General features: G+C 38.0%; 20 protein-coding genes and 3 long non-coding RNA genes across 85 annotated transcripts; 12 read left to right on the forward strand and 11 right to left on the reverse strand.

The window, feature by feature from the left end:
- The first annotated feature begins 3,305 nt into the window (after positions 1 to 3,305).
- Positions 3,306 to 13,965, forward strand: LOC148645671 (apoptosis regulator BAX). Of its 2 annotated transcripts, none has more exons than XM_088611330.1 (6): positions 3,306 to 3,720; positions 4,403 to 4,451; positions 4,842 to 5,003; positions 6,287 to 6,419; positions 6,824 to 6,928; positions 11,795 to 13,965. In XM_088611330.1, the coding sequence occupies exons 1-6, from the start codon at positions 3,654 to 3,656 to the stop codon at positions 11,846 to 11,848; spliced, it is 570 nt and encodes a 189-aa protein (XP_088467456.1). In that variant the 5' UTR covers positions 3,306 to 3,653; the 3' UTR covers positions 11,849 to 13,965. The 2 variants fall into 2 exon arrangements, with proteins under 2 accessions (XP_088467456.1, XP_088467455.1); XM_088611329.1 differs by lacking the exon at positions 11,795 to 13,965 and adding an exon at positions 7,435 to 9,435 and having other exon boundaries at positions 3,311 to 3,720.
- Positions 13,966 to 59,350: 45,385 nt separating this feature from the next.
- On the forward strand, positions 59,351 to 65,407 carry fgf3 (fibroblast growth factor 3). Its single transcript, XM_088611573.1, has 3 exons — positions 59,351 to 60,661; positions 62,755 to 62,858; positions 63,968 to 65,407. Exons 1-3 carry the CDS (start codon positions 60,385 to 60,387, stop codon positions 64,334 to 64,336), a joined length of 750 nt encoding a protein of 249 aa, XP_088467699.1. The 5' UTR covers positions 59,351 to 60,384; the 3' UTR covers positions 64,337 to 65,407.
- A 9,751-nt stretch (positions 65,408 to 75,158) lies between these two features.
- Positions 75,159 to 81,531, forward strand: fgf4 (fibroblast growth factor 4). The gene is made up of 3 exons (XM_088611570.1): positions 75,159 to 75,739; positions 77,347 to 77,450; positions 78,868 to 81,531. Exons 1-3 carry the CDS (start codon positions 75,433 to 75,435, stop codon positions 79,042 to 79,044), a joined length of 588 nt encoding a protein of 195 aa, XP_088467696.1. The 5' UTR covers positions 75,159 to 75,432; the 3' UTR covers positions 79,045 to 81,531.
- A 15,414-nt stretch (positions 81,532 to 96,945) lies between these two features.
- fgf19 (fibroblast growth factor 19) lies at positions 96,946 to 102,322 on the forward strand. The gene is made up of 3 exons (XM_088611320.1): positions 96,946 to 98,183; positions 98,976 to 99,079; positions 100,755 to 102,322. Exons 1-3 carry the CDS (start codon positions 97,958 to 97,960, stop codon positions 101,076 to 101,078), a joined length of 654 nt encoding a protein of 217 aa, XP_088467446.1. The 5' UTR covers positions 96,946 to 97,957; the 3' UTR covers positions 101,079 to 102,322.
- Positions 102,323 to 103,483: 1,161 nt separating this feature from the next.
- Positions 103,484 to 106,405, forward strand: lto1 (LTO1 maturation factor of ABCE1). Its single transcript, XM_088611321.1, has 5 exons — positions 103,484 to 103,712; positions 103,989 to 104,094; positions 104,599 to 104,669; positions 104,763 to 104,880; positions 105,053 to 106,405. The coding sequence occupies exons 1-5, from the start codon at positions 103,657 to 103,659 to the stop codon at positions 105,122 to 105,124; spliced, it is 423 nt and encodes a 140-aa protein (XP_088467447.1). The 5' UTR covers positions 103,484 to 103,656; the 3' UTR covers positions 105,125 to 106,405.
- Positions 106,406 to 116,695: 10,290 nt separating this feature from the next.
- On the reverse strand, positions 116,696 to 128,122 carry ccnd1 (cyclin D1). The gene is made up of 5 exons (XM_088611126.1): positions 127,608 to 128,122; positions 126,037 to 126,252; positions 125,345 to 125,504; positions 122,373 to 122,521; positions 116,696 to 119,558 (listed from the first exon to the last, which is right to left on the reverse strand). Exons 1-5 carry the CDS (start codon positions 127,803 to 127,805, stop codon positions 119,403 to 119,405), a joined length of 879 nt encoding a protein of 292 aa, XP_088467252.1. The 5' UTR covers positions 127,806 to 128,122; the 3' UTR covers positions 116,696 to 119,402.
- Positions 128,123 to 209,894: 81,772 nt separating this feature from the next.
- On the forward strand, positions 209,895 to 218,333 carry LOC148645677 (uncharacterized). The gene is made up of 4 exons (XR_015928153.1): positions 209,895 to 210,032; positions 212,451 to 212,532; positions 213,115 to 217,975; positions 218,099 to 218,333. It is a non-coding gene; the product is annotated as an uncharacterized LOC148645677 (long non-coding RNA).
- A 74,907-nt stretch (positions 218,334 to 293,240) lies between these two features.
- On the reverse strand, positions 293,241 to 296,360 carry LOC148645678 (uncharacterized). Its single transcript, XR_015928187.1, has 2 exons — positions 296,233 to 296,360; positions 293,241 to 295,243 (listed from the first exon to the last, which is right to left on the reverse strand). It is a non-coding gene; the product is annotated as an uncharacterized LOC148645678 (long non-coding RNA).
- Positions 296,361 to 316,558: 20,198 nt separating this feature from the next.
- Positions 316,559 to 335,462, reverse strand: tpcn2 (two pore segment channel 2). Its single transcript, XM_088610937.1, has 25 exons — positions 334,890 to 335,462; positions 330,987 to 331,042; positions 330,649 to 330,725; positions 330,212 to 330,389; positions 329,589 to 329,705; positions 328,581 to 328,687; positions 328,376 to 328,448; positions 327,674 to 327,773; positions 327,062 to 327,127; positions 326,429 to 326,493; positions 326,043 to 326,146; positions 325,072 to 325,153; positions 324,847 to 324,933; positions 324,504 to 324,623; positions 324,233 to 324,292; positions 323,599 to 323,727; positions 323,088 to 323,137; positions 322,296 to 322,395; positions 321,506 to 321,577; positions 321,203 to 321,276; positions 320,357 to 320,462; positions 319,440 to 319,522; positions 318,553 to 318,634; positions 318,326 to 318,417; positions 316,559 to 318,096 (listed from the first exon to the last, which is right to left on the reverse strand). The coding sequence occupies exons 1-25, from the start codon at positions 335,038 to 335,040 to the stop codon at positions 318,021 to 318,023; spliced, it is 2,307 nt and encodes a 768-aa protein (XP_088467063.1). The 5' UTR covers positions 335,041 to 335,462; the 3' UTR covers positions 316,559 to 318,020.
- A 2,140-nt stretch (positions 335,463 to 337,602) lies between these two features.
- Positions 337,603 to 354,106, reverse strand: nadsyn1 (NAD synthetase 1). The gene is made up of 21 exons (XM_088610938.1): positions 353,842 to 354,106; positions 353,456 to 353,516; positions 352,557 to 352,673; positions 352,395 to 352,448; positions 352,030 to 352,119; positions 351,577 to 351,628; positions 350,802 to 350,890; positions 350,260 to 350,377; positions 348,887 to 349,018; positions 347,633 to 347,704; positions 346,880 to 347,004; positions 346,386 to 346,434; positions 345,395 to 345,497; positions 344,122 to 344,290; positions 343,441 to 343,576; positions 342,539 to 342,645; positions 341,818 to 341,949; positions 341,054 to 341,123; positions 340,484 to 340,612; positions 338,939 to 339,115; positions 337,603 to 338,683 (listed from the first exon to the last, which is right to left on the reverse strand). The coding sequence occupies exons 1-21, from the start codon at positions 353,924 to 353,926 to the stop codon at positions 338,621 to 338,623; spliced, it is 2,130 nt and encodes a 709-aa protein (XP_088467064.1). The 5' UTR covers positions 353,927 to 354,106; the 3' UTR covers positions 337,603 to 338,620.
- A 1,744-nt stretch (positions 354,107 to 355,850) lies between these two features.
- dhcr7 (7-dehydrocholesterol reductase) lies at positions 355,851 to 364,442 on the forward strand. Of its 2 annotated transcripts, none has more exons than XM_088612021.1 (8): positions 355,851 to 356,008; positions 359,870 to 359,982; positions 360,889 to 361,111; positions 361,511 to 361,601; positions 362,276 to 362,489; positions 362,749 to 362,953; positions 363,525 to 363,656; positions 363,907 to 364,442. In XM_088612021.1, the coding sequence occupies exons 2-8, from the start codon at positions 359,876 to 359,878 to the stop codon at positions 364,369 to 364,371; spliced, it is 1,437 nt and encodes a 478-aa protein (XP_088468147.1). In that variant the 5' UTR covers positions 355,851 to 356,008; positions 359,870 to 359,875; the 3' UTR covers positions 364,372 to 364,442. The 2 variants fall into 2 exon arrangements, with proteins under 2 accessions (XP_088468147.1, XP_088468146.1); XM_088612020.1 differs by lacking the exon at positions 355,851 to 356,008 and adding an exon at positions 356,454 to 356,573.
- Positions 364,443 to 368,645: 4,203 nt separating this feature from the next.
- On the reverse strand, positions 368,646 to 639,828 carry large2 (LARGE xylosyl- and glucuronyltransferase 2). Of its 17 annotated transcripts, XM_088612011.1 has the most exons (20): positions 639,610 to 639,827; positions 595,000 to 595,114; positions 427,745 to 427,830; positions 414,319 to 414,467; positions 413,929 to 414,025; positions 411,211 to 411,242; positions 391,484 to 391,664; positions 385,502 to 385,779; positions 381,488 to 381,570; positions 380,669 to 380,792; positions 378,643 to 378,814; positions 378,425 to 378,529; positions 377,937 to 378,049; positions 377,067 to 377,192; positions 376,384 to 376,539; positions 376,088 to 376,251; positions 375,582 to 375,860; positions 374,756 to 374,902; positions 372,647 to 372,842; positions 368,646 to 372,322 (listed from the first exon to the last, which is right to left on the reverse strand). In XM_088612011.1, exons 7-20 carry the CDS (start codon positions 391,581 to 391,583, stop codon positions 372,125 to 372,127), a joined length of 2,241 nt encoding a protein of 746 aa, XP_088468137.1. In that variant the 5' UTR covers positions 391,584 to 391,664; positions 411,211 to 411,242; positions 413,929 to 414,025; positions 414,319 to 414,467; positions 427,745 to 427,830; positions 595,000 to 595,114; positions 639,610 to 639,827; the 3' UTR covers positions 368,646 to 372,124. The 17 variants fall into 17 exon arrangements, with proteins under 17 accessions (XP_088468137.1, XP_088468139.1, XP_088468136.1 ...); XM_088612013.1 differs by lacking the exons at positions 411,211 to 411,242; positions 414,319 to 414,467 and adding an exon at positions 406,664 to 406,693; XM_088612010.1 differs by lacking the exon at positions 414,319 to 414,467.
- A 2,696-nt stretch (positions 639,829 to 642,524) lies between these two features.
- On the forward strand, positions 642,525 to 652,286 carry pex16 (peroxisomal biogenesis factor 16). The gene is made up of 11 exons (XM_088610976.1): positions 642,525 to 642,756; positions 643,380 to 643,415; positions 644,034 to 644,110; positions 645,173 to 645,306; positions 646,247 to 646,347; positions 646,918 to 646,992; positions 647,856 to 648,005; positions 648,442 to 648,514; positions 648,762 to 648,881; positions 649,279 to 649,343; positions 650,773 to 652,286. Exons 1-11 carry the CDS (start codon positions 642,630 to 642,632, stop codon positions 650,829 to 650,831), a joined length of 1,017 nt encoding a protein of 338 aa, XP_088467102.1. The 5' UTR covers positions 642,525 to 642,629; the 3' UTR covers positions 650,832 to 652,286.
- LOC148645684 (uncharacterized) lies at positions 645,026 to 650,479 on the reverse strand. 2 transcript variants are annotated; one of them, XR_015928056.1, is made up of 5 exons: positions 650,221 to 650,479; positions 648,407 to 648,457; positions 647,816 to 647,894; positions 645,941 to 645,988; positions 645,026 to 645,253 (listed from the first exon to the last, which is right to left on the reverse strand). It is a non-coding gene; the product is annotated as an uncharacterized LOC148645684 (long non-coding RNA). The 2 variants fall into 2 exon arrangements; XR_015928057.1 differs by lacking the exon at positions 645,941 to 645,988 and having other exon boundaries at positions 650,221 to 650,478.
- Positions 652,287 to 652,751: 465 nt separating the features above from the next.
- LOC148645685 (uncharacterized) lies at positions 652,752 to 660,096 on the forward strand. 2 transcript variants are annotated; one of them, XM_088610974.1, is made up of 9 exons: positions 652,752 to 652,886; positions 654,212 to 654,912; positions 655,534 to 655,641; positions 655,881 to 656,077; positions 656,473 to 656,672; positions 657,022 to 657,080; positions 657,922 to 658,089; positions 658,800 to 659,021; positions 659,277 to 660,096. In XM_088610974.1, exons 2-9 carry the CDS (start codon positions 654,219 to 654,221, stop codon positions 659,417 to 659,419), a joined length of 1,791 nt encoding a protein of 596 aa, XP_088467100.1. In that variant the 5' UTR covers positions 652,752 to 652,886; positions 654,212 to 654,218; the 3' UTR covers positions 659,420 to 660,096. The 2 variants fall into 2 exon arrangements, with proteins under 2 accessions (XP_088467100.1, XP_088467101.1); XM_088610975.1 differs by lacking the exon at positions 652,752 to 652,886 and adding an exon at positions 653,157 to 653,356.
- A 1,808-nt stretch (positions 660,097 to 661,904) lies between these two features.
- arfgap2 (ARF GTPase activating protein 2) lies at positions 661,905 to 671,072 on the reverse strand. Of its 2 annotated transcripts, XM_088611209.1 has the most exons (17): positions 670,921 to 671,072; positions 669,273 to 669,391; positions 668,974 to 669,046; positions 668,631 to 668,762; positions 668,302 to 668,382; positions 667,948 to 668,056; positions 667,773 to 667,829; positions 667,438 to 667,482; positions 666,601 to 666,653; positions 666,218 to 666,354; positions 665,549 to 665,680; positions 665,239 to 665,364; positions 664,892 to 665,041; positions 664,492 to 664,618; positions 663,396 to 663,489; positions 663,145 to 663,266; positions 661,905 to 662,907 (listed from the first exon to the last, which is right to left on the reverse strand). In XM_088611209.1, the coding sequence occupies exons 1-17, from the start codon at positions 670,990 to 670,992 to the stop codon at positions 662,887 to 662,889; spliced, it is 1,650 nt and encodes a 549-aa protein (XP_088467335.1). In that variant the 5' UTR covers positions 670,993 to 671,072; the 3' UTR covers positions 661,905 to 662,886. The 2 variants fall into 2 exon arrangements, with proteins under 2 accessions (XP_088467335.1, XP_088467336.1); XM_088611210.1 differs by lacking the exon at positions 667,438 to 667,482.
- A 2,491-nt stretch (positions 671,073 to 673,563) lies between these two features.
- On the reverse strand, positions 673,564 to 699,196 carry pacsin3 (protein kinase C and casein kinase substrate in neurons 3). Of its 12 annotated transcripts, none has more exons than XM_088611297.1 (12): positions 699,050 to 699,196; positions 691,289 to 691,384; positions 685,575 to 685,675; positions 684,802 to 684,958; positions 683,813 to 684,048; positions 683,076 to 683,231; positions 682,373 to 682,548; positions 680,822 to 680,942; positions 680,093 to 680,223; positions 679,074 to 679,127; positions 677,652 to 677,812; positions 673,564 to 675,203 (listed from the first exon to the last, which is right to left on the reverse strand). In XM_088611297.1, the coding sequence occupies exons 3-12, from the start codon at positions 685,626 to 685,628 to the stop codon at positions 675,088 to 675,090; spliced, it is 1,362 nt and encodes a 453-aa protein (XP_088467423.1). In that variant the 5' UTR covers positions 685,629 to 685,675; positions 691,289 to 691,384; positions 699,050 to 699,196; the 3' UTR covers positions 673,564 to 675,087. The 12 variants fall into 12 exon arrangements, with proteins under 12 accessions (XP_088467423.1, XP_088467428.1, XP_088467433.1 ...); XM_088611302.1 differs by lacking the exon at positions 699,050 to 699,196 and adding an exon at positions 698,870 to 699,014 and having other exon boundaries at positions 691,289 to 691,365; XM_088611307.1 differs by lacking the exon at positions 699,050 to 699,196 and adding an exon at positions 698,870 to 699,008 and having other exon boundaries at positions 677,725 to 677,812.
- Positions 699,197 to 699,330: 134 nt separating this feature from the next.
- On the forward strand, positions 699,331 to 710,636 carry ddb2 (damage-specific DNA binding protein 2). 5 transcript variants are annotated; one of them, XM_088611293.1, is made up of 11 exons: positions 699,331 to 699,754; positions 701,681 to 701,852; positions 702,491 to 702,618; positions 702,945 to 703,136; positions 705,431 to 705,597; positions 706,353 to 706,452; positions 707,050 to 707,227; positions 707,612 to 707,757; positions 708,394 to 708,549; positions 708,965 to 709,010; positions 709,261 to 710,636. In XM_088611293.1, exons 2-11 carry the CDS (start codon positions 701,702 to 701,704, stop codon positions 709,536 to 709,538), a joined length of 1,542 nt encoding a protein of 513 aa, XP_088467419.1. In that variant the 5' UTR covers positions 699,331 to 699,754; positions 701,681 to 701,701; the 3' UTR covers positions 709,539 to 710,636. The 5 variants fall into 5 exon arrangements, with proteins under 5 accessions (XP_088467419.1, XP_088467418.1, XP_088467420.1 ...); XM_088611292.1 differs by lacking the exon at positions 699,331 to 699,754 and adding an exon at positions 700,913 to 701,171; XM_088611294.1 differs by lacking the exon at positions 699,331 to 699,754 and adding an exon at positions 701,200 to 701,217.
- Positions 710,637 to 711,157: 521 nt separating this feature from the next.
- acp2 (acid phosphatase 2, lysosomal) lies at positions 711,158 to 724,446 on the reverse strand. Its single transcript, XM_088611309.1, has 11 exons — positions 724,158 to 724,446; positions 719,466 to 719,561; positions 718,820 to 718,906; positions 717,479 to 717,631; positions 716,965 to 717,063; positions 716,772 to 716,861; positions 716,077 to 716,209; positions 714,941 to 715,026; positions 714,323 to 714,429; positions 714,024 to 714,199; positions 711,158 to 713,393 (listed from the first exon to the last, which is right to left on the reverse strand). Exons 1-11 carry the CDS (start codon positions 724,281 to 724,283, stop codon positions 713,257 to 713,259), a joined length of 1,290 nt encoding a protein of 429 aa, XP_088467435.1. The 5' UTR covers positions 724,284 to 724,446; the 3' UTR covers positions 711,158 to 713,256.
- A 1,335-nt stretch (positions 724,447 to 725,781) lies between these two features.
- On the forward strand, positions 725,782 to 830,836 carry ambra1a (autophagy and beclin 1 regulator 1a). Of its 5 annotated transcripts, none has more exons than XM_088611287.1 (19): positions 725,782 to 726,414; positions 732,471 to 732,681; positions 733,270 to 733,328; positions 734,170 to 734,353; positions 735,380 to 735,552; positions 736,691 to 736,757; positions 736,956 to 738,505; positions 750,209 to 750,295; positions 754,948 to 755,124; positions 762,350 to 762,430; positions 762,584 to 762,684; positions 783,537 to 783,647; positions 792,337 to 792,525; positions 795,219 to 795,373; positions 802,959 to 803,098; positions 811,542 to 811,640; positions 812,444 to 812,631; positions 820,167 to 820,295; positions 824,249 to 830,836. In XM_088611287.1, the coding sequence occupies exons 2-19, from the start codon at positions 732,547 to 732,549 to the stop codon at positions 824,821 to 824,823; spliced, it is 4,200 nt and encodes a 1,399-aa protein (XP_088467413.1). In that variant the 5' UTR covers positions 725,782 to 726,414; positions 732,471 to 732,546; the 3' UTR covers positions 824,824 to 830,836. The 5 variants fall into 5 exon arrangements, with proteins under 5 accessions (XP_088467413.1, XP_088467414.1, XP_088467415.1 ...); XM_088611288.1 differs by lacking the exon at positions 725,782 to 726,414 and adding an exon at positions 726,500 to 726,950 and having other exon boundaries at positions 732,469 to 732,681; positions 824,252 to 830,836; XM_088611286.1 differs by lacking the exon at positions 725,782 to 726,414 and adding an exon at positions 726,503 to 726,954.
- A 45,251-nt stretch (positions 830,837 to 876,087) lies between these two features.
- On the forward strand, positions 876,088 to 902,926 carry chrm4a (cholinergic receptor, muscarinic 4a). Of its 2 annotated transcripts, none has more exons than XM_088611450.1 (2): positions 876,088 to 876,483; positions 899,053 to 902,926. In XM_088611450.1, the coding sequence occupies exons 1-2, from the start codon at positions 876,429 to 876,431 to the stop codon at positions 900,528 to 900,530; spliced, it is 1,533 nt and encodes a 510-aa protein (XP_088467576.1). In that variant the 5' UTR covers positions 876,088 to 876,428; the 3' UTR covers positions 900,531 to 902,926. The 2 variants fall into 2 exon arrangements, with proteins under 2 accessions (XP_088467576.1, XP_088467577.1); XM_088611451.1 differs by lacking the exon at positions 876,088 to 876,483 and adding an exon at positions 877,215 to 877,322.
- A 4,205-nt stretch (positions 902,927 to 907,131) lies between these two features.
- On the reverse strand, positions 907,132 to 921,907 carry mdka (midkine a). 2 transcript variants are annotated; one of them, XM_088611150.1, is made up of 5 exons: positions 921,749 to 921,907; positions 909,860 to 909,942; positions 909,256 to 909,420; positions 908,834 to 908,995; positions 907,132 to 908,038 (listed from the first exon to the last, which is right to left on the reverse strand). In XM_088611150.1, the coding sequence occupies exons 2-5, from the start codon at positions 909,939 to 909,941 to the stop codon at positions 908,010 to 908,012; spliced, it is 438 nt and encodes a 145-aa protein (XP_088467276.1). In that variant the 5' UTR covers position 909,942; positions 921,749 to 921,907; the 3' UTR covers positions 907,132 to 908,009. The 2 variants fall into 2 exon arrangements, with proteins under 2 accessions (XP_088467276.1, XP_088467277.1); XM_088611151.1 differs by having other exon boundaries at positions 921,754 to 921,899.
- Positions 921,908 to 935,787: 13,880 nt separating this feature from the next.
- Positions 935,788 to 1,115,118, reverse strand: dgkza (diacylglycerol kinase, zeta a). Of its 21 annotated transcripts, none has more exons than XM_088611514.1 (39): positions 1,114,802 to 1,115,118; positions 1,114,082 to 1,114,405; positions 1,045,550 to 1,045,648; positions 1,014,907 to 1,015,015; positions 1,012,677 to 1,012,772; positions 1,010,842 to 1,010,919; positions 1,010,659 to 1,010,733; positions 1,008,886 to 1,008,942; positions 1,008,128 to 1,008,226; positions 1,007,579 to 1,007,647; positions 1,006,959 to 1,007,030; positions 1,006,281 to 1,006,397; positions 1,005,591 to 1,005,662; positions 1,003,564 to 1,003,659; positions 1,002,836 to 1,002,918; positions 1,001,648 to 1,001,708; positions 999,182 to 999,295; positions 998,631 to 998,771; positions 995,855 to 995,933; positions 995,291 to 995,346; positions 995,104 to 995,166; positions 994,380 to 994,453; positions 993,965 to 994,076; positions 993,295 to 993,494; positions 989,346 to 989,446; positions 984,107 to 984,186; positions 983,361 to 983,405; positions 981,873 to 981,942; positions 974,209 to 974,249; positions 973,798 to 973,997; positions 970,315 to 970,413; positions 966,334 to 966,447; positions 963,350 to 963,418; positions 952,428 to 952,462; positions 951,439 to 951,488; positions 950,238 to 950,358; positions 948,750 to 948,786; positions 948,149 to 948,248; positions 935,788 to 939,400 (listed from the first exon to the last, which is right to left on the reverse strand). In XM_088611514.1, the coding sequence occupies exons 2-39, from the start codon at positions 1,114,375 to 1,114,377 to the stop codon at positions 939,284 to 939,286; spliced, it is 3,597 nt and encodes a 1,198-aa protein (XP_088467640.1). In that variant the 5' UTR covers positions 1,114,378 to 1,114,405; positions 1,114,802 to 1,115,118; the 3' UTR covers positions 935,788 to 939,283. The 21 variants fall into 21 exon arrangements, with proteins under 21 accessions (XP_088467640.1, XP_088467639.1, XP_088467638.1 ...); XM_088611513.1 differs by having other exon boundaries at positions 1,114,082 to 1,114,389; positions 1,114,624 to 1,115,118; XM_088611512.1 differs by having other exon boundaries at positions 1,114,624 to 1,115,118.
- Positions 1,115,119 to 1,125,869: the final 10,751 nt, after the last annotated feature.

Below are 1,125,869 nucleotides of genomic sequence, written 5' to 3' on the forward strand. Positions count from 1 at the left end.
TTTCAGCAGATCTCTTTCATCATTTCATGGCTCCCTTTTCAACTTCATTTTAAAATAGAATAGCTTATTAAATTAAAATATACAACATTTTTGCCACTAAGGCAATGGCAGAAATTTTCTGAACTTAAAGTGTATTTATGCAGGGGAGACACAATCTTACAGTACATATAAACTGGTATATGGCACATCTAATGATTTGTTAATCATTAACAAATATTTGAGTTAGCAAGAACTCAATGAGCTCTTGACATGTGCACAAGACTCTTAACCCTAATCTCCCTATAGGCTAATATAATTTAATGGAGTAATGCAGGCAAACTCCTTGAGGGACCAACATATTCCTTATAGAACACTTAAAAAAGTTCAAGTTAGGCCAAGTTTAATCTAAACTATAATGTCTTACAAAGCACAACCAACACTTGATAATATCTGTCAGACCACTAGTATCATCAGGAAATGCATTTCTCTTCTGATCACATTGACTGACAAAATCAAGATATTCGTCTTTGAAATATATGTACCTAGTGAAGACATGATTTTCTAACGTGTAATTTTTTGTTCTGTTGAAGTTTCTACATTAAAAAAACATCTATAGATGTAAAATACATAGGTGTTTCCACAGTAAGGGGCATTTCTTTCTTCCTTATTTCACTGCATATTGGCATATTGACCAGGAGAGGACCCTTTGTTTGCTAGCAGCTAATTGATCTAAGAATCTCATTCTGTCATTTCTTGAACATACAGTAGCTTAATTATCAGCATTAACAACATCGGTTTCTCAACCAGCCAACCACAAAATGGCAAAAAAAAAAGAAATATGCAAGTTGAGATTCTGGTTTGCTTCATTGATATACTGTATATATATATTTTCTAAACAATACTAAAAATTGTCTAAGTCTAAGTATGAAAATGCAAACAGGCAATCTAGGGCAACTACTGAAAAGACTAGCATTCACACACTAGGGCTAAAAGACATTGAGCACAACCAATAAATGGAAGTTCTTAACAGAATATCAACCCAACCCTAATCAAATTAATCAAACCCAACTATTTTAAATCACAATCATTACTGACTTTTGCTATATACTGTATATAAAACTCTTGCACTCTTTTCCTGTTCATTCTATACCTTGACTGTGCTTCAAACAACAAGCAGGAACGCTAAAACAAGACAAAACAAGAAAAAAAAACGGCACTTTTTCTTTTGCATTCACATTCATTGCATTCTTTAATTCATTTAGGTGTAGACTTGTTGTAGACTGTGCTCCAAACAACAAGTAGGAAAGCAGAAATAACGACAGAACAAAAGAGAAAAATGCGCTGCTTGTTTTGCATTCGCCTTCCACATTTGCCTGGATTTTTATACCAGCAGAACATCGAAAACAATGGAACAAAAGAGAAATGATGCTACTTGTCTTGTGTTTGCCTCACGCATTATTCAGTTTTCCAGTACATGGACTGTGCTTCATAGCATTTTTAGACCAAACGACTTCTTCTTTCCTTCATTTTCTTTAGTTTAGTCGGGACTCTATCTTCTGCCTCTGCTCCCTGGTGTCCAACACGACCCCAGATTTCTCCCTTTGGGCCCTTGTGGCTTCTGATGTCATCTCCTGGGGTCCTACCCCTGACACAATCAGCAGGCACCCACAGCTTTTCATGTCTGCCTTCTCCTTTATTATAAGGTCCATATCTCCAAGTTTCTGCATTGGTTGTTTTGGTTCTTCACTTTTTTCTTTTGGGGTTTGAGTGGCCCCAGATTCCTTGCTCAACCTTGTTCAGCCACGCTGCTCTTGATGCCAATTCCTCAACGCCCTGGTCTGTCCGGCGTCCTATCTCTTTACTTAATCAGCAGGCATCCTACAGCTTTTCATGTCTGCTTCCCTTTTTATCGCAACATCTGCATTTCCATACAGTGCCTGTACATCCCTTCATTCTCTTTCTGTATGGATTGCTTTGGGGGTCACTTGCTTATTTTGGGGGGCTCAAGCCTTCTTGTTCTTTGGCCAGAAGGCAACCAAAGTGGGTTGAGCCAACCCTTAGTGTACTTAAATACTCAAACAATCGCAAAGCATCTAATTCTTGGATGTCATTATAACAGGAAAACATCAGACAAGCCAGTCAAACCAGCTATTTTAAATTACAATCATTACCACCTTTTGTTATATATATATATGTGGATTTTAATAATCAAATAATGGGATTGTATAAATATATACTATAAAATTACGCTAGAGACAACCCACAACAGATATTTTCCAATTTATAGCGTTTTATGTTAAGTGTACAGGTCACGTAAAATGACTTGTTATATAATTAAAAAAATAAAAGTAAATGGCAGTTATAATCAAATGAAATGAGTCATTCTGTGTTCTTGTGTTGTTTTCCATCTGTGTGGAAAATCACTAAATTATACACGTTTATAAGTACAGTTCAGAGACGTTTTCAGTGCCTAATAAAAGGCTGTAGAATGCGTCTACGCTATTTAAATAAAATATAAAATAGTATAAAAACGCTAAAAATACAAATGGATCTGCTGAAAATGCTGTACCTTATCTGTGCGCTTTTAACAGTATCGTAGAACCAAATTGGAATCGGTATGACAACCGACAAAGCAGGAAAAAAACGTCCTTTTTGTTAGGATTATCTAAGATGTTCAGGTTTACCTAAAGTTATTTTAGAGACCTGATCTGTGTGTTAAATACTTCTCAAGAAATATTGTTCTTTATTCTATTAAACGTGTTCAAAGACTAATAATTTTCCAAAGAAAGCAGAAATGGTATTTCGGCGCCATCTACTGTTTTGCAGAAAATGTATTGAAGCACTGATTTAATTGACCACCATTCAAACCGAATTGCCTTTTTCAAGATTATATTAATTCGATATCTAAGTGCTTTTCTGATTAAGCAATTATCTTCGTATGCCATGGATATACATTCCGAATATTTTAAAACAATCACATGTATATACATCCATTTGCATTAACACGTTCAGTAACATTTGCAGACAAGAACAAAAAAATGCCAATTTTGTATGAAATCAAACACTCGCTATTTTTAATTTAAACAGAAAAGTACTGCTTTCACAACATTGTTTTCCAGGATTGTTACTAAGTAACAGAATGCGTAAAAACATCCTGAAAAGTCTATTGTTTTAGGATGTTTACTGTAGACTCCAACTGCTAGATTGTGTTCACTACCAAACACAAACATATATCCAGTCAGATTAGTATCAGTGGATCTATGAACTTTGAAACTTATGACTTTATATTTCAAGGGAATACCTGATCGTGAAACGCATACCAAGACACGTTTCCTGCAATACTTGCGGGACGCATTTCCGTAACCTGTTTTTACTGTGCCATCAGCGAACTGGAGAAGGCTTTGTTTCACTTTCATTGAGATTTCTTCTGCTTTTCCTTTTAAATTACTCTTCATCAGCATTTTATCGTTCGGATAGCACTTACACATTATTTTAATAACTTTGAACATAAAACAGTTACAAACTTTTTAACACGATGCCCTTCGTACACAGCTGAAACATACAAACTGTCTTAAGGCGTCTCATTCGGAAGTCCAATCCAGGAAGGAATTTTTTATTCAACCGTAAAGGTTGCGGGGTTTATTAATTTATTACCTTTTTCACTAAGACAGTCGATGGCAGATTCCACCGGAAGCAACCAGGGTAACGAGATAGAGGAAAACGGAGCAGTTGGTGGTGAAGGTAAAAAAAAAACGTATTTAGAAATGTCATTTGGATTTTGCAAATGGATTGTCGTGTAGCAAATATTGAGCAGAGCTGCTATAAATTGTGGCATACCTATTACAGTTCTCCCAAAAGCACTTCACACCACTACATTTCGAAATATTTGAGTTAGACATTTTATTTGTGTTTATCAGTGTGACTGTTAAATGGATATTTAAGTAACGCAACTACATTAGTTTTAGTATTTGTGCTAAAATCAGCTGTTTACCTGACTGGTAACCTAGGAACATATTGTTTTAAAAAATACCTTGACATAACTTATATGTACAGTCATCAAAACCTTTTTTGCTTGAAACCTTCTTACACGTGACTCCACCTTAATTATTAACTGACATAAACGTGGTACTTTTAATCTACTAATTACTACATTCTGACAGACACACCTACTGTAATCCATGCAAATATGGCGGGTAGGGCTAGTTACAACAATTCTGAGAATGTAGGTCAGGCTTAGGTACAGCAATTATGAAAAACACCACGAGTTCCAGGTACAGCAATTATGAAAAACAAAAAGCTTTCGCCTTGGTACAGCAATTATGAAAAACAGTGTAAAGTGCAGTCTGAATCTCAATAAACAAAATTGCATACACAAAACTTGTGTCTAAAATGTTCTAAAAGGTGAGTCTTGTTATTGTTTCAGATACTGTTGATGATGTAATCATTGAACAAGGAGCTGTTGTTTTTCGAGGGTAAGTAGTGTTGCTATACATATTATCAGTAAGAGATTAACTGTATAAACAACTTCACAGGACTGGATTACAATTTAATGACTTGAATGCAGCTAACTGTTCATGTGTAAATAACCAGTAACAAGTGGAAACTTAGATTGGCATCATCTGTAGCCCAGAAAATAACTGGCACATAAAATATGGACAGTGAAACTGCAAGAAAGGCTATGCAACATGCTCTATACTAGCATAGCTACAGTATGCCCTGTTGTTTCAAAACATAATTCATGCAATTGTATCATATCACTTTGATGTCTATTGTGATGGATGAGAAGTATGGATGAGATACTGCACTTTGCCATTATAAAGGGAATCTGGATTAACTGGTCTTGTTTGTTGTTCCATTTTTAGATATGTTGTAGAGGCAGCTCGTGTGGATAACCAAGAATTTGTCCTTGCTCCGGAGGATTTAGGAGGGAGACCAAATGAAGGACAGGACCGTCAAGTGAAAGACATTGTAAGAAATTTAATTGAAATAGCTGATGAGCTGAATAGAAATGCTGAACTGGAAAGGTGAGTTTCTTCAGAAGCCTGCATTTTATTTTTGTGGTGTTTCCCTAATGCTCGGGTGTCTGGATTATTTTAAAGTGTTGCTTTCAAATTAGCTTAAGAGAAACACTACTTCCTTATAAGAGCTTGTAATAAAATATAATTTAGAATTATATTTAAAAATCACCTTTTGCTTATTGAAGTACAGTAGGGCCTCAACATTCACTAAGGGTTTGATGCAGAGAACTATCATGAATAGCCAAAATTGTTGCAAATATTACAAATTTGCATATAACAGTGTGTACCCCTATGCCAAAGCATAATGTATTACAGTATACAGTATGTAATATATGGTAAAAAATGTACTGTACATAACCCTCCCTTATATGATAATAAAAGTACTAATGCATTGGCTATAAGTAAATTAAAATAACATTAAGCAAGTAAAAGAAACAAACGTACATTATCTTACATTTATTTTAACAGTCATCAGTTAAGATAATTGACATGAATCCCTCCTCTTTATCCAGAGGATGCCTGCACTTTCTCTCTCTCTTTGCCTCAGTATTTAGCATTCCCCACTGTAATGAAAAGGACAATAAAACCATCAGTGAACCTGTTAAGCTGTCTCCAGCCTGTCATTCCCCATGCCACGAACACAGAACCGGGAGCGTTCGTTACAGCTAAAACATGTTGAGATGCGAATGCTGGGTAGTGGGCATTTGGTACCCACTCACTAACTGGATTTGTCTCCTGATCCTAGTCTGTTGCACCACTAATTTGCAAATTGCGGTTAACAACCTTCAAGTTGGTTACTGCCCATTCCGCCCTTCTTCCATACAAGACCCTGTCAGCCAGACTGAATCACGAATGTCAAATTCTTAGATATCAAGGCTCTATTGTAATATCTGTTTCTGTGCACCTCTTCTAATTTCATATAATAATATAATAGTTTACTTCTACGCTCTGAAGTGATAACTTGATAATTACACAATTCAGACTGTAAAAGGAGACAATTATCACTCATAAAAACGTTCTAATCATTCGTGTCAGTGACACAGAGATGCCAGAACAATTAAACATTAACTGTAAAACTTTCCTTTAGTTTTGACATATAAAAATCTTTATTTACACTTCTTGTATTATTTGTCCGTCATTTTCTTACAGATTAAACTAGTCAGACTGTCTCATATGGTTACTGAAACCTTATTATTTAGTATTTCCATTAGTCAATGGAATGTTTTTGCTTTGAAGAAAATGTATCAAGACTTTTTCTGATGTGCTCTGTAATGTTGTCTGTCTAACAGTCTTATCAGCAGGGTTGAGTTTGACTCGGCAGAGAGTTTGTTTCTCACTGTGGCAAGGAAGATTTTTGAAGACGGTATTAACTGGGGACGAGTGGTGGCTCTTTTTCACTTGGCTTACAAACTTATAATCAAGGTAATGACTTCAATGGGCATTTTTATCTGCAGTAGAAAAGAAAAAAAAATCATCACACCTAAATACATTACATACTGTATGTATTCTTTCAGGCACTGCAGTTCAGGTTTGGAATGAATCTTGGATAATGCAGAGAACGAAGCTATTTTCTAGCTAAGAATAAGGGGAAAATAAATTCTTGGAATTGCTCAAGTTTAGCATGTGTAAACTTGCATGTATGTGTAAAGGCTTGAGGATGTTTAAAGTCCTTATCCAAGTGTCATAAAGGAAAGGAAACATTGTGTACAGTTGTGGAACTTGAGGTGTTTTTGCAAATATTAGTGAAGATGACTCAGAATTAATCACATAATAATACCCTGGTTTCATGAGCCATAATTCTTTCATTCTTCCCCCAATCTCAAAAGGCAATCACAAGAGACCGCAATGAGATTATTCAAACGATCATTGGCTGGGTATTAAATTTCATTAGAGAACACGTCTCGCGCTGGATCAGAGAGCATGGAGGATGGGTAAGTAAGAAATTGGTGCATTTCCTTATATGCCCACCCACATGGACACCAACACAGAGACTATTTGCCCATATGGATGGCAGAATGTCCGGAAGCTCATTAAGACTGTGGGGATGCTATTGGTTTACAACGCAGACGTGATTATTAAAAGGAAGGAATCTTTTGCCAACTTCAAAGTGTCTTGGGTATGAAGTACACTGTGGTCAGTTACAATTAAAATTGAAATGCCTGCAAAGGAGTCTTACTAAAACATATGGTAGAAGCCCCACAGGTTAATGTTACAAATAGTGTAGTCTATATTTATATATAAAGGAGTAAAAGTAAACATTATTATTATTTATTTATTATTGAACATATGATGGACTAATGAAACTCACTGTAGGATGTTTTATGTTTAATTAATGTTACGATTTCACCTACAGAGTTTTTCATTACATTTGTAGTGCTCCTGTTCCACAGCCAATAATCCATTGTAATTATTTTTACTGAATCATCTTTTATTCCAGGAGGGTGTCTGGAATTATTCCCAGAATCTGAGGTGGCAGAATGTGGCTATATTTGCTGCTGCAGTTCTCACAGGTGCCTTGGCATACTGGAAGATGTCCAGCTGATTTTTAGAAAAGAGACCTGAGTGGAAAAAGGTTATATTTCATGTAATTAAAGAACCATGAATACTGACAGCTAGGAGAGAACAGAGACAAATCTGATCAAAGGAACTATTTAGGAATTTGTTGTCATATTGTGAAATGGTAACTCTCAGGAATTAACAACCTGTGGAATGTTTTTTTTTAATAACTTAAATTGGACTATCTTCATAGAAGCTGGAACTGGCAGACAGTTTGAATTTTTTGGTTAATCTGAAGTTTTGATCTTGTTGTCTATTATGATGGGACACCTTATTAAGCTCATTTGTAAAGCTTTTAAATATAATCTTCAACCTTTACAGTGTAGGAAATATATTGTGGTCATATATAAGGCTTCTGTATTAATAGAGAAATGGAATGTGTGTATTTTGAGGTGTTTACAGTTTGGTCCTTCATATTATTTATTTTATTGTAAAGTTAACAGTTTAACTAATGGAATCAAATGTATTTTTACAGCTTTTACAATTTTTTATTTAGTCGTTTGTCTTATTGTCTTAGCAAGGTTGGTTTTGGTTAAATTACTACAGTAACTATGCTTATAATGTTTAATGAAAACTAGAACACATTCTGAGCCTGATGAAAATAGGCATTTTTCACTTTTTCCTTCTTTACTGGAATTAAGGTCAGCCTCAGGAGTACAAAATGCATACTGTATTCAATAATGTTAAATAGAATCTGATGCTGCTCTCTAAGTAGAAACACTTTTATGCTGCATTATATAATATGTAAGAATGCTATTGCAAATCCATATTAACAAGTCTCAGATTATTTATCTCCTAGGGTCTGGAACTGGATTTTTAGTAATAAATAATGAAAAGCTCTGTGATTTAGATTGTCCTAAGAAACTTTTAAACGATTCTGGTATTTCCTGTTTTTTCATTAAAATATAAAAAAAATCTCATTAGATGTTCCCATAGAGTTTAAGTGCAGCGTTTTTTGTAAGGGTGTGTAAGAAACAGCAGCCTCCCTGACCGTATGCTTTGCAATTCCCACCTCCTCTAGTTCTGTTGGTTTCCAACAGTGTATTGAGCTACCGTTTTCTTTTAAAACGGAGCCCACAGCACGCTGGGTGCTCCTGAACTGTGGTGTTTGCGCAGTTAAACAAATATTACAGTCAATTTGTTTCCTTCTATGTGTGTATTAAACAGCTGAGATGCAGACATACCCCTCCCCCACCCGCAGTTACACTCCAAGCATCTTCTCCTGCACTCCAAGCACAGTCAGTATTGAATTCTGTCACAGCCCCTAGTTTGATCTACCGCTACTCCTCCACATCTGCTCATTAACAATGAAGCTAGGAAACAATTGGGGGCTGTTACAGATTCTTTACTATAACACCAAATTACTGTTTCCTTCTTTAATTGGAAACACACTTCACACATTAGTTAGTAAACCGTCTGATGCCCCAGTGGCTTCCTCATCCTCTCAAGCCACAAGAAAGAAGTTTCATGTGCAGCAACAAACCATCAGGGAAGTAATTTATTTCTAGTCTCTCTATTATCACATGGTTGAGTACATAAATACAAACACATGGTTTTGGATTCTAAATATCTAGAACATCTAGAAGCTGCATTTGTATTTAAAAAACAGCAAAAACAATTGAGGAGCTGGGAAGTGTGGAGTTTCTGAAAAGGTTTATGTATTACTTAATAAAACAAAATAATTTTTGAACTGCGATAGGTGTGGAAAGGTTTTATGTTTGTGCATGTATCTTTACATGGGATACCAGAGCAGTGATGTTGTTCAATATCAAGGTTACGTAATGGGTCTTGGACTTAGAGCTGATGTTTACCTCATTCTTCTTTTACATTATAAAGGATGTTTTTACACCTGTTATTTACATAAAATTCTGTATTAAATACATTTTCTTTTGTTGTGATCATTATTATGTTGAGGATGAAGAAATGTGCTCTGGGCTATGATTCAGGTATTCATATTATTATCTGTAGTATATAACATTAAGCTGGGGTACTACCCTAGCCCCTTTGTTTTTAATCCTTTTCTGTCAATTGTATCTGTATTGCAAATTTGAAGTTCTACTGGCCCAAGTTCTCTCCTTCTGCCGTTTTAGGTGAAATGCTGTTATGCACGCTACCCACCACTAGATGTAGCACAGCACATACAAAAGTATTATTTCAGAATTTGTAAGGCTTTCTTTTCTCCATCGCGCTTTCCGTAAGATTTTTGTTAGTCTAAGACCCTGCATATATTTGGATTTATCTTTCCTTTTCCTAATTCACTTAAAGACAGGGGTATTTTTAATGTCTAATGAAATTCTTGACAAATAAACCGCATTTTGTTTCAGCTCCACCCCAAGCGATCCGCTGTGGCACGCTGATGTCCTCCAGATGCTGAGGTTAGAGTGCATGGAGGAAGTGAAGAAGCAGCTTTTCCTCTGCGCTCTTTTCCTTCCAGTTAGCTGAAAGCAATCACCAGCACAGAGATTTGGCATGTGCTTCATTACTGATTTGGCACTTAATACCATGGCCTTCTGTCAAATACATACAGCAGACCATCCATCATTTTTCACCCACAATAAATTAAAATGGCAAGGCGCAGTACATCGGAAAGAGTAACAGATGTTTGGAGCATGCTCCTAAGCTGTGTTTTCGAAGCTGATTTGTTTAGTCTCTTCAAGAAACGTCTAGCTGTAATTTGGGGATCAATAAGTTTCTAGTAACCAAATGTGCATAGATGGTTGAATGGTCTTACCTATCTCACTTTCAAAAGTATCAGTGTTATTCTAAGAAGAAAATACAGCCTAGTGGTATTTTTTTCCCTATCATAACATAGTCTAGCTAAGGTACTTAGGTGTCCTGAGAATAATTAATAAGTCTGAGATGAAAAAATAGATACTATACCTTTTGACACATAGACATGAATTAGCGGACTTTTTGACAGTACTTGGGTACAGAATGCCTTGATGTTTTTTTTTTATTTCCATAATGTACAGCAGTTGTAAGTTTTAGTTTAGAACTTTAGTTTATCTTTTCACATTCTGAAACTCCGTTTGGGAATGGGCACAATTCCTCGTGACCTACATTTATTTCCTTTTGAGAAGCAGTTTGATCGCATTTTACAGAAGGGTAAGTTACAGCATGGCGCAGTGCTTCTGTTTTGCTCTGCCTTTAAAGCCGAAAGCTAAAATAATGTTTCCTGATAATGAAAAGTGGTGTTTTCAAATAATATCACCTTTGTATTTTTTTTAGTTTTTAATAAAGGAGAACCATCTAACAGTTTAGCTTGGTTAACCCGATTGCTTAAGAGAGTTTAAATCCCACTTGTTTGTGGAGTTGAAAAAAAAGAAAAATCAATATTTTCATGCCTCCTGGACGTGACTTTGTACCCTATTTTATAGGTCATCCCCCCTTTTCCAGTTACGTGGGTATTATTTCCTCTCTTTATTAGCACAGCTGTGTGAATTTTGCTGAATACGTGATCTGCAGCCTTGGAGTGATGACAGCAGAACCGCCGGCAAAAGAAGCATCACAATATATTACAGAACCGAGCGAAATGAGGGATATAGGTTGATGTGGCCTTGGACACACAGAATGATCAAGTACTTCAGCTTGGTTTAAATTCCTAATCTTAAAACACATCTGACATTTTAAAGTTCCGAGTTTAAGACATATACAAATGTAATATTAAAAAAATATCATTTTTTTTCTTTATTTTAATATAGTTTTTGGAAATCAAAAACAAAACGTGGAATTTTTAGAACTTAGACAACATCGCCTACTCGGCCACTGAAGACGTGTTCTGTCTTTATGATGACAGAGAACTGAGAAATATAGTGTACAGGAATGATACACGTACTCCCCTCCAGCTGTGAGGCAGACCCTTCTCTTTAGCTGCGTGCCACACCAACACAGAACAATGATCACATCCTTTCCATAACCTTCCCAATTATGTGGTTTGAACCTCAGTGGACTTGTGTGGTCCATGCTGTGCCACACCCTGAGAACATTTGAAATTAGCCCACCTTCTCTGGTTATTTTCTGTGCAATATCCTAATTCCTGTGCATTATGTAAATGTACCAAAAGCGAACTTGAGCACCAACAGAAATACATTTCCATTCACAGATGGCCATGGTTTTGCAGCCTCTTTGAAAACCTCTTCAAAACCTCTTGTTACATTTTTTACTTTCAAAAAACAAAATTTGTGTAAACAAAATGTGTGTGTGAAAGTAAACCAGCTCCCTTCGTTTCCTTTCTATAACAGATTTCATCGAGAACTTCAGGTCCCGTCCATCAAGTGTTGAGAATGTCGTTCTGACCATCTGCTGAATAAATAACCTCCCTTCGGAACCCACAAGAGCCAGACTAAAGCTCGCTGGGGCTGCTCACACTCCAGCTCAAGAAGATGTGTACAAATTGCTCCTGACACTCTGTCATCGATGACTGTTGCATGGTCTCTGCCTCTTCTGGGTACACAGGACACTTTCATGTACTAGCCTGCTAAAGATAGCACCCGATTAGGAGGTGCTAGATCTTGTTTCGGCCTTGTCAGATCAGTGATGACAGGCTGTGGTGGGGGTTCTCTGTGGCCTAGCAGGGCAGGAGAGACCCCCAGCCGTTTCTGTCCAAGACTGTCGGTGGCAGCCCACAGCAACCTCCTGTGACAGATAAAGCTACACCCCCAGCTCAACACCGAGCACATCTTATGGGGCCTTATCAGTTCCAGCACTTTCACAGTGAGAGTCTCCCTTCGGTAGTCTAAATATTTAACTTCTGCTGCTAGTCATCATTCTGCATGTGGCATTCCACTTGGCCACATGCAGACTATGTGGACTTGTTTTCATATTTCCACTGGCACTTTGTCTCCAGGCTATTCTGCTCCTACACAGTCCTGTTTCAAGCAAAATGGGATGCATCTGTGTTTTACAGGGGCTAGCCAAGGGAAAGAAATGAACAGATACCTCTTCCTCTTCAGGATTTGAAAACATCCTTTGTTAATACTTTGTTCACTTGAAGAAAGGATCTGCTCAGTAACAGTGCTATTATAATAGAATTGAATCTGAATGAATAAATTATTGAACCAAGTAAAAAATTAAACAGATGTTTAAAAGCTCTGTTAAATTTTACTGTTGTTCCTTAAAGGAATAAGCTACCATGTGCTAGCTTCTAGAGATTAATTGGCAGTTCTTGGATACATGAAACAGAATGTGACATGCATACAGTATTTCTGTAGTGACGTTAACACGAGTTGCTCTTTGTAAAGGCAGGATCTAATGTTCTTGGACACTGTCTACGTCATAGAGCTTGTGGAACCTGCAGTTGGTCTTCAGAACTACAGGAACTAAACTGGAGACTGACATTACAACCTTGATGTGCTCCAGCAAGCTGACAGCATCAGGAGATGATTCGTGTTATGACATCAAACAGACCCAAAAAAGCAACAAACACCAGCAGGAGAACGGGGGACAGTGACGAAAGCAAGCCTTCAAATCCACTTTCTCCTCGTTTCCTAAACACTGACGAACAGGAGCAGTCAATTACATAAACTGCACAAGCAAGCTGGCCTTGGAGTCCCAGTCTCCTGAAGCTGCGTGTGCAGCACATAATACTACAAAACACGGACAAAAGCTAGCAATAGCAGCACACTTAAATGGAGAGCATCTGTCTAAGTAAAGTCATCCTTTTTTTAGAAAAAAGAGTATCTTCAAAGACTACAAAAACCCTCTTCAGTGCCTTTCCTATTTAAAGAAGGGATTAAAATACCTCATTTACTTCATCCCTTGACTCAATTCACATCCCTTGTACTTATTAGACCACCCTTCTGCTTTTGGCCTGAACCAAAAAATGCAGGCAATTTTTTAAAGCTTTCCAGGCATAATTTGACTGATGTCTTACAGATGACTTCTTCAGTGTTGTTGTTTTTTTTCAGTGGCCTTCCATGATAGGCTGCAGATTTCTAATCAGATTGTGGTTTTTGAATGGGTGGCAGCCTGAGTATTTTTTTTTTCTTTAAATTATTGTCTGGCCATTTTGGCACTATAGTGTGATCATTACCATGTTGGAACAACTATTATTGTTAAAAATCTTATTATAGTTTTATAATTCACTTATCAAGTATTTTTATATAGAAAACTGAGAATTCACAGAATGTTCGGAATTCATGGAAAGCCCTTTCCACACAATTGTGCATGCATGGAAACAGTAAAATATAAGTTATTTTATGCTGTGAGCTAGGAGTGAGCTGTAGCTCCCTAATTTGTCAGAATAGAATAATTATGATTTTGACAGCTGCTCCATTTTGTTTTGGGTAAGAGTGGGCATTGAGTTCGGACTCCGCTATGGATTGGGTTACTGTTCTGGGAGATGAAATCATTGTTTTTCTGTCTGTTACCATGGGAAAGCACGACTATTCAAACATTAAAGTGGCTACCCTCAGCCTGCAATAAATGCATGAAAGTGTCTGGAACTTTACCACTTTAGTGCATGCACTAACAGGGGTATCCCGCTGTCCTGGGCAGAGACAACACTACCATATGAACGGCGACCCTTCTAAAGTGAGGCATAGCTTGATGAGTGATACTTTGGGTGATCTGTACCCACTGTCTTTCACTTTCATGTTCAGTAGGAAAACTGTATTCCTCTCATATGTTCTTCTGTGTTTTTTGGAGTGGCAATGGAGGTTGGGGCTTCCCTGTTCTCTTGAGAAAACACTGAGATGTCGCGGGCCTGCAGGATTTTTCCTTACTATGGAAGTCAAACAAGGTGCATCTTAGGAGTTTTTTGCAACCTATACTTTATTTTACTTTGTAAGCGCTTTATAAAAATCCAGCTTTAATACCTTAGTGGAACTATGGGCATTTTATATTGGTTCAGGAGTTAACTAACACTAATCTGAATTTTAAGGTATTTATTTCCCTGCATCACGCTGAGGCTTGTTTGCATCGACATACAGGTGCTTTACATTGCATAATATAGTGATATACTATATAAAACATACTATATTTTAAGATATGCAGTGCTATGTATTATATATTCTGTATACACTATAGTGTAGTGTAGTGATATACTATATTAAATATATAATACGGTACATAATTTATTGCACCACACGTCTACAGAACGTGAAAAATAATACAGAAAGATTGATTGGAAGACAATTCAAGATGCCTGTACTTGATAATTATGCAGAGAAACCCTGCTCAAGAGTAAACCCAACTGCTCAAATCAAAACCTTGACCCCACTTGTAGTTGACTACGTCTAATATTTGATGGCAGGTTTCATGATTAGGCAGAACAAAGATTGTTTTGTTTGCCACTGGCAAACAAAAAAAAACAGTTATCATGTGCTGAATGTAATTTGTAACTGACAACCATTGTCTGATGTAGCATGGCTTTAAAACTCATAACAGCAAAGCCACAAAACTAATAGCAGTCACTTACAGAAAACCAAGAATATGTGCGTGTGTTGTCAATGACATTTATGTTGAGTATTTTCAAACTCAATTGTTTTATCCAAAATAAGTACAGAAAGATTAGCTCATTTTCATTCTATAAAACAGAAACTTTTCCTGTGTACATAAGCTTAAATTTATGACTTAAAAAAAACATTTGAAAAACAATTTCTAGATAATGTCTTGTGTGACAGGCCTTTAGGCACAGAGAGCATATTACCTAAAATTATTGTTGATGCAATGAATCTTGATGCAGAACTAATATTCTAACTTGCACCAAATACATTGAGAGGCTGGTGTCAAGATATACATCAGCTAACACAGTAATCAAATTACTGTAGATCACTTTCAGTTCAGATCCCACAACAGGCACATCAATACCATACAACTATCTTGCTTATACAGTATATGTTTAAAAACACTGTACATTTTTCAAAAATCCATCTCAGACCTCTTTTCAGTCATTCCGAAGTGCCTGGTTTCCTTTCTTTATTATAAATATACTTTTTTGGAGCTAACCCCAAAAGTGGACTTTTCTTCCACTTAGTTTTAAGTTTTGATGAGTAATAACTAACACTTGTGAGTCATTGCACCTACAGTTTTCCTTTACGTTCTTATGACATATAGCAGGACAGATACACTTTGATGATCTGTGCAGTGACCTATAGAAAATGGTGGCAGGCTGACTTAGGCATCCGCTCATAATTTAATACAGACCCCCCTGGGCAAAAGGCCATACTTTTTTTTGCTGAAATCAATTTTTTCTCCATGTCAGTGGCTGAAAGTGAAGTGTGAAAGCTTGAAATCATGTATATTCGTTCTTTTCAGTGCCCTTTGCCCTTAGGTAAATTCTGCTTCTATTGATAAGAATGGTACCGAAGTGATTCATTGCTGGCATTTTAAAATATCAGTGACCAGATGTTCATTCTGCTAAATGCTTCTCAAAACACTTGCTCTTGATGACACCTTTGTAACACCCTTTGTGCATGATTCAAAATAACTCTTTGCTGTTGTTTCCAATGTTTATAACATTTAGAAGCTCTCAAAATATGTTATTTTAATGCTAATTAATTTACATAGTTCTTTGCATGAATGCTAAGGTGTAACACAGGATGAAAAGCAAATACTGAATTTTCCAAATATATGTACATTCCACTTCAAAACTGTAAAATGAAAGATGTATAAATCTTGACAGTCTGTTAGTGTAAGAGGTTGGTTTTCCAAGTGCTGCAACATGTTGCAAAACAGTGAGAATTGTAAGTATATATACGTATTTTTAATTATTACAAGATTCTATGAGACACATAAAAAGTAGCGGTGTTTGTTAAGCCTTCTTTTTTCCAGCAGTAAAGTGGGTTTGGTTACTAGCTAAGCACATCACACATTAACACCAGTCCATAACATCCAATTGTCAAACCACTGGGCACTGAAGAGTTGAGTGAGACAACAAGACGGACAGCAGTGGATTGGACTGGCAGTGAAAATCAAATCAGAGAAAAAGAAAATCAAGTAAATCTTTTGATATCTTTGTCTTGTGTAAATTCCCCTGTTTTTTTTGCATGTATGAACAGGTGTCACGTTTTCAGTTTTATTATCACAGTAGACAGAAAATCTTCCATGCAATCTGTTTATGATCAGAGCATGGAATGGAATCGAGGAGAGTGGTTGAGTACCAGGAGCACATGGGGTGACAATGGATGGGCTGGATGGTACCTGCTGCACCTCCAAGGTGATTGAGTGGCTCAGTAGGTGCCACCCAGTATTCCAAACCTATTCCAGTTCCTCCAAAACCCATTCCAATCATACAACCTCACCCTGACCATGGCCCAATGGTCTAATTGCAACCACATCAGCTGAAGCACATCGGTCTGAGAATGAAACCTTTATAAGCAAAGGTTTACTCTGGTATATCAAAATAAATGCAGAATGAAGGGTCATGAATTACAATCCTAGACAGAAAGAGAAAAATACTGTGCAAAAGTATTACCGTAAACTTCCACATGGATTGCCATGCTGTTTACTATAGACACAACAAAATACTTTAGGGTAGTGATTTTAGTTGTGTTTTTCAGACTTTTAGAGGGGTAATTACTCTGTTAAATTCCAGTCATCCTTTCTGATTACAAAGTTGATATTCTTCTTTTTAGTGTTAAGTGTTTAGTGAAAAACAGACTGAGTAAAAAAAACTGAACACCAAACAGGTTGCACAAAATAGATCTCAAATAAAAAAAGATGTTGAGAGTCAACATATTCAGAACCATTTCTGAGCTGATACTGTATCTAACAGCTGTTTTGTAGTGTTCAACAGCAAGAAACATCATCACAGGTGAATGACACTGTTTTGATAATTTAAATAAACAGATTAACAGTGTGCAATCCTTCAAGGTTATCAAAGATTAATGCCTTTATAAATCAGTTACCTTTCACTGAATAAGCTGGCAAATGACTTCCACACCTGTGTAAACTGCTGTATTGATTATGTCACAGTGTCTCTACCATGGGTACAATAACTTAAAAAAGAACTCTTATAAAATGTTCAACATAAAATAGGAGCAGAATACAAAAAATAGTGTATAGTCAATGCAGTATTTCAATCTAAGTAGGAATTGTATATAAGTTTATGCAGTATTTCAATCTAAATCCTATTATATTTCTCCTCTGATAATTTAATTTACTTCCTGGATATTATTGGATGTATTATGTTTTGAGATTTTTTTTAGATTAATACCACCCATTCTATCTTTTTCAGAGAAAGAAAAATTGTCAACACAGACTTCTCAAAACTTGAAGAAGGATGACAGTTCAGCATACCCTAGCATCTGTCTTTGATGTCCTTTCATATAGCAAGGAGTCCATTCTGCACTGTGCTCCTCTATGCAGCTGCACAGTTTCTCCCTCAACGTCTTTTGTATCATTGGATTATTAAACCAGAGGCAACAAACACCAACAAAAAAACTCAATATCACAGACTCATGCCGAAAACTTTCACCCATGTAAGACATTATCAAGGATGATCAGATGTCAAAGTTTACCTCTTTTTGTGGGCTTCTAAGGACACATTGATGGAAGAAAAAAAGTTGCAGGAAAAAGATTCTTAAGTTTAAGGTGATGAGCTTCTCTGTTGCTTTAAAGTACATTTGAGGACAGGTAGCCAGTGGGTTCTGACTCATAATACTACTATCTTTAGTGCACAATCACTGATTATGTCTGCTCACCTCACAGCAGACCATTGAAGGTGGAGGCTATCAGTCTGGAACCATTTTTCCTAATTGTGGCATAAAAAAAGAAGTTTCATTCAATGGTATTATTCCTACAGTTATATGAGCCAATAAAGCAAGATGGGGGTATATAAGGGCAGCATGGTTGTACAGTGGTCAGCATTACTGCCTTGCAGTGCTAGGGCCCTGGATTCAATTCCAGACCTGGCGTGCTATCTGTTCTCCCTGTGTTTGTGAGGGTTTCTACTGGGTGCTTCAGTTTCCTCTCATAGTCCCAAACCCTATTGTGGTGCTTATCTGTGTGTCTGCCCTGTGACGGACTAGTACCCTGTCCAGGGTGTACCCTGCCTTGTGCCTGTTGCTTGCTGGAATAGGCTCTGGCTCCCCCATTGCCCTGAATTGGAAGAAGGGGTTAGAAAATGGGATTTGTATATAAAAATACCAAAAGTAATAACTTTTACTTTAACACTCCACAAGAATATTCCTAGTTTTGCATGCAAGAGATGAGAATATTAATATTCTGTTGTCTAGTTTGCATCTCATTCCTGCAGTAAAAGACAGCCATAAAGTTTATTTTTAGAAAGATGTAGGAGTTGATGGACAAAGAATTATTGCGACCTTTTCTAATGCTTGATGTAATACTATAGTATTATCAAACGTCCAAGAACTACTATTTGAAACATTTACGGAAATAACCATTGATGCTTCCCATTTTAAAGTTTACCTCACTTTTTGAAGGACTTCATAAATTAAACTAGCTTATGAAGAATGTTTATCAAATAGATAATGAATGACATCATTGATTTTGGTTATAATCTGATATATATGTCAATATACTATAGAATTCTTTATGATAAAGTTTTAAAAAGTCCATTACCATTCTTTGTTTTTTTTCCCATTACCCGAGTCTTTAAATTGGGAAGAGAGTTTAAATCACTAGATGGCAGCATTTTCCCTTTACTTTGCTGTTGTGGTGTTTGCTGCTTGGACATGCAACATTTGGACGCGTTCTGGAATAACTGGGAGATGTATAAATGAGTATTCATATGTTTTGAGGGCTATAGATGTCTATAGATGGCCACTATATATATACACGTTACACATAACCTGCTTATAAAATCAGGAATTACTTCTATAGTTTAATCAGATCATTAGCAATCTTTTTTTAACAGCTGGGGTGGGTGGATGTAATTGTGTGTTTGCATTTCTTGATATCTAAGAATAGAAAACATTTGTAAGGGTATGTTTTTATGTGATTCCTAGTTGAGACGGCTACTTAATTTGTGGTTTATGTCTAGATTTAAATGTTTCCATATGTTGATTTTCTTCTTCGAGGGGGTTAACTAGAATATGTGTGAGGGACAAGAACCACAATGTACAGTTTCTCTGTTGGAACAATAACATTTTATGCACATCACGGAGGTTTGTAACATTTCAGTGAAGGTAAAAAAAAACCCAATAGTGTCCTAACAAATAATGAATAAGTATGTTATATGTGGCCTGCATTAAGTCTAAGTGATCTGCACAAGACACAGTGGTTTAGAACACAAAAACACTAACACTGACATGACACTTCCAATATTCTGTTTTTCATTGTTTATATGACCCCCACCTATGTTCTTAACACTTTGTTGCCTTTGGAAAAAGAGTCGATTTCTGTTTGGTATGATGTCCCCTCAAACATTTTGTAATATCCGTGGAAGTTTATACAGTAGAAGCCTTGTTTATGGCTTAAATTAATGCTAATCAGCTCATCTTACTGCTATTGCGTACCAGAAAGATCAGATTATTTTGGAAATTACATGTCTTGTCGCCACTATCCCACAGCACCAACAACAGGAGTAGTCGAACTGACGGAGGACTGGTGCGGTCATCAATAATAAAACTATATTCTTACAAATGACTCCAAGCCACAAGATGTGCTATTGTATGTTGAAGAAAATCTGTCTAAAATCAAACTGCTGAACTCTGGCAATATTCATCTAGTACTGTCCCTTAAGGTGTCCCAGTATAGTCAACTAATGGACCAGCAGTTTCTGGACTATTGTAAGTTCCCTAACCTGCTTTTGAGAGCCTACAAGTACTAGAATTGAGCATTTATGTGATTTAACCTAGGAAGAACCAAGGAGACCCTGTTTGTGTGCCTACTTCAAAATGGAAATCAAATTTGCTGGAAACTCACTCTGTTGTCCAGTATAAGAGTTGCTTACCAGCAGCAGTGCTTTGGAACAATTGCTGTAATTTGCTGATTATTTCATTTTGATCTTCAGTCCTAACTGAATCTAATTCAGAATTGACATTTTTCATCCATGTTTGGCCATCCAGGTTACAACTTCACTGGCTCAGTTTCTTTAACTGCCAACTCCTCTTTAGTCCTACACAACCTAAATTAGTAAATTAGTAAACACCAGTTTTATCTGTGGTTTTCAAATCACGCAGTTATGGCACTGGTATTCTGGGGCTCTTTTTACAGAATGTCAAGGACAGCAAGACATACGTAAAATCTTTACAATCCATAGAATCCAGAACGACAGATGACAACTTTTTGTGATCTGCCCCAGATAGTATGAAGAAACGTATGTTATGCATGCAATTGATTATTATTTGGTTATTATTTAGCAGAGTTGCTTTAAATTAAACAGTTTACCTTGTAAATAACATTTATGTGCTCAATATTGTAAACCGAGGTTTATAAAAAAAAAGTATTCCAATGAAAAGAGGACATGCAATGAGTGTACATGCATAATCAACTCAAACATCATAATCATAGGTTTAGCTTTAAATGAGCATGTTTTCATTACTGTTATTTTTTCTGTACATCTTTCTTAAACCTCTATACATATCACATACATATTAATATCTAAATATTACAAAGCTTTACATATCCCTAATATACTTCTGATTTTGATTTTTAGCAGTAGACACTAAATAAATGATACCTTTTATTCCATTCATCCATTTTCTAACTGTTTTAACCAGGACAGGGTTGTGAGGGAGACAGAGCCAATCCCAGCAAGCAATGGGCATAAGGCAGAATATCAAAAAACGTATATCAATGAATTTATATGCAGCTTGATATATCAAGATAATGTATTTCAAACACATTGAAATTTCCATAATATACTCAAATCAAATGTTTAGTTAGAAATAATAATAAAATCACCAAGTACCAAAAGAATGATTACTCTTGTTTTGAAAATAATAAAATTAAAGAAAAAAATGTTAGTCCAGAAATCTTGTTGGTTTTTGTTTTTTGCACTCTTCTAACATCCTCATTAAATTAATTAAACAAGCTGCAAAATTGCATTATTTCCACTGAATTCTTTTGCTTGGACACGCTGAAAATAATACAATAATAAAGAAAAAACATTCTTTGGCTGGACAGATTTTCTATGGCCACTCCAAATTCCTTTCTGTCAGCAAGGGTCTTTTAAGTACCTTCGAGAGTTCATTCGCCATAGACCTACAGCAATGAAAAAAAGGTTTTATTTAAGAAAACGATTTACGGTGGTTATTCTAGTCAAATTATCAGCACTGAGGAATCCTTCAACTCAGATGTCCTATAAGAGTGAACCTTTAACCCAGTGCGTGCCTGTATTCCCACATGAGCAGTTGCAGTGTAGAAGCCAAGGTTTAAAAATAGGAATTGCATGTGTGGATATAATGGTGAAATTGAAAGGCTGACAAATGTATGATTAGAATTATGAATTATTTCATAACTTCTGAATTCCACTGTAATCTCACAACATACACATTAATCATGGTAAGAAATTGCTGTGCACGAGACATTTTCCACTGGTTCTGTACTGTTCCCGTAAGGTTTTATAGTATTGAAGCTTTTTGTATTTCTGTACATAGGGAGTTAATGCTTGTCTTGTGTGATTTGTAATCCGCTATTATTGCCCTCCTGCCTTCCTCTACTCTACTCAGGATTGAATGGAAGAGAGGAAGCTAAGGTAACCACTAGCCGGCTTGTGGCCAGTGCCTTTCAAAGCTGTCTCCTGGTTTCTAGCCAGCTGTGCAGTTAGTGTTAAAGGATTTGTGATAATTTTCTTACAAACCCCGTCTTCCTCTCTAGCGGCAAAGTACTAACGCTGAGACCAAGAAAAATGACCCCCTGCCTTATGCTGCTGAGATGGAGGGAATGTTAGGGTTACATGGTGGTCTTGTCCAAAAACATTTACATCTTCTAGCTAGAACTTCAGAGTTAATGTGCTTCTAAAGTGTCCCATGTTCTAATGTTTTGAGATGACATAGCTTTAAAGGAAGGATACACTTGTGAAAGGGATAAAATTCTGTTTTTATTAAGTGGAAGAAAGTACACCCCCTTTGTAAAAAAAAAGCCTTACACAAAAAAAATAGAATTATACTTTCAAAACATTTACAACAAAACACGTATTCTACACAGTTGATTCATTTTTTTAATAAAGTAATTATCAGAAATATTTTCCTGTATATCATAGGGAAAATATTTTTAATAATTACAGTTCAACAAAATTATGGCAAATGTTATGAGAAATGTTCCTCATTTAAAATCTATGGCACATGGTTGAAACAAAAAGGCAAGATTAATTACTTTGCTCAACAAGGCCTAGAATCACATCCCACATTGTGTCTTAGACACTGAAGCAAATCTGGATTTTCAGATTACATGAAAAGGTAAAAGTGTTCTTAATGCAGTTATGACCTTTCGTGCTCCCAAAGTCCAAACTTAAATTACAAAGAGCATCCCAAACAAACAGAACTTTTTTTCACACATTTAATCCTGGTATTCTGTTACAAGACAAAATATGTTCTTCCCCAAAAGATTAGGGCTGATTTCTGATACAGGCGAAGAGATCAGTGTCGACATTTGGTTGTGATGCAGATGGACAAGAGATCTCTGGATTGATAGGGAAAAGGCACAGGGCTTTTCTTCTAAAGAAAGGTGCATGCTGTTTCACAAGCAAGTGGTTTCCCATGAACATGACGCCAAAGTAGTTACAAGGTGTTTTGTGCTGCAGTCTTTCAATAATGCTGTTTGTCTTTGTGTTGCTGCACTGAAATGGTCCTGTCAAATCATTTGCTGGATCAAAGGCTTGTTGTTTATTCTGAGCTCAAAAGTTCTCTGTGACTGAGGCTCCTGTCCTCACATTCACTCTCTGTGAACCAACCATAAAATAATTAACTCCAGCATCATCTGCTTTGCTTTGTTTCGCTTTACAATGCTGTGTCACCTTGCTGAAGGCTCCATTACCTTCGCTGGAAGTAGAAGCTTTGTCGTGCAGCAGGTAACACCAGATATGTCCCTTCCGCGGCTAATTTGATGCCCCTTAATTTGAAAAAATACATGACCTTTCTTTTAGAAAGCAATGGGAGAGGCACAATCTCCTATGTACTGTATACAGTATATCAAAGTATTTTTAGATGGACAGTTTATTTATAAAATTCTCCTACAGTTAAATATGCAGCTCGGGGAAAGTTTTTTTTTTTGATAGAGTTAATATTTGAACTGTGTCTTGGAAATCAAAAATCTCATTGATCCACACACAATTACCTTCTTTAAATTGTGCCGGAAAATGTTTGAAATGAAGAGATTAATACGACACGCTTAAAGAATACATACATTTCTGTTAACCTTCCAATTGCACCATAGTGGGCTCCTATCTGCCCATCACATATTTTTAGTCCTTTTCTGGTATGCTTGCTTTGAGATCTCTATTCACAAGATGCCTTTCAGGTTTTCTGGATTGCCTCGAATTAATTTAAAAGTGTTCTTCACGCCAAGTATAAGCAGAGAGAAAGCACTGACAACCTGTACATTAAACTCACAGCAAAACACACACATTACACAAAGAAGCACACCTTGCACAATTGTTTGAAGCCTGAGAATAAAAGTGCTGGATTTTTGTGATAGGAATATTAATGCAGAGATGAGACAAATAACCTATCCCAAAAGTAAAAAATAGGGAAAGTGAACAAAAACAGGCTTGTATTCTCTTCAGTAAAACATTGATCAAAAGAATATTCTCAAAAGTTAGCCTTCTAAGACAATGTTAGAATTTCTCTTTTATACAGTGCACTAAACTACCTGATAGCTATGCTTCTTCACTTAACAATATGTCAGAGCATCCTCATGGCATATTAACTCAGATGTACAAAACTCAATGACAGCCTTTGTGAAGTGTCTGTAAATATGGGGCATCCAATCTTCTAAGGAAGTAACTGAGGAAAAAATGATAACACTTTTATTAAATTTTTACATAGACTAAAATGATCATACATATATTTATGAAGAAAGGTATAATCAAACCCTTTGTCAGATGATTTATGGTCTCCTCTAACAGCTTACTTATCTGTGACTGACAACACTCCATGGTTCAATGCTATAGTGTAAGCAGTGGTGATAGATTGGATTGTGTCCACCAGATACGTTTATCTTTAAGCTTTCTAACTGTTGGGCTGACCTGTTGGCATCAAAAAGGTGCTGTTGCCTCCAGTCCCTATGACTAAATACCAGGAGGTCATGACCTTCACAAGATACTAGTAAGCTAAGCAGAATCACAGACCTAACCCCCCCCGAATTCTCCCCCATCCCCCAGCAACAAAGACAAGAGTAGGGGTGCTAGAAAAATGGTGTGAAAAAAAGAAGAAATGAATCATGTTAAATGCAAAACAGTCAATGGCTTTTTGACTCCTGACATGCTTTGTAGAGTATATGGACTGTGACTTTTAGGCCCTGTTTTGCACAAAAGCGATGCTCTTTGAAAAACCTGAAATTGACAGCTTCTTCTCTCTCTGTGTGGTGCAAACTCTCGTCCTAGGCACTCATATCACTGGGGCATGACGGCAAGAAGAGAGGTTACACTTTGGAAACACACAGTGTCCTCAGCCTTTCTTTTTTGTTCCCTGTACAGTCCAGTGTTCTTGCTTAGCGCAGAAAAACAATAAAGGTGCTAGCGGTAGATTGGTTGCACCCGAATCGAATAGCAAACTGCCGCTGATGCAGAACTAATCTGCAGAGAGGTCTTCCTGTGTGATAAGCAACCCCTTCCCCCCCCCAACTCCCCAGCCCAGAATCCTAATCTTTGATGGGAAATAAAAAAAAAGTAACCAGCGTTTAGCAATGCTTGATTTTTTTCACATTAGTTTGAAGGCTCCCCTTTGGGGTGTTCCTACTTATTTGATGTGGCAGCAATTAGCGAAGGGACTTTTGTGCTCCAAGAAGACGAAACAGCCCACTTCAATAATCACGTTTATGCTTTGAATAGAAACAAAAAGCTGAAACAACAGATAACATGGTTACATCAAACAGCAAACTAGTTGCGCTTGCAACTATTATGGCTTTCTTTTCTTTTATGCAAGCAAAGTGTTACTTTTCCCATGAGAAAGCTTCTTTCGCAGAGTGACATCATAGGATGCTCTGTGCCCACCTCCAGACTAAGTACTCAATTTATGTGGGTACCTACACCGTTTCAGTCTGCTGCTTTCATCTCAGACACATTTTCTTTCTGCTTTAATGTCCCATTGATAAATAACAGCAATTAGGATTCTTAAAAAGAGCATCTCTGTCCATCTGGCCCGTATGCTGTGTTTATTCTTAATAACACAAGTGCACAAGGTACAAGATTAAAGAGGTGCTGTTCTCCTTGTTCCACGACACACATACGTCCCTATCTCACACCCAACTTCGTGAAACATTGTACTATCAGCCATTAGTGCATTTAAGAGATTACTTTCATGTGCACTTAAGGTCAGTTCAGGTTCATGAAGTACCAATTCCAACACACAAATGCTCATCTGAACTGTTAGTTCCATCTCTGAAGAAGGAGTTGGAAAATGTGTTAAAAGTTTATTTTGAATTAACAAAAGTTGCTTTGCTTATGAAGCCTAAAAAAATAAATAAAATGCTAGATATGGAATTCATACAAAATAATAGAAAATATTGCAATTTGTGAAGAAATGCTGGAAGCTTTTTGTATGGTTTAAGAAAGAGCAATTGTATGCTTCCAAAGAGGAAAAAGGTTGAAAATTTCCCTGATTACAAAATGTTAACTACATTCTACTGTGAATCCATAATTATGTTTTTTTCTGGGATTTAGAAGATGTTTCTTGAATGGTAATATGAAAACCATCACATATAAGTAATGATCTAAGAAACATTTCTTCAGGAAGTAAACTATTTTGTTTTCACTTTAATTAAAACAGTAATTCTAAGGGTTCACTTTATTTCCTCTTTTCACAATTGTAATGGAGCTGCTCAATACTGATACCGATTTGTCAATAACCCTATTAATGTATTAGTTTTGGAATGGAACAGTGCTATTTTGACAATGCCCGCTACAGAGAAACAGTAAGAGAAAGAGAAGAGTAAGTAGCCATTCTCATACAGCACTTTAGGGTCTGTTTCTTGATTATTACACCTTTCACTAAAATTAAGATAAAGAGCTGATGGAGCAATATTCAATATTATAAATATGTAGGACAGTCACTGTGTAGCCTTGCCTGCAATATATTAAACACTGTAGGATCCTATGACAATGATACACTAGACAGGTACTGTATGAACTACTTGAGGGTTGCAGTAGCAGAAAGCAGCTGAGTTTGGGACCTTTTCAAATGTACTATGTAGGCTCAACTGTTTGTACAGAGTGGTATTAAGGCTAAATAAGAGATGCAACTACATTTTGTGGTGGGCTGGAACGAGGGATTCTAAATTTGTGATATATTAAAAAGTAAGTGGTTTTGCCTCTAATGTAATGTATCCTGCAAACAATTCAAAACATAAGGCAGAATTCCTGAATAAACCCATGGCTTCACAAATGAGTTTAACTTTGACCCAGGGTTACATTTCAGGAAATTTTTCATTTCTTATTCTCATAGTAAAGCTCAATCTCACCAATTTTAAGATAAAATATTTAAAAAACTGGGTTATCAGAGCATTTGCATATGGAAAACTAACTACACATTACTAATGCCGGGATATTTTTGGGGGAATCCCTTAAGAACATAAAAAGTTATAAGTGAGAGGAGGCCATTTGAGTCATCTAGTTTATTAGTTGCTAGGTGATCTGAGTATTTCATCCAGCTGGTTCTTGCCAGAAAGCCAGAACATCAGGTTAAATATATGGGTTGGGAGTTTGTCCTAGACTTCGGCCTTCTCTTGTCAATTTTAAATGCACTTACTTCTGCAGAACTCCAATGGGTAGGCGTTGTCAGTGCATTTTAGACTTTTGAACTCTTCAATCATTCCTCTTCATTATCTTCTCTGTTCAAGACCAAAAAGGTGAAGTTCTTTTAGCCTGTCAGTGTAGGACATTCCCTTTACTCAGGGAACACATTTTGCTCACTCTTGCCTGGACAGATATCAGATCAGCAATATCAGTTTTGTGATGTGGTGTCCAGATATGTACACAAAATTCTGATTAGTAGATTATACACTCCACTATTAGTAGATGTATCTCCACTAAATACTTCACTCAAATTTGAGCATTTATCTGTACTCTGTTTTCTATTTGCTAGTTCTAAATTCAACGTGTACACAGCACAGGGCAAATGTATCAACACAAAATTAAAACTGTGACACTCAAATATGTTGGTACAGCATGAAAATAATATGGTTCGTTTAATTAAAATAACTTAACATAACTTTGTGGCTTCTCTCCTTCATAAGAACTCTGATCCTGTTACTTAGAGGTTTCCATAAGCAATATAATTAGTGCCCAAGAGTGCTGTTTAAAAATGTTATATTTCCCTGCACTACATGTCTTATTACTGAATTTGACTTTGAATGTACCTCATGAAAATATGGATGCTAACTAGGTGAAATTGTTAACGATTTAAACTAAATTCCATTTTTGTTTAAAAACTTTTTTTCTTTGCCTATCTCTCCTCATTTTTTATAGTTTTGCTTTTTTGTTACATTTTGCAATGCGTTCCTTGTTCTTCTTCTAGATAAATGAATAGACTTTAAAATTAAGCTTATTTTGGGTGGGACTTCTATTTTTATTCTTTTAGGGCTAGAAAAAGACAGTTTTTGCAGCTTCCTTGAAAGAAAATTTGCATTAGCAGGTGCATATTGAGGTGTTTAGTTCTCTTTGGATGTCAAGATTACAGTGAAAGAATAATGTTACAATAACGTTAAAAGCTTGAAAACCACCACAAAATATGAGAAAGTGGGTTTTAACATTTTAAGTGATTGTTTCTTGTTCTGTCACAACAATCTTTTTTCCCCACAATTATGGTGCTTTGCAAGAAACAGTAATTTTAAGAGAACCACAAGTTATTCAACCCCAGTAAAGGCACTTTAACAGAATTGTGCACAACACTTTGAAAACTTGGTTTCTCGTGTTGCTTCTTTCATGATGGTAGAAACATCTTTCACATTAAATTTACTTTTCCTCCTCTGGCAGACACCTATACAAAATGACTTCCAATTGCAATTACAGTAATATTTCTGTTTAAGTGTTCTTTCCATGATAACACCTACTGGATTACTGAAATAAAAATGTATACATCAAACTTTATATAACATTTCGGCATGGTTATCAATTATTTTCCACAATTATTCCATGCCATCAGACTTCCAAACAAACTTACTACTATCTTAACCAAAATATAGTCTTATACTTCTTTAAATCGTGTCTTCCTCAACACTACATGACTATAAAACAGAATTAATACAGGTAAATATTTTTTTCCTCTTTCATGCATTACTGCCAGATACACTTTGTATTTGACATTTCTCTAACTGCAATGTCCTTCAAAGCCCTTTTCTGTTCTTTCTGGCTTTAACATTTCTTTCTTTTTCTATATTAAAAGATATGCTTTCTTAAAAACTGCTCTTGCTAACATTATCGTTTTTAGTCGCTCAAGGCCTTGAATACTAATTTAACTAAGTAAATCTTTTTAGCGAGACAAAACACCTGGATTTTTTTTTTTTGCTCAATATCAACTCCATAAAATAGCTAGTCTTCAAATGTCTTGGGGAAATAGCATGTCAGTGAAAACTTTCCAAGGTGATCAATAAAGAATTCGGCATTGTCGTTTTACAATGCAGAGATTTGAGGACAACCCCTGCCTTTCCTGGGGACAAATCTGACACATCCATTGACAGAGAACCCAGTAGGTGCTTTCTTCAGTATCGTTTAAGACAGCAATTCGCCACCTCATTATCAACTTGATTGATGTGGGCAGTTTTTGAGTGTCTGTCACACTGTAATTGTTAGACTTCTCTCCCTCGCGAGACTGATGCACTTCTAGGGAGGAACCCATGTGCATGACAAAGTATTTGTGTTTGGAAAGAAAACCTGTTTTTCTTTCCCAGTTCTATTCTCTCTGTCTAAAAAGGACAGCTACAAGAGTAGTAGAGCACAGTATATGAAAAGGCACCAGTCTCTTTTGACAGTGAATAAAAGTATTACAGAACTGCTCTAAAAGTATTCATAGCTTGAGTTGAAGAGACAAAGCTTAAAATCTTTTGTTTCTCATTAAGAAAATCTGATGGTTGCCTACAAGTAACACCATTTGAAAATTTGCTGAATATCGTTACATACTTTTATGTAAAGACATGTACACATTTTTTCAAAGCATTAAAACTTATTAATATAATGTTTCTATTTTAGGGGAAAATAATAATGTTAATACTTGTAGAATGAGTTCACTATTTATTCTAGTCATTTTCATTTTCTTTTGTGATGGTATTGGACTGTATGAATGTCCCACGAGAGAGACTAAAATAGCCAAATGTTTTAGTAACTGGAACGGAGAAGACTCCAAGGAGACCAGATCAAAGTATTCAAAATCCTCGAAGGCACTGACAAAGTCAACTCGATGCATTTCTTAGGAATAAGCAGAGGAACAGGAACCAAGGACACAAGTGGAAACTTGGAAATGCTTTCAAAATTATGAGCAGAAGGCAACCTTTTATTTTAATGGTTGTGGAAATCTGGAACAAACTACACTGCCTTGTTGTTGGAGGTGATACATTTGTTCCTTTCAAGATGTGTTTGGATAACATAATTGGGTCAATGGTCAATTAGCTACTAATTACCAAACGGTCTAGATGGAATGACTGGACTCCTTTGGTTTGTACATTTTTAATTGATTATGATGACAAAGACTTTGGCCAGGTTTGAATCATGAATACAAGTTCAGGCATTTTATTTTTATAATAGTTATTATGGTGTCCTTTCTCTAGTGCTTAATAAATGTTCAAACCTGCTTAGTGTTTTTAAAGGCTGACTCTACATTTACAAATGCTACATCAATTGTCTCGTTTTTCTGGTGATATGCTTGGAATTTACGAAGGTTTGACTCCCCATTCCTGACCTCCACTGTCTTCATTCAGAGTGCATTTCTCCTTTGTCTTTACTGCTGTCGTAGTGTCTAAATGATCCAGATGGTCACAGTCTACTGCAGCCTTTAGCCTCACGCATTCATTTAACAGAGATGAGTTTGATTTGCACTAATCATAATCAATACTATTTTTCTTCCCTAAAGGCTTGCTACTGCACCTTTTTACAATCTTAGGAGTTTCCATGAACAACTTCTGCTCTGCTATGCAAACGTGCTTTACAGAAGACGGTTCTTCATCCAATACTGCCCCTGCAGCACACAAAAAAGAGAAACTGGGGAATGAAAGTACTTCCAATCAGACTTCATTGAAGTCAAATAAATTTAATGATTCCAAAAGGACTTAAGTGATTTTTGATAAACCAGTGTTTTGGATTCAGCAAGGGTTAGTTACCCATCTTAAGCACTATGGGTTCTACTTTTGAGCGCTCAACCCAATTTTCAAAACGTTGTCTAGAGGGAAAGTCAGACAGATTAAAGGAGATATTCCTTGAAGAAAGGAAACTGCAAAGGGACTTGATACAAATAATCGAAACCCTGAACTATGCTTACCAACATTGACTTTCGGACCACTAGTGAAAGAAGGCCCTGTGGACACAAGTGCAAATTAAATCAACATGCATTCAGTGCTGAGAACAGCTGGGAAGGCTTCACACAAAATGTTGAGAGAGTCTAGCAAAAGCTCTCTTGTTGATTTGTGGACTCATTGTTTGTAACCTTTATGATAATCTTATATAGCTATTCTTTGATTTAAGCTGCTGTAATTCTGCAGGGTAATTAGAGTTTAAAAAACTGTCAGAATACTTTCATATATCGCTTTCAAGATTGTGAATACCACAAATTAATTATCCATTTAGTTAGACATCATTTTAGTTATCATCTTACCCTACCATATAGTGTATTCTGCTCAGTCATGCTTTGAATCTGGTCTAAAACAAATTTAGAAGAATACTTCCGTTAAGAATGTTTCCATCCAGTGAAGCCAGGTTCCACAGTGCACATGCAGAAGTGAAAGGCAGGAAACAAAAAGAATTGTGGGAAATGGAAGGTTCATCACTGGATAGTGTGGGCCATGTGGCACAGTGGTATATGTGTTCGCTAAGTAGTAGGTAATTTGCCATTTCTGGTTATGCCATTGTCCTGTCATATAATTCAGAAAGAACTAACTCAGGTACTTGCAAACGGAGCCCAGAGAAGTGAGAAAAATATTCTAAAATGGAGCTTTGTCTTGAGGACAGAAGAATAACAAAATTCAATGTCCAGATAAAAATTAGATTTGTGCACAAAATCATCCAACTCACTTCCTCCTCCCCAAAGAAAAACATCAGATATGCACACATTGATTTTTCAAATGATTTTTTTCTCATAGAAATGCTTTTAGTTTTTGCCTTATTTGCTAGTACAGAACAAATACAACTTGAAATACTATCATTTGAATTGATGTGATTGTCTTGGTAAACGGAAAATATAATCTCAGGCCTTGCAAGAAGGTCTCACTTTACATATTTATACCTTTAACATCAAGTATACCATATCATTTCTCATGGCCTTCATTTGTTCTCTTCAATTACTATACTATATAAGACTATGATGTCAATCAATGCCTGAAATTCCTTATGTCTCTCTGAAGAGTAGTTTCTTCTAAATAGTGCATCATCTATGGTGTCTTGTGGCACATGATCATATGGCACTGAGGCTTGGGCCCATATGTGCACAGTGTGCATGTATTAAAAAGAAAAGCCATTGAGGAAGTGGTGTGCAGATAGAATTTCAGCAACATATGTTTCACACAAGACAGCCCCTGGAATACCTTTCTTCTGCTGATATCTTGTACTGCAAGCCATGCTCATATAAGATTTGAATTTTGATTTGTGTATTAACAGATTTGAACATTAGAAGACCCGAGGATATTGTCATACAGAATAAAAAAAACAGACAACTGTTACTAATTACTTGCAATTGTCCCAGGCTGAACACCAACAAAGACATGAAAGAGTGTGGAACAGGGCCCCTTGGAAAACTGAACTATGCATCCATGTGACAGCTTCTCAAATTATGTGTGACAATGCCAAGTTCCAACAAGTGCACTCATCAAGAAATACATCAGTGTGAGGATATTTCATAGGCTCCTCAGATCAAAGGTTGCATATAACTTGTTCTATCAATATACCATATCCCCTTCACTAAGCATTTAAAACATAACCAGTGCAAAATTTTAGCCTTCAGGGTTCAGTTTTATGGTAAATGCTCTGTGGATTTTTTAACACTGCTTATTAATAATTTAAGAGACAAAAACATTGCACTCACAATCTAACACTTTTCAACACAAAACAAAATCAAATCTTATGTACTTGACAATACGGGTACCAAGCTTGAGAAAAATCTCAGGAAAATGTTTGTTTACCACCGGAATCATAAAAGGAAACATTGGTGCATTTACTGTATATGTGAAAAAGTACCAGAGTTGCTGATCTTATTTCAATGAGCCTTTGCTGTCAATTTAATAATTTTAGAAATAAGTAATGTTTTAACTACAATAAACCACTATTTCCATAAATTATTTTCTCCCTCTCCGTTCCTTCATACGTGTGTATGTATATAAAATCATAACTCCCATTAATCATGTTATTATCAAAGTAATTACAGTTGATCTCCTGTTAGAGTGGGTTATCGTAGAAAAACCTGAGTGACATGCAGAACATCTTCAGAGCTCCCTAAATCTCCTCAAGTGAGTGTAAGATTATTTACTATACTGTCTAATATTGCTTAAATAGTCCCCCAACCCATTCTACCAAGACAATGAAACTTCACAAAATGGCATCAGATTACAGGCAGTCACATACATTTAAACTACCGCTGAATGGCAGGTATAGGGCTACCTTTGAATATAGATAAAAGGAGATGAAAACTTTGGCTAAAGGCCAAGAGGACACCCTCATTTTCCTCTGGCAGCAGTGCATGAAAATGGGAAGCTATGTGAGGAATCTACCACTTTGTATCTCTTGTTCTTTCCATTGAAAAAGAAAGCCCTTCAGGAGGCTGACAGCTGAGTGCCACAGTTACTCTCCCATGCAATCGCGGGGTGAGACTCATCTTGTACGACAAGACTGATGACAGGGCGAGGGCCGAAGGAACGATGTCCACCCAGTTCAGGCCTCATCGATGCAAGCTGGAGGAATCTGCTGATCAATTAGTGAAACACGAGAAAAGCCATTTCAACTGTCCCACAGTACACAGGGGGCAGGGTGGAGGGGAGTATTCAGGACTTGCGCTGCACTCACTTAACCCCTTCCACTTTTATCCGCAGTCAGTGCATGGATACTCCTCGTAAACAGACCAGAAAGGTGGAAACTAGACAGCCCAACAGTCTAAGGAAAGACAAATACCTGGACAATCAGAAGTATCAAATATAAACATATATTCAAAATCATTAATAGCAAAAGACAAAGAATTTACAGTCTTTTAAAAATCAATACAGGCCAGGAAAAGGAGATGATATATGGTAAATGTGTTACTTGAAACACATTGGCTACACTTTGTTTTATTTATAGACTTGCAAGATTCTGTAGCACAAGACCTTTTTTAATTTAAATTACCCACATTAATTGCACCTTCAAGAAATGTCATAAACCACAGAGGAGCGTGTTTTTAAACTCAGGCACAGAAACTCATGCCTTCATCGACTGCGTGCCCGAGAGATTCTCAGAGCCACTACCCGTGTCTGTACAGCAGATCCAGTTTTCAGTATGCATTCCCAGGCATGGCTGTTTAGAATTGCTTGGTGTTCACTCGCTGCTAAAACTGTAGACCAACAACATCAAAAACAAGCCGCAAATTGCAATGTGATACTAAGTGCTTCCCTGTAAATGGCCCCTTTCCACTGAAGTTTCACCAAGAAAAAGTGAGCTTCCCTTTCCTTCACTTCTCTGAGGTGCACTGCTGGCTCAAATACTTCCTGATGATTCATGTACAAAGAATGATTTAGACCTGACAAAGAATCCCCTTTCGTCTTGTAAATAAATTCTGCACAGTGTTTTACAAACGTATTTAAGGGAAGGAATCGAATAATTCCTTTTAAAAGCTTGTACTGTAGGTTTGAAAAAAAATAAATGAGGGAATAAAGTAAAATCTGCACCACTAAAAGTTCATTTAAATTCCATTAAAATTGTTTACACTGGGTGAAGTATGAAACACAAAATGCTTTAAAGTTATGGTAATTTTTTGCAAGTTCTATAACGTACTTTTTTTGAGGAAATACAGTAGTATTGTATTTTCTGCTATGCATTGTAGTGAGAGAATTCCCTGCTTCCATCTTGCTCTGTTAAAAAAAAAAACTTTAATTGCATGTACCATTGCCAGACACATTTCTGGATCACAGCGTATTGCCTGAGGAATTGGCTGTTTTCAAATTGTCAAGTAGTTTCTGGGTTTTGGCAGATCCCCAGCTCAAATGTGGCATAGCGAAGATCTAAGCCAGCCTAGAGACCAACCAAGCCTCAAGCAAGACAGTTATTGTTTTCACAGAAGATGACAACGATCAGGCTTGGGGAAAAAAAAAAGGTTGTTCTCAAGCTTGTGAAAATGTTTTAATTGCATGCCTGGAAACAAGTTCGACTTAAGTGGTATTTGAGTTAAAAAAACAAATTGACGCATGTAGTCTTTTGTTTAGAAAAATCCTCATGGAAAAAAAAGCTGTAAAGTTGTAAAGCTACCTTGCACTTTGCTAATGACATGAAACTTGAGTATAACATCACAGTAAATACCTATTCCATAAAAACAAAACAATACCAATATAAGCAGTCTCAATGTTGAACAAATAGAAATTTTGTGATTTAACTTTGGCATTTAAATACATATTTTGAAAAGACATTGCTGTAGACTGTTAAGGAGGAGTAAGAAAATGATGGCAGTACAAATCTCTTAACTACACTTTGTTTTACAACTATCACTCCTTAAGTCCCAGAGGTAGTATCTTCTAAAAAGAACAAGAGGGGGATGTCTGAATACATGTTCAATCTTCTGCTTCAGTTTTAAACCTCCCTGCAAAGTTCTAACTGGATGGTTTACTGTGTGCTGAGCACTGCATTGTGTATTAAAAGACAAACATTTCATATGTGATCTGTTGAAGGTATAGCAGTAGCATGGCATCTGTGAAAGTGGTAGCACAAAGATTTCAGACAAGCTCTTGACAAGAAGTCTGAAAAAGCAGAATTAAGTGTATGCCACCAAAAGGTGTCACTGCACTTTTATCTGTTTTATTTAGGAAGATAGCATGGTTAACCAGTGGAAAATGGAGCACTTCCAGTGTTTGTGTCTTTGTTCTTTTGTGTCTTTGTCCACTTATCTGGGGATATTTATACAAAGATCTTTAAGCCCTTGCTTTCAAAGAGCCATGTCCTATTGCTTGGATGCAAAAGGTAAACCTTCACAGGAGAATTTGTCCAAGGCACTAGAAAACCTTTTTGTTTGAGGAATGCTTTTGTAGTCTGAAGCACACAAGACACCGGCTCTCTGTCCTGACTTGCAATATTATGAGATGGAAGCATCCTTAAAACGAAGTAGCTTATTGACTTGGGAGGTTTCTGACATGGACTAAACAAATACAAATGACTCTTGACAAGACACAATAAATATGTGCAAAGATCTGTGTGGTCAAACTCAGTTGTACATGAGATCATGACTTATTCAGAGGGCATTTACAGTTTACTCAGTGTCAGTCAAAGAAAGAACTATTCCGTTTTGCAGCTATTTGAGGTAACCGGAGGGAATTATGCATCTCTTTTAATTAGTCACTTCTGGAGGATGTCTTATGTCAATATTTAGACATTTCCCATATAACAACATAAAAAAGCACAAAAAAGGAAATGATTTCGATGGTAGGGGAGCAATGCAGAGGTCATCTATGACATGTGCAAGTAGTAATCAAACAAATTAAGAAGAAACTCTTATCACAGACAATAGCTATCAATAATTACAGTTTACAGAGACAAATTAATATATCAATTCTTTACCATTCAATATTCATACATAGACTAATAGCTTCCAATTGATTTTCCCCTCTAATGTGCCATTGTAATGCACTAGTATTAAACGGAGCACTTTAATTCTGCTGTACTGTAGGCCATACCACACTGCATTAGGGAACTCAAACTGTCACTTGATTGCATCATACATTGCAGCTGTAATGGAAGGGATAATGATGTTATCTTATGTATTACACATGTTTAATTTTGTATCTAGTGAGAGCTCTCCTAGCTATTTCTCTTTAAAAATTAGACTTTTTCAAACTGTTATAGGAGTAAACGAGGAGGGCAGGAGAGCGAGTGACTGTCAACTCTCGTCCACATCATTCCACCAGCATCTTCCATTTTCACCAAGGAGAGCAATGAATGGGGTCCTTCTGCTTTAATTGGCAGAAGAAATGTGAGCAAAACTAATGACTACAATGTAAAACACAGACAGCAAACAGCTCAGCAAAACCACTAGACAAACAAAAAGGTTTCACGTTTGGCTTTTAGTCATATACAGTAGCCCCTGGTGCCACATTTCTAATGTTTCAAAAACCCTAAACCAAAAGTCACTGTTTATTTACTGTCTAAGATGACTACCAGAATCAGGCATTACAAATCTGAATGCAGTTTGCCTGTTGTAATGAGGACGTTCTTCTAAGTGTTTAGTCAAGACTCTGCACCAGGATGTTGCAGTTCTGGAGCAGGCTGTGTGATTTAGTGTCAAGCAGCTGCCAGGGAGATTCCGCCATAAGTTTGCTGGCGCATATCCAGGCGGAGTCAGTAGTTGTTTTATATTTCATTACACAGTAACTGAATACAGCAAAGCCCACCACTTATCCCGTCTGGGCTAAAGCGTTATTCAGCTAAAGCAGCCCAAATTAACGTTGACATCTCAAATCCAAACACACACCAAAACCTGGAAGAAACACACATAAAATAATGGAGTACACTAATGGGCTTGAGATAAGATGAGCGCTGCACTAGGTCACAGTAGTGGAACATGTGGGATACTAACGTCCAATTTTGTTGGTTTATTAAGTAAAGTTGTTGACGGGCTCTTAGCACCTTAAAAACAATTTCACTTTACCAAGTCACCAGCTGAAACCCAGACAACTTTACTTGAGGCATACTATTGAATCTGATAGAAGCCATTGTTCTGATGCAATATCTGATATATAGCCGGAGTTGATATGGGATAACATGTCCTTAAAAAAGGAAGAAACAAATATACATCAATATCAAAAACACTGTATAAACAAAAGTGGAAATGAAAAATTAATAAAAATCCCCCCTTGTCTTGCGAAGTTTATTGAAGTAAAATTTTCTAGTTTAGTTTCCTCTAATGGAGAAAATGAAAGTATTCTGCTTCAGGCTACTTGTTCTTATAAGAACATTAGAAAGACAGGCAGTGGGTCAAGAACGTTCTTAATTCTTATTAATGAGTCTATGACTACCTTAAAAGAACATGAAATGTCAAATTGTATTATAAGGGTATCTGAATAAAAAACTGCTGTTTTATCCCCACCTGAAATGCACAATAGAGCAGAGCAAACTCAGCAAGTCAGAAATGTGCAAGCATGATGCAGCGTTCATTCAAATCATTCACTGGCGAAAGAAATCTGTTTTGGATTAAACATTTTGTTTACAATTCATTCACAAGCATCAATAAAGTAGCATTTAACATGACATACAAAACCATGAACTTATGTTCTTACCTGGAACATGTCCTTCAACAGTATATGCCTGTTGTTAGAAGAGAATTTCCTCATATATTGCCAAGAAAAGATCTACCTCTGCATGAACCTAACCACATGCAGTATTTAAAAGCTATTTAAAAATGAGCATGAATCTGTCAGTCTTTGCAAGCATGATTGTGTTCCATGTTTTACAATTAATTGCAGATTTAAGGCTTAGAAACATTTAAGAAACAAAACAAATCTCAACTCAGTCTCCATAAAGCATGACAACTTCAGGCACTGATCCAGCAGACTCCCCAGATTCTTGTTGACATTCTCAGAATACGCGGTGAATTATTCCAATTCTGTTTATGCTCATTTCTAGTGCCAAACATTTCTGGAATCCAGATCACTGCAAAAATAAAATGCTATACACTTCAACCACAGTATGCAAGCACAAGGCAAGAGCAGGGAGACAGACACACTGTGATGTGATGTGCCGTTTCCTTTAAAAACACAGCCTTAGCCAATGTTCTTAACTCCAAACTACTGAGGGTATTCCAGACTCTAAACCTTTTTAAGCAGAGACTTTAAGATGCATTTACTAAAATATTAGGTAAAGTGTAGCTCCAAAAAAAAATGTCATGAAGATTTATTGATTTATTAAATAATTACACAATAAGTTGTGTTTTCTTCAAAGACTTACTATTTTCTTTGCAGTAATCACTGGTTTACACTTTTATTGGAGAATATAGAATTATTTTAATTTTATGCAACTGACAACATATTGACTTTTCTTCTGCTGTAGTTGAATGCTTTCTTTGTTGTTATTTATGTATTACCATGTAATTTCCTAAGATGCCCTGGATATGGGTATCTGCTAAGCAAATAATATGAATAGATTTCAACAATATATATTGCAAATACAAGAAATACTTCTTAACCCATGCATTCGCCATAAAATAACGGCAACAAAATGTGCATTAGGGCTAAACAACTTTCAAAGGCTGGCATAATTAAAGACAAAAACATGTCTGTGATACGTGGTAAATCAAGCAGATGAAACCAGTTTTCTGCCTTTTTTAGTCGATAAATAGCCCTTACAGTGTCATGTAGGGCTGGAGTGCTAAGTAAGTGCATTTACAGATTGTGAGTGATGATGATGTATGCTGTAGTTAAGCCTGGCATGTGAATTAACACTGTCTGAGCTTTGAGTGATCTTAATTGCAAGGAGTAGGAGGAGGATACTATACATAACAATTAGTAAAGTGCTTTCCTATGGGTGAAGCTGCTTCCTTTGGTTATAGTGAGGTAGTGTTTACTGCATTCTTAGCTGATGAAGAGGAGACATATGCAAAAAGGAAGCTGGTGGCAAAATTGGATACCTTTTATATTAAAAGGGTTAATGTTGGCATCTGGGCCCATTTAGATGTGTAATTAGCCTTTCTGAAATGGACCATTTAATCTATAGGAACATGTAGAGGCTAATTTAATTTAGATTTGTTGCTTTTTTTGTTCTGCAATAATAATTATAGAAATAAAATTCAAATAGTTCATTCATTCAGTCTATAGTAATAGTACAGGAAATATAGCCTGTTAAATGATTCATTGTGGGTTCTTAAACACACAAATCAAGGATGACCTGTTCTATGTAACCACTGATTTAAAGTAATAGTCTAGTTTGTTTGAGAAGAAAAGGTCTGTCTAAAGGTCACTTATTTGCAGAGTGTGCTTATAATCTTCATTCATTGTTTCCAACAATAAACTCGTGTGGGCTTTGATGTCTATGTTAATGGTTAGCATTCTCCTGAAGACTGACCTTAATATTTCAAATAATTCCCTATGCTGCACAAATGTCGATCAACCTTGTGTTGTAACCCAGTGTTACCAATGGGGTCACAACACTTCAATGCTATTACAGAATGTGAATGAAAAAAGATCTGAACGCATAAAAAATGCATTACAAAAAAACAGGCGGCATAACCGTTCTCCAAGGATTATTAAAATGATCAGTATTGAGTTACAATAGTAGATCCACATTGCTCATTGTTTAGGAGAACATTTAGGAGAATCAGTTATGTAAAGGACTGTAAGTGTAATCTTTATCATTTTAAGATGAAGCTTTATTCCAAAATTTCAGAAATTGAAAAACTGGAAAATTCACTCACCTTTTGTGGTCCCAGAAAATCCAATCTAAACTTGAAACAAAATTACTGAGGTTTGTGTCATATGTAAAGTAGTGCATTTTTGAAAGAATTTAATGAGTTCTAAACTACTGACTCACAATTTAACTGTTTACAGGCATCTGGTGTCTGCCATGACTCACACAGTTCAGACCCGTTCTAAAACTTTGGTTCCTCTTACTTGCAATTCTACTTGTTTTCTGAAGACAGAGTGCAACATTTTTTTATTACCCATTTATTCCAATATCACTAGCTCTATCTTTCTTTACACCCTTTCTATGTGAATGATATCAGCAGTCGTTCATTAATATTTCATTATTAAAGTTTAATATCTGAGGTTCCTAAAGGTCATGTTTTCATGTAAAAATCGTAGCTCATTTTGCATGCTATTCATGATTATATATTTTTAGGAAATAAGGAAAAACATATGGACTGAAGAGACTAAATAGCTTCAGTGTTATTTCAGATAATCTGTGGATGACCATGATACACTTGTGTAATTTTGACTAAGAACTGAATTACTTTACTAGTAACAGAGTTTACTAGGCACAGGCGATGAGGTGATTTTTATGTGATTTAAGCTGCTGAATATAAAGCCTGGTGTAATTCAAGAAAGCAAAACAAGTAAAGGAACCAATATGCTCTGATTTTCAAGAATACAATGCCTTCATGCCAGGCTACAGTATGTTGATGGTTGGAGCACACTAATGTCTTCATAACCATCTGCTATCAGTGGTGTTAATAGCCCTTATTGTCCAACTTTTAGATAGATATTACAATCAAATACAATCTAAAAAGTTATAGACCATGATCTGGGAGACCACTAAACCCTGACACCTTGCCAAGATCACATATTCCATCTTTGTGATAGTTTTCGCACTGTTTCACTGCATTATTAACACCAGGGTGCAACAATCTCAGTGGTTCAGCTGTGAAGAGGCAGCTAAAAAGTTGTCATTTGCAAGCTGGTTGATCACATAGGGGCCCAGGGCTCAGCAATACTCTGATGGTGCGAGCAACACCTTAGCTGGACTTGCCAGCAGACCTCGCTAACGATGTATCAGGGTTTTGTCAAGACCACCATGATGGACATCAGTCAGTAATTGAAGTGCAGAGTTACCGAGTGATGTGCTATTTGTTTACAACAGAGCTGTTGATGGGGAGGTCCAAGTGTGATGTTCTGGGCAAGAGGGTGTAGCTGCAACAGAACTCAACTCACTAGAATTAAAGGGAAACTGCAACTCTGTTATTATATTTAGGGGTTAGAAAGAATCAGCATTGATGAGGGCATTTCAGTGTCAAAGCAGCAAAACTATCAGTGAGGTGAAGCGGCTCTATTACCTTGTAAACCAGCAGGCTTGTGAATACATCTCTTTAAATCCGATATAAATATTGTTCTCGATTTCAAGAATGTTTGGCCAACAATTACTACTTACTTGTTAACTTTGCATGCAGATCACGCTGGAGCAATTCTGTGGTGAAACGTCTGCTGCACAACCTGTACTTATTCACCAGTACATCGCATTACATTAGTCATTACAGTGACCAGTGAGCATGAAGGGCTGCCTCACGTCCCACTTCATGGGAACTCTCACTCTCGTCGGTGGTGAGACCAGGGGGTTTGCCACAACTTTCATAATTTTGCATTTAATAGAAAAATATTTACAAATTTCCAATAAAGTCAATGAATGTATGCTGTTACTGAGATTTAATAACTGGACTGCAAAACTAGGAATGCAGTTCCCTTATAAAATGGCAACCTGACAGGGACTACATTGGTGAAGTCCTGGGACATCACCTGTTGCCGTTCCTGAAGTGACAGCATTACGGCAGGACACATGCACATCCACATGCTACTCATGTAGCAATGACTTCCTTGCGATAAAAGAATGCGACAAGTATGCTGTGGATGTCCTGCTCACTAGACTTGGTCCCATAAATGTTCAATTTGTGGAAGAGGTGTTAGCAGGGCCAGCGGGAGGGTGCTCACCCTGTGATCTGTGTGGGTCTTAATACCCCAGTATAATGACGGTGACACTATGCTGTAAACAGGTGCCGTCCTTTGGATGAGACGTTAAACCCAGATCCTGACTCTCTGTGGTCATTAAAAATCCCAGGGCGTTTCTTGAAAAGAGTAGGGGTGTAACCCCGGTGTCCTGGCCAGATTTCCCCCTGGCTTTTACCAGTCATGGCCTCCTAATAATCCTCATCTCTGAACTGGCTTTATCAGTCCATTCTCCTCCTCACTGATAGCTGATGGGTGGTGAGCATTCTGGTGCACTATGGCTGCCATCATCAAGGTGGGGCAGAACATTGGTGGAGGTGGAGGGGAGTCCCCATTACCTGTAAAGCACTTTGAGTGGAGTGTCCAGAAAAGCGTTATATAAGTGTAAGTAATCATCATCATTATTCAATGGGGTTGACATGTAGCATGCAGCTAAGGCTCAGAGATCAATCACCAGGCACATGGTTGTCCAGACTCTACAAGAGGACTAGAACCAAGTACTGCAACAGTATCTGCAATGCAAACCTGGTGCAAAGCAAGTGTCACAGATGTAAATCTTGTATTGCTTCCAGCAGTGGCTCCGCTTAATACTAGCCTATGATTTACACATTAAACCCCCTGCTGATCAATCCCATTGATGACAAATGTTAATCAGCATAATGAATGCAGCCATGTCATGTCTGTTCAAAAAATGTGCACCAGCTGCAGAAAAATATATATAATTTTCCTGATATTCACTTTGTGAAATTGCTGCATTTAAAGAAAACGTTTCATTTAATATATCTGTAAAAAAATACCAAACATTAAATAGTTATAGTGTATTGTAAATCACCATGTATATTTTTTTCATTATACTGTTCTTCCATGAGGATTAGAAAAATTCTATATGATTAAAAGATACAGATATAAGAACACTTCCAAATTCATAAGAAAGTAGGGCTTTGGTTTATTTTGCCTTTGTTTTGTAGGAACACCCACTATAGAGGAGACGCATGTCATAATCTCTTCTTGTATGCCTAAATCAAAATAATAACACCTGTTATAAGCCTCAATGCTTAAATGTAAGAATAATACACATAAAAATGGTCTAGAACAAGGGAGAGGACATACTATTATTGTCTTCTATAGATGAAAGAGACCAGCATGTTGCTTTCTTCTTTTCATAAAACAAAAATCAGTCTAAGAAGACTATAAAGAGACAACACTTTTGTAGATTTGTTCAGGAGCCACACCTGTTGTTTACAGTGATTATTTGCCCTCCTATACATAGAAAGAAAACAACATAAAAAACGTACTTCAAACAGTTGGTACTGGATACTGCACAGGCTAAACTGCAAAGTTCTTTTAGCTTTGATAGTTGAAGAGTGCACATTGCCCTTGCACAAATTAGAAGACAAACTTAATCCCATCTTGAATAACCATTCTTCATGCAGCTCATTGGAACATGTAGCTAATGGCTATTTCAGCCCTGAACACAGAGGAACCCAGCAGATTTACTAGGGTTTACATGAACCAATCTGACCTCAGCAGTAAAGAATAACTTCTTGGTCTATCATGGATGGAAGGATCAAATCTGATTTTAACAGTCACCATGGGAAACAGTTTACATGATCCAGCAGTAGATGTGTGGGCACAAATTCAATATACACTTAAGGACTGTTTAAAGATAATATATCCACACTTTTGAAAGCTGTTAACTGTACCTGTGAACTCCAGTTTTCAATAAAAATAAAAACTTGAAAATACAGCTCAATGCCCACACTACAATAATAATCTCGAATTATGCTCACGGTTTTTCAGAACTCTGATACAGATAAGAATACACTGTCATGCTACTTGTTTCAAACTTCAGCAAGCGCATTTTAAAACTGTAGGGAACACCACATCAAAACCTCTCCAAAGCTGTAATTCTAAACATTGGTGAGTTACAAAGGATAAAAAGATTTACCAAACATTAAAAGATTAGCACTTGTCAAGATGGCACCGCTGAGTGTCAGATTAATTCATACATGTGAAGTGTGTGGTGTTTTCCAGGTTAAATGGGCGGGAAACTAGATTTCTAGATTAGAATCAAGGGAACCATGAAAAGTGTCTCCTCTAACACCTGAGTAGAAGATAAAGAGAATTACTGAAGTAAAGGTAGATAAATAAGGTTCAGTTCAAGGGACAGCACTTCCTGGATACTTCTTTTCACAGCTGGATTGAGGTTTACACCAACAGGTGGATTTCTATTAATTCAGGAGAGTAAGATGAAGCACTGAACAAGTACACCACAAGCCACCACTGGCAAGCTTTTCAAGAATGAGGCTGAACCTCCAATGATTGCTTTTCTTTTCCAAACACCAAGGAGAACAACATTGTGAACATGTTTATTGTTGTTAATACCCATTTTTCAGATCTCACCTTTGCCACCTCATATTTACGTCTAGCACTTCATATGATTTAACAATATTTTCAAAATCCATGTCATTTTTGCAAACATACTCAATGAAACATGGTGATAAAAAGACCAGACCCTTGAATGGTCATAGAGTGAACACATGCCTTTGCGTGTTTTAGTGCAAACATACAAGTAGATTTGTTTTAGCACAAAAAGTTTAAGGAGGCTCCGCTTGTCAATGATTATTTTGACTCTTACTGACATTTTTGGACCCTCAACTGTTTCAAAAAAAAAAAAAGAAGGTGCTTGGGGTGGAGACATGAGAGTCCGTATGTTTTGTACAAACTCATTTGGAAAACATGCAGTGGTTCTCTCTGAGTAAAGGTATCTGAAAATCCCCCTCAGGGAGGGAATTAATTTGTACACTGCACACTCTGTCACACTTTGAAACAGGAATCAGTCTGGCATGGTGGGCACCTGCAGGCATGGCCTTTCAGAACTCTTGTACAGAGTTACCTCATCCCTCCTAACTCTCGCCCCAGCAAACTACAGCACAGGAAGAGTCAGGAAGGTACGATAAAACTAAAGGACTCACGGTGACGTCCAACCGAGAGTGTATGCTTCTCAGTGAAGCAGGTTACATCTAGGTTATGTGTGTCAAAATTCTATGTGGCTATTTGGCTTTTGTTCTAGCTCTTTGATTTTTTTTTAACCTTAGCTTTCCTTTTTGTTCTGTCGCAACCATGTCAGCCCTTGATGTCCTCCCCATCAACTTTTTTTTTTTATATTCCTTTTTCATCTAGCGATACCTGCTCAGAGCTCTTTAAAAAGGCGAGAGGGAGGGGATTTAGTGTTGTCACATAAAACCTGTGTTTCTCAGTTTTCAAATATCTTATTGAGCCTCTCATAGCTTTGATATTTTAAGTAGGTATCACAACAAAAGGACAACAAATGGCTGAAAAGGTAATGCAGTATATTAAGGCTGTTAATGGCTTCAATTCTCTTGAGTGGCTCTGCCCGAAAGGAGAGCTCTGTCCCTAGGGTCCTATTTAATTTCTGTGGGAGGGCTCACCTGCTCAGTCCCAGTTATTTGGATCTTTTTTTAGCAGTATATTGCGAGTTTTATTGTTTGTGCAAAAGGACGGTCCATGTCCTGTACTTCATTCTCGCAGATTATTTTGGGAAAACATGATTTACATATCATCCTCCTGACCCCAAGCAGTGATAGGTCAACTGTGGGTGAATCCCTGTGACTGAAATCATCCCTCTTCTACAATACACAGCAGAGGTCTCTCTCTCTGTCACTCTGCACCGAAAGTCCTTTGAGATCCGCAACCATCCCCCTTAGGCACAGCAGTGACATTGTCTCTGGACGTTTTTATGTAGCTGTATATCTTTATCAGTATGCAAAAGAAAAGAGAACTCATTATCATTATGATCTAAAGACAAACAGATATGATCAGTTAATCTGATAGAAGACCAGAATGAGTTTATTGTTTTAACCCCTCACAGTGCTATGTGCATTTCATTGAGTTTGTGAAAGTCCTCCTGGAGATCATATATCCTTCAAACTGTCAATTACAATTAGTATGGAACTGATTGATTTATGGATATTTTCCTTGTTAGTAAAAAGCAATTTCATGTTGTTTCAGTAATACACTACTTAGAAATACAAAAGACAAATGGTTCTTACAAGATTTACACAAGGGAAGTTACTTACTTTTCTGGTGCATCAGTCTGTAATTTCAATTATACAGCCTTGGGTTCATTTTTTAGCAGTACTTTTCTATCCAGGTCTTGATATGCAGTGATTCGGTTTTCTTTTCAGCAGCTAATACCAACTAGCAAAAGCTAACAATATGATTTAATACAGAATGATTCAGGGTTAATTGAAACCACTTTAAAAGTTAACAGGGCACTTGAGGATCACCCAAAAAAAAAAGTGAATGTGAAAAATCTAAAAATGGGTCCTGCTTTCTCTGCTTTTCTGAGAACACATTTATGCTCTCCAGTCTTTTGGTTATAATTGCAAAACTTTATAGAATGTATCAACACCTCCCTCTACTGATACATTGTCAATCTCAGGTAATTCATAGTTTAAATATATAAACATCTTGCTCATCACCCAGATCATAATGCTGGATACATTCACTAAGCTTTAGCTGCAGGGCAATCTTTGTGTGTTGTGCATGCTTAATATTTCCATTAATAATACCTTTCTCCTTTCCATAATAAATATCATGAGGGGAAGAAAAAAAAAGAAAAGGAAATTGGACAGCCAGTGCACAAGAAGAAATTAATTAGATTTAACACCATTCATGAATTGGATTCACTTGGCATGGCGTTCTACAACTGGATTTGATTTTAACGATTTATTCTGCACATTACAGCTGTTTGTGTATAGGTTAATTATGTGTCCTGTCTTTTGCATGCAGAACATTAGTGCCAAATTAGTGCCACTCAGTAGAGTGCACATTATAAGCAGTCAACCATAGACAACCACATTTTGCTAAAGCATTTTATCTACTGAAATTCTGCATTCTAGGTTGGTAATCTGAAGGTTATGTCTGAAGTTTTCTGTCTCAACAGCAATGATTATTAGAGTCATATGTAACTTATTCTGAAATACTATGAAATACCAAAGACATTGGTGCTGTTTTATCAGACTTCCATTCAGCATTTAAGCATTTGAGATGCTATTCCTCTTAATATTTTAAACTATAAAAATCCTATAGAGAATGTTTTCTTTTTCCTTTTGGGGCATGCCAGGCATAACAACATTATACTTCCTCATGGGCAGTAGAAAGGGATTAGGTACACATGGCTCATTGAGCAAATCTCTGCTTTTCATTAGTCCTTTTTCAAAATGATCTCTGCAGTAAATAAAGTCTGAGAAAAGCTTTGCAAATTGTGACAATATTTTCCTGGTCTCAAAAAACACAAGTCATAAACAAATCTGGATTTGTTTTTCTTTTCTATTCTTTTTCCAAAATTGTGCAGGATGTACTTAAGTGAATGTTGTTTTCTTCAAGACGAGCAAAGTAAATGCATAAACAAATGTTTTAATACTGTCTCTTTGATCAATAGCCCTTCTGTAAGTGAAAAATAAACAGTACAGATGTAGCCTCACCTGGATTACAACATATTCCAGATTTTCAATCATTTAAAAGGTTGTATTATAAATAAAGCACTGATACACTGTTACATACCAATGCTATAAATACAAAAGGAACTGTACATTGGGCCATGATGTAGAACAGGGCTCATACCAGAGACAGACTTTTTGATAGTTTTAAACCTGGGCAATGGTTTTGAATAGACCGCAGAAAATAATTGAGAGAATTTTCACTAGTGTGCAAACGATAACTGTGAAGAAAATAATATTCTGTTAGCAAAGATAATATTCAAGGTCTAATTACAAGGATAAAAGACTATATTTAGAAAAAACAACAATACTTAACCTTTCACCTTCACAATAGTCTATTTCTGATGCTCTGTTCCCTGTGTTCTATTTGCACATAGACCAGCGGAATGCGTATAAACTATTACCCGAAGGCATAACAAGTGTGGTTTTGTTCAGTCCCGAAGGATAATAGTTTTTATTTCTCTTTCCGTCCTTTCCTTACTCAGTTTTTTTTATTTTTTGGTCTGTGATCCGTCCAAAAAGTCTGAACAAAGTCTGACCAGGTTTTAAACTATCAAGACGTCTGTGCCTGGTATGTGCCCTGTTCTAAACCTCCCAATGTACATCACTTCCATTTTTTGTTATCCATCACATCGATATATAGCAATGTTACTTTATTTCTATTATAAACCTTAAATGACTCAAAAGATGGAATATAATATAAAGTAATTCAGGTGCAGCTCTCTTTTCTGGCTCAAGAGCGATAACAGTGATTGGTGGTAACATGAAGATGTTCATGCAAATTCCCACTTTGTTTTCTGAAAGCAAATTTAATTCAGAAACAAACAAATAAATTATAAGATGAGCGATCAGACAGATTTGGACTGTATTTAATTAATTATAAGTGTTGCATGTGACAAGTATCTAGGGAAGACTGCTGTAAACATTTGCATTGCTGTGGTTTTCATTACACATATATTAACACGGTTTCCTACTGACAGCTGCAGGATCCTAACTCTACCATGCATTTCACATGCGTCATGCTTCACACTTGTTTTAACTTGTTTTCTTAAATACTTTAAACTGTCAAACAAACTGAAACTAAAAATCACAAGAACCCCTACTGCAAAACACAGAGGGAAACCGATTTACATAAGAAACATCCTGAAAGCAGAAAACAGTTCTTTTATAATGAATCAGATTTTGCCTTAAAATGTTTTGCCCAATTGGGGGAATACAGTTTTTTGGTTACCTTGCCATTAGGAATGTGCATATTCTAATGTTACCACCCAGTTTGTTAAAAGTGCGATAGACTTCTCGATCCGATAGAATATGCCCTTTTGTGTCCACTCTACATCAGACTGCATAATAGGAATTTTTCCATCTGTAACCAGAGAGCTTAGCACTGTGATGTTCTGAGCCTCTGGCCTATAGCCTTACAGTCTGCAGCTCCAAAACACCTGTTCACAGTCTGACAGACAAACAATCATGTCATTATTCATCACTGAATTGGCTGTCTAAATCTCCTGGTCCTAAAGCCCTAACCACCATAAAAAGCCTACAAGAAACTTTTTGCACATATTATCTGAAAAACAATTAGCATGAATTTTAGAGTGCATGCTCACTAAATGGTTTCTGCAGCTGCAACAGGAAGGCATTATTTTTAAAAAAAGTGTTAAAACACACAAGATAAAATATTTTAATAAGAATAAACACAAAACTGCTTGTGGTAACTATGAATCGGCATGAGGGAATACAAGCAAAATCTTTGAGGTTTCTCCAAAAACTAAACATCATCATAAACAAAACATGGTATTTTGACAAGCAATGACAAATAATGAAACAACAATAATAAAAATTATTAATAGATTGCTAGATGCACAGATATGTACATATTGATGGATTGATAATGATTAAGCAATGATACAACAGACCTGGGCAATGCTAATTTGTTATGAAGTACTTCATAAGACAAATGTGTAAAAATGTGGAGTTCCAGTACAGATTTTAAAATTCACCAAGTACCTGCCTTTAACAATTTCTGACATATTTGGCATTGTAACAACAACATCATTTAATTAAAAGAAAAGTGGAAGGTGAAGTTCTAAATGAAAACAAGAATTGAAACCCACAGCACCAAAACATGTTCACTGATCTGCTGCTGTTTAACTATTTCAGTTACATAGGATGGTCTGCCTAAAAACATTAAAATCCAATGAACAAAATTCAACAAAGTTAAAACAAGCCCGAATAAAAATGTATTTTCACATTTTAACATGAGATTTTAGCTACTGTACAATTGCTAAAAATCAGTTTTATTAGTAGGTTTGATGTATGTGCAAATCATGTCTTGAACGTAGGTTTTCAAGTTATCACCTAGTAATTCCAAACCTTTTTTCTCCTAATCCAAAGAGTACAAGATCAAATCTTTTGTAAACACCAATTTCCTCTTTTAAACATTGTTAATCCTAATCTGACTTCAAAGAGAAACAACAAAATTTATCTTCTACTGCATTTTACCCCAGGCTATTTTTTTCTTTTGCTGTTTAATACATAGATACCTTATAATTTCATTTCTCTGAAACACTTTTGTGCTCTGTTGTTTTGAGCTTTTCTGTGTTTTTGCACTATTATTTAAATATGTTAGGCCATTCTAAGAGTAAAATAATACTGCTGATCTTTGTTTTATTCAGGTGAATAGATGGAAAAAGCAAAAAAAAAATGGAACAGTTTGGTTCTGTCTAAGCAAAGACAGTACTTATATATCTTTCACATCATACTTCTGGCCTCTTTAGCATCTTCAGCTCAGTTCGATCTTATGAAGATATCCAGAAGAATGCTCTTCAAAGGGTCTTTTCCATGTCAAATCACACAATGAAACAATCCACACCTAAAGTATGTTAGCATGGAGACGTGATGTTATGGTTATGATAACAGTTCAATGCATATATCTTCATATTGTGTAAGTAAGGTATCAACCATGTGCATTTCTGTAACATACACATACCTAAAGGGAATCACCATTCTGTAAATTGCTGTAATATTTTGAGCTAGTATACTATCGAACTGAAGGTTTTGGATGCTGTTACAGTATTTTTTGTTTTAGCTGTAGTATTCATGGTAAGATTCCTTGAAGAATTTATTAAAATGTATTATTTACGCTATACGAAACCATTTTGTCAGTATGCCTTAATGTTTATAATCATGCATTATCCTGTTGTCAAAAAGACAATGTGTCATTAGCGTGCAATGGCAGTTCACTTCATGAAAATGAAAATTGACAGACCGTATAAGAACGAGTAGAAAACAATAAGCACAGTGCTATTAAAGAAAAACTGCAATGCCATCTTTAGAGTCAGAATGGATCGACATTGATGAGTGAATTTTAAACCGCAACGAAAGCAAAATGCACACAGTGTAAAGCCTCCAATTTATATCACAAAAAAGGCGAAATTTCCAGGTGTGCGCAGCGCCATATTCAGAGACTCAGAACGAGGCAACAAAGCTTCTGGTGACATGAAGTAGCCTTATTACATTGTAAACAAACAGGCCTGTGAATACATCTTTGAATCCAATAGAAATATTGCTCTCGACTTGGACAACAGCTCTCAACCTTGAAAACAAACATGTTAACTCTGCATGCGAATCATGTTTGTATGGGTTTCCTCCTTGCACTCCAGTATCCTCCAACAGTCCATAATGGTAGGTTAATTCACTTCTGGGAAAGTTAGCTCTGCTATGGGTGTGTGCATGTTAGTGTCTGTGTGGTTTGCGTGTACCCTGCAATGGACTGGTGTCCTGTCCAGGGTGTACCCTGATTTTGCCTGTTGGGCTAGGCAACCTCATTACTCTGGATTTAAAGAAGAGGTTAGAAAATTGATAGATGGACAAAGATATCAAAGAATTGCAGTGGTCTAAAAGGTTCCTGTGAATTCCTCTATCTGGTAAGGCATGTGAAAAAAAGATTTTTTTATCTATTGTTGTAAGATTTTTCTGCTCAATGAACAAGTTTCTTTTGCTATTTGTGATTTATTCCAAACTATCATAATTTAATGTGGTTACATTCCAGAGTTGATGCATGAAAACAGGTATAATTGTCTTTCACATATTATCCCTTGAAAATAATATCAAACAGAACAAATACATGATCTTCAAGTAATTAGGAATAGACTCACTGTATTTAATAATATAAATAATAAAATATACAACCGGTAACAAACAACATTCATGTTCTCCATTATCCACAATAGCCAATCCATTTTAAACTCTTGACAATTGTTTATTTGAAAGGAAAACAGTGGTTGCCAGAAAGACAATATAACAAATCTTTTAAAAAAATCAACAGCACCTCCCCCCCCAGGAATGCGAGAACATATTGAATTTCTTTTTTCAACACCAATGGCAAAAGACAAAAAATGCAAGGCTGTCAAATATAATTATGTCATAATAAATTGTACTTAGAAATGTATCTGTGCAGCTCTTGTTTAAGGTGAGAGGCTTAGTAAATCAAAGATTCAAAAGATTCATTACAAAATCACTGACTGATTCTAAAAGCAGACGTGCAGATATATTCTGCTAGAAAGGCATTCCTTATATCCAGGTAACCTATTATTTTAAGGTTTTTTGTGCTAAAATAATCTGTCAAATGACAGAAAACATAAAAGCAACACCTGACCCAGTGTGAGTTTCTCCTTACATTATCAAACAGCCAGAAATACCCCCTATAGTATTTCAGTTATCTCACCTGTAAAAAGAATTTCTTACACAATATTTGTCCATAATTGATCATGCTAAGCACTCCTTGTGTATGCTAATGTAAAATATTGTGTGAGGAAAGAAATCATTTGACATTTAACAGAAGTGTATCTGATTCAAGTATCTGTATCTAGCTTTAGCCAAGAAGCTATTTTCACAATGGTGTGCAATGGTTTTCCTAAAAAATTGGTCATATTCCTGCCACTTTTTAACAGATTGCTTTGAATAACTTTAAAAGAATTTCAGTAATTTGGAAACTTATTCAGCCCAATACATATAAAACATTGGACACAAGAAGATGTTTTATCATAAAAAAGTTGTCATAAATTTGTGTTCTATTATTAACACTCCAGAATACCGCCTTCTTTATTAACAATTGTGCTATTATACTTTGAGATATAACTTAATCTGTATTAGCCCTAGTATTGTTATGTAAGTAGAATTAAGGATGTTTACTGTAACAAGAAACTCAAAACAATCTTTTTCAGCACCCATTTTTTAATGTTTATTATGAAATAATAATGGGGATGTACAGTACTGCTGTACTCTATTTTGTATTTTTTGTAAGTTTATAATAAGATGGAGTTAGTGGCTTTCAATTAATACAATTGATTGCTTTATAATATATCTGTAAACACACTGCATTACTCTGTCCTTTGGTTGTGCTAAAGACTATGAATAAAATGTTTGGCATTAACATAGCTTAGTGTTGTCACTTTAAAGACCCCTGAAAGATAACAGCAAACACTGCTAAAGTGATAAGTGCCTTTAGAAAAGACATCTGTCAACAGCGCAAATTACAAACTAGTAGCAGGAATGTATCTGACACCAGTGGCTGAACAATATGTTGCTTGGTTGCACAGAGGTGTGAGTGGAGTCAAAACTCAGGCCAAGTCCTGATTCACCCCTGTGAGAAGCTCACAATGTGAAGAAGATTGAATGAATTACCCAGTATGCCTGGAAATTTAGAAATAACTGAAATCATACCACACCTCGTGAATATTATTCTGGTTTCTCCTCTGTGTCTAGCCGAGTCACGGTCTTATCTCCGCTATAAGCCCTTAACAACTGTTGTGTGACCCCAAGTGCTGGCAGACATGTTCTCTCTCCCAGACGTATTTTACTTTCCAGTGGTCACAGAAGCTCGGACTTCTTTGTTAGCGTGTTTTTTTATACAATAATGATGGGTGGCTATCTATCACACATGAATACTTCTTCCATTATGTTAATCTTTCAAAAAAAAAATTTAACATTAGGCAATCCATTATTTGGTGAATGAATTGAATTTCACAACAAACTTTATTATCAGTAAACGTACCCCACTAATAAACACTTGTATCAAGAAAGAGTGATAATAGAATATTCCAATAGAAACACAAGAGCTAATTTTTGTGTGTTTAATGAAAAGGAACAAAAGGCAGATTAACATTTACTTTTCTCTTACCTAATTAAAATTACGAAACAACACCTACATTGAAATCATAAAAAACTGTTTCCCTCACACTTTGCCTGGTGTAACTTTCCCGGCAGTATATTCAAAGGAGAACAATGAAGACTATCTCTCTGTCTTGTCTGTCCATCTTTCTAATTATAAATAATTATCTTTCTTATTGAAATGCTCCCATTGACTTTCTGCCACTTTGTTAATGGCTTTATATTAAAGGGAAATTAGGTAACATTCAGTTTCAAATGAGTGGTGACAGCAGCTGACCACCACTGTATAGTGCTCTTTGACAAGACACCCATTTGTTTTGGTCTTGTCATTATGGGCTGGTCCAAATACACACTGAGATCAAGAGGACTAAGGGAGATCACAAATGTTAGGCAGTAGACCTTATTTACCCTGCAGTCACCAAAGACACAATGTGTACCAACACAAGACATGAAGTGAAGTATTTTATTTAAATAGAAAAGAAACATGATTAATAGCAATGTTTGTCCTACAAGCCTTTTCATCCCTATATAGCTGTTCTGAGATTTTTCAAATGTCATTGCCACGACTTCATTTTTCCATGTGCTGGGAATATTTAGCCAGCGATAATTCACCTCAGTGAGAGCGAAACTGGACTTTGAAACAAGGCCCCTTTTTCAGTCTGAAACATTTTGAATTTGTTACATGTTTGGCACTGTTTTAAACACGTGAGTTATTAACCGCCATTTAAATAAATCCACTCGCTGTGAGTTTCTCTTTTTTCGCCAATCCCATACTTACCCCTGTACTGGGGGTTCACTGTGTGACAGTCACTGATGGCTTATACTGTTACAGGCCATCACAATCATTTTACTGTTGGAGCACAGGGTATTCTAATGCCTTCTGAAAGGTATTTGAAACCTGAAGGCAGGAATCAAAGGGATCTGAAGGTATAAGAAAGCCTATCCAATTTCAAGTGAGAAAGGACCTTCCTTTCATAGTATAGTTTGAAGTGCTGCTTTCTAATCAACCACTACACTGATATATAACTTCACTTACAAAGGTGCAACTAAAATGTCAGCTCATACCTTACTTTTAGTATCCATCCATGCATGATTTAGCTTTAGTGCCAAAATGCTAATTCCAATTGAAAAGGTATAGATTTTCTTTGCTCTGAATGAAAGGAATTCCTTATAAATCTCAAGTGATGAATTGAAGTGTAGTGTCTTGTAGCACTAAAATGATTTATTAGTGCAAAATAGTGATATAACCTTCTACTTGCTTTTTAATGTGATATAAGTCCATGATCATAGGAGAGTGTCACCTAAATAATTATTGCTGACAGAATTTAAGCACAATGCATTTAATTCAGCTGTTAGACAAGCTAAAAATGGCTACCAACATTTTCAAAACTATCTCTAGTTCAGCAGTGAAAAATATGCTCAGGAGCTAAATGTGAACCTTGATTGAGAAATGGTCATTGAATGAGGTCTGGTCGTGACTAAGTGAATAATAAAGAGCAATGCCATCTGCAAAAAAAATAGCTAGGTTCTTAAATGCTCCAGCATGCTACAAATGTTCTTAGCTAGATTACAAACTACACACAAAAAGGAGCATTCCGTTGAAATATCATGTAAAAAAACAGAGAAAACCCTTGTCAGCCACCTGTTATCAAACCTGGGAAGTTCATATCCATGAATATCCCATATCCAATAAGTGAATTGTAATGGTAGACACAAATTTGAAGATAATTGAGAAGGTTTTTAGTTTGATGTTCATCGATACTTTCAGAAGATATGCTTATATGGTTGAGATTGTGTCAACATAAAACATTAAATACATGGAACAGTTTCTGACATGGTGTATGTTCTGTGAAGATTTAGGATTGTGTGTTTGAAAGACTGGTTGAAGTAAGCACCTGTTCTGTGTGGGGGTTTAGTTCAGAGGTCACTGAAGACTAATTCACTGTAAACCCATTTAAAATCATGTAAACAAGACATAGAATAAAGCTAAGAATTAATTACAATTGAATTAGTTAAATACGTGTGCTACAGTCATATACCTCTATGCAAAAAATGTAACGCATTGAAATAAATACACAACAAATATACTTCTACAACATCAGTATAAATTTTAATTTGTATTACATTAAAGAATTCGGCAAACCAGAAGAAAGTATGTTTGATTAAATGTGTAAACTTTACAGTCTAAAAGAACAAAATTATTCTCATCTTTAATCATTAATATATGGTTTTCATTCAAATTCTGAAGCTTCGAAATATTCCTTGCGGAAAGAATGTTCAGTCCTTTTAGTCGAATCAAACAATTTAATTCCATTAAGCTCTCCCTTTCTTCTCAAAACAGCCAAAATAATTAGCGAATGAATTAATACGTTCAAAGCAACATTTATGGAGAGCATGAGGTAAATAAAATGGTTAATCTCACTAAACTGACCTGTTGAAATGGTGAACGGGAATGAAATGGTTGCCAATTTGTTTGCAATGCGGTCGAACTGTACGGGAGATCTTTTTGCCTTGACAGGCAGGTGAGATCAAAGAGCGAGGGGACAAAAGGCGCTCAGCAGCGATTTGTCAGGGGACGAAAGGCAGTCCTGTCTGGGAAAGTGGCTGCAGCCCCGGCCGGGCCCTCAGATCACTGGCACACTAAAGAAATCGTGGCATGAGAAAAAGTACAGCAAAAAAGGTTCAAAGGTCAGTTTGATTTGGTTTGGATTATTGGTGCCTCCTTCCTTGGACAAAAGAGCCAAGAAAAAGAACCGATGGCTAATAACCTTTGTAATCTTGGAAAAGGAACTTTTGTACGCATAATTTGGAATGTATCTACAATTAAAAGGTAGTTTAATAACATTTTTTCTCTCGCATACAGTATCGTAAGAAAACCGAGTAAAGGACCGTTCAAATTCTCTAAACTCACAATGGTCTACAATGTGGTTAATATTACAAAAGAATAATTCCATTTTATGATAAAGTATAACCCCATAATGCCATATTAAAAGGGACTTTAAGTGAAATTCTCAAATCGTGGTTTTCTTTGACCGTCAACGACCATGGAAAAGATGGTATCGGTTTTTGTCTGTGATCAACTATTTCATTTTATTCCGTACTAGCCCCTCTTGAACTGCACCAGCCAAAGATTTTTATCACTCTGTTCACATCATTGAGAACGAACATCTAATGGTTTCCTAAAATATCCCTTCTGTTAGACTCGAAGATGTTTGATGTTTGAACAAGTAATGACTTTTTAATTGAAGAGGGTGGCGATTTTTCTATTGACACACCACTCCCACCTCCTTGGAATTTATTGCTTTTACAAATTGAAACTTCCTTTTTCCCCCATTCACCTAGAAAAAAAATCGTAAATCATTCACGCTTGCAAAGAAGCCAGTCAGCCATCATATAGATTACAGTAGCCCATGTGAAAATAGCGAATACATTTCTGTAGTCCCTGCTAAAGCGAGTCCCTGCTGAATGAGTAAGGCCAATTTGAACAATAATTTACTACAGGTATAGAACAATATTTAGACTTGTACTGGTGTGATCCAATTACATGGAAACGGACATTAGAAATAATGTAGCGTCTACAATATATTCTTCTAAATCGAAGCAGCACGTCTTCGAGGAAGCACAAAAAAAAAACAGGTAAATGTGTTTTACTACTAATAAACTAAAGAAAATGCTCACCAACCAATCCATGATAGAATTGATAAAAAGCACGGTACTGTCGAGTGTGAAAGGATGGAAAAGATGGCGCAGACCAAAACTATATAAAATTGTGATGTAGTATACTCTTAGTTACATATAAACACTAAAGTACGTAAAAGTTTCTTTTTTTTCAGAATCATTTCAAGATATACTGAATTAATGCCATTGGATTGAAAAGGCCCCTGCCATTCGACAATGAAGGGAGAGAACAAAATCCGACTACTCTCTGATTATTACTTTGAGGTTTTGTGGGCGGCTGAAGACCGTAATTAAAAATACTTCCAGAAAGAAACAGCAGACCACATCTGAAGTCCCACCCTCTGTAAGAATCAAACCACATCAAAAAAAGTCTCCTTCGAAAAAAAATGGTCACCAGAAAACGTATAATATACATCACTCGGTTAATGTTTAACTGTGTTGATGTCCGACCTGCAAAAAGTCTGGTGTCTTCAGTAAATAGCGCCAGACATCGGTTTTAGTCACCTTTCTTTTTTCCGGTAAATTCTGTGACACACAATACATGACTGGTGTATTGGGAGGAGAAGACAAATTAATGGTGCATTCCCGAGAGGTTTTGAAGCATAGCTTTAAGAGCATGTACTGGTGTAATGCCAAAGGGGAGAGAGATTTGTAGATGATGGTGCTAATTATGAAAATGGTAACCATAACGCGACCAATATGGAAACAATTTAAGCAAAAGTCATTTGCGTGTTACTCTTCCGCCCACGGGCTGCACATATCCAGAGCTTTAATATTAAGAAGGGATAGTCTAGCTCTGAATCCATAATATATTATATAGTGCAATGTGAACTAGTCTATATTGCACATTGGGGATCCTACTTCAGGAAAATACATGTTTGGAGTCAGATGAGCTGCTTCTAGGAATAAAATTGTGCTAAACTTATCAGATGGAAATCAGCTGTGAAGATACAGTAACTCTTGTTACGACACTCTGGCAAGAGGTCCTATTGTGAGGCTTTTATCGCAATCGTCTTCATTCTGTTTTTTCAATAACGCCCAGAAGATGGAATATACTCTTCAGATTTTTTTTGTTTCTGAAATAGCAAGGATAAGACGAATCCAAGTGGGTACCGCTCTGTAAACTCCTCGCCAGACTGCCAGTCAAACAAAGAAAGGTCTTGATCGGTCGATACCCTTCGGTTACTTTGCGGCCAGTAAAAGCATCTTTTTTCCTCTTTTTTTCCGTGTCTTTAATGTGTAAGAAAATCTGTCAGACTGATACTCTGCTCTGGAATGCCAAATTTCTTTAGAATGTCTCTGTAAAAGGACACGGCTAAGAAGAAGCACCGCGTCAAGACTAATTACTCAGGACTTAAAAAAAGTGATTGACTGTCCTAACATTGATAAATTATTCTCTATTGCGAGAATGAATTAATTTATAGACGGGTAAGAAAAATGGTTGTGAAATTTCACAGTACTCGAAAGACGTCTACGACTGAAATATGAAATAGTGATTATATGGCTAAATGAAAGCTGCAAGCTTTAATATTAAGAACCCGGTTGCCTGTATTATTTTAACTTTCTGCTTTTGATACTTGTAAAGTGAAATTCAATTTAAAATACAATTGCATTCAAATATATATTTAGCAGTTACGCGTTGCACAACTGTTGTAAGCCACACGTTATGCATGACAAGGAGGTTCAGATCTTTTAGAAGATGTTTTGCAAAAGGCAAAGTACGGTAGATAAATATAAATGTTAGACTATGGGTAACTAGCTTTTTATCTACAAATATGTCGATACCCCCTTTGTAAAATCTTGTAGTTTGAAAGAAAAAAAACATTACGTTCCCAATTGAAATGCTTTCAAAAAAGAACAGTATGAATGAACAACAAATCTTTTATTATGCAGCTGTTTTGAATGAGCGCTCTTACAAGCCACATGTGTAAGTTGCTTCATTTTAGCATCATTCAACCTAGTTGGCACGTATTGTGAATTTGGATTGATAGTAGCAGACCCCAGGGAATGTTCACCCGAAGCCCACAGTGTATAATTTTCGAATGTATAATTGGCCTTTTGGATCTTTCAAAAGAAGAGCTCAGAAGAAGCTTTGCCCTCAGATGGCTTGCTCTTTGTGATGCGGTTTTCCGTAGTAAGCCACTGTGTGTAATTTTATCCACACTGCACTCTCATGCCTCACACAAGACTGATACCTTGCCTCCCTTCTCCTTTGTATCAATTGGTCGGAGTTCAGGCTATTGTTGCTGGAAGGTTCTTTTATTTCTATGTACTGTCGATCAACGAAATCTCACGATAGCCTCCTTGTGAAATTCGGTGCCTTTTTCGCAGAGGCAGTCTATTTGGAGAGCAAAGAGGACTCATGATCACCACCCAGTCTAATCCAAGCTGTTGTGACCGTGGTGGTCCTAATCAATGACTACTGGTTTACTAGATCATTACAGATAAAAAGAAGAGATCGGGACAGATAAAGCTGGCAATGCGTCGTGGGCTGGATCAGTGCGCTTCGCCACTAAGACAGCGGCAAGCAGGACTTCTTTAATGGGACCCCATGTATCGTTTTTTTCTATTCTAGCAAGAAGACTAATATTTTCGGCCATGCCACAATGGTTATAATTCTGATTTTGTTGTTGCTGAGTTTCTTGGATCCCAGTAAGCAGGAATCTTTGTCCCCAAGGCTGGCCAGAACTCCGAGGACTCCTTGCGCCAAGGGCCGGTTGTGTGACCCAAGGCACCGTAGAGATGCTGGGGGACGCGGCGGAGTATATGAGCACCTCGGGGGAGCACCAAGACGCAGAAAGCTCTACTGTGCCACGAAGTATCATCTGCAAATACACCCCAACGGGAAAATAGACGGCTCTCTCGAAGAGAACAACCCATTTAGTAAGTGGATATTTATAAGTAACTGTTTTAACGCGTGCACGATATTACATTGACATTAAGTTGTGGTACTTATTTAAAATCGGAATATCATATGACTTGTTTTTATCAGTTTGTGACGCAGATTTTGGGGGTTTTAGTCTGTTTTTGAGCTGTCTGTTGATTTAGAGGTCTTACTGTTATCTACATAATTGCCATGCTTTGCGCATCAGTTTAACTGCAGTTGACCTATTTATGATACAAATGTCTGTCTAGCAGGCTGAACTTTTTGCTTTAACTTTATATTCAACTGCAAAATATTTATTTCAATTCTATAGCTCTGCACTCCAATAAATTAACAGCTGTTTGGAGTGTTAAATATAATTTATGCATTTTAATCCATACAATTTTCTCAGATAATAGTAAATCACTTGGACAATAAAATAGGCTTTTAATCACTACAGAGCATGTTTAGCCCTTACAGTATCTTCCAGAAATTAAACTAGTTTAACGTCATTAATAATGAGTGATATTTAAGCGTTTAAACATTAATAAGCGTTAAATATTTATGCACAAATCAAGCCATAATCTTGCAGCGCCGACTGGCTTTGTCATTGAAGTGACTGGTTAAGAATAGCAAAGCATGCCTGTTTTAATAATAACTTCAGAAGGGTAAAGTGGTTCAGCAACAATAGGTGACTCCACTGAACTGTCACTCTTGTTAGACAACCTCTGCAGTATTTGCAGGATTTATCCCAGCACGCGTCACTTCCCTTAAAAGCACGATGACAGAAAGCAGAGATAAAATAGGATACAGATTAAAAAAAAAACACCAAAAAGCCCACCTTGTGGCCCCTTTTTGTGTTCGTGAAGGAGTGCATATGGTGGTTATATTCCAGTCCACTTTTATTTTTAAATCAGTTTTTTTTTCTCCTTTAAGGTTGTTGCACTAATCAAAGATGGCATTGTAATGAAGTTTCCCAATAGGTTATTCCAAATGCTACACAACAGAGAAAACAGTGATTTGGTGAAAAAGAAACAGTTTTCAGAGGATAATCCACCATTTGATGTTTATACCCCATTTAAAAAAGTAAAACGATCGATCCTTGAATTTCTGACCTCTTTTTTTACCATTTGCAGATACAAATGCGACATATCTAAAATACTGTGATTTTAAGGACGACGGTTTTGTTAAAATGTAGGTTTGTAAATTGCTATTAAAAAGTCAAACGAATAATATGGACATCTACACGTTCTTTCTGTATTCTGTAAGGACCTGCTGGAAGTCTTTCCACAATGTCCATAATGAAGGGCGTGTTCAAACAATATGTATGGAAAATCAACACGTTCGAGTTTAGTAATAAGTCTGAGCTAAAAATTAACATTGAAACTATCATGTCTCTGATTTTCAAGTTAATGCTGTTGACTTTAATTACTGAAATGCTTTTAAAAATTAAAGCATATATATACACACACACACACTTCATGATATAAAAGGACTTCGCTGAATTTCATCTGTCTGGACAAAAAAAAACAGGTCTGCCATCATGAAAGGATTTAAACTTTTTTACAGGATTAACCAAACCTGTAGTTCAATGTCATTCAACGTTTCTTTGGATTTATGTTAAATCTCATTGACCTCTGTCAGGGTTTAATCCAACTCGTACTTCGAGGTCTCAATAAATCGTCGGAGACTTGATTCTTTGTAAAAGTCAAACGGGCACTTTTCCTAATTGCTTACGCATTGCTTATTCATTGAAGCAGTTAGTCGCAGCTGTAGTTTTCCAGTGGCCAGCCTACAGAGGGGTGAAAACATACACTGCAATAATGACACCTACGTATATGTGGCTACTACTAATATTAAAAGGGTCTCAAACAGGTTACAATTCTAGATTTGTTTTTAGCTTCAACTGATTGTGTACCACGCTTAAATTAATAGTTTTAAACGTTCCTTTAAGATCTCAAGGAGTAAACTGGCTTTTCAAAAATATGGTCCCATTTACATTTAATACGCTTTTGTTGATGTACAGTATACAGTAACCATTTCCCACTTAAAGTGTCTGCATTGATATTCCATTCACTGAATTAATACAATGTTTTGACCTGTTTGTCTTCAGGCATATTAGAGATCACAGCCGTTGATGTCGGAGTGGTGGCTATAAAGGGTCTATTTTCTGGTAGATATCTGGCCATGAACAAAAAAGGACGCCTTTATGCCTCGGTAAGTTACATCACATTTAAAAAGGAAAGCCTCAGATTAAAAGCACTGGGAGTTCGTGAGCTACAAGCAAGCTATTTTTCCCATGGGCTGAGGAAGTGAAAAATAGTTTTGTCCATCATAATAAAAGAATGCAAATTACACTAATTTGCAAGATTTCAGCACATAAGGTCTGTGATACATCTTGTTTTTTCAAGACAGAAAATGAGATCAGATTTCCAGCAGGGTTCTTTAAAGCTGTCATTATCAGTTGTAAGTAGGCCAAGAACTCAAAATACTAAATGTCTAACTAAAACTTTTAGTTTCTTTTAGTCCCATATGTATGTTCCACTAATTTGTCTTTTAAAAAAATTGTATTTATTACTACAGAAGAAAACAGGTGTTTGATTATAAAAAAGCCAGTTGGCAGAAAAAATGTTATATATAGTCTGTAAATTGACCTTCATCCTACTGAATTAAGCCATTAAGATTTATTTAGAACCAAAAACTTTGTAATAAAACATTTCAATAGGATTTAAGTTATACCAGATCAAAGACCAATGAGAGAGAGGCTGAGGGAAAGGTTTTGATAAAATGCTTCTCCTAAGTGTAAGCTACAACGACTACTATTAATCTCAGACATATTTCTGACAACCTTATCATAAATTTCATAGCTGTTTATGCCACTCCTTAATTCTCTTTGGAAGTATTTGTCATACTTGAAAACAGTTTTTTCATGAAAATAAAAGTAGAAACATTGTGGACAAGTCATAACAGAAACTGGGCTCTTAATGAAAATGTCATGTATTAGGTTTAGTTTGGTTGTTAATATTTCAATACACAGCTGAATTTGCTACTTACTCATTTGAAACAGAAATCCAATGGTATTTACGGGTCTGATACACAAAGTGAGAAATTGTATTCAAATGAGCTTCAAATCCTGTCAGTTCAGTAAGTATAATATGGAATTAGGGTCAGTATACCTAGAAAATATGCAAGCTAGAAAAGAGTTTATCGCTTTTTTTAACTTAAAGATCATAAATCACAGGACTTCAACCATCCATGCTTTCATAGCATTCATTTGTGACAGAAAAGTAAAATATTAAAATGTGCATACGTTATTTGTTCCTCAGGAGGTGTATAACCAAGACTGCGAGTTTGTGGAAAGAATCCATGAGTTGGGCTACAACACCTATGCATCTCGACACTACCGAACTGCACCACAGCTGTCAGAGGGCAAGCGCAGGGCCAGCGCAGAGAGACTCTGGTACGTGTCTATCAATGGGAAAGGGAGACCCAGAAGAGGCTTCAAAACCCGTAGAACGGAGAAGGCGTCGCTTTTTCTCCCTCGAGTGTTGGCAAACAAGGACCATGAACTGGTGCGGTTATTCCACTCGAATGTCAGATACAGGGAGAGTCTTCTGAGGCCAGACAGCCAGAACGAGCGAAGACGCCGCCGGCACAGAGTCCCCGTTTTTCAAGTCGCCGAATCTCTAGATTGAAGCTGCACTCCCGTAGCAGGATGTTGTAGGTAAAATACATCTCACAGACTTTCTAGAAGGTGCATGAGTGTGGTTTAGAACAAAAACAACCTGAAGTACAGCATAAAAACCATATACCTTCCATTGGGAAGCACTGGTTGAAATCACATAGACTAATGATGAAGGTGTTTCACATGAATGGAAGGAAAAAAAAATCATTTCAACACTTTGGATGTACATTGTATAGATAAGTTAACGTGACCAAAATCAACACTGCTGGACATTTTTCCTACTTTTCATCACATTAAAACCAGTTATTTGCAGATTTTATCTGTACTATATTTGCTAAAAATGTCAAATAACTAATGTATATAAGTGTACAGTAGTATTCTATATTCTTGTTTCAGTTAAGATCAGGTTCATTTGTATAAATAGTCCTTTTTAGAGTCTTACATAGACTTTTTTGCATCTGAAAAACTGCAGTAACTCATATAAAGTTAAATAAAGTCATCAAAAAGATGGGGCATAGTAAAGCACTTTTTTCTGATTTCTGAACAAAATTAGGAACAACAGCGATCAGAAAGTAACATATATTACTCCTAAGATGTGATAGTCTACTGTCTTAAAACTGCAGAAAGGTGACTTGCTATATTACTAATGTTATTCATATTTATTTAGTTCAATTACTCCTTAAATTATTGATGGAAGATCCTTATTCCACTTAACATTGTTCTTGAACTTCACACTGCTTTCAAAGAGACCAAGTCCTTCAATTTCACAAGGTGACCTCACAAATTTAAACTGTTAAAGGTACTTGTTTTTCCACCACTAACTGAAGTCTGCCAAGGGCTCCTATGAGCATGTAAAGTACATCTTTGACATGCTGTGCCAACCTCTTCATGATGATTCAAATTCTCAGCACATTCTTAAATGCCTTCCAGATTTTGAGAACCCTTTAAATTACCTGATAAACTTTCCCCAAAGATAGATATTGGGATGAGATTAGAAAATTAAAAAGGGATTTTTTTTAAATGCTTTTAAAAAACTGTGTAAAAAGGTTAAGTTATTTCGTAAAGTGTCACCAATAAATGAAATCATAATATGCAAGCTGTCTCTCATTATTGAATTGGGATGGATGACCTTTGGTCTTCACAATTTTGCTAGGCCATGGTTTTGTCTTTCCATGTCTATTTTGTAGCACACATTTTTCTTGAAAACAAAAACATAAGAATTTCTTTGTTTCTCTGTGTGACGGTTATTAATTTCTAAAAAGTAAGAGTGGAGAAAACAGCACCCTCAGTGAATCTGATCCATCCTTCTCCGGGTAAAACCGGTATTATTGTAGGGTTGCTGAGTTACTGCTGTGAAATGAAGCTTCTCTCTTGGGCCCATGAGTGCATTCTCTTTGTATCTACTGTACACCGTTTCAGGTGACATCACTCTTTTTAGAGAGAAGAGTAGTTTGGAATTTTGTCCCTAAAAAAACTTCAAGACCTCTAGTTTATTTTGGTTCTCCAAGGCAATGTCAACATCAAGTTTGCAACTTTGTCAGATAGCAGCTATACCAACAACAAGGCCAGAGACGGGGTTGCAATGTGGAGAAAAAAAATTATTTTATACTTCTGATATCTGAAGGCTTGAGGGATCATAGGTGATAATAGCAATATCTCTAGGGAAATGTGGAAAGGCATGTTCCATGTTCTTCTATGGAGACAGACTTAGCCTAAAATGCAGTAAAAATGATTGTCCCTTCAAAAACAATCTCAAAGTAGGTCTGAAGTATTCCCAAACTGTTGAATAAAGTGGAAAATGTTTTTTAAAAATTATAAACCTTGCAAGAGATTGCAATTTTGTCTTAAAGCATTTCAAACAGGCTATGTATTTCTTCTAGGTCTGAAGTTAAATCGTTCATGCTGGTACTAGTTCTCTCATGTCTTGGGAGAGAAAAATGACTATTAATTGATTTATTAAGGATGCCTCCATTATGTACAAGACAAAAAAAAGTGAGCTACACTTCTTTACATTCAACAGTACGTGACGTTTTATCAGAAACAAAACGTTCAGAATAAGTAAAAGAAAGACTTCTCATCTTTGTTGTCTTTTTATGACTATTCAATACATTTACCTGAAGCCCATCACAGACTTCAGAGGAACCTACAGATTTTAGGTGTAGGACACAGAAACCATAATCCCAGAATAAATGTATTGATTATCTAAGGCTATAATGTGTCACTGCCCAGCTAGCGCTTAGTAGCAGACCAATTGTTTACTGTAAATTGATTTAAATATGTACTTAATGCAATCCATAATGTATTAAAAACCAAACGCATGATATGTCGGTTTTCCCTTAATATCTATTTGCTTAGAAGAAGTTCCATGCCTGAAAATCCAGTCACCACTGCATACATCCATTCTTAGGTTTATTGTATTGTTTTGTTATGCGGGTTATTTTTCTATGTATTAATATGAAGATAGATCGTCGTTCATTTATTGTCATCAGGGTATAACCCTGATGCTTGTAAATATATTTCATGTTTGTCGTTGGCACAGCAACTAGTAGAAATTAACGTCATATGGACTTGTCTTCCTTGAGTCTTTACCACCGACACTGTCCAAGATAAAAGATTGTCAGTAAGAGATAATGGACATGGAACATACACCTCATTTTGAATGTGGCTTTTCTGGCTTACGGTCTAACGTTCAGAATGAGCTAAAGTAACTCGGGGGAATTAAGACAAATTATGCAAAGTGCGTTTAACAATGACGTAAACCAATAACCACTTAAGATGTGCTTCATGTATTTATTAATAAATAACATGTATTCTTTAAAGCAAGACCGATATCACATACTACAAAATATATCATAAAGATGCGCAAGGCAAATTACAATCGGTATTCGAAAAGCGCTTTACGAAGGCTTTTCAGATTCAAAAGATTCCGAATTTGTCATCGTTTACTCAATTACTAAACACACAAGCGCACACGTGTACCTCAAGAACAATGGATGGCGTGTGTAGACTGTGGATTTATATTATAAATTTCCACCTCGATTTTTGACGCTAACTAGAATATCGACATTGACACATGACGCCCTTATTAGTTCAGTTGCATTGAACAGGTAAACAGAAGCACCGAGGTTAGAGTTCTGGGTCCTGATCAAGCACTTTGTGTTGACCTACAGCACAATGACGTGTGCGCAACCATGTCGAGGGGTCAGAAATGCTCATTAGCAGAGTTGTGAAACATTACCTCCCACCACAGCACAGCCACCCCTCTGAAGTCCAAGCAAGCTATCTTTTCTCATGACAACCTGCTGCTGAAAGCATCAGATTCCTAGTGGAAAGAGTCGAAAAGAAAACTGTACAAGAGAAGTCTGGTAAGCCCTTCCAAACTAAAGGCCTCAGCAAGCCCATGTCTCCTGTTCACTTGTAGACAGTGCACCCTAGGGGCAGGAAGTCAGGAGCATTTATTTCTAATTTCTGCGTTTGCCGATGTATAATACACAGAACTTGATAAACAAAACGAAACACGAGTGTGTGCCGGTGCCGATTTTTGATGCTCCAGATATGTTAACTTAAAATTCCCATTTCCACTTCTGCTGTAGCAAAAACAAAACATTGGGTCTCTTCCACAAAGACCAGGTTTAAAACAATGTTCTTTCAGGAGAAACATCAACAAAGACCATCTACAAAAGTCTTGTGGAACCTATACACATCCTGCAAGTTACTCACTCTAACAAAAACAAAATAAAATATAAAGTTTCATTATGTCTGCCTGTGGTTATTAAAGTGTTTTGACTGCCTTTGTGCTTTTAATATTTTTGACTACGTTCTCAACAGCTGTGCCAGTGTTGTCTTTTTATTGCGCTTTGGCTGTTTAAGTGTGCATTCTGCAGCTAGACTGTATTAGATGGTATTGTCTCTCCTCATATCCTGTACACTTGACTTGGCCTTGACTGAAGCTGTCAAGCTAACACACAGTACTAAACTAAAACAATAAACAACAACAGCGGGAGTACAGTCAAGACATGGCTACACTGCACTGATGAACCCTAGTCATGATTTAACTGGTCTGTATTTAATAAATGTTTTGACTACTTTCAGACTATCCAAAAACATTAAAATCACCTCGTCCAGTTCAAATTTTCTGGCAAGACCCTGTACATGCACATGAAGCATATGACTTGAATGCCCTTTTTGTCCATGGACAAGTATGTTATCAGAGGCCAAGATGAGACCTTATGCACAACTCCAGGGTATTAATGAAAGATTGTCTAATTAAAGCTACTGCTATTCAGCTTCTCTCCATGCAGTCTCCCAGGCTTTTAGTGGCAAGCTCTCATTCCGTCCTAATTGGTGTAGTCAAGAATTCCCCCTGTACAAAACCTCTCCCCATACTGGAAACTCTTTGTCCAGTCTGTCATGGCAGTTTTATAATCTAGGGTCTGTCTCCATGAGTACACACAGAAAATAAAATGATGGTTTTAGGTCTTGACTTTTAAAACAAGCTAATGTGTGTTTGGTTTTGAAACGTTAAGACAATTAAAACTAATCTTATCTGATTCCTTCATACAATGTCTATACCCAATAAAATGTAAGCTGAAGCATACATTGTTTTATAGCATCAAAATATTGGTTAAGAAAATAATGAGAATGCATAAAACTACGAGCAATGTGGATCCTTGAGAAAAAAAAATCTTTCCAGAGTATCTGAAAATCTCAGATCAGTAGTTTATAGTTTTTACTACAGCTAATATAATTTGGGTATTTAAATCCATTACGTCAAACTACATTTGATCTTTAGGGTTTATGACAAAGACGATTCAGTTTTATATAGAATAATTATACAGGTCTCTGAATGTCCTATAGAGGGCAACCTGTGAAATCTGATGATCTCGCAGGTGCATGGCAGAAGGACCCGAAAAGCAGCCGAGATTCAATAGCTGACATCGTTTATACTGCCTTTCTGCACAGCAATCCTACCACGCTGTACCTGGTACTGATTTTTACTTTTATAAAGCAAATTTGTTGTGTTTTTCTTTCGCCCTTGAAATTTTATTTAATTTCCCCTATGTTGCCCGTGATAATTCCCGTCACGAGAATTACACAATAATTCACTACGCATGTCTTATGATAAAGAGTAACGTTAGTCTTAAAAACCTCGACACTACTCAAGCCTAATTAAAGTTTTGGAGAGTTGAGCCTGTCAGTTAAATGAATGGTCTTGAGGCATCATAGACAGTTGCTGATTGCTTTCCAACTCATCTTATTTTGAGTGTGTGAGGAGTGAAGTTCAGACAATGGTAAGTATCCTCATTATGCTGTCTAATAATGACTTACTACGCTATTATGCACTGATTTGAATCAGCATGAGCCGACCAATGGTAAATACCGCACAGGCGGCAGTGTGAAGTAATCAAGGTTCTAGACTATCTAGGACATAACTAGAAAGTTATAGGTCCGAAACGCTGGTTGAAGACGGCTTTTCTACTCTTAATCGAAGTACTTAAAGAAAAATGCTTTAGTAAAACACCCCAGCTGTACGAATATAAGTATCTTTTAATAAAAGCGTAACCCCGATAATTCGGTATTTTTCTTAAACACAGTACTTGCACTTGACTTCAAAGAGTTGTAATTAAAAATCAAAATGATCTTTATGAATAAGCGAATAACCAAAATTCAGGGTAATGTCACTGGGTTCAGTAAACGACTGTTAAAATACCTGTTTAAAATAAATTTACAACACCTATGCAAACGTGTGTGATCACACACTTATCTTATTAAGTGTTATAGGTTTAGGAAGAGTCATTCTTGAAAGTAATCTATTTTAGGGTTACCTGATTCTTCGTCATTTGAAGTAATAATCAGAATAGGGAAGTGTAGGAAACCGATTGCAAAACTCTAGGACATTTACAAATGATAAATGATATTGATGAAAATAAACATCGCAGGATTATTCCCAAAATACATTTATTCGACAGAAAAAAATTTACAGCACCATGGATAGCGGACTAGGGGGATTAAGCCAGATTCAAAATAACTTCAATTGGAATAAGACTCCGATTACCCGCGAGTGGTAGGGAATGAAAACGAGGGTAAATTTCAATTGAATATCAAGCTCTACAGATTTTCAATTCCAGGAAAATAGTCGTATTGTACTTAAGAGGGAAAAAGAGATAGTTAAGACTTATAGGGTGTTGGCTTTATTGGCAGATTGTGATTCAGAATACTATTAAAGTAGTATTTAAATTGGTAACCATAATCTCCCGGAGATCCAGATAGTTTCTTATCGATATTGTGGAGAAAGCACTAGTAAAAAACGCTTTGGATGTACTTCAAAGATTTAACATTTTCAAGTCGTGTGCTACATTAACGTCCACGGCCTATAATGAACGTGATGAAACGAACGAAAAAAATAGTTCGTTTAAAAAACCTGAATAAATTGATTGAAAAGGTTAACATTTTACAACATTTATTACCAAGGATAAATGGTTAATCATTCGTTAGGTTTAAAAATAATTTTAATGAAAAAGTAAAACTTACCACAATTAAAAAAAAAAAACGTTTAATATAGTATCACAACCCAGGGCGTTCACGTCACCTCAAATTGTATTATAATTCAAAACGAAAATGTATGATTTGGCATTTTGTGATGTTTTATAGCAATAAATACGCCTTAAAACACCAGGAAACGAAAATATGGTTACATACAACCATACTAAAATTAATCATTTACACAACGAATCGTTATCATAGTTAACTTCATATAGTCAAGAAATCAATAAAAAACGAATTAAACAACAAGATGGTTAATTTGTAAGTATACCCTTTTATAAACATTGAGTTCCTTCCTAACTACGTATTTGTTTACATTTTTCACTTTAATATACCGGTTCATGTTCACAGAATAAAATCCATATTTTACAGACTCCCTGCAATTTCTACTACATTATCGTCTTGCATTGTTTTCTAGCCCACTACCACAAAGTTTCCCATTGAAGAATTTGTTAGCATAAAAACTCATCGTTATTTTGAACGTCAAGCATAGAACTACATAAAATAGTGTCGCCATCGTTAGTGATTACACTGAGCTGCATACATTTCTCACTTTTCGCGAAATAGTACGTCCAGAAAAAAAAAAACATTCCACCATTTTAATTTTTACAAAACACCTTCAGATGCAGGTATTTTATTACTTTGTATTTAATCCAAACCTGTCGTCCACTTGAATGATTGACAGTACCATTAGCTCCGCTAAATTGAAATCAAAATATACCGATTACACATACTAGCATTTTATGTATAGAAATACTGTAAAACATTGAGACTGCAATATCCTTATTTTGGATTGATCAAGGTTTATGTATGTGTAATAGGCCACCAACACCACCAATATCTTATCAGTGATTGCATTCAGCTATCTTATTGTTGTTTTGATTTTGAAATATCTATTTCGAAATGTTTCTGTATTATGTATGCAACGTCATTTTCTTTTGTCAGAAGTCGAGAATAATAGATTGTTCACAATTAGAAATATAAAGTATTTACTATTATTCAAATTGATATATTAATTATCAACTACCAAAAAGCGCACCGTATGAAAAAATCCAAATGAAAAACCATGCTTTTAAGCCAACAGTAACTTCGCGTACTTATGTTTCCAATATGTGGTCTTCTACCATTGACATGTTGTTCGGTTGGTGTTTTTCCACTGATAAGGAGATGTTATAAGAAATATTTAAATATTGTCTGCTATCAAATAAATTACCTCATAGTGAGTTGTGTCTTCAGAAACAGACAAGGATTCACATGGTTATGAGTAATTAAAATGAACAGATAAATGGACAGTCTTGTGTCACCTATGCTACCAATGCAAACTAACTGTCAAAATATTTTGAGACCTATCCCTTGGATTGGGTTATTGGATGATCCCTATTGTAACCAGCTACTCTGATCTTCTTTGGTCTTTGCAACATTTGTCATCAGAACACTGAGCGTTACAATAGGAGGTTTTGATCTGCGCTAACACTTACAACTAGATACAAGCAGAGGTCTACCACGAGGAACACACAGAGATCAAATACACCGACAAAAAAAAAAGACATGGCTTGTGTGCCGATGTCTCGTCAGCTCGCAGCACTTAGTGAACCATCGGACCCTATCATCTAGGGGTCGCCCAGCTACAGCTCAAGTTATTCGGGGTACTGTTTCTAGATCTGACGACATTCTTTGCCCCCATCTGCACCGTGCTAAAAAGAAGTGGGTTTATATAGAGAACCAACCAGACGTGAACGTGAGAAAACGTTTTCATGCGAATCTTCCGCTCAGTGACTAACTTTTCTTTCTAATAATTGCGTATCTGTGTTTGCTTGGGGGTAGTTAGATTGATAGGCTATATGAAAACTTTTTCAAACTGAGCATTATTTGAGAATAGGATAGCCCATAAGTGACAGATCAAAGAAATGCAGTTGCATATGTGACCGTAGATTGAATAGGGTTTATATCCAGAATCAGTTAATGACATTGTATTTAGAATATGCACACCACCAGAGTGCTTTCATTTAAAAGATACATGTTGTTATACGGGAAGAACAAGAGGATTATTTGGATGCACTCGTCAATCATTTACTATACAAGTTCTGCCTTCGAGACGCTTCCAAAACTACATGTTTGAACTGAAATTCCATAATTAAAATGGTTCGACAGTGAGTCGAAGAAATCGTGAGTCAACAGTTGGCTTGGCTTTTCTTACTCACATTTTGGTTATTATAATCCTTATATATATATATGGGTTTTCCAAAAACTCTGTCTCGACAGAATACGGATTTGAATTCCAAGGTTAGCTAAAATTACCAATGTTTGCTGGTGAATCACTTTTGCAATTATAGAATGACTCCACGCAAGAATTCTTTACAAGACCACCCTCTTGAGACACCTCCTTGAGATTGTGACCATTGCACTAAGACAGGAGATAAACTTGTTTTTTCGTAATACATGTTTGAATATAAGAATAAGGTTACAAACAAGATGAAGCCATTCAGCCTGTTTGGTAGCAGTTAGCTGATCCAAGGATCGTATCATGCCGATCCTTGAAAAAGGCCAGAGCGTCAACAGCATGGCTGAGCAGCTTGTCCCATACTCCTACTACCTTTGGTGTAAAGAAGTGCCACCTGTTCTCAGTTTGACATGCACTGCGATATGGTTTCTACTTGTACCTTCTGTTTTGAAGAAATCCGACGGGTTGACTTTGAGGATATTGAATACTTAGACCAGGTCCCTTCGTAGTCTTCTCTGTTCAAGAGAAACGTAATATTAAACTAGGAATGCTTTGAAAATTGGTACATTGTAAGTGCGCTCCATACCAGAAATTGCCCCCCAATACGATAAACTGACAACTTGTCTCTTAACACGTGCATTTCCAAAAGGCTAGAGCCAGCAGTCCTTTCACTGAATTCCTAGATATTCTGCACAAGGTCAAAAGCCACACCATTATCTCTTCCTAGCAGGCATCTTACTAATAATGAGCAGGTGCCAAAATCACCGTAAGCAACACCCTGGCATGTATTTAATTGTTAAAATAACAGACAATAAGCGGTTTGTGGGCGAATCGTGCTTTTTCTATATGCAAGTATAACATACTTCCTTTGATATAGGTCTGGTAATTCTCTCTTTCACGAGTTAAACAGATCTGCCTTGCTGCGCTGAAACAATATTATTATATTCGATTACACGTCTTTCAGGAAGGTCAGTAGTTTTCGCACCTAAGTGAGCTTTAACTTTGCCTGAGGCCATTCTGTTTTACGTTGCATCCTATACCAGATCAGCGGGGGCTCTGCACGACTGGAACCGGCCAAAACTACCTCAAGCTATAGAGACCCTGAGTCATGGTCAGACACCACTTCATGCGTTACTCCAATAGTTCTTACCGATGATCTAGTGACGCACACGCACCACAAGCGCAAACTCACTCCGCAGCAATGATTAAAAGTGAATATGTACTCGCTGTAAAATCATAACAGTTATATAAAAGACTTATTTACGGGTTTACTCCTCATGGAACAAAATACAATGGTAAAAAAAATTGAAATTCAGCTTTAAGGCTTTAATGTTTTCGTATCGCGGTTTAACAGGATACTTTCAACACCTTTGCTAATCGGTTTTGTTGGCAACACAAAGTGCTAAATATTAATCACAGCTGAGTTGCTTAGAAGTGTACCAGTGAGAATGTTGATCACTACGGACATGCACTTATCATGCTTTTAAAAGTTTTATTTCCCATTCACATTGTTCTGTGCTGGTCAACGTTTTTTTATCTTTGTCTAAAAGTAGCTTTTACAATACTTAGAAAATGACTTTTGTTTTTTCCTGTTATTGTTCATTTATAGAACTGTCTCCTGTACGACATTTCAGACTGTTAGCTTTGTAATTTCCTATTTTACATCCTCCCATACATAAATTATTTTATTTTTGGCTTATAATGAAGGAAGTTTTATACAAAGAAAACTCTATACTATGTTGCCAGGGCACTTCTGTAATCTAAATTCCACAGACTTTGACAAAGTCTGACTTTGTGTTGAACGCTGACATTAATTTCACGCACAATCCAGTATACATTAGCATTTGCAAGCGAATGTTTGTTTTTTATCTGATCAAGTTAAAACTTGTCATTTGCTCCAAGTTTTTCCCTTACCACTGTCACTAAATCGTATGAGCATACACTGAAAGAATCTACTCTTAGGAGCATCCGTGGGTGACGATCGTGTTAAAGTGAATTGAAAGCTTCAGTAGGTGGCGTGATGTAATCGAAGCAGATATAAATATCGTCAGTGAGGGGAACGGCGGCATGGCTGAGCTGTGCTGGTGTAGCCGATCAACACTTCGTAACTTCTCTTGAGTCAAAACCAACTTGGGATCAAGTTCGAATAAACTTCCAGAGAATCAACTTCCATTTAGAAAGCAGACTCCATGCAGCATCAAATGGAAAGTCGCAGCTTCGTTTGGAAGTGAGCGTTTGCGTTCACTTTTTTTTTCTTTTTTTTCCCCTTTGACCTAAGAATACATCGGAGAGAGAAGCAGAGGTATTTTTAGTGCATTTGACTCCTTCAAACACGTGTGCCCATGTTGATCAGGATGACCATTCAATCAGCCTTATTGCCTATCTTGGTCTTAGGACTGGTGTCTAGTTTGGTGCGCTGCGCTCCCTTTCCTAACCGGCAGAACGGCACCCTGGAGCGCCACTGGGAGACCCTTTTCTCTCGCTCCTTGGCTCGAATCCCCGGGGAAAGACGGGAGATCAATCGGGACAGTGACTACCTTATGGGCATCAAAAGGCTGCGGCGTCTTTACTGCAACGTGGGCATCGGGTTTCATATTCAAGTCTTGCCCGATGGAAAGATAACTGGAGTGCACAACGAAAATCGATATAGTAAGTAACTTTTATTTCATACGGACTTGCTAGGTGACTTATGTCAGCCCTACCAATATAAAATTGTCCCGCAGCTGGCATTATGCTCCTTGTAAAAAGACGTCATCAAATACAGCCGACACCAAAGAAAGTCTAGCGGATATAATATGTATATATTACATATACTGACAATAGAGGGAGATACGAATACACTTGTCTGTACTTTTATTTGACATTTGCTGCGAGCTACCAAGGGCTGCGTTGTTTACTACGTAAATTACCACTTCTATATCAAATCTTCCTAAAACTCGGATCTTTAACTTTAAACATCAGAACACAAAGTAAATCAAGTATTTTCCGTGTTCCCTACGTTTCGGCGTGACAAGCTGTCACGCATGTGTAGTTCAAGGTTCAGTTAGTTAATCCATTATATATATCGTAGCCTAATTGCCGACAATTACAGGATGTACGATCTGAGGACATGTTATTAAAGGGCGTGAGGTCCCGATAAATGCACCGGGCCTATTAGGCTTCCTTTTTGAGTAAGATGAATGGATTCTTTAGTATTTCACGAATTAGCTGCGGGACACAGTTTTAATGCGTTGAGGTGTAGCTTTAGTGGACTTGTGTACGGCCTCGAAGACGGTGCTAATCATCCGCTTGCTTGAGCAATTTGAGCGGCTTCTTTTTTGAATAAAAAATGCTCAGAGCAATATTTTCTGATGTCAGAAAGAATCAGGTGTTCATGCATGCCAACATCTGGAGGCTCACAGAAACATTTAAAGGTTTTTCGCAACAGGTTTTCTGTAATAACTAACCTGGTATTCACAAACCATGTCAATGTCTAATGCCAGTCCTAAAGTTAGGAACGACAGAAGAGCATCTGTTACGGAGGGCGTTAACCCTTTGGCCCCACACGTCTAATTAATATCCTTCCCCGACAAAAGAATATTTGGGGAAGCATGCTGACATCTCGGAAAAAAAAACATAACTGAGATGGTTCACGGGAGCATCCGTACTAAAACAGATTCCATGCAGCTTAATAAAAGAAGAACCATAAAATACTGTCGCTCCCATGTCGTGGCTGTTTTGTGATATGACTTTTCTGAGCGACAAGGAGTATTGCTTTCGGATTTAAAAGAATGTAGTGGACCGTCAAGCACATTGCTTGACGATAAAATAAGAGAAATACGACAAGATCAGTTTGATTTATTAAACTAGTGACTGGAATTTAGGCAAACAGGTTTTGTTCTATTAAAAAGCTATTTTTTTGTTATTTTGACGTACGTTAAACAGATAACACAAAACGCCAGAAAAGATGCTTGATTCAAATGTAGCCTACAGACACTGTCTTATCGCATTATGCAAGTCTCTCGCTATGATACCTGGCACAGTAGTATCAAGGCAAGGGATAACACCCGAAACAACTGAGGTAGTAGCCTTTGTCCCGTGACTTTAAGACACTTTTTACGACGACTAACATCACCCCTGACTAGTTATAAATGACCTATCTCTGAAGTATAAACACATACAGAACTTTACACATTAAATAGTAAGATAGTCTTCTAAACAGTTCCCCTCAGATAAGATAGATAAACATTACACTCTGATTGTTCTATCAATTTCAGGTCTTCTTGAAATTTCCCCTGTGGAAAGAGGTGTTGTGACACTCTTTGGCGTTCGAAGTGGTCTATTTGTGGCCATGAATAGCAAAGGGAAGCTGTATGGATCTGTAAGTACAACAAAAAGATTTATGGGTGACTTCCGCTGTAGATGTCTTATCAGTGCCTGATGACAAATTCTCCTGTACTTGAGTTGTGCTATCCCCTTAGAAAGCCCCTCTGCATCACATTGTTAAGAGCAGCCACTGCATGCTTCTAGTTCTTTGCCTTGTTTTCATTGTAAGGCGGATAAACCAAGGAACGGCAGTGCAGTAGATCATTTGGCCTGCACATTCCATTCTTTGCATTGCCAGCCAGCACATGTACCTACTGTCTTCCACCGTGTAAAGCTAAATTGACCAACTTGGACCACCCAGACTGCGTGGCCAGGTCATAAACACTGGACCTTCAGTTGTTCCCCCAGGTATTTACAAATGTCCCTTCGTTACAGGCAGTTACAATGACAATGAATAAAAAGTCATTGCAGGATACAAATCCGGAATATAAATGCAAGTTGCTATACTGCTTTTCATCTCAAAAGGATGCCCAAAGCACTTTACCTATCAGAGGGGACTTACTTCATCCACCAGTGAAGTGTAGCTCCCCACTTGGGTGATGGGGCGTAAACTATTTTGATCCAGCCGCTTCACAGCTGATCAGACTGCAGACTGAACCTCCCACAACCCAGTGTCCCCTATCAGCGTGCAGGGACATGGGTGTGGAAACTAGTCCAGAAGGAATAGTGCCACCTACTGCTCTACCAAGAGTACTCAATCAATAGCAGCAAAACTTCAATCTTGCTCGAGCATATTCTGAAATAAAAAAACGAAGGGACAATGGTACTTGAATTAGCAGGAGTATTCTAATGTTATATAGTATATTCCTGTACACGTTGTATCCCATCTCTCTCATTGTATTTAACCTGTGCATCCTGGTGTCTATGAGTGTTCATCTGTTCTATGTACTCCCAGTACCACAAAGACTGTTAACATGTAGTCAGAGATTGCATGCAGTTTGTGAAAATCTGTCTTTCACAAATGGAGGGAGGGAATGTTTTGATGCTGTTCAAAAACTTGGGAAGTACTAGGAATAGACAATGAGTTAATAAACTCAACAATGCATAGGCTACCCCAATAACCAACCTATCAGTCCGCTGTAAAAATATATTCTTTTTGCAGCAAAGAGGCCTGAGGAAATAAGGCTGTTAAAAGATATTGATATGTTTTATTGAAAATGCTATGATGAGATAAGAACTCAACAATGATGAACATTACCATAAAAACGGGTTGCTAAGGTATTACTACTCTTTCTATTTGTATTAATTCCAATTCTTATTACTGGTATTAATATTAAACTTCATCTTGAACATGGTAGCTTTTTTAATCAACACAGGAAGGATAAAATGATCAGCTTTTCACCTTTGTAAATGATGCACTGTAAACAAATACTTGGTGTTAACTCTCTATTTCTTCCCCCTCTTTGTTTTAGAGTCATTTCAACGACGAGTGCAAGTTTAAGGAACAGCTCCTTGCTAATAACTACAATGCTTATGAGTCCGGAGCATATCCAGGAATGTATATAGCACTGAGCAAAAACGGCAAAACAAAAAAAGGAAACCGAGTTTCTCCAATAATGACAGTAACACATTTTTTGCCCAGAATCTGAGTGATCCAGCATGATTGGATTGGGGGCACAAAACGATGCACTTTTAAATGGTAACGTTTTATGCAAGAGTAGGTGTATCATATTTTATTTAAGTATGTATATATTGTGGGAAAAAATATTTATAATTCTCATGAATTTTATATATTTCTGAGAAACACCTTCAAATCACGGGACAAACAAAAATAAAACTACTGGTTTATTTAACGTTTTTATTTATTTTCACTGGTGTGCTGCTATAATGTGTTTGGATAAGTGAAATTCCTTTATTTACAATGAGTTTTCTTTTGCACTGTTTATAAATGCGATTGTAAAGTGACAGTATAGAAGTTTTGTTTTCTTTTTGAAAGAAAGGCGTCTTAAGTCTTAGGCCTTAGTCGTAACTTGTGAAAATGTATCAATCCTGATAGTGTGGCAAGCTGAAGCAATCGTACAATATCTGACCTCCTTTGTGCAGTGTTGGTATTTAATTGAAACAGTATCGGTTTACTTCTGGTACAGAAAGTGCAGTGTTGAAGTCCTACCCCACAAATCTGTTTTTAGCTCCGCTAGGGCTGAACTTTGAACTTTTCTGCAGTCAATCTTTGTCAGATCTATAAGGCATCGGATAGTGAGGCATCTTCTCACCATTATGTAAGCTGAGAGTTTTAAAGTTACAACGCAGATAAATGAGCAAATTTGCACAGTAAGTGTTCAATTAATTTGTTATAACCTAAATTTAGTTTTTCCCTCCAGATTTTTCGTGTTTCAATCCCCTGTCTGCAGCAATGAAGAAGGATAAACGGTGCTGAAGGATAAAGGCCTTTATCAGTTTTGGTTATTGCTTGTGTGTAGCGAGCGCCAGTATTATTTTAGACGAAGCTTCAGAAATATATCTAATGAAAGAAAAATCAAAGTTGCAAGAAACAAACGAATTCCCACCGAGAATATCGAATACACGTTTCCGCGCAGTATTTTGGAGGAGAAACACGCTGCTTTTTTCCATTCCCGTTTTTTTTGCTTTTTGTTCTACCTCATAACACTCGCAAACAATGTCTCCTTACAAATACTGCTTGAGAGGAAGTTATAACACGCATCTACCATACACTGTTCAGTTAATTTCTTCTAAATAACAGATCTTTATACACTGTCCTTCTATATGCAGCCAAAAGTATCCAGGCGTCCATTGCGTCCTAGTTGAGCCTTGTCACGTTTGAGCTATCTTTACCCTGTGATTTACTTTTAGTAAGGATAATCATGGTGAAAATATTTGCAGACAGCTGTTAGACTGCACTATATGGTCATCCAGTAACCCTATATTTTTTTCTTTATATATTTTGCAAATATAACTCATGGTAGCCATAGAAAAAACAGACAAGTTACTTTACGGTTTGAACTCGGAAAATTGAAAAAAAAAAAAGCTCTCTGGGATATGCTAGTCACCATCTGTTCCAGGAAAGAAGACAAGAGAATGAAAACACTGGCACTGCTATGAAGTAAACCAATATATGTTAGCATGTTGGAATCACTACCGTTAACCCTTCCAAAATACAGGGACTTTGAAGTACATATTTAACATTCCTTTTACCCACTGTTCTCAGCTGCACAAACTGTAACTCTGTAATAAGTGCTGAAAATACACAGTATATCATCAGCAAACAGCGCATGCATCAGGACCAGACTTCTACTTCTTTATCTGTGTTTGCAATTAGCAGCATAATAAGTGTGAGGTGCATTGTTCTCAGTAATTATTCAATGTTTTGTACTGTTATTGCTTTCATTTTTGTATTGCAAGTTCATGTATCCTTCCCACCTGAATGCATAAAGTAACAGTTTAAATATGAAAACATACTGCAGGTAAAATGATAAAGATCAAGTGTAAATTGAAAGTTATTATATCCAGTGGCTGTTCACTTCTTTAAACTTTATTTCCACTGTAGCAGTCATTGCTTACAAAAGGCAATATCTTCCTATTTCAGATTAACCAGTATGTAGAGGCAAATTCCAAGCCATCATTTGACTTTTATGCAACTAAAACAATAATAATTTAATGATTAAATCAGTTAACATTATTGCATATTTACTTAATGAGGAAATATTATCTCCATTATAAAGCGAAAAAGACAAAATTGTTGTAAAATAAAATGGGAAAGTGTCCAAGACCTAGAAATAGTTTAGCTTTTAGTTGCAAGGTCTATAACTTCATTGATTATGTGAGTGAAGTTAATAGACCTCACTAATTTTCTAGCATTGCTCATGCATATTTTTGGTAACAAAACCCTCTTTTAAAGTCATACAGTCTTTGTTTATGCATTCAGGTGCAGGCTTCATAGCAATAGGAGATGGTAGAAAGACTGAATACTGTGTTCATGTGGTATGTATTTAATGTGTATACATTTACCAAAATTTGTCTGTAGTTTTATACAGGTCTGTTTAATATTGTGGTGTATGTGCTGTGCACATTTTAAAAATAACTCAGAAGAAGTAAATAAACCATGTTCTGTAAAACTATCCCTAGTGCTACTGAGTTATTACAAGATTGATATATTAAAACAAAACAATTTACACAGATCACTTGGTATTTTCTGATTGTGTCTTCCAATCTGGAGGAAAGTGATATATTCAAAATAATGGGTATACGTTGAATTTTCACCACTGATAACCACTTTCATTCCTTCTTTAGTTTAGTACACATTTAGCAGAATTTTGCAGATTACTACAAATATGACTTATGAAACTCCAAACTTAAGTACTTCAAGTTGTGAGAACAATTCATTATGGTTTTTACTCTATTATAATCTAATGAGACAAATTCTGAATGCCACACACAAGAGAAAACAACCTGTGGGGTGAGCTTTTTTGTAATGATGACTAATAAGGATATAGTTCAGACTTAAATCTTTGTGACACAAACGTTGTCACACAAACTAATAGGATTGCCAAATCTTTATAGACCGTCTATGCCGGTATAAGTACTCTCTGTCTCATGTCTAAGTGAAAATACTTTTGGCAACATAGCATTTCATTGTTTGCTCATTGTTTGCTGCAGGCAATTTTGATCTAACTGATTAACCTGTAATTCATGTATTTGCCATCAAAATGAATATGAAGTATCTGGAACAATATATTGATCAATGTAACTTATAGTGACCTACACTTTCCTGTATTAATATTACATGCGAGAAAAAAAAAAACATCAGCAAAGCCAGGTGTAAAGATGGCTACAAACACCCAAAGTTGCAAAAGTTCAAGTTGCTCTTTAGTGGTGAAGCAGTGAAAATCCCTTTTGTAAATTGGTTATGTAAAGTAGGTCAAACGCAGTTAAATTGCTTCTGTGATATTGCTGACAAAGTGTGAATTAGGTACATAGCAATAGTAAATAAAAGTCTGATGCTATGGGAGGAAACTGGGCAAACTTGTTTGAAATATTTACTTCAGAGTGACTTTTTGTGTTTACAACACCAGCCATCTCTATGGATTAGATCTGCAAAAGTTAGTTATCCAATTAGTTAAGACTTCATTTGCAAGGAAGGTAGTGACAAATACTTTAGCCTTTTAAGTGCCGTGCTAAGCAAAGCTACAGTTTTGAATTTCACAGGACCCCAAAAGAACAAAGAGAATAGTAACATCTGATTAAACCACATTTTTTTGCATTAGGGATATCTTCCATAAACTTCCTTTTGATGTTTTCTTTTATTTATTAGTGGATTCTTTTATTAATCACATTCAGAGAAAAAGAATAAACATTTGCTTGTAGGAACCTAACCAGAAAGTATGACTCAGACGTTTCTGAAGCAGATACTTGTAAAAGTTACTAGATATTTCACATGTCTAGACTACTCTCGCATCTTTGTTTCTCTTACCCATTTTGAGGAGCGTCTTACTCCCTTCCTTCTGGATCTATCCCAGAGGAAAACAAACTAACAAAGTAAAACGGTCAAAGAGAATAAGAAGAAAGGTTCATAAAACCATAAAAAGTTGAAAGTCAGAATCTGCTTCTTTCTTGCTTTAATGCATATATATGAAATCAATTTCAGATACATCCATAGCATAATACCCTTGTGTGTTTATATGAAAATATTTTAAAAAGTTTACCAATACTGGTAACTTGGAAATCTTTATTCACTTCTGGTGTTATTAGGTTACATTAAATAGACTCACCTGACCCCCTGCATATTCTGAACTGGCCTTTCAAGATCTGAAATATACAAAGACTTCAAGGAACTAGACAACTCAGGAAATTGTCAACTATGCATTTGTTAACATAAAGGGTATTGGTAGTGATTGCCTTTAGTACAAAGGTGTCATAGGTAAACAAGTATCACAGCAGGAAAAGATGCTAGATTTCACACATGATTTGTTCTCCACTCACTTAACTGTGTCAAAGCAGAGCAAGCATTCGATACTCAACACCTTCTACTAACAGATGCACCGGCACTTGTGAATATGCATCTAAATACAGCATGTCAGTTTTAGAAGGACAATTCTATGTCACAAGACATTCCCCCATTTCTTTTAGTGAGGAACTCAGGTGTAAAATGAAGGTGGACAGGAAGGTTCATAACCCCACTTTATCTAGTCTCGATCAACTAACCATGACTAAACCCAACAAGCGTAATAGGATAACATTTGATGCAAGGAAGGATAACACTGGATTCCTTTACAGATACATCAACTGGAAACTCATCAGAAATAAATTAGTGTCCTGTTGTTTTCCCATTTGGAAAGATAAAGCAGTACAATAAAAATAAGAGCCAGCTATGTGAGAACTGAACCAAAACACAAAAACATCCATCCAACTGCTTCATCCAGTTCAGGGTCACAGGAGACCCGGAGCCTGTCCCGGCAAGCAACAGGTAAAAGCAGGTTGCATCCTGTATTGGTCATCAGTCTATTGCAGGGCACAGACATGCACATACTCACAACAGGGCCAATTTTCTCAGAAGCAAATAAACCTACTGTACCTGTACGCCTTTGGACTGTGGAAGGAGAACAAGACCACCATGCAGAAACCAATGTGAACAAGGGGGAAACATAGAATCTCCACAAAGCCAACACGCATGGGATTGAACCCAGGCCCTCAGCATTGGGAGGCAAAACTACTAACTACTGTGCCACCTCAACGCAAAGAAAACAGTATAAATTCCTTTTCATACAATGATTGTTATTATAGTCTTACAGGTTAATTTTTACTGTTTTTTTAATTATTTTTCCAAAATCTGCATTCTATTACTTTGAAATCTCAGGACTTTAAAAAAGAAGCAAAGATACAGAAAACAGCACAGCTGCAAACATATAGCCTATTACCTTTGAAATGCATGCATTTTAATTTGCATTCCCCAGCTTAAACTGTGAAGCCAATTTAAGTATTCACGGCTTCATAGTGGAAACACAACACTCCATGGTCACTGCACCTAAACTATTATGCTTTGGATTACAGATTTTGGTTCTTTATCCCATCTGCAAACAGACACGCTCACTAAGACATTAACACTAATGAGACAAGATCTATACTGGAAGCAGATCACTGCAGGACAAGGCTTATCCATGGACTGGCTAGCCTAAAGAAACAAAGACAAGCCTAAAATACCATTTATTCACCACAGACAGAGGCACAATTGGTAGCACTTCACGTTTCTTTAAATTCCCCTCAATGATAATTTAACTTTCAATTGAATTAAATTACAATGCTGTTCTTGAGTTTGATTCTCAACACAGGTTTCAAACGTTTATCGTTTATCGAGTGAAAAATGGCAGAAAAAAAGATTAACTTGGTTTTGAACAAGCAGCTGTTTTGTGAAAATACATTTGATGTAACGGCATAATCTTTTTGGAATACAATAATTAAGATAACACGTTAATCATGCTCATGTGATAACATTTAAACTTATTAATAAAGGTGTATTGTAGAAAGACTGAATCTGTGCAGAAAGACAAAAGCAATAAATTTGCCTAATGTGCCACCTGTTGCCGTGTCAAATACAGCAAAATTGTTGTTACACGATACCGGAGTCTGTAGAACTGAAAAACAAATGTTTTGAATTGAATGCAGTGGCATTCACGCTAGATTGGGGTCTACACGATCTGTATCCGTAAAAGCCCACCATGAACACTACTCGCACTTCATTAGAAACTGTGAATCAGATTATAAAGAAAAACAACGTGTCAAACGGAGCTGCGCGCCCCAAAGCATGCTGCATATGAACGAGCACAGCTGAAGACCGTGCGATAAGTAAACTTCAGACATGGGCTAATAACAGGAAACTGTTTGCATCCGGAAAAAGGGAAACTCCTTTTATAATTCTAATGCGTACGTTTAGCGAGTTCAGGACACGCATGTCTCGTTACCTCCATGGATAGCAACACGTTTGAATACGACCCGCGGAATGCCGCCGCTGCTTTGCATGCTTGGCGACTCGCTTTGCTTCTCAGTCTCCCTCTCCAGGCAGATCGTGTAACACAGACGGATCCAGCTTTTGTGTGGTTTACCTTTGTCGCAACAAACAGCAGGGCAAGATGTGCCAGTACCCCTGTAATGTGTTTTTAGAGAGAAGCCAGGTGCTCAGGAGCTCACGCTTTAAATAATAATATTCTGAGTAGTGTAATTTGCGAAGTCCTATTTCGACATTACAAGCTTGATAATGATGACTTACTATATAATTAATATTGCTATAAATTAATTGTGAGAGGAGTTACAACTTTGGCTATTCAATTTTATTTTGCAGAATACAAGATTGTTTTACAACCCTAAATGCTAAAAGGTTACCTGAGAAAAATGGCTTTTTCAACTGTTGTGATGGTGTATCATAAGATCTGGTCATGTTATGGTATTAACATGGTTTATGGTGTAAATCTGTTGTTTTAAACACCCATTAATGAGAATGTCTGCAGTTATAGTCATCTTAAATCACTGTTGAGTTTGTACTTATACACATACTTATACTTTGGTTTCATATTCCTTGTGACCTGTATTTTAATGGTTTACACCTTTTTAGAAGTGCCCATTATCTAGAAATACCAGAAAGTGCATCAAAGCCTGAAATGTCTGTTATGTTAAAAAACAACAGAATTAAGAGGGACAACAGTCCCAACACCATAATACAGAAGGCAAGCGACTGCAGTCACTATCAATACACAATGGATAGATTTGCATGTTTGAGGATACAGCTGCAGGTGAACTAAATCACCCAAGAGTACAATTACATTTTAAATATATAGTTCAAAACCTTATTAGTTTAAGTAGGAAAGATTTCCAAAATCATTTATACATTAAGAGCATTTTTGGAAATGTGTTTTTTGGAAATGGTAGATCAATTTACAATACATACTCCAAGATGCCTTTTGCTCTATATGTCCAATATCTTGAGGTTTAAAGCTAAAAATTACATTCAGCACTAAATTACCCATGGAGTTATGACTTGGAAGGATCTTACATATTAACAATTTTGTATAGCCCTTTTCTTCCAAAAAGATCCCAATGCTCTTCACATTTAGATGGGAACCCACTCATCCACCATCCACAGTGCCACTACATAGGAAAGTACATGAATACGTGATTAATTACTTCACTAACTGAAATACAGAGAAACTTAAGGTAGTTTACAGTATGTAAAGCCAAAGTCCAATTTAGCCCAGGGTTAATATCCACCCACTTACGATCAGTACCTTCGATCTTTAATGACCCATTAAGGCTGGGACCTCAGTATGTCTCATCTGAAGGATGAAATCTTCTACAGCATAGTGTCTGTGATTGGCATACTGGGGCATCAGTATGGAAAGTCCAGTCCAGAGTGAAGTGCACCACCTACTGGTTCACCAGTACTATTTATAACAACAACCCATTTCATACTTAGAGGTTTCCCATTCCAGTACTATCCAGGCCCAGTTTTGCTGAGCTCCTGAAGTCTGACAGGTTCAGGCGACAAGGTAGTGACAAAGCTGTAATCCATTAACACAGAATCGAAACTTTGCAGGGTCCTGAAGAAATGTTTCCTCAGTCGTCCAGAAATGTTCAACATCCTATATTTGTTACACTGGAAGTGCTGTAAGAGGTAGTCAAGCAGGAGACGATGTAACAGTCACAGGCTGTTAATGCAGGCACGAGATGGCTGAATGACCACCATCTTGTGTTATGGAAGATCTTGTTTAAATAAGTAAACAAATAAAAACACAAATTGAAATAAATATGTAAATAAAGTATGAATGACATATGTGGGCAAAATAGCTGACTTTAGGTAAGCAGCAAAGAAAATCTCATTGTTTACAATTTCCTTAAAGTTATTGCTAATGGTTACATGCAATGTGAAAATATACATTCATGAAATGAAAGCATAAATTGCAAGAAACTACAAGGCTAAAATGTGGCTAGCATACAACTAGGCACAATTTCAAAAACTAAAGCAAATTAAGTTTATTCCAGTTATTTCTTGCCATTTGACATCTATTTCTGATCACTCACTATAGAACAAAGTGAATTGAATACATTGTTTCAGAAAAATAATTTATACGTTCTAAATATATACTAGATCTTCAGTAGTTTGTTTGCCTTTAATCACCTTTTAAGCAAATAATGGATAGCTTTCCTTTAAAGTTCATAAATGCCAAAAACAAAACAGTCCAATTAAGCACTTAAAATATTGACCAGCCTCCTCTTCTCTTAACAATATAGTATTATAATCCATCTGTGTGTTCTTTTACAGCTGTAGTGGCAAGTTCAGCTAAAATACAGTGAACCAGGGCAAGTAGAGACAAGCACATTTTTCTGATCCAAAAGAAGAGCGAGACAAAAGGTATATTTAGATGTGTTGTTTGTCCTCTTGATCCTTTGCAGAGCCAGCTGTGAAGGGTGCAAAGCACTGTTTATTAAGAGAACGCACCCTTCCAGATGTTCCACTATAAAGACAAGGAACATCAAAAGAGTTGAAATATAAACCTTTACCTGGACACGGGCATCATAGATTTCAAAAGAGGAAGTGATCTGGACTTTCACCCTGTAATCATTTGTCTGGAAGCTTGTTTAAAAAAAAACAACAAGAGGAAAAAGTCAGAAAAGACTAGGTCAAAGACACTTTCTACAGGTCTTCTAGTCACTTCGTACACCATTTTAAATGTACATGCTTCTGGTAATGCCCCAGCTTATCTTGGCCAGACAAACAATGCTACCAGAACAGGCATATTTTATCTCAATACAAATTAAATGATAACTTTTTGAGAGTCCTTGTAAGAACAATCAAAATGCAATTGTTTGGAGATCACTTCTTGTTTCTAACCATTTCCTTTTGACCCCTGGATGTATTAGCAGTACATTCAACCTCCTTTGACTTGCCTCTAGGGGTTTTATTCTAAACGAAGTTTACAGACTGAAGGAATCAGTAACTTCCTCTTAAAACTATCTTATCTCGCAGCTTAGCTCAGAACTCTGTGGTCAATTTGCTCTATAAATACACAACTGATTTATGCTTTGGTTTAGAAAATGAAAAGGAGGGCTTCCTAATGACTCAACTGGTATAGACACTTGCCCAAGCACAGAACGTACTCTGTGATCACAGGTTCGAGTCTGGGTTATTTCACTACCTGATATGACCAGGAATATGCCAAATTGTGGCGCACAATTGAATGAGTCACTCTTGGCGATCCCAGAGGCCTCCCAGGTGCTAGCAGTGCTGTAGGCGAGAGGCACTCATCTTCTCTTCCTCCAAGTGGGAGGCATTACCTGTGACAGATCATGCCCATCTCAAAGTTAAGCAGCAGAAGAGTTTGCATAGATGTTCTCATTCCCCCTTCTATGAAGTTGCAAACAACTGCAGATGTGAGTCTTGATGTGAGGAACAGTCAACTCTTCCAAATTGGATAAGTATAGCAACAAGTAACTGGTGATTGTTTTAAAGGAAAAAGTAAATGAGTGTGAGCAACTTGAATTTCCACACAAAGAACGGTGCTGCCTGTCTTTACTGATGGAAAAATATGCTTTGATTAACTAACCTTCTGCCATTAAAGCGGGGTTCACAACAATAAAATTACTAATAAGGACAAGTGCTTTGTCACACCTTCAATATTTACATCTAACAGCCAGTGATATAAGCAGTTTACAGTGGCTAAAATGAGACTTCTGTTGTGGAAAGGTCAGACGTTTTCCGTTGCATTCCTCTGACATGTTTGCTGATTTGCCAATCTGACTTATCAAAAGTCTTCATTCTTCTGAGCTGGCATGCATACAAGCGAGGGATTGCTGCATAATACGTTCTCATAGCCTGAAATAGATATTTGAGCTAAAACAACTTTCCCAACTCACTTGAGCTGTGTCAATGAAATTATTAAAAATTATGAAGCAGAAGGCCTCGTCTGGCTTCTTGTAAGCATAGAAACATCTGTTGAGTCAGTTGTTTTAGGGGGGTGTTAGTACAGCTTAAAATGTTTTGTTTCACTTAGAAGACCAGAAATCTCCTTAGCAGAACAAATAAATACGCAGTTTCAAGAAAATAGCCACGATATCCATCCTACAATGATTTCAGAACTATAGGAAGATTCACGCACAAGATAAAAAGATACATAAAAAAATACTTTGATGTTTGTATTTAGATACACGTTAACACATTATTTTGGAACCATTGATTTATCTACCATAATGAGCTCACCATTAATATTTAGCATTTTAAAATCATCATCATCATCAAAGCCATCTGCTTCCAAATATACAGAAATCCCTATAGAAACAAATCGTTCAATAGTATGAAGTAGTTCAGGTGGGTAGCTGCATTAGCATGCGTAGGCTGCAAAGGAACAAGTAAGAGGTTTATTCCATGCTGAAAAAGAGAAGAAAGAAAACAACGTTCCGGCCGTGGAGCCTTCTTCAGGTGTTTCAAACACTTGAAGACAATGGCCGAAACACTGTGTTTTCTTTCTCTTTTCAGCATGGAATAAACCTCTTACTTGATCCATGCAATAGTATGCATAGCTTTGCATATCGCCCTTGAGATATACAGCATGTACTACAAATTTACCCAGAAATAGACTTCATCATTAGTCTTCCAACCTCAAGAGTAAAAAACATCTACTGTACTAATGGTTTCAGTGCTTAATGTGTTTAACATCTTTAACATGTGAACATACCAATGCAGCTGAAGTTAGGCACCTGCACATGACAGCACCTGGCACATTCACAGAGTGCACTAAAATCAGCTATTGAGGATGCAAACACAAACGGTGCATTAAGCACATAAAAGCAAACATTATTCAAAGTGCTGTTGTAGTCTTCATGCTGAAACCTGGCATAAAGTGAAGATGTTATTGGATAAAGAGCTACCAGGTTCGCATCAAAGGGTGCATAGCTGGAGGGGGAAACTTCATGTTTAATTATCAAAGGTGTTAGGATTGTTCCACCCACTGGGTGAAGATGTATCAAATCTGATCTGCAAGTTAAGCATAAGAAAATGTCTCCTTTCATTAAAGAACTTCTTAATCACACTGATTCTTGTATTTGATATGCTGTCCAAAACGCAGCAACATGAAACAAGGATTTGTACTACTTCCAGATTTGGTCAATTTATTGACATTTTAGGGTTATCACTGTCCCCCAACCAAACATTGTTTACAATTTGTATTCTGGAGTCATTAACAATAAATCATCACTTCCTTAAGTTTAGATTTTTCTTTGAAGAACTGAACTGCTAAAGGGGATTTTCAGCTAAAAAAAACGTCACGTGAACTTATTAACTTGCAGAAGCATAACCCTCTTAGTTATTCAAATTATCTGAGAAAGTTAATGCTTTAGGCTAATAATGTTCATAAATCATGGTGTTTAAGAATTGCTCTTGAAAAGTAGCATACACATATACTGCAAATGCAATTCATGAAAAAACAAAATCAATTTTACTTCTGAATAACTTTAATATTTCATAAATTAGCCTGTGCATATAATTATCTGGAAGTGTAATATACAATTCTCATACCTGCACAAATTCCTATTGTTTTTTCATATTTTTATCTGAATGTTTGAATGAAGACTTAAAAACCTATGCTATCACTATTAAAGCTAATCAGGCTGACTCTGAAATACAGAGAGTACAGTGTATTTGAGAGCACAATGAAGGTTACACTGGCAGGGACTAAAAGAGAAAGTTAATGACATACAATTGACGCACGCACCCTTTTTTATTTAGGACTGTAAGAGCAGAGCACAGACAAGAACATGATGGTGGATGAGGAATCACGTCTCAGCCACCAGCAGTTAACTATCGTTAGGCCAGCAGTGTTTCAAACCAAAAGTAGCTCAGCTGAGTCCATGCAGGACTGCTAGTTTTCTGCCAATAGTATGTACCACATGTACCATCTAACGGTGTAACAAGTGGCACCATCTGAATACCAGCATGAAGCTTCCATGACCTTCTACCAATACCAGCTTTATCTCTACTAAGATGGCAAGTCACTCAAATCATTATCACCCTAAAAGTACCATAATAAATCCTTACAAATACAAATGAATATAATGAAGAACATTCTTGATGTATAGTATTCCTAAAGGAGATCCTTTGCAAGGAGATGTCTGGTGAGCTGTAGTACTATTTCCACTAGAGGGCAGTAGGAAAGGGCAGTAAAGGGATTTCCCCGCACTGAAAGACGTTTTGGAGTCCTGCCAGTTTACCTACTACAATTTTGCAAGACTACAAAATACAGACCTTACTAAATAACTATTTAATAAAGGCCACAAGCCGAATCGAAGCTGAAAATGAAACCGTATTTTTGTACAACAACTTCCCACAGGTGTCAAAGTTACTTGAAACAACTTCTCTTGATACAATTTAGTGCCAAAAGGTTATGACGCAGCTCAGAGCAGATAACCAGACCTGGAAAGCAGGACAAGTCTCTCTAGGATTAATTTCAGTCATTACACTTACATATTTTTTGGAACAATCAGGTAGGGATGCAAGAACATTTCGGAATCAATGTATTATAAGAGATACTCTCGGGGGGGGGGAAAAATGACTCATTCCCCTCCCCCACTTTCGCTGCACAGTAAAGCTTCACTAATAAAGGTTTATTTAAAGCAGGTGTCTGTTTCTTGCATAATGTGCACCTAATTGCTGTGGGACATTTCTTCCTGCATAATAAACCATTGACATTCAAAACTTGCTTTATGAAATATGTCATGTATGCAGAGCATTGGAATACCTTTTCTAAAAAAAGAAAGTAAACCTGATGGGTTAACTTTCATCATTGATTTACAGGTTCACCACACTCGAGTAGTAAGATATTAGATTACCCTTATGCTGGCCTCAGGAATCCACCTTTATACTGCCTCCCAATGCAGAGCCACACAGCAGTTACCCTCATCAGATGTAATGCTGGCCTCATGCACTGCTCCAAGCTTGTTCCAATTGCTCCTCTACTTACCTGGAAGGTTATAAACAGCAGCATCTGCAGACTAGATTCCATTTCCATCGGCAAATGGGAAACCAAGATGGTTCCCTTCAACTCACATTTGGAATCCCAGAAGGAACTCTAAAGTGTCCTTTAAGAGTAGATACAATCCGTACCACAACATGTATTTTACCAGAAGTCCAGAGGCAAACAAAATAGACAGGACAGGATGGGAGGGAGGGGGAGGGGAGTTCAAGCCGCTTCTCTGAAGGTGTACTAATATAGTCCCTTTGTTAAAAGTATACTGCAGGTCAGTGTTCTTCTCTTTCTAGGAAATCTAGCAAATGTACCTTGCCTTGTGTGTGACTTAAGGGGGTCTAAGTCCTTTTTTTTTTTACCTTCACCACACAGCACATTTTCCTCTTTATAACTACATCACCTTTACTAAATGGTAAATACCACCAATGCCAAATAAAATACACAGATTATTAAAGTTAGACTTTGCTTTCTCATTTTTCTAGTTTGATTTCACCATCCTACATGTCTGCTTAAAACACCCCAGATAAGAAAGCACTCCAGATTGCAACACCTGTGGAAGTTTATTTTGGCAAATGAAATCTGTCATTCCACAAAGGGAGTAACAAGATCACAGTTTGAACAGATTCTTCACCGGAAAGTGTCTACTACACAGACTTCGGTAATTTTGTAAGTTATTAATTCATGTGCAATGAAGCAAACAAATTAAAAAGGAACTATGGCTTGCATCATACTCATAACATTGCAGGGAAAAGTATCAACAATCCTCTGATTAAGTAGTATTTGAAATTTTAAGCTTAATATTTTTCAAGATTTATAGGACATAATATTGATGTCTGTATATTCTTATCACACCAACCCTCCTGTATTCACAAATGTCAAAAATATATCATTGACGAGCATAATTTAATATAAATCACATGCACAAAAAGCAAAATAACCTCTACTTGTTCCTAAATGAATTGGTAAAAACGAAGTATGTCAATACTATTGTCAGTGCCCATAAAGTCCAAAGAAAACTGTGTATATTGGAACAGCAGTATATCCCCATACTGTAAAGCTTTCCTAGGAAAATAGTGATGAATAGAGCTTTTATTATGTTTCAAAAGGCAACTTCATCATCAGTGCTAGTAGCACAATGTCCAATATGAGATGGCTATCTGTTCAGGAATGCATGATATTAATGAGACAAAATTAGGACTGAGAATTAAACAGCATTTTTCTCTTACCCTATTCCTGTTGAACATTTCAACTTTTTAAAACACAAAAACTGATAGGGGGAGGAGCTGAATATCTTCCTGATTATTTCATAATTAAGCTGCTCCTATCCAGAAACTGTCACCCTTACCTTACACAGGCAAATGAGCTGTAAGAGTGTATTACATAAGCTTCCCTCCCACTAATAAGGCAAGAACAATGTTGAGTATACAATAAATCTATACAAAGTGAAATTTCTCAGAGAAGGCATAACAGACCAGCTCTAAAGGGTGGCTGAATGCAGCCATTACACATGTTGCAGTAGGAGGAATAGGGTCACTTGTTAAGAATGCTTCTGGGCTCTCAACCCTTACAAAAGAACAAAATTATACATTATTGTGAGATCAAGATGACCACAATATTGTTACCACAGAGGTCAATATGAAATCAGTTGAACCACTTCCTAGAAGATTTTGGAAAAACTGGAGAACACAAAGACTCATTCATGGCAATGTGAGATCACTGTGGCAAATTTTAAAATACTGACTCAGTGACAAATTTTTAAAACTATTTTATTCAGTAATGCACAAAGATATGAAACATTTATTACAGTGGGTCATTATTACAAAATGTCCTGTGATTAAACTTCATTTACACCAGACGTTAAGGGAAATTTGACTTCATACCTGACATCAAAGCATTCAGTAACAGGCAACTCTACAAAGGGTTCCTTGATATCAGTTGGCCAGTGATCACTTTCCTCATTTTACATGAGTTGTATAACTCGTGTGTATGCTTAAATCAAACAAGTCATAGAAATGTATACAGGCAACTCATCCCGATTCTGCAAACCATCAGAATTAAGCACGAATCCTCATTTCTTTTATATCCATTCAATTTCAAACTTGCTACAAATGGAAAAAAATAATGCTTGCAGTTCTGGATACAGAAACAAATGTAATGCCTGCCTAAACACAAAAGTCTGGTGTTATCTGCACCTATGACACCTGCAGTACAAGCTTCGGTTTTGCAAGGCAAACGTGAACCTACTGCACTCAAATCTATTCAGGGTCTCTGTGTGTAACATAGGACCTTTGCATTATTTTACAGTTTTGTTAAAACCTCCAAAATGTGCAGCATTTTTTGTGTTTTCTAGAAAACAGTTCATGCAGCATAAAGCTGTGCTGATAAGAAGCACATTTGCCCTTTCTGTACAGAGGTCATCTTAATAATCCAAAAGCAATTGCCCACCCACCACGTGCTGGGGTGCTACTTATTTCTTTAAATAAAGATCTCTTCCAAGAGGATAATGGATTTAATGATCAGCATAATACCAGCGGCCATTGGTTTTCAATCCTCGTCCTGTGGGACCCCTCGTCTCTGCTGCTTTTAGTTACAACTGGACCCTTAATCACTGGTGCTAATTGGTGCCTGTAACTGATCTGCACACTTGTTTCCTTGATCTAAACTTAACCCTTGGTTTTAAAATTACATTATTTCCAATAACTTCGGCACATAGAACCTCATGCAGTCTCTTCAACTTGGCTATTAAGAATTTGCTTATTTATTTTAGACTAAACCATTCTTAATAGACGGCCAAAGGCTATACGCTGATGAACAGAAAGGTGGGAATCGCGCTGTATCAGACGCGACAATCAGACAAACAGTGCACCTGAGTCCCCCTGACCAGGGCTGAGAGCCAATGCTACAGGCTGGGCCTAGCCTTTACTTGCCATTAACATCAAAGAATAACAGGCCTCAGCCCTCAAAGGGTGTGTATACTTCATAACTGAATAGGCATGGATCCACTCACTGGCAACCCGCCGTATTTTAAACCTTTTACATATCTTGAGCAATCTTCTTGATACTAAAAGAAAAGACCCAGGATGAAAAAAAAGCACATTCCAAACAATCACAAATTGCCTAACTAATAGTGGCTTTTGCATTTGCTTCAGGTTGATAACTCCCGAGTGGGCCTGTGGTATTGTGGGTGGCAGTTCAAGCGAGGTTTGTTCTGGATCCCAGCCTTTAATTTGGATATTAATTACACGTCCATTGGAGATCTCAATCTTTATTTGTATGTTGCACAGGATGCCTTCTTAACACTGAGATTTAAACAAATGTGAAAAAACTAAGACGGCCTTAGTAAAACGTGTGATTTTTTTTTTTTTTTTTTTTTTTTTACAAGAAACACAGCAACAGTAAATAACATGCCCGCAGTGCGTGGGAAAGAATTTGGAGTCCCCGGTCCAGGAGGCTATTTTTCGGGTGACGACAATGAAGAGCAACTGCTGATTCATTTTGGAGTTCATTTGTAAAATGCTTCTTCGACATTAAAATATGAATGGCTAGAAAAGCAAGTTCATTTTACTTTGCGAGGGGGCTGGAGAGAAGCAAATGAAAAATGTCACCACCACCACCAACAAAAAAAACCTCATTGTATTTCATGACCTTAAAACACTTATTTGCCATTTACCTCTTGCGACTATGGTAACAGAGTTGAAATGTCCGTCAGCGAATGTCAGTCAGTGTTGGTTTTCTGTTCCCATGGGTACCTTTTAAAAGACTGATATTTAAAATGCTTTATCTAATTGGAATCCTTGTGGGTGTATTGTCTTCTGTGTGCATTTGATGTCTGACCAGTGTTACAAGCCTTCAACATTTTTTCTGCCTTGTCAGGTTAGTTTATTTCCATTAGTGGACGACTGATTGCTACAGAGACCTTTCTTGACCCCATACGAGAGCCTTACCACAAACAACCACATAACAGGTCTTAGGCAGCAAACTAGGGGGAGTGGAAAAGAATCAACTACCTAACGCATATTGTCTAGTTGCTTTGTATTGTAATAATATTTATTAAGTGAATTAATTACTATGCAGATAAGACATATTGAACTACACCTGTAACGGATTTATAATGATCTAAGATGTATATGGACAGCAATCTTCAATGAAGAGTGATGTCAACAAAACATGAATGTTACACAATCCTAGCTGTATCATGACCTTGATCAGTTATTTCTCGTCTTATTAGCATACAAGTTGTGACAAAAACATTCATCTACATATCCCGTAGATCTTCAAATTCAAGAAAGGCAATAAATTAAAACCGTTTATAAGAAATAGAAAAAAAAATCAACGTCATGTACGCTTAATATGGTATGTGTTTAAGACCGCTTGTTCTGTGCGAACATCCGTCAATGTACTAAACTACGTAAAGTTCTTTAATCTTTCGTGTTGCCCGCTGTAAAAGGTTTATGCATTGAAAAAAAAAGTTTCCTCGTGAAATTTAGGTCTTTCCTATACATTTCCAACTATTTTTTGGCGAACAGTGCCATCTGGTGACACGAATTCCTCCGAGTATTTCCTCCTAGGAAACCACATTAACGACAATATATCATTTGCCACCTCGTTAATTTTAGCAGCTACACAGGCTGCTTATCATTACTTACCCATTGCACAGCATTACGTTATGAGACTATACTTGATACAATGTGGTGAAGATGGATTCGATGTGACAAACTAGCTGAATGCTTTGATGTTGCAAACTCAATTTGTAGTAACGGTCACCCCGCTATATTGTATTTTTTAAGATGGCAAATGTAACAGTCTCTTTAGTCTTGAAATCAAAATCTTCTTGTTCTTTTAGTAAATTTATCCGACTGATTTGGATGAATGGTGAGAGCATAACTATTGAACTTGTTAATATAATGATCAAATGTTGGGTGTAACAATTCATACAGAGTTTGGCGCGATTTTTAATTCATAAGAAAGTTTATCCAGTTAGATCACCCGCTTAAGCAAAGGCTATATTCTGAACTACGTAAATCATTCAAATCACATTTTTTTTCTATAATAAAACCAAAACGTAGATTGTGCAATATCAAAACGTCAAGAGAACCTCTGGTTATCTTTTAACATACTACCTTTTCATTTTCTTCCAAAAGATACTGCAAATAAGATTTAATCAACCACACGCGATATTTATGCAAACCAAGTCATACCAATATGAATAAAATTAAATCAGCCATTTCACAATCGGGAATCTAAAAATCGCGAAGTATATCTTATACACTACTCTTAATAGTTCTTTTTTTAGCCTACGATATACGTCTTAAACCTTTAATACACTTGGTTTCCGTAGAATGATTGTTTTGCCGTTTAAATAACGGCGCTAGAATAAGCTTATCGATTGGACTGATAAGGAGTACCTTTAAAAAGGCAGGATATCTGGCTCGTCTCTATATACTACATCTCAGCCTGAGGGGACGACGGATCACTTAGTTGACCTCTAAAGACCGCGTCGGTTTGGCTTGGCTTCGTTTTACATTCCAAGGAAACCTTCAGTATGTTGCACAGTGTCTGCATCGCCGTTTCCTTGACAAACCTTTTATTTTTTGTTATAGGACACGGTTTACCTCTGCCCGATTCGGGCCCACACTATATTAACGGATGGGGAGATCCCGTGAGACTCAGACATTTGTACACCGCTAGTAGATACGGGCCGCTCAGTTATCATTTGCAAATAAACGAGGACGGAAGAGTGGACGGGACCATTTCTCAAAACTCAAAGAGTAAGTAGATATTTTTGGGAACCGTGCTCAAGTTTTCGGCCGTATGTAGTAGTGGTAGCCGAGTTACTCGAGGTGTACAACTGATATTAGATCAAAGGTGCACAAGAAAACCTTGCAATTATAAGACCGTTTTCTAATGCGTGTATTTGAATAGTCAACGGCAAAATTTCGGATGTGCAGTACTCGTACGCCCGTCTAAAAGTCATACAGAACTAACCATATATATATATACACAGTATATATATATACACATACGCACACACTTTAAAATTGCCTGTTTGAACCGAGTTATTTCATTTTTACCTCGGACCAGATGCCCAAAATGCAACACGTACGCTTTTCTTAATGTCGGAATTTAGTCGACCCTGACAGGGAATTTGTCATTTAAGCCCCAAAGGGGGGCGGGGTAAATATCTTGTAAAAATTCAGCTCTTTCGGCTTAGAGGTGACAAAGTGGGGAAATAAGGGAATTGGGAGATGTTTAAATCAACAGTAGCGCGTAACACCTGAGCTCAACCACAATGATTTATGGTCATGCAGGGTTGCATACTACTGGCGCGTGAAGGAATGCGTACAGTATGTATTTTTAGATTAAAATACGAAGGTATATTAGGTGAAAGGGATACCTGGATTACTAAAATGCATCATGCCGTTTTCATTGTAGAAGAATGCTTTGAAGGACTCAGGTCTTTAAAGTTTCCAGTTTACGTGGATCCTAAACAAACTGCAGTTTGCATGATAATTAAGAAACGCAGAAACCGGAAACTAAATGCACCTTTTCTTTTGTTCTAGGTCTAGTAGAAATACGAGCTGTTGATACGGGATTTGTGGTGATTAAAGGAGTTACGTCCTCAAGGTATCTCTGCATGGAAGACAGTGGGAAACTGTACGGATCGGTAAGTTACTTGGTTTACCATAATGCAATTATCACAGTGCTTTAAAACCATATAGAAGCGATTTTGCACAACTAGAGAATAAGCCAGGTTTTAAACTTTTTAAAAGATAATACATGTAAATGTTCTATTTCCATAGCCTTATCTACATACATTTAAACTTAAATCATTTTGAATATCATGTATACTGATACACAGTTGAAGATGCTTTATCGATAGATTTGCCATTTTGAAAAACGCCAACCTTTATCATTCGAGTCATCTTGCATTAAGAATGACAGCTCCTTGTAAGGCGATTTTACTGGCATTTGACGTTTGCTTCTCGCTTCACATTTGAATATTAAAGCTCTTTGGAAAGAGCTTCTTCAGTTAAAAATTAAAATATTTCTATGTATTGGCACGTGTAGAAAAGTAAATTATGTAGGAAACGAGGTTTTATCTCAATGCTAGACCAGTTTGACCATTTCACCTGTTGACCAAAAGTTTGTTCCTCTCCTAGCTGAAGCCAAAAACAAAAGGTAATTGTCTCTGAAAACAGATTTAACATAAATAACACACCTACAGACTTTACATAAATCTTAAGAATGTGCAATAAACAGTACCTAAAACACAATCCAATTATAAGCCATCTCAGTGCACTTAAAGGGGTCATTCCCAATATTTCTAACAGGAAACTGAAGGAACTTCTTTTGTAATGGAATGTACATTTTTTTAAGTGTATGGAGCACTGCATTCTTCCACTTCTGCACAAGTTCTTTATAGCTTAAATATACCTACCTCATTGTTTAAATGCTCTTTCTGAAAATGGATTGGTTAACAGTTCTATACAATTATTCGGCTTTGTTCACACAAATAACCCCTGAAGTCCATCCAGTATATGGAACGCTGTAAGTATGCTGGCATACTCTACATTAGTTCAGGTGGGTAGCACGCCTAGGCTGCAAAGGAACAAGTAATAGGTTTATTCCATTCTGAAAAGAGAAGAATGGAAACAATGTTTCGGCTGTGGAGCCTTCTTCTCCTCACACCTGAAGAAGGCTCCATGGTGGAAACGTTGCGTTTTCTCACTTCTCTTTTCAGCATGGAATAAACCTATTACTTGATACTCTACATTACATGCATATGACATTTAAAATATCCTTATCTCAGATATTCAGTATTTCCACAAACCTTCAAACAAGGGAAAATTTTAACAGAACGCCGGTTATTGATACCATACATTGTATGCAATTTGAGTGTGTGCTAAATTAAGGGGATGGCTGAAAAAAAGCAATTTGCCCTCTGTAGCTGAATAACCTTTGACCAACTGTGGGACATGCAAAGGTTTTACTTCACAAACAAAAGAAACCGCAATAGTAACCCTGGTAAATGAGTGCCTTTTTAGGCTTTGAAATATTCTTATGGGGGGGGGGGGGGGGGGGGAAACTCAGGTAAAATGTGAGAAGCTCTCTCAAACCCAAAGCTTAATTTTCTGCATTTCAATTACTAATAAGCACAAAAGCAGAACTTTATGGGTTACTTTAGCCAGTATTTGAATTTGCATTATATTGGATAGGTCTGGGCTCAAATAGGCCAATTGCATGAAGAACATTTATGTAATATTGGGCGAGTCTCAAACGATGCTTCATAATATTCATCTTGTACATTTTTACTCTCATATCTTTGTTTCTCTCAAAAGCACACGTACTTAAAAGAGGATTGTTCCTTCATTGAACGCGTCCTCCCAGATGGATATAACATATACATTTCTGAGAAGCACAAGACCGTGGTGAGCTTAAGCAGTGCCAAGCAAAGACTCCAAGCAGAAGATGGAGGATTTCCTCCCTTGTCTCAGTTCCTACCAATGGTTAGTACCATTCCTACAGAGCCAGTGGGCATTGACATGGAAGACTTTGGAGAGTCCACTGGTCTTGAGCAAGGATTAACTGAAACGGACAGCATGAACCCTTTTGGGAGTGCATCGACAATCTACATGCAGAGTCCCAGTTTCCATAAACGCTAAACATCTTTTGTGACCAGGAAAACCAGAAAAAGAGGCACGATTGAATTCCAGAATGTGCTTCTGGAGGAAAATGGACTGACCTACAGCTAAAGACTATTTGCTATTTGCTTGCCATTTTTAAAGACTAAGATAAATGACTTGTTTACAAAGGCAAAAATCCTGCAGTGATCTTGAAGACATGCGTTTAGAAGATACTTTGCCACAAGAGGGAACCGAGAACTGTTTTCCGGAACAATATGCATGTCTGCGCTTTGAGCTCTTACTGTGCCACTCCTTATTTCCAGAGACTTAGATGAACATAAAATGGTGTTATTCTAAGGAAAAGCAGCAAGGCAACTGGTATTGAGCACTTATTTGTGCTTTTTTTTTTAATTTAACTTATTTAAAATGTCAGTGTTTGTTGTATTTATGAACAAAAGATACACTTCCAGTGCACCGATGTAAACTACAATATAGAGAACATACATTTTGCATTTTTATAATTTTTTAAAATTGTTTTGTATGCATGTGGAAACTATTACATTTCTATTTTTACAGAAGGGTCACTGATCTGGAGAAACGCCAAAGCTAATTATAACCCTAACCATTAAAACTTCATTGAACAACCATAAGAAAGGACTCAAAATGAGTCCATTGAATGCATCTAGTTTGGCTAGTAGAAGTTAATTGATAAGGATCCCATCCAGCCATTTATTGAAAAAAGCCAGGGACAATTTCTTGAACATGGGTGGGTATCTAAAAGTTTACTACAAACTGTGTAAAAAAAGGTGCTTCCTGTTCTCCATTTTAAATGCACTTCTATAATTTCCTCTGAGCCAAAAAAGAAGCCGTGAAGTTATTTGATCACTACATAATTCATTTGTCTTTTACATTAAAATGCTTTTGGATTAACTTTCTTTGTAAAGTAGTCTTACACAAAAGGGCAAGATTCTTGCAGCTTTAACTATTTAAAGCTTTCTGTTTTTATCAGTTTTAGCTCCAAGACAGTTCTGCTCAGTAACCATTATAGTTTTAATAAGAATTATAGGAGAATAAGTAGAGGATTTTCTGAAAGGATCACATCAATTGAACCAAGGTACTAAGATACAGAGCTCTGAATTAATTTGTTAACTTATTGTTTTACTTTTTAGCAATTACCGTGTAATCTGCTATGCGACTGGAAAGGAGATGATCAAAATGATCAGCTGTGGTTAATTTAATATTCTCTGTACTATAAATGCATGGTATCTTGAAATAAAAAAGACTTTTTTACGCGTCAGCTATGCCCTTAAGTTTTTTTTCTGCTGCTACTAGACGTTTGTTTTTAGAAATAACAATATAGTTACAAATACTCCAACAGGCTGCTTCTATCTTAGGTTACAGGAACAGCTAACAAGCGTAAACCGATACCAGAGCATTTGGCAAAGGACACTTTGTTCCTCATAGTTCCTATAGGATTAATGACGGTCTGTTTTCTTAGTATCGGCTTTCATCGGTAAAATCACATTCCCCCCCAAGTCAACTCACATCAAGTTTATAGACTGGCCCATTAAATATAATGTTTGTGCATGGAGATTTTTTTAATCCGTCATTTATGTTCTGCAACAAAACCCCTCTGCCTTGGTAATTCGTTTTGTGCTACATATAACCTTCATTGAAAATCCAATGGCGCCCTCTCACGACATAAGAGAAAATCGCACGACAATTCTTGACATAAGGGCAGTGAAAGTGAACAAACTCACTTGATCAAACGGGAGGTTTGCGGTAGTAAAAATAAATATTGCTATATAAAATAGATTTGGATATTCATTAGAATACTGTCTTGCTTTTTAAATGATTGACACAATCCCTTTTGGGGTTCATGCTGTTGAAGCGCACAAGCTGAGGACTTTTGCAGCGTCTAATCGAAGAAGGAATGAATGGAAACGCCAAAAAAAAAATCAAATAGCCGACATGAATTTTCAGTAAAGTAATACTTCACAACCTCGCTTTAGTCTGCTTTCTACCCATATGCTCCTTTCAAAAGGAGAGGGTCAAGCGGCACCCTGCGCTGGGGTGAGAACGACTCCCTCGCAGAGTTCTTGGGTCCCGGGTTCAATTCCATTCACGAACACCTTCTGCATGGAGTGTCCCTTCGCCCCCAGAGACGCGGGTTCTATCCAGGAGCACCGCTTCCCTGCCGATGTCCAGGTTAATTGGCGTATCTAAATTGTCCCCTCGTATGCGTCCACTCCAGGTTGTCGAACCACCCCGGGCACCCGGACCTGCCTTGTTGAGCTCCGCCACCCTTAAGGATAAAGAAGTTCCTGAAAATGGATGGAATGTATGAACGCAATATGCGTCACAGAGAAAACATAAGGGGGTTTATGGTTTCTCTCTACCCATTAAGCAGCGCAAGTTTAAGGAAGCACGGTCTCTTTAAATCCTGCTCAAGCATGTTTACCCAGAATGCACAACCAACAGGAAGACGCGTTTCACACATGGACTGGAGTTTGTTTTTGCAGTTTCAGGCACTAATATTGTAGAAGGCAACTCTGGTGTTCAGTGCAATTGAATTATACGTACAATAAAGTATTTAGTCGATTGGGTGTTCTATAAAATGGCTTCCGATGCAGGCGATAATTTGTTTGACAGTATTTTGATGGCTGATAACAGGTGACGTTATTTTACTACCTCTATTTCGAGAATGAACGGATTTCGTTTTTCAGAAAAAAAAGCACATAACTTTACACTATTTACAAGAGTTACCATTGTTTGTCATCACCGCAACCGAATGGGTTAAAAGGGAAAGGAAGACGATGTTCACTCACCGATGTTTGTCCGGGCGGGTGTCTTGCTTGTTGTGGTCCCAGAGTCTTTGAGCTTGATCAGAAATATTTTAACCAATTATACTTTAGGAGTCTCTGCATTTAGTTATTCGTTCCTTTGCAGATTCCATAACGAGGGGTATCAGGAGGGCTTTGAGGAAGGTGTGCGTGTGGGACTGGCCGAAGGAAGGTCCCATGGAGCTGCACACGGAGCTAAGGTTGCAACTGAGGCAAGGATGCGTCTCCAAGTTCCTATTAACAAGTTCGGCTTCAGCGGAGCAAAGCTGAGCACCTGTTAGTTATTCTAGACTGGAAGGTCTGCCACATGTCATCAGCGACGCCTTTAAGAACAAGCTGGTTTGTAGCTTTCCCGTAAGCGTAACTGTTATTTTGCAGTGTATCCCATTAAAGAGCGCATGAACTAGAACTTGTTCATCTAGGTAGAACATGAGACATCTTATCAGGGTGTCTAGACGCTGTCTAGATCTCTTTATAGCGACAGACCCTGATGAGCTGTGGGAAATTGCATTGGGCCCAGTTAAGGCAATCATGAGCTGGTGTTGGTCATTAAGAGCTGAACTGAAACTCAGCAGGGACTCGGGTCCTGTGCTCCCCATGATGTAGAATTTGAAGTTTTACATCTAATTGAAATGCAGCCTACGTGAAGGTTGTAATGTTATGTCTTGGAAAAGTAGTATTTTATACATTTGTATGTACTCATTTCCCCCCCCCAGGTTTCATTTTACTATGGGTTTGCACTGACGTGGAAGTGTCTTCTTCAGAACAGCACAGATGCAAGAGCTAGGTATGGCTGGTGCAATACAATAAAGAGCTATTAAGGAGTATGTGTAGAGTCATGTTTTCCCTGGTGTAACTGTAGAAGCTGAATATTTTTCAGTAAAAGGCTGAAGACTGTGGAGTCTTTAATTGGATTGATTCAGCGTTTTCCTCATGATGATCCTTCATATGAAAATCTCCAAGAGGACATGGAGAGGGTGCGGGCCAAGTTTCGCCAGGTACAGCATCTAATCTTCTCCATCCCCCCCCCCCCCACCCCCCTTACATTATGTAGTGATTAAAATGAGATGTAGCTCTTATTCGTAATCGGGTTATTTTAGAATCACCTTATTTGTGGAAGTGAGCAACAGCTTGAAACCACAGAATGAAACGGTTCTGTTTGTTTTGCAGACTTGCTCTCTTCTGAATGTTCCTGTGGACTTCAGGGATTACGTGAATGGATCACATGGACTATCTTTCTGATGGAGAGCACCACGTGATATAACTCTGGATCCTGAGCTCCTGGGAGCTTTTTCGGGGAGCAGTGGAAAGAGCATGGCAGAAGACTCTGAGAGTGCTGAAGGAGAAGTGCCATTGGGGAATGTCGCAGAAGACATGGCCTCTGCTGTGAAGTCTGTCAGACCTGGATGTGCGGGTGTGATTCTCTTGTTGGAGACGCCTCGCTCTCCACCTCCATCACCAAGAAAATCTCTGATCTCGAAGCCGGCAGATTTCCCTGGACCCTAAGTCTTCTCCAAATATGCTACAGAAGACTGAAGGTGCCATACAAAAATATAAATACATGTTTGGACCACTCTACTTCAAACATACGGCATTGCCATTGTTTGAAAAGACGAGTAAGAAAATTCAAGAATTACTGCAGTAAAGTTTGTTTTTTTATGGCTTTTCATACTGTTTAAAATATTTTTTAAAAAATCAAAGTTAGTAGTGAAACCACACCTTATTTGTTGTGTATAGAGCAGGTTGCACATGTGGTAGTGGAAATTGCAGTGTAAATGTTCTTGTTTTCCAGGATTTGTAACTAATCTTTTTAATGCCTGTGTATATCAATTAACAGCCTTCATACCAATGTACAGTATTTACATTGAGTAGAGGTACAGGAGACATGTTAGATTGTTACTTTTATTAACACTAAATAATAATAGTCAGTCTCAAATTCAGTTCCTTTTTTATTAAAGATTTTATTAGTTTGGATAATTTGATTTGCTGTGTTATATTTAGAAAATTCAAGCATTGATTTGTGTTATGTCATGTAATATATCAGTAATGTGGAGTTTGTCTCAACATTTTTCTTTTACATTTTCAATTTTCATTGTAATTTTTTAAAAAAAACTTTTAAAAGTATCGGATCTTCTGCATTTAGGCATTTTCGAAATCAAATTCAATGCTGCCCTCATGTGGTTGATAGAAATAATTGCAGCTCACTCAAAAGAATGGCTGTCATCTTGTGGAGAGATTCGAAACTGCAAGCAGGAGTGTTTTCATCCACATTGTTGAAACTGCAACATGTTAAATAATGTTTTCATGTGTGTAAGGCTATATGTCAGCATTGCTCATTGGGGTGTTTCCCACTCATGAACAGAAAATAATTACATTCAAGTAAAATGTTGCTTTTGTGAAGAATTTCCGAAACTTCTGTAAATACGAAATGGAAATCATGTTTTATATTTCATCTTATCTTTGAAATGCATGTTGTTCTCAGACTCCTTACTGGTGATATTAAAATTTGATGATCAACTCTGACCTGCTTTGACTTAGTTGTGTGACCTGAAACCAAGAAGCCATGAATATCTCTTGTTCAGATCTGGCCTTGGTTTTCGACTGGTGTCCCTCGTGAACCTCAGGCTGCAGACCCAAATGGTCAGTGGGGGAACGTCTCTGATTTTGTTGTGGAATTCGACAGGCTAGTCCAAATAAGTTCCACACCATGCAGCCAGGGAAGCCAGCCTGTTCTGTGTTTGTTTTGGCCATTGAGGCCAATCAACAGGACCCGGCTGGGAAGGCCAAAGAGGAAAAAAACATTGATTTGACCTGAAGGTGGGTTACTTCAAAGGGATGCCGGGGAGATCTGTGTTTAGAAAGCCGAGAAAATAGATAAATCTCTGATTGTGATGGTGGATCGTCACTTTTTGAACGAGGGCTGAAATGGAACAAAAGGGAAAACAAGATTGTAAATGTGCGAGGAAAATGAGCAGGTAAATTGATTTTTCTTTGAGAAAAAAGGAAAAGGGAAAAGACTTAACATATACAACAACAAAAAAACAGCGAATGGATACTGAATCGCAAGCAGATCGATGACCCTTTTAAACCTATTTGCCTGTTTACTTTTGTTTGATGTGTGATGTTTATCAGTAGCCTTCTGTAGTTTTGTTTTTCTATTTCCCCATGCGCTGGAATCACCCAAACCTTAGTCTTTCGCAAGCATTCATTTATTTTTCATTTCTGAGAAAAGATGAATTCTGATCCTTTTCACTTCTGGGCTGCAGTGCTGGCACAGACCTGACGTTTGAGGATTGTGACTCTTTATTCTTTGCATTAAACATGCATAGGACTTCAATCCCAGCCATATACATACAGTGAACATTTTTCTTCTCCAGTCTTAACAATCAGACTCCTCTAATGATCTGTTTCTGTAACCTGGTGCTTGTGGACTGTTCTTTTTGAAGTGAGTTCTTTGCCAAACTTTTTTTTAAAACTGTTTTATCCCCTTATTAGTTTTAAAAATGTTTAGAAAGTATGGAGAAACTCTGATTTAGTTGCACTGTCACCAAGACATACAGTACCGTGGTGTGCTGGTCCTCAAATTGTTGTTTGTTGTTTGTTCTCCTTTACCCATCTCAAAGAGTCTTACTAGGTTGACAGTTGATGATGCAATAAAGAGTGTTAATGAGGAATCGGTTTAATTGTGTACACTTTCAGATACCTGCTCATTCAAACATCACACAATAGTGAGGGGTGTTCTGTATCCTAAAACCTGCTATGAAGATATCATTAATTCCATACATCCATTATCAGCAAGCTGCTTATCCTTGGTGAAGGTCATGACAACCCAGAGCTTGTCCCAGAAACACAGGGCACATATGCACACACTGCCACAATTTAGAGATGGCAATGAATCTAGCCAGTATGAATTTGAAAGGTGGGAGGAAACCAGAGCATCTGGAGAAGACCCACGTAAACACTGGGAGATCAATGTGAATGCCACACAGAAGGCATCCTAGTCCGGAATTGAATCCTGGACCCAAGAGCAGTGTGGCAGCAGTGTATAACCACATGCCACCATGCCACCCTTGAATGATAATTTCTACCCACCAAGTTGTCTTGGTAAAGCAAGGCTGAAATTTGTAAAAAAATAAATATTTTCAACAAAATGGGTCAATGAAAGGCTTTGATTAGGTTCAGTAATTATAGTGTCAGTGGAAAGACATCCAGATGTCTCAGTGCTCCGTAAGGACAAGGACTGAGGAGCCCTGATCTACTCTGTACACACCAGTGTCAGTGAAGGACAAGCCAATAGGTGGCAATCAGGTTATTCTTTTCAGGCCTAGGGGCTGACTAGTCGGAGTTAACTGGAGTTAAATCATCACAAGGCGCTAAGTGCTCCAACAGGCAGAGAGGCACTTTCTCCTTTGTGTTTCTGCCTCAGCAGCCTGCCTTTCACTCTAATAAACATATCAAAATTCAGATGAACAAAACAGAGGGGGCCTGACAGATGGCGTATGCAATGTACAGCAGCTGAGGTATGGGGATCGGCACTTTCTGAGAGCGACAGATAAAACCACACACTTCACAGAAGGGGCAGAGCAAGGGGAATCTGGAGCCCCGTCAGCGTGCTGCCTACCTGCCTGTTTCGGCACCGGTGTATATCCATTACACGAGGTCTGAGTAGCCCGGTGGAGGGAAGGAACGAAATCACAAAATTGTAAGAATTGCCGGCACTGCTAAAAAAAAAGTGGAAATTCCTAAAAATATGATGCTTTAAAAACAATTGAACACATTTGTGAAAAATACCAGAAAGACTGAGGTCTGAAGTACAGTATGAAAGTGTTTTCAGCAAGCCCTGTTACGCTAGTGTTAACCCCTTAAATATAGATCTCAAGACTCTGGTTTTGTTGCCACAGTGTCATGTAAAATGGGCTGGAGCAGCTTTGCCACTGTGTTTTCTCCACACTGTATTAGTGTTCACGTTATAGAGAAAGTGATAATGCTCTGTTTCTATGGCATGGTGCTACAACAGGTAATGTCCCTTTTGTCTTGGCAAATGTCATCTCAAACTCTCTATGACCAGCACTCCCACCCTTCCTTCACTCATCCACCAATTGACTACTTGACAGGATCTTGACTTACAGAGAATATCATCATCCCCAAGGGATCTGCCCCAGTCTTCCAATGTATGTCTGCGCAAGTAAAGCTTTCCTTCGTAAATGATTTCTACTTTGTTCAGGTCTGGTTAAGGAAATGTTTCTAAACCTGTTACATTTTTTCTTGTTCCCTTTATTGTATCTGACAGCTGGAAGATCACTACTTGTGTCACAGTGTATCTGAGGGAATTTCATCAGATTGCAGGATCAAGTGCATCTCCTGTTTGGGCAAATCCCTTTCCCCCTTCTTTCTTTTTCTTTTTCCTTGACAAAGACTCCTAAACACAGAAATATTTTGTGAAATCTTGTGATCTTTGATTTCAGTTCTAAAAGCAGATTCAATTATTTTCTAATAATTGAAAAGGGGGGTTAATATGAGCTCGAATCATGAATTTGACAGGAACCCAGTCAATCCATCAATTCTTCTGTTCTCTAAGGGCTTTATTCAATTCAGGGTCACGAGGGAAAGGGAGCCCACCGTGGAAAGCAGTGGGCACCAGACAGGGTACACCCTGGATGGGCCACCTGTCTATTGCAGGAAACACAGAGACACCAGACACACACACACACTCATATGAATTGGCTACATTACTCTGCTCTCCTCCCCACTGATAGCTGATGTGTGGTGAGCGTTCTGGCGCACTATGGCTGCCGTCGCATCATCCAGGTGGATGCTGCACATTGGTGGTGGTGGAGGGGAGACCCCATTACCTGTAAAGCGCTTTGAGTGGAGTGTCCAGAAAAGCGCTATATAAGTGTAAGCAATTATTGTTATAATTATTATACCCAGACCATTTTTTTCAGAAGCCAGTTGTCTTTGGACTAAGGAAGGAAACTGGAGCACCTGAAGGAAATAAACCCAAACTCAGAAAGAACATATAATAATAATAATAATAATAATAATAATAATAATTGCTTACACTTATATAGCGCTTTTCTGGACACTCCACTCAAAGCGCTTTACAGGTAATGGGGACCCCTCCACCACCACCAAATATAAACTCCATGAAGACAGCACCCCAGGAAGTAAACGTAGGACCTCAGTACTGCGAGGCAGCACTGCTAGCCACTGTGCCACCATTCCACTCGGCCTAGTAAATATAAAATAAAATGTGTACAGAACAGCTTATCAAAATTACTTTTTATTCAGACTTAATATAAATTTGCTCCAGGAAACACAGACTTAATTTCTGAATTCCTTTTGCTTGTATTATATTTTTTTTGGAATAACAGAAGCAAATAACATGCTGGTTAACAAATATTACAACACAGTGACTATATCTGACTCCAAATCAACAAAGTTTCTATATAAAAAACTAAAGAAAAACCCTCTCAGTCCAACGTTTTTCATCTAGAGAGAAAATAGGAGAGGTACTGTGCTTGCCACATTCTATATAGAGGGCTCAAAGTTTAGAAGGAACATAAATAAAGTACTTCCGCATTATGGTTTAAGATAAAAATCTAGTGGGCCGGCATGCAGTGTCTGTGTCAATAGGGAACAATTCACTTGTTATGAATCACAGTAAACAGTTAGGAAGTTCACTGTGGGACAGTTAGAGATTTTCAATGCGGCTCAGAAATGAGGTAGTTAAACCTTTTCCTCTTCTTTTTTTCATTTCTTCGAATGTTTTCTCTTATTCCGATGGTCAACATTACAGTCCTGTCAGTGGCTGTCCACCTCTCGTGGTCAGCAGACCCCCCTCCCTACGCGCACTACCACCAAAAAACACTACCCCTCTCCCTCCCGACACCTCTCATATTCGCACACCTTTTCGCACTGCAGCCAGAAAATCAGTGGCATTTGGGGACTGCTTCCTTTCTTCGTTTACTTTTAGGAGGCTCGGGGATTTTTTCTGTCTGTTTCACAAAGGAGGAAAACGATCCAAAGGGTAGAACATTCTGTAACTAATTCAAAACGCCGTTGGAAAGGAGAAGGAGAGGGAGGAAGGGGGTGGGAGGGGAGAGCAGGGAGTTTCTTAGGTTTCTTTTCAGCTCTGGTTTGTAAATGCAGAGGAATTTCAGAAGCAGGTGGCTGGTGGTGGCATAAAAAATGACAAATGTTACAGAAGGAGCCTGAGTTACACCCCAAAGTGCGCCACTGAAAAGAGAAACAGTTGCTTCCTCTGAAGTGGGCTGGTTGGCACTGATTAATCGGAGTTTGCTTTTTCAGGAAACAAATAAACCCCCAAAACATTAACAAGAGACATAAAACAATATGCTAATGTGAGATGCAGCCCACTTAAAAGAGCCTGGCATTGAATACCAGCCCAAAAGGTTTACTGATATTTTTTTATCTTATTCATACAGCAGGATGGAGCCGGGCACTTTCACAGTAATAATAGCCGTAATCGATTAGTTCTCCTCTGGAAGAAAATACAGAACACAGAAGCTGTGTTCCAATTCCACCTTAATTCCACTTTTCCCCAAAGACATCTAAAAATTAATGCGACTTCTTTCAAATTCTTTACCTATGAAAAAAAAAGTTTGACAATGTTACACTTTCCATAAATCTTTTTACATAAAAAAGGGGAAAATAGTTAAAGGTCTCTCATCCAGCAGCCTTAGTAACAAAACCCTTTTAAGCAATGTTCTCCTACAAAACTAAGTTTCTGTGCTTGCTAAGTCTCAGTAGAACTTCCTCTATTTTTTCCAGTTCAAATATACAAAGCATGAGACACTATCACATGCTTAGAAGGCATACTGGGTTTAAGCTTATTATTTTTTTGGTATTTCATAATACTCTGAATACATTAAAACTGGCCTTTGCCTTGACAGTCTGAATAAACCAAAAGCATTAAGATTAGAGATTGGAGTTTCAATTGTTAACTTCAGCAGCGGTTTAGTAATTTAGTTATTTATTTCTATTTTCATTGCTAGATCTTTTACATTTTGGTTGGGTCACACCAGACAATGAAGTGGGAGAAGTTGTATGGACTACATATTGTTCTCACTTTAAATTTAAAGACAGCATATGAATGATATGAAATAAGTGTCTGAGCTACAGAAGTCCTATTGATGTACAGCTTACTAAGGTGTTTAATCTGTATTTCTCTGTACACAAATTTACTCTTCTTTACTCTTTTTTACCAATGAAGTCTGACATAAGTTATGCTCTTCTGCAAGAGAATACTCTCATGCTTCAGAAAGAAAGTGTGGGATACAGACTGCCTGAAAAGTTGAAATAATTAAAATCGAATTTCAATGATCCAAAGAAGAGGTCAAAATATTTCATGTTTATTTTTTTTAACAGTATAAAAAGGACATATCTAAAAACATTTTCATGTCTTGGCATTAGCAATCTGCAGTCTTTATTTAAGTGCAAATACGGTAGATTTTATTAGGAAATGTTGTGTGAGATCACGTGTATGAAATGTACTGGGAGGACTTTGGAAGAACAGGTTTAAGAGTGACTTAAGCAGATGATCATGAAGCAGATGTTCCAAAACATCAGTCTTTGCAGGGCTACTTTCTGTTTCTTAAACATAGGCTACTAGCCAGTATTATATTCAATCTATATTCATTTTGTCAACCTCAATCACAGTTCACCATTCTCTCAATCTGTTCATCATGTCAGTTCACTTTTTTTTGTTTCTCCTTAACCATTTGCACGAGTGACTTCTCTCTCTGTGGTGTTTCTTTCAGCACCACTTTCATTAGTTGTGTCTTGATTATTAGGATCAATGGATCCTTTCAACAAGCGTCTAGGCTCCACCAAAGGTGGGAGGTTTTCTCTTAAACACAGCTCTCAATGCTTAACATCCCTTTTCAAGGTGTCTTCCAGGATGAGCAAGTCTTACTGGAGCCTCTTCACTCTCTTTAGTATGAACACACGTCATCACAGAGAGACTCCGTAATTGAATTGTTTTTTAACATTTATATAGCATACATATTATCTGCCACAAGTATGTTTGCAATAGTTCAGGTCAGGTCTTTGCTTATTTAGTAGTGATAAGTAAAGGGTCAATTTACAACTACTAGAAAAAGGAAATAAATACAGGAAATATATGTTACACCATATTATAGTTTAATGGAGGGTATGTTTGGAGCACCTGGGGCTTAGATTACCTAGTAACAATCTGTATTGCTGTGCCAGAGAAGGTCAGAACTTGTGATACAGTACCTTCCCCCAAGGTTTTATTTAATAAAGAAACTTATTTTGTTCCAAAGCAAGAGCTTCAGAATAACTTCATAAACGTCTTTAATTAAAAATGAAGTATTTGGCATCCACCAGGAATCTGTTTAAAGAATTTATTATTAACCTTTTGATTTTATTAACTTTTGTGCATCAATAGAACTATAAGTGCATTTGTGCACTAATAGAACTATAAGTATGGAGTATGGGGTTTTCAGCTGGAGCAGGGGTGCCATACTTGGTTTCTGGAAGGCCTAGAGTCTTCCATGTTTTTGCTTCCATGTACTCAATTAACCAAATTATTTTCACACTTGGACATGTACAGTATAGAGAAACTAATAGGAAAAAGGAGTGGCTGTGCAATTGGCCAGCTAATGGAGAAAAGAGCTGTCTTGGGGAAAAATTGAAATGAGACAAAATAGTGTCCATTTACTAAAGTGGTCCAGTGCAAAAAATTGAAAAGAAAAAAAAAACAGATTGTAGCCGAATGTGTTACCTCTTTTAAAACAAATAGTTTCACATGAGGTTTTTAAGAAAATCCAAGCTGTGCAATAGTACATAGGACAGGTAAGATTACTCTTACAACTGTGTTTATAGAGAGGAAGGCCTGCTACAACATGAGTGCCGGGTTAAATACCATAAGCTCTGCCCCTAACTCCACGTGATGGACAGGTAAACTCATTTGAACCAGAGCTGAGTCAGTGTCACTCTGTAACCCAACACAAAATGATGGCACAGACAGGAAATAAGAAACAACAAAAAAAGAAATGGGGGTTTATTGTTAATCCGCAATAACAAAAGGTAATACATACGGACGGGCTTTCAAACTATATGGTTGAGGGCCAAACCCAAGGCAGCTTTAAGAAATAACCATTTCGGTTTCACTTGGCTACTAAACCTCCAAAGGAACAAGAAAGACCAATGGCTTCCTTATGATTGCAGACTGTTCTTATGTTCTTTAAAATAATGAACACAGATACATCCAATAAGAAGAAAAAGAATATCCTTTTTGCTCTGATATGATGGATGAACATGGAAATGTGATATTAATGTTTGAATTTAGGTATGAAAACCTTCATATATGCAACAATAAATTAATATCTTTGAGGGTCTGCATGTTGCAGGAAGCGGGTAAAGACTAGGAGTTAAAAAAGTGTGTAGTGTCATGTCCACACCTTTCTACAGCAGAGACGTAAACAGATCATCTATGGATCCGAGAGCTAGGCTGGAACAAAAACCACAAGGTGTTACAGGAACTGAGTCTGCCACCTCTGGTCTGGACCTGTCATGCCACAGCAACTACTGCAGCTGGTCAGGTGCATGTGGGCTTGTAACAATAAAGTGACATCTAGCCCTTGCAGTGCTATTTGGGCTCTTGGAGTGAGATAAGCCTGATAATATGCTGCCGAGAGTGTCATCATCTCTCCTGGGTTAGTACAAGAGTTCTAGTCAAAATCCAGCTTCATGAGGGTTTGGCACATTTAAAAAAAATGGAATGCATAAAGTGAAAACAGTAATGAGTAATGAGTAATGACTTAGTTAAAAAAAGGGGACAAGCTAGAAGTTTATTTCACTTAAAATGTAACGTTCAGCGGTATTTCCACCTCAATTATTGCAGACGAGTAGGTCAAGAATTATTGGTTTAATCAGCCTAAATTAAGATCATGACCAAAACAGAAAACACGTTGCCATCCTCTGCATCGAACTTCAGCAGGGAAAATTCAGTCAAATGAACTCAGATGCTGTGCAAAGGATGGTTCTGCAGTCTAAAACAGGGCTGCAAAATATCAAGTGATCCGTTTAAAAATAAAAGGTAAGTAGGACCTGGAGCAGAGAGGTACAGACTGCCCAAAAGTGGTGTGAGTCAGCAGTGCTTTACTTTTTATTCTTCCTCAGTTCTGGCTTCTATTGTCCACTGTTTGTCCAGCTCACGTTTAGTGGACTGTGGGAACGGATTAGAGTTTCATGCTTTTTTACAGAAACCCCTGATCAAAGGCATTCCTTGCATAACAAAACAGTGTATACTGTGTCACACACACAGACACCCCTGCACCCACACAGACTTGCATTCACACAGCCAGCCTAAATGCCCCCACTGAAGGACTGTATGTGTGGAAAAATAATTCAATGGAGGAACTGTATTTCCTCTAGAAGAAATTGATTTCAAAATCATCACATTAAATATCAAGTGGGATTAGGAGCATCAACGTATTTTAACACTGACAATGCTGGTTATTGTACAGGTCTTATCTGAATCCTATGACAAAAGATGATTCTTCTTCCTTCACTTGGAAAATTCCTCTTATGCAATACTCATTCCACTTTGTACAGTAATGGAGTATTATTCTAGTTTTCTTAAAAGTGTTACACTTGCACAAAAACGGTGTCTCATTTAGTGGCACAACTTTAGTACATTTGTTTTACAGTAAATGATAAAGTTTGTATAAACTCTATTCCTGACATATTCTTGGTAATAAATCATTTTTTTAATGAGTTAAAATACCACTCTTGATTTCAGCCAAGTCATTTTTGTGGCACGCAGTATTCAGCAAAAAATCTCATTTCCCAGTTTGAAGCATATGAAACCCCGACAGAACGTTTATCAACTTCTTTGAATTAAAATGCACGTAACATATAGAAATACACAAGACAGTAGTTTTTTTTTTGAAAGTTTTGCCTTTAATTCTATTTTACTTTGTTGTTTAAAACAAATCTATTACAGGTCTGGTAGTGAAGAATGTGCATTTCAGACCAGTGACTGTAGAAAAAAGCAGAAGATTTAAAAGTCATCTCTGTAATTTCACGGCTCCTCTGTCAACCTTTGGCCTCCAGAATAAACACTGTCTCAGAACAAAACACAGAGGATCCAGGAATTATAGTCATGCTGCCTTCAACTGCAACAAAAGAAATGACAATAGATATTTTGTGTGTGTGTGACTGCTAGCTCTCCGATTCGGCACCCTCAGCATTTTCAGGTTAAAGACCGAAACTTGGACACCCACAAAGGGCTTAAAGTCTTGCATGACATTTCTATTTCTCATTTGGTTAGATAAACTACCCCATACTGTCCTCAGAAAAAAAAAATGGAAAATGCAGGATATCAAAAAGACTATGCCATCTTCAGAATGTGAAACCTTCAGTTTTCCACCGAACACAGGGTTCAAATAAACAAGAGATGCCACCATAACATTTCTTTTTTTTTGAGGTAACAAACATTCCTGATATTGGACAGAAAACAAACATCCAGTCCTCATGGGTCCTGTGTTTGCCAGTAGCTTTGCAAATTGCTTCTAGCTGTATAAAGAAACACTTCACCTTCCCGACTCCTTCTGCGCTCTCAAAACAATTATGTATAGCAGCATAACATATTGCTAGTTGGACTCCTACAGGCCAGACAACATTCTCTGACCCACAATGCTTATTTGAAGTTGGAAGAAAAGAACGAGGAAAGCCTTTGTAGCTTGTATAAAAATCCTCTCCGCTTACAGCTACATTGTTCTAAAAATAAGACTGGAGACCCATGAAAAGACAATATGGAAATTCCATCTCAAAAAATAGTTTAATTCTTCTAATAAAATAGGTAGAAAACCTGTGATCTCAAATCATATCTACTTAAAATTTATTGTGCAGTAAATACACGCGATTAAAAAATGCAGAGTCTCTGGCCACTCATGCTGAAGACATCAGATACATTTTAATCAACACTGTGTTAAATTACTACCAGTAAACACACTATGGCTTTATAAAGTAGACATGACAATTACAAACGTCCATCATATCTGCTTTAAAATTTGTACAAAAGCTTTATAAATATATAAAATTGGGCCATTAATGGCCTAATAGGGGGAATACAGTCTCTTTTAATGAAACAGCTTAAAACTCAAAGAGTTATATAATCAGGTTCGATATGGCACCAGTTCATTTAATGCTATCTACTTGCACACTGCAGGACCCATTTGGATAATGATAAATGCATTTTGATTTGCAGTTTACAACAGAGCTATTAGGCACTGAATAATAAAAACCTGTAAAAACCTGGACTAATCACAATAAATCTTGACTGCAGCATGAGGTATTATGGAACAGGAACCTTTGTCTTTTTTTTCTTTTTTTCATTTTTTTTGGAATAGCGCAGAAATCACATTAAGTAAAAACTGATCACATAAAAAACTACAAAAACAAACAAGATGTCAATAATATCATAATTTTCTATGAGAAAATTAAAAACTATTACATGGCAGTATATTGACATTGTAATAAAAATGATCCACAAAATAGCAGCAAACACTTAAGATAAGAGAAAAAAAGCATCGTTTTTTTGTCTATATTTTTTTTTAAGTTTTCATACTTTTGCTGGGAATTTTTCCATAGCATAGCAGCTCAATAAAAAAGGAGTGTCGACTCCGTTTTAGTTTTTCTCATTGTACAATCAACACCTTAGATCGGCAGTTATTCACTTACATCATACCATCTCATTTCCCTCATACAGACACTTCAATTGTTTCCTCCAGCTTCTTCCTCCACTTCTTTCTAGAAATACATCTCCATGTTGTGCAAATCTTCTACTAGCCTCTAAATTTATGTCAAATGTTGGGAAACACATAGGAACGATACTTTTTTCTTTCTTTTTCAAGTACACCAATTCTACCACTGTTTTAACTATGGTGTTTCTTCTTGTACATCAACATCATAAGTAGGGCCTACAGACTTGTGGGCTGAGCTTTTGCCTTGAACAGATAGTGACAAACACCAGTTTGTTAGCAATCATGCACTTTAGCAGGTTTAAATATTCTTAAAAGACTAAGCAATTATTTCATAATCCATACTGGCCTCAAGAAATAATATTTTTGCAATAAATAGTCCTTAATTTTAATATAGCTATAAATTAGATTTTTAGTGTTTAAAATGTTTCAGATGCAGACAAAGCAATACACAATACAATGTTAACTTATCTCTTCAGGTGTTCATATAATGTACACCTTATAGACCCTACTTAAGAGGATGGCATCATACTTACACCAGCATCATTTTTTACTGGGAAAAATAAAAAGCCGTGACATCAGCACTATAGTTAGGCAAAAAATCACCAAAACACCACGTTGAAGAAATCCTTTCCTTTTCAAATAACACCATAGTTAAACAGACTTGTTATGCATTGCAGAGACAAGCCTTCCAATATTCCTAAACCATTCCATTTTGTCATAATGTCCCACATGGTTTTCCTAAGAGTCAGTAATCTGTAATTGACTGAAAGTGCTTTTAAATGGAATGGTTTTAGAAAACAAATAAGACAGAATAATCATAAAACTACTGTGGATTGCACTAGGGGCTTGACAAGGATTTTAGTTAAATCAGCTTATTAATACACAGCTAACTGCAGAAATGTTTAAGTTGCTGATGACAAAAAATAGCTCTTCTGCCCATCTGCATACCCACAAATATATTCATGAGCAGTTAGTTGGACTTAATCGGGCAGTATTAAGGGATGCACTTCAGAAGCCAAAAGCTCAGGCAATCCACAGACTTCTAAAGAATAACATATTATAATGTATGCTAAAACAAAATACACTATAGGGTTACATTAACCATTTAAAAGGAGAAGAGGATAAGCTCTAAAGAACTGATTTTTTTTAAAAAGAAGACGAGACAAAATTATAATAAAGTGACTAAAGGTGAAAGCAAGCAGACACAGAGATGCCTAGACTGCAATGAAGCTAAATCTGTAAGGAAATTATAAATTGTACTATCTAAATAAACAAGAAAACAAAACAAAAAACCTCTTCTACTTTAAAAATGGTTTCTCACACTTTAAACAAAATGAAACTGGACACCTCTCCTGGAGACAATTCCATTTTTATACCTACTTGTTTGTATAAGATTGTAGGCACACTTTCTTGTATACAAACTAGTTGATTATTGTCTTGTATAAATGTCTATTTTTTGTGGCATAACCTTGTAAGTTACGCATATACTACTTTTTTTTTTCTTTTTTTATAAAGAAAGTTTTATTTTTTTTAGTATTTTGGAAATTTTCAGAGTTTTCTGTATTTTTCTGCCACAGGCTGAAGGGAAGAAAAGGTGGAGATATTCAAAAGAATCGAAGCATTGATCCCTTCTTTTGCATTCGTCATCCTGAAGATATTTTGCCGTGTTACTTTTTTTTGTGTGTGTAGGGATGGTAGGCCAACATGTCCTTCCCGAAAGCCTCTTTGTCATGTTGCCATGGCAAACTCCATGGATAGTCCAGTCAAATGTTCACATCTCGCACATCCGTTGGTGTGCAAGAGAGGTCCACTTCTTCCTCCACAGTCTTTGTTTCTGAAGAGATGCTGTGCTGCTGTGCCTGTCGCAGGCTTGTCTCAAGAAGCATTTCAATCTGCTCCTGGCAGGCCCTCAAACAATCCTTTTAGGAAAAGAAAGGGTAGGGGGGACATATCAGTATCAATGCATTTACATAACATATCCAATTTTTTAGAAACTAACTTTATAATTCCAGCATGTATTTCTAACATTAGCAGGTTCCCTAATTTTCACATTATATATAGCTGTATTTCAGACTCAAACAGAAAAGACCCTTATTTAGATGATTTAATGAAGAGTTAATATTTCTTTCTTTCTTTATACTTTGGGGTTGTTTGGTATGTGACCATTTTACAACTTAAGTTTCTTAACTAATTCTTTGACAAACAAAATCATACACCTGTGGCATTTAGGGCTTGATGACCTCTAAGGGTTGGGCAAGCAGATTAAATAATCCTCCGATCATGTCATTGTGTGTGTAGAGGGAGAAAGAGCCTGTTTTTTCTTTCTATAAAGATGCCTTGCTCAATCCCAGCAAGAATGTCGCTAACCCTTATGAAAAAGAACTGGTGAAAACATCAGCTGTTGTCATTTAGAAGCAAAAAAGTAAAAAAGGGCAAAACTTGTCATATCTAAGATAAATCACATACCATGTAGCTGAACAATGAGATCTGCCTGATGCCTGTTTAACAAATGCTACACACAAAAGAGCACCCATTCCAACTTATTGGACAACTTCTACATCTTAAAAATAAACACCATTGGCTGTCATGTGTACAGTCATTTCCTTGCAAAGGAAGACACTTTTTTTCCATTCACAACCACTCTCTTTGACCTCCGTCAGGTCTCTGTCCAGGCAGAGGAGTAATCACTGTTGCATGTAAACTTGCCATCAAAGTTGTTAGCATCCACATGACTGAGAATGAATATTGTTTCCCTAAGAAAGTCTCTGGCCTGCTGCTTGCTTTGTTCACCCCCTTCAAGTCTGCTACTATTCACAAGCATCATATAAGATCTCCCTTTTGCTCCCTTTTGCTTTTGCATTTAAGAAAACCAAGCTGTGTGTGACTGCACTAGACCTCTCCCACCCCGTCTCAGAGTTAACACTGGTTTTTCTATACCGTCCAATCACATTGGCCTTAGTGAATGAGGAATGAGGAATGAGGAATATCTAATATCTAATATCTAATTCCCCCTTTTCAGAGTGATCTGGCATATCTTCTAGAGTATGATAGATTTGACAAATAACCTTCTTGCAAAAATGACAGCCTATGTTAATTTGTTGTTCTAGAAATTGGGAAGCACTTCTTTTAACCGGCTGTTGTCCCGAAGTAACAATGAGATTTACTCATTCACTTTCAGCTATTAGTTTTACTTTAATTTCCTTTTGAGAGAGGTCTGCAGTCAGCTTATCTTATTGTAAATTGTGCTTCCGGTTCATATCCACTTACTACTGTCATCGTTTAAGTTTTCCAACTAAGGAAAAAGTTCCTAATCCTTTTCCTCAAAATCCAGGACTGGCTGCATGCTGCCCACTTAAAAGTCCCTCAATAAACTCCACTCTTTCCTTCGATTTCTTTTGGCTGTTTTCTGCTGAGCAGGAACATCCTAAACAATGGAGCATATTGTGGGGTGTCCCCTCAAGTAGGAGGGCAGAGGATTAGTCTCAAGACAATAAACCATGAGGAGATAGAAACTCAATCTGGGCAAGAGATTTCCTGGCCTGAAACAATGAAAGGTAAAGCAATTCCCTGTTTAGGGTCAGAAGGATGGATCCATTCAAATGTGGAGTATTGCCCAAGGGCCCTGATTGTAATTATTTGGCTTTTAATTGCCTCAGATCAAAGAGAAAACAGGAAATTGGAGCTCTGCTAGGGTATTAAAAAGTTATCATCAAGAACCACATAATTTTATGCATACACCCTTACTTTCTTTATGACCAAAAAAATAAAATATTTGTATTTAAAATGTAATTTGGGCAAAAAAAATGATTTAACCTGAGAGTGACTGTTTAAGATTTAGAAAGAATATCTCCACAATGTGCAACTAACAGGACATATGCTACACTTGAAAGCAGTTACTGCTACTACAGTAAAAAAGAACATTAACAACAATACAACCAATAAAAGAACCCAAGCACAGAACTGCATTTTATGGGACTGACCTATACAAGCATTCCTGCAATTTATCTCTTTCAAAGTGATCTTTCCATTGCACACCTCTCATTACCAAACCATTATTCTAAGACGGCTACTTCGCAGACCCACTGTCTTCAGTGCTGACAGACTTTGATGAACAAGCAGTCACCATATCACATCGGGGTAAATTGGATTCGTTCTGGGAGGTTTTTTTCAGACCTCACAAGAACCGGCCCTTTCAGTGAAAGACAAAGGCAATCACATCTCTTGACTTTACAGATCATTGTAACACGGATCATTGAATTTAAGCCTCTGCTTGAAGCTCTCTTCCTGCTCCATTGATTCACAGGGTGTTTACTGCTAGCTACCTGCTGATACACACCTCCTGTTATTTATCAGGAATAAAGGGATCTTCACTGTGTCAGCCACACAACTGACTAACCGCAGCACCCTCTTATCTTACATGGGGTATTCACTGGCAGCAGGAATGTGGGTCTGACACATACAAAAATTCTAACTGGATAAATAAAACACAATGAATAAAAGGTTTATAGCACTATGTAATATAATTAACTCCATAAGAAGTGGGAGTTTGGGCCTAAGGTTAAAGATACAAGTCTGTCACATTTCTATAAACCTATTTCTGTTTTTTCCACAGGAAACCTTTTTTACCAGGTAATTGACTGCAGTCTGTCCTACAGCAGCAGGCTCCCACAATAGCATGCTGTTCAGGTTTCTGTGCTAGCGTGCAATATTTCTCATCTCAGTTCTTCACGTACCGGATCGCTCTTGATGACTTGCGATAGGAAGTCTGTGAGGTTCTGAGACGATAGCATCATGTCCAGACTCTTGAGGTGAAGACCCTGAACTGCCGCCGCCACACTTCCAGCTGCGACCATCGAGGGTGGATTGGCAATAAATTTGACATCTGAAGCAGAGAGGGGAAAATGCACATTTTTTAATTTGTATGCTCAGGCTCGCAGACATCATCTTGCGTGCTTAAATGCTTGTTCTGTTTTAATGGAGAGGCTGTTGCGTCTCGCCATTCCAATTCTGTTTTAATAATAACCTGATTGACTGTGCTGGATAATATGAGGAATCAAACATCTGACGTTAACACAAAACCGGGGGGGGGGGGGATAATGTTAATAACCAGGTCCTGCTCATTGGCAAATCTGTAAACTGATAACTTTGCGAGCAGACGTAGGGAGCGCCTGAGGGTTGGGGGCGTGGCGCGAGCTCATATTATGTGGCATCACAAAATAATGGTGAGGCCTCAAGAACTGTCCAATGAGCAACAACAACATTTTGATGGGAACCCATGCTGACAAGTGGCAGGATGTCCTGCCAGCTTGCTGTGCTGTAGGCCTCACACAGCCTTGTTTCACCACCAAGCCTTGTTCTTTTGACTATTTCTTACAAACATCTATCATGTGAAAGGCAGGCCAGCAGGTGTCAACCAGATCAAATGAGCAAAACAGTTTCCTGGGCTGAACGCAACAGAACGAAATTAATCACATTTCCAAAGCAATTCACCCTCAAGGTGCTTATTCTTATGTACTCACAAATCAGTATCTGTCTTTTGGTTTGGTTGGGTTTGTGTATAAGACATTGACCACTTCCTTTTTTACGTGCTGAAGTGATAATACCTCCTAAGCAAGGCTTTCTCATACGCCAGACTATTTGTTGCTCAGATCCACCTCAGACAAGCGACTTGGCCCGTCTATTGTCAAAAACCAACAAGGATTTATTTACAGCACTGGCCATTAATTTCAGCATATTAATTAGGGGGCCCTTGAGTCTGTAATTGGATGCCCCCTCTCTCTCTAAGTAAAAGAGTGTGGCATCATTGTCAGCTTCCATTGCCTCATCTTGCACCATTGAGAGCCCAGAAACAAGGACACTGCGGTGAGATGAATTGAACCTGACACAGGCACAAAGAAAAGGAGGCCCCCATTCATTTATGCTCATATCCCCACTAACCTATCCTAGACTCCATCCAAAGGGGAATAAACAACTTCAGCTCTGTTGAAAAAAAGCTGGAATGCCAGCCACCCTGAAGGGGAGACAAAGCAAGCAGCCCCGCTCTTAAAAAGAACGAAAGGAAAAAAAAAAGTGCAAGGCGAGTCACCTCTTTTCCTTTCTAAATGGAGCAGTTCCATCCATCTCTGCAGGAGCTAGGGGCTACGACTGAAAATATTTCATTGAGGCAAATCAAAATGACTTCTGTGAAGTGTTCCAAAGAATGGGATGCAACAGGTTTCAACTAGCTGCATACCTTAGCCAAAGCTTACTCAACACAAAGCAAATACAGGAACTGCCACATGTATCTTTTTTTCCATTCTGTAATATTATGTGTCTTAATTTGCTTGCCTTGCAATGTACACAAGCATGATTAAAAGCTCCAGAACCCATTTTCACCTTTCTGGCCTTTCTTCAAGTACCATGTTTTCTTGGGTGCCATTCGTCATCTTACTTCCCTAAAAATAAACTTTCTTCTTCAGACAACCACAGCATAGACCTGATATGCCCAGACACACTCGTTTAACTAAATTAAGTGCTAAAACCCAAACAACGCCACAAAACAACTAGTTTCCCCTTGACCTGCCACTGCATAAAAGAGCTTCCTTAGCACAAATTCCCAACTTCTAAAAAGACTATCCAAGAGTTAACAAAGACAAATGTTGCTTAACATCATCTTGAAAGTAATTCTTCCTGTTTTTAAAAGTAAATCTACAATTCACCTTGCCTCCACCCTGCTGAGACAGGTTTTATCAAGTGGAAATTATAAGGTGTAGCTTCGTATGTTTAACTGTTGTGTCTTCCTCTGGGGTAGTTGCTCAGTGTGCATTCCCAATGTGGGATTCAAGATCAAATTTACGTTTTAACATTCACTTTTACTTCAATATTTGGTTTTGATATCCAAATAAAACACTGCACATTACTTAATCCTATACATATGCATTCTCTTATCTTCCAGATAAAACACACACTGGCAGGGTAAGAAACTGACACAAAATGTAGAATGCCTCAGTTGCTCACTTTCCTCACTGTAAAACAAATATCCTACAAGTTTTTCTGGATGGAATTTTTGAATATGTTTCGTCCTCGAACATTACAGACCCAAACTCTGCTCTGATTCAGATCCTTAAGACTTGGATACACAAGCAATACATGGTATAAATAACAAATGTTGTGAAACCTTGACTATCACATGGGTCAATAAATCCAGTGTTTGGTTAATCTCTAATGACAAGCCTTGTGCTGTGCTAAATAGTGCACATTAACAGAAAAATGTACAGGGGCACTCCTTTACAGAAAAACAGTGTAGGAGTACACGTTTGGAACTGTAGGTTAATTCCTTACATAAATGACTTATGGTTGAAAGCTTTTACACAGATAATACGAACTGTGGAATATACACAATTTTCTTTTAAGTTGCACCACACCACGTGCTCTCACAGTTCCGTATAGGCACAGTTACCATGCCACAGCTCCAAAACCAAGCCCAGACCAGCTGAACTAAATCAACGTACAGTACAAAGTGAAAGCTTAATGTAAAATAGACATCATCTGTGGGTTAACGAATGGGAAATATATTAAAACACTTTTTGCCAATGCTTAAGTTACCCATACCAAAAACATACTGCAATATTCCTGCACCACTGCACATGCGGTTTATCAGATATGTGGATATTTCACGTTATGATGACATTTCCAGTGTGGATAGCTCGCAGTTCCCCGTGCGTACCTGTTGCACAAAGAGCCACAAAAGTCTGCGCGTGTTTGCGAAGAATTTGCTTGGTGTCCATGTGGATGGGCAGTTTGGAAAGGAAATGTTCAATGAAATCATGAGGCGTCACTGAAGCAAGATCCCATTTCAGCTTATTTAACACCAGTAGTTCCATTTGCTGTGGAAAAGAACATAAAATGAAATCAATTTAAAGTAATGGCCTGCGAATTTCCACCAAGAAACGCGTTGATGTCCAGCACGCATTAGCGTGAGAAGGTTATTCTGGCACTTCACAGCTCTAAATTGGAATACTTTTTGCTCAGAGATGTTCGTCACGGGCTTCTTTCTACCGCAAGAGGGAGCTCTTGCCACACGTATTACCAGCGGAAAAGAAATTGTTAAAATTAAGTATCAGAATCTTAAAGTATTCTCATACAGTACTGATTTAAGACATAATTGATGGTTTATTAATATATGTGAAAATATACCTGCGATTTTTTAAAGAAGACGCTGTATGATATCATAGATCTATACGTAATACAACCAATGTCGAACATTTATCACAACTGTAAGTCAGTGACATTAAAAAATCGATAACATTCTGCAAGAATGCATTACAAATGATATGCATTACAGGTTTTAAAAAAGCAGCGTTACTATTTCCTTATTAAATCTCTAAGAGGAAAATAAGTGTGTTGATTTTAAATTACCAATAACTCGCTGGGTCTGATAGAATTGTCGGTGTAAATGCACAATTTCTCTGCAGTTAGCGGAATGGTTTCCTTCATTTTTGAAGCCAAAAACATACACGTAGCTCCCAGTAATTGTAATCTGGTTTTCTTAGTGGGTTCCACCGACAAAAATCTGTCCAGATAATTCATAGCCAAAGGAAACACCTCCTCTTCGCATTTCTGCTCTTCGCAGACCTGAAATCAAATAGAAAATAAAATAAGAAACAACACACAAATGCTTTAAAATGCTGTGTGTCTGAATCCATACACTGTTTTAACAAAATCAAAATATGAAAACTTTTGACATTTACATTTTCAAACGGAAAACTGTTGCTTTCTGCAAGCTAGCCTATGCCCACTGTATATAATAGCTATAAATCAGTTTTATTCTTTTCTAAACATGTATTAAGTTATACATTTGGCAAAACCAAAACAATTTTATTGAACAGTACGGAAATTATCATTAGTTTTTGTTCCTTTTTTGCAGACGTTTTTTTCCAAGACACAAAGGTGGCGTCCCAAGCGACGTACCCTAAGAATTTTGTAGTTCGTCATCTTTTCAAAAAATATTTAAAAATATTTTAAAATTATTACAGAGCATAAAAACGGCATGGTAATGACCTGCAACGTGTACTTTATCAGTTGGTATCGATAATTTACGATGTTTAGCGCAAATTATAAGCAAAAAGAACTAAAATTATAGCACATCGCGTTTCTGGAATGAGCATGCGACATTTCGGTATCGTCATGACGCGCAATTTCAAAAATTAATAAAAAATAGAAATAATTGGAAAATGTAAATATTAAAACTATGTAAATGTTGCAAATTTAGTCTTCTTTTCGACTGCTACATTTTTGGAACGACTTCTAATATAACTACAGGTATTTTTTAACGTAATTTAGCAACAGCCTTTCCAAATACTGCTGCTGAAGCATGGTTGTATAGCTCTGTAAAAACTTTTAACAAAGAAACGTACCCTTTTAATATTCAAATCACCATTAAATTATACGAATAGCTTAAGTAACTGTATTTTGTTATATTCATGACATTTTCTTCAATCATCTGATTATTATAGAAATTTTAATATATTAAATACTTTACCGCACGAGAACAAAGATGGCGCATATTACTGGCACGAGTTGCACTGCATACGTGTACATTGATATTAATTTAAAATAAATTAAAATAAAATAATTTAGAAAGCTCCTAGGGTTAAAGAATAAACGAAAGTTTAATACCACAATACCCGTGTTGTACTACAAATAAAAGTATTGATAAAATCACCTCCGTATGTGAAAGAAGCCAGAAAAAAAGAAAAAATAAAAAAACATTGCAACAAAGTGGTGAACAAATAGCACAACGATATACAAAACAATTATGCAGACATACAATAGTAGGTGGAGGAAAAACGTGAACTGGATTAAATTTCTATTTTATATAATTCCTCATTTGCAGTGCATTTGATTAGGTCCAAAGGGCAGAGCAAAAAGTCAGGACAGAAAGCTTGCAGAATATAAACATACAGATTTATTTCTTTTTTCACACAAACCTCAAGCATCCATGTGGCAACAATTTTCCTCATATAAGGCACAATTTCTTTCTGAACACATTTGAAGTAGTTTGCAGAAGGAAGATAGTTCTCTTCAGCTTTTAGCATTGTCTGTAGCACTCTGTCATTAAGGAGGTTGACATCTTGGTAAGCTCTCCTGATGGTCTCTACTTCACAACACAGCAGCTGGTGTTCCATGTCTCTGCACTTTTTTAAGCTTTGGACTTTCGAAGGATTCAGACGGAGCGCTGAGCAAGTTTCTTGGATGCTGTTTCGCTGTTGCTGTTGCTGCTGCTGCTGCTGCTGCTGCTCAAGCCCTCTGGCGGCTCCAAAACTTCGCAGTCCTCAACAGAACTCCCCTTTAGTTCTGTACTAAGCAATGACGTTACTGTTGTTAAGGAAAGATCAAAGCCACTCCGAGCATGAGAGAGAAAGAGGCCTCAGAGAGGAGAGTAAGTCTTAAAGAGCTATCCCATATAAGTTCGTAGTCCTTCCCATCGCTGAGCTTTGCTTAGGTATGGAAATGGGGAGGTCCTTTTTCATGGTGGCGGCGCTGAGAGTGTATTGCAGGGGGGTCCAGAGGAGGGAGGCGGGGGTACATCGGATTGGGGTAGCTGTGTGTGAGGAGGGGGGAGATGGATAATAGACACATTCACGAAATTGTCCTTCAGGAGAATTTTTTTATTTTCATTACAGTCCCCATACCACTTTCATTTCCTTTTTTTTATAGAACACAAAACACAGGCAAATACGAGAAACAGGGGAGGTGTAAATCTACAACTGTGTGCACTATTATTATCTTAAAACTTGTATTCTGCACTATTATAATTGTAGTGCAGATAAAACTATTTAGTATATTTAGTATACAATAGCAAATATTGAGGCATATTTAGATGGCTAGCCGTTGAATGTTGCCTTTATTCTAAAAATGAATGACTCTTGCTTTCTTTGTACCACGTTCTTCAACCATTTTCCGTATATTTGAGACAATGCAAAGTGAACCATTATTAACAAAGTAATAACTTTTTTAACTGTTTAACTATATCTCTTATACATAGGCCTATTAATATACAGTTGGCAGATGGATTTAATCCGGCATTTCCTTTGGTCACGACGGAGTAATGGCTCAGGAATATGTCTTTTTAAAGCGGCATGTACTGTCTTTATAAAAAGTGCAGATCTACCTCCTTTCTGCGTGTGGCAATATTGGATAAACGAACTCGCCAACTTGAAAAAACTTGGCAGTAATTTCGGAGGAACATCCCCAACTCCTTCCCTTCACAATGGGAGGACACTGAAATTAGCTTAAACCAATGGGGGAGTGTTCTGTTACCAGGCAGAAACTGAAGCAGGAACTCCAGCGTTTCTTGTGGTGCAGTTGTTAGGGAAGGTTTAAAAACTTTCACACATTATCAAAAGTGGAAAGTTTCCGGTGGCGATGTCAAATGTAAACGTGTACTTATGTTATCGGCTCGTAACTACACGTTTGTATAAATTTGGCACAGATGCTATTGTACTGTTTTTAAGCAATGCAACATTTTAAAGCATTTAAGTGCGTTTTTAAAGACATAGCCTTACACTGGTTAGAGAATTAATCTAGGCAAAATTATTTTTACTTGTAGACCCGAAGCCACGTGGTCTCAATGAAAAGCATGTTACATATTCTCTACATTTGAAGATACATTGTGTTTTGCAAAGGAATATCTCAGGTGATGTTTGAGTTACTTGCATTGCCCCATTTAAGATGAGTAGAAATTAGTTTAATATTGCGTTGTCGCATGTAAGGTATGTAAGGTAACGTTTGCCACGCACAATTTACACAGATGTAATACAATATTACCATTTCTTAAATACAAAATACCACAACACATATTTAAATTGATAAATTATCTTTACACATCTACAATAAATTAAAATAATAACCTAAATACCTGCATAAATTGCATTATTTGCTCAAATGTGGTCTGTAATGCAGTACAAGTCTTAAAGTATTTGAACAAAAAATGAACTCTTCAATCACATGCACGTAAAATGCTAAGTCATAATCCAATCGTTTTTAAATTGGTATAACTCTAGATTACTGAAATGAAACACTATTGATTTCAGATGTACCAGAAAAGATCCTTCTGAAGACCAGGACTTTGGGATGGCCCAGTGAAACTTAGAAAAACTAAAAAGGTCCTGCGAGTATTAATTCCTTCATGTATCTCGAAAGCAGAAAATCACTTTGTAATTTGTATAAAACCTTCAAGTATCTCTTGAATACTAAAATACAGTATTGTGAGTGCATCTGCTTACAAAGGAATAATAAATATATGCAGATTACGTAGGTATCTTTAAATATTGCACGCTGTCACTTTAAAGTAGCCCACTGTCGCTTGAACATAAATGAAGTCTACATTCCTGGCATTCCAATCTGTACCCATGTTAACAAGCCCACATGGGTTTTCTTTTGCCGTAAAATATGTAAAATACACGCATTTTAAAAGTTGACAACATCTAAGAAGGAAATGCATCTACAGTGAGTAATTACAGTTTTTGGAATGTTCCAATATTTGAAATTATTTAAACGTTTATTTGAAAATCTGATAATTTGATTATAGATTGTATTTGTGGAGAATGCATAAAAAGCAAACAATATATTTCTTTGATTCCGAAAATAGTTTTGCAGTTCAAAATGGTAATTAAGATAAATTATGGAGCACAGTATGAAGGGTTGCATCCAGGTTTTGAGTATTTGGTTTATTTTTTTAACATCAGGCAGCACAATTAAAACAAACTGCAAACAATACTGTCACAAGGTAAGAGTCCACAAGACGTTTGAGGTTACAAGGCAGATGTATTTTGAAAATGTTTTTTAAAGCTGATTTAAAAAATACTACAGATTACGCTTTGAAACCACTTTTCAAGTTAATTATTTTGTAAAATATTTCTCATTCTATCTTCATTGTAAGTTTACTAACTTATTTATTATCATAAAACGCACATGCTCATGCATTCTTTTTATAAAACATTCTATTTTATTCACTACGGTAAATGGACAGGAAATAAAACCGAAGTTGGGAAGTATTTAAAGGTGCAGTGCATTCAAAGCGCACTTTGATCACCCTGGGAAGGCTAAATCATGGGATAATGAGAGTTTATAATGTAGTCCTCACAGTCTCCTAGTCTCACTAACACAGTACTATGAAACTTATGAAAAGTTTTATTTGAATAACTCAGTACACAATTCAATCAATGAAATACAATATGGAAAGCTGGAAAACATTAAAAGTCCTCATTCCAAACGTGCATTTTAGTAATGGAAATTAAACCTAAACTCTTCTTAACGTGTCCTATAAAAATATTTATATTTTGTATTATACTATACAGTCATTGAAGTAGGTAGAGTAATGGCTTAACCAATCACATTTTTTTAAAAGTCGCCACAAGTTGTGATAACTTACATTCTAAAGTTTAAAAATAGTACTAAACCATATGCTGTAATTTAATAATCCAAAAATGTGAATTTATTTATATTTTAAAAGATGTACTTATGTAATTGAGATCACATACTCATGTATGAAAGTACAAGCCAACTAGTGTGTGTTAGCACTGTGGGAGCATGTGTAATTTATTAATGTTTGAGTGCAAAGTTACCAGGTAAAGATTTGTTTTTTATAAAAAATTCCTCTTCAAACAATTATTACATGGTTTTGGAATTGGTGGCATCCTCTCTAGATTTGTTTTTAGTTTTAGTTTAAAAGATTTTGCGAGAATGGTTTTGTTGAAGGTTAACTCTGTTCACAGTTTGTCACATGCTTTTCTTTCATAGTGAAACTGAAGGCAAACCACAATGCTTTTGAATGCTAAACTGGTGAGCTTTTGTAAATGTACGATTTATTTTTCTATTTTAAATGCAATGTATGCTACATTCTGTATATGTTTAATATTCTAATTACAATGAAAAGCCCAAGTTACATTTTATTGCCACACATATTTCAGATGTTTCACTGTGCATTTTGTGGTTACCAATACAATTATCTAAGGTGGGAAATTCATGTAATTATATTATACCTGTGTGTTTTTCATTCCATAAAAAGGTGCATGTTGATCTATCCTCAGGGACAAAAGAAGTGAAAGTAAAAATCTCATGTAAGTTGCTGGAAATTCAAGGTGTTTTTTGATGGTAATTTTGTGTAAACTTTTGGAGATGTTGGAGAATGGTAAGATACATCAAATTTCCTGTTGGCATACTGCTAATTTTTTTAAATAAATTCCTTGTAGTATCCCTCAGTGGTATATTAGAAGGGAAAAAAACTGGAAGGTTCATTTTATCTTTCCAGACTTGGTCAACAAATTCAAGTACAATCTAGAATTTGACGATTATTAAATGTCCTATATAACCTTAAAGTGGTTATACGCTTAGAAATAATATTATATAAAGGTTCCTAGAAATGTACTGTTATAAAACATACATTTGAGAATTAACTGAAATAAAAAAGTGGAGAATAGTGTTCAAAATTCCTCTGAACAGATTTTCTCTGGCATGTATTCAGTAAATAATATGGAAAATAATATTTGCACTTGCTGCATTTTGAGAAAAAACAGAACTACAAAAAGTTCTACAGAGAGTACAACTGCAGTTTTTGCAGTTTTAATGAATTTATGAAAATTCATTAAAACGGCTAAAAAATCCTTTATTATCTATTAATATGTTGCTTTGTGGGCGACACAGTAGAGCAGTGGTTAGCGTTTCTGCCTTGCAACACTGGGGCTCTGGGTTCTATATGTGAGCTGCTTTCTTTGGGAGTTTGTAGGTTTTCGAAGACTTTGCATGGGTTTCCTCGGTGCACAGTCTGAAGACATACTGGCAGGTCAGTTGTCTTCTGGGAAAACTGGCCATTAGATAAAGCAGTTATAAAATGGGTGAATGTTTGCTTTGTGTATGAAAGCAGTATGACGTAGGGAGGTTCTGCAGACCAAATGTCTGCTAAGAACTAAGAGGTAGTCAGGCTTGGGCAACAAGAAAGGTGACTTGGGAGTTTTATGAAGTTTGTGCAAAGCAAATTAAACAAATATTTGTTTTTTAAATATTGTATAATTGTATTCTTATGGCTCCAGTAGCGCAAGCAATAATAATTATAATCTTTGTGTTCCTTTTTAATGCTCTATCCTTATTCTTTCTTTGATTTAGTATCATAGATTCCATTTTACAACACAGAGTTTCGTTTTCTCATAAATTGATTGTTATCAGGAAAAAGACCTGTAGTTAATATATGACAATATCGGATGCTGTTCATTTTTAAGGTGACAAGTCATTTCTTAAGGCATTCTTAGTCACTTAGATGTATATCATAGGACAGCACAAGGGGACTGCTGAGAAAGGGCTCCTAGCATGTGTCGAGTCATAAAAATCCATGAAAGGCCCTACAGATGACTCTGACAGAATGTGAGCACTTTGGCCATGTTAACTGTTTGGCCTCAGGGTCTTCCTCAAGTTGGAAAGCTAGGTGAGGCCCAACAGTGAATATGCGTCTGAGATAGGATGGTTTTGCAAGTGGCCCCATAGGGCAAACACCATGGTGGAGGTGGTAGGGGGAAAGAATAAGAACAAAGACAACAGACAAAAGGTCGGACGCATTCTGAGCTTAAATTGTTTTTTAAATTGGTCCAGCTCCACTGCTCCACCTCCTCAATACCACAGCGTTAAATAATTAGCCACCATCTAATAATACACTGATCATTCTAATTAGTGTAATACCTAAATAATTTGATGTTCTAATCATGACTAAGTTCCTTGAAAAAAAAAACAGAAGCGAGACATTTAACGATTGTAATTTTAGAAGAATAGCTGTTGGTACACTTGATTAGGAACCACCTCATAATCCAGGAGAGAATGGGTTTAAAAATGCTTAAAACATGGCCAATAATGGTATCTTTTAAGCACCAAGGAAAGGAATTGCATTTTCTCTCTGTTCATTTAAGCTGCATTCATTAAACACCCCCGGAATCTCACATTGCATGTATTTGCTGTGTCGTTTTTCTGCATTATACGTACCTGCTATTCCGCAGCAGAGTTTTTCATTCTTATTTAAAATAAGATAAGAACCTACAATTATATGCAGATCTTTTGAGATTCACCTTGTTGTGCATATCTGAGAAAAGCTACAATGACTGCTAAAAAGACCACAAAATATTTGTGACTTGTTCTACCAAGTTCTTTTCTGATTCAGTGTGGTGTCTGGAAATCAGAAGGTGTGGACTTGTGCTTTTATAAGCCAAGCCTCAAAGTAGGCTCCATCAAGATACTAGAAATATGGAGTAGGAGGAGTGGTGTGGGATTCAGAAATGTAGTTTTCCCATGGGCTGAAAGCCCTGCTCCTCCCCAGTGTTTGGCAGTCACAGGTATGCTGTAAATGTGTGTTCTTACTGTCAGGAGTTTATAAATGTCTTTTCTTAATCTTAGGTTACCGGAGTGTCCAAAACAAATAATTGTTTAACTACAGGAACTGCAGTAAAGATCCCCCCCACCCCAACACCCACACTCCCGAAATACACACAATTTCATTGTTTGCAAGCTGATGAATTTTGAGTCTGTGGTTTCTGTTGTCACTGTGCATCCAGCTGGGTGTGACTTGTTGTCACTTTTGAGTTCATTTTACAAGCCCCTTCATCTTAACATCTATATACATACAGGAGTGCAAACACACTCAGGTATTGCTGCTCTGCCTATACTGTAGGCCCTGAGAAACATATTAATATACTATAGCACAGCTCAGAACATACATATTATACAACTCAATATATTGTAGTTACTCTGTAATGGCCAGGTCAGTACTGAGAATGGTGATCTCGAAGGAAAACCAGATTACTGGTGTAATTGATGTTGGGGGGGGGGATTGATGCTGTAATTGATGTTGAAGAACACTAATATGTCTTCTTCTTCCTTCTGGAGCAGTGTATGACTGCTGATTTTTAAAGATCACACAGCACTGCTTGAATTGGGGTGTTAATCCCTGTATTGCACTAGATGGACCAAATGGCCACCTCTTGTTTGTCACCTTCTCTGAATTCCACTTTGGGATTTCATTTGCATAATGAGTTTATCATTGATTTAATTTTCTTGTTTCACAGACTGATATGCTATGTAGAGGAGGTGCATAATTGATACACCACATCACCCAGTAGGAACTGCACTTCGGTAGGAGATACTTTGTGATGAAAAGCACAAAGAAATATACAAATTTTCACTTGAAGTCTAGAAACCTATAAAATGTACTCTTATATAGCTGTATTGTTATGCAGCATGTTAGAATGTGAATTTCTAAGAATTGGATACTTATTTTCTATGCAGGTGTCTTTATTTAGGAGTGTTTAGAAAGTTTTATGTTTAGTGCAATTGCAAAAGGAAATAACAGTATGACTGCAAGTGCATGAATGCTAGCATAGAGAGTGCAATATAAGTTGCACACAAAAACTAATACATAAATAAATATCATAACACTTACCAACAAACACATGTGGATGCAAAGCAGCAAGATATGCACCCATTGGTACATTTTCCCTGTTTCCAGTCAATAACCAGTCAATAACTGCAACAAGTTAATTACATTACCCAATTCGGAATTAACATTGTCCATCCATTTGAAGAATGTCTGGTCTCTTCGTATAGACAGTAAGATCTGATCTGTACTGGAGCACATATTAAGCAGTGTAGATTGCAATTTAGTCCCATAGCTTTGATTATAGAAATTGTGATTGCAAAATCATGGAAGGCACAGCATGCCCATTCTCCCATTTTCTATCATCATAAAGTCTGTTCTTATATTGGAGTGACATATTCTAACACATATTTTCAATGAGGATGAAATGTGATACCTTCAATGAGGATGGTCTTTACTCATTCCAGGAATTGCAGTTGCAATACTAGCTGCCGGATTACTCTTTTTGCTCCAGTCTGCAATGTGTGCCCGTGGTCTCTCCGGGGGGGTTAGATTGTCTGTGCACCAAGTGTTTGACCTCAGGAGCAAAAAGAGGTGATGAGAAATATTATGTTCTGTTGTTGTATACTCTTTGCAAAATCCATCATTTAAAACATTCAGTCAAAAAAAAAAATGAAGTGTTCAATCTTTATAATATATTTCAATGTAATTGCTATGTACTGTATACATTTGGGGTCCACATTTAAAGTGGTTTAAAGTGAAAAGGGGTTTCTCAGTCAGAAAATGTTGAGACAGTGTTGAAATGAGGCAGAGGAGAGACAAGGGTGAAAATTTAACCAAACAGTCCCATGCCATTCAATGATTTCAGAGTCTATTTGTATATACATTCTAGGCTTTTATTACTGAAGAGAGGAGGGGTTGAATCACATGACCCACACCAAGTGGCTTTGATCTGATGGCAATGAACTTGACCGTCTCTAAAATGTTTAACTATATAAATGTGCTGTAGTTCTAATGTAACTAGAATGGCAGTTGTAGAAGTTTTAAAGGAAACCCTTAAGATAGAGGAGGAGAATAAAATTGTGTACTTGTTACAATTCTGATAGTGGTTACAATTCTTATAGTACACACCTGGCTTAGCCAAGAATGTACATGCAGTACAACTGAATATGCAATACTAATAGCACACGTTAAATCTTAAATATGAAATTTTCCCTTGAGTAATAACTCTCCTTGGGCTTTTTAACATGAGCATAAAATAAGTGGGTATTGTTTCAAGTACATTTTTCCATGTTGACTGCTCGCAGTGACTAACTTTGATGTTTACAAAGCCTCAACCTATTTTTCAGCTGTGATGTGAAAGGTTTTCAAAACATCTGTCCTGCCAGCGACAGCAAACTCAGTTTTAATTGAAGTGGAACGTTGGATTGGTACAGGGCTCCACAGGTGTCTGGTGTCTGAAGTGGAACTGGACTTTAGATTGAACCCAAAATAAAGTTTCTCAGCACTCTGACCAATCTCTTCATTGTCCTCATTGGGCATGTCCTGACCCAGAACATCTTTGAAAATAAATTTCGGTCTTAAAAATAGCCAAAGCTTTGACATGACAATAAATCAAACTTAAAATGGAAAACCAACTGCATAGGGAGTGGTAAAATACCATGTAACAGGAATCAAAGATTAATGGCCCACTTCTGCAGTCTATTGACTACAACACAGTGACCTCCAGCTGTTAATCATCAAGCTGGTCTATAGCCTATACTTGAAATAATCCTAAACCAAAGATCTGATTCAAAGTAGGAATTTAGCATCTCTCATATTCCATATCAAAGGTCCAACATAAAAAAAAACTTGCTATCAAAGGACAAACATAGATTACAACAAAGATGAATCAGAAAATAATTGTCTGGATAGCACTTTCTGTTTCGATTTTTATATTAAATGAACACATACAATTTTGAATAATCTGTTCTATAAAACAAATTAGTTATGTTAGAAATATATAACTGATGTTCAGTATGGTTAATTTACCTTGTATTCTTAGTTTAAACTGGCTTCACGTTAAATTTCATGTTCAATATTATAATAAACAATATATTAATTGAGGTAGTGGATGTGCTTTTATAAGCAAAATACGAGAGATCCCCATAAAAAAAAAACGAATTCCATGTAATTTCCTAGAACAATGTTTAGGTTAATGAGGGACAAAACATTTGCATTATATACATTCTACCTCTTTACATTTATCAGTTATTTATTGCAAGAGTTAAATTCTGTGTTCTCACAATAGAGAGAATAAAGCAGAAAGTTTTGAAATGCATGCTATTAGTTATTTGATGCCCTTTTAGACACTAACAAAAAAAGATTTTGTTGGTCGAAAAGATGAGTATATAAAAGCATGGGCAATATATTCATCTGCCACCATTTCTTTTAGCCTCACATTTTTTGTTTTATTTATTTGAGTCCCTTCAATGCAATTAATTGCTGAAGGTATGTTGGGTTTGGTTTTGCCATCTCTCACATACCTTTTAGCATCTAGATTCCAACTGATCTCTCTGCCTGATTTGCTTTCTCTTTATTGTTTCATCCTGGAATTTCTCTCACAGTCTCTCTTTTCCTTTGATTCAAGCTCTTCTTTCCAAAGAATCTTTTATTTTCTAATGATGATGAAGATGAATTTGGTGCCAAGGGAAGAAAAATACATTCCTCTTGCCCTCACAGGAGGTCTGCAATCAATATGTTAAAAGCCTTTATGGGGAGATAAATTGAGATGAAACGACAAACTTTTGTTTTTGGTGTTTGTACTGCGTACTCTCTTTTGAAAACAGAAATGCATCTGTTTTCTCAACGTTTTTAACTCTCCCGTATCTCCGGTTTCATGAGATTTTTGGCTGATATATTGCTTTTTCTTGGATGCACTTTCAGACACCTTTAGCAGCTCTGAGTAGATTAGAAGGATGTTATTTTTCAAATGATTTTTCTTGTCCTGACCCCTTTTGAGAAACCAGGATACATCTTATAAGTTTGTGTGAGGAAGTCCCAGAAGACTTGACTTAAAACAACTGCAACCTTAGGGATGGGTTCAAGAAATGAGCAAAAAATTGCAAGCAAAGAAAAAATTATTTAATTTGCTTAAAGACTTAACCATTTTCCCACGTTGACGTTATTCCTGGATAGGCAATAGTATAAGTGTAATGAACTGTACTCTAATGAATATATCTCACTGTACTCTAATGAATATATCTCAATAATCTAAAGTCATAAACTAGACTTTTCATAAAGAAATTCTCTTATCTCGTGTTCTAAAGACTTAATGAAAAGACACGTATCAGACACATTTTTTACGTACAGTGTTGAGATTACCTTTGTAAACAAATAATACATTCGTAAATTATTTATTGTAAAATAATTTTAGAAATTACAATCTCTTATCTTGATACACTTGTTTAACTGAAAGTAGTCTTTTCTTAAATAACCAAAAATGGTTTATGTTTAGCAATTCGGTGTTTTCATGCATGAAGTTGGAAAGATCTACCAAGAAAAGCCTGGAAATCATTCAGACTGAATCCCATGTGGAAGTCACAAAACACCAATCCTGGGGCATCACAAACCTTTAAAATACAATTTTGTTAAAAAAATTACAGGTCTTGTCTTTTTTATTGTCCCATTCAGTTTCTCCAGGATGCGTACAATCCACATTAATCTTCACCCATCCTCCATTTCTTTTTAAAATGCGGTTGTTGTTTTCTATATGAGAAAAAATATTTTTAAGGTGAACAATACAATTAGTATTTTTTCATTCATATATTTGTAGTTACCAATGAAGTTTAGATGTACTCTATAATCTGTGTTTCATTAATCATTATTATGTATATAAGGAGCTCTTTACATTTTTATGAATCTCCCTTCTTTTGTGTAATTGGCTTGAATATTGTTTTTAACCTTTAAATCTTATGGTTAAGTACCCTGAAGAGTTACAACATTCAAGGCAGCATGCAGTATCCTCACTCAAGAGAATGCTCCTGTAGGAAGCGGATCTCACCTGAAAGATGTTTCTGCAGGGGGACTTTTTAATGCACCACTGAAAACATAAGCTCATTTCAAATTGAAGAGAACAGATTAAGAACTGTATATACAAAATAATCTCCAGTGTTGTTTATGTGGGATCACAGGTTCAGGGCTGGAAAGGGGGATACAGCAGGATCAATCATGCTTCATTTTTAGGAGATGAGTTTGTGACAGACAAAAAGTCGCCCATGTAATCTTTTCCCTGAGGCATTCTGGATTTCCAGAAGATTTGTAGGATTATAATTAACAGCATCCAAGACTTCCCTTGTCTTGACTTGCAAAAGCGAAAGCAATTTCCATTATCATTAAAAAATGCACACAAAAAATTAACAGAGCATAAGGTTCAAACCAAATTTTTATAAACAGCTTTGATCCATTAATTGTCCAAAACCCTATACCTATATGCAGAAAAGGAGAGTTCAGAAACTTTGAAATGCTCAGTGGTACAAAGTGCCCCAATCTAAAAACATTTTAGATCTAATTATACAAAATAAAAAGCACACCACATGTGTTAGGAGAAAAAACTGTTAAACAGAAGATGAAATTGATTTTATTTTCTAAACAAGAGCATCCTTTAAGTATTAGAATAATCTAACAGGATCTATGCAGTGTATACAGTATATTCCTGGAGATATTGATGACTGAGGTTGTTTTATGTTTTAATTTGTACTAAGTTTTGTACTAAGAAAATATTGCAGTGTGCTAGAGCATGACAGAGATTCAGCACTGGAATAATTGTGTTTGTGTGTGTTCTTTTGGTATAGTGAAGGGGACATCTTCTTAAATATCCATTGGAAAACACCAGGGCAATTGTGTTGTTTCCCTGCCCCCAGCTAACTTGCAGCTTCCTGGGAATGTATGCTGAGATAGATCAGAAAGCAAGGAAAAAAATAAATGACTTTTCAGACAAAGTATTGGGAACCTTTAGGGAACGGAGTCAAAGACAGCTCTTTAGACAAACTAATTTATTTCGCAAGAAGGTCTTAAGAAACCTGCACTTCCAGATTTTAACCCTTCAGGTCCTAAAGCAATACCTCAGGAAGTCAAAGAAAACTTTTTCAAACTGAAAATTCTCTATCAGAACAGTGCACCATTACCGAATTCTTCTTGGATAACTGGGGAGAGACAGCTCCTCACAAAGGGGTATTTAGATAGGAAGAAACGTGTACAGGAAGTTGCTGTATCATCTTCCTCAAAGACCCTGACGATATCTGATATAGCCTGGATCAAATATATGAAATGAAACTTCCTCAGTTCAGATGAATGTCTCTTATTACCCTGCCCATTGACTAGAAAGTCCGTTGCAAATCAGAGGGATCTGACATACACCTGCAAAAGCAAAGTGGCAGCCAGTGTGAGACCTTTAGAATTTACCATGTATGACAGGAAGTCATTTATTGATGTGTAAATTGCTCATCATAAAGCTGTAGTGTGGCTCCTGACCACCTCTAGTCTATTTGATAATTGTAATATAATATTTAAAAGAGAATGCAATGTTAAGTCCCATTCATTGTGGCAGATCAGGAAAATATATTAAGGAATGCACATTCAGCCGGCTTAGGAATTTTCTCCTCTTTACAAAAGCTCCAATAAAGGAATTACTAATCCTTTATTTTGGGCAAAGGAAACTTCAGCTTTCATTGAGCGGTGACATAAGTTTTCTGTCAATGTGGTTTCATATTTTTAGAATACACACACAGCACACTATAGTTAATAGCGTAATTATAATCTGAATTGCACAGTATAAGGCTATGTGCATAATTATGAAGACATGGTGTTCCAAAACCCTAAAGTGAATGTGCAAATTGGTTAGCTGTGAAATTTTAAGTACTGATATAATTTAATTAGGTATTGTATGCAAATGTGCCTGCGTTTTGTAGAGTGCCATCTTATCCCCTTACCTAATACACACCAGTACTGTGAGTTTTAAATCGCTGTTCTAAATGAAAGGACTATATTCAACACATCCTTTTTAATATTTTAATGTTATAACATAAGTGTTAATGGTCTTTAAAATCACATTACAAGCAATGTGACTGAACTTGCTAAAACAGAAAGGTAAAGAATCAAATGAGACAGTTTGGCAATAGATTAACAAAAAGTAAATATTTTGTTAAATACTCTTCAATGTTAAAATTAACAGTGTGAAAAGCCCACACTTGTTATTTGTTTCTGCTATTTTCCTATCATTTGTAGTTTCTTTGCTTTCTGGTAAACTTGCGGAAGCCAGTTACATCCCCATCAACCCCTGCGCTGTTTGCCATGGAAACCAATTAACAAGAGACATGGATCACCTGCAGACGGTTTACGTCCACGCCCGTTCCAGGTGGTTTCTCTAGACACGTACACGGATCTGATAGAGCTCGGGGCCCTGTCATTAAGTTCCGATTCTGAGACCGTTGAGTTTTGCTCCTGAGTTTCCTTAGCTCTTTCCCTAGCTGTGTTTGTTTGGCATACTAACCCCTGCTCGCCTTCTACCTCGTCTCTCTGATCATCCTTCAGCTTTGTTTTTCTGCAGTGTTTATCCCAGCTTGGACCCCGACGTGCTCTGACCTTGTCTCCCAGCATTCCCGTTAGTGCTTTGGGTTCTGTTTAGCTTGCTCTCACTGGCTTTGAGCCCCTCCTGCTCCGTTCCCCTGTGTGCATACTGCCTGCACAGCCCGATCTTCATGTGCACTCAACTCTCCACAGCTCTCCTCTGTGTGCACTGCCTATGGGTTTCCCTGACTCAGTTGCCTCTCACCCTGCACTTGGGTTTTCTCCACTCTTCAAGATCGGCTGTTATTCACATCTCAGTAGTGCGACATTCGCAGAATACGACACATGCTAACTGATTAAACTAGTTCATATTAAAACACTTCAGTAAGGGCCAACATCTGAGCTGCAGTATGCCCTTTGTAGTCATCAATAAATTAGCACAGGTATTTTAAGCAAGAATATGTTGCCAGAAAGGAACTAAACAGTAAATGAGCAAAAGCTGGTTAATCTGTTTAGGAATGTTGTTTATAATATTTGCTTAAAAAACAATATAAAAAAAACAGCTAAGTGTGTTGCAGAGCAGATCCTTGGCGTGTAGCTTTTCAACAGCCATCATAAAAAACCAAATAGATCTGAGTCTGTTAAGGAGAAGCAGGACAAGAAAAGTACAGGTTTAACTTGCTCATCTTTAAGTGCAAGACAATAGCTATATGCTGAATTCCTTGAGGATTTACAATATGTTTTAAAGAACCTGTTAAGGCTAGTAGAAGAAAGGGAGAATAACGATTTCAACACACTCACACTGTGGACAATCTTAGATGCTACATTTACCAAAAAATATATATCATCAAACCTTACTATAATTATATGCTGTAAATAAAATGACTGACATATGTTTACCTTTAAATCCTACCTGTTCTGTTTAAGTTACTCTCTTTACAGCACAACCCACATAGGTTGCTTTTTTAACGTGCTATTCAAATATAATATGAAATGTTTCAGTGGAAATGCTTTTGACATTTTTAGAGTGTATAAAAAAAAACAGAAGAAGCTATAAAAATAATGGGGAAAAATGGGATTCAGAGTGAATAATCACTGAAAATGATTGACAGTGGTAAATCTAAATTATCTACTACTAAATTATCTGTTTTGTGCAATTGTTAATTAATTTCTAAAGATGATCACTACTTGTAAACTAAACTGAATTGTGACTAATGAAACTGGACTTTCGCTGGTTAAACTGAGAATTCATATTCATCTATTTTTTTTCCATGATAAAGCTGATGGACTACTGATGCACTTCTAAAAAATTATTAAAACCATTTGAGGGTGGACAGCAAATGATGACATCACTCCCTCGTTTAAAAGGAAATTAACATTTTGCTACAACTTTGCTTTAAATGCTGCATAAAAAACAATTACTTTTGCCTTCCTGTGCTATACAGTTGACTATGACTATGTGCAACAGTGTGACGGCGTATTACTTCAACTTGTTTAGTGTGTTTTCCTATTGTGTTGCAGCTGCATCTTTTTTCCATAATTACCCCCACTCTTTTCTCCAAGAGGGACGTGCTGATGCTCAGTCTATCTCTGGCTTTGATGTCCTGAATCCTCTTCATATCCTGGATATAAAGTCAATGTTTAAAAGCAGAAGGGCTTCCAAAAGAGACACATAGTCTGGGCTTTTTTCTTTAACCTAGGAAAAAGAGGAGAAAAGGTTTCCCACTGAAAGAAACCCCTTTTCAGCCCAGGGTGGCTCCACAATAGCCCCTGAAAAGATGGATAGAGCAATTGTCCTGTTTAGTGATCCACAAATGGAAAAGGAGGGGGTCCACTGTGTTGGGGATGCCTACACTGAGCCTGACCTGACATTGGAGGTGTAAGACAATGAAAGGCCAAGGGGACTAACGAGAGGAAAACCGCAGACAATTGGTGCCTCAGCGAGAGCACAGCTCCTGCCACGCCAGCTATGGAGCGGCAACATTAAGTGCTTTAGACACATGAAGGCCAAGTGAAGTGGAAAGAACGTGAAGTTTCCTCCCTGTAGCAGCTAGTGTGGCCTACTGGCTTGAAAATTTACTTAGGCCTCACAGAGAGGTCAAAGTGACAGTAGACACTCCGACTGAATCTAAAATAAAGATGATTTGATTTGACAAAAAAAGAAAAAAAAAGTTTTAAAAACATTTAATGAATAGCTCCTGTGTTTAACTGATTGATAAGCTGCCCTTTCCTCTCCTCATCCAGCTTGCCACTGTTCTTGCGTTGGAGAATGTTGTTTATGTTGTCAGTCAGAAAAGGCACCATGGGAAATTAGAACATTTGAAGCCAATAAGAAAAGAATTATGCGGTCATCAATCTTATTTCCTGGACACTCGTGTCTAAATGGTATCTAGACTGGGCCACATTTGTAAATACGTGTTTCACTTGATAGATTTAAAGCACTTTTTTTCTTTAAAAAAATAAGAGGTTTTCGTGAAGTTTTCAAATTTGCAGAATTGAAATAAAAAAAGAGTAAATTAGTAGAAGATCTTAGTGGTTATAAAAACACTAGATAAATTAATGAACAAAGAAGTAAATGGAAAAAAATGGGTGCATATTTAGAAATTTAGAAATGGGGAAAAAAGTTGAAACACACACTATTATCCTGTATTAAACAATTATCCTGTTATAAACTGATGATAATTGTCCTAATAAAAGACGATAATTAGAACAAAAGTGCTGCCTTGTTAAAATGAGCACACATACCCCCGAGCCTCCCACCCACTATAGCAGAATTGTCTGATTTTCCCCACAGAACCCCTTTCTTTCTGGCATATATATTGGCTACTTTACCATCAGCACCAAGCTCTGCACCATTCACAAGGCCAAGCTTCTTGATGATGAAGGGTTGTGCCTGTATCAGCTTTTGACGGTTGACTTTTTACAGTAGTATTATGTGCAATTTAAATATGACAGTGTTCTCTGTTTACAGTACCTACAAACGTACCCAAATATAAATTAAGGGAAGTATGAGGCAAAGACAACTGTCATTGAGGCATGTACACTTTGGTACCAGCACTTCAGAACTTATCTCCATTTATTTTTAAGCAGTAATATGCAACTGTAGAGACCATAAGAAACTCATACTAAATTGTCCAAATTATCGTTTATGGCCCAGCCATAGCAAATAATACTTTTTGTTGTTGTAAACTTGTTCTAAGGGCAGTTGTAAAGAGAAAGTGTGTGGCCAAGTAACAGTGACAGCGGTGCTAGGAAAAACAATCATAGGATTTGTTTAATAAAGTAGAACTGGAAGGCCTACACATTTTTGATAATGTGTATTACACAGATTCTTTTTGCAGGGAATAATTTGATAAGTCCCTGTAAGTTAAGGGATCCCACAGTTTTTCTCATGCATCATTAAATAGGTTATACACTTGAAATGGTAAAATAGTACCAGCTTGCTGGAGATGTATGAATTCCCTTGTAATGTGATGAGATTCCTGTGCTGTAGTGGGGCACCTGAGCACACTAATGTAGTTCAGCTACAGTATAGCATAAAAAGGCTAACAACAAATGAAAAAATGAGGAACAAATCATTTACACAAAAAAATGTTGTCACTGCAATTGCAATATAGTGACAATCTAACAATATTATGCTATGTAGCACAATAAGATGTCTTCGTCAGTTGTTTTTACTGACAGCCAAGAATAAATTAGGAAATTAACAGTGAGTTATTGTGTCACAACTCATGCAGAGTCTTCAAGCACAATTTACACTTCACTCAGTCTTTTTTGATTGCTGAAAGTACTGAGAGATGGCTCCCCATTTGCTTGTGAATGTCCTCTTAACTCCCTTTCTCTCTTATCTTGTTTCACACAAAGGGGGAGACTGGTCAGTGCTGCTTCATGTGTGGCTGTTGTCAGACAGAGTCTCTCTTGTTATCACCTGCTCAAGCCCCGGTCTAGCCTAGTCCAAATGTGTTTTTCCTTTAAGGCGACAATAGTTAACAGTGGGTTATTTGAACTCAGTTTATGGACACAAATCATTTGCATTCACTTATGGTAAAGGCTTCCACTTATCTTTCGTACTGTCTTAATTTACAACTCACACATTTGTCACTAGAAAAAAGACTTCCAGGAATGCAAAAAAATGTCTCTTTTGTTGATGGATTAGGGTATCACTAAGTAATTTCCTCCATACAATTCCAAAATGTTCTATTTAAACTTTCTGCAGTTATCAACACAACTCATTTATTTTCTTACAGACATACCACTGTCTGGTGCTTCCCTGAGTTTTTACATAGTAGCATGGTAAAATGTTTGCATATTTGTTATACTCAGTTGGAAAGCTGGAAAAGTGTTCATAGTCCTTAGAACAACTGTCATGAAGAAACCTGGCAGAGATGGAGAGTCAAAGGGTCATATGAAATACAGACTTCTTTCTTTGCAATTCATTTAGACTCCTAAGGTAAATTTTGCTGTTTTGATCAGGAAATGCAATCTAATAATGGAGCCATAGGCAAGAAGGAGCACATTCTTTGTGGCTTTTTGACCTCTCATGGTAACATAGTACTCACATGACACGTTCCAGATTTTTATTTGCATAACTTTGCATGTTTTCCATAATTTCAACATGTTAATGCAGTGTGTTGAAGATACATTTGTCCTTTAAAACTATAAATGCATGGGGTCTCAAAAAGTACACCCTTCATTTAGCCCTTAGTGCAGAAATGTACCTGTCATACTCTGCAACTATACTTTGTGACTCAAATCTGTATTATAGAGCCTTAATTTGCCTAGTGTATCAGTAGGCAAGTTTGTTTTCTGTTTCATGTCACTGTTTTACTGGTTTATATAAGGAAGATTTAACAATATCAGCCTTTATAACATTTTTTTATGGAAAAAAAACAACAAAAACCTCTTATGACTCATACTTCTACTAGGTGAATTTCTATTTATATGTAGGTCCAGTAAAAAAACTCTTTCATATCTACAGGCAGTGTTTCCCTATATACCTGCATGTATACAGTACATGCATTGAAGTACACATGTAAAAATATGACCTACCATCATTTCCTGTTTAATCAGTTATGTCTGTTACTCCGATTCTTTTTGTTGTTCCTGTGGTTTGTGTCCAGGCTATTCCATATGGAATAGATTTGGATCAATGGTAAAGGAAAACATGGGAGAAACCACATCGCCCTGTTCTGTGCCTCTATGCCTAGTCCTATCATTCGAGTAACTTGGCCAATGTGTGTCACTTCTGTGAGAGGGTGAGGTAATCACACAAAGAGTTTGGACACCATTGCCTTTTTCCAATAACTCCACCGATAATTACAACGCCATAAACAAAAATGTTTCAGATCCTCTTTTGTTCTCAGTTTACAATGGAATAAACAGAAAGCAGTACACTTCTTTAGTTCTTGAGAAATAGCTCTTCAAGCTCAAACATGTTGTGTGTATGGTGCAGGATGCCATGTGCACATTGTTTGCATTAAACAGGAGAGAAACCCTTCGGCATTAAAGTAACGACCTAAAACACACAGGCAGCTATGCACCTGAGAAAATACATTCAAGACATGTAGGTTGTAGGTTGCAGGGTGGAAAATAAATTATTTTTACAAAAAACAAAGCGTACCTTGAAATCCCACAAAAGAAAAAAAAGGTCATATAAGAAATCCTTCAATGTCATAATTGGACAAATAATCAAATTAGCAAATCAAACCTGTGCAATCTCAACACACTACTGTTATAAAGTTGAATAAAGCAGTCTATTTTTGCCAAAAGCACAATGCCATAAGAAAATTTTAACTTAACATCTATGACACTTTGAACAATCATGCAAGTGTTATAATGCAGTAAATGTAATGAGTGATGAAGCCATTGAAGATGTACAGAAACGATTTTATTGTTATCACAATCGTTATATCACCACAACAGTGTGAATTTTGCCATCATTCTTTCCTGGTCTGATCTTGGGAACAGCACATTCATGTAAATATTGGGGGTTGGGGGGGGGGGGGGGGGGGAGATAAACCTACATAATAACCCAGCAGACAGCGCACATTTTCACTATGAACTCTTTTATCGAACATAATGGGGCATGAAAAGTTGATCTCTCATTCAGCTTTAGCATCGGTCAGGCACAGACTTGAATCAGACACATGAAATTCCAACAGAGTTTTAAAATCTTAAATGACACAGTCTGCGTTCTGATGCTATTGAGATCATTCCATCCTGGCTCATCCCTTCAATGTCTTTGGCATATCAGAACCACATCGGACGGACTCATTATTTTGTGGACCCCCTGCCTGTGGCCCCCCTCTTTTCTAGTTGCAGCATGGTTATCACAAATTTTAATGCCAATTTTCACACGAACAACAGCAAAATGATCGACGTAATTCTCTCTATGTTATGCATAATCTGCTCTCCATACATAACCTATAATTTCTCTGCTTTGTTGTTAATATTTACATTCCAGTTTTGTAAGGTAATAAAAAAAGTGTTTATCCATTTTAAAGTAGATGAGATTTTTTTGGAGGCTGTCTAAGAATGTAATTATTTTTCAAAGGTATATAGAGGGGGGTAAAAGTGAATGAATTAAAAAAAAACACAGTAAAATGAATTTACAAAAAACGATGTTATCAGAAATCATTCTCAAACGAGTCAAAAACAGACATTGCATTCAATCAATATGAGATGTTTCAATTATTCCTAGGTTTTTTGTTTATGAAGCCATTTATTTTAAATTCCTTTTACACAACGATATGAATTTCGCAACTATCACACAATTAAAATTCCAGTTTCTTTGATTGTCAACCACTGAGGAATTCCCAAAGTAAAACTTTTGCGGCATCTCGGTGAACAATCTCAGGAGCCCACCACAGATTTTTCATGTGGTGCAATTTCGTAACAAATCTGTTTTTTCTTCTGTTCACCCAGATCATGAAATTGGGAACAAGAATATTCAAGAAAGTTTTTTTGAAGAGCGTGGAACATTTTATTCTTCACATGTCAAGTTGCATGGCTAGGGGAAAGGAGGAGGTTCCACTGGTATTAAATCCTTATAAATATTAATAATGCCAGCAAAGGGTCAGGGAATGTGACCTTTAGTTGAAATTCGAACAAACCTTCTCCTACCAGCTTACAATACACCAGAGTTCAAAGTGATCCGACGCTGCACTCCAGCACATTTCTTACCCACGGAAACTTTACTCCTGTTTACTGTAAAAGACATGATTCCCAGGCCTCCTACATGTCCACCTGCTAAACGAATACTTTACCATGGACACCCAGTCTTAACTAAACGACATCTACACCTATATGCATATGTGCATATATATAAACGTAATATGCAGATAATATTAAAAATATTAACTTTTATTCTGGAATCACCAAACACAATACCATTGTACATATCAAGTCAAAAAAGTAAGGCACAATATTTGCTAATCTGCCTCATGAAAATTATTATTTGCTGGTCATAAGGCCAGCTAATCTTGTCCTACGTTTTCTTACACCAGCACCTTTCCCTTGCACAATGTATTTCCAATTGAGAAATATCCGTCAGCCTGTCTGGGTGAATCTTGAATTGACCTCTGTATTTTTGTTTGTTTCAAAGCACCCAAAACCTGCATTCATAGCAACCTTACTGGCCATTCCAGTACAGCTCCTGAGCTCAGGTATGAAGAAAGAAAAGCAGGGAACAATGGCCCTTGGATTCCTTTATCTGGAGACACCCATGAATTTTTGTCTTGTTAACTTGCATTCCTTGCTTTTAACATTTAAGGGCAAAAATCCCAACGAAATGGCATGCAAGGGTATCGCCTATATTGATGCATCTTATGAACATAAGATACAGACCACACGAGTAAGACAGAAGACACAGAGGAGCAGTCTAAAATGGTCTTGGCATTTTCATGTACATGTACTGGTTTGACAGCTAGAGCACGTGCAGCACCTCCAGCAATCACATTTAAATGTTGCCACTCCCTCTACAAAAGAGAAATCTGGGAGTCAACAATTAGAAACATTTGAGGTAGTCAAAAGAGCTAGTTGGGTAGCTGGTGGCTCATTACTATTTGTCTTTAATCATTTCCTTCTGCAACATTTCTAATCTATTTTACACAAATGGCTATTTAAAAGTACAGAGGAATTTTGGCTGAAGAGTATCTGAAATAATTCTCTTTTTCCTTAATCATAAGTGATAATATAGCATTATATGATCACAGCTAGCTGAGGCACTACATCTGCTTTTGCCTAATAATCTTGAGCTAACTGAAAACACACCATAAAAGGAAATATTTAATTCCAAGGAAGTAATAAATTAATTAATACTTTTCTTTCCAAATGGCATAGTTAAGGCCTTTTCTGTCTTTTTCTATGTGTACAAATTCTTAAATTAAATATTATTTTGATTTAGAAATGAAAACAAAATGGACTTTCTTAATTTTGGACTTGTAACTGTAAAGGTTTTAGTATGTTATTAAATATAACTACAAGCCAAAACTATATTTTCTGTTACCCTTAACCTCTACAAAGATAATTTGAATGTTGAAATCAACTGAACATCAATAAGCTTTGACACATCAGTTGAATAGGGCCAATAATAAATACAGGTACAGACACATAAGAGTGTGTTTTGGTTAATTTAAATTTTTAGTCAGTATCAAGATGAAGGTACAGAATTTAGAATTGAATGAATTGTGTTACCACAGACATCTCTTTCCCCAATCCTTGAAATCCCCAATTCACGTTGTCTTATAGGTTACCTTGAATCATTGAATTTTAAAGACTAGGGACACTTAAGTCATTGATTAAGTAAGTGAAATTGAAATTGACAATTTATTGGCTTTAACACCTGGTTGATCAGGCTTCTTCAGGAGCAGGTTTGGAGATTCTTTTATTACAAGAAACTAATCAAATTAGAAGACATTGTATATTTGAAATTCACTTGCATAATTTGGATTTATGTTATGTGAGCCATTCAGTTTTTTTAACTTAGTTCTCTGGAACTAAAATAATTCAAAAGGTAAACTGTGAATCTGTAATCTGGTATAATACCACTACTATGTATGAACAGTGTTATTGGATCTTTAATGATCCAGTAGTCAGGATATCAGTTCCATGTTCCAACTGAGGAATAGCACCTTCTATTAAAACATTGTCTGGGGAACTATGGGTGCATACAAGGCATTGAATTGGGACTTCTCAGGGAAGAGTGCACAAACTTGAGTTTACTTTGAGGTTGCACTGGTTAGCTGGTGAGAGCTGACAAGATAAAGCTAAGTGTTGGATATGCTGCCATATTATACAGTGCAAGTATGTCACTGGAATCTTCATAAGAAGCAGCTCAGCTTGTGCTGAATGTCATGTAGAAACATTCTACAAAACGCTCTGTGTGTAAATGGATGAATATGTATGTTACCCATATATTTAATCTTCTTATTTATAGTACATATTTTCTTTGAGCCTATACTTTTGTTTTTGCAGATATATAGGTAAACTAAACTGAATGTGCTTTTACAGCCGCCAGATTCTGTTCACTGATTCTCTTAAATAACACTTCCACACTTATACACTAAATCTCAAACATCATAGACTTATTTTATGGACAGGTTTGTGAGAGGAAATGCTCCTGACAAGGCATCATTTATCTCCAAATGTGTGGTATCCTGAAGCTCACACCCAGATCAAGCAGAAGACACCACATTTAAAGTGTTATCTGCGTATTTACTGGCATGTTCTTTTTAGTAACAAAATGCTGTATAAAATAACACAATGTTAGAAGAAATTAACTGTAAAAAAAAGCTTATGAATGTGTCTGCACTAATAAAATCAATTGCCTTTGTTTTTATAATAGAAGGGCTATGTGGCTCAGGACTTCTAAAATCCAAGAACCCAGCCAGGAAAGTGTGACTGCAAATCCTTTTTTCTGACAGACACTGTACAGTTCTGACTGTGCAATCTGACGTCATGGTACATAAAGAGTACCAACATGATATTGAGACCACATTTAGGCTATAGAAGCTTCTTCAGGTATGTCTTTTATACACCAGGTTTTCCTCCCCTTTTCTCATTTCCATTTTTTAAGTTTATTACCACATACTCTAAACCTATTCTCATATTAAAACTTTTAAACACGAATAGTCTATTTAAAAGAGCATTTATTCTGCAGGCAATCACCATGACTTGAGTAAAAAGCAGAAAGCATCTCAACTTTCTTTATTGTTATCTTTGGATTTACATTTTTATTAAAAGGATTATCCATTTAGGAGTAGTATTACAATACAACAGAATTCTTGAAGTTCTGTAATTGGTCATAAATTATCCAAAACTTGTATTGCTTATACTGTATATATATATATGTTTAAAGGTCTTTGAGCATCACAATTCCATCATCTGCAGTTAAGAGGCAAACATTTCAAAGTAGGTCATTAAATGTTTCATAAGGGATATCTTTTTCCATATAATTTTTCAGTACTGTGACTGTGGGTCATAAAACATTATTTTACCAAGTGTTAGTAAGAAACAGAAGAAAGGTTACAAATGAGATGACATACTCATCCAACTGGTTCTAGGAAGAGGTCAGGGTTTCAGCTTTAAGAACAGCTGGATAGCTTGTTCCAGACTCCCACAACCCTTTGTGTAAAAAGATCTCTCCTGTTCTCTGAAATGCACTTCCCCTTAGTTTCCATATCTGTCATCTGGTTCATATTTTACCGTTGTTCACTTATTACTTATTATTCACTGCTGGTTGTTTTTTCGTCTGAAGAATTCTTTAATCATTGCATAGCTACCAAGTGCAGATATGCTGCAAGCAGTTTAAGTCCGTATTTTGCCTACAATGATGCATGAGGAAAAAAAAACAAAAATAAATCTATGTTTATTGAAAAAACATTGCCTCTCTACTGAGGTGAATTTAACAAACCAGACTCCTGAAGTGTGGGTCATGAAATTGCCCCTCACCCATTACTAGTAAATTATCAAAGCACCCACATGGCACAGTGTTCACACACTCATGCTTTCAATTAAGAAATTATACCCAGTGAAGCAGGCATTATCCTCCAGCAGCCGTAGTTGACTGGATTGATATTTAAGTGCCCTGAGCTGAAGCATAGTTCTGTTTCCCCTTGACCTCAAAATATACAAAAGTGCAATTATCCCCCCCCAAAAACCCTCCTGTGTCTTTTAGCTGAAATACGGTTTGGACCTGAAAGGTGCAGCGTTGATTTCAGTTCTTGCCTTCCAGTTAACTGCCCTTTCTGTGTACAGACCAAGCTAGCGCTGACTGAAGCGTGAGAGTGTTCCTTGCCAAATGTCAAGCCAGAGACATGAAAAAAAACACCATACCTATTTCTGTTAAAGTGCATGCCACACACAGTGGCACTTCCAGACTTGATCCAAGCTAGCACAGGAACAGAAAACACAGTGGCAAAAGGGCTTCACAGCATCTCGTTACAGAGAATACTCGTGGGATTTCAGACTGCTGCTACTTAACGGTGCAATTCCAGTGTTAGATGAATAAGTGAACACTGGCAACCTTTTTTCAAAACTTAATGCAGTTTACAATTTAATTACTAAAGCGCCCTCTCTCTGAATATTTCAGACTCCCACAAACCCTGTTCTCATTCCTAGTCTGTCTAAGCAGTATGAATCCATTTAACCCATATTCCAAGGGCTAGTTTCCAAACCTCAGAGGGATCTGCAATGTGTTAAAAAATGCATGACATCATAGAAATGGCAATAAAAACTTTCAAAACATATTTTTTTTTTAAAAAAGAACATACGTACTGTCTCTTGTTTCTATGGGAACAAATCTGTTATTTTTGGATCCAACGATCAATCTTATGATATCACTGACTGCCATTTTGAAATATGAAATCTTTAAAGTCAGGAATGTCAATTTTTTTGGAGACATGACCCCCCAGATACTCCACAATGCTCAATATTTCTTGAATGTCTGATTGCTTTTTAATGGGGAAAGGATCTATGTTATCTGCCTGCTTGTCTATGCTGGAAAAAGAAGGTTTCACAGTCTTGCAGTTCAACTCTTTAGAGTAGTTTAAGATTATGTTTTGCATGGTTTATACTTAAGTCTTACAGTGAAACTTTTAATTATTATTTTATACAAGCATTCTTGTAATGTGTATTCATGCTACGATCTTCTCTAAATTGGTAGTGAAACATTTGAGGGCAGATTGTAGTACTTCACCTGCAAACAAATTGTGTTTGGACTAAAATGTTACAGTGACTGTAATAAGCTGTGGTCTAGAGTAAGGTTACTTAAATTAATACCAGGATGTCTCCTCGTAGTGCTAAGAAAGAATTTTTACGCTATTAGATCTATGAATTATTTTGAGAGATGTTTGAATTATATTAATTTGCATTTCAACATAAAAGAATGATTAGGTTCATTTATCCTTGTAGCACATCTACTACTGTATATTGTGACTTAAACAAAGCACACTAGTACTGTATACAATACTGAATAATTAAAACATTCCTTAAGGGTTTAGCCTAAAAGTCATTTTTAATTACTAAAAGGTCAGTTTTAAAAGTTTAAGAGCTCTGCTTTTTAATAGTAAAGCTTAATCGTCATTCAGTAGAAGGTCCTAGCCAGTTCCCAACCAGTTTCTCACGATTATTTTTTACAAACTAATTGTTTGTCCCTCACAGATGTATTAGGGATTTGCATCATGTGAACACACAATATCCATCACATTCATTTTTGTGTGTGTGTGTAGTACAGACTCCATGTAACCATGGCAATGGAACTCCATCAAACAAGGAAATCTTCTTCCCAGCGAACTACAGCTCCAGGAATGCTTAGTCAATAGATATAACCTGTACCTATGATTTAATGCCACTGCTGTATAAGCTGTATAGGGTTTTTATTTTTGTGATGGTTGCAATGCTTTGAATTCATGCCAAGCCGTAACCACGTGGACTGGCATCATTTCAACCAACTTGCCAAAACTCAATTAGTCTCATTGACAGCGTGGTTGGTTCCAAGCTCTGCTTCTTGTTATACTAATTAAATCATTCTAATTACCAGTTCTGAAATAAAACACAGGGAGAACACCAACACTGGTAGGGGTTCCTGTCACTCTGCACGTGTCTCTCCATGAAACCTGCCGCTGGTTTGTAGACTTGGACAATCTTTCTGTTATTTAGGTTTTGCTGATTTAAATTAGTCATTTTTCTAGCTAAAAGAACTACCAAATGCAATTAGCCATAACGGACACCAAGTAAAACGTGCAAATATTGAAATTTACAGTATGAGGTGATACATTTTTGACCTAACTGAACCAGTAAAAAGGTTTGTAGGAAGCCTGAACATTTTCTACTAAAGTTCCCTTATAATACTTCAAAAAGCCTTTTTAAATATTCTCAAAATTCTTAAATGTCACATTTCCAGCGCTTCCTCTTTCTGATGAAACATATTAGTGGTCATCTGTGCAGGATGTGTGAATCTAGCTTTAAGGATTATTCACCATGTGGCTTTTCTAGCCTGACAACATGTGTGGCAGAGAAAATACTGGCCAAAGTGCTTTTAAAAGGTCACGTCACCTATTCTGCGACAGATCAGGTAAATCCCTCAGAACCACCCTATAGATATATTTTTGTCCCATTCTGATGAAATCCATGGTCACACCTTACTGTGTCCTCCCTCCTTTAAGTTCTTAAAAGGTTCCAAACTTTAAAAGAATGAAGTAAACTGTGACATATGCTGTCTCTGTGTTTAAAATGTATATGTGTCCAATTTAAATAGCTACATTTTAAAATAAATTATCCATGCTGTATGATATTTGGGTTGGATGCCAGAGCGTGCCTGGACTTATGAAATTATATGTTTTGTGGAACATTTTAAATTTTATTTAATGTTTAACATACTCCAGTTTTTGCATCACAAATAATGATTTTAGGATTTCTGAATGGGTCAGGTCTATATTTCCTTTATACTTCTTATTTCGGAAAATGGTTTCAGCTTAAATGATTTTTTAAATGAAAAAAAGAATATAAGATGGAAAAAAATAAAAATATCAGCTAGGTTTGACTGTCAGATATCATTAAAATATTAAACTAAAATTGTCATTGTTCCTTCCTGTGAAAAATAGCATTGATTTCTAATATCTGTCTCCTAGAAATGTCACCTCTAAAATGTGTGCGTGGACATAATTTTCTCAGCAGATGTGATAATCAGGATAATTGGGGAGCTCCATTTTTCCTATTGATTCTGTTCGATCTGTGTTTGTCTGGGATGTTTTGCTGTACTCTGAATTGGCAGATAAGTCAAGCAAGAAGTAAAACAGGAAGTAATCTGGAGGGGTTCTTATTTTAATAAGGGGGAGGTAATAAGTTTCCAGGTGCTTCCATGGATACAGGAACACAGGACCTTGGATCCAGAGGTAACTACCCCGACCATCCTGGAAGCCATAACCAGACTACTGTGAGCTCTGCGTGGGCTTGACCTGCCAGGTTTCCCTCTCATCAGCAAGGATCTCCAGGTGCCTGTTGCCTACTCCCTATCATTACTCCTGGACTGCCAGGATGCCCTTCTCCAGAGTGAGCATCCCTTTGATGGTTGTCTGTCATGTCCGACGATGATGGTTGTACTTGTGCAGCTCATTTGTTGTGGACTCGAAGGTGACTGTAGGGTCCGCGTCTTGAGCAGCATGAACGTTCACAATGTTGGCAGGGGAATTGTCCTGGCTCTGCTGGTGGAGCTGTTGCTATGGCTTTCCTTCTCTCGCGGGCAGCCATCAGGTATGCACGACACCTCTCCTCGAAGTTATTGTGGTGAGCCAGCCAGTTTGGTCTTGTGCGCTCCGCTCCAATTGCTTGGGAGCAAGCCCAGCGTGTACGATGTTGGCTTTCACACAGTCTTTGAATCTCTTATGAGGCTTGCCATGGTTTCTCCTGCTCAGGAACAGCACGCCATACAATACTATACAACTACTATAGTATTTTTTTCTGAAGGAGGGTAAAGGGTTGCTCTGGGAAACCTTCCTTCAAAATACTATAGTAATTAGCCAATTTTCTATAAAGAAGGTCTTGTTGGTGCCTTTCAACAATTGAAAGCAATATATTTTACAATTGCCTTTCAATTTTGAACACATATACGGAACAGGATTGATTGCTGTTCTGCATGCAGAAGCATCATGAGGAACAATTTTATGTCAGCACCAAGTGTAATTTCCTATTAAATCTAAACACAAATCCCTTCCAAACCCAGGTCTGTGCAGGTTGTTATCCATCATCTCGAACAACTATTTAAAGAGGCCTCTTATCTTTTGTTTAGCAATTCTGCTACCCCCAAGAAAAAATAAACACCCAGCCACTTGTGGGTAATTCCCCAGATGAAAGGAAATGTTGTATGAAGGATGCAATACTCTGGCAGTGGGCGACCCTACTATAGTCAGACTGAGTGTGGCAACAACAAGATGAAAGCTCCAACCCCACGTTTTTCTTCTTATTTTTTAATGCCTGTCTGCTGAAAGATTACTCTCAGAAGGAAGTAAGAATGTGAAACAGATACAGTAAACCTCCTCAAACTGGGGGAGCTAACTGTGGCAAACGTAATAGCGCTGTTGTATCATCTCCATCCAAAACTGTGGGTGCTCTCAAGCTTTTCCACAAATATTTTATGGCGTGCTTTCAAAGATTTCCTTAAAGCGAATCCCAGGGACTGTTTTGGCATGCTTTGTACCACATCAGTGAAGGAAAAGGGTGCATGGTGTAGGCAAGCCTCTTATCCTGCTGCCTATCGTGTATAAAAATGTTTGCATCTTTAACCTCTCGTTGCAATTTATCTAATAGACATTTTGGAAGCAAAGTAAATAAACAAAACTAAACACAAAAAGGTAACCAACTCACCCACGAGGAACCAGACTAGTTAGCATCGTGGCTGAGATGGCTAATTTCAAATTTGATCTTAGTGGCAGCAAGCAGGGGTAGCTAAAAAGTCATGGAAGAAAACGTGGCCTGTTATTAACAAATTTCAACAGTACCTCCCAAATAACTACCTCAACTGAGACTACTGTGCTGCAAACACTACAGTTCTCATGACATATTACTTGCCTGAGAAGGGGAATCAGTTACACTAGTCTGCATAATACCTGACTGCTGTCCTCACATTTATTGTTTATATTGTGGTCCTAACAGATCAAAATAATTGATGGCATTTTAATCCTGTATCTGCTATTATTTAACAGAAGGTCAAATTCTAGCCTGACTCTTTCCACTCTCCTATACATAAATACCCGCTGGCTGCTCACATCTCTCACATCTTTTTTAGTTCTCCTCCCTCCACCCAAGCTTGTAGCAGCTCCCTGGTTCATTCCTCATTAATGAGAGGCGCAAAGACTGATCTTTGGCCACCAGTGTCATTTTCTCAGCCTGTTGACTTAACAACAAAGTATTAAGAATGCTATCCCTTTCTGTTTGTCAGCTCATTTTATTGTTATTAGAATTTGAGCAAACTACTGAACTACCTTTATTCTACATTAACAAGATTGTAGGTTTGGCTTTCAAATTTTCTCTGAAATTACAATTAAACTTTACACCAGTGAATATCATGGACAGGACACACTGCTAAATTGTTTTTAGTTCTGTTTAAATGTCACGTCCACAAGCTGTATTTCCATGTGTCAATTAAGCCATGGTCATCACAGATTAGTATGGCAGTAATGATAGAAAAAGGAAATTCTGACACACAAAGAAAGTTCAGATAGAAAATAGGGCAAATAACATATGCTTATGATGTCATTTGCAACATTTACAAAGCACAGCATTTTCAAAGGGAAATACTGTCAAACATACTGCCTGTGCAATGTTCCAGGCAACGCATATTATGGATATATTATGCATATTAAAAGGCTTTTCATTTAGGGAAACAAATTAAATCAAACATTTTCAAAAGCATTGCTTATTAAGTTAGCGCTCTTAAAGAAGAAGCCTTTTCATATAGGAAAAGTACCTTAAGAAACTCAGACTGGACTTAAGAAGTGTTAAAATTAAACTCCCTTTAACAACTCCTAATGTTTAGTGTTTACCATTCTAGAAAGGAACCTTTTACTGGTTATTTATTTTAGGTCTTAAATAGGTGACACAACATGTTTTCTTTTTTAAGTTGAATTGCTTAAAAACGTTTTGCTGAGGAGCACACTGAGTTGTAAAAAAAAACTAGGAGTAAATTCAAATTTCTTAGTGGTTTAGTCTCTGCGTAAATGTGCTGCTTTACAAAATTACATTTCCGATTAAAACATTTTGCTTTAGTGGTGGGAAGGCTGTCGTCACTCCAAAGATACTGCTGCTGAATGTGTATTTCTGGCAGCCGTAAAATAAAACCTGGGAATAATCAGTTGCTACACTGTTTTCTTTCACTCTTTCCTTGTACCGTTAAGCACCTCAGGCTTGAGAAAGGGCTGTTGGAAAGGTGACTGTGGGAAAAGAACAGCACCTTACCTAAATAATGAAACATCAGAGTTTGCAGGTTTGTCTGATGCCATACGGAAGGGTGCTACAGAATGCATTGTTTGCAGCAGAAAGCACAATGCTTATTGAATTCAAAACAGGTGTAGTATGGAATTCTTAACTTAAAATTCATTTAAATTTAAAAATTAACTTATAAGTGCTGAGTTTTGTTTTCTGGAAATAAGTAGGCATTTATCAAATGATACATATATCAAAATTATTGAACCCATCCTATGGCCAGGAAAAATTAAGTACAGCTTTATGTCAATACTGACTGTAAAATGAGATTGTTCAAGGTTGAGACTAATTTGGTCTGTAGAACATTTGCTTCCCACTACAAGCTTTTGTACAGAAAATAAATATGAAGGAAATTGTTTCAGAACCTACATAATTAAATAGGCTTTGCTGTATTGCTATATTCCTTAACTTTATCTACCTTTTCTTAACCTGATTTAAAAAGCAGAGCTCAGAAATAATTGAGAAAATTAAACTCATCTCCTCTGCTCTTTGTTTGTAACCTGACATAGAGGAAGTACTTGATACATGGGCACAAGCCCAGCCTCTTTAAAGGGTTCCTTGATGTCACATGATTTCACTGAATGGTCATATGACTTTGAAAAGTAAACAAGATCTCTTTTTTTCTTGCTTATATATAATATAAATCAAAATACTTCTAAACCAATATACAACCTGTTTCATGGATACTTCTTTCACTGGTTTAATAAAAATAAGTTTGTTAATAAAAAGTACTAACTGGTGCTTGTAAACCTCAAAACAAACAAAACAAAAACATCCAAATATCCCAATTTACAGATAAAATATAAATTATTGTCAGTAAAGGGAAGTTTGATAATAAAAAGAAACACCAGTACAATTTATTGCAACCTATAACCTACAGTCCTCTGTTGCCTTTTTAAAAATATGCTTTCCAAGTTCTACAGTGAACCTAATTTTCTAAGGGAGAAGATATTTTGGTTGAGGACAGAGGAGCTTGAAATAGTTTCAAGGCTGTGGGTTAGCTTGTTCTCTAGGGATTCATCTGTAGATGCTGGCACAAACATACATGCCTTCTTGATTCTAATTGTTCTTGTGCTTTTTCCCATATAAATAACTGGCCAGTGATACCTGCGCAGATTTTTTTCTGCTCACAATATTACTATATATATTGGAATCATACACATTTTTTTAAATTAAAAAGGCAATACTTTTATTTTATTTATTTATTTTATATTCAGTAGTTCCTATAAAAGGCAAGCATCCTATTCATGGAGACTGCATGCTGAATATTTTATTTAAATGTTACCTAATTAATGTTAAGGACAACAAATGTCATATCCCTGACTTATAGTTGTTATACAAGAGTTGTTACATAGTAATTGCGGTGCACATACTGTACACAGAAAAACATCCACAGCAATCTGTTACTCACAGAGTCTTATTCTGAAACTATCAAAATGACAGTGGTCTCATTTAGGCTTCCTTTACACATGCTTTAAAAAAATAAACTTCAGCCTTTTAAACAGACACAGAACAGACGGTTCCGAGTGAATAGCACAAGCTATTTCTAGTAATAGTTCTCACCAAACTGATTTCCTACACATGCTACGCAAGCACTAAGACTTGGACCAGCAAAATGAAGTGACTCGAATGCTGCTCTTCTGAATACACCCATCTCTTTCTAACTTGCAAAGCCTGCTGCTGCATTAAAACGAGGTTGATAGTAATAACTTTTTCCACAGAAAGCTCCCCCCCACCCCCCCTTATTATTTGTTTCTGGTAACGTTTCAATAGTAACAGCTAGACAGCAGAAAATGCCTGTGGCTGCCTCACTTCCTCCCTTGGTGCCTATAACTCATCACTGATTGGTTGTGCCGCCTTTCATCTGCGCTGAGCCCCTGATCAGCACTGCTTGTTTTCAGGGGGATGTGTTCTGGGTCCAGCGGTGTACCCACTCCGGGGGCCAGCCATGCTGCTCTGCTCCTCCTCCGTCTTGGCAGTCGAGCAGCTGACATCACACTGAGGCTGGAGAAGCCTGGGAAAAGATGGGGAAGCAGCTGCTGCTCTTCCAGAACCCAATTTCTTTTACAGATAGCAGTTATTTTTAAATGTACCCTGCTTCCCCCTACATGGCGAAATAAGACTTCGGCTGGCTCTGTACTGTTTGCTGTGAAAGATAAAAAGTGATCAAACTGGAAAAATATTCCCTTCCAGCCTTCCCATGAAAAGATCCTGAGTTAACAATCAGAACTGGGAACTTTCATGGGTTAGTTAAGTGCAGAAAAAGAGATTTATGAAGCTGCAGTTCAAGTATTTTGTAGCAAAAAAGTGATAATAATAAATGTTTAGAACACTTTCTCTTAATTCTGTTTTCATTATATGATTGATACCCTTGCTCTCTTCCTTTGCCTTATTTCATTAATTCTGTCTTTGAGAAACGAGTACAATATGGAAAGAGTTCCACTAGTTTCAGCCCAGTCCCTGGTGTAAATACGCGCATAGAAAAAAAATGCCACAGCTGTGAGATGTTCAGGGCTGGAGTGTGAACAATGGAAGATCTTTTCTGGCTAGAATTCAGGTGAACCAGGAAAAGGATGAAATGGGATTCTCCTCCTGTCCACCTCTGCCAGATTCCTGACAGTATAATCGGAGTTTTTATTACCACTGCTGCTACAGCGAGCACAGGACTGGAAAAAACAACAAAGAGAAGGTATCGCATTAGACAACAGATTACGCAAAATATCTCTTAATCGTTAGAACTGCTAGCCAACAGGGAATTCATTACATTTTACTGGCTTCCTCAAATTGACCATTTAGTTTCACAGTTATATTGTATGAAGGACAAAATATGCTTTGTATTTAACTGTCTATTAGGGAAGAATTGTCAATTGGTAATAATTTAACTTTTGTGTTGTAACTCCTTTCTTGTACCTTTTTATCAAGGATCATCATAGTCATATTCATATTCTGTATTTGCAGGATTGCTTTTGTACTTTCTGTAGGTAAAGGGCAGTGTACTTCATTGTTTTGTGTCACAACACGGTAATTACATGCTATTCTGTAGTTATTACTCTACAAATGGGGACTGCCTTCCAATAAGGAAGGCAGTGCATGACGAAGCAGTCAAGAGCAAAATGAAATAGATGTATTTGCATTTACACTGTAAAGTCTTTAAAATGAAGAAACTATTAAGCAAGGTTAAGAAATGCACAGCTTTTGTGGGAACATAATGCAGTTTATGCAATTCTGTCAATATAAAATACTTATTCTTGTTATTTAGATAAGTATTCTAAAGGTGTTACAAGATGTGACTTTGACAGGCACTCACTTGACTCACAAAGTAAAGGTACTTATTTGATAAGTAAGTTTAATCTTATAATCCAGACATGGTTCTAGCCTAGGCTACTTCATGAAGAGGGAACTGCAGTCCCAATTTCTCAGACCAGTTATTAAATCTCAGTAGCAAAATTAATTCATTGATGGTATAGAAGAAATGTACAAATTTCAAATTAAGCACAAAATCATAAACTTTGTGTGAAAGTACAGTAAGTAGCTCTATTGTCACAAACCCCTGGTCTCGCTATGAGTGAAAGCAAGAGTTCGCGCAAATTTCAACAGGAAGCAGCCCTTCCTGCTCACTAGTCACTGTAATGACTAATGTGATGTACGAGCAATTTAAGCGCAGGTTGTGCAGCAGACATTTCACTGTAGAAATGTTCCAGTGTGATCTGCATGCAGAGTTATCAAGTAAGTAGTTTTTGTCAGCAAAATGATATTGAAATCAAGAGCAATATTTCTATTGGATTAAAGGAGACGTATTCACAAGCCTGTTTGTTTACAATGTAATAGGGCTGCTTACACATCACAGGATTTTCTGTTTCCTCGTTTTGAATCTCAGAATATGGCGCTACACAAACCTGGACATTTAGTCTGTTTTGTAATATAAATTGGAGGTTTTACAAATTACTATGTACATTTTATTTTTATTGTGGTTTGAAATGCACTCATCACAGCTGATTCTTTGTAACTCCAAAATATAAAAACAGCATTGCAGTTCCTCTTTAACCATCTTTGAAATGGTTTCCAACATTCTGGAGCAAAATGGGTCAAGTTCCTTTAGGACTGACTTTACCTTGTGTTTGGGTGGGCCATAATGTTTGTGATTAAACATTTAATATGTATTGTGATTATTATTGACTGTGTTCATCGGAATATTATTGACTCTGCTTTATACAGTAATATCCCTTCTCAACCGCAAGGGTTACTTTCCTGAACACCCTCACAGTAGGTACATTTAAAATTGGTAAACATAAGATCTAATGGGAGAAATAGGGTAAGGGGAACATATTAAAATGCATTAAATATTTTTTCACCTATAATAAAGTAAAACAATATCATCAGAGTAAAGAAAAACTATATATATATACTAATATTCTGAGAATAGTTGTTAAGTGAGTATCTGAAATAATTCTTACCTACTTTGCTGTGGTGATGCCCATGTAGATCGGATCACAAGACATCTACCTTAAGTGATTCCGCTGTTCCAGTTCTTACACTTCTTACACTCACTAGCTTCCTCTCTTTTCTTTATTGTAAGAATTGTAGATTCATTTATACGAAGCAACTGACCAACAGCACAATTACCTAGACTCCCGAGACTCTTCTCTCTTTCTCATATGCTTTGGAGACATTGTAATTCATTGATTTATTTATTATTTAACTAATAACGCTTATTTAGGAAATCACAATCACTAACATGTCTTTGCACAAACAAATATCAACAACCATCAAAGCCCAACGCAATAATATACACTAACGTGCACAGATCACTTTACGATTGTGAGAGAAATTGCGGACATGTCTCCTCGCAGAGGAGGTTGACCTGGGAAAGAACGGGCTCAGACTGCATGGTTGCTCAATCTCTCCACCTCTCATGCAAACATCTCTGGCACCAACATTTATTGCAATTAACAGATGCCTCCCGAACCCATGGATATTCAGAGCTTGGACATCATGCAGGGTAAAAATGGTATACAGAAAATTCTGTGAGGACTCAAAACCGTGTAAGGTAAATTTGTACATAGTAACGAATTACTGTATTGGTGTATACTGTATAAGACACCCTTTTTAAGAGAAAGAAAAAGATTCTAGCTTTGTGCTTTATACTTCAAAAGGTGCTGCCTTGGTACAGAAGCAACTGGTTTTTCATTGTGATCAGACAAATTTCCATTCCTGATTTCCTCACAGAAAAAAACCAACACATTCTGTTCTAAACTCCAATTTAGCCTGGTGATCTTTTTAAGTGTTTTATGTAGCAGCTAAAGTTAAACCAACCATACAGAGATTTGGGCTAATAGTCCTCAATGATAATTAACTTGTAATACATTTCTGGTTGTGACTGTAAAGAGAAACTCTAACTGTATTTCTCGATTCTTTATTTTGCTCTGTAGGCAATGAGGGACAATCAAATTGGAATCGTTATGTTCTAAACCATATGCATTGTCTGCATAGCTAAAAGAATCCAGGCTCTGTCAGCCTCAAGTTCATTACACAACCCATTGCTAATAGGATAAATGGCCAAAACAGGAACCAAGCCTAATACAACACTACAGCTGTGAGCCAGTGCACAGACCCATCTGCTATCAACAGGTTTTGCAACAGTAATCTGCAATGGTTACAGATTTTATTAATTGTTACATAATAGTATAATACGGTAGACTGTTCCTAATCCCAAGCCATTGATTTTCATTATTTATTTTTTTGGCAGTATTAACATAACACGTCTTGGTGGATTTTCTCCCAATGCAGCATGTGATACGAATAAAACATTCAGAATGTGGCTCCATTCTGTGAATGAACTGCTTTATGTTTATCAATGGCTTCCAATGCAAAAACAATTCAGCATAAAAATACTAAACTATCCTTACATCTGTATTGTGCTTACAAATATAAGCACATCACCTGGCAGACAAAAATAAATAATAACGACATAGGAGTTTGCAATTTACTTTTTATACTGATTTTCTTCAGTGTGCAATAGTTTTCATCACAGATTGGGAATTTGAATTAAGGCAGGTCATTTCATGATAAAACTTATCATAGACCACTAGAAATGATATTCAATCTCTTATTCTTCATCAAATCAGGCAACATTTGATATAAAACACAAAGTGTAGACTGTTTTAGTAGCAAGAGCATCCGTTCACAGTAGATATTTAAATATTATTGTTATGAGAACTCATACATACAATTTGTTTTATTTTCACCCACTACAACACCCCCTAAGTTTTTGCAGTGTGGTGCAGAAGAAAAGTTCTAGTTCTTAAATTCAGGATGCTCTGTGAACAACCTATTCTTAAGCAATCTAAATCATCATTACACAATATTAACAGTGGAACCTCTGGAGGTAATATTAAAACATTGACTTTCTGAATTCCAGAAAAGAATTGAAGGACAAGATTTTTTTTTCTCAAATGTTTTATTCTGAGAGAAAGGGAAAGTAGTTATGATTTATTTAATGAATCATCCTTTTCTCAACCAAAGGAATTGCTCATTTGGAAATTTGAAAGAATTTTAATTTATATATTAATAATATCAATATATTTGAAAAAAAAAGATTTTACCTCTGCTTGGATAATATTATGGTTTGTTAAGCTATTGAAACGAGTTACATGCTTCAGGATTTAATCCACTAAATGTTTTGCTAATGATCTTGAAATTATTCAACGGTTTCATAGTTTTGTCTTGCCTACAAACAAACTTTCTAATTGTGGGTCTCAACAGTTCTTTAAATGTAATTCTGTTGTACCTTGTTTGTTTGAATTATTAATGCAATGAAAAAACATGCCCGAACTCCACCCTGTCCCTATCAGTGTTGGGCTCGTCGGAGAAGCAGTGTTTAACAGTTAAGCACCCCAAATGGCATGGGTGATTTGCCTGTGCTACAAATCATTCAGAAGCTCATCAGCCTAAAGGGGAAAAAAGAAAATGTAAAGTGGACTGAAGCAGTCATAGCCATTAGTCAACATAAGAAGACTCCTTTCCCCTCTGCAACACTTCTGTCCAGGTTGGCCTGGCTATTGTTGTATGTTTCACAGAGCTTTCGGTTAGTGCTATGTGCCCTTTGACCCTTTCCCCTTTGAGCCTGTGAGAACTGTTTATAGTCCCGATGCCTCTGAACAGCTATTTTCTTTATAGTGTTCTTTCCCACTAAAAATGGTAAAAGAAGAGAGTGGTAATTCTTTACCCAGTTTTACCTCCAAGGATTTCTATGTTTCTTTTACAAAGAAAGGCTTCAAAAAACAAAACAACAAAAAGCACAAATGGTCAAAGGTAGATTATTAATTGGGTAAAAACAAAACTGAATCAGTTACCTGTATAAGATTGTAAGGCAGTACAAAATTATTCTACTTCATTTTCAGCGTGGACACAAACATATTATTTTCTTATAAGGATAAATTTGACAAAACACAGCTACATGAACATTAGTGCATTGTGTTTTTCAAAAGGATATTGGATTACTTCTGCAGAAAAATATTTTTTCTTAATAACATTTATTTATATAAACAGATAAATCCATCGAGTCAGCAAAGCACTTATTTGATAGGACCCTTTACTGTATAAAGTATTTCTGTATATGATTTTCTCACACTGTAGGTGTGACAATTAGTGCATGTGAAGAAAAGATTAATTAACTGTTCCAATCACCAAAGGAAATATAAACTGCCTGAATTTAAACTTTTTTAACTTTAAAGAGATCACAAGCTGAAAATACAATTACCATCATGTTTTCAAAGGAGGAAGCTACTATCATGAATATCTTATGGGGGACCTGAGTGATTCAACCAATACATTTGCTAATTTTGAAAGCAGTTGACCTCTATAATCCAGACAACATTGGTTCAAGGGTTGACTGTCTCCAGGATTCCACAAATGATAGGGCCCCAGATTTAGGTAGCTTGAATACTCATAGTTTTCCATACAAGAGTGATTCTTTGGGCTTCCCCAGGACTGGTGCAGTGTTGTCTATAAGAGCCAAATCAGTATTCCAGCTGTGGATACTCGGGGACACGTCGCGTGAAAAATGACAAAGTGAAGTGTGCATTACTGAGAAGTCTTCATCTTAGCATGAAGGTCGCCACAGTAAGGCTGAGCTGATTGAAGCTGGCACTTTCAAATTGGGGCATATGAAGAGAATGTAACTAGTTATTTCAAATGAAAGTAAGTATGTTCATGAATATTCATGTTCTTCAGGCTTAACTGCAGAAACGGATGTTAGAGGAAGCCATGTGGTCTTAAAAAGACTGGAAGAATGTTACAGTGCAGGACATCTGAAGGTCCCTACTTGTGTCTGGCAACAGTTCACCTAGATTTGCATGTAGGGTTCATGAAGATTATGTAATTCAATCTATTTGACTCTTACATGAAGTAATGCTTACAGTATATGACCCATGTACTAACTCTTCGTTTAGGATTTTCACACAATGGTTGTTCTCACTGGGCAGTGGAGTCCTTACATTCTCCTCACATTCCTGCAGCCTACACTACATAGACAAACAATAAAGGGCCTTCTTCGCTTGCCTCTGCCTTGGTTTCTGTGAACAGGCCTCTGTTGACAACAGCCTATGCTCTCACTCTTGAAGAATTTAAAAAATTAAACATTATATGGCAGCGATAAATGTAGAGGAACTTTCAAATTATGCTGTTTTCCAAACTGTGGTTCGGCAGGATTTTTAAATGTCACACAGCCATAAAAACATAAAATAATAAGGAAAGAACTAAAGAGAAGCTTGTGCTACAATAAATATGAAGTGAATTATTTAGTATTGGATTTTAATTACAGTATTGCATCTGAAGATGAGTAAAAAATGCATCTTGAGTTACATTAGTACAAGTCAGTCAGGATATTTAGCTAAACTTTTCCACAGATATCTTTGCATCCAATGTAAATAGTTCTTCACCTGAAAGTTTAAGTTGGATGTTAGCAGAGGAATTTTGCATTCCAAAAGAATCTAGGTCTTAAATTCAGGATGCTCTGTGAACTGATAAGAAATGTAAAAACAGATATGACACTTCTGTAATTTTAATTTATAGTATTTATTTATCAAGAGGTTTGACCATTTCACAGGATATGGATAAAGGAATGGATATTTATTAGGCATGCATGTCTAAATAGTGGAACTGCATTCAAGAAAGTTAAAAAGAAGGGTTGAGAATTTACTACATTAATTTGTGAGAAACTGCTTTGTGTTGTGTTATAGATAAGCTTTTTTCATAAATGTCTGTATTTGATAGGTAAAAACAATGAGACTGTTAGAGGCTCTTAAATGAGAGTCTTATCCTGATCATTTATTTTTTTTAAAGTAAGCAATTCTGTTTCACTCTTTGAACTCACGTGATGATAAAAATGAATAGTGGAATCACCCTCCAGTGACTTGATGCATTAAAAAAAACTCTATCATTACGTGCAGAAAGGAAATGTTTAAAAATAACTCCATTCATGCAAGTCATGGGGTACTGTCAAGTATTGCCCTGCTGTTGGTCAGCCAGTTAAGGGCCTTGTGCCAGTATTCAAGGGATGAGGGTGGCGCAGGTACAGTAAAGAGTGAAACAAGGGAACTTCTAAAGAACCTACGTCATGGCTCAAAGGAGCTGAAAAATGACAATCAGAGGAAGGTGAAAGATCTTGTCCCACTGCTTCCTTTTTCAAGTTATCGTTTATTCAGATGGCGCAGAGGCAATTTAGGTTAAACAGATAAAAACGCAGGAATGTTACTAGCAGCCGATATCCTCCATAAAACAAGTCATTAGCAATCCCTTCAAAATTTCTAAGATGAAGCTCAGCTGCATAGGTGAGGGAATTTAATAATAATAAATAACTTGTTGGTGCTGACAAACCCCTGGTTGATGTGTATCAGTTGTTTTACTTTCCTTGGTCTTGAGGTTCCGCAAATAGGGCCTTGTTGTTATGTAACCAAGATGCCTTTCCCTGACCGTTCCTGGAAACCATATACATTCCTTAATAAATGATTTGTATCACAGCCAAGGTCTTTAAGTACTTTTCTTTTTTAAGGCACGGGTGGCCAAATTTCTATTGAAATAAAGGGTTGCTTCTTGGCTCAACTTACCTTTCACTGTGAAGCATCATAGTTATTCACTCCATTAAATGTGTAATCACTTGGGTATGGTAACAAGTTCTTTATAAGGGCAAACAAAGACAAACAACAGGTTTCCAGCTCTTTAAATATGCTTCTGATAGACTGAAGTTTTGGACGTTTGCAGGCTAATTGAAAGAGGTGTCTAGAAAGGAATCCAGAGCTGAAATCATTTACTTTACAAATTAAAGTTACAATGTTCTGTCTGTCGTGGAGCAGATTCCTTCAAATTTCAATATCTAGTAGTTACGGTTCAAAATTCATGACATATCAGAATTGGTTGTTTCATAGTTCTGCAATGCCAAGGGAGTTGCTTTGGAGAGATCATATTCAGACTGCTTTTTGAGTTTGAGCTTATTATCACAGTGGAAGTATTTCAGTGCCACCCAATCAATGCCATCTCTTCAAACTATTTCAAACGGCTTTCTTGATGATAACGTATCTTTCTTATGATAACCCTAAAATGGTTTATTCAATCAGGTGTCATTAACGAAAGTCAGAATTTCAATATAGTCTCTGGTTTCAAAATTGTATGTCTTTCCTTGGCTAATAAATGTAGTTCTATAGTGCCTTCCTTCCCACAAACAAAAAATCAGAGGTGAATAGAGATGATTCACTCATGCATGAGTTTGAACTCTCCACATGGTCAAGGGTAACGGCTCTTTTAAGAGGTATTGGAAACAGTTTCTCTCCCTGGACAGGAGTCTGCATAGTTCATTAAACAGAATTTTCCTAATTCAGAATATTTTCTGTTACTTTTGTCAGATTATATTTGAGTGGGGAATGCCTGACAATATTTCTCAGTTTTTTAACATCATCTGCAGATGTGCAGACTCCTCTAAACCTTGTATGATGTAGATGTGCATATTTAAATTTTCATTTTATGTTTTAGTAATGCAACAATGGATATGCACTTATCATATACAATGGATATTTACAATGTCTGATTTATTCTTCAGGTTTCAGATTCAGGATTGACTTTTTCAAATTATTTAATCGCATTCTTACTTTCAATTAAAATAAAAAAGACAAAAGTAAAATATTTTCGCAGACAATTAGATCCAAGTTGTATTTTTGTCTTTGCTGTAAAGGTCACTGTTAGCTGACAGCTTGATATTTCTCTGTAGAAATGTAATGTGGTATACAATACATATTAATTGTCATTATAATGGAGAAACTGCCTTTCTGTTTTGCTTTTCAAAACTTGTTAATCCTATTCCAAACACAACATTCAATGTCTTAATTTCCTATTCTTTCTGTGTTAAATTGCTCTGAGAGTTAAAAACATTTTGGTCCATTCACATCAGTTAAAGCTGCACCCCATTCCTCCCTTTTGCTTATTCAAATCCTGAAAAAAGGGAATGGTACTGTCATGGGATTCCTTATGTTTGCAATATGTTGTGTATTGCGATTGCAAAGAATCCAGAGCTTTTTCAAATGCTGGAAACAATTTAATTCATTCGTTCATTTCCCTCAGGATAATCGTAGACAAACTGATTAAGGTGGGGTAGCACTATTAAAGTCATATTCGATGTTCCAATCCACTGTGATGAGTAACTATTTTGTACAAAACTTAATGTGCAAAATCTGGGCCTAAAATCTCTTAAATGAAACTGTTAATTATTTTAATAATCACAATTTGTTTGACGAAAACCCACATAAATAGTGCAGCTGAGAGTTTTCTCACAGGCATTGCCTACTCCACCTTTAGGACTAATAAATGACCCAAAAATCGACAAAACATCTTATTGGCATCGATCAGCTCTGTTCAATTCTGGTCACATGCAGACTTAAAATCTATATTAGGCTTTGGCTTTTTGTAATAATATGGCTAAAATGGAGTTTAATTATTGCATCGACTGCAATCCATTAATACACATCATGCCATGCCAGAAAGTAAAGCATCTTACTGCAGTCTCTCCCACTAATCAGGTGAATTGAGGCTTGTATCTGGCGCCTAGACAGAAATGCTATTGATTTTATAATTGCTGTGAACTATAAGGCTAATATAGTGTGATAAAGCTTGCAATTGAAGCAAAGCTAATGGGGTTGTTGACATCTTACAGTACAGAAGCACTGTTAGCACATTTTTATATTTTTAAACTAAAAGACCAATGCCTTGTTTTGAACCTTGGGGATGGAGTTAGAAGAAGAAATTAATATGTGAGTCACATATCAAAGACATGATATATTGGATCTGCGATTACTAGGAGGCTACAGATACTGTACATGGCAGTCTCCTTTATATGGCTGTATTTTAATGAAAAAAAAATGGTTTCCCGTCCAAATGGAATCCAGAATTAGTCTGATTCATACAATCAGTGTAGAAGGATCACTGCGAATATCATCCCCCCAAGACGTTTGAACAGGAAGCTAAATAACAAAAGGGTCTTCACTTCACTTCGCTGGAAATCACATTACTGCCCCTGAATTACAGCAGTTTATGCCTTCCCACGCTACTACGGATAGGGAACAGCAATGCAACTTTGCTGAAGTTGTTTTTCTTCCAGAATATTAAAAGACCCCCCCCCCCAAAAAAAAAAAATCAGTAAGAGCAAACTGTAACCCCTTGTTTAGATCTCCGATCCTTTCACTGGCATGTTAGAAATTCTGAATTAATGTGTTATGCCTTTTTATATACATATGCACAATATTGGGAAGCAACAAGCGAGAAGAGTTTTAGAACTAGTAGCACTTGATGTTTTTTAATGCCTCTCAATATAATATATAGAGTATATATAGAGTAAATACAATTTTCAGTAATGAAGAGCTGATCCTGGTCATACAAAACTGACCATTATAGTATGTGGAACCAGGAGCTGCTGTGATTGATCTTTTATTTTCTAAAATATGGAGAAGGACGCATGCTGAGAAAAGTCTTTGATCCACCATGTGAACTCAAACCCTGTTTTTTGAAAAACTGTATAAGTCCATGAAACAAAAAAATGGTTTGAAGAAATGGAAGTATGTTTGGTTGACTAATTGGATTTTTAATTATTTGAGCACAGGCTCTAGATGATTTGAACAGGACTGTCCGATAAACATTTTTCACATTGTTTAATAACAAGAATGACATTTTCACTAACTTTTTATTTCAGTTTTCTATTCTTGCAGATTATCTTCAGATACATACAGCAGGTTCATTCAATAAACTCAGTGTTGCTTGCACAGTTTCCCAAGAAACATCTTATAAACAATCATATCCAAATCAGCTCTTAGCTCATGCCTGCCAAATTTTATTTCTTCAAATATACTCAAAACAAGATAGGGATGCCTGGATCATTTGAATAAAAAAAACTTACCACTGCTAACTTTATACAGTCAGACTTCTCAGAAAAAAAAATGAAATAAAATCTGCTTAGCTAACCATCTATTTGCATTCAGCTTTAAGATATAAAAAGATTTTTTTTCCCTGCTGATTCTAACAACCGGTTTCTGTTCCTTGTAAGAATCATATAATTAAATAGTATTTTGTGAGGGAAAGTTCATCTCAGTCTGTTTCTGATAAAGTTTTAGATAGAATCACTGTTTCAAGCTCTAGACAAAAAATGGACATTTAAAAATTGTGCTTCAGGAGCAGTGTAAGAAGATCATAAAACCAAAATGACAAAAAGGGTATTTTTGCCTCTAGGTAACTGTGCTTTTAACTTAAAATAATTGTTCTGAATTTTAGCCAAACCTGTTCTTTAACATATTGCCTAAAATCTCAGTTTCTTTAAAAAATAAAATAAAAATTCATGTCAGGTCTTAACTAACATCAACAGACATTTCAAGCTATGCAACTGACACATATGGTATGTATTGAACATTAAGTCTTAATACAACCTTGAAACATAGTATTGACATTGAATGCTTAACAATGTGATTACATGGCTTAACTCACTGAGACAATGTAATGACAGCTAATTCAAGTTCAGACACTGTGTGTTCATGCAATAGGTTGGTGTATGCCATTTGTAGACTTTGATCACCCAGGCTTTCAGGTTTGACTAAATGAATTGTGATCTGTAAGAGACTTAAAACATATAACTTTGATTTATTGAAATTGTTGCATGTTAAATAGTACAATTGATGGATTACACAGATCCTTGAATTAGGTACTTACAGATTTAGAAAATAAAAACAGATATAATTTATTATAAAAACTGAAGTATATTTTATAATGCAGCCGACATGTCGCATGATATTTCAGTGAAAAATGAAGTCATCTGGTAAAAAAAATGATGCTTCACATCCATGCAGACAATTAAAAAAAGTGTTAAATGATTTGACTTTCATTTTCATTTTACTTTTAAAATCTATTTTTTTCTTATGAAAGGTCTAGATTTATCTAGACTTTAAACATAAAGAGGTGTCTCTTTTAAGTAAACATTTGAAGCTCATATTTTTCATAATTTGTAATTAAGAAATGCAATGGTTTATTTGTGTGTGTCCTTATAAAATTGTAGATGCTTTATAAAATTGGTTGAATATGGGAATTGTGTTTATTTTTGCCCAAAGCCTATATATTCTAATACACTATATGCATTAACTTTAGAGTAAAGATCAGGATAAAAAGAATATGATTTCAACAATAATGCAAAGATAAAATATTTGCTAGTGCCCACTAATAAGTTTACCTCATCATATTTCTATTTTTGCCTTATAAATTCATGCTGTAGCACAAATGAAGCCTGTCAATATTGTTATATAGTAATCACCTCCATATGTCCTATATCGCTAATTACGTCTAAAGGCGCAGTTGAGAGCCCTAGATTAGTGGCATAGCCTGAGGATTTAAGCCTCACATCAATAAATGTGATCAGCCATCTTTTCTGATCAATCTCTGCAGTCTGCATTGGCGTTTTTTGCTTAGCCTCTTGACCTAGTTTTTAACAATAGACAAGGGTCCAAATTTAGGGCATATTGTGACTGGACCAGGACATTTTAGGTGCAGTAACATGTCAGAACCAATCACAAGGCAAGGCCCATGCCTGCCCTGCATTCAGTATTGGGGAAGGCATTTGTCGTCACTTCAGAGTCTAACAACAGAATCTGACAGGTGGATGCCCATAGTTTATGTAACAATGTCAGACATGGGAAGTTAATGAGTATGGGGTGAAGGAAGGGTGACACTCTGAGAAGACGGCCCCATTTTTTATTAGGGTTGGGGCTGAAATGGGGGCTTTGTACATTTAGAGACATAATGAGACGTTCCAATTACATCGGGAAAATATTGATCAACTTAAAGCTTGATTGTGTCCATGCAGTCTAGTATACCATAAATGCCTTCCTAATCTTCTTTGAATTAGCATAACATGTATGTCTTTGGAGCTCCAAGAACAATGCATTGTTATTTCGTGCTTCAGAAATGGGTGACTGACCTCTATACCATGGCATAAAAGACCTTGTTTCTGTTCCATGTGCAGTGTGTTTGAATAAAGAGGCTGATACAACAGTCTCATATAAGATTCGAAGATACAAAATAAGTTAGAAAATAATATAATAATATTTCTCCATTCTGGAATAAGACAGGACTTTCTATCGTTCAATTACTTTGTTTTTAATTGTTCGTTCCTGACTATATTTTGACGTTTTTCTCCAAGAATACATTTCACTTAACATTTAAATTAAAATTTGCCTGCTACAGTTCTTATGTTCTAGTTTTATTACCTTAGTCTATATGTTTTGCATAAACATAAATTCTTTATTACAGATATAAAAAATAAAATTGATTTAATTAGGTAAATGTATACCTTTTACTCCCACTCTCCCCCTTCATGTCCCTCCTACTTTACATGATAGCACACATTTTCAGTTCGCAATAAAACATCTTACTGTAAATATATTCCCTGAAAGGAACATTTGTCAATTGTTTCTTCATTTGGATAAGCAAAACCCCTCCTGATCTTATAGGATCTTTATATTGTCTTCTTTTACACCATCTGGAGATATTTGCTGATAATTATAATACAAAGGAGCAGAGCTTGTGAAATCCTCTGGCTGCACTGTTTACAACTTCAAACTGTTTTTAAGTCTTTAAATGCAGTTTTTTATTGAAACTTTCCAGGACAAAACTCCCTGCTGGTTGCAGAACAGACATGTTCTAAGGGTAAATTAAGTCTGCTTTCAATTTGAAATATTTTTACAAATTGTTCACCAGTAAGTGGCCACATGTCAAGAACCTTTGATATAATATATGCCTTATATAAGCTCACATACCTTTTTTGCAGAGACCCAAAAAAGCAACGATGAAATAACCTGTAGTTTGTATTAAAACTACTCGAAGCCGCTGCATCTATATCAACACGTCAGTGGGAAACTCATAAAATGCGTTATTTGAACAGAGCTTAAATTGTCCTCGAGCAAATGAGCTCGGGGACATTTCCGCACTTTATGGGCCTTGTTTTGAATACCCTCCCTTGCTCCGGGTATTATCATGTTCAAACCCTCAATTTTAAGTCGTACCATTTGACAGTTCCAATGTCCACAAGCAGCTGTTTCATTCATACTGTAAGTGTTCAGAAAAGAAAGGAAGTCATTGCAGCATATTTTGGATGACTTCCTTACAAACAATTGTGCTTAATTCAAGGTCTTGTCCTGTGTAAAGCCATCCAGCTTTCCTTTCTGTTTGTGCCAAGCTCAAGTGAATATTAAAGCCAGAGTCTGGAGACAAAACTTGAGTTCAAATTCCCCCCCAACTTTTTAAGGGTGACCTTCATTTCTGCTCTCTACGCCACCCACAGTGGACCCAGTAGACCACCATAAATAGCCTTGGATCGGCTGCTTTCTCAGAGGCCCCAGAATAGCCTCAGCCCTTCCAATCCCATCGCAAGATAAGAGGTTGGCTCCATTCACACAGGCAGCATTAAATGTTAGATTGTGTTATTATTATAAAGATGAACAGTCTCAGCTATACAGCAGAGTGCATTAATCATTTATATACCAAGAGGCATTAAAAACACAACAAATGCTGTTAGTTCCAATACTTAATGCTTGGCACTAATACAGTCCTGCACCGCTGTTAAGAAAGTATTTTCCTAGACCTGCTGACAACTAATATACATCTGTATGTATTCTTTTATACCTAATGTGTATCGTTACGTACTACATCTGTAAGAGGTTGGACATATATAGTATGGATTCAGTGAAGGCTAAAGTTAGATTTATCACTGAATGCAACATTAAATGTTAAGAAATTATCTCTGCATAACATTAAACATGACAACTACCACATGGATACTTAGAAGACTACGCCCATCATAGAACAGGCACATTGCCGCAACGGTTTCTTGTAAAACAAATCCTTTGTATTATGTAGGAAGCCTTCACTTCCTTACGGTTTATGTGGGTCCTAATACTGTAAAAAAAGGCGCTGTCCTTCAGATGAGACGTAAAACCAAGGTCCTGACTCTCTGTTGTCATTAAAAATCCTAGGGCGTTTCCCGAAAAGAGTAGGGGTGTAACCCTGGGTGTCCTGGACAGATTTCTCATTGGCCTTTATCATGGCCTCCTAATAATCCCCATCTATGAATTGGCTTAATTACTCTGCTCTCCTCCCCACTGATAGCTGATGTGTGGGGAGCGTTCTGGCGCACTATGGCTGCCGTCGCATCAACCAGGTGGGGCTGCACATTGGTAGTGGTGGAGGGGATCCCCATTACCTGTAAAGCGCTTTGAGGGGAGTGTCAAGAAAAAGGCTACAAAAGTGCAAACAATTATTAATTAATTATTATTACTTTTATAAGTCCTTTGTCTTAAGATTTAATTTCTGTGTAATAGAGTAGATATAAAAGATAAATGATTTTTCAGCAATGCTTCTATAAGTACTAAAACAACAGCTTTGTCATATATGGTTTCCACATGTACTGTGGAACCTTGAGCAAACTCCACCCCTCCCACAGTTTCACCCCTGAGATATGTATACTATGCAATGCTCTGTTCCTGCTTCCTTTTCATTGACTTTGACTTGGTTCTGTTGCTTTGGTCAATGAAAGAAAAATACCCCTTCCTCAAGCAAAACAAAGTTTTAAATGGATCAACAAATTGGATCAAAGAACAAATGATTTAGAACATGGTTACTTTAATAATAACGTTGTTTTCTAACTTGAATAATACACACCTATTTGTTAGAACCACAATCTTCTGCAAGCTGGTTCAATCTTCTGCACTGTCACCAGAGTAATGCCATCATCATAGCCCGTAATTTTGAAGCTTCAGAAGTAATGGTGATCTATTTTAATGTTTTAAAATCAAGGCTTATTTAAAGAATTTAGTAGTCATTTTTTACATATATGCACAGCTTATGGACATTATTAGAATAATATGCTCAATATAAAATAATATAAATGCTCTTTAAACCACTTCTGTAAAATAAGTAGTGATTCATTATGTTAATTAGTGAAAGTTATAATAAATATAGACAAAACATATAGGTCTAGTTTTAGAATTTAGAGTATAGATGAGAAACATGTAAAAATCTTATTATTCATACTTTAATACATACCTGCTAATTACCACTCCTGTTTTTACATGCACATGCTTTCTTCAGTAAATACAAAAGAACACAGTGCTCTAGAGCTGGCTGCTGTTTTGAGACACTCTTACAAGTAATGGAAATCCGATGGTAGTAACTAATAATTAAAGATTATAGTTCATACCTGCCCTGGAAGAATTCTGCAAAATAACAATATAAATGCCAACATATAACAAGATTGAAATATATTGAAAAATCTGACGGTTCTCAAAGGCTCAACATCTGGATGAATCAAAGTACCTTTTAAAATATCAACTGCATGACTAAATAAAGGTCAGTGTATGAAAACTCAGAAGAAAGGCATGAAAACAAGACAAGTATGGTATTATTCTATAAAAGATTCCACTACAGACCAAAGACATAACTGTTATATACAGTATGTATTTAAAAGAATTTATTCAAGATTCCTGATTCCGTGCTTTGATTCCAGGTTTTGGCCAGGAGAATGTAGACTTGAGACCTATGTACTACCAGATTACTGCAAGGCTTTTTATGTTATATCCATTGTTGAATAATGAATAAAAATCACTTGATTAGTCCTTCTGAACACTGATTAATATCCTGCTACAGATACCTTTATTGCTTATTAAAAGCCTATTTTGTCTACTACAAAAAAAGGCATTCCAAAGAGCTTAATCAGTGGTCTTTTTTGTCTGTTTTCATCAAATCCACATTTAGTTGGAGCTTATACTGTTGTACATACAGTATAGTAGGGGGGTGAAAAGCTACACTGTTCTGTGTAATGCGCACACATGTTAAATTAACTTCAATGAAGACTGGAGACGAATGTTGATGTTTTGAAATAAGGGATGTACTTTAACAAAGAATCGTGCCATTTTGTTTAGCTCATATCAAACTACCATCTGAAAGGAAATGAAGCTTCTTTTTGATGAGGAAATCCCAAAATACAATCCTCTTTTTTCATTTTTAAATTTAAGATATTGGTCCTGTTGAGGAAATGATTTGCTGTAACTTGGCCATCATATTGTCAGGCTTCTCCTTCACTTTATCTCTTATCAACAGGAAACTGCTTCAGAACTCCTGTATCTGTTTTTGGCTAAATACAGAAGGGGACAATGACTCACTCTTGGGCACCAATACAACTTTTTATTAGGAGAGCAAAACAAACTGCCAAAGTCACCATTAGTGCTTCAGCTAATAAATTTGTGGACATCCCCAGGATTTCCAGGGGTGTGCCTCAAAATCACCAGGCAAAATGAAAGTCCCTCAAAAATAGAAAGACAATAATAAACATTAAACGAAAACAGAGATACCACGGACAGGATGAAAATGTTGGATTATGCAGAAAATATTTCCTGCTTCCATTATGACTAAAGCACCAAAAAATGCAAAATGATAGAAATAAAGTGTGCTGGCAATGCATGACTCAGGAAATCTCTGCAATGTGGTAGTTTTTTTCTATTTTTTAGCTACAGCAACAGCAGAGAAAGCCTTTACTTGAAGATGTAGCCAGAGATCTGGCTATGGACTTCCCAGGCAGGAGGTTACAGAGGATATGACTCTCTCAACAGAAACGAAAAAGGGAAAATACATCAGTGCTTGACAAATGCATGTGAGGCTCATATGACACAAAAGGTGCTCATTAAATATACTGCGCTTGTTCAGTTTCAGCTGGAACTTACATTTATAATCCTCACAATAAAGACGGTTCCTAGCACAATGTTTAGGAAATCATGTAATTAGGATATAATCTCCTAAATTAGATTTATATAATGCATTGCACTCGATTGTGAAGAGTATAAGTAATGCTACAGATTTTAAAATTGCTAAATGAAACAACAAATACACTGGATGGGCCTTCCATTCATTTGTAACCTCTCCTATGATCTGAAATAATTGTTCAATTTTGATTTACATAGAGTGTTATAGAATTGATAGATTATAGATTATCCCATTATAGGAATTATAGGATTCTCATAGATGATTTTTTTCCCCCAGAAGTTTTGCTAATAATAACAACAGAACAAGGTGACGTGCCATCTAAAACATTAACATTTACCTTATTTTAGAGAGAATTGCCCACCAGGTTTGCAAGGCAGCCAGCTTTTAGTAGTTCAGCCTTTTGTTTGTATCCAAAATACTCCGAAATCAAATTCTGCAGCTTTTTATATGGTAGGTTTTGGCAACATGCTGCAACAAATCCTCCATCCAGCAAAGTGACCTCTAATGCTGATTACAGAGAAGGGAAAAACGCCAAGAGTTACTGGAGACTTTCTCGAAAGAGCAGTTGAGCTGGACCCAAAGCCAGACATTCTTTGCCACTATACTTCTGTGTGGGTGGGTGGCTGACATGAAAAGATGGTGGAAAAGAAACATATAGAAAAAAGCAGGGCCTTAAGGATGGAACACATCAAATTTTATGCACATTTCCTTTCAACCTTCAACCAGGTTACGCTGGTGGCCATAAAATCTGACAAGGTCTTTGGGGGCATTTACCAGTTTTGGGGATATAAGCCAAATGCTGAACTCAATTTTCTCACAATGTTTTTAGAGTTGAAATGCTATCAGCAGAACAAATGCCCCTTTCATTGAGCTGAAGGAAATGTAAATTCCTTTAAAGACCCGAAGATTAAATTATGTTCGTCTGTGTGTGTGTGTGTGAGAGAGAAAGACTGCAGACAGAGTCTGTTTTAGAAGTCAGAAGGCCCCCTTTAAACCAGAGTAAAGTTCAATTAATTTGTCAGGGAACTGCAAACAGATGATTTCAATCAGCAGGAAAAATGACTTCATCGCATAAGAAAAAAAAAATAACTACAACAAGGGTTGAGTTTGGATTTCCAGAGAGGCTGTAGAAATACAGAAGCTCATCAGTTCTGTTTTCTTATAAAGTAAAAACAGCACTTCTGCATTGGACAACCAGAATTAGGACCCCAAGGATGAATTTTAAAAAACATTCTAAACTGCAGAGGAAGGCATGCGAGGAAGTGATAACCTTAACACTACCCCACATCCTGTTCGTTCAGTCAGACAGTGCCTTTCTGGTTTTTCATGAATGGTCATGCACTGTGGTCTTCTTATTGGCTCAGTAGCTAGCTAAGCCACCCAATCAGAGGAAAAGACAATGCCCACAAAGTTTGTGTGAGGTAACTGTCTCTGCCCTGAGTTATGTAGCTCTCAATAGTTAACTGAAGAGCTCTCCTCTAACATAGCTGACTGGCTTTCGTTCCAGATGTATTTTTTTTTTTTTTTTTTTACAGTAGATCATTTGTGGCATAATTGTGTCATTCTGGAGAAAACCTGCAGTTGACTGCAGCAACCCATAGGCCTGTCCTCTCCAGTTATAGGTTCCCTGTTAGAATCTTATGACAGGAAAAGCAGTTAAATAGCCATAAATTCCATTCTTTGCATGTGGTCGGTACTCAGGTTTCATTCACTAAAACGGCACAGCCATCATGTTCCTCAGGCCTGCAGCTGGGAGCCTGGGAGGAAGACAGGGGTTTAGCTCCCAACCCATTGAGGAGTCTGAGCAACCGTCGCCAAGAAAACAATGAGACACCATTGAAGATTTGTATTCTTTTACTCTGGGATAAGCAGCTGCTGGTAAAGCATGGTTTAGCAATAAGGACCACCTCCCTGTAGTTAAGTACAGGGAACGATTTCACTGCTTTCTTGTCAGGAAGTAAGTTACAAGATTCAGTAGTTAATTGTAATATAGCATGGGAGAGCTAAGAAAATAGATAAGTGCACAACAAAGACAGGCAAACCCTTTCATTTTAAAGTAAAACAAAAATCTAAATTATCAATAAAGCTAGCTTCACACTTCCAATACCATTAGAGTCTCATGTTCTCTTTTTTTACCTGCATTTTTTACATTGTGTACATCATGAAGATGAAGTTCAAATAATAGCAAAGACTGTACATGTAAGTTGAAATCGTAAAGCTGGACTTTTATAAACTCTATTCATAATATCAAGAACAAGCTGAGTATGAATTTTGTAGCTCTTCATAGTTTTTTTCTACGATGAGATTCATTCCTGCTTCAGGTGTATGAATGTACAGTGCACACAAGGATGTAGCAAGTGCTCTCAAACATTAAAATATACTGGCAGACTAATAAAAGGCAGTCAAAATTGACCTACAGTGTGACTGCAAGTTAGATGGTTTAGTCATCAGCAAACAGGCACATAAAACAGGGGCCACAGAGGCAGTACTCAGCCTCCATTCACTGTGGAGAGCTAATAAAAAACATAAAGCAGTGTGCCTTCATCTTGGAGAGAAACACATGTCTTAGAGCTGTATGACAGTCAGAAGAAAACAATCTTGTGGACACCAATCTGCACGTGTTTTGTTAGCAACGAGTAATGTATTTTTTTATGTGGTTGGTGCTTGCTTCTGTTTCTCCCCCTCCTTTAAAAGGATATCAGAAACGGTGGTGTTCCCGTTGAACAGGCTACATAAAGTCTTAAATGAACAACTAGAGGTCCTGGACTAGTAGTCCATGCTGAAACGAAAAACGTCATAGCAAGGTTTTGGCAGTGGAGAACTTCTTCAGGCTTGTGGTTCAGAGGGCTTGACAGCTGAAATGCTGTCTCTTTTCTTTTTTTATTCTTTTCACTTTGCAGAGTGGTATGAATGTCTCCTTGTTCCTTTGTATTTTGCTGCTGATGTATTTTCCTATTCAAATTTATTATAAAATCTTATACAGTATTCCTCAGTCTTGCTAACAGTTTTTGTGCACAGTGGATGATTTTGACAGTACGTTGAAAAGACCACAGCTTGTGAAGAATTTTAGCAGACGCAAGAACAAAAGGGATGAGTTTACGGAAAACATTTAACATGGTAACCTGTATGACTCCTTAATCCTCACACATGTAAAAATTTAGCTCCAGAGATCTTAGTGTGAACAGTGACAGATTCACAGGTATCTCTGATGTGTGTGATTATTAACACACCAGCATGACTCTATTAAGCTCTACAGTAACTCTAATATCACCACAGACCAACACAAATTCCCATTAAAAATATGGAGCAATATAGTGAAAGTTTAATCGTGATGGTGTATAACAGAACTATTTTCTATAGAATTTGGTTTACTCTCTTCAAAAATCAATACTGCTGATGACAGTACAAAAAATAAGAATGATACATGGCTTCATATTTTCAAAACCTGCTTCATGTCCCAACTTTGGCAGTCAGCATATTTTTCAACACAGCAAAGCGTCACTTTTTAAAATTAATTCAGTGGTTTTGTGCAACTGCCTTTTCTGCAACTTCCGTAATATTCGCAAGTCACTCAGCCTTGACATTCTGAAACAACTAGTGGAAAAGACACAAGCAGGTCTAAAGAAAGAAAATGACTGAAAGGGAAGTTTGTGGACAGGTATAAAGCATATTAGAAACCATGCATAATGATATTAGAAGTTTCCTTCTGTTTTCTACCACCTCAAATGAGGACCCACCTTTTTAAAAGAACTGCAATACCTAGAATTTGCTTATCACTACAATTGTACAGGGAGTGTAGAAAGCCCTGGTCCCTTCTGATAAAGTTTTTTTTTCCAATTTGTTTTGTGCTTCTCTGTAAATGTTCCATTATAGTGAGTTGGCCCATATTAAGGGCTAATTGCTTTATAACATCTTATCTCTGCCTTTTCCTGCTGGTAACTGTGTTACCCATGTCAAAATGGGAATATCAAATTAAGGGAAACAAGACATGAGATGTTAAACAAGCAAACCAATAAAAACACAAATATGAAGCTGTAAAGTTGATAAACTTGAGAAACTGGATATAGACTAATGTACAAAAGAGTATAGGGGCCTCCTTGAGCTTCCAGTTGCAATGCAGAATATTCACTTATTTTCCCAGGGAAAGTGGAGAATGAAAAAGAAAGAAAACTAACATACTGAAGCTTACAGAAAGTGCAGGACATGACATTGAGATTGTAGGTAAAACAGAATGAAGCAAATTGCCTTTAAACAACAGAATGTGTATCTAGAGCATTTGTTCAAAATTAAAACATTTGCATGTTGTCACATAAGGATCCGTTCAACTTGCTGTAGCTCTTTGCTGGATCTTTACCAGCATCATGAGACATAGGTAAATTTCCAGTCCAAAAGACCATCATGCTAGACTTAAAGAGCTTGTAACTAAAACTGGGTTTAACAAATATCTATTGATTTTATAGCATTCTCGACTGTTACATCAAGCTTGCCATTTCCAAAAGGAAAACCTGTCGCTATTCACCCACAGAAACCATCTAAAAGGATATGTCCTCACCTCAGTTTAACTCGATTTTTGTTCTCACTCTTCAACTTGTGTCAACATGTGAATGCCTGCGCTCATTTCTGTCTCATTCTGGACAATTTAGTCATGTGTAAAGGATGACACTTTTTCTTTTTTGGGAAATTTAACAAATGCAGTAGTATTTTTATTTTTGATTACTAAAATATTACTATCCCCAATAACTTTGTCATTGTCCAATTTCATACGTTACTAATAGAGTATGTACCTATTCAAGTAACTCCGCCTCCAGCATCTTATTCTGCAATCACTGGTTACTGCATTACGTTTTTTTTATTATTAGTTGAGTAATAATAAGTGAAGTAAACAAATATCATTTTAAAGGTATTTTAACACGTGTCTGAGCCACACAGCACTTGGTGGAAAAAAAAGTTCTGAAAAAACACTCTGTTGCTACAACATACAGTTCTGCATACTGTAAGAATCAAAAACATTAACACAACATTTGCAGTTATTTATTGCTGCCTTGTTAAAAATAAACCATAAGGATATGCTAAAGGGTGGGCTATGTAGTGCACATGAAGGCCTCGAGCTATCTGTTCAATTAATTAGCATCACTGGTGTTCCATTGGTATTTTTGAACCAAGTATAGACAAGAGTCTTCAGTAAATGTTATAGTAGGGGGTCTAAATTGGGTCTGCTGACTGAGTATTACAGTGATGTTATGATCTTGGGAAGATAGTGTTGCCTACAAACACAACAACCACAAAGCTACACCTGTAACAAAAAGTGCTTCCTGATTAGCTCATGTGTAACTTTAATAAACTCTCATAAAAGTTTTCTGTTGTTGTTGCTTTTTACGAGGCACCTGCATCTAATTTCCTGATGAAAATTATAGCATGAGAACGGAGCATGCTATTCACTTTATTCATCATTTTTAAGGTATCATTTCTGCATATACTCCAGTGAGCTAACCCACGCTTGTGCTACTGGTACGTCATAGCGTCAAATCACAAATCAGTGATTTTGCCAAAGGTCTTTGAAGATGTGACGTTGGTCTTTTCTTATCTTAAGAGCATAATTAAAAAAGGAATTGATTCACTTTTTTTTACAGAAGTCCTTTCCACAAAGGTCTTGCCTCTAAAGAATAACATATAAAAGTTCTCTGAATGTCAAAATATTTATATTTCTTATGAACTAACTTTATGGCTTTTGAAACAAAAATGTGTTCTGGTTCTGAAGAGCTGTGGGGTATCCTATTGCAAACTAATCGTTTTCCGATTAAATCTCTAAACCAAATAGTTTATCTTGTGCAATGTAACAATTGCAGCATATCCGCATCTCCTGTGAAATGTTGAAAACTGGATACAATTTCTCAAGTTCTTCTGGATTCTGAAATGTTTTGCCAGTATGTGCAATGTAGGCAAATGTAAGCAAAAGAGTACCGCTATATGTATGGAGTGTGCATCATCAACAGCACCTGCACTTAAATACTCCTTTAAAACCTAATTCTTGGTTTCTCTGTACATATTCTCAGGGCAGTTAATTACAGTTTAAAGCAATATACTTTATTAATATGCTATGTCTAATAAATCCCATATACTTATGTTTTATTTAAAATATATGACACCTTGAGTCAAACTGTTTAGCTGGTTCACGAGACTTTAACAGCCATTGACTGAAAATGCATAGATTGCTTTATTCATCCACAACTGCTTTTCTCTCTCTCTTCCTAAAGAAAACAAAATGATATGTGTTTCAGTCCTCCAGCTGTATATGTTTGTTAAAATGTATATGTACTGAGCACGGAAACTTGCAAATATTTCGGATGGGGTTTTCCCCACCTCATCCCTCCTTCCAGAAGGAAAGACTTCCAGAAGCTCTGACATGGGGATTTTCACAGCTATTACTGCATGGAAGTATGGAGAAACCTCTTAAGTGGGAAACCATATGAGTGTAGATCACATTGAAGAAAACATGCTTGAATAGTTTGTGGATTTTTAATAGACTAGATCTGGAGAGAGAAATTATATGACATTTTGTTCTGGAGCAAAATAAAAATTGTTTTGTTTTGTTAATATACCAATCTAATTGAAGTACTTCCATATTCTAATGGTATTACGTACGTAATTGCATGAAAATTAGTCAACAATTAATTAGATTAATGATATTATATCATCACATTGTTCCCTTTTTTTTCTTCCAGGGTCACCATGAATAAAAGAAATACTGTGTCAAATAAAATTGCATGGACCAATAAAACTAAGGAACACAATTTAAGCCTCAATATCTTTTTAACCAAGACTCATTAACAACACATATGTTCGTTACAGATTAAAGCAATATATTTTATTAATATTTTATGTTTGATAAATCTCATATACGTATATTTTATGCAAGATATATGGCACCTTGAGTAAAACTGTTTAGCTGGGTTGGGAAAGTTCATGGGACTTTAGCAGCCATTGACTGACAGTGCATAGATTGCATTTTTCATTCACAACTGCTTGCATTTCTTTAGGTTGAGAAAACGATGCAGTCAGATTTTTTTCTTTTTTCTCTCTCTCTCTTTCTAAAGAAAACAAAATGTAATCCTGTGAAAAGCCCTGCCTTTCCAAGCATCCCCCAGTCTTCCAAGCCAAGCTGTTTGCATGATTTCAGCAGTTCATTAGGGATGAATACCTCCCTTTAGTCAGAGAGGGAACAGAGATCGGATAAAAGATGAAGGGGACTGAGGAGAGACACAACATGAATGGAGATGGCCAAGTGGGTGGCTTATCAAATTCCAGGGATGCCAAAGAAAGCATGAGAGAAATCAGTTAATCTATGGTGGAATCACATTGTTTATGGTACTGGAACTTGTTTGTTTAAGTATTTGTTGTAATCAGCTGGGAGGGAGAGGATTGCATATACATATTTGTGAGCTTGATCCCTAGTTTAATGACTCTGTAGAGAATGCTTCAGCTTCTAAGTGAATTGGAATTCAGAATTACAATAATTGGAATTATTAAAATGCACATCACTTCTAAAAAAGAGCTTCTGGCTAAAATGCACATACAAAGGCCTTGTTCTCATTATTGCACAGAAACAGTCTTGTATTGGCTTCTGCATTATCATAGGGACCTCTATTGTTCTTTAAAAAAAACATTTTGCTTGAGAAAGAAATGAATGTGTATAGCTCATTCTATCAGAGAAGATGCTTTCCAATTTTTGTTATGTGACGCGTAAGGGCACTGAGGATGATTTTCAATAAACCTAAATGTGCTGCACAATTCATCCAATCAACAAATGAGATTGATTTTTTTTCCTTGACTCTTATCTCGTTTTGACTTTGTCACATGTTATCACACCCGTCGCTAAGTCAGCCAGTGCAGCAGTTCTGGATTTCACAGTGCAAGCCACTGTCTTCAAGGTGGCAATATCTACCATTGTCAACTCATGTCAAAAGTACACATGGTATGTTCTGTTTACATTTTACAAGTACCGAACTATAGCTGTATGAAAGGGGACCAGCATTGCTGAGGTTATCCCCGTAATGCTTCAAATTCCACTCCTTGAGAGGGGAGCCATGTGCTCTCTTGTCTGCTAAACGCCATGGAAACCAAGATAGGCTCTGGCCTGGTGAGCCGATGTGGCTCTGATATAGAAATTTCTATATACTACAAAATTATATTTTTTCACACAGCTTACAAACTTGACGGACATCTGTTTCAACATGTTCACTGAATGAAGAGGTTGCTTCCTGTGCATAAAAAGAATTTAAAATACATAAAATTATGAAAAGATTCACCGCCCTCTCTATACAGTGTTTTTCTTTCAGTTATATATAACAAAGTTTCAGAAGGCATGAGAACAAAGTTCGTGTCTTTCTTCCCCTTAACTGCCTTACATTTGCTTTAGTTCAATTCTGAATTTTTATGGCCATTTGCCAGAGAACGTACAAATAAAGACTCAGCTTCAAAGAACGTAATGCAAATTCCCTCCTGTGTTAGACTGATTCCTTGGACAAACTGTTGCTACTTTTTTACATATGTCATGCTTTTCCTCTGTTTTCAGTTATTCAAATGTTAGTAACGGATGCTGACCATTATGCTGGCAAGAATACATAGTTCTTCTAAAATGTTTTGCCATATGTCATATGGATATGAACATTAACATAATCAGTGACTTATTAAAACATCTGAATAGACGAAGACACAGTGCAACCGTTTTAATGGCAAAGATTTGTAACTTAGGGTTGAAATGTAATAATGTCAGCTAAATAGACAACAATTCTCATTGTTATATGTTATTCATCTTACCAAAAAGTCTGTAGGGATGTTGTATAATTTCAATAATATTATAGGAACGACTACTTAAAATAGTGATATTTACAAGAATAAACCCTACCTGTTTAAATTTCAAGGATCTGAATGCCCCCCCTATTACAGGTCTAACAGAGTGTATTTCATGTTTGGAGAGACCCATCCACTCAGAATACTTCATATTTTGAGGTCTTGTACTCCCCCCAGTCACGAATACTGTACTTTTGTTATTATTGCTGAAATAATGCCTTCCATCTGTTAAAATGCTAAGAGTCCAATGGATATTGCAGGGTTGAGGGAGGTGCTTTGGCATCAAGCGGATAGTGCAGACTTAATAAATTGTGGGAGGTTTTCATTCATCTCCTTAGGTACCACAGCTTCCCAGCCACACGAGGAGGAGCTAGAATAAACAGTTCACAGTTAACCTAGTAACCCTGGACCCCTAAAGTGAATCTCAAGAAACAAGACCCCCTGCAGCAGTGATAATGCTTGAAGCTTACATTTCATTGGCCACCTATTGAAACACAAACAGTTCATTTTAACGTACTTTTCAATGACCAGGGGAATGGCTTTGAAATGTGTAGAGTAAACTCATTTGGATTAGAAGGTAGAATATAAGGGACAAACCATCTGCTTATCTGGCCATAGATGCAATTTGTGTATGTATGGACATTTGGGGTTTTTTCCTGTAAACACAATTTTAAAACAGACCCAAACTGTTGACCTAAGAATTAGATGACAGAGCTGGGTCTTTTCCCCTTTACAAATGTAATTTAGGAAAAGTAACTGGGCAATTTGAACACTTAATTGAAACAGCTTTGTCTTTTTAGGAGTGTTGTTTACTTTGAACTTTAAGTACAAAGCACAGTACTGAGTCTTTGCGAACCACACTCTAAGAACAGTCGTTAAGGTTCTCTTGGATGTGCAAAGGACTGACAGGGTTGAGAAGTTTCAGTTTTCTTGAAACTGGGCATCTAGTAGTCTATCATTGTTTAAATTGAATTAAAAACAGAATATTTTTTTTCAATAAAAAACTGAAAAGTCATGATCTTTCAATGCTTTTAAACGGATGTGATTTATATATATATATCCCTTTGCATTTCCATGACTGCCTTGGAATGGCCCTATGTGCTGGGTCAGGCTCAGGCTCACTGTTGCCATCTAAATTAAATTTGAATTTGAATTCAATGCCACTAGAATCCTGAAAAAATGTCTCCATTCTTAATTAAAAAGGTCAAAACTTATACTTACTTCTACATCGGATGACAAACAGAAATGTATTCAAATCAACAGTATTTTATCACTAATGATATTCAGAAAAATTATACAAGCTAATACCAGACCAGAAATCACCCTGTTTTTCTTTTTCTCTTTATGTCATACTCAGAAGGTTAGCATTAGGACTGCATAGCCTTTTCACATCTGCTGTGAGGGCTTGATGCCTCCTCTGTAATGCTTTTCAAAGCACTAAGCTTATTGAGTAAACCTCTGCTGCAATATCAGCTTTTGAAATCCAAAACCATGTGGAATAAATATCCTCCAGGATCTGGTAGGTAGGTAATCAATGTCAGCCTGCTTCCTGAAGTGTAGGTATCAGAGGTGAATGCAGGGAACATGTCACCCTTAGATAGATGCTCTGAGGTTATCAGCAGTGTCCCCAGTACAAAGAATGATATCACTACCATGGGTAGCAGGACTTGAGCAACATTTGCACAGGTCAGTAAACCATGAGGATGTGGGGATGCACGATAAGATCTTTTACATTTTTCAGTACAAAGTCTGTTGATTATTTTTTTAATTCTTTGCACTATGGCCATTAGTTGCTGGAAACAGTTTAAGACCTCTACTACTGTCAAGTAGGAGGGCCATTATTTTTTGACAGTTAACCTCAGAAGTCTATTTTAATCTAACATAGTATTTTCACACTTTGTATTCTGAACATACCATGTCTTTGCCACGCTTTCATATGTTTTGTGTGCTGCGTTATAATATCTCAGGAGACATGGTCAAGCTTTTATCTCATCTGTGATCTGCATTTGCTGTGATGCACAAGCTGCAGTATAGTTTGATAAGAGTTTTTTTTTATATAGAAGAGAATACTGAAAGAAGGAATTCTGGAGAAAACAGTTTGACATTCTTGTCCCTCAGTTGTCTAACAAGTAGCGTTTGCAGGGGAGTATGCAGTGAAGGAGGCCTCAGGGTGCAACTGTTCCTGCATTCAACTGTTGTGCCCCTGTGGGTACCCCCTTATTTTACATGTGTGGCTTTGTGGTCTATGGTAAGAACAGGGTGAGCACAAATCATATACACATGCAGCAATAAAGGGAGCATGCTTTGATTGTGCTGAGTGGAATCAGATCACGGGTCACTCCTGCCTTTTTCCTAACTTGCTCTATACACAGATCCTTTCAGTTCTATTTTAGTAAGTAACATTTTTGTTAACTTGTGGAAAGCCAGAATAAATTTCTGACTTAGTTTTCCTTTGAGGAAGAAAAGAAAGATTTATTAAAGTGACATGTTCATGGCTACAAAGCAAAATGTACTTAGTAGGCTACTCTGAATTTACATTGGTTTTCTGTGAGTTTGTAATGTTCTTTAAGGCAAGCTCAAGTATTATTCGTAATTTGACCCAATTGGGAAATAAACCCTGACTCTTCTGAAACCAGTAAGACAATCATTTTGTGGAAAGACTTAAGTGTAAATAAATAGATTCTCTCCTGCAACCACAAGGCATACAGCAACATGCTAAACCTGCATATGTTGGCGCACACACAAGCATTTCAGCAGAATAAATTGTTTTGAAATGCACTCCAACAGCAGTGTAGGAACTAGTTTCTTCTTAGTGAAAGTTTTCCACCGCTTTTGTTTAGTTGAATTCAGAAACTGCCCTGGGAAGGGAATGTCTGCAAAAAATGTAGTTTTTCCATGCTTGGACACTAATGCCATTGATCCTGGCCTGTACAGTGCCTCCTTCTGCAGAGGGTTCCCACAGTTACCCTTTGCTATTCCCCACTGTGTGAGCAGATTTAGCATTTTGTCAAAGCCACGTCTCCCTGAACTATTTTTATTGGTCCTGAGGCACTCTTTCCCTCATTTTCATTGAATCAAAGCCTAAGAAGGTGGACGCAAAGCCAATGAAATCCTATTTTCTGGTATGATTCTTTACGTTTCAAAAAGAAAGCATATTTGTTAGCGGAAAGCTACTCCACAAGAGCTGAAGTAGTGCAACTTATAAGCACCTGTAACTAACAACTAGCTCTTTAAACCTTTGCCTTGTTGTCATTAAAGCCATCCACCTCAGTTATTTGCTGTATGGAATAAAATTTTAAAATGATCCGCAGTTTTTTTTTGTCAGCATTACCTTTCAAATGTATATCAAACTTTATGGTTTGATTTGGGATTTTTCCTGATTTTCCTGATTTTCATATCAAAAACACAAAGAAACATTGAGTACTTAGTTTGCCTCTATGCCATTTTCCAGGTACTAGCAATCCCATTTGATAAAAAGGGTAAGCTACTGAATACAATATCAGAGCACTTAACGAAAGCACTTAAGCCTGTTTCTCATTTAACACTTTCTTTATGTCTTAAAGATTAGTTATCATCTTATCTGTTGCCAAAGGAAATTGAAAATCCCAGCCTTTTTGTTTAACTTTAAGATTGACAAATGTGGTGTTTTGTTTTCCTTGAGGTAAATAACATAGAATTATTTGCATCTTAAAGTATGGATTTAGAAGTGGATTTCTTTGCAAATGGCTTAAGAACCTTAGTTTAACTTGGAATGATGCTGACTGCTACAGTGCTTGATCTTTCTTATTCAGTGCAGACCCTATTAAAGTACACCTCTAATATCTAGGCAATCTATTTTTATAGTATCCTGCTTCTAATTTCATAATTATCCCTTTGAACAGACATATACATTTAATTTTCAGGAAATTATAGAACACCAATTACTCTAAACATAACAAACCTGGAGTGTTTACAGAAAAATAAAGAAAAAAAATCTGGGCTTTCTGTCTGAAAACGTTTCTTACTCTTTAAATGTTTTATATTAATTATTCTTTCTTTTACTTTAATTATTATTACCCACAGCTGAGTAAAGTTCTGTCCAACTTTACTTGCCAGTGGCAGTACTTTACTTTAGATTGAATTCCTCTGCTGGTCTTTTGTGATTGGACTTTTAAATGAGCCCCTGTTGTCCATGTTTCATTCCATGCTTAGATGTTATCCAGTAATACAGACAATGGCAGACTGGTTTAAATCCAGGGTGTAATCAGGTTTGGCTTATCTAAACTAGGCAAATATTTGAAATGTCTAACCATGTGGTCAAGTCATTCTGTGGGATCACCCCCCAACAGGACTATTATCCCATGGGACTGCTTTTGCAGAAACAAATCTGGGATTTGCTGGAAGTACATATAATTTAGTGTAAAATGTCTTGTGTGCTGCCTCTACAGTAGCAATAGAATTGATGTTCAAAATGGGAGGGAGGATCAAAAGACAGAGGCAGGAGTTTCACAATAGCATTAACGTACTGAAAGCACTGAGAATTCCTTTAGATGTTGAGGGAGTCGGTTAAACAGTAACTTACCTGGGCTTTGGCCCAGCTGTTAAGGATTCCTAACTCAAAACTTTTCTTTTCAAATCCATTTAACATGCTCTCTAATGCATCTTTTATTATTATGTTGGGCTTTCAAAATAAAGAGATGCTTAAGAATACCGCTACCAAAAAGTCCAAGACTGTGCTCAACTAACTGCAGGGAACTGAAGATACAAAATTAATAACTGCATATATAGCTGTGATGAAGGATGTATGTGAGGTTGAAATATTAGATTTTAAAATATGTTACAGAGTTTATCCACAGTGTTATTTTCTTTGCTTAAGAATGCAGTTTAATAATGAAAGTAGGAACATTTGATGATGAAGTTGATTCTCCAGCACCGAATTATTTGAAATAAGAAACAGTATCTCTCACTTTTAAGAGAAAGGTCCTGCAGTTTTGACCCATGAAAGCAGAATATTTCACTAATATATACCATGAACACAGTTTTGCAAATAACTTTCCTTGCGTCATTTATAACTTAGCGTCATTTGTTGCTCGTTTGATCAAAGTTAGATTTGTTTCTGTGATATTGACTGATACAGGATTCCTAGGTGGTAGTATATGCTACCTCGTAGAAAATAACTAATACAAAATGTTTTGTTTCTTCTTATGTAGTCAAATACTTAACTTACAAATAAAAAATTCTATTCAACTCATAAACAGTATAGACAGTAGTTAGGAAATGACATTTGGTTGTATGTTGTTCAGAAGTACATAATTTAAAGTTACTAAAACTCCGGAAGTGTAGAGTCAGCAAACACAAACTAAACATTTGACAAGGGGACATGTCATTCATTTGTATTTGTTCAAAAATTGTTTTTAAATGTATTGGTTGATTCACATTTTTTAAACTACTTTATAGATTCTCGTCAGAGGATTTCAAATGACAATGCTGGTGTTTGACAAAGTTTGACAAAAGGTTTCTAAAATGTAATAATCTTCTACCATGACTACGTAGCTTAGACCAGTTACATACAGTATTCCCAAGAGACACCTGAAGAAGGCTCCACGGCCGAAACGTTGTGTTTTCTTTCTTCTTTTTTTCAGCATGGAATAAATCTATTACTTGTTCATAATGTTTTTATATCAATCACTGTTACATCACCAGTGGAAAACGAAATAAGTTGGAATTGGCATTTTAGAACTGTCACCCAACACAAAATTTTGCATTAACACTATTCAACATTCTCTCCACAACCTTCTTCTTTAAAATTTTCACCAATCCCCATTTCTATGTGGTATCTTCCTCTTCATTGTGACACGGCATTATTGAAACAAAGGCAAGGCTGTCTGGCATAGTGCAGAATTCAGTTAACTCTCATTATACAGAGAACATGTTCTCATAATCACTCTTTACTCAGTCCCACATTGCAGCAATCATAGCCCACAAGCCAAAGGGTTAAGGCGCCACAGCCTAATACTTTCCAGTGCCTGAGAGCTTCATTAAAGCATTCCCCGGTAACAGTGTAATGATATATCAAACAAAATCCATTTCAAGGTAAAATGAGTGCGGCTGATGTCTCGCACAGCTCCTGAGGCCGAGGCAAAGCCTAGGCCCCTAGATTGCAGCCAGCCAGCTCTGGAGCAGATTAAATATCATCCCAGGTCAGGTTCTCATGGTCTGGGCACAAGAGCCAGCATTCCTCCAATTATTCAAGGCTGGGGAGTGTGCATCCCGCCTGCCATGAGCTGTGACACGGCATGATTAGATTGAACTCAGGAGGCTGCTATACAGGAGATAGCCTGCTGTTTGAAGGTGCAGTGTTCCCATTCATAAAGCACTTGCTGCTTTCAGTAACTGATATACACAGGGAGGATGAGGCTGTCATTTATGGCTGCTTTAACATGCTTTGACCATGGCCATGCTAAATGTTTTCCATGCTCTAACCTACTTTGACCACATTATGACTGGGCTTCTCTTCAATATTTCCAGGCACTGCGCTGTGCTCTGCATCTGTAACGCTGCATCAGACTGAATGCAATTGGGTGCTTACTTCATTAAAAATCATCTCAATTGAGATGATGTCAAAGATAAATCCCAGCTGATTGTGTGACCTTGAAATATGTATAGGTATTATATGTATACTGCATGTCTTATTCTGTTTAAAAAAAGGAGATGTTAGACATCTACAAAATATGCTATTCATTTTTTATATTTTCTGATTACAAATATACAATATGCCTGCTTTCCTAAATACTTCTAAATAAATTCTTAATTGTATCAAATTCGCTCCCTGACAAACTGCTCATGTATTATTTGGCAAAAAAATTATTCACCAACTGCAAAGATTCTGTGGGGGATATAACGTTTTCTGTTAGCCATTCAGGGAGACCCTGCAACTCCCCTGTCATCAAGCAATGTCTGTCTGGGAAGAATAGATACTCTTTTGGCTAGACTGGCAAACCCCCTACTGTCATGCATCCCAGGATTAAAGGAACATCTAGGAATGTTGAATGTTTTCTTGCTCCTTAAGGAATGTTCGCAAAGGGTCAATGACAGGGAATATGGCCCTGTTTCACCACTGGCATAATCATGTTATACACTTGTCTCTGGTGAATGAGGGGTGCTTCTGTCTTGTGAGGGAGGTCAGCAGATTCTCCTGGGCACAAAAATGTCTGTGGGTTACACGGTCCCTCATCATTCAATGAACTTTGTAGTTCGGTTTTTAAGAATAAGAACCATTTAGGTCCAAAAGGAAGTTAGCAGTGAACACTGTTCAGATCTTTAGAAATCCCAGGGAAGGTCCCAGTGCAGGAAGAAAGGAATAATAAAAATATGGCCCAAAACTATAAATTGACACGCCTACCTACTTTAAAATAATTTATATAGGATTAGTCACCTCCCACATCATAAGAAACAGAAAACATAACTCAGCTTCTAAGTTAGCTTATTCTGACCTAGATGAAGCCTTCTACAGAGGAAATTGTTTTTGATTATATTTATGCTCCCTGCCAAACTAAACTACCTGAATATTTTTTAGCATTGCTATATTCAGATGTTATTTTATTCAGAAATATTATATATTTATTTATTTATTAACTTATGCAGGCATAGGTAGTTTTGTCTCATAAATGTAGAGATGTAAATGTAGAGACAAAAGATGAGCAATGCCCACCTTGAGATGCAAAAGTACAGTACCAAACATAAAAAATGACATAAAAGTGAATCTCATTCATGAATTCAGCATTGTGGCAAACACTACTTTGTAAATTAAAACCAGTTTACAAGAAAAATAAGAAGCAAAAAAAAAACGTCTAGCAGGGTGTCACTCATAACAAACAATTATTAAACAGAGATATGGACATTGACCAAAACAACATATTTGTAGCTTTTTATCTTTTATCTTTAATTCCTCTGATTTATACTGAAAAACTCTTCTACTGTAAGAAATAGAGTGGAGATTTGGTGAGGTGCAGAAACATGAAAACATAAAAGCTTATCTTAAATTAAGAATATTACTTTTGATTATTTAGCTGCTTTCCTTTTAATTGATCCTGAGCATTGCAAATTCCACTGACATTGTTTTTTTTTTGTTTAGGTAAAGCCAAGCAGACTGTGCATCAGTAGTCCTGTTTATATAAATATTATTAATATGTCATTTTTAACGGACTGTTAGCATTCATAATAATCATCATGCCCTCTTTGGTTAAATACCTTTGCTATTTTACCAGTATGCAAGTCTAAAAATTTGAGACCCTGAAATGCTCTGTTTGTAAAGCCAAATAATGAATTCTCCACCTTTACGAAAAGCTATGTTGCACCTTTGGAAACAACCCCAAAATCTTATGGGTTTCCATCTCTAGGAATTAAAACCATACATCTATCATGATCAAAGTTGTGCCTTGAGTGAAGACGTGCATTAAAAAGACTTTCTTCCATTTTTTTACAAGGGTCTCTGCTTTCAGTCCTCAGGCTAAAGTACCTAAAGATGACCCCCCCCAATACCCCCTACCCCCTCCATAAATTCCAAACTCAAAGGTTTTCAGTTATCAAGAGGAAGTTTCCAATTGCTGTCTCACATGTGGGAAAATATGTAAGCTACTGAGAGGACCTTTTGTGTAGGCCCTTAATGACAGCAATTTGAGTGCAAAGGTCCCAGAATGCAGTGTGTCACCGACACTAAGCAGGCACGTATGTGGCATTTTATGAAGCTTCTCCTTCAGCCGTTTGCTACACTACAGCTGTAAAATGAAATAAATCACTACCCCTGCCCTCCGCAGGAACAGATTTTTTTTTAGCAAAGGGGACCTGTTTTCAAAACGGCAGCAAGCCACCAAGAATGGCCGAAAAAATAGAGCTTCCCCCAACATGGGATGTCATTATTTCATGGCCTTGCTTGTCTTGCCAATCTGAGCTCAGACATTGTTATTTTAACCCCACTGCTGCAGAGGGGGCAAAACAAGGCAATAAAGAACCCCAGCCGTAATGCAAATAAAACCCTTGGTGTGGGCTCTCACTGTTGGAGCAACCAAATCACCTTTAAATAACATGAAGTAAAAATTCATGTTATTGAATACATTTCAATAACATGAAAGTGGAGCCTTCCACACCTGAAGAAGGCTCCACGGCCGAAACGTTGTTTTCTTTCTTCTTTTTTTCAGCATGGAATAAACCTATTACTTGTTCCTTTGCACCCTACGCATGCTGACGCAGCTACCCACCTGAACTATGGAGTCAAAATGGTGCACAAGTCATTCACCTGCGTATTTTCATACCCATTTTAATCCCCCAAGAAAACTGCCTGTAAATTCCTCAACACAAAAGTTGATTTGTTTTGTTCCCTGATTAGCTGGGGAAGAAAAGGCTAAAGCTGTTTTTGAAGCACGTCTGTACTGTTCATCCCTTCGAATCTGAGGTTAAATTGAAATTCCAGGAATACATTATCTAAGTCTAAGTTCTCAGCCTGTGTTTTAATCATTATCTTTGACAGAATGATGTGATATGCCGACTGGCTTAAAAAATGATCTTTATTATTTATTTCTTTGTGCATACTTTATATAACGAGCAAAAAAACCCTTGCTTCCTTGATAATGAATGTGTAACTATCCTTGTAACGATAAACTGTTTTGCCTGGATTCTGATTAACTCAACCCCATGTACAGTATGTAAAGTAAATGAAAAAGCAAACTTAACAAATTATGATTGTTAATAATAAGTGTAATTAATATAATAAATAAATAAAAAAACTATTTATTTCTGTAAGAGTAAGTAAGGTATGTGCAGCAGACAGGGTAAAACAAATATGTAAAAAAAGTTTTACTCAGAACACATTCCACTAATAAGAATAAAAAATGGAGTTCCGGATCCCCACCGTAGGTTCTAAAAATGAAGCTCATTTAGTTTTCATCTCAAAAGGACTCTGCCTGATTTGGGATTCCTGTGCTTACAATGCTGGTAAAAGTGCCTTTGCTCTTAGAAAAACAGGTCCCCAAGCCCTTGTTTTTTCAGAGACACCCAACTCTGCTTAGAAGGTGATTTCGTTGACATTTAGCCCCCTTCACACAATGACAAAAGGATGCTGCCTTCTTTTGAAGCCCTGAAAGCACAATGCTCTCTGGTCAGCACCCTCCACACTGGGGCTGCCCCATTCACCATTAGGAAAATCTTCCCACAGTCACAGCAGTCCGGACTCCTCAACCTTAGGATGAAAAAAAGTCAAACTGCACCTACCTAACCCTGTTCTCTGGACTGTGACCCCAACTTTCATGGTAATTCCCATACAAACAGCCGGTACATGCACTGTCCTAACAACGCTTTGTCTTGGTGTCTAGGGTCGCCATTACATTCCCTGTGACTGGCAGACCAGTGCTCAGAATTTTTTCCCTTCCGTGATATAATGATGTATTACCTATATAGTCTAGAAATCACTGGGAATTGGAAAGCGGAATTTGATCTAAGTACCTGTTTTTTCCCCCCAAACCTATATGCTTTATACTAGGTATTTTGTTTAAACCATGTACATTAAGATTCTCCTTAAAACAACAACAAAAAAACTTCAATACACAATATACTACAACAGTCTTCTCATATCTGACTTCAAGCCACTTTCGTTAATCATGATAACGGAAAACATAGACTTTTCAACTCTTTCTCAACATGATAAAAAATTAGGTGAAGAACCAATTAAAAATATAAAGGATTGATGTTTATTATTTTAATTTAAATGACATCAACTTGACATTTCATTAATGCAATCTAAAATAATTTTCTAGCATTTAACGTGACATTATTCAATCAAAGAACATTCACCAGGGCATGTACTTTAATGAGCAACGGCATGTGAAACCCTTGAAAAAAATATTCAGATTCTCCGCTCTTAGCATTTCTCTCTCCCATGGTCACAGAGAGAGGAGTCCTAGCTGTTTATGCTATTGATTACCTCAATTCCACCACTGTGAAAGGAACGGCCCAGTGATTTAAGTGAAAGAGGCAATTCTCATTCAGGCTGAGGATCACTCAATCTCCACAAACCTAATTCTTTGGCCTTTTTAGAGCAGGCATTCTGATTAGTGTCACTTCAGGAAGGCTTTGTGATGTATACTAGATTCTCCGAGGAGCCCACCTCACCTGTAATCATTACCATATGTAAAAATTTTATTCATAAGGCCATTCTCAGTTCCCATTAAATAAGAATAAGGGGGTCTTTGCGCAATGTAAAAAATACAAGTTTCCATTAACAACTCCTGTGAAAACTTAAACTGCTGGAATTTTTAAGTGGTTAAGCAATCTTCACAGTGCATTGTTTCTGTTCTGTTACCTTATGGTTCCAACCTATTGTCTATGCAACTTTAAACAAATGTTTCTTGATATCTGGAAGGTGTGAACATGCTTATATTTATTCAAGCAAAATGCGAAATCCAGTTTTAACCTTTCAGATCAAGTTGTGTTCTGTTAGACTTCTACAGCATCTGATTATTATCTCTGAAGTGCTTTGGTTTTATATGTTAAATAAAACAGAATCAAAATCCAATTTGGTTGGACAAGGTAATAACCCATTGCTTTTTGTTACGGAAACAAAAGTGTTCTTTAACTAATAGGTCCCAACATTAAAAGGTTTTTGTTCACCTGCAGTGGTAACTGTTAGTCTTACTTGCTCCTGCCATAGAACCACAGTTGCCTTTATCCCTCCTGTGTAGTCTACTCAGTGCGGTGAGGTGTGTGGCAAATCCTCAGTACTCACTGAGGGAAGCAGTTTGTGGCTCAGTAGGGGTCACTCTTTCCCTTTTACTAAAGGTCAGACAGTGCCCCAGCATTGTGTTAGGGGGCTCCATAATACAAAGGTGTACTCTTATTGAAGCAGACAATATCTGAGTCGAATCTAGGGTCTTTAAAGTCCTTGCGTTATCCTTCAAAGAAAGGCAACATCCTGGCCTGGTTCCAATGCACACTTCCAATCCTCTAGTCTGGGTTCTCCTATCTGGTAAGAATCGAAACAAAATACTTTCTCTCACTTGGTCACTGCTGGAAATACGAATAAGAAGGAGTGACAATTCAAATTTGCAAAGGAGTCCTTTTGAAGGAAAGTCCCAATTCTGTTATATTTTTTCCTTAAAGAGAGAATTGGCCTAGGTGGGGCAATGTCCAATTGAGTCCTCTTGCCAAGTTCTGAATTGTAAAGAGAAAACCTACTTAAAGGTTTCCAGTGTTTCTGTATGATCTACAGACTGCAGCACTGTTAGGTGCCAGAGTGTGACAGCTGAGTTTATTAAGAGTAGCACTATCTAAAAATATTGTATTTCATCACAATTTGTCTGTTTTACACAAATGTTTGTATTTGAAACAAAATGCTGCCTAATCCACCTTACTCCCAACGCAGTTGTTACGCGTTATGGAATATACGAACAGGCCTCAACCAATGTAACCAGTTATCACTTGTTTTACGAATCAGTGAATGGGTGAATAAACGGCTTCACTCACCCTCAGTGAGAGACGTGCCAATGTTAAGGGAGGATTTCTCTGAGTCACCGTTGCATGGTAACAGAAACCTAGGCTTGTTCTCAGGAATGACAGGGAAACTGAAAACAAGTCAATTTTTTTTTCTAAATATTTTGTAATCTAATTAATCACTTGGGCAAAAGGAACTAGCTTCCAAAAAAAAACGGAGTTCAGGGTAAGGACGAGAGTTTGATTAGTTGAGACAGAGAGAAAAAAAAACAGCTTTCTGGGAATTCAGAAAATCACCTACAGAATTGATTATCAATTTCAATGAATAAATGTAATGTAATAAATGTATTCACTGAGTGATGCTGTGAATTTTAATCATAGTTCTGGAGTCCTGGGCACCACACATGTGAACAAAGTTATCACTGCATCTATACACGATGCTTATTTGTATTTATACAGTCAAACAAATAATAATTTTCTATTATATTGATAAATGCTTTGTTAGCTTGCTTCCTATGTGTTGATGAAAGGAAAGAGATAATATCAATGATAGTTGGTCATTATTGAGTATTAGACCTCATTCCTTATGCATTAATCAATTTTCTTGCTGCTGTATCCAATACAGGGTCGTGGGAGAGCCGGAGTTTATCCTGGCAAGCACTGGGTGCAAGGCAAGAAACACCCTATTGGAGCACCATACACCATACTTCCCAGTATGGCTTTGAACTGTAGGAGGAAACTAGAGTACCCAAAGGAAACCCACAATCATGGGGAGAGGAACATACAAGCTCCAAGCACATAATTTCTAGATGGCTGAAAAAAACGGTGACATTTTCATAAGGTTCTGCAATTTACAGAGAAAACCAAGGGGAGAACAAACGTGTTCTGGGTGTGTTTGAAATTAATAGTGCTTTAGAATCAGTATGTGCCTCATTAATGATAATGGCAAATAAATGTTTGACATTTCTAGTGCTCACATACTTCTCTCAGAGGGAGTTTCATTGTGTTATGTGGAGAAAGGATTTGGAGATGATAGTATAACTTACCAAAAGGCCCTGAAACACCTGATTTATAGCCAGAAATTCTTGTTACTCATGCAGGTCAGGTTTCCAATAGAACTATACAAATCTGACTTTGAAACATTACTTGATGTGCCGACACACAGGAAAAACAATGCCCCAGAAGTTAGAACTTAATGACGGTTAAATTAAAAGTTAGAATAATGATTCTTTTAATGCGCTTTTTCTTTTTTTTAACCTAGTGTTTCCCATTTAATATCAACTTCAAGGCCAAGGACTTCAGTAAGATATTCTACCACGAGGATTTTCCAAATCTGAGGCTAGTGAACCTGTTGTGCGTAAAGTGGATTCATTTCCATGGATAAACCCTGTTGGGTTTCATGTTTTGATCAAATGCTCATTTCTTCCCCACAGCTGTTCTTTATAAATCAGGGGCAATGTCTTGCACAGACCAAAATGGACCAGAGAAGATTCTGAATAAGATGGTGGGGAGCACCTCAAAGTTAATAGTAATGCCTGATTTCCAAGGAAAAGGGTGATAATACCGTAACATTGGCATGGAGAGTATATAGTTTCACTGCCCTGGATTTGTGAACAGCCGCAGAAGGTAACAGAGAGAGCTGGGAAGGCTAATCCCATCGAGGCCGGAGAGCAAAATCTCCCAATTTGTGATCCCTGGGAAGTGGTCAGTTGATCAGACTGAATTTTTTCCAGAACTTGTGACAGCTGGAGAGAATTATCTGAGCGATGTACATTCCAGAGCGCCGCAATCATAAGGTTGGTTTGGAAATGCTGATTGCTGCAGTATTCCCTTCTAGAGCCCAAAACTGCTCCCTTCATTACTATGTGCCCTAGTCAATTAATTTATAGCTTGGCAGTGGAGGTACAGGGGGTGTAAACAAAAACGGTAAGCTCCAGTAATTAAGTGGATGAATGTGAAACTGTATTTATTTAAATTTAATTGGATTACATTACTTTTGCATTCAACTCCTTAGCTGCAAATATGATTAAAAGCATTATTTTAAAAGCTGAGAACTTATTCTAGTATGGATTTCATTATCCACATTTAGTTTAAAATAAAATGTATAGCTAATCCATTATATGTAAAGTGGGAAAACGTCCTAGCAGCCAGCCGCCAGCCAGCCTCAGTGACATCTGCCAGAGAGATAGTAACAGGGCAATAAAAAGAAGTCTCACTTTCCAAATCAGTCAGAGCTGGCATCAATAAAATTAACATAGAAAGTGCTGTCCCAGTGGATTGTTAGCACTCCACAGTTAGCCCTCTTTTCAAAAGAAGACTGTCTCCCCTCCTAGTCTCAGCGTCTTCCCCCCTCTATGAAGGGCGACCATGGGTTTTTGTAAATTAATATACATGCTAGCATCTTGGGGACTGCATGAGGCCTCAATCATTGCCCATTGTACCTCCTCTTCCGAGCTCACTCTACAGAGCAAGGCCTCATCTTCACAACAATGCCCTTAAAAGCCTCAGTGCCACTCCAAGGCCTCCTACATGAAAGGGGGGCCTTAGTTTGGGGATGTGTTTTAAAGAAGGGGATGGGGTGCATTGGCAGGAGGCCACTAGTAGCTATTCATGCAGAAACAGGCAATGGAAGAAAAAAAACTATGCCTGAAGTAAGTCACTTTCAGGGGTGGCAATGCCCTAGGAAGAAAGACCACATAACATGGATGGTTGCTGCTAGGAAACTAAATTGAGAGGCATGCTGCTGACGGGGCCCCCAGGCCCAAAAACATCAATGGGCTCATCCGATCCCCATTAGGGGTCTGAAATGATAGAGATATACATGAGAAAAAGCCTATAAGAAGGAAGAAAGAAAAAAGTAAAAAGTAAAACGGAGCCACACCACCCAATGGAGCAATAGCACTTGTTGAACGGAGGGCCTATTAAATGGAACCAAGTTTTTCAGATTAGTCTGTGGAGGAATCAGGGCAAGAGTACTTTAAATGGGGACTTTGGTAATCTCAAAAGCGGTTCGCTTCTCTCCTACAGCCCAATTACAACATATTTGTATCCCGAGTTAGTAAAGCTGACCATGCATTCGTATCAGAAGACTTTGTCTAATGTTATTATGACTAGGCACTACCTTACAGCCTGTTATACAATATATATCTTTCTCCCAAAATGTATTATATGTATTTGTATAAACATCTTATTTATAAACGCATACAGTACAATTTATTTCTTTGTTTTACTACTCTGTACCATAATACATTACAACCTATTTCACTCACTGGAAGTACTTCAGAGAATGAGAAAGAATAACTCACCATTTGTCACACCCTATAAAAACCCAAATTCGTGGTAGACGCATTACTGTTCCACTTCTTTAACAAGAATCAGAAGAGGATGGAGTGAGTATCCCGATGACAATCTAAGGACATAATGTCATGTCCGAGTACTGGAAAAGCTTATTTTCCAAACGATCTCCAGGAGGAGTAAGACTTGAACAATGACCACTAACATCCCACATAATTTTATAAGGTGAAAAACTCACTGCAGAACAATTCCAGTTGTGGTTTTCCTCGAATGCCATGTGGTTTAAATGGAATGATATTAGCTAATGAGTTACTCACAGTAAGATACACACAGTTCCTTCAAATTATGTTCCGCAAAACATCAGCCTTTATCCTAAGATGCAATGCAATTGATTAAAAAAACATCACTTGATTCAAAGCCTTTTTTATTTCTCCTTTATTTGTTTTCTATGTATACCTTATTATGGTTTGTTTAGGTGCATTTTAATATTGCATTAGGAAAATTCTCATTTTTGATTTTGGTTTAGAGTATAGAGCGATTGCTTTACACAAGACAGAACTGGCACAAGTAATGTACACAACCATGTCAACATCATTTTTTCAGGAAACTTTAAATAAACAGGCAATGACATGCGTCTTTTCTCAAGACCTAGGAGGAAGAGAAGAGTACGCACACGTAGGAAAGAAAAATAAATGAAAATGTTTTGTCTGCATTTATTCTGTCTTCAAATTTACTTGATCATTTTTTACTTTTACTTCTATTCCATTCTTTAGCCTTTACTTTAGGCCCCCCTGTGAGACGTGTGAACAGTTTGCAGACCTCTCAGGAACTCAAAGGATAATTCTCTGCAGAAATAGGAAGATCTGCATACAGAGGGCTAAGAAATACCCTTCCCATTGTCATTGATCTAGGGCCTGCAACTCTTTTGGTCAAACGGGTCAAGACTCTTGACCCCTACATTCAGGATTTTTGAAAACGTGGCCTAGACTGACCAGGCCTACCACCAAATTTCAATGTCAAGGACACCTACAGGCTGTTCAGCCCAGCCCTGTTGCTTATAGTTTATTCTTTGTTCTAAAATTTAGAAAAAAACCCACAAGACTTGATTTTTTAATATTTTAAAGGTGAATAACGTTTTGTGACACATACACAAAAAAGATACAACTGTTTCTAATACTTAAGCAAAATAACTTTTTTACGTCCCTTGACGATCAGGTCTCAAAGGCGTATTTATGAATAGCTAGGGTGATCTTGTCGGGTTTCAGAAGCTTAGCAAGGCTGGGACTGGTCAGCACTGGGATGGGTGACCTCTAAATCCAGAAAACCAGATTGCCGCTATGATAGGTGGTACCATTCCCTCTAGACCTGAATTTCCAAACCAGTGCTCCAGTAAAGACAGGGGAGACACTGCAATAGGATATTCCTTCCTTCAGATGAGATGTGAAACCAAGGTCATGACTAATTGCTCTTTAAAGATCCCACAGCATTGTTTTACAAAAGTAGAGGTTTTAACCTGATGTCCTGACTACATTCCACTTTGTTCGTTCTGGCCTCCCTAAACTTCTTATTCCTCCACCTGCTTTGCTTTTGGCTTCTGGCAAAGAATGGCTGCAGTGCTACCCCCAGGAGAGGCTGCACTTCATTGATGGGTAAAGTGAGTCCCGTCCTAGCTGTAAAGTTGCTTTAGGATTCCTAGGGAATATATCAGGGAGTATATAAATACAACAAATATTTATTAATTTGTATTATTGTATATTTACACCATATTTGTCAGGAACACCTTTTGGGAAAACAACTAGCTGTACAAATACAAGGTGAATGAATAACAGTCTTTGTCCAAATTAAGCTAAGTAACATTACATAAACAGGAATGGTCACAATATGTAATCCATTTTGAAGTGAGAATTAAGTGAATGATTTCTGAAAAGTGCTTCTACTTGACAGGTCCTCTGGGGTGTGTCAGAGCGTTGAAGCCCCAGTTCTGCACATCTGAAGATATTTTGGATTAGCAGAGAGCATTAGAACTGAGAAGAAGAAGCCACAATTCTGTGTTGCTGGCAGACTGAGAGCTTCGTGTCAAAACATCTTTTCTCTAGCCAGGTTGTTTATAATAATAAATCCTTTTTTGTTGGCCAATGAATTTAAAATGAATGAAATTTAACCAAAAGCAGGGCAAAAGAGTAAATTAAAAACACTGCACTGCTTATTGGAATGTTGAAGATGGATGTCTGAGAGTCCTGGAAGGCCTTAGAAATAAGGATTGTACTTTTCAGACAAGACAACCATAATGCAATTCCAGGGATAAATCTAAATATTGGTCTAGACGGACCAATGTAACAAATTTTATGTTTCATGCTCACTCAACACACTCAAGCAAAGCAGCTAACCTGACAAAATCCACGATACATGCATTTATTTTCATTTGTTTAAGTACTTTTAACTTTAGAACATTAAATCAGGCATTCCTGCATCATTTCTACTTATACTTGCAATGCAGCATTTCTCTGATGTCTATTACATTAGATTACAGAGTATACAGTGTGTACATTTTGTAAAACTTATTTGTACTAATTTGCCAGTTATACATTTTTAATACCTTAAGCATGTATTACTGCTAAAAGGCAATAATTACCTACTAATACTTATACTTTTACTGTCTATGATGTGTACTACAGTGGTGATATTTTGTGTTTAAATCCAGTAACTTTAGCCTATACCTAATTACAAACGTATATTATGTTAATGTAATAAGAAGGAATAAATCAAAAATTGATGTGTAGTGGATCTTTGTAAAATTAATACAGTGGTGTGTATTATGTGTTATTTTGCCAAGGGGAATGTGCAATGAATGTTGTATGTTTCCAATGATTTATTCTTATCTAAGTGACGGTATACAGAAAAACAGCTTGGGTAAATTCACACCAGGACACTATTCCTTTGTCATTTAATTGTGTGCAATAGCATACTCCCAATCAGGATGTTTCTCAAGATGTATAAGATCTAATATATCTTTACCACCATGATCACCAAACCCCTGACTTCTGTCCCCTTTCTGTCTTTTTTTAATCTTTTGCTCTCACTCTACTGTCTGTCTCCCAGTCTCAACCTATTCTTAAATTCCTTTTCACACAGCCCCATCCCTTCTGAGCCCTTGCTCCTGTGCAGAGCTATGCAGAGAAGTTGCCACAGTCTCTTCAATGGCTAATCCCCTAACACTGGGAGCACATTGTACAAAGCAGCTAATGTAAGGAAGAGCTAAGGAATGCTGGGGCCTAGAGAGAGTGAGGGAGAGAGGGAGACTTAAAGAATGAGAGGGGGGTAGCAGAAAGGGAAGGGAAAAAGGAACTGAGAAGAGAAAGAAGTCAAACCCACAAATAAGGATGGATGAAAAAAGGGATTAGGCGACAATATCCGACTGCATTGAGGGGTCAGGAGAATTAAGGCTCAGAGCAGCTTGCTCAGTGTGCGGGGGGATAAAAGGGGCCCTCCTATGAATGGGCACAGTTCAAGTGCAGACGCTTCGGGTAGCCTGCTCCCGAATGCTGTAGAGAGCCAGGCTTCACTTTCATGTACGAACGCGCATTGTTGGAGAGCTTCATAGAAACGTGCATTAGTAACAGGCCACAGGCAGAATACCCTTGTTCCACTGAGATTATTGTGAGGAGGGGGGGGGGGGGTGGGAGTTGGGGGTGGGGGGTTCATGGGTCTCTGTTCTCCAATTGATTCCACAGGCTGTCCCCTAACAAGGCTCTGGCATCATAAGGTCACAGATACAGCTGCAAATGCTGCTAACAAAAAAGCATTAGTAAATTAGCTCTGTATTGTCTTTCTGGACCATACATCTAATGAGGGATGTGGGGAGATTCGATGTCCTGTCCTGCTCCAGCTTCCACATCCAGTTCTGAAAGGAAAAACTGCCCCTAACTTGTTTTGTATTTCTGCGCGTGAACAAAACAAATGTAAATTTATTGAGGCTGAATTTTTCTTCTTTTATGGGAGTGTGTGTGGGTGCTTTGCTCAATGTCTTTTGTATGTTTTCCCCTCTTGTTAACATACAACAGGGCTATTCTACACTTTCCAAAAACTCTTCTTTTGTCGTTCAACAAAATTCTTATGTACTGTATGTGCTTCTGGGTGGTAAACCAAGCGAAGATTCTCCACTCAAAAATATTTTTTTCCCCAAATAAATTTCACCACTTACAGTTTAGGAGAGATTAGTATAATTGCTCAAGGACAACTTCAAAAAGAATGAAAATCTAACTAATCAGGCCAAAACAGTAATATAGTTACTGTACATTGAAAGGCGCAAAAAAGACAAAACACTATTTACGGTACTTGCAGGACAGTTAACAATCTTCATCCAATGATCAATTTTGATGTTCTGTAAATTCTTTAATCACTAATCATGTGCTCATTTTATTTGGAAAATATTATTTTATAATACACAATGTTTATTCGACATATGTTCCAATATCGCTTCTTTTGCTAATGCATTTTCTAACATTTCTAAATCACAGGAATAAGTAAACATGGCATCACCCAACTTGCTCATTAAAGAAAGCAGTAACCCCAATGGTCTGTCTATGTTCCTCTTTGGCTTGATTGTAATGTGCTCACTTCTCTACCTGATCTGCTGTACGGTGGGCTTTCTAGTGCAGAATGATTACTACGCATCAGCCAGATAGGTGCTGTACTTCTTTGGTGTATGAAGCGAGCCCCTCAGATCATTCGGGATGAAAAGTGTTGTACAAATGCAAACCATTACTATTATTAATAAAATCTTTATATAGAAAATAAAACAAAACTAAGCTCAATGGAAGCCATCCAAGTTCCACTGCACTAGAATAGCAGCTCGTAAACGGGTAGAAAACAAAACATTCAAAGAATCACCAGGAATTTATTTAAAATGATTAGATATACACTTTCTAGTGGCAGTTCAGCCATGATGCAAATGCTATGAATATACCTGTGCAGTCTGGGCTACCTTCCCAGTCTCTGGGCTGATTTTATTTCATAATGCAAATGATTTCTCAGGAAAAGACCTGATTTGCACATTAACACATTCCTATTTTGTCACATGCGTGTACCATGTGTGTCCTACTGGTTCATTTACATCCCCACAAAACAGGACCATTGTGTCTTACTTAACATATTTGATGCTTATGTGTAACGTAAACCTAATGAACAATGATGACGATGACTATGATTTTGATGGTTATTATTGCTGTACAGTACTGCTTTTCAGATTCTGAATCTTCTTAATGTGCCTGACAAAAGGAACTAAGCAAAACACAATAATTACTGAAGACATTGGTAGACATACAGCCATCAAGTCGGCTTTGAACCAACTGAAACATAATCAGTGTAATTTCCAAATGAATTTCAGACTCGTATCTCGGCATCAGTATGGCTTTCATTAAATATATGTTATGAATGGCTGAACTTGATAAGCATTCAGGATGAATCAACTAAAATACCTGATGTGTATAAGTCTTTCCATACTGTCGTTGGAAAGAAAAGAAATTCCAAACCTCCCTGTCAAGAAGAATCACTCTAAACAGTCGCTCTGTTTGCTGAAACAACAGAGAAAACTGCAAAAGACATTCTCTGCAGTTTTGCCGCACTTTTTCTGATCTAACCTTAAAACATTTGGACTTCAGAGCTTTTTAAGTGGTGCATATCCTTTGTTGAGCACTGGGAGTTGCCTTCTTGACCTGTGGATGCACATAAGTGAGTTGAGAAACCCTGCCTGCTAAGTCAAAAACAGTATCATTTGTTGGACAAGAACAGCCTTCCTTCCTCAAAACACTGCCGAGTTCACAGACAAAGGAATTGCTAAATATAACCCCTTCCCAGAGTGCAAAGCCCATCCTTAAAGACACTTCCACAAAAGGAAGATATGACTTTCTGTTTTTATAATACACTCCGTCAGGATAAACAACAGTAGGGCCGGCGCGTTTGTCACCAAGGCAAGCTTTATAGAGGATGCTGAGACTCCTTGAAGCGGGGGTCTATTTGAATTTTACAGCCTTGTGAAAAAAAGGTCAGTGTTAATTCTATTCCATGTCATACTGTTAATTTCTGTGGCATGGAGGCTGATTGGGTGCTAAATTAAGCTAAATAGTCTTAATAGTAACACTTTTTGTCTTTTGAAACTACAAAGTCTTTCTATTGTTTAATGTGTCAGACATTGTACAGGAACAGAAATGAAAACTTCTGATTTTAATTTAACAATAATGTAAAACACACAACCAAAATAATACCACCATGTCCCCAGTATTGTCCACAGTAAATGAAGCATTTGCTTTATACAGCTGTTCAGATGATACCTTGAGCATTTAAAGAAAATATTGTGAGCCATGACTACAGTATATGTTAATATGGAATTAAATGTTAATAAAATCAATATTTAAAAGAGCACAATCTGTTGACATATCCCCATATTTCCCCATTGGACTGACTTTTTTTGTCGTTCTTCAAGTCATAGGCTTAGTTTTGTTATTTGAGCCTCTGTAGCTCATTTAAGTCATTCAATTTCCTGGCACTTTGAATTTCATTTTTTAAATCTTTTTAATTATAAACAATTGCTTCTGATCATTTGTTGTATCACAAATCATTGAGCGTGTTAAAAGGTGAGGTAGCCCCCTGGCAAACTACTGAATTCTCTTGTGGCAGGAGGCCCTGCCTTTTGGCATAGTGTAATTTTCTGCTGTCTGTGGAGGTGCTGTGTGACACAGAGTTGGGGGATCCTGAGAGACCTGACAGATCCTGGTTAAATTCCACCATATTTTGTTATTTTAGCTTTCATTAAAAAGTGTTAAACATCCTTCACCACATGGCCATTTTAAAAATTTAAAGATTTTATTTGCAATGTCACTTCTTTCTGATCTACATCTATCACTTCATGCTATGCTAATCTAAAAGTACTGCTTTTACTGCTGTCTGGAGAAGCAAGTTTGCAATCTTGACAGTTCGTCCAAACATTCTATAAAGCTAGCAAATGTACATTTGTACTGTTAAACAAAGTGATAAAAATTACCAAATGTAAAGCCAAACCCACCCAAGTCTGTACTTGGTAGGATACTGATTTCTAGATTGCTTGTACTCTAAAATTACTAGCAGATTACTTTCTCTCCTGAGAGGTAAACCCTCAGCAATCAAGAAAGTAAAATAAATAGACTCAACTTTTCTTTGTTTGTTTACGGATACTAGGCCCTTAAATTTGAATCCCAGTTCTATGTACTTGACTGCGTGCGTACCTGTTACTGCAATGAACACGTGCACCGTGTTGTGGCATGCTGCAATGAAGCCATCAAACCAAACAAAAACAACCTTTTGGAATATGCATGGTTGTGTTTAAAAAATATTTCTTTCACTCTTTTATAAACCTGTTTTACTAGCTCTAACGGAAAGGTATATGATTGCAAGACACATAGCACAAAATAAATAGAGGATTGTTTTGGTACACAAACAAAGCCCTTCCCAGAGACTGTGATGTGTATAAGGAAACCTTAGTAAAATATTATACCTTCAAAACATGAATAATGCAAATCAGCAGGGATCATATCCAAGTCTGAGAATTTATTGATGCCAAAAAACAAATTGATGGACTTACAAATATTTATGCAAATGTCTTATTGTGAAATGAGTGCAAGGGAGTTGATGTCGATTCCATAAAGACCAACATTCAGAACTGAAGGTGTAAGTAACAGCTTCTGAAACATACATGGAGCATAAAAAGAAAGCCATTACTATCAAATGTGAACCTTGTTAAAACGTGTAAAGACTATCAGGCTTTACTTAAGGGCTGGGAAGCCAGAATTAACTCAGTTCACTTATTTTCTGTTTCCGTTGGGAGGACAGAAACTTCAGGCAATCATATGCCATCACAATTATCATATATGTCTGCCTCAAAAGGCCTCTGATTATGAAATGTTATTTGGCTTTCACCTTCTTATCGGTGCACAAAACAGGTTATTTTCGACTGATGTTTTGGCACACCACATCACCATTTCATTCATGAATCTGAAGAAGTAATTAAGAATTATAAGTGTCCAAGGAGTAAGGACCTTGATCTCATCTCATGCGTTCTACTGCAATGTTTTCCCTTTTCCCCATACAGGGGCATGTAATAATCCCACTTCTATGTGTGGCCTTTTCATATAATCTAATATGAATGGCGAAGAACAATATACAGTACATATTTCTGATTTCACACACACATTACTGAATTGCATTGAGACCAAAAAAAGACTTGCATTGTGGGTCAACCCATGAAATAGTTTAGCGGTTCAATTACTCTAATGGGACCACTGCAACAAAAATGGGGCTTGTCACTTTATTTGTTTATTCTGTGCACAAAACGTTCTTGAAAAGACTGTTTTAAAGCGCTGAAACACATGGCAGCTTTTTAAGGGCCTTTTTATGAATGGCTTACTCAAAGGCAATGTTGTGCCCCTAGGAAATGCTGTGTGGTGCCACAAGTATATCCAGAAGAATCCAATATCATCACGTGGTGGAGGTTCATCACATAAAGGCCAAAGGTTAGAATTCTTTTTCCTGTTCACACAATTTAAAATAGAACATGATTTCATCTGTTTGGAAGGATTAGCCCATCAATTCACACTGACAGGCTACACAATCAGGTCCTTTCATTACATTTTTATTGCAGAGGGTTCTCAAAGAGTTAACTGCAGTTCCTTTCTTATGACAAATTAATAGATTTATTTTTGTGATTTTAATGTAATGGTTTTCTTGCCTCCCTTCTTTCTGGCTGTATATTTTTATATTTGATTAATTTACTGCACCTACAGTATCATATTTAAACATTTCACCACACAATATGAGTGACACTTTTAAGGATTGGAGAGGCTATTATGAATTCCATGTCTTTAATGTTCAGTTCTTTTTTAAAACTGCTTTCTTCTTTCGTAGACACAACAGCCTCAAATGGCTGGTTAAATTGACCGATTTTCTTGGTTGGGAACAATGCAGATCAATATGGATTTTGTGCTAAGGCTGTTCAACTGAGGCAGGGAAATGTTTGTACGCTATTTAGTGGGGAAACTTCATGTGGTTGAGGGTCTTTTAAAATGGGTCTCTACAAACAAGAGTTTCTTTTACAGCCGCTTTCCACACATTGTTGCCCTGTGGCTGAACAGATGGAGAGAAAAACATAGCCTACCCAGGCAGAGGAAGGAGGTCTCTGTGGCAGCTCCCCACGTGAACCACTCAAACTGTAGGAGGGAATATCACTCATGATCTGCCCAGTCTTCATCAGCGCGCTCAGTATTAGAGGATATTGCTGCAATCAGCCTGTCAGCCACATCCCCTTGGTAAACTGCTGAGGAAAACTAACCTTAACAACTTATTTATAGACCAGTTTGTTGGTGAGATGACTGCAACCACTTTCCCTTGGTCTATTCACCTGTTTTCCTCAGAAACGAAAGCTTACATTAACGGCAACTGCCTTCCTGAGACAATTCTGGACTTTGTTTTGTGTTTTCTTTAACTTTCACAACTCAGAAATACTTTCAGCTGTAGCATGCAACAGTTCTGGATGTGAGCAGTTCTTGTAACATTACCTTAGATCCTTAAAAAGGTGCCACAACCGAAATGATTCCTCTTGTAATGAAGTAGCATTGGATAATCAAAGGTGCTGACATATCTCTAAATCTCGGTGACCAATTAATTCTGACAATACCTCCTTAAAAGAAACAACATTTGCTAGAGAGGAACCTCTGCCAAAGTCTAAACCATCACTTCCAGCTTTTACAGATGCTATGATAGAGCTGTTTACATTTATTTTCCAACAGGAAGCTTTTGAATGTAAGGGGTGCAACAGCACTTACAATAAATACTGTGGGAGAGTGACTCAACCTCGACAAAAATCCAATTCTATTACTCTATTCTGAGAGTTTGTCAGACTAGGAAAATCTAGATATGGATTCCCAATATGTCTTCTTGTCTAGGGATATAGTATATACAGAACTAGAAACATGAAAGCAAACTCTCCATTTTGTAATGCTACTGCCATGATATATGGAACATAACCTTAATATAATCAGGACTACATACTGTAGGTGACCTCCCAGTTAAACGCATACACATACAAAAAAACACTGTATTTCAAAATCCAGCAACAGGGGTGCCCTTACATGTTCATAATCCTTTACAATCACCACATGTTCTTTCCATTTTCAGATTCCTCCCCACATCAGTAAAATCTGTAATTTTGCAATCCAAGGCCTTTGGAATCAGCAAAGAGATCAAATCTGTTCATTCATTGTGCAGTTCCATTATGATCAGAGTGAGGCATTCAGAAAAATAAGATGAAGAACAATCCTTTACAATGCTGTATTCACCAGAAGTCTCATTAGGGTGTTTCCTTAAAAGATTATGACACCATTTGTCATCTCCTTTCCTTAAGGTTTGCTAAATCTCACTGTCTGCTGCACAGTAACCACAAAACATTGCCTGGGTGTATATTTTTGCTGACAGTATTCTTTACATACAGATTAACCTAAGTTTGCTTCCACATATTATATCATAAAAAGTGTTAAAAATTAAAAAAAGGATATAGAAAAATACAGCAGAAAATGCAATGCATATTGCAAACCTTTTTTAACACATTTTAGAAATTAAATATTACTGTTTGCACAGTATGTAAAGTCTCACAAGTGTTTATGACATTTTGAATTTTTACTTGATTTAATAGTTTCAGGAAACTTCTACCTATTTAAAAAAAAAGATTTGTCCAATCTTCTTCTTCTCTTACAATAATCAGCCCCACTGTTGCAAAGGTTTTTGGGATGAGGCAGACATCTCTCATATGATCTCATTTACTTTTCTTGCAACCCATTTAGACAAAACTAGCAACACTGTTGCCCCCTGTGAAGTCTGACACAATTGCACACAATAACCTCTATAACTGGCACAAGGACAGTGTTCAACAAACTCAGAAGATATTGTATTCACCAGTAAGTACAAAATTGACTACAAATATTTATTGTGCTTAATAATAATAGTGGATATCCTTGTTTCAGTTAGAGGATGCTAGTTTTCACATCCGCAACCGTATAATTGTAATAACTGTAAAAAAGGGGTAATTGTCCAGGATCTCAAAGAAACATCTGCCCAGAAGTGTCATTGTTTTTCTCTTGCTGATGCTCTGAGGCATGGGTGTCAGCTCTAAACTTTCTGTTAGTCCCAGACCTGCCTCACAGCAAATTAGCAGCAGTACATTGTAGAACACACATTATCTTATGTAACCTCCCTCCCCTATCTCCAGATTATATGTAGATGGCTAAAGAGCTGAAGTGTGCTGATTTTGATCAGTCTTTCTGCCAGAGAAGGACCTCTGACACGCAATATCAAGGACACCTAGAATTAAATTAGTTGCTTTTCTGTAAAGGATAAGTCATTGCTAATTATAATGAAGCAGGGTCCAATGTTAGAATGAAAGGAGGAACATGTTTTCATCTAAATTAAATTTGGCAAAATATCTTGAAGTCAAGCTTAGATATTTCCAGAATAATTTCCTAGTATGATACATATTGGGTTCGTATTGAGAGGTGATGAAAAAATCTGAAATGCCTCTAAATATGAACCTGGGACTTTTTGTAGCTTTATAGGACGAATCCTAAACCTTGAATGATTTAAAATACTATAAGAATGACCATAAAACTTACATCATCTAGCTGTGTTGTACACATGGTGACTATTGTAGTGATGCTTAACTGTGAACCTGTAACATTTCAACCCCTTATATACTGTAGATTTATTAACAATGCACAGCAGTTAAAATATTGATATAGATCACTGCAATGTTATTGTGAAATCACTTTATTGCATTTCACTGTGCTGCTGTGTTTTTAAACACTTTATACATGAAAGAATGCCAGGATGCCAAAACATAAGGATATAAAACAATTCACAAAATACACATTTTCCAGAAATAAAACCTGTCCCAGGGATCACCCCCCCTTTCCCAGAACCATACTGTGCATTTACCCCAGTGTGCCACAAATCAACAAGGAACTGCTGCAAATTGCAAATCATGTCTTAATACAAGCACTGGGGAACATGCAGCTGAAATCATGGCTTTCAATGGCACACACACTGGCCAATAGTAGACCTAACATGCTGTCCCACACAGCTTGGAAAATGGAAACATCTGCCTAGATAAGTTACACTTCCTTATCACAGTACAGCTTGCACACTTAAAGTTACATTTTCATTTATTAGTCACTGATGACTAAATGATCCACCTACGTGTCAATTAGGAATGAAAATCAAAAATTGTATAATTCTTAAGTATTGTGCACCTGTGGGAAATCTTATTGAAAAACTGTGCCACACCATTACTTTGATGTATGCAGTGCCTTTGTGGACTTTTATGAAGCTCTCCTGTGTCTGGTGTGAGTCACAGCTCCTTGGCATTATTGTGGATTTGTCGGTCTTGGCCTGGAAATGTGAAAATAGCAGGACCACTTAGAAGGTACTTAGCAAGATATGAGGCAATGCCCATTATAACAGCACACCCTGCCTTATAACTTCCCAGTTCCCTTTTCAATATGGATTATTGCTGCTTTTTTAATACTTTGAAAAACACATGTCCTGTAAAGTTTACTTGGCATCATGCAGTATGGCTAATCCTGCGTTGGCATTCAGTGAAAAATCATGCAGTTAATAGCAAGTAGGGCATCCACTTGATCCTGAAATCCTGAAAACAAGATATTGTTTTATGAAGCTAGTCTTGAAGAATTTGCTGCATGATACCTGTATATATCCACTGGTTTCCAGGTTTTTAACTGTGAAGCATATCAAAAGGGTGCTGCTTAAAAAAAGAAAACAAAAGAATGCTGTGAAGTGACACAGGAAAAAGTGAAACCTAATGGAATTAGCTGAGAATGACATGAATTAGTTCAGACCTAAGGTGAATTGTATGATTGACTCCTCTCATCTCTAAGCTCTTTAGGCATCTCAAGCGTTTGCATTCTCAGACTGATACACACCCATCCAGCTGTGCACCCTTGGACTCATCCGTACTTAAAAATCACCTTTCCTCTGCATTGCTTTTTGCACTTAACCACTGACCACTGCAGGTTTCTCCATTGATTTTATAGGGCTTTTACAACACCACAGGCACATTGTAAGGTCTTACAATGTGAGGACTGCCTGAGTGCAAACCACTAACAGGACCTGTTTCTCCATCTCCCTTAGGCAATGGAGAGACAAGACTTTTTTATTCTCTTATTCTATCTTCTTATCCCTTCTTGAAAAAATAAAAATGAAACCTTTTCACTTCTGGCACACAAGACTATACCACCTATTAGAGAATTAACTTATTGAGAATTAAATTATCAGGCTATTAGCTGTAAGTGATTCCGACAAACATAACAATAAAATATGATAAAAGATTAATAAAGGTCAATAAAAAATAGGTAAAAGGGGTTGAAGCCTTATTGCATTCTTTTTGAAATAGTATTGTTAATGTCAGATTTTTTAACAATTGACGGCATCAAGAGTTTTTTTCCAATCATGCAGGAGGCAAAAGGACTATACTGTATGTTCATGCAACCTTTGACCTTAAGACTTCAGTTTAGACTTCAAGACTTCCTTTTACTCGAATCTGTCATTGATTCTTAATGAAAGAGGCATGTAACTCAAAGGTGCCCAATCTCCCAGCTCATCACAAAACAACTTTGCCAAGGGGTTTTGCACAATTGCACATGTATACACCTGTACCGATCACCACTGCTGATTCCACACGTAAAAACTGCTGGTCCGTGTTTTCTGCTAAATTCTTGCACATTGTCAGATGTAGATTGTATCATTCCCAAAGATGCATCCTTCCGTTTTGCAATAACCTCTCCCCCTCGAGAAAAGAAAAGAAACTCTAAACACCACTTGTCTAATGTCACTCAAACTTGACAACGTTTTGTAATGTATCCTAAGAAAAAAGAAAAGAAACTAACCCTACCCGTTGAAATGGGAGGACTCAGCAGATCTTACTGAGATACAGCTTTACATCATTTAGAAATCTGCAAAGGCTACCAGCACATGGGCTAGCTTCTTCTCAAGACTGTGTTATACAATTCACCTTAGACAGAAGACACCTGTATTTTAAGGAGGGGGGGGAACTGAGGAGTCTTTTGCACCCAGTTTCTTTTTATAAAAGAGATTTCAAGTGAATTTCTCTCTTTCCTTGATTTTCTCACACGCTTGGAATTTGTAAACCATTTGTTTCGCAAGCACTACCGTGGAAATTCTTGAGAGTGGCTGCAAAATCTAATATTTCTGTTAATGAACATCTGTTAATGCCTAAGGGAGGGGGGTGCATTGATAAGACTGCACTTTGGTGTGCTTTAACAACCCCCCCCCACTAACACCACACCTCCCAACTCTCCCATCTAAACTTTTATATTGGTCTGTTTTTGCTGTTAACATAAAAAAAAACTTCTGGGAGTTGATGAGACTTGCGTGGGTGTAGTTTGGTATGAGCAAAAATGACTCTCATGTGAATGTACACCTACAGTGCTTTTGAGATCAGGTAACCTTCATGCAGTAAAGGGTGCGTCTCTTTACTCATTATGATTTGTTAATATAAACAGGGATTTGATTAAGGTCAGGTTCTCAGCTAAACAAACGGGAAATGGTTTACTTCAGGTTTCTCTTCATACCTTTGTGTTCTATTTATCTTCCCTGGAATAATAACATTTGTTCGATTGTTCTCAGTTTTCTTTTCCTCCTTGTAAAAGAAAGAAAATCCATGCTGCCCTCTTGTTTTTATAAACATTTTTTCCCTCTCTTTTCTGCCGCTCTTTTGAATTATACTCCTGTGCTATTGTAAGAGTTGTGAATCTCTTACAAATGAACTCACGTCAAGTGTATTCTATGGTTCTCTCACACAAGGAACTCCATTTAAAAGAGATTTTTTTGTTGTCAATGACAACTGCTGACGGAAAGTGTTTCTTTCTTATCTCTGTCTTTGGAAAGTAGTTTGGATTTATAACTGTATAGTTACCATTTTCATTGTCTACTACACTTGTCATATTCAGTATAAGATGTATAAATGTTTGCATGAACCTTGAAGTATCACTTTCATAGAAACTAAAATAGAATTTAAGTGTATTATACTAATGACTTTGTGTTTAAAATTCTCTATTTCAAACATAAAATTTACATCCATTTCCATATGGGATTAATAAAGTATTATCTATCTAAAAAACACTCAAGTTATTAAGCATATATAAATATATTAATTTAGTGTGTCTGTGCTTATGAATAAGGCTTTTCTATCCTTTGCATGTGAAGAGGACGAACAATTTTCTTATCTCAGGGGTTGTGTTTTCAAAGAGATCATATGAAACTGTAGAGGTTTCAATTTTAATCATTTTGAATTCAATCTCTTTGTTTCTATCAGTTTGCTATAAGTTAAAGATTATTTTTAATGTAAAGGGCGTGGATCTTATCTTAACAACCTTTCGCAATGAAGAAACATTAACTCATTAAACCCTCTTTCCTGGTGTATTGAAAAAGTCCAGTGATTACAACAGGGGAAGTTTAACAACAACTCACAATTAATCTGAGTTCTACAACACCTTGTCCAAGTGTATTCCAAACCCCTCACAGTTGACAAATAGCACAGATCTCATTACTGGGTACTTCAGTTCCTGAAGTTACAATTCTGGAAACTTGTGGCAGCATGCACTAAAGAAGATTTCACTTCTTTCCCCTCTGCTTGTAATTTGTATTCTACATCAAGGAGTGTGCATCAGAAAAGAGCACATAGCAGACCTGACCCAGAAGAGCGAGACTGTTGGTCAATGAGCACTGACTAATCTTATCATCCAGCCAGATGTTAATGTTGAGCAGATGTTGACAAACTACTGACCCCAAGAGGACACAACTTATTGCAACTTAACACCACATGACTTCCTATGGCTTCAGAGGGCCGCTGCCCATGAACAGTCGTTGTGGTGCAGTGTGGATAATTAGAGCCAGTCTGTCAATCAAACCGTTGGCCTACTGTTTACAAGAATAGACATCACATGATGAGCAACTGAATTATGATGATGATGAGGAATGTGCTGATGTTTACATGTTTACAGTTTGTGTTTTGTGTGTTTAACCAACAGATCTTATTGCTTTCAAATACAAGAAGAGGTTTTATTTTGTGTGTTTTGTTTTACTTTCCTGTTTGAGCTTGTTCATTTGCCATCCACCTAAAAAGTCAAGCATTTCATTTTTTATATATATATAATAAAATATCAAATAAAAATTAGACAAAGATGGTACATGTGTATTCTATTACAGTATATTCACGTCAGGTAGGCATCCTAGTCAGAAACTTTTCAGATAATGAAAGAAAATTAAGATAATTAATTGCCCGTTAAACAGGTTATCAAAAAAGAATGAACTGATCTGATAGATTTTAGAAATTTTAATTTTCAGTCAGAGACAGACTCATGCTAAACTACAGTGTTTTTATTTTATATTAAGGAGGTCGAGCCCTTTTTCAATGTCTGTAAGAACTCTGTAAGTAACATATCATGGTAAAGCAGGAATATGTCAGGTGAATTATGACACAAGCCATAGGGAACATTGTAAATTAAATTAAGGAATGTTGTAAGTGTGGTAAAAATAGAGGTAAGCTGCACAAATGTGCACATTTTACTGTGGTAAACTTTCTCTAAGGAATCTTCTATTTATTCTATCTTCTACTTTTTTCCCCAAATCTCCTAATTTGTTCTAAAAGTAACTGGAATAAAGATTATGTCACTGATATGGTACAAAATGCAATAAATTGATTAAATGCAATAAATGAAGTACATCTCATCTCGTATTTCATTAAAACGTTCCTAAGAATGTATATGCAATTGTGTAAGTTAAATTAAGTATTGATAGGTAAACATGCTTTTTTTTTTTAAAAAGACAATTATTTCATTTTTTGTCCATGTCTGTTGTTCTGTTTAGGTTTCCTGATTCCTACTGCAACTGTTATTTTACTTTTGTTAACACCGTGAATAAAAGAATCAATCATGAATTGATGTCTCTTGCGGTATTAAAGCCTGCAGTAGCTCTACTGAAACATGGCATTTACACAAACTGCACTTTCCTGCAAAAGAAACATGTGGATAGATGGCTTTAAGTGGCTGAGAAAAAAATGTGTAGGTGTCTGGAATCCAGGGTGGAGACCACAAAAGAAAACATGCACTACTTTGGGCCAGCAGAGTTTGCCTTAAACTATAATAGGGTAAAGATGAAAAACACATTGTCATTCTCATAAATCCTTTACAGGGGTATTAAAAGTAACCTTCAAAGGGTAGCCAAGCATCGAAAGTGGTCACATCAGTGGTCTGGTGGCTCATTTTCTAATTCTGCTTTTAATGCATTTAACCAGTTAAATTTCTAAAAAAAAAGTTTTTTTTAAAAAAAATACAGAAGAATGGAAAGAAATGGCAAGCAAAAAAATTGGCATCTTCTGTTCAGCATATCCACAGTCCCAAGTCACAAATGCGTGGCAAGTCCACAGTGTCTGTACCTACAGACACAGCAGGTAACAGTATATACAAAAGCACAATAAATATAGCTTTGAATCTATAAATTTGGAGCACTTGATTTCTAGATAACTCTAGGTTCAAAATGAAGTATGTTTTATGTCTGTAATTATAGCAGAATTAAAGAAGCTGTAGAAAATATTTAATATGCAAGTTTATATAAAATTGAGATGTTTCCAGATGCAACTTTTGACATTAGACATATTTAACTGGCCTAATTTATTTCTTACTAGGGATTTTGAACATGAAGAAGTTGAGTTTCAGCTCATGTAACTAATTTATAAATGATTTTCAGACCGGAAATTCAAGGAGCACAATTCCTTACAGCTAGAAGTCACTGTACAGTATGTCAAATTAGTGAAATTACTTTCATGTCTAATTTGGGGGCTTATGGGCGTTACTGAGTTACACCTACTCCGACTCTGTCCTTTTCCTCATTATATAGTTAATAGCATTTAAAATACTGTATGTAAAAGCCAGACAAAACTGAATACAGCTAAAAGATCAAGCAGAAGTTAATTCTACACTGAAAAGTAGTAGGAAAGAAGAAAAAGCTTTGTCTGTTGAGCCTTTTTTAGATGCATGTTACACACCTGGAAAAAAACAGTCCCTTGTCAAATTTTAAAAAATTTCCTCATCCTCCCTACAAACAAATTACCTGTAAAACATAATGTGATGTATGACTTTTACAAGCTAGGAGGCTGTACATTAGCAAATAAAAGAGTTTAAATTTTACATTTTGTTTCCCTAACATCACAGTAGCCTAATACAAAATACTGCAGCTCAAACATTTAAAAAACCAAGAGTGGTAATTATCCCACTTCTAAATATGTACAGAAAATATGGCCTGCTGTGTACTAGAATCCTTGAATGTATTTGAAATGTTATAACACAACAATAACATGCATTTTTCTTTTTCTTTGTTTTTTAATAAAATACCTTGAGACAATGTGTCAAGAAATGGGATACACAAACAAGTATTGTTATTCATAATAATAGGTGTATTAACCAATATAGAGATTCCATTTTTCTCTTTAACACTCTCTGCCTTTTTTAAAAATACTTTGGCCCTGCTAGCCCACAAGAGTTCTGGCACAGCTGCGCTTTTCTAGACTGGCCACATTCACAAGAGATTTGGCTCAGACTCTCCACAAGGAGCCTGAGGAATTTCTGTCACTTCCTTCAGGGGGTTCTGGGCTTACTGTGTGAGAATAAGTCTTCCACTTAGTACTACGAACAGATGACTTGACCATTTAATTAAGTGTCCCAAGTAGGGCCACTTTGACAAAGGTCCTAACCTTTTGTAATTGTGGAATGTATTAAACTACTTTAATTTCTACATCAATGGAGGTTTTTTTTTCTTATTTTTCTTTATTTTCTACTTGCTCTAGAGATCTTTGTTGCCTGCAGTGATAATGTATTGATTCTTATCAAGCTCATTTTTTTTCCCAAATCTTGAAAACAAACTCCTTATCTTCATTCCTCACATACTTATGTAATTGTAACCTATCAAAAAACCAAATGCAATTTCACTCCTCACTCTCTCACCTTTATCTGGTGAGACCCCGCTTAAACACAATCCTTTTATTCAGATTCTCCTGCAGTAAACACACAAATACTCCACCTGCTGCAGCACGGTTATTTCTTCCCAGGGGGCCCATCAGTGTCATTTGGAGGTGAAAGGTCTACAACATTCATAATTACTATCGTGATCTATGACCTGATGTGTGGAAGATATGATCGTGCACCTGACTACGTCTCAAAATAGTCAGGTACAACATCACATTTGGGTTTCAAGCACCTTTCTTTTGGATGTTTTCTGCACAGAACAGCTGAAGGAAGTGTCACCTTGGGGCACAGGCAAACAGAAGTCGCTGGGCACTGTTCTGCAAGTCCCCTTTACAAGTCAGTGTGTGTGTTATTTGTTTCTGCACATTGTTAAGGCTTGAATGCATTACGTAAGAGCTCCACACTGATGGCATGTGAGCTGTGAATTACTGCGGCAGATGGCAAAGGCTCATTCAGCTAAGCACAGTGCCAACATTCCAGGTCAGATGCCCCCAGCTCTTAAACAAAGGCACCAGGAAGTTGAATGAATGTTCTTCCAGAGCAGCTCTGTGCTGCATGCTGAGGGCTCCTTCACAATCGGAGCTATCAATCACTGCTACTTGTTGATATCTGACCATGATGCAGTTGCCTGCTTTAGCTGAAGTGAGTCTTCCACTCATCCCTTTTGTTTAGGGGAGCCTGTTTCGAGGTTTGTGAGTGCAATGGTGTTTATGAGTGTGAAAACACAGTAGCAATACCTCTTTTATCTTTTGATGAAAATATAATCCATTCTGGATAGAAAACATCACAGGTCTTTGTCCAGTTGTAAAAAGTACCTAGCGCATTAGGTAATCATAGCATTTGAATCTCCCACATCACTTCCTCCAACCTAACAGTAGGTGAGTTGATTACTGCCTTTGTTATGTTAGATGCACTCCGCAGTAATTGAATTTCATCACCATTAAATTATACATTTTACTATTTTAACTCATATTTTCAAGCATGTGCTACACTCCCAATTTTAAAGTCATCCAAGTCTTATCTTTTCTGGTTTGCTTTTTGATCCAAAAACATAGATGTAGTTTATTTTTCCAGTGTGGATTTTATCACCCAGGATAGAAGCCTGCCTGTGCAAGTGTGGTATTTACTGCAACCTGTGTAAACTAAGACATATCAGAACAGCTTTCAAAATATTAGAACTATTTGAATGTGGGAGTAACGTATGTTTGAGAAACATTACTTTCTTTGAGGGAAGACTGTGTAGAGCTTTCTTGAATTCCATTTTCTTGCAAGCCTTTAAGAAGTGAAATTTAAAAGAGGAAAAAAATATTGTTGACAACTTTCATAACACCGTTTCATAGCTAATTAACGTAGCGCATCACTGGCCCAAAGACAGAACTACAATGCTCACTTCCTTTATGTTTCTGACTTTGTACAGTTTAAAAAGAGGTAGGGGTTCTCCATACTTAAACCTCAAATCCAACTCCAGTATGATGATCATATAGTGACTTATCTGGCGACTTTTCAGCAAAAGGCTAACGGGTATGATTTACATAGCCAATGTTAAACAACTGAACTGTACTATATACTGCTACAACAAAGATACTTGATGTTTAAAACTTCATGCAGGAAGGTACAGCAACTTATTTATTCTAGTGAAGTTGCTCTGGAAATTAAAGAAAATTAAATGGCCAAGTGATGGCTATGCACAGGAACAGTTAAAAAATTGAAGATGAATATTTTGCGGTAACACTTGGAACAAAATGAACATGTATAAGACAAATTATGGGCTAGGTCCTTTTAAGTGAATACATACTTGTTTCTCTCGTCTGTGTTACAACTTAATTTTTCAATATAAATTTATAATAAGAAAGTGTGGGATGTCTGTGTTCTGCAATGTGTACCTGTAGTGCACCTTGGAGGGTGAGGTTGTCTACACTCCCAGTACCTTATCAGTTGGATTTCATAAACAAAACACATGAATTGTCTTATTAAAGTTTTTTGTTAGAAGTTTCATGCAAAACCTGCAGCAGCAATCACTTTTTGAACTAGGGATAGAAATGTTTCCTGAAACAATAACGTTCAGCACCTAAATATCCTTATCATCAGAGAATTCACTTCAAATGGAAAGTTGACCTCACAGATGCTGTTGTACAACGCTTGCCCTTAGTCCCTTGGGTACCGTCTGTCCATTTCTACAAGGTTTAGAAGTGTCCAGATGTGGATACATTTTGGAAACTTGTTTCCTCTTTGTTGTCCACTGCTGTCAACAAGGATATTCCCTGCTCATACCTGGTGTTCCTGTTAAATGATAACTCTAGTTATCATTTAACTCTCAATACAGCAGAAATAGATGCTGTAATAGAAGATAGATTAGAAATAGAAGCCTGGAGAAGATGAAGAAAGGGGGGAGAGGGAAAGTGCAATCAGTCAAACCAGCTGTTTCAAAGTAATGAGTTTTGGAAACCTAGGAGAAAAAAAATGCTTTGTGCTATAAACTTCAGTGAACTATTGTTTTAGCACTGTAGGCCTGTGAGTAAGGGGAGAGCAAACCAACTGTACTTTAACTGTGAAACGCATCCCTATGTTATTTATGTTTTGCTGAAGAACAGAATAGCATAATTAAAGACTCCCAAGGGCTGTGGGCATAGACTAGGCTCTTAATGCTTCTGAGTTAAGTTACAGTCATCTTAATGGGTATCTCTTAATGGGTATATTTTAAAAAAAAACAATTACAACTGCTAATGGACCATCAAAGCTTTAAAGTCTAATTTCACTATTGTACTGATAAGGCCTTAGTATTTCATATTAGTATTTTAATTCTAATTAGTCTAAAATTCTATGCATACATAATCTAACTTATAATGATTAAATTGTGCATAATTGCTACATAAATTATGTACACAATTGCTTTTCACAGGGTGATTCATTCCTTGCAAATGAAAAGCCCTTAGAGCCCTGCTTCCTGAGGAAGGCTGCTCGTACACTGAATGGATTATCTACACATGAAAATTTGCTTCAAAATCACTTCAGTTTCTGAATGAAGTGGTGAAGCAACACTGAAGAAAAAAAAGAAAAAGACCAACAAATTGCATGGCCACAAGGGCTCTTCTTTACATTGAAGAGATGACATAACAGGTTGCTTCCCTTTGGTTTCACAAACCCCAATTGATTTAGTTCGAGAGACCCTTCTTTGGCTTTGCTGTTTATGAACTGAGGCCGAGAGAGAATGCCTTTAAACCACGATAAAAGGGGCTCTTATGTGGTTCACACCAGAACAGAGAGCATCAGAATCCTCTTGGAGCATCCCAAACTGCAGGGCTCCATCACTATCCAGTTCTCTTGTTTAAATATGTGGTATTCTAGCCCTCAATGAATACATTTGTGAGCTATTCATAAAGATATATCAATTTTGTTTAAAACCCCCAGAACTAAAAATGAGTTAAGAATTTTAAGTCTGTTGGATTAGATCAAAGAATGATTTTATCAAATGAAGCCAAAACACATCACTGACCACACTGCTTTTGTTCGAATGAATTTTCATTCAGAAACTACAGCTGAAGAGGAGAAAATGCAGCAAACAGGTCTTTTAGTGGGTCAGTAGGACTAAACAAAGTTTTGCCTTGACTGGCATATTCCTCATGTAGACAGTGAAGGTTAGTTTGCAGTCTGCCAGTGATGAGGACTTTCACTACTTTGAAAGGAGAACGTCCTTCTGAAATGCACTTCTGCTCACTGAGCTGCTGTGGTTCCATTCCCATAAGTCCAAGCTGCAACCCCAATGCCTCCCTTATCTGCCTATTCATCAGTCAAACAACAGTGGACACACTGCCTTCCTTTCATCTTACAAGTTTCTTCCAGTTATTAATACAAAGAGGAAATCCCATGACTGTGCCTCATGGGCCACAACTGACCTGACAAATCCTGCTGATACACACACTGCCAATTTCTCCAAGTGCAGCTGTCTGCCTGTACAAAGCCTAGCCTGTTAGATAAGGAAGTGCCAGCTGGATCGAATGCCCCCCTAACACCAACCAACCCCTCCCCCATTACCACATGCCAAGCTTTGTGCCAAGTGGGCAGCTGTCGGCATGGGTGGCAGCGAGAGGGAGAGAGAGAAAGCGGGGGACACTCTGGCCACTCTTCAAGCGAACAAGTCTAAGTTTTCTGCACTTTTGTCCAAAAGACTTTGTTTGAGCAAAAACAATTGTATAAAATTGTAAGAATCTTGGACAGGACCATGCATGGGACATAACACCTCAATGTGCAAGCTACAACCATAACTGCTGCTCACATGATTTTGTAGAACTTGCCACACACTAAAAGTCCCTTTTCTGTGTGGACCTTAACTGGTGAGTTGTGGCATGCAGTAACACATCTAACCAATTATCATACATTATATGCAATTAATGCCAAAAACTCCTTGAAGGTCCTTAGTGATTTACACATTATAGTGGTAACATACAAAAATAAAAACATCAGAAAAAAACTGTGAGTGTATTGACAGTTTTTTATATATATATAGTACATTATGCTATTTCTCATAACACCTTTCGTTTTTTCAGTGGGTGTTTTATTTCCACAACTTCCCTTAAGAAAGTTCATCTATCAACAGCACATCCAGAGAAAATGTCTTCTGAATCAGGATCAATTTGTACATGCTGCTACATTGATCGTATGAAGTACTAATGAGCAAGAGAGACACATTAACTGCCGAATGGAAGAATGTGAATTCAAATGTAAAAAGTATCTTCTCATTAATGTTATTCATACTGATAACAACATGCATTTTGAGGTGAATTTCCTTCCTGACTTTTTCACTTTCACAAAGAAAATCATGCTACCTTAACCTTTTCTAGCTTATATATCAGGATCAATTTTAAATGCAGTATTAATTTGTGTAATTTATACGATTACAAATGTAAGTGATAAGCTCATCAGGCTTTAAATACCCATAGTATCTTTTTCCAGTTAAACTTTTGATTGTGGTTGCTTTTTACAAAAGCTGCTGACGTGTGTTTTTTCTCTCTTGTGATTTGCCATCGGCTCTATTTGATAGTGTACATAAATTAAGAGTAATGCTGTATTTTTAGGGGTTACCCTTTATAAGTGCGTAACAAACCTAGTTAACATTGACATAGTATTAAGTAGTGATAAACGACAACTTCAGTTAAAAATCATGGAATTCTTTATTAGTAAAGGTCACTTACTACCTGGTTGTAAACACAGTCATTAATATTATCTTCGTGTATTATATGTTGTAAGGCTTTTGCAACTCTTATACCAAAGTGTTTCCAGTTTAATAAAAAAGTTACTTCTGATTTGGACATCCAATCAGCTAAGGGAAAGCTGCCAGCTGTTCTCTGTAGCCCGGTAGCATCAGGCATTTGGGTTGGACACTCAGGCAGCTGTGTAGGCCAGTGGCACCAGGCTAAGGGGTAAGCTGGCATCATTTCTTCGACCACTGTCTCAGCTGTGGCAACTTCTTGGGTGGCAAATGTCAAGACCCAAGCAGGAGGTAAAATGTTTTAAATGCAGATGCAAACTCCCAGTAACCATATGGTGGAGAGAGCTAACTGTTCTGCAGATGTTGCAGGGGATAAATGAAGTCCCTCTTCTCCTGCGTGAAGCACAACTGGCAAAAGGCAGCATTTGTGTAAGACATACCCTGTTATTAAACATTTGTCCCTTTAACTTAAAATCCCTGCAAGTGGCATGGGTAATAACTTGACTACATTACACATGAAACAGCTGAAAGCATTTTTGAAATCAAATTAGTTCCTAAATGCAAACCCCACCTTCTTAACCAAGGACACCCAGCACAACAAGCAAGATGACCTTTGACCTTTAATCTTATCCATTTTCCAGAAATGGGCCACTTATTACCTGCAGCACAGTAAAAGATTAATTGCACATTCAATTCTGAAGTTGTAAAATGTTTTGATTTTGCTTTCACTTCTAAAAAACAAACAAATCAAATGTGTTCTTTTAGAATAAAGAATGTGTTTTTTACATCTAGGGAAATTTAGGGAAAAAATGGTTGAAGACTATTTTTAGGAATAACTATAGTACCTTTTTTTGCACTGTATTTAAAGATGATACCAGTGTGTTACAAGAACCAGATTTTTATTGTGCAGTTGAACAGTTTCCAGGTATTATGGAGTGAAATTGCTATTAGACTTTCTAAATTTATGCTGAATGATATCTACTCTTGGTCTGGATGTGGGGATGGAATGTATTCGTACAGAGGCATATACAATATCTTGTTTTATCATTTCTTTCCACAACTATTACATTGTTTACTGACCAATTTACAGGTCAAAGGAGATTGGGACACATCAAAGGTGCCATATTAAATGGGTACGGACAGACGCAAAGCGCTTAAATCAAAAATGGCAGAAACAAGCCTGTGGATCTTAGTGCCAATGGGATCAACCACCAAGATCTTTTAAAAAACTGTAATTTCTTATTTAATGGGAAGTTAAAAGCCAGTTACCATGCCACCAGGCTGAATTAAAAAGTTCTGCTTTTTAAGTGTTGACTCCCACATTAGACAGATGGTAAAAGGCAACAAACGGACAAAATCTTATCTTTAAAATGGCCTGATCTGGAGCTGATAAGATGCATTTGATTGGGATGTGCTGGGCAATCAGCTCCAGTGGTAATTTCATGTGGCACTTCCAATTAGTGTTCCATTGCTTTAAGCTAGCATAGTCCTTTTACAGAGCATCGGCTTTTATTTGCATTCCTTGTGCGTTCTTTATTTGCAACAAAGCAAAGGAACAATTCTACATGAAACCACTGTGCTTTATTCATGGCTTGCTGTAAAATCTAATTGCTTTGCAAAAGCTGTAATTAAAAAAGATTTCATCGTCTTGAAATCCCTGCACATCCTGTAAACAATTGTTAATAAAATTAAAATAGAAAGGAAGGTGTTTTGCATTTCAACAGCTTTCATTTCAAGCCACTATTTTGGCTTTTTCAAGAAATTAAAACAGTAATGATTTTCTTTTAGGGAAAAAAAAACTGCAGTTGAAAGGCATGATTGTTCGAGAATTTGATAATATCACACTTAATGGTTTACTTTTATACAGATTTATTTTTAATATATTTTGAATAAATAAATAGAAAACATTCACAAGATATTATCAGTAGCAAACATACCATTAACAAAACTATTTAAACCCTTTAGTTCTTTTCAGCCCACCACCCACACTGTGAAAACAAATGAGAAAAAGCATACTATATACAGTAGACTTAGTTTTAACCAAGAATATCGTTAGTAAACCAAACATTCACTCACCAATAAACAGGTGGCAACTAGAAACCACGGCAATACTAATCAGGAATTTTATTCATCTGTACTCTAAATAAAAATCAATATCTCAGTTATTGAATGGTAGAAAAGGATACTTGTAACTCAATGCTAAACTGTAAAGTATTCAATGGGCTCCAGAGTTACTCAAAAGGAGTTTCTCAAACTGAAGAGGCGCTCATTCAGAGCTCCGGGTGTGCCTGATAAGTCAAGTTAGGCAATGTGAGCAGTGGAACACAGCCAGTGACCACTGGGCCTGGGTTAGCATGAGCTGGCCCTGGTATCCAAGGCTTACTGTGCTAAAAGAAGTCCAGTTCCCTGACACGTGCCTATGAGCTTATGGTGCTATCCATGAGAGCCACATTAGTTCCAATAGAGGCCAGCTGAATGAGGATTGTAAAGATCGTGGCGCAAATAGTCGGTTATACATATGGCTTATGGCTCTGACAGGACATGCTTTGGAGAAAGGTGTGAACAGTCCTCACTCTCCCTGTGATGTTGTGTGGTCTATAGTGAAAAAAACCCCAGTGAGCTGGCAAGCAACAAGGCCAAATTTGGAGGTGTAAAATAAAAACAGGTAAGTACAGTAAATGTGACAATATACTGTGCACTGTATCACTTCCTCTACAAATGCACCAAAAGTATGAGTTTACACCCACAATTTATGATCATAGCAAAACTGTCATCATGCTCCAGATTAAAGGATTAAAAATCTTTTGAACTCAGGTGCCAAATGCATCTCTTAAAATGGCTTTAATTATTTCAAACAGAATTAGGTTAGAAGGGAATAATTTCTAATCCCAGAAATCGAAAAAAGCACACTCCATGGAATCCTGCTTCAACCACAATCACAAAATACTTAGGCGTGTTCTAATACTGTATATTCAGGTTATCCGAAATACGTCTTTGAATATTTCAAATCCATTTTCTAATTCTCCAGTGCCTATGAAATTGGCTACATGTGTGAGAGCAAACTTTTACACATTACCAGTAAGTGAAATAAAAATGGATTCTATAGTAACCTGCTTACTTTATTTCTATCTGGCATTTCAGCATTTAGATTTTTTTACTCATTATTACTGATCCATTACACTAAATAAATGCCAATTAAACTTAATTTAACATTTTGTTGAATAAGAATATCACATTCACAATGAAGTAACTTGCAATTAATATTTCTTTTGTCCAGATATATAACTAAATATTTCTGGTGGGGAGTACTGTTTTAAAAGACAAACTGAATTCTTAAAATAGCATCATTCGCTGCAGGTGTAGGGGCCATACCCCCAGTTTGCATATATTTGCATATATTTGCTTACATTTGCATGTTACCCTCTGGCAGTCTTGCTATCACATAACTGTTTTGGCACATAAAAGTACCTGGTAGTTGCGTGGTAATCAGTGTTTCATAAAAGGCCAAACTCAAAAAGAGTTTTTTTTTTAACTTCAGCTGTCTGTAGAGGAATTAAATGAGATTACATTCATGGTTTGTCATTAAGATTAACAAAACGTCTGAAGGAGTTTGAGATCACAAAATATTATTTTGTCAGTTAAAACACTTGTATTTAGTTACATACCTAGGTGGAAAATTAAACAGGAATATGATTCATGCTTTTTTACCACTCCAGAGATAAAAGGTTTGTTTTATTTCATTTTGCTTATGTGCAAACTGTAATCACTGTGTTCATTCTCATCACAGCACATAGGTAAGGCCTGCCCTCTGATGTTCTTTATCAAATTTAAACTTCTTAAAAGCTGTCGTTTACAAAGCAAGATTACTCAAAAACTCATTTCTAGTTCTATTCATAAGTAATCTCGGTATTGTGAAGCTTGTTGTGGCTTCATACCAGTATATTAAACTGTTCTAAAAGAAAATTGAGAAATGGATGTTATATAAGGTTAGGAGGTGCCTGACATAGGTATTTCCATATTATTTCAGATAACATTTAAATGACATCTCCTATATAAATAAACACAAACTGTTTTCAGGACATTTAAAACCACTCACAGTAAACCAAAGGGTCATATTTTAAAAACATTTTAGCCGTATTTTTATCTTTTTGATAAAGTACCGTATGTTTATAGCACAGAATAGGATCTACATTATCAAGATTTTTTACATTTTCTGCTGGTCTATGTTGACCAGTTTATAACCAGTATCCTTTTATAGCCAGCTATAATACATGTTTTTAAAGCAAGTATGGCCTTTAAAAACATTATTGACAAGCCTCTTAACAATACATGAATAATGAACTTAAACAAATCTGCAATAAAAAAACAACAAGGACTATTGTTTTTTTTTATTTGTCTCAGTGCTGTGCAGCTTTTAAAAAAGTGCTATTAAAGATCACTGAAGTATAGTTCATCAGCCATGTATAGGGTATGGCTTGACAACACACTGGTATGGTCATCATACTTCCATAAATAAAGAACTCCAAAAAATCCTTCCTTAAATATCACGAGTTCATTCCTCCTGAACAAAGTTCATTCTGCTGGCAAAATGCACAATCCAAAGGCATCTATGTATCTTATTGTAATTTTAATGGATTTGTCATCTTATTGAGGTGATTTTCTGCATATACTCAAATCTGTGTCATGGGAAACATTCTACAGTCTTAGAGGCTCTGGAATTTACTTCATTTTAATTTAAAAAGATTCTTTAAACGGATGGAATTTTTTTCTTAATAAATTAAATTTGTTGTAACGAAGTCCAGCTACTCTGACCTATTTAGCAATTTAAAGCTATTTGGGGAATGTCACATTTTTGAAGTATTTTCATCAGCTGCCCCAAAAGGTCTTTTTAATATTTCCTTTGAAATCTGAAAGACTCAGCCATCCCTGCCCATACAATCCAGCCCTGAAGATAAATTTGCTATACATCCTATTCCACATTAGTAAACTTTCAAAAGTTTCACAAGTCACACCTTTAGAACATGAAATGTGATACATGGGAATAAACCAGACAGCTGACGAGGGGAATTTACTTGTTAAAAATAGGTCCAACTGATTTTTATCTAAAACAGTGAACTTTAAAGGGGATTGAAGCACATTTAGCTTGCAGTATTTGTTAATTTATATACTCTGTAGCTCTTTTTAGTTTCAGCTGTAATCATAAAAGTAAAAATACTCTAAACATCAGAAGGTATTACTCTGAGCACTCATATGGCTCCGCTGAGTCTCTGTCAATCAAAATGGTAATTACAATTAAAAGTCATTTAATGCAAACACATGGCTCATTCATTACAGTACAGTAGAGCAAGAATAGTTCTTGTGTATAAGTAAATAATTGAAGTTTATTAAGCAGTTCTAATTTAATACAAACATAAACTTCAACAATGCAGTGCTTTACCTGCACAAATACTGTGTTTCAGTATTACAGATAAGTCATTCCACAATCTTATGTTATTGGATGACAAGATGATATTATTTCTGATCCAGTATTTGATTACATTTCTCTATAGAATTATTTTAGGATAGAAAAAAATATGATTTCGTTTTTTAGAACTGCTTATATCCCCGCATTTAGTATGAAGAAATAGTGATAAAGTATGCAGCATATAGAAGAACATATGACTTAATGATTTAATGGAAATTAACTCCCACATACTGTATCGCAGCCTTTCAGCCGCCTGCTCAGGTGGAGTCACTTTGACCTTTCTCAGTGGAGTTGGAAAGCTGAAAGCTCGGTTACAAATGGCTATTAGTGAGTTTAGTGTTGCATTCTTCAGAACATATACTGAGAGAAATGGAGATAAACACAACAGTTCAGGGAGGAAATTGAGATAGAACAAAGAGCATGATTGGACACGAGAATCAGGATGCCAGGGGTAAGGTTTTGCAAATTTAGAGAAAACACCTAACCTCTTGAAAAACTATTTACAGAAAACCCTTTGATTTAAAGGCTATGTTTATTACCTTTTTTTGTTAAAAAGTGCTATATTTTTGTCCCATGATCTCTATTGTCTCTGGACCCTTGCAGCCAGTCCCTAGCTCACTCCTCGCAATAGAGGTGGGGTCCAGGCAGCCTCATCCTCACAGCCAGGCTGTCACTGCCCCGGCTAGACCAGTCACGCCAAATACGCGCTACAGAATGCGTCCCTCTGCCTATTGAAATCTAGAATTCATTTCCCTTTATCTGAAACCATTAGGATCTTACTAAACTATAGAAGAGCCAAATAGCTATTTGTTCAAATTACAGTACATTTACAGTTTCACAATTATTACATTTAAACATTTCATGTAAAAATAATTCCATGTCATCCCTAGGGCTATTTCTGTATAATGATCACTGTAAAACTGAAATTTAGCAGTATTGATTTCTAACAATTTTTAAAAGGGCATTCATTGTGCACATATCTCCTTAAAAAAAAAAAACTATAGTTGAGGCTTGGAACCAGTCACGTAGGTTAATATCTATCTGGATTTACTATATAACTATATAACCTTTTCAACCCATATAATTTTAGAGGTTTCAAAACCCTTTCAGAAAACAAGCAAATAAGCAAATGTCATGTTTGTCCCAGAAACCTCACAAAGAGGAACTTGAGATCACAGTCTTCAAATCGGTATAGTCTATCTTTAATTCAAGAATTAGTGCTTTTAAGGTATATGGTATATAAGGTATATACTGTATATCTCAAAATGACATTTTGTTTTCTAATCTTATATCTGGTAAGTAATAAAACATAGATTAAATATACTATATATATAGTTTCTTTACAGAATATAAGGATGTTCTGATCGCAGAAGGTAACCCTGTGATGTAATGGGTACAGTGGATGAACCATTTACATGTAACATTGCAAATTGTTAAAGATTGTTCAAACAGTTAGCATTTAATTAAGTTACACTTAAATAAGGCAAGCATATTTTGAAACTGAGCAACCACTAACCATCATAAAACTTTCTTAGTTCCCAATCCTTCCCAATTCCCATATGAAAAATATGAGATAAAAAAAGTGATTATAAACATAGCATATAACTGCGCTTAAGAGCTTACTGCATGGCTATAGTAAATTATAGGGTTTTGTTGAGGTTGTGTCATGTTGTCGTCATCCTCTGAAGAAAGAAAAGATTTACTATAAAAAATTCTTGGGATTTTTATAACTGAAGTAAAAGGAAATCCAGTTTTTATTTTGTTCTGTTTTGAGATGATAAACTGCTACCCAGGACAGTAAAACTGAAGTGTACCTCTCAATTTGGGACAGATAGTGGTTTCTATACATTTTGATCCTACTTTCCATTTATCACACCAAATAAATGCCTGCTGCAATTTACCAATTAAATATGAATCATCTAAAAAAATATGTTATTAATGGTTTACAAGGACCACTTTTACTGCATGTCTTAATTTAAAGAAAATGTAATAATCTGGAAACCATCAGAAATTCCTAGACAGGAATATATAATTTCCTTTCCTAATCTCTCTTAATATAGGCCTCTTTACACTATTGTTTGGAAAATGTTACATTCCAAAAGCATCGAGTAAAACTGCCTAGCAATTTGTCATTGTAAACTTTGTTGTCATCAAAAGGATTTCATTTGCAATAATAATAAAACAATTGCACGTCTTCTCAAATCTCAAATGCTAAAATTGTATGTTTTCAAAAATAAAATGGAGCATAACAGTTAAAAGGATTTAGATTCTTATTCACATATATCAGAAACAATGCATATGCTGTAATTTGACTGGTTTTGCACACAAACCATTTGTTTACAGATTCATATTTAAAATGCTTCATACATTTCAAGTTTAAAAACAACAGAGTAAGCCCAGACCTTTAAGGTTCTCCTCTGAACTTGTGAAAAATGAACGGGGAAGGTTCTCATTCAGAAAGTTGAATCGGTGGAAACTTGTGGCAAAATTGTGGTAGCTTTCATTTTCGGGTTAGCTTCCCTCTTTTAGTCAGTTTTGTCAATGTATCTATCTTTTGTTCCTGTTTAGTGGTTCATGTGATTTCCGATTCAGGCATTACAGCAGCAGGATATTTTTGTAGCATTGTATCTATGCTTTGTAAACCACCTGCCTCAACTGTATTGTTATCCAGTTTTAAAAACGAGGCCATTTACAGTAACAGAAGTAAAATTCCATGACCTTTGATAACTTTACAGTATACTCTATACTTTAGTATACAGTATATTATCAGGAGGTGAGATACAGTAGATGCTGTCTAAATAAATAATAATGTGATGAAAAGAGTCAGTGATAGCTTGAACTCTATTTTTGATTATATACTGTATAGTCTAGAATGAAAAGTCTGTTGGGTCGTTATTGTTATTTTACATAGTGACACAGAATTTCTTCACAATGCTTTACAATAAAACTCAAATCAAAACCATCAGAAATACAATTTCTGTACATTAAATTCAACTGGAAGCCATCACAGAAAAGCATGTTTTAGGTCAGTACTGACTGACTTGCAAGAGCTAATATGGTTTGGGAGATTGTTTCACAGTCTTTAAACAACAGAACAGAAAGCATGGTCACCGAAGGTTACTTTTTTAGAACCTAAAAAGCACAATGTGCGAGGAGCACAAATTACACATAGGTATAGAGGGAAATAGTTCACAGATGGAATCAGGAGTCAAAACATGTAATCAGTACAGTAAAATAGGTGAGAGAAATTTTATTAATTGTTATTTTAGATTGGAGTATCTGAGTCCTGAGAGTACTACAGCTAAGAACACTTCCTACATACACCAGCAACTACAGTATGTAACAGCCTCTGCATAGGACTGGGAGAGACATGAACAGATATGTGCAATGTTATGAAAATAAAAAGGACACCTTCACAACATTGTTAAATATTTAAATATCTCCTCTAAGAATCAAATTCAATTCCCTTTATGAAAGCTGCTATTAGCATAATTTTCACTTAGAGATGTACTGATGTCAAATGCCAGGATAATTATAGTGTCTTTGCCAATGGCCAAATCAATGCATTCAATCAACAGCCACTCCGCTTCTGGCTCAACTTTCCTTAAAATTAAAATAAGAGGGAGATACTGGACAGTAATGTAGGTATTAGATCTGCTTTAACAGATTGAGTCTAGGGACTGAGGATTACAACACTACAAATGCTGAGCAATCAAAGCTTTTGGAAAGCAGTGTCAAAGCCACTGACTGAGTTTTAAGCCAGATGAAACTAGAACCGTCTGGGTTATTAGGCACAGATACTAAATAAAAAATATAATGGATACCCACTTAGTGCACATATGGATGTTTAGCTAATTATCCCCTTGTAAAATATCAGAAAGATCAGCAAGTGGAAAATAGTCCCCAACAACACTATTGTAAAAATAATACATTTGGAGCCAAAAGAGGAAAATAGCTGCATTGCACATATAATTTACAGTATATTGACCTTTTTTTTACAAAAGAAAGTAAAGCTAATAAGTACTGTAACTACAGAATAGTACCAAGTATTAGCGAGTAAATCATTTTTAAATCAAAAGTGGTATTCTGTGTGTGAATGTTAATCAATTTGAAAATGTGTTCAATACCATTAATTCTTTGCATAGGGGTATTTTCACAGAAGCCCCACCTTGCTTAAATTCTGCACAACAGAGGGACAGGGAAACACACTTAAAAATAGTCAGATTTTTGAGGCTACATCCCTGTCAGTACAGATCAATAAGTTAATTTTGTCTGAATTTACCAATCTTCTCAGATCTTTACTCTTGAAAAACTGAATTAAATAAGAACATGAATTTTTAAAAACATTAAATGTTACAAATGAGCTCTAATAATGTATTATGACTATTTTACCTAATTGATCTCATCCAGCCATTACCTGAAAGAAGGCAGGATAACAGTTTCCTCCTGATCTCCATTTTTCACTAGGAATAACACCACCCAACAATTAAGGGTAGTGAAAGGATTACAGAGTGTTTAGTGAAAATGTGGCTTAACCTGCCTGGCAGAGGGCTGACCTCCTGGCCATGCAGAGTGAGGAGTGACCACGCAGAAGTTGAGATGGGGTGGAGGTGGGATACAGAGAGACATAAGTGAGGGAGAGATGGGAATCACGTACAGTATTTATAGTGTATAGGAGAAGAAGTGATGTCAGGAATGATTGCTAATTACTGAGAGCCAAGTCTGATTGGCTGTTGTCATCTCTCCTGCACTTTCATTACAAACACCATTACATGCATTCCCCCTTAACTTCCACTGGTATGTTCTAATTCCTGCTTCAGTGTTCATTCTGAAAGAGTCCATAGGATTGACGGTACCTTTGAGCATTTTGAAAACTTGAAAAGTTGAATCAGGAACCCTGGTTGTTTTCTTCGATCAAGACTAAAAAGACTGTGTTCTTTTAGCCTGTCCATGTTGGACATCCCATTAAACCCAGTAATGTACTTGTTTTCAATGCAGCAAGTCTTTTTTGCAACATGGTGACAAAATGCACGCAATGCCTTAAACACAGTCTTACTCTTACTGTATTATACAATTTTCACAAAACATATCTTGATGTGAACTATACATTTCTAACTACACATCCTAACATTTGTTTGTCTTTTATATTGTTTCCCCACATTGTCTGGAAAGTGTTCATGTTGTGTGAACATAAACACCTAAGTCATTCTTTCCCCAAGCTCACCACTTGAAATATTCCTCCAGCAGGGTAACAACAGTGTAGTTAAAGATGTTTTTTATGTTAGATCATTTTTTTAATACTCTCTGTAACCACTTCATCTTACTAAGCTACTGCATGCCTGCCCTGCAAGGGAATCAAATAACGACTTCAGGATAGCATGTCAGTGGCATCGTGAATGGTTCTTATGGATTCTTATTCAGATAAGGCCATAGGAGGATAATCCAGTTTATGATCCAATTTTTACAAAGAGATACACTGTGTTTCGTGGAAATGATTGGCAGCTTTAATAACTTCTCACATTGCAATAAAAAACATGACTTCATTTGTTCTCTTGTCTGTGCGAACTCGGAGCTATCTGTCTAGCAGGATTCTGTCAATGCCTGAAGAACTTCTGCTAACAGCAGTTCTCACTGATTCAGCTAGATTGCCAATCCTGTCGGCCTGGGAACCGAGAGATCTCTTTCACAGATGTTTGTCATCCAAAGGAAACTTTTTTTTTACTGGAGTTTTACTGTAACTTGTTTCATCAGGTCACTCTATTTAGCTTGTAAGACTTCAAACAATTATTGAAAACATTCATAGTTCGAAGATGAAACCAAAATGAAATTTCTGCCCTGGGCAATGCCTGACATAATAAAACTGCTGGATGCATCAGGAACTGTTCAATTGCTTTTTTTGTAATGAGTCATGGTGCATCTGTATGCCTTTCATACACAGTGAAGGACATTTCTTCATCTTATCCAAGACATTTAATCTGAGTTTATTCATTTTTTTTACAGGATATAAGCATGTTATAGCATGTAAATGGAGGTTCCATATTGACTTCAAATTAAAAGTTATTCAGCTATAGTATTATGTCAGCTGTTGCAATGAAAGCAACAAATTTTCCTCATGACTGCACTAGTGCACGCTAAGGATCAGTGGTTTAACATGATCACGTGTTCATTCCAAAAGACTTTAATGAGAAATCTGAATTGCCAGCTCTTGAGATCCTATGACAAGCTTCCAGGAACAGTAACAGCAAGCCAATAGGCAGTGATGGCACTGCAGCACACTCTAATCTTGCAAAATACAGCAGATTGCAAGACTGCAGGCAGGCCGACAGCTGTGCTCGTATTGCATTCCTGGAAGCAAAGGCAGTATTAAAGTTAAGCCAGAATAATTTCTCCTAGTAAATGTCTTTCTGTGCGCCACACCACATGGGCTAACAATGTCATGGCTGCCCAAGGAAAAGGAGAAAGAAGAAAAGCTTTCGAGATGGGACATGTTTTGAGAAACTGATCTAGTCAAATGGACATCTGGTGTAATTTGGGGTTATATACCCAGGCTTCTTTATAACTGGAAGTCAAAAATCTATAGACTTTGTACATACTGCCCTTTCTCTGGACATGTTTCCCCACTTTCCTATCTTTCGATCTAACACTGTTCTCTGTAAATTGTATTATAAGAGTCGACACCCTGTTTACTTTCTAACTTTGAAACCCACAAACATCCTGAAATGCCACTGCACTGCTTCAGCCCATGACTGAAGCATATCAAATACCAACCCGATTACTCAGAAGTCAATGAATGAATGGTTTATTTTTTAAAACTCTCTGTTCATTATATATTCTCCAGTAATATGTATCACCATCCCAGATTCACTGTAGACCATAGCAGGGGCTTTACACTATGTATCATGAGTCACGACAGAATAAATCTTTTAAAATGGTGTTGAATTTCAAACCGTTTTTAAAGCTATAACATGGAGATGGGCATATCCTCTTCCTAAGAAGTTCTGTAGTGCTGTTTTCTTTCAGCTTATTTTTTTATTTGGGAAGTCTGTACTTTGGGATATTTGAGCGATGTCATTTATCTACAATCGGAGTAAAGAGTGTATTACTTGTGTACTTGTGATAATCTACACATTTGAAATATTATTTAGGTGTACGCATTTTTTACACATTCATGTTTGGGAAAATTCATTTACATTTTTCTGACTGCAGTTCTTCTGTCTTCAAAGATGAGATCATTGTATAGATAAAATGTTAAATATTTTATGATAATGTTGGAAAGAAAATAGGAATGGGGAGCTAGGAATACCTCCTCTGATTATACTGTGTTTTTTTTCCTTCACATTGTGATTTGTGGGTGTTGGTCTTCAATTAAGTTCAATCAAGAGTTCAGAAACAGGTCTATTATAGATACTATAACAAACAAGGCAATCATTATTTACCCATTTAAAAAGCAGGTTTTCCATCATAGGTGTCTTTATTCTTTTGTCTGTCAATATACAATATACCCTCTGAATCTGGCAGTGAAAAGATATGTTTTTATAAGGTACAGAAAGTGCATTTATGTGTGGAAATGCAAAATCCAGGAATTTCTGAAATGAAGATCTAATAAAACAAACTTGAAAGAAAAACATTGTCTGGAGTTCTCAACCAGACCAATCTCTGAAACCATTTCTGAAAAAAAAACAGCTCTGGTTGAACCTTTAGTTCAGACATCATTGGTTTCAGAATGAACAGTGAAACATGAACCAGAGGGCACGAGTAGAAACTATGTGGAAGTGCAATTTCCACATTCAAAGACCAAGAATGGGAGGCACTTCTTTCCCCAGCGCATTATGGGAGTAGAAAGCTACCCAGCCATGTTATTGAAGCTGATATCCTGGAATCTTTCAAGAAATGGCTGATTATTGATCCTTGGATCAATTAACTACTAGCGTTTTTGGTCACTGTAGCGGGACCTGACTCCTGGAAGGTACTGAGAGTGGCTGGGATTTCTCAAACAGCAGGAAACAACTGGCCAAGTCCCCCAAAGGCTTGGGAGAGGGAGGAGACACCTTCTTTTTTAAATATAATCAACCCATCTACCAGGAGCTTGCACAACCTTCATTTGCTGTGAATTATAATGAGTAAAGATAGCAGGGAGAATCTGAAACATAGCAAATAGGGCCTTTACCAAGAGTCAGGGGAAGTCAATTATCCTCTTTATGTCAGCTTCAATGATACAGAATGAATAAAATATTTCAATGGTCTGCAACGTTGCAACATTGCTATGCCTTTTGTGAAGAGTTTTTGAGTAGAGATCTCTGGTGGAAACCGCAATGCAGTCAAACGTAACATAGAGTATTACTGTTCCAACAGAGGTACTTTGACATAATGTGTAAGGAACATTATGGGGTGTCCTGGCCAAGCAAATAGTTAAAGGTTCTGAGAATGATTACATTTCATATACCACAACTGTGTTTCATTTCGTCATTACTGCTGTATGAAAGATATGATTGTTGTGCCCTCAGTGAGAAGTGTCTTTCCAGGAAGGAGACCACACATGTATGGTAGCTGCCTTCATTAGAAATTCCTTTACTATAATGCATTATTGTATACATCCACCATACAATAAGGTATAACCAGTAAATAGAGCAGGCGGTTGTCACACTTGTTCTAGTTCCATATGTTTGGGATTATAAAGAAATCAGAAATACTAGAGACTGATTGGATGGTACAGTTCACAGTTCTTTCTTAAAATGTCCGAAGATTATGTTTGGTGACATATAATGTTGTAATGTACAGTTTGTTTTTCATATCAGTATTATCTTCAGACCCAATAGCTTCTTTCCTTCACAACATCGTTTTTTAATTTATGTCTACTGCCTAATACACATCACAGGAAATGTTTTGTAAACAAAATTTCCGTTTCTTTTTGATAGAATGAACGATTTCAAATCTTTCTTTGGTGGTTTTGGCTGGCATTCATTCTTTTCAATCAGTAATATTTATTTTGGGAGGTTGTTTGTTGTTTTTGATCAAACTCTCTTCAAAATGAAATCAACATGCCGTTACCTAATGTGAGATCAAACTCTAGAAAATGAAGGAAATCCATTAACTTGTTGGGAAAATACGTCCTCCACTACAGCTAATCCCTACTACAATTACAATCAGATTTAATCCGGGTACCAAGAATAAACTTCTAGTAGCCTGTAGCAATTAAACTATTACTATTTAACCCATAGAGTTCCTTATCCTAGAACAGCTTTGCAAGGTTTTTTGAGTCAATTGAGTGTTTCAATCACAAGTTGTTAAGGAAAAAATGCCTGATGAACAACCCATGGCCTTTTTTACACAATTAGGACAACTTCCGGATACTTCAGTTTGGGCTAATTTTGACCCCAAAGTCAATGGGTTAAAGGTTACTTCTTGAAGGTCAGCTCTTAATTAGCGGTAAATGTTAGATTTAAGCTATCTATGGCACAGACCAGTGATCCTAGCTTTGAATAAAGGTTTACAAAAGAAGGAGAAAACAAAAAATAAACAGCAGAAGTGGAGCAGAATACAACCGTACTTTGAATGCAACTCCATGAGCCTTTTTTTTTTCTTTTGCCTGAAGCTACAGATGTCATGAAACAATTACAGCAGCGTGAGACTTCAAAGGTAAACTGAGAGCTTCAGATTTATTTTTCAATCAAGCGCAGGGATATTTTCTCAATGAAACTCCTGTCAGGCTTCCTGGTTTTTGACCTCCCCCCCCCCACCATACTGACACTCTGACCGTTCCCTAACCTTCAGCTGAAAATATTTCTTGCATACTGACTCATGGTGAAAGCAAGACACTTTCTACTTCACTATGTCTTTTTCTTTGACAGAACTCTTCCTTCACTCACCAATGTTGTTTAATAGCAATATTGTTAATTGATTTCTTTAAAATAAACATGAATTATTTAGCGTGTCAAATAATTAAAAATAATAGCTAGTATTTAGATATTTCAATCAACTTGCATAAAAGGCAACGTCACTAAATTAGATACCATTAATATGATATGCTGCAATATGTCAGCAAATGATTGTCTCATAAGTGACCAATTATGATTTAATCATTTAATTACTGAATTAATGTATTTAAAAAATACATCTGCATTCAAGAAGACATACATACATCATAGACATTACAGCTTAATACCCTTTTCATCAAAGCTTTTCAATTTAGCAATGTCCTGTTAACAACAAAATGGGTTCAAAGACTTTGCTTGAAGTTTGGATCTTGAAAGACTCTTTGAGTCAATGAGATTGGGCAAACTAATAGAACAAAACGATAACTCACTGAGCAAATAAACCTACTTTTCTTCAGCAGAACAATAACACCTTGTAAAGTGCTTTGTCAAAGTATTAATTTGCCTATGCAAACATAGGAAGATAAACATAATAGAAATGTGTCAGTGAAAACAGTTCTTGACGTTATAATTTGAATGTCATTTTTGATTCTACTTTAGTTTTCGGTCATTTCTGAGAAAATAATGGAGTTCAGGCAATACTCCTAAAATGAAGAAACATCTGCTAGTAAGGAGGTAGGTTAAATCCCAAAATTTAAATGTTTAATTGAAGCACACCTGCAGGTTGGGAGCTCATAACTCTTTATTATGAGAATACACTGAGAAATGAAAATGGAACATCCTGTAAATTCAATACAGAAAAGTATTGAATATTAGCAGGAGTATATTAGCAGAAAGGTATAAATAATTTTCTCATGAGCTGTAGCAGCCTCATGTACTTTAGTATTACAATGGATTTGTTGCATAATGGAGTGTTATTTAATGAATTCTGTAGAATTTGTTTGAATTAATACTGGGATTCATACAATGGCTTGTTTAATGAAGGTCTTCTAACTTTTACCATACATTATGAAAGCGAAAGCAAACTTTAGGTTTGCCAAGCCCAGCAGTAACAATCTACTGTACTTGAATGGTGCTATTCATGAAGATGGTGATTGAGTTACACATTTATAGAAGTTATATAAAGATTATGCATTGTGCATTTATTGCAACAAATCTTAGTTGGTAGTGTTCCTAGGAAGGTGTTCTTTGTGTTATAACGCAAGATGACTATGTGACTATGCAGTAATGTCACCTTTATTCAGTGTGGGACTATGGAACAGAAGCAATTAGAGCCAGCTCTGTATCTCTGCCAAATTGTAGCAACACCCATCCCTGATAGCTAATAGATAGACTTCCCTCTTATGTTCAAAAGAATGTTTGGGGCATTGCCAGATGTGATAGCCTGCTCAGTTATTGGGAAGTAAGTGACACAGTAAGAATGAAACTGAGTCATGCAGCTTCAGTGGTCACTGGAACAGTATCTCCTCTAACATATGTGGTGAGAGAGGAAACAGCAAAACCACAAGCGCTTTTGTGTTTGTTTGAGCTGTTTGAGTTTTGAGAAAACCACAACCTCCTCTACAAACTCCACAGCTCATTGGAATTTGTGTATGGAGGGATAGCCTCCCTGTATATACAGGAGCACAAACAACAGACGGCCATGCTGTAGTACAGTGACAGTACCAGGCATAGTTGTCAGAGGACCACCCCTATAGTACATTGCCAGTTGCATGAGCTTGCTGTATTGAGGGAAGCCATTTGAAAAGGTGAACCAGATGTTGCCAGGTTTTGTAGAACAAGACACACTTCTATCCACTAAATGCTTGTCCAAAGGCCTCTGCTTCTTATAACCAGCAATGAAGGAAATTTAGTCTTGTGCGACTGGAAAATCTGAAATTACTTTTAAGCCTGTGTGACACACTGCAACCAATTCAGGGCCAATTAAGAAACTTGAACACATCAAAATTGATTTGCTGGGGCTCCAGAGTGATTCAATCACTAAGCACATTGAGCCCAGGCATTGCAATTTTGAGACTGGATCATTCCACTTCCCAGCTGTGACCAGGATTGCCCTGATCGGGGAAGCATTGCATATATTTGGCCAGGACTCCCTTGGCTTTCTGGCAAACAATGAATCCTCTGACCTGCTGAGCGCCTGCAATCTTTCAGTGACATCAGTCAGAGATGTAAAGAAGCAACTGGCGATTCCACATTTGAGGTTATAGCATGTAAAACTTAAAAAGTAGGACTTAAAGAAAGAAAAAAAAATCACATTTCTTACTTACAATTCCAACTTTTTGTACAGCATACTTCAAAAGGAAATCTGTGCTCTGTAAACTGGGTGCAATCTTCCAAATACTTTTAGCATTTTTTTATTACTATTATCTTAGGTATAATTAATGTTGGAATCAGATTTCTCACCATTATTTATTTTGCGTTCCCTGAAGGTGAGTTCACAAATATAGCTACTGAGTAACTTTAGGCTGAACCACAACATGAAGACAGGCCATCTGCAATGTAAACAAGCAGCATTATTAATGTTAACACCATTGCCAGTGGATGAGATAAGGTCTTGGTTGAGTTTTTCATTAGCTATTTAACAGGAAGAAAACAATTAAAATCCCCTATACATTACTGACAGACACAATAAATCCAGCTAAACTATTCACAACTCATATATCAGGAGCATGCCACTGGGTGTCTCTACTGTATGCTTATTGATATTACAAGGGATTATTTGTTAAAAACATACATGCGTATTGTACTGAAGTTACTTTTCACATGACTGAAAAAAGTAAATTAGTCTTAATTTTAGTTATTTTCAGAGGGTTTCCACCAATACCAAGACACATCTTAAAGTGTGTTTTTTTTTTTCCATTACGAAAAGGCATATTGACAGCTATTTAACAGGGGTACTGCGTCTTGCTTCATTTTTTTCAGTTGGGCTACTTTAAATTTTAAGTAGCTTTCACTGCAGATTTAATCCAGCATTGTCAAGCCATTTTTGGGTGCATTTTTCCATTTTTGCAGAGAGGGGACAAACGCATAATTTTAAAAAAGATGAGGACTTTTTCTCTTATAGTGTTAACACATATACTCATTGACATGTGCTTCTTTCATACATTGTACAAGGTAAAAATGAAACACTGACAGTGGTAATTTCCCTTTGCTTCTGCGAGCCAACATGCAAACCTGAGCACTGAAGAAATGTCCAGATCATTCTCCAGATAGGCCGAAGAGGGATGCAAACAAATGAAACAAGTGCTGGAGAGTACTGACCAGGTAATTGTTTTCAGGTGACAATATCTTTTTTTTAAAAAAAAATCTTCATGATTGAAAGGTGCTTTGCTAATGGAAATTTTTCTGTTTAGAATTTGTGCACCATGTCTGGGTATGTTACGTAATGCGTAATGGAGAAAACCCACAACAGCATGTTTCAGTCACGGGAGGAGAAAATGTATACAATGGAAGTAGGTGGAGGTTAAAAGAAAAAAAAAACAGGCCTCAGTGAAGGAAGACACTCATTTTATATAAACGATTATCGCATTGCTTCAGTGGTTTGTGCTGGAGTAAACCTTAGCAGGCTAATGCTTGAAAACACTCAGCCAGATTCAAAGACAAAATTTCTACTGAGTTTAAGTCATCTAAACTGAGAAATGTTAGTTTTAGGGCTTTAACTATGAGCACTGGATTTCATCCAGATGGGACATGTTAGCAATGAAACAAATAAGTAGGCTGGATACGAAGATAATATAACACAAACAAAATGCAACACTAAGCAGTGTATGTGAGGAGCCCTTTAAAGAAAAGGCTGAAGCTCCCAATTTCACAACAAAACAAGCAGAAAAACAACAAAGCCAATGGACCAAATTATAAACTATTCCTTCTATTTAATTTTCTTTCATCTGAAGTGTTTTCTTGAAAACAATACAGCTAAAGTACAGCTCTTTCCTTTAAAGAAAATGATGCAACGCTTGTCACGTGTAGTCAAATTATCTGAATAACAACATGCACATATCATATCACCATTAACAGTAACTTGTGTTGTAGGATCTGTGTTGGGTTTAGAGTGTGAAAGGATGGTATATAAGTAGGTTAGCACCTAATTAAACTTAAAGTGCTTTTTCAGGTCAATAATAACCTTACAATTTTTATTAAGTGCAGATCCAAAATGCAAATTAATGTAGTACCAATAAAGTCCTCAAAAGTTTGATTTTAGAATGTCCTTTTGTATAATAATGAATTCCACAAGCACTTTTTGATGTCTTATTTAAGGACTACTGTATTACGTTCAGATACTCTATCTTCTTTCCTTTCCTCTTACAATCTGTATGCATCTATGTGCCTTAGATTAGTCCCCTGAGTGTGCAGAATACTGCCTGAATACTGAAACAGGCAGACAGCACATGGCTTTGCAGGAAGTTTATGTATGAGCATTACACAGCCTAGTGTGTGGGCCCAGAATCCTTTGTTACCGATTCCTGTCCCATGAGAACTCTAGAGAACTCTAACCAGACGAGAAAGAAAGGACAGACAAGATCAGACTCAAAGAATACCTGCAGAGAAAATAAAACTATGCTCTTGACAAGCAACCAAACTGTTCTCACACCAAACACATTTAAATTGATTAAAAATAGGTTTATTGTTATTCTAAAGCAGCAGAATCTTCATAATATACAATGAATATTTTGAAATAATTCAGATATCTGTTAGTAATGTGGTGGGGAGTGGTTGTGGGTTTCGGGAGTAGGTAAAACAAAATGAAAACATGCATTTTGTGTTTTATAAGTTGTATGATACCCTCATACCCCAGGGTTTTAAAAAAATAAACCTTTTAAATAAAGCAAATAAATAAAGATAGTCTTCCTATATGCTGTTAACAGTGAGCTTTCACTCGTTTTTAAAATAAAAATATTTACTGCTCATAAAAATTAGGATTTGCAACAGTTTGTTTTTTTTTTCAGAACGGCGATTCAGTTCATTTTTTGTAAATCCTGAGAGAATAACTAAAAACAACTTTCTAAATAACTAAAAATAATTTACATGATGTTTGTAAAAGGGTGAGCCATAGGTTCCTATTGATATAGTTAAATGTAACATTTATTCCTCATTTCATTTCCTGTAACCAATTTATCCTGGGAGGGTGGCAGTGTGCCAGTGTCTATTACAGCAGGCGCAGGGCACAAGGCGGAGCAACACCCTGGGTGGGATGCCAGTCCTTTGCAGGGCAAACTGCTCTGTTAAAACTGCCCAGTGCAGGGAAACTGTAATGCCCAAAGAAAACCTATGTGAACACTGGAAAAGAATTCAAACTCCACACCTTCAGTCAGATTTAGACCAAGGACCCTGTAGCTATGACATTACTATTTTTCCATCCCACTAGATTTTACAGAATCGTTAATAGAGTAGTAATAACATGTCCCTTCACATCTGTATATGCAGGTAGGTGTAATATCACATGGTATATATGTCTAAGAATGCAGAAAAAAACATACATATTCAAATTTTATTGGAATATATTTATTGGACGGTTGTTTGACTCTTAATTCTGTAAAGGTCTAAATCAGTCGTTAGCTGGATATGAATGCTACAGAGTTAAATTGAGATGAGACCGTCTTTTCTTATTGATTGGAGTTCCAGTGAAATATATACTTGTCTCTTGAAATATGACCTAATTTCTTGTTTTTCTTCCTTCAACTAACATAAATTGCAGTCACAATTCATAGAAGATCTGTCGTTTTGCAGTGCTAATTACCAGACCCAAGGAATGTTTACAGTTTTTGGAAATTGTGAGATCCTTTCTTTTTTTTATCTAAGGATGCCTCTCCTCCTCTTACTTAATCTAATGTTGCATCCTTTTCCTCCTTGCTTAGTGGAGGAGCTGGACCACATGCGCCACCCAGAGGAACTAAGGAGTAGTGCAGCTGATTGACCAGCTGAAGGGACTCTGCAATGCTTCATTCTAACAGGAAAAAAAAAACTGTTTTATCTTTTGGGGTTTTGTTTGTTTACATCACATTTTTTTTAACTTTGATTTCACAGCTGCTGTTTTTGTAAAGAACAGATTACCCAGTAAAACCTTTCTTGTTTGCTTACTGAAAAAATGAGATACAAAAGATTTGCCTATAATTTCCTGCTAAATTAAAGGCTATACTCTTTTTACTGTTAATTTATCTATTTTAATCTACATGATGGTGGAACACTACTCTCTTTAAACAACATAACAAACAATGTAATTAGGAGATACATACAAATGTTTAAGTTGCTTGATGGCATGCTTCTCTTCTGCCATGCAGACATGCTGTATTCGTTGTGTGGTTTTCACTAATTCCACTACTCTGCTGATATCCCATAAAATCACCCTGTTTGATTTTCCATACGTACTCTACAGATTATGGAAAGCAGTGATCGGTGCAGAAAGAAAGGGAACAATTAGAAATGTAAGTACCAGGAAGTTAAATAAATACAATCAATTATGGCTGCCTTTTGTATATGAAGAGCAGCCTAAAAGCAAACAAATGAAAAAGCTTTGTCAACTGTGAAGAAGAATACATATTGTTTTCAGCAGACTGGATATAATATGATGTATTTCCCAATAATCTCATGTTCGTAAAAATGCAGTTAAAGGTATTCCTGAAAAATCATGGTCATGAGATTTTCCATACACTACAAGGTTGTTCTAGTTCAGGAGATGGAGCGGAGAGGGCATTTCATCTATATGACACTCATTAAAACAGATTGCACAAATTAAGAGCCCAGATAAATCCATTTAACTATTATGTGTGCCAGAAGTACAAAGTGCCAAAACTCTTGTTAACTTATCTCTCTCTTTACTTCTTGACAACAAACAGCCATGAGACTCTTTGAAGTGCAGCTAGCTTGAAAGGAAACTGATCCTACACATTACTCAGGAATCCTCATAATGCAACTACTGTACATCTAATCAGTAATCGTTTAAATATACACATTTAAAAACAACAATTGTCACGTAGGTTGTGACTTAATTCCACTCCTTCTTGTAATGTTAGTTTTTAGTATCTTTGAACAACTTTTACTGAGTGCTACAGGGTATTTGTACAGTAATATTAGCAGTACTACACTGTAATTGTACAACACATAATGCAGAAATAATAAATAATATAAATATGTGGCTCTCATTTTATCACTTCAAAAAATACAGTTTTATTTTACTTTCCGCATAAAATGTTTACTTGGGTTGTTTAGTTTTGTCTGTTTTATCATCCATATAAAATGTATGGAAACAAATGCACAACACAACTTCTCTTTCAACACTGACAACTATCTACCCATTTTTTTAAATGAGTCTTTTAAAAGGTTTCCTATTCATAACAAAACCAAACATAACACAACCAAACATAATTGCAAACAACACCATAGAGCACCAAAACGTTTATGTTTCAAGTCTTTTTCATCATGATTACTTACAGTCATGATTACTTAGAGCCAACATAACTGGCACCAAGCTTACCTGAAAATCCTAAACATAGACATAACACAGGTCAAGAAATAAGAGATCCAAAGGCCAAAAACAAAGAGTTAACATTACTGATGGATTCAGAACTCAGAATATAACTAATACAATATGTGGTGTGATATTGTGCAAAGCAAATTAATTATATTCAGCACATCCTCAGCACAAATGTGTTGTAACTGTACATTCAGCACAGTTCCTGTCCAACAGCCTCCAGCCTTTCAAATGAACTTCTCTTTTCAGGTTTTTAGGGAAGTACTGACAAAGACACTGGTCCCTACATTTTCAGTAAGACAAACATTAGTCTCTTGTGTCATCCATCTTTAATTCTTTCTTCCTTCTATCCATTTATATGGATGTCAATGGAATCTTTGTTATCTCTACAGTATAATGTATAATTACCTTCACTTGTACAGATTGCTTGCTTTGTTTATAATATGATTTTATGAGTGTTACTCAGTTCTTATTATTTTATAGAAAGTCAGGTGAAAAACTCAATTTTCCAAAGAGTCATAATAAAAAAGCATTTCAAACAAGCGTTTACTAAATGTAGAATCTATCTCTGTGAAATTGAAACCACTGTTACAAAGTCACACATGTGTGTTGTTTAATAATAAGAGAAAAGTGTTGTACTCCCTGTTTTTTTAAGAAGTGTGTGCTATGTACATATTTGTTTAGAAGTTAAATACATAAACATATTAGTACAGGACTACAACATTCAAAATGTGACAAAGCCACAGCCTTTCAGTCATTCACTGCCAAAGTGTTAATAGAGTAGGAAGTTAATATTAATTCTGCCTGATGATTTGTTCTATTTCAATATCAAATTCACCTGTCCATGATGAAAAAGCAAGCTGCTTATGCCTGGTAAGGCGGTGGAAACCAAAAGCCCATCCCAGTTGGAGAGGCTGGGCAACACCCTGGGTGGGACTGTTAAGACAACAATTAACTTGATCAGCATGTCTTTGGGAGCTGGGGGGGAACTAAAACACTATAATAAACAATAAGCTAAAACACTAGACAAACAAAACACCAGAAACTAAAACAACAATAATGAGAAAACCCATCGATAGAGAGGAAACATACAAACTCAACAAGGCACCCCACTCCAGAATTGCACCCAGTGCACAAGAGCTGTGAAAGCTTTGGTTATTTAATCTGAACTGAGGTTAAAGGGTAAGTATAACATTGCCTTCCTCCAACTTAAAGGCAGAACAAGACAGAAAAGCAAAGGCCAGACTTTTACAGTGACCTATGTAGTGACGTCTGGTTACATAGGAGGCGATTTCAAAACTTGCGAAGTTTTGTTTGGTCCTTGTTTTAAATAGTGAAGTATGAACAACACCCCAAAACATGTGAGACAAGCAATGCCACAACCACTTATTTCACAGAGCAGGCAGTTTCTTTAAAATGTTGTAAGAGAATAACTCACTTCATGTCAGATAATAGAAGCAAAAAAAAAGTTTTTAATTTGAAAATGCATTTGTACTCACTTTTAAAATTAGTGAATACAATATGCTTGAGGAGTCTACTGTGTGCAAAATCCTTAATTTCTTATGTTTTTATACTGAACGTTTCGATAGAAATTCATTAGTATTTATTAGAATGGGCAGTAAAGAGTCACAAGTCACGAATTCCAACTTACACACTAATATTAATTCTGTTAGTCTTAGCAATATACTTATAAGGGAAATTATGTTTTCAGAAAACTAGTCTAGCTACCCAGCCCAGAAATGTTTTACTTATGTTATGATTATATCAGAATCAATCATCAGTCATGATCAGAAATGAGTTCTGAATGTGTGCTAACACTTTTCACATGAATAGTTTTCAAATAGATCCATGCAGAACTCATACAATATTTCTCTGCTTGCATGAACAGCAGACAATGCAAGGGGCCTGTCCACTGTTAGTAAAAGAGATGCCAAGGAAGCAGACAGTTTTCTGCTATTGTTATACTATTTCCAACTGCTCTTGAGATGTAGTCATTTGCATATTTAGAAGTAATTTGTGAATTCATTAAGACAGAGCACCAATTCATGAAAAACAGTACACACAAATCAGGGTACGCAATGAGGAACCAGAACTGCAAATAATGATTTGTTTATTTAGATAACCATAATGTCTTAAGTGTAATTCAATGCTTATTACACCTTTATTACACAAGTATAAAAGTAAAGTGCTAAATATTTAACTTTGTCTTTGTGAATAACATATACCAATTATCAAAATAAACAAACATGGATTTGCATCTTAGAACCTGAGATTCCTGTCTTACAAAGTCTAAGGGCCTGCCTGATGTTTGAAGAAAAAGTCCGCAGCTGAAATTTCAAGAGCTTAGAAAGACAGAAAGAAAAGAAAGCTTAAGAAAAAGGTGGCAGCATATCCGCTCAAATGAATTCAACAAATGGGAAAGGCCAATAAAGAAATGCGAACAATAACAACTACTATTTAAAGAGTGAAAACCTGAACACAAATTTCTATGGATCACCATAAACAGACAGTTTCCACACAGAATATTGTTACAGTGAACAGAAGTCGTGTTGATTTACTTCTTACTGCTGCCTGCCATAATGAAACAAAGTCTTTCCTGTTGGAGGTTGAGTAAGTGGAAAGGGAGGGGAGAGGGTGACATATCACTGGCCCATGACGTGATTATGGTATGTTTGTACTACCGGATTTGCTTGCCATTCAGGCTGTCACCCAGCAGCAGCTGCTGGAATGGGGGCCTATCAAAGTTTTCCACATTGCCATCAAGGAGATGAATGGGTCAGAAGGGTGCTGGTGGTGTGTGTTTCAGCACAGTCCTTGCCACACCCTCGCAGCCCAGCAAAAGCTCTGTGGTCACAGCATGCATAAGGGAGGTGAAGTTTGCACTTACCCCAGTTGGCCTACCATGTGGCTACAAAAACAGGGTGGACAGGCAAACGAATGAGGAATGTTAGAGCTCCTTGCACCTTTGTTTTAAAGCCTGTTGCTCATGTTTTTGTCTAGGTGTCGGTTTTCACCAGCATGTAAGTTCTACAGTACCACTTTCACTTTCTGTGCCATTTTTAATGGCTCTGTTTACTGTCAAATATAAACATTAATATAATGAGGAGCTTTTCATGAATCTACAGATTATCCACGCAGGTGCCTTTCAGTTCAGTTTGTTGTTTTTTGTGTTTATCTTTTGTCTGATTGAATGTCTGGAAAAAACTTTCCCTTCCTGTTCCTCCAGATTGCAGTGCACTTCTTGTTTTTCTCCAAAAAATAGTCAATCTGAGAAACAGAAACTCTTTTTAACCAGATTACTTGAGATTAAGGCAATGTAAAATGTTTCCATAGTTTGTAAGAGTGAATAAAAATTAACAATTATGTACTACAAAAAAGAAGGTCCTATGGTTTCAATCATGTTATGTCTTTAGTCCTGTGAACTGGCTATGTTAACAAGAAAACACAAGAACAAGATCAAGATCAAGATCAAGAACAATAATTCCATACAATTATACCGGACACAACATTTCAGATGTGGAGCCTTCTTCAGGTGTGACACATTTCTTTAGGTTCACACACCTGAAGAAGGCTCCACAGCTGTAGCGTTGTGGGTTTTTTTTTCTTTTCAGCATGTAATAAACATTTACCTGTTCCTTTGCAGCCTACATGTGCAGACACAGCTACCTAATTGAACTTCTTATACTGGATAATCCACTGAGGGCTTTACAGGTAATGCATCAGAACACAAACCACACATCAGCTATCAGTAGGAAGGAGAACAGCGTTGTGAAGCCAATTCATAGATGCTGGTTATTAAGAGGCCATGACTGGTGAAGGCCATGGGTGGAATTTGGCCATAACACTGGGGTTAATACCACTACTCTTTTCGAGAACTGCCCTGAGATTTTGAGAACAGAGAGTCAGGATCTTAGTTTTTATGTCTCATCCAAAGGACAGACAGTGTCCCCATCACTATACTGGGGCATTAGGACCCACAATGACAGCAGGGTGAGCACCCCCCATCAACACCTCTTCCAGCAGCAACCTTGGCTTTCCCAAGAGGTCTCCCATCCATGTGCTGGCCAGGCTCACACATGCTGAGCTTCAGTTGGTTAAAGTTGAGTTGCAAGGTGATTTATACAGTAGCTTAACTGGCTGTGTGTCAGCCAGTAAGAGCTGCTCCATACTACAAATTGCTACTATGCTGTGGGAACTGCAAGACTCACAGTCAGAAAAACTAAGGATATAAAGTCAAATGGAGATTCTTAAATGAAATAAAAACTGTCAATAAGGAAGAGTTTTATTATAAGAGACAGTGAGATGGTGTAAAGGGAGAACAACTGTGTATGATAATTGCCTACACTCACTGCTCTATTTATAATAATTCCTTAATTACTCTTTATGTTTCATGTCCACCATAATTTCTACTCTGCCATTTAAAACAATAAGTACAATTATAACATAGCAGCAAGTGGGTTGAATACTAAAAATACATTTTACAAGAATAAATGTTATGCTTCATTCTTATTTCAACATTTCTAAACATACTTGTTTTGACAACTACTGTGCACAAGGACAATAATTAGTAAGCTTTAAAGTGGAATTATCCTGAAATTAATGATAAAGAAGGTTAAAAGACCTCATACCCCTGGTATGTGCTTTCATCATTGTTGGTAGAATACTGTATTCACTAACTTAATGGTTCAGACTGTTGAGCCAGATGTGGTTGCACTTTTAATGCAATGCAAGTTAATGTATTTTTGAAAGGTGGAGTACGCATTCATTTAGCAAAAATGTATTTTCTTACGCAATTATGCATGTGGTATGAGATAGAAAGATATGCTTTGATTACATGTTTCTCAGAGAATTGATAAACTTTAAATGACACTAATGGTTTCAACTGGGGCCTATCCTTAGACCTGGGAATTAGTAAATCACTGAAAAATGGCTAACAGACAAGCACACAACATGTAAACCCTTCACTTCTGCACTGCTTCTCAAGCTTACATGAGTAGATATTGGTCTACATGTTCACAAAAACTTGAATTCTAAAGACTTCCAGCTGGCCACCAATCAGAAATTCCAATTCCAGTGCCTGATAATAAAGCCAGTGGGAAACACAGGTGCTGTCCACTGATTGGAATTTTGCGATCTGAGGGTGGGTTGATTTGATTTGAGCTAAAGGCTATCTGCTTTGCTATCTGCTCTTGTGAGGTACAGAAGACAGAGGAAGTGGTGAAGCATTATGGGACTTATTAATTGCATGAAGACAAGCCAAGCTAAACTCAAATAAAATTGTCATTTTCCATTAGCAGTGTATTAAGTGTTTTTCACTTAGCAGTGTATTATAATGATGGCATCATTATAGTAAACCAGTACCATAGTAAAGGAATACTGTTCACATAAGAAAATAAGAAAGGTTAAAATAACCAGACAAAGCCATTTAGCTTGTTTGGTTGCTTGGTTGTGATGTGGATGATTTTCAAATACTGTAATAGTTTAAAGGTTATGAAGTGTATCACCCCCATAATACAATTATTTTGAAACACTCAATTTTTCAATAAGAAGGTTCTTTTTTTTCTTTTATTGTTTTTAATATATTAAAACTGAAAACGCATAGCACTTTTTCGTGTTTGTCTTTGCAAAATGGACCTGAAGCTAAAAAAAACATTTTAACTATCAAAAAAGTACAAATCAATAGAAAACCACAAAGTGAGAAAATGAAAGTAAAAATTACGTGTTCAGAATACTTTCATTCTCAGCCCACCTCTTTCCCCCTTATCCCACCTCAATCTGAATCATGACATGATTTCTCCTGCTTCCAGGCCAAAACAGGAAACCCCCTGCTGCAGCCTGTGTATTTCAAAGGAATGAAAAGAGCTGTTACTCTTCTTTATCAAGGTAACCTCAATGAAATACGGAATTTAAACAAATATTGATATTGGTCTACGTATGAATTCTGCAGTTTGCCTGTCTTAGCATTCCATTCTGTTTGAACAGTATGGCTCCAGCTGTATTCAGAAGAGGTCAGGTGACATTTGCATAAATATTTGTGAATGAATGAGCTGCACTTTGATATTGCACAATGTGCCGACCTAATCATCCATTCATGCATTCCTGTTTCTCAAAAACAAGACCCTGGAGCACATTGCTCCCTCTCTCCCTCTGTGCCAATTTCAACAACAAAAATAAAAAAATGATGTGTCCACACTCTGAATGTGGCAACATGGGCATTGTGCTCTGAACACCTGCCTAGTGCTGTTTAAAACAACAACTCAATCTAACGAATGTTAGAACTTTGGTATGTGTGGTGTACACAATGACTGCACTACAGAATTAAGCCTGGCTTTGGAAAACTTTTCTTATTTTTCTCCATGATCCGAACACCCAGACCAAATTTTAAAAGGATACATGAGATAAAAACAATCAAATTGTACAGTATCTGAATTCCAGGACCACCTCATTTGAGAACGATGATACTGAAAGTTCACCGCTGTCCGTTGAAAATCGTGTTAAAATTGCTGCTGAAAGTTTACACTGGCAATCTATAAAGACTGGCTGCAGTAGTGCTTCCATGAAGCAAATCATTCCAACTCTCAGTGACCTTTCCACATTTAAACTTTGACCCGGAAGGCCAATATTAACTCTCTTCCAATTGTCTGGGCCCCCTGACTTCCCCACCATGTTTCGTGAGAACATTCCTGGGGAGTTGCCATGTAAGACTGAGTCTGAAAGTTGACCTCGGATACATCCTGGGTCCCTTGATCTCTGCTCCTTGCGTTAAGGGTTACTGCTGCATTTCAAGCAACAGCCCACCCAGCCTGTCAATTTTGTCACCTCCCCCTGTCTCCTCAGCTCCTCCACTTAACACAAAACACCTGCAGGCATTCGTGGCTGGCAGTATGCGCACAAGCATTTCCTGGCTTCAGGCAAGTTTCTCCACGTAGAGCTGGCTGGTCGATCCCCCTTTTTCCCTACTCCTAACAGGAGTATAAATTCCTATTATTTCCAAGAGCAAATATTCCTGATTCTGTGAACATAATTATATTGCTTTAGTACACAAATTAATGTATTTATATATATATCACCATTTAGCTATGTTATGCTTCTGCAGTTCTGAAACTGATATTCAATAAATCTTTTTAAAGGATTTAAAATCTTTTCAACGCATGGTACGTGATACATTTTGTTGCTATCATGTTAAAAATTGTTCAACATCTTCAAAAGTTCAGCAAGAATATGTAATTTTTTTTTTCTGCTTCATTTAATTAAATGTCCATTTATTTGTGTAAATTATCCTATTTGGCATGAATCCTGTCAAGTTTTTAACTATTTTTCAAATTTATGGTCAAGTGGTATAAAACATCACAAGCGCCATCACACTGTAAACTTTGCACCAGTTGAACAGCTATACCTTATCTGTTTATCTAATCATCTATTGCTTCCGGCAGGTGGAGTTGCTTAACTAAAGGTTATTGTCTTTATTATCACACAGATATGGTATTTTCAAAGAATATACAGATGCAGAGTCAAACATACACTGTGACAACCTCAGTGTACAAAAGGCAGCTGGCAAAAGCTTTGTGTGGGTGGAAGAAAGTCAATCAAACTTATCTTGGCAAAGGAATGTTATGTAGCATGCACAACTTGAGACGGTTCCTAATCAATTTCCAATTTTTACATTTTTCAAACAACAGACAGTGCAACAACAAAGTAGACAGTAGGTCCCTAGACACTGTTGCCAACAATGGATCCCATTTTTAAAAAGGATAAACAATTGTAAGTCTGTAGCAAGCAAATGTGGAGCTGGTCTTGGCTGCAAAGTAATGCTTTGAGTAAAGAAAATAAAAATATCAGGGGAATAGGTGAAGTAATACAACAAATAATAACACATCTTCAGCACTCCAGCAGAATTTTTGTCTATGCGTCCTTCTCAGTCTCTTCCTCTGCCCGAAATCTGAAAGTCCCAATGACATTTCCCACAGGGTCAAAGTCACACAAAAGAGCCGTGCTGTTTGCTCATTCTATTCAATCTTTGCCCCATACATTACAGAAGTACACTTCATCTACTGCGTACATTACATTGTTGACTGTATTATCCGCCTGTGCAAGATCTGTTGACTGTTATTTTAAATCAGAATATTCATATAATGATCAACAAGTCAGGTTTTTAATTAAACTTGACAGTTTCCAAAGCATCCTTTGTCTATCACCATCTATATGGTTTCCAAGTCTTCCAAAAAACCATGCACATCTTAAATCTGGGTTTTCTCATTTCTCATTGTTAGATTACATTTTTTTGGTTAAATTCTATATGTTACATGAATTGGTTAGTAAGTCAAATATATGTACTATACCTCATAATTACACAAATATGTATTGCGTGCAGAAGTAATCAGGGACTGACCAGAATGAAAACTTTTTCCAGTAATCCTTAAGAGAAGGCAATGTGAACATTTACTTAATGAGAGGCAACTAAGTTGCCATATTGGTGATCTGTTTACAAATGTTTTCACACTTATCAAAAGACTGTCTTTATATTTAAAGAGGTGTTGTCACCAGTTAAGATATGGGTAACCTAACAGGACAGAGGCCTATCGCTTGAGGCAACAGGTGTGTTTCACAGGATTAGTTTGCTTCATTAACCTTTCAGCAGAGCCATCAACCCAAATAAAGAAACCAAGAACAATAGCGTACACCTTTGCAAGACATGCAAGAAAAAATCACTTAACCTACAGGCATATTAACTGAAGTCCAGGTCAGCTACAGCTGGTTTTCATAATTGATGTTTATCTTTCTTTTTAATAAGTGAGCCATTTAGTCTTATTAAAAGCATTTTAAAGATGCTTGCCATGTTACCAGCACTAAACAACAAGTGCTTTCTTTTTGTTAGCATGCTATAATTATAAAATGAAATGCCCTAAATTGCTTTTGGAATAGAATACATTGCAATATTTTTATAGATCTTGTCAGAAGATTGAAAGCTTAAAATACTAGATATGCGGAGCTTGCAAGCAACCATGAAAGGCTGAGATAGGAGGAATTCTGTCTGACTGCTACCAAAGACCCCAAATTTAATCCAAGCTTCAGATAATGGCAGCACTTTAAAGTGAAATGCTTTTTTAATATATATATGTGGCTATAGCAAATATGCATGTAATTACAGCCTTATTGCATAGTGGGTAAAATGTGCTCAGTTTGTAAAATCGTACATGTGTATAACACAAAATCCTAAGAGGAAACCCTCTTAATTTGTGAACATTTTGTGAAACTCTGTGGTTACACATAGATAGATACCTGTAGATAAATTATAACAGATCGTTAAGTAATAATTTATTAGTTCATTAAATGGCTATATATCTCAAGTTGTATTATCTTATATAGTTTACCATTTTCATCTCATTTTAAGTAAATCCCTGTTAATCAGTAAGGAATCACTAAATTGATCTAGGCAAAATAATTTACCTGGATCACAAGCATGCTCAGCCCTCTCTCTGTCTCATAATAAATAGGAAATACTGAACTTATTTACTGTATATCCATGTATTCACTTATATCTAATATGTAGGACATCTTTTTCCCAAAGCCTTTTATCAATTTTCTCAAATTTTGTGAAGGTGTCATCTTTAAAGACAGTATTTTGATGTCCCGTCTTATCCCTCTTTTCTTGACTGTTCAACTATTAAGATGAAAAGAAACGGAATGACACAAGTCACTTTCCCCACTACAGGCCGCTCTGGTCATTGCTTTGGCTGGATAATTAATTATAATAATTGTTTACACTTATATAGCGTTTTTCTGGACACTCCACTCAAAGCGCTTTACAGGTAATGGGGATCCCCTCCACCACCACCAGTGTGCAGCCCCACCTGGATGATGCAACGGCAGCCACAGTGTGCCAGAACGCTCACCACACATCAGCTCTCAGTGGGAATGAGAGCAGATTAATGAAGCCAATTCATAGAGTGGGATTATTAGGAGGCCATGATTGGTAAGGGCCAATGGGAAATTTGGCCAGGACGCCGGGGTTACACCCCTACTCTTTTCGAGAAATGCCCTGGGAGTTTTAATGACCACAGAGAGTAAGGACCTCGGTTTTACGTCTCATCCAAAGGACGGCGCCTGTTTACAGTATAGTGTCCCCATCACTATACTGGGGCATTAGGACCCACATGGACTGCAGGGTGAGCGCACCCTGCTGGCCTCGTTAAACACCTCTTCCAGCAGCAGCAGCAACCTTAGTTTTTCCCAGGAGGTCTCTCATCCAGGTACTGACTAGGCACACACCTGCTGAGCTTCAGTGGGCTGCCAGTTGTGAGTTGCAGGGTGATATGGCTGCTGGATACTCACAGCTTGGGCCCTTCTTGGCTCAGTTATTTGTTAGGGTAAAAACCACACATACAGGTGTTCTAGTGTAGAAGAGGCTTTACAGACCCTTTGTATCACCAGCACCTAAAGAACAAGGTAAAAGTGTTAAATGACTTCAATTAAACCAATGATACAATTGGTGGCAGAGATGGAATGTGCTAAGAGTCTGGATAAAATGAAAACTTGAACCTTAGCCATGCAGTTCTGCTGAACATTCTCATATTAGGCCTTTTCCTTTGTAACTAGAGTAATAAAATGATTAACACTCATTTGTCATTTGTATTACTTTTATGAGCAGCAACATGTGTAAGCTCTGTGGCTAAGGATCTGTGCCTGTGGCTGGAAGGTTGCCGGTTCAAATCCCACAGCCAGCAGCAGAATCCTACTCCATTGGGCTCCTGAGCAAGGCCCTTAACCCCAACTGCTCCAGGGACGCTGTACAATGGCTGACCCTGCACTCTGACTCCAAGCTCTCTCCCTGTCGGTGTGTCTCACGGAGAGCAAGCTGGGGTATGCAAAAAAACAAATTCATAATGCAAGACATTGTATATGGCCAATAAAGTGATCTTATCTTATACATAAAATTATGGTAAATTGGAAGCATTCTCTAATTCTGAGTATTTACTTCATGCTACCATTCAATCAGAGGACAGGGGCATTACAACAGTCTACTTTCACTAGCAGGAGAAAACAACTATGCACTCTTTTAATACCCTCCTATCATTTTCCCAATCGTGCCACACCAATCCAAAATATTCATACCTACGAAATTCTGGACAGCTGCTAAAGACATGACAAAACCTTGAAAACAAGATCGAGGTTCCTGTATTACTCCTCCTTGCTCTTGTAAATCAATTACAATTTACAGCCTAGTGGCACATGTGCAGTTAATCATTGTACCAAAGTGACCTCTAAATGCATAAAAAATCTTCAAAGGCATTTGGAGATAACTTAATCTTAACAGTGGACATTTATCTGAGACAGACTGGTAGTTTCGCTTGCAAAAGTTATCAGGCGCGGAGAATGGCGGGTTATATACCTGGCAAAATCAGAGTGTCAAATCTTCTTAGAGTAATACTGAAACAAAAAGTATGATATGATTGCCAAATAGATGGTTCTCTGTAGCTGCACAGCATGGTGTTCCACATTTATTCTTACATCCTTTAAAAAGAAAATTCCTCACACTCTATCACCATTTCAAGGGGTCACTGGGTAGTTAAATGTGTTACATGTCACATGTTTGAAATCCCTTGTGAAAACTTCAACTTAGAGTCAGTATTCAAAGACCATCCAAAATGAACTATACACAAAACGTCAAAAAACCAAAATAATTTGCATCATTATGCATGTGGCTGTTAATACCTTATCTATGTGATCATTTATTCTCATAAGAATGCTTTCCCAGGTACAACCACATTTTAATGAGACAAAGGAAGGTTGAGATCACTAATTCTATTGTCTTGCACTATTACTAGTTAATTGATTTGTACCCTTGTATAGCATTGTTCATCCAAAGGACCGCAATGCACTTTACATACATCAGAGCTTTCACTTCATTCACCACTGAAGTGCAGCACCCACCTGGGAGAATAGGAGCCCCACAACACAGATAAACATGTGAAGAACTGAAAAACTGCTTCACCCATTCACTTGTGCCAGGCCAAAATGGATTTTAGACTGGGTTCAGAGGTTAACACCTCTTCTCTTATAAACAGATGTGATTTGTAATGCCACGTAGTCAGGATTACGGTTTAATGTCTCTTCTGAGACAGCACGGTGATCCCAGTCAACATATTGGGGTATTATTTTAGAAACTGAGATCCAGAGGGAAGAGTAATGCCAACTTGTCTACCAGCACCACTTACAGCAACACCCTGATTTTATTAGAGGTCTCCCATCCTGTCAGACTCAGCCTTGTTCAGCTTACAAGATCTGATAAGGTCAATCTGCAAGACAGTTAACACTGCTGTCAAACTGTGACAGAGATATGAACAAGGATAATGCTGCAGAATAAACTTCCTGGATTTACACTTAGTTTTATTCTTTACTTTGGCAAATCTTCCTTACGGCACAAATGCAGTACGAGATGGGAGAAACAGCATGTTGAAATTCCTGATCAATAGAACCATATGCTATGAGATATAACCATATGCTTTTTTTACCCATTTTAGTCACATCGTAAACTCTTTTACTTAACCACTAGTGGTAGACTAACCATAGGACACTATTGCTTGTAATCTTGGTTTACAAACCATGATTAGCCATTAAATTATTTTTTTTCACAGCATAATTTTTATTATTATATTCTGCAAAAAATGAAATGAGAACCCACAATAGTTCAGATCTATGAAATACCTTATTTTCAAATGCCTTTGTACTGTTTGCACCAAATCTAAAAAAAGCACAGTTTAATACCTAACCTTGAAGGATTGTTTAGAAAGTATGATTCATTTGGACTATCAATAACACATTAACACTTTCCTTTATGAGTCATGCAGGAATTCAAACAATGGAACACAAAGCACTTTCTGAATAGATGATTTGTCATTTCTGCTCAAAATGTTTCTGAAACTTAAATAGCTTCTGTTTGTTTCAACCCCTGAGAAATCACCAACTCTCAAGACTTGTTTTCACACTAGTGTGTTCACAGTGTATATTTAGGTTAGTGATATTCTCACAAAACACCAGCACCGCTTTGTAAAAAAACTGAACTTAGGTTACTTCCCATGAACTGTGCCATCGAACAGTTCATATTTACACAGAATTGAATTCATGCATCAGAATACGGTGTGCACTAGTAATCAAAGCTTGCAAAGAACTACTGTTCCAAGATGTGAGGTTTATTAAAAGCTTAATTTATTCTAACTCAAGTGGATAGTTTTCAAAACACTGGGGGACATCATTTCCTGATCAAAGAGGAATTGTTGTACATGCACATTGAAACCCACTGCCTCGGCTCTAACTCGCTGAGTTTTGAAGAGCACATGAATCAGCAGGTTTTTAAACTGTAGCCACTTATGTGCTACTGCTGGTGTGAACAGCAAGACTGTGACCACATTAGTCTCTTGAAGCATGGCATTAACAAAAACTCTAAAACTAAAAAGTACTTGGTTTTACCGGGCAAAAAATCATACATATACATACACACAATATAGATAGAGCAGCAATATCAGAAAAGGAAAATTAACTCAAGAGACAACCAGTGAAAGGAAATCATGTCAGATGTTACTTGGCCGCAAACAGAATGTTGTTATAGGAATAGAATAAAAATTTCCTTTATGTCAGTGGCAGGACTAGTAATATTAGCATTGCACTGAAACACCACCTTTCTCTGAAAAGATAATAAGCCAAACATAAGTCTAAATGTGCAAAAAGCACATAGCTAACAAACAGATCACATTCTGTATATTCTTTAAAGGCATTTTGCGACAATGTCTGAAGTCTGTTTTTTTTAAAACAAGAGATGAGCCATTGACTGATTACTCCTGCGTAGTATATTGTATTCTGACATCAGAAATGTTGCCAGAAGCATCACCTGACATAATAATTTGTCTATCTTTTCCCATGGGGAAAAAAAAAAAGTTGGGCATTCTGCTGGATGAAAAGCTGGGTGCCAGAATGTTGAAAAAATAAATAAAGAAATAAATGAAACGAGCACTGAGGGCTGCGCGGAAACAGTGTGGTTAAAGTACATATCACTCCCATGGGACTGCAGAAAGCGAAAGCTTTGCCCTTGTTTGTTCAGCGAGGAATTCACTGAGCAGGTGAGAAAGAAGTGGTGTGGTGATGTGTAAAGGCTGGGAATAAAATAAAATTAAGAAAGAAGCAGCGAAGAAATTCTTGTGGTCAATGATTAAAAGACCATTGATCGCTGTGGTTTATGGTCCTCACAAAGGCAAAGTCTGTCAACAGAGAAGCCAAATGTACAGTAAGTGGGAAGAAGTGAAGGGAGCTGCTATTCTGTTTCTTGTTGATTTATTTTAGGTTAAAATGAATCTGCCTGTCCCTTAATATCAGTTTAAAAAAACATCAAGTCTATCCATGTCTTTATGGATCAGATTCTGCATATGGTTTGAAAATTAACATTTTGAATAGGTAGACAAGCAGCTGACTAATGGGCAAAGTTGAAATCCATTTGAATCAAGGACATTCCAACTGGATACATTCAAGCAAAACAAAAAAATCTTCCCGTTAAAACTTTTCTATATATTCATTTTTTAATGTTGAGTCTATCCCAATATCCGCCAGCTAAAATGATTTACTTATTAACATGAAGAAACAGTCTGGAATGATGTTTACGCTAACATTTTTAGTAGTTAACTTTTACTTCTAGTTGCTACCATTGTTTCTTGCTAACACTGCTAACATTGTTTAACGCCAATGTCAGTGAGCCAGAAAATACAGGCTAAAGATATTGATTGTACCAATTTTTCCATTTTTGTCAAAATCAGTTTTGACTCTAGGTTCCAAAAACTCTCCAGTTTAAACAAATTAATGTACATGTAAGTCATCAGACATTTGTATTGTTTCTGCCACGATAGTTTTGTTGTGTGTAATACTTTATTTTCTACATAAGACAACAAAATTAATTTGATAAAAAAATATTAAGTTACTAAGAAACAAACTAAGATTTTGGGGGGAACACACAATGTTAATTGGATCAGGTTTGGTCCTAACAATGTTTCAGGAGATTAACAGGGTTTTGAAAAAGTTGTACTTTTCTCACCTATTCTATTAGTTACACTATTTAACACTTTTCTAAATGTTACAGAAATCACATATTTTCAGATGATACTTTAGGATTTAGGCACCTCAGTACTGTTCTGTACTATCTTCCCACTCCTTAAGCTGCTACCATCGTTTGTCTGACTCCAGTCTACTTTATGTCCCCAAGCTTGTCTAAATACTATAGGTGACAGGGCCTTCTCTTGCTATGACCTAAAGCTCAAGAATTCTATCTCCAAGGATCAGAGAGTCACCTTCCCTGAGTGCTCTCAAATCCAGACTCAAAATGTCTGTCTGCTCCTTGCATTCTAAACCCTTGTTTTTAATTGAGATAATTTTGTAACCTCTTCCACTAAACTTTTTTTCTCTTGCTGTAAAGAAATTGAAGAACTTACTTTTAAAGGTTCTATATAAAATAAAGTGTATTATAACATTTAAAGAAACACTGAAGTATACAAAAAAAACTAATGAAAGGTACTTTTGAAAATAAAAAAAGTCAGTTTCAACACTTTAGAGCAGAGACAATGCAGGAGAAGCAGTGCTTTCCATGTTTTCTTCCACTGAGATAAAAACATCTCATAAAGCACGGAAAAGGCTGTTTTCAGATAAAATACGTATTTGAATATGTTGATCAACTAGATTAACAGACCTATCTGACACTTCTTGATCAACCTTATCAACAGTTCTTCGCATCATATCTGTCAGACCAATCTATTGGCTGTAAGAGTTGTCTACCTGGCAGTTAAAACCAGCTGAACTGGGAGACAGAGATCCCAGGCTGCAACAAAAAGATAAAAGCCTTATCCATATGTACAGTGTACCTCCTACAGAGAAAGTATGTATCAGGGAGCTAACAGACACAGCCACATGGGAGGGCCCAACAACTGTTTTTAAAAAATGTCAGAACAGAGAGCTGCGTCAGCATACAAGCTGCAAAGAAACAAGTATAATTTAATTGCTTCACATAAAATAAAAACCATGCAATGTTTGAACCGCACAACTGGCAATTACTCCCATTTGTGTAAAGTGTTTCTTTAAGAGCAACTTATGTTGTGCTTTCAAAATTCACAGTTCCTGCAGAACCTAAACACAAACACAAATATGCTTATCTTTTATTTGGACATGGTTGTTTTTTTTTCTTTTGCTTTGTAGCTTGCATTGTATTTTTAGGTACCCTTCTTCCAGAGAAGGTTGGTCTTTTTCAAATTCATTTTACAAGGAAACACTACTGTGGAAGTGTTGTCTCTCTCTCTCTCATCAGAAATAGTAGCACAAGTTAAGTTTTTTTTATTCCATAGTTTAGACATGGGAAACATTAAAAAAACATTTCTGAAATTAGCTCAGCAATATACAGTACATTATATATTATATAAATAACTGGCTAACACAAAACGGCATTATGAAAAGTGAGTATACATGAGAAATACTCAAATTCTATTTTTTGCTAAAGGCCTATCAATGCTCTTCATGTCCAAAACTGAGCTTTTATTTTTAAGATACATCAGTTTCATACTTCATGCTTTACGCTAAGTGATTCTGGCTACAAAATGTGTTATATTGCATCCGCAGATGGTTTTAGAGCAAAGAGCCTTGTCTTCTTATAAAGAGGAATAAGGCCACCAGATGTTTCTCCAAAAGGCCTGTTCTGACACCAGCAGAGACTGCATTAACAGCTCACCATTGAAAGCTATAAGTTCTCATCTCAAGAGAAATGGTCTCATCCCGATGCCTGTATATTTTTATTCTTAATATCCAAAGTCTTTTTGTCCCACACATAAAGCCACAAACCACTGATGTCTCCATTGTAATTGTTTGAACTTCCATGCCACTAAGCCCTAGGACATCTCAGTGAAAAGAATGCATTAAGATCTTACACCAGCCAAATAGCATTAGTAAGTGAACTAAAACCACAGCACCAGTACTTGCAAGTGGGGCGGTTGGAATTGAAGTGCATGCCGAAACACAAAAACCTGCCATGTTGCTTCATTATAGGCAGGTGTTTGGAGTTATCTGGGTTCAATGGGTCTCCAGAGGAAACAGAAAAAAGATAAGCTCTTGGTGAGAAGTGAAATATTGGGAATAAATAGAGAGTAAATCTCCTGTTTTATCAGCTACTGGCCATGCCCTTTCTTATTCAGCGTATGTAGCTTTTGCTGACAAGACACTGGATTAAATATTGACTGTGGAGTTACTGTAAAAAACAGACACTCCTGTTTCTATAAGGAGTGTTGTTACTAGCACACAAGCAAAATTCCCTGTAGCATTTTTTTTGCTAACTTAAGGATTGAACTCCCAGAATGTTTTTGAAAAATATCTTGCTTCTGCTTGTTTACTTAACACTTGTGTTTGAAAGTAAACAAATACTCTAAAAGTGTTATGAAAACCTATAAAGTAAAACTCTTATGACAAAAGGCTTCACTTTCAGTCTTATGTTTTCTTAAACTGGAATTTCAGTTCTGGAATGCAAAAGGATTCCTTTTTATTGTTTTTAAGATTTGCTTATGCATAGGTACGGTAGGTTGCAAGTAAATAATTAGAGATAATTAGAGATATTTACTAGTACAGCCAAAAAGTGTTGCTTCTGGAGAGAATTATACCTCAGCACGAATCAGAAGATATAACAATATTGTTTATTAGAAAAAGTCCACTTGGCTGAGGATATGCTCAGTAGCTACTGAATTGAGCAAGATCACACATGCTTGACATGACTGCTCTTAACGTGCACTGATCTTTCCGATACAGTTTTCTTTTGGTAGATGCTGAGAATCGATAAGCATCTGATGAAGAATCACCAGACTACTATTGTACTAAAGGCTCATTTTTACTTTATGGTATTGTCTTTGTGCATCCTAAACATTTTAAAATACAGAACCATGGAAATATCTTACTCCCACGTAGAAACACACACAATACCAACAACAATTTCAAATAAGAACTGAATTTAAGAGGGCAGAGATAGCATTCCTGAGGTGATATTCCATAAACAAAAAAACACTTCTTGCCATACAGGTTTGAGGAGGTTGTATGCCAAATACCAGCAATGCATTCATTCTGTGGTGAGGAAAGGTTATCATGAGCTTTTGGCAATAAAAACGAAATTCCTAATACCATGCAACGCCTACCACCCAATGCATTTCAGAATCTCTAAAAAGCAATTACTAAGCACGCTAAGTTTTGAGAGAGGCAATCACGCTGCTTAACTAGAAAGCTACAACATTCTGAAGTACTTTGATATATATTTTTAAAATTTCTTATAAGAATACAAAAGAGGAATAGCTTATCGAGAACAATTCTAGACTTAGGGTTTCTTAATAAGGAAAACACCTGAACTTACATAGTCTTCAGAAAATATTATAGAATGGTTTGTCCAATAGAGACCAAGGAACGGACCAACACACTGCATGTCTTGTGAATATAAAGGGATTGTAAAATACTACTGGACCAGAACATTTTCTCAGTGCGTGTGCTAAGCACTGGTGGGTGTACAGTATGTACTTCTGTTACTGAGCACACCTAGCTAATGAGTTCAGCTCAGACAGCCTCAAATTTTCACAGGTAGTTTTTGGAGTATTCAAAAATAACAAGAAGAAGTGTAATCTAGCCCACAAAAAGTTACAGACCCACTACACACATCTTGTGAGGAGCTGCTTCACCTTCTGTTGACTGTAGATGTAGAGCAGATTCTACATCCACACAGACATCCCTCAACATGTAGTGGAATTGGTGCTACAATGGGGTGCAGCTGTAATCACTGTGGAACAAGGTCTGACCTGGTAATAGGAGTGTTCATAAACTATTTAGAAGGGTGATATATTTTTCTTGGTACACATACATAATATGTAAATGTATGAATTTACGTTGAAGATGTCTTGTGCATCTATTAATGTGTTTTGTCTTTAAATAAGACTGCAAGAAATAAAATTAAACTGCGAAAGAATTTATAAACAGAAGTCATAGCATTTTAAATTATAAGTTATGAAAGAAAACCAAATTATAAAGAGTAGCTTGTATTTTTACACTCAATGCAAAGATGCAGTCAAAAGACTCTTAAATGTTTCACTTTCTCTATGTGCAGCTTTGAGGAATGGATGGGCTTCCTCTGCTCTCTTTGAATGTGTTTCCTGTAAAATCGGGGTTTGGAAACAGTGTCTGATCTCATCACCTCTGGAATTTTCCTTTTTTCGACCATTTCAAGTTTCAAAGGCAGCTGAGGGAAAGTGCTCATCTGAGCTAAACTCTATTGTTTCCATTGTACAATAAAGGATGTTGCATAATAAAATAATTTCTATATTTTTATTTATGTATCTAGTTTCAAAGCTGTTGTTCAATTCAAGGTAAAACTTTACACGCACAACTAATATATTAAACAATGACACATTGTATAACTGATCCCACGATTATCACACACAGTAAGTATAAATGCAATATATAAAGCTTTTACTTTCTCTGTACTGTAAATTGACTTGTATTAATGTATTTAGTCTCATACTGTATATGCTACTTTACAAAAAACATCTTTTTTCTTAGTTACATGATACGCCAGAGCTACAAAACTGAATCTTTACAAAACAGTAAAGATTCAGAAATTTTATGTGGCAAATAATGAACGCCATTCAAAAATAGTGACATGATAAAATATTTTTTAAATATTAACTACTGTAGAAACACCATCAGAAATGAATATTGCTAAAACATTTTCTTACCCTCCAATGCAGATAAATGGTTAAATAAAACCAATATTTACTGTATTATTCTTGGTTAGAATACTGCTTTATAGAAATGTAAGTTCTATTTACTTTTGACACAATATATTCATCCTGTGAAAGACTAAAAAATATGTAGCACAGACAAAAATGCAGCTTCTGGAAATAATTGTGCATTTCAAGCCTCAACATATGCTTATTATTCAAATCCTTTATTTTTAAACACCAGCCTATTCAGGCTTACAGCAATATGGTGTTGTTAACAACACTGCACATATTAAGGTTTTATTAATGGTGTGTCCTGTGTAGAGTTTGCATGGATTTCATTCTGCATTCTTTTCCATCTCAGCTCAGCTTCCTGTCACTTGCTGGCAATGTTAACTGTGTTAACTCTGTGTTCACCCCGTAACTACCACCCTGTCTTACACTGTGGCTTGCCATGGACCTCAAGAAGAAGAAGAAGAAGCGGAAGAAGAATAATGAGAATAAAAAATAAACAATGAGCAATGAGAACAGATTTCAGAATTACAGTTATACTTAGGGTTTTGAATATAGTAGGAAAGCAAAGGGGAAGATACAGAAACCAGTTAAGTAAAAGCCCTTCTAAAGAAGAAGGTTTTGATTCTTGATTTGAAATAGCTGAGGGAACGCAGCTCTCTGAAAGGGATAGAATTCCAGAGCCTTGGGGCTCAGCAGGAGAAGACCCAGTTGGCCGTTGAGTGTAGCTGGGCTTGGGGGACAGGCAGGAGACCAGAATTATATGAGCGAAGGTTGTAAGGTGGAAAGTAGGAGGTAGTAACTCAGACAGGTACTGAGGTGCCATGCCACATAGAGTCTTTCAGGTGAGCATGAGGATTTTGAAGTTGACACGAAACCTGATATGAAGCCAGTGCAAGGACTCCAGGACAGGAGTAATGTGATCACTTACACTAGATCTGTTCAGGATTTTGGCTGCTGAATTTTCAACATACTCTAGTTTGTCTAGTTTGTTCAGTGTGTAGAGTATTATAGTAATTATATTGTTTAGATTGTAATAGTTACAGGTCATAAACAAATGGATGACCCTGCATAGAAATCACCGTTCCAGGTTACCCAGGTCCCTATCCCCTCTCCTGTTGCACCACCTACATTTTCTAACAAGGCTGAGAAAGCATTTCAATATTTCACTTACTCAAAATGTTTGTCAATTACATCAAATTTCATTGCTGTTTTGTACAGCACCTACCACCTGTTACACAGAGACCACCAAAGGAACTTCATACGGGACTAAAAACAGGTTCAAAGTCACTTCCAGAGATGAAAGAGGAGATTTAAATCTACTGTGACATCCATTCCCCCAGAGAGGTGATGTGCTGAAATACAACTTAATGCCTGTGAAATCAGCTCAGCTGTCAGAAACACTCCACCATATCGCATATTAGAGCCGCTGAAGGGTAGTGGCCAAGAAGACTGCAGGGTCAGTAACTTCACTTCAAACTTGAACTGAAAGAGAAATACGAGTTACCACTTGTCTCCTCTCTTCCCTTAGAAAGTGAATGAGCCCTTCTCTTGTTCTCACTTAATCTCAAATCCAGATGGATACAAACAATTTATTCAAGTCGAGGTGAAAAAGAATGGCAGTGGGTTGAAGTGCTGAGATCACACAGGAAATACTGTTTTTAAACAGGTTCACAACAAAGAGTGACGTCCTCACTGAAGCCTGTTTTCATTACAAGCCAGTGCCATCTGCAAGACACTGAAGTGCATTGTTTTTGCTGTTTTAAGTCAAAATCATTGAACGTTTTGCTGTTTTTGCAAGTGCAATGGGAGTAGATTATTCTTTTGGATTTAGAGAAAACAAAATCAGACCTATAGTACAGTATATGCATCCCTCTGTTGTTTTAATTCATTTTGCCATATATTCTGTGCAAATTACACACTTTTGAAAGAGATCAACCAAATATTCATATTATTTATACAGAAAATATTATTTACTGTATTTATAATGAAAGCATGGGAGTTTTAGTTCAGATTGTAGACTAAATCTTTTTTACCATGAAGAAGCCTGGGCTATTTACTTAGTTGAATCCATAGCTTTTTAAAGCTGTGTACTAACCAAACAGCTAACACTTTATGTACTATAAAAACATGACAGATGGTCAGTGATCTTCCGGAAGGAAGTGTTTAATTTATATTTAATTATGACTATAAATTAAGCGTCACACAAAATACACATTGTGGGCTATCTTAAACACTTTGTTAATAGAGGAAGTTTACTTTTGTGTCCGCCTAATGTATACAAAAGAAGAGTCTTAGACGTCTGTTTGCTCTTGTGCAGCAGTTAGTCTGTTTTGTTATAGATCTTTGTGTATTGAAGAGATGAAATGACAGTATTAACATTCACAAAATGAAAGCTCATGTGAAACCTTACTTTTAGAATGCTTTTCTTCCAAATCACAAATTGTCAACTTTCTTCAGGTCTTTGTCCATCTTCACTCATATAAAAATACAAAACCAAAGCACACTATAAAATTAAAATCACAAAATATCTCATAATATATTGAGAAGAAAGCTTATGATGATATGTTAGCTCCTGCACAAAAACACTAGGGTACTTGACTGTTTTGTTGCGGAGACTTTAGTGATGAATTAATCTGTTGTAATTGTAACTGAAGTATTTGCAGCAGCTATGACCTGCAAAACTGCTCTTTATTAACTTTAGACAACAATCACCCTGCAAAAAATTAAATTAATTGTTATAGTTAGTAATTAAATTTACCAGGCCAAGTTTAATACCAGCCATATTTGACAGTAACGATATATATAAATTTAGCAAATACTAAAAAGGGTATTCTTTCTCAGTGACAGGACATGTTGAAAAAATCCAACATGCAGTTGTAACCCTCCCCCAGACATGAATGTAGCTCAAATGTCTCAAACAACACCAAACAGACAGATATTCATGAACAATGGTTATCTGTTGGTGGCAAACCCAGTCTTCAAATAAGGGCTGTCAAAATAATTAGAACTTGGTTTAACAGGAACAATTCTTTGTCTCCACAGCCCATCTGAGTGGTGACAGGAACTGTACTTCCAACTGCAGAAAAGGATCTTGGAAGACCCAAGAACCATCATGCTAGAGAACATAGTTTATTGTTGATGTGACGATGTGAAATGGAACTATGAATTATTTTTAAAAAGTCTTTTAACTCCCTGATGTGCAGACAGAAAGGGGAAAGTACAGTTGTTTTTCTTCAGTATATGATTAGCATAAAGGCCAGAATAACTTCACTTGTGGAAGAAGGAAATCATTCCTGAAAGGATGAAGTTTGCCTCACTGTCTTAGAGACCTCAGCAAAATGTAGCCAGTAATAGATATCTGACAACAGAATTCATATTTTGATTTTTTATACATTTGTACAGCTACAGGTATATATGTTTTGGCTCAGGTACTTATGAGTTGCTTTGAACTTGCATGGATTTATAACAGTAAATACAAAACAAGTTTAATTTATGTGGTTTGTTTTTTCATGTGGTTACTATAGGGAATTACATTTTCTACGTATGTGTGTAAACACTTTTCTATTTTTCTTAAACTTTGTATAATGCTTCAACCCTGTTGCGAGAGGAATGGGAATTTTAATGAACATCACATAGGGGCTTAAGGAAGACAGAATAACACAGAAAGCTTTAAAGAAAAGAACTGATGTCTCTGTACCCCCATGAACATGACAAGCTGATAAAGCATCCCTGCTTCCACAATCAAAATGAATCTGGATGATACTGGGATCTTGTCAGCACCAGCCTACTGCTTACCTTATCATACATTCTTTATGTAACAGGACCCTTAAAAGGCCTATATTACACTGACCTCTTTGTTTCACAATAATATTGCACTACAGCCAGAATAAAGTATTTTAATACACCTTAAAAGTTCTTACACTCCAGTTTTTAATATTTGAAATAAAATCTTTATGACTTTTTTTAAACAGACATTGAACAAACGCATCTGAAAAAAACAAATTTGCAAGCAAATACAAGTTAGAACAGCATGCTCACTGCATAATAAGAAAAGTGTTTAAGAGGATACAAATACACATGTAGCTAAAAACGATAATCTTCATTTTTATCACTATTATCATCATATCATGGTTGCAATAAAGTCTAATTAAAGTGATGGGTTCTGAATAGCGATTTTCCTACTGGAGCTTGGAGTCCTCACTAATTGAATATCTCAATAGAGTTTTCGGCTTCAGACTCTCCAAGTGCAAGATGTGCGCGTGTCTCTTATTAACGGTATATCAGCTATCGTTGCATCTGTTCCTCTGAGGCAGTTTTGGATGATTTTAGCACAATCTCTGTAAAAATCTGTCCATTCTCCTTGTAAAGGCTTTGGCCACTCTTGCGTTTGTAGCACCTTCATGATTCCCCATCTGTTGCTCTTACTGTGGCACACTCAGCTTTGCCACCTACTGTGCCAAAACTTCATGAACATTCACCGACTCCAGCTTTGATTTGCTTTGTCGATGCTAACTGTACGGTGAGCTGACATTTGTTCTGACATAAAAGAGGTCCTTGTAACTTCACTTGAGCATTTAGGCAGCTCATTTGTTCTTGTGCATGCTGCTTGTTTACTAATACTTGAGTGTGGCATCCACCCATTGCACTTGACATTAAAGGGTAGCTCTTTGTCTTACCATTGTGATAGCTTTCTACAAAGCCTGTTCTTCAAGAATGGGCCCTGTGGCAGACAGTTCAAAGACTGAAAGTGGTTTAGACAAAGCCGTCTGACCAGATGACAGATAATTTGCAGTTATTAAATTTATTTTAGACAGCAATCACCAACTGTGTAAAACATTTTGGAAGAGACGCTCTGTCTTTCAGTTGTATGTAGGTAATGAACCATCTAAAACTAAAAAAAAGAAGAGTACCGTAGGTGAAGACGGTCAAATTTTGTAAAGGTGGGCAAAGAGTTTTAGAGCTTGAAAGCAGGATAATGATTAATCTTTTATAAAAGCAAACAAAAACATTGCGAAATGGAAAACAGAAATTTGCTTCTTTGATAACACCACCTACAAGTGTAATCCTTAGTAAACTCGCAAGGAATACATCACTCTTAAATTGTGCACTGTCATAACACAGCACAACATAAACAATGCAGCAATAAATTAATACTGATTTCTAAAAACATAACTAAATAACATGGAATCAAGAATACTTGAAAATCTTAGATTAATTTTCTTTTTAACCCATTCTCTGCCCAATCAAGTGCTTGAGTCATTTGCCACATGGTGTTCTTTTTTTGACTTGGGTAAACTTCATATCTTTTTCTCAAGAACATTAAAACAGCTGCTGTCTGCAATGACAACAAAAGGCTTGCTGAAACAATCCAGAACTTTTATCAGGTTGTCTAATTGTACTGAACTTCAACTCCCACGAGAGCCTGGAGTTATCTGTCTCTTGAGCACAAGGATCGTCGCCATAGCGAACCACAGACAGGGTTGAAAAGTCACATCTGGGCCTAGAGGCCTGTTGAATGGAGAGGGTGTAACCCCAATAGGAATAAAACTCAGACACATATCCCTGTGGATATCTCTCAAACTGTTTTCTGGCAAACATCGTGTTCTTGTTTTTCCATGGGGAATGAATAATGTATTTTTCACTCCAAAGGTTCATTGGTCTATCTTTCTAAAATTCATATGGATTAATGCAACATTGCTTCTCCCCATCACCAGCTCAATAAATTCACCTTGCTAATTTTCTTTAGGTCTTCCATAAAACCTTTTATAAAGGAATAAGCACTTGTTTTAAAATTGTAAATACAAATTACTAGCAAATATGTGACTGCAGCTTAGCCTGTTAAAAGGCTATATCTTTGATATAGAGAAGATTTTTCATGTGCATTCAATTTATTTTCAATCAAAGATAGATCAACAATTTTCTAACAGGCTACAGTTACACATATGTACAGGAATAAAGGCCTCATGTGATGTATTATTATAAACAATGAGATTTTATGCTTTCAGCTTTTGCCAATGTTATTTGTCTTGTCTTTTCTACATTATTCTTGTTAAGGAACTCAATATGACTTGGGTGAACCTTTTCTTGAAAACACAAAGTTAATCACAATTGGACATATTCAACAGGATTACAAGGTTGTTTCACAACAAATTGTTCAGTGAAGCTTCATTTACAGTTTATGTGATTGCTTCTTAAAAAATGTAGATGAGAAGAGCTTCATCACATTATTAAATTACAACATAAACAACTTTATCAGCATGTAGCATTGATTAGGATTTGACCAAACTACTGAAGTGAACTTGTTGACATGCATTCATCATAAACCTATCACTTTCTCATGTCCTTATCCTCTTTAATGTTTTACCAAGTGCACGAGTCACAACTAGGGATTTACAAACTCAAACACAATTGCCATTGAGGTATTTGTATCTTCCCACAATATTCATTTTGAAATTGGAAATCCTTGTGGATTTCTCATTGACATTTTGAAAACACACTAAGCTCACAGCCTGATGCTTTTTTCAAAGACAATGGTTTCTGTCTTACAAAGAACCGATGAAGAAAATGATTTAAAGACGAATTTTAACTTAGGAGAGACCACATGTGCACTAGAAAGAATAAACAGCCAACAGCAGTCTTTCACTTGGATGGTCATTCATTGTTCAAGCTGCCAAATAACTCAAAAACACTATTCTCTGGTTGGAGTATCAAAGCACTAAAAACTTTGGAAACAGTTTATACAGTGTCCTCAGGAGCTGTGATAATGGATTGTGATGTCACTGAAGTACTAGGATCCCCTCTTTTAGTAAAACAAAATGTAAAATTCTTCCTGCAACATCCATCTCGTCTAGTTCAGATACCCAGCCTTTATTGGAACAAACAGTCCCAAGGGAAGACATTCTTCTTTATTTTTAACAGATTGGGGGACAGATGAGTTCATTGTATTTTGGAGGTATATTTCCATATGAACGAAATCATTCCCCCCCAACTTCTATATTTGATTTAACTATTTCTCAATTGGAGACACGTGTGTATGTATAAAATAGCAACGGGTGGCCACCTCAGACAATTCTTGTGAGTCCTGTGGGACTTTGAAGGCTGGAGCAAAACTATTACAACAAAAGCAGCTGACGTACAATCTGCCCTCCCCCCACCTCCTTTCTTTTTCCTTTAAACTGAACTTTATTTTTGTACAGCTGTGGGCTAGGCGGGGAAGAACTAACTAATGAATGTTTCATATATGAAGAGAACAAGGTCGTAATGTTGGAAATAATGGCCTCTATTGAAATCTGTTTTAACAGGCCACTGGTTTGGAGTGAGCCGAGTGCAGAGTTGTGGAGCAAGGCCAGTGACCCCCACTGCTGTCTGTCATATCTGTTGAAAAGCAGACTTGTCAAATATGGCATGAAGGTCAAGGAGGATAGGCAGGGAGGTCCTCATCAGCCAAGAGACTACGGTCGCAAGGCAAAGCTGTTCATAATTTTCTACTTTGCCGGTGTCTACTCTGTTGTAATAAAGGCCCTTGTCCACTATGAGAAACAATAGAGGAGCAAAACAACATGCTCGGCGTCTTTGTTTTTTAAATCATTATGAACCACAAAATGAGAAAAAAAAGTACTGTAAGACCCCTATGGGGAATGCAAATCAGTTCTAACCCAGTTTTCTACACTCAGATTCTAACTGGATGAGTCAATTTGTGATATAGTAAGGCTACCGGTTTTTATAGTCTGTTTTCCAGCCATGCATTTTATTTACAACATTAATTATTTTAAAGTGATCTCTGCATCCTCATTCCAATGCTGGATTAACTTTAAACCATTTATAAGCGTTGAGTCTTAGAGTTTGATATTAATTGTTCCATTTAAAACAAATTACAGCAGCAATACCACTTCGTAATCTGATCTCATTAGACCTTAAAAGCTAAGCAAGACTGGTCAGTACTGGGATTGAAGTAATCTAAGAATAAAGATGCTTCTCAAATACTGTAGGTATTTGTGAACCAGTATGTGGTACTCTTTCTTTTGGGCCAGAATTCAGAGCAATTGCCCCAGTATAGAGACCAGGGAAACTGTACTGTAGCTAATGCTGTTCTTTGGATTAGACATTAAAATAATCTCTTGACTGCTTGATCTTTAAAGTCCCATGACACTGTTCTTAAGGGGTAAAGGTGTTAATCTTGGTGTCCTAACTTAATTCCACTATGGACTTCCTAAAGTCCCCCTTGTCCCATGTCTCATGTCTCCACCTGCTGTGATTTGCAGTGGGGCTGCTGGTTCAGAATGGCACTAGTGTAACACGTAAACACATTTCTTATAATTATTTCAGCATTTGACAACTTGATATGTCACATCATGTACGACATAAGGGAGCATTAACTTAGTCCTGAGATAACAGTGTCTATGTTTTAACCAGCTTTTTCATGGACATTTAAAAATGTTCATCATTACAATGTAACATAGATTATATAGGTTTTCACTTGATTTCCCGGGTTTTTCACCTGCACTGTTTCTTGTTACAATCTCAAGTAAATTCACTACTTCTCAGAAACGGGTAACCAGGTGTATTTGTATTTGTATCTAGTGTGTTTATATATAAACTAGAGCTTTTGGTGTCTTCATTTTCAATCATGTGACACCCCCATAAATGTGTTTTTAGCCATATTGTGAGGTTTAATTAAAACCACACAAACCTGTGTATGGATAATACAGCAGGTAGTTCCACATTATTTGTAATTAGAACATAGCTCACCGGTGGCATTGATCATTGGCAAATTGCTTAGTCTACCCGCTGAATATCACATGTGCAGTATTTGATTATTTGTATAGAGAGTATCTGAAAACAGAGCAGATTTTAACAATTTTCTCTTAACCCCTTTATAATTTTTGAAATAGATTTCAACTAGTAAAATACAATTTTTACTTTCAGAGGAAGTGAGCTAGCTAATTTTCTTTGATTTGTTATTTTTCTATTTGTTTAGGTTATTTTAAGGCATTTGAAAGACATTACAATTGCCTCCTCTCATAGGTGTTATAGCCAGCCTTTGTATAATGTAAGCTGATTAATGTTGATGGATTCTTAGTCAAATTGTCAACATCAGCCACTTCTTAACAATAGATCTCTTTAAGGATAAAAAACATGAAAAAGCAATTATTTACTTGTGTATTGTTGGAACATGGATATCTCTAAATGAATGAAGCATTACTATAGCCAAAGAAATACAGTGTGCAAACCAAGACTGCTTCTAACAGAAATCAAAACTGTAAGAGCAATTTTGAATAAAACACCACTTTTTAAATATTTGTGATGGAACACTAAGGAAATCTCTTAGCAGTAGACAATGTCTCTAAAACAAAAAGACAACAGAAAAGGAAGGGATGGATTAAAACTAGTTATATGGAAGTTTACACCTTCATAGTCTTCAATCAAGGCTTTATCCAAGTGCATTCAGTGACAGAATTAAAATTAGTTAAAAAAAGAAATGAAATCCATTAGCACTGCTCCAGAGAATGGCCTAGAACAAACTGGTAAGAATGTGATATAAAGAAGTTGAGTTCACAATCTGCTGTGCCATTATTGAATAGTCAAGTCAGGTCTGGCAACAGCCAACAGTATGCAAGGAGTTAATGCTGGCAGGCTTCTGTCCAGACGGACAGTTAGCTGGGGTCACCCCCTTTGCTACTGTCACATCACTGAGTCTCTGCACTGTAATGGGCCTGAACAAAGTGACAGAGACTCATCAGAGACCATTGTCTGGATGCACTGTCCTTTGAACAAAAGCAGCACCTGCCAGATCACTGCCCTCCCTCAATAAATTTAACAACAGTCCCTGCACTTTCATGCCACGCGCCTGGCACAAGGCACCCGTTGTTAATTTTAACCCACCCCCTCACAGTCATTCCCTTGGGGGCTGTGGCACACCCCAGGTCACATTCGAGAGGCGCAGCAGAGGATGGTTTTACATCTGTTCTAGTGCATACGCGCCAAAAGAGAGAGTCCAAGTCCCCTAATAACTTGCACGTAGGAGAGGAACAAACCAACCCCATTGTTAGAAGCTGAGCTATATGACAGTACGCATTGTTCAGAGGGCAATCTGCCACCAATGCACTCTTGTGTCTGTTTTCTTTGTCAGAAAAAGAATTGTCACTGTTTCACTTTTTGGGGTGTGCAGGTGTCATTTCAGGGATTCTCTGCCAAGACATACAGCATCAAAGAGAAAGACATATGGTCTGAACAGTGACATCTTACAGTAGAACAGAAACAGTAATGGCAGAACACTTTAGTAAAACTCTTGTCATTGGTTAGGTTTCAAAATAGACTTGAGCCACGTACACAAATAAAGCTTTTCAAAACCACTGATCAAGGTGTGTTATAGATTTTTATCAAACTACTGAAAATACCTGGAGCAATGCTGTTTTCTAGTACTGGCATGTGAATATGTCCATCATATTGTCCGTCATGTTTAATTCATATTAAAAAGTCTCTTTCAAGCTGTAAGTAGCTCATAGAAAGTTTTAAAGGAAAGGACAACTCTTATAACAATTAATGTGCTGAAATTGTTGCTTTGTAAGCCAATAAGTGCATAAACCTTTGACCCACCTGGGATTTGAGCCAACAGCTAGCACTCCACACTAGCCATGTCCACCACACTGATTTTTGAAAAAAATACGCAACTGTTTAGGTGTATTCTGCATTGTATTTGTCCTTTAGAATTTCAGAATATACTGCAGGTACCAATTTGCCATCTCAAACCTTAAAGACCTTTCAATATTGTAGTTATTATTCCTAACAGCAGCTGAAAGAAAGGTCTGTAAAGTAATGATACTCCAACTGGTTCCTAAATGTATCAAGAATGTATAAAATGTATCAAGGGCTGTTTGCATCAAGAAATAGCTTTGCATTCAAAAAATAAAAAGCTGTTTGTATTTTAAAACAAAGTACAGACAAGGGGGAAAGCTCAAACTGGGTTGATGCAATCAGTAGAGTACCACAGGGATCTGTATTAATAGCACCTTATACCAGTTGCACACCACTGATTACACTGATTATATTGATCACACCTCAATATTTTAGCAATATAAGTTGCTAAACAAATGATTCCAAAACAAAACACTGTAGAAGCTGCAGAGGAAATTCAATAGACAGAAATCAAGACTGGACAAACACCTGACAGATGACATTTCATACAGATAAGTGCAAGGTTTTGCATACTGGTAGGAGAAATATGAACTATAAATGGAAAATGGAAACACTGAGCCTGACGGAGCTACTTATGAAATGTTGACATCATTTTCTAGACAATGTGAGGAAGCAATGCAGAAAAGAATGTTAGGTGTATAGTGTAAGGTATGGAATTTAAACTCAGAGATGTTATGTGAAAATTGTACAATGGACAAGGAAGAGCTAATTTAAAGAATTATGTGCACATTACTTCTCCTCACATTACAAAAAAAGATATTGCTACACTGAAATCAGTCCAGATAACAGTGGCCAGACATGGACTAGAAGAAGAGAACCTTTTAGGTCTTGAACAGAGACTAAGAGGGGCCCGATTCAAGTCCTGACAAAGTCCACCTCAGCCACAGATGTCATGAGACAGCGGCAAGTTTAAGTTCAGGCAGCAGCTCTTTGCAACGAACCTCAGTGGTGGTCAGCCAGTAGCTCACAGAGCCCGGGAACTCCTAACCACAGCAAACCAATGGCATAGTGCACATTAGAGCCAGCAATCCCTGTCTAGCCCTTAACCTGAATTCACCCTAGTCTGACTGGAGGCTTTTTAAGAAAAATCAACCATCCATTTTCAGTGCACTTTTCTCAAAGAGCATTATAATTTTTAAATTCAAATAACATAAGATATTGAAAGTGAATCCTTAAACAGATCTTCCCATTTTCAGTATCGGCATCATAAAACCGTTGAAAAAAAAACCTCCCCTTTAGTACCTTAGCTCTTTAGTGTTCATTTGCTTAAGAAAATGATTAATAAAAGATGTGAAAAAAGCCAGAGGAAACAGCAAGGTTCATTTGTAAATGAGTGCCACCTCATGGTAACTCTGGAAAGTGGCTTGTTGAAGCATGACTGGGGGTCACAAAAAAACTGCCTGCTCTTAAAAGAGTGATAGTTAATACTAATAAGTGAAATAAAGACTTTTATATTATAGTAGACTAATCGTCAGAGAACAACGGCAGAATCTGCTTTTTAAAAGAGATTTGGTCTGTTTTATTTTAGGTGAAAAATGAATTCTTAGTCATTCAGAAGGTTTCCTTAATGTTTTTTTTTGTCTAAAGTTAGATCATTAGGAAAGTATGACATTTTGTTTCATAATGTTTTATATCGATGCCGTTATGATTTCAAGACTAACTGCAAGGCATATTGAACAGCATGCAAAGACTAGAAACAGGTGTCTTTTTCATTACTCTTTTAACTGCTCCTGAAAGCATCTGTCTTTTTTTTCACTAGAGTCAGACAGTCCTTTAATGCAATAAATGAAATGGGGAAACCATGTTTAATACCATCCAACACAGTACAGTTACAATTCTAATAAAAGACTGTAGACTTAAGAGACCAAACAATTAAGTAATCCTAATCCAACTGGACAGGCAATCAGTTTACCATTGCTGATGGACACAATACAGTGTGATTACTTATTCAGAAAATGCAAGCATCTAAATATATGTGCAAAAACAGGATTTAAAATACGAATAGACTCCAGAGGTCTCCAAGTGGTCTATTTGCACAAGTATGTGATCAGCCCCTAGTTTTGTGAGCCAGCCCTGAATTCCATGTGTTTAATGAATAGCTAGGAGTGTGGGGGAACAGAGAGCTCAGACAGATACAGTGGTGCTAAGCCATTAATACCATTAAAGGTCAGCAATAAGAATTGAAAGTAGGCCCTATATTTACCAGTAATGAAGTAATGTGCCAGTTTCCTTTTGTTCCCTATTTAAAAAGAGAAGCAGCACCTTTCATCACTTGAGGTCTAGAAAGAGGCCTAATAAGGAAGGCTGTGGAAGAAAAAGAAATTATGGATGCATTAGGTCCCTGAATCCATTGCATGTATTGTCCATCTTGCAACAAGGAGTCAAAGAACATAGTTTTTCTTTAATCATGGGCTGAGTTTTGCAAACTAATGAACCAAAGCCAAAGACAGCAGTTCAGGTAATTCTAAATGAGAAGGAAAGGATTGTTATTTAAGCCTGTCACCCTAGGGCACTCCCAAGTTACATAATAGAGCTGAAGTGACAGTTAAGGATTCCAAGCTGCTGCCTAAGGCACTCAATTAGGGTGCGGAGCTCAGTGCTTTATTGAGTTAAAAGATGTTCTATGTTTAATCATATTCTTTTACTAATTGTTTTCATGGTTATCGCTAAATAATAATATTGTCAGGAAAAGAAATATACGTTTTTGTCTCAATCATACACCAACATGTTTCAGGACTGGCTAAGCTACTTCTTTATCGTTTCTATTTTTGCTAATGTAGAATCATAAATCCCTGTCATTAAAATGACAGGTTCATCAGCAGGTTTGTTCCTGCCTTACCTTAAAAATAAAGGCTATACAGAACTGTGATGAGGTCTTTTGGTCTTAAGCAGATTGCACAGATTAAAACATTTTCCTTGGACATTAAATTGTGCCTTTTGTGGACAATAACACACTGTGATTGGTGTTCTGACTCATGTTGGAGTGATTGCTTGGCATGCTTGGGATTTACGTGAAATTTAGAGCCAGAGGTTCTATGTGATCTCTGAGCCTCAAAAAAAAAAACCAACTGACTTTCCCAATTCAGAACTGTAGTCAGCTGACAAATGGAATTCACCACAACGAAGAAGATAAAGGCAAGGAAAACGCCAAGCAGCCTTTTAGTGTAAATGATTATTTTCATACAAAGACCAGCACACAGGGATATGGTCCCCAGTTCTCTTGGAGGAAGGGCCTTTAAACTTAAATTAATCTATTTTCTTTTTTAAGGGGTGGTTTTCTTGTGCTTTTTTGTAAAAGAATGATAAAAATCAAACATACATTTTGCAATGATGTGTGAACAATTTAGGGGTCACAGTTTTGTTAAGAAAACATCAGGGGAAGTTTCGGAGGGAGGAAGGAGGAGGGTGGTAGGTCATTTGCAGCTATAATTATTTCCTCTCTCTCTTCCTCTGTTCTGTGTGCCTGAATGCCGGAGCAGAATTCAGTCTCCTCTCCCAATAGAACTACCAGCAATGTACTTCAGTTCAAGTATGCTGGAGGTTACAGACCAACCTTTCTCTGCCAACAATCTTATAAGACCAATGTTTTCTGCTCTCCATCCATCTGGGGGAAAGGGTCATTCAGTTCTAGCTGCGATGATAGTGCTGATCGAGACTCGCCAGACTGGCAAGAGGTTGCAATCACAGGATACTAAAAATAAGCCATTATACTGGTATGATGAAGGAATGCTTGCAACAATACAGTGTATTGTGCAATCAAATTTGTTCACCTGAAATGAAAGGTAATCACATTACACAAGTTAACTCCCATGAAACTTAGATCTTGGACGGAATAATATTTTAAATTGTGCTAGTCTCATTACAGCATGCTTAATTAAATAATACAATGTTCCACCGTTACAAAAGCACTGCCATTTAGTGATTTAACTTCAATTTACAGGGAAAAAGAAAAACTAAAATCAACATTTCTTTCCTAAACATAACTTCACAATGGGCCTCATAGATTGACCTCACTGGCTCTTTGTGGAATGGATTTTTTTTTTTTTTTTTAAGTAAGGAATTCCCTTTCACAAGTTTTATCTAAATTCAATAGGTAAATTACAAGGAGAAAATTGTGATCCCGTTGGATCCACCTACATGCATACTTTAGTTTTAAAACCCATTTAAATTGGTAATACATTCAAAATATTGAATAGTATATCGATTCGTGTTAAGTGACTCCACTGGATGCAGTATATCAAGTTCACTTAATTCAACACACACATGAATGGATGTCTGAAGATCTAAGAATCAGTATGCTGTAGCTATTTCTGCAGCACTGCTGAAAAGGACGTGTGGACTGTAGGGCAAGTACAAAAATGAGAAACCCTTTTCAAGTGCACAGAACACCCAGACTCACAACGTAACATTTACAGCAATCTTGTAAAAGAGGCTTTTCACCCTGAGTGTGTTCTTCATTCCAGAAGAAGGGCATTTCCCAGGAGCACACAGAACAGAAACATAAACAAACCCCCCTTTCCCTGTTCCGGTTCCTGAACAGGAATGCTAAGCACTTCCCTGCTCTGTGTCACTGATACCTGCTGCCCCATGGGGTCATTATTGGGGTCCCAGGCTCTTAACTGCAGGCTAGGTCTGCCAAAGATTTATTGCTCCTTCCTTTTCTTCCGTCTCTTATACTTCATTAGCGTTTAACAGGCTTTCTGAAATACGTTGAATGTCAGTAGTGCATCATTACACATTATTGCAGAGACTGTTAGAAGCTCAATTAATACAGCACACAACATACACTGTAGTTTTTGCATCTATTTTGCTTCAAGATGTGCAGAGCTCTAGATAAACACTCTGTTGTAATACTAAATAATACTCCACGGCCGAAACGTTGTGTTCTCTTTCTTCTTTTTTTCAGCATGGAATAAACCTATTACTTGTTCCTTTGCAGCCTACGCATGCTGACGCAGCTACCCACCTGAACTACCACTGCAGAATATTATGAGGTGTCTAAATATATCCAATCTCTGGAGAAATAATTATTTATTTCATTACACAATTCGTATATTATAAAGCATTACCAATATACTGTATATAATATAGACATTACTGATAAACATATCTTATATCTTACCCTGAATAAACATAAACGCCTAGCTTACAATATAAAAGCATCATGTATTCCAATACTTAGAAACACAGTACAATCCACAGTGCAATGGCATAACAGATAGGACCACACACACGCTCCTCCTGAAGCTCATTGGAATCACAACCATTAAAGACGTTGCTGTAAAGAGCATAATAAAATAAGAAAGGTTACAAACGAGAGGGGGCCACTCAGTCCGTCTAGCCTATTTGGTAGTTAGTAGTTAATTGATCCAAGGAGTAGTGAAGTGGCTATACTTGAAGCAAAGACACCAGTTGGATCTTGAAAGAAAGTGTGATGAGATCTTGGAACACTTATATTATAAGGACATTTACTGCTATCTACTGTAGTGAAGTCTGTGTGTGCATTGCCTGAAAACGATTATTCACTACTGCTGCACTATAACACCAAACATTACCCTGAAGACAATTCTCAAACAAAACACAATAACAAAAAAGGGGTTAAACCAATTCTCCTTCTACTAGGCATGAGTAAAATCACCACCTAAAACAAAACTCATTAAACGTTGCAATAAACACAATTTTAATGCCATTGTGTTCTGCATTGATCTAACTATAAGATAGCATAAGAAAAGAAATGCTTCAAGGTGCTAAAACAGACTGGCTTTTAATTGGATGTCACCTTGGACACTCATTGTTGACCAATAAAAGCACAAAAACAATCCTAAAATTCCTAAAAAACTTTTTTTTTTGCAGATTAGCAATGACGACCTGACCAAAGGAAAGGGGGAAATGAGACCTGGTTTATATTTGGTCCTTGCCATAAGAATCTTACTACTACTGGTGGTCCCATTAGGGCCCATTAGTTTTATTGTCGTTTTTAAAAGCTTTGGCATCCTGGCCGACCCAAGGATTAACCTTGACTCAGACAGTCACCTCAGCAACAAGGCCTCCTTTAAGCTCAGCTGGAGATGTTCTCTGTGTCCAGAAGGCACATCTATAGCCACACTTTTCTAACTCCTGAAGATTACTGGTCAAGTCCATTGCCCTTGCGAAATAAAAGTGGTTTATATAAATGTTCTATCAGTCACAAAAACAGCGAAAAAAAAAAAATCTTCAAAAGACAACAGCAGGAACTTCTACCACTGTCTACAACACAAATGTGTACTCTGAGTAGAATTTTAGGTTTATTATTGGTAAATTCATACATGTGCTCGAGGTAAAAAACAGTTTCTTATGCTAATGACAATATGACAATGTATATTTGCATGTGAAAAATTGACAGGAGGGTGTACCAGTGCACAAATTCAACTCCTTAATTCAGCCTTTAATACAGTGCAGCCTCACAATTTGGGTTGAAATACTTTCCTACGCTTCAACTTGTATCATCAACTTGTTATGTAGAAGATTCGTTTTCTGACAGATCACAAAATGTACTTATCAATGGGTTGGCATCTGACCCTGTTTGTACTTTGACTGGTTCACCAGAAAGCTGCGTTCTTTCTCCTCTCCTTTTCATCTTATATACTGAAGACTGTTGGAGCAACTATGAAAACCATTGTATCATCACGTATGACGATGACAGTGTATTAGTCTGTCTTCTCTCAGACCCTGGACCAATTCGTCAACTGATATTTCTTTAGATGAATGTTGTGGAAAAAAAAGATGATGATTGCTGATTAAAAAGGCAAAGCAATACTGTTCCCATAACAGTCAGTGGTGAGCCTATTGGTATAGTTCACAGTTACAAAAATCTGGGCACTGCGTTTGATCACAAACTTAAGAACACTGATGTCATTGTGAAGAAATCCCAGAAACGCTTATATGGTTTGCGAAAACTGATGTCCTTTGGTTCCAAAAAAGAACTCAGCTCTAAAATCACTGGTGTGCCTTTACATCTCCTGGCACTGATATGTCCAGCAGATCCTGACGATGGCCTTTGCCCCTCACCGAAGGCCCATCTCATATCCATCTTCAGTCTTTTGAAGTTTTTACTTCAGGAAGATGTTTTCACTATCCAATCAATCAATCATTCAAAGTTTATTAATCAAATACACAACAATACAACATGCGGCAGTAGTTGCTGGCAATGAAATGTCTTTTCTACGAGCACACCGGGGGGGATAAAAATCACAAAATTAAAGTTACAAAATAAGGTTACATAATAATAGAGCAATAGAAATTGAATAAGATAAACTCTAAACGTGTCCAGTGCATGTGGGTAGCAGCAATACATTATGTCCAAGCAGTGCAGTATGCCGAATACAATGAAAACTGTATGTCCATGTAGCCATTATGGGTGTTTCACTGAAGGAACTGCAGCTTGGCTATTTAGCAGTCTTATTGCCTGGAGGTAGAAGCTGTTCCATAATCTGTTGGACTTGGACCGAATGCTTCGATACTGTTTACCAGACGGTAGGAGAGAAAACAGTTTGTGACTGGGATAACTGGGGTCCTTGAGAATGGACCTGGCTTTATTAAGACATCTAGATGAGTAGATAACCTGGATGTTTGGTAGCTCACAGCTGGTAATGAGCTGCTCTGACTTCACCACCCTCTGCAGTACTTTGCGATCCCGGGCGGAGCAGTTCCCACACCAGGCAGTGATGCAAGGAGTCAGTAAACTCTGAAAAGTGCACCTGTAGAAGTTGGCTTGGATATGTGATGGCATGCCGAACGTCTTTAGCCTGTGGAGAAAGAATAGGCACTGCCTTGCTGTTTTGACCACGATGTTGGTGTGGTGGGTCCAGGTTAACTCCCAGGAACTTAAAACTGCTGACCCACCCCACTGAAGTCCCATTGATATAACTAGGTGTGTGACCTCCTCCCTGATGTTTGCTATAATCCACGATCATCTCCTTAGTCTTACTAATGTTCAGAGAAAGGTTGTTCTCTTGGCACCATGCTGCCAGAGTTTTAACCTCCACCCTGTATGCAGACTCTTCACCATCCGTGAGAGTAAGGGTAGGGGATATGTTGGTGCCCACCCTCACCACCTTCGTTCTGTCAAGCAGTCCAGGATCCAGTTAGAAATGGAGGTGTTCAGTCCCAAGTCCTGGAGCTTGATGACAAGCTTTGAGGGCATTATGGTTTTGAATTCGGAGCTTTAATCAACAAACAGCATTCTCACATATGTTCCTTTCTTATCGAGGTGTGAGAGGTTCAGTATGGAGGGCAGTGGCCCTAGGCCCTAGCATCCTCTGTTGACCTGATCTGGTGATGCGAAAATTGCAGTGGGTCTATGGGTCTAGGGTGTCAGGCACAGTCCACAGTGCAAGACGAATAGAAGGAAACATAGCTTTGTTCCAGGACCATCAGGGTCGCAAATAATGACTGTAAAAAAGCTTTATCAATATGATTTATAAGGGACAGAGCCCCCTCTGCAAATATATGTGCATTTTAATACTTTCTTAAATATCTAATGAATCCATTATTATTTTATTTTTCAGTATAGCACAGAGCCCTTAAAATGCACATGCACTTTGTTACTTTATTAATAATTTATGGACATTTTGCTGTTTTTGTTCATTTTGTTCTTTAGAAAAGTTGTGATACCATGTGTTTTTACATGTTTTGCTTAGAAGATGTTGTATGCACCGTTTGCTGGAAATGGTCCTTTGGGGGACTTTTGAATTGAACTGAATTTCTTCTGGTACAATCTACTCAGTGTCTAGCAAAAACCAGCACATTCCATAGAATACCTGAATTATGACTCCAGTCAAAGAGCAAGCTACCAATCCTTCTGCTATTTCCCCTTTCTACAACCACTTGTTTCAGCCATTAGTATTGAAGTCACTCCTAATCTGACCCCAGAGGGGATCATCTTTCAGGAGACACAACAATATTCATTCGACAGCCTCCTTCTTTCCCCATTTCTAATTGCTTTTGTTATCCAAACACATACTATCAATTTCCATGCTGCCTTCTGCATTAGCCTGTTGATTTAACACCATTTAAAGAAATTAGTTATAAAAATACAATGGTTTTGCTTTCTAAATATGTCTGACACCATAATACTGTATCACAGTACATAGTATCTGCCTGTAGAGTAATTATTGGATACATTATCTCAGTATCTGGTGTTTTCTTGATTATATACTGTACTTCATTATCTGCATATGTTTTTGAAAATCACATTATGAATTGTATTATGGTGATGTTATAGTAGTACAGAGAAGAAGTAATGGTTAGGATTGAATATGTTTGGGCTCATTCATTTGAAGGCTTCTGCAATATCATGGGAATGCTGAGGTGCTGGCAGTGATTATGATATTACTCTCAGGAAATAACTAGCAGATAATATTGAGACTGCATGAGGAACTTGGAAAGTTCAGATTTAGCACCACAGGGATCTCAGCAGCTCATCTTTGAGGAAGCTGGAAGGAAAGGATCCACCATACAGGATAACATCTTCAGAGGGGAAAATACAGAGGTGTGCACTACAGATTGGTGAAGGTACAGATTGAAAAGTGCAGGTACGGGCAGCTGAAGAAAGCAGCTCACATTTTTATAGACCAGGATTTATACACCTGGTGATTTAAAATCCCAGAGACCTATTTTTCGTTTTGTCTGTATTATTGTTTTAATAAATAGTTTTTATATTTCTTATATCTTGTTTGTATGTTACATTTAGAATTACCTTCAGCTCTTAGAGACAATGTATTACCCATACTGACCACACAGAAAAGCATAAAAAGCCCTTCTACAGTATGTATTCAGTGGATAGAATACCAAGTTTTATGTTTAAATGAGATCTATTTGAGAGATTTTTTTTAAATATAAAAAGATGTCATTGTTACTTCTATACAGTGTAACTTTTTCTTATCTTCATAGCCATCCTTTAACAAAAAGAGTGATTGACAACAATAATACCGGTCTCACATTGGAATTCCCAGATTAGAATGTTTCACTGGCCATTACCATTCCACAGGAGGCTGTGAACCCTGCAGACAGCCCGTTCTCCCACCATTGTCCCTTGTCTGTAGAGGTGGAGGGCTCTATAAACATCAAATGTGAAGCTTAACTGACACCCACATTCTTTCATGTTCATCTACTCCTTTCACAGGCCACTGACATACCAGACACAAAGGTAGACATGGGAAAAGCTTCTGTTAGCAAAAGCAATTCAGACTAGGGACAGCACACTCTAAGCTGAATGTAAAATGTAACAGAATGTATCTATAAGTATTTCAGCAAATGAGGGGATATATATATATGCAGTTTTATAAAGCTTTCTCTAGCATAATATTTATTTTTATGTCACTGTATTTACAGGCTATGTGACATGTTTGCTTGGTATCTGTTGTATAACTGAAGCAAAAGTGTGAATACAGAAGTACTGGAGAAACCTTTTCTTTTCTAAGAGACAACCTGAGCGTTTGGCTATTCAAAAGAAGTATTAAGGAATTAAAGCTCCAAACTGCAATCAAACAAGACCCGCTTCACTCATTCTTGTCCATTTTTTCAAGTGATATACCTAAAGCCTCACATATCAGACCCGTGACTTGTGCTTTTTGAAGTTGCCGCATTGAACTCCATAGTTCTCATGCATTTAATGCATCTTTCCAAAAACTGCAAAAGCTGTGAGGGGAAAGAAGAAAAAAAATGAGAAAAGCTGCAAGGTGGACTTAAAAAACCCCAACAATTTCAAGCATAAAAAATCAGTTGTGAGAAACACCACATCCTTGATTCCATACAGTCAGAAATAAAAAGTTATTAGAGTAACTTCCCCCCAACAAAGTCTCATACTTTGAGTATTTTAACTCCTAAGAGCTCCGTTTTTCCTGCACATCTCCAGATACTAATTACAGCTGTTGCACAAACATATCCGTCACCCCCTACATAAACAAAAAGACTTTTGCCAGTGGCTGAAGGGTGAAGGGAAGGTCTTTTTCAGAGATGGAAAAAGGAAAACACAATGAATACTGACACCAGGAGTAATGGATGTCTCCTTTACATAGCCGGATCTTGTTTATAAATAAACTGGGCAGGGTCCCGCACTTCATTAGATGAATTGCTTCCATTTTCTTTTTTTAACTTCAGTGCTGATATTTCTCCATACTCCCAATTTTATATTACAAACAGTACATTGACCAGCCTCCAGTGAGTCCACTGCAAGGGATTTTTGAACAAATTTGAATAACAGAACCAAAGGAGTACATACTGCTCTTACACATGAACAAAAGAATACAATCATGACCATAGAATTAGAAACCCTAAGACCATGACGTGGACAAAAATTGACAATTGTAGGATAAGGGCTGTAAGTTGTCTAAATTAAACAATGTGTTCTACGTAATAACCCCTTCACATAAATCTGAAATAGAAATTAAATCAACACCTCAGTTACAGTAAGACCCCTCTTAACCCATTTTTATTACTTCATACAATTCTTAAGTATGCTCAAGTACATTGTGAAAGTCACATTTAACTTTTATCCTGATTTACAAGAATTTCACAAATGGTCTCTGGGGATCAAATGCATTCAAGCAAATAATGCGGTCACACACATATGACACAAATAGTAATGAGACCATCATTCATTCCTAAGTGTTTTATTATACACTTTTTATCATGATTCCAGAAAACAAAAATTATTTATATATAATATAAAAAATATAAATTTACTATAAGATTACACAACAAGTAAGAGCAAATTTTAATGTTCTACCATTATCATTTATAGTACTTTATCAGCTATTTTTGATGGAAGTGTTTATTTTTAAAAATAATTTTTAAAAATGAGTTGCATGTCCACATCAATAACAAAAGAGAACTTTATTTGTATTATGAGTGGGAAATGTCCTTAAAATCTGTTGGGGTGCATCTGTACCTTAAAGGTCAGGACCTGGGTATTTTCACGTGGATTTCTTATAGCAGTATACAGCATTCTGTGCCTTAACAGAAGCTGCATTTAAATTTGGTCTTTTACTTGTGACTCCTTCCCTGTATCCATTGAACACACTGGAAGAACACGCTGTTCTGGTCATCCTAGGGTCTCACAATAACAAACTGTGGGATCTGCCCTGAGGGTAGATCTGCCAGAGAGACTAAATTGATTTACAATAAAGGTGGTTTGTGACCATTCTTAAAAAATGTTTTCTACAATATTAATGACCAAATGCAGAGAAGTTAAATAATCTCTGGTACAACTAAATGCAAAGAAACGAAGATTTGGAAATTTAAGATAGTGTTTTTCCTCTTGAAGGTAAGTTAACTTAGAACCTCTGCTCAGGTAGCCAGGAACACTATAAGGACTGAACTCTCTGAGAATTGCACACTGAGCCAGAACAGGGAAATGAAGAGAGTAATCAAACTTTAGAAAGGTTGGGAGACATCTAAACTTCCAAAGCCATCAACAAAGACAAGTAATTACATTACAGACCAGACAGTTTGGTGTGCAGAGACATAAATCCCTACTGAAACCACTAGAAGCAATGGACAAAAGACCACACATTCAACAATTATGTGTTCGTCTGTTATCACAAAATAACTTGATGATGTTAACGGCAATCCATGTAACTTCGCCATGAACACAAAGAATTAAAAATATCCAAGTAAAGGGTAATTTCCGAAAGCAGTCAGAAGATATATAAAGAAACATTACAGCTAGTATTATTTCAGGAAGTATTCATCTTGATTTCATCATGAAGCAAGGTTGCACATTCAGCTGTTTCCTTCCACAAGCACCAGTGGTTGTTAAAAACAGAGCAAAACTAGTTATTTCAACCCTCTGCAAGTCATGTTACAAAATACATTCAATACCAGGACGCCAGTCCTGAAATATCAAACAATATGGCTATTACCTATCATTTTTTGTTTTTGGGAGGCCCTTTTGTTAACTTATAAGAAATAAAGGCAGTGAAGCAAGACCAGAGAATGGATCGTGTTAAAATAATTATGACTACCACAACCATTAAGACACCCGTGAACATATTTAATTCGAGAGCAATGCAGCAATGTGGGATTAAAGTAGGGTTCTCCTCCAAAGTCCTAATTATGAAATAAGGCCTTTTCTCTTTCTTTTCTGCTCACAGAGTCTGCTGGTGTAGTGTAACCCAGTAATTCTCTTAGAATTCCAGGCGATGTGACCTCACTAGCATGTGATTCTGGCGATACAGCTGACAGATCTGGGCTATGTACTGTACTATTGACATGAGGAGCTCCATGTGCTGTTCACAGAGAGCTCACCCACTCTCACTCTTCCATTAACAATGACAGCTTTGTCGAAGAGACTTCAGAAGCAACAAAGTCCATAAACCCTGCCCCAGTTTGTGAAGTGTGCCTCTCGCCTTTTTTATTCTTTCTTCTTCTTTTTCTTCTCCAACATTGACGTAATCCCAAAACATCCACAGGAGCAGCTGCTCAGCGAAACTAGCAACTCTTTTTTCTTTCCCTTTTTTTAGAAGCACGCAAAGCAGTTTGCAGGGAGGAAAAGACAATTGAGGGCTTTCTTTCCACCAATTAGCTATCACTTCAAATCTTCTCTGCCGTCCACCATAGCCGATTTGGAGAAGCCTCAATTCCTAAATTAAGAGAAGACTAACAAGGCAAAAATGATTGGATTTTGCTTCTATCTTTTAGGCAAACAACTTGCATGAATCACCCTTGATAACATTTCAAATTCCATTTGCTTGAATCATATTTGTGATGAACTGTATACAGGGTTATTTTTTTAATAGACTCATTACAATACAACATTACATTATTTACATATATCCCTGATTCTCTCCTAAACATAAAATTAGTGTTTGCATACATTCACTATTGCCCTTATTATAGAGCTTGAATTAGATTACAAGCTTGAAGAAAATATATTGAGTCCTTGATGACACTGTCATTAGAATTGTAATTACTATCTGCAATGTTATTTAGCTGCTGTGTAATTTAAGCTACCATCTAGAAACATATGATCATAATAATCATAGTACATATGATTAAATACCTGATTTCTGTCACTGAGTAATGCTTTGAGCTTGCTGTAACTAAACAATGTTGAAATCCAGACAGACACAATATCCAATCCACCCATGTTCAGTCTTCGTTTTAACCTTAAGAGCGGGGTAACAAGTTGAAGCCTCACATTGCAGGCACAGGGCACAGGTTTGGGACTATGCCCCAGAAGGGGGACACATTTAATTCATTTCTTTATACGCTCAAAGTAGTTCTAGAACAATGTACTTAAACTTAAAATTCAGTAAGTTTGCAGACAGCATACAACCCCCCCAAAAAAAAACATAGAGTTTGTGTTTAGGTTTAAACAGATTCAGTAAAAAAAAATAACTCAGGAAAAAACATGGTTGTTACAAGGAGCTCATGTACATTACAATGGACCATATATTTAATATATATGATCCATACTTTTTCAATTTTCAAGGCGAAACTTAAAAGCACTATACAGTAATCAACCACAGCTTGTAAGAGATACGTGACAGTAAACTACCTCTGTGGTTCTGATTATTTTGTACAATACCCTACTCTTTTTGATATGTATTCACTGTGTATGAATTACAAGTAAGAAAAACACTCACCTCCCAATGAACTACACAGTTCAGCCGTAGCTGCTGTTTGGAAAAATCTGGGCAGGAATGGTTTTCTGCCAGGTTTTGGCAACTCAGCTTTGACTTAATCTCTATCCTTATCTTTACGAAAATGGCAGATTAGGTTTACGTTTACCTCTAAAAGCCTGTGCAAAAAAGACCTTGACGTGACTTTTTTGATAGGCATTTAAATGAAGTTAAAGAAAAACGCACCTTGTTCTTATCAATCTCTTTTAACTCTCCATTCCCCTTGGCTTTGACATTGCCATTCTGAACTGTTTTGTCCCCTTTATAATGGCGTTGACATTCAAAATCTTTAAATGTCTTCTATTTCTTATTAGAATTAGCTGATAATATTATAAATGTAATGCCTCTGGAGCTTAAACGTATTAGTATATACAGTATCACATCACCTCATTTATTTATTGATTTATTAGCGGAGACAGCTTATTCCTGTCAAGGGTTAAAACAACCCAAAAAGCACAAGGTGTGAGGCAGACTCCAGCTGTGAGCCAACAGTGTAAACTGCCACAATAATGCATCACTCCTAAATCACTTCTGTAACACAAATAGTGTAGCAGTGAAATCAATTGTTATTGTTATCATAAAATATCACAAAAAAGTATCTTTCCAGCAGAACATCACTTCATGTGTGGAGCCTTTTTGGTAAATATACTATAAATGACAGCATTTCCTAGTACACAGTCAGTATGTCTACTCTTTCATTCAGTTTGATGAACCAGCATTTTACCTGTTTTGACCACTTTTGTCTGAACAAGATGTTTTGATCTGGAGATGAAGTGCCTATTTACATACCTAAGAGTACTCTTAAGTTTTGCACCTTTAGATCTGATTATTAAGACTTGTTTTCCCAATTCTTTTAAGTTCTGCCAATGGCCCTCAGCTAGTATTAAGGACTCCATTGTGCTCCACAGTTCTACCCCTGGCAGTAGTGCTAGACTGTTTAGCTAGATTGTCATTTTTTTCCCTTAGTATTAACAACCAGCTTTGTTCTATAATATCTCTTTGGCGTAAACTTAAACCTAGAGGATACATGGCTAACAGTTCTTGTAAGTGCCTTCAAGAAAAACGAACAACTCTTGGCTCAGCACTGACTGGAGGAAAGGGACATTCCTCATGGACAGCACTGCAAACCTGGAAGCAACTGGTAGATTGCAGGGCTCATCGAGTTTGCCAAAAGCTATTTTCACCAGCAGCTTGAACCCACAAGTCCTGGATCAGAGAGCTCAACCTTGAAGCCACAAACCCACTTTGTTTTAGTCTTGATAACTGGAATACGGTCCATGCTGATGTACTGTATGCCAACTTGTTCTGAACAAGTGGCATGTACAGTATGTGTATTCAGAACTCAGATGCTCAGATATTAACTAAAACTAAAATTTAGGAGTATAACTCTCCTGTTTTAACTTCCTCGCACTGGTTTCCTCTTCCATTTCTGAATTGAAGAAACCGCTGCTCACCTTTAAGGACCTGAATGGTTTGCTTCCCCACTACAGCAGTAAAGGATCTCTCTATGTACCTTATACACCTTACACTCTTTGGATTCTGTTCTGTTTTGGTTTCTAAATCTAGGCTCCTGATTTTTGGAGACCATTCTCCAAGGCTCTGTAATTATCTCCCAGTCTTGTAGTCTTTTGATCCTGGAAGTCAGCACTTTTAAATCTGGTAAAAGTTACTTTAACACAGTAGTTGTAATTCTGCTTAGGTTATTGTATTAAACTGTGTATTCATTTTTAAAAGCACCTTGAAATGATGTGTCATGAAAGGTGCAATATAAAACAATAATTATTGTGCAAAATATAACAAACACAAAATAGAAGTGGTTTTGTATTCGGCACTTCAAACGCATGTAATTTTCTAGCTCCACATTTACACTAAAGGTGTCTCAAAATTACTGAAGACAGAAATGAGTTCAGCCCTGTGCTGGTATGTCTCCTGAAATTGCAGGTAACCACCAACTGATGTGCTGTGTAGACAGAATGAAAAGAGCCCCTGCAGGCTTCTTTCTGCTATCAGCGAAATTTCTCTGGGGTCTCGTATCGACTTGAGAGGAGCCCTTTCTTTTTCCCTGCTTACCCTTCAATTTTCAGATTTGTTAGTGAGAGTGTACCTTCCACTCTTCCTGTCCTCATAGGCTGCTGGATGCCCCTACTTGTACCCATGTTGCTCTGCCAGGATGTTTTTCTCAGTTTGCCGCTTATAACTGGCAAATTCAACAGATGAAAGTGGTTCGACTGACTGTATAACAAAAAATTAACAAGACCACCCTGTTCCCCCTCCTTTACATACACATAACCCCAGCAGGTGCCCATAAGGAGAAGCTCTCACTGTTTTATACTGTAATTATTCAAAACCTGGGAATGCACGGAATCCCTTTAATTAGGTGCACAGGCTAATAAATTATGAGAAATGTGCTCTGAACACCTTTACGGCAAGATTCCTGGGATGTGAACAATGCCTTTTAATATGCATCCAAGATTCCAACTTAAAGACTGGAGAGCCTTCCTGATCACAGCTTGTAAATGACACTATTGGATAACATTTTAGTTTATTAAGCAGCCTTGCTGTTCATGAGCTTGGTTAATGTGATGTGCAGGAAATCAGTCATCTTGTATTTGGTTTGATAGTCGAGATATTAGGTGTAGCTAAAAACATTCTATTCATATAAAGAAAGTCAGTAAAAAAGTAAAGGTATTGCTTTATAATAATGTTGTCACCTTTAACCAATGTCCCTTGACAAAATTGTCATAAAAACAACCTGTGTTTAGGAGATGAATCAGGCAATGGAAGTAAGTTCACCTGAAACTAGTATCTAGACAGCAATAATCACAATTACAGAACAAGGTTCATCATTGTACACATACATCAAAGTCCATCTTTATGGCTAGTATCAGATGTTTTAAAGTTATCAATAAAAAAAAAAATTCACAGCCATACTTCAACTCCTTCATTCTGCTGAGGGTATTCAACAGCAGATATTTGTAGTTTTCATAGAAAAGGGTTTCTATTTTTTACCGCCATGCACAATTTGAACATATTATCTGTGGCACACTACCAATCTAACACTTGCAAAAGAGACTAGCAGGTACTGCAAGGGTTAATGGTGTCACAAAAAGCCTCCTGAGGGAAAGTTAAATGCAGGTCATGTTCAGTTCTAGTGCTTGTGTCCAGTTTAGAAGTGTATAGCCCAGCTCCAGATTAAACTGTTTATAAGACGGAGCTCTTCCATTGAGCTCACAGTAAGGGTGTGAAACATTGCATTGCAGTGAAGAGACAGAGTTAAGGGCTCAAATGTGTCATGACAGCAGAGCTGCAAGAAAGCCCGAGAGCACTATGACCCTGATCTGAACAGATCTCACAAGTCAAGCATGCTCAGGCCCTATCTGTGCCGAAGATGGGAGATCTCCAAAAGAAAATCACATTGCTATGCAGCATGCGGCACTCTTCCCTCCGGATCAGAATTTCCAGTTTGGTCACAAGGGACTCTCCACTGTAGGAGGCATCATCTTTCGTACGAGATGTCAGCTCAAATTCCTGACCACTTGGATATTAAAAATCCATTGTTCATAAGACTAGGGGTGTCATCCCCAGTGTCCTTTGTGAAAGCCACCCTGGGCATGCACTTTCTGGACTAATGGAAATTCCCACTACTGTGTCACTTCTCCCCACTAAGGGTACAGAGCAGACTTACTGCTGCACATTATTGGGTGAGCTGACTTCCCTCCTATATGTAAAGTGCTTTGGGATCCTTGGATGATGCTTTACTAATATAAGCTGTTATTACTTTTATTACACCTCTGTAAAGACTAAAACCTGTAGCAACTACAAGTTTATTTTTAACTGCTAAAGGAAGAGCTATTTAATTTACTTAACACCTCAGAATCCGACAGGCTAACACTTAAAGATAAGGAACAAGCTATGAATGAGAAACAACATGAATGAGAAATTTCCAGTTTGGTCACAAGGGACTCTCCACTGTAGGAGGCATCATCTTTCGTACGAGATGTCAGCTCAAATTCCTGACCACTTGGATATTAAAAATCCATTGTTCATAAGACTAGGGGTGTCATCCCCAGTGTCCTTTGTGAAAGCCACCCTGGGCATGCACTTTCTGGACTAATGGAAATTCCCACTACTGTGTCACTTCTCCCCACTAAGGGTACAGAGCAGACTTACTGCTGCACATTATTGGGTGAGCTGACTTCCCTCCTATATGTAAAGTGCTTTGGGATCCTTGGATGATGCTTTACTAATATAAGCTGTTATTACTTTTATTACACCTCTGTAAAGACTAAAACCTGTAGCAACTACAAGTTTATTTTTAACTGCTAAAGGAAGAGCTATTTAATTTACTTAACACCTCAGAATCCGACAGGCTCTTTCATCAGGAATCAGCACTTCTCACAAATGCCAGCGTATCACCACAGCACTATTAATGAAGTGCGCAGCTATGGGGAAACCTTGTAATTAGTAATGTAGAGTATATTATGTCTACTAAGTTCTCATAAACGAAACAGTGGTTTTAAGAATTCGTCTTCGTGTTCTGACCTGCTGGATTATCACTCAGTCATCTTTCCCACACCTCACAGTCTTTTACATTCTTCCCCCAGAGTGTGGGTAAAGTGAGGAAGCCAAACACTTTTCTTTCTGGTTCTGCAGAATCACGTTCCTGCTTGGAAGGCAGTGACAACTGCAGTAGCACACTAATTGAGGTTGCAGACATTAGGAAGCATTTTCAGGAATTCAAATGCAGAGAATGAAAGATTCCCACTGGTGCTGATAGTGGGGTTGTCAGCTGAGGCTGACCTGGGATGGTATAGCTTCTAGCCCTACTAGTGAGAAAAATGTCTGCTATTCCACTGTTCTGCCCTGCTACCCCCTCCTAAACATCCAGATGCAAAGTAGACATGACTGATACCACCTCCTGCAGCATTTCTGTGTACTGAATGTCAGCTCATAATGTAGCGCTGGAAAAATCTTATTTTCAGCAAAGACATGCTAGCATTTTAAAGTTGCAAGCTTTTGAAATAAAAATAAGTTAACAGAAAACTTAAAACTGCTGGTTGTGAAATGGATGCTAAACACAGCAAAAAGGTCAAATAAAAACTGTGAAATCTGACAAGAGAAATGACCTACAGAGGTACTGCAACAAAATGAGTGAGCTATGTAAAATCACCCCCTTTCTGCATCTATATATATGCAAATACATTCTATACCTATATTTACTCAGTGTGTGTATGTATAAAATCTACACAGCTACTGGCTCATGCTTCTCACAGAGAGTTTTGCAAATTTAACTTACAACAGTTTTTTAAAAAGGCTAAATCAATTGCTCTTGACTGTAAGAGCACAGCATATTTCAAGGCTAACCCACATCATTTCATAACATATGTACTGTATGTGAACTAAGATTGTTTTTTCAAAACACTGATCTTGTAAAGTATAAGCAATGCAGAGTAACTGGGAACTGGAGAAAGCCATTCTCTGAAGAGACTTTTAGCCTGGCAAATCCTGAAAAGAAACAGAGGAAAATCTCCATAGTAGCAGTGGCACACGCAGAATGGGTACATTTCCAAACCAAGTAGCCAAAGAACAGGACCTGGAAAGCAGAAACATTTCACGGATTGAGTGGCTTACTTAATTCTACACCCTGTTTGGAGCTCATGTTTGGAACTGATGCAATACAGATATCCAGAGAACAATGTGAATATGTCCAACTTTATACATGCATCAGAGGCAATTTCATGTGCAGCCTACCATTATCAATAAATAAGGCATTCTGAGGAAAGGACTATCTGAATGATATTTCTTCCAGCAGTTGTTATTGGTAAACCTTACTAAATATTTCCTTAATATTCATTCCTGTTATCGTTGACATCAAACATTTAAGCTTTACATATAAAATATCAGATACACATAAATTGAAACAAAGTACATATTTTTACAGGAAAAGTTTGATTTAATTAACAATTTGCAAGCACCACTGGATCTTACAATGTGTTACTGCTCTAAAGTATTAACCGTTGCTATATAGTAAGGAAAACTTTAATTTTAACACTTAAAGATAAGGAACAAGCTATGAATGAGAAACAACACTGACTGACTAAAGAAAAGAGTTAAAAGAAAAGAGATTCTAGGCTGAGCTGTCTTGATTAACTATGCTACCCAGGAACTGACAGTGAAACATTGTGGGCTATTTTTTTCACTCGGATCATCAATATTCAGATATACTTTGTCATAAGCATTCAAATTGGGGACAGCATACAAATCTGAATCAGGTTCCCATAATTCCTAGGAGACTGGACCACACACACAGAGGACCATATATACATCATTGTCTAGGTCTGGCTTATCTTTACAAACGAGACAATGTGATTACAATTGACATCCAACACAAAAGAAGGGTGTGAAGTCATTATGCACCCTTCATAATTAAGTCCCTTGTATTATTTCAGATACACTTCACCCTCATTATAAAGTGTTCCATCATAGTGCAAGCTCTTACATTGCTACTATATCTTTGTTGCAAACAACAAAAGCTCATATTGAAAAATAAAGCCACACACTTTGATCAAATTGTGCATCCTTGGCTCCTAAGGACAATGAGTGATAAATGCAGAACAGGGAGTATTTTCTTCTTAGAAATGTAAGGACTGTAGGACTGCATCTATCTTGGCATATATGAGTTGTTTATGGCATATGACATAAATAATATTAAAAATTATTAAAACCTTCATTTCCATTGGAATGTTTACACTTCTGTAGCATTTGTTTGTAATTTTTACACGATCATCATCTGACCAATTTAAAATATTTGTTAATAATTTAAAATGTAGAATTTGTTTCTGTACAAAAAAACTCATTTCAATTAGACAAGCAGTGATGGAGATTAAATAATTTAATTTCTGCAATGTTTAGTCAAGAATTGATCATCAGTGTAAAGTGCAAAACCAAAATGAACATAGGAGAAAGAAGAGTAAGAAGAGGTATACTGTAAGCATTGGGTCAAAATGGTCATTCTTTGGGGTTAATGGGCCAAGGCCATTCAAACACAATATAGGAAATAATGAACTACCGCCTTTGTAGCTATTTCTTATGGAGATTTTTTGCTACCGATGAACAATGAGCCAGTTTCTTTCAGATTCCAGTGTGTGTGGGGAAATTCTTCCAAGACATAACCATGAGGATTTAGTTGGAGTTTCACGTTTATGTCTTCTTAGAGAGATTAGTGCCTGACCAATATATGACAATCACATCCTTTCATCAAACAGTTATTTGCCACACAGTTTCAATGTAGGTGATGTACATATACTTCTGTTTAGCAACAGTTGAAACTGTGATATCACACTGACAAATGATATCACATGGACAAAACGCTCCTTGAACAAAACTTTAATCTGTAAATGCAAACACTTTCCCATTTCTTAAAAAAAAGAGAATAAAATGTTCCTCTTGGCAGCTCTTAGAATGTTATACCTGGTTTGTTCTCCGATATCTGCCTCAAAGCAGTCATGTTATACTCATGCTAAAGTCCTTTCCTAAAAGAAAAATGAATAAAGCAAAGCCAGAGCCTACATAATGCCCTACTGTAGGCGTCCAACCTTCACAATGTACATTTATACTAATCTAATGAGATTTACAGTACACTTCGTCTGTTTCCTAAGACTCTAAAATAACCAATTGAGCTGTGCACACAAGACGATTCATTTAAAAGGAGAAAAAAAAAGAAGACGAAAAATCTGCATTCGAGCAACGTAACGGCCAAGCGGGGCTAAGATTCTGGTGGAGAGATGGGAAGAGGCAGAAATAGCTGGCGCCACCAGCTGCCGAGCCTAACATGTCTGATAAAGATTTACGGCCAGAGAGGGGGATGCAGTCCGAGGGCCCGTTGGAGCTGTGAATATGGAGCTGTTCAGAGCAGATTTCATGCCTGGCTGATCAGAGGCTGTCAGGCCAGGCCTCACGACAGCTGCAAGGCTCACTGGCTCAGAAATACAAAGGCAGCATAGCACAGCACACAAGAATAGCTGACAGGTTGTTGTTAACGATGGCAACTGTGTGAGGTATGTGTGTTGGGGTGCTAAATACTGGCAGTGTTAATCAGGCGGACAAAAAAATGCCCTTTCTTCCCCGATGGCCGTGTGTGTGCTTTATTTGCCTGAGATGGTTTTTTTTCTTGCTTTGCCTTTTCATTTCCTCAGCATCATTTACTTTCCCCTTTTTTTCTGAAGGTTTTCCCTTTTGTTTTCCCACAGAAAGATTTCCTAGAACTCTACCCCCCCCCCCCCCGCCCCCCAAAAAGCTGAGCCCAAAAGCTGACCCTTGGGACATTTGGAAATTAGCACGGGCGAGGGGTTTACAAGTACTGTACGTTACAAAAGTCTAAGTACACTTGTACTTTCAGGCTTGCTTGTACTTTTAAGAAAGACCTTCTTTCAAAGCCACTGTACACAAAGAGGTGACATGGTCTGAATATTTTAAGTCACCCAAACCCTGACCCTTCCCTGTTCTTGTCACAGCTATAAATTCAAATAATGCTTTAGAAGTACTGCTTGGAGGGGCCTGAAGAGATGTTAGACACACAGAGATCCTCACCATCCCACTGTCAAACTTGCACTGCAGTGACATCAATTGTCCAGCAGGAGGAAAAAAAACCAAGTGACCCCAATCTAGTTAATCTAACAGTTACCCTAAATCACCTATAAGATTAGGGACACTTATAAATCAACAGAACTGTCTTCTTTTTTCTGTCGGTATTATTGATTCCCATTCTATCTGTCCTCATTGATTTGTTGTATTGGACTGTGCTTTTTAAACATATTTCACCCAAGGCAAAATAAAGTCTGAACTGAATGATCTATTACGCAAGTATCTTGTTCAATTAAGGAAACTCAGGATCTAAAGAGCTGAAGGGTATTCTAATATGTAGTTGAAAATCACTTAATTACCCAATTTAACAATCAGGTTACAGTTAAACTGATCAAGGTCTTAGTCTTAGTTCCAGAAGTTTTATTTGTCACATTTAAAGACATGTCAGCGCACTAGGTCTTCCCAGAAGCAGTGTTAGAAATCCCAAACTCAAACACATTTTTGCATTTACACAAACACCCATGGTACAATTGTAAAGTGTCGCCTATGACTCTTTAATAGGTCTAGGGCACTGAAAATCACTCCTGGTTCTGGTCTTGAGGGCAGCTTGTCACTCCACTCTAAACTCTTAATGACATGATATGAATCAATTGTTCACTAAATTGGTCTATAGTACTAATGTTGCCAAGTCTTTACTCATTGTCACCTGTAAAACTGGTGCCCTCTAAGAACACAAGTGACTATCAGTGATAGGGAAACAGAAGATAAAGTGGTTTTAGTGTTTCATTTTTTTCAGAAACCTGATATTTTTATACTGTACATACAGTCATTGTTTTGTGTTAATGCATGCAAAACTTGTTTTCTGCTAGCTATGTGTTACTGTTGTACATTATCCAATGTAAGATCAGCAAACGTGATATGCTTATCATTAATTTAGCTTAGAGTGAGGATAATTCCTGCAATGCACCCTTTAATTACCTAAATTAGTTTTGGTGGGATTAAATGTAACAAAATCAGCTAAAGAGACAAACAAACTGCCTGTTTGTGACAGAATGTGTTCTCTTATGGTCCTGCATTTAAGCATTTCAGCTGGTCTTCTTGGTTGTCCTTACAACAGTTTATGCAGCAGTGATTTACCATTAAATAAAGAATGCTAATGGTATTCATGAACATTATCAATTCTCACAATTTCAATGCAGAACATGTATCTCAATGATATCATTAACAATGTGTTCCTATCAGTCAGGTCAGGATATACATTCCCTGACTCCATTGCATCATAAAAGCCTCTGAGCACAACCAATCAAATTTCTAACACATTTTAATGTGTCTCACAATGATAAAGATGATCTACACTTCTCATGACTACAGTTTAAAATTCCCAAAGAAATCAAACATGGGTCAGGTGTTTCCTGGAGTTTACATTTTTTTAACAAAATGTTACAAATCTGAAACCTGTAAATGGAATTGGAATGGCTTTCCCTGTTGCTTTTAATCTTCTTTGAAATAATACTACTACTAATAATACCCCAAATCTTGCTTTGGACAAAACTGTCTGCTGTGAAATTCACTGCAATAGTAATTGAACTTTATGATTTATTTTTATTTTTAGATTCTGTAACATCTGCAAATAACACTTTTACAGGTTACCTAACCATCCAAAAAGACATCACAAGTAGCAAAAATCACGAGGGATTTCCTTGCACTATACATAGATCTCACATATGTAGTGTATGGTCAATTTTCAATGCGTATGTAACGTATGTGACATGTCAACACTGTAATAATGAGCACTTTCCTCTGTTTGATTAGCTCAACTGCTGTAATATTTTGGTTGTTAATACGGTATTTGTGAAGTTACTTTTATACTCATAAGTTGCAGATATTTAACAGGCAGTCCTTTGAGGGCAATTCTCTTTGGGACTAGCTTTAATCAAACTGTCTGCACTCGAGGGGCATTAACTGCTGAAGATGACAGGTTAATGATTTACCTTAAATGGTCCATAATCCTGATTATCTTGACTCTTATGATTTTGATTTCCCATTCTTATTTATGTTACACTTGGTGAATATCACTTCAAAAGTGTCTCACACCTTGAAAGGGGAAAGATGTTGTGCAATGGTTTTCAGGGATTAGCAGTACTTGATTTTCCTAAAGTTCCAGTTTAGATGTTTGGTTGTAGGAACCGTCACGAGTTTTCTGGAGTGCTTTACGGAGAAAGGAAATTTCCCAAGTTCCCAGCAAACAATGATTAGCAGTGCATGTTAATAATGTCTCAAGGTTACACATAAAAGCATGTGAGCTTGTCCAATGTACATAAATTACTATTTCTTCACCCTTTCCCCACATTTGTCTGCATTATTATTATTAAATGGAGCTTCCATGTTCAGGGTGCCTAACTTTATAAACTGTTATTGACCACTAGTTAAAGCCTGTAAATCATGAGCTTTGAGTACAGAAATGGGAAGAGTGAACTACATTCAAGAAAACAGTATTTGAAAATGGTCTGCGCTTAATGCTTGCATACATTAAATTTGAATGATTAAACATTTCAGTTGGTATCAAAGCAGAAAAATATAGATGTACAAGACTGATATGTAATTATTGCCTCAAACAAACCAAATTACATATATAGCCTGTTATGCTTATTACCATTTTCTGCATCACAGCAGGGTCTCAAACTGTCTTTGATTGCTTAAACATTTAAGTACCCTAAGAAGACTGCAATGAATAAAGACCTTATGACAGAAAATAGCATAGCCTACTTTCAAACAGTAAGGTTATAAATTAACTGTGAGGCCAACATTCTGCAAAAAAGATGTCAATTTGATTAAAAGGGTTGATTTTACTTTTGTGCCCATTTTCAGCTTATTCCCAACCAAATCTCTAAAATGATTTACCAAATTGTTCTAATACTCACCCCTGTAATTTTGCATTGTGCTTCTCCTTCTCCATTGACAGTTGAACTGTTGAACTTGATACCATTCTCACAGAACGGCTATTTTTAAAACTAATGCAAATAACAAATCTCTGTAGTCCAGTTTCATTGTAAAGACATTGTGGATTCAGCAATGTTTGCAGAAAGCCTAGTTTAGAAAACAAAGCTTAGAAGTCTCCCAGGCTATTTGTCCTTCAACACTGCACATTTCAATTCAATTTCAGTTGAATAAAATCAAAATCCTTGGGAGATTACCTTGGACAGCAAGCAAGATTGCCCTAAGGTAGCCCAATGGGTCTTCTTGTCTACCTGTGTGCTGTGCATTTTAGGTTCTCTGAGATACTTAGGAGACAGAGCAACTAACGGCACCTGTGAAAGGTGCTCTACAAAAAAAGTTTCAGAAAAATCTTTCTCTCTCCTGGTTGTTTTCACAGGCCCCAATTTCTAGGGTCCTAGTCCTAATACTGATTGTCCCATCTTAAATTAACAGGTAGTCCAAGAGTGCTGACCATGGCTTGTGAAATGACTGCATAGTGTGTTAATACTTCTGACCAGGTTTTAATTAAGACATCCAAAAGTCAGTGATAATCATGTACACACTCAATGTTTGAAATGACTGTGTTAGCTACTGGCCTTTTCTGACAACTGTTTCAAGATCATACCTTCACAATTTGCTTAAAAATCGCCGTGGGCCTACAATCTGGAGAGCTATACATACTGTATATTTGTTTTGGGCAGGATCTATTTTATTTGACCTGTTGAAATAAATAAAACCGTTCAATTAGTTTTAGCTGTGTAACTAACATTGGCATTGAAAAAGGCACTAGGGCTGGGATTATAAACAATTATGATTGAGGCCTATTGGCTGGCCATATATGCACAGACCAGAAAGAAGCAGCAGTCCCACCCCTTGCTATAAGGAAAGCTGTGTTAGCATACCTGTCTACTTATCGAAACCTGGAGACCTGGGTCACGTTGGAGGATAAGAAGTTAGTTATGGGCACGACTGTCTCTGTGGAAAGGGGAGCCTTGGGGGGGTTAGTGTTTTAATACTTTCAAATACTTTTGTGAAAAATTGTTTGGGTACGGACAATAAAAGTAGCTTGGCATAAAGATTTTCAGTTTCACCCAAGTACTAAATACAGACCTCAGCCTTTGCCCTGGAGAAAAACTCCCTTACCTCGAGTCTAATTATGTAGCTCTAAAGCATTAGACTTTGAGGCGTAAGAACAGAAAACCAAAAAGTTAGACCAGTCTGGCCCCAAAGAGAAGTAGACAGAGTCAGTCAGTTTCACATACTGTACAGCACATCTCAGCAAAATGCACTTTTATTTCATCAAAGATAAAAACCACAATGTAGGAAGTGTTCAAACTAGAACTAAAATTCCCTGGATTAAAGAGAAGGGAAAGGTACACGTGCTATCTGTAATATTGTCCATTTTTTATTTTCACAGAACTTACAAGAATGTTAATTAAGTACCCAAAGCAGAAGGCAAGTAAGGATATCTTTTCAAAAGACCATGATTCAGGCATACAACTGGTCATTAAAACCCTCAACAAAGGGGCCTTTCGCTGACAGTGAGGACACAGCATGCAAGATGTTTAGATTTGTGAGAGTCCACAGCGCTTTTTCTAAGGGAGAAATTTTCAAGTCAACTTTAAAGCTGCCATGTGATTTTCGCGCTCTTCATGTGAATGAACCAAAGAGAATGAATGACTCTCAGAAATATCCAGTGACATTTTCATTACATAGCCTGAGACAATTTTCAGGGAAGGAGGAAAAAAAAATACTATATATTTATATCATGTGAATTTACAGCAGGACTAGCAGAAGTCATGTGATAAGTAAAATATGCTGGATTACCTCCAGAACTGAAAGGTTATAAAAAAAAACAGGTAACAGTGTTACTCTGGCCAAGACTGGCTACATTGTCCTGGTGCTGTGGGAAACTCAACATACTTCCTTCAAAAGCGATTACTAGGAAATTTAAGATCCCATATCAGTGACCCCTCTCACTTTCGTTGCATGAGCAGAAATATGTAAATCTACTTTTTGCCCTAGAAGATGACATGGCTCTCCTTCATTGCCAAAGTATTTAGAGAGATGAACATCAGTTAAAAAAAGGCCAGTTGGTGAAAAATGTTTTTTTTTTAAATAGAAGATAAGCAAGGTTAATAATATTATCTCAGGCACAGGCCTATTTCAAACTGTACTTTGACCATCCCCAGATCAATCGATTCAAATAAAATGTGGATTTTTAACAGGATACAAACTAAGGTGGATAAACAAGATAAGACCTGCCTTTTGAAGTAAGCGACCTGCAAAGCGTGGGTGAGCAGGTGATGTTTTGTTGTCGGAAATTAAGCTTTGTGACTGTGAACTAACTTCTATCAGGGCGGTATAGAACGAGAAATCCAAGGTTGTGTTTTTACCTTTGGGGACGCAATGCAATAAATAAAACTTTCCAATACGAAGACGATTTAATGAATCTCCACTTCACGCAAAATCTCAGCTCCAGGGGTCGTATGTCAGTGTGCAAACAAGCAATTGTTTATACGCATCGTTTTGCACATTTTGTCTTTGGGGTCGGCTCCTTCAATAATTTAAATGCGTTTACTTAATTTAATCATATCAGCAAGCCTAGGTTTAAGTTTTACAAAACCTACTTTCCCTACTATGTTTGTGAATCTCATCGTTTACACCTGATCCTTTTAAACCAAAAACAAAACATTCATTTTTAACCCTCAGTGATTGCAATTCACCTACCTATTCAGGTCTCGGAAACTGAAATACACGTGGTGGGTAAAATAAAGAAAAGAACGAAAGAATCTTCCACCTGTCGCTCCAGGAACATTCTACTGCCACCTAGTGGAGTTCCATATTTTCTTCAGACACGTACTCCCAGTGCCAGGCAAGGGACTAATCTTTCTCTTTCAGCTAATTACAGAGAGCTGGAGACAGCTGCTGGAAGTTCCTGAAATACCAATATTGACCTGAACCCTTTGAAAAACTCACTTCACCTCTCCCCCCCCTCTCTCTCTCTCTAGCGCCAGTTCTTTCTTTCTTTCATTCCACCTATATGCTAATCATGTACTTTCTGATTCATTAATCTAGGAGGATGCAGTGATAGCTTTAAACTTTATTAGGGTTTCCTACCACAAAACACTTATTGTACTTTGGCCGCAAGTTAATTTTTACTGGAAACAGGCTGGTTTAGAGGGCATTTGTTAAAGATCCTTTTTTTCACCCTCTTCCTAAGTACTTTGAACCACTGGTATTCCAAAAAACTTGTTGACAATAGACTTGAGATGATCGAGGTCTCTCTGAGCTAGCATACTAAATACTCTTTATGCATTGGTTCTAGTGTAAGTCTATGAAAATATATAATAAATGCAGAGAGGCAATCTGAATTGTTTTAAATTTAGAGGTACAAACTAAAGCCCTGTTTTAATACAGCTGTTGACAGAATAGGTTTTTCAGCTCTTTCAACAACATTTAGACTACAATGCAGATCTTAGACTATGTTTTCATCATACAGTGAACTTCACACAGTATCTTAGTATTAAAAGGTATTTTTTGAGGCACCATATACAAATCTACACTGATCATGCAAAAACACAGACAAAATAAATCAAATGTTACATTAGAGTATGTAAAATGATTAATCTTCTCATTTGTTTTGTTTTTGCCCAACACCAAGAGTACTTTTTCCCACTTAATCACTTAAAATTAATAAACTTATTCCAATTATTCTTAATTAATTAAAGAAAACATTTTAATCAATAACTGGAATTAAGTTATATATATTAAATAGATATTAAAACATTAAAAACGATTTCATAAGCATTTCAGCTAATTTGTTTTGCAAATATTTTGTCACTTTTAAGCTACAGAAAAGGCTTGGTTTCCAGCACCTGTAAAAAAAAAAAAAAAGCTGGTTGTCCACTAACATATCAGTATAAGACTAAAGTTCACAACAGCTGCCGTTGAACAAAGTACTGGAGATGTAAGTGGAAAAACTAGACTGTGGTCAGAAAATAAGTCTCCTGAACTTTATGATCCTGCTTATCTCTGCAACTTACAGGATAGAAAACTAAACTGGGGAAAAACAGAACAAACGGCCTTAGGAGGTTAGAAAAGCCCACCTGGCGGACAGGTGTTGAGGAAGCCACATGCCTGGGTTATGGATTAACAGCTCGTATCAGACACTCAGGGCTGCTGCACACACCTTTACAACAAGGCACAGGCAGGGCAGGAGACAGGTGCAATTTCTGTGCTGAGGCAGCCAAAGAGCTCTGATTGAATTACTCTGCAAAGAAAGAGTGGGTTTAGGTAGGAAACTTAATTATAGCAAGTATGGCAGGTAGCTCCTAGCACAAGGTGGTGGATCGAAGGCAACAAACCACCATTCTTCACAGCCTCCTGTTAGCTACTTTGATCTGAAGCTGTATTGTGTGGATTCTACACCTTTTTTTCCCTGGGTACAAAAAAGATCTCCTCCCCTCACGAAAGTAAGCAATAATTGTTTTTTGGGTTCTTTTCAGTCAGGTCCTTTAATTATCTGGGCTGCAGGAAATCAAATCCTTACATTTTCAGGTGAAACCTAAGAGCCAGTCAGGTATGGTTTCAAGAAAAAAAAAAGACTGGATGCCTTAAATGAAGCACCCACCTTCAGTGTGAACACAAGGATATGGAATACATGGACGGAGATCACTACTCTTGAGCCAGACGATTGAGTTATTGAATTTTATGACCATTGAAGAAAGCAAAATGACCAAGAAGGAGTGGAGTTCAAGTGAAATTGTTTTTGTTCAGTTTATGAACAAAAGTTTTATGAGCCCCGGAGAAAAACATGAAAAAACAATACATTATTTTGGGAGAGGAGAGATCTTCCTCTTTGTGTCATCATGAATGCATACATTTGCAAGCCTTGATTAGTTTAGTCTCTTCTCACAGATTCCCAGTTCTGGTGGCTGTAAATTCAGGTTACAAGCATGTGTTGCTTGGGTTTTTGCAAAGCACTGCGACTATGCCCCTTGTCTAGGTTACTAAACCAGATCACTTTTGGAGTGATGTAGGTAGCTTTAATGAATCATTCTGGATTAAATTAAAGTCTGTGTGTAACTGTTTTGCCTGAGAATGAAGGTTTTCAATAAACATCTAACATTTAAATTGTTCCTAACAGAAAACAGTGAATTATTTGCATATGTACATTCCAATAACTTTTTGGTAAGTAAACGTGAAAAACAGTGTGTGATGAACTTTGAAAGCCATTGAAAAAATGTCCAGCCTGTCAGCTGTTCAGCAATATGCCCTTTATAATGACACTGAATACACACACCTTAAACAGATATCCTGGCAGCTGGCCTTTAAACTGGAAAACACCTATCGGAACAATTAATGATAACACGCTATTCAACTGGACTGGTCAAAGACGCTGAACAGCTGCTGTCCTGCCTTGGCAAATCACAGTTACAGCAAAGCAGGCAGGTTACAGCAAGACCCACTTCTCCTCAGAAACAGCCATGTCCTGGTATTTCGGTGGTTGATGGCCTTTGGCAGACCTGGATTTCAGTAAGAGCCTTTGCTCCTAACTGAAAGGTCAGCAAACAAGATGGCCATCAACTAACAGTCAGTAGTCAAAACAAAAGAATGTTTAAAACTTTGCAGCAGGCTGTAAAGATCTTCCATTATTTCAAAGTGGCAATGGACTGAGACATGTTTTGTTCTTCTTTAATTGTTATGTATTAAATATGAGGATGTTTATTTTTTGCATCTGTTGTGAAAAACCTATGAAATTACAGGTATTACAAGTATTGCAACTTCTGCCTCCAAATATGTTTTTAAATACTCAAGAGTAGTAGAATAAGTAGCTCAATTTTTCCTCAGGTAGAAAGAAGTAGCTATAATTTCCAATTAACAAATGTAAGATACATGACCATTTATACAGTATGTATATATACAGGTATATCTTGTGAGTTGAGTTTCTTAAACCACCAAGGCAAATAGATTTGGAAGCTACTGTACATTGAGAATAAATACATAGGACAAAGAAACACCTCTGTGTTCATTGTTCACAGATAAATACATTTTGTTATATATATTTAAAAGTGCAATCCTACAAACAAAGGGTGCCAGTGCTTATAAATGCCACTTAATTTTAAAGGATATTGTGAAGAAAACAATGTTAATTTGCATCTTTCAAATAAATTATTGCTCCACAGTGGATTTGGTCTCTATGGGATACAAAATTGGAATTTGAACACCTTGGATACTCTTCATGAAGCACCGGTGCATTCTTTTTGTTGTTGCCATGTGTCTTCCGCAAAACTTACAGTATTAAATCATTTTAAAAATGACATGCAGAATGCCACCCTAAAAAAGACTTACAGCCAGCGAAATTGTTACATATTTTACAAGACAAATTACACACCTTCAACGTGTACTCTGCCTTTTTTATGGCCAATAGTCACTTTTTAGGTGTTCCTATGATTCTTTTTTCTTTTATTATCTATAAACCTCTGAACTATTTTTTTTAGTTAATAAGCTATATTACTTGAGTATTACAATACTCAATTCTGCACTCTAAAGTTTCAAAAAGGGACAAAGATGTCACTTAAGCTCCTGGAATCAAAATTAATGATGTTTCTTATAAATTTCTCAAATCTAAAAAATAACAGAACAAATATCATATGGGGCAGAGAGTTTTTTTTTAAGTTCTACGCTATGAGGGCTTTGTTATCTCACCTGTTGTTGCTGCCATCATTTTGTTCTTTTCCATACCTGTGCTGGAGATCATCAGTAAAATATAGTGTCTTTGTTTTATCAATTATAATCAGTTTACCTTTGACAAGAGATACCCAACAGCATTCAGCCCAATAGCAAGGTCTGTTTACCCAGTCTGTTGTCATCAAACAGAACAAAACCAATTCACTCTGCTGCTGGGTTAATGACTGTATATTACTCAAAGCTTTAAACATCAGCATACCCTTGTAGATGTACAAAACTAGTATATTTTACAAAATATCAGAATACCATTCAGAATAGGGTCTCAATTAACAATAATTATCATTCTTTTTGCTCAGACCTTTACTGAAATGGGAGGGCCAGAGGTGCAGGAAGGTAGACAATGATAATTAAGCTTAATAGGCTTTGAGTGTTGAGATAACTAACACCAAATTCTTTGCATACACAGGTGTTTGATGAATGCACATCACTGCCTTGCTGGGTTAAAAATGAAAAGGCAAACAAACAAAAATATAACTTTTCTTTCAAGTCTGACCCTTAGAGGACAGCCTGTTTGTCCAGCCAATTTTAAGTAAACAAGACCTGCAAAGGAAAAGTTTTTATTTACCAGTTGACTGACTCAATAACCTAATGACAGCTTTGCTCTTTACCAAAACTAGTTTAAGATAAGCCCCCACTTGCTCAATTCAGGATGGGCTTCACAAACATCGGTATAGCCAAATTACCACATTACAGTGATCCATGCTTGGAGATTCAAATACATAATTTATAAGGTTAGTTGCACGTGTCACGTTCTTTTCCATTTTTTTTTTTGCTGTTGTTCTGGTAGATGATTAAGTCTCATGGTGTACATTTTTGTTAAGCAAATGGAATTTTTCGGGTTATGAAAGGTTCAAACAACGTCCTTCTTCAATTATCTGCAATTCATAAGTCACATGCATGTGATTGTTGAGTGTCTTCTACAGCAACAGAAGGCGTGCCATTTTGCAGGCTGACATCTCCAGATCTGTCACTCAAAACGCAAATGTAAAAAAATCATAATGGTGCCCACACTGCAATTTGCACTGCAATATTAATCTCTGGCAGAAATAACCGTTTTAACTTCAAAGATTGTTTTGGATTGATTTAAGTGATTTATGACTCTATTTTTCTAAATCAAGAACAAACTATTAGACAGCTATTATCAAACTTTTTAAATAAGGTAATAAACGTCTCTTCAACTATCAGCACTGGTATGGAAATAAGGAATTAAATGACTCAAACTAAAACATTAATAGCATTTACCAAATTCAATAACAGGTAGTAGATCAGGACTTCTCAATCCTGATCTTGGTAATCCCAATATCCACTTTTTTGTTCCAACAGAGGTACCTGTTCCTTACTAAAAAGTTTTAATTGAACTAATAATTTGCTTAATCATGTGTTTGTCACCACTTTGCTAAAGTTGCTATAAAGTTGTAGATTTTAAGCTACACTTAAAGCTTTAAGGTACACAAGCAATATAATAGTTTGATTAAATCAAGTTGTTAGCTCATTTAAATGCTTAATTAAGTATAAGAGCACTCAGCAGGAAGATCAACAGATGCTGGGGTCAGCAGAACCAGGAAAGAGAAGACTTGAAACACATAATCACATCAGATTTCAGTACAGCAGCACATTCCTTAAACCAAGAGTCTCCAATCCAGTTTTTCTAAATGGATGATATTTTAAAGATCACCTGACATTTTAAAGATCAGGAACACCTATGAAACTGGTCAATTAAGCAAAAAAGGTTTCAATGAAGAGAACACTAATCCTTAACGGCTGAAGACAAGTCTGATCTTTGGTCCACATAATCTTTTACTGATCATCGAATTAAGATTTTTACTGACCTCAGTTCAAGTTCCAGGCCAATAGAAAGGCTATCTATAAAATCTGCTGGACTGGTGCTTACTAGATTCAGCGTTGGAGACCCCTGCTTTAAAGAAATGTATTGAATTGTTTTTGGACATTTTGGTATAAAAAGGGTGCTGGACAGTAGTCATGGGGGCCAAGCTGTTTATTCAAATCAGAACTGAGAATTGTGGAATACCATCCACCATTAAAACAAAAAAGGTAAAAACAACATTTTTAAGAATACATACCGCTGTATCGGACTCCTTTGTCTCATCAACACAAATATTAGTAGGTTGTTTACCACCTGAACAGACAGTGGCTTTTCCCTTTACATTTATCTGGCTATTTACCTGAGCACTCTTTCACTTCAAAGCATTTTACACTGATGTTCATCCCAAGCAATTTCTAATCATCTGTCAAACCAAACCCATACCAAGGACTTCTTTAGTAAGTAAAACTAAAACAACAACTGTATTACAATTCACATTGAAATACTATTTACATAATTATTAATAATTAATAAAATATGCTGAACTGGCATATTAACACAATGTGCCTCAATTCAGTAATTACGTACTAAATTGATAAAGGTAGTGGTCACAGTCGTAGAGGTACAAGGACAAGAATTCCGTACAAATATTTGCAAACAAGCCTGTAAAACAGCACTTTGTCCTTGTTAAGATTTCAAATAATTCAGACACAGAGGCATACAATAATGTGAAATAAAATAGAGAGCAACACCCTCCTTACTGAACACAGAGGTGTTCGGAAAGTTTAAAACATTGCATAATTTTGTACATTGGAAGAAAAAGACTTCTGAATACTAGTCTTATAATATAAATACATATACAAACTCTCCCAGAATCTGGTTCAGATGTAATGGCAGCTCATTCAGATACTGGTATTCTTTTGTAACTTAAAACTAAATGCACCCGCCTTTAAAGGTGCTGTGATTCTTATCGCACCCTTAACGCTTGAAGGTGAAACACACAGGACCCTCTGCAGATTCTTTAAATGCTCCAAAGCTTCAGGAATTTGCTTCACTTACTAGTGTATCACTGCCAAACTCTCAACTTAAGAATGTAACTATGAGAAAGCAGAAGCTTCAAGGTCATGTTTTCAAAGGCTGTTGCCCCTTCATTCACAGACAGGCATGATTATTAAAGGAGTGCACGTTTCCCCCTCTTCTGGCCATTACAAGTATGTACTGTTAGCAATAGATCCCCCTGGTCCCCATTCATAAATAAGGCAAACTTTGTAAGTTTGGAGTGCAATGTAACTTTCTTCTCTAGTATGAGAGTAAAAGGAAAGTAAACTTGAATATGTCCACTACCTTCCACCTATCTACTGATCAGTAATGAGCCTGTGGCCCTGCAGCCCAGTAGATACGGAAAACCGCCACAGGAGTTTTCTAAGAACCCCAAAAGGGCAAAAATGGTTCCTTTGATTTTGTTCTTAACTGTGAACAGCAGCTTACTCAAGGGACATCATCTTCCTTTACGTGACTCCTTCCAGAACATGAAATGTTAACGCTCGGTAAAAGGCGCCAAACAGGCTGAAATTTGCCCAATCCTCTCTGAAAGCCACGAATTGTCTCCAGCGTTGCATCACATGAGATGGAGATGAGGATGCTGATGAAGTCTGGACACAAGTTCCTCCTCTGTAGGCTCCTGTATGTGTTCTCTAAAAAGAGATGTGAACAGGAAACACATCAGATGTGATGAACTCTCCTCACTTGTAACCAAAATAATATCTGGATTGACCATTTGTACAGACTTATTTGTCAAACACTCTTAGAAAGCAATTTCTAAGAAACAAATTGAAGAGCAGTGGTACAGTAGCTAATGAACTCGTAAAAGTAAGCAGTTGTATTTGTATAAACAAAGTGGGTCATTCAAGAACAGTAGCTCACCTGAACATTAGCTGCACAGTTGTCTCATATCCAGTCTGCTCAACTTCAGCAATGGAACACTGGTGACTTCTGTCCCACTTGTAAATGAAATTCTGTTTTGTGTTGGAAGAAAACAGCATTTATTTAATGAGTAACATATTTCAGAAACAATACACCAATCTCAGATAGATATTGAGATTGGGCGGGGGGATTTGCTGTCAAGTAGCGATTACAGAAAGAGGTCTTACCTCCAAAATCAACGCCACAAACAGGTTCACCCACATGACAGAGGAAGTCAACCACCAAGCTACAAAGTACAATTTGGACCACCTGGGCAAATAAAAACACCACTTCATTAAAACACTGTAACACTGTCATACAAGCTCTTTGCTACACAACCACAGAGCTGCATTGGTATGAACTATAAGACTGCTTTCACGGTAATCACTGTTGCTAAAATACAATAACAGAGCCACAGAAATCCCCTTCATAAGGAAAATGAGAAGCTAGTCACTGAGACAGATTAAACTGATACTGATTCTGAAAAGACTTCATGCGGGCATGAAGAGGCATAATAATTAAGGGAGTTAACTTTAAAGATGTAGTCATGATAAGGCATTCATTCTTGCCTTCTGCCATAAGACTGTACAACGCATCCACCTTGCGTCTTGGCAGAGGCAACATCGACAGTGACCTGTTTCTGGACTGAACGCTTCTACACATCTACTGCTACATCTGTTCTCTTTCTTTTTCTTTTTCCCGTTTACAACCATTTTTTGTGCAATATATGCCAGGGACCTGTGCAATACATTTATATTTATATCTATATTTTCATCTATATTTATATTCATATGTGTGATACGATTTTTCTGTGTACTGTTCTGTTCTAGTTTGTTCTTGTGTGTCCAGACTGTGAGTGACTCTTGTATTGTATGTATTGTACTATTATTTATTATATAATTCGTTACACTGTTGCTGTGTTGTGTGTGTTATGCTGCTGTTGCACTGAAATTTCCCTCACGGGATCAATAAAGTATCTATCTATCTATGATACAAAGAACAAGCAAGTAAATGACTCTTGCAATGTCTGCAAGAAAACTGCACTGTTCATGACAGGAGAACGGTGGGGACTTACGGGGAAGAGTATCGGGCATAGACTTCCATGAAGACCTGCCAGTTGTTCACCACCATGATGTTATATAAAAGCACCAGAGTGGCCTGAACAAAAAAGGGCAGACAAAATAAAGACACAAATGTCACTGTTCGCTCAAGTATACTTCTGCTTACATAAACATGTTTGAATAAAAGCACAAAAAGCAAGAAAAAACTGCTGTCTGTGGAAAACCCTGCTGAGTGGAAACAATGCCTTGTGATGTGCAACACTGTGGATTGTGGATGTATTTTTTTTCTTCAGAACTTCAGAACATGTAAATAGTTTTGCTGCTTTGACACTTTTTTAACCCAAGGTTATGGAATATCCAGACTGGAAAACTCTTACATCTCACCTTTTTCGGCAGCTTTTTCTATACGCTTTTGAATCTGAATCTGAAAACTACTTATGAAGGGATATGGTACTGTGTGTCATTAAATGCGTTTAAAATGGAACTCAACTAAAACAAATATCGTATTGAATTATGAATAGTTGTGTGGGTGTGCTCTTTTTTCTTCTTTAGAATAAAAGCACAATTCTTTTGGGGCAAAGCCACTGAAACCCTGTTTTGTTTATTTAACAATCTTCATTTAAAAGAGCTTTCATAATTCATTAATATAGACCTGAAAATAGGCATATTAAAAGCTAAGATTAGGCATACCATCATGTGTATGTACATACTGTAGTAAGTGGAGGCTGAAGTATACAATTGTCACAGATATTCAAACATTCATCAGTATATCTCACAAAAAAATGTTTGTTCTTACTGTGGTCTAATAAAAAAACCCTTGAGCAGATTGTCTAAAGCAGTCATTATTGTGCAGGTACCTTACATGACATCCAGTGTGAAAAGTGGTAATATAAAGGATTGTACTACATCATTAAGAAACATCAATACTCACAGCAAAGTCATCAAAGTTATTTGGCCAGTACCCCAGTTGTTCATAAGTCCCGCATAGTTCTGTATAGTTAACAGAGCTGTTTAAAACCTTAGCATCAGTGATCACACTAGAAAAAAAAAAAGTTGATTACTTCACCCTTCCGAAATACTCATTTAGAAGCAAAACATTATGACATATGTCTGGAACCAGCTGTTCTCATTAGTTTCAGAATTTGCATTTTACATTTAAGGGTTGAATGTCCTGATGTCCTGAAAGCCCATGATAGTTCAGTACAGGTTTCCAAGTTTATCTGGACAGCCATCTGGAGAGATTATACTCAGTGCCTACTCTTCTCTTAAATACAATCATTTTCAAGGGCTTTTTTAATCTAAGCATGGCCTCGGCAAGCCACTGATGTAACCATAAATTTCAAGACAAGGACGTAACATCTATTTTAACACAGAATGTAAAAGGGCATATGTACTGCAGGGATATTTTAAAAACTCAATCTCTAATGTATTTAATAATGTCCAGCTGTTCACAAATGTAACAGATTCTCTCAGCCGGTTTAACTGGTCAATGTCAGAGTCAACAACAGGTGTAATGCCTCCTTTCTTAACAAAGAAACCAAATTCCACATACTGGCTACCTTTTAATATCTTCACAATATTATTTTTGCAAAACATAGAACTGGCTCAAATATAAAGCAGAGCGGGTGTTGGTCATCTATGACTGAAAGGAAGGTAGATAAATTAACATTCAAATGTCTTTGCAAGGAATTCCACAGTGACCTTTACATTTCTGTCTGACATACATGAATTACAGAGATGTAATGGCAGTACTGCCACAATGAGATACAAGTCTTACCTCATATTCCCAGGGACTGTAATAGCACCTTGGAACATAATTAGGCCAAAGACGGCAAACACATAGTACACCACCTTCAAAAAAATTCAAATATAATCATTATTAGTCATAGTACAATTCAAAAAACATTTTTGTAATATTAAAAAGTATAATTAGTCAGTCATTTACCTTATGAATCAGATATCCCACCCTAGACTGTCATTTTTAAAAGTCTGAGAGTGCATTGTGAAATTGTCTATACAGTTAGGATTTCTCTCTCTTCATATTGCAGAGGTAATATGGCCTGAAATAACAATCACTCACCACTAAGATGCCAGCAAATGCCCTCAGATTCTTCACAAGGTCAAACAGCGTGCTTGCTACAAGGGTCATTAGCTACAGAGAAGCAGAAACAAATACTTATTACATATGCACATACATACTGTAGTTATAAGCAGACAAAACAAAATACTTTTGCTATTTGAATATGTATCCCAGACAGCAAACTAACACTCTGCACCTGCATAAATTGTTATGTGCAAAGGAACAAGTGTGTAGAAGTAAAGGTTAATTCCCCACTGAAAAGTAGAAAGAAGAATATTTTAGCTGTAGAGTCTTCTCCTCTCAGACCATATATATTTTTTTACTTTTCAGAATTAACCTTTACTTGTTCCTTTGCCACCAAAACAGGCCAACACAGCTGTTAGTTCAAACCTCCAGAATATTATATGCTCCCTCACAAGTAACAAAGGCCATTAGAAATCTCATCAATGACCAAAAACCCCAGGTAAGGTAAGCATCAGCTGAAGAGCAAATACTTGCAGTGACTAGAATTTCCCACAAGAGGGAGGCAGAGACAATAAATGATAAAAGCAGTCAAGCAAGCTGTTGAGCAGATGAGAAGTGTCCTCTACAGAACAGAGCAGAAAAAGAAGGCTGCAGGTCTGATTCTCTCTTGCAATGCCCCATGGACATAGACACATTTCCCCCACTATGCTGCATTCTATTAACGAGCAAGAGAACAAAGTGCCTAAATGGTTTAGTACAGACAAAAGAAAAAGATTTGCCATATAAGCTAGAAATCAAGACACATCTGCATATTGAATCTGGAGACCTTGATGTTTGGGATGACACGCAGGAACCGGAAGACAATCAGCATGTTCGCCAAACGCACCATCTCCCACAATGAGAGGAAGCCGCGCATGGCTGGATTCCTGCAGGAGAAGAGCGGAAAGGTTCAAGCTTGTTGATCCCAAAGCCTCTCAGACTACAAAGTGAACTAATCTAAGCACAGTTGATTCCTCAAAGAAGGGAGAAAATCATCAGTAAAGAAACCGTAAACTCCAGGTGTCTTTATCACTCCCTTATTAACTTAGTGGTATTTGAAAATCCCATCAGCCTGTACACAAATGTTTTGGAAGATGGCATACAATGGCATTATAATAACAGCTGTTGCCGTAAACTACATATAAGAAGTATTTTGCATTCTTTTCTGCTCATGTCATACTGATTCTCATCTGGTTGAGAAAAATAACATTTGCACTCCTTAGCAACGCTACTCTTGCAGTCATTGGTGAGCACAGCTACTGTACTTTGTGTAAACAAGGAATTAGAAACCAGCAGTCACTGAATGAGGAAGCATGCCAGGATCTCAGTGTGTTGTCATTCTCTGCTGCAACAATAACCTGCTTTTTACAGCACTGCAACTTTGTAAGATTAAATGCTGTAATCTACATGACAAACAGCATGGCGCTCTCTTCTTAGTCAGGTCTTATTTTGCTGCGTGATGGTCCATTTTAAGATAAATTCCAACATGTGAATTGATTTTGCAGAACAGAGTTGTGCTGATGTGCTTTACACAGACGAAGCACAAAGCTTAAGATTTCAGTTTAAAGATAGCACTTACCACTTAGGATGTGGAAGTCTGTATGTAACAAAAATGGAAATCTGGAGAGCCTTTCACATAGACAAAGAAAACAAAAACAAATGTTTATCAGTAAAACATCCTTGCAATGAATACAAAAGCCTTCTTCTTTACCCACAGCCAGCTCTCCTGCAAAGCTACAGCAGTTTTAGAATGTCATTCTAGATTCCAATAATATGGAAAACACAGGTTTTTTTTTTGACTGTATTCAATAACGTTTCATGATATTAATTTATTTAACTGATTTATCTGCTGAGAATTTCTCAGATACTGCTTCTATAGCTGCAATATGTAAACACAAAAATATTAAGTTCAGTGACCCACTCCCCAAATGCTGAGTTAACTTAATTGAATTAATAACTCCATTTTTTGTCTTTAAATTCCCATTGTGTCCAAGTTTTGATTCACTGCAGAGATTAGACTGTAGAATCAACAAAGCTTTCAACTATTAACACAATGCAAATAAGTTAAAAAACAATGTGGACATACTTACCAGGAGGGACAGAGTCAAAAGACCATCAAATATATTACTGTGGTAGGATAAGTAGCCTTTCCACCCAAAGGCAAATATCTTCAGAACCATTTCAAGCAGGTAATATACAATGAAGACACAATTCATAGCCTTTGAAAAGAAAAAAATGGAAGGTGTTTTAAAAATTTGTAGGCTGATCTTACTTTTCAAAATGGGCAGTTTTACATTCAGTTTCAGAGAAACCCATTTGTGAAGTGAAAAAATTACTTGAGCCTCCAAAGACGAAGAAGCAGACATCTAAAATGTGACTTCAAAGTGAGTGAAACTTTATTCAAGTAGTGCATTAACTGTCAAGAACCACAGCTACACAGAAGGTTCTATGCACGTTCAAGGAAGTCAAACATTTACGGAAGAATTCTTAAGAAGGGTATAGGGATATTACATTTATATATCCTTACAAACATAAAGACATGTATGAACCACAAAAATGGAATGATGTTTAGTTTTCTGAATCAATGTTAAAATAAAACCAAAAAACAAACCTACTGAAAATAACTTTCTCAACCAGGGCAAAAACAGAATTGTGCCTTTACAGGCCAACAAAAAAAATCTTTGTATTAATTTAAGTTTTGCAATGGAAGACAGTGTTCCTTACCCCCAGAAGGTAATCGTCTCGTTCTGAAAGGGCTTTATCCGAGTCGATCACCAGAATAGTCTACATGACAAAGGTGCAATACAATTACTTTCACACATCCAAATTCCAGTTAGACGCAGACTAGCATTTCATTTACATTAAAAATAAATTAAACTTGAAGTCTCTCAATATTTCAAATCAAACTGACGTAAGCCATTGCAAAAATGGAAATCTAAAACATGTTTTAGGATACATTTGCACTGTTTGCATTGCACCTTGCCTGCATACTTACACAAATACACACAACGTTGGCAAGGGCAACTAGGTTTCCCAACAGACTGAAGCAGTAATGGCTGAAGATGGACTGCAGCTTCTGAAGAATAGGGTAGCTGTATCCTGGTATGGGAGGGTGCTGGAAAAACAAAAGCCAAGCATGCTTACTAAGTTACTTCATTACCATCATGGTTCACTCATTCAACCTCGTCATGCTCTCACACAAAACTTTCTAGATATGTAACTCCAGAAATATGATACTCAAAAGTTTAGGCTGGGCAACAGAGCTCCAGAAAATATCAGAAAACAGACCATGTCAGGCACTTTCAAATTAGGCATAACTGTACTCTTACACTGCATACCTCTTTGATCTGGTCCTTATCAAGCTCATCAAACAGCTTTTGAAATTCCTCAGCTGGGATAAATCCATCAGGAAACTGCTGAATTCTCTGGAAAAAAAGACCGTCAAACTATTAAGTCATTCACCTTGAAAACAAATATCTTCACATACAAAGAGCTACCTATAATAATCAGATTTTCAACTTGACACAAGACAGGACGACTAATTAATGAACATCTTTGCTCACCCAGATGATGGCCTTTCTGCAGTAGGTCTTCATCTGTACCCTTCTGACAACCTGCAGCACCAACTCAGACGGGATGGTTTCACTTGAGGAACACAACAAAACCAAACCATAAGAGAGGCCAGGTCATGAACAAATACACTCAGACACACTGCTGTGCTAATGTCTTAGCATTTTGCATTGTTCTATTCCATAAGTTTAATTTCTTATACAAATTTCTGTGGTGTTCATTTACTAATATTGTAGCCATTTTGCTTTAAGAAAACAGATCCTGACAGATTTGTATTTGGTTACTTTTAACTTTATGGAATGTAGAAAGAAACAAGTTATTGAGGAAGACCTGTCAATTTGTTGATTTGATATGAGTGTTAAATGTAATGCTTTAATGGCAACAATACTTCATTTCAGGCACTTGTGTATCTTTGGTCTTGAGTTAGTGTGTTCACGTTTTTGAAGATTTTCACCAAAGTCGATTAAAGACTGCTAAATGACTAGACTGACTTCTTCTCACCCAAACTAAGCTTTGAGTAAACTGTTGTTGCTTATTATATGTATTGTTTCATATCCCCAAGCTTCATGTAAGATGTGTCAGAAGACTTAAGACTATTCAACAGTGAATATATGTACAACATCTTCAGAAACCTGTTTCTACAAAAATGATTGTACAATTTTTGCAAATTATTCAGGACTAAAAGAAAAATTAATGCTGCGCCTTCTAAGCATGATATAAATGTGTGGATCAAATTGTGATAATATATTGCAACAAACTAAGGTTTATAATACCCCTGGAAACAGAAAGAACAGCTTACAAAATTCCAAAAAAAGACACTGAAACTAGCCACTGGGAGTCTCTATTGGGATTCTGAAAAATTAAGGTGAGACTTTACAACTTCCAGTGCTTCACAACTGGGAAGTCTAGTGTAAGCTTAGCATGGTAGTACTGTAGGTGTTGGAGATGTGGAGACTTGTCTTACACATGTTGAGTGCTGCCAGCCTTCGACTGCCGCTGGCAGCACAAGACTTCAAATGCCGCCCTGATACCCAAGCGCCTCCTCAAGATGGATGTTTGAATGGAGATCTTCAAAGAAAAACAGACAACCATGAGACACAAGAGCACATCCCTAGCAGAGGGGGCACCCTGGGTTCACAAAATCACAGATGCTGCCGGGTCTGTCAAAGTTCCCATGAGATCTGGCAAACCTTCCTGGTGTGTTTTGCACCTTATTAAGCCTTTTTAATCATGAAGAAAAACCCAGTCTTGTATGGTCTGTTCCAGGATATTCAAAGCCAATGAGTTCAATATGAAACAGACTAATCTGTCTGGAAAGCAAACAATTACTTTACAAAAGCAGAAACTCACCATTAAGTATCCCCTGAACTGGTTGTATATGATGGCTGTCAGCAGGTTCATCAAGAAATACGTCCCTAAAAGAAAATGGGAAGGAGTCAATGAAAAATAATCTCCATTATATACAGTACATGCAGTACAGAACGTCAGATACTGTAACAATCTATCAAAGTACATATGAATCAGGTACTCCGTTTCAACAGTATCAACAGTTTTAGTGGTAACAAAAATCTCTAGTTTTGAAAGCTACGGTATTGACAGCAGTGCTACTGCTTTGTACTTAATCTTGTCACAATCCAGAAGCTAAGTAAGGCTGGGACCAATGTCTCAGCATGGTGACCAGAGACAGTCTTTCGAATAAGGCAATCTGTCTTACTTAAAGGCTTCTTCATTAATTCCAATGGTTTAATAATTTTGCACTTTTCTGTGTGATCTGCTGCACACAGTGCAGTGAATGCTGCACTCCAGTAGTGAATTAAGTGGCTCCTCCCTGTATGTGAACTGTTGTGGGATCCTTTCAGGATGAAAATCACAATACAAATGCAAGCAATTGTTATTAATTTTGACAAATACAGCTAGGCTATCTAATGTAAAATGCCACTGGTTTAAGAGTCTGCCCTGTAGATTTAGATTATCCACACTCACCAAAGCCACAGAAGAGAATGAAGAAAATAGAATATCCTCTATTCACTGAATAGGCTGGGATCATCACTGTTGACAGAAAGAAGCCATAAATAAAAATCTGTGTTACCCTACAAAGTTCTACAACGAGCTATGGACACACTTCCAAGACATCACAACTCTCAGCAACACTACAGGACATGTCAGAAACCACCATTAGGAATGGATTAAGAGCCAGGTCAAATTTATATCTTCCTTAGATTCTTGCACATTCAATGCTGATACTATTAACAGCTTTCCGTATGTGAAGCTCTGTGTCCACTGCAGAGTTATATAATCTGTACACGGAAAAAAAGTCTGTACACTATTCCTCATTCCAAAATGTAACATTTCCACAAAATATGACATAGTCTGAAACATTGTTTGATTACACATTACAGATAGTAGGTTATAGCACAAACATTCATGTCAAGCCTTAATATTGTTGTGTTTTTGTCTTACTTATTGGTTGCACATTGCTGAAATATAGGAATAGCCTGTGGCACTGATATAACTAAATGAAAATCTTAATCAGTTAAGAGCCTGATTTTTCCACCCAGCCTGAAACGATAACAGACCTCAAGAGAACAAACTCACCATCAGGGTTGTTTGCAGTGGTCAGAAGTACAAGCAAAGATGTGAGGGACTGTGGCAGGTTTCTGAAATAAGACTCCCATTCACCATTATGATTTGGATCCTGGACAAAAGAAAAAAGGATGCTTCAAAACCTCATTTAGTTATTTTAAATCAACAATGCAATACATTTCCCAGTTGGTGTTGCTATGACATTAATGGGACATGCATCCCTCCCAATGTGAAACCCCCCGCCCCCAAACAACATGTGAACAAAACCTATAAGTCACCAATAATACTTACTTACTTAGTAAGTTGCTACTTTTTAGGGAACTGTTTGAAGTTATTTAACATTTTAAAATGCTCTTTTAATAGTCTCTTAGACTGACACAGCATTGCCCATTTCTCTACCACAGCACTAAATAGACACCAGTGGTAAAACTATCTCTGACAACGAAGAATACTAAAGAAAGCTTGTTATATGGTTTAGCGATAAAGTAATGAAACAATATGATGAGTTATAAAGGCATATGCACTTCAAGAGCAGTTAGACCTTGATTGGAAAACCAATGCAAATAGTTCTAATGCAGACTGCACATTAGAAGGACTGAATTTCTAAGGCCAACAAACTTCTTCATTAAAGAAAACATCAACATTCTCTCCATGTCACCTTCATTAGTTAGTCCACAACAAGACTGTCGTTCAAGACCAAAATCCCAAGCTCACCTTTCCCCTGGCGAAAAGCAGCATCCCAAACATGGTGAAGAGACACAAGTGGAGGCCTAGGAGAAGAAAAACACTGGAAAAAGAGAATGAAGAGACTGTTTAAATAAATTAAAAAATATTAATATAACTCCACTTTCCCTAACAATAGAGAGCTAATATAGAGCTAAGAAAGCACAACTAGAATTCTCTGAAATATGAAAATTACCTTGCTATTTCTGGCAGGGTTCTCCTGATGCACTTTAAGGTTTTCTTCATGAGAGATGAGTTTTGGAGAAGAAAGAATGGACGAAGGACTCTTCTCAGTCTTAACGTCTGCAATATAAACAATAACACAATCTTTAAAAAAGATGCCTATGGAAACTGGATTTATACGTTTTCATACAGGTTCATATTCTAAAGACATGGAGCAATATGGAAGTAAGAAACTGTCTGTTGCAGAAAACTAATGGCAATTTCTTACACTTAAATAGCACTTTTTTCATTCTAAAGTACCTCAGAGCCGTTTATTTACAGGAGAGGACTATCCTCATTCACCACTGAAGTATAACACCCACCTGGGTGATGTCTAACAGCCAACAGCCCCACTATACAGCAGATGAGGTGGAGAGTACTTCACCGATTGAATAAAAGGTCAATTTTAGGAAGGCCAGATTGCACAAGGCCTGACTGGAAAACAGCCAGGGCACTGGGGAACTGCAGTACTCTTATGAACAATGCAATGAGATCTTTAACAAACTAGTAGTCAGGATTGCAGTAAATGATTTATTGAAAGGACAGTATCTCCAGCAGCACAGTGTCCCCAGTCACCATTCTTGGGCATTGGTTTAGAAATTTTGGACCAAAAGAGTGCCACCCTACTGGTGGCACCTACAGTACCACCTCTTGCAGCAGCAACCTGATTTGCTTGGATTTCTCCCATCCAAATACTGCCAAGATACTAATTAAAACAAGGGAAGTTAAACTGCATGTATGAATTCCCTGGTGACTTTTGTAATTGACTCTTGTCAATTACAGCTATCACAACAGGTACAGTATGTGCGTTGCTGAGGTTGAAAGGCACGTTCTGTTGAAACAAATTACACTCCTGAGTAATGACTATGTTTGATTGAGAGGAATCAAATTTAGTTATAAAAAAAATAATCTCATCACCTAAAACGGAATCTGAATTATGTTAACATCGAATATAAAGAGGTTGGAAAAAAGCTGTTCTCACCTCATCACAACAGAAACAGATTGATACCGTCCAATCCACAACAGACATAGAAATGACCAATATGTATGCAATCAGCCACTTGTTCTTCTGAAACTCTTCCCATCCGATCAAATAACTCTGGAAAACAGCAAAGAGCAATACAATAATTATTTTCATAAGAAAACTATTTCAACACTCCTTTGTCCTCTAAAGTTGAACCATCACTATTGAGAAGACGGCAAGCTTAAAATTTCTAAAAAATATATTTTACAGCAGTTCTGGTAGATTTTCAATCTGTCTTCAAGATGATACACAGTATCGGGAATGACCCAGCAAGGTTTATCAACAGTTTCAAAAGGTCTGGAAGAAATTCTGTTTTTAACGTATTTAGAAATGTTTAGGAAAACAATACTTTACTATACAAATGACCTGCCTATGTGGTATATTGTTTCACATCTGTAGAAACTAATGATTGTAAAGAGGAACTATAAAAAAACGGTGAAGCCTACCACTCCAGGCCCGGTCACCCCTGCCTCATGTGTTTCAAAAACCTTTAAGACCGTACTGTTCCCTTGTTCTATGGAAAATGGTTCCCCCGTTACCTTCATTATTTCTATAGGAAACAATTCCCTGTAACTGGTTACCTTCACAGTTAGGTCCACCATAAAGATGACAAAGCAGACCATCTCTATGCCCTCAGTCAACCCACAAGGAGGCTCCCAGGCTGGCTGTTTGTAGCGCAGGTCTGACGTTACTGTCAGCGACGAAGGCTTCTCGATAAAAGCCAGAGCCAAAATGACTGTAATAGTAGCACCTAGCCCCCTGTGTGCAGAATATATATTTTATTAAAACTTTTTTTTTTATATACAGGTCAACAGGAAAAACAAATTAAAATCAATCCATTTGTAAAAATCAGAAGCAAAGGCAGCCCAGATGAGTGCGATAAACCCATAACCCTCAGGAGCAGGAACCCACCAGCAAATTGTATACAAGAATAAAACAGTTGTGAGAATGATGGCATCTCAGTCAAGTGTGGGAAAGCCTTCACCCCAAAAGCCAATGAACACTCGATGACTCTTACCATTGGCAGACCTTGGAGTAGTACCATCTGTAAAGCCTCAGTGATCCGGAATCCACTCTGTGATTAATCGATCGGTACTGCAAAGCAAAAAGTAGACTAAAATCTATGTACAAAAGTCACCACTCTTGAAAGTTACTTCCATTACTCAGTGCAATCCATACACAATGCTCTTAAACAATGGCCAGATATCAATTTTGACTGCACAAGGAGACAAATCAATCAACGGCACTCTGAAAAAATCAAACAAACTACTTAAAAATGGAAGACTGGTCCTTACCGATTGAGTTATTAAAAAAAATTGCATGGTTTCTTCCAATTTAGAAAATAAAATAACTCACCTGTATAGCATCTTCAATGAACACAATTGCTTGTTGGACATACAGGTCTTCATCACCTTTGAATTTTAAATGAAAATCTTAGTTACCAATCATGAGAATGTTTTAAAACGTGAAAGATAAAAAACAGAAGGATATGTTTTTACATACTGTACATTCGGTAATCTCTATGCTAATTCTGGACTGCAAAGATTTGAAATCAGCTACATACCAGGGTATTCTTTCGGCTCTTATTGCATTTTAAAATCTTTGAACTACCCTTCTTTTTATGTTCTAAAAGCATCTACACAGAATTACTGTACACTTGACAGGTCAGTACTTAAGCAATAGCAGCCTTCAAGTGAAATTAGGCCTGGATTAGTTTCAAATTGTTATTGTCGGCAGCCTGGCAAAGCGTATTTTCATGAACTGAACTGTTGTTCCTATAATCTCACAGTTGCTTGTGTAAATGCTGCTGATGAAATGAGAAAAAAAACTTTTAAATGGTTGCATTAAACTAGAATCTGCAGGCTTGTTTACAATTCTTTCTTCAGTAATTTTAAGAGCACTCTTACAATCCAATTTTTTAGTTGAGTATTTATATAAAATCTAATAACGGAAGACCCCTAAGACACTCAGAAAGGAAGCATTTTATCTCACCAAAATATAGGTGCTAGAAATGTAAATGATTACTTTACACTCTCTGCTTTATGCAAGACTAACTCAATAACCCAAAGAAATGTGAGGTATGTAGGGTATAATGGATTCAACGTAGAACGTACTGATAATTTTAGTTTTATACAGAGTCTTTCATTAGAGATTACAAGTGCATTTCCATGTTAATAAAACTGTTCTCAATAAGGAACCTGAAATTACATCACTTCCAAAATAGGAAATCGACACAGTCCTGCTTTCTAAACTATAGCAGCTTTTTATTAAATCTTGATCTGTTGCTGATACAATTTAAGCAGTAATCTCTGTGTGTAGTGTTTATTAATGACCCATTACACCTGGCAAACACTGAGTGAAAACCAGTATTTAAAAAATAATCCCCAGAACACCACAGAAGCAGAAGTGGAGAGAGATTAGGAAAATAAGTCATGTCTTCAGTAAATTTACTATTCACTCACAAATATCACAAATATTAAGCAATAAGCTAATGACAGACATCAGACTGATTTTATATTAAAAGTGGGAGGAAGGTCTTGTTGAAAGCTTTTTAGAAAATTATGACAAGTCTTGCCATCATTTGTCCATTGTAGAACATGTGACTGTAAAAAACCTGTTCTCCTGTTTTCACCAGATGCGTTAATTGTAGTGCTTACTTAGAAATGTACACACCACCCACTTACAGTATATTACTACAGCCAATGAAACATACAGACTTTTTATTCCATGGAGCAGCCTACACTGATAAGGAATCTGTATGTATAAATACAATTTATCACATGATGCTTCCACGAGAGTTACCTTATTTGATTCATATTTTTTCTAGCATAATAAGCTGATGATGATTGGTGTACCATGATAACTGTATTTAAAACTATAGGTTAGTCTTACTTAAACACTGATGACACAAAACGGGATTTGACAAGTATAAATCTGTATTTGATAAAGATTTAATTGTCAATTTCAATCAGGCATCTGAAAAAAATAGCATCTCTGACGAATACAAAGGAAGGAACAGAGTAATATTAAATCGTTTTGAGAGACAATAAACTATTTCGCCCATTTGCGTCACAGTTGAATGTAAATATTAAATATTGAAAAGACTGCTTATGTACGTTCTGCAAAACATGCTTTAATATAAAAATCGATGGCACAGCGTCCGAACACTGATTAAAATGAATAGAACTGTCCAGATGTTAGTTACTTCCCTATTTACTGGCAAGGTCTGAACTAAGTGTATGCAGAGGAAGGAACACTCGGGCCTTTTCCCTGAATATATTCCCTGCAACGATGACACATTCCTGTTTACACCACAAAACTCTTCCCTCCTAGTAACCACCACATTACAAAAAACAATGCACCGCAGTTCTCCGTGAAGACCTGTCTCAGTATCTGAGAGAGACGTCTAATAATCACCCTCGCCACGCCAGTAGAATCTTTCTAAATTACTATAATTAGACATTCAGCATTCTTAAACAGCCCAATTCCCCGTTTCGTTAAGTGTACTTATAAGATCACTTTACTGCTCTCATGAAAATTAATTAATTCAATTAATTAAAATACTAGATCAAATATCTGGTAGTCTTTTCTTCTACAAGATTGTTATGCTTTATCCTGCGTTGTGACATCCCGTATTTGAACTTTTCAATGGCTAAATGCAGAAAATATTTTCTCTGTGTTGCCTCGTGCAGTAGAAAGAGTTAAGTGTCCAAGTCATTGAGATACTGGAATTTCTACGATCTAAATTAAAATTGGGATATAACTACAAGCAGCCCTGTACTACCCTCTTAATTCAAACAGATATGTGAATTTGAGTTCATGCACTTAATGCAACTAGACTCTCTGCAGCATTTAATGAGGTCCCCTCTTTAGTTTTATGCAGTAATATCCCGTTTATTGGTCGTGTTCGATTATAAATAAAAAATAACTTTCTCAAGCCTTTTAGCTACATAGTGGAAGATGCTTCAGTCGGAATCCACATTTATCGCGTGAGCAGCAATGAGAACTGTGCTGTTTAAGCACCACAGCTGCCTCTCACTTTATCAAACGTCTTACCGCAACAGACTAATACATTCAACACTACTGTCACAGGAAACAAGAGTTTTTGTGGTAGGTCATTATTTCCATTTGAGAGGCTGACCTTGCATTTTCCACTGCTTCGAATATGCAACTTCAGTGACTGGCAAGTATGCCTTTGCGACCACTTGTGTACCGGTCGGACTGTTAACACATCTTCATTCTCTTACGATGTAACTCTTAATCCGGCTCATAGGGGACTTGCAAAGTATTGTACATTATCTGCGCTGTTCTCCTCGTGATTCTGACTGAAAATGTCACATCCTTTTTAACTTTTCCACATTCCTGAACGTCCCTCCAAATATTCTTGAAATGCACAAAACTTTTTTTAAAGTAATGACAAATCTAGCGAACTAATACAGAGCTCAGGGGTTTCCTGATAAATGGCGTGTCAGCACCTTTTTGATCAGTGACAACGATTCTATAAACCTCTCCATCCCAACCCTAGGTGGGAAAAGGTCTTTGTACTCACGTTTAATTGTGTGTTTTGCTTTCGGCCTCCCTCTTTAAGATAGAGAATCAATTTCTGAAAGAAGATATTTGATAAAGCAGTGGACTAGTCCATACCTGCTCAGTTTCCGCCTCAATGGACCGAACACAAATTATTCCAGGTTTAGCTCAAGATAAGTAAAACGCCAATTACTTTCAGTTAACAACTCCAGATCGCGTTTATGTTAAGGAGAGAAATGACAGAACGCACAAGAAAAATGCAACAAATCATCAGTTATTATATTCTCCTGTACTGCGCACCTTATCTAAAACGAGAGGAAAATGTATCCATCTGGTCGGTAATGATTACAATTGGCGCCTATTAGTTGCCGACTGTATAATTTTTACCACTATAAAACACACTGTACCGAGTGTCAGACCGGTTTACGGCAAGAAAAATGAAGCAACGATTTAAAACTGAACGACGTTTTCCGAAATGATCGCGTACTGTTCTTTTTTTATGTGTAACTGAAATACACTGTAGCGACGATGACAACTTATTATCCGAATTACTGCACTTGCTGTCAGAGTGCGACAGTCGTAGTTAGAGAAGAGGTATCGCAGCGGCCCTTGGGTTGAATTGTATGACACAGGTATGTCAATAAAGCACCGTAACCATCTGAACACTTGTAAATTCGCTCCGCTTACAGGTGCATTTGGTGTTAAGATAGTTGTCAAGGTAAAGAAACTTACCTCCTTCTATGGAGCAAGAGTTTTCGAGGACGGAATAGGAAAGCTTTCTCGGTTTTGCGGTGGTCCCATAGTATCCGCTGTCACGGCGAGACCCCGAACTGCCTTCAAAACCACTGCTCACGCTTCGAGGAAGCAATGGATCGGTCTCCATTCATTCAGCTCTACCAGCAATCCCAGTCAGAGAATCCAGTGAAAACTCAGCTTGTATTTCACACCGCTCCGAAGTTGTTTTTAACAGCTCTTTATGATTGAGAATGTCAGTATCTCTGAAGTGCCCAGTCCCGAGATTATTTTTGTGTTGGAAAACACGAACCTTTTCTGCTAGCTGCACTTCGGTCTAAATTACACACACACAAAAAAACAAATCCCCGAGTTACTTTAAATTGAATGCCGCAGCTAAACAAAGTGCAGGGACTTTGGTTTTCCTGAAGTTTACTCCTCCCATAACCTCTTTCGGAAAAGTACTTTGGCACTGAAATTCAGCCACTGGCTACTTGCATGTGAGAGAACGGTGCACTGCGGAACTTCTCGCTTTCTTCGAGTCGGATGTGTCGTTTCGAAAGGCAAAGCTCTGCTCCAGCTGCTTTAAAACAACTGCATTTCCCAGCAAGCCGGCCCGGGGGCGTGACCGGGCGCTCGGGCGCATGAAGCTCTGCACAAAGTGCGTATTCCTGCGCTTTCATTAATTCATGATTGAGTAGGGAATATCAGCACCGACTGTATTTAGATTACATCAGTCTGTTGATTGGGCCGCCTAGATAATCAAAAAATACGATCTTAAAAAGTAAATCAATGTCTTGCTTCAACAAAGTAGCTTGCTGGGAAACAATGTGATCGTTTTCGTAAACTATCTATAATATTTAGTTTGCGTTTTCAAAACAAACAAGAGAAGAAACTAAGGATTAAACAATCTTTTGTCAATATGTGTAGAGAAGCAGCCATGGTTACTTTTGTTTAGTCAAATGAACAAGAACAAGCACTGCACGTTCAACGCTTAAATTAGTTTAAGGTTAGGTAAGGTCATTTCTACTGCTGTCGAAATCGAGATCTTGATGAGTGTGTTTCTAAAGATATAACAGCCATATCTAAACCAGAACAAGGTCTCTAATGCAAAAACTGCCGGGGAACACAAGTAAAGGCTGGCGGTTGAACCTGTAAAATACAACAGATCTGACATGTTTGTTCGGATAGATTTCCATTGTTATACAAGATGAGATTTAAACGTCACACGGGATTCTTGAATGCTTTATTATAATTCAATTTTACAAAACGATCGTGTATTTAAAGTGCCGCTTGCCTGCAGCCGGAAGAGTGGGGAACGTATTTGGCCGTGACCCACTCACTTGAGCTTAAGACTTTTCAATTAATGTAGCTATTTCACAAGCTGTGCAAGTAAGCGTGGTTAACCTTTCAGAGCTAAATCCACTTCCGGAGCTATTTCACACCACCGTGAGTGTACAAACCTTTGACAGCTCATTTCACACCTACATCTGTTAATGAACTGGGTAACCTTGCAGACCCAGACGCCGGTAAAATAACAGCAGAATATTGGCTGAAGTCGCTTGATTCTGCAGCCCCTCAGGGTACAATAAATATGAAAGTATAATGAGAAGAAACCAACCTTATACCACCCAGATATAGAACAATATTACAGAACAACGAGTATACAGCATATACAAGGATAACAGGATTTGGATTGAATTAAATCAACCCGGAGTCGGCTAACATGCTAGATTTCATTAGATGTTTGATAGAATTAAGGAAACATCACACATTTCCTTATCCAGGGAAGGGGCAATTTTTCAAAAAATGTTTTTTTGTACATTTAAACCATTTTTAGATAAAGGGGTTCACTTTTAAGAAAAGACTGAAAGAAAATGAATTTCTTCCAAAAGATTTTTACAGCTATACATACCTGTTTTTTGTTGTGTGCAGCACGTAAAGCTTTATTTAAAGTCCTTGTCAAGTATTTGCCATTTTTACATATCTTTTCCAAAGGATCTGCAAATGTGTAATGACTGACTAGCGAGGAATTGGAACAACTGCTTCAATGGGATTTTCCTTCTGAAAACCCAGGCGTGACAATGACCTTGCGTTAATTTTCTAGTTAATTCCTACATTCTGTTCGTTTGTGGGAGTATACTGTTCCTCGATGTTTAGAATTGAAATGCCCTGACTTTTAAAATGAGTTTTATTAACATTAACAGATTGCTTTACTGTTACAATGGGAACAATGAATAAAATAATATTTTAAGGTTTCTCCTAAGTTCAAGTACTCAATGCAAGGAAAAAGCAGAGGTTCATTCTATGCTGAAAAAAGTTTAAGAATCCACAGTAGAAAGCCACTGTGTATTTCACTCTACTTTGGAATGAACCTTTTCCTGTTCCTTTGGCACTTATCCCCCCTCTCCCCATCTTTGATTAAGGTTGCTTGTAATTAGTTAAATATAGCATTTACCAGAAAATATAGACACTGTCCGTATACAGCTCTACAAAAATGTATAATCCCTGCATGTCAGCAAAAAGGTAGTTTGCCATTCATGTTGGAGCTCCGATTGTTCATTGTACTTACAGCATGCGCTACAATAATGTTAGAGGTTTCACTCCGGAGGCAAAACAAGTTTATACATTTGTAAAACAAATGCAAGAGAGTCCTAGGCATTGCATTCAAGGTCCTTGAATGACATAATAAACAAGAATATGGGTCATTGGGTTTTGCTTTTCAGACAAGTGTAATTCAACTGCAGCACATGTTCTAATAGGCAATAAATCTCTTGGAGCATTGCATCTAGTAATCCACAAATTAAATAACTTCAGAAAGTACTTGAAATTTACAGAATTGTCTTTAACAAATACATTCAATGAACAAGGACAATGCATACGAAAGCAAGTTATAATTCTTTGAATTGTGCACCAACCTTTTCAAGAAATAAGTTTCATTATTTTTTCTTTAGAACCCATCACTGAAAAGTTTTGTCTAGAATACAGTTTCTTATTATGACATGTTAAAAACAAATTCCAGTGTGCTTCTCTCTAATCAGTGCACTGTAGATTACATTTGGATTGCAACTAAAATGCCTATCAATTTGTGCTAATTGGTAAACAAAGATACCATTACTCATTTTGAACACATCCATTCCTTTCATCACAAAATGATAAATCTCTCACACTGACACGGATTGATTCTGCGTGACGATACCTGATACAGATTTTTTAAAGTACTTAAACCTTTCATCATTATTTGTTTGATCATTCAATGTGCACAATACAGTTTACCACTGCCTGATTGTATTACATTTACAACAAAAAATCTAATCGCAGAAATGTGACAAGGCTATCAGAAGAAAGGTAACAGCACAAAATAACATTATAGAATGCAACAAAATGAACTGAAACAACTTTCTTTAAAATGTATGTAACAGATATTTAACATTATTTTTGTTAGTTTTGTCTTGTAAACTATGCATGTTTTGGCCCTACTCTGCATGAAAACTACAAGTAAAAATGGATTCATTGGTAAGGTAAGTGATTAATATGTGAAGTAATCAGTTAAGCTGGTTATTTGCATGAGATAAGAACTGTTCCACAGCATGTAGACACTTTTCTCGCCTTTGCCTCCATAACAGGACAAAGACTAATCTCACAAGGGCAGTATTGTACCTGAGATATAGCTTTATTGTGAAGGAAGGAAATCAAAACTCTTCTTAACCAAGAGTGAACTGCAGCTTCACTCAGGAAACTCTGCTCAAGGCATCATGAAAATGGGTGTCATCTTCAGTTTCGATTTTAGATACCTGTGGGAAAAAATGCCACACTGCATTTATTTCAAAAAAGTTAGCATGATTAGTTCATGATACACAGAAACTGATTTCACACCATTAGGGACTCAAGTGCTTTTAGGTGATTGTTTTTAAAAGGCACTATATAAAATAAGGATTGTTATTTATTATTATAAATTAATGATTATGTTTGAGGTATTTTGCCTTACCAGAGCACTACTTGCCCAGTGTGACTCAGTTCTTCAGCAGGAGGTGTTGTGAAGTACTTACCTGGTCATCTATACACCGGAATTGCCAAGGCCAGTCTGCGTTGTACAAGAAGGGTCTCAGATCAAAACGATTATCATCGGGACTGTAGTTTTCAGCATGGTAGGCCGGAGTCACAGTGGTCATTTTGTGCCTGTTTACTGAATGCATCCTAAAGAAGTGTTTCACCTTTGCAGCCACCTAAAATTAGGAAAATGTACTTGAGGCACTTAAGATTCAGTGCAATGAACAATTTAACAGAAGATTACCACTTGCATTTCATGTTTCCAGAATGTCATTCGGATGTTTGCACACAATAAACAGGTAACTAGGAAGGCTAACCGGAGCAGAGAAGTGTGCATATTACGAGGACAAGGAATGGTAACTCCTTCTGGATAGCAGTTAATATTTGAGTCTATGAAAAGAGGTACAATTGCCAATATTTCAATGCAGATGCAATGTCAGGTCATTACAGTACCCAAGTCAGAGACCTTTACTTAACACAACAATTACTATTGATCAGAGACCAACCGATTCATCGAGTACATTCATTCTCAAACCAACCCACACACAAGATTAACAAATACTTATGACCTAATCTGAAAATAAATAAAAATCAGTAACTTCAAAATATTTAAATTCTTATTTAAATCTGTTGGAATGTAAATAGCACAAACCATCCAAAAAACGAACATCTTTTTATTCCCTGTTCCAAATAAATTAATCTGATCTATTTACTTATTAATTAATTAAATGCCCATATACCAAAAAAGTAAAGATTTCATGCTGGGTTTCACAAAAAATGGCATTTTCAGTTTTTGCTTAAGCATTCAGAATAGTTTACAAATGTTTCTTAAATTATAAAAATTGCAATGAAGTAAGATTCATTATCTTGGCATTTCAATTGGTAGACAAGATTTGATAAGATTGTACTGAAAACCCACAGATCAAATTGTGTTCCTACATTCTTACAGTTACTACATTCTACCTTTAGTTTTCGGTTTCATAGACTGAAACTAAATTGTCAAGATCAGTGATTCAACAATTTGAAGAAATATTTTCATAGTACGGATCATGAAAATAATTGGACAGACGATACTTTTAACAAATTAGTTCTAATTTGAGTTTTAATGTATTCTACATCTAATATTTTATACTGAAGTATGTTCATGTGTTGCTACATTTTCACGAAATAGTGATCAAATCAGAACAATCATGACATCTTTCTTTCATGACAATCTTTCTTGTTTGATTCTTCATAAGGTAATCTTTTTGCAGTCCTCCATGTTTTGAAACGTGCCAAACAAATTAAAAGATTTAGTAAAAGCTGAGTTTAATACTCATTCAAAAAGACTTTTCTCTGATCAAAAGGGGGGTGGTGGTTAACTAAAATAACCCTCTTAACGTATCTTCTAATAATACACTTCTTTAAAAATAAGATTAGTGATAAATATATTAAACAGAAATGCAAACTGTGTCTTTGTTCTGAGACTTCTAAAGGAAAAACCAGTCCCAACCAGACGGAAACTGTTTTAGTTGTGAAAACACATTAGAATGGAAATGACAGACCTGTGCAGGTGAGCAGATCTCTCTCCATGTGTGAATAAGTTTACAGAACATGCTGTATGGTCCACACTTTGCAATCTTTCTCAGACTTCCAAATACTGACAGCTCAGAATAGGTCATCCCCATGTCAGACTTTGGGAGGAAAAAAATAATTTCTCACAACCAGTAAATGTTTCCCAATCAATCTTAAAAGTATTGATCTCCTTCTGATATTGTAATTATCTTAATGTTAAGTCCTATCTGTTAAGAAAGTATTTGAATATCTGTATCTTCCTATATATATTTACATACAAATACATATAGATTTAATGACACATTTCAGGAACTGTATGAAAAATGTGTTTCTTAAAATGAATTTTCCAAAACCGAATCCAACAATAAATGTTATTTTTTAACATAAAAATGTTCAGCATGATAGAATACATGCTGGACAAAAGGGAAGCATGGCAAAGCAGCATCTAAGATTGAAAATTATTTGTTAAAAATACATGAGTGATTTATTTCAATGATTAGTGTTTCGATTGTTAATTAATGCTAATTAACCTAGCCAGCAGAACCTGTTTTTGGGGTTACCTCATCAGTTTGCAAAATCTGACCATCTGACAAAGGCTCCAGTTCTGCTGTGGAAGGAGCTGATATGATACTATAAAAAACAAACAAGTACAGAGAGGAATGAAGGGGCTGAGAAACAATCAGGCTTTCATATTACTTTCATAGTACTTAAGAAAAACTCACTAGTGCCTGCTCGATACTCACTGTAACCAAGACGTTTTCCTATAAGTTTTCATACCTTATATCTTTAAATAACACTTTAAATTTCCCTTCACAAATGTAAAATAATAGTGAGCAGACTTCACAACATTTTGACTATTGTCAACATGATAGATGCCTGCTCTTACAACTGAACAAACCAAAAAAAGTTAAGGCAAAACGAACAAGAAACAACCAAAGCTATTTTTTTGCTGAAACACCTTTGTTTTTCCCTTTTAATCAATAAAAACTAATAGAATTTTTTGTCTGTTCTGTTATGAGAGTGAACATTCACAATATTGATAATCTTGAAAACAGTATGCTTGTTTCCTGTTACTGAAATACTGTATGCTCCTGCTACTGTAAATAAACAGTGAAAAGGGATTGAGTGAATGGACTGGAAAAGCAAGCTGTTTGTTGTTGTTTCACAATATTTTACAGTATTAATCAGTATAAAATCTATTTTTTAAATTCAACATCTGGTGGATATAATTAAAAAAAAAACCTGGAGTAAAATTATTCACAAATGTAAAGAAATACCTGTTTCTACTTTATTACAGCTTTAAAAAAGCCGTTACAAGACTCACCTGCGCAGTGCAGTGAGCTGGAATTTCTCAGTACAGTACTGAATAAAGCTTTTCAGATCTGCCTTGCTGATGCCACCAATAGGGTTAATGTCGGCACTAGAGCAGTCATACTTGGTCAAATATCCTGTCAGGCTATAAACAGCAAGATAACAGAAAGGAGAGGGTAGGTTACAGTCCAGAATACAGCGATTCAATGTTTCTTAAGCATGCAATTTTTTATTAGGTAAACAGGTACATAGATCTCATGCAGGAACATGTTAGTTCCATCTTAGTTTTTATACAATGCTTTACTCCATTACTAATATTTTACCTAATCCTGACATTTTCTAGTATACTTTATTTCCAATTTATCCCAGCCCTCAAATATCTTTCATTATCATACTTCAAACAAGTTCAGCATCTTCACGGGTCTAACTGCAAGCAAAAACTGTTTTGTATTTTATGAGGCTAGGTGGGAACTGAGATAACCTTAATTCTCGTTTGGCTGTGTTTATTTTCTGTTGTTCTTACAGAAGGACGTCTGACTTGATTACAGAAACCTGAAACTGTGATAGCACGGTCAGATGTTATTTGCCTGTCTTGAGAAAGCATGTACTGTACTTCGACCCTCCCTTTCACCCATTCCACATTGGTGTGAGCTGTTCTGGACATTTCTTGTTTTGTATTTGCTGCTCTGTCTGTAAGATCACATAAAATGTTCACGCTGTCCTCTCACACTCACCACTCATCCACATTGGCTGACCCCAACACCAAGAGCCCACCTGGCTTGCCCTGTGACCACAGACTTAGCTGAGCAAAAAGGTATGCCAAGACCATCCTTACCCGGGCCTGAAAATAATTATAATGAACCACAAGAACATAAGAAAGGTTACTAACGAGTATGTTCTGCCCATACAGTATATTGCATTTGACAATTAGCAGCTAATGAATCCAAGGATCTCTCATCCAGCCATTTTTCTTCAAAGAAGTCAGGGTGTCAGCTTCAACAACACTCCTACAACCCTGTGCAATTCTAGATTTTAAACACATTTCCACATCATTTTCACTTGGATCCTCTGGTTTACATTTCCCTGGTCATTCTTAAGCAGTTCCCTGGGTGGACCTTGTCAATATCTTTTTGAGGATTTTAAACACTTGTATCAGCCAAGGAGAAAATACACTTTCAGCAGTGTTTATGCAAGGTATTCATTTGTAGAATTTTATAAAACTTTTATCTTCATTTTAAAATTTCTTCCCAATGTAACTGTGTGGGCCCTCATTTCAGATAGTTTCTATAGAGGTAGCTGGTAGCTTATATAAAAAAAAAGGAGTGACAACTTAGTAGTATCTTGATATAATCAGATACAATTGTTTTTCACATTACAGTAGGAAACCTGACATGACCTGTTCTCTTATTCTTCTTTGTTTACATCTTCTTTACACTGCACTGGCATCATAACATGCAGTCAATGAGTTCATAGTTTCTCTAGAGATAATTCTTTAACAAAGCAATTCTAAGATTTTACTGAGCAGTGCAGATGGAAAATAATTACAATGTATTCATTTGTAATTGATTTGGAAAAAGATATCCCTGTACAGAAAGTTTATTTTGCAGTAAATAAGCACCAAACTGCATGATTTTACCTGCACATTCTGAAGAGCCAGGTTTTCCCTTGTACTTCCTCCATTTGCACGGAACTGTGGCCACTTTCCTGTTACCATGGAAAAGATTCCCATCAAGGCCTTCACTGCTGTGTCAATGTTAAGGTTTATGTGGTAGCTGAAAAAAATAAATGATCAAAGATTTAGCCATCACACTATCCATCTTCCTCTTGCTGAAGACCTAAAGTGGAGAAAGAACTTTTAGAAGTAGGAAGTGTTTTGCCCTTCACAAATACAGACACAGACAACATGGTCACGTTAAAGTAGGGAGCTGTGTCAGCATCCGTAGGCTGCAAAGGAACCAGTAAAGGTTTATTCCATGATGAAAACAGAAATGAAGATACACAACGTTTCAGGTGTGGAGCCTTCTTCGGGTGTGAAAAAGGCTCACTCGAAAAAGGTTGTACCCCAAGAAGGCTCCACAGCCGAAACGATTCTGTTTCTTTTCTATTTTCAGCGTGGAACAAACCTTTGCATGGTCACGTTCACATAGGCCAAGCTCTGTGTATAAAAAGTGTAAAAAATAACATTCTTTCAGCCTAGATCAGGAGCTGCTGGACATCATCTGCAAAAATGGAAAGGATTCATTTCTTCCCCGAAGTTTTAACGATAACACTATCATAGAAGAGAAACATAATTCCAGGCTTAGATCAGCAATCCTACCTGCCTATTTGTGCAGCCAGCTCCTTGGCCCTGTTGTAGGTGTCCTGAGAGGAGTTCTCACTTGCCATGTAGCAGGTAGTGAAAATCCGGCCGCACAGTTCCTTGGGGTCCTGGGGTGTATATGAGAGGTCATTCACTATCCTCTGGACATCCTCAAGCACCTGGGAATCTGGACCAAAGGGAGGCATGGGAAATTAGCATCTAAGAATGGAAATTATTTGCTTCACCTTAACATTGTGGTACTCCTTGAAGAAGAAGAAAAAAAGATAATGGCCCTTATTGTCATGGTGTGCAAGCTGCCTGCCCCAGTAGAATTTAAGAATTAAATCTGCAAATCTGTTTGCACTTTGCCCATAGGGAAACCCAGAACCATGATCTCTTATGTAACACAATAAAAAACAGACATAAACCTTGGATAGAAAAGACAAAATTAACTTGGTCACTGCATGAGCAGGGTTGCTTCTGGTCAGTTTCAAATGGTTTCATTATTACATCTATATTGTTTAGTAATAAAAACACAGAGTAATAAAGTAACAACACCTGACCTGCAGCATGTATCGTGTTGTTTTCTTACAAGACATTTAAAATGGTCCTGTTATTCATTAAGTGATTCCTCTCCAGTTGTTTCTAAAACCAGACTGACTTTCTAAAAGATTTTTATTTGGGGGTTTGAGCTATTTATGCAGGGCTGACAGAAAGGAAGTTAACTACTATGACAAGCTGTTTGATAAGTTTTAATCTTTTTGTTCCTAAAATATTACAGACTGAAGCATGACCACTTTATTAAGATTAAAGTAAATTTAATCTCTAAATGTATTGACAATAAGGTCTACGTTAATCCCGTTCTCCTGATGAAGTGTTTAGATTCCTTCTCCCTCTGCAGGACAGGCTGTGGGGTTTTAGGTTATAATGCCATTTTGTACGGCTATGTTTTATGGCTATTGCTGTTAGATATATCTTAAAAAAACACAGGCATAAGCATTTTAAGTGCATAACATGCTATTGTACTCTAATCTGTAGGATTTCCCCTTACAGCTCACGCAGACTTAAATGTTTAATCTCAAGCTAACAAGCAGCCCGAAAGAACTGTGCTATTTCTAGAGGTTTCAGGAGCTGAGGAGAATTTAAAATGAAGATTCTTGTTGCAGTACAATACTGAACATGAGACAGCACAGTCTTTCTGTCCGCAGCCAGGACATGAAGCCCACAGGTCTGCATTTCCAATGACACATTTTTTTCCAGTTTTCAATATAAGGTACTCCTGGATACTAACTTCCATTTTTGACAGCCAGGCAGACTTGGTGGCACATGGAATACACGATACAAGCAGTGGCTGAGCTGTCAATTCCTCCACTGAGAGGTAAGAGGAACCCAGCCTGGAAAAGAAACATTCAGAGGGGGTTTATTAGTATAGACCAGCATACAACCGCTCATTATAAAATGCATGAAGTGGGGTTGAACTTTAAAGCTTAAAGGACACCAGGCTCTCTTTGGTTCTCCAAACCAAAGCGATCTCCTGGGTACTGGATCTGAAAGAATTTCATCTTTGGCCCATATCAAACCCCCAGTGGCCTTCCACCAAAGGAAAACAATACTTGACCTACAGTTCATTATCTAAAATTAACTGCTTTTGTATGGCGCTTTTTATCCCATATGATCCCAAATGTTTTATGCATGTGGAGACACAGTTCATCCACCACTAGTGTGCAGCATCCACATGTCTGAAGCCTGACATTAGGCGGAGTGGTGGCTCTGTGGCTCAGGATCTGCGCCTGTGGCTGGAAGGTTGCCGGTTCATATCCCACAGCTGGCAGACGAATCATACTCCGTTGGGCCCCTGAGCAAGGCCCTTAACACCAACTGCTGCAGGGGTGCCATATACAGTAAGTGGTTGACCCTGCGCTCTGACCCAAGCTTCTCTCTGTCTGTGTGTCTCATGGAGAGCAAGTTGGGGTATGCAAAAAAGACAAATTCCTAATGCAAGAAATTGCATATGGCTAATAAAGTAATTTTATCTTATACATCTGAGCTCTACTATACAAGATTACACAGAGAGTAGGAATTCACCAACTGAATTAAGGGGGAACTTTATGGAGGCCAGACTCTACAAACCCAGAGTGGAATTTAGCTAGGAAAACAGACAGGTCTAAACTCTAGATTATGAAATAATCTTTTCTGAAGGACTCGATGTGGCCCTGTAAATAATACCCACACTGGCTATGAGGGTTTCTAGCACAAGAAATCTACAAGGGCATCAGTCTTACCTGGCCGCTTCGTCTCAGATAGTCCCATAACCAGCAAGCTGGTCCCAGACTTGGTAGCCATCGTAATGACAGATAAAAACAAACAAAACAGATTGTTTATTCACATTTCAAAACCTTCAATTAATATAAGGAAGGTGTGAAACAATTGCTATGACAGCATAAACCTGCAAAGACACCTTTACTGTATCTTTAGAGGAGCAGCTGATAGCTTCTGCAGCTTCTTGAAAAAAAGTCATATATATAGTCATGTGTGTTATGAGTGTTGGTCTGTCATTTTAAGTTCCCCTTTTCCACTGTTACATGCACATCCGGCACAAACAGCTGCAGAAAAAGCTTCCTTAAATTAATTACTTCACAGGGTGTCAAATCAGTGAGGCTCAACCATGAATAATTCTGTGAACAAGTGAGATATGCAACACAGATACACAATTTTGTCCTATCTGTACTGATTCAGTACTGACGAGTAAGTGTTGCTTTTTTATGGCACTACTTACCTGATCTCTTCTTCTGGAGTATGGAACTGCCACTGAATTGACTCATATGATGGGAGATACATATCACTGCTGTCAGACAACGCAAAATCCACCTTTACTCTATAATATGGTTTGGAATCATTATCCTAAAAAAAGAAAAATACCTGTAGTCTACATGCATGTCATATACAGTAGTTTAACTTTTGAGTATCAGATTCTAATACAAACCTTTTATATCAACTATCTGTATAGCTTAATAGAACCACATTCCATGCATTTAAAGAATTTGTTTAATGCGTTATGATGTTTTGAGAGACAATGCATGAAGCATAAAATGCTGTGCATATGAAGTGACATTCAGACATCACTATGTCCCAAGTAAAAACATTCAGAAAAAACAGAAAGCCTCTTTATGAACACAGCCTTATGCCCCACTGCATGATACATTCCTAAAATCCCCAGAGATTGCCTATGACTTTATAATAACATTCAAAGTCCTTCATGACCATTCTTTCAAGAGCAATAAGAAGCACATAAGTATTCTAACATGTAAAATAAACAATGCTTATCAAACATTATAATCTGTCATGTTAACTAATCCTAATACTAACCCTAAAATATATAATAACATGCACCTTGACAAATGTTATGAATACGTCTGTTATGTCGTTTGGAACAACAGTCATAAATAATTACAATTATGTGAAGATGTTACACAGGCTACAATAAAGCCACCATCAAATAAAGTATCATCCCAAAACAGGAAGATAATACCAAGAAGGACTGGCAAGCTTCCCCTCGATAGTTTCTGACGTCTTCCAGGTCCAGAGTGGCACTTACAACTTCCTACAGGGTAGAAAATAAAAGGACTGATTAGTTTTCATCATTTTATTTTTTTATTTAAAAGTCTTTATTAGTCAATTTTTCATTTATTGACAAAACAGGTCTATGTTAAGGTAAGTAAGTACTTGTATGGTTTAGAACTCCAAATTAGATTATTTAACCTATTAACCTTTACATGTGCTTCAGTTCTGGAAACGAATTGACAGTGACTTAAAGATATTAGGATGCCTCACAGAACTTTTTTTTAGTTTTAATGTTTCTTTTAATGCCATAATTTGCCAAGTATACTGTTACACGTGATTTATAATGACCCCAGAAGTGTCTATTCTGAAGTACAGAATCATGCAATTTTGCAACTGAAAAATTGCAGCGGAAAATAAACAACAACACTCCTGCTGTGCCGTGTCAGTGACTGAACATTGGGAGTGAGGTTGTGGAATAGCATCCCCTTCCTTCAGTTCTTCCTGGTCATCCAACACCTCCAGATAACATAGTTGAATTTGGACTGCGTCCATTTTCTTAAAGATTCTGCCAGTTAAGGGTCACGGTGCTGTCGAAGCCTATCCCAGCAAGCAATGGGCACATGGCGAGATACACCCTGGACAGGACTCTAGTCCATCACAGGGCAGACACACAGACACAAACACGCACACATTTTCCATCACGGTATGTTTCTGGACTGTGGGAGGAAACTGGAGCACCCGGAAGAAACCTATACAAACACAGGGAGAGCATATTTCACATATTTCACCTCAGGTCTGGAAGTGAATCGAGGGACCCAGCACTGTGAGGAGGCAATACTAACAAGTGTGCCAGCATTTTGGAGTTTTATTCACTAAATCATTTGATTGTCTGATATCTCTAATCATCTTTGCTGAAGAAAACTGTGGGTCTACATAGCCTGGTCCTGTCTTTTAAGCAACTAAAATTTGTTGTTAACAATCTCTCTTATCTCAAACCCATCATAAAGAGCCATCCAGAATCAAGCAAGATGTTCCTGTGTTTTGTACGTCAGTTTGTCAAGACATTACATTTCATTACACTGCCTTCAGTGTTAACATCTACTGATTCATAACTGACATGGAAAAAAAATCACTAAATACATTTCACTGCTTAAACAACAAGAACCTGTAATTTCTGTAAGTGTAATTATATTAATAACATATTTCAATCTTAAGTACTTACTACATCCTCCAAGGAGAACTGGGTTCCTTGGACTATAATGTTTCCATTAATAGCGATCATTGCACAACCATCATAGTACAGGCGGTCCCCATCGCAGCCTTTCTGATTGGCCAGAATATAGATCCCACCAGCCTACAGACAAGCAAAGGACAGTCAGACTTCCAACATGCAAGATCTTCTGCTCAAAGCTAATATTCCAACCTGAAATTAAACTACCACTATACAAAATGGGATACGAGCAGTTTTTGATTTACATGACTGATGTGTTCCTGAAAGATGCAATGTAACACAAAAACATGGTCATTGAAAACTAATTTTTTGTGTTCCAGCCTCACCCCCAGAGTGCTACAAGCTAAAAAAAATACACATTTATTAATGTAAGATGGTTATATAGTTGTACTAGAAGTCATTTTTTTAATTGCATAGTAATGTTTCAGATTCATATAAAATGTGAAGGGAAGCCTGTAGTTAGTGGTGGGTGGTGATTGCTGTGGACAATGCATGAATCATGCACCCACAGACAATTTAGTTAAAACACACATGATTTTTGCTGTTATTTTCGGGTACTTTTATTCTCAAAGAGTCTTTTAAATGGCACCTTAAGAAACTCATAACATTACAAATCTAATTTTTACTTATATTAGTTTTATTTTTTTTAAGTATAATTTGTTACATAATTGTATTTATGGCTGTCGAATTAAGGTTGGCAATTGTTTTAGATTGTTTACAAATGTATAGCACTGAATATTGTTTTGATTTTCCTCACACAGTAGCTTATTTAGTTTTAGGGTTTTATTGATGTTGAAGTTTTCTCTGATATAAACAGAAGGTACAGCCAAAGACAAAGAGACTTCATGGATTTAGCAAGAACGAGATGATAGGAAATGAACACAAAGACTGAAAAAATCACCAAGCTGTCTGTGTCATCCCTGTAAGCATGTTATAAACACAGCTCATTTGGTCTCAAACACTGTCAATTTGTTTGTTGCTGGTTATTTCGAAGTGTGTTAGAGTGAAAACTAAGTTAAGAAGTTTTACACATTCCTGAGGCACAATAAACCAACACCACACAAATTAAGAAGATTTACATCTCTCCGACTGTCTGAAAACAGCTGAAGTCTTGTCCAGTCCTGGTCCAGAACTACATAGATCTATACAGAATGAACCATATTTGGAATTTGAGTATTTTAAATTAAGTTCAAAGTATTTCGCTTTTTTTCTTGGTTTTTGTCACATTTTCCTTTGTCAAAGCACTCAAGAGTTTTCCACTGCATTAGAAAATGTCCAAAACTCCATGGTACTCTGAAACTCTCATTTTAAAAGGTAAAACTCAATGTGCACTCTGAGCTGCTATAGCAGTATTCATCACTTACCTTTGCTGTAGCAGATTTCACAAGATTAACTCGATGGTAAGCTTTCCTGAGCTCATGATGACTTCCTGAGGAATTGGTAAAGATCTCCACCCCATCCTGACCCATGTCGATGTGGGGACTATAAAACCATATACAATGGTTCCATAATCACATTGATATTAACAATCTGAATGAAAAGCTCAAAGATTTCTTTCCAACTTCAAGAATGTAGCTAAGACTAGATTCTTATACACCAAGACAATAACAATGGCCTCAGGCTTTCTGTATATTAAAATACATCCATCTATCTTCTATCCACTTTATCCAATATAGGGTCATGAAGGAGCTCAAGTCTGTCCTGGCAAGAAATAGGTACAAGGCAGGGTACACCCTGGACAGGATGCCAGTCCATCACATACACAGATGCAAAAACACACACTCACAACAGGGCCAATTCTTATTGAAATATCTGTATATTGTAATTTCGTTTAAACCCTTGAATAAAAAAAGGGATAAAAGACCTAAAAATAAGAAAAAAGGTTTCTCCCACAAACACTATTTACCTTCTGGAGCTCCAAAGCTCAGCACAGATTTCACTGCCTAGACAAGTCTCTTTTGTGACCAAGATTCCATCACCAAATGGCACTGTTTCCTAGCAAAAAATATATTCAAGATATAGTGAGGACTGTAAGTAGAACTATTTCACATATCTTTGCAATATCTATCTACAGATATTGCAGAGATACGTTTATTCGTGCTATGTACTAGTATTCCTGGTTTATATTTGTTGTTGTAGGTTTCACAAGATCCTACAATCCAGCAGTTCTAAGATTAGCAGGTACACTAAGTATTTTTAAAGGCTTTTATCAAGTTCTTGTGGCTGTTAGACTTTGTAAGCAAGGGCTGTTTGAAACCATGTATTCATCTGGCCTTCGCATTCCAGCGAAATGCAACATCTTAAAATATAATTTTTAGTTGGTAGAACCCCCAGTGAAATTGGCTTTTTGAGCCACTATAGATTTTATAAGCCATAATTTATTGCTTATAAATGAGCACAAGGTCCTAAGATATTCCATACCTTGTAGAGAATTTTCACTGCATTCACATACATTTAATATACTTTGATAGATGTAAATGGAAGTTACAGTAACCTTTAAAAATTTTTCTCCCCTATTGGAGCAATTGTACAGTAGTTTGCAGCTTTTAACTGAGTGTCTTATTCTCACCTGTGTGTATGGATTTAATTCCTGATCTCTCATTTGTTACTTTGCACTGAAGCTGTCACTCCGCATTAAGAGAAGAATCTGAGACACAGTCTGTGGATAATGATCCTCTTACCTGTCCTGTCACTTCCTGTATCATTTCAGGAAGAACAAATTCCTCCACATGCCTGAAGAAAGCCAAAAAATAATAAAACCTACATGCCCAATTCCCTACCATGTGCCCATTGTCCATATAAGTCGCTTTAACAGTCTGCTTGCTGTGGTCAAAGGCCTAAATGTTTAAAACATACTTCTGTAGCCTTACATGCAGTACTTTGTGCCACAAAATATCTGAAACATCAACAAAACAGGATAGAAGTTAAAGTAGTTCTGTCATGTACAAAGAGGCAAATCAGATAATCTTTCAACTGCAATAATTTATTAATCTCCTGATAAAATGTTTTTCTTTCAGGTTGCTGTTATATAGACTGAACTTTTTCTTTAACTACAGAGTACCTCCAACCTGCGCAAACATTAGGGTAATATAAAACTTGAGCAGAATACATGCAACAGTCTCTCTCTCCCTCACCTTGTTTTTTTCCAGGGTGAAAACCAGCGGAATTCCCTGTAATTTCCACCATTTGCAAGTAACATTTTGGGACGAATCAGTAATATTTTTCTGGAATGAAAAATGAAAGGGTTCATTTTGAATAAAAAGCTACAGATTATGCTGTTCCTAGACATTTCAAGGTGCGGATATTACATATTTGAAAATATGGTAAAAATGGTAATTATACTCAAATTTATAAAGGCTCACAATACCTTCTATATATTAATTTTATCTTGATTGCAATGAAAGTGATATTGCTCATATTAAAGACCATCAATTTTACAACAGCATCTCCAATTTAATTTCCAATAAATCTACACCATACCAGAAACATACTCACTTACTTGTTGAGAAATATTACCCTGCAGTTGTATCGGATGCTGCGATGCATGATAGGCCTTAGATTGAAAGGGGAAACACGTAAGTACACTGTATACCCTTGGCAGAGTTAAATACACTTTGTTAAGGTTCTTCTGTTTGATGTTGTGAAAGTCAATCTCACTTACATGCCCACATCACAGATGATGCCCTGCGTTATTGGCGACTCCAGCAGCTTTGTCAACACTTGAAAACAGTGAAGAATTGTATCCGACTCGAAGAAATGGTCATAGCAGCCGTAACCACTGTCGGGGAGAAAGAACTCAGTGGAACTCAGTTACGTCTTTCTGTCTCACGGTGAAGAAATACGGTGCAGCTCCATTTGAGATTTTTTACAATGGCCCACAAATTAATTTGTGTGACAGCTATGGAGGACGTTCAGGAAATTGAAAGGTTTGGGGGTTGATGTGGCTTAAACCTGGACTACTCAAGACTAATATATACAATGGAGAGACGTGATGTAAACATACATTGCAAAGACAAACACTGACCCATCTTTGCCACTGTGTTAGTTACCCACAGACAGTTGCACTATTTAGCCAACACAACAAACCCCACAGTGTTCTTGTGTGTTGACAGGGAAAAAATCTGATTTGGCTCTGGCTTCTTATTTCAAATATATGATACAATAGTATTTTATTGTCTGAGTTCTTAGAAATTTGTTTTGCTTCCAAGCATCCCATATTTACACAAAGAGAGAGGCTTACAAAAACATGCAAACAGTACAAATAACCATTATATTAAAAACAAACAACACTACATAACCAACATTAACCCATACATACTGTAGTAACTTCAACAAAAATCCACGCAGGTTACCAGAACTTTTAAATTTACTTTCCCATATTCACTCTGACCCCCCTATAATTGCACAATACTCCTGCATTTCTGCACGTAACTACTAATTGCACTTGCCCAAGACTCTTTTATTGTGAAATCGCTTACTGAGTAGTTTGAATCTGTAATAAAGGTACCCCAAGATACATAATCAGACATTTTTAATTTTCAGGTAACAGTACATACACACCATATCTCCAGTTCGGGTCCCAGTCTGTATTTCGCTCCTTTAGACTGAGCTATTTCGATACCTGTATATGGGAAAGATGTATGAGGCGGGGCGGTAGGATTCACGAATGCCATAAACTACATATTTGCATGGGCCAAATCTAGTAAAGGAAGAATATTCAGGTTATACTACTTCTACTTTCTGTATTTAATAAAACAATTACGCTGTGTATGGGTGCATAATATTATTACTCTCGGAACAGTGACATTTTTCAATATGCTGCAGGAAGATCTAACATCCATGCATAAGAACAATAATAAACAATAAGTATCCCTTATTTTTTCTGCAATGTGAAATGTACAGTATGTGGGATATTCCTCACGGAGAACAAATTATGTTTTACTTACTTATCAAAATCCTTTCAAAGTTCCCGTCAAAGTCTAACGCCCATTGATTCAAACTGCATGTAGCTAACGTAACTTTTCGCCCCATTGAGAACTGGCTGTAAATGCGGGTTACTCGACAAATGAAAAGAGTCTCCTCTCTGATCCCGTTTGCAACTTCCAAATCTGCTTTTACTGCCGTGAAGCTTCTGTCTAAATCCGGGTGCCTCGACTTCACGTTCCGGTGAAGTTTTAAAGGAACAGGTCACCTTTGCACAATGCTAGAATGGAAATATATCGATGCAGCTGTGCTTAAGAAATCATTAGTTTTTAATGATATGTTGTTTGTACTTCAGCCTGCCCTAAGAGGACAAGCTTAAACAGGAAAGCGTTCCTGGGTGTGACGTTACATCCAAACAATTAAGCCAATTTTGGTAAAGTTCAGGAAAAATAGTTAGGGGTTTTAATGAAAGGTTATAGCCAAAAGCATGCTATCGATACTTTAAATGTTCACAAATGAACTGTAAGTCTGTAAGATGGCTCTGTACTTGAGCTCCAATCAAAATTGAAAAACCTTGGGGTTATATTCGATTCTGGCTTAACATTCGACCCACATGTACAGCATACTGTCAAAACATCTTTTTTTCACCTTAGAAATATCGCAAGACTACGCCCTATGCTATCATTAACTGTGGCTGAAAAGCTGATCAACATATTTGTATTCTCTCGAATTGACTACTGCAATGCTCTGCTCCCTGGGGTATCTAAATCTACTCTGAACAAGCTGCAGTATGTCCAAAATTCAGCAGCCAGAATCCTGACCAGATCTAGTGCAAGTGTTCACATTACTCCTATCCTGGATTCCTTGCACTGGCTTCCGGTCAAATTCCGCGTAGACTTTAAAATCCTCATGCTCACCTACAAGGCTTTACATGGCTTGGCACCTCAATACCTGTCTGAACTTTTATCGCCCTACTCCCCACCTCGCAACCTCCGCTCTTCAAATTCTGCCCTCCTTACTGTCCCCCAAGCCCGTCTACATTGTATGGGCGACAGGGCCTTCTCCTGCTATGCCCCCAAGCTCTGGAACTCCTTGCCCAAGGATATTAGAGAGTCACCTTCTCTAAACTCCTTCAAATCCAGACTCAAAACCCTCCTTTTCAGAAAAGCCTTTACTTAACTGGTTCCATTCTTCACCCCTCTGCTCTTCTTAATACCATCTTCCACGGTCTCCTCTATTGTTATTGTTGTATTGTTGTAATTATAATTGTGTCCTGTCTTGTGAAATTTTCTTATTTATTGTTGTAGTCTTCTTATTTATTGTTATTGTCATCCTGTAAAGCGCTTTGAGAAGCCACCTTTAAAGGCGCTATATAAAATAAAGTTTATTATTATTATTATTATTATTAACCAGCTTTACAGTAACAGACCAATTCATTCACACCTTTTTAAGTAACATCTCGAACGACTTTGAAAATCTCGTCTTTCAAATAGGTTTACAGAGTAGTAAAGAAACTGTTTTTAACCTTAGGCAAACGCTTAGTTGAAAAATAACTACTACTCATATATTGTTTTCTCAAATATAAGAAGAAAATGTAGTTAAAAATATTACTGTGAGTAGCAATTTTAGCTATGCTTCCTCACTGCTAGTATATTGAGTTAAGGGTGCATGTCATTTAAATGTTTCCAGTTGATCAATGTCTTTACAATGCTAAACGTTTTTTTTTTGCAATGCACAACTCGGCAATAGAACATAAGTCATAAATCACTCTTGCTAGGCAGATTTGTTTTTTCTTCCTTCAGACTCCTTCCCGTTCAAGGCTCGATTGTTGTGAACCCAGCTGTTTATTTGTTTTATGGCCAGTGAAAATAATATATTGGATTTCATACATAACTATTCACAAGCAGAAAGGTAAATAGGACATTGAAACACGTGCCGCTTGCTAGCCCTCTGATCAGACGCTGGTGGTTTGAGCTCGTCTGTCCAATGTGTGAGAAGAAGAGACAGCATGCTCAGCCGGGCTTGAAAGACAATTGGTCCGATCTTCCTAGCTTCTTGCAATATGCATGAGGTAGGAGGGACAGAGGTGCTTGTTAATATGCGTGGTCCTCTTTTGTAAGAGGTTAGCTAACATCTGGAGGTAAAATATTTGAAGACGGTATCCTTTAAGTGTAGAGGAAGAATAAAAAGGTTAGTAAAAATAAAAAATTCCCGTTATGTTTATCGTCACATCGATTTCTACAGACGTGTTTGTATGGAATGATGGAGCATTGGCCGAGGTTTTTAAATCGCATTCATAATATTCGACCACCCTCACAGATGTTATCAGTAGGTTGTTTGTCTTTCAACAAATGTTGCAACTTTGACTTTTTGTTTTGCTGTTGCAGAAATGTTATTTTGCAGATAGCTCGATCCGTCAATCCGGTGTGTAGATCGTCAAAACGTGTGTGCATTCTGAATTCAATTGGATTTGTTACACAGTAATCTAATGAAGAATAGTGGGGTGGTGAATGAATTACGTTTTTCACTATTTTCCAAGATACTGTGCTTTGATTGTTTCCATTCGTTAGGTTTTTCAGCTTTATTCCTAGTACTGTTAAATAAAAACGCGAGTAAAAGTGCGAACTATAAATGAAAACGTTAGCTTAAAATGACATTCATAGTGACTGTCCCTTTAAGGGACAGTGAAAGGCCGTGGCTTTGTGCATTTCCTACAAACATTCACAACACCCCCATTTCTAGCGGCCATTTAAAGGTAAGAAACATCACTAACCACTACCTCACACTAGCTTGCGGCTCATGTACGATTACCTTCGCAAATATGAAAGAACTCTACCTGCATTGGGGTACTGCGTTTGTTTGTTTGTTTTTAGAAAATGTGTTTATTTTTATGAACGTCTTTAAAAAATTACTACTGTATAGATTCAGATTAACTATGTATACAATCATTGAAAGCATCGAGGAAGTAAGCTTGAGCCTCCAAATGTTAAATGTTTCATCAACAATACTTGGTCTTTCCTCCTGGATCCACAAAGCCTTCAAGGTGTCTGCCGTGGGCTTTGTATACCAAGTACTTTAAGTTTTGTACTGTGCGTCGTTATCAAAAGTATATACAGTTAGATGTCATTAGGATTAATAAAAACAGTCCAAAATACAACCCGAACTGTTGAAGCTAGGTGTTTCCGTCCCCAAACCAAAACTACTTATTCTTTGTTCTTTTTTGGTCTGTTTTGAAACTAAAAATGCTCACAAACTGCATGTCTTTTAATCTTCAAAAATGTTCAAGCAATATTCCTAGACTTCAGTGTTTGCAGTGCTTGTGACACCATTGGGAAAACTTCTCTCGCTGAGAACAGTTATGCAAGGGACTAGCTCAGCATATCATGGGCTAGTAACTATGCCTTTTATTACCTGAGTCCATTCAGGGTTGTGTGTGTAGGGGGTGTGGTGACAACCCTGAGCTTTTGAAATATTTAGTAGCAAGGATTGTGGCAGCTCCTTCTTCCTTCAACTTATCATTGCTGTGAAAACTGACTAACATGTAGTCTGCAGAAATGAGAGCATTCCGTCAAAGTGCAGATGTGTTGTTGCAAAAAGGAAAGAAAACTGAAAGGTGTGGTCTACTTTAAGACTTGTTTTATCATTAGAAATCTGCATTGTTCTAATGATACACTTTGTTTTATAATTTCAAATTGAATTTGAAAATACCATGTCATGTAATTATTATTATCATCATCACCTTCCCAGGCCTGTTCACAAGTACATACTGTACAAGCGGAAATTGTCTGCTTATGTCTTGTGGTGTTATAATGTCCCGAGACATTGATAACAGAGGAAGAGTTGGTGGTTCTCTTTTAGTGTGCAGTCTTCAGCTACAGAAAGTCCACAATCTGAGAAGTGCTTAGCCCTCAGAAATAAGTTGATGGTAGTGGTAGTAGTAGATAGCCAGCAGCCATATCACTCTGCAACTCACAGCTGGCAGCCCACTGAAGCTAAGCAGGTGTGAGCCTGGTCAGTACCTGGATGAGAGACCTCCTGGGAAAAACTAAGGTTGCTGCTGGAAGAGGTGTTAGTGGGCCAGTCTGTGTGGGTCCTAATGCCCCAGTATAGTGACAGGGACAGGGACACTATACTGTGAACAGGTGCCATCCTTCGGGTAAGGCGTAAAACTGAGGTCCTGACTCTCTGTGGTCATTAAAAATCCCCCAAAAATCTCGAAAAGAGTAGGGGTGGAACCCCTGCATCCTTGCCAAATTTCTCATTGGCCCTTACCAATCATGGCCTCCTAATAATCCCCATCTCTGAACTGGCTTCATCACTGTTCTCCTCCCCACTGAGAGCTGATGTGTGGTGAGCGTTCTGGCGCACTATGGCTGCCGTCGTATCATCCAGGTGGGGCTGCACATTGGTGGTGGTGGAGGGGATCCCCATTACCTGTAAAGCGCTTTGAGTGGAGTGTCCAGAAAAGCGCTATATAAGTGTAAGCAATTATTATTATTATCATTATCATTATCATCTTATCGCCATTACAGTATAATCAAACATACTCTTCCTTTGCAGTCTCTATTGACATTTTTGCATAATATCTTGCGCCTTACAAATGGACTTTGGCTATTACGTGCTCTCCTGTATTATGCCTGTGTACTGTATTAGCCTTAGGACGAGGTGTGGTGAAATAGCAAAAGAAAGGAAGAAGAGGTCTTGATAAAGCTGGTGCAGCGGTTCAGGAAAATCAGCTGTTGTCGGCTGTTTGTGGATGGGGTCACGGTCACCTCTCTCTGTTTAAAAAATATCTTGTCCAGAAAATCTGTCATTACAAATTAAAATCAGTTGAAACTGTATGTATGATTGAAAGCCGTTGTTAAATGTAAGTAACATAAACTTGCCTTTTCAAAGATCTTTCTGTAGTCGTAGCTGTTGTTTGAAAGAGATATTATTGTTTCTTTTATAGCAGTCTTGACAATATGAATGACCTTTTCCAAAATTTCCCTGAAATAAAAGAACAGTTTGTATGTAGTTCTGAAACACGTACCATATTTTGTGCAACCCAAAGTACATAATTCCCAGAGGCACTTTTAATGGTCTTTCAGCTTGTTTTTCTGTGTTCTTGGATGGCCTCCAAATGGGTTAACATGACTAAACACTTTCAAGCTCCGATCTTTCCCAAGGTGTTCTACTGTACCTTTTCTCTTCTACTCTTTGGCCTTCTTATTGCAGTTCAAGAATTTTTTTCTGAAAAAAAATACTATTATGCTTTGTTCAAGTGGTTTTTTAAGATGTGTTTTTTTCTGGGGTGGCTTTTTAATGTATCTGTTTGATTCCATTTAATAGAAAATCATTTAAGGGTATAATTCCTTGTACAAGTCTTGCGTAGTCATTGTGATCAGATAGCTAAAAAAATGCTTGGTCAGTTTTATTGTAAAGATTATGGATTTTGGCCTTGTACTCTGCAAAATATGAGCCTTTATCAGTAATCTGAAATTCTCAGCGCTTGCTGTGTACTCTGGTTTACCAGCAGTCTTTCAGTTCTGTGATTCATGTTTGAAACTAATTTCCACAGCTGTATTTCTGAAAAAAAGAGTAAAGTATATCTAACTTCAAGCTGTACTATAAAAGTAAAATACAAACTTCCAGGGAAAGTGACCGGATTTTTTTAGATAAATTTTTTTATTTATTGACTCTTTTATATAAATACAGCATGTCAGGTCCTGACCCAATGCATATAAATTGAATGTTTTTTGTGTGTGTGTGAACACACTAAAAATAAGCTGTGCATCAGGTGAGGTATCGGACTGGGATTTTTTCCTTTTTGCATGTTATATTACATTTTAATTACAAAAGAATTTAAACTCTCCTGACGTGAGTGCTTGTGATGTTACCTGTGCTTGTTATTTGCAAGGGTAGTAATGTAATTTAGTAGCGAGAAAACATGAAGTATGCAAAACTGTTTCATTGTGATTCTTCCAAGAGTTTTGCTGCACACATAAATTGCTATTTTACATGTGGTATTTTCCTCTGGCACTTAAAATGTCCTCCTCTGGGTTCTTTCAGGGGGTCATGGCTACCCCTCAGCCGTCAACAACCACTAAAAAACGGAATAAGAGTTCTGCAAATGGAGTGAGTTCCAGTGAAAAAGGAAAACTAGGACAATGGGGCAGAGCATGGTAAGTAAACGGGTGCAACATAAACCTTTTTCCAATGGATGTCATTGATCTATTTTGTCATTTACGTGCCCTTTTTTTAAATTTAATAGCAGGCTTTCTTAAATATTCTTCATTTCCATTTCTGCTGAGTGCAGTGCTGCGACACTACCAGTCTTCAGAGGAGATTGCAGTTCCTGTTAAGGACTGCCATTTGCAAAGTATTGCACAGTAATGCAGTTTTTCCTAAAGTGCACTTTATTTGCAATAGCATTTCACTTGCAAACGGATTGACAGTAATGGGGGGAGGGGTCTTGTGTCTCAAGGCATTCCCGAAAACAGTCAATGAATAATTTAAAGTTTGTTCAGGTGTAAAGATTTCAACTCTAGTAGTTGAATGTTTTTTTGGGTTAGAGCCTTCATTCTGTCTTAAGCCTTTTATGGCACAGCGGCTTACGTTTTTGTTATTGCAAAGAAAATAATTTATCCTTTTCCATTCATCTGAATGAAGTTTGCATGCACCTGTATTGTTATTCAGTGACAGATGTGTGTACAACTACTGCTGTCTAAGAACACCACTCACCCTTGCGTGCTTTTCAATGATAAACGCAGTAATGTGCGTCTAAGAAAATGATTTGCAATTTTGTTTTAGTAGAACAATGTTGCATAGCATTTTACATCTGTAACTCTAGATTCAGAATCTCCATAAGTAACCATTTTTTATAACTATAGTATTAACTGCCACAAATGTTTGTTCGACTAGTAGCGCATAAAACCATGAAATCATCATGAAACCTGTCATGCCTGTTTGTAAATGAACAGGTGCCATTATTCTGTCTGCAATGGCAATAATAGGAAAACCACAAGCCATGTCTGATACTTCGAATAATGGGATTTCTGTTTTATTTTGCTCTGCCTTGTCTTCTACAGGGAAGTGGACTGGTTTTCCTTGGTCAGCGTCATTCTGTTGCTGTGTTTGGCCCCCTTCATTGTGTTTTATTTTGTAATGGCCTGTGACCAGTACCAGTGCTCTGTGACGGCACCGGTTCTGGATTTGTACAGTGGGAAGTCCACCCTCATTGATATTTGGAACCGAGCTCCTTCCTTCAGATGGTCAGCTGCAAAGATCTACGCCATCTGGGTTTCTTTCCAGGTCAGCAAAACAGTAGCCTACACAGTAAAGTAGTTACCTAAATGCTAATAGGAATTGATTTGTTTTCTTTTAGTGGTATTTAATTTTTAGTTTTGTCGCATGGTGATTGGTCCCCTGTTTACTATATGAGGGATAAGGTGCACCCTTTTAAATACAGTTTTGCTTTATATGCATTTGAGTACAAAATATATTGCGGGATTTATTATATATTATAATGAGGGAAAATGCCTACAAGTCATTCACAATATTGTCATCGTATTACAGTACAGTGTGATTTCTCGCTGTATATAACTATTGCAGTCACTGTTGATGTACACACCTGTTAGGGGTCTGTGTTTATGGTGTTACAAATGGAAGTAACTGCTCTTTGCTAACAGAACACGCCTGTGTCTGTTTCAGATTGTGCTCTACATGTGTGTCCCCGATGTGTGTCACAAGTTCCTGCCAGGATATGTGGGCGGAGTCCAAGATGGCGCACACACACCAGCAGGTACAGTTTCTGTTCGGGTGGAAACGCACACAGAACACAGAGCCGACGTGTTCAAGCACGATTATTTAGAGAACCAAGGCAAGCTGTAGCATAGCACATGTCCACCTTTTGCAGTGCAAAATTTAATATTGTGAATCAACAGATTGAATAACTTAGTGAACACTTTGCAAAGTGTGTAGTTCATTCATGTTCATCTTATGAACAGTGGGTTATTGTTGTTGTATAGTAAAAGTCTTCTAAATCTTACCTTAAAAGTATGACATAAAACATATGTAGTTAATTTCTTGTCTGCAGGCGAATGATAATATTCTAATAATAGAAGTAGCAGGATCTGTTCAACTGTATATTTCATCAATTAAAATAATTACCTCTGGGTAGGGGCAACATTTAGAAACTAGTTACATGGTTCAGTGTAGAAAGCAATTATATGTCATGCTTACATTAATTTGGGTTGTACTATATGTTATCCCTGACCACATAATATACACAAATGTTTAAGATGTTCTCAAAAACGTACAACTTGAGTGAGAGTAGTCAAAGAACAGGGATTTTATTTTGTTTCTCCATGTGTTCCCTTCAGCAACCAAAAAGTGAGAATATATAGATGTTATTGCCAGTCAAAAAAAGTATTGTATTTTTAAACAACCTGTTCTGTATTTTGTTTTTCCATGCAGGCATTGTAAATAAATATGAGATCAACGGACTGCAGTCCTGGATTATAACTCACATCCTGTGGTTTGCAAATGCTTATTACTTCAAGTGGTTTTCTCCTACTATCATTTTTGATAACTGGATTCCTTTGCTTTGGTGCACCAATATTCTGGGTTATGCGGTGTCCACATTTGCATTTGTAAAGGCATACCTCTTCCCCACCAATAAAAAAGACTGGTATGTATTCCTAAACTCCTCTACATATTTGTGGTTCTCTGTGTTGCAGATTTACCCTGCATAATTGGAATTCTTGAATATAGCTGTTTGTGTAAATTATTGGCCTCAAGGTGGATGACAAAAGCTCCTTTTTACCAAGCTGTAAAAATTTGCAACTAAAACCATAGTTGTTAACCTCACTATAATGTTCTGAACATAATGAGTATTCTTTGTGGTAATAGTGTTCATTACACTCATTAATCTCATTTTTATGTTGCAGCAAATTCACTGGCAATTTCTTCTATGACTACATGATGGGAATAGAGTTCAATCCCCGGATTGGGAAGTGGTTTGATTTCAAACTCTTCTTCAATGGACGCCCAGGAATCATAGCCTGGACCCTCATCAACCTCTCTTATGCTGCCAAACAGCAGGAGCTCTACGGACAGGTGACCAACTCGATGATCTTGGTCAATGTTCTCCAGGTAAGAAGGATCTGTATTTAAAACTGAGCGTCGTATTATGCTATATCAGACCAACAGTTTTGTAAAACTCTTGCATTTCAAATACAACACCATTCTGATACTGTAGCGCTTTTTAAGTTTAATGGTTTATTTAAAAGACATTCCTTCCGTTAGTGTCTTGGTAACTATCGATTTAGTAAGATCTTGAGATGAAACAATAGTCTTGGACAGGGCCTAACTCTGCTGATCTGGGCAAAGTAATGATAGAAATTGAAAAAAAATTGAAATTGGAAAAAAAAGACACTACCTTTTGGTTTTATTACAGTGCTGTGTTTAAGGAAATTGTAGTTATTACACATATGGCTGGGGTGGTTACTTACAGTATGTTGCACTTCAGACAACTCAAAGGTGATACAATATAAGTTCCCATGCCTCCTTAAGCTATCGGTAGTACTCTCGTGGGATGTCAGACATGTACACTTGCTACTTGCAAAGCCACGGCACAGTTTTTAAATGTGCATTACATTTATCATGTGAAAGTTTGGTGACAAATTTAAAAGAGGTCCATTCTTGAGTTTTGTTGGCATTTCAGGCGATCTATGTCTTGGATTTTTTCTGGAATGAAGCTTGGTACCTGAAGACCATCGATATTTGCCATGACCATTTTGGCTGGTACCTCGGATGGGGAGATTGTGTGTGGCTGCCGTTCCTGTATACACTCCAGGTTTGTTCCAATTCCCCATGTATTCACAGCATCCAGTTCATTATGGGGCCATACCCTGTGGGGGAAATAAGAAAGAGAGGAGGTTTGTATGTAAAACAGAATTGCATCTGTTCCTGCCTGATTAGGTAAAGGGCAAATTAAACATGCTAAAAGGAGGATGGAAATAGATGGGACTGCAAGGTCCATATAAGCTTTTCCTGTTCACAAAAGCTTTACATGTTCATTTGACTGACCTTTGTCTCATCCTCAGGGTCTGTACTTGGTGTACCATCCAGTCCAGCTGTCGACTGCAAACTCCGTGGGCGTGCTCTTCTTGGGCCTGGTGGGTTACTACGTCTTCAGGATGACGAACCACCAGAAAGACTTGTTCCGCCGCACGGACGGCAACTGTATAATCTGGGGCAAGAAGCCGGCCTACATCCAGTGCTCCTACAACTCCGTGGACGGCAGCAGGCACCAGAGCAAGCTGATGATTTCGGGCTTCTGGGGGGTGGCTCGGCATTTCAACTACACGGGCGATCTCATGGGCTCCCTGTCCTACTGCTTGGCCTGCGGGTTCGGCCACCTCCTGCCTTACTTCTACATCATTTACATGACGATCCTGCTGGTCCACCGCTGCATCCGGGACGAGCACCGCTGCTCTAGCAAGTACGGCAAGGACTGGAAGCGGTACACGGACTCGGTGCCCTACCGGCTTCTACCTGGAATTTTCTAGAATGTTGAAATGTTTTATACCCAGTGTGTTTTATTGCCGAAACAACACCTAAAATATATACTTGGATAAGCTTTTTTTCCCCCTGTGTTTGTGTGCAAATTCTGGGGGGGGGTCAGAAAGCCAAATGGTGGGGTTGGGTGAGGATGAACCAAGTCATAATTTATCTGTCTCTGGCAAATCTGCCAGACGAAAGGAAAACTACATTTCAAACCCTTCTGCCATTTAATTATTTCAATCCTTTCCCTGTGGTTTGTACAGTGAAACAGCAAGCACCTTTTAGGCTATTTTTAGCATACCTGAAAAGATATTTCAGAAGCAGTTAAACTGTTTAAAACATTCACAGGAGAGCATCTAAATGCATACATTTACATAACACAGGATGTGATAATTACCACATGGGTTCATCTAATTTTATATTTTAAAAGTAAGTGAGTTGCAGTACTTCATACATATGTACTAGTGGAACCTCAGTACATTGATTTGTTAAATTTCAGATGAGTCCACACTTGCGCTGTTGATTTTTTAAAAATAAAACATTATTTTCTGGTAAAAAGATTACCATCAGCAGTTTGCTCCAAGAACAAAACAATGGCAGCAGGTGAAACTGGAATCGTACGTTTAATAGAATATCTACGTGTGCTTTCACACTCAGTTTAGACAGAACACCTGCCAGAAAAAAAATCCTGTATCACGCTAGTCTTTTCAAATTATCAGGATCCCTTAGTAAACAGGGGAGACAGCCACTGAGGAACTGTGATTAAGGATTAGATATATTAATACTATATATAATATCAGATAAAATGTTGTACTGAAGTGGTATACTATGATGCTTGCTTTGAAAGCACAGTACAAAAGTAAGGATTATAATTTCAGGAGAGGAGCCTGACAGAGTTGATAACATAGTGGCCTCTACCCATCTGTAACCTTCCTTATGGGAATCGTGTGTCCAAGGAACTTGACAGGAATGTTTTCCAAAATGAGGGAACTGGCAAATGAAGGAGTTGATGGGATGGCATCCTTTCTTCCTCTCCCTGACCTGCTCAAAATGGTGGTAGATAAGGGCCTCCTAAGTGTTCAACTCCTAAGACACTCACCTGAGCTCAGGCTGAGCTCCAGCACCCAGCCATTGCAGGTTCAAGCCAGGTCATGGTCCCCTCCCTAGCTGATGGCAACCAGGATTTCCCAAGCTGTGCTGCTGAGCACTTGGTGGAATTAGTCACTCGGCGCTCTCATCTCTTGGGAGCTGATCATTTTTACACCTGGGCTTTCAAATACAAACAAGACAGGCAATGCACAACGTCCTTAATCATGTCCAACGACATTGACTCCAGCTATACTTACTTTTTTGTAAAAAATGAAGCACTCATCTCTCATTCATATTATTTTATCTATTAAATTAAACCCAATGAAAAGAAATATTTGCAAGTGGGCATTGGGCTCATCTTCACTTCTGCAACTACTTAAACTTTCAGTAGCAGATGAACTCTTAATGCAATGGATAGCAGTTAAAAAAAAAGATCATATGGGTTAAGTTTTCTCATACATTACCTGCAAGGCAAAAGTGGGACAAAATATGTCTTGACAGCACAGCACTCAAGCTTGTCAATCACCGGTAGTGTAGCAGCTGGGAGAGCTGCTTCAAAATGAAATATTTCCTGCTGGTAATTTACAGTTATTTGTGATATCGGACATGCAACAATTAATCAAAGACATTGTCTAGCAATGTGGTAGACTGAAGCTTCTATTTATTTCTCACACAGCGAATCATATACCTCTCAGAAGTGACACATGTAGCAGAATTACCACTGGAGCCATTTATCACCTCAACCGTTATTTCAATAACAGAATCCATCATCTCTGGGCTCAGTGAACCAGCAGTACAGAACAAAATGTTTTAAAATTTTACACTACGCCGGTTAGGAATTGTAGTTTCATAAATAGCTGCTATGCCTTGTATTACATATAGTAGCGCCTTTATTCATATAACCAATGCAAAACTAGGCGCTCACTTTTTTTCTGTTTTTAAACTGGAGCCGGTCCAATTATGCCTGTTGACTGAGCTAATAATCCAATCAATAATCATATTACCTTTACTGTATGTAGCAGGTGTAACAACGGCAACAAAACCAAAAGTTCATGCGCAATCTAAATTTACATTCCTTTTCAGTGAATTGCACCTATTTTTAGGGGGGAAATTAGGGATAGTAATCTGCACAGCTAGTTATCCTAAACCAAAGCCTTGACCAGCAGACACCCTGATTATAATTGTTGTGCATCACAAGGCTTTCAACAGAGCCTTGCACACTGTGGTTGAGCTGCAATCAGACATGAAGTAGCAAGTATGTCAGCATAACTGTTTTTTTAAAAGGGCTTTCATTAGAGCATGCACTAAATAATCTAATGTGTGCATGGATTCAGACAGTTGCTCCTCCGTGTAGAAACGCATTCATGCTGTTTGCAAAGACTGCGACGCTGTGAGGTTAGTGCACCTGCACCCCAGGTTTTTACACAGTAGAAATGGGGGGCCCTGCCCTACAAGGCCCTTGCCCCCGCCAGGCTAAGCTCAGTGTGGTGTACAGAGACAGCAGTTTCTGCTGGACAGCCTGTTCACTCCAGAAGAAAGACGGGCCCCGAGTACAGTTCAACTACCATATCTGAATCATAGTGTAAATGAATGAAGCGCTTAATTTAAACCATACCGTGACACTAATATAGAAATGTTACAGTTTATATACATGTTTTTTCCTGAGCTAATGCAATCCAAAAAACTAAACTTTGCTTTTTAAACTGGGTACCGATAAATATTTAATTTCTGTAATTGCATTACATAACGTCAAAATGAATGTCATCAAGTGGAAAAGATTACAAAAAGGACTTCATTGTACTTAAGCAACCCTAACAGCATGCCCCATTTATTTATCTATCTTATATTTAAAATCTTTTGTGTTCTAACAGAACCGCACACAGCTGATGAGATGCAATCTGGTAGCCCATACAAATCATATTTTTGATCAAAGAAGAGAACATTATCCAGACCTTAAAGATGTTATTTCAAACCTTAAGAGATGAACAAGTTGTCAGGTCTTCTTGTCAAGAAATCAATGAGAGTTAATGATCATATCTTTAAACAACTTTAACTTATTCCTTGTTTTAAAATAATATTTATTGTATCTTTTCGAGTTATTATTAGGTTAAAATCTTGAACTTAGAAAAATTACAGTGGACCTCCAGCTAAATAAAACAAATCTGTAAATGCTGTGCTATTTAAACTGCCCCTTTGTACACAGACAAGGTAAACACATAAGTTTCTTATTACCCTGGTGAAGAATTAATTTCCACTGTTTGTTTTACAGTATGAAACCTCATTCTTCCTAGCGGCACCTCACAATACTTTATAGTGAAATGCAGCATCTATAAAAATAACAACTTCACTTTGAAAAGGTAATTAGATTTTGTCATGCAGCATTATTTTCACAAAGGTGTTCAACAAAATGAACACTGCTTATTTAAACTAATGCCATACTTGCTAGAATCGTTGTATCTTAAATGATATTTCAAAAGAGTAATAAATCTCATTCTATCCCAGGATATGAGACTTTAAGCAGTAGCTTTCTGATAATGTCAGATGTGATTAGAATGCACAGAGAGTAACAGAGCCTGAGAAAAGCAATGTGTACTCCTGTGCACTGCATGAAAGGCTGTTTAGCCAGAAATTATTTCTGAGCAGGCACAATCAAGGCTGTAGTGGTGAAAATTTAAACACCCACGCTACAACAACGATACACTTTGTGAACATTGTTGGTTTTTTTTTTGTTTTTAGTAATCTTTTTGTGTTGAAAACTAATCAAACAAGTAATAAAAAAGATTTTGCAGATTGGTAATGTCCATTTAATTGTTTTATTCTAAAACTTTTGTACTATCGTATCTAAAGAGGATCAGGGGACTGTAAAACCAACACATGCATTAAATAGTTCAGGGGCTAAAGCAATGATACTGATACTGATACTAATTTCAAATGCCTGATGTCCTACAGCAGTAGCGCACATTTCAGTGCCCTCTGATGTGCAATAGGACATGACTGGTTGCACATTTGGGGTAACTTGTGTGACAGCCAAAATCTCTATAATCTTAATAGCACTTTTTATGCGTTTATTATCCTCTGTTGGAAACTATCATAGATCACATTCAGAAGCAGTGACACAGTTTTGCTCATTAAAAATAGAAGACGTATTCACAGCAAAGCCATTGTTATGATGAAAAAAAGAAAAGACGCCTTTATATGAAAGGGCAAGTTTATTTAAAGCACTTTTTTTCCCCTGTATAGAAAAATAAGTTTGTTTTAACTCAACAATAATAAATAGAGAACCTGCCATTTCTCAGGCTCCCACAGTACAGTAGTACAATCAATACCCAGTTTCACAATACAGCAAAGGCACTCGCATCACCGAACTCAGCACACTGGCAGGAAAGGAGAATTAGACAACCCAGAGGTACACAAGTCACACTGTAGTCACGAGGTGGTGGTAATATTTATACACCATCTTACTGGCCTCACCCAAGACAACATGACAAGCGACTAACGCCTCTACCTCCCTCCAGTGCTTTATCCTCCTTTTTTGATGGTATTTTCAGGAGTAACACTGCTTCATGACCAGAATTGATCCTTTGCCATTGGCTACAAAACAATGGTCCCAGTGATAATGGCATGTGTGGAGAGAGGGGGATCTATTCAGGTTGCCAACCCTCCAGGATTATCCCGGAGTTCTGGAATTAGAGAGTAATCCCTAGGTCTGGGCTGGGCGCAATCCATAAGCAAAATCATGTGACCAGAACCCCAGAGAGGGAAGTAACTGTCGGGCGGACAATCACCTCCTTCCAAGAAATCACTCTACTTAGACACAAGAGGGACCCTCTCCAGGACCTCACTTTCGCACCCTCCCCACAAACCTTCCAGACCAGCTGCTGGCTCAGCTGGCAACCCCAGGCAATGACGTCAATCATAATACCCTTTTCTTGGCGCGAACTCCGTTTCAGCTGTTTTGAGTCGTAAAATGTAAAAATTCACACAGCCTGTTTATTTTTGTCTAAAAGACAAATTCCATGCCTAATATAACTGAGCTCAGAAACTCACCACATCAGACCTGGACATACTTCCACTGACCAATTGATTCCCAGGATATTGCAGACCTTTTACATGTTGTATGGGAGGCGTGACATTTGTGCACATTTCTGTTGATAATGTTACACCAATGTATCTATATTTTCCTGCCTTCATTAACAGGCTGACGATTTACATGGCATCTTCACCTTTTTCCTACATTTGTTTTCCTCTCAGGTGCTAATTGACAACTACTATGTATATTTCTTTAGTTAACTAGATATCAGGTGCTTTTACAAGGTAAAACACAAAGGTGTAACACTGGTACTCTGGGGATTTGTCAAAGTATCTTGGGAACACATCATAGTTCTGAAAACAAAGTATGTGTGTTATGGACGGATATGCAACTGCAACAGTTTTTCCTTTTAGCATCTAGCAGGTACAATACACATATACTGTGGTTTTAACTTTAGTATATCAAAAATATTACTTTAAAAATTAATCTGGTCCTTGGCTGCATACACAAAATGGAGACAATCAACAAACATGCAGTGCAAAGTTTTCAGCAGCCTTTGATATCTATTCCAACAGCTTAAACCACTCTACGGATAATTAATTGGCATGAATGTGTTTAGCTATTAAGCTCCCTTTTTTGCTAAGAAAGGGATATTTTAGTTGCTTTAAGGCTAAATATCAATTTTGGGAGAATTGGATGTCTACTACCAATAAGCTCTAACCAATACACTTATGACAGGGGATCAGAAGGTCGTTTTGGTCCAAGGTATAATCAGTTTCATGCAATGAAGGTCTACATTTGTAATGCATTTTGTCTCTAAGGAAAAAGGAGAAATTAATGCTCTTCTTTTCTATGCATCTGGTAATGCAAATAATATGAACACCTCTGCTGCTAGTGATTGATTCCACGTGCATCGTAAGTACCCATTTGGTGACTTATGTAATCTGGAATTTCAGCTGATTTAATTGTAAACTAAAGCTTGAACTAAATAAATTGTTATCAAACTATGATTGCTGTGATTTATAGGGGATATCACAGTGCAATAATTATTGACTTAATTTAGCCCTGAAGGTGCTGTACAGGTACCTACATGTTAGTGTCTTTGAATGCAGCCTATCATCTGGAAGCAACACAAATTCGACTAGCTGTGCTGTATGTTTTAAAGGCAGTAATGAATATAAATTAAAAATAAAAAGCTGTAGTAATAAAAAAAAATTCTCAATTTTTTTTTGCATGGGTTAGCTTTCATCTGAGCTTTTAGTCAAATTGGATACCAAAAGCTAAAGTAATAGATACATATAATTCTCCGAAGCTTCTGGCCCACGAATATAGTGTTTAGTAACTACATCATGCCAAATTCCATTCTAAGCAATGCGTTTCGTTCTGATTGTGAATTTGCTAATCCTTCATCAGTTACTTGATGAATAAAGGTTTGTATTACATTTTAAAATGTATGTGTTGTGCTGTACCTCTACTATTTTATGTGTATTTTTATATTTTAATTACATTACTGGCTCAATGGCTAATAGTGCAAATCATTCAAATGGTTTTAAGAAGTTCCTGTGAAAGGAAAGAATCCTTCTAATATGGTGGCATCAGATGAGTCAAATATAAATCAAAGCAATTCAGTTGTTCTCAGATTTAACATGAAAGGGGTGCTGAGAGCATTCTAAGCCATTTTGGACTCTTCCTGTACAAACACGAACCCTTGATTACATTTTCTTTGAAAGAACAGAATAGAGGAATAAAAAAGTTATGCAATCATTATTTAACAGTAATTAAAAAGGTGTACATCATTATTTTATGAATCATTTACATCTAATAACAAAATAGCTTAAATAATTTAAATATCAAGAAAAATAATAATAAGGCTAAATATGTTTTGTTTTTTTTTCCAGTGATTACTCTTATGTATCCTGCTCTAGAAGAGCAACTCATCAATTGTTGGAAACAGATCCACAGCAGGTCAAGAAAATGCTTACAGGAGTTGGCTGTCTTCACACATCTCTTACCCCAATTTCCTATTAGCACTTTTCATTTCACAGCTTTTCATCTGCTTTTAGGTGCCAGTAGAAAACTTGAAATCTTTGCTGCCCAGCAATACCCCCAGACAGACGGACTTGCCTTATTCATTTGCCCTTGTTGGGGGAAAAAAAAAAGATCCTGATTGTCAAAAAAAAAACTTTTCTCCACCCCCTCCCCCCCACCCCAGATTCCTTAAAGTTAAGGATCTCTTTAAAAATCCAGCCTTTTTGTCGGCACATGTGTGCTGTCATTGGAAAGTTTGGTCACGGACTCCAGGTTGTCCCCGTTCTGTAGTGTCTGTTCCTCTTGTGTGCTGTGAATGTAGTTTGGGACGCAGCAGAGAAGGTGGAAGGACACTCCCCCATTTCCTGTCGGCTCTGCAGCTGTATTTCGTGGTGGTTTAGACTAAGCATCCTGGGACAGAGTTTCTATTTTTCTGAGCCTGTCATAATTATCTGTATCTTTCTTCAAGGGCAGTAGTAGCATCCCAACTCCTAGAGATTACACGGTATAATTCTGAGGCAGTTTTGAACCTGCACCAGCTAAGCTGTCCCCTCAGCTGATATCAGCGTCAGGCAGGTGACAGGCCAGCAGACCGTCTAGTGAAGTTTGCTTTACAGGTTCCTCTCTGCAGTGAGGTATTTCAGAGCCGCTGATCCATACTTGCGGGAGAGGTCCTGGTGAAACTCATCCTTCAGTGTTGTCAAGCAGTTGCGGTAGCTGGAGCTCGATCTGAATTTGGAGATATCAAAGCTGGGTGCATGAGGCATGTGAATCATAAAGGCATTGGGCAGCACCACCAGATCATACTCCTGGAGGGAAACACAAAGGATACGAAGCATTTCTATTTACAGCTGTTTGCTAAATCCAAAACTTTCTGCACCTGTGATTCAGTTCTTTGAAGAGTTGAAAATAAGTATCTTAAAGCTGAGCCTACTAGGGTTACAATTCAGAATAATCATTTCTTATTATTATATAATGAGATTGTATATTATATTATTACAATGATTATTCAATAAAAGAATGAAAATCCAAGCCAGTTTGTAAAGTAACTCTTGGTTTTATGGCTGGTTCCACTAAGAACGAAGCTTACAGTAAAAATGTTAATGAGAAAAAACATCTTCCATTTCTATTACCTGTGCATCGAGCTCCATGATGTGGGACACTTTGTTCCAACCAAAGCCGACAAACCTCTGATCGTACTCAGGGCAGTCCCGTCTCACGACGACATAAGGCTCAAAATCGGATTCCCACTCCACCTTGTAGGGCATGGTCGCTGTTCTCCACTTGGCGTAGTTGGTAGGGGCATGGCCCTTGGTCCACACATGGTACCTTGCGGACACAACACCAGCATTACTTTTTTTTTTCATTTAGCACCTAAAATGCGCAGCTGCGAATAAAGCTGTGAGCTGCCCGGGGCAAAACAGCAGAGGATGAAAAAAAAGTGTCACTAAGGGCTATGAAACCATATATAACCATCATCTATAAAACATATAATACATAACCAAGGGAGACCACAGATGGTCTTTGTAAAACCAATCTCAGGACACCAGTATTAAAGATCTGACCTAGAATTATAGCCTCTGCCAGACCATCCTGGGTAATGATTCAGCCTTATAGCCTTGGTACTGTATGTCGATTTCTTCATAAAACATTGTGTGAAGACTTTGCCATCCCATATCAGAAATGCCCCCGATTTGATTTTGAATTGACAGGAAATACTTTTTGTGATTTACAAATGTATTTTCTGCATGTGAGTGTGTTTGACATAGACTCCTTGATGATCTCCTGTTCTCCATCAACTTTTTTAACCCAACAGGTAATTTAGATGGACCATTCTTTCTGTACTGATTGTGGATTGACCTTGAACATTAACATTGAAAGGCTCTGATATTTTGTATTGTAAGATGCATTCAGAACTACTGTACATAATTCTTACAAAATCTGTTGGGATTACATGTCATTGCATATGATTTTATTATATGTATGTTATAATTTTAGTCAACATAATTCCCCAATTGAAGGAAGAACATGATGTGAACAGCAACATTAGCTATTAGTTGGTCCTGGGTTCAATTCGGGTGCATTTTGCTGTTTTTCATGTTTAAATGTACCTTGATGTTTATGTTACTTTTGCATATGCATTGCTAATGGCTACATTAAAAAAAACTAAATCAAAGCTCCCAAAAAGTCATAAGGAATACATAATAGCATGTAAGGATCTTTAAACTAAAAAAGTAAGGTACAGTATTGAACAGGGTTGGAGTCGTATTTAAAAATGATCTGCAATTTTAGCAGAGAATATATATATATATATATACATACTACTGTTTATTTACAATACACAATGCCTGCATGAAGAAGATATTTAATGTTTTCTTAAAATATGTTGGTTTATTTGGGCAATTAATATATTAGCTGCATTATATTAGCTGTTTACAACCACTTTTGTGCAATATATGCCAGGGACCTGTGCAATACATTTATATTTATATTTATATCTATGGTTACATCTATATTTATATTAATACGTGTGATACGATTTTCTGTGTACTGTTCTGTTCTAGTTTCCTCTTGTGTGTCTGGACTGTGAGTAACTCTTGTATTGTATTGTATGTATTGTACTATTATTATATAATTCGTTACACTGTGGCTGTGTTGTGTGTGTTAAGCTGCTGTTGCACTGCAATTTCCCTCACGGGATCAATAAAGTATCTATCTATTCTCCTGGAGCTTTCTGTGAAGGGCAATTAGATTGTGAGAACTTTGTCCAGCAGGTGGCAGTCATGTCTAAAAATCTGCAGATAAATGCATTAGACTAGAGGGGTTTTCTGTGCACCTCTACAGAATGTCCTGCCATTTCACTTAGTGTTCGAATTCAGACATCAAAATGACTGTGTTCATCACCTGTAGCATTGAAACTGATGATGTGTGTCTGTGCAGCACTACAGTAGACAGTTACCACCAATGTAATGTATATTTCCCATTTTAAGATGAGCGAAATGCAAACAACAATAATGCATGACAGCAAAAGAGAAAAATGTATTAGACTGAGAATTTCAACATCTGACAGATTACAGAGTTTATTCGTAATGACAGAGATAACTTGTCCTTGTGCAAAGAAATTACTGCACTTGAATTTTAGACTCAGTCATCGTTCTGCCTATTCGCTGTACGGAGGCACAGTGCTCTGGAGTGAGACAGATGGAGGTGATTGACAGCGATTTGAAATCTCCAGCTCGTACCTGAACGTGTAGAGTGTCCCCATGTCCAGCATGGAGAGGAGCTCTGCTTTGGATTTGGGGAAGGACAGGCGATACCGTAGTGTTTCAAACGCTGGGACCACCAGCGCTTTCTTCACATGAGCCATGTCCAGCTGGATGATGGATTTTCTGTAAGAAGGGCATCGGTGTCACGCCTACATCCTGCCTTTTCTAACCACAAAACTGCATTAAAATAAGTCTGCCCAGACACTCTAGCAATGAATGCAAACGAAGGTTGATTTAGAGTATGTAAAAAATGCGAAGGCAACAGCGTCTTTCTGGGAACAAAAAGGCTGGTGAATTTTAAAGGTTTTTCCCCTTCAGAGATTTTGAAAAAACAAAAGTTATTCAACAGGAATTATAAGTCTACCTTGTCTGTAAAATCAGTGAGAACACTGAACAGAACAATGCCATTATCACTGGTTGATAATGAAATCGCTGGAGCAAGACTTATCGCTCACTCATGGTTTTAAGGGCAGCCTAGTAAATTCAAGGACACTGATATACAACACACAGATTGAGGTGTCCTGGTAACCTTGATCCCTGGGAACTGCTAAAGATTAAGCTACACGAGTATACACTAAACAAAAATGTAACAGCTCACTGATATTCACCTTCATGCCTAAAAATATATTTTCGTTTTTGACGTTTGTTCTTTAGGTTGATCATTTCTTAGATGCCTGATTCTACCAGCTTTAACTTGCTTAGTTATTGATAAATTTGCACTTTTAAAGTTTGGGTTGGCTAAGTGAGAATGATACAACTGCCACGCAGACCCCAGCTTGGCAAAGAATGTAAATCACTTCACCTGAGGTAATCGTAGAGCCCGTACATTGGCAAAAAGTCAACGTCTGCCAGAAAGACGTAAGGGGTGTTGGCGTGATGGAGAGCGATGTTCCTCAGGAGGTTGACGGGGTAGAACTGGCCTTCTTTGTAGACAATGTGATATCCGACATTTTTGCGGTTCTTCAGCACCTCAGAGGCCTGGGCGTAACGCAAGAACTGCTGGGCCTCCGCATCAGACATATACAGAGCAAGGCTGATGGGTCCTTCCCAGTGCTTGCAGATGGCCTCCAGCATCTGTAATCTAAGACAAGGAGGGGAAATAAAAAAAAACAATGGTCGCACAAGACAGATCATGGTGAGGAAAGAGACTGAGCCCATAATACAACATAGAATCTCTTAATTCTTAATTGTATTGTCCTTTTCTCCACTGAAATGTTAAACACTGTTCGGGAATACTTTCCAGTAAAGGAAGGCTTTGGTTCTCTCAAGCTCTGAAGGCAGGTGAATACACTGGCAGCCAGCCCCTACCTGTCCATCGAAAGCTGAGCCACAAGCGTGATATCAGTCTCATCCTGCGTGGCCATGTACTCGTACTGCAGGAAGTAAAGATGAATCCGGTGAACCATGATTCGCTCCCGGCGAAAATCGTAACACTGGTCATCCTCATCCAGCTCCTCCAGAGCTGCCTGTAACTGGAGCACAGGAGAGTCCTGAAACAAGCTGGGAGTCGATGCCTATCTTCAGCACGGTACACGAGAAGTAAGGCGCAGAACCATGTATTTCACACATGTACGCAGCCTCTCGAGAGTGTGGTTGGTACTCACACGAATGCTCTCTGTGCTCGGCTGACTTGGGCAGCCAAATAGTTCCCTTCGCAAGAGATTGCCGTCATACTCCAGGAAGGTCAGGTACAGGTTGCGGAAGAACTCCACGTGCTTGTTCTTCACTCTCAGCTTCTTAGGAGAATTCCAGTGGATGACCTGACAAAGAGAATTAAATCATCACAGTCGGCAGCAGGGCATTTTGCACACTTTACAGGAAAGCGAGTCCCTATGTACCTGCCAAATTGTGCTGTCCTAAGTGGACAGATTGATGTCTGGGATGTTTTTTCCTGTGTGTTTAACTTGTGGTCAGAATTAGGATTAACAAAGTTGGTTACGCTAAGTACAGATCTGTTGATTTTCAAGACCCACATTGCACAGTCATTGCACTCACATTTCTCAGTTTTCTCACGTAGCGATGCTGTTTAATGAAGGGGTTATTTAATAATGTATGAGCTCAAAGAAGATCCGGGGGAAAAAACATATAGATTTGAAAAACAAACGACCTAAAATAAGATGGAGATGTTGAACGAGTGCTTAATGAATGGACGATGTTTTTTTTCTAAGCTATGGATGTTTTTGCACAACTCTACTGTCTTAATAACAAAAATTTCCAAGACAAATTAGAGATATTCCTCTGGGACATTTGAACCAAACATCGAACACTGGGACCATTAATTGCTCACCTTGAGGTCAGACACCTCAGTGTAACACTGCTCAGAGCGTGTGTGATCCGACAGTTGCACGTTCCAGAAACAAGGAAGCTGGTGAATAAGGACTGGGTTCTGCTTTATAACAGCATTGAAAATGTCCTGCAGATAATACAGGGAACACATGTTATGCATATATGTGACAACACTTACTTGCGATGCATAAAACAGGAGCCACAAGCTTGCTCCTGCCTTTTTCCTAATTAGGAAACATTGGAAGTTGTAAGGCATCACATAAATATTTCAGGATGCTAATTTAAGAAATCCGAAAACAGTTTCTGTCTAGAGCTTGAAACATTTACATTTTCTTCGCCTTTTTTAAAAAAAAAACAAAGTATAATAAAAAGCACCTTATATATTGGGCTCTTTCTGTACTATACAGCAGTCATTGAACTGGATAAAACAGTTTTGTGTGAAATGCACATTTGATGAAGAGGTTTTCAGAACAATTAGTCACAATGCACATGACAAATTGGCTTAAGTACATTTTAGATGTACTTTATCACTTTACAGATGAAGGTGCCTAAGGTTTGGTTTTCTTTAAACAACATTGCAGTTACTGAAAAAGGCTTCAAGATTTCAAGAGATACAGTAGGCAAACTGTAAGCCTCTCTCTGCTGAGGGCCCTCCCTCTCTGTGTCTCCTCCTCTTGCTTCTTCTTACCCTCTGTCCCAATACCAGTCCAGCCCCATCAATCTGCAATTTGGTAATCCAGACCAAACCAATTATTCATGCACGACCATGTTTTAGTCTAACATCAAGGAGAACCTTTGGAGTATGTGAATTCCAGCATTGTTAACTTTAACTACTGCAAAAATCAATAGCTGTGAAGGGTGTGTCATTGACCTGATCTGCCAGCGAGGTAGAGAGCATGCTCATCAGCTCCCGCTCGGCCGTCAGCCTCCACATCTGCTCCCAGCCTATCCTGCGCAGCCTCTCCAACAGCAGGAGGATGACACCTGAGGCGCAGAAGAGAAACACAGGCCTTCCTCTGAGCAATGCAAAGTTCGATTGGGAATAGCAGGCTGGCTAACAAAGATCTACCAGTTACAGGTCCTAAGTTCACTGCTACTGAAATAAAAAGAAAGACAAAAACGAAATTGCTTAGCCAGCCAGCAATGTGGGCAATGTCTCTCTGTTGCTGGTGCCCTCCAATTCAAGTTCAACCCTTCTCTGACTTACCACAGGGCAAACAGGGATTAGATCCACAACTCTTCCCCATTATTACTAACTTTGACTTACTGTGCAGCAGTCTGACTGATTCGTGTCATGACATTGATTAAGCCCTTTATGTAGATCTGAATTGTCTGATGATGCGTGGATTATGTGCTGACCTGTGTTGAAGCCTCGTCCCAGTGCTGGCCAAGGTTTATGATTCTTCCAAAGGTTTCCCAGGTACCAGTCACTCTGGTTTTCTACCAGGCCAATAGCCTGTTTATCTGAAATCACAATGATGTAAGCAGTATGGCAGCCATCCTCCAATCATCTTCATCTACAAACTGATGAGCACCCTGGTAATAGAATGGGGTAAGTGCATATGAGACGTGAGTACCTGTGAATTTCCTAAAGATAGCCCACAACTCTGCGATATCGGTGGCAAAGGTGATGTCAGTATCCAAGACGATGACCTTGGTGAGGTCAGAGGGGAGCGCTTTGGTCAAAGTCAGTTTCATCAGACCGTATATTCCTGAGTAGTGCTTGTTAGGAATCCAAGCTACTTCTGACTGCAAAACAAAACAGGAGCCAAAGGGATTAATTCTAATACTTTTTTCTTTTTTCCGAACTGGCAGAACAAGTGAGAAATAAAAACCCTTTTAACCCTGAAGTCTAGTGTGACACTACCATAAGGCATTAAAAACACAAGTCAGTATATAACCAACAGCTTTTTTATGTATTTGTAATTCTTCTCAATATATAACTCATTGTTTTTCAAGAAAAACTCAATTCACAGGCTTCTAGGTCAAATATAAACTTTAGAAGGTCTAAAATATTTATTACAAAATAAATATTATATTTATAATGAACAAATATAAAATATTCTGTGCTACTCTGAAAGAAGGGCTGCACTATAATTATAATAAAAACAAAGTGAAGTTTTGTTTTGTTTTTTAAATTGTAAAGCAAAACAATTAACATCTACAATTTGTATTCCAGCTGGATATGCTGGAGATGCTCTCCAGAAAACACAACAAATTTGTTCCACAAAAACAAACTTGAATTTTCAGACTGTCCTTCATAACAATAACACTTTTCAACAAGTGACACTTGTGACACAAAGGCTTAGCAGAGGAGCAGGGAAAAAACAGAAGTGATTTGGTCTTTCATTTTTATTCATTATTGAATTAATAATTATTTAATTGTGGTGTGTGTCTAAGGCAGCAAGTAATTGCTTCTTTGATATACTGATGCACAACAAAAACACAACAGCTTTGATATTTCCATCAGCTATTCACTTGTGAATGTTACTTATATTTTAAGAAATAATCAGGTAGGTTTGTTGATTAGTTCAGTTATATTGTTCCTTGGTATATCAAAATCCTTAAAATGTCATAAATAGTCCAGATTCTCATTTTTTTGTGCATGTGTTGGGATAAAATTGCCCATACGAGTTGATTGAGAATTTACATAAATATTGCCAATCAGGTTAAAGTTATGCAAGATTGCTGAAAGATACTTCAACAACCAATAGATGGGCTCAGAGAAACCTTCTCATCCTGGAGTGCAAGAGTCAACACACCAAACCAGGAAGGTCACAACACAAGACATTCCATTAAGATATAACGTGGGCTATGTAGAATGATTTGCTCATTACCTTCATGAGCAGTCCAGGAGAATCATTATTAGCTAAGAGACCAGATGGTCATCCTCTGTAGGCCAGAGAACATCTGAGGTGGTAGAGGGAATGTGATGACAGTGTTTAACTCACCAATGAATGTCATTTTGTCCTGGAGATAACATGACATAAGTCAACATCAAGTATATGGAAATTTCAAGGTGAGTGCTATGCCAAATGTTATGGTGGTCAAATCAACTGGTGGGGTGAAGAAGGTAGGAAGGCACTTTATCTCTCAGCAATAAATTGATGAAGGGGTCATTGGGTCGACACCTTTTCTGTTACTGCAGGTAGGTCTGGAAGTGTTCCACAAGGCCAATGGCACAGCCTCTGAAAAAAGGTCTCACCATGGCCAGTGTCTTCTTTGGCATGAGCTCAACAATATGCCTTTTACCAGTACCACCAAGACATCTGTTACCTGGTCAATCTTTAGCTTTAGCTTTGCCAGCAGGCTGCACAGAAACACTTTCCAAGGCTGATTGGGTCTGTTTCACTCTGTTTCACACTTGCAGGATTGTGTTAATGCTCTGAGCCGCACCCAATACTAATTTTGGCATGATGTGACAGTGTGTCATGTGTCTCTATTATTGTTCAGATTTGAAGTTTTTTATTTACTATCTATATTTAAAGTAAGTGATTATGTCCATTAGACCTCAATATTATGTTTCTCTTGTACATCAGTATAGATCCTGGTGAATGAGCTCACCAGACATTCTAAAGAGAATCTAACAATTGAAAACTTTACCTTCAATTCATCTGCATCATAGAAGCTGACCTGTACCGAAGGCACCATCCACGACTGAAACAGGGAGCTCAGAATCTGATGAGCCACTGCATCGGTGATGAAATGGAAATGGAGTGGGTTTTTCCTGTGGTGGAGGAAGGCAGCAAGGTCAGAATGCATAAGCTAGGCAAGGATGTAAGGGGATTTACACCTTTTCAATAATTGCTCAAATGTGATTATACTTCTTTCAGAACACACGGATAAAAACATACATCTCTTGAATTAAATGTTTTTGAAAAACTAATAATTAAACTGTAAAAATTACTTAATTTTTCTTTGATGTTGGCATTTCAATTTTATCCATAGGTTCAAGCATTTTTAACTTTCAATTTAATGTGAATAGAGAGACAGACAGACAAAGATCGATACACTTTCTCTAGAGGTTTATTTGGAAAGCTGCCACAGAAGATTCATTCTGCCAGTCAGCTGTCCCCACCTCCAAGCTCTTTTGGCTTAGTCAGCAAGCTCTGATTCCCTGCCATTCACTCTGAGCACAATGCCTAAGTATCCACAGAGCACTATGAATATAAATGACACGCTGACCTGATGTGAGTCAGGATTCCTGGAGTAATTTCACTCACCATGAGTGCTTCCTACTGCCTTCTACAGATTACTGGGAACAAAAAGGACATTTTAGGAAGGGTGTATGCATGTTGTCAGGAAAGGTGTTGGAGACAGAAGTAGGTGACCTAGCTCAGTGTACTCCTTGGATACTTGGACCAGCCTATATCTGGGCATTCATCTCTTTAGTCTGTCAGCTGCACAAATGGACTCTCTTACCTGTGAAACAGAATGGACTTCACCAGGGTAACCACATCACGGCTGGCGTTGTGACCAGCACACACGCAAGCAACGTGGATAAGCTGAAAAACAAAAGACGAGAGGAGAAAACATGTCATTGGATGATACCAGAAATGTGCTCCTAAGTGATTTGGTTGTGGGAAAAAGACCAACCTTTCTGATTTTGTCTGGAAAGAAAAAGATGCCTGCTAAGATTTACAGTGTGCTTTCTCAAAGTGTCAAAAGGTAAACTGAAAATTAAGATTATTTCAAAAATGTGTGCTGTTTCAAATCTTGTTTTTCAGACTACAGCAGACATTTTATATAGAAGTTAGGTACTGATAAGGACTGACTCTTGTCCAGTCAAGAACTGGGCACATGCAGAATATAAAAACAACTATGATTTCTTGTGACTACATGGAACATATTGAGTTGAGTTGATGTGAATAGTGGGGTACCCCAGGGATCTGTACTAGGACCACTGCTCTTGCCAGTTCATATCAATAATTTAGATTCTAGTATAGTTAGTAAATCAGTCAAGCTTGTCACCTCTCTTTACCAAATTAGAAGAATTAAAAACCAAAAACACTGCAAGAGCAACAAATGAAATTCAGAAAGCTTTAGCTACAATTCAAGACTGAGTGCACAACTGGCAGATGATTTATAAAGAAGGCGGATAAACAGTGTTGCATGTGGGTAGCAAAAATAAACTAACATGGGAAACACTGAGCTAGAAGAGGCTACTTCTAACACATCATTTAATTACTCCAGACATTGTAGGGAAGCAATTAAAAGGCAAAAACATGTGAGGTCATACAGTTACAATTGTAGATTTTGCACTCAAAAGGCTTAATTTAGAATATTGTGGACAATATCAGTCACCATGTTATAGAAAAAATATAGATATTTCTTCATGCAGATAAATAATTTAAGATATCATTTGTTACAAGGCAGAGAGTCCTAGATTAATGTCAGGTTTTGGCATGATGACATGCTGTACATATGAAGAATTTAACCTAATCTTGACACAGAGAAGAGAATTGAACCAAGACCTAAACCTTGAGCTTTGGACACCAGATGTGACCAAATTTGCAAAGTAGGAACCAATTTGAATGCATTGGTTTGTATCATTTGCATAAGATTTAAATCACAACAAAGCAATAATTACTAAACCACAACAAACCTAATATTATAATTCCAGTAATACCAACAACTCTTTCTCTCTCTAATAATCATATACTGGTATTCTTCTAAATGGCTTTTGTTCCCAAATGAAATGTAAAAGCTACTTATTAATCTTAATGTCTAGGGGAACAGATGTTCCACAAAACCTCATTTGATAAGAAAAAATTACAAAGAGAATAAACATTGAGTGTTTTAAACATTTTTAATTGAGTAGAAATACTAATTGTTATCAAAACGAAGACTTCAATTATAATGTATCACATCATTTGCATACTATCACTAGACTGTACTTATTTCTACTATGGAAAATTATACATTAATCATAATTAAACTTCTCTGACTGTTTAACAGCTATAATGAAATAAGCTCCTGTTTAATACATTGCATTTTACTTCCACTAGATGGAACTCGAAGGAACTCAAGGAATTCAGAGATGAAACTCAAACGAGCAGTAAGAAACCAACAAGTGATTACTCAACAAAGTATTCTCATAATAAAGAAAGCTGACACCCAAAGAAACATAATTCACATTTACTTTCGTGCTGAGTGATGAGTAATGCTCTTGGCCAAATAATAAAATCTAGTTTTTTATAATAGCTGTATAGGTATAGAAATGGAAAAGGCAAAAAAAAACTAACGCTAATATGTGAAGTTGAAAGCATTAAAAAAAGAAGAATGGTGACAAAGAAACTTCTCCAGGTTGTTTCCTGAAAGATCAGCATCGGTAATTAGTTTACTTGACAGAGTCAATGTCTAAATACGGATACGTCACTACATACTATAGGAAATGACCTTGCACAGCAAAAAGGCAGCATTTACTGGGTACACTAACAGACAAACATTAATATGAGACTAGGACTAAAGACTATGATGAAAACGTTCTATAAACGTTATTATTAAATAGCCTTTAAGAGGACCTTGCAGAAAATAGCCAGAGACATGTAACAAAAAATGAATGTGTAGCTGGACATTCATATTTGATTGAGAAATGAATTATTAAGTTTTCAGTCAGGTTTTCTATGAGTGTAAATCTTGTCTCCCTCACTGATTTTGACGTCCAATCATATTAACATTCCCAGAAATCAACCCCAAGGAAGCCAAGAGCAAAAGTGTGTGTTATGCAAGAAGCACTTCTCTTTGGGGAGTGGAGAGGGAGCGAGAACAGGATATCTAGCAAAATATATAAAGAGAGACTGCATCAAGGGGATAGAGAAAGTGTTCAGAGGAAATGTAGGTAAAGAGAGGCAGACGGAAAAGCAACCATCACATGTTCTATTAATCCCTGGCGTCTAAGAACCAGCCTGCTGGTCCATTCACTGCATTCCCCAATCAACAATTTCTCCATTTAATAGACATTTTTGCATTTGAGGTGAATGCCTTATTCTAGATTAATAGCACCAGCACTGTACAGTTACACATATAAATTAGTTAATCCATTACAACAGTATCCTGGTCCTGGTTTACCACACTGTCTGCTGGAGTTTTTTTCCAAGTGGGCCTTTAATCACCAGCAGTAATTGAGGCCTGTAGCTGATCTGTTTGCTGGTTTAGAGTTTTTTCTCAACTCAGTCCTTGGTTTAAAAAAATACCCTAGTTACATCTTTGGCGTACAGACCTGTCTGTAGTTACTCCTCAGCTTGGTATTTATTCTCCTTTATTTCTGACTGAACAGCTCTTAATAGACGATCAACAGAATAAACACAGTCAGATATTATACTGTACTATAACTGCCAAACAGTGAGGCTGTGTTTTTCTTCTGCTTACATCCAGTCTGTTATTGTTACTGTTCAGCTCACACACCTGAATGAGGGCAGTCCTCAAACTCATCAATTAGCAGAGGGGTCAAACCAGTTATAAAACTCATTCAACTTTTTTTTAAGAGCTGAAAGCAAATTTTAAAAAGACCTCGGATAGCAAATTGAAACAAATTAGGCAATGATTAAGAATTAGGCCAGACCAAAAACCACTGCACTCCAGCAACTTAATTACCACTAGCTAGAATGAATAACTGTCTGACTCGTATAAAGGGCTCCATCAAAAAAGGAATTCAGTGTGTTCACGAACAATTACACATAGCATGAGATAAAGCAGCGAATAAGCTGTTTCAAATGCAAGGTTCCACTATTTAAGCCTGTAATTGTATATGCTGGTAGACACGAAAATAAGCAATAATTACATGTAATGTATGCTTATAAAAACAGATGCAAAAATACTTCTAATATTTTTAAGGTTGTAGAGCCAACAGCCATATCACCCTGGAACTCAGAACTGGCATCCCACTTGAAGCTAAGCAGGAGTGAGCCTGGTCAGTAGCTGGATGGGAGACCTGGGAAAAACTAAGGTTGCTGCTGAAAGAGGAGGTAGTAGGGCCAGCAGAGGGTGCTCACCCTGCAGTTTGTATGTGCCCTAATGCCTCAGTATAGTGATGGGGACACTATACTGTAAAAAAGGCACTGTCCTTCAGATGAGACATAAAACTAAGGTCCTGACTCACTGTGGTCATTAAAAATAGAAGGGCGTTTCTCAAAAAGAGTAGGGGTACCACCCTGGCATCCTGGCCAAATCTCTCATTGGCCCTTACCAATGATGGCCTCCTAATAATCCCCATCTATGTATTGGCTTCATCACTCTGCTCTCCTCCCCACTGAGAGCTGGTGTGTGATGAGTCTACTGGCACACTATGGCTGCCATCTCATCATGCAGGTGGATGCTGCACATTGGTGGTGGTGGAGGAGATCCCCATTACCTGTAAAGCGCTTTGAGTGGAGTGTCCAGAAAAGCGCTACATAAGTGTAAGGAATTATTATTACGCCATGTCGGTTGACGTACCTCGCACTTTTCCACCATGGGTGGTCTGACGCAATCAGTGTGGTTCCCCTTGTCCTCTGCAGTGTTCTCCCCGTCCTCTGCTCCTGTGTCGGCAGATGCCACCCACTGCTGGTTGCCATAGTTCCCATCCTGGCTGGGGCCCTGCGACTGGCCAAGCTGCAGGCGCAGTTGGCGGTTCTCCTCCTCCACCTCTCTGACCCGAGACTCCAGGACGTCCCGCTCCAGGTAGTGCTCTGACTGGTCACCGAAACACGGGGACACCAGCAAGGACCGTCCATCTGTGGTAGCAGAGAGTGAACGGAGCTTCAAACCCAGCTACAGAAACATCAATCTCGTTCCACGGACAAGCAATCTGCTGAACGCAAAGTGACAGGTGAAGAACAATCTTAACCATGGGCGTGGTTATCTTTTTAAAGAAGGACCTCATTTGCCCCGCTGGTGGCCTACAGGAAAGGGAACGGCATCTACTTACAAATGCTGGAGATGCACTCACTTTCGACTTACAGCAGCTGTTAGAAAGTATTAGGCTTCTGAGCCCCGAGCCAATTTAAAGACATGCGGAATGTTCTCATAGCATTGCAAGCTCACAAAGCGGGTCTGGAGATGCGCAGCTCCCGTAATTGTGAAACATGCAAACGTACCTTCACGTGATCCCCCTCACTGGAGGACAGAAAGTACAAAACGTTCGAAAGAAAAACCCAAACAGAGGTTAAGTAAAAGGTGAGCAAACTTCAGTCAGAACAACCTGATTTCAAGGCACAACTCTAGAGTACTCTTTCACACACTGTATATACAGTACCACAGGCATAGCTCCTGCAGTAAGTGCCTGCCACATTGGGTTTATATGAAACATTTTAAAGACTAAAGCATGGGAGCTCAAATGTAACTGTTTTTTTAACTAAAACAGTCAATTAAACAGTTAATCTAATTAAGTTTCCAGTTAGCCATATATAGTATATATATATAGAGGTCTTTTACAGTTGACTATTCAAAACAATTGCAACATGACAGAGAAAGTTACCTATAAAACACTCGGGTACTATTCTAAGTGTGGAGCATATTAAATAATTAGGTCAGCTATATAAGAGTTTGCCTGGAACAAAAAAACAGAAGACACCTCTAGGAACTGTACTTGAGAACCCTGGGCTAGGCTAAACCATCCGACAGCCCTCCTGATCTATTTTTAGTCTTTCTTTTTGATTTTGTTCTTATGAAATGTTACTGGCTCAGATTTAACAGATCTTGTATCCCCCTGTGAACCCCTATTTTTTACCCCACATCTTATAACAGAAAAGTAATCCAATGTACAACCTAAATGACAGTTACAAATAACTAGACAAAAAATTATATTTTTGAAAACGTAGTCTTATAATAAAGCACAACAAGCAGAAAGAAATACAATATTTTACATCCTTTAGCTTACTAACTTCTAGTTAATACTAATGTATGCTTTATTGTCCTGTGAGAAACCATTAATCACCAAAAGGAAGAAATCTTGTGTGTGAAATCTTGGAAAAGGATAGAATAACAAATGCATTTCCAGCATGTCTAGTTTGTGTTTGACTGCTTATGGAAAGTGGTTCTGTTTTTAAAATATAATAGGCCTGTCAGCTAGCAAAACACGAAATGCATCTCCCCACGAGACCTGACCAAGTCTGAGCATTAACTACACTCTCAGCTCCTCTATTGAGACCTCCCTTTTAATAAAATAGTGCAGGGAAACATTTTCATCATTAATTTTTCATTTGCATTTTAAGTAGTCCTAAAGGATTAGGAAGACTTGCACAAAGGACTGAAGCCCTCACTGCATCTCTCCCCAGACAACAGTGATGAAATGCGAAGCTAAAGGGAAGAGATCATAGAGCAGCACAATCCCAGTGTCTGTGATGAGAGCCAGGTGCAGCTACTCCAGCTACATTCAGCACTTAAAAAAGCTCAACAGCAGAACATCTGACCTCCCATGACCTGAAAGTGACTGTACCTTTACTACTGTCTGGATTACAATCATATTTAATTGCCTCTGAGACACAGATGGTTTTAACAAAAAATTGTTAAGCTTTCCCATAGACAAACTTCTTGTGTTAGTGTTTGCCTGCATGGCTACCAAAGAACCATCCCTGCAAGTTTACTACTTTAAGTATTGCAAGTTAACTACTTTACGACTGCAATTAATACCTGAGAGATACACATGATACACATGTAGGACAATGAGCTTGGAACAGATTCTGTCATATTTTTGTCACAATGTACAAAATAATCTCTTTCAAGTTTCAGTTCTTACTCCAATTTGAACAAAATGTCATAGATGATAGTAACATCACAAATTGTGCTTGAAAAAGCTTTTTCTATAGAATTAACTTCTCACCCCTTCCAGGCTGCTGCCCCTGATTGCCTTTCATACATTACCTTGCTCCTTAACAGCTCTCTGCTCTTGCACTACTTTCCCTCCGTTTTTAAACCAACCTGCATTACACCACTTTCTCTCTCAAACCTGTGAGCCGGTTCTGTACCTCAGCTGTAGACTTTAATCTTGTAGCACTCGCTGCTCGACACTCTCCAGCCTGGCTTTCACTCAGCACATTCTACAGAAACCACTCTCCTCTCTTAGTGTCTCCCTTCTCTCGGCTGCTGTGGCCTCCCCCCTAACCCACCTTAATCCTTTTTAATGTCTCTGTCGCCTTTGACACTGTGGATCATTTTACTTTCTCATTACCATGTGTAATGCAGACATTTCTGGCACTGCTCACACCTGTAAATTCTACAACCTCAATGACTACACAAACCAGGTTTCCTGGCAAGGCTCAGTCTTCAACAGTGGTGTTCCCCAAGGTTCAGACTTGGGTCCTCTTCTTTTCTCTCCCTCGACCCACTATGTGGACCTCCTAATTTCTTCCCAAGACTATGTAGATGGTTTTTCTGTGACTCATGTGCAAATATTTCTTGCTTTTCTTCCCACTGACACCCGTGTCTCTTCCCATACCTGTCTGACTGACTCACAGCCATTTTAATCCTAATCCTCCCCAAGTATGACCCCACTTCTTCCCTTCCTCTGCTTCCCCTCTGTAGGGCTCTGTAGGCCTCTTTTCATCTTGACTCCACCACTTACTTTACTCCTCCCTCTGACAAGAACCCTCAGTGTCACTCTTCACCCCTCCCACTCTCATTCCGAATCTATTTTTCTTTTGCACCCTCCAGCCACGAGGACTGATTGCAGAATCTGCTGCTTCCCGTATAACATTATTAGAATCTTTTAAGTGAAGTGTGACACATTATCCAATCCCTTTCTGTTATATGATGTTTTTTTGTGATCGTAGAGAGATAGCCTGTGCGATGGAGAGCCCTCAATATTTCATTTTTAAATCATCGAGTTAAACCACTTTCACATAATCTGGGGAAAGATGATACCCTTTCAGTGCTCCTGACCCGACTGCATCTCTACTGGTAGTCTACAACAGTTTTCTGAAATAGGAGAGCACTTTTACTGTGTCCTGTATTTGACTGATCGCAAAATTGTATTAATCTTTTTTTTCCAATTTCTTAAATTATCATTAGCAGATGTCCCTTCCCAAAATTCAAAATGTTCCCTTCCCAACCTACTGAGCCATGTGGCTAAAATTTCTTATTGCCATTTTTTTTAGCTTTATTAGTATCTATCCATTACAACACATTTTTTTTAACAATTTAAAATGTTATAAAAAATGGCTGAACACATCTTTTTAAGTTGTTCATTACCACTCTTAGTTCTGGGTAATACAGTACTTTCATATTCAGTATATACTTCTTGTCCTAAATAATTTTGAAACAAATTAATCAACATATTTATTACAAATCTGTCTTTATATGATTCCTACTTTACCCAGCTCATATTTCTTCATTTAATGCTTTATGCATTAATGATTTTTTATCATTACAAGGCAATATGCCTCTGGAAATCTCCAAATAACCTTTCAGTTCATTAATTCTAACCTCTGCTCATTTAAGAACCCTATGTGTCAGGGAGGGCGGCGAGTTAAATTTCAAATAAGCAAACTAGGACTCTTTTTTGAATTACCTCCGCAATAACTCGTGGTTGATCAGTCAAGGAAAAAACTTTGATTTCGCTATTAAGCAAGAACAGCTGTAGCCGAACAACACTATTATTTATGTGGCCCATTTTTTGCAGTTGCTTTAGAGTTATTCAGAAATGCTCGGCAGGTTCTCAGTATGTTGTGTTGTCATTTGGGATTAGTTGGCTTTTAGGCAAAAATCTTCCAGCTCTATAGGGCTGGACAAGGGAGGTCTGGTGTTCCATTACGTGAAGGTCAAGTAAAATTTCCTGCTGTAATTTCTTCACTCCTACTGCTTTATTGGGAACTCTACTGTTATAAAACCTAGCTGGATACTTTTAAAGGCAAGCCTATTATTTCTGTTCTATTTGACAATGAAACAAATTAAAGGGCAGTCCTCCACAAATGAGTTATGACATAGAAAAGACCTTGTTGTACAGATTGTCAGAAAGAGATGCTTTTTTCAAGAAAGTTACAATGTGATCTGTAGGAAATACCGTTTAAAAATGATAACCTTGAAACAAGGTTACATGCTAATATCGAATGTCAACTGTCTATCTCATGATACAATGACCACAATGAGGAATTCCAAAAAGGGCACCAAGAAAAAAAAAATCTGAAAATTAATTAAAGTTAAAAAATGTTGACAAATTAATTATTGCGTTGTATAATTATTCATTCAGAAAGAGCTCTTCAAGAAAACCTATTTTTTAGACACAATTGTGAAATCTAAATAATAACACTATCTTCTGTTTTTACAGGATGGTCACACATCAGCCTTCAAGGGATAAGAACAGCAATATGTACACTCTAGTAGATGTACTTTTTAATAATGAACAAACATAGGAATGGCTTCACCATATGAAAATGGCTTTACAGAGCACATGGAACAATTGAAGCAGGACACATTTTTAACTGTATTATGATTTATTCATCTTTGTCAATGTTTCTGAGCATAAAAATGTCCTGATGGAGGCATTCTTGCACTAAATGTTGACAGATTCTATAAATCATAATGGAGTCGAGAGGGCACATCCTGATTTTTTAATTATTTCTAATAAACTTCCACTGCACAGAACCTCATTAACCTTGGGTATGCATTCGCTTTTTCTCCTTACTGAGTGCACGGAATCCATCGTAATCTCAAGGGGAACTGCAGCGTTATTTTTATATTTCGGGGTCGGCATTGATGAGTGCATTTCAAACCACAATAAAAATAAAATGTACACAGTAACTTTGAAGTTACTTTAAAATTGAAGTAAAACCTTCAATTTACACAACAAAATAGACAAAATTTCCAGGTATGTGCAGTACGATATTATTATTATTATTATTATTATTATTATTAATAATAATAATAATAATAATAATAATTGCTTACACTTATATAGCGCTTTTCTGTAGCGATTCAGAACAAGGTAACAAAACTTTCGGTGACATGAAGCAGCCAAATTACATTGTAAACATTTACGCTTGTGAATGATGTGCATCTCTTTTAATCCAATAGAAATATTGCTCTTGACTTCAATGCAGTTTTGGCGATAAAAGGAACTTAACTTGGAATTTATAGTGGAACTTATCTGCATGCTAACCATGTTGGAAACTTTCTGAGGTGAAATGTCTGCAGCACAACCTACAACCACATTACATAGTTATTACATTGACTAGTGAGTAGGAAGGGCTGCATCACATCACAACAGGTGTGAACTCTTACTCTCGCCCGTGGGGAGACCAGTGGTTTGCGACAAAATAACGACTATGCAGTACTTTCACAAAGTTCACAATTTTTTTCTTTGTAAAATCTTACTATAGCATCAATGAATTTATTTTCTTACAGAGATTTAATAACTGGTCTAAGAAACTGAGACTGCAGTTCCCCTTTAACACTAGCAATAATTCCCAGGAGTTTTAAGAAGAGACTGTGAATTAAACTCACTTTCCAAATTGCCCACCAAGAGGTAGAGCCATGTCAGCAGGAGCACAAATGCCACAGATGCAACCAAAAGCTTCAGCTTCCCACGGCAAGGGCAGGGCATTGTGGGAAGACACGGGTTCAAAGGTCGGAAAAGTTCAGGTGGGGTTCAGTCCCACGCCGGCTAGCTGCAGCATCCTATCATCTGTGAAAAAAGAAAGCAGAACTGGCTTAGAGTCTTACACTGGACCTTTCTTTAATTTCCTGCAACCAAAAAAATTTACAAGACACACCATTATGCCGGAGAAGGCTTACCTTTTGCAGATTTGATTACACTTGTACAGTAAGTTTAAATAGATCACTCCATTTTTACTTTTTACTTGCAGCAAGGTTTTTTTTATCAGGAAGCAGATATATTTATTTATAGTTTTTTTTTATAGATTAATTAATCCCACCTGGGTTTAATTAGATCAATTCTACAGGATGCAGGGCTAAATGAAAATAATAATACTTGCTGTAAATATTAAAATGGGGTCACTGGTTTCTGCTACACATAAATCGGAGTAGAATAAAAGGAATTCGTCATGACAGACAGCCTTAAAAACCGTAGAAGAACTAAATGCTATAGAGCCATTACCAATTACTATAGTCAGAACTGCCTAATTAATATCTTCCACAAGTGCTCCTAAATCCTTAAAATTGGAATACAGAACAAAATAGCATAAATTGCAATTGTCGTATTGGAAATCATTTTCTTTTTACAATAAATCCACCCAACTGTAGAAGACAACGCATCTATTATCCAGTACAGTACCACTGTCTAGAAGAAAGGATGACACAGAAATTCATTTTATCCATTAAAAAGAGCAGCACTTTCCCTGGAAACATGGGAAAGTTCATCCATATGGTTCTGTGACTTGAGCCCATTTGATATATAAATATATCCCCATTTGTTCATGTCCCTGCAACTATACAACACACTTGCTAGCAAGGAATTTAAATGATGTTTTTGTTTCTACTGCTGTACCTTGGGCAACCGCAGCTCCTTCAACACAGGCTATGTATAGAGTCACCATTCATCAAATAACTTGTGGATACAATATGATTCTGCTATTTTCCAGTATTTGCTAATGAATAGTTTCACATACCAAGTCTAACAGATTCTGTTTAATTTCACACAAATGTAAATATCAGTAAAATGGAATAGTTTCACATTTGAATCACTTTTGTGGTTCAGTAGAAGCTGGTAATTAAATTCATCCATTTAAAATGCTGTCACAGTTCTGGAACAAGATTTGTTTCTTCATGTTAATGTAGATGGAAAATAAGACTTCACTAAACAAAAGTAGATAAGAAATCCACTCATGATCATCTTATAAACAAAATGACAATTTACAGCTGCTTGATTAAAAGTCTGGAAAATGTTCTTACGACAGAACACATTATTTTCTTCGCAGCCAGCTTCTTATGGAGCCTAGTGATGCAAAAACATTGTGGCAACTATTCTCAGGAGCAGAGAACACGCTAGTCAGAAATGAATCAAGAAATTCATTGTTTCCCCGAGGTCTGCTTGTTTGCTTGTTGGTTTGAAAATGCCATTCAAGATAACGGGGACAGTTTAAAGAAGCTGATGGCACGCTGGCCAGCTCTGAGAATGAAGTGTGAATTAAAAGGTAACACTCTGTATTTAATGCTCTGGCACTAAACCCTATTTTATGCCACAGCGCCTGGAGAAGGGGAGGCACAGCCCGCGACGAAAGCACCAGACCTCTGAGTGAATACAAAGAAGCCGCGCCGGTCCCCTCCAACGCCGTCCCAATAACTTTCTGTCTCGTCTCATTTCTCTTGCTTTCTCAAACAATTAAAGAAGTCAATTCCAGCAGGCCGGTGGTAAATTGGCAGAAAAACGTGTCGTGATTGTGTTTACTCTTCGGATCTCCCTGCTCTCTCCATCGCACCTAATAGGGGATTGCAAAGTCCTGCTCCCTCTTTGCTCTAGCAAGTCACATCTGATTTACAGCGACGAGGCGAGCAGAGAGCAGGCAATTAGGATATGTCATTTACCATCATGTAGCGGTCTGCCTGCCTTCCCTGCTTTCAACTCATTTCTCCACTTGCAGGAAGACAGCTTTCTCCAGTACCAGGGTCTCTGTGTCATAAACACTTAACATTTCTTTTATTTGGGATAAAGTAAAGGGGAAAGGGAAAAAGACTTAAGTCTGCATACTGCATACTCCCCCTGGATTCCTCCACCAATCCACCTGCCCCCACGCCTTGCTTTCCAACACCTACAAGCCACCCAGATAGCTTTCTCACATCGAAAGACAGCTGCACCTCCACTGTTCTGCTTCACCAGGATCTAGGCATAACGATTTTGAGTCCCCATCCACAGAAAAGGGTGTGTGAGGAATAGATGTCTTATTGCTACAGAACACATGTATAGGCTATCACTCATCACATTTCCTCCATCCTCTTAAAACCCCCTTCCCCATTCACACACACACCTCCTCCTCTTGTTCCCGATTAAAGTCTTGTTGGTGATGCGGTTCATGTCGCACTATCATTGGCATTCCCCCTTTGTAGAACAGTTAAACGATTTCTCTTCAGCCCTGAGAGAGATTAGCATTTAACCCAGACTCCATAAATTGAAGTGCACAATATAAATGATGCCCTCATGAGGCAGCCTGCCCTGATATTTAGGGAATGTTGAGGCCCACAAGCTAAAAGATGGTATAAAAATGAGTGATTTTGTATTCTGGTTTAGAATTTTCCCCAGCTACTTATATGTTACCAGGTGATTTGCTGTGACTTGCCTTTCTGGCACATATTGCTGTAACTATAATTGCTCTAAGGCTGCCATTGGCAGCCCAACAGCTTTCTTATCGCTTTTTTAACCCTTACTGTTATCAGGCAGCTTGAAACTGAACAGAATTAGTGAGGCAACAGTTTTAAAAAGCATTTGTTAATTTAGGATGATACACCATGATAATTATTCTACTCAATTGAACTCAAGGAGTATCAATGCTGATAAGTGTTTAGAGAATGGAGGGTCATGTTCGCTGTTGTTCTTTCCCAAAGTGGAAATTATATTTCAACATAATATCAGTTCAGTTCAGAAACCAGGGTGACTGGTATCCTTAGCGATCCTTCCATCCTTCCTGAGACAGTGAGTTGTAAAAAATAGAGGGGAGCTGTACTCCAATGATGGACTGGACTGACCTGGTCACCCCCTGTAATGCCTTCCAGTCAGACAATGAGTTGCTGCCAAACCACACTATAATACCACACGTAAGCACACTCTCAATAATGCACCTGTGAAATGTGGTAAGGACAGTTGAAGATAGACCAAATATTTTGAACTGTCTGAGGAGGTAAAGGCAGGAGGTTGTGCCTCCTTTGTAGCTCCAGTTACATGCTGGGACCACATTAAATCATTAGTGATGAAGGTACCCAGGAACTTGAAGCTGCTAATATTGAGATAGACACCACTTAGCACATTGATACTGAAGCAGCTGCACTGCACTGCAGAATCAAAGCAAAAGTGTCCCAGTGCAGTCAGATTTGAGAGTACAAAAGCAAGCTGAGAGCCACTTATCCATAGCCACAGATGGCAAAAAAATTAACAAGGCCCTACCACAGGGAATAAAGATTAACCCCCAAACCCATCTACACAAGCAAAGATCTGCCTGCAACAGCTACACTACCGATCACAGGTTCCAAACCTGCATGGGGATTAAGTGGGCTTACTGCCATCTTACTCCATCACTGGAGTGTAAGTGGTTATTATAGATCTTTGAGAGCTTATGTCACTTGCTGAGGAACAGCAGTGATACAGCCTCCAGTGCCCAGACTCAATTCCACTCAACATCTCCTGTAAGTCGAAGGTGGTGGAGCTAATAAATGCATCACCCCCTTTATCTCTGGAGGTCTGGTCTCTAAACCAGCTGAAAAGAAATAAGGCATGGCAGTCGGCTGCAAGACCTGGGAGTGCTGTGAAGGGTGAACAGGAATGGTGCCGATGCGCTATCGCGGCACACAGCCTGGAGAGGAGTGCAGCTTTACCTCTCCTGGGAGACTGAAACCTTTGGATTAGCAAAGGCACTTGAGTTCAGCTGCGCAAAGCCACATTGGCCAATACCACGTTCAATACAAAACACAACATCCTGCCTGCCGCAGTGGCCTGTAACACAACATTGCTGAAAGAAGTAAAGAGTTGCTTTACTGAAGGCAAGAAGATACTGTATGTGCAGAGTTCCCGAGGCAGCCGATACCCTTTGAGGCATACCCGCCTGCAGAAATGCTTTCTTTTCCTTCATTCTTCTAGCATACAAAGGTTATAATCTAAGAGACTTATCAGCAAGAAACCCTGGTATATAGGAAGGTCACCTACTGTTGAAATCCATACACAAAACTCGGAAAACAAACTTGGGAGCTGCCAAAAACACTGCATAGCAAATGCAAATTGTGAGGCCGACTGAACATCAGGTTATATTACTGCATAAGCGTCAGGTGTTCGACTCCAGAGATGTCTTGATGGGAATCCTGCTAAACACCGTCATCTGTATTTCCATTACTTCATTGTATTTTTTTTCCACCTTTCGTCAGAACAAAAGAAATAATTGTATATCGAGCCACTTTCGTTATCTGCGTGTCAGTAGTGTATAGAGCTATTCACCTCTAGCCCAAACTATGGTGACTACAAGTCAATTCTATTCAATGATTGCACCTGTGATAAATAGGTTTCAGGACATTTGCTAATTTACAAATGTGCGCGGCTAGCCCTTGGCAATTATGAACACATTAGAGGGCAGCTCCACAGATCCTATCAATTTCTTTTCTGACAAGCTTTGAATTTGTATATGATTACAGTTGGGTGTTTAATATTCTTTACCTAAAATGCATTGTCAAATATTTCAAAATCTACACTGCAGGGACATATTCCCCCATTCATTATTTGCAACAATTTTCTTACTGTGCACATCAAGTACTTGATACAGGTTTGCACTGAATGTTCTTTGCTCTAAACTGGTATTCCAAAAAGAACTTAAGTTTTGTCAACTTTGATTTGTGGTAAAATGTCCTTTTCATTTTGAAATGCCATTTTAATACAAACTGCAGCTTTATAATACTACAGTCCTGCAGCTAAACAAAAGGGAATCGTATTCCACTGGCAGATATAAAATTCACCATGTGGATATACCTTGAATAACCATAAATGGAACAAAAGACCGATAAGCAACAGCAGTCTCTCTCATTTTTCCTTACTATACTATGAAAACCCAGAAAAATTCGTATTATCTTGGTTCATTTTTTTCCCCACATGCTGCGTTTACAGATAAACAAATTTCAAAAGCTCCGGTGTGGTTGAAAAACCAAAAGCCTGCTGGCTTAGTATGAGTTCATTTTGGGTTTCCTGAGTCCTAGAACCTACATAAAAATCACTTCTTTGCTTGTTAAAACTCTTAGATTGTTTGAAGGTACACAGCTATTTTTTAGAACCTGGACTTTTGGATTTGAAAAAAATTAAAGAAAAAAAAAGGTTATGATTTCATTAATGCCTCTCCAAGGCAATAAAGAACAGCAGAAGATCTTCATTCACCATGAACTAATGTCAAGGTATTAAATATATTTCAGGGTCACAAATGTGAAAAGGAGAAGCAATTGGATTTACATCAGGCCTGGAGAACAGCAGGTTAATTTACTGTTGAAACTAAGGAAGGATGGGCCTGGTCAGAGCAGGAAAGGAACATCTCGATGGAAATTCAGGATGTTGTTGTAAGTGGTAGACCAGCTGGTGTCATTGTCACTGTTCCTGGTGGACCAAACTTTTCACATCAATGTGTCAGTTCCAAATACTCTTGGTCATTAAACATCCTGTGGTGTTTTTTTTTACCTTACGAGTAGGGCTGCTTACCCCAGCTAAATTCCAATTTGAATTTGAATAAATCAGCAGCCCCTAGACTGACGCCATAACTTAAGAGGTAAAGTAGTTCTGACTACTCGACCTGGTCTCCTTCGCAGGAGGGCTGCTCGCACAGAATGGGTGGTGTGTGTTACCCAGGTACATGCTGCAACTCAACAGTGGATCAAGTGACTGCACTGACATATGTGAAATGATTTCTGCACCTTTACCCTTTGCAACAGTCAAGTAATTGTCACAAACTGACCTTCAGCACCAAGACATTATGTTTTGAGAGTAGTAAAATGATTTCTACACCCATCGGGTATATTTACTCTATTCTCCTCTAGACTTATACGATTACAACAAGAGAAAATTACACATGTGGACTGACGAAAGAGATGAACAATAACTTCAAACTCCCCAGAGGATGATGGAGGAGACTATACAGTATCTTGGACTAAGATCATTGTGAGTAAGGTATCGAGGAGATGGGCTGACAGTGACAAAGAATACAGAACTAGCAGAGCCAGAAGAAAGGTTAAGCAGCCAAGATTTTAATGAAAAAGCCCTCAAGCTCTGAGGTCCTTCCGCTGAACTTGATTATTTCCCTTTACTCCTGTTCTGTAATTCTGCAATGTAGCCTTAAATCTCACCACAGGATACTTTTATAGTTTACCTGAGCAACAGTTTTCACTCAAGATTCTTTCCTTAGTTAGCACAGCCTCTCAGATGTGCAGTTCATTTGCTGAATATTAACTTATCCAATAACCCCTGAAGTCCCTTATTTGCAACATATATGATGCAAGACTGATTTTTTTTATCCCTTAAGAATAACTTGGTCCATCAGCATCTGCATGATGTGTTAACATGCATTGTGACTTTTTTTTATGAACTGCAAAAGAATAGGGAAATTATCTAAGAAAGAAAGTCTTAGAAGCATCCCATTATAATTCAGAACATTTTTTCTATTTACCGAAATTCAACATATCATTTTAAGTGCTGTGAAAGCAGTTTGGTTTCATAATTACACTTCTTTTCCATTCACTGTTGTTAAGTTTGAGAAAGATATTAAACTGGTAGCCTAAAACCACTTACATGTAATGAAGCTGTGACAATAAAGCAAAGCAATGTGAATGAATCATTGCAGTATTTTGAGCCTTAGTCACATTTAAAACTGAAACACTCTGGATACTTGATTTGATCCATTTAAACTGTGTGACCAACCAGTGACACAACACTGTCTATAGTGGTGGATGTTTATGAAAGTGTGATCAGTAACACAACTTTACTACTTTAAAAAATGATTCACTAAATTATTCCCATCACAAAGAGACCAACAAATATTAAAAGCCCTGGGTATTTTGTTACACTGATTATTGTATGTAATTTTATCCAGGTTATGCTGTTGTACCTTGTACCTTGAGTGAAGTACTACACCCCCAATTCCTCCAGTCCACCAATATGTATGGATGGAGGGCAGGAATGTCTGGGGATAGGCTCTGTGATTAACTGGTGTTCCAATGGGAGAGTTGAGTGATCTCTGATCCCTTAATGTCATGGAAACTCAGATAAGCTCTGGACCCATGAACTGTTGTGGCTCCGAAACAGAAATTGCATACCTACATTTCTAATTAAAAACTTGCATTCATACACTGTACCTTCAGCTAGAAACTAACAGCATGTATTTCTAACAAAGGCTGTGCAGCATAAGCAATTTAAAAGTATACAATTAGCAAATTAGAGCTTATCAATTAATAAAAACAGGAAAACTGTAATTATTATAATAATTCATCTATAAGTACATGGAAGTCATATTTTGTTTCTGCACCTTTCAGGACTTGGCAATACATGCATGGAAAGGATGCAGCTTAAGACCTTTGAAAATACTTTTCAATAGATTTGTTTTAAGAGACAGCAATGTGAAGTCTACACTAACAGAGCAAAGTAATAGAACGAAACCTGAAACAGGCTGTGGACAAAGAACCATAACTACACTCTATCTTTGGAAAAAATATTGAAACATATATAGATCTAAATGCTATTGCCAAAGGCTACCACTTAATTTGCCACCTAAGATCATTATATATGACCCACGGCAATCCTTTCTTCTCACTCTGAAGAATCTTAACATCAGTCCTGAGTATAGTTTCCAAAGAACAAAAAAATCTTCTAATAGCTTCTCAGAGGTTCCAAAAACATCCCTCATGCCTCTTTTTAAAGCCCTGCCTTCTCACATTAGCAGGTCTGAAGTCAATCACAACGCACCGAACAGAAGGTTAATCTCCTGCTTCGCCAAATGGTTCTGCGATTGTCACGTTCTATCACATTCTGAGGTGGTTTTCGAATCCTGACAGAAGGTGACCTGTTACAAAACCACTTTCACATAATTAGCAAGGAACCAGCTCATTTGCTTCATGAGGTAATAAATATAATAAAGAATTATAACACACTTTCCAAATCTGTGTTTGCTGTTACGGTTGGAGCTCCTTTGGTCTTAATTTCCACTTTGTCACATGTAACGCGTTGTCACTGGTACCCTTGCCTGGCTGTGCTTACTTTGACCTGTTTTTCATTTAGACTGATCTGAGAAAGGAGACCCTTTCAGCCGTCTTCTCTAGGTGTATCAGTATCAGAATTTGCATTCTCTGCGTCACGCCAGTTGCCAAGGGTAATAATAACTGAAAAAACATAACTTTTATCTTCATTTGAGATGAACAAGGTACAGAAACCATCTCTGCTCTGGCATACTTTCACTCAAACATTTGGCCAGCAGTACACTGTCCTGGGTGATTTATTATTGAAGGTGTTATGCAGTAAAATTGCCTTATCTCAGAGAGCTGGGGGTCATTCACTCAGACAGAAGCTTATTAACATTACAAAGCACTTTACACATAGGGACAAATCCAAAGTACATTATGGAAACAATGAGTTAAGGTTATATTCACATCAGCTAACTTCCTTCAGTAGCACCCATGTTAACGCTACAACTGGCACCTGGGGAGTCTTTATCCATCTCTGAAAAACAGTTAATATGGGGGGGAAAAAGCTATGTCTCTGCTACCTCAGCAAGTCTTGACTTTTAATGTGAGATCCTATACGGCTGCAGAGACACTACAGGATCGGCTCTGTCAAAACATTTTCATCTCTTGCCAATGAGAGGACATTTTCACTGCCATTATTTATACGTCCACAATGTGTAAAGCTCATGCAAGTGGAGGTTTTGCCTCCACACTCTTTAGGGGGCTGATAAAAATGGTTAAAGAATTTATCAGGGGGACAGAAAAATAAATGCTCAATCTGAAACCAGCAATACATCATTTCTCCATAAGGAGTAATAAATCTGAGCATTCTAATATACCAAGGTTCTATAAAAATACTGGATTATTGCAAAGCCAGGCAGTATCCTAAAAATGGCTCCTTCCAAAAGAAGAATAAAAGCCTTAACAGCTTTTATAGCTGAAACATTTTCTTTCTGCTTCTTGTGTCTGTGGGAGGTGGGTATAAACTGATATTGGAATACCTGGCTCAAGTTGGCTATTTTAATGAAGCACAAGGCTTCATACAATTCTGTCTTCTACTGGATTTATGTTTTACTACTAACGCTCTAACAGTGCTATGATTAAAAATTGTAATCCACAGCCATGCTTTCACAATTTTATTAAGCCACTCAGTAGTCTACCAATCATCTTGCTACCACTGCAGAGCCTGGAATGTCCAAACGTTTATCTCCAGCAAAGTAATTTACAATTATGAACACAAACATGAGGATTGTAAGCTGTATTTTATTTAACAAACAATTCTATATTGCTGGGGATGGATTTTTCTTGCAATCTATAGGGCTATTATCAACACATGGCTCTGTATTAATCACCCCCATGGGAGGTGGGGGAACACTAATTGGTTAAGGGTCCTGACTGTGCTAGTTATTGCAGTTTTCACACTGTCTGTATGTTCAACTTAATATTCAACGACTCTGTGTACTCTAATTTCTAAGCCCAAGCCTCCACTCAAATACTATATAATTATATTACTTTTGAAAGTCTGACATTGTGGTAAACCTTCACTGTGTCATTTTGTAGCAATTTGTGCAAGAATAAACACTATTCTGTAATTATCTAGGTAGCATAATTACAAATCGGCAAAGGAAAAGTATTTCATATTTTCCAATTTTCTAGTCTGCTTTAAGATCTGTCTCAATTTTACTTTTCAAAAAGCTTTAAAATGCAGTAATATTTCACTCCCAATTATAGTATTTTACTTGTTACTATACAGTTAGTTTTATATTGACGTAGTGTGACAACTGTTCATCATATTACCCATTGTAGAAACTTCAATGCAAAAAGTCTCTATTATCCTTAAAATTATCAGGTTAAATGCTGTCAATACTATCTGAAAAATCAACTGTATAAACATAGGTCTACACTTTCAAATTGATGTACTAACTCACATAGGTCTAAGAAAGTAAAATACATCTAAACTTAATACAGACTGGGTTTCCACTTCCCAAAGACATACTGGCCCAATGAATTGGGTGTCTCTCCACGCTTGTGTGTGCCCTGAGAGGGCCTCCTGCTTGTGGCAAAGACAAAAGAGCAGGGTGTAGATACTAATTTGTAAATCGACGGGTTTTGAGCACCTGTGTACTGGGACCTATATACCAGGTCTACAGCCAATTTGAGGCAAGTTCAACTACTACTGCTCTCCACCCTCTCCTTATACCACTGACTGTGATAATAGGGTTTATTCCCCCCGTGTGGAAGATACCATTGTGTTCCGCACAGTGGGGCTGTAGGACCACTGCAACAACACAAATTCGAAGATGATTGCCTCTAAAACCAAAAAGATGGCCATCAATTTCAGAAACAACCCTCAGACTACCCCATTCAAACACGCATCAGGGGTGAATCAGTGAAGATGCTAGATAAATTGATGCTAGGACTGCAGCTTAAATTTTGAGGTTGATTCGATTTTCAAAAAAGGGCAACAGCATCTATTCTTCTTGTGGAAGCTTAAACATTCTAAGGTTGGTCATTCATTGTTGATCACGTTCTATCAGTCTTTTATTGAATCTGCTTTAACTTTTATCTTGAATTGGTGGTTTGGAAGTATTGTCAAACTTGTTTAATTAATTCCAAATACTCCCCTCGGAACACAGAGATTTCCCAATTTAAAAACGAATAGGATTAAGTTCTTATTTATACCTGTGGCTATAACCTTACTGAACAAATTATCCTTTTGTGTATGTACATGTGCATTGTTTGTTTGGGAGTTTTCTTTTTATTGTTTGTTGCTGTAAAACAAATTGCTCCTTAAGAATAATAAAGACTCACTCTCTATCGCTTTTTCATAGTCCCATCTTGTGTCCCATTCTCTTGGGATTGCCTTGAACCTGAACAGGCATAAGTGGGTTATGGAAGGCTGGAAGTCTAATATGTGCCAAATCACAGGATATTCTGATTGATTAACTACAAGCAACCAAGTCAGCACGATGGAACATCCCCTTACATCCCCTTGTGTTCTTGTGATTAAAAACTGTGCTCTTACTGTAGGTAATGATGACACCCACTCCTCCACATAATAAACAGAAAAACAGACAAAAAAGCCAAATGAAAGGTAGAGATTTGAGACATACTGTATGGAGCCATACGTAAATGGTCAAATATTCAGAGGACATTATTTTCTCCTTCTCCTGGGTCACTGTAACTTAGATGTGAGCTCATTTCCCCTGCTCAAATAAATATGGTATTGATCCCAGGAGATAAGAAATAAGGCCAGGCACAAAAAGCACTGCAAGAAGAGATAAAAAAAACAGCAGTCACCACGTAACATTAAGCATGACAGCTCTTTAGTCTTAAAAGTGGGTAAGTCAATTACCTCCAAGGAACAGACTTTCTTCAAGGAAAGAAAGAAAAGAAAGATAAGCTGAGAAGCCTTCTCTTTCAAACTATCGGCATGGCCCCAGCTTGGGTTTCATGAAAGGAAATGAAGTAAAGTGAAATGTAATCAATGTTTGAGGAATCTATCTGGAATAGTCTGATAGTCTGATACACAAAGTGTGTGTGTGTGTGGGTGGGGGGGGGGTGCTGGGTTATTTCAAAGATCTTACCTTGTTGCAAATACGTTAATCAGAAAAGAAGATTCTGCTGATTAAAAATAATCAGCCTTACACTTTCTCTATTAGTAGAGACTCTGATAAGCTGGGCTGAGATAATGAACTCTTCCCTCATCAGAAACCTTAAAAATCTTTAATCCCCCACTCTCCCCCTCTACTTTGCACAGCTGGAGACTGTATGGACAGGAACAGTTGATAATGAGAGGTGTTTTGTTGTCTCAGAGATTTTATTTGAAAAGATTTGTAGTTTATTTGAATGCCGATGAAGGAACATTGAATGCATTTCGCAAGAAGTGCTCTTAGAAAATCTATGTGATCATAGTGGTTGTGTTTATAATAGAACTGTCTTTTGACAGCAAATTTTTTTGTATTTTCTGAGTTTAATGTTGCATTACGAAAATTTGATCAATATGAGACTGTAAGGAATAAAACTGTGTTTGAAGATGTTGGATTACAGCACTGGCGAGATCTGTCAGTTATGAATATGTGATGTTCATGTGATAAAAGAACAAATCAATGCATCTGTAATATACCATTATGTAAAATTGTCAGTTGTGTCACAAAACTGAAATTATTTTATTGAAGAAAAAGTATTGTATTTGGGGAAAAAAGTATACAAGTCAGTTTGATGATTCCATGCATACTCAAGATGATAGATTAATGTGATAAAAGACAGACAACCTTTTCTCTCTACTGAGCGCTGCGGGACAGAAAAATGCTAGATTGAACTGACAGTAGGCTAAACACAACTATAGGCTCTCGCCACATTAACAAAAGCCATTTTGGCTGCTAACTTTTCTATACATGCATGCTGCGTACCAGTATTGATGACATAGGAAGAGGTAGTTAGATAAGTGAATTAAGCAAACAGGACTGAATCATTAGGGGAATTCTAAAAGTCTTGATAAAATAACAACCTTACAAATTAATCTACTTTAAAAGCTTCAATGTGCAATCAAGTTCAGAAGAAAATGGAAAGAACTGAATCTTCAGACCAAATGGAGAGTTACCACAGAAATGTTAGCAGTATAATTAAGGATTTAAGTTAAATTAAATTTAGTAGCATGTTTATGAAACATATAGTAGCATGTTTAAACTCAAAACTACACATATAATTGTGGCATTGCTTCAAAATGTTGTATTTCTACAGTACAGATAAACTCATCAGCATTTGTTTATTCTTTAAAGGAGAACTGAATTGCTTAGCTTTGATTTTTAAGTCACCCGGAAGTTCACAGCGACAAGGTCCACTTCCAAGCCTTATCCTAGATGCACCACTGCACTAATCTTCAAATCACTAAAAGCTCTCTCTCTCTCCTTTATCTTTTTTTTTTCACAGAATTTTGGTGTCCTTTCAACTACAAAAACTGGGTTAATCTACTTCCACTAGATTGTACTCCACTATACATCTGTCCATCTTCCAAATCCTTTACCCCCAAAACTTTCTGTACACGTTTAAATGGAGAAAAGCCATTTTTTAACATTAAACTATTTTTAGGTATATGTTTCCATTGTTTCATAAGATACCTTCCCTAGGCAAATCCTTAACATAATCACAAATGACATCATTACATGTTACTGTCCTCCTTCACTTAATATAAACTTGTAGAAGAAAAAAACAAAAGGAAACCAGAAGACCGGATTTATTTTGCTTAAAAAGTAAATTCACTGCTGTTTAGTCTAATAAAGATTTAAAACTTTACCTTCTACAACCATATGAAGTCATACAAGACAACATTTCTACTTTGTAATTATCATGATAAAGATTAAAACTAAGAGATTAATTTATGTTAGAAATTGTGTCCAAAATGGGCTCTTTAACGCAGCTTCACTGTGACCACATATAAAGTAAAAAATGACAGTTTCCCTTCTATCCTTATCTACCTGTGGTGTGAAGTGATTATAGGACTTCTCACTAAATCAGAGGTGTTCAAAATCACATATCTCCTTATCAGCCCTGACCATGAATCACAAGTGCATGCTTTCTCCCCTCTGTGAACAGCAGCTAGGTACAAGGTCTTCTTTAATTCTTTTAACAAGGTCACTACTGGGTAAAAAGAAATAATGAGAGGATTGCAATTCTCGACACGACTGGCAAGTGGGTTAACAGATTAAAATTGGGGCCTCTTTACCAGTCACAGGCAGATGGTACTGCTGACAGAAAACTAAGAAGGGCAGAGTGGATATCACATAGTACACTGGTCTAGCATCTCCATTTTTATTTTGTGTACTGTCATTTCTGGTCCAATCTGGCCCAAAACATTACTTTTGTACTGGAATAACGCATATGCCTTTGTGGTCAATTTTTGGTGAAAGTGCAGAATGTTTTAGGAAATTTTAGCTTAAAATAAAGATACATCAAAACTGTACAGAGCTGGAGGTGCTGAAGAATTAAATGCCCCACATGTAAATACTCCCAAACAGGATTTTTTCAAAAAAGATTGGCCCATGGAAGATAACGTTTTTCTACATTTCTAAGTTTTCCATATTTTGGAACTAGATGGGAACTGGTCTTTATGTGAGCGTCATTAGGAATGCTGACATGACTAGCTAACACTGCATTCCTAACTTTCTCCCTATACATGCTGTGGCTCAGTGACCTTGTTTCAGAAAACAAGGACTTTCCCAAGTCAACATGAACCCTCAATGAACACAAAAAACATATTTGATTAAGAGTGAAGTCAAGTGAGTGTAAATGTGATGTATGGGACAATACATTGAGTAACTCCTTTCTTGTTTTTAAAATCCTGAGCACAAAAAGGTCCCTGATCAAGTTTAATTTACTTAGCCAACACTTTTGGTTTTGGCTTCGCTTAATGACAGCATTCTTCCCATTACTGTGCATTTCAAGAAGGGGATCTAGCAAAAGCAGCCTCTTATTGAGAAAGAGTATAATTTATGATATCTCACAAATATGTGAAAACCAAAAGCACATACATGATCGGAAAAGCTGAAAGAGCATAAAGTATCAATTCTGAACTTTAAGTAAAGCAGAACACGCAGCAAAACAATGAAACAATTTTCTGCTGTTATCTATGGTATCTTGGAAACTGCATTTTCACCCTGTTCTGTTTATTAACTGTAATTTGGGAAAGAAAGCAACAAGATTATTGACTTACCCCGCAATCTTGCGGGCGAGGTAGTTTGCGGTTTATGAGAGTTGTAATATTAACTGTAACAGAGGCATAACCTTTCGAAACAGGCCGGTGCTTCTTCTTGTCTACACGAATGTATCCCAGAGAGAAAAAGAGAAAATCAATTTGTTGCATGCAATGTTATAAACCACAGCCACAACAGTGTCTGAGGAACTCGGGTATAGAAGCAATTTCTCAGGAGCCACCCATTCTAGGGAAAGTAGTTACATGAGATTGCATGAGAGTCCCCCTGGCAGAAGTCGCTTCCCACTCACTTTGATTATCTCACAGAACAAGAAAGTGCAAACTCTTCAGGAATCCCGCTGAAACCATCATGTCCAAGTTCTCCTGGTATAAATGCTACTCCATTAAAGTCATCACAGTCAACTAGCTTACTCTCAAAGCAGCTTAACCCCCTGGTGCCTCATCACTTGTCCCTCCGCCAAACCAGGGTTTTAGTAATATGAAAGTAGTTTTTTTAAGATGAGACAGGTTTCTACTTTATTACTTTACAATGGCCAGAAACACCATCCTGTTCTTTTCAACTAGATATATGACTTCACAGCTCTGCCACAATCCCCTGGGTGTGAAGCTATATGTTTCGTTACAGGTAAACACATTACTACTCCGCCAAGAGTTTTGATGGAAATCCTACTATGGAATGCCAACAAATGAACTCCCCCATTCCTCTGCATACCAGCCAGATTAGTGGCTCTATGTTTTCAGCAACAAAGTTGTACTAAAGTGTTTCATTGCTGGGACAGCAAAGCAGTGTGGCTGGTGCTGCCACATATTGTAGATCAGGGTCCTGGGTTCAATGCTGTTCTCAGGCACCTGGATGGGCAGAGTTGCCCCGTGTTTGCCATGGTATCAAGTTTTTATGTTTCCCTCCACCTCCGCGAGGCATGTTAGTGATGCCTGATGTCTGAAACTGTCCCTTCCTTTGTAGTCCTAAGAAGGACTGACTTCCTGCCTTGTGTCATCAGTCCCACCTTGCACTCTGGAGATGGGATCCATCTTTCTACTGCCCTCACCAGAAATTATTCTTGTACATACAGTAATTGCTCCTATTTGAGCAGCTGAAGGCACAAACGATCATCCTATGCTGTTTTCAAACATCTAAGCAGATTTATGTGTGTTTATAATCCCAGTGAATATGATAATTCAACATGACCAGTACAAGTTAACAAATGCTGGAGTACATAAATGCTTCTCCCTCATTCTTTTCTCACATCACACCACTTATGTGTTTATGTGAGGAACAGTCCATCCCTCCACAATTCTCTGGTTTATTCAGTCCTTTTTCATTACTATTTGCCAGAACAATTTACAGTGAAGGCCCTGAAGTCAGGCAATATAATATCCATGAACCCCGAAAAAAACAAAGCAAAGAAAACGGACAACATTAGTTGTATGTGAAATACCATCTGCAGAGTTAATAACTGTTCATCACTCATGCCTCAGGCACAACCAGATATGTATTGAAGAATAAGGATGACAATCTGTGAACTTTGTATATTACGGAAACAAATATAAACTTTATATTGCTCTATTTGGGCCAGCCATATCTGATATACTGATGTGAAGTACTGCATATATATGAAAGTGCCTGCTGTTTTTTTTCATAGATGCAGTGCCCTAGTAGGATATATGATCTGAATCTGGAATCAAGCTTCTTTCACAGGCACACCTCTCTACACCCACTTCCTGGGTCCTCTCATCTTTCCCCACATTTTTTGGGATCACTTTCTGCTGCTAAGGCTCAAAACTTCCTCTTTCTTCTCCTCTGATACTCAGACCTCTTCTCGCATCTAACTTACCTACCTCAAATTTATTTGGATGACACTTGAATCCAAAACAAATGACATTTGCACCCATTTATTTGTGGCTGTAAAGTTTACTAGAACAATTCAAGGGAAGTATCTTTCTCAACATTACAACAGCAGGGTTTCCTTTGGATTTGTACCCCAAACCAGTTATGAGAACCCTCTGCTCTGTGTTGCTGCCCTAATGTGCATCTTACTGTACATCTCATCTATCTCTACCTAAGCGTAATATCATTTCTGTAAACTAAAATCTTGCAAAAGCTCTTCTTCTTCCATTCCACTATTTTCTCCTTTTCTTCTCTGGCACATTCCTGTCATTTCTTGAGCAACAGTTTGCAACAGTTACAGAATCTGCTCCTTTTGTCTCAATTACTTCACACAACTGCTAGTCTAAGCCCTGAAGCTGCCCTGTCTGGAGCACTGTTACTCTCTCTAGGCCCATCTCCATCAACTCATTCAGGGCTATGCAGGCTCAAACAAGATACGAACTGAATCCTGGCCAATGGCACTGGATGCAACTGCCAAATGGGTCAGAAAAATGAACTTGGGGGGCCAGACCCAGCCCTATGTTTGAGACCACTGCCCTAGAGTTGGTCTACTGCTGCCTCAATAACTCTGCTCCCATCTTCAGTCTCTTGTCTTGCCCTTCCTGCCCTCTCCAATCTTCCCCTTCTGACAGACATCCTGCACCCCTGCTCTCTTCCCCCATTGTCAGAGTTTGCTCATACTCCTCCCTTGCTCCTTAGTAGTGCTGGATTGAACTACCCACAGAAATCAGAACTCCTCAGTCCCTGCACCCCTTTTGGTGCCTGCTCCAAACTGACTCATCTGTTTAAACACCAACCATGGTCTCTGAGCTCCCAGCTGCATTCTCCCCTGCATCCTGGGCTCTCAGGTTGGTTCGGTTTGCCTGTTGATCCTGCTTAGTGTAGACATGGAGTTCAGGACACCAGGCTGCCTTTGCTGCTGTCTAGTTTCCATGTCGTCTGTGTGTTGCTTAGTTTTGCCTGGCAGAGCACTTGCCCTGCTCTTCCGGCTTGTGCTGGCCTTATTTGTAATACTTGATTGTTACTGTAAATTCCATATGTGTATTGTACAAGGACAAAAAAAGTCATATTCCCAGGATAAGGGTATCTGCTAAGAAAACAAATAATCTTAAAAAGAGGTCTTGGAGTATGCTGCTCCTTATCTATCAGTTTGGAGCGGTATGCATTTTTGTTATTCCATTAAGAAACCCTGTATCATGACTGATGTTGTTTCCAAGCCCTGTAGAGCACAGTTAATCGAGTTGATTTCTTTTTGCGTTGAAGCTGACAACCTGCAGACCTCACAGACTGCAGCTCCTCATTATACCACAGAAAACCTGAGGGAAAAGATACCCAGTGTGTTCTTCATATGCAGCGTTGTTCAACTCTGTGAAATTATCAAATGATATTGAACCATGGTTAAAGAAGGAATGCTAGAATATGACCTGTATTGGTGAACAGCATTATTGGAATCGAAATCTGCCTTTGTAATTCTCAGTGGCAGCCAAAATACAGGCCAGGGCATCAAATTAAAGGGTGGAAATAAGAATATGCTTTAGCTATAATAACGAGGCCTCTGAAGAACCCTATTACCACAAATTACATTGATTAAGGAGAGAGAAATAGAACATTTAAAACCTTAGGGCATCAGTTTACTGCAGCATCATCCAAGACAGGAAAGGAAGTAAAGTGAATGACTAAAAACATAAAGGGTTCTTGAAGCCCTTTTATACACAAAGGATTTCCAGGGTCGTTACCAAACAGCTGTGACTTGATGTTGATGAAAATTCCCTGGGATCCTTCGAGACAGATGAACACGATGCTTGTATTATTTACACTACCCGACAAAGAAGAGATGGACAGAGCAATTCTATCGTTTGTAACTCTTCTGATTTGTGCTCTACCCTGGCACAAAGGGAGACTGAACACTGTTCAGACAGCCAGTGAAGGGACATCACCATGAGATAAACAAGTAGAGGTCAAAGAAAGGAGAAGAAAACACAAGAATTTGGCTGTGGAGACTTCTTTGGGTGAGCTAATGTTTTTTTTTTCAGATGTAACAGGCTTCTTATACAACATGGACATTGTTTCTCCCCCTTTAACTTGTGACCAGTATCACTCCGTTTCCTGCATGTCATAGTATCAGTTTGTTTTATGCCATAACACGCTGTCTGCTTTCAGAGACAAACCTTTATCAGACAGATTTCAAACCCCTATTCACAGATGCTCCTTATTTACATACACTACTTAGAATTCATACTTTACCCTGGAATTAAACCAGGACTCCATCATGTTTCGTTTGATTTTCTTTGGTGACTAAGAAAGCACTGTCCTATCTATTGTATTGTAAATTGGTCATGAATCACGATGTATTTTGAAATGGGATTTGTACTGTTATGGACTTTATTTTTTTGTAATTAATGCAAAGTGCTTTGTTATTTAGCCTTTTGTTAGCTCCATTTTGGCTGTACAGTGTTAGGCAGAATTAAATAATTAATAATAACCACTGTCTTTACAGATTGTGCCCCTCACACATCCTTTATTACAAACCAGAGCCCTGAGTTTACCCATTACCAGTTTCACAGATACCTGTTCTCATCTGCCAACGGAAATTGCTTTTTTTTTTGTATAGGCAACTTCATCGGCACTTATCAGCAATGTGCAATACGACTTAAATCTTCCTGTGGAATCTTGATGACCATGAATCACTGAAAAGTAATCTGAATTCACAGAATTCACAATTTCTCCTACCCCTGTCACTTCTGGTCAAGGCCCACAGTTTCCTGGATAAATAGGAAACAGCAGTTAAGGTATTTAGCCAAATGGTACATTCTTGGAGCTGCTCTTTCCCCTCGGGTAATAATTTAATCTGGTTTTCTCTCTTATGTAGGTGTAGATACCAGAGACAATGTAAAAGCTTTAAAGAGGATGGCCCTTGGAGCCGTCTCTCAGCCAAAAGGTCTGTATCGCCTACCAACTATGGAAGTGCAGTGAGCCTTACTATCCTCACCTACACTTAGATTAAAAAAAGCCATTAACGGCACTGGTCTTTGCTCCTGGAAACTTTCCACTTGCTCATTATCCATTGACATTTGTCATGTCTGTTAAACTATTTATGGATATTTATAGACAGGACATATTAGCAACAGAGGAACAACATCTGAGCGAGAAGACAGTTATCTCAGTCAGTTTGTGCAGTTGTAATTATTTCCTCCCTAATCATACTTTTTTTTAGGGAAGGGTGCCGCAAACTAATGGTGTAATTATGATTTAATGCTGTCAATAAAGGAGAAGAAGAAGAGAAAACTTGTGCCCCCCTCCCCCCTGCTCCAAAATAAGATGTATTCCCACAGAAATAGGCTGGTAATACAGTTGGCTTTACTTTATTTATATTGAATGACTTTCTTAATAGGCCATTATTTTCTGCCCCATGACCTTCCCCATGACAAAATGAATTTGATGTGTCCTTTAAAGCCAGGTCTGACAAGTTTAAATTTAAATCTTAAAATCCGACACCTTCTGCATCTCCTTAACCTGAGAAATTCACATTCTCTGTAGAAATATAGCTACGGTATATGAGCTACTTAGATCAATACTTTCCAATGTATCCTGCATATTTATTTCCAGCAGCTGAGAGGATCCAGCATAATTGCCACAGATACTGCCTCTCCTTTATGGCTGCAATATCATTGCCAACGCATTTTTTAAACAAAACCTTCTTTCTCAAACAGTATTAATTTGTCATTAGGACCTTTTTTTCCTATATAGTATATTCATGTTTTACAGGAATTGGTTTAGCTACAGCCATCAAAATCTAATTAAAAAAAGAAAGCAAACAAAGCCTAATTAATGAACCTAAAGGCTGCACTCAGTAATTCAAGCAGGCTTTCAGTATAAACAGAAAAGCAAAAACAGGCTGTCACATGTAGCACAATACATAGAAAACCCAATCCCATTGGAAACAGATCAGAAAACAACATTGTCCTAGTTTAAAATGGATTAAGGAAGACAATTTAGGTTTGTACGATTTATAGGTTCCATCTTATCCTGCCTTTCATGCCAAAGGTCTTAGTGACCTTATATATGACCACCAGTATTTTTTAGTTCTTTAGTTCTGCTGTTTCTATCCTTCACAAAAAAAGGTTACATTCTATTTGATTGGTGTACTGTAGCGACCTTATAAAATTGTACTGGCAGACTCAGATTCAAAGATGTTGCTCAGGACACTACCTGCATTATAGGAAACCAATGCGTTTGCATCATAAATATACTTCTTTATAAACATCTTATTCCCTTAGGTATGATGAACAGAATGACTTAAAAAATGGTGCAGTGGACCTCACGACTTTCTATTGGAAAAACGGAATCAATAATATCCATGAAAGCAAGGTTTTTGGGAATATCTTAATGCGATCGATTAATGGCTCATTAAACTGCCATAAAAAAATTCTCAGGCCTAATGTACAAAGCAGCATTTCATATCTGCTCAGATTGTAAATGTTGGTACTGCATTTGCCTTTGACACACTTTCCTTCTAATTATTAGATTATTTCTGATTGCTCTTTTTTTATCATCACCAGAGACATTCAATTAAAACTCAAATCGAACAAAGAACCTCAAGGACACTTTGATGTAGGACTACAAAATACAAAAAAATACCCAAGATGATCCAATTCTTAGTTTCTATTACTAAGTATAGTAGTATTTGATGTGGTTCAGTTTTGGGACTTCAGCTGTTACAACAACAAAACCCATGCCCACCGAGGAATTCAGAAATAGAAGTAGTTTAAAACAAAAAAATCTGAATTTTAACTAATTTTACACTAAATCTACAAGCTGTTCGAACATATCTATAGCTAAAACAATTCAAAGAAAAATAGTTTACCACATCTCTACTTACAGGTAAATATTACATCAGATGCTATTAGCTGATTACTGAATATTTTTCTTGAATAATAGATAAGATACTTTAAACACAACTGATCTATTGATATTTACAGTTTCAGGATGCTGGAGTTCATAAGGTATGACCCTCCCGTCAACCAAAACAGACAAATTGAGTTGATACTGTAATCGGAGTGCATTCCTCAGTATTGGAAACATAGAAAAATATGCATGTTGGTACACGAGGGACTCAGAAGCCTACCTCCGCAGAGTGTGTGTTAAGTACAGGTCTACCAGGAACCAAATCCGTACAATTCGCCCAGAAATTACAAGTGCAATCTAAGTGCACTTCTCGCAGAAATGCGATTCACACTGTTAGGGAATCGATACATTGATCTCAATCAAACCATAGTGGACTGGTCATTAAATATGCTGTTTTAAACACCAGAAAGCCCTTCCCAGTTTTCTTGATTAACCCCAACACATGCTCCGTTTAAACTGGTGGGTGAAAGCCTGTCGGTGCCGAACACATTTGAACATTGACGGTAAGCTGAGATTCTGCGCCAGGACTCTGACCTCTCATACCTGTCTGTTTCCTGTGAGAAGCACCAGCTCTTCCCTCCCACTCTTCTGGCTGCAGGTTAACTTCAAAGGGCACTCTGCTCTCCCCCAGATTACTTCACTGTTACAGAACAAAAAACAGACAGCTCAGTGCCTCGTGCCTCCCTTCTTTTAATCTCTTTCCTTGTTTTTGTTCTTTCTTTAGTTTTCGTAAGCTTTTCAACGACAAGGCAACTTGCAGTTTCATAACCTTTCGCTTCAAAAGGTTCCGCTTATTCACTTCAGCAATGACTTTGCCTCCACTGACAAGAAACTTCAAACTCCCTCTGTAAACACAATGGGTGAACGAGCACACACACACTCACTCACACACACACCCCTTGGAGACTCAGATTTCAGGATTTTTTTTTTTACCTCCTTCTCAGGAGTAGTTTCTATTTGGTGTCTTCAGATTAGAGACCGTGAGGTGGGGTGAGGGTAGGGAAACTTGCAAATGATTACCCATCCATGACAAAAGAAAGGAGACAAACTCTGAGCAGGTCTGGAATGCAGGATCTTAAAGTCTTCACACAGAGAGAAAAGAGAGGGGAAAAAAGGTTGTCTTCATTACTGTACTGTGTGACCCCAATGGAAATGATTAACAGTGAAGCATAGTGACAGAATAGAATTAATGAAGGTTATCTGGTATGGAACAATTGAGTACTTACTCCTAAGTAAGAAAGAGAGAAAATAATTGCTAACATGGAATTATGCATATATTTTATCTAATGTCAATGTTCCAATTAAACAGGTCATTTGAATTCCCTTTCTGTGGTATGTTACAAGAATTATAATGAACAAGTATCAAAAAACAAAACTCACATTTTTGTCAAAATTCATAGACACTTGCACAATGTTTGCTGAGACAATGTGGTAAGCACTGCAAGACCTAGATGCAGGGCTGATGCTATTTTTCTTAAATAGAACCATCTGTCCGCTGCGTAAACGTGGAGTCTTGCCTATAAAATCCTTCTCTAGCTGTAATTTCACTTGTATGAGGCATTCATAAACTGTATATTCTTCACAAACACCACCTTCAAAGCTGAGAATGGGAAAGCTACAGTAAGAGTTTAAATGAAATCAGCAACACCTGAGGCCGGTTTGAGAAAAAAGCTATTAAAGTGAAGAAAACTAAGTAAAAAATGCCTTTGAATCTGACTTGCAAAATAAACATTCAATTACACTTTCACCTGTGCCCTTCATATACTAAATTATCCACATAACATATAGAACAATACTTCATTTGAATCTGAGCAAATTGTGATTAAATAAAAAACCTAAATACCCATAGACAATATTGATTATTAAGGGTACTCATCAGATGTAATTTTGCTTTCTGATCTGAAGTTCAAGGTGGCATTGACAGGTTAATTTCCAAATGATCATAATCAAAACACAAACCACACTGCATTCCTCCACAGTACAGCATTCGAAGTAAATAAGTGATAGTTGTAGGATCTGGAGTTACCGTAGCAACCCACCTGTTATTTTCACCTTTACAGTACCTTCCTACATTCCAGAGGCCCACTTAGATTCCTGTAAACATTCCGAGGCTGCATTCTGAACTCCTGACAGGGGCTGCCTTCCAAGTCAAAGGTAGAGCATCCTCTCCCAGCCAGTAGCTCTCAGAGGTTAGGGATACATAATGTTTTGCAACACTAGTAAAGTAAACATCATCTTCTGGCTCACTGCTTTTCTGTTATGAAATGATTTATATCGAAGCACAGCCTACATCATTGTGCTACAGACCAAAAATGTATTACAGGATCGTTCTTACCCTACCTGTATTGTAGTAACGAATCAGTACAGAATCAGGCCTGATCCTAGACTTTTTAAAAAAATGTATTCCACGTGTTCCTCTATACCTCTTTTGTCTTTCATCTTTTTCACTTAAGTAGTGATTAATATGAGCAAATATCTGCACCACTGCTGTGATAATTGATTCTTTCATGGGATTAATTTCCAGCATTTTTTTCAGATTTTTTCCATCAATCATGTTTTAACACTCCACTTGAAAGAAGGGAATATTCAACTTGAATATTAGCATCTGTAAGTGGTGGTGCTACTGCCGACTAAAGAACACAGTGGGGGGTTCCTGTAATGCAGTCAGGCAAACCGATCCCTACTGACATTCTATCCACACACCACAGGAGCAGCTCTAAATTCACACCATTGACTTGGTTATTATCTGCAGCTTCTCATAGCCAGAACCTAAACTAGTTAATGCACAAGTACAGTATCCTCTTCGCACTGAAAGCTGTTGTATCCTAGGAAGGCAAGTCCTGGAAGACATTTAGATTTTTTTGTTTTAACTCACCCATACACAAAGTATAGCATTGCAAGAATTAGGGCTAAAATTATTAGAAACTCATTTTCACTTGAGTCCCTGGGTACTTACTGCATAGTTCAAAGGTCATAATATCCCTTCTCTCCCTTCTCCTTGTAATGCTTTCTAACAGAAGAGACCATTTTGTTCTGCACATCATATGAGTTTGGAAGGGTTGTAAGAAAGACCAAATGGTCCCACAGATGACAAAGTTCAAAGCTAGAACACTGTGGCACAAGATAATACTGCAGGACGTCCACTGAACGGTACTGTTTCCCTGCCTTAAAAATGCAGAATATTCGGAAGAAATAGATTAACACAGGAATGGCAAAATGCCTGCTATGCTCGAAAAAATTTGTTTCTCTTAACTGCCAAATTATCCTGAAGGGAAAAAAACCCATTAACCTGTTTCACAGACACTGTAAATATTGTTTTCTTCTCCTAACACCTTTTTTTCTTTTTCATCTTGAAAGTTTAATCAACTCACATTTTATTAAACTTCTGATATGACTGTATAATTGTAATTAAGGAGACTGGGGATTTTGACAATGAATGTCTGAGAACAGGTGAGTGCAATCTTCCTGATTAAAGGGCTATCGAACCATTTAATGATAGCATAAGGCGTTTTCCCCCAGCAGTTTATGGTTCAGGAGGCTGCATTAAAAAATAAATAAATTCAATTGACAAGCAAGCAGGTTATGAATTATCAGGAGGGCTCAGATGTGGATGGGGATGACTGGCCAGGTACTGCATCATCTTGTAAGTTAATGTAGGCGTGTTCACTCAAACAGCTTTCGCTCAATTACAAGTCTAATAATGCTAACCCAGAGCTCAGAACAGTCTGTCATCAGGAATAACAAAAAATGGGTTTAATAATGAAAATGTAACAGGGGTAAAAACATCAATACTGACAGGAAACACCTTCCAAACCCAGCTAGACTGGTGCTGATATTGTATACCATCACCAGCCTTAATCCAGAGGTATGCCGATGTAAAAACCAACAAACAAGTCATGGGTTGAGTAAAGCACTAGGTGGAGGTGTAGGTTACCTCCAGGAAATTTGAAAAGATTTAAGATTATCATTAATCTGGAACAAAAGCAATATGAAAAATAACAATTAATATTAAGAAAATTGATTCTCTTTACAATTGAAAGTATTAACCTCTAATGGTTACTATTTGCTGTAGATTACTATTTACTGTTATGTATAGATAAATGCAACAGGTGCATATAACAATATTAATTCTTCACATAATTATTACTCGGATGACTCACTGCAGTGAAAGAGTGGCAGCTTGTACTTTTGGCTGGATGGTTTGGTCTTTCATGTGATCTCCCAACATGGACACATTTCCATCTGTAGCAGGCAGGGTCAAATGTAATTTACTGGAAGACACAGCCTTGCTTTCATAAAGCAAGCAGATTTTTCTTGTTTTCTGCACTGATAAGAGGCTTAAGCACACTTGACCTGCTTCTGAAGCCCATAATTTATAGCCCTTACTTCATTATTCAAGTAGGAAACAGATGTCCTGTCTGATAGTGGACGTTCCCCAGGACTGGAGCCCCATTAGTGCACCTGCTACGGTTCACATTCAGCTATAGGTCCTCAAACTTCATTCACATCAACCCGCTGCTTTTCGTCAGAAGTGACTTCCTGTAACTACTGCCACTGCAGAGACACCCAGGAGATTGCTTTGGTGGACATCAGGAATTGTGTAGCCTCAGAGCAGGGGTAAAAGCTGGCTTTACAGACACTTTATATCAAATACAGAAATGTCTGCTTTTTTCTGACACTGTAATTAACTGTACAGTAATTAACATGCCTCTGGTAGATGATATGGTATGATGCATGACCACTTGGCATTACATTTTAGGATTATGTAGGTTTGGGAATCCATTTTTAAAGGTGCTATATACAAATTATTTATTTAAACTGTAGGTGATAGGCATTCAAGCAAATGCATGTATTAAGATTAAGATCTGTTTAATAGATACAAAGCAAAGTACAGATAATGGACAAAGGCTCTGACTGAAGTGATGTAATTAGCAGAGGGATCTATATTAGACTGTAGACTGTATTAGACTGTTAGTCCTGTTTTAAATCAACGATCTAGATTCTAGCATAGTTAGTAAACTAGTCTCAGATCACAGTTTAAAGATGATACAAACATTAAAATGATTGCTGCAAAAGACATTCAAATATTTCAACAGAATTCAAGATCTAAATCAAGGGAAACATCTCACTGATTTAATTTAATGTAGACAGACTGTATACAGTATGAAGGGTTACAGGCAAGTAAACATTGTATCTAGATGTACAGTTATAAGTTTAGAATTTAAGTAAATGGATGTAACATTAAATTATTCAATATACTATTAAAGGCTCACTTTAATACTGTGAATACTGTGTACAATTCTGGTTAACAAAAAATTTAATGCAGCTCTGTTCTTTAGAATCTTTCCAGGGATGTGTTATCAGGTACATTCCCAGACTCAAAGGAATGTGTTACTGTAACAAGCTAAAAGAACTAAATCGTTTTAGTCTCGAACAGAGAATACTGTGATGGCACCCGGTTCAATTAGTCCAGATCTTCAAATGCATTGACAAAGCTAACCCTCCAGGCACACTCAGAATCCTCAGTGAAACACAATTAAAACTGAGAAAAGAGACCCTTCTTTACTCAAAATGTTTGTGGGAGTCACGTTTTTCCAGCCATGTTGAAGACAATGCTGTTTCACCTTTCAAGATGGCTTGATGAGATCCTTAGATCAGTTAGCTACTAGAACCCCAAAAAACAAGCTGGGCTAAATAGCTCCCTCTCTTTCACAAACTTTAACAATTACAGTATTAGTGTTAGTACATCCTAGCTGAGTTTTAAGCCAGGTTATGCTAACATTCAATACCACTTTCTAAAAAAAACACTAGCCTTTCAACTTGTTGATCTTTCCATGGGCAAACAAAATAACTAATAATTAACAGCTGACATCATTAGCTATCATAGACCAATTGTTTTTTCACTCTTTTTCTTTTTAAACTAATATAAAGTGTTCATATGACAAAATTTGCAGTACATTGCCCGTTCAAAACTAAATTATGATGAAGCTGCTGATCCAAATCACAGAAGAATACGAATCTGGGGCCTCTGTAGTCTAACACATGGGCACTGCCACTATAACACAAGACCCATCCCACTCTGGGGGCTTTGGAAATATGCTTAAGGCTGTTGTTATCACAAAATGTATGCAGAAGCAAGGCCAAGTAGTTTAAGGGGACTCTGCTGTGAATGATTTCCTACAGATGGTGGCTGATGAAGCCAGAAGAGAAAGCTCAGGGGAATCAAAGCATCAATGCAGCACATATACCTGTAGACAGACTAGAACCACCACCTCACAAGACAAGACTTCATTCCCAAACATATAATTTAAAAACAAGTAATGTAGGTCTTACAAAATTTACAGAAATTGTCCTTATTCAGGATCTAATTATAAAGGTGTTAACCCAGGTGATTTTGTGTTTCCATATAAATCCCAAGTAGGCAAATCTTACAAATAACTTCCAATTTTTTAATTCACACTATGAGAACTTTCTCAATTTTTTCTATAAGTCATTTGTAATTTCAAATTCCAACCTGGAGAATAAATTAAGCAGTACTGGCAAGAACAAAAGAGTACTTTTCCCAAATAGAGTCTTTTTCTGAAATTCACCTTTTCAGGCTCCCCATCTGTGGTATCTAATGAACACCCTGTCTAACCTGCTACCTACATCATTACCGCTGCTTCAAATCTACTTTCTATAATATAACATTTTTCTGACCAATAATTTTGACTATTTCTTTTTTTTTGGTTTACTTCTCTTACACTGCTTATTTTAACATACAAATGACGTTGTGGCCCAATTCGTGGAGGTAAGGGCTTGGATCTGATTACCTGACTGTTCCAGTTACCCACAAATCATTGTATGACATAAGATTTTACGTTTCCAGTTGTGACCCCCTGATCGTGTACTTTATTTCAAGTCTGAAACATGTCTTTATATACAGTACATACTGTACGCTTGAATCAAATCTCCACTCAATTTCCTTCATCCTAGACTAAAGAGATTTAGCACCTCTAATGTATCCATATACAACAATCTTCTGAGACCAGGAGTCAGCCTTGTTGCTCTCTGAAATCTTTTCTGAAACTCCTTGTAATATCCTTTTTCTAATAATGTGGGGGAAAAAACAGAACACTATATTCTAAATGAGGTGTTACAGATGTGTTGCAAAGCTGAACTTTCCTGCCCAAGTTCCCCTGAATTTTAAATTCTACTTTTTTTTGCTATGTACTCAAGCATTTGGTTTGTTTTTTATGGCTTTTCTACACTTTCTTAATGAGGACATAGAAGGACCTGCACAAACACTCTGATCCCTTTCATGCATAGATTCCAGCAGCTCAGAATTACCCATGCAATATGTATAATGCATGATGTGATTTCCCATTAGTATCACTTTCCACTTATCAATATTACATTTAATTTGCCAAGCATTTGCCCAATCCAGGATTTTTTTCTTAGTCTTTTGGCAAATCCCTTGCCAATGTTTCTGCTTGCTGCTACCCCTATTTATGTATCATCTGCTGTTTGAACTAATTTGCTAACTGAATCAGGCATCCAAAGCATTGATATAGATTAGAAAGAGCAACAAGCCTAAATTGAATCATTTCTCCAATATATGGTTGTCCCTCTGGTTCAAGTACAACCCATCCTGCTTTATCTAAATCCATTTCTCATCTTGTCCTGTATTTATTAAAATCGGTTACTGTGAAACAATAATTTAACTAATAATAATTAGTCCTTAGATTTATAGAGCACCTTTCATCACCAAGGATCTCACTTTACCTACTTCATACTGAATACTGAAAGGCAGTCCCCATCTGAGAGGTGCACAGCCTCTATTATGAGTCAACACCCCTACTGTATCTTTGTACTTAGTACACGAGATTAGTTACTTATGAAACTATGATCATTTCATTGCACAAACAGTGGTTGTTTTGTTTGTAGCCTAGTACAAAGGAATATGTTAAATATATATTAATATGTTTTACTGAAGTGTTTCACTTTGAAGGATTGCATGCTGTCACACTTTATGTTTTCAAATCTGATCCCATTAAGGCATCTAGTTTAAGTCACTTTTCTTACCAGCCTGTTTCCTGCACTGCCCTTAACAAAGCGTTATTCATCTACTGTATGCAAGTAAAAAAGGAGAAATTACAATGTTAAATTAAGCTGCAAATGCTTGAGCCATGCAGTTTGATGTGGGATTTAAGAATAAATAAATTAGGTAGGAGTCACTCACTTCACCCCAGTAAACCCAAATAGATAAAATATTTATTGCAAGGTGTACATTTTTACTATGTGCATCTTGAGTTTGTTTACTGCTTCAGAATGTACAAGGAACCTCATAACTGTAAACATAAGTACTTTAAGTAAATGCTTAATGAAATGTTTTTTTTTTAGTTTTTAAGGAATGGAACATCATTAAGAATGCGAAAGGTCACACAAGACTGCAAGACTCAGAGCAAATTGGATTCTGACTTTGAGGATGCATTAGTTCATCCACAAGACTGCACTAGTCAGATCCTGTATATCAACTGAGCAATGCGTGGCTATCGGGGGGGGGGGGGGGGGGGGATTGGGTGACTCAACGTGTTAATGCCCCAGACTCTCTGGCATTCTTGAGGTCGTTCGGCTTCAAATCAGGCACAAGTCAGAAATGAAATGAGTTTGGTATCAGCAAAGCTTTAACCAACATCTGTACAGAAACACAAATCTTTAGCAACGTTCACAGCTCAGAACAACTTTCAAATGTAGGAGGGCTTAGAGCGTGTCCCAGCACTGCAAAGCAAATAATGGAAGTATCTGGAATGACTAATAAGGGGACGCATACTGCTCCCTTCTGTAACAGAAAAGAAAAAAAAAACATTTGAAAAATGCTTGAAGCTCTCATTTTTGGCACTGAAAGACTGGTTAAGGTTATCAGGAAGCTGGGCTTTATTCCCAAAGGAGGTAACGTGGGAAAGATTTTTATTAAAAGCTTCAAGCAACATTTTATAGGGGAATCAATGGGACTGCTAGATTCCATGAAACCCAAAATTCTCTTTTTCTTGTCTGCCTTTTGCTTCACTTTATTAGAAACCCATCCTGAAATTTGTTGTCAGAGAGAAATCAAAATTGAATTTCTCTATTAGAAAGTGGAGCACGATAGGCTGTATAAAATGGTCCTGCAGATTTGAATCCATGGCGATGTTTTAAGATCATTCAGACATTGCTGGCTGCCAGGAATTTTAAACCCCCTGTAGTCGATATCCTTAGTTGTATCAAGAGAGGGACCAACCTGACATAGGCTTTAAATTTTTCACATATTTATGCCAAAGGTGGGGACATTGGACTAACATTAAGATAAGCATATTTCTGTAGTTCATATATATCATCAAAGCAGTCACAACAGTGAAAAGAAATCTTTTCTATGAAATGGCAGACTTCCCCAAATGTGTGCAGAACATTTAAATACCACCTAGGGGATAATACCACACATCAGAAATGGAACCACGTGAACATGCGAGAGCCTGAATCCCCTATTTAAAATCTAATCATCCTTTCCCAACTCTATATTGTTTTTACTATTTTCATAATACATAGATTGCTACAAAGTTGCCACAGACTTAAAGTGATCTTTTTTTCCACATTGAATATACAGTAGTACATGGTTTAGTACAGCTTGTCTAAATGTTTTTCTTAAACAATCTTAAAGAATCCTACTGAAATCACTCTTTTGATTCTTGAATACTAATCTGTTTAAATTTAATCTGAAATCTGATGGCCTAATTCACAGCATGTTGCTATTCTAAAAATAAAAAAATGCTTCTTGCTTTACACTGTTATATTACATATTAGAAACAGAGGAATTCACATTTAAAAATATGCCTGTTGAGTTGATATGATGCTAACAAAGATTAGTTTTCTATGTGTTTACATTAAATTTGACCAAACAAATAAGGCAAAATAAAGAACTGTATTGGAGGAAAAAAAACATTTTAGTGCTATCTTTCTTACTATACCTTGGAGTAGGGGTTAGGGCTCACGACATGAGGCTGGAGGGCCATGTGTTCAAATTCTGGATGGGACACTGTGCCTTTGAGTAATAACTTCACTCAAAAATTACTTTTGTTGATGTCCTACAAAGGTATTCACCAGTTCATTATTGTGAATGAGAATTCAGTCACAATTGATGTATTTGGCTGAACACAAGTTCAAATCTATAAAGGTGTGCTGTATTTATTCTATGGGAAATTTCTGGGGGGTCAAACTAGTCTGCTTCAATCTTCTAAAAGGGGAAATTAACATAAGGACTCTTCTTGAATCAGTGTCAATTCAGTAGTGTCGCGGTACTACCTCACTTACAAAGGTTTTTATAATACAAAGCAGTGAGGCAACAGGGAGCCTGTGGAATCTATTCAGCTCACCCACATAGCTATACCACCAAGAGTTAATAGTTCAGTAATAGTGCTTGTCCTATGTGCCAAACATCAGCTTCATAAAGAAATAACACAAGTTTCTTTTTTTATATACAGTATGTGGTAATTGCTGTCCAAGTGAAATTGCATGTTTAGAAAATTAAAGAAAGGCTTTTAAAACTGCACGTCACACATGTACATATTGTTTCACTTTATCATGTTCAGCATATGCTCTACAGTTAGACAATTTTTAGGAATTATATGAATAAACCTGTGGATGGACTATGATTGGTGTTAATTCTCATTCGAAAGGGAATTAAGTCCTCATGAAAGGGATGCATTATAACCTGCTTCAATGGCAAACCCCTGCTATTTTGTTAAATGGGTAAAAAGAAAACTCACACTCACACAAAAATGGATGGTTTAATGGGATTTAGAATTCCATTTAGAATGGTTTCATTTGAGTCTTCACAAGAATCATACACAACTCTGCTGCAAGCAAGTGAAAATGACAAATATTAACTTCATTTAACGTAAAAAGAATATGTGCCAAATGGAGTTAATAAGGGGAGTTACATTATTTTTGAATAATGTAAAATAAAATTGTTTACAAAAACGTATAAATATAAGGACCATATAACAGTGGATAACAGCTATATTCAGAGTATATTCATGTATACTCTTTACTCAGGCAAACCAGCATAAAACCTTGAATTCTGAATTTGCTTCTAATTTTTCTTTTCAAAATAAATCCTCTGTGTTCTGTTCTGGGTTGAATGAACATCCCATTAAAAGCTGAGATCTGCACATTTCTGTATAATCTAATATGTGCTAATATACATTGATAATATCTGATGTAAGAATAAACATAATGAAATACAGTAATGCATTTCACTTAACACAAGGCTTGTAATTAACAAAACCAACACAGTCTTTTCGAAACAAATTCAATTGCAGTGCATCATGCCTCCCATTACCTGATGCCACCATCTTCAACTACTCTTCTAATGTAGCTATTTTTTTCCTAAGGCTACGTAAACTCATTCTTTCTGTGTATATTATGTATATCTCAAGAATAGATATAACTAAAATTACTGCAACCAGTCATTATACTGTAGCTGAGCTGCTTGTTTTGCACAAAGACAAAATAAGGTCAGGTGAGTAGAAAAGGGAATTAATACAGATTTTCCCTCTTTCCCAACAGTAGCATGTTGTCTAGTCCTCAAGACACAAATTCGTGGATCTGTAGGTTTGATTTCGAGAACCATCCTTAGAACAGGGGATATGCTAATGTGGCGGAGGACAGACAATCCTTACTACTGGGAAAAAAAACTTTGGGGAGTTTCTCCCACATTACTATAATAAGCTTTCAGTGACATACTGTAGGTTTCTGTGATTTCCTCCCAGTTAAGCCAACAAGTCTGAGTCCCTGCAGAATTTCTGCAGGAATTTTTCTTAATATTTCCAATTTGTTTTTTTCATTTCCATGACAATTAATTTTAAATCCTACTTAAGCAGAAGGAAAATAATGCATATTTAACGGTCAACTATGTTTGTGCAACATGACAACCTGTGTCTTGAAATAAGAATAGGTTCTGTTCTCTGGAGAATGAGATACACAGCAGTTGGATATTTCCGCAGGGGATTTGAATTATTTGTATTTACTGAATTCAGGGACACACGGGCATATAATTATATATGGCTAACAGATTCCTGCAAATGCATGTTATATTTTCCAGTTGCACTGGACTCTTGCCTGCAGACAGTTTGAAATTCAAATGACACATAGAAATTGTCTGAGGTCATGGTAGAGGTCTTGTTAGTTTTATTACAAATACTACTCTCTGTCATGGTTAAAATACATATTATTCACTGTCATTTACGTGTGACATATTTTTTGTGGCTTCATAATTTGTCTATATATATGTACATATGTCAGCGTAATGCAAACAAGTCTTTAGCCTGTAGGGGGATATAAAGTATTAAAGAGGATAATTATGTTTTTTCATCGCACGCAGTATTGTGGGAAATTTTCAAACAATATCTTAAACACTGTACACTAAAGCATTAAAAGGCAGAGCAGAAAACGTGATCTGTAATCGTAAGAATTAAATCATAAATAATAGTGAAAAGCTGAAATATTAAGACAATTTCTTATAGTCAGAGCACTGTTTACTATTCAATTTTGCATTCAAGGAATGTCTGTGGTACCATTTAAAGTAAATTCCTACAGGCTACGGAATTTCAAATCCTGAGTTAAGGGAAAGCTTGGATTTTATAAAAAGAACTTTATATTGATTTCCCCCCTGCAATGAGTATAAATGAATATATAACTGAATGATGATCCTACCAGTTCCTTCAGGCTCTTTTCTGTTAATATTTTAAACACAGGCTGTTGCAGAACGGCACTCACAGTTTTCAACTGAATCCTGTATTCTTGTCTGAGTATGACAGCTAAGCTTGTGATTCCCTCAAAGTAGTTAGGTTTCCTGTTGGAAAAGGGGCATAAGTCGCATTGTTCATGAGCTACACTCTTAGATTAGGCTGTATTTGAAAATGAGAAATGTGGTTGGTCGGTTAACATTGGTCTAATCCTCATGGAAGGAATGATCGGTTATGTAAACACAGACAAAAAATCTTCTTAATAGAAGGTCAGTAAGCAGGGCAGAGGTGATGGCAAAGGTGACCCCAGTTCCCCACAGTTATTCTGATTCTAGAATAACTAACATTGACTTTGGAATGCAAAGCTTTACCCCAGTGAGTTTAATTTATCTTCTATTGTGTTTCTTGTCAAGGACATTCAGTGCAGCCCCCAACAGGCATGTTGTACAGCTTCCTTCCCATTGAACTAAAACACCTTGAACAATGGCAGACAGACCTGTCAGAACACATTGATTAAAAACCAAACACTTTTATCCATTTCTTAACTGTAGCTTCTTCCATAAATGTTGGTGAGACCAGAAAATTGTTCTTTGCACTCTGTCATTCCCGGTTTTAAAAATGCACACTTTAAAAACTGGCTAAACTGGAGAACTCCAGAGATTTAATGTGTTCCATGAATAGGGAACCACCATTAACGTAATCATGGAACTAACATATGAGGTAAACACAGTGTGGGACACAGTGAAGTGTCAGAACGTAGCAACATGGTTAGGCAGTAAGTAATTGTTAGGGTTATGGACTCATAACTACAACTGGTACAAGTGTACGGTGCTTTGGATAAAAACATCAACCAAATGAATTAGTAATTCAGAACACCTCTTTTTATACCTGGAATATCCCAGGAGTGCCCCAGCAGACAGAACACTCCCACTTTGCTACTACAGATCCAATCATCCATTCCTTAGCAGTTTCAGATAATGCTAGGATCTCCACAAATCTAGAGGACATCAGAAGGACACAGGGGTGGTGATATTCTTTGCCGTTATACTAACATTAAATGGATAACGTGGCAACAGGTTCCTGTGATTGCCTGAAAGCAGCAGCTGATAATTAGAGTGCTGACATCCACTGGAAAACTTTAATATTCAAAAGTGAAAGGAGCATGAAACGATGTGCATGGGGAAGGGAAAGTACAATATATTCAAGAGCACAGACCTCTGAAGAATTTCAGGGCCTCCATATACAGTAAATGGAGACTACAGTAAGAGGATTAACTATAATAGGATGTTCAAAACCCAGACTCACACCGATAATAATGTGCAACTAAAGAGTTTAAATTGATTACCAGGGGGCTAGAGTCTCTGCATGCGTACATTAGTGTACTGTATGTGTGTGAGTGAAAATGTCTCAGACACACTAACTACATCATGGAGAATTCAGTTCCAATTTAGAGTGAGTCTAAGAAGGGATGAAACCACAAGCTGGCAAAGGAACAACATACGTACCCTAAGGGAAGACACTTGTCAGAACCAATCTTAACGGAACGTACATACTGTATATCCCTTCATGAAAAAAAAAACAATTTTACAGTTACTTACTAGACCCTTCCCTGAAATCCGTCTATAAACACGCCAGCCAGATCCACAGCTAAGCAGATCCTGTTATTTCTTGCTCACCCTTCTGCCTATCCAAGAAAGGGGGAAAAAATCGAAAATCATTTCAGCACAGTCAACAGGACATGTTTTTACATAACAAAAAGGTGCATGTTATCTAACATTTGGTTCACATCTCCCCTGGGCCTGGAAAAAAAACAGCAAATGAGTTTGCTAAACTATTCTCTCTCTGCCATCACTGACTGCAGATACAGTTTCATGTTATGACAATCAATGCTTTGTGAACTGCGAATTCCAAAAAAGGTCAGGCTCATTGGCTGTAGCCTTGCACAAAGCAAAACACTGGCTATGCTGTTGTGGTCCGAGAAGAACATTTATTCTTTCAGCACTGTCTGGGTAAGACTGTCAATTATAAAATGTTTTGTTTTCACTCTGTACTTACAGCACATCCTTTGATGCATCTAAAGTCTAAAACATACTTTATCTGCCTCAAGGGATGTTTGTATCTCTAATTTAATTCTGATAACAAAGTACCTATTGTTTGAAGACGTTATACTAGCCAGGAATGTAATCCCTTGGCGATAAACAGGCTTAAACAGTTTGTATTTGTTTTTTTTTTCCAGTGATAATGGCACATTGTTATGAGCAAAATTCCATTGCCTGAGGTTCTTAGATTATCTAGATTAAAACAAATTAATGTATATATATATAAAAAAGAAATTCAGGCTTTTTTAATGAATAAAGCACAATACATTATCTTGCAAGCAAAGGCTGCTTAAAACAATAAAAAGAGATGGTTTATATTATTGTGGAAAACAACTGACATCCAACAGAACTGTTCAGGATACAATTAAAGTGTTTATATAAAAAATATAAAATAAGTGGAATAAAAGGAAAAACATTGGGGTCATGTCAAATACAATTTAAGTACATCGAAAGTGCTCTTGCACTGAGGTAAACACTTAGTATGATGCTTTTATGTTATTTACTGTTGTTAATTGAAACTCTAAAGAATGCATCATCTACAGTATGAACATAAATACAGTCGTCCAGAACTGTGTGTTTAGATATTTAGCGCAACACAGAAGATTTCAAGGCAAACGTTCAGCTTTTGAGCTCAGCTGGTAATTAAAAATGACCTTTTGAGAAAGTCATCAGAGGGTAAAATGCAATTAAAAACAAAAGTGAGGAATTATAAATGGTTACTAGGAATCGATACCAATGCCATTAGGTGTATAACAGGCCTTTCTGAAACCCATTATCAACTGCAAGTCTTTGCAGCTGTAACATTATTCCCTTTCGAAACTTGACTAGTGCAAAGAAAGCAAGCCTTGTCGCACAAAACACTCAAATTATTATTATATTCTAAATATACTAAATCAATTCAGTAACTGAGGAACTTTGAAATGACACAGCAGTAACTTGAATACTGGGAACCAGAAGAATACAATTTAAAAAGAGCCGCATGAACTTCTCCCAGTACAACTCTGTGACAAAAGGGCACAAACAGCAGGAAGAAAGGTTTTGTTGAAGCTTTTTAACACAAAAAGATGACTTTTAAAGGAACTGTGCACTGAGCTATTAAGTCAAAGCTGGTCAATCAATCTGCAGTTCCACAGAGTGTTTTACAAGCCAGTCCAACAAAGGACATCTAATAATGCCTTTCAGACTCTCGTGTAAGTACTCTCTGATTACAAAGGGAAGATTGTAGTGAAACCAGTCTCCTAAGAGAAAATATACCTCTTTATTGCATAAATATATTTAAGAATGAACATGTATGGATTTCAGAAAAATAGAACACAGGGATAATGTATACAGTCTCCACACAAGAGTTCTGAATGCAGCAAAGCAGCAACCAGTATATCATTTTTTTTTCGATCAAGAACACACACATGTGCATTCTAATGAAATTTGATGCTAAAATGTTTTACCTTTAAATGAATCAAACAAGCTCCATTATTTGCAAATTATTAAAAATCATTAAATGGAACATGAATGCAGGGGAAAGTCTAAAAATAACCGCAAACACATACAACACATACAAACACAATACTCTACACAAGGAACACTAACGGTAATATTGTGATATTTTGTTGTTCTGTGTTTATTATACTACTGTATATATATATATGTTACCTTAGATAAAGAAGTCTACTAAACAACTTTTACTTAGATTATAATGCATTTTGTGACTTATTCTATATGGAAAACATAAGACATACTGTAAGACAAAAAGCCCTCTCAAAAGCACTTTCTCTTCGAAAGCACTTTTGATATCACTCTTGAATGTGTTCTGGGTCTCAGGAGACAGTGAGTGCGCCCTCCCTCCATTGTGGAAGACGTGTGGGGAAAGGTGACAGCTTCCTGAGTGTGGTGGCCCAGAGGTGTTCCGGCTCTAGAGCAGGGGTTCCCAATCCTGGTGTTTGGGGACCCCCACCCCTACTGGTTCGTAAAACAACCGAGAACTCAGACAACTGAGTTTCCTGAATACAAAAAAAAAACTTGTTAAGCACTCTGCTGGTTCTATCAAGGACTTTAAGTACAGAGCTCAGCTGCTCAGGGGATAGAGATCACCTTCTCTAGGAGGACAAGAGCTTAACAAGACTTCCAACACCGAGATTTGCAGCAAGGAAAGAACAATATGATAGGCATGGCCTGCAATAGTAGGCTAAGAATAGTTATAAATAAACTGTTTCCACCTTAGAAAATCAGCATGCAATTGTAGCTCCTTAGCTTGTGTAAAATCTTATAAATAAAAAATCCAGACATTATGAGTCAAGACTTTGAAAGTGTCACCACTTAGTATGAGTACTAGATCTGGCTCATTCAGGTAAGTCTGAAAAGTACAGCGTTTTGCCTGTTTTGTCAATGGTTCTTCATATTCTGAATATGGAACAAAGCAACATACAAATGTTTGCAAACAGCAAATTTCCATTAGTAGTTTACAGCATCATACAGCTTTGATAGCAGCATTCCAAATTGTATCTGTCCACTTGCCTGCATTAATATAAGAGAACCCTTGCCTATGAAAGTCACAAAAATCTTTTACTTAACTTCTTGAACCAAGAGAGCCCATTTTAAGTCAAGTGCCAGAATGCAAAAGAAAGAGCCCAGTCATAAAGGCATGAAGTTTGAAGTGCAGTAGTTGGCAGCCACATCATGTATCCTTGCTCTCAATGGCATCTTGAGGAAAGTTAATTAAATAGGCCTTCTCTGGATCTAATCACAACACACCACAAGACAGATCTGATTCTGGGTGGTGAGAGATTTGTAGTGCTATAGGACAGCACTGAGTGGATGCACAACACAACCATGTTCTTCCGAGACAGTTTAATCACGTTTTAATGAAGCTAAGCTGAACAACTTTTGGTCGATGCAGCCTTGATTTGAAAGGCTGACTTGGCTGATCTCAAATACCTCAACCCTTAACTGTTTCACAGAGGTTGTCTCATAAGCCACAGCCAGCTTCCTCTCCTCTATTCAGACACAACACTGATGAATGGCAGAATCAAAGAGGGCAGACACAGGCATCAGACAGCAATACAGAAGAACTTCATTAGGAAGATTCCTCAAGGATGAGATAAGTAGAACCAAGATGTTACATGCAGACAAAATCCAAGGAAGCAATAGAATGATTCACAGCTGAAAATATTCTTAATCTGAAATTGAAAAACACTATTTTGTCAGTTAGTTATGAATACATTACAAGACTAATGACAATATATGGTTTATATGGCTCAGATAGCACTGTCAGCAATGTCCAAATACATTGAATAGATTCAATGACCAGTTGTTAACTGAACTCTGCCACCTGCAATTCTGCTCAAGAACGTTTCTTAGCTACTGACATCGACTACTGCCAATACTAAACCTAAAAGTGAAATATATGGTAAGTGTGTGTGATGAAGAAAATTTAGAAGGAGACATAAAAAGCTTACAAACAGTAGCACTGTCTGAAGTAGAATAATTACATTATTCGATAAAGAAGTCTCTCTCTTCTCAAGACTTGCTACAGTAATGGAGACTCTGGAATAAATTTTCAGCTTCACTGAGCTTTTCTGCGGTACCCATTACTATTGCTCAGGTTCTTTTCTGCTCTTAGTAATGTCCTTTTTAACATTAAAACATCCCTGAGAGATGAAAAGTCCTCATGTGGTGTTTCGTCTCTCAATGCTGCCGGCCTAGGAAACTATGTGCTTCCCAGCAGGTATTTGACCTTCCAGCCATCTTTCCTACAAATCGCTAAAGCAGTATAGCACTAAAGACTAGTGAGGTAGTGGAAATCATACTATTAGACTGACCTGTCTTCAAATACAACAGAAAGCATTTAACAGAAGGCTCAAAACATGAAGGAGAGGTCATGATGTATCAAGTCCTGAGAGACATTTCCAATTAACAATAGTAGGAAAACAGAATTATATAAATAGCTCCATAGGGGAAGTTAAAGCAGGCCTGAAATACAATTAAAAGCCGATCATTATTCAAAGAGCCTCATTAAAATGTTGTGAGGGTTATGTGTAACACTTCCTTTTTTAATAGTCTAATGGCAAAGAGTCCTGTACTGGTTTCAAAACATTGACGGTCCTTTTTGTGCTATGTGCGATTAAACTAAATATAATAAAAATGAGAAAAGCATTTTAAAATGCAGGTTCTTCTTTGTCATACCATTATGTAATTATCATTAATATCTATGTCACAAACATTCGCTCCAAAAAAGGGGCATCATTGTAAAATCATACTTTAATGAATACTTGCCTGCAATTAAAATTAGGAAAGAACATTACACATGCCTTCATTTGATCAGGAGATCACACAAAATTGCACACACAGACGTTACTTATTTTCATCAGGATCTGAGTCTTCATGTAGGACAATCTTACATACCAGAGTCTTGCAGTATTGTTATGGATCTCTTCAAATACCAATGCCATGGAGTTTTGCCTCAATTCTGTACATTTAGTCAGCTACCAGAGCATTTCAACGACAACAGTTTTCCTTTTCTGAGGTGCTCATAAATGACTTATTAGTAAACTGATTATGTTTCAAATTTATGGAAATGTTATTTAACTTTGAAAAAGGAAAGGATGATAACGTCAGGCAGTATGAATACAGTTTGTTAGGAAACTGCAGTGTAAATTTAAAAGCCCAGCTTTCAAATCACAGTGGTTTCCAAACCAATAAGGCATCATTTAAATTGAGGGCAGAAATATTACAAACAGGAAAAAAAACTCCACGCGTTTTACAAATGCACATACTGTTGGGAATGTATATATCCCCCAAGCATCTGAAATCAGAGGCAAAAACCAATATAACTGTTTGTTGGTTTCATTGCTTTATTGTGGTATGTATTTACTTTAAACCATTTATGACTAATATGTTTATATTCATATACAGTATTTAATAGATTCATATATTTATATTTCAGATTTGCACTTCACAAGTTGTTTTAAATTGTAAATTGTGCAGTAATTTCTAATCTAGAAACTGCAAATGAAATGTAAAAGATTTAGATAGAATTCAAGACTAGACAAGCAGAAAGATTGATTTTAATGTAAAACTTTCAGAGTGTTACATGCATGTTACAGTATCAAAGTATGCATACATAATGCATTTTCCAAACAGAACTAGAGGAAACGCCTTATGAAATCAACTTAGGTTGAAACAATATCCCTTACGTACTACATACAACACAAGTAAAAAGTAAAAAGAATGAGAAATACCATAGCAAATTGACCAAACAACATCACTATTAAAACTAAACTAGGTTTTAAAAACTAAAGCAACATAAGATTTACATCTTTAAACTTGAAAATGTGCTGTTACAGAGTGTCTAATGGACCCAGGTAATTTCAAAGAGTTCCAGATGTAGTGCTGCACACAAGAATGTCGTTTCCCATTGTATGGAGTCTAGTCTTTAGCAGGGCAAGTCAGCTTGAATCAGCAGATCTCCCATTAAGTGTTCTACTACACTTAGGCAATACGTGTTTAAGACAACCTGGCACTAGAACATTAAGTGCCTTGATTGTGTGCAGAAAAAAAAAAGTTTAATCTAAATTTGGCACGTAGGGAGTGCACTTGGCATAGGTGCCAAGCAGCCATATCACCCTGCAACTCACAACTGGCAACCCACTGAAGCTAAGCAGGTGTGAGCCTGGTCAGCACCTGGATGGAAGACCTCCTGGGAAAAACTAAGGTTGCTGCTGGAAGAGGTGTTAGTGGGGCCAGCAGGGGGCGCTCACCCTGCGGTCCATGTGGGTCCTAATGCCCCAGTATAGTGACGGGGACACTATACCGTAAACAGGCGCCGTCCTTCGGATGAGACGTAAAACCAAGGTCCTGACTCTGTGGTCGTTAAAAATCCCAGGGCTTTTCTCGAAAAGAGTAGGGGTGTAACCCCGGCGTCTTGGCCAAATTTCCCATTGGCCTTTATCAATCATGGCCTCCTAATAATCCCCATCTATGAATTGGCTATATTACTCTGCTCTCCTCCCCACTGATAGCTGATGTGTGGTGAGCGTTCTGGCGCACTATGGTTGCCGTCACATCATCCAGGCGGATGCTGCACATTGGTGGTGGTTGAGGGGAGTCCCCATTACCTGTAAAGCGCTTTGAGTGGAATGTCCAGAAAAGCGCTATATAAGTGTAAGCAATTATTATTATTATTATAGGACAGTATTTCGTAACAGTGACTTCTGTTTCTATGTCACTGCAGTCATATTTGAGAGGACACAAATGAATAATACATATTTGGTCTTTGCTACTAATATGTACGCTATAAGAACTTTACTACCACACTACTTTACTGTAGTAGTTTATGGCAATGGAACTTACTGGGGAGCTGTCAAAATGTTAATGTCAAAATCTTTTTACTCCTGCTCATTACAATACCATATAAAAATAAGAAAATATTACATTTTCCCCTTACCTAAAATAAAAATCTTCAAGTTGTATGACAACTCTAATGCTTATTTAATTATCCTATAAAGTAGCTCAGGTATTCAGCTCCAGGTTTGTTACAGTAAGTATTTGCTTTTTGTTTGAAGCTATCCGATACCCTGTGAGAACAAAATGTATAAACAATATACATTGCACCCAAAACAGTTGTTTGTGAAGATCACATTGCATGAGCACACATGTAGAGCTGTCACAATACCCACAATCACATATATTTACATTTTCTCTGTGGTAATGATATCTGCATGAATTAGAGCAGTTTGTATTGAAAAGACAGGACAGGTATATAAACCTTTGTCTCCAGGCATACTGACATTATCAGCAATAACAGCAAAAATACGCGGCAACGCTCACGAGGGTGGTAAACAGGTAAGTGCTATAATATCACGTACCCTTGAGAGACAAGGAACCGAGGTGCTCAAAGCAATCAACAAAATGCTGCTGAATATTTGGCACACTGCCACTATTCAGAGATTTGCATTTTTAATACATTATGGGTGGTGGGGTGAAAATTCCAAAATATTGTATTCCATTATTGTACATTCCTGGCATGTAGATGTGCTCACCATAAGAGAATACTGTCCTGTCACAATTTCTAGACACAATACTCCTTTTTCCCTGTTGGAAATGAGTAGGTGATGTGCATGTTTAATCGTCATCTATGAAATAAAGCGAGAGCGATATTAAGTTGAGGTAACCAGTAAATGGAAAAGTTTGAAGATACTGTAGTTATTAATTCACTGTTAACCTGTGAACCCAGTGCTAGACTTACAGGTTTGGTGAACGGTTGACCCTGTATGATTGTGTCACCACATCAAAATAAAACTCCTTCCCTTCTTCTTAACATGGCAAACAGCCTGTTTCTGGCTTTTATCAATCTCCATTCTCAAGTACTTTCTTTCCACCCTGCAGGTAAATTACATCTCGGCCCAATAGCTAAATTAGATCTGCGCCCAACAGCTCCATTATCCATTACCTACTCCATTAAAAAAGATATATTCAGTAATAACTGCTGGTTAGAGTAAATTATTGTACCTGCCTTCCTGGAACCAGCAGCCATAATGGGAAGAGATAGAGAGATTATGGAGTTTTATTGCTGCTGTTTCAAAGATGCAGCCGCCCTCTTAACATTACTAAAGAGCCCAGAAGCAATAAAAGAAATGATAAACAGACTCCATATTGAAAGAGTTTTCAGTCGATGCTTGGAGAATACAGTAACCAGACACTTCCCCAATTCAAGCAACTATGCTCCTGCTTTAAAAAAGCTTCCCAATTTAGAATACAGCTCTGCAGAGGTCAGATAAGAACTATACTGGTGCTAAATGTATCTTGACTGTCTTGCCCATGGAAAATCTCCAGGTTATACTACCTTAGCACATTCCAGATTCAACCTTGAGTGAAGATGGTACAATGCGAATATAAAAATAAGCAAACACTTTGGAATAACAGTCCATTCGCATGCAGCTTGCAAATTGCTCTCAATAAAGACCACGAAGAAGTAAACAGAAAATATGAAACATCTGGACTGCCAAATAAAATTAAGAAAATGAAATTCCTGGAATACCAATTGCAAGCAAGGGATACACACATAGAACGCACAGCAGTAACAAAAATGGCCCAGTGAGCTGAAGTGAACTGCAGGTAACTGGATCAGTAAAGTTCCAAAGTATGTGTTTTCCAAAGAATTTTGGCATGCTATTACTTATTCTACAAAGTAATATTAATTCAGGTGGATTTGGGGAAAAAAAACACACTGGCATTAGACTGCATTTCATAATTATATTGAAAACACAACATACACAAGACGTGTAAGTATACAGCCTGATAAGATAATAAACTTCAGCAGGTGAGGCACTAAAGTGCTGGAAAATTACAGTGGCAAAAATGTGAAAGAATTACGAGGGAAAAACTGTCTCAATTTCATTTCTAGTTTTTCAGGTAAATCTTCTGTGACACATTAAAAGAATCCTCTAGTCTTTCATGCACAGCCAATTTTTCAGAGAACAGTCTAATACAGTCTATAGGAATAGTCAAGATTCTATTGTTCTAATTACACTGGATCTATAAAGCTCCTTGAAGAAGGCATATTCTAACCCAGCACTAATTTTGTCTGAGGTACAGACGGAAAAATAACAGCACTGTACAATGTTTCCTTGTTAAGCCCAATACTGATTCTTTTTTTATCCCACCCACAAGATGAGTATTTAACAGACTGCAAGAACAACTACTATGCAATCTCGAAAAAATTCTGCTTTTGAAATAAAAAGTGGGCTCTTTCACCAATGAGATAAAAGGCTGTTTCTATTCTCAGGCCCCATTGGGAAGTCATACCCTGATAGAGGACTCACAAAGTCAGTTGGAATTTTTCATTCTCTCTGATCCCTCCAAACAAAATACAACCATTTCCCAGAACGTCTTTATAAAATTCCAAATAAATCCTAAATTAATTCCATTAAAAAATGGAAACTCCTGAAGGCAGAAGCTAACCCTTCTTAGAAACCTTTAACTCTATACTGAAATATACTTGATGAGTCACTCATATGCAATGCTTGCCCTTAAAGTAGAGAGAAACCAGAAAAAAGAGTTCACAGTAGGTTTTTTTTGTTGGTTCAAACTCTAATGGCTATACAATCATATCAATTGTAACCGGAAAGCTTGTGGACTACTTAATATTACAGTCTCCAAGCCACAGATCCCAATACTATAAAAATCTTCAAAGAATGTGAACCTCCAGGAGCACTGGCTTAACACTGATTTGCCATAGTAGGAGATTCTAACTAAAAACTGTAACCTGAAAAATTTAAGGAAAAAGGTATCCCATTTACTTAAGATTGCATACCGTGTAGCTAATCGTGTTAGATCTGCTCAGCTCAGCAAGAATAATGGAATCACATTGTAACTGCAAAGGTTGTTATTTTAATGCCATGAATGCATTTCAATAAAGGAAATAAGATCAATGCTTATGAGTCAGTCTTAGTCATAGTCTGTGTAGTCTTTTTATAGGTGCTTCAGTCATATAAATCTGTTTATGCTTTCATATATTTTGGGGGAAATGGTAACTTTTATGTTAAAATATTGAGCACCTCTGTATATACCCTAGTAAAATATTCAAACTTTTTCAAAGCTCAGGTTGTCAGTATGAAGGGTGATGGATTATTTTCCTTAGTCAGCATCATCATTGCAGTCTTGCGTCCCTTTCTTGTGAAACTCAGCGAGCACATTTTCTTTTATGCTGTCATGCCTCTATTTCCCATCCCACAGTGTTCAAAAAGGTTTTAAAACCGTAATGTAGAATGGGGAAAAATATTGCAGGAGCTAAATGGAGGGAAACAAAGAGACAAACACATACTCAGTTCCAGTTCTCAGTGTCTATGAGCTCAGGATGAAGACAGCACCATTATTTCCACAAAGTTCAGAGGTGAACCTTTATGCTGATAAAAAAAAGGTGCGCAGAAGAAAAAACTGCTGGATAAGACCTGAAAGGATTAACAAAAACAAGAACAAGACGTGGCATCAGAATGACGAATATGGTACATACTGTATAACTGAATCACACTCACACCGGGGAGTTAAACACGAATTCAGCTTCTTTGATGTTGCTTGTGTGATTCTAACATACTTATTATTTTTTCTGCTCATCAAGTAGCAGTCAGAATCTTGGTGGGTTGAAAATATTTTTTTGGGGGGGCTGGTTGGTGTGCGCATTTCAATTCTCACGTCTGTAGGAATAAGACCTCTTCAAGATCTGGAGAACTGTATTTAGAGTGGTCACAGGCTGCACCAGATACAGCAGGGTACAGGCTGCGGCACCACAAGGCCCTCAATCACCCAAGCGGAGTTTAATGTCTTTTTATTTATTTACATTAACTTCTGGCAGGCATGCTGCTGAGTTAAGCTGGCTCTAGAGATGTGCTCTGAGCCTCACTGCCCTGCAGCCCTGCAACCTCCTCTCACAAAACTACAGAATTACACACAAGCTTCCTTCCAAAACCATTAATTCCACACCCTGTCTGTTTTCCCCTTTCCTCAAGTTTCTTCTTTAATTTGAATTCCAAAGAACAGCAGGAGAGCTAAGTACTGCAAAGGCCATTAGGACCAGAGCAAGAACACAATGTTTCTCCTGAGAGACACCTGTGTTTGCTGTGTTGATAGTGGAGTGTCCTGATAGGACATGGAAATTACATGCAGTGGGTGAAGCACAGCTTCAAGAGGGGCCTGACCCAGGATCCTAGAGCCATAACAATCAAACAGTACAGGATATCACCCACATCTGGTATACAAATCAGTGCAACGTCTACAGCAGGCACAGAGAGGAGATTTTTATATGGAAAGGGTATTTAATCTCATAGAAGGAAGACCCATTTAGAGTATAACTGTATGCTACATGCCTCCCCTGAAACAAATAGTAAGCAAACACTGAATGGACATCACCGACACAGACGACCGTCACATTAATGAGAGCTGAAATCCAACACACACTACACATCAGCAGACAGAAGACAGTACTCCAGGAAATGACTAAGCCTTCATGAAAGTAATGACAAGTTGTATGTTTCAATTTAAACAGAACATACATAGAATCGTGTATGTTAAATTAGTTGAATTTCTTGCTGATTGGAAACCGAATGCGTGACCTTTAGCATTAAAGAGAAATTAAATAATTAAAAGACAACCATACATATCTGGAAAGTCTTTTGAATTTGGTGCTTTGTGAAACAAAGTTTCAACCATGTGACATCAACATTCCCATCCCCCATTCTAAATTTACTATTCTTCTTTCCGATGCTCCATGGAAAAACACTCAGAGCCTCATTAGAACAAAGACCTGCAATCAGCCCATTGTCATTATGAAAACCACCCTACATTATTCCCTTAATAAGAAAAGAAAGTAGAGGAAGGAGTATTTCATATTGTATATATACTGTTATCTTTTCCAACTGCACTGTACTCTACCCCCAGAGACACGACGCATTTTAAATTTTAAAGTAATCCAGAACTGTTTTAGCTTTAAACTTTAATTGACTTAATCATGTGTTTGCACATCACCTACAGTGCAAAGAAACCACAGCTTATCTGATTCGATTATCGTTCAGTGCCTCGAAATCACATCCCTAAACAAGTCATCCTGAAACTTCATCCATTCCATCACATGGTTTAGTGTCATAAGGGCTTAACTAAGGATTTATTTCGCTTAGAAGGAATTAAATCTAAAATAGCAGATTTACATTTCTCGTTCCTGCTGAACTAGCTCTGTTTGACTTGCATCAGAATTAATCTGAATTGTAGTGGAATCTAATATTATACTTACCTGGGTAGTATGATATTGTCACAGCCTTCTCTTGAAATCTACAGATTTTAGGATATGGCTTTATGGCACAAGAATGCTATTGCTGATGGCTATTCACGCTATTAATTCAGCTTTTGGGAAAGTATACAAAGTTATGGTTTAGCAATCCAGTTTGCAGATGACTGTTTTACTATCATTTAGAGAGTAAATTATATTATGTGCTACTGTTAATCATTTCTTGGGCCTGTTACATAAAATGGTGCTTATGTCTCTGTATTTTAGGTTATCAATGTTTTCCAGATAAGTGGTTTAGACAGTGTTCTGTGAATACTTCTTGATTTTACAGCTCTAAATTTTGCATCAGTTGAAGCTGAATAGCTCTACTCTGGACTAGAATTAGTGCTGCAGTGTGATGTCACATTCATGTACTGGTTAAATTATTAATGCCTATTAACCTTCATTGTTCACCGGCTCCCCAGTTACTGCATCTAGACTTATTACCCCTCAGAAGTTCATGTGCTGTGTAATATCCATCACTGGTGCTTAATTTAATATATTAGTGTATTACCATGTCAGCAGGTATTTTCATTTGTCAAATAAATCTCTTTGAACTCTCAATAAACTAACCGTAACACATTTTCCTTAAATGCGTTATTGCTTGTCTTTTATTTTTGCAAATACATTTGACAACGTGTGAGTGTAAGAAAAATGAAAATCAATTGATGACTCTAGTCACAACCAGAAAAAATAAAAACAATCAAGTTTGATAATTTACAGCCCAACATTTACTGCTGAATGCCCATTAAACGGTTGTAATCAAAAGAGATGCATGCTGGAATCTATGAAAAATAAAAGTCAATATGGAGTCATATGGAGATGTGAGGGTTTCAGTCCAAGGCATAACAGTAACACATGGACAATCTTGTTTAACAAAAGAACTGACGTTGTTAATTAAAATTTTCCTCTTAAAAAGCTGGGCCTCTTTGCTCTGAATTCTAAAGTATTTAAATTTATCATTGTGTAGCCATTTGAAATCAGTGACACAAGGTCTATGGTAGCATGGTTTTAATTATGATAAAGAAAGAAGCTTCTTTCAAAGCCATTCTTGCATTGATTAATACATTTGCTTTAAAAGTGACACCTTGCCTGATTAGTCAATGGTCATTACGTTTCATGCTTGCTGCTTATGGAGACACAGAATTACTGCTGCTGCATCAAAGGGATTAAATCATGACAAAACGAAGAAACACAACAATAATAAAAAGCCCCAGGGAAAAGTCTGTACCTAAACGGCAGCACACGAGAAGCATAAAAGAGTCTCATAGCAGGGCCAACCTCAATTAAAAAAGGTCATTGCTTACTGTGGCAGTTTACCATTGACAAACAGAAACTCCCAAGCTACCAGGGTCAGGTCTCCTTCCAAAGCAAATCAGGGCTTTTTCTTTTTCTCTGTACACATAAATTACACAACAGTAAGCAAGACAACACAATAATGCATCTCACTGTCAGTCTTCTTCTCTTATCAAATTTACAGTGCAGCATATACAGTACAATTAAGATCCTGAAAGATACAATAGAACAATGAGAACTTTAAGAAATGACTTACAGTAGGCTTGCGTTATAAATGATACTATTAATTGTTTTTAATGTAAGTACTCCAGGCAAGTGCTTTTGGAGAAACAGTTTATTATAAGAAATATCTAAACAACACATGAACATTAGACCCAATATCCAATCATCAACAATCAACAGGTACTATAAAAATTGGAAGTCTACAAGAATAACAGCAGCTCTGAAATAGGTAAATCAGTCCTGCAATCTGGCTCGTACAGTAAAACTCATTTTTGTATTAGAACTTTTGTTAGAATATTGCAATATTTACAAATGAAAGGAGGTCATTTGGCCTATTCAGCTCATTTTGCTTTTGATAGCTAATTGATTCAAGGATCTCTATCAGCCATTTAACCAAAAGTAAGAGATTCTCTTTTCTGTACTACACTGTTCCTCATAGTTTTTGGAAGCGATCACAATGCCTCCCTCACTAAAAGCTTCTTCAAATACACATAGTATTGTCAAAAGCAGAAGAAACTAATAGAAACTAATGAAACACACAGATCTGAGCAGGAGCAAATGGGACACATATTTGCCAGTATTGCTGGTTCTTACATCCACGTTCCATACACAAGTGACCATCGTTTGCCAACTTTCCAGAAGTGTTGTTCACATTTGACATTTCTATAACCTCTGGATATAGTTACTATAAACTATACTAGAATTACTATGAAACAACCTGAATCACTAATGAAATGCCAAAATGACAAAAATATAAAAGATAACTTAATTGGCTATAAACACCAGAGGAAAAGGGGTACTCTAAGGTTGAAATATAGCACACATACATTTTTAACGCAGAGTAATCTTTACTGTCCTCCCATGATCAATTATGTGCTTCCTCATTTAGACAATACTACGGTTAAGAAGCACACAATTTGTATTTTGATGGGAAACCCTTCAAAATTCCCTTTTTTGAAAGCAAAATAATTTGAATGATATGCAGTCAAGCAGCTAAAGTATGTAGAAACTGTACTGAGATGGGTCACCACCCATTAAAAACCAAACAGCACAGCAGTAAAACATGAGACAAAGATCAAGCGACTCTCCATCTCACCTGTGAAAGCAGACGCAAGCCTGAAGTTTGATCTGTAGTTCCCTTGAAGGAAAGCACCACGTAGTTCCAGATTCACCAACAATGTCAAACCAAATGGAAAAAGGTAACGGGCATTTCAATGTAATTCCCAAGTCACCCAGAAAGAAAACACCAGGTGCAAGCCATTACACAGACCAGGGGTAACAAACAACTACCAAGCCCCAAAACTGACTTTTTTATGTTTCTGGCTTACCCCCTGCTTCCACACTGTCCTAGTACGGTAATCACAACGTTGAAAGCAACAAAATGATCCTGGATGAACAAAATAAATGCGCCTTTGAGAAAAGGAGAAAGGCTGAGCAAAATTCCAGTGACCGGGGTCCCATGGGCAAACTGGCAGAGCCGCACTGGCTGTGAGGTAGACCAGGGAGCTGGCTCAGCAAACTGGGTGACACAAGGGCAAGCAGATCAAGACGTTGAAGCCCTTCAGGCAGGTGTGAGATGAGGGATAAAGGAACTGTGACAGCTGCCTTTACAGCGTCCACAGCTACAGAACAGACTGGCCCCTGGTTAAAACTGTCTGCAAGTCATAGCAGCATCTGCAAGGCATAGCAGCAATTATAGGGTTGTCACCTCCCCCCTGTGGCTCAACACTACCCCCCACCACCAGCACCAACCAACACCCCCTCCCCCAGTCATTCTCTTCCTGATAGTTCTCAGCAAACTGAGATGGAAGACTACCTCAAGTGTCACCAAACAAAGCTGCAGACTCCCATGAGCACCCTGCTCAGATAACAGGGACAGCTTCACAGGTGATAGTGATCAATTTTATTAACTTTATTTTAATCAGAACTGGTGCATGTAAATCTTCATATCTAGCATATCTTCAGATGGCTAAAATTGACTTTGGGTTTGGAACCTGGTGGGATTTTAGTCCGCCTTTCAAGATAGAAAATATCCAAATAATGAATGACCAATTAATCAAATGGAAATCAGTCACTTTCAATATTTTTTTTAATTCTTGCAACATACTGCATTGCAGAAGGGAATAAAGGTTTTCCTAATATACCCCGCTAGAAATGGCGTTCAATCCTACTGTATCTCTAATTTTCCATCTTCATGGTAATAAGAGATGTATTAAGAGATTTGTATCTTGATAAATCTGCACTCTTTTGGAAATACAACATGGGACAAACTCACAGAGTGATGTCTGTTTGGACACAGTGTTTCTGCAATGGCACTGCTGCGAAATGTGCAAAGCATTAAAGTGTGAAAGGAATTACATCGTTCGTAATCATATTAACCACCACAAAAATACATTTATCTGGAAATTGTTATGCTTGCCATTTGTATAATAACCCATCAAAAAGTAATACTTTTTTTTGTTATAATGGCAGCTTTGAATTATTCATTCAGAATATTTTGTGCCGGTGCATTTTTTATGCAGAACAAGGTTATAAGAAACAGGACACAGCATACATCAACAGTGCACCGAAGCTAAATCCTGACATGAAAACTGTGATCCAATCAAAACAAATACACAGGACTACAAAAGCTAGAATTTGCCACACACATCACTGAAATAATGCACTTGGAATTCATGTTTTTGTTACCGAGGATTCCCAGAACAGATCCATTATATGAGTAATTCAGATCTACAAATCACAGGAATCTATTGGAAAGCAAAGTGCATCATAAAACAAAGTGAGACAACTAGAAAAATGGCTTGCCTGCATAACAATTAATACAGTCAAGATTTTCTTGAGCCAATCTACATTAGCGCATCATACAAAAATGAGGATAGTATGCTTGTGCTGAAAATCAGGCACCTTGTGATGAAAATCAGGCACTCCTGCCCCTAGCCGTGAGACACTCATCTCCTCTCCATCTGGAACATCCAGCTCCTCCCTCCACCAAGTCAAGTCCTCAGCTGACACTTGATTTTTTCAGGCCCAGTCAGACGGCATTGTACTCAAATAATCAGACACAGCAGCTCACAGAAAGCCAGAGCACCCCTGATTCTTAACTAGTGTTGCACAAAGAAAGAAAACGAGAAGGGAAAAGGTAACTGTAGGATCTGGCTCCTCCCTCCCCTCCCTCTCTAAAAACGACATGTTTGTTGGCAGCTGTTAAAAGTGAGTTATTCATCATCACCTCCCTTGGAGTGGCAGTACTATGCATCTATGCAAAGGGGGAGTGAGAGAGAGTGGGAACTTTAAAGTAGGATGATTACCACCACAGAGCCATGCTTGTCCTTCTATTTTCATGCATGTAGCAAATATTACAACTGCATCCTGGGTGATATTTAGTGTCTTCCCCGACTTTCTGATATACTGCCACTGTGTTTGCCATCTATACCCATCGGATCAATCAATGCAGTATGACTCCTTAGGTGGGAAACATCCATTTATACTTTATAAAAGCAAGGAGGGTGTAAAAAGTCATGTCTTGAAGGGGGAGGTAAAATAGGAACAGCCATTTGCCTACAAATACATTTAATAGGGTTTTCAAATGCTTTTTAAAAATGTAGGCACTTGCTTATCTATGCAATGTGGTAAGATGACGTTTGGAACTTATATACTTGTCTAGTTACAGTATCTTGAATATTAAAGCAATTAATACTTTAAAAAGTTCTAAACTGTACACGTGTACATGTCAGATTCATCTCACAAAGACTGTAGACAGAACGTTCAACAGACCTTTCTTCAATTTTAAATGTATATATTCGTTTTATTAAAGGAATCCAGCATGTTCTATTCCCCAATGATGTTAAACTTTCTTACAGCATATAAAGTGAGAGAGAGCAAAGTCGCCTGCACAGCTTATATCACAAAGGCTGAATAAATCGTCCGAGTTGAAGCTTGACCTGGCCCTTACTTTCGATTTGAAACTAACCCCACCATTAATTTAGACAAACAGAAGGTGAAGCACAAACCAGGTTAGAATTAGGTTAGCAAATATTTTGCTAGGCTGCTCATTCAACAGGATTTCTTAACAGAAGAGAAGTATTTTGTTAACTTTTCTCCACAAGCATCAGCATGTATACTTCTAATTATGTCATATTTTGATGACCCTCGTCTCCCCCCTTCTCTTACAGGGAGCAGTAGGAAGGCAGGAGCCACAGGCGTCCTTGCCCAAGGCTTTTCTTGAGTACTGCATCATCATATCCCATTAGACTTAGTGAGGAAAGACGTGCACAAATTTTAGAAAGACAACTGGCAAGCTGAGAAGAGCACCGAAAATTCCTTTACCGTAACCTGCCCACAAAGCTTATGCGTTCTCTGGTGAATCTTAACGAGTACTGGGCCTCAATTACTCCACTGGTGCCAGTTAATTCCAGGTGCACCAGCTTCTTAAATGAAGCAAGCAGCCGTTGCAAGAGACTGGTTTCTGCTCACAGAAATACAAAACTGTATTTGGTACTGTGAAAGTGAGAAAAACCTTCCTGGATAAATCTCTCAAGGAGGGACAGAAATTATACCCATGGTGCTGGATCTGAACTTTCTGGAACGATAACAACCAAAGCAGTGCAGTAAGGAGACATCTTACACCACCTGGCATCCGATACAACCTTCTTCATGCAAAACTGAAATACAGCTAGTGCCCTAATTGGAATATCAAGTCCTGCTGCTTCTCCATCAAAAAAAATAATAATAAAGGAGAAGGCTGATGTGTCACAGGTGGAGTAGACAGTTTCACATGACTTTCATGAAAACAGACTTTCAGTGGCCTTTTGCCTTGCCTGCTGTGTCTACCCAAGCAAACGTTGTGTACTGCATTTACTGTCAAGGTGTGCGCCACACTGATTAAAAACGGCAACAATCACGCAGACACTCGCTTTAACTCGGGTTCAGGCTTCCTAAATGCAACCTTTGATTGAATGTGTCACTGGAACTGCAGGTGACCCGCCCTACTGTGGCCAAAGAAGTTCATGGGATCAAACTCTGTTGTGACTTAACCCAAAGAGACACAGCACCCAGAAGTGGCACAACATGGTGTGAGCGTGGGCGCTGAGCTGTCAGAGGTGCCGACCTTCAAACAAGAGGTCCTCCGAGTCCTAAGGTTATTTAGAGAGCCAGAGGATGCAGCTCCTGAATCAATTTGCAGCAAGCTCTTTAGATACAGAGGCTGTGAACTCACGTTTGCTTTTAGAGAAAAAGGATTACAGAAGCATTTTAAATTGCTATAGAGGCCTGTATTAATGGCACAGCCTTCAGAATGGCTGTTTATAATTCAGTATGATCCTCACAGGATGTAATTTTCAATTCAATTTTACTGACACCTTATTGGGACTAAGGACCTAATTTACTTTATAATAATAGGATTGGTTTTTACTAAAACAAATTAAATATTGCCAGCATTAATATGTAAATCCAGTTATTAGTGCACAATTATATTTAAGTCTAAGGTTACCTTAATAGGAGATTTATATATTAATGTGGAAAGTGTTAACTTTGTGTATTAATAAAAATAGCCTTTCCTACAGCCCACCCACACACCCTCCAACACTCTCAGTTCATTGAGGTAGGCACCAAAGGACAGGATTAGATGACCTAATGTGTGAGAGAGTGTTCAAGCAGATGGAAGTGGTAAAAGAAGCAGATGGCAGTTTATCTTCAGCTGCAAAGTGGCATCAAATTACTTGCTCAGAAAGTTTAATCTAATCTCAGTAAAACAAAAACATTAGGAAAAATGAAGTTGCATCACAGTGTCCTTTAATGCCCTTTCATGTTATGAATACAGGGAATATACAATCCATCACTTTCTGACCAACCTTTCTGTCTCACCTCAGTGGTGTTACTTTGACCCAGAACTACCCTAAATGTTCACTCAGCATGGAATGAGAGTGAAGAAACTTCTGTTCTTTTGATTGAGTAGTTGTAAGCAGCTGCTTTACTTTGTGGATTTTATTTATGAATCACAGAGCTCAATCTTGGATGTATTGCACGTTAGCTGACGACATCACACATTCTGAGGTTGGTAACTTAGGCCAATGGTTCCAATCCCTGGACATTTTTGCAAATTTGCTTTAATGTCTTAAAAAGTCCAAAGGGATTTGTAATTGTTAAATCTCTACCAATTTCTGAGTTTCAGAACTGCCCTCATTCATATGTGTTGCCTGAAACGTAGTCAAATGGACCTCAGCAGAAGGTAAAAATGCTCAGTGAGGGTATGTCAGATACCGAGTCTTTCCAACATGTTTCTGATCATCAACAACTGATCAACTAATAAGAGCTGTACATACTCAGAAAATAAGCAAGTTGAGGAGAGGCTGAGTTCTGTGTGCTGAAGTAAGACACAGTTCCCTGAGCTACGGTATTTTGGACTGGCTGAGGAAACATAAATAAAAGACTTAACAAGCACAAGGAACAATTACTCTATAAGTCATCAATTAGCCCTGGAAATTTTGAGCTCAGCTGGAAAGAAAACCAACAGACACTACGTTCTTTCAGGATCAGGGTTTTGAACCACAGATTTACACTGGACTGGCAACCTGTCATTGCTTAGTGGTTCTCTGTGGTCTGTAGCTGATCCAGCTGTGGTGTAGTGCAGTGGTTCTCTGTGGTCTGTAGCTGATCCAGCTGTGGTGTAGTGCAGTGGTTCTCTGTGGTCTGTAGCTGATCCAGCTGTGGTGTAGTGGTCCATTGCAAAAGTCAAAAGTATGGCTTTATCTTCATTTACTTTTCCCCACCGACAGAACAGAAAATGACAGAATACAAGATCAGCTGCCATTTCAATAATGAGCTTCTGTGGATAATACTTTTGAAGCTTTTCAATTATTAGTGCATTTTTGATCATTATGGCTAGTTTTAAAATGGAATGCTGCTCCCTTAATCATTTTGCTTGTGAGTAACACTTGTTACAAATTAAATAAAAAATTTAAGCCCCATGCCATATCTCTGATAAAGTGAAATACAATGCTGATCACTGCATCATTTTCTTCATGTTTACTCAATGATGCTATAGCAGTTCACTTTGTTTTAGTCAATTCCCCAAATACTTTGACTTCATGTACCTTAGACTGCTTTACTGTTTCTACAGTTTAATATACAGCTTATGTAGACTGCACATTACACAGAGATGTTTTACAACACATAATTAATACATACATGCAATCTATAAATTATATAGTCTGCACTTCAACACACAGACCAACAAAAATATTACGTTCCATTACTGAGACCTATTAATTTTGAAAAAATTAACGAACATGCTTATTAAGTCATTCACAGCTTCTACATTGTTTTATAGTTCACAACAAAATCTTTAAAAATTGTGAAAAACAGCACGTTCTGATTTAAAAGTCACAATAAAAATGTAAGTTCAGCTTGCATATGTGCGCCTATCAGGAATATTTTGCTTCACACTCCATCTGTCAAGTGGATCAGCACGCATTTATTACAGAAGACCACTATATCCCATGCTAATTCTATCCTGCATTTCTACAATATGTATAAAGATAACAGCAAACACATGAAAGGCAACTAATGACAGCTTGCCAATACATACTTTCAGTTTATTTCCATGAGCAACAAAAACTAAACTAAACTAAACAGTTTCTCTATTTTCAGACTTCCTTTTAGTGGCTCACTCTTACTGTAATAAAAAAAAAAACACGCTAAATGCCATCATTTACATAAAATATTTTTGTAACTTGTTTTAAAAAAGTGCTTGACTGTGAACCACTATTGTTTTAATATTCTAAGTGCAAATATGTTTTATACATAAATGAAAAAGTGGAAGCAATGTTTGAGTGTACAAGATCAATTTCAATTCCTTATGTTAAAGCTAAACAAAATTAAAATTCTAATTTGAGATAAGCAATGCATATGTAAAGGGCTTTTTGTTATGCACAGCAGATGTTATGACGTAAAAAGATGACACTGGAGTTCAGAAAGCAAGATCCTAACATTGAGATGCATGGTGCCATACAAGCAGTTAGTGATGTTCTTTGGTGCAGCAGGTATAGATTGGTGAAGGGTTTGCTGCTTTTTCCAAATCAAAACCTCAAAGGCTAAACACTATTATCAGAAAGCAGGCAGGATTCAATGACAACTGACTTTCTGGCATAATTTTCAATACATAATCAGTGCTTCACAATGCCTCATCCTCTTACACGGACATAACACACAGCCCAATCTAAATACTAAGAAATATTGACACTACTCAAGTCAGATTGAAAGCTCTGAAAAAGAAAAGGACTTCTACTTTAAAGGTGCCAGAACTGTTAATTTAGAAGGACATGGAGTCTGCTATTACATGGCCATTTAATTGTACAGGTCTTTGCTATGAACTGACCATAGGAATTACTTGTCATCTGGGCCTGTGTTTCGAACATGTCATTACAGCTTTCTTCTGGCACAACCAGATTTCAGGTGGTACTGTACAACCAGAGGCACTCCAGGAAAACAGAACTCTTTCAGGAACAGCCAAGTTATTTTGTTGGGTGAGAGTGTAGAAGGGTGATGCAATTGTTACACAAAAATGTAAGGAATGTAAGGAAGTAAGTATCAGGCAAATTCCTCAATTTTCCATGTTGTACTTGAAATTCTTCGTGCGAGGAAACAAAACAGAAGTGTCTTTCAGCACTCATTTTGCTTTCCTTGGGTGTTTCCCTGCTACCATTCTAAGCATCACCCAAGTAATCACCTGCACATAATGCTCCAAACCTACACATTTTATTGGAATCAAAGGCAAAATTCACCAAAATGCTAAATGCACTCCTGCCTGGATAGATATAAACAGATATTCAAACACAACACAATAAAACATACTGTAGCAGTGGCATTTTCAAGAACTCTTTTAAATAATGTCAGAAACTGCACAGAAAATGAAGTATAGGCAACTTAAGCAGGTTTTTGCTCCACTGCATATCAATAAAGGAAGGGGTGTCCCAGTTGTCACAAATAAAGCCAAACTACAGTACGGTCAATATTATTCTAACTTGGCTCAATTCCCTTTCCAAAGCTAATCCTCAGATCAGGCCTTCATTTACCTTGATTTCTCTGTTTCCCAGGTTACCACTGTACAAGAAAACCTATTCTCAGGTTAAATAAAAGAATTGACTGACTGGTTTATTTTAGGAATGGAAGAGGAAGCAAAACAAAACAGCCACGGTAGACAGTATTGTGAATAGGACTTTCTGACATTAATCACTGCTCTTAAACAAACCTTTTGTATCTTTAATGTGTTCTGTCTGGACAAGATGCCAGGAAGGTTTGAAAAGAAAAACATTTTAAAAACAACCGTGGCTATTCTTACACCACAGAATTTCTTTATGTGAATCAAAACCAAACTGAAATCAATTTAATATTTATAAGATGTGTACTACAATGCTATGTGGCACAATTCTAGTATTTTGAGATTTCCTTTGAAAAGAAGAGTGTGGGAGGGATTAAGCAATGTTATTTCCTCTGAACAGTGTACTGAATCAAATTAGCATTTTAATTACATTTAGTTTAACAGCGAACTTAAGGGGATGAGGAGGTGTGAAGATATCATCCATCTGAAAAATCTCTTTCAACATCTGTTTTGGATCGCAGACTACTTCAGAAGCTCAAAACTTTCCAGGTTTCGGTCTTTCTTTTTGGATGAAGGACAAGGAATTGCAATGTGACAGGAAATTCAAAGTGAGGAGAGGACCTGATTCAACCCTGTGGCTTCAATTTGTCAGACACCAGCAGGAGCAATAGAAAGAATCTTTGAATGAAGGAAAGTATTTTTAATTTGCACATTATTTTGCACTTTGATCTTAAAATCTATCCTTCCTGGATAAACAAGGATTAAAAACAGCTAATTATTGTAGGTTTCAGAATATTTATATTGCTTGGTTGAAAAGGATGGGATGAAGAGGTTTAAAAACAAAGATAGTACATATAGAACAAAAGTATATGTACTGTATATAAGGAAGTTTACAAATAGGAGGCCCTTTTGGCCTTTCAAGCCCATTTGATTGTTGGAGTTGTTTAAAAGAAAGTCCCACGATTATGCTTAATACTATATTTACTTAGAAATGCCACTTTAAATTTACTTTAATGAAATTACTTTAATTTCAGTATGTCACTTTTATTCAAAATCAACCCATGCATCAGAAATAATCCAAAATCTGTCTGGAATCACATTTCACCTGCCTCGCCTGAACAAAGAGTTGTTATTTTTATGTAAGTTATTCAAGCCCGTTCCTGGATTTGGATTAAGATCAAATGGTAGAAAGTCAGTCTGAAAGTCTGGAACGCAGTTCTCCTCATCCTGTTTTTCCAGTTTAATTTAGTTTTATTTTCTTTTTGCAATATAGTTGTTGTACCAAATAATTTCAAAATGCAAATCTGAACTATACTGTGGGACTGTGTTGGAGACAGGGATAGACTGCAAAGGAGTTTTTCACCTTTGAAAGTAAAACTGATTTTGCTGAGAATTATTAGTATTTTATGCAGCAAGATATCTCATTTAACATACATCTGTTTTGGTTGTTTGGGCCTCCTCTCATTTGTAATTGTTCTTATGTTTGTACTTGGGGAGAGTTTTTTTGAAGTTGTATTTTGGACATTTCTGTATGTAGAGACATATAACTGTGCACACATGGTGAGATGTTTTCTGTACTTTGTGAGGCAATGGATGAGAAACACTGAAAACTCGGGCTCCTTGTAAAATTATCAACTATGGATAAACAGCTATCAACAATTATTAACAATGGACATTCATGACATTGCATAAGAGCCAGTCGAGCTTTATTAAGAAATAAATTAGCCACATATTAAGACAATTAGACAGATCCAAAAAGATATCACCCACAAGCTATTGTACAACTAATTACAGTAACAGCGAGTCATATAATACATTCTGTTCTCTCTAGTATAGTTCTATAGTAATACAGTATAGTATAGTTTGCTCTATAATATATATAGTCTTATCAGCTCTCCTAAAATGCTAGCATTAAAATAATGAATAACACAGAGAGAAAGTTGTGTTTCCCCATTCAAAAGTGACAACCTAATTTCAAGAAGAAATGGATCTTAGGTCTTTTGTATAGATTGGATTGCAAACAACAGCTGGATTTTACAATTACTACAACATGTTTTTTACTATTAGACAGATCTGAAATTTTTTATGCTCTATCCTAAATGAATTTCCTGCAAGTACTTTACAGTATGTGCATCATCTGGATACACTGCTGTACATGCAGAGTACACTGTCTTATATACAGGATATTGACAGTACAATTTAAATGAAACACCCTAAAAGAAACAAATGCATAGAATGTTTATGATTTTAAAAACCTAAAGATGAGTAGGAGAGTTCTGGATTTACTGTAGTTGGTAATAATGAAAAGGTACGTGCCTGAAATGAAAAAATGAAGACACTGTATAGAAAAATAATAATGTATTTAATATTGACAATTGCCGTGTTGAGAGAATACAAGAGGCTTCAAAATAAAAGAAGACTTTATTAAAATTTCCTCACATATAAAATAAACAAGCTGTAATTAATCAATTGGATATTTCTGATGCTTCAGCTTTCATCATGAATCAAAGTACTGTTGATGATACTCAAGAGAAAAGAAACCAAAAGTGCATTTACCAGATAATCCATTACAATGAACTGTACAAGAAAAAAACACATTGCAGATGATCCCCTCTGCTTGCGTGGCACTTGACATGTGCTGCCTCTGTACTAATGTTCTCCTGTACACAGCTTTTAACCTTACAAGCAGACATTAAAGTGCCAACAGGTCAATTGATTGAGGACACCATCAGCTTCATGGGAGCCTTGGCAGCCTAAGAAATAATTATATACTTATATGAGTAAATCATCCATAAAGCCTTATGTTGTCAGGAGAGCTGACAGACTGAGGGAAGTTCTGAGCCTGACAGCTGGTCCACTCCAGCTCTGAAAGTCTGTCCTTCCCATATGGATACAAACGCACAGTAACACATGCATCTCCCATGCTAAAACAGGTTTTTCAGGCATAGAATTAAGATATCACAAATACTTAATCATGTCCAGGAGATGGGAAAAGAAACAGCCACAGTCAAGAGACATGTTGCATATTTTGCTTTTATTTCCAGAATCTGCTACTGTATATTCTACTGCAGTCAGATCTGGACAGACTAAACACAGCACTTCACCTTTTGTTTCAGACCCTGTGATTAAAAAAAAAGTGCTCTGAAGCAGATATATTAGAATACTTCAATTCAGAATAGACAGCCCTTGACAGTTAGTCATCTGCTAAGTGGGTCAGAAAAACTACTTCCACCAGTTTGCCAATCAATTACTGTACACTGTGCTTCACTCTTATTCTTGCAAGCATAATAAAATGTGATCTGGTTTCATGACCAACCACAGCAGGAGAAATAGCAGATTAAGCAAAGCCAAGGACGGCAGCACAAGTTGGCTGGCGCACTGTTTTCCATGCTTACCAGACCCTGTCTTAAAAAATTGCTTTACTAGTTGCCGATATGGGAATACCAGAACAACCCTGTTAATTAAACCCTACTACATATATTTATTCCAACTACTTCTTGATTTCTCGCTTGCTAAAAAATTAATTGATTCCTCGAATATTTAGAACAAGCCAGGAGCTAAATCCTTGAGCAATATTTCAGAGAAAATGTTGCTTCTTTTAGTCTATATCATAAAAGTTAGGAATTCAAGAAAATTCCTTTAAATTCTGTTAACTTTCTCACACCCTTGGTTTTATTAAATAAATATTTCACATTACAGAAAAAAAAAAAATTTAATCGCCAAGGAAATGACTTTGGGTTTTCTGTAGAAAGCTATTGTTCTGATTAGCATATTAACATTATTTTTATCCTAATTCACCATGTTGAAAAAGATCACCTTATCATAATGCTAATGGACTAAATTCTGACTCTATTACACTTGTTAACAACTGGCTTTAAATCCAACAAGCTTAATAGAAGAAATGAAGCACTACTCACCCTGCAGAGAAGTGATGTCAACTCATAGCTCTTAGTCACTCATTCTATCTTCCTTATGTTCTAGAATTACACTGTGAGCAGTGCTTTACAAACCTGAGTATGAAGTTATGACTTTTCTTTTAGCAGAACTAGATCAGATTTCACTTGGTTTTACAGCTGAGAATATTTCTCAAGCTGAACTCCTTTTATTTTAGTTTGTGTTGGGGTCTTGTCACATTTGGTTTATATCATAAAAGCCTCAGATGCTTCTGTATTTCTCTGGTGATTAGAGATTGGAATGTATGTCCTAAGAGTCACATAGTGCCTGTGCCCTATCAGACCACTGCTTCATCCATGGTGAAGTAAAAGACACCCAAAATGGTTTATAAATACAGTATGTGCATATCTAAAAAGGAAAATACTAGAACTTTCAAAGCAATTCTAGACGTTTTACTCTGTTCAGATTACAATACGAAGTAACAACAGAAAAATGCAAAAATCCACTCTTTAATATTTAAAAATGATTGTTAAAGATTTTTTTGTTTTAATGAAAAAGCTTGTTGTCTATCAGCGTTAAACAACCAAAGCAATTTTTCAATATACAAAGCAAACTCTGCAATCTTTGCCTTCATTAAATTAAATGAGTTAGTAACTAAGTCAATAGATTCATATATTGTCGGGTTTGAAGAAAACCTACTGAGCATCAGAAGAAACATCACTTTTAGGTACAGACTGTCTTTAGATAATTTTTAGATATTGAATAAATGTTTTTTGTCTATTTTGTATAATAATTTATCAGATCGTAAGTACAGTAACTTTGTTGCATTAGCACTAAATCAACACATTAGTATGAGAGGCGCTTATGAACAGGTAATGAGGTGATTTAATTAATCAAACGTAGTGAAAATTAAGAAAGTACGCTACAGAAAGCAACCAATATGCATCACTTATCAAAAGATCAATGACTTCATGCCATAAGCACGTTGGAGTAGTGCCTCAGGTGGACTCACCATAAGTGGAGTCAAGTTCGCTATAGCATTAAATCAAGGCTTTGTATATACTGCTCTGATGGACATCAGAAAGTGTAATTCAGACAGGCAGAATGATGTGCTAATTGTTGTGCAGTAATACACCCGTCAATAAAAAAAGTAGTGATGGTAGCCAGACTGCATGGCTATTTAATTCATCAAATCCTAGGACCTCACTAGTTGTGTTTCCTGCAGGTTCAACCTGAAACCTAATAATCTAACATTCCTCCTGCTGCTGCTTGAGTAATAATGGATTTCTTGAGAAGTAAAAGTGAAAAAGACCAACATGAACATTTCACCTCCACTCACACAGTGCAAAATATTTTATTCACAAGGTAACCCAGCTGAGGGCATAAATACTGAAAGTGTAATTTAAATTTAATTAGAGTGTTGGAGAAAGCAAACCTTCTGTGATTTCATAGACTTTTGACTTCCTGCGATCCCTGAGGGTCAAGCCTAAAAAGTGCCGAACTGGTATGTACGTTTCACTGCCGAAAGCTACAGAAAGGGTCAAGCCTTATCAACAATTACCCTCCTCAGCAGACATATTGTAGCTGACATTTTCATTTTTATTCTTCAGCAAGACTCCCTGAAATGTTGAAAATATGTTTGCCAGGAAGCCAAACTGGACTCAACTACAAAATCACAGTCACACTCCAAAGGGAACCTGACTGAAATCAGTGACCTCAAGCTAAACAGATTCCAAGTAGATACAGTGTTTGGCGAGAAACAAAAATTCAGAAAGGTATATTCAAGCATAGATTGAATCATTGCCATTACTAACACCACCCAGCAACAACCTATGTTTAGTGATTGTAAAATTATAAACTACCACTGGATCATACCATTAAAGCTTTCCTGTTGTTTGCATACAATTGCTCACTTTAAATGTATTTTTTAATTTGTCATGTCATCAATCTAACCAGATTTACTCAATGGCACTTAGATAAACTATATGTTGATTTACATCATAAAATGCAGCAGGTGGGAAAGTTCAAGGTAGCACACTGGGTAGGGTAGACCAAGGTCCTAACCTCTGTTCAGACTGCAGCTTCCTTTAAAACGCATTTTGAATTTAGTGCCTTTATTATGGCATGCATGCCTCATCCCTGGAGACAGTATATTTACACTGACTTGTCCTCTAGAGACACATCTTTCTGCAGTCCTTTATCTCTCTCTTTTTGCAACAGTTCCTTCAGTTCTCAATAGGAATATGCTGTACCACAGAACCACGAACAATAAAATGTCTATGAAAAAATGGATTCAGTAGGATTTTTTATGTTTTAAATCACAAAATGTTATGGATATGGATATTGTTAGAACATACCAGTAGATCCCTTTCAAAAGGATGATTTAATCCAGCCCTCTTTGATGTTTTAACTACAACAGTGTAAACCAGCATAAGCCTAACCTATTGAAACAAAGAGATGTTTTCACCTTGTGCCCTTTCCTCCTCCCATAAAATACGACAACACATAGTTCTTTACGAGAAGCGAGGATTCTCTGGATACTGTACCATACCCAGAGCAGTGGTCAATAAAAAAGAAAAATGTAGGCTATATAAATAATAAATATACAAGCAATTTCACAGACCAGAGCATTCCCCACATCTGGTATCCGACAAAAATGAATAACGGAAGAGATCAATTGAGAAACATTTAAAAAAAAAAGAAAATGAGAAGCTGATATTTTTAAAGAATGTAACCGGATTTCTTAAGAAGGTAATCGAGCAGAAATTATGTTAAAATGTTCATTAATGTTAAAAGGCCAGGTCTTCTTCATATGCTCATTGTTAAACTTCACCGGTTTGTTGTTATGATGTATTTTTAATCATAAAGGAATAGAGGTTTACACAGTCGATAATTCAGCATGTCCTGTGGATGGCAAGTCTGCTTCCTCTCTACACCACACTACCTAATTGATTTAGAGAAAAAAAGGCAACAGAAGACGCCTCAGCACTATTCAGTGGGCTGTCAGACATTAGACTTACACAAATCAACATAGAAAGAAAAAGAAGTACTCGGCAATGAACATTTATAATGACACATCTTAATAGCTACTAGGTATGATGAATCTTTTCACGTGCATTGCAAAAACACCAGAAAACAAGGCAATTTTCCACATCTGCAAGTTGACTTCTTTGAGCTGTGCATCGCTGATTTGATTGTCATCCTGCAGTGGTAGCCCAGTTTCCAGAACAATTTACTACTGTTCTGAGTAGTAATACTGAGTAATACTGTTAATTATGTATGATACAATCTTAAAACATAAGGAAGAAAACAGTCACTGAGAAAAATAAAAAGCTTATTTTATTATGCCGCATAAGCTAGCAGTTTCCAATGAGAAAATAAAACTAGAAAAAATCATCTTTAAAAAAAATTGCCTTTTTCATAACAGAAATTTAAGAGAGGAAAACTTTAATGATATTAATTGCTTTTTAACTAGAGAATAGAACTTGAGGAAAATTACATTTATCTTCAAATTATTTGAGCTTCAGCACAAACAAATGATAGAAACAGGGGTGTTATGACTGCTGTCAGTAGAGGTTATCTATGTTCATAAGAGTTTTTTTTATTTTACCCATAATTGCACTGATAAAATCTTATACTGTACTTTTACAGGACAGCTCAGTCCCCAGAAATGACGTCTGAGTACTCAAATTAAAATGTAACAGCATGCTTCTAAAATGCACTCAATTAGCAACCTTGTAGACAATGGTGAAAAACGATTGCATTTAAGTTAACAAAGCACACTGTATAACCATTTAAAGGACTCAGAAAAATAATATATTTCCTGTCCTCCGTACTTAATGTGCTCTGTACAATCTGTTCATTTCCCCTTGCTGGATAAGTCTGCTCCAGGCTCAATATGTCAGATTAATCTCCTAGGCAATGCAGGCAAAACACTTACTTGCCCTTATTGATTGGGACTTGTTCTAGGAAGACAGGGCTCTTACAGAAACAGTGTTTGGAAACTAATTTGGTTTGTACGCACATTGGTCTCAAAAGAACATTTTACTAAAGAGTAAATGCAACAGGAAATATTACAAAGTGAAAGAATTAAAAAAAAGATTTCACTGCAGGGTTAAAACAAAGAATGGTCAAGTGTACCCTTGAAAAGGCCTCTTCCATTGTGTGGAGCAGCTGAGAAAAGTGTACTTTAAGGTTGAGAAACATTTGTCGCTATAAGATACTCAAAGTGGTTCCAGCCTGCCCAGTAACACTCTTTAAAGGAGTCGCTACAATTATTTCACATTCTCATGTCTCACAAACAATCACCATACTGCTAAACTAGAACACAAAGTACATTATCTGATTCTACCATCACTTGACATATCAGATAATCCACTTCCGATTTATGATTAATTTATTAACTGATTTGTATGGAGACAGTACAGGATTCATGGTATTCTTTAGCGTAGCATGTTGACACAAATTTCAGCAAAATATAAAAGAGGTAACATCCACCCTCCAAAAATCCTAACCATCCCCATTCAATCGCTTAGGTCTTAAATTAGACCAATAGGACATCTGTATGTGGGTATATGCACTATTACAGTCACAGTAACCGATGCCCAGCTTTTAAACGGCAGGGTTTGAACCTCTGAACTACAAGTACTCACAGGGCCTATTCCATGCTGAAAAGAGAAGAAAAGAAACAACATTTCAGCTGTGGAGCCTCCACACCCGAAGAAGGCTCCACAGCCGAAACGTTGTGTTTTTTTTTCCCTCTTCAGCATGAAATAAACCTTTACTTGCTCCTTTGCAGCCTACACATGCTGACACAGCTACCTACTTGAACTACCCACAGGGCCTAGTTTACTTATAACAATACTCAAGGGAACTGGAGAGGCAGTTTATAGCATTTATAGACATTGGTTGATGCGACTGTTCTCGCTTACTTAGTAAAAATAGTTCTGTATCTGTATCATCTGATCAATTGTTCTGGAGTTTTCCTGAACCACACCCATCATTTACTGTACATGTAATGAAGAAATCTGACAGGCGGACTTTCAGTTTGAGTGGTAATGCTGTCTACAGTGTCCTCCAAGGGTGCTTAACGAACAACAATGGAAACCAAGAGGTCTGAAGAAATTCTACAAGGAGGAATGTTCAGACATTTCCTTCTGAAGTGTCAGAACATCACAGAGCACCATAACTACAGTATATGGTCAGTGTCATGCTATGCCATATGAGGATTTACAGAATATGAATTACAGGGTTGTGAATAAATGTGACCCTATTGTTTTCTGGACTTATTATTTTGACAAATGTGACTTGCTCTGTGCCTCCTATTATGGTTAGTATTATTAGATTTTTTGAAACACGTTATCCAGTATCTAGCCTATTCTACTGTACAATGTTTTTTTGTTTCTATTTCATGCAAGGTATGAATAAATCTGCAGGGCTCTGTCTATGTACTGTAACACAAGAACCAACAGGAGGGACAGAAGTGGATTAAAGCACAGTGGGTTCTTGGGTGTCACATCTGTGTGCCATGTGTTTACTATTCTGCTCCAAGCACTATGCCACGCATTGGGACAATACTCATGATTAAGCCTCTTCAAGGCACAGTGAAAATATATGGATTAGGTCCCCTGAAGCACACTGCCCTTTATCTGAACCTCATACTAACAAATGGAATGAGGCGCCATTTCAAGGAAAGGCTGGAGGGGTAGAGCACCGCTACTTTAAAATTAAAGACTGAGCGGGAAGATTGTTTTATTCATAGGGTACCCGACTCCCTGCCACATCACCTCTACACCAAAGAACAGAAGGACAGCATTAACATAGTGGATCCAATGAATAACTGGGCAAACAGCTATAATGAAACTTGCTGCAGACTCATTTCTTTTACATATGACCAGTGCATCTACAAGCTTTTGAGTAAGGTGATGGTTCACAAGTTCAATTGCATATTTAAACCTTTTGTAAAACATCTTGAATGACTCATTTATTTCAATATATGTACATATCGCACATTGAAGTATAAAGTGGGCTAATTTCACATCTTTTTCTAACAATATCATGTCCTTTGGTCAGTGAACAAATACCTAGTACTGTATGTAGAACTGATTACTGTTCATCCAGAAATTGCTACATGCTCACAGTGCTTGCTCATGATTAATTGGTGGAATGGCAAATGTGTTAATCTCAACCCCGCTGAATGATGAACTGGACTAAATGGTTTAGCGCATTTACATATTATGTCATTACAGCTCAATATGGTTAGTAGGAACCCTTTTTCCCCACATTTTTTCCACTTTAATCTTTGAACACCACAGGAGTGTTCACACGAATCATAATTTAACACCAGAAGCTACTGAAGAGTTGTGCACTTTAACTATTCCAGGAATATGTCAAATAACAGTCCATAAATTATCACTTTGAATGCAGTATCAACGTCAGCAGGTGTAGCACCTTCCAAACAGCCAATTTGAAGAGGTATTCATTTATTTTTCAGGCATTGGAATTTTTTAAATTGGTTTGGAAAATTGAGAATATACAGTATAACATTTTCTTCTAAAATGCTACAATCCCCTCCCACCCCTGTTCCTGAAAAGAAACAAAGTATAAACCGTGCCTGTTCCCAGTGAAGAATCCACTGCATTCCAAAAATATCATGTGCCCAAACATTTATGACTATTTTGGTATTTCGATTCAAAGAACCAGAGGTATAAATCAACTGAGGGAATGAAGATGAGAAAAAAATCACATTAAATATCTCCTGTCAAGTAACAGATTGCAAACCTAATTAAAAATATATTTCTTTTTATATTAATATTTCAATATATTGAAATTCTTCAATTATGTTCATCATAAGATATGAGTCATACAAATACTGTTGCTGTTAAGTAGGAACAGACATTTAAAAATATTCAGGATCACAACAACAGTGACAATGATCAGATTCTGACTGAGCAATCTTTTAAATCTAAGCTTTGGAATAACTAACACATTAACATAAGGCACAATAATCCATAAAATGATATACAGGTTTCATATCTATATTAACGTAGTTCCTAGTCTTTATCAACCACCAAAACTTATTTTGAACATTTTATTTCAAGCATGTATACAAATATTCCAAGAAATAAACTATTTTTATACCTACCTGTCTTGATTTTTTTTTATTTGAAATGTGCTAATGGAAGTGATAATTTATTTTCTGCTGGCTTTAAACATCACTTGGTTGTTTTTTTTTTTAATGCCAGCACTGGGAATGTTAAGTCCAGAAACCCATTTACATTTTTCTAACCGATTGCTCTTTCTTACATGTTGAGCATGCCACTCAAGTGACATTAACATAAAATTACTATATATACACACATATAAAGTACATGAATATTCGCAAAGCACATAAGCAATAAGAATGTTTTCTCTTTCAGCACTTCGCTCCAGAATGCCTATCTATTATGCAAAACAGCAGCTTTGTGTCTTCCCAATGAGCACATCTCTGAAACAAGTACATAAATAAGACGTGCTGTTAACTTGGGAATAAACAAGGCAAATATTTACTTACAGTTGAATCAGATATGTAAAAAGCAGAACAGCCTGCAGAAAATAACTTTTTTCTGCCTTAAAGCAGAAAGGTGTGTGATGACTGCAGATTAAAATAAACTGCTTAAATCTGTGGTGTTGAGACATTTTCCATGCTGTTGAAACTTTCACAAACATTACATTATAAAAAAACTATAAAAAAATTAATGATGCCAACATATAGAACACGTCAATACATTTCAGTTTTGCTGTTCAGCTCTTCTGTTAATAATCTCATGACAAAGCAAAACATAATAAACCCAGTGTTATGTCCCCAGTATGGCTCAGGCTAGGCTATATGAGCCAGAGTTTAATGGACGGAAATACACGCACGACTATGTGTAGGATGACGGACAAAGTTAGAAAGTAAAAGGAACACAGGGGTAAGTAAACAAAAAAAACAACTATCTACACTCTTCTACAACCCAATTACCTGCTAAACCTGTCTCCCGAGAAAAGTTTGGCAGAGCCAAAGAAAAGTCTTCCGCAAGCTATCTTTCTACTCTACACTAAACTAAGATTTAACAGAAAATAAAAAAAAACACAGGTGCCACAACAATTCTCTTCCACTTCTCTTCAGACACCCTCTCAGGACGTCCCATACCAGCATTTAAAACCGGACCGCTCTCTCCAACCAGTCCAAAGAGAGACTTAATTTAGGGATGAATGGGAGGGGAGTAAAAAAAACAGAATGTAACACACCCAGATTCTGTGATATAAACATAATGGTACATGACGAAAGACGAAAAAACTATTAAGATTGGTATTTATTTATATTGGTAAGAACTTACCAATATGAATTCACATGGGAGGTAAAGTAATGATCACGATTTAGATTCTGGTACAGTGAGTAAACTTGCTAAGACTGCAGATTACAGTAAAACAGGATAAGCAAACACTATAGAAGGTGCAAAGTAAATTTCCAAACTTGGCAAACACCTGACCGATTACTTTAAATGCATATACAGTAGTTACTGAGTGCTGTTCCATGTAGACAGTAAAAACAATCAATACAAAATAGGAAACACTGATCTCAAAGAAGCTATTTATGAAACAGACTAAAATTTTGTGTTAGCTCATCATTTTCATTTCTATACAATGAAAAGGCAAACAGAATGTTGGGATACACCTTGACTGTCACCTGAAATAAGAAAGATACTGCTGTTTTGGAATCAGTCCAGATTCTGGCAATCAGGTCCTGTACATCATCACCCATAAAGCAATGACAGGGGCCCTGATTCAAGTATCCAAATCTTCAAAAGCACCGAGAAGGTCAACTCATCAAGCCTTTTCGGAATTTGCACTGAAGCACAAATGGAAAGGACAGGGAAGTGTATTTGAAACTGACAACAGCAGGCGCTGTATTGCACAGAGGGGTCTGGAAGTCTGGCGTTCCAAGAAACGCCAAGATGAAATCCTCAGTTCCGTTAGTGACTAGCAACTAACCAATCTAGCGGAATCCGAATGCCTTCCTCTCATTTGTAACCACTGGTAAGTCTGGAAAGGTAAGGATCAATACTGAATCTCAAGCTCCCTCATCTATTCCTCCCCTTCCCCCCCCCAATCACTGCATTTTTATTGACTAACCTTGACAGTGGATCTGACCATGACACTAGGACATTTCCACATTCCCCCATTAAGTCAGCCCAAATTAAAATCACCATCCGGTCAGACCTACTCACCCCTCTGCAGCCAGGCCCACGTACCCTCGTTGGAGGACGACTGAATGGCTCCCAGAGCAAGTGCCCAGTGAAAAACACACACCAGCAAAACCAGCACTGTATGTTGACAGCTCCTTCCAAACCCTCTCATAATTCCCAGAATTATAATACAGTTGTAATAATAATTGTTGCTCACTGAAAAATAATCACTAAAATGTGTTTGAAAAATTAGAATTTACTTTACTTTAATATTAAATGTACTTTTATCCGTACAGAGATAAAAGCGTGTAATTTCTCCAGAGTTATACCTCTGATAGCTGGTATGGACAGATATTTCTCAATTTTGTGTTTCAGGTAATGTACCCTACAGACCCAAGGACAGCTGCTATTAATTGCTTTGGAAAGATATTTAATTTGGAAGGTTTAAGGTTAAAATACCAAAGGGAAATTTTCAGAAAGCAGAAGTAACCTTGAATCTGCTGTGGATGTTACATCGTGAAGTGTTTGTTTATAGTATTTGTATTAGGCAATGTGATAGGTGAAAATTCAAATGAAGTTTTAAAATTTCCTTGACGGATAAATATGTATGAGACAGGTAAAACCCAGCCAGGTGATACTCCGTATCATGGGTCTGTGGTTATATGAGAAGGCCCTGGCTTTCTTCTCATGGTGAGTATGGGGAGTAACCAGCAGGAAGTTCGGGGTGCTAATGCTCTTCAGTGCTCCCCAGACTCAGGTCTCTCTCCACTATCACTTACACGACGTGCAAAATGATAGCCCTCAGAATCCTGAAGCAACATGTGATGTCATGAGGAAAGCATGCAAACTCCTTTTAAGCATGTACCATAAACCCATATTCAAGCAAGTGCTGTGATATGTACAAACTCAAATGCACACATTTACAGTATTTATCAGAAGCATCATTTGTTGATCCACTGGTGGTTGAGGACTTCCCAACACTCCACCTACTGTATGGTAAGACAATAAGGAAGGATGCAAATGAAGCAACCAGAATTGCACCCAAAGGACACGAGTGAAAACTAAGGGGGTGTGAATTTAAAGGTGAAATCAGAAGGCATGTTTTTACACAAAGGATTCAAGGAGTCTAGAACAAGCTGCACAGTCATGCTGATGAAGCTGATGAAGATGGAAAAGATTCTCAGATCATCTGGCACCTAACAACCAAATGAGCTGGATTGTCTGACACACTACATTTGCTAGGAGGCCATTCTTCTTATTTGAAAACAACTACCGTAAGTGTATGTAATGGTCTGTGGAAAATGTAGTCTACTGTAGATTTAAATGAAAAAAAAAAACATTTTTCTAATCAACCACAGGAAAAAAAAAAACATTAAAAAAACTTTTAAGTCTCACTTTGCACTCCCACACAGGCTAGAGGGTGGAGGGAGATGGCTCAACTCTGCAATTAAAAATAAATGAATGTCATTAATACTCTGGCATTGGAATTCTCTTTGCTTTAGTAAGAGTGACATAACATGTGCTGTGATCCATTCACTGTAAGAGAACTCTGTATGTTAGAGTGTAAATCTCCCCTACTGTTAACAGAACTAATGATAGGCTAAGTGCTGCATCTCACTCACCTACTTCAACCACCACTGAAACCCCCCTTTGCATTAATCCTCTTAAAGGAATATTCAGTGCAGAACACCGCTAACTTTGATCTTATTAACAAATTTCACATCAAAGTTAAAATTTTATACAGTTTCATGTGCCTTTACAAGTAATTAGGGATTACTGGCGGATGGATTTTAAAAATTAACACATCAGCTTACCAACTGCTGTTTTGTTCCAGAAAATGAGCAGGTACTGTTGTACATCTCAGGTTGGGATTTAAAGCAGTAAGTCACAGCATCTGTGCTCCTCTTTCTAGTCAACTTTGAGATGCATGCCATTAGATAAGCCATAGAGAAAACTCAAAATCTTAATCGTAGCAGCACACAGAAAAATTCATTCTATAACCCGTCTGGAACTCAGAACCACAGACTATATTGTGCCAATCCCCAGAACGCAATTCAGGAGGTCTTATTTCTTAAATAACATAAGAAAATATCCAAAATTAAAAATGATTTCAAATCCCTTATCTGGGAAAGAGTCCACTTGTGTTGAGTTAACGAATGCTGCAAAATAACAAAACGCTAAGGCAGCAAGGAAATCTACATTTGTAACAGCAGTCCTTGCTGTTTTATTAATAAACACGCTTGTCAGCTCTCACCTAAACAACCGTTTTATTTTCCTAGAGCTGCATTTGTCAAAGTATCCATTGAATACAGTGGGGCTATCCATTATTCATTTCCTTCTCAAGTGCAACTAATAGAATTTATTTTAAGTCACCTGTGCAGAAAGATGGAATAATTCTAAAAATCTGCGAGCGGCATAATCGCTCTGAGGATCAGAATGATGCAAGTGAGGCTTCAATGACAGCCAATCAATACTACTGTGATACAAATCAAAATTAATGAGCTGGAAGCAGAGTTCTACTAATGACCACAAGAATGGCTATCAGAATCTAACATGTCAGTGAAGGCTTAGACACAATCATTAATGCTACAGTAAAGGAGGGTTAACAGTAGCTGGTTGCTCTACCATTTATTCATGCTCACCTATGTCCCCTGAGTGCTACAAAGCAGACGCTGACTAGAATATCTACGTTGAGCCTTGAAGACTCAGAAAGGAACAAACTTCAGTTTCTGTTTTCTGATCAGTGGGTAATCCAGGAAAAAAAATAATAAAGTTAATAAATGCATAATGTACTGCACAGATAATTCTCTGGACGAAATACCGAATTAGAGAAGCATCATTTTGAAACCTAAAAAGCATACATAGCTTCTAAGCAATTAATATTAAAAGACTGTATATGCTAATATGAAATATGAATCCAATTGCAGTGTATATGTGAGCAAAGTACTTCGGAGACTTTCCAAAGAAATGTAAACTAATGTGTCTTTTAATAAGCATGACCTTTGATGTTGATTTTAATTTTGCCCCAGCAAAACTCAATGTGTTCTTCTTTGTGAGCCATTTAGTTTTCTGCCATCAATATCAGATTTTCATAGTTTGTAAAGAGAGTGGGATAAGATGTTTGTACATTCTTGCAGTTTCTTATATCAGTTAATAAAGAGAGCCACAGTCACACATCTCTGTAAGAAGGTGATATAATGACCTGGTAAGAATTTTACCAGGTTCAAATCCTGGTTGACACAATGTTTCATTATATGTGAACCTGTTTAAACCTTTGGTGATATACTATTGTTTAAACCCCAGCCCTAACCAATATACCAAAAAACCAGCTTGGATGGAAACATGAACCATGATAATTAAATTGTATGGTGAGGGCTATCGCGAATATCTATGTGTGAAGAAGTCATGAGAAAACAGTGTGATTATGGTGATTGTTCACATATATTTATTGATGTACTGTATGTGGTACCAAGTAATATTCCTTTGTCTTCTCTGAAAATCCAATAAACCAACTGAACATAAGAAGATATTGTGATAATGTTACCTGGGTATACAAAGACAGCTCAGTCTTTGATCTCCCTTGTTGAGGAGGTAAGAAAGTCTGTACAATATACGCTTTTTAGTCTGTCAAACAAATTGCTTATTATCAGGGGACCAGAGAGAGACCAGCCTGGCTTACATTGGTTAAATGCAGAAACCTGGAAGGAAGGACTCAGAGGTCTCAAAATTCTAGGTTTACCATTAATTTGGACCATTAGAGAATGACAAAGAAATAAAAAACTTGGAGAAGGGTTTACAAATTTATATATGTGGGAATATAGTAATTGTATTCTTTAAACACAATATGTGTTTCCTGTATAGAATATTTAATACCAGCAATTGCTTACTGATGTCTGTTTCAGAAAATGATCCTTCTTGTACAGTACATCCTAATGATATGAAGTAATTTTACAGTTTACTGTAACTGTACTGGAAACAAGGCATGAGATATAGAATGCATCTCTCTAAGTTAGTCCTTTTCAAAAGATCAAAGTCCTGTAGAGAAAATAAATACTTATTTCTTGGGGTTTAATCAGGGACAGTGAAATATAGGAAAGGGTCTGTACAAATGTGACAAAATCTATTTTAAAAGAGAAAGCAGAACAAACCACATCATAAGCAAAACACATGACCTTGTATTATCATAATTATCCTCATTTAATTACCATAATTAAAAAATAAAAACTCTTGAATCAGCGCAGTTACTACTTATTAATAAAAAAAATCAATCTACAATCTCTCTACAATGTTAAAACCTGGAACAAACTACAGAACAGGAAACAAAAATAACAGAGCATCATTAGCAAATGTAATCAATGTTTTCAAAACCACTTTAGGAACAGTAAGATAAACAAGAAGAGGCAATTGGCCTCATCTTGTTCTTTCAGGCTTCTAGAAGCTTATTGATCCAAGAAGCTCATCAAAACACTTCAGCAAAGAGCCTAGTGACTCACAAACCACATGGTGTGCCACTTTGCTCCATGTATTCACAAATCGGCATAAAACAAGTGCATTCTAATTAAGCTGTCGAGTTTAAATTTACTCAGTTCCCTTTTCAGGTCTCATTGATGTTTCATAGTTCCTACTAGAAACTGAAAACATATTTGGAGGTTTTTACTTTGCTACAATGAAGCTATTACTACAACAACAAATAATAATAAAGCTTTTTAACTTTGAACAGCTTCTAACTTTCATCATTTATAGCACCCAAGCTGAGAACACAGTTCAAATGTCTGTTGTCTCGTTGAGATGCTTTTCACACAATGTCAACACTTTACATTGTACTGTATATGCATCTCCTCTCTACAGTATATATCCTATTTATCCCTATCGCCAACAGCTACAAAACATTGGCTTCTCTCATAATTCATCTGACAGCGCTAAATATGAGTAATATCAGTTATAATTCACGGCTGGCTTAAGAAATCACCAAACAGAGGTGGAAGAGAAGATGACATAAGGTATTAATCACGTATAGCCCTGCTATAATATATAGCTTTACAGACATGGTGAGGATAGGGTATGATTAAATGAACTTTTTAAAAATGTTATTGCTCATTATGGGTTTACAAAGACAGACAGAAAAATAAGCACATTGAGCCAATCAACCAATCCTGTAGCATCCTGGAGAAACCCGGGGTTAAAATTATGAGCCTGAATTTTCTATTCATAATGCTGTATATACAAATCTATCTGTTCCTTTCCAGAACAAAAGTACAAAGCTAAAAATGTTTCTTTTCAAGGCTTAAATGAGAGGGCTGGTAACTTAAATCTACCTTTCTAAAAAAATGTTTGACAAAATTGCACCTCAGAAGTAATGATCTTTTCATATCTGGCCTGGAGTGCCTTTACTTCACTCCCTGGAGGGAAAAAAAAAGCATTTGCAACAGATCAGCTCTGGTGAACCAAATGGTTCCCTCTCAGTCCCCCGTTTTTTATTGATATAGACTGCATACAAATCAGTCTAATTACACAGGCTAATGAGCAGCACGGCATAGAACAATCATTTTTAATTCCTCGACCTCTCAGCAGTAAATAAAACAGGGCATTTAAACCATACAAAACAGTGTTTTAAGTGGACAGAAGATACACTCCATAGAGGTAGTTAGAAAAAAAAAACAGTATTAGCTGATTTTCTTTTCCTCACACTGAATACAACCCTGATGCTTCTACTTCAACCCCAAGCTCCTAAATATTCTGTACACTACATTTGAATCCATTTTAAAGCAATGATTTCTACCCCGTTCTTCACATTATCCTTTAAATCCCTAGCTCCCAAAAATGCCATTCACAACCCATGATTCCATTATAAAGTAGGAGTTGCTAACGAGTTTTAAACAAGTCTTATAAGAATGGAAAAGTCTACGAATTAGAAGAAACAACACATTTTATCTGGAAAAAAGATGGAAATTTAAAAAAAGAATAACTCAGTAGTAGGTAGCCTAATCAATAGTGTAAAACGGATCTCAAGGGCACCATCAAAAGCCATATTCATACCAGTACAATGCAAATGTAAGAAACAGGCTTCTAGCATTAACAGCAAGACTGTTAAGGTTTACAGCTGAGATGTTGCTTTATTCTATTTAATTAAACGTCTCCACATTAGGCATGTTAACTTTCATATGCCGTTTTTTTGCTACCAGGTAAATATTGAAAATTATACTTGCATTTCTAATTTACAGTATGTGGATTCAGAAAAGATGAGGCTTGCTTAATTAAATCATAGGAGTATATCACACAAGCAACAGCAGTACTTGAAACAAACAGTGCATGTGACATGATCTATTTAGATTTTCAGAAGGCTTTTGAGAAAGTTCCTGGTGAAAGATTAACTCTTGGGTTGCAGGTAGTAGGCACTGAAGCAAATGTTTGGATGGAAAACCAGTTAAATGGACGGAAAACAGAGAATACAGTTAAGGGGTGAGTTCTCCAATTAGGGTGATGTAATTAGGGGAGCACCACAGGGATTTATTCAAGGAACATGCTTGATAAATAACATTTAATTTAACATTTAACAAGTACAGAGAGTTACATGAAATCAGAGCTTGTAGAATCTGTAGGTACTGTATCTGCATTAACACGTAATGTTCGTCTTCTCTAGTCAAGTATTTCTCAATATTTTTTGTAATCCCTAAGGTCCTCCTCCTTTGAGAACAGCTTAGGATACTGTAAATCCACAATGATTCACAGCAAGAATACAATTTAATTGTTTATTTTATTTATGTCTATGGGACCAGTCAGTATTGCTTCTAGAACTAGAATATTTTGTACAATTTCAGTCAAGTTACTAAAAAGATATTACTGTTCTGCAATCAGTCAGAATCAGAAGAACGGCCAGGTATATTGCTGGTCTCAAAGGAAATCCTACTCTAAATGGCTTAGGGAACTGAATCTTCTTCCACCTTGAGCAAAAAAAAGAATATGATTGAAATATTAAATTATTAATATCATAAATTTATATTATGTAGAATTTTAATTGTGTAGAAATATTCTCAAAGGCATGGCAGAATAAGATGCAACTTATTCAACAGTTGGATTTCTGCCTCTACATAGTGTTTCCTGTATACAACTAGAGTACTGTTGCAGGACTTTTAAATCACAATATAAAAAATATCCATAGATCTAAGCCATTTTTGATACCGTTCCTATGTGACCTCTGTTGTATTATCGTCAAAATTTTGTGGTGGCCCTTCAAGGACTTGATAGCACCTCCTACCTTGACTTCTAAACTCCTTTTAACTGCAAGCAGTATCTTTGGGATCAGCATCTTGTAAGAAAAATATAATCAATCACTAAATTTAACTGCTTAATTTGAAAAAAGCCCAAGCCTTTGCACTGTACTACACACAAACGCAATATATAAAATGTGGGCATAAGATGTTCCTTTGGTTTCTGGGCCTTTTCTGTATAGACTACACAAAGTTACAGTCAGTGTGCTGTCCTTCTTGTAACTAAAGACAAAAGCAGACAAGGCTGTGCACAATCTCCAAGCAGAGATTAATATCTAAAATTACTGGAGCCCCTTGGTGGAGGCTGTACCACACTCTCCACTTGTACAGTACTACTGAGTTTCTCCAGGTGCTGTTCAATCGTGAGGGTTAGGTTTGCTCCTGCAAGACTGCGCTTCCACTCAGGAAGAGGCTGCACAGAACAACTGCTTGTATTTGCATATATTTAAATTCCTTGTAACCACTCCAGGTGCCTGGAGGTCTGGAAGCTACAGTACCTCTCCCTTTATCACGGTGTCTAAGTGATGTCATAATGTATCATGAACACACTCCAGCATGAGCTCTGAAAATAGATGGCATGTATGATTTCTAATTAAATAGATTAATTAGAATAAATTTACATAATAATGGTAATTACAGATAGGCTTGGACAAAGAAGGATCAACTTATCATGCATCCCATTCCACAACAAAACAAAGTTTCACCCATGTGATTTATTAAAAAATAATATAGACATGTAATGCCCTTATTTTGAAGTACGTGTAGCTAAATAGCTAGCAGGCTACCTAAATCTTTCCCAGCTGGGCAGGTTGAACTCAGTCATCACCTGGAAATGAATGATCTCAGACTTGGTGAACCATCGCAACCTAACACAAGTGAATGTGAAACATCCCCTTGCTGCTTATCTATACCAGGCACAGATACAAAAGAAAAACTGAGATTGCCTTGCTATATTTGATTTACTCGGTGAACACAGCAATGCTTGGAACCTGAAGGCTAGAATCCCCTCTCTCCAAGTGACACAAGAAAGGTGTCACTTTCCCTAATTGACTTTTACTCAGTACTTTTACTCACACTTACTCAGTACAGGTAGGTACAGTGTAACGTTCTGCTTAGTGAACACCAGGCTCCTCATAGGTTGTAAGGACAGCCATGACCGGTTCTGTGTTTTCAGTAGGAGAAAGAAAAACAAAGAAAACTTGAAGAAAGTTGTCATAAACACAGCAATAACTCCAGCTCAAGTTTAAGATAAAAACCAAAAATAACAGGAGGCTGTGGTGGCAATAAGTACTCTTAAGTACTCTTGCTCTTTTTCAATGACACAGATAGTTCATTTCACTCACTTTAAAATTAGTACATGATCTTACTTAAGTAATGCCATCCAACTGCACTAAACTGTCAAAAACTGAATGTACATTACAGAAAGAAATTGCCCTGAGGATATAGATGGATCTGATGAAGAGTCAGCTTGTGAAATCTCCAGAGAAATGAAGGCCATCCACAATGACTCAGATTGGATAGTTAAGTATGTTTCTGAGTCCCGGTGTAATTTGTGCGCATCAAAGGGAAACATCAATGTGGATACTCATGATTTTGCCTTTTATCAGCTGATCTGTATCCATAAAATTGGATCAAATCTGGCCTTTTATGTCCCTTCCAACTATACCACCTCTAATTGGGAAATGTGACATACGTCTAAAGGTGAAGCCAAGGTTCAGGGAGCCCACAAAGCATTGCATTCTCTTTAATCATCTCACCAGACAAGAAAGATTTGATTAATATCTCAAGATTACAAATATAAAAAACAAATTCCTTTGGCCAAAACTTTCACTCGAGAAAAAGCTTGAATCAATATTTTATCCATTTTGCTGTTAGCATTTTTCCCCACTCTCAGGTTAAGCTTCAGCTCACCAAGGACTTCGCAGTTACTGCAATATGATTTAACTAATGTTGCTGGTTCTCCAAATTTATCACAAATAGCTGGATGCTGTTTTGATTTTCAGATTTTGTTGAATTCTGAAAATACATTTAAGTCACATCTTTAAATGTCCAGCTTCTTTAGCATAATATTGAAAAAACTGACACTAGTTTTATGAAAAAATTACAGGAGATAATAGAATTAGACAAGAGCAATACTATTTTGCTTTTAATCAAATACTTTTTATCACTGCTCTTATTTGCATGCAAGTTTCAAATTACTCAGATTGAAAACTCAAATTTTTACAACAAGCTGCAATAATCTGTCAAATGAAACAAAAAGTAAGACCAGCATATCAGCAAAACCTAAACATCCGAGACTTTGCAGCATCAAGGTATATTTTCTTGAATGGCTTCAAATGTCTATTTGACATTCAAATGTCTACAGGGCTATTCTCAAAACTATATATGAGCAATCTGCCAAGCATGAAACAAATATGGACATTTCTGGCTGCCTGACAGCCAGATATTGTCAATCATTTTAGGCAGGACACTTTACTTTCACCTGGGTCAGTTTTGTGCAGGGAAGGATCAGATACACATTTTTAAATTGTGCAATTATCTTAAAGCTAACTGAACACATTTGGCAGGTTTATACTGGATTAATTGGGAGCTAGAGAAACTCTCTATATATAAAACTCTAGAATATATATTATATTAAATATATAAAATTCAACAAGAAATTCAGCTTTGTTTAAGTTAATACAACCTTAATTACCTGCCAGGCTTTCAGACTTACAGGACTGGACTGAAGCACATACTGTACTGTATGTAGATACAAGAATATGCCAGCTTTTTAATTGACTCAGTCATCATGACTGTTTGCCTGAAAATATATAGATACGAGATGCTCAAGTTATAGATAAGTTTAATTTAAATTCTTTTTTAAAGTTGTTTTACTCATAAATTTATTCATTTTAATCTTTAAATGCAACAGAAAGTAGCTCACTTAACAATGCAGAGCCATAAAGTCCATGTCATTAAAAACTCCAAAATGCTACCATACTGTAACACCACAACATACAGTTTTCACAGCCTGATTTTATTGAACTTCACTGGTACAGAATATGTCTTATAAGAACCATATTGTTCATTACACTTGCAGCGTATTGTTAATGTGTTTCTAAATGCATTTGGAATAATTTTGTCAAACTTAAATCCTCTTTCAAACTCAAACTATTTGAGCTGATCTTCAAAGAACAGACAAAACTACTTTTGCTATTTGTTCTGACAATATTAAGCCTGATTACTATTTGTTCCATCATTAGGATACATCAAACTGTCTCTGATTAGGTTTTAATTGCTGTGCTGTCTTTTTAAAGTCCTTTCAAAATGCACGAGTGATCCTCAGACTGAACACCAAATAAAAATTCAATGAGGCCGCTCAGTTAAAAATCAATTCATTTTCAGATAAATAATGGGATTAGTGCTGTAAATTGCCTCGCAGATTTCTAACTTTGCTAATTGAAAGGAAAGAGCCACTCCATCTTGGACGATAAAATAAATAAGACTGCAATATGTTGCTGGTCAGTAGCTATGTTTTATATCTTGTATGAAATCTTGCAGATATACAGTAGATCAGTGCCAAAATAAAAAGGAAGCTTCTGTACTTTTACAGAAAGATAAAGTAGCCAGATAGTACAGGGCTAAGTGCACTTCAGTGTGTCAGCCTATTGCATGACTCTACCTGGAGGCAGGTTACAGGAAAAGCTTTAATGTCAGAAGATAGCATTCTCATAATCTTTCAATGCAAACAAGGTAAATGGATGGCACATTTTGAAGTATGTAATGACTGCAGCTCTCAGTACTGACAGCAGTGGTTAGGATGAAAACAAACACCGCTGGTACTTTATCATTCAGAAAAGGCACTAGGAAACCCTAAGACAGCTAAAGGATGAACAACAGTTCTATTATAATAAACCAAATGGGAGTGGAAAACAGGATTTAAAGGAAAAGATCTGTAGCCATCTGTCACTAGTGACAATTACTGTATCTGTCACTATCTGCTCCAAACTTCCTGATGCTTCTGATTCATGCAAGCATTTTCTGCTCTTTCCTGAAAGTGGACAGAGAGTGGGAAAGGACCAGGTAATAATATAGGTATAAGGTATAAAAATTATTATTATTAATGTGGAAAGCACCCTGACAGGCCAACTGTGAAACTAGGATGTTTTGGTAAGAGTCAAAGTTTTCAAACTGATTGTTTCTGATAAAGTGTTTTTGTGTTTAGCTGCTCAGCTGTTATTAGGGAAAGACATCTATTTAGAAGCTCAAGGATGAGCTTAGGTTTTGAACATCAATATTGTTTTCCTTCTCCCTTTTAAAAATACACTGTTTGTTTTATTATTAGCTATTGCATCTGTCTGTCTGTTTTCCCTGTGATCATCATATGAAAAGATCTTAAGTATTAATACACCTTACACCTGGGCTTGCCATATTACCCTAAAACAGTAAATACTTTTTGCTATTTTGGAAAAAACACTCAAATTTAGAGGGCTTAAGTCAGGGCTTAAATCAGAATGTGGGAATCGATAAAACCTTGGTCAATTTACTTCTACCGGCCCAAACAGTGATCACTTGAAACTATACATGAGATGTACAGTGAGTACAACCATTGTCTCCCAAAGCTGTAGTGGGCATCTGCTCCCCTAAGGTTTTCTAATGAGAATTTAAGGTAAAAAGTGACTTCAGTGAAAGCAGGTGATTATTATCTAGTCCCACAACTGCCTGAACTGCCGGAGGAGACCTATACACTCCCTCTCTTTCTAGGGCCAAGATAAAATGAAGATATTGCAACCCACGTAGAGTGAAGACCCCAAGTATTTCATTTCCAGAAAAGGAGGAAGACTCTGAACCACAGAAATCTGCCATATGTGTAAAACTGGGAAGAGTTCCTTTTTATTTCACTTAAGAAAATGGATATCACCATAGAAAATATGAATATAAACTACCACACCCAGGCAGGTATACAGTATATAACCAGATTTTGAGGAAAAGTTAATAAAATGCGAAGAAGAGCTCATTATCATTGTTGCCGGGCAGCAGCAAACTTACCATCTAGCAATATCTGTGTGGGGGAAGATAATAAAAAGAGAATGCCAGAAAGGCTAGTCTTCACATGTTGCCTTGACATGAAAAAAAGCTTGTCATTATAGATTTGTCTCCTGGTAGTAACTCATGGAAAGAAAAAAGGATAGAGGCTGAGCAATTAATAGAAAGCAATTTCCCCACATTGTCAACTATACCTTAATGATCAACTACAGAGAGGAAAGTCTGTGTTAGAATGGACTAAAATTTCAGAGGTGCATGTCATGCTTTGTTCAGAAATGCTATCAGATGGCCATCGAAATTCACCTGCTTCCTTGAACAGCACATGATCCACTAATGATCGAAACAGCACTGTATACTTAGGGAAATAAAGCATGACATCACCACAATAAAATGGATGCTCTCCATGAAGACAAGAGGCACCAACGGCTTGTGCAAACTAGCTTTTCCTTTTTTTCCTTGTACAAATTGGGACACATTCTTGGTAGCAGACTATAACAGATGGTTGCTCAAAATTCCACAAAAAAGGTACACTGTTGACATAAATGTGCAATTTATGTAATTATGCTGTAGGTTTGGTATGTCTAACTCTAATTTCAGGACAAGCATCTATCTGATAATGGGTAGATGAAGCTTTGTAACTACACAATTTTACATTCCCTACAAATTTCCTTCCTGTTTTAAATCAGATATATCTAATACATTATGAAAACATGCAGAGCACTTCAATTACTGTGCTTCAGTAGCAATGCAAGCACTGCTGTTGGAAGATTACAGCTGTTAAAACATGTTTTGTCTCCATAGTTCTTACATTTTCTTATGGAATGAAGAATTAAGAAATAATTACTCTAATGGTACACAAAAGCATTTTAATAGTACAAGTTGATGCATGAGTAATTTTAAAACCAAATGACTCTTCTGAAGACTATTTTTAATGTTCAAAGTTACTTCATACAGTACAATGACCAAGTTTGTTTTAGATAAGATCCCTTTCCACTACAAATAAACAGATTCATAATCTTAATTGTAAAAAATCACTGAATATTCTTGTGTCCGTGTATTAATTTTATTTACTACTTTTGGGAAAACCTACTGTATAAGCAAATTGTAATCTGCTAGTATTTAATTATTCTTTTCTTTGAATCCTCAGATACCCTCAAGTGATGTAGTACTTAACTTCCTTTCCAGTTCAGCTCTGAAGAAATGCAGATCCCATCAAGTGGTTTCTCCTTTTTGATGGATGATTCTGTACAGTAAACACCACCAGGAGCACTGCCTAAGCAATCACTGTGGATTACCAAAAACGGCACAAAAGATGTGAAGCACAGAGGGAAATCTTTTGAAAGATGTACACTAGCAGCAGATAACTGTGTCTCTGTAGCAATGATTGTCTATAATATTATGGGTGAATTGGGTATATACAGGCAATAAACAAGTAATTTAGAAATCACTCTTCTTTTGATACACCACAGAGGAGAAACTCATGTGGAATCATTAACGTTGCTGTTGTACATTAACAAGCAGTGTTCCACTAGGATAACAATGGAAATTAAACTTGGTAAGGGAGCACCTTTGAAGTGATATCCTTAAACAAATAAGAAAAGACCCGCTGATCCTTGTTGAATCAAAACGGAACACTTTCAAAGCATCCATTCACTAGCAGTTCTTGCACAGCTGCAAAATAGGAGCACTAAACATGAAACTAAACCTGTGCATTTCAGACAACAGTTCATTGAATGGTCATAATAATAACATCAAGACATATGATTACCACTGAGCATTATAATTTATTGAACACTTTTCAATATCCCACAGATGTATTGAGACTTTCTGAAATATACTGGTTAATTTGCATTATAGCTTCACAGCTTTTAGATCTGTGCAGGAAATGATAGAATGATGTAATCCAATCCAAATACACTTCAACACAAGTCAAGACTCAATGCCTGGTAACACTGTACCAAGTATATTGTGTTATCTGTGTTACCTGGAGCCTCAGATCCCCAATTACTACATGACAGCTACAAATAAAAAATGTTTTGTTTCTTCCCAGCCCCTGCCCTGTAGCGAATGTTCGTAATAAGCCCATTTACTGTTCTCCTAAACCTTTGTCTCTTTAATAGTCCTCTGCTGCCGTGGCTCAGAAACTGGCAGGCATACACCAATGGAAGTGTTACCATGGCTGTGACAGGTGGAGTGGTAGCCGAGGAAACCATGAATTCTGTGAATCAGGCGCTCTTGGGAGCTATAGAGTACAACGGCGCACGCAAAACACAGAATTAGCCACAGATCAGATGAGCGAGTAGGCTGGTGCTTGACCATTAAATTAGGTTCCCCATCAAGCCTAACAGTAACTTTCCAAAGTGTTTGCAAACCCAGGAAGGGTACTCATTACACAGCCATTTTCTGCTCGGTCAGGCTGGGAGCTGTAGCTGAATTAAACATTCACTTCATACATGGTGGCCTATAACCCTGCTTGCATTCACAATTAAGTCTGAAGGCCTACTGAACATATCCACAGAGGATAAGACAAGAAAACCTTCAGGTGTCAAAGATAGACAAATGTAGGAAAGGTTAATGATTTTTTTTTTATTTCACATTTAAGCAAACAGCACATGAATCGTAGACAAAATGAAACCTCCATTTGCTTGGGCTTTTCCTATTCTGTTGGAGGTCTCAGCAGTACTTATATCCTGTGGTGCTACCTGGAAAAGTAGATACTAAGGACTGACCCTTAACACACATCTCCTAGCAACAGTAACTGTAGCGACAAACCTATCAGTATGCTCTGACAGTTGTAATGCATAATGACAGAGGCCAGGAGAGGGCTATTGCTGCCATGAAAACATTAAAGATCTGTCACTTGCAATCCTTAGGTATCAGGGAGACACACATGAACAGATTTTCTTCAGCCCTATGCAAAATGATGTATTTATGAAAGAGTTTAAATACTCAGGCCCAATGGAACAGCACAAATATTTTAAAAAATCACATAGAAAATAAACAGACACAATCAACGATCAATGAATTGGTTGTTTGACTTGTGCGGATTTCTGGCACACAACTTGAACATGACACTCTTCTCAAAATGAAAACCCACCCTGACCATTAACACAATCCTTGCAGTGTTAATGCATAGACCTAACCAGCCTTTGGGCAGACTGCTGTGGTAAGTTCGGCCACTCTTCCTGTCAAGCTGTAACCTGCTGGAAAAGGCCAGCTGGTCACAGTTGTCTCCTGTTGATTGCACGGGTCCTGCAGAGGTTCCTTTCAAAAACATAAGGGGAAATAAATAGCCGAGGCAAGAGCTCTTTCCTGTGTTGTTCGAAGTTGTGCCTTTGTAAACCCAGCAGCACTGCATGGTCTTGTGCTGTCCTGTTGGAAAATCAACACTTCCAGACTGGCTTGTAGCAATGGAAAAGCGGCGGGGTCAAGGACTTCGCCAATGCATGGCTGAGCAGAGAGGTTCGCCTCAAATCAGCACAAAGGCACTAATGAACTAAAGGAGATTCCTCTGGACATCACCACACTTCCACTGCTCTGCTGTTTGGATTCAACTCTGCAGTAGTCAAACTAATGCTCCCCATAACATGACCGTACACATCTGTCAAGTGTGTCTAGCATTTATCAAAACACTCCACTCTTCTCTGCCATTAACTCAGATGTTCTTTGGTGCAAAAAAAGACAGTAATTTCTATCTCAAAACTCTCTATGTCACTACGGAATGGTCTCCAAGCATGCAAATCAGTCATTCTACTGATGCACAGCTGATTTCTCTCCGTCTTACTACTGCAATATATATGCTGTAGTAAGACGGTTTAAGTGAATGAAATCAAAGTGTCATAGGAAGGTATGGTGACCCTCTTTCCTTCAGGATGTGACCTGTTCTTCAAAGAACTGAATTCCTGGCTGCTCTGGGATTTGTTTGATAAGACATGGAGTAAAGCATCTCATTCTCAGAAAATGTCTCTCGACATGCTGTTTTCAATAAAGCAGATGGCAGCCAGGCTTTGCATTTTGGTACACACAACAAGGAGGAACAATACCACTGAAACAAACAGCAAACCAATTTAGTCATTATTTAAAATGTAAAAAAATATATATGCAAAATGTACCCAAGACTCAAGGATCCATTCATTTAAGATGGCTTTTTTGTATCAGTATACAGTATATATATATTTTTTTCTATATATAAATTATATAAATTTTCATGGACAAGCATATTACATAACTGCAAAATGCACAAATGTATTGCAGGTACACAATTATTTCAAATGGTGTAGGCAAGTAGGTTTTCCTCAGGGGTGATGTAAATGCTAAGGTCTACATCTCTTTCCTTTAGAGCAGGTGTAAATCCTCAATTAGAAATACCTCTCAAAGTGTCGGTGAGGGGTTCCTTCAAGAACCTTTTCAAGACCACAGTCCACAGTGCAGCCACAGAGCTTAGCCAATGAGCCCAAGCTCAAAGCCCAAGGTTGTTTTCCATGTAGCAGTATTCTTTTTACCTTAAAATTCCTGGATTCATTTGTCAAGCCTCCTTGAGCTGCGTTTTCCTTGGAAGCAGAGTATTCCTACCAATAAGCGTTGTGCAGTAACATCCTCACAAAGTGAACTGCTGACAACTTCTTTTTGCTTGCTCTAACTGAGACTCCTGAACTTCCCTCCATTTCCTTTGGGATGCAAGGCCTTTCTTTCTTTTCCCTCTGTTCAATTGCCCTTCTTCAAAACTATATGCAACATTGGATTTTGTATGACATTATCATGCTTTTTTTGGAGATGCAGTTTTATGAAATTATATTCTAAAGTAAATTACAAAAGCCTCTATAAATATATTTTAGAAATTCCTTTATTAAAAAGTAGATATGCAAACCATCAATACAACTGTCAATGTTATAGACACAACAAAATTAACCTGTTTATCTGAAATGCAAATTTCACACTACATCTGAAAAGTGGGAGGACTTGAATTGAACTCCAGATGATGTTTTTCTATGTGTTATTATTGTATGTTACTCAGGTTCAAAATTTGAATTTATTTCCAAAGTCCTTGAACCAGCAAGAGATACCTTGTATCTTGTTTAAGTAGTATTGTTACCTTGTGGAAGAGGAGGCCTTAGATACAGGAGTATTTGGAGTAAATCCAATGGAAAATCCAAAGGTGAGAGGAAAGAATCACATGGTGTTTACAGTGTTTTGAATACTGGCCCTGACAAACCCCAAGTTCAAACTCCAACACTCTATCTGAATGCTATAAATCGCCTCAAGCATAAAACGATTGCATCCAGGTCTTTTTTGAAGTAAAAATCTCCATGGTAACCTTTCCCCTAAGTTTCTGCATGCAAGGCTTTTAAATAATGGCTTACAAGACCTCTGTAGCATGCCTGAGAAAATGGCCATGAACTTCACTGAAATTGGACAAATACACTACCTTTTGTTATAAGTGCTTCTTAAGAACATATGAGAATATGAGAGTTACAAACAAGAAGAAGCCATGTGACGCATCTTGCCCATGTGGTAATTAGTAGAATCTCATCCAGACATTTTAGAGATTTTATAGTAAAAAAATGAGGATATCAGCTTCAGCAACATGGCAGGGTAGTTTGTTCCGTACTCCAACAACCCTTTGCTTTTCATTTTCAGTTTTAAATACACTTCCATGTAGATAATATGTGTGCCCCCTTGTCTGTGTTCACACCCTTACACAAACAGGACCTCTCCATTCACACTAGTTTCTGCTCCAGGAAGCACCTTCCTACTCTAAGACAAAACGTCAGCTGTAATATACGCATTTTACTTTTGAAAATTTTGAAAAGTTGCTGTTTGGCAACAGTTCTAGGCACTACTTTACCACCAGACATTGCATTTGTACTTAAGAAAACACATCACATCTACATTATAGTCCTTTGTGTAAAGCCCTGTTATTTTCCAGCTCTGCAGCCCTGTTATTTAAAGCTGTGCTTTGTTTTCTCAGCCTGTTCTAGAATTCATATCTATAATGCAATACCTGTAAAACTAAAGATCCTGAGTAAATTATTTATAAAAACTCAAAGGCATTTTGTATTACCAACAATCTGACACTAATGTTGTTATATAGGATGTTTAAAGGCTTTACTAGCCTTTTCTGAAGCTTTTAACCTTCAGTAACCTTTAACATGTCACATAACATGGTTTTGTTTTGTATCATTTAGGACATTCAAGTACACTTGAATCTACAACACTTAATTTGGATGACACACAGTAGGTGTTCTGTACCACCAGCCCCACTTCACAGCAAATCAGATAGAGAAGTAAGAAACTGTTTCACCAGTTGTAATAAGGGGTGAATTTAGAAAGGACAAACTGCACCAGCCTGAAGTGGCATTTAGCCACTGTTTCTCAGCACCATGTCTTGTTTTAACGCCTCATTCACAGGACAGCACCTCCATCCCAGTCATCATACTGTACATGGCGCAGGTGTAGAAATTCTGGATCCAAGGGAAGAATGCTGCCTACTGGTCTACTGGAAGTAGCAACGTGATTTTCATTTGAGATCTCTTTCCAATACTGACTAGGCCTGGCCTTGCTTAGCTTTCGAGTTAAGGCTACAATGCAGCTGTCCACATCTAAATACTGTAGCAAATGAAGAAATGAAGGTACAGAACATGGAGGGAACGGATTAGCCTTGAGGATTTTGAATAGATTTTCTGACTTGCATCTGAGAGAATCACAGTTTTCAAAGATGCAACTGGGCTCAGGAATTTGCTTATTACAGTGAACTGACAGCCAAAAAACAGCGTATGTTCCCAACTGGCATGCTCAGTTTATTCCAGCTGGACTGGTTTGAAGTTTCCTTTCTCCAGGCTGTGAAGCAAAGAATACAAGTCATCTATAACTATGCTTTCCATCCACAGAGATCGAGTCTCGAGTAGGAGTGTGTAGGTGAAATTATTTCTCTTTTCCAATTAACTATGAATGAATATAAAATTATTAGGAAGGATTTCTATTGCAAAAGCTGTTTCCAATTATCACTCTTATGAGGAAAAACAATATATTCTCACTTTTTTTGCACTCATTCTATTTTGTTAAAATAATTTAAACCATCACACTGCAAAGTATGCTCAAATAGATTACAAAGGTTTTGGGCTTCTCATTTAACCAATAGATTCCATCCTTCTCTTTTGTGTGCCGACATTGGGAGGACTACTTGGATTTAGAAACAATTACAATTCTTTCATAACTGGTTGCCAAATCATTATCAAAAGGGAGGCTGTTGTACCTTTGTTTGTAAAAAAAAAAAGAGCTAACTTTAAAAGTATATCAGCATAAATTATATACTGTAACTGAAAACATTTGTTTTTAAAAAATGCGAAACTTTGTTGAGTAGCCAGTCATCCTATATAGACAATTCACCACCTAACCCAGCAGGCATAGGATGCAATGAGATACAGTGTCCTTGCTAGACATCTATCACAGGGCACATGCATTGCCCTGTGAACAATATACATACAGTATATACTCTAAAAGGAACACCTATTGCAATATAACTTAAAAAGCTTGTCCTAATTTCACTTTTACAACTATTTGGACATGACGTACTGTCCTCCAAAGACCTACATGCAGCTATGCTGCATGTTGGAACACTATGTATCCAGGTACATTGTTATCTTCTTGACAGCTAGTTTCTAGTCAAGCCTTCTTGCCTCCTACAACAGAACAATTTTCAATAGGCTGAACAGCTGTTTTTGAATGTGAACTACAACACAGTAGCTCCTCATATTTCAATGTACACAAGAAGTGCAAGTCATTATGGGCACAGTAAGATGTCTTACCCATTAGCCACTGCCACAGATGTGCTGTTTATGAAAGACAATTTAAAATCTGAAAAAAATATCTACATTCAATTCTGCTCTGTCATGGAAAAGGCAGAGATCAATCTTGGATTTTGCGGGACATATGCACAGTATATGAATAAAGCTGAGAATTCTAGAATTTAAGCTATAGTTTTTTTGTCTGTGTTCTTCAAAAATGTTCAACAACCAACTTTCCGAAACAAATAATTAACACTTTAATCACTTTCTTTCATGAATTGGCGTAGAATTAATTTTACTTGGTCTAAACAAGCAGATTTGTCCACAACATGGACGTTTTCAGAATTTACAGATAAAAAAAAAAAAATCTAAGCTCATTTATCTAATTGTTTCCAAAATTATTTAAAATAAACTATATATTTAGAATTCAAGATGTGTTCTTTGTAGATTTTCTACTTTCAAAGAACATTTAGTCCATATAGCGCATCTACAAAAAACAACTCGGGTGTACTGTATATTTAACCATCCTCATACTGTACGTGAGCAAAAAACCCCCCGTAAAACTAAACCTTGCATGTTAAAGATAACCTTGTTCCAGCTGTGAAAGAATGCAAAACCACTGGTGTGTTAACTGAATAACAGCCCTCTTCCAATTAACTTTGGCAAATGAAACGATCAGTGTGCACTAAACAAGATCCACAGTAGATGATGCCTTTGATGCACACAGCACATCTGTAGAGTGCCATCGCTTAAGACCACAAGCCATTAAAATGCTTGAAGCATTGAACCAGAAAAGAAAGGGAGCTGCCACTTTGCATTCACAAGAGACAGTCTAATCAAATTACTTCAGATAAACTCATGTGCAATACGTCGACTAAGATCTGTGTGCCAGTTGGTAAATGAGTGTACCTGTTAGCAAACAGACTGAATGCAATGCCAGTAAGTTTCTTATTCAGATGGGCAAGACTGATTAGATCAATAGAACACTGTCAGAACCAGGCCTGAGAGAACAAGGCTAGCTTGAGAAACATTTGGAAAGTGTCTTCAAATAGCCTGAATGAAAGATATGTGGCACCCAAATGCTTATCGAATGCACACGCTTGATTTATAGCTTGTAACAAACAGGAATGTCGTTTCAGACATATCAAGGAATTTAATTTTGAAACCCATTTCTTTGCAAAGAAATAGAAGGAAAACCACTGGTTTGCTTATCTGCATAACCGAAAAGAAGAAACAAAATGACAGAAGAAAATGAAGGTTAAGACATTTGTAATGGTTGTTTAAAGTTCTACTGGGCTCCAGAAAACTGCATCTCTGGAAGTTAAATTTTAGTCAAAAGAATGGCTGAATGCATTTTTTTTTTCAAATTAAAAAAATACACAGCAATGCCCTTGGTCTATGATCCACTGAAAGAAATTGAATGGTACAACTGGAGAACAGATGAGAGATCTATGGTATGACACCTGACTGACAGCCCTGCTTAGAAATACTGAGTAAGAAGAGATGTGTTTTTAATATATTGTGGGCCTTTGAGTTTGCTCCGGAATATATTAAATATGTATGTGTATAGTACACATTATTTTACACTGAAGTGCTATCACAGCATGACATTTTCAATTGCAGACAACACTGTGAATAGGCCAATTGTTTTTAAAAGTAGGGGATCTTAATAACATTATGTCAGGAAAGGAAATAAAAAAGGAATCTTTTTTTAAATTAGGTTATTTTATTTAAACACCATACATTTTATTTTACACTCGTACAGAACAATGAAGAGTACTGATTTGATAACAGCAATTTCCTAAATAAATGCTTTATGGGAAGATGACAATGTAGATTTTCACTGAGCTCTTGTTTTCCGGTGCTCTTAAAAGGCAATTCAGAACAAAAGATGCCCTTAAAATATGATACGCGATGATAACAAGTGGTAGGTTTTGCAATGTGAAGAATGCAATGTGTCTACTTGTTTACACAAGATTTACCAACACAGGAGGAAAACATCAGTGTTAAAAACAGTTAATAGATAAAGGATTACTCTTTTTGATTATTCTTTTTTAGGTAAGACGCTCTGGAAAATAAATTCTACATTACATCGAAAATACCATAGAGCCAATGTTGCATTTCTCCATCAAAAATGAATTATACAGGGCCGTCTATTATATGTTTCATTCTATAAATGCATGTAAATATATAAAAAAAATCAGCAAATTAAGGATAACTCATTAGTGTTGTTTTTTACTTTTTTGTATTTTTCAGTTTGAGACCACTTGTATAATAACACAGTGATTTTAAACTACATCAAACCCGCAAACTATCACGCAATAAACAGGGTATTATTTATCTGATTATTCTGTATTTAAATCAACTACAGTATTAAGTCTTCACTTTAGGAACATTTTAAGACCTTTGCAATTACTTCTCTACTTTATCTCCAACTGTTTGTTTGTTCCCATAAGATTCCCTGAAGCAACAACAGGACCACCGCCACCAGAAGAAAAAATCTTTCACGTCAGCTGCTTGTGTGAAGAATGAGAGCTGACTGCACAGATGAGACCTTGCAACTGTGTGACCCATGCTCAATGTGAGCTGGCATCGCAGTTGCAAATCATTGTCTTTGATCATGAATCAGTTCTCATTAGGACAGAAAAAGCACTCCAGCCACCCAAGGTTCGCTCTGCTCTTCAAGAGGCTCAACAAGAAGAGCAGCACGCTGAGGCAATAGCACTTAGCCCTGGTTTAATTGTCTCCATTTCCCGCGAGGGATTTGGATGTTCTGCAAGACCAGAAGGGAAAAAAAGAAGAAAAAGAAAACATGTAAAAACCAGCTGGTGACTAAGAGTAATTTGGAGAAAGTGATGGACCATAGCTCACCAGCTTTGTCTCATATAATTAAATGGAAGGTTTTGATCTTCAGAAAAGAGGAGAAGAATGAGAAGCCTTTCTACTGGCCAAGTGGGTGAGAGCATGATCAATGAACTTGCACTTCCAAGCCATCCCTAATGCGGCCAGCTCATATATCATCCACTTGTACGTCTGATACCGGCCAACCCACTACGACAGGATTTATATCCAAGTGTTGCCCTTCTCTAACACGCTTCTGTGAGCAAGCAAGGAGATCATCGCTTATCTCCAAAAGCTATTTTTACACCCACCCCCACCCCCAGCTAGCACTCTTGAAATTGCAACTCTTCCCACTCCAGACGAAACATTTGTCATGCTCATCCACAGAAAACAAAGCACTTCATTGCATTATCTACATATTTCTGAGCTAACAAACACATTATTCTTTCAGGTTGGATAGTGGCAGCTCTAGGGCAGGGGTGGATAACTTTGGCAGTTCCATTCCATTGCAAGACTTCACTGCAGCTCATCCTTAATTATCAAAGTAATCTTCGGCACCTGGGTCAATTAAGCAGTTAAGAGTCAATTCAGGACTTAATTAGAAGGTTTAAAGTTCTGTAGGGGCATGGAAGTACTGAGGCTGAACACCACTGTCCTGGGGGAAAAAAATCACTGCAGAATTTGTTTTCCATAGATTTAAAACAGAAGAACTTGCAGTTCTTTTTTTAGAAAAATAACTAGGTCAGAGAAATGTTTGTAGCAATTTTAGATTACCTAATAATTTATAACTGAGAGGAATATTTCCATATGTTGTGCTTAGAAAAATGTGTCCACATGTCACTTTCGATTTCTTGCATTGGTATTTGTTTTCCCTGTATACCCACATGCTTATTAACCTCCCTGTTAGACTGCGTTTCTAGCACTTACCAAGACACCCGATGAAAGAATCATTCCTTTGGACTAGATGGTTTCTCTTACTGAAATAATAAGCAAACAGATGAAAGTTCGTTTTTTATGGCAGGCTGTTAAATAACACATCTTGCGGAGCCAAAACAACTCCACCCACTTACAACTTCAGAGGAAAAATAAAGGTGTTCTGAAGGGTAAAGTCATATGAACTCTTACTATTATAAAGATCATTTTGTGCGGATTTTTGCAGTGCTGGAAACAACTTGGCTGCCTTCAAAAAAGTCAGGATTTTTTTAACACAAGAACTAAAAGAAAACTGTTGACAGTAAAAATAACAAGTGTTTTATTTCTCAAATTGTTGTAGATCAGTGGAGCTTGACTTCATATCTGTATAGGGAGCTTGGCAACAGTACTCTAAAGGAATACACTGCACAATAGAGCTGCTGCTTAAGAATCCTTTGGAATTATAAAGTTATATCTGAATGCTTAACTTAACACCTGACAATGGTTTAATTTTACTTTCTTACTCCTTGAGGTGTATCATTAACAATAAGCTGCCTATTTACCACTTGCCCAAATTTACCACAGGCAGACAGAAGGAAAAAGTTAGAAACACTTAAGGAAAAGGGCAAGCGATAAGACTGCTTAATAGACATTGATTGAGGACGGAGTTTAAACAAGAATGGTAGCAAGAATTAGTCTATGAGTAGTATATCTTTACTTTTTCAAAACTGGCTGCAGAGAAGAACAATAAATAATTGTATATTCCTTCAGGAGCACTGCTACTCTGATAGAACGCCATACGTTTACTGTATATACCATCAACCATCAAGAAGCTCTGCATTTAGTCATCCTATTTTTGTACAGTAGTTACTAATGCCATGTTCCCCTGAGCTTCATCAATGACTCATGTGATCATGGATCCTTAGTTAGCATGCTGTGAAAACATTGCACCAAGGTTTTAGAGAAAAACATTCTGTGCATTTCAAACTGGACACCAACTGACAGATTCTAGTCTGTGTATGTAACAACACATCAAGAAAAAGAAGGAAAGAAGGTGACTTTGGTGCAAGTCAACAAATTTTATTCTTTTGATTAGAAAAATATAGCTTGTTTTTTACAATGTTACACTGGCATATGAGTACTAGCATGATTAATTTCAAGCACATTTTCCAGGAGTACTTGGAAATACAGTGCCCTATAGATTGATTCATACCCCCCAATGGAATTATATACAAGAAAGATGTTGGGAATGGATAAAATGTATTGTTTATTCACAAAAACTAAAAGTTACATAGGTTTGAACTGATCATGGAAAGTTTTCACAGATACAAAAGGAAAAATGTTGGAATTGCCTGAAAGATTTTCCTAAAGCAAGTTGACTTTTTTAAGCTCTCAAAGAGAACAGCCAGAAATTGAATCAGAAATTGAATTTATGGGATAAACTAACTCATTGTGATAACTCTGCACTGTTTGTTTTTTATTGCATTAATCAGCAGAGTTTTGCCCTTTTCCTCACCCAGGTGTCCCTATTCCCTAAGTGGAAATGGTGTTAAATCAAATTAAATGTGGACACTAATTAATTGTATATGTGCAGCACTTTTAATAAAGCTGCATGTTTTGTTTTATATAACCAGTATCTTTAATTTAGTAAATGATTTGAAGAATCAATTGCATATATTTCTATGAAAATAATTAGGGTAACTGATTGATTAGTTCGAATGTAACATACAGAAAACCAGAAGACCACAATTCCACCAGGAACTAAGCTTGAGATTCTAGCTCTAGAGTGAGTTAGACTGTCAACACAGTTCAAAGGTCACAACGTGTTACAAGAATATATGACACAGGTGACATTTAGGAGAGTAATTATCCCTCCAGTTTTTCACAGCTTGTGAATTTATCTTCTGTCATTTTAGTGCATATTAATATGCTTCCAGATGCCTTAATTTATTACATTTTAATGCCATTTTTGGTGTAAATATATACACTCAGCAGCAGTTCCTCTGAAAACTATGAATGACACATTTGGGAGTGAAATATAATGTGTTTTCTGTTGGTGCAATGCTGCTGGCTTATGAACTGACTTCATAATCAATAACACTCACAACATGTATTTCATTAGTAAGTTGCTGGTATCGTTATTTATTGCTCAGACTCCAATTTTCAGAGAGTTCTTGAGTTCATTTTCCTGCCTCCTAAACCAATGCAAATACTCAATCTGGACTCAAATGTTGACAGTGATTAATGGAACAGCAGAACACAAATGAGCCTACTGTAGGTAGTCTACAACTTCAGAAGAGATTGAATAAAGAAAAAAAGGTTAATTATGTTTTTTTCTTTGAAAAGTACAATTTCACTTACTTACAATGTTCCTCAGCTTCTAGCATGCACCATGCACAGCATCTTATTTTAGAAAAAAGAGTACTTAAAAACCTGCCTTTGTATTTCACGGGCCTTGTGCAACATTTTCAAATTGTAATTATATCTTTCCAATTTAGATCTTTTGTTAATAATGGATATAAAATTTCATGCAAGTGTTTTATACCACTGGAAAACTATAAAGTTTGTCTGTTGTCTATTTAAAGCAATCCTCAGACTGTTCTGAAATAATGAAATCCATTTAGAATGGCTCTCCAAAAGAGGATGTCTTTTAAAAGTAATACTGAAAAAAACAGGGCTACAATGTCTGGATTTTACATCTTTCTTGCCCTGCTGTAAATAAATGAGGCAACAAAGTTCTCATACGTCAGACTACATCTGCTTCAGTGAGTCTTTGTCCCGTCATCATCTCTGCTAAATGTGACAACAAGCAGACGCCAAAGCTAACAGTAACAGAGTTAAGTTCATAACTTTTTTGGTGATAAAATTGCAATATTGGCTTGGTTTCCAGTTTCGTTCAATTGCTGTGGGTATAAATCAAGGAAAGTGCAGAGCTTTAGAAAGGTCAAAATGCTCCAGGAATGTGATTTAAATCAGATATCTTGGCAGTTGTTATTGTCCCATCGTGCAGTGACCAAGATGGGGGTGGAACCTTTGGTATTGCCTTTACCTCCTGCTATTTATACTTAATGCAAGGGCTCTCTTGCATCAATTTTTGTACTATTTCTACCACAGCAGAAATCAGTCGTAATCTGGAGTGCTTCTCCCTTATTGAATTTCTGCTTGTTTTCTGTTCAAAACTTTCCTATCTCTTCAGGAGCCATGGTGAAAACATTGAATAAGACTCCCCCCTTTACTAGCATTCCTTTGCATGTAGTCTTAATTACTATGCTTTTATTAATGCACAAATTAGAAAGCCTAATGCTGAAATCTGTGCCAAGCCTAACCAGAGTATTCTCAAGAAACGCAAGTTACTAACAGTGCACACAGCTAACGCTTTGTGGTTTCTTGGTTATATAAGAAACCAGAAATGTTTCAAATAAAGGCGTATCGCTGTTCATTGTAAAAGTGTAGCCAGATTATCTTGTATTTATGGCTGCAATCGATTCATCTGATAGTGTCAGCAGCGCAATGAAGAGTGCAATATTACAACACACACAGACACCATTATTAGGCTCCCCAGCTTGGAACACAACAGGAGCACAGCCAATGGTTTTAGCATTTCTAATTGCTAGATATGAGATGCTGGCTGCCAAAGTGAACACTAATGAGAAGAGATTTTATGGAAGGTCATGGAGAAAGTGCCTGAATACTGACCCTCCCAGTTCCCCTGAGGTCAGTAGCTCACATGCATCTGCTGTTAACATTCATTGTGAGGATCTGACGAATCAGAGGGGCCTGACTTGTACAGGTTAGACCTTTCACTTTCTTCTCAATCAGGACATATGACATGATTTGTTGGGGGCAAAACTGATATATAAATAGATGAAGATCCTGACAGACAAGTTTTTTTTGCAGTATAATTCCAGTAATAATAATACATTATCCTGCAGCCAATAGAATACAAGCCAGAACCCTCAGTGGAATGTGAATAATTAGCAAGCCATGTGCCAAATCTATTTCTCATTCTTGGAAAACTGCTAACATGAGGTGAGGCATAATTTATTATTATGCTGTTTGCTCTTCAAGCCTGCCTGCTCCCTTCCCTTTTTATGGTCTAGTTTTAACAATAAATAGCAAAACTAACACTCTCTCAAGCAGTAGCAGGTTATCCATAACTTTAAAGACATTTAATCACATCTAACAGTAAGCTTGAAAAGGCAAATATGTCTACTTAACAAATGTTTTTTGGCTTCAAGTAATAATAAAGTGAGAATAAAAATTCTCAAAAATAACACTCAGGCACATGATGTAATTAAAGATTTTTCACAGCATTTTTCATTCCATAAAGGAAACGAAACACTTCCCCAACTATTAAGGTCTGCTTTTCAGCTACAATCATCAGCTTACCAAAAAGGCATCTCTATGTAAGTAGGAAGTGTTCAAAATTTGATATCAAGAGAAAATACAAATATTTCATGATCTCTTTGACGTTTTTCATCATTATAGTTTTTTATATTTTTTTAACACAGCGGCAATGCATTCAGAATAGGAACTGCAACATAGGTAAACTACCTCCAACACACACAGAACAACTGTTAAAAGAGGAGCCAGACTCAACACTAAGGGAGTTCACACTTTTTTTTTCCTAACAGATATATTCCTCCACTGCTCTGTGCTAAGTTCCAAAATAAGATTGACATCCTCAGTGATAAGTCAAACCAGTTTTGAGTTCTGAAACCCTTTCATGAGTCAGAAAAGTACTAAATATGCAGCCTGCTAGAACACATCTCATGAGGTCACATGCAGCAATACACGGAACGACTTGTAAAAAACCCTCCCAAGATATAGTGAATGTTATTTCATATATAAGTAAAAACAGGATTTTGATCATTCCGTCACACAAGCTAACCTACATCTGGAGGATTTTTTTGGAAGGTTCAGCAGATTACATTTTTACATCTAGAAAATACAGAGAATATTTTTGTGCTGAAGCAAAGTGCCTAAAAATAGACACCTTTAACCATCTTTAAAGACCATTTTCAAGAACCTATCACAACAGGAAAAAGAAGATAGGCTCTTTTATCATCACAAAGAGGCTGCCAAAAATCTATCGGATCTTTCATCATCATTTCTAGCAATCTTTATTTAAAGGGATCATCCAAGAAGAGCAAATAGGATATAACAATTCAAGCTTTGCTTTATTTATATATACATCTGGAGAAGTTAGTTTCACAAAATTCATCTTACCTTAATACACATTAAGACACACTATACAGTTTTGTGTAATTTCATTCATTAAAATGCCTGTATATTATACAGCACATACTTATTACGGAAACCTAAAATGTCACGAACTACAGAATATACACTGTAGCCATACATGTAAGAAAAAAAACGAAGAAAACATTGAAACATGACTCATCCTAAACACCAATCCTGTCCATACACACAGCCCTGCTCCTTCACTCACTTCAGTGGAAAACATACTTTAAAGAATCAAATATTAGTCTGAAATGACTAAGCAACCTCATACAAGCAAGGAGAATGCATCAACAATGGTAAAATTCGACTTTTGACAAGTTTTCCATGATTGAAATTTGATGCTGAATTTTATTCTTCGTGAGCATGGTTCATGGCTTACAATAGGCTAAGAGTCAGGAATACCCCATACATTTTGGCTTTATTGCTTAATATACCTGTGCATTAAATGCCAAATGCAAGAATCTGAATCATATTTTCGTTTTCCTTCCATTTATTGCTTTTAGGGCTATTTTTGTTCAATGCAGTGCATACACCCATATGTGTATGAAAAAAAAAGTGAAGATAGGAGTGAAACATTACTTTTCCCCAATTCCAATCCTACCCAAAAACACAGCCATGCTATCAAAATTTGTCTACGTTATGTGGAATCCTAACCCTAACCCTAGCTCGGCATTTTGCATAGGTTAGGGTTAAGGCTTTGATCAAAGAGTTTACACAATCCTTCACTCATTTCAGTAGAAAATATACTTTAAATAATCAGACATTAGTCTGAAATGACTAAGCAACCTCATACAAGCAAGGAGAATGCATTAACAATGGTAAAATTCTACTTTTGACAAGTTTTCCATGATTGAAATTTGATGCTGAATTTTATTCTCCGTGAGCATGGTTCATGGCTTACAATAGGCTAAGAGTCAGGAATACCCCATACATTTTGGCTTTATTGCTTAATATACCTGTGCATTAAATGCCAAATGCAAGAATCTGAATCATATTTTCGTTTTCCTTCCATTTCTTGCTTTTAGGGCTATTTTTGGTCAATGCAGTGAATACACCCATATATGCATGAAAAAAAAAGTGAAGATAGGAGTGAAACATTACTTTTCCCCAATTCCAATCCTGCCCAAAAACACAGCCATGCTATCAAAATTTGTCTACGTTATGTGGAATCCTAACCCTAACCCTAGCTCGGCATTTTGCATAGGTTAGGCTTAAGACTTTGATCAAAGAGTTTACACAATCCTTCACTCATTTCAGTAGAAAATATACTTTAAAGAATCAAATATTAGTCTGAAATGACTAAGCAACTTCATACAAGCAAGGAGAATGCATCAACAATGGTAAAATTCTACTTTTGACAAGTTTTCCATGATTGAAATTTGATGCTGAATTTTATTCTTCGTGAGCATGGCTCATGGCTTACATTAAGCTAAGAGTAAGGAATACACCATACATTTTGGCTTTATTGCTTAATATACCTGTGCATTAAATGCCAAATGCAAGAATCTGAATCATATATTCGTTTTCCTTCCATTTATTGCTTTTAAGGCTATTTCTGGTCAATGCAGTGCATATACTCATATATGCATGAAAAAAAAAGTGAAGATAGGAGTGAAACATTACTTTTCCCCAATTCCAATCCTGCCCAAAAACACAGCCATGCTATCAAAATTTGTCTGCGTTATGTGGAATCCTAACCCTAACCCTAGCTCGGCATTTTGCATAGGTTAGGGTTAAGGCTTTGATCAAAGAGTTTACACAATCCTTCACTCATTTCAGTAGAAAATATACTTTAAAGAATCAAATATAGGTCTGAAATGACTAAGCAACCTCATACAAGCAAGGAGAATGCATTAACAATGGTAAAATTCTACTTTTGACAAGTTTTCTATGATTGAAATTTGATGCTGAATTTTATTCTCTGTGAGCATGGTTCATGGCTTACAATAGGCTAAGAGTCAGGAATACCCCATACATTTTGGCTTTATTGCTTAATATACCTGTGCATTAAATGCCAAATGCAAGAATCTGAATCATATTTTCATTTTCCTTCCATTTATTGGTTTTAGGGCTACTTTTGGTCAATGCAGTGCATACACCCATATATGCAAGAAAAAAAAAGTGAAGATAGGAGTGAAACATTACTTTTCCCCAATTCCAATCCTGCCCAAAAACACAGCTATGCTATCAAAATTTGTCTGTGTTATGTGGAATCCTAACCCTAACCCTAGCTCGGCATTTTGCATAGGTTAGGGTTAAGACTTTGATCAAAGAGTTTACACAATCCTTCACTCATTTCAGTAGAAAATATACTTTAAAGAATCAAATATTAGTCTGAAATGACTAAGCAACCTCATACAAGCAAGGAGAATGCATCAACAATGGTAAAATTCTACTTTTGACAAGTTTTCCGTTATTGAAATTTGATGCTGAATTTTATTCTTCGTGAGCATGGTTCATGGCTTACATTAAGCTAAGAGTAAGGAATACCCCATACATTTTGGCTTTCTTGCTTAATATACCTGTGCATTAAATGCCAAATGCAAGAATCTGAATCATATATTCGTTTTCCTTCCATTTATTGCTTTTAGGGCTATTTCTGGTCAATGCAGTGCATTCACTCATATATGCATGAAAAAAAAAGTGAAGATAGGAGTGAAACATTACTTTTCCCCAATTCCAATCCTGCCCAAAAACACAGCCATGCTATCAAAATTTGTCTGCGTTATGTGGAATCCTAACCCTAACCCTAGCTCGGCATTATGCATAGGTTAGGGTTAAGGCTTTGATCAAAGAGTTTACACAATCCTTCACTCATTTCAGTAGAAAATATACTTTAAAGAATCAAATATTAGTCTGAAATGACTAAGCAACCTCATACAAGCAAGGAGAATGCATCAACAATGGTAAAATTCTACTTTTGACAAGTTTTCCGTTATTGAAATTTGATGCTGAATTTTATTCTTCGTGAGCATGGCTCATGGCTTACATTAAGCTAAGAGTAAAGAATAACCCATACATTTTGGCTTTATTGCTTAATATACCAGTGCATTAAATGCCAAATGCAAGAATCTGAATCATATATTCGTTTTCCTTCCATTTATTGCTTTTAGGGCTATTTCTGGTCAATGCAGTGCATACACTCATATATGCATGAAAAAAAAAGTGAAGATAGGAGTGAAACATTACTTTTCCCCAATTCCAATCCTGCCCAAAAACACAGCCATGCTATCAAAATTTGTCTGCGTTATGTGGAATCCTAACCCTAACCCTAGCTCGGCATTTTGCATAGGTTAGGGTTAAGGCTTTGATCAAAGAGTTTACACAATCCTTCACTCATTTCAGTAGAAAATATACTTTAAAGAATCAAATATAGGTCTGAAATGACTAAGCAACCTCATACAAGCAAGGAGAATGCATTAACAATGGTAAAATTCTACTTTTGACAAGTTTTCCATGATTGAAATTTGATGCTGAATTTTATTCTCCGTGAGCATGGTTCATGGCTTACAATAGGCTAAGAGTCAGGAATACCCCATACATTTTGGCTTTATTGCTTAATATACCTGTGCCTTAAATGCCAAATGCAAGAACCTGAATCATATTTTCATTTTCCTTCCATTTATTGGTTTTAGGGCTACATTTGGTCAATGCAGAACATACACCCATATATGCAAGAAAAAAAAAGTGAAGATAGGAGTGAAACTACTTTTCCCCAATTCCAATCCTGCCCAAAAACACAGCCATGCTATCAAAATTTGTCTGCGTTATGTGGAATCCTAACCCTAACCCTAGCTCGGCATTTTGCATAGGTTAGGCTTAAGACTTTGATCAAAGAGTTTACACAATCCTTCACTCATTTCAGTAGAAAATATACTTTAAAGAATCAAATATTAGTCTGAAATGACTAAGCAACTTCATACAAGCAAGGAGAATGCATCAACAATGGTAAAATTCTACTTTTGACAAGTTTTCCGTTATTGAAATTTGATGCTGAATTTTATTCTTCGTGAGCATGGTTCATGGCTTACATTAAGCTAAGAGTAAGGAATACTCCATACATTTTGGCTTTATTGCTTAATATACCTGTGCATTAAATGCCAAATGCAAGAATCTGAATCATATATTCGTTTTCCTTCCATTTATTACTTTTAGGGCTATTTCTGGTCAATCCAGTGCATACACTCATATATGCATGAAAAAAAAAGTGAAGATAGGAGTGAAACATTACTTTTCCCCAATTCCAATCCTGCCCAAAAACACAGCCATGCTATCAAAATTTGTCTGCGTTATGTGGAATCCTAACCCTAACCCTAGCTCGGCATTTTGCATAGGTTAGGGTTAAGGCTTTGATCAAAGAGTTTACACAATCCTTCACTCATTTCAGTAGAAAATATACTTTAAAGAATCAAATATTAGTCTGAAATGACTAAGCAACCTCATACAAGCAAGGAGAATGCATCAACAATAGTAAAATTCTACTTTTGACAAGTTTTCCATTATTGAAATTTGATGCTGAATTTTATTCTCCGTGAGCATGGTTCATGGCTTACAATAGGCTAAGAGTCAGGAATACCCCATACATTTTGGCTTTATTGCTTAACATACCTGTGCATTAAATGCCAAATGCAAGTATCTGAATCATATTTTCGTTTTCCTTCCATTTATTGCTTTTAGGGCTATTTTTAGGTCAATGCAGTGCATACACCCATATATGCATGAAAAAAAATGTGAAGATAGGAGTGAAACATTACTTTTCCCCAATTCCAATCCTGCCCAAAAACACACCCATGCTTTCAAAATTTGTCTACGTTATGTGGAATCCTAACCCTAACCCTAGCTCGGCATTTTGCATAGGTTAGGGTTAAGGCTTTGATCAAAGAGTTTACACAATCCTTCACTCATTTCAGTAGAAAATATACTTTAAAGAATCAAATATTAGTCTGAAATGACTAAGCAACCTCATACAAGCAAGGAGAATGCATCAACAATAGTAAAATTCTACTTTTGACAAGTTTTCCATTATTGAAATTTGATGCTGAATTTTATTCTCCGTGAGCATGGTTCATGGCTTACAATAGGCTAAGAGTCAGGAATACCCCATACATTTTGGCTTTATTGCTTAACATACCTGTGCATTAAATGCCAAATGCAAGTATCTGAATCATATATTCGTTTTCCTTCCATTTATTGCTTTTAAGGCTATTTCTGGTCAATGCAGTGCATACACTCATATATGCATGAAAAAAAAAGTGAAGATAGGAGTGAAACATTACTTTTCCCCAATTCCAATCCTGCCCAAAAACACAGCCATGCTATCAAAATTTGTCTGCGTTATGTGGAATCCTAACCCTAACCCTAGCTCGGCATTTTGCATAGGTTAGGGTTAAGGCTTTGATCAAAGAGTTTACACAATCCTTCACTCATTTCAGTAGAAAATATACTTTAAAGAATCAAATATAGGTCTGAAATGACTAAGCAACCTCATACAAGCAAGGAGAATGCATTAACAATGGTAAAATTCTACTTTTGACAAGTTTTCTATGATTGAAATTTGATGCTGAATTTTATTCTCTGTGAGCATGGTTCATGGCTTACAATAGGCTAAGAGTCAGGAATACCCCATACATTTTGGCTTTATTGCTTAATATACCTGTGCATTAAATGCCAAATGCAAGAATCTGAATCATATTTTCATTTTCCTTCCATTTATTGGTTTTAGGGCTACTTTTGGTCAATGCAGTGCATACACCCATATATGCAAGAAAAAAAAAGTGAAGATAGGAGTGAAACATTACTTTTCCCCAATTCCAATCCTGCCCAAAAACACAGCTATGCTATCAAAATTTGTCTGTGTTATGTGGAATCCTAACCCTAGCTCGGCATTTTGCATAGGTTAGGGTTAAGGCTATGATCAAAGAGTTTACACAATCCTTCAATCATTTCAGTAGAAAATATACTTTAAAGAATCAAATATTAGTCTGAAATGACTAAGCAACCTCATACAAGCAAGGAGAATACATCAACAATAGTAAAATTCTACTTTTGACAAGTTTTCCATTATTGAAATTTGATGCTGAATTTTATTCTTCGTGAGCATGGTTCATGGCTTACAATAGGCTAAGAGTCAGGAATACCCCATACATTTTGGCTTTATTGCTTAATATACCTGTGCATTAAATGCCAAATGCAAGAATCTGAATCATATTTTCATTTTCCTTCCATTTATTGCTTTTAGGGCTATTTCTGGTCAATGCAGTGCATTCACTCATATATGCATGAAAAAAAAAGTGAAGATAGGAGTGAAACATTACTTTTCCCCAATTCCAATCCTGCCCAAAAACACAGCCATGCTATCAAAATTTGTCTGCGTTATGTGGAATCCTAACCCTAACCCTAGCTCGGCATTTTGCATAGGTTAGGGTTAAGGCTTTGATCAAAGAGTTTACACAATCCTTCACTCATTTCAGTAGAAAATATACTTTAAAGAATCAAATATAGGTCTGAAATGACTAAGCAACCTCATACAAGCAAGGAGAATGCATTAACAATGGTAAAATTCTACTTTTGACAAGTTTTCCATGATTGAAATTTGATGCTGAATTTTATTCTCCGTGAGCATGGTTCATGGCTTACAATAGGCTAAGAGTCAGGATTACCCCATACATTTTGGCTTTATTGCTTAATATACCTGTGCATTAAATGCCAAATGCAAGAATCTGAATCATATTTTCATTTTCCTTCCATTTATTGCTTTTAGGGCTATTTCTGGTCAATGCAGTGCATACACTCATATATGCATGAAAATAAAAGTGAAGATAGGAGTGAAACATTACTTTTCCCCAATTCCAATCCTGCCCAAAAACACAGCCATGCTATCAAAATTTGTCTACGTTATGTGGAATCCTAACCCTAACCCTAGCTCGGCATTTTGCATAGGTTAGGGTTAAGGCTTTGATCAAAGAGTTTACACAATCCTTCACTCATTTCAGTAGAAAATATACTTTAAAGAATCAAATATAGGTCTGAAATGACTAAGCAACCTCATACAAGCAAGGAGAATGCATCAACAATAGTAAAATTCTACTTTTGACAAGTTTTCCATTATTGAAATTTGATGCTGAATTTTATTCTCCGTGAGCATGGTTCATGGCTTACAATAGGCTAAGAGTCAGGAATACCCCATACATTTTGGCTTTATTGCTTAATATACCTGTGCATTAAATGCCAAATGCAAGAATCTGAATCATATTTTAATTTTCCTTCCATTTATTGGTTTTAGGGCTATTTTTAGGTCAATGTAGTGCATTCACTCATATATGCATGAAAAAAAATGTGAAGATAGGAGTGAAACATTACTTTTCCCCAATTCCAATCCTGCCCAAAAACACAGCCATGCTATCAAAATTTGTCTGCGTTATGTGGAATCCTAACCCTAACCCTAGCTCGGCATTTTGCATAGGTTAGGGTTAAGACTTTGATCAAAGAGTTTACACAATCCTTCACTCATTTCAGTAGAAAATATACTTTAAAGAATCAAATATTAGTCTGAAATGACTAAGCAACCTCATACAAGCAAGGAGAATGCATCAACAATAGTAAAATTCTACTTTTGACAAGTTTGCCATTATTGAAATTTGATGCTCAATTTTATTCTCCGTGAGCATGGTTCATGGCTTACAATAGGCTAAGAGTCAGGAATACCCCATACATTTTGGCTTTATTGCTTAATATACCTGTGCATTAAATGCCAAATGCAAGAATCTGAATCATATTTTCATTTTCCTTCCATTTATTGCTTTTAGGGCTACTTTTGGTCAATGCAGTGCATACACCCATATATGCAAGAAAAAAAAAGTGAAGATAGGAGTGAAACATTACTTTTCCCCAATTCCAATCCTGCCCAAAAACACAGCCATGCTATCAAAATTTGTCTGCGTTATGTGGAATCCTAACCCTAACCCTAGCTCGGCATTTTGCATAGGTTAGGGTTAAGGCTTTGATCAAAGAGTTTACACAATCCTTCACTCATTTCAGTAGAAAATATACTTTAAAGAATCAAATATTAGTCTGAAATGACTAAGCAACCTCATACAAGCAAGGAGAATGCATCAGCAATGGTAAAATTCTACTTTTGACAAGTTTTCCATTATTGAAATTTGATGCTGAATTTTATTCTCCGTGAGCATGGTTCATGGCTTACAATAGGCTAAGAGTCAGGAATACCCCATACATTTTGGCTTTATTGCTTAATATACCTGTGCATTAAATGCCAAATGCAAGAATCTGAATCATATTTTCATTTTCCTTCCATTTATTGCTTTTAGGGCTATTTCTGGTCAATGCAGTGAATACACCCATATATGCATGAAAAAAAAAGTGAAGATAGGAGTGAAACATTACTTTTCCCCAATTCCAATCCTGCCCAAAAACACAGCCATGCTATCAAAATTTGTCTACGTTATGTGGAATCCTAACCCTAACCCAAGCTCGGCATTATGCATAGGTTAGGGTTAAGGCTTTGATCAAAGTGTTTACACAATCCTTCACTCATTTCAGTAGAAAATATACTTTAAAGAATCAAATATTAGTCTGAAATGACTAAGCAACCTCATACAAGCAAGGAGAATGCATCAACAATGGTAAAATTCTACTTTTGACAAGTTTTCCGTTATTGAAATTTGATGCTGAATTTTATTCTTCGTGAGCATGGCTCATGGCTTACATTAAGCTAAGAGTAAAGAATAACCCATACATTTTGGTTTTATTGCTTAATATACCAGTGCATTAAATGACAAATGCAAGAATCTGAATCATATATTCATTTTCCTTCCATTTATTGCTTTTAGGGCTATTTCTGGTCAATGCAGTGCATACACTCATATATGCATGAAAAAAAAAGTGAAGATAGGAGTGAAACATTACTTTTCCCCAATTCCAATCCTGCCCAAAAACACAGCCATGCTATCAAAATTTGTCTGCGTTATGTGGAATCCTAACCCTAACCCTAGCTCGGCATTTTGCATAGGTTAGGGTTAAGACTTTGATCAAAGAGTTTACACAATCCTTCACTCATTTCAGTAGAAAATATACTTTAAAGAATCAAATATTAGTCTGAAATGACTAAGCAACCTCATACAAGCAAGGAGAATGCATCAACAATAGTACAATTCTACTTTTGACAAGTTTGCCATTATTGAAATTTGATGCTCAATTTTATTCTCCGTGAGCATGGTTCATGGCTTACAATAGGCTAAGAGTCAGGAATACCCCATACATTTTGGCTTTATTGCTTAATATACCTGTGCATTAAATGCCAAATGCAAGAATCTGAATCATATTTTCATTTTCCTTCCATTTATTGCTTTTAGGGCTACTTCTGGTCAATGCAGTGCATACACTCATATATGCATGAAAAAAAAAGTGAAGATAGGAGTGAAACATTACTTTTCCCCAATTCCAATCCTGCCCAAAAACACAGCCATGCTATCAAAATTTGTCTGCGTTATGTGGAATCCTAACCCTAACCCTAGCTCGGCATTTTGCATAGGTTAGGGTTAAGACTTTGATCAAAGAGTTTACACAATCCTTCACTCATTTCAGTAGAAAATATACTTTAAAGAATCAAATATTAGTCTGAAATGACTAAGCAACCTCATACAAGCAAGGAGAATGCATCAGCAATGGTAAAATTCTACTTTTGACAAGTTTTCCATTATTGAAATTTGATGCTGAATTTTATTCTCCGTGAGCATGGTTCATGGCTTACAATAGGCTAAGAGTCAGGAATACCCCATACATTTTGGCTTTATTGCTTAATATACCTGTGCATTAAATGCCAAATGCAAGAATCTGAATCACATTTTCATTTTCCTTCCATTTATTGCTTTTAGGGCTATTTCTGGTCAATGCAGTGCATACACTCATATATGCATGAAAATAAAAGTGAAGATAGGAGTGAAACATTACTTTTCCCCAATTCCAATCCTGCCCAAAAACACAGCCATGCTATCAAAATTTGTCTACGTTATGTGGAATCCTAACCCTAACCCTAGCTCGGCATTATGCATAGGTTAGGGTTAAGGCTTTGATCAAAGAGTTTACACAATCCTTCACTCATTTCAGTAGAAAATATACTTTAAAGAATCAAATATTAGTCTGAAATGACTAAGCAACCTCATACAAGCAAGGAGAATGCATCAACAATGGTAAAATTCTACTTTTGACAAGTTTTCCGTTATTGAAATTTGATGCTGAATTTTATTCTTCGTGAGCATGGCTCATGGCTTACATTAAGCTAAGAGTAAAGAATAACCCATACATTTTGGCTTTATTGCTTAATATACCAGTGCATTAAATGCCAAATGCAAGAATCTGAATCATATATTCGTTTTCCTTCCATTTATTGCTTTTAGGGCTATTTCTGGTCAATGGAGTGCATGCACTCATATATGCATGAAAAAAAAAGTGAAGATAGGAGTGAAACATTACTTTTCCCCAATTCCAATCCTGCCCAAAAACACAGCCATGCTTTCAAAATTTGTCTACGTTATGTGGAATCCTAACCCTAACCCTAGCTCGGCATTTTGCATAGGTTAGGGTTAAGGCTTTGATCAAAGAGTTTACACAATCCTTCACTCATTTCAGTAGAAAATATACTTTAAAGAATCAAATATTAGTCTGAAATGACTAAGCAACCTCATACAAGCAAGGAGAATGCATCAACAATGGTAAAATTCTACTTTTGACAAGTTTTCCATGATTGAAATTTGATGCTGAATTTTATTCTTCGTGAGCATGGCTCATGGCTTACATTAAGCTAAGAGTAAGGAATACCCCATACATTTTGGCTTTATTGCTTAATATACCTGTGCATTAAATGCCAAATGCAAGAATCTGAATCATATATTCGTTTTCCTTCCATTTATTGCTTTTAAGGCTATTTCTGGTCAATGCAGTGCATACACTCATATCTGCATGAAAAAAAAAGTGAAGATAGGAGTGAAACATTACTTTTCCCCAATTCCAATCCTGCCCAAAAACACAGCCATGCTATCAAAATTTGTCTGCGTTATGTGGAATCCTAACCCTAACCCTAGCTCGAAATTTTGCATAGGTTAGGGTTAAGGCTTTGATCAAAGAGTTTACACAATCCTTCACTCATTTCAGTAGAAAATATACTTTAAAGAATCAAATATAGGTCTGAAATGACTAAGCAACCTCATACAAGCAAGGAGAATGCATTAACAATGGTAAAATTCTACTTTTGACAAGTTTTCCATGATTGCAATTTGATGCTGAATTTTATTCTCCGTGAGCATGGTTCATGGCTTACAATAGGCTAAGAGTCAGGAATACCCCATACATTTTGGCTTTATTGCTAAATATACCTGTGCATTAAATGCCAAATGCAAGAATCTGAATCATATATTCGTTTTCCTTCAATTTATTGCTTTTAGGGCTATTTCTGGTCAATGCAGTGCATTCACTCATATATGCATGAAAAAAAAGTGAAGATAGGAGTGAAACATTACTTTTCCCCAATTCCAATCCTGCCCAAAAAATCAGCCATGCTATCAAAATTTGTCTGCGTTATGTGGAATCCTAACCCTAACCCTAGCTCGGCATTATGCATAGGTTAGGGTTAAGGCTTTGATCAAAGAGTTTACACAATCCTTCACTCATTTCAGTAGAAAATATACTTTAAAGAATCAAATATAGGTCTGAAATGACTAAGCAACCTCATACAAGCAAGGAGAATGCATTAACAATGGTAAAATTCTACTTTTGACAAGTTTTCCATGATTGAAATTTGATGCTGAATTTTATTCTCCGTGAGCATGGTTCATGGCTTACAATAGGCTAAGAGTCAGGAATACCCCATACATTTTGGCTTTATTGCTTAATATACCTCTGCATTAAATGCCAAATGCAAGAATCTGAATCATATTTTCATTTTCCTTCCATTTATTGGTTTTAGGGCTACTTTTGGTCAATGCAGTGCATACACCCATATATGCAAGAAAAAAAAAGTGAAGATAGGAGTGAAACATTACTTTTCCCCAATTCCAATCCTGCCCAAAAACACAGCCATGCTATCAAAATTTGTCTACGTTATGTGGAATCCTAACCCTAACCCTAGCTCGGCATTTTGCATAGGTTAGGGTTAAGGCTTTGATCAAAGAGTTTACACAATCCTTCACTCATTTCAGTAGAAAATATACTTTAAATAATCAGATATTAGTCTGAAATGACTAAGCAACCTCATACAAGCAAGGAGAATGCATTAACAATGGTAAAATTCTACTTTTGACAAGTTTTCCATTATTGAAATTGGATGCTGAATTTTATTCTCCGTGAGCATGGTTCATGGCTTACAATAGGCTAAGAGTCAGGAATACCCCATACATTTTGGCTTTATTGCTTAATATACCTGTGCATTAAATGCCAAATGCAAGAATCTGAATCATATATTCGTTTTCCTTCCATTTATTGCTTTTAGGGCTATTTCTGGTCAATCCAGTGCATACACTCATATATGCATGAAAAAAAAAGTGAAGATAGGAGTGAAACATTACTTTTCCCCAATTCCAATCCTGCCCAAAAACACAGCCATGCTTTCAAAATTTGTCTACGTTATGTGGAATCCTAACCCTAACCCTAGCTCGGCATTTTGCATAGGTTAGGGTTAAGGCTTTGATCAAAGAGTTTACACAATCCTTCACTCATTTCAGTAGAAAATATACTTTAAAGAATCAAATATTAGTCTGAAATGACTAAGCAACCTCATACAAGCAAGGAGAATGCATCAACAATGGTAAAATTCTACTTTTGACAAGTTTTCCATGATTGAAATTTGATGCTGAATTTTATTCTTCGTGAGCATGGCTCATGGCTTACATTAAGCTAAGAGTAAGGAATACCCCATACATTTTGGCTTTATTGCTTAATATACCTGTGCATTAAATGCCAAATGCAAGAATCTGAATCATATATTCGTTTTCCTTCCATTTATTGCTTTTAGGGCTACTTTTGGTCAATGCAGTGCATACACCCATATATGCAAGAAAAAAAAAGTGAAGATAGGAGTGAAACATTACTTTTCCCCAATTCCAATCCTGCCCAAAAACACAGCCATGCTATCAAAATTTGTCTGCGTTATGTGGAATACTAACCCTAACCCTAGCTCGGCATTTTGCATAGGTTAGGGTTAAGACTTTGATCAAAGAGTTTACGCAATCCTTCACTCATTTCAGTAGAACATATACTTTAAAGAATCAAATATTAGTCTGAAATGACTAAGCAACCTCATACAAGCAAGGAGAATGCATCAACAATGGTAAAATTCTACTTTTGACAAGTTTTCCATTATTGAAATTTGATGCTGAATTTTATTCTCCGTGAGCATGGTTCTTGGCTTACAATAGGCTAAGAGTCAGGAATACCCCATACATTTTGGCTTTATTGCTTAATATGCCTGTGCATTAAATGCCAAATGCAAGAATCTGAATCATATTTTTATTTTCCTTCCATTTATTGCTTTTAGGCCTACTTTTGGTCAATGCAGTGCATACACCCATATATGCAAGAAAAAAAAAGTGAAGATAGGAGTGAAACATTACTTTTCCCCAATTCCAATCCTGCCCAAAAACACAGCCATGCTATCAAAATTTGTCTCCGTTATGTGGAATCCTAACCCTAACCCTAGCTCGGCATTTTGCATAGGTTAGGGTTAAGGCTTTGATCAAAGAGTTTACGCAATCCTTCACTCATTTCAGTAGAACATATACTTTAAAGAATCAAATATTAGTCTGAAATGACTAAGCAACCTCATACAAGCAAGGAGAATGCATCAACAATGGTAAAATTCTACTTTTGACAAGTTTTCCATTATTGAAATTTGATGCTGAATTTTATTCTCCGTGAGCATGGTTCTTGGCTTACAATAGGCTAAGAGTCAGGAATACCCCATACATTTTGGCTTTATTGCTTAATATACCTGTGCATTAAATGCCAAATGCAAGAATCTGAATCATATTTTCGTTTTCCTTCCATTTATTGCTTTTAGGCCTACTTTTGGTCAATGAAGTGCATACACCCATATATGCAAGAAAAAAAAAAGTGAAGATAGGAGTCAAACATTACTTTTCCCCAATTCCAATCCTGCCCCAAAACACAGCCATGCTATCAAAATGTGTCTACGTTATGTGGAATCCTAACCCTAACCCTAGCTCGGCATTTTTCATAGGTTAGGGTTAAGGCTTTGATCAAAGAGTTTACACAATCCTTCACCCATTTCAGTAGAAAATAGACTTTAAAGAATCAAATATTAGTCTGAAATGACTAAGCAACCTCATACAAGCAAGGAGAATGCATCAACAATAGTAAAATTCTACTTTTGACAAGTTTTCCATTATTGAAATTTGATGCTGAATTTTATTCTCCGTGAGCATGGTTCATGGCTTACAATAGGCTAAGAGTCAGGAATACCCCATACATTTTGGCTTTATTGCTTAATATACCTGTGCATTAAATGCCAAATGCAAGAATCTGAATCATATTTTCGTTTTCCTTCCATTTATTGCTTTTAGGGCTATTTTTGGTCAATGCAGTGCATACACCCATATGTGTATGAAAAAAAAAGTGAAGATAGGAGTGAAACATTACTTTTCCCCAATTCCAATCCTGCCCAAAAACACAGCCATGCTATCAAAATTTGTCTACGTTATGTGGAATCCTAACCCTAACCCTAGCTCGGCATTATGCATTGGTTAGGGTTAAGGCTTTGATCAAAGAGTTTACACAATCCTTCACTCATTTCAGTAGAAAATATACTTTAAAGAATCAAATATTAGTCTGAAATGACTAAGCAACCTCATACAAGCAAGGAGAATGCATTAACAATGGTAAAATTCTACTTTTGACAAGTTTTCCATGATTGAAATTTGATGCTGAATTTTATTCTCCGTGAGCATGGTTCATGGCTTACAATAGGCTAAGAGTTAGGAATACCCCATACATTTTGGCTTTATTGCTTAATATGCCTGTGCATTAAATGCCAAATGCAAGAATCTGAATCATATTTTCGTTTTCCTTCCATTTATTGCTTTTAGGGCTACTTTTAGTCAATGCAGTGCATACACCCATATATGCATGAAAAAAAAAGTGAAGATAGGAGTGAAACATTACTTTTCCCCAATTCCAATCCTGCCCAAAAACACAGCCATGCTATCAAAATTTGTCTGCGTTATGTGGAATCCTAACCCTAACCCTAGATCGGCATATTGCATAAGTTAGGGTTAAGGCTTTGATCAAAGAGTTTACACAATCCTTCACTCATTTCAGTAGAAAATAGACTTTAAAGAATCAAATATTAGTCTGAAATGACTAAGCAACCTCATACAAGCAAGGAGAATGCATCAACAATGGTAAAATTCTACTTTTGACAAGTTTTCTGTTATTGAAATTTGATGCTGAAATGTATTCCCTGTGAGCATGGTTCATGGCTTACAATAGGCTAAGAGTAAGGAATACCCCATACATTTTGGCTTTATTGCTTAATATACCTGTGCATTAAATGCCAAATGCAAGAATCTGAATCATATTTTCATTTTCCTTCCATTTATTGCTTTTAGGTCTACTTTTGGTCAATGCAGTGCATACACCCATATATGCAAGAAAAAAAAAGTGAAGATAAAAGTGAAACATTACTTTTCCCCAATTCCAATCCTGCCCAAAAACACAGCCATGCTATCAAAATGTGTCTACGTTATGTGGAATCCTAACCCTAACCCTAGCTCGGCATTTTTCATAGGTTAGGGTTAAGGCTTTGATCAAAGAGTTTACACAATCCTTCACCCATTTCAGTAGAAAATAGACTTTAAAGAATCAAATATTAGTCTGAAATGACTAAGCAACCTCATACAAGCAAGGAGAATGCATCAACAATAGTAAAATTCTACTTTTGACAAGTTTTCCATGATTGAAATTTGATGCTGAATTTTATTCTCCGTGAGCATGGTTCATGGCTTACAATAGGCTAAGAGTCAGGAATACCCCATACATTTTGGCTTTATTGCTTAATATGCCTGTGCATTAAATGCCAAATGCAAGAATCTGAATCATATTTTCGTTTTCCTTCCATTTATTGCTTTTAGGGCTACTTTTAGTCAATGCAGTGCATACACCCATATGTGCATGAAAAAAAAAGTGAAGATAGGAGTGAAACATTACTTTTCCCCAATTCCAATCCTGCCCAAAAACACAGCCATGCTATCAAAATTTGTCTGCGTTATGTGGAATCCTAACCCTAACCCTAGCTCGGCATATTGCATAAGTTAGGGTTAAGGCTTTGATCAAAGAGTTTACACAATCCTTCACTCATTTCAGTAGAAAATAGACTTTAAAGAATCAAATATTAGTCTGAAATGACTAAGCAACCTCATACAAGCAAGGAGAATGCATCAACAATGGTAAAATTCTACTTTTGACAAGTTTTCTGTTATTGAAATTTGATGCTGAAATGTATTCCCTGTGAGCATGGTTCATGGCTTACAATAGGCTAAGAGTAAGGAATACCCCATACATTTTGGCTTTATTGCTTAATATACCTGTGCATTAAATGCCAAATGCAAGAATCTGAATCATATTTTCATTTTCCTTCCATTTATTGCTTTTAGGTCTACTTTTGGTCAATGCAGTGCATACACCCATATATGCAAGAAAAAAAAAGTGAAGATAAAAGTGAAACATTACTTTTCCCCAATTCCAATCCTGCCCAAAAACACAGCCATGCTATCAAAATGTGTCTACGTTATGTGGAATCCTAACCCTAACCCTAGCTCGGCATTTTTCATAGGTTAGGGTTAAGGCTTTGATCAAAGAGTTTACACAATCCTTCACCCATTTCAGTAGAAAATAGACTTTAAAGAATCAAATATTAGTCTGAAATGACTAAGCAACCTCATACAAGCAAGGAGAATGCATCAACAATAGTAAAATTCTACTTTTGACAAGTTTTCCATTATTGAAATTTGATGCTGAATTTTATTCTCCGTGAGCATGGTTCATGGCTTACAATAGGCTAAGAGTCAGGAATACCCCATACATTTTGGCTTTATTGCTTAATATACCTGTGCATTAAATGCCAAATGCAAGAATCTGAATCATATTTTCGTTTTCCTTCCATTTATTGCTTTTAGGGCTATTTTTGGTCAATGCAGTGCATACACCCATATGTGTATGAAAAAAAAAGTGAAGATAGGAGTGAAACATTACTTTTCCCCAATTCCAATCCTGCCCAAAAACACAGCCATGCTATCAAAATTTGTCTACGTTATGTGGAATCCTAACCCTAACCCTAGCTCGGCATTATGCATTGGTTAGGGTTAAGGCTTTGATCAAAGAGTTTACACAATCCTTCACTCATTTCAGTAGAAAATATACTTTAAAGAATCAAATATTAGTCTGAAATGACTAAGCAACCTCATACAAGCAAGGAGAATGCATTAACAATGGTAAAATTCTACTTTTGACAAGTTTTCCATGATTGAAATTTGATGCTGAATTTTATTCTCCGTGAGCATGGTTCATGGCTTACAATAGGCTAAGAGTTAGGAATACCCCATACATTTTGGCTTTATTGCTTAATATGCCTGTGCATTAAATGCCAAATGCAAGAATCTGAATCATATTTTCGTTTTCCTTCCATTTATTGCTTTTAGGGCTACTTTTAGTCAATGCAGTGCATACACCCATATATGCATGAAAAAAAAAGTGAAGATAGGAGTGAAACATTACTTTTCCCCAATTCCAATCCTGCCCAAAAACACAGCCATGCTATCAAAATTTGTCTGCGTTATGTGGAATCCTAACCCTAACCCTAGCTCGGCATATTGCATAAGTTAGGGTTAAGGCTTTGATCAAAGAGTTTACACAATCCTTCACTCATTTCAGTAGAAAATAGACTTTAAAGAATCAAATATTAGTCTGAAATGACTAAGCAACCTCATACAAGCAAGGAGAATGCATCAACAATGGTAAAATTCTACTTTTGACAAGTTTTCCATTATTGAAATTTGATGCTGAATTTTATTCTCCGTGAGCATGGTTCATGGCTTACAATAGGCTAAGAGTCAGGAATACCCATACATTTTGGCTTTATTGCTTAATATACCTGTGCATTAAATGCCAAATGCAAGAATCTGAATCATATTTTCATTTTCCTTCCATTTATTGCTTTTAGGGCTACTTTTGGTCAATGCACTGCGTACACCCATATATGCAAGAAAAAAAAAGTGAAGATAGGAGTGAAACATTACTTTTCCCCAATTCCAATCCTACCCAAAAACACAGCCATGCTATCAAAATGTGTCTACGTTATGTGGAATCCTAACCCTAACCCTAGCTCGGCATTATGCATAGGTTAGGGTTAAGGCTTTGATCAAAGTGTTTACACAATCCTTCACTCATTTCAGTAGAAAATATACTTGAAATAATCTGATATTAGTCTGAAATGACTAAGCAACCTCATACAAGCAAGGAGAATGCATTAACAATGGTAAAATTCTACTTTTGACAAGTTTTCCGTTATTGAAATTTGATGCTGAATTTTATTCTTCGTGAGCATGGTTCATGGCTTACATTTAGCTAAGAGTAAGGAATACCCCATACATTTTGGCTTTATTGCTTAATATACCTGTGCATTAAATGCCAAATGCAAGAATCTGAATCATATTTTCGTTTTCCTTCCATTTATTGCTTTTAGGGCTACTTTTGGTCAATGCAGTGCACACACCCGTATATGCAAGAAAAAAAAAGAGAAGATAGGAGTGAAACATTACTTTTCCCCAATTCCAATCCTGCCCAAAAACACAGCCAAGCTATCAAAATTTGTCTGCGTTATGTGGAATCCTAACCCTAACCCTAGCTCGGCATATTGCATAAGTTAGGGTTAAGGCTTTGATCAAAGAGTTTACACAATCCTTCACTCATTTCAGTAGAAAATAGACTTTAAAGAATCAAAAATTAGTCTGAAATGACTAAGCAACCTCATACAAGCAAGGAGAATGCATCAACAATGGTAAAATTCTACTTTTGACAAGTTTTCTGTTATTGAAATTTGATGATGAATTTTATTCTCCGTGAGCATGGTTCATGGCTTACAATAGGCTAAGAGTCAGGAATACCCCATACATTTTGGCTTTATTGCTTAATATACCTGTGCATTAAATGCCAAATGCAAGAATCTGAATCATATTTTCGTTTTCCTTCCATTTATTGCTTTTAGGCCTACTTTTGGTCAATGCAGTGCATACACCCATATATGCAAGAAAAAAAAAGTGAAGATAGGAGTGAAACATTACTTTTCCCCAATTCCAATCCTGCCCAAAAACACAGCCATGCTATCAAAATTTGTCTGCGTTATGTGGAATCCTAACCCTAACCCTAGCTCGGCATTTTGCATAGGTTAGGGTTAAGGCTTTGATCAAAGAGTTTACGCTATCCTTCACTCATTTCAGTAGAAAATAGACTTTAAAGAATCAAATATTAGTCTGAAATGACTAAGCAACCTCATACAAGCAAGGAGAATGCATCAACAATAGTAAAATTCTACTTTTGACAAGTTTTCCATTATTGAAATTTGATGCTGAATTTTATTCTCCGTGAGCATGGTTCATGGCTTACAATAGGCTAAGAGTCAGGAATACCCCATACATTTTGGCTTTATTGCTTAATATACCTGTGCATTAAATGCCAAATGCAAGAATCTGAATCATATTTTCGTTTTCCTTCCATTTATTGCTTTTAGGGCTATTATTGGTCAATGCAGTGCATACACCCATATATATATGAAAAAAAAAGTGAAGATAGGAGTGAAACATTACTTTTCCCCAATTCCAATCCTGCCCAAAAACACAGCCATGCTATCAAAATTTGTCTGCGTTACGTGGAATCCTAACCCTAACCCTAGCTCGGCATTTTGCATAGGTTAGGGTTAAGGCTTTGATCAAAGAGTTTACACAATCCTTCACTCATTTCAGTAGAAAATATACTTTAAAGAATCAAATATTAGTCTGAAATGACTAAGCAACCTCATACAAGCAAGGAGAATGCATTAACAATGGTAGAAATTTACTTTTGACAAGATTTCCATTATTGAAATTTGATGCTGAATTTTATTCTCCGTGAGCATGGTTCTTGGCTTACAATGGGCTAAGAGTCAGGAATACCCCATACATTTTGGCTTTATTGCTTAATATACCTGTGCATTAAATGCCAAATGCAAGAATCTGAATCATATATTCGTTTTCCTTCCATTTATTGCTTTTAGGCCTACTTTTGGTCAATGAAGTGCATACACCCATATATGCAAGAAAAAAAAGTGAAGATAGGAGTGAAACATTACTTTTCCCCAATTCCAATCCTGCCCAAAAACACAGCCATGCTATCAAAATGTGTCTACGTTATGTGGAATCCTAACCCTAACCCTAGCTCGGCATTTTGCATAGGTTAGGGTTAAGGCTTTGATCAAAGAGTTTACACAATCCTTCACTCATTTCAGTAGAAAATAGACTTTAAAGAATCAAATATTAGTCTGAAATGACTAAGCAACCTCATACAAGCAAGGAGAATGCATCAACAATGGTAAAATTCTACTTTTGACAAGTTTTCTGTTATTGAAATTTGATGCTGAAATGTATTCCCTGTGAGCATGGTTCATGGCTTACAATAGGCTAAGAGTCAGGAATACCCCATACATTTTGGCTTTATTGCTTAATATACCTGTGCATTAAATGCCAAATGCAAGAATCTGAATCATATTTTCGTTTTCCTTCCATTTATTGCTTTTAGGGCTACGTTTGGTCAATGCAGTGCATACACCCATATATGCAAGAAAAAAAAGTGAAGATAAGAGTGAAACATTACTTTTCCCCAATTCCAATCCTGCCCAAAAACACAGCCATGCTATCAAAATTTGTCTGCGTTATGTGGAATCCTAACCCTAACCCTAGCTCGGCATTTTGCATAGGTTAGGGTTAAGGCTTTGATCAAAGAGTTTACACAATCCTTCACTCATTTCAGTAGAAAATAGACTTTAAAGAATCAAATATTAGTCTGAAATGACTAAGCAACCTCATACAAGCAAGGAGAATGCATCAACAATGGTAAAATTCTACTTTTGACAAGTTTTCCATTATTGAAATTTGATGCTGAATTTTATTCTCCGTGAGCATGGTTCATGGCTTACAATAGGCTAAGAGTCAGGAATACCCCATACATTTTGGCTTTATTGCTTAATATACCTGTGCATTAAATGCCAAATGCAAGAATCTGAATCATATTTTCATTTTCCTTCCATTTATTGCTTTTAGGGCTACTTTTGGTCAATGCACTGCGTACACCCATATATGCAAGAAAAAAAAAGTGAAGATAGGAGTGAAACATTACTTTTCCCCAATTCCAATCCTGCCCAAAAACACAGCCATGCTATCAAAATTTGTCTACGTTATGTGGAATCCTAACCCTAACCCTAGCTCGGCATTTTGCATAGGTTAGGGTTAAGGCTTTGATCAAAGAGTTTACACAATCCTTCACTCATTTCAGTAGAAAATAGACTTTAAAGAATCAAATATTAGTCTGAAATGACTAAGCAACCTCATACAAGCAAGGAGAATGCATCAACAATGGTAAAATTCTACTTTTGACAAGTTTTCCATTATTGAAATTTGATGCTGAATTTTATTCTCCGTGAGCATGGTTCATGGCTTACAATAGGCTAAGAGTCAGGAATACCCCATACATTTTGGCTTTATTGCTTAATATACCTGTGCATTAAATGCCAAATGCAAGAATCTGAATCATATTTTCATTTTCCTTCCATTTATTGCTTTTAGGGCTACTTTTGGTCAATGCAGTGCATACACTCATGTATGCTAGAAAAAAAAAGTGAAGATAGGAGTGAAACATTACTTTTCCCCAATTCCAATCCTGCCCAAAAACACAGCCATGCTATCAATATTTGTCTGCGTTATGTGGAATCCTAACCCTAACCCTAGCTCGGCATATTGCATAAGTTAGGGTTAAGGCTTTGATCAAAGAGTTTACACAATCCTTCACTCATTTCAGTAGAAAATAGACTTTAAAGAATCAAATATTAGTCTGAAATGACTAAGCAACCTCATACAAGCAAGGAGAATGCATCAACAATGGTAAAATTCTACTTTTGACAAGTTTTCTGTTATTGAAATTTGATGCTGAAATGTATGAATTTTATTCTCCGTGAGCATGGTTCATGGCTTACAATAGGCTAAGAGTCAGGAATACCCCATACATTTTGGCTTTATTGGTTAATATACCTGTGCATTAAATGCCAAATGCAAGAATCTGAATCATATTTTCGTTTTCCTTCCATTTATTGCTTTCAGGCCTACTTTTGGTCAATGAAGTGCATACACCCATATATGCAAGAAAAAAAAAGTGAAGATAGGAGTGAAACATTACTTTTCATCAATTCCAATCCTGCCCCAAAACACAGCCATGCTATCAAAATGTGTCTACGTTATGTGGAATCCTAACCCTAACCCTAGCTCGGCATTTTTCATAGGTTAGGGTTAAGGCTTTGATCAAAGAGGTTACACAATCCTTCACTCATTTCAGTAGAAAATATACTTTAAAGAATCAAATATTAAACTGAAATGGCTAAGCAACCTCATACAAGCAAGGAGAATGCATCAATGTTGGTAAAATTCTACTTTTCACAAGTTTTCCATTATTGAAATTTGATGCTGAATTTTATTCTCCGTGAGCATGGTTCATGGCTTACAATAGGCTAAGAGTCAGGAATACCCCATACATTTTGGCTTTATTGCTTAATATACCTGTGCATTAAATGCCAAATGCAAGAATCTGAATCATATTTTCGTTTTCCTTCCATTTATTGCTTTTAGGGCTACTTTTGGTCAATGCAGTGCATACACCCATATATGCAAGAAAAAAAAAGTGAAGATAGGAGTGAAACATTACTTTTCCCCAATTCCAATCCTGCCCAAAAACACAGCCATGCTATCAAAATTTGTCTGCGTTATGTGGAATCCTAACCCTAACCCTAGCTCAGCATTTTGCATAGGTTAGGGTTAAGGCTTTGATCAAAGAGTTTACACAATCCTTCACTCATTTCAGTAGAAAATAGACTTTAAAGAATCAAATATTAGTCTGAAATGACTAAGCAACCTCATACAAGCAAGGAGAATGCATCAACAATGGTAAAATTCTACTTTTGACAAGTTTTCCATTATTGAAATTTGATGCTGAATTTTATTCTCCGTGAGCATGGTTCATGGCTTACAATAGGCTAAGAGTCAGGAATACCCCATACATTTTGGCTTTATTGCTTAATATACCTGTGCATTAAATGCCAAATGCAAGAATCTGAATCATATTTTCATTTTCCTTCCATTTATTGCTTTTAGGGCTACTTTTGGTCAATGCACTGCGTACACCCATATATGCAAGAAAAAAAAAGTGAAGATAGGAGTGAAACATTACTTTTCCCCAATTCCAATCCTGCCCAAAAACACAGCCATGCTATCAAAATTTGTCTACGTTATGTGGAATCCTAACCCTAACCCTAGCTCGGCATTTTGCATAGGTTAGGGTTAAGGCTTTGATCAAAGAGTTTACACAATCCTTCACTCATTTCAGTAGAAAATAGACTTTAAAGAATCAAATATTAGTCTGAAATGACTAAGCAACCTCATACAAGCAAGGAGAATGCATCAACAATGGTAAAATTCTACTTTTGACAAGTTTTCCATTATTGAAATTTGATGCTGAATTTTATTCTCCGTGAGCATGGTTCATGGCTTACAATAGGCTAAGAGTCAGGAATACCCCATACATTTTGGCTTTATTGCTTAATATACCTGTGCATTAAATGCCAAATGCAAGAATCTGAATCATATTTTCATTTTCCTTCCATTTATTGCTTTTAGGGCTACTTTTGGTCAATGCAGTGCATACACTCATATATGCTAGAAAAAAAAAGTGAAGATAGGAGTGAAACATTACTTTTCCCCAATTCCAATCCTGCCCAAAAACACAGCCATGCTATCAATATTTGTCTGAGTTATGTGGAATCCTAACCCTAACCCTAGCTCGGCATATTGCATAAGTTAGGGTTAAGGCTTTGATCAAAGAGTTTACACAATCCTTCACTCATTTCAGTAGAAAATAGACTTTAAAGAATCAAATATTAGTCTGAAATGACTAAGCAACCTCATACAAGCAAGGAGAATGCATCAACAATGGTAAAATTCTACTTTTGACAAGTTTTCTGTTATTGAAATTTGATGATGAATTTTATTCTCCGTGAGCATGGTTCATGGCTTACAATAGGCTAAGAGTCAGGAATACCCCATACATTTTGGCTTTATTGCTTAATATACCTGTGCATTAAATGCCAAATGCAAGAATCTGAATCATATTTTCATTTTCCTTCCATTTATTGCTTTTAGGTCTACTTTTGGTCAATGCAGTGCATACACCCATATATGCAAGAAAAAAAAAGTGAAGATAGGAGTGAAACATTACTTTTCCCCAATTCCAATCCTGCCCAAAAACACAGCCATGCTATCAAAATTTGTCTGCGTTATGTGGAATCCTAACCCTAACCCTAGCTCGGCATTTTGCATAGGTTAGGGTTAAGGCTTTGATCAAAGAGTTTACACAATCCTTCACTCATTTCAGTAGAAAATAGACTTTAAAGAATCAAATATTAGTCTGAAATGACTAAGCAACCTCATACAAGCAAGGAGAATTCATCAACAATGGTAAAATTCTACTTTTGACAAGTTTTCCATTATTGAAATTTGATGCCGAATTTTATTCTCCGTGAGCATGGTTCATGGCTTACAATAGGCTAAGAGTCAGGAATACCCCATACATTTTGGCTTTATTGCTTAATATACCTGTGCATTAAATGCCAAATGCAAGAATCTGAATCATATTTTCGTTTTCCTTCCATTTATTGCTTTTAGGCCTACTTTTGGTCAATGCAGTGCATACACCCATATATGCATGAAAAAAAAGAGAAGATAGGAGTGAAACATTACTTTTCCCCAATTCCAATCCTGCCCAAAAACACAGCCATGCTATCAAAATTTGTCTGTGTTATGTGGAATCCTAACCCTAACCCTAGCTCGGCATTTTGCATAGGTTAGGGTTAAGGCTTTGATCAAAGAGTTTACACAATCCTTCACTCATTTCAGTAGAAAATATACTTTAAAGAATCAAATATTAAACTGAAATGGCTAAGCAACCTCATACAAGCAAGGAGAATGCATCAATGTTGGTAAAATTCTACTTTTGACAAGTTTTCCATTATTGAAATTTGATGCTGAATTTTATTCTCCGTGAGCATGGTTCATGGCTTACAATAGGCTAAGAGTCAGGAATACCCCATACATTTTGGCTTTATTGCTTAATATACCTGTGCATTAAATGCCAAATGCAAGAATCTGAATCATATTTTCGTTTTCCTTCCATTTATTGCTTTTAGGGCTACGTTTGGTCAATGCAGTGCATACACCCATATATGCAAGAAAAAAAAGTGAAGATAGGAGTGAAACATTACTTTTCCCCAATTCCAATCCTGCCCAAAAACACAGCCATGCTATCAAAATTTGTCTGCGTTATGTGGAATCCTAACCCTAACCCTAGCTCGGCATTTTGCATAGGTTAGGGTTAAGGCTTTGATCAAAGAGTTTACACAATCCTTCACTCATTTCAGTAGAAAATAGACTTTAAAGAATCAAATATTAGTCTGAAATGACTAAGCAACCTCATACAAGCAAGGAGAATGCATCAACAATGGTAAAATTCTACTTTTGACAAGTTTTCCATTATTGAAATTTGATGCTGAATTTTATTCTCCGTGAGCATGGTTCATGGCTTACAATAGGCTAAGAGTCAGGAATACCCCATACATTTTGGCTTTATTGCTTAATATACCTGTGCATTAAATGCCAAATGCAAGAATCTGAATCATATTTTCATTTTCCTTCCATTTATTGCTTTTAGGGCTACTTTTGGTCAATTCAGTGCATACACTCATATATGCTAGAAAAAAAAAGTGAAGATAGGAGTGAAACATTACTTTTCCCCAATTCCAATCCTGCCCAAAAACACAGCCATGCTATCAATATTTGTCTGCGTTATGTGGAATCCTAACCCTAACCCTAGCTCGGCATATTGCATAAGTTAGGGTTAAGGCTTTGATCAAAGAGTTTACACAATCCTTCACTCATTTCAGTAGAAAATAGACTTTAAAGAATCAAATATTAGTCTGAAATGACTAAGCAACCTCATACAAGCAAGGAGAATGCATCAACAATGGTAAAATTCTACTTTTGACAAGTTTTCTGTTATTGAAATTTGATGATGAATTTTATTCTCCGTGAGCATGGTTCATGGCTTACAATAGGCTAAGAGTCAGGAATACCCCATACATTTTGGCTTTATTGGTTAATATACCTGTGCATTAAATGCCAAATGCAAGAATCTGAATCATATTTTCGTTTTCCTTCCATTTATTGCTTTCGGGCCTACTTTTGGTCAATGAAGTGCATACACCCATATATGCAAGAAAAAAAAAGTGAAGATAGGAGTGAAACATTACTTTTCATCAATTCCAATCCTGCCCCAAAACACAGCCATGCTATCAAAATGTGTCTACGTTATGTGGAATCCTAACCCTAACCCTAGCTCGGCATTTTTCATAGGTTAGGGTTAAGGCTTTGATCAAAGAGGTTACACAATCCTTCACTCATTTCAGTAGAAAATAGACTTTAAAGAATCAAATATTAGTCTGAAATGACTAAGCAACCTCATACAAGCAAGGAGAATGCATCAACAATAGTAAAATTCTACTTTTGACAAGTTTTCCATTATTGAAATTTGATGCTGAATTTTATTCTCCGTGAGCATGGTTCATGGCTTACAATAGGCTAAGAGTCAGGAATACCCCATACATTTTGGCTTTATTGCTTAATATACCTGTGCATTAAATGCCAAATGCAAGAATCTGAATCATATTTTCATTTTCCTTACATTTATTGCTTTAAGGGCTTCTTTTGGTCAATGCAGTGCATACACCCATATATGCATGAAAAAAAAAGTGAAGATAGGAGTGAAACATTACTTTTCCCCAATTCCAATCCTGCCCAAAAACACAGCCATGCTATCAAAATGTGTCTGCGTCATGTGGAATCCTAACCCTAACCCTAGCTCGGCATTTTGCATAGGTTAGGGTTAAGGCTTTGATCAAAGAGTTTACACAATCCTTCACTCATTTCAGTAGAAAATATACTTTAAAGAATCAAATATTAAACTGAAATGGCTAAGCAACCTCATACAAGCAAGGAGAATGCATCAATGTTGGTAAAATTCTACTTTTCACAAGTTTTCCATTATTGAAATTTGATGCTGAATTTTATTCTCCGTGAGCATGGTTCATGGCTTACAATAGGCTAAGAGTCAGGAATACCCCATACATTTTGGCTTTATTGCTTAATATACCTGTGCATTAAATGCCAAATGCAAGAATCTGAATCATATTTTCGTTTTCCTTCCATTTATTGCTTTTAGGGCTACTTTTGGTCAATGCAGTGCATACACCCATATATGCAAGAAAAAAAAAGTGAAGATAGGAGTGAAACATTACTTTTCCCCAATTCCAATCCTGCCCAAAAACACAGCCATGCTATCAAAATTTGTCTGCGTTATGTGGAATCCTAACCCTAACCCTAGCTCTGCATTTTTCATAGGTTAGGGTTAAGGCTTTGATCAAAGAGTTTACACAATCCTTCACTCATTTCAGTAGAAAATAGACTTTAAAGAATCAAATATTAGTCTGAAATGACTAAGCAACCTCATACAAGCAAGGAGAATGCATCAACAATGGTAAAATTCTACTTTTGACAAGTTTTCCATTATTGAAATTTGATGCTGAATTTTATTCTCCGTGAGCATGGTTCATGGCTTACAATAGGCTAAGAGTCAGGAATACCCCATACATTTTGGCTTTATTGCTTAATATACCTGTGCATTAAATGCCAAATGCAAGAATCTGAATCATATTTTCATTTTCCTTCCATTTATTGCTTTTAGGGCTACTTTTGGTCAATGCACTGCGTACACCCATATATGCAAGAAAAAAGTGAAGATAGGAGTGAAACATTACTTTTCCCCAATTCCAATCCTGCCCAAAAACACAGCCATGCTATCAAAATTTGTCTACGTTATGTGGAATCCTAACCCTAACCCTAGCTCGGCATTTTGCATAGGTTAGGGTTAAGGCTTTGATCAAAGAGTTTACACAATCCTTCACTCATTTCAGTAGAAAATAGACTTTAAAGAATCAAATATTAGTCTGAAATGACTAAGCAACCTCATACAAGCAAGGAGAATGCATCAACAATGGTAAAATTCTACTTTTGACAAGTTTTCCATTATTGAAATTTGATGCTGAATTTTATTCTCCGTGAGCATGGTTCATGGCTTACAATAGGCTAAGAGTCAGGAATACCCCATACATTTTGGCTTTATTGCTTAATATACCTGTGCATTAAATGCCAAATGCAAGAATCTGAATCATATTTTCATTTTCCTTCCATTTATTGCTTTTAGGGCTACTTTTGGTCAATGCAGTGCATACACTCATATATGCTAGAAAAAAAAAGTGAAGATAGGAGTGAAACATTACTTTTCCCCAATTCCAATCCTGCCCAAAAACACAGCCATGCTATCAATATTTGTCTGCGTTATGTGGAATCCTAACCCTAACCCTAGCTCGGCATATTGCATAAGTTAGGGTTAAGGCTTTGATCAAAGAGTTTACACAATCCTTCACTCATTTCAGTAGAAAATAGACTTTAAAGAATCAAATATTAGTCTGAAATGACTAAGCAACCTCATACAAGCAAGGAGAATGCATCAACAATGGTAAAATTCTACTTTTGACAAGTTTTCTGTTATTGAAATTTGATGATGAATTTTATTCTCCGTGAGCATGGTTCATGGCTTACAATAGGCTAAGAGTCAGGAATACCCCATACATTTTGGCTTTATTGGTTAATATACCTGTGCATTAAATGCCAAATGCAAGAATCTGAATCATATTTTCGTTTTCCTTCCATTTATTGCTTTCAGGCCTACTTTTGGTCAATGAAGTGCATACACCCATATATGCAAGAAAAAAAAAGTGAAGATAGGAGTGAAACATTACTTTTCCTCAATTCCAATCCTGCCCCAAAACACAGCCATATTATCAAAATGTGTCTACGTTATGTGGAATCCTAACCCTAACCCTAGCTCGGCATTTTTCATAGGTTAGGGTTAAGGCTTTGATCAAAGAGTTTACACAATCCTTCACTCATTTCAGTAGAAAATATACTTTAAAGAATCAAATATTAGTCTGAAATGACTAAGCAACCTCATACAAGCAAGGAGAATGCATCAACAATAGTAAAATTCTACTTTTGACAAGTTTTCCATTATTGAAATTTGATGCTGAATTTTATTCTCCGTGAGCATGGTTCATGGCTTACAATAGGCTAAGAGTCAGGAATACCCCATACATTTTGGCTTTATTGCTTAATATACCTGTGCATTAAATGCCAAATGCAAGAATCTGAATCATATTTTCGTTTTCCTTACATTTATTGCTTTAAGGGCTTCTTTTGGTCAATGCAGTGCATACACCCATATATGCATGAAAAAAAAAGTGAAGATAGGAGTGAAACATTACTTTTCCCCAATTCCAATCCTGCCCAAAAACACAGCCATGCTATCAAAATTTGTCTGCGTTATGTGGAATCCTAACCCTAACCCTAGCTCGGCATTTTGCATAGGTTAGGGTTAAGGCTTTGATCAAAGAGTTTACACAATCCTTCACTCATTTCAGTAGAAAATAGACTTTAAAGAATCAAATATTAGTCTGAAATGACTAAGCAACCTCATACAAGCAAGGAGAATGCATCAACAATGGTAAAATTCTACTTTTGACAAGTTTTCTGTTATTGAAATTTGATGATGAATTTTATTCTCCGTGAGCATGGTTCATGGCTTACAATAGGCTAAGAGTCAGGAATACCCCATACATTTTGGCTTTATTGGTTAATATACCTGTGCATTAAATGCCAAATGCAAGAATCTGAATCATATTTTCGTTTTCCTTCCATTTATTGCTTTCAGGCCTACTTTTGGTCAATGAAGTGCATACACCCATATATGCAAGAAAAAAAAAGTGAAGATAGGAGTGAAACATTACTTTTCATCAATTCCAATCCTGCCCCAAAACACAGCCATGCTATCAAAATGTGTCTACGTTATGTGGAATCCTAACCCTAACCCTAGCTCGGCATTTTTCATAGGTTAGGGTTAAGGCTTTGATCAAAGAGGTTACACAATCCTTCACTCATTTCAGTAGAAAATAGACTTTAAAGAATCAAATATTAGTCTGAAATGACTAAGCAACCTCATACAAGCAAGGAGAATGCATCAACAATAGTAAAATTCTACTTTTGACAAGTTTTCCATTATTGAAATTTGATGCTGAATTTTATTCTCCGTGAGCATGGTTCATGGCTTACAATAGGCTAAGAGTCAGGAATACCCCATACATTTTGGCTTTATTGCTTAATATACCTGTGCATTAAATGCCAAATGCAAGAATCTGAATCATATTTTCATTTTCCTTACATTTATTGCTTTAAGGGCTTCTATTGGTCAATGCAGTGCATACACCCATATATGCATGAAAAAAAAAGTGAAGATAGGAGTGAAACATTACTTTTCCCCAATTCCAATCCTGCCCAAAAACACAGCCATGCTATCAAAATGTGTCTGCGTCATGTGGAATCCTAACCCTAACCCTAGCTCGGCATTTTGCATAGGTTAGGGTTAAGGCTTTGATCAAAGAGTTTACACAATCCTTCACTCATTTCAGTAGAAAATATACTTTAAAGAATCAAATATTAAACTGAAATGGCTAAGCAACCTCATACAAGCAAGGAGAATGCATCAATGTTGGTAAAATTCTACTTTTCACAAGTTTTCCATTATTGAAATTTGATGCTGAATTTTATTCTCCGTGAGCATGGTTCATGGCTTACAATAGGCTAAGAGTCAGGAATACCCCATACATTTTGGCTTTATTGCTTAATATACCTGTGCATTAAATGCCAAATGCAAGAATCTGAATCATATTTTCGTTTTCCTTCCATTTATTGCTTTTAGGGCTACTTTTGGTCAATGCAGTGCATACACCCATATATGCAAGAAAAAAAAAGTGAAGATAGGAGTGAAACATTACTTTTCCCCAATTCCAATCCTGCCCAAAAACATAGCCATGCTATCAAAATTTGTCTGCGTTATGTGGAATCCTAACCCTAACCCTAGCTCTGCATTTTTCATAGGTTAGGGTTAAGGCTTTGATCAAAGAGTTTACACAATCCTTCACTCATTTCAGTAGAAAATAGACTTTAAAGAATCAAATATTAGTCTGAAATGACTAAGCAACCTCATACAAGCAAGGAGAATGCATCAACAATGGTAAAATTCTACTTTTGACAAGTTTTCCATTATTGAAATTTGATGCTGAATTTTATTCTCCGTGAGCATGGTTCATGGCTTACAATAGGCTAAGAGTCAGGAATACCCCATACATTTTGGCTTTATTGCTTAATATACCTGTGCATTAAATGCCAAATGCAAGAATCTGAATCATATTTTCATTTTCCTTCCATTTATTGCTTTTAGGGCTACTTTTGGTCAATGCACTGCGTACACCCATATATGCAAGAAAAAAGTGAAGATAGGAGTGAAACATTACTTTTCCCCAATTCCAATCCTGCCCAAAAACACAGCCATGCTATCAAAATTTGTCTACGTTATGTGGAATCCTAACCCTAACCCTAGCTCGGCATTTTGCATAGGTTAGGGTTAAGGCTTTGATCAAAGAGTTTACACAATCCTTCACTCATTTCAGTAGAAAATAGACTTTAAAGAATCAAATATTAGTCTGAAATGACTAAGCAACCTCATACAAGCAAGGAGAATGCATCAACAATGGTAAAATTCTACTTTTGACAAGTTTTCCATTATTGAAATTTGATGCTGAATTTTATTCTCCGTGAGCATGGTTCATGGCTTACAATAGGCTAAGAGTCAGGAATACCCCATACATTTTGGCTTTATTGCTTAATATACCTGTGCATTAAATGCCAAATGCAAGAATCTGAATCACATTTTCATTTTCCTTCCATTTATTGCTTTTAGGGCTACTTTTGGTCAATGCAGTGCATACACTCATATATGCTAGAAAAAAAAAGTGAAGATAGGAGTGAAACATTACTTTTCCCCAATTCCAATCCTGCCCAAAAACACAGCCATGCTATCAATATTTGTCTGCGTTATGTGGAATCCTAACCCTAACCCTAGCTCGGCATATTGCATAAGTTAGGGTTAAGGCTTTGATCAAAGAGTTTACACAATCCTTCACTCATTTCAGTAGAAAATAGACTTTAAAGAATCAAATATTAGTCTGAAATGACTAAGCAACCTCATACAAGCAAGGAGAATGCATCAACAATGGTAAAATTCTACTTTTGACAAGTTTTCCATTATTGAAATTTGATGCTGAATTTTATTCTCCGTGAGCATGGTTCATGGCTTACAATAGGCTAAGAGTCAGGAATACCCCATACATTTTGGCTTTATTGCTTAATATACCTGTGCATTAAATGCCAAATGCAAGAATCTGAATCATATTTTCATTTTCCTTCCATTTATTGCTTTTAGGGCTACTTTTGGTCAATGCAGTGCATACACTCATATATGCTAGAAAAAAAAAGTGAAGATAGGAGTGAAACATTACTTTTCCCCAATTCCAATCCTGCCCAAAAACACAGCCATGCTATCAATATTTGTCTGCGTTATGTGGAATCCTAACCCTAACCCTAGCTCGGCATATTGCATAAGTTAGGGTTAAGGCTTTGATCAAAGAGTTTACACAATCCTTCACTCATTTCAGTAGAAAATAGACTTTAAAGAATCAAATATTAGTCTGAAATGACTAAGCAACCTCATACAAGCAAGGAGAATGCATCAACAATGGTAAAATTCTACTTTTGACAAGTTTTCTGTTATTGAAATTTGATGATGAATTTTATTCTCCGTGAGCATGGTTCATGGCTTACAATAGGCTAAGAGTCAGGAATACCCCATACATTTTGGCTTTATTGGTTAATATACCTGTGCATTAAATGCCAAATGCAAGAATCTGAATCATATTTTCGTTTTCCTTCCATTTATTGCTTTCAGGCCTACTTTTGGTCAATGAAGTGCATACACCCATATATGCAAGAAAAAAAAAGTGAAGATAGGAGTGAAACATTACTTTTCCTCAATTCCAATCCTGCCCCAAAACACAGCCATATTATCAAAATGTGTCTACGTTATGTGGAATCCTAACCCTAACCCTAGCTCGGCATTTTTCATAGGTTAGGGTTAAGGCTTTGATCAAAGAGTTTACACAATCCTTCACTCATTTCAGTAGAAAATATACTTTAAAGAATCAAATATTAGTCTGAAATGACTAAGCAACCTCATACAAGCAAGGAGAATGCATCAACAATAGTAAAATTCTACTTTTGACAAGTTTTCCATTATTGAAATTTGATGCTGAATTTTATTCTCCGTGAGCATGGTTCATGGCTTACAATAGGCTAAGAGTCAGGAATACCCCATACATTTTGGCTTTATTGCTTAATATACCTGTGCATTAAATGCCAAATGCAAGAATCTGAATCATATTTTCATTTTCCTTACATTTATTGCTTTAAGGGCTTCTTTTGGTCAATGCAGTGCATACACCCATATATGCATGAAAAAAAAAGTGAAGATAGGAGTGAAACATTACTTTTCCCCAATTCCAATCCTGCCCAAAAACACAGCCATGCTATCAAAATTTGTCTGCGTTATGTGGAATCCTAACCCTAACCCTAGCTCGGCATATTGCATAGGTTAGGGTTAAGGCTTTGATCAAAGAGTTTACACAATCCTTCACTCATTTCAGTAGAAAATATACTTTAAAGAATCAAATATTAAACTGAAATGGCTAAGCAACCTCATACAAGCAAGGAGAATGCATCAATGTTGGTAAAATTCTACTTTTGACAAGTTTTCTGTTATTGAAATTTGATGATGAATTTTATTCTCCGTGAGCATGGTTCATGGCTTACAATAGGCTAAGAGTCAGGAATACCCCATACATTTTGGCTTTATTGGTTAATATACCTGTGCATTAAATGCCAAATGCAAGAATCTGAATCATATTTTCGTTTTCCTTCCATTTATTGCTTTCAGGCCTACTTTTGGTCAATGAAGTGCATACACCCATATATGCAAGAAAAAAAAAGTGAAGATAGGAGTGAAACATTACTTTTCCTCAATTCCAATCCTGCCCCAAAACACAGCCATGCTATCAAAATGTGTCTACGTTATGTGGAATCCTAACCCTAACCCTAGCTCTGCATTTTTCATAGGTTAGGGTTAAGGCTTTGATCAAAGAGTTTACACAATCCTTCACTCATTTCAGTAGAAAATATACTTTAAAGAATCAAATATTAGTCTGAAATGACTAAGCAACCTCATACAAGCAAGGAGAATGCATCAACAATGGTAAAATTCTACTTTTGACAAGTTTTCCATTATTGAAATTTGATGCTGAATTTTATTCTCCGTGAGCATGGTTCATGGCTTACAATAGGCTAAGAGTCAGGAATACCCCATACATTTTGGCTTTATTGCTTAATATACCTCTGCATTAAATGCCAAATGCAAGAATCTGAATCATATTTTCGTTTTCCTTCCATTTATTGCTTTTAGGCCTACTTTTGGTCAATGCAGTGCATACACCCATATATGCAAGAAAAAAAAAGTGAAGATAGGAGTGAAACATTACTTTTCCCCAATTCCAATCCTGCCCAAAAACACAGCCATGGTATCAAAATTTGTCTGCATTATGTGGAATCCTAACCCTAACCCTAGCTCGGCATTTTGCATAGGTTAGGGTTAAGGCTTTGATCAAAGAGTTTACACAATCCTTCACTCATTTCAGCAGAAAATATACTTTAAAGAATCAAATATTAGTCTGAAATGACTAAGCAACCTCATACAAGCAAGGAGAATGCATCAACAATGGTAAAATTCTACTTTTGACAAGTTTTCCATTATTGAAATTTGATGCTGAATTTTATTCTCCGTGAGCATGGTTCATGGCTTACAATAGGCTAAGAGTCAGGAATACCCCATACATTTTGGCTTTATTGCTTAATATACCTGTGCATTAAATGCCAAATGCAAGAATCTGAATCATATTTTCGTTTTCCTTCCATTTATTGCTTTTAGGGCTACTTTTGGTCAATGCAGTGCATACACCCATATATGCTAGAAAAAAAAAGTTAAGATAGGAGTGAAACATTACTTTTCCCCAATTCCAATCCTGCCCAAAAACACAGCCATGCTATCAAAATTTTTCTACGTTATGTGGAATCCTAACCCTAACCCTAGCTCGGCATTTTGCATAGGTTAGGGTTAAGGCTTTGATCAAAGAGTTTACACAATCCTTCACTCATTTCAGTAGAAAATAGACTTTAAAGAATCAAATATTAGTCTGAAATGACTAAGCAACCTCATACAAGCAAGGAGAATGCATCAACAATGGTAAAATTCTACTTTTGACAAGTTTTCCATTATTGAAATTTGATGCTGAATTTTATTCTCCGTGAGCATGGTTCATGGCTTACAATAGGCTAAGAGTCAGGAATACCCCATACATTTTGGCTTTATTGCTTAATATACCTGTGCATTAAATGCCAAATGCAAGAATCTGAATCATATTTTCGTTTTCCTTCCATTTATTGCTTTTAGGGCTACTTTTGGTCAATGCAGTGCATACACCCATATATGCTAGAAAAAAAAAGTTAAGATAGGAGTGAAACATTACTTTTCCCCAATTCCAATCCTGCCCAAAAACACAGCCATGCTATCAAAATTTGTCTACGTTATGTGGAATCCTAACCCTAACCCTAGCTCGGCATTTTGCATAGGTTAGGGTTAAGGCTTTGATCAAAGAGTTTACACAATCCTTCACTCATTTCAGTAGAAAATAGACTTTAAAGAATCAAATATTAGTCTGAAATGACTAAGCAACCTCATACAAGCAAGGAGAATGCATCAACAATGGTAAAATTCTACTTTTGACAAGTTTTCCATTATTGAAATTTGATGCTGAATTTTATTCTCCGTGAGCATGGTTCATGGCTTACAATAGGCTAAGAGTCAGGAATACCCCATACATTTAGGCTTTATTGCTTAATATACCTGTGCATTAAATGCCAAATGCAAGAATCTGAATCATATTTTCATTTTCCTTCCATTTATTGCTTTTAGGGCTACTTTTGGTCAATGCACTGCGTACACCCATATATGCAAGAAAAAAAAAGTGAAGATAGGAGTGAAACATTACTTTTCCCCAATTCCAATCCTGCCCAAAAACACAGCCATGCTATCAAAATTTGTCTACGTTATGTGGAATCCTAACCCTAACCCTAGCTCGGCATTTTGCATAGGTTAGGGTTAAGGCTTTGATCAAAGAGTTTACACAATCCTTCACTCATTTCAGTAGAAAATAGACTTTAAAGAATCAAATATTAGTCTGAAATGACTAAGGAACTTCATACAAGCAAGGAGAATGCATCAACAATGGTAAAATTCTACTTTTGACAAGTTTTCCATTATTGAAATTTGATGCTGAATTTTATTCTCCGTGAGCATGGTTCATGGCTTACAATAGGCTAAGAGTCAGGAATACCCCATACATTTTGGCTTTATTGCTTAATATACCTGTGCATTAAATGCCAAATGCAAGAATCTGAATCACATTTTCATTTTCCTTCCATTTATTGCTTTTAGGGCTACTTTTGGTCAATGCAGTGCATACACTCATATATGCTAGAAAAAAAAAGTGAAGATAGGAGTGAAACATTACTTTTCCCCAATTCCAATCCTGCCCAAAAACACAGCCATGCTATCAATATTTGTCTGCGTTATGTGGAATCCTAACCCTAACCCTAGCTCGGCATATTGCATAAGTTAGGGTTAAGGCTTTGATCAAAGAGTTTACACAATCCTTCACTCATTTCAGTAGAAAATAGACTTTAAAGAATCAAATATTAGTCTGAAATGACTAAGCAACCTCATACAAGCAAGGAGAATGCATCAACAATGGTAAAATTCTACTTTTGACAAGTTTTCTGTTATTGAAATTTGATGATGAATTTTATTCTCCGTGAGCATGGTTCATGGCTTACAATAGGCTAAGAGTCAGGAATACCCCATACATTTTGGCTTTATTGGTTAATATACCTGTGCATTAAATGCCAAATGCAAGAATCTGAATCATATTTTCGTTTTCCTTCCATTTATTGCTTTCAGGCCTACTTTTGGTCAATGAAGTGCATACACCCATATATGCAAGAAAAAAAAAGTGAAGATAGGAGTGAAACATTACTTTTCCTCAATTCCAATCCTGCCCCAAAACACAGCCATGCTATCAAAATGTGTCTACGTTAAGTGGAATCCTAACCCTAACCCTAGCTCTGCATTTTTCATAGGTTAGGGTTAAGGCTTTGATCAAAGAGTTTACACAATCCTTCACTCATTTCAGTAGAAAATATACTTTAAAGAATCAAATATTAGTCTGAAATGACTAAACAACCTCATACAAGCAAGGAGAATGCATCAACAATGGTAAAATTCTACTTTTGACAAGTTTTCCATTATTGAAATTTGATGCTGAATTTTATTCTCCGTGAGCATGGTTCATGGCTTACAATAGGCTAAGAGTCAGGAATACCCCATACATTTTGGCTTTATTGCTTAATATACCTGTGCATTAAATGCCAAATGCAAGAATCTGAATCATATTTTCATTTTCCTTCCATTTATTGCTTTTAGGGCTACTTTTGGTCAATGCAGTGCATACACTCATATATGCTAGAAAAAAAAAGTGAAGATAGGAGTGAAACATTACTTTTCCCCAATTCCAATCCTGCCCAAAAACACAGCCATGCTATCAATATTTGTCTGCGTTATGTGGAATCCTAACCCTAACCCTAGCTCGGCATATTGCATAAGTTAGGGTTAAGGCTTTGATCAAAGAGTTTACACAATCCTTCACTCATTTCAGTAGAAAATAGACTTTAAAGAATCAAATATTAGTCTGAAATGACTAAGCAACCTCATACAAGCAAGGAGAATGCATCAACAATGGTAAAATTCTACTTTTGACAAGTTTTCTGTTATTGAAATTTGATGATGAATTTTATTCTCCGTGAGCATGGTTCATGGCTTACAATAGGCTAAGAGTCAGGAATACCCCATACATTTTGGCTTTATTGGTTAATATACCTGTGCATTAAATGCCAAATGCAAGAATCTGAATCATATTTTCGTTTTCCTTCCATTTATTGCTTTCAGGCCTACTTTTGGTCAATGAAGTGCATACACCCATATATGCAAGAAAAAAAAAGTGAAGATAGGAGTGAAACATTACTTTTCCTCAATTCCAATCCTGCCCCAAAACACAGCCATGCTATCAAAATGTGTCTACGTTATGTGGAATCCTAACCCTAACCCTAGCTCTGCATTTTTCATAGGTTAGGGTTAAGGCTTTGATCAAAGAGTTTACACAATCCTTCACTCATTTCAGTAGAAAATATACTTTAAAGAATCAAATATTAAACTGAAATGGCTAAGCAACCTCATACAAGCAAGGAGAATGCATCAATGTTGGTAAAATTCTACTTTTCACAAGTTTTCCATTATTGAAATTTGATGCTGAATTGTATTCTCCGTGAGCATGGTTCATGGCTTACAATAGGCTAAGAGTCAGGAATACCCCATACATTTTGGCTTTATTGCTTAATATACCTGTGCATTAAATGCCAAATGCAAGAATCTGAATCATATTTTCGTTTTCCTTCCATTTATTGCTTTTAGGGCTACTTTTGGTCAATGCAGTGCATACACCCATATATGCAAGAAAAAAAAAGTGAAGATAGGAGTGAAACATTACTTTTCCCCAATTCCAATCCTGCCCAAAAACACAGCCATGCTATCAAAATTTGTCTGCGTTATGTGGAATCCTAACCCTAACCCTAGCTCTGCATTTTTCATAGGTTAGGGTTAAGGCTTTGATCAAAGAGTTTACACAATCCTTCACTCATTTCAGTAGAAAATATACTTTAAAGAATCAAATATTAAACTGAAATGGCTAAGCAACCTCATACAAGCAAGGAGAATGCATCAATGTTGGTAAAATTCTACTTTTGACAAGTTTTCCATTATTGAAATTTGATGCTGAATTTTATTCTCCGTGAGCATGGTTCATGGCTTACAATAGGCTAAGAGTCAGGAATACCCCATACATTTTGGCTTTATTGCTTAATATACCTGTGCATTAAATGCCAAATGCAAGAATCTGAATCATATTTTCGTTTTCCTTCCATTTATTGCTTTTAGGGCTACTTTTGGTCAATGCAGTGCATACACCCATATATGCAAGAAAAAAAAAGTGAAGATAGGAGTGAAACATTACTTTTCCCCAATTCCAATCCTGCCCAAAAACACAGCCATGGTATCAAAATTTGTCTGCATTATGTGGAATCCTAACCCTAACCCTAGCTCGGCATTTTGCATAGGTTAGGGTTAAGGCTTTGATCAAAGAGTTTACACAATCCTTCACTCATTTCAGCAGAAAATAGACTTTAAAGAATCAAATATTAGTCTGAAATGACTAAGCAACCTCATACAAGCAAGGAGAATGCATCAACAATGGTAAAATTCTACTTTTGACAAGTTTTCCATTATTGAAATTTGATGCTGAATTTTATTCTCCGTGAGCATGGTTCATGGCTTACAATAGGCTAAGAGTCAGGAATACCCCATACATTTTGGCTTTATTGCTTAATATACCTGTGCATTAAATGCCAAATGCAAGAATCTGAATCATATTTTCGTTTTCCTTCCATTTATTGCTTTTAGGGCTACTTTTGGTCAATGCAGTGCATACACCCATATATGCTAGAAAAAAAAAGTTAAGATAGGAGTGAAACATTACTTTTCCCCAATTCCAATCCTGCCCAAAAACACAGCCATGCTATCAAAATTTGTCTACGTTATGTGGAATCCTAACCCTAACCCTAGCTCGGCATCTTGCATAGGTTAGGGTTAAGGCTTTGATCAAAGAGTTTACACAATCCTTCACTCATTTCAGTAGAAAATAGACTTTAAAGAATCAAATATTAGTCTGAAATGACTAAGCAACCTCATACAAGCAAGGAGAATGCATCAACAATGGTAAAATTCTACTTTTGACAAGTTTTCCATTATTGAAATTTGATGCTGAATTTTATTCTCCGTGAGCATGGTTCATGGCTTACAATAGGCTAAGAGTCAGGAATACCCCATACATTTTGGCTTTATTGCTTAATATACCTGTGCATTAAATGCCAAATGCAAGAATCTGAATCATATTTTCATTTTCCTTCCATTTATTGCTTTTAGGGCTACTTTTGGTCAATGCAGTGCATACACTCATATATGCTAGAAAAAAAAAGTGAAGATAGGAGTGAAACATTACTTTTCCCCAATTCCAATCCTGCCCAAAAACACAGCCATGCTATCAATATTTGTCTGCGTTATGTGGAATCCTAACCCTAACGCTAGCTCGGCATATTGCATAAGTTAGGGTTAAGGCTTTGATCAAAGAGTTTACACAATCCTTCACTCATTTCAGTAGAAAATAGACTTTAAAGAATCAAATATTAGTCTGAAATGACTAAGCAACCTCATACAAGCAAGGAGAATGCATCAACAATGGTAAAATTCTACTTTTGACAAGTTTTCTGTTATTGAAATTTGATGATGAATTTTATTCTCCGTGAGCATGGTTCATGGCTTACAATAGGCTAAGAGTCAGGAATACCCCATACATTTTGGCTTTATTGGTTAATATACCTGTGCATTAAATGCCAAATGCAAGAATCTGAATCATATTTTCGTTTTCCTTCCATTTATTGCTTTCAGGCCTACTTTTGGTCAATGAAGTGCATACACCCATATATGCAAGAAAAAAAAAGTGAAGATAGGAGTGAAACATTACTTTTCCTCAATTCCAATCCTGCCCCAAAACACAGCCATGCTATCAAAATGTGTCTACGTTATGTGGAATCCTAACCCTAACCCTAGCTCTGCATTTTTCATAGGTTAGGGTTAAGGCTTTGATCAAAGAGTTTACACAATCCTTCACTCATTTCAGCAGAAAATATACTTTAAAGAATCAAATATTAAACTGAAATGGCTAAGCAACCTCATACAAGCAAGGAGAATGCATCAATGTTGGTAAAATTCTACTTTTGACAAGTTTTCCATTATTGAAATTTGATGCTGAATTTTATTCTCCGTGAGCATGGTTCATGGCTTACAATAGGCTAAGAGTCAGGAATACCCCATACATTTTGGCTTTATTGCTTAATATACCTGTGCATTAAATGCCAAATGCAAGAATCTGAATCATATTTTCGTTTTCCTTCCATTTATTGCTTTTAGGCCTACTTTTGGTCAATGCAGTGCATACACCCATATATGCAAGAAAAAAAAAGTGAAGATAGGAGTGAAACACTACTTTTCCCCAATTCCAATCCTGCCCAAAAACACAGCCATGCTATCAATATTTGTCTGCGTTATGTGGAATCCTAACCCTAACCCTAGCTCGGCATATTGCATAAGTTAGGGTTAAGGCTTTGATCAAAGAGTTTACACAATCCTTCACTCATTTCAGTAGAAAATAGACTTTAAAGAATCAAATATTAGTCTGAAATGACTAAGCAACCTCATACAAGCAAGGAGAATGCATCAACAATGGTAAAATTCTACTTTTGACAAGTTTTCCATTATTGAAATTTGATGCTGAATTTTATTCTCCGTGAGCATGGTTCACGGCTTACAATAGGCTAAGAGTCAGGAATACCCCATATATTTTGGCTTTATTGCTTAATATACCTGTGCATTAAATGCCAAATGCAAGAATCTGAATCATATTTTCATTTTCCTTCCATTTATTGCTTTTAGGGCTACTTTTGGTCAATGCAGTGCATACACTCATATATGCAAGAAAAAAAAAGTGAAGATAGGAGTGAAACATTACTTTTCCCCAATTCCAATCCTGCCCAAAAACACAGCCATGCTATCAATATTTGTCTGCGTTATGTGGAATCCTAACCCTAACCCTAGCTCGGCATATTGCATAAGTTAGGGTTAAGTCTTTGATCAAAGAGTTTACACAATCCTTCACTCATTTCAGTAGAAAATAGACTTTAAAGAATCAAATATTAGTCTGAAATGACTAAGCAACCTCATACAAGCAAGGAGAATGCATCAACAATGGTAAAATTCTACTTTTGACAAGTTTTCTGTTATTGAAATTTGATGATGAATTTTATTCTCCGTGAGCATGGTTCATGGCTTACAATAGGCTAAGAGTCAGGAATACCCCATACATTTTGGCTTTATTGGTTAATATACCTGTGCATTAAATGCCAAATGCAAGAATCTGAATCATATTTTCGTTTTCCTTCCATTTATTGCTTTTAGGGCTACTTTTGGTCAATGCAGTGCATACACCCATATATGCTAAAAAAAAAAAAGTGAAGATAGGAGTGAAACATTACTTTTCCCCAATTCCAATCCTGCCCAAAAACACAGCCATGCTATCAAAATTTGTCTGCGTTATGTGGAATCCTAACCCTAACCCTAGCTCGGCATTTTGCATAGGTTAGGGTTAAGGCTTTGATCAAAGCGTTTACACAATCCTTCACTCATTTCAGTAGAAAATAGACTTTAAAGAATCAAATATTAGTCTGAAATGACTAAGCAACCTCATACAAGCAAGGAGAATGCATCAACAATGGTAAAATTCTACTTTTGACAAGTTTTCTGTTATTGAAATTTGATGATGAATTTTATTCTCCGTGAGCATGGTTCATGGCTTACAATAGGCTAAGAGTCAGGAATACCCCATACATTTTGGCTTTATTGGTTAATATACCTGTGCATTAAATGCCAAATGCAAGAATCTGAATCATATTTTCGTTTTCCTTCCATTTATTGCTTTTAGGGCTACTTTTGGTCAATGCAGTGCATACACCCATATATGCTAAAAAAAAAAAAGTGAAGATAGGAGTGAAACATTACTTTTCCCCAATTCCAATCCTGCCCAAAAACACAGCCATGCTATCAAAATTTGTCTGCGTTATGTGGAATCCTAACCCTAACCCTAGCTCGGCATTTTGCATAGGTTAGGGTTAAGGCTTTGATCAAAGCGTTTACACAATCCCTCACTCATTTCAGTAGAAAATATACTTTAAAGAATCAAATATTAGTCTGAAATGACTAAGCAACCTCATACAAGCAAGGAGAATGCATTAACAATGGTAAAATTCTACTTTTGACAAGTTTTCCATTATTGAAATTTGATGCTGAATTTTATTCTCCGTGAGCATGGTTCATGGCTTACAATAGGCTAAGAGTCAGGAATACCCCATACATTTTGGCTTTATTGCTTAATATACCTGTGCATTAAATGCCAAATGCAAGAATCTGAATCATATTTTCGTTTTCCTTCCATTTATTGCTTTTAGGGCTACTTTTGGTCAATGCAGTGCATACACCCATATATGCAAGAAAAAAAAAGTGAAGATAGGAGTGAAACATTACTTTTCCCCAATTCCAATCCTGCCCAAAAACACAGCCATGGTATCAAAATTTGTCTGCATTATGTGGAATCCTAACCCTAACCCTAGCTCGGCATTTTGCATAGGTTAGGGTTAAGGCTTTGATCAAAGAGTTTACACAATCCTTCACTCATTTCAGCAGAAAATATACTTTAAAGAATCAAATATTAGTCTGAAATGACTAAGCAACCTCATACAAGCAAGGAGAATGCATCAACAATGGTAAAATTCTACTTTTGACAAGTTTTCCATTATTGAAATTTGATGCTGAATTTTAGTCTCCGTGAGCATGGTTCATGGCTTACAATAGGCTAAGAGTCAGGAATACCCCATACATTTTGGCTTTATTGCTTAATATACCTGTGCATTAAATGCCAAATGCAAGAATCTGAATCATATTTTCGTTTTCCTTCCATTTATTGCTTTTAGGCCTACTTTTGGTCAATGCAGTGCATACACCCATATATGCAAGAAAAAAAAAGTGAAGATAGGAGTGAAACATTACTTTTCCCCAATTCCAATCCTGCCCAAAAACACAGCCATGGTATCAAAATTTGTCTGCATTATGTGGAATCCTAACCCTAACCCTAGCTCGGCATCTTGCATAGGTTAGGGTTAAGGCTTTGATCAAAGAGTTTACACAATCCTTCACTCATTTCAGCAGAAAATATACTTTAAAGAATCAAATATTAGTCTGAAATGACTAAGCAACCTCATACAAGCAAGGAGAATGCATCAACAATGGTAAAATTCTACTTTTGACAAGTTTTCCATTATTGAAATTTGATGCTGAATTTTATTCTCCGTGAGCATGGTTCATGGCTTACAATAGGCTAAGAGTCAGGAATACCCCATACATTTTGGCTTTATTGCTTAATATACCTGTGCATTAAATGCCAAATGCAAGAATCTGAATCATATTTTCGTTTTCCTTCCATTTATTGCTTTTAGGGCTACTTTTGGTCAATGCAGTGCATACACCCATATATGCTAGAAAAAAAAAGTTAAGATAGGAGTGAAACATTACTTTTCCCCAATTCCAATCCTGCCCAAAAACACAGCCATGCTATCAAAATTTGTCTACGTTATGTGGAATCCTAACCCTAACCCTAGCTCGGCATTTTGCATAGGTTAGGGTTAAGGCTTTGATCAAAGAGTTTACACAATCCTTCACTCATTTCAGTAGAAAATAGACTTTAAAGAATCAAATATTAGTCTGAAATGACTAAGCAACCTCATACAAGCAAGGAGAATGCATCAACAATGGTAAAATTCTACTTTTGACAAGTTTTCCATTATTGAAATTTGATGCTGAATTTTATTCTCCGTGAGCATGGTTCATGGCTTACAATAGGCTAAGAGTCAGGAATACCCCATACATTTTGGCTTTATTGCTTAATATACCTGTGCATTAAATGCCAAATGCAAGAATCTGAATCATATTTTCGTTTTCCTTCCATTTATTGCTTTTAGGGCTACTTTTGGTCAATGCAGTGCATACACCCATATATGCTAGAAAAAAAAAGTGAAGATAGGAGTGAAACATTACTTTTCCCCAATTCCAATCCTGCCCAAAAACACAGCCATGCTATCAATATTTGTCTGCGTTATGTGGAATCCTAACCCTAACCCTAGCTCGGCATATTGCATAAGTTAGGGTTAAGGCTTTGATCAAAGAGTTTACACAATCCTTCACTCATTTCAGTAGAAAATAGACTTTAAAGAATCAAATATTAGTCTGAAATGACTAAGCAACCTCATACAAGCAAGGAGAATGCATCAACAATGGTAAAATTCTACTTTTGACAAGTTTTCCATTATTGAAATTTGATGCTGAATTTTATTCTCCGTGAGCATGGTTCATGGCTTACAATAGGCTAAGAGTCAGGAATACCCCATACATTTTGGCTTTATTGCTTAATATACCTGTGCATTAAATGCCAAATGCAAGAATCTGAATCATATTTTCATTTTCCTTCCATTTATTGCTTTTAGGGCTACTTTTGGTCAATGCAGTGCATACACCCATATGTGTATGAAAAAAAAAGTGAAGATAGGAGTGAAACATTACTTTTCCCCAATTCCAATCCTGCCCAAAAACACAGCCATGCTATCAAAATTTGTCTACGTTATGTGGAATCCTAACCCTAACCCTAGCTCGGCATTTTGCATAGGTTAGGGTTAAGGCTTTGATCAAAGAGTTTACACAATCCTTCACTCATTTCAGTAGAAAATAGACTTTAATGAATCAAATATTAGTCTGAAATGACTAAGCAACCTCATACAAGCAAGGAGAATGCATCAACAATGGTAAAATTCTACTTTTGACAAGTTTTCCATTATTGAAATTTGATGCTGAATTTTATTCTCCGTGAGCATGGTTCATGGCTTACAATAGGCTAAGAGTCAGGAATACCCCATACATTTTGGCTTTATTGCTTAATATACCTGTGCATTAAATGCCAAATGCAAGAATCTGAATCACATTTTCATTTTCCTTCCATTTATTGCTTTTAGGGCTACTTTTGGTCAATGCACTGCGTACACCCATATATGCAAGAAAAAAAAAGTGAAGATAGGAGTGAAACATTACTTTTCCCCAATTCCAATCCTGCCCAAAAACACAGCCATGGTATCAAAATTTGTCTGCGTTATGTGGAATCCTAACCCTAACCCTAGCTCGGCATTTTGCATAGGTTAGGGTTAAGGCTTTGATCAAAGAGTTTACACAATCCTTCACTCATTTCAGTAGAAAATAGACTTTAAAGAATCAAATATTAGTCTGAAATGACTAAGCAACCTCATACAAGCAAGGAGAATGCATCAACAATGGTAAAATTCTACTTTTGACAAGTTTTCCATTATTGAAATTTGATGCTGAATTTTATTCTCCGTGAGCATGGTTCATGGCTTACAATAGGCTAAGAGTCAGGAATACCCCATACATTTTGGCTTAATTGCTTAATATACCTGTGCATTAAATGCCAAATGCAAGAATCTGAATCATATTTTCATTTTCCTTCCATTTATTGCTTTTAGGGCTACTTTTGGTCAATGCACTGCGTACACCCATATATGCAAGAAAAAAAAAGTGAAGATAGGAGTGAAACATTACTTTTCCCCAATTCCAATCCTGCCCAAAAACACAGCCATGCTATCAAAATTTGTCTACGTTATGTGGAATCCTAACCCTAACCCTAGCTCGGCATTTTGCATAGGTTAGGGTTAAGGATTTGATCAAAGAGTTTACACAATCCTTCACTCATTTCAGTAGAAAATAGACTTTAAAGAATCAAATATTAGTCTGAAATGACTAAGCAACCTCATACAAGCAAGGAGAATGCATCAACAATGGTAAAATTCTACTTTTGACAAGTTTTCCATTATTGAAATTTGATGCTGAATTTTATTCTCCGTGAGCATGGTTCATGGCTTACAATAGGCTAAGAGTCAGGAATACCCCATACATTTTGGCTTTATTGCTTAATATACCTGTGCATTAAATGCCAAATGCAAGAATCTGAATCACATTTTCATTTTCCTTCCATTTATTGCTTTTAGGGCTACTTTTGGTCAATGCAGTGCATACACTCATATATGCTAGAAAAAAAAAGTGAAGATAGGAGTGAAACATTACTTTTCCCCAATTCCAATCCTGCCCAAAAACACAGCCATGCTATCAAAATTTGTCTACGTTATGTGGAATCCTAACCCTAACCCTAGCTCGGCATTTTGCATAGGTTAGGGTTAAGGCTTTGATCAAAGAGTTTACACAATCCTTCACTCATTTCAGTAGAAAATAGACTTTAAAGAATCAAATATTAGTCTGAAATGACTAAGCAACCTCATACAAGCAAGGAGAATGCATCAACAATGGTAAAATTCTACTTTTGACAAGTTTTCCATTATTGAAATTTGATGCTGAATTTTATTCTCCGTGAGCATGGTTCATGGCTTACAATAGGCTAAGAGTCAGGAATACCCCATACATTTTGGCTTTATTGCTTAATATACCTGTGCATTAAATGCCAAATGCAAGAATCTGAATCATATTTTCGTTTTCCTTCCATTTATTGCTTTTAGGGCTACTTTTGGTCAATGCAGTGCATACACCCATATATGCTAGAAAAAAAAAGTGAAGATAGGAGTGAAACATTACTTTTCCCCAATTCCAATCCTGCCCAAAAACACAGCCATGCTATCAATATTTGTCTGCGTTATGTGGAATCCTAACCCTAACCCTAGCTCGGCATATTGCATAAGTTAGGGTTAAGGCTTTGATCAAAGAGTTTACACAATCCTTCACTCATTTCAGTAGAAAATAGACTTTAAAGAATCAAATATTAGTCTGAAATGACTAAGCAACCTCATACAAGCAAGGAGAATGCATCAACAATGGTAAAATTCTACTTTTGACAAGTTTTCCATTATTGAAATTTGATGCTGAATTTTATTCTCCGTGAGCATGGTTCATGGCTTACAATAGGCTAAGAGTCAGGAATACCCCATACATTTTGGCTTTATTGCTTAATATACCTGTGCATTAAATGCCAAATGCAAGAATCTGAATCATATTTTCGTTTTCCTTCCATTTATTGCTTTTAGGGCTACTTTTGGTCAATGCAGTGCATACACTCATATATGCTAGAAAAAAAAAGTGAAGATAGGAGTGAAACATTACTTTTCCCCAATTCCAATCCTGCCCAAAAACACAGCCATGCTATCAATATTTGTCTGCGTTATGTGGAATCCTAACCCTAACCCTAGCTCGGCATATTGCATAAGTTAGGGTTAAGGCTTTGATCAAAGAGTTTACACAATCCTTCACTCATTTCAGTAGAAAATAGACTTTAAAGAATCAAATATTAGTCTGAAATGACTAAGCAACCTCATACAAGCAAGGAGAATGCATCAACAATGGTAAAATTCTACTTTTGACAAGTTTTCCATTATTGAAATTTGATGCTGAATTTTATTCTCCGTGAGCATGGTTCATGGCTTACAATAGGCTAAGAGTCAGGAATACCCCATACATTTTGGCTTTATTGCTTAATATACCTGTGCATTAAATGCCAAATGCAAGAATCTGAATCATATTTTCATTTTCCTTCCATTTATTGCTTTAAGGGCTTCTTTTGGTCAATGCAGTGCATACACCCATATATGCAAGAAAAAAAAAGTGAAGATAGGAGTGAAACATTACTTTTCCCCAATTCCAATCCTGCCCAAAAACACAGCCATGCTATCAAAATTTGTCTGCGTTATGTGGAATCCTAACCCTAACCCTAGCTCGGCATTTTGCATAGGTTAGGGTTAAGGCTTTGATCAAAGCGTTTACACAATCCTTCACTCATTTCAGTAGAAAATAGACTTTAAAGAATCAAATATTAGTCTGAAATGACTAAGCAACCTCATACAAGCAAGGAGAATGCATCAACAATGGTAAAATTCTACTTTTGACAAGTTTTCTGTTATTGAAATTTGATGATGAATTTTATTCTCCGTGAGCATGGTTCATGGCTTACAATAGGCTAAGAGTCAGGAATACCCCATACATTTTGGCTTTATTGCTTAATATACCTGTGCATTAAATGCCAAATGCAAGAATCTGAATCATATTTTCGTTTTCCTTCCATTTATTGCTTTTAGGGCTACTTTTGGTCAATGCAGTGCATACACCCATATATGCTAGAAAAAAAAAGTTAAGATAGGAGTGAAACATTACTTTTCCCCAATTCCAATCCTGCCCAAAAACACAGCCATGCTATCAAAATTTGTCTACGTTATGTGGAATCCTAACCCTAACCCTAGCTCGGCATTTTGCATAGGTTAGGGTTAAGGCTTTGATCAAAGAGTTTACACAATCCTTCACTCATTTCAGTAGAAAATAGACTTTAAAGAATCAAATATTAGTCTGAAATGACTAAGCAACCTCATACAAGCAAGGAGAATGCATCAACAATGGTAAAATTCTACTTTTGACAAGTTTTCCATTATTGAAATTTGATGCTGAATTTTATTCTCCGTGAGCATGGTTCATGGCTTACAATAGGCTAAGAGTCAGGAATACCCCATACATTTTGGCTTTATTGCTTAATATACCTGTGCATTAAATGCCAAATGCAAGAATCTGAATCATATTTTCGTTTTCCTTCCATTTATTGCTTTTAGGGCTACTTTTGGTCAATGCAGTGCATACACCCATATATGCTAGAAAAAAAAAGTGAAGATAGGAGTGAAACATTACTTTTCCCCAATTCCAATCCTGCCCAAAAACACAGCCATGCTATCAATATTTGTCTGCGTTATGTGGAATCCTAACCCTAACCCTAGCTCGGCATATTGCATAAGTTAGGGTTAAGGCTTTGATCAAAGAGTTTACACAATCCTTCACTCATTTCAGTAGAAAATAGACTTTAAAGAATCAAATATTAGTCTGAAATGACTAAGCAACCTCATACAAGCAAGGAGAATGCATCAACAATGGTAAAATTCTACTTTTGACAAGTTTTCCATTATTGAAATTTGATGCTGAATTTTATTCTCCGTGAGCATGGTTCATGGCTTACAATAGGCTAAGAGTCAGGAATACCCCATACATTTTGGCTTTATTGCTTAATATACCTGTGCATTAAATGCCAAATGCAAGAATCTGAATCATATTTTCATTTTCCTTCCATTTATTGCTTTTAGGGCTACTTTTGGTCAATGCAGTGCATACACCCATATGTGTATGAAAAAAAAAGTGAAGATAGGAGTGAAACATTACTTTTCCCCAATTCCAATCCTGCCCAAAAACACAGCCATGCTATCAAAATTTGTCTACGTTATGTGGAATCCTAACCCTAACCCTAGCTCGGCATTTTGCATAGGTTAGGGTTAAGGCTTTGATCAAAGAGTTTACACAATCCTTCACTCATTTCAGTAGAAAATAGACTTTAAAGAATCAAATATTAGTCTGAAATGACTAAGCAACCTCATACAAGCAAGGAGAATGCATCAACAATGGTAAAATTCTACTTTTGACAAGTTTTCCATTATTGAAATTTGATGCTGAATTTTATTCTCCGTGAGCATGGTTCATGGCTTACAATAGGCTAAGAGTCAGGAATACCCCATACATTTTGGCTTTATTGCTTAATATACCTGTGCATTAAATGCCAAATGCAAGAATCTGAATCACATTTTCATTTTCCTTCCATTTATTGCTTTTAGGGCTACTTTTGGTCAATGCACTGCGTACACCCATATATGCAAGAAAAAAAAAGTGAAGATAGGAGTGAAACATTACTTTTCCCCAATTCCAATCCTGCCCAAAAACACAGCCATGGTATCAAAATTTGTCTGCGTTATGTGGAATCCTAACCCTAACCCTAGCTCGGCATTTTGCATAGGTTAGGGTTAAGGCTTTGATCAAAGAGTTTACACAATCCTTCACTCATTTCAGTAGAAAATAGACTTTAAAGAATCAAATATTAGTCTGAAATGACTAAGCAACCTCATACAAGCAAGGAGAATGCATCAACAATGGTAAAATTCTACTTTTGACAAGTTTTCCATTATTGAAATTTGATGCTGAATTTTATTCTCCGTGAGCATGGTTCATGGCTTACAATAGGCTAAGAGTCAGGAATACCCCATACATTTTGGCTTAATTGCTTAATATACCTGTGCATTAAATGCCAAATGCAAGAATCTGAATCATATTTTCATTTTCCTTCCATTTATTGCTTTTAGGGCTACTTTTGGTCAATGCACTGCGTACACCCATATATGCAAGAAAAAAAAAGTGAAGATAGGAGTGAAACATTACTTTTCCCCAATTCCAATCCTGCCCAAAAACACAGCCATGCTATCAAAATTTGTCTACGTTATGTGGAATCCTAACCCTAACCCTAGCTCGGCATTTTGCATAGGTTAGGGTTAAGGATTTGATCAAAGAGTTTACACAATCCTTCACTCATTTCAGTAGAAAATAGACTTTAAAGAATCAAATATTAGTCTGAAATGACTAAGCAACCTCATACAAGCAAGGAGAATGCATCAACAATGGTAAAATTCTACTTTTGACAAGTTTTCCATTATTGAAATTTGATGCTGAATTTTATTCTCCGTGAGCATGGTTCATGGCTTACAATAGGCTAAGAGTCAGGAATACCCCATACATTTTGGCTTTATTGCTTAATATACCTGTGCATTAAATGCCAAATGCAAGAATCTGAATCACATTTTCATTTTCCTTCCATTTATTGCTTTTAGGGCTACTTTTGGTCAATGCAGTGCATACACTCATATATGCTAGAAAAAAAAAGTGAAGATAGGAGTGAAACATTACTTTTCCCCAATTCCAATCCTGCCCAAAAACACAGCCATGCTATCAAAATTTGTCTACGTTATGTGGAATCCTAACCCTAACCCTAGCTCGGCATTTTGCATAGGTTAGGGTTAAGGCTTTGATCAAAGAGTTTACACAATCCTTCACTCATTTCAGTAGAAAATAGACTTTAAAGAATCAAATATTAGTCTGAAATGACTAAGCAACCTCATACAAGCAAGGAGAATGCATCAACAATGGTAAAATTCTACTTTTGACAAGTTTTCCATTATTGAAATTTGATGCTGAATTTTATTCTCCGTGAGCATGGTTCATGGCTTACAATAGGCTAAGAGTCAGGAATACCCCATACATTTTGGCTTTATTGCTTAATATACCTGTGCATTAAATGCCAAATGCAAGAATCTGAATCATATTTTCGTTTTCCTTCCATTTATTGCTTTTAGGGCTACTTTTGGTCAATGCAGTGCATACACCCATATATGCTAGAAAAAAAAAGTGAAGATAGGAGTGAAACATTACTTTTCCCCAATTCCAATCCTGCCCAAAAACACAGCCATGCTATCAATATTTGTCTGCGTTATGTGGAATCCTAACCCTAACCCTAGCTCGGCATATTGCATAAGTTAGGGTTAAGGCTTTGATCAAAGAGTTTACACAATCCTTCACTCATTTCAGTAGAAAATAGACTTTAAAGAATCAAATATTAGTCTGAAATGACTAAGCAACCTCATACAAGCAAGGAGAATGCATCAACAATGGTAAAATTCTACTTTTGACAAGTTTTCCATTATTGAAATTTGATGCTGAATTTTATTCTCCGTGAGCATGGTTCATGGCTTACAATAGGCTAAGAGTCAGGAATACCCCATACATTTTGGCTTTATTGCTTAATATACCTGTGCATTAAATGCCAAATGCAAGAATCTGAATCATATTTTCGTTTTCCTTCCATTTATTGCTTTTAGGGCTACTTTTGGTCAATGCAGTGCATACACTCATATATGCTAGAAAAAAAAAGTGAAGATAGGAGTGAAACATTACTTTTCCCCAATTCCAATCCTGCCCAAAAACACAGCCATGCTATCAATATTTGTCTGCGTTATGTGGAATCCTAACCCTAACCCTAGCTCGGCATATTGCATAAGTTAGGGTTAAGGCTTTGATCAAAGAGTTTACACAATCCTTCACTCATTTCAGTAGAAAATAGACTTTAAAGAATCAAATATTAGTCTGAAATGACTAAGCAACCTCATACAAGCAAGGAGAATGCATCAACAATGGTAAAATTCTACTTTTGACAAGTTTTCCATTATTGAAATTTGATGCTGAATTTTATTCTCCGTGAGCATGGTTCATGGCTTACAATAGGCTAAGAGTCAGGAATACCCCATACATTTTGGCTTTATTGCTTAATATACCTGTGCATTAAATGCCAAATGCAAGAATCTGAATCATATTTTCATTTTCCTTCCATTTATTGCTTTAAGGGCTTCTTTTGGTCAATGCAGTGCATACACCCATATATGCAAGAAAAAAAAAGTGAAGATAGGAGTGAAACATTACTTTTCCCCAATTCCAATCCTGCCCAAAAACACAGCCATGCTATCAAAATTTGTCTGCGTTATGTGGAATCCTAACCCTAACCCTAGCTCGGCATTTTGCATAGGTTAGGGTTAAGGCTTTGATCAAAGCGTTTACACAATCCTTCACTCATTTCAGTAGAAAATAGACTTTAAAGAATCAAATATTAGTCTGAAATGACTAAGCAACCTCATACAAGCAAGGAGAATGCATCAACAATGGTAAAATTCTACTTTTGACAAGTTTTCTGTTATTGAAATTTGATGATGAATTTTATTCTCCGTGAGCATGGTTCATGGCTTACAATAGGCTAAGAGTCAGGAATACCCCATACATTTTGGCTTTATTGGTTAATATACCTGTGCATTAAATGCCAAATGCAAGAATCTGAATCATATTTTCGTTTTCCTTCCATTTATTGCTTTTAGGGCTACTTTTGGTCAATGCAGTGCATACACCCATATATGCTAAAAAAAAAAAGTGAAGATAGGAGTGAAACATTACTTTTCCCCAATTCCAATCCTGCCCAAAAACACAGCCATGCTATCAAAATTTGTCTGCGTTATGTGGAATCCTAACCCTAACCCTAGCTCGGCATTTTGCATAGGTTAGGGTTAAGGCTTTGATCAAAGCGTTTACACAATCCTTCACTCATTTCAGTAGAAAATATACTTTAAAGAATCAAATATTAGTCTGAAATGACTAAGCAACCTCATACAAGCAAGGAGAATGCATCAATGTTGGTAAAATTCTACTTTTCACAAGTTTTCCATTATTGAAATTTGATGCTGAATTTTATTTTCCGTGAGCATGGTTCATGGCTTACAATAGGCTAAGAGTCAGGAATACCCCATACATTTTGGCTTTATTGCTTAATATACCTGTGCATTAAATGCCAAATGCAAGAATCTGAATCATATTTTCGTTTTCCTTTCATTTATTGCTTTCAGGCCTACTTTTGGTCAATGAAGTGCATACACCCATATATGCAAGAAAAAAAAAGTTAAGATAGGAGTGAAACATTACTTTTCCCCAATTCCAATCCTGCCCAAAAACACAGCCATGCTATCAAAATTTGTCTACGTTATGTGGAATCCTAACCCTAACCCTAGCTCGGCATTTTGCATAGGTTAGGGTTAAGGCTTTGATCAAAGAGTTTACACAATCCTTCACTCATTTCAGTAGAAAATAGACTTTAAAGAATCAAATATTAGTCTGAAATGACTAAGCAACCTCATACAAGCAAGGAGAATGCATCAACAATGGTAAAATTCTACTTTTGACAAGTTTTCCATTATTGAAATTTGATGCTGAATTTTATTCTCCGTGAGCATGGTTCATGGCTTACAATAGGCTAAGAGTCAGGAATACCCCATACATTTTGGCTTTATTGCTTAATATACCTGTGCATTAAATGCCAAATGCAAGAATCTGAATCACATTTTCATTTTCCTTCCATTTATTGCTTTTAGGGCTACTTTTGGTCAATGCACTGCGTACACCCATATATGCAAGAAAAAAAAAGTGAAGATAGGAGTGAAACATTACTTTTCCCCAATTCCAATCCTGCCCAAAAACACAGCCATGCTATCAAAATTTGTCTGCGTTATGTGGAATCCTAACCCTAACCCTAGCTCGGCATTTTGCATAGGTTAGGGTTAAGGCTTTGATCAAAGAGTTTACACAATCCTTCACTCATTTCAGTAGAAAATAGACTTTAAAGAATCAAATATTAGTCTGAAATGACTAAGCAACCTCATACAAGCAAGGAGAATGCATCAACAATGGTAAAATTCTACTTTTGACAAGTTTTCCATTATTGAAATTTGATGCTGAATTTTATTCTCCGTGAGCATGGTTCATGGCTTACAATAGGCTAAGAGTCAGGAATACCCCATACATTTTGGCTTAATTGCTTAATATACCTGTGCATTAAATGCCAAATGCAAGAATCTGAATCATATTTTCATTTTCCTTCCATTTATTGCTTTTAGGGCTACTTTTGGTCAATGCACTGCGTACACCCATATATGCAAGAAAAAAAAAGTGAAGATAGGAGTGAAACATTACTTTTCCCCAATTCCAATCCTGCCCAAAAACACAGCCATGCTATCAAAATTTGTCTACGTTATGTGGAATCCTAACCCTAACCCTAGCTCGGCATTTTGCATAGGTTAGGGTTAAGGATTTGATCAAAGAGTTTACACAATCCTTCACTCATTTCAGTAGAAAATAGACTTTAAAGAATCAAATATTAGTCTGAAATGACTAAGCAACCTCATACAAGCAAGGAGAATGCATCAACAATGGTAAAATTCTACTTTTGACAAGTTTTCCATTATTGAAATTTGATGCTGAATTTTATTCTCCGTGAGCATGGTTCATGGCTTACAATAGGCTAAGAGTCAGGAATACCCCATACATTTTGGCTTTATTGCTTAATATACCTGTGCATTAAATGCCAAATGCAAGAATCTGAATCACATTTTCATTTTCCTTCCATTTATTGCTTTTAGGGCTACTTTTGGTCAATGCAGTGCATACACTCATATATGCTAGAAAAAAAAAGTGAAGATAGGAGTGAAACATTACTTTTCCCCAATTCCAATCCTGCCCAAAAACACAGCCATGCTATCAAAATTTGTCTACGTTATGTGGAATCCTAACCCTAACCCTAGCTCGGCATTTTGCATAGGTTAGGGTTAAGGCTTTGATCAAAGAGTTTACACAATCCTTCACTCATTTCAGTAGAAAATAGACTTTAAAGAATCAAATATTAGTCTGAAATGACTAAGCAACCTCATACAAGCAAGGAGAATGCATCAACAATGGTAAAATTCTACTTTTGACAAGTTTTCCATTATTGAAATTTGATGCTGAATTTTATTCTCCGTGAGCATGGTTCATGGCTTACAATAGGCTAAGAGTCAGGAATACCCCATACATTTTGGCTTTATTGCTTAATATACCTGTGCATTAAATGCCAAATGCAAGAATCTGAATCATATTTTCGTTTTCCTTCCATTTATTGCTTTTAGGGCTACTTTTGGTCAATGCAGTGCATACACCCATATATGCTAGAAAAAAAAAGTGAAGATAGGAGTGAAACATTACTTTTCCCCAATTCCAATCCTGCCCAAAAACACAGCCATGCTATCAATATTTGTCTGCGTTATGTGGAATCCTAACCCTAACCCTAGCTCGGCATATTGCATAAGTTAGGGTTAAGGCTTTGATCAAAGAGTTTACACAATCCTTCACTCATTTCAGTAGAAAATAGACTTTAAAGAATCAAATATTAGTCTGAAATGACTAAGCAACCTCATACAAGCAAGGAGAATGCATCAACAATGGTAAAATTCTACTTTTGACAAGTTTTCCATTATTGAAATTTGATGCTGAATTTTATTCTCCGTGAGCATGGTTCATGGCTTACAATAGGCTAAGAGTCAGGAATACCCCATACATTTTGGCTTTATTGCTTAATATACCTGTGCATTAAATGCCAAATGCAAGAATCTGAATCATATTTTCGTTTTCCTTCCATTTATTGCTTTTAGGGCTACTTTTGGTCAATGCAGTGCATACACTCATATATGCTAGAAAAAAAAAGTGAAGATAGGAGTGAAACATTACTTTTCCCCAATTCCAATCCTGCCCAAAAACACAGCCATGCTATCAATATTTGTCTGCGTTATGTGGAATCCTAACCCTAACCCTAGCTCGGCATATTGCATAAGTTAGGGTTAAGGCTTTGATCAAAGAGTTTACACAATCCTTCACTCATTTCAGTAGAAAATAGACTTTAAAGAATCAAATATTAGTCTGAAATGACTAAGCAACCTCATACAAGCAAGGAGAATGCATCAACAATGGTAAAATTCTACTTTTGACAAGTTTTCCATTATTGAAATTTGATGCTGAATTTTATTCTCCGTGAGCATGGTTCATGGCTTACAATAGGCTAAGAGTCAGGAATACCCCATACATTTTGGCTTTATTGCTTAATATACCTGTGCATTAAATGCCAAATGCAAGAATCTGAATCATATTTTCATTTTCCTTCCATTTATTGCTTTAAGGGCTTCTTTTGGTCAATGCAGTGCATACACCCATATATGCAAGAAAAAAAAAGTGAAGATAGGAGTGAAACATTACTTTTCCCCAATTCCAATCCTGCCCAAAAACACAGCCATGCTATCAAAATTTGTCTGCGTTATGTGGAATCCTAACCCTAACCCTAGCTCGGCATTTTGCATAGGTTAGGGTTAAGGCTTTGATCAAAGCGTTTACACAATCCTTCACTCATTTCAGTAGAAAATAGACTTTAAAGAATCAAATATTAGTCTGAAATGACTAAGCAACCTCATACAAGCAAGGAGAATGCATCAACAATGGTAAAATTCTACTTTTGACAAGTTTTCTGTTATTGAAATTTGATGATGAATTTTATTCTCCGTGAGCATGGTTCATGGCTTACAATAGGCTAAGAGTCAGGAATACCCCATACATTTTGGCTTTATTGGTTAATATACCTGTGCATTAAATGCCAAATGCAAGAATCTGAATCATATTTTCGTTTTCCTTCCATTTATTGCTTTTAGGGCTACTTTTGGTCAATGCAGTGCATACACCCATATATGCTAAAAAAAAAAAGTGAAGATAGGAGTGAAACATTACTTTTCCCCAATTCCAATCCTGCCCAAAAACACAGCCATGCTATCAAAATTTGTCTGCGTTATGTGGAATCCTAACCCTAACCCTAGCTCGGCATTTTGCATAGGTTAGGGTTAAGGCTTTGATCAAAGCGTTTACACAATCCTTCACTCATTTCAGTAGAAAATATACTTTAAAGAATCAAATATTAGTCTGAAATGACTAAGCAACCTCATACAAGCAAGGAGAATGCATTAACAATGGTAAAATTCTACTTTTGACAAGTTTTCCATTATTGAAATTTGATGCTGAATTTTATTCTCCGTGAGCATGGTTCATGGCTTACAATAGGCTAAGAGTCAGGAATACCCCATACATTTTGGCTTTATTGCTTAATATACCTGTGCATTAAATGCCAAATGCAAGAATCTGAATCATATTTTCGTTTTCCTTCCATTTATTGCTTTTAGGGCTACTTTTGGTCAATGCAGTGCATACACCCATATATGCAAGAAAAAAAAAGTGAAGATAGGAGTGAAACATTACTTTTCCCCAATTCCAATCCTGCCCAAAAACACAGCCATGGTATCAAAATTTGTCTGCATTATGTGGAATCCTAACCCTAACCCTAGCTCGGCATTTTGCATAGGTTAGGGTTAAGGCTTTAATCAAAGAGTTTACACAATCCTTCACTCATTTCAGTAGAAAATATACTTTAAAGAATCAAATATTAGTCTGAAATGACTAAGCAACCTCATACAAGCAAGGAGAATGCATCAATGTTGGTAAAATTCTACTTTTCACAAGTTTTCCATTATTGAAATTTGATGCTGAATTTTATTTTCCGTGAGCATGGTTCATGGCTTACAATAGGCTAAGAGTCAGGAATACCCCATACATTTTGGCTTTATTGCTTAATATACCTGTGCATTAAATGCCAAATGCAAGAATCTGAATCATATTTTCGTTTTCCTTTCATTTATTGCTTTCAGGCCTACTTTTGGTCAATGAAGTGCATACACCCATATATGCAAGAAAAAAAAAGTGAAGATAGGAGTGAAACATTACTTTTCCCCAATTCCAATCCTGCCCAAAAACACAGCCATGCTATCAAAATTTGTCTACGTTATGTGGAATCCTAACCCTAACCCTAGCTCGGCATTTTGCATAGGTTAGGGTTAAGGCTTTGATCAAAGAGTTTACACAATCCTTCACTCATTTCAGTAGAAAATAGACTTTAAAGAATCAAATATTAGTCTGAAATGACTAAGCAACCTCATACAAGCAAGGAGAATGCATCAACAATGGTAAAATTCTACTTTTGACAAGTTTTCCATTATTGAAATTTGATGCTGAATTTTATTCTCCGTGAGCATGGTTCATGGCTTACAATAGGCTAAGAGTCAGGAATACCCCATACATTTTGGCTTTATTGCTTAATATACCTGTGCATTAAATGCCAAATGCAAGAATCTGAATCATATTTTCATTTTCCTTCCATTTATTGCTTTTAGGGCTACTTTTGGTCAATGCACTGCGTACACCCATATATGCAAGAAAAAAAAAGTCAAGATAGGAGTGAAACATTACTTTTCCCCAATTCCAATCCTGCCCAAAAACACAGCCATGCTATCAAAATTTGTCTACGTTATGTGGAATCCTAACCCTAACCCTAGCTCGGCATTTTGCATAGGTTAGGGTTAAGGCTTTGATCAAAGAGTTTACACAATCCTTCACTCATTTCAGTAGAAAATAGACTTTAAAGAATCAAATATTAGTCTGAAATGACTAAGCAACCTCATACAAGCAAGGAGAATGCATCAACAATGGTAAAATTCTACTTTTGACAAGTTTTCCATTATTGAAATTTGATGCTGAATTTTATTCTCCGTGAGCATGGTTCATGGCTTACAATAGGCTAAGAGTCAGGAATACCCCATACATTTTGGCTTTATTGCTTAATATACCTGTGCATTAAATGCCAAATGCAAGAATCTGAATCACATTTTCATTTTCCTTCCATTTATTGCTTTTAGGGCTACTTTTGGTCAATGCAGTGCATACACTCATATATGCAAGAAAAAAAAAGTGAAGATAGGAGTGAAACATTACTTTTCCCCAATTCCAATCCTGCCCAAAAACACAGCCATGCTATCAATATTTGTCTGCGTTATGTGGAATCCTAACCCTAACCCTAGCTCGGCATATTGCATAAGTTAGGGTTAAGTCTTTGATCAAAGAGTTTACACAATCCTTCACTCATTTCAGTAGAAAATAGACTTTAAAGAATCAAATATTAGTCTGAAATGACTAAGCAACCTCATACAAGCAAGGAGAATGCATCAACAATGGTAAAATTCTACTGTTGACAAGTTTTCTGTTATTGAAATTTGATGATGAATTTTATTCTCCGTGAGCATGGTTCATGGCTTACAATAGGCTAAGAGTCAGGAATACCCCATACATTTTGGCTTTATTGGTTAATATACCTGTGCATTAAATGCCAAATGCAAGAATCTGAATCATATTTTCGTTTTCCTTCCATTTATTGCTTTTAGGGCTACTTTTGGTCAATGCAGTGCATACACCCATATATGCTAAAAAAAAAAAAGTGAAGATAGGAGTGAAACATTACTTTTCCCCAATTCCAATCCTGCCCAAAAACACAGCCATGCTATCAAAATTTGTCTGCGTTATGTGGAATCCTAACCCTAACCCTAGCTCGGCATTTTGCATAGGTTAGGGTTAAGGCTTTGATCAAAGCGTTTACACAATCCTTCACTCATTTCAGTAGAAAATATACTTTAAAGAATCAAATATTAGTCTGAAATGACTAAGCAACCTCATACAAGCAAGGAGAATGCATTAACAATGGTAAAATTCTACTTTTGACAAGTTTTCCATTATTGAAATTTGATGCTGAATTTTATTCTCCGTGAGCATGGTTCATGGCTTACAATAGGCTAAGAGTCAGGAATACCCCATACATTTTGGCTTTATTGCTTAATATACCTGTGCATTAAATGCCAAATGCAAGAATCTGAATCATATTTTCGTTTTCCTTCCATTTATTGCTTTTAGGGCTACTTTTGGTCAATGCAGTGCATACACCCATATATGCAAGAAAAAAAAAGTGAAGATAGGAGTGAAACATTACTTTTCCCCAATTCCAATCCTGCCCAAAAACACAGCCATGGTATCAAAATTTGTCTGCATTATGTGGAATCCTAACCCTAACCCTAGCTCGGCATTTTGCATAGGTTAGGGTTAAGGCTTTGATCAAAGAGTTTACACAATCCTTCACTCATTTCAGCAGAAAATATACTTTAAAGAATCAAAAATTAGTCTGAAATGACTAAGCAACCTCATACAAGCAAGGAGAATGCATCAACAATGGTAAAATTCTACTTTTGACAAGTTTTCCATTATTGAAATTTGATGCTGAATTTTATTCTCCGTGAGCATGGTTCATGGCTTACAATAGGCTAAGAGTCAGGAATACCCCATACATTTTGGCTTTATTGCTTAATATACCTGTGCATTAAATGCCAAATGCAAGAATCTGAATCATATTTTCGTTTTCCTTCCATTTATTGCTTTTAGGCCTACTTTTGGTCAATGCAGTGCATACACCCATATATGCAAGAAAAAAAAAGTTAAGATAGGAGTGAAACATTACTTTTCCCCAATTCCAATCCTGCCCAAAAACACAGCCATGCTATCAAAATTTGTCTACGTTATGTGGAATCCTAACCCTAACCCTAGCTCGGCATCTTGCATAGGTTAGGGTTAAGGCTTTGATCAAAGAGTTTACACAATCCTTCACTCATTTCAGCAGAAAATATACTTTAAAGAATCAAATATTAGTCTGAAATGACTAAGCAACCTCATACAAGCAAGGAGAATGCATCAACAATGGTAAAATTCTACTTTTGACAAGTTTTCCATTATTGAAATTTGATGCTGAATTTTATTCTCCGTGAGCATGGTTCATGGCTTACAATAGGCTAAGAGTCAGGAATACCCCATACATTTTGGCTTTATTGCTTAATATACCTGTGCATTAAATGCCAAATGCAAGAATCTGAATCATATTTTCGTTTTCCTTCCATTTATTGCTTTTAGGGCTACTTTTGGTCAATGCAGTGCATACACCCATATATGCTAGAAAAAAAAAGTGAAGATAGGAGTGAAACATTACTTTTCCCCAATTCCAATCCTGCCCAAAAACACAGCCATGCTATCAATATTTGTCTGCGTTATGTGGAATCCTAACCCTAACCCTAGCTCGGCATATTGCATAAGTTAGGGTTAAGGCTTTGATCAAAGAGTTTACACAATCCTTCACTCATTTCAGTAGAAAATAGACTTTAAAGAATCAAATATTAGTCTGAAATGACTAAGCAACCTCATACAAGCAAGGAGAATGCATCAACAATGGTAAAATTCTACTTTTGACAAGTTTTCCATTATTGAAATTTGATGCTGAATTTTATTCTCCGTGAGCATGGTTCATGGCTTACAATAGGCTAAGAGTCAGGAATACCCCATACATTTTGGCTTTATTGCTTAATATACCTGTGCATTAAATGCCAAATGCAAGAATCTGAATCACATTTTCATTTTCCTTCCATTTATTGCTTTTAGGGCTACTTTTGGTCAATGCAGTGCATACACTCATATATGCTAGAAAATAAAAGTGAAGATAGGAGTGAAACATTACTTTTCCCCAATTCCAATCCTGCCCAAAAACACAGCCATGCTATCAATATTTGTCTGCGTTATGTGGAATCCTAACCCTAACCCTAGCTCGGCATATTGCATAAGTTAGGGTTAAGGCTTTGATCAAAGAGTTTACACAATCCTTCACTCATTTCAGTAGAAAATAGACTTTAAAGAATCAAATATTAGTCTGAAATGACTAAGCAACCTCATACAAGCAAGGAGAATGCATCAACAATGGTAAAATTCTACTTTTGACAAGTTTTCTGTTATTGAAATTTGATGATGAATTTTATTCTCCGTGAGCATGGTTCATGGCTTACAATAGGCTAAGAGTCAGGAATACCCCATACATTTTGGCTTTATTGGTTAATATACCTGTGCATTAAATGCCAAATGCAAGAATCTGAATCATATTTTCGTTTTCCTTCCATTTATTGCTTTCAGGCCTACTTTTGGTCAATGAAGTGCATACACCCATATATGCAAGAAAAAAAAAGTGAAGATAGGAGTGAAACATTACTTTTCCTCAATTCCAATCCTGCCCCAAAACACAGCCATGCTATCAAAATGTGTCTACGTTATGTGGAATCCAAACCCTAACCCTAGCTCGGCATTTTTCATAGGTTAGGGTTAAGGCTTTGATCAAAGAGTTTACACAATCCTTCACTCATTTCAGTAGAAAATATACTTTAAAGAATCAAATATTAGTCTGAAATGACTAAGCAACCTCATACAAGCAAGGAGAATGCATCAACAATGGTAAAATTCTACTTTTGACAAGTTTTCCATTATTGAAATTTGATGCTGAATTTTATTCTCCGTGAGCATGGTTCATGGCTTACAATAGGCTAAGAGTCAGGAATACCCCATACATTTTGGCTTTATTGCTTAATATACCTGTGCATTAAATGCCAAATGCAAGAATCTGAATCATATTTTCGTTTTCCTTCCATTTATTGCTTTTAGGGCTACTTTTGGTCAATGCACTGCGTACACCCATATATGCAAGAAAAAAAAAGTGAAGATAGGAGTGAAACATTACTTTTCCTCAATTCCAATCCTGCCCCAAAACACAGCCATGCTATCAAAATGTGTCTACGTTATGTGGAATCCTAACCCTAACCCTAGCTCTGCATTTTTCATAGGTTAGGGTTAAGTCTTTGATCAAAGAGTTTACACAATCCTTCACTCATTTCAGTAGAAAATAGACTTTAAAGAATCAAATATTAAACTGAAATGGCTAAGCAACCTCATACAAGCAAGGAGAATGCATCAATGTTGGTAAAATTCTACTTTTCACAAGTTTTCCATTATTGAAATTTGATGCTGAATTTTATTCTCCGTGAGCATGGTTCATGGCTTACAATAGGCTAAGAGTCAGGAATACCCCATACATTTTGGCTTTATTGCTTAATATACCTGTGCATTAAATGCCAAATGCAAGAATCTGAATCATATTTTCGTTTTCCTTCCATTTATTGCTTTTAGGGCTACTTTTGGTCAATGCAGTGCATACACCCATATATGCTAGAAAAAAAAAGTTAAGATAGGAGTGAAACATTACTTTTCCCCAATTCCAATCCTGCCCAAAAACACAGCCATGCTATCAAAATTTGTCTACGTTATGTGGAATCCTAACCCTAACCCTAGCTCCGCATTTTGCATAGGTTAGGGTTAAGGCTTTGATCAAAGAGTTTACACAATCCTTCACTCATTTCAGTAGAAAATAGACTTTAAAGAATCAAATATTAGTCTGAAATGACTAAGCAACCTCATACAAGCAAGGAGAATGCATCAACAATGGTAAAATTCTACTTTTGACAAGTTTTCCATTATTGAAATTTGATGCTGAATTTTATTCTCCGTGAGCATGGTTCATGGCTTACAATAGGCTAAGAGTCAGGAATACCCCATACATTTTGGCTTTATTGCTTAATATACCTGTGCATTAAATGCCAAATGCAAGAATCTGAATCATATTTTCGTTTTCCTTTCATTTATTGCTTTCAGGCCTACTTTTGGTCAATGAAGTGCATACACCCATATATGCAAGAAAAAAAAAGTGAAGATAGGAGTGAAACATTACTTTTCCCCAATTCCAATCCTGCCCAAAAACACAGCCATGCTATCAAAATTTGTCTACGTTATGTGGAATCCTAACCCTAACCCTAGCTCGGCATTTTGCATAGGTTAGGGTTAAGGCTTTGATCAAAGAGTTTACACAATCCTTCACTCATTTCAGTAGAAAATAGACTTTAAAGAATCAAATATTAGTCTGAAATGACTAAGCAACCTCATACAAGCAAGGAGAATGCATCAACAATGGTAAAATTCTACTTTTGACAAGTTTTCCATTATTGAAATTTGATGCTGAATTTTATTCTCCGTGAGCATGGTTCATGGCTTACAATAGGCTAAGAGTCAGGAATACCCCATACATTTTGGCTTTATTGCTTAATATACCTGTGCATTAAATGCCAAATGCAAGAACCTGAATCATATTTTCATTTTCCTTCCATTTATTGCTTTTAGGGCTACTTTTGGTCAATGCAGTGCATACACTCATGTATGCTAGAAAAAAAAAGTGAAGATAGGAGTGAAACATTACTTTTCCCCAATTCCAATCCTGCCCAAAAACACAGCCATGCTATCAATATTTGTCTGCGTTATGTGGAATCCTAACCCTAACCCTAGCTCGGCATATTGCATAAGTTAGGGTTAAGGCTTTGATCAAAGAGTTTACACAATCCTTCACTCATTTCAGTAGAAAATAGACTTTAAAGAATCAAATATTAGTCTGAAATGACTAAGCAACCTCATACAAGCAAGGAGAATGCATCAACAATGGTAAAATTCTACTTTTGACAAGTTTTCTGTTATTGAAATTTGATGCTGAAATGTATTCCCTGTGAGCATGGTTCATGGCTTACAATAGGCTAAGAGTCAGGAATACCCCATACATTTTGGCTTTATTGCTTAATATACCTGTGCATTAAATGCCAAATGCAAGAATCTGAATCATATTTTCATTTTCCTTCCATTTATTGCGTTTAGGTCTACTTTTGGTCAATGCAGTGCATACACCCATATATGCAAGAAAAAAAAAGTGAAGATAGGAGTGAAACATTACTTTTCCCCAATTCCAATCCTGCCCAAAAACACAGCCATGCTATCAAAATTTGTCTGCGTTATGTGGAATCCTAACCCTAACCCTAGCTCGGCATTTTGCATAGGTTAGGGTTAAGGCTTTGATCAAAGAGTTTACACAATCCTTCACTCATTTCAGTAGAAAATAGACTTTAAAGAATCAAATATTAGTCTGAAATGACTAAGCAACCTCTTACAAGCAAGGAGAATTCAACAACAATGGTAAAATTCTTCTTTTGACAAGTTTTCCATTATTGAAATTTGATGCTGAATTTTATTCTCCATGAGCATGGTTCATGGCTTACAATAGGCTAAGAGTCAGGAATACCCCATACATTTTGGCTTTATTGCTTAATATACCTGTGCATTAAATGCCAAATGCAAGAATCTGAATCATATTTTCGTTTTCCTTCCATTTATTGCTTTTAGGCCTACTTTTGGTCAATGCAGTGCATACACCCATATATGCATGAAAAAAAAGAGAAGATAGGAGTGAAACATTACTTTTCCCCAATTCCAATCCTGCCCCAAAACACAGCCATGCTATCAAAATTTGTCTGCGTTATGTGGAATCCTAACCCTAACCCTAGCTCGGCATTTTGCATAGGTTAGGGTTAAGGCTTTGATCAAAGAGTTTACACAATCCTTCACTCATTTCAGTAGAAAATATACTTTAAAGAATCAAATATTAGTCTGAAATGACTAAGCAACCTCATACAAGCAAGGAGAATGCATCAACAATGGTAAAATTCTACTTTTGACAAGTTTTCCATTATTGAAATTTGATGCTGAATTTTATTCTCCGTGAGCATGGTTCATGGCTTACAATAGGCTAAGAGTCAGGAATACCCCATACATTTTGGCTTTATTGCTTAATATACCTGTGCATTAAATGCCAAATGCAAGAATCTGAATCAGATTTTCATTTTCCTTCCATTTATTGCTTTTAGGGCTACTTTTGGTCAATGCAGTGCATACACTCATATATGCTAGAAAAAAAAAGTGAAGATAGGAGTGAAACATTACTTTTCCCCAATTCCAATCCTGCCCAAAAACACAGCCATGCTATCAATATTTGTCTGCGTTATGTGGAATCCTAACCCTAACCCTAGCTCGGCATATTGCATAAGTTAGGGTTAAGGCTTTGATCAAAGAGTTTACACAATCCTTCACTCATTTCAGTAGAAAATAGACTTTAAAGAATCAAATATTAGTCTGAAATGACTAAGCAACCTCATACAAGCAAGGAGAATGCATCAGCAATGGTAAAATTCTACTTTTGACAAGTTTTCTGTTATTGAAATTTGATGATGAATTTTATTCTCCGTGAGCATGGTTCATGGCTTACAATAGGCTAAGAGTCAGGAATACCCCATACATTTTGGCTTTATTGGTTAATATACCTGTGCATTAAATGCCAAATGCAAGAATCTGAATCATATTTTCGTTTTCCTTCCATTTATTGCTTTCAGGCCTACTTTTGGTCAATGAAGTGCATACACCCATATATGCAAGAAAAAAAAAGTGAAGATAGGAGTGAAACATTACTTTTCCTCAATTCCAATCCTGCCCCAAAACACAGCCATGCTATCAAAATGTGTCTACGTTATGTGGAATCCTAACCCTAACCCTAGCTCGGCATTTTTCATAGGTTAGGGTTAAGGCTTTGATCAAAGAGTTTACACAATCCTTCACTCATTTCAGTAGAAAATATACTTTAAAGAATCAAATATTAGTCTGAAATGACTAAGCAACCTCATACAAGCAAGGAGAATGCATCAACAATGGTAAAATTCTACTTTTGACAAGTTTTCCATTATTGAAATTTGATGCTGAATTTTATTCTCCGTGAGCATGGTTCATGGCTTACAATAGGCTAAGAGTCAGGAATACCCCATACATTTTGGCTTTATTGCTTAATATACCTGTGCATTAAATGCCAAATGCAAGAATCTGAATCATATTTTCGTTTTCCTTCCATTTATTGCTTTTAGGGCTACTTTTGGTCAATGCACTGCGTACACCCATATATGCAAGAAAAAAAAAGTGAAGATAGGAGTGAAACATTACTTTTCCCCAATTCCAATCCTGCCCAAAAACACAGCCATGCTATCAATATTTGTCTGCGTTATGTGGAATCCTAACCCTAACCCTAGCTCGGCATATTGCATAAGTTAGGGTTAAGTCTTTGATCAAAGAGTTTACACAATCCTTCACTCATTTCAGTAGAAAATAGACTTTAAAGAATCAAATATTAGTCTGAAATGACTAAGCAACCTCATACAAGCAAGGAGAATGCATCAACAATGGTAAAATTCTACTTTTGACAAGTTTTCCATTATTGAAATTTGATGCTGAATTTTATTCTCCGTGAGCATGGTTCATGGCTTACAATAGGCTAAGAGTCAGGAATACCCCATACATTTTGGCTTTATTGCTTAATATACCTGTGCATTAAATGCCAAATGCAAGAACCTGAATCATATTTTCATTTTCCTTCCATTTATTGCTTTTAGGGCTACTTTTGGTCAATGCAGTGCATACACTCATGTATGCTAGAAAAAAAAAGTGAAGATAGGAGTGAAACATTACTTTTCCCCAATTCCAATCCTGCCCAAAAACACAGCCATGCTATCAATATTTGTCTGCGTTATGTGGAATCCTAACCCTAACCCTAGCTCGGCATATTGCATAAGTTAGGGTTAAGGCTTTGATCAAAGAGTTTACACAATCCTTCACTCATTTCAGTAGAAAATAGACTTTAAAGAATCAAATATTAGTCTGAAATGACTAAGCAACCTCATACAAGCAAGGAGAATGCATCAACAATGGTAAAATTCTACTTTTGACAAGTTTTCTGTTATTGAAATTTGATGCTGAAATGTATTCCCTGTGAGCATGGTTCATGGCTTACAATAGGCTAAGAGTCAGGAATACCCCATACATTTTGGCTTTATTGCTTAATATACCTGTGCATTAAATGCCAAATGCAAGAATCTGAATCATATTTTCATTTTCCTTCCATTTATTGCGTTTAGGTCTACTTTTGGTCAATGCAGTGCATACACCCATATATGCAAGAAAAAAAAAGTGAAGATAGGAGTGAAACATTACTTTTCCCCAATTCCAATCCTGCCCAAAAACACAGCCATGCTATCAAAATTTGTCTGCGTTATGTGGAATCCTAACCCTAACCCTAGCTCGGCATTTTGCATAGGTTAGGGTTAAGGCTTTGATCAAAGAGTTTACACAATCCTTCACTCATTTCAGTAGAAAATAGACTTTAAAGAATCAAATATTAGTCTGAAATGACTAAGCAACCTCTTACAAGCAAGGAGAATTCAACAACAATGGTAAAATTCTTCTTTTGACAAGTTTTCCATTATTGAAATTTGATGCTGAATTTTATTCTCCATGAGCATGGTTCATGGCTTACAATAGGCTAAGAGTCAGGAATACCCCATACATTTTGGCTTTATTGCTTAATATACCTGTGCATTAAATGCCAAATGCAAGAATCTGAATCATATTTTCGTTTTCCTTCCATTTATTGCTTTTAGGCCTACTTTTGGTCAATGCAGTGCATACACCCATATATGCATGAAAAAAAAGAGAAGATAGGAGTGAAACATTACTTTTCCCCAATTCCAATCCTGCCCCAAAACACAGCCATGCTATCAAAATTTGTCTGCGTTATGTGGAATCCTAACCCTAACCCTAGCTCGGCATTTTGCATAGGTTAGGGTTAAGGCTTTGATCAAAGAGTTTACACAATCCTTCACTCATTTCAGTAGAAAATATACTTTAAAGAATCAAATATTAGTCTGAAATGACTAAGCAACCTCATACAAGCAAGGAGAATGCATCAACAATGGTAAAATTCTACTTTTGACAAGTTTTCCATTATTGAAATTTGATGCTGAATTTTATTCTCCGTGAGCATGGTTCATGGCTTACAATAGGCTAAGAGTCAGGAATACCCCATACATTTTGGCTTTATTGCTTAATATACCTGTGCATTAAATGCCAAATGCAAGAATCTGAATCAGATTTTCATTTTCCTTCCATTTATTGCTTTTAGGGCTACTTTTGGTCAATGCAGTGCATACACTCATATATGCTAGAAAAAAAAAGTGAAGATAGGAGTGAAACATTACTTTTCCCCAATTCCAATCCTGCCCAAAAACACAGCCATGCTATCAATATTTGTCTGCGTTATGTGGAATCCTAACCCTAACCCTAGCTCGGCATATTGCATAAGTTAGGGTTAAGGCTTTGATCAAAGAGTTTACACAATCCTTCACTCATTTCAGTAGAAAATAGACTTTAAAGAATCAAATATTAGTCTGAAATGACTAAGCAACCTCATACAAGCAAGGAGAATGCATCAGCAATGGTAAAATTCTACTTTTGACAAGTTTTCTGTTATTGAAATTTGATGATGAATTTTATTCTCCGTGAGCATGGTTCATGGCTTACAATAGGCTAAGAGTCAGGAATACCCCATACATTTTGGCTTTATTGGTTAATATACCTGTGCATTAAATGCCAAATGCAAGAATCTGAATCATATTTTCGTTTTCCTTCCATTTATTGCTTTCAGGCCTACTTTTGGTCAATGAAGTGCATACACCCATATATGCAAGAAAAAAAAAGTGAAGATAGGAGTGAAACATTACTTTTCCTCAATTCCAATCCTGCCCCAAAACACAGCCATGCTATCAAAATGTGTCTACGTTATGTGGAATCCTAACCCTAACCCTAGCTCGGCATTTTTCATAGGTTAGGGTTAAGGCTTTGATCAAAGAGTTTACACAATCCTTCACTCATTTCAGTAGAAAATATACTTTAAAGAATCAAATATTAGTCTGAAATGACTAAGCAACCTCATACAAGCAAGGAGAATGCATCAACAATGGTAAAATTCTACTTTTGACAAGTTTTCCATTATTGAAATTTGATGCTGAATTTTATTCTCCGTGAGCATGGTTCATGGCTTACAATAGGCTAAGAGTCAGGAATACCCCATACATTTTGGCTTTATTGCTTAATATACCTGTGCATTAAATGCCAAATGCAAGAATCTGAATCATATTTTCGTTTTCCTTCCATTTATTGCTTTTAGGGCTACTTTTGGTCAATGCACTGCGTACACCCATATATGCAAGAAAAAAAAAGTGAAGATAGGAGTGAAACATTACTTTTCCCCAATTCCAATCCTGCCCAAAAACACAGCCATGCTATCAATATTTGTCTGCGTTATGTGGAATCCTAACCCTAACCCTAGCTCGGCATATTGCATAAGTTAGGGTTAAGGCTTTGATCAAAGAGTTTACACAATCCTTCACTCATTTCAGTAGAAAATAGACTTTAAAGAATCAAATATTAGTCTGAAATGACTAAGCAACCTCATACAAGCAAGGAGAATGCATCAACAATGGTAAAATTCTACTTTTGACAAGTTTTCTGTTATTGAAATTTGATGATGAATTTTATTCTCCGTGAGCATGGTTCATGGCTTACAATAGGCTAAGAGTCAGGAATACCCCATACATTTTGGCTTTATTGCTTAATATACCTGTGCATTAAATGCCAAATGCAAGAATCTGAATCATATTTTCGTTTTCCTTCCATTTATTGCTTTCAGGCCTACTTTTGGTCAATGAAGTGCATACACCCATATATGCAAGAAAAAAAAAGTGAAGATAGGAGTGAAACATTACTTTTCCTCAATTCCAATCCTGCCCCAAAACACAGCCATGCTATCAAAATGTGTCTACGTTATGTGGAATCCTAACCCTAACCCTAGCTCTGCATTTTTCATAGGTTAGGGTTAAGGCTTTGATCAAAGAGTTTACACAATCCTTCACTCATTTCAGTAGAAAATATACTTTAAAGAATCAAATATTAAACTGAAATGGCTAAGCAACCTCATACAAGCAAGGAGAATGCATCAATGTTGGTAAAATTCTACTTTTGACAAGTTTTCCATTATTGAAATTTGATGCTGAATTTTATTCTCCGTGAGCATGGTTCATGGCTTACAATAGGCTAAGAGTCAGGAATACCCCATACATTTTGGCTTTATTGCTTAATATACCTGTGCATTAAATGCCAAATGCAAGAATCTGAATCATATTTTCGTTTTCCTTCCATTTATTGCTTTTAGGGCTACTTTTGGTCAATGCAGTGCATACACCCATATATGCAAGAAAAAAAAAGTGAAGATAGGAGTGAAACATTACTTTTCCCCAATTCCAATCCTGCCCAAAAACACAGCCATGCTATCAAAATTTGTCTGCGTTATGTGGAATCCTAACCCTAACCCTAGCTCGGCATTTTGCATAGGTTAGGGTTAAGTCTTTGATCAAAGAGTTTACACAATCCTTCACTCATTTCAGTAGAAAATAGACTTTAAAGAATCAAATATTAGTCTGAAATGACTAAGCAACCTCATACAAGCAAGGAGAATGCATCAACAATGGTAAAATTCTACTTTTGACAAGTTTTCCATTATTGAAATTTGATGCTGAATTTTATTCTCCGTGAGCATGGTTCATGGCTTACAATAGGCTAAGAGTCAGGAATACCCCATACATTTTGGCTTTATTGCTTAATATACCTGTGCATTAAATGCCAAATGCAAGAATCTGAATCATATTTTCGTTTTCCTTCCATTTATTGCTTTTAGGGCTACTTTTGGTCAATGCAGTGCATACACCCATATATGCTAGAAAAAAAAAGTTAAGATAGGAGTGAAACATTACTTTTCCCCAATTCCAATCCTGCCCAAAAACACAGCCATGCTATCAAAATTTGTCTACGTTATGTGGAATCCTAACCCTAACCCTAGCTCGGCATTTTGCATAGGTTAGGGTTAAGGCTTTGATCAAAGAGTTTACACAATCCTTCACTCATTTCAGCAGAAAATAGACTTTAAAGAATCAAATATTAGTCTGAAATGACTAAGCAACCTCATACAAGCAAGGAGAATGCATCAACAATGGTAAAATTCTACTTTTGACAAGTTTTCCATTATTGAAATTTGATGCTGAATTTTATTCTCCGTGAGCATGGTTCATGGCTTACAATAGGCTAAGAGTCAGGAATACCCCATACATTTTGGCTTTATTGCTTAATATACCTGTGCATTAAATGCCAAATGCAAGAACCTGAATCATATTTTCATTTTCCTTCCATTTATTGCTTTTAGGGCTACTTTTGGTCAATGCAGTGCATACACTCATGTATGCAAGAAAAAAAAAGTGAAGATAGGAGTGAAACATTACTTTTCCCCAATTCCAATCCTGCCCAAAAACACAGCCATGCTATCAATATTTGTCTGCGTTATGTGGAATCCTAACCCTAACCCTAGCTCGGCATATTGCATAAGTTAGGGTTAAGGCTTTGATCAAAGAGTTTACACAATCCTTCACTCATTTCAGTAGAAAATAGACTTTAAAGAATCAAATATTAGTCTGAAATGACTAAGCAACCTCATACAAGCAAGGAGAATGCATCAACAATGGTAAAATTCTACTTTTGACAAGTTTTCTGTTATTGAAATTTGATGATGAATTTTATTCTCCGTGAGCATGGTTCATGGCTTACAATAGGCTAAGAGTCAGGAATACCCCATACATTTTGGCTTTATTGGTTAATATACCTGTGCATTAAATGCCAAATGCAAGAATCTGAATCATATTTTCGTTTTCCTTCCATTTATTGCTTTCAGGCCTACTTTTGGTCAATGAAGTGCATACACCCATATATGCAAGAAAAAAAAAGTGAAGATAGGAGTGAAACATTACTTTTCCTCAATTCCAATCCTGCCCCAAAACACAGCCATGCTATCAAAATGTGTCTACGTTATGTGGAATCCTAACCCTAACCCTAGCTCGGCATTTTTCATAGGTTAGGGTTAAGGCTTTGATCAAAGAGTTTACACAATCCTTCACTCATTTCAGTAGAAAATATACTTTAAAGAATCAAATATTAGTCTGAAATGACTAAGCAACCTCATACAAGCAAGGAGAATGCATCAACAATGGTAAAATTCTACTTTTGACAAGTTTTCCATTATTGAAATTTGATGCTGAATTTTATTCTCCGTGAGCATGGTTCATGGCTTACAATAGGCTAAGAGTCAGGAATACCCCATACATTTTGGCTTTATTGCTTAATATACCTGTGCATTAAATGCCAAATGCAAGAATCTGAATCACATTTTCATTTTCCTTCCATTTATTGCTTTTAGGGCTACTTTTGGTCAATGCAGTGCATACACTCATATATGCTAGAAAAAAAAAGTGAAGATAGGAGTGAAACATTACTTTTCCCCAATTCCAATCCTGCCCAAAAACACAGCCATGCTATCAAAATTTGTCTACGTTATGTGGAATCCTAACCCTAACCCTAGCTCGGCATTTTGCATAGGTTAGGGTTAAGGCTTTGATCAAAGAGTTTACACAATCCTTCACTCATTTCAGTAGAAAATAGACTTTAAAGAATCAAATATTAGTCTGAAATGACTAAGCAACCTCATACAAGCAAGGAGAATGCATCAACAATGGTAAAATTCTACTTTTGACAAGTTTTCCATTATTGAAATTTGATGCTGAATTTTATTCTCCGTGAGCATGGTTCATGGCTTACAATAGGCTAAGAGTAATGAATACCCCATACATTTTGGCTTTATTGCTTAATATACCTGTGCATTAAATGCCAAATGCAAGAATCTGAATCATATTTTCGTCTTCCTTCCATTTATTGCTTTTAGGGCTACTTTTGGTCAATGCAGTGCATACACCCATATATGCAAGAAAAAAAAAGTGAAGATAGGAGTGAAACTTTACTTTTCCCCAATTCCAATCCTGCCCAAAAACACAGCCATGCTATCAAAATTTGTCTGCGTTATGTGGAATCCTAACCCTAACCCTAGCTCGGCATTTTGCATAGGTTAGGGTTAAGGCTTTGATCAAAGAGTTCACACAATCCTTCACTCATTTCAGTAGAAAATAGACTTTAAAGAATCAAATATTAGTCTGAAATGACTAAGCAACCTCATACAACCAAAGAGAATGCAAGAACCATGGTAAAATTCTACATTTTACAAGTGATCTGTAATTGGAAATTTATGCCGAACTGTATTCTCAATGAGCATGGTTCCAAGCTTACTGTAATAAAGCAGAAAGGTGTTATGCGACTCTGTGTAGTTTCATGCAAATAGATCTTCATTCTTTTGCATATCCACGTAGGTTAACTTGAACATATAGCACAAATGCTTATAACATGTATATTAAAACTTGGCCCTAAGGGCTGTGACAGTGCAACAGATTGCTCAGAGGTTAACCCCACCAAACACAGGCTTGGGTTGGAAAGATATCAATTTGCCAAAGCCAATATAATGCCTAATCCTTCTTAGTAATCACCATGCCCGTCCCTTCTGGTTGAGTAGTACACTGGCCAAGACTCAAAATGCAAGGTCTGACCTGCTTGTCACATTTCTCTTATTCTATATATGACCTGTAGCAAGGAGGGACTTTTCTCCAGACATCAGGATTTGCCCAGGGTTTTCAGAAGGCTTTATATACCAAGTGCTCAGTCATTACCCAATGCTGTCCGCATTCAGTCCAACTTTGGATGGAGCATGCATCCAGTGAATTATTTAAGGGGATGAGCAGGGGATGTGGTGGGAGGTGTTGCCATGCTTCTGAGCCTTTGTATTAATAAGGCCACACTTTCAGTTGTCATCCCCAATTCTATTCCCAGATTAACTGTAATATTGGTAGCTGGATTTATATTATATTTACGCAGAAACTGACTTCACAGAGGCTGCAACTGTCTTCTTAGTTTTATATATTTCAGACCCTAAGAGCAAGAGGGCAGTGTGATGACATAATTGAGACATGTTTTTAAATTAGTTTTGCAAGTAGCCACTGATTAAACTGGGCTATTTGAAGTGGATACATCATCTCCAAGCAACCCAAGCCCCACTGTACCCACCCTACCAATTCAAGCTGAACAGAAATTAAGCAGGAAAATGTTAATTGAGGAATTGATTTTTGGTTATTTCTTGATCTTGAATCCCAAAGGTAAAAGATCCTAATGTGTTTTGCATACAGGTAAGGCAGCAATTCCATTCAACACTGAGGTACTGTGGTTGTCACGGTTCCGTGCGGGCTTTTGCCCTCCGCTGCGCCACAACACCTGTTTTGTCCTGCAACACCTGGGGCGCGAACCCTGGTCTCTGGCGTAATGCAACAGGGAGCCAGCCGCATGAGCTAAAGAAGACCTCCCCCAGCCTAGGCACCTGAGGTCCCTGCTATGCGCAGGGAGGAGCGATGATGTCACCGTGTCCAAACTAGCTCCGCTACAGTACCCAATTAGTTAAACTAAGGTTGAAACTTTTCATCTAACTGATCCAACTCACAGCACCTCTTACAGCAGAATGTCCCTTGTCACCATGTTGGTACACTGGATTGAAAAATTTGGTCCAGAAAGAAAAACACCACCTGACAATAAAACAACAGCAACTTAATTTGCTTTAGGAGTCTCCCATCCCAGTACTCACCAGGCACAGCCTTGCCTAACTTCTGAGACCTGATGAGATCCAACTACAAGCTGCATATACTGTACCTGCATATGCCTAACAGAATAAGAAACAAAGTACCAGTACATCACAATTCAATTAATAAACAATCTCTAAGCCAAAGTTCTGAAAACAACTCACAACTGAAAGACAAGAAGTTGGGATAGCAGCAGCATTCAGCAACAGAAAGTGATGATGTAAATACTTCCCCAAGTGTCTCCAAAAGAAGAGCTAATAGACAATTGAATAGCCTGTGATATTGATCAGAGTTGATCTCGCAATAACAGAAGGAATTTTTTGCTACAAATGCATGCTACCACAAGTTAGGTACAGTATATACATAAAATTAAAGTCTTTATAGTACATCAAAGAAGGGAAGTACATCAAACCAGAATGGTTAGTAGCCGCAGAAGGGAAAAATGACTGTGCATTCACAAAATTCCCTAAACAGGTCAGTACAATTTAAAACCAGAAGGAATAATTGCACCTGTATAGCCTCTTATAACCCACAGAGACATCTATATGCAACTGCTAAAAGACTAGCTCTGCATGCATGTCCCCAAGAAAATAAATAATACCACAATTATTTCTGAGGGGGTTATTCAATAATAAAGCACAGTGTAAGAGAAGGAAAAGTCAATTCTATCTTGGTTTTACTGGAACTGAACTTGCAATGGGTATTCATGGCCTGGAGTAATGTGACAAAAGCTTGAAAGCAAGTAGGTTTTTGAGAAAGGCTCATATCTCAGGAGGGACACCTGTTTACGATGCAGGCAAACTGAAACATTCTTCTGATAAATCCAGATGGTGTACAGTATGTGAACTGGTAATAAATAAATCTCTGGACAGAATTCTATATCAATCGCAACATTTTGACAGTATTGGATTTTACTTGCCTAAATATATTGCACTTTTTAAACCAAAGGATCCAAAAGTATTTTAGAGTAGGGAGGGGTCCCACGTCATCCATCTCTGAAGTGCAGAACCCATTTGGGTGAAACATGGCACCATTATGCAAGAGCAGCCCCATCAGACAGCAGATCAGATGGATCGGAAGTGAGAAATCGTTCCACCAGTTCAATTAAGGTGACATTTCTTGAGGCCAGACTGTGAGAGCCCAGAAATGAATTTCACCAGGATTAATATTCCTGCACTTCCGAACAGGGCCACAAGATCCTTAATGACCGAATTGTCAGCGATTTTAACATCTGAAGCCAGCTTCTAAAGTATAGTGTTCCCACTCATCTTTGAAGGGCATTGGTTTGATTATTCCAATATGAAGAGCACCACCTACTGGTCTACCTACACACCCCATAACAGCAACAGCAACCTGGAGCTCAAGGCAAACAGACTTCCCAATCCAGTACTATCCAGACCCAGTCTTGCTGAGCTTCCGAGATCAAACAAGATCAGGACAAAAAGGGTTGTGCACAAGGCAAAGCTGCATATTAACTAAACTAGGATTAACCTTCATCTGTATAGGAAGAATACACTGGAAAAACAATAATTTTAATTTCTGTCATACAGTACAGACATAAGTTTTGTGCTGACACTCATGAAAGCAGTCCCACTGATGATACACTGTATATTGAGTTTTCCCATCTAAAACTGTTGTCAGGAAAATATTGCTTCTTAGCTTTATTTAATACAGGTGGGTAGCTGCATCAGCACGCGTAGCCTGCAAAGGAACAAGTAATAGGTTTATTCCATGCTGAAAAAAAGAAGAAAGAAAACAATGTTTCAGCTGTGGAGCCTTCTTCAGATGTGAGCCTCACACCTGAAGAAGGCTCCACGGCCAAAACGTTGTGCTTTCTCTCTTCTTTTTTTTAGCATGGAATAAACCTATTACTTGTTCCTTTATTTAATACAGTCCACTTTGTAATAACAATAATAAATAATAATCATAATGAGATTTTCCATTACCAGACAGCCAGAATTTTCATTTCATTCTCTGCCTGTAACTGCTGACCTTCTCCCTCCAATGTCTTTAAACCATTTTCCTTAAACTGCAACTTTTGGTGTTGCCAAGCAACAGCCCATAATAGTGGCTTTTGAAATCTCCAAGTCAAGCACTAGTTACTTTTGACACCTCTACAGCATCACAGAAAAGTACCATGGCCTGAGAAGATTCCTTTCTTTGTACGGTATAAAATATACAACTATTTATATCTTCATTAAGGGCTATATAACAATATAATATAATAACAAGTTTGTACATATCTATTATACATTTAAAATATTTCACCTTAAAAATATTGAACTGATATTGAATTGATATGTTGAATGAATGCTTGGAAATCAGACAGATTTCTGACCAAAAATATTATCATCTGCATTTTCCATAGACTGTATTTCATTATTATTGTTACGTTATTCTAATAAAAGCATGAAAGTAATTCTGTAGACTGAATTTCAAGTGTTATTTTTATTTAATTTGTCAAAGACATTTCAAAAAGACACTTTTGCAAACTTCTTCTGAACTTGTAATTTTTATAAGATGCAAAGGCATCTTAAGCTAACAATAACACTTTACAGACTATAAAGTAATGTATGTTGGATTTTAGCATTTGACAATTTAAACTAAATTGAAGTACAGGATAATGGTCAGAACATTCAAGCATTTAGATTTACGCTACAAACATACAGTACAGTAGTTTACCCAGCTTATTGCTTTTTAATTAACTTTTCTGACAATCGGATTTTGATTTTCATAACCATTTAAAAAGTTTTTAAATTAGATAATGATTCTATAAAAACCTTTTCAGGGTAGTTTCTGTAGAAGAGAAATATCCACTTCAAGACATGAAAGCAGCCACTACAATTCGTAGACCTTAATAGTACAACAAAAAAGAACCGTTAAATCTTTAAGAGGAGGGCAGATGACTGTTTAAAGGGATTTTAAATGAGATTTACTCTCACAATCTAGCCCACAAACCCAGTCGTAAATCAAAATGCTTCCCTGGGACCCTGCTGTATTTGCACTGCAAAATCCATTATTCTATCACATAACATGAGGGACACAAGTAAAACATCCCTGAAGCTTCCAATCACACCAAAGAATCCAATCACTTCAAAAGTTCTTAAACCACATTATGTTTGATTAAGTGAAGTGAACAACACAGGAGAATCACAGGCTATCTGCGTGAGAACCAATGAGTTTTCATTGGATATTTCATTGGAAACCAGAGCACCAAAAGGAAACCCAGACAAACACGGAGAGAACCTACAAACTCCATGCAGGTAACACCCCAGGAATTGAACCCAGAGCCCCAGCTCTGCGAAGCAGCAATACTGACTACTGCACCACTGTGCTGCCCCAATATGAAACTTCTGCGGGGTCACTGCCATTCAGTGTAAGTATGTTTAAGATTATTGTCCAACCTGTCCCACAGGAGACTATCATGGTTGCCTTCTTGTAATTTGTTTTACACCTATGTAGAGGAACAAATAAAAGCCTTCAACAAAAATTCAATTTGGAACACTACTTTGTTGGGTGACAGTTCTGTGATTCAACAAACAGAAGCAGCCAAGTTGTTCTCATCAGTGGTTCGAAAACTACTGATGGTTAAAAATAAATGTCACTCTTTAACAGAGCTGCATAACTTACGGATAGGCTTGCAACAAAACCAGCAAGTCACAGGCACTTTGAAATGCAAATATAACTAAGGTTGGTGATCAGCTTTCAGCAATTTGCTTTCGTCGACAGTTTTTCTGACACTAAGAGGTATTGACCATCTTAGAAACTGATGACGTTTCATAGAAAGTGTCCACAATTTAAAGTGTTTGGACGGCAGCCGAATGCCTCTCTGCTATATTCAAAACAGCATGGCACTCTTTTGTGATGTGACAAATTTGAGGAACGAGCTAAAAACTCCCAGATAAGATAAAGCCTCCATCTTCCCAAGGTCTTCTATCAAAAAAAGTACTCAATGAATAATTGGCACAACTACAATGCACTTCCTAGAATTTACAACATTAAAAAGCTGAAAACACAAAATCAAGGAACAACTTTTGTTTTCTTTCACTGGCCAAGTTCAGGACAATATGATTGCACCTTTTTTAACTGAAGATAGTTTAATTATTTAACAGCCAACGCTTCTTGTATTATTCTGCATCTTTCTAGGTAAATTTCTCAATAATTTATCACCTCTGAATCATTAAAGAAAAACTCTGTCAGGTTAAAGAACAGAAAGCTCAGTCTGCTGACAAGGTATTTTCTAACATTCCTACAGGACCTTTCAAGAACAAGCTGAAGTCCCCTTATTAATCAGTTAGTTTCAGCTAGATAAGCATCACAACCAGAATGCTTCCTTCATCTGAGTGCCAGTAGCTTATTCATCTAAGTATCTCTTTACTCAGAACAGCAAAAAGATAAACAAGTCAGTATCAATTTATTTGTATTTAGAAATTGTGTCCACTTATCCTACAATCAAGATCATGGTGTGCTTTCCTGATCTACAGCCTATCAAATGTTAAAAATCTCTCAAACTCATAATTTATATAATGTTCTTTTTTTCCTTCCGTCTTGCATCCTACCCTTCTCCTTTTACTGCACAGAAAATCCAGAAGCAATGCACCTCAATTACAAAAGATGTAAAACCAGAAGAATGCTTCTGGTACTACAGGATCCAGCAAAGACTGCAGAAACAGCCCTCCTGATCCCCAATACCTGCAAACTAAATGAAAGAGCGCCAGGTGACTACACAGTACAGAGCGTTCACTCTTTCAATACTGCTAAAGAACTCGCATAGATGAGTGCAAATTGATTACAGTCTGTATTCTTTTTTGTCAGAGAGCAGCACCTTCGAAAAACTCCAAAGTAATTAAATTCCTCCAATAACACGATCTTGCTCAGTCTAATCAAAAGTCAATAAGTGGCATGGCTGTTAAATAACAATGAACACAAGCAAAAAAAAGACAGTTCTATTTTTATTAAGCAATTAAGTACACTGATAAATTCTTTATAGGGAAAGTAATGATTTAAGTCAATTTACATTGATCGCTTCTCAAGTGCAGAGTCCGTGCATTCGCATCCCCCCACCCCCAAGAAAAACAACACAAGCGCTGCAAGTTGCAGTTGTTCATTTGTGACTTATTTTCCCAGTTCCACAGACCAGTTCCATCTCTCATGCTTGAATCGAAATGATAACTTTGAAGCAGACTGTTCACCAACAGTCCATTTCTGTTTTAAACTGTTAGAGGGTGAAGGGAAATCACAGATTACTATTTCACGGTTGTAAAATTCTGCCTCCTGTGGGATTTGGAGGGGGGTGTTTTTTCACAATCTTAAAGCTATAATAGGCCCCACCTGATGCAGCTATTTGTACTGCTCAAATCACTAGCAATAGTAGGGTGAACTTTTAGGTCCATAATCCAGTGCACGTACATAATGCAGTGAGTTTTCTACAGAATCATGATTTAAGAAGAATTAAGGAGCAAAACAGTGTGTTTTCTGGTTGTAAACAGGTAGTAGTGCACCAGATGGTGAATGAATGAAAAATGTGCAGAAAAACAAGCACTAGCAAATGCTGTTACATTTCCTTATCAACCATTTCACAGAAAGAAGAAGATTGAGGCATTAAAGAAACGTCTCAAAAAGTAATAATTTTTAAATATTTTGATTACAGCCGAAGAAGGCTCCACTGCTGAAACGTTGTGTTTCTTTTCTTCTCTTTTCAGACTGGAATAAACCTTTATGTGTTCCTTTACAGCCTAGCCAGTGATAGACTAGTGTTAGGGCTTTGCTTTATGTATAGTCAGTGCTGAGCTGGAGTCAACAGTGTTGGGGTGTGGTGAGAGTTACTGTTGAAATAAAGTGGGCTTTTACAACTGTTTTATGTCAGGATTAGGATTGGAGAAATACTATAATTGGGTAAAAGTGGGGGTTGGAATTAGGGTTGAGATAGGTTCAGAGTCAAGACGATATGCTTATTGTTAAAGCTGAAGTTAGTATGAGGTTTAATCTTGGGACTAGGAAAAAATAAAAGTTAGAATTAACAACTTGAAGTTAGACATGGATTATTTTTGTTACAATGAACTCAGTGCAAGCTCTGCTCTTTTACCAGCCTTCCTAAACATAAATACTCAATAATACTGTGCACCATGGCAAAACTACAGTAAGGTGTAGAAGAGTACAATGAAATCATAGTTAAGTATAAAAAGGTATGCAAAGCACATTACAAACCATGAAGTACACACATGGTATAAACCTTGTAAACCATAGGATAGCTGTGCAAATAACCATGCAAATCAGTACTATAGATTTTCACTAAGTAAGACCAACTGTACTGCCTTCATTCTGGTTGAACATGGTCAGGGATCTATGATGTTCTAGTTTTGTCATTTAGAAGACAAATGATGTGCTACAGATGTTGTTACAGTCCAGTGAATTAATTTAGTAACATGAGACTTGCACAATATTAATGCAGGAGAAATGTGGATATCCCTGTAAATATACCAAAACAGACCTATACTGTGAAAACACCACTTGCAAAAGGTTTCATACTTTTAAGATTTTGTATTAAATGTGTGGCAAAATATTACTTCAAGAACGGCAACAACACAAACTGGACTACGTAGCAACAGACAAAATTTCAGTCTTTCATATTGATTATGGTGGCAATGATTTGTGCCTTGATCACACCAGTTAAGCTGACCCACATAAAAGTAATGATTATGACAGCCCGATGATAGATTATTTAATTATCCTTTAGAAAAGAAATTAAGCATGCAGCTTATGAAAAAGAGGTCAGAGAGAGCATTTATATCGAGGGAGCTGACTCTTGTAGATCTGAAACACAAGCACACTTGTCAAAGACAATATTTAACATGTTTCCCCACAAGAGTAATCTACATTTTCTACCAAACAGTCTTTCACTTTCCTGAAAAACATTAATCAAGCTGACTTTTAATTTGTTAGGCTGGTTTGTGGTTGCCGCAGGTATCACATGACTTAGAAAGGGTAACAAATGTACTGCTGCCGCCCAGGACGCAAGAAATAAATGCAATGGAAGAGTTTTTGATGGAAGAAAACAAAAAAGAAAACCCATACTAAGTGTAAATATTCTTTCAAAGCACTGAAGACACTACTAAAGGAATCACTGAACTTTTTAGTCATGTACTGTACAGTACATCTCAACAACTCAATTCTGTTTGCATGCGGAGCAAATATAAACCAGATAAAGTCTATTTGCTCTCTATTTGTTTCTGCCAAACAGAGGAGACAATCCCGATTTGGAAGGTTTGGATTTGTCATTCCTGATTTTATATACTGTACTTCCAATCAATACGATAAAACTAAAAAATCTAAATGAACTCAAAAGTCATTGCCTGTCATGAAATTAAATCATCCAGTTTTTAATGTACCTGTATTTACTAATTCTAGGATAAAGAGAATTAAATAACAGCGTAACGTTACTCAGAACAGGGTTTTTTGTGCATAGATAGACTGCATGATAAGCAACTAAGGAGACAGGCACAGCCCATCTCATGTCTCATGAGATTTTAGTTTTGTACATGGGTAAACTGTGATGGTAACACATTGTCAGAATAAGCACAGTCAGCTTCATTTGCATTAGCATTAAACCAAATTCATCTGAAATAAAATCCTTTTCCAGGCTATCAGACTTTGGAGATGAATCATCGCCTTTCCTGAGGTATCATTCTGACAGCAGCAAGGTGGTGCAGTGCATTTACACATTAACATTCACTCAGCAATTACTGTTAGCTGGTAAAACATGAACTTTAGGTTCATAAATGTATCAACAATCTGGCCCAAACACCTTAAATCCCTTGGTTCTTTTCAACCCAATTGGTGTTTTCTTTTTCACTAATTCAACTCCTCTTCAGAAATTTGCGCAGGAGACAAAACCACTCTTTCAAGCATAAAAAAGCAATTAAGTACCAGATCACGGCCACCCTTGCTTCAAACAAGCACCACTCTAGCGTGGATTGTATTTACATTTGCTTTTAAAAAAATGAGATATGCACAGCTCTCCAAAACACCAAGAGAACATACTGTAACATACCAGGATTCAGTCTTTAACACTTGAATACTGGGCCAAATGCACTCTTTACTTCTTGTCAGTTTACTGAAGACAGGCATCAGGGTTCAGCATGTGTTTGTAAGAAAAGTCTTCAATAACCAAAGGCTAGATCAGACAAATTCAGGTATATTAAAAGACCAGCAAGCTGTTTTTGCTTAAAGAAAACAACACACTCAGCAAGCTTGTTGGCTCCAGCATAGTCCAGAATAGAACCTTAATTTCAAATACTGTAGCAGCTGGAGATGCCAAACCTTATGATTGGCATTAATTTGTTTAGTTTAGAATTTCCACTGCTAGCAAATAACACTTTTTCATACTTTTTGGAATTTTTTTAGAGCTCATCAATGTTTCCCATGTCAACAATATAAAAAATCCCAATGCCGTTAGTAAGCTTTGTGCAATGTTCAATGTTAATGTTATGTGTAGTCTGAGTCAGCAATAGAAATAACAGCAGTACAAATTTATGCCATCAAGAATAAATGCTAATTTACCTTTTGCATGCCTCTTTATTTAGTTATGTACTGTACATTTTCCAGTCATACTTTCTTACATCTTAGTGCTGGATGCAAAATAATTGTAAACTCTGTACAAAGCTGTCTGAGACTCACTGCACATTACCAAATCCAGAGCTCTGTTGTCTTCTATAGTAAAATAATATACTGTAGATGTTCCACTCATACTTTCTTACATGAACTGCAGATGTTGCACTCATACTTTCTTTCATCTTACTTCTAGATGCAAAATAATTGAAGACACTGTATAAATCTGTCTGAGACTCACTGCACTTTAGCAAAACCCAGAGCCCTGTTCTCTTATAAAAAAAAAATGTAGATGTTGCACTCATACTTTCTTGCATCTTACTGCTGGGTGCAAAATAATTGAAGACTCTGTATAACGCTGTCTGAGACTCACTTCACATTAACCAAACCTCTTATTTTCTTTCTCTTATGAAACAGACACCCTCATAACATCCTCTCAGTGTGTGACATGAACATATGGTCCATAATGCCTTTTCCATTTATGAGAAGTCTGTTCCCTGTATGTTCTTGTTGTCAACAAACCATTAATGTAAAATCAGCTATCTGACCATGTTGCAGACATTCACATCACTTTATTCCAAAAAGGACAAATGACACATGCTGGAGCCCATGAAAAGCAACTATTGCTCGCCGCTGTATGGTACTGTAAATGGAGCAGGCCAGGCACGTGGTTGACATTTCGGCACTGTTGCAGGTCAGTATGTGGACGAAGATGGAAGGTTGAGGGATTAACTCTCTGACTGATGGAAAAGAGAACAAGGGAAAGAAATGCAGAGAGAGTAGCTTCCCAGCCAGGAGAGAAGAGGTTTTAAAAGTGACCGGAGAAGAAAGACCCTGCGACCCATTAATAAAAGTGCTTAGACTGCAAGAGCCACTGACAGCAGGTTCTTGACATAGGCTCAGACGGCAGCTTTGACAGGCAGGGGCTTTAGTGACACACAGGATGAATGCATAGAGCATTAGACCTACAATATTGCCAGTCTCCGAGTCACATGTTTATTGAGGTTTCGTGAAAACCTCGAAAAACAATTAAGTAAAGAATTAATTCTCTGAAGGTGTATTACCATTAGCATAACAGCAAACGGGGGGAGATCTGTGCAAAGTCATTCATATCTTAGCAGGCTTTTTCATTTTTTACTTTTGAGCAAGTGCAAAATATCCCATGAGTGGAAAAAAAAAATCAAAGGTGAGATATACAGCTGACTTGAAAAGATAGCTGACTTTATGTATTGTCTGTAGATGAAACACTAGGCTTTAAGAAAACCCTGTACTCTAAATACTTAATTATTTTTTGTTCTAATACAGGCATAACAATATGCTAAGTATCCCATGTGGATGGCAGAGATGCAAGACCCATTGTGTCTATGGTGACTGCACCGCGCGTTTGATTTAGACATTATGGACTTGTGTTTTTCTACAGATAAGCAGGGATTCCACAGCAGGATGGCTGCACGTCTTCTTCTCCGCTCTTGTGAAAGTAAAGCTGCCCGCGATTGCCATAACATGAAACCTTCATTAAGTGAGAACACAGATTCCAGCGTCAGATCTTATGCTAAATCATTCCTTATTGATCTTCAGAGCTGGGTCTTTGACTTTTGAAATTTACATTTTCTACGAGCTCTGGCCCTCATCGCTGGCTTATGCCTTCTGTGTCTCCAGCGCTGCTTGATCACTATACCACCTGGGGCGTATACAGGCAGACAGGTTGACATTTCCCTGCACAGGATGGTAATAACATGTCATAAATCACCCGCCAAAGGTTCCATGTTTGTTAGCCCCCCAAGATCAAAGCATGAATGTTCCAGTAAAGTAAAACCCTTTGTAAAAATGCAGTTTAAAAACTCATGGTTTTTAACATGATCCGAGTTGAAAAGCCTTCTATTAAAACAAAAAATGGGCACCACACACAGTATTTTAATTCCTCATACTATGTAATTTAGTCTTCAGCTTTCCTCATAATAAAGCTAATATTTCAGTGTAACAATTCTTTGTAATGGATACCAAACATCCATGACTGCAGCAACTCGGAGCTTAGCCTGGAATCGTAGTGCAAAAGTTGGGACTGCACTCCACACAGGATGTGTTCAACTCCAGAGTGCATACAAATACATAGGGACAATTCACAGATCTTTATAATAACATGGTTAAAAAAATGTTAACAATATTGTAAATGCATCGTTAAGGGATTCTGAAAATGGAATAAGCATAACAACATTCATTTTCATTTTATCCAGCTCTATCCAAATTTTTATTTATATCCTGAATGTGACATGGCAGCATTCCATTCACCACTTTATGAATCATAGCAGGACTCTGCTATTCCCAGGTTAAACTCAGAGACAGCTTTCTGACTAAAGACACCATCAGCAGAACCCCGAATTCTCGACAGCACACTGCCGTCTTCCATTTCAAGTGTGTATTTCAGCTATTGACAGAAGCAGGAGAAACAAACCAAGCCTCAGACCACGTCCTGCCCTGAATCAATCTAGCGCTCCTCTGTCTTCGCTGACATTTCTTAGTTCCTTCGTCTTGGAGACTTTTCAGGTGTCTGTGACACAGCCGTGCATTGACAGAACCTGTTATAGTGCTGTCCTCCAGATAAACAGACTTCTAGGCCAGTGCTCTTCATCTGAAAGGCTTTAAAACATACAGCCAGAAAAAAAAAATCAGAGAGCAGTTCAAAATCTTCTGCAAATTCATGCACTCAGAAGCATTTTCAGAGCTGACACATGCATTTATGAATGATAGAACATCAGCCATTACCTTGTAGCTTTCAAATATACAAATCTGATCATGTAATCCTTCAGGTGAAATAGGTTATCATAATTCCCCCCCGACTATAAAGGTAGTTTGCCTGACTCTTGAAGTATGCACCAACATGCACTGAACTCAACTGATTGATTGATATTCCATAAAACTGCATACACTTTTAAATTAGCTCGTCTAGAATTAAGGAAACAATCTTATCGGTTAAATAATTATTTAATGACCTAATGACATTTAATAATTTAATGACAAGGACAGCAAACTGACACATTTTTTCATGAAATATAGATTGGACTACGTAAATATCTTGCAAAAAATATTTGCAAAGGATTTTTTACATTACATGTTGCTTCCTTTCAAATGTTATTTGTGCTGCTGCTGAAGGAAATACAAGGGGTTAATGTTTGTAAAACGCCTATCTTTTCTTCAGATTAAAAAAAAAAAAACATTTTAGACAGAGATGACTGCAATTCTAAGGTTGCTGTGAATTCAGGCCACCTTATTCCAATCATGAAAAGGTCAGCTTACCTTAAGATCCTGCAAAGAGTTCTGGAGTTATGCTCTTAAGGGTACACATATTCTGTACAGTAAAGAGCTGGATTCAACAGAACTAACCATGTAAATAAAGTGGTGTACAGTATGTCTTCTATTTAAACAAAAGTATTTTCATGTCTTAATTTAATGTACCTTTAATCTTACCCAAACTATTAACAGTTCTAAGAGCTCATTATAAAAACCCTTGCCTTATTAACAAAACAAAAACAAATGACTTCAGGGGAAAAAAAAAAAAAACATCTACTCCCTTAGGAATATTCCACAGAATAAAAATCAATCACGGGGAATTACAGAGAGCAGATAAGTAATTGATAAACTAAAAATCCAATATATTCATTAACTACAATGCTGTAACTTGTATATGCTGAATAGGAAGCAAAAAAAATCCATTTGTGAGTTTTCGTAGAACATTCCTACCGAGAAAGTGTCAAACGGGTTATGACGGTGCACTGAACCGTTCGACGAGCAGATAACAGCTTCCGTCAATCAGCCATTTTTACTGCATTACCATGTCTCTCAGGTACCTCTCCTTTTTATACTGCAGATGCCCCTTAATGTTCTTGCTTAAATCCACTGGACCAAGTCCCCACTGAAAAGAATGCAGCCACACATTCAGAAATAAAACAATAATAAATCTGATTTTGCAGTATGAAACATTTCTTTTAAGTGCTTTTCTGAATGCAATGCAGGAAGAGCAATGTTTATAGTACACAGATAATTAACCTATTCTCTGGATTGCCACAACTGTTACTCAATATCCAGTACATTCAATATACTCTCTTGTCTATCTTCCAAGTGTCAGTGATGTCCATTTAAGCAACCTATTTTGTACCTTACAATTAAAATTAACACAAACTGCAGCCTTTGCGGCAGTTTAACATTCTATCGGGTCATTCAATCAAGTATTGAATGTTAACTGCAAAGGTACCTGATGTTACTGTCAATGTAAACCTGATGTTACTGTCAATGTAAACCATTAAATAAATCTACTGCAATAGTCAAAGATAATTGTACTGAACATACACAGTCAAAAAGAATCATTTAAACACATTTAAGACTGAAAACCAAGGCTAAAAAAAATGATAATTTTATGTAACTTACTGCTCACACTCCTGTCAATGCATTACTTGTTTGGTCCAGAGATAATAGCAAACAAGCTTCCAGGTCTGCTCTGTCAATGGAGAGCTATAGTGGGGCTCGCCTTCTTTGTCAACCACAAGTACTCAATGAGCAATGTATAGAGACTAGGCTTTCCTGCATGTGGAGGATTTTTTAAATACAAAATTCACCCCGTGAGCTCATCCGAGCATGGTGAAGCCTAAATGGGTAACAACAAAACTATTTTCAGTTTATGATCCAAAGCTGTCCAGCAGCTGCTCTAAATAGAGTGAGCTACTAACAGCTAGAATTAACAGTGCTGATATAATTCTGTCAAGAGTGACGCCATGTGTGGTCTGCTTATTTTACCACATCATTCTCCCCTGCTTTCAAACCTTCAAACAGCTGATATAAAGACTGGTCTCCATTAGGAATCAAACTACAGACCAGCAATAGAGCAGTAGGGCTCAGGCCATATCTGATTTCCCGACATCTTCAGCCACTGCTCTACAGCTCAGCATTCCAGATTATAGTCTGTTGGCAGCAAAGCACAGTGAGTTCTTTTCCGGTTTAAGATTTTTTCTCCTTGAGTAATTTCATATTGTGCCTTTCTTTGAAAAGACACCTTACACTACACCAACAATGAAGCTAAAATCTATTGTGAACCACGACGTTCTGAATTTCTCCCAATCGATGTGATACACATTCTGGATGGACGCTTTCCTGACCTCAGTTAGTCCTGTCAATCACCGAAATTCTCACATTATCTTCCGTTAGGATCACAGTTTGAGTGACAGAGTTCACTCACCTCAGAAATCAATATACTGTAAGTCAGTTGAAGTGGTATACTGTATGTAGCCCTCAAGTTGATGAAATTAGTACTGCACTAAAGAATGCTCCAAGCTAAACTTCAGTCACCACGATACCTGAATTTAACTATTTAACAAACTGATCTGGTCAAACACAAATTAAAATGAGGAGTAATAACTAAAAATGATTGAACAGATACCTATTTTAATTTATGTAATATGTTTTAAAGCTACTACTTAAGACCCAAACCTAAAAAGGCAATACAAGTATCATTTAGCTAGAGAGGATCACTACTGTAACAGGTACATTTAACCAATAAAGGCAGCCTACCTTCAACTTAAAAAAAATACAATTTCGCAAAGACATTTTAGCAATCTAATAATTCAATTGTCTTGGATTTGTAATGTCTCAGATATTTTTATTAAAGAACTTACTTTTGGACATTTCAGAACTTTTTTTTAACTTGTTTTTATCAGAGCATAACTTATAGCTCCTGTATAAAGATATCTTGTATTTTACTAATCTCATTTTATAAGTAGATACTGAAATGTTCTGTTTTTATACATATATGTCATAAATGTGGTTACAATTGAGAGGAGGCTCAGCTGGAGATTCAGTACATCTAGACCAGTTAGAAATTAATCTCATCCAACTGCTCTTTCAAGTTGCCAGGGTATCAGCTTCAACAACATGCAAAAATCCAGCCTCACACAGTAATAAATCCTGAATAATATTCTCTTCTGGATCATCTATGAGGAACTAAATGAATCCCCAATGACGTTCAACACACTGCTGAAAATTATCTTAACAGCCAGATCATATTCTGTGCTCTGAATGATTGGGACAACGGATGAATGCTTGCAACTTTTATTTACTAATGCCTTACACCATATGTCATGGCTGACAAGCTTTTAACAACAGCTAAATCTTGAAGCCACACGTGTTCCTGAGCACAATAAGTTTTTCAAGAGGAAGTAGAATTTTGTCCAAAACGTTCATGCTATGAAGGGCTAATTTTGGACATTTTGAAGTGATTCAGTCTCAGACCTTGTTTAGCTATAACAGAACTTCTTGTTGTGGTGTGTTTTTAGAGAAAAACGTGGGTTTTGTGTTAGAGACCATTTTGTGTCAGATCTATGAGTTTACCAAAGCATTCATTAGGAACACCTTTTCCTGATAGCTACAGTAGATGCATCCTATGCTGTCTTATACCATGCATGATAGTGAGGTGATGAAAAAACACTTGCTACTTATTCCTTTAACAATATTCTGTATAATGCAATCATCGCTTAGTAACAATTACTGGACATACTAGGAAGATTCTCCATAACTTTATTATTAATTAATTGTGCTTCATCACAATCCTCTAATCACCTGCAGCTAAGACATTTCCAGAAATCACACTGGGATTCCACATGACCTTGTTATTCAACAATGCAAACACATTAAACAACAGTGTCAATCTAAATTATATCTCCATGATAAACAAGCTACAAGACATATCAACTGGAAAGACATTAGCTTTATTAAAAGGCAAACCATGCTTAAATTATCTACAAAACACAATTGTAAAACTCAGTGTTTTGACTTTATCTGACACATTTACATCAGAACTAAAAAGAAACTTTCAAAGCCATAATTATCTGCTATAAAATCTTAATGGGCTAACCATTTTTTGCACAGAATTTCAAAAATGTTTAATTACCTTAACACTTAGGAGGCATTTTGTTTTAAGTTAAATGGACAACAACTACATTATCTGATGTCAAGAACTCATACATGAATTCAGTCTTATATTTAAAAAAAGCCTGTTTACTATGCCTGAGTATTATCTGCACTAACAACAGTGACATACTGTACATGAGCTACATTAGCATGAGATTCATTTGCTTGTTTAATTTTGCTGCTTAATGTAGCAACATATTGTTAATGCAATTGTTGCTAATTTGTTGCTTAATTTTCTTGCGCTTGCTTTCATACCCATGTTAAGTAAGTGAAGCATTTCTGCTTGCTCATAACCTTAAATACCATGCAACCAGCAACATGATTCATGTGATATTAATCAGATTAAAAGCCCTTTCATAATGCTTTAGCAAGAATGACAACTTGTAAGTAAGCCTGAAGAACTGCTTTACTTATGTTTAACATCTTATACATATACATAGTTATCAGCAAATAATGTTTTAACTGACTGGGTAGCAAATGGGGGAGTGCAGGAGTCATACATAATGTCCCAGTAGCATTTCCTTTAACCAGAGATTATTGGGATTTCAGTCCTTGCCAATGTGCTTCCTGTGTCTATTTGGTAGAAGAATTGTGAAGAACGGTTTGAAAGTCCTTTACAAAAGAGACAAAACACTGTTTACACAAAGCATAGCAGGAGTATGGAACAATCTTTTTTTCAGAAAATGGTTGGGTGACATTGGAACACTCCTAGCAATGAAATGAGCTCGATAGCCTGAATGACCTCCTCTCTTAACAAACCTTGTGTTCAATTCAAAATATACACACACGCTTCTGAAGAAAGTATCAGGGAATAATTTCAAGGCGCAAAGCAGCCTACACACTAGAAAATATGGTCCATATGGTATGGAGCGTATTTTCCCTCATATTTGATAGCATATGGGAGTTGAGAGAATAAAAATAAAAAGCGAGTCAATTATTGTTTCAGTTTCTCTACATATGGCACATACTTTGTTTTTGTTTTTAAATAAATACTTGTTTCAACAGATATTGGAAGCTTCAGATATAGTGTACTTCCAGAACATACACTAGATATGCACTTAATAAAAAGGATATATAATACTAATATTTGTATTTTAAAATCATTTTAGCATGTACTATAAAGATTCAACCTGAAAAAAAAAATGATGCATCAGATCTGCAGCTTGAAAGCGTCGTCTCTTGGGTAAAAGAAACGATATCAGCCTAAAAGTGAGATGTTGCTTCAAAATGTCAGTGTCACAGAATTCCTTCAAAGGATGACATACCCTGGCACACTGGAAATGAGCACAAGATGCTGTACGAGATGAAAAATGAATCCGAGAATGTCAATCACATATCCCCGAGACACAGTGTGATGAATGAGAATCAGTGCGAGAAAGTATTTATGGGGTGGGCTTGTTGTAAAAGTAATATATATTTTCATTACAAAGTCAAAGGAAATATAGTGAAACATGGTGGAATGACTTTGCACAACTTCAGGCACTTCAAACCTTAGGTGATGGGAATTTCCAAAGGGACCTCACTCTTCTGCTCTGTTCCTGCCTTGCTCAGTATACCACGCAAACTCCATGCTGGAATCCTCATTTTATGCTCTCAGAGATAACTTAGACTTTTCTAGTTATGAAATCTTTGGAAGTAAAACTCTGAACCTTTGTCTTTTTTATTTATGAATTAAGACAAAGTAAATTCACTGTAGACCTACATGGGTATTTTTCCTTCTATTGTGTTGCTGAGAATTACTTAAGAAATATGAACAAAATGAATATTATGATGATATCTTGTATATCCTCTCTTTAAAAAAGAACCAGCGGTCAGTCTATGCTTTGGAACCGTGACTTTCTGAAATGTGTACAGGCAATCTGAACATGAAGACCAGTTTAGGCTTCTGTGCTAATGCAAAAGGTAACCAGATATACAGTTTATTTAATGGTTTGTACAGCAGATCCTTTTACCAGAGGATTTTTCTTATTATATTCCTTTACTTTGGGGCTGGGAAACAATTGCTGATGGAGTCATGTTCCAGCAATATTGTAGTATTTCTAGAAGACTCCCAGTGGGTCACGGGAAAACGTGAGAGTCAAGGCAGAGGAATTACCTCCTCTCAATGACATCTCAGAGCAAGTGTCAGGCCACGAGGTGACCGTTTGCAGTTATATGTAAACTAGGAAGGATCACCTTTAAAAGAGCATAGCAATAAATCTAAATGAACTGTTTCCCATTTGTCAAACAACTTCCTCACGGAAACTATACATGGAATCACTTTCAGAAAGAAATACCAAATCCCTCCCCAAAACAAAACATACTGTGAATCCAGAAGTGCATTCAGAATGAGAATGGGCAGCACTTCTTCACCCAAAGGGCCGCAGGTGTCTAGATCGAGCATGCCTTTGAAGATGAAGATGGCTTCTTTCAAGAAATAACTGGATACCATCCTCAGCTCAGTTACTACAATCAATAGAACCACTTTCTTCTAAATACAAAATATGTAAAGAAAGTTTCTGGTGTCAGCAGTAATGAGCACTACAGCAGCACTGGTGCGAGTGTTGCTAAGTTTTTGGAGAGAAGTTATTCCACTAAGCATAACTCCCTGACTTTTTGAAAATAAACCAAACTTACCCCTGTAAAATATTGCAGGTCCTTCTGTAAGATCCAGCTGTTCAGGCTGCTTGACAGTTCTGCAGCTCTGTGGATCCAGAAGCAGCAGCCGGGAGTGTCACAAGCACCAATGGAGTAGGCTATATTGGCAACTGTTCTCCATAGATAGCAGTGTACTGCACGTTGTGCACATGGAAAATATCAGAACTGAGATGCCACTCATTCTTTATAGCATGAGGCAAGAACATTCTTTTTCACGGCTGGGAAGAACCATTTGGACGTCTTTCAGTATCAAATAAGCAATGCGGAGTTTCTTCTTGCACATAAATGACGGATTGTTTGATTGCTACACCTCCATATTTGCCCATGATTATTTGTGACCGGAAAATGTATGCCACTGAGACAAACATTTGAGGATTTTAGAGTTTTTACTTGTGAACTACAGTACAGTCAGATCAAAGAAAGAGGGAAAAAAAAGACATGCAGCTTTAAATTTAAATAACTTCTATGTGGTGCAGGCAGTAAAAGTAATCATTTTGAGCTCCGATTGGTCTTTTCTGTCCTCAAGTAGCCAGTTTAAGACTGGAATTCCTCAAGCAATGGGGCAAAAGTGGCAAGATGTCCATAGGCCTTAGAAGACTTAGCTGATGAGCATTTAAGTCTTTATCAGTGTTTGAGAATGAACAGTGAAACACAAACCATGCTGTTGAAGCTGATATACGGTACTGGCTTCTTTTAATAAAAGTCAGCACGGGAGTCATGAATCACTTACTGTAGCTGCTATCTACCAAATGGGCTAAATGGACAAAAAGGTTACAAACAAGAGAAGGCAATTGTTTCCATTCTGTTGTTAAAATGGTTTGAAACAGGTTCAGTACTTGCTGGCATTGGGGTTGGAGACTAGTCTTTCTCAGGCAGGTTCCCTCCCAGGTTTTTCACATGTGTACTGCCCCACTCCCACCACCCAGTCTTACTGATCCGGGTCCTTACAGCATTGCAATGGGTGCAACTGTACCCCAGATTTCAATCAGTCTCCGGTAGCTCAAAGCACCTGACTCGCACATTAAACTAACCGCCACACTTAAGAGCCAGTCCTTTTGCTGCTTTAAGGTGTATTTTTACTGTGGGAAATATGAGCACTCTTGGGAGTCCTGTTTAGTGACGCCACCATCTCATATTTAACAGTGTTACTTGTAAGAGGTGCTTCACTTTTCTATTCAAAGCTGCGCTGTGAACATTGTTTTGGAGGAAAATGCGCATAGACCTTATCCTTCCATGCTGGTATGAAGGCTGCAGTGCTAAAGCAGTGAAGATTAAATCACCGGGGAATACAAAAAGAGACAGCAGGCAATTTCATTTCAATAATACAAAACCGAATCTTGCCGTCTCTGAAAAACTAAGATTAACCTTTCTGATTTTGAAGAATCGGTAAAAAGTTTATCATACTGTAAGTACTGTATAAAGTTAACTAACAACATGTGGTCATGAAGAGCTCACCTGGTGACTGAACAAGTGCCTTCCCGACAGAAACATTCTTTGAAAAAGAGGAGATTGTTTCAAATCCAGGTTACTCCATCTGGTCATACGCCAAAACACCCAAGCTTCCCGTTTTTGAAAGCCTAAATCTCTGAAGCCCTCTCACCTGCCTTCCCCACCCCCTGATACTTTTTTCTGAGTTTTCATTTTTCCAGAATATTTCACTGATATTCTGGAATGCTTTTTTACACATTTATTACGTTGACATAGAAAAGCCACTCATACTACCCAAGAATGTATAGTTATCTACCACATCTGTACCTGATCTTACATGAAGCATATTTTAAACAAATAATAGACTCCATACAGCATTTTGGATATCAATAAGGTCAATGAATAAAGTAACATTTAAAAAAATATATCAAGCAGACATGGTAAGAAAAGTCACGCTAAAGTTAAAATTGTCAATTAGTTCTGTGTATTTTTTTCACTGGAAGCCTGGCTGCACTGACCAAGCTCTCATGAATATAATCTTTTCAGGTGAACGAGAAATCCTTTGCATAGAAAAAGTATAAATCCAAGCAGACTAATTCATTTTTTCCCTCTTCTCTAAGACCCAGAGTTCATCAGAGGATTAGGTGCACGAGTGAAAAGAGCATTGTCCAGTACTAGACCCAGCCATTGTGACAAGAAAGATGGATGGGGAAAAAGAAAGACACACTCTTTTAACCAACAATGGTAACGCCTTCTCATTCACAGCGGCATTTATTTGCGGATTATAAGAGCATCAAGACAACCGCCTGAGACCAGATGAAGCAAAAAAACAAAACACAGTAATTAAAATGTTATGCCGTGTCAGCAAAAACACGAGGATCCAAAAAAATTACAGGGTTTAAAAACCTCAGGTGCAATTAAAGAATATGGACTCGGATGTTAGCAGAAACGATGATGGAGAGGCACATTAGAGGGGAAGTCTGATGTAATTTTTCCTATTTGTAGCTTAATGAAACGCATCCTACTGTGTCCCACAGGAACTACTAAAGGGATGTGGAAACATCATAAACCCATGAGGTACACAGCACACAGATGAAAAGAGAAAAGCTGACCTGTGCAATATACCCCAGGTGCTTTAGGACTCCAGGAAATTGGGTTTCTAAAAGGCAGTTTTCTTTTTTCCTGCAGAAAAACTGCACTGTTGCAAATATGCTGTGGGCTGTAATCATATTTTATACCCAGGAACAACACCTGCAATGGCTCTTACCTTAAAATACTACTATGGGAAAATATATGTATCAACTAAGGCACGACCTAGATGTCATTTTAAGTGCAAATTCGGGAACAACCGAATTTACAAAGACATAAAACCTCTTTCAAGATGCAAGTCCAATTTGTTACTTAAAATTCACCAGATACATCAATTGGTACGAATGCTGAGAATTTTCCCCAATTTAAAAAAATTACATCAAAATGTCTGGATGTAACTTCTGATCATTGTTTTGTAATCAGTACCCATGGTGCACTGAAGAGTGCTTAGAAAAGACGTCTATATTGCACATAAGCAACTACAGGATTCTGGAAAGGAAGACTTTGTGCTAATTTGGAACAGTTCTTGGTTTCATTTAACAGTTTACAGACACATCATCACAGGTTCAGACCGAGCATAATAAGGGTTGCCACGGCAATGCTGACGACAGTGCAGACACAATTACAGATATGTTTTAACTGTAGAAAAAAATCAGAGAGCTGTACAAAAATAATGTAGATACTTTAGTCATTTACCTTAAAACATATAGGTAACAATTTAGCATGTGTGTCTTCCATTCTGGATACCGCTTGCCTTTAATCTTCTGTTAAATCAAAAACAAACTTATCTTGCTGATATCAAAGGAAATTTTCTAAAACAATAATTTACTACTTTAAATATTAAATTCAAATTTCTTGGTTACACAAAATGGAAACTCACTTTTTGTTACGCAAACTGAATGAAAAATGCTGATGGAAACGTATTGAATGCGTCTTACTGCTTATATATGTAGTTTTCAAAGCTGCAAGACTTCTTATCTGCCAACATGGGTATGATTCAGCTGGATACCTGAAAAATAAATACCTGTAAAATCCTCTTTACAACAAGCTGCTTATTTTCTACTTCGCAGACTGACTATTGGTACATGCACCTAATTCTAAAACGTCCAACCACTCTTACAATACAAAAATCACACGTGCAGGCACCAACTAAAAATGAAACATGAGCTAAAAAAAATAATCAGGAAAGGTCTTATTACAGTGCATATTGATGAACTAGGACAACTCATTGAAATAAAAATTAATTAAACTATCTGGTTTCCCAATCAAGGAGTGCACAAGCCGAAAATGGAGACTTCTATACTGTATGTTGGAGCAAGTTATCACTACCCATAATGTACAGTTAATCCTTGTGATCTGACTGCCAGCCAGGAAAAAGGCAGACTTATCTTATTTCTTTTTTGATATAATTTCCTCTTACACGAGAGACAAGGTTTTAGCTTAGTCTAAAATGAAAAGTTTTTTTTTTTTAGCTGAATACAATCCAAACACATTTTATTAAAAAAAATAGGTAAATGTTTAGAATAAGAACATCAGGTGTATGTACTGAATCCGTATGTGACGCATTTTACAAACAGCAGGAAACTAATTTGAGTTCTCGGATATGAAACCGGCTATGCCTAAATCTCAAAGGAATACAATTCTGAACACAGTTTTGAAATTCATGTAGTGCCTCTGGTAAACAGTTCATAGCTCTTGGCTGCCTTGCAAGACGGATATTCAAGCAAGCAAGCTTTATAAATTTCACATTGGAAACGCACAGAGAGGCAGAAAGGTTCCCAGAGTTTGGGATGTCTACATCTCGCCTAGTTATAGTACTACAGGAAATAAGATGAGAGGCTGCTGCTTTCAGTTACCGTCTCCCAAAGTGCAGCTGATTAACTGAGGGGTCCCTTCACACAGCGTGGTAACAGCAACACCCCTAAAATGTGCAAGGAAGACGAAGCCTGGGTGGAGCCAGCTGAAGTACCTATCTTCCTTGCAGGTAAGAAGGAATTACCTGAAGGATTATTTGAGGAAGCTTTAAACGGACATTCAAAATATAAAAAGAAAAGGAGGCGCTTCATCAAATCCCTTAAAAGTTCATTAAAAAGTGTTCAGTTGAACGGCTGGGGACAGGGTCCTGCTTGGCTATGAAAATAATACAGTGCAATAATACAGATCTGAACTGGCTCAAAGGGAGAGTAAAGCCATGCAACCATGCATGAATCCATCTCATCCATATCAGAAGTGAAATTCATAAAGTTACCACACCTGTTTTCAGCGCTTACAAGTTGAGATCGATATAGTATATAGTTTAGTCATTGCAATACATACATGCGTTTAAATTGCATTCAAGAAGCATTTGTTGTGCCACTTTACCTACTTGTGTTCCTCTTGCTTCTCTTTTCTGGAGCTTAAAGGCACCTAGACCTTGTACCCTACAATGCAAGTGGCTTACAGATGTTCTTGTTAAGATAGCTTTAGTAATCCAACGAGATACTGCAATCAAATGTTGTTGTTGTTTTTTTTATTTAAATCTTTTCAAAGTGTGACACTCATGTCAAAATAGTAGTTACCCAGCAGTCAAAACATTCTGTCTGGATGTTCCTGGCTTTATACTTTATCATCAGGACATTTAGAGTTTTATTGATTGGAGGTTTTGCCAGTTAAGAACCAAATGGACTTAAGTGTAATAACACAGAGAGCACAGACCAGCTGGCCAGTTATTCAGAACATTAAAGCACCAAGATACGTTCATATGTTCAGAGTCCTGCTCCAAAACTCATGCAAATGTGTGTTTGTTTTGTTTCGTTCTTCATTTTCTTTTTTATGGAGCTAACACAGAACTGAATACAAATGCACTTAATAGTCCAGATGTATCTTTAAGCTTCACAGGTCTGCTTCTGCATTAACAATTACAAAGACTGGACTAATTGCTGCACAAAATAAATGGGAAACATTAGCTTCACTGTAAGATCTTGAATTTAATGTCTTTATAATATGTCTTGATGTTGGATATATTTATTCATTTTTCATGTACCATTATTCTGTAGAGGAGCGAGGTACTAGCTAGCTGGCAGAACACATAGCTCACACCAAGTTTTACATTGTGTTTGCTTGTTAATTAAGAGCTTTTGGCCATTAGGAGTACTAAAGCTGTTAGCATCTCTTTACATATTCCTTTGCTTCAATTCCTTATGCTGAGTTTAATGGTTCAGCTGAAACACATTAGACAAATGCGCTAAAGACCCAATAGGACAGTTGCCATAACACGGGATAAATTACAAGCATTTGGCTAATTATATGCCAGCCAGCAATTTCCACTTTAACCTTTATCCTTCACTATAAAGCTTGAGCAAGGATTCATTTGCATGGCGATTTTACAAATCTGCCATGATATTGTCTTCCTTCCTTCTTGGCACGTTTTCACAATTTCGAATCCCCCCTCACCTTTGTTTACGGCAGATACGACTTTGTCACGTGATGCTATTTAGCAGAGGGCGACATTATGAACTTTTACACTTTTTACAAATTGGAAGCAAAGCTACAGTTCACCATGGTTATTGATAAATCGCTAATTAAGTGCTCACTGAGTCAAAATAAATCTTGCTGTATGTTTGTCCTGTTTTGTTGACTGAATTTATGATTTCCCCAAAGCACATCCCAATAATTACAAAGTTAATTGAACTGACTCCTTAATTAATGCGTAGAACAAGAGTTTAGCAGGGGTACAGGCACAAAGCTAATGTGTTGAGAAAAACAAATCTCTGAATGTTTCTCTATACCACTTTTGTTTCTGCTTCTCTGGATGCATAAAACAGTCTACTAGCAAAGGTATTACAGCACTTTAGCCCACTTTTGTAGCTGGTAGGATCACACAAAAAAAAACACACACAGTAAGGGGTGGCTTTCAAATATCCTCTTCCTGCAAATTTGCTGACATTTTCCTGTTAAAATGTGACACTAATTACAAGTAAAAGATGAGAAAAGAAGAGCCTGAGGATTAATCTTAAGCAGCCTTGATCTGTAACTTATTTCATTTAAGCTTAGATATTTTCCACCTGTGCACATACTTACTACACAATCACTTTATCTGCTACTTGGTATTCAAATATATTGAAATACTACAGCTAAATGCAGAAGTACAAGAAACTACAACAGCACGTTTTGTTTTTTTAACATGATCTCTGTATACGTTTAAAGGCAGTTTACTTTTATGGCAAAAGACACTTTGACAGGTAAATAGCATGCTGAGACACATCAAGTAACACTAAGCAATTTGTCCAAAACCACTAGGACAGAAACGGGGAAAAAAAGCATCCAGTCACCATGTGAGTTCAGATGAGGTACAAATGAGCAAACCATCTTGTGAAACACAAAAAAATTCCTTTATGACGTCTACGTTTTGAATGTCTCTCTGAATCAGTTTGGCTCAGTCACAACTGATCTAAAATGCTTATTAAATATGTCAGTCGAAATGAAAAATGAAGGGTGTATTTTGATAGAAAAGGAGAACACCTACCCCAAACAAACAACACCACAAAGTCTGAGAGCTCAGGGTACAATCGCCATTCCGATGAAGAGTTCAACCTCGCTCTCCCCAGGAGCTGCTTGGGAAAGGAGGGGAAGCTTCTTCGCTGCAAAAGAGAGTTATATTCGGGTTAAAATAAATGCATTAACATATTAACTTGTTCCCTGGAAGGAAAGACGTAAAGATAAATGCTGATGGAAGCAAAATTGTTCCTGGGATGGGATTCATAAACAACCCGCCAGATGAAATGCTTTCTTTAAACTTCAAACACAGCATCTTTTTTTTTCTTTAGCACATACTGATGCTATCATATTCAATGGTTTGGGGGATATTTACGAATGTTTCTCACTGCAAATATGTGGAATTCAAGGAAAGGGGATTTTGCAGGACACTGGACGGGAACATTGTGTGTGTTTACAGCCAGACAGGCAGTGAAAATACAGGTCAATTCATGCATTACTAAAAATATACTCACTCCATTTACAGATTTGATAAAAGATAAAAAGTCACAACTGATAATTAGCTCTGACAGACCTCTGCAGTTTAATGGGCCTTGTCGTATAATGAGACAAGCAAGTGTTGAGGTTTAAACCTAAGAGGCTTCCATTTGTATTGTGTCTTTTTTTAACGCATTGCATTTCACTACAAGTGCATTTACAGTATCCAGCGACATGAACATTGTGCATACCCTATCTAGTTTCTAAACTATTTATCACTAGTCAAGAGTCACTTGCCTCCAGATAATTTATTAGTTCTTATTACAGAACATATTAAAAAAAGATATACTGTATGTAATAACAGCATTGGGTCAACTCACCATATCATGAAAAAACGCTCATGCTCAGCTTATTCTGCATGGCAATGCAATGATCTGCCTACAGTACGTGTCATTTCTTGTGGCTCATTTAAGGGTATTGTTCCGATAGCTAATGGACAGTATTTTTCTTTTCCAGACAGAAACGTTAGTTATATTGACCCTTGTGCAGTCTAGTTCATCTTTCTCCAATATTGGCCATGCGACCAACCATGAAATCTCTATGAAATATTTTTTGAAATAGTTTTGGTGTTAAAACGCTGTGAGCTAGTACCAGGAACTCCTAAATATCTGAAATCACACTTCAATTCAAAAGAATTGAACAGATATCACAGAATAATAAGTAATTTGCAAGAAACGGGTTTCTTGTGAAAATATACGTTTTTGCTCAAACAAGTAGTCTTAAGTCTACTGTTGCATCCCATTACAGAACTAAAAATAAAAGCAAAGTTGCAAAAGTAGCAGAAGAAATCATCGTGCTTTGTCAAATGGTATGGCAATACTAATGCCCTGTTTGCTGGAGTTTTTAAGGCTATACCAAACAAAATGCAACACACAGCAGCTAGAATCTTAAAACACTAGTATTGTGCTCATTTTATTCCTATTCAAGCATCTCTTCACTTGCTTCCGTCCAAAATTCACTTTAAAAGCCTACTTATGACTTTCTTTACTTATGATTAAGGCTTTGGATGGCTTGCCCCCCTCCCTCACGTCATACACTTAGCCAACAATTTCCCCAGTCAGAATCTTCAAAGCTTTGATGCAGGTCTTCTGTCCTTTCTGTGTTTACCTTTCTGCATCCAAACATTGGAAGATACTTCCAGATTCTAGTAGGGAACCTGACTCAATGGATGTTTTGTTTTTTAATCTCACCTGAAAATTCATCAAGTTTTTATTCCTACTTCTACTTTTTCTTTTTGTTTCCAGGTGCCATGCACAATGCTTTGGGATGTCCTCATGAAAGGTGTTGTATTTAAATAAAAATGGCCATGATGATTTTCTCTTAAATTAGTTAGCCAGCAGAAGTGTGGACTAGTAGCACGTCATATAGAATGGTTTGCAAGTTCAGATCCCAGGGAGGACAATATTGTTTTACCCTTAAGCAAGGCACTTCACTCGGATTGCTTCAGTCAAATGCTCAGCTGCATTTGAGTGACTAAATGAATCTAAATGAACCTGCTTTGAATAAAACCAGAACACAAATTAATAATAATTCATTCAAACACAGTGCAACAATCCAGCTGCTTGGTGGTACTAACAGCCAATTGGGAGTTAGATGGGAGAACCCACTTGCTGGGCGATAGGCAGCTGAGACCCAGGAAACTACGGGCAAGCATGCTGCAGGACTACAGTGCAATGCTGCACACAGGCAGAGGTTCAAAAAGCTTCAGGTGGGGATGGTGGTGTAGCAGGCATAGGGGGAAACCAGGACAGTTGGTTAGGCAAGCATGAAGTCATAGCACTAGAGAAAGGTTCAGGACTCCGGCAATCTGGGTTGTAGACAGGGAACACGTAAAGAGAGCCAAGAGGAGATCTAGAAATCATTGTCGAGAGAGCAGAGCACAGGGGACACAGCTAAAGAACACACTAGAGACTCAGAGTCCAAGGTGTATAACGGAGCCCAGAGAAGAACCTGAGCAGCCCTTAAAAAAACAAAAGCAGGCAAGGTGGTAACTGCCTCCAGGTGATCCAGGCCTCCTGTTAGCTACTGTCCAAGGTAACCTGTGCTTAGTGACAGGTGGGTGGAGCTGCCACACCAACGCTGGTGCGCTCCGCAGAGCAGCCGCAGGAATGAGCATGAAACACAGAAGCCGAAACTGGGAAATAAGATGGAATGAGGGTGCATTATCAGCAATCTTTTTTTTAATCTTAAAAGGTCTCTTGCTCAACAGCAGATCTAACAGAAGTAAAAAAAAGCAATTGAAATAATATTCCCCAAATTAACAGACAAGCATAAAATATTGTACATATCAGCACTGTCATATATTAAAATCTATATTTATAAAAGCAAAAACTTCAAGTGTTCATAATCTCAGGTGAATAGTCTAAACGGGCTCAGAAGCTCCGGACAGCAGTTTTTTATGGAATATACAGTAATCGTAACAGAAAACATTTATGACTATGTTTTAGCATCATTCCAAGGATAAAGGCTGTCATAAAAATGCTCAGGTTTAAGAACATTACACTACTTTCATTAATAAATTTAACTCTTAAGCTTAATTTTATCCAGGACAGTCCCTTCATTATGCTTTTAAAATAAATGCAACTACTTTTTTAACTGGAATATTACATATGAACCTCAGAAAGGGGAAAACTAAGTATTTAATGCAGGCCTTTTAGAGAAGTAATTCCTACAGTTATTTGTGGTTGATTCTGCTGCTGTTGTGTGGCTCTGCTTTTGACTGAGAGAAACTGAATTTCATATTTTTCAGCATCTCCTTGACTGTTTCACAGAAGGTACATGGGCTGGGGGATAATGAGCAGATCCTAAGCTTTGCCAGACCACCTCGCAAACTTGAATAATTGTTCCAGAAACAGAGGAGATCCTCTGGCTACGACAGGAGCTCTTTCTGATGTTGCAGCATACAGTCTGGCTTTTGAGAAGAGCAGAATAAGGCCAGTCAGTGATGTCTGTGGCTGATACCAGAAGAAGGGGGAAGGGAGTTGAATTCCAACTGTGAATCTTCCCAGGTGAATCTGTCTCCGTGTGCAGTCTGCTACCATATTCATGTAAACTGTGAATACAGGACTTTCTTGTGAACTGTACACATTTATTTTACACATAGCTTTCACTCAGTAAGAAACTCCTAAAATATGAAGACTTGTTTATTTTTCTTTCTGGTTTTCTTTCCTTGATAAAGCCATCTGTAAGACCAGGTAGCACAGCTGTGAAGATGATGTGCCAAGGAACTTCATGAATGCTGGTTACTAAATGCCAATCGGTTTACACGATAAGAGCCCTGAATAGTGGCAGAGTTCATCCATTGGATTTTACATAAGTAAACGTCTTAACTCTGCACACCTACAGTGCTGCCTATAACCACAGCAGGAGGCTTAACTTAAAGAACTGTAATGATTTTGATTTAGAAAAAGTTTTCGCACATACTGTAATTTGTCTTGCATTTTACTCCTTAGAGAGAGAGAAACAATAATGTTATTGCACAGGAGAACCAAATAACACAGATGGTATAAAGTAATGGCTCATTTGACAATTGGTTTATTTCTTTCTTCTGTTTCAAATTTTGAATTTTGATGTGGGTAATTTTTTTTAAAAAGAGACACATAAAATGTTCACTGGCATTTAATTTATCTGTCAAGTTAATTCGAGGCTTTTTTATTCATCCATCTGTCAAAAAGCAATCAGTGAACTTATTTGTTTAGTACACAACAACAATAAATTCTTGGATTGTTTTTGTATAATGCACAGCTAACAAATAACACAACTCTATTAAAATAACATTCCCTCAGGTGCTGTATTTTTTAATTTTATGGTAACATCTAAAAATGCTACTACTATTAATAATCCAAATATTGTCACAAGGTTAACGTGTTATCTCTTGCCAAAGGCTTAACTTACTATTCATTTTTTATGGAAAAATGATAAAAAATGTTGTCTATTAAAGAAAAAAAATAAAAAATGTATAACTGTTTATCCTGACAGTTTTTAAAAACACATGAATAAAATCAAACAAACAAAATTAATAAAGAGATACTGTACTGTATGATCATAACCTAAAGCTGTGTTTCTGTCTTGTAGGGTATATAGTATAACTCTCATAGCCTATCACAGTTATAAATATGCAAAAAGCATACACTTGCTATCATACTTGAAATTAAGATTAAAAGCTTCTCTTTTCTCTGCTGCAAAACCTTCAAATCACCAAACATGTTAATTATTTATACACTATACTGTAATTCCTTCAAAAATAAATACCCCAAAGTATTAAATTCACCTTCATTTTCATTATATGTTGAGATATGAGATCACCCTGTGGTCTGTGTGGGTCCTAATGCCCCAGTATAGTGATGGGGACACTATACTGTAAACAGGCGCCGTCCTTCGGATGAGACGTAAAACCGAGGTCCTGACTCTCTGTGGTCATTAAAAATCCCAGGGCGTTTCTCGAAAACTTCCCATTGGCCCTTACCAATCATGGCCTCCTAATAATCCCCCTCTATGAATTGGCTACATTACTCTGTTCTCCTCCCCACTGATAGCTGATGTGTGGTGAGCGTTTTGGCACACTATGGCTGCCGTCGCATCATCCAGGTGGATGCTGCACATTGGTGGTGGTGGAGGGGAGTCCCCATTACCTGTAAAGCGCTTTGAGTGGAGTGTCCAGAAAAGCGCTATATAAGTGTAAGGAATTATTATTATTATTATTATTATTATTATTATTATTATTATTATTATTATATGCAGAATCCCACCTTCTGAGATAAGACTCATTTTCCTTTTTGAGGATTCAAAATAAAATGATTTTTTTCTAATAAAGTAATTCAGTTTCTAAAAAAAAAATGGTGAGCCACACTGTTTAGGCATGATGTGGTTTAAGGCAGGTTCAGAGATAAAATGAGAAAATCCTTTGTTTAAGCTGATAAATGAAATAATGTCCTCTCAAATAGCTTCCCCTCTAACAGCTTTTAGTGTGCACTACTTTTAATGCCATCACTCAGCAAAATCACAGTTGACACCCATGAGTGTTACTACCAAGATGGTAATAATGGTCATCAAAGGTATTTCGGCACTTCAGAATTTTAAAACCCTCCACTTGGAAGAGCCCTTTTTCAGGCTCCTTTTCCGGAGATTGGGGGCTCTTAGATAGGAGTGAAGAGTGCTGGATGTTTCAAGTGTCGTGCTGTGGAGACAGTGCCACACGTTATGCTAACTCTGCACAACTCCCTGTACAATACCTCCAAGCCAAATCTCTGCAAAACACTGAACTGTCACTCAGCTGTACTGCAATAGGAAATTAAAAAAAAAGTAATGAAACAAAGAATACAAAGTCACTCGAAGCAACATATCGGATGGTGAGGGGATTCACATGAGTGGTGAAACCATTAACATGAAATGCAACTTGGGAAACATAAGTACTGTGGAAATCATACTTCTATTAAATAGCATTTTGTTAATAGCTTTTACTACCTAATGAAAATGATAAGGTTATTCACTATTTACAGCTTACATACCATACGTACAGACATGAAAAATAGAATATAAGATTTAAATGTAACCTTTCTGTAAGATGTCATTAGCACATAATTTTGCTAAGAAGGTTGCTTTTCTTCTCTCTGCCTCTTTTAAAGTCAATGCAGAGAATAACCATAAAAACATAATTTAAAAACACCTCCTCAAAGTAGAAAGAAACAGTCACTTAAGCAAATATATTTGGCAAAAATGATCAGTTCACCCCATTTTATTATTAGCCATCTGTTGTGCATAAAATGCTAATAGGTTTCTCAGAGGGACAGAGGATAGAGAATTAGTTTAAAATGGAGTCCATTTGAAGTGCACCATTAAACTCTTGTTTTTACCCCATTAGAAACTGTGTTTCATTAATACTACAGGCTATAATCATTTCAGTGTTTATTAAAGCCAGCAAAGGAAGGAGGATATTGGAAGTGTCTATCCATCAGTGCATGACAGACCCTCATTTCACCAAACAGATTTCATAGGATAACACTTTAAAATGGAGTAAATTGGTTGTCACTCTGAACTCAAATGGGCAAATGGATGACTTTGGTTTGAACGACGTCTGCGACTGACCACAGTGTAGCTGTGGTTTACAATACCAGACACTCTATTTGGAAATCAGATTTAAAAGACAAAGGATGGAGGAACAGCACTCAGTACAGTGTAAGGGATGAAGGGTTAACCTACTCTCTTAAGTTCTATTTTTGAACCACCACTCACCTAGAAAAAATACTATACAAGGCTAGATCCCAGGAGAATACATTTCTTTATTTAAATTTCTTTCAGCACTGTTATCTAGTTTGATGACTTAGAAAGACTGAGCAGCCTAATCCATGAGACTCAAACTACCCAAAGTACCTGGAGGGCTTAGTGTCTTAGTGCCTCCTGGTTTTTGGTCCAACATGAGCAGGCAAAAAACTTAATGATCTTATTAACTGGACAGCTTATTAGCTTACTTAAGGCTGGCTTATAGGCTTGAGGTTTTTTCCCCCCCACAAGAAAACATACAAAACATACTAATGCAAAAAGCAATTATGTACATATTTTGTACCAGCTTTAAGTGGCTTTCTGTCCCCTGTTCTGTTCAATATCCTATTTCCATCATCCACGCATCCCTTCCTTAACTGATCCCAAAATTAATGGCCCTGGAGTGCTTCAGAGGAAGTTTCCAGTAATAGTATTTCTAAGAGAGTGCACCATTTCCAAAAATTGACTTTTAAATGTGATTTTGAGCCAGAGTTATTGGAGATGCATTCTCCTTTTAACAGCTAGTACCCTGCAGATGAAACATTACACCATTTCATGAAACAGCTCAAGGTTAACAATATACTTCAATAAAAAAAACTTTACCCAAAATCCAGAAACATTAACTTTCAATTCTGGGATGCACACAAGACAAGCAGTTAAACACATCGCCAAGAAACATATATGCGTTTTCTAGAAGGTTGATTTTTCTCTTGAGATTATAAATACTCTTAGCCTTTCCGAAATAATACAATTTGTGAAACTATTAAAACAACTTACTCACTCATTCTATACAGTAAAAACCTCCATTCATCTCCAGGGATTCTTAAAACAATGAGCTGAGGTAAATTAAGCATGTAAATGTCTGCTTTCATCTCTCCAAAATTTCCCTAAGGCCACTTTCCTTAGGCAATTTCATTGCTAATTAATGCTGAAGCTCCAAACTGGACAACTTGTCGTATTTTCTAAGCGGTGATTTGGATTTATCAGAATGCACACGTGCACAACTATGCGCCCCCATGATAAAAATGAGATGTGTCAGTCCATTCATTGGTGTTTGCAAAACAGAAAGCTATGTTGATGTTTAATTGAGCTGGACACTTGGTATCTGAGAGGGGACTACTGGGACAGTGGAGGAGTCAGAACACAGGATTGTAATCCCACTGCAAGTACAAAACTGGGACTCGGGCAACAACACATCTGATACCGACATCAGACTTTAAATTACTAATCCCACCTGGAAATGTAGCAGGACTTGGGTGGAAAAAACCTGCCAGTTCTACTTAAAGCTGATAATTTTATTATAACATCCTCACAGTCTGTATTCTAAAGCTGGACTGCATGAATTCCCCACAAAATACTTTAGTATTTTACTAACAAGCAATCCAATATATATAATAATGTAAAGTACAATAATAACGTGTGAAGAAATGTCTTTGATTACAATACGTGGGTCAAGCTCAAAAATAATTTGCCATCTAAACATTTGGTTAGAATTTCTTGGAACTGCCTTCATTAAGAACATTATGGAAGTGGGATTAGGTGTTGGCTTTCAAATAAATGTGATGATCAATAGTTGTTAATGTGGTTCTCTGTGGAACTGATCATCCAATTGTCTTGAAACTCACAGGGTGCACAGATGGAATCATGAGCACATGAACAGCACTGGAAGGAGGGGGGAATATTGCCACTTACATACAGTGAATAGTTACAGATCGATTGTTCTCAGAGGTGATTGTATACATACGACATGAGACATGAGAAGAGGGTTTCTGGCTTGCTGACATGACCCCATGCATCTGGAGTGTAGTAAAAGCATTCCTGTTTTTTATGTCTTTTGCTGGTGTTTTCAATTTAGAAAACAAACCCTGCTGTTACGACAAAGCCTGTAATTGCATACTGTATATAATGTAGAAATATCCAGAATCTAAAGGATTCCATACCTAACATACTGTACAGTGTATTGAGCTGCGCTCCAGTTAAGTATAACATCATGAAACAAAGAAAGATTCTCAAACTCAGGGCATGGTTAACTTCGGGAAAACAATTACTGTCTCATTATTTCTCTAAAACGTTTTTTTATCAATTTAAAAAGAACAGACTACAGCTGTCAATAAATCTATGGATTGACTAGATTACAATCTCATTCACTGTCAGGATTTAGATATTTATCCAGCACAAAAAAACGAATGTGTGCCACCAGTGACACATACACAAATTCCATGGAGATCAGCCTCCAAATAACAGCATTAAAAGGCTTTATAATGAAAAACCTAAAAGAGTGAATAATCTGCTACAAAATACACAAACATTACGTGTGGAAGAAATGGGTTCTGACTCAGCTGATTAATTAACCTTCTTTGTCACCCTGTTCAAGAGAATTGATTCTTTCTGGACCCAAACCTAACATTTAGCCCACTTCTGATAACAACTACTCTATATGGAAAAAGAGTCGACACTTCATCATAATTCCATGGAGAGGACTAATTAAGATTTTTAAATGTCAGATTAAAAATAAACCCAACAAGACTGAAGAGATCTTGCAGGATAAATGCAGACCCCCTTGCCCATATTTCAAGCACTGAATAAAACTCTAATCTGTATACTGTATTTTCATACAGTATCAGAATGGGGAAAAGTAAAGCACCAGCACTGTCGATGTATCATTCTGCACCTAAAAACTATAAAACTAATTCAGCATCAGGAGATCTAAGCAGTTGCATCTGAGCATCTGGTCCGCACAGAACCAAATTTGTGAAGGACATGCCGTTGCAGTTAAAATCCAACAAAACTGATGCATGTTAAAGAGATATAGTATACGAGACATACAGTATAGACATCAGTTTCTTTTTTAAATGTTTTATGGTTATTAAACAAAGATACAGGCCTATTGGATTATTTTTTAATATAATAAAATATAATGTGCTTCTAAAAAGTATAAATGCAGCAATTTCATTTTCAAAAAAATAATTCCTATTTAGACCTACAGCATTAGTGGCCAAGCTGATATATTCTTAAGAACTACATTGATCAGCTCTTGGAATGTTAAAGGCAGGAGCAATGTCAAGTTGCAAGATTAAGAAAAGTGACTTTTTCATTTCACGCAGAACTGAAGCATACAGTGTGAAGTAAATCAGACCACATGCATCTGTGTGATTGGTAAGAGGCAAAAAAAACAAATACTACATACAATAAAAATGAAATCTATATTGCGCTGAAGAGGCAGGCTGTCTCTGAATGTGATGGTTTTTCACCAGGCAGTAACAACAGCCAGATTGAGCACCGCTCAATACACATTCTTTTAAATTAATTTCACACTTTTGCGTTGCCTGACAACACACTCTGTCAGCAGCGTAACAATCCCAAAGTCCCACACACACAGCACATACAGATCATGCTTCGGGAATAATTTTTGTGTTTCTTTTTTGGTAAGGCTTTTCTCGGCGTGCACATAATGCTTATCTTATCAAACAACAGCAAACGTATACAATACGTTCTTGCCCGATAAAAAGAGAGAAAAAGTTACCTACAAATCACAGTGGTCAGCATCTTGATGCCAGCCTCCTCGCATTAAAAAGGGTTTGGATAATGATTTCTGCAAGTCGTCACTGTGAAACCAGCAGCTTTTCTTTTTGGTCGTAAGCAGTTTTTCTGGTCCCACATCATAGCTCACTGCCCACAGCAGTTTGCGTTACAACATCATACTGTACCTCAGTAACAAGTTATTTCTGTCGAGAGAGTAAATCTTGCAGTGCATGATTAACTGAAGCACTATAAAAAACCTGCCCGTAGCGCTACAGCCTGCAAGGTCCTTGTAATCAAAAGTTACTAAAACTATAACAAGAAATCCAATTCAAACAACAGCACAACGTGGCCATGGCACAGTCAGTCTACTTCATTAACTGAAAGAGAAGAGCAAACTAAGCAATGTCAGTCTCTGCCTTCGTGTTATTTAAAATGGACTTTATCTACATCCCAATCAATGGGAATCTACCTTCAGCATACAGAAATAACCCGCACACATTCCTGTATTCATAAGCCATTCTTGCTCAAGGACAACCATTTGTCATTAGTAGTCAGAATGGATATGCAAACACAATCGCAGCACATTCAAGATCTAAGACATTTAGACAGAAAGGGACACCAAAGTCCTCTGCATTGAACACTGCAACACATGGATATTGAACCTGTAAGGAAAAATAAAGGAAGCAAAAAAGTCATTTTAAGGAGTGCCCTGAAAGGTATCGATGAAAACAATTTTGCAGCGCACGATCTCTGTTTCAGATGGAAGAGAGAATTTACCCTCCACAAAAACTTGAATTTTAAAATGCAGATTCACTCAAAACAAACCTATTGATGCACCTTGAACTACATCTGGACTTGCCTAAAAGAAAGCTGTAGCAAGGGCATGTTTAACCAATGTAATCCATGCAGCCAGAATCCGGTTTGTCACAACTCCAGAGCCACACACCCCAAACAAGCACAAAATCCATAGTACCTACAGACCAGCTTGCAGGTGCAGAACATTCAGGTGTTCTTCTAGACACCAAGAGGATTTCATCAGAATAACTGGCTCACTGCACTCTGTGCAAGTCATAAAATGTGAACCTTTTCTTATCTTTTAATTGATTTTGCAGAAGAAGATAAAGAGATTGAAGATTGTTTTGATTATCTCGGTGCATGCTGAAAACAAGAATGGAGAGAGTGCAGCAACCAACATTACTCATACTAATCAAAACGCCTTCATTTGAAAAAGATCCGTCCATGACCCTAGACAATGGAAATAATGTACTGACACTGCAATGAGAGTGTGGAGAAAAGCACTACAAAGCAGATAACATAAGGATGGGGATGTGACCGGTTTCTATTGAGCCATCACTGACCTTTCTGAAATACATTACTGAAAAACTACAGAGGCACATACAGTATAAACCACTTTTATATAATTTATATAAGCATTAAATACAAAACAAATTCTGTAGATTCTCACAGACATTTGTTCTATTTGTAGTCCATCTAATTTTATATAGTGTACTAACAATTCATATAAATGATACAATTTGGAACGGATTTCTTCGAAAAAGACACACAAATCAAAGGATCGCTTTCCTTCTTTGCTGTAATCTGCCTTGAGTTGAAACTGCAGCAGAACTCTAGAGGAAATAAAACGGGCTCGAAAAGACATCTTGTGTCTTTATTTCAGTCAAGAACATGCTGGCAGGGAGTGCGTTAACAAAGCTATTTTCTTTTTTTCTTGGTTTTATGAAAGCTACAAAATAAGAAATGGCTTCCGATTAAGAACACATTTAGTCAATGTTAAAATATGGGGCTACCTAGCCCAAGGGTATCAATTTGTGAATAGCTTCCAGACAAACAAGTGAAACAACCAAGCACAAAGCACAAGCTTTCAATTCTTTTTTCCCTGAAAACCCTAATTTATGTCAACCAATGAGCTAAAAGGCAGTGCCATTCCTACAGCAGCTATAGCTTTTCATTTTACAGCTAAACTGGGATTCTCCTAGGAAAACGTAAAAGCTCTCTGTTCTGATTTTTTTTTTTCACATACAGGCCCCAGAATGGTTCATTCATTCAGTTTTTCCTCCACTATGACCGGACTATTTCATGATGCATTTTTTCTGTGAATTCTTTGAAGTCTTCATAACTTCTGTTGAGCTCTTTCACACTTGAATACCCAACACGTTGGGTTCCAGATGAGTTAGAGCAAAATAAAAGGGCTGACCCAGGGTGTTCATTGTTTTCACACTACACAAGCACACTTGTTTATCAGTGCTTCACTACGTGTAAACCGTTGTTCTGCAATTACTATGAGAACAAAGAGAGGTGCCTAGAGTAATTCTGTGCTGACTGGGTGCATCACCTGGAGCGTCAGTGCTTGTTGGCAATTAATGAACCTTAATTAAATGAAATAAATGAATATCTGCCACTCTTTGAGAAGATAGCTGTCACGTTCCTAACTGCTCTCTGCCTGTGGGTGCAGAAACAATCTGTTCTTGCTGACAATGCAATGGCGGCGGTTATTTAAATGGCAAACATGAATACAGGAAGTGCCTTAAGAATCTGTCAGAGCTGTTTGCCACAGATATGCAAAAACCCAGACGAATTAAATCCACCCTACTCCAGATTCTTACATTTTACTATTGCCACCAATTAAATACTCCCTGGAGCTCACAATTAAAGGATCCTGCACATTACGCATTTTTAGGCTTACCAAAGAATGACCTGTGTCCAAATTAAAACCCTTGAATTTTCAAACTCCAAAAAAGAAATCTTTGATGTTTCAAAGGTGATTAAAAACAAGTGTTACACTGGCAAACGTGTTATGAGAACTGTTAAGTGGTGGTACAACTTCGGAGGTAATCCATTTACAAAGAAAAGATTACATATTTTTCTCTGGCAGCCAAAAACAGCTATGTCAGAAGAATTGATTTGTTCGTGGTGAGCTGTCCTACTGTTTGCTCGAAGTGTCTTTCATGTTAAAAATTGTATGTGTTCAATCACAATTGTTCTCCAAAATGAAATGGCACTCCGCAGCAAATCTCAACACAGCTGACCTCGCAGGGCAGTCTTTTTGCAGGGCACAGACTGCTGGATTACTGTAGAATAGAGTGGGGAAAAAAACCCCCAAACCCCACACAGCATTCCTTTAAGCAAGTATGACTGACATTTTGGTGAGCGTGGCTCAAACTTACGAGCTGAGTAAAAAATGTCTCACCTTACATCCTCAATGATCATGCTTCTAACCAGGGGAGTTGACAGGAAACTGAGAAAAGCATTTTAACATGAAAGTATCTATGATAATCAAACAACTGGTACAACTGGACAGCATATCTCTTCATTAGGGCTGCTCTCGATCTTAATTCCAAAAGCTTTATCAAATATTCCACTTCTTTTGCACATTTAAAATAGAGCTTCTGGGATATTCGTCTGTAAACATTAGGTATGTCTATGATTCAGAACCAACACGTTAGAGATGCTTCATGAAACCATTTGGATTATTTGAACAGGAGGTGTTGTGAATAACACTGAGGTGCTTCAAATCAGAAATCATATAGTCAGAGAAAAAAAATCTTCGCTTGATTGTAATTTAGAATACATGACTGCTACTATGCAAAAAAATGCATAGTAAATGCAAATTCCCCTTAGTCCATCTCCACCAGGAATAATGAATTTGCACAATCAAACAATTGTTTCATGCAGTACTGTGTTATTTTAATTGGAATTATTGAATATGGTACATTTGGTATTAGGAAATGTCTAAGCCTCCAACAAGCACCCATTTGAAAAAGCAGCCTTAATGTTCACCTTGCTATTGAGGGCCTCATTATGCTAAGTAGTTCTGTTGTATTTGTTGCCCAAGGAGAAAACAGGGGGAGGGGTTTGCCTAATCTAAACAGCTGAAGACTAACATAATAATGTGTGGAAAATCCAAAATATATTTTTGAATCAAAAAAGGCCAAATTTTGTTCTGGTCTTCTAGCGAAAAACTAGAACGCAGTAATTTCTCACTATAAAAACACCTCAAATTATTTTGAAGAATGCATTGGTTTTAAATCCACTGCTTTCTGTGAGAATACAAAAAGTGAACAATGGCAAAAAAAAAAAAATAAAAACATTGCAGTTTAAATGCTTAAATTAAAAACCACGAGAGCTCATTATGATGTTATTATTTCTGTGTGTAGAAACCAGCCCCTTGGGGATGTAACATATGTGTCCTTAACCATTTATATTTGAGCACCATGTCATTTGCAGCTTATAATAAAAAGCATGCATTTTATGAAATAATATTAGAAGCAGTATTTTCATTATCCCTGATTAAAAATGATTATGTGTTTTTTTTTTTCAAAATGCCACACTGCCCCAAACTGAACCCGCAGAGATTCTTACAGAACTGGTTCAAATTTAATCAGGATCCTTGAGATAGTTCTGGGAGTGTAATGTAACACACTTCTTTTTCAGCATGCTCTGATCACTGAATCACAAGTGGCGTTTCACATATTATATTAATAGACATCCCCAAAGCTGATGCCTTTCTCGTTCTGGTTTAGTGGTCTCAGGACATCTCTGAATTAGAAATAACCATCTTTGGAAAGGAGCAATAATACTGAACATTATTAAACAAATCATAAATCTCATCAGATCAAGTGTTGCTTGTACGTGACTGGAAACAGAACATTCCTCATACCACATGCTTTTCAACCCCCGCAGAGTATCTGCACTTCAGGAGGGCATTACATCATGCTTACAGAATTGCTATCCCATAGTACACCTGGTACACAAAAACGAGAAAAAAAAACCACGCCCATCCATCCACCTTCTAACCATTTTATCCAATTCAGGGTTGGGGGGGAGCCTATCCCAGCAAGCAATGGGCACAAGACAGGAAACACCCTGGACGGGATGCCAGTCCATCACAGAGCAGACACACTCACACCATTTTCCCAGAAGCCCATTAACCTACCAGTATGTCACATAGCAACCATAAATTCAACTCTTCAAATGGGAAAACAAAAACCTCCCTTTATTATTTTTTAATTACAGCCATTAATAGTGCACAGCAGCATAGTCTAGTGCGTAAGCTCCTGGTCTCATAACTGATGTGATGTGGGTTCGAGTTCCCGCTGCAGACACTGTATATTGTACAGAGCTGCTGTATATTGCTCTGCAGTGCCTTGCTCTCATGTTGTCTCCATAATTTCATTTTTCATAAGACGAATTTTGCAGCTTTCATGGGGCTGATACCATTTAAAAACAAATTTATTTCCTGGTTGCTCCAGTCCACCCAGCTGTATTGCTCCTGGGAACATACTGGGTGACCCCTGTGATAGAATAGCATCCCATCCAATGGGGGAATCAGGTGCTCTTTTGTCCACTTAATGCTACAGGACAAACTTGGGCCCAAAGAGCCACTGTGACTCAGGTAAGGACTTTACTATTACTGGTTTAGATGGATCAGCCTGCATAGCTCTTAAGACAAGAACTGATCCCACATTCTAGAAAGAAGCAGGTAGAAATTATGATTGCCCTGGTGGCGATGGTACTCATGATAGGATCTTCTGAGCCCAGAACTGTACAAAAGGCCCAGTTTGGCAGTAGTACCTGCCACATCACTGTCAATTAGTCAATTTAACCTCCAACAAATGCTGGGAACCATTCATATAGCTGGGTAGCCTGGAGAAATCAAAGTACAGCATCTCACTCAACCAAAGCACTGTCTGCATTGAGCAGAAGCTTCTGGAAGCGGCTCCTAAGCACCCCAACACTCCTGCCCCCACATACTGCTAGTACATGCTCAGCACAAAACAACATCAAGATGTTATCTAAATCTCGCCCCGAGAAGGAAGAATATTTAAGCAAATTTCATTAGAGTACTCAGTCCGTGTCATTTTCACAGTACAGACAATCCCCGAGTTACAAACATTGGTACACACAAATAAAGCTCCATAAGAAATTCTTATTTGGAGAATCCGGGCATACGAATGCCACCCCGCACCTGATAACAATTTGGCGCTCTGAGGAACTGGTGGCTGCACAGTGAAAGATGTAGACATAGTGTAGTGGTACTGTACATGCGTAGAGCACATACATGCTACTCAGCGGCTCGGCTGCTGCCTTCAGAGTGGAAACACTCCGTGTTCCTTCCATTTGAGCAAAGCCATTAGCTCTCTACCATCCTTGAAAGCTCCCAGTAGTGCCCTTCAGAATCTCCACAAAAGTCTACATCTACCCTCTAATCAAATCTGATTTTCCCTCAAGAAACTCAGCTTCCAATAAGCAAGGCAGCACAAGTATACAAGGGAAAGAAAAAACAACATCCATTTTTACTGCTCTTCGGTTTTGTTTAATGGCTAGTGTTACAACAGTATCACCTTCTACTATTTCGCATTGCAAATGTACATTTCAGCTGCAGAAAGGCGTAAATGGGCTTTTCTGGGCAAGCCTGGGAATCTGACAACCATTTCTAACAACGTTCCTAGGAGAAAATGTGTTCCAAGTTCTGAGCGACTGACTTTCAAACAAACGTTTGCAATACAACCCGTTTGGAAGCTGGAGACGTCCTGCACCATATATTTTACTCTGCAGTACCTTGCACTACAAAAACATTCGAGCACGTCGTCTCCATAATTTCATTTTTCAGAAGAGAAATTTTGCGGCTTTCATGCGGCTGATACTGTTTACAAATGTCATTATTGATTTACGGGAAAGAACCCCCACAAACCCCCAAAGTCAACACAAATGAAAGCATTGAAAACAAATTACATCCTCCCCAGATACCCAGTGTTTTCACATGGAAATTATTTTTTAAAAATTCATGTTTAAGAAAACAGCAAAGCTTGTTTTTATTATGCTAATTAACACCATGAATAAATTGATTTCTGAGCTCCAACGGAAGATTTTCATTTTTCTCTAAACGGAATTAATGCAGCGCAGGCTGTCAACTGTCTCCCTTGCTAGAACGGCCTCGGACTGAATTTTTTTTTTCAGTCTATTATTCTAAAGCCCAGCAATGCTAAGAGACCTGGCTTTTCACAGACAGATCCCCTATACGAATCAGCACTTTTAACACGGAACGATGTAGAATTTCAGTACAGAGAAAATATCCAAAGTCATAACCCAGGTTTGGAAATCGCCCAAATTCCGTCAGAAATGGGTGTTGTGCGGCCAAGGAAAGACCCTTGTGAATCTTTTATTTTGTTCTTGCTTTTAGTGGGCTGCTACACTTCCAGTAGGTAAAACAATATCCAGCAAAATCTTCTAAATTATACCACAGCATAAAGCATCCGGCTGCACCCAGTGCAAACCTATCTACCTGGGCCACCGAGATATGTCTTTCAGAAGCAAGCAACCAGGGACCTCTTGTCTGCTGACACCACTCTCAGCTTTTGGCATCCACACTGTTCCACAGCACTCAAACGCCTGGGCAGCACTGGCTGCAGACGCTGTTGACGTTTCTGTTTTAAAAACAAATCCCCCTAGCTCATTCTACCAGATTTCCCCCCCCCCCAATTAACAGCCGACTGCATGGGCTCCTCCAGCGTGCCACGGGTGCAAAGATGTACTAGGAGTTCACGTCCTAATTCTCTGGTTTTAGAGAGGAGCTAAAGTGACTCTTTGACATTAACAATTCAGGTCCCTTGGTAGTTTATGTTAGAGCCTCAAGACAGATAAAAACAGATACCTACGGTGTATAAAAATATTCAAAAAGGTCCTTGTATCCCTGTTTCAATATATAAAGGTTTTTTTTTTAATAGATTTTTATTCCTAGCTCAATTCTGTTATATGGGTAATAAGTAACTATCCAACCAGGGGTGGAGCGGTGGCTCTGCGTCTGGGGCTAGAAGGTTGCTGGTTCAAATCCCGGGGCCGGCAGAGGAATCCTGCTCCATTGGGCCCCTGAGCAAGGCCCTTAACCCCAGCTGCTCCAAGGGAACCATATAAATGGCTGACAGTGTGCTCTGATCCCCAGCTTCTCTCTCCCCGTCTGCGTGTCTGTGCGTCTCATGGAGAGCAAGCTGGGGTATGAGAAAAGATGGATTCCTAATGCAAGGAATTCTATATGGCTAATAAAGTGACCTATTAAAACTCACTCCAGGTGTGGGTCACAGCAATCCATAGCCTACCCTGGAAACAGGATGCCAGATGTAAGGCTCTCATACACATGCACTGTCTCATACACATGCACACAGAGGAAACGACAACATGGGGAGAATAAGCAAAGGGAGTTGAGGCAGAATGACTCTCCACCAATAACTAAGGAGTTCAAAATCAATTTCCATGAAGGACGTGAAAAGGCTAACATTTTCAAAACTTCATTCAGTGCAAAAATGATAAGTTCACAGAATGCCCTGTTCAGCGCTTTTCCTTTATTGCAGTTCACTGAGGTTTTGAACCAGAGACAAGCTTATGAAGCAGTGACAAAGCAAAGGGTCTCACTTGTGCAATACCATGTAAAAAGGCTTTACACAGACTTAAAAAGACATTTCTAACGGCCTCAGCCTAATGTAGCTATAAACAGATAATAGATATCTCTTGAAAACTCCATTATATCATTTTCTCATGATGTCTTCTGCATTGCTGAAAAGAATAATCATTTCAAGTCTCTACTAATGAGAAAATCAGTCTCTTTGTAGTATTGATTTTCACCATCATTGACAGGCTTTTATTTAGAAAACGTAGCCTTAAGTGATAAGTTTCCAGTACAATGGTTGAAAGAATTATAAGTGATACACTATTCAATTTAAAGTTGAATAAAAGTAAAAAACAGCAACAAACATTCCAGAGGGATAAACAAGTTTCCACTATCCATTGTGGGGTACATTATCACTGTCAAATTTTAATGTAGTGTTGTAGCACAAAACGGCTTCTAACAAATTCTAACTAAATGAAAATATATGTTACAACATCTACTGACAATAATATAATGAGTAAACATGGGAAATGGTCCTCATCAATAAGCCTAAAATGTCCAGCTACTTGGATAGGAGCTAAGCTAAGTACCTAAAGCCTATTGACATTAAGCAAAAGTGAATCAAACCAATTGTTAATATAGCCTGCTCACGTTTCCAAACATTTGCCTTGTTCTCAGCAGACAGCGCTGCATGTACAGTATACTGCACTGCAAATATTTTATAGATTCAGTTTGAATAGACATTAGCAACAGGTCACAGCCATCATTTGGACACAAAGGAACTTAGAAATGAAAAGAAAGAAAGGCAACTTGCTTCCGAGTTTCTCCGATGTCTCCCTGTCCAGAGAACTTTTGTTACAAAAATGGAAAGACACACTCATATGCTCATTGACCAAAATATGAGAGCTACCTCAACAAAGTAGCAGGAGGGGGTCTCCCCGAGCACCAGAACAACTTGAAGTGTCCACAGGGACATGAAACATTGGCAGCTTAATTCTACACCATCCTCTGAGCGGAACTGCCTTCAGCTGAGTTTGTGATGAAGGTAATGAGGTGTGGGATTGAACTGGGTGTTCCATCACTCTCATTGGTTTGCAAAAAGATTGAGATCTGGGGGTCATTCTGGGCAGGAAAAGTGATGGAAGCCTGTCTCCTACTCTGCAGGCCCTTATAGGAGTGCCTCTGGGATTCTGTTCATTAGACTTGGGGTTTCCAATATTGTGGCCAGTGACTAATGTATCATTTCAAAGAAAATACCAAAACAGTTAAAGCGAAACTCCATAATCTAGCAACCACTTTGATATAATTTATCCTTGTTTCAATTGACACTACACAATACCCTGACCACAAGCAAACTATGACAAATGGTCTGTTGTGAGACTTTAAATCAAAAGTGCCTCAGGATTCAGGGTTTTTTAAATAAATTTACAGAATTATGCCTATGGGATACAGCAAGCATAATCTCATTTATTGTCTTTCAGTAGGACAGCTTTAATAACTGCAGAAGACAAATGCATGGCTATCAATTATTTAAAAGCAAAAAAAGAAACAAACAAAAAATTAAAACGAAGATGTAAAGGTACTTTAGGGAGAAAGTACACTTAAATTTAGTTTCTCTTCCAGCTGCCCTCAACTCTGGTCCATGGCAAAGTTAAAAAAACAGAAGTCGGAAATGAGACAGAACACGAACAAAGTATAGATGAAACCCCAAGGAGGTTAGCAATGAAAAAACAATCAGCACAATTTCCATAATACTGAATAATATACAGTAGTGCTGAATCTAATATTATCCATCTAGCCACAAACCACTTCCATCTGAAAGCATTACCCCTTAGCTCAATGGATTGCAAATTCACTACCTAACCTCCCCCCCCTACACACACAACCATCTACATTTTTTTTGAAGTTTAAGACTGCTGAAAGCATTTACTGTCATAACTAATTATACTGGGAGACTCACTGCCTTTTATTCTCCTGCCTTTCTACATTCACATTCGATTCCTAAGTGGCTCATCTGGTAAAAGCCTACGCTCAGAGTGCAGGATGTTCCCTATTGCCTGGAGAACGCTGGGTCCATTCTGGGCGGCGCCACTTCCTGCCGCTGGACAGGAACTCCCAGAGAATGGCGCACATCTGGGCCGGGACAGAAGGAGCAGCTTGCTACAGAATCCTGAGCTCGCCACCCTCTGGTTACCCCCTCAGCTGGTAGGCCCGGCGAGGTTGCGACGTCCTCCGTTCGAGCGCCGTCACGGCTCCATCTGACACACGGGCAACGCCAGCAGTGCAAAAAGAAGGATGTGTTGCCTTACAGGCTAAGCCTTGTGATCCAGACATTGATGGCTTGAGCCCGGCACTACTTATTTACCAGCTGTGACTGGTATTGCCCAAACAGCGGCTCACGCTGAGCTCGACATCAGCAGGGGCAGGAAGTCTCGCTACGCGGCGATTCCTGGGATCTGCCTTGCGCTCATGTCAAGCGGCAGTCAGCAAGAGCTGTGCAGCTCCACCAACCAGCATCAATTCTCCTGTGGTGCTTGAAGTATTGTCAAATGAAAAACGCCGAACGGCTCCAACAGGTGGGCATGACTGAGAAGTGTCCTTATTCTCCCCTTGTGAGACGGGACAGTAATCATAAAGTCAGGCTTTACAGTGAGAAATGTAATGGTGAATCCAAACAAATTTAAAAATAGAAATCTATGTGTTTTAATGCATTGTGATGCTGTTCATATCAAAGGGTGCGTGTATGTTGCCCGCATTACTGCTAGGCTGGTTCTGGGGATGTAATGGACAGATGGGGAGACATTCTGAATTGGTAGGGATCAAGGGCAATTAATAATCAATAAATCTGATTTTCAAACGAATAAAACAGTAAAAAACGTGAAAGTTTTATAAATATAACATGGAAGCAAAGCTTGCTGTAAAAAGACTCTAGGGTGGCACAGTCTTTGAATCTTTCAAACTGGCATCATGCAGCTTCGCACAGTGCAGGCAGACAACTCTTCGCATTCTTCCTGTTACTGCCTCATTTCTCTTCTCTGAGACAACATTTCATTATCTCAATGAAACCAGTCCCACCTACTGCAGCTGCACTGTCACTGTTCAAACAATCACACGGGGAAGCTTCAAAATACCCCTTCATCTGGCACAGGCTTCAGAAAATATCCCATTCAATATTGAAGATGAAGTCTCTCCTGTTTCAAGAATGTATATGCTGGGTTAAAAATGCAAAATTACTCTGAAAACATAAATTCAGACCTTTGTTTTTAGAAAAAAAGCTTCAAAGACTCTAGTCAGCTGCCTTGCAAATAAAGTACTTTTGGTCAATCAAAAATGAACTTATTTTTATTCTTGATTTTAGATAGTTATTTCCCCAAATTGAACATCACAGAAAGAAGCTCATTCTCTTTTGTTTTTTGTGACATCATGCCACCAGATATAACGGTCTGGGTCAGCAAACATTATGAATAAACATTTGCAAAACAGCCATGTTCAAAAGAGATTTGGATTAACGAGTTTTTTTTATAAAGGAGAACTCATAGCTGCATGCTTGTGCAATAACAGCAGTACTGTGCCCTGGTAACTACTGTTGCACCCCCAATAAAACAATTTTGTTTCCTGAAACCACAACAACAAAACTCATCCATAAAAACTATTTTAAATGCACTAAGAATATATTTCACATGGAATACTACAAGTATGTTTGGACTGGGTTTTGAAGAACCTGTAACCTTATTATTCCTGCAAGCATAAATTTATTGTGAAGATGGTCACTCTTATGATCATATACATGTCCTAAAATCCTAGCAACTAAATTTCAGTGAACCTAATATAAAACTGCTGGGGTGGGGGGGGCTCTCTCCTAGTTTCATGCATCCAAACTCTCTGTCTTCATCTCATGAACTTGAATGATGCAAATTTCCTCTTTGAAATTGTGATAAACCTTCTGCTACATAACATTTTGAATTTCCATCAGGGTCTTGCATACACTGCAGCTCTGTCATACAGCTCATAGGTCTGGCAACCTGTTCACATTAATAATTAACAAAAGGCCAGAGTAGCAACAATATTCTTCCTTCCATTATCAGAGAGCCACTTATTCCTGGCAACAGCCATGACAAACTGGACAAAAAGAATCCTGTAGTTCACATTTCATAATGTGGACAGAAGCATTATATACAAAATAGAGGAAATTGGTTCTTTTGTCACATCATCTTCACAGAATCCAAGTCTCAAAAGTCAACAGCTGTGTACAACAAAAGCATTTTTATACCATCTTGCAAGTAAATGCTTCTCTCCCCACATATAGGCCCTCTTGCTCAACAACGTAAAAAAAATGTACATACCTCACAGGGCCGAAGACCTACAGTAGTCTGAATCAAAGCTCTGACCCACCCATGAATTACAAACTCCAAGCATGTTATTCGATAGCTACTTTCTGGTTCCCAGCAGTTTCATGTACTGTACTTACCCAATGGAAAGCAGCCAAGCGACTATTTGTGATCGAGTATTTGTGATCGCTAAGCAAGTTAAAGTTCTGATTTACGTCCGCCCTAATGTGAGGTTATTTGTAATCATTAAATCCCCGACAACAAATCAAAAGCAGAAGGCACACAAAGCATGAAAGATCTGTTAATATATTTCAAACTTTAAAGCTCAACCAGCTAAAACAACAAATATACACACAGTTTGCAGATATATGTACATTACCTATACCTCCGTTTCCCTGCTTACAAGTCCTGCTTAACAAGTGCACGTTTGAGAATGAAGAAGGATAGCAAAGACGGAAACAACTGCCTCTGGATTGTTGTATGAGATTGTCAACGGCACCTGCGCTCTTGCACATAGCTTCTTTGATTCAACAATTAATTCCCTTACTGGTTAAAAAATTCCCATAGCAAAATTGGATTTCACAGACTAGTGATGAAAACTTACAAATCACAATGAACTTTTCTACAATGTGGTCAGTACTCCTTTAAAACTAACACATCTAATTTACTGTGCACATTTTTAGCCATACCTAGAGTTACTGTCAGGGGGAGCTATGCAAATGATGGTATAGAAGCTGCTAGCTGAATTTAACTGGTTTCTATATTTACCAGTCCATCCATCACCACAGTGAAGTCTCATGTTTTCCTACAATCTCTGCTCCTTATTATCTGATATGCGCTCTCTTTATTGGATTTGTTCAGGCTTCATAAAAAAAGCCCCATTTAATACACTCCACATCTGAACTCTGAAATATCCCACCAACAATTACTATACATTAACACGACATATTTGTCCCAGTTTCCAGTTAGATAGCTAAGTACTTTCTGACCCTTAACCTCTAGAAATTGGGTTCTAATTCATCCGAGACCAGCTGATCTCTGGGCAGATACAATCAGACAGACTTGGTTTAGTTCCTGTGGTGACTGGATGTAATCTAAAAACCTCCTGTCCACATGAGTATCAGGACCTGTGCAGGGCAAGGTTTTAAGACTTAAAGACATCTAAGAAGCCTGATGCATGTATAGTCTTATTCTTCTTAAGGTTTTGCCATTCCATTTTTTTTTTTACAAGTGATAAAAATCAGTTGATTGATGCTTCTATTTGAAAACTCTCAAGATAAGGAATTGTGAAAGCTCATTTTATATTGATGAAAATAAATGTCCTTGTAAACACCAGACAAAACACCATTCCATTTAAGAATCAAATCTTGCAGAATAAATCACACCGGACGCTGTGCAACACAGACCAGGACAGGACCAGGCTATGCAGTCTGTGTTGATCAATTTGTACAAACAAGAAGTACTCAAAAAGTCTTTGGCAAAAAGACAGTTTGCCATTAGGAGAGCAGATATTTGTCAGTGTCAGCAAATAACTGATGAGCCCCGTCAAGATCTAGTTTCTGATGAAAGCTCTATTGTCAAAGACGGCAAAAGTTTGGCTAAAGGTCTGTAGTAAGATGACAAAACCATGGATGTTTGCCCGTTATACCTTCCTTCATGTAGGGGCAGCAACATTAGTTTTTTTTTTATGGTACAGGTATGTTAGCCTTGTGCCCAACCTCCAACATGGAGGACCTGGCACCCGACATGGGACACAAACCCACTACCCTGAGATTAGAGTCTCATGCTCAACCAACAGAGCTAGTCGGGGCCACACTGACAAAACCACGGTCTTACTTAATTGTTAATACTTGCTAATGGGGATGTGTAATTAAAAGAACATTTTGCAATGCTCTTTTGCAAAGAGAAATTGTACACTTTTATTAACTCATCTGAGATGCAATATTCTATAGAACACAACTAAAGACCAAGGATAAAGATGAAGCACTTTCAAAATGCATTAAACAGTGAACTACATTTCTAACACTCCACTCTACCCCCCACTGAAATCACTAATTGTTAATCAGCTATAGTTTATAGCTATATCCCTCAGGCTAACTTGGACAGGGAGAGGGTCATGCATGCCTTCCTCCAAAAGCTATGCCTGTCAGGTGACTGGGGAAGCTATGCGACTTTCACTGGCAACACTGTAGGACAGCAGGTGGAACAGCTTTGAATAATGCAGGCCCACCCAAACCATTCTCACTGCTCTATTTCCACAGTGCTGTGGTTCATCTCAGATGTAGCCCAGGCTTGCATAAGTCCATTGGAACCACAGGCCTCAACCAGTACTCTAAAGGTCTTACTGTGCAAGTCATTTGGAAGCCCCAGAACATAGTATGAATGTGACACAGATCTGCCATCTAGGCTGCCACTTTCTGAATAAAAAAAGAATGTGATTTTTATTTCAGAAATGCAAATGAGGGTGCTTATTATAATAATGACTTAATCAGAAATTACTTGGTCTTCCATACTTGATGTACTTAATTCTATGATGAGCATTGAAAAAATGATCACATATAACTGAAAGAAATACACAAAGTTACAACCAGGAACATGGACACATTTCTGTATAAGAAGTATACATTTTATTGAACAGACATGACGTAAGCAAATTCATTAGGGGGTTAGCATTTGTCATCAACAGGCAATCTCCTGGGAATGCTACAAGCCTGTGACTACAGTATGTGGCAACCTTTGGAAGCAATACGTTTGTGGCTCCAGCTCTTCACCAGCTTCCAGATCCTGTCATGCAGGATTTTGTCCAAATCCTCTCATGAAACCTGAAGAAAAAGTTTTGCTTGTTTCTCAGCCCTAGATACCAGACATTATCCTATAAAGGTTCAATGCAGCTCGCATTTGGAGAGCAAAGCAACCATTGCATAGCTGATTTTCTCTTATCACAACACAAGGCAGCTGTTATACAGGCAGCATGAGAATCTGCACGGCTGTGCTGGAATGCTGTCATGTCAGGATGGGCACACAGGAAGGCCAGCAAATCAAGTCCCAGAACTTGACCAATGTGTCGGCATGCAGCCAGGCTCCGTCACTTAATACAAGAGATGTTCTGTAGTGATGAAATGCTCCTAGTCAAAACATCACACTTGGAGCTCCCCATCGATCTTGGCCAGATGTTGCCACTCTCTCTCAGATCATGGCCTAACAGTGACAGATTGAATTTGGCTGCAAAGTCTTGCCTGGTTAGAAAATGCTGACTGTGAACATCGCAGTTGGTAAGAAACAGTGCACTGACTTATTCTACCCTCGAATACACCAATGGCATGAATTTGTTGTACATTTGAAAACTAGGGCATACTATTGGGCTTGGCATTTAACAGGTTAAATGATCGTCTTCTCCCAATCAATAGCTTCATAAATGAGGCAATTTGGAGCTTATGCAACAGTCAAAGTCACTTAAGTGCATCACAGTCAAAAACGAAAGATCAATAAATCACAATGACACCACAAACATGTAATCAATCTCCCAAAATACGAAGTGTATACTTTAATTTTTAAAAACACAAAAGGATAAATAGAGCATTAGGATTTTCATGCTCAATTGAGTAAGAGGTTTTTCAGGTGCTCCAGGAAAGTTGATTAAGTCAGGACAAGCCCATTCTCAATCAGGGTTTAAAAACAATTCTAACAGGAGAACAAGATATGGCCCTTTTTATCATTGTTCACTCTGCTCCATTTTATCCAACGTAGAATGCTGGAGATAAAATGATTACCACAGAAAAACTGTTAAAAAGGTAGCAGACAGTGTTAAATCCAATAAGAAATGGAATCATATTACACACATGAATTAACTTAGAATGGATGATGGAAGGTTTATCTTACCAGGTAACTCTTGTGAAGGGGGATGGGTTAATTTTAAATGACCCCAAGAAATACCTTCATAGACCCTCACCAGCTGCCAAGAACGATGTGTGTGTTGTCATGTTTGTCAGATTTGATTAATAGACAATATAAACGTATATACAAATAAGATTGCCACTCATGTGAACATCTGCAGTCTATGATGCCTATCAAGTTTTTAAAATGTCAATTTTTAGAAGGCCTTTCTAGATAATTCCTGTAAATTACCACACGGGTAGCAAACTAACATTCCTGCATTACTAGAATAAAAATATTGAAATACGAGAAAACCTCCTTTAGGCATCTAGGAGGGGGTAATAATACTCATTACGAATTAAAAGTGTGCTTAACATCAAGCTGTTAATGCTTTAATATACACATTTCATGTAATAATACACTGCTCGTGCACCAAAATTATACTATACAATCTGAATTACACTGTGGTAGATAATTTGGTGAATTAACACATTACAGTACAGAATCAAATGCTGCTTCAGAGTCATTTTATAAAATGTAATAAATAAATGTGCAGTGAGTCTAGCAGTCTCTTTTTTTCCCCGCTTTGCTGCTTCTGACATTACAGTGCATGTGCATTTTGCTGTATGTGACAGAACAAGCAGCAGAAAAAAAAAGGCAAAGAAAAAACAGTAACTGTTAAGGCACTACTTTCAGTGGCAAATACCACTTTTATTAATATTCAGACCAAATGTCGCAGAAGGCCTCTTGCTCAACCAAATTTAAACTTGGAGCTCACCATATTGAGGTCAGCTGGAGAACAGTGATGCTGCCATACTGACAAGGGTGGCCTCACTGCTTCAGGCTCCTGATGCACTCTGACGCTCAAGAGCCTGATGCAATTTGCACAGACATGTCAAGGGGAAAAAAAAAAGTAACCGAAAGAAAAAAAAATGCATGTGGTGTTTGCACTTTAGAAAATATGAACACTGTGCCCTAACTTGCACAATGTTTTTCAAGTCAAACTGCATTGCATCAGAGCAGGCTTTAGGTGTGTGGTGAGACACCACCACTGGAGCTAAGACAGGGGAATTTCAAAATGTTATATTTGTTAGATTCTGATGCTGCATAAGCTTCCATCAAATAATCCCCAGACTCAACATCAAACAATCATCATAGTGCAGTGATGTGCTCAGGTTCCTGTACTTTTTCTGAGGTTCCTCTAGGTACAGCCTGACTCACTTCTAAATTATCTGTCAGATTTTTTATGTTTTATTTTCCCCCCCAACAATCACTGATACGTTTAGTGCTTATGTTTGCCTTTGCTAATCCACCATGGAGCACCCATGATCAATGGCTGTCATCCATCTCCATCTAATCGGATCCTGGATTCCAACAAGGGATTAACCAATCCCTTGTCTTTTTTTCCCCAACCCAGGACAAGTAAGCCAGGTTTGTCACCTCACAGCAGCAGGTGCCTCCTGGATAAAAACATATCTTTAAAAAAAAAAAAACACTTTCCTCCTTCCCTGGCCTGTGGAAGTGCCAAGGACACAAACAACTGTGGACTCCTATCAAAGGATCTGCTACAAACCACCACAACCAGGATCAGAACAACTGCCTTCAAGACATAACTAAAAATTACATACAAACCCTCTAGCCTAAAGCGGTCCTTCGACAGACTACTGGGATAAAAGAAAACAAAGCCCGATTCAAGAGAGCAAAATTAAGGGACTGAAATAATAACCTCTACTGCAAACAATCAAAAAAGATAAAAAACTGGTCACGATTCCACCGTGCTCAATAATCTTCCTATCAGTGGGGTGAATATCCCATCTGTTAAGATACAAGATGCTCACAGAAGAGGTCAGCACACCCCAGTTGTACAATTTGTGCTTATAATGGCAAAACATGCCATGGGGAATAAACATAATGCTGTTCCACCTTTCCATTTTGACACATCAAATGCTGATTATAGCATCTATTTTAACAGCATCAAAACTGGGATGGATATAAATGCATTATTCTGTGGGCACAATTTCTTTTATGCAAAAAGAGACATTGTCACCTCAACCCCCCAGGGAAAAAAATAATTAGTGGCACTTATTTTATTGAGAAATTTCAGGTGTACTATTTCACTATAAAATGCTAATTGGCAAAGGACCCCTGATCCCATACTTCCCTTTCCAGGTGCAAAGGCAGCTGCATTCTCAGGTAAACACACTGTCCCTCATCAATTTACTTCTCCCATACTGTTTAACTCACAGCTGTGTTAGGCAAACTAATTAGTGCCACTTGGTTAGAACAGAAGAGAACCAAGACTTGGATGTCTCAAGTAAACATTTTTTAGATCTGTCAAACACAAATGGAAGATTTTGTTTAGGAGATTTAAAAAAATCATTTTTAAGTGTCCTCCCTGCAGTCGATTAAAAAAAAAATATCTGACATGTCCTGCAAGTGCACTGTGCCTGAGCTTTCGAACCCGAGAGGTAATTAGTTTCTCATTCCCATGAAGGTGATATTTCCAGGGCAGTGCAGAGCCTTCCAGAGACTGCCCACTTCTGTCAAGCAAACAGCAATGACCATAATTAAACGCAACTGAAGCTGGACAGATAACAGCCCTACATAATAATTACAGATTTTTTTATTATTACGGTTATTAGAATCCAAATAATTGGACGCAAATGTTATTTTAACAGCTATAAGTCTCACAGCCCGACCGGCAGTGATCATTCTTACCTGTAAGTTCAAGCACCTCAGTGGCTGAGTCTTTTTCCCCACAGTGTCAGGACCTGTGGCAGAAAAGACCTTTTTTTTTAGTTGCAGCAGAGCCCGTTGAATGATTTATAATTTCAGGTCGGATACAAACGTTCATCTCCAGTCAGAGACTCTTGTGTGTTGGAACAGCTCCTCTGCCCATCAATCAGGCAGGGTGCCTGGGGCATTGAGCAGATCATTCTTATTATATTGTTAACTGAAGGATTCCAACTCCTCCGAGCAGATGAGATATAAATGGGCACAGCAAGGGAGAAGATCCACAGTTCATTGCAGATCCTACACTTTGATATTTATGGACTTTCAAATATTACCAATTCATTGTACAATACGAACCTGGAAATAAAATTACCCAATTATACTGCACTTCAAGATTTGTTTTACTTAACCAGCACACTGTGCATTTGGATAGCTATATTATATCCAGATTTTGCAAGAGAATGGTTAAGGCTCAACAAGACCCAACTGCAGTAGTTACTGCTTTCCTCAAGATACCTACAGTTTGGCTTCTGTTTTATATTCAATCTAAAAAATGTGCACAGAATACCTGTATTAATAGTTTTTTAAAAACCTGCATTAATGATAAACCAAATTGTGTTTCTCTTGGGTTCAAATAATTTTGCTTAGTTTAAAGACATCAACATGGGTTTTTTAAAATAAGTTATTTCAGTTTTCTGCCCTAAACTCTTTGTTTATTCAGTCAATAGAAAAATCCATAATGCTTTGACAAAAGTGATTCTTATGTGGAGAGAATCATTTCCCCCACGTTTTAACTCGGTAATAGGTGCACTTGCATTACAACAATAAGCATGCTTGAAGTCCCATAAGAATGATTTATGGAGAAAAGCTTTTTTCTGCCTGAGCTCCAAGTCACAAACACTAACACAACCCTGTTTTTATGAACATAAATTAAATTGGGAAGTAAAAAGAAAAAGCATGTTTCAGCCACCCAAGACAAATATGTTAATATGTCTTTCCAGTTACCTGCTTTTCTAAATTGCAGTACCTGCACCGAAAAATGCCTGTGACACATTCGTTCATTTTTAAATGAAGAGATAAAAAGAGGTTTTCAGAACAGTCCTCATGTCCTCATTCCTCCAAAGGGGCTCTGCTGTCCTTTTAAATTAAATCTTGCATGTTATTACTTCTTCTTCTCCCCTCAATGATTTCATAAATGTAAATTTTAACCGTTAATACTTTAATCTCCTACTTTGAGCGCGAAAGTGACTGAACACAATGATTTCCTGTGCTTTGACAGTGACAATGAAAGTAATCTCTTACTGCATTCTTATTTGGAGGTGAAGTATTTGAGTTAATAAAGCACACAGGCAGCGAGCAGGCCAGGTGAAGAAGAGGATGTCAACAGACGAAAGATGTGATTAAAGGCCAGGAATAAAATGCTTGGATTGGCGCAGTTATGTGGACACATTTAAACCCTGATTAGGATCTGAGAGAACAGTAATCATCTGTTAGATTTCCAGGATCTTTTACTCCCCCTTCAGTAAAACCTCTGGGTCTTCTCTCAAGGTTCCTTCTGGAAAGGAGCTACAGTGCCCTAGCTGAAGGGGTGACAGAGGAGATGTCAAGCCATTCATTCTGGAAGTTACAATAAAACCACCTGAAGAAACGCCAGCGTAATTGAAATGCTGCAAGCTATTAAAAAAGGAGCTCAACACACACACAAAGGCTTAAAGTTGTCTGAAAGCTTTGCTGAGCTGCTTGCTGGCTGATCCCAGGGGAAAGACACTTGGTGCAAGAAAGACTAAGACACAATGCTGTGCCATCTGTACTGCAGATACCATATAGTGACATGTCAGCTGCTGCAGATACAATTGCAAATCATCTTTACTGCAGACACATTATTACTGTTCCACATATTACAGCCTTTCGCCTTTTGAAAAACATTATGGGCACTACCTTTTCCATTGAAAGTTCACATTCTGGATACTTAAGTGGGAAATGTAGGCTGAACACACATACCACCTTTACAGGAAAAATGTAGTTCATTGTATGCTATTGGATACCAAGAGACAATACAGCCCTCTTTGAATCAATCAGGAACACAACTGAAGGCCCCCCAAGGAATATTCCCTTAGTGTGTTGACTGCAGTCTATCTGCCTTTTTGAGAACATATGGCACAAAAAATTTATAGATGTAAAAACAAATTTAAAACGCTCCCCCAGGGTATTTGAAATACAAATAAATCTTTAATAAGTCCTCCACATTCAGTGCAATAGATTACAAATAAATAAGAAATGTACCATTGCCAGTTGTTGACAATACTGGAGAAATAGACTGCCTATGCATTTAAACTAAAGTCCATCCTCCCTAAAAGACCCTTCAGGTGGGTTTCCGATTTAGGGGTGTTCAGTTATTATCCCACAGACGGTGGCTGCACACCATTACTTTCTCAGCCAAGCACACACAAATATTCGGACCTGCAGTTCCTCACTATTCATTAAGAATTACTATTGCAACAGCACAATCATTAATAAGGTAAAACCAACCTGTTTCATGGCAGATCAGGCCTTAAGACTGGTTACAAGCCTGCAAATGAGTCATAGAATAAATTAATCATGAAGCAGTGTTAGAATGTTTCTAGTTCTTTGAGGAAGATTCAGATGGAATTGAATCCACAGAACACGGCGGAAAATCAGAAATTTCACAGTGTAAACCATTACATTGGAGCCAATGAGTGCTGGGTATTATACAACCTAAGCTACAAGACACACATTTGCATTTTCCACCGCCAAGCACAACATGGACTACAGGCAGACAGTCTTCGACATCGTGGCCTAAATGTGTTAAATCTATTGTCCCATGTAGTCTCAAAATATTCTAAATTGTTTACAATTTTTGGAAATGTTCTGCTCATTCTTAAGTACTATTCTATAGCTGCAGATGAGCACTCAATAAAGCCAGCAGTGAATGGTAAATCAGCACTCTGAGATACAGATTTGGCTTTAACCTTGGCTGAGGGAGTACCTCTTGAATTCCTGCAAAGACAACCATGGCGCAGAGGAAAGGAAATGAAATCAATGCTGGAAATGGGTATTCATTTCCCGTACTTAGTCATGTGTGGTCGAGGGTTAAGCATAGTTCTGCGATCTTAAACGCCAGTTCAAGTACATGTTTGTGTCAACATCAGCGCACATTAGAACTACAAACCTCAATGACTTAACAAAACAAGAATAAAAGCCTATGGACACCATTTTCTGGAAATCCTATGCAGTTTTCAATGATAACAGAAAAAAGCCAATGTCTACCACCAAGTCCAAGATCAGATTAATTGTTCTTCTGAGTACTTTCATGTCAGGCAATGTGGTATACATATAAAACTGCTTGTAAGAAGCCAGAGGAAACAGTCAGGTGAACTCCACAGAAGATTAAAAAAAAAAAAAACATCAATGAGTAATTACTCCTCTTCATTCATTATTAAAAACAGCATCTCTCCAGATGTATGGGGCTCTAGACCTCACCGTTTACTCCTGGGAGTCTGTAATAGAATCACAAAGCTTCTGCTGCCGTCTTCTTAGTTCATTTTTCCCTTAAACTCCTGTGGTATCTCCTCTTTCTGATACAAGTTTTCTTTTACACTGGTCTTTCAGTTTGTCCGGCTCTTGATGACATGTCCGAGTACAGAGTGGGAGTATTTGAAGCTCTTACAGTGGATCCATCCAACATCTTAAGAGGAGAATGCTTGCTTACACCAGCTTCTGTGAAAGTCTTGCATCACCTGATATACTGTATGTAGTCTTTGCACGGTTCTATATTTCAAATCTCAGTATTGCATTTTGTTCACTAAATTATTAACATGCTACTAGAAACACCAACACAACAGTATTTGCCCACAGTGAAAACCAGGCTATACAATTCTAATACAGAAGTAAATGATAAAGAGAAAATGCATTGGCGACGTCAGGGAAAGTATTTTTCCAATTTTCTGAAGTATTTGATTTTCCATTTTTTGTAATAAATTGTTCACAATCCACAAACTCATTTTCATGCTGTTTTCAAAAGACTCCGTTTTGTTTTATTTTGGGAACTTTATTCCAACCTTGTTAACGAAAAGATTTTTATCCTTCAGCTGGAGGACTTCCCTATAATGACACTCATATTCTCAAGCGGGGTTCATTGGCTGAGATAAATCTCGCACTGGGCAAAAAAATAAATAAAAATGAAAATTCAACAGTAAACAACTACCGCATTGATGAATAGGATGTGAAGAACACTGCATATATTACAGAATAATTGCAAGAACGCACTCCAGGAATGAATCCATTTAAAATTGCAATTATAAAGTTATCTTGAAAGGCTGGAATTCTAACAATTAAATGTAAATAATGAAAGGGGAGCTCTCATATATTGACTAAGGACAGAAAAGGTTATTGTCATCGATCCAAGTGAGAATAGTATGAACTATTCATTGAGAATCATTTCACTTTGATACACACTGCCGAGAGCATTTGATTCATTCCCTGCCACTGCAAATGGCCCGGTCCTGCCCTGCTTTCCAGATAGGCCACTTTTTCAACAGCAGAGCAGTAGATTTACTATCCATTCACCCGTTATTAGAATACAGCTTATTCCTGGCAAGAGTGGCCACAGCCAGGAGCAAATTTCTGAAACACAGGGAGCACATCCTGTGTTCCATCAAGAAACCGGCTTTGTGACTTGAAGACATTCGTCTCATACCCTGTTCAAAATAACATCGAAGTAATAAGAGGATTGGATTCTTCCTTTTTTTTTTTAATATTAACCACGACTACAGAAGAACTGCTTTGTGCAGCAAAGAGAAGGGGCGTGCATATTTGCCTTCTTTCACCTCATATGGTCAGCTATAGTAAATAAACGTTTCTCTCCCTCACATTAAACCATTCAGGGGCTTTCAAGAGACTCAACCAGCCCGGCTCCCTGGAATTCCAGTAAGGACAGAGGGATTCATTAGCTACTGAGCAACCAAATGGCCAAGATGGACTTAATGGCCTCCTCTTGTTTGTAAAACTCCTAATGTTCTTAATTTTCTTCCCTTTTGTATGAATTGGCATTACATTTGGAATTCTCCAGTTTGTGGGTGTTGTTCCCATACTGATCAAGAGCTACAATATCCTAGGTTGGGGTCTATGAAAAACATCCTCCCCTTCCTTAAGTATGACTTAAAATATCATCAATGCTTGTTGATTTATTAAATTTTATTCATCCTAGCCCCCGTAGAACCTCAAAATCAGTAAATATTAAAACTTCTCAATACTGATAGAAGTCTTTCTATAACATGGGCTATGTTATTGACATCTTCAAATGAAAAAGCTCTGTATAAATATTTAGCATTTACAGTTTATCATTTATACCCTATTATCACATAAACAGCTTCTGCTTTTACAGTTTTCCCCCCAACCATTGCAGTACTCATAGAAATTCTTTACATTATCTTTTGCCTCTGTGGCAATATTATTTTTGGTCTTTCTTCTGGAAAGTGCGCATGAATAAATGTTCCCAAGGACAAAGAAAAAAACTAAAACTAAAAGCTCCATGCAGAGTGGTGAACTACAGGAGCACTGCACAGATAGATACTTCTGCCATTTCATCTGCCCCAACTATCTGTCTGATACAGCTAATAGTCTTAATCAGGGGACAGTCATACAGCAGTAGGATTGAACAAGTTTGGGCATTTCTCGATTTTCTTGTTGCAATGTAGGCAACACGAATTGACTGTTTCAAAAGAAGTCATGATAACAGAAAAATGAGATTTACCAAATGTCCTTCAGGTATTACAATATTTAGAATTCAGCTGCAGTAGTATTGCTGGCTTTCCAACACATCAGCTACTGAAGGATGGGGTTGGACTTTTTATACATTTATTGTGAACTGCATGAAGCAAAATTAGAAGCAAAAAAACATTAACATCCAGTTCATACTTTATCTTCAAATTAATATTGCATAACTGAAGAACATTGTTAAACTACCACAGTGTACTTTCAGTCCAAAGCAAAATGTTATGGTTTGCATTACAGGTACAGCACAAAATGTGTGGATAAGCCTTATAAAAATTGCTTTCATGATGCGTTTTCATCCACAGGAAATAATGCAGTTTAACTACATTGGATAAACACTGCAAGTTGCTATTGTGTGGGATAATTACCTGTAGTTAAATTTTCATGTTTTAAATTTATAGCTCTGCAGAACAATACAATTATCAACTAATTTTCAGTAGCAACCCTCAGTAATTTCAACTCTACAACCACAGCTGGCAACTAAATTAGTTAAAAAGATTGATACATTTTACATTCTACATATAATTGTGCACCAGTTCTTACAGCCTACAGCCCAGTAGGGCACTAATTTCACATTTCTACTTGGCAACCAATGAATGCATACCGTCAATCATCAATCAGTAGAAAAACTTTACAACATTAAAGTAAAAATAATTTTTACTTTATTTATTATTTATAAATATTATAATATTTTCTTTAGAAAAAATGCGCTCTAGATTCAATGATTTGCATGCTCTAGCACTTGAAAAATTCCATTTGTTTAAAACTCTTCTATATGGTTTGGTTATATCTGGTGGTTTAAGACAAGGCTAGATGCCAGCTCCATAACAAATTACAGCTTCTGTTCTTTTACAGTGTTGCACCAATTGAGTGCCTATAAAGCAATATATATATATATAAAATTTAATAATGCTGTTGTAACTTAAATATTCACAAATGTGAATGTTTATTACTGGAAGCTGTCCCATGGTAAGCACAGAGATTAAATGATGATGAAAGACAGAATTTAGGGAGTCTCGAAAAAACTCGCAAAAGAAAAGAGAAAGTGGGGACTGACACTTGAACTGTGGGTAAACAGTAAATATATATGATATAGAGGTTTCATGCATACGTTACAGGGTAAGCAAGCAGTTCACTACCTGAAGCAAGACATTAATTGCTGGAAAAGTGTGATGGATCATGAAGTAATTAAATTGAAATTCATTAAAATAAAAGCAGTTTTAGTTCCATCGATCCCAGTTATGGACTGGTATCCTGTTCAGGGTGTAGCCCCACTTTGTTCTGGCTACACCTGGAACCTGGGATAAGCTGCAGGCAGCCACAAGCCTCACACAGAGCAAGAGGTTTTCTGATAACGCATGGATGGACAGACCTTTCCAGCAATGTTCTAGTATTTCCGCTGGTATTATTGACATGGGCAGACAGCAGTGATTTCCTTTATGCTGCCGGTCTTCCATTGCAAGAGAATTCAAGGCCATCAGACTGCACTGAATCGCAAGTGTACTGAGAGTCATCAAAAACGCATCAAACGCAATTGCTTTTAAACTCAACTGTCATGTTTTTAAATGCCTCTTGGTATTTATATGCATGCGTGTAGAAATATATAATAAACACACCTTACATGTTCACAAACATACTGCAGTAGCAGGGATCTTTACATTGAAAGCAATCACTACATATAATTGAATTAAATCAATGTTCCAGAAACAAAAACACCATCAGTTTTTTTTCCTAGACCATAACCAATAAACAAGTACTAACAGATCATGTACTCACAAGATGTAACAGTTGTTTCCAAAGGGATTTTATTGTGTGTATGTGCCCAGTGCCTGGCTGGACAAGAGTCAGTCCTTTTCAGGACTTTGGATTTTGAGATCCCACAAAAGGCATGTCTAAAGTCTGCAATGGTGATGCTTATTTGGAATATTGGCAGTGAGGCTTGACCCAGGTGTTTGAAACAGACAGATATTACAAATGAGCTCACACCGTCTCAACAGCAAGTTTGGCTACTGCACGGTACATGTTAAATCCAATGCAGTTAGTATGTAGACTTTAAAAGAGACTACTGCGTAGTTATAGAGTGCTTAATACTTCAAGTCCAGGAAACAAGAGTTGTATAATTGTTCCTTTTCTAGAGATTGTAAACAGTAAAACAGTAAAGCATAAAAAAATAGATGAGCACAGCCAAAATAAAACCAGAATCAATGAAAGAATTGGATGGTCAATATTTTAGCAGTTTTCTCACCCTTGGTATATAGCAATCAGTATTTTGAGCAATATATAAATCATTAAGAATACTGCCCATCAACACACAGCCTAAGGCACCATTGGTGTCAAATGTATTTTTTAAACAAAAAAAATTTTTTTATTGGATGATTAAAGTTTAAACTATTCTTTCAGCCCTATGAAAACATTCTGTATCTATTCCACCCCCTGTCTAAAATGAAATTCTTTTAAAAAAAAAGTTTCCAAAACTACAAGAAAAAAATGAATGCTTGAAGAAAAAAAACTTCATATTTGAATAGAAAATGCAACAGTTCCAATAGGAACAGCACACAACATGACCCAGCGAAACGTCAAGCTTCAAGAGCAAAACAAAAGATGTACCTGATTTTGAAAAGCATTATTAGAATTACTTTCACTTTTGAAAGTGAATTTCATTTTTTGTGCTTACAAATGCATTAAGATCATTGGTAAAATATTGACTCACATCAGCCAAAAGCTCACTGAAAAGCCAGAAACATTCACCTCCGTTTTCATCTAAATACTGACTGAACTGCAACATTTTCAATATTTAACTAGAGCTGCCTCCATACAATGCTGTGCTTTAAAATTTTAATTCAGTACTAAGGGAGACAAGTCAGACAAATTCATGTATAATTATTTTTTGCAGCATAAAACAATACTGATTCGATCTCTTACAATGTCCGTGCAATCAGTTGAACAACGCAGGAAGGAGACTTGGAATATCTTAGCCTTCTTACGTCATCTTTAAAGTAGTGGCATCAATGTGACCTTTCAGGACAAATGTCATAGCACACAGACTAGAGCTGTACATGTTCTGTGTCGCCACTTTCACAAGCTTTTTACAGAATAGGCAACAGTTGTTAAGCAACAAAAAAGTGATTTTAAGACAAGTAGCACATCTAGGTATCTTAATATACATCCGAGAAGTGATTCAGGGAGAACTCTACATTCAATGCATCAGGGATATCACAGGCAGAAAAAGTCCACTTACTTGCATGGAGAAAAATAAAATTGCACTTCCTCTAATCATAAAAATCAATCATTCTTGAGAGAATACCCCTTGTGGATCGCCTAAGGGACAAGGATATCATAAAAATGTTTGGTTCAATCTACATTACTATCCCTCAGCTTTAAATCAGGCCTTAATGTTTCAGAATCGGGCATACAATAGATAAAGTGCCCTGCCAAACTACATAACAAAACAGTTTTTAAATGTTAAAGGAAACACTCAAATGTGATTTCTTTTTAATGTTCAGCATTATTATTTCCACATCACACTACTGTGGTTAATTATTTATATTCGAGTAACAACAAAAAAACGTTTAATGAGCACACTACATGGAAATATCCGTCTGAAAACAAGTTCAGTTCCATTCTACCTGTATGATGAATCAGAAGCCTTTTTTATAGGTTCTCCCTTTGTAACAAATAATCCACATACAAGAGGGGATACAATTTTCTAAAAATTCTTATTAAATGTGATTTATTAAAATCTTTAAGAAATGAAAATAGCCAAATATATTGTGTTGAGGAATGAAATTCATTTTTCACTCAAATTGCTTGTAATGTTAATGAATTGTACAGTTCACTTAGAAATGGTCAGTACTGTGTCCACATATAAGCTGCACATCATTATGCTAATCCAAACAGATGAAGTGCCCATACCCTCAGAGGAAAAGCAAGACCTCTGTACAGTCTGATAAGTGATTTCGCCCTGACAAGCTCAGCTCTGTTAGATCCATTAAGACCACCTTTAACCATTGTTCAGTGAATCCATTTTTCCCCATTTAATTTAATCATTTTTCCTCTTGTCCTTACTGTACTTTTCTCTCCATTGTCAACTTTTCTACCCTTAATTTGGTAGTTGCTGAAACAATAGCCTGATGTTTGGACACACACTACAGCATATTGTGGTTGCAAGAAAATCTTGGTTAGCCTGAAAACAGCACTGCCAGTACACAGTCTAACTTGTTTGCCTAAAACAAATCAGAATTACAACTTAAATCTGAAGATTTATAACATTGTGTCAATTTACTACACATTTATTTGGAAGATCTTTAAATCGAATTCCACTCATTTTCAGTTCACTACCCTCTTAGCATTCCAAAAAAAAACCTGCTACTGTAAAAAAAAAAAGAGAGAGAGAGCCCCTAGAGGTCACTGGAGAGCCGAGACACAAAGCTTATGTGCCTTGGACCGCTTTTACCTTAAGAACGGCAGAATTCCCAAGAACATGATTCAGAGCCGTCCGTTCAACACAAAATGCATAATATAACAGATGGAATGACTCAACACCACTCCGTTACAACAATATAGAAACTGCAACTAAATAATACAGCAAGGTCTTTAGGAATGAAAGACAAAAAACAGAGTGTGACACAAAAAAGGTAGCAATGATCACAGTATTCCTCCTAAAGCAGAAACACTGGGAATTATATGACAAAGATAACATTTTAAATCCAGCACTTTTACCACAAAGATAATAAAGTAAATAGAAATTCTGCCATTTCACCTTAACCTCACGTACTACATCATCTATATTTTTCCAGCATACGATTCAGGTTTCATTTCAGTTTGGCACTGAATTTTGAGAACAGCATTTTCACAGCACCAGAGCATCTTACCTTGTGCAGATTATCTTTAGTCAAATGAACATTCTATCAGGTCCTCTCAGGTAGATAGTGTTGACTTGAATATGTCTGCATGACAAAGTGTTGAACATTCAGACCACAAAAAGACAACTTTGATCCATCCTTTCCTATGTCACCCTTAATGCTGCATTACCCAAGCCCTGTTACATCCCTTTCGCCATATTCTGCTAGATTAGGCTGTTTGTGATGGACAAAAGCAAATTAACCCAATTTATTATATAATGAAGCTCCGGCAAATATGTTTCTTTCTTGACAAATCCTGGCTGCTCAAACATACACTTGATGAAGTGTGCAGTTGTTTAATTTTTATTAAAGGACCTAATTCAATCTACAGGAATTAAACAGAGAGTATCATCCATATTTTTTTCTATACATGTTTCATGCACTTATTATTTCTATTTGTTAAAAGTAAAATACTACCCATTTTCAGCTAGAGTGATGCTTATTGTAATTCTTATAACGGCTATGCCCCAGATCCTTTTGTGTAAGATGTTGTTAGACAAAGTAATGACACTGATTTGCAGGTGTCCTTTGTACTTATTCAGACATTTGACATGAGGAAGAAGAATTCCCGGAGATTCAAACAGCTCATTGTAATCACATGATAAGTGTATGCTAGGTATAAAAACAGACACAGACCAAAGGGACTACATCACAAAAAGGAGGATGATGACAGCTGACAGACTTTGCAAGCAAGGCAAGTAGCTGGCCTGTTATATTGGTATTATCTAGTCCAATTAAGTGAACAATAACCGCTCTATGATGTGGTGGTTTGCGTCGCTCACATTACTGGGGCCCTGGGGTCAATTCCAGACCTGGGGTGATGTGTGTGTGGAGTTTGCATGTTCTCCTCGTGTTCACATAGGTTTCCTCTGGGTGCTCCGGTATCCTCCCACAGTCGAAGGACATAATAGTAGGTTAATTGGCTCCTAGGAAAATTGACCCTGGTGTGAGTGCGTCTGTGTGTGCCCTGTGAAGGACTAGTGTCCCGCCCAGGGTGTATCCTGGTTGGATGAAAAACATCTATATGTTCTGCTGTATATGAACATTCGAGGTGCAGGCATTTTGTGCTGTAAAGAGGAGTGTCGAAACAGAAATGTAATTATCTCAGACTACAATGGCAAAAAGACACAAAGCCCACTCTTCACCCCCACACAATGCCAATAAACATTTAACACAGACAACCTCCTTGCGTCATTTTGTAACTGTCATCTACAGTGCCGAGCAAGAGCATGTTCATTTTTTCCCCCCCATTGTCCTTGATTAAAATAAGATTGTGTACTGTCAATCAGTTCAACTGTGTGAGCCTTTGAAGAAATGCAAACATTTGGGCAAAATCTTTGCTTGAATGAGTATTTCCTTCTCTTTCAGGGTACAACTTTGCTGCCTTGTTTTAGATCAAAATGCACACATTATCTCTGACCCCAATTTCAAACTCTGCAAAAGAGAGACCAATAAATTCTAAGCAATTCTCAGAGAGTGGGAAAGGAGATCATGATTTAAATAACTTATGTTGGATACAAAATCAATTTAAAATGGTATATTAACTTTTTTCTTTTAAATTTCTAACACCCAAAGAGAATATTAACCTCTCTTTGACTGTCTTGATTTTATTATCCATCATTTACTCATTGACATCTGTCAAATTGATAGAGCATTGCTTGACAGAAAGCAGAGCTGCTCCTGTACCTGAAAAACGTCACTTTACAGGTAGTGGAAATTTTGTTGCCCAGGGCAACCAGACTCTGTGCTTTAACGTTTAAAAAGGTTTTATTCATTTCAGAGCTAACAACAGACCGATTATGAAATAACTTAAGGGAAGCATTGGAGGAGCAATTATCGCCCCACAGGACAGCACAAATGGACTGGAAAAAAAGCTTTCAGTTACCTGCAAATTCTTCTCAAACTAAATCCAAATTCATTAATTTAGGCTTTTATCAGGTTTAATCGTTAAAACTCTGAGATGGGTGGAACTAGATCAAGTACATCCTAGAATATTCCCACAGCTACAACACGCAGTGCTCCACTGCTGCTTCAAAAACAGTACATCACAAATTCATTGCTTGTATGGCAACGCATTTACAATCACAAATCAACTGAGCAGAGAAATCCGAATTCAGCACAACCATGATTTTTGCGAAAACCCAGGAGGGAGCAAAATAAGATTTTCTATCTACTCAGACAGATCTGAAGATTTCTTCATCTGTCCCCAGAAACGTAGACATTAATTTAAACCCCGACTGTCAGTATTATTTAACCGTCTACCTACAACAGAGTTGCTTTTTTCACCCATCTCTGTTGATATTTAAAAGTGGAACCTCCACTACACAAGCATGACTTTTAAATTAAAAGGAACTTTGAGAGTATTACGAGGAAACATTCTGTAAACTGAAACTGTAAAGCTTCACTTTGGAAAATAGGCGAGACGTGATGCTGGTATAAAATTGTACCACGGATAACAGCTTTATTCTTCCAAAGGAAAGTTGTCTGAACACCTACATTGTTGGCTCAAACAGACGACGGGGGTAAATTTAAAATTCGACAGTACTTTACTATATAAGGAGAGGCAGCCAGACAACAGAGAGACGAGAACGCCTGCCAGGAAAGGGTCCAAGACTGATGTGTAATCGGCAGGCCATCACTGTAACCTCTAAGTCTTATTCTAAATAAATTGAGTTGGATTGTAAATGGATCATACAATACAACTCATTTAAAAACAGTACATTAACTATACATCAATACTTCGAAACCGTTTCTAAAACAAACATTTTCCATCCTTATTTAAAATAAACTCCAGACGGCGCAATTATTTTAAGTTAAACACGCCGGCTTAATTATGCTGTGCATGATTTTTCTTCCAGTTGAAATCCTAAACTAAAACAGGGAGTGTCATTTTCTACATATAACAACCAGGTTGCCGTGTCTAAAAAGAATGGGTCTATACTTAAAATGCTCTTGCTCACGATTCAGACAGACATGTTCTTCTAATGACTTAGAGTGAAATCCGTTGCTTTTACTAAATTGATTTTTCAGGTATGCAATTAACACCAATGGATTTATTTAAAATGGGTCAAAGGGCATTTCACTGTAAACGTGTACCATGAGATTTCTGTTTGATGCAACGGTGCAGCAATAAATTAACCCGTGTCTCGCAGCAGCCTAATTGTACAAAGTCGAATTTGCACAAACAACACGTACTGTACATGGAGCAGTTTTAATAAGTTAAACCATTCAGGAGAACCCAGATTTTATCGACACTTAATCGCAGAAGGCAGCTGCATCGAGATTTGAATTAATTTGGAGCGAGATAAGCAAAAGCTACTGCATGTGCCCGATAAATCACACTCAGTACCACAGGTGCAGCGGGTTTGATAAGAGAGAGCCCGACCTCCTAACACCAGTCCGAGATGCGCTGCTTTATGATACTCTAAGCAGTCAGGCAGTTATTCTAAGATATTACAGTACGCGGAAATGTTACAAAAGCACGTCATTCCTAGAGCAACCCTAATGTTTCCGTTCAGATAAACAATGCTACAATGTGTTAATAGCAATATCAATATTTTGATGCACCTCACATTGTCACAAAACATCTGTACAGAAGTAGAAGTCGCGCTCAGGATACTTCCTTATCTTGCCGAATCGTAACTCTCAGTCTACAAACTAAAGATGTGTTTATCATGAATTAATTTCTTCTTCGGCGAGTATGCCCCTTGGAAAAGTCATTTAAATGTACTACAATGTTAGTCTTTCTCGTGCGGGAGGCACAAATCTATGTAGTTCCTGTGTCTTTAAGCATGGAAAACGGCACGGCTATTATTTTAAAATGGTCTAAAATAAAGGGCTACATGCTAGCGTTGTCTCTGTACAGCATCGTTTGCGAAACCGTGCTTCCTAACTAAAACGTTCATACATTTTTTTAATTTGACTTTATACAAAAAACAGAGGGCAATGCTTCATTCTCTATACAAGTTTTATTTCTGATGTGTCCTACAACTAACTGGTGCTAAAGACGTTCAGTTGCGGTAACTAAAATAAAGGGATAAACGAAACAAAAAGTTTAACAATGAACAGTACCCCCCTTAAAACACTCACAGACACTTATTGACACTTTCCATGCATTCCCAATGAAATCTCCACAAGCAGGTAGAAATATACTGCTAGCACAGTAACGGGGTACCTAAATTTGCAGCTACTTCAAATAGAAGCTTTTTTTATCTAGCAAACCCCAGTCGTCGAGTCTAGCTTCAGTATTGACCTAAACGCACAAGTTTGCGGTTACTTTACACAGGTTCACGTACCTTAAGTCCCTTGCCTGGAGCGCATCGGCATTTCCAAGCGATCCTCCAAAATTCCAAGAAAAGCCCGTTTAAAAATTCCCGATTTAAATACCTTGCTTTCTTGCAAGAGTGCTTTCAGTTCTCCACTCAATCTGTTCTGCAATTGATTCAACGAACCTGCTTTATTCTGCGCCCATCGATTCCACCGGTTATCGACGCACTTGTGTGGGCAAACAGCAGCTGTTGCCTGCTCACACTCTCAGCCAATGGCTTCGGGAGCGTTTGGAAATGCTCTTAAATCTAAAAAAAATCGAAGCAAATCTGCGTGTTCGCTACAACCCCTAGTGTTTGTTAAATCCATCGGGCAGTAAAAATAACAACAACTCGTGAGTACAGAAACCTCTGTAATATCCACTTTACAGTTGATGTTATTCCAACAGCCCTTAGCACAAATTCACAATTCGCATCTCTGAACAAGTAGTGTCCTAATTAACTGATTTACTTTGCAAAGTACATTTTTCTTATTATATATACAACTAACACAGATTCACATGGTAGCAAATTTTCAGGCTGGCATATTCTACCTGAATACACAATATTCCATCTGTGTATCTGAGAGACATCTAAATGTCACCCTAATGGATATTAAAGCTTAGGAAATTGCTGAGTTTGACACTGAAAACAAACAAATCAGAATTAAGCTACCCGGAGGCTGTTTAACATTGGGGGCGGGAGGAATCAATTAATAACTTAATCAACTTTAAAAAGGCAATTGTTGTGAGACGCAGGGAAGTGGATTGAATGCAAAACAAAAGTTATAATGTTGTTTTTTCTGGAAAACAATACGAAACATAAAACAAATAAGTAAAAACAGCTATGTAGCTATATCATTGAAGTCGTTGTACTCTGTAACCAGATCTCATCAGCTATGAGAGGGTACTCAAGACTGTCTGCTCAGTACTGGGATGGAAGACCTCTACTGGAAACCAGGTTACTGCTGTAAGTGGTGTGAAGACAGGCAGGTAGTGTCATTCACTCTGACCACAATTTCCACCCAATGCCTCAGTATAGTGGCTGGGTACACTATCCTGTACCGAGGGCCTTCCTTCTGATTAGACATTAAATCAAGGCCCTGATTATCAGGTCATTAAAGATCCCACGGCCCTGTTCTTTAGAGTCCTGGCAAAATGCCACTGTTGCACTTTGCTTGTGTAATCTGTCAATTCCCCCCTTCCTTACACTGGTGAAATAGTTTCTCACCTCTCCAGCTTCTCCAGGTTGCGCAGTGGAGCTGCTGGCACAGAACGGTTCCCTTGTGTCACCCAGGCAGTGGCTGCACTTCAGCAGAGGATGAAGTGGGTTCCCTCAATACGAGAAATTACCTTCATATTATTCTTAAAAATCTACAGTGTCAATGGGCTGTTTTCACAGTTTTGGTTCTCTATAAACAAGCAGTTATCACCAATGAAGAAGTGGCTAGACAGTGTTGTCAAACTAGACCTTGTGCTTAACCCAGTGCATCAGTTTTGCATAAGTATATACTATGGAAAAATATTCCATTGAGTCTGGAAAGGGAAGAAAATCAGGGAGCAATTCTCAGAATGAATCCAGAAATATTCAGATTCTTTAGGATTCAGGCAGGCATTGTTGAACACTAAGGCATAGATGAGTTTTTTTTTCTTTCGAGTATAAAATTATTCAGAGATGCAATGCTGTTTTATGTTTAAATCTCAGTAGATATCAAAACATGACCCCTGCAGTCGTAGCTGTATATTGTAAAACTGCAAAGTAATTGGAACAGGCTAGCAAAACCTAAACTGCTTATCCAGCAATCTGATCATCTTAAAAATGCTTGCCGATTGTCCTAAAATATACAGAAATGCGAGATCTATAATTTAGGATTTATAAAAGCAGATTTCGGAAGATCATCTGAAAAATCGTTTCTAAAAATGACATCTCTGCAAATAGTTAAGAGAGCTCCTGGGGTTACCAGTCTTAAATCTGATATCAGAACAAATCCTGTTTGGCAACCACTGAATATCAGTAAGACGAGAAAGGAAATTTCGGTAAAAATGCCTTTGTAGCACATGATTCTTCATAATGACCCTGATGCCTGCGGTGCTTGAGGCGGACATTTAAAAATAGCGACAGCTGCCATCGTGAATACTGGATGGTTTACGTTTTAGTAAGGGATCCTTCAAACATAACATAGGAAATCACTCATTCTTTTTTGAATAATACCTCTTGTTTTGACCTCCACACTACAGTGCAGGCTTCTAGTCTGAGCTTTTTGTAGCGGTGTAAAACGTTTCAGTCCTGGATGGTAATATGACACCTGTACTTACTGTATGTCTTAAAATACAAAGAAATAAATCGACTGTAACGTTGGTTAGCATTGTTTCATATAATGTTTCAGACAGATCAATACTTGTTGTGAACTCCGGCAATAAAATTTAGTAACCTTTACAATGTTTCTGAATGAAAACAGACATATAGTTCGTTCCTAAGTGGAAAGGGGCAATAATTAGTTTTGGAACAGGTAAAACAAAATAAAAATCAATCTATTAAATAAATTGTGCTTAAAGAATCATAATGGGAATGACTTTTCTCTGTGTAGAAAAGCCTTATACTCCTCACTTCATCGTAATGGATGAACTAACGGAGGATTTGCTGTCATGCAGTTGTGCGTTTAATAACGTTTTAATAATGTAAAAATTAAATACAATATAATTTAAATATTTTAATCATAGATTTAAAAAAAACTTTAAAAACCGACCTTGTGTTTAAACTTTTAGGTACATGTCAGGAAGGATAACATTTAAAGCGACCCTTCGAACAGAACTGTTTTTCATAAATGTGAATTGGATCAATAAGGGATTGACGAAAACTGAACAACCTGTCTCTTTAAAGGAATAAAGCGCACGGGAAGAAGAGAGCGGTTTGGCCCGGAAATAAACCTTGAACGCGGAAGTGTCATCTTTGTCGGTGGGTTGCAGTGTTTTGTTTTGAAATCTTCTGGAGAAAGTGACAGAACCGATACCATGTCGACACCGTACAAGGAAAAACTAGTCCGGCTTTTTCAGCAGTACCAGGACTACGTTACCAAGAACCCAGCAGCCACGGCCCAGCTGGAGAGCGGAGTAAGAACACTGTCTTACCTCATCGCAGGTAAGTATCAACTGCAACCGAAACCTCTTTTTTGAGAAAAAATGCAAGATGGAAAAAATACTGTATTGCGGTTTTTCTGGTACTTTAGTGGGGTTTATTTAATTATTAATTATGCCTTGACACAGAGCTTCTTTTTAATGTTGTAGCTCATTGAGTCACGTTGAGTTAAGACATTGCACCTGATAGTGATAAACTGACCTTTCTGTTAATCTATGCAGCAGAATGCCTTTAACGAACATTTTGTACTGCTATCTAGTTTTCTAAACTGTTTAACGTCATTGCAACCTTGGCAGCGCTGGGTGTCAACTGATTTTCTGAAATCAGGAAATGAAGTGTGTTCTTGCTTTCTTAAAATCATTTTAAAGACCATGCCCAATGAAGCCCAGCGCAGGTAGCTTGATTGAAGTACTTCTTTATCACTACTACAAGTCACGATACTCGGTTCTCGCTCTTGTGACACAAGCAAGCCAGTGAGTGTGCTGATCAGTGGGTAGAAGTTAACGCTTTCTGAACTCCTTGGGTGCCCAGAACCATGCAAGGCACTATGTTAAAAACAAAATCTGTGCATTAATTAAATGCGTTCACGTTGAACCTCTCACTTCAATCCAATTCTTGTTTTTCAGGCCGGTTTGCAGATTCTCATGAGCTCTCGGAACTGGGTAAGCGTGACAAGAGAAAAAGATGTATTGGTTCCTGCACAGATACGTTTCTGAAGCAACGTGTTTAAGGGCAAAATGGTATAAATGTTGTACTGAAGACACCTGACTGTTAGTTACTGATGTTGGGAAATAGGTATTATCTGTTGTTTTATGCTCATTGTAAAATCTGACGTCCAAATCTGGCCACAGTTATTCTCACGTCTTGTACATACAGGTATGTGGTTTCTTATTCTTTAATGAGTGTGAACACGGTTCATAAATACTTTGTAATACATAAATACCAGTGGGTTTGCATTGTTAAATGAGCTTCTTGTGTGCCTACAAGTTGTGTATGACATCAGTAGGACAACAGTACTTTGCTATAAGCATAAAAAATACTCTACACAATTCCAGCAGTATTAAAAATTGAACAGGGCTGAAAATGAGCTGAGTAAATTCTGTGTAAAATTGGTTGTGTTGGTGGTATTGTTCCATTCTTTTCCAAGATGTGAAGGAGATTGTTTTAAATGTATGCATGTAGCTAGTTTCAGAATCATTTTCAGTTTATCACATCTTGTCATTTGCTGTGAGGTTGTTTTGAAAGGATGTCTGGTAAAAGCCTTGTTTTTGACCCTACAGTGTACTCCGCCTCTAACCTGCTAGTGCTGCTGAATGATGGAATACTTCGTAAGGGCCTTACTCGAACTCTTCCCGTGGTGAGTATATTACTTTTGAAATTTGATTGCATTACCAAATCTTATTCCCAGGACCTTTTACCTGTAACAGTAATTAATAAATATTAGCAATATACTGTAATGATTTATGTGCATACGGTATATGTAGTTCACACGTCCAAATATGTATCTCCTGTATCTGCTCTGCTGCAGAAATCACTTACTGACACAAACTGCAGTAACACTTTACTGAATGTCATGAATATTCTAGCTCATAAGTTACATAAGCTACACACTACTTAAAGGTTAGCTGTCTTTCACACCCACATAATGTAGCTTGCACTTTCAGAGACTCAGTTGAAATATTCAGATGATAGAGTCTAGTGTTGTAACAGGCTGTCCAAAACAATCACTGGACAGAGCTGGACAGCGATACCCAACTCAGCGTCATTTATAAAAAAAGGCAGTAAAGGTCAGTTCCCAGGTAAGACATTGGACACTCTTCACAAGAGACATGAGGAATTCTTGTATAAGATTACGCTAGATGGGAAAAATGTGATGTGACTTTCCCGCAGTGACTAAAGGAAAACGCCTACCTTTTTCTTCCTCAACTGATCTTGCGTGACTTTCCTAACCAAACAACACTGCCCCCTTGTTTCTATTTGCGGTATCACTTATTTGGACTCGACCTGTTTTCTGCAGTGTCGAGTTATATGAGATTTTTAGCTGAGAACTACGATATATGCAAGGAAATGAACCCGACTTAAGAATTCCATTGTACTACTATTAGCAGAACAGTTTTTTTTTTCAATTGTCATTTCTTTAAGGGAATGTGTACCTTTTCCCCGGGCTGTTTTATTGCCATACACTGTTGTTTCATGAACATGTGAGATAAAGGTTCTTCTTGGAATGAAATGGGTTACAGATGTTGTAGATAATGTGATGTGAAGTTAATAGTTATTCTCATATTGATCTTTATTTTTTGTCAACCATTGGCAACAAACTGCCCATTTGGTTCCTTTACTAAGGGAATGGTGCAGTTCTCCTACACAAGCACGCTGTGTTTTCAGACGGAGTCCGCTGACCGTCTGTGCTCTGTTCCAGTCTCTCTCCCAGCAGAGGCTCCTCACCTGGCTGACAGTTCTGGAGTATGTGGAGGTCTTTACAGAGATGGGAGCTGCCAAGCTGTGGGGAGAAGGCGGACGCTGGGCTGTTATTGTTCTCATACAGATCGCTAAGTAATGTTTACTCAAAATAACCTATATTTCTAGCATCATCATCCCTAGACGCATAGCTACATTAATTTATAGTTACAAGATGGATGTGGAAAGCAAATTTGTATTGCTTAATATTGGCCTGTTGGGAGTAAATCGTTGTTAATTGTGAGTCGTCTCGGTGTCAGTTTCCACTAGCAAAGCAGGTACATGAGAATTCTTTACCAGAAACTAAACTCCTTATTGAAACTATCGCATGAAATCTGTTTGGACTTTTTTTCAAAGAAGCAGCACTGTAACTAGGCCATTTTGATTCAGCGTGTAGAGTAGAGCCACTTTTAAGCACAAGCAGAACTCAGCAGTGAAAAACAAAGCGTGGAACATTAATCTCCACTCCCACCCGAGCCCCTCAGAAACAAGATCTCACGCTTCCATCACTCCTGGTTGGGAGGACAGAAAATACAAAAGGCAAAAGGAGTATTCAGAGCCCATGGAGCATATATTGAAAATAAATTTAAATTGCTTTTCAGGAGTATATCTTCTCATTTTGCTGCACCCTTTACTGCAGTTTTGGCTTTTTAACAAAGACCGAGACAGGAAACCAGCCTTACGTGACTGACCACTTGCCGCCAAAGCCCTGTGACATTGTTTGGTTTACCTCCACAGGTGCATTCCTGATGGTTCTCTTTTTAGTCTTTTTCGGGACCTTGAATATTAAAGAAAATCGTAGCTGTAAATCAGAACATTTTTTCTAGAAGTTTACTTGTTGAGTTAGTTAATCAGACAGCCACTCTCTGGGTATTTGTGAATGTTGTGCTAGTGTAATAGCCATTAAGCAATCCTTGTGAATTCTAACCAAGTTCTCTAAGGTGTCAGAGCTTTGCCAAGCTGATTTCTGAAAAATGTATACAGTAGATTGTAGTGACACTAGGTCACAGGAGTATGTCTCCCTTTCTCCCCTCAGGGCGATCCTGCGAATTCTGCTTCTTTTTTGGTACAAGTCAGGAATACAGACGTCTCCTCCAATCATTCCTCTGGACAGGGAGACGCAACTGTGTAACAGAGGTCCGAAAGTATTCTGCAGTGGAGAGTAACACTGACACTGTAGTCTGTATTAAGCATTTCCATCAAGTTAGTCAAGCAGAATACTATTCGTTAATTTGTATTCTGTTTTGGGTAAGACCATAGGAAAAAATAAAAAAATGGAACATTTTAAATACGTGGTAGAGGACTGAATCTCTTTTAGATTTCTGCAGGTCTCTGTTTTGTGAAGTATAATTTTAAGTAAGGCATTCTAAAGGATATGTTTTCTTTCATATATTTAGTATAGAGTTGTGCAGCACCCAGATTTTCTAAGATGACATGATCTGTTGTAAAACTTATTTCCAGTAATGTAAATCTTAATTCTAGAGGGACAAGCTAGGAGCTGTTAGAGATTATTAACACTGCATTATACAGTAATGAGGAACTTCTTGCCTCACAACTTTTGAGGCCAGTTTTCCATTGGTAGTTTTTGCATTGTGATAGTTATTTTTTATGGTCACTTTTGTAGCCAGACACCTCATATTTAAAGTGGTTTCATGTTTTGTAATTAAGATTATATGGCTAATTTATTTTACTCGTTTCTTTCTGCAGAAAATGAATGCACGCAGGTGGACTCCTCATTTGTTGGCCAGCGATCTGGAAGGATCATGAGGTCATTGAGTAGCAGTAAGCATTGCTGCTATTTTCTCTAGTGCTATATGGGCATTTTTTCATAACCTACCATTGTCTTATATGAATAATTTCAAAATGAAAGTTTCTGTAAAGCTTTAGCTGTCTATTCAGTACTCTTGATAAATGGGCATGCATATTGCTTGAATAGCATTTATACTATCAACACAAACGTACAGTAGTGGAACTGACAAAGGATTTTTCCTCTAGTCCTTATGAGTAATCTTAATGAGCAACACCTTTATATGATGATTAACTATATTTAAATGAGCTTTTTAAGCATGGTGGCACATTAAAAATATAAAGTTTCAGGTAGTCCTGCAAATGATCCTGCTAGCTATCATTTTACAAATTAAGTGTCAGTTTGTGAAGTCTTCATTTTAACTTGAACATTTCAGTGTGGGTAGAGAAATTTGCCATTATTTTTAATTGTCTGTCTGAATCCAGTGGGTGCAGAAATCATTCTTTTTCCTAATTATGTTGGTTTGCCTCAATCTGTTTATCTGCGAGTCTCTGGGATAGGCAGCTCCAGAGCTCGAGGATTAGAGTCCTGCAGGTTTTACTGGTATTTTTTGATTAGCAAAGAATTAAGAGATAAAAACAATTTATGATTTGACTAATTCGATTTCTTAATCAAATAACGAGTGCACGCTCTCAGGCCTAGGGGACTTGAGTTGCCAGTCTGTGATCTGTGTAAACCAGAATTTTCTGTCTTCCAGAACATTCAGCAGTTTGTAGTTGTTGCATTGCAAACTCAGGGGTTTGCTTCTGTTACAGGATATTCTAGTAACACAGTAGCCAGCAGCTCAGGATTGAGTACCTGCGACCTTCATGGTATGACTGCTGTTCTCGTGTTCCAGCCCCATGTTTCCAGTCCAGACTCTGGGGAGCTCCTCGGCCTGAGGACAGACGAGGGAGGCCAGAAGATGAATTAAATCGCATCCCGACTCCACTGGGCCTGCAGGAGACTATAGCCGAGACCCTGTACATCACACGTCCGCTTGTCCACTGTATCCTACTCCCTGAAACCTACAGTACATTAATTTAGGTCTCTTTGCCACCTCCACGTTCAGTGTAAATTATTCTATCTTATACAGTATGTGAAAATGAGCAGACCCATTTCCTAAATAGTCCCATGAATTAGAACATGTTGCTTTACAAAATATTCATTTTTTCTTTAATTTTCTATTTATTGCTTGTGTGGAATATTAAAGCTGTTGTTAAATTAAGACAAACATTCTCTTGAGTTTTAGTTTTTCAAGATTTGAAAGCTCCGGTGGTCTGCTTTCATATACACAACATTATCAAAACTACAGGGGGGCCATCGTGTTGTCACAGTTTTGCACACTGCTTCATGTATTGCATATCCTTCACCTGCATTCCTAGTGCTTGCAGATAACAGTGTCCATACCTCAGGCATTCCCTCCTTAACTCCTCTTCCTGTAGTACTGTGCCTGGGAATCTGTGGAACAAGGTCATGGAAACCATGGCTCATTTCTGGGATTCTGGACATAACAAGGTAAAAGTGCTCCAGAAAGACTGACTAAAGCTGAATCGCGTATGATACAATTTCAGACATAAATAGGACACGGATGCATTTTACTTCATTTTGGATTGTACCATAGGAATTTTTTCCATGCAAGTCCTGAAACATTATTTAGGAAAATGTTGTATTTTGTATCATTAAATGCCTAGGAGATGGATCTTTGTATTTTTTGTGTTGATTCATGTATCTGCATCTGCATGTTTCATTTTGACTTCTCCAGTTTCGGTTTAATGAACGACATGAAGTCACTGAATCGCCGAGAACAGACTGAGATGAGGCGCAGAGCCTTCTTCCTCCTTTACTACCTGCTGCGATCCCCCTTCTACGACCGATATTCAGAGTAAGAGCTGTTAATCAAATTCAGGGAACAGAGTGTGGTTTTCTTGGGTCAAGAACTGAAGATTAATTGAGCGACACAGCGGCTACAATGATGGCAAATTCAATAATGAGGTTTATGGAAAGTAGCTAGAATTGGCATATAATTGGAGCTCTGTGTTCCGTGAAGAAAGGGGCACTCTTTTTAGCAGTTCATTGTCTCCCTCTTCAAACGACTGGAGAAAAAACATATTTTTGTAAAGTTTAAAAAAAAAAACATTTTTTGTAATAACAGAACTGCATGCTTAATTTTGGGAACTAAGGGAAATCTGCCGACTTGCAAAAACACACAGCCCCAAACTTTCACAAGTTCAAAATCTTGAAAATGCTAATCCATGCAATTTTTTATTTTTTGCTTTTAGGACAAAAATCTTGTTTTTGCTCCGATTATTAGCTGACTATGTGCCAGGTGTTGGATTAGTTGCACGTAAGTATAATGATCTTTTGAGTGCCAGAGTTACGTGTTTTTTTTTAAACTTGGAGCCCTCAATTATTTTTCATTGCATACTCTCAACGTGACTTGGCTTTACACCTATAACACCTTTCCTGCACAGGGAAATTGTGCCCCTACACCTGTGCTCCTAGAACAGCAGTTTCTTGGAATTATTAACTTTTTTAATTTAGAATTGCTCATCCTTTTTATTAAAACCGGTCCAATTATAGTGAATCTCAGATTGCGGTTCTCGTGTCTGTGCGTGACTGCAGACAGGGAAAACAAGGAAGGGGAAGTGAAAAAGGAGTAAGCAGACTCCTCAGAGCTTGCCCACCTTCAGGCCTCTGACCTTGCAGTGAGTCACAGGCACCACAACCGAGGAACCGGAGGTTCAGCGGTGATTGGAGGAGAAAAGCGTTTTCTTTATCAACTGCATCACAGGCCTGCAAGCCTGTGTCAAGCCTGCAGGTGTCACTCAGTGTCAGGGCCGACTCATGAGCACTGCCGCTTGGCTAATCCCAGTCCCAGCTGATGACGTAACCCGGCTCGAAGCCATGATCATAGAGCTCGGCCAAGAAGCCTTACTGGCTCAGCCGCTAAGGAGTCCTGAGTCACTTACTTTTTGACATGTCACAGGCATGTCTGGCATATGGCGCCTCTCTTGCTGAGCTTGCATGTATTGCAGAGCGGCATTGAAAATTGCAGGAGTGTTGTTACTGGTGAAAGCCAAAAGGGCCCTGGCTGTATTAGCACTGACCGGACCCCTTGTGTGATGTGTTTCCGTTTGGATGATACTAAATTCATTATACACAAAAATGTCTCCTGCTAGACAGTTTCAGGTTATGAATTAAAATCGCTAATATAGACATACTGGTAGGTAAATTGGCCTCTGGGAAAACTGGCATCCCATCCAGAGAATATCCTGCCTTTCCCCCATTGCTTCCTGGGATAGGCTCTGGCTCCCCCATGACCCTGCATTGGATAAAGCAGATAGAAAATGGATATTTTGTATTATTTAATATTAGTGTAATTTGTGCTCTGTTTATTTGTGTAGTATTTAGCACTGCCTAAACACAGTCTATCTAATATAGCATTATTCTGGTGTGCTAACTAGACTAGATACGTCTTACAACATTTTTGTTTATTTTGGTAAATCGGCTTTAACAGGATTTGAACATGATTTAAATTCACGTCAACCTTAAAATGTAAGTTACTTTGTGATAAAGTGTTAGTTTTGCTTATTAAAATGCATCTAGAAAAAAGAATCTTGCCCGTGAAGGTCTGTAGATTAATCTGATAGGAGTGGAGAAATAATTGGATGGTACTGGCTTCATTCCTGCCAAGAAACATTGGGGAAAAAATACATGTCAAAATGCTTTTTCAAAACTTAAGACATTGTTTTTCTCATTTCTGGCTTTCACAGGTCCCCTGATGGAATATTTACCTGTTTGGCAGAAGGTTTATTTTTACAACTGGGGATGAAATCCTTGCTGTGGGGACTTTCAGGAACCACATTTTAAATGCTGGGGCTATGCAGGAGAACTGGGAGCGAGTGGAACTGAGCGCACTGGAACTCAGTAAATTAGTGCCAGTCTTAAAAAAAAAAATCATCACAAGATCTGATGAGGACATCTGTTGTTAATGAATGTAAAATAAGCTGTGGAAACATTTTTCTGTTTTTAATTCTTTATAAGGAATTTACTTTTTCAAAACAGTTTTGTTTTTCTTTTTTGGGATAATTGTTATATTGTTTTTGTTAAATCTGTTTGTTTTTAATTCATCTTTCAAACTCTTAAAAACGTGTGAAGTGTGAATTACCTTATTTTATGGGATGTTTATTAAGAAGAGTCCTTAGATCCTCCATGACAGCTTGTCTGAACCTTTACCTTTCTGTTCATTTCTAACCAGCTACACATGAAACCCATCTGCAGTATCCTCTCTTTTGGTTTTCCCCCTTATAGAGATCTGTGGTTGGCCTTCAAAGTAACTTTTGTAAAAGAACATTTAACATGGACACTGTACCCTTAAAATTTGGGGGGTTTCTCATAAATGTTATTTACATAAACTATATTTGCATACAGTTAAAAATGCAATCATTGAGTAAAAGATCAAACACTCAATTTTTCTCACAAGAATAACTAGATGAGCTGGCATTACTTTAGATGAAAAGAATTTAGGATCCATTACATTTAATATTGGGTGTTGCATCCTCTTTGTTTTAATGCCAGTTAATGTAGTGGTCATTTGTGTAATCCATGGTTGTATTATTGCGAATTAAATATGTCATGTATTGGAAGTGTGCTATTAAGAATTCCAATTTCTATCTGGAAAAGTCATTTCTAAGGGGATATTTCTATGGTGTTTTTAGGGCTAATAAGTGCCAGCTGGAAATGTATAGAAATTGCATTATTTTTCACTGTGTGAAAAGTATGTAATTGCTTTTGTTAATGCCAATTACAGAGAATAAAAAAAATGTATACATAAGAGTTATATGGAAAGTTCAAAGTGGGTTGCTTGGCAATTAGCACTGCATCCTAGATCTTGGGTCCTGGGTTCGATTGTGGCTGGGACGCTTCCTGTGTGAACTTTGCATGTTCTCCAGTGGATGCTCCAGTTTCCACCTAGGGCCCAAAGACTTTGTGGGAAGGCTGCCTGGTGGCTCTTAATTCTCCCTGTGAGTTTGCCTCTATGTCCTGGAATGGGCTGGTGTCCGACTCCCACTTTGTTCCTTATGCTTCTGGGATAGGCTACTGGCTGCGGTCACCGACACTGGAAAGAATCGGCATTCTGATGATGTTTGAAAGGAAGTTAAGTTTTTATTATTATTCTGGAAGCCTGCAGGGATCTGCAAGTACCAGAATCTGGGGGGGGGGGGGGGGAGAAGTAATTTATATACACTCTTGGGATGCTTTCAATAAATCTCTCTTAAGAACAAGAGTAATGGTTTGCATCGTTTTTCTCCCATATTGTTTTAGGAACCTGGACTTTATGAACCTGGAATTTCTCAAAAGCAGTACCGCTTGAAGTAGCTGGTGGTCCTCAGAACAACAACCCATGACTAAGATGAATACCATTTTACCAAAGCTGTAAATCATTTTGCAATTTAGTTCAATGCACGGTATGTTGGAGATTAATATTTTCTCTCTCCAACAACAAACAAGAGCTTGATATCCTACTAATACGTCTCATTTTGCAACAAAAGCCTAAAGTTTGCCTTCTGTGATTAATCTTTTTCTACATCCTTAAAGGTGGGTGACCTAGTAAGTAGTACAGTAAGTAGCATTTCTTCTTTGCTTAATTTCAGCACTGGGTACTTGAATAATTTCTGAACAGTTGTTACCTGCAACTGTATTTAAGTATGTTTTAAGCATCAATTGTGTCACGTCCGATATAACGCACACGGTGAGCTCCTAGTTGCGCAGATGAGCTGTAGCTCACTATGGGTAAGGAAGCGCAGGACCCTGAGCTGCTTGGGGAAACTGGAAAAAAAAAGCTGCAAAACAATACGGATTTGCTGACAACGAAGTGGGCTTAAAAGTAGGTACCCGAATAGGAAAAAAAACAGCACTTAAATGAAAACTTTCTATCAAGTTAGATAGTGGAAAAGAAAAGCAGGAGCGCCCGATTTGTTAAAAACAAGGGTGTGTGCGAGCTGTGAATTTTGATGCATGCAGTGTTTTGTTGGGTGCACTATAATGATAAGCCTATTGGATTTGGTCATGTCCTTCATGGAGCTCAACTTCCTCCAGCGAAAAGCTAGGTTGTATCAGTGAAAAGACAGACGGTTAAAATAATAACAATGTGCGTAAAATGCTATATATTTTCGAGTTTTTGTGGCACTAGATATTGAGTGAATAAATTGACTGCGCACATGCTTGTACAGTATGTAATGGGAAAAACAGGAGAAGATGAGGCAGCCATATTTTACTAAAAAAGGACGCATGAATACAGGAAAAGAATAAGTATTTCTTACTGGTGTTTACAGTATAGGCTCTGTACTCGGTATGGTGAGTATCACTATTTAAACGTCGCATCTATACGTAACCACTACCACGCATGAGACGACATTCCGAAGAACAGTACTGTGTTATTTACAATCCTTAAATTTTAAATTTAAACGTGGTCGTGTGCTTGATTTAATTATAGTGCAGCTCCAGTCCGTCATGACTGACGTCTTAACTTTTCTTCCAGACACAACTTTGAATACCTTAATATGATTTATTATATATTACTGTAGCAAAAGCATTTAAATGTCACGCTTTCTTCATTAAATTAAAAATGAGAAGAAAAGCTTTATTGTTTTACAAGTTTTAATTTAAAAGTCGGGCAGCGATTAGTGACGCAGAAATTAAGAACTTAGTACAAAACAAATACGTGCGTACTAAGCGCTGTCTTATAAATTACTTTAATAGACATTTTCGTCAACTTTACAAAGATGAAATGTTTGGTGGCCTTAGGTAATTGCTAACTGCATATCTTTGACCTCTATAATTTCTAAAATTTAAAAAAAATAGAAGGCATGCTGTTTACGTGGGTGAAGCTTCAGCGCCAGGCGTTGTTTCGTTTCTCAGAGTAAGGAAAACGAGAGCAAACGTAACCTCTTTACATAAGCCAGTTTTAAAAACCAAATTAAAATGGTTAAAACTACTACTTCTTCATACATAATCTGTATCAGCAGATCAATTCCAGTTTTATTCTTGCTGCGGTACATTTCACTATGTACTTCTAACCTGTAAAAACGAAACCCAGTTAATATTTAAACTGCAAAGTAGCCAAATTTAAGTTTTTCGCCTTAATTGCATAACCTTAATGATGCGTTTTCTTTAGATAACAGATTTTTTCCCCACGTTTTATTTTCCCAGAATTAAGATGGCTGATGATTACTATGAAGCGGGGGAAGAAACCCAGTACCGTTACCTGGTGCAGCCTGACGGCGAGGAAAGAGAAAGGTACTGCAGACGCCACTATGTGAGCCCCTTCCTGGTACTGTCCCGCAAGCAGATCTTCATGATCTCCTGTGGGGTCTTGGCGCTGCTGCTTGCCGCGGGGTACCTGGCCTACCTGGCGGAAACCCCGCGTTATCCCGCCGCGCAGGTGCGCACGGAGTGCGGCGCGGTGCGCGGCCATCGCGGTAAAGCGGGTTTCGCGTTCAAGGGGATCCCCTATGCAGCCCCCCCAGTCGGGGCGCAGAGGTGGCGACCCCCTGCTGACCTGAAGAAGTCCGGTTCCTGCTGGGAAGGCGTGTATGACGCCACACGGTTCCGGGATGTTTGTGTCCAGGTGCAGCCCATGGATGACAAAGGTGCGGTGACGGGCAGCGAGGACTGTCTGTATTTAAACGTTTGGACGCCCACACTCATCAGAGACGCCAAGCTACCTGTGATGTTCTGGATTCACGGGGGGTATCTCCACACATTGAGTGGCTCAGAGGAGGGCTACAGGCCCTCAGAGGAGTTGGCTACGCAGTATGGCGCCGTGTTTGTCAGTCTCAACTACCGCCTCAATGCCTTTGGGTTTCTCGCTCTTGAGCTCCTCAGACAAGGTTCTCCAACCAACACGTCTGGTGAGTCCCCAAGGCTTCCTCTGTCTTGTCGTCTGTGGGGGGGGGGGGGGGGGTGATTCATTTTTCTCTCTTAAGTATTTGTTTTATACAGGGGCGGTTTGAGTTAAACTCAAGTCCACAGTGTCCACAGGGAATGTAGAGAAAATATCAGAGAAATGTATTTACTAATAAGATTGCATTGAATATTCTAGGTGTTGGCGAATCCTTCATGTAAGCTGGAAGAATTAGTGGACTGATGAAACAGCCTAACATCTGATCTGTTAAAAAAGATCAATTAACCTTGACCTCATAAAACAGAGATCAGTGTAGTTTTGCTTGAATTTGGATCACAGATCACTCAGCCTAAACATGCGCTTGACTCTGAAAGATCGTTTTATGCTCCTCGGAATGGATTAATTATAGTGAATACCTCCTTTTTTAGAATATGAAAATAATGTGTTTATTTTCATTTCATTTTTTATCTTCATTTCATAATCTGTGTTTATCTTCATTTTTTTGGTGGTTTTATGACTTCATTCTGTTAGCTTAAGTTTACCATTCTAATAAAGCAAAGTAGCCATTTTGATAAGTGGTATTTGTAGATTTGTAACTCACAGAAAGTTCTCTTTGTTTTAATTTAAGGTAACTATGGTTTCATGGACCAAATTGCAGCACTGCAGTGGGTTCAGAGGAATATTCATGTCTTCGGAGGTGACCCAGAAAAAGTAACCATATTTGGACAAAGCTCAGGCACGTACAGATTTGTTTTAATGGCTGGGCGTTTATTCCTATAAACATCACAGATCTGTTTATGTATTTTTTAGGATATGATGTGATTCATTGGTTGTTTTAGATGTAACCTTAAGATAGTCAAACAGGAATGAACTTGTTCAAGGACTGGATGAGTTTCACTTTCTTTTATTACAAAAGAGAGAAAGAAGGGTATTCCTGAGCTGCACTGTAGTTAACAGCTGAATCGATTTTAACAGGCGGCACTTCGGTTTGGACGTTGATGATGTCACCTCTGGCAAATGGTCTTTTTCACAGAGCCATTGACATGAGTGGCTCTTACATTTACAACAAGTCAGTGGAGGAGGCTGAGAGAGACAACCTGATCTTTCTGAGAAAAACCGGGTGTCAGGACATCAAATGCCTGCAATCGCTTCCCCAAGAGAAAATACTCAAGGTGCAGTTCTTAATGCTGTTAATTCTGCTTTTCCCCCGTGTGTAATTTTAGTTTGAGGAGGTCCATACATTCGTAGTGGCATGATGTAAGATCCTGCTTAAATCTAGCTCATTGTTTATTGTATGGACAGCTCTACTGTTCCTGCATGCTTTCATGCCAGATTGCTGCTGAGCATGCCTCTACATAAATTCAGTAAAAATATCTACTTTTCTCTTATCAGTTAAGGCCTTGCATGGGGCTTTTGTACTTATAAATTCTCGGATGCCCTTTTGCAACCTGTAGATTTGCTCATCAAGTGCATTACTGGTGGCATTTACTTAGGGAGTTATACAGTAAGTGTAATTGCCCTTAAGCTGTAACTGTGAGTAGAAGTTGAGTTTCCTTTGCTGATGCAGGCCATACCCTGGAAGGACTACCCTTATTGGGCCGCAGATGACGTTACTGATTTGCCACAGAAGGGTCGTTTTGATGGTGCGGTGGCGGTAGTAGATGGTTATGTTCTGCCCGAGCCTCCTTTCCAAATGTGGGAGAAGAAAACCGGCTACAATGACGTTCCTTTCGTCATCGGCACAACGGAGCAAGAAGCTGATTTAGAGTACTGCTTTACAGATCTCTTGCCTTTCGTAACTGTCAGGTCCATGTTTTTATTTCCGAGTGTAAAAACTGGTTTTGAGAAAAAAAAAGTTACGGATGGTACAAGATCCGTGTACCAAATTCCACTGTTTAAAACTAATTCATACTCTTCCTTATTAATGATTAGCCTAAGTCAGTCTTAGCTTAGCATTTGTGGGTTTGAACAGTTGCTGTGGAACAATATAGTAATTAATGATAGAAGCTGACAGTGTTTTAGAAGCTGAGAACTGTAGTCTTTCATATTTTTCAAATCTTATTTTTGAGGCGCAAAGTTAACTCTAGAATAACTACTTTTGTAAACTCCTTCGCAGGCCAAGTTATTCAAACATTACATCATGGAGTTGGGAGGATTATCAGTGGACTGTGACAGGTAAACATTCCTCCCGTTCATATGGCATTTTTTCCATTCATGAGGGCTGTTCATTTACAAAAGACAGTAGCTAGTAGTAGACCTAAGCAGTAGGTATACATATTTAATCAGTTACTACACAGTTAGAGAAAATACTGTTAATGGTTAAACCAGTTTCCATTCCATTCAAAGCTGAACTGAAATCATTTGACATTGTTTTATAGAGAAAATACTTAACAGAATGATGTAGTGACACTAATACAAAATGAAACCCTAATAATAGTAATAATGAAAAACTGAACCAGCACTGTTGTCAGTAGTTAAGGAACATTTACTCCTGCACACTGACAGAAATGCACAGATAACGCAGTGGGTCAGGGCTCATTGGGCCGGGGCTGGTTCTGGTTTACAGGGTGTCAGGTGCACACAGAGTATGGAAGACCCCCTTGAGGGATACCAGTCCACTGGAGGACTGCCCCTTATGTTATATCACTGGGTGGGCTGGAGTGACTGAGGGGAGATTAAGAGGCAGGATGCATGACGGAGACTAAGACCACACCCACACACAGACACCTCTGCAAGGTGGACCAGTGAAGACATGTTTCTGCTTCATTTAATAATTAAGTAATAGCCACAGACTGCTGGTACAATAAACTCAATGAGCTGAAAGATTAATTTTCATAGGTTTTTTTGTCCCAGACATCTTATTGTTTGACGATGTTAAACCTAGTAAACGAGGAAAAGGGCTCTTCATATCAGTGGAATTGGACTTTGGGGGTGTGTACTTCAGAAAATGTAATTAAATGTGAAATGTTTGTGTAAAAACCAAATGCAGCTGTAAGGACAGATTTTATTCTGACAGAAAAACTAAAGCCCTTTGGGGAGGCCATCGCTGAGGAGGCATTGACTTTGTACCCAAAAACTGAGAAGTGTCCCACCACCGAGCGATGTCCCGAAAGACTCTACACAAGCATGGTGTCCGATGCGCGTGTCACTTGTCCCAATAACGATCTAGCCAAGAGGGCTGCAAGTAAGGGCTCCATCTTATTTTCTTGTCTCTTGAAACCTCTTGGTATCTTATAGTTCAGGATCATATCCTTCATGTGAATTTAACACATATTTTATAATACACTAAAAACATGATTTTTCAAAAACTTTAAACTGAACATGTGCAAAATAATATTTTACTTTTATTCCGGATTTAAATAGATATGGAGGTGATGAATAAAACATAATATATTCTGGAACACTACATTTGCTATTAATACTGCTTCACAGAATAAAGAATAAATCTACATAACAGATTTGTCAGCAAATTCATTCAGATGTAGATTGTTTCCTGCTAGATTGATTTACTATTGAGTCCTACTCCTCACTTCCTGTCCGTCCATCAAGCCCATCTACACTATAGATGACAGGGCCTTCTGAAATGCCCCAAAGCTCTGGAGTTTTATCCCTATGGATCTCAGACTCACCTTCCCTGAGCTCTTTCAAATATAGACTCAAAACCTTTTTTGAGAAGAGCTTTTATTTAACTGGTTCGGAGACTGCCTTTCTGAGTCTTTGCTTTCCTTCCGTGTCCCAAACCACCACCCTGATCAATTCTGCTGCCTTCTCCCACTATCTTTTTTTCAGTCAAGTGCTTTGAGAAGCCACTTCTATTTTATTATTATTAGAAAGTGATCATTGCTGAGAACTGTGATAGAACCTTGGATCCAGACATACATCCTTCTCTTCCAGATGCTTTGAAGAGCCCAGTGTATCGCTATTTGGTGACTTACACACCTTCCAAGGAAGTTCAAATCTCCAGCGTTTTCCGTTTCCCCAGCCGCTTTGCGTATCATGCTCTCGACGCCTACGCCTTCTTCGGCAATCTGGGGTACATCCAGGGAGAGACCAGCAGCGCTGACAGAGACTTCGAGAAGACCATGCAGAACTATTTCATTCATTTTGCAAAAACGGGTAAGTTTCAGAGCGACACAAATGCCAGGTATGCTTTTCTAAAAGGTACCACCGATCATGAACGTAGCGGATGGCCCCATGAAATTGGTGAATCAGGGCAGGTGAAAAAGAAGCTGAAGAGGTGTATTCCTTTCGACAAAAGTGCGCAAAATTATGTTAGGCGTGCTTAATGGTATTTTAATTTCCCAGTACTGTAATGTGTAAAACTGGCCATTATTATTGACTCAAATGCTTTGCCCTAACTCTTCATTGCAGGAGAGATGCCGAGTGAATGGCCAGCATACCCTTCGCACACAGCATTGCTTTCAAACAGCTTCTCAGTGGCCGAGAGTCCTTCTTCAAAACGCTGCCAGTTCTGGGAGAACAATGGGTTCTATTCCTATGCGTGGATCAACTGATTTATTTGGATCTTCTTTTGAAAGTGGTCAAGACTCCTTAATTTTCATGCAGCATACAGTAAACCAACTTGATAAAACTTTTTTGTTTTGCATTTTAGCACAAGATGGTCTGTTTTGAACATACCGTGGAAACATACCAGCCAAACTGATTTTGTATAATGTGTAAATACTGAACTTCTCCTTGGGAATGTAAAGGGAAGTGATATTTGTTATTAAATATCCGTGCCATTTTACAACTTCCATCCTTAGTTGTTTTGAAGGTTCCTTTGTGTTCATGGTTGAAATTCACTACCTCCCTGAGGTACCTCGTATGGAGAGGTGCAAGTATTTTGAAATCATGTGAACCACTAGTATTGCATAGAGGACTTTGTCAGATGCAACTTTGTGCACCTGCATTTAGGGGAGTGAATGCAAATGCAATAATACTTTAGTTTTTAAATTTTCATTGAGTATTGTGGATACAATATATAACATGTTTTAAATGGACAAATAATCTGCAACAAAGAGTATATGTATCTATTAAATTTCTCAGGGTATAAGAGGCTTTTTAACTCAAGCTTTTATTTCTTCTTTGAACACTGGATTCTCATTGCTTAAGATATGCAGCTTGTTACCACTCCTGAACTAAAAACTGCCTTGCTGTACAACTTAAAAGGAAATAAACACACCAAAGTGGAGCAGGATTTCTGATCTTTATTGACACAAATTCTTATGTTCTTAAGTCACCTACAATAAATACTTGTACTTCTTGGTGGCGCGAGGGGTTATGACCACGTTTCCACATTGGGTGAAGACAGGCAGGGCAGTAATTGCACGGACAGGAAGTGGGTAGAGCACGGACACCTATTCCCAGGATGGGTGTTTTCACAACAAAGTCCATAAAAGAATCAAAACAGTTGAAAATGAACCAGTTGTTCTCCTTGGCTTAATACTCTGCGAATAACAGAATTGTTCAATCGGAACCGTTTGTGGGCAAGGTGAGGGTAGAACCTTAATAGCCAACCAATTCAATGTTTTGTAGCAATTTGAAGATTCGACTTTGGGGTTTATGAGGGTGCTGAAACTGAAGATTTTAAGTACTAATTTACTCATATAGTATGTGATTTTCCTCCCCACAAGAATTACACTAACAAGTAAAGCAGTCATACACTCAATTATAACTTCATAAATCCCTGTACGTCAGGTAAACTAGTCAAGTACTCTGTCTTCATCACGTTTTCCAAAACTAAAGTGATACTAACAACCCACTATATTAAATATGAAATAAATGTATCCTGTAAGCACTTAAGTGACTTGTTCAAAGTAGATGCAGCCTTTGCTGTAACAATCGGAGAATAACTGAGCGGTCTAATTTCAATTGTAAAAACAACAAAACAGATGCAGCCTGTGCCGTACTGCCATTGTTTACAATACAACACATTTTTTGTCTGATGCAGTTAACACCTGTTCCAAGTTATAGGTCTTGTAGCAATACTGTCATTTGCCTAAGTCAAGCCAACCAAATTTAATTTGCTACTGGTCACTTGTAGTTTGCCATGGCAAAGCCCTGCCTGCAGTTGATAATTCTTTGCAGAGTAAAAACCACTGAATAGGTCCAAATACTTTTTTTTTTTGCACCAGTGTAACACTGGATAACAAGAAGGCTTTACATAATCAATTATTCTCATTAATAATAATAATAATAATAATAATAATAATTGCTTACACTTATATAGCGCTTTTCTGGACACTCCACTCAAAGCGCTTTACAGGTAATGGGGTCTCCCCTCCACCACCACCAATGTGCAGCATCCACCTGGATGATGCGACGGCAGCCATAGTGCGCCAGAACGCTCACCACACATCAGCTATTAGTGGGGAGGAGAGCAGAGAGTAATAAAGCCAATTCATAGATGGGGATTATTAGGAGGCCATGATTGGTTAAGGCCAATGGGAAATTTGGCCAGGACGCCGGGGTTACACCCCTACTCTTTTCGAGAAACGCCCTGGGATTTTTAATGACCACAGAGAGTCAGGACCTCGGTCATTAGACTTAAACCTGAAAGACAAGACTGCCGACAGAATTTGTGATGATCAAGGTTTACACCAACTGAATCGATACTGTGTTACATGAGGAGGCGAAATTACATGTCACAAGAAAAGCAGAATCTGGGTGATGTGGAACCTAGAGTACAAAATAACAGCAAGTGGGTAAACTGCAGTTGTTTTTCAAAACACGCCTATTACATCTTTGGCAGTTAATATATAGGTAATGTCAATACATTTGTATCAATATGCCATGACTCAGAGGAGTAATCCAAAATGTACAATTGAGGGAACGTTTTAACTGCAAATATTCAGGGAAAAATAAAATTCTTTGCCAGAGATTCTTGTACTGTTTGTGACAATGTTGAATGAGCCAATAAATAATGGTGTGACTGTTTTAGGAAATAAACTTCCTGCAATGAAGGAATAAAATATAAGTTTCATCAAATAAACTGTACAATTTAAAAAAGCTCAAGCATTTAATGTTAATTGAAAAAGTAGTTGATGGTTAGCATATTGCACCAAGATTAAAAAGTTAAAAAATAATGCTTTTTAAAAAAAAATCCTTTTCAATGAAACAGACTCAATTTGAGATGAGCACAGCCAATTTGTTAATGTTTGTGATACACTATTTTTCAATTACTTCTGAAGATCAGGCTAAAATAAAGACTTTTAAGTAACAGGATAAAATCCCCAGTCATACCTTTTAAATCTTTTTTTAACTAATTTCAAAAATTCACAATACAGCTCTGTTGAAACGCAGAATAACTGTCCCAACAAAATTCCCAGTCAGGGTGTGCATTTGTGAAAAAAAATGAAGACTGAAAAGCATAGATTCAAATAAATGCATTTGCTTAACCATTACATTTGGTTTGTAATTATATTACATTTGCGTAACATAACATTACAAATGACTAATTCTCTGTCCCGATTCTGTTCATGATGCAGGTACATTTCATTAGTTTGGAGCTATAGATTATTGTATGTCTAAAAAATAAAAGTTTGAAAAATGCATATATAAATAAGAGAAGAGAATGAAACAACCTGGGAAATAAATATGAACAAGTTTTTCGAAATCCACTATGCTTTTTGAAATGCTTACCATATCATATAGAAAAAAAACAAAGAGAAGTATGCACCAGGGCATCAGTAAACTGTTAAGCTGTCAAGTTTGTAAAATAAGTATCTACATCTACCAGTGCTTTTTCTGAAAATAAAACTGAAATGTTTTCAAAAGAAAAAAATACTTTTTCAATATATTTTGTACTCTATAAAATTACGGGTAAGCAGACAAATAGGAAAACTCTAGGTTTCTCCTGGTCACAGTCATGCTTTTTCTCTCCCACTCATCATTTTTAACACAAACACAATTAAGAAAAAAGGCGGACATTAACAGTATTTCTGTTTTTTGCTTGGTATTCTCAATTTCTCCATCTTCATGTTCAGTATGAGCCATAGCGATCCTAACAACAAATAAAAACACTTTTTTTAAACACAGGAACTATTTCCTTATTCTACATGCTTTTTTATATGTTCAGCACAACGGAATAAAAAAAACAGATAAATGCACATGCAGTCATCCAGCACCTACACACTCTCTAGAGCAGAAGTTAAAATATACGACATTGTTAGATGCACAATAAACTCCACTTTCAATACAAAACGAAATAAATCCATACGTCATGATGATGATGATTTACCTGAATTGTGTTCATCACCCCATTGGCCAGCACTGCCATCTTCCCAGCTACTGTCTTCACACCTTGTTTGAACTGGGCGATATCAGGGCCAGATGGAAGCACACTTTCAAAAGTTGAACCCCCTGGAAAACATTTTAAGCAAAAATATATATACACACATTTACAACCAGACACACAGATATTTACCAACATGAACACAGAACAAAGCCTTTTAAAATGTCTTTGATGGGTCATAAAAAACCAAAACTAACCAGCAGAGGAGTGATCAGTGCCGTCCCCAAAGAGATCTGCAGAGCTTATGGAAGTACTGCCTTGAAGTCTCTCCAAACGGGTCTTAGCTTCGTACTGTAAGATCACAACAATCATTCATTTCAACTTACTTCTAATACCAACCCAACACAAGGAACAGACAGCACAGAAAACAGTCAAACCTTTACAGAAAATTATAACACCGAACAGTCACAGCAGATCTTCCACACCAGGTTTCGGTTACACCAGGAAAATATTAGGATGACAATGTAGAAGTGAACAGAAGTAATCAGATGGAAAAGCTAGTCAAACTGATGCTATTTATGTTATTTATGCTACTTATGTTATTATTTATGTAATTTTAGAGAACACTGTCCTCCCTTTCACGAGGTAGAACTTTATTTGAACAAGTGTTACGCTGTAAACGTGTAAAAACACCCTTATATCCCATTCCAAAACACTAAACACAATATGATATTTGCAACAGCTCATATGGACAGTTTCAAACAACAGCACAACTCCTGGTAGAGAAGGATGGAAGACAAGGACTTTATATATACACATCCTGTGATCCTGGCATGATTTTGTGAAATTTTATTTTACTATTTAGTTTTTAGTGGTTTTTAAGCCTCACTCAAGTAAAGCACTTTCACTGACATTTACCTATAGGTCCATGTGGGTCCTAATGCCCCAGTATAGTGACGGGGACACTATACTGTAAACAGGCGCCGTCCTTCGGATGAGACGTAAAACCGAGGTCCTGACTCTCTGTGGTCATTAAAAATCCCAGGGCGCTTCTCGAAAAGAGTAGGGGTGTAACCCCGGTGTCCTGGCCAAATTTCCAATTGGCCCTTACTAATCATGGCCTCCTAATAATCCCCCTCTATGAATTGGCTACATTACTCTGCTCTCCTCCCCACTGATAGCTGGTGTGTGGTGAGCGTTCTGGCGCACTATGGCTGCCGTCGCATCATCCAGGTGGATGCTGCACATTGGTGGTGGTGGAGGGGAGTCCCCATTACCTGTAAAGCGCTTTGAGTGGAGTGTCCAGAAAAGCGCTATATAAGTGTAAGCAATTATTATTATTATTATTATTACCTCTGCATCACTTTCTCTCCCAAAGAACATGTCGGACGAAATGGCCTTAGCGTTGGCGAACTTCTGACGAGCCTCACTCGATTCCACGACCGTGACGTTGCTGTCCGGCTTCCGTCTGCTTGGGAGCCTGTGCATACAGTCAGAGAGTCAGAAATATCAGAAATCCTTTCCGTCACGATCCTTCTTGAGAACCGAGCCATGAACCGATGGTCCGAATTAACAGCAGTCCATTCTGTTGCACTTAATAACCAATATTCAAATTGAACTTCACGCATGGCATCGAGCCCTGAATAAAAAGAAAAAACTATGGGAGAAGAATCCCCAAAACGCACACCCAAATAGTTGAAACGGGGGTTTTCAGTTCATACGTCAGGAAAGAGATGAAAGATACTGTTCTTACCGGTCTCCCGTCGGCTGAATACTGGAGATCGTGACTTCAGAGTCCTTCGGCTCCTCCTTCTCCAGGCCCCAAGAGGAGAAAGACGATCCCCCATCAGAGTCCCATCGAGAGCCAAAGCTATCCCCTGTTGAGAAGGGGTTATCCTTGTACCTGAGGAGGAGTGGAGGAATCAGACAAAATCCCGGGTATGTTCCTTTCATTTCCCAACAAAGCCCACATCTACACCCACCACCTACTCTCATTTCCTGTTGTAACAGCAGTTCTGATGGCAATCTGAATATCTGCCATTTATTGAGCCTATTCACCCAACAAGAATGACTTCTCATAAAGGGTTTCCCCTTTCTTACTTTGGGGGTCCCGATGTAAATCCGGGTTCGTCAAACATATCCAGCTTTGAGCGAGAGGACTTTGCCGCAACTGGAGTCTCTTGTTCAATCACTTGCATTTCCGATAATACTGAATGAGAAACCGCACTATAAAAAGAAAAGAAAATCAGATGAGTCTTTATAATTGCATATTCATTACATAAAAGATCCGTTTTATATGCCCACATAAGACCGCAAAGACGTTTTCCTTTAGTCTTTACAAACAAACCACATTTAGCAAGTTTCTCATGCACCCATATCACTGAGCTGTGTTTTTAACATTCTTACTCACCTTCTGCTTCCAAATCCCATCCCAAGCCTCTCTGCCTGTTCTCTCTTCTTCCCTTCAAGATTTTGCAGCTTTTTATCCTCAGTTTTCCTGTCAATCTGTAGTTCCTGGTATGCCAAACGCATAGAGGTTACACTGCCAACACAGGAAAAAGAAAAATCAATCTGAACCAGTGACTAGTGACACTAACACAGTTTGTTGCCCACACCAGATTTAGAATGTAAGATAGAGGCTAAGCTTTTTAGTTTTAAAACTTCACAAAGTGTAAAAACAAGCAAGATATGATTCTCATAATTCACTGCTATACAAACGAAAGCAGCAATTAATTTATCTCCTTTCTTTAGTTCTGTGCATCTGTGCTTCTTGGGCAACGTGCACCACAATTACAATCCAACGGTAAGCCTCAGCTGGTGAGGAGAGTGGCTACGATTCCAATGAGAGGCTAATGTCAAGAAATGTAACACAATATCTTAATCTTTCATTTATCCCAAGATGAAGCCTTTGTAATCATGCTTTACTTTTAATATAAAACAAGCTTAGCTTTAAATGTGTTTTACATCACCTCGTCGTTAATATGTGGATACTGCAGATAATTACATTTGCTCGCCAAATAATGAGAGTGGCATTTTAATAGAGGTGGTTTCAGTCTGAGCGTCTGGAATAATGGCTTACATGGACTCCTCGGCTTGCTTCTTAGCTTCACTGGCTTGCTGTTCTCTCATTTTTTCTGCCACCTGGGCCTGTCTCTCAATCTCACTGAAGCTCTGGCTGCTCACCTTCTGGGCACCCAGCCCCTTTTTAGCACCAAGCTGGAAATCGGAGGAAAAAAAGGTAAAATAATAAATCTTCCCCTACCGAGTCTACCGCTAGGTGCATCATGAGATAAAAAATAACTTTACTTTTCCTTGAGTGGATGCGTTACCTCTATGTGCAGAAACAACTCAGTGGCCGTTGTACAAATCATCTCACCAACCTTTGTTCAGCTGGGTTCTTGATGATAGTCAAAGATCATGACGCGAACCATAGAACAATGGTGGTATAAAATAAACACATACCCCTTTTTTCGAAGCTGCAGGCTTTTTCTTTCCAATAAGAGAGGGCTTCACTTCTATAGGAAGTGAAAAAACAGCAAGTGAAAGATTTGCTCTGAAACGTGGCATCATAAGGTTTCTCTCAGTTATGGCTTATCAATTCACACAGATCATGGGTACAAGTTTTCCTTTAAATTCATACTTAGAATTTTTCCATTCATAACTAAGTCCACAACACTGGAGAAATATAAAACAGACAAGATTTTGTTTTAACGTTGCAGCATTTATTTAAACTAAGAAAAAGTATGCTTCATGCACCAGTAAAGCAAGATGTAAATAATCAACACATACTGTTCTCCACTTCATGTAGGAACCCCTTCTTTAAACAATGCCAAATAACTGCCTTAGGCATCACATCTTTGGAGTCGACTGAATTTTAATGAACGATGAAATAACCACAACATTTAGAAAGGCCTCTACTGTAAAACAGCCTTTCAGCCGCCTTCTGCCAATTGATTTGTTATTATAAATTGTATTTGTGTCCTGAAAAAATAAACAATCAGTTACATAAACCACACAGCACCTGGAGTATGCTTTAGTAAATCTCAAAACCTTCTTACCATCCACGACAGACTCAATTTAAAAGTCTAGTTTCAGAGCCTGCTTCTTAAAAGTTAGTTACAAAGCGTTACCTGGAACAGGCACACAGCAGGACAGTAATCCCATTACAATGCAATATAGATATATAACGTGAAAAACTAACATATTAGTGCAAGTGTGGAAGTAAAGCAAGCATGTCCGAGAGTGAGGAAGCAACCAGGTAGAGTCATGCTCAGTCCGTAGCATCACACTTTCAATCACCTGTAGAAGACTGAGGTTCGTCAGATGCCAAGCGCATCGAATCCTCTACGTGACAAAATAAACACACATTAAAGGAAGGCACGACACTTAACATTACTTGGCGCTGCTGGAGAGGTAAAGTGAGATACAGTCATTCCTGCCTCGCATTCCCGTTAACTGGAATTGGCTCCTTGAAAAATGGAAGCCTTGCAGAGTTCAGATGAGCTCTGAATCCGTATAGACGGATTCCTGCTTGACAACAGCAGCACCATGAACCACTGCACGTGCTGCAGTAATGCGAAGGGAAGATAATAATGATCAGATATACAGAAAAGCACCTTATGGTGAAAACTCACCTATGTTAGCTTTGGGAGATGTGCTGAGGCCCTCAATGCTCGGTCCTTCCTCTGGTTCTAAGAATAAATAGAAGAGTTGGAAACTTGCATGAAAAACACCCCAAACAGAGAAAATAAACAGTATTTTGTAAAGATGCTCATGAAAATAATATATAGTAACAATAGCAAAACTCACGGTTTTTAACGTTTTCTTGTAGTTTGGGAGACTCTTCCACAGCCTGTGGACCCTGTGGAACTGCACCATTCTCATCCGATAGGGAGGCCATATCCCAGCTGTTTGCAGGCTAAAGTGTGCAGGTAAATAAAACAGATCATCAGAAATTGCATGAAGTAATAATGTTTTCACACTCCATTAAAATGTGCAATACAGACTACACTGATCCCATTCTCCATTGGCCTACAAACATTTCAGAATTGAATTTTTACAGCTATATTCGCACACCTTATAAACCCACATTGAACTGAGAACAGCATAGAATGCATATTCTTAAACACACATACTTAAGTTACTAAAAAAAATTACAAATACCTGAGTGTGTTCTGCAAAGAAGTCAGAATCTTTCTTTTCTGGTGTATGAGCCTGGGCACCTCCCTGACCATCAATCCAGAGCTAAACACAAACTTTAGATGTTTAATGAGGAATTCAAAAAGTAACAAAACCTCAGATTATTTTCATTTTTAATCATTTCAAGCATTTTATTACCCTTTTTTACCATCAAAACTCTTTTACATTTCATAGAATGAATGCCTTATTCCAGTATAAGATTGCACAAAAACCAATTTCAAATAAAGTATTTAACGTGCTGCATTACTTGGAGGGTGCCATATTAGTACTCAATACTTCCACATTATACTTACATCGGTTCCATGCTTAGAGAGGGCCGCATCTGCTAACTGTCTTATCTTCTCTCTGTACATCTGGGCAGCTCTACTGTTGTATTTGGCATTTGTATCATTGGTTGTGCACCCATGTTGCCGGAAGAAAGCCGTCTTAAGAAAGAAACCAAGACAGAGAAAACGGGGGTTTAAAAAATGAACCATGTTTTTTCAACAAGAATTATATGAAAGGTAGACTGCCTGACTTTTCCCAAAGCTGTTGTAATATCTGGACACAAAGACGGAAAAAATGAGAGCGGGGGAATAGGAGAACTCATCAATAAGGTGAGTAAGACTGCAAAAGAGATGCAACTAGTGCACTTACTGCATTGGCATTACCCCCAACCTGCATACATCTCAGCTGAAACCAGTTCCAATTGGAATCAAGTTCTGTAGATCTATGAAGGAAAACAATGCATCAGGGGTGAGCAAGCTGGTAAGCACTGAACAGTAGCACATGTGTTAGGAACTGCGTCAAGACCAAGAAGAACCTATAAAACATGCTCCTGGACATTGCTGCAGTAATACTGCTTGATCAAACAAAGTGCACCACAGTTTTTTGACAAGAACAGAAGAGGCCAGTTCTCAAAAGCAAAGTGCATGCAGTGTCAAGCTAGTGCGTACCTGATAAAGCTAAGATGCACTCCTAGAGACCGGTGAATCCCTGAGCAATCAATACACAGGAAGACTCCATATGGTATACTAGCCCAGCTTGGGTTTTTTGCTGCACAGTCAAAACAAGCCTGAAAATGATTATAAAAATAAACATTTTATTTAGGGTTCTTCACTATGGAGGACAAACAGGTTAAGTGTTCACTTTTGTTCAAACAACAGGTTTGAATCAGTATATTAAACAGTATACTTTCTTAATACTAGTCTAATGCATTTAATTATCTAAAGCATATACACAGCACATTGCCACAAGAGTCGCATCTTTACAGGTGTTCATATATTATATACACTAATTACCATTCTTCAACAGTAACCCAGGACACAAAAATAACAGGTCTTTTAATCCATTGCAGGCATTTTGTAAAACACGCGCCACACATAAGACAGATCTTGAATGAATGGCCAATTAAATAAAACCACCCCTTTATCATCTTTCAATGTCTTCTCAAAACCCAGCTTTTCAAGCTACCACCAGGATTCCCACATATCATCATCTACTCTGATAGCTGCTATTCATCAGCACAGTATTCAGAGGCAATTATACCAGCAACCATATTCACGTTTTGCCTAATCATATCTTGTTGTTCATCTCTGTTAAATCTTATTCAGCGTCTTATATTAGTCTACTGAAATATAGTGTTTTAATATTAGCTTTATTGGTATTAATCAGTGCACTGCGTAACGTAATTACTTTATAAATGCAACCCACGACTGTTTCGTATAATTAGATTTGTATAAAGGTATGTATTGAAATAATAAAGTACCTAAATTCTGCACCACTTTACATAAGTAACATACGTAATGTGGTCTAGCATTCCAGTATTCAGATACCAGGGGGTTCTGGAAAAAACCCTAAGATATTGATGAATCAAGCAAATAATTACAAAAACTGTGGTACTTGGTAGTCGATGAGGACTCACAAATTCGGTACCAAACTGTCCCTAAATGATATGCAGTGGTTTAACCAGTAACCATATGAACTGGTCACAGGGAAAGGGGTCCCATGTCTTTAAAAATTGACTTTGACTGGCGAACTTTTACCGATGTCAGGCTGACCGGGACGGGGCTGGAGACCCTTGTTCTACAGTGGCTCTTCGGCATGTAAACAGGAATCCAGTACAAATGATTATGTTTGGTCTCACCTAGGTACAGCTCATGTTCATGGCCTGAACTCGCTGTTTTAGTGCCGCTGAACTTGGGATCGCGGTTCACTCAGCTTACGTAATTCAACAAAGCAAGAAGGCACCAAAAACCGATACATATCAACTCGAAATCCAAACCCGACGCTACAAGTAAACCGATCAACCCCGTGATAAAAAAAACCGGTGGCATCGGTTTAAAGCGTGGCTAAATGATGTTCGGACACAAAGAGGGAACGTCAACATAAAATCTTCACATTTTCTTCCACCGTGTACATATACGAGGACGTGGCCTTTGCCGGCATTAGCATGTAGGTCCAATACTCCCTGATGCGGCCGACCGTCCTACAGGCTTAGTGAGCCTGTGAAAAAGACTGTAAAACGGCCGCGCTCCAGAGGAAACCGTCTCACTAAAAATATCTATCCAACACCATCGACTCCAAAAAGGGTATTTCCTTTACCTTGTTCGTTGGAATAGACCTAAGTCTTTTAAAGATGGTTAAGATTTCTGTCTTGTTCGGCTCCGACGCCATCTTGCCACCTTACAGCACACGGCTCACACAACTACGGGTGCCTGGGTGGATCAAACAGCACGCTCTCGGCGTGACTTCAGATCCGCTCTCAAAAGTGGGGAAATTAATGGGAAAACATTTTCCTACTCCATTGTTTGCTTCCAGTCTTATCTGGGTTTGGACTTTACAGGAAATCCCAACTAATTAGGACACCCAAAGTGAAAATCGATAATACGAATTAATAATTATTTCCATTTCTACAGCGCATTTCATCCCAAAAAGCCTTACATATAGGAGTGAACCCACTTTATAAACCGTTGAAGTACATCCGCGACCTGGGGGATGTGTGGCAAAAGGTGTGGCAGAAAGTAATTGTACTAAATAAATTCTAAAGATCCATTCTGCGAGTGGTGATTTTATTTCAGCCCCCAAAACTTAATCATGTTTGATGTCTCTTTGCAGAGGATTTGGAGTATTAAGATTACTGGGGATGAAACTTGATTCTCAGATCCCACAGAGTTAAAGCTGTGGCGAAGGAATTATTTTGCACAGGTGAAGAGCAGCTCATAGCATTAGGAAACAGGAAACTCTTTGAGTTGGAAACCACTTTTCTAGGGATAGGATCTCCTGAATTTGACCACAAGGTGGCACTTGTTCCCCCAGCAGAATACAGTTGCAGATCCATCCGACCAAAATCCAATGGTCTTCCAGTGTGTGTAAAACCGTTTTAAGGTCAGGCCAGGGTTAGGACGAGGATTACTGTTAAGAAGGAGAGTTCTTTTGTTGACGAATTGTGAATGTGCAAATTGAATTTTTGTGACTTAAAAGCAGGTTAAGGGCCCATTCTGTGATGTTAAGAACATAGGAAAGGTTCAACAAGAGCATGCCCATCACCCAGTGTAGTAATTTCCGGCACTGAAATGAGAATGCATCTGCAGTCAAAGTCAAATCACTTATGCGAGTTTCTGATTAAAGTAATATGTGAAACACTTTCACATCAGTATTCATATAACAAACAGATGTTTTTCACTTGATGCATGACGGCTTTCCCACCTTGTTAAAATCAAGAGCTTAAAAGATTGTTTTCTCCCATGCTTAAAAGTAATACAGATTTAAGCTGTGTACAAGAATGTTTGATCAAATACGGCTACATACAAGGAGTTTTTTTAAGTTATTACAAATCTTCATTACTTCACATTTTGAAGGTAACTTTTGTCCCCCTCCGTGAAAGGTGGCTTCGGCTTTACTTACTTGAATGCCATATAATAACTCTCTGTGGTCATTAAAAATCCCAGGGTGTTTCTCGAAAAGAGTAGGGGTGTAACCCCGGCATCCTGGCCAAATTTCCCCATCGGCCTTTATCAATCATGGCCTCCTTACAATCCCCCTCTGTGAATTGGCTTCATTACTCTGCTCTTCTCCCCACTGATAGCTGATGTGTGGTGAGCGTTCTGGCGCACTATGGCTGCCGTCGCATCATCCAGGTGGATGCTGCATATTGGTGGTGGTGGAGGGGAGTCCCCATTACCTGTAAAGCGCTTTGAGTGGAGTGTCCAGAAAAAGCGCTATATAAGTGTAAGCAATTATTATTATATAAAACCTTAAATATTTTACAGTAAGCAAATACAGTAAAACAACTATATACACAAAAGTACTACCCTGGGGAACAGACGGCTTTGGGCTTTGTAACCTCTCTACACTAGGTGTGTGGTTTGTGCCTGTTAGTGCCCAACACCCTTCTTTCTCCACAGCTCCAGCTGGCATGTTCATTTGCCTGTAAACTCTCTTCTCCAGGCAGACGTTTGTTTCTGCAGACATTGGGGATAATGGCCTTCAGTCACATCTCGCATGTGATCAGTCCAGCAGATTGGCATCCCCAGCTCCACAGTATCCAAGGTGGTTTCCCCAAATAAAAGCAAATGTGTACCCGTATCCTTCATTCCTCCATTAAAAATAACAGGACATACAGGAGGACAGTGTTTTCAAGTCAATAAATCCACCACCGGATAAAACCTCGGGCATTTTCCATGTAAGCCTTTCTTGTTTAAATTAGCATGGCTATAGTTATTAAATATTTATTTTCCATGTACCCTGAAGGACATTTTCCCCAGGCAGAAGCATATGCATTTGGTAGCAGAATCAGAATAAGTTTTATAATCACAAGTTTTTCAGTTGATGTGCTTGAGCTACTATAAAAAAAAAAAGAACACAGGTCTTATAGGGCTGAGCTGGTCATGTCCCAACAACTTCCTTTCTCCTTTTAAAAAGCTCTGCAATCTTTTTCATTCCTCTGCTGAATGGGATTTGGTACTTCACGTCTGCCAATTTTAAGCAGAAACATAAAATCTCTTGTTTTCCACAAGTAGGCTATTGGCATTATGCATTTAAAACGCTTTATGCGAGAGTGCTGAACAGAACTTTTAACATGACCTTTCATTTTAAGGAGTCCTAATCCACTGCTTCTAAACACAACGAAACCCTCCCTCACAGGCCTGGCATTAAGAGACTACAAAAAACATTGGGGAAAGCACTGCTGTGTTATAAAGAAAATGACACGGACGACAATAAAACAAAACACTTTTGAGCACCATCTTAATTGTAATTTGTTTATTTAAGATTTGTACACAGATTAGATCAAAGAAGGTTACAGCAGTGTTGTGAAGTCGGGTTTACAGCAGGATGATGCAGAAGTACAGATCTGTGCAGCAACTTACCCAGAGTCCCTTGTACTCCAGCATGAATGGTGGTCCTTCCTCTCCTTCAATAATAACTTAAAACTGCATTAGTGGGCTAAGTCCTGCAATTTACATACCTAAAACATCCCTACTTTGGTCAGGTTTTAGTCTCTGTCCAACTGGATGAGTTAATTTTTTTTTAGTTTTTTTTTTTTAAGAGTAACAAAAAATAAATTAAAAAGAAGAATGGAAGGAAACGATCAAATAAAAAGCATAAATGAAACAACTAAGAAATCTTTGTCTCCTCCCCCCCCCATAAGGTTTCATTTATATTGGTAGGTCAGGCCCAAAAATAGAAACTTGTTACAAGCTCTTCTTATCAATGTTTCTAAAAGGGCTGGAGGAAATTGCAGGCTGGAGAGTTGCACTTACACAGAATGGCCCGCTTAGAGTTAAATAATGAATCCCTTTGAAACCATTCCAGACTACATGGGAATTAACCCTCAGCACATGTAAAATGATTAAATTGGAATCTCTATAAAAACAACACAAAAACCCTTGGGTGCACACTCAAATAAGAAATGCACAGAGAGCTCTGTAAACACACCAAGAGAACAGCTGGGTGGTTTGTAGCTAATCTCTTACTTCTAATCCAAGGTTAAACTTTTCACCAGCGTCTAAAGAAAAACACACCAGTCAGTTTCTCTTGTAAGTAAATCTAAATCACTATAAAATTTGTTAGCATAAAAAGGCTCTATTAATACATAAATTTTAATGGACAGATTTAACCATCTCCCCCTGTCCAAATTTGCTGTTGACATTCAGGGAATGAATACTGGCATCTCTGATATGCAAATATTGCTTTTAGTTAACCCATGATCTCTAAACCTATGGCACAGATTTCAGCGGCCTAGAGATCTGACGTTTTCACATTCCAATAATATCAGGCTGCAATCTCTAACAATGTATTGTGCATTGGATTTCTGGTTATGAATGATCCGATAGCTCTGTTGTTATCTGCGATGTTGTATGCCCAAGGCTGTGTCTAAGCTTACTAACCCTGAAAGTGCCAGCTGCAATCCACAAACGTTGAATGGAAAATTCACTGCAGTGGATGTCTACAAGTACTGGCTTCACTGGGATCTTTCAAAGGCACTATTCTCGGTGCTTCTCTAGTAAGGATCACCACCCTCCCTGACTCAGATGCCGTTTCCTCCTTGTCATAAGTCTCATTTTATACATATATAAAAAATAAAAACACGATATCTTGCTTAGAATTCATCATGGAGCCGCAGAAAACGCACAGCGCCTCCCCGTCAAGCACATGGCCTGCACCTAGCATCAGGGTTGGGACCAGGAATGCAATCCGACGCAACAGAGTCAGGTGTTCTCTCTCGTGGGCCTCCGCTTAAAATGGCTGCAGACATCCAGGAAATGGTCATCACGACCCAATGACCTCAACGTAGTTTGCAGGATACAGTCCGATTTGTCCATTGTCCAGCTGGCCTTTACACCAGCCCTGTTCATCCTCTTCCCCCATCTTCATTAACTCTTCTCCTGGAGGGAGGCGACAGCGAGGAGGAGAGACTCATTAACATGAGGGTGGTGGTGGGGAGGGAACCTTCTACTTTGATATTTCCCCCCCCATTAAGAAACAGTCCACAAGAATATGGAAAGTAGAATCCCCAAGAGTGTCACCTAACAGTCTACATGAAGCTGTTCATTTAGCTCTGGATGCCTGTGCCTACATTAACAGAGGGCTAAAGAAACACGAGTCACCCTGTTTCAACCTGTTTCAATGGTCTTATAACCCAGTAGCTGAAAGCTGAAGTAGTCCCCTGAGGTATGGAGTGTAAAAGCATACAGCTCTGGGTCCTGATTCATGGCCATTTCAACAGTTTAAGGAAACTGCCCCATGTTTGTGTTTCCTTCTCAAGTTACCAGAATAAAAGGGCCAGTGTATTGCATGTGGAGAGGGTTTCCACAGAATAAACATGACTTTAAAAAAAAAACCCTGCTGATGGCCTACAGCTGCTTCTTAGCTAGGGAACCCACAGACCAATGCTTTGACACTTCATTGACGCAGGTCTGGTTCTGTGTGGAACTCGGGCAGATCTATAAATACAAACACCCAGCTTGGTTTTAAACTAAGCCATTAAATGACGTGTAGCAAAAGCGATTTTTCCCCCTATAAACCTCCAGAAAACAAGTTCCTCAATCTCCAGTCATTATGATACAGCTCACAGGCAATTAAATACATTTGAATGAACTAGCCTTACTTACCTTTCTTTCCTTCACTGTGATGTTGGTTTGTAAACTTTTGCTAATGTGTGAGGGCACTGTGGCCCAATCAAAGATCCGTCATTGTTTAAATACACATTTTGAAGCACTTACTGAAATAATTATAGATGAAATTGATATATCATAAATGCAGTGTGCCTAATTGTCAAAGTGATTGATATGCTCTAATTAAACTCCCCAACTACAAGATTGAAACTAACAGGAGTCATTCCTTAATCAAGACTTCTTCAAGACAACCACTGAAAAGTCCCTGTTTTTTCTCTGGAAAAATGGCAGAGGAAAACAAAAAAAAACAATCTTCTTTGTCCACTAAAATTTGCCCACCAATTACAGGCAAAATCTAAAGCAAATAAAATAACTGTTCACAGAGTGGCTCTAAAGCACTGAACACAATGCTCTAAGCTGTCAATTGCATAGCAAGGCTTATCCTTAATAACTTAAGGCCATTTGTGCTGGAAAACAAATGTACAAAACAAATTCCTTATACACAAAAATGCAAACTTAGATATTGTATGATTGTCAAAGGGACAGAAAGAGGCAAAAACAGCAAATAAAAAAAGGTTATCTGCAGAAGAAAGACAGCCATTTGTTCTACATTAGACCAATGGCATGCAGTATTCGTACTGTGTATGACAATAGCAGAGATTAGGTATTTCTATTTCTTTCTTTTAATTAATGCATAAATTAATTATTAACCATCAGTTAATAAAATGTGTCCATGATTTTAATATAAATACAATATATTCCTTGTCTAATGTAACCATTGCAGGTGTTTTAACCCAAATAAACAACACCCCCGTTTTAACACTTACAATGGGGGAAAAAAAGATTAAAAACTATCAGTTATTCTTTTATTACACTCCACTCCTTTTATTACAGCTTGGTGTTCTCTATCCATGTGGCAGAATGCCTGCATTATTTCTGGATTACTATGAATTTTCAATTTTACCATGAATTCAGTTTATACACTGAATTTTGTTAATTGGAGAGAAATCAGAAGCTAAAGAAGAGCTTATTTCTGATTTCAAGACAGTCTAGAATATACATACAGTATGTTGCATAAAGGGGTCTAGTAATATGCAGATTGAAAAAAGCTTTAAAGCAATTATTTATAGCTGTGGTAATGCCTTTAAGCAATTAAATTCTATTCCATCTATTAATAGATATACAGAGCTGGGCATTGTAAGCAATTTAAGAAATGTCTATTTCAGAATTTAAGTTTACGCAATAACCAATAGCAATGCATTTCCTGGGAGCAGTGGAATGTTTTCTCTTTTTATCAGTTTTCCTTTGGACCATTCCCATCTCCGTTAGTACTATGACCATCAACATTCCAAAATGCACACTGCTAGGCTCCATAATCGATCATAGTGCTGGACTTTAAGGGTGCAATGCAGTTGGTCGGGCAGCCCTGACGTGATTTTTATGACCTCGTGCATGTACCCTGCACTGTGCACTGAAAACGTTGGAACTTGAAACTTGAAACAGCATGTAGGTCAGAAGTTTCAAGTTCCAACGTTTTCAGTGCACAGTGCAGGGTACATGCACGAGGTCATAAAAATCACGTCAGGGCTGCCCGACCAACTGCATTGCACCCTTAAAGTCCAGCACTATGACTGCTCATGCAGATGACTGGGTTACTGTAGTTATCATGCTCAAAGTTGTGTTTCAGTAGCACTAATAAGCATTAGTAGGTTTTAATACCTGCTTTAAAGCTCAGCTCATCTGACTCCTGCCCCGTGTAATCATACAATGCTTTTACTCGCACTCCTGGTACCTTCATATCCTCCTCCACACCATTAGCAGCAATGAATTTCTTAGGGCTTTCTTCATCCGACCAGTCTGAGGAGTAATCTTTGCCACTTCTATTAAAACAAATTAATAAAGATTAAGCAATAAACCTTAAAACAACATACTGAAATACACTGGAATGCTGTGCATCATATCCCTCTAAAAGGCCATTTCAAGGTGAATGACTGCCTAACAAACCAGTGTCATGTTTCAAAACATGCTGCATTCTTCTCCAGTTACTATCATTTCATCAACAGTAAATCACTTGATCATATTCATCTTGCCAAGGAAAATATGCTGGGTAAATGAATGCTAACAGGCTTTTACTTCGATGACTTTAATGCAATTTCTTCCTAAAAAAGAGCCTTCTTCCTGTACAACCTAAGTACGGAACAAAAAAACAGCTATTTATCTTTCGGAATGCTGGTAACGTAAACTGTTGAGCTCTTTCTCCCTGCAGAAGTCGAGCAGCTGTGTGCAGATGGTATAAATCAGCAGGATCATGTTTGACAACGAGATGCAGGTTTGAAAGTAAAGAGGAGTTACAGAAAAATCCACATATCCAAATGAATGCAGTTCTCGTTCCGGTCCTCGGGGAACCCTCCGTTTTCTGTTTTATGTTCTAACAGGGCCCTCAATCAACAGCGCTAACTGGGGCCTGCAACTGCTCTGCTTGGTGGTTTATTTACTTTTTTACCCCCATTTCTTAGTTTAAAAAAAAAAAGTGCTGCTGATTGAGGACCCAGATGGAACACAAACAGTGGACAGAGATACTACAGGGATACTCCAGGACCCAGAATGGCCACATTATTAAATAAAAATGCCTTAGGCCTCTCAAATCAACTTACCCTCTTTGCAGTTGTGCACATATGGTGTCACATTTATACATTATTCTGCAGTTAATTCCTTTATCCTCAGTAACAGGTTTTTATGCAACACTCAGAATATCCTGCTACCTAACCATCTCTCTAGAATCTTGTTACTTAGATCTTCACTAAGGCAAGAGAATGCAGCAAAGAAGACATCAGCTGTATTTAAAGGTTAATCAAGAGTGTACAATTCAACCAAATAAAATTAAGAACAGATGAGTGAACAGGAAAGAGAGCCTCCAGATTAAACCAGGTGCTACAGAATGGACTACCCCAGGAATTGAGCACCAAGAGGAAGGAAAAATAATTTAATTCAAAAGCATGCTTTCAATTTCACTAATGTGACAGTAGCAGAGTGCAAGTGAATCACTTCTGGAATCTAGGGTGTAACAGTATGTTGCAAGCAGGTGATCTGTTAAAGAGAGAAAATCTGTTGAAAGAAAAGAAAATCGAGATATTTACTAACGTTGGCTCAGGTAGATCACTAATGCTCTCATAGTCATCATCCTCTCTGTTTGACCTGCAGAATTAAAAAAATTAACCGGGTGCAAAGATTAAGCTATCACAGCGTTGAGGGTGTTCAGAACATCTCTTTACTAGAAACAAAACGGGAGTGTTACCAGCGTACAGCTCTCTCGCAAAATAAATCAAATGCACAAAAACACCTGCAGTTCACAGATTTGGGAAGTAAGATCTGAAGAATAAAAAAAATATTGGGGAAAAAAGCATAATTATAGAAGCAAAACAGCCTTGATATAGATACACATATATACACACATACAAAATAATTTTGCAAAGGAAATATTTAACCATTATTTTATGCAGCTTCTTGTTTTGATATTCCTAACAAAATTTAAGCTCTGAATAAGGCATTTGAAAACTTTTCTAAAGTTAAATGGCACTGTACACAATGCTCCGAGTAAAAACAAAAATCAGAAACCATTCTGTAAGAATACAAATTTACTCTACAACACACAGCTTCATATGAAAACAATCTACTCTTAAAACATCACATTTGTGATAGACGTCTCCAGTTTTAATTGAACTCGTATTTCCCTTTCATCGACAGCTGTCCATTAGACAGCAGCAAGGACTTCAGATTACCACCTGCATGTAGCCAATGATACATTATTAAATCCCCAACCCCACTTAAGCAAATTAACACCTTAAATGTTATAAACCTTTTAACATTACACGTTAACCAAGAATTATCACCATAATACTCCAGTAGTCACAGACTCATTCCATCATTTTGGGCTTGGCTTGTACGTGCTGTCAGCTAATCACCCAAGACTTCGAAAGTAAAAATGAAGACAAAAATCTTACCGTATCAAGCTTACTGTAGCTAAGGAACAACAACAACAACGTGTTCACAACCTTTATTTGGCCCTTGTCACTGAAAACAAAAAGGCCCTTGGGTGGAGTTCTCACATGTAACATGCCAACAAGGGCGATGTGATGAAACCGAAGCCGTTCTGCCCTTACCTGTGAAGCTCCTGTGGAGTGTGAGCCACCTCCTCCCCAGCAGGTACAATGTTGGTAAGAGTTACCACGTCCTCAGCCCTGCTGTTCCGTTCCTTGCGACTTATGGACCGGGTGGCCTCAGGCGACCACTCCTGTCAAAGAGCCCAAACATGTTAGCACTTACAGACGTCTACATTTGTCAGTCATTTACAGCACACCAATAGGACAACGGCAACCCAGCACAGTGAATGTTCTGACTTAAATTAAAAAAATTGAATATTTAAACTGATCTGTATAAAAAATAATACAACTCTGCAGACAGGAAAAAAAACAAATTTCTGTAGTTATGCTTTATAGACTAAAACAAAAGGCCTTTTGTAGCACAGCAGAGTCTGAAGAGGAGTTAAGATACTGCAGAACTAATTTGCTTAAGGAATTTTGCTTGCAAAAAGAATATTCCACTGCAAATAAACTAGGTTATTAAAAAATGGACTCTTTTCTAGTGCTGCCACAGCGGTGAGCACACCAAGACAAAAACAAAACTGTTCAATGTTGGCTGCAGTCAGTGCACGGATTCACAGGTACTTTTAGCAGAGAGATGATCTGCACAGCTTGGCACTGTGGGGAGTAAGACTGCATACCAGAACCCACATGGTAACCATACAAAACAGGGAGCTATTCATGGACATCAAAAACTGGAATTGAATGTAACCTTGGAGCCAAGCTAGAAGGAAGGGTAACTTTTTTCACCTCAAATTGTGGCCAGTTCATGATCATCCCTGGGCCATGGGTGTTTCGCCACCACCTCAAATCCTCCAGATCGTTCGCTGCCAGAACCGTCTGGCCCAGATCTCGATAGAGAGCTCGAACGCTGTTCGTGGAAACAGGCTTTCAATACATTTTCCTGTAAATTATAAGCCATTTCGAAATGACCTAGTTTGTGGTAAGAGCTATGCTTTCTACAATGTTTAACTAGTCTGTAATAACACCTTAACTGTGCATTATATTTATTAACCAAGATACAACACCCAAACTAGTGTCACACTGATCCTTAATACTTTAAGTGAAACTGGGTACACAATCCTTTATTTTTTGTGACCAAAAACTCTGCATGGTCATTTTCTTTCTGGGGCATTATTTCACTCCTGAATTTCTGTTCAGTTAACAGATGATGCTCACCTACAACTGAACAGTAATCATACAAGCATAATTTTAAATATAAACTTGTTTGTAGGGGAATAAAAGTCTTTTGATCAGACTAGCACACCCAAAATATAGGAAGGATGTTTTGATAATCTCCCACCCTTTCTGAAAAAAAAATTGCAACAACTCTAAATACTGAGAGTTGCAGACACCCTTTCAAAACCAATTACTGCCAGAAAAATCCAGTGGTCAAAAGAAATAATGAAACCCACATATTAACCATGGTTGAGTGATTGACTCCACTCAACTAAGTTTAGCCATAAACACCAAATTCCAGGCCTAATAATTAAAGCTTTTAAAGGAGCTTTGAGTTAATGGTCCACACAGGGGTTTAATATTAACATACTGTAAGCAAATATTTCATGATTCTATAAACAAATACTGAAAAGAGGTCTTAGGAACACATAACTGAAAATCTCAGAGCCTTTAAAATTTGATAACTTATTTTCCATAATGTTTCTTGATCTTCTTGAGTGAATTACTTCTAGTTAGGGGTCCCAGGGTATCCCAGGTAATATCAAAGGAACGTTTCCGCAGGTCCTTCCTCCCGGCTAGGACTGTTAGCCCTTCATCTGCTCATCTATGGACAGCGTGTTGCACTCTTGTACTTTTTGGACACTGCATGAATATACTGTTTATACTATGATACTTTCAATCCGTATATACCTATGCGCATTTTGCACATATTTTATTGTTTTACAGTGGCTATGAGCATATTTTGCACACACCTAACTCTATATATTTTATTGTGTATTGCTGTACTTATTTTATTTTAATTTTTAGTCTATTCTGATGTCGGTTTTTGCTTGTCTTGGGCTGGGCTGCTGTAACACCTCAATTTCCCTTCGGGATCAATAAAGCCTTATCTATCCATCCATTTCAAACATCTGAATAGCCTGAGGGATCTAGTTTGCAATGTCTTACCTTTTGATCGTATGCAATACTATAGCACGTTTCCAAGATCCACTAACAAACAGATATGTCAGGGATGTTCAAAGAAAGATACTCAAAGCTTCTACATTTGACACCAAGTGCTGGGATGAAAGGCAAAGCCTTTTCCAGGAATTGTCAAGGCAGTCTGGAAACAGAGATGATTACCTTTCCATGGTGGAGAGGTCGAGGTGCTTGTGGATGTCAAGCAGGATGTCCTTGAAGAAGCGCAGTCGCTTCTTCTCGGCCTCCTGGGTGATCTCGAAGACCTGCTCCATGTCCTCCATGTAGCGGGGGTTGCACCTGTTCAGTTCCTCCAGGGCTTTCTCATAACGGTCCTTGGCCTGCAAGGGGGAATTAAAGCTCATCTCAGAACACAGTTAAATTCATACCTCGTTTCAGACTTTACCTTCTCTTGCATCACTGCTTAAGGCCTATGTGGTCCAATGAGTGACTTTTCCCCCCCACTTTCTAATAATTCAAATTGCATAGGTCTAGGACCATAAAAATTACTTCTCTATATCAGAAAAGTAGTATTATTCTTTCACTCAGTGGCTCAGATAGTACAATCTGCAAGGCATATCATGTATCAGTCTTATATTATACTTGGGTATCGGCAAACCCCTCCCATCTGTAGTGAAGATTGTAATTTAATCATAACCAACCAGGTTTACTATAATCCCAGATGCATCAATTCGACATCACTCACATGATCCTGTGATCATGCAAGTCTACCAGGCACAGGATTCCCAGATTCAGAGCCTTCTCCGGCTCAGTGTAGAGGTTACTAAATGCATAGGGTGAAAGAGAAGGGAGCCGAGCACATAACTGTGGTATGCAGGGCAAGTGATTCTCCTTCCAGCACGCCCACCTTCTCAGCCTCCTGGCTGCACTTCTCCACGCGGTCCTGCAGCTTGCGGACCTGCTCCTGCGAGACGGAGGGGTCGGCCTTGGCGTGCGTCTCCCGCGTCACCGCGGTGCGCTCCTCCTTCCGCGCCTGATGGTAGCTCTTCTTGGCCGTCTCCACCTTGGGGGGGGGGGGCGAGCGCGAGCCGATTAAACGCCGCGCTGCAGCGACTGCCTCGCCTTCAGGACCACCTGCTAGCCGAGGCGCACGGACCAGAAGAGGCCGCGCGCAAACCGGGTACGATATTCCGTTGGTATAACATGACGAGGGCACGGGATGCCGTGGGAATACCGTGACAAGCACCGACGTTCAAACTGCCCGACGTTCATTAAACAAAACTAAATGACACTGCAAAGTTAAAGAAAAATGTCAGGCTCCCTGCAAAATTAGCAGAAACAGGGGAAATTATGTGTAAACGCATTTTCGGGGATCTGGAACAACTGAGCAAGGCGCTCGGTTGGAAAGGACACACGGCAGGATTGGTCAAAAGGCTGCAGCATGAGCTTTTGGAAATGCTTAACAGCCAGCAATCCAGCAAACCACACAAGCCCTAGCTTCCTCCTATCAACTCTGACCTTGGCTATGTCATTATTTTTAAAAAAATATGAAACTCAGCTGTGAACTAGACCTCTTCAAGCACCAGATCTTTACAGGAGAAGTTCAGGTTTAAGTACCAGTTCCCGTGTTCAAAGGAGACTTACTTCCTTTAGTTTCTTGACCCAGGGCTTTTGGGCTTTGCGGAACCCGTCCTCGGCCTCCTTGGTCTCCTTGAAGCCCCCGATCATCTGCTTGTGGAAGGCGTCCTTCTGCCAATTGCGCACCTTCTCGCTGTCCTCCACCGCCAGCTGGGTCCTCAGTTCCATGTGGATCTCGCTCAGCCGGTCAGCTGCGTTCATGAAGGCATGCCAGGCCTTCTCCAGGGTGCCATACTGAGGCCCTGAAAGCGCCAGAGAAGGGAAGGGTTTGCAGTTCACTGAGGTGCGGTCATGGACAATAAAAAAAAAATCATTTGCATCAATGCCTTTTCTTGCAACTTGTAAAGAAAAGCTGAAAATCTGCCCTTTTGACTGAATTCTGTAATTATCACCTAAATCCAGCATTACAACGTGCCGCTTTGACTCCTTCATCTGTACTTAAGACACTACCCAGCTTGAGTGGAAACGCTTGCTAAGTCAAACTCTCTACTCCTTCCCTGTGATAGTTGTCTGAACCCGACTAGTATTTCTCACTTGAACATACCCCAGCCAAAAACCGAAACAGATTCTTAAAGTTGGTCCCATTTTCACCTCCAGTCCTGCCCTGTACATGCACAGAGCTCCCTTCCAGAACTGAAATTTCTAAGTCCTCCTTATACTATTGAAATTTTAAAAAGTCAGTAGTATGTGGCAACTGGACATCAATACTAAACATCTGAATTAATTCACTCAGTTAAGTCAGTCAAGTTGGAATTTGATCACATTTCTTATACATCTGCACTAGCAGTAGATTAGTAAACGCTGATGAATGAATGCAGATCACACCAGACAAAATTTGTATGACAATTAATCAACACATTTGCATTGTAGAGTCATTCAAAATCCAGCATTAAAATCTCTTTTTTCTACAGTTGTCATGGTGATTTTTCTAAAATCATGGTGATTCAATCAACTATTTTGATCACCACTTGCAGAGACTCGTGCTTCAGGCCCACCTTTCTCTACCACACTCCTCCACTTCCTGGACCAGTCTGTGAGCTGCTGAGCATATGCCTTCTCAATTTTCGCTCGCTCCTGAAAGCAGCTGACCAGCTCGTTGCACAGCTTGTGGCCGTCATCGATCCGCTTGACTGTCCTTTTATAATTCCCTGGCTGTGGGTGGGAGGGTAAAATGTCAGAGCTCCCTCAATGCAAAAGAGAAGGTCTCAGACATGTCCCACAGCCACCCTGGCCTGCTGACCAGCAAGCAGGAAACTTTTAAACACACTGTGAATAAAGAGTTAACCTGGATGTCATGCAGGATCTATCGTGAAACAGAACATTACAGGGTCAAAAAACAGCAGTCTTCTGTGGTATTTCAATTTAATTTTCATTTTAAATAGTTACTACATTACGAAATGCACATAAACTGTATCACTTATTCCAAGTGAGGGCCATCTTTAATATCTGAGCATGGCTACACTTAACTGCCAATTTGAATTTAGGATGTATGAAGATCTTAGCAATTGATGGAGGTCTTACAGTATGTGGGAACAGCAGACTGGATTGGAAAAGTTAGAGGAAAAGTGCATGAAGCCCATGAAAATTCCAGACAGCGGGATTTATGTTGATGGCTTATGGTTGCTCCATCTGCACAATGAAAGGCCTTTCTCAGCATTCTCACCCAAGCTGCACTGTGTTTGGACTGCAAGGTTAGGTCTATTCCTGCCTGAACCAACACCACAGAGGAGAGGGAGGCAATAGCCAACTCTGGCTGCCACATCCTTACCTCCCAGAAGCTCTCACTGCTGCCTATATCCCTCAGATCCCCATCGGAAGACATCGTGGGGTTATCCTTGCAGCACGGAATGTTTGCAGCTTTCTGTCAACCTGGGAAACGCAGAGGGGAGGGAAAAAAAACCCAAGAGGTGAGCATTTCCCACATGAGTGAGCAGTGCAAATATTAGTAGTGCAGTGAGGTTCGCAACAAAGGTGTGTACACTTTAAGAACTCCTGCTTTCTTCAAGAGTTATGAAGGCAACTTAGCAATACAACTGCCACGGAGGTAAGGACTTGGCCAACTGCTCCCAAGTGAATAAAGTCAGTTTTGCAAAATGTGGGAGTTCACATTACTTCCTAGGCCTGGAAACATTATAGGCACTTAGCAGCATACGTAAAAATGAACACATTCCAAACTCAATAGCAAGAAAAAAAAATGAAAAAGTTAAGAGTTTAATCATGTATTTGATCATCTCTGGAGCTCGATAATGATATTTTTTACATACCCGCAGTATCATCTGTATCCCCCTGAATTACCAGGTCAGAGCTTAATGGCTGTTCCCTCAATTAGGCAGACTGCATCAATGAACGAGACACTCCTGATGATTTTTTTTTTCTTATTTCCGAGTTATTCAAGTCCCCCCCCCTCCATTTGCTTTGAGATCATACATAGATGTTGCTGGTTCTCCTCAGAGTGATCCAGGAATGGCACTAGTCTGCACAGGCAGGCTCGCTGAGAAAGGCACCACTCCCTCAAGAAAAACCAACAAGCTCTGCGCAGGCACTTTGCATGCAGGATCAATGACAGAAAAACGAGTTTTCCAAAGAAGAGGTGGGGCACTAGAGCTGCAAGGCTGCAGGAGAACGATATCACCCTGTCAAACCTGTCTATAATAATTAAAAAAACTCCTACAGAATGACTCACTCTGCAGAGTTTTCATTGGATAAAAATCTGTATAAGAACCACTCTCTGCTCCCCAACACACTGTCTGACATTAAACAAGTGGGGCTTCAATGTTTTCACATAAACAATGCAGTTACTAAATGACCTGTTCCACTCTTCCCAAGAAACACATGCATATAAAATGTCCCTCACTGGCTTACTGCTATACTAAGCTTATTATTTTTCTACCTCCATCCTACTCAGTCCCTGGCTCCCCGCAACCCTTCCCCATCAAACGACGGCCGCAGGGGGCAGAACACCCCCAGACGGGATGCCAGTCCATCTCGAAGGCACGCACAGCCAGACACACACTTGCACCAGGGCCAGTTTGAACCTACTAGTGTGTGCTGGGACTGTGGGAGGAAACCCACACGAACACCGGGAGAACATACAAACTCCACACAGATACACACTCCCGGGTCTGGAATCGAACTCAGGGCTCCAGTGATAAAAGGCAGGGATGCTGTGGCCCTGGGCCACCGTGCCGCTCCCCTTCTCCAAGAACTTCCTCATCAGAATCAAAATAACTTCAGCACCCCATCATGTGTTGCTGGGACAGAGTCTCAGACTTTTCTTCTTCTTCGTTTTCAAAATGCACAATCGAGGCAAGGTCACCTCTGCCAGGGGCGATGATGTTTGGATAACGAGGACAGCAGTGTGCACAGGCAGTTTCAGAAGACTTTCTATCTGGGAAATGCTTTTGAACGGTTTTAAATCGAGGGGTCTGAAGCTCAGTTCTTGGAGGGCCTAGAGTCGGCTGGTTTTTGTTCCAACCCGAGCAGCCCAAAAAATTCACTTAATGATACTTACACAGCAGTACCATGTTTCATTGGGTCTTTTACAGACCTGATCACTCAAAACACTCACTTCATTAAAGTTACACAGAAAGCACCTTGGAGCGTGGTTAGAAGTATAACAGGTCTGCAGTTCATTAAAAAAAAATTCAGACCAACTGTGTATGCGTGAGCCCAGCTGGAACAAAACCCAGGCCCTTCCAGAGTTTTTTCGCCTCTGGAAAAAACTTCTAAAACACCTGAATTTTCAGTTTACTGCCTTTAAATTTTAATTAATAAACCTTTCTTTATAAAAAATGTTATTCACTTTACATGTACTGTACAATTACCCCCTTCCTAACACTTTTGGCATAAAATAGTCTCCCTTTTAAGAGGGGAATAATACTTTACATGGATTTAGTTAGCTTTTATTTTTAAAAAATACAGTAATTTCCCCTAATTTGCCTTACCGGGAAAAAAAAAACGCAACAGCAATATATTCTACTCTTTATAAAGAAATGCACACCCTGCCCTCAGTAGATGGAAAGTATGCAGGGTAGGGCATTTCCCACAAATGTGTTAATAAGAGACTTTCTGTAACAGACTCGTTTAGTCTGCTAGTGCTAATTGAAATGCTCTAACCGTTACCAACGAAACAATGAGATGATGAAGTAAACAGCTTTAATTTTTTTTAATTTAAGTAAACGTTAATTCTCAGATCTAAACCTTCTTTCAAGATTCTAAAAAGAATCCTACGGTGTAGAATACGAATGATCGGCCACATGAACAACCACAGACAGTGCTCAGTGCTGTATTGAATGCTGGAGATTCACATTCTTCTGTGGTGTTAATATTCCAACTTTCTGAATAAACAGGAAAATGTTTTTATCCTATAATATTCTATTTTTAAAACAGGAAAATGTTCAGACGGAGACAACCCCTGTAGCAGCTCTAATGTATCGCCAGTCAAGACCGACTGGAGGCCCGAGTTAAACTGGTCATGCTATAGCTCCGTCAGTCTTCTCCTACAGTCAACAGCAGGAAGATCCAACCTTCACCTGATTCTTTGGAAATCGACAACAAAACAGTCTTTTTCCCCCATCTACTTTTTCCCACGGGAAGCAGCCATTCTAGGCAAATTAGAATTCATCTTCTCTCATACGGTAAAAACCCGAGAGCTGACTGAGAGCAGCTTTCTAAGGATGACTGTAACATGATGCAACACAATTCACAAATCTGCAAAGTGCTTTATGACCAGATCAGCTGAGAGGACAGTGAATCAGAACATCTGGTAAAGATTCTGTTGAGGCGTGTGCAGCGGTTTCCTCTGAAACTTGCACTGAAAGAGACAAGTACTTCTTATAGGAACAGCAATTCCACGGATATATAGGTAGCCAACGGGAAGCGATTGGCTAGTGTGGAATGACACGGGTATGCAGCGTGCGTAATCCCATGTCAAAGGGCAAGCTGCAGGAGCTCCACAGCACACAGAGAAGAGGGGAAGTGATGGGACATGTACAATTCGAATGTAAGTCAGCGCACACCTCCAGCATTCTTAGGAGAGTACATAATGTTGCTCAAAGACTTAATTAATCCCACTGAGATGTATAATCAGAACGATCCAATCATTCTGAATTGAATGAATGATACAATAAATCTACGAAAAGAAAAATCCATTCGATATCCTGGACAACCAAAGTATGGTATTTTTCAAGGCAACTGCACCGGTCCCCGTTTCATCACGGAGCACGGGACATACTGTTCACATACTATTATTATAGTATTCACATACTGTACCCGCCCATGCAAATACATCAGTTCAAAAGCATTGCGTTACGAAGCCGAACACTTCAGCACCAAAAGAAAAGTCACCTCCAAGCAGCCCAAGGCGCATCATACCTGAAAGATTCCAAGTGGAAGACAACCCAAAATCGGAATCCCCAGGACTCAGTTTACATGTTTACTTCAGATCCCACAACAGTATACAAGAGCAGGTCTTTATCTGGGCCGGTTTTCAGGTCAAGATGGCAGATCCAAATACGCCAGGCCGAACCGCAGTGCCAGACTGCTAAAGGCTGTATGCCAGCCCTGAGCCCTTGCCTCAGGCAAGCATGGCTATCGCTTTAGGGCAAGTTAAGATCCTGCTAACCAGTCTAGACCTGACAGGGAAATCCTCTTATTCACTGCTTACCTCTTTATCAGAGCTCCCAGAAGCCTTTTCAGTACCATCACCAATCACCACAAAGTATTATTCCTCTCAGACGACATTAAAATTAAACGAGCAATGAAAACGTGCAAACAAACTCACAACAATTAAGGCAGTTGATATACATCTTCTCTGTGTACAAATTAAAATCCAGGACTGGCGGTTGAAAAGGCCCTTCAATCTACACTGCCGAGGACAACAAAAACCACTCAACAGGACCAGTTTCACATTCTGTACCACGATAGAACAAGTCTGTGGGCAAGAGAGAGGCCATTTACATAAACTGCTTCAGCTCTCAATATGAAACGAATTGTTTGCTGTTGTCTACTTTTGTCAATTCTTCAGGTTTTTTTTAGACATGGAAAATACCCTAACCTTTTCACTTGCCTGCAAAATGTGTCCTCTTTGGTGATCTGGTTAGACATTCCACAAACGGGCTTGACAGGCCCTGGAGACACTGCAGTCATTTCTTTGAAAAAGGTGCCCCAAAAGGAAAGGATTACATGACCCCGGGATACATAATCAAGAAATCTACTGACATTTTCAAGAATACGGAGTTTAAAGTGCGGCTTGCAGCTCATTACTGCAGAGCACATGGCTTCTGTATCAAACAGCAAAACATTCGAAAGTCATTAGAGGAGCATGAGCCAATCTTAGATGTGGGTTTAAAAACAAGACTTGCGGCATGTGGGACTGGTTTATATAAAGCCATCCACAGCATAACACACCCACCAATCAAAACCCAAGCTGACAGTCCAAACAGCATTGCAAAAAAACAAAAGGCGACTAGAAAGATACTTATTGGTAGTCTTGGAGATCGCCTTAGTAATAAACCAATACTAAGGAACCTGCTCAAATCTTCCCTGAAGCATAAGCCAAAAGACTGCATACAGGATGTGTCAGTAAAAGCATTTCAAACTATTTCAGCATGGTCAAAAAGTGGATTACTATGCACTTTTTGGTGACAACGAAATTGCATTCAGACCATACATTCAGTAATCAAAGTGAGCCATTACTTTAGAGTGATCTGTGCTGGAACTGTTGAGCAGGCACGTAAAATTGACAGTCTAAGCTGAACAATAATTATATGAGAGCACTAGATTTAAGGAAGCAGGAATGTTTTTTTTACAGGATGTCATTTCCAACCGTAAAGATATAAGATTTCCCACAATAACCAAGATTCAAGAAAACCAATGCAAACACAAAAGAGACTTTTATAAGCTATGCTAGAATCAAACTATTTCAACCACTATCTTTGTCTCAATACTAGGCTACATTTTGACCGAGACTGACTGAACGTGTCACAAACTGCAGATTATTCCAGTTGCTTCTCTTCGTGTACTTAAGATTTCAAACTTCTGTCCAGACTAAAACAGTGTGTGAGGAGTTGCAAGACATTACTGTACCATTTCTACATGTTAATAATCCATAGCAATGCAGTTTTGTTTGATGTGGCTTAAACACTTGTTGTGTGAACATTCTGCTTCCACAAGCTGGCAATTAGGCAAAAGTTTCCCAGGGCAAGTGTAAGAGACGTTATTCCAGTATTGTGGGTCAGACATAAAGGTAAAAGTATTTTTTAACAGAAAATAATCCGATTTTTAAAATTCTTGAATGTGTATTATGCGCACAGTACAACATTTTTAAAATATAACCACAGCTTTTTGAACAGGGTTTGCAAACCCTTTACACTAAAGCAAAGGCTATTGGCAACATTTAAAAACAAATATTTTAGCACCTTACCTAAAACAAAACTGAAAAATTATTTATAAATAAAGGACTCGGTAAAGACTCACACTTACCCCAGCTGTAGCAAAAGAAGACACAATGTCACAGTTTCTTTCGGGGTCTCAGCTTGCTGTCTGCTCCTGGAACAAGACTGGAACAGAAGGACCGGACTGTAAGGGAGAAAGGAGACTCGCCTCAAGAGGCAGCCTGGCGGGCACAGGGGCCGAGCCAAACAGCAGGGAAATATATCTGCACGGTGGGCCAAGAGGTGGCAGATTCCGAATCCTGCGGCGAAATGCCACAAGAAGCAGCCCTTGCTAAAATCCTAAGGCGCGTGTCGGAAAACCGAGCCGCGCGTCTCGAGTGGAGATGAAGAGATGTGCCAAGCGTGAGCACCAACAGAAACGAAAATGGAAACACCATTCCATCACAGCGAGAGGCCACAGGAAAATTCAGATGGTGTGGGCAACCCCCGCTGAAGGGAAACCGTAGCTTCAGATACTGGAAATTTTTACTTTCACCCTTGGACATGTTACTTAGGTGGAAATGAGTCGAGGCAAGCCTGGCAGAGACCGTTTGTGCAGTTACCCTCTTCCGTCACACACTGAGAACACGGTCCTTTCCCAGCACATTTTATTTCGGCTAGTGACAACATGGTTTCAATTTCTTACTAAGTTCCATGCTCATCTCCTCAACATTTCCAAAAAACTCCTCTATTCTGAAAAACGCCTGCCATGCCAACAAAGAAAGCTTCACATTTTCGGTCACATCATAACTGAACATGCCGCAATGAGGCACAAGAACTAGTGGGACATTTGTTTTACAGACAAACGAACTGCATGCTCACTGTCACCTCAAGTTAACGAAAAAGGATGATATCAAACAGCAGACATTCCAGCCCATATCAGGTTCAGACACGCAGAGAAACCAACATGAGACTGATCCACTTCAGCAGTGCATTCCCTAATCTGAGGCAACAGCCGTTGGCAGGTCAGAGGTCAACACGCACAATGGGATTCTCTAAATACATGCGTGTACCAATGAAACATCTGTACTGGATGCTTGGGAAAAGACTAAAAAAACACAACCGTAGTCATGCAGTTTGAACTGGATTTAAATGTAATTATTTCTATTTGACATTTCTGCACTTTGCAGCATTTGTGCAAAAACATCAGCCAACAATTCACCTTGTAGCTTGCAGTTTAGACCAGAGGCTGTGGGGGGAGTACAAAAAAAATGAAATATGGGCTGTTTCACAGTGCCCAACAAACCCCCACACGATCAAAGATAATTAGTGCAATGCCTGCACTGAAGGGGTGAGGGGCTGACAAATGGGCCTGTTTGGATATCACTAAAAGGACTGTTTCAAATTCATGTGCTGAAGATGTAATTAGGCCTCACAGCCTACCGCTTCAAATTAGTGCATGTACAACTGAAGCTCTAATTAAGACCTCATGCCAAGAACAGCTGCCAATAAGCATCTGATCACCCAATAGCCTGCAAGAGAACTATTCCACAAAGTCTGCAGTTTTAACCCCCCATATTCAGGTGGCAAATTTAACCTAGGGTTCTTGCACTTAAGCAGTATACCTGAATGCAGAATATCCATTGTAACAGGTTTCACAACTTAGAAACCATAACCAAATGAGTCACATGACATGTAAAGTTTCTTTTTCTCTCCCTACATTAAAGCATACAATTTCCTACCATTTTCCTTTAAAAACAACAATTATCTTTTTGTCTAAAGTATGGTACCTCCTAATAAGCTTGAAACTTAACTGAAAATGAGCAGCTTTAAATGTTAGAATAAATTAGTGAGCTTTTTTGCATTAAAGATATGCATAGATCAATCCTGAACATGGCAAAAGTAAAAGAAATATCAGGACCTCCTTGATTAACTTATCAGATACATGTGAATAAACATTTCTTTAACAAGAAAATGGATTTTATAATGAAAGCCCTGCCAGACACTTACAGAAAATGAACAGAACAGCATTTTTTTTTAAATCGCCACCTAACTCTCTACCTTTGCACGAACCTACAAGAGGTATTTTTTAAACTAACCCACTTAAACCCTGTAATTGTATTTTAGCGTGGACAGCTAACACACAAACCCATTAACAGCATCCTCACTTTAAAGGGGAACCGTATTCCCAATTTCTCAGACTGGTTATTAAATCTCAGTAACAAAATAAACTCATTGACGGTACAGAAAAAAAAGACAAACTCAGAATTAAGCACAAAATCACGAACATTGCCAAAGTATCGCAAGTTGCCATGTTGTCATAAAGCCCTGGTCTCACTACAGGCGAGAGTTCGCAAGAATTGCAACGTGATGTGGCCCCTTCCTGCTCACTAGTCACTGTCATGACTAATAGGATGTAATACGAGTGAATAAGTACAGGTTGAGCAGCAGACATTTCACTGCAGAAAGTTTCCAACATGATCTGCATACAGAGTTAACAAGTTAGTTCCATTTATTGGCAAAGCTACCTTTAATTCTCTATTGGATTCTCTATTGGATTAAAAGATGTATTCACAAGCCTGCTTGTTTACAATGTGAAGCGGCCCTATGACATCACCGGATTTTCTGTTGCCCCGTTCTGAATCACAGAACATGGAGCTGCACATACCTGGCCATTTTGGCTGTTTTGTGTAACTGATGTAAATTGGAGGTTTTACAAATTACCGTGTACATTTTACTTTCATCGTGGTTTGAAATTAACTCACCAATGCTGATTCTTTCTAACCCCAAATGATAAAAATAGCATTGCAGTTCCCCTTTAAAGCAGGGCTGTCCGATCCCGGTCCTGGAGTAAGCACATTTTTGGAGCAAGCGCTCTCGTTCCAGAGAAAAACGTTTCCAAAAAAAAATATTTCTGTAACAAAGCCTTTTTAACTGCAGTGAGAAACAATGTAAAGCACACCAAAATAATAGCATTCATTCCCTTTTTTATCCATGTTGGCAGGAAGGCCAACTTCTCCAGCTAGCCACTGAGTCCTTGGAGCAGACCATTTCGTATATAGCAGCTTCCATGATGTATCTACATCAGTCAATGGGCTCTCTGTTAGGACCACTCTGCAGCTCAATATACTGAGCTCATGAAAGCTCACTGTCTCCAAAATCCCTTGGTAGGCATGGGAACAAAGGGACACTTGTTCCACACCCATTTCTTTCAAACACTATGCCAGGACAAAAAAAAAAAAAGAGGCAGCACACACTGTTTCTCCAGCTCCCACAAGAACCTCATTTTCAACTCCATCTCGGAATTCCAAAACACTCCAAAATCCAGTTAAAACACAGACATTAGCTTTTATTTAGAAAACTTAATCTGACAAAAAAAAAAAGGTTGTTTTGCCACAACGACAGCTGTAATGGGCCCCAGTAATGAAATGCTAAAGCTAATTTGTTTTACTTGGTTTATGTTCCTATGGAAAACAGTTTAAGTCGCTGTAATCCTTTCCAAAGCAAATCCAAACCAGCAGACTTGAGAAAGTATGAGCAAAGTATAATAAAACACTAGAGGAGTATCAAGGTAGGTAAGAAAACAAATATTGACCAAGTTGACTGGTCAACTGTAGGAAGGCAGGATCAGTAAACATGCATGAAAATGCCATTTTAAAAATGTAACCCCTTCATACCACATAATGCAGCGTATAATAAAAATCATACAATCGGCGTATGCCTGTCAATGAGAAGCTTCTGGAAGTGACAGGTTAAGTTAAATTAGAAGATGTTTAAAAACTCTTGGATGTTTGGTCAAGAGTTTGTTTTATTAAAATATAAACCTACTGACAGACTTCACACTGATAAGGGTAACAGGCTGTGAAGAAAAAATAGTTTCTCCTTTGTTCCTATATTAGGGAATTTTATTGAGCAACTAGAAAATAAATGTTAAGTATTTTTTACTTCATTAAAAAACAGGCGACACTTCTATAGTGTAGTAGCTACTGATAAATACTCTGTTTTGATCTGTTTAGGGTGGTGGCGCATTCACATTTAAGTGTGCTGTCCATCTGGCCCAAGGTTACTTTGTTTGCGACCACTTCAAATATGACCCAATATTTTAAGGATTCTTGAAAGCTTTTAAAGAGGTCCTCCATAAAAAGGTTAACAGGCAGGTTATTCTGTAGGAATCCAGAGTACCGCATGCACGAGGATTGAAAACTGGTCAATGAACAGGAAACAGCACGTGATCTTAGGGGCCATAACCTCCAGCTGGGCCACAGTACACAATAGTGTAGCGCAGGGACGAGCACCAGTCCAGAAGTCCTTCCTGATCCAGATCAACGACTTCCAGGTTCCAGAACAGTGGACAAACTAGATACATTTCCTCATGATGCAAAAACAAGGGGAGCGGCAAACAAAAATAGGGAAACATGGCAAAAAGACACAGATTCATGGGTTGGAGAAATACTAGGCAAAATGGAACAGCGCTGTTATATGCAAAGTAATCATGAAGTAGGTGCCTACAATATACGCATCTTCTTAGGAATCCCGAGTTGGAGAAAGTGATACCAAAGGATCTGGGATGTCCTCATCAGGACAATGTGAGGAAGCAAAAGAAAAACAAAGACCTTGAATCAAGAGCAAGGACGTTCGGATCTTTCGTCAAATTATGCTCAGATTTCACCATTTCTCAAAGAGTATTATATTCCTATAAAACTCTCAAAAAGCAGCAGGACAGATTCCTGGTCTCAAGACTATCATATACAGACATGCAGTAAATAAAACTAAATCTCTTCACTGAAAGGATGATTAATATGAATATAAAATCCTAAAACGTATAGTCAGCCCAACGGACTACTTCAGGCTCAGCTCAACAGGAAACTGAAGGGGAATTAGAAAAATTATTAATACAATGTGTTGCAGGTGTGAGAGCAAGCGTCCCAGCCAAATGATTGAGGCCCAAACAGGGCCCCTTCAAGAAGTGCCCGAGTAAAATTTTAGATGACCTTTGCCACTAAACTAACAAGCAAACCAAGGTGGATCAAAAGGTCTCCTCTGGTTTGCAAACTTTCTCTTGCAACAATCTTACTTCATGCCCTGTTCTTGGCGATAATTTAAAACTGCCACACCCCAACTAGCACTTGCAGGCATAATGATAGTTAATAAGTAAAAGTACAAATTAACACAGAGACATTCATTTTTCTAGCTCATATTATTCAGAAGACCTGTATTCCATGTCCAGAAGGTAAATAAAAGTACACAAAACAAGAATCTTTCACCCTAGGTGGTAACAGCTGTCCCATTTCCATTCTACAGTTAACAAAAAACCTTGCAGTAAAATCAGTTTGTAGTTTGTCCATACAAAAACTATTATATAGAATTTGCCATGCTTTCATGCTCAGTGAAACAAAGAAAATCATTTATAAACTTCCAACTGAAATTTGATAGTGTGCCCTTTAGATACTGCTACATTTCCAGTAGAGATCTCATTTTCAGAATAGCATGACCCGGAAGAAAATTGCTTAACTACACTGTTTTTCAGCTTTTAAAGCCACACCTCTCTACTCAAGACACCAATTCGTCCTCCAATTCTAACAAGCATAACAGGGATTAATTTCTGTTTGTAGTACACAACACTTTGTAACTCATGCCATTGCTATAAAACTCAGTTACTGGTAAATGTTTAACTAGCATTTTTCTAGAATTATGCACTTGATAAACATGGAGTACCTCTTGTACTAAGGAATGCAAAACCAAACACTTTAACCCTCTCCTGATCATTCTAAATAAGGAAGCATATAAAATATTTTGTTTACTTAAAGCAAGATAAGATTTTAAATAAAAAACCAGATTATCTGAATAGGGGACAGAAGGTTTCTGGCTGCCTCCTGTTGAGTGAAAAGGTATTGTTCAGTCAGGTGGAAGAATAAATGGTATCCTAAAGTAATCTTAAGCTAATTTTTAAAAAAGCACAAATACATTTTTTGTCGTTTATCAGCATTTGAGAAATGCATGTAGTTCTAATGCATTTTGCGCCTCAACTATAGATTAACCTTAAGCCCTCTGGACTAGTCATTGTGGGCTGCAAACTGATTATTTTTAGGGTTAATGCTAAAGAATTCACAGATGTGTCGCACTTCTGCGTTTTTTCTAAACGCAAACTCAGTTACTAATGGAACCAGCTGTTTCCATTCCGGATTTTTTCAGGTCTTTCTCTCAGCCAAAACATTTCGTTATAAATCAGTTCCTATTAACTGGGGAGGACACCGAGCCCCTAAGAGCTAACTGGGGACTATGAGGCCAGTAACGTTATTCCACCCAAAGTGGTCGAGGGCGCAGCTCCAAAAACCCGCAGGGGGCTGCATTCAGTTTACTTGCGACGCAAAAGTGGTGTATTAGTACTCAAGTTCTTGTTTTTAACCTCAGCATCCGTGTAGGTTGTACATTTCTTCAATACAATTACACGTATTGAAGGCACATCTTACATCCGACACTTTTGTAAATCACGCATTCCAAACAAAATTCCTGTTCTTCCTCTAGTTTTTAATACAGGTTCCATGCGTAAAAACACACACGGTAAACCGTCAGACTAAAATAATCGTATCCTTCTTTAATAACCTGATCCATTCACCAAGGGAAACAACAGCACTGACTCGGGGACCCCTATATATTTCACAACTGAATTAACCTACAAGCTCAGAAGGAGGTCACCTGTTTCGGTGGGTACAACATAAGATTGCGTCATATTAAGAGAAAGTTGTCCCACTGAGAAAAAACGAAAGAGTATATTTCAATGGAAAGCCTTGCATTGTACTTAAAATGCGACTCAACTTGGAAAGGGCTACTACTACCAACCCTACGCAGGGGGATCGTTTAAGCGATTACATTGTATACGCCGTCAAACATTTGTTGCATTTCGTTCGCTTATAAATTAACTGCGAAGTAACAAAAACAACACTGTTAATTTACAAATATTCCATTAAATCGACTTTGACAACGGCCAGATTCTGATACTTAAAGGCAAACAAAAAGCACTCGCAAAGACGGCGGAGAAAGAAACTAATACTGACACGAACAACGTTGTTTAAAATACCTAGAAACGATACCAGTACCAACCAATCCCTTTTATCTTTGCAGCGAGGGTAGAGTGGTCCGGTTTTCAACAGTTTACGCGGAACCCACCGGTCTCTCGTCTTCCTCTCCGGAGCCCAGGTTGGATTTCAATGAAAAGGGATACACCGGAGGAAAGCGCGGTGCACGCTGTGCTCCCAAGCGAGGTCACTAGACTACAGTTCAACACCCCACGCAAACAAATCCACTATTTCCATACTGACTGCGAGCAAAAGAAAAAAATAAAACACATCTATGGGACCGTTAGAGAACACTAGCATTCAATAGTTTCGTGCAAATATTCGTCACTTGATGACAAGCTAAAAAGAAGTCATGAGTGACGACTTCACAAATCAACGGTCCTATTGCATCTGGACTATAATTGAGCCCTATGAAACTGTACTCCACAGACATATATGACGCTATTGGAATTTAAATGTTTTTTAAACCTTCCACAGGCGTGCAACGCCGTACTTTATTATATATATATACGAAGGTGGGAGATCCGGCTCAAATAATAATAAAAAAAACGTTTTACACTTCACATGGAGCATTTGAGCAACATCTCATTGTGACATTTCTCTCTGATCCTTACCTGTTGCGACTTCAGTTTATTTCCAGAGAATGCCTATTTTGTTGCAAAACACAGATAAACGGAAAATCCGCACTTCGCGTTTAAAAAGTCCTCAGTGCATTTATGAGAGTAAACGATAACACCCTCCGACTTTAACCAGATCTGCGGGTTCCCCCCCCCTCAGTTACAAGCTCCTATTACCGTAGAGTTGATGCGCGGTTACAGCAGGACTGCAGACAAACACTTCGCCGCCATAGAGCAGAAAAGAAGAGGAATTTTCTTTGGGAATTACTCGACCGGCAAGGCCAATTTCGAGGCACAATGACAATGAGAAGTTCAAAAACCGAGCAGAAATGAAGAAAATATCGAACATATAATTGTTTGGGTTTTTTTCCTCAGGCAGGTTAAAAGACAACTTCTCTTCTCTTCTGGAAGGGTCTTCTGGGGGCGTAATTGGATCCTGTGGTTCCGCTCTACGCATTGATCCAATTACTGGATTTAACCCTATAGGTGCCGATGCTAATTGTGAAGAGGATAATGCCACTGTTTTATTGATTCAGAATTTTGAATGATTAGGCATCGTTTTGTATCTTGCATCACAAGAGCTTCTTATTTTCTGAATATAGTCCAGCTGGAAAAGGTGTTCCGCGGGAACATCCCGGAGATGTACTCAGTTTAATGCCACGGAGGATTTTCTGCTCAGATTCAACATTAAGCAGTCTCTGTACTTTAGAACTTAATTTTCTAAAATAAATGACATAATTAAGAAAAACAGCACTGCAGAGTGTCAGTAATTTACAACGCCTAAAAGTCAAACTGTGAATGGTCAGCAAAGACGGGAATTAAAGAAATGTTACACACTGCAGGAGACCCTTTGACCCTTCCAGCTGGTTTGGTAGTTAGTAGGTAATTAATCTGAGAGTCTCATTCTTCTGTTTCAGAGAGAGAAGCATAGTTTTTAAGGTAGATGAGGAGGAAAATAGCTCATCTTTCTGTCCCTGCATGAGTTTTAAGTGCATTTTCCTGCTGACATAGATAATACCTTACTTTCAATCTTCTTTGGTGTGCTCATAAATCAGTGGTTCCCTATCCTGGTGCCGATGACCAACACACCTGTTTGTTTTTGTTCCAGCTGAGCCCTCAGTGACACAATCAAACCCTTCATTGACTTCACAAGGATAATTTGCACTGTTTGTTCAGCTTTTAAACATGCTGGAGCTTTAACTGTTGTAGTTTGTAAGGGAAATAAAAGCCCAAACTTGTGACTAGAAACAAAATGCAAATATTCAATTAAAGCAATTTCTTAGATCAAGTAAGGCTTCAATTATCTGATTGTGCAGATGTGTTGGTCAGCAGAGCCAGAATTGGGAACCACTGCTCTAATTGAACTGCTTCTGTCTGTTTATTGTCTTAATTAAAAAAAACATAGAAACAATGCATAAGGATGAAAGTACCAAAAATGGCATCTACTTCCAAGGTCAAGATAGAAGCTATCAGACTGGACTATTTATAGATGAGGAGTGGAATGATTTATGACAAAATAATTGATTTGATTATCTGTCTCTTTCAGGTGTTTATCAAACACCCTTACACAAATAACCCTCAATCATTTTTTGGATTTATTCTACAATATTACCAGTGTGAGTTCAAACTTTTAAGGCCTTAAGGCTACCTACAAAAAACAGTGGACTGGACTTTCCTAGAGTTTCAGTTTCCAGGCACCCAGGATTCATATTTCTGTATTGTCTTTTGGAATGATCTTAACGACCGGGTTGTCTTTAAGTCTACGTGGTTCTAATTTGAATCAATCTGCTCCACAAATATTGCATACAACCTTGATCATATATATCAGCACCATCATGTGTGTACTTCAGCTACCTGAGTCTTCAGTTTACGCTTTGATTGTCTAATGTCCCTGAATATCAATGATAATTCCGATCAATCTGAGCTTCCCTAACACACTTGAAAACTGGTGATATGTGATATATTTTTAAACGTAGTACTCACAATAACCTTGATTTGTCTTAAAACCTTTACGAAATTGGCCAAAATGTGCATAATGATTAGTAGACAATTGTCGGAAAGTTGTCTTCCGCTGAAAGAAAAAAAGGGGGACGGAAAAGAGGATGTGTTAGTACTGCCACCTGCTGGATTAACAAAGAGAAAATGTTACAAAACAGCCCCGTCGTGACGTCATCAAAAACAAAATCGATCGTGTCTGCGTCCATGTGTTAGGCAAATGAGCGCTTAGTATCGATCACCCTCTAAAAATTCAGCATAATCAGAAAGAACCTCATTCAAGCGTCTTTTACAAAGGATTTAGGTGACGTATGAGTGCACGGGCTTTGTTTTAAGATGGGAATTTTGCTGTTTGTAATTTTATTTCATGATGGTGTTACGAAACTATAGGAGGGGAAGTAGAATCCAAATTGCTTGTTGAAAATAGAAGTGCATGTGGTTTTTTTAAACATCGAAAACCTTGCAGTGCTTTTGAATTGTTATTGTTGTCTAAGAATGCTGCTACACGATAGCATTTTCATTATTTCCGTGAATGCTTTGAGAAGCTAAATGCATACATTTCTTCTGCATTCCTGCACTTTTTGTAAGAGCAACTAGTCCCTTATGTTAAAGCTGGATATCTCCCGTATTCTCACGTTATTGCAAAGTTATGTTCTTCAGTCAGATACCAGGAAAATGCTTAGCGTTTAGTTAAACGAGGTTTAGTAGTATTTTGTAGGAATACATTACACAGAGCACTGACTTGAGCGTGAACTTATTTAACCCTTCATGCACAGAAATAGTTTTCGTGTTCCTTTTTATCCGATACACCAGGTGAACAGCACAGGGAAAGCGATGGCCAAAAAGAAAGTTCTCCTGGACAGCACGGTGCCCAAACGCCAGAAGGAAAGGCCATCCACCTCTCGGAGCAAACGAGCAGAGCTTTCGGAAGAACCCCTCTCAAGAAAGCTGAAGAAGAAAAAGGAAGGCGTTCCGGGGAAAGCAGGTGTGTGACTGGAGCTCATGGCTTTGTCTCAAGTTGAATTTCCCCAAGCAGGGACGGTTCAGCAATAAGGCATGCCTGCCCAGCTCCCCAACAAGTAGTGGGCGGAATGAGACTGCGGCGCCAGCGGTTCCCCTCTGAGTTGCTGCTCCATCTGCTGGTGCTTGTGCTCAAGCAATCAGTACCAGAAGACAAGGGAATGTTACTTAAAAAACGATGTGCATGGTTGTTACAAAGCGACCTTTTCCACTGCTCCTTATTGTCGTTTCCTCTGACTTTATGGAATTAGCCAGAGGATATTCCTGTACATGCGGTCTCTTCGATTTATTTACACTTTAAATGACTTTGGTTTTAGAAATGTAAGAATTACCATAAACAGCTAGTGTGATTTGACTAGATGTCATGTACTGAAAAAAGTAAAATCCTGGCTAATTCTTTACAAAGTTCGAATAACTCAAACTTGTAGTGGTATGAGAGTATTGCTTTGATTTTGCTTTTCAATTGTTTTTTTTTTAACTTCTAAATTTCAGTGGGACATTTAAAAAAGACAGGTTTCCCCAGGTTTATAATGGTTATGTTTAGTGGTAGGTTTGGCGAAAATGCTGGTTTTTGTAATCATTCTGGTCTTGTTCTTATTTCAGAAGCAAGATCTGGCCTCCAGAATAACAGAGAGAGTGTGGGGTTTCAGAAGGCGGCCAGGCAGAACAGTATTGTCCATTATGTGTATAAACACTCACTGGGTCAGAACATCCAGTCACAGATGCGCCAGGTTTGAATTTCTTTTTAGAGCTGCCGTCTAAAGAATGTTTTTTTTTTCCTTTTTGTCCGAAAGATAAAATGATTTTGTAAGGTATAGCAGAATAATGGTAACTCTCTTAGTCATTTTATCAAGCCATGACCGCTCCCTGTTACAGAAACATTTGACATATAGTCAGTCACATTTTCTGTTTCTGTCTCCGGACATCGGAGTTGTATCTTAAGAACACGCATTTGAAGCGTGCTTGTGAGAAATAACTGTACTGCCTGTGCCATCCCTCTGTAAATCTGGCCTCTTTTCTTGTCTGGAAGACCGATGTGGCTCTCCTGTCTCTCCAGTGCCTACAACAGCCATTCCTGCGCTTTCTGAACTCCTACAGTCTCTTCCACGCAGCCAGCCCATTCGATCGCAGGGTGACGTGCCTGGAGTGGCACCCAACATGCCCCAGTACCCTGGCAGTAGGCTCCAAGGGGGGGGACATAGTGTTGTTGGACTACGAAATGTCAAAGAATACCAAGTTCATCCAAGGGGTGAGTGGTTTCTCCTCAGGCCTGGCAGATATATATGCTGTGGTTTTGTCTGGGTGTGAATTCCATTCCAAGAATGTAGTTAGCACACCGTGTTCAGTGTCCTGAGATATTTTCCTTTTTTATATTTGTTTAGATGGGAGCTGGGGGCTCCATAACAGACATGAAGTTTAACCCTTTCAATCCCAGTCAGCTGTTTACATCGTCTGTCGGAGGCACGACCTCTCTGCAGGATTTTACAGGCAACACTATTAAAGTTTTTGCCAGCACTCATCAGTGGGAGTAAGAAAGTTTTGATGCAGTTTTTTAACTTATTGTTGACTTTTAAAAATGCCGAAGGGCAAAACTAGACACTCGTACAGTGAATCTTAGTATAGCTTAATGGTGTGTCATGACTTACAGTATATTTTATTATTGCCTCAGATCCTTTAAGTCTGCTGTAGGATTTTGTTTTTCAATGGAGGTAGATGCTTCTGAAAATACACTAACACTCTGGGAAGCAGCTACGTAATACTCCAGCTTCTCCAGCTGTTTTGGTAAATCTTTGCTATTTTATGGAATTCTATGGTCATTTTTTTAATAGCTGAAGCAGAAATAAAAAATAAATCAAGCATCAGCAAGTCCTGTCTGGCCATGTTTAAGCAGAAATATTCTTAGTATTCATGTTAATTGTGAGCACTGCAGATCTTTAGCTATATTCAGATTTCTGACCAATTTCCTTATTCTTTCCAAAGCAGTGAACTGAAATACACAGTCCAGCTGAGCTGGTCTTTTATTTTCCTGTGTGGCATTTACATTGAACCTAAGTAATGCCATGATGAACCAGTTTTTAGAAGCGCTACTGAACTTGAAAATCCATGTTTTTTTAATGGCAGAAATAAAGAGAATGATGCATAAAAGTAAGGTTCTGTTTGATTAGAGTGATGTAATTTTAATTCAGTCTCTAGCCATGTGAATGATTGTCTTTTAAGACATGTCTAAGCACTTACGTATTTTAAAAGTTGTTCATTTATCATCAGTGTATCCCTAGTATGTCATAAATGGAGAATCAGTTTTAATACTTACAGACCTACTCTTCACTATTCCAGGATAAATATTTAAGTTTAGAATTTAGTGTTATGGTTGTAAAATAATACCCAATAACTTCTTCACTGCTCAGTGCAAGATGAAGGCATTTGGCTACTGTACAGCATATAGTTGACAATCCTATTGTAGTGTGTTTAACAATGCTGTAACTTTACACTGCAATATCTAATCTTTTGCATTCTTGAGCTCAGCTGTTAACTGAAATACAGTGTCTTAGCATCACATGCAAGTATGAAGAAAGAACAATAGATTCTTGTCTCAGACTTTTACTGCTTGCAGAAGTAACCAGTGACTTGATTTCAAGGATGAATATAATAAGGTTCCTTAGGGAAAGGGATTGTCATTACCAGAATACTGTTTAACATGCTTTATCTCTTTGCCCCTGTAGATTACAGAAACAAGCTTTATGCAAATGCCTCATGTTGTTGTAAGCCTTTGCTACTCACCAATTTCAATTAATTTCACATATTACATTGGTACTTTTGTTAAATGATCCTTTTTAAATGTACAGTATGTGTCATGGAAACCTAATGACATACATTTCAAAAGTATAAATCCTGAAGAAAAACAACTGTTTACATACACTGGGATGGATGTATGCATGGGATATTGCATGAATAGCGTTACACTGTTAGCCTTGATTTTAAAGATTTGAAAGCTGACCTTTCCTTTGAAGTGTATTGTAAAAATATACATTTTGTTGTTGTTGTTGTTGTAGTCTTCTCTCTAGACTGGCTTTTACTTTTGTAACTTCCAAGTATGAGCACTATATTAGACTGTTGGGCTGCTTGGAGGAAGTTTGAATGATGTTGTTTTACTTGGTTAAATCTCCATTACATACAGTTTTTTTATTTAAAACTTCCACCTTCAAAACACAATTTGCACCTTTATTCCTTCTCCTTTGATTTCTGCAATTTAAAATCTAATATGGAAACCAAAAGGAAATCGGAGGAGTTTCAGTGGTGACATTTCTTACCTGCAAACAGTGTAGCTATTATCAAGTACCACTAGAGTGCGCTTTGATGCCACGAGGCTTGAGGCGTGCTGGTACAGATCTACAGTGTTTTTATTTTGAGCTGCTGTGGGATTGAAGGCCAAGCTTCCATGTTCCTGTTCAGTGTTGGCCTCGGTGATTCACTGTGGTGTGAATCCTTTGGATGTTATGGCGGAGATCTGGCCTCATTCAGCCCGTGTGCCTGTGTTTGTTCCAGAAAGGAGCAGGGGATTTTGTTGGAGAGATCAAGTTCAGTCCCACTGACCCATCCAAAATCTACACTGCATCAGGGGACGGCTCACTGAGTCTGCAGGACTTTGGTGGTGGTCCGTCTCGAATACTTACAAGAGCTCCAGACTGTGGCCACGATCACCATAATGTGTGGTGAGAAAACAGGGCTCAAGGTGTGAGCACCTCTGTAATGAGGCTGCAGGGGTACAACTACTGTCCTTATATCTGTGTAATTATTGTTCTGTTCTTAGAAACAGTGCCACTATGGACACTGAAGTTAAATAAACGATCTCAGCGCTGGTAAAAGAACACCATACTAGCTGCAGTGTTTCATGCCAATTAGATCTGGGAGTAAGACTTTTCAGCTCATCTTGGCGTGTTGCCTTTTGTGACCATAATTTACTGGCTAAAATGATAGAATTTGACTCTCGGCAGTAAAGTATAATGCGTGTGCCAATAATCACCTTGCGAACAACACTATATTATTTCCTGTGTTTGTCAGAAGTAGTTTGGCAGTTAAATGTACAGTATGTACGATGTACACTTGCTGGATCGCAGCCTCATGCCTTGATCTAAAGTCCTCGTTCTGGGCATTTTACTGAGACAGCTGCACTGCTGGGTGGACCGTATTTGCAGTGAGCGTAGATGTCATTGTTGTAAATATTCAGGGGGTGGCCAAGGAAAGCAGTTAACCTTGGCTTCACCTGTACAGTGAAGAGAGGCTTGTTAAGCACTTACACCTGGTTCTCCTTAAGCAAAAATCTTCGCTTTGCTGGCTTTTGGGAAATCTGCTCGATACCCAAAGGGTGGACGACTCAGGTGGAATTTTTTTATAGCCAGTAACCCAGCAGAGCGCAAGTCCAGAAGGTCTTTGGTTGGTGGTGATCCCAATCTGTGTTTCTTCCCAGTGTTTGGTTCTGCAGTGTTGATGTGTCACCCAGCAGACAGGTGGTGGTGACTGGAGACAATGTTGGCAGAGTCCTCCTACTAGGAATGGATGGTACAAAGGTGAGTGAGGGGGGCTGGCCTGGCAAGCCTGGAGGACGAATGTAACTAGTACCACAGACACAGTAGGCACTCTCTGTTATTTAATTGCATATTGATGATAAATATAGTTTGTTAAATTATTACAGATTTGACAAATATATACATTCTAGGTTTAGTAGATACTCTTTATCATTGTGTGCGATGCTTAAACTTTCTAGTGATTTAAATGATTGAATACACAGTGTACGCATGATTACACAGTATTATGTACTTTATATGCTGTGACTTTATAGGTGACTGTAGAACTGTAGAAATAAGTATTCGCTCCCTTTGTCTTAATTTATTACTGCTTGCTACAGTACTTTAGGGTGAGTGTGTAATACATTTAGAAGAGAAATCATTGTCAGATTTATGCATTTTAGTAAGTTTTATTTATAAAGTAGTAGTAGTGCTAGTAGAGATAGGGGATAATGACACTTACAGTATGTAATACTCTCAGTCTTTCGCAATGTGTGTTGTTTTGTGATCGTTGTGTATCATCTTTTGGGGGGTAAATCCTGAAAAGTGCTTGTAGTGAAAAATGATGTGCCGCATTTTGTGGCAAACGTCCCTTTTCAGGTTTGGAATCAGAAGCTGCACAAGGCCAAGGTGACGCATGTAGAGTTTAACCAGCGTTGTGACTGGCTGATGGCAACAGCTTCTGTAGACCATACAGTGAAGATCTGGGACCTGAGGAGCATCGGGGACAAGAACAGCTTCCTGCACGAGCTGCCTCACAAGAAGGCCGTCAACTCTGGTAAGAAACGCATCTTGGCGAGTCTTTCAATTACATATTCTTGTTTAGTTCCAATGTTTCTTATTTGTAATGAATAACATTTTTCATTTTTTGTTAACCTTCACTTACCTATGAGGTTTTCTGTTTGTTAAAATTCTGTTTGGTCTAGAGTTGACATGAGCACGTTTTTCGCAGGATAGCTTTTTAGTGGTTACCAGAAAGCGCACTTATCATTTCTTTGCAGCACATGTGGCTTTCATCAGATACGCCCACCTTTACAGGTAGTTTCAGTTTCTGTAGCATCTCGACTGCTATTGTCTTATTCCCGGTTTCACAAAAGGGAATGTTCCAGTCCTGGCCACCGGTATCTCATCCCGCCTCTTTTCTTTGCTCTGTGTGCTACAGCCTACTTCAACCCCACAGATGGGTCCAAACTGCTCACCACAGACCAGTACGATGAAATCCGACTGTACTCCTGTGCGGATTTCAGCAAGCCTCAGAATGTGATGATCCACCCACACCGGCAGTTCCAGCACCTCACCCCTATCAAGGTCGGTAGTGAAAAGCCACTGCAGTACGGCTACAGAAACTGTAGTTCCAGCGAGTGGTGAGATCCCTGGATCCTTGAAAGTCGGCGTCAAACTACACGACTTTTCCCAGGATTTTCAGTCGCAGCCTTCATTTACATAATCGTAAGACAATCAGCGTATAGAGCCGCATTCGGGCCCGTCATTTGTGTAGTGTGACACCCTCTAGGACATATAGTTTGACACCCTCTAGGACAGAAAAGGCAGCGAGATTCAGTCGTTAAGTTTGACATGTTCTTCGCCTAGAAGTCACGTCGAGTCCTGTAGTGTGACAAAAGCTTAACTTACTGCCAAACAAGCTGGATGAGCTGAATGTCCTCCTCTCGTTTGTGGCTCATAAGAGACTCTTACCGACTCATCCTGTGGTGTGTGGTCAGTGTTCACATGTAGCCAAAAGCGTAGCTTTCTCGTTCCGCTCTGTGCTTTAGTTCATGATGGGGGGGGGGGGAGGGGTGGAGTTTCATACCCCACCAAGCGTAAAGTGTGAACATAATGCAAAGCCAAACCATAATGCAATTACTAGCTCTTGTTGTAAAATAACTGGCACTGAGTGAGCTGTGTGCTATTGTTGTGATTCGCGCCGTGTCCTCTGGATTCCAGGCGACCTGGCACCCTCTGTACGACCTCGTTGTAGCGGGCCGCTACCCAGATAACCGCGTCTCTCCAGACGAGCTCAGGACCATCGATGTGTTTGATGCCAGTACCGGAGAAGTGGTCTGTCAGCTGCATGACCCCAATGCCCCTGGTATTATTTCAGTGAGTGCCAATTTTATTCCATGTTAAAGACCAGCAGATTAACCAGGCATGCCAGCTCTACCCTACTGCAGAGCTAGCATGCTGAAAAACTGCTTCAGGTGTCTTCCATGTCACGGAAAGTATGTAAGAGCTAGTTGGAAAAGCTAAGGATGAACTTTGATCGCCTACTCTTTAAATCTATTTTTGATGTTTCTTCAATGACATTAACGAATGTGAATTAGCCTTTAAATGCAGAATTTCTGTTTGTAGAGTTCATTAAATCAGGTGTTTAAACACGATGCTTAAAAGACATGCATGTAGCTATACATTTGATTTGTTGAGGAACTGATTCCGTAATGAATATTACACTGTGGGTGACCTGTCAACCACAAACAGTACCACGGGCCATAAACCTTAAAAACTTTTTATTTTCCAGCTTAACAAGTTTAACCTGATGGGAGATACTCTGGGATCTGGAATGGGTGCGTAGCTCAATGACTGGTTTGTAATCATTTAGCAGATACTGAACCACAGTAAGAGACTGATGCCAGGATATGTTTTTAAAAGTAGTCACAGCACATTGGACAGTTCACTTATGTAACTGTTCCTCATCTTGATTTGCTATTAAGAGCATCATGCATTTCCTGTTCTGTATTAGTGGCATGCAGCATTTTAAAATTTGCATTGGGAACAGCTGACATGGGCATGACAGCTCTGTCTTTTGCTGCGCAGGCTTTAACATTCTGATCTGGAGCCGGGAGGAGATGCTGAGAAGCAGGCAGGAGAGGCTGATAAGAGCCAGGGGGGACGATCTCGGCATGGGCTCCACTGCTAGCACCTCCCTGGGACTGCGTGGGGCTCGGCGGCATGCGGGCAGGGAGAGCAGGGAAACCACAGAGAGGACTAAGCGGAAAAAGAAACTGGGCAGCTCAGAGTCGGGAAAGACACAGACCAAGACCAAAGAAAAAAACGCCAAACCACAGAGAGACCGGACGAAGAAAAATGATTAAATTGTATTGTATTAGACGAGGGTTCTTGATATAATGCCTTATTTCAAGTATCCCTGCTCATGCGCTTTGTCATACTAAAGCTCATTTCAACGTCTTCTCAGGTCCTGAAAAGGACATTTCAGGACAAAGAAGGGCGGGTTGAAGCTCACTGATTGGATTGGTTCACCAGCTATTTGAAATTAAAACATACAGTAGTGTTAGTGTAGTTGAAACTGAAGCTGCATCAGGTGAGCAGCAGATACAAATACATTGGCAAATGGATGCTGCTGTATGGATGTTGTGGTCCACATTGTAAATGCAAACCACAGCCAAAGAGGAGCAGATTGAGCTGAACAGCCTGTCTGCCAGAATGAGCCTATAGTTCAGTAGGCTTTTCTAGTTTTAGTCAATTTCTCCTCCTGTTTCTTCTGTGTTCATACATGTCATAAATACCAGTTCTGGACTACCCCTGTTGTCTCCCAATTCTGTTTTTAGATGAACAGATGCAGCATTTCTCTAGCAGGTCTAGCTTTGTATTTTGCATATCCAAGCATGTGATGAATATTTTTTTTATGTCTGTTTTCTGTTTGAACTTATTACATATGGCTGAATGTCTGGGGACCGATTTTATTGTACTTGTGCTTGCCAAGAATACTTTTACTAAAACAGTTTCTAGGTGTCTTTAAAGTGTTGATGTTGTTCACTAATGGATTCCATACATTACTGTACCACAGTTTTACTGGATTAGGTGGAACAAAAACACTGCAAATGACATGCAATTAACTTCTCTCATTTTGTCAGATTCCACTTCTTGCCTCTTCGTTTTCGTTTGTACTTTGTCTTAAGGAAGCATTTAAACTTGTCTAAAAACCTTTCTTCAAAAAAAGGGCATTCTCCTCACAGGCAGAGTCTGTTTTTGCTTATTTTTGTGAAAGCAAACTTTGTGTATTTCATAAATAAGATTTGTGATAGGTTTACTTTTTTATAAAGCAGTAAGTTGACACTTCTTTTATAAGACAAATGTAATACTAAACCTAAATGGAACATCTAATTTGAACTAAAGTTGCATTCAGGTTTTGAAAAGATTTATTTTTGTAAAATAAAGCTTTTGAATGTAAATGGTGGTCTTTTCTGGAGTGCAGCTGGGAAACATCGCTGTGTGGATCAGACTGTTCTTTGTACATCAGATGGTTGTGGAACTATTCTGCTGGTGCCTTTTTCCAGGTAGGGGCAAATAGACAAGTATTAGCTTAGACATCAACAAAGCTGTGGCTCTGGACCTTCATTCTAAATTTGGAAGTCCGACACATTAAATTGTGTTTTGAGGACTGTGCCTGCTTTCTCCATCATCGTGCGCCTCACACTCCTGCCCATCAACCCTTTAATGAAGTTCTGAGGGCCCCTTGGCTGCCATAAGCTTACCAGTGCTGTTGACTCGCACCTGTTCTGTAGGTGTACAGTTTTGCCCACACAAGATTTTGTTACGGTTGCGGGCTTATTTTCGCCAGCAGCTAAATGAGACTCCCGGAAAATTTCTGTTAATGATGACAGGTTAAATATTTACTTTTCTTCTGGTACCATCGGAGAACAGGCTTTTACAAGGACTGAGGTTTTGAGAACAAATAAAAGGAAGCCGGACACACACTTAAAAAACATTTTATGGACAGTATTAATTCTACAGAACATGGTACATTGTGCAAAGGAAATGTTCACAGATAAAGGGAAACACATTTAACATTACCTTGTGCACTTTCCATGTCTTGTTCCAACAGAAACTGTAACTTAAAGACTCTGTGCCAATATCAATATAGTTAATTGGTCCAAAAGAATTAAACTTAATCCATTTACTTCCTGCGTGGTGCTGCGAATAAATGGTATGAAGATATTCTTTGTATTACATTTGTTAAGGAAAAAAAACACAATCCTTAATGAGCAGTTCCATTTAAAACAATAAAAAGGATAGCACAGGAGATTTTGAGATTGAGAACATGAATAAAATTTGGCCAAAACAAAAGTAATTTGTTCCTTTTTTTCCACCAAGTCAGAAGTCTATACATGACCTTGCACAGGACCTAAAAGGACGATTGAAATGCTTTCTGAATGAGTCAGACCTGAGTAGAACAAGGCTGAGGATTTGGGGATCGGTCTTTAGAAGTAGATATATGGCCAAGCCCAGATATATGCAGATGAAGAAGGATGAGAACTGAGAGGACAGTGGGATGCAACTCAAAGCTGGCATTAAATGTTTGATGAAGATAAACTGTAGGAAGCAACTGTACCTCCAAACACAAAGCTTTACAGCTGAGACATCTCCCTTTGATTATGCTAAAATAAAGCTAAGAATGAAAAAAGCAATTAAACAGTTCAGCTCTAAAAGGTGACTTAAAATTGTCATAAAGAATAAACAGTACATTTAGTAACTCATCAGTTTCTTATTCAGACACCTCCGGTGATTTGGGTCAAGGGGACTATTCCTCTCCAGCGTAAAGAGACCTTATACAGTCAAAGAAAAAGCAGAAGGATTTACACATCAGTAAACACTGTGTGAGAACGCTCAGCATCAGAAAATTGATGTGGCCAGTGAGTTACTTTGATTTTTTTTTGCCTTTTAAGTGGTTTGTCCACTTGGATTCATGGAACTAAACGGAGAGAATACTACAGCAAAGGAAAGTCCCAGATGTGAAAAGCATTTTTTATATATATATAGTGAAGCAAGGAATTGCTGACTCCTGGAGAAAGACTTCCCGTACTGTTACAATTTTCAGGTCACATGCATCATCAGTCTTCTTAAGGATTTTCCAATACCTTTGACTGAAATTTCCCTGTTTGTAAATAGACAGCAAAACTACTCCCTGACTCATCCATCTGCTGGAACTACACTGTAAACAGAAAGACGGACACGCACGCCTTCGTCCACCAGGGAGTCCTGCGTGCTCCTGGTCCTTTCACTGCAAGATACTGTCATTCCCTTATGGTGCAAATTTCAGCATTGTAGTCCATTATTCAGGTTTTGTTTTCTGATCATCTTATAATTATATCAAGATCATGCAGAACAAAATTGGAAAAAAACATAGTAGACCTAACTCTTAAGATTCCAAAATTCTTTTTGTAATGGTACAGGACTCTTAATTGTAAAATCTATTGCAATTATTGCAAGTTTGAGACACTACTGAAATTCTATGTCTCCCATTAATAATCACAGTATCTTATTAAGGGAAGATGACCATATTACTGATATATTAATACATCTTATGAATACCCACCCCTAACTGTGGATTAACACTTGAACTTGTTAACATTGAACGTTCATAAAATTAAATCAAGATAAAATCCCTACAATGTTTTTTTCTCCTTTTGCATGCCTTTATTATAAAAAAATAAAAAGGTCCCCAAACTTGCATGTTCATTGCATTAAAACAGAATCAGAATATCTACATCTTGATTTTCTTTAAAAGCAAGCAGGATCACAAACAGATCAATGCCACACGAAAGACTGGAAACTCGATTCCTAAGTGTTTGTGCCTGGGTGGCGCCCAATACTAACCCAATCTGAGCCATTGAAGAAACAGCCTGGTCTTCTGCTTAGTGGCTGTGGCACCAACCAAAGACATGAGGAGTGTCATGTTAAAACTTAGGGTTCCCTCCTCGCTGTGGAACTCACGGGACACGTGCCCCGCAAATTCTAGAGGTCCTCTTCGCTATCCCAGCAATCCCGTTTCCCGAGCAGCGCCAATGATTGTCAGGAGTGGTCATCCCCCTCGTTTAAAACATGGCGGTATCCGTCTTGAGCATCCCTCTGCCGGAACAGCACGGTCAGGAGCAGTGCGATGAGGAGGAAGAGCAGGCAGCCGCACACCGCCAGCCCCACAATCACCTCTGGGTGCCCCGATTAAAAGAAAAATGACTTTGTGAGAAAATTATGCAAAAACAAAATAACTGAGACAGAACATCTCAATACTGCCCTATACCGACATGCTGAAAGAACTGAAGCTTTCTAGCTCAGAGCCTTTTGAACAGAGAAAATTACAATGGAACTTGACATAAGTATCCAAAATCCTCAAATGTATTGACAAAGTCAACCCAATGGACTGCTGCAGAATAACCGTATAATGTGAACAAGACGACACAAGTGGAAGCTCAGACATCAACAAAGTGTATTAAAAACCAAGGACTTGGCACTATTTGTATACAGGGTGGTAGCACTATGCAACAAGCTACCCAGCAATGCTTTTGACGCTAATACCCTGGCTTCTTTCAGGAAATGGTTAGACGAGCTCCTCAGGGCAAACAGTAACTAACAAAAGAACTAAATGGGTCAGAAGGCATTTGTAACAGTTCTTATGAATACAAACTTGGCTGAAACAGTGCAACATAATGCTACAACCCTTTCATTTTACTACATGCTTCAAGCTGCCTGAATCAGAGTACAGACTAGTTTACATGCAGTTCTGCCACTGTCATCTGGACAACAGTACCGCACTGCAAAAGATTAAAAGCTCACTGTACCCGTGTCCTTCATTGTTCTGGCCACCTGGCATTCCTTTTCCCTGTTCTCTGGGATGGCAGACTTGGTGACTCTGAGAAAATCCTCCAGGAGACAGAACTGGGAGCAGCCAGGCAAACTTACAGGGTAAGGCTCCTGCTCGGTGTGGTTTCGATAGAACATGGCCACCGTGAAAGACCTGAGAACAATGAAGAAATGGCTCTCAACTATTCAAAAACACGAAGATTGCCTGCTATTACCAGTGAGAGAATGGCGCCTGCAATCATTAATTCAAAGTACAAGCAGATCTGGAATTACCTACCCATTGCCTTCTCTGTACAATTCAAAAAAGTGGCAGGAAGCATAAGGGGGTTGTTTCCCATTGAAAACATTCAACGCTGACTGCAAGGCCACGACTGTAGTGTCATGCTGGAGAAAAAGAAGAGAAGTGACAAAGTAACGATCTGTCCAGATTTATGAGCCAGAGAGGAAATTAAATCTGTCACCCGTTTGTCTAGCACTACTGAGGCCAAATCAAAAACTTGGATTTTCCCAACTTGGATGAATCCCAAATGGCAACACCAGTTCCTGGTTGGTCATGGGTGATTGGCTGCCATTACTCAGTGAAGGATTTTCATTGGGTAGAAGCAAGATGACTGACCAATGAAAACTTGCCACCACAAATCAGATCACATCTTCATTTTATCTGGTCGTAAATGTGGGTTTATTATTTGAACTTTAAACAACGTTTTATTGCATCGCTTTCAAATTTCAGGGCTTGAAATGAGAAAGAAATTGAGAAGGTTAGCTTGGAAATTTACCTGACAGTGGTTGGCACAGACAGCTGGTAAATTCTAACCATGTCTGTGTAATGACCTTCAACAGGTACCAAAACACACAAATTAAGATCAAACAGTACAGCACTGGAAGTTGGACTCACCGCTGAATAGATCATTAATTTCGGAGACGGAGCTGAAGACTTTGCCGCATCTGACAATTTTTTTACAATGTGCCCAAGAAGAACACCTATGAAAGATGAGGTTAAAGAAAGGTTACAATGAAGTGAGAGAGCTGATGCTGCTTTGATCGTTTCCAATCAGACTGTTCGCTTGCTTCTGTGGCAAAGACCCTAAGTCCATTCCTTGTCAGCAAACGAGAGCTCTTTCCTTGTTTACCCAGGCCTCCTTGCATCAGGTGTTGCCCGTTGGTTCCCTCTCAATAAAGCAGTGGAAATTTGCTTAATTGGCTACACACTGGGGATGGGATGGCAATGCGAAAACATCTGGGTGAACAAAAGATGAACGTGTCGGGCCCGGGCTGGGACCGACACATCCTGCGGTTGCCCCCGGCAACAGCAGCATTCCCACGAGCTCTCAACCTGCCCCTCAAACTAGATCGGGACGCCTTTCAAATCAAGGTAACACTCCCACCCTCCCCCCATCAGGCTCTGGACTAGTTCAGAATCATGATAATTAGACACCCTGATTTAGTCACCGCGAACTACTGTATCATCACTCTGTCAGTAGAGCCTCAACTCTCATGCAAGCAGTCGCTTCTCTTTACTAGAAAAGTTTCCTCTTTCAATTCCCCGTTTCCCTCTTCTCCTTATTCCCCCAACCCTTCCCTTTTTTAATGGTAATTTTTTTTCTTTGCCTTATTTTTGTTTTTCCCTTTTGATTTTTTTCCTTTTTTGAGTCATTTTTACGGCGTTGGCTCGCCATCCTCTCCCCTTTTAATTTTCAGCTGGGACCCTCACTTATTTTTTCCTCAGACCTCTACTCACGGACGGTCTTTTCCTCTTCCTTTTCCTGGCATGTCCCAGATCCAGCCATTTACTGCTTTTCCTATAACATCTTTAACAGTGCACTGGAACCTATCATCGCACTGCAGCACAGCTGACCAGAAACTGGAGCGTAACAGAATGGATTCGGAAAAACAAATGCAGTATCCTCCTTGCCCAGCAGTAAAAGAGGCGTGAGCCTGCCCCAGAAGCTAGTAAAGACAACCCTGCCGCAAAACACACATGGAGAGAGATAGCAGCGTGATGCCGCTTGCTCATGGCTGACTCATCCTCACCTCCCTGGAGACGCGTCTTCTCCTCCCTCTTGTAAACTCCAAACATCAGCTCAAAGCTGTAATCTTTCAGCTTCCTCAGCTGCTCCATCACCTCCGGAGTCACCCAGGAAGGAGGGGTCATGTTGTGCTTTGCCTGTAATTACAGAAACCTCTCTGTATCAGCCAAGATGGGCAAGAACAGTGCCAGTACAAACAGTCACAAAAAGAGACTGTCAATGAAATTGACAAATGAGCCTTTATCCATCCATATGATTTTTTTAAATCATTTAGGCTAACCACAACTTTTTAGCCCTATAAACTGTTGGAAAACCTCTGCTGTCCATGTCCTGCAGAATTCCCCTATTTGGAAATGGACTGCGTGACTGAAAAAAACACTGAAGTCACATGAGGTGTCACCCTCCTCAAATCACAAGACTGGGGCAGCCCAGCGTGCAACTGCGGCTCTGCCTCATCCTGTCATTCCAGTTCTGCTTCAAGGGCGCCAAGCCATTGTGTAATCCTTGTGAAATCGTTACTTTTCTCACTAGGACACATTCAGCTGGTAAATGAACAACAAACTTACAGAACTACCACTCTTATCATATTTGTGGCCAGTGTGGACACATCCATCCAGAAAACATGACTGGAGAAAATCCATCCCAGCTTGGATCAGGGATCCTACTGACCAGGGCAGGTAAGAGAATGACCAAGCTCACCTCACAGAAAAGTGTATCATGGACGCTCCACACCGACTCCACAGTGGCATCCTTCAACCCCGTCTTATTCCTCACCATCTCCAAAAACTCCTGAAGAGAAGAGTGAGGGTGAAAGAGTAAAACTGGAACTACAAAACAAATGCAACTGTATTCTTCGTCTCGCAACAGAGGCAGAACCAAAACTGGTACTTACTTTGCTGCTATTCAACAAGTTAATGTACTCGTCCGTTTGCTTTGTTTCGTTCATCAGGAGGTCATAGCGAGGGCAGTCTGGGATGGGAAATGAGAGTAGCTAAAACGATACGAAAACGATACCAAAATTACAGTCAGGCTTGTGGAGTAGAAATGACCAAGAATAAGAAATGTGCTTGAAAGAAAACTGCAGACTGATGAAGATAGATGTCCGCCTTTAGTAAGGCAGAAAAAATGGAGAAACATGAGTGGTTTTGCTTGATTTTTGTATGCAAAAAAACATATAATATTATGAACCAAAAAATTTGAAGATTCAGCAGAACAATGGCCAAAAAGTTCTGCTTTTTATAAAAGACATCTGTAGCCATGGTAAGAGATAAAACAAAAAAGAAGAAGCAGGATAATTTGAAGTTATTTACACAAAAAAAAAATCCCAGAAGACTCCTAAGTTTCAACAGCAATTAATAATAAAAATAAATGTTAGAACAAGACTACACAGGTATGAGGGGTGTTACCCTGTCTTCTCCTTCAGGAACAGTGTGGACAGGAATGGGCTGCCAGGAGATGTTGGGGTTGAAGATCTGAGATCCATTAGGAGGATACAGCCCCGCCAGATTAGTCTCTGCACTCATCAGAGTCCGGTCATAATCCGTGCTACGGACTGAAATCTGTAGGAAGGATGAAGAAGGAAGTCTTCAGGCACCTGGAACCACCTATGTCTCTGTGCCCCTCCCACACCAATTACAGAGCACCAATTCCTAATTGATTCAGCTAGCTGCAGGGTCCCCTTAACCAGCTGTTGAAGAGTACTGAGGGTGAAGAGTACTAAAAGAGTAGGGGTGTAACCCCGGTGTCCTGGCCAAATTTCCAATTGGCCCTTACTAATCATGGCCTCCTAATAATCCCCCTCTATGAATTGGCTACATTACTCTGCTCTCCTCCCCATTGATAGCTGATGTGTGGTGAGCGTTCTGGCGCACTATGGCTGCCGTCGCATCATCCAGGTGGATGCTGCACATTGGTGGTGGTGGAGGGGATCCCCATTACCTGTAAAGCGCTTTGAGTGGAGTGTCCAGAAAAGCGCTATATAAGTGTAAGCAATTATTATTATTATTATTATTACTGCAGAGCCATCAGCCATTTTTCACCTCATTGATGGCACAGAGTCCAGGCAGTGTCACATGTAGTACATGAAACACGTTACTGATAATACAGCAAGCTCAAAAGAGCCAGGAAGGCCACAGGCCTCACTAAGGCGTGTCAAAGTCAAGAGCACTGGCTAACAAAAGACTGCTCAACCCCAGTGGTCCGCTGAGAAGCAGCACTGCACCGCTAATGGGAGCCCCAGTCACAGCTGCTTTCTGATGCAGCCCAGGCTCTAACCTTCAATTCCTGGAGCACATTTCAAGAACAGCACCTTTAGTGGTGGAGCACTTGAACAAGGTGAAAAGTTCCCTCAAAGTTTTTAAATCGCGAGGAACAGGAGGGTAAGCATACAAGTAGGAGGGTAAGCAGAAGGCAGCTGTAATCACATATCCCCCACTACCACTTATCCAGTTACACCTAAACATTATGATTGCACTAGGTTAGTGTTAGACAGCCCTAAATTGCTGAGGACCAGGACTTCCAAAATCTTTCTTAATACAGCCCTGAGAAAAAAAAAGAACCTTAGACGCTGTTGTTTTTTTTTATTTGGAGACTCACAGTTTGGCCTTCAATAGTTTTAAAGCACAGATAAAACAGAGCAATTATGATGGCACAGTCATGAATGCATAGAACTGCAAATGTGTTTATTGTGAGGAGCTGAGTTCCCAAAGTCCACACACAAAATAGAAGACCACAAAAGAACTAGCTACCTCTTTCCGATTGTAACTTTCATTGAGAAAACCATGATAGCGTCTCCTCAGGAGCTGTCCCAGCTCTAGATGCTGCCTCATTCCCTCCTGAAAAGAACAAGTCAATGACAGGGTATTAAAAACATCCTGATGGAGTTAACAACAGCAAATTTAAGCTTGAGGAGCAGTGCTGGCTTGTGAACAATGCTGTCTGAAAACTATTTGGGCTAAAAGTGCGTCACAGCATGCAGTCACTGATGTTGAACCCAAAAACCATCGCACCCATTTCCCTCCTGACTGAAATCACTATTAAAGTAGGAAAAACCCAGTAACAAGCTACGAGGAAGGAGTGAAATTAATTAAATTGGTTAAGTGAGTTAAACATTATTTTTAAAAGGTGGCCAAACAGAAGGTGTACAGGGGAATACCTTCAGTATCTCACACTGGGGGACAACACATAACAGGGGTGCATTGAGAATTTGTTTTCCATGGTATCATACGCTTGCTCACTGCTCTGTACAGTGGAAGAACGGCAATTCTAAACAACAGCTTATGTGTTAGATTATGACTGCAAGCTTACATGTCCCTGTCTGGCGTGGTAGAAGGGTTACACTGTAACAGCAGGAATAAAGTTCTGAAATACGTGCGCTTTTTGGGTGAGACATACCTGGGAGAGCTGACCAAATCCCTGAGGCCAGGCACTCTCTTGATATGGATCAGTGGGATAGGCCCTGACTGGAGACCTGTCACCATGGCGATAAAGCTAGAAAAAACACAACAGATGCAATTGAACACTAAAACATTTAAGTCCCTAGCATTTAAGGAGCTCATGTCATGGAACTGCTGTATGATATTTGATATTTTAATGCTTAAAAGAAATAATAATAGGGGCACAGAGGTGCCACACGGTGCTGAGGCCCTTTGTTTCAATTCCCAGCCAGGGGTGTTTTTTTGCATGGAGTTTGTATGTTTTCCCTGTGCTCATGTAGAAAATCAGCCGATTACAGTAAGCTTTTTAGACAACATTTATGTGTTCTTTACAGAATCAGGTTTTACACCTATAGTATAAACTTTCTTACTTTAAACAACAGGTGCAGAAAGAATGCTATGATCAAACTGAAAGTGAATAATGAAACCAAATTGGTTTTTCCCCTTCTGCTTCTGTTAACCAACTATAGACTTAATGTCAACCACATTATAGGTGTGTCTAAACCTTTAATGTAGTTTTTCCAATGTCAATCTGCATGATATCTGAGTGGTTATGTTACCGGGGTCTGAATTTGTCTCCAAAATACCTCCTCATACTCCAGCATGCTTAAACCATGCTTTGCTATATATAATACTTTCAGACATTTAAACATCTACAAATTCAATCAGTTAAAAATTCTATCCAGGATTGTTACAGCCTAATAAACCATGTAGAACTGCAGATCATAAAATTTGGATGCCACTTTAAAATGCTTTCAGGAAAAGCATGCCATTAATAGCATAATATAGCACCTTCCCTGTAAAATGCAAAATAATGTAGTAGAAATAGCTGAAGTGGACATTTACAGTGGTCCATCTTTAGAACAACATTTCTGCAGCACTTCCACTATTAAGGGTTGTGACTGAGAGAAGAACTGAAACTGTCTCTTCTTTCAGATTACAGAAAAATCTACCTTTTTGTTTTAACTTCAATGCTGGCCGCTATAATACAGTGGGTGCTTTATACTTCCTGCACTTTAAGTAAAGAGCTTTAATTAATAAGGTGATGTATATGGAATAATATCCATCCATCCATCAGCCCCCGTTACAAAGTGCTCTCAGCCCTGTTAAGAGCTCCAAAGTATAATGTTCCACCAGTTACAAATTAAAGCTACAGAAAAGGCTATTCAGCTCCCACTGAGCAATTATGTCAAGTTTCAGTTAACTTAACGTTAACAAACGAGTCGCCCGCTGGGGAAGGTACACATTCTTCCGCAAGGGAAGACAAGTAGGGGCACACAAGTCTTTCTATGTTCACTGTGCACAACCTAACAGTCGCCTGCTGGGCAGCTGACACGTGTTCAAAGCAGCATTGTGCTGTCCATTGCCATGCATTGTCTGGGAAACTATGCTAGCCTGTTCGCCACTCTCTGCGTTCTTCCTAGACAGATATGGAAGCGACATAAATGAAAGTCACATCATTGTTTACCTTAATGTGATTCTGTATGAGGCTGAAAATGGAAACAAACTGACCAACCTGACTAGTCTGCAGTTCTGTAATGGAGTTCCTTCCACACTTTGTCCTCAAAGGATGAAAATGGACGGGTCACATCAAACTAATAATTACTGGTCACTGGCTATTCCCAATCAAAATGCGGCCCTTTAAAAATACCCTAAGCAGGAAACAAGGAAGATTCCCCTAAGAGAGAGCATCTTGGAGTGCTATGCTATTGGATAAATTAAAATTTTGAACGTTTAGTTACCGCAAAGTAACTCCGTATTTCTTTTTCCGCAGCACAGAAAATTCTCAGGTTGTTCCACAATCACTTGAAACAAGCCACTGAAAAGTACTGGAATAGACTACATTCTGAGTTTTTGTTTATCAGAATCACTCAGCGTTTTCTGTGGAAGGGATCCCACAGTATTGCCCAAAAAAAGGGCTTTCTCATCTTTTTCGTGCAAATAAAAGTCAGCCAAAACCATCTGCTCAGCTGTCTCTTCAGAAATTGTATGCCATCTGGGATCCCAACAGACAAACCCATCATTTATTCGCTTCCCAAGTACTCATTAAGATTTAACCAAAATACAGGATTCAAATTGAGAGAGATAGGGTTTTATTTCGAGTCTGGTGATCTGATATACTGGCTTGACTGCTTCCCTTTTCAAAGTAGAGCATCTTAACTTGGAGAGATTCGATTTTCGCTACTGAGAGATGTGATTCTGAAAATGTTTCCAACTTCAAAATCCACGGGGACCTCATAAGAAGCTATAAGACTTTCTAACCCTAGATGAGTGGCGCAAAATCAACACACACACACACCGAGTGAGTCCGCTTTGCTTCATGAATAGCTAGCTGGATTTTAAAGCGTCATTAGACGCAAAAGCATAACTTACATGGTCAAAAGGTCTGTTGAGGATTTTAACCTGGCTCTCCACCATACACTCCAGAATCTGGAGAAGCCAAACTCCCATGATCCTTTTGGGGATTTTGGTTAAGCCTACATCACCATGAACCCACATAAATTACTTAATAAATGGCTCGATTTGAACATAAACTGTGCTATCTGTTGTTCGATTCTGGACCGTTTGACACGTCGCCAACAAACTGTCAAAGAGTATAACAGAACATCTTTCCCTCTTAATACAGGCTGTCCCCAAGGCCTGTCTTCGCGGCATTATGCCCTTTTTACAAAACTTCACACCTCAGGTTGACTCTGTTAAGATTTTGAAAGATGTGGATGATACCACTATTGTTGGTCTTATAAATTAACGACAAGTGTTGGGTGTTCTGATCGTGAACTTCCACTCGATACACTTAAAACTAAGGACACGATTCTTGATTTTAGACGTGTCCAGAAAAGAAAACTCCCCATCATCATTAATGACCCTCCAATGGTCACATAGGGTGACAAATGTCTTCAGATTTCTGGGAACTCACGTAAGTGATAACCTCAAAGGCAGCACCAGCACAGATCACATAGTGAAGAGGGTGCAGCAGAGGAGGTACTTTCTCGGGTTGCTTAAGAAGCACGGAGTGAGCCCCCAACTTCTTCCCCCAGTTTGACACAGCCAGAATTCAAAGTATTGTGACAGGTTGATCGGTTTGGTATGGGGAGCTTGTACAGCCATACAAAAGAAACTGGAAGGGACCAAAACTGCGAAAATAGGCTATGAACTCTCTTCCATTTCATCCCTTTACACAAGCCATATCTTCAGCTGCGCTTACAAGACCAGCTCAGAATCTTTTTTCAGCTCCTGCCTTTGGGAAAATGCTTTCCATCGATCCTCTGAGGTACTGCTTGCTTCAACGTTAGCTTCTTTCCAACTGCCAGGTGAACTTTGAACTTTCCCCCTTCAGCTAATTACGTTCAGCATCTTTTACAATTGTTTGCCAAAAGTAGGGTTAATGTTTACATGTGCATGTGACTGTTTTTCCCCCATTTCATTGATTTTTTTTAATATGGTGTGTGTTGGAGAGCTGCTTCATCAGTGTGTACTTGTTGTGTTGTGTGGAAATTGTTACAGAGTGTAACACAAACACAAATGTAAGGCCTATGGATGCAGATATTTTACAGTTTATCTGACAGACAGTAACACTCATCACCATACTTAAAGTGACTTAATGTGACTAAAGATTTGACGGTGTCTGTGCATGACTTATTTTGCATTCCAGAATACAAAGGCCACTGTTATTGACTGCTTTTTGCTAAACGCACAGACACAAGAAGCACCCATTTGCTTCAACCATAAATTGCAATTTTGTAAAGAACTGTGGAACTTGAGTTCCACTGTACTGAATGTACTGTAGCGAATGTTACAATAAACAGAGAGTCTATGCCCCTGATCATGAGCCATGCTAATGTTCCGGGTTTTATATGGTACCACTGAATTATCAAATTCTAAAGACCAAATACAATTTAATTGTGATCAATTAAACTGGTGATTTATTAAGTGATATGGCAATCATTCGGAACAGAAATCTGAACACCCATTCTGAAAAGACCCAATTTCCCTTAATTGAATCAATAACTTCCATAAAAACACAAGACCATAAAAAGTGTTCTGTAAAAAAACAGGTAATTTAAGATGACCCAAAACTGAATTGGAGGGAGACCCCTGCAGAACAATACCAGAACCTCGAAAATACCAGATACTGCTCAATGTGTTTTAAGAGTTGCATACAATTAAACGGTTTTTGTTTACTTTCCCTAGACGGAATTACTATTAACGCAGGTCGTTGTATAACAGGTATAACTCGATTCATCCAACGTTATGTTGAGCTTAAATTACAGCAAGTGCATAGCAAGAAGAAACAGATAGTAATGAAAAACAATATAAGAATATAAAATACGACGACAGAAAAATCGTCATTTATATTGGCAAAGTTAAAGTTCTTCTCATGCACAGGTGTGTTACCGAAACCATGACATGTTTTTATTCTGACTTACGTTTACAGGATCAGTGCAGCCTGAATATTATTTGCATAAAACGCCGCACCCGGATTTCCATGAAACTTCGCCTTAAATGTTGTGTTAAAGGACAGTTCGCCGACACAAGGGCGAGCTGGACGGTGCACAGATCGATAACCCTGAAGACACAAAGCACACCGGATCTGCACTCTTTACTACCCTCCGACCAAGTTATTAATCGAAATCCAGGGACACCGGCTTACCAGGGTGACGAATTTCAGTTGCCTTTCTCCGACTGCCGTGTGCAGTACGATCGAGACTGCTAACAGCAGCACGACAAGAGACAGAGACCTGCCAGACCAAGAGGAACAAGGAACCCCACACGCCATCACCGCACCACTCAGGAGAAAATAAAAAAAACAACCGGCCGGGGACCGAAGGGTGTCACGGCACAGGGAGGGGCCGACGTGTTTACGTCACATTACGAAGCGTCCATTCATACCGTAGAAAATAGAAGTGATCTACGATGTAACGTCACAATCGTATGTAAATTTGCCGCCATGTTGGTAGGGCGGAAGTGAATGAATGCCGGCAGTTCCGGTTCGTATATTCCGAAAGCAAGGCTAGTGTGAACTGAGACTAGAAGTATTTTGATTAGCAGATTAAAAGGTTCTCAACTATATATAATATTAAAATATCTGGATAAGGTAGTTTGAAATTTCGGTACATTAATCGATAAATGTATTGGTATTTATGGGCTTAACTGCAAATGTGATTGGATGCATGTTGTGTTATTAGATGGATTATCAGGTGGGGCTGCACATTGGTGGTGGTGGAGGGGATCCCCATTACCTGTAAAGCGCTTTGAATGGAGTGTCCAGAAAAGCGTTGTATAAGTGTAAGCAATTATTATTATTATTATTATTATTAATAATAATATTTCGTGTCCTAGTGTTACAAGCATTGGATCGCCTTAACACTACAGCACAAACATCTTATTTTGTATTGCAACCATTATAAACAAACAAAGCAGACTTAATATTGTTTTCTCTTGCACCGCTCCATATGAGCTTTATACAGATTTATAATTTATATTAAAGAAATTCCAAAATTACACAAAATATATTAGTAGTATATTGTCTTCCTATGTAATTGCACTACTGATTTTGCATAAAATTCACCTGGTAAATTGCAATTGTTTCGTGAGCAAATATATGATAACTGATATAGTAAATGATATGTAAATAAAGAGTATTGAGTAAAATGGCTATTTTTTGTTGTAAGAGCGTGACTGAATGACCCTTGTCCGCTCTCCAAACAGAAAGGGTGCAATCTAGCGTCGTAGCAAATGTTATCGACGACGGTATTCTCACAACAAATGTATTATTACCTTAAAAGCAAACAAAAATACATATTTGTCCGCCCCTTACCCTATGTTAAAAACATCCAATCAATCGCACATTATCAAGGGGATTTCGTTTTATTTAACTAACACAAAATCCCCCTCAGCTATAAAGAAGGAAACAAAAAGCCTACACCAATACAACACTGAAATTTACTGCAAAGAAAAATATTTTTCTTTCTGTTCATACCAATTTAAAATGGTAAACACTCGCCGAATGCAAAAGGCGTCTGCACGACGTATGGCGTACACAAATCAAAGGAAAACTTCATTCGCCAAAGTCTAGTATAAGTATGGTATTTCTGCTTTTTATTGTTGTTTTTGATGCTTCATTTTTGAGTACTTCTATTAGCTACAACCTACCAGATTTATATTTTGCAACGATGTATGTACAGTATATTTTGTACAGATTAAATAAACTTTTCTCATCCCATCAACCGCACGTTAACATACAGTACAGTAACTGCAATGAAGTGCATTCAGTAGGTTGGGATTAAAATATAATTTAATTTAAAGCGATTACGCGTCGCCGCGTATGCTTCGAGAGCTCACATTATGACGATACCCGATTTATCCCCCTATATATTAATATTGTGCATAAAGATATTTGTGATCCCTGAATATTTTTCGAAATGTGATAAAAATGCACAGATCTGCATCGTCAGATACATCATTACCTCCTCGGGCTGCCCTTTCTGACTAAACTGCTGGACAAGCAGGACAGTAGACAGGGATTACGGAGGCACCGTGGGGCTATCAGTGACCGTGAAAGATTTAAAGATCCGAGTCTGAGATGGGAGTCGCTAATCATACATTGACGATATCCAGTCCTTAGACAAGGCCTTTATGAATGAGAAGCACGAAGGAAGCGTGTACTGAAAACACTTGATCTTCAGTCTCCTGTGAAAGATACCACAGACACAACAGGAGGTTTTACAGTCAAATGAGGCAAAAACGTCCATTTATGTCCGAAAAAAAAGTATAGCGTCTAGCAGAGTACATCGCCCAATCAGAACTGTCAAGCACGTTGGTGGCAGGGCTGTGTTGTGAGGATAGTTGTGATCAGCAGAAACTCCTGGAAACATGCCAGGATTCAGGAAGGAAGGTGCAAAGTAAAGGTAAATCCCAAAAGAAACCCGTCGTCAGACACTTAAGAATCTAAAACTGGGTCAAAAATTTCACCAAGACAATAACCCGAGGCACAAGGCTGTAAACCTGAAATGATCTGACAAAAAGAGAGTGAATATCCTTGTGTGGTACGGGCAGACTCAGAGCTTGATTCTATTAGAAAATTGCATTCATCAAAATGCTGAATTCTTGCAGGGGCTGAATACTTTTGCAAGGAGCCGTGAACCCTCCTCGTCAACGAGCGATCCGTGCTCTCGGTTTTCGATTAGCTAGATATCGCTGATCTGTGAGCCGCTTGTTCTGGCTGCCTATTTGAATGTATTTTGTGTTCTGTGTGCACAAGCTGTAACCTTAATGTTTTTTAAGAAAACATTTTTTAAAATCGCTGCCGCAGTCGATATTAATATAATCAATGCAAGCCAGGGTAACCCGTTTTTATCCAGTCGTATCAGAAGAGAGATTTTAGCTGCATTTACAGGTACCCTGCGTCTTGGAGAAACTCGCAACAAAAATACAGGAAAAAAAAAAAGGTAGGCCTAGGCCTTCGGGTGTGTTTGTGTTATTTCCTTATTTAAAACATATCTTAATGGCCGTTTGCGTGTATTATTAATGATAATATAGTGTTGTGTCACCGGGAGCGATTTAGAATCGTTTTTTAGATTCAGTTAGGACATTTTAGGAGTGTGGAATCCTGTTCCAATTTTCTTGTTGACGTTGGAAGTTTTTTTTTAAATAAAAATGTAAAAATAAACGCCTCCCTTTAAATCGCGAAATCTTTTCTGATTTGTGTTGAGCTCAAATGACATTTTTATGAAGGGTGTATAATTTCCGATTCTGGCTAGAATTAGATAAGTGTTGTGAGAGCTAAGCTGGTGCGGTGCTCACGAGTTAACTGTGGAATGGAGACACAACTGAACAATTGTATTGGAATTTAAAGACTCCGTATTCACAATTGATTTCTTTGTACCATGTTGTGCAACTGTCTCTGATAGTTTTCCAGTTTAATTTTGATGTAATAAATACGCAGCTCGTGGGTGAAGTGAATTGGTATATCACTATCACTCCTTTCAACTGTCCTCTCGTATAGCAAACCATAGGAACACCCAGCATAACACGTCCCTGCTTTTATTTCTTTTTAAAATTGTGCTAAACATATCGGGAATCACGAATTTGTTTTGTTTTAGATCACGATCTGATGCCGTTGTTTGTGCTTTGCGCAGTTGTAGTGCATGCAAGTTTTCGTTTTTTGAGCGTTGCTCTCAAAGCTGTTCTAAAACGTTCTGCGTTTCTTGACTCGTTTTTTAAAAAAAAAACTCCGTCCTCATTTTTGTTTGGTGTCATGACGTGTTGCCAAAGTTTGTCGGCACATTTGAAGGCTACATTTGTGCCGAGATTGAGATTGTGTGGAAGGCACTATAGTGTGGTAGGCCCCATCGTTACATATACGTGGCAAAAAAGTAACGAATTGCACGCCATGGGCGATGTGCTAAGTTTGACAGGTGTGCATAAAATCGGTCCTTTTGCATTCATATCAGAAGTAATTTAAAATAGTTTGCATAATTATTTGCCAGTACATAGAAATACAAAATATTAAATCATGTGCAGTGCGGTTCAGCTTATTGCTAAATGTACTATGAAATCATGGAATACATGTTATCACCTAATATACTATATATTTTGTGAGGAAGAAACTCAATGCGAACCCAATGTCAAATTTATAGGGTGAGCATAAATGTGCTTTTTTTTTTGCTACACCAAATCATTCTTCTAGCCATTGATGGGGTCAGTATTGTGCTTATATGGAAGAGTGTGTTCGGACCATTACTTAGAAAATAAACTAGTTAGTTGTACTGTGTGCTGGTATTAAGGGTTAGTTTTGCTCGTACTTGGGTTTGTGGTTATCGCTTTTGTTATAGCTGATTCAAAGCTGAGCTGTGTATAAATCACTAGATCATTAGCTGTTTATTTCTTGTATTGGTGGAGGAAAGGATTAGGGTGGCACTTTTGTGTGCTTCGTAGTGGGTTTAAAAAATAAAAAGATATAACAGCCAAAGGATTGAAGAAGGTGTCTGGGCTATCAATGTGTTGTAAATCCAATTAGGGGGCTGTGTGTCTTTTCCTTTTAGCCCAGAGCTGTTCATAAAGCCATGCAATGTGCTGGATTATTGCGTGAGATGCTGGCAGACCACTTCAGGATTACTCTCTGCCAAACAGACAAGTTTCCAAGAACAACCTCGCTTGCCCTCTGCGGGCTTCAGCAAACTCTGTGATAGTGGCATGTACACAGGCAAATTGCCCGTATTTTATCTTAACATGCCTTTTTGCTTATGGTTTCACTGCCAGTGCAGAGGAATATTACCCAGAATCTCAGTCATCAGTACATCTGAAAAACTGTATTGTGTCACAACAACAGTCCAGTCTCATCTGGATCACAGGCATTGAGTCAGCCATTTTTATCTTCTTTTTTTCAAAATCATAACCAATCTGTTCAACATAGTCCACATGTTCACATGTCACATTGGTGTCTTTGTAATCATCTTTGATGATCAGCGTATTCCCTTTTAAGTTCTGCTGTATGATAAGCACATGCTTTATCTGCATGTAGCCACAAGTACAGAGACAACATCTCTGTCAGACATCAGCGTCGGAGAACTGTCAATTCCATTTTGCTTCATTCCATCTACTGTGGTAGTGGCAAAAATTAAATGGACACTGTACAAATGTTTTTGTTATTCAGCTTTAAATGAAAGACATCCGTGGTGGTCTGGGACAAGAAGAAGGCTGTTCTGCAGACCCATCTGTCTTTGTGCATATAATGTTGAGAGTTTTACATGTCTCCACCAAAGTAACGAGTCTTCCGTTTTCTATCTGACCACTCTGCGCTGTCTTTTTACACATCCGCCTAACCTGCTTTGCATCAGACCAGGTTCTAAAATTGTGACTATCAGCCTGTCCAGCAGTGCAGTTGTTTGGAAATGTAGTGTCACAATTTGTAAATACCTGCCTCTGCAGCAGTGCAGTTGTTTTGTTTGTAGACCCGTTTCTGAATTTTGTCAATAGCAGCCTGTCCACCCATGCACTTGTTGGTAAGTGTAGTTCTGCAGTTTGTCAATATCAGCCTATCTAGCAGTGCTGTTGTTTGTAGACCTGGTTCTACAATTTATAAATACAACAGTGCTAGGCTGTCCTGCATTACAGAGCTTTAAGCAAATCATTTAATCAATTAGGTGTAAATTCAGCAAACATTTTAATTTTTCCAACATCAAGTTAAGAGAGTTGATGCAGTCTTGCTTAATTTTCTACGGAACTGTGCCTTTCAACTACAGTTAATTGCAGTTTTGTTTATTCATTTGGAAACTCTTCAGTTGGAATTGTTGTTATTGAAACACTTGAGAGGGGACAATGGCAGAAGTGGCGAACATGTTAAATATTTTTTTATTTCAGTCAGTGACTACTGTAAAGTAATGAAATGTTAAATGCTTTGAGGTTGAGTTCATGGAAGTAACATTTCACAATAGGGATGTATTTTTTAAACATGTTGATTCTTGGAATTATTGAAAATGTTAATTGCCTGTCCCTATTTAAAAGCCACCATTTTTATTTGCTTTTCTGGGATTTGTGTAGAAAATGCAGAAAATGGCACTGCCAGATAAACCTTCCTCTGGTGTGTTTTGTGCACGAAAGATAAGTTGCATTCCAAATCATTTCTCATTCATTGCATTGATCATAAATATTTTTCTGTTTACACTGTGTCGTCTTATTAAAGGCATGCTTTATGCGAATCAGTGTGGTGGGTAAATGTAACTTGGTGAATGTAGAATCTAGGTAAGAAACAAAAGTAGAAACTACAAGTTGTACATTTTCCTAAATGTGCAAATGCACCTGACAGCAGTTAGAGGTTCAGCCATTTTTAGTTAATTTTTCAAATTCTTAATTGCTCCTTTTTAGGTGATAATTAGTCTTAGCTGTCATTGTACTGCAAGTTCACCTACGTGAATTTTCCAAATGCTTCTTATTAAAATGTTATTTATTGCCATGAATTGAGGCTTAGATGTCTTGGGCAGTATAAAGCACCTTTTCCTCAGTAAAGTCAGAATGGAGATGCTCAGACACAGGGTCAATTCATACTTTAATAATGATTTTAGTTTGCAGCAGTGATCATAGAAAATACAGTTACACATTTCTGTTCAGTTTCATTTAAATATAATTGTACTAACAAGTAACAACTTCACATTTATAGCCGTACTCTCTTTTTAAACCTAGGAAGAAATCTGATTTAAATCTAAAACTGATGTATAGGATCGCTTGCATTTATGAGAAAAAAGTGGGTAAACAGTTATTTTCAGAAACAATTTGACTGGCCATTGCATCTAAGAAACCGACGCTCTTCAGATCTCGAGTCTGAAAGAGTATGTCTGAAGACCTTCCCAGTAGTGGGGAAAAAGGCTCTCAACTGACGCAGATGATGGCAGCATTGCAAGGTGTTTGGAGTGTGGATGGGCAAGCTGTGGAAGGGGCAGCTTGGTTGATGTTGCTAGAAACCCAGAGTATTGTCTTTCTGAGAGATGAGCTGGCTAAAGTAGCTTTCTGAATGAGGCATATTGACTGTGCGAAGCTGAGACCTGAGGGATGCCAAGCTGTGAACTTGAGCTAATCTGAGCGCTTCGTTTTGGAGTTGCTCTGTTGTCTCACTAATTTACTAATTTAGTAAGACTTAATGAATTCCTTCTCTCTGTTTTTATTTTGTCTTGGATTTTGCAGCCAAATGCTTGATATCCTGCCATGTTCCCTCCTGACAGTGCAACTGCAGCCTAGCCCAGTGTACACAGCTCAAGGCCTACTGAAATCATCTGCAGATGGCTTTTCTTCTGTGTATTTTGTATTTTACCAGATGCGTGCTGAAATTAAATAATACGTTTATGCTTTGTGGAATTGGCTGTTGCATTGTGTTTTTTTTTATTTAAATTTGGAATCGCTAATTATTTTTATTATATACCCGCCCAGTTTGGAATTGCCAATTATTTTATGACTTATGGCTGCAACTTTCATACGGCAGGAGGAGAACGTGGACCAGCACACGTGCCCCTGTGACACATCTGTTTGTCAGAGAAATTTTTAACAAGCATCAGCGCCACAGTGCCAGGAATGATCTGCTTAGCAAAGTGGTCTCATCCAGGGTGACTTCCAGAATAGTTAATGAAACAAAAACTGAATACAAAAAATGATTTTAAAAAAGTTTAAAACAAAGCAGACGGTGAGGCAGATATGTTGGAAGAGCAGAGAGAAAATAATTTGAGGTCAGTCCCACACAGAATCGACTCTTGAGCCTACTTCAAGCATGAGGGCCTTCTTCGGCATGCTGGCACAGTGTCAGCAAGCTGAGAGGAGAAAGGCGTACAGTTATCTGTTCCAAATCGGGAAGGAATCGGAAAATAACTGGTTCTTCAAGGCTTTTTTTTTTAAAGAAAAGGTTTGCAATAGTGGGAGAGCAAGCGCAGGCAGAGCAGATAAGGTGATGAGGTTTCTTGTTGGAGGCTGTTCAGCCACATGCAGAGGAGATCCTACTGGCCTGATCCCCACCCTGACCTTGCAGAGCTACACCCAATGTTCACCACTTCTTGTGTCACAGTTACACTGCGTTAGTGACGTGGCCCAGCCTTGAACCACGATCTTTTGGTCCTTAGCAGCTGTCTGAGCAGAAGCCTTTACTGTTTTAAACACTGAGCTGAGCTTCTTTAACCCTGAAGTACCCTCTGCTTTTCACATATTTATGTCGTGAAGGCAGTTCAGCTCAAGAAAGACGCAATGCATGTGTAATGTAAGTTATTAAAATGTTAATCCAGCTCATGAGTAGTAGTTCCAACTCATTTGATGTTCACAAGGGAGTGCTGCAAACTGCACCTGCACTACAATGGCTTTCACTAGTCTTCAGGAAGTGCCTCGTAAATTCAGCAATGTTAGCAGTTGTTGCATCCATCTGCTCTGTTCTCCTTCATAATCCGCTCTTTGGTGTTCTCTCACTGTCTGTGCTCCCGGACGGGCTCAGACTCTGCATGGCCTGCGCGTAGCTGCCCTGATCTGAGCCCGTGTCCTGAGGCTGGGGCAGTGGCCCTCGGCTTGCGATGAAGGTCACTCACCAGAAGAACTCGGTGCGGATCCTGTCCGGCCGGGAGCGTGGCGCCCAGGGCTTCGGCTCGCAGCGCCTGCTGCAGCAGCTGGTGGAGGAGAAGGCGCGCTGCATGAAATGGCAGAGCCAGGTGAGGATGCAGTCTCGGCTGTGGGATGATGCCCGGGTCTCTTTGGCATGAGGAATAGGACCGTGATATAGGAGCTGCCACAGCAGACAGTGGCAAAGCTGGTGCTCTGAACGCTGTAGGTCTGGTCGTCTTAGGGATCTGTTTTATAGGTACATCATTTCAGTCCTTGTAAATAACCTACTGAAGAGAATTTACTCATATATGAACAAGTAAAGGTTTATTCCATGCTGAAACGAGAAGAACGGAAATACAACATTTCTGCTGTGAAGAAGGCTGCACTGCTGAAACATTGTGTTTCTTTTCTTCTCTTTTCTGCATGGAATAAACCTTTACTTGTTCCTTTGCAGCCTATGCATGCTGACATGACTACCCACTTGATTTACTTATATATGTTGTGATTACCTTTCTGTCTTATTTTTAAATATTACCTTCAAACACATTACACATTTTATTTGAGTGTTTTTACAGTAGGGTGGAAAGATCAATGAATATTTGATACCCATGCTAGGTTTGCATGTTGATTGTGTCCCATGATGTCATTGCTAGGAGTGCCTTGTCCTTTAACGTGTCTTTATTTTTTCTTTCCAGAAAGTGGAGCTGCCGGACAGCCCTCGTTCAACGTTCCTGCTTGCTTTCAGTCCTGACAGGTAGTAACTGGCAGCTGATTACTGGCACTCCCCATCTTACATAACACTCGACTTTGAACACAGATTCAACTGAACATAAATCTACCACTACTTAATTAAAAAAAAATCAGATTTTCACAATTTTTTATAGGTTCGTCTGCATATATGGGTATTATTTATGGCCACATACAGCTTCCTTGGAGAACTTCTGCTATTTAATCCATTCGTTTTTATTCTCATTACTATAGTGTTGTTTAACCCATACATTTTTTTCATTTATTTTGTTGCAGAATGCATAATATTTATTATATTACAACTTGTGTTCAAGTGAGCTAACCAGTGTATAGGTATGGAACCTCTTACCATCAAAGTGTAAAACGGTAAATGTGCTTGCATGAAAATTTGGCTCCCGTTTCTGTTTTCAGAACTTTTCCGTGAGTCAAGAACTGTGTAATTTATTATACACACTCTCAATGGAAAAGCCCGTTACAGATTATCACAGATTCCAAAGGTGGTGGATCAGTCTGTGAGGATGAATGACACTCACTTATACCTTAAGACCTCACTTACTCCTCTTAAAATCACATCTCCAAAGAACTGTCTGCCGTTCATTGTTTTTGTAGATTGTATTGTTTCTTATTTGTTTTTTTTTTCATTCTGTTCACTAGAAAAATATAGGTATAGGTGTGCATGTATATAATTGTAGTTGTACCTGCTTTGGAGTGTTTCTTAAACTTGCTGGGTTTCTGGTTGCACTGACTGCAAATGAGTGCACAGCTCATTGAAGGAAATGAATGTGTGCGTTCTGCTAATTCCAGCTGCCTCAGCTTTCCTTTCTTTTCCTCCCACCTCTCTGCTTTAGGACGTTAATGGCTTCCACCCATGTGAATCACAACATTTACATCACGGAGGTGAAGACGGGCAAGTGTATCCACTCGCTGGTGGGCCACCGGCGTACCCCCTGGTGCGTGACCTTTCACCCCACCATCTCAGGGCTTGTGGCATCAGGCTGTCTGGACGGAGAAGTCCGCATCTGGGACCTGCATGTGAGTATGAGTCTGCGGTGTCTATATGGTACTGTGGCCTGAATTTGTATGGACGTATAACATTGAACAGCCTACCTGCAGCTGTAGTTACCACAGGTGATTTCTATATTTAATTCATCAGGAAGAAGGGATCTTGTTTCATTTTTCATGGAAATACATGTAGAGCATGCCCTCTCGGTAAATGTAAATGTTTTTGTTTCGTGCAGTGTGAACTTTATATGCGTTGTCCAGATTGGAGCTGTTTTTTTCTGATTCTTTTAATTTAAGAAACTTAGAAGAGCTAAGAAACAAATACAAAGAAAACAAACAGCAAGACAACGAACAAAAAGCACAAACAAAATACTCATGTCTTTGTGTAGTTTTCTTGTTGAGATAAGAATAAAATATCTGTGTAATCACAAAATGATTGGATGTAGAAACCAAAAAGGGATTAGTACAAAGGTTTGTTTTCAAAACATCTTTTACACTTTTCTTTACTGGTGTCCTGTCCTCTGCTTTGGGAAACCATTCTTGTTTGTTTTTATTATTTCTGAATGAACTATTTTGCAAGTCGATGTGAAATGTGACTCATTTCAGATCTAATGAACTGTAGGGCCTTGTGCAAATTTAGAAGAACAATCCATTAAATGTTATTTCAACTGGTAACTTCTGCTGCAGTAAACTACAGTAAGCCTGTGTTCTTCAGTACGTGGTGCTGGCTTCTATAAGAACGTGCAGCTTGTAAAGACAGAGTGGGACCGCAGTGCATTGGTAAAGTAGGTGTTTTAATGTGTTCCCATCCCTGTAATGACAGCGGCATCACACAAAGAAATTTCGGAGCAGCATATCCATCGCAAAACAAGAAATAAGAAATAGGCACAAGCAAAATCAGCTGTTCTACTGACTGAAAATCAGCTCAGTTCTACTGATAAATTCTTCCAGGGTACCTCAATGTGGAGATATTGAATACCCTTGCTCTGCTCCTTTCCTTCACTTTTCGGCCGATGTTTCAACCCTGCCATGTCTTTCCGTTTTCTGCCCTCCCAGGGTGGCAGTGAGAACTGGTTCACAGAGAGCAACGCAGCTATAGCTTCCCTGGCCTTCCACCCCACTGCCCAGCTCCTGCTCATCGCCACCAATAACGAGATCCACTTCTGGGACTGGAGCCGGAGGGAGCCCTTCGCTGTGGTGAAGACCGCCAGCGAGATGGAGCGAGTCAGGTGAGCGGGGCACAGATCTTTAAGGGAGTGCGATGCGTACAACAGATGGAAACATTATTCCCTTTCTAAAAGTTCGTTGGTCCAGCATCAGCTTTATTACTACTTTTGTTCTCTTCTCAATTTGGAAGAGCCCAAATGGATTTTTACTTTGTTGCTTTTACCTCACAAATGAACAAGATGGCAGAATGTGTGCAGAGAGATATCTGTCAAAAAGAGAAGTCCGCAGATAGAGAAAGGCTTTATCTTGGTAGTATGGACTGTCTATACCTGGGTGTGATAGAATTCTTTTCAGGTGGGTTCCTGAAGTTTATTTGTGCTTGTGATTACCTGATATTTTCCTTATTAAAGTGTTCCTTATGAACCTCAGAAGGTTTCAGATTTATTACCCCCTCGCCACACAACCTCTCATGCAGCTATACTGAGTGCACTCTGTTCAATTGCTTCTTGTTCATTCAATTTCTAAAGCAATTACCTTTTCCTTGATCATGGTTTCTAAGCATCAGGTCAGTCCTGTGGTTGAAACAAGTGCAAGAAATACAAGAATTTCTTTCATTGTCATGAAGATTTTTTCTTCTTTTCATCATGCTAAACCTTTCTTACATCAGATTAAAAGTTCTGGTTCATATGTGGGAGGTGAGGATTGTAGATAGGTAGATTTACTAATAAGAGTAAAGTACTGCATGTCTGATGTTTTGTAAGAAACAGAGAAAAAAGCTAAGAAAATCTGATAGAGTTGACTAATTTACATTCTTTGATATAGTTGATATAGTTAGTGTAAGACCAAAACTAATTTAAAGTGGGAAGATGCTTTTCTGTACCTTATACTTGTTTTCTTATCTTTTTATATTTTTAGGAAACTCTTCAAAGTGGGTGCATTACAAGGGTGTAAGACCTGATTAAGAATTCAATGTATGGATCTTGAAGCACAGCATGTAGTGCCTTAGCAATAACATTATTTGTTCTGCATTTGCTCTGATCCAACACCCTGCAAAAAAGTCAGATTTTTGAGATCTCATTTTCTAGACTTGTACTGAGGTCACAAGAAGCAAAAAAAGTAAATACAGAGCAAAACGAAATTCAAAGAACACCAAGTTAAACCCTTTACAAAATGTAATAAAAAGTACTGTTTACATTTCAGACTGGTGAGGTTTGATCCATTGGGCCACAACCTTTTGACTGCCATTGTTAACCCTTCAAACCAGCAGGTGAGTATTTCTTTTTTTACACAGGAAGGATCCTAAGATATTATAACAAAACTTGACAAAATCTTGCTCATGTATGTTTGTTGTGCTCCTTAGCCAAGATTGAGACATGTTCAACTTGTTCTTCCAGTGCACATGCTTGCTGTGTCGTAAAATCTTGGTAGTTTTCCGTTCAGACTCATTCTCTGGTTTCTTCGTTAGAATGATGACGACTCGGAGATCCCCATGGACAGCGTGGAGATGCCACACTTCAGACAGCGCTCCCTTCTGCAGTCCCAGCCTGTGCGTCGCACCCCGCTTCTCCACAACTTCCTGCACATGCTCTCCTCGCGCAGTTCAGGCACGCAAGCCGGGGAGCAGCCCCCCACCGAGGAGAGCGCCGTGCCCCCCAGCCTGCCTTCCGGGCGGTACACCTCCCTGAGGGACCGGCCGGCCTACCAGGGCTGCGTCCAGCACCTGGGGATGGTGTGCTTCTGCAGCCGCTGCTCGGTGGCGCGCAACCCCCCGTCCTCCCCTCTGCCGGGCGAGGACGCCGCCGGCTCCCAGGCAGCCGGCTCGGAGGCGGCCCCCCACGCTTCCACCTTCACCTCCGCCCGCACCGAGCCCCGGCTCCCCAGCGAGCAGAGGAGCAGCGAGCGGCCCTCCGCCTTCAGCAGCGTGCACAGCAGCACGGCGGGGAACACGCTGAGGAACCTGTGGCCGGGCCCCGGGCGCAGGGGCCTGCTCGGCCTCATGGCCAATCAACCCTTAGGGCACCAGCAAATGACTCGGGACCCCTCTTGGCGTCTGGCGGGAACTTTTTGGAACACCCAGAGTGAAACGGGGGATCCTGGGAGCAGCGGCGGTGGGGGGATGCCCCCACCTCGGACTAGCGCTTCCTCCGTCAGCCTGCTGTCGGTGCTCAGGCAGCAGGAGGGCGGCTCTCCGTCCCCCGTCTACACGTCCGCCACCGAGGGCCGGGGCTTCCACGTGCCGGCGGATGGCGGAGGCGGCGGCAGCGGCGGCAGCGGCAGCGGCAGCACTACCGCCGCCGCCGCCAACAACAACAACGGCTGCACCGTCAGCACGAGCAGCGGCCACCACCCCCTGGACGAGGCGAGCCAGAGCAGCCCGGCCTCCATCCGTAACGTCCTCCAGTGTAACCTGAGCCGCTACTTCATGGAGTACGACCGCATGCAGGACATGGAGCAGGCCATGAGCGGTGAGGGCACCCAGCCGCAGCCCACCGAGGAGCTGCTCAACAACAACATCGACTCCGACCGGCCCGGGCCCTCCCATTACCAGCCCCCCCACAGCAGCGAGAACAGCTCCAACCTCTTCCGTGGCCACCTCAACCGGTGTAGGGCTTGCCATAACCTGCTGACCTTCAACCATGACACCCAGCGCTGGGAAAGGACAGGCCAGACTTCCTCCACCACGAGCGAGGAGGGCACTTCCTGGCAAGCTCCTAACCCAGCTTTTGAAGGCACGGGCGGTGGGACGCGGGAGCCCCAGCCGCCGGAGAGGAGAGTGGGGGCCCCGGGGGCTGTGGAGCCCGGCAGCGGGACATCCAGCAGCGAGAGCGGTTTCCACAGGCCAAGCCCTGCCACCCCGCAAGGGGAGCAGACAGTGGGCCTGGTCTATAACCAGGAGACCGGGCAGTGGGAGAGAGTTTATGGGCAGGGAGCTGCAAGCCGGCCAGGGAATGTACCACAAGAGGCCTTAAACCAAGAAATGCCTGAAGAGAATTCAGATGAAGATTCTCTCCGAAGGTAGGGAATAATCCTATTTTTCCCCCTTAATAATTAGAATTCATCTTCTCAGTAGGAGTGAAGAGACCACACACACCTCTCCGGTTTGCAAAAAAACCCAGCTTTCATTAAATGTTATAGCTACAGGCAATTTTAGCCACATAAAAATAAATTAAGCTCATAAAGTATAGTGCTTTTTTGATATTACCTAGGCGAATTGGACATCTGATATCTCTTGCATACCATGGTAATAGCATTTTGTCAAGTAGCGTTTTTTAAATATGTGGTGCTAGAAAATGCCCGTGTTTTATCTGAAGTATAAAATGTATTTTACATTTAAGTCAACAGAGCGCACTATACCAGTAAGTACCTGTTGCGTAGGTCTGCACCAGGGTATAGTTTGTAGAAATGTTTTAAATAAAATGTGCAGATTAAGGATTACAATTTTTGTAATGCTTTTATTTAAAATAACGGCATTTTAAATAGAGCGAGAAATGGCTTTTCGTAAAAGAGCAAATATCTTCATTTGCTCATTAGGATTCAGTCATGGCAGATTCTCATTTGGATTGTGCTAACTGCCTGTTTAAATGAAGATCTCGCGTCTTCAAAGTGATTTAGCTGTGGCCTTCTGTGACCTGTTAATGCACTTTATGTTAACGGATGTGGTGATTTTAAAGACACTGGTGCATAAAATCTCCCAGGGGAAGCGATTGTGTGCAAGTGAGATTCATTATGAAATCAAACTTCAGTATTAAAATGATAAATATTGCAAAGGATCTTGTAAATTTGAATTGTTGCAAAAAGTATGTCTCTTGCAAAAGCGTACTGTCCGCCATGAGATGTTAAAGCAATCGTAGCCATTAAAAAAAAAACATTTCTTGTCCATATATGTATGAAAAATGTGTACAAATGAGAGCTGGTTAAAAACGAGAGGGCACCATTTGGCTCCTTTTTCTCATTTTGCTAAATTTAACTAATCAATTTATAGCATAAAATTCCATTAGTTCTATCAGTTGTCTGTCTTTTGTCCACAAGAGTTCTAAAGTAGTTGTTTTCATCTGAATTCAGATTGCTCTTTGCTATATTCACCGGACACCAATGAGTTTTTCCATCCGTTTTCTTCAAGGTTTGATTACGCCAGCTCTGCTTGTCCTTATCCTCCACAACAAGACGCCTTTATTTTTCAGGAGTTTTTATTCTCCTGTTTGGTTTATCTCCCAGCTGCAGACGGTTCATATCTTACAGTGTTGAAACGTGTCCGGCTATCTGGTTCTCTGAACTGTATTAAGGAACTGCTGAGTAAAGTGTGGGAGGCAGAGGGAGCATGATGCTTTTGTGCTCCATTTTGCAGAAGAGATTCAATCAATTACCAGATGTGTAGCACAGTCGAACACTGAAAAAAGATACTGTGGGATCAAGAATTATTGGCACCCTTGATAAAGATGAACAAAAAAAGCCATATAAAATAAAAAGCACAGATAATGACCTATATTTTAGCCCCCCCCCAAAGTGTGAGGCTTTTATTCTAATATAGTTATTTCAAAACAAATGTTTTTGGGATACTATTTTTTCTCAGAAACATAGCTGTTAAAATGATTAAACAGGATCCCCTGTTTCCAGTACTTGGTACGGCCTCCTCTGGCTCGGACAACAGCACAAAGCCTTTTTCTATATTGTTTTCCAGATCCTTGATGTCCTTAGATGTGCGCTTAAGGTCTGCCCTCTTCAGTTCAGACCTCAAGCTTTCAATCAGGTGTTCAGTGTTGAAACTGAGATGGCCATTGCAAAACGTGAATTTTGTTTTTTTCAGTTAGCCAGGTGTGTTTAGGATCATTGCCATGCTGGAAAGTCCACCAGTGACCAATTTGCAAGTTTCTGGATGAGGCTGCCAGGTTTTCAGGCAGAACATCCTGATACTTAGTAGAGCTCATAATGGCATTGATTTTAACAAGGGCTCGGGGCCAGTGGCAGCAAAACAGACCCATAAGATCAATGATCTGCCACCATATTTCACAGAGGTTATGAGGTTCTTTTCTTTGTATGCATCCCTTTTCTGATGAGCTGACGGGGTGAGTGGTCTCATCTGACCAGAGCACCCCGTTCCAATCAAAGTCCCACTGGCGTTAGGCAAACTTCAGCCACTTCAGTTTCTTTGTTGTCAGTAAGGGCTTCCTTTTGGCAACCCTTCTAAATAGCCTGTTGGCATGGATGTCCCATCTGTTGATTTGGAGACTTGGGTGACCCCAACACTGTGACCCATGCTTTCTTTTTGCCTTCCTCACCGAGTGTGGGGACAAGGTGCACTTGCATTCTCTTAGGTAACCACTGGTTTAGTGGTTTTAAACCTGTTGATTATTGCCCCAGTAGAGATGAGTGGTGTATTTAACATTTTATGTGCTTCTTGATATGCATTACCCGATTTGAGAAGTCCAACAACCATTCCTCTCTTTTGTTTTGTGAGTTTTTGTGCCTTTCCCCATGGTGATGGATGCCCAAAGGTTTTCTCACGTATCTTAACTCTATTTTTATATCCTGTAAAAAAGGAAGTCCGAAAAATGTTCCTAAATACGGAATTGTATTTAAATGGGCAGATTTTCACTGCAGATTTCATTTTGATTTTCTTTAAAAAAACTTCTGACAGCTATGTTTTTGAGAAAAAATAGTAATACTCATTGAAAATCATTTGTTTTGAAATAATTGTATTAGAATAAAAGCCGGTTTCCCTTCTTTTGGGTCATACACTATAGCTCTTTTTCTATGCTGTTTATTTTATATGGCTATATTTGCTGATCTTTATAAGGGGTGCCAATTGCTGAGGCCACTGTAGGTGCAGAAGTCTACTCCCATGTTAATATGACTGTCTGATCAACATTGCATAGATTCATGCCATTCAAAGCTGGTGGTGGACGCAAGATAGTTTTGCTTTGTGACATTCGATTGGGCTATGGACTTTTTTTTAAGCAATTCACTAACTATTTTATGCGACAGAAGGCACATAGCAGGCTCATAAAAGTGCCTTCCATCTGTTGTTTTTCATAGGTATTCAGGAACATTTCGTGAACCCAGGGAGGTACATACCAGTAGGGTTTGTGTTCACTCACATTTACAGGAAAGCAAATAAGATCCTTGCAAAGAAAATCCCTCTCAGAGCACCAGAAACCATACCAAAGTAAATAACTGTTTCTGCAGCAGGGCTTAGCTGTACTTGAGTTAACAAATCTTGTGGTTTGTACTGCAAATGCAGCTTTGTTTTTACACCATAAGGCACATTGTAGAAAGGTTTGCCCTGTGAACACCTTTCTAGGTGGTATTTGCATTTAGTTAGGACAAGTAGGTGCCATCTTACGTTCCCCTGAAATAATTTCCATGTCAATATAGCAGTTGTTGTAATTATTTCACCACAGTGCTTCTGTTAACTTCTCGCTCATTGATTTGGGAATCCAGGCTGTCCAAATTGTTATCTTTGCTTTCTGCATGTTGCGTATCATGTCATGTTCGCTTTAAAGGCATTAGCAGCACTGTCACTATGGATATTGTTTGTATCAGAGTTTATTTCCCTTCCAATGTCTGATTTCCAATGTTATGTAAAGCAGGTTACCTCTTCAAAGAAGATTGGTCTTTTTTTTTTCTTTTAATCCTGCACTGATGAGAGAGAGAGCTAAATTTCCTGTGATTTACTGGCAGGTTTCAAATTGGGCAAGAATTAAGCATGCAAGGTGAAGGAGGATGCCTTTTGTCATCCTTGAGGGTATAAAGCATCTCAGTACGTTTGGAGACAAACATCGTGAGTTTCTGCACAGCTAAACTCTACAGAAAAGAGACACATTAACTCACCTTATGAATTTGGTTCGGTTTGAAGCAGGGAAGATACTGGGGAAACAGTTCAAAGAGTTTTCCTCTAGGTGGCACTGTACTACCAAACAATTTGCAGACCTGTAGATTATTACAGCTGTGTCCATCCTTGTTCCAGGGGTTTGAACTTTAATTGGTTCCTGCGTGGGATTAGCTAGCCTTGTGAGGGTCACAGTATAAACCGTTTAATTATGAAATCAAGTTGCTTGTGCTGCAAAAGGATGCGTTGAAGGGAGGTGTAAGGGAACAGAAGAGGGTGCGTTTGAATTAAAGATAGGCACATGTGTTTGTTTTGTATTTAATGTTTTAACAGGAGGCCAGGGGTCTGTTTCATAATCATCCATGTTTTAAGAATGGCAAGAATATGGTTGCTTACAGTGACATTCTTCTAATAAGTTCAAACAGGCTTGCAGCTGTGTCCAGTAAATTCATCAAAAAAGATGCTTTGGTTTCCTTGCATTGGTGAAACTCTTGTTAAAAAATCCAGATGTTTCAAGACCATTTACATTCTGTGAAGATGTTTGCAGGCTGGCTAGTAACATATGTCAGTAAAAACGTAGCTAATATCCTGAAGCATCATCTGTAGCAGCAGAGACCCAGCTGTTTTTTTTGTTGGTCTTTTAGCTTGAGACTTGTTTTTTGGTTTTCTTTAAGCCTTCAATGGCAGGATAAGATTTTACTGGTATGCACTATCCTTATTACGGGTGTGTTTTATAATTTTTCCACTGTTCTTGTGTTTTAAAGTTGCAATTAGTGGTTGTGTGCTTACTAGGCTGAAAAGGACTCCTCCCCAGCCCCTCTCCCCCTGAGCTCTGAGGAGACTAAGAAATGTGTTGGAAGTTTATGGCACATAATCTAAATGGCTTTTGATTATGGCACATTTTCACTTTTCCTAATTTTCTAAAAAGAATCAATAAGAATAAATATTGACTTGCTTGAAAGACTTACAATTTTCTGGATGATTGCATGTGTTATATACCATAAAGACTGCTGGAACTAGTGGCTTTCATTTACAGATTTTGATAAGGATTTATTTTAATGATTGTTTTTATTGATTTTAGAGCATGTATCTTTTGGCTGTATGCTGAATTGTTTCCTACTGGTAGTGAATGTATATCAAATGCCTAGCATGATAGACATTTAGATTTTTATGATACTGTAAAATAAGCAAATTTGGATTTCTGCTAGAAACATAAAACCAAATAAGATAAAACAGCAATTAGTGTGTTTGTCAGAACTTATAGTTACAGTATATCCAATTGAACTAATCTGATCTTGTGAAATAAGGTGGTACTGTTTTCCCTTCTATGTTTCTGGATAAAGTATGGCTGCTCTTTGATGTTCCTTTTCATTAAAAGTTGACTTGCATTGAGAATTTGACTCTGAACACAGTGGTGGAGTCCACAGGCTGTTCAGAAGCACTTTCACAGACTGGAACACTAATTACATGCCATAAAACTGATGGTTTTTAACCCCAAACACTAACAGGTAATAGCTTTTTAATACCATCTGTATGATTTACCTCAAGCTCAGCATTCAGCCATTCATCCAATTTATTTGACCCAAAATGATGCGCTAGTCAAGAAGGTATTGACTCTCTTCTAATGTGAATTTAGCAAGTCCGGCAATGGCGATGTCTTTCTTATATTTCATGCTTTCCCAATGAGTCTTTGAGAAATAGAGTGGGTGAGTTTTCGGGTAAAGTCTTTGTGCTTGATATGTGTAGGCAGGTGAGATGGAAAAGAAAATGAAAGTGCTCTGTGACACTGCAAAGAAATTGAAGCAGCTCTGTTAAATAGGCTCATTTGTCTTTTACTTCTGACTGTCGAACACAACTTTGGACTTATAGGCAGATGTTTGATTCACAGTGTTTCAAACAGGAGACAGGCTTTAACTTAAATGCTCAGCAGTGTGTCATAGAGAAAAATGAAAAGACATTCATTTAGTGGCAGAAGTGGAGATGGCAATTGAAATATAGATTTTCATTTTACTAGTTGCACTTGTGACAGTTTTTCTTTCAGAGCTGCATGCACAGCATTTTTAACTGTTCTTGCCTTTAGAAACGCCTAGCAGACCCAGCAGAGTTTGTAGTTTTGAAGAAGAAACAAATTATACCTGCTCTTTTCATCCTTGGACTTCGTATAAAAAAAAAAACAAAACGTTCTTTGCAGATGAACAGACCCTGATATAATCTACCGCATGACACAGAGTTGGAGTCTGTTCCAGTTTTTCCAATTCCAGTTCCCCTTTTAAAACCAGTTCAAACTCTTTTTTCATATTCATGGATCTGGAAGTAAAAGAAAACTTGACTCCAATCCTCACGTAAACTAAGCATGGAGGGAGTGAGGTGATAAGCTCGCCATTCCCAATCAAATAGGAAACTTCCCTTTAATTTTATTTATTTAGTAAATGCAGGCTTTTCTGTTTTGTTGCTTGTAGCTTTATCTGCAGCACTGTGTGGCCATGTCCCTGGAAACAGCTTTGCTTAAAACCTGTTGCCTTGAACTTTTTTGTTATATTCAACAGCCATTGTTCTTTGGGGAGGTGGTGCTATTGGCATTCTGTAATATAATGACATGAATCACATGTTAAATGTGAAAGGAGATAGGTGATATGAAGCTATTACTTAGCCTTTTTTGGATTTTTCCAGTTGGCACACCTGCTTTGTGAAGCTTAAGGCTTTCCTGTCCTCCTCAACAATTCCTGCACTGAGTTTGTACATCGAGCGGTGCTCACTGAAAAGTTAGTCAGACGGGCCTGTAAAGAAGATGGCTGCGGTGATAAGTTGTTAATTAATAACCTTGTTTCATGAACAGTTCAGAATGTTCCAAATCTTTTTTTTTCTAGTGAAAGCACTGCTTCATTCAATGGCTTCTATCCCTTTGTAAGCATATCTCTAAGTGGAAATAAAGTTAAAGCGTGCTCTAATTTAATGGTTAGTTTCACAGGCGTGAGACATTTAACACTGTGGATTTTTGCTTACATTGCAGTCAGTAATGGCCAAACTAATGGCCTATATGGAATTTAATGAGCTATTTTAATGACATAAATGATGGTTAAAAATAGTTAGCTCTGCTGAGCAGAAAAAAAGAACTAGATTGATGTAACTGCCAAGATGTGAAACCTTAAGAGTTATACAGTGTGAGTGATTTGGTAACTTTTATCCGTATATTAATAAGAAACTTGTTTAATGATGGACTGTAGGAAAAGGTTTTGCTTGGCAGTAATGGGGAAAATATTTTGTAACCTAGGAAACTGTTCTGCAACATATAGCAGTTCTTTAATGAGCAGACTTATAGCCCCTGCATTAACTTTTACCATTATAATTGTACAGTATTTAGCATGAATTTAGATTCCTATGTCATGGAAGATAAACTTGTATCTTAAGACACATGCTTGATTTTGATTTTGACATAAGCAGACGTGCAGAAAAGAATCTCTGTGACAGTAACTGCGTGCTGCACTTAATCTATAATGGAAAATGGTCAACAGTGAAATAAATACCAGTCAGTGAGTCCTAATGAAGAACATGATCGTGAAGAAAATTTTGCATTGAAGCAAGAGCATGGAAAAAAGATAGATCTGTGGTAATGTTGTGCCACAACTGCCTTCTTTTTCAATCGGACGTTTACAGTGTGCAAGACTGCATCTTTAGAATAAGCATAATTTAATTATCCTAGTCTCTATAATCCACTGTTGTGACATAAATATTTTATTTGAATTAAACTTTGAGGTCACTTATTGGAGGCTTGTTCTGATGATCCTCACTGTCCAGAGGTGAATTAGCTGTAATGGTGACTGAGCCCTTCCTGATGGTCATGTAAACTGTTTCAAATCTAAGATCTCTCTAAGGGGTCAGTGTACTGCAGGGTCCCTAAGGGCCTGTTGAGCCTGTTTTGTGTTTAATTGTGCCTTTGGGAATTGGTTTATCTGTTGGCACCAGTGGGTCAAACCTGCTACCTTCCACTACCTTTTTTTACCTCGGAGAATCAAGTTGACTTTAAGTATGCTATTGATCTTTCACTGTTGGAGTTTCTTCCTTGCACTTCGTTGAAATTTCCCCAGTTTGCGTCACAGAAACATTTGGCATGCATTTCCCTCTAGACTCCCTCCATTTTATTGGTTAAAAAATGGACCCTAGGCTGTAATAGTTGCTTGCTGTGAAATTGGTAGAATATTTGTGTTGAGATTCTGTTTGCTGTGGGGAAATATCCTGCTTGTACTGCATGTAATAAAACATGAATTGAACACTGACTAAAATGAAGTTTCCTGTGGGCTCACTGCAGAGTAGGTCATAATGATGCGTTCGGTATTGCACTGAAGATTGCTCTAAAATTATACGTATTCATCATGTGAAATTTCACTTAGGGACTGTACATATAGGAAAGCTAAATGTGACTCCAAAAACAGCATGGTTGTAGGATCTTATTGTATGATATTAATCATCTCAGACCGCAGTACTTTACCGCAAGCAGTAAATCTCCAACTGTGGGTCAGGTAGGGATGTCCAGTGTGCAAACACAAGTCATATTTGGCTCAGCTGTAAGCCTGACTGAGTGTAAAAGTAATGTCAGGTACTCGTATAAGGTGTTATAAGAATTCTGACTTCTTAAGGCAGATTCTTTGATGCAAAACCTCTTTATGGATTTGCTGTAGGATTTTTATTTACTGTGATACACTGTCAGCTACCTGAGCAATGAACCTTTTCTTTCTGTCAAGTAGAGAAATACAAATCTCTAGGGTCTAAAACCTTCCTGCATTAAAAAGCAAACTGTGTTTTAGTCAGTTTGTCCACTTACAGTTACCTTCACACTGGCATTAGGTACTTGAGGACAAAGCATAAAATCAGTTGTTACAATGTGAGATTTTATTGTTAATAGGTTTATGTTTTCTGGCTCTCAAGAAGCCTTTTGCAGAATTTGTTGCGTTTAGTTTGAGTGGCATTGTTTAAGAACCACAGAGGTGCATTTAACGATGATTATTAGAACCGTTATTAGAACTTGTTAGTAGAACTGAGATAGATCTTTGGAGATTAAAAACAGGACAGCAAATGTTTTCTTGGAAATGGTTATTACAGGGTCTCCAGTTTGGAAAATTCACTACAGAGCTCTGTCGCACTAGTGAAGTTTTAGTTCACTCCGCATACCATCAGTGTCACGTCACTTGTAGCAGCAAACATGCTGTGTATCTTATAACACATGATAAAAGCACAACAAATCTACTCATTATCCGATAACACGATGTCCGAGATAAAATCTCTGCATATTTAGTTACGCTGCAACTTAAACACAACAGGAAATCCTGGCTTACTGATTTCTGATTTCCATCTTTGCACCTTCCTACATGTGCTTCAGTTTTTGTTTTGCAGTAGATGTGTTCCTGCTACAGTATATCCAGTATAATGTACTGGTTCCCACAATTAAGTGTTTTAGCAAGAGAACTATATAGTCTTGGAACGATTATAGCGTGAAAGGGAAGGAGGAGTGGGGTGAACTTAAATTGCCCAGTGCATCTTAAATGCTCATCAAGTTGTCAAAGTACTGCATTTGGGGCATTGCATGAGAGAAGAGCTCCTCAGAAAAACCACAAGTTTACATTGGCTATCAAGCAATCTATCAATTGGCTTCATTACTCTGCTCTCCTCCCCACTGAGAGCCGATGTGTGGGGAGCGTTCTGGCGCACTATGGCTGCCGTCGCATCATCCAGGTGGATGCTGCACATTGGTGGTGGTGGAGGGGATTACCATTACCTGTAAAGCGCTTTGAGTGGAGTGTCCAGAAAAAGCGCTATATAAGTGTAAGCAATTATTATTATTATTATTCTCACAAGGAGTATAACGCTAGCCACTCTGACCTCTTTTGTGGCACCTCTTACACGCTGGTTTATGCCAGCGATTGCTCATTTGAGTTTGTAGTTCAGTCCACTTTTGAACTGAAGATTTCAGACCTCCGTCAATACGGTTCAGTGCCCCAATATAAGGTGAGAGGAGGTGGCCCTTCCTCCGCTGACGGGGCCAGAGCTCTTCCCTCTTTTTCTTGTGTAGGCTGACTGAAGCAGTGGCTGATCCTGCCCCCTGGTCTTGTGTGGTGGGAGTGCCGGGGGTTGGTACTTGGTCCTTTCAGTAAAAAAACCCACTGTACGGAGCCCTCACAGCCCTGGTACTCCATTGGAAAAGCTCCCGCTACAGCGTAGAGTCGAGGTGAATCCTGTCACGCAGTAGCCTTCAATAGTGGAGACGTCTGATTTCTAACGTGGTTATCATTATGTATTTCCTTCTCTGAGACCTTAGCATGCATCATAGTCTTCTATAGACCTAATGTGGGTTTGTCACTTTGTTTCCTTCTGTGAGAGCTAGGCACAATATACTAAACCAGCATATGTAATAAAGTTCTTTTTAGAACGTAAAATTGGATTTTATTATTTGCATTTTAGACACTTTTTTCCCCCCATTTCTGTAATGAACTCTAGTACGTTTTGGAGGCTGCATGTATTTTTCTTCAGATTATATGCACCAGCCTCTGGGAGTGGAAGTCCTGATGGCAGTTTATTAATCCACAGAAGCGGAGTAAATTCAGCTAATCCCCAAAGGAATTGGGTTTTCACATTCAGCTGAGATGTGCCGTTGAAGTGTACACTGTTCTGCAACTGCACGTTCTGCCAATTAGGCAGAGACAGGACAGGCGTGACTGCGAGCAGCTGTGGGTACTTCACTGAATCAGCCCTGCGTTTAATGGACTGGCTGGAGCTGAAAATTAAGTCAGGAGAAAGGAGGAAGCTTGGGAAGATTACCTATGTGCTCAGGGGTGACGTGCTTTCTTGTGCCAGTGTTGTATAGGTCAGTTGAAACTGGCAGAGCTTCAGTTTCTTGTGCTCTGCACCTTAGGAATAGCTTAGATGCCACATACTGTACATCAGAATTGCCCTCACACTGTTTGGCACAAGTAACAGACCTGATAAATCTAGCTGACAGTGCTTCTAAAAGGTATGTCATGTAATATGTGGTGATTGGGTTGCTCTCAAATGATTTGTTTCCGATCCATGTACATTGTATGCAATGTACAGGAAGTTGTGTGTGTTACTTCATCTTATGCTTTTCAATTTACTTACTGTAATACGCTGAAGACGTGAATGCTTTTAGTTAACTAGGAAAATGTCAGCAGAGCTGGTGAACCAGTAGGTGGCTCTTTTACCTCTGGAACAGAATTTTATAACTAATATGCCGTAGTGTGGTGACTGTGGATACTGTGTAGTGCAAGGGGCCATCCTTCTGATCTGACATTTAATCAAGGTGCTGACTACACAGTCATTAAAGATCTCATGGCACTGTTCATATGAGTAGGGGGTTTAAATAGGCTATATTCCACTATTGACTTTTGTGCTCTTGTCTACCTAAAGTTCCCTTTTACTTTAAAGAGTGAAGTAGTTTCCCATCTCTCCATTAGATGTGTGTGGTGGGGTTGCAGGCAAATCACTGCTGCGGTGTCCTGCCCTCTAGGTGGATGTCACGTTCCAGCTGTGGTGAAATTGTCTCTTCCTATATGCAAAACACTTAACAGTCCTTAGGAATGAAAAGTGATAGCCTATATAAATGCAAGGAAATCTAGGAAACTGTACTCACTATTCTGGAAGATTATTATCCCATCTCCTAGTTCAGATACACTTTAACAGTTCACGACATTCTTCATTTTTCAGTTGTGTGCTGTATTGAAAGGACTTTAATGAAACTCTCCTGTCTAGTCTACAAAGGCCTTGATGAAATAGGGATTAATCCTGTTTTGTCAATGCAGAAAACATCAAAGTATAACATTCAGCTGGGTAGAAATGTGATGCGCAACCCTTGGTTTACCATCTTTTATTCTGCTATTTTGCAGGAGGCTGTTGGAGTCCTCTCTTATCTCCCTTTCTCGATATGACATATCAGGGTCTCGAGATCATCCCATTTACCCAGATCCCGCCAGGTAGGTGTTAATTCTGTTCAGGTGGCTGTGTTTCGGGGACAATGTTAGATAGGGTTTAGGGCTCCGAATCCGTAACTGCAATGTTATGGATTCAAGTTCCCATTGCAGACACTGCTGTTGTACCTTGAGCAAAGTACTCCACACCAGTTACTCCAGTCCCCCCAGCTGTGTAAATGGGTACCAGCATTGCTCAGGGGAGGCCCTGGGATGGATTAACATCCCATCTATAAAGAGGGGTTTAATGCAGCAGCCCGGTGAACGTTAAGGCTATATCTGTTCAGGAATTTTATAATAAGATGGTTTTACAGTTCACAGAGGATGCTAAGGGCACAAAGAACAGAAGAACTTCCTATGTATGTTTGGGCTTTCACCAGCTCTCTAATGATGAAAGAATGATGAAATCAACACAGTTATTGAATTGTTTAACTTTCAACATTCGGCACAGAGAAACAGGATTCTGGGACATAGACGTGAATAAAAACACAAAAAGGTAGACTAATTCCCGCGCTTAAATGATTCTTCATTGATAGCTAGAAAGTTCATTCATGTTCATTCTATTTGTCCGTGTGCCAAACATTCCATCATATGTGTGTGTTCCCGTTATATGTTTTTAAAACAGTAGATATATATTACTCCTTGATGGATATTATACTGTTTATCAAATGCTGGTTTATACATGCAAAGGTGAGACACACAATTCTTCCTTTTCCTCGATAAACAAAATTCTGTTTTGGGGGTTCATAAGGACATAAGCTACAAACGGGAGGAGGTCATTGGGCTTGTCTAGCGTCATGCCTTCCACACCGCGTGGCTGGGTTCTGTTTTCCCCCCATGTCACGTTCAGCTCCCTGTCTCGGCGCAAATCAAATTGGATTTCATTGGCATTGTTAAACCACGACCGCCGATGTCGACGTATTCATCAACCAGCACTTCAGAACCCCTGCGGTGCATTTTCCAGCCATACTTCCGGGTGTCAGGTCTGCAGGACCCTTCATCAGATCAGCACATTTTGGCCTGAATTGTATTGATTTTGTGCTCAGTGCTTACAGCTTGTTTCTACAAAGCCCTGACTAAAGGCAATTTGATCCCATTTAATTTTCTCCTGTTTCATTCATCTATCATATCTTCAAGTGGCTTTTGACAGCGTTGTCAGAATCCATGCATCTATTTTTAATTGTTCTTGGAAATGGAACGTACCTGTAGGTAAATGAATAAATGAAAAACTGAGGAAAGAAATAGGCTATTCTTCTTTACTTTGTAAAGAGGTTTGTTTTATTTCGTCTGCTATTTTCAGAGTAACATTATTTATTACGACACTGACAGATGTGTATTTCAGTTTAGAAATATTACTGATGCAGCAACACAGTTTTAGCTAGGTTCTAGGAAATCAAGTCATTTTGCAGTCATTGCATTATTTTTGCATTAGTGTTGATCTAAAATACAAGCCAAGATTGCAAGACTTGGATGCAGGTATTTAATATGGCCTCTTCTGAATATCAGAAATATTCTTGACTCTAGAAATTGCATATTTTATTTTATTGTAATATCCATTCAAAAAAAAAAAACATTCCTCTAAATGACCATTACTTTTTCACTTGTATTAGCTGAACGTTTTCTTAGACATGACAGGGCCAAGTGTCATTCAGTAGACCTCATGTGCATTCCAGACTTCAGCCTTGACATCAGTTCTTGTCTTCTGAGTTTAAAAGAGCACCTGAATTTCTGATGTCTGGTGTTTAGTAGAATTTATCGAGATTTTATCAGAAGGTTTGGGATGGAGCTTATGCCTACTGCACAGTAAGAGAAGGGCAATTATAGGCCGCCGTTCTGTTAAACCTTTAAGAGACGTAATTGAATTTGGCGCAGTGCTTTCTCTGCTCTTTTAGTCAGCTGCTATACTTCCAGTCTGTGATCCTTTGCTTTTCGCAGAGCCTGTTGACTATTTCGTATATTGAGAGGCTTGAATGACGGCCTATGAATGGAACATTGTAGAGAGCTGACTGAAATGCTCTACCCTCCTCCAAACCATTCTGGCTCTCCCTGTAATATTGGGGCAGGCTTTTGTATTACTGAAGGTGAAGCACCTCCAGTGTTTCAAATGTATATTTCATTGGTAATTGTGTAATGTTTAGATATTAGCAAATTGTCATCAGATTTTGCTTTGAATTTTTATTCTCCGTATTACAATTATCCCCAAAGACGAAAGCTACATCACAAGAAAGGAAAATAAAATAATGATAAATATGTTCTTCAATTCTGTTTTTCATGTTCTTATTTGTGGGTTTGTCACTACATCCCACTGTTTGCATGAGGACAGTGCTGGAGGGTGCTGATTGGGCTTTAACCTTCACCTCGGACGCACAGAGCTATAAAGCTCTACAAAACTTTTCCTTCCAAGTTTTTGTGTTTTAGTAATTTAATGCAGTCCGAGCAGGTAGAGGGTTTTAAAGCGATCTTTAAACGAAATCGGATGTGTAATTTTAACGCTGGTCTTGGCAACAACCAGAATCAGACCAGTTGCTCCAAAACTATGAAAGGTGGCAGAGAAGGCAACCAGCTGGCCAGCAAACGCCTGTTCAAAGCCCTGTCTTAGATTGTCCCAGGGCCTGCAGAGCAACACAGTCACACAAAGCAGAGCCGCTTTCTTGATCAGAGCACATCTGGTTTGGGTTTCTAAGTATGAGTTCTGAGTTCCGTTCTCTCTGAACCAACAATTTGTCATACACATATCTGGTTTATATGCAAGAAATTGTTAAAACATATCTAGGCCTTTAACAGGAAGTAACTTACTTGGCACCATCTTCCTTGACCTGTAAAAAACAATCTTGTTTTTCTTGTTTTCAAACATAAAGCCAATGATTGAATGCTTCCTGTCTTTGCCAGCTGACGGATGTGACAATGCGATGGTAATTAATGGTCTTTGCTTCATTGCAAGAAGGATGCAGGCCTTTTAATCCTTCAGACACCTTTGTCTTATGCAGCTCTATTTGTTTGTACTGTGGACATGTACAGTAGCTGACTTTCAAATTCATTTTAATTCCTCCATAAAACCTCTATTTGGATTATCATTCCATCATTATTAAATATTTTTTTCCATTTCCAAGCTTTGAGATAAACAGTTAATTAGCAGTTAATTGTATTTTACTTTTTTTGTACTATGTTTGCAAAGAATAGCTTTGTGTATATGTAAAGGTGTCTGCTGTCCTTCTCAGAGTCTCCATCAGTTGAATTATCTGTCTTTCCTTCAGGAATGTGACCTTGCACAGTACTTGTGTCTCAGCTGTCCAGTGTTATTTTAGAGGGCCATTGTCAGGGGACTAACCCTTTGAATGAGATGCTTCTGATGGTGGCTGTGGAAATGTTTATTGTTTTGTTCATATGTGTTGTTTTCGAACATTAAGAAAAAGACACAAAAACATGCATTCACAACCACATCAGATACAACTGATTTTAAAAATAAGTTATTCTGTTTGAATATTCAGACACAAAATACCATGGTTATTATGGTCTTACGACTTACTCTGTCTTAAATTGTAGCAGGATGTGAGAAAATTATTGAAGATGCTTTGAAGTAATATTGTCTAGTAAAAGGTTGTTGTAGTCTGCAGAAATAAAAGCTTTTTTTTTTGTCTTTGAATTCCAAAATAACAGTTCCGTCAGTCTTGCATTCGTATGGAATTATTAATTCCATTTATAGATTCTGCAGCCTTTATAAATAAATACATTTAAATGTGACAGAAACGTAAGCAATGGAAGATTCACTGTATGAAGTTCATCAGTTTGAGTGAATTCATTTATTGCTTTTGTCTCTCAGGCACTGTTGAGATACTTTGGAGTAAGACATATTTCTTAATATAATATAAAGCTGGAGCTGTCCATTGCAATAAGTAGTCAGCCTTAAAGTGCTTATCCCAACACAAAATAAATTGTGCCAGGAAAAATGAAATAATCATTATAAACTCTCTTTCATACCATGGTTGATCACCCAGTCTGCTTTTTGTGATTGATTACCTCTCTTCCACAGACTGTTTTCAAGTGTGATGCATTAGGATTAAAGACCTTCACTGAACAGATAGCCCCTAGACAGGGGACTCATGCCCTGTTTAGGCTTGTAATGTTCATTTATTGCAGATGTTAAAAACAGGTAGATGAGACAGGGGGAGCTGACAGCATATTTTCTTGCAATGGTTTTTGCAATGTGAGAAATTGTTATCTCATACAAAAGTCATCATCATTCTCTGCCCATTGTCATGAATCGTTCTTTAATTTTGTAGGTCTAGCCTAGAGCCTCATTTTGCAGTACAGTTTGTTCAAAATAGCAAATCCAATAGAGTTAAATGACTTCTCCTTCACTTGCAAAATGATATGCAGATCTTGGAAAGAAGTGTAATGAAATGAGCATACACTGTAAAATATTTGTGTATCGAACTAAGTTACAATTTTTGTATATTTTTGAAAGTGTGCTTTCCTCTGTGTGCTGAAGACGAGTTCCAAACTACTGCATCCAGAGGAGGTTTTCCTGCTCTTCTGGATGCAGTACTTGTAGTTTTTGTGGTTCCTTCTTTGATTGATCAGTGCCTCGGGATTCCTTGTCCTTGTAGCGGAAAGGCGCTATATGAAATAAAGGTGTCTGTTGCTGGTGGTGGTTACAGGTTGTCCCCTGCTGCCTACTATGCCCAGAGGATGATCCAGTATCTGTCCCGCCGGGACAGTATCCGCCAGCGCTCCCTGCGCTACCAGCAGAACCGGCTGCGGCCCTCCTCCGACAGCCCGGCCAGCAACCCCTCCCAGTCCATGGAGAACAACGAGGTGGAATTCGAGGAGTTTGAGTGAGTTCAGATTACGTCCTCCTATTCAGAACCTTAGAAAGCCTGCTAAAGGAGTCCACTTGCCCCATCAAGCTGGTGTGGATTCCGGTACCTAATTGCTACCAGGATCTTATCCGGCCAGGGAATCGGCTTTGAAATCATGGCTGGGTAGCTTGTTCCAGACGCCCTGCACTCTTTTGTACACTAGTGTGCACCGGCCACCCTGTGAACAAGTCACTCTCTGAGCTGGCTTGCGAGCAAAAGAAGCAGTGCAACACATTAAGATGCACAGAAGAGAAAGGGTGCTGAATTTAAATACTTTAGACTCAGAATCATGCCCCAGAGGCTGTTATCTTGAATTTGCTAAGCAGTTGGTAATAAGGAAACACTCTTAAATTATACAAATGTGCAGTCAATCTTGGCTGGAATTTAAAAATGTGTTTCTGCGTCTTTAAAATGGGAAGGAGAGCCCTTACTAGATTTTGTGAATCTTTATCTTTTTCATGAAATGCATAGGTGAGGGAAGATGATTGAAGTGGATGTACTTACCTTGTATTGTCTGGAGGGGGTGCCAGATTGTGTGCAACCATATTGAAAGGAGTGATTTATTATTCAATTTATATGTTGAGATTTATTATGATGACCTGTATTTTTATATTGTACAGTATGTACGGCTAAATGGCTTATTTATGACTGGTTAATATAAAAGTGAAATCCGTATTTGTATGTGTGTGTATAGGTATAGTTTTTATGATAACTGGACAGACATGAGTATGATGGACTCGATGGATTAACCATTTTTCTTTTCTGAATTGTGTTAAACTAGTGGAATTAAGCAGGGTAGTTAGTTGCAAAAGGCTTCCTAAGCTATGTTGCGAAAGAGGCAATGTGTTGCAACGGTTTGGTAAGTAGTTTGTTGAGTGTGTGAGATTGCTGCTGCCAGGGGTTTTGTATTCTGTGCTTTCTGCCTGCTAATTGTAGTTTTGGAGGAAATGAATCCTGTGACAGCTGCAATTTATATGTTGGACTGGATTAAAGAGCAGTGGGTTCATTCGAGGCTTCAGTCATCCCAGGACAAGGGAATTCAAAGCATCAAGATTTAAATATCTGTTTCTGTTCTGGAAAGATTTGTATGTTCTTCATGTTATTTACACATTTACATTTACATTCATTCGTAATATTCTGAATTAGTGTGCGCTAATTAGGTAGTGTTGTTTTTGCATTTAGGAAACACTTGAATATGGAGGCGTTTTGAATTTCAGATGAAAAAACGTGGCAAGTTCTGGCCCTGATTAGAGTAAGATCCTGGTTAGAACCAGGAAAGTGTAGTGGTTTTTCAAAGTAAAGTCGATATGTTCAACTTCCTGTTTTTATGATCTGGCAAGTTAATTATTGCTGTATGTCATTGTAACAAAATTAAATATTTATCTTTGGTTTTATCTACAATTTTTAGGTATTATCCCATAATCAGCTGTGAGATGACTGGGTTTAACAGACAAATAGGGAGAAAGAAAGTGCTGTCCATAACTGCTAGATGTCTGTTAAATCACTTATTATTTGTTAAATGTGAAATATATAGTGTATATATATGCTTTCTGGATCTTTTGACTTATTTAACAGTTGCAATCAACACAATGAAAGTTGTTCCCATTCCATTTTATACAAAATATACCAATAATAATAATAATTATAATAATATTTCTTTTTTAGCCCTATACAATTTCTTGCATTAGGAATTTGTCTTTTCGCATACCCCAGCTTTTCTCCATGGAGACACAGACACACAGACAGGGAGAGAAGCTTGGGGTCAGAGCGCAGGGTCAGCCATTGTACGGCGCCCCTGGAGCAGTTGGGGTTAAGGGCCTTGCTCAGGGGCCCAACGGAGTAGGATTCCTCTGCCGGCCGCAGGATTTGAACCGGCAACCTTCCAGTCACAGGCGCAGATCCTTAGCCACAGAGCCACCGCTCCGATAAATATGCAAACAATATATTAAATATATAAGCTCTTTATTTTTGTTTTTTAATGTGTTGTAAATATACTATATACAATTCAGTAAAGCATGCAAAACACAAACAACACCCACTATGTATCTTTATCTTTTTTAATCTATCGTTTTATTCTTTGTGCATTTCCCTGTTGTCACAGGGATAGTTCGCTATTTCTGATTTTACAGATGAAATTCCCCTTTAGCAGATTTTGTAGGTTAAATCTGAAGACCATTACAGCAAAAGCCTTAAATTGAGGGTTTACTGCACTGTTAAGGAGAGAAGGGAATTTTTCAGTCTCTGAACATTGCAGTGTCTTTCATGCTTCAATCAGAAGATGTCAGTAGGTTAAGTTTAGGTGTAAACGGGGTTTAACATTTACATCTAGTTTTCATCAGTGATTAAGGAGTGAAAGACTTTTCTCATGGATTCTTCAATCCTTCGGGAGCAAAGACTTTGTTTTGCCTACCGCTGGTACCAGCACCAGGCCATACCAGCTATTAGGTGTTTTTACGTTTTCTGTAGTTTTAGTGAGCAGCAGATGGTAAGTGTGCTAGTATATCTTTAGATTTCTTTTTGCAAAATCGCATGTCTGAAGGTTTAAGGAAAGCAAAATAGAAAACACTTGCCAAAATTCTGCAAGGTAAGTAAGGTCTTAAAAATTTGGCATACATATTCACGACTTTAAACAAGTTAAGTTTTTAACATTTCATTTGTTTGAATCGGAAGCCGTAAAATGATTAAGGAGATGGATTTAATGAATTAAGAACTTTCAAATAGAAATAAGAAACTCAATAGGAAACTCAGTTAATCAATAGGAAACTTTCTAAATGAATACAAGGCTTAGTGGTTGAATATATAAAGCATTCCTTTTTGAATTTTTTTTTCGTCAATTTAAGATTGCCGTTTAACATAATACAACCTCTAAAAATTAAAGCCGTAGTTTGGTATTTCTATTCCTTAAAGTCATGCCAGATAAAGAAGACTTCTAGGTTTTTCTTGCTGCACAAAGTCTTTAAACGATAATTTTTGCTTTTTTAACATTCCACACGCAAGCTTTACTTGTTTTATTTAGATTTAGGGCTTTTAATTTGGGAAAAAAAGCAAGCCAAAGCAGTCTTAAAGCAGCTTCACGAGACCAGAAAAAAACACCAAAAACCTTGAGCCACCTCATCACATGTTGCCATACTGCCACAGATGCATGGAGCCTGAAAAAACTCATTTTAATATCTATGCATGGTACAGCTCTCATCATGTGTGAAGTTATTTTATGATTTAAAAAGCAATATTGAGCCAGACAGCTCAGCTGCCCTTTTCTATTGCGATTCCCTTTTTTTGTTTTATCACTGTAAGACCCAGCTTGCTCTGTATTCTCTCTCTGAATGTTTTTATTTTAACATTCCAGGGTAAGATGCAAAACGGTAAAGCCTTGTGATGCAGTCATGACTGACCCAGATTATCTGATAACTGCTTCAGTTCCTAAGCCCTGTATCAACTGGGTTTTGCTACATTAGACACTTTGTAATTGGGTTAAAGCAATGTGGGGAATAATCCCTGTAAGTGAAATTTAGTCCAAAAAGGCTCTGGGAGTGCTGGGATTTTCCATTTATCATGCTGCTGAATAACCTTTTTTTCTTCTGTTTGGTAGGGAACATGTCCTAGGTATGCATAACTTTTTTTTTGTTCTGTTTAGGATAAATTTTACCTTTTAGTAAAGAAATACAATAACTGCAAGGTTTCTACAATCAGATATATGTTGTTGCTAGTAGTATTGCTATAACACTCCTCAATTAAGACATCCTGACACAGCCACCAAAAACAGACAAAACACATTTGCTGCTGCGTGCAGACAAGCCCATGCATCATACAGGCCAGATAAAAGTTCAGTGAAACCTCATTAAGATAGTGCAGCTTACCAGTAGCCATTTAGAGGTATCTACCCTGCACCATGGTTCTTCATATCAAGAATGAGAAATTACAATGCTGTTAACTTCGGTTCCCAGCTTATCTGTATGAGAGGTTTTGTTTACTCTCAACTTGGTGGCGTGTTCAGTGATAAAGCAGCTTTTTTTCTCGTTTGGTCAGTTTATTTTTCTCAGTTGCCGCAGAAAGAGATTAATGCTGTCATTTCAGAGATCAAGACTGGCTAAAATGAGATTGAATGTATGCAAAATCTAAGCATCTGCTTTTTTTCCCCTTAAATTTAAAAAGTGAATTGTAAAGCTGAGCTGTAACACTGGAAGGAATCTATCATCTGATTGACAGCTGTACATGTGCAGGCTTGCAGAGAACTACTCTGCATCTCCTCTTGCCTCAGTATTACACTTCATTTCAAAGCTCTACATTAAGTTGCAAACTCTATTATTGGATATTTCAGAACGTGCAAATTAGAACAGTGTAAAATGAGGGCAAAGCACACAGTGCACTTTAAAAAACTTGAAGGAGATAATCATTTGACAAAATAAACATCATCCTGACCTCATTATCAGTGCTTTATGCAATCTGTTCTTGAAAAACTGGCAATCACCATGTTCATCCTTGAATCTCATTCATCATCCTGGCGGTTTAAAAAAGCTGTTGGCTCTATAAGAGCTGTGATTTTTTAAACCAATTATGTTTGAACAAATCCATACACATTGGGCTGCTAGTATTTACAAGTGTATTAAAGTATAGGGCTGAGGGATATATTTGAAACCAAAACAAGAAACCATCTGGTCTCAGTTTACAGTACATTAAAACTCTGGTTGCCTTTATATTAAATGGGTTAATAATGGGTAAATAAGGCTTAGTTACTTATTTTGGACTCTACCATAACATTTTAATTTCAAACACTGCAGTGGCATTTCACTGAAGCCTTATTAATGTACTTTACACCATTCTTTGTTGTAAGCAAGTATAGCTAATACCAGAAATGTGTATATTTTGCAGAGTACATTCTGTGCTAAAACATTAGGTGTACTGAAATACAGTAACGTTTACCTTCATATATCAAACATTTTAGGAATCTGATAATACTGAGGAACACAAAGGAAATAATTAGCATTTGTATTGTATGTTTTATTCAGATTCAATAAAAGCCAAAATGCTTTACTTATAGACATAAATAGCTGTTATGTATGGAATAGCAGAGCAGATTAGGTGATCTATTGAGAAGTGAAAAGTGCTTCACTACTTTAACTAAGTATAAATTAAAGGTAAGCCAGATTGTATAATTACAAAATGGAATTTAGCCAGGAGACAACAACCCTACTCTTACAAACAGTGCCTTGGGATCTTTGATGTCCAAGTATTCAGGACCGTGCTGCTGTCGATATTGGGAGACTAAAAACTACTCCAATTCTCAGTTAATCTTTTTTATATTTTTATAAAATAAGAACTTGTACTGAAATATACTTAGCTTTATATATGCTTTATCAGTTTATTAAGATGAACATCAATAAGGAAATATGCTTTCTGGCATATCCTGGTTTATTGGTATTACTAAACGTTTAACCAGGAATAAATTCTGGACAAGCCATGATTTTAGCTAAGAAGGTCATAATAATTTGCTTTAATATGTTATCTTGCTTTTCCCAGCAATGATTTGAATATAGTAAACATTAGCTTGCTTCAGGTCAAGTCATAAATTGTTCTGCAATTACAATGAGCCATTCTCTCTCCCAATTGCACCACAGTATAATATTGATTTCTGCTGGACCAAAGAGCTTCTATTTACTACTTGTTTTCCTGGAGTCCTGTGGGTATCTTTTGCTTGTAGAACTGTGGTAGTAAAAGGGTTTGCTCAAAACATTATAAAACATTATTTGTGAATTGGTTTCAGATGGAACATGTCCAGGTTTTTATCAAGCGCTGGTGCACAACTGCGATTGATTTTATATTTATCTCTCCAAGGCAGGTTTATCACCCCAGTTGCATAAACATTTACCTTGTAGGCTACTTGAGCTGTTAAATTGTTTTGAGTAGGACCACTTCCTTGTTGGAATATTTTTAACTTGTTTGCAGCTAATTTAAAACTACAGACTTGGTTCTCTCTTTTTCTCTGGTTCGCTGGTCACAAGAACATGAAAGAATTGGGTGGATTTTTACCTGCGCTTCATCCCTGCATTGGATGACTGACTCTGCTGGTTGAATTCACAGTGCCCAGCTTGCTATGTTTTGCAAAGCCTCTCTGTTACTTCTGATGCAACATTCAAATGTCTCTTGATCTGTCATTCTTTTCTAAGCCTTAGTTTTTGGTTGGTGCTTCCTTTTTTTAGGCCAATAAAGTGCTTTTGTAAGTCTACTTTTTTTTTTTCAGAAGCTGGCTGCATTCTGCACTGGTTAAATGTCTGTGGTGTGTTATACTTTGTTGAAAGTTCTGTAATTTTTGGTTCCTAGAAACCTCTGCAGAGAAAAACGTTTTTTTTCCCCATTACTCTATTTTATGGCTGCCTGTCTTGCACCTTGTGCAGTTCATACTGAAATGTTTTTGCTGGCTAGGTCTGATTTCCTTATGAAGTCATTTCACTTTTGTGTGCACTTCCTCTATAATTTCATTGGTTTTCCTCTGTAGAGGACAAAGAATTGTAAAAAATATATAAATTGTGTTTTCCTCTGAATAATAAATTTTGCTTTAAAAACTTTAAACTTTTTCCAGTGCACAATAAGGCTTAATCTTTTTTTTCGAATGCACTGTGTAGCTTTGTTTTGTTCTTTGTTCTCCAATGAAATTAAGTACTTAAAAGTGTTTTAAAAGCAATAAATAATAAGCAGTGAACTGTTGAAAGGATGCTGTGTGGGTGGAGGAAGCTGTTAATGTTTTGTGATTGTCAGGTTTTTGAAAATGTCATGCTGTTTAACTGTGCAAAATTGTGGTAAGAGTTTTTAAGAGCATTAATGTTTGAAGACGAAGGGATTTTCACCATTGCCTTATTAGTGCTACAGTCTTAGAAAATGTTATTATATTAGAAAATGTTTCATCAGATCAGTTTTAGTTCAGTGCCCACAACATCTTTAAGGCAGTGACAGCATAATCCTGCTTAGTGGATTCAGGCAATCCTAACATACTGTTATTTTTTTAATTGTTCATACACATTGACACTGTGCGGAAGTTTATCTTCTGGTAAAAGATAATAGACAAAGCTCAACTAGAACTACCCACTACCCTCTAAACTACTCACTAGTGTTCAGCATTGGTGTGACCCACAAGAATCTAAGCCTTTGTGGTCACACTTTTTCTGAAAGCCATTCCCTACATTGTAATCCAATTTCTTTTCTGTAGGGATAATGGCGACAGAGCCAGGCACCGAACACCACGCAATGCTCGAATGTCTGCTCCATCTCTGGGGCGCTTTGTTCCTAGGTGAGTAAGACCACAAAACACTTAACTGGTGTTTCTATCCAGCTCCTCTTCCAATTTTGCAATAAAACCGAAGTACTTCACAAAACATAAGATAGTTACACTTCGAACTCACTACTTGATAATCTAACACGTTTCCTACCCCCTTTTTTACAGGCGTTTCCTGTTACCAGAGTATCTACCGTATGCTGGGATTTTTCATGAGAGAGGCCAGCCAGGCTTGGCCACTCACTCTTCCGTTAATAGAGTCCTAGCAGGTAAGGAACATCTCGGTCTCATAACTGATTTCTTACCCATACAAGGGTGATGACTTGATGCAGAGGCCAGGCAGTGGCAGATTCACACAACAGCTTGATTTTAGCTGTCATGAATCGGGAACAGTTCCCAGGCTCAAAATATGGAGGAGTGCGGTTTTTGAACATGCGGAGCTGACTGCTTATATGATGTAGAGATATGTGATGAGAAGCTGTATGTTGTACTGCTATCATTAGGGAGTTTCACGTAAACACTGTTCCCTTTTGGTAGTGTACTGTCAGCTTTTACAACACTATAGTTTAGGCAGGCATTGTGTAAACTGAGGATGGTTCTGAGTGTGTTTCTCAGCAGTGTATTATGATCTGCACTAGAAGTTAGAACCTCATCCCCAATAAATCAGAACACTCATATCTCGTATCCAAATGGAAATTGGAGTCATAAGGACCAAATTGTTTGTTTGCCACCCACAAGGCTGGCCTAGATTAGAGAATTAAAACAGACACAGTGTATTAAAAGCCCTGCTTTTCACAGATGAAGTCACTGAACTGAACACTACATAAAGTGAACCTTAAATTCTTTTGGCAGTGCCGAATGTGGTACTAAAAGTTTACATTATTTTTTTAATGTAATACATATTTGCATATGCATTAAGTTTTATCAGTTTGAGTAGTTTAGTAGATTTTGCTGGGTTATTATAATGTAATCTTGCATTCAATGGGCAATTTTAAACCCAAATTAAGAATATTACCCAGCTTTACAGTAAATTATTACTACAAGAGTATTTTCCTGCATTTGTGAGGTACAGTCTGTTTCAGACCTCCCAGTTTTGTGACCTTGATAACAATTCTTGATATTTTTTGCATCTTTTCTGTTCATGTGCTCTGTCTGCTCCGGGTGCCTCTTCAAAGACTTAGCGCCTGCCCTTACTTAAAACTGTGTTTTTTAAACACATTCCTTCCTGAATTGATCTGTGGTCAGAAGAAACGGATATCAGTGATGCTCAGGGGTATCAATTTGCTGCCAAAGCATGTTGATCTGCCAAATCTAAAGCCCTTTGCTGATGGATAGTGTCTGACAACACTTCGCAATGAAACCAAAGAGTAAATAAATGACAAAGCATTCTGTGAATTTTCGTGAATAATAACTCAGATCCTTAAACTGCTAGAAAGCAGCTTTTCATAAAACAGCAGTTTGTAAAAGGGAATTTAATAAAATGCTGCTGCCTTGTGTAGGTGCTGATTTATGGAGTGTTCTTTTCAGACGTACAGTACAATACAAAAAGAATGCAATGAGAGAGTTTTTGATTGTGACAAGGGCTTTGAATGTGACTCCTGTCCTTTTTTTTCCTTTTTGTTCTTTGTTGGTAGCTTAAGTTTTGAAATGCGTTCATAAAAAAATAGTTGATTCATTAATCAGTTTTTCATTATTCATTATTCAGTTTTTTATTAGCATTCAGGAAGTGCTTTACAAGCAGAAGGAGAATTTAATTCTCCTATGGTTTTTACGTGCAAAAGTATATACAAAAACTGAACAGAGAGAAGGACTGTTCTTATTATAATCTCACAAGCCATAGTGAGAAATCTGAAGGCTTCTGAGAGAAGGTGCCGTGAGATTGATTGCTGATCTGACTGCCTGAGAAAGCAATATATTGAGAAAGCTCTCAAGTGTCAAGTTAATAAGGAGACATACAGCATCATGGCTAGGGGTTTTCACAGAATCCTTTTTACAAGGGGTCATTTGCATTTTGTGTCCTTGAAATTAATGTTCCATCTCTAAGTGCCCTTGTTTTTAAGGAAAAACTTAATGTTTTACACTGCTTGGTGTAAGAGAATCATTTTAAGCTGCTGTTGTTTTAATCAATGTTATCCCCCCAACCCCCCAAAAAACAAAGAAATTTACTCGGTTAAATCTAATTTCATTACCTCGCAAAACCTCCTTTTTGATAATTGTGTCCAGCAGAGGGCAGATAGAGACTGTTTTTTATTTTTTCCATTGACGGAAAAAGACAAACAAGCTTAGCCTTAAACTCGTATTATTTCCTCTCCTCTCTGTAAATTTGTAATTATTAAGGTGTCAGAGTTAAAGAGGTGGTTATTAAATTTTATGTCCCCTTGTCTCTGAGGGTAACCTGAGAGTGCTGGGATCAGATTGTGGCAGAGAACAGGATAGTGGCAGGGCCAAGTGGGAAACAGTGTAGACTAATGTTTCCTGAAAAAACATTAAATTATGGCTAGGTATTATTGGCACAGTTCATGTAATTACTTGTCAAGGCAACACCAGTATTGGTTGCATATTAAATAAGGTCATGGCAATGTTCCATGAGTAAAATAAAAATAGGGAGTAGAAGGAAGCAAAAGAAGACTAAAGACTATAAATAATTTCAGAGATAACAAACAGAAATAAACCATGTTCAGCACCCAAGCAAGGTTTCTGGACCAAATAGGCTTATCTTAAAAATAACTGTCATTAAATTTGTAGTCATACATTATGAACCAGCTTAACAAAATGGTTCAATATCAAAACCTGTCCCCCCTAGGACCAGTTACTGTGAAAAATGGAAGTACTCGTTAAATCTTAACTGAATAATCCCGATTCAGATTGGTTTAAGCACCCACCTGAAAAGAGTGGTTCCTCTCACTTAAAAAATGATTAGCAGCTAAAGCTTTGTTACCCTTTATGACCTGTTGGAACTTGAAAGTCCGGACAGTGGAAAAGGCCTGTGAACTCTGAATCTAGGCCTTATGGCCTGGCGGGATGACAAAGTCATATAAAAAAACCTCAGACTGTGGAATCAAGGTGGATGCTGGCCAGAGTTTGTCTCCCAATGAGCCAGGTGTAAATTGTGTGCCACTAAAAACATTAAATATTGGCCGTATTCTGGGTGCGCAACTGCAAAGTTTTCGTTTGTGTGGTTAAAAAACGCTTTTTGAACTTTTACCATTTTTTTGCATTGCAATCGTGAGTCATTGTGGTTGAATCATTATTTTATGAAAGGATCTTCCTTGAAAAATGTATAAATCTGATACGTTTTGTATCTAGTCAAATGACACACTTTGTACTGTTATTTGACAACCTCATCACAAAAGATTATTCAACATGAACACGTTCTGCCTAGGTATAGAAAGTCCTCATAAATATGGTCGGACAGTTGTATAGGTGCTTGAAAATATAGTTGTGCACTTCTGAAAAATTTCTTGAGATATTTTTCTTACAAAGAAGACATTCCAACAATATATGGGCACCTACATTTTTACAGAGAAACCAAATTTCAAGTCACGGTGGGTGAGAACATCACAAGTGAAAATCTTGTTCTGTTCTTCACTTGCCCACGTCTGTGAATAGGGGCCTGGAGCTGGGTCAAATCATAATAGTCTCTCTGTCCTGGAATGTGAGTTGCTGCTATGTAACAGCTGTAACCTCTGTGATCATCCTTGCCAGTATGTTCCCCTGGTATTGTCTGGAAAGACTCAGCTGGAAGTCTTGTTTGTGTATTAATGACCTAAAATCAGTTGTTCCTTTCTTCCTGAGAATTACAGAATGGACTGGAATAGTACCCAGTGCAAAGAAGGGTCCCATTGTGATCTACCAGTAGCTGCCTGTTTTTATGGCATATTGGTAATTATTTTCAATTTTAATTTCTTTGCCTTAGCTTTCTCCACTTTTCATTGTGGCATTTGGAAAGTTGATCACTAGTTTACAGAGCCAACTCCAACACTACTAATTACACAGGAGGGGATGTATATCACGCTTGTTATTGTAAAAATTGAGGATCAAAGGAGCTGACCAGCTTGAATTATCTAATGAATTTCAATCAATCAGTGACATTTTCTTTCAACTGTGACTTCTAATCCTTTAATTAGAAATCCTTTGTTATGCAGTCGCAGAATAAGAACATTTATGGGCTGTTCTTTTCCTTTGTCATTGCTGTATTTATTTCCTGAAACCAAATGTCTTCTCTTTTCCATTTTCTTGGTGTTCACAAGTGCAGCTTAATCTTCGAGACAGCAATATACAGTATTTCTCACAGCTGATTAAACCTCATACTTGATTAAACGGGCTGTTTTACTTCTTATAACCCATGCCTTTTCTGTTTCCACATTTTATGCTGATGCATGCTCTGTTTAATCACCGATTTAGATATTCATCATAAAAAATACAGTGGAATACAGTGGGTCCATTTAAAGAGGAAATACCTCAGAAACACAGAATTACATTAGCTGTGTTCACAAAATATAAAAAAGGACTTCTTCACTGAAGGGTTTTGTAGCAAAATTTACAATCTTTTAGAGGCTTGAGTTTTAAGTGTGCTCAGCTCCCAAGGTTTTTTCATACTGCTTGCACACATCTCTTAAGAGCAAGCTTCCCGTTTTTTCTTCACACTTGACTGACTTTTACACTTTTTTTTTACTGTTACTATGAGGCAGTATTTGGGGAACATCCAAACCCAGATTTGAAAGGTAGGAGAAATGAATAGCAGACACAAGCAGCTAAGGATGTGCAGCACATAGAAAAGTAAATGTAGTTTAAGCTACAGAACTGAGCCCCAAATGTACTCTTCTGGGGGGCCTCTAAGGGAACCGAGGTTGCCTGTGTTAATTTATGGTGGACCAGTAGGTTACACTCTTCCGTTTGGACCAGAATTTCTAAACCACTGTTGTAGGATGGTGACTGGAAGCTATGATGTATGAGGTGCTGTTTTTTGAGTGAGACTTTAAACAAAGGTCCTGACTGCTTGGTCATTAAATATCCCCTTGGCTTGTTAAAGTAGAAACGGTGGTGTACTGGCTTAATTCCACTCGGCACCTGTACAGACTTGCCTCCCTAAACATCTCCCTTAATTCAAATGCTGAAGTAATTTCTCTCTTCTCTGCCTGATCTGCTGTGAGGCAGGGCTGACAGTGGTTCATGCCAAGTGGGAGCAGGAAAAAAAACACTTTCTATATGTAAAATGTTTGTTATCCTCCCAGATAAATAGCAACATATAAATGCAATGAGTCCTGATTAAAGTCTTGAGACATGATTGTTAAATAGCTTAGTCTTCCTAATAGTCTGCATATGCATGTACACCACATTTATAACGCCTTATTTTTCTACAATTAAGCACTTCGAAAGAACTCAGATTTGAGAGATTCTGGAGACAGGTGAGAGTCATATTTGAGGGATCGCAGCAATAGAAAACTCAGAACCTCTATATTTGAATATGAATGGGAAGCCTGATCCAGATATCAGATTACCTGGACTCATCAGGAAAGAGATTGGAGCTTGACTACAGTTTCCATGGTTACTTTCCCAATAACACCTGCCGCCTCACAAGTGGCATGTGGAGAGACAAAGGGTGACCTTTCAGTGGCTGAATGAGTGACAGGAAAGTGTAGATGCTCGCGTGTGGCACTGCATTTATTTTATAAGAATGGCATTTGTTTGCCAGAAATCTGCTGTAGGTACAGCATGGACAGATTTTTAAATAGATTGTACTATAAAGCGATGGATAATTGTTTTGTGTAACGAGCAGTACATGATTATTTGGTTTAAAGCGACCCCTGGTTCCATTGTGAAGTTCAGTCAATGCAGGTGTAAATAAACCGAAGTGGACTGCATGACTTCCGTCAACAGCTGATAACTATCTTGAGCAGCAAGATGATAAGAAAAGTTGATTTGACAAGACACTCTGAGCAAATATGTATTTTATATTAATATGTACAGATGACTGAGTTTTCTGAAGTTACTTCTGGATTATCACAAACATGCTGGGATCACATGTTACAGATATGCTTTTTTCCTTTTTACCACCCACCTTAAAACATTGCTTAACACCATGCACTTATTTAAATAGTAGTGACTGAACTGCTTCTAAGAAACAAAATTAAAAGAATCAATCCCAAATTACTGGAACAATTAGAAAATAAAAGAGCATACTTCCAACAGTGTCACTTCAGGCAAGCATATTGAAATCCTAATTCAAATGGCAAAGTAAGCAGGTTACAGATAAACAGTACTTACGCATTTAATAAATGTAGACTGAATTCCTTGGAGATGGCCATTTATCTTCTGGAACCGACTCTGAGAGGCTTGTTTCCAGGATTAGGAGAAGCAGCACATCTATTAATTTGATAAAGAAAGCTGTGGGGAGACTGGGGGCAATATAACCTTCTGTTGTCATACACAATTGGTTTTGTTTTAACATATCATTACTTCTAACAAATAAGCACTTGTTATTTTAATCAGACTGTACATTGTCCCAGCATTCTGAGACCCAGCAACCACAGGATAACCATAAAGCCTAAACTGGCAGAGCTGGTATTCTCTAATCTAAATACCTTGGTAAAAGGAGTAAATTATCTCTTCTAGTTTAATGTCCACTAGATGTTAGTTAGAAGTCATGGCCTTAATCAATAATGCACGTTTCTGAAATGTGTCTCTGTATCTGCCTTTTTTATTAAAAACTCAGCAATATACTGTAGGGAAGGAAAGAAATATGTTCCGTGTAAATAATATGCTTGAAATTGTATGTTTATTAGAGCACCCATGACAGCTGTTAAACTGGAACTCCGCTTTTTTTAGTTTCATAAAAACAACCAAGAGGTCAGATACCCCCCATGGAGCTGTTATTGAACAAATGAACAGAATCGCAGCCATTTAAGGCCATTGCTCCTGCTGACATCAAACTGAAACCCAGTAAAGGGGTAGGTGTTGTGGAGGAAATTGCTTGTTTTCTAAAAAAGCAAGCAAACAAACAAAAAAAGACTTTACTGCAGGGCAGACTTCAGTTCCTGTTATTTATGCTCTACACTACAGGGCATGTGGAGCTGCACTATTTTGTGGATTTTTCAATTTAGATTTAGTTGAGGTGGTTGGTTTCTTTTCTTTTTTACTTTGCTGAATGTAAGTTAATAGCTCCCAGCTCTTTATCTGGTTTGAAGCCTAAAATTCCCATTTGGGTGTTAACTGCAGACATCTCACCTTTATGTATCAGGTGGCACAGCCCGCAATGATCCTTCTCAGGTTCCTGCCCTGCCTCTAGGCTCAGCTGGGGAAGCTGAATCTCCTCTGATCTCGCTGGGTTTTCTCTCAGAAGCTCGACTGCGTAGGAACCCAAGCCAAGACAGTCGAATTTACCTGCTCATAAAATCTGTAGTGTGCAGTCTGTAGTAAAATCTGTAGCTCCGTTTTATGTGTAGGATTTTAACTAGCTGTGCAATTAGACACCCATGTTTGAGCTTATTTTTGTAATTTTTTGGGGGAATGCCATCTTCTCTGAAGCCATTGCTTTACAGGCCAGTATCAGGGCTCTCTGTCCTTGTGCTGGAGGAGCCTGGGCATCATTTCAGTGCTCATCTCTCTGCAAAATCAAGCCTGGAGTTGCTGCTTGCACTGGCACAATGGGTTCACTGCTCTGTTGTTGCCCAATGGCTGTGGATATCAGCTGTTTGGTTGGCTAAATTGATGGCATCCGCCCAGATGACAGTAACTTTCCCACTTCTCGTGATTGATTCTGTTTTATTCATGGAATTCATAACCGATAACGAATGTGAAAATGGAACTGGAGTGCAGTGACTGAGCTGGGGAACGTGGTGGTATCTATAAACAACTTATGAATTACGAAGTGATAAATGTGATCATACTGTGCTGTTTGTGAGAGCATTAAGCATGTTCAGGTGACATTTGGGGCTAATATTTGTATGTGTTGGGGGAGAGTTATTGGAGTTAATGCTTTGTCTGTGTGTATTTTAGCCATTTATGGGCCATGGGTGCATATTCACTCCATGCCAGCCCACACAGCTTTTGCAGTCACAAGTCAGCCTAGTGCAGGCTTCTTCAAAAGGAAGACCTAGCATTAGTAGTTGGTTCAGCGCATTCCAATGGGTATTTTAAAACAAAAGTTGAAAAAAAGGTCTGCTAAAGTATATGTAACAAAATACACGTTTCTCTTGGTGTTACGTATTGTACAAAAACAATCTGCTAAAAGTTCAAAAGAATGGTAATGCAAGATGAAAGTATTTTGTGGTTATTTTTGAAAGCCTTAGTTTATTGTTCAAGACAAACATTGATCAATTTATATTTACTTTCTAACTTTTCAGAGAAATTATAAATCTTTAAAGAATTCAAGCTTTGTTGATCTGTTAACTGCCTTGAAATTGATCATTTGTTTATGATTTACTTTCCAGAACTCTAGAAATCATTAAGGTCTTTGTTCTGATTCCTCCTCAAAGAACTCCATTTTAAAAAGAGAAAGATGTGTGGTCCAAAAAAAACAACTTTAAACTTTCTTTAAAGTTACCGTGGTCTTATGGCCCTCAATCACTATTATGTTGTTATGAAAAACATTGATTAATATGCAAAATAGCGCCTACAGCTCTAACAGGTTTGGAATGTGCTTCACATAATTGTGGCCAAATAAAGACGAAACTTAAAGACTGGCAGAGGAAGCAGACACAGCATATTTCATAGGCATTCATGGGTCATAAGAGGTCTTTGATGGAATTTGTTCAACATGACGCTTCTAGCATCATTCTAAAAGAGCAGGCATTCTGCAGCAGATGAGTTAGTTTTTCGTGAGATAAATGCCATTGTTTACTGCTATCTGGAATTGGGAGCTTCTGCAGGAATGCAGATTTATTACTGTTCTTTTGACTTGCAGGTGAAACTCAAAATGGCTTAGCTAATTCAGTTCCGCCTCAGTCGGATTGATGTTTAAAAAACACGGAATCACATCTTTTGTTGCCAAGTGTTTCTTTTTTTTGCATCTTTTCTCTTTCTGTTTAGCAACTGGTCCAAAGTTTAAAGGAGATTACAAAAACATTGTGATTACTGTGTAATAAAAGAGGATGAGAAAGCTCCATATGTAGGCATGCATATAATTGAGGTTGACTGCTAGAGAAAGAATAGTTGCATCTTTTTGTCTCCTATCAAACCAAAATCCTTTGTCAGTTATTTGTGTTGTGTTCATCTTGTTGCAATATTCACACTTCAGCGACTTTTAATCAGCGTTGGCTTTTTAAACTGTTCATACGGAATTGTTATATTTTGTCAACTTTAGATATCCCTCAACTCCTAGCCTTTAAACACCCCTGAGAAGCATATGGAATTTTCTTACCTCTTAAGCTGTTTGTAGTACAAAATAAATATTTTTGTATTTTAATACTGAATATTGCCACTTGAGGTAAAGATACAAGAAAAAAACTACATCATAGGAAGCACTGTTAAACACGTCCACCTGGAGCTGTCTGTGGTTGAAAGTGGATATGAAAGTGTCGTTATCATACCAGAAAGAAAGAGGGTTATGCCATTGTCTACCAGTCCATCACCACTACCAGAGCTCACCACACAGATTTGCAGTGTTTCTCAGTACCTGTTAACTTCCTTAGATGCACCCAAATTCTAGTATTTCTTAAAAGCATTGCTTTCAGATTTTCTGCCTCAACCAAAAGGGCAAAACAAAATAAATTTCCTAATGTTTCTGAGAGTTGACTCTAGATTGCATCTAACAAACATGGATTGGTGGGCATGTGCCTCAGTGGGAAATCATAAGGCATGATTCATTTGGAATTCAATACTTCCAGGGGCCAATGATTTCTAAAAATTGCTTTTGACATTTTCCAGTTATGAGTCTTTCCATAATGTAGGAGCCTACATTTTGTCCTGTTTTAAGTTTCAACTTAATTAGTTTCACTCTTTCACATCACGAGAAGAAAAGGCCTTGGTTTTCTGAAATCCAGATCCTGGAGCTGAACCGAATGAAGAGTGACAGCAGAATAATGGACAGCACTCATCTCATTGGTGTTGCATTAAGCCTGTTGGTAGAGCTGTGTGGCAACAGATCAGAGGTTGTCTGACCTTCTGGTAAGTGATTCCTAGCTGTCCTCCAGGGTTTTTGATGAATGACTGAAACCATTTTATTAAAAGCAACATTAATAGCCTTACAGCCAGGAGAATCTCAGAGTAATGGGCCAGCTACCTAAAACACATCGCAAGCAGGTTTGGGGAAAAACTGAAAATGAAAATTCAAGTTTACTCTGATCTGTGGACCCATGCAGTGGTTATACTCCTGTAACTCTGTTTCATTCTGTCATATTCTTTGGACAGTGGAGAGCGCTGTTGTAGGAAAGCTTAGCTTGACAAGAAAAAGTCAAGAGTACTTTAGCTGCATGCCTCCCATTTGACATCCCAGTTTTGAAAGCGCAATATCCTTGATTTTTTTTGGTCATGATTGCTTTGACATATTCAATTTTAAATACATGAGTAGGAAAAGAGTTGACTACTAATATCCTAATGCTTCATGCAGCTATGAAAATGGATTCAGATTGATAATAACAGAGAGGCATGTTTAAATATAGACCTTTTTTGTGACTTAAGTTCTTAAGTTGCCATGGGGGCTTCCCAGACTTTGAGAAGCGTTCTTGTGAATGAGGTAGGCTCTTGGACAGGGGCAGGGCGGGAGATCTGTCAGATGAGCTCTTGTCTAATGAACCAAATCTAATGGAAAAGCCATTAGTGTGCTTATTCTCTGTCACTCTTCCAGTGTCGCTTCTGGTTTTATTTCTTCCCTCAGCCTATGGTTTTACTTCTTAACTTAAAGACCTTGTGCCTGGCGTGTATCTGTCTTCACTTGGCTAGGATGAAAGCAAGCCCTCGTCGTGTATTCTCCTGTGTTCACAAAAGCCTCGTAGCTATTGTTTCTGGCTTTTCAGAGCATGAAGTCTGACATATAAACCTAATTTCTTTTAATGGAGTGACCCTTTTTACACAGAGCTCTTCTGCATGGTTTTTATGACTAAACAGTGTCCAAAAGCTTATTCGTGAGAGACACTATGCAGTACCATTTTTTGTCATCCATACTCTGAATGAAAAGTTCAGATTTGCCTGCAATTAAACTAGCTTGGTTGAAACATTTGCATATGAAAATACATAGTGGCATTGAATTAAAAATAATTTCTCAGTTAATCCTTGTGCCAGAGAACACTAACTCCAGAGAAGCACCTCAGCTTGCGCCGTGATAAAATGGTGATTTCTTTATGGATCCATAGAATTAATTAAAATATCCCTGCAGTTATACTAGCTGATTTATTGTAAGGAACACATTTCGCATAGGGAGAATAATTAACTTTTTGGTTCAAAGTAAGAGGTGTGTTAAAATTAGTTTTCACAAGGGTTATTGTTCCCCGTTTATTTGATTGGTCTGGGAAAGTTTTACTTTGACAGTTTATACTGCAAAAATGAATTAGGCAGTCTTTTTTCTCTATAAAGTGAAGACCTCTCTTCCCCCAGACTGCTTTGCTAGTGCGTGGTTTTTGTTCTTGCCTCGCCTCCAGAATGCTGTGATGAGGCCCTTGTTTGCGCTTTTACATTGAACACCAGTGTCTGGAGATAATTCACACCGGCAAAACAGCCGCAGAAAAAGACAGTAATTGGTCTCAATATAATTAACATGCAGCAGCAAATACATTTTTCCTGCATATTTACATTAATGTGGAGAGTGTTTTGACTTTCTGAAATGTTTTTGCAGGGTTTTGATGCATTAAAGGCAGTGTTGAAGGTGAAAGAAAATCAGTGTTAATGAATTATTAAGTTTTTGCAAAGATGGGGTTGAAAGTGAACTTGTATAATAAATTTAATTGAAGTCCAGAAAATTAACAAGTAAAATGTTATCATTCTGATTCATTTGTTAAACATTGTGTGTCACAATACCTGTTGATCTTATTCACAGTGTAACACTATACAGTGTAATTGCATCACAGTTGTGCTAAAATGCCTCTGATCCTCACAAATATTGCACCATACTAACCTAGGATATTTTTTTCACTAGTGGGTTGTTTTTTGTGCATTTTCTTTCAATCCTGTATAAATGAAGATCTAATTAAAAAAGAACTGCAGTATTAAAAAATTGAATATCTTGTAGTAGTTTCGATAAATGTACAACTGTAGTCTTTAGCCGAGGTCGATCATTTTCATTCACTCAGACATTTTAGGTTTTAATATTTCCCCAATTAATTAATGGCAAATTTGTTATGAAGACAAATATGTATCAAAGGAACAGATGGCAAAAAGATGGTTACTCGATAAAGTAAATAAACAGGGAAACAGAAATGAATCCAGGTGACTCTTCATAGCTGCCTATCAAGAACTGGGCAGTTTTTGTCAATATAAATAGTTTGTTTTATATAGAAGTACAAGTATAGTATAGGAAGAAAACGCAAGAAGAAAGATTCTGCTATTTTCACGAATGCGTTATAAGTTCTTTTTTCAGTACTTGTTTTACCAGAGCCTTTTGGGCATGATTCAGGTACTTTTTATTATTGTAAAGGACAGATTTCTGAGGGAAATTAATGTTATTTTTAATGCATGATATGGCGTTTTTGAAATATATGTATATAAACAGAGCTTACAATAAAATCTGTCACAACGTTTGGACAGACTGCTATGTGCAACAGCCAAAGTCTTTTGTTGAGGATTGTTTGGATTGCTGCCCACATTATAATGCCGGGTGTTAGGATGGTGAACTACAAACTGAACCTGTTTTAACTAGTGTTCTGCATTAGAATTGTATTACATAACTTTTTATGTATGTGGAGACTGTCGTTGCAGAAAATTTAATGGACCTTGCAGTGTCAGTCACCGTGTAATTGAAATCCTTCCTCATGCTATAAATAATACTTCTTGAAATTGCAGAAGGCTACCATGCATATATTTGCATTATTATAATTAGTTTTGGCCTTACAGATAAACGGCACTCTTCTGATTTGGTATCAGGGACTGAATCTTCAAGGAGACCTACTATTACTGAACATGTGACTCTTTTTCCAGTCAGGCGATGTGATTTGTAAATGCACTGCCAAGCATGTGCTCTCTACAGTGTTTGGTGTCTGTCCTTATCTCTGCAGCTGAAGTATTTATTTATTTTATTGCAGAGTATTAATAGCCTGCTGCTTTTCTTTTCTGGGGGATTATACTGATGAGTGTGGTGATAGTTGTTAAATCAGTTGTAGCAAAGATCATTTTTTGTTATCAATTCTTTATCTGACAGTCTACTTATCCCCAATACTTATAATCTACACAATCTACACGTCCACATTTTACTTAAACATTCATGCATGTCGGAAACAAATTACCATATTTATACTGTGTGGTATGATATCAAAACCTTGCGCTGCTTTGTTGTAAGTTGCTGAACACGTTACGTTAAAAGCAGGGCAAAGCTGATCTGAGTAAGAAGTGGCTTATTTTGGATTCTGCAGGTTCGAAGAAAGCTTTTGCTGCTGGACTGTTATACAGTTTGGGATTGGTTCCTCTGCATCTGTAAATCTGTTGTACTCTTGCCTCTGGTGTGAAACCCTCAGCCTTAATTCTGTTTAAAGATCAGACAGTCAGCTTTAGTTTTTTCAGGGCAAGTTGAAGGGTAACATTGCTACAGAAAAACTGCAATTAAATTGTCCTTCAAGTACTTGGTGTATTATTTTGAATTGGGTCACGCAGTTTCGAACAAAAGCAAAACAAAAGCATGTCTCCCCCAGAGGTCAGCATCATTTGTAAACTCTTTTATCAATGCATAGATTAGTGTTTATGAATGTGCTGCTGAGAATGGTAGAATCCTCATAGCATGAGCTTATTATTACTTTTTTATTATTAGAGTTTTTCAGCTGCTGTTTCATTGTGTTCCTGTTAAAGCCAAGTGCAGTTGTGGGGTATAGTAAGTGGTAAATTACGGTGCTCCTGTAGGCCTCTTTCTGCTGTATAATTTGTATGCAGTGTACAGATTCAGTCAGTAAAGATGGGAATTTGTAACATCTTCAGGCACAAACTAAAGTACTTTCTTGCTCAAGGTTGCCTGCATTTTCCTCTTGTAACCTTGAAAAGACTATTGGCTTTAGAAAATCAGTGCCAAAGAGGCCTGCTTTAGGCGATTTTTATTACAAATCCCTCAGTCTTATTTTTATCTGTGTAACATAAGGTCTGCCCTTGTTTGCATTCCAGTGGATTGCAACCAGAATATCTGTGCAGTATAAAAACTGAAGTGGCTTGTGGAGGTAATTATTCAGACAGTGGAAGAAATTGCACTGCCCACTCCAGAGAAGAAGATGTATGTGTTCACTTTAATTATATTAATGTTTTTCACTGTTAGGAACATAGAGCCACAGACCTCTATTTATTAAGTCAGTTGTTTTTCCCCCCCAAGCATTATTTTACCCCTGCTGTGGTGGATGAAGCCAGAAGGTACTTCTGCCCCTTTTCGGGATTGATGACTTAAGGTAGAAGATCATTAAAATAATTAGGGTTTTCTAAGTAAAATTTAAAAGCACTCATAGCAAAGTTTTTGCTTTAATTTGAACACAGTCACTTGCATTGCATCTTTTTTATAGAGTCATCACTCAATAGCACATCCTCCTCAACAAAAAGGATTCTTGTAGCTGCACAAGTTATATACAGTGGAAGATCTGGTCAGCACATCCAGGATCAGGCTTCTTAACTGACGTCACAGGTTAAATTGTCGATATTTTTCTTGCTGATGTTCATTTCAAGTGTGTGCTTTTCTTTGCACAGCTGCAGTTGGCCTGTTTTTCATGGTGTTTGTCAAAGCACTCAAGCAGAGAGTGTTAATCCAGTCGGAATGACAGTGCTGATACCGACTAGTTTAAATTAACAAATGGAATAATCTTATTGGAAATACAGCCTCTCCTCCAGCACCTTCACTGTAGCATACATGTTCATTAATGTTCTCCTTTAAGGCTGTAATCGTCATAAGTAAAAGCTGACGTGGCTTCAGCAAAGCTTGCGAAAGATAATTGCTTTATATTTCTTTATTCAGTAAGGCAAAGGCAATCCTATTAAATGTTTTTGAATATAGTTTTACTATTAATATAGAGTTCTGTCTCAGTCCTTTTACTATTGTATAAATCCTGTTATGTTGTGCTATTGTATTGTTATCCAGGAATTGTGGATGAAAGGTCAAGGGATATCTGTGAATTTATGTGTAATGATGTGTTCTTTTTTACATTTAAACGTGGTCTTAGAATGACAGTTAATGCAGCTGTCTTTATTTTTAATATGAACACATTGTTTTGCATGTAAGGACAGTCTATTTCTAAATGCATCTTATTTCTTGTCTGAAAGATACTGTAGTGCTCTTGGATAATGCTGCAGTGACTTTTGTTTCTGTCTGTTTCAGAGTAGCATTGGCATTCTCTTGTGTTTGTTTGGTTTGTAGCCCACGATGCTTAACTTTGGCTTCATGGTGCCTGTTGAACAGAACAATCTGTCAGCTCTTAACTCTGGGGATGAAGTAACATCCAGCACTTCTCCAAAGGAGAGTCCCGAGAGTGAGGGGATTGCCTGGAAAAGAAAGTGGATTAGGTTTCTGAAAGAGGGTCTGCCTTTGGTTAAAAGGGAGGGACAGGAGAATACATCTCGTAGATGTAAATATACTGTTAATCTTAAGAAGAAGCTTGACACCTGTGCAAAATTCCATCATTTTCATGAAGCAGAAATATTCCATTAATGAATAAGAAAGAGTTGTGGGGGGAGGGGGGGGTAGCGAAGCTTTCATCCTAATTGCTTTTCATGTTTACTTAAAGCCTTTATCACGGCTCTCTGCGCTTGCAAATTATTTCATAAATGTCACAGTGAAGCTCAAACTCATCATTGCCCCAGCTTTTCCTTGCCGACTGTGAAGAAAAAGCCCCTCTGTGTGTTTGGAATCCATGGAAAATGCTCTTATTTCTCCACAGTGACTGATAAATTAGAATATCTACATCATGCAGACTGGAGGCTAAAGGCTTCACAAAAGGTGGGTGCAGCTGCCGCTAATATGGCGTGACAGTAGAAATGGAAATTAAAGTTTTGAAGAATTGAGCATTTCCGTATTTATATATATAGCTATTATACAGTATATACCGGAGCACCAAGGAGAAAGAGAAGCTTTATTTTTAAAAGGGAGAGTTGCATCATTTTTCTTTTTTTTTTGGCCGCCTGTATGGCGTCCATCAACAGTTACTGGGAATGGCCGTGAGAGGGCCGTTCCTCGGAGAGCGCGGGCCGCGCAGCGCAGTCTGCTCCGAGCCGCCGCGGCTGCGGGCTCGATAAGAGCCACGCAGAGGTGAGATGGGAGGCAGGTTCTTTTTTTCCCCGTGAGCTGCTGCCCTGTGTCCATCTCATGGCAGCCATTCTGTCACAATGCCTAACAGCGCGTGGAGAACCAGTTTTCAATCTGTCAGGGAAACCTGGCTGCCCGGGAAAGAGAGGGAGCATTTTGAGCATCAGGAACTCGCTTGACAGCAGCTGAGTTTCGGCAGTCAAAATCCTATTTCTGGACATCACCTCCGAAAGCCCTGATGTTCTCTTTCTTTTTTTTCGCCTCATTAGTTCAAGTTCACATTTATTTGTCATTACAGCCATTTACAAATATGGCTATGGAAATATCGTTCCTCCTGGTCCACAGTGCAAATACAGACAGGACACTGGCATACAAAGTGCAGATAGTGCAATCCCGGAAACTTTGTTAACACTCTTTACTGTCATCCTGGAAACTCTTTTGTGTGATGCATTAACTGTTTTCATTTTGATTTCACGTTCAGGTGGATCTTAATCAGATTACAGTAAAATACTTTGTAGTTCTATGCCCGAGTCCCACTGTGGACCAGATATCGCTACTGCAGAATTCAGGCACAAATTGTTCTCCATCTGTGGAGCTGTGACTTATTCCCTTCACGTACAGTACTTCAAATATTGTCCTTGAATAGCTACCCCTTCATGAAAAACAAGCTACTTTGAACCATCATACTGCCCTGTTTGTCAAGTTTTCTCTTTGTATCTGATAGACATGTTTGACCTAAAGTTCTAATATTGGAAAATCACTCGGTGTAGTAATGAGTTTATAGTTATTTGTAGTTGCCCTATAACGTTATTGTATTTGCTTTAATACTTGAGGCTTTAATGAGGTTTAACCCATTTACATGCTATAGGAGATAAACATTAAGTATTTAATCCGTCAAACTGTGGACAGTGTCTGTTAAGGTTTGATAACGTTATGTCAACTAAGCATATCTAATAGTGGCATATTAAGTTTTTCTCATCAGTAGATTTAATAGTATTTTGCATGATGCAGTGAGTAACTTAATTGTCCATCCTACAGACTGAATTTGTCTTTTGTCTGAGGCATGATTCTTTTTTTCCCTTCCAGTTATTGTATGACTAATTGCAGCTTTTTTTTTGTTTGTACTTAAACCAGTGTTGCTTTCATATATTTTACATGAAGAATTTACAAGAATAAGAAAAGTTATTTTTTACTCTGGGCCTTTGGAACTGTAGTTGATCTCTGATAATGATCATTTTAATTTTCTTAAAATGCTTTATGCTGAGAATGGTGTTTTTCATCCTAATCTTCAAGAGTAGAACAGGGAAGCAATGTTCTTAATATACATACTTTCATAAATACATAAGCATACAGGATAACAGTCACTTTGTGCATTTTATTACTCCAAATCCTTATGCAGTTACTAGCTGAATTAAATTTGCATTCCAACTGTGTCATACCAGTAGCAAGGTTTGCAATCTTTTTTTCACTGTGGAGTATTATTTCATGCCGTATTACAGAAAAACATTACTAGCCCTGGACAGAAATTCTTTTTAGTCATCTTTGCTGGCAAACTGATGTATCTGACAGCTCTTTCTGTACTTTAAGAAAAATGCTAGATGTTACAGTTCTCCCTGCAGGGAAAATCTGTGCCAATTTCCGAGTAAGGAAGTTTTTTACATTAATTGATATGGGTAATTTATGCTGTACATTTAGTTTTAGTTTGCTTTTAGAGAAATTACACAACTGTAGCTTTATTTTCAATCAATCAGGAAATCCGCTTATCAAAGTGGGTGGCAGTCAGTATATAATGTGACACTTGACTAAAAAGCTTCATCAGATTTCAGAATGAGATCAGGATTTTTCAAATAAGATGTTTTGTGTTTTGTACCTGAATTTCAGGAAAGACCATAATATTTTCTTTACATTGTACAGCTGAACATTAACAAGCACATTAGCTTGCCCTTAGTGTGTTTAACGATATAAATGAAAACAGAACTGGCCTTTAGCACTGACCTTGCTTGTTCTTATGTGAGTTAATCCAAGAGTCTATAATTATTCCATTATTTCGGAGGACTGAGAATAACATAGATATATGCTTGTGTCCTCCAGCGTTGCTTTGTTTAAATGTGAATGTCTTTATGACTGCAGTATATCAGTATTGTTTCCAAAGTCAGCTGGTTGCAATAAGCCATAGAAAGCCATTCAGTTGTGGAAGTGGCCTGTAGACACTGATCATTAGAGTAGATCTATGTACATGCAGAGATGCTTTGTCTTTGCATATAGACGTTCCCTAGGTATTTGTTCCTTGTTTGGTTTGTGATTGGTAATTTCCAAATGTACATCTAATCCTGGATCATATATTATACGTTTTTTGGGTGGTATGTAAAAGTGGAAGTGAAGTAAGGTGATGGAAATGTTATGTTATATTATATTGCTATAAGTAATAGCTGTGAAATTAAGTGCATTGCATAAGATCTTCTGATTTCAACAGAATTAAGGAAAACCCATTACTGCAATACTGCTGTGTTGTTGTCAATGTTATTGTCTAAGACTGCAGATGTGACATTACAGTACTCATCTGTCTGGTGTAAGCTATTATAGTTAAGATCTCCCATTGTAATCAATGGGAAGATGTAAAGCAGTAAAAAAAAAACAGGAGTAGCTTAATAGGTATTTATGTCTGCATTGCATACTTTAAAGTGCACAATGAGAATTAAATCTAATCCAAGGGTTGAATTCAGGTCTGCAGCTCTGTAAATGGACTTTTAAGTAGCTCATATACAATGCTGTGCCCCTGCTATAATTTAGTTAGAGTGTGTAACAGGATGTAGAAATATTGTTATTTTGGTTATCCTAGAGATATCTGTTTATATCATTGTGAAAAAGAAAGAGAAAATATAGGGCATTTTTTCTGGTGTATCATATTGGTTTTCTGAGGTCTGACACACATTACTTCTAAAATGGAATAGTAATTTAGCCTTGGGAGAGGAGGAGAGACTCCCCCTGTTCACGTTTCAAGTGCTTTTGCTATGTACAGTTGGAGAAGTTACTGCATTGCTGTTTTCTGTATGAAATTGCTAATGTTTTCCATTAACTACAATATTCTCATGGTTTTTTTTAATGACATTTCATTGTTAAAAATACAGAACAATGTAGAATTGTTGGACCCTGTTTGATCCTATCAGTCCTTCATAGTGGTTCTTAGGAAATTATCTTTTTTTATTGTTATTTAAGATAAAATTAGAATGACCCCAAATGTGTTTTGTCCCTTTAATCAAGAAGAACAGCTGACTCAATAAAGCTGAAGAATGGCGTCTTGGCCTTTTGAGTTATGCAGGAATGGAGCGCAAAGTGAAGTTTAAGTTCATGGAGTCAGCGTTATTTAAAACAAAGGCCTTATGCACCGTATTGTAAATATACTTGGAACTTTCCGACTCCTTTGTGACAACTACTACAAGGATGGCGTGACCTTCAAACCTACGCATTTAGTATTTGTACTCATTTATGTGGTGGATTAGTGCACAGCTGGGGAGCACGGAGTGCCAGCTGTTATTGCTCTGGGATGTGTACTCTCAAGGAGAAAGGGGAGAGAGAATTGTTCCTCGTTAAGTTTTTGTTTCCTGCCACCCGCTTCACACACCTCCCACACAACATTAGAAAAGCTCCTGTAATCCTGGGACTGTGAAAATGTTATCCTTTCATTGCTGAGCAAACAGAACCTTTTGGGGTTTTATAACTCATCATATTAAACTTCGGGGTAATTGGGAGTGTGGATATTTTAAAATGTGAATTACGGTGTATGTTTGGAATTGTGGATTGTGATACCTGTTGCAATTCTAAGTGAAAGGACTGCAGTTTTCCACATAGTATAAGACTACTTAATGACTACAATGCCTGTTCTTCTATTAATTATTTTTTTCAATTTGAATAAGTGGAAACTCCAAACTTTAAAGTTGTAGGGGATATTAATCCCAGAAAACCTTCAATATGAGGCAGGTAAATATGCTTTGTGTAAGCGCTTTTAGTTACTGTTAGTGTTAAATGATTTATAAATTGTTATTTCCCAATGGTCTAGCCTTTGATCTGTCATGGCCTCGAATCCCCTTGATATAAAGTAAAGCTTACAGGCCGGTGTGAAACTTACCTGACATCTGACCTAACACGGAAGAATCCTGTTTCATTTTTTTCTTTTGCATTGTAATGTAGCGGATTCATTTATTTATCAGAAATATACACACAAGGTGAAAAAATATGCCAAAATGTCCGTCTGTAACAATTGTAAGTTGTAAGTGGATAAATTTAGGGGGGTTAAGGTGTATGCCTAATCAGTGTAAATCAAAGTAACATGGCTTTGTTGTGGAACAGAAAGTAGAAAGCTCACCCACCAATTGCTAATTACGAACCCAGATCTGGATAAGAGTTCTCTACTGGGCAGAAGGAAGACACAGCTCTGTTGAAGTTGCATTTGATGGGTACATCAGTTTTGGTTACATCTAAAATATTGGAAAAACAAGCGGGCATGTTGCATTATGACTAAGGCCCAGATCACTTTCTCACCTTGGGCCACGTCATTTTGCAGAAAGTCCTTTAAGAAGGGATTACAAACTCAAAGCCTTGCACTGGCTGTTGTTTTTTTCTGTTCAGGAACTCTGTCGTACAGAATTCTCTCCACAGATCTTCAACTGGTGTTTAAACCTCAAAGATCATTCAAGAGAAAAAAAGACTGAGGTGATGGCTACAGGTTTCCTTTTGTATGGGAGGTATTAATAAATGCTCTGGTTTGTGCAGGTGCTGTTATTGGAGATGGACAATCAGCAGTTGCCAGCAACATAGCAAATACAACCTACAGGCTGCAGTGGTGGGATTTCACCAAGTTTGACCTTCCTGAGATCAGTAACGGTAAGACTACTTTATCTATATTTATCTATATTTCTGCTTCTGTACTGATTCTGGGTTCCCTTACCAAAGAAAAAATATTTTTTTTTACTAATATAACCGAATTATTTTAGGTTATTTGTTTAATTTCCTTGTTGTTATGTCTTGGAGGGATGATTGTCTTGTGAAAGTTTGAAAGTGTTGTAGGACTGAATAGCAATTGAGTTACAGTTAGAATCATCCAATTGTTTTATTGAGAAAGCAGTCAAATGGGTCAAGTTTCAGATATTTCTATCTTTTTTTTGACCAGCAAAACAACGCTGATCCACAGGAAATCACACAGGCTCTGGTCTTTGTGAATAATTTACAGAGCTGTATCTCCATAGCTGTACATCCTTAGTTCCCTTGTGGATGAAACCTACATGGTGACCCACTTTATAGAATATATTTTCAACACACAGGATTATTTTTGATGACATCTTGCTCTTTGAAGAGTAGTAGAACCATTAAAATGATTTTTGAGTTCTGTGCAATACAAATGTCATTTGTGTAATTGAAAACAGGTTTTCAGATGTGTTATCAATTCAGTCTAGAATTTCCAAAGAAATTTGTTCAGGAAATATCTAGTTTTTATTTTTAAGAAACTGATTTACTTTAATATAATTTGGATACGGTTTGTGTAACTTTTGCATTGTCTAATGTTAGCAGCAATAACAACTTAATTGACATTACTGGATTAACACACATCTTGTATCTGTTTAGCATTAACTAACATTGCCATAATCTTATTTTCAAATTATCCCAACTATAAACATGCATATTATGAAGCAGTGGTCATTAACTGCATTTTAAGTGAGAGTAATGTCTCCATCGTGCTCTGGTTATGAATAATATGCTCATCAGAAAATGATAAGGCGTTGCAGATTTTATGTTTATGGAAATATTGTATATTCAGTTCACTGGGTTTCATGTTAAAAGTGTTGGCCTTATCAGTTATTGGTAAAATGCATACTTTTGTCAAGGATGGCACCATGGAGCTTGTTGTAAATAGCAATTAATAAGTCTTTGTTAGATTCAGCACAGAAATATCTTTATTACTTTTTTATAGGTTCTCCTTCTTGCTGGGTGATTTGCAAATAACGAGAGAACTATGATGTAATTGGAAAAAGTCAAGCAAACTGGGGGGAAAAATCCTCATGTGAATTCTTCCTGAGGCGATGAATTATCCACCTGGCTACTTTTTGTACGTTCATGTGCTGAGGAAAAAACAGTCCAGGGAAAATCCATACCCAGATCTTTATTTCCTGCTAGTTGTGATCCATAGGTCATAACCAGTCAGAGAGAATGACCCCTTGTACAGTTCACCTGGAGATCAGATGTATAGCCAGAGACTGACTTTTTACCCAGAAATTATGTATTCTCTTACGTTGTCGATTTTTCTTTAATTGTACCTTGCATTTTATGAACATATTCATTTGGTGATATTGACAGGAAGCTGATGTATCCCACAGAGCAGTGAGTCCAGGCCTTGGACCCATTACCCTTCATCCTTCTGAGATTGATCCAAAGCTGAAATTATATTTCAAAAGCTTGCAATTGTAATTCATACTGTGTTTAGATTGTACCTAAAACATACTTATTATGCACATTACCATCATGATTTTAATAAATCCTCAGAAGCTGACTTAATTACTCCAGGTCAGACACTGAATAAGTCCTAGTCCATTACCATGGGACTCTTCAGTAATAGTAACATGGAAGATCATTACCCTTCACAAATTTCAAAGGTCTTTTGATGCAGGAAGAACACAAGTAATTTTCTCTTATAATTATTCTCTTTCAGGCTCTTTGAATGTATTATTGGTATTTTTTATGGAACAGGTTTCAGCTAGTCTAATTAGAGTGCTTTCGTTCCTAGTGTAATGTTTAGTGTTTGATTATATGATGTTTTAGGGAAACTTACTGTTATGTGTAGCTAAATGTGGCCTTTCTTTTACTTCTTACATTGGCTTACCTGAGATGCACACTGACTCACAGGTCTAATGAGTTTCACACGGTCAGTATAATTCTCTAGTGAACAGCTCTATTAAAACAAACAGAAATGGAGACCAAGTCCTACTTGCATGTATCATCTTAAGTAAAAAATAAAACTTAAAATAATTAATCTCAGTACTGTTCTCTGTATCTATAATTTTGATTCCAGATGTTAGGCAAAGTGTTCAGTTGCTCTGTGCAGTATTGGTTAATGTATTGTATTTATGAAAGAAATGTTAGGCTACACATCAAGTATCTTAGAAGAACTGCACATATATTGATGATCTTGATGTGAAATTATACTTAAGTTAGATTTTCACAAGCAAGATAGGGTAAAATAGTAAGAAATACATATAGTGGCTGTGGTCATATTGTTGTTTCAATACCTGGGGGATTCTCAGTCTTGGCGTACAGAAAACAGAATACAGCACATGAGAGATTTCCAGCACCATTCTGCTCTTAGACTTCACATGAAGGAGAATCTTGTAGGTTTGCGGTGCTGATGTTTTGTGGTGCTTTATAAAGGCTGACTGAGAGCAAAGCAGTTTATAGGTTGCAAAAGGCCAAACTATACAGTGCCAACAGAAAATCAAACAATGTGGTAAAAAATAACCCTTTGTTATAAGCTTATACTTCAACAGAGTGCTGAAGTGTGAATAATGGGATCTGTTCTCAGAGGAGGCGATACCCTTCCCATTTCAAATAAGCTCCATTCAGTCCCACTTAAAGCAGATGTGACCTGAGGACTATAGCCCTGAAAATGGACTGATATACTACTGGTAAACACTGCTTAAGAAGAGAAAACAGAAAATCAGCACTTGGTTTTGACCTTGGGAGTATTTCTTAGATCATGTACTAAAGATGCTTTCGAACCGCAAGGTGAAAATTTATTGGATTGTAACAAGGTGTTGATGGTACACTGGCTATAATACAAATTTATGTGATGCTGTGATAGGATCGTTATTGAGTGCATCTAACACATTTGTAAGAAAAGCAATAACCCCCGTGATTTCCCTATAAACCCTTTCTGATTTCTACACATGATTCAGTTGGGATCTACAGTTCTGTCTATAATTTCTGCGGCTTCCATGGTTGGAGTCCCATGGTAGTATTACATTGTGCATGACTTACAAGCCTCTAGTCTAGAACCCGTCTAGATTTGTAGAGGTTTTTACCTTGTGAAGGATTGTTTCAGAACTGTATGAGGAGAGTAATTCAAATGATTTGTAGTCTGTCAGCTAGTGTAGTTTTTGTATCTCAATTGCCTCTGAGTGTGCCATGCTGAATCTCGGATGTACTGTTGTCATAACTCAGGAGCACATGAAATTAACTACAGCACAAAATATTTATGTCACAGACTTCACTTTTATATGCAATTTCATTATGCAACCTGCTCTGTGTTGTGAAAAGGCTTGCCAACTGATGGCCCGTCTTCTGACTGCTTCAGCTGAAAAAGCGTGAAGTGACAATTTTGCATTTCTTCCCTGCATATGAAGCACAGAATTGGCTACCACAGTTCTCTGAAATGGGATGGAGGTAAAATAAGACACGTTTAAGACAACTCTGGCAAGAGGAAAGTGCTGAGATGTCAGACAGCATGCTTTATGCTGAAGCAGGTTTGGGAAAGGGAACAAAAGCTAGTTCGGTAGCTCTAAAAAGACATTCTGCCTTCCTGCTGTTTATGCTGACCCCTTCTTGTGGGGTCAGAAATTTGACAGCAGTTAAACTTGTTTTCCTCAAATTGCTGTTTCAAAAGTGCTAGATGTGATTCTCTTAAAATAGGTATATACAAAGAGATAGATCATGCAAGAAAATATTTCAATGAAGGTAATAGATTTTCTAAGCACGTTCCTCAGCTGTGCAGTTATTCGAGTTGATCTATAGTGATGTTGTTCTGTAATAACAGTTGGCAGCAGTTTATTTCAGATTGAGGAGGTAAAACTGTAATAACGTACTAGCAATCTATTTTTATCAAATTTGTACATATTCAATCTCTAATAGAACGGTTCTATACACATATTTACCAAACACATTTACATGTGGAGCTTGTTTGCCTCCAGAACTAGCGTTTTGTAATGAATTGCTTTTGAATCATTTTTTAATGCCTTCCGTGAAGAGAGAGTTATAGGATGACAATAGTAATATTGAGCATTTCTGTCTTATCCAGAAAGTCCTCTTCTGTTATTGGAAAGGTCCATCATCTTATTCTGTAAATCATGCTATAATGCCTTAATACCATATGTGGTTTGAGACAGCCTACAGCTTTTCAAAAAGAACCTCCTTCTTGTGGTTCATTGCTTTAAAACTCTTAGGCCTGTCATTCTGTTAAGTGACATCCTCTGAGAGGACTGCAATGATCTGTGTCCTGCTGAGCTGATGACATTGTGCTCGTTATGTTTTCTAGTGAACCAACTGTTTAGTGGCTTAAAGGATAAATTGTAAATGTCAGAGTGTCTTGAGAACTAATATCAAGAGTAAACAATAAACTTAACTACATTATTTCTAATTTTTTAGCAATGTTTTCGATTTTGGGGGTGGTTTTGAGCAGTTTGCTGAAGAGCCACTGCATGCTGTCCATTCCTTCAAGGCAGTATCGCACTAGGAATAACTACAGAGTTTGACAATTTCGGTAATTAGTTGCTGACAAAATCTCTTTAACATGTTGTCCATTTATAATTAATGTTGATAACACTGTATGGAAAGCAATAACAGCTGTTGGGAGATGCATAAATAATGCATGAGTTGTGGCTTCTCTGGCTTATGAGAAATAGTGAGAAAAAGAAGGGAGCTAAGCTGAGGCAGCAGTTTAGTCAAACTGCTTACCCTCCTTGAAAAAGGAAACTGATACAAAAAACAGCCATAGGAGATGACCATTTTGTACTTTTTTTGATAACAGAATGTTTACTTTTCGAACACTTTCAGCTGAAGTATGAACTAGTTCTTTGAATACTTGTTGTTTTGAGTTGCTTTGTTTTTCTTGTATGTTTTGCTCAGGTAGCTGCAAGGTACTGTACAGCTTTTTCCTCTTGAAGGAGTTCCACTTGCAAAAGAGCTGCTGCTTTGCTTGCAGAGCACCGAGCGTTAGGTTTTGCTAGTTATTCAGTTGTGTTTATGCTTATATGGTTACACTTCATGTAGACGTCTTCACTGAATTAATTTATAATGTAGAATCATTTTTATATGATGTAAATAAAGTGTTATGTTATCATAACCTCACTTTAACACACTGGCCAAGACAATTACCACATGAACTGTTGCAAGTACACCACAGCAAGCAATTTTACACTTTCAGCATGTTTGGATCATGGTACAAATCTATGATGAAAGTTTGTATCCCACATTTGCGAAGAACATGTTGTTAACTTTGGCCCAGAAATGGACAAAAAGAACAAATGAACAAGTAATAGGTTTATCCCATGCTGAAAAAAAGAAGAAAGAGAACACAACATTTCGGCCGTGGAGCCTTCTTCAGGTCTTCACCTGAAGAAGGCTCCACGGCTGAAACGTTGTGTTTTCTTTCTTCTTTTTTTCAGCATGGAATAAACCTATTACTTGTTCCTTTGCAGCCTACACATGCTGGCGCAGCTACCCATCTGAACAAAAAGAACAAGTGTTATCTATAGGTGATCAATGTGCCTGCAGTGCCTGTGTGTTAAGTCAGTTTTAACAACTGTTTGATTTAAGCATAAAATGAGCTGCCTCTGCTTAAATTATATGTTCCAATATGATCTTGACCCCCATCTTACACGGGTGGTTGAAGAGGTGTAGGACTCTAAATATTTTGCTCCTTGGAGTATATGGGGGAGAAAAGAACCCTGTAAAAATCAGAGTGCAGTTACTTGGTTTGCCTTATGGCGTATTCGGTGTGAGAAGTAAATGATCTGTTCAGAGTAGATGCTGTAAAATCAATTACTGCAGGGAACTGCTTTGCCTTCTCCCCTGTAGCAGCATACTATTACTTTCACTTCATTCATGGATTTCACCAAATCATATTGGAATGCATGAAGGGTGCTTTTGTGAATTTGTTATTGTTTGCCCGTGTGTAATTAAAATGAATACATTCTTAAATTAAATTATTTAATAAGAAATTAAGACTCCCTTTCGAGTCTAGGATTAACTCTAGTGAAGTGTAGGGATTGTTTAAGAGACAGCTCAAGAGTTTTGAGCAACAGTTACGCTAGCTTTGCATGGAGCAACTTAGTAATTCTCTCTCTGAGGATCATACACCTGTTGGATAAACCTCAGGTGGATATGATGAAACACATTTGAAGTAAACAACTTTTAGTAAAGGAACACATCTGTTTTGAAAACAAGTAGAGACTATTAAAAGTAAAAAAAAAAATACAATTAACAATTCCCTTAGGCAAATTAACTTTCAGCAATGGCAGAATAGCTTTAAAACTATGGACAGGACCTATCTTTGTTAGACTCTCTTCTCATAACTTGTCCTTTACCCCTGTGGTTTGAAGGGAGCCCGCTTGTAAAAGAATTTGAGGGGCAGTTTACCCACTGGGATAACGATGTTGGTCTCAGGGTTAACACAGTTTTACATCTGGAATTGGATTGTACATTGCCCAGCAAATCCAGTCATGCATGTACCATGTATTCAGCTTCAGGCATGTAACGTTGCGTTACTTAAAAAAAGGAAAACTGTAATATTTCTCATTTTGTAGAAATTCAATAGAGTACTGCTGGAGAAGTGCTTCCTAGTATGGAAGTTTTAAATGGTTCTGCGCCAAGCATGGGGCACCTCAATTTAATCAGGAGCCAATTCAGGGACAGTCCAAGACCAAGACTCAGTTTACCCAGTAAGTGAGCATCATCTATGCCAAGGTGTCAGGGGTGTGAATAGATTATACACAATTTGAATTTGAATACCTCTTCTTTGGTCTTACTGTTTTATAATTAAGCTTCAGGTACAACTCCAAAGTCTAGATTTGATTGTTCGCATTCTTAGAAAATTAAGATTGCTTTTTTCTTTGAGGAATGCTCGTGGTCAAAGATTTGTGACTGTTCCAAATTTTAAATAAACCTGCTCCTGCTCTTCAATCAAAGGTCCTGCAGACTTACTTCTTAAATTTGTCCTTTTGATTGCTGCAACAAATGCATCAATAAAGCCGCAACTGAAAAAAACACTGCCCTGGCCGCTCCTGTAAGAAATACCCAGCAAATCATTGCACTGCACAGCTGATGCAACCAGCCATTAATCTTTCACAAAGTTGATTCCTTCCCCGAGGCTTCAACTGTACAAAATACAAAATTGTTTGAGTAAATAACAATGATATTGGAGATGAGCTATCATGTCTGTCTGTCTTGATTCCAGATTTTTTTTTTTTTACATGGAGCTGTTTTGTGTTACCAGTACAGTTCTTGGTTATGGTGTTACAGGCTATTTTGACACCATTTCAGAAATGAAAGGGCTCTCATGAAATGTGCATGCAGCTTGATGTAAATTTATGTTTTACAGTCTGATTCATAAACCCCTGCTGTTTGCTCACAGTCCTTTCTTTGCCGAGCAGTTAACACACCTACTCTCATTAAACACTGGCTCTGCCAGAACACAAAATTTGAGAAAGGAAGTTTGTCTGGTTAACATTGATCTCCACAGGGACGTTATAAAAGTAATTTACTTGGAGAGAATTCTGCTAAATCCTCAGCCACTCAATAAACAGTATTTGGTTTCGTGCTAATGACATTTGTCTCGAGCTTAGTCAGAAGCTTTATTATTTTGTTTTAACTATTTCATTTATAGTGCTAGAATTCTGAACCTAGTTAATACATTTATTGTTATGATTTCAATATTTTACTTCATTGGGGCACCCTAAAATATTACATTTTTCGGAACAAATTAATGCACAAGAACTTACATTTTATTTACAGACTTGCGGTTTGTTGTAAAATACTTTATGGTTAATCTTCAGAGAATGTTATAATTTAGTTAACAAATGAAAGAAAGAAAACATTACCTCTTTACCTAGCATGGGCAAATTTAATACAATTCAGAACAGAATAAATTGTCGCTCTGTGAGTGCTTCTTATATCTTTCATAGCCTGCTGAGTGTTTCCATTTTTATTATTTTGTTTCCAAAATATACTTGATATTAAAAACCTACAACAAAGCCTAAAACCGTTTTTTGGGTCTGGCACTGAACTTGTTGTTGAATTCTTATTCTCCAATATAGAGATTCTGACAGTAAAAACTATTGGGGGACATAAATTATGGGCAGGAAAATGGGGAATAAGGTTAGAATAAACTTCTGTGTTAAATCCTGAAAGCTGAGATTGTAGAAACATTTTATTTGGCTCCTCATGTTTCACACAATTTCTAGTTTTCAAATAGTGTGAAGTGTATTAACACTTTTAATTCAATTTTAATGCAAACAAGTTGAACGCCGATGTTAAAAAAAAAATGTCATGGAAGTAAAAAGGATCACTTACTTTTTATTACTTACTCTATATTATTTTAACTTACTCTATACTTTTGGCAATGGAATGCAGTGAATCTTTGCCACGTCAGTGCCATAAGCACAATTCTAGTCAGTGTAAGTATATACAGAGTATCATTGTGTGCAATTCCCATAGTTATAGTGTTTCAAAGTAGTACTGCAAGCTGATCTTGACCTCTGTGTTTGTTGTCCTGAAGATTGCCTTACTAACGTTCTTTCCTTCATTGTAACAGCCACCATCAACGTTTTGGTTCCGAACTGCAAGATCTACAATGATGCCAGTTGTGATATCTCTGCTGACGGGCAGCTTCTGGCAGTGTTCATTCCCAGCAGCCAGCGAGGTTTTCCAGATGAAGGCATCCTAGCAGTGTACTCTCTGGCACCGCACAACCTGGGAGAGATGCTCTACACCAAGAGATTCGGTGAGCTCCTGGGGCTGGGAGAGCAGAAGTCGTTTGTGGGAGAGAGAAACTCGCCCAACTACAACCCTGAGACTTGTGTGTGAGCACATAAGAACGACTGCAGAATTAGCAGTTCACCTCTAAATTCCTCAAGAGTTCAGTACAGGAGGGCTCAGTGTAGCATTTGGGTTTATTTGAACAGTAGAGCCAACAGAATATTACATTATTAGGTATTTCTAAACCTATTAGCTTTTCTTTGTTTTATATTAGTTTAGTTTTCAGCTGTCATTTCTTTCTGGTGTTACTGTTGCATTCAATATATTGACGAGAAAGAAGTTTTGTATTTAATAAGATGTGAAATACATTTCTAGCTTTGCCAAAAAACAATATCTGGAAAGGTCGTGGTTTTTGGTAGTTAGATGAGGGTGTGAACCAGCAGAGAAGGATTTTAGCATGACATTTCAAACAATGCCTTCTGATTTCCATCTAATGAGAATCCAACACATCATCTACTGTGTTTTCACTTTAGACATATATTGTCACATAATGTTGACTTTGAAGAAATCCCTTAAATTTGCAATAGAGAAGAAAAAGACTAGCATTAGATTGATCTGAATGTAGTCAAAATGATGCTGCAGGACTATAGACGCAGCCAGTGAAAGTTTGCTCAAATATTCTAAATTGATTGCCTACAGTTGGCAGTCCTCTGTGTATTTATAGTGTTCAATGGGAAGAAGTCAGGATTACACACTGAGTAGACTTAATCTGAACAGTCACATCCAGGGTAACAAGAGCAGCAAGCAAACTTGCCTTGTGATTCTAGAAACCACTGTATAGGCCTACTTGACACTATGAATAATAAGTGGAATATATCAGTTTGCCTTGCCTGAAAGCAACCTCTCATTTAAAATTTGCTGCTCTCCTTTGGGTTTTTTTTGGCGCTTGTTCTCTTCTTTGAATGTCACGCACTGGTATGCCTTAATGAGATGTAGATTGACAATACCAATTAAAATGGTAATAAAAAATAATATCATGTTTTTACTACCACGGGCATCCTTTTTATTTTATGCTCCAAACAAAGTGGAAGCAGAAGGTTTAGCATCTTGGGAAGGTGCCATAATTGAGCCATAAAAAATTAAGATAAAAAATGTCCGGACGAGTGGAATTAGCTTGTAACTGATCGTGGTGTATGTTTTTTAAAACTGTGCTAATATACAAAGAGCGCAAAAAGAGAAAAGAGGCGTTTCAAATAAAGCACTAGCTCTGTCTTTAGGCCTGTAGGTCGTTTTCATTTCCATGAAAAGTCTGTGGCTGAAGCACTACCCCCCCAAAACAGTGATCCATTTCCAAGTACATTATTTATTAACTCATTTCCTCTTTTAATCCCCTTCCAGATTTCAAGACCCCCTGGGCACCTTTGACCAAAATTCTAAAACCTAATTGGGAACCTGAAACTCAAGTATCGTTTTTGTAATTCAAGTTTGCTGCACAAGTCCCTTGTCATGGCTGTTTCTTCAGAGAGAAGTGCAGAGCAGCACCGAGTTTAGTCAGAGTCCAAGTCCTGTCAGCTATCATTATCGTACCCTGAATCCTGAATTTGAAAACAGCCTCCACATGAGCAGCAAATTCCAACAGTGACGCAAGGAAAATCGGAACCAGAAAGTGGAGAGTTTTGAAAAACTGAAAAACAACCACTTCTTTAAATGGCACGTTAGAAAATTAAACAGTGCCTCGAGTGGTTTTGAAAAGAAAAGTAGTGCATGCAGATACAGGTGGTTAAAGGGGAGGTGCAGTCCCAGTTTCTCAGACCGGTTATGAAATCTTGATATTAAAATAAATTAATCTACGTTTTAGGAAAAATCTACCAATTTCAAATTAAGCACAAAGTCGTGAACCTTGTGAAAGTACTGTAAGTTGTTGCAAACTTGCATTCGAGTTCTCATGAATTGCAATGTGATGCGGCACTTCCTGCTCACCTGTCACTATGATGGCTAATGTGATGTACGAGCGAATGAATACAGGCTATGTAGCAGACGTTTCACCGCCGAAATGTTCCAAAGTGATTTGCATGCAGCGTATTTGTCGGCAAAACCAGCTCAAACTCGGAAGCAGTATTTCTATTAGAGTTGTAAACAAGCAGGCTTGTGGATATAATGTAATAAGGCTGCAGCAACTGCCGTTTTGTTGCCTCGTTCTGAATCGCAGAACATGGCGCTATGCATACCTGGAAATTTTGGCTATTTTTTGATGTAGATTGGTGGTTTAACTGTGTACATTTCAGGTGGGTAGCTGCGTCAGCATGTGTAGGCTGCAAAGGAACAAGTAATAGGTTTATTCCATGCTGAAAAAAAAGAAGAAAGAAAACACAACGTTTCGGCCGTGGAGCCTTCTTCAGGTGTGCAAGGCTCCACTGCCGAAACGTTGTGTTTTCTTTCTTCTTTTTTTTCAGCATGGAATAAACCTATTACTTGTTACTGTGTACATTTGACTTTTATTATAGTTTTAAAATGCACTCATCAATGCTAATTCTTTCTATCACCGAAATCTGGAAGTAGCATTGCAGTTCCCCTTTAAGTTCTAATGTTCAGCAAAGGTTTGTTCTTTGACCCAGCTTGGTGTCTTCTCTGGTCCTGATGCGGTAAGGTGACTCAAAGCACTGCAGTGTCACGCCAGCTGACCCCTGAGGTACTAAAGGGCTCCTGTTGTCCCTGCAGGTCCCAATGCCATCTCAGTGAGCCTGTCCCCTATGGGTCGCTACGTGATGGTGGGCCTGGCCTCCAGGAGGATCCTCCTGCACCCCACCACCGACCACATGGTAGCCCAGGTCTTCCGACTACAGCAGCCACACGGTGGGGAGACGTCCATGAGGGTGAGTTCCGCTGTGCCTCGTTAAACACACCTGCCCATTTCACAGGCAATGTAAGGTACTGAGGTTACACAGTCATACTAGTGATGCAATATATTGTAATTTTGCTTCTTTCATACACATGAAGAGTTCCGCTGTATCACCTGAGTTCCTAAAGATCATAATCTGTATCTGGGATTGCCTGTGCTGAGCTGTTCCCGCAGAGGTCACAAAACTGACCTGGAAGGTTTAAATCATAACATCAGCTGTTTCAAGATGTTTTGGACCAAAGTCCTCCAGAAGAACCTTAAGGTAGAAATGTAACCACCATTTTGAACGGTTTGGGGTGGTTAGATTTCCTTCTAACAAGCTGAAGAAGATTAATTGTACCTAGATACACCTATTGTACCCATTTTATTCATTCCTTCTCATTTATTTGTACACTGAAGTTCAATTTACTCAATTTAAGATCAGTATAGGTAACACTATTAATACACAGCCTATGCTAAGAGCCATATTTGTCAAGATGTAGTAAATTTTCAAGTCTGTATGTATACAGTATGCATTAAGTTATATGACAGTTTTTGTGGCTAAAGTTAGATGTATCATTCTGATGATCAAGGGTGAAGCATCTTCCTGTGGTTTCTCGCTTTGACTTTAAAGAAACAAACAGAGTTAGAAGTCTTTTAGAGCGTTCTGCTTTGTAGCATTGTGAAATGTCTGGGGCTAATTAGTGTTCATATTCCCATAATTTGTTGCGATTGCTTGCTCTTGAAAGGCAGACGTTTGTTCTTTGTAATATATTTGTATACACATGCATATGTCTTGCAAGGATTCATTTTAAAGCAATCTTGATGTATAGACACTGTACTGTGCACATCATGGTGCATATCGACAGTAGAACTATGAATTTTTAAGACATACTTTACCATAATACGATGCCTTTCTTCAATCATTCCTCTGTTGTTTTTCTCGTATGTATTCTTAGGTGTCATTTTTGGGATTGGCTACTTTCTCACCTGTGTCATAGCTCTGTCCTGAGAGCGGGGGAACTCATTTGTTTCTTGGTACTCTAAACTTCTCGAGTCCTTATTTGTAGCATACAAAGTACTGGCCTTGTGAATTGTCTCCAAATCGTTCTGTACAGAACGTATGGCCATACTGAAAAAGTAAGATTAAACAGCTTCCATCTTGCATCCTGAAGGTACCTGCCTTATTTCCTGTTAGTTTTCAAATTATGTGCAAAGAGCTTGCTTGGAAGCATATAGAAAACATTTGGCTTTCATCTTCAGTCAAGTCCTCTTGCAGACTTTAGCAACACAGAAACTGATGTGGCATATATTGGCTTTCCTTCATGGTTGAGGATGTTGTCTTCCGTGAACCAGATGGTGACTCTTTCAAAAGAGTAGATGAAATATAGCTTTGATATTCTAGTCAAAAAGTGAAATATTTCTCATTCCATTCGGGATGTTATTTCTAGTAATATTATTGCTGCTTTTCAAAATCATTTGTTGTGAGCAAAGGTTGGATGTTGAACATGTGGCATGAGCTGAAAAAAACTTGGGAAGCGTGGGTTTCAAGGTTATTACGGATTTGAAAAGGGAGATTGTGCGATTTCAGGAAATGCATCTTGAAGACTAAACAAGTGGCTACCTTTAAATGACTGAATTTCAGTCAGCAATCATCCCAGTGGGGCTGGGAGATGTTTTAAGGTGTCATTGTCACCTTTAAACATTTTGTTTTTCCTGCTTTCTCCTGACTAAGCCTTTGTCTGAAACAGGTTGCTTTTATATGTTTCACAAATAAAACAAGATCTGCTGAGAAATTAGACCCCACATAATTCCTGGAAAATTGTTTCAAAATACTACAGCGGCTGTCAATGTCAGTGTGGTAATTGTAGCCTATATTATCCAGCTCTCTCCATTTTACTTAAAGAATACCGTGTGTGGTTTACAATTGACCTGTGTGTGTGTATTTCTTTGGAGGGACAAAGAGGGTGGCATGATCTAGCTTGTGAATGTTTTTAAGTACGAGCATGACCTAGATATGCTGAGAGAAAGCAGTTTACTTGAAAAGCTTCTGAGACATAAACAGAGCTGCCCCTGAGGGCTGCTTCGTATTTTTGTAAAAACTCACTGGAGTCTTTTGCCTCTGGATTAGAATTCTGTCAAAAAATCTGTACTTCACCTAATGGGAACCAACTGAAGATCATTTATGCTTTAGAGAGAAAGGAAGACTCAAGTATAATAGAACTTTCCCAACTTTTTTTTAATTTGATTCTTTGTTGTCTACTCTCTAGGTGTAAATTGTTTTGATTTCTGTTCTTGGCTTTTGAGTAAAAGTAGATTTTCTCGTTACCCTAAGTTAAATATGAATTTGTGTCGATTGGTTCTGCTGAGTAATTGTTTTTGAGAAATTCTTGCATAGTATAAGTGCAGTGTATTTTTGTTGAATTGCTTTTGTCCACAATAAAACACAAGTTTTGCTATTTAATAACATGTTACACCCATTGAAGTTATCACATTGTCCATTATTAGTACTTAAGAAAGTATATTGCTAACGTACAGTTTCCTATCTTTTAACTTGAGTTAAATTAATCTGATCTGAAATCTCATCCGAAATCAGATTTAATTGAATTTGCTGTGTTTCGTTTCTTTAAGAGTTTTTGTACATGAGTTCAAGAATACATCGCCACTTAGCTGTTAGAATTGAAAGTTTACAGGAGTCGAATCAATTTATTTTTAAAATTCGGATTAACATTTATCTTGAGTTTTTATGTCTTTTAATATCTACAGATAGCTTTAAGATGATGGAACAGTCTGTTGTGCTGTAACAGTTTAACTTGTAATACTTAAGGGATTTGTTATTTTGCTTTAAATGTTTTGTTTCCTGTTTGTATTGAGAATCTTGAATACTTATAATGCATGCTCTTCATATCCTCACTGAAATATTTGCTTTGGGGGAAAAAAAATCATTTTAAAACGGAAGATAACTTCTAAACATTTCAGTTTTTGAAGACCAGTTGTTTTGGTTCTACTGTTTAAATGTTATTGAAATCATCCTGCATATAATAGAAGTAAGCAGTGGCTTTTATTTATTTTTTTATAAAAATAATATATGTATATTTACTATGACACCCCAGAGGCTTGAATGGATCTGCCCCTTGTCACGATTACTACAATAGCCACTTTATGTTAAGGATAGTTTTTACAGCTATTGATGTCAGTTTCCTTTTGGGGGCAGCAAGAATACTATTAGCTGTCAAGTGATGAGGAAGTAGAAATGTCCTTTCACTTTCCCTTAGATTTTACCACTAGGGCACACTGTCTCTGCGTTTGTCATGCGTTTGTCTCACAGCTCTGGATCTTTGTTGACAGGATTGGTTCATGTAGCACCATGTTCATGTTGCGATCTGAGCTCATCTCATTATTTTGTTGCCCACATTCAAACTTGAGTCACCCCACTACAGTTGAGTACAACACGAGAATTTAATCCCACATACGAAATTTGGCCCAATCGTTGGAACTGTGATGCTAAGAGACTTCCAGTCTATTGATAGTAACAGTTTTGCGCATTTTCCTGCAAGGGTGTTTGCATTGCAACTTTGTGGTACTGATGATTAATTGAATGTTCTTTGTAAAGAGGTGATTAAAATAACTCAAGGGCAGCCAGTTTGTTATCTTTTTATTAAGGCTTACAACTGCAGCATGACTGAGTGTTCTCCCAGGTGTTTTTTTCTGATGACTGCATAATTTTATATCATCAAAAAGCCAGAATACAGTAAACACTTTAAGCATGTCCAGAGAATATTTTCTCTTCTATCGTTATTAAACAAAAACAACCATTCAAACTAAACATTCAGAAAGAAAATTATTTAGCCTTCGAAAATGCTAGCTTGTGTGACATGAAACCTTCAGGCCACAGCAGAAATAAACGAATGATTACATTCAATGATACTAGCAACATGTGGCCTTTGGAAGAGATAATGCTAGGCATTTTTTGGTTTTGTATTAAAATATTCAGAACAGCTGGGGGAATTACTTTCTAGATATTCTGTACCCCAGTGGTTAGTTTTGTTTATGGTATTGTATTTGTTATATAGAAAACATCGATAATATATGTTTTTTTAAAGAGTACCAATTTTATTAATCTTGGTTAGAAGTTCATAAGCTCTGAGAACCTATATGTGAAAATTAGCATCTATTTCTAGTCATGCAGCGTCGTTTCATATAATAAGCGCAGTTTACCCCCTGCCAATTTTTTAGCTGTAACCATAGTGACATAGCAGCTGCAGTTACATAAATGTCTCAAGTGTTTTTTTCTTTTGAGTTTTATTATCAGTGGGTAAGTTTTTAGGCTGTGTGTTAATAACAATCCAGTTATATTTTAAGCTAAATTGTGATGTGGATTGCATGAAAAGGCCTGTGCGTTTTTGTAAACATGCTAAATTTCCCATTTAAAAGGCAGAGGTTTAAGGGGTTGGTTGTTTGTTTAAAGCAGATATTTTATCACATTTGCACACTGTGTGTTTATCACTTCTTTTTAATAGCTTTCCTGCTTACAATTATATGTAGTCTCTTTTATCTTTTAAAGAAAACCTATAGCTATTTCCCTATTCTCAACTAAAAACCACTTACTGTTTGCTGTACAGTACACTGACAGAAAAATGAAGTGATGGTTTAGATACATTTACCTTCAGCCATTTAGACACCTGCTGCTATAAAACCTACTTAAAATCATGACCCATTATTGACCTTATTTGAATCTTCCAAAGCTGAGTTAAATTACCTTTTAACGATTATTTGATTCGGCATATGCTGTCACCCATTAAAGGGACAAAATGACATTTTTCACTTTGCTAGTTTTCCCCCACAAAGTAGGAAGTATGAGAATTAAATGTCCATTACAACAACTTCCTTATCTTGTTAGTAGGACGTGTAAATATGTCACCGGAAAGTCAACCCCCTACAGTTGCATGTTGAGCAAAGGGGATGAAGAGAATGGCTTATTTGTAATTGAGCCATTTGTGACCAGAAGACCTCAACATTCACTGGCCCTGTGGGCTGTCTGTAATTGAGCGAATAGCCACTTAATGAACTTCAGTAAAACCTCTTATTGTACTAATATAAGCCCACAGCAATTGACTCTTAAGTTCAGAATGTCAGAGTAGCTCTATTAGTTTCACTGTTGATTTAAAGGTAGAGACATAAGCCCGCTTTACAGAAGTCAGATATGTTGGTGTTTGTCATTAAACTGGCTGACAAAATGTTACAAACAGGACAAATAGTTTGCACTTTTGGTGTGTTTTCATTGCTTTGAAAGTGTACCGTTTATAATATAATTTAGTAAGCAACAATGGGCTTCTAATGTACCAACTTTACTATTCTTTTATGGAGAGGGAATTGTGAATATGATTTTTCTTTAAATCAATCAATCGTGTTAAGCTATTCTAGTTTTGTTCAAATAAGCAAGACCAGAGTTTGTAAAGCACCTTTGACAGTTCCAGCAGAAACACGGTGGTTCTGAAGTTCAAACTATCGGGTAGTTCTTCTCTTCCTAACCTTCCTCCTTGCTGTTTGCCGTTAATCAGAAAGCGGTTTTGCAGTCTTCTGCAATCAGCTTTTATTGATAAAAAATTCTAAACATATCATGCTTTTTTGTTTTACATTTGTAGGTTGTATTTTCTTTTATCCCCAGGAGAGAGAGAAACATCCTGTTTTCAGTACTAAATGCTACAAGAACACTCTGCCAACACAGTTAAGGAAGATAAGGGGTAGTATCTCGGACTAGTGGCTTGAGAATGGCCTCCAGCAGTCAGCGTCTTCTCAGTCCAGGTCTGTTTTGACTGTTTGGGATCGGGATGGATGACCTGGAGCAGTACTGGAGCAGTTTCCACCAGCTGCATATGGGCCATGAATCTGCAGCTTGACTGAGAAGATTGCTTTCAGGGACCTGAAATGGTTGCTTGAAAAGACTTTAATAAGCATAATATGCTGCTGGGTAGAACAGGGGCGTCCACTTCGAGATTGAACCCTCAGGTATATATAGAAAACTGTTCAGAGGTCAAAAAAAGCTTTGAACATGTTTAAAATAACTCAGATGCTTATTATCTGGAGGCAAACACAGATAGATTTTGGATTTTTGGCTTGTATTGCTTGGCTCATAGGGAATTTGACCTGTTAAAGATTGAATCCCACGTTAGTGTATGTGTATGGTCCAATTAGCTGCTGGTTTGTACTGTAGAGTTTTCTTACACTCCTCCTACGGCCGAATAATTTTCTCAGCCGTCACAGGCTTTGTCTTTCATCTTTTTTTGGGGTCAGTTAACCAGGAAGTGAAATGTGATGAGAGATTTTGGAAAATGAGATGCCTGTCATTCCACAGGTCATCTATTGGAACAAATCGGGAAGTCAGTACAGTGTTTAAAAACGTGTGTTGGATGCGTAGCCTGAGCTTGCTGCAGCAGTTGAGTTTAACATAATTGTGTGATTGTGAATAATTGGCCCTACATCACTTGGAAGCAAAGTTCACAGCAGTGCCCTTCTTCAGAACATAAAAAAAGGTTACAAACAAAAACAGAACATTTGGCAGAATAGCCCATTTGCTTGTTCGTAGCTAGTTGATCCAAGTATATGACCCAGGTGTGTCTTGAAAGAAACATTATATCACCTTCAACAGCATTGCTATTTGGGTAAAAGAACTGCCTCCTGATCTCAGTTTTAAATGCACTTATACTGTACATAGTTTCTTGTTTCAGTGTAGAAGCCTACCGGTTTGACTTTATCTGATGTTCTGTATGAGTGTTCTTGTGCTTTTCTGTCATAACATCCTTTCGTTAGATTAGTGGACTTACTGTCGTGCAACATGGTTGTTTAAAGCAGAATCTGTGGCAGCAGAGATTTCAGAATTTCATTCTTTCAAGTTGCTGGGTGTATCAGACATTTTGCTTTGCTCTTTGATGAATAGAAGAGGGCTGGCTACTGTCGTAATTAAATTAATTTTCCTAGCTGGTACATATTCTCAACCTTACACAGTCTATAGACAAAACCTCATACTGCAAAGATGTGATTGCAGTCTGTATTGTTTGGAAATCCTGATAAAAATGGTTTAATAATAGTGATAAAGTTGAGATTATAACATTTTAATGTGACATTTTACATAAAAATGACTTAGCAATACAGTGTATTCCTTTTAGGTTTCCATTTATATTCAGTTCTTTGTTAAAAAAGAGAGTTTAAAGAGTACTTTTAATTTCCATAGCAACTTCTTTCCCACACTGATCACGGGAATACTAATGAGGATCATTGATAACAAGGCTAATGTGTGCACAGTGATGGGATTTTGCTTATCGGCAGCTACTTAATATTGATATTGTTTGTGGAATAGTTGTGGTATTATCATTCGGCTGAGTATTAGCAGATAACATTTGCATATTCCTCTGAGCACACTGATTTCTGGTAATTACGGGTTAAATTTAGATACTTAAGAAGAATAATAGTTTCCAGTTATCTTATGTACTTATTACTCTTTCTCTGCCGTTATTGAATTTTTATTGTGAGGCTTCTTAAAAGGATTCTGAAAGTTTCTCTGTGTTTTCTCTTCCTCTCAGAGGGTGTTCAATGTTGTTTACCCAATGGCTCCAGACCAGAGGAGGCACGTCAGTATCAATTCTGCAAGATGGCTGCCAGAGCCGGGCTTGGGGCTGGCCTATGGAACTAACAAAGGAGATCTGGTCATTTGCAGGCCTGTGTAAGTCCTTCACACTTTCCCTATCAGATCATCTACAGTACCAGCACCAGGAGAATGGGTAACAACTGCCTAACGTGTAGCCGCAGTAGTCATCTCAAGGTCTTTGAACATATGTTCAGTGCAACATCTAGAAAAATAATCCATCTCTGTACAATCTTTGTTTTCAATGTTTCCAGTATGACAAAGGCATACTTGTACCTGTACAAGTAGATATTATACTTCTAGTAATGCTGGAATAAAGATGGTGGTGCAAGTGTTAAATCTGTATACTATTCAGTGAGTTTTTGAGTGATCTTTTAATTTATATTATAGCCTCTTACCTCACCTTTGCAATGCAAGCCTCTTTGAAAATGTAATTTAAACGCATCAGTGCAAATAATAGTTGCTGATTGACTGTTATAGTTACATTGAAAGTCTATAACTTTTACTCAAAGTATAGTATCTCATGTCTCATCTCGTCATTCTCTGTGCTCTTAATGGAACTGCTTCAACTTTTTGTATCGTACTTCTGCTTAGTATTTAGGTAGGTCATCAGGATTTCTTTGGAGAAAGGATAACTGATCAAAACGGGATCGGAAAGCTGCGATTACACATGAAGTGCTGTTCACACCTAATGTTCACCCATATTTCTGTGACTTTTGCTATAAAACGCAAAACAAATGTGCTCTAAAATAATTTTCTGAACCATAAAAAAAAAATGAAAAAGAACAGCAAAAACTTAAACAATACTGACATTCAGCTAGTCTCCATCAAATTTGACTAATAGGCAAACTTGTGAATGATTACTTCCACATAGCACACTCGCAGTGATCTTTATTACTTTTTACATAATGTATTTCATTATCTTATTTCCCACAGTGTTTTCTGTTACTATCAACAACCATAAGGTAATGTTAAAACTTAGTTGTGCTAACAAATTACTTCAGAATGGAACAGAATAAAGAACATATTGTCTTCCATGAGATTTCCAGGCTTATCTTACATCACTCATAAAACTGCGGTTTCTCTTAGGGTTAATGCTTCATAGTGCATGTTCAAACATTTTAAATCTTGTTTGAATCTTTTTAGCATGAAAAAAACCAATGTATTTGTTGTGTGGCTGATGATATCCTGCAGTCACTTATACAGAAATGCTTCATTTCTTTGTTATACAAGAGCTCTTTGGGGAGGTAGAGTTCATGTCTTTCAATTTTAATAAACTTCTTAACAGTATATATTTTAAAAGGATAATCTTTTAGATCAGTCACACACAAGCCAACTTTTATCTAAATTAAAGTTAATTTATTTTGTTTTGTCTTGATATTTATTTAACCTGGAAAATCACTTGAAATGCAAGCCTGCATCCAGTTATAGGCAATAAAGATTTATTTTGGGAACATATTTATTTCAGAATTATTGTTGCTGTTAACATCACCAGAAGCCCCATAGAAACTAAAAGGCATAGGAAGAGTCTAAGTAGATAATGGTGTTCTGTGTTTTATTATATTAAACCATCTGTATCTGTGTCCTTTACTAAGAAGGAATATATACACCTAAGAGCATTGCTTCACTAAGAGTATATACATTTCTTACATGTATTGATTTACTGTATCTATATATTCTTATTTGCATTGATTTACTAACATATATATACATATTGTTATGTGCATTGCTTTACTAGCACTTTTGAAAACATCAAATACAAGGTTGGTAAAGAGTCACTGCTTCCTGGCTCACTGAAAAACTTGGACCACAAACCCCAACATAACTGATGGGCAGTGTGACAGATATGCCCTGCTGTTTGTGTTCTATCTAGTGTTGCAGTGCGGAAAGAAACACATGTCTTTATAAATGCACATTTTAGAGGATGTGAAAGCTGTCTTAATCTCCCCTGGGGAGTTTTATTTAAGTTTACACTGATTGTTTGTAATATAACACCAGGAAAGCTTTGTGCAGAGCTGTAAATGATTGTAATTGAAAGAAAATGTATTTCTTTAATATACTTAATACAGCGGACAGCATGGTGACATAGAACTGCTGCCTCACAGTTCCTGGCTGTTGGGATCAGTTCCAGCTTTGTGTGTATGGAGTTTGCAGGATCCCTCCATGTGGTGCTGTGTGGGTGTTTGCTCTGGTTTTCTTCAAGCTCCCAAAGACATGCTGTCTAGGTTTGATTATTTTGCTAATTTTCCTTTTCTCCCTTGTCCTATAATTTACTGGCATCCTTTCCAGGGGTAAGTAGTTATGTGCACTCAGTCTTGGACTCCATGAAATCAGGGTAGGACCTCACCAAGTACAGAGAGTGGATTGCTTGTATTGAACACATTGTTGTAAAGAATGCTGTTTGAAAGGTTTGGATTCAGCTTCTAGAAAAAAGGTAAAAGGTCAGTTTTTGCCAGTGGTCAGGGGTCCGTTGGTCACCAGGACTTGCTCCTGATGTGTTTGAATGGAGATAGTGGAATGGTCATAAAGAGTTTCATGATATTGTGAGATTCCCGAACTCAATTGAAAAGGGCCGGTCTGAAGGTTGCAAAATAAACTTTCCCTCATCCCAAAATTCAGAAAAAGGCTTAAAATCATTCAAGATCTTTTTAGGAGCAAACGGTGAGAGGCACTGTACTTTATACCATGCACCTTGAAGTTTTTGATCAAAGTATAAAAAACTCCAGATCACGGGTACACTTTGAACTCATGGGCACAGTTGATCTAGTGTGTTATTGCAGTGCCTTTATTCTTTAAGCACAGTTCAGATGTGAATCTGAGCTGCTTTTCCTTTCATTGCTGGAAAGGCATTGCTCAGCTCTTTCAGACACGCTTCCGGTCATTGCTGGTTCGAGCCTGGGTCATCTCATTATGCGACTGTGATGGAGGTTCCCCACACTGCAGTGCACATCTGCCTGAGCTCTGCCACATGAGGCCGTCTTGGGTGGTCAGTTATCCTCGGCCTGCTGTACAGAAATTACCCCTGTGACTTGCTGGCCACCTGGGAGCTTGTATGTTGTCAGTGAGAACCTTTGGTGCTGACTTTGCCGTCAAAACTGTGTGTCTCTTATGGTGAGAGAGAAAAGGCACATCCCTCTGCCACGTGCTTTTTACAGGAAGGAGTTTGCCCTGTATGGAGAGCCAAGTTGCTTTTTTATTTATTTTTCTAATACAACTAGAACGAGGGCTGTGGAAATTTAAACCATAAATTGAAATTTAGAATGAAATGGGTGTGCTCTGTGATCGTACCCTTGTTGTGACAATTTATTGCCATTTGGTTCATTTTGTTTTCTCAATTTTGTAGTTTAATATTGGTTAGTGTGATGTTATAGTTTCTGAAAAACTAAACTTGGTACAAAGTGTTATAAATCGATAAAAGTGGAAGCTGTGAGTTTGTTGTGATTTGTGTTCATTCATTTGAAAGTATTCTTTTGATTAGTAAAAATAACAATCCTTTAAGCAGCACTGTGCAGCACAACCTCATAAATGGAGAGGCTGATATCTAGTTATTTTTTTAAATAAACACAATGTTATAAAGGCATAAACAAGTATGTGCCTCTTTGTAAACCCATTTCATATAACTGAAGCCTATGTACAGTATTTGTAAATGTTCTTTATATAATGATCATCCTTCTTCTGCAGTTTAACAGGCTGGCAGTGCAATTTCAGACGAGAAGTGATGTGGCTCAGGATTGATTTTGTGATTTGTCTGTGCTAATGAGAAACGCAGTTTAGCCAGAATCAATGGGAATCCTTTCAGTTTTCATGCTTGTTCTGTTCATAATCTCACTTACCCCTGTTGTTCTGGTATCATTAAAAAAAACATTTTTTCATTGATCAAGATGTTGTTCATTAATCTCTACCACCTGCCCCATGATAAACCGCATTTTTCAGTAATTGTTCTATACTTTCCCCTTTGGCAATGTAGTCATTTTCCAAGCAGAAAAAAATACCTTCAGCACGGTTGAATGTGCCATTCAGTTTGAGGCTTGTCACATACCTTTTGCCTTTATTTCTCGAAATTCACAACGTGTCATGTAGAAATTTCCAAATGAAAAAGAGCACTCCGAGAGGCTTTCGGTTATAAAACCATTCATAATTGAGTAAATACTGTATCTGCCGTTTGAAAAGACCCTTGACTGATACATTTCCACATCTAGGGATTGCATTGCATTTCTGGAATACATTTTCTGATGATGGACGGGTGTTTGATGAGAAATGGGGAAATTAGGTGAAAAGGGATGTAAATGAAGCGGGAGGATGTTTGTTGACAGGTACTGTATTATGGCAAAGTGTTGATGAAAGTCTTATCGGAGCTGTTTTAAGAAAAGGTTTAAAGTTGAGAAATGGCTGCACCATTCTTATTGACAGGTACACAGAAATCATCTTGGATCGATATTTTTTTCTGAGATTTAATTTTATGGTTGACTGCAGAACATGGCCAAAACTTATTGTGGCTTCTGGCAGCTTTTGAAAGCTGCTCAAGTCTATTTTTATCTGCCATTTCTGACAAGCATGTGATTACGTTTTTGTATTAAATAATTTAAAAAAAGCTATGAAGAAATTGGTTTTATACTCTGAATAGTGTACGAGTTAAAAAGTTGCCACGTAAAGTATTTGTCATGCATAAAGCACTTTCTAAAACTTGAAGCGCATATCAAATTAAATTCTGCTTAAAGTGTTTCTTTAAAGGCTCGTATTTCCATTTTATGAAAAGACATTACATTCTGAAATGTAAAATAAATTATTAGTCTCAATGTAAATGTAATTTTTTAAGTTAAATGTCTACGTATGTTTCAGTGAAAACCAGCATGCACTTTCCTAAATAAACTGCTTAGAAATTGATCAAGCAAAACCCTTCATTAATCTTACCCTGTTTGCTATAATAGATTGTTTTATGTGTTGTTTTCCACAGTTTAAGGCTTGTATTTTTAAGAAGTTGTCACAGCGGGTGTAAATCCTATCTGCATCAGGTTATTTTTTTTGTTACTGTTGGCTGCAGTTAACAAGATTCCTGCTGCTAAGCTTATTTTGATGTTTCAGCCGAGAATGATGCTGTGGCTTCAACAGTTACCATCTTTGTAACACACAAAAATATGTAGCATTTTGGAGACATTTAATGCCTTAAAATTTGGAAGGTATAAGGGCAGAAGACTTCAGTTTCTTAAGTTCTCAAAGCTTTCTAGTGCCTTAGTTGGAGTAAAATGGCACAGGGCTGTGGAGGCTTAAATAATGCACATGGTCCACATTGCATAGTTCGTCATGCGATAAGATGGTCACCTCCTATTGCGACATTGCAACTGTGCACTGATGTTCATTCAGCTTTCAATGTCTAAGCTGTGAAGAAGAATTCCTGCTAAGGCCCAGGCAAGTTATTCTGAGCCCAGCCCTCATGAGCTGTTCATGAGGTGGTTTACTGGGTTTATTGTCCATTGAAGTCACTGGACAATGTCTAATGAGCCTCCTTTCTTTGAAGTGTCACTTAAATGGGTTGTTGGGAATTTAAAGAAAAACTGACTGTTTCCAGTATTTCATCACGCATTTGGAAACATACTTTTCCTGGCAAGAAAGCCAACAAATCAGTCCCTGGGCTCTCCCTATAGAGCAAAAGGGCATTGCTAACATTATGGTCCTATATAAACATTGCACTAGTAAGTACAGATGTTTGACTTGTCAACTACTTAGAAAATTTAGACATGGAGGTTCCAGAAACTAAAATGATTAGTATGCTTACAAGTAAAGGAACTGTTTATTTTCCCTGCATACTTGTCAAGTAATGAATATGAGTGTTGTGCCTTTTCCACACCATCTGTTTCTTTTTTTTGTACACCAGTACTTAAATGTTAATTTCTTTCTGAAAACTGATGTACATTTCCTGTTTCTGGATTTATCTTGCTACCACTTGAGCAATAAAATTAAAAGTCAGTTTAGGGGAGGTCCCACGAAGAGGGGAAAACGATCGGCAGAAATCCTTCTTCCAATTCATGCTCATGTTTTCATGCTGGCGACATGTGAGCGATGGGTTGTGGTTAGTGCTTTCACTAATTGCTTTAAAGGCAAAAGGCAGACACGTGATTATAGGGTTGCATGTGCCACCGTTTTAGCCCGGTAATGGAATCCAGAATAAAAGGTCGAGTATAGTCTTTCTTGCCCTGCAGAACATGTAAATGCCTCAGTATTTGTGCGATTTCTCTTTCTTGGGAGCTGTGTACAGCCCATAGTGAGGAGCAGTTTTACTCTCACAGCGGTTCCCCTCAGTCAGTTGAAAGTCAGTGTTCTGTCTCGGTCAGTGTTCTCCTTCAGGAGGTGTTTGAGGGACAGAAATGGTTTACTATTACCTGTTGTGGCTAAGAGAATCATGGTGGAAGCCACCTACCCCTTATTTCCTCAGTGGCATGATACAGTGGGTTTTTACTTTTCACCTCAAATTCCTTTTTTTATTCTTTCACATTTCAACTCCTTAAAACTGGAGAGGGAAAATGTGTTCCTTCATAAAGGGATGTAACTTTGCTGTGACTCGAAGCACACTTTTTTTTTTGCTGTCTTCAGTGTTTCATATAATCCATCTTGCAGACTAGTCTGAACTCTTGGTGGAATTTTAAAGAGTTGGTACAACATATCTCCTCTCAAAAGTTTCTGGACTCAGCAATCCTTCATTTCATAGCATTTTTTTTTCTATTTCATCTACTTACAGTATGTTTGCCTGACAGGGAGATTATTGGAATCTTTTTGTAGTTTTGCTATTCTGGGCACTACATATTTCATGTCCCTAATCCTGGGAATTTTTTTAAAGTTGTCTGGGACCTTATCAGTGGCTGGCTACATCTTTTCTGCTGTTTTACAAATTTGTCACACAATAGCCCAACCCAAAAGAGTAAAAATTGGTATCCACAAATAAGAAAAATGCACCTGCTCCTATGAGAAGCAAGAATATTAGAAAGGCTGTATAGAGTATTTCTGATAACTATCCACATTTAAGCTATCGTTGTCCCTTTATGTAAATGAGAAAAAAATAATGGTGCTTTGTGTCTATCTATTGGGAATTAACAGGTTTAGTACAACTGTGTTCTTTTTACATTAAGAAACTAGCAAATGTACAGTAAATTATTTGCAGTTGTAACAATGCAATTGCTTTGGCAAGCAAGGTTCTGGAAGGAGCAGAATAATCCATCGTTTTTGTTGTATTTATACGGTGTTACTGAACTCATTCTTCTTGGATGCCTCAAAATTACTTTTGGCTAGGAACATCCAAAGGCAACTTACAAGAGCACATTTGTAATAGTTTAAAATTACCTGGACGTTTATTACATAAAGTGTAGTAAGGAATGTAGTTCCTCAAGCGTGCTAGTCTAAAATTGGGCACCTGTGTATGTATCAAGATATATATAAAGTTAACATGACATGAGTAGCTGAATTGAAGCTCTATTAATGTGTATTTCTAAAAAGTCCCACTATATCCAGTAGTCTGTTTTCATTTTATACATTTTCAGGAGAGCAGTTTTTGCATGAACACACATAGTGCAGACAGGTTACAGCTTTAGCAAAAAAGGAGATACAGATGGAAGTAGTTCTTTAAGTTATGATTTCTGTTCCATCTTCACAAACATTGGAAATAAATAATAGCCATCCCCAAATAGGTAAAATTCCTTTTGCTTATTTTTTAAAATTATCAAAATCTGCTCTGTAATAAAGCTGTAAATTACTCTTTTGTGGTCATATTGCATTAAGCTGCTGACTCGCAAATATTTCGAAACCGATGTGATAGTCATAAAAGTCTAGCTGTGCATTTAACAAAAGACAAGGTTCCACAATAAGTATTTGAATGCAATTTTACATGAAGGCTGAAGCAAAAGGAATGTTTGAAAGCGTTCTGTTCTGGGTGAGAGGAATGAGCTAAACTGACTTTCAAAGATATCACAATGTACTGTATGCTTTTTAGTAAATAAATTAGGTTTTACCTTCTGTGAATGGGTATATGTTCCACAGTGATGACTATGCTGAATTAAATACATTCTTTAGTCTGCATGAAAGGAAAAGGCTGTAAAATTTGAATGTAGTTTCTTACTTTAAAATCCTATAATAACTATACAAAGGTTTTTGTGGACTACATTAATGACTGTTTATCTTTCATTATCAAACCTGCACTCAGTTTTGAACTGAACTCTTTTCATCAGCCAAATTTGAATAAATGTTGGTATGTGTTTTTCTTACTGACTTTCACATCACAGTATTACTCACATAGTTCTGTTGTACAAATTCAGTCTGCTTTGGAAGCATAGCTGCATTTTTTTGAAGCTACTTAAGATATGGTTTGTGTCCTCAAAATATAGTTAAAAACCCGAGCTTCCCAAAGCTGAATCAGATTAAGGTGGAATGCTTTTCTTTAAAACAAAGTTGGAGAGTGAAGAAGAAAATGAAATCTTGTAAAATAACCCGAAGAGGATTAAACCAGATTGCATTCAATTCTTCTACCTGCTTTTAGGGATTCCCGGTCGGAATCTGATGCACAGTCGGATCATGTCAACGAGCCCATCTTCGCCATTAACAACAACAGTGGCAGCCGGAGCACCGAGAGGGCTGGGTAAGAGTCTGCACAGGAGCTGATATTCATAGCCATGCTTAGAGCACTGAGGCCCCAGTCACCAGGGAATAGGAGAGACTGAAGCGAAGGGCAGCACTGAAACAGAGCTCCCAGTTCCATGCAGAAGTTTCATGCCCACAAAGCTTCAGGCACGGTGGAGCCTTAATGAGTGCAGTATACAAAGCAGTGCTGTGCAAGAAAGAAACACCTCTGATGGCACCACTGGTGCTGGATTTCTCTTTTATTTGTTAAGTAACAATCGCACAATTCCGTGCATACAATTTCTTTTCCCTTTTTAATTTGCAAATGTGGCTCTACACACCTAATTATCTAAAAAGGTTTAATCTACCTTTACACTGCACTGAGGTGTTTTTCTGCACTTTTTAAGCATTGCATTAGTAAGGCCTGTTTCTCGCAATCATGCACCTGTACTCTGCTGTTAATCTACTTGGATTAGTTTTAATCAGTGTCAGTGTCATTATCATCATCATCATCACTCGCGCGACCTGTGACTTTCTGCCGTTTTAGCTTTTGAGGATATGCACTCAACAAATGAGTAGTGGTTCACATTCTTTCACCAGTTCCTGTTTTTGCTTTCTATTAAACTACTGTTTTGACTCATCAGTGCTTGAGATGTTCCTGAAGCTCTGTGGCTGTCGAGGTTCCAAGCCTGGATGAGTCTTTTTGAATATTTTGTATTTATAAGAATATTAGATGTATTCTGATACAGAGTTCTTCTTCTCGTTGTATTTTTGTTGTTCCACGGCCCAGTCATTAGTGTCGTTATCTCCCTCCTTGAACAGGACAAGCAGGGCGACCTGGAGGTCAGACCGGGATTTGGGCCTGATGAATGCGATCGGTTTGCAGCCACGTCATCCTGCCCCTTCTGTGACATCCCAAGGTACTCAGACACCCATCCTACAGCTGCAGAACGCAGAGACGCAGACTGACCGTGACCTGCAGGAGACCGGCATATCACGGGCTACCAATGGTGAGAGCTTCATGTCATAATATCCAAAGGCCATTAAGGAGTATTCAACTGAGAAAGGTTGTTCTGTCAACTTTGTTAATACTAAGACATTTCTGGCCTTAAGTTCTGGACTTAAGATGAAACACTTTCTGTATCCCAAGTATAGTCCTTCATCTTTATTATTTCATGTAAGGAAAACGGAGTAGGGGTTGTAAAGTAATTACATGCTTTGTATGTTTTACTTGAACAGCATTTATATTTAAAATTTTAGTACCTGTGTTGTTTGTGAAGTTTAATGGTGGTAAGGCTGGACAAATTTTGCGGCATGATTTTCCCAGCATTGTAAAAAGATTATTAACCCTGATAAGGGATAACTCATTCATTCATTTCTAACGTATAATGTATTGTATATGTATCATGTATCATGTGAAATGTAACTATCATTGTTGTTCCTAAAACTAAGAAAGAATAAAAGGAGTTTATTCAAATCTATTGCCAAACATCACACTATTTTAATGTACATAATAAAGTTACCTGTGTAATATATATGACTGAAACAATCAATGAGAGAAAGACTGATAATCCTGAAATCCTGTTATGCACAGTACGATTACAGCAATTTTAAAATGGCATGAACTGATAAATAGCACTTGCAGTATACCAATTACAATGCCTTAATCCAGTTTTATCCTAGTTATTTTTACAGAATTGCTGTTTAGATTTCTATGATTGCATAAGAACTATTTAAACAATATTTAGAGCCTTTTCACAAAGTGTCATATGTCATAACAAAGTATATTTCCCCACAATACGCTGGGATCCTGGGGGCATCGCAGAAGAAAATGAGAAGTGCTTTATATAGTTGTAACATTTGAAAGCTTCACACTATATTCAGAGATTCTGAATATGCTCAAAATATTTACAGTGAAAAATATTTGTACATTCATAATTTATGGAATTTATGATAATGGAATTTTATGGCATTCCATTTCAGCATATAATCATTCACATTTAGATTTTTTTTTCACTCACATACAGTATAAGAGCACTTACTAGTAGTCACAGTTGTTCACAACAGTCACAGAAGCTGTTGATTAAAATTGTATTTTTTTTTCTCTCATGTGGGTGAATATTCACCATTGATATACTTTTGTGCTCATGAAAGGAAAATGGCATTTTTATTTACTTGCATTTTCTGTGGGTCTAAGTGGCATTCCTTGCTCACAGAACTCCACTCACAGATGGGAGCATTGCTAGGGTAATTCTCATCCACAAGAAGGGTGACAAAAGTGACCAAATGATTTATACACCGCTAAGTCTGGCTGCCATTAATTCTGCTATAAAGGTTATAGAACTGCACTAGAGGACGGCTTGTATGGAAATAATATCCTAGGGAATAGTCAACATGGATTCCGAAGAGGTAGGTACAGTATATTTAGATTTTCAGAAGATAAAAGTTTGATAGAATTCCTCATGAAACATAATTCTAAAATTACAGGCAGTAAGTATTAAGGGAAATGTGTGCCTTTGGATTGAGAAGTGGTTAATAATTAGGAAATGGAGAGTAATGAAAAGCGGTCAATTTTCCAATTGTGGTGATGTAATTAGTGGCGTACCACAGGGATCTTTTACTAGGGCCACTATCCTTCCTGATTTGTCTGTGTTGGTGTAGTTAGTCAACTAATTAAATTTGAAGATTAGGAGGATTAGTAAACACTGTAGGAGCAGCAAATAAAACTCGAAAAAGATTTAGATAAAATCTGGGGAATTTATCTAGGGAAAAAACCTAGCAGGTAAAGAATAATATTCACAAATGCTGATTTGCATGCAGGTTGTAAAAACAATACAAAATACAACTCTGAACTAGAAAAGGCTACTTGTCCTAGACACGGGTGTGTAATAGAAATAAGGGAACGAAATCCTCCAAGGCACAGACAGAGTTAATGCAGTGGACGTCTTCAGGATAAGCAGTGACACAAGGACCAGAAGACATATATGGAAGCTATCTGAAAGTGCATTTAAAAGAAAAAACAGCAAACATGTCCTTCTGTAAGAGGTTTTGGGAGTCTGGAGCAAGCTACCCAGGCATGAACTGATGCCAGTACCTTGACTTCTTTAAAGAAACAGCTGGATGAGGTCCTTGGATCAATGAACTACTAAGTACCGATCGAGAAGGATGGGTCAAATGGCTTTCTTTCATTTTTCGCTGTTCTTATGAATCTGGAAGTCCAATAGGATCAGAAAAATGCCAAAACAAGGGTATTGACTGTCATATGAGAGTGTATATAATCTGCAGTCATTTTATGACTGTGAATGAACATAACAATAATGATTCCAGTAAAATGTCAGAAGTGGTGGAAGGCTCTAATTACTTAATCACTGATCAACAGAAAAACAAAGTCTAATGGGTTAACCCTTTAGCTGTAATGTACATTTAAAGCACCATAGAAACCATTTAATGTGTTATTTTATCTTCTTATTAAGAACGAGCGTGTAAAAAACATAAGTAGGTCAACCACAAATCCATTCACATTTAATGTGACTTCACACATATTGTAAAGAAATCTGTCACTCAGTCTTTTGTTTGTTTTGTAAAGCTTCTGAAGGCACAGAGATAAACCTTTCACAATTCCTTAGGCCAGGCTGCTGATCTTAAAATAAATGAAGTCACCTGTTGAAAGAATCCAGTGCTGCCTACAATATCAACATTTTGTTTGTCGCATTCAAGTATTAAACATCATGAGTGAGTCTGTCATTAACATTGCCAACAGTTTTCTGTCAGAAATTGCTCCTTCTGTACAACCCTGTTTTCTTGCCAATAGGCAGGTGTTTAAGGTAAGGTTCCCAAGAAAATGTTATTAAGCCTGCAGTGCACTTTAAAGACAGTAAGATTCCCAACTGGTGCGGTAAACCTAATGCTTTAATTCATTTAGGTGTGATATCAAAGTTGATTTATGTGATTATTGCAATTCCTGCCAGAACCTAATTGCATGTCTAATGATTTCTGTTTTATGAGACCATGGAAACAACCTTTCCCCTAATAAGTGAATGTGAAAGTCTGAATTTGAAAATAAACTTCAGACCTGCTTTCTGCATAATTTATATGACTCATGTTGCAGAAGGCTCTGTGATAGTGGGGAAATGTACAGATTTTTTAAATAGATGTCTTTAATTTCCTAATGTTTACTGTAGGAAGAAAACAGCTGCCACAAGAGGTTATACTAATATAATGTTAATATCCTTAGTATCCATCTAGTAAAAGATTAGCAGCACTGGTAAATGACTGTTGATACTGTTGATGAAAGTTGTCTTTTTTTATGCTTGTGTACCCTCATTGTCTAGTAACTATAATTGAAGTTGTTGAAATTTAGTAAATTTGTGTCCAAATTCCAAACTGTATTAGAAGAACATAGTTTCTTTTTCATTTACATTAATAAGTTTTAAGCACAGAATTTAAATGGTAATGCACCCATTTAGAAAATAACACAAAGCTGCCTCAAAGAAAGATGGTTGTGGTCTTTGTGTTCCTCCAAATTTTAACATGGATTTTTTTTGCAAGTCTGTTCAATTTTGAACAGTGTTGAATCTGTGACATTTATTTCACTGTTGCTTTGGTCTGTTGTGGAGATTCAAGGTCAAATACACTTCAAAAAGTGTGCTCCTTCTATAGGGACTTTATTTTTCCTAAAAAATGATGGAAAGTTTTATTTTTAATTCAGTAGGGAGAAAAACTGCAGTTGAGTGATAGTTTTTATACACTCCTTCATCCCAGATGCTACCCTCTTTCTGTCTAGACTCCAAAGAGAAAATGTCACCCAGACACTTATGTTTAATCTGACATATTACTGACAAGGCTGGTGTAGATAGCTTTGGTAATGAAATAAGATCTTACTGACTGTGCCATGTTTTAGCATGACTGTGTAAGAAATAGCATTGCTGTAATCAGCTTGTTCTTGAAATCCTTCGTTTTCACCCCCTGTACTTCAGCATTTTTGTCACTTTTCTCACTTAGATCAGTAGCTATGTTGGAATATTTCGTTTCTCCTTTTGTTCACATAAGAAAACTTGCTTATACAAAGTCTGCTTTGTTTAATAAAAGATTATAAAATTGGTCCTTGCACACTCCATGGGCAAAAGTGTTGGCCAACTAAACTCTCTTCTAAGCATCCCAAATTGTAAGGTATCCATTCAAAGAGCAAGTTGAGTCCCATAGTCCAGCCATTCACCATTGAACGGTCAAGTCTGGTCTATGTCATTAGCTGGCTGAGTACGCAGTGGGACAGTCTCCTGGTGAAGAATCTCTGGTATTTGATGGGCTTGACTCAACCAAGGCTGTAGAAACACTGCACCCATTAATTTGCTCAAGATTTTCTTTGGAAGCTACAGGTTTGTCTCTTTTGACATGGGACAAAGCATTGATCATCCTCCTTTCTCCCAGTTCCTGCAAAAAAGCAAAGCTATTGGCATTTTAAATGAGAATTCAGAATTGCGTCTATAAAAGTTAAAGAACAATAACAAAATGTGTGAGATGGAAAATACATAAGCCGAAGTTTTGCAGTATAGTTTCACATGATGCAGATGGTGAAAGGTGTCAGAATTGTATTTATATGTCATCTGCTCTTGTTTGAACAGGGCAAATTTTTTACATCACATTTAGCTTGTCTTTGTAATTGAGGCAGACTGCCTGGTAACATCATTAAAAATTAGTTTCTGTAGACTGATCTGCTTACATAGAGTGAAAATGAGTAAAACTTGCTGAAGTGTTTTATGACAGTGTGTTATCAGTCCAAATGAGTAGCAGTATTCAGCTTCTCATTTCTCAAAACCTTGGTTGCTTTATTGAAGTCAAATTAAGTCGAGTCTATAGCTTTGATTAATGGTGGTTAGGATATTCTTAGGGTTCTGGGTCACAGGGGGCCATGATATCAAATTGTAGGTGAGGTGCAGTTGTTGAAAGCTTGCCTGAGGTAAATCATCAGATTGCTCTTATAAGATCCTTGCCATACATATGGTTTTTGTCTGGGTCATTATTGTAGATCAGAGCTGTTCTTGAATGTTTGGTGAGATAAAGAATAAAAGACATGTGTACCATAGCTACTGGATGCTGTCTGGTTTATCTGCTAAATTTGTATTTATGAGGCTGCAGTCTAGGTAAAATAAAAACTCCACAATATGTGTTGTGTATCTGTTAAAGCCTGTTTATCAGCGGAAACCAAGCCCTTTTAGATGGGTGTTTGTCATCTGGAGCAGCCCAGAAAAATGGATGCAGTTGCATAACCTGCGGGCAGAATAAGTTTGAGCTTTGTTTCACACCCTCAGTAATTCTGATGGCCATAGATTCTTAAGGGGAACAGAAGTAACATTCTTGTAATTCATGTAACAGTATCATAAAACAACAGTGTGACCTTTTTCACTAGAGGACAGAAATGTAGAGCAATGCAATTTTAGGGAAACAAAATGCACCCTTTGTCAGGTATTGTGAACATTGTTTTTTCAGAATCTGAAATCACTGCCCTTCTGTGCTGGCCCAGCTTCATAGTTACATGCTACTGTGTCCTAAGAGCATATCAAAGTCTGCAAACGTTGGAAACCTGAGGAATTTGGCTCATCTAGTTCATCTAGTTTCGAGCATCTATTTGAGCCACTAAGAAACAGTTGTCTAAGAAGGGGTTTGTTTAAAAAACGGGATTCTGTGTCATGATATGTTTAAATTGTATGCATTTCCCTTAAAAAAAAAAAGCTTATTTTTTAATAGTAATTGAGAGGCCAATGGGTATCAATGACTATCTGTCAGTTGCTCTAGCAGAAAGACAGATCCAAGGAAATCTGTCAGGGGGATTTTCCTAAACCCTCTTATGTAAAAGTCTACAGTTAGCTCTGAGCTGTCTTCCTCTTGAAATGGGATGTGAAAATAGACATGTGTGATAGTCCGAGTCCCCAGACACTTTGACTGACACCCCATCCAATTACGCCTCTGACAGAGCTCTGTCTTCTCGAGTGCAAAGACTTTTTAACTTCCAAGAACCAATTAATGTTATCCGAATGGATGACTTAAGAGAATATCTTTTGTCAGTGCTGCACTTTTTAAGACCTGTAGTTAGAGACGATATGAGGTACTACACCTGTGGAATTTCTTTCCAGAGTGCAAATCTTATTTTATTTTTCTTCATCTTCGCCCACTCCCATTTCTAGTTTTTTAGCTGGTCTCACACTGTTTTTTTCTGCTTTTTCCTGAAAGACTCGGAATGACATTCAGTATGCAAATTAAAATGCAGAACATTTACACAAATTATTTACTTTGGATTCTGCATACCTACCACATCTGTAGTGCTGTTGAAAACTCTTTTATAATAGGTTTTATGAAGTGCTTTGTTTAGTGACATTCGAACAAAAGCCTTTTTATTATTTGAAGTTATAAAACATTCTGTGACTCTTAAAAATTATTCTGAATTAAAGCTATTGGGCAAAGGTTTGTATGCTAAACCACTGTTTGGACCATGATACAAACAAATCTAAGCAAAATAATTCTCTTTGCTCTATGTTCTGTAACGATCGCCATCAGGAGCTGTTCACATAAAGCTGCACTCTGCGGTATTTGTTTTGCCGGATAGATTCTGTCCCTGCGAAGCCCATCCAGCTCCTTAATTAATTAACTTTCTCATTAATTTTTTTATTTGTGGTCCTTTCGGGAATATTCTTACTTCTAAGGAAGGATTAAAATGAATGTGAATCCTAGAAAGGCTAACATGACTCAAAGAGCTGAATCCTAAAAGGGAACTGACAAATGAAGGCTGCAGGATGTTAGTCTTTCTGAGAGGAACCGTCAGCAGGTCAGACTTAATTGGCAAATTTTTCCAATGGTATTGAGTATTGCAGCAGAAGTCTAGAGAAATCTCTACCTGTCACGCACTGTAAGCATGGCTTAAAAAGCTCAGCTTAGATGAATAAATCCTTATTTGTGTTCATGGATGGGGAGATAGATGGATAAGGTCATTTTGATTTCCAATTTAAATATCATATTGCTCTAGCTGGCACACGGGTTTATCCTTTGAAGCCTGTCCTTTCCGGAGACAGATTTTCCCAACTTTGCTATGCAAGTGTCTTTGAATTATTTTTAATTATTTTTTATTCTCCGTCTTACTTCTTGAATGTTAAATTCTGAGTCGCACTAATAACCCATTTTCGACATTTTAAAGCAAGTGTGCCACCAGTGTTTAGAGTTAGGGCCAGAGTAATTGGCCTTGACACTGAACACTTTAACATGCTGAAATGGCTGGTTGAAACTTGTTGACAGAGTCTGAGGGGCATGCATGTACTGTACCATCTTCACGCACAAATAGAATTGCAGAGTAATTTGCCAAGCACTGTGCTTTGGAGGTTCAAAATCTGAACAGGAAATGACAATGACATTGTAATGCATGAATCACTGCCTGTAGTGAGAGTAGGCTACCGTTTCCTGCAATAAAAATATGCTTTCAATCCAGGTTGTCTACCTTTATGTAACCACAGCCTCTCCAGAAGCCTAAAATGACATCACAGAATTTTCTGTTCTTCAGCTGTGCCTGGCCCACTGGAGGACCCTGGCCCTGGAACCAGTACAGAGGGGAGCTTTGAGACGCCCTCCGACAGCCTGCACCCAGAGGGCGGCATCGCGGACGCGTCGGCAGAAGCGAGCACCAGTGCCGGTAACTCCCGGGGAGTCTGTGCTTTTGCAGTGACAGATCCTCAGAGTAGCTGTGTGTGGGACCTTCAGAGCCATACGTTCGATTTGAGTCCCTTTTGAGAAAAAGAAAAATGGGAGGCTCGTACACGTACAAATCTGTGTTTTTTCCCAGTTGTCGTTGGTGTGGAAGCAGTGCAGTTTGTAAAAACTAAAAAGCCTCATTTGCTGTGTCCATTGCCTTCTGGAAATGTTATCAAATAAGGATTTTGACTCTTAATGTATAGATAGGCACATAGTTCCATTCTGCTAAAAGGATAAACTGCAAACTGCTCTATAAAGGTGTTTTGCTTGGCACTGGGCAAGATTGATATCTCACTGCAAGATGGGCTCTTTTATATACCATGATTTCATTATCAAACTTTTCTCCTGGACCAGACAGTACTCAAGTGTCAGTATTGTACAGTATCTGTGTGTAACTGCCACACCTGCCTGAGGATCCTAATCTATAGACCATAGATTATAGTGTTAAAAGACATTTAGAAATACAGTTATTACTAATTTATTTGGCTGAAGCTTTTATTCTAAACCATGTATTTGTACATTTATGAAGCTGGGTATTTTACTGGTTTAGTTCAGGTGAAAGTACCTGGTTCAAAGGTATACAGCAGTGTTTGAACCCATAACCTTCCAGTTACAATTTCCAGAACCCTAACTACTATAATAGTAATAATAGACTGTGATGGTCATAATGATGGATTATTGGATCCTGAGTTTGGAATTCTGAGGTTATTTGCTGACTAAAATGGCGTTTCTTGTAAAACTGGTGTCTACCTCACAAAGAGATTTGAGTTGAGGGGCAAGTGTTGAGTTGGTGCATTAAATAGGCTGATGAATTGACATGCATAAAAGTATTGATTCTAATGTCCTCTCAAGTTGCATAAAATGTAGTTGTGGAGCTGGTAATTAAATTAGAACCCATTTTGATCTAGAGAAGAAATCGTTTATAACATCACTTTATTAACCCTTTACAATTTCTTGCATTAGGAATGATCTTTTCGCAGACCCCAGCTTGAGTTGACCAGGAGGTACCTTCTTCTCCACACCATGTCCCAAACCATTTAATGTTTATACTCGGACATTATATTGCAACAGTATCTCTAATAAAACTGTTTTTATCTGTTTGGATTGATGCTCGAAAGCTGTTTCATCACTGGGATGTTAGCAATAACATCATCAAGCAGAGCAGTGTTTTTCTCTCTTGAGGAAGGCTTTAAACACAGCTGGTATGTTTTTTTTAACCTTGGAGAGCATTTATTAATCCCATTAATAACAAGCTTTTATTAGAGGAAGCCCTGATTGCGTTATAAATTACAGTCTGATGCAACGCAGTGTGTCTGATACACACTGATGCAACAATACGTTTATTTTACTTGTGTGGAGATGGCTAGTGACTCATAAACAACAGTAATTTTCTCATAAATGAGCTGTTTGGATGGAAGAAGCCCTCTAGTTAAAGAGCACGTCTGCTGCAAGGCACACCAGTTCCATTTCTTAATGCCCCCGTTTGATACAGCGTTGATTATACCAATTATTTCCAAATCTTGCTGAGACACGCAGTGCTCTACAGCTTTTTTTTTGTAATGATTATTTTCCTCCTCTAAGATAGAATTTAGCCATTATTTTCAATTTAAGTTATTGCCTGGTCGTAAAACAGTTGTGAAATTCTTTAAGCAGTGCAGTTAAAGCCTAAAAAACCTAGATCATGTAACAAAAAGCAGTAATGTGTTTTGTCTTTTAATACAGAGATTATTACTGGCATCCAAATACTTTTTTTTTCTGGAAATGCAGAAAAATTGTCCAAATTGTATGATTGTCATAAATAAGAGAAAAGCATTTTTTTTAAAGATTACATATTTATGCATCTATAAACCTTTTTATGTAATATAAATATATTAGATGGGAGTACTTTGTAAAAAGAAATTTAATAGAAATTTCACTGTAAATCAGAAAGTTATCAGACCTTAATTGGGATACGAAAGAGAAATGTTTCTTAAACAACTTTGAAAGCCAGCACTCTTTTGCTTTTCTCATTCGTTTTCACATGTGAAAGCAAATGTTGCCAAATGAATTAAGTTTTCAACAGACAGGGTCAGAAGTCTTAATCTGAGAGGCAGGGCCCATAATGTGTTTTGATGCTGGTGTCCTCCAGGAAAGACGTTTCTCAAAGGCATCACGTACTGTAGTTGAATGATTTTTATCCCATTCTCCTCAGTATACAACCTGTTTTTTTTGTGGGCTTTATTAAGAGTAAATCTTACAGAATGTGCAAAGGAGATCTTTTTTCAGGTAACATAATTTTTATATGTATATTATATTTTGATAGACCTTCTTTTGGTAACACTGTAGTGTTCAAATTAACTTAATCTTAATGAATAAAGATGCATTAGTGTTGTTGTTAAATTCAAATTTGTTCTCTATTCAAATGAAGTTAATGACTAATTTAACACCTCTTGAAACTTAATGTACACAACTAGCAGTACATCTGTACAACTAAAAACAGTACATATATTCCTTTTGTCTTTTTGGAAAATTATTATATTGTTTCTTATTTGTCCTATGCTGAGATTCCTTGAATTTTGAACTTCTGAGAGGGGAATTTCTGAGTGATAACCCTTCTATAAACTGGTCATACATAAGCCTGGGTTTTCTTAGTGCCATTGTCAAGCTGAACTTTCACACCTGCTAGTCTGAAGGACTACTGGGTGATAAGCATAAAGACTCTTAAGTGGACATTTTCAGTTTTTAATAACTTTCCCAACAATATTGAACAAACTGTTCCAGTTTTGCTTGCGCCATTTAATAAGTTTTGTGGCGTTATTTATGCAGTAACATTTCAGTTTGTAGCTCATTCGGTTTCTCAGTAGCTAATTGATCTGGTCCAAGGATCTTAAAATTACCTGAGAGGACCTTAATGTTATTCAAAACTAGTGCTTCTGTATGAAGAACTAAGAGGACTTGTTGTGTGCAGTCAATGGAAAGTCACTGCAAAGAATTCAAAGTATCAATGGTGTAAATATAAAGTATATTTATTGTTTAAACAGCTGATGAAAGGGGAACAAGGAAAATGTGGTTTCTTTGACTTCTTACTGGTTACTGGTTAGATGATACAATTCTTACTGTCTCAGTTTGTCTGTTCCATACAGTATGTACCAGCAATTCAATATCAGTCTTGAAACATTTATTCTTTATACCTCTACTCTGTGTATAAATGAGGGCTGAACAATACACAATTGAAAAATTTTCAACCTCCCTTGTTTCTCCGATGGGCTGAGGGGATTTTAAGAACGACAGATGTTGCACTGACCTGCAGTTTTTGAGAAGCTGTAAGAGAGGCTTATTTAGTCCAGACATCAGTTTTTAGAAGTGTTTGTCCCCCTCACCCTCTATTATTGTTCATATCAAGTGCTAAATGTGTGCCAGAGGCAAAGAGCAAACAGAGTAGATGTTCTATCTCTATGTTTTCGCATGGAATTGTATGATGTTCTTACACTTCATAACACAGGACATTCTGGTTTTAATTTCTTAATTTTACTGTCTCGTTAAATCATGCATCATGCGAGCTGTATGCTGAACTGTTCTGCAAAATCACTTTATGATGAAGATTTTTATAAATAAAATGTATTAACTCTGACACAGTTCGGAGGCTGCTGGAGATAAATCTGCAGACAATATTCCTTCAAAGACTTGCATTTTTCAGACGGCATTCTCAAAAGACAACTGGCATTTTTGTTAAACTCGACGCAGACGCCAAGCACTTTAAGTCCAGCTTCAGTGTACATAGTTTTTATAGATGTAGAAAAATATGCACGTTTACAGTAACTTGTCCCAGGATAACAAGAGTGGGGATTTTTGGATTGCAGTAACCACATGCAGGTTTCTAACGCCTTTTGGTGTCTTCCCCCTCGTGCTGTCCAGGAGAGGGCTCGGAATATGGCACCAGCGAGGACGCGCTTTCCCGGATTCGCCGACTCATCGCGGAGGGGGGCATGACAGCCGTGGTGCAGCGTGAGCAGAGCACCACCATGGCGTCCATGGGCGGCTTTGGGAACAACATCATCGTCAGCCACCGGATCCACCGCGGCTCCCAGACCGGCGCCGACTCATCCGGGGCCAGAGGGCACCGAGCGGCCCGGGAATGTTACTCCCCCGGCCCCTCCACTTCCTCCTCCTCCTCCTTCTCTCTCAGTGAACCAGGTCCCAGCCGCTGCCGCATCCTGGCCCACACTGTGCAATTAACTCACGCGCCCGCCAGCCCCACGGACCCCGCGCGGAGCCCCGGGGCGGCCACCCCTTCCCCGCAGTTTTCAACCATCTTCTCCTCTGGCGGAGCGGGCACCTCCAGGGTGCCAGCCGCGGCTCCCATGGACACCGACGACGTCTTTGAGAGCGGCAACGCTGACGACGGGGACGTCCGCACTTCCTCCTCCTCCTCCTCCTCTTCTCCAGCTAACAATAACAGCAGCTTCCCGGGAGATCCTTACAGCCGATAAGGATTGTGCTCTACCATGCCAGTGCTTTATTTCACTAGAACAAGGGGATAGGTGGTTACCAGCAGACTGGCACTTGAAGGCTGTCCGGATGACTGTTGCTGCATGGAGATTGTCTGCCTGGAGTCTGTACATGATGCTAAGGAATATTTGTTTGCTCTGATCTGTTGCTGTAGGTCCTCAATAAGCCTTCAGTCTTTAAATCTGCAGTCAAAAGGTGCTGATTTCCAAGGGGCCCCTATCAGAAGGAGCAAAGCTCCACAGTCTATGTTAAACAACATTTCCCAGTCAAGCACTAGGGTATTTGTATAGTTCCTCTTGTGGAGTGATTATACTTACATTGCTCTTAATGTCGCCCATGTGATGATAACCTAATACCACGATCATTCCATGTTGAAAGTTGTACTTGAATTATTTAATTATCAGGGCACCAATACTGGCTTTCCTTTTTTTATCGGCTTAGGAAATGGCAACTATATCTAGAGTGCCACGTCATGATCACACTTAAGGTGTTCTTGAAATACCAAGGCGATTACAAGAAGTTTGATTTGAACGGTTGTTGGTGCCACTTGATGTAAAGTGTGGACTCTTCCTTTTTTTTTTTTAATTCACCGTAACAGTGCCAGCCCCTCAGCTGTGTGGTCAGGTTGTTTTGAGCTGTAAAAGCCTGCTGTATGTGGAAAGCTCTCTCTTTGAATTGTGTACCGTCAGTCTGTAAGAAAACGAAAATACTAATGCACTGTTCCGTCTTTGAAGGCAGTTATGTTTCACCCCAGCTTCTCAAGGAAGATGTGGAGGGAGCACCTGAGTTTCTCTCAGGTACTTATGATTTGATTACCATGTTTAGAAAAGAAGAACTGCAACTCCCCAAGTTTAAAGTTCATTGTGAACTTAGGGGAGTAAAGTAAAACAACATGACCACATTCATTCAAGCATACATTTCTGTTGTCAAACAAGATTTTGATTTTCTGTTTTGAAGAATATATACCGACGTAATAGTATGCTTAAAGCATAGTTGGGTATTGTTATATTAAATGATCACCAAGGAAACACAAATTGTTTACTACTGTGCTGTTGCCAGAACTCTGGGAATGTGGAAAAGCACAAATGTGCTCTTGTCATCAGGCACTTATTCCTTTTTTTAAGATAGAAAACCATCATTCCTGTCCTGTTGCACTAGTATCTACCAGTCAGCCTGTCTGAAAGGTGGTTGTTAAGATCTCTTAACCCCTGTGACGTACTGTAAAATCCAGTTGTGTAATATTGCAAACACCAACTACTTGTTTTTTGGATACTTGAGATGAAAACATAGGTTGTCTGTGCTTATTACCACTAGAAATGGAGAAACTTGATGATCAACAGCCCATGACTTGATTGCAGGAAGAAGTAAGGACTCTGGCACACTGGGGGGCAGGTTTACAGAGCAAGCGTGAGGGCTAATAAGGGCAGCGCCAAGAAACAAAATGAAGAAGAACGTCTATCTGCAGAAACAGACAAAAAGAATTGCATCATTTTCTAGCTGAGAGCGACTGATCTTGCAGAGCCTAATAAGGATAAGGGCTTTAAACTAAATGTGACAAATGCATCAATTTACTGAAGAGCAGAACTGAAAATGAATATGCCCCTGCTGATTTTATTTTTTTTAACTTGAGTTTTTTTTTAGATTCTCTGACGGTTTTTTTGCTGTCCTGTTTTGCACTCCTTAGCCCTTATAGTACTGATGAAACAGGAGCTGTAGAGTGCGGTCCCATGGTCACTGGACATAGACCCCTTTTGCTCAGTGTGGTTGCCTGAAAGGGGCTGCTCGGTTCCTTCCTGTGCCCCTTGCACATTAAGGTTTCAGCCCAGGTGGGTTGTGTATCCAGTGCCCAAACTGCTGTGATTTGCCTACCTCAGCCTGCCAGCAGCAGCCACACACTTGAATTCTCCCTTTCATTAATTTCCAGAACAAGAACGAGAGAATGGTTGGACTCAATGTCCATAGGTGGATACATTGTAAGTGCAGTCCATTTTTTAGACACAATGCAGCATCTGGTAATATTAGGCTCACCAAGCTGAGTAGTATTTTTAATGACTTTTTTAAAGTTTGCTTGATTTTTTTAATGCTATTTATTATATAACACCAGTGGCCATATTCTAAAATTTGTCTTTGCCCAGTGTTACACAGTAACGTTCTTTTTAAGTATAAAATCAAAGAATTTCTCTAAAAAGTGGCTTTTTAGCCTAAACACTTTAAGGCTTCTGCAGACATCACTGAAGTACAGTAGCTGTTTAACAGCATGGTTGAAGACAGTAGATAGGCTCAGCTAATGGAGTCTCAAGGTCTACCGCGGGAAGAGAGAGTGATAATTTAAGAACTGACATCCCGTCCAGGGTGTACCCTGCCTTGAGCCTGTTGCTTGCTGGGACAGGCTCCAGCTCCCTCGCGACCCTAAATCGGAAGATGTGGTTAGAAAATGGACGGATGTTCTGATGTTCTCCTAGCTTTACTTAATTGCTGAGGGGTGTGGAACCACTCTGTCTATTGGTTAAAGCAGTAGAGTTAGTCTGGGTGTTGTTGTTTTTTTTTTTTGAACGCTGTCTCTTCTCCGACCCTCTTGTTTCCGTCCAACATGTGGGTTCTGCTTGTGTGAATGAGAACACACGCACAAAGTCAGTGTGTCTGCATTGTCTGATTTACAGGCCATCGCCAGTCTTTTGCGTTTTGTTCTTTATTACCATACTTGCAAGATCTTTCATATTGTTTGTTTAGCAATATGTTAGAGACTATAACATCAAGAATGTACCAACTCAAACTGTTATGCAGTAAGGGAAGAATTAATTCTTATCTGGGCTGTTGACCAAAAATCAGAGCAAAACTCCTCTACTGTAGAAGAACTTGAGTAGGATTTATAAATACCAGCATAAAGGGTATATTTATTTTCTATATTTCTGTATCAGGGGTATCACCTTGGATAACAAGGACTCTCAGTACGGGCATCTCAAAGCATAATCCTGCAATGCACAACAGAATCTGAACAACAGACTTGCAAATTATGCTGATCATCTTAATGCATGAACACCCATTGATTTAGCATTTATTTGGGCTTCTCAAAAGCACCTCTAAAACTGTGTTGTAGGGCAATGAAAAGTAGTACAAATACAGATGGGATAATGGAAAAATGGGACATGATTGTGGACACTGAACAGTAATGTGCAGCAGTACATCATGTCCTTCCATCACATTGAAATGTCTGTGCGTGGCAAATGTGTTTCCCAACAGTCCCATTGGTGTGGTACCCAATTTAGTTACCCACCTACAGCTTTAACAATACAGTTTGACTAGGCTGTCTGTGTCCAGTGTATATGGATGTAGCCGCATGTCCATCTACACTGTGACCTTCAAATCTGGCCTGGTTTGATACCCCTGGCCTGTATCCTCAATGGTGCCTGAATTTCAGAATCCGCTTCACAGAAACAAAGGTGTACACTGAGGAGGTTCAACATTTATATAGTCTTCGTACGTCTGCTCACACCATAACTTTTATTTTGTGCCTTGAAGATTATAAAGACATGACTATCCTGCTGTAGAAGAACATTGGTTTAGGCTCCTGCTATATATAGTGCTGGTATATCTGCAAAGTGATTGTTGGCAAAGCCTTCGTGAAAGCTGAATGTATCTGTTTTACATGACATAGTCAGGCCTTGGTCCACTTTATTGGTTGGAAATTAGCAGTGAACAATATTTACACCTGGATTGCAGTTTAGGTTTTTTGTATGTTGAGGAGTTTTTCATACTGTAATTATTCTGCCTAAATAACAGACAAGTGTAATACTTTAAAAACATATGAATTGAATGTTTTGATACGTTGAATACTTTTTGATCATGTTGTGGATGAGGTTTAAATAAGCTAAAGATATCAAGGGACGTAGTGCACATTTTCTCTGAAACCATTGTGAATTGAATAATGCAGCCATGCCAACAGGTTACAGAAACTACTTGAAGATTTGTGATGCTAACTTTCTCTAGTTTTGACAAGACTGGCAGCTTACTTACTTCTGTATTTAAAAAATGTTTTCTGAAAATCACAGTTAAAGGTCACTGCTAATTTCAAATCTTTCATTTTTGCTTAAATTTAGGTTTGAAAGAAATATGTTCCTAAAGCAATTAGCATGAATCTGAAGATCATTTTTAGATTTTTAACTTTTCCACTGGTATGCAGATCATCAGAAAACATGCTGGTAGCATGGGGAATTATTCTGAAAGGATCATTGTATCTAAAAATTTTAGTCCACTATTACAGGGATCTTATAACTTTAGGAAGGCACTTCAGATAGTTTCTAAAAGCAGAAAGGCCAATACATTAATGCAAAGAGACAGCATAGTGGGTGTTTATAAAAAAGAAAAATGTAACAAGAAAATATTTTCATTTAACACTCCATCATCAATTTTCCCATCCACATTAATAGTTGTTTTTTGTCCTAGCCCTTCTATAGAATTAACACGTTTTTCTGATAAAAATCAGAAAATTCAAGTACCACTCCAACAGCCAGCTTCTTGTGATCTATGGCAATTACGTTTACAAATTAGCACCCACGAGTCTAGTCTCTTCTTGGTGTTTAGTTTCACGTGGTTAAAACTTTGATTAACAGCGGATTTACTGTTGCAGTTTCGTTATCAAATGCTTCAGATTGTCTTGGCCTTCCTAGCCTGAACTAGGCTTCATGTCAGAATCACGTTCCCCTGCAGAAGATGCCTCTGTGTTCGAATACCAACTCATGTTTACAGCTAGCTATTGCAAGAGACCTTACTGGACAAGAGGCAGAACAGATTACAGATCACACTACCCTGTGTCAAGGCTTTCTTTAAAAATAAAACACTTCTCCATTTCACTTTGTTTCCGAATATCCATCTCCACCTTGGGATGCACCTGGAATCCTTCCTTTGGATTTCTTGCAGGCTCGGGTGTGTCTTGCCTTTTTTTTCCCCCTTATTCGTTCTCATTTGCTCACTCACCAATTATGTTTTTTTTTTTTTTAAATGCCTTGAATTTTTATTTTTTTTTGCCCAGTTCGTATTGCATAACTGAGCCTGCATTTTGAGCAGAATAACTGTTTGGGTAATTTGCGAGCATTATCATTTAATATCATTATCCAGAGGAGTTAAAAGAGCTTCTAGTCAGTGCTGAATGGTTGTTTTGATGTCCTGGCTGGCCAGTCTGTAAAGCTGAAGCATTCTGGACACTTTAATGGAAGGCCTGGAATCATTTCTCACTGTCAACTAGATTTGCAGTTTATGTTATTACAGGTTAATCTTTGCATCAGTATATTGTGGAATATAACTACAGATACTTTATTAGAATTAGTGTACTGGCTTCTCCGATATGCATCAATACAGTCTTCATATCTTCTGACGACATAAAACATATACAGTTCATTTTCGGTTATGCTGTGAATCCTGTCATTTGGCATAGGATGTGCGAGTTTAATTTTTTTATTTATTTTTTAAATATATATATGTAATTGGATTTGCACAACTCTTAACTTGAACATAAGGTTTTCAGCATTAGTGTCTATGCTAACCACTTTTTTTTTTACCATGAAAGCTTGGATAATATTTACAATTTTTCAACATTTAACTGCACAAACATTGCTTAAGAGTTAAAGGTAATCTTTGATGAAGTAATCTTTTCAACTTCAAACTTGAGTAGACAGATAAAAAAAAAACTCCATAATTCAGAGCTTTATATACATTCATTACATAACTCAACAGATGGGGGCAATATTTTGTTCTGGACAGACTTAAGTTTGAGTGTTTTTATATCCCTCAACTGCATGTAAACTGCTGACTGTGTGTAGTAAGTAGTGAAAAAAGGAATTGTCTTTTCTTTGTAGGAGATGATGTGATGTAAGGGTTTTTGTAACTATTTTAGAAGCAAAATGATTAATAGTGCAACCAAGTGCTGTGGGAACACCAAAGATCCTATATACAGTAATAATAAAAATAAAAAAACAGGAAACTTTGGAAAAAAAAAAAGCTTGTCTTTGATTCATTTAACATCAGAATCTGTTTGTGGAGATTTTGGAAAGGAACAGGAAATCTGTTCTTCGAGTTTGTCATGTTTTGCTTAACTTGGGGACATGCAGCTTCTTGAGGGCAGGACCACAATGAAGTGGAACGTGTCGAGAGAATCGGGACAAATGAGTTTCATTGATATGATGAAGTGACAGCTGCCGAAGAACATATATATATAGTTATATAGTTTTCAGAAAGAAAATATTTCGAGGGTTTTACTGAGCCAAAAAGGTGGAAATGTATCTCAGATGTGTTCAAGATGTCATTGAAGTCATGCATTTATTAGTATGCATTGACCTTAGTCTGCAGTACTTTATCACCAAGATGGGATGTTGGTGGGGTGATGCGTGCTTTATGCAATACTGGCCAATTATGTTAAACACATTGTTTATTAAATTAATTGAAGTGAAACTGTTGACTTCTGTGCTAGGGTGACTTAAAAGCAATTTTACAGTGTAACGCACTTTATTTGCCGTTGAAAAAATTACATTGCCGAATCTAAAGGGCTCGTTCATGGGTAAACTAAATCTGCAGGAAGCCCTTTGAAACCCGCTTCTGTTCCCCCCCCCCATGGCTGTTTGGAGATAAAACGTTGTCGTATCCACACTCGCTCGGGTTCAGAGCCGAGCGCCGCCACTGCGGATCTGCAGAGCGGAGATAATTAAAACAAAGCCCGCGCGTCGCGCGGAACAATGACAGCAGCTGCCGGTCTGGCCCTCGGCCGCTTTGTCTTGCCGTGAGGGGGATCGCGCTACCGCAATGTAACGAGCTGTTCTGAGACCCCGTATCCGGAACCAAATGAGAAAGAAAGAAGATAAAAACGTTGTTCTGTTAGGATGATAACAAAAAAAATCCGTTTGTCTTTTTAAATGGTAGATTATAATTATCCCTGTCCATGACGATGTCGTATGAACGTTAAGCAAACATTTGCACGACATTGCGTGAAGCATGTTAAAAAAAACGGGCTTGTATTCTTGAAGCGAGGACCACTGAGGGCCAACGGAGGGCCTCCAGTTTTCAAGTTTCACCACAGCCAGTTCCAAACAAAATATCTTAATGTCAGCAAACTCTCTTTACCGATAAGGATTCCTTTCTTGTCCTAATGCTGCACTTGTTTCCATAGAGCTTTTTCTTAGCTTCACATGCAGTCTCTGCCGTTTCCAAAAGGCTACTGTTAATTAAGTTTAGATCCAAAGGAGAAATAGAAGATTTTAATTAATTATCCCACCTAGAGAAAATGTAAAGGGTTTGACATTTTACATGTGACAGACGTTTGTGGGGAACTTAAAAGAAAATACCTATGATAAAATACAGCAACTCCTGTGGTGCTTTCCCCAGCTTGTACAATTTCTGCTTCTCAGTCTTTGAACACAGCAGAAAGAAAACTGACTGTCTTGCCTGGATGGAGATGGGGATTCTTTCTGGTACAATAACTGCCATCCGAAATGACAGCGTTTCGCCTCCAACAAGTTGAAAGAATTTTATTCAGCAGCAAGGCGTGTCCGATTAGAAATTTCAAAGGCTCTGGAGGCAAGACAGATCTAAAAAGAATTTCCTCAAAGGGGAAGGGGAGGGATTCAGTCACCTTCAGGTACCTTAACATGAAGAACAAAGGTTTTCTCTCGTGTATTGCTATTTTGACTAGGGAGTTCGATGATAAAGAGCTTGTGTGCAAGATGTGTAGTAGGCAGAATTCCAGATCACCTGAACCTGTTCTGAGTGTTGGATCTGTTCAGAATAACACCTCTGGTGCATCCCAATCCCAGGTATCGAAAAGTATAGAAAATAATATATGTGTGAAAAAGTCTTGTCCTGTTCTTGAAGAGTAACGTGCATGCTTATGTGCAGGTCCCGTCAGGTTCTCAGTATTGTTTAAGTATTTTTAGTACGTGCTTCGGCCCAAGCTTTCTGAACTAATGTTTTCTTAAGTACAATTGGGCAGAATTCTAGGTACGAGCACTCCAGGGCTTCTATTATCTGAGAAACTGCTTGTATTTCAGGAAAGAAGAAAAATGATTGACGTGTGTCCCCACTATTTCTCTGCAGAGACTCCCAGGCATTGTGGGAATGCAGAGTCCTGTAAGTGTGACAACGTGTGACACGGCTCTCTTCAGCTGAAATACCAAGCTTATTAACCCCTGAGAGGTGGGGTGGCAGGGTTAGATTGGAGGCTACAGCACAGAGACAGGCAGCCCACAGAGAGCAGAAACAAAGGCAAGTGGAGTGTCTTGATATGGTGCTATTTATAGCCACAGCTCACTGGAGCCTCTGTTACTCTTGATTCCAGCTTTCAGGTCCTCCCTGGTGCTCTACGTGATGCACAGACAACAATTGCACCTCTTCAGAATGCAATTAGAGAAAACCCTGTTCATGCAAGTTTGATCTTGGATTGTGATCACGGTTTCAAAGACTGCACATGCTCACTGCCCTGCAGGCCTTAATAAATTCATGCTGCTTCTTTCAGGAACCTAACAGCCCTTAGTCGAGGGAATTAATATCCAAACACCACTTGGATATACCAGAGTAGACGTCAGTCCTCAATTAATGCAGACTTATGTAACACCAATTTGTTGCAGTTGTTTTATTACATAAGCTTCTTGCCAATTCTTTTTTTTGTTGTTTTCATTGATATTTTCATTGGTTGATGATTTTCCACAGTTTGCGTTTTTCAATCCAGTGTTTTACAAGCATTTTCTGAGTAACATGGAAAGTTTTGTCACTGTTACAACATGAGTTGTAACATGCAACCTGTTGGTATCTGCTGTTGGATAATGCTTGAAGAGGAGGGTTACATCATATCCGAATCTTGAATACAGAGTTTTATAAACTAGCCTCATAGTATACCTCTGCGTATTATGTTTTGTGAACAAATTGATAATAATAAAACAGGGCCTGAGGACTCCCCTCCACCACCACAAATGTGCAGCCCCTACCCGGATGGTGTGAGGGCAGCCAGAGTGGACCAGTACAGTCACAACACATCAGCTATCAGTGCAGAGGAGAACAGAGTGATGAAGCCAGTTCATAGGTGGGGATTATAAGGAGGCCATGATTGACCACAGAGAATCAGGACCTTAATTCTAGTCTCATTCCAAAGGATGGCATTTCTTTTTGCATTCTAACATCCCCATCACTATCCTGGGGCATTAGGACCCACACAGACCACAGGGAGACTGTTCCCTGCTGGTTCCACTAACACCTTTTCCAGCAGCAACCTTAGCTTTCCCAGGAGATCTCCCATCCAGGGACTGGCCTGACTCACAGCTGCTGAGCTTCAGTGGGGCTGCCAGCTGTGAGTTGCAGGTTGATATACCTGCTGGCTATCATTTGACCCAATGGTCAGTTATGTTCAAACAGCTCACTGACCTGTAAAAAAGCAAGGTTAGGAGTGGACTAGGCTGCCCTTTTTGCTGGGGGCTTGAAAATTCAATCTATGGCTTAATCAATAGTGGAAGGCCATTGTGGTGTGGAAGGCGCCATAGAAAGCTTTCAGTCTTAGAAGATTGGTTGATCTTAATCTACCTCAAGAATTCACCGCAGGTTTTGTTATCTTAGATGTTTTTGCCTTACCAAGATAAAAAAAAAACGTAAATCTTATGCATGATCATTAATGCCCTAGGCAGCCTTTTCCAATTATCATATTAGAAGAATTGTTAAATATATCTGCTTTAGCTATGAAACAATGGATAAAGGAATATTTTTTTTTAAGTGCAAGGGTTTTGCAGTCATTTTCCACACTGTAATGATAGTGACATAGGTACTGATATAATACATTTACAAAAGTTATACTATCTATTAAATGCAAGTAAATGTCTGCCAAAATCCGTGTGTAGACTTATCAGTCTGTTCCTATGCTTGCCCTGCTTATGCACTGTGCAAAACATATGGACAAGTTGTAAATCTAATGGATGTTATGAGTGGTATTTCCAGTTTTCACCCCAGCCCTCATACCTCATTATTATTCATTACAAAGTCAAGAAGGCTGCTAATTGTGAACTTGGTGTGTGCGTGTTCTGTAAACTGTGTAATGATCAGCAAATGCCTTAGAGAGGCCTTGTTTGCTAACCTAATGGTAGGCAAAACCTCTGACAGCATGCTCATTATTGCAATGTGCAATGAAACACATGACCACACAGAAGGCCTGAACTATCCACTGCTGTTAGCGGATGTAATTTCGAACTAGGCTAGCCAGATGCAATTAAAGTCAAGGCAATTCCAGGTTTATCGACTGTTCATTAGGAGGCATTATTTACAGTGTCTTAACAACTCAGCTTCAAATCATGTACAATAAGAAGGCTCTTGTATAGATCAATGGTCTCCTAAAAACAAATTTCCCTTCAGCCCAAGCAGTGTGCACTGCCCTAAGCAGATGTGGGCACCTTTACTTGTCAAGGGCTAGTTTCCTCTAGGTTTTACAGTTACAGTAGCAGCTGATCAACACCGAAGCACAACACAGATCTGACTTCTATTCCTGGTTGTGAATTGAAATATGTGCAATCATTTCTATGACTTAAAATCAACAAAACAAAACCACTAGAGGTGGTCTTCAACAAATATCCCTAAGGCACTATTGCAATTATATGAAAACTGAGGAAACTACATATAATAATCATCATCATCATCATCATCTTACACTTATGTATCTGTTAAATCCCGTACCTGTTCAGAATGAAGACTGGGGGGGGGGAGAAATAGGGGAAAATTCCCCGATGTTTTATGATATCTGAAATATTTGAGGACGCTGTCCAGGGTAAATAAAAATCCTTCTAGTCACCTTGCTGGGTACACAGCTAGATTCAGGTCTGGGCTTGCTACATGACTGACAAGAGCATTGGAACACAAGCCAGGAAGTCCTACAGCTCCCCGAGGACAGGAGGTGACCATTCCAGTCCTCTTCCTCCAGACCCCTGCGCCAGCCGAGCTTTCAGTTACTTTAAGCCAATTAACGTGCAGATGAGCACTGCTGCTCGCTGGAGAAACTGACAGACGGAGTGCAGCCAGGGTCATATGGTAAGGCCAGGTCTCAGGCTGGCTGCAGGAGCTCAGTCTCCGGCTTTCTTATGGCCTCACTGCATAATATCTCAAATATCACAAAGCACCACAAATACCAAAATAAAATAAGCAAACCTTTGTGATGCCTGGTGTGTATTTTCCAACTGTGTGCCGACTGCCATTTAGCTGTTTATTTACATAAACCCTAGTGTTCATGCAGAAATTGGTGTTTAATTAGCATTGCCCCAGGAGGAATTAACAATGGCTCCACTGGCTTGTAAACGGAGTTTAATTGAAAAGAGGCTACATATACTGTATATAATAAAGGTTTCAACTGTTTTTTTTTCCTGTTTGCTGTAAAAAATGACTATATTGCCTGTGGCTTTCTTACCAGAGGAATGATATCCTCATACAAAGGTGAAGGTAACAGTATAAGGCTCATTGTGTGCTAATTTATCCTTCTTTCAGGACTGAGCAAGACAGTACAATTCTTTCGAACTTGATGCCTCATCCTCCTGACATTATCCAAGTACTGTCAGCTATCTCCTGCTCCCCCATTCTTTATCGCATCACAATCATCCAGGTTACTTCAGTCAGATCAATTCAGTGGGGGTGTGCACATTACCACAACAATAAAGAAAGGAGCTTTTATTCATCCTGCATGAACTGTAAGCCATCTTCTTAATTTATGCATTTCAAATTGTCATTATCACAAACGGTGATTACCTTTTCAATAGTTGCCTTTTTCCCCCATCCTTAATAAAGGCCTCGGCATCTCATTATGTTGACAAAGATCGAAATGAAGCCAGTCATCTCGCTGTTCTTGTTTGAAATCAATTTCATCCTCCTGATCCCTCTGTGAAGATACTGTCAAAATTCCCCAGCGGTTGTCCAGTCAGTCTCAGAACAGCAGCAGCCCACAGCTGCCCTGCAAAGGAATGGAGATGTGTTGATAAAGAAGACTTTCATCACACACTGGCAGCTGGACCTGAATTATTCTGGTCTTTCTTGATCGGTGGACACACACTCCTTTTTTCCCCCCTTTCTTTTTTCAAGAATAGCTTTTCTGTCCAAGTGCAGCTTCCCCCCCAAAGTTCATAGCTTTTACTGAGGGTTTTATACTCTTGCCATCTAGTGCTGTAGGTTTCTCTTTGCCCCCTCTGCTAGATCAATTCAATCCCAATCGGAGCAGTGCTTCTTCATGTATGTTAAACTGTGAAATGGACACCACATTTTTTCATTAGGGCTGCTTTGGGTTTAACCACAGATTGGTATCACCCGGCAGCCTGATCTGCTCAGGTCTCCGAAGCTCAGCAAGGCTGGACCGGCTCAGAGCTGGGGTGGGAGACCCCCACGGTAAACCAGCATGCTGCTGTACAGTAAGTGGTGTTGGTGGACCACTCTTCCCTCTCGACAACAATTGCCAAAGGAGGTGCCATTTCTTCAGACAGGATGGTAGAGATCTCATGGCACTGTTTGAAGGCATAGGAGTGTTAACCCTGGTATCCTGGGTAACATGCATTTTGGTCTTGTACTCTCTGTCGTCTCTAAAGTTCCTCTTTAATTCAGTTAGTGAATTGATCTCTCACTCCTCCAACTAATCTGCTGGTGTAGAATGACTGTGCATCGCCCAGTTGAAGGCTGAACTTCAGTGGGAGTCAGTCGGTCTCCTCCTATATATAGTGTAAAGACATTATTTCTACACAACCTGCAATTGTGTGTTATACAGTGTCTCAGAATGTCTTCTGAGCCTTTGCTGAAACAACATTCTGTTTGTGTCCTTGATGAGGGGCATGTATGGATGAACATGCTATTGTGTACACATGGCAGCTGTCCAGTGTCATTGTTCAAGGAATGTTTCCCTTGTTAGTTTGTCTATATAACAGATTTCACCTCTCCATGGTGCAGTTTTCATTATATTATAATTGGAAAATCAACAAAATTCATAAACCTTATATAATTTAAATACTGTATAACATCACAATAGAAGAGACCAATGTCTGAGCAACACATTTTGGGTGCAATTTAAGGCCTGGGGCTGTTCTGTGAGCTCTTTTACTGTGGTAAGTAGTGCAGTGAGGATAGATGGTTTAATAGGCAGGGTCTGAACCCCATGAGACCAAGATTAACACAAACATCCCAAAGGAAAGGCAAACCTCAGCTTTGATGGTAGACCTTTCATTTCTTGCGTTACAATTAGCTGTTGCTTTAAAAGAAAAAGGTGATGGGCCGCACGTGCCTGAGAGATATTGCACTGAGAGAATATGGCTGGTTTTCTCTTACACTCCAAAATTAAAGACTTGGAAAGACTGGAATTATCCTCTTCAGCATGATAAACTCAGCTGCTTCAGAGGGCTTATATTTGAGTTGTCTAAGTATTCTAAATACAGAATATAAATGTTTGCTTTGCATGGTCAAACTGGCACAGCTCTTCAAACTGAGTAAATTTTTTATTAAAAAAAAAAAACTCAATATTAATATTATTTTATTCTAGATTCCTGCTTGCTGTTTTTCACCCTGATTTTTTTTTATGTAAAGGAAGATGTAACTGTTCACAAAGTGGAGTGCAAAGCTGCAAAAGTACAAGTAGAAGATAAATATTATAATTATTGAACTGTTAACCTGCACTTACTTTGTTTGACCCTCATACCAAACTGGAGAAATGAGATCCATCAATCAACAGTTAACAGCTGCTAAAAATCCTGGTTCTGCCTGAAAACACTAGATGTCCTTCAGTCCATGGCTGTTTGAGAAGAATTGAACCTTTCAGCAATCATAACAAGGATAGTAGCCTTAGCATTTGCGATTGTAGGCCATACTTCAAGCAGAAATGTGAGATTTTTTTTGTGTGTGAAGCTGAATAAGTGTATATCTGTTAAATGTCTGGATTCTGGGAAGCAAATTTTGTAATGGCATATAATAATGTACTGTAAGTAGTGAATAATGTTATGGAGTCCTGGAAATAATTGCTGTACTGGACATTTACAGTACAGCCGGATCATTAAGAAAAAGAAGAAAGGAAAAATATGGATGCAGACAAGTTTTTCTGTGCCAGGAGGAGGATGATTCTGTGGTCCAAATCCAAGTGAAGCAAGCAGAGAGAAGTGGGAGGGTATAATTTTTAAAATAAAAATCTTAGATTGCAGTTGATGATACCACATGGAATCCCACATCAGGACTAGATTTTAAAATTCCTTTGCTCTGGCTTTTTCTATATTTAATCTGAGAAGCCCAGAGATACTGCTGTAGGAAATGTGATCCCCTTATCATTCACCATTTGCATTGTTTCCTGCTGATCTTTTCTTTAAAAGTCTTTAAAAGACTTAAGGCATGCATCATTCTTTGGCATATTTTCCCACCCATAAAGGAAAGTATTTTTATTATACTGATTCTGTTGTTCATGTTGATTTTCTTAAAATTCATATTTACCACAGATCATTGCTGCAGAAGGTGGAGTACTGAAAGTACGGTATCTTCTCTGTCTTTGCTTTCTTGTGTCTGAGTGCCAAAGATATTGAAAGTTACGAATTTTCACCATTTACATTCTGCAAAGCGACCAGGCTTGGGGAGTGCTTAGTAACTTGAAATGAGTCATGCTGTTGTCTGGAGGAGGCTGTATTAATGGATAATGAAAATGAAAGCTCACATTAAATTTGGTAAAGTTCAGTAAAACCGAGTATGGCAAACACAGACTCTGCCTGGCTGTTGGTTCTGCTACTGTGACAACAATACCAGGTTCACAGAGGGGAAATAAAAAACAACAGCAGCTACATTAGTAATTAAACTGTGTGGTTGCTGCTGCAGTGCACGGATTTAATTGGTAGCTGTACTGTTTGCTGGATAGGTCTGTCTGTAAGTGATGTTGTGTGATGTTGATGAGAGACAACAGCCATTTTTGGTATTTGCTCTTCTTGTCATTGTCACAGAAACACAAACTAATCACCACAACAGTGAGTGGCTGAGAATTCTGTAGGTTTGTGTTTTATTAACTGTTTGTCCAACTGTTACTCCCCAGATTTTAATCATTTTCTTAAAATATTCAACAGAGCTCACCGTAGTATTAGATAATAGATTCTGCAGCTAATCAGTTATCACCATGTAATTATGTGGCATCTACCACATGACCATCATATCATAACATAATCACAGTCCTTGTTTCCCTTTTAATGGTTCAGCAAATTTAATTTAAGGAGAAAAATCCTGTGACAAAAATCAATTATTTTGTCCTGAAATTTTAATTGATAACGGCAGTCATAGTTATTACTGTCATTATAATCAGGGCACTGTTCTCTTTCTTGGGTTGTGATGAGAGACCCAATCAGCAAAGAAATAGTTTTCCCAAATACAGCTCTCGTGAGACGCAGAATGGGGAATAAAGCAAAAAGGTTAAAAATGGAAGAAAGGTCACCCTTTTCTCTTTGTCACTGATACAGGTCCCACAGGACCTGCATGGGAACAACATCTGTACAGCATGAAAAAGAGACTGCAGCATCAAAGCAAAAATGTTAATTAAACGAATTTTTCAAAGGCCATTAGAGGAACTGTCTCCTCTGTAGCAGAAATGATTGGGGCTGATGAAGTATTTGCTGTTCAAGGTAGCTGGATGTAGTACTATCGCAGTTAAGGTTCCCACTGAGGCAAGCTTTGACTGAACGTTATTGTGCATAGAGGAGAATCGTGCTAAAAATGCATTATTCAGAGTTTGATCTAGTATATCACAGGCAGGACAATGCAACATCTATTTGGTGGTCATTTTCCTCATTATGTTTTTGTACCTTTATGTGAAAAACCGCTAACCTTCCTTTTACTTTAGTGCATTAACATTACAGGAGTGTTCCACAGAATATAGCCCTTTCTGTCTTCTATACTTCAGCTCCAGTCTACAATCTGTGTTCAAGAAAATGTACAAATCATATGCAGGATGCATGAGAACATTTGTGAAACCTTTAGTTCCTGGCTCAGATTAGGTCCTACAGAACTGGTCTAGACGGCAAAATCTTCTTATCTCTTCAGCCTGTTCCTTTAAACTCTAGCATTTATTATCCTATTAAAATTATGACCTGCCAAGATTCCATTTTTAATTAGTCTTTTCCCCCTGCACCTCCTATTTCCCCAAGTTCCCTTTCTTCCCTGAGGAAAATGCTTCAGTATATTGTGTTAGAATATGGTTCTTTTCTTTCTATTGTTTAATATTTACTTCTGCCTGTGGAATGTACAAAAAACCCCACCAAATTCTCCCCAAGGAACATTTTTCTTATCACATAAATAATCAATCTAGAAATTAGAGAGAGCAATCTCAGCATATTGTGGAGCTACACTACAGCAATGACACTGCAAAGCCAATCAGAATGTCCCTCAGCACAGATAATGCACATATGTTTGTTGATCGGATGTGATTATCATCTACACTGGCATGCTGATGTCTTCATTGAATACCCAACAAAGAAAGAAAATCACCTTTTTGTTAATTTATTTTCTTCGAAAAGATACTACAGCACAAAAAGGTATGGGGGGAGTGGTTCTTTTATTGCCTGAGAGGTGTGACTAGCTTTCAATTAAACTACCTTGCTTGTTAGAGTTCAGTTTAGAAACATTAATATGTCTTCCTTTTGGAATAAATGGTGCATATTTTACAGCAAGTTCTAGTATTTTGCACTAGAGCAAACGCGTCTGAAATCAGCCTGCAGATGTTTAAACACAGGCAAGGCACATTAATCCTCTGATGAGCCTGCACTGCTTTTTATGAGTTATTACCAGTTTGGATTAAAAAGAGGTGACAGCTTGTGAAACATGACTAACTTTAACAGAATGTAGCTCTTTTGTACCAGTCTAATAAGAGCTAAAACAAGACCAGGGCAAAAAGTTATACATATATTTTTTTTGCATGACTAGTCTCTAATCTTAAGAGGGATGTGATCACATGAGTGGGAATTGCTACAAAATGCTTCTCACTTCTTTAAAAATGTTTTTACATTTTACTCCTTAACTTACACTCTTGCAGTACCTAGCCGTCATTTTAATGAACAGCTTGCATTTTTTGTTTGATTAATCCATTATAGCCATGAAATTAGTAATTCTCTCAGTCCAAGAATTGCCATGTTAAATGTCTTTTTAAACATTGCTTAGAAACATCAGTTCCTGTTTCACGAACGTCCTTTTCAATATGTCCCTGTCTGTTTAAAACAGAACCCTGCAATTTGAAAGAGTCTTACTCAAACTAAAAGCAGGGTATCACATAATTGCTTTTTATAAATATGTTTAATTGAGGATTTAACTATTTGCTTAAAACATATAATTAAATGAATAGGTATAATTGGATATTTATCATAAGGCTTGTGGGAGTTGCTATGGAACATGAAATTGGATGAGGGAAGAGTTGACAGTATGTCTAACACACTGCAGCTCTGCTTAGATGCCCCTGAGAAACCTGTGAAGTCCTCTCAGTCTCAGGTCGTCAGGAGAGTAAAAACGACACCGATGAGATTTTATTTCCCAGTCAGCTCAAAAGCACACCATCTCTAATTAATCCTAATTAGATCACTCTCTAAATCCAAAATTGGCTTAATTAGGAGGATATGTTCCACAGTGCTGTCAGGGCAGACTTTCCCACCCATGAACTCAGAATAACAAAGCTATTGTGTCTGGAAACCTCAACAAGGAAAAATACAAACTGTCCATTTTTCATTATTATTCTTGTCACCTAATTGGATGTATGGGGCATGGCTTCCAACTCCGTGGTAGAGGAAATAAAGTAAGTACAGTTGGGAAGTAGCACAAACATACTCTACAATAAGAACAGTTATAAATGAAAGCAGGCTTTGTGGCCCATCTAGCCCATTCGGTAACTAATTGATTTGAGGATCTCATCCAGTTGTTTTTCAAAAAGAGTCAAGGTTTATACTTGGACAATACGGCTAGAAAGTAGATTGTTCCATGCTCTCGCAACCCTTTGTGTAAGGGAGTGTTTCTTGTTCACTGTTTAAAGTGCATTTCTACATTGGTCCTACTCATGTCCTCTGGTTTGTGTTTCACTGTTGATTCCGAACACTAAATTGACTTTGTCAGTGCATTTGAGGATTTTGAAAAAACGTTTGAAAAGTCCCCTCTCAACCTTTTCTGTTCAGGATTAAAAATATTAAATTATTCCGGCTTGACCATGTGGGACGTTCACTTTAAGTACCAGAAAGTCTTCTTTGGACTGATTCCACGGCAGAAACATCTTTTTTATATAGCGTGGTGACCAAAATTGTACTAAATTCTGTGTGAGGCTTTACTGGTGCTTTAGACAACTTTTAAATTATTTCTCTTGATTTAATTTCTACATGTTTATGGTATATATCCAAACATTTTGATGACCTTTTATGATTTTATATCATCATCACATCACTTTTTCATACTGTAAGTGCTTATTTTATGAGATAATTTATAGGGCCAGCACAGTGGTTAGCATTGCTGCCTCACAGTTCTGGGTTCGAATCTGGACCTGGGGTGCTACTGTATCTGTGTGGAGTTTGTAAGTTCTCCCTGTGTTCAAGAGGGTGCTCTGGTTTTCTATCATATAGTCTAAAGAAATCCTGGTACGTTAATTGCCTTCTGGTAAAACTGGCACTGTTGTGAGAGAGTGTGTGTGTGTTATTGTTTGTGTCTTTGTGTGCTCTGTGTTGGAGTGGAGTCCTCTCCAAGGTGTATTCTGCCTTGTGCCCATTGCTTGCCAGGACGGACTCCAGCTCCCTCACAACCCTGTATTGGAACAAGAGGTTAGATAATGGATGGAATATAATTTATATGATAAATGTTATCAATTAAAATTGTTTAATAGAGTGGATGTGTGGGTGAGAGCTGAAGCCTGAACATTAGCTTCAAGCTAAGGTTACATTGTTATGCTCCTCACTCCTAGGGGTCAAACAGCAGATTTTGAAGTTTGCCGCAGTGCTCTTTTGCAAATTAATTGTGGTCTTTTGTCGGCTGTTTGTGTTGCCCGTGTCGGTCTTGTCTGTGCCTGAGCCCAGTGCTTTCTCCTTCTCTCTTGAGAATCCTGCAGCTATTTGCCAAACAGACAAAATACAGCAAAAGCAGCTTTTGTTCTTTAAACTTTCCAAAATTGAGTCTTCCTTTTCCAAGTGCATTGTGCTACAGTAAGTCATCAGTTTATCCTCAGAACTCTGAAAGGACGGCTTGGGATTGGGTTTAAAAAGGATGTCATTTGTAAAGTCGTGCCGCGAAAAACGTTTTGTTAAGCAAATAAATAAAAACATGACCTAAAAAAGGTCTATGACACAAAATAAGCTTGAAAAAGATGAAAGCATACTTTTAAAACCTGCTGCGTGCAGTGCACAGAAGATTGTAAAAGCTGTACTTGTGGCTGTTCAGCAGTCAATCATAGTGCTTAAAGTTCTTTGCAGAATTTTCTTTTAAAAATGCAGTTCTTGGAATAATGGTAAGAAAATGTCAAATCTAGTTGTTTTTATAGAATTTGTTGCAGAAACGGCAAAATTATGATGAATATAAGTGAAGTCAATGTCCAAGCCTTTCTTCATACTAAACATAATGACCAGGATATCTTTAATTACTTTTGAATTTTTTCTTTGATTTTTTAGAAACGTACAAAGATTATCAGAAATAAAGTTGCCAGTCATCACAGAACATCACGTATTATGAATATGAATGAGTATAAATTCTGCTAATCAACATTCTTTTCCAGGTCCATAGGAGGTATAGTGCTTGAGAGAAAGGAGGGAAGAAGAAAAATAATAAATAGTAATCAAAATCAATATTACTATTGGGTAGTAAAAATAATCCACCTCTCCCCGTATCACTCAAAGACCTCCTTCCCTCAGTCTTAAAGACAAGGGCATTAATGAAAATTAAGTTCCAATGTATTCACTGCTGAGAGCAGGAAGCACATCTCCTGGTGGAAATATTCAATAGAATTTTGTAAAAGATGCTGAAAGATCCATTATGATCCTACAAGTGGATCCTAGGTTCTAGTATGAACCAACATGATCCTACAGAGGACTGCAATGCTTCTTTGTTCGGATTGAAAAGGCTTTTAAGTTACCTTGTGGTGCTGCTAACCATCCTGTTCCTGTGCAAAATGTTAATCTGGAACCTCCAGCATTTTACACATTATTGGCAAGGATCCTGTGCAAGACTTTTTCCAGGGACTTTACCACAAAGTGCTTGTCAGTCTGTGAGATAAAATGTCTGGTGCTGAGTCACTGGGAGAGCTCAGTAAGAACTTTGATGAGATTCTTCAGCGTCGCGTTCTTAAAATCTAAATCAGTGTGGATGGCTGACTGACCTCCTCTCTTCTGTGATATCTCTCGTCTTTCGATGTTCTCCTAACGTTTAAAATGCCTTTTGAGGTGAATTTTGTATAGCTTATCTTTCAGAACATTTGCAACTTACCCAAAAAAGGTCACCCCTGGAAATGCTCATGGCTCAATTGGTCTTTTTTAATCTGTTTACTAGATCCATATGGCATTTTATGAACTGTACCATGCCTTGCATTCATTGCATGTTAAATATTGTAAAAGCCAAAAGGCCTTTCTCCTCCTGGGTGCTAAAATGAATGATACAACAAAATTGTGGCATACAACAAGATTATGCATAAAGGCAAAAACATTTTACATATTTTTTTCTGTTCTGATATTTATCTTTATGAAACAGATGCTGTTGTAGATTAGCCATCTGGTTACATGAGAGGCTGTAAATTTCAAGGATTTACGGCAGTAAATGACTGGATTTACTTTTGGAAGATCAATCGTGTTATATGGGGTAAATAATTTTTATTGTGTTTTTTTTAAATTATAGACATAATCCTTCAGAACTGAATATTATGAAAAATGAGCTATAAGCACAGAAATAAGTCATAAGACCTTCCAGCACTGAGTCTATTAAAACTAATTAATCACTAATTAGTTCTTGGGCTATTATTTTGTTCTTCAGTACCTTGAACATTTAATTTATGAAACATTACTTTAATGAAACATTAAATAGATATAACACTGTCTCGAATAGTGTTATTCTTAAAGTCAGAAAAATGTTAATGACTTTTGGGAATGTCTTTTCTTATAATAAATTAGTTTCCACATAACACAGGACTGAAATCTCTGCTCTTAAAAGCACTCTCTGCAAGGTGTGTGAACTATATATTACCATATCAAGAAATAACAGATCCTTACAGTACATTAATTTTCTGAGTAGCTAATTGTGGTGAAAAAAAATTGATTTAAGGCAATCTTTTTAGAATCCTGAAATCCTTACTTCATCTATTAAATTGTAATAATTTACTACAATCTTTACAAGATGCAGCATTAAAATGGCTAATCATTCTGTTTTGCCATACAGTATGGATAGTGAATATAGTTTTAGAACAGTTGTATTTATTTTATTTATTGAGACTTTCTTTATAAAATATGCTTTTTGTTCAATGAAATGGAAATGAGCATTCCTGAGACACATTCTCAATGTAGAAAAACACCAGTCCAGTGCTAATAGACTAGTCAGTGTTAACCGCAGTAGTTCCATAATGAAGCATGGTTATAAAGTTTAATTTTTATAGCAGTTATCTATAGTTCCCTGCAGCTACCTTTAGAGTTATTTTTAAGATTTCCCTTTGTGCTGTAGTAAGCATTCATAAATACTTAATGCATTACAGTGCTCAACAAATTAATTATTCAAATTAAAGTGTTATGGGCAATGAACATGAGCTTGTTGAAAATTTGATTCCTGATATATTGCTTTTTATATTAAGACATACTGTATATTTAAGTTGAAACTATTAAAGCAATAACATTAATTATGTTCCAAGACTTCATTCCAGAGATTCCATTTGACTTGAAATCTTAATGCATGCTTCTTATACAGTAGTTCACAACTATCGACAAGACCGATTTTCAAAGAGATTTTCATCTCTGACACTGACACCATTGCTACCAAAACCTTCAGACAAAAGCAAAAGAATTTGTCCTCTTGTACGGACTATGCAAAGTGAAGATTATGCAGTGCAAGACATTTATATCTATGGTAAAGTTCTATCAATTTAAAACACAAGGCATACATTCTGTACAGTATGTGACAGAATTAATAACCCCACCAGTGAGAGAAAGATGAACTGACTTGCGTCCCAATGTTTCCATGCTTTTTAATGTTTACTATCTATCTGTTAAATAAAAAAGATCTGGTGGTTCAGCTACTGAAGCATGAAAAAAATATCTTCTCAGTCTCAGATCAGCCACATAATCCGGTAATGTGTTTTGTCTCAGTCAATGGTAATTGATTACTTGCCCTGCTGGGTTCTAGATTAAGCACTTAACCAAAATGTTCTATTTTTGAGTCTGAACGGCATTGTTTCTGTCCACAACCCTGGCTGGTTTTCCATTAGTCAATGCTAATTGACTATTTGATTATTTTATCATTTATCTTACTGTGGATAGAAGAAAATCCTTTGCAAAGAAGCCAGTATGCCCACAGCACATTCTACATTACATACTTCAGACCCCCTTGAGGGCAGTGGCCCAGTATATCTTCTATATCATCTAGACAGACAGCAACACATTTTTCTCTCCATCTTGTAGTTTAATGCAAAACCAGACTACCTTTATCCTTCCAAAACAACTGCAGTCCAGTAAATATCTTCTTTTTTTCCTTTTTTACTGACCACCATATTGTAAAGCTTTAAATACGAAAAGGAACCATTTCGTTATAAGATATATGAACATGCTTTTCATACTACAAATGTCATAATAATATCGGGGGACAGACAAGGCACATTCCAGAAAACAACAGGACAGTCACTGCCAGAAAGCTGAACAAAATATTCTATTCCCCTCAGAAACACCCCTCTGTGGGGACAGGTTTTAATGTGGGCACTCCAATAGTTAGGCAGAACCACAGAAATTCAAGGGTTTTTTTTTTTTCGAGCTCTGTCAAAAAAGCCTCAAAAACTGTCCAAAGTGATTGGCAAGTTTTCTCAGTAATAAGATATCGTCTGCAGGGACACTGAGATAGAGGGTGGGAGTGCAAGTGAAGTTCTGGTTAGACTAATGTGACAAGAACATGTTTAAGGTTTGAACACACCGCCCTCGTCTCAGAGATGCCACGATTGACAGACATTGAGCCCTCATAATTGGGGAGGGGACCCCCAGTTTTCAATCCAAGATCAGGAGAAAACCAGACCTGGTTAAGAAAAGGATTGCTGGTTTATGTACTGTACACAGAGGAGTCTGGAGGCAAGCAGCAGATCTCATTAGCTGGCCTACAACTCTGACCCCTGAAGGCAGGTCGACAGATTACTACTTTCAGTGTCACGACACTGTAAAACACAGAGCAAATGAGAAATGCTTAGAAATGAAAAAAATGTCAGCTTCCTGGCCAAACTTAATGATTAACACTGCTCTGTCGCCCACTTCATTACTGCGACAGAGGAGCAATACTCATATTGAAAAGATGTATTTCCACACTGAGTTTACAGTAATTTTGCCATCTTAAAAAACTTTCAGAAATAGACGGCACAGACACTCAACAGATTTGATGTGTGAAGCATTCAAAACTACTTAAAGCCAGAGAGCATGCGTTGTTACCTTTATGTTATCTTAACTGTTACCTCTTAAAAAATTAAATAAAATGTGTACACTAATTTTCTTGAGAACGTTGTCACAGATGGGAGAAGAAATATTTAAAGATCTTAAGATGCAGCTTCAATCTGCTTTTCTGGTTACTTTTTGCAGAAAACAATTTTACAAATTACAATTCTATCCCAGTGATATTTTCTCACATGAAAATAAAATGTCATGTTTCAAGAGATCTCAACTGAGAGCATGTTACCCTTATCTTCATTTCTCTACCAAAGTGATACTTGTTGTTTAATGATGATGGTGCCCCAGCATTTAGGATGTCATGTTCAATAAACAGGAGAAAGCTACTTTATTCCACTTCAGCATTATTAAGGTTGACAGCAACAAATTACCTGCTAATTCAAAATAAGGTGTGCTGAGTTCAGCCTACACTGCAATTATTCACATGATACCTGAAAAGCATAAAATATCTAATGTGAAACCCCCCCAGTCAAAATCAAATTTGCTCTGAATTTTGGTAAAATAAAGGCATTTGTAAGGGCATCTGATGTCCAGATACATACATGTATTTGTGGGTACACGATGTGGCACTTAACCTCTTTGTACTGTAGATGTGAATACTGCGTTTAGATTTAAACTAAGGAAAAACCGCTCAACACAAAGAAGAAATGAACTTTTTCACTTGTCCTCTACTCTTTCTGTTAACTCTGGACAGGCATTCAAGAGCATGGAGCTTTTACGCAGTGCATTGGTGTTGTAAGAACAACAAAAATCTAAAAACATTCTGCAAACAGAATTCAGCAAGCCTCCCTTGTTTGTTTGCTAGCAGCTGGTTGATGTTGGGGCCTCATCTAGCTGTTTCTTGAAGGAAGGAAAGCAGGGTATTGGCTTCAACAGCATGGCTGGATAGCCTATGCTTTGCATACTGTACCTCCCGTTCTCAATCCTAAATCCTCTGCCCCTTAGCTTCCTTTTGTGCCCCTGATTTTCTTGAAGACGTTTGAGCTAATCCTTAAGTCAGGTTCGATTGTTGTCTGTGAATTCCTCTAAGTGGTTTCCTTTCTTGTCTCTTGTGTGTGTAAGAGATTTCTTTAAGGCCAGGAATTTAGCTTGTTACCTAAACTAACCGTGTTGCCTTGCTGATGGCACAATGGAAAACTTTGTTATAGAGGAGAGTTAGAAAGCCGAACATTGTGGTGATTCCTGTTTGTGGTGTGGAAATCAACTGACTCATTTTCTCACCTACAAGACAGGCTTACCAAGGGGAGTTTAGTAATGTAGCAGAGGTTAGTATAGTAAGTGTCTTACTATATTATATACTTATTGCATTATTTTATAGATGCTTTTTATCCAATGCAACGTATATTTTTACATTATGCAGCTGGGTATTTTTAATGGGCAGTCTGGGTGACATTCAGTACCTTGTGCAAGGGCACAACAGCAGATTTGCACCAGGGATTTGCGCCCACAACCATCCAATTACTACTGTAGTGCAACACTCTAACCACTGCTCCACACTTACATGTACTGACACATGCCATAGTCAGCAACCAATAACAATACCTCTGTTGTTAGTTCATGTTTCTTTAATTGGCTATGTGTGCTGCAATACACAAGTTTAAGCAACTGGCTCAAATGATAGTCAGAAGAAGCTTTAGGTATGCATGAAGCTGATGAAAACTGGATGGACAACAGCACACCAGAGAGAAGACTTCCTAAACATTTTCCACTTTTCCCAGGGGTTGTGCAGAACTGTTGCAAGTCAGCCTCTTACAAAGCATTTCCCACATCAATTAGTCAGTCTGACATCTTAGAAGGCAGGAGAACGGCTGCTGTAAAACCTTTGTGCTGCTCCGATTTGTTCATTTTTATTTATGTGCCAAAGCGAAAAGCTTTGATAACCTCTGCAAAGTTATACAGCGAATGTCTGAATCAGTTAGACTGATAAGGGATATTGTATGTGGGTTTATCCCGAATGACTTCAGACCAGTCTTTACTTTATACAACAGCTATTAGCTGAAGTGTATATTTTTTCTTTTTGTGCGCATTCTCAGCTGAGCTTAGTTTTGGTGTGTTGCCTTTCCTTCGAGCAACATAGATAAGGGTTTATATAATACTGTACAGCATTAATCTAGAGCCTAGTTAAGGAGACACTGCAGACCCAGCCAGTGAGAATATTACAAAGGTGCCATGTACCTTGCTCATTAGAGCTGAATCCTTGTACTATGAAGTTTTCCTCTGGCACAAAACAAGCACAAAGGTCTCATCAGTAAGTGAATCAATGGAAAATTTCTCCTGCCTTGTCATATGAGCCTCAGAAAATTTAACCCTTCCCTTGGGATTTCATTACAGAGACAGAATTGAGTATTAGGCGAAACAGAAAAGAAGTCTAGATTTAAAGTGAACTGTCTGCAAGGCATTGTCCATGTAACCACCACAGATAGTTTTGATAGGAGCAGACACATGTATTAAAGTCTTTGGATAACTGTGCAGCACACTAACAACTGCTGGACTATAGATATATATTTTTTAAATCGGTCCATTTATCCCTAATTCCCCTTTATAGGAAAAAGTATCACTATAAAATATAATTTTGTTTTTAAAAGACCAAAGAAATTTATTTTCAGTTATTATCTCTGCTTTCAGCTTAAAGTGAAATTCCATATGGTGTAAAATATGTTCCCTTTTTGTGAATTATTTTCTATGGCAATATTCTGGTTTTCAGATTCACTTAAATATTTGTTTTATAATGATTATAGTCAATTCGAAGACAATTCAAACCAGTATTTTTTTTATCTGATATTTATCAAAAATCCGTTCTCTCATCAAAAGATTGGCACTTTCTACAGAACACTGCTCCCAATTACCAAACTGAGGCATTTATTTAGAAGCTTTAGTCCAGTGGGAAGAGTACCTCCAATGGTCCACAACACCTCTAACAGTAGAGCCCGGTTTTCCTTTGACATCTTTCACTCCAGCGCAGAGCAGGCTCTGCAGTGCTGACTTCAGCTTCTGACATGATCAAGCGTCAAGTTAGGCTCTTTCTCTTACTAATTGTCCACAGAATTGTCATGCACCCCAGAAAGTGGTGAATCAGTTTACCAGTACTATACATGAAGAATTAAGTAACTTTATTCTTATGAGAAGAACATAATGAAACAGATTGCTTTTTCTTCTCCGAATGTTTGTGACCATGCTCCAGTACCTTGTAGCACAAGGTGGAAGGGTATGATTAAAGAGCACATTTTTAAATTAAATGTGTGGTGGTTAGGAAAGATACAGGAAATAATAAAAGGAATAAATTGTCCTCAGCACAGCTTATTGATTCGCTGCACACTTTTCCTTTTGAGTAGCAATTACGCAAAACAATTATCATGAAGCACTCAAAGCAATGAACTGCACACTACATTTACTGCCCAGACATTTCTATCTGCTATGCAAATCTTGCATTTCAGATGACATGTTTTGTAGTACAGAAATCAGAAATGGCAAAGTTAACTATCTGAGTTTTCTTTTAAAAGGGAAACTTGTAATGCTGAAATACTTCTTCCACAGACCAGCCAATTCCCTAGAAAGAGGACTTTACCCAGCGCGTAACAGGAGGATGTGATGACCTTTCTCGACAGGCGCACAGGTTTAATGTCATAGATTTTATTGGCATTTTAATAATTTTTGCAAAGAGCAGTGTTTGGTACTATAAAAACAATTGATCACCTCTGCAGACACTCAGAAAGTGAACTGTTGACATTTACTTCAATGTACTTGGATAATGACATAGTACATGTGGCATTTATTATGATTGAAATCCTGGTTAATTGTATATGTTCAGGAAGCAGCATAATCTACTATTTGAATGACTAAAACTCAGAGGCTGGACGGCACACATCTCATGTCATCTTTTAAAACATCAAATTGGCCTGCCTCTACCTTTGTACCACTTCCTTTCCTTCACGAGTTTTCCATGTATTAATAATAATACATTTTCTTTAATAAACTGTAGCAGCTTCGGAAATCAGTCCTACAGGCCTGCCAAATGTTACAATTTTATTTAGAGCAATCAAAGGGTACTACTTTAAAATGAACCAAAATGATTGGAAGGGACCAAGTAAACTCACATATTCAGACCAGTTCTATAAATCATTCTGTATATTAACAATTATTATATTTGTATTGTGCTCGTGTTTTCTTGTTCAGTTGCTATTCCCATAGTGATCATTCCCCTATGTTACTTGTAACTTCAAATAAACTGCTTCCCATAATAAAATCCAGACTAGTCCTGAGCAGTTCATTTAATAATTAATTAATTTATTATTATTATTATTATTATTATAAGTGTATATGTTTTCTTCCTGTTTTGACCCCCCTCTTAGTTCCCCTTGGAGTCTAATCAATGATCTTTACTCCTAAAGGTACAATGTAAAAGGTAGTTTCTACTTATTAATGGAGCTGTGTACTGAGTTACTGTATATTAGACAGAGGCCAAAGACAGTCAAACTACAAAGAGCATTTTAATGAGAGCTGAGTGCACTGCTTGGAATATAAATCACTATTCCAAGCAAAAGCCCCTATAAGCAATAGGGAAACAGCTCCATAAATGTAGTATTAGCTATTAGTTTTAAAGCGTGGCTTTATAAAATGAAAGTGATATCTGACCACAGCTGGCTAGAACTGCTTGATAAAACCCCCCACAAAAGCTCTTATTATTATATTGTCTGTGAAGCTGCATGAGCACACTTCATGTTAATAGAAGCCAACAAACGTGCCCACAATGAACCAGAAATGTTTGCAGGCTGTGGCGAGGTACTAATTGCTTATATGCATACAGTCAATTTCATCCCAAAGGATCAAAAAGCACTTTACACAATAAAAGAGTTCCTACTTCATCCATTTAAAAAGTGCAGACCCACCTGGGTACTGCACAGCAGACCCTTAATGTACCACCAGGCCCTCTGCACAGCAAATCAGGTGGAGAACTGGGAAACTGCTTCACCAGTTGAATTAAGGCAGAACATTAGAAAGGCCAGACTGTGCAGGACCATAGGGGACCTTAACCAGGATACTGAGGTTAACACCCATGCTCTTTTTAACATTGCCATGGGTGAACATTAATGACCAAGTAATGACCTGCTCACCACACTGGAGTATTGGTTTGGCACCACCTACTGGTCTACCACCACAACAATAGCAGAAACCTGGCTCTCCTGAGAGCTCTCCCATCCCATTACCGTCCAGATCCAGGCTTGCTTAGTTTCTGAGATCATGATTACTCAAATCCAGGGTAGATAGTACATGGCTGTTTCTTACTGAAGAAGCCTGTCTGATTTACTTGATACCTTTTAATTGTGCCTACGCTTGTCCATACACACACGCTTCATTAGAAGGTACTTTTAAAAAAAAAACTGTCCCACAGCTGTCAGGGGACTCCTTACTTCAGTTCCCCCTCCCACCTGGAAAAAAATGTACCAACACTATAGTTTCAGTACTAGGTACAGCCTGCAAAATTAAAGCTGCATTATATTATTTCTTGAAGTTGTATAGCCTGTTTAAAGAACCCAAATCAGAAGCAAAACCACACAATGATAAAAGGATTAAAAAATAAATAAGAACTGCAGTCTGGTTTGTCATCAGGCTGTGGTCAGTAGCATATCAAGGGATCCAGATGAAGATCTAAATTTCACTCCAAATGTTCCCAGTACTGCCGTGTTCTGGGGGAATCCCACGACTGATCACTTTTGGATGTGTTTTCTGGTGTGACTGGGTCATCCAACCCTAGACTGCTCCTTATCAATGACCCCCAAGTTATCAATTAAACTATGAATCTTCCATCCTACCATCTTTTGTTTGCAAGACTGACGGCAGCCAAGACATCTCTTTTACTTGGCTGAGCGAAGGCTGTGATACATTTAAATTGTACTTGATCATAATAATTTGCAGAAATTATTTTTCTGGAAAAAAGAACATTGAGCACTGGATTGCACTGAGCTAGTGCAAAACGTTTATCCCATCTTTGGGTCTTGTAGGTGTAACTCCCAATTTTGAAATGTTGTTTTGCTCACAAATAAAAAAACGAGATGAACTCCAGAGTAGAAGCTTTAAAACGTTCAGTTTACATGTACAATTTGCTACTAGTGTAGCAATTAGTGTTAGTTAAAATAAATCAGAAATGACCAATTGTGTGTACTTGTGAATTACACAATGCTATTTCCATTTAATAAGATTTCTGGAAAATAAAATACCTGTCTTACTGGTCAGAGCAATATTGTTCCAAGCATTTATGAATTTGTGATTTAAGAGTGACCTAGGACTACGGTAGGTCACACCCACAGTAGTTTAATTCTGTGTAATTTCTATATTTAGATTTTATGCGATTTAGTACATTTTAGGAGCACTGAAAATTGAAAAACACACTAAACTGTAATAAAGGTCTGTTTTTTTACCTCCTAGATTTGGCATATACTCTAAGCTCACTGCAAACACAAAATATTAATTTCCTGACCTGCTACTTGAGCAGATTTTCCAGTGAAAAACCCTAAAATATCAAGCCTTAAAGGAACCCATTTTCCCCCGACAGACCTATTTAAACCACAGACTTTCTCAGGGGCAAAACTTCTCATAACAGTACTCATCAATAATTTCTATTCAAATTTGACATGCAATATATGCATAGCATGAAGTTCCAGAGGCCACTTAGCACTTGATTTGCTCTTGGCTGCCCTGTGAAAAGGTCAAGTCCAAATCACCATAAATAAAAACAGTGTGTCTGCACTCACTGGAAAAACAACAGCTAAACCTTATGTAGTTATCTGACGACTAGGTTCTTTACATAGCTTTCCAAATGCACTAAAACTAATTATTTGAAATAAGTTGATTTATTTTTACTAAACAGCAAAACAGCCATCCAACTTATTGATCATGTTTAAAAATTACAATACAGTACATTCCTTTTTTTATTTCTGCAGCTTTAATTGTTACTTCTTGCAATAAACTAAATAGTGTAGGAGCACAGTGAGTATTTTAGTAGTACAGTAATGAACTTTATGAATTTATGCTAGTTGCATTGTTGTGGATTGAATATGCTGATGTACTGGAAACGGATGTCAGTTCTTTACCCAAAGAGATGCAGGAGTATGGAATAAACTTCCCTTTCATGTTGTTGAAAATCTTTCAGGTAAAAACAGGATTTCATCCTCGTATGATTTCGCTACTAACAGCCACATGGGCCTTTAGACCTGTTAAATACCAGAAATTGCACAATAAAAACACTATTGACTAATATGAATTACAGCCCAAAATGCCCACCTGTCTTGTAACCTCTCCTACTTTTATAAAAGTACAACGGCCTATATAAAATAATTTTATCAATTTTTATCATTTTAAAGAACAATTTAAATGATAAAAGTGCACGGACAGTGCAGTGGCTCTGTGGCTCAGGATCTGCGCCTTTGGCTGGGAGGTTGCTGGTTTGTATCCCGCGGCCGGCAGAGGAATCCTACTCCGTTGGGCCCCTGAACAAGGCCCTTCACCCCAACTGCTCCAGGGGTGCTGTATAAATGGCTGACCCTGCGCTGTGACCCCAAGCTTCTCTCCCTGTCTGTGTGTCTCATGGAGAGCAAGCCGGGGTATGCGAAATGACAAATTCCTAATACCAGAAATTGTATATGGCCACTAAAGTGATCTTATTTAAATAAATTTGTTCGAAACCTGCTGTTGGTAAATAATGTAAGCTTCACAGTATGGATAGCTACACCAGTGCTGCTGTAGATTCCTTCCGACATTCTCTAATTTTCCACTTTCACTGGTAATTACTATAATGTAAATACTTTTAATTTCTACAGTATATTTTTAACACAGCTATTGCTATTGTTCTTATGTATGTCTCTGTGTATTTGTTACATTCATAACTCAGTGCTATGCTGAACCATTATTCTTGGTTCGTTCAAAAATCAAATATTGAATTTCTCAAAATGCCACAGTACTTCCCTCTCCACTACACTATTTTTTTAAGTGATGAGGTCTCCATGAAGTGGTGGTTTGTTTGTTTTTTTGTAAACAGATTTCCTTCACCTTTCCATAAAAACATATGGCATAAAACCAACCCTTTGGCAAATGCATTATTCACAGTTTTGTAAACAGAAGAAGTTTTTTTGCTTAATTGGGCAATCTTACACACAAACATTTATGTAACAGCGTACCCTCTTAACGATGCACTAAGACTAGAAAAAATGTAGGTGGCAAGAAACAAACTTAATCTAACGGAAAAGCATCAATGTTAATTACGCGAGACTGACACAAACAGAATACAGAAGCATAGGCATGACTTGAATACATAAGTAGAAACAAACTTACAATTTAGATAACACTGGCACGGCTTAACCAACTCTCTATTTACTCGACCCATTCATTGATCTCCTGAACTTGCCATTTCAAAATACAGCGACAAAGCTTCTGTTAACAGAAGGTGTTTGGTACCTATTGATTTCGAATGAGATATAAATTCTTGCCGAAAACCATTATTGATTCCTTCTGATTACTGCCCGCAGTAAGATTCCTGATAAACGAATGTGTTGTTTAAATAAAATCACTCTTAAAACCTCAGGGTCACACAGTGTGTTGAGCCTCTTTGTTTTGTGTTGCACATATTAAAACCATTGATTGGATTTACTCCTTCAGTATTGAAACATCAATCTCTCCAGCTACAGCAGTTATCAATGGCTGGTAAGGGGACCCATCAGTGTTGGGGTAATGAGAGGATTTCTAAACTTTAGGTTGTCTGTGCCTACTGTCCCACTGTCATGGTAGACATCCCACCTCCAGGGGGCGCTCCGACTCCCGATCTCAGTTTCCTCATATAAGGCATAAATCAGACTGACACAGCTCATCTGGGTGTGCCTGATTGCCATGCCATTATCTGTCTATATAAACCTAGGGTTTCCTATGCTCTAGGCTCTGCATCTTATGATGTATATTTGGGGATAAGGCCTACCCCAAGCATCCTGAGTCCCGAGCCTAATGATAACCCTGTGACTGTACTCTTGGATACTTGTGTTCCTGTCTAGGATTCCTTGTTCTAGATTTTATGGATATTTTCCTTGTTCCCGAGAATGCTCAAGTCGAGCTCCCGTTTCCTTGAATAATGGATCCTTCGGTTTCCTGGACTGAGGACTGTTTTTTGGTTAATGTTGTGGATCTGGTCTTGGATGCCTATTTGGATTAACCCTTTGTGTCACATTGTCGTGCCTGCACGGAAAATCACTTGTCACCTGGTTCGTGTTAATAAACCCTTGTGCGTCTGTAACCCATTCCTGCCGTCACGCATAGGGTCCGAAAATGGCCAGTCAAAGACCACCATTTGTAATGCCCACCACCTCCAAAAAGAAAAAAAAAATTGAAAGCTTCCTACTCACTTTTTCCCCCCAAATGTAAAAGAAAATTTTAACAGCTCTATCATTATGGATTAATAAACAAGGATAGACTGCAAACACTATTTTTCCCATTTGCAAAAACTGTATCTCATCCAAGTGCTTCTCTACTGAGGAACAGATAGCAAACCTTCCACCTTTCAAAAATATTCTGTGTGGCTTTAGAAGCCGGGCAATTTTGTATACTGTAATTAGATCTCTGCTCCCTCTGACCTGTTCAGCTGTAGTTTAATCACATCAGATGAAATTAGACTGGACTAAAGTAAGTTATTCTTCTGGTTATCATCTCATCAGTCTCAGATCCATCTTCGCTGTGTCTTAGAATCTTGACCCAGGAAAAACATGCCTGTATTGGGGAAAACAACCATTTACAGCTAAACATTGTTTCTCAGATGTTTCTTCCTGACAAGATCCTTGGGTTTAATACATTTATAGTGAAAGAAAGGCACATCCTTATAGGTAAAAAGCAGATATAATATGAGATACTGATTCAATTGCTGTATCAGTTCTTTTCCTTGTTGTAAAATCTGCAAATTGAACCCAGGCTACATTTTAGTGAGTTAGGACATTGGATTAATGCTTCAATTATGTTATGCACAAGGTTCAAATCACATTTTAATTGTCCATGAAGAAATATGCATGATAATATTGAAGTGGTAGTCTTTTTATGCAGGTGACATGTGGTTTTTGCATTGGAAAAAAACAGCATACAAATGTCATGGGACAAGACCAAGCATGCCAGAGCTTTTACCATTTTCAAATGTGCTGACTAACATTCAAATTGAACCTGTACAGGAGTAAACAATGCTCCTGCAACAGAAGAACAAGACAGGTTTTGAGCAGTGATTGATCATTCCTTCTGGACAAAGAACTATATCAAAGCTCCTGTGTTCCTTTCGTCTTGTTTTTTTTTTTAATGATTTTCCACAACGTACCCCTAATTAACAAGTGTAACATGTCTTCCATTAATTGGAACACCAGCATGGGCTCCACTCTATTACAAGCTTTATGTAATCCATACACAGTAGCTAATTGCTTGGATTAACATAGCACAGAATTACACAGCTCAAGGGCAGTTAGCAGCTTTCAGGTTTCCTACTGAAATTACAATTCTGCTCTGATCTGTGCAGGTTGGAACAAAAATGTGGATATGTGCTGCATTATTTTATTCCTAAATAGAAAATAAGTTTTATTCCCCCCACAAGTTCATTTTTTCTGCTACACACGCACGTGCTTCAGAATCAACTAAAAATAGGCACCCTACGATTGTCAAATCTGGTAACACTACAAGTTTCCTTCCTTATGAGGCCGGGTTTGTAGCCTCTTCATCTGCAATTAATAAAATAAATAAATAAATAAATAAATAAATAAATAAATATTTGCTTAAGAGGCAAGATAATGTGATGAAAGCATGCAGAAAGTGGGAAAACAAATTGCCCTAGGGCAACTATGCGTTCTTAGCTGATGTAGGAGTATGTTTTTCTTAGGCAGGAAGTTTCGGGTCATCAACCTCAGCTCCCAACACCATGTTTCCCTGTGTCAGGAGGGAGAGAATGAACTGGCCTGAGGAAATCTGGCAGATTCCATTATATTTGCATGTTGATATTTCTGAACTTTTACCCACACAGTGAAAGTTTCTTATTTATTATCTAATCATGTTGTTTTATAACTTTGATTTTCATTTTGCAAGAAAGTTAGACTTAACCGACATACCTTCGGTGTATTCTTTTATTTTTGTCTTCTTTTTGGGTGGATAGTAAATATCCTCTTTAAAACAATTATTCTCAACTGCTTTTCCACTGTCTTACTGTCTTCACTGTCTTTCTTTTTTTCTTATGCCATCTCCCAAATTGGAAACCATCCTTTATCAGAGCACGGATTGTCCAGGACTTTGGCAGTCTGGAGATGGGAAGCATAAAATACAGGAAGGGAGAGAGGACGTGACAGCTCTCACCCTCAATGGGATGCCAATCCATTGCAGAGCCACAAGGAAATGGACAATTTAGAGAAGCAAATGTAACCTAACCAGCATATCTTTGGTAAGTGAGAGTAAATCTGTGCAACCAGAGAAAAGCCACAAGTTGAACACGCAGATTCCACGCAGAAGGTGCCCCTACCAGAAATTGAACCCAAGAACTGAGAACCAGCAGGGCTAACCACCATGCCAGTGTACCACCTTAAATCACGATCATCACATACTGTATGATCAGGCTTTCATTACTATACTGTATTTCTAGAGCTGGAATGAGAGAATTATGGGCAGCACTCGTTTTTCAAAAACACACGTGGCACTTTCACTGTTCGGCACTATTTGGGGGCATTTATCCCAGTGTCAAGGCTTAGTTCCACGTTGGCTGGGCTTGTACAATCTCATCTACCTCATATTCCCTCTACGTTCAACTGGTGAAGTAATTCCTCACTTTTCTGCTCTGATCTGTGCTGGTACTGGATTAGAACTGTGTAACGTGTCACACAGGTGAAGGCTACAATTCATTGGTGTATGAATTGGGCCCTTCCTACTGTACATTTAAAACATTTCTATTCTTGTTGGCACAGTAGCAGTAGCTGGAGCTACTTGGGGAATCCCCGAATGTCCATGAGCTTTATTTTGAGGCCCTGCAACATGAGGACAATTATAAAATATAAAAAAGGGTGTTGGAGAAAAGAAGCTGAAACACAAGAAAAATAAAAACAGAGCTCGGTGATAAACAAGGTTGTAGCCTAACCTAACGGTGAGGATCAAGGAGAAACCAAGGCCAAAATGATTTCCAAGCTGTAATGAAGAGTAATGAACAAAGAATAACAATTGGTGACCTTTGCAGAATCAGGTGGAGACTTACTTTCCAATACCCCTAGGCTTGTGTTTCTGATCCGTGACTGTGTTTTATTGGTTCAGATTTGACACCTCCTGTCAAAACATTTGATTTAACCTTCGACAAAGGCAGAGCACAACTGAAAGGTGTGGGAGTTGTTTTGGCAACAAAGAGAACCCAGACACTTTTTTTTTTCTTAGAAAGATATTGCTCTGCATATTAAAAGGCACTTTGGTTCAGACCTTTCAAAGGGCTTTCACTGCTAATACTTTTACAAATAGCTGGCAATTACTTTCAATCAAAATATCCTGGTGCCGATTAAACAGAACATGACATCCCAACAGCTTTCTATAGTAAGAGATGCCAGCTATCTACATGGAACCCGTTTTTGAGCTTGACATGTTGCATCAACACTGAAGCTACAGTATGGCCATTTCAGCTTCTAGACCATTTAAAAGAACCTGTTCTAGTAAGATTGATGTCTTCCATGGGGTATAACCAAGCCCCCAGAAAATAGATGTAGATCATAAACCTTACCGAAAGATTGTACCCAGTAGTTTTTTTGCACATTTTAAACACATGAAGTCTAGAACAGTTGCAGTACTTCAAAGAGATCTGAGTATACCGAACACCAGATTTATATGCGTCGCAACACCAGTGTTATTTCGAATGTTTTCACTTCTTTGGCCACTACAGGTGCTTCCACATCAAACCCCCTGCACCCTAGGGATGAGCTATACTCTCCATTAAAGACAAGAATAATTCACAGATCCACACGATCAAAACCTCAAAGCTTGCTCGCCTTTGCCTGCGGAGTTCAAACTCCGTGTCTGGACGGCAGCAGGGAGCCCAAAAGGGCACCGAGAGCCAGCTATTCGAAAATTTCGAAAGACAGAAGCAAGGAGAGTCCAAGCACGTTCAGACCTTAGTGTTGGACTGACTCTCCCCTCATGAAATTCTATATTTGTAATATTTGTAGGACAAGTAACACTTTTCACCAGTGATTTCACTGTAAGGAAGGCTAACTAGTTATACTGGAGAGAAGGGTCGATATAGATAATATAGATGGTGTCAGGTCTTCTGTCAAAAGTCGGGGAGCTTGTGCTCACAGGATTCCTTTAGGGGCTCTGTTACAATGCAAAAATAAAATCAAAATGGTGTGCACGAATACCAATTTAGTACAGGACTCTCATATTGTTAATATATGAAAAATGCTTGATTTTATTATGAAGAAGAATGATCAATGTGATCAAGAAATCATCCGTTCCTTGCTTGCATTAATGTTTATCAGGGGAGCATGAATGGGACCGGTGTTGGTAAACCCAACCATATGGTTCCCATCAATGCTGATGGAATTAAATAACACAGAAAAGCAAACTAGATTTATACAGATGGCAGCTAATATTTTTCTTTAATGTGTTTTAAGACATTACCAGGAATAAGCAGCTTTCTGATAATGAATGGATGGGCAGATAACATAAAACCATTCTTAGATTGCCCAAAACCAGAAGGCATTGTGAGTGCCAGCACCACTTAGGAAGAGCATTAGGTTGGGGGTTATTGATTTTTTGTCACTTTCCTTAACATAAAGGGCTCAGTTTGCTTGAACAACAGCTCTCTGTTCTGGGATAGAATGCAAAATACAGAGGTATATTTTAATTGTGCTAAAAAGTGAAGTCATACTATTTTTTAAACCAATAATTGTCTTTTCTATTGATTTTCTTATTCTCCATTTCATTTTCCTCCTCCATTTTCCTTTTTACCATGGGCTGAAGATGGCAGTGCATTTTTTGCAAAGGTGTATGTGTTTTCAGTGTCATCCTCTTTATGACCAAAGACCTCATGTGCAATATTCTTCAGTACAGAAATATGATGAGAACAGTCAATCCCATCAGAGCCTAGCCTGGAGACATAAATACTCCAGGACTGCTGTGAACAACATGAATGGATACCTCAAGGTTTAGTGACCCAGGTAGGTTCACCAGTTTGTCTTTGAATTTGCTATGTTTGTGTTTGAAGACTCTCTGAAGCCCTATGCACTTCTTACCTTCAATTCCAATCATGATTTCCTTGGAAAAGACATTAGAACATTTTATAATGGTTTTTCTCCTCTACCTAGCTAAACAAAATCTTCCTAAATCACCCAGTTATATTCTACTGCTGTTACCACATTGACCCAGTAGAACTGAAAATAATGACACTGTTGCCGTATATGGTTAATTGGGCTTCGGAAAATAAGATGAAGGCATGCTTAGAAGGCTGCAACAATCTGTCTTATTTTTAAAAAGCCTGTCTTGCTTTTTTGTATGTGAACAGTTGCATGAATGAGAGGACTCAACATTTCAGTAGTACTGTGGATTGTTTTTTCTGTAGCTCCTTTGCATTCAAGAAAACAAAAGATCTGAAATAGAATTCCTAACCTCACAGTGTGAAGGAATTCAGAACTAGTCTTGCACCTGAAAGATATTACCCATGTACTCAGACATTTGTGCCCAGAAGGGTGGAAAATATCGCTAGAAAAGACAAAGTTTCAAGTGACTTCACACATGAGACATGTGCCTCTCCAAAAAGAAATTATCTGCAATTTTTCTGTTGGTCTTGTTCACCTTCTTTTCCCAATTTATCTGTACAGCAGCAAAGCCCTGCTGTGGCCTGGCCTGATCAGACCATTCCCTGTATTATACAGAGTTATCTAAAGATTTTTTTTCCCTTTTGTTTAACCACTTGCCTCGGGGGTATCTATAATTTAATCCCAAATTATTATCTCCACTCAGGGAAGGACAAAGTGCGGCTGTCCCACAGCAGTCTAATTGCACAGCACTAGGCGTTTAAAAAGCATGTCTTACTGGTAATATGTTTTTAATGTGCTTGATTCCTTCTATATGGTTATTAAAGTAGACAGGATGTGCAGTGCAGAGATCCTTATTCAACAGAATAAGTAAGGAGCAGACACATCCATTTGTTGTGTAATGAAGTAGGCAGCATCAGGTCCTGCAGCCCGACACTCACAACAGGATGACTCTTTGCTTTGGGATACTCAGGTGACACTTTTTAAATTATTCATTTACCTGTCATTGATGTAGAAGACCAATCCACCTCTTTTTTTTTTTTTTACATCAAGCAGGATTCAAGTTAGATGGCTTAGTCGAGCAACTCTATTGTGAATTCAACACCTGGCAGACTAGTGGGATAGTGTGCACATCAAAACAGAGCGAGAAAAAACGCTCCCTTACCATCATAGTAAGGGTGGAGCGGTGGCTCTGTGGCTAAGGATCTGCGCCTGTTACTGGAAGGTTGCCGGTTCAAATCCCGCAGCCGGCAGAGGAATCCTACTCCGTTGGGCCCCTGAGCAAGGCCCTTAACCCTAACTGCTCCAGGGGCGCCGTACAATGGCTCTGATCCCAAGCTTCTCTCCCTTTCTGTGTGTTTGTGTCTGTGTCTCCATGGAGAAAAGCTGGGGTATGCGAAAAGACAAATTCCTAATGCAAGAAATTGTATAGGGCTAATAAACATTATTATTACACACCCAAGAAAAAGCTGGTTCGACTCAATACAACCATGACTTGGATGTCCAAGATAGTTTGAGCGGAGGAGTGGGTAGCTTTTATCAATAAATGGTAAGGGTTTGTGCTGTGTGTGTGTAGCATTTTCAGATTGAGACTTTCAGAGGTAAAGACTTCTTTGCCATTTCCTCTTGAGAGCACTGCATTTTAGATTGCTTTCAATTACCGGTTCGGATTCAACCGGTTTTGATTAGATTTTTTTGCAGCTTCATATACAGTAGTTTGGGGACGGGAAAAGTATCGGAAATGCTGAAACTTTTTTCCACAGCTATTGCTTGGAAACGTCATCTTCTGGGGGGAGATCAGATATCGAACTCCGAGATTTTAAATGAGGTCAGATGAGAAGCCCACTAGAGCTCCCTCACAGCAAGGCAGGTAGCCTATAATATTTTATTAATCGTTGGAAATGTATGATTCGGAGCAAATGGAGGTAGGGAAGGAGGTGGGAAACTCAGTAATTCAATGCTAGGGGCGTTCGTCTCAGAAGTGTCTGGATAATGGTCATTCTGACAAATCCCAGCATCTGTACTTGAGCTTTTCTTCACACACTCCAGAATTCTCCTCTGCCACAGCGTCCAACATGACTATGGGGTTAAAGAAACAGAAGAACTTTCAGAATGATTTGTTCATCACTCTTATTCTTCCAGTATAAGGAGACACCATCCTTACTGGGACACTAAAACGGATTACATTTGAGACTGAAAACAGGAGGTGCATTTTTACACGCTACAAGCTGTAAGGGTCTGGGTCTGCATGCTGATATCTTGTACTCTATCAAGAAATAACTGATGAAAATCTTTGGATGAATATCCTACTTTACTAGCAAACAAATGAGAGAGATTTGAATTATTTTATTTCGAGAAATGAATGTTAGCATTCCTCTTAATTCATCATCATCATAATAGATCACTTAGTTAATTCAGGGTCACAGTGGCCCAGAGCCTATAACAGGAAGTACAGTATTGGGTGCAAGGTAGGACACACCTCGGACAGGACGCCAGTCCATTGCAAGGCACACACCAGGGCCGTTTTTTTAACAGAAGCCAATTAACCTACCAGCATGTTTTTGGACTGCGAGAGGAAATCAGAGCACCTGGAGGAAACCCACGTGAACTTGGAGTGAAAATGCAAACTCAACACAGATAGTACCTCAGGAATTGACCTAGAGGCTTCTCTGTTTCACTGTGTGAAACAACAATACTGTTCCTGTGAAATTCTCAATCTGAGCATAATCCAAACTTTCCTTTCCAGATTATTCATAAAAGCTACAATCTTTTAATATTAAAGTGTTTTATTTTCAATTTTACATGTAGTTTGTTTGTTAGAATGCTATCGTGTCCTAGAAAAACAGAGCTACAGTTTTCTGTAGAATTTTAGTATTTTCACAAGCTTAAAAACAGTATTTACTTAATTATATACACTGTTTGTGCCAAAGACAGCCTACTCTCAACTGTGCAACAATTAGTTTAACAGTTTTGTTTAAATATCCCTTAGCTACTGCAGCTTGATACACAATCTTTTCTCCGTTATACTGCCCACAGAGAACATCGCTGTTGATGACTATAGTTAAAAGTAGGCAGATTAGGTTTTATATGTCTTATAATAGCAGACACAGCAGTAAACATTCCAAGGAGAAAGTCTGAGCGTTATGATGAACGATGTACCACACAGAAAGCAGATGAGCTCTTTTGCATAGCTCTGACTTGGAATTGATGGCCCTATTTCACATCAGTGGGCTTTGTTACAGTTTCTGCCACTGTTATAGCCACTCAACGTAATGGAAGCGCATCGTGTTCTGAGAGAGAAAACTGCGGTCTTATTATGGAATGCATAAAATCTGGTTATAAAGAAAAAAGTAATTATCAGAGCACTAAAAGCACGAGGCACCGTATGAGTGCAGGTTCTCTGGAGGCACAAATACAGCAGTCTGCTCAACAGCAAGGGTCTAGAGAGGCTTACTTTAAGCTGCAAATAAGACTGATGACACAGTAGCATAGAGATTAGTGCTGCTGCCTATATTGGCCGTGGGTCCTAAATTCTATTGCAGACTGAGGCACCTACTCCATGGAGTTTGTATTGTCCATTTATCTATCCCGTCACCAGTTGTCTTCTCAGCAAGCACTTCAGGTTCCTCTTTCCTCCCACGGACAGGCTGACTGGGTTAATTGGGATCTCCATCTACTACCATGCAGGTGGGCCCTGAAATGGACTCACATATCACAAGTGCAGTCCTGCCTGGTGACCTACTGAATGCCTTCCAGATAAGATCTGTGTTACCAGGGACAGCTTTTTGATCATGGATGGATGGATGGAAGGAAGTAGTACAAACAGGCTCCAAAAGAACTAGCTTTAACTCAACATTAAAAAGGAATGGACTATGTAGTTAGCAGTTACTGTCAAGTTTGATGCAGTGAAAATAATTTTCAAGAATGGTAGCTTTTGGGATTGAAATGAGTTTAGCAGATTACTGTTGACTGCTCATTCAATCAGTTTCCTATATAGTTTATAAGAGAAATATTCAGGAATGTCCACTCCCCTCCTCACATTCAATTGAAATTTCATAATTATGAGAATGGGGTCTCTTTAATTTATCTATCAGCATCTTTGACCTTTGTAGTGCGATCTTTGGCTTTTTACTCTCCGTGAAGTCTGAGTGGGGTGGCATGGTGGCACAGTGGTTAGCACTACTGCCTGGTAGCTCTGAGGTTCAATTCCAGCCCTGGGGTACTATCTGTGTGGAGGTTTTTAATGTTCTCACCATGTTCTTGTGGGTTTTCTCTAGGAGCTCTGGCTTTCCCCCACAGTCCAAAGACATACTGGTATATTAATTGGCTTCTGGGAGAATTGGCCCTGGCGTTTGTGCCTGTGCATCTGCACTGCGATGGACTGGTGTCCTGTCCGGCGCGTGTCCTGCCTTTCACCCATTGCATGCCAGTATAAGCTCCTGCTAACCTGTGACCCTGAACTGGAAAAAGTGGTTAGAAGATGGATGGAAATCTGAGTGCTGGGATGCCATGGACTACAAAGGATAGGGACTCCACCAGGGTTTATGGACTCCCCCTGGCAAGGATATACAGTAGTGTATACTGATGAGGTTCTGGAAGCTAGGGAGTTAGGACACTTCACATCCAAGCACTGGCAGTAGTGCATTCTGTATATGCAGTCATTACACCTTTACCAATGATTATTCAGGCTGCGAGATGCCATACAAGTGCATGTGCTGAATAAATTGATATGATACATCCAAAGGCTTTCTACTTGGCACATTAGTCATCCAAAGCCAACATCTTAATGAATTAAAATGTTGATCTTTTTAAATGTAATAGTTTCAGGGCATAAAAGCTTGTTGCAGGTTGCTAACAGTATGTTTCGGTCCGTTACCTGAAATGTCATATGCTACTCTAAAAACCTGCATAACTCCCTTTGATTAATCTTATTAAATAGACATTTAATTTAATAAAACATTGTGCCTGCAGGAGTACATCTAAGGTTTTATCATGTCTCTCAACTCTGCCTTTGAACAAGTTATCAAAGACCAACTGCCCATATGAAAGAAGCTGTGATCTCGTGCTAAATATTTAAGGTGATAATGATGTGTTATTACTGAAAAATTAAGCTAAATGAAAATGACATTTTTTTATTGATTACATTTACAAGCACGAAACATATGTTCTGTGCAAATAGTGTTTTAGTGCCGTGCACAAGTGTTCCCAAACCTTCAAGGAGAATTTTCTGTCAGATACAAGACAAAAAATAGAATTGCATTAAGAAAACTACAGCTTGTACATCTGTGAGCTAGGTATTGTGATCGACAACCTATTATTTTTGCCACTCTGATCCTACTTATTGTACAAATCTGTGGTTTTTACTTAATTTCTTTATCAAAGAAAACACTTTCCCAAAAGCATTACAATGACAGGTGAAATTCTGAAAACCCCTTAATAACAAAGTCGAGTTTTATGTTGTTTTTTATTATTTTGAATCTTGGAAATACTGCTAATCGTTTTTCCTGTATTCCAGAGGGAATACATTTATTTACTGATGATACAGTAAATGGGAAATAAGCTTTACCATTTACCAGACCAGTATGGACCTAGAACACATTTTTCATTTTAATTTATTTTCGGATTCATTTTCAATTCAAAATACTTACTGTACTTTCATGCTTGGGCTCATGCCTTTCCCACAGTCATTTAATGGATTGCTCTAAGGAGCTATATTAGTACAAACAATATGTAAGGTTAATGGACATATTCAATGCATACCCACATTTCAACATAAATATACTTTGGCCTTAACAAGCCAAAGATTCAAACCTGAAGTCTCCTCTATTAAAAACAAACTTTTTTTGTATTACCTTTTTAGAGGCAATGAGAGCAACATTTTAGCTATCTGATTTTGCATCTTCTTAAATCAGCATTGACAGTTAGGAGCTTACAGCCTTTACTACCTATTGAGCAAAACTCTTGGAAAAACACCATCACATAATCCTTTAATTCAGGTGAAAGGAGTGGTTACCCGTCTTCTCAGTTAATAAACTCCCCCTCTACCCTCACCCAATGACGCACACACAAAATGTATGCAATTACTGCAGGAAGTGGTCATGGAAAATACTGAGTCTTGAGAGTGATAATACATTTAGTTAAGCACAAATCGCACTGTGTTTGTGTTTTACATGTATTATTTCTATAGCAAAGAGCTTGTCAACCATGTGCCCTCCAATCTTGGCTCTGGAGGGCAGGCGTACCTGTGGTTTTTCCAGCTATCTTTAACGCATCTACACTCGAAGGGCTGGAAAAAGATGGTAAATTGGTCCAATATTAAGCTGGTTCAGGTCAATAAAATACCCGTATAGGCCACACCAAATCACCTGTTATTTAATAATTTGGAATACATTTAAACAATTGATTAATAACACACATCACGTTTCATTGAAGGAACTCAGATCATTGAGGGCTTTCAGATATTCTGATTTTTGTTTCAAATGATCTCATATTTCTTAATTGAACACACCACATGTTTAATTGATCATTGTTAAATTTTTCCAGGCCTATAGAATTGATGTAAAGGCTGCATATGAAGCCAGCTGCACTGGGGCTTTCTAGGATTAGAGTTAGATGCTCCTTGTTCTCGACACAAAGGTTGATGAGGATGGTGGACTAGTTACAGTGCACAGTATGTACGAACCTATTATGATTTGCCTTTACTTGCTTATTAGGGTGTTCTAATGATTTAAACTGATTCAATGATTTTCCAAACAATTGCGTTCTAAAAGGCATTTCCAAACAACTTAATGTATTGACACCCCAGTCATTCTGGAAAGGATACAGTATAGATGGGCTCTTCTTGAAAAAACCTTTGAAATGAGTCTGTTCTACAATTGAGAAAGGAAAGAAGCAACATGCTTTCATGATCGGTCTTGTGACAAGCGGTGACCAGCGCCCTGTGGGCGTCGCTTGTTTTAGTTATTGAGTAAATATTTTTCTAAATGGCTCTGTAATTAGATTGGTTGCAACTGCCCTAAAGGTCACAAGGTCATGTCCTGTGACGCATTTTAGCCTTTCAGGAAGGGCAGGTATGTTTTTCGCCCTTGAAGCAAACCACCACTTGTTTACAATTAGAAATATTTTAAAATGGCCCTCCAGAATGCTAGCGTTCCAAAAACAATCAAATCCACTTAAATGATTTGGGAATCCTGACATAGCAAAAGGTATTTAGTGTTGCAGATGAGCACTTTAATGCCATTTTTCAGTGCATTAAGTATCTCCATATAATATACACAACTTTAAAAACAGTGTGTTGGATGGGAAAACAGAGGTCAGCATGTAAGGTCTATGCATTTATCAGGCCCTTCTTCATCATCCATTGTGTCACCAGCAATTAACAGTATGAAGGATAAAAAACTGTTACTGTATGTTGTAGAACAAATAACATTTGAACAATAGTCTGATTAATATTTAATATCTGCACAACTGTGCTTCGGAAAAGTAAAATATTTTTGTTGCCTTACACTATTGTTTGGTAACAATTATGCAACTATTTAAATCAGATGGATAGATTTGAAAGGCACTTTTTCGTTGGATGAAGATAGCATTACCATCTGTCCCTTAAATAGCTTAAAATACCTTTAGCTCTGTGTTTACACAATCGTCCATTTGCTTCACATAAATTATTCATGCACTCAACCACAGATGTTTTTTTTTGCTTTCTTCCATAAGATAAAGTTTGATTGATTCTAAGTTTATATAGGAATAATTTATATAACATAACAGTGGTGCTGATTATAGCCAACTCGAAGGATTATTGCCCTCTATTGGCTATAAGAGACAAAGGCTTTGCAGGCCTTCTGAATTTCTTGCATCAATTAGAGCCCTTTGCTCCTCTGTATAAGCAGTAGCATTGCTTAAACAAAAGATAGCTCCTGATGAGCAGCAGGGCAATACATATACTACAAATGAACAAGTAATAGGTTTATTCCATGCTGAAAAAAAGAAGAAAGAAAACAGTGTTTCAGCCGTGGAGCCTTCTTCAGGTGTCAAAGGTTTCAGGTGTCAGGTGTCACACCTGAAGAGCGCTCCATGGCTGAAACGTTGCGTTTTCTTTCTTCTTTTTTTCCAGCATGGAATAAACCTATTACTTGTTCCTTTGCAGCCTACGCATGCTGACGCAGCTACCCACCTGAACTAATACATATACTCTACTTGCAGTCTGTTGATGAGATAAATTGTGTTTTATTATTCATAGATGAATTACTGTATCTTTTGATGGCTTACAGCTCACAATCGTGGAGTGCAGTGATAGCAGGTTGTTCTACCTGTATCCTGGCTATTCAACCAATCAAAATATGTCAAAGCTTCTTAAAGCTTAAAGTGAACTGTGCCAGTGCTTAAGACATCTAATTTCTGATGCAAGTGACCTACATGCATGGTCTTCAACTATAACAGCATTACCACCTTGTACCCCAATCTTGTCAGAATTCAGAAACCTTGGCTTGGCAGTAGTGAGATTGGAGAATGCCAAGGAAAACCAGTTTTCTGCTGTAAGCGGGGTTAGTAGATCAGTAGGTGGCACTCTTCCTGTTAAAAAGAGTAGAATTGTTCAATCTTGTGTCCAGGCTACAATCCAGTCTTGGCCTGAACAATTTTACTTATCTAAAGATTCCCCTTAATTCAACTTAATAAAGAAATTCAAGTAGGTAGTTGTGTCAGCAATGTGTAGGCTGCAAAGGAACAAGTTAAGGTTAATTCCATGCCGAAAAAAAGAGACAACTTTTTGGTTGTGGAGCCTTCTTAAGGTTTGTCCAGTCTTCAGCCTTCCTCACACCACTGAAGAAGGCTCCACAGCCAAAATGATGGTTCTCTTTTCTTTTAGGCATGGAATTAACCTTTACTTAATGAAACTATCACACATCTACTCTTGATATTTATGGTGCTGGTGCATAATGTCCAATGCACATCACCCTGCAGTGGAAGACGAAGTGGGTTCCCTTATATACAGTACCATATACTGTATGTACAGCACTTTGGGATCTTTCAGAATGAGGTTATATACTGAACATCGTCAACTAAAATGACACTGAATATGTCATCAACCAACACATGTATTGATCCCTTACTAAAAAACAACAACAAAAAAGAACTTTGAAATGGCACATTGACACATTATGTGATTTCAGACTCCCAAATTTAGTTATTATGAATTTCAGCTTAGTTAGCTTAGAATAATATTGGTGTTTTCCCTTATTTTTCTAAAAGTAGACCTGGTAGAATCATGTGAAGGTTTTCACAGTCGAAGCGTTGTGCATTTTTTCTACTCTTTTCAGCATGAAATAAACCTTTACTTGTTCCCTGGTAGAATCATACTAATTAGAAATATTCTGCTTGCTGCAACAGAAAAACATCACCTCTCTCTTCATACTTTCCTAGAGAATTTCATTATACTTCAAGGAAGTTACTTTTTGACAATCTCATTTACAGAAGGAATTAATATAATCTTATTACCCCCAAAGAAAGCTAACAGAGAATGAAATGACACCTTTTAGAGAAATAAGCACCTACACTGTACTGCTACCTTGAGTACTGGTTGTTTTTTTTATTATGTGGGATAACACTAATCTTTACATCATTATATTAACTCAAAAATAGCTAAAACTAATGGACACTTGTTAATATAATGTGCATTAGAATGGCAAAGTTATTCCACAAAACAGTGAAGGGTAATTCATCTCATGTAATAATATAGAGAAACATCTGTGAAGTGCAATTGTGATTGGAGTACAGTAGGTTGTGTATATTTCTGTAAATGAAAATGGTTAAGACAGGATCTGTTGCAGGCCTTCTGAGAAATGTATATAGGAAAGCCAAAACTGCTAGACATTGGTATTTAAATATATGTATGTTAATATTTATTGCTGAGAACCATCTTTGAGTTTTTAGTTCTAAAACATTATAAACAGTCATTGAATACATTTATTTTTTGCCTGGGACTAAAGTTGTATACCCAGAGATTTGCAATGGCATTAACCTAAGTACTAGAAATGTAAAGTTTAGTTCTCTTTGAAGCAGTCTGACCTTTGACCCCGAGGAAGATGCAGTCGCTGATATAACATCTAGCTCTGACACTTTAAATGTGGTGCAATCACACAGCAGGATGGCTAACAATGTGATGAAGGAATCAAATATGGCTTTTAAGACATTTTCAGATCCCATGGTCTCTCTGGTGTGGTATTGTCTCTTCTATAGTTTAGTAGGACGGTGTTCTCTAGCCTTGGATTATAACAGTGGCACTACTGGATGGGCTTTAGAAAGACAATTGATTCTCATCCAAAGGCCTCTCTACTTCTGCTTTGGATAGATGTCTTTGTACACATGCCAGTACATTACGTACAGTATAGATACAGTGCACCTTAACATTTCATCCAGACTACAGCTAGCTCTAAAGGTCTTTGTCAAACTCACCAAACATTGTTTCCCGTAATAGTGCAGCAGAATAGGTGTACTGTAAGTTTATATTTATAACAATGTTTTTAAGAAGCAGAGAAGCAGTTTGTAAAACAAGACTCAAATCTCTCAGCAATATTTCTTACAAGAAGCATCTTTTGCTGCATAATAAATCAGAGCTTTTATTCATCTTGGTGTTTTTGTAACGCAGAAATAGATGATTTGATTACATGCTTTTTTGCCAGTACAATACCTAAAATAAATTTGATTCAAAGCCATTAATCTTCAAAAATGATCAGCCATACACAGATGCTGAGCTTGTGCTTCTTCATTTAAAGATAAAGTTATCCTTCAACATTAAAATGAACAAAATCTAAAAAGTGACATTTGAAGTGGCACTTAAATTTCCCAAATCAGGGCGTATTTATGTATTTATTTGTTTGTTTTTTTATTTGGTTTAGAAGAGAATGACTCCTAAATAACTGGTTTGCATTTAGAGCTAGTATTAAAATGATTTTCCCCATACCCTTTCTGACTGACGTCTATCTAATTTTCTGTTGCTATGAGACTGTTGGTGAGCCGCTGCCAAAGGGAGTATGGATAAGTCTGTGAAATTGGGAAAAGGCCTCCGATACTGAGCTAAAAGAAATGAGATTTTCACTGGGAAATATTGGGATTAACTGAACATTTCTGGTGCTTGTCAACTTGAAGTTTAATCCTCTTAACCCCTTTGATGGTAGGGTAACTATTACAGATTGCATGAAAAGACAGCTTTCTGTGTTTGCCGGCATTCTAATGTGGAATATGTTTGTTGGCACTTGATACTATAATGACCAATGTAACATTCAAGGCAGGTAGATTTACCCACAAATTATAAAGCATGGAATGAGAGGGTTTTTGACTACTGCTGCATAATGTGTATGGTTTTTTTAACATGGAAACCTAAGTACATATTCCTATCCACAGAAGCATAGTGTTACCTTCAATCTTTGATCTTGCTATTCATACCTACAGTTCTAAGCAGTGTGCATATATAAAGTAATAATTAGTAAGGAGGGGATGCACATAATCTGGCACTTATCTTCAGAACCCACATGGGTGATACGTGGCAGCCATCATATGACAGCAGCCCTACTACACCGCAGGTCAGGAGAAGAAGTAATTACTTTCACAATTGAATTAATAGGGAATCTTAAGGAACCACACTGTACTTTAAATGAACAAAGTGCAATTGGCTAATACACAGGGGTTAACACCCTGATATTTACGTATTTATCCCATTTGTCTTTTTTGAGCAGAAAGCTTAAAGAAGAGCTATTTTTGCATGTACAGTATGGCACAGTACTGTTTATTGTATCTAAATATCACTCTGGGTTTCCTTGAATGATCACTCAGTTAAACTGTGCATGTGCGAAATAAGTTAGAATACTTAGATATATGGAGACAATTTATTAGATGTCCACAGATATAACAAATACTTCACTATTATGTAAAAAAATGAGATGACAGGATTCTACATATATTTTACTGATGTTGTCCTTCATTCAAAAGGAGACGTTTACCCCAGTTTCTACATCTCATGCTGAGAATGGAATTATAGATATATATTACTTCTGTACATATTTCAATTAATTTACCAGAAAAATCTACTGGACTGCCTGTATCATTTAACCTTTGCGGGGATTGTTCATAAAAGCACATTGCCACACATTACATATTCCCCAGCTGTAATCTATAAATTCACAGTTCTGTTACTACCTTCACTTCTGATCCGTATTTAACCTTGATTTCACATAATTAATAGCTAATTAGCTTTGAACTACAGTAATAGTTCATGCCTTTTCTAAATAAAATCTACAGGAGCCACTACAATTGACAAAGTTCTCCTTATTGGCGTAATATGATTCTTAAAAATCTTTGTATTGTTTTCACTTGAAACTTCGTATTTGTTCTGAGCGAATAGACCTACTGTGAAGCGGACTGCTTATTTACTATTACTTGAATCTACCAAAACTTTCCTCGAAATCCATCCAACCAACCCCCCCCCCGCAATCCATACACTCACTTATACCTACAAGACTCTCTTAAACGAGTAAACGAAACCTCGAAAAATGTCGCTATGCTGAAGACTTAAAATCTAGTTCACGCCCGCAGCAACAGTGTAGCGGTGCTGTCCAGCAGGTTGGTGCTGAATACGTTTAGGCTCGTAGAGAGCGCACATCAGAGTCGGCTCATGGACAATGTTCATCACAGGCGGAAGTTGACATGTATGGAAACGATATGCATAGCATAATGACAGCGGGTGTTGGCTAAATTTACAACCACAAAGGAAAGACTAAATCGTTGTGTGTCGCGTTTATTTTGTAACAAAAAAGCACTGCCCTCTGTAAATATTTAGTTTGACTTTATTACACTGTTCTGATTAACATTCGCATGCCCTGAAAGAAGCCTTTAGCTTCTGTTCCTCCCAGTGCAACAGCATTTAACCATATAACCACCTCATTCAGCGAAAGAGGCTAATTGCACCCCTACTATAAAGCTCGAATATCTTCCTACGTACATACATACTTTTTTGTTGTTTTGAAAAAAAAATGTGGGACATATGAACCATGTACTGTAAAGGCTTTAAACACCTGCTATTCTGATATCACCAATTACACATCCTCAGAAACGGTAGCAGAAACTGATGAATAGATCTTAGCTGCTGTAACGTCACGATATTTGAAAGATAGTTGATTTACTGTACAACGCGATGACCAGAAAGTCCAGCATACTTAAAAGTGTAGTTAACAGTATATGGACCGAAGTCAGAGAGTTGGCGGAGATTCTATCGGAGACTCGGCAGGAGAGCGAACTATATCAGCTCCCAGGTGATTGGTTGGGACCATATTACATCACTTGCACTTCGCTGCTTCAGTGCCTGTAAGCTGTAAAAAAAAATCAGATCCTCGCAGATGAGAGGCACATCTGGGTAGGATCTAAACCAGCTCTTTTTTTAAAAAAGAAGTTGGCACTTCGCTCCAGGGTTTTCTTTCCCCAGTAAATGCTGGACTGGTCTTGTTTTACAACCAGGAACTGAAGTAAATTTAGAAATATGTAAAGGCGTTGCTTGCAAAAATGACGAGAAAGGGAAAACTGCCCCCAAATGAAGACAATCACGACCTTGCATAGTAACTTTTTAGAATAAATTATATAGAAATTTGAAAAGGGATTTTGAACTTGGTTAAGACACTGGAAAACCATGCAACCATGAGCTGCCATAATCTCACCGGAGCAGACAGGTTTGCGCAGTGGAATTTATCAGGTAAGTTATCTATGAGTTTGTTCTTTGCTTTAAATGCGTATGTGAGTGATTTACTTTGCAATTGATTGAAATTTCGCCGATGAAATAGCTTAACATTTTAAAATAAAATATAAAGTGATGGCACGGAACAGACCAGTTTGAAAGAAGAACTCTAAAACAACTGTTTGCAATAACGCCAGAAACACGTCTCGTTGTTGCTGTATCACTTACAGCTGCTATTCGTTACAATAAATTGAATACAATCAATCATCGATCAGTCGATGGTTTTGTCATCTCGAACTTGTATATTGTACGTAATATACGTTATTTGTCCCGAAAATGGATTATGTTACCTGAGTACTAATCAATATACTGAGACTATACAAAATTAACAGTAGGGGCTAATAGGATTTTCATGCTTCAGGGAATTCTTGGGAAACTTCCATGCAGACGCTCCAAATGGGAAGTCATTAAAAAGGCTTCATTGCTAGAAAGATATTGTCTCGGTATAATCGACAAAAATATTAAGAAAGTAAAATCAATAGTCAGCTGTCGTAGTTTCTTTAAAAAGTACTGTCAAGGGGCTAGTTGAGTTTATATGAAACACTTTTCTCGGTTAATTACGTTTTCTAGTTGCAAATGAAATACCTGCGCTCCTGATTATCTGCAGCTGTGTTGGCGGATATTGATATAACGAGCTAGGGTATCTTTATCGTTGTTACCACCTTTTCTTTACAGCCATGAGGAAACTATTGTTCTTTGCACTCAAATGTGGCCAGTTTCTGAATTTCTACAACCTCGCAAAGCAAAATTGTGAAGCACAGCACTTCAAATACAATCATGAGAAGAACGACAATAAAGTAGGTCACTAAATACTTCTGAGTCGTAGACCATTATGGGTTGTCATTTGTATTATAGCACCTAAAGTGACACTTTTAAACGGTGAATTTTAAAACCATTAACATGATAAAGCACTTCTCCATTGTCCATACCGATAATCTGGTGTTTGCTTATACAGTAACACTATTCCTGCCACAACTCAAAAGCTAATATTCAAAACACATACTTTTATAACTCCTACTTCACATCTATTTCATAAGTAACGGATGTTGTATATGAAACGACTGAATGTATAAACGGACCAATATAAAACTAAGATTATCAAATACATTTGGCACCATTTTAAACAAGTCGATAACACCCGAAAACACTACTACGTGTCTTCCAAGAGATACATTGTTACTGTGGGACCACAATAAGCTTGGTTAAAGACTCCGAAAATCTTTTTGCATCAGCCTGTGAGTACAATTACTCAGCAGTCTCAAAATTAAACAGCCATATCAAAAACTAAGGACTGCTGTATACAGTGTATAAAAAATAGATCATGGTAAACAAGAGGACTCGAGCATACCTTTTCCTTCCGTTGTTTCCGAAGAGAAATGCAATTAACTAAGTCAATAAGCGTGAGATAAAAATGGTTACTGCTGTTCAATTCCATTTGGCCGACCACCATCATAACTGTCTTTGTATTAAATTAAATATGTGCAGTACATGTTATTTCAATGCAGTTCTTTTTGTGTTCATCCTATCTATGAGGTAAAGTAAAGTATAGGACAAAGCTATCGCTTTGATAAATGGAGTTTAAAACAGAAGTTAGCGAGGGTTGACAACAACCAAGCTCAATCAGACTCAGCTGTCTGTAATTAGCAATCGCTCCTGACAAACCATTCCTCTCCCAAACGGTAAAAATACCTACGAAATCCATCTCTCTCTCTCTCTTGCATGTCTTTATACCCCACCCAATCTCCACCTCTGCAGGTGCCCCTTTGTCACCCTGCATGGGGGTCCTGGTCTCCTTGTCCTCTGGCGGGGAGGTCAGCCCTCAGCCAAGCGGGTTAAGCCACAATTTCGCTCCATAAGGTGTTTGTCATTCCTCGTGAATATTCGTTATCTAACAATGCCCATCCGACTCTCAAAATAGCTTAGCGCCACGCCAAAATTGTGTGTTACATTTCTTCTGCCTTCATCACCACTTTTTCTTCAGCTATGGAAATGTTACTGTATGGCTCAGGTTTTCTGCACCTCCAGTCTCAAGAAACTGCGTAATGTAAAGTCGTAGTGTCTTTCAACGACTAGAAAGGTTACAAACCAGAGAAGATCGTTCGGCCTATTTAAAATAAAGAAAGCAGTAATCAAAAACCGACAATAACGATATCTCGCGTTACAGTATCTTTTGCAGTCCAAGCAATAAAAAAGTATTATTGTCTGAAAAGCACGACAATTTTTAGACTGCGTTCTTTTTTGGGGTTAAAAGAGTAAGCAAGTCTAATCAATGAACACGCACATGGCACGGACAAGTGTAAAGGAGTTTTCTCCTATAGCTGCGCTATTTTATGAAGGGTTTAGCGTAGGTGGGAGGCGGTAGGGTCTGTTTTAACGCTCCTCTTGCATTCTGCCTGTTGAAAGACTAAGACCGTGCTCGGACAGTTCGTAGCAATACTGGGTCGTTGCGGCCCAGCAATCTGAACGACTGATACGACAATGTGGTAAATACTAACAAATCCGAAGTCTGAGGAATGTCTATATCGGTACTGTTGGACTTCTAGCCTAGAAAAACAGTTATCAGCTCAGGAGAGTTTCATTCAACGGCTGCGCCACCACAGCTTCAACATCGCAGCTTGCTCTCGATAGTTTCCGTACACAGCAGAGTATAACACTGGACTGTACAACTGTACTGTATGTGCTGTAGGCGACGTTCACAGAATTCTGCCTTTGGTCATTAAGTACTACCTGTTTAATCAGGTAAGGCTGAAGGTAGAATATAACAGCTTGCAGTTTTCTTATTAAATGAATGTACTTTTTGAACCGCAGAACAAAACAGGTATATGAAGTAAGACGAAATGGTCTTTCAATCATTTCCCTGGCTCATGCAGTCTGTCATCTTTTCGTTTCCTGCTCGGTGCATAAGTGGGCATCGCTTTTTTATACGCCGTATCCCCAATTGAAATGAATTAATATTTTATTGGCGTTATCTTCAATAACTTAGCAGAACTAACTTCAAACTGCAATGTTTCGCCACTTTAATTTAGTGTTCCGGGACATCACACCGGCTTTTATAAACGCTGCTGGAACAGTCCGATATTAAAACGCATACGGCAGGAACAAAACACCCAAAAGCTTCATTGGCAGAAGGTTGTTTCTTTCGTCTTGTGAGCCAAAGATAGCTCTGTTGCAGCGCACATTCGTCTTCGAATTGACAAGCATCTCTCAGGTTGAACCTGAAGTTTAGTAGGTCAATGACGTCATTGGGGTGAGCAATTGATGCAATCTGAACACTTGCGTATTCAGTTTTTTGGTCACGTAAAACTATTTTGTGAAGATGAATAGACTCTTTAGCTTTACAGGCGCAAAGGTAGTAGCTATTGTATTTTAGCACTTACAGCCCTGGAGTGTTCAAGTGGCCGGACGTGGACAAGAACTATTTTGTTTTTGCATTAATGGTCACAGGCGACTTTAGCACCAAGTCCATGTTTTGGTTTGTTTTCATGTTTATCACTCTTTTAAAAGCTGCAATCAAGGCGTGTGTAAGGGCGTTAATGCGCGCACACGACACGAGATATCTCTGTGCATGAAGCAAAATGAATCTGACACGATATTATCTGTTTTACAGAAAAAAATGAATTGAAAATGAAGCCGCATTAGTGATCTTCAGAATAGAATTTCTTTTTATTTTTCTACTTCTATGAAACAAGTTTAAAGAGTAAAACGAGGCTGCAGAGTCCCATTAAATATATTTTACTCAACATAATGCACATATCTCATGTACTTTAAGAATACATCTTATGAATCATAAAAAAAAACCTTTATCTACATATTTTCTTCAATGTCAACCATAACATTTAGAGACAGAAATGTGTTAAATGTAACTCTCAAAATCTGAAAAAAAATAATTAAAAATTATGCTACTTATTTACAGAACTTACTGTATTTACAGAAATCTGAGGCCAGCATCATGATATCAGCCAGGACTGGTAAAAATACACCAGAGATCTGAACCAGATATCCACCTGATGCAGGGCTATACCATATGGTCTATACCATATGACGCCCATGACAGATGTGTAAATGAGAAAGAGGATTCTTTTTAAATCTGATATTTAAAATGTCAGTAAAAAATTAAAGAACCTCTATAGCTATCACAAGTAATGAGAGCCATTAATTTAATAGGATATTAACCTCCAAGATAGTTACAAGGGCTTTTACTCATTAAAAATCCTTATTGCTGGAATATCTTCAGGTGACAAAAGCTTTGTTCTCTGGTTCAACTGTTTGCTCTATGGCTAATGCAGTCTCACTTTGTAGCATTAACAATATTAGCATCAGCATAGCCAAACAGAGATAACAACCCCATTTTCCTGAAACTGTGAACTTAATAATAGTTGGTTAGAATGAATGAGAAGAAGTATGATCAGGCAAGGTGGTGAGGTCTTCAGACGTAAATTGGAGAGACAGCTAATCAATCTCACTGGATACTGGGATCCCTGGACACTGTGGTCATTTGGAGTACTTAGGTTCTCTCTCTGTGAGGAGCTTGATAAGTCAATAATTAATAATAATAATTGCTTACACTTATATAGTGCTTTTTTTCTGGACACTCCACTCAAAGCACTCTACAGGTAATGGAGACTCCCCTCCACCACCAACAATGTGAAGCATCCACCTATCAATTGAGCTTTTGTTTAAGTCTCTTACAGTGTCAAAACTAACAAATGAGCTATCTGCCTTTTGAATTGGGAAGAAGACAAAGAAAGGGTTTTCTGAATTGAGAGTTGGACTGAGAGAGGAGTGACCCCTTTGTGAACTGAGAGTGGGACTGAGACAAGGGTGACCTCTTGGTGAACTGGGAGGAAAAATGAGACAGGGGCAAGGTCTTGGTGAACTGGGACAGGGACTGAGACAGGGGTGAGCTCTTGGTGAACTGGGAGTGAAAATGAGACAGGGGTGTCTTCTTGGTGAACTTGGACAGGGGTTGAGACAGGAGTGACCTCTTGGTGAACTGGGACAGGGACTGAGACAGGAGTGACCTCTTGGTGAACTGGGACAGGGACTGAGACAGGGGTGTCCTCTTGGTGAACTTGGACAGGGGTTGAGACAGGAGTGACCTCTTGGTGAACTGTGAGTGTGACTTAGACAGGGTTGTCCTCTTAGTGAACTGCGAGTGGGAATGAGACAGGGGTGTCCTCTTAGTGAACTGAGGATGGGAATGAGACAGGGGGTGTTGTCTTCGTGAACTGTGAGTGTGACTGAGACAGGGGCATCCTTTAAATAGTTTTTTGTTTGTTCTGGATACAGCAGCATTTGCTAAAGGAATTAGAGCAAGTCAAAATCTTCAGGCCCTGTAAATGTCAAGCAGAGATCACAAGCCATCATTGTATGATGAAAATAATTGTATTATGTGCTACTTTATTCAATTAAATTGGAGAACTCCATTAGGGCTTTGAAGATATCATCAGCAAATTTGGGAGAATATCTGGATGTTACATAAATTTTATCAAATTTGAGGCTATAACTAGTTGTTTGGAGACAGCACCCTCCACCTACTGTACATGTCTTCCTTTCCACATGCCTCCAAAGGCTTCCTTGAATCCTTCCCTGTTTCAACAATTTTCCCATAAAATCTAAAAATAAAGGAAGATATAGCCAGGTGGCAGAGTTTGCCCATGTCATTACTCAGAGAGGTTATAAGGTTTTCTAAGAGTGTAAAAATTAAAATTATTCACGGATTCTCGTATTCTATTCGGAGTGATTCCAACATCTCTCTAGTAAATGTATTGTAGAGGTAGATGATATTATATAATGTATTTATATTATATAGCATCTTGTGGGTAAGGAAAAATCTTAACAGGAATCTTCAAAAATCACAGTGTCCAGTGTCCTGTTAACAGCTCTTCAATTGGGCTTCACAGTGTGGACACCTAATGTAATGATGAAATAGGGTGTAGATTCCACAGGCTGGAACAAAAAGCTGTGAGCTGGGTTTCCATTCCACTCAAATATATTTTATTTATGATAAGAAGATGCACTTTGTTCATATCAAGTGCAACACTTTGATCTGGAACACAATCTGTAGGTATAGCATTAAAGAACATTATCCTTCAATGAAAAATATCCCTTCAAATGCCAGTACTGTATGTGGTAATCCAGATTACCAGCCAGCAGCAATCAACTAGTTTTAAAGAATGGGAATGGCGTGATAAGCATACAGAGTTTGCAGACATTTTTGAAAATGGTTAACCCAAAATCGTATTCACAAGCAATAACATCTCCCACTAAGCCAATACATTTTTCTGGTGAGGAGTTTGATATAAGAAATTTTGACTTGTAACCTGCTTAGATGACTGTAGGACGAGGTAGTCAGGCCGGAGAGTGGAGTTAACCAAGGGGTAGCTGCAAAGGTGGAGCTGAGAAGGAGGAGGAATGCAGAATACGGGCAAAATGGAAGCTCACTTGTGGAAGTTCTATTTTTTATGGAAGAGAATTCATAAAGAATTTAAATCCCTCCAGAATGTTCATTCAAAATGCCATTGCAGTACTTGAGTTAGATTCTGATGAATATGAAAAGGGATGAAATGTGTGTTGGGGATCTGGTACATCTACAGTAACTTGCCTAGCTGAGGGAATGGCAGCCTATCCTCAAGAACCCCCTCTCACTATTGTAGGGAAAGCACTAGAGAGTTGCTACAGGGGTATAGATGAGATTAGTGGGAGGAATATGAGATTGGTGCACAAAGGGAAATCCCAGTTGCGAGATTACATACAGTACTGTACATACACAGGAGAGTGGAAGTAGGTGAGATGAAGATCTAGCCTTCCTCCCAAACTTCTGTTATAAACTCCATTTAAGTTGGAATGTGGAAGAAGAGCTTGAAATACTCCAGTACGGATTTTTTCTACTTCCTGTGGTTTAAGAATTCCCTGGCAGCACTTGTCGATAACCATGAAAGCCAAAGAACACCATCCACTTTGAAAACGAAGACGACTCGTCACAGATACTAAAATGGGTATTATTTGCTCGTGGGAAGATTTTTCAAAAGAGTTTCAATTTGCTGCCTGCAGCTCGGGTACTGCAAGGACTTGGGAAGGAACAGATTTATACAAATTTAACAGTATTATAGTAAACGCACTCTCTCGCTTCCAACGACTAAATATAAGAGCAGCAATTTTCAAGTTCTTCCTAAAGTGGGAACCGCCCATGATTCTTCTTTAAGCATGAAATGTCAACTAGAATCAGAGACTCACCTTCACTTCTTTTACCAGATAATCTATTTCTTCATTTTTGGAAATCCATGACATTGCTATACATTACAAATACTGTGCCTTACAATCTCATTAAAATTCAACCCTTTTACACCTTAACCACAAACACAGATTTGTATTTGGACGCCATTGGCCGATTCCCATTTTGCTGTATGCTTCAAGAAAATGTATTCTGTATGGCAAGGTTTGTGGGAACCCTCCTGATGTCTCTCTTAGGCGTCAGATGATTTCAGATGAGAGGCTCTTGCGTACTTCAGATAACAAGGTTAGCCGTTTCTGGAACATTGGCAGTCCATTTTGGACTACTTACGGACTCCCTCATCAGACGTTCCTGTGAATTGATCAGCATCACATCTGATTCATCAGAAGGAACAAATGGAAATGATCATGTGTCTCTGTGGGCTATGAAAACTTTTAAATGAGAGGATCCATGACTCAGTGGTGAGATGAAATCTGAACCGATCATTTCATGCTGTGATGAAAATCTGAATTAATCAGTTCTTGCTGTGGAGACAGAACAGAAGCCAGAATTAAGTCTGACTTGCCGGTAGTAAAATATTTATTGCCATAAATGAAAATATATATGGCTAAATACCAAAGAGCTGCAGATTTCTCTGGAGGCAAAAGCTATGATTTAAAATGTCTGCTTTATCCCCCAGTAATTTAAATTATTTAAGATTTATATTTTTAGAAATAGCTTAGCTATCTTTGGATGGACAGACACAAGTATTTCAGTTTGAAACTTGCCTTGTGTGAAATAATGTGCTTAATTGTAAATGGGGTTGTGTGGCTTTTTTCAGTACAGTCGTGTCAATGTTTACATATCTGGCAATGCAGCTGGGGTCCTAAAACTGACAGACTTTGTCCAGGCGTTGAATGAAACACTGTGGATGAATAAATTTGTGTTTTCATACCAATTTATGGCCAGCAGCACTCAAAGTTCTTCTATCTTTGCAGTCACAGATGTCTCAAACTAGCAAAAGCAAGATTACGGGCCTTAAGTGAAAATCCCTCTGTAGCATAGTGAGACTTGAGACTCTCTTTTGGGTTTCAGCGTCACACAATTTAAACAGTGACTCCTGCTGGGTGCAATGACATTTTTGGGGGTTTGTAAAAGCAGTTTAAAAAATCTGCTAAACAACGTTTTAGGTTCTATATAGAGGCATTTCTTTAAATAACTTCATCACTGTCCACTAAGTTTACAAAATATTTTAAAGATATACTGTACAACACTCCATAGTAAATATAACCATCCCTACAACCATAGTAAACGAGACCAACCAAATAGCAGAGTGTATATTTTATTAGAGTGGAAGGTGTCTGAAAAAAACACTGCAAACAGGAGCTGTCTGTAAAATGTGAAGGCAGAAGATGGAATGAAAGGGGAAGAATAAATAAAGTCTTGACTACTTCTAATTATTGGATAATCATCTCCAGGTGTCCTCCAAGAGTACTCCATTGCTCTCAAGACAAAGTCTCTAGGTGTAAGTCATGTTGAATGTCAAGTTGAGCTCCACTGTCAATGTGAGCTCTGTACCATGAATAATGTAACCATGGAAGAAGAAAAGAAAGAAGCTAAGGAGGCAACATAGAAAATAATGATAAAAACCAAACCTTATAGACCTCTGTGATCAATTTGTAAAATTGAAACATAATTAGAAATGTTTTGCCATCAGACAATTCTGTAAAATATTTGTAAAAGCTGGAACGGTATCTCCTCTATTGGCAAAAATTGTCTTGTGGGTCAGCAGAATGGACAGGCTTGTTTTGTTCTATATCGACATCTTCAAACAAGGGGATAGGAGCTTATCTTCCTCTTCAAAGAGTCACTTAATCAAAGACTATCACCTAGTTACCGCAGATGCAATTCTGGTTTAGTACTGTCTCTGAATGCACACATTTCTCTGACACCACAAGGAAATCTAATCATATTGCTAGATATTGAAATATGCCCAGATCTAATAAACTTGTTTATGGTTTATAAAGCTCTGGATCACAAAATCCCTGATGGAAAGACAAATATGCATACATATTAGGTATTTAATACATAATTGTCATGGATTGATTTAAACCAATTGTAAATATCATGGGAAGAAAATACTGTAAAGTGTTCTACAAGGGGTTACAATATATACTCCACATAATGTGCTATATACAGTACATTATTTTGAATACCTGAAACTGCTGTAATTTAAAGAAATAAGGCTGGAACAAGTATAAACTGCAATTTAAGAATATGCGAATTTCTAATATCTATACTCCATGAGGAGCAATACGTGTATGGAAGGTTTCAAGATTTTGCGTCAGTTTTAGGGCTTCTTGTATTTTCTTATACAATCTCACTACTCGGTCTCAGAAGGCACTCATAGAGCAAACGTGTTTCTTGATGTTGAAATGCGACTGTCCACAGAAAGTGGATGTTGAACTAGGCTGCTCTTGCCTCTCTCACTTCTGTGTCTTCAATTCTCCCAAAAATATGCAAAGACAGTTTTCTGTGGATATCAACAGAGAGAGTGGATTTCAGGGGTTATATCACAACCATAATGCGATTATAGCAGAACACAGTCACATGCATTGCAGAAATGCTTTTGGTTTGTGATATGAAGAGTGGGGATTGGTGTATAATGGAATATCCTTTCAGATCAACCCTGTTCTCCCTAGATGGTCCTGATATTATTCAGAGCACATTTTTCAAACCTGACATTATTATCTCTATAATGAGTACATTTCTTAAGGAGACCTGAGCCTCTAGTCATTTTAAAATAGGTTTAAAACAATGATTACAAATTCAAAATCTCAAAGTTTTCTAAAATACATGAAAGCATTTTCTGTGTTTTTAAACTTCTACTGAACAGCCCTTAGATACTACTGAAACATAACAAATAGTGAAAGCAATGTTCAGTTATTTGTCCACTTGCAGCTTTGTAGTGAATAACAGCAGGGATGAAATGCATTGTTAGCCATTTTCAGTACAAAAGAGTTTCCTATTTCAATTCTGCTACAAGAAAAAAACTAAAACAATTTGAGCTCATTGATAGAAATTGGAAGAGACAGTCATATTGCGTGAAAGATTTGCAGGGAAGAATGATTCTAATTACAGTATCAATGGCATCAGCAGAAATAGCTGCAGTGTGTTACCATGTTGCTCAGGAGCTGACAAGGAGAATTAGTTTATACGAATGGTCAAGGACTGATTTTTTATTTATATATTTTTTTTCTATCGTGAAATGAGAAGACCCAGGTTCATGTTCCCATTACTGACCTGGTTCAGCAACAAGAAAAACAGTGTCATTAAAAGGCAGGCAGCTCTCTGCATCCAAAATGGATTCAGTAATGGAAAGTGTCAGAACTAATACTATCCATCACATTATAGAGCAGAGGTACAACTTTTCATACCTCAGAAATGACTGGTACACTCGCGTCATGATGAAATGTTTCTATTCATAATCATCATACTTTCAATCTCTCAACAGTAATTTTTCCCTTCTTAGATTTGTTTATTACTTTGAAGGGCACTGGCATAATTATAAATGGATTATTATATCAAAATAAAAGATAGAAAACATTTGGATAAAGGCTTAGATGCCACCTGTTCCCTATAATACTATCCAGTCACACACTCATTGGCCAAAATATTAGGAACTCTCATTTACTTGGGTCTTTGAGAGCCACAGGGACAATCTGAAGACTATGAGGGAAATGTTTCACAAAGTTTAGAAATATTTGGTGGTCAATGATACCTCATTCTTCTAGAAGGATCCCTTTTCAGGTGAGGTTGTATGATATGGTTAATGGTGTGTGTGATGAAACTGCTTATCAACCAGCTTTTGGGGGGACTAGGAAACAAAATGGACATTTCTCACATGTTCCTGAAGCCAAACCATGTCTTATCACGTTAATGGAGGGTTCCTACAATTTGATAAGAGAGTGTGTTATGACTGTACATGGACCCATTTCTATTCAAATTACAAATATTAATATTTATTATTAAAATAAAAAAAAGAAAATCAAACTGAAGAGGAAGAAGTACTTAATTTGTGGTGAGAGTTAGGATAACAGAGAAGAGGAATAAAACAAAATGGAGAAGTAGAGTTCAACTATAGGACGATTGTTTGCACTATTTTTTGCACTTAAAGAATCTGCTGGAGAAACACATCAGCAATTTAATATTTCCTTGTGGGAAATCTGACTCCTAACAGAAAGCAATGATTGGTCTCCAGGGTTCCTTCTTTAAGCGTCTGCTGACAGCCAGCTGAGGAAACTCGGCTAGTCTTTAAAGCATTTTTTAATTAATGTAGCCAATTCTACCTCTAATAGAATCACAGGAGACCGATAACTGGCATTTTTATTTATCAGGAGGATTAAATAGTTTAATTAGCTTGTGTGAGTAAGCCATTTCTTACAGAAAGCTTAGACATGGGAAGTTAAGTAATACAAGTATTAATGGCCTTGACACAGCACTGTTTTCATGTACTGTATACTTACTGAGTTGGTTACTGTGGAGAGAATCATTATTCATCTTTGAACAAAATTAACTTTCATATTCCAGTGTTTTAAGGGAACAATGCATTGGACTCACAAATTATCTTCTGTGTGAACAGAAAGTAATTTTCTATATTAAGACCTTTTCCAGATCTTAAATATCATGTCTTGTTCCTGTCAGGGGGTGAGTTGGTGACTCCCATTGGTAGCAGATTGACTGCTTGGGAGTCAATCAACAAGACAGACATTGATTAGACTTAATTTACTTAACGCTACAAATGAGACAAAAGCTACAAGTACAAAGCTAATGAGTACAAATGAGATTCATTTAGAACATGTAGCAACATATGTCTTAGGTAAATGTCAGATCTGGAAGTTCAGAAAGAAAACTGTAGTTCAAAAGAATACAAATGTTGCTCAGGGGTGGAAACTTGATCCTTTTGATCATTTCAGTAATCTCTGCTCTTTTGGCCATATAAAGTAATAACACATTTCCATGCTCTGATGGTAAATTCCAATTAGTAATATGTCCTTATCATATTATTTACAGACACTAACAGTATGCACATGTATATTTAAAATACAAATAAAACTCTTTATGTTGCTCAATGAGCCTTGGAATTAATGCATGATATTAACAAGATATGATCATTGACAGTATAAAGGCTCAAAAATGGACTTCTGCCTCCCGAAATTTCATGCCTATAGATTTACAAAAATTGCAGCATGCCTCTGAGAGACTATAAGTGTCTCATATTACATGTAGCGCAAACATTGATGTATTCAACTTGAAATATTCAACTTAGATTGTATATTTGATATCATTGTGAAATGTACCTGCAGCCCTCAGACTGCCCTCTGAAATGCCACAGATGGTTTCATCTTTTTAGGAGAGAGTTGTGTGTGTCACAGTGTTTTTTTTTAAGCATCTGCTGTTTGTTGATCCCTACTGTTCGGAGCTGGCAGCCGGCAAACCTCCCTGGTATTCTGCAACCTGCCACACTTAGATAAAATGTACTTTCAGACCCTTTGGGAATATTACAGTGTGAGCTACTGAGGTGTGGAATGCCTCCTTTGAAAATGAATTTAAATGCCTCATCATGCTTTTCAAAGGACCACAGCACTAGCTGTTCAACATTTTGCCTCAGTCAGGATGGTTACCTAAGACAGATTGGGAGCTCTAAAGCAAAAAGTATAAGGTACTTGATAATGCTTCTGAGCTCACCTGAAGCAGCACCATCATTGAATGATTTACTACATAACATTCGCTCTGTGTCAATCCTGGAAAAGATGAGATTCAGGGAGATGCTTAGAATAAGACCATGAAGTCCACAGACATGGTGTTTAAGTCTTAATAAAAAGCAGGAGAGAAAGGAATGAGCACTTCAGTGGATAATGTCAGTACACAATCTGCTCGAAAGAATCAGACCTGTTCATCTTTTTTGTATGATGAGAAAGCACCCAGAGCTTAAAAATGGGATTTCCACCGTGAGCAGGGTGCCAGCACGGCTCAAACAAAGGAATGGCCCTAGCCAGATGCAGATAATTTTCAAAGGTCTATTACGTTCCAAGCCTCACGCCACTAAAGGCTCAGCAGGATGGCTTCAAACACATTTCTCTTTTTCGCCTGACAGTTGTGCAGCTCTAAGCGAAGCGATTGGATATTTTACAATGCTTGAAAATCCAGGTGGCCAGTGTGGAATTCAAACAACAGCCACCCAGGACAAACAAAGGCAGAATGCTTTTATAACACTACTATTACAGATGTTTGCAGAGTAGCCAGGATATGCCATATTGTGACACAAAGAACTGTATGTTTTATTGCCTTTCTGAGATGCTTGTGGGTGTTTTTTCCTCAGGTTAGAAGTACAGTAGCTTGTCAGATGCCTCTGTTCCTATGTTGTACTGTAATTCCCATTCCACTGAACGGAGGTGTTTACTGTACCTGTCTTTACAACTGCCACACACTGTAGAACTGTAGAACTGTGCTAGTAGCTATTTGGCTACTTTATAGATGGGCTCGTGTCCGTCAAAAGCTAAAAATCTTTTCTGAGTGCCTCACCGCCCTGCAGCCTGTCCCCCATTCTGTAGCATTAAGCATAATGAAAGTCCTAAGAGTACAAGATTCCCCTTGGATGGGCCACTTGTCTGCCACAGGCAACTCTCCCAGCAACATCTGCACCTATTTTGAAAGCTTCTTTGACAGAAACAGCTGGGTAATGTACTTAATGATGCAATAGTGGTGGTTTCATTGGGGATTTGAACCCATGACATTCTAGAAATGGGACTGGAGGGCTAATTGCCACTCTGCAATCTCTTCTGGAATAGAATACAGTATACTGTGGCAATGCCTGAAGACATCATTGAAACATTACTTACCAACTGTGCGGCAAATGGGAAGATATGGGAATGCATGTAGTCACGCATTATGTCAAGAAATAGTACTGTATTTGGCCCATAAAAACATAGGAGTCCGTTTCTCTAGTGTTTAGTAAGTACATTTTTGGTTAATATGTTTTGATTTCAATAACAAGTAAGCCTTAATGTCAACACATTAGATTTACACCAAAATATTTAGACAGAAAATTAAAGGATATGAATATGGTTATTGGCTTGTCATTGGAAACCATGAAGCGGACCATTGATATAAGCAGCATCACTTTGCAGCCAGTTATCAATTTTTAAGATAGATAAGATTACTTTATTGGCCACATACAATTTCTTGTATTAGCAATTTGTCTTTTCACATACCCCAACTTGCTCTCCATGAGACACACAGACAGGGAGAGAAGCTTGGGGTCAGAGCACAGGGTCAGCCATTTATACAGCGCCCCTGGAGCAGTTGGGGTTCAGGGTCTTGCTCAGGAGCCCAACAGAGTAGGATTCCTCTGCCAGCTGCAGGATACTAACAGGCAACCTTCCAGCCACAGGCTCAGATCCTTAGCCACAGAGCTACCGCCCATAAAAGGGCATAGATTCATGTTTAAATCTGATTTGCTGATGACACTACACCCATTTCCATGTAGTTAGAATAGTTTCAAGATGGTATTGATTAAGCTAAGACCCAGGCAGTGATAAGTAACATTGTTCATGGCTTTAAATCCATTTCCATCTGTAACAAATCACATCCCTCAACATCTGTTTCTGCTCAACATACAGTACGTCTCCGGAACTCCTGTCATTTTAAAACATAGAGGATAGTCAGCATTTCTGTTTTTCCACATCAAGAGTCACGAAAGCTCAAGCCTTGCTGAATATCTGTCAGCCAAGCATAATCAAGGAAGGGAAATTACAGGATTTCCATGAAACTCGTTCTTTTCAGAAGATGCATTTCAAAAGTGTGTTCCCCCCCCCCCCCCCCCGATGACATCAACCACCCCTTAGAAGCAGTAGGAGAAGATACTCTTTGCAGTAGTTTCTACAGACCTTCTGAGAAGGAAAAGAAAGACTTTCTGAGGTCAGTGTGTGAGTACTGGAGTGGCTAAAAGGCTTTCAAACATTTCACATGAATGTGAAATTTGTTTCAGGAAATATTGTCTTCTTTTGTACCACTTTTGCAAATTAACTTTATAAAGCAAATTATACCAGGGTTTAATTCATTTTGAAGACTTTTTTAAAGAAATAAGGATCCCACGATATGCAGATATTTAAAGATTCTCTTTTAAAGATTAGCTTTTGGTTCCAAAGGTCATTGGAATGATCCTGTAACCCTATCTGCTATTATATTCTAAGCCTATCCAGATTAAAAACTGCCATCTGACTACAGATTGAAAAAATAAATAACCAAAATCTCTGCCTTTGTTTGCATAAGAACAGTAGGATTTTGAGAACATCTATCACTGGTGCTGAATGGGCACCAGTAAATGGGCAGTTTGAGGGGATGCATTCCTAATGTGAATCCCTGGAAATGCTGGGAACAAAGAAACAGGGGGAAGATTCATCCAGTATGTTGTAATGAACCAAATGAACAGATTTTCAATAATGAATGGCAAAACTGCTCAAAGAGAAACTTCCTAGAATCAATGTAAGGGGAAATTCTTCGATAAGGTCAGCAATGCAAGGCATTACTCAGAGGAATTTACATCTACTGGTATCTAGTTGGATTGTATGATTCCGTCCTCAAGTTCTGCTGTCATGAACTTTGTATTTTTTAGTGGCATGTCAGACTTCAAAATTGCTGCTCATGTAAAGCTTCATTCAACCAGGAAAGGCGCCCCTCATGCTGTCTCGTGTTCCTGCAAAGTCATGTCCTACATTGGAGAGCTGCTGCACTGCTCCACAGACCCAGTGGACTGAGAAATTATTCCAGCATGATGAAGTTGCCGGTCCCATGTTGGGCTCACTCTCTTGGACTACTCTCAGCTATTAACCTTCATGAGCAGACAGGCCACAACAATAGTTCTTTCTGCACAGCTGTGAGCACATCTGTTTGTAGGGGGCCTCAGGCTGTCTTAACTGGAGGTTGAGGTGAGGACAGATTCAAGGCAGAATGTTAGAGTTCTTCCCAGATAATTGGGATAATGGATACTTTGGTGCTGGACAATTTTTTTTTCTTTTAAGCTATAATGGATTGATTTCCTTTTTTTATTTCTTCAGCACAGCCTCCGAAGTATTTTTTGCCTAGACTGTTTAAGACTGTTTGCTTGCTTTACTTTTTGAACAAGAAATCACCTTTATAAACATCTTGGGCCGTGATTTTGAAAATAATAAACCCAGGTAAAAAGAAAGCTTAAAACAGAATCTTAACACAGAATACCTCTCATCCTGTGTGATACATCGTGATGGCTGTGCATTTGTAAGGCATGTAGCTCTGGTCTACCTCTGCTTGCTAGTATTCGATCCCAGTCACTGGTGGGCTTAGAGCAGACACAACGCCACTCCCTAGGTAACAACAGACTGCTGTCACTGCACTGAGCCCTGTCACATGCAGTATTAACATTGCTATCTCTTAAGAACATACAGTTTTTTAAACAGACTTTAAGAAGAGGCTATTCAGCCCTTGCTATTATGGTTAACTTAAAGCATATTGATTTGAGCTCCAAACCAGGCATTCTTGAAGGCTCTCATGGAATTTGTTACAACAATATGGTTTGGCAGCCTATTTCAATACCAAAAATCACTGGAGTAAAGAAATTGCCTGCTATTTTCATTCTTGCATACTCAGTCCCTTCAATCTGTATCCCTGCTCCCTCTACCTCTGAGATATGCAGATGATATCATTCAGAACCCAAATGATTGCATTTAAGCCATCCTTTCCATTCTACTTTTATGTGCAGTGGCAGTTTGATAATTTTAATCTAACAAACTATTCGGTTGTGTTGTACTGTAGCTCAGTGCTACATAATCATTAGTATCAAATAACACTTCCAAATACAGTACTTGGTCATTAAAGATCCTATGGCACTCTTTGTAAGAGTAGGGGTGTTAACATCTGTACAGTATGTAAATCTTTGCCTTTCTGTCTACTATATCTGATAAACTGTGTAGTATTAGTGGACCTGCTGCTGCATGTCTGTCATGCTTCGCCCAGGAGGGTGCTGTAATTGTTGGAAATCCCTTTTGGGATCTCTTTGGATGAAAAATTGAATATTTTAATGATGTTATGCTATTTCTCTAAAATTTAACATGGTCGAAATAATTTCAAAATCCAAGGAAAGCTTTTCGTATAGCATGATCTTTTTGTGATTGGGAAATGTTTCAGAGGTCTTTCAGTGATGATTAATGTTTCAGGCCCCACTCACTGAAATTAAGTCAACTTAATTGCAAAAGCCAACTTAATTTCATTCACTGAGTGCACTATAGACTCCGATTTTCAGGTTGGTTTGGTGTTTGAATGTGTCTACTTAGCAACACATATTTTATTAAGACTTAATTACAAAAAGATAACGGAAAATGTCTGTGTTATTGGAAACAAGATGTGTTTTTCCTCCTCGGCTGAACAGAGTAGTCTAGACAAAGCAAGACTAGAGCTCAGTTCACCGTTATTAATTCATTATTTATTTCTACAACAACCGTTCCTGTTTGCTCAATTTAATATGCGTGATGTCAGAGACACTACACTTAACAGACAGTGGTTGTATCACTTCTACAATTTACAATTTACTGCTTTGTTCTCATTATTTTAAAGAGCCATGACTAAAATGCCTGCAGGCCATTTTGAGTTTCAGCAAAAAAAAATCAATCAATCAAGGAACCTTATGGTATTCATATGAAATATGAATCAAAAAGAAACTATTTTCATCACCCCTGCTTGGGTAAAATATCAAATTATAAAGACAGCGGTCTTTAGATGTATTTTTAACTTGAAAGAGCTACTGTATCTTTTGATATATACACAGTACACAACAACAAACAAACCTTCATCCTTGTATGGAAAACTCAATACAGAAGCATTTCTTTATACCCGTGCATTAATTTGTGAACCTGACGGTCTACTGGCAAAATAACTTCAGTGGACGAGAGTTGGGTTTAGTACTGTAAGTCTGAAAGAAAGCTAGTGAGTAGATATATTTACAAGTGGCAGAATGAGAGAAAAAAAACTTTTTGTTCTTATAAAAACATGAATTACACAACATAATTGCATACTTGTTGGTTAGACACAAGAAAGGAAAAGCCACCATCAGCCACCTGGACTTTTAATTAGTGATTGGTGGGTCGGTTGAACATTTGACTTAAGTCGGGTCTTTGTTCCTATTAAGAAACTGCTTCTTAATTGAAGACAAAAAAAACATTCAAAGACAGAATGCAAAGTTTCTGAGTCGCTGTACTGGTGTGTACTCCAAGCCCAAGTGGAGCTCTGCAACCCAGAGATTGTGAGCTTGAATTCAGGTTACCTGACCTGGCAGTTCAGACAACTGCGAGATGGGCCCACCCACTCAGAGGGCCGGTGGGCTTGTTGATGCGGCGGACTCACTAATATCCTCAGTTTAAAAAAGTAATACTGAGGCCCTCAAACTAAAATATTTTTATTACCTCCAATTTGTATTCTTCAGATACCATGGTTGGGCCAAGGAAATCACATGGCCAAGTTCAGCCCATCTGTCACATCTAACATCCTAGTAGTCCATGACTCAACAGCTTAACTGTTGTCTTAGTTCACAGACCCAAAGTGTGTGTGTGGGGTGGGATGCAAAAAGTGCCTTATCCCTACCAAATAAGCAACATGGTTATCTAAAATCTCTATCTGCTTAATTTAAAGATCAATCCCTGTTATATACAGTAAATCAGCATTTACTGTATATTTTTGGATTGTACTGCTAGTAATACTAAGAACATACAGTAAATGTATTGTTGAGGTGTACTGTATGTGGAAAAAAAGTTTGAAAGAACTAATGGACTAGCCAATATGACTGCCTGTTTGATTTCTAATCCCAGTCCATCACTGGTGGTGATACAAAATTGGGTAGGGTTGGGGATCTGTCAGCCAACGCTCTCTTGTGACCTTCCTGGGCACCTCCAAGCTTTTGATCATGCTGGGGAGGGACTCCCCCCATCCCATTTGGTGCTGATCCTCCTGGCTGCTGCTGTGGAACTAGAGGGGCGTTGGGTAATTAGTTCCTGGATGAGCTTGTGTGGAATTTAGAACGCGTGGGAATGCCAGGGCGCTTACGGGAGAAGGGACAAGTCGTGACAAATTGCTATTCCTAAACTGGATGGATCCCAAACAAAAAATAAACTGCTTGTGTATTCTTGAAAACAAGAATCCAACAGGCTTTTATGATGTATTTGCCGGTTTTAGAAATTGCATTCTTTTGCATATGATTAAAAAATCATTCACACATATGCAGAACGACTGTTAGTTTGAAGCTGAAAGCAATCCTCAGTATTTGTGTAGTTGTGACTTGTAGAAACACTATTATTTCTATTGGTAAGCTATACTCTTTCATCATTTTTGTCCAGATTAATCTAAAGAACTTTCCATGTGTTTTTCATTCTTCAAAGCATGGCATTGGACAAATACAAGAACATTAAAAGAACGAGATAAAAGACGTTTCAGTGGTAACTTACAGAACAAAGAATCTTTCTTGCCATGTTCTTTCTGAGAACATTTTGTAACTATATTGGAAGAATTCATTAATTAACTTTAACTGGATCTTAGTTTCAGCCAAGAAGGCACCACGTGTCTGCAAACAATTTAAAGCATCTGGAATATGTCAAGTGTTGTTGAGTAAGTGGTGATACTATAGTCTTTTATTGTCTCCATACAAATTCTGAATTATATCACAAATAAAGGTGTACGTTCTACAAAGAAGACATTTTACACTTCTAAAAAAATATCATAATAGGAATCATAATAAGTATCTATATCCTGTGCTGCAGAAGTACATACTCAAATACAGCGATTTGGCCAGCAGAGGGTAGTCTTCGAAGAATTTATTCAAACCTTCATTAATCCTCTTAAAGCTAACAAAAAATGTATATAAAACAGTAGCTTAATGATAGCTAAAAACATTGTTTTATTTGGTATATTTTAAAACACTTAAAAATGTTTAGTATTAGATTTGTTTAATCCATTAGTTTAAAACCAGGCTGATGAAATATGGTCAGATTCATTAGTAATTATTTTAACAAAGTAACACTTTTTAATATTTAGCTATATGTTTTTAAATAATGTACAACATCTAAGTATATACTGTATAACTGTACACAAACAAAACTTTTGGTACATTTCTTCAGCTGCTTCGCATAAAACCATTCCCTATAAACTATAAATTTAACTTATTTCTTGATCAAGATACACTGGTTTATTCGAGTCCTAATCAACATCATGCCCTTTCTCTTCTGTCTTAGAAGGGGGCTTTGTTGAGAAGTCCGTCTATTAAAATGTGTGTAAATGTTTTCAACTTCCTGTCATGGCCCAGTTAGAAATTAACATGGAGGTGCCTTGGTCTGCAACAGGAGAGTGATTAGGAAATAACTGTAGCCTTGCTGTGGCTGAGGAAAGGGGAAAATTTCACAAATCAATTTCTGAGCGCCTTGCTTCTGAAAAGTCTTAAATCGAATCCCATTTTGTTTCTCACAGAACACAAGTTCCTTCTTGTTTTGTGATTAAAGAACCTCATTAAAAATGGCTTTTCTAGTCATCTTTGGTTTGAAAAGCCAACTTAAAATATTATTAACCATCAAATCTGGGCCACTCCTGTTTCTCTTTTACTTCGTTTGACTGATTGCCTTTCTTTTCAGTGAACTTTGGGGGCAAAAGCTTATTTACAGTTTCTAATGAAAGAACAGTAATAATTTCCTACAGTGTGTTTCAAGAAGATATACATGCAACGCAGTAAAATAGCAGACAAATGAAGAGAAATATTAAACATTTCCAACATTTTGTAACATATAATATGAATGATACTGTAATATCCTGTCTGCTCTGAGCATAAAATAATTAAAGTACACCAAATATGTATTTTTTTCCAGAACAGCAATTACATTAACTGTGCAAAATGTTTAAAGAAAAAAAAATTGAGTTATATTTGATATTAGAATGCATTTAAATGAATGAAATTATTCATCCAATGGAAATTTCTTTAACATGACAATGTAATATCCTTGGTTCTGGGGTCATATTTTCATTAGTCCATTTTAATTGTCAGGGTCAAATATATCAAAGAGCATGCTGCAAAGCTGGAAGGTGGGAAAGAGAAAACAACAAAATGCAAATGAGCTTCATTATTTTCTATTTAATTATGTATTAAAACTTGAGCATTCCCAGCTTCACTTTACAGAGAGGTACTGTAGTCAGAGATAAAATGAGTCCAGATTATTTTTGAGATACAATAAGAATGAGCTACAACAGACCACGTCTCAGTGAAAATTGGTAGAATAAAACATTTCATTCTCAGTGCTTTCCTTCCATCACAGAACCAATAACAGCTAAATCTCCTTGGGAAATTGAAAGTCCAGACACTCAGATTAGGGAAATGGTTAGTCAGAAATATGTAGGAATTTAATTATGAAGAACATCCCTTAATCTACCCCGGCTTAGCTAAATTCTTCCTGAATGCTGTCCAGTTCCATTTATTAATAAGCTTGCTTGGTGTAAAGAGCATTTAGTTTAATGTTAATCTATATTATAGTTGGTTTGATTGGAACTTAAAATACTTTTCAGCACTGATTTTTTTCAGCCCTTTTAAAGTCTTTTTTGCAAGCACATATCATGTTTATACAGAATTCAAATTATTAGGGGCATGAAAACAGTTTCATACTTTCAGAATTTACTTCAAACAAAGGAACAATGTGAAAGAAATCCTACAGTATATGAATGTCCAGATGCTGAGCTCACAATGCTCTCAGCACATCCATACTGGAACCTCTGACTTCAAAACACATTCTAGACAGACAGCATTCCCGTGCCTTAGAAGTCACACCATGTCTTTATAATTGTCTTTGTGAAAAAAAGGGCTTTATGGTCTTGTTACAAACTTAGCTACAGTTTAGCTAATGACAGCTTTCCACTTCATCAGACGTACAGTATTTATACTAAAGGCATGCAGTATTCAAAGCAGGATCTAGGTTCAGGCACAAGCTTGATCTAATGGTTGACAAAAAGGTCTTAATAGCAGGAAGTTCCTGAAAAACTCGACCACTGACTGTGCATTGCCCTGCATTAGGTCACTGAGCAAAAGACATTAAATCATTGTAAGTGACTCTACACTGTAGTTATTGATGCAAAAGCCATCCATTAGCTTGCGAATGGATTTGGTTAAAAGAGTGTGATATTTATAGTTTTTTTTAATGTATTTCTGCATCTGTTCTATGGATAATATAACCGCTTTTGTATTTCCTTTGTTTCAGGCTCCATGTACAACCTACCTGGCCATGCCTTTCAATTTGGTAAGGAAAACCTCAGCTGCATGGATAACAGCAGCAGTGTGGCTAATGCTGACTCTGGAGGACAAGAGTCACTGGAAAGTCCCTACAAGACTGTGGAACTTGTATTTATTGCCATCGTGACCGGATCACTGAGTCTGGTCACGGTGGTGGGTAACATTTTAGTGATGCTTTCCATCAAGGTCAACCGCCAACTGCAAACAGTGAACAACTACTTCCTGTTCAGCCTCGCCTGTGCGGACCTGATCATAGGTGTTTTTTCCATGAACCTGTACACCGTGTACATTATAAAGGGATACTGGCCGCTAGGTGCAGTGGTGTGTGACCTGTGGCTGGCTTTGGATTATGTGGTCAGCAACGCCTCCGTCATGAACCTGCTGATCATCAGTTTTGATAGATATTTCTGTGTGACCAAACCGCTGACGTACCCTGCAAGACGGACCACAAAGATGGCAGGGCTCATGATTGCCGCAGCCTGGATCCTCTCTTTTATCCTCTGGGCACCCGCGATTCTGTTTTGGCAGTTCATAGTCGGGGAACGTACTGTCCCAGAGAAGGAGTGTTACATTCAGTTCCTCTCGAACCCCGCTGTCACTTTTGGGACAGCAATCGCTGCCTTCTACTTACCCGTGGTAATCATGACTGTCCTGTACATCCACATCTCCCTGGCAAGCCGGAGTAGGGTGAGGAAAAACCGCCCAGAAGTGAAAAAGGAGAAGGCGACGAAGTCCACCAGCTTGCTCAAGAGCCACATCATCAAACAGAACAATAACAACTCCTCCAAGCCCAGCACCGAAGTCAGCACAGAGACGGTGAAGAACGGGAAGATGGAGCAGTCAGCCACCACGAAGGTGGAGTCTACTGTCCAGCCAGAGGAGAAAGAAAGCTCCAACGACTCCAGCACAGCCAGCATTGCCCCAAAGGATGCCAAAGAGAGAGCCAACAGCGAAGCCATCTTGGATGGACAGAACCCCCTCCCTGTGAGAATTAACCCTGCCTCCAAGTGGTCCAAGATTAAGATAGTCACCAAACAAACTGGAAACGAGTGTGTTACTGCCATTGAGATTGTGCCGGCTCATAACAGCACCAATAACACAGTCCCTGCTAACCGGCCTGGCACGGTGGCACGCAAATTTGCCAGTATTGCCAGGAGCCAGGTGAGAAAAAAACGACAAATGGCAGCTAGAGAGAAAAAAGTAACCAGAACCATATTTGCCATCCTTCTGGCGTTCATTGTAACGTGGACCCCTTATAACGTCATGGTGCTGATTAACACATTCTGTCAGTCCTGTGTTCCTGATACTGTTTGGGCTATTGGATATTGGCTGTGTTATGTCAACAGCACCATCAATCCTGCATGCTATGCCCTTTGCAATGTAACATTCAAAAAGACCTTTAAAAACCTCCTGATGTGTCAGTACAAGAACATTGGCACCAGATAAACCAGAGGGAAGCCACATCTGCAACATGACGCTGAAGGTTCTGAAGCAATCTGCAGCTGCCAGTCGACAGAATGCTTTAAAGTGTTGAGCTACACCACCATGTCATTCTTTCATCCATCACAAAAGGGATGATTATGCCACGATGCAGAAGAATGAGCTTTTCAAATGTCAAATACACCTAAAAAATGACCAGGTGGGGCTTCAGAAGAATTTGGCAAGCAAGAATCGCTGACTAATACCGAAAGCTCCAAGTGCAGATAAGGTTCTTTTTGCAGAAACTGCTGCTACTTTAGAGCATGACAGACTGCGAATTATGTATGGATGGCTCAGAAGATGAAACGCCAAAAAGCAAAATCGTTCAGCTGTTGTTTTTTGAGCCGCCCTACGACAAGACAATAAATCAGAGAAAAAAACACATCCAAGGTGATTAATTAGGATTCGAAAACCCTTCAGGCTGTGAATCAAAAAACAAAGGAAAATTTTACCACCTTCTGAAAGTGTATATTTCTACTACTTTATTCCATGCCTACTTTGAAACCCATCAACTCACCTCATCAAGCTCATAGCAAAATAACACATTCCAGCATCCATGTGCTGGTTGAACCCATTTGACCTTTCAATGTGTTGACCATCAAAGTATATGTTTAATGAAAACCAGCATCTCTCCCTCTGACTGATGTGACACTGCTCTCTGGAGACTCTGAGAATATGTGCAGGGTGAAAGCATTTGGGTTAGTATTTTACTCACGAAAGGGGAACAAAAGACCTTAACAGCCTTAGAAAAATAATCCGTTTTGAGTGTCTGAGCTTCAGAATATCGTGGATGAAGACTAAAAGAGTTGTTTATAAGAGAATTAGAATTATTTACAGAGGACATCTTACTGTAGCTATGAAGGACTTTGAGTTTAGAAGAGTCCCAAAGGCATTATTCAGCTAGCAAATGTATCTTAAAAGAAAATGGTCAGGTCAAAACTTTTAAAATTTAGTATGAAAACCATTTTTTACCATTTAAAATTACCTTCCCTAAGAATATTAGTAACATTCTACTAAACTGCTAAATGTTGGAGCTCTTCTGATGGACATGCATTCAAACCAATGGAACTTGCTGAAGGTCAGTCTTAACAGAAGAGAAGCAGTCAAAATGTTTAAATCGTGTTTAATCCTTCTTGATCACTCACACAAAGATTCAAAGGTGACACTGAAATTAAATCTTTATCAGTCAGCTGTGACCAGCCCTGTTTCAATTTGGATTCTAGCAGCTTCTTTTTGAATTACCAGCTACCAGCAAATCAAAGACACACAATTTAAAACAAGAAAATCCAGGTGGATGAAAATTTAAAACAAGGTTTTAAGCATGTGAATCTTTTAACACTAAATGGAGAGAAATATTTGTTTTGTATTCCACTTTCCTGCTTGAACAAAAATGTGTAAATATGAGGCCAATATATTCTGTAAAAGTCTTTCCTTCCTATGTATGGAGAATTATTACAATTTCACTTATGTATAAGAGTCTGGATGTTTGTACTTCTCTTGTATTTGCGTTCATTGTAATTTATCTCTAAGTGGTATTACTTTAAAAATGAATATGAATTGTAAAGCTACCTTGTCTGCAAAACAAAATTTAATGAAAAGGAAGAAATTCTTTCTTTTATTTTTGTTAAAAGCGGCGACTTTTCTATAACACAAGAACAAGTAATATTTGATTTGTTTTGGATGCAGTAAGTGATTGTTTTGCTTATGTTCAAATAACGTTTTTTCACCATGATTAAAATTTTCTAACGCCAATCTGGTAAAGTATAATGACCCAACAGTTATTTCCTGTTTAGGAGGATGGACTAGTTTTACTAATGCAAAACAATTTTTTTCTCTATCCTGAACATGGATAATCAACATTATCCTGCTGTTGTCTTATTCCTTTATTTTTCCTGCAATTGACCTTAAAAGGCACAACATCCTATAAACTAAAATCTGGTAAGGTACTGTATAAATCCTGTTAAAAATACAACTCAAAGAAGCGAAGACTCCTAGGATCCAAGTCCCATTTCTAGATAGAAGCTTATACAGCTGAACTGAAAGCCTTAAAATCTGTGTTTGAGTTTGATATGAATTTAGTTTCATGGAAACCAGCGATATATTGAGGAAATAGTATGACAACTGCATTACAAGGCTGTATCTCCTTGTACAGACTGGTTTCCAATTATCTGGCAACAGGTATGTAATCTGCTAGTAATTTAAAAATGTGTCAAGAGTATGTTGGTGAAAAAAAAAGAATACTTCTAATATGGCCGATAAATATTATGATACTATGCTTAAATATACCCAGAAAAAATACAATGTGCAAACAATGGTTTTGTTTTTATTATTGCCGATATGCTTAATAAATATCTTTCAGTGAAGGATTTTTCTTGGGTGGTGAGTGCTGTACTGTAAATTGTGGGATGATAATCACTCGTTGTAAAAAAATAATTATTTTCTACTATAATAACTTTTCAGAACAATTCCAGAAAAAACAGGCTTAGCTGAGAAAACATGTTTATTTTAGAAACAATGGGGTATCCTTGTTCTAAAATACTTTTTAGGTAATTAGGGAAACTACTTTAGGAATGTGTCAGAATAGAAGATGTCTGTCAAGCATGAATTATTTTTAATTTTGACTGATATAATATCATCTAATAAGTGTTGGACAAACTCCTACACTATATCAAGGTTAACCAGGTACTTTTTACGTTTTCTCTATAATCATTAATACACACGTCACTAAGAAGGCTTGTATTGGGCATTTGCTAACACTCAACAAGGTCTTTTAGTAATAAATTAGTAAAGCTACAGTCTCCAATTCTGATTAGTTAATGACCAATACAATCAAGACATTCGAATGAATTGTAATTTAAACTTAATTTAACTCTGTTTAGTATCAAATATGCTAACAATCTGGTTCCTCTTTCCTTTTTTTTTAACCTATAAGAAATGTTTACTGAAAAGGAAGCATTTCTCCAAGACATTAATGAAATGTCATGCTTATAATTCAGATTTCAACTGTCAGACTGTAAATGTAGTGCACAGGGCACAGCTATGTTTCCTAAAATGAATTTGCAGGTCACTGATATGGTCTAGTTAAAATTTCAAAATAGCAGCAATAGTTTATTGGGTGCAAATTTCTGAACAAGGAAAAGCCTTGTGGGTTTTAGTACCTAAAAAGTGCTCTATAGACTGCTGGATAATCCTGAAAGTAACAACTAATAATAACTACTTTTCAGTTATCTGAACTAGACTAAAAATCAAGAAATATTTCATATTTAAAAATGAGTTAAAGTTGTCAATATGGATATGTACATTAATATTGTAATGGAGAGTACCCTTCACTACTGACACATTCCTCTGAAAAATAATCTAGCAAACACATTTCTCTTAAATATTCCTGTTTTTTTAGTTAAGACAGTTTGTTTGTTGGGGCCAGGTACGTCTTTAGAATCTTTCTCTGCCTTAAACTTGAATCACTGTCAAGATGTGCGAAGGATACAAGTTTCTATCAAGACTTCAGATGATGGCTATCTGCTTTAGTCATTACATTTGTGTCAAGAGAATGTCACAGTCTTCAAAAAGCTGGTGCTTTGGTTCCTGCATTACCAAGTTTCTTATTAAGTCTGAATATCCCCAACTGCTTCTGCAATTTCTGTATTAAAATGCAAGTCCATGTCTGCAAACTGCATGAGAATACCAGCTGAAGAAAAGGTCTTGCTTTCCGGCAAACAACGAGAATGGTACCAAAAACTCAGCATAGGAAACCAGCACTATTATTTTTATATGATCTGAAATCTACAGGATTTCCACGGATAAAAACACAAGAGGTAGAAATTTTCTACTACTCTCAAAAAGCGAAGATGAGACAACCAAAAGTGCCGTGCTTCAGCAATACAGTCAGGTTTAAATGACAATATCTTTGGTTCTTTGTCGTCCCTGTTTCAGTCACTAAGGATCACCGTTGTTAATATCTTTATCTCCCTGTCAAACCAACAAGTTTGTAACCACCTACCTCCCACCGGGGAAAATTGGAGAGCAGTACATGGCTGTGGGTTTGTACTGGGTGTCGGCTGCTGGTTTTTTACGGTAGATGTTACACTCTAAATTTTGAATTAGTGACCTGAGTGTCCCTACAACTGATCAATGTATCCAGAAGGCCTTGCATGTCCTCAAAACTAATGATGAAGAAATCACAAAACCGGTCTCGGCAAGCGGCACCAAAACTGGGTGAGAGGATGGAGAATTGTATAAGCTGGCTTCACACCATCACGCAAAGGGCTCCCGTTAGGAGTCTTATAAGATTCTATTTTGTTCTGACAACTACCTAATGAAACTATTACATGGACCCATAATCCAGCTGTGAGATATGATACTGCTGATGTGTTAAGTAATCTGTCAAAAAGAATGGATTTAAAAAAAAACATCGCACATGGGCACACAGCAAAACATCATAAATCTATTGCAATTAAAAAAATAAACGTGCTGGCACCTAGTTACCAATAATCTTTAAGTAACTGGGTAAATTAATCTATTACCTATTTTGGCTTGGGAAACCAACAATATAATACTTTTCTAAATCTTGGGAAAAAATTAAATTCTGAAAATGTGGATTACCAGTTTTCATATACACAAGAGTCCCTACAATTCCATAATTTCCAGCTACTTTTTAATAAAATTCAGGAATAACTGTTCCATTTCAGTTGAGCCTTAATTAAGGCAGAACGTTAGCATGATTCAAATAGCAAGTTTATTGGGGTGAGTCATCCCATCTGTCAAGATGGGCTGTCAGACCCCCCATTAATGAGGAATGAGCCTGGCTGCTGTACAGGTGAAGATGGGGGGGCAGAGGGAGGAACAAGAGAATGAAATGCACGAGTCAGAAATAAAAGTGATATTTGCAGTGAATGAGATTAGGGTTTGACCTCCTCCAGAACTGCTGTTTAAATTCATGAATTGCACAACAAATACATTAATATTGATTTAATACCTAAATCAAATTTAATAAAAAAGTTTTGAAATTATTTTAAGACTTCTGTTGTGTTGAACCCTCTGGCTGAGATTCATTTTAAATGTCATATCAGAAACTCAGTCATGATCTTAAAGCATGCCTGCATCATTCGATACTCTCAGGGAAAATATGAATGAGCTTTAAGAAGAAAATACCAGTGAACTGCAGCACAAAAAAATCTTTAATAAGAAGACTGGGGCAATTCAGCTAAGGTCTTATCTGTACCTACAGGTGGGTCAGGTATAGACAAGACACAAAGGAATTTGTCACCTCATTTCCTCACTGTTTCTTCCAGAGTAATGAAAATGGAATTGATATACTTAGCACAAGTTGTGTGCAAGCCATGGGGAACCATTGTACCGCTCTTCTGCTATGCGCAGCGAGGAGCAAGCATGTCTGAGTGATATAAATGCATGGATTAATAAAAGAATAATAGAAATGCAGAAAGCAATGCATGTTTACATATAGCTATAAAATAAAATTTTAATTTATATTTACATCAGTCTCTTTGGATTGACATTCCATTCCCTGGAGTTCCAAATCCAACATCTTTAACAGTGGAAAGGGGTTTTCACGTACCTTATTTTCATGCTGGATTTAAATCTAGGAGGTCTTAAAACAATGCTTAAATAGATTTGTGGGAAATGAATGCAGGTTAAAGTTTAAGAAGACATGTGCATGGACGTCTGTTTGACACTAGTGAAAGTTTAAGACGGATACTTATTCTGCCCCCAGAGCCTGATCCAAATGAAACTGACCAGAATGAGGAGACGACTTATAATACAAATATTACATAGTTATGGATACTTCTAAATATACAAATGCATTAAGCTTTAATCTTTTATTTACAAGTTCTAGGTGCCATCAGAAGTTGTCTACCTTGTCAAGAGGAAAAGTCACACGGAAAAGTCTTAAAATTCCTAGGCTGTTTCCCCTCCTAATTTTGGCATGCCTGTCCCATCCACTTAAATTTATTTCCATGACCTTGAAAGTCCTCTGCCCCCTGAGCTAAATTTCCATTTTCTCTTTTAATCCTAATGTTTCTGAGACAGATTCCCTCTGGACTAAAAATACTTGGCATTTTCAGCTACACTGGACCTGATTAGACATGAAACCAGACTGGATGTTTGTGGCAGTGTTGAAAATAAATGAACTTGCGTGCTTGCTTGGAAGCAGAAGTTAACTGGGAAGATGGCACCTCACTACGAGAAGAGTCAGCTGTGTTTTCTAAATCCCCTTGGGAAAATAAATTAAAAAATATAAGTGAAGATATCAAAAAATATGTTTGAGTCATATACATAGTCACAACAGACCACATTTTGGAAGATGACAAAACAAGATGCAGCTTATCATCCAAGAATAAAATGTAGGTTTTCCATATTAGAAAAGGTGTCTTTCTGTTCAATATGAACTTTTCAGAATGCCAAAACACGCTTCTGAAGTGCATCAACTTTTGTTTACATCTTAAGTGTAGTCTTTAGCAATGCATTGAAAAGACAAAAATAACAGTCTTTCATATTTCCATGTGTAAAGACAACCCACACAATTCCCAGTAGTCAAATCAAAACATGCTTTTGAGAGTATTTTAAGAATTTTTATTGAAAACCTGACAATTTTTTTCCAATTGACCGCATACCTGAATCAGCAGATACTACTTAAGTCTGTGTGTGTACTGTATATAGGTATGTGCTAATATTATACATATACACATTCACATGCACTCTTATTTTCTAAATTACATCTTAATGTTTCATCTTCAAAGTTTCAAAAAAAGTTCATTTTACAAAACCGATATTGGATCTATTTCCCAAATTACACAATTTTAAATTGTCAAATCCTACTATTCCCTTGGATTTAAAAAAAACCCTACATCATTTTTGCAGCTGACATACACACATATTTGCCTATTTTCAGTCTTCTAAAAAGCATAAAAAAGTGATTTGGAGGTTGCTAATCTTAATAATCTTTCAACCCATCTGCTAAACTGGTAATTAAACCCTGTTGATGTTGTTAGTAACACTAACTGGTAGTAAAGGAAAATACAAACTTCATATATAATTGAAGATTTCTTGTCAATTGTTACACATAATGCCTCTGTCCTGTACTGTATGTGCTGTGTAATCTTGTAACTGTTTCACCAAATGCATTTCTTTATAAGACTCATTACATTTATTAACATCATGTTACAATCAAGGAGGCATCAATCATCGATTACACTTACAAATCAGCCTAAAAAAATACTTTAGAATCAAATGAACTGTACATGAGAAACAATGGTTTCATAAAAAGACTTACAAAACTTTTATTTTTTTGTAGAAAGGAGGCAGATCATTAAGCTGCAGTGACACCATGACAGTTGTCTTGGAAGTTTGGCTAGAAGGTGAAAAGAAGATTGTGCTGTTGCCTGAAGCAGAGGAAGATGAAATCCCATCGACATCATCAAGATATCTTTAGTTCTCTTTCCCTCTTCCCTTCTTCCCTGTAAGAAGTAAAAACAGCACACTGACACCTCAGATCAGGAGTGAAACGGAAAGCAATAGATCAATAACCTGCTACCAACAAAAGAGGCAAGATGAACCAAACAGCCTTTTTTCATTTGTAACATCTCACATGTTCATGTAGGACTCCTTTGTTGCAGTATTTTCTCTTAAAGGCTTACCACTATGAATCTACAAGGGATTTTAATTGTTCAATTCACATTCACTAATTATCTTCAGATGATTTTCACCAATGTTTTGGCATGGATATGTTTGTAACAATTTTTTTTACCTGGTAGCCCTAACATTAGTCACTATGTGACTGCATATTGTTCCAAGGATTTACTTTGCTTTACCAAACTTCCAAAATATGTCTCCGTGCTTACATCAGATTTGTTACTGTTTTTGTCACAGTCAACAACATTAAACATACTTAAGAGTTCCTTTGCTACATTATGAATAACTGTTTAGTGGAAACAAATTGCCTGTTAAAACAAATTATAAACAGTCAATCATGCATCTTTACAAAGAGCTATCAATAATAACCCATGCACTTACTTTCTTAAGAATCCCAACTGTTCTTGGTGTTTTACACACACAGCAGTGTTGATAAAATGAAAAATAGAAACCCCAGTGATCTTGAAAGAACTGAAACGTCCTTTAATTGATCTAGCCTAATAGGGTTGGGAATGAACTCAATACAAAATGCAGGACACCAAATCAAGTCCTGCAAAACCTCCGTCTTAAAGGATGCCATCTAAATGCCATGCTATTGACTAGACAAAACATACACTGACCTTTGGCCTTCGATTTGGTCTTTGTGGGGCAGGGTTTGGTCACCTTGATGTTCTGCTGACACTCGGCGTTGTAGAGAGCTTTCTTAAGTGTACCAGAGCGGTTCTTCACCCCAGTCACAGTGTCACACTCACCCCAGTTACCAAATTTGTACTTGCAGTCAGCTGAAACAAGAGGCAGCACTCTTACAACACCTGCACTTCACATATCAAAAGCGTCTTTAATACTAAGCAATGCACGGCAGTTTATATACCATTTACGTCACCGTTGTTTCTGAAAGCACTAAAGCCTGCCAACAGGCAGAACTGTCTGAGGGCCTTCTAATGAGGTAGGACATGAAAGACATTCTTGCGTGTTCAAACACCTCAAGGGACCTGAAAACATGAATCTGTTTGCTCAGCAAAATATTATAATTTCTCTTTACCGCCAAACTCCTTCTTCCAGTTGCAAGGGACTTTGCACTTAAGTTTCTTGGTCTGCTCCTTGCAGGTGCCCTCTCGAGTCCCAACCCCACAGTCTCCACTGTTGGGCACACAGGGACTCCAGGTCCACTCGGCACAGTCAGAGGTGCCCTTCGACTTCTTCTTATCTGCCAAAACAGAAGTTCCAGCATAAAACAGACTCCCTTGCTGATATCGGACCATGCAGGTACCCCCACTGCAAAAGCAGAGTGAAGGGCAGCACAGCACAAGGCAACACAGGGTGAGAACCGCACAGTGAGAGCAAGGATGGTGCAAAGCAAATACTGTACCTGCAAAAATCAATGCAAATTTCCCATGGCAAACCTACATAAGGGTGGGTCTATAAAAATCAACTGTTTCAGGTGCAACTCCTTCCTAATAAAATCCAGTTCACTTTTTCCCCCCTTTGGGATTCTGAAAGCTGAAATGAAGGAAACAAGAGTAGCATCCTTCTGTCATTCTTCAGCAGGCAGTTTTGCTTCACCATTTACAGTAGGGTTAAGACAAAGGCTTTACATGAAAGTCCTTGCAGGCTATGATTTCCGAGATTTCGTCCGGAAGACTTGCCTTTCTTTTCCTTTCCTGCTTGAGTGGTCACCATCATCAGGACCACCAGGAGGAAGATGATCATAGAGAACAGGCCACGCATTCTGGGAAACGAAAAATACCAACCTGCATTAGACACATCTAATATAATAAACAATTTAAACAACATGACAGTTTTTTTTTAATTCCCACTGGTACAGTATTAACCTGCTCAGTTTGCACAAGTTACTGTAGATTTAATTTTCACCATGTATGAGTCCTAGGTATCGAGTTCACTCACTGATGACCTAACTTTATTTATGAATATCGGACTGTGAGGAATATTAAAAGCTTGTGACTTGTTTTTTTAATCTCATGATTGTATGATTTTTGTTATGGATTCATGTTGTGTTTGATGTACTGCCTGTAGAAAGTAAGTTAAATGCTAAATGTCTGGATGATTTACTGTAGGTGATCAAAGTAATTTCATGTCATATGTGTGCCATGGAAGAGTTTGTTCATGGAGTACAAACATCCTGCAGTGGCTGGTTGAGGAAGACAAGATTTTAAATAGGCTAAAAAAAGTGTGTTAATGATCTGTATTTAGATGTCATGACATGTATCTAGATCTTGACTGCATAATCCCAATCAACAAATACTACTTGAATGTGTGTGTGTATACAGTAGGTACATCTGAATTTTATACATATACACACTAATACACACTCTTCTATATTATCTCTTAATGTCTAATTTTAACATTTTCAAAAAGAGTTCATTTTACAATAGTGTGCCATAGAAGAGTCATACATCCTGGTTGTATACATGACTGGTTGAGGAAGACAAGATTTCAAATAGGCTAAGAAAAAGAATGTTGATAATCTGTATTTAGATTTGGAAAATGTAGCTCACTTTCACCCCCCCTGCCTTTCTCAATTCTTTCAACAACATTTGGATTGTGCTCATTTCAGGAGAAAAAGCATTCCATTAGGCGGTCATGTCAGGAGGTCAAAAAGGCCTGACATTCCACAAACTAAACACGGCCAGAAACCTGACAGGTCTTCTTCGTAAGCATCAAGCAGGCGTGAGAACCATTCTGTGTTCCGTAAACAGTAATTACCCGGCTGGAAACCTTAGCCTTAAGGACTGATGAAAATCTCAGCAGCACAGATGATCCAGGTGTGCGCTGCCCTCCTGCAGAAAGCAGAGTGCCACAAGGTACGAACCCAGACAGTAAGCTAGCAAGGAATTTTCCGTTGTCTTTCATTACCATATTTGCCACAGGGCCTTGGCAGCACATAGCATCCAGTACTTCCATGGCTGGGTTCTCCGAGGGGATTTAGTCATTCTCTCCTACTCAGCGATTTTTTTATTGACTGTCTAAACCCAAACCTCCCCACCTCCACAAGCGATCCAAGTCTATACAAGTAGCAGGCACATGTGCAGTGTTGGGAAAACTCTTTTCAGGTCTTGAATAACAGAAATGTAAAATATGAGTAACCAAGCACATGGTAATTCTTATGTTATGACAAATGCAAAAGCACATAAATATGAATACGTGCATTCACAGTAATTAAAGAGTGTCTGAGTTATCAGAAGGTCTACCACTTTATAGCATGATCCCGTCAGATCTTGGGAGCTAAACAAAGGTCAGTACTGGAATGGGAGACGTCTAGGTTACAGCTGTAAATAGTGTTGATAAACCAGTAGGTGGCACTCTTTCTCCTGGACCCAAATTTCTAAAACAAATGCCACAGTATGGTGGTCTCTGGACACAATATTCTCTTAGGGTGTCATCTTTCAGAGGTGTTAAAACTGAGATCCTAACTAGTCGGTCTAGAAATATCCCATGGCATTGTTTGTAAAAGTAGGGGTGGTAAACTGGAAAATGATAGACTAAATCCCACTTTAGAGAAGCCACATTGGTGACAACCCAAAGTTCCCCTTGATTCTCTCAGTGCAGTGTTTGCTCACTGCTCCTCCTGATCTGCTGTGTGTCCCTCAGGTACAGAAGGTGCTGCACTTCACTAGTGTCTGAGTGAGTCCACTCCAGTATATAAAGCACTCAAAGTTCCTTCGGGATGAAAATCATTATATGAACGCATGAAAATATTACTAAGGAGTGCTGTATTTTTTTTCCATTTACAATAGTGGAGCATAGCGTTGTAAGCAAATCCAATACTTGGGCAAAATAAAAATGTTCCTATGAACACTGGTAGGCCTACATTAGGGTACTTGCAAAGCTAAAGGGAGAATTAAGTATTGCTCAGTGGCTAAGTATTTACTTTTCACAATAGATTGCTGTTCAATATCAAGCCTTTCATTTGAATGTAATCAAAGAGCCCATGGAAGTTATAAGAGTTTTGTAAAAAAAAGCAGTTCAGTGCTCTGAAATCAATTTCCATTTCTTCCGAATGCTCAGACAGCCTCTCCGCACTGAGAGACTCAAATGCAGAACTGCTTCTTTTGCGATGTCCCCTTGCCGCTGACTGTCGATGCCGTCTGTGACAAGAATGGGCCTTTGGGCCAGTCTCGACCCATACAAGAGCACTGAATCCAAGCATTGATTTTTTCACACTCCTCCCTTTTTGTTTTGCAAGCGAAGCAAAACTGGGGAGGGATAATTGTGAGAACTGATCCCATGCATTGCCAAGTATGACTTCAAAGAACAGACTTTGAGAAGGCAGAGTGATCTTGAGCTCTTGCATCATACATCTTGGGAATCACAGAATTAGAGTTCCAAGCTGCAGGTTATAATAATACTTAGAAAATGTCATCTATTACTGGAGCTCTAAAATTCTTATTGCAAAGTTGCTACATCAACAGGGCTGTGTGTGTGTGTGTGTGTGTGTGTGTGTGTGTGTGTGTGTGTGTGTGTGTGTGTGTGTGTGTGTGTGTGTGTGTGTGTGTGTGTGTGTGTGTGTTTTACTCTGGACAACACTTCCATATTAAACAGAATGTGATGTGAAGGAACCAATGAACCAACTTAGCTGAAAAGTCTTCAGAAGGTTTCTGATGAGGGGCTTTCGCATTTTGTTTTATTAATCAAATTGTTGTAATGCAAAAAAAAATGTGCATCACGAGTATCCAGTGACATTGGTGCACTAAAACAATGCAAATCTTTGTGACAACCCTGCCACTGCAGTTAAAACAGATGTTAAGAAAGGCCATATCTTACATTAAGACCCACTGTAACATACCATATTATTATCAGGGATCATACTGCAACAATTTTTCAGAAATTGCGTTTATTTTGAAAATGTGAAAATCCAAATAAAGGACGATGTTAAAATAGACCACTAAGGCCTGATGGATTAAATATATTCAAAGCACTGAAAAGAGCAGTTAACATGTCCCAATGCATATGTGACATTTTAGAAATAAATAACTATTAAAAATTAAACCAAAACTTTTTGAGAGTATTCTTTACAGCATGAGGTATCGCTTGTGAAATTTACAGTAATCTAGGCAATAATATATATATTCGTAGATTCATCTGTTTACCTAAGCAGTTGGAAACCTTGTTTGTTAGAGCAATTATTTAAACTACAACCATTTATTTTCGGACAAAAACCAAGTATGCTATTTACTGGAGAAAGGTCACTAGAGAGGATTAGAAAATGCAATCTCAAACCTAATTAACACATTATTATTCTCATTCGGAATTACAAATGACCTGGGGAATAAAGAAAGTTTTATGACCCAGAAACACTGAACTAAGAACTAAGTCAGTGTTCCACACATAAAGGTCAAGGGTCCACAGCTAGATTTTCCAGTGGAACAAGGACAGCTTATCCAGGAACATTATGAGTCACACAGTGAGTGTATTTTCCTTCTTATAACTTTCAAACCATAAATTGATTGATTGGTGTGTTACATATCTGTTCAGCATAGCATGCAGTTCAAAGTTACATAAAGCAATTTAATTAGTTACAAAATAAACATATTGGATGGCTGTTATGTAATGCAGGGAAATTAGAAGCAAGCGGCAACAACAGCACAGTGGAAGAATTTGCCCTCGTTGCATATATTGAACTTTCCTTGCCCAGAGGCATTTGCTATTGCTTTTTAAAAGGTCAGCATCGAGTGTCCAAATTACCCATTGTATTAATTTACCTCTAGCTGCACAGTATTCAGATTCGTGGATGGTGTTACATAAAGAAGCTGATCTGTAGTACTGGTTGTGCAGACTAGAGTGGGGTCTTTTTTTAAATCTGTTCTCTTCAGGCCAATGAAGGCTGAATCCCAAGCACTCAAAAAAAATGAAAACAACAAAATCCAATCGGACTTGCAAGTGACAAATAAGACTCATGGAATTGAAGCACAGTGCAAATCCACACGTGAAAACCAAAGTTTAAAACGAAAAACATTCCCTTCAAATTTATGAAACTTCAAAAAGCCAGTGCTTTAGGATTGAGCATAGTGAAAAATAGTTTTTAATTATTTTTTCTTATGAACAGCTTATGAAACTTATTTCTTATGAAACCAATGTGGGAACAGTTACTGATTCTTTAATTTCAATTAAAACTGGCTTCTAAATGAACATCTGTTCAATCCCCTGCTGTAGTTAAAAGCCGATTGCATGGAAATTGACTGGTTAAAGCCTTTTTTTTCTTGACTGTTTCCTGACTTTCCCTGCTGGTATGCTGATCACCCTTATAGCTGCCAGTAAAGTGCTCTTTATTTATTTGAGCACTCATGAAACAAAATGCACTGCAAATTGAATTATAACCTAAACAAATGGAATACATTGAATCCGAGGAAGCAAGCATTTAATACCCTCTTAAAATAAGTTCATAAAATATTCTATTGACCCACTAAATCGTGCTATGCTGTTCCAAACACAATTAACCGCCAGCGACCCAGTAGAGCATAACTAAACACTCCAACTCCATAAATCTTTTTTGTACCACTGTTTAAAATTATGGACGCGTCCCCTTGTTTTCCGAAGGCAAGCTCTCAACTGTTTTTCTGCACCAGCTAACGGTTCCAATAACATTCTTTTCCCAGTCATAAAAGTTGAGAGCTTCTCCAGGCAACACCTTTGTTTCAGCAGAAAAACTGCTCAGCAGGCTTCATCTCACACACCAGGCCGATCATGACTGAGGCCTAGTGGTTTCTAAGAAGCCTTTATCACACTCTGCAAGGAATACAGATTCCAGAGTTTAAAATGAAGCCTTTTTACCTCCTTTTATTTCCTTTAAAAGCTCTACAACAGAGATCTCACGCCGTGCCTTAGAACTCAAGTCTTTCTTCTCTGCAGCTGAATGTAAGCTCATTTGCATATTCAGACAAAAAAAAACTCTAAAGATTTGGGAAAATGTAATGCTTCTTTTGTGAAACGAGAGAGTACATTTTGAAAACTTCCTGTGGTGCTTCAGCAGTTATAGTCATGACCAACGTCTGATCAGCCACATTAAAGATTTCAGAATGGAAAAAAAAATACTGTAAATATTTTACCGCAACAAATCTGAGCCTTTAAAAAAAAATAATCCTCACATGAATAAAAGACATTAAATCAAGAATTAGTTTTATCAATATACAAAGCAGTGCTATGTTTAAGACATACCACAATTCAGAGTATGTATCAGGCAAGAAACATTAAAATACTCAGGAGAAAAGAATCTAAAAATAAAGAAAATTAAAACTGTGGAATTCATATTCTGTTCCAATCACATTAGGACGAGAGACTATTCAATAAAACACTGATCAATAGTTCTCTTAATGTACGGCCCCATTAAGGTTCCAGGCATTTTAGTGTTATACAACACATGTGTTGATCAAGATAGGACACTTTTCATCAGTAACAACCATTCACTCCCCTAACAAACCATGGATAACTGGAGCCTCAACACATTAAATCTTAGAAATGAATCAACCAAAATGGGACAGAAATGCTTTAAAAGTGGATCACACCTAAACTCTAATTCGCTCCAGTCAACTTCAACAAGGCTGGTTTCCTAACGTTCAAAAGCAACATGGTTATTTGGACACATCCCTGCCATGCCAGGTGACCCTCGAGTTGGTATCTTATTGTCAGGGCTGTGTTCCCTTCCCTGCTGCTCATTCCCCCCTCCATCAACAAGGATCTAAAACATCCCTACTTGGAGGCTCTCCCAGTAAAGACAGGCTCAGCTGGGACAGAGAGATTCCAAGGCACACACAGGAAAGCCGGGCTTTAGCACCTGCGAACCGGTGTACGTGTACAGTATGCTTAAGACAGATACAGTACGTTCAGGAATACAATCGGCTCAGGATCCTACCACCTGACATCAGGCGAATCGCTGCACAAAGCGAGACAATGTATTGCTTCTGGATGAAAGCTATTGTAATCTCACTTCTGTATTGGTTCCATGTTACAGCCAATAAAACTGCAGAAACAAACAAAAACTGTTGTAACAGCTGTTCTACTATTGCTTCTGTACAAAAGCTGACATCAGCACAGTTCTGTATTGGTTCCATACTAAAATCTGTAACAGCTGATTTGTGTTGGTTCTGTATTACAACCTTTGTGACCATGATTCCTTTATGGTTCTATACTAAAACCATTGTAACGGTTATTCTGTATTGGTTTTGTACAAGAGCTGACATAACAGAGCTTCTGTATCGGTTCTGTAATAAAGCTGACATTACTGCATTAGAAAAGCATTATGAACTGTGCCTGACAGGATTCTGATACTTACAGCTATATCCCAGACGTGAAGGACAGTGGCAGTGAGGGGAGAGGAGGTCTAATTATTCACTGGTTGAGTGAGTACCACTTTTATGCAGTGGAAAATGGAAACGTTCCATGCTAACATTTCATCAGTTAGGCTCAAACAGCCCCAACTAATTGAATTCCTTTCTTCATTGTTTCCCTGATTTGGTTAAAAACTTCAGCGCTGTGCCATGACCAAATTTATAGTCACTGACCTTTAGATGTTTTTTTTTTAATTAAAGATGATGAAATATCACAGCTGGAGTCAGATAACAGATTTCCACAGTACTGTTAAAACATGTTTGCTTTCATAATATATCTAGTGGGACTGGAAACCATGCAATTCTGCAAAGTTCAAGAAGAAACCTAGGGTTCTGCTTGTTTTTTTGTTCATGTAGGAGCATTACTCATCCTCCCAGTGAAAATCCAGAGGAACAGTGCATACTAGGACAGGAACAAGGAAGGCCTGAAGGCACACAAGCAAAAGGAATGGTTTTAGATGCACTTCCTATACACCTTCCAATGACAAAATTAATTCACTGCTAGCAGGATGTCTAGAAAGCCTTTGTCATAATACAGCCCTTTAGGTTAATGCAGTATGCTTCTGATGTGAAAAAACACACTTTAAAAGACACACTTTACAGTAATTTCCTGCTCTCACCACCTTCCTTAGGATTGCAAATGTATCTTCTTGTTAACAAAATGTATTCTTTGACACTCAACACTGAAAAATGAGTAGCCCAAGAAAGAAAAATGAAAAACAACTGAGTTGAATCTATGCCAAAAATGACTCATTTTTCTTCCAAATTCTCTCTTCCATAGAAACAACAGAAGATTATTCACCCCCATTGTGTTGACTTATTGTTCACCCTCATCAGTCTGAAGACTGGATCATGTCTGTGATTCATTATAGTAACACCATTCACATTTGTAATGTAAGGAAGTGCTTTCTATCTGTTAATCTAAATATGCATGTACAGCAACACTGCTAAACCTCCAGCTGGAGTCAATTCTATCCTCCTTTCCATTTAATCTAATCTATAATTCATGTGATATGGTTTTCACCAACAAACATCTCTCAAGACTGTACATACCTTGAAATGTTCATGTGAATCTGGACAGACTGCAGACTGATCCTACAATGGGAAGAGTGATCACCTAACTGCCTGTTGTTAAATGTGTATACTGAAGCACAGACATTTGGTATTAGTGGTGTCTCATTAACTCCTGCATGAAAGCAGACTGTGCCAACAGTTAGTTTGGGTCAATTACTTCAGCACTGCCCTACTGACTACAAGTGACAGTGGAATTGTCACCTGGTGGCAATTGCTTAGCTAATTCTGTCAGCTCATATTAAGAGGGCTTGTTCTTGGAATTAAAGACAAAATTGGAGGGGAAAATTCATTTCAACTCAGTCTGACACTCCAGAGATAATCAGAACTTGCTAGTTTCAAACAATAGGCTGTTTTCTAATACAAAGTATATTGCAGACAGAAAAGTATATCTGCAATCCAAATGGTTGTCTGCCCACGCTATAAAACCAGTGCATTACTAAGTGTACTGACTTACAAAGGTTGTCCATACAAAGAAATCAACACTGTTCAGTCTGAGCAAACATTACCACAGACAAATTTTCAATTATCTTTTAAAACTGGGTGTTCTTGCAGTAAAGAATAGAATGGTTTTGGTATGAGATATATATCATTGTCCTCCCCCACCACTACTCACCAAATGCAATACAGAACAGAGAAGGAAAATGAAGTAATAAAAAGGAATTAGCTTGGAATATGAACTTTGAAATATACTGTACCTATAGTACATGCTATTTCAAGAGATATTGAATGGAGAAATCATATTTTCATCCAGGTGGATGCTGCACATTTGTGGTGGAAAAGCATCCAGAAAAGTGCTTTATAAGAGTAAGCAATTATTATTATTATATTTTCACATTGTCTGATGCAATATTCCAGGTGATGCCTGTTTTATTATTTACAACACCTCCTACCATGCCATGTCCAGGTCCTAATAAATGTCTTCACATAAGAAAATTAGAAATGCAGGACTACACATTAAAAGACATTAAACATGAGAGATTGTGCATTTACATCTAATGATGAGCAAAAATGGATTCAAAATATTTGGGATGATGAAGAGGCATGGACACGCCTGGCCGCACAGTACTGTTTGCTAATGCTTCTATAGATTCCAGTTACTTCCAAAGCCACTCAAGCTAAGAAACAACTGTGGACAGTTTAATGACAAAAAATACAGTACTGAATCTGAACACAAAGCTTTTTAACAACCTCCTGAAGTTAACTGAATGTCAGTATCGACATGGTTTTGATCTGGGAACACAGCAGGGGTATGTAGAGCTCCGCAAATCTCAAACCACACCACCAGCATAGCCATCCACGAGTGAACAGCACAATCTGAAGCGATGAGCTGATTCATTTGATCCAAGGCCTCGAGTCATGTGTGTATGCCCACTCACTCATCTGAAGCATGTGGTTATATCTGGTATCAGGGACCAAGCACGCAGCATTTTTTTTAAACTTAATTCACAAATGACAAACTTTACCTAAGACTGTTCACAAGCCATCTGAAAAAAAAAACAATCACCATGCTACCTAGCCTCATCTCTACAAAGGAAACAGCATTATTTTGCATGAAAAAGAGGGGAAAAAACAGATTGCCTCACAAATGCTGGCAGGGGAAAGGGCTCTTGGCTCTGCACAGAGAAAGGCTCCAGTGGAAAGCCCTTTCCTTTGTCACTGCGTGATCCCAACAGGTTTTGTTGGTTCACTTAGTTCATAGGAAGAAAGACGTGAAGTGTGTTAACACACAACCCCATTCACCACTGCTCTCAAGGGAAAGATCACAGTGTGTCCAGAGCTCTAGTGTCACAATGGTGGAGTGTTTGGATTGAGAACACTGTTTGCCTCTGTAGATTAACCTCACTAACCTACACAGTCCTTACTGATAAAACCTACAGCACATAAATCATGACAGTACTTTCGGGCCAGTTCAGTAAAACACCACTGATTTCCCCTTCAAAATCGCACATTACATTCTAAACCTACAGAGCCTGCACATTTATTTTTTGTGTACTAAAACGGCTTTGTAATGAAGTTTTTTAATTGCAACATTGTTTGCCGGATAAGGAATATCCTGACAGTTCAGCAGAACCCATGATAAAACCTACAAATTGACCTATCAAATTCAAAGAGCTTTATTGGCATGACTGATGAGTTACAGTGTTGCTGAAATAATAACAACTAGCCAAACATTTACACTTACAAGAAAAACATAATCATTATTGTTGGTGTTCATTTACAAACATTAGTATTGCAGAGGCTTACTCTCTGTTCCTCAGGCTAGGACAGGAGATCACATACTGGACTGCAGCTCTACTGAGATTCAAAGTAACTAGGAATGTACTTGCCTATCATCAATCTGTGATTTGTGGTACAGTACATTACATCTTTCATATTCGCACTATGGTCATGAACAGCAAGGTGGGCTCACAAAAGATGTGCACAACTCATGTATTATACAGAGCGAAAATCTTCTGAACAAAGGTGAGTTGGTTTCTATACAAAGAGTATTCTTCTGTTTTAGAGATTCTGTTTAAGCACATAAAACAGTACACAGTATAGCGCGCCCTTAAAAAAACGGGCATTTTTGCTTTGCCCTGTACTTTCCAAGAAATACTATACCAATGCACCATGTGGAAAAACACACTCCTTGACCTAACCTGTTAGGCTGGACTTTAAGTAATCTTAAAACACCTTGGACGCAGAAATCAATACTGGCTGCATGCGGATTCGTGTGAAAATCGGTATCAGTTGCACCTGCAGGTAAACTACAGTATCTGCTTTCCGTCTTCGGTCAAATGAGTGCCCGAAAGCCCCTCCCGTGACATCCCCCCGAGATACACAGTCACTCTAGAAACCTTTGTTTGTGAAAAAAAACTATGAAAAATTCCTGTTGCGACCACACACAACGGGAGTTTTTTTTTCCTCCATTGAATTGCAGAGTCGGGGAGTTCGCTCTGAATGCGCTAGCAACCTTGTTCCCGCAGGTTCCGCGCAGCTGTCTGCCGGTGTGTCCCACATTGTCATCCCTCAAAGACCTTTACAATGAAGTTATTCATCCACACAACAACGTGTTTCATCTGCACAACTTGTTTCTAAACTTCACTTGCATCTCTGCGAGATAAATAAAATGAACCACCTCGTCCATTCTGTAATGTAACTTATTGATGTATAAGCAATGTGCTCTTTTCACAAACCTTTTGTCTGTTTTAAGCCCTTTCTTATAAGACCACAGATTTACGTATAAAGAGCTGTATAACCTAGGTAAAAAATCTTCAATGTTACACATTTCACCTTTTCTTTTAATAATTTACATATTTTTTAAGGAAAGTGTATACGCGAGATTGTTCCCCCTAACAGTAAGCAGACCTTTAGATCCGTCTTCTCAACAGAGCAACAAAGGAGATTTCTGAATTTTCAAATCTGAAGTTGAGAAAATTCTCGGTTAAATGTCCTATATAAAGGTCTCCGCATCGCACTTAAACTCAACGCAACAGAACCTTCTATCTTTTTAAAGCAAGGAAACCTGGATATACGGTATATACTGTACACACACATAACAATCGCTAGGAATGCGGTTTCGAAATATTTGAAACTTTTAATGAGTTAAGGACAAACATTTGCTCCTATACTGGTCTAACAATGGGAACCTTTATCCGCCACAAAACGTCTAAGAAGTTCTGAGATAAACATTTTTTTTTAATCCAGTATGAAGTATTCAACACACACAAGCACGCACGCTGCCTTCTAAAAAGTTTTTGTTTTATGCATTAAGATAGTTCAGAAAAGTATAACGCATGTCACAATTACACACAAAAAAGTTATATTCCCCCCACGCAACCTACAGTACACTGAAAAGTTTTTATCTGCACGCAATTAACCTTCCCACACATTTTGTAAAATGCTTTTTTGCACTCGATATTTTCATAATGGAATACGGGGGAAAAAAACTTGGTTCCGAGGAAAACTAAATTCAAATGCATGATAAAGCTACAATAAAGCGAAATAATAACACCGCACACTATAAAGTAAATTAGCATGATACTACCACTGAATATTCTTAGATTTATATATATATATGATCTTTTAATGGAAAATAGCAATTATTTACTAGGGTTTATTAATAAAATCCCATCCTACCTTACTTGGTTAATTTCTTACTTCTCGAAGATAGTTTGAGCTCTTTACAGCCACTTGCACCCGTGTTTCTTTCACCCTTGCAGAGTGCCTTTCTGTTATCTGTCCCAGCTCTTTGTTTCTCAGAACTAGTTTGAGCTGGTCACATATGGACAACATTTAAATTAGCCACCCGGTGACATCATTTACCCCACGTGATAATAACTTTAAAACATTTTTCTGTCGCCGAACATCTCAGATTTGATATGTTGAGGACCACCGGGAAAAAAAAAACAACACAAAACACACTTCATCGCTTGATCCAAATTTCAACTTAAATAAGCCAAGTTTCCCCCAAGCAGACTTCGTTACTGCAGCCTGACGTTCCCATTTCTTCCTTACTTTGTAACCCAACCACAGAGGTCCTTCAAACCTGTTTTACAACTGAAGTTCGACATTTTCCTTTCAGATCACCGAGTAATGCGGACAAAGTCTGGAACATATTGTTATTATAAGCAAGACCATTATTGCTCCTGCTTTAAAAAATATAAAGTTTCAGATAGTCTTTTACTTTTTTATGTTTCAGTATTGTTTTTCTTGAGTAATAATTAAAATAATACTTTATTAATAACATACAACTAGGGTTGCAATGATGCTCTTGAAATAGTCTTCTTCTATATGACATATAACTCAGTGTTATCAAAAGAATTCACTGAACACTGACAAGCGCAGCATGCAGTTGTTAAAAAGATGGAATTTAACCTGGCATACTGTACTTTTACTGGATCTTTGCAATTAGAAATGGGCTCTCATTTGTAGTGCAGTGAACACCATCAAGTGCAGTTCATATTTTACTGTAAGAATTGAGCTGAACTAGATTTGCAAGCTACTGAGGATCCCAGTGGCGTCTGGTTTCCTGTGGGCTGTCGAGAGAACACTCACTGTGGTCTCTCTGTCAACATGCTTTCTAATAAGCAGGGGGAGGCAGATGAGGTCTGAACCCCTTCCTCTTTGGTTTTGACAGTCGGCACTGGTAGGTCTGGGGTGTGAATAGTTGCTTGGAAAGAATGAATGGACTAGAGAGGGCTGTTCCTTGGGCTTCAATATGCAAGCAATCAAAAAGTGGGAAAAAAATGAATTGCCGAGTGGGGTATTGCTTTCTCACAAGCTATTGAGTGGAAGCAGGCTTTGCTTTATAGTTTTTTAATTGCAGATGTAAAATAAATCATTCTATACTTAAGAGGGAGCTGGGGAGCTTGATGGGTTTGGTCATGGCAGGGGTCTTCTCCATTGCAATTTCCTATTCTCCATCCTCTGGAAAAAGCATATTGATGGATGTGTGGTCTGGTTTGTATGGTTTGAATGATATGTGTATTATGCATTACAATATATATGAGTGATATATTCTATGCCTACATGATATCTCCAGCTAAGAGCCTGAAAACTCGACCATGGCTGTAACTTAGTGTTTCAGACTGCTGAATGTAATTGGAATGGTGAGTGAAATATTGCCAGTATGCTGTATTGAAACCACTGTTGAATGTGCAACATTGACACACTAGAGACCAACAATCAACAGATTATCAGAGACGGTAATTTCCTGTGGTTAAAATATGGCGTGAGCTACTGCTGGAATTCAGAGCAGCAGGAAATCTTCTCACTTTCCACTAAATTAATAGCAGCTAAGTGCACGTGTAATTGTCTGTTCTTGCCCTTTTATTACTTTCGTTCCACATATAATATTACCTACTGTGGGCACATGCAGTACACGACTGGATTGTGGATGTGGCAGGAATAATTCATCCCATGGACTTATTTAGCGATCAAACAAATGCAGGAGTTCTTCTGTCAGAATTGAATTTTTTTTCCTTGCAAGTTAACACAGTCCTGTCAGGTAACAAAAGTCCTTATCCTTCTAATCCTTGTTGTAAAGTCAAGTAACTTTTCTGAACTTGCACTTTCGTTCCACATATAGTATTACCTACTGTGGGCACATGCAGTACACGACTGGATTGTGGATGTGGCAGGAATAATTCATCCCATGGACTTATTTAGCGATCAAACAAATGCAAGAGTTCTTCTGTCAGAATTGAATTTTTTTTCCTTGCAAGTTAACACAGTCCTGTCAGGTAACAAAAGTCCTTATCCTTCTAATCCTTGTTGTAAAGTCAAGTAACTTTTCTGAACTTGCACTTTGTTCCTCAAAGTCTTTGTACTCTATGGTTGTCAATGTAAGTGAATCAAAGTCAGAGGAGGTGTGGTAAATATTAAAGTTTAATGTGAATGGAGAACTTCTTACCACCTTTGACAGGTGGAAATAGATTGAGCCATTTTGATGTGAGCACTAGGTGGTCCAGTTAGACACTCAATGCACCACGAATTAGAAAAAACTAAAAACCCAGATAAAACAGTTTGCCGTTTGCTCAGTTTGCTATGCTGTGTCAGGTGTGTATAATGGCAAACATGTTTCATAAAATTTATATACAGTGTGTCAGTGTAATTTTTTCCAGTCACTCAACTCATGACAGCTTCCTTTATATCTGGCTGTCTCTCATTCTGAAGTGATCATCTCAAGTGCTGGTAGCTTGACTAAATTTGTCTGCATTATACACAGTAGCTGAGTGATGATAAACCTTGATGCAGAGCACCTTGAACTTGTCCAGACTTATTAATGTCATTGAATTGCAAAGCAGTCCCATATTCTATGCATGTTGATCAGTAACACAAGCCTTTTCTTCAATAAGACTGAGGAAAAAAATACTGATCTGTTCGGTTAACTCCTTTGGATCAGTGTAATATTTTTAAAATGTGTAACTTTTGTTTTAATCTCAAAGCTTTAGCTGTTGATAATTTCAAAGGACCTAGAACATTAACTGAATTCTAACCCTTAAGGTTTGGCATTTTGCACTGGTGAGTTAGGGAAAGTTTATTCTTAAAGGCTGAAGGATCTTGATAATTTTGTTCCTAATCTCTAAATTAATACATTTTCAAAGGAAAGGTCACAGATAAGTTGTTTCTTGGATTTAGAAATTGGTGATTCAATGGCGATCTATAAACCCTGCTGGATCGGGGCTCATCAGGAATCCCCAGCTGCAGATGAATCTTTCAATTAATATCCCTTCAATAACAGCATTTAAAACAGTAGCTTCACAGGACCGAATGGGTGATGGGACAAGAGATTTGTAAACAAGAGATATTGTGCTCTAGGAGTTGCTGTCTTTCGGATGAGACATTAAACCCAGATCCTGACTACTTGGTCATTAAAGATCCTGTAGTCCAGTTCCTTAAGAGCAGATCCTTATCTTCGCTAAATTCCACTTTTACAGTTTGAATTTCTTACTTCTCTACCTGACCTGCTGTGCACAATGGCTGCTGCATGTCTCGCAGGTGGAAGATACAGTAAAGAAGTGGATGAAATGCATCCCCTCCTACAGTGCATGTATATCTAAAGTACTCCGAGATCCCTCAGGATGAAAAGTACTTGATAAATGCACAGAATTATTATCATCATCCTTCAGGAAGGGCCAGTTGGGCTGGGAAACTATAATTAAGGCGCAGCTGTTATTCATACTGTAGTAAATGAATGAGTCAGTAGATTGTACAGAAGAAAGAGTATCTGTTTTGACTCTGATTGAAGGTGTCTGACAGCTGGTTTCCTCTGTGAATGAATGAGGCTTCACGAGTGCATTCACATGTACTGTACCTACCTTCTCCCTACAGTCTGTACACAAGAGCCTTCCTTATATGCTATTAACAAAGTTAAATCACTGCATAATAAGATTCGAAACAACCTGCACTTAGTGGCTTTTATGATTTGAACGGTGATAAACTTTTTTTTTCCTGGAGCGAACCAATCAATCTCAAAATACTGCATCTTAATGCCATTTTTCATTATGATTTCTAATCAGCAACCAAGTCTAGAATGAAAAGCTGGAAATTTCTGATCTACTGCTAATGCCAATACTGCCTTTTGTCCTTCATTAAAACACTGACTGCCTTGTTTCTTACCAAAAAAATCAAGTATCCTATGTTTTATTACCACAATATTGGCAGCTATACAAGATAAAGGAGATGTAACATTTAATACTAAATCCCCAAAGGTGATAGACTACCGTGCATTTATTAAGTACAGCCTTAAAGCAAGGTAAAATAATGAAATATAAGGTAATTAATAAGAGAGCCAATCATTTAAATAAATATGACTGAGAAATTGTCTTTAAAGTGTATGTTGCTTACAGCTTAACAACTTTTTTTTCAAATATTAAAAACACGCATGAGACAGCGCACCAACCACTGCAACATCTGGTGTGTCTTCAAAATAGTGTGAAACCAATTTCTAAAGGGAAATTTAGTCAGCGTGTTTGATTTTGGTTGTCACCAAAATTCAGCAACGAGCTACAGATAGATTAGTCCCTCCTTGGTTTCATGAATTTAAAATGAAAGCCTGATCTTGAAGGCATGCAAAGCTTGAGATTAGAAGGGTCTGCTCTGACTGGTTGATGATGTCATTTCGCTAGGGGTGTAAGACCGAAACTGCAGCATCAGGGAAGGCAGGAAGTAAGGGGCAGAGGTTGTGTTTTTTCTAGCTGTGTATGGCTTTGTGTGCTATGGCCTGTTAAACTCTTTTAGCCTCCCCTTCTTCTTGGGCTGGCTGACAGAATGGGGCAGTCATGCATGTCTCATTGTTTGTCAAAGCAGCCAGGTCCTATAAAAACCTTTCGCCTGGAAAGTTTACATTGAGGTCAAGCTGTGAGGAAATCTCTGCAGCTCTGCATCCTCTGCTGTTTTCCCAAAAGAAAACTGGGAAAATGCTCCTACAACTGAGTTCTGCTCTGCTGCAGGGAGGGCTTCCTGCTCAAGAACATTCTGAATGTTGTTGTAATGGAACCATTGGGCTAGACTCAGCTTGGCTTCACCAATCATTTCTCTGTATTTAACGCTTCAAGGCATGCAATACTTTTACAGCGGGCTTCTGATCTGTTATTTTTGGCTGGTCAGCGTAATTTGCTTGCAAACAAGACTTCAAATCTCAGCTGAACAGATTACATCTGGCTAGTGAGTTAAATTTTGTTTTGTTTTTTTACAGTTGTTAGGATGAATATACAGTATGTATAAAAGCTAATGCTTAAGTTATTCCTATAAGATGTGTCATTAAATTGGCTCCGTGTCATTGTGCGGGCAGTACATTTACCGGGTTCTAGTGTAGTTGTGTGGACTCCTGTAGGACTGGTGTGAAATGAATACGTACTGTATGTGTTGATGTCTGTTATGTAAGGTTCTGTTTATTTTTAATGCAATGTTTACTTGTAATATTTGTATGTTTTGTGTACGTTTCTGTGTGTGAAATATAACTATGATGCAAGACATATTTCTGAGAAATCATACAATAAAGTATTATCATATCCTAAAACAGATGTGTGAAGATGAAATATTAAAAGTGATAATTTTTTTAGAACCGAATCGCAGTCTTTCTTTCATACTGCTAAATCCTACTGTGAAAAATTTGGACAGGGAAGTGCAATTTTTTCCTTTTTGCAGTGTATCATTGAGCTTTGCATTTCAATTCTAAAGTTAAACATGAGGCAAAAATATAGAATGTCAGCTTTAATTTTTGGATATTTTTGTACAGACATGTTAAACTATATTAGAACAATGTCATTTGTTGCATTCAATTCCCCCTATTTCAGGTGAGCATACAGTATGTATTACATATGGGACAAAGGCATTGGGCTGACGGGTGTCTCTAATTGCTCATGTGTTCTATGTTACAGTACATTAATTGTGTTTTAAGCACATGTTTCTCACTTCTTAGATCTATTTCACAATCCTTGTTTCCAAGGCAGACACTTCCTTGTGACCGCTTACCAGCAGCACATGGACAAGAACCAAAGAAACCCTCTTCCTGCCATGAGACCGGCACAACCTCACTGGCACTCCAGGCCTTTTTCCATTTCATGCGGAAAAGCCCATCTACAGCACCTCTTTAATTACTGTAGGTATTAAAAGCAAAGGCAAAACCAGGTAAAATAGGGTTTGCGCGGGCTGACAATGAAAGTCTCTAAACTGAGGGCAATCAGGGTGAAAAGAAGCACTTCAATAGGCCCAGTTTCTCAAGAATAATAGGCTACACACTGCTCAATGGATGTTGTTCATTCTATGTAGGGCTATGCTGTGCACTATCACGGGGTTATGCCTTTAAATGTCATCCACAGACCTGTTCTGTTTCTGCCCTTGGGGTACCTACAATAATCACTGAGCTTGACCTCTTCACTTGGAAGCTAAAGCTCATCACTATAAGAAGGCAGCATTCTTAACAGAGTGGAGCCACGTCCTCCGGGCCATTAACAGATTTTAATGAAACCTAGCAACAGATTGAACATAGTGCTGGGAGCTGTGTTTTTCTCTTGTGCTGCTTCATTTCTGTGTTCTCCAACCCAGGGGTCTCCAACCTTGCTCCTTGAGGGATCCAACCCTGCAGGCTGTCACCATTAAATCTTTCAGTTCTAAACACGTGGAATGATTCCGTTGCCACCAATTAAGCACACAATTTATTAAATGATGCCATGGGAACAAAACCTGAATACACTTCACCCTCAAGGAGAGTTCTCTTAGTTGACAAGATCATTTGCTTAATTGATCAGTAATTTACAGGATTGAGACTCTCCAGGACTGGGTTTGGAGATCCCTGTTACGACCAGTATTACCAGAACCCTAGAGAAAAGAATTAGAAGACTCCTCCCCAGTGCAACAGTCTCCTACATCTATTTTCCATGGGAATGTATAACACCGTCTAGGCTTCCCACTCTGCCCTGGTCATAAATCCAGAGATCAAATGCTCAGATCAGGACTGGACAATCCTGGTCCTGGTGGGATATCTACAGATTTACTAGATCTCTTCAAAGCGTCAGTAACCCGCAGTGCTATGAAAATGTCTGAAAACTAGTCCAATTAAGGCTAGATTTAGCTCATAAAGAACTGAGCTGGAGTAAAAACGTGCAGTCACAATGGCCTTCCAGAGTGGCCCAACCTTTACAGACCTTTTGGGAACCTTACTGTCTGTTTTTCATAGCTGTAATCTGTAGTCCTCTGAAGTTCAGTATTTATTTCAATAAGGAAGGGAGCTACAGCATGATTATTATTTAATTTCACATTTATTCTTCAGTGCACATCCAAAGGAGAAGCACATAAAAAGTCTGCATGTACTGTTTTGTTGTTTATTGAAACAGATCTGAAAATAGAAGTGGATCTAAAGTAAACGAAGGACCTGTGACCTTTCCAGTTTTGCTGGTGTTTTTATCTTCTTGCATCTGACTAGTGTCTCAGCCCTGATCAAGCCACATGGTAATGCAAATTGGTACTGTCTATGTAGTGCTTTTGTTAGTGTATTATATCATTGCTAAATTATAGTGGTATATTTGCATGATAATCACTATAATAGAAATGCACCAGGATGGGGAATCAGTTTACCTAAGCTTCTGAGAAAAATGTACTGGTTTTTAAATTAATTCTTCTTCTGTTGGCAAACCCATCATTCTTAATGCAGAGAAGAGAAAGATTGCGTTGCTTTAACTTAATAGAAAATTGTAACATCCGTATTTGTACAGCCCGAAATTGCCTGCCACTGCAAAAAAAAGTGTAATAGATGCTTTTTTTAAACATAATTTCTTTTGCATATCCCCAAGCAATATTTTTTCAAACGCATTAAAATTATAATACTGCTGGATTCAGCTGAATTCAAATTGTCACCTTCAAATCGAACACTACATGTTCAGCTTAATGATACCAAATTATTCTTTATGAGGTGCCTTATTTCATTAGAGATGTATGTTAAATTTTGATCATCGTCTAAAAAAATATGCGAGAATTCTTCTCTGTTACACACACTTAAGCACAGTTAACAGAATATATCACAAAATCAAAAATGTAATTTACTGTACATTTATGAAAAAATAATTGACATATATCATGGAGTTAGCTTGCACTAGGAATTCTGTCCACCTATTTGCAGAAATCTGTTTTTTCCTGCTAAGGATTACAGTAAAACAGAGCCTATCCTAGGAACACAGGACATAGGAACTACACCTTGGATGGGATGTCACACAGGCACTCATATACAAGCACTCCAAGACAGAGACCTAACAACCTACCCAGGATGTCTTTGAAAGCTGAAACCCAGAGCTCTTCCCCACACAATCGCACACACAAGAGCTGCATCTTGGTCCAGAATTCAACCCAGGAGACAAGAGCTGTGAGGCTGTAGTATTTAATGCTATATAAAGAAATCCAACAGAAGTATAAAAAATAATTTAAATTACAGGCATGACAATTTAAAGGTCTTCTAGATCAGGCGAGCTGTTTTAAATTACTTCAGCCAGGTCATACAGTATGAGATGTCTTTAATTACTGTGCCAGCAGCTCACTACCTACAGTAGCTCAAGAAACACTGTTTGGCAGAGACAGAAAAAGAAGCTGAGACACTGTAGCAGAAAATAAACTATTATGTAAAAAGTGTGTATCCTGCTAATTTTATTGGTTTTGATCGATTCCTGTTGGACGGTATCTTTTTTTTACGTGTGCACGTTTTATAACAATTGATCCAGCCAAGCTGCTCCGACCTCTTTTCAGGAATTTTCCGAGTGCCATTGCTGCAGGCGCTCAGCCAACCCCACTATGGAGAGAACAACAATCTGGCTTAATAATTAAATTAAGAACCGCACTGTGAAGTCATGACAAGAGATATTCTTGATAGGTGCAGCAGAAAGATGATTATCCAGTTCTCTGTGTTCCAGCTTTTAGCAGCTCTGCACATTTACATGAAGCATGAAATGCATAATTCTCTGTCCCACCAGCAGACTTCAAAGCACATAGCACCCCAGCCTCAGAGCTAGGAACGGTGAAAGAAATGCATTGCACACAACTTTCCCGGGGCATATTTCAAAGGTTCAAAGGTTCTTCTATAAGATTTACCTGCACATTCTGTCTTTAGCCACAGGGGACGAAATAAATGTCAGCTTTGTCATGTACCTAAATGAAGCAGTGTGGGAAAGGAACTGGGGATGTAGCTCACAACCCCAGTTCCAGCTGTGCACCATGTGTTTATTCCCAAAAATCTGAACTGAACAAGAGCGCTTTATGTAAAAGAAAATATCCATACAGCAGAGCAGGAAGCATTATGAACAAAAACCAAAACCTCAACTGTAAATCTACAAATTCTATTTACATTCTGAACTGTTCAAAGGTTTGGAAAAGCCATGCTCCATGAATCTGGGAAGAGTAAAATAATTTATTACTAATTCACTCTCTTTTATAAGACATCAATGTCTCAGTGTGGCGGTGACACAATATGCCCTCCTTTCACTTGGAATTCTGCACAACTTGTTAGGGTGCCTGTGATATACGTATCAATTCAGAAAACATGGAATTTATGTACATTATCTTGTTTGAGTGATCAGTCATTTTCTTCAAAGTATTGTTAATGTTTCAAAGCACAGTTTTTATCCAAACAAATCACAAACTTGTGATGCTACAGTATAAGGAACTTCCATAGGGTTACAGCTTTCCGAGTACAAAAAGAATCAAGCCATCACATACAGTAGATAACTTGTATGTCTGACATCTTAAAGGGGAGACAGAACAAAGAAATGAATAAAGAATAAATCAGAGCCACATTGTCCCCAGCTTCTGTGTGTGTGCTGTATTAGAACATGTACAGTATATGATAACAGTACTGTAGGTATGTGGGCTCACTTATGAAAGTGCTCATGGAAGATCTGCAGTAAAAGCTACTTTGAAAAAAGTTTATTTTCATCACTGCTCCTTAAAAATGAGCACTGAAACAGCCATAGTTCTCATTTGCAAAAACATTTTTTAATTGAATACACCCCTGAACACTAAAGATGCAAGATCTTAAAAATTATTTAGCAAAAAAAAACAGGAGCTTTGCCCATATTTCAGAGGCAGTATATCTAAGGCTGGTAGCTGCCATCAAGCAAAAATCAGTAATTACAATTTATTAATGTCCCAGCGTGGCTACAGTCCTGGGAAAAATGTTAGGGCATTTGTAGATTTCAGAGTGAAAAAGTCAGAAAGTGAGAGCAATATTGGGAAACAGGATCAAAAGTGTGACTGCCCTTTCCATATTGTAAAGTTCGTTCACCACTGTCCTGTCATGCTGCATCAGTGGTCTCCTACTCCTCCATCTGTAACTCATAGCGCTTCATTTCATCTGCAGCCTTTGACAATTTTCATACAAAATATAAGATAAGGCTGGAAGATTAAAAAGTACAACATAAATTAAAGGTTTAACCATATAAAAAACACCTTAAGAATGAGACTATCTTTAAATATTTCTATCTACAATATTTACCTATTTATGGACAAAGATATCTTACAAAGAAATTCCAACTTTTATTTTTTCAAGCATGCAGTAACAAAACCAACTCATCTGTTTTGGACAGTCAATTTAATGCCTTTTATACCTCAGTCTGCCTATAATCTTGGTCTCTATTTACAGCTACAAAAAATAAATTGTAGAAAGTGTATATTGTGCGGTATACTCACACCATTTTTAAGTGATGAATATATTCTTAAACCCGAATTGCTCAGCAACTCCAGACTTACCACAGAAAATATACACAAATCTTGTTAAAACTATAGTCCCCACAGAAAGTAAGATACTGCAGTAAATATTGTGTCTGTCTACATTTTATTACGAGGAAACTACAGTATACTGTACCTGTATATATTCATTCAAAAAAAGCATCTTATCTTTTCTCTCTTCCTTCAGTGAACTTAATTAAAACATTTTACCATCCAGTAATAAGTGTTGGAAATTTAGATTTTTACAGCAATGTTGTCAGATGAAAAGCCCTAAACAGTTCTCTTGTCACACTTGTATTTAAGTAGCAATAACTGGCTTAAATAGGATACCGTGTATCATACACCGCAGGCTCCTCCAACTCCCTTAAATGGAGCTTCTCAAGAAAACCTTGTGTATAAAGAGGTTTTGAATTTTTAATACAGCTACATGTGCCCAAAGGAACAATCTGTACAAACCCTTTGACATGTTAACCTGATATGGTTAATAACCATTATATTAATTCCAGGAATCCCCTCAGGGCTAAATGTCACAGAAGCAAATGCCTTTACCTGAGATGGCTGGCAGCAGTACTAGCTTGCAAGTTAGAGTCTGCAAATGATCTCTTTACACACACCTGCCAGACGTCAGCCTCCAGCACCAAGGAAAAAAAAACAAATTCTTAATGTTTCTCTCTCTACGGACATGATCTGGTATTGGTGTATACTGTAGGTATTCATGTACAGTATACACTAAGAAAAACACCTAAAAGAACATTAAGAAGAAACAATGAAAACAGGCAGGAAAAAAAAAGTCTGGATTAGCTTCTGCTCGAAATTATATAATCCAAATCAAATTTGACAATTTGAAGCATTGTTGGGATATGGGAAGATGTTTATATTTTACTCTAAAACATTCTTCACAAGCATGCTGGGACTGGAGGTGTTTTTAAGGCTTGTGTTTGGGAGATTCATCTAAATTTCTTATTTGGATTTATGAGGAACTGCATCAAAAACTCCAAATCACGTTTATATGTCTGAAAAATACAAACCCTCATCCTTTATCACAGCAACCACTCAAAGCAATCAGCCTTAAGCACAACAAAGACCTCATTATTCAACAAGCGGACCAACAAATTCATTACAAGAGATTTTTTTTAGTTTAAGCGTCTTTCACAGCCTGCCACTTTCTTTCAGGTTCAAGTCTATATTTTCATATTTAAGTATTAGTACAAATGTAGTACTCAGATTGACTTTTGACTCCAAATGTACTGTATGCAATTACATATAAAGTTCTTTATTCTTCCATATTTCTGAACACCCCAAAGTACCACAAGAAAATTCCAAAATACTGCATAATGAGCATCAAAAGTGTATCTAACTGTACACGCATGTTTTCAGAAAAAAAAGTATATAGATTCCGAAGATTGATTATATGTTTTTGTTATTACTTTGAATAAGGGCTCATTTCATACTGTGATAGTCTTGAGAAACTGTTGTGTAAGCACTAAATCACCTTGTTACCATTGATTGGGTACTGGTGACGAGGTGTTGATTGTCGAGCCTGGAGAACATAAAGAACCACGTATGCCTTCGGTATGTTGGAGCAACACCTCATGTAGGCTCCAACCCCTCCCCCCGCCCATCCAGTGGATCAAGTCCTGTTTAGTGATGAATCAAGGATTTTGTGACCCTGATGGACACCAGTGAGCTAAACAAACGTCCAGAAAGATCCCCTTGCCATTACGCACAACAAACCAATCGATGGGAAGGTCTAGGTGTGATAGAGTATCTAACTGCTACAAAACTGGGCTTCTAGCAATAGATGGAAACTCGACTGTGTGGCGTACTGAGATCTTGCTTAACGCTTTTTGCAGGCTCATCTTGACTTGACACTTCAGCAGGAAAATGCACCCCCATGGGACGTTGGCTTTCTTCTGAGCTGAGAATGTCACCGACGTACCATGGATGCTTGGTTTGCACAGCGGGAAGGGCCTTGGATGATGTGTGGCATCTTTAGCTCAGAGACTGGGGAAGAGGCACGTGCTCGCTCGGAACAAGTAACCCACAATAATGAGTTCTTCTCTTATCATGCCAGATCAATAAAATGTTAGTCCGCCTGGCAGAGATTACTCTTGACGTTCACTATGTTTTGAGATTCACTTTATGCTTCTGAAACATGAAATATACCCACCAAATTTCCAAAACACAAAAAAGGGAGTCGGCCCTATTTCAATACTCGAGTCTCCTTCAGTTAATCCTCCAAGTATGGTTATGGTTTCAGATCTGAATTACACAGGGAGCTTTCCAAGGACTAGCTCATAATTAACCAGCAAACCACCCGCTGATAGCTGAAGTGGAAATCTGTCCTTCCAAAGTAGCTGTTTTGTAAATGGAAAAACTTTTTATCAGGTTGAACTTGATGATAAACATCATGGATTACATGAGGAGCACTAAAAAAGTGCTCCACATCGTCTCGTATTACTTCGGTACCATTCCCCGCTCTAGGAATTACAAATGTAGATGGAGAAATTCAGGTGAAAAACTCCTAGGGTTACTGCACCATATCATTTGCGACACTAAGTTAAGTGCCTCAGTCCCACAGCAAAAATTTTCCATTCTCTCCTCAGCAATCTGATTAGATACTGATTATGCCATTCTAGCTAACTCCAACTAAAGACCATGAAGCTGCATGCTCCAATCATTCCATTACTTGCACTGCCTTGGGTAATCAAGTTCACCTACTTAACAGAGGATAATAATCAGCCTAATTCTTCACAAGCCCTATCAAATCAACTCTTGGAGAAGATCATGTCCGCTAAAAGACTCAGCAAGATTTCAGAAGTAGGGTCTGCCAATCAGTGTGCGATCAGCTGGTAGCCTAATGTATTTGGTTTGTTCAGGCGTCTTTAAAAAAAACAAAACAGGTGCACAACATGATGCTGTCATCTTGATAATCATATGTACTAAGAGTTGATCTGCTTTGCAGAAAAATGCCACTGAAACCACCACATGGAGGGAGTAGGAGGTAGAAGATCGTTAAAAAAAAGACGCAGGTAATAAAAGTGTATTAAGTTAATCATTCAGCCATGGCTTGTCTGAAGTACCCAACAGGATAAGGAAATCCATCCTTAGAATAGCATGATCAAACCCACATAACTTGCTGAGTATTTCCATGACAAATCCCCAGCTTTCCCACAGTCCCACTTTGATTATACCACATATCCCATTTATTCTCATAAATTGACCAAATCCCTAATCTTCATCCTGGTTTTATGATGAATTCACTCTACTTTGCTCCACACTTTTCTTATAAGGTTAAGGGATCTGATGTTCCAATAAGGGGCAATTGCTTGAGAATGTCACCAGTCTGTCCTAACAACTTCACAATCCACATGACAGACATTCAGAATAATACGTGTTTTTCAAATAAACATCCTAAACAATCAGCTTAAAAGTTAGTTTTTTATCATTAAAGATATCTCAAGTGCTTTACAAACCTTGAGTTTATTGACATAGGGCATTGACATATATTGACATATAAAGCAGTGTCAAAGAATCTCCATTTTCCTCTCCTCTAGGAAAACTAACTATTCAGTGTTTACCTTGAATGTATGTTTTATAAATCTCTACAAATGATGTTCAGGTAGGAATTGTACTTGGAAGATATCAAATGATGTAATCTTTTAACTCACTGAGAGCAATTTTAGAACATGAGAAAGGATATAAACTAAATGATTGGATGAACGCATCCAGATGTTTCTTGAAAGAACTGACTTAAACAACATGACTGGGTAGCTTGTTCCAGACGCATTTTCCTTCTTAACTGGATCACACATCCTGTGAATATCATGACATCATTGCATATATACATTAATGCAATACCAGGTCAAAATTAATGTGAAAATTTAAAGATGTGTTGAACTATCCATTCCCTGAATACAATGATTTCAAAAGTCCAAAATTGCAGTGTAGTCTAAGCAACTAAGCAAAACTAAGCAACAAAATATTTGGTGAGATTCACCTATTTCCCCTTATGTTTGAAGAAACAAAATTACTTTTTTCTTCCTGCTGTGGCCCACAGGAAGAGAACAGAAAGCTGCAGGGACCTAAAGCATCAGACATCTTCATTTAAGGATGAATACACTGACATGCCTGTAAAGCAGAAAAAGTGCATCTTCTTGTCTGAAATGCATTCTCTTCACGCAGACAGAAACCAATCCGAAGGGTGTGGATTCAGAGAATTTCTTCTGTTCACCATGAAGAACAGGGAGGTCATTATTTCAACTGACTTCTTCCAAACAATAAGACTATAATCTAGACTCCTTAAAAGCTGCAAATGAAACACAAAAGTATAAGTGGATGCCATTTCAGAGCATTTTAAATAAAGGCTCTATAAAAGTGGTGTCAAGCTTACAACTCTAACAATGCTGTTAATAAGAAAGAAGCTAGAATCGATGTTGAGACTACAGTACGCTGTACTTTAAAAACCTATGAAAGCATATTGTATACTATGCAAAATGTACATAATCGTATAGTAGGTATTACTAGGTATTGTAGAACCTTTAATAATTAAATATATATTTCACAGTCAAATACTATTAGCATCTTAAATCTTATACTTCTCATAGTACACAAGTAAATACAACTGCTGAAAAAGTGAAAAAAATCAATTTACATTGAGAGAACCAGCATGGATGCGTATGTACAGTATACAAATGCATACATTTGTACACATACTGTATACTGTATATAGTATGCAACTACTGTATACCTGCATACAGTAATGCATATATACATATAAAGATTGGTTCAATAAATGTTTACAGAATGCCATGGCTGTTAAAATGACAACTTTCATAAATCTATAAGAATCAATTAAACACGTCCTAAGAACGTCCTGAATAAAAGCTGCAATTATATTCCGAGACCTTTGCCATTTGCTTGCTTGAAGAAAAGTTCCATATGTTTTCTTTAAAAGACTACCTTTCACATCGAAATCTGAATTGGTTGGCAGCCAGTTAAAAAACTGTTGCCAGCAATACAGATTCTTAATAATTTTTTCATCCTTCAAATAGTTTAGGTCTGTGGATATGGATGTTGAAACGTACAGTACTTTAACACTGGTCCTGTAATTTAATCACATTGGGAGTCCACAATCCTAACATTCTGGCAACTAACAAAGCATCATTTCTCCTGAAAATATCAAGGAAATCGAAACACCTGTAATGGAATTAAAAGATAATACATACAGTCATACAATAATGATATTTTGAGTAAATGGAAACCTTCATTTGAACATACCGTATGTATAACATTTTTCAACGCAAACAAATAATTTTAACTAAAATTCGTAATTACATCAAACTTTCAATATTTTTACCCAATCTCACTCTAAATGTATACTTTAGGTACAGAATTTTGTAAATATTACAATATTAAAAAGTACTGAAATGCAATCTGCTGAGGCATTTAGCTGTAAATGTTCAGATGCAGAATCTTAATTACTGTGACACTGTAAATATAAACAATCCAGAAAATTAATAATTAACTCCAACCCAACAATAAATTAAATTAAAATTTAATTGTTTAATTAAATATGTTTAAAGGCCAATCTTACTTTGTACACAGAACAAATATTTTGATAATAAATAGGGTTCACAAATATTTTTAAAATAAAAACAGCAACAAGAACTGAAATAAAAAGCATTATTTTGGAAAATAACACCCCACCTTTTAAAAATAAAAGATCTGAACCCAGAAACTGAGCAAGAATTAACTCAAACAACTCAAACTGTGAAGCCCAGACCCTGTTAAACCAAGCAAGCTTTCTTAACCTTTAAATGAAGTAAACAATAAGGTGTCTCTATAAAGCTATCCTGGTTATATGTAACAGTAAATTAGAAGATAATAGCTATTTATTCTGAAAAACATATAAAATGTACATTTTTATGATACAAACTCTGAACATCACGAAACAAATTCACAAAAGTCAGATATTTTTACAGCTATTCCTTATATAAATATTTACTCCATACTGTAATAGGAAATATCTCATGACTGAAGTACACCATTTAGAAATCTGAACAACAAGCAAAAAAACAGTTTCAAGGCATTCAGAGCAGGTATTTGTTTTCCTACAAAAATGTTTTGACCTCAAGCTACTAAAGAAGTTTACAGTACCAAGTATTTTGTATTGGAAGCCAAGTGAGTGCTGGAGAAGAGTTTCTACAAGACAGTACAGCATTAAAGGATACAACTTGCAATTCTTTCTACAGAACAGCCTGCGTTTGTTAAAAAGAAAGTTAAATTTAAATCCTTAAAAATTACAGAAAAAAGAAGCATTCAGTGTAAACCTTCCCTTCTAACTTAGCAGTACAAGAATAAAAACTACTCACTGCAGTTTAAGTAAACAAAGTTTGAAAATCATTCAAAATATTAAAGGATTTGTAGCAGTCACATAAAATGTTGAAGATACCAAAAATGTTCCATCTCCAGATCTCTTACTCTCTTACTTAAATGCAAACTCAATCACATTTAAATCACCTGAGAGGAGATTAACATTGAAGGCATTTCCCTGCATTAAAACGTGCCAATACCCTTCAAAATCCAGAGCATTTTTTTCCGATTATCAACAGCAGTGTAAGCAAAGGAATCCAGATTTTATTTTTTACAATTGTTTTTTTCTTTAACAACAGAACCCCCCCCAAGACCAGCTCTATCATTAACAACAATTTTTTTTTGTGGTTCGCCAGCAATAAAATGAAGCCTGAACTTTAAGAAAGGCAATAACACCTCTTCCATCTCTCAGACAAAAGCACGCCTGTGGCAGAGTGGCACAAATGAGCCACACTGCCTTACCCTTTTCACAGGAAAACTGTGGCCAGGACTAGAGACGCCTCTGGTCGACCCTGACAGTCCCTTGAGTTTTTATCTGCTAACTATAATTTTTTGGTACAGGATTATTTGGCACTTCTGGGCTAATCATACAGCTGTCTCCTGGTCCTCCCTCTGGATCATCTGGTAATGTTGTCTGTTCTCTAGGTACGCTGCCAGTTCTTGATCCTTGGCTTTCTCTGCGCAATGTTTTGGGGTGTCACCCTGGAAAACAAAACAAACAAAAATCAACCTCCTGTTCCTGATTTATCTCCAAGTGGTGGGCAGCTTCTACCCCTGCTATACTTTCTGAAGTCCTTTGACTATTTGGAGTGGGATTCTCTCTGGTAGTTTCTAAATCAGTTCGGAGAGATCCATAAAGTTAGGGAGATAATGTATTAGAAGAATAAACTGCTATATATATACAGTATATTACCCTCCAATACAATATGCTGGATGGACAAGACAGAAGTAGTCTTCATACTCTTCCATTCATACTGTATTTTAAAGCAGGACAAGTCTCCATTCTCCTGACTGATTTGTTGGGAAACTTCATATACTGTTTACCACTTACTAATGACTAATGCTATTTATTTATAGATATATTCTTGAAATGAATACATTCCTTGGGAGAGTTTAGAATAATTTGGAATAACTTCAAGAAGTCCCAATCACCTTTGACTCTCATCCCACAAAACAACAGGACCCCCATTTTTATAAAGAAATTTGGGAATGTTCAAAATGGACCCTTTCAGGGACAGGTTAGTTCACCTTCAGCTGCAGTTCTTAGTATTTATTGCCCTCCACTAGACCTCCTGCCAAATGAGGATTCTTCTCTTGATTAGTCTGTGTAACAGAAAAACGTTTGGCTTACAGGCATTATGGCAGCTAACAGAGTGATCACCTTGCATTGGTAACAAATTGATTACGTTGCATTGAGTTAATGGGTTTTGCCTTTCTTGAGGTCGTCCATAAAGAACTATCCACTGCCTAGGTCAACGGGGCCTGGCGGGGGACTATACGGGCCTGGAAAATCTCACTACAGCACTGCTGGATTCATCTTCATCTTTTATTTTTGGATGTGGATGTTTAGGATCTGTTGTGGAATGGTGTGAGAGCAGTAGATACCAGAGGAGAGATACTTGGGAATGCTGTTCTGTGTTGGATTGCGTCACTGTGTGGTTCTTATCCCAATGTATAAAATAAATTGGATCATAAAACCATTTTTTCACTCAAGGAAGGATATTTGACCTAAACTGAGAAGCTGCAGCCTTCTTCTAATGGAACTCTGAATTTCACAATGCCTTCCATGTTTAATCTCCGGAAAAAACATTTGTAAATATATATTTTTTTAAATGACACAACGGTATGTTTTCCTTCCAAATACATAAGCCTTTCCTTTAATAAAAAACAAGACATTTTATTAGCTACAGGCATCACAGACCTTTTTTTGTCAACAGCTTGGCAATATAAAAGAATTTTAACAGAATCTGTTGATCCCATCTGCCTGCACAGACATTTCTGAAACTCCTGGTTTTTGTGATCAGCACAATAAAGTCATCTAGAATCAGCTTTGGGGAGTAACTGAATAAGCTCTGCTTGAATCTACAGCCTTATCTTAAGAATACATTCAAGTTCCTGATGTCCTTTATTTTCATCGGCACCAAGTGTCTGTGAGACACTCCTAAAATGTGTTTTAAGGTACAGCATGCTATGCCATTCACTGTTAGTATTACAAACATGTTGTTAAAACTTTGCATGTATTCATAGGTGGTTTTCTGTTCAGAAAAACACTTGTGCTTAAAATTCTGTAAAAACACAGAAGTGTAACTGTAGATTGGCAGAGAATATATATATATAACATGATGACAAAAGAATAAAATTGTAATGCAACAAAATTACACCAATTTGCATGGAATTTACGGAGTTGGGAGTAGAATTCCAAGCTGTTTTATTTAGAGAGAGAAACAAATACAGGGCAAGTAACATTCTGAAAGTTTTTTCAACAAGGCTATGGATTATGGGTACATCATACTGTACCATCAATTGAATGATGGCTGGTTGTGATACTACACAAAGCCTGTATACACAAATACTAAACCAGTAAACAGACAACAGCATATCAGCCAAAAGTATCAAAAACCTACTGCTGTGGTGAATTCTACAAGATCTTGTGACCCACTAATCCATCAAATAAATGTCAGAAAAAGCACAGCTGCCAGACTGCATCATGCCAGGTCAGCAGGATTCAAGGGTGTTGTCAAAAGAGTAATTGTGTCATATGGCATATACAGACAAATTTGCTTAAAAGGGGGGGGGGGGAGTTGATAAATTTGATTTTTTATTAAACATGTTTAAAATGAGACAGAAACTGCTGTTGCATTAAGAGTTTAATAATTTTGTGACAATTCTATATATACTGCATTATCCTTTATGGACTAAGATATATCCAGCTCATTACCATGATCCAAGCAATAAGAGGTGCATTGGACAAATGTGCCTTATTAAAACATTTTGAGGGCTCATTAATCATTAAAAGTTACACTTACTAGCTAAACTATATACAACTGTTTATTCGTAATCCTCTGTCATTTAAGAGTTTCCAATCTAGAAATGCATGAACAACTCATTTTACTTTGGTGCTGAAGCAAGGATCTATGTTCTACAAAATATGTTTTTCATTAGAACCCTTGCCTCTTGTGAGTGGTTTTCTGTGACTGTTAAGAGTTAAAATTCCTTTTAGGCCTGGCAAACCCTCTCTCTCCATCTCTTTCTTTCTCAGGTTTTAATTGGTTCTTGTTGCCAGCTGGACAGTGTCCACTAATGAGCTCTGTCAATTCATAAAAACAATCTGTTAGCAGCACTCTATTGTCTGTCTTGCTCTGCCAGCACAAGCTTGGCCTATTCTTAGTATAGGCACTGCTGAACTTAGGCATTGCCCCATTTCCCCTCAGAGTTCGCAGGGATAGGCTTTAAAATGGTAATAAGAAAAACCCCCAGGGAAAATGATGCCTTCACTCAGAAGGTTATACAGATTTATGTCTGCAATCCCTCAAGGCATGAACAGTCATGACATGACAAATTTCTGCTTGCTGCTGGTTTCTATCAGGGGAAGGGTAATGAAGCATGGTGCTAATGATTGGTGGACAGCTTTAAAAAGCTCCAAATGGCGCTATAACTAGGCTCTATTTTTCTCCCTGAAGTTCACTCACATTTTAACAAAGCTGTCAATTGTACTGAGTAGCTACAACTGTTGTAGACACACAGTGGTGGGTGTACGGGAGACACCTTTGCACTCATTGCTCCACAGATGGAAACCTGGTATTAAACCTAAATTCTAAAGGCCAGGTGGACCCTTTTGCATAACTGATGTACTGTATTCACTGAGATATCCAATATCCTATAAATTACGAAGATTTATAGGATATAGGATATCTTTAAATTACGAAGAGATTGTTGAGTTTCAAAAGTAGCAGGTTAATGAGAGGTAGACCTGTATTTTATTAAAAAACAGAAGTACAACAAAAGGTTTAAAAACTAATGGGGAAAAAGGCCTTCTAGTCATTTTAGAAGTTGATCAGGAGAAAGTTCAAGATTCAAGTCACATTTCTCAAAGCTTGAACCTGACAGGCAATTAAACCATCAGAGGAGACCAGGAAACAAACTGGAGCCTTTGGAAATATATTTTTGCAGAGGTCTGCGATTTTGTCTCTGTTGATTTTCACATGAGGATTGATCTGCTCAGATCAGTTGCCTTTAAAAGACGTATGTTTGTGCAGTTATTCAACCTTTCCTGCGTCTTTATTTCTCTACAGCTTATCAAACGGACAGATGCAAGGTGAAGACCCGAGAGAAAGGAGCTAGGGTCTGAGGAGGAATGACCTTGCAGGACGTGAGCCCAGAGGAATGAACCAGACAAGGTAATATCAGAGAACTACAAAACATTCCCCCAAATGAGTGAGGCAACCAGGTGGCTAAAATGAAAAGAAATGAAGACTAAAAATCACACTATTTCTTTGATGGTGATGGGACACCTCTCTACTACCAGAACAAAAATGTAATAGAGTGCAAGACATACAGTATTGTATTATTCTTGCTCAAAGGGTGACCAATGGCAAAGGTATAATTCTAAATCTTTGTTTCTTAGTTGTTGGTATGGACTGTAAATGCAAACTTTGCCAGGCCACAATGACTGTGGCTGCTTTAATCCTACTACAAGTCTGTTTACACAGACAGGTGCTATCATGCACATGTACAACATTATTACCAGCACCACTTCTAACAGCTGTATCTCTTCCCTGAGGTGCTCAGATAAACATCCTTAGGGCAGAGAAGGAGATATGTGGTGAGGAAGAAAGCAAGGACCTAGAGTTTAATGTCTGTCACACCAACTGGCTCAGCAAAAAAACCTTCTTTCTGGAAAAGTGTGTGTGTAGTGTAATCACATCAGCAGACTTCTCTCACCTCTCTGCCTCTCCTATCTGAGGAAATGCATTTAAAAAAAAACTCTCCAGCTGTCCGATGATTCCTCATCTGGTTCGTTCCTCTGGGCTCACTCCTCACAAGATCATTCCTCCCCTGACCCCAGCTCATTTCTTTCAGGTCTCCAGCTTGCACCTGGAAGTTATAGCCAAGTGGGCTTTTAACATGAAATGTTTCTGTGTCTTGTTTCTACTCAGAATTTCCTAGCACACCAGCTAATCCATTTTAAACCTGAACTCAAAGTGTGAGCCAGCATATCATCAGTTCCAGATGAAGACGGCTCTCATCCTTCTCCATCACAGAGGTACTCAGTGTATAGTTGCCACAATCCTTTTGTATGTCCTGTAACAGAGCGATTTTGGGTGTATGTGACTAACACGCTTTTAGATGTGACTGTAACTGCTGAGCACCCAGACTGTGACTCCTAAACGAAGCCTTCTGAGTTACTCAGGCACAGCATGCTTAGCTGGCAGGTCTACCTGCAGCCAAAATACCTCATCTGACCTTGGAGAAAAGTGAGAAATGCTTAAGATCGTATCTATCTAACAAAGAAATTGTTTGATTGAAAAGTGCAGCTCAGAAACCTTTTGCCAATTCAGAAATGCTCACTGTGTTCCGAAGCCTTATTTAGAAGTGGTTTCCTGTTTTCCACGTGAGTTTTTCTTTTGAAAATTCTAAATAAATACAATAAAAACGTGAGCCAGCAGCCATACTGTACCACCCTGCAGCTCACTGGAGCTCAGCAGGGTTGAGCCTGGTCAGTACCTGGATGGGAGACCTCCTGGGAAGCTAAGGCTGCTGCTGGAAGTGGTGTTAGTGGGACCAGAAGGGGGCACTCACCCTGCGGTTCATGTGGGTCCAAATGACCCAGTATAGTGACAGGGACACTATACTGTAGGGGGCGCTGTCTTTCAGATGAGACATTAATCCGAGGTCCTGACTCTCAGTGGTCATTAAAGATCCCCAGGCATTTCTCCATAAGAGTAGGGAGTTATCCCGCTGCCTGGGCCAAATTTCCCCCCTCAGCCTTTACCGTGGCCTCCAAATTGTCCCCATGTATGATTGGCTTGCACTTGTCCTGCGATGGACTGGCACCCTGTCCAGGGTGTACCCTGCCTTGCGCTTGTTGCTTGCTGGGTAGGCTCCGGCTTCCCGCGACACAGTGTGGTATAAAGAGGTTTGGTAAATGACATGACAATAAAAACTTGTTAAAAACATCCTGCAATAAATCAGTGCCAAACTTTAGAGTCAGAATGTAAAAACACTACATACTACAGAGCAGTTACTTTGGCAGTTGCCTGTGTTAATTAAAACACATATATGCAGACAGTGTCTCAACTATGAAGATGTACAAATATTCATTAGTCTTTGAATTTTTACTGTAAACCACTGCTGGCCAGTGGTTGTGGACAGCCACAGTCCAGCGCATCCTGCAGGTCACCACTGAGAGCCTTATTTGTCAAGGAACACACCCCTGACTTGATCGATTTAAGTTAACTGGTTCAATTACAGTAAATAAAGAATGGCCATCTATGGTCCTTGAGAGCTACAGGATGTTGGGATTGGCATTTCCTATGCCCTCAAACATTTTAATCAACAATTCACTGATGTAGGTGATAACAACAAACTTGTTCCACAGGTTTACAAATTCATGATATAAGGGTGACAAGGGATTGTGACAAGGGGGGGTGACTTAGGTGTTTCCCCACTTTTTTATAATTCATTATTTATGTTATTTTAAACGTATGTTTAGATCTTCAGAGGGACTCCAATACATATTCCAGGGACTTCTTCCCAGAGTTAAGTGTCACATACCATACAGTAATATTTTTATTTACCTGGAAACTAATGAGGAAAGACTCACAAGAAATTAAATAAATCAAAGCTCTTATTTTCCTTGGATAATCTAGACTGCATTTCAGGATTACTATATGATTTTATTGCATTTCAGCAGCACATCCAGAAAGTGAAGACAGATATCAGAAAAACAGCATGTTGGCTTATTTCTTGGTTTAAAAGGAAGTGCATTCAGAAAGTCAAAAGACTGACGTGATCTGAAATCACAGGCTGTCAAAACTTCCAGGCTGCCTCTGCTAAAGAATGAGAACTCTCCTCTTCATAGGCAAAGTTTTTTTTTATCTCACTGCCTCTTTCCCCACACAGGGAGGTAGGTTCTTACACTGTCCAGAACCAGCAGGCAAATAAATCAGCCTGTCTCTGTGGCTGCAGGATTACATTTTTCACTGATGGCTAACATTTATCATCCCTGCTGTTACGGCAGGACACAGAGGAGGTAAAATACCAACCAGATAGCTGAAATGTGTCATCAACGGCAGTTAGTTCTGCTGAAGCAAGAATTAAGGGAACTGCTGAATGTTCCTTTCCTACCTCATACAGGCATCAGGCTGCTAAGAGGGAAAAGAGACATTTACAGGTGCTAATTTTTAAAAGGAAGAATGAAGGTGTAAATACTCCTTGTTGTCACGGCAATTTTAACAGTCCTCAAAGAAACCAACAGCAGTACGGTTTGAAATCGCCCTAGCATATAACTACAGTAAATATAGGGGGAAAAAAATTAAACTTCAATTGGCGAGAACAGACTCTGAGAATGGAGACAGACTAACATTAGTTCAACATCCTAGTGTTATAATAGATGGCATAATATCAATAATAAAATTACTATAATAACCTTAAGGGATTCACAAAGCATTCTGTCACATGCCCCGATTCAACAGCTATAAAACCAGAGATTATGTTAACCATACAGTAGCCTTCTCATACAGTGAGGATATTTAGAAGTGCAGCTTTGCCATTTGTCTCATCAAGAATGTTTTCAGGCTCTTGAAAGATGGAGGAGCCAGCTGGGATTGATGCCAAAATCTCTCCGACAGAGAGCAGTGTTTCATCTCTGCAGGAATGTCCAAGTCATGTAATATTTTAAGGGAGTGTCCTACCGCAGCAATTTCCCTCATTAGGTACTGATGAGTCTATCTACAGAGGAACATTGGTGTCTTGTGTATGTATATATATATTTTTTTAATGTGGTGAATGAAGGCATTACGTCTGCAATTTTCATTCCGGCCACATGCTGAATTACTAACCACTGAGTGAGGTGCCCCATTCCAGATGTTCTTAGTCTAAGTGGCCTAATGCATAGGCTCACAGAAAATTCCCATCACACCGTATATTTCCTATATTAAAGGAGATTCCAACCAAATCAACTACCCTCTCATTTTAAAGCTATCTATCGATCTGATTGCCTTAGGGGTTGGACATTTTGGGCCTGTTATCATTATGCAATTTAAGATGCTGTTATTTGCTTTTGTAATTTTATAGACTTGCCCATGTGTTTTGCTTTCACTCCCCAGGAATCTAGTTTGACTGCTTTACTGCTGTCATCACCCTAATTTACTACATACACCGCCTACTGTACACATAGTTACCTTAATGTATCGCCCTTTTCTGATCACTGAGAGAAAAATGTTTATTTTTTCCTGTCTTTTTTTCCTGGCATGTTTAGACTGTTCATTCCAGAACTACAGAAGATAGATTTAAAGCCATTTCTTACAGAATGGGTCTATATCCACACTGGGCAGAACAACTTTATCTACAACAAAGAAAAAAACATTTTTTTCCTGGAAGTAGGTTACAAAGAGAAAAAATTAAGCAGTAAAGCATCAAAATTCATCTGAAGTCCTCAAGACACCTTCAAAGCAGTGAAATTCAACTTCCTCTGGATTATGCTGCACATCAAAAGTCACTGGGTTTTACAGCCATTCTCAGATTTATTTGTGGAAAATGGCTTTACACGTTTTATCAATGTCAGGCAGAGCTTAGTGCCTTTGTCATTTTTGCTGCTAGGAGAAAACGACTCTTATTTATCTTATTTTCACAAGGATGTCGGCGAGTCAAAAATGCTCTGGGGTATGTTTTCTCCATTCCTACCTTTGAAGTTTAACAAACAAAACGCACAGCTATCTTTAGGAAGTTCCGATTTGTATAAATACAGTACCAACCCCTGCTACCATAACTCACACCCAATTCATACATGCAAAGAGACAGAATAGTTTTGTTTGTACAGTATGCTCACACAGTGCTCTGGAGGAATAAAAAGCATACTTGTGTGTCTACTGTACATTGTGACATTTAGAGGAAAGCAAATCTGTTTCAGTATCTACCCAGACCTTCATTGAACACATTACGCTTTGGGTGGATAGAGGGCATTGTGGGTAAACTGGGCATTAAAGATGCAACTCCACCATGCATTTTATCCAATCTGTAGCATTCAAAATGAATAAAGTGTGCGGTGGGGCCACATGATACAGCAGCAACAGCCCATGTATAATAGGTGCCCTGTGTTATATAAATACCGTATATAGACACACATTGAACATTTGATTTTGCCAGAACAGTGTACAGCCCTAGAATCCCACTAGAGATTGACTCCGCTATCAGACTGCTTTAATCCATATCTGAATCTTTTCTTTGTACCTGCAGGTCTGTTTTCATTAGCGACGCTCCTGCCTCCACCAGGTAGTGGCAGATTGTCCTCTGGCACAGAGATGCCGCTTTGTGTAAGACGGTCTCTCCGCTAGGAGAGAGAGAGATGGGATAATTAGTTCTCGCAGAACAAGAGCTCTCTTTTCTGTAAAGCGTGCTGGTGACAGACTCCTGATCCAAAACCTTTAAGCCTGCTCTTTTGACTCAACAAAAAAATTAAATAATTTGATTGTCAAAGCAAAATATAATTTCGTATATGCACTTTATAAATGAACTGCTATTCTATTGCAAAGTCTGCAAAATACTTGCCATTGAATTGACTGCTAAAAAGCCTTTTAAAGGAAGCTCTGTTGCTTGGTTACAGGAGTCAAAATATTGTTGAAGACATGTGCACCTTCCCAGCAGCACACAGAGTTTGCACAGTTCAGATGTAAGGAGGAAGGCTATTTAAGAACCTGCCTCTAAAAGAAAGGTGTGAAAAATGGCAAAACACAACTACACCCACTGGAATGACATCAGATTGCATTATGCAACAACAGAACTTCTTCTAAGTTCAAGCAAATGTGAAAACATGGGCTATAACATTACTTACTGCTCTTTCTCCGTTACATCCAATAGTTCAGTTGGAGCTGTTCAAGAAACAGAATAACTTAGATTACTCCTACCGAAAACAAAGCTTGCAGAATGGCTGATCAAGAAAAACAATTCAAACCCAAAAGAAAACTTTGCAAACTTTTGAGGCCATTCAGAATTTGCAGCTCTTGACAAGGTCAAGTATAATTCTGCAGAGATGATCAAGAATAGAAGACGCTCCACAGACCCCCAACCCCTGTGGCGTTCCCATGAACCCAGTCCTCAGAGAAGCCCTTAGGGATGAAGCCCTTTGGTTTGGGTGTGTGTGTGTGTGTTTGTATAGGGGGGGGGGGGGGGGGGGGTAGAGGCAGGGGAATGGGTGGTTTGGGTCAGTTTGTAAAGATCTTCATTTGATCTTTACTGAATGCTCATTTTAATTTAGACCATGGGCGAATGAAATCAGGTGTGCCTAAGAGGTCATGACATTTGTTTCAGCTTCATTTACAGCAGCTGCTACAAAGCGATCTTAAAACAAATATCAATGCCATGATGCACTTTTTGTCACTTGAGCATGTCCCTATGAAACAGCAGCCAGCACATACACTCAGAATTGTATCAGAGCAATTCAGGAAATCACACTCTCTGAGTGCATTCAGGTGAATGGACTCCTCTCTTGCTTCCCGTCTTGTGAAAAATGCTATGACTGTGAATACAAAATGAGGAGCGCTTTCTACTGCAAGAAGCATTTTTTATGAGAGCAATTAATTTTTGCAGTTATACGTTTATTGTACCTCAGCTATAATTGATTCAATCTGGGTTTAATTTCAGACTGTTTCTGTACTGGAAGATATTGTGTGCCGGCATAGAGTGTGCATTTGCATGTGTTTATCTATCTGTCACTTCCACAAAAATCTCAAATACGTCACTTTTATTGAAAAGAAAGAAAATAATTGCAGTGCCCATCAGTTCCAGGATATTTGTTGACTTCACAAACCCTGAACAGTTGTGAAGTTGAGAATATTACATTTTATTGATGTCAACATTTCATTTAGGAGATGTCGGCTTTATCGCCTTTTGTCTTGAATCATCCAGAATTATCTATCCTGAAACCAGCAAATGGTTTATGTTGATGATCAACTTCCAGTGGGAATCTAGTGTTCGTAGAGCTGCTCAAACACTTGGATGCCTCATGCTTTGGTAAACACAGTTCTGCATAGCTAGGAGATTGGTGGATGACATGCAAAAGCCAGTGCCCAACAGTGCAGCTTCCAAGGACACTAGCTCAAGAAACGGAACAAAGAAGAAGATATTCATCGTTAACTCTTGCTTCCACAGTCAGATGTCTTAGTAAAAGGCAAGGAGCTACAATTGCTCATTCTAACCTATTGATTACCGACATCTACAGTATATGAAGTCAGTATACGGTATCAGAATGCACACCTGTATGTTTTCAGATCAACTGAAGGCTTTTGAGTTGACATCACAAATGATAGGAAGGTGACCTTACCATTATCGATGATGTACCTGACGATCTCCTTACTTCCAGCCTCTACAGCATGGTGCAGCAATGTCCACCCAGCTGAGTCCTGGATGGTCAAGTCTCCACCCATCTTGTGCAACTCTTTCAACTGGCGACGCAGAGAAAGCACCAACATCACCCTGGTTCTGTTTCTCGAGCTTTTTTTTTTCAGCGTTTTGCCTTTTACAAAGGTTACGGTATTGCCACATAATGGTGTCTAAGGTTATTGGCGTCTCCTCTGAGCAATTTACACACAGTGTCCATTGCTGAACTGTTTAGCAAACACATTAATTAAAATCTAGAAGTAAGGTTACATGGCAAACCCAGGTGGCTATCTAAAACCTTCTTAACTATGTGTCCTCACCTGCATCTCCACCTTAACCAAACAGAAGTAATGCCTCACTGAATCTTAGCTCAATAAAAGCAAACTAACCATCTCAGATAGCTGCAATGAGATGAATATGGTATACTACAAGGAGAAAAAATACAATAGTTGAAAGGTCACATACTTCATTTATAGTGTTTTTTATACAGTTTCCAGCACGATAAGGCTATTCCCTATCTCACTAGAAACAATCCTGCATGTCAAGGATAGGTGCCACAAGAAAAATGCAAGACATACTGATACAATGAATCTAATGTGAATTGTATGCAGGCAATTTTTACACGCTCCTGACGGAAGCTATTTGTATCCTTCAACGAATGTCTTTTCATGATGCACGCCGTACTCGTTTGGTATCGGAAAGCTGATCTTAGGTCACTTGACAGCACATATAATTTATTACCTTTTCAACTCTCTGCTATTATAGTGCAAGAGATTTTGCAATTCTTGCAACAGTAGGCAATTTCTTTGAATTTTCCTGTGGTTTATTTCATACACAAAACAGGCATTATGCTACTTCTTTAAAACACACATGTGCCTGATGAAATAACTTGACAAAGATTCAGGTAGCAGTTGGCTTAAAACCTGCTCCCTTTATTAATATAAATGAACAGAATGGAAAACAGCAGAAGTCAGTGATTTCTCAAAGATGGCTTTAAAGAATCACTTTCTCAATGCCTTTTATTTAATGAAAACTGAGTGATCTTCACTGAAAACTAAAAATGAAAGCTCTCCAAGCTTTTACTTACAGTACTTGGTTGCTTGCTTAAATGTACTACAGTAATTTACACTTTAACATGTGCTCACCTTCTGAAGATCCTTGCTCTTCACACATTCAATTAGCGAGTCAGCAGATACTACAAAAAATACACATTTACACAATTTTAAGAGCAGTTAATTCATTTTGAAAAGATATTTATATATTCGCAATTATACACTTCAAAGAAAGTTATACTAACATTAATTTGTTGCATAGTCAAATCTATTATTTTTATTCAACAATAAGAACAGGTACAAAGTAGCATCATGTCAGGAATTCGAACATTTAAACGAGCTTTCATATTTGGAAGATCAATTTTGTGCATAACAATGACAGTTATCGTAGGAGAAAATCACAATCCTAGATGAATCCAATTGGTCAGTTTTTAGAAATTCTTCCAATCCGCAAATCCTAGTTAATTTGCTGTCTTCAGAATAAATTTACAATCTTACATTCAATACACTAGTTTACAAAATTCACACCTCAACTTGTCCCAAGTAGATGGAGAAGGAAATAAAGTTCTTAAGTTGCAATAATAATTTCTAAGATACCTCCTATAAGCATCAAATTGAAATAATTCAGCCCAAAAAGCAAGAAAGGAATTTTCACTCACAGACAGTGCAACAAAGCAGCAGATTGCAGCAGTCTTATCAGAAAATACTGTGCAAACAGCCTGAGTCAGGGACTAGTTTAATGACAGACCTGGAGCTTCCAGGTTAAAGTGTTATTAAAATTCATAGCCCCAGCTTTACATAAGTGAAAGATAATGATGCAGAGAATTCTCTCTTGACAGAAGTAAATTCAGAGAGGCTCATTAAAACAACAGAGGAATAAAGGGGAAGGAATTCTGTAATCTCCGAGACTAAACAAATGTGCCTGGAAAATTTACTTTTCAAAAGAAAAACGATTTCTCCATAGGAGTGGACATTTCCTAGAATTACTACAAATCTTACAGTAAGCCCCCAATGAAATTGTTGTATAGAAAACATCAAATGAACTTTATTATCAAAAGTTTTAAAAGCGAATTATTTTTTACCTGGGTCAGTGTTGAATGCTGCAGAATGCTCAGACCTATGGAATAAACAAACCAAAAAAACATGTAAGGTATTGTATCTGCTCCTTGTACCTTGTTCATGGAATCTCTAGATTAAAAGACAGCACACATTTTCATTTTAAGAATATGTAGCATATGCAAATTAGTATAAATCACAAAAGTTAACAACTGGCAAAAAAAATCATTTCGTATGGTGAAAACTTAATCTAAATCTAAATCAATTTTTCCAGCGATACATCCTTTTTTTCTTAGCAAATTTACATTCAGGTCACCAAGACTGCTTAGCTGCCGAATTTGTAAATATCTTCTATTAATAGAACTTTTCTCCCTAATTGCCAGTGCACAAACCTTGGCATTTTATGTTTAGAGATGCAGAGTAATGCCACGTTGAAAAACAACCACCACCAACAGGAACACAAAAGGACCAAAGAGATGACCCTTTGTTCAGCACAGAAAAAAAAAACAAAGCAGGAGAATCCTGTCTGGATAATTTTACAGCTGTCCACACCGCGTTTCCGGCCACCCCCCCTGCCCTCTTCCCTGCCCTGGGCGAGACTCTGCAGAGCCTTCGGAGTAGAGAGGTCTGCCAAAATTCCGCCGTCAGCCGTGGTCTCTCATATTGTCGCCTTACTGCTCTGTCATGCAGCAGGAGGGATTACTGACTCGACACCAGGCCACACTAAAACACAGTTCTGTCACTGCTGGTTGGGCTGTGCCAGGCCTCCTGACAGCTTGCTTGAATCCCATTTCCCAATAATCCTTCTCTTAGATGACAACGGTGGGGAGCTCCCTATGTGCAGCGTCTAAGGACCCTTTAAATGCTACTGTCAGCACCAGACCAAATAATGATCAGGGTAGATGATCTCGAATGACCTGGCTACCGGGAAATGGATAGGGATTGACTGTCCAAAAATATCTGATCGTTTTTCTTGTGCTGAATTGATCATTTTAAGATACACGCTCCTCCCCCCAACACACACACACACAAAAATCAAAGCTGATTATCATGTATGTATTAAAAAGTATAGTCTGCAAACAGTTTTGAAAACGTTTTTCCAATATATTTATTCCTTGTCAATTTCCTACCTTTAATTACTTTTTTGCATCTAGCAGTCTACACAAATGAACTCTTCCAAATGGCCTCCTGTTGTTGGCAAAAGTTCATACAGTATGTTAAGCAAAATTGAAGCAGTTTCCTTTCTGAATTCTGCCTGCAGTTCTCGATGAGATAATAAAAACACATAAAATGAATGTTAACTGCATCCTGAATGACGCAGTAAATCAAAGGAGACTACCTCAAGACTACGGAAAAAATGGCTGTAAAATACAGATCATCATAAATAAGAACATAAACTATAAACAAAAACAACGGGAAATGACTGACAAAATAGAAGAGAAATACTCATTAGACATAATGCAAGACTTTCAAAGATAAAACCAACCTTTAAAAGTGAGTTTTCCATGGAAGTAAACTGGGTTAATTTAGTATTGTCTGCAAGGTATCCATGACCTAATGCGAGTTATTGGGCTTTAATACAACCCACAGAAATGTGTGATCGCTGCAGGGTGTCTACAGCATTTCACACAAAGTACGTATCTCCGGAAAATGAGTTGGAACCAAAGAGCCCTAGCAAACATTCAATAACATCAAAGCTTCCCCTTTTACACATGATGAACCACAGAGTACAGAGGAGTTTCCAATTTTGCCAAACTAAACATACTGCCTATTAAAAAAACTCAACTTGTCCCAAGTTGTCAACTTTATATCTGAAAAGTTATTAGTCAAACTATTGGTCAAAATATAACCAGTTTTGATCACTAAAGTGTGAATCGTTGTGGTACCTTAATGCTTTTGTCTTTTATAGTTATAGCTTTACATCATTGCCCATTAGGGATTTGAGCAAAACAAAAACGGTTTTCCTCTCAAAACACTCACATACAGTATACTCTTATCTACCAGGTGGGACTGCAACACATACTGTACAGATGCCACGGTAGATGAAAGAGATGTCTTTTTTTTAGAAAAATAAATTCAAAATAGAAGAAAAGGGAACGGTATTATCCAATAATTAATGGAAGGAAATTTGACACAACTAGATTATTACAAGGCAAGCAGTATGTAGCTGTGCATTGGATCTTCAGAGCCACCCGTCAGCAGAAAACATTCAGTCAAGATGCACGTCTGCTCATTAATACACCCATGGCAAAGTCCACTCCTCCAATACACCCCCCCATCTCTGTGAGCACCACCCAGAGACACTGCCCCTGGTCTTGACAAATTCACATGCAAAAGAAAATGGTTTTCAGTACCAAATGCAGTCTTCACTGCAAGACCAACAAGCATTGAAAGAGAGGTTTTCAAAACGTGATACCTATCATATATCTGAATACAAGAGGAGTAAATTTCAGAGTGTAGGAGTGCAGTTATTTTGTTTACTTCTGGCATGGACATCCCAGCTGTCCTGAATTAAAAGAGGTTTGAAGTCTTAGTGGATATTGGTGTCTAATAGGAGTATTTTTAATCAGTGCTGGCAGGAGTTTGGACCCGCTAAAAATAACATACAGTACATACAGTATCACAGTTGTGTGAAACGAAATGGTTTTTTTTTCTGGTTTTAGATGGGCTTGCTTTACAGAGAAAAAAGTGCACAAACCAAAATGTGTGGAACAGTTGTCCCATAAGTGCAGAATAACGCACTAATGCCTAGAGTTAATTGAGTTCATCCCACTACAGCATACCATATTGGCCAAAGTCCAGGTGAACACCACTAGGGGGTGAGGTCCGTTAGCAGCACACCCTGCTGGTTTACAGACTGGGGTCACAAGGTAAGAGAACATTCAAAACCTCTTTTACTCAAGGGCAGCATCGGTGAAGTTAGGCCACAATTAAACATGCCAATAAAAAAAGCTAAAAGCCTTCATTAAAAACAGAAGGCCAGCCTAGCTATGTAAATAGAAAATTGTGACATCGGGACTTTTACATTTTTTTTTTGTTTTCTCTGCACTAAAAAAAAAGTGAAAAGAAGATGTAAGCAGACGCCGGCCCAGCCCTAACTTTGTTAGGCTCCAGTGTGCTCTCTCAACTGCTGAAGCAAACCCTTTACTTTGGCATTTTCACAGAGTTAATGACCAGAATCTGGTCTCCCTGCCTACAGCCTGCTTTCCTCATTAAAGACTGAGAGACTGGCAGTTCTGAGACAGCAGTACCAATGCAGAGCATTTGGCTACCCAGCCTTAAATAGCATGACATAACTGGAAACCAAGTCTGCACTTATTCCCACAGCAACAAAATAAAATAAAATATGGAAAGCATGTGCAAATGAGTTTACAAAATTCAAATGTCCTTTAAAACTTGGCACAGAACCAGGGGAGCGAGCGAGCTACCCATGAAATTCAAATTTCCAAGATGCCCATTAAATAAATAAAAAACTCAGCCACTCACTAATTTCTTTGGTGCACGCACTTGACTTCTCTGCAAATGAATTTACTCTCCAGAGAACATCCTGTGGCAGGGAGAACCATAGGTAGGGCACTCCTGCTCTCAGATATAGGGCCTCAGAGAGTATACATTGGAAACCAGCCAAGGAACAGTCCTTCGCTAACTCTTCAAAGTTTTTGTGTGTGTGGTTAACTGTTCCTGAGCTTTACTGCTTGCTTCGTACACCTCAGGTCTCATTTACCATTAAAGGCAGTTAACACCTATGCATGCAAACCTTTTCTGACAAAGCAGAGGTCAAGGGGAAGAGTAGGTTTGTAAGGTGATAACCACATTAATGCAATAAAAAATGAATCATTCGCACACACGAATTGGAAGGCACAGACATCTTTTCGCTTTTTCAAACGCTAATTGGGACCCAGGCCGAAATTTAAGGCTTAACTTGGACAGTGATATGAGTCCTGGGAAAACTGCAAAATGTCTTTATTTTAGATAAAGACAAATAACCTTTATGAGAAAAGCAAGATAAACTGTAAGTGAAACGGTGCAGATAAACTATCATTAATTTTATGTATAATTATTACTGTTAATTTTAAAAGTATCCAAAAAATGTTAAAAGCACCGTACACATTTGGAATAGGCTTCTTTATAGTCAATCAACAGGTGGTAAAACTTTATATAACAAAGACCCTTGGAATTTGCTTCACATCACCTCATTAGATGCTGCTCAAGTTTTCCAGTAGGTAATAAATAAGATCTTTTTTTCTTCTTTTTAAGCTGGAACATTTTCCTCCAAGCATTAACTAGGGTAAAAAAAAAAATGCCAGGAGCTGTGCTGTGCCAGTAATAGCCATGTAAAATCATGCTGACTCTGGGTCAACATGAGCGAGTTAAATGGGGAATTGAAGATCGTTGCTCAATGCTCGCTTGCCAAGCATAGCCATAAAAATGTATAACTGAATTCTAAAATTCAATGCTTTGCTGCTCAGGTCCTTTATTTTCATCTTATGTAAAGCATCAGCATAGGAAATGCTTTTCTACACATAAAACACCCCAGCAGCCCTGTTCACTTAGAATCCCCATTAAACAGTCATGCAGGTGCCAGGCTAACAATTTAGAGCAATCAAAGCTGTTCAGGAAAAACAGTCTAGGGCTTCACATGATGGTAGCAACTACCAACGTACAACCTTGAAAAAGAGAGAAAAACAATGAACAAGACCTGTGGTGGTCGAACAGCTTTTCCATGAAAAAGACATTTCCAAAAGTAATCCCAGAAACCATTAGTCTCAAATACGTGCCTACAACAAACATGCATATTGTATTTGCTTATTAAAGGCTGGGTTGCATCAAAGCATGTAAGGGAATGCATACAAAAAATGCACAAAACTCTCAAGGTTTTCTTTCACCAAAGCACTAGTGTACTTTTTCTTGTTCTCTTTTGATGGTGCAGTACCTGATGCCCAATTTCAGGAGCTCTTCTCAAATAGTATTAACAAGCTTTTACAAAAGCCTTTCAGTCTGTTAGAAGAGCTGCCTCTTCTGTTCAAGTAGTATCTTCTGAAGCCTAACATGGTATTGATTGAAGTAACTTTCTGGAATGTGCTTTCTTTGTTCGTGGATTTGGTTTACTGACCACAAGCCAGGCAGGCAAATAGTAAATTATTTACAGAATGTATTGATCACAAGACACTCCAGGTACACATGAAGCAAGCTGCAGGAGTTATGTCACAAATAAATGTGGGCAGATCTAATTATACCAGAATTCTGCAAGGAAGCACTTAACTCCTATTGGCTCATTTAACCAGTATTACTTTCATCCTCATTCTATTTTAATTCTGTCATGTCTTCAACACCCTTCAGCTTCAGATAAAATCAGTAGACTATTTCAATAAACTACATTCAGTGAGAAAATTCCATCCAACTACAGTATGTGCAATAATTCCCATTTCTGAATACTTAACACTAAATGCACAATTAACTATTTTGATCTAGTGTTGTCAGTTTGTGCTTACTTGATGTTTTTCACCATTAATCTACAGTATACGGCACTATAGGTATTGATGTTTAAGTGCTGGTCTTAAAAGATGAAAAAAGAAAAGGATATAAAAATTACACCCTATAAAAGGATATAAATGCTATGACAAAAGCTGCCTTTAGCCATATTACTATGACATCCAAGCCAGGACATTTTAAAGTGGTGTATGGAAAAATGGAAAAAACCCTGAAGAATGGGCTACTGGAGGCACAGCTCTGGGAATAGATCCAACTCTTCTCCTTTCTGTATTTCCAGAACCGGTCATAATGAAAAATGGATAGTTGGCCATGTCGGGTGAGTGTTTAAGATGTGTTGAAGGTACAGTGGAGCGTTTCGACTGACTGCTAATGGGGTTAGGGGGTTTGTTCCTACTAGTCCCACTACAGGTTGAACTGGGTGAGGAGCTCTGGACTCCACATGTTGCACCAGTGGAGCTGCACTGGATTGGTTTGGGATTAGCCAAGTCTGGGCTCTCTCACATCCCAGCAAAAATGTCAGTGATGACATTGGTGAGGGACGGCCTCTCCTACAACTGATGCTGAAGCTGCTGTAGCGCTTCCAACATGAGGAGAGATGAGTGACTGACTGGAAGGGGGAATGGATTGGAGGTGACCATGTGTATACAGTATGTACAGGTATTGGTGCCACTGCATGGATCTGACACAAACCTGATTGACGATTCCAAATTTCCAATAAAGTTACTTCAGCTTTAATAATCATCAGTTCACTGAAACGTCTTTAATACTGTGAAATTCACCTATCAATAACAAAAATACTATAACCATTCTATGGTTGCTTTAATGGAAGGAAATAAAAGGATAAAGAACCAATGACATTCATCCAGTATATCCAGATGGTCCTCATCACTTTTCAGCAGCTCATTTAAATAATTATAATTTCAAGAACAAAAAAATGTGATTAGCCATAGTGCTGACAGGTCTCTTTTTGTTGCATTTTCAGAAAAGCAATTCTTCTCTGAAGTGAGATCTGACACTTTGCTGATTAGGAGCTAATTATCCTATTAAAGACAAAGTACTGTAGAAGCTCTCACTATAGCAGAAAGCCTTTATCAGACACAAAGACTAAAATCACACATAAATTACAGAAAATGAGTTGACTTACAATAGAAAGTTGAAGAACAAGAACTTGCAAATTAAGGGTGAAAAAGCAACAAAATGGCTTGAGAATTACCAGCACCATTTGGCATGAAGACAGCAGTGATGACCAGGCCACTGCCCTTGTGAAGCTTAACAAAATGAAACTTCTAAAGATAGAATAGTTATAATCAACTATGCGAATACCGTTTCAACCTTAATGGCGTTGGGTGGCTCTGTGGCTAATGATCTAAGCCTGTGGCTAGAAGGTTGACGGTTCGAATCCTGTGGCCAGCAGAGGAATCCTACTCCGTTGGGCTCCTGAGCAAAGCCCTTAACCCCAATTGCTCTAGGGGCGCCGTATACGTAAATAGCTGACCCTGTGCTCTGACCCCCAAGCTTCTCTCCCTGTCTATGTGTCTCATGGACAGCAAGTTGGGGTATGTGAAAAGATAAAATTCCTAATTCAAGAAATTGTATATGACCAATTTCTTATTATCTCATCTTATAATGACTTACAGAGGAACCTAAAATGCTGAAAGTCTCCCAATACGAAATTAATGTGTTTCTAAAGACATTCACCACCTCGCCATCTAGACTTCTGTGAGGTGGGCAGGCAACTATAATGGCTCACCCAGACAAAATAAATAAATAACAATACTGGTGATGGCATGAGACAAGAAATGGTGCTTTACAACGAAGTAGATACACAGGTCATAAAGCATCCATGGTGATCAATGCTTGAAGGGACTTTTAACTCTTGAATTTAAGTATATATGCCTTAATTGTGGCCAGGTAGCCTACTGGTTAAACCTTTGGACAGACAGGTTGTGCGGTGAAGTCAGCCCTGCAGACACTACTATTGCTCCCCTGAGTGAGGTCCAGGGCATCTGTCTGTATAACTGGGAATCAGCATTAACTGGAAGGGTCACCACTGTGATGGATATTCCATCCCGGGGGGGGGGGGAGATAGATACTCTTGCCTGCTTAATGTTACAGAGAGCAGGATGAGATCTGGCTGGTTCTGACCTTTTTACCTTATCTTTCATGTCATTCCTTAGATGGTTGCTGCTCTGTATCACTCAGTAAATGCCATTATTTTCGCAACACAAATTCCCAAGACTGAGGAATTCACTTCCAGGTCAGATGAATCCCTAAGTGACATCTCGTCTGAGTGTGTCGCTTGGGTTAGACACAGCTTGCTTTTTAAGTGTGGAGTGGCTCAGGCTGGCGGGCTTGCGCAGATGAGCTGGAGGAACAAAAAACATCTGGATATGCCACATGGATCACAGGGCGAACTAGAAACGTGAATGAAGCTGGTAGAAAACTCGAAGACCACGAACACCTCTCCGCTCTCCCTGCATCCGAGACAGGCTGGCTGGATGATTTTGATTAGATTTAACTTGTCCTCTTTCCATTCATCCTGTGTTTCTGCTATAGGCTCTGAAAATCTACCCTGACAAGGAACAAAAGGCTCCGATTTTAAGACGATGAAATGTAAATGAGAAGCATCTTTTAGAAGAAAAAAAAGCTCTTTTCACTAGAGTACCCTTGTTTTGTGCTTGGCAAGAAGTCTGTTGGATTGGAGGAAAGGTGGGGGGTCATATTTTCTTGAAAAATAATTACAGCATAGAACTTTCATGTTAATGATGTTTATTCAGTACTTATATTCACTTTAATCCCAATTACTGCATTTACTGACACGCAAACATCTAATCACACTGGCAATACATTGGCACAAACAACACCTCAGCTGCATAAACATCACCCTTTTAATGTGCATAACATCTACGGGCACATAATGGGATACAAGCAAGTTAACTTTTATGAATGTCGCAGAATCAAAGCAGCTTCTATTGTGGCTAAGTCTTCAACAAGCAAATTGAAGTTGATGCATGCAGTGATAAAAGACGAACCCTTGGGCTTTTCTTATGTATGGCATAAACAAGACCACTACCTTATTATTACAGATTTTTTTTTTATTCCAAGAAAGGCTGTTTATCAAAGATACAAGTGCAGCCCAGATGGTAAATGTGTAGGTCATATGGGGACACTTCAGCAGTTTACATGGGGTCAGATGCAGTTCTGCTAATCTCATCCCACAGCACCACAAAGAGACTGCTGTGCACTGAAATTCAAATAACGCAGAGCTTTACAAATGTCAGGACCGAATCCCCAAGATTCAACAGCCGCAGTAAGAGGCCAGTAAGTGATGGTAAGTGACTGCATTACTCACATCCTTCAAGGATGTTTTTCTCCCAATTAAGCCCTCAAGAGTACAGATGGCAGCACTGGTGACCTAGACTAATCCCACAACACCCTGAGGATTACCATGGCCCAGTGCCTGATGCCCCTCATCAAGATTTGGGGAATGTTCAGGTGGAAGCCCTACTTTTGCTTATTTGATTATCTCACATGTAAATTCAAAGAGAGATGAGAGAAAATTCAAAGCTTCTGTGCCCCCTTCCTACAAGCCAACACAAAACAAATGTGCTCATGGAGTGAAAGATTGCTTTGCTTCGCCAAGACAGAAGCAACAAACGAAACATCCTGCAACCCAGCTTCAGCTCAGCCAAGCACAGAGCCTGGTTAGTCTACAGGCAGGCATGCTCCCCACACTGAGCGCGCAAGCAGTCACCATGGCACCCAGGCAGGTTTGCAAGATGGGCTCAGGAAGCATTCTTAATGAACTGCCTGGAGTGCATTCCCATTATATTCCCGTGGAAGACCCTGTGCACTCGAATTTGCACATCCGGAATTCGGAGCGAGCCCAAATCAGCGACCGAGTCAACTACGTACGTCTTTATTAGATTGGCGAAATGTGTTAGGGATCCATAACAAGTAAGCTGAGGTCTTTCCAGAACACACTCTCATTTCAGGTACCGCCCAAATTTGTGGGCTGGCACCCCTCTCTCCTTTCACCTCAGCTCTCCTTGGGGTCCTCTATTCTGGGCTTCTCGTCTTAGCCGATCTGCTTTCACATAAGTATGTGTCTGCATGTCAAACTCCATTTGTATTTGTACTACTGTGCTGCCCCCCACACACACACACCACACACCAAACATTCTCCTGTCACTTTGAAATGGGAATGAAAGCAGAGAGCTCTACTGCTGAGCCCAGCCAGCACAAAGCTTCCCGGGAGATGTGTTCTACTGTATATGTAGTCACAGAGAGGCAGAGCTTCATCTGGTGAACAGAGAGAGTTGGGGCACTATTTTTTGTATGATCACTGCATGCTTCGATGACAAATATAAGCACCCTAACAACAAAGTAACTGGAAAGGAATATATCCAATGCTCATGACTGTAAGCGAATGTTCTTATCAGAACAAGGAATATACAGTGCAGTCAACAAATCGCCCATGAATCACCGTTCATCTTTTCTCCTGTCACTAAATGCCACAGATGTCACACGAATACAGTAGATATACAGTAGAAGCAGCATATTGTATACACCGATGGGACTTGCTGCATTTGTAGGTTGAGCTACAGTACAACAAAAATCATAGAGACTACTTTTGTGCTCAGAATTACAACCACCTGGGTTTACATACTGCTTAAATTAATGCCCACTTCTTGTCCAAAATAGCACCAAAAGCCATTACAAACAATTTATCAATAACAACATGCGCTCATTGTTCCCACACGCTGTAGCAGAAGCCTTGCCTTCGAAACGGTTGATCCCATTAACTACTTATCACCCACTGTCCGGGGCCCATCTTAACAGAAAAATCAAACGACATAATCTGAAGCTGCTTAGATTCATATGCCAACTATTCTCATCTCGGAGGTACTGTAAATACTGCAGAGTTCCTGAAAAAAAATACTATTCAGTACTTTAAGGCAGTTGTTGTTTGTGTGGTTACGTTTCACCTCCAAAACAATTAATTTCAGCTTTAATTTGAGCTTTACTCTAGCTACAATGAACAATGCCCTTAATGCATGAAAGATCCCAGAGCTCTACCTCCACAAGTGACTGACAAGCAGGCGGAAAGGAAAACTCCCTGCCATCTTCCTTCTCTTATGACTGAAGTCAGACATGAACTACAAACTATGCAGCTCTTTTTTCTGAGAGATAGCAATTAGTGCAGCTGAGTGCTTTATCCTGGACAACAAGATCCTTTGTTTGCATTGAAATACAGCATCTTCAGTGCAGAACCGTTAGAGCAAATACTGGATGCAGAAAATATACAGTGCCCCCTGACCTTTGCTCGAAAAAACAGCAGGGAATTTGTAGCTACAACAACAAATACATTTACTTCTTTTCAAACTTAGTGGCAGAAGGCAAAAAAACAAGACATGCTAACAAAAGGTGAAGAATAAAAGCTTTTTGCTCTCACCTGCCAGATGGTTTGAAATCTGCCGCAGTTGTATTAGAACGATGGACGCTCACAATTTTTGCTCCCACCCTTAAAATTAACCACAAAATGAGCAGTTAAAAACAATCAAGTAAACATTAAGGAAATAAAAGTGAATTCTTTGTACCGTCATGCTCTAGAAAACAAATCGTTAATTGATCACCCCTATCTCTCATTTGGCTTGAATTATGATGTCCTGAACACAAACAAATCAGAAACATTCAGTTACCCAGGTCAAGAACGGAGAAAATCCCTACCAATTATGACACAACAGTTCTAAAATTCTGAAACAGGTTCTGTTATAGAAAACTTTTAAAATAGTAAAACTTTACTGAGTTTACTGTATTTGTTTAGGAATAACTAACCTCAGGCAGGCTAGGCTTTATAGAAACATCATCAGGCCACAAACGTTTTGTAAATCCAATTGACAGAAGGCATTTATGACCAGAAAAACAAAACATTTAAACTTCATATTGCTGTCAATGAAACCACGAAACAGTGTGGAGAGGTTTCAGCTTTTATTTTAATTTTCCAGGGCTCTATGTATTCTGGTAAATGAATGTAAACTTTAACCAAGATATTACTGACCAGAAAGCTCTCAACAGCTCTGTTTTTCCATGTTTCTTCAACTGACCCAGTAACAAAGAGCTACCTAATAAGCCCACATTTCATGGTACACTCAATACGTGTATATTCCATGACTAATACATCCATACAGCACAGTACAATGTGACCACATGAGAGCTTTTAGCATCGGAGAAAATGAAGTTCCTTTAAGTGCTTTCTTCAGCATGGTTCATCTTGATAGGAGCGCTGAGGTGAAACTACAATATTCTGTCGTGTACAGGGAAACGGAAGCAATGATCTGCAAGGGTCATTGATGTCGCTCAAAAAACACAGTTGCAAGGGGGTTTCACACATGATTTTTCATATCTTTGTTAACATGGAATTTTGCAGTGCGAGTTGGACTGCTCAGCAGAGCGATGCTTGCACACAACATGAAAACTAATCCAGGCTCTTCCCAAGAACTTGCTCTGTTGGGTGAAGTGAGGGCAGGGAATCCTTCTGCAGGGTGCAGACAGCTCACAAATCATTACACCGTTCTGTTTGTCTAGGTCACTGGGAAAGGGCCAATTGCGATATTGGTGCTGCCTCGATAAACTTGCCTCGTAATACTTAGTTTTGGATATACTATCAGCATTATATTGACCCACAAAGCACATGTTTTAAGCCATTGCAATAGTTTTAATTGAATTCTTCTAAAGAAGAGTTTTCAATTATTTTTGATACAATGGAAACTTCTGGAGATGACTCGTATTAGCCTCTGCACACGCTGAATTGAAAAGGAAAGTTGAGAGGACAGAAATTCCTATCGGGGTTGACTTATTGTAGACTCTGAGCTGATCGTACATTCAAAAGTGAATGAAAAGGTTTTGCAGTCAAAGACCAGGTGAAGATTTTAGAAGGAGTTGAAGGTGGAGAATTAAAGGTCAGTTTTGCCATGTGTAGAATTCCAGAAGAAATTATATGAGGTTTGGGAAAAAACCCACAAATGTGTATAAACAGAATTAGTAAAACGGAATTTAAGCAAAACGTGGAAAATGCACCTTTAATTGAGCCATTATGTACTCATTTGATATAGAAATAGATGTTCCAGCACCATATTAAACTTTAGTTTCACTAACAATGTAGGTGCTAAAGTTGTTCTCTCACATTCAACATTCACATTTTGTTCAAAATTTCCACAGACTGACCTTAAACTAAAAACACATCACAGTGTGATTTGTCACACACTGCTACAGTATTACCAGGCACGCACCCACTTCATGGATAGGAAATAATCTACTGTATGAATCATAGGAGCACAGGACCCACTCTAAAGTTTTGCCTTATCATAAACTCATGTAATCTTCAATAAAATAAAGAAAATATATTTTTTTTAAATCTGTAATTGATTTTCTATTTTATGAGATATCAGCGGTCTAGCAGCATAGATTAACACAACTCCTGTACCACAAGAAAGACTAATGGAAAATGAGGCCTTAAGGGCATTTTCCTTGGCTGATGACAGCCCAGTCTTGACACAGCAACCCTGTCCAGGAGAACCGTGGACTACAGTACTGTATACTGTATGCACCAACCTGTGCTCAAAGCAAGAGCCTTTACTTGGTGAACCACAGGGCAGCCTCAGAGAGGGGTTTTAAATTCATTACATAACAACCTCATATGGTCACACAGCCATCATGATGTGCTGTACAGCATGCGCCGAGACACTCTTAATTTATAATTAATATAATTATATGCTCCACACTACGCTTCCTGGCGAAAAGTGGATTACATTAGCCATTATGAAGAGCCTGAGCCCAACCTTTTCCAGTAACAATCGGCTCACAACACAGGCACCTGACATGTTATTAATTTCACAGCATGAAACCCATATCACACAAGTTCTTTGATGCCTCGTTTTAGTCATACAACTTTAATGTTTTCAAAAAGGCACGTTTGTTCATTTTCAAATCTGTTGTTTCTCCATTTTAACACTCATTTGAGACTAAGCCCTCTGTCCCTCAAGCCAACCTAGCCTCTAACTAGTTTAACATTTGAAATTGTCACCATCTCACCAAAATTAAAGCCCACATTGGCCCCGGGCTTTGAGTGACTTAAAATGCACCTCAGTTTTTTTTTACCAGTCTAGGTTTGTTTACCAGTTTTCAGTCTGTGATGAGCACCGTGCTTGCTATATTTGGGTAGCTCTTCTGATGAGTTTGAGAAGTCAAAGCTGTGATGTGATTGGCTGCCCAGCTTTTGCTACCTTGGCAACGCAGCAAATGGAACTGTAGTCCTCTATGAAGTGGAGGTTGGTGGTGGTGGGGGGGGCTAAGGAGAGGGGAATCTGCTGCTAAGTGATTAAAAAAAAAAACGATTTCCCTCCATTTACACTCTCCCTTATTCTTCATTCCTCTCACCTGCTGAGGGGTGGCTTTGTGGACCTCAGAGAATCGCTATGAGCCAGCGCCTCGGCAACCGAACTGTCGCTGGCAATACGTTTCCGCTGCGAGGCCTTCTGTAACTCCAGGATCCTGCGGGAGGGGGAGAGCGAGGCCGTGAGGGGGGCAGGAAACAAAGCTGCCTGCCGGGGTGCCACAGATAACAAACGCAGGCATTGTGGCGGGATTATTCACAAACCCCACTGTCCCACTTCTACCTCCGTTCAAATAGGCCGAGAACTGAAAGGGAGAACCCTGGACAAATCCAGCCACACAGAAACACAGCAAAGGAAGTGTGGAGAAGGAATAGCTCAAATCTGTCATTTTTAAGGGCCCGGCCCCGTACCCTCTTGAAACGACAATACTTTGCAAACGTGGTATAAATAGGATGAGTCTCAAAAGAACGCTTTGACCAGGAGTCCGAATTTGTTTTCTTTTGCGAAAGAGATGAAACCCGAAAGAAAATCAGGAAGGGTTATTAGGACCTCGTTCTTTAAAAACGGTCTCCTTCTGTGCTGGAGACTGCTGAAGCAGCTGAGAAACGGAGGGGGGGGGGGGGGGGGGGGGCGAAGAAAAAAGAGAGGTTGCTCATTTCAGTAAAAAGGTTGATGTTAAACAAAACACCTGGATTGTGAGATTTCTCTTTAAGCACAAATGCATTAAATTCCAGTAAGCTGAAAAAAAAAAATACTTTTCATTCTTTTCATAGGGCATGCCTGCTTCTAAAAACATTGGACTGTTTAAAAAAAAAATATCTTCTACCGTTGTTAGAAAAATGTCATTGTGCATAGAAACCACATACTGTATTTAAATAGTATACATTTTAAACTGTTTGGAAAATGCATATATTTTTGGAGTTTACAAATCTGCTTCTGCTAGGCAGCTTTACAGTACAGAGTACTAAAGCAGAGAAGGTTATTAATACAGCCCCTGAGGCTGGTTAGCTGGTATGAGCTTCTCGCAAGATGCAAGGAGAGCAGTAGATGCACATTACCAAAGATGAGCTGGTTTTATTTTAGTTCAACATAGTGTCCTTCCATATTAAAATGGACAGATGGGACACTTAGATACAGAATACAGTATGTATTATACCAGCCTGACAACAAACTAAAAAGACTACAGGAGTGCTGTGGAATAAACAGTTGCTCCTGTGCTATTTTTCTTTCTATTTCTAAGCTAAATTCATTTATTCATTTGGCGGTTCTTTTAATGTAAGCTTTTTTTCAGCAAAGGCAATACTTACAGGAATTGTTTTTTGTAGATGTGCACAGTTGTTTAAAACATACAGTATATGAACTGCAATTTTTTTAAAAAAATAGCTCTTAACAGCCATACAGTAGAGAATGAAAATGCATACATTAGTTATGTTATGTAACCTCTAATAAGAGCCCAACAGGTGTGCACAGTATTCAGGAAGTTTGTGAAAGGCAAGAAAGAAAAATACTGAACGATTACTGTAGTCTTTAAGAACAGTAGAGGTCTCAATTCCTGGAGGGTTTGGTGTGTACTCCTGTACTACAGTATATGTAAGATGTCAGTTACATATACTGTAGCAGCTGGACTAATTAATTGCATAATTATAAAGAAGCACAGAGGCCAGCAGCTTACTCCACACCTGAACCTGGTAATTAGTGTCACCCATTTTTTATACTCCTAATCAATTTCTGAAGTGTTTGGTAACAGTAGCTTTAATGAATGTTTTCAGTTGCCAATTGTGGCAGACCTTAAGAAAAAGCCTGCTTAAGAAAACCATTAGCTTAATTACTTAATTGACTACTCAGGTTGGAGCAAAAACCAGAAGACACCAGGCCCTCCAGGAATTCTCAGCTCGAGACCCCCTGTTTTAAAGGTACTGTAATTTACAGATCACAAATTCAAAAGCTTAGACTTAAATTCAAAAACGTTGGCAATTTAGTGGCTTGTTATACCACATACAGTAAATGTAATCCGATGGAATTTAAACACTGAATGTCTTTCCACGGATAATGAACTCTCAGCATGTCCAGAAGAATAACCACAGATGAAGCCAATGAGGCTGGCCAAGTCTTTTCTTCAACAGGAACTTCATACTTGCGGTTTTCAAACCGAGAAATTTTACAAAGACAATACACATTGGCAAACCACAGCTTACATCTATAGCAGGAATGCAAATGGTCGGTTTCAAGATTGATGAAGAAAAGAAAGTATTCAACTTGGATACAGAGGTATTTGTTGGGGTGGGGGTGGGGGGTGGGGAAGGGGACTTTTAAAAAATTGTCACGTAAAATGGAAACTGAAGGTTGGAGGAATAAAGTTCAACTGATGGTTCTGTCAGTTCCTGACAGCTTTACCTGTTTAACTGTCTTAAGCATTTTACAGTACACCTTTCTGTCACAGGTGGTTTCTGGAAAGAAAAGACCAGAAGCAGTAGCAATGAGAAGAAAAAAATAAATAAGCTGATAGATGGAACAGCAAGTGATATGTGGATGTTTTCTGCCAAATACAATCTCATCTGGGGGCAGGGACAAGAAAAAAAGGTTAAGTAACTTAGTTTTATGCGTCTTAGAGAAAACAAATCTTGGAGTAAGGCAATGGGACCAAAGCCATCACCATCTCTCCTCTCTAGCCTGGAAATCCCTTTCATTCCTTCCTTTATAACAGCAGACTGAAGTTTCCATCTTCAGTTCCTGGCCTGCCCCTCCCATCCAAATCCCACAAAGACTGCTTTGCAATTCAGATAGCTGTGGTCTCGAGTATAAATGTGGAAAATAATGATTGCAATCACTGGTTCGGCAGGAGCAGTCTCCCTCTTAATAACATTTAGATACAAGCGTGTATCCATCTGTCCCCTCTGACCCTCTCTTCATTAACAAACAGCAGCACACATGGGTTTTGAGGTGGAAAAGAATGCCAAAAATGATTAAAAAAACTGTTTTCATTAAGTCTTACAATGAACCTAACGGATACTGTAGCAGACAGGGATCAAGGTACCGTATGTATGTTTTTCAACAAATTAAGAAACACAGTTTTCTGAAAGTACCATGTTCAGATGTGCTGTAGGATGTATTAATCAACCAAGTTTGAGTTCTATTGTTCTCTGGTCCTCAGAACAATATAAAAAGTATTCTTCTAGGTCAAATCTATATACTGTAGTGCAAAAACTGTCTTCTCACAGCAGAGATCTAGTAGAACAAGAGACAGAAATCTGATTTATTTTTTTATATTAAGTGGGTTTGATCACTTCCAGTGACCATCCAAGGAATATTATCATTTCCATTTACCTCATTTCAAATGGCTTTTATTGTTAGATCCCACTCTGACTAATTAGCACATTGGTGTTAGCGTCGTTTAGAGAAATTAAAAGACTTTCATCATGAAACTAACAATCTTAGCTAATCAAATTATAGAATATCAGTGAAGATTTATTCTCATAGATTAGCCACAATAAGGTATTTAACAAAATATATTACTGGGTCACCACTAATGATGCAGAGTTCATTCAGGCAAGTCTCACCTACCAAGAGTTAATTTACAGTATGAGTCTGTATTTTTCAGAGCAACAGTTTATAAAAAGAGATTTACTTCTTTCAAAGGAGTTTACTTTTAGGAGAGACTAAAAAACTGAATAAAGGCGACGACAATGAGATTAAATCGAGCAAATACGATTAAATTGGCAGAAGAATCTCCTCCACCACCCCCTGCACTCCTGATCCTCACGACGGACTGAGAAAACATTTTTTCAGGATTGTTAATTAAAAATATAGGGGCTGGTTAGCGGTCTTGTAGTGTGAAAAGATGCTGTGGATTCATTGTGTTGACCTAATTAGTCAAGATGCTCCTGGGAGAAGCAATGGGGTCACAGGAGATGCGTCGGAAGATGATTCGGCAGGGGTGCTGGCATGGGACTGAGGGCAGGGTTGTGCAGCAGGGCTGAGGACAGATGGCAGGTGAGGCACAGTGAAAGGAAGGTGATGTCAATACCTCTTCTTGACAGGAAAAGGGAAGCCGGAGTGAGAGGAGAAGAGAGACTTCTTGGTTCGCCGAGCCAAGGCCTCGCTGTCGGAATGCGGGCTTGTCGGGCTGGCAGGGTGGGGAGGAATAGGAACGCAGAGATATTAGGAAGGAAAAAAAGAGAAAATTGGAAACTTCAGTCATGAAGGGGGGGTGGGGGGGGGGGTAAAACTTTAAAAAATGGCAAAGAATGACAGGGCCTTCCCTGTACCAAATGGAGTAATTTCATTAACTGGTTTGAGGTCCAGTGTTTTTGGAGGTTTTACATTTTCAAACACCACTTCCTTTGGCGATCCAAATCGGCCTCTGACGCTCTCCGATGCTTCCGATACCTGCTTCAACAGCAGCATCCAAATCTACCTGCCCCCATCCTGACCCATTCCCATTAGGGACAAAGCTACAGGAGAAGAAACCTGAAGGATCACTCCTCCGTCGTTCGGCACCCGTGGTGCGTGCCCAGATCTTGGTTGTGGGAGGACTTGTGGCTCATGGAATAAAAACAGCCTTCACAGCATGGATTTTAGCCACCTTGCTCTGCAAACTATCCCACGCAATGTCCAATGATGAGAAATAATACCGCATGAAGACTAAAGACATCTTGGAGATTTCCGACACTCCGATAAGGTGGTCCAGCTCATCGTCAGGCTTTCTCCAAGCTCAAAACAGAGTTTAACATTGCAACCGTTAAATTAGCAGAGTATTTCACCAGTGTGTCCCATTTATGATACATTCATGTTGCTTTGTCAGATTCCCATGCTTTGTTTCGTACTGCATATTATCAGTGACAGACAACCCCCGGGTCTTTACACAGAGAAACATCTTGCTTAGCATGTCAGGATCCCTTGGGTTTTTGCTTCTCCAGACACAATGTTTGGCACCTACACCGGCATATTCTCGGTCATGTTTCGCAAATGTGAGTCTGACTAATAAAATAGCTCTAACAATGAAGAGGTAAACACTAGTCTGAAACTGTTAATTCCACCTTTTAATAATCACAGGGAGAAAAAAGCACGGCAAATCTTCTGGCAGCTTAACTATTACTGCACTCAAGCGTTTCTACAATTCGAAAGGTTTAAAATGGCATGCACAGTTTCATTTGGAATTCAAGGCTGCTATTTGTTCTAATAGATTAAACTAAAGGTTCTGCAGGTTTCAAAAGAAAAAAAAATGAACGTGAAGTTGATGAGTAGTGTGGTGCAGTGGTGCATATAAGGGATTGGAAGAACTCTAAGACCCAGCTTCATAACTGATAGGACCTCCCATTTCATCCTTGTGTAAGCCGTGAGGATCATTTATTAGGAATTCCTTTTAAAGCTGAGGCACGTCCCAGCATGAAAACCACAGTGCCCTGTGAATAATGGTGTCTGCCTAAAAGCATCAAAAGAGAAGATATTTTTGGGACCATGTTAAAAAAAGAACAGGCAGCGCCGAGTACACATTCATGAGAGAGGCTGATGCGCACTGTGGGGGAAACTGAGGTCATATCTCAGCATGCTGGCTGTCTATGCGTGAACTCCATGCACTTGTTTACTCATACTGTATGTTTTCTGTACCCATTTCAGTAACATTGATTGACATTGGTTTCTCAAATTGGCTGGTTAGCAATAAAAAGCTGCTGCTTACTCAGTGTATTAGTAGTGCCAAGTCCTATTTAAAAAAAACATCCTGGTACACAGTAATCTTTCACTAATAAGAAAAAACAGAATGGAGACTTTATCCCTTCTTTATTTTCTTACACAACCAAACTGTGGAAAAGTATGTGGCAGTATTTATTTTGTTACTGAGTACGTGAACACCTGCAGTGCAGTAGGGCTGTTCAGATCTAGTGATGCTCAGGCTGATTATACCAAACCATCTGTCAACACTGTCCTGCAAATCTTTCTCTGTACCTTATACTTAAAAAAAGATTTCCACTCCTAGTAGCTGCTTAAGAACCATTATCATGGTTATGTCCCATTCTTAAAAGTAGTTAAAGTTAATTCTTCTCTTAAGCATGCATATATAATGGAGTTCATTTGAGTCTATTGCAGTGATATAATCCCCAAGGAACCTGGGTAGTGTTGAATTTGCCCTTGGCAGGAGGCCCAGCCTTTTAGCGTAGAGCATTCACAGCTAACTGGGGAGAAGTGCTATGTTGGTTTAAGAGCAGGGATGTTAGAAAAGGTCTAGAGCTGTGCTTCTTGCATATAATCAACACTTATTCTGTAACAAACAAAACAGGATTTTATTTTGTCCTGCTTGCCTGGAACTCCATTTGTTATTTGAGAAATGGTGACAACCCATTGTCCACGTCCATGCAAGTTGGGCTTGGTAAGAGTCAGTCAGGCAGCTGGACTAAACTGTCAAGTGCCAGTGATTAAAATTGCTAAAAGAGATTAAGTCCACATGGGGGAAATCAAATTATTTGCATTACTTTTTGTTACCCCCCCAGAATTTCTGACATACAGTACAGGTTCAACACTCAGAGGCAGATAATGTGTCCCAGGGAAACTTGAGATGGCATATTAACTTCCAACTTCGCTTAACATGCAATTAGGTTTGAGGATTTTTAATTGTTTTCAAAACGAAGATTTAAAAACATGAGGTTTTAATTATTTTGACTGAGGACTATTGATACAAAAGCTGTTTTTAGACGAACCATAATTATTAATGAAAAAAATGAATGAAAAAAGAGACTGGATCAAACAGGAAGAAAAGTCTATGGGAAGATTTAAGAGCAACAAAAAGGCATGCAATATTTCCAAAACAACCAGATGAAGAGTCAGTCAAAATTCACAGGTATTTGGCTAAGACTTGACCCTCTCAGGCACACCTGCCTTGGGCACAACGTAATCGGTCCTGAAGTGAGGCTATCGGAAGGGTTAGGGCTAGAAAGTTAATAATACTGGCAGCTTACTGTAGCACTCACCGAAACCTTCTGAGGCCGAAATTCCCAGTTAATGAGAATAAAAGTGACATGATATTCCTAGAAAACCATTTCAGATACATGGATAGTGACTGCCATATAGCCAGTCATTCCTCCCTCTTAACCTAACATAAAAAGAGGATTTACAGTAACCAAACACTCCGGGCTCAATAACCTCTAAGCATCAATAATTCAAAGGGTAGCCCAGTGGCATGGCGAACACTTTGGCCTCCTAGCTTCTGGGTCCCAGAGTTCAATCGCAGCTTGGGGCACTTGTCTGTATGGATTTTGTACCTTATCCCCATGTTGAGGGTTTTCACTGGGAGCACTGGCTTCCCATGAAAACTGTTAGGTTAGATGCCTACTCTAGATCTTAAACTTTCTATTTTCAGTTTCAAGGGGATTTCGTACTTGGGGTTCCTGTTCCCGGAACAGCAGCACAACAGGTGCTGAAAACCGGCAAATGAAAACCATTGGCCCAACGGGCTCCTCTTGTTTCTGGCCCTTCTGCTGTTCTCCTGTCCCCTGGGGCCCTGTTCATCACTTACCTGGGAACTGGAGAGGTGGGTGGTGAAGAGGAAGATGATGGAAAGGCAAAGTGCCCTGCTCCAGAGCTGGGTAACTCCCCAGAAGAGTCCACAAGGTCTGGCATCCCAGGAGAGGTGCCCACAGTCTCCGTGACAACCAGCTCGGGGTCCAGGATAAAAAGCTCATCTTGGGAAATCTCAGTCACATAATTCAAATGCTCCTAGGGGTTGGGGGAGGAGTTAAAACATTAAAATATTACCCAATGAGCTAAACTAGATGTGTTTTTTTATTGAAAAAATATCTTGACAGACCTTTTTGTTACAATACACTCTTACACAGCTGTGTGTGAAACTCACTGTATGTTTTTCCAAGGCCCGCTGTGGTTGCAACAAAAAACAATTCGATAGTGATGTAATGAAATGCCTTCTTACCTGGGCACGATCTATTCTGTAAAAGCGATCCGCTGTTGTGGCTGAAGAAAACAAGAAAAAAAACAAGCATCAATTTCTGTGGATTTAGTATTTTGTTACTTTTATTAAAGTAAAGAAAAAAACTGACAATATTAGTGTGCCATAATATTCTGCAGGGCTGCATTGCTTTTGACATCTGTGCACATTAGAAGTTCATTTTAGATGTGTTACTCCAATATAATTTTAACATTAATTAGCATTAATGTAGATATTTCTTTGACGAGTTTTAAATATAACTCCAAGAACCTCAAAATTACCTCAAGAGAATAAAAGGGCATTTTGTTCATCTGAATTACCAAAATTTACAGCTGCCATTTTAAAATTTGAACTATGACATTCGTTTAGAAATATTTAGCTCGTTTCATCCCCTCAATTAATTAATTTATTTTCCATTCAAACTGGAGTCAAGATGACTCAACACCCGTACAGTTTTGATTATGCTTATTGTAACAAAAAGCTGGATTCCAAGTTTTAGCATAAGAGAAGAGGTTCTATACTGAACAGAAGCCAAGATTAGGACTGACTGAGCAGTGGAAACATCTTGGGCAGAACTGGACAAGCAGTTATAGAGCTCTAATCTCATTATATAGTCTGATCCCGGGAGACATTGTTAGCCATAACAGATGTGAAACAAGAAGGGCTCAATCCAGCCCAAGATCCACTGCAATTAACTTTATAGCTGGCGAAAAACAAGAGAGGAGGATTGTAAGTTAAAGCAATTAAGTGACTAAATGTGGCACAGTATTTATCATCAATGATGTGTTAAATTAATCCAAATGGCAGGGTAACCGATGACGTTTATTTAAAGGTTATACAAAGGTATTGAAACTCATTCTCTCCGTTTTCTCTTCAATGATAATGCTAACAGCTCACAACACTCGCACAGTTAAAAACGAAATTACGATGTTCAAATATTCTAAGGATATCCAAGAGAGCTAATGACTTAGAGCTAAATCAGAATGTTTACTAGGTCTGCATTCTCCTTGTTCTATTAAGACATGGATTAATGAAAAAACACCTTGTACACCAAATGAGACATGATGAGGCAGAATAATTGCTAATCGGTATTTGGATTTAGAAAGACACACAGGTGGTACTTAATATTAGTCATTGCTGTACTCCAAAGGTTTATGCAGACCGTGTCTGGAACCACATTCGTGCACCATTAAACCAGCACAGACACATTAGTGATTAATTCCTAAAACCCTGAACTGGAAGCCAGTGTTCTATTCTGCCAAGATGAAATGGAACCTCAGAGTACAGAAATAATTTGTTTCATTACAGTGCAGGACATGCCAGTTAATTAAACAGATTTAATATTCTGGATTTCATTGTTTTTGATGTCATTCCAATCAATTTCAATATACAGTATTAACAGTGACACATTTTTAAATTGACAGTGTTGAAAATGTGCAGGACAATAAAAACTTACAGTACTCGTATTAACCCCACGATAACAGCTGAAAACCCTGAACAACGCCAATCTCCTGCGACTCATAACGATTTTATGATTTCAATTTAAAAAAGCACAAATAAAGTCAGGAATCTTTATAGTTCCCACACGCTGTTAAAAGCAAAGGCAGAATGTTTTTGGAGTCCTTACTGCAAACACATTTTCAATATAGGAGCATGATAACTGAATTAAGACTTTGAAATGAGCAGTAAATTCTAGGAGCTGCATTGGTCCACACTTACAATAAAAAATAAATCAAAGGCATTCAGCTTTTGTGCAACTCGAGTGCACAGTTCTAGAACTTAAGACCTAAAATGCTGCTCCTTTAGAAGGAAGACCGAAAAGTCTGTGCTTTACACTCATCCCTTTGCAAGAGTCTCAGATAAATGCTAGACTACATACAGTAAAATACTGTATATCATTATTTCCTGTCCTGATAAAAATAAAATGGTGCAACGTAATAATCAATCTCAGGGCTTGTTTAGAATAAAAAGTCCCAGGAGACTGGGATTACAGTATGTTGATTACGCACACAGTTCTTTTTTGGGTAGGTGGTAGGTAGTTACCTCTCTGTGGAAAAGCTATTTTTTAACCAGATTGACGGAACACAGAACAGCTAAAGGGATTCTGAAAGATCTCACAGTGATGGACGCAATCTTGCAGATGAATCCCATGTCTACACTAATGGCCTGTTGAAGCTAGATGCTGCTATTTTAATTTTTGGAAACAAGAGGCAGACATTTTGCCCATTCAGCTCATTTTGTTGCGAGTAGATGGGATCTCATCTGGCCATTTGCATACTCGTAAACCCCCTTTGGTATTCTTCTGCATCCAAAGAATGAGTGGGGAAGATACGCCAGAGAAGGATACAGCCATCTCAATAAAAAAGCAAGCCAAGATCTACTGAGAAAGGCATGGAAAAACCCAATCTAAACACGGCTTAACATTCTTTAAACAGGTCTATCCCATGTAAACCATTAGCGAATAAAAAAAAAGCAACTGCAAATGTATTCCCTTCAAATTTTTCAATTTAATTCAAGCAGTGTTGAAACCCTGAAAGTCCTGGGATGCGTTTCAATATCATAAGCAAGCACAGGGGGCCCTTATGGATGTTTATGGATTATTATCCTCAACCCAGACGTGTACAGTATATGCGGTTCAACTCACTGAAATCCCAATAGGGTCTTGACAGTGTTGCTCATAAACCATTACTAGTACTGCTCATCTACAAGGCATGTTTCAGCTTTTATAAATCAAAGAAAGTCATGTTTTTAAAAAAGAAAACTCTGGAACAAGGACGGTTCCTTGTAAAAGCTTGTTTTCATCTAAATAAGAGGGGAAAACTATTTCCTTGATTATGAAATGCATCTGCAGGGGAGACCTTACTCAATTAAGTAAGGTAATGTTACTGTCCTTTGTGCGGCTTTGGCTGATCCTATCTGAAAACTATGAATATACTGTCCAACCTACATCTATGCACATCTGAATGTAGAACCTCAATTATTTATTGTGGCTTAGAAAACACAAACTGTGCAAATGAAAGGTAGGCTATTCAGTCCATTTTAACCAGTCTGTTAGTTTCTTATTAATCCAAGAACCTGTTTTTAGAAAGAAACTAGGGTATCTTGTTCCATAATCTTGTAAATAAGTGCCTCCTGTTTTCATCTGTGTCCTCTGGTGTGTGTTTCAATGTTCATTTTGAAGAAGCTCACTGGCTTGACTGTCAGTGCCCAGAAGGATTTTGAATCAAGTCCCCTCATAATCCTCCTCATTCAAGACTATAAAGGTTCAGTTGCTTTAGCCCCAAGAGTGTGTCTGGTTGCTGTTCTCTGGACTGATTCCAGGACATCAACATCATTCCTATGAAGTGGGGACCAAAACTGTAAACAGCATATTAGCACAACACAATTTTAACATCCTTTGATTTCAATTTGAGCTTTTTAATGATGTATCCTAAAGTTGTTTTCCTATCTAATTGCTTCCCTATATTGTCTAGAATATGTAGAAATGTAGTCTCTCAACACAAACACTTGTGTTTCGTCGAGTATAACCTTCTGTGTCAATGTTTCCCATTTTATAGTTCTTCTTACCTGCATGCTTACCTACTTGAATTTATCTAAAGCTTTCAGAATTTAATCTGCTGTTTCTACAGTGTTAGGCATCCGAATTTGGTATCACCTGCAAAACTGACTTATTAAATACACTGTATCCTAGAACATTGATAAAAATTAGGAAGAGCAGTGGACCTAGGACAGATGCTTGTGGCACTCCACTGATTATTTGATCCCAGTTTGAGTATCTTCTCCTTATACTTGCCCTCTCTGGTTTGAAGTACCTCTAACAACATTAGCAGCCTCAGAAAAGGAAACAGAGTTACCAAGTAAGTAAAGAATATCATAATATAAAAGTAAAATTAATTCTGGCTAGTCTAACACCAATGTAAGATTACCACCAAAAAGATTAGATTATTTTATATAATGGAATATTATAATATTGTGACAAATCAAGGGACATGCTAAAAAAATGACGATTATTTAAATTCCCAAAAAAGTAAGATTGTAAGATCTTAAAGGCTGAGTGACATTTATGGCTTAGAAAGGAAGGATCAGGGAATTAGCGATGGAACTAAACTGGAGTGAGGTGGGTTCCGACTGTGAACCGACACCAAAGTTCATGATTCATTGGTGATCCAAGTCTTCCTGCCAAAAAATGAAGCTGGTAGCCAACAGATAAAGCCTCAGAGACCTTCCAATGATTGAAGGGGTGCAGCATGCACAGTTTTGCACACACTCCCTCCTGTTACAAAAAGCTTGACGGCCAAATTTGACTGTGAAAACACCTGCCATAGGTGCCATGTAAAGTTTACAAGTTATGGGAAATTTGTATTGCATAGCAAGCTGTGCAATAAGTTGCTCCCATGGGTGAACAGCACAGAGTAACTGAAGTACCGTCACCACCTCCATCCATCAGGTCTGTTTCACACTAGTCTCACTTCTCTCCCTGCATGTTTCTTAACTACACGTGATATTTAGTGTTTAATTATTCAATTTTTTTAAACCATTTTTTTAATTAAGCATAATGTTGTAATTTATCTAATTAAAGTTAAATTATAGGTGTTCATGCAACTGCTAAGAGAGGGTTGCTTCTGACTTACATAAAACTCAGATTATATAAAGATTTGTGGAACAGAACTTTTCTGTAAGTCATGGAGTGGGTGTGCAGTATATGAAAACAGTGCTGATGTGTGCTTGCAAAAGGTAATGGATTATAACTTGCCCAGTCAGGCTAGATTCTGTTTAAATAAATAGCAGGAATTAAATCATTTTCCATTTGGAAAGGATTTAAGTTCTGGAGTCTTTTGGAGTCAGCAGGGTGATGTCATCATGCAGATTTATAGTCAACCACACATTACTGCTAATTAACTTCAAGCTGATGAGTTATCTTTTTGAGAGAAATGATTTCTATCCTGCCCAGTGGGAGAGAACTACAGCAAAGAAAGTAAGAGCTGCTAGTCAGTGTGTACCACAATGTTCCTTTTGTTATCATAAATTCGCCCCAAAAACAGAGATATCAAAATAATTTGTTTAAAACAATCTCTCATATTTCTTCAGAAAAAAACCTTCTTCTTAAATTCATCTTATAGTAGTGAATCATTTGCGGTTTCTCATTTCTTTTAGATTCAAACAAGACTGAGGAGGATACCACTCTTACCTAAAAAGTAACCTGAAAGGTAGGACTAAACTGAAAAGACATTCCTACTCAAACTGACTTCTGTCTGTTAAACTCACTTCTTTTAAGATGATTTTAAAGTTAACTCACCAACAATTTAAAAGAATCACAAGCGAGTTCCTGAAAACTCCAAACTCTTAAAAGCTGGTTAAAACTACCCTGAGGGACTGCTCTCTTCTAGTTAAAATTGATCCTTCAGTTTAAAATGGCACCTACTATATAACTGTTGGACATTAAAAATTGATCTCCTCTATGCCGTTAGGTATATTTTACATCTGCAAATAAGAAAACAAAATTAACCTGGGTGAGAAGAGTCAGAGAAACTGTCACATCCTTTACAAAGTCCTGTCAAAACCTTGCAAACAGTGAGAAATCATTTAAAACTGAAGACACGACCAAAAAAACCTTTATCAATTAAAAAGCAAACTAACAGAATTGCACTTCATACAGTAACAGACAACATCTGACGGATCAAGCAGATCTTATCTAATGAAATTCCATGTGTACTGTGCACAGCGCTCATTTCAATATTCATGCAATCCCTTCAGGCCTGACATTTCATGCTGAAAGACATCTTGCTTGCCCGGTGTCACATGGGCTTGAATGAGGCTGAAATGTTGCTGCTCCAGAAGCTGAACTATCAGACAAGGTGGTCTGATAATCAACGGTGCATGGTGGTTGCGTTAACACAAAAAAACAACCTAAAAACTGTACCTATGACAGAAGTGTAGCAGAGCTTTCAGACTTGGCTCAGAAAAGGGCACATAATCAAACAGCAGTTGGGGGATTCCTGGATTATAATGAGCATCTTTGGAAATAATCAATTTATGCATGCAGGAGCAAGCATTGGTGACGCCTTGGATGGAACAGAACCTGAACTACAGGAAGCAAACAGGAAACGAACATGAAAATAAACAGATCAAAGAGATCGCATATGATAAAGAGTGTCCATCACTCCCATCCACGCAATCTCAGCTTCATAACAGATTTCAAGTTTTTCTAAAAAAAGATTTTGTTGAAATCCTGTGTGCAAAAAAAGTAAAACAACTACTTATTTGCAGGTTTATGAGGGCAATGTCTATGCAATGCACACTATTACTGCAATGTTTCTTACAGTGTAAAATTCACTAATCAAACTTTTCAATAAAAAAAAAGAAAGAGACTGGTTTAATTACACTTATTTAACCAAATTAGCAGATTAAAGTCACAAAACTGGCAGTGCTGTTACTGGAAAAAAATAGGACGAAAATGTATAACTGGTAAAGTAAGGCTTAGTTTAATTAAAATCATATACAAAAAAAACCTGCATATTTTGATCCATGACTTTGTCAAATTAACCCTTTTTCTGCCTATAAGTAGGATAAGAATGTATAAACTGAAACCTTAACATACAATAATAGTGAATACGTTTTTTACTCACTTCATTTTCTTGGTGCATTTCTCATCTTTATAGTGTGATCTGGTGACTGGCTGGTGGATTGATATTGGATTCTGGGATTTTATATTTTGTGTTAATATTTAACACCCATATAACCCACTGGGGAAATCCATTAGGGTTTAAAAAATGTAGCAGGTATGAAACCATTTAACTGTTATTGTTTAATTGTTTATTATCCCATTGTGTGTAAGTTTTCTATTTGCATTCAAAAAGTTTTTAACATACAGCACTTTGTTAAAGATTCTTTCCTTGAAAGACAATACAGACATACAGTATAATTAAATTGTTATTGCTTAGATATACAGTATAAACCCACTGCTGTTTGGCAGCACAGTTTAGGGTCTAAATAACAGTTGGTTTGTGTTAGCCTTTCATGGATATTTCCTGGTTAAGTAGCAATTGTGTTACATACTGTATAAGCAGTTTTCCCCACACTAACAGTAAATTTCTTGAAGACTTTTGTTATAACCCTGAATCTGTCCTAATAACTGTAGTCTATATTAGGGGGTATATTCTGTCAGTGAACACAAAATGCATCTTAGTCACAGGCAGTCAGAAATGGAAGAATCCACACAAAAAACTAAAAACCTCTGCAGCTGTCAGTACAATACATCACATTCATGGTGAAACAATGTCCACTTGACCCCATACAGGGCAGATTATACTTCTCATATTGAGGGTCATGTTTCACCCTGTTTGTTACAGTACACGTTCTCTGAGTATTTTAAGCTCTGTATTGACCACCTTTCTAGTACAGTCTTGTTCCTCATCAGCCTTGCGAATGTCCATGTGTGTCAAACCTCTGCACATTTACTCAGCTCCTGACATTGGCACAAGCCTGCCTGCAAAAACCCTCTATGTGATCACCATGGATGTGCAGCGCAAGGGAAGTTGGTATGCCTTTAATACACAGAACACATACCACTCTTTGTTACGTAAGCAGCTGCTTAATTAAAACAAGATTGCTTTTAACTTGAGCGAAAATGCTAAAGAGGGAGAACTTACAGTCCAAGAAACACCACTTTGGGGAGAGCTTCTGGGAGGACAGAGTCTTTGATTTTGTGCCATCACCTTCCTGTGAAATGCAGAAACAAAAGAAAAGTTGTGGTCAGCTATAACCTACTCTTTTGACCAATATGAAATGAGATTAGGACTTAACCCCATTTTCACCAGCTTACTGGTCATGTAATACAAGGAAGTGCTTTATTACCAAAAAAGGCAGGCTTTTATCTTGTTCAGAAGTTAAAGGCTTTGACAGATTCACGTTTTGGTTTGCCATTTTGGAGAGCTTCCATAAAATTATGTTTCTTTGGCCCAAAGCTTTTTAGGTCTCTGTTTCCTAACCCACACAATGGAAGTCACCTTGATGGACATAAAAGACTATGTTGTTACGATTTCTTGCCAACCTTGCCATTCCAACTCTATTTGGCTGGATTGTAAACTCCCCTCCAACACACATACTCTCGTTCCAGACAGTGGAGTTGAAAAGCAAAACTCACTTTATATTAACAGAAAAGAGCACATTAAGTGCACTGCAATGCACTGAAAGCTGGGTCTTGGTTTTAAAAATATCCATTTACAGAAATGAATCTAAATAATTTTCTGTCTAAAATGTAAAATTATGTACTTCCTCAAATGTAACAAAAAAAGGAATACAGTTACAAAAAAAAATCAGTCACACGGAAGGAAAATGGCTATTTAAAATAAAATGAACCCTATACACTGACAGCTACAGTAAACCGAGACTTTGGAATGCATGTAGATGTGAATACAAAAATAAACAGCTATATTACAGAGACAGACCTCCTTTCAAATTCACAACCATGCAGTCACAGAAGTGTCAGAATGATCCCGCAACATGCTGCTGTCATTTAGCAAAATTAAAGAAACATGCAATCCACCAATGTAATAAGCTCATGCTGACCATATCACACACACTGAGCTGAGGCCTACTTAAAGGGAACAAGGAGAAAATCTCTTATTTAAGTAAAATAGGGTCACTTAGTTTAACCAGGACTTGTGCAGCAGATGCACACCAGATAAAGAATGCTATTTTTAACAGTTATGGGTATTATCAAATGCACAATTACTCTTGCCCAGACTGTATACATTCATGAAGAGCAAAACTATTAGATAGGCCTCACTGGGAAAAGAGGAACTTTTTTCTATTACAGAAGACATTTCCTGAAATAATGTATCCATAAGGGAAACGTGAAACAATTCATAATATGGCTGTCTAAATGGTTAATGAGTATTTCTTACTAACGTTGTTGCTGGGTGAGAGAAAACGCTGCCAAATGAAATCCACCCCAAATACTTGGAACATCTGTTCTTTTCACTAAATATTACCTCCAGTGCTACCTGAAAGAATGCTTTGAATTTCTGCTTATGTTTATAAGGCTGTTTCGTATCGTGCCCTTAATTTACCAAGAGAATTTCTTTTCCAGGCTTGTTCCCACAGTGACAAGGTATCCTTGTGTAACGTGTACAAACCTGTAGGACCAGCCTCTGGAAAGATGGGTGAAAGGAGATGAAATCCTGTGAAAAAGCACCAGGTCATGAAAATACCTGAATATCAAATTGAATGTTTGTCATTGAGAGATGGATCGGTTATTAGTGGAAAGGGAAGTAGCAAGATGGGGAGGGGGGGGGGGGGAATCTCTAAAGGGAATCTTACGGACCTTGAACAGAGTAAATCTGATTAGTATTCTACTTATTTTCTCAAGTATTAAAAGGCTTATGCCGTGCAATTGCTGTGCCATACCTCTGCTCTGTCTCATGCATTAAACGCGATAGATATACCACATAAACTTTAATGCCAGCATCCTCTTGATGAAAGATGCACTGTGCAATGTTCAATTGCAGTTTCCTATTGCAATTACAACAAAAAGGTATTCGAACTCCACAAAAGCATGTTCAGGGATTTTACTGAAGAGCAATATAATCAGTACACCGCACTGCTGTTATACAGACAGTGCCCCTTAATTGCGCACAGATTTCATGCACTATTTAATGCATAAATAAAGGAAATGAAGGGAAAAATAAACATGTGATCTTTGTGGCAGCACTCCAGCCCTCGATTCATGTTTGATGGGGAGGTGACGGGAACTGCGGTCATTAAAAAGACACCGGACTGGCAGTAGTGAATGTCTACCCCACCCCATCACACACGAACAAACGCACGTGGACACCAGCAGGCCTGAGGCACCTAAGTCAAGCAACGGGCTCACTTTCCTTACCTCTTGCAACCTCTCAATGTGAGAACGACACGTTTCCAGGTCACTGTCGCCGGGGACAACAATGAGACCCAATGGGATCGCTGCAGAAGACACAAGGAAATAGGATTCCATTAGAACAAGTTACACCTCAGATAAAGCAATCTGCTCTGCCTGTTCTCCTTTATTGCTTCCTTACTTTTCTAATGCCCATGCTGAGAATACTGTCAAAAAATAAACAGATCATTTGCAATGCGAATAATTCACTTTCCTAGAGCAAAGGCTTGTAATTAATAATCTATGTGACAAGCTCAAATTTATCATTCATATTTACATAGTAATTTAATTTTGCCATCATGCAATGATATATATTTTTAATTGTGAGGCCCACCAGAGAAATAACTCGGGTTTCTGGAAGATTAAAAAAAAATCAAACATTAATTGAACAAAATTAAAACGTTTCAATGTGTAGATTAAATCTAGATTTGATTACGACCAGAATATTGGAAGAACTAATAGTAAATCTTTCAATCTTATTTTGTCCAATAAAAGAAAAAGTAGTACCTCAGAATTATAAGGTATTAAATACGTGATGTTCCACTGAAAGACTAAACATCTGACTCGCTAAAACATCCAAATGACTTCTACAAAAAATCCATACCAATTCTAAAATTTAATTTTAAATGTCTAAATGTTAATGAAAATACTGAAGAAAGTGAATTTAGATGAACAATGTTTACTGGGAAAATGCAAAAGTGATAAGGGCACAATTAGTTACAGAATGCAAAAGAAAATGACAAATGACTCTGACTGTACATTACTGCAATATTAACATTTTTAAACAAGAAACTTCACGGTTGGTTTATCAATCTGAATTATCTTCATTCAAAATGACTTCCGGAGGGCTATTGTACTGATCTCGGAGAATGTAACCAGGGCCAAAAAAAAACAAAATGATATCGAGTCTGGCAGGCTGCAGATGATCTAGATTCCAGCTTAGAATTAATACAAAGAACTATCCTCTGTTAAAATAAAAAGTATCACACTACTGTACACAATGGGCAGCAACAGCTTGCACCAACCTATGAAAACAATCCTCTCCTGAAAATAGATGTCAGAACAAGGGCCATTGTTTTATGCAAGTGCCAGAAAACTAGGACGAGGTCAAAGCGAAGACAGAAAAGTGAAAAAGAAAAAGGTCTCGTTAACAGGGTTCTCCTGGGTTCGTTTTGGCAGTTGATACCCTCATAAATTTAGCTATTTAGCAGTCTTATTAAGCAGGCTACTAAAGAAATTAATATTGCTTTTCCACTTTTCACCCAAAAGAAGCCGTCGCATGAAATCGGATGTATAATTTTCTGAAAAAATGAATAGGAACCTTGATTTGTCTTTTTTTTGTGTGTCAGGTTCCTGAATCAGAAACTGTAACTGGTCTTGCTGAGCTTGAATGATGACAGACAAACAAGCAGAACACACTTTACAAGAAGGCACTGTTGCTTGGCAACAAGTGAACACGCAGCTCTCTATTTCTATTTAGTTTACCATGTTAACATTTTTGGGGGGTTTCAATATCAGTCTTACCTGGCCTTTCTAACAGCTCATGAATACTCCGTATTACAATCAGTGGAGACAACAGGCTTCTAGTGCTGCCTTCCTCACCGTAGAAAAGTATTTCTGAGGGACCTGCTCTGACCCAAGACCAGCTTTTAATAATGTGCTCTTTAAATGCATTTTATCCAGTTCTTCAATTTTATTTAAAGCTCATTCAATCCAAAGAATAAATAACCAGGACAGTCTTGTCTCCAGTGCATCCAAATGGCAACAGATTTGCATCCAAAGGACACCAACATTTTAATGCAGACTGCTGGACCACTCCACTCAGGGCTGAAAGACAGCCATCGATTTCAACCAGAATGTACTGTACTGTACGTAGGTGTTGCAGCGAAGTCAGGAACTCCAGGTCACCCAAATAGCAGGTGCAGGTCCATGCTCAGATTCAATTTACTTGCATTGGTTTTTTTATATCTCTGGAATTTAATTTTTTTTTTACTTCATTGACACAAACTAACAACTTGCAAGAAACCCTGCTGGCTTGTGATCTGCAGAGCAAACAATCAGTGGAATATCATATCTGCAGCACTGCCACTAGAAGCAGAACCAAACCACAGAAATACATTTTAAAAAATGAATTAACAAATTAGAGTTAGCAATAAGATAGCAGAGTTACTGTAGGAAAAAAGCAATATAGTCTTGCTTTCATTAAATTAAAAGGTGTTTGACAAGGAGGTTGCAAGATGCTAAACACATTCTTGAAATAACATTTGCATAACATCAACTTTAACACTGCTTTTTCCCCCCAAAACTCTTTCCAAATTTTGCTGAACTGTAATCCTTCTTTAAATAAAATCTATGTATTGTGGGATTATCCAAATCAATGCCCTTATTTGTTCAATCTTGAGCTTCTATATAAATAATGTCAAAGTTGTAAAACTTAAGATTCTGTTCATATGGATTGGTAAGTCTCTGTAATTCATTTAGAATGATTTCAGGAACAAATTCCATATAGCAATACAAAGCACTTTCAAGGGCATTTGTCAGTACATACATCCTACAAACTGGTTATCAAAAGGGGATGAGTGTGTAGTTATATTAAAATACAAGTTTGGCAAAAATGGGGATAGTCTAAATAAATTTATTCAACTCGATTAAAAAACGCAAAACAAAAACTAGCCCTTTACTACATAGTTGTGCTTCTGCTGACATCTAGTGTTTAGGTCATTGCTGCACCATTGCTTTTAAAACCATTATGATGGTACATTATATATTTTTTTAAATTACTTCAGATTAAACATCACGCTTCAACAACTGCAAAACTTATGAGGATTTTTATTTCAATTATGTACATAATAGGAAACAAAGAATACAAACAAATATGTTCTGCATTTCTACAGATGTCCCCTTTCCATTTATCAGCTCTCTTTTAACTGAACACAAGGGACTGCAAGCATGTAGAACTATTTGGAATCGTCTTAAACTGCTGTGCACCAATCCTTTAACCATGACATTTTTATCCAGTCATACACTTTTAAAAACTACTTAGTCCAATATAGAGTGTCAGTGAGCAACAGCCTAACCCAGCATACAATGGGTGCACAATGAATTAAGGTTTTATTAAATATTTAATATCAACATTTCATGGCTTTAAAGCCTGAAGCATCGGCGATCAGGGGCCCTCATTGCATGTGGATAGTTTGAGTGATTGAGCAAACTCATCTCCCTTTGTTTTTTTAACAGTAGCTAATGGTATAAGCATGCTTTACTGAAACAAACTGTACAGAACAGTATGTTCTCCAAGATGGTTTAGCTGGTATTTCTAAAGAAATGGGAAGATTACAAGTCTCTTCACTGGAAACAGAATTTCTTTTTCATATTGTACTTGAGATAGCAGTTGAATAAAAAAAAAACTTTCATGTATTCTGCCTGGATTTCATACTCCTGCTTGGTCTTTTTTCTCCATTGCTTGAAATCTGCCCAGCTTCTGAACTGTTCAAAAATGATCTACTGTACATAAAACAGCCTCAAAGATTACCAGAAGGCATCAAGAGTTAACAAATTAGCATCATATTGTGCCTTTATGGTCCCTGACAAAGCATTGTAGCGTAACACTGAAAGAGTTCTCTGTCAGTGTGTAAACAGTTACTTTTACTAGAATGTCAGAGTACGGGACTACTTTCAGGTGAAATAATGTCTGGATTTTAAAGAGCTGTCTCCAGTAATTCTTCAGGACCAATAATTTACCATTTGTTGCTTCCTTACTTTCAGTGTTTGAAGAAAGTGCACGTTTTTGCCATATACTGAAGTATTGTAGCTGAGGGAGTCTTACCTCTCATCCCACACCAAGATTTAATATCACATAGTATTCACAGAAAGAATAGCTTGCTACCACAACTGCAAACAATTAATAAGTATCGTCAATGGTCAAGATGGAGGCACTGGGGACTAAAATGGATGAAAACAGTCTGATCCGCAATTGTAGATGAGGTGTTCTACAGCACCAAACCAAGAAAGGTTTAGGAGGGAGACTCTGCTGACTTTAAAGAGATGCTTACCGAACCAAACTGGCTGAAGTCCCTCACTGAGCTGTGAGAGCAATTGAAAAACAAACCAAACAAAAAAAAAACCTGGGATGCAGATGGAAAGTCTTTAAGCTTGGCATTTTGGGGACAATTTTAAGCAGTTCTGTCATTATGCATTCCTGCTCCCTTGATGTCTAGCCAGTAATGCCCGAAAGCATCCTGAATGGTTAAGTGAACAGCTGCTGCAAAACTGAGCAGTTTTAGCACACCCCCAGTCTCAGCCAGAACCCCTCCCAAGGCAGAAGACTGAAAGATGTCTGTGCACGTTAAGTACCACATAGATCAACTGGTCTGCCTTGTGCATACAAAATTAAGCAGCTATTAAATGATTATATCCTCTGAAGAGCAGGCGCAAAGTATATCCTTTAAGGTTTGAAAAATGAACTCAAGTCTAACAAAACGGAGTGCAATGAAACTCAGAGATCGGGCAATTTTCATATTCATCAGCAGGTCCAGAATGTCTCTACTACAGCCCAACACAAACAGCTTCAATTTTAAAGCACAAAATGTATTACACTTAGATCTTTTCCATCAATTTCTCTTTGGGATCAATAAAGTCTTATCTATCTATCTTTGATGCAGATAATCTGGTTTATTCTCTGAAAGTGATCAAGTGTCATCAGGCCTTTCAATGTGCTTTCAAACAGGAAGCAAAAGTGCCAATAAGCCAGGAAACATAAGAAATAAATGTGACTTTATGAAAAACGTCTACATTTTTCTGTGATGCTCAATTGTCAATTTTCAGGTGTATCAGTACTGTAATTGATATTCTTTCTATAACATGATGCAGTTTTAATTTATGCAAACAAATTATCAGGGCAAATGTTTAAATGTTCCCCGAGTTTCGGTGAAACAAAAAAAAAAACTAGTGCAGAAGTAAAGCTCTTACCAGAAGATTCTAAGCAATGCAACCCTGTCTATATCATTTGCTGGAGCCTTACTTTTAAATGCCATGTGACGCAGAGCTACGCAGACAATATAGTTAAGAAAAATTAAATAAGAGCAAGAGGGACGTGCAGATAAGTTTCCCCCAGAGGATATGACAGCAAGTTAATAGGAAAAGGAAAGCAGACGAACTCAGATCCAAAGATGTTAGAAGAAGATAATCACACAACAGTAATACTCACAGGCCTCTTTCAGCTTTTCTTTATCGTAATGTAAGGCTTCATAGTCATGCATGCTGATGCGATTCACACGGATCCGTAACCTCTCGGGGATGGGCTGCTGGCTGCAAGGAAACGACGGGCAGATGTTTATTTGTAATGAAGTGTGCAGGAAGAGGCTGCTCGGGGGCTGGGTACCGATAGCCAACTGGGGTACGAAGACCACAGCGGTTCACTTCCAGACGCGATTCCCAGAAAGAAGCACTGTTTACCGTGAAACATTACAATGCTTCGTACTTCACGCTGCTGGCCTTAATACCTCAGAGGTATTGTACCCCCCCCACACACACACACACCTTGCTGCAGCTGCCTCGGTTTCATCCACTTTTTCCGCATTGAATTTATTTACGTTTTTTCTAGCAGAAGGAATTGCGGCGAAAAGGCAGCTTGGTAGTTCTAGAAGTGTGGCCACACAGTTCTGATAAACCCGGCCAGTTTCAATATCTGATATTCCGGCCAGAGGCTCCACTGGGCTTGACTGGACTTGAGAATGAAAGCTCTTGCAGTGATAATAGGCATTTTTTAAAGGAACTGTGGACATTCTGTATTAAAATTCATTATTTAGGTGCCACTTGTTTCATGTCATTTATTCTAAAAAACACTCCAGCATATAGTCACTGTAGGTGTTCTGGGGGGGAGCTTTAAATGCTTGAAAAATTTACAGCATAGCAGTACTTCTCACTAAAATAGCACCCACAATCCATAAAATATCCTTTTCTCTTTATTACACTTCCCAAATGTCACCATCTGTTCTGTGATCAGATAATAGGAAAATATAAAGTTTATATTAAATAATGTATACAGTACAGTATAGAAACATAAAATACAGTTGCCTTCCAGCACTCAAACTACAGCTAGACCTTTTCTGATTAACTTTTAATGAGATTATTTTGAAAACCTTGCATTCACCACAAGGAACAATTTGGCTGAAAAAGTAGACAACAAAATCAGATGAATTAACCATATGTGGCAAGAGATGTATATTTACCTTTACAATACTAATAGAAAAATATGCACAAAACTCTGAGAGAAGTAGAGTCCCATTTTGTGAACATTCTTCCTGGATTAGAATTGTAAAAACGCACCATACAGGACACCACCCTACCCCAATAAAATTTGTTTTGATAATGAAAACATTTTTTTCCCACATGCATTCAATTTTAATTTGCAAAAAAATATCCGGTTTAAAAATAATTGGGCAGATAAACTAGATAGCTGTAATGAGGGGACAAATGCTCCGTCTTCTAAAAATAGCTAATTTTCCACCATGCGCACATTGTCTTACTGTCTGTATACTTTATCTTTAAATTAATATTAAATGTACTTTACTGGGGGGAAAAGACACCAACACGTGCTCCTGAATCTGCAACACTATTTTTATATTTCGGGGTTAGAAAATCGGCATTGATGAGTGCATTTCAAACCAAAATTAAAGTAAAATGTACATGGTAACATGTAATACCTCCAATTCAGATCACAAAATAGGCTTAATTTCCAAGTATGCGCAGTGCCATATTGCTGTCATTGTTTGTGATTCAGAAAGCGACACCAAAACGTCCGATGTTAAGCAACCCTATTACACTGTAAACAAGCAGGCTTGTGAATACATTTCTGATGCAGTAGAAATATTGCTCTTGACTTCAAGACGGTTTTTCCAACAAATACTATTTACTTTTTAATTCTACGTGCAGACAATGTTGGAACATTTCTCCAGTGAAATCTCTTCGGCACAAGCTGTACTTATTCACTCATACATCTCATTACATCAGTCATTACAGTGACTAGTGAGCAGGAAGGGCTGCTTCAGATTGCAATTCTAACCCGTGGCAAGACCAGAGTTTTGCAAAAACATGGCTTATAGTACTTTCACAAAAATTCACATTTTTTGTAACCGAAATGCAATAACCAGTCTGAGAAATTGGGACTGCAGTTCCCCCATTAAGTTCAATTTAGAAGGTTTTCTACAGTGCATTCTCCCTGGTAACCTTTTTTTTAACCTTTCCATTTTTTGAGCAAAAAGATGGTGGCGGGAGTTATTAGAGGGACATTGTCATTTAAGCGACAGGTCTTCCACAAAAGGGTGACTTGTGAGACCTAGACATCACTTTGGTATGCTTTTTCAGGGTACAAAGATCAGACTCATTAATCAGTCATGCTTACCTCACTGAACATATCAACTGCTCTTGTCAATGACGGACTCAAACACTGCATTCCTAGACACACCGAAAGCAGTAGACTAAAGACAGCACACATCCTACTTACAAAACAAAGAGCCATCACAATTCTAATGGCAGGAGAATGAAGACACATCTAAAGTAAAGAGAAAAACAACTGACTGCCTGTCTCCTGACACTTACTGTAAAATGTGATAAACAGCATTACAGAAACTGTCTCTACTTACAGCTTCTTTATCACAACTTCAGTCGTTGTGCCATTTAGAGCTGGTTTCCAAAAAAAAAATCAATCAGGTTTGAAATCGGTAGAAAAGCACAATGGGAACAGAAATATAAAAAATAACACTGAAAAGAATCACAAATTGTTTTCAGATACAGCAGTTTGAACTGCAAGAAATAATTCTGCATCTTGCACATCTTACTGTATATTAGCCTCACAAACCAAGGCATAACAATTGTCCATCTTTTGAGTCTGGGAAAAAATGAGCTCCATTCACAAGCCCCAGGCCAGGATTTTCTAAAGAATACTTGCAGACAGTAGACCAGAAACACTGGAGCTGGCAATCTGGTGTTTCACTGAGCAGAACTGAGGGCCACAGCTTTCAGGTTTCAGATTTGGCAGCAAAAGATAAATCACTGCCATTCAATTCTTTGTTTTTATTGGTCAGGCTTGACCAGAACTAAATGTAAGTTACTGTTTCTTCTCCTGGTTGTGCAAGATTCAGCTCCTATAATTCTTTTTCAGATTTGCCTGGGCATTCACCGCAGAAAAACGACCTCCAGTATTACGCTGACCTTGTCTGGATTATTTTGCACAGTGCAAAGGGATAAACCACTGCATTTCTTCCAACATCTGTTCCTCTTTCTTCACACTTCAGCAAGTTAACTAAATCCTACTCTGTCCAAACCATCAAGTTCTCAACCCACAACCTGTTAAAAATAGGTGGGAGAAACTTATAAAATGACATTTGTGTTAATTGGAAAAAAACTGAGTGTACGGTATACAGTATCTAGACAAAAAAACATGTTTCTTTTAAAAATACAATCCAATTAGAGTGATAACATTTGAAAAGCATCTTATTAAAGAGAAAAAAACTGTTCAAGTCTCTAGTTATCACGCACTGCTAATTCTGGAGTGTCTCAGCTTGACTTAAATAACTACCCTCATCCAGCCCATAAGGTTACGTTGGACAAGTAGACAATATTAAAAGAATCAGAACTCTCATGAAAGGCAGATCATGGTCCAACTAGTTCATTAATTTCCTATAACTGTCACTAATTTACTTCTGCGATGATAGTCTGGTACATTCTTCAGCTACTTGTACATTGTAGTATTCTAAACTGAAGGTATGCTTTTATTTTTTCATCTTATTCATCTTGACATGCCTAATTTCAATAAGTTGAGCATCTTAACTTTATGATTGAAAAGAACTCACTCAGTCCTACGGCAGGTGGCAATCCACTCCGAATTTTAGAAACTTATTTTTCATTTCCCACTTCAGAGGTTCAACCAGTTCCCCACTCCTCACACCATCAGTGCAAGAGCCAGTGTGAGATCAGAGGACCCAGGTTGAGACAGAAATTGACATCTATCATAACGGCAGAAGATGGAAAGCTTTTCCTCAAATCGCACCCAGCCAGGGAAATTTCTGCCTCACACGGATGATAATAAGTTTTCTTTAACGTTAACTATGCTTTCTTTAGCATTTGCTTCAAGAGCAGTGGTCGGCCACACTCACTCATTCAGCAGGGGGATGGAGGTCCTACGCTTGGTCTTCTGCACCATATTGGCCTGGTTCCTCAGGGAGATCCTGATGATGGAAGGGGCCAGTTTGCAGGGCTCCCCGTCCACCTGCATGGGGATGGACTTGTAGGTGGTCAGGGTCACCTCTCGACACTGGTTCAGTCTCTCCCCGTGACCTCCCACCTGTAAAGCTGCCTGGAAATGCCAATAGCCAACACAAAGAAAGAAAATACTAGCTGAGTGATTCATTGTTTTCTCAGACAGGATAAATAACCAATTTACAGGAGAGGCAAAAGATTCTGTCTGCAGCACCTGTGTGTCAGGCCTTTACCTTACTACTTTCTTATTTCAAACATCTACAAGGCAGAGCATCACTATCATCCACTGGGAGGTCTGCCTCGTGAACCTTCTTGGCATTCGGGTAACAAACAAAGGAATGCTATGTTCATCAGTTGGATCCCCATCTGCTGCTTAAAAACAGATGTCTATAGGAAAAAGGCACTAAATAATGTATTTATGAACTGAGTGTACATGTAATGAAATACTAAAATTAAACATTTAAAACAGAATAAGTTCTATAGAATCCAGCAAAATTAGACTGAAGACACACTAAACAAAGAGGCCAGACCATGACAAAAAGGCGTAGGCCGCAGTCACGTCCATACCAGGGATGTCATGGTGAAGCCGATGACCTCGATGCAGCCGTCGTCATGGCGCTGTGGTTCAAAATCGTGGTGTTCGCTGGGGTTACCCCAGGGCATCGTGCCTGCACAGTACCTGATGCAGAAAGGGGAAGAAAGCCAGAGTGAGTTGTGAAAAGCATAAGAACACTTCACAGTTTTTGATCGGTCACTACAGAGTGAGATTTCTCGTAAAAAAAATTAATTAAAATTTAACTTTAAAAAGGTTATTGTTAATGGTATAGGCCTAGCTTGTGTTACTAAAAATGGATGAATAGGTGGCAACAGAAAATTAACAAGATGTGATAGTACATTTTCTAAATTATACATTATTACTAGCTTGACTATTACAGAGACTACTAGAACTCATTTATAACAAAGCAATTTTGAAACTCGTTACCTGGGAATGTTAAGGAACACTATACATTGCAGCTTTAGATCCTGAATCTTTGATGTGAGATCAGTACCATCACACTAACAAAACAGAAATCAAAGAAAAGGAGAGAAGTCACTTAAACACTTGATTTAGCAAAGACGATGCATCTCAGCTATAATTTGGTAATGGAATGTAATATTTACAAGAACTGGCTAAAGATGTCCATTTAGCTGCACAGACATTATTATATTGTAGGAAATGTATAACTAAAATACAAAATACAACTAAAAGGCCTAATAAAAGAAATAGCAATGTTTTCAAATAAGAATAAAGCCCAATCAAGAAGTGAAAATTGGTCTGCTTTTACAGAATACATTCGACCTCCTTGTCAAAGTGGGGCTGTCGACAACTCTTCAGAAAGCAAAATTTTACAATGAGAATGTTCTCCTTTTGCTCAGGCAGACAGATCAATGTTCAAATTAAAGTGACAAAGTTAAAATGCGTCACTCACCAGTACAGAGTTCTCTTTTGTGAGGCACAGGACACAAATAAACATTGGTATTCTTAAACTACTCTCCCCATTTCTGACAGAGCAAGGGATTAACTCGAAATACTGCCCAAACCCTCCACAAGCTTCCATTCAGTCTCACGGTTATCGGCCGACACATTCAAAATAGTTAAAATTGCCCGAATCAGACCTTTTCCATGTTGCGCAAAGCAGGCTGTCATTAAGTGCTGCAGTACTCACCACAACTTTGATGTGCTTTGCTAAATCTTTGGAGCTGCCCATTAAAAAGTCTGAAAAGGCTGTCTGCAAAAAAAACCAAGCAACTGAGAAATCATGCATTTATTGATAGTGGAACACAGAAGAAATGTTTTATTCTGGGTATCATGGCTATCTCATCAGTGCTTTCATAAGACTCTGTTATACTCACCCCGGCATAAAACATCTTGTTTCTAAATCGGCTGTTAAATCTCTCGGGATTGGCCTCTGAGAAGACAAGAGACACTGTTTCAGATGGTGTCACCCAGTTTGATTTATATTTCAATAATCCTGTCACACATGCGGTATAGTACAAAAGATCTCTCTCTCTGATTCATAGAAGAGAGCCCGCATAGTGCTTCTGGGGGATTCTGAACAAGATTGATCAAATAAGATCTTTTATCAGAGAACAGAATCCATTTCAGACAAGAACTGATTTTGCCAATCAAGGGCTAAACGTGACCCACAGGGAAAATTACAAGGCCTTTATAAATGTTTACAAGTCAAACAATACACATTAAAATATTACAAAAAACAAATTTCTGAAATAAAAACAACCCTTGAAACTATTGTTGTGTTAGAACCATGCAATGACTTAAAAATTCCAATTTTGGAAGTACATTTTTGCTCTCAGATCACAATAAATTAAGTCCCTTGTGCTTACAATACAAAATAAGCAATTCTAAAAGATTAACAGCTTCCAGGACACATTTTGAGGATACATTTCACAACAAACCTCGAGATTCATGAAACTCCAGAGTTACATGTGCATCAAAACCAAGGCTGAAGTAGTTATTGAAGACATCAAGGGGAAGCTATTAACATAAAAATAAAATATAAAACATTGTTAGCATGGTTCCAGAGTATCTCTTGAAACAGTGGGTTTTACTAGCTAGTTTGTCTTAAAGGCTTAAAAATACAGTAAATACATGTGGTTAAACTACTACAATCCTTTATCAGCTGTGTTTTAAATAAAATGTCACAATGTCCCTTCTGAGCATGGTGGATATTTGAACATAATGCATATGCAAAAAGCTTCACTTTACAGGTTGGCTGTGATTATGTATTTAGCTGGTAAAAAAAAACTCTGGACACGAGAACAATGAAATATTTTATTATTATTATTCATTGCAACAGCTTTGTACAAACAGCTTAACTGGCTTTCACAAGCTACCACCACCCCTCTGACCGAGGTTCTCTAGCACCCAGAAAAACCTGCTTCCACCATCTGACTGGGCAACAGTATGCCTTCATTAGTTTGCCTGCGTCAAGTCATTCATTTTTACCACACAGTCCTCCTTACTGCGCACCTCAAATATCAAGAAGTGGCTAAAGAAATAGTCAGAATGAGGAATTTGACAGGACTCCGGCGTTTCGATCCTGGCACTGTAAGTAACCACCCCCACAAGGAGCAGAAGCAGATGACTGGTTTTAATGTGACAGGAAAACCTGAATTAATTTGTGGTCCATTCTAGACCCAGGTTAAGTTTCATTACAAAGTTTTCACCGTGATACAACATGAACGAAGTACCGCTAATAAGCATCTTCAAGCTCTGTACCCGAGTGACATTTAAGAGACTAATTAGTGCTGTGGCATCCGCTGAATTTAATGAAATGCTGTGCAGCTGCATAAAGCTCTCTTTTCCTCTCCTCACTAACCTTCCCGCCATCTCCTGCGGTTCTGATCAAAACACAGGAACCCACAATTAACCGTGGGGTTAGAGGTGTCCATTCTGCACCAACATCACTAGCCCTTTGCTTCTGTCCTCCTAACTCATCAGTCACGAGATCTCTCCTTAGCGCTGGGGATTCCAAACTCACAATGGCACACTGGTGGGGGGCAATGTTTTTAGACTGCGGCAGATCAAGTGATGGCCCAACCCTGGGCTTCGTGCCTGGGGAGAACCTGGAGAACCGAGATCACCATTACAGCAATATTACCGTAATGATGCAGCAGGCAGCAGAGGCAGACTGCTCTCCGTGACTAGGGAAAGCCCTGTAACCAGCTCATCCTTCTTGCAAGCTACAGATAAGCCTTATCACCGATCCCAGATATTTAGCAATTTCCTGCAGCTGCATTATTAAATGGCCCCAGCTAGGCGTTGATTTCAATCAGACTTCAATCTTGAGAAAGTTCTCGGTTAAGCACAGCCGGTTTGCAGCCCCATGAAACTTCGCTTGGCTATTTAGAGCTAAACGCAAAAACGCTATCATCCCTTCCTTTCCATTACAAACATATTATAAGATCAAATAATTTACTAACAGGCCCAAAAGGAGGAAGGTGATATTAATTTAGCTCAAAGTTACCAGCTAAAGTGGTTCACTCACCACTTTCTTTTTAAAAATTGTTCTCCATGCTACTGTATTTCCAAATTCCTCCTTTAAAATGATTTGATTGTTGGTTTAAACAGATACAAACCTATTAAAATGCATTAACGGTCAGATGAGATTGAATGCTTAATTGATTCATTTTTTTTCAGTTTGAGATTCAGCAGTGACACCAACAACAAACCATTATGGAAAAATTATGTCTATTCGACACATTTTCCCTACATGATAAATAGCTCATCACAGACTAACTATACAGTATGTAAGTACTGCAGGAGCTACACGTTACACTACATTACTATGCAGGTCTACCACCTAACATTTATGAGCATCAAAGGATTTAAGTGTTACTGTATACTGGCTTCTAAGCAATTAATTAAACACAGCAGCGATAAAAATTAATTTCACACAGTATATTTGCTGATCAAATTTACCACAGATTGTGACAACTACCATTGTGAAATAATCAGTTTTTCAGTGCAACCTGGTCTGAGAAATTGGATAAGATCACTGAACAAATGAAAATTTGTAGTGATTCCAAAGCACCTTACATTTGTACCCATTTATACTGGGTATTTCACTAAAACAATTCAGTGGAAGTGTTTTGCACAAGCGTACAACAATCATGTCCCAGCTGGGATTCAAACCCATGACCTTCCCATTACTACTAGGCCAGCACATTTCAAAAAGAGAATATTGGTCACTGGGTGGACTGGGTGAAGGGTGCATGTCTCAGAGACCGAGAAATTGATGAGAGAAGTGTGAAGCCGGATAGGAGGGAGAAGCAGATTGGAGCTCTCAGGTGCGCCAAACTCTGGGGAGAAATTCAACTTCCAAATTGTGCTGGGGCATGCTCAGTTTGCCGAGTCAGAGGAAGCAGTCAGGTTTAGTTTCCTTTGAGCTAGCCAAAGAAATGAAGAGCCACAGAGAGCTGCAGGACTGAATCACTAAAATGATATCAGGAGAAAGGAAATGTAGGTTTGGGTATGCTATAATACACATTTATGTGTATGCAGGCGGAAGTGGGTGAGGTTAGGGTTTGACTGTCAGCATCAAACATTTTAAAGTAGAATGCTATATTGGAATGGCAAGAGGTGGTTATTACTTTGCCAATGTTTGAGTCTTGATATAGGCAAAGGCAAGCTGTTTCCTGGGATGACCAGATCTAAGGGAAGCCGGCTTACCTTATCTGTTGCTCCTTCATCTTTGTCTTCTGGATTTGCTTGTACATTTGGTTCCACAATCAAGTTCCAGCGATCAAGCTGGACAATATTTCCATCTTCCACATGAGAGAGGATCTTGGAAACGGGCTCATCCGTGTACCCCTGTGAGCACAGAACACCAGCAGGCGCATTTCCATGACAGCAGGTCAGGAGCTCTACTCATACTGGTTAGACAGGCTGATTAGCGGGTATTTTGAGCAGTAAAACATGTTTTAATCACAGAGTTAGTGTTAATTTAAAACAGTTCATGAACTTTTTACAAAGGTGCACTATGATGCCTAAATGTGAGACAAGAAAAAGCAAGGTGAGAGCTGTAGTTCATAAATTTTGTGTCTGACCTATGCATCCGACAAAAATCACCAACTTAAACTGGTTTTTGTGGTGTGACCGAAAGCACAACGCAAAATCTGACAATGTGTAGGTGAGATGGATCCCAAAACTCATCAGAGCTGTGCCACCAACGAGTCCAGAAACATTAAAGAAAGTAGACAAAGAGTGGCGGATGGACTCACCCCACCCCAGTTCAGAGTCCTGGCCAGGTCATTCCCAGTGCCCAGAGGAAGAACAGCTACCGCCGGCTGCGGGCTCAGCTGCAACTGGTCCAGGATAGACAGGATCCAGCCAACCTGCAAGTGAACCACAATCTATTAAACAGGTGAGAAGGCCTTACTTTGTTTTCGCTTTGTTCCAAGTTCTGTAAAATCTGGATTGAACAAATTCATAGAGAAAACTTGAAATAAACTCCAGGATTAATATTTCCACAAAAAAATCATTTAAAATAGTGTTCCTATTCAGCCAAGGTTATTTATGCAGCCCCGCCGTATTCCATCAATTATTTTTCTCTTGAGATAAATCTATTTTAAACATGACTACAGTATTTAGTATTCATGGGTGTATTTTTTGCATTGTTTCTGATATTTGCTAATATTTCTGCTCAAACGTGCTCTGCCTGTTCATGAATGAAAAGAATCTTTACATTAACGTGTCGGGAAATATGCCATACAGAAGAAGCCACTGTTTGTAGACAATATTTTCATTCTGTGCTTGAACAGATCTTTTAATGGCATCAGCATGGATGAAGTTAGTACTCACTGTCAGTACTTGGACACTGGATGGATGAATTACTTTAGAGCAAACAGTAGTTTCTTCCTATCCCTGTGGGCAATTCTGAAATCTACTTGGCACGTAAATTGTAACACATTGTAGGTTCATGCAGGGTTTCACTATCGTAGGAAAAAATATTTGATCGATTTGTTCATCATACATCAGACCTCAACCTTCATACCCAACATCCACTTGAGTGTTTCATACTGATAATTTATTAACAATGCATCATCTCCTTGTCCCAGAAAAGGCAAGCTTTATTAATTCAAATGACAAAATTGGCTTTTTTCTTAACCGCTCACAATCTACTTCTCCCTCCCTAGTGGATTAGCAGTGGCGTATTTGAGCAAGGATGTCAAAGCGTTTATTTTCACTGTCATATTAACCCAACCTGGATTTGTCTCTATGGCCCAAACGCATAAAATCACCAAAGGAAAACCACGACTTAATCAAATTTGCCATGCAATCCACAGAAGCACTGATGTGGAAAAGACGCAGCTTGGAATATGCTAACTATCCTTAGCACAACGATCACGTTAAAGCAGAATGCCAGGGTGATCAGGCCAGGATAAAAATAAACCCAACCTTGTCAGTAGAGATTTTTACAAAGATAAATATTCAAAGTTTTAATATTTTAGTTAAAAACCCGTGTGGTCTGAACTCATCTTATTTTCAGAGCTTTAATTGTCTCATATTTGAGCAGTTGGAAATATTACTAGCTTTCTCCAAGGTAATTTGTGTTCTGCAAGATTATTTTATGTTTGCTAGGGAAGTGATACAGTAAATACACAATGACAGCACTGTAAGTCACAGAACCCCAAAACGTGTGGATTGGGACAGTGGTGGTGTTGTTTTGGGGGAGAGGTTTGTGGGGATCTGTCACAAAGGACTGCCAAGTGTGTAAAAGTTTGAACAGCACACATTATATACACGGTGATTATATACAGTACCTGCAAACCACTAACAAGCATCACATCAGGAAGAGCACATATCTCTTGATTAGTTTGCAAAACAATCTTGCCAGGTGCAGCAGTGCCAGAGGTTAGTATGCACGCTCTGCACTGACATATCTGTCTGATTGGGAGCCTTCAAGACAGCTCTGTGAGGCTGATGAACGCACTGAAGAGCTTTGAGAAACTAAAGAAGCCAACAGGTTACTCTTCTGAATATTCAGTAATAACAAAGGGGGGGAGGAATGTAAATCGCAAATCAGTGCCTTGATCTATCAAGAGAATGTCAAGAGCAATAAGTAGCATCTACAATAAAAACAACTTTCCAAATGAAAATACTGAAGAATGTTTAAATTCAATCTGGAATTGCCAAAGCAATTTGGTAAAACACTGAAATGTTTCAATCCAAGCATTGCTGTGCTATAAATAATCAGTTCCATACAGATGTGTGGCGGAGACATTAGTATTTGCCCCACACTCTTCCAAACAAAATACCCTATAAGTCTTGATAAGATTCATGAAGCAATTGTACTAGAGATCAAGTAAGATGGACTGAATTGTTATTCCGATTCCCAATCCTGTCTGGTTGCTAGATGCCCAGAGTTTAGATTCCGGCTCAGGCCAAATGACCACTGGCTGAATCAGACATATTTAACATTTTTCCTTAGTTCTTCAGACACTGCTGCTGAAACAGTAAACCTGTAGAGACACTGATGCTCCAAGGCTAGGACTGGACAGCCCTGTTCTATGAAACACAAGCTGTGACCATGTGGTAGTTACTAGATTTAACTACTGATCACCCTTTTTTTTACGTTTTACTGTGCTTTCCTCTTTTTGCAAAAACAAAAAGATGCCACTTCCTGGAGCACTGTACAGCTGAAAAGGCAAGCGTGCAGATAATTTTGCAGGTAACAAAATACTCACAGTGCCATCACCACCACAGGCCAGAATTCGCAAATTGTGGACTTTGCGGTACATTTCTAACCTTGAAAAAGGGAAAGAAATATTAAAGACAGTTTGCGCTTAAGCTGTTTGACTTCAATGGAAGGGCAACAGAATCACTCCCTGCAGATTCTTAAATAGGTCTATACTTTACCATGTTTGCCATAAATCCATAGTAACAGCAATGCTAGAAGGCAAAGCTCGCTCATGAACAGCATTATAAAGGTCTAATGAAAACCGGTGAGGACTCTGTGTCTATAATGAAAGGTAGGTAATTGAACACTGATGTTTCTTTATAATCTTTCCTAAGGTTGACTTAGATGCAAGACCTCATTAACAGAATATACCTGACAAAATTATTACGGGCCATTAAGTTTAATTATCTTTCGGAATAACAGAACAGAGTTAATGAAGTCCACAGGAGAGAGAATCATCATAGTGCAGATGAAACTTTGAAAACTGTCACCTCTTATGTGGCCAGTGCTGTTTGATGCAGTGGGAGTCGCTTCAAAATCTAGAGGGATTTTTGTGCAGATTAATAATATGCATATGGGTTTGCCATCCCAGTTGAATCTGCATGTGAGCCAAGGCTCCAAAGTGACAATACTGGTTGCCTCTGCACTTGGGAATACATTTCCATAGATTAAGCAAGTGATAATGTCCCCACTGTAAAAACCTCAGAGATTAGTCCACGTACAGTATGTACTGTAGACCCAAGTAGTCAACAACCCTGAGAAATACTGCTGTGCTTTGCTTCCATCTGACATTGAGCTTTGATTTCATCTTGAGCCACTTGTACATTTTGCCTCCCCACCATCACATCAGACAGGGTGCAGATTCCTCTGATATAGTTACAATGAGAAAGTCAAAGGCCGCTAGTCTTTGACATTCCCCCCCAAACAAAATTTCAGTAATAACCAAAGATAATGGCATTTCAAATCAAGTAAAATCAATCTACAAATAGTACATTTTAAGACTTAAATCACTCCGGGGTCCACAAAAAAGCTCTACCCAACACCTGGTAATCACGCCAACTGTGTCACTAAAAAAAGGGACTTGGACCAAGTGCACCTGACCAGCAAGGTTCTGGATATTATGTACTATAAATGTGTTGAGGAGCATCGTGCCTAAAGAGGGATGAAATATTGTGCCTTCCTTCTCAGTACCTACCCTTCTTTAGGTCCTCCCTGGCTGAGGTCAAACACTTGGCGTGGGTTGAGGTACCACATGAAGGACTGGATTATCTTAGCTCCCTGGATGAAAAATAAACAATACACATCCTATTGAAGTGTCTCCAGTTTTTTTCAAGTTCCAGTTTAATTTGTTTCAATGTAGCTTAAACTTCAAGTTAAAGCAGAGCTCCAGTGCATTTATCTGCATGTTGTTATTCTTGATGAAGACGCTTATGAATGTTTAAATTAAATCTGGAGATGCTGAAACAATATGGCAAGGTACTTAAGTTTTATCTCAACTGCAGCAGTCAAATTCATCACAAGACCAAAACAAAATGAATATGGTTGTTTGTCAGTTAAATCTGTTGGATCTGACACAACAATGAACATGCAGTAAAGAAAAACAGCACAAGTAAACATCAGAGAATTTCACAAAGGTTTCTCTGAGGCTTTGATATCCAATGAAAGCTAACATTTTTAAACAAAAACATCTTTGAAAGCAGCTTCACAGTCAGTGAAAAGGCAATCTGTGAATTATATACAAAATTTAGCACCACTCCATTTCTAGAAATTTGTATACACACTTGCAGAATATTGTACACATACTATACTGTAAAGGAGAAGCCAATTTCACAATGTGGCCATAAAAAAAGAACAGTAAGAGACTGCGAACCTCTGCAGAGGTCTTATAAAAATCAACCACTGCTCAGACTGATTTCTGCCCACCTGATTTCCGCCACTTTTAGGATTCACAAACACCAGAAGAGGCTTCATCAACTGTGAAGGAATCGGCTTCACTATGAATGGCTTCCACCGGGTCTCCTGTGTATCACAGAGCCAACGTTAGAAACCTTACTGATGAGCCACAGGTACCTTCATTAACAGGACATGAATACCAGTGACCCATTCCTCCTGCTAAATAAACTAAAGGTGTATTAAAGCATTGACACTAATTCTAACCTCCACCTTATAATGCAGGTACATTATGTTGATTAGATTTGCTGTTTTACAGATTAAGCACCTAATTATAACTCTTTAAACACAATACTTAGGAAACAGTTACTGGAAACTGGCATTTTTTTTTGTTAAGATCGGAGAGCAGAAGAGTATTGGAGAGAAATAGCAGGGTGTTTAATGGCACCACCGGAAAACGATGACACTGGCCACTTCAGGGCTGATGACAACAGAGCTAGATTCACTGACAAATCCATTTACACCCCCAGGCCTTAAAATAATCCGAAAGGTGAGCAACCTGGTTACCCTCAAAAGGTTGAACCTAAAATGTTTTCATCAGCAATTTACAATATAACGTAGGATCATTTTATGGTGTTAATGTTTAATGGGGTTTTTTTTTTAATGTATCAGATCAAAGAGTAGTGAGATCACAAATATCACCAAATGTCACCTTTCCCAGCTTTATGTTCCATTACAGGTATAGAGGCATTGTATTGAAAACTGCACAACAGATATAACCAAATAATTATTTTTTTTCACCCTTGGTCTTAAATGGCCTTTCCAAAAATTCAAAAGGACAACATATTTTTATATTACATTATACAGTATATTTAATAGCATTGACGATCAGTGATGTACAGTACTAAAGTAATTCTGATTGCAATATACAGTAGTAATTTGTATTAGTGAGTCGGAACATTCCATTCCACTAATAATTTACTATATTGCAATCCAAATTAGGTAGTGATATCAGTCTGCTATATACTGTAGAATATTAGGTTTCTAACTCAGTGTATTGTAATTCAATAGAGATGTGTACTTACAGTACAGTATGAATTACTGTAGATCAGTAGCAATATTGATTTATAATACATTACTTTTAGTCTGTAGTACTGAATGTATTGTGTATATAGAGGTCTATAATAAACTGTACAGCAACAACATAATCAGTTTAAATTGTACTTTAATAAACATAAAATTATGTTTTATTTTAAAGCTCATAAGTAACATTATAGTTGTGTTTTTTGTAATGGTACTAGTACAGTACATAAATCACTATATTACTGGAGTCATCAATAATCTTGGTCTATAATGCTTTTGTTAAGCTGTTATTCAGAAGGGTGCCATCACAGCAGTTCATCAAAGATGTTGGCCTACAGGCTACTGCTCTGTAATTCTCATTTAGTGATGCCAGTCTGTAACAATTTTGCAGTGAAACTCAATGATAGTGTATTGTAGCTGTCATTAAGAAGTGACAGTTTGAGATATGAAAAAAAAAAACATATGAGGTTTGTGCTGCCTTAGAAATGTTCCAAACAGCCATTTGCCTTAAGAGAAGGCTAAAAGGATGTGTGTTCATGTTTTTTTACTTCGTATCTTAAAGGATAGTACTGCACCTTTTCTCCTCAGTGGTCTTGAAAATATTCATTAGCATAACGGCTATAAATGACTGGAAGCCATTTGGCTCAAAGTTAGCTTCTAGCTGATCCAAGAATCTCATCCAGCCATTTCTTGAAAGGAGTAAGGATACCATCTTCAAAAACATGGGTAGCTAGCTTGGGCTATATTCCAAGAATTGTTTGAGCAAAAAAGTATTTTGTGTTTCCACTTGCATCTTCCAGTCTGTGTATTTCCAATTTTTATGCCGCAGAAATGAATGAGTCAGTGATCTTGAGGATTCTGAATTCTCAATAGATAGTATTTCACCTTGAGGATAGTATACATCCAATTTGCAAGCATTAAAATTGATTTCTGATCAGCAAACGTGGATGACGTCTCTGCCAGGAAGACAATCTCACCTCTGCTCCCTTCTTGCTGGACTTGCGTTTGAAGGATGTGCGCTTCTTCTTCTTACTTGACTTTAGTGACGTCTACAAAAGAAGAAAAAAAAAACTTTGGCAAACTTTTCTTTTTAAATAATTCTTTGTGCCACTATTATGAAGGAGCTATTGAATATAAAAAGAAACATTTGACAAGGCAGCCACCAATGTTCAGTTGTATCAAATAGCTATTCAAACGCAGGAGACCAGTGATATCCTACAAAAAAAAAATCAATTTTTCTTTCAAAGAAAATGCTTTTAATACATTGAGCAGTGCTTATGGTTACTTTTCACCCATTTCAAATCGACACTTTCATAGAGCTGGGTAAAATAATAGTAAAATATTTTTCTGCTTAATCCCAAAGTGATCTGTCGTATTAGTGTTGATTGATGAGGAGCTCCTGGCATTCAACTGCTGTTACTGACCTCCAGTGGTCAAAATCAAGTATATAATGAAGCAGAATTTAAGATTTGGGGGATTTGCTCGTTTTTCTGAAGTGTTAGCAACAAACGTCAATCCATGCTCTATGCATGGATGCATTTCGGCACTGTTCTTTCTTTTGATCAATACATAACACAAAGAAATGAGGTATAAACAGGGAAGAAGGTGGGGGGGTGGGGAGGCTGGAGGAACGTTTGGGATGAGTGGGAAAAGCTTGCTGCCCGTACCTGGGGTCGCCGGACACGGATGATCCAGGTTGGGGGGACGATGACGGCAGCGTGAGCCCCGAGAGAGCAGGCCTCCTCAATCTGCTGCAGCATGAAACACGTCACCTTGTTGTGATACTGGAAAGAGGGAGACGAGAGCATCAGCAACACGGGGCAGGTGCGGAGTCTGTAGCCACACCCCAAACAGCAAGCCAACTGGTCCCCCACTGCCAAAAGTCTAGATACACATCCAAAGAGCAGAGGTTACTGCAACCTAGCCCTGCTGTCCACTGAAGGGAACTGCCACTGCTGGGGCTGTCTTGATCAGTTCCCAGGACCTACAGTAGGTGTGAAATCTGCTATTTTTACCCAAGATGCTGCTGTGATACCTACACATATTTACTCCATTCCTAACTCCATCACTAAGGTCTAAGTAGTTCTCCACTGCCTCTGCACAAATATACAGTGAAAGGCTTATCATTCTAAAGTAGTTCAAGTAGGTAGCTGCGTCAGCATGCATAGGCTGCAAAGGAACAAGTTAAAGGTTTATTCCACGCTGAAAAGAGAAGGAAGGAAACAACGTTTTGGCTGTGGTCGCACCCGAAGAAGGCTCCACAGCTGAAATGTTGCGTTTCTTTTCTTCTCAATTTCAGTATGGAATAAACCTTTAACTTGCTCCTTAACATTCTGAAGACTTACTGCTTGTTTGCACCAGGAACAGCTGATGGCAACAATTTCTTTACTATGAAAGGCAAACTTCTGCTGGAAACCCTGGGAGAAAAAGTGAAAACGGCCATTTCAGAAACAACGAAATAAAACCAACTCGAAGGGCAAAGAAGCAAAATCAGAAGCAATACTAATGATTATCCAAATGTGTTGATGGCCAATAAATGCAGAATAGATGGAATGGTGAATCGTTACATAATTACATACTGTAATTAAACAAAAATCAGAATTTCCTTTCACTTCCATTCAAAACAGCACCCTCCAAATTAGAAATAATTGGAAAAAAAACTGGGAAAAACGGGAACCAGATATTGCAAATTTCAGAATCTGCTGCTTTAAATGTTGAAATGTTGAGCACTTTAAGTATGTGCTACCCATTAAGAAAGCTGCTTAAAAAATAAACTACAGTAGTTGATTACAGTAGTTAGCTCGCCCAGTTATTTCTGTTTTGTTTTTTGAGAACACACACATTTACTCCATTTCTAACTACATCACTAAGGTCTAAGTAAACAAAACAGCTTCAACAGCATGTCTGGCTTGGTCCATAGTCCCATCATCCCTTGCTTCTTCCCAACTCCTGCTCCTCTTCTCACCTTTCCACACTGCCGGCACTTCCCTTCCTGTCTCCTCCGGTGAACCCAGTGGTGCCGAACAATCGTGGGCTACAAAGATGTAAGGAAAATTGGTGAATGACAAAATTGAAAAATGAATGAAAAATGTATAGATGGATTGGTTGTTTTGGCCCTTTGGACCCCAAATCTGCCTTTTTTGTTTCTACTGATCCAGCATCTTGCAAGAGAACCAGCGTCTGTCCTTTGGCAGAAACATTAAGAGTCAACGCTCCTCGGCAAGATTTATCCTCACTTTGAAAGCGTGGCGATGCTTATAAAATTCTTGAATGGGTGCAAGTCTGCAAAAACACTAAAAAAATTGCGCCATGTAAAATATTTGACTTAGGGAAAGACCAAAACCCTCCACACACTAAATATTCATGTCAAGTTAAAACCACTGCTGTGGCTAATGATGCTACACTTCTGAAATGACAGAGTGTTTAGCACTCCAGTTCTTTTTCTTTTTTGCTCCCGGCTATTCAAAACACGTGCATGCTCTGCCAGCACACCTGGAGAGGTAGGATGAAATACCTTATTCTGTGTCATACAAGCGGTCGCCATGCGGTTAGCCATCAATATGAGGCCCAGAAGGGGCCTGGGCTTTTTATGAAATCTTCGGCCATGTGTTGGCTAACAAGAGTGAGGCATGATGGGAAAAGGGAAGTTGCAGGATATGTAGGACAGATGGAAAGAAAAGAAAAAGATGAGACAAATGCATGGAATAACACAAGTATACAGATAAACGGATGGAAAAAATAAAGGCAGCATGGCTTTTTAGGTAGCAAGGAAAAGGAAAAGTAAAAGGTTTCTTCTGAAATGCAATCAAGAGAGAAAGACTAGGGTGTCAGCTGTTTGTGGAATGTGACACTTCATGTCAGATGTAAGTTTCACATAACCTAATGTTGCACAGTAAAGAGAATATCACTATATTTGTACTGTACATCACTATTAAAAGCATTACAGGTTGTCTTGGCTAAACCGTGTATGGTTTTCAAGCAGTTCAAATACACAGCATATATCCTGTAACCCAGCTGGGTGCCGAGCTCATGCTTCAGAAATATACCAGAAAAGCATTTAATCCTTCACCCAACTGAAAACTCAGATGCTGTGCATGATTTTAAAAAGTGATCTAAATCTAAGCTTCAGACACTAACATTTATTTTTGAGCTCTACAAACTAATATTGCCTGCTTTTAGTGAGTAAAAAAATGTCCCAGTCCCCCCCACCCATACCTAGTCATTTACTTTTCAGCCAAAATAAAAGCAACAGAAATAAAAAGGTATAATTACCTCGCGCACATTCCTTGATCCAGATTCCCTAAACGATGGTTTACACCTAAAATTTATCTACAGACACAAAGAAAGGATGAGTTTAACATCAAGAGGTTTTCCATTAATAGAAAATTAATAAAAACCCATCAAATGGAGCTGCACCACATAATTGAAAAGTGTTAATTAATTTGACCCCAGGCAAACTTCAATCACGGGGCTGTATTTAGCAAAAAGATGGATCCCAAAAGTCTCACAGTGACATTTGTGTACCCTGCAGTCACCAATGACAATCTCGAGAAAGGGTGGAAAATTTTCAGTGTTTAAGCCGATCCAACCAGTTACCCTCAGTCAACTCTGTTTCCAACCACCAAGCCCAGAGAGAGAAGCAGGCAACCTCCTGCCGCCTAGCAGGTGATAAACTAAAGTCCACGAGTCCTCCCTGTGTGGCTGCCATCAAGGCACTTTAAATATCTAGAACAAAATCAAGATGAATCACGATCTCATCGCCGTCCCTGTAGGACTGTGCTTTTAAAACAGCTAAAAAAGATCAACAATTTGCTCACTTGCATAAAATACCCAAAAAGTGAGGAAACATGAAATACTCTCTGCCAGCTGTCCCATTAGTGCAGGAGTTTCCAGCCCTGCTCCTGGGGAGCACCAATACAGTTCCTCTCGCATGTTGCCCTGACTCTCCTGTTAGGAACACTACTTTACCAGAATTCCGGATTCCAGTTGGAAACTCTGGTTCTTGAAGGTTGAGAGATATTCCGATTTGTGTTCCAAATGATCTCTGAATTATGTACAGTAATTGCACACCTCCTGTTTAACTGATCATAGTTACAGTAAATTGCTCAAGACCTTTAGAAATTGCCGACTTAAGTGCTACCTATAAAACGTGCTTGATTAGAGCTACCCAGGACCAGGGATTTAGAGTCTCTTCAAGCTTGCAGCCCAGGCCAAGATCCATCACCACCCTGGATTCCTACACATGCTTTTAGAAAAGAAATCTGTCGGGTCGCAAGCACGGTCATTTGTTTCTCACCACCAAAGGCGTTTTATTTCATCATTTAACTTCACTGTATGCTTCTGCCAAAAAGGATGGTCATAACAGAGAAAATGTGTTCACCTCTCAGTTTCCATGTTCATGAAGTCTGAGGAATATCCCAAAATAGGTGTTACTGACTATGTCCTCAGGGGTAGCAAGCCAAGGGCTTTTCTATTCAATAACCGGGGGAAAAAAACACTAATAAAGTTAATATTAACCGAGTTGATTGTTCTCCATGGGCCTTATAGACGAGACAGTGAAGACTCGCTAGTGGGTGGCCTGTGAAAACAAAGACTACATTCTTGCTCCAGGGAATTTCTTATCCAACTTGCATGAAACTTGAAAAGAATAGAAATGACCTTACATTATTGATCATAATTTTTAAAAAAGGGGTTGATTTTCTTTTGGAATCCAAAAACAGAAAATCAGACAGATCACTTGATCACTCAGATTCACCCACAGATGGTACACCATTCGTTTGTCATGTTAAAGGAGCAAAGAGCGATCCTCTGCCCAGTAGAGAAAGGAAGGCCAATAGCAACCAGAAACCCATGCCCAAAGGCTACCTGCATCCCAGAACACCATCCTTTCACAGCTAGGAGGCAGATGAGCTGATTTTATTTCCAATGGCTTGTTAAATTCCAAGACAATCAGGACAAAGAGAGAGCTGTGGATCGAAACACTGGCATGACTGCCTCCCCCAATTCATGCCCACCCAGTCCAAGGGAATGTGAAACAATTCTCACTCTAAAACAAGAGCCTTTGGCAGTGTCCTGGTCAGGGAGACTGCCTATTGGTGACATATCATCTTGGGAGGAGAGCTGAAGGAGGAGTGAAAACACGTGAATGTTTTGGCCAAAGATGGCATTATACAATACATATGCGCTGCTGGCTTTGTCCTCAACAGGCAAGCAAACACCATTACTTACTTTTTCGAGCTGTTCAATGCAGGGAGTGTGGACCACTATCTTGCAGGCAGCACATTTCTTCCGAGGCACAGATTTCTGCTATGTTGTAGGAATGAGAAAAAAAGGTTCAGTTTCTAAGCCTGAGCTTTAAGCATCAGCAAAGATGGATGATTATTCTTAAACTCGTTGATAAGATGAATTTGTTCCACGAATCTACCAAGAACTTTGTACTATCTCGGTCACAGCAAAAAAAAAAAAAGGCATGCACTCTTGAATTTGATCTCAAAATTCTGAAAGGATACAATTTGGCAAATGCATTTGATTAAGGTGCATTTGACACACCAACCTCAGCAAGAAATGAAGACAGCTCCTTAAGCATTTTTCTATGCTTCCGTTTCTTCACAAAACCTCAAAACTATAGCACTTAAATCAGTGTTCTTTAGCTTTTGTTAGAGAAAAAGAAAGCCCTGACTGTACGCCAAACCCAGTGACTCAGCAAATAAGATAAAAATGAACAGCTGTCTAACTTTGAGCAAGGGTGCCAGATTCTGAACCATGAGGGCCACTCCAGCAGATCTTCATGGTATCTTTAAATCAATTTAACATGCAACTGACCATTTGTATTTCTTAATTATTGCTATGTAGCCCTTAATTGGAGCAATTTAACTGACTAACTTTTAGTCAGGTCTAAAAAAGCCCTAAAAGGGATCTAGAAAATGACCTGTGTGGCATTCAGAAGAGAAAACAAGACCTAATAAACTAATCTATATTTAGTTAAGCCTCTAGATGGCAGTGTCTCAATTCTTTTTTCTTTCAAAAATAAATTCTGTAGTATGCTGCATTAGACACTAGAGGAGTCTCTAACTCTAGAAAAGATTCACAGTTTTGCAGCTGAAGTATAATCTAATACCTTTCTCCTGAAAAGCACTGAATGCCAGCTCACTTTACAACAGATTTCCCCATTGTTGTTTCTTCAGCTGCCCGTCTTGACAAACTCAGTGGGAAACACTGTTTGCCAAGTACAAATTCTCATTTTCCAGGTGGCATCAATGTTCTTCAGTGCTCTAAAACATTTAAACTTGTGATAACACCATTAGAGTAGCTCAGTTTGAAGCCTCCTTACATCCGTTCCATTTTCTCATATCAATAGGCATGGCACTATTAAAGCAGCAATCATGTTTCACAATCTTTTGTCAATATGGCAAACACTGCACAGTAACTTGTGCATTATCTACAGAGATAAAGTACCTGTAGCTGGGAAGAATAATGTGGCATTTATTTGCAGCTGTTGTAAGTTAATACTAACTCTTTAACACAGAGACACACCAGTGTGCAAATCATATGCATTGCATAATAGCATGTGGCAAAAACAAAACCAAGATTCATTTAAAAAAATGGCACATTTTGCAAAAAGCAAGCAGTTGTATGCATGCTCATTCCTGGGCTGCAAAGTGACACACTCCCATCTTGTGACATTTCATTTGTGGCCTTTAAGATTGGTCATTGCAAACCGAAAAGTGTTCTTCAGCTGACATTTGGCTTTCAAGCCAAGCAAATCTTGAGTATTAAACAGAAGCGTTCAAAAGGTGTCCAGTGGTTTTGCGTGCTTCGCTGTATATGATTCACATCCTTACACTGGAGTGTCAAGTGTTGTTGCAATAAGAATTATACATCCTGGAGTGGAGGACTGAGAATAGCACAGACATGGAGTTTTCATTCACAGGAACAGAACTCCGTCCCTTGGTGCCTCTCTCACAGTTCCTTGGTATTATTCCATAACAGCTAGAAGAAGATACACTGGATAATTCTAAACAGCCTCTTATGAATAGAATAGGGGAAGGATGTAGATCACTCACCAGTGCTTTAGCAATGCAGTGCTGCTCTCCAACATAACAGAAGTCTCCTGAGACATTAGTCTCAAACCAGATGTGCTCCCCATACAGGGCATTCTCCTGCATAAAAAAGACAGATGAAGGAAAGCACAAAAACAAGAAAAACCTCAAAAGCCTAATCTCATTTTTCATTGGAGACCGCCTCCAACTACTCCTGCAGAGAAGCTTTTAAGCTAGTTATAGGTTTAAGACATTGAATAATTTAAATATTAGAGACTGTGTGTGCTGTAAGTTTTGGAAAAGCACCATCCACAATACAGTCTTGTTACTCATCCCCATAGATACCAGTAGGTCTAAAAACATTAATATAGCAGAACAATGACTAATTATTCTGCTACAGCAATAATGGTACTAATTTCAGTTACATCCGTGAATTCAAGGACAAAAAGGAGTGGCACAGAAAAGCTTCCTGCCATGAAAGGAAATTTCTTTTCATTAAAATATTTTCCAGGCTCCTTTACAGTTCATATTAATCTTTCTTAAGAAAGACAAAGAAGTAGAGTCCTCACTAAGAGTTATTCTTAACCCTTGTAGACCAGGGTCAGACAGCTCTTGTTCCTGGAGACTGACAGTCCAGCAGTTTTTATCGATCACCCTCAAATAAATCAATTTCTGAGGACAAAAAAATAATAGTTTTCCATCTGCACAAGTGGGAGAAGAGATTAATCTGGTTGCCCAGATAGAGGAGGTGTTGTAGATCTGCAGCCAAGTCCCAGAACTGTCACACCTTTCCTATCATGCTTCTTATCAAAGCTATCTTATTTAACTTCAAAAGGGTGTAATTATCAGAGGATTAAAAGCAAATAGCTGCTGAATAAACAGTTTTCAAAGAACTGAATCATGAAATGCATGCTAGAAAAGGCCCTTTTTCATTACCGTTGCAAATTATCATCAGAACAGATGGGTGACAGAAGTGAATCACTGCTCTTGAGAGAAAATGCATTCAATATTTTTGGGCCTTCTGTACACAGAAGTCCGTATGTTGTGATGAATGCACAGGGAAATAGGAAGACTCTTCATATCGCGGCAACAGCAAAAATAAAATTGTTACTTCCTGCTGTGATCAGATGAAAATGACAGATAAGTGTTCAAGTTGATATTAACTGAAATGCTGTTAAAAAAATATTGCAGTCAAAAAAACACTATTACAACTTGAGAAGCAGGTTCATTCGGAACAGACAATGAGAAGCTTTTCTTCAGAGCAGTCTTTTCGAAGGGCTGTTGATGCACCAATTTGCCTACAGAGATTAGCCTGATTAGCATGGCACCAAGGAGAGTTGTGGAACGACCAGCATTTACTGTAAGTTAGTCATACTGTAGGTTTAAGACATGAATATTCAAATTCTTCACAGACTAAGTGTGCTATATGTTTTGGAAAAGCACTATTCACAACAATCTTGTTAAACATACCCATAGATACCAGTGGGAATAGACATATTATTAACATTAAATATTACTATTGATTCTGCTATAGCAATAATGGCACTAATTTCACTTATAGCAGTCTTTTCTGCGCCACTTTGCATATGACTCAGCACAGCCTTCAAAACATTTCTAAATTGAAACACATGTGCGGGGAACACAGACCAAACCCCTCTGAGCACCAACAGCTCTTATTCACAAATCACGTCTTGAAAGCAACTGTTCCCTGTACTCATCCACACAGTTTCGTCTGACTCAAGGAAACACTGCCAAAGTGTTCTTCCACTTCAGGTGTTTGTCAGACTAAAACATGCAAAACGTTCATAGAAGTATGGGTATCCAATAGCCTTCTGCATACCGTATATCAAATCCTCTTGACATTTCAAGGGTACGGTTTGTTTTTTAAAACTAGGCAACACACAAAGCCAGCCTTGATACTGAGGAAGGACCGAAGATCGATTTATTGATCAATAACTAAGGTCCAAATGGACCAAATTTAAGACATTGGTCAAATTAGCTATCAGCTTGTCCACCAGCATTAGGAATGATCAATTGTTGCCCAGGAAGGAGTCTGGCCACACTCCAAATGATGTGTGACTTTAGTTGAGTAAATGAATAGGCTCGACAGTTGAAAACACATCATCTCATGTCCTCGGAAATCCATTTATTGGCTCAGTAAAAGTAGCAGGGACGGCCGACCCTGGTCTATGAGGTTGAAGAACGTCTCCTGATGAGGGTGCGACTCCGGCGCCGGCGGCGTTTGAGAACTCACATTCCAGTCCACCGTGCTGCGGATCTCCCTGTCCGGGTCGCTCTTCACTGCGGCCGAGGCCCCCGGCTGAGCCACGAGATGCTGGAGTCCCGATTTCGCGATCGCTTTCCTGAAACGACACAAGTCACAGAAGTGTCTCCCTTGGTAAGAGCTTTACCCAGGGGCTTGCAAAGCAATAACTTGAAGCTGCTCAAAGCTCAGCAAAGCCACCACATTGCATTTTTATGAAAGTTTAATAATAATAATAATAATGTTTCTTTATTAGCCCTGTACAATTTCTTGCATTAGGAATTTGTCTTTTCGCAGACCCCAGCTTTTCTCCATGGAGACACAGACACACAGACAGGGAGAGAAGCTTGGGGTCAGAGTGCAGGGTCTGCCATTGTATGGCGCCCCTGGAGCAGTTAGGGTTAAGGGCCTTGCTCAGGGGCCCAGTGGAATAGGATTCCTCTGCCGGCCGCGGGATTTGAACCGGGAACCTTCCAGCCACAGGCGCAGATCCTTAGCCACAGAGCCACCGCTCCGCCCCATTACTATATATTAATATTAATATTAATAATGGGGTAGTAATAACCATTTTATTATTTAACTTTACTTATTTTGGGTTGGAGAGAACAAAGGAAGAAAGTGCATAAATACTTTCAGTAGAAATGCAGAATTTAACTGACAGCAACGTATAGTACCTTACTTTTTTTTGCTTGAATTTCGTATAATAAGTAACACTGTAGTCTGACATTCCAGATTTTTTTTTAACAAAATCTCTGGAATTGCCCTCCCCCTCCTCCCCTTTCCACCCCAGCCTCTACTCCTCTCATATACGGTATCTTTATCATTAGTTACAAGCAACTAAGCTATCTCTATTTTCACCCTTTGTGACCTTTTAAATCGACAGTTCTGTGAGCTGCTGGTTCAATAATCAATGGGATGGGTGACTCACTTTGTAAACAGGAAAGGCAGATGCAGACAACAGTGTTTGTAGAATGTCTGCTAATGACACCCCATTAACACACAGCATTGTATTCACAGGAACTACAGCCTCCAAGTAAGGAAGAATTTGAAAACTGATTATTGCAGATTGCATATCAAAGTCTATCAGACCCTCCTCCCTCTCTTCTCTGTGGAATGGCCAAGCAATAAATCTAAATTATTAAGAAATTCTGATTCTGGTGCCTAAGTCTTTATTCATAATTGAGAGGTTGGAAGAGCACATGGCGAAGAGAACAAATACAGAAATTACTCTGATGTAAAGATAAGGTGAGAGTCAACCGTAGCACTCCAAAACTAAACGCTCTTGAAACCTCAGGACTCAACATGGGGTGTCACTATTTCCACTTCCCTACAGAGATATTCTGTTGATCACAAGGCGACTGGTAACATGGATTATTCACGCAGAACACCCAAGTTTAAAACCGTTACAAGAATCCAACCACTTTGCAGCGATACCTTTCTCTCAGCCCACACTGTACTGCACTGTGACAGCACAAGTTGAAACCTTTTTGCCTACAGTTCCCACAAAATATCTGCAATGCCCGTAAAGTGATGACATATAAAACTACACCGCACAGTGATGGATCCCGCTATAAAGGAAATAACACTAAGTGCTTGCTTGGATTTGCATTACGCCTGTCATAAGAGTGCAGCTTTGCACGAGAGCACCTAAAATCCGCATTTTCTATTTAAGAACACAAGAACATAGTCAACCATTCACTTTCAACTGAATTTGATTACTGGTCGATTTATTTATTTCCCTCCTACCAATTGAAGCACTTTTAACACACATTTGGGGGTCAGACTCATATATCATTAGTTAACCAACAGCGGCAGAGAGTGTTAGTGTTTCAGGTTTAGGGGCGAGTCGTTGCTCGAACTAGATCACACGTCTTCCAGATCACACGGGAAAGCTCAGCTCGACACACCTTGCTGCCTCAACGCGTTTCCCCGAGAACAACACAGGACTACCTTTTCATTTAAAATGAAAAACTGTCACTTGACATTGACGTCACATGCTGCGGCCGACTAGATTTAGCGACCCTGATGAAAGTAATGGTCTACATACGAGAGAAACCCACTCCAAGTTTCGAGCTGGGGGTCGTAATACATCCCCTGCAGTGGGCTGAGGGAGCTCCTCCGCCCGTTAGGCCTCCAGCAGGGGGAACAGTTTCTGTACAGGGATACCGAGGCTCTCCGGGTCGCCACCGAAGAGCGTCTGTTTGGTAAGGGTACCCCCCGCCCCGGCCAGGGGCTCCCGGCCTTGGAGATGGTGGAAATTCTGCGGCTGCCGCCAGCGTTCAAGGAACCACTGGACCGGCGCCGCTGGCTAGTTCTCCTATATTTCCCGTAGAGTCCGTAAGAGCTCTTGCCGTAAAACACAGCCTCAGCCGGCAGCAGGTGGGAGGAGTTCCTCCGAAGGCACCGAGGGGCCCTGATGAGGGGCTTGGCGTTGATGTTCTCCACCTCCAGGCCACGACACATTTCCAGGTCCTGCGGGCTGGGGAGTGCCGTGTCTTCGAACTCCCGGTCGGAAACCGAGATTTCGCTCCAGTCCTCTCGGTCCGAGCAGCAAGCACCGTCTTCCTCATCATCTTCCCCCTCCTCCTCATCCTCCTCCGATTCACTGCCGCTGGTGCAGGGGCTGTCGCCTTCCGAGTCCGAGCAGGACGGGGCTTTCTTCTTCCCCTCCCGACGCATCGCGAGCTGGCGTTCCCCGGGCTGCAGGGACCCATCCTCCTCCTCCTCCGTCATCTGGATCAGGCTGGCCAGCAGCATGGAGGGCCCCAGGAGGTGGGTGTCTATGGTGCGCAGCTTCCCCCCACGTCTCCTGCGCACGGCGAAGCGCGGGTTGAGGCACGGGGTGGTGGTGCTGGACCGGCGCCGTGCCTGCTGCGACTTCACCAGCCTGCTTCCTCCCGGGCAGCGAGCGGCTGGCCCCACAGGAAGTCCCTGCATCTGAACACTAGAGCGGCGCCTCTGAGTCAGCACGGCCGAGGGCAGCCCCGCGCTGGAGCGTCTCCTGGCTTTGCTGGTTGGCACTGCCACACTGGTACGTCTGTGCCTGCAGTACTCGGGGGCGGTCCCACAAGCAGCTGTGGCCTCTTTCCTCTTAAAGTGCCGCCGGAAAAACGTATCCATTTCGCCCAGAGGTACGTGGCTAAGGGCCGGCCTTTTAAGTGCTTGCTGTGACAGCTGTTAACGCAGAAATCAGTCGATCAGCACAGATCAGAGAAGTAAATAACAGCTCCTAGTGTTACAAGGAATGCAGTACTGTTCTTTAGACCTCAAATGTGAAGCAAAGAGGTCATGCCTTTGAAGCCGCCATATAAAATACTACCAGTGAGAGAATTTAATCTACTAGGATGGTCTGTGGCTGCTGATTGTCTGAGCCGATTGTCTGAACCAACGCAACAGACTTGTGTTGCAAGTAGAAAATGGGATTCTAATGAGTATGTTACTGCCAAAAGAGTTATCAACTTAGGTTGATCACTTAACATTGCACAGCTTTACAGACATTGTGAATAGACACCAGGATAAAAATCTTGCGCTTAAATATCACAGACCTACTTTTTAAGTACTTTAAGCTTTTAAAGACCCTATTAAAATAAGTGCAAATGATGGTACTGTAATGTAAGTGCATCCTTGTGCACTTGTTTAAATGATTTGCACTGCTGTAGTGACAGCTGACATTTTCTTGGAAGGTTTTTATTGCTTGCATGTACAGTATGTGCCCTGATATCCCAGGATAAACTGATCCTTTAATATATGTGATGTTATTAACCCTCAGATAAGTTGTTTAATACTTCTGAGAAAAAGTTGTAAGAGCACATTCTTCTGACTCCAAGTTAATCTATATCTGTTAAAATAGTAAAAACTTTACTCTGTTGAGCAAGCCAGAAAAATACAACTGAAAAAAGCACTGAGCCCTTTCAGACTACATGCGTCACACTTTTAGCTGGACTGTCTCAAGAGTCGTCTGTCGAGTCCTGTGGTTACCCAACCTGGCTCTCCTATGATTTTTGCTCCAACCGGGTTCATCATAGGCTAATTAATTTCACTTTTCTGTTTGAGGAATTTTCTTTAAATTTGCTTCCAGCACTTTAAAGGGTCCAAGAGGACTGGGAATTGATATCAAACCAGACAACAAGCTCTGCCTTTCAGAACCACCCTCATTCAGGAGTGTAGCCAGAAATGAAGTCAATGGACGTCAGCAAAAGGACAGAACACTCATTGCTGGCATGTCTGATTGTACCATTCCCACCTGTTTCTCTTTATCATGAAGCAGTCAACTAGAAAGAGCTTCTTACTAGATAACGGCCAGCCAAAAGAGGAGATCAGGAGTGAAGTTCTGTGTTCTCAAGTTGCTGAAAACAGTACCCTTGAAGTAGGGTATGTACGATACTCAGGACTGATCATGTCTGAAAAAGACGTCTGAACAAGCAAGGAGATTAAGCTCTTTCAGGTTCAAGGGTGGGAACCACTGATACAAATCCAATGAATAATCCCATTGCAGAAGTAAGATGTAGCAGCATTCTACCCTAAATACCCACAAAAAATGGGAGCTAAATTTGGCACACCGATTGCAGTTTATGTTCAGCTTTTGCTGCAACAGTAGCTTTTCTTCCCAAGCCATAGTCCTTCTTTGCAATCTGTGCTTGTGAACTACAGTAGGATCTGGGTTGTCCTCATCCATTACCAGGATTAAGATTAATGTTTTTGGCACAAACATAAAAAAGTAAATTGGCAAGGTGGGGTGCAGGCTAATAAAAGTGTTCTTGCTGCTGCATTTTCCAATTAACTTATTACAGGCCATCAACAGAAGAAGCCTCATCAACTTTGCCTAATAAAAATGTCAAAAACTAAAAGAGCACTCCTTGATCTTAGGAGTACCTTGTGTGATCTTGACATACTGTACATGTTTAAATTCATTTAAAGAGATCATGTGAACAATTTTAAAAATACGAGCATCAATAATATATTACTGCAGGAATTCTGCATTTCAAACACAATGATCTATTCAAAAGACAAACTGGAGAGAAAGATTTGAATTAATAATCATACCCAGTATTTGTAGCAAATAAATGCCCTACAATTGCAAACTTTAAAAGATATAACTGCCTCTGATTTACAACATTCAAGATTATTTACTACACCTTAGCATTTATGATAAGCCATTAAAATGTCATGGATCCCACACCCTAATTTTGCCAAAAGTTGTTTTGGTGTGGTTAAGTAGCTATAGTAAGATAAAGCAGACGCATCAAAACATACACCTCCACTGGTCTATAGAAAGCACTTGCTTTGCAGGAAACCACAGTTAGTGTTCTCACTGCTTCATCTTTTGAAAGGTCAGTTATGTCATACCAGTGAGTGAGTGGCTGGGTTGAAGCCGGCCCGTTTCTGCTGACTGAGTTTTTTCAAAGGTTTTGGAACATGTACCTGAGGTCTGAAAAAGCAAGTGTAGAACCAACTTGTGAGGCTGGCTTGTCACATCTGCACAAGGTCAAGACGCCTTAGGCTGTGCGGGACATGGGCCAAATCTTTGCGGCTGTAAAGACGATATATGCCATCCACCATTTTCAAGGAAATCTTCTCTGAAAGAGTAACTTACAGTAGGTCACTCACTCATGCCGCAGACCTTTTGTAGAATGTCGTGTGAAATTCTTAAGACAGTAAAAAAAAAAAACGTATAGAGAGACCCAGAGATGGAAACTGGGAATGAGGTAAATAGCTCCCTGGCGGTTCACAGCAGTACAGACCAAACTCCATCCATTAAAGTGAACCACATTAAATACAGAAAATAAAAAACTAAAGTGACAAGCAGAATAAATCCTTACATGAGCACAGAATCTATACTCGGTCAGTAGACTTTAAAAAAAATGTATGAAGCACAGATGCAAGGTTTCTTCCACTACATAAAGTTTACATTTTAGAAGTGGTGATAAATTAGTGTTCATTTGGAAGCCAGTTTCTGGTTTCCCAGAAGAATGATGAGGAACTCATTACAGTTTCTAGGACAGGTAATTCTCTATAACTTTGCTGCACTGATAAAACCATTAGTTCTTAACCTCAGCTAGTTTCAAATGCTACTATTCTTAAATGGCTGGAAAGCGCAGTGATGCAGTACATCTTTTACAGGAACCTCTGAAGACCTGTAGCTCAATAATGCAGCTAATCTAATCACTTAATAAGCCCACTTAAATGCCCAAGTAGACATCTAAACCTAGTCCCAAATGACCCAATTATTAATGCCTTTGAAGCTGAACGCACCTTTCTCTGCAGTAACATTAAAAAAGTAAGATTATTTCAATCAGTCATTCAAATGGACAGTTATTCTTTTTTTATGTAGTCAAACTTCAGAGATTTTTTTAGGCTCTCAAAACATCAAAATTTAATTTCAGATTTTTGCAGACATTTATAGTCATTAGAACAACAATCTGCTTTCAAAAGATCTACCTTGAGAGGACTCAAATTTTTATCTTAATTTCTCAGGGGTGAATGGTTTGGACAAAGTTCACAAATTCATTTTAACTCTACATTCAAAATATATACCATTACTACTGCACGGATCTCCTTTGCACTCTGGTTTTAACATATTCTCAGGCCTGTTAGTTAACATCACTGAACACCCACGCAAAATCCTTCCTTTTTTAAATCTAAATCAAATAAATAAATAAAACTCTCTGGAGGCTTTGATCTGATTGATAATTTATTCTATTTAAAAAAACCTACAGCAAACAGCCTCTCTCACAGACGAAAAAAAATGTCATGTATCCCAAAGCTGTGAATAATAAGAAAAGACTAAAATGAGAGTTTCCGCCTTCCCTTACCACACAAAAAGAACAAATTGATTAATATTCAGAGACACAAAATGGGACCAATGCACCAGGCGAGAACAAAACACATAAAAAGAATAATTGAACTTCAAATGAGGATAAATTACATTACGACATGTATGCAATTGCAAGAAGCGCTTTCTTTTCGTTTTTGTTGTTTTGGAAAGTGTATTATTTAAGTTTTCTATTCACTGCCCAGGAATTTATTTTCCTGAGCAAAAGCTTTGTGCATGTTTGCGTGGGGGGAAGCAATGAACACATAACCACATAAAAGATAAATTCCTATTTTTTCTCCACACAACCCCATCTCTAAAACCCCTCCTCAAGTGGTAAAATCACCCCCCAGCTCAAAATATTCTTGCACATATTTTATTGTTTTACAGTGAATATTAGCATATTTTGCATATTTTGCAGACACCTAACTATTTATTTTATTTTGTATTGCTGTACCTATTTTAATTTTTAGTCTATTCTGATGTCTGTTTTTGCTTGTCTTGGCCTCGGCTTATAGTCTTATCTATCTATCACCCCATCACTACCCAGTAATATGAATTGCAGGAATGAATGAAGCTCCGATTTCCATCATAGTATAAGGAATGCTACAGTATGTTTATTTGGCAATCAGAGTTCAAAAGCATTCCCCTGGGTGAATTTTTCACAAAAGTAAATGCTTTGCATGCACAGAGGTGCACACATATGAGGCCACCACAAATTATTCTGGTTTCAGAAGTAACTGGTATACCAAAAATAACAAAAACAAGTGCATAGGTGTTTGCTTTCTTTTTTCATAGCCACCAAGATCAAGCCAAAAGTAACAGACGCTGAAGAAACATACGCTTATACGATCAGAGTATGGTTGCAGTCTTAATCAGCGATGCAGAAGCACGATGAGCAAGTTGAACAAAAGTATGAATCACTCGGTGGATCAGTTTGTCTTGACATTTACCCATGACCACGAGTTTGGGGGAAGTGCTCAGGCAGAGGAATTGTGTACGTCTTTAATAAACAAAAAAGGCAGGACTCCTAAAATGTCTCCTCAGTTTATATTCTACTCAGGCAGTATAAGGATTCATAGGAGAGGAGGGAAAAAAAATCCAAAGATGGGCAGCCTCCAGCAGCTGTCATCTCAACAGAATTAGTGGGAACATGTTCCACAAAAACAAAAAAAACATTTAACAGCAGAGGCAGGGCTGCTACATGATCATTTATTAAAGGGGCCTGAGAGAAATCCAAGAATTTGTCAAATTTCCCCCTGGAAAATGGAAAAGATAAACCATTTCACATCATCTAAACATGTTGTTCAAAGATAAAAGTTATTAGAAAAGGCTTATGCATTTGGTAGCATATTGAATGTAAACTAATGTGCTGTATTGTCAAACTCGACAAGACTGAATCCAGTTACAGCAATCCAGCTACATTAGCAGCTTCATTAAAACTTTGAGAGGACAGTCCTTCTTATGCTAGAGGTGAAGTCCTAAAGACCTCCACTGTGGTGACCAGTCAAATCTGTCTTCTACTACTACTACAGGCACTCAAGACAAGTAGTAAAAGGCTTGAAATAGCCTTTCACATTTGAATAGTCAACATCCGGTACTGCTGTACAATACAGGAGGGGAAAGGCAGTGTATAGCATAATACTGTATACTTAGCATTTGCTGTTCCAATTCTGGGATCACCAATGCCCTTTGACAGCTTGCAAACAACAAATAAAACACACATACAGTACATTATGACATACATTGTACCTGGAAATAAATATCACTGTGATGTACAGTAATGTAGGTGCAATAATATTATTCGTAGTATAAAAATGATTTCCTCTTTGGCTTAAACTGTTAAGAAAATACGCAATACAGTAGCTTTCAGTACGTTGGGGAAGGGGGGAGGGGTGACGATTGCTGCTGTAAGGAAATCGCAGCCTAGCATATTATTTCAGATAAACACTTGAGCTCTTATTACCTATTGCACAGCAGCTTAAGTTAACAACATACACAAAAAAAACGCTGCCGGTTCTGTTCAGCTGCTTTTCTATCCTGTTGCCTACTGGTCTGTTGACTCGAGAGGTACACACAGGGACAGCACCCCATTGCTGCAGGCCTGCTGGAGCCTTTGAACTCTGATCAGAACACCCTTTCCCCTGGCCTCTGAAATGCTGAGGCTGCCTGTGTGGAGCACATCACGTCACTGGGAGGACCTGAGAAAACATCCAGAGAGACATGGCAAGATTCAGCCCAGTCTCTTGTCAGATCCCGACCTGGTGTGCCATTCTAGAACGGCTTTCTAGGAGATCTAGAACGGCTTTCAAGGATTCTAGAATTGTGAAAGATGATAATCTGGACTTCCAGCGCATGAACAAAGGTAATTTGTGGTATGCAACAAATAACATTTCGCTGGGGTGGGCTGGGGGTTCCTTCCAGTATAATAAGGGACATTCAAAAACAGAACTTCACTTGAAAATACTACCAGCACTGTGAAATTCTCAATTACAAATGAGCACCAGAATTGCCCCCTTTAAATCATTATACCGCACCTCATATCGGAGTGCTACGGCAGTTGTGTTGAATAATTCACCAGCAAGTGCATCCCTTAGAAGCCTTTCAGAAGAGTAAGACTGCCCTATGCTCTGTGAAATGTGGTCCCAGAGTTTAGTAGAAACCGAAAACAAAATATTAATCTCATTTTTTAACAGCAGATCTTCCACAATTGTGGGACATTGTTTCGGGAACAAATAATTGGTATGAATATTAATTAAAATATACAGAATCTTGCATATGCAAGAACAGTGGAATTAGGAGTGTAGTGATACAGCAAAAGCTAATTCAGATCCAAATGAATTATTTTGCTATATTATCCATAAGCTTTTTCTAGATATATACAGTACATACACCGGAACTAAAAAAGCAAAAAAAAAAACAGCTTTAATGTTTCAGAAGATTGCTTATTCAACTGGGAATTACTTATCACTGACATGAGCTCTTCAGTCAGAACATTATTATAATTACATTAAACAGACAAAGATGCTTCAATAAAGTTGCTATTTTTTAAAAAGCCAGCTTCGGTAATTAAAAGCCATGGGGGAAGATGTGTCATCACAAAGATGCATATGGTATGAAACACACTGCTAAGGCAACAGACTGCACAGCCTTCCCAGCTTCTGCAATTAATTCTCATGATGACTCAAAGAAGCATTTCCTTAGTAGCAGTATTTCAATATGTTAAGCTCATCCAATATTCCTATAAATTTTGCTCTAATATATACCAGCAATTATACTAATTGATGACAGAGATGTACTGTATCACTAATTAATAAAAATGAGTGACAGAGGGACATTTCCTGAATAACAGTTAAAATTAACAACATCTGCAATAAACATCCAAAGCTGTCAACAGGACTATATTGTACCAGGATCACTAGGAAGCAAGAGACTGGCTATTAAGTATTTTCTTTTATATTTTGTGCAATGGGAATCATTAAGCTGCTACATTGCCAAATTAAAAAAAAAGCTACACTAATAAAATTACACCAGACAGCTTTAAAATAAATGCATTCCAGGACCAGGTTTGTCCTAAAACGGATTGAAAACAAAGAAAAACTCAAATAATTCAGAAGAAATTCATTGAAAATCAGTAACTCTAAGCCCGGAGAACTGCTTCTGAAACATAAAACCTTAGATGTTATAAACAAGCCTGTCGACAAATATGATGGCCTAAATTAAATTAATGAGTTTCCTACCACAGGAGATAATGAGGTTAATTTCTTTTCTAAATACAGTTTCATTGAAAAAAGCCATTGAACCAGCCTCTGCCAGTGGAATACCAGTTGGTGGGGGGAGAGGGGAAAACCAAGGAAGAGTTGAAAGCCCTCATTTTAAAAAAGTACAATATATTCAACACTCTTGATGGAAAGGTAGCACGAAATTACAGTTGCTGCTGCTTTCTCTTTTATAGAATTCGAGACATACAGTATCCTCATCAGAAACAATCCACAGAACAAAACAGCAGCCTAGGGGAATCTATGATACAGCTTTAAAATGATCATGTTTATGGCAGGATAGTAAAAAAAAACAAATTAAAAGGTCTCAACTCTTTATAACGATTTATATAACTGCAGACAGAGACTGTTGGGACGAGGCTTTATTTATTGGATATTTTATGTCCTGTATCTTCATCTAAGGTCACAAAAAAGAAAAACAAATCCCCATGAGGAAGCACTATGATTTCCAGAGACCACAAAGTTTCTCAAGAACAACAAATCGAGCAGATTTACAAGCTGTGTAAACGCAGAGCAAGGAATCTTGACCGCCTGTACCGCACTGTTCTTTAACAGGTACAATGTTAGATAGCTTGAACATATCATCAGCTATGGCCTCCTTCACAAACAAGGAATTCCATTCTCAAGACATTACTTTGGTGTGCAGAACAACACGGTTCACATCCCAGTTTTTTTTAACCCTTACCATCACAGCAACACGCAGGTTTCTCTCTCAGACGTACAGGTTACCTTTCTAACACAAAACTAAAATAAATCTGAAAGCTTATCATGTTGCACAGATCCATAATGGAATATATATCATTGAAATCCGATATAGAATGAAATGTACTCTTAATTTTACCCACCAAAACAGGGAAGGGAGCAATGCTTTTACAATGTGTGGCATTCGTTAGCGAGTTGCATTAAAATATTCCGAAAAATTAATGTCTGAGAAGTCATCACACGTACTGTAGCTGTTCTGAATCGAACATCCTGAACCTGGCTTGTTTCCATTCCCCTTATCTTCTGCACTGTGCAAAGCTTATAGGGAGGACACCAGAGCACAAATACACAGTTCCTTGGCGTAAATGCTACAGTCTTATCAGGTGACCTCAGGCAACATTGAGAAGATGAAACCCAAGCTTGGCTCTCCAGCATGGTGACTCATCCACTACTTTATAGAGACTTTCTCGTGAAGCTGGCAGAATACGAAAAGGAACTGTCAGGTAGGCTGGTACAGCACAGACATACCAAAATATTTATAGTCTCACTGCAACTCTGTTTAAATATTCCACCAGCTTCCACACAGACACTGGCTTGCTTCAGATGCAGCCTGCAGGGCTACATCTTGAGCAGACCAAACCAAAAGGATCATGAGCATGAATTTTCAAATGAGAAAACCATATCTATTTTGAGAAATGAAGACTAAAAAGGTTTGTCTGATAGCAAACTATCGTAACCACAAACCTGACAATTTCTCTCTAATACAACTCCATGGCTGATCAGCAGATGAAGGGTGTTTGAAATAAGGTTTACCTTTAGCCAGCTGGACTAACTAAAATTCAAACCAGTAAAAGACTACTAGGCAACACAATATCTTCAAGATTACAGAGAAGGCATTACCTCTCTCAAGAGTGTCTCAACATGTCAGGGCAACAGGGCATGAGAAAAGCATCATAATTAAAAAAAAACATGGGCTATTAATTAACAAAAGCAAGGCAATATGTCTTTTGCTACAGCTGAATGGGTTTTAGAGAAACAGCATAATTTGAGTTTTGTAAATTCATGCAAATTTATGTTCTGGTTTGCAAACTGCTTAGAAAACATTTTAAATGGCCAAGCATCACTTGAGAGGAAAGCTTTCATGCCAAAGTCTCAAGCCAATAAGATTTAAATAATGAATTATTCAAAAAATGATTTTGGTAACCAAATTAGAACATACATGTTACAAATGAGAGGGGGTCATTTATCCCATTGAGTCCATCTGGTAGTTAGTAGCTAATTGATCCAAGAATTGCATCCTGCTATTTCTTGAAAGAAGCTGGGCAACAACTTGACTGGGCATTTTGTTCAACCCTTAAACAAGCCAGTTTTAAATCCACAGTTTACACGTGTGCCTCTGATTTGTCAACACCATTAAGGAGTTTGAAAAGTTAGGTTATCAAACTTGTATTTTAAAAGCCCAAACCACCTATTTGAAATGGCTTATTAAAAACAGTATCCAACAGAGAATTGAACATGAGTTTTGTAAAGAAGGCTAAATTGCATTTTTGTCACCTCAAATGCTTATCCACCACCTTTGTTTAAATATTAATGTACTTTTTATATTATGCATCATGTATTGTTTTTAATGGAAAAGAGCACTACAATACCTATAATAAAGACATCCAATCCAGATTAAAAATCTCAAATCAACAGTTTTCTGGGAAAAATTAATTTTACCCAGGAGACTTCTGGTTAAGTGACCATTGTGTGAGGTCCATTCAGTACATACTTGTACATGATGCTTCACTTTAAGCATCGGACCTTTCCCAAACTTAAGTACAACTTGAAAATGTCTCTGATCTTTGTCAAGGTTAAAAATAACCATTCTGTACTAGGCTAGGTACTAGGTATTCAAATCTGAGGGTTTATTCAGTCTATGTAGATAGATACTACAGCATGTGTGTGCCATTACACAGTAACATTCCAGAAACACAGGCACCAATTCAATTCTTTGAGGCCATTTCCCTGTACAAGAACCCTAGAACCTCCTCTGGTAAAACTTTCAAACCTTCATTTTTTTTTTCAAGCTTAATTCCATTTACTTCCCCACAATGTAATGGTGTTTCCAGTGCACTCTACCACCTTATCTACCCTTTATAATCACTTTAAATCCTTAGAAGCAAACCCAAGACACAACTGCTCCTGAAACCCTCTTGAAGCTACTGGTCATGGTGACACAGAACCAGGTTGCACTCTGCAGAGAATGTTCCCACACCAAAGCCTCAGCATGGTGTGCTGGAGGAACAGCCATCCTTCAGATGAGAAGTTAAACTGTGGTCCTGAATACTTGGTCATTAAAAACCTCATGACACGGTCTATACTGTAAGAGCAAGGTGTTAATCCTGATGTTCTAGCTAAATTCAACTTTGGATCTGCCTCAAGCTCCCTCTTACTTCTACAGGTAAGCTATTTCTCACTTCTCTACTTGATCTGCTGCTTGATGGGGCTGCCGGCACAATGCTGGTGCAGCAACCAGGGGGTTGATGCACTTGAGCAGTGGATGAAGTGGGTTCCCTCCTGTGTCCACACTGGGATCCTTTCGGAAGAAAGGCATTATACAATTGCATTAATTATTAAAATTCACAACTTTCTAATGATAGGTAGAAAAAAGGGTTCATTTGTCAGAGAAGAGCAGTGCACTGTATTTGGATGCTGTGGGCTTTGCATGTCCGCAGAAAGGGCATTCAACTAAAACCTAGCTTGACAACTACTGTATGAAGATCTGGGTTATGAACACAGGGAAATTCTGCTGAAGAACACAAACCTCCGTCTTCCAAGGCAGAATGAGTGAACAGCAACGGAGACGGATGCATTTTGAAAGAGTAACTCTCCTCCTTCTGCAGTGCGCAAACAATTTCTTTTTTGGAAATAAATTCAGTCGGGGTGCACAAAAAGTTGTCAGCAGGAAGATCTCGGGTTTAATCATTAGCAAAGCTCTATAAACTTGGTGTGGGGTGGAACTGGAACAGAAAAACGGAAACTGCAACGATCTCTAGCTCTTAGACAAACCTCTCCGTTTGCCAAAATGGAACCAATCATGGGCTATACAAGACCACAAAAGGTCTGTAAATATCTTGTAATACTTGGAAAATATCTGGAGAACATACTGTAGATAAGCATTCCTTTTTCTTTTAAATGTGTCTGCCAAATTTCGTCCTTTGATTTTTCCCCGACAAGATCTGTTCAACGCCACAAACCAAAAAGTTTCCCTTACCACTATTATACTTTATTCTGTGTACATCTTACAATGCTTTCCACTTCTCTTAAGGTTTTCTGAGGAGGTGGTAGTAAGACACTCCCCGTACTAATGGGAACTAAAAAACCTGATTAACCTTAAAGCCGGTCACAATACAAAGGAACAAAGCTGAGCACAAAGCTTTGATCTTAGAATTATCTAGGAAAACCAAGAGCATTCCTCCTACCAAATAAAACTTTCCAATACATTTCAGGGCCCACAGTTCATGATTTAATGCAGAATGAGCACAATCAAGAGTCTGCAACCCAGTCAGCCTTCACAGACAACAACTCTTGGGAAACGTGTAAACTTTTTCGTTTTTTTAATTCACCTCATCCTCACATTTACAGCCATTAATCAAGGGATAATGTTCTATATTATTCAAACTACTTGTGGTTATTTTATTATCATAACGTCTGTCAGTGAAGGGTGCATTTTGTACTAAAAATGGTCTTGGAAAACCGATCGTAATAACTGAGCAACAGATCGCTTCTTACCAGATGAACCACAGCATTATCTGATCACACCTAATCTTTATTTTTAAAAGAAAACCTTTTAGCATTGTACTCCAGCATTGTGATGGAAACTTACTTTAGGTTCAAAGCTTACTGTATATATGCAGATGATTCTCATTAACGCTAATTTTGGAACATTTATTCAATAAATGTAAAAAATAAATATCTATCCAACTCAGTATTGAATATTTGGGGGATTTCATGGTAAAGTAATCCTGTGTAAATTATTAATTCAGCATAGTTTAAAATATTCTGGAATAACTCACTATTGCCCTGGTTTCCTTTCCAAAAAGATGTGAGACACCACAAAGTTATTACAGCTATATTATACATAAAATGAGACTTTAGGTATACACTCCAACAGAAAAACTGAAAAATGCAATGAAATGCATATGGAAGCATTATTTCTTTTGTAAAAAGTGTTTCCAGAACTAGTATTTCCAGAACCTACTCAAACTACTGTTTCCAAAAGTAGTTTTCTTTAATTACCAAGAAGCATATTACGACACAATGATTATATCTTAAGAAAATAAACCACAAAGGAATACATTTTACACCTAGCAATTGATGTTTGTTAATTACTTGAGAATGCACTGTGACCATCTCACACAAGGATAAAAAACACAGGTCAGTTCTCTGACCAGCATTTCAGTAAGTATTTTTTCAGGCTCTGAAAAAAGAACTTTTTTTGAAATTATTAAATTGATAGGCTAAACCACTGCCCTGCCCTAAAAAATAGAAGAATGCATTTCTCTCCCTCTTGCTAGAGCTTTATTGGGACCAGTTTGAAAAGAAAAAACACGCAACAGGCCTCTGCAGTATTTTCTCCCCATCTCTAATCCTCTACACTGTAAACACAACATTATCATCTGCAAGGAATTAAAGCAGCACTAAAGAATCAGTGTTTTTAGGTTTTTCTTTTCAAATTTGTACAATTACTTCACACAACAATTGCACAAAAACATTTCAAACTATTTGCTTTCTTTGGGATTTTGAAATTGTATGTATTTTCATCTTCAACAACGTGAACACAGTACCTAGTAGTTTACATTAATTAGTTAGAAATTACTAGAACTCAGCAGCTTGATAATAAATTGATTTTGGGAGCAGTGGTTGTGAGACTGTAAGGTTGTGGGTTTGAATCTCAGGAGCGACACTCCTGTCGTACTCCTGAACAAGGTTCTTCAGCTCAGTTGTCCCAATAAAGCTACATACAGCTACACAAAAGGATACAAATAGACATCGCTTCAGATAATATACTGTACACTGATTCCTGAGATCTGTACATCATTGATTGATGTCTTAGAAAAACTGGCCTTTGTTTTGAATAAAACTTATTCGATAAAGTGGACCTGGCTATTTAAGAATTAAAGTGGAAACAAAAATGCATCACCCTATGTGGAACATGACAGTTTCATACTTCACAGAGTCAAACTGTAAAATTCCAAATTCCCCAAAGGAGTAGCTCTAAACGCACTACATGTCAAGCGTTTCACTGTTTGCTTTAAAATGGATCTTTAAGCACAATGACACTCATCTTCATTAACAGAGGAACTGCTAAAAACCATCCCAGAAACACAAAAGTACACTATTGCTTGCACTATAAAAACAAACCTGGTTTTATATTTTTGTACCTTGATGCAAAAGCATTTCTAAAAAAACAAAAAAACAATTTAAATTAAATCAGTCCCACTGCAGAATTTTAAATCTTTGTGGTAGTCACTATATTCAGTGTTAGTTTTTTCCACAGCCACGTACAGTATCAGTGTAAATATTAGAGACCTCTGCGGCTTCAAAAACTAAGACAGTAATGCATTCCCAGACCAATTTAAAACAACGATTTTACAAGACTCAATAGTAAAAAATATTTATACAACCTGGTCTCTGAAGAGAGAGAGTTTTTATCATCCAACCTTTCTTTTGTCCTGTAAACTCCAAGTGATTTAAAGAATTAAAAAGTATAGATCAATCTTTTGGAAGGAGATAGGAGACGGCTGGCCTACTGTAACAGACTTGCTGGAGTGGAAAAGCCAGAGAGAAAAACGTAGTAGGGGGGAGTGGGAGAGAGAGACGATGTGAGTGCTTGCATTAAAATAACTCTTGAGCTGGTAACAGAGTGTACTTCCTCTATATGCTGTTGAGTGTGCGCGCGTGCGCGTGCACACATGCACACACACAGTCACTCGCTGGCTCAATCTGCACAGCAAATCCAGCCAACAGATTAACTCTGTCCTTGGTTTCTACAGCAACCATGCACATACTGTAAGTGACCTGACACTAGCATGTACACAAACACACACAAACAGATGCACCCCAACTGCAAGTAAACCAGTCCTTTCAGTTCCTTCTGCAAAAGCAAACTTTTACCCTGTCAAAAGCACTGGTGAAAAGGAAAAAAACATGCATCAAGACTCAAAGTTTACCCAGTTATGGTCGAGTCAGTGACCTAGAATCCGAATAGATCTGCATCTCTCACAACAGTCACAAGGAAATTGATAAATCAATACGTCACAGAAATCTCAACATCATTTTAAGAAGTAGATCTTAATGGCCACACATCAAGAGATAGTAAGAACACAGCACTGTATGACTATTTAAGTTCTAAATCAATAGCTTACAATACTCTTAGATAGAGCTAGAGATAAACATCACAATTTTTAAAGGAAAACAATATAAAACAAGCTTGCACTTGTTTTGAGATCTGAAACAAAGTGCCAATTAATTTGTTTTATGATTCCTTTTAGATATTGACCTTTAACAAAGCACAGATGAAACTGAAATGTCATTTACTGTATAAATCTGTTACCTAACCCATGTTCCAGTCACTGAAGAAGATTTTTTTAGTTCTGTAACATTCCCATGGAGTGATTTAGAGACTAAAATGAAGCACTCATTAAATGTCTACAAAATACAAACCTTTCTATTTTAATTTTTAAAAATCTGTAGATAGTGAATTTAAAAAAGCAATCTCTAAAACCTCTCTTCTCTTATGTTCTTTGAAAAACATATATGCACGTTATGTTTTTGATAAATACTGTTTTGATAAAGAGCAAGCTGTAGTTGTTATGAATTTGGGATATATGAATATTAATTAGTCCCAGTTGTTTCACAATGCTCAACAAGTGCCAATTTACAGCAGCCTCTTTAAGCAGTTCTACTTCCTGGCATTGTGAAACAGACATGGCTAATTAAATAATTACTTATTATCTATGATATATTATGTACCCTACTGACACAGGCAAGGATGTTGATAATCACAGCCAGGCTCATCCTCTAGAGCAGAAAGTTCACGCAAGTTGGAAAGAGCAAAACAAACCATCTGACATAACAAAATCTCTCCCAGAGAATGAAGTCTCTTCGTTGCCGGTTTCAGTTCCATAGGGTTTACTCTTGCTCAAAGGCCTGACTCCTACCTACCAACAGATCTTCCCCACCCAGCACAGATGAAAGACACAGCTTCATCCTCTAATACTCTGAGGCCGTCACAATGGGTTTCACATGTGCCTCAACCCTCGAGAATTTTCTATAGGGCATCTTGCTCTACAAGTTCTCTTGGGAAATAGAGTTCAACTAGCATCTTAACCCAGGATGATGACTCTCCAATTCATTTTCCAAATCTGTACACCTCACATGTTCCTACCCCAGAGAATAAAACACAGTTTACAGTATACTGTACATACATGCAAATATTCACATTCACACATTCATATTGCATATGTACACAGAATTCTGAAATGTTTCTTTTTCTTTGCTCACTGTGTGAATTAAAGGGCTTGACTGTGGCCTTGTCTCTGGTGGGTGGAGATACGAAAAAGCCAAATCTGTCCCGAGCATGAGATGACCTTCCATGCATAGCACACTGTACTACAGTATACCTGGTTTCAATGTCTTTAAAACCAATTATCATCCTCTCATAGCTGGTTCGGAGAATTGAATTTCACACCAGAGGAAAGGCAATCACTCTTTAGATTGCACAAAAGCACACAGAGAAAGAATCCATTTTCACCTGTGATTTCCCAAGCTGAAAACTGTGCTTGTTAACATCCCCACCCCCATGGAAATCTGTCACAACAATTGTTTTTCCCTGCAAAGCCTTTTCTGCCTCTTCGGCTCCTTTACAAGCAAACCTTTCCCCGAGAGACAGAATCAACATATTTCACAAAAGTTCCCTAGTGTAGAAAAAGAGGTTTTACAAATGTTGACACCAAGCAGCTAACAAACTCACGTTCTGCCTCAGAGTTATCATTTTCACAAACATAAAAGCCAGATAATTAGGCTGACAACATCCATAGACAGACCTCAAACAAGTACTTTTAAGACAACACTACAGTAGGTCACATTTGTCCAACTGGACCCAACAATTTGGGAAAGTGGGAAACACAGGTGTGAGTCTGGGCTCTGTTATTTGCCAAGTATTACCCAGGGTTCACCAAGCCCCTATGCGCCAGCAGCATTATTACCCCTCCATTATTGCCCTCCGTCTGAGGCCCTAGCTGTGTCAGCGGTGCTTGGGGCTCACAGTGTGAATAGGACAAGGCTGTTTCTTTTCCTGTGCAGGCAGGGAGGTTGGAGAATTGGCAGCTCCAAATCTGAGGCAGGTGAATGAACAAGATAAATTGCACCACCTTAAAAAGGTGCATCTTCACGTGCTAATTATCATCCAGCTCTTGGGCAGAAGCAGAAGAATGTTCAGGCTGCCTCCCTCAGCACCTGTCGGAAGGCACTTTTAACACACTACAGTGACAAACGCAAATGAGTTTGCAGCAAGAACATTTGATGTGGCAGTTGTGGGAGAGAGCATCGGTGAAAACGGAGAGCTTTCTTCTCACCTGGTCGCCGGCTGAAAAGCAGAATCAGGTGTGAGCTGTGCAAGTGGTTTAAATTCATTTGCAAAGGAAAGCACATCTTACGAAAGGGACTGGCTGCGTTCTCTTTTTTAAACATTCAAAAGTGAAACAGGCTCTGGGTTTAGACCATTTATTTCTTCTTGCCAAGATTGTAAATAACATTTGGTGGCTTCAGTAGTCATTCCTACAGTCAGTAATAGCGTACTTAAATGATGTGCAGGCACCCGCACAGCTTTGGCTGTGCGGGTGCCTGCCTGCATGCTTGTTATAGTCTCCTCTGTGCATCTGTTCCTGTACAGGATACTCTCTGTCAAGCCAGCAGCCATATCACCCTGCAACTCACAACTGGCAACCCACTGAAGCTAAGCAGGTGTGAGCCTGGTCAGTACCTGGATGGGAGACCTCCTGGGAAAAACTAAGGTTGCTGCTGGAAGAGGTGTTAGTGGGGCCAGCAGGGGGTGCTCACCCTGTGGTCCATGTGGGTCCTAATGCCCCAGTATAGTGATGGGGACACTATACTGTAAACAGGCGCCGTCCTTCGGATGAGACGTAAAACTGAGGTCCTGACTCTCTGTGGTCATTAAAAATCCCAGGGCGCTTCTCGAAAAGAGTAGGGGTGTAACCCCGGTGTCCTGGCCAAATTTCCAATTGGCCCTTACCAATCATGGCCTCCTAATAATCCTCTTCTATGAATTGGCTACATTACTCTGCTCTCCTCCCCACTGATAGCTGATGTGTGGTGAGTGTTCTGGCGCACTATGGCTGCCGTCGCATCATGCAGGTGGATGCTGCACATTGGTGGTGGTGGAGGGGAGTCCCCATTACCTGTAAAGCGCTTTGAGTGGAGTGTCCAGAAAAGCGCTATATAAGTGTAAGCAATTATTATTATTATTATTATAAATATCAGAATCTTTTGTGAATTTAGAATGAAAAATGACGTTTCTTCTTGGTGGCTGTGTTTTAGTTTTGCATTACTTCCAGAGCTCAGAGAGGTTGCTGTTCATCATCAAAACGAAATGAGCACAGTTTATTAACTGCTTGTAATATCTGATCGCCAGATCCCGGACAGTACAGTAAGCAAGGCTGGACTTCGTCAGTACAGGGATTTGAGATGTCAAAAGGAAAACCCAGATTGCCAATATTAAATGGTGTCAGGAGACCAGTAGGTGGCGCTCATACTTTTCACTACTATTTCCAAAAAAACAAATACCCCAGGATGGTGACTGAGGACACTCTCCTTTGGATGATATTAAACTGAGGTCTTAGGTTCTTGATTGTTAATCTTACGGTACTGTTTAAAAGAGTAGGAGTGTTAACCGTGCTGTCTTAGTAAATTCAATGGTTGGTTTATTTAATCTGACCTACCTAAAGGTCCCTCTCAATTCAGCACTTGACCAGGTAAATACTCAGCTAGTTTCTTTAATTGCACCGCAAAACATACAGGTCTATTTACTCTAAAAACTTACAGCTGCTTACCTATCCAAATGCCCAAGTGATTTGAAAACAGCCCAAAGGTCTATTATAATCTAGTATCAACATCTGTGACAGAAAGTTTTCCATCTTCTTTAGGTCAGCAGGAATACAGAAAAAAAAGACAAATAAGCCTATATCCAAGGCAAGGCTGGAAACTGAAAGTTGATCTTTTATTTGTTACAAAATGTTTACATTCTTTTCATCCACAGACAAATTCCAGCCAGGGTTCCCAAAGATGCCATATGGTATGAAATCAAAAGTAATCTTTCAATCTGCAAATGTAGTTTAGAGGGTTAAGAAAGGTTTTAACAACTCTCACTCTGCAGTATCTTTCTGTACATTGCTATGTATTTGAAAGGTCACTGAAAAAACAAGGCTGGAGACCTTGGAACTGCTCTGAACAAATGCAAAAACAGCAATTCCATTTAAAATTTTATCTGCAGCCAAATAACAGTAAGCACATCCATCCACAAGCTAATTATAAAAGTGGTCCAAAATTAAATGTGCAACTTAATTTTATATATGCTGTCAAAGCCAAAGCACTTGCCTGTGTAAAGTATGGCATACAAAACACAGCATAAAAAGTTATTCAAAATGGTTTTAAAGGGAAAAAAAACTCTATACTCAGTGCATGACTTTTTTGTTTCGAGAAGCTTTCTTAGCCCCGTCTATTAAGAAAGAGCTCACAAGGGCTCTTTTTGTTTCCACTTCAAGGCCGAAACGCCAGTGAGTCACTGACTTGCCTGCCAGGACCAGGGGCCGGAGCCCCAGCAGTGTCAAAACCAGCCCTGGCAGGGGCAGGTAACACGTGAATCATGAGGTAAGGGCCCGGAGGGACGCAGAGAGCTGGCCAAACCAATGCCAAATAATGCTGGTCGTCATTGGGAAGGAAAGGGCAGAAGGAAAAATAGTGCAGGGGGTGGCCTCCGGGTCTCTCTCTCACTGCTCCCTTCATGCCTCTGCACAGGGGGTTCTTTCAGTGGAAAAGAACGTGCTGCTTGGAAACCAATGACAACCGCAACAGCAAAGCACCTGAGGTCTCCCAGTGGCAGAAAGTTCTTCTAAATTGGCACTTGGCTCTCAAACCTGCTACCACGTCCCACTGGACAATCATCGCAATGGACGCGCCATTTCAAACACGGAAAAATCAGTCCGGTTGCTTTAATAAGGTGCCGAGGCCTATGAAACACCATGTACTTGGCGTGCCACCCAATTTATCTGAAGAGACACTTTGAACTTAACCGTAATCCAGTTGCCACTTCAGTCCCCAAGTTTTGTGTACACACACTATGCCTCTTTTCAACAGCTGTTTATAATATTGGAGTGCAGTTCCACATTGGCAGTCAAGGAGATGTCTTGCACCTAACGGCTACCAGCAGACTTTACTAAACTTGCACGTCATGCAGCTCATGTACATTATAATCACTGAGAATTAGCCTGCTCCTCTCGCTCAGGAATCACACTCCCTGTGTGACCTCGCACTGATGTGGCACTCCACTGTGTTAATGAAAACCAAATCTACATGAGCAGCTGGAATCATAACCGACAGATTAATAAGACCAGATAGAGATGGAAAAACCACAGGCACATAGTGGATATCATTTTCAGGAACCAGATACAGGCACAGAATTTCTGTCGAAAAGCAGTTCAGCACATGACTTGAAAAGTCACAATGATCACACAATGCACAGAAGTATTAAAAAAAATGGAAATAAATTGTTAACACTTTTGTCCATCAATAGATTTACATGAGTTTTTTTTTATATTCCTGCATAAAATACCATCCTACTTGGTAATCCCTTGACTTTGCAGTGAACTGGAACTAAGACTGAAAGAAAGATTGCAAAATAAATATTGTAATCATGAAAGTGGCTGGAAAGAAATATGCCATTGTGAAGCAGAAAGAATGCTTGTTTACAGTCCACATGAGATCATGTCAAGAAAATCAATTCCACTCAATGTGGGTTAAGCCATCTTCTGCTCTTAAAATACCATCCATCTAAAATACATTGTAAAGTATCCTCAAATGAAGAGGACACTATCGAGTGAAAAATCTGCCCTTACTCCAGACAGATATTGATAAGAAACTTAAAATCAATAAATCAATATTAACCAGCAGAGTAAATTAGCTTTAACTTTTAAAGAGTGGCTTTTTTAGTACCATATTGGCAAATGCACTTTAAATCAAGGGACTCTATCCCAGTGCGTCAATAAAAGGTCTGCGTTTTACTTTTAAAAAAAAGGTAACGACTGGAAATAATCCACTGAACCGCTGATCTATAGGAGATAAAGGCAAGACTATGTCCATGTGACATGCACTCAAAAACCAGGGAATGCAGATAGAAATTGTGGAACAGACTTAATCTGCTCTGGGGTGTGGTATAAAAGATATGTCACAGGAGACAGCAAGATTCACCGGCTGTGATGTGGGAGTCAGGCACCTCAACTGTAACCTAAGAGATGCTGCAACCAGGTGGCTTTTAAGGAACATAAACCAAACATTAAAAAATGGAGAAAGAAAAGATGGGAAAAACAAGAGATTAGTATAAATCTGTAATGAGCCAAGTTGGTTTGGGAAAATATCCCTGCAGATGGAAAAATGTTAGGTCAAGATTTCGATCTGCTTCACAAGACATGAGCAGCACTGTTGTATCATCCTATGCACAGTAATGAATATGCAAATCTACAATTAATGATCGGGACATCTGTCGCCAAATTGGCTTTCAGAGACAGTTTGTGGGTACCCTCATTTCCTGTGAAGAGAAAGGGTAACTTCAGAGTTTGCAAGCTTCATCTCAACTCACTCTCTTCTAAATGCTTTTATTTAGCGAAATGAAACCATTTACAAGTGGAGTTTCCCCGTGCACAGCTACACATGTCAAGTGTTCAGTTTTCACTTGCAATTCGAACTGCTTTTAAAGCACCGGATTCCTGTAAAACTAAGCCCACATGTGGAACGAACAACCAAGCATTAGCTAAGTCTTACGTGCTGGTGTCATTAAGAATAGGATCTTAAAGATAACAGGGCACCAAAACCCAGCGACAGTATGAAGCTGCATATACAGCACAATAGCATCTCGCCAAAGTGGTCATGACAGCATTTTACAAAAACCTGCAATAAACGCAAAGAGCAGTTGCACATTATCATTGTACCACACAATCACATCTGTTAGGACACTTTCAGACAGTTTTAAGTGGGATCACAGGCACTATGAGTCGGGATCCAACCTCAAATATTAAAGTTCCTGTATTAGCTCAAGTCTCTCATTTCTGTCAGTTGTATTCATTTCTGTTTGTGGTAGCATTTTGAGGTAAAGTCTTCATTGTGTTTTATTCACCCAGAGGTGATGGAACAGACTGCAAATTCGCCACAAAACCTACTAATGCCTCAGAGACGGCAGAGCATGTTTTATTTTTGGCAGATAACAGTCTAATTTTTTTTAAAAGAGAAATAAAATCCGATTTTACTTCCAATGGCTCCACAACCAGTTTTAGGAGGAACTACTACAGTATACCTGAGGAAACAAATGCATTTCTGTGCCATCTTACATTTTTTAAAGCAACCAGCAACATACAGTAACAATTTGTATGGGAGAAATCTCTTCTCTACAACAAACCATGTCAGCCAGCAATGTGTGGCATCTATTTTTAGATGTATGACTCTTCATTTCCTGTTACAAATGAAAAAGGCAAACGTGTAATACATGGGCTATTTCTGTCTTTAAGAATTAAGACTTTAATTCATGCCCCAAACTTACTGTAACACTAACACATGACTGTGCCCTAAAGATGGCATGGTTACCTTTCTCTCTACACATTAGAGAAACCTGGAATATAGTGGGGTCTGGTACAATACCTGGACTTGGGGGTGCAAGTGGACACTACCTTTGGGGCATTCAGGACAAAAAAATGGGAGAGATTTCATTACACAGAGGATTGTACAACTCTGCAACCAACGTCTGGTCCATACCATATGTTGTTAAAAATTACTCCAGGAGATCCTTTAAAAAAAACGGTTTCAAGATTTAAGAAATCCAATTAAATTCTAGCAAGCAGATGAGAAAGATGTGCCCTCTGACCCTTCTCTCTGAGTTGGCACAGGAGGAAAAGGCTTAAGTTTGTAGTACAAGTGTATGACATGCAGGAAAAAGAACTGAGTTCTGCAAGACCTAGGCAGATATAAGCAACCAAGCTTTCCTGGTATCAAAATGTTAGCCAGATAAGGTCAGACGTCAGGTCAGAGAAGATGAAAGATTACCTACTATGGGCTTCATTCCTTTAACACCCATAAGAAATGGTGTGAGCAAGAATTTAAGAAACAAGCAATGTACTGTATATAATCCACACAAAACTTGTATTCTTTAGCTACATGTACAGTCGCTCCAATGTGTTGCAAAGCTATGGGTTCAGAGATAGTTTGCTGAATAGCAGTTCTCCCTGTGAAGCTTAGGAGAAGAAACCCAGTTAAATCTGCCTCTACTGCTTCTGCTGTGAATAAAACTGATTTTTCAAAGTCCTCTGTCCTGAGAGCGATGTTCACCACTACATCTTGTTTGGAGCCTTGAATATTCTTACCAAGCAAGCAAATCCTTGGTGTTCTTGGTGACAGTGAGGGCAATAAGAAATTTCTGCACCATGACGCTCAGATCTTTACCTACGTCAATGAGTGGTCACATTTTTTTTTTTGATCGCAAGATAAGGTATACTGTAAAACTCCTTCAAGTAAAAAGCTGTTATAACAGGGCACTGCCAACACGGGCACTGGGCAGGGGCACAGGAGTGGAGAGTGTGCCAGATTGGTAAGTGAGATAGGAAGAGGGTTGCTCTCGCCAATTTATGACTCTTAAAAGACTGCTTCAACCCCTATGGGAGCCTATCCCATAAATCAGATAGGCAATGTTGCAGCTGTGCCAGCTTAGATTTCCTTCCACAAAACAGGAGTCTAACCTCCATAAAAAAAATAAAGTGCACACTTGCAGCACATATTCAAGCTGTTCAGAATATGTAAAAGAGTTCCTGTATTTAACAAACTTCAAGAATTTAAACCTCCATATGATGTGTATCCCTTACCTCTTTTTTATGCAACTTTGCACCAGAACAGGGCTGGAATAAATAACTGCAGTTGCATATTCACTTAAAAATAAGTGAACCCATCTCAGTCCTCCTAAGCAAAACCACAGATGAAGCACCAGTCATGTGTCAGCCATTCAGGAAGGGTCTGTCCCACCACATGAACAGAGCAAAGATATTTATCCAGGGTCATGAATATGATAAATCACAAGTGCACTAACCAGCAGCAGAAGGAAAAGACGGAAGTTTAAAAAAAAGGATCACAATTACTTTTATCCTGATAAAAAACAAGAATAACCAGTACACTTTCCTCCACCATTTAACCATTTAACTAAGCAAATTCCTGGAGATAAAAGGGTGCATTTCTGGCACATGGGGTGTTTTTCAGGATTTTTTTTGGGTAAGCCATCTATAAATGAGACATTCATGAGATCTCTGCTCTGTTACAAACCTGAGAGAACCAAACACTTTGTGTTCATGAGCGCCACTCACAATAGGTTCGCACTCAGGGCAGCGCTGTTAACCTTGAGATAAAAGGCTGCTACTATTTCACTCAGGAGCGGCACAGCAACATCTTATTAACATTTCAAGCTGATACATTATTTATCAGTTATTTGTAGCTTCACAGAGAGGAATCGTAATTTATTTGTTTTTAAAATGCATCATTTAAGTGTCCCGATACTTGCAATCTACCCATTCTTCTTTCTGTAATGATTTGAAGAATAAAAACAAACTGATAAAAAAAGCATTCAAGCTCAGAACAGTTTCTCTTCTTGCAGGCAGATATTGTTTTCAATCACTTCTTTTTTTTAAGCGGACATGCTTCTAATTAATAAGCCTTCTCCGAGGCTTCTAGCATTTTCCTGAGGTGTTACCATGGAGTACAGTACTATAAAACGCAATCCCTCATTAAAAGTTCCCTTTTTAATTGAAATATCCACTCTGCTTAATTATTCCAGAGCTCACAGGAGGAAATGAACTGAATAGCTAACAGCTTGCAGATGCTCCTAAGGGAGAAAAAAAAAAGATTCAGAACAAGAGTTTTTATGAGTTCTGTAAATGTGCCTAGAGGTGGGTGTTTGTTTGTTTTAGTTCTTCAGGGTTATAAAATCACAAGACCTTTACACAAACAGATTCTTAAGACTCTGGACTGCACAGTTTATATTGCTGGGTCGAATCTGTACATTTCCTGTATTTGACAAATTTCCCTTACAATCACTGGCTACAATCACTGACCACCATGTATAATGGTGGCAAAAGCAACAATTCCATAATCCTCCCAAGGCAGATTCAGATTTGCGATTTTACCCCGATATTAGAATAAGGAACTTTCCTAGCCGTGGTAACTACAAGGAAGTATCAAATACTGAAACCGAAACCTTCCTCTTGATCCTAGTAGAGAAACTAAATCCATGTGAAAATAAAACACAAAGAGGCAGGCCATTGAATTATTTTTCAAGTATTGATTTAACAAACTGATTCAAGGTCCTAATCAGATCATGATGATCAGATCATAATATTGTTTTTCATATTTTCAGTACATCAAAGGTCAGCACTGTTTTTCATTTTTTAACAAAATGAGCATCAGAATTGCCCTACTATTTGAAACTGAAATTTGAAAGCTCTGAAATTAAGATTCCATATTAACTAGAACTTGATAACTTAATCAAGATTTACAACACAACCTACTCCCCACCACCAGCGTAAAGGTTTTTCATCTAAGAAAAATAACAATCAAAACATTTCATATGGTTGACACATCAAGAAGTATGGCCGACAAAGGCTAAATGGAGTTTAATTTTAAGCTTGTTTTACATGCATCTGGACAAAATAAAAACCAATCTTGCATTTGATTAGTAAATACTTATTCTACTGCATTAACTGAACAAACTGTGACATGAAAATGCTAATTAATTAATTAGGAGCACTAAAAATCTAATTAGAAACCTACACACTCTAAGTCTAGCAAGTATCTATATTTAATAATGCCATTGTATTCCCTTTCTCTAGGTCACAGGCAATAAAGTAAAGAGAAACATCCCACAGTAAGTCTCTCTTCAATTGATTTACTGTACATTCGATGTTGCCCTATTCAAAACAGCTTACAGACAGAAGATTACAGTATATGGACCTTCTTGCGGTTATGGAGCCAGCAAATGTCAAAGGAAATTCACCTTTATTAATGCACAGTACTCTCCTGTCTGTTGTAAGGCTCTCAAAATCAAAGGTATAAAGAACCATTATTTATTATTGAAGCACTGTGTAGAGAAATACTGTATATAGACAAGTTTCCCGTTCAAAAAAAAAAAGTTCACTTATCTTTTTAATAATCTGGCTTGGCTAACTCATACAAGATTTTCAATGCGAACAGTAACAGACAGATCAGAAGATAAGTACTTATTAGAAATGGGGTTTTTTTGCAAAAAAAGGGATTTCTAGCTGAGGAGGCGTTCTGAAAAACGAGATGAAGGTAAAGCATGTAATTCTTTCAATTTTCATTTCACAAATCCTCCACAGGCCCGTCTCAAAGCAATGAGAGACGAAGTCATGCCGTAGCTGGGCTGGCAGGAGCTTATAGAGCACAAGCCCATCTGCCCACAGACTTGGTATGTGGCAAATGAGAAAACAACAGCCGACAGACTCATCACTCAGGGTCTCCCCAGATCTGGGGCCTATTTCTGATCTAAAGCCCACGTAGGGCTGTCATTATCTTAAGTGTGATCAGGTAGGAGTGCAGATGACACCGAAACGTGAATGTGTGTCAACAGATAAACTCATAACAGCACCTACCAGTGCAGGCTGACACACTCGTTAGACGCTCAATTCCACACCAAGTACAAAATACAGATTACAAGGCTAGTGAAACTAAAGTTTTGAACTCCTACATTGGAGATAAATTGATAAAAACTGCGCATTGTTCAGAAAAAGCATGGATTTGTGAACAACTCATCATATGTATTAACCTTAAAAAAAACTAATCTCACAGAATATCTAAGTCATTCTGCAATGCACCAAATCTTTTAAAATCACCACCTAAAATTAAGCCTCTTTAAGCATCTACATGGAGCCACACAAGGATTAAAAATGCGTGTTATCTTTCTGTATATCCTGTCTGTAGCTGTTTTGTGTGAAGAGTTCATCTGCACCTTAACAGGAACAGCACACAGAGCTCAATTCCAGTCATAGGTGTTATCCATCACCCCTTTAAAACTAAGGCACAAACGCAGCAGAGATCCATCTCCCCTTATTACAAAGGGAAACTACCATTAAATACAGTACATCTACATGTAATTATCTGCACTGTTTATATTTGTGCGACCTCTTCAAGGACTCCCCACAGACATGGCTGGTAGCTGATTAAAAGGATTAATCAGAGTAACATCTCAGCAAACAAGTAGGAAATAAAAACTCTCCCAGGGAAAAACAAATAGAAGGAGAGCCACCTGGCGGTCAGTATATGAAATAACGCACCATCCCGGTTTACATTTGGTTTCAGGCATTTCTGGCATACTCATACAATGGAAAAGACATGAGTGTCCCACAATCCCAAAATACATATGGTACATACTGTACACATACCATAAAACAATCCAACAGTTTTCTCAATGGTAAAAGAAAATGTAGCAACAAAGCTGGATCGATAACTCATGTGCTTTTAGACAAGGCACAGTTGAGCACAACATGCAACATCTCAGGACCACGGATCTTTCTCCAGCTGCACAGCAGTATGTTCCTGGGCTGCTGCAGAGGCTAACCTACCCAGCTCCCTTTGCTTCTTCCCATCAAACCAGAGCACGAAGCGGGTAGGATCAAAACCGTGCTTACTTACAGTCCGACAGGCTGCCGGGGAGCGGCAAGGCCTCGGTCCTGGCTCAAGTCGCTCTCGATATACCGGGAGAAATAAAACGGAAGGAGCAGCAGAAGGCCATGCAGCTTTGGTGTCCTTGATTTGCTTAAAATCGGTCGCCCTCCCGGCGGGGAGGGGGAGGGGGGTTTAAACGGGGACGGACAACTACAGCGGTCTTGTTAGTTGGTTTGAAGAGAAGCAAGGCGCCAACACATACACAGAAGGACAGGTCAAGCAACAATGGTTATGGCTTCAGCTGCTAAGGGGGGCTGCAGCACCTGTGCTGTGTGCTAGCCAAGAGAGACATATATACTTATAGACTGCCGGCTTATGGTTTATCTTCCGGGATCCACGCCGGTTGTGGGGGTTGCCGATGAAACATGGAATGACGCCTTTAGGTGGGAGATGGAGTCTGGGGGGAGAGAGAACCAACAGGGATTTTACACTTCCCAGTACCAAAAAGATTGGAGAGAAACTTGGCTTTTTGATAGGTTCTTTGCAGCAGGTAGACATTCACAGTTGACTTAGTCTTTTGGTCTAAACTTAGCTTGTATCAGACATGACTATGTTAGGCTTTAAATCATTTTATGTGAAATAATTCATACTGTCCGAATTCACTCACACAGTCCCCAGGTCTACAGGGTTCCCTGCCTAAACCTCCAATAACAAATGTGAAAACAATTTTATGCCTCATACACTTAATTGCATCTAAGCCAACACAATTGGGTTAATGGCATAAAAGCCAAGGACAAAGGAGAGAGGATTATTTACAGTATGAGTATGAGTGAGGGATTGCTGAAATGACGTTGCCACACTTTGCTCCAGCTCCATAAATAACTCAAGCGCCTCTGGGCTGTCGCTGAAATCTATAAATAGCACTATATTTGACAACCAGGATTTGACCCTCCCTCCTCTTATCTTTGCAGCTTTTAAACCAACCATGAGGGGCATTTCACAGTGCGCAAAAATCAGGCTCAGGCCGAGATTTACAGCGCAGCACAATAATCTGTTCTGACAAGCAGGGCTCAAATGGGGGCAGGAGCTGGGGAGGGGGGGGGCATTCGTAGCCATGGGAATCAGCTTTCATAATCACAGCGAGGAGGTGCAATCACCACCCCTTCCTTTACTCACACAACCTTGGAAATCCAGCTTAAAATGATCCGATATGGTTTGACAAGACCATGGCAATATTGGGACGAGACGGATCAGGCTGTCGTGATTCTTGAGGAAATGTCTCCAGGACAAAAGTTATATATTGAAAATAAGGATATACAGTAGCACACCCCTATCTATATCACATGCTTTTTTTAATTTTAATAGCTCAGTTGCAAACTCACAACAAGACAACTCATCATGGCATACTTGGATGAGTTTAAGGAAACCGGGTGGGGGAATGGGGTTTGCTGCCTCAGAGGCCTAAAAGAGTTGTAATTGATTTAGTTTGGGTTTCACCTAATTTAAGCTTTAAAAACATTTCCCCCTACCCAAGAACGTTGTCTTGGCAAAGAATAATGATGTGCAACAATGGGAAATTTGGTAAGGGCCAAATCTGAGAGCTGGTGTGTGGGGAGCGTTCTGGCGCACTATGGCTGCCGTCGCATCATCCAGGTGGGGCTGCACATTGGTCGTGCTGGAGGGGAGTCCCCATTACCTGTAAAGCGCTTTGAGTGGAGTGTCCAGAAAAGTGCTATATAAGTGTAAGCATTTATTAATTATTATTATTAATAAAACTGTTTCCAAATGCCAACAATTCTCTTGTGCCAACATCCAATAATTCTTGTACACCGCTTAAAAACTATTTAAACAAACAGAAATTATGCGATGTCTTCATGTCCATGCACAGAACTGTCCAGTTACATTACATACAGTGTTTTGTAGAGGAATTTTTAAAGTGGGTCTTGAAAACATCTGAAGATCTTAACTTTTCCACATTTTTTACCGGTCAATGCAATTTGGAGGATGAGAAATTGAATGTTTTATTATGTTTTGAATTTATTTTTAAGTAAGAGCAATATGAAGTTGCCTTTTGAACTAAAAGACTAAAACACTAAATACTACATTTAGTACAAAATACTATAAAGAACCGACTGTTCAAAAAACTGCTGTGCTGAGTGCCTTTGAAATGTTCAGAGTGAACACTAGGTGGAGCTAAGCAAGCATAAAATTGAAAAGTACATTCCACCTACTAAGAGCTGTCATAGAAAAATGTTTAGTGTTGTTGAGATTCCTGGTTCAATACACATCAGCCTTGCATAAATGCTCATGTCCTTGATTTGTAGCAAACCTCTGAAAAATCCAAGAATAGGAAAACTCACAAAATAGTGATCACAAAGAATATGGGCAGACACAAAAACGATAAGCAAATGTTCTTTTTTTTTATTGTCTTCCAATTCTGCAATGCTTCATTAATTTCAAAGTTCACACCAGCTGAAATGTACCAACAACTTCACATGCTTCTGTTAGGTGTCAGGTTTTGTTCAGGACAGAAAAAATGCTTTCCTCAGATTTTTAGCTGCTCTACAACTACATACAGTATCTGAAACTGGGTAATTTTATTTTTCATCTTTTCTTTCCAATGAGAAACTACACTACCCTTTCAGTGTTACAAGAAAGCTGGATTGATTAACGGTAAATAAGATTTTTGATTGACAGGAACAGAACACAGATTTCACGTGCATGAAAGCACTTATTCAATTCACCATCTAGGAATACTGTAGTAGTTCAGGTGGGGAGCTGCATCAGCATGCGTAGGCTGCAAAGGAACAAGTAATAGGTTTATTCCATGCTGAAAAAAAGGAGAAAGAAAACGCAACGTTTCGGCCGTGGAGCCTTCTTCAGGTATGAGGTCACCTTGACTTAAACCTCACACCTGAAGAAGGCTCCACAGCCGAAATGTTGCGTTTTCCTTCTCCTTTTTTTCCCCATCTAGGAATACTCTGCTGCTGCTGGTTTTGTTGGAGTCAAGGGAATTTTCTATGGGAAAGGAAACGTCAGACGTTCACCCGACACATTTTCTCATGTTAGAGCCAGCAGGGTTTTCTGGCAACACAGACAACAATGAATCAGCTTGAGAATGTTTGTCACAGTTTGTGGAAGGAAAGCACTTTATCAGAAACAAAAAATTTACGACACTTTTCTTTGAAATGTCACTCCATCTTTCTGAGAGGCAGATGTGAGCAAATCCGTGTAATCGGAGCAACAGATCAGCCAAGCAGAAAGATCTGATTAGACCGTGGATATTTACCCATCACCTATTTTTCTCCTGAAAGCAAGCAAGACATTTTTGACTAAATGTTTCAATCCAGATTCACAAGCCCTAGTGATGTTCTTCGAAGCATTCTTCAAAACAAATGGTGAAATTTCTTGATACTGCTCCTTAAAACTGATTGCTCCGATACAGCAGGCCAGGAATGAACATCAACTAAAAAGAAAAAAAAAAGGGATAGAACACTTTTCCTTAAGGCCGATATAAAACATCACTTCTTAAATTAATTGAAAATTCCTTGGTCATGATACCGTGAAACCTAATTAAAAAGTTCTCAACATAGCAGAATTTAATGTATCTTTAGAGAAATCACTACAGTATTTATAGCTCCACATACATAGAAAAAAAAAACTTAAGGGAGAGACTGGTTTAAGCTGAAAGCCTAGATCCACTAAGCTTGTACTAACTTGCCATGGAAGCAGAGCTTTCATGAGCTGTAGACATTTCAGGTAAGCAGTTGGTGCGGTCTGGTGGCTATATAACTGACCTTAGTGCAAAAACCAAAGGAAATCCTGTTACAAGAGTGGATCTGTGAACCTTTTTCTAAATTAACAACACACATAGGCTTCAAACTTTGATACCAGGAAATGTTAAAAAATACTGTAGGCTACCACATCTAGCCTTCCAGTGGGCAGGAACTGAAGTCGGACCTTGAGAGAAACCACAAAGGACCTCTGTGTGAGGCAGCTGTGGATCAGGCACACACCCTTCTTTATCAGAGCAGCGTCCCCCTGACGCACTTCCATCACGCCCGGAATGACAGCCGAGAATCGGGCTGTCTGAGAGCAGGACAGTGAAGTGTTAACGAACTAATGAAACTTGCTTCCCAGCTGTGAAAGGAGCTGAGGCCTGGTAAATAAATCATCAGGCTGAGCAAACAATGAATTATAATGATCCAGCCTGGAAGTGCCACAAACATAAACAAGCACCAACACAGGGTACTGTATAAGAGGGCATCAGCCAGAGCTCCGGCAGCATGTTTTATAGATGACAACAGACAGTCCAAACACCTTGATGCTCTCAAAAGCAATGTGGGCTGGCAAGTTCACTCAGCTAACACATATATTCAGGTTTCTCCCAAGGAATATCTGGGGTGAAACTCCATCACGTGACATGAGGGTGGATTGTGATCCCAAAGCCTCTATAATCCAGGTCTCTTCAGCTGGTTTTGTAGGTCACAATTAAATCAGCAATTTCTAAAGATGTGGAACAATTACATTATGAGCAATTATCTGCCATAAGACTGTACAATGCAGGGCTACATTGACATTGACCTGTTTTGGACTAAACAGTAAACTCTCTGCCACATCTGGCTTTCCTGTTTACAACCATTATTGTGCAATATATGCCAGGGACTTGTGTAATAAATTTATATTTATATTGTGCAATACAACTTTTTGTGTACTGCTCTGGTTTGTTCTTTGTATATCCTGGACTGTGAGTAACTCTTCTTAGTGCACTTCTCACTGACTGTACTGATTGTATTGTATTATTGTATCATTTCGTTACACTGGGCTGTGTGGACTGTTTTCCCTCACAGGATCAATAAAGTATCTATCTAAACAGGTGATCTGTTAAACTGTTTAAATTTAAATCATTCACAACTAAAAATCTTAATACTCCGGTCCTAGAGATTGAAGACTCCTGTTAATTAAACGGATTACTTGCTTGATTCATCGATAGCTTACAGGCTGGGCTGGGCTTGGAGACCCCTGTTCTATTGCTGGAGAGAACAGTGTGCAGAATGCACAGGAGCTAAGATGCAAAGTGAAAATCAGCCTAGGCCTTATTTCATAATGAGCAGATCTATAGTGGGTTTTTTTAACCACAAAACAGCATTGCGCAGTTTACAGTTTATAGAGATGCCCTGTGACAAAACGAACATTCAAAACTGGGAGTACTGCATGACACTTGTAGGATATCAGGTTGCCTGATAGGAATCATTTTTGATGTTTCCATTACAAACAGCCCCTGATTCACATTTCCACATGTAGGATTTGTCCAGCAATGTGTTGCTCAAGCTTTAATTAGTTTATGTCCGGTTACATGTGACTGCATGCAAAAATGAAACATGTTGTAGAGATTATTTTCTATCTAACAAATCTGCAAAAGCCCAAATGAAGGAAATGGGTGAAGAGCTTTATGAAAGTACCAGAGTAGTATCCCCATGGGAAGCAAAATCATTACTGATAGCATGGTCTTAGCTGAATGGAGCCAAACACACTATCATTTCAAGACCGGTAAACAAGAAAGGTAAAATAAGATGCAGAAGTGAATAGCCAATTTAAGTACCCCCCCCCACAGAGAGTATGTACGTTTGGCTAGATAAGCTTATAAAAACAAACTTCAAGTGTTTGCACGCTGCTATTAATATCTCCTGTTTAATGGGTTCCTATGACAAATGAAACCTTTTTTCCATACCTATAAATACTGTACGCACACTCTTTCTGTCTCATTGACGTTAATGACCTATAAAGCATTTTTTTTTTACAATATCTCAGTGTTGCAACATAAAGGTACAGTAAAGGCAGATTTTTGTGTTATATAATTCATCCTTTACAGCTGTATTTCAAGGCACAACTAATAACCCTTTAGCCAATCACCATTTTTACAGGGTATCATGCTTAGTTGATATTATTAGTGGATCACCTCTGGGCCCATGCTGGGAGTCTTCCTGTGGAGCCCTACCTCAGCGAATCAGCTGCCGAAGCCAGCCTGCCAGTGACATTCACTGCCAGCGGGGCCCGGCTCAGCTCTCAGCAGCCCTGACTCAGCCCTGGGAAGGAGAAGCTCACTGTGCCCACAGGCTAACTTTGCACACAGCCTTCTGCATTCCTCTATGACTGTGTGACTGTGCTAAAGGCTATGCCACAGGCACTGCAAGTTCGCAAGGCACCAGGCTAGTGGCTCATCAGAGGGATGAGAGATCTGGAATTGTGACAGGATCTAACCTGGAAGAGGCACGGCAAGGACAAAGGAAAGATTCTCTCATAATTCATATCTAACCACACAGGCATTCTTAAAATGAATCCTCGAAAACGTTCCTTTACTTCCTTCCTGAAGGAACACTTTTTTGCAACAGTGCCATTGGCATATTCCAACTGTTTGGCCTTGCAAAGAATACTGTATATTCTAAACTATTAATGTTTCCTATATATACCTGTTTAATACTGGTTTGTTCTCAAATTTTACACATGTAATAGATTATTTTTTTTCCCCACCAAATGCAGTCACAGTCTTTCAATGCCCATGTCACTAAATTAAATCTCCCACTTTCATTCAGCCACTCCAGACTTCATCAAGGACTTCACCCTTTTGCCAGAATAACTCATCTCGCACAATGACCCTGCGCCGCAATCGGCAGCAAACACCTCATGCACACATTCTTCCCCTGATGCAAAGGGATGATGCAGTATTCAAATTAACCCCTCTGTGTTAGAACTGAAAATGGGATTAATAGTGCAGAAACCGGCGCTTAGCTCTTCAATCCCCTTGTGCAGGACAGAGCTTCTAATGGCTCGATAGTGAGAATTCAGGGAAGAGAAAGTAAAGCGAAAGAATTCTAAATTTAATTCCCCTGGAGTGTTTTGTACTATCTAGAGCACAGGAGCTACAGTATACCTAAGCAGGAAAATGGAAGATCTATTAACAGGCACTGCCTTACCCAAGTAAACTTACCCTAGAAAACAGTCCAGAGTGGCACATCATCATGAGCATCTCCACATTGTTTTTAAAAAAGGTAAACCTCAATATTTTTCAGGAATAGATTTGTAAAAACAATATTCCAGGGCTAATGAAAATAAAAAAAATTGGAAATATTTTCAGTACACAGGACGTATTAAAAATCTGTCAGGTTTAAGATACCCACCGATTCTTTTGTGCAGGCGTAAAGGTTTCCTTTGGCTATGTAAAAGTCAAGAAATTACATCTCACTACCAGCAAGTGCAGAAAACAGATAAGACAGATATAAGATGTGTAGAAACAGATCTAACAAGTGTCTGCATAATTCTCAGAAACTAAAGAACAGTTATTGGGAAGTTACCACAACAATTTAAAATTCTTAAACTGAAAAGGTCTGTTGGATGCCAATTAAGTGTTAAACCACAAATAAAATAATAAAACTCAGTAAAAAAGCCAACACTTAAATGCTAAGCTTTTAAAAAATATTAGATTCTCTTTCAAGCCTGAGGGGAATTCAATGGGAGCACTAAGGAGAGTCAATAGTGTACATTTTTAAAGGTATGACTGAATTGCTGAAGAAAGTTTACATACAGGTCCGATCAGAAAGGAAATGTCTGACGTGAACTGATGTGTTGGGTTTTTCTTTCCAGTTTCAATGTTTTGTATACTGTATATACGACAGCCTCGCTGCAAAAAAACGATAAGATGCTTCTTCCTCAAAAACAAGCCTGAATTTTATCGGCTCTGAATTTGGTCAACTTACAGTCTTTGATGATAAACTACATACTCGGAGGATCCGAACGACTGCACATCTAGTTTTGAGAAAACTCTCAGGGGCCTGGCGCAAGCCGTACATTCAGAAGCGTCTCCAAAGCGCGAGGCAAAGATGGCTGAGAACAGAGAAACACATCACACCCCGAGTCACCCATAAGGAAGCGAGGCCTTGCGCCCTCTCCTCACACCCACACCTCGCTTAAACACAGCAGGCTCGCCACCCACGGCTTTCAAACGAGCAGCTCTCTCAGCCAGCGATGGAGCCCTGCGGGGGCTTTCCAAGCGACACTGGGGAGAAACGAGGCGATTCGAACCCCCACCTGATGCAAAAAGAAAATGGCGGACAAGCTTCAAGCCCGCCGCTTAGAAAACGGCACATTGGTTGGCTAGCACGCCCTGCAAAACGGCCATTTTAGAAGGCTTTCTCCTTTACTTCATTACTCGCTGGCTGCTTTTGCATGACTGTACTGTGGTTAAACTAGGAAATTTCTTTAAATTTTTTTTTTTAAATTGATCCCCCCCCACATACACCAACCACAGATGTTCAATAATTCAAAATCGAAGTTTCCATTTGTTTCCAAATGTTTACTGCATCTGCAAAAAATAAACCAGAAGATTATACAGAAATATTACAGAGCAAAGGCAGATCTTTGCTGAACTATTAAGTCTTAAAGGAAAACCAGATATTGTTGAATGTCTAAATTTAAACCCCAATAGTAATAATAATGTACTGTACCTGTCCAGTTAGATCCACGAAAATTAATGATTAAATTGTATATTAAACTTTATAATAATCAAAGTACAGTATATATAGATTTCTCTCCTTTAGAGAAGAAATGCAGGTGTACTGTGCTCTTTTTGTACACAAACTGCAATTACAGCTAAAAAGTATAAGCCACTTACAGTAAGACATCCCCTTTCTAAGTTCATTCACATTGCCAACACAGTTTGCACTGGCTCACAGTTAAGTGTATTAACCCTTCCAAAGCAGAATAACCTGGAACTGGCAATCTGCTGTTTGGTTTCGCGGACAAAACCGTGATCTCACTCTGCTCTAAAACAGCTCAGCTTCCCTCAGCCGACTTGTCATTTTAATTATGTTTTTATCCAACAAGTGAAGAAAGACATACAGTAGCCAGCAAGAGCGCAGCACCTTTTCTAAAAGACACTAATCTGTTCACTAGGAGACAGTTATATTTCTGAAACATTTGAGAAATCCCATTCAATGTTTGTTTAATGAACATAAGTGCCTGATGATGGCAAACAGAAGAAACGGTAGATATTAGGATCTCCTGCTGTGCAAATGATGGACATATTTATATCCATTTTAAGGTTATACACTTAATTAACCTCCATACAGATTATGACTAACTAATTTACAGGCTGACAGACAAGATGAAGATCTTTAATAAGGATTTATATACCAATGAAAGAATGCATCCCTCACACTTTTCTTCACTTAAAAAAAAATCAAACTATATTACTGCTCTAGAATCAGTCAAAAGAAGAGCAATCATATACATTCTGGGGCTTAAAGAAATGTTCTAACAGGCTGAAAAAAACTGAACCTTTTTAGTCTTCATCAGAGAAGATTACAAGGGGACACAAAGCAAATTTCGCAAATCCTCAGAGGCTTTGACCAGGTTAACTGATCAGATCAGAATCAACGAGGAAACGGACAAAAGAAGTGGAAACGACTTCAAGTACATTTATAATTGAAAAGAGGAGGCACACCCTTACACAAGTAATAGTATGGAACAATTACAGTACAACAGCCATGTTGTAGAGCTGATAACTTGAAAATCTGACACCTTGGCTGCTTTTAAAAAAAGACTGCATGAGATCCTCAGACATTTAGCTATAAATGACCAGATGGGCCCCTTTATTTGTAACCATGATCATGATCAGGTTTAGAATTCTTTGCTGTATCTAAATTTACCTGAAGAACAACACACCACTGCAGCTCTTAAAGATCTTTTCCTTTCAGCTGTCACATATTAACCTTTCTCCACATTAAATAATACAACCATCACCGATTCAAAGTTCAAAGTACTACAATATCTTTTAAGAGGAAATTCAAACCTGTAAAGCTGTACTAGCACTACAGAGCCACGATAAGATCTAGGTAGCAGTTTCAAAGCTAGTTGTGCAGTTGTTGTAACTGGTACGTTTGAACAGTTGATACCTTTGCCGAGATTATTGATAAAAATAACTAGAGAGGTAAAAAAAAGAAATCCAGCACAGTGCTGGCCGCCTGCACCTTCAAAATGAAGCAAAGGTCTGCAGTGTTTTGTCAGCATGCAATGAAATAAAAGCAGCACCATGAGGAGAAAATTCTTGTGAAAATGCCCTTCATTCACTTGTAATCTTTTGACCCATCTTGGGTGCAAAGATAAATTAAATTTTAAAAAATCAACAGGTTTTGGGTGACTGCTGACACACAACTCCAAAGTAATTAGTTTGATTCTGGCTTGGAAAACCAATGTGTGGAGTTTAGATCCAAAAACATATATTGAATATCTGCCATATTTATATCTTTACAGCCTACCGATAACAGGCAAGGAAATGTATATTTAATCGTCCGTGGCTTTGTGTTACAACATTCATCAGAATCAGGTTTACTGAATGGAATTTCAAGAACTGAAAAGTGGCAACAGCAACATCATTGGAGCAGGTTGTCTGGTTCTTTGCTTGACCGTCATTAAAGCTGGACAACTGAAGGAACATAACACTGAAAACATCCACTGGGGATTTGAAGCTTTAAACCACATTCTATGAGCCAGACTGCTTCCCAGCGTAGAAGTGAGATATACTCTGGTATCCAGTATTAGCCACTGTTTCAAATGCATAAAACCAATGGACATGTCCTCAGATTTAGCTGAACTAGATAAGAACAGCCCATTCAGCACCTCTCACACATGTGGCTTCCAGCAACATGACCAGAGTAACTTGTTCCAGACTCCCACAATTCTGCGTGTAAAGACCAGACTTGAGAAGTGAAGACAAAACAGAAGTCTGGCCAGGGAGAGACAGCCTAGCTCGTTTGTGCACTAGTGAGTACAACTGTCTAGCAACAGAGAAAGGCTGGACCTACTCTTCCTGCACACAAGTAAACAGATTAAACAAGAAGTGAAAAGATCAATATCTACTCTATATGCAACCAATGCACTAGGGGTTAGATGTAAATTCTTTTCACTGCAGTCTCTTGGAGTGAGATGTTTTTCCTCTCCATGAAGTTGTCAGTATTTTAACTTACGAGAGGAACAGGTCTAATGGCAGAGCACCAAGTGTGGTCTTCAAGCAAACCTAGAAACAGCATACTAACACATGCTAAAACAATAAGGTCAAGATCAACAAAGAACATTTTTGGCTGTGGAGGTTCTTCAGTTATTTGACACTCCAGAGCTCCGCAGGTGAACTGTCTGCGGGTTTTCCCTTTCAGTTAAGGAATTAACCTAGATTCTTTGCGGATTCATAATTAAATGTTCTTCCCCATCATACAAAGCAAAACTCCAAATCTGCTGAACCATTGATCTTATAGCCAATAAGAGTTGTTGTTGGCAACTGTATTGCAGCATTTCAAACATTAAAAAGATGACTTAAATTTGTAACCATTTATACAGTAGTATTTTGTCCATGGACGAAGCAGTAATGGTTCACCTGGGATTTGAACCCCAAACCTTGCAGTCACAAGCCCAAAGCTATAAACGAGCTAGCTAGTCCACATTGCTGCCTTACACTTGTCCTCCAGGACAGCTTATACCAGTGAATCTGTCCAAAATATTAGCACAATACTTGCACTATTGTGTAACAGGACACATGGCCTTGTTCTAGAAAGCAAAGCAATAAATGGCTTTTGTACCTAGTTGCGAGCTTACTCTGCCCTAACTTTTAAATCCTTTTTGCATGATTTTCCCCCTTAGTAAAGGAAGTGTAATACAATTTAACAATTACACCAGTCAGAACTGAATTTTATGCAAGTTTTCTTAAAGGAAATGTGACTTAGAAAAAAAAACGAATTAAAAAAATCAGCAACCAACAAAAGGCCTGGAGATTTATTTGCAGGCACAGAAGGGTTAAACAAATTTCCTAAACAAATGATTCAGGTTTGCCGGGAAAAGAGGAGGGATCTTTTCTTTCTATTTATAAACCTCTCAGCATTAGTTCTAGAGCCCAGCTATTCTGAACATGACAACTCAAACAGGCCAGAAAGAGCACACAAAAATAGTTCAAAGGTAAACTATGCTGAACTATCTTCAGTTGCTCCAAATATCCTTAACCCCGTATAGGACGAGCCTGATGACTGATCATTATATAGAGTATATTAAGAGAAGCCAGATATATTTCATCTGGAAAACCTCTGGGAAAAAGCATATTTCCCCCCACAGTATCTCCAAACACCATTTCAAATAGGTGTCACAAGAATTATTGTAATGGCCAAAACACCTGTCAAAAGCATTGCATTCGGCAATTCATTTTGACAACTGGAGGCTGTGAATACAGTTTAATTACGAAGGATTTATGATGCAATATCAGCAATGAGGGAGGTTATATCAGCACAGAACTTACACCATTCCTGTCTGGAGTGTTTCAGGGCACACCACAGACTTCTGTTCTACTGAATGAGAACACAGGGGTCTACAGTATACATGCACAGCGATATCATCTTCACCATCAACAGGTATTATTAATACGATGTGTGATCTGCAGCCCAGCTCAGCATGACTAAACTAGTATTGAAAATGAATGTATGGATAATCATTTGTGACCAATAACCTTAACAATAATCAACAGGTTTAAAAGTAGCTACTTTCATAAGAAAATGCTGCTCTTTTATAAACTGTACAGGAAAGGGTAAAATTACTAAACATGCAGATGTCAAGTATTAACATCAAATGTGAACAATGAAAGGCTTCATAGTAATAAATTAATAAGACCAATTGCTTCCTAAATGCCAAGCAGGCTGAATGGCCGATGAAGAAGTGGGCTTTCTTCTTTAATTCTAATTGAAAACTGGAATGGCAGAAGCAGTTAATGATAATGGACAGCAGATAAAAAATGAGGAAATGCACGGGATGGCACTTCTTTCAAGCCAGCAAGGCACAGGGGCTGAAACTCAGATAAATATTTACTAGAACACCGAATGTGACAAATGGAGAGAGAAAGCAAGTGCCAGTGCCGGTAAGTAGTGCTGAAACGTTTTGCCCTCTAAACCGCACAAAATAAAATCTGGAACATGAACGTCTGACCCAAGAACAAAGAAACAGTATAACACATTACCTTTGGACCTCTCCACAAAATTGTGCCTTCAAGGGCCTATACTTCCATTAGGTTTGGCTATACAAAGTTTTTTGGTTGGGCCAACCACATAAAAACCAACACTAATAGGTGACAGAGTGGCACAGCTTGGAATAAGACAGGCTGGCTTTGAATCAAAAGAGCCGTGTTGCCACTGGAATAACTATATTACATTTGGACAACATACCCTCCTTTTGTTTTACCTTTGAACAACACGCCCTCCACTTGTTTTTCGTTAGGTCTTGTGTAGGGACAAAAAACGACCTCGTATCTTTTGTTTGCAAGTCCAAAGAGCATGATGCATTTTGGCCTTTTACAGTTCCTCCTTCAATTCCTGCCTGGCAATTTGAACCCGTAACCTCCCATTGACACTTCCAGAGCCCTGCCCACTTCGGCATACTGCTGCTGTTCGACAGACAGTCCAGCTTACAAAACTTAACTACACGCACATGGAGCTAGACAAGCTTGACACTGAAGCAATGCCAGCAGCCACATCACCCTGTAACTTACTGGCAGCCCACTGAAGCTAGGCAGGTATGAGCCTGGTCAGTACCTGGATGGGAGACCTCCTGGGGAAAAACTAAGATTGCTGCTGGAAGAGGTGTTAGTGGGGCCAGCAGGGGGCGCTCACCCTGCAGTCTGTGTTGGTCCTACTGCCCCAGTGTAGTGATGGGGACACTATACTGTAAAAAGGCACTGTCCTTCAGATGACACGTAAAACAGAGGTCCTGACTCTCTGTGGTCATTAAAAATCCCAGGGTGTTTCTCAACAAGAGTAGGGGTGTAATCCCAGCATCCTAGCCAAATTTCCCATTGGCCCCTAATAATCCCCATCTTGAATTGGCTTCCTTACTCTGCTCTCCTCCCCACTGATAGCTGATGTGTGGGGAGCGTTCTGGCGCACTATGGCTGCCATCCAGGTGGGGCTGCACATTGGTGGTGGAGGGGATCCCCATTACCTGTAAAGTGCTTTGAGTTTCCAGAAAAGCGCAATATAAGTGTAAGCAATTATTACTGCCAATATGCTAATACATTTTTTTGGGTTTATGAAGCTTGTTCTGATGAGGTGCTACGACAGATCTGGGGAGTCCTGGCTTCTCTATCCTTGTCAAAGTAACGCCGGTGAGCCAGGATTCAAAACAGCACGCTTGGCTTCATTCTGACTCGCACTCTGTGTGAGAGCTACAAGGAGATTGAAATCTCAACCGCTAGGTTCCTTGTTTTTTCTAGACGTTCTTTTGCCACTACTGTTACGTTAGCTTAGATATCCAAACCTGATTAAGCGTTATCCAAAACATTTTGTGGAAAAAAAAAACAATCCTAGAGGATTAAACAACTAAGCAACAAAATCAAAAAACGCTTTAGAAATCTTGCCTTTTCAGGTCAAAAAGAAAAGAGTATTTTTCTTGAACAGGAGAGGCGACTGGGACCAATGTTTCAAATCCAGCAGCCAAACTCTCCCAGCAGCCCTCACAGTGCAGCAAGCAGAGAACTGAATGATAATCCTAGAAAACCTAACAATGCAAACTAAAAACATGCTTTTCTTCTTTTTTTGTTATTTGGTTCTACTATTCTGCTATGTTAAAGTGTAAACATTTCTGTAGCCAATTCAAATAAAATATAGACCATAGATGCTCAACCAGTTCTCTGTTCTCTCACTCATGCACATGAAATCTGGGCAATACTGTGTCCTTAAATGGCTACAGACGTCAGACAGCCTCTGAATCCTTCGGAAGGAATAGTGCCAACACATGACCCAAAAATTTACTACCAGCAATAATCTTCATCTTTTCATGAATTCTGAAACTGAACTGGCACATCTGCTTAGAAAGCTGTGAAATTCCATTCAATTACCTGAATGATCCTTGACCTTATCCCAACAACAAACACATACTGTACAGTATAATATCCAACTATTTAAACAAAGATCACTGATGAATATGGTGGTGTGGTTGGGAAAACAAAAGCAATCCAACTGGAATTTTTGACAGGATGTCATGAGGTGGTATCTAGCCCTTAGCAGTAGTCATCACTGCACACCCACAGAATTGTAGGAGCCCTGGCAACACTCATTTTAAAAGTCTGAAGGCTTTAGTTGATGGGGGGGAGACATCTGTTGGAAAGGAAGCTTGGCAAAAAAAAACACCGGGGGTCCGCGCAGTGCTCTCTGCAGCTGATGATGCAAAATGAGTTAAGTGTCTAAGGGCAGATGGAGTTGCTGTGCTTGCAGAGCAAGGTGCTAAATAAAAAAAGTTTGAAGCTTGGCAATGGCTCCCACCATTAATCAAGCAGAGAGGTGAACAGATGGAGATGGAGGCCAGTTTTTGCCCTCCACCCCAATTCTTACCGGCTCTCAGCACTGCTTGTCAAGTTTCTCACGAAAGCAAAGGAGATCACAAAGAGAATATTCCCTCCGTTCCTTATTACCGGCTCTTAGAGCAAGTGGGGCTTCCTCACCGAAATTCATTCAGCATCATCTCTCACCACAAAGTAACAATACTTGCAAAATGTTTTCACTTCCTCCACAGTAGCAAACTGGGTACTAAAGTTCACTCTAGTCAAACCTATTAGATTTCGCAGGCAATGGGGGGACTTAACATTCTGATAAAGGTGCACATACAGTAGCTGGCTGTTACATTCGACCTCCACGAAGAAACGCTTTCAGGAAGAACAATTTTGAACTTGGGCAATGAACAGAGGGAGAAACTAAATAAAAAATGCAAATTCTGCAAAATGATCTCGCATTAAGACGTTCTATCCCAGTAGGTTGGGCAATGATTTAATTCACTCCTCTCGCTGGCAGCAAATGCTGGACATCTGTTCTTTGGAAGACAGATGTCAAAACGTCTGCTGCTTTAATTATATGAAGGCTGAAGCTGGACATGAAAATCATATTAGGATTTTTTCTAGAAAAAGAGGAGAAGAAGTTGTAGGAAAAAGGTCCTTAATCCTTCCCAGCACTGAATAAACTCACTGTTTGCAGATATTGCAACCAGAAAAGCAAACATACTGTACTTGATGCTGATTAAAAGCATACTGTACACAGGACACTAGGAGCAAAACCGCAGATCAAGAATATTAACTTAAGCCTGAAATGCCAGAATGTTTGCGCTTTTTAAAAAGGAATACCATTTGGGTGTCCCATGTGCTCTTTTATTCCTATTCTGTTACTTCCACATTTCGTACCAATAGCCTCATTTGCGTAACCCTAGATAAAGCACAAATAGTCTCCGAAACTGTGGTCCTGCAGGTCAGGTTTTGTGAGCACAAGTCTTGCTCATGGCAGAGATATGCCAAGACAAGGTGATAGAGAAAACCACACTGGTACCTATGGGACTGGTCATTTGGCTGCTCGTTGAGCATATGCAAACCCTAGGGAGAGGTCTTTTCCAATCCAACAAGCAAGGCCAGTGTTTTTTTTTTTTCAGCCACAGCAGCAGCAGATCCTAGTGCTCAGGCCTCCTAGGATGAAGGTCAGTAATGCGTTACTAAGTGGAGTTACTCAAATTTTTCAGCCGTATCATTACGCGTAATTAAAAGGCAGTGGCTGCAGGCCACCGACTTCGACTTCTCTTTACAGCTTCACGGATTCTAAAAAGCATGCTTGTACTCTGTTTGCAGCCTCTTAAATATTTATTCATTTTTTTACATGAATTGTACACAAACAATCCGTTTCTTTAAAGCTACAGAGTGCAGACAAGACGCACTGGAAGAAAGGTACCTACAGGAAATGAGTGCACATTTAGATATTGCTCAAAATAAGCGCACACACACACACAATAGAAAACTTCATGTTTTTTTGGGGGGGAATAAGTTAACAAAACCTCAAACTGCTCACTGTACAAATAAATGGAAAAAAAGTGAGGGATGAGAGAGAGGTGATCCATTTTTAAAATAAACAAAACACTTTCTCTTCGGATTATCGGATTAATGTGGCTTTTCTAAAACGCAAATGACCGCAGAGACCGATTTACGCAGAAAGGAATTTTTTTTAAAAGGAGAGATCCTTGCTCAGTTGCGATCAGTCATGCTTTCATATAAATGTTTTAACAAAATTAATGAGTGTGAACTTCAGGTCTGGTCTCGCTTTTTGTTTTGGCACTTTAACACTCATGGGGAAACGCTGCAGCAACACCTGTGTGATTATTCACAAGGGGTTTAAAGGCACCATCAAATATTACATCCAAATTAAGGACAGTTATTGTCAACAATGCAACTGAAAAGCTGACCACTTTATTCTACCTAAAAGGCAAGGTAGGGCTATCTCACTAGTGCCCTCAATAGAGGATTATATATCTTCATTAGGGAACGAGAATATGGACATACAATAAAAAGGCTCACTAACTACCAGTCCAAAGCTGAGCTTCCTACATAGCAGTTGCGATACGGTCTGGTTTGGTACTAACGTAATCACCTTACTTCGGTACATGAATATTAACAAAAATACAATTTTCGTCAACCAATTCAATTTCATAGCAGTGAAGCAAGAAACAGATTCAATTGGAACCTGGTATCAGAACCTCAACAGTATTTGTCTGCACATTTTATCACAGGTGTCGCCCACTAATTTGAATACTTCAACTACATTATCTAAAAATCTCCCAGTCAATAGTAACAGGAGAATAATGGTGAAACTCTGTTTCTTTGCGTAAATCAATTCGGATAAAAAGGAAATACCAGATTCCGGAAGCATCATGTAAGTGAGGCTGTAGTCCAGTAAGTTTTTTTTTTTACAGTGAATGGTAATTTCTACAATTTTCTCCAGCTCCAGAAAGGTACCCTTATTCTCACTTCAGGCCCCATCAAGAGCCTTGACTACATCTTATTTCATAGATCACCCCAGTAATAAACAGTTATTTACTTCACAGTCAATATCTTGACTTTGCTACCATTTCCTCCAGTGTACATTTTGGTTCACCATGCTTTTGAGTACAGAATACTCATATTTACACCTGGAATAACACCACATCTTTCATACAGAATTGTGGGAAGCAAGCACAGTATTTGTCTAGTTCTGTACAAGGCCGATCAACTGCCCCCTTTAACGGTCATCCTAACCTACAAGTATCAATCTGGCTCTTAGAAGACTGAGAGGAGAAGCCCGAAAGACCAAGGATGAAGTGCTAATCTGGTTTCCCACTCTTTCCACTCCCAGGTTCCCTGTTAAAATTCACCTTTAACCTGCAGGGGAGCCAGTTTCCTCAAGGGGCACTTGTGTGCACCCACAAACAGCCCTTATTACACGATAATAGATGGGGGTGAGGGGGTGAAACATTAACCTTTGTTGCTAGGTGTTACGTCCCCAATATGGCTCTGTCTAGGGACGAACGGGGACTAACATATGAGCCATGGATTAAACGGACGGAAATACACAAACAAAACAAAAAAACACTACAATTTCCTACAACCCAATACCCTCTAAACCTGTCTCCCGAGAAAGGGGGTGGCAAAGCCAAAGAAAAGTCTTCCGCAAGCTAACTTATTATACTAAACTAAGCTGTAACGGAAAACAAAAAAAAAACACAGATCTTGAGTTTACCAAAAATGACAAACCAACATGAGTCTCACAAAAATTCGCCATAGTTTATTCCACACCTCTCTTCTAACTCTCTCTCTCCGGGCAGCCTGTACTGGCATTTTAAAACAGGACTGCTCTCTGCAATCAATCCACAGAGAGAGAGACGATTTAGGGACACACCCACCTCCAAAACAGGACCCCTGCACGGGAGGGAAGTAAAAAAACAAACTGAACGGATCACTAGAGTTTAGGAGAACTGCATTACAGCCACTGTTAATCCGTCTTCGTCTCCTGGTTAGAAGCTCATCTTCAAAGAAATGGGCTAGGAGGTGTCACCAGCCCTGCGTGATCACCTGTTGGTGCATTCATGGCAGAAGAAGAAAAGAAATTCCAACGAATGTGCTCCGGTTGTACAGAGCTCTTATCGGAGAAGGTGGGGTGTGTCTATGGCTGGCCATGACCTGTAACAGCGGAGGATGAGGCTGTGCGGCAGACAGAAGATCCGACCTCTAATTGATCAAGTTATTGATCTGCTGCGAGGATGAATTGTCAACCCCAGCAATCATCCTGCAAATGGTCGCCAATAAATCACACAGAAGAGAAACGTGGGAAAGCTCATCTTCTGGGCTGCACATCATTCCGTTCTCTGCGCTGGCCTGACACCTGAGTGCATTTCAGTCTGGGAACTGGCTTCCACCTTTGGTTTGGCCAGACGCACGGTCCGTGAAAGATTTTAGAAGCAAGCACGCTTACTTAAGCTCTGCTCCGTCAAACAGATACCCACATTCCAATGCAGCTTAGGAAACTGAAAAGGTTTTATTTACGAACCTGTTGAAAAGCACCTGATGCAGATGTGCAATGCGTCAGTCTCCATCCTACCACCTTCTTTAATTCCGCACTTTTATCACTGCTGACACTATTATCTCCTTGCGTTCCATATAAGTAGCAAGCAAAACATGTGCCTTGGGTCACCTGTTGACCTGCAAGGTTCTTTTTACTGGCGTGGAAAAGGCAAAGCAGTGATTTGCAAGGAGGCTCTGGGGTCACAAAGGAACGGTATTACTGTACATTTGAGGTTTCACTCCAAACTGAAATATTATTGTAGGTCAATCTGCAAGGGGGGGAGGGACTTTAGGTAACAAAGCCATCTGCAACTGGGTTTCATAAGCAGTTCCTCTCATGTCTCTCCCTATAAACAACAGGGAAGGGCAGTAAGCAGCATTTAAATAACATTTTTTGGGGGGGGAAAAAATATTCACATAAGAAAATCCATGAAAAATAAAGTCCATCTGTGCTCTAAACAAACCTATGCTTTGTTCTGTAGGACAGCAAAAGATCAGAAAACGAAGCGTCACAGCTCTCCAGACGTGCAAATGAACAGTAGTCAAAGATCATCTATCAGTCAAAGTCATGAAGTGCTTAAACTGTACCAACTTCTTAAATTAACCAAAACGGATCGAAATAAGTCAAGCTTAGAATACTGACTGTCCTGAATATACACTGCTACAACTGGGAGAAGAAAGGGCCCTGAAATTTCCCTCTTTCCCTCTACGCTCGATGTGGCAGATGAGCAGAGGTGAGTTCAGGCTGCGCTGGATCTCTTTTTTGTTTTCACTAAGTCGACAACTGGCACAGCTGCAATACATTCACAGGGGTTCTCCCTCTCCCTGGAGAGATGGAGAGCAATCTATCATGCATAATTTTACACACATGTGGAATACAAAAACGGAAGTTGATGGCTGGAACACAATCCCCACACAAGGTAAAGACAATTAAATACAAGAAGCACTTAAAGGTTACAATAAAGGATGCTGAACTTCAACACTGGACGGGTAGAAGCCTTCCCTCCAGGCAGTGGCAGAAATCTGAATTCTTGAACAACCACTGTAGACGCACAGCAACCCCAAAGAAGTTTCCCTGTCAGCATCAGACACTGGAACACGTGTCCGCCATTTCAGGCTTCCCGTCTGGCAGGAAGGGTACGGAACAGTTCATTCAAAAACCGGACACAAATGAGGTAAAGGGTGGGAAAACAAGTCAGCAAGGAGTGGGGGACAAGCATCTCAAGGCTTGGCTTCCTGACAGCGGGAGGAAATATACAAAGGGAAATAGCCTCACATTCCACTGTATCATAATATCAGGCGCCTCCCATTCAGAAAAGCTGAAAGCAACTTGATCAAAATGCATTCTTCCATCCAGAAAGCAGCAAGTTTTTGATAAGCAGTAATGCTGGGCAGTGAGGGAATAGTCTTATAAACTGGGAGATATATGGGGACAATTGTACAATCATATGAAGTGAGTACGAATGGTGCATTATAAGAGGTAAGCACACAACATGGATCTCTCAGAAAGTAAGGCCATTGTCTTTTTCAGTTGCTTCATAACTAAACAAGCAGCAAAAACGTGGAGCATTTACATCAAAGACTGATGCAACGTGTTCAGTGTAATGGCTTTTGCCTTCATCTGCATTCCAGGTGGCAGCACCTAAAGCCAGCCACCCAGAGACTGCAAAAGGGCATCTATGTCATATGCTATGGCATCTTTAGGGCTGGAAATAATTTTGCTGTTTCAGAGATTTTCTACAACCGTCTTTAGCTCTACATCTTGCCACACGTGAATGCATACAGACAATGCCTCAAATGCTGACGCTACCCTGAAAATAACGAGACTAGTATTTCTCAAATTTCATTGTATCAGGAACCAACTTCCTAAGGTACTGCTCAGGATAAAAAGCGGCACAGGGCACAAATACCATGTCATCCGTAATGTTAAAGCAGGGATCCATCAGCACTGCTCCAGGAATTGACTTGAGAAACGTGAAGTTAAACTATTTTAATCAACGCCAAACAAAAGGAAAATGGTTTGACCCTCCCCCCCAAAAAAAGAAATAAAGAAAAATGGTTATTTCCTCTATTCTATTTTTGGAGTTCAAGAATACATATATATACCATACATATATACACACACACACCAAAGTTTAACACAATGTCAATTTAACTTGGTGACGATGAAGATATGCGTCCTCAACCAAATTTTCTGTAGGATGCCATTTTTTTTATTTTGAACCTCCACTGCAACTCTACTGATTGCCCTGTCACAAACAACCTCTAAACGTGCAGTACAATCCCCTCTGTTCAAAATGCAATACAAATCCTTTTCCTTCAGGTAAGACTGCACTTCCCGTGATCTGGTTTTTTTTTTTTACAATTCTCTGCTTATTTAACAGCACAAGAAAGAAACTGCAATGGTTTGCATATTACTTCTGTCAGACTTCAATTTAATCAAGTAGCTTGTCCTCCCCAATATTTGGGCAAGTGTGCTGGAACATTTTAAACGCTCAGATTATTCCATTACCAGCAGCAACCCCAGTCATTCACAGTAAAAGGATGGTGGAAGTAGAATTAACAGCAACATAAGAAAAGTCAGTACTGTGTGCCCAATCTGTCAGGAGTCAACTTGACGCTGAAACATGGCAGGTCTCACTTGCATTACTGTGTAATGAGGACAGCAAGTCTCCAATTAGCAGGCTTGTCATTTAGCCATCAAACGAGTGACCCCCTTTGTTAAACTTCGATCATATTGTACGATAAAGAGCCGTGGAATGAGAAAACAGTCACTTCTTATTTGTGGTGAAAAATAAGTTAAATGATTCACAGCATGCAGATCTGAGCCGTGTCTGGTCATATCAATATCAAGTAATGCAAGACGAATTAAAGCAATATTGCTGCTAGCTAAAAAAAACCAAGCAATTCAGTCAAGTCAAAACATTTTTATCCCTGCTGTGTTTTACAGTAGCAAATGTACACAGTCTTCAAGAAAAGACTGATCTGATTTAGCAGTTCACAGATCTGCTCTTAGAGGTGTAAGGTCACTACTAAAGGAACAGTAAAATGGGAGTATTTTGTTTTTTGCTCTGCTCTAGTCAGCTGGATTTGAGAATGGTAGCCTTACAAACTAGACCAGAGCTAGTTCAGGTATCCAGTTCTAGTTGGGGCTACCCTGATCTGCAATATTTCAGAGGTCTTTAATCCTTTTTGTGTGTGTGTGGTTTGGGAGGGGGACACAAAGACAGAAGGAATAACCACCAGTCAACTGACACAAAAGTGAGTTACAGTGGGCAAAGACACTGAAACATTAATGGTATTAAAGGGTTAAAGGGAAACTAAAAGGTATATGGGGCCTTTCCCATGGTTTATACAAGACTGCTGCACTGCAAGTGCAGAGGATTAGATGCAGATAAAATGAAGACAACGTTGGCATAAATCATTGATACAGTAGAACTGAAATTATGGAAAGTTATGTAAGAACAGTGCAATGCATAACATGTACACAACATTCAGAATATTATACAAGATCCTGCTGCCCTGGAATCCAGCAAGAGAAGGGCAACTAGATACACCCCCCGAGGACTAAAGAGATGGCCTACCAGACAGGTCCTTTTTCACGCTGAGCAGAAAAGGGCGATTTGGCTATCTGATTTAAGTATGCAAAAGCACGAACCAGAGGAAAGCCAAGAGCGAAATATGGGGAGATGCATTTAACAGTGATAACAGGAGGCACATACACCAAGGGTTGTGGGTGTATGGAATAAGATACCCAGCCATGTTGTTGAAGCCAGAGCACTGGCTGCTTTGTAATACACAGCCGGATGAGGTCTTTGGGTCAATTAGCCCATTGGAAGCAAATATACTGGATGGGCCAAACGGCCTTCTCTCTTTTGTAGCCTCTTAGGATGCAGTCAACACAAAATACTTGGTATTTCTTCAAGCCACAGACCATAGGCTGGATTTCCAGTCCTAGATTTCATTACACCAAAGGGGATGTAATAGTGGCCGCACACAAACACTAGGGCAAACCCATCTATCAAACCGTACTGCAATCTATTTAAATTAGACGGAAACACAAGAGAATGGTCTAAAACAAGAACCCCTGAAAGCAAAAAAAACTAGAAAAAAGTAACACGGGCAAACAGGTGCATGAAACTTTCCACAGCAATCAAGTCCCAGCAAAAGAAAGAACCTACAACAAATCACTACTTTTGATGGGTTCTGAGACATCAAGATATGACCAGTCAACACGCACAGACATCAGTGCCGATGACCAAGCAATGATCTCAGTGCCTTATACATTAAATCACCTGGCCTGGTGAAAAAGTGCTCAACCATTCCTGTTCAACCAATTCAAAAGTCACTATATTTCAACAACAGCCTAGTGGTATAAAGGAAGGCGTTGAGCAATGGGGATGAAAGATCTGCCCAATACAATGTAGGTCTAATCTACAAGTTTAACTTTCACTTTAAGTTTATCCACACTTAAATCTCCAGCCATCTGAAAGATACTTTACAATCTTTAGAGCAGTCTGCATGACCCATTTAGATTTCTACACAATACCCTTTACAATGAATCCCAGCATTTTTATGATAGACACTTCTGACAACTCTTTTCCGCCACTAATTACATACAGAGCTCTAGTTTTTCCTCTATTGGCAGGTAAAAATCTGATTACAACACAGATCTGCTGAGCGCTCAGAAAAAGTGTTAAAAACAAAAATCAGGCCACAGAAAATGTTTTTTTTTTTCTCACATTGGTTGGAACGCATTTAAGGGGTGACTCAGAGGAAGTTTGTCTCCCTGTGGTATTTAGTTTAACATTAATTTAAATGATTTTTTTGCAAGAAGAATGATGCCAAGGAGAACAAATTTTGAAAATGTCTATACCTAGAAGGGCACATGTTTTGGTAATATGCCTACAACTATCATTATGTTTACTATAGGTATAAAGAGGTATTTTGAAAGTTTCCGGAGGCTCAGAATGAGACTAGATTATATGAGGTCCCTAGAATACAGACATTGGGGCTCCCAGAAGATAAGGGTCTACAGTCATGCAGATTATCAAGGAGACCACTCCAAATAGGACTGATCTCTGATGTGACAAAAGACCTACCTACAATAGCCACCGAAGGACAAATATTTAAATTCCACATGGGCTGGTACTGTACAGTACCCCAGTACTTCAGTATTTTAAGAAATCAAAAGCCAATTATCAAAGCACTTCTTAAGTTATTAGGGAGTGACAAAGCATGTGTTATTTAAAAACTGTGTTTTTGTTTTTATTCTGCCATCTCTTCTTACAGTAGAGGAAAACCACCAGTTTCATTGGGATTATGGAACCCACTGTCAAATTGAAGATGTTCGCAGCTGGTAAGGGAATAAAAAAAATGGAAAAGATTTGGAAAACCTTTGAAGTTCTAGATACAGTATGTGAATTTCCTTAAAGCGTGCAGTAAGATAAATCACTTCAATAATATACACTGACAGAATGCACTCAATTCAGATGAAAGACAAATGAAATCCTAACCTATTCAAGACAACTTCAAAATGGACCTTAAAAGAATAACTGGTAAACTACAAACCTCAGTTTGAGGGTTTTTTATTGGGATAAATGGTTTATTTATGAAGGCAAAACCAGCTGAGATCATGAGACAAAGTTGAAGCTACAAATACCCTGCTTTGGTCACTGATGCACTATGAGAGAGTTCACATTTTGATGGATGCCCATTCAAAAGAGGATGAATCCACTTCCTTCAAGTAATTTGAAAATGGTACCCATGCTTCACTAAATGTGCTGATGCACCCTGACTGCAGGACATTGACACTCTACAGATGGCCGGTGTAACAAGGCTCAATATTCAAAATTAAGAAAAATCAATAAAATCCCATTTAAAGGAGGTGCTAAATGATGCAGGATGTCAAATAAAAAGCCATTTACTCTAGGCTTACTGTGGGTCTGAAAACTGAAAGCAGGTACAACATATTATAGCACTTAAGCAACTGTCTTTCTAATCCAATCCAAGCCAGCTACAATGTCCTCTGCTGACCTCTTGAATAGGGTAGCTTGAGAATAATGCAACTGTATCTAAAGAAAGCAGTATGTTTTTTTTACCTTTAAGTTAATTACATCAGAAAAAATTGCTGTTTACTTAATTTAAATTGGATGAAATGTTAAACTTTTTAATCCACAGCTTTAAATGTGCATTATGTAGCTTTAGTCAAGTTTTTTTTTTTATACTGAGCTTGTGGTTCAATGACAGTTTTAAGACAAAGCAGGTTTAAAGTTAATTCAATAACTTCACCATCTACATGAAAAATCTAAATCTTCTTAAACTACAAGTTCGAAACCCCTGCGGTAACAGCAAGCTACAGTACAAAGATGGTTTATCAGATCTCAGTGGAAATTACATTTCATCGGCGAGAAATGAAATGCTGAATTTTAAATATGGAAAGTGGTTTGTTTCTTAGAGGTTGGTACAGCAGTGCCATACAGCAGGAAACTTTGTCTAGATCAGACTGAATTAAAAGCTTTTGGAACGTATTTCAACAGGTAGCCGATAAATAACCTAGAGGACAGTGACGCGATCTTACACGACCTACGCTACTATGTTGGTTTACTCTTCAAACAACAAACACCACTCTGCAGTGGTGTTTGTTGAGGTCTGAGCACCATACTTTCATGTTTTCTTAAAAGCATATTGTTATACAATAATTCTGAATCCTTTACTTTTCACTGCTCCATAAGCTTCAAATGTCTGTTTTAAAGGTCTGTCAACATACTAAGCTCTACTCAGACTTGTATATCAACTCACATACCTGTATGGGTTATTTCTAATGACCTTACGGGGCCTACAAGAAAGTATATGTTAACTTGCATACAACATTAGCAATATTATCCTTCAACTTCTAAACAACTATAACATAAGACTCCTCTCCCCATGTCAACAATGTGCAACATGCTTTTTGTGAGCTCGTGCCATATTCTGAAGTGCAGTATTGTTGACGTTTTTCCTTAATTCCCCTTTGGGAACCAAGGATATTTAACTTTCCACATTTTCAACACAGCGGCCAAGATGAGCAGCAACTTAAATATCTTACGACGACAATCAAAAAAAAATCACTCAGTTGTCCACACTCAACTTGACAGCTAACGTTTACCATCCCAGTGCTACCAACCCAATCAACTCTGTCTACGATTCTTGCAGATGCTACATATTCCTAAAATGGTCTACCAAATGTACAAGACAGCAAATTAGTTTCTTGTTTGTAACCACTCTTTTGTTCTCAAAGACAGAAAGGGTTTGCCCCATTTTAAAATAGTTATCTTAAACTTGAATGTTAGCTGAAATACATACCCAACATTAAACTCAATCCAGTCATTTACTGAACAAACAGGTGATGTTGATTACATATGACAAGACAGCAAGTTTGTTTGTCCATCACATTGCTGTGGTATTGATACAGTACCATAATGCCAGTACTCAACCGGAAGAGAAACTAAAGTCCTCGATTATCTTTTACATTTATATTGTAATCCTTTATTTAACTATGTAAGTCAGTGCAGAAATTCTCCTTAACAATGATGTCCTGGAAAGCTCCCATTAAATCAACAGGGCACTTGACCAGAGCAATCTGAGGGAAGTCCTTTGTTCAAGGCTACGACAGCAGTAACACACAACCACGAGTTCAACCCACAACCCACCAGACTGAAGTTCAGAGTCCTAACCACTACGCCACACACTGCTGTTTCCCCGGCCCCATCAAAATATGCAACAACAGAGTGCATGTACACTATGCTCCTGGGGAAAAAGAACAACTTGGTAAACAATAAATTGAGCAAATATTCAGGTACTATATTGTACATATGCAATGGAGCCTGTGCAAGGACTAAAAGAATGAAGAACTAAGAATTCAATTCCAGGTAGGAGAAGTACAATTAGTTTTTTGGACAGCATTTTTGTGACACATACCCTAAAAAGTCCTGATAGCAAGACCCTAGGAGATAAAACAATATACTGTAGATCTAAGGGTTGCCCTTAACACACCAGCTGCATACTCATTCCTACCCTGGCAGTCCTGCTTGCCACGTCCCCCCCACCCTCCCCAAAATCAGAAAATATTTGATAGAAAAAAAGTCAAATCACACACTCAAGCTACATTTACAGCTGAGGGCACCATATTCTCCCTTACAGTAAAAGATAAGGGCTAAAGACTCACGCCTGCAGTGGAATTTAAATCCCACAAATGGAAAGAACAAAAAGGCTTGCAATGAAAGTAGCTTGCCTTTTCTTTTTTAATAAGAGACCATCACAGACTTTATGTTAAGACAGGTGATGGCTTGGTTTATTATGCCCCACACTGCAAGGTGAACACAAAAATAAAGGAAAAGACTGTATATTTCACAAAGCCTTGCTTGAGAAATGTCAGCCTAAGGCACAGACACTGCTGCTAAATATCTAAAACATGAACAGACGATCATCCCTATTACCAGTATGCCTCATATACTGCACCTGGGAAACATGAGCACACCAATACAGCCTCTCTGCAGCAGCTGAATGAAATCAAGGTCCGTCTTGAAAACATGCATAGACAAAACACTAATTTTTAAAAAGATGGTATTCAAAAACCTAGGATGGCATTACTTAACCTAGACTAGTCAATAGCCACAGAGGAATACCTGTATTTTGAAAAAGCACGTCACAAACCTCAGCATCATAAATTTTTCCAAAATCCAAAAATTGGAAGCTGCTGCTAGACTAAAAATGCCAAGTTAAAAAAGAAACTGGTAGGTTTCAACAGACTTCCTTTCAAGGACTGAGAACAGAGGTACCAGTTTCACATTACAGAATCTAAACAGGTGCACTGAGTACACAGCTAGACGTCAAACCACAGATGACCGCAGTGTTTGTCCAGGGTCACAAGATCCTCAAATTCTGAAGAAACGAGCCCCCGATTACACGTTCCACATACTAGCACTGCAAAAGTGAGGTGGTTTAAGGTGAAACTATGTAAAAAAAGTCCCAGAAAGCACCAGTAAGAATGTAAGAATGAAATAACAGCAACTTCTGTCAAACAAAATATATGAATTGCTAAATTTTGGTGGAAGCATGGTCAAATTTTAAACTACTGAGCACGCTGGCCTGACTCAATAGACTGCACAGTTCACCTGCCACAGCCAGAACCGTTCACCATAGTATTGCTTCCCAAATTGCAGGCAAAATGCAGACTTACAAGCACTTGACTGAAGAAGAATGTCTTAACTTTGATTGTTGGCATATCAAAATGAATATTTGACTAGGATCTGAAGTGTGACTGTCTTCTCCTCATGTTCTCCTTCCGCATTTCCTAAGGAACTCGGATGTCTGAGCTCTTTAGGAAATATTTCCCTTCTTGCTCCCTTCTCCACCACATCCTCATGCTTTGAAGGCATTAAGATAAGCAAGATGAAATAAGATTTTTTTATGAGACTTAAAAATAAACTTCAGCTATATTTAAACTTCAGTTAAGATCTAGATTTTTCTCTGGTCATGTGAACGTCTTGCATTTAAGTATTGTTCCCACCAGGTTAAAACTTCAGGAAAATACACAACGAACAGAATGTCGTCTTTTCTTTATTGCTTTGATAATCACCCTTTTATCAGTGAAAGCCACAACTCTTTGGCAGAGACTTCCTGTATCAAAACAAAACAACAAACGCTTGGTTTTAAAAAGTTAAAAAAAAAGTTAAAATCAAGTGTTGCTTTTGCACATGTGATTTGACAAACTGTGGATGACTGGGTGATGCTAAATCTGAAATTCCGGAGAAAATCATCCAGTTGGAGAGAGAGAGGTGGAAGTGGCAGGAAGAGGAGAAATTCAAAACGGACATTGGTGCAGATGAATTTTGAACACTGTGATCTCTATTCAAAAGGTAGAGCAGTGCACCAAGGGAACAGCAGCACTATTATGCAAGTTAACTACTTGCAGTGCAGGGATTCATACTTCTAATGCTGGACTGTTGTCACAATGAAACCTTGTGGATGAGTAGGTGGATTTCGTAAACCAATGGGAATAGGGGAAAAAGGGGACTTCTCTTTAGCCTCGCGAACTGAAAGTTGTAAAGATTAATATTTTCCCTAAGGGTTCTCGGCAGTCTCACATGCAATGGAATAATGTTCTCACACAAATCTAAACACGATTTTGGTGACTGAATTTAGGATTCCTCCGCCTTCAGTCATTTGCATTACAAGGTACTCTTTGTGAGGAGTTAAAGCTTTGAAAGCTTAACACAGGATGGAAAACGCAATTCTAAAAATAGAATACAGATAGGAAAAGGAATAAAGAAAAATATTTGATAAGATGCCTGGATCTCCTGGTTCCATAGCTCTCATGCTTTTACACCTGAGAAGTATCTTTCTCGCTTCGCAGTTTAATGTCTATTTCCTGCAGTATTTGAGACCGAATGAATTTCGCCTGCATCTCAGACATACCCAAATAGACTGACAAGACTTTTGATTAGTGGACTAAAAATGAAAATGAAGTACAAAATTTTAAATTGCTGTTAGCAGGCTCTTTTAAATGAATGCACAGTATTTCACAGGGAAACTAAGAAAAAAAATCCCATCTTTAGCATAGTAATTTACTGTACGACTTGCAAATAAGCATTTTTTGTTATTGCGATTTGAAAAGTTACAACAGAAAAAAAAAATGGGACTCGGTTTAACAGAAAACTTCACATTTTTAAGCAAAAACTATTACATAAGTGTTTATTAGATGTGAAAAGTGTGGGCAAACTTTTTCCCAAACAGTAGTCAAATGTCCCTTTATTCTGGACAACCCAGCTCTGGCCTTCAAGGGCTTGTGTCCAGTTTTCATAGGTCTTTCTAAATCTCCAGCCTCTTAAAAGCAAAGAAAGGCTTTAACTTAAAGCCTTAGAAAATAATTAAGGTCTCCAGTGGAAAGACACTCAAACCTTCTGCCCCTCCAGGACCTTTAAAGCAGGGATGTTCACTCCAAGTCCTGGAGGGCCCGACTCTCTGCAAGGGTTATAAAGTGTCTTTAAAGCACCAGCACCTGAAGAGCTGGCAGAAGATGTCCAATTAAGCCAATAATGAGCTTATCCAGGTTATTAACAGACCGGCTATGCTGAAAAGCCGTATATGCACACACTGACCCTACAGGACCAGGACTGGGGACCCCTATATAGAAAAGCACAAGACCTTCCCAGTGAGTGCTGGTTTTGGTTCCAGTTGAGCTCTGCCACTTAGTTAACCAGCTCGCTTCTAAATCAGATATCTGTCAATGCTTTCAGGTGCAAAAGGAGGAATCCATAATTGTAAAAATCTGACAATGAACTTGAATTTACTACCAGTGTAAGAGGTAAAACCAGCAGGACAGCCCTAATGAATTGAATCGTTAGCTCAACGGAGGAGTCAATTCAATAACAGAGGGCTCAGCTGGAGGTTACAAGGGCTGGGAGTGAAGGCAGAGCTGGGGCCCAGATTACTATCAGTGTCTGAATGTCACTCACCTTCTTCCGAACAGCTTGAGTCCAGTAAAGGTCTTGGTGCTGTGGCGACGGCTCACGGCCCCCTTCTCGCCCTCCGAGTATGAAGGCAAATCGGAGTTGGAGGAGGAGGCTGAGGTGGATGCGACACCATCCTCTCCCTCTCCGACGGGCTCAGCGTTCAACTTGGCTCCTGCTTCTTGCTTCAGCTGCTGATCCATTTTATCCCCCCCCCGCCCCGCCACCCTCCTCCCCCTCCACTACCACTTCTTCAAACAATAAATCAATTTAAAAGCTTTCCGTTTTCATCAAGTCCTCATCTGGAACCAGCTGTCTGTGTGGCTTTATTTTCTGGGGGGTGTTGGTGTTGTTCCCAAGGTACTACATCAGTCCAACACAAACAAGAGCTGTCAGCGGTCCTTCAACTATAACAATCCATCAGGACGAAGAATAACCACAAAAAAGAAACGCATCTACTCACTTTCCCCAATTTTATCAAAGCTCTCCCTGAAGCAAAATGCCCATTCTAGGACAGGAAAAAGTAGTCATCTGGAGAGTCCAGCATTCCCTTCCTAATCCCAGATACCACCAGGAAGTCCTAAGCTGGACACTGAAAGTAAACTTCAGAAAACATTCCCGGTGCTGCAGTTGTCAGAGCTCATGAAAGACACTCCTGCTGTGGGTTCTCTCTCCTGGTGTGCTCATGTTGTTCTCTTCCCTCCTCTCCCTTTTTTTATTCAGTCCGCACCCTGTTGGAATGCCTCTGTCCTCATGCTACTGGCTCTCTTTCTATGGAATTGCAACAATCCAGGAAGTGTCAAACAGAGATGTAGCACCCACAGGACCCAAACATAGGTGCCTTTAAAACTGCCTTTTCTGCCTGTGGTGTTCTCTCTCCCCATCGGTCTCCCTCTCTCTCTGCAGATCTGCTTGGTATAGACAGCTGATATGTTGCCATCTTCTGGTGATTCCCGTGAAATGCAAACAGCCCAGCCAACTCATGTGTGCAGTTTGTAAGTCTCTTTCAACTTCTCGAATGCAAACAAGCTCAGACCACAACACATGTTATTAAGAAAGGTCAATGCTTTAATTTTTTTCAAAATCAGCAGCTGTGAAATACTACTTTCCCAGTAGTCAAATTGCATTGGCAAAAAAAAACAAACATCTAAAGTCTTCTTGAAGTTGCCCTGGGCAAAAAGTCATGAAGCCACATTCTCAGGACGTCATTACTCACATTCTTCCCCATGTCTGAACTGGACACCTCTGACAACCTTCTCCAAGGTTAGCAAGACAGATGAAAAAACAGCTTGGCAAGCAAGTGCCCAGAGTATCCTCATTGTCATTTAGAACTCTGATCCTAATGGTACCAGAAACCTGAAACAGGTCCCTTAACAGTGCCTTATAAGGATTATCATATCAGTTAAACACTGCATATTGTGAAACTTTTGTGCATGTTGAGAACGTAAAGCTGGGAGAAAAGTAGAAAACACTGGGGGAGAGACAGCATTGAAATTTGCATTCTTGCACTGACTCGTGCTCATACTCAGCAAAGGATTTCTCTCCATAAGCCTATGCTTTACATTGTGCCTTTTAGGTGAAACCTGTATGTACTTCATACAGACCTGGAGGAAGTATATTGTTCTACTGCTTCGCATGCATACCTTGTCATGTAAATATTCCCTGTACAGAAAGTACAAAAATTCAGAACTGGGAGGGCTCTAAAAAGTCTACCCTTCTTATAGGTGGAGCGCCAGTCCTTTTCTAAATAGCAAGAGGTCATCTTCAAAGAGCAAATATGCACAAAGGTTTGCACAGTGAGCCCAGAATCTCTCTCTGCAGATGCATGCGAATGGATAACCTGCAAGTAGGGGCCAAGGATAGATTCCATCCCAGAGGACAGCATCAGTATCTATTCATATGAAATTTCTGAATCTCATTATCTACCTTTGTGGAAAATGAAATGAAATTACAAATACAACTAGATTTATGCCAGAAAGCCACAACATAATAGGAAGTCTGTATTCTGTTGATAAAGGACTGATGATACTCAAGATTCTTAATTTATTTTGCTACTTGCTGACATGTCCTGATACTCAAGCTACAATTTTCACAGCCCCAGGAGGGGCATTTGGAGGCTAAAAAAAATTTGCTAAATGTTTTACTACAGCTAGTTTTTCCAGCTACGCATTTGAAGTGGCTGTTTAATTATCTGCTGCGTATTTAGTATGTCAACGTGTATGCATCACTGGAGAGAAACCAAGTCTGAAGTTTTTCAGACTGACTTCCTTGCTCAAGTGAACTTCCTGTATGAAGTTGTTTCTTTACTGTGTTTGCCTTAAAAACACTCCCACACATGCCCAGCAAGAAAAAGAGCACAAAAGCCCACACAGTCCATATACACACACACACGCATGCAGAACTGTGCAATACTAAAAATACTTCTGCATTTCTTAATCTTACTGGAGTTTCTCTGCCATTTCTGTTACAACAGCTGTCCTTAATCTGACCACTGTCTGGAAGTCAAGTCACTACTGTGGGAACTTTATTGTGATGTTACATCAGCTACAAAAAAGCTATTGAGCTACATAGGATGACTTTGTCACCAAACTACAGGACAAGATTCACCAGTCATTTCTTAGAAATCACAATAACATGCAGTCAAAAAGCCGGCACAAAACATTCAAACCCTCATGGTTTGTTATAGTATGGGACCCACTAAAAAACAAATAGACGACAAAAATGAGGCACGTCATGAGATTCAGTATTTCAGTTTAAGCACAGACAACTGAAGTCGTACAACTGCGGAGATCATTTTATCATTACAGCCTGCAGAAAAAAAAGTTGCAGTGCTACTGAAAGGGTTTTCCCCCCCATTTAGTTTCATTTCATTCAAGTCTCACCATGGCGACTGCCGTTTGTAACCTTAAGCTTACACACAAAGCCACGCGCTATACTTTCCCAGCTGAACTTGACACTCGGCCCATGGACTTCAGGTGAAAATTATAATTAAAAAACGGAGGGCTCGTGTTTTATACATCCATGGACAGCCCATGAGCTGGCTGACGGCTTCTTGGAGCTTTTATTTTTTGCAAATAAAACATTCCTGCAATAAAACATCTGCCATCCTTTTAAACAGGACTCATGTCACCCAGGCCTCTCTGCTGGTAACCATGGCAACCCCCAGTCCCTGAAATCTATACAGCGCCCAGATGGCAGAATCCCCCTGTAGAGATTCGTTCACAGGTGAACGTGAAACCAAGCCCTGTCAGCCCAGTTTGTCTCTTCAAGACGTCGTTAGAATGAAGCCGTAATTTAAGACGATCAAATTACATTAGCGCCTAATCAAATACATTTAGCACTGCGCCCGCCCTAACTCATGAACGTGGATAAAAGCTGTAATTGAGTGAAATCATCATTAGACCTTTTGGCAGCAAAGGCAGATGTTGTTTTTCAGCAAGGGCTCCTCTGATTCTGCTATAAAAAACAGAAGTAATAGAAAATCACAATTCTGCAGAGTACTAAAAACAATCAGTAGTTCAATCCTTTTACCTGCAATTCAAATGACTCTCCCCCCCCGCCACAAACACAGTTTTCTCATCAGTACATGCAGCTACCGTACATCCATGCACATCATTTCTCGCAATATGTGGTGACAACTAACCAGTCAATACTGTAAATTAAAGCCACCTTTATTTTTTTTAACATCACCATGAAACTAAACAATGTGTACTACTGTGATTGTTTTATGGGGAAAAGAATGAATGTTAATTTCCTTTTCTTGATGGTACATGTACATATAAGGGAAAGATGCAACAGGTTTTTAAAACTCTTAAATCTCACAACAGGCCTTGTGTTTACTAAGAAAACGGACAGAAATGGATGAGAACGAGGCTGCCCTGCTATGATCTCCAATTACTTGGCAGAGACTCAGCCGATCTCTTCCCCTGGTTATCACATGATCTAATTACACAAAAGCATCATGGGCTTACTAAAAACACCTATTCTATTACCTTACCTACCATTTCCAACTACTCTACGAGTATAGTAATGAGCTGTTGAATGCAGAATACTGTAAAAATGGAAATAATTATGTCCCCAGGCACTTCTAAACTTATCCATAGAGTGTTAAGCATGATCAACTTTTGAAATAAAAGGGACTTCTTCACTCCCATTTACAACTTACAGTAATAAATGAAGGCATTCAAGATGAGTAAAAAACAACAACTTATTTTAGTTCTAAAAGTGAGATACATCCGAGTTTTCACAAGTCTTATTTGTCTTTTTTAAAAGGAAAGAAGCAAAAGTACCACAAGACGAGCTGTAACCTGGACTTTCACAAACCGAGAACTGAAAGCTTTAATAACGGACCGGGCAAAATAGGACACGTCCCAAGGAAATTGGAGGGAGTGGTTTCTTCAAAAGCAGCACCTCGTTCCTCTACCAAGGCAGAAGCTCTGCTCCTGCCCCACTGTGCGTGTGCTGTATATGGCAAGAAGTGGTTCCCACTACACACAATCCCCAGAACTTGATCTTACTCTCCCTAACGTCTTCACAAACGGCGTTAGGAGAATTATTTAGGCTGTATGAATAATAGAATACGGTAGTACCCTGCTGTGTGGAAAGTAAAAAAAGCCACAGGCAAACCAGGGATCAGAATTCCACAGCTTCGGATTAGCTGCCAATGACAAGGAACTGTCTGGCCACTGAAGGTTTCTCCCAACTGAAACTGTACACAAATGAACAAAACATTGAAACTCCAAAATGATTTTCAGCATGCAAAACAAAAGAAATGTAGTTTAGCCAACCCTACTATATTAGGCAATAATAGTTGATTCAGCTTACTTGTTAATATTTTTTATTGGCGATACTTTAATAAGAATACGATACCATTGATATTTTTGGTACCAAATAATATAATCTCACTTAAAACCGCTGTCTTCTAGCTAAATTTCCAATTTCATTTTGTGAATGTTCTCCCTACACAAATGTGGGTGCCATTGCATAAAAACCCTCTTGGGGCGGTAAGAGATTGCTGTCAGGGCAGGTAAATCAAGAGCTACAATTAAAAGGAAGAAGCAGCAATGAGCTCCTGCTTCCTTGCATCCTGGCCACATCGTGACACCTGGAGCAGGGCAGGAAAAATTAAGCTGAAAGCGAGGGACAGGAAAGAGCGAGTTTCTAAATCCTGCTCTCGCTTTCAGAGCTCAATTGTCACAGGGGAGGAAGTGATGTCAGCAATGAAGAGCAAATGCTTTACAGTTTGCCCACAAACCACAACCCACTTCCTGCTATTCTTGTATTAAGTGAAATTAAAACTTTTTTTTTGCGCTTTGTTTTCTTGTTAAAAGTGCACCTGAAAAGGAGGAGATTCAGTGGAGCTTTTCTGAATGCTGGGGGTCTGATCAAGAGTTGCTGTACGATAGTTTTTTTTTTTTTTACTGTTTTCACACAGGGCAAGCAGATTTAGAAGAAACACAAATTGCAGGAACAGACTGAGATATGGTGTTCACAAGGTTTCAAAAAATTTAAAAGAGGGGCTTATGGCCTTCCAGTGTACAAGCTGTATGCATCCTCAGATAGGGGTAAATTAGCTTCAACATCACTCGGAAGTTCACTGCTTGACTCACAGGAACATAGGTACTTAAGTGAAGTGAAATCAACCAAGAGTCTTACACTGAAAGAGCAAAAACACCTAAAGAAATGATGTAACATTTTTAGGAGAATCACTATGGATACGCATGTTCTTGTGCTTCAACCATTGTGAAAGCGTCAAAATCCAAGCTTAAAAAAAAACACCCTTCATAAGTCATCTCTCCTTGTTCTGTTCTCACTAATCCCCTGCCAGGCTAGACCTTGCAAAGGTACTGTACACCTTTGTGTTCCTACACATCTAAAGAGATTTCCAGATGCGCCCAACCCAAAGGTCAACTCAACACTGAGCAAGTGATTGCATAGAGATTTTTCAAAGAGGTGCATGTGTGGATACATGTACCTAAACACATAGAAACAATTAATTCCTCTTCCACATGCTATTGTGTAGGTTAAATATAAACATGCAGAAGAGGCTTCCTTTTTCCCCCCCATACAGGGGCTAGTACAAAACCGTCTTAAACAGGAACAAGTAGAAGTTAATTCCATGCTGAAGTGGAAGAATAGAAACATCTGAAAAAAGCTTTATTTTTAACAGGTTGACGTCATTTTGTTGATTCAAACTAGACTGTCCCTGATGTGGCATACGAGTGCCGTCCGAAAGAAGATGAACGGAGAAATGTACCCTCACACCTACTGCTAATTCACCTTTCCACAAGAGAAGTACTAGAAAAGAAATCATCTTCCCTTTTCTTTGTTAGAAAAGATGTCTTCCAAATTATTGGTTCCCCACTATAGGACAATGCAAGCAATAAAGATTAAAAGTAACCTTTCATCTGTCCAACTGCTTGACAGTAGGGGACTTCACAAGTATACATGAAGTGCCTTGAGCACCACCTTGTGGTAGCCTTCTGTAATCAATACCTTACCAGCAAATCTGGTGAAGCACAAAATTGCACAAGTAAACCAAGATCATGGCAGACAACCTGGTCACTTGATTAAGAGCTTGAAAACAGCTAATTGAAACAATTAAGTGGTAAACCAAGTCATTACATATCCTTATCATTGTACAAATTTAGCTGATGCTTTTATCCAAAGCAACTTACATTTGTACTTATTTATACATCAGGATAGTTTCATAGAAAAAAATCAGTTCCTCACCTGGGACTTGAACCCACATTCTTCCAGTGTGGAAATAAGGATTGAGGAGTTCTTTTTAGTGGTAAACACCTTGCGATTCTTTTAAAAAAAAAACAAATCCCTAACTATTTTGCAAAGATTAAAACATGAATAAGATCTTTCAGTAGAAAGGAGAAAAACAGAAAAATAAATTAGAACAGAGGAAATGCTCCACACTTCACACAGAACTGCTGCATGTAGGATTTCAACTCATTTGACTGGCATATAAAGTTTCTGAAGTGAAGTGCCAATGCAAAAAAAAGCCAAGTGATTTTGACACCGTCTCTAAAGAGAATGGGGGAAACTCGAGGTCTGAAATGAAGACGACCACATAGCAAGACACGTCAAAGAGACACTACTCAATGCAGAAGGAAGCCTAAAGCTCCCTTGACTCATCTCACGGTGTCACGGTCTGGCCATCACTTTAACACACTAACGAGTCTATTTGCATAAAGCGATCAGGCAAAAAAACACGATAAGAAAAACATCCCAAAAGCAGGCTATTACACACCACAGCAAATGATTCCTATCCGGTGAACAATGGCACAGTTTCAGAAACAAATCCCGACAATATCAGCAAGAGACGTTGGTCCAATGACCAATTTAATTCAGCAATTCGAAAAGGCTTATTATACTCTACTTTTTAATTATTTTTAATCTCCAAGCTGACAAACACTGTCCATACGCATTGCCCAACAATGAGGAAGCCAACAGCCAGTTCCTGTTGAGAGCCCAGACAGATGCCATTTTATAGTTTAGCATCAATCCAAACTTGCACAGATGGACAGTTTGCAAATATTCTAGGAGGCACTGAGCTTCACACTGCAAACACACCATCACGTGTGCGCATCTGAGCCGCGGAATTAAGAGAAAAACAGCGTCAGGCTTGACCGCAATTAGGCCACGTTCAGATGAAGTTGGATGGGTCAGCAACCCCAATACCTGCAGGGCACACTGGTGGGCGGTGTGGGGGGCACATTCCATTTCCTCCGTCTCCACATTTGTCGGGCACGTCCCCCTACCACACTGGTTCACTTTGCTGCAACAGCCGTTTCCCCCGAAGACCCAGACATCACTCTCCGCAGCAGGTAGCCAGAAAACCCGTCTTGCGAGGAGGTCTTCCGAGCCTCGACAGTCAGCACCCGGAATGATGAATGCAAAGTTCCCCTCCACTTCCCTCAGTCTCTTAGTTCCTTTTTTTTATAAACTTCCTCATGGCTTGCAACATGATCACTGCGGCCAAAAACCTACCGCCCGGTAAAAATAGACTCGAGAACAAAAAAAATAAAATAACTCTAACCAACATCATCCAATACTTGCACTATGTTGAAGCCAGTTGATTGTGGATCAGCTCCTAAAAATCTTCCATGCAAACAATCTCTCCAGTCTGCTTGAGTGTATTGGGCAGTGAACTGCTATAGGAGTCCCCCTTAGTTCTAATCACATGTGCAGAGAGACTAATTTAACATGTGAAACAAGCCTCCAGCTACCGATTCAGAAAACCACTAGAATATCAATGGATCCTTTTTGAGTACAAAAGATAGGAAAAAAAAAGTTTATGAAGAATTTTAGCACAATCCAGCAATGTTCAGCTCATTAACACACAAATAAATAGCTAATAAAAGCAACTTTTCCTCTCCACCCCCCAACACTCAATATTCTGCATAGTACAGTATGTTGTGCACAACATTTTTATGTCTCAACTTTCACGCTGTGCCACATAAAAACAAAACTGAAAGCCTAGAAAAATCTACTGTAATATTGTTCACAGATGCATGCAAAATACCAAATTAACTGTCCAGTTTTCTAAATAAAGTAATCACTCTTTCATGTTATTCAGAACAGCCACATACAAATAAAAAGCCCAGTAAATAGCTGTGGGTATGATGTGAACCAAATACAGACGATTCTACAATGATGTGGGTTTGTATTCTACTACAAAAAGTAGGGAATATCCTATATATAATGTTGTCAAATCTACAACAGCGCAAGAGAGATCTGAGGGGCAAAGAAACATCCAACTGCACAGACAACAATGACATCATTTATAGTAAAAGGTCACGTAACCAGAGTTCTTGGTCTCTGGAAATACTATAACTGTGAACCAAATTATCCTTTTCTACTGTCTCTTACGGTAGCTGACCTTTACAGTCAAATCACTATGAACTTCATTTGACAGTTTCACATTTCAAGAGACATTTGGAGAATCCTTCATGCGAAATGGTTGTTTTTCAACATCAGTTTTTGTTGTTGATGTTGGTGGTGGTGGTGCCATCCCATGTGCTCATTTTATTTAACCCAGTCCCCATTTAAAAATATATCTCACAAAGCTCTTTGCTTGATCACTGTAGTTGAGTCCTAATCAGTCAATGGGTAGTTTGCTTGACTGAATGAATTGGAAGTCATTTGGAACAAAAAAAGAACCAGAATATCATTCATCCTTAAAGGACCAGTGTTCCTTTCATTGAAACATTGCTTCATTGACCAAATGAAGGCTGTAAAACAATAGATGTAATGTAGGGTTCACTTATAACAATAACTGGACTGGGGCCCTCTGGGACCAGGGCTGGAGACTCCTACTCCAATCTCGCAGAGAAACTCCACCACACATTTATAAGCCCCACTTAAAAGCCTGAAGCTCTAGATCCTAGCATGGGTATCGGAAGCATACAATATTTCAACAGCAAATCAGCCCAAATGACCACAAGGGTTTTATCTGATGTATACAAAAAGATTGCTATCGGAAGTGAAGTACATTTCTCTCTTTCCCCATTGAGAAATTGAACGTCTCAGTTGGGGATGCTCTGTTAATAAACACTGTGCGTTTACAAAGTAAGCCACTTCATCACCCTATCAAAAATATACGGTTCTCTGTTCATAGCATTAAAAAAAATCAAAATGTGTGAATTCTGTTAATTGACCAATTTCTGAAACAAGTCTTTAATAACGCTCATCTGTGAAACCACCGAAACAAGGGGGTGTGTAAAAATAGAGAAAATGGACAGGTTTTCTTCTTCCTGCACAAAGCCTGAGCTGGGCCTCAGCACAGCCCCACTGGCAACTTGGCCTCGAGCAGCAGCAATGGCTCACCACCTCTTATGGGCTGCATGACCAAACCACAGCACTGTTGCGTCTCTGCGTCTCTGCGTCTCTGCGTCTCTGCGTCTCTGCGTCTCTGCGTCTCTGCGTCTCTTGCATTAAACACACATTGAATCACACTCCCTTAAAATGGATTTCCACACATGTAATGAAGCCTCCCAAAACAACTGGGAATTAAAAATGCTCTGGGAAGACAGACGCAGCTGGGGTATAAAAAAATAATAAATAATTCTTTCACTTACTGCACATAGCCCTTCTCTGGAATCTCCACCCAAATCATGTCATGGGTATCGGGGACCCCCCTGTACCCCCACCTGGATGATGTGATGTGGCAGATAAAGAGCACCAGTACACTCAACACAGAGTGATAAAGCCAGTTCAGAGATGGGAAATATTATGAGGCCAAGATTGGTAAAGGCTAAGTGGAAGTTTGGCCAGGACACCGGGGTAACACCCCTGCCCTTTTTGAAAAACACCACAGAGAGTCAGGAGCTTGGTTTTACATCTGAGCCAAATGGACAGTGGAATTTTACTTAATTCATACAGAATATATGTGGTTCAAGTAGGTAGTCGTGTCAGCATGCGTACCCTGAAAAGGAACAATAAAGCTTCATTCCATGATGAAAAGAAATACACCCAAAGAAGGCTTCATAGCTGAAATGCTGTGTTTCTTTTCTGCTGTTTTCATCATGGAATAAGCCTTTACTTGCTCCTTTGCAGTATATATGCGTACCTTTTTTAAAATACAGTGTCCCCGCCACTATACTGGAGCATTAGGACCCACACAGACCACAGGGTGAGCGCACCCTACTGGTCCACTTACACCTCTTCCAGCAGCAACCTTAGCTTTCCCAGCAGGTCTCCCATCCAGGTACTGACCAGGCTCACACCTGCTGAGCTTCAGTGGGTTGCCAGTTGTGTTTTGCGTACTTACATAGCATAGCAGAGTTCATTTGGTGCATGCCGCAGTGCTCAACTACCTTGTCTTCCATCATATCCCAACATCAACAAGCTCGTACTAAGAACAAAGAGAAAGGGGTTTGATCCCCTTACTCTGCAGCTCACTCCTCTACATTAGCTACCAGTCAGGTCTCAAAATCCACTGAGGACCCCTCCACCCAGGAGACGAGCCACAAGAAGGACTACAGGGCTTCACCCGTGTCTCACGATATGCAGCAACGAGAGCTGTCCCTCGGTCCTAAACGCGCACCCAAACACAGTCCGAGGGAAGGGCATCTCATCCTCCCTCAGCCTTTCACTGCCAGCTGTGGTCAGTTAAGGCTCTGCCCCCTGCCGCTTCAGAACAAACGTGAAGATAAAGCACTGCCGCTCCCCTACCAGCCTTCATTGCTCTCAAGAAGCCATCACCTTTTCTGGACTTTAAAATTAAGGCCGTTACAAAAAGCTTATACATTTGCTAAAAAGATGTTAAAGTGCTTTTCACTGATTTTTTTTTTTACTTCATATTGTGTTGGAAACTGGATTCTCGATACAGCTTGTAACTCTTTCACTGAGTTTCTATTGTGCCCCGATACAACATGACTCATTTTAAAGTGCTTTTGGATAACACTAATTACAGTAAAGTGCACTACAGAATATGAATTGAGTACCTGAAAATGACTTCTGCACATACAGCGCACTTGCATTATCCAGATTGAGAATGTCATCTCTTAAAAGCACGAAGAAACGTCAACTTTGTGAAGACTTAAGTAAGTTACTAAACTACCTTTCATAGCTGACGTGGAACAGGGTGGCTATACAAGCTTCCAAAGACATGATGACCAATTAAACAACGGATTTAAAATATATTTGCGTCACCTGAATTATTCCATCCATCTTCTAACCGCTTTAAGCAATATAGGGTCTAGGGGGAGGCGGAGCCTGTACTGGCAAGCGTCATTAGAATTAATAGACCCGTTAATTAATTGTAATTTACAGTTAGGCCACTAGAGGGAGATACCGTGCAAGATTAGAAGTACATATACTGATGTATTGCACTTACTGTACATTACTAATCTCTAGTTTTTTTTTTTATTCTTAAAAGGTATTGCTTACGGTTATACAGTTATTTCAATTAGCAAGTAAAAACTTTCCCACTTTTACAGCATTCATTAGTCATGAGCCCCGATCCCTTGCTCACAAAGGGAATTTGAATTTTAAAAGCTCCTTCTGAATAGTGCAAAGAGCAAATTTTATTGTCCAAGACCCTTTCAAATAATATAAATAATTGTACAAGTTTGCTCTGCAGTCTCATAAAACTCCACCACCCTTTTTACAAAATTGTGAACATCAGTCTTGATCTTATAGTACAACATTTTTAACAATTTACTCTAAGCATAAAGAGCTTTGATTCAGACTCTGTCATACAAATAGTTAAAGTTAGAAGCCAGAAAACAAATCATGTGTGCACACCATAGACAGCTCTACAAGAATAAAAATCTACATTTGTTTGCAACAAATTGCCCCCCTTAGGAACAAGAAGTATTTTGAATTAAAAACATTTACAACCGCTGACTTGTTTTCAGACACAGACAACATGCCACAAATCATTTCTTTCCAGTGTTTAAACATAAAAGATTCATAAGTGAAGTCAGAAATGCTCTGACACTTATCAATGCCCAGTATCTAAGAAATGTTTTTAAAAGTTGTTTTAATCCTTACTTGAGCACAAAATTAGTCATTTGATCATCTGAAAAGCGGAGAAAAAAAAGACTTAGGTAAGAAATGAAAACATAATGTACTGTACAATCTGCACTCCCTTTTAACTAAAGAGAAAATCTGTTAGAGGGCAATACTGTATAACTGCATGCTCCCAAATCTGAGGTAGAGAGATTTCAATAGGGAAATTTACTGAAACACTTTTAAATAACATAATTAAATGTTTCAGGAAACTTTACATACTGCGTAAAACTCACTGTCCCTCTCCCCAAAGTCTTACTACAGCCTTTGGCTGTTCCAAAAGTAACAAATGGTTTGCAGACTGTACGAGGAACACAGAAAACGCAAGATTTGCAAGCTGCAGACCCCATTGTCTGTACTTCTCTCACACATCACAGTGTCCAAAACTTTCAGCAGAATGTAAACCTTCATTCTTGTAAAAAAACACTTCTTTAGGGACTTCAGTGAAGCCAAGAGTACCATTCACCAAGTTACCCCTGATACAAGAGACCCCCATGAATAAAAAAATCCCCCAGACTCTGTTCTGTGCTTGTTTTTTTTTCCCCCATTCTTATTTTAAGAAATTTTAAGAAAAAAGACGGACTCGTGTTAAAAGTTCCACTACCACCTGGTCTTCCAAACCCCACTGGTGTCTTCCTTTCCACTCACAACAGATTTTCTCGCGCCTAAAGCCCAAGGGTTTTTCAAATTCAAGGAAATGCTTAGTCTTCCCGGCAACAGAAAAAGGAGATGACCTCCTAGGGCACAGCTGTTCATGATTAACGTGGGTTTAAGCAGTTACGTCTTCTTAAAAAAAGAAGATCATAATAAAGGTCTACACCAAAAATGGAAGGGAATTTCCTGGTAGATGTTTCCTGATTTGATAGCGGGAAAACCAGTGAAAGCAGAGAAATTATCTTGGCTGCTGCTTTGCATTTGTGTTAGAGTGCAGGGACCTCTCTCTGCACAAAAGACTTTGGAAAGTAAAACCTCTAACAACATAATCAACTGTATTTGGGGGTAAAACTCTTATCTTAGCTCAGCAAGGAACTGTTTAAACATCCGAATAATATCCAGTGATGCCTTTTTGCCTCCCTCTATTGACCTTACAAAGCTACGATCACAAAGATAGTCTTGTCTGCCAGGAATAAAGACCTTTACGCTGGAACAAGCCACAAGACCAAGATCATATGGGTCTTGGTGCGATTTTAGATTTGTTTTGCATTCCCTCAAAAAAGCTGATTTCAGAAGCCATAGGGAATAATTTTCAATTCCTACCTTATTCTGTGGAGAGGAAAAAAAAGGAACCACAGTTTTGAAATCTTGTAATGTGGTATTTGAGACCTACCATAGTTATTTGCCTGATCATTACAAAGTTGTCCTTTTTTAATGTCCTGTCATTAGAGGGAACTCAGTTCACACTTGGTGCTCGAGTACTTAACTTCACAACTTTACCAAATAGAAAGTGGCTTAGAAGTTATATTTGTACCCAGCGGTGTGTGGGATGTTGCAGAGCACAGTAAGTGCCTACAGCTATCATTACTTGATTCTGCCAATCATTTCTTATATAAAAAGCTTTTTGGGGGTGCTTGAATTCCATTAAAAAGGAGACTACAGGAAAATGTTAAATGAGTTATTCTAAATGATCTGATCCAATCTATGAAGAGCTTGATAAAACGCTGCCCTCGCTGTACCCTGAGAGAGTTCTAAAAATAGAACCCTAAAGGTGTATTTCAGAGGCAAGTAACAAAAAAAAAAGATATAAAACCAGAATTTCCCATCCTTCTCCTTCCACCAAATGAATTAACAGTTGGGTTGGAGTGAAGGGCTGAGGGGCAGAGGGTTGTTATTAAGAAGGCCACAAAGTGTTGTGCACTGCTTGTGTTAAAAGGTAGCCAAGGTCACCATGACCATTTTCCCCAGAACCAGGAAGAACGCTGGCCGTTTGCTTCAATTCCAACTCTAATAGGACAGCAGGGAAGCAATGCCTGGATATCCCCCGGTGACTGAACTATTGAGTTATCCTCGTTGAGCCATTGTAGGCCCTGTGCTACGATGGGGACGGAATTGTACCATGGAAAAAGAAAAGGCACCAGGGGTTCTCAGGGAAGCAGTGAGAAGACCGATTTGCAGGCTGAAATCCCCCTTTGCTGATTAGAAAGGTTCGGAACACTGACACGTGCGCTTAGAGGAACTGATCCACCGACTACCAGCGTTAATAAAGACAGCGGGGTGGGTAGTTGTAAGCCCACGTGTATGTCTGATCCACTCCAGCTTGTGGCGGATACTTCCTTAGGCTCAGCTCGCAGCGCGCCAGGACCTGGATGATCCCTGGTTTCCAAGAAGCCTTGCTGTTTATGTACGTCTGAACATGCATGTGCTGTCAGCTCCGAGTCTAATCCTGGAAACCACGAGTCCCATCTGGGGTCTGCACATTTCATGCAAAGGTCTCTGATGGCCATTTTGAACCAGAGCCCTTCCTTCCACACAGACTGAATTCAAAATTCGACCGAGGCGGGGTGGGGGGGGGTCGATGGTGAACGCTGAAGAAATATCATCTGCCTTGCACAGCACTGATTGCTTTTTCTTGCATTATTTCCATTTGAGGAATCGCATCCCTCGAGAAACAGACCATTGCAGAGGTTCAGGACTAATAACATTCAACAGCATGTTAATGTAAATCAATAATTGTACACCTAAAGGGCAGAAAAAACAAACAAAACCAACAGCAAGGCAGTTCCACCTACAGCAACTAGCATTACCATGGGTTTACTGCAAAGCAATAATTGCAGTTCAGAAAAACACACAAAACAGTGTGTACCACACAACACCTGAAACGTGTTCCTTCACAGATTGTATTCTGCAAATCGTACGCACCAGTAATAAAAAAGAGGTACTGGTGTATCCAAGTGAATACCAGGATGCAGTGGCCCATAATGCAGGCTAAAACTTCCCATGCTGCAAGCTGGGTATGATTCATTTATGACCCTCAGAGGAAGTGCCACAAAATTCACAAAGAACTTATTAATTTATTTAATCCAATAACCAGATCTTAATGAAGGCAGTGCAGAGGCCACACAGAATGAAAAATGAAAAAAGGTCCTGAAATAAAAGGAGAGGTCCCATGAGGCATTGCTACTTTAAGTTAAAGACTTAAGACAGTCTGGTCCTCCATTATGCTTGCTGTTGTTTACAAGTCTTTCGGTGAACGGTCATGAGTCATACCAGTGCAAAAAAAAAAATAGAAATACCGCATTAAGCTCAAAAGTGATTAATAGTTCCATCTACTTTGTTAAAGCTCTGGTAAAAAAAATCAGTTATGTACTGCTTAACAGGCCCCCCCCCCCCCAATATCTGAAGGGTCAAGAGGAAAGCTCGACTTGAAATGTTTTTTTTCTTCTACAGGAGGTCAGAGTTGAAAGGTCACTGTTTAATTTGAGAGCATTGTGGCAGAAGGGCAAGAACACTAAAAAAAAAAATCCAGTCAGAGACAGCATGTTCACAATCAAACCTGCAATGGAACATTTGCCTAATGAACAAAACGAGATTGCTTATGGAGCATTTTATTTTCAACTGTCAATATCCTACAGGGTGTTGATATGTGAGCAGCAATGCAACTTGATGGCAAACCACATGTATGGAATGCAACATCTGTTTGAACTGTTTTTTTTAATGTGCTGACATATTTTAATTTATTCCATGTTCAATGACAGGCTCTTGCCAGAAATGCACAGCAATGATTAAGGTACTGGAGAACCTGTTTTCCAGCCTGTTTCTGATACCATTTCTGCATTTAAAAAAAAAATCACAAGTGACAGAGCCACACAGAACGTCCCATGACTCTGCTCAAAAGAGCTGCTTTATTATTCCCACCTAAAGGTTATGGATGTATATGGGAGTGCTGTGAGACAGTTTATGAATATGAACTTGTCAAGGTAAGCTAGGATTTGTGCCAAAACAAAACAGAATTTTCTCCCCGTTTTTAAATGGTGACAGTCTCTTTTCATCTTGGCTGAGCTCCTTGTGAATCATACCGTATTAATTAAAGTGCTCGTCTCTGGAGTCGTGATTCGGATTTTAATTACATTATCACCACAGTTTATTTGGGCCAAGGAGGAGGAAGACTGAGAAGAGACACCGCCAGCCCTGTTTAATCCAGCAAAGGCTCAAGTGTTACAGGTGCGAATCGATGACAGGAAAGGTCAGAGGGCTTTATAATGGGTGACCAGTTTTCCACCTTTTCTCATTTAACTGTCAAATACACAAAAAACACGACAGTGCCAAAAGCTATTTTTAACTTGCAATTGCCAAGAGCTTTCCAGTCACTTGGTAGTTTGATTTATAATGTTGTTCCCTTGAACATATATACTATGCAAGCACTCTTTTCCCCTTTTGCACAGGGGACACCACTCGAAGGTTCTTCTTTAAGGGGGATTGAGTTAACCCTAGCCAATATTAAGCTTAATAAATATAAAGGTAAGCATGAAAAGAAAACAGATGGGGTCTATAGGAAGGTGGTTGATGTGAACAAAGGGCCGGTGGAACTGAAGAACAGATGCACATGACATTGAGAGTGGCATACAAGAGCAGTCACTCAAACACGAGGCGCACATCCCACGATTGGCATTATTCTAGCCCTGCGCAGCTCCTTCTTAAAATTCGCTCTTGGCCAATCCCGTGAAAACTCTTTAAAATATAACAAATTACTTTATCACATAGCAGAGCTACTTCCCATTTAAATTGAGTAAGGAGACACGGCCTCATTAAGGGGCAACCGTGACCATTTAAATTCAATTAAAAACCGACATCCGTCTTAATATGCCACTGCCTGTTTTTTTTTTTGTATTAGGAAGAGTGATTCTGAAAGCCATCCAACAGGGCTGAAAGAAAGAGGAGCCGTTTTATATACAGCATCTTATGACAAAAAAAAAATTACCAAAGGAAGTGAAGAGCAATTTTAAGCAAATCATTTCCTCCACCCAGCCTCACACTGCTTTTTCATACTGGAAATTGCATGATTTGTGATTCATTTTGAAAATGCAGTCGGAAGTATTGCACACCACCAAACGCCAGATTTTAAAAGAAACAGGTTTTGCCGAGCTGCCACTTGACAGCATTTTCTGATTAAGTTGACTCTCCAATTAAGCTTTCTAATTAGTTTACCCAGAGCAAAAATTAATAATACATCACTGTGTGTACTCCAAGCAGTGCACATTTCGTTTTATGAGTTTGAAGCTGAAGAGGTTTTCATTTCACAATTGCAGCTGGAGCACGGAGTCCATAAACGTACAGTACACAAGCAACCCAGCTGAATTCAACTGAAAAACAATCACTGGCCAAAAAGGACTCCAGAAATCTCTTTAAATTTAGGCCAGTATATATAATTTTTTCCCTAAAAAGCACAGATATAATGGAAGAGAAAGTGCATTTTAATTACTTAATCTTGTTCTGATCGGAGACATTACACAAGTTTCCAATTGTCACTGACGATTGCTGAGAAGAATAGCTGGCAAAAAAAATGTAAAGAGATCGTAATCTCTTTTTACAACCCATGACATTTCAGGCACTATCTGTTATCTTCATGTTTGGTAGGAAAACCGATTCTCGACGGATATGAAGGTCAGTTATTATATCGAAGGGTCCGTAGTTAATCCTACTGCCATCATGAAAAATTCAATCACTTTAACAGCTAACCACTAATATACAAAACTATGTATGAAACTGTGCAATAGCTATTTTAGGTGTTCTCAGTAAAATATATAAAAAAGGAGATTCATTTTGAAAGGCAAAGACCTCGATGCAATGAATAAAGCAATCCTTAGATGAGGATTGCAACCAGAACAATGCAATATTCTCGACTCCCATACACCTCCATCACTCAGTTCTGTACGGATGATCTATTCTTTTTTTCATCATCTCATAGGTCATGTTTTCAGAGCTCTGACTCACCTCATTCTTGGCCAAACAACCACAGTGTTTGTAACAGAAGCCCCAGATCTGGGTGGAACAGATGGAGTTTATTTGCAATCGCCAATAAGTGAACATTCATTAGGAAACAGAAGCCTCATTAGGAATCCCAATTTTCATGTCTGTGTTTATCTGCCATGAAATGAAAATAAATACCAGGGTCTACATCAGCCCTCCTATTCAGAACATCTGCCAGTTTTTAATCTCATAACTTTTACTGTCACACCCTTATCTTTTCTGGCTTTTAGAAAGGTAAATATGTTCTTTTCTTCACTTGATTTGCAGGTGACATAACGAAACCAGGTATGAAACCAGCCATTTAACAAAGCCTAAACATGCTTAAGGTTTAAAAAATATGTTGAGCCTTATAAGCCATAAAGAAAAAGAATAAATTAGCACCTGTACTTGAGGATATTGGAAAGGCCAAGAGAGGGAAAAAATATCATGGTGTGGAAAAAACCTTTTCTAGCAAAATAATAGTAAAGAGTAAAGTTTCTCCAAGATAAGAAGGGAAATCCCTTTCTTCCTTTTTGAAAGGGAAATGGACAATGGACGGAATTAAGACTCCATCCCGATGCTCACCAAAAGGGAAAAAGGTGGACAGGCATTTCTATTTTAACTATCAGTGGAGAAGAGGCAGAAGTGTTACAAGTAATAAGAAGCATTTAATCTAATCCTTAAATCCCAATGGTATTTTACCTTCGTAAGGAAACGAGAGGTTATACCTAGGCTTTTAACAAAACTCAAATCAACAGTTACTCAGGACAGTGGTAACAGGCAAGAAAATTGCATGGTTTAGGTTTTAATGGGAACTAAATGAACAATTTCAGATCAATGATTCCAACATGTTTATAGAAATCATCAGAACTGAACTAGACCATATGGCAGCAAGATTCAAGGGGCGATGCTCCATGGATTTAAGAAAGCAGCTCTTAAGTAACTTGTTAGAGTTCTTTCAATGCGCAATAGACATTATGGCTTTAAGCTGAGCATACTGTATGATGAATTAGGAACAAGCAATAGGTTTATTCCATGCTGAAAAGAGAAGAAAACACATTTCGGCTGTGGAAATCCTTCTTCGGATGCGACACCTATGACTTGTTCCTTTGCAGCCTACACATGCTGACACAGCTACCCACCTGAACTATACGATGCATTATATTTTCAGAAGGCTTCTGAAAAACTTCTTTATGAAAGATTAATTCCTAAATTGCAGGCAGTAAGCACTCAAGGTAATTTAAAGATATACCGTATATTAAGAACTGGTGAATGGATACAAAATAGTATAGGGAAGGGATGTGTTTGAACTGGGGTGATTTACAGTACCACTCTGCTTAATTTGACTAGATTCTGGCATAGCTAGTGAACTAGCCAATGCTGGAAATTACCCCATAATAGGACAATTAGTCTATACCGTGTGAGCTGAAAAGACATTTAAAAAAAAGACTTAGCTGGAATTCAAGACTGGGAAAATATCTGACAGGTGACATTTCAGGCAGACAAATGCATTGTGTTACAACAAAAATAATCTATAATAAGAGAACTGTAAACCGTGAGCTTGCCAAAATAGTGATTTCCCGAGTAACATTTTCATTTTCTACACAACCAGAGGAAGCATAAGAATGGTTACAAATGAGAGGAGAACATTCAAACCATCAACATCATTAGATAAAAGCAAGCGGAATATTACAACATATAGCTAGAATTAACATTCCTTCATTTAAGAATGCACAATGTACTGTTAAGACCTCATTTACAATATTGGGTACAATCTTCATCACCACATTTTTAAAAAATCCTGCTGCTCTGGAGTGACCAGATACATTCCCAATTGAATAGGAATGCCCTTAAGCATCAAAATATTTCTCGCCTTTAGCAGCCAAGACAAAGTGGGCTTCCAATACTTAGGTATTCACAATGCACAAGTTAACACATGGACCTACAGAGAAAGTGAGACACAAATGGAAGTCCGTCTATAAATAGAACAAAGAATGCATATCTTTATACAGAGGGTTATGGGAGTCTGGAAAAAGCTATGCATCCATATTGTAGACGCCGAAGCCTGTGGCTGCTCTTAGGAAACAGCTGAATGAGTTTAAGTTTGTTTATTGTAGTGCATGTTTTTGGTGACTGCAACTTTTATCAACTCCACATAAAATGGGAAGGAAAGGCTTTTTCTTGGAAGTAGTAAATGGTGTGCTAACCATGTGTCGTATAACAAAATGCACATAGATGCATACGAACTGCACAGTTATTTTGGTCTCATTTGTACTGAGCCTTTTAAACGCCATTATTTTAAAGCATCATAAGCAACATTTCAAGTCATTTTCTTCTTTATTAATTTTAGACATCTGTTTTATTTCTTTATGTTAAAGTTTTTTAAATAACTAACATCATGAATTATGTTGAATTTGGATCTTCTTTGCATTGAGTATTCATTCAACCAGTAGCTGTAAGGTCTGTTACAATATAAGCATGTCGTTCAGCCTAAAACACCCATCTCATGGCTTTATTGAGCAAGCGCAGGATGATGGGTGAGCAGTGACTGGAAGATCACCAAGCTAACTGTGTGACGCCCACGACTCTCATCCCTGTGCGCTCTGGTTCATACAGCATGCAGCATCTCGAACACTCCAAGGTCCCTATTGACGGCAAGGCTGAAGTGTGTTAAAATGAGAACTACATCGTCCTAAATTAAGAAGTGATATACTATATATCCTTGGAACGCATTTAGCTGAGAGTGGGCAAATTACAAGCGCGGAAATCATGGACAACCTGTACTCTGAGGTGCAGAACTTAATTTTCCCCATTCCTGCCTGGTCCTCTCGTTACACTAACATTGAGCCACAAGTGCACTGGTTACACTTTAATAAAGACTACCAGCTCACCTCCCTCAGAGCTGCCCTTTAATATTCTGCTTTATTTACATATCCATTCACAGATGATGTGTCCAAGCACTCAGAACCTCATTCTTTTGTTATTTACATTACAAATTAACTGGGTTGTGCAGAGCAGTTATTTTTGTCACCTTGGTGAATATAAGCAAGTACTAAACAGCATAAAGAAAGCGCCGTGCATTACAGCTGGCTTCACTGAAAGGAGCTGAGGGGTTGCTACAGGATGATGCACACAGAAGCTGTATTGTTGGACAACCTCGCTTAACCATTGTTTTCTAAAAAGCCTTAATTGTTTAGTCCTCAGGTCAGCAGACAAAAGACCATTACAAAAGCAGAAAGCACTCAATATTGCACAACACTTGGAGCCCAATTAGCATAAAAAAAAAGAAAAAAACATTGGTTTAGCATTCCTTTCCATAGCTCTTACACCTTGTGGAGCTATGGAATCACCGTGATGCTTTTCTTACCCATATACGTAACCTTAATAATAACAACATGTTCTAATCAACAAAGAAAAGGTTTGACCGAGGTATGGAGTTTAGAACTGAAGTTCAAGAGAAAGGTTAACTCCTGATCTCCCACACTTCCACTCACCTTTGTTTACATATATAGTCTCACACCCAGATCTTCCCTCCTACATCTCTTCATCTCCCATCTACACCCTTGCAGCCACTCCTCCCAATAGAGGTGAGGTCCAGGCAGCCTCATCCTCACAGCCAGGCTGTCACTGCCTCGGCTAGACAAATCACGTCGAATACGCTGTGCAGACTTAGTCCCTCTAGCACTTTCATTAAGAACCTGTCGCTGCTGAAGACTGACAACACAGAAGAGCAGTCAGCCGGGGAACCTGGAAGAGCATGGGTAGGCAGGTTGTCAGTCATCAATAAGTATCAAAATAAACGTAAAAATCTAGTAAAAGTACACATGTAAATCCCTGGGTGGCACAGTGGCGCAGTGGTTGGCATTGCTGGCTTGCAGCACTGGGGTCTTGGGTTCAGTTATGGACCTGAGGTCCCATATGCATGAAGTTTAGGCCTATTCCAGCGGGTTTCCTCCAGGTGCTCCAATTTCCTCCCATAGTCCCAAGACGTACAGGTAGGTTAATTGGCTTCTGGGAAACTTGGCCCTGGCATGAGTGTGCACGTGTCTGCGATGGACTGGCATCCTGTACAGGATGTACCTTGCCTTGCGGCCGTTGCTTGCCCGGCTACGCTCCGGCTTCCCCCATGACCCTGAATTGGAAGAAGCAGTTAAATAATGAACAGATGGAAAATTTTTAAAAGGCCCACTTGTGGCCTTGCTGGCTTTACACCTTGACACGAAAATGGGGGAGAATGCAAACATCTAAAGCCCCAAAATGTGAAGTTTTCCCTTGTTTTCCACCCCGTTTCCCTGGAACGCGATCAAGGTAACAAAAACCAACGTGCAAAATCACAGAGCTCGCTCGCTAATTATCTTGACTACAGGATCACCTATTTATTTCATTAACCAGCTAATGCTGAAAGGCCTTCCATTCATCTCCAAGGCCCGCTCTTGTTTTGCACACTACACTAATACAATTTTTCAAGGAACATGGGAAACAACTGTTGGAAGCCAGAATGAGTCCTTGATAGTCTTAGGGAGAGGTGTGCTTCACTCTTTCACAGATTTTGAAGGGTCACTACATTATGTCTGCTTGCACGTTAATACACAGTTACTATAGTTTAGGTACCATGACGACAGAATGGCAATTGTCATTTCCAATTTCCTTTTCAACCGTCAAATGCGATTTCTTCCATCTCACATGGCAGTCTTATAAGGCGGCTTCCTCTTTCCTTTCTGAAAGGGCACAGAAAATCGTTATCCTGCAGCGAAAAGGTGAGGGTCTGGCCCGCTCGTCTCCGGGAACAGTGACGTGTGGATAAGTTCCCAGTCCCTGTAAAACATTCTCCCCACAGAGGTTACCAACAGAGGAAGAGCAAATTGATCAAACAATTCAAAGAAATGTAAATGTAATCCGAACGCACTGGGGGAGTGATTTCTAGGTTACGAGAAAATGTTTTTATCTCAGCACTTAAGCCAAGCCAAACTACCACCCCTGTCCAATTACAAAGTCAGTAACATAATGGTAGGGGAGTGACATGGATTTCATAGTTCAGAAAGGGCCTTCATGAGGGGAAACAGTTCTGTAATAGTGGTGAGAACAAGGGTGACAATAAGATGGGATCAAACGTCTTTAACACAGATGATGGCAGAACACAAAGAGCCCACCAAGGTCAAAGAGTAAGGAAGACATTCATCAGAGCCAATGGAAAACTAAATAAATCAACGACCAAATAAAATGGATCTGCTCGGGAGCACACTAAAAATCATTACTGCAAACAGCACTGCAAATCTGAAAAGAAAAGTCAAATCGATATCCATTTCTTTCCACATATCTCATTAATTTAAGCCTTTTGAAGACGCAGTCCAGAGGGTGTTTTTCACAAGGTTTGATTAGAGCCCATTCATGTCTTTCATGTAAAGAACCATTCTGTTGGGCGCTGCTGCAGTTATGGAGAAAGGAACAGCCTGTATCCCTACTGTTTCCTCTCTTATCACAGCCACACACCTTTATTCTCCCTGCAGCTGCTGCCTCCAGCTCATCCCGATCTAAAACCGAGCCTACGACTACCCAGCTCTGTGCTGCACGGATAGCAGGCAAGAAAGGCTACTTGGCATCACTGCAGCCTGTACTGCTGGGTTTCGTTCACTCCCCCTGGAAACGTGAGAAGCCTTCGGTCCAAACCAGCAGACGCAAACCAGGGTCCGGGACAAGCAACCCAACCCGAGTGTAGTACAGTATACCATCTCGTGAATAACATGGGTATAAAAAAAAATGGTGTGGACCCTGTGACAGATAAGAGTCCTCTTCAGGAACGGCTAACCCATGTGGATGCTTGAGGACACAAGTGGAAGGACAGAACATGAGACACTTCTCTTTAGAACGTTTTAGGGGTCTGGAGTGAACTAAGCTGCTATGTTGCTAAGCGAATACCATGGCTTCTTTCAAGAAATGGCTGGATGATATCTTCGGGCAATTAGCTACTATCTCACAGGCTGAGCAGCCCTCTCTTGTTGTAAGTTCTTCCATACTCAAAATCAAATTTTAGCACTACAGTAGTGGAAAATTAAGATGAATTCAACGTTGACATATATTTCAAGACCTTAAACAAATGGATTTAACATCTCCTTATAAGCCAGTCATCTTAAGGCTTAAGGAAACTCCTGTATTCCTGGGTTTCTGACTAAAACCATCATCTGGTGAATCGTTTCAGAATTTGCCCGTTCAGTAAGTGAAGTACAGCAGCCACCCGAACATTAAATTAAATTATCAAAAGACATTCATTGGTTTTCCGGCAACAAAAGTCATTTGTGAAAAAGGAGCTAGCAGTTTTATTTAAGCTCTTGTCTCTCTTTTTGGTTACACGGTTTCACACCATATTTCAACCTGTATCTTTATACTGTACTCCGTTTTTAAAAATGAAATTTGATCTTTGACATAGTCTTGAAAACTTTGGTAAAATCCTAATATCTTAACTAAAATCTCTTGGGGTTTAGGCTGATGCATAACAATGTACTGTGCATCAGGTCTTTCACATTTCCACACTTAGTCATTATGAGAAAATTCAACAGCAGGCAAATCCCAGCAGAGGCAACCCACATATCACCATGGATCTATTTCAGAATCTTTAAAAACAACTCAAGACCATAGATTCTTAGGCTTCCTTCCTGAAAGGAGCATTGGCACCTGAAATAAAGAATAACACATTTGGCCTTTTTCCCTCATCACCCAGTGGAATTTCAGCATTCATGTTCACTTCATCAAACAGCCCAGGGCTACCAAGTGGACTAATGAGACTGTCACTGCGTCTCATTGTTGGGTTTCTAAAAAGATCAGACATCTCACTTCTCTAAAGGGATAAAAAACAGCCTCCTTAAGGCTACATGTGTTCCATTCCAAATAATCTGTAACAAACACCATGGAAACTTTTTCCACTCGGCTGTTACCATGCATTACTCCATCTGTCCATTGCGGCATTCAACTGCATATTAAAACGAAGATCATGAGGCTACTTTTTGGTCATTCATCCATCTCTACATTTATCCACAGATCCTTCAATCCATATTTGCAATAACAGTACATTGTGTTTTTAATTAACGAATTACGTCAAATTCTGAATTAATCCCTGTATACTTTATGACTTTCAGCAGAACTCTTTACACAATTCAGGTTGTTTTATGTTAATTTCCTTGGATAAGGCAGTCAAATAAGTAACATCAAATCAAATGATTCCTATATATAGGAATCTCACCACTTAACTTCACATGCTCCATTTCCTTCTGGTCTTCCAAAGAACCAAAAAGGTGTGGTAAACCATTTCTTCATGCCTTTAGCTTAAGTGATACTGCTAATTACTGTTACCTCATCTGGCGTTCTTCCACCTCAGGTGAAATGCATGGGCTCTCTCTGAGGTTTAACACGGCCACCACACAAAATATAATCTCTTCCACTCTTAATTTAATTAATTCAAATACTAAATTAAGTGTTAAAGAAATCGTATGTACAGTACAAGTGCAAGTCATTAATTTATTCAGGTAGAATCTAAAACCCACTGCCCTCTCTCCTACCAGACACTGGACCTGTAACTTTCTGATTTGAGAGCAGAACCAGACTTTGATTATATGCAAGCTCTAGCCATGTACCTAGAGGAGCTGAAATATTCAGTATTTTTTTTAAAAAAAGCCTTTAACTGTTCCATAGTTAATAAGCCTATAACTGAAAACAACAAATGACATGCTGAGGCTCCTTACACAAGCATAAGGAGTACGAGGCAGACAACACAGAGAATAAAACAGACTTGCAGATGGGGAATCTGCTCTCCAAGGCTGGTAAAAGGAGAAACCCATCATCTGTGAATCAGGGGGCTCAAGAGAAACAAACAACCGTGATACACACGCCGGAAATTAAAGGTTCCTCAGAATTATCAGCCACCTGTCATCATTCTTATCGTTCCTTTTCCCCAGCAAACCATGATTAATGCAAAGCGTACAGGTTACTTAAGAAGGTGACTCATCAGTCAGCTCAGTGAAAGGCCCATGCTGGAGGACCCCTCGCAGCAACAGCTCAACCCCCACACTGTTTTGTTAATACAATTGCCTTCATAAAAAAAAAACGTACACCTTCACCAGCCATCAGTCTGTCACGGTGATTTTGCCTGATCACCTTCCCCCGTCTTCAGATTGCTGGTTTGAGCCCAAGAAATCCTACTAATGTAACAGCTAAAAGGCTCATCAAGCGTAAAACTGCATTGACCTCTTCCCAGCCCTCACTCTAATTTCATACAGGAGTACTCGACTTCCAAAAATGCCAGACATTTCACTCAGTATACTGCAGGGTACAGCCACGAACCTGCCTAAGGCTATCCATCTTGCAGCAGTTCTTCTGCAGATGTTCACTTAATTCTTGTTAAATAATGCGAAGATGCTTGCAGTGTCAAATTCAATGTGTTAGAAATTTCTCTTTATTTCATATGTTTGCTTTGCTAATACTATAATCTATCATTAATCACCATAATGTGCCTCTAGGTCAAATCTAGATTGTAAGGGCTATTAGTTTTGACCTAAATCTACACCACTTCTTGAATATTATGAAACTAATAGAAGGGTAAAGTTCTCTTGAGACCAATGTTTAGGACTGCCTTTATAGGGACACATCCTTACATTATAGGCACTGCTAATCATATTACAAACACTTCCTAAGCAAGTAATAAATTATAAATGTGCATGAATGAGCAGATATGGATTTCATTTTTAAACTGCAAAATAAAAAGTGTTCATATCAGCTGCATAGTTACAGTGGCTCCTTAGCTCCCAGCTGTCTGGGGGTGTGAAGATGAGCAGGGGTTCATGTGGTCAGCGTGCTCTGTTGGAGTGACACGGGCAATCCATCGAGAGACGTTTATTCATTTTCTGTAATGGCTGTGAACAAAAGCCTCACTGCATAATTCATTGTATTTTAATATCCTGTTTAATCCTCCCTCTAAAACAAATTCTGAATTAAAAAAAAGAACAGACATATTGTTAATTTATCGTTAAGCTTATTAAGGATGGTCCATCAAATCCCAGGTCTATTTTTTTCCCCCCACAAAAGAAAAGGGAAAGAATTGCAAACAAAAGTCAAAGATCGGAACACTTTCCTCAAACAACTCAGGGGACCACTCAAGTGACCCCTCGTGGGGGAAATTTGGACAGACGAAAAATTTCGTCTCAACGAAACATATTGTGCCATCAGTACTAAAGAAACCTGCAGAAGAAATAAAGATGAGCAGTTTCCTAACCTCTTCTACAAAAAAAACATGGAGAACGTTTATTTAATATTTTATTTCTGTAGAACAGCTTCATCAGAACTAAGTACATAAAAGCACTTCACAATTCTGGACTAATGAAATTAACATTGAAGCCGAGTCACTTATAATATATAGTATAGTATATAGTATAGGGCAAAACCGCTTCCTCTCTCCAATGAAGCTTCTTCTATTCACAGAGGCAACCCTGTGTGTTGTTTAACCTTCAAGATCATTTTGCCTTAAATGCAAATAAGTCCACAGAAGGACATATAAAAGCACAGGATTAAAAATGGTCGCTTAGGCAAATTTAGCCTGATAATCTGATTCAAACAATGTGCTAAGAACACAGACCTCCAGGGCCTGATAAAAATCTTCTTCATGTTCAAAAGTATGCAAGATGTTAAAGAAAGGAACACAAGGCAACGTCATAATTTATTGGGCTCTGGTGCCTTTAATGTTATTATCTGCCTTTTATGAGGCCATGTGCTGCCGTTTCTAAAACGCCCGTCCTGCCGGTTATCTCAGAGATGATGAATCTGTTTTGATTTTCAGGCCCACAATTGGAACAGCATGGACTCACAGATGCTCTGTAATCGTTTTAATTTGAGAAAGCAGCAAAGGCACACTGTTGCGGAGAGCTCCCCCCCCCCCCCCAATACGGGTGCAAAAAAAAAAAGATCAAAAAGGTGAATAGAAATGAGAACATCCAGCTCTAAAGAGATTTTAAAAAATGCAATTAAAAAAATGCAGGTTACCATGCAAATTTCAAGCCCCGTGAAGAATAGAAATTTTTTCTTCACTGAACTAAACCTTCTTTCCAAACTGCATTCAACTCTTTGCAGCTCTCACACTCTGGTAAAGCACTGCAGAATTCCCCCAACACTAGGAGTGACCATTACAGATATGGTGCAGAGCAGCCAATGACTTCTAAATTATTTAAGATAAACTGGCAAATCACAGACAAGTGACAATGAAAACAAGCTTCCACCGTGGACAAGGTAAATGCGCAGTGAATGATCCCAAGACTGTGCTCCCTGCTTCGTCAGCCATCGGTCACCTTGCTTGCACTAGAGCACACTGACACTTTCAAGCACGTGCAGCATCACGTAAGCCAGCTGGACTGGTATAGTTTGAAACATACCGACAGGGAGAGCCTTTAGCACGTGCGCACCTCAGAAAATTGCTCCCAAATATGGGAAAAAGTTGATATCATCCCACTGGCACTCAGAAGAAATCCATTTTGCAATTTGTGGTCAAGGAACTTTTTATCCCAAGCCTATGAATGTCTCAAATGCCCTTTCTGATCGAAAAATCGATCCCTGCTTTCATGTCTCGTCCAATTACCGCAAGCTCTGGTACTGTTGGATTGCAGTGTAACACAAGAAGCTCCCAAATAGCTACGGGTATTATATAGGTGCCCATTGAGAGATATATTCTGTTAAGCTCAAATGCCATGTAAAGAGCTCTGGCAGAACACTCTTATCTGCCTTATTCCTTTGGGAGTCAGAGTACCTAGAAAGCACAATGTAGAGTCCTAATTTAGGGCTAAAGGAGCAGTTTCCCTTTCATTGGCAAGTGCATGAAAAGCAGACTAGCTGACAGCCTAGGGACCAAATCCTTTGAATGTTCCTCGATTCTTTACAGATTGTTTTGAAACGTGATCCATATCTAATGCGTAGAAATTGCACTTAATTGCTTAAGTTGGCAATATATCGTCCCATCCATCCACACCTTCTCACCTAGTCAGCAGACGTTCAAAATTCCAAAATAAACTTAAACCCGATATCAAGCTTGACAATATAAATCCTTTGATTTTATTGCAAACAAGGTTTGCCAGAACCAGAAAATCAGGCAGGTTAAAGGCAAGAGAGAGATTGGAGTAATATTAATACCCACAGGATAACTGCAAAAAAAAACCCAGAATTGACAGAAATACTGAGTTGAAAGCTATCTACAACATGATTAAAAAATTGTTCTACATGCTGTATACTGATAACTTGTAATAAGATAAGAGTTACTGAATAAGAGAGGATGTTAAATGAAGAATAAGACCCAACTAATGGCCTTGCTCAAAATGAATTCAGTATTTAGTTAATAATTCACTCACTTAAATATGTAATGCACAGAAAGTCAAGCTCAGGAGTGCAAGTTAAATATTGCTCTGTCCTTGACAATTCCCTTAGCAGCAAAACATAGTTTCCCATTATAATACAACCGGCACAAATCTTGCCATTATGAAAAACCTAAGCAAAACGGCACCCTGTTACTGCATACGAGAAAAGTCCAACTTTCCAGCTTCATCTTGTCCAATTAAACAATGAGATCAATTATGTGAAGAAGGGCACAGGAGGAACAAAACAGAAACCAGAAATCTGCTGGTCTTCAAGGGCTAGTTGAGCACCCTGTAGTACGTGCTTCTTCTGACACCACCGTTTTGAAGTTACTTCAATAGAGTACAGCTATGTAGAGCTTTAGATATTTCACAGGGAGACACAGCAATCCGAACCCAGTCTTTAACCCCAGCTCAACCCTGCAGACAGCTCCAGTGCATAGCACTGGCTTTGGAGTCTCCACATTCCTTCTGAAGGTTTACCAAGCAACTTGCTTCCACATGTGTTAACTTTTGCCAGGTTGTCAATCGTGGAGAGGCAAGCTATACTTTTACCACAATACACCTACCCTGCACCTTCTTACAGGGGAGGGAAACACAGCCTTGCTTCATTCCAGCAGAGAAGACGGGTCGACCTCAGTTTACGAAAATACGGAATCTTGACCTTCAGTCTCACTGGAGGGCATCTTAATCAAAGCATGTTCACTTTCCTCCAGCATTTTTTAAATTCCATTTCAATCTTTGCAGTCCCCTTTTTAAAGGGAAAGGAATGTATTATCTCAGGATAAGTGCTTCATATTGAAACAAAATGATAGCATACCAGCCTTCAAGGAAAACAAATAGAAAATATTATGTGTATTTATATACATTAGTATTGATGAGCAATAAATGGATAATGACTATCTGAAACAGGGATAACCGCATTCTCCAAAGGAAATAATATTTTACAAAATGACACCTTTTACATGAATCATTTATACAGCATAGCCAGGACACCATCAAAAACTACACTTTTTGTTTCTCTGCATATTCACACAGAATCTCTTCAGCGTATGGTTTAACTTTATTTCCAGAGATCTCCGACACTGAGAATGTCTTTTTTCTGCCTTTAGTCTGCAAAACAGGGACCTTTTATTGAAAGAAACGTCAATAAAGAATCCCAACCGAACTGACCAGTTTCTTAAACATGGCAACTGCTGTGAAAATTTTGAATTAACTTGCACCCCATGGAAAAATCTATTTTTCCACTGGCTCAGGTTGACTTTCAGGCCCAGATGTCAGCATTAACCACTAAAATAAAGTATGGACTATTTCAGTAATAAACATGTCTCAGCAGGACAGTATTACACAATCATCTGAATAACACCTACAAAACTACACAAGTAGATTTTTTTTAAATGGCTGGCTTGTCTATTTTAAATAAAGTTAACAAGGCTGATTTAACGGAGTATAAGATTTTGCTCATAATGTACTGTAGGTTACCTTCTACAGTGACTGACTACATACAGTTTAATGCATTACATACAGGACATCAAATGCCACAACCACCCCCAAACTGAATTAAAAACACCATAATGTCCTGAAAGGCAAGACATATTTAATGAGGAAAAAATGCAGTGAAGAAAAGCCTGTTTAAAAGGGCACAGCTTGATTAACATGAATCAATGACTTCTGAAACAGAAGGAAAATTAATCAGTAGTTGCTTGCATTTGTACAGCCCTTTTCATTCCAAAGGATCTCAAAGTGCTCTATATACAGTACAAGAGGATAGCCCATCCAAATGAACTGTAGAACCCACCTGGGTGACGCACACCAGATTGAGGGGAAAGATTTATGGAGGACAGATTAGATGAACCCAGTCCCTAAATAAGCAAGTCACCAGAGACTACACCTCTGCTCTTATAAACAGTGCCAAGGGATCTTTAATGAACAGTCAGGACCCCGTTTGATGTCTTGTTCTACATCACCACATCCTTGAGCCCTCAGCATACCAAAAGAAAGAGCGCCACCTACTGGTCTGCTAGTAATGACCAACAGCATCAATCTCATTTTCCTTAGAGGGGAAAACTAGCCTTTTGTTAGGTTAAAAGTAAGCAAAAAACTAATGTATGTTTATAGGGTAAGGGTAGGAGTAGAAGCTGGACTATGTTAGAATATGTTTTTAAAAAGTAGCTGGCTACATAACAGAATTGACATTACCTGCTCTACAAATAATATTGACTGTTATTGAATACTGAACTGATCATATAGTCATCTTCTATATTCAGGAATACTATATAGGTTCTGCTCAGTCCCAACTTAAACTGTATTTACTGTTAATAAATGCTCTCTAGAACCAAGCCCAGAGATTAGATTCTAGTACTGTATGTAGCTCTCAAAGCAAGTACACCTCTTTCTAAACATAAAGGCTTCCTCGCTTGCATGTCCAGCTTTAGGGTTTGTAAAATTGATTTGTTTGTTATTTTGGGAAAAAAAACTGGCAGTCTAAAAAGCAAAAGGGGGGTGGGGGGGGCATTGATTTCTCTTTGTCTAAGGGCTCTTGCAGTGGAAAGGGCTTTTAGTGCCTTTGATGACACAAACGCTGAAAGCACAGAACAAACAGCCAGAGCCAGCACACTGCATCAGGGCTGGTGCCGTTTCACTTGCATGTACAATGAGGAAGCGAGTCTGCAAATGCAGCCATGGTTTTCATTGCAGCCGAGCCCTGAATGACCTGCAGTAACTCAAAGAGTTGCTCTCGATCAGGAAGAGTTAACGTGCTTTTCATGTCTCTTCTCATGACCTCTGCACCTACGGTAAAACAATCAGACCTAAAAAGATTTTCATATTTCACAGGTATTTTACATAAGGAAGAGAGTCATGACACCAAGCATCTTTTTAATTACTCCGATCCCGCCCCATCCTATTATGGTGAAGTATAAGAAAATACCACTTTTTTTACCTGAAGCTCTTCTTAAAGAAAAGTTGTGTGCGCATAATAGACACTTAGGCATAATTAACTAGAAGACAAGGTCTCACTTTGTTTTGCTGTTCATCTTCTAGGGAATCGATGCACGACGTCTTTTCCTAAAGGAAACATACATATAAATGTGCAAGCCACAGTTTAAGCAAAAGCCTGTCAAATTGATGCCCAACTCTGTGCTCCCCACATTTCACACTAAAGAACAGGCAGCAGTCAAAGCAGTGCAATCAGGCAAGAAACCTGTGAGCGCTGGTGCAGTTAGAAATAAGATTCTGTTCCATTTTTACCCACTGAGCACCGATACGCCATCATGTCATGGTCCTGAGCGTCTGAGCTCCACGTTACAGCAGCACAGTCCTTTGAGGAGTTTCAAATCCATACGCCAAGATCAATAACCTAATATCACTTCCTCTCGACACAAAACCTTTGAATGTTCAGAGCACCCTAGCTGAGGCACTGCTGGAGTGACAGGCAATCATACCTGGGTCTGTTCATTAAATGGAACAGGCATGGAGGCTGCTGATACATTTATAAGGAGCTTCAAAAACACCTTCTAGATCTCCATCAATAGGAGATAAGTACTTTCATTTTTACAAACCAGAAACTCCAGACACCAAAGCTTTCTTTCTGAGCAAATTATTCCAAAAATGCTCAACTTGGTATGCATTGCTGAAACTGCACAATGAGTGTCTAGCATAAGAAATGTGACCAAATTATCAGATTATACCTGGCATTTGAGAGCATACAGTCACGTACCAGTGAAGCATCTGACCTTCTACAACTCTTCCTCAACAGCTGTAGAACATTGCTAGAACAGCTCTAGATTTATGCAGATCTCTCTGTAGAAAAGAGTTCTCTTTAAAAATTATTGACGCTGCTGCTGAAAGACAAGCATGTCTAGATCTAATCAAAGATCTTTTCCAGATTTCCCCAAGAAGCACATGTAAAGCTTAACAAATCTTCGTTCTTCGTTCGGTCTGAATTTTTCTGAAGCTTTGTAGCAAGTTTGATGCACATTGTGTAATGATCCTGCCAGAACAATGAGCATTTTCAAGCAATATCTGCTATCACAAGCTAAAATTGTGCAGGGAAATGACTGGGCCTGAAGCTCTTCCAAGTCTAGCTGTTTTTGTAGCACTCCAAGTGTTTTTGGCTTTAAGTAAAAGAAAGAATTCCAAATATTACCAAACTGGCCTTGAATTACGTAAATGTTGTCCTAAAACTCCTCAGATGGAGAGAGAACATTTTCACTGCATAATTTGATCCTCCTGAACAAAAAAAACCTAATATGTGAAAAGACTATTATTTACTATCCAGTAATTTAAACTACCAGGCTATACTGAAATGCAGCACAATAAGCAGAATTACACAACTTGCCTGTGTGAAATGGTTGACCACTCTAAAATAAATGTTATACTTGACTTTTATTTTGCTATTTTATAATGAAAATCCAAGATTGTAACAGAGAGGCAGGTTATTGGCTATAATTTACATCCATTTAGGAGAAGCCAACTCGTTATTCCAACATTCTACTGTACTGTAGGAAAAATTACTCAAACATCTGTTACCAAGACTGTTTGACTTAAGTGAATATAAGAAAGACTGAACAAATACAGGGCTATTTTGTAAACGCTTTGATATAATTCCCGTTTTAATTAAAACATTTCACTGAGACTGAAGAGAAATGAACTGTTCAGTAAAGAATATCATCACAAAAGTTCTTGACGCTTTTTGTGATGTCTTTCACTGTAGGCATACTTGCCGAGAGCTATTTAGACATAAAACAACTTAAACTGTTGCGATTAAATAGGGCTGTCTTACAAAATGTGTAAATTATTTGATCTGAAAACTGTTTACACGGTAAGTTCTAAAGGCATAAAGAGGTAAGAAATTTGTCTAAACAACTATGTCTAAGTGTAGAAGATAGAGAACATGGTATTGTTACATAGCTTATTTCAGAAAACATTTTAATTGATTTAACAACTTCAATTAGAATCATCTCTCATTGCTGGGTCCTACCAGGGAGCACTATTAAAACAATGAGAATTTCCCTTCCACAATACAATTCTGCTTGGAGACCTGCTGTGACAGAAATCGAAAGCTCTTGTCTTTTCCACAAACATACAAACCAGTGTCCAGTACTCAATGCTTTGAAATTACTGTAACATACCAAAAAATTCAATTAGGTTGTACCTCTCTGATTGATTTAGATGCATTTTGGAATATGGAACCCGGCTTAATTCAGGACTTGCAGAATCTGCTAAGATCAGATGCATATAGTTTTAGGTCACATCTATGCAATAAGGCAGCAGACAGGGCAGTGCATTTGTAACTGGAAGGCTGAGGTTCCCCTTTTGAGGGAAGGCACTGCTGCTGCTTCCCTTGTGCAAGAAGCTTCAGTAAAGTAGCCTGCTGCAGAAATGATCGTGGCTTTGGATAAAATCCAGCAGCCAAATTAATATTTTTTTTTATTAAGCATCCCTGTTATGCAAAACCCTGATTCACCATCCTCCCATTACATAACTCTCCTTTCCACAGCACACCTCTGCATCTGTTGGCAGTGCTTCTAGTCTACAGAGCAATCCCACACACCCCAGTGAAAACCCTGACACCTTTGATAGCATGGCATAAAAGAACACCAGCAACAAAGGAGAAGAGAAATAATCACTAGGGACAGAGTTCCTGTAAAGTCAGCAGAGGAAGTTCAAGGAGTGTGATCAGCATTAAAGTCCAGTAATCAGCCAGGTTACCAAAAGCAGCTTTTATCTGAGTGTCTCCAACTTCTAAAGAAGCTACTGTAGGCATCCTTAAACTTCAGATGAAGAAGGACTCCTGATTACTGGCCATAAACTCAGCTTCACTCTGCACTGACAGACACACGAATGAACAAGACCTCACGGTAGAAGAGGAGAAACGGTCAAGGACAGAAAGGATTCAGATTTAAGTGCTGTTCTTTAAATGTAATCACATGCACACAAAAACCGGACCCCTCAACTCAAAGGCAGCAGTTGTGCTTCCAGGCCTGGGTCATACTCAGATACTTCTTGCAATCATACTTATCCAACGTCAAGGCCTGAAGACTGGGGGTGACAGAAAGGCACACTGCTAAAGACAGAACACTAAAGTTAAAACTCCACAAATATGCAAAATGTGCACATATGGCGAGATGTCTTCCGGCAGTTTGTCAGTGTGGCCGATGTCCGATTTGTCACTTAACAGCTGAGCTGTGAAACTCCCTGGACTCACAACCACAAACCCCCACAATGTTTAATGACACTTCCTCAGTATTTCCAGTCTGAGTGTTTCAATTAACTTTAGTTGTGAAAACCGAAAGCAAGACAAGCATTAAACATAACACATACTGTTCCACACGTAATGGTACTGTAGCAATCTGAACTTGAAGGCAACACACATGGTTCCTTAAAAGGCATCTGAACCCAAAGAGAAGCAGGTGAAGATGTGATCAATTTCGACTGGCACGAATGCACCACAGAGGGAGGAGAGGGTTCCACCTAATGTACAACAGTTCAGAGTCAACGTCTACTTGGTCAGAGAGCGCTTGAGCACCACCCAGCTAGCAAAGTACAGAATTAAACCGAGACCCGGTTTCAAGACCTTCAATCTTTCTTCTCTTTCCCCAGAGAGCTGTTTCAATAATAAGACCTACTTTCACTGTGCAGGGCTGGCTAAATTTAACCAGCAAAGGAATGACGGGAAACAGCTGACAGAGGCTTGTCAAAGTTAAGGAATCGGGTTTTCCCCAGGGGACTGTGACAGTGCACCTGGACAGCCAGTTAATTCCCCAACACAAGCTTTTCCTGGACTGAAATATATTTGTCATGCTCACCTTTCCTTCTACAGTGACACCAATAGATTCAGACAGAATTTCTCAGTATTTGCACGAGATTATTCTGGTTCACAAATATGCATTTCTGCAATGCGACTGCCTAATGTAAGCAATTTCTTATTGTGCCGTGCTGTCAAACTGTTCCTACCAGAGCCCTTCATGGACACTCTGAGAGTGTTGCCCAAAGATTAAAGAGATAACATTATGTTAAAATTGTTCCCTAGTCACTCCATACCTTAGCAATACCCTAGTTTTTTTATTTGTTTGATTTCCTAAAGCCCCTGTTGAATACATTTCAGTTTCACTTACCCATACTTATATACTGTATTAGTTATTCATCTGTTAATTACCAGTATAACACCAAAGTAGATACAGACAAGTATCTATTTTGTCTAACAATCTGGGCATGTGAACAGCTAATCAGTGTTGCACACAAGGAGGTAAAGTGAGAAAACTAGAGAAATATAGATTTTAAATTTTAATAACACTAGGAAATGTGGAAAAATTAAATATTCTTAAGAGTACTGCATTTCTGATTCTTTATAACCCCTAGAGATTCATAGTCAGACCTTCAGAAAAGGTCTGCTCATTTCTGTTCTAATTACTTTCAGTACAGGGAGCAATATTAACATCTAGACATGCTGGATTCATCACGTACAACTCTGTGGACAAGCTCATCTATGAACAGGCTTTAAGAACAACAGAGTATTAAAAGATAGGGGATTAGCTGAACTGCAAAAAAATGAATAGAGTTTTAAATTCAAAACTGCACAACATGTTTACAGACGTGCTTGCATGAGGACAACATTACTGTACAACCAGGATATTTGCCCCACAAGTTAACACATTTCACATGCAGTAGATGAATACTAGATCATAACTGTACTCCATGCCTATGTACAGTACAGTACTGACTGAAAGCCCTCACTCAAACTTTAAACAAGAACATCGGGTGCTGTTTTTGCGATGATATGCGTCTTACACACCTTAGAGAATACGAAAGTGTGTATTTCTTGCAAACCCAATTATCATTACCTAGCAGCGCCGATTACTATTATATCTTAATAATAAGCCGTTGGACAAATCAAGAGGAATCTTATCCATCTTCAAGAACAGAGTGCTGTCTAGTTCTAAAACGCGTTTCTTGTTAAATGCATTGGATTTGATCGGCAATTAAACTGATGAAAATTGAAAAATCGGCACGCAAGAACAAAGTCGAGCCCTATACTGGAAAAGTGCAGACTGACGATTGCAGCATGTGACCGAAAGAGAAGGATTAAACGCCGGTCCGTGGTTTTTAAGGTAATATCACTTTACCTGTACGACACCTGCTTTCGTATCGCCAGATGTAGGAACTGGCTCTCTAACTGACTGTCCGGCTCCCCCACATCCTGGTTGTCTTTCGGTAGCTGGAGCTTCAACGCCCCGTTCCCGGAGCTCTTCGCCGTCCCATCGGACATCCCCACGGGCTCGCTTTCGGGCAAGAAGACGTCCTCTTCCTCGGCGAGGTCTTCTAAGGTCGGCGGCGCCATCATCACCGTCACGGAGTCCGACAGCTCTTGGACTGAGCCGGCAGCCGAACCGTCTCCGGAGCTATCCGCTGCCTCGGCCATTGAGAGCTGAAACTAGGGCAACCTACAGCTATACACCAAAGGGATCTTTAAAATGTGTGTGTATATATAAATAAAAAACACCCAATTCAATCTTTAACTTGCAGGTCTGTGCGGCATGCAATTATATACTCACAAAGTAAAAATTAATTTAATAGCACAGGCTTTTCCTTATTTAAACGAGAAACGCGTGTAAATCAGGTTTCGAAGCACACTTTCATCGCCTGATCGTCGAATAAGTGCACTAACCCTTTAGCTGCTACCCTGAAATTGCTTCAGTTCTCACGATCAACATGCGCCTGCTGCAGGACCAAACCGACAAGGGAACTTTCGCTTCTGGTTGCTCTCTCCAGGTGACTTCACCTTACAGCAGCGCCGCGCCGCGTTACTGCTTGAAAGACCGAGTAAACGCGAAATAAAACACTACCGCTTCGTGCGTGTCCGCGTCGAGGTGGGGAGGGGAAGAGATAACGAGATGGTAAAAACGAGAATTTCTTGGGGTTTGGAAGCACCGCTCGTTCTGTGCAGCTAGCCTTAGTTGCCGGTGGAAAGAGGATGGCAGTCGTGTAAAAAACCCTTATTTCAGAGGCGTTAAATAATCCAGCCGTCAGGCAGAACCTCCCCTGCCCGGTGCAGCCTCAGGTAAAGACCAGCACAGGTCTGAGCGGATGCTGGAGCGCAGCGAGCGATAAGTACAGTCTAGGAAGTGACCATTACGCTGATGAGGAGAGATGAAAAGCAAGGGAGGAGAAAACCTGGCTGCTACCCAAATTAACTCTTCCTAGCACTGTGGGAGGGAGTGTCTTCGTAATGGGCCACACCTGGTTCTTTTTCCACCGCGCACTGAAAGTGCCGAAGTGCCTGTTCTGCCTAGCTGAGTGCAATGTTTTAACAACAGCCGTTTTCAGAAGGACAAAAACATTTTTTAGGTACACCCACGGATTTCTTCGCTTCGTGCACCGTGCATTACAGTAAGAAATAATGCACCGTGTCTGGCATTTGCCGACCGTAAGAAAAAAAAGAAGAAGAGAAGACGATCCGGCCGATCAGGTCGAACACCTTGATTTCCTGTAAAGCAAACAGTAAAAAAAACTTGCAGTACAGTTCGTGTGTACCTGCTGGTGATTGAGGAAGTCTAATTTAGGATATCAGTCAATCTACTGTGTAAAATATCAGTCAATCTGTGTAACCGTAGGAACGATGTGAATGTGAATAAGGAATGTGTCCGTTCTTTTCAAGTTCTTGTATACAAACGTGTTCTTAAGCAGCTCTGCAAGCCGAAAAAGAAGGAACAATAAAAAGTTATATAATATAGTCCAGTGACGTAATTTTAACACATAGATCAACAGCCTTCTAATTCCACTTGTCTCCTCCACTCGGTTTTTGTAAGGTATATTCTGTGAGCTGGTTTAATTCCCCCTGTCCACGTTTCAGGGGTCCTGACTACTTTTGGCAACAGAGAAGCAATCATAAGGTCGATCTGGAGACGACCATTTCAAACGCTGGGCTATGCTGTTTGACGTTAGACAGGATTAATTCCCCCTTACACAGGAAGAAAAAAAAGCATTCGATTAATTGCAAAGACACTGTCGCAACTAATTCAATACAGTCTGAAGTTTTCCGTGACAGAATAAATCAGAACTCCGCTCACCCGATTGGAGATGAGAGTCCTCGGGGTACAAACTTCACGGAGTAAAAGTAACACTGAAATACTGTGCGTCCTGAGATTACAAGAAAGAACAGATATGCTCCCCCAGTAATTATGGTATGGATTTTCTGAAACTTTATCGGGAAGTATACTGCTATGCTTTAGAGTTTTCACCTGGTCTCTTTTCAGGCAACTATAACGATGATGCTCTTAATGATTATCTTGGTATTTGAGGGTGAAAACATTGTAAGCAATTGCAAAGAATGGAGAGGCATGCTCAAACCATGGTACATCTTTGCACAAATACAGAACACAAAGGTGTAAACAGTAAAAAGATAGTGAGCAGGACTTTCATGGCAAACCTTGTGAAGGGGAATTTGCTGCAAGCAGAAAATAAGTTGTAAAAATGACCCTGTTTTTTTTTTCTTCTCCAGATTTTGTAAGTCATTAAATGTGACAAAATTACATAAAAAGAGTTGCCCTTAAGTCTGCAATGTGAATGAGCCCAAACATCAGGAGCTGGTAGTAATGCTCCCCAGCAATAAACGAGTAGAGAAGCCTTTGTTTGAAATGCTTGCCAGTGAAAGTAAGAATGTGGCCCGCAAAACACACCCTCTCAAAAACTGTCAGGTATTAACAGAGGTCTAGGACGTTTAAAGATCTAGTTTCGCCAAAAACATGTTTTAAAGAAAATCATCATGTGCTGTTCTTTCAAGTTTAATACATAGGGTACTCCATGTCTCCACGTCTGACTTCTGAGAATCCTGGTGACATGTCATGGGCTTTGAATACATATTAAGGAGAAAGCCTGCAAGAGACCAACACCCAGGCAAGGCAGGAGTCATAAAGAAAGTTTACCAACCAGCTAAACCAGACAGATACTACATCGGCACCCTTCTATAAGGCGGTATTCAACACCATCTTCAGTCCCTGCACAGTACTGTACATGTATTCACATTATTATATGCAATTGTTTCATGCACCAACCACCAATACCAATTGTGGTTCGTTCAATTACACAAAATGGCACAAAATATCAAAGCACATCCCTTCATTGTTGACCTTAGTAGGAGTTTCAGGAAAAAGCCAGGGTGGACGAGTGGAGTGATGGAGGTGAACAGGCAAGGAATCCTGCGCAGCTGAAAAAACAAATCATCACCTGCTAATCCTGGGAAAAACTAGCTATTTTACCATGTATTGGTTTCCCACCATGCACCACTACATTCAACACAAAGTGTTCAAAAAATGTAAGAGGAAATATCCATCCATCTGTCTTCTAATCCAATTATCCGGTACAGGGATGCAGGGGGGACCAGAGCCTAACCCAGTAAGTAATGGGCGCAAACTGGATTACACCCTGGATGAGACACCAGTTTATTGCAGGGCACACACAGACACAAACACACACATACACCAGGGACAGTTATCCCACAAGCCAATTCACCTACCAGTATGTCTTTGGACTGTGTGAGGAAGCAGGAGCACCTGTAGGGAAGCCCACGTGAACACGGGGAGAACATACAAACTCCACACAGACAGCACCTCAGGTCCAAAGTTGAACCCAGGGCCCTCGTACTGCTAGGCAACAATGCTAAACACTGTGCCACAGAGTGGAGATATCACAAATCCAAATCTGAAGAAGTAAGGAGAAACACTATGTATATTTTAAATGTCCATTGCTATTCAAACAGCTCGGAAAACTACGAAACTATGAAAAAAATTGTTTTGAAGTCGTAGCAATCACTTTTTTCTCATGCAGCAGTTAATGGACACAAGCACCCAAAGTTCATTTTGCAAGATAGAAACGTAATAGAGCAACACGCGACAATGATGAAGTAACATTTCAGCTACAGTTGCAAGAAACCCTTTGGAATTACCTGCATTAATGCATTTCTGCATTGAATACTCATAAAAATGTGCTCAGATCTTCAAGTCACAATAATAGACTAACACAATCTGCTTAAACTAATAACACAGAAACAATTATACGTCTTCTTGTCAGTACTGAACACATCGTTTAAACATTCACAGTCTAGGTTGGAAAACATACAGTATGTGAATCTCTAGGCTAATGGCTTCTGCAAAAGCTGATTTGAGTCAGGTGTTCTAATCAATGAGATGACATTGGAGGTGCCCTGCCCTATAAAAAAGGCACACAAAGGTTAGTTACTGACAGAGTCTGTTCTTCACAAGAAAGAGCTGCTTATGTGAACCATGCCCCAAACAAAAGAAATATCAGAGAACCTTAGGGTAGAGATGCATAAAGCTGGAAAAGGCTACAAACGCATTTCTAAAGGCCTGGGTGTTCATCAATCCACAGTAAGACAAATTGTCTACAAATGAAGGAAATTCAGTACTGTTGCTACTTTCCCTAGGAGTGGGCATCCTGCAAAGATCACGGCAAGAGCACAGCGTACAATGCTGGAGGAAGTGAAAAAAAAAACCCTAGGGTAACAGCAAAGGACCTGCAGGAATCTCTTAATAAAAATAATAATAATTGCTTACACTTATATAGCGCTTTTTCTGGACACTCCACTCAAAGCGCTTTACAGGTAATGGGGACTCCCTTCCACCACCACCAATGTGCAGCATCCACCTGGATGATGCGACGGCAGCCATAGTGTGGCAGAACGCTCACCACACATCAGCTATCAGTGGGGAGGAGAGCAGAGTAATGAAGCCAATTCACAGAGGGGGATTGTTAGGAGGCCATGATTGATAACAGCCGATGGGGAAATTTGGCCAGGATGCCGGGGTTACACCCCTACTCTTTTCGAGAAACACCCTGGGATTTTTAATGACCACAGAGAGTCAGGACCTCGGTTTTACGTCTCATCCGAAGGACGGCGCCTGTTTTTTACAGTATAGTGTCCCCGTCACTACACTGGGGCATTAGGACCCACATGAGCCACAGGGTGAGCGCTCCCTGCTGGCCCCACTAATGCCTCTTCCAGCAGCAACCTTAGTTTTTCCCAGGAGGTCTCCCATCCAGGTACTGACCAGGCTCACACCTGCTTAGCTTCAGTGGACTTGCCAAAGTTTCTGTTCATGTTCGGTGTTTTTCTTATAGTGGCCACAAGAACGCTGTTAATGGTAGGACACCACGGAGGAAACCACTGCTGCATGTCTCAAAAGTAAAGTAAATAATTAAAGTAAGGCTTTCCATTCCCAAACAGACAGTATACAAATATTCCTTAATTCAACCATAAAGTGTCTGTACCACAAAGCACTGGCACTTTGTGGATCGCTGCTCTGAATTCCCTGAAGCCCTTAAGAGCACAAACTAGAGCACTGTCTTTAAGGTCAGCAGATGAACACATCAAAGCAATAAGCCGAAGTTCCTTTGGGTATACATCTTGAGCTTGTCTCTGTCTTAAAGTGGGAAGGAGGCATACAAACGTACAATAACATGTTTGGTTAGTTATTCAAGCAACATGCTCACAGTCATTATCTGACGCACAAACAACACTGCTGCTTATTCACGGTACCATACAGTAATAACAATAATAATAATAATAATAATAATAATAATAATAATAATAATAATAATAATAATAATTCCTTATACTTATATAGCACTTTTCTGGACACTCCACTCAAAGCTCTTTACAGGTAATGGGGATCCCCTCCACCCCCACCAGTGTGCAGCCCCACCTGGATGATGCGACGGCAGCCATAGTGCGCCAGAACGCTCCCCACACACCAGCTCTCAGTGGGGAAGAGAGCAGAGTGATGAGGCCAATTCATTGATGGGGATTATGAGGAGGGCAAAGTATCATTACAGTAGTTAACAAATGCATAAATATTAAATCCTATGCTGTACTATATGTACTTAACACGTACAAGCTTTACTATAAAAGTTATAATTTAAAGAGTGAAAATCTCCTGATAAGCTGAAAAAAGTGGGTAGGTACATCTCCTGTAAAGGAAAATGTGTATAGTGGTTGCTCCTATAGTGAGGGATGGCTGTATACATATAATTGCAAAACACTCCAAAAACTAGAATGTATTTGTTGCACTACTATATGGACATATGTACCACACTGTATGTTCTAACTGTAGGTTCCTCATTTTGCTTCATGAATTACAGTATATTGACAAAGAAAGGCTATCGGAGTGATACAGAAAGATGGCATCTCTCTTCAGTTTCACAGAGTGCTCACAGAGTTAAAGTTTACTCATGTCTTCCATTTCACAGTGCTGTAAAACATATTGCTATGTGAGTGTGATCTCTTGCATAAACTCCCCCATATCAAACACCAACACATGTACTATGGACCAGCCGGCTCCATTATACTGCGTGTAGGAGGCAGGACTAATCTGAAATGCTGGTTTTATCCACTTCCCTCTCTCAGTCAGCATTAAGAGTGTGTTCAATGCAAAAAAAACACACAAATCAAAAAGTAGGTTATGCCTCTCAGTGTATTTGACAGGGATATTTATTTGAATTGAATCCGTTGGATGTGTGGTCCTTAAATCCTAATGGATAGCAATGCTCAATGTACTGTGAAGCTGTTTTATTTTACTTTTGTCTGAGTATTTTGTTTTGCAAAAATATTTATAACCACACTAAAAACAAACAAGACCGTTTTACAGTATGATTCCACATTGCAAAACAGTACTTTAAATTCACAATGCAGACTGCAGGCATTCATATGCTTTTGTTTCTGCCACACATTTCAGACCATTCAGAATGTAAGTAAAAACAGGCCAATGTTAATTGAAGGCTTATTTGTGCTATTCTTTTCTTGTTCTTAGTTGGTTTCTAAGGTGGCTGAATTCTCTGTGTTACACAGTCATTATAATCCTGGCAGTGGAAATTGGGTTCAGGTTAGACCACATGAGTGATAACTCAGTTCTGGGTAAATATCTGTTTCCATAGTAACTGAAGAACAGGACACAGCTAGCAAGTGTCCCTCCTGTCAAGATCTCAAATGGCTTTTTGACAATCAAATCTGCTTTAATTGCCTGGTCATTATTGTACAAAGCCCTTCGTATATCCCTAGGGTGATCTTAAGAGGGATGCTCAGAAAAACTTTCAAAGGAAATTTCTGAGGGAGCTGATTTTATGAAAGGAAAGCACTAACTGTGCTCTCCAAGAGATAAAACCTTGTGAAGGAGTATTGTGTGATCAATTATTTGTCTATGAACCAATGCTAAATGTTCTGTAAATATTTTACAGTATGTCACTGATATATCATTTATTATTTAAAATATTATTGTTCCATGAAGTAAACACAATTTTTTCCTTGAATAATATCAAAGCTTTCACAAATCTGAGGCCTCTTCTGCACATGAATTATAGTATGTAAACTAATTTTTTAAGACAGGTGGTCCTGAACCTGTTTTCCAAATTATTGATAGAATTACAGTAGCTGGCTCAACATCATTGCCTATGAGGACAACATATTCTGATCGTATGCGCCAATTGTCCAACTCCCATTTTTACAATCTGTACATTATTTTCAAGTTACTTTTGAGAAGAGTGCAATAGGACTCAAGAGGCTGGCTGCAATGTTCTTTAGGCTATTATGCAGCAAAGCAACTCCCACAGACTGTTATAAGAGGAAAAAATAAAGGAACGACATAATAGTATAATCCCCCTGTCAGTAACATTAAAAGACCAAGGTGAGGCATATAATAAAAGATGGAAGGATGATTAATGGAGAACCAGGCAAAAACAGCAGCACTAATGATTAAAGTGCCCCTCCAGTGGTTAAATGGGTAAGACAGACAAGTGGGATAAAAGGTTCTGGTTTTGACATGTTAAACCTCCTGGTCTTTATCATTGTGAAACACAAACCAGAAGACACAGACAGAAGCTAAGGAGCAGGGGATGTCAGATGTAGAACAGGAGTCCCTTATTTACACAAAGAGTTGTGGAGGTCTTTTCTCTTTTGAGAAAGGACTGGACAAAATTCATGGATTAATAGGCAAATAGCAGCCAAGCAAGCCAGAGGAGGGATAATGACCTCTTCTTCTCTGGAGCTTCTCACATGGCCTTACTCTACTGAAAGGTAACAGTGGAAAAAAAAGCTGCTTCACGTGACTTGCACTTTTGTAATTTGTGTGTTTGAAAAGCCGGTCAAAACTGTTTGTGTAAGAGTAACACGGTCTCTTCATAAATATCTAAAACTGCAGGTCAGGCCTGAATAATGAAAAAATATGCACAGCACCGAGGCAAAGTTGAAAGCAGGCAAAGCTGTTTATGTTCTCTCTATCTTTCATGTCATAAAGTGTGTAGCAATGCATGAAACACACCTGAGTCGTTCCTCTTGGAAAAGTTTAGGTTCACGATGGCCGAATATATTCACATTCCTACTCCTAGTCAAAGATCTTGTGCTTTGGGATGTTTTGAAGAACACTCGCTAAATTCGATTGTTTTGAAAATAAATCTTTCGCTTCTAGCGACAGAGCCACCCACAAGCTGAGTGTTTTCCGCATTAAATACAACAGCCCTCCTCTCGGGTTGTTGAAGTAGTTGTGCACACCGTGGGACCATGCAAGGCAGTTTTTTTTCTCAACTGCTCACAGAACACCTAAGACACGTGCGTTAAAGACTATTGTTTTCTGTGAGAAATTGCGAAAGGGATCATTTGACACCTTTAGTTTCCTGAATCATCAGTAACCAGAGCATTTGGATATGTACTCTCTGACGTGAACAGCTGAAAGCAAAAGTGAAAATTAGAAGGAGCACATGGGGGGGGGGGGGTAAGATCAGTTTCTGTGATCTTAAAAATGAACTCTATGTCTGGGTCAAAGCGAGGATGACCCCTTATTAAAATGTCTGAATATTTTTCACTCTATTTGAGCTACAAAACAGGCTCGTACCCTTTTCCCCTTCTCCTGAGACACAAAGAAAACCACATTCCTAAACAAAGCCCTTATGGTTTGGTTATCTAGATCAATCTTTTCTAACCCACGGCAGACTTACATAAGTAGAAGGTTTTTGCGACACACTGCCCCCCTGCCTCTCTCCTCCTCACACACACGTCACCGACCCGAGCACATCATTATTAATAATATAAATATAATATTTTTCACAGTTTAAACTGTGTTGGCCTGTATGGGTGTAGTTGTTTTTTCCTGGCAGGAACCGACAATGATGTTGAAACACAGAGCTCTTGCGCACATCTCTGTCATTCTCTGGTATTCTTTTTGTCTCATAGTCTTTAAAACTCACCTCACCCCCCACACGATCCCAGAGCTTGGCCTCTGTCTTATGTGCATACACTTTGGTGATTCCACAATACTAAAATATCTAACATTATTTAAGTTGAATATGTTTTTTTCCTCATGCGACTTATCTGTTATGTCTGAAGGTACACCAGTTGAGAAACTGAATGAAGTCACTATCCCAATAAGGCGCAGTTAATACAAGTGCACTTTAACTGATAAAAATCTTCCACATACACTGAAAAACTGGTTCGCTAACAGATTTCAGGTCAAAAGTAAACTAGAAACACCACTTTCAAAATCCTTACTAGGCTTTTTCCTCTTCACCTAAGTGTGCTGATCAGGCTAGCCTATCCCTCTCCTATGGAGGTTTGGTTAAATCAGATGACTTAACCTTCTTACAGTATATATATCTGGCTGTGTTCTGGCAATGCCCAGACAGTCTGGCTGGTATCACACTCCATTGACATGTCCTGCTGTGTGAGCAAGGACTGTGAAGACAATTTTGACTAAATTTCCCCCTGGCCTTTACCAATCATGTCCTCCTAATAATCCCCATCTCAGACCTGCAGGAGCTTAGACACAGCTCCCTACCCTCTGCACCTGACTGCTGTTATAGTAACTGCTGCTGCGTTTTATGAATGCCCCTATTAAGCACAGGGCCATCAGATGATCCCTTTTCTGTCTGTGGAATCCAGAGATGAAACACCGTATCTTGAATCTGTTGGTTATCTTTCCAAAGCTATGCCATCGGCGCTGAAATCTCTACTCCTGGGTGAGGAACAGATTCAAGCAAGAAGAAATGATGCTGTGAGTTTCCATCCATCCATGTTCAGTCCACTTGTCCTGGTGAGGGTCCTGATGGCAAAATGTCCACAAGACAGGACCACACATCTTTTAGCTCTGCAACAGATTCCAAATCCCCATTTTGGGGAATTCCAAAGCATTCCCAGGCCAGTCTAGAGGTACAGTGTCTCGAGTCCCTCCTTGCTGGGGCTCAAGGCTTCTGCCCGGCTCCCAACATATTTCCGCTAGAAACCTCTTGACGGACCAGGTGCCCAAACCATCTCAGTAGCACCCCGCAATCCAGAAAAGCAGGACTTTACTCCAGGGCTCTCCCTGGCAGCTGAGCTTCTCACCCGGTCACAGGCAGCTGGCCTAGCAGTCCTGCAAAGCAATCTCATTTCCCCTGCCTCTACCTAGCCTTGTCCTTTCGTGATGAGCAAGGAGGAAGTAAAAACAATAGGGGAAGAATACTGATGCTGTTGTACATCTTGCTGCTGAATGTCAGGATGAAAGGACATTGGAGGGAATTAATCAATAATTCCCCACTGAGCTGATTAATCACAAGTGAAGCTTCACTCCCAATGATCGTCCTAATCTCTCTTAAGACAGAGAGTTGCCCATGGCACTGTGCCTGCGTGCTTCAGTCTTCTTATATAGTGGTTTGTTTGTTTTTTAACATTGCATGCTTCTCCCACGCTGGAAGATCTGGTCTTTTGCAGCCGTGTCTGGGGAATATGTGATTCTTAACCTGGAGGAGCAGCCATGATTATATCTTGACAACACAGAATTGTTCTCCTCAAAGTCCTTTCCCTCTTTTAGACCAGGAAGATTTGCTCAGTTTTCCCTTCTAATAAGAAGGATCTTAGAAATGCAGTATGTGTTCGACAAAGCAAAAGTTTGTTAAAACATTACTTATATCTCTAGTCCGGACTGGCATATTTATATTTCATAATGCCTGTCTTCTTTACAAAGGCCCGATACATACCATAATAATTGGGTCTCTCTTAAAGGAAAGACAGACAGCATATTCAATCTATCCCAAATTATAATCTCAAACTCCCAAGTGAGAAGTGTCATCTTCATCTTTATGTGATAATGATCAGATTACAGTCTAAATAAAACACCTATATAATTTTGTATTTTTGTGACTTCTCTTTATTGTAAGAAACTTTCCTTAGGTTTGTTTCCTGCTGTAATTGTGCAATATAATTTGTCACTTTTCTATTTTTTCCAAGATGAAATCCTCCAATCCACTTTGCCATCTTTCTTTACAGGATTTTCACCATGCTTTAGCATGCTTGATTTTGTTATGCTATGCCATAGTAAACTTTCATCAGGAACTTTTTTGGACCTTTGACTGTATCGTTGGAGAGCCAGTTTGGGTGAATGCAACAGCTTGGATTTGACTGCAGCCAGTGAAGAAGAGTTTTCTCAGGTTCTTCCTGAGAAAGATACAGGACCACAGCCCTCAAGAATCAGTGCTGCTAAGAGACTTGTCAAGGCACTGTCCAACAGGACTGCAACTACTGAGAAAAAACTGTTTCCTTTTTCCTGCATCAGTATCAGAACATTTAAAGCCTTCTTGGTAGCTCAGTGTTTGAATGAGCATCATGTCCTGTGATCAGGACAAGCATTGCAAATTAAACTCGTTTACTTTTTTCCTCATAAATAACACCATCACGGTAATTAAAAAGTTGAAGTGGACTGGAGAATTAAGGTAGATGCTGCTGTGAAACTGCCGATGGATTTTGTCTAGACCATTTAAAAAAAACAGGACTGCTTAAAAGTACACAAAGGGCCTTAAATGTTCCAAACATTTTTTAGAATAAAACAAAGAATCCAAGTTCACAAGAGGCTTGGATTAGCTTTTTGCCTGACACAGGCC

Source organism: Lepisosteus platostomus, chromosome 18, assembly GCF_059453375.1.
Source record: "Lepisosteus platostomus isolate fLepPlt1 chromosome 18, fLepPlt1.hap1, whole genome shotgun sequence".
Lineage (NCBI taxonomy): Eukaryota > Metazoa > Chordata > Actinopteri > Semionotiformes > Lepisosteidae > Lepisosteus > Lepisosteus platostomus.

Excerpts from the sequence above, each read along its gene's own strand:
- ambra1a (XM_088611287.1), top strand. The coding sequence starts at position 732,547 with ATGAAGGTCACTCACCAGAAGAACTCGGTGCGGATCCTGTCCGGCCGG. Across the intron at positions 762,431-762,583 it reads CTGGGGCGCTTTGTTCCTAG|GCGTTTCCTGTTACCAGAGT; the intron begins GTGAGTAAGACC and ends CCTTTTTTACAG. Across the intron at positions 811,641-812,443 it reads CGGAGCACCGAGAGGGCTGG|GACAAGCAGGGCGACCTGGA; the intron begins GTAAGAGTCTGC and ends CTCCTTGAACAG.
- fgf19 (XM_088611320.1), top strand. The coding sequence starts at position 97,958 with ATGTTGCACAGTGTCTGCATCGCCGTTTCCTTGACAAACCTTTTATTT. Across the intron at positions 98,184-98,975 it reads CATTTCTCAAAACTCAAAGA|GTCTAGTAGAAATACGAGCT; the intron begins GTAAGTAGATAT and ends CTTTTGTTCTAG. Across the intron at positions 99,080-100,754 it reads GTGGGAAACTGTACGGATCG|CACACGTACTTAAAAGAGGA; the intron begins GTAAGTTACTTG and ends TTCTCTCAAAAG.
- dgkza (XM_088611499.1), bottom strand. The coding sequence starts at position 1,018,035 with ATGGATACGTTTTTCCGGCGGCACTTTAAGAGGAAAGAGGCCACAGCT. Across the intron at positions 1,005,663-1,006,280 it reads TCCGTGTCCGGCGACCCCAG|ACGTCACTAAAGTCAAGTAA; the intron begins GTACGGGCAGCA and ends CTTCTTTTGTAG. Across the intron at positions 952,463-963,349 it reads GATTTCAAACCATCTGGCAG|GTCTGAGCATTCTGCAGCAT; the intron begins GTGAGAGCAAAA and ends TTTATTCCATAG.
- arfgap2 (XM_088611209.1), bottom strand. The coding sequence starts at position 670,992 with ATGGCGTCGGAGCCGAACAAGACAGAAATCTTAACCATCTTTAAAAGA. Across the intron at positions 668,763-668,973 it reads TTGGGGGTAATGCCAATGCA|ACGGCTTTCTTCCGGCAACA; the intron begins GTAAGTGCACTA and ends TTCTTTCTTAAG. Across the intron at positions 667,483-667,772 it reads ATCTCCCAAAGCTAACATAG|AGGATTCGATGCGCTTGGCA; the intron begins GTGAGTTTTCAC and ends TTTGTCACGTAG.
- chrm4a (XM_088611450.1), top strand. The coding sequence starts at position 876,429 with ATGAGCTGCCATAATCTCACCGGAGCAGACAGGTTTGCGCAGTGGAAT. Across the intron at positions 876,484-899,052 it reads TGCGCAGTGGAATTTATCAG|GCTCCATGTACAACCTACCT; the intron begins GTAAGTTATCTA and ends CCTTTGTTTCAG.
- mdka (XM_088611150.1), bottom strand. The coding sequence starts at position 909,941 with ATGCGTGGCCTGTTCTCTATGATCATCTTCCTCCTGGTGGTCCTGATG. Across the intron at positions 908,996-909,255 it reads CTGGAAGAAGGAGTTTGGCG|CTGACTGCAAGTACAAATTT; the intron begins GTAAAGAGAAAT and ends CTCTTGTTTCAG. Across the intron at positions 908,039-908,833 it reads GACCAAATCGAAGGCCAAAG|GGAAGAAGGGAAGAGGGAAA; the intron begins GTCAGTGTATGT and ends TACTTCTTACAG.
- lto1 (XM_088611321.1), top strand. The coding sequence starts at position 103,657 with ATGGCTTCCGATGCAGGCGATAATTTGTTTGACAGTATTTTGATGGCT. Across the intron at positions 103,713-103,988 it reads ATTTTGATGGCTGATAACAG|ATTCCATAACGAGGGGTATC; the intron begins GTGACGTTATTT and ends GTTCCTTTGCAG. Across the intron at positions 104,881-105,052 it reads TGCGGGCCAAGTTTCGCCAG|ACTTGCTCTCTTCTGAATGT; the intron begins GTACAGCATCTA and ends TTTGTTTTGCAG.
- fgf4 (XM_088611570.1), top strand. The coding sequence starts at position 75,433 with ATGTTGATCAGGATGACCATTCAATCAGCCTTATTGCCTATCTTGGTC. Across the intron at positions 75,740-77,346 it reads GCACAACGAAAATCGATATA|GTCTTCTTGAAATTTCCCCT; the intron begins GTAAGTAACTTT and ends TATCAATTTCAG. Across the intron at positions 77,451-78,867 it reads AAGGGAAGCTGTATGGATCT|AGTCATTTCAACGACGAGTG; the intron begins GTAAGTACAACA and ends TCTTTGTTTTAG.
- dhcr7 (XM_088612020.1), top strand. The coding sequence starts at position 356,469 with ATGACATTCATAGTGACTGTCCCTTTAAGGGACAGTGAAAGGCCGTGG. Across the intron at positions 362,490-362,748 it reads CCCACCAATAAAAAAGACTG|CAAATTCACTGGCAATTTCT; the intron begins GTATGTATTCCT and ends TTTATGTTGCAG. Across the intron at positions 363,657-363,906 it reads CGTTCCTGTATACACTCCAG|GGTCTGTACTTGGTGTACCA; the intron begins GTTTGTTCCAAT and ends TCTCATCCTCAG.
- LOC148645671 (XM_088611329.1), top strand. The coding sequence starts at position 3,654 with ATGGCAGATTCCACCGGAAGCAACCAGGGTAACGAGATAGAGGAAAAC. Across the intron at positions 6,420-6,823 it reads CTTACAAACTTATAATCAAG|GCAATCACAAGAGACCGCAA; the intron begins GTAATGACTTCA and ends CAATCTCAAAAG. Across the intron at positions 6,929-7,434 it reads TCAGAGAGCATGGAGGATGG|GAGGGTGTCTGGAATTATTC; the intron begins GTAAGTAAGAAA and ends CTTTTATTCCAG.
- large2 (XM_088612017.1), bottom strand. The coding sequence starts at position 391,583 with ATGCCCTGCCCTTGCCGTGGGAAGCTGAAGCTTTTGGTTGCATCTGTG. Across the intron at positions 385,780-391,483 it reads CTTGGTGGGCAATTTGGAAA|ATGGACGGTCCTTGCTGGTG; the intron begins GTGAGTTTAATT and ends CTGCTACCACAG. Across the intron at positions 378,530-378,642 it reads TATCTTTAGGAAATTCACAG|ATAAACAGGCTATTGGCCTG; the intron begins GTACTCACGTCT and ends TTGTGATTTCAG.
- fgf3 (XM_088611573.1), top strand. The coding sequence starts at position 60,385 with ATGGTTATAATTCTGATTTTGTTGTTGCTGAGTTTCTTGGATCCCAGT. Across the intron at positions 60,662-62,754 it reads CGAAGAGAACAACCCATTTA|GCATATTAGAGATCACAGCC; the intron begins GTAAGTGGATAT and ends GTTTGTCTTCAG. Across the intron at positions 62,859-63,967 it reads AAGGACGCCTTTATGCCTCG|GAGGTGTATAACCAAGACTG; the intron begins GTAAGTTACATC and ends TTTGTTCCTCAG.
- pacsin3 (XM_088611297.1), bottom strand. The coding sequence starts at position 685,628 with ATGTCTTCCGATGGGGATCTGAGGGATATAGGCAGCAGTGAGAGCTTC. Across the intron at positions 684,959-685,574 it reads GCAGTGAGAGCTTCTGGGAG|CCAGGGAATTATAAAAGGAC; the intron begins GTAAGGATGTGG and ends TCCCACCCACAG. Across the intron at positions 682,549-683,075 it reads GCAGCCAGGAGGCTGAGAAG|GCCAAGGACCGTTATGAGAA; the intron begins GTGGGCGTGCTG and ends TCCCCCTTGCAG.
- tpcn2 (XM_088610937.1), bottom strand. The coding sequence starts at position 335,040 with ATGGAGACCGATCCATTGCTTCCTCGAAGCGTGAGCAGTGGTTTTGAA. Across the intron at positions 327,128-327,673 it reads CACTGCAAACAACCCTGATG|TGATGATCCCAGCCTATTCA; the intron begins GTGAGTTTGTTC and ends TTCTGTCAACAG. Across the intron at positions 322,396-323,087 it reads AGACTTCCACATCCTAAGTG|GAATCCAGCCATGCGCGGCT; the intron begins GTAAGTGCTATC and ends CTTCTCCTGCAG.
- pex16 (XM_088610976.1), top strand. The coding sequence starts at position 642,630 with ATGTCGACACCGTACAAGGAAAAACTAGTCCGGCTTTTTCAGCAGTAC. Across the intron at positions 644,111-645,172 it reads TTACTCGAACTCTTCCCGTG|TCTCTCTCCCAGCAGAGGCT; the intron begins GTGAGTATATTA and ends GCTCTGTTCCAG. Across the intron at positions 646,348-646,917 it reads GACGCAACTGTGTAACAGAG|AAAATGAATGCACGCAGGTG; the intron begins GTCCGAAAGTAT and ends TTCTTTCTGCAG.
- ddb2 (XM_088611290.1), top strand. The coding sequence starts at position 701,636 with ATGCACAGAAATAGTTTTCGTGTTCCTTTTTATCCGATACACCAGGTG. Across the intron at positions 701,853-702,490 it reads AGGCGTTCCGGGGAAAGCAG|AAGCAAGATCTGGCCTCCAG; the intron begins GTGTGTGACTGG and ends TTCTTATTTCAG. Across the intron at positions 706,453-707,049 it reads TAGGAATGGATGGTACAAAG|GTTTGGAATCAGAAGCTGCA; the intron begins GTGAGTGAGGGG and ends GTCCCTTTTCAG.
- acp2 (XM_088611309.1), bottom strand. The coding sequence starts at position 724,283 with ATGGCGTGTGGGGTTCCTTGTTCCTCTTGGTCTGGCAGGTCTCTGTCT. Across the intron at positions 718,907-719,465 it reads GATTTGGTCAGCTCTCCCAG|GAGGGAATGAGGCAGCATCT; the intron begins GTATGTCTCACC and ends TGTTCTTTTCAG. Across the intron at positions 714,200-714,322 it reads TTGTACAGAGAAGGCAATGG|GTCTTTCACGGTGGCCATGT; the intron begins GTAGGTAATTCC and ends CATTGTTCTCAG.
- nadsyn1 (XM_088610938.1), bottom strand. The coding sequence starts at position 353,926 with ATGGGGCGAAAAGTTACGTTAGCTACATGCAGTTTGAATCAATGGGCG. Across the intron at positions 350,378-350,801 it reads GAGCTTTGGAGCTCCAGAAG|TCCCCACATCGACATGGGTC; the intron begins GTAAATAGTGTT and ends ATGGTTTTATAG. Across the intron at positions 344,291-345,394 it reads CCTGGCTGTCAAAAATGGAA|ATTCCCAGGTGCTTGAGGAT; the intron begins GTTAGTATCCAG and ends CCTTTGGTCCAG.
- LOC148645685 (XM_088610974.1), top strand. The coding sequence starts at position 654,219 with ATGGCTGATGATTACTATGAAGCGGGGGAAGAAACCCAGTACCGTTAC. Across the intron at positions 655,642-655,880 it reads CATATTTGGACAAAGCTCAG|GCGGCACTTCGGTTTGGACG; the intron begins GCACGTACAGAT and ends CGATTTTAACAG. Across the intron at positions 658,090-658,799 it reads TCTAGCCAAGAGGGCTGCAA|ATGCTTTGAAGAGCCCAGTG; the intron begins GTAAGGGCTCCA and ends CTTCTCTTCCAG.
- ccnd1 (XM_088611126.1), bottom strand. The coding sequence starts at position 127,805 with ATGGAACACCAGCTGCTGTGTTGTGAAGTAGAGACCATCAGGAGAGCT. Across the intron at positions 125,505-126,036 it reads TCAGACCCAGCGAGTTATTG|CAAATGGAACTACTGGTGTT; the intron begins GTAATTTAAAAT and ends TCTTTTCCACAG. Across the intron at positions 119,559-122,372 it reads AAGTCATCAAGAGCGATCCG|GATTGTTTGAGGGCCTGCCA; the intron begins GTACGTGAAGAA and ends TTTTCCTAAAAG.